General features: G+C 37.8%; 4 protein-coding genes, 2 long non-coding RNA genes and 1 pseudogene across 16 annotated transcripts; 4 read left to right on the top strand and 3 right to left on the bottom strand.

Annotated features, from left to right (window-relative positions):
* Positions 1–128,826: 128,826 nt before the first annotated feature.
* SLC35F3 (solute carrier family 35 member F3) lies at positions 128,827–661,570 on the top strand. Of its 3 annotated transcripts, XM_072647510.1 has the most exons (9): positions 129,220–129,301; positions 129,527–129,645; positions 129,815–130,044; positions 533,113–533,437; positions 634,919–635,138; positions 645,279–645,404; positions 649,402–649,594; positions 650,647–650,736; positions 657,362–661,570. In XM_072647510.1, exons 2-9 carry the CDS (start codon positions 129,533–129,535, stop codon positions 657,595–657,597), a joined length of 1,533 nt encoding a protein of 510 aa, XP_072503611.1. In that variant the 5' UTR covers positions 129,220–129,301; positions 129,527–129,532; the 3' UTR covers positions 657,598–661,570. The 3 variants fall into 3 exon arrangements, with proteins under 3 accessions (XP_072503612.1, XP_072503611.1, XP_072503613.1); XM_072647511.1 differs by lacking the exon at positions 129,527–129,645 and having other exon boundaries at positions 128,827–129,301; XM_072647512.1 differs by lacking the exons at positions 129,220–129,301; positions 129,527–129,645; positions 129,815–130,044 and adding an exon at positions 507,001–507,326.
* LOC140529102 (ornithine decarboxylase pseudogene) lies at positions 498,176–499,610 on the top strand (annotated as a pseudogene).
* Positions 661,571–715,009: 53,439 nt separating the features above from the next.
* LOC140529106 (uncharacterized) lies at positions 715,010–722,935 on the bottom strand. Its single transcript, XR_011975425.1, has 2 exons — positions 717,157–722,935; positions 715,010–717,121 (listed from the first exon to the last, which is right to left on the bottom strand). It is a non-coding gene; the product is annotated as an uncharacterized lncRNA (long non-coding RNA).
* A 158-nt stretch (positions 722,936–723,093) lies between these two features.
* On the top strand, positions 723,094–731,874 carry COA6 (cytochrome c oxidase assembly factor 6). 5 transcript variants are annotated; one of them, XM_072647519.1, is made up of 4 exons: positions 723,094–723,222; positions 723,931–724,027; positions 724,794–724,945; positions 731,548–731,874. In XM_072647519.1, exons 3-4 carry the CDS (start codon positions 724,802–724,804, stop codon positions 731,641–731,643), a joined length of 240 nt encoding a protein of 79 aa, XP_072503620.1. In that variant the 5' UTR covers positions 723,094–723,222; positions 723,931–724,027; positions 724,794–724,801; the 3' UTR covers positions 731,644–731,874. The 5 variants fall into 5 exon arrangements, with proteins under 5 accessions (XP_072503620.1, XP_072503622.1, XP_072503619.1 ...); XM_072647521.1 differs by having other exon boundaries at positions 723,931–723,966; XM_072647518.1 differs by lacking the exon at positions 723,931–724,027 and having other exon boundaries at positions 723,099–723,222.
* Positions 731,875–733,199: 1,325 nt separating this feature from the next.
* On the bottom strand, positions 733,200–825,772 carry TARBP1 (tRNA guanosine 2 -O-methyltransferase TARBP1). Of its 5 annotated transcripts, none has more exons than XM_072647513.1 (30): positions 824,633–825,759; positions 822,827–822,924; positions 819,673–819,742; positions 817,057–817,205; positions 815,884–815,936; positions 814,028–814,129; positions 807,501–807,632; positions 804,928–805,024; positions 804,066–804,155; positions 795,137–795,272; positions 789,898–789,994; positions 788,362–788,534; positions 776,952–777,049; positions 776,438–776,599; positions 772,842–773,029; positions 772,189–772,447; positions 771,904–772,092; positions 771,193–771,392; positions 770,928–770,999; positions 768,918–769,038; positions 763,404–763,514; positions 759,529–759,678; positions 758,029–758,115; positions 751,965–752,161; positions 746,242–746,323; positions 744,002–744,173; positions 737,570–737,761; positions 734,519–734,643; positions 733,940–734,076; positions 733,200–733,580 (listed from the first exon to the last, which is right to left on the bottom strand). In XM_072647513.1, exons 1-30 carry the CDS (start codon positions 825,681–825,683, stop codon positions 733,415–733,417), a joined length of 4,956 nt encoding a protein of 1,651 aa, XP_072503614.1. In that variant the 5' UTR covers positions 825,684–825,759; the 3' UTR covers positions 733,200–733,414. The 5 variants fall into 5 exon arrangements, 4 of the variants coding, with proteins under 4 accessions (XP_072503614.1, XP_072503617.1, XP_072503615.1 ...); XM_072647516.1 differs by having other exon boundaries at positions 789,898–789,997; positions 824,633–825,719; XM_072647514.1 differs by lacking the exon at positions 763,404–763,514 and having other exon boundaries at positions 789,898–789,997; positions 824,633–825,760.
* A 213,964-nt stretch (positions 825,773–1,039,736) lies between these two features.
* On the bottom strand, positions 1,039,737–1,043,304 carry IRF2BP2 (interferon regulatory factor 2 binding protein 2). The gene is made up of 2 exons (XM_072647522.1): positions 1,041,700–1,043,304; positions 1,039,737–1,041,043 (listed from the first exon to the last, which is right to left on the bottom strand). The coding sequence occupies exons 1-2, from the start codon at positions 1,042,856–1,042,858 to the stop codon at positions 1,040,334–1,040,336; spliced, it is 1,869 nt and encodes a 622-aa protein (XP_072503623.1). The 5' UTR covers positions 1,042,859–1,043,304; the 3' UTR covers positions 1,039,737–1,040,333.
* A 57,991-nt stretch (positions 1,043,305–1,101,295) lies between these two features.
* LOC140529109 (uncharacterized) lies at positions 1,101,296–1,104,113 on the top strand. Its single transcript, XR_011975426.1, has 2 exons — positions 1,101,296–1,101,574; positions 1,103,880–1,104,113. It is a non-coding gene; the product is annotated as an uncharacterized lncRNA (long non-coding RNA).
* The last annotated feature ends 49,320 nt before the right edge of the window (positions 1,104,114–1,153,433 follow it).

A 1,153,433-nucleotide genomic window follows, 5' to 3' on the forward strand; every position in this document is an offset into this window, starting at 1 on the left:
ACTTTGTGCACAGCAATGACCAGAGTATGTGAGTTTTTTCTGGTAGACTTGAAACTTTGTAATAACCCAAGAACTTTAAAAAAAATTCCCAATGATGGCAAAATTCTTCCACATCCAGAGAAAGAACTATAGAATTCAATTGTGGAATGTAGTATATCATTTTGTGTGTGTGTGTGTGTGTGTGTGTGTGTGTGTGTGTGTATTTAATGTTTTGGTTTGTTATATGATTTCTCCCATTTATTTTAGTTCTTCTACACAGTATGACTATAGTGAAAATGTATTCAATAGGAATGTATGTGTAGATCCTATATAGAATTGTATGCGGTCTTGGGGAGGGAGGGGGGTGCTAGATAGGTGGGGGAAAAAATCTAAATTTTATGGTAGTGACTGTAGAACACTAAAAATACATAAAATTAATATTAAAAAAATGACTGGCACATGTTGTTGAGTCATTTCAGTCATGTCCAACTCTTCATGACCCTATTTGTGGTTTTCTTGTCAAAGATACTAGCCATTTCCTTCTTCATATCATTTTTACGGATGAGGATACTGAGGTAAACAAGGTTAAATGACTTATTCAGGGTCAGACAACTAGGAAGTATCTGAGGCCAGATTTGTACTCATGCCTTCCTGACTCCAGTTAATAAAGGCTGCAGTCCAAGTCTCACTTCTTCATTGTGTGAGTTTTAAGGGCTAAGAGTGAATGTAGATAGCAATTATTTATGTTCTGGCCAGAAACCCAGGGTCTTCCCCTCCCAGATTGATTCTTTTGAGTAGGCAAACTCATTTCTTACCTAGCCTTAAATCACTGAATGGATGTTGCCTCAGACAAACTGAGACCTGGGAAAGACCTTAGCTTAAAAAGTTCAGGGTCTCCCATTACATCTAGGCCTATCTATACTCATATTGATCTATGTCTTGCCACTGGACTTCTATGACTCTGGAGGAGACAGTGGGGTTTTGCACAGCTCTACCTCACTTAAATCCGATTCACATGCAAGTCAAGACATCTACTTCCTTCAAGAACAAAGGATAGACAACAACATCTAGCTACCCCAAGTTACTGTTATCATCCCTCTTTTACGGATGAAGAAACTGAGGCAGAGAGAGGTAAGTGATTTGCTCAGGATCACACAGCCAGGAAGTAATTGAGACAAGATTCACACTGAAGTCTTCCTGACTGTGGGTCTAACCCTCTATCCAGTGTGCCACGTAGAGAGTCTAAACAACATAGACCAAGGGTTCTATACTTCATTCATGGAACCAAAATAAAGTTATAAGAATCTTTATAATTTGTGTTAATATTACCCTTTTCATGTATTCCTGCATCTCTTCTCTCCTTTAAAAAAATACACACAATCTCACTGTATGTCCCCTCAAGATCCTTCTTGGTAAATCTTCCTTAAAACACCTGGGAGATAAAGGATGTAGTACAGAAAGAATACCTGTGACCTTTCTCTTACAGAAGGGTATAAGTGATCTCAGGGAGCTGGGGGGAGAGTGGTCAATAGTTTGAAAGGGAAAGAAAGCATCAATAAGCTGAGACCTGGGTTTGCTTAGTGGCAGAAAAAGCCCTTAGTTGTGGCTGGCTTAAACTCTGCTTGAACTTAGCAAATTCCGAACAACTGAATATCATTCTTTGTTATTATTACTAGCTCAGATGTATGGTTTTGGTGCTTACAATGGGGGCCATTTAGGTATGTGCATTTCCACTCAGAAGAACATGATTAGTAATCCTGTTCCTCAGGCATCCTGTGGTACCACAACACAGCATTCCCCTTACCTAACTTTTTTTTAATCCAAGCATTTTCATATTTTTACTAACAGAAAAATCCTCTAAGCTTTGTTGAGAATTTGTTCCCCTTAAAACGCAATAGCAACCCAGTCTCCAGGATAAAGGGACATATTTAAATTCACAACTGTTATTTCAAAATGAGTTATAGCATACAAGTATGATTCTGGACAGTTTTAATAGACATTGAAGACAATTTGCAAACTGCAGTTATGGGCAGATAAACACCAAGTAACACACAGTCACGTGACTGATTTTTAAAAATGCGTATATCTTTATGTAATAGAGGTAATAGTTAATGAGGGTTCTGTCCTGAAGACATGCATGCACAAGCCACTCTGCCTGCTTCCAAACTCTGTTCAGTGGTGATGTTGAAGGCAAGAAATCCTGTGGGTTTTTTAGAAAGAGAGTTTGATTTGACCAGGTCATAGCTTTTCTATATACACTCAGTCCTAGCTCCACAGTCTTTACCACAAAGCAAACAGACAGAAAACAGTCATAGAATATCTGCACATAGTCTGAAATGGAGAGGCAGGCTCTTTTATCCCATAGTCATTGCTCATTTCCAGAAGCAGGCTCACCAAACTAGCACATGATCTGGCAGCAGGCAGAGTCCTTTTGGAATACTCACAAAATCCTGGTGCTCATAAGCCAAGCCCTTCTCCCAGATCCCACTCCCATCCCTCCACACCATATCTTCTTTTTAAGTCCCCTTCATCTCCAAATATATGACACTTCTTCCTCTACCTGGAGAGTCAATCTATGGAATGAAGAACCAGAGAAAGGGAGAAGAGACAGAGGGAGAGGGAAAAAGGGAGGGAGAAGAAGGGAGGAAGAGACAGATATGGAAAGAGATGAGGGAGAGGAAGACAGAGAAAGATACAGAGACAGAGAGATAGAGAAACAGACAAAGAAAGGGACAGACAGAGAAAGAGAAAAAATAGCTTCATAAAACTAACCCACCTGTCAGCTAAATCTGACAGCATGTGCAATAATCTAGTGTCCCACCTCTGCCAAGAAGAGAGTTCTTTTTTTTTTTTTTCATTTTCTTATGTCTCTTTTGGGCTAAGCTTGATTAGAGAAATAATAAGAGGTAACATTAAGATATCATGTATGGAAAGTGCTTTACACAAATTATTTCATATATTGATCACAACAGCCCTATGAGATAGATATCATTATTATTCTCATTTTACAGCTGGGGAAATAGAGGGTGATATTAAGTGACTTATTCAAGGTTATGTAACTGGTAAGTGTCCAAGACAGGATTTGAACTCAGGTTTCCTGGACTCCAAGGCCACTGCTTTATTCACTACTCCTCACTGTCACTCACTATAATTATATGGTGTTGACTCATAATCTTTTTCTTCTTTCTATGTACATTGTTGGAGCTATTGTGTAACATTGTCCTAGTTCTGCTTCCTCTATTTTGCATCAGTTCATATGTCTTCCTATTTTTTCTGATTTCTTTATATTTATCATTACTTATATTATGGTAAATATTCAGTTATATTCAAGCACCACAATTTACTTAGCCATTTCCCTATTGAAAAACATCTACTTCTTTTCCAGTTTTTAGAAATTAAGCAAAAGACTGATGTAAATATTTTGATCTTTATCAAGGATTCTTGTTTACAAACTCTAGGTTAAGAACACCTGGTCTATAGAGTTCTTTTTCTACCTTTGACCCCCTTGTGTTATATGGTTAGCACTGGAATGTCTAATGGTATTGGCATTTTGTGAATTATTGTTTTTAATAATCATGATTATACCTCATAAGTATATAGCACTCTTTTTACAACACTATGACGTAGTAATATAAATACTACTATCCTCATGTAACTTGTGAGGAAACTGAGACTTGTAGACTCAATAGAAACAGTCACATAGCTAGGAAATGTCAGAACCAGGGTCCAAACTGAGGTCCCTTGACTCCAATTCCATCTCTTTTCACCTACGACTTCCTCCTCCTACACAGAAGACTCTTCACCTAAATGAGCAATATTCTCTCACAAAAAAAAAAAATCGCTTTGAGAGGTTATATATTTAGGCCTATCATTCTGCCATTTCTAAAAAGATTAATGGAATTACCTTTGGCAACCAAATCTCATTCTTTGGCATATCATTCGTAGTGTCATATATCATTTAAGAGCAAATCTGATTTTTTTTGAAAATAGATAAAAGCCATTTGGAGCTAAGTGGTTGAATAAATTGTTCCACTCCATTTTGGGTAAATTATCATTATTAATATTGCTACCAATTCTAATGAGGTATGGCTATAACCTAAAACTAATTTTCTTATTTGACTGATAAAACAGCCCTGAAGGAAAGTTATGAGGAAGGTCTGCAAAGCTAGAATAAATGTTCAGCCTCCCAAGGTGACCATTCTGATGGGCTATAACTTCAGAGCATAAATTCCGATAACAGATTGCTTACTCTGTAGTCCCACCTCATACATTAGACAAGCAAATAATTAGCATCATGGATAACCAGTACAAGTGAATATTATGGAATGGTAACTGAAAAAAAGCATTTGTGGGTAAGTGTAGCACCAAACAAGACCCTTTATCTCTGTACCTCAATTTATGCAATAGACATGTTCCTAAAGACTAGACCATACTGGGCTACTTATTTGTATACAAATTGTGGTACAGTAATAGTTGTAGCACTGGGCTTGAAGTCAGAAAAACTAGGTTTGGATCCAATCTCAACTACTTACTGGTGGATAATCATGGGGAGATCATCTAACTTAAGAGTGTCAGCTTCCTCATCTATAAAACTGAGATAAGAATACTTACATGGCTTACCTCACAGGACTGCCTAGCTCAACTTAGATGACATGCATAAATAATTTTAATGTGCTGTATAAATGTGAGTTATTTCTCTTTGGATGAAACACTATCATTTTCTATCAAATAGGCACACATCCTTTTTTCTCTCTCTTTTTCTAGTTCTTTGTCTCTTTCTCATATGTTTCACAACCATGGCAAGGGGAGCAAATTCTTAACTAAAAAGGGATAGGTGTGATTGTAAAAGAGAAAAGCACACTATTTTGTGTATAGAAAATCAAAAAGATTTTGCAAGAACAAACCCCATGTTGCTGGAATAAGAGAAACAGTTGAATAGTGGTAATCTTTTTGTTAAGTATTCAAGATATACATGAAATTGGAAATGATATTACTCTGTCCCTTCTTCATTTTTACTCCTGTTGCTTTTATCTCCTATTTATTTCTTAAGCCTGACAGGGGTAGTCATGAACACCACTGAATCCCAGGCATGATGCTCTGGAGTTTGCTGTCTTCTGTCTTAAACTAGTGCTGACTTTCATCTCAAAAATAATGTGCGCATTTTGATATGGCTGGAGTTAACCAAAAGGGAAAAGGAAATAGTTTAATCAAGGAAACTTTTCCCCTTCTCTTCAGGGGCTCAGTTTTTGACAGTAAATTTATCAAATGAGTCCCTTTGTGAAAGACATTCATTTCTGAGTGATTTATTACCCAAGGCCTCTGAGTGAGTGTATGTGACTTTATATTTTAATTGCTTCTTCAGGATAAAATGCTCTTCAGACTTTTCTCAGTGTACTTCCAGCAGTTAGATTCTTTTCATTTCATTCTTTTAATTGAGGGCAGCAGTATGCCCAGGCTGGGTAGACCAACAGAGAACCACTGTAAAAATAAAAACTAAAAAATGACAAGGTATTCCATGAGGCAGCTGCTAGAAACAGTATCTTCAGGTGGTATAGCATTATAAGCTGCCACTTTGAGGAACTAACATAGTGTGTTAGTAAACACAAAGGCAAAGGCAAAAAATAAAAATTGAAAAAACATTATTTAATTGATTTTTGTCAATTGCTCAAGGATCTATAAGGATCTCAGTTATAAATTCTATTCTTAATATGAAGTACGACTTAAAATGGTCCAACAGGAAAAGCAAAAGGAGAAAAAAACAGAAAATGTTACTATATTAATCACATGGGTGTATTACTTTCTTCAGTGCTAATATTGCCTAAATACAAAAATCCTATTAACTTTTAGCTACAGAGACTCCAGAACAGGAGATTTTTTCTCTCCTTGGGGACCCAAGTAATTTCAATCTATCAACTTCATATGAAGGCCAATAAAATCATTGATGCACAAGATGACCACTGCTCAGGTAAATTAACCTTGGGGAATCCTTTCATGTATGGGTTAGACTGGATAGTTGCTGAAGCCCCTTCTAAATTTCAAATTCTGTATCTTAGTGAGAATCTTGGGACTAAAAGGGACTTTGGATTTCCTGTAAGAAGGAAGGAAATAAGCATTTATTAAGCACCTACTATGGGCCAGGCACTTTGCTAAGTCCTGGGGATACAAAAAGAGGCAAAAGACAGTCCCTGTTCTCAATGAGCTCATGATCGAAGGGGGCAGACAACAAACAAACAAAAATGCAAAAATAAGTTATATACAGAAAAATAGGAAATAATGAAAAGATGGAAGGTACTGTAATTAAGAGGAGCTGGGAAAAGTTTCCTGTAGAAGATGGAATTTTAGTTAGAACTTGAAAGAAGCCAGGGAAGGAGGACATAGGTCAAGATCAGAAAAGAGAAGATTCTACACATGCGAGATAGAGAAAATTAAGAGTGGAGAGATGGAATGTCTTCTTTGTGCAACATTGAGGAGGCCAATATAACTGGGTCAAAGAATATGTGTCAGGGAGTAAGATGTAAGATTGAAAAGGTCAGAGAGGGGAGTCTTAAGCTGTGAAGGACTTTAAATGCCAACCAGAAGATTTTGTATTTGATTCTGGGAATGATAGGGAGCCACTGGAGTTTATTGAATATGGCAGAGGTGAAGGGGTTGACCTGATCCGTGTTTTTTAGGAAAATCACCTTAATGGCTTAATGTGAGATGGACTGGAACAGGGAGAGACTTGAGACAGGCAGACCCACCATCAGGCTATTAACTGAAGCATGAGGTGACAAGGACATGCCCCAGAGGGGTGATAGTGTCAGAAAAGAGAATAGGGCATATTTGAGAGAAGTTACAAAGGTGAAAGACAGCTAGGTGGCACAGTGGATAGAGTGCCAGGCATGGAGTCAGGAAGATGCCTCTTTCTTAGTTCAAATCTGGCCTCAGATATTTACTAGCTGTGTGACCTTGGGCAAGTCACTTAACCCTGTTTGCCTCAATATCCTCATCTGTCAAATGAGCTGGAGAGGGAAATGGTAGACCACTCCAGTACCTTTGTCAAGACCCCAAATAGGGTCACCAAGAATCAGACACACTGTAAAATGACTAACAGCAGCAGAGGCAAAATCAACAGGCCTTGGCAACAGACTGAATATGGGAAGGAGGGTGAAAGATAGTGAGGAGCTGAGGATGATAGCCCTTTTAACTTTGGGGCAGTTTATTCATTAAAAAGGCCTTCCTTATATTGAGCTGAATGAATGTTATTCCCCCATAGTTTCAATCCTAATTCTGTCTTTTGAAGATATTCCATAGAATAAATATTACCCCACTTTCCCATGATGACCCTTCAGATAGAAGCCATCTAACATATGTTATGTATTCCCCCCCACTCCCAACCCACCCACACAGATTATGTGTGTTCCTTTCCAAACTAAATATTCCCTTCCTAATAATAATAATAATAAATAAACTGTACAGGTAATCTTTTAGACATGTTCCAGTTTATCAGTGCCCCTCTGAAACACATACAATCATAGACTTAGGGGTGGAAAGGACAAGAGGTCAAGTCCAAACCCCTCATTTTATGGATAAGCAAACTCAGAGAGATTGAGTTAACAAATTTTCCAGATCACAAAGCAAGTAATGATTGAGGCAAGTTTGAATCCAGGCCTTCCTGCCATGCCCTTTCCTGTTCTATTCCCACAAAGCTGTGTATAAAGGTGGGCTGACAGATCCTTGCCTCTCAGTCTGTGAATCAATGCTCCTTCCAACCATGGTATGTCCCCTAATGCAGGATTGGCACACAGGCATTCCCAACTCCCAATGACACAGATAGACTAGAAGAGGTCAGGAATAAAATTAGAGTCCCCTGGAAATGTATATAATGATTTATCATCTTATGTCATTGGTCTGAAATAGAGCACATGAATTCACAGCATACAGAAAGGAACTAAATATAATTCACATGTACAGAAACAGTGTATCATTGATAAGGAAGTCTTACCTCTCTCTTTCTCTCCCCTCCCCTTATCTCTCTGTATGTCTCCCTGTCTTTCTGTCTCTCTTCTCCATCTTGGTCTGTCTTTATCTCTGTCTCTCTTCTCTCTGTCTCTGTCTGTCTCTATCTGTCTGTCTGTCTCTTCTGCCCCTCTCCCTGTCTGTGTCTTCCTCTGTTTCTCTTCTCTCTGTCTCTGTCTCTCTCATTCTCTCTCTGTCTCTATCTCTGTCTCTGTCTCTCTATGTATATATATATATATATATATATATATATATATATATATATATCCTCTCTCTCTCTCTCTCTCTCTCTCTCTCTCTCTCTCTCTCTCTCTCTCAATAGTCTGAGCAGAGGTATGAAAAACACAAAAGGTGTTAAAAATACTGCATTACTCTTAGGCCAGTACAAACCAGAATAAAATGAAACTGGAAAAAATCTAACTAAATAAAAATATCGTAGAACAAAGATACTGTTAATATATAGTTTCCTAAGTCAATATGTGACCTGAAGAGAAACTTATATACAGCTTAGTGGCCCTGCTTCTAGTTGAGTTGGACACTAATAGTCTCATGTTACAATACTCTGAAGGAATCTCATCACATTAAGGCATCCAAATCTGTAAGAGTAGTAACTAGCAATAATTGGCACCTACTTACTGATTGTTATAAGTAAATGTCAAACAAACCCAACAGCTAAGGCTAGGTAGGTTTTCTGAGCTTCTACAACTGCAAAGTACTCTGTAGTGCCACAAGAGCTGGCTACCCCTCCCAACCCCCACCTCCATTCTTTGAGTTGACTGTAGGCATACCTCAGTTTATTACATTTTTTACAAATTGAAGGCTTGTGCCAACCCTATGTTGAGCAATTCTATCAGTCCCATTTTTCAACAGCATGTGCTGTTACATTTTAATAATTCCTTCAATATTTCAAACTTTTTCATTATTATTATATCTGTTGTCTTGATCTTTGGTCAGTGATCTTCGATGTGACTCTTGTAATTGTTTTGGGGCACCGCAAACTATGCCTATACAAGATGGTACATTTCATAAATATTGTGGTTGTTCTGACTGCTCCACCAACCACCGCTGCCTTATTCCTCCCCTCCTCAGACCTCCCTATTCTCTGAGACACAACAGTATTGAAATTAGGATAATTAAGAACCCTATAATAGCCTCTAAGTGTTCAAGTGAAATGAAGAGTTAATTGATGCATCAAACTTCATTGTTGTCATATTTTTTAAAATTGCCACAGCCACCCTCACCTTTTACCATCTTGATCCATCAGCAGCCGTCAACATCGAGGCAAGACCCTCCACCAGCAAAAGATTATGACTTACTGAAAACTCAGATGATAGTGAGCATTTTTTTTTAGCAATAATGTATTTTCTAGTTGTGTACACTGAGTTTTTTAGATATGCTACTTCATACTTCAAGGAATATAGTATAGTATAAACATAATTTTTATATGCACTGAAAACCATAAAATTAATGTGACTCTATTTATTGTGGTGGTCTAGAACTGAACCTGCAGTATCTCTGAGGTATGTAGGTACACACCCAAATACCCAATGTGCCAAGCATGGTGGTGCAGACCTGCAATCTCTCCTTGTGGAAGAGTCTGAGGTTGTGAAGCTATTTTTAAGGAGTTTCCTATTCCATTAAAAATCCATAACTATACTCTCTGTAGATTGAATAAATGTGCATGAATGCATAAAATCATGTATGTTGCCTGTGTGCCAGCTAACTCTTGCCCTTCATGGACTTAGGTTCATGTTTGTAGAGAATGCTACAAATTCTTGTAAAGGGGTTCAAGCCTTCATTTCAGTATAAACTTGGGGAACAGCAAAGTCAAATTGGATCTATAGATTCAATTATTACCATGTTAATAGAGATTTTAGAGTCAATGTAGTTTGGTGGATAGAGCACTGGACTAAGATATCTAAGTTTGAATCCTGCCTCACACAATATCGGACCTTTGACAAGTCAATGAACCTCAATACTCTTTAGTTTATCGTCTTCAAAATAAGGAGATTGGACTTGATAGGTCTCTTGCCACTCTAAACCTATTGTCCTATGACCTAAGTGAAACTCATAGAATCAGTAAAAATCATTTAATTGGAATAAAAAGGGAAATCCCTAAATTAGAAACATTCTCAGCAAGCATTTCTCAAATTAATATAATCCTGCACTCATCTTTCCAAGCATAATTCAAGAAATGTCTCTGCTCACTTCCATGAACTAATTGGGAAAGCAATGGGACATTCTGGAGTTCTTGAGTACCTACTGTTCACGGGTCTTGGTCAGCATATCTTTATTGCTGCTATATACAACCAGGAGATCCTAGCAATTATAACTTGGCTAGTTGTCTCCTTTATAGATTGCCTGTCAAGCTTGCTTTTCTAGTCAACTCCTTGGCTCTGTTTTCAGTTGGTTCCATGACACTTAACCATCCCCTTATGATTCCAATGTAGTTCTAATTCCACGACCTTCTTTTCCCATCTCCTTGTAGTGATGACATCTTTTTGCCATTAAAATAGCATTCAATGGAAAAGTTTGATCTCCTGCTATCAGAACTGAGTCTTGTGGCTTGGCAATGGGACCTCACTAAAAATATAATTCTCAAAATGTGTATCTGTATATTTTTCTCTTTTAAAACTGTATTGACATTGTTTGTTTTTGTATCACTTTCATTTCCATATACACATATATATATATATTTATATTTTTTTTCCTCTTTCCCCTTCACAGAGAATTAGATCTTGTAACAACAACAAATAATGAGAGGGGCAAAAAGTAGTTCAGCAAAATTTCCCTTTATTCCCACCCATAATCCCAAATGGAGCAGCCAAGTAGGAAAAGTGTATTGACTCTGTGGTCTATTGAGAAGACCACAATCCTTCCGATAATATGGAGGACCAACAAGCCTTATCATTTGTCCTGTAACTTCATTCTAAGATCCTCCAGGACTTACCCTCTGTCTTACTGCTACATCCTCCAGCAACCCGAACATTCCCATCTGACTTGCTAGTCATTTAGGACTCTCTCAAAGATAATCACTACTAAATTTCATGAACCACATCTGCAAGTGGAATCAGGAACATAGAAAGTAATTTACTCAAGCTTTTCTTTCTATTTATTCATTTATTTCTAGGGTGCTCTATCTCATCATCTTGGGCTTCAGCATTTGAAAATATTTATAGTACTCAATTACAATGATATATAATTATATTCCATTTTAAGACTTTCAGATTCCAGGAAAGGTTTAGTCTGAGATGTTCAGCTGAGGGGAAGGTTTTCATCTGTCTGGGCTAGTTGTTCTGTTTACCAGAATGAGATCAATGAGCTCTCTACACAGTCTAGTCTTTGTCAGTGGCATCAAGGGGTATTTTAGAAATGGCATTTTCATTTTGTGATTTGTCCTTGAGTTAAGCCTAACCCTTCTATAATTGTGTATACTCCATCCATTATTTTATATAAATTCCCTCTTGAACTTAAAAAAAAAAAACTTTTATAGCTTTTTGATAACAATTGGATCTATGTTTATTGCTTTTTAAAAACAAGTTCCCTAGGTTCCTCCTTTGGAGCAGAGCCTCTTTAGGGATCCCTAAACTATGATGGCTCTTCAGCTTAATTTGATGAAGACAGAAAGTTTCTTTCTACAGGAGAAGAGGTGGGATGACAAAAAGTCACCATGAGCATTCTACCTTCTCCCAGAGATCTTGTTAAATCAGCCACAAACAAGAGAATAGCTGAGGTAAACAAACCAGTTTCTGAAACTTCCTAATAAAAAGGTCTCCATTCTAATTGAAAATCTCCTAATTGTCAGAAGTTTTGGCCAACACACAGGTTCTTGATTTGATCAGAGATTTTTATATAGAACCTGTCTAAATGGACTAGCCATCTGTTGTACCCTCAATCCCCCGAGAATTCTCTGAATTCCACATAAGGGAAAGAAAGCTGGAAATACATGACCCTTTCTTCAGGGCCTCAAGTTTGTGATTCTTTTGTCCTCAAAGCTTCCTAAACAAAGTAAAGCACAAAATGGCTTCCTCTACATTTTCTGATTACCCAGAAATTCCAGGAATAAAGGATACCTTGTAAATGAAACTGGGTTGTTTTAGTCTCATTGATACAATTATTATTAATTCCCTCACATTCTTGTGGAACAGATGGCAAGATGACTACATAACATGTATTCCCAAATTTGATTAAGAGCATTACAAATGGTGGCAAGTCTTTAGGGACATCATTTGTTAGTTAACTTTTGCTCCCTCTAGTGGCTCTGCAAGTGCATATCACTAAAGGTCTTTCTGGTTCATAAACAATGGTTATTTTCTCTTCCCTTAATCTAAATTATTTGGAAAACACATCCAATTAAATAAGGAGTATTAGTATAAAAATTTCAGCTTTGAAAACAACATCAAAGTCTCATCAAGTCTGAATTTCATGTCCTTAACAACCTTTTAGGCAATATGATGGATCATTTGAAACCTGTCTTCCAAATTAGGACCTTTGTTGGTTCATGTTTCACTTCTGACAAATACTGGTTCTGTAACGTTGGGCAAGTCACTTAATTGCTCCGTGTCCAAGGTAATGCTCCAAGATTGTAAATTACTAAGCAGATTCAATTATGAATTGGTAGAGGGAGGTCCCTAATCAGAAGGTTCCTATACTGATTAAATTATAGGCCCTATTAAAAGAAAAAGAAATCTTTCAAGTCAGTTTTTAAATTATAGCCAAATCACTTGTGGGATGTAAATAAATATGAATGTTCATCATTTATAAATTCATTTTTAAAACTATATTTCCATATGTCCCAGGATCTTCAGATCATCCATGTCCTGGTGTTCCTAGGTGGAGAAAAGATAAATAACTGAAGTGAATTGAAGGTCAGCATTAGACTATTTTATTTTAGAATCTTTCAGTTTTTCAAGAATCCACGATTATATTGGTGCATTTCATCCTCCTTCCTATGAAGATGCCCTCAACCTTTTAGTAGATTGTCTCCATGAGTAACCATGACCAAAATATCACCACCATGTGGCAAACATGGTATTGCATCTCATTAACCCTAGTTAGGCTGCTCTTTATATGATGAACATAAGAAATAGTCAATCTATACTCAGGCCTATGATCACTGTCTTTCCAGCTTGGTAGGACCTTGCATAGGATCACAGATCTGATGTAGAAAGGCATCTCAAAGGCCCTTGAATCCAATCCTCACATTTTAAAAATGAGCATACTAAAGTCTAAGGAAGTTAAGTGACGTACTCAAGGTCACAAAAGTAGTAAGTGACAATGGTGGAATTTAAACCCCAGTCCTCTGTTTCCAGAATTGGCACTTTCCCCATTATATCACTTATCTTTGTTCATAATGTTTTCCCCCAATACAATTCAAGCTATCTAATGGCACAGATTGTTTCATAACAATATAGGTCTAGATCTAGAAGGGACTTACTGGCCATTTGGTCTACCTATTCATTTAACAGGAGGAAATTAAGACCTAGTAAAGGTTAAAAGTCTTGCTCAAGATCAGACAGGTAGTGAGTGTCAGAGCTGGGATTTAAACTTCACTTTTTCCACCATACTACTTATCTGTCCCTCCCTCCCAATAGAATACAAATTTCCTGAGTTCAGGGACTATTTCATTTTTGTCATTGTGTACCTAGTGTCTAGCACAAAGCAGGCACTTCATATATTGTTTTTGAATGAATGAACGAGTCCATGATCTCCCAGACTTTGAGTTCTGTTAGCATAGTTTTTGAGAACCCAGGATTACCTCTGTGCCACAATGAGGCACAAGAGGAGAATCTTATTCAGAAACATGAACAAAAGTGTTGCCATTTATATATTTCAGAGACTGTATTATAAATTCAGACAGAGTAAAAGAAACATATAGTATTCTATGTAATGCCTATGAAAAATGAAAATTCTCATTACTTTTTTACTTCTTTCTCAAGTACATACCTGAGATTGATGAGATGATATAGGTAGGAAACATGATGGATGTTTAGCAGTACTCCATATTGTACACTGAACAAATAAATGTAGAAATCAGTCTTTATTCAGTAAGCGCTGGTACCAGTGTTACATGTATGGCTATTCATGTGTTTCATAGCTCCCACATGGCAAAATATAACCTGTCTTACAGATGAAACAGTTATACATCCCTGATGCTGGTGATAATAAGCTACCAAGGCATCTATACTATGACCAAACCACACACTCCCTGGTCTCTGCCTCTTGACCATACTCTGAGGGACACCCATTTTAGAGGGCATGATCTAGCTTTGGATCCAATAAATATATAGAAAAGGAGTGGTCAAATAGGTAGGAAAGCCGGGAGAGAATAGTGTCCTGAAAACCTATATACAAGAGTATGTTAAGGAGGAGAGTGATCCAGAGTGTCAAAGGCTGCAGAGAGGTCAAGGAGAATGAGGACTGAGAAAAGACCTTTGAGTTTGGCAACTAAGAGATCATTAGTAACTTTGGAGGAAGCAGTTTGGGTGCAAGGATAAGGTCAGAAGTCAAATTGTAAAGGGTTAAAAGGAGAACGAGAGAAAGGAAAGTGGAGCCACCTATGGTGGACAGACTTTTTGGAGGATTTCACTACAAAAGGCAGAAGATGTAAAGGATGACAGTCAGGAGGGGAAGAAGGATTAAGTAAGGATTTTTTCAGGATAGAAGAGATACAAGCATGTTTGTAGGCAATAAGAAGTGAAACAGTAGAGACAGAGAGATTTTAAAAGTGAGGATGATAGAGGGAGTAATCTGTTGGAGGAGTCAGGATGGAATGGGATCACTTAAACAAGTGGAGGGATTAACCTTGGTTAGGAATAAGACCATTTCATCATGTGAAACAGGAATGAAGGAGGAGAAATTGGCCAAAGGTCATTTTAAGTCATAGGAAATGAGGAAGATGGGAGAAGAATGAGTCCATAATGAATGGTCTCAATTTTTTTCTTTAAGATATAAGACAAGGTTCTCAGCTGAGATAGGAGGGGGACTAGGCATCATGAAAGAAAGGATAAAATGGTTTGGAAAAGCTGCTGTGGAGAGTAGGATAGTGAGTTGATGAGAAAGGTATAGAAGCAAGGTTGCCTAGCAGCAGTGAGGGCCCAATTGAGGTTATGTAAAATAAATCTGTAGAAGACCCAGTCCCAATGATTGTGTGATTTTCTTTACCTATGTTCAGCAACACTGTGAGGGGTGAACGTGAAAAATGACTGGTGTGACACAAAGCTGAGACTTGACTGGATGTAATTGGGTATATGATAAGAGGGCTAGGGATTCAAGACAAGAGGGCAATGTAGAGTTGAATTGGTTTACCAAAGAGCCCAGATGGAAAGAAGAGGAGAGGGTGGTTAGTACAAGGGAGATAACCTGGGGGAGAACTGAGAGGTCAGAGGATTGGAAGTCATGGTGCAGATGAAGAGTTATGTGACAGAAGGCACAGGGTGAAGTGAAAAGCCAATAGGTTATAATCAGATAAGAAGTTTTCAGAATTTCTTGAGCATGAAGGTGATACATTTGTGGGTGGTGGCAAGATCAAGGTCACCTTTCTGGATGACTCAGGTGGAGTATAGAGGAGTATCTCATGGGAGGTGAGAAGGTTGAGATGAATGGTTGCGGTATTTGAAAGAAAATCAATATGTATTTTAAAGTCCCTAGTATGAAGATAGGAGCTGGGGAGGAGAGAAAAACTGTAAGCCTAGTATCTAACTCAATGAAAAATGAAGGTGAGTGATCTGAGAATCTGGAGACAGCAGTTATCAGGATTTTGACGAAATAGAAGATATGAATAACAAGAACCTCAAAAGAAGAAAAGTTATTGAGTGATGAAGGAAGGAGGAGAATCTGGAAGTGGCAATGGGGTGCAAAGAGTATTCTAATTCCCCCACCTCAACCAGTGAATTAAAGAAAATGAGTTAAGGTACAGCCATGTCTAGTAAAGGTGGTTAGGGCAGCAGTGTCATCAAGGGAAAGCCAGGTTTCAGTAAATGGAAAGAATGAGAAAGAAATATGTTTAAGGTGAAGGGATTTTATTGCCTATGGAGTAGGCATTCCAGAAGGCACAGTGGAAGGGCTGTAGAAACTGGGGTGGCAGGGTTAAAGAGAATGAGGAATTGGGTGGTAATGTGTACAAAATGGGTTAGGATGATTATCTACAGGTGTTAAGAATTACTGTGATATGATATGTATGACTAGATATAAAAATTTTCATTATTGGGTGGAGGACAACCAGATAAAGGGTAAGATCCCAACAAATAAGAGAAGTAGCACACTGGAGGCAATGTGTGTGTGTGTGTGTGTGTGTGTGTGTGCACGTATGTGTGTATAATCAATTGAGAAATAGAAAAGACCATAGAGATTGTGTAGTCGTCTTAGATCTAGAGTTGAGAGGGCATCCAGTCCAATTCTCTTCTTTTGCAGATGGTAAAACTGAAGCCCAGGGACTTTCTTCAGGTAACCAGCATCAGAGCTGGAATTCTAACCCAAATCCTCAGACTTCAGAGTCAATGTGCTTTCTATTGTACCAGGCTCTCTAGTTTCTGTCTTCCAAATTATAGATAAGGAAACAGAAGACCAGAGAAATGAAGCAATTTCCTCAACAACATACAGATAAGAAGTATCAAAGCTAAGCATTAAACTCAGATTCTTTTGAGATTAAATACAGAATATTTTCTCCTGCTTTCATACTTGAAGCCCCTAGTACAAGTAAGGGACAGAATTAGATCTAAGTAATAGCAAGGATAGTTTTCCTCCTTCTTTAAGAAAAAAAAATTTTCCAGGATCTCTCTTTTTTAAAAAACATTGTCAGGTATCTTCCTATATTCCATAGCCGACTTCCAGAGCCTCAGCCCATAATGGTGTCTGGTCATTGGATTTCTAGCATCCATAACACAGTAATGTTAAAGACTGAGAGAGGATAAATGCCAGGACATAGGTATGTCCAGTTCAAGAAGATGTGTTAATGTTTAAAATGTAATTAAAACGTAAAATGTTCAAATAACGCTTATGTTTGCAAATTGATTGAGGAAATCTCTTTTTTCAAATTACCTTGGAAAAAATTGGTAGAAAGTAAGCCCCTTGAGGGTAGGGGCTTCTTTTGTTTTTGCTTTTTCATTGTATCCTCCAAATTTAGCACAGTGCCTGACACATAGTAAGGGATTAATATCTGCTTTTTGATTGATTGATTGACTGATTGGTAGTGCAAGCTCAACTTAACAAGAAAGAAAGTTTTTGGTACTAACTTGAGAGTCACCTAGTAAAGCAGTGACTAGAACACTACGCCTGGAGTTGGAAGAATTGAGTCCAAATTCAAACTTAGATACTTACAAGTTGTGTGACCCTGGGAAAGTCACTCAACTTCTATTTGCCTCAGTTTTCTCAGCTATAAACAGGGACAATAATAGCCTCTACCTTCCAGAATTATTGTAAGGATCATCTCAGATAATGTTTATAAAATGAACAAACAACAAAAATAGTTAGCACAGTGCCTGGCACACAGTAAGGACTGTATAAATTCTTATTCTCTTCTGCTCTACTAACCACATTTAATAGAATTCTATAGTTCTCTAGCCACGGAGCCAGTATTCCAACTCACGCTTTGGTATCACACAAGTACTAACCCTCTGGTTAAGTAGCTGATCTGAGGAATAATAATTTTACTTCTGTACTGAGGGGATGGTAGAAATTGAGTGAACCACACTGACTCCATCTTGTCACTCAATCCTAGATCTAGCTCACTTCCCTTTCTATTCAATTATGTGTCTAGTGAATCTAGTCCGATTAATGTCTTGTGAGAAAACTTTGCCCAGTTATGGTAATTGTGAGAAACCTTTACTGCATTGTTTAAACCTAGCCCTGCATGACTGGAAAGAAGGACCACCTCTACCTGTTGTTGAAAAATGTTAAATAAGGATGTAGGTTATATTGAGCAAAAACTCAGTCAGATCAAGATGGATGCAAGTAATTTTCTCAAAATGATGTATCTCAAGCAATTCATATGTCCTATTTGAAAACTGATCTTATACTAATTAATAAGTTACTGTTTCCGTTTTCTTATTTGAATAAAGATACTTGGAGGAATGTGACACATCTTTTCCTGATTTCAGGGAATTGAATCTGCTTGCTCCCACCACTCCCAAGTCCCCAAACTCATTCTTTCCTCTCCTAACTCAGAAAGCCCCTAATCATTTCTCTAATGAGAAATCGGATTACTTAATCTTGTATTCTGGTTTATATTCTGTTAATTTCTTTCTTTTAATGCACAAAAATCTATCTCCCCCTGTATCTGAGGTCCAGTGCCAAGCTGAGGAGACCTGGTCCCAATTTGTTATTCAATTAACATGCATTGTTCAATAAATCAATGTGCTCAGAAGTTTGAACACTTATTTCCTCCTCAGTCATTTCAATGAATTCAGCTACCATAATAATGCTTGTAAGTTTGTGAAATATTTTTCATGTATAATTTTGTTTGAGATTCAAGACATCCCTAGTGAAATGGACATTATTAATTTCACTTTACAGGTGATGAAAATGAGATTCAATGAGTTTAAGTAACTGACCCATTATCACAAATCTAGGAAGGGTCAGAGGCAGGATCTGCTCTTAGGTTTTCCTGAAGCCATTTTCTCTATGTTCAGAGAAATAGAACTCTTGTTATAGTAAAATAGTTAGTGAAAATTCACTGATTTTGAAGGTGTCCAAATTTTCTTTGGTAAGCTTACTGACTGAATGGCCCTGGGAAAGTAATCTAACCTCTTAGGGACCCGGGCAAATCTTGAAGACTGTAAATTGTGTGGAAGGTGCCAATATACATTGGTAGAGAAAGTTCTTCACCAGGAGCTCTATATGACAATGAAATCACAAGTTGGGTCAAAGTATGTCCTTTTCCCCCCAAAACAAATAATACATGCTCCCAGAGAAAATTATGTGATGTGTTACTTTCAGTATTATCTAATATTTTCATACTTATTTTATTGCTCTAATTAGTAGGTAATTGTATTATTCCTCTTCATGTTTGGTATTGTAAAACCCGTATTGTAAAACTCTTTCTCTCTAGAATTATAGGATCCAAGAACTGGAAGGAACCTCAGAAAACATGTAGTCCAACCAACCTATAAAAAAGAACCCTTCTACAACAGTGAAGAGTTCACTTAGCCTCTGTTGAAATAACTCAAATGAAGGAGAAGACACTCCCTCACAATCTTTGAGATGATATTAGTGGGAAGAAAACAACATTAAGGAACATCAGAAAAAACTTCTTGCAGAAGGAAGGAATTTAGCTGGAACTTGAAAGAAATCAGAGAATCCAAATGAAAATGAAGAAGAGGAGAATTCTAGGCATGAGGGGTGGGACAGCCAGTGAAAATGCCTGGAGTTGGGAATAAGAGTGTCTTCTTCAGTAAACTAAAGGGAAACCAGTATTGTTAGAATATAGAACTTGAGAAAGGGAGTTCTTGTTCATTTTTTATTTTCAAAGAGAATGAATGACATCGTGGAGTGATGCTTTGACTTGCTTATGAATGGGATTTATGTGTGGCATAACTGGACAAAGTCATCAACCTCACTCTCTCTTCCAGTGTCACTGAAATCCCATGGCAAGAGGAAGGTATTAGAAAACTGGAAAGGTCGAAGTAGACAGGTTATGGGAGAAACTGTGCTTCATTTTAAACCTAAATCTGCCTATTTACCACTTCCACCCATAGCTCTTTTTCTCTTCCTAGGGCCAAGTAGTAGGGCCAATCCAGTCTCTCTTCAGATGCATGACCCTCAGACATTCCTGTAAAATGCCCCACTAAGCTGTCTCCTCTCAAAGAAATCATTATGCATTTACAGGCACAGTAAGTTCTTGCTGTAATATATTCAGGCAAGATTCCTTATAATATGGTGTGATTTTTTAGAATGATGAATATAATCATTTTTTCTCAAAGGAAAAAATTTTAGACTTCTCAGGGCATACAAAAACAGCTCATTGGCTGTGGAATACCACCAGTCAATAGAAAGGTCATCAGGAAGCTCCTGTGTAGGAGTTGAGCTCCTACACTAAACTACTTTCTTATTTTCATCTCCCCCGCAGTGACCTTCAGCTGTCTACGTATTTCAGAAGTAAATAAATGCTATAAGCAGCTATTCCTAACAGTTAGTCTTCCTGAGCTAGTTGTTATGTACAATATACTCATTGACCTAGCTCTGAAGTCATATCATTTGTTGAGAGTGCACGTACAAATTAAGCTCCAGTTTGTGTCTGTGAATGGTGTGTGTGTCTCCTAGTTTGGATAGGGATTCAGTTGCCATGGAGGTGAAAATATCTCTCAAACTCTGGATGGCCACTACGCTCCTTGAGCATCTCACATAGTGATTGAAAAGGCTCAGGAACACTGTACTCGAACTTATTCATAAGTTCTGCCATCACTCATCATGATGAAAGCACAGCTTGACAGGGATATCAGGACTAACAGTCTGATACTTGTCAATGATCTGGCTCTGCTTGAACCCAGTACTCAGTACCTCATTATATGCTCAGGGAAAAGGTTGATTCTCTGAGGATGTTCTTTCTTTCCAACCTGACCCCCTCTCCTCGACATCACTGCTTATCCTTCTCATTAATTCTGACCACCAGGGTGATCAGGAAGGACACACAACTGCTATCTGCATTGACTTTCTCTTTCAAAGGCTATTTATTCCTTTTGAAGTTTGAGAACTCATTTGAACACTTCTGTCAACAAGCAGTAGATCTTTCTAGAAAGAAAACGTCAAAGTGAAACAGCATAGAATTAGATAGAGCCAAGAACACTTGGATTCAGTTCCTTACTTTGAAAATGATTGTCATAAGGACCGTGGACATGTCATATATAACCTTAGTACCACAGATAACTTTCTTTTTTTTTTTATTAATTTAACTTTTAACATTCATTTTCACAAAATTTTGGCTCCAAATTTTCTCCCCATTTGTCCCCTCCCCCCACCCCAAAACACCAAGCATTCTAATTGCCCCTATCACCAATCTGCCCTCTCTTCTATCATCCCTCCCTTCCCTTGTCCCCATCTTCTCTTTTGCCCTGTAGGGCCAGATAGCTTTCTATACCCCTTTACCTGTATTTCTTATTTCCTAGTAGCAAGAACAGTACTCAACAGCTGATCCTAAAACTTTGAGTTCCAACTTCTCTTCATCCCACCCATTCTCTTTGGAAGGCAAGCAATTCAATATAGGCCATATCTGTGTAGTTTTGCAAATGACTTCCATAATAGTCATGTTGTGTAAGACTAACTATATTTCCCTCCATCCTATCCTGCCCCCCATTGCTTCTATTCTCTCTTTTGATCCTGTCCCTCCCCAAGAGTGTTGACTTCAAATTGCTCCCTCCTCCCACTGCCCTCCCTTCCATCATCCCCCCCACCCTACTTATAATCTCCTCCCCCACTTTCCTGTATTGTAAGATAGGTTTTCATACCAAAATGAGTGTGCATTTTATTCCTTCCTTTAGTCGAATGTGATAAGAGCAAACTTCATGTTTTTCTCTCACCTCTCTTCTTTTTCCCTCCACTAAAAAGTCTTTTGCTTGCCTCTTTTATGAGAGATAATTTGCCCCATTGCATTTCTCCCTTTCTCTTCCCAATATATTTCTCTCTCACTCCTTAATTTCATTTTTTTAAGATATGATCCCATCCTATTCAATTCACTTTGTGTTCTCTGTCTCCCTGTGTGTGTGTGCATGTGTGTGTATGTAATCCCACCCACTACCCAGATAATGAAAAGTTTCAAGAGTTACAAATATTGTCTTTCCATGTAGGAATGTAAACAGTTCCACTTTAGTAAGTCCCTTATGACTCCTCTTTGTTGTTTACCTTTTCATGCTTCTCTTCATTCTTGTGTTTGAAAGTCAAATTTTCTTTTCAGCTCTTGTCTTTTCATCAAGAATGCTTGAAAGTCCTTGATTTCATTGAAAGACCATTTTTTCCCTTGAAGTATTATACTCAGTTTTGCTGGGTAGGTGATTCTTGGTTTTAGTCCTAGTTCCTTTGACTTCTGGAATATCCTATTCCACGCCCTTCAAGCCCTTCATGTAGAAGCTGCTAGATCTTGTGTTATCCTGATTGTATTTCCACAATACTTGAATTGTTTCTTTCTAGCTGCTTAAAATATTTTCTCCTTGACCAGGGAACTCTGGAATTTGGCCACAATGTTCCTAGGAGTTTCTCTTTTTGGATTTCTTTCAGGCGGTGATCAGTGGATTCCCTGAATACTTATTTTGCCCTCTAGAATATCAAGGCAGTTTTCCTTGATAATTTCATGAAAGATGATGTCGAGGCTCTTTTTTTGATCATGGCTTTCAGGTAGTCCCATAATTTTTAAATTGTCTCTCCTGGATCTATTTTCCAGGTCAGTTGTTTTTTACAATGAGATATTTCCCATTATGTTCCATTTTTTCATTCTTTTGGTTTTGTTTTGTGACTTCTTGATTTCTCATAAAGTCATTAGCCTCCATCTGTTCCATGCTAATTTTGAAAAACTATTTTCTTCAGTGAGCTTTTGGACCTCCTTTTCCATTTGGCTAATTCTGCTTTTGAAAGCATTCTTCTCCTCATTGGCTTTTTGAACCTCTTTTGCCAATTGAGTTAGCCTATTTTTCAAGGTGTTATTTTCTTCAGTATTTTTTGAGGTCTCCTTTAGGAAGGTGTTGACTTGCTTTTCATGCTTTTTTTGCATCTCTCTCATTTCTCTTCCCAGTTTTTCCTCCACCTCTTTTACTTGATTTTCAAAATCCTTTTTGAGCTCTTCCATGGCCTGAGCCCATGGTATACTTATTTTGGATGTGTGGGATACAGAAGCCTTGACTTCTGTGTCTTTCCCTGATGGTAAGCATTGTTCTTCCTCATCTGAAAGGAAGGGAGGAATTATCTGTTCACCAAGAAAGTAACCTTTTATAGTCTTATTTTTTTTCCCTTTTCTGGGCATTTTCCCAGCCAGTGACTTGACTTCTGAGTGTCCTTTCCACCCCCCACCTCACCTCCAGATCTGCCTAGCCAGAGCTTCAGGTCTGAGATTCAAATGCTGCTTCCCAGACTCAGGGCTTTGGGTGGGGGCAGGGCTGCTATTCAGTGTGAGATTAAGTTCAGGTGCTCAGGTGGGCGCAGGGTCGCCTCAGGGGGCTCAGGTCCCTCAAGGGGTTTATGCAGAGACCTTCAACAATGGATCCCAGCTCCTGCCTGCTTGGGGAGCCCCAGTCTGCTGCTGCCTCTGTGGCTTCCTCCTGAGGGGGCCCGAGCCACAGGGATACCCCACTCCCCTCTCGACCAGGGAAAAAGACTCTCTCACTGATCCTTGTCACCTGTGGGTGGAGGGACCTGCGTGGGTGGAGATTCCATCCCTGAAGCCTGCTCAGATCTTCTCCTCTCGGTGCTGCAAGGCCAAGGCAGGGCTGGGCTCTGCTCAGGGTCGAGGCACGGTGGACCTTTCGCGTCAGGTTTTCAGGGCTCTCTGAAATAGAAATCTTGTCCACTCTGTTGTTCTGTGGCTTCTGCTGCTCCAGAATTTGTTGGGAGTTCTTCTTTACAGATATTTTATGGGCTGTGGGTTCAGAGCTAGCATATGTGTGTCTTTCTACTTTGCCATCTTGGCTCCTCCCCCACAGATAACTTTCTAAGACTGTTAAGTTATAGAGGGATTATTGATTTATATTGATGGCAAGTATTTCCACACTGTTGGGAAGAGGAAATATGATTTAGGAGTTTTGACAATGGCCTATGAACCAGGCACTTTGGTTTAATCGAACTCTTTCCTAAACTGTTGGATTACCATTTTTCTGAATGACAAAACAGAAATAGCAATGACTGCTTCCTAGTTCTCTACACACATACACCCAAGTAGTATAAATGGGATCAAGCTTACAAAGTACTTGGAATGTTTTGGAAAAAAGGTACCTTGGGTCCTATTAAACCAGCATTTATGTTTATATATGAATTTATTGCAGTTAGAAAAGTTGAAATTGGCCCATAGCCCCAGGATCTTTAAAAAAAAAACAGGAGTGGAGATTTCAAGTGAATCATACTGAGGGCACAAATCCGAGTGAAAACAGAAAATATGCCTTGCCAGCTCTATGCTCATGGTTTATTATTCATCTCCTACTGCTACCTCAATAATATGTACCCTTTCCATCTTATATCATAAATTGAATTGGGGATAATATTATTTTTCATAGAAGGGCTTCAAGAAGATACTATATGACCACTTAGTATGTTATAGTGGGGTTTTCCCTGGGGTGTATATTATAGGATCATAGATTTGGAGCTGGAAAGGACTTCAGAAATAATGTAGTCAAATTTCTATAGTTTACAAATGAGGAAACTGAGACCCAGAGAGGTTAACTGATTTGCCCATAGTCACACAGGTTTTAAGTGACAGAGACATCAGGATATAAATGTAATCAAATCTTAAAGGCTTTTGCCTGCACTTAGTATTATTTAAGGGCCCAACTTGATCCTCAACAGGTAAATATATTATGTTCCAAGCTACTACAATTACAGTATATGTGTATTACATGCTTCATTATCTTATATGTTTGGGTTTCATGCTGCTATGTCTGTCTGTCCTTTGTTTTCTAAGAAGACTGTGACATCAGAGAAATTGTGACATGATTTGCACTTGACTTTGTTTTGAGTGAGGAAGGGTTGTGCAAGGTCACCAACCTCACTTTCTTCTCCTGAGCCATCTGGGTCCAGTGACCGGATATTCATCAGAATGACTGGAGATGACGCAGGATGCGATGAGAGACCTTGGCCATTATATTTAATGTCATAGATCAGTATTCTGTCATAACATTGTCCTATGTACAATGAATAAATTATTTTAGTTCTGCTTGTATTAAACTATCCAGTTCAAATGTTTCTAATTAGAAATAGTATAATACGCTCAACTCTTAGTGGTAAAATTTATTTTTCCAGTCAATTGACCAGCAATCAACCAACAAATATTTATTGATTATATACTAGTCAAGAATGTTGCTTTGTGGCAACACTGTCCAATGAGAAATGAAAATGGGGTGCTCGAGTCACCTACACCAAATATTTTTATACTCTGGTATCTGCATGTTGTTTGCATTTTTTTACTTTGTTGTTCTTTAGTCATTTGTCAATTGCGTCTAACTCTTCCTGACTTCATTTGGGATTTCCTTGGCAAAGATACTGGAGTGGTTTGCCACTTCCTTCTCCAGCTCATTTACAGATATCTGAGGCAAACAGGGTTAAGTCACTTACCCAAGATCACACAGCTAGTAAGTGTCTGAGGCCAGATATGAACTCAGGAAGATGATTTTCCTGACTCTAGGCCAGGCACTGTATCCACTATTCCACTTAGCTGCTATTTTTACTTCTTACTCTCTTCTTAACTATAAGTAATCTGACTTCTGTTCCAGTTAGTTGACTGACAGAAACTGCTTTCTACAAGATTGCCAATGATATATTTTTGCCAAATTTCTCAATTTTCATCCTTCTTGATTTCTCTGTAGTGTTAGATATTGTTGCGCATTCCCTCCTTCTAAATGCATTCTCCTCCCCTTTGTTTTTAAAATTATTATTATGATAAGCATTATTATTTTTTATTATTTTTATTCGTTATATGAACTAGGCCTGATATGGCTATGTCACATAGTGGTCAACAAGTATAAAAACTGAGAAATGGCCATTGGACTTTGGGATTAAAGATCATTAGCAACATTAGGAAGAGCAGTTTCAGTCTAATGAAGTCCATAGTTAGACCATGGAGAATTAAGGAAGAAATAGGAGAAAAGGAAATGGAGACATCAGTTGTTGATAGCCATCTCAAGGAATTTTGACAGAAAGGAATGAGATAGAGGAGAAAAGTTAACAGGGATGGATGAATCCAATGAGGGTATTTTGAGGATAGGGAGACATGAGCGTGTTTGTAGGCAGTAGTGAAATAACCAGTAGAAAGAGAGAGATTAAAAATAAGCAAGAGCATGAGGATAATAAAGCAATTGACTGGAGAAGATGGGATAAAATAGGATCACTTATGCATGCAAAGGAGTTCTCCTTGGCAAAGAGAAAGGTCATGTCTTCATGTGAGATAGGAGTGAAGGAAAATATAGTGGGAGAAAGTATATATGAATGATATGAGATGAAGAAGGGAGAAGAGGGAGCTCTTAGCATTCTGTGCTTCCCTTCTTTAACTAGCCTAGAGCCCAAACACCAGTTCTTACACACTCTTTCTTGCATTTTAAATCCTCATTGCATTTTTAATTCTTCCCTCTGAAACTGAATTTTGTTTGTATCTAGGTTTTTCATGACTTTACCTTCCGTCCAAACCCCTTTTCTCCTATTCTCCATCTGTTTCTATTGCGTTTAGTGAATTTCTATGCCAAGCTATTTGTGTGTGCAGCTCTCTCTGTGTCTCTCTTTCTCTGTCTCTCAGTATCTGTGTGTATGCACATATGTGTGTATTCAGCATTACTCTGGTTCAAATAATAGTGAGATTCATGAGGTGCTTTCACCCTTCATCCCTACTTCTATATTTGCATAGTCTTTTTAAGCACCCCAATTATTGGGAACTTTAAATTGCTCCCTGTTCTTCTTCATTTCTTCCCTTGTGTATTGCCTTTTCCATCCCTTTTCTTTCTTCTCTCAACATCTTCACAGCAAAACAAAACCATCTCTGTGCCCTATGTTTCTCTTTCTTAATTCTGTGTTTCTTGAAGACAGCAGGGTTCTAAAGGAATACTCATCTCTTCTCTTCTGTTAAAATTTTAACATTTCATTATCATTTAGTCCTTTTCAATTCTTCAAACATAGTTATCTTTGTAGGTTTCTCTACTCCTTTGTTTGTATTTCAATGTTTATGCTTGTTTCTGGTCTTATCATTAAAAGTCTGCTATTGAAGGTCTCTTCCTGGAAAGGTTATATTTATTCTTAGAAGGTAAGTTTTTCTTGATTCTAGCCTTGATTTTTGCCATCTCTCTTGATCATCTCAAATTTTTCCTGCATATAGCTTAGTAATACATAGTTGTCTGCAGGTTATCTCTACCATTAGTCTGTGATTTTCTTGAAAGCAGGAACTGTTTGCCTTTTGATCCTTAGCAAAGTGTCTGGCACATAGTAAGCACTTTGGAGATATTACTGACTGTCTAAAAAACAAAATAGATAATAATTTTTAAAAATATTCATTGTTTGTGGGTTATTCAAACACCAGTGATAAGTGGGAAATAATACTTACAAAATCTATTAGTAATGGACTTGGGGAAAAGATTTGAAGGCTTGATTCTTTTATTTAGAATTGACTAGGGTAGATATAGATGTCCTAGCATGATGACCTTCCCTCCTCTCTGCCCCCTCACCCCCATCCCCGCCATGCTCATGCATAATAACAAGCCCATGTGCTCCAAGGCAAGTCTGAGTTTGAATCTTGAATCCTGGCCATTTTTCCTTCTTCCTTTCTTCCTTCCTTCCTTCCTTCCTTCCTTCCTTCCTTCCTTCCTTCCTTCCTTCCTTTCTTTCTTCCTTCCTTCCTTCCTTCCTTCCTTCCTTCCTTCCTTCGTTCCTTCCTTTGTTCCTTCCTTCCTTCCTTCCTTCCTTCCTTCCTTCCTTCCTTCCTTCCTTCCTTTCTTTCTTTCTTTCTTTCTTCCTTCCTTCCTTCCTTCCTTCCTTCCTTCCTTCGTTCCTTCCTTTGTTCCTTTCTTCCTTCCTTCCTTCCTTCCTTCCTTCCTTCCTTCCTTCCTTCCTTCCTTCCTTCCTTTCTTTCTTTCTTTCTTTCTTTCTTTCTTTCTCTCTCTCTCTCTTTCTTTCTTTCTCTTTCTCTCTCTTTCTTTCTTTCTTTCCTTACTTCTTTCTTTCTGTTCTTACTTCCTTCTTTCTTGATTTCTATCTTTTTCTCATTTATTCTTTTTTTTTTTTTGGCCATATATTTTAATCCCTGATCATAGGTGACTAAACAGTGATCATGAAAGATAAACTTTGCAGGAGTGGACACCTTGAGAATCCAGGAGTTTCTGGCTTCCAGTTGCATTTTGATAGGAGCTTCCTGCAGCTACCATAGGAAAATAAGTGAACTCTTTTTTCACTTTTATTAAGTGATCTAGAAAGAATCTTAGACAATCTATAACAATATATAGTTCTATGATTTCAAGTTGCCTCATCTTTGGATACTTTGTAATTTGATTTCTTCATATTCAAAATAACTTATGAATTGTTCTCTTTGGAGCATGTGATTTTTATCAGTGTGGGAAACTCCCTCTACCAAAGCAGAATAGCAACTGCAATTTACTACCCTGAAGTGTTTAGGTGCCCAGGGAGTTAAAACTTGTCCAGGATTACATGCTCAGTGGGTATTGGAGTATGGGCTAGAACCCAGTTCTCCCCTGACTCCAAAACTGACCCTCTAACTACTGCTCTGCACTACATCTTACAAAAGAAGGATTTGCATTTAAACCTGACACACTAACATCAGAAAAGGCACTGTAATTTACATGGAGGAAAAAACTGATAAAATATAAATGATGACTAGTGAAGGGAATAATCTTTCCCAGAGTGGGTCCTCTGAGGCTAAACAAGGCATGTACCTGTCTGGATTCTGATGTTTTGTGAGGTCCTGAGGGAGTATGGGGGAAGAAAATCTTAATCTTTATTCATGAATTTCTTTCTATCTGAGGGAAAACTCCTTTTAGATGAACTAAAATGACTCTTGGGTGATGGGAAATTTCCAGCACAGACAGCTAGGAAGAACTCCTATTGTATTATTCATTGAAGCAGAGTTACCATGGTGTAGTGGTTAGAGGGTTGGTCCTAGGTTCTGAAAGACAAGGGGTTAAGCCCTTCTTTCCGCACATACTGGCTATGTGACCCTGGAAAAGTCATTCCATCTCTTTATGTCTCTAAGAAAACCATATATTGAAGAACAGCTGTCAATGGGCATTGGTAAAGGGATTTCCTCACTGGGAGTCCTTCCCCTCGTCCCTCACCACCAGTGAAATCACAATAGGACATCAACAATTAAAAAAAAGTTGAAATGCTATTGTCTTTGAGGTACTATTCTGATGTGAAAAAACAACAAATGAGTTGTATGTTTAGGGTAAAAGTCTATGACTATTTTCTTTTGAAGAAGTTCAGAAATCAAGGCAATGGAGGAATGAAAGAAGTGATCCTGAAGCCAAAGTGGACTACAGCAGAGCTGATCTCATTTGTCATGTCTTTATAAATGATTCCCATTGTTCCCAGATTCATGGTACTGAAGTGCACATTGACAGAGACACAACTCAAACAATGTACTAAACTCTATTGCTCTCTTCCTATTCCAAGGTTATGCCTTGACTTAAGGGAAAAAAATCCATGTCTCCTAAAAGATTTCCAGCTCCTTCTGGAGGAATTCCTGGTCAAAAAAGTGGATTTTATTTTTTCCATCAGGACATATTTTTAAAGTGATCTGCAGATGCTTGCACTTTACTAAGGTATTGAGAATGTATATGTTATTTTTTACAGTGGAGAGTGGAAGCTCATCCTCTATCAGTTTCCCTGTTCTACTCCTAAGGAATTTTCCTCTCACATAGACCAGCTTTCAGAGAAGATTTTTCCCCTAAATTCTCCAGTAGCAAACCTCAGGACACGTTATCAATCACAATGATGGCAGCATCTCTGCCCTGTATGGGTTTTTTCCCCAACAGAACTAAGTCCTGTCTACTCACAAACATGATTTTGGCTCACAGTTTGATAGAAAGCCTGCTAATAGATGAGGAGTATCCCAGGGAATTCTAGGTGAAGTTGAGTCCATTCTTGGGTCACCCTCCAACATATCACATAAACCCCAGATCCCTGTTAGGTTTTGATATCTCAGGATTATCTCTCCATAGCAAGGGCTCCAAGGTCTAAGGTCCTGCCATGTAGGAAGAAAGGAATATATTAATAGGATTGACTCATATATCCAGAACTGAAACCATTCCCTCCTTTCAAACCTCCATGTATGCTGAGATGTGCTTTGGAATTCAAAGGTAGCTTAGAAGATGGGGTCTTGGACCTTACTCATTAATTTTCCCTCACATTGTGTATGATGGGTAGTAGGAACAGAAAGGTCCCTTTAGGAGGAAGTAGAATGAGTATTACCTACTGGAGAAAATTCTTTTGAGGTGAGGTAGTACCAATTGAGATCACACTATCTATCCAAACCCAAAAGAACTAATGTGTCTTAAAATGACACAGCCAGTTTCAGCAGGGTCATATTGGATAATGGAAGTTGTAGCGATTCTTTTAGATTAAATAAATAGCCTTCTCACCTCTTTCACAGAAAAGTAAAATAAAGAAAGGGCTGGCAATACATGATGCAGGCTACACTATTTTAGAGGGCTGTCTCCCTTATCAAGGAGTCAAATCCTCATATAGCCTGACTTGGCTTTCTTTTTTTTCCCCTTTCCTCAGATTTAAAGCAAATTCATCCTCACTGCAGCAAGATCCCCAAAGCCAGATGTTACTGATTTTAATGGCATTTTCAATAAAAATGAGTCAATCAAATGAGCAGATGTATTTTCCTGCCCTCTATCAAACATGAACTAATCCCTGTCTGCCACCATGTATATATCTTTTTGAAATGTGTTGGAAGTCACTTGCACAGATGTCTGAGAAAGGCATTTATTTCTGGGATGATGCTTTTGGCCTTTTTATTTTCTAAGTTAAAAACATAAAAGTTAATATTTTCAGTGATTGGGGAAAGGGGCTGCGGAAAATGTTAAAGAGGACTCTAAGATCACTTTATTTATCCTCCCAGTCTGTAAAGACTTCACCTCACCTCTGAAAATCATAGTGTGTGTGTGTGTGTATGTGTGTGTGTGTGTGTGTGTTTATGCTTTTATATATACATATACAGGGGTATGCTGGTAAAATGTTAAACAATTACCTCTTTGAAAAACACAACACATTTTTAAGTTTAATCTTCATTACTGACATTTTTTCATCACTTTCTTAAGCCCAGACAATCAAAAAATCAAGCATTGACTTCTCATGTGTAAATGCTCACATTGAACATTTAACAATTGGCTCACTTGAACTGGTAAGATCTGGTTCCATCAAAAATCTGATTTATATCTACATCCATATCAATATCTATATCTATCTAATACTTACGTTATCTATCTCAATCAAGCTAATATGTATATGTACGTCTATATAGATACATACATTCACACACACGTATGATTTTTTGTGTATACATCAAGACCTAGCCCTGTGGTTGGCACATAATAAGCACTTAATAAATGCTTGTTCAATCAGCCAATGAATAAGCACTAATTAAGCACCTATTATGCCCAAAATATTGGGCCTGGGGATATAAAGACAAATGAGAAATAGTCCCTACCCTCAAGGGGTTTACAGTCACAACGTGTACAAATACAAGTACATGGAGAATATGAACACAGTAGATACAAGTTTGGGGACAGAGAGCACTAATAGTTGCATGAACAGAAAAAACTTCATGTAGAATGTTTTACTTGATCTGATTCTTGAAATAAACTGGGCATCCTAATAGTGGAGGTAAAGAGGAAATCAGGGAGATTCCAGACATGGAAAGAAGCAAAAAACCATGGAAAGAGAATATGGATCATTGTGTATTGATTGATCATTGATTGATTGACTGATCTTGCCCAAGTCTCCAAGAAAGTAATTCATTTGTGCCTCTCTGATCTGTAGATCAGATGTTTACATCTGCCTGAAATAGTCTGAGTGCCAATTCCCTCCAGCCATTCCACATACACAATTTTCTTCTCTCCTGTGCTTTAAACCAGTTCCTTAAAGGTCATTCCTGAAATGATTAGATCTTTTAGCCTTGCTTGATGAGCGCTCAGAATCTCTATAGTATCTCTCTCAAGTGATGTACCAAGTGCTTCCCATCTGCCTCTATTTCCTGCCAAGGACCACAGACTGTGAAGCCTGTCTGTCTCCATAGAGATGTAAATTTGGAAAGGAGTTTGTGTTTTGAGAAGGGAAGAGGGGATTCCATCAGTCTACACTTCAGGAGTGCCCACTATGTGCAAAGCTCTGCACTAAAATATAAAAAGAATATATACAAGATGTATATATCTGTGTAAGAAAGGCTCTCTACCCTTAAAATGATCATAATCTGAAGGAAATAAGAGGCAAATACAGAAGAACTCTGTCAAGTATACAAAAATTTAAGGCAGTTAGGTGGTGCAGCAGATAGAGTGCAAAGCCTGGATTCAGGAAGGCTCATCTTCCTGAGCTGAAATTTGGTCTCAGACACTTACTAGCTGGATGGCCCTGGGCAAGTCAATGAACCTTGATTGCCTCAGCTTTCTCATCTGTTAAACAAGAAGGAAATGGCAAACCACTACAGTATCTTTACCAAGAAAACCCAAAATGGGGTCACAGAGAGTCGGGCACAACTGAAAAATTAAACGAAAATAACAAATATAAAAGCCTGGTAACAGTGGAGGAAATGCTAGATTTGGAGTCAGGGGATATGAGTTGGAATTACAGTTCTTCTGCTTATTAGGGCAGGTCACAGTCTCTCTGAGCCTTGGTTTCCTCATCTTTAAGATGGTCTGAATCATCCCTAAGTTCTCTTTCAGCTCAGTACCTCTGATGCATCTTTCTTTATCTTTTCTCTTTTTGGGGGGAGGAGAGGAGGCAATCAGGGTTAAATAACTTGTCCAGGGTCACACAGCTAGTAAGTATCTGAGGCTGGATTTGAACTCAAGTCCTCTTGACTCCAGAGCTGATGCTCTATCCTTTGTGCCACCTAGCTGCCCATCTATAATGCAATTATTACTTTCAGCAAGTATTTATTATGCAGTTACAATGTGCCACTCACCATACTAGGTGGCAGGGATACAAAAACAGAAACAGAAGTCTTTGCTCTTAAGGAGTCCATGTTTTACTGAGGGAAAGCAATATATACATCAATAAGAGAATACAACGTGTAATTATATATAATATATACATATATGTGTGTGTATATGTGTAAATGCACATGTAACTAATACAACATATGTGTTGCATGATATGCATATATATATTACCTGAAATAGTCTGAGTGCCATTCCCCCTATACACACATTTTTCTTCTCTCCTCAGCTTTAAACTGATTCTTTCAAACTAATACAGACTATAATACACACACATATATATATATTTGCTACTACTGATAATAATAATTATCGTTGCTGTTCAGTCTTTCGATTACATCCAACTCCATGTGACCTTGTGGTCAGTGTCTCTGGGGTTTTCTTCACAAAGATTCTGCAACGATTTGCCATTTCTTTCTCCAGTGTGTACCCATTTTATAGATGAGGAACTGAGACAAATAGGGTCTAAGTGACTTGCCCAGAGTCACGCAGCTAGTAAGTGGCTGAAGCTGAATTTGAACTCAGGTCTTCCTGACTCTAAGCCCGAGGTTTTATCCACTGCACCACCTAGTTGCTATGATAATATAATAACAACACAGTACTTACTAGGTCCCAGGCGTTGTTCTAAGAGTTTTACAACTATTATCTCATTTGAGCCTCACAACAACCCTGGGAGAGAGGAACTATTATTAGCCCCATTTTACAGATGAGGAAACCAAGGTAAACAGGTGTTAAGTGACTTACCCAAGGTCACACAGCTAATAAGTGTCTGAGGCCAGATTTGAATTCAGGTCTTCCTGACTCCAGAGCCAACATTCTCTCCATTATACTACTGATATAAATATATAAACATCTATCTATCTACCTACCTAAATATAGGTGTGTAAACACAGGTGCATATGTGTAAACACATATAAACACATGTCTGAAAAGGCTTAGTGTATTTTAAATCTTTAATGGCTTAAAAATGCTTTGGAACACATAGATTGCAAAGTAATTTCCGGGAGAATACAAACCACAGGAGGGAACAGAAAGGACCACTTCTAGCTTTTGACCCTTGAAGTGAGGACCAGAGGAGCTAGGGATTCCAGGAACTAGAAGTGAAGAGTGAGAGCATTCCAGGTATGGGAGTCTGTCTGTTTAAAGATATGGAGGTGGCCAGATGGAATGTTAAGTGCAAGGAACATCAAGTGACCAAAATCAAGAAGAAAATAGAGTATATTATGGGAAATGATAGAAAATCAATATGGAAAGGAAGACTGGAACCAGTTCATGGAGGGATGTAGATACTAAACAGAGCATTTATTTTAATACTAGAAAGAGTAGGGAGGTACTGGAGCTCCTGAGAAAGAGCAAAAGCACGGTAAGAACCATTCATTTAGACTCCAGCTCACCTTCATCTCTGGTTCACTCATGCACATTCCACAATCTGACACTTTATTTTACATTTTCTTCTTTTCTAATTTTTTCCCAAGTCTTCTCTTTAAGTTTCTCAAAGGCAGACAAGACACATGGTATATTTCTTTTTCATTGTCTAATGCCCATTAACCCAGTGCCTAGCAGACAGGAGAAACTCAATAAATATTGATGATACTAGCTGTGTAAATCTGGACATCAGCTTTTCAACATTCATGTTAATGGCAGAAAACAACGGCAAAGATGGGTCAGGAGCTCGTTACCACGTGTGCCTGAGGTCTTTCTTTTCATTGCCTCATTAAAGGGGCCATGCCCTGACTACATCTTAAGGAGGCTTATTCAATGAATGAGCATTACCTCACCTTAAGTGAATACCTGCATAGACCTTGGCCTAGAGGGGCCAAGGTCTCCCATTGCATCCTGGGTCATCTCTAGGCATCCTGAGGAATATCAGGTCACTGGATCCAGATGGCTCCAGAGGAGGAGTGAGCACAATAACAACCCTCTTTGATAATAAATCCAAGGTCACAAGTTCCATTCCCTATAGAGACCAGATCACTTTGTTCTCTCAGGGAGACTCAGATCTCTGAATCCAGTTTGGTCCCTTATCTCAACAATCCATCTTTTAAATGTACCTCTCAAGAGAGGGTCCATGTTCTGTATAAATACACTGTCATGGCCAGAAAAACACTTCATATCACATACCCTACTAACATTCTGATCTTTACATAAGAAGGTCAGACTACTTTTAAAAATTTAAATACAGAAATAATGAATTAAAACACAATGAAAATAAAATTCAAGAAGAATAGAAAAATGCGAACCTCTTATCTCTTGCTCAGTGCCTCCCTAATATTACTGGCTAGTTCTTCTGGAACTTGTAGAAGTAATCAAATATTTCAGTTATGTTAAAGAAAAAAAAGGTAGATACACCAAACTTTATTCCCTTATCTGAGTCTTTAAGCATCCTTGATAGATTTCAGCAAGGAGTTACTTAAGAAGAATAATTCACAGCAACTTAAAGGAATTAAAGCTAGAAGAAACCTTAGAGGTCATTAAGTCCAACCCCCTCATTTTACAGTTGAAGGAACTAAGTCAGGAGCCTCAGATGAAGCCTGGCCTGATTTCAGATATACAGCAATTATCTACAGTCAGAGACACTTACTCAAAGCCATCCCAACAATAAGCAGTATACTTTGGCTCACACCCAGGTTCTCTAAACTATGGTGTTCTTTCCAGTACACAAAACTGCTATGGCAAGAGATTTGAAAACTCATTTCATAATAATTTATTTTTAAAGTGAAAATCAAGGAGCCTTTGGCTCAGCAAGAGTTGTTGAATCCTTCTACATTCCCCCAAAGCCACATGTCCTATCTTTATTGAGGGCACTCCTAACCTTTCAGTTCCCCAGATCTGCAGTGAGTCACTTTTTGCTCTTCATTCTCTCTTAGCTCCAGTCTACCCAATCAGTTGCCAAGCACTGTTGATTCTATCTTTACAACATCTCTCTCCCTTCTCTCTGCTCCACTCACACAACTATTGCTCTTGTTCAGACTCACATCATCTCTCCCATGGACTCTTCTGTTGTTGTCATCATCGTCTGTTGTTCAATTGTTTTTCAGTTGTGTCTGACTCTTCATGACCCCATATGGAATTTTCTTGGCAAAGATACTGGTGTGGTTTACCATTTCTTTCTCCAGTTCATTTTACAGATGAGGAAACTGAGGCAAAGAAAGTAAAGTGACTTTCCCAGGGTCACATAATTAGTAAGTGTCTGAGCTCAGGAAAATGAGTCTTCCTGACTCTAGACCCAGCACTCTGTCCACTGTATCACCTAACTGCTCAGAACTCTTCTAATACCTCTTATTTTGTTAGCCTTTCTCCACTCTGTCCCCTCTTCAAAACAGTTTTCCTTGTTAAACTGCAATAGCAAAGATAGTTGTTCCCTTAATAGAGATAGGGAAGTCTGGAGAATCAAGACCAAGAACTCTACTTCACACACACAGTTGGCACCAAACGAAGAGATGGTTGATGGGTATAAAGGAGTTGGTAGAGTTGTAGATTAAGACAACATGAACTTTTATTTCATGGGCTACTTGGGTATCACACTTTTTGTGGATAAGGATGGTAGAAGAATACGATCACTATTGCTTCACAAAATAACAGAGAGTGGGGGAAGGGGAAAAGATCTACAAAAAATTTAGTGTGTGACTCAGCTAAGCTGGATCACCTTAAAGGATTTATAGATGAAAAACAAATAGATGGAAAATGGAACAAATTAGCCAATGTATCTATAATGTTCTATGTTCATTGATGCATTGATGATGAAGGAATAACCATATTTGAACTTTAACTCTCAAGTCCCTGATGCTCTATTTGGAAGAAGTAGACATCACACCTAAGGAAATGAAGTGAGAAAGAACAACTGGGCCAGGACAAGTACACAGAGAACAAATTGTGCTAAAGGTAACACAACTTATATAGCATTAAATGGTAGATATTTTAATATCATAAAGACAAAAGATCAAGTGATAGGAAAATCACAATTAGTATTATTACCAAGAAGCAGTGATAAATGGGGCATCAGTATGTACCAGGTGAATGGCAAAATGGATTGAACTCTGGTCCTGACATTAGGAAGACATGAAATCCAACCCACTTTTGGACACTTACTAGCTGTATGACCCTGGGAAAGACACTGAAGCTCTGTCTAATTCAGTTTCCTCAACTATAAAATGAAGATCATGATAGCACTTATCTCTCAAGGTTATTATGAAGATCAAATCAGATGGTGTTTGTAAAGTATTTAGCGCAATTCCTGGCACTTGTAAGTGAATCTAATAAATGTTTGTTCTCTAAATAAATATACCTATATTCTCGCCTTATTTCAGAACTTCAATATGTGATATCATGGATGAGAACACTCAATTTGTGTGGATTCCTACCCAACTGCAGCTTTGTTTCTTCTCCATCTTCTTTCATATTCCTTTCACAGGGAATCTACTAAATGTTCTGGAAATCTTCCTCTACATTTAATGGGTACCAGTGCAGCAACCACACTGTCCTTCTAGTATTTTTCACTGTTTCCATGGGACCAGTCCACCTCCTTTTCTGATTATGCACTTCCTTTATGATAACCCTTTTCCTTCAATTTCCAGTCTTTGGAGACTGTGACTCAGAGTCATATGACTCAAAGTCATAGCCCACCTCCTTTTCTGATTGTACATTTCCTATAATCCCTAATCCTTCAAAGTGAATTCTTGAGAGACCATGACTCAAAGGCATCAGCGGAAGAAAATTAGTTTTAAAAACATTGGTCTAATAAATTTTGTCTTAATTAAGAAACACATGTAAAACAGATATTCCCCAAAGATAAGTGGCCAAGGGCTATGAACAATTTTCAAAAAGTATTGTAACTATAATAAGCACACAAAAGATTGCTACAAATTGATAGTAAGTAAATAAATTTAAATCAAAACAACTCAGAGATTTTATTTCACACACAGCAAATTGGCAAAGATGACAAAAGTTACAATTAAAGGGGCTCTGAAAAGACAAGCACACTAGGTAGTACAATAGATAGTTGTTGGACATGCAGTCAGGAAGATCTGAGTTCAAATCCAGCTTCAGACACTTTTTAGCCATGTGACCCTGAGGCAAGTTATTCAACTTCTGTCTTCCTTAGTTTCTACATCTGCCAAATCAGGATAATAACAGCACCTGCCTCCCAGGTTGTTGTGAGAACAAAATGAAAAATATTTGTAAAGAGCTTTGCAAAACTTAAAAAGCTAGATAAATTCCAGTTACTACTACAAATACATGGTTGGAGAAGATATGAATTAGTACAATTGAGCTATTCCAGTCTGGGCAAAAAATTGGAATTATGCTTTTAAAAAAGTGACAAAAAGGGCCATACCCTTTGATCCTTTAACTTAATGAGCCTACCTTTAGGAAACCAATATACATCTATCTATGTCTATATCTATATTTATATCTATATCTATATCATCTCTATCTCTATCTAATCTATATCTATCTATATGTGTGTATGTATATATACATATATGTTCAGATTTGTATGTATATGTGTATATATGTATATAGATATATAATAAATCTCTCAATAATTTATTTTTATATTCTAATTATTATTTCATTTAACATGCATTTATTTCTTCTCCACTCCCCACATTAAAAAAATACAAACAAAATCCTTTAAACAAATGTGCATAGTCAAGCAAAACAAATTCACATGCTGACTATATCCAAAAATGCGTGTCTTATTCTGCAGATTTAGGCTATCCCTTCTCTGTCAGGGGATGTTAGCACTGTTCACCATTGGTGCTTTGGTAATATAGTTTGTCAGTGTATTGATGAGAATTCTTAAGTCTTACAAAGATGTTTGCTTTAAAAATGTCGCTATCATATACATTATTTTCCTGGCTTTGCTCACTTTACTCTGCATCAGTTCATATAGGATTTATCCGAAACTGACTCCTTTATTGTTTCTTATCACACACCATTATTCGATTGCATTCATATTTCATAATTTATTCTGTCATTCTATATTTGATGTACATCCCTAAGTTCCAGTTCTTTGCCACCAAAAATAAAGAGTTGCTGAAACTATTTGTGTACCCCTCAATACTTTCAAATTATGTTTTCTCTACCACAGTTTTCTTCTATGCATTCTTGAACTGGTCCAGATCCTCTTTGCAAATTATTTTTGTAAATAACATTTCTACTATTTGTGGAAATACATTAGGGACTAAGGTATTATTTAGAATGCATATGCAGTAGTTCCTCTGTCACTGATAATGAAAGCATATCACTCCAGAAAATGATAAATTTGTTCCATCTTATGTCCTCCTGACAACTTCCCCCTGGCAGGCTCTTGGGACGTTGTGGCTGAGGCTTACTGCAGGCTTATTTTTTATTCATTTTTGCTGCTTTATAAAAAGACACTGCTTGTAACCTTCTGACATCTTCCTTTGTTTTATGAGTGAATTTGTATTCTTAACTGATGTTGCCTTTGACTGCCATCTCTTTTTATTTGGATATATAGCCCACTAAGTTATTACATCAATGTATATATTTTATTTTTCCATTTCTTTACTTTCCTTTTTTAAGTATTATTGATAGCTTTTATTTTTCACAACACAGTCATTTGCTGATATCCCCCTGTCAGTCCAATAGTGAAGTGCTACTACCATCACCACAATAACAACAATAAAAACAGTTAAACAGAACAAGTGGACAAAGTGCTCATATATGACAGTGTATTCCACATTCTGTATCCATAGTTCCCCCCCTTTCCACCAACAGAAGTGAAATTAATTTCATTATGTATTCTCTAGGACCAAGATTGGTCAATATATTTAATCTAATTTCAGCTGATTTTTAGTATTGTTTTATTGATATTATTACAGTCATTGTGTCTATTGTTCTCCAGGTTATGTCTCTTCGATGGGTATCAATCATACAAGTCTTCACATTTTTTTCTTGAATTCTTCATATTTCTCATTTTTATAGTACATCACAGAGTTCCATTAAATTCACATAGCAAAATTTGCCCACCCCTTCCTCTGGTGATGATTACCCTCTTTGTTCCCAGTCATTTGCTCTTACAAAATATTGAGATATTAATGTTTTAGCATATGTGAGACATTTCCTTTGTTTTTACTTCTCTGTTTGATTTAATATATGTTCAGTAGTATGATCACTTGACCAAATGACATGAACAGTTTAGCTACTTTTCTTGTATAATTACAAATTGTTTTCCAAGGCAGTTGGATCAATTCATATTTCTGCCAATAGTGTATTAATGTACCTCTTTCCACAGCCCTTCTAATATTGTATATTCTCATCCTTTATCATCTCTGCCAATTGATAGGTGTTATGTAAAAGTACAGTTTGTTTTAATTTGTATTTCTCTGATTATCAGTGATTGGAAGTATTTTTCATATTGTTTGCCATTTACCTTTCTTATTTTTTAAAACTGTGTCCATTGATCATTTATTTTGTGGGACAATAAATACATCATTCATAGATACTACAGACAGACAATGAATTGGAAGCAAAAGAATAAAGCATCCTCAGTTACATTTGGAAAAACAATTAGTAATTTCAGTTATTCCAAGTGGCTCCTTCACACAAACTACATATTTTTAACATCAGTTTTCTTTGTATAATGCTATGGGATTATAAATCATAAAATTATAATCTTTAAGGAAATAAAATTGTAGTTGACCCAAAGATCAAAAAATAAATATATGTGGGCATATGTGGGCTGCATCTTTTATCAACAATGACTCATGTACATACAGTATCATAAAATATATTATCCAAAAATACAATATTAGAAAAGGAGGTAGGTCAGTCATATAATGACATTTAGGAATAGGTAAGAGATCAAACACATAAAATCATAAAAGACCTAGAGAAAGGTCTGCAGGATCATGGATAGATCAGCTGGGAGGTTTGTAAGTAGAGCTGTACAAGTAAACTCATGTATATGATGTTATCTGCCAAGTTGTAGAAAACCTTCAGGGGTTTACTAGAGCCAGCTTGTGCTAGTGAGAAAGTCAATTGTTAAATTTTCAGTGTGAGCACTTGGAAGCTGGCAAATGCTACAGATCTGAGCTTGGTGTGTTGTTTTGTTGATTGTCTGGAGTTAAGAAAGTGATGTAAAATGTGTTAATAATGAAAATTAAACCTAAAAGTTCTCAGGGATACCATTTTTTTTCAGAGACCTGGTTGCTAATCATTTACCAATACACTGCTGGAGAAAATGTGTACATCAATGAGGGCATTGATCCACTAAAGTACTGAAATAAAAATGCTGTTTAAAGCTTCATCATAAGAATAGAATAGAAATTTTAACCTCCAAATACAAGACCCAAGAGAAGCATAAAAAAGTAAACAGGAAAGGGGAATCAGAAGGGACTTAATGAGGTTAAGCTGTTTGCATACCTACATGGGAAGATGATACTTGTAACTATGAGGACTTTCTCATTATTAGTCAGACAGTGGACACGGGTGTGAGTTGAATGCGATGGGATGACATCTAAAAAAATAAAATTAAAGGATGAGAAAGAGGAATGCCCTGGGGAAAAGGGTAAGGGAGAGGTAGAATGGGGTAAATTATCTCACACATAAAGGATGCAAGAAAGAGCTTTTACAATGGAGAGGAAGTTGAGAGAGGTGGTGAGAATGCTTCAACCTTACTCTCACTGGAATTGGATCAAAGAGGGAATAACATACACATTCAGCTAGGTATAAAAATCTGTCTTATCCTACAAGAAAGCAGGAGGTGAAGAGTGTAAAAGAAGAGGGGATGCTCATAGAAGTGGGATGCAGTAGTCAGAAGCAAAATACTTTTGATGAGAGACAGGGTGAAAGGAAAGAGAGAATAAAATAAAGAGGGGAGAAATAGAATGGAGGGAAATACAGTTAGCAAGTATATCCGTAAAAAATTTTTGAAGAAAATTTCTCTGATAAAGGCCTCATCTGTCAAATATAAAGCAAAATGATTCAAATTTCTTAAAAAAAAGCCACTCCCTAATTGAGAAATGATAAAAAAAAGGTCAATTTTCAGATGAAGTAATCAAAGCTATCTATAGCTACTTGAAAAAATGCTCTAAATCACTCTTGATTGGAGAAATACAAATTAGAACAATTGTGAGGTACTACTTCACACCTGTTAGATTGACTAATAGGACAAGAAAGGAAAATGACAAATTTTGGAAGGAATGTAGGAAAATTGAGAGACCAGTACACTATTGATAGAGTTGTGAAGTGATTCAACCATTATGCAGAGCAATTTGGAACTTTGTCCAAATATTTATAGTGGCTCTTTTCTAGTGGCAAAGAATTAGAAATTGTTAATATGCCTACCACTTAGGGCATGGCTGAATAATTTGTGGTATATGACTGTGATAGAATATTACTTTGCTTATGTAATGGCTATGATTTTTCTATCATCATCATTATCTATATTTTTATTATATATTATTTATTACATTATCTCATTCTTCTTGTCTTATTCAACATTGACATAGCAACAATCTTAGGACAAGTTGCTCTCCTATTGTTCTTTCATATTTAATATTCTACAGACTATTGCAACATGGGTAAAGCAAATGTTTTTTGTAGATGAATAAGAGCATTAGGATAAAAGTTGACCCCTGCAGGTGAAATAACAGCATCCCTGGTATCATTCTTGTAGTAGACAGGACAGCAGGGATCCCAAATCCTGATCCCAAATAATCTTGAATCTCCTCTCTTTCATGATTACTATTAAGATGAGTAAAATAGTAAAAATATGTGCGATGTATGTAAAGTTTTAAAGTTGTCAAAGTGATTTCATATGAATGATTTCATTTGATTATTAATGCAAGTGAGGTAATTTTTATATGTAACATATAACTATAAATAGCTATCCCATCAACAAGAGAATAAAGTATTCTGTCTTTTAGTGATCTAATGCAGCTTTATGCAATCAAACAAGGAGAAGATGGATAGGATGTGGACAAATGATATATAGGGTTTGATAGGAAGAAAAGCATTATATAGCATTGAGTAAACTTAAGTGAGTCATTTTTCCCTTTAGGGTATTACTTCCCCTACCCCAATAAAATGGAAGGAAAAATATTAGAGGAGAAGAGGAAGGGGAAATGAAATAAATATTAATATAGCATCTCCTATGTGCCAAGCACTGCAGAAAGCACTTACAACTATTATCTAATTTTTACTCTCACAACAACCCTGTAAGTGTTGTCATTTTCCCATTTGAGGAAACTGAGGCAAAGCAAGGTTAAGTGGCTTGCTCAGGGTCACACAGCTAATAAATTTCTGATACCAGATTTGAACACAGATTTTCCTGACTCTAGGCCCAGCACTCTACCAATTTTTTAAAAAAATATAAATGTTCTTCCTTTTTTCTTTTAAATACTTTTATACAAAAAGTTATTGATGCCTTTAAATTCCACATTTATGGTTCTATAGAGCCTCTGATACATTATTGATCCCTGTCACTTCTCCATTCTCAATGAATTTAGAATAAGATAACCCATTTTAGGAAGCATACCAACTTGTAGTTTAGTCATTTTTCAGTTCTGTACTATTCTTTGTAATTCCTTTGGGGTTCTCTTGACAAAGATAATGGACTAGTTTGCCATTTCCTTTTCCAGTTTATTTTACAGATGAGGAAACTGAAGCAAACAGTGTCAAGTAACTTGGCCAAGGTCACACAGCTACTAAGTGTCTGAGGCCAGATTTGAACTCAGATCTGCCAGACTTCAGATCCAAAGCTGTATCCACTGAGCCACCTAGATAACCCAGAAGATAACTAGAGGACAAGAAATCAAAGGCTTATAGTTTAAAAGAATTAATAGAAATAGACTTGGAGAAAGAAAACGAAGCGACTTGACCATAGCAGTACTGTTAGTTAGAGAGCTAGAACTACCTCCCACTCTCCTCTCTCCCCATTGATTTTTTTTAACCATATTACACTAAGTGTAAGCATGGCATATTGTATACCAAATTGCATGCAAAAAGGGGGGAAGGAAGGAAGGAAGGAAGGAAGGAAGGAAGGAAGGAAGGAAGGAAGGAAGGAAGGAAGGAGAGAAGGAGAGAAGGAAGGAAAGAAAGTGAAAAGAGAGGAGAGGAGAGGGCAGGAGAGGATAGGAGAGGAAAGGAGAGGATGTCTGAAGTCAGGCAACAACTAAAGCTTAGCAACCCTCAGAGCGGAAACTTTTGAAGTATCTTGAGACTAAAAATCTGAGCTGATGCATTAGTAGCATATTACTTCAGTGGAAAGATCTGTGTTCTAGTTCAGATTTGATACTTACCACTTCATCTTGGAAAAGTTATTTTAGACCTGTTCGTCAGTTTCCCCACCAGTTAAATGAGAGGGATAGACTAAAAAGGTCTTTAAAGTTCTTTCTAGTTCTGATACTCCATGAGTCTTACTTCATCAATATGCAATATAAAAGAATTTAAAGTCTAGGCAATGGGACAAGATTTTAGTTATTTCTCCTAATACAAATTTAAGTGATGCACCAGAGGTCCTATGTCTTGTAAGTTCTGCTACTACCAGTGCTTTAGTCTTTGTGTCTCAGAAGCACTATGATATGTAGCAGAGTACAGAGGAATGTCTATCCTTTGGGACTGAATTGCTCTATAATTTATTCAAAGAGTACATAGTGCATCCCCTGACTGGCATATAGCTTTCTCAAAAAAAAAAATCAGAAAGTGAATATGATAAATGTCACTGCCAACTTTTTTACTGTTTCAGTGACATTGAATTGGAACAAAAATGGGGTGCAATGGGGAAAAATACTTAGATTTGGAACCAGCATGGTTGAGTTCAAATCCTGTCTCAGCACTGAGCTTTATATGCCTTCCTGGTTCCCAGTTCCCTTATGTGTAAAATGAGAGTGAGTCTCTTCCAGTTCTAAAATCTCATAATCCTTCATATTGGAAGTGAATTGTTCCTAGATTGACAGTTCTTTTACAATAGTTTTTTTTCTTGCCTTTTAAATTACTGTTTTTCATGTTGATTCATTCCTACTAGGTCACATGCTGGGATTTATTGATAAGGAAAGGCGATTTTCTTCTTTTTTGTCTCTAATGCTTTTCCTAATTAAATACTAACAGACAGGACTTGGTGGAATGGTTGAATGCTTAGCTTAGTAGATGACTGAGTCAAAATGAAGAAATAGTTTACTATTTCAATGAATCATCTTTAAAATCAAAGAAAAACAAATAAATCTGTTGATTGGGCTATAATATTGAAGAGAACACTTCCATTATCACTGCCTCTTATTCTTCTGCCTTTTCTTTTATATAAGGCTAATTCTCATGAAAAGAAAGTTAAAACTTAATTTGCAGATCCTTTGCATCTTTCATCAAAAGATTGTCAGGTAGCCTCTTCTTCTTTCATCTCTGTAAAATAAAACAATTATCGTATTCTCCCCCACCTCCATTTATAGATGGAAAATGTAAGGCACTGAGAGAAGGAGTGAAGCACAGTAGCACGTTCAGGTTATAGGAGTACAGAATTTATACCAGGAAGATCATTTAGAGTACATAGAGAGCAAATGACTCATTTTATAGACAAGGAAATAGACCTAAAGTGGTTAAGTGGCTTGGCCAGTTTACTAGTTGTGTGACCTTGAGTAAGTCACATAACCTCTATGAGCCTCAATTTCTTTGTCTGAAAAATGGCAGGGTCAGATTAGATCCTCTGTGAGGTCTCTTCCAGCTGTAGGTCCATTATCCTATGCTTCTTGATCATGCAGGCAATAAGTGGTAGAATTTGGATTCAAAACCATAGGTTCTGATGTTAAATCCAGTACTCAAAAGCATAAGCCTCCATACCTTTTTGATCATGCATCCGTATCAACAGAAACTTTTGGAGCATATACCCCCAAATGTGTAAATTTACTTATTTATAAAACAATTGCATGAATAGAAAATTATGGAAACAATATACATTACAAACCTTACACAAAATATATATTTTTAAGAGGATAAGATTAAGATGAAATAATATTTGATTCTAGAGTTAATAGGGAACCATTGCAATTTACTGACCAAAGGAATATCATGGCCATATAAGAGCTGTAGGAAAAATCATTTTAATTACTGTGTGAAAATAGATTTGAGAGAGAGTGAAGTCTTGAAAAATGAAGGCTAATTATGAGGCTACTGCAATTTTCCAAGTGAGAGTGGATGAGGGTTCCAATAAGGTCAAAAGAAAGAATGGGGGGATGGAGCCAACATGGTGGAATAGAAAGACACACTTATGCAGGGTCCTCCCCACAGCCCATAAAATACCTGTAGAGAGGGACTCTCAACAAATTTTGGAGCAGCAGAAGAGGAGAACAACAGAGTGGAGGAGATTTCCAGCCCATGGTGATCTGAAAGGCCCACGGAAATGTCAGTGGCTCTGGACATGGAGCCGAGCATAGAGCCCAGCCCTGCCTTGGCCAAGTGGTGTGGCTTGATGAGACTCTGGGAGGAGGACACCTTGGGGGCGGTATCTGTAGTAGCAGTAGCGGGTCCTCAGATCCCTCGGCTCACAGGCACCAAAGGTCAGTGACAGAGTTTTATCAGCTGGCCAGGAAGGGAGAAAGGCCTTCCCATAGCTCCAGCAGCAGGCAGCAGCCACAGAGGAAGCACAGCAGCCCTTAGGCAAGCTCCATTGTTGGAATGTAAAAATCCCTGGGGGCACTGAAGAGCTGAGTCTTACCTCAGCCCTGGGTGGAGGCCCTGGACAAGCTGGTCTTTGTCTCAAACTGAATGGTGGCCCTGCCCATCCAGCTTATCTGAAAACCAGCCCCCAGAGCTGACTTGGGAAACTGGCTGTGGAGAGGTATTTGCTAAGATTCTGGGCACAAAAATCCCTCTCTGCATCCAGACCAGTACGCACTTGATTTTGCCTCCTTGGAGGAACTGAGATCTCACAGATTCCCAGAGTATACCCTACTCTTGACAGAGGACCCAAAAGTCAAGGAACTGGTTGGGAAAATGCGCAAAAAAAGGGAAAAAAAAATAAGACTATAGAAAGTTACTTTCTTGGTGAAAGTATCTCCTCCCATCCTTTCAGATGAGGAAGAACAATGCCTACCATCAGGGAAAGACATAGAAGTCAAGGCTTCTGTATCCCAAACATCTAAAATTAATATTCAATGGGCTCAGACCATGGAACTGCTCAAAAAGGATTTGAAAATCAAGTAAGAGAGGTGGAGGAAAAACTGGAAAGAGAAATGAGAGAGATACAAGAAAAGCATGAAAAGTAGGGCAACACCTTGCTAAAGGAGACCGAAAAAAATGCTGAAGAAAATGACACCTTTAAAAATAGGCTAACTCAATTGTCAAAAGAGGTTCAAAAAGCAAGTGAGGAGAAGAACGCTTTAAAAAAGCAGAATTAGCCAAATGGAAAAGAGGTCCAAAAGCTCGCTGAAGAAAATGGTTCTTTAAAAACTAGAATGGAACAGATGGAGGCTAATGACTTTATGAGAAATCAAGAAGTCACAAAACAAAACCAAAAGAATGAAAAAATGGAAGATAATGTGAAATATCTCATTGGAAAAACAACTGACCTGGAAAATAGATCCAGGAGAGACAATTTAAAAATTATGGGACTACCTGAAAGCCATGATCAAAAAAAGAGCCTAGACATCATCTTTCATGAAATTATCAAGGAAAACTGCCCTGAGATTCTAGAACCAGAGGGCAAAATAAATATTGAAAGAATCCACCGATCACCTCCTGAAAGAGATCCAAAAAGAGAAACTCCTAGGAACATTGTGGCCAAATTCCAGAGTTCCCTGGTCAAGAAGAAAATATTGCAAGCAGCTAGAAAGAAAAAATTCAAGTATTGTGGAAATACAATCAGGATAACACAAGATCTAGCAGCCTCTACATTAAGGGATCGAAGGGCATGGAATAGGATATTCCAGAAGTCAAAGGAACTAGGACTAAAACCAAGAATCACCTACCCAGCAAAACTGAGTATAATACTTCAGGGGAAAAAATGGTCTTTCAATGAAATTGGGGCCTTTCAAGCATTCTTGATGAAAAGACCAGAGTTGAAAAGAAAATTTGACCTTCAAACAAGAATGAAGAGAAGCATGAAAAGGTGAACAGCAAAGAGAAGTCATAAGGGACTTACTAAAGTGGAACTGTTTACATTCCTACATGGAAAGACAGTATTTGTAACTCTTGAAACTTTTCAGTATCTGGGTAGTTGGTGGGATTACACACACACACACACACACACACACACACACACACACGCATGCACACACGCACGCACATACGCACGCACACATACACAGAGACAGAGAGCACAAAGTGAATTTAATAGGATGGGATCATATCTTAAAAAATGAAATAAAGCAGTGAGAGAGAAATATATTGGGAAGAGAAAGGGAGAAATGCAATGGGGCAAATTATCTCTCATAAAAGAGGCAAGCAAAAGACTTTTCAGTGGAGGGAAAAAGAGGAGAGGTGAGAGAAAAACCTGAAGATTACTCTCATCACATTCGACTAAAGGAAGGAATAAAATGCACACTCATTTTGGTATGAAAACCTATCTTACAATACAGGAAAGTGGGGGAGAAGATGATAAGCAGGGTGGGGGGGATGATGGAAGGGAGGGCAGTGGGAGGAGGGAGCAATTTGAAGTCAACACTCTTGGGGAGGGACAGGATCCAAAAGAGAGAACAGAAGTAATGGGGGGCAGGATAGGATGGAGGGAAATATAGTTAGTCTTACACAACATGACTATTACAGAAGCCATTTGCAAAACTACACAGATATGGCCTATATTGAATTGCTTGCTTCCCAAAGGGAATGGATGGGGAGGGAGGGATGAAGAGAAGTTGGAAGTCAAAGTTTTAGGAACAACTGTCGAGTATTTTTCTTACTACTAGGAAATAAGAAATACAAGTAATGGGGTATAGAAAGTTATCTGGCCCTACAGGACAAAAGAGAAGATGGGGACAAGGGAAGGGAGGGATGTTAGAAGAGAGGGCAGATCGGTGATAGGGGCAATTAGAATACTCAGCATTTTGGGGTGGGGGGAGGGGAGAAATAAGGAGAAAATTTGGAACCCAAAATTTTGTGAATGTTTGAAGTTAAATAAATAAATAAATAAAAAGAAAGAATGAAAAAAGGAAGTAAATATTAAATATATCATCAGGAAAACACCTGATCTGGAAAATAGATTGAAGAGAGATAATTTGAGAATCATTTATATGTACATAGGTATTTCTTGTAGCAGGTATTATTTTAGTAGAAACTTAAAGGAAGCCAGTGAAGCTAGGGGGTAGAGATGAGGAGGGAGAGCATGGGGGACAGTGAGTGAAGACATATTAAGTTGGGAAATCAGTAGAGAAAATAAGGACAGATGTAAGATTTGGTAAGAGAATTGATATATGGAATGATAGAGACTGAAGAGTAGAAAATGGCATCAAAATTTTGAATCTGTATGACTGGAAGGATGATGATACCCTTGATGGCAATAGGGAAGTTTGGAACAGATGTGAGTTTCAGGGAAAAGATAACAATGAAATATGAGTTCCAAAACAACAAATGCTCATCTTGTGAGACTTACTTGGTCCTACCTAAAACAAAAAGTGGGAAGGCAAATCTTCCCTCCCCTGAGTAGTGCCATTAGGTGGCACTAGTCACCACTAAGTGAATGGGGCAGAGGGACAATGTGATTGTCCTGGAAGGCAATTGGAATTTTACCAATGATATCTACATTGCTGTTTCTTCAAAATGCAGAGTAATTTTTTATTATACCTCCCTTAAAATAATTTCAATATTAATTTTTTTAAATCATCAAAGAATAGATGAATGCAACTCAATAAATTGTTGGGGGGGGGTGGGTTTGAAGGTGAGAAAAGAAAAAAATGAAAAGGAAATCATCCTTTGTCCTGATAAAAAATGAGGTGGATATGACCTGACCATGAATGGGAGCAAGTAGGAGGGCCTGGTTGATCTGCTGGACCTCAGGCCACTTATGGTAGGTTGCGTATGTGCTGGCTCAATACTTAAGGACTTGATGTTTTGGGATGATAAAACAAACCCTGAGTGGTCCAGTGGTTTCTGTTATGAGAGAAATAAGATGCACAGTGCAAAGGAATAGAAGTCATCATGCATTTTTTTATCTTTGCCTAGAATATATAGCAACTAAGTGTTCTTTGTTGGACTTCCCAAGGAGGATGGTCCATTCCCATTGGTTATGGCAGCTTCCAACATATATGTTGCTCAGATGAATTTACTCCGTTTTGTTTCTTTTCCTTTGCAGAAGTGATAAAACAGTGACCCTGAAAGTTGGATTTTTGGGGAATGTCTCACTTCAGAATTTGAAAATTCCTTGCTTTCCCAGTCAGTGATAGCTGCAGTTCAAAAGGAGTGGCCTGCAGTTCCTTCTGTTTCTTGGTGAAGTCAGTCACCTATAGGTAGAGGAGCCTACCTCTTGGCTTGGCTTGCCAGAAGACATTTACTCTGAGGAAGCTCTTCAGAAGGTGAAGAGCTGAGAGAAAAATGAAAATTCCATTCAGCAATCTCACAGCATATTTTGTTTTGGATGTCTTAGATATAAGCTTCTCAGGAGAGTATCATAATAGTTTTAAGTGACAGTGATGTAGTAAGCTTTTCACCAATGTACTATTGAATTTTTTATACTACTAACATTTCTTTATGAGGAAGAAATAATCATCATCCAATAATAAATCTACAAGGTAAATTAAGTGACTTTTTACTGGTTTTGGGGAAGACTTTAGATATAAGCCAAACCTAAAGGGTTTTTTTTTGTTTTTTTTTTAATTTTTAAAAAATTTTTTATTTTTTTTATTTTTTATTTTTCATTTTTAACACAGTTCATATCACATAGAACAATTCCAATTTTTGGTCAGGTGATACTTCTTTTAAAGCATTTACAATACAGATCACAAATGAATTTTTTTTTTAACATTAACCAACTGAGACACAAATAATAACTACGTATGCTAACTTCACAAGCCTTTGACCTAATTGTCTCCACACTATTACTACGAATTAAAGGGCAACAAACACCCTTATTGTTGATGGTCTAATGTCCTAAGCCTAACAGCTTAATTTTAGACTTCACCTCAGATGTTCCCCTACAGACAATCTATAATTTAATAGAAACCTGTTGACTATAGGAAATTTCCACTAAGAGTAGGGACATTGCAGGGAAACAATATCTCCCCAACTTCAAGTCAGTTCCAGGTAGGAGTAGATTGTCAACTTGCATTTAGTCAGTCTTAAAGTCTGCCAGGTGTCATTAGGGAAATTGAGTCAGGAGAATCCTACCTCAGCCCAGACTGAACAGCTGCTCTCCCACCCTTCCCATGAGATCACCTTTTGTAGTTCATACCAGCATCTCACAGGTTTACTGGCATCATGGATTGGAGGCACAGACTGCCTTTCTTGCTATCTATACCTGGAGTTAGATTCAGAAGAACAGTCAGTCAATAGTCCCATAGAATCTTAAAATAACAACTTCCAATAACCAGGTTTCAGATATGACTGTAATTTCACATTGGCTAAGGAACATTTTTTGAGGCAAGTCTTAGGTGGCTTATATGCCTTTCTATACATGTTCTAGTTCCTGATTAAATAACAATCATAAAATCAAATTTACCATTAAAACCTTAACTTTTCCATCAATGCCAAATTTTACCTGCCTCTAAGAAACTTAGACTAAAATTATTTTCCCCGAACTAAAGATGTTTCTGATTTAGTCTCAGTAGTTAATTCAGTCAATTGTTTTAAGTGGGTAGAATACTACCCTTTTACATCACTTTGTAACTTGTCCAATTTTTCTCCCCATCTCCCCATCTCTCCTCTTCCCCCACCCCCTAATACCTTGTATTCTGTTTACTCCTTCCCTCAACATACCCTCCCTTCTATCACACCCCACCCTTCCCTTATCCTCATATTTTCTCTTTTCTTTTAGGGCAAGATAAATTTCTATAACCCATTACCTGTGTTTTTTATTTTCCAGTTATATGCCATAATAATTCTCAACTTTCGTTCTAATACTTTTAATTTCATCTTCTCTCCCTCCCTCCCTCCCTCCCCATCCCCACTGAGAAGGCAAGCAATTCAATACAGACTAAATATGTATCGTTTTTACAGAAGACTTCCATAATAATCATATTGTATAATATTAACTATATTGTGTTCTATCCTACTCTATCCCTCCTTATTTTTTTATTCCCTCATTTGACCTTGTCCCTTCCAAAAGTGTTTATTTCTAATTACTCCTTTCTCCCACTTTCCCTCCCTTCTATCATTCCCCTTACCCAACTTGTCATCTCCTCCCCTACTTTCCCATACTGTAAGATAGATTTTCATACCAAATTTAGTGAGCATGTTATTCCCTCCTCCAGTCATATGTAGAGAGAGTAGCTTTACTATTCCCCTCTCCCCTTCTCCATTTTCTCCTCCATTGAACAAGATTTTTCTTATCTCTTTTATGAGTTATATAAAACTGCCCCATTCCATTTCTCCCTTTCTCCTCCCAATATTTTCCTCCCTCACTCCTTAATTTGTATTTTAATTTTTTTGTGAATAGCATCTCTTCTGATTCAACATAACCTGTACTCTGTGTGTGTGTGTGTGTGTGTGTGTGTGTGTGTGTGTGTGTGTACAATCCTTCCACCTCCCCAAATACTGAGAAAAGTCTCAGAAGTTACAAATATATTCTTTCCATGTGGGAATGTAAATAGTTCAGTTTTAGAATGTCTTTTATGATTCTCTTTCCTGTTTACCTTTTCATGCTTCTCTTGATTCTTGTGTTTGAAAGTCAAATTTTCTCTTCAGTTCTATTCTTTTCATCATGAATGCTTGAAAGTCCTCTATATCATTGAATGACCATTTATTTCTTTGAAGTATTATACTCAGTTTTGCTGAGTAGGTGATTCTTGGTTTTAATCCCAGTTCCTTTGACTTCTAGAATATCCTATTCCAAGCCTTTGGATCCCTTAATGTTGAAACTGCCAGATCCTGTGTTATCCTGATTGTATTTCCACAATACTAGAATTGTTTCTTTCTAGCTGCTTGCAGTATTTTCTCCTTGACCTGAGAACTCTGAAATTTAGCCATAATATTCTTAGGAGTTTCTCTCCTTGGGTCTCTTTTGGGAGATGATTGGTGAATTCTTTCAGTATTTATTTTGTCCTCTGGTTCTAGAATATAGGGAGAGTTTTCCTTGATAATTTTATGGAAGGTAATGTCTAGGCTCTTTTTTTGATCATGACTTTCAGGTAGTCCCATAATTTTTAAATTGTCTCTCCTGGATCTATTTTCCTGGTCAGTTGTTTTTCCAATGAGATATTTCGCATTATCTTCTATTTTTTCAAACTTCTGGTTTTGTTTTTAAACTGCTTGGTTTATCTCATAGTCACTCATTTCCCTGAATTCAATTCTCTCTTTCAAAGAACTATTTTGTTTAGTGAGGTTTTGAACTTTCTCCTCCATTTGGCTAATTCTGCTTTTCAAAGCCTCCTTCTCCTCATTGGCTTTTTTGGACCTATTTCCAATTGAGCTAGCCTCTTTTTAAAGGTGTTATTTTCCTCAGTATTTTTTAGGTTCTCATTTAGCAAGCTGCTAACTCACTTTTCAAACTCTTCTGTTGCCCGAGCCAAGTTTAAGTTCACTTTGGAGGCACTGGAGGCAAGGGCCTTAACTTCCTCTGACAGTATGCCTTGTTCTTCCTCTTCTGAAAGTATGGGAGGAGACATCTGTTCACTTAGAAAATAACCTTCTATGGTCTTATTTTTTTTTCCCTTTTTTTGGCCATTTTCCCAGCCAGTTACTTGACTTCTGAATCCTTTGTCAAGAGGACAGTCCAATTGCCCCTCCTCTCCCCAGTATCATGTTCAAGGCTGAGATTTGACTCAGATGCTCAATTCTCTGGGCCTTGGGGTGGGGGTGAGGCCATCAGGGCTGAGGTTTAGATCAGCTACTCCCTGCCTCCAGAGGCTTTAAACTGAGCTGCCTGGACAATGGACCCAGGTTGCTTCCCAGCCACCATAGCTGCCTGAAGTTTACTGCTGCTGTTGCTGCCATCACCTGAGGCTATTGCTGGAGGAGCTCTGTTCCCCTCTCACCCAGCTAGGAAAGCCCTCCCACACTGACCTTTGGAGCTTTCTTTGTCACTTGTGGGTTGAGGGAACTGGGACCCATCCTGCTGGGAATTCTGCCCCAGAGGTCTGTTCAGGTCCTGTTCCTCCCAGTGCTGCATGGCCAGGGCTGAGCTCCACTCTGCTCAGCATGCCGTGAAATAAACCTTTCCTGTTGGCCTTCCAGGTTACCCTTGGCTGGAAACCTCTTTTGTTATGTTGTTCTGGGGCTTCTGCTGCTCTAAAATTTGTTGAGAGTCATTTTTTACAGGTATTTTGTGGGCTGTGGGGGAAGCACTAGAGTATATGTGTCTTCCTACTCAATTATCTTACAAACCTAAAGTTTAAAAGTGATTCTTCTGAGAGTGATGGGGTGGGAACATAAAAATTCAGAAACATCAAGAAAGAGCCTAACATTTCTCTCCAGTGGCTCAGCTCTCCCAAGACTGAAACTAATCCATATATACATATATGGGATCAGAGTTAGGGGCCCCTGAGTTGTTATAATGGCCCTATATATTTTCTCATGTCCCAAACTATTTTTACACCAACCACAGACTCATATTACTAGCCTGGACCAGCAACCTATTTCTTCCATCAGTCTACTTTCCTCCACTCCCAAAAATGCAGATATGGAAAGCCTATGCTATAACAGTAAATACCCCACCATACACAGAGGAATCTGCTGCCACAGGTTCTTAGATCTACATTCATAAAAGGAAAGCAACTTTTAAAGGGTTAACAATCACTTTAATCAAGCACAGGTATCAGAGAAAATCAAAATCAAAATTTCAGTGAAGTAAAAAATCAATAGACAGTGCTTTCAGACTGCCTGACCACTAACATACATACATCTTACATCTTTACCAGAGAGGAAAGCACCAACATCTGGGTTTTCAAAAAACCAAGGTGGGGGGGCTGCTTTAGCTGCTTCCCAGACTCTCATCTGGCACTCAGACCTTCCTCCAAAAACTAAGACCCAAAAGAAAAACCTCACTCTCAGAGTATTTATACACTTTTTAAAGCCAGAGCATAATCCTCTGACCCCAGTGCCTCAACAGAAAAAAAAAAAAAAAGGTACTAGGGATCCTCCTATAAAACGACTCCCCTAATCAAGCTTCCCACAATGAGCAGGCCCATCAATGGGTGGAAAAGATCCTCCCCAATCACATTATTCAATCAGAGTCACTTTCAGTAAAACAAAAGCAAAAACAAAAGATCCTAATTTGATTGCCATTACATATACTCTAACTTACTCATTGACCTGTGGAACAACAAACTGAATTGTCAGGTCCCACCCTATTTAGCCACAGTCAGAGTTATCATCTTCCAGATTCCCAAATAACTTATGTTTCTCCCTACTTACAGCTCCAACATTACACTAGAATTATTATCTAACCCTACCTCTCATTGCATTCAAAACTCTTCTTTCATTTCAACTCAACTTTGTATCTACCTGTCCCAGTCCAAACATTTTCAATTGCTCAACTGTACTTACACTTTCTCCTGACCACCATATTTTGTCCTCCTCTTCCCTTCTCTCCAGTATTTCATACCCTTGCTCATTTTCTGGTTTCAGAAACAGCTCCTTTTTCTGTTGTTTCTCTTACACAGGGGTCATGCTTCAGTGCTATGTCTTTTGGTGGCCAAAATTATCATAGAGATTAAAATAATTATCATCACACTCATTTTCAATATGAAGATATCGCTGATTATCAAGGCACTTGATAAGGTCTTTTGCTCTGTCCTTGTGGACAAGATAGAGAAGTGGGCTAGATGATAATATAGTTGTTTGGGCCAGAAACTCATTGAATGTTCAAACCCCCAAAATAATGAGTTCCTAGGGATCTATCTTTGACCTTGTGCTCTTCAATATTTTTTATTATTGACTCAAATAAAGGCATAACTTGAATGTTTATCTCAAATTTTCAGATGACCCAAAGCTAGGAAGTTGAGCTGACATATTGCACCATGATGTCAACTTCCAAAAAGATCTGACTCCCTAAGCAAAATCAATAAGATTAATGCTGATACAAATGAACTTTACACAAAAAGTATAGTATTACCCTTAGATTCAAAAACTCAACTGCAAAAATATAGGATGGGAAAATATAAATAAGAGACAATTCATATGTAAAGGATCTCAGGATTTTAATAGACTGTAAGCAGTAGTGCACTGGTAAGTTTTCTTAATAACCAGATCTTGCCATCCAAAATGTATTTTAAGTTTAATCTGAATGAATAACATTTCCAATTGCTTTCTTAAGTCTAGAAATCAACAAAATAATAAGTCAAACTCTGATTTTTATCATTTGCTAATTTTCCAATTGTAAATGCTCATATTGAAAAATTAACTATTGAAACTACAGTTTCAAGTTTTGCCGGCCTTACAGGGTTGAGTTAAGTCAATTATCCCCATCATATTAAAAGCAGGTTGATTTTTTCAGTGATTAATTATTTAAGGATTGGATTATTCCAAAGTACAATTGGTCATTTGCCTTAAAACCATTATTTTACCTAAGTAGAAGAGGAAGTGATTATCATTCACTAGTATGTATGTGTGTTCATCCTTCATTGTCAAAGAAGACCATGCCATCAGAAAAATAATGACATGACTTGCACTTGACATTGTTTTGAGGGAAGAAAGACTGTGCAGGTCACCAGCCTCACCTCTCCTCCAGAGCCATTTGAATTGAGAGACCAGATATTCATCAGAATGACTAGAGATGACCCAGGATGAGGCAATTGGAGTTAAGTGACTTGCCCAAGGTCACACAGCTAGTGAGTGTCAAGTGTCTGAGGTGAGATTTGAACACAGGTCCTCCTGACTCCTGCACTAGTGCTCCATCCATTGCACCACCTAGCTGCCCCATTCACTAATAAGTTGCTTTTTGAATGCATGAATGATTGAAAGAAAGAAATAATGAATGAAAAAACAAATGTGTAACAATTTGCACCACCCCTGGGAACTGCTTTAGTGACCTAGCAACAGAAAATAAAGTTGGGGGTCTCTTTTAAGGTGTTTACCACTCCTACCAATTTGCTATCCTCTTGAGCTCCTCTTAGGTCATAGTATGTATGTAGTCCTTTCATGTATGGATTGTCCATATGGCTACGGAGATCCCTTCCAACTCTCAAATTCTTTGAATCTAGGATTTGTCCTATCGATTGGAGGTCACTAATTCTGACACTCTGCTCAAGGAAACTTATTCCCTTCAACCCTGAAATCCTTTAACCTTGTGTAGAAGATGGGAGAGAGTCCTTCCAAAGGATCAACTTTCCAGAGACTTTCAGATCATCCCAACTAGCTGTGTGCATATAGGATAGATGTGTTTTAAGAACCAATGCAGCTTACTATTGTGTAGTTCTGTGACTCTTTCTCCATTTCTTCTCCCTTCCCAATTCCTAGCCCACCATCAAAAAGCACTGATGGACATTATCATATTACACAAAATACCCTTTGACCACCATATTGGTGTAAATGTGGAAGTACTTGGTTAGTGTTTATTCTCAACCATGAGGTTGTTTTGCTCCTCTGTGTTAATGCTAGCTGTCTAGCATGTTAAACTAGTTGGGGAAAAGAATGGAATCCATTCAACCCCATTTTTATTATACATGGCAGAACACTGAGCACAAATATGAGCTTAATCAGTTCTCCTTGTTTACCCTATTAATTACTCTCTACCTTAGGGTATTTTATTTTATTTTGCATAAAATGGGGGCCATTCCTGATACAAAGGCATTTTGAAACCAAATGGCACATTTGATCAACATTGTGTTGATGTGTGAATGTGAGTGTGTGTGTGTGAGTGTTTTGTTAGAATTCCTGAATAATAAAATGTATAGAACTGAGTGTTTCTGATAATCCAAAAGTTACAAAATCTTGAATTTCTATGAAAAAATATTTCCCACTGAGCACTTCTTTTATACTGATAGTAGACGGTACATTAAATGTTTAGTGACAACTATGATAGCGTCCTACCTTCTCTGTAAACCGTTATCTTGCTTGCATGCAGTCTTCAAGATATTTGGGGAAAGAGAGGACCAGCAGGCTCTGTAAACCAAAGAGCCAGCTTTATCAGGGATTGATAATTGAAAACTATTTTTTAAGAAAGTCATACATTTGAGTAACATTGCTTTGTAGGATTTCTGGACCTGATTATTATGGCTAAGAAAACACAAATTGTGAGTATAGCAAAATGGTTTTCATTTTGAATATGAATATGAAAAATTACTTGCCCTTAATTCCACATATATTTATAAAATATCTGACAGATAAATGCCAAAACTTTAACAATCCCCCCCAAATTTTACAATTCTGTTCTGCCTTGAACAATGCTATTTATACTATGAAGGAATTGGGCAAAGAACTTTTTCTTGTTCTTGACCAATCCTACATCATACTTGGCTCTTAGACTCTTAAATCTTATATATAAAGTTATACCCATCCCAGCTTGAAAGATAAATGGCCCAGTGCTGAGGGAGCATCATCTCTTCTTACACATTAAACAGGAAAGGAAATTCATGGAATCAGTGGGAGGCACTGCATAATAATTTACTCCTAGAATGTTTTGTTTGTAATAGTTTCCAGTAGAGATCTATTAAGAGGCCAATTCTAAAAATTATAACATGGTATCCATCAAGTACTCTTTAGACTTCATGGAATAAATAGACATGGAAAAGAGACTGTGAATCTGCCTGACTTTTAAAAAATTGAAAAGCTCCTCAGCCTTAGACAAGAGTTATGGCAATTCATAGGATTACTCTAATTCTATTTCCAACTTCTCTTGCCATATACAGGATACTGAGTATATATTATTCAGATATGATTGTTTATACCAGAATTTAAATTTGTTATTTTTGTAACAAATGATTATTTTATTGTTGATAATAAAACAAAATAGAAAAAATATATTTCATTTCTATAGCAACTTTCCATTAGATGTCTTGAAATCACTTTACCAGGATTAGAGACAGCCTCCAGTGTAGGCTTATACAGAGTTCTAATATTGCTTTTATGAGTGAAAATATGAAGGTGTACTTAAGTTACTTACTTCTAATCGCAAAGCCAAAGATTAGCAGAGATGGAAATAAAACATCAGTATCCTAAGAACCATCTTTACATGCTGACAACTTGATTTAGTTCATCCTAAGTAGAAAAACAAGTTTGTAAGGTAAAAAGATCCCTATACTAGGAGACTGAGGAGGTAGCTTTAGTCTTGACCTTAACATTATGTAACACTGGGCACCAACTGGGCATTTCCTTTGACTTTTCTGTTTTTCAGCTGTCTTTAAGGGATAAGACAAACATGTAATAGAAAAGCATGTGTGTATACATATATATGTGTGTTTATATACTTAGTGTAGTGCCTGACAAGTGGATAAGCACTTAATAAATACTTATTGACCAATTATCCCATTTTCAGATATACATAATTTATATACACACATATTATATATATATGCATGCATACATTATACATACACACACATAATGTATATTATAGATATATACATGTGTATATGTGTATGTGTGTGTATACTTCTTGTACTGGTATTTAAGGGTTGTTATTTATCTCTCAGAGATAGTTTGTGAAAATGACATACTGTCCATAAAGCATTATGCACATTTATCCCAATTTCCTTACGGAGTAATGTCTAGAATTCCATTTTTACTTAAAGGACTCTTGGAGCAAGCTAGGTTAGGGCATCCAGGATTTTGACATGGACTTGATATGTGAAGGGGCTTTTTTATAGTTGGATGTATGCTTTGCTTTCTCCCTTTAGCAACCCAATAGGCTGCTGTGGCCTTATGATTCTCCTCTGGCTACGACTCTGAGGGCATGAAGGAGAAGGACATCTTAGGAGAGGACAAAAGAATGGGCAACACAGGGCAGCATAAGATAAAAGAGAGAAGGCAGAGTCCATTCCTAGAACAAATGTCCCCAGGTAATAAATGGTGGATGGGGATGAGGTGCTACAGGAATGTCATTTTGACCCAGGTCCTGGTATCACATCTGGTCTAGAAAACAAATTTTCCTTCCCAGGAGAACCCTGTCACCAAAATTTCCCTGCCATGGTAGTTCTCTCAGACCCTTTCAGCTGTCTTTGACTCTGTGAACCTCTGTCTCTGTCTCTCCATGTGTCTCTCTGTCTTTCTCTCTGTCTTTGTCTTTGTGTGTCTATATCTGTCTCTCTTTCTCCATCTCTCTGTCTTTATCTCTCTTTATCTGTCTCTGGATCTCTGTCTCTGTCTCTCTGTGTGTCTCTGTGTCTGTCTTTTTCTGTCTCTATCGCTGCCTGCCTTTGTCTCTGTTTCTCTGTCTCTCCCTCTATCTATCTCTTTCTCTGTATCTGTGTCTCTGTCTCAATTTCTCTCTCTCTGTCTCTGTCTATCTCTCTGTCTCTATGTGTCTGTCTCTCTGGGTCTATGGAAACACTGCACCCTTCCCCGAGTAGCATGTCTCCAAAGAGACTTGAACCCTCTAGTCTCCTCTTTCCTCATTTTGTCCTTTACTCAGAATGTGTGTGTGTGCGCATGCGTGCGTGTGCATGCGTGCATGCATGTGTCATTACCTTAGTTAAACAACTGATGGGGTTAGTTCTAGGACTGTGGTCAGGAAGATGACAAGAGGAACAAGAATTTCCAAACTAAAAGGATAGGATCAAATTCTTGTGCCAAGTTTTCAGGGATGTTGTCATTACCTAAATTTATCAGCTGTGCTAGTTTAACATATAAAGTAAAATCTATCTTGATTAAGGTCTGCACTCCTTCCTTGCTGCTGCAGACAGAGGAAATCTAGAAAAAGCTCTAGGCCTGTGGACTCGTCTCCACCCTGAGTTTTGATAGCAGCAATCAGTGAAAAGCTTGACTTCTTGAGGAGGTAATAATAAAGAGAAAAGGGAGAGGGTGAAGTGCAGAAAAAATGAAGAAATAATAATGATGATAATGATGATAGATGGATAGATAGATACTATTGACATAATGTTTTGTTTTGCAAAGCACTTTTATATATTATCTCATTTCATCCTTAAAACAATTCTTTTTTAAAATAGTATTTATTTTTCCCAATTACATGTCAACACAATTTTTAGCATTTCTTTTTAGAAAATTTTGAATTCCAAATTTTCTTCCCTCCACTCCTAAAATGGTAGAAATTTGATATACCTTATAAATGTGCAATCATGTAAAAAAACCAAATTACCATATTAGTCAGAGTTGTGACTAATATCTACATCAAATTTTATCTGTGCATAGTCTTTTTAGTTGTATTAATAGTGGTACAAATTTCAAGAATTACAAGTATCATCTTCTCATGTAGGGATGTAAACAACTCCATTGATTTTTTTATGTATTCTTTTCCCTTTTTAGGCTTCTCTTGGGTTTTTATATTGGAGACCAATTTTTTTTTTCCAATTCTGTTCTTCCCTTTATGAAAAGTTGAAATCCTTCTATTTCATTGAATGACCATTTTTTCATCCTTGAAGTAATATGCCAGGTAGATGATTCTTGACTGTAGTTCTAACTCCTTTGACTTTCAGCAGATCATGTTCCATGACCCTGGTCCTTTAATATTGTAGCTGCTAAATCCTATGTAATCCTGATTATAGATCCCTGATATATAAATGATTTCTTTTTGGTCACTTGCAGTACTTTTCCTTGACCTGATACTTCTGGTATTTAGCTATAATGTTCCTTGGAGTTTCTCTTTTGGGAATCTTCTTCTTGAGGTGATCAGTGAATTCTTCCAATGCCTATTTTGCCTTCTGGTTCCAGGGTATCAGGGTAGTTTTCCTTGATAATTTCTTGAAAGACATTGTCTAGGTCTTCCTTTTGATTATGGCTTTCAGGTAGTCTGGCATTGTCTTTCCTGGATCTATTTTCTAGGTCAGTTATTTTTCCAATATAGTATTTTACATTTTCTTTGTTTGTTTCATTGTTTTGAATCCTTTTGATTAATTCTAATGTCTCATAGAGTCATTAGCTTCTACTTGTTCAATTCTAACTATTAAGGAGTTGTTTTCCTCAGTTTTTGTACTTCCTTTTCCATTTAGCCATTTGTACTCATTAAGGAATTGGTTTTTTTTTCCAGTGGCTTTTTGTATCTCCTTTTCCATTTGACCAGTTCTATTTATTAAGCAGTTGGTTTCCTTTTCCAAACTGTTGGCTCTTTTTTCATAATTCTCTTTCATCACTCTCATTTCTTTTCCTCATTTTTCTTTTACCTCTCTAAAATAATATTTAATCTCATTTTTGAGCTCTTTCACAAGTTCTTTCTGAGCTTGAAACCACTTCACATTTTTCTTTGGGATTTTACCCATAAGTGTTTTGATATTGTCCTCATCTAAGTTTGTGTCTTAGTCTTCCCTGTCACCATAATAATCTTCTGTGGTCAGATTATTTTTTGTTGTTTTATGCTCATCTTTATTTTGGACTTTTTCCTTTCTTTTAAATTTGAGCTCTGCTTCCAGGGTGGAAGGGACACTGTCTCAGGCTTCTTATGCTGGGGCTACAGGCCCTGGCTATTTACCTGGTGCTGCACTGGTGTTGCCCTGAGGCCCACGAGAGACCCTTGTGTCTGGTTCTAGGCTGAGGGAATGGAGTAGGGGTGGCTGGTACTGTTGGAGGCTATAGGGTTCTGGGAGCTTCCCTGATTCTGAGCTATGGTGCTAGTGCTGGTGTCTAGTGTGAGCTGAGGCCAGTGGGGTGTTTCTGCATTTTCCCAGGGTTCACACTGAAGTACATGACTGTCTAGACCCTGAAGATTACCTGTTTGCCCACAGCTATGCTGAAGCATGTGGCACTTCTCAGAGATGGAGCCTGCCCATTTCCTGTCTATGCTGAAACAAATGAAGCTCTGCTACACTAGAGTTCAGGATCTCCCACTGGTTTGCTGAGTTGGGGCTTGCTAATGACTTGTCCTAGACTATGTTCTACTTTTACCCAAGTGAGACAGACCTTTCTTGCCAAACTTCCAAGTTTCTTGGGCTAAAAGATTGTTTCACCCTGTATTTTGCTGGTTCTTCTGTTCCAGGATTTATTTGGGGCACTATTTTATAGTTGTTTGGAGGTGAACATAGGAGAATTAGAATGATTTACTGCTTACTCCACCATCTTGGCTCCCAGAAGTCCCTCAAAACAATTCTATAAGTGCTATATTACCCCCACTTCAGAGATGAGGGAACTGAGGCTTAGAAAGGTTATTTTTTTTTTCAGGGTCGTGTGGCTAATAATCAGCTAATAAGCATGTAAAAGTAGGATTTGTATTTGTATTCAGATCTTCCTGCTTCCAAATCCAGCACTCTATCTACTGTGCCACCAAAATGTCAATATCATATGCAAATACCCAAGAAAATTTATATCAAAATATACATCTTTACATGTTGCTTTATGAGTATTACTTCATGGAAAAGTCTATATAAAAGACTTTACAGAATGGAGGATGAATTCATGTAAATCTATCACCTCCACTAGAAAACCACTGCAAAACCCATGCAATACTGACATCAGGTCATCTCAGAGGACAAATGGCAACCTGCTGAAATAAACTGTTCATTGTTTTCCTTCCAAGTGCGGTGGGAAAAAAATTGGAATTAAGCAAAATCGATATGTGTGTTTCATAGAACTTTTTAGGACACATAAAAAATTGAATGTGTTTGATATCCAGGGAGACAAAGATTTGTGACCAATTGGAGAAGAACTGGAGACTTTGAAGGGGAAACATGGATTGAACTCAATGCAATGCTCTTCAGTCTGACTTTGTATCTGGAATTAGGGTGCCAAGATTTTGAAAGAGAACTTAGCATTTTCTTTGTCACAGATTGTGGGGCTGAGGATGAGAAAAGGAAAAAAAGAGAGAGAGAAGAGCAAATACAAATGGAGAAGTATATCTTTTGCTTCTGAGGTCTCTCCAGCCTTGGAGTGTGAGTGCACCAGTCAAACTGATGGACACTAAAAGGCAACATCTAAATTTAGTTTAAGGAGTCCAGTATTGATGCTTTGATTGACTATCCATTTAACATTGTTTGTCACTGTAACTTAAAGAACAAGCAGAAAACAGAGTATAGAAGATAATCACAATTGCATGCTGCTAGAAACAGCCATATAGTAGAGGCAAACTCGAGGGCATCCAGGACTGTGCATCTAAGGTTACATAGAGATCAATCAACAAATACTTACTGAAAAGTTGCTATGTGAAAGGTCTTAGGTCAGAAACTATGGGGTTTGAAGGAAGCATAAGGCAAGCTCTCCATCCATATGAAAGAGTCAGGGGTTCAATATGCAACCATAAGGTTGGCTAACAATACAGGTCAATAAATGATGTGCAAAGTGAGTGGGTCAGGTTTTAAGTGCTATGCAACTGATAAGAGAAACTGTGGGCTATCCTTGTAGGACCACAGGATTTAGATCTGGATCAGACTTTAAAGATCACCTAGTCTTACCCTTCCTTTTTACCAAGAAAGAAACTGAGGCTCATAGAGGTTAATTGACTTGCTCAACATGAAACATTTAATAAGTGACAGTATCAGCCTCTGAAACCATCTTCTGATTAAAAAATAACCACATGAAAATGGAAATATATGTCATGAAGAAAGTAAGACTTGAACTGAGTTGTAAAGAAAGATTCACACAGACAAAAGTGAGGGGGTAAAAGTCATTTTGGATAGAAAGAGAAAAACCAACAATAGCAGCAAAGTTCATAGACTATTTAGGAGAAAGTTAATACTTTATCATGATCTGTATGGAGAGCTCCTGTTGGAACTATGGTTCAAAAGATGAACTGGAGTTGAATTTCTGATAAACCAAGATGTCAGGCTGATTAACTTAGATACCAAAGTATAGACAACAAAGAGACATTCAAAGTGTTTTATATGGAATGACACAATATAAGTGGTATATTAGCAAGCCTGATTCAGCAACATTGGACAGAATGGCCTCAAGAAGGAAAAAAACTAGAAGAAGAGAGGGGTCAAGGCTCTCACAGCCATACTCATGTGAGTTGATAAGGATGGTGGCATCAGGAATGAGGAAAGTATAATAACATGACCAGTTGGATCAGAATAAGAAGAAGAGAAAGGTAAATAATGACTCTGAGATTTTGAGCCTTGGTAACTTGGAAAATACCAAGAGTCCACCTTTGAGCCCCAAATAGCCACAATATTGTTTAACAGCAATGGTGACCACTCTTTGAAATCTAAATATTGGTCCCATATCTTTCAGAATCTTTGCCTCTACATGCTCTTTAATCCTCCCAGTCACCCCCGTAAAGCAAAAGAAGGGAAAAGTATAGCCCAGATCTTGCATTTCTAAAATCTTTGACTCTATCACAGTCACTGCTAGCAGCTTGTCTCGGTGCAGAAGCTAATGAATGCATCAGAATGATGCCCAGCCATATTTTTGTCCCCCTCTCCATTGTCCTTCCCTCCTCCTGTGATGACCTCCATAATGAGGTACTGGTGTCTTCTGCAAACTAGCTCCCCCCTGCAGGGACAACAGCTGGCCCTGCTGTTCTTCACAGCAGTAGCGACCCAAAGCTTACTCCTGATGGAGAAGAAGACCTGCTTGGAATCACAAGCAAAGTTGTACTATTACTCATAGTATGACTTCACTGTTACTCTCTATCCAAAGGCCATGCAGGGAATATGAGGGACGAGAGAAGACCATGTCCTTGAGGCCAGGGAGATTTCATACTCAAATCTTTGACTCTTAAGAAACATCTGGCATCTACAGTCACCTAGCATTACTAATGCTTAATTAAAGCAAACAAATGCAATTGTTGTAATTAAACAAGCAGTTGAACAGTCTTGATGTCATCTCCACTGAGCATTTGCTGTATTTACTGTAAGGTTCTTCAGTAGCACTTGGATATTTGTTAGCAAGCTGGCTAATTTTATACAAGGAGACAGATAAGGACCTGGTTTATTTGGTGGTAGAGAAAATAATGATGTTGACTTGTCCTCAGTAACTCTAAAGTTGATTTGGGCATACTTTCTAATGAATACATTCCTTGTCCTCTGAGTGAATAAATAAGTAATAGCATATCTCTTTGGGCAGATGGAGAAACTGAGTAATTAAAAAATTTACTGACAAGGTTATTACTCTGTCCAAAACTAGAAACAGGTTCAAGACTTAAGCTTCTCTGGATCTTAAAGTCAGAATCTCTGATTTCAATCTCATTTTATAAGCTGTATAAATCTATTACTTATGTAACTTTTTAAGGTGGTGCAATGGATAGAGCTAGAGTCAGGAAGATTCATCTTCATGAATTCAAATCTGGCCTCGGATACTTATTAGCTGTGTGATCCTGGGTAAATGACTTAACCCTGTTTGCTTCAGTTCCCCATATGGAAAATGAGCTGGAGAAGAAAATAGCAAAACACTTCAGTATCTTTGTCAAGAAAACCCTAAACGGGATGATGACAAATCAGACATGACTGAAAAATGACTCACCAACAATAAAAAAAAAAGCTTTGCAAAACACTTTACACATGACATCTCATTTGGTCCTTACAACAATCCTGTGAGGTAGGTGCTTTTATTATCCACATTTTACATGTGAGTAAATTATAGTAAAAGAGGCAGCTAGATGGCTCAGTGGATAGTGCACTGGTCCTGGAGTCAAGAATACCTGCATTCAAATCCAGCCTCAGACACTTATTAACTATATGACACTGGACATGTCAATTAAACCTCTGTTTGCCTTAATTCATTGGAGAAGGAAATGGCAACCTACTTTATTATCTTTGACAAGAAAATCCCATGGAGAGTATGGTCCTCAAGGTCACAAATGAACAAAATTAAAGCAAACAGAGATTAAGTGACTTGCCCAAGGTCTTACAATTAATAGTTATCTGAGGCTAATTTTAAACTTAGATATTCCTTTCTCTAGGTCCAGTGCTCTAACCACTGCACCTCCTAGCTACTTCAACTATGTCAAGCCAGTTAGGGCTCTTCTCCAAGGTTCTAGTACTGCCATCCTGTGGTACACTACCTTTCCCCTATCCATGGTGACCACTCCCCAGGGTAAGTTTCTCCCCATTTGGCTACAAGTTCAGCAGCTGCCGATCAGTCAGTTACTATATAGTATGGACTTTCAGAATAAGTTATAGAACAATTCTCTCAAACACAAGAACTTCCTTTATAATAAATTAAAATAGTGGCCTCATTGTGTGATATATTTCTAACTTCCATTGAACTTTTCCTCCCCAGTAATAACCACTTCTTCAATGGCATAGAAATTTAAGTGTCCTAGTTATTGAATCTGTCTTCCTGTCCTGCTTCTCTTTGCTATAAGTCCAAAAATTTTTCCATAAATGTTTATTGACTTGAATGATTTACTTCTGTAAGTAAAAGCTTTAAACTAAATGCAGAATATGGCAGGGGACTTATATTTCTTCCTACTGTTTTAATTTTGCCTCTGTATTCATGGTGTCTAGCACAGTACCATATTAGGTACTTAATGAATGTTGGTTGAATTAGATTGGCTTATATTTTATGTGACCTGGGTACAATGCATCTAATTTCCTGAGATCAGTTTTTGTCCTGAATTCTCAAGTACTTTAGTCGTGGAAGTGATTAAGCTGCCTTGGTTGCTCCTATTCTCAAGCCTCTAGTTACAGGTTAAACAGATACGTGAGATAGTGAGGAGTTGGTGTCCAGAAGGGGAGTATTTATCTTGCAGTGGTCTTGGCCTTCACATATTCAAGAATTTCCTAGGCCCCTCATAACCTCATCTGCTCAAAACATTCTTACTCAGCCTTCTCCAGCAATGTTGCAAGTATGGTCTATGGGTCTTATGAGAGCAGGTAGATATATCTTCAAGATAGATATATCACCAAGGTGATATATTTTCTCTACCTTGTTGTGAAGATACAATGAGATAATATTTATGAAGTGCTTTCCAAACCTTAAAATGTTAAATAAATGCTAACTAGTCATAACTCTGGAAGTAATTATTGTGTGTATTGGCTAAGCATATTGAAAGATGAGAAATGAAACAATCCTTTTCCCTAAGGTCTTTACAATATAATGGAGGGGGTGAGAAGTATACATATAACATTACAAAGAAAATTCTCTCCCCCAAATGGTTTTGTCAAATGATTCAGCATGAGGAATGGATATGGTTTTATCAATGGAAATAGCATTAAAGAAGATCCATTGCTCTCTACTTTGCCATGGTCTACTAAGGGCTTTAGGACCTTTCCAAATGACTCAGTGAAATTCTCCTATGTACTGCCTCTCCTTTTAGAACATGAGCCTCTTGAGAGCAGGGACTGTCTTAATTGTCTGCGTCTCCAGAGCTTAGAACAGGGCTCTGCAAACAGTAAGTGCCTAATTTGTGCTTTTATATTCATTCAGATGTTTAAGGTATAGAACATTGTGTGAATGGAGCAAAGGAGAGGTTTAGACGAAGTGCTTTATCTAAATTTAAAGGAAAATAATAAACTGTGCCTGGCACATAGTACATTCCTAAGAAATGTTGATTAATTAATTGGATTTGAACAGGATCCTAGAGATCATCTAATCCAGCCCTCTTATTTTTCATTCAAGGAGACTGAGACCCCAAAGGATGAATTTACTTGGCCACACACCTAATTAGTGAGAAAATGAGTAATGGAACCAAGTTCAAAGCTGCCTCTTGGAAGCTAATGTCTTGCTGCTTCTTGCATCTTAGCAGGCATTCCTTTTATTTGGTTTTGGTGAGATAACTGGCTTTGAAATGATTTGTGTATGTGTGTGCTGAAGAAATCCCATTTTATTTCAGTAGAGTAACAACACATTTTTGTTTACTGATATGAACATTTTTAGTAATAGCAACATAAGAAAAATATCCTCCCACATCTAGGACCTATGCACATTAAAAGGTGATAACAGCACTGCTTTCATTCACATCTTGTTCTGTGGGAAAAGAGCTGAGTGAAGTTCTAGTGGGGGATGGGGGTAGAGAAACAGAGACAGAGGCAGAAAGATACGGAAACAGAGACAGAAACTAAGTGAGATGGAGATAGATGCAGAGAGGGAGAGACAGGCAGAGTCAGAGAGAGACAGAAACAAAGAGAGATGGAGACAGAGGGAGACAGAGACAGAGAGATGGAGATAGACAGACAAACAGAGTGACAAAGATGGAGAGAGAGACAGAGAGGAGAGAGAGAGACAGAGACAGAGAGGAAATTTTCATGAAACCATAACTATCCCTGCATGGTGGAAAACATTCTTCCATCTTTGTCTTCAGGGAATTAGTAGTTAGTGCATTTTATCTGTTTTTCAGTCTTTTAGCATTTGAAATGCTGGCTAGAATTCTCCTTTTATTTTGTAAGTGAATTTTTTTTTTTGAATTAAAAAGTTTGACTTCTTTCTTCCCCTTCATTTACTACACCAGAAATGAATGTAAACACAGCTGTTCCTGGCACATATTGAAAGGTTCTTGAGACTAGGATGTTTTACAATCTTTCTCTTCATCTTTTCCCCATATTATAGCCAGTTATAAAGACCATCAAAGCCAACATTCTGATTTATCTTGCTCATTGAATATCTTGTTGCCAATTCTTGGACCTGTGCTGAAGCAAAATTATTTAGTTCATTTTTTTTTCTACAGAGAAAGTCTGCTCAAAGCATTGTAAAAGTGCCTTGTGGAGAATAAATCCATAAAAGCAGGGAAATTGCAACCTGGATACAATAGCTGAGAGAGAAGAGATTTCAGATCTCAGATTGCTTTTTCCAGTTTTCTGATGACTCTGGTAAAGATAATCTTTTGCTCCAATTGTTTTCATTATTTGACCACTCAGTCCATGTTCATTCAAAATTCCCTCACATCTGGATAGATTAGGAGAATACAGCAGGAATGTATTACTACTCCCCAAATTCCTATCATGTCTACAGATAGCAATAGGAGAACAATGAAATATTAATAACTGGTATATCTGGTGGAAAGAAATATTTGTCCTCTAAGGTCACAAAATCATCACTATTTTTCTCTTTTTTTCAAGCTCTGTAGATATTTAGTCCAGAAGATCCTCAGAACTGGGGTACATGCTTCTGAAAGCTTAATACAACTTAAATACTGAAGAAAATAGACTTCAAGGGCTATCTGGTCTACCCAATTGAATTAGTTGGATTTTTCATTGTTGGCTTAACAAGCTTTGGTTGATACCAGAGGCAATGTAGATCAGGTTTGACTTTGCATTGTGAATGTGATCCTTTCCAGAGAGGGCAATGCTAAGAATGGCATCTGCTTAGAAAATAATATTATAGAATTCAAAAAAGTGGGCATTAAGCAACAAAATCAGATATTCATCATATACTGACCTCTTGAGTATGAAGGTCTATGCAACATACCCTAGGTAACTTCTTTTATTTATCTATTTATTTATTTATCTATCTATCTATCTATTTTTTTTATTTTTTTATCTATCTATCTATCTATTTATTTATTTATTTTTAAAATATTTTCAGGGTTTCTTTTTTTTATTATTATTTTTTAATGTTTAACAATCACTGCCATACAACTGAGATTTTATCCCCCCCATACCTACCCCCCACTACTCCCCTCCCCCCCACCACGACCGCATACAATTCTGTATAGGTTCTACGTATACTTTCCTATTGAGTATATTTTCACTATAGTCATGCTATGTAGTCAGACTAAAATAAATGAAAGAAATCATATAACAAATCAAAACATGATACACAAACACATACACATACACAAACATGATCTGCTACATTTTGTGAATGACTTCCATATTTCTTTCTCTGAGTGTGGAAGGCATTTTGCCTTGAGAACCACCTTTGGGATTTTTTTTTAATTTTTTTTTTAATAAGAAGTTCTTGCATTATTACAAAATTCCAAGTCTACCAGAAAAAACTCTCACACACTGTGGTCGTTGCTGTGCACAAAGTTCTCCTGGTTCTGCTCCTTTCACTCAGCATCAGGTCACATAAGTCCTTCCAGGCCTCTCTGAAGTCTTCTTGTTCATCATTTCTTATGGCACAATAGTACTCCATTACATTCATATACCATAATTTATTCAGCCATTCCCCAATTGATGGACATTCCCTTGACTTCCAGTTTTTGGCAACTACATAGAGTGCTGCTATAAATATTTTTGTACATGTGGGACCCTTTCCCATTTTTATGATCTCTTGGGGATATAGTCCTAGTAGCGATATTGCTGGGTCAAAGGGTATGCACATTTTTGTAGCCCTTTGGGCATAGTTCCAAATTGCTCTCCAGAATGGTTGGATGCGCTCGCAGCTCCACCAACAATGAATTAGTGTTCCAACTCTCCCACATCCTCTCCAGCATTTATCATGTTCTTGTTCTGTCATGTTTGCCAATCTTATAGGTGTGATGTGGTACCTCAGAGTTGTTTTGATTTGCATCTCTCTAATCAATAGTGATTTAGAGCATTTTTTCATATGATTATAGATAGCTTTAATTTCTTCCTCTGAAAATTGCCTGTTCGTATCCTTTGACCATTTATCAATTGGGGAATGACTTGTATGATTACACATTTGAGTCAGTTCTCTATATATTCTAGAAATGAGGCCTTTATCCCCGAGCTTAGCTGTAAAAATTCTTTCCCAATTTACTACATCCCTCCGGATTTTGGTTGCATTGGGTTTGGTTGTGCAAAAACTTCTCAGTTTAATGTAATCAAAGTTATCCATTTTGCATTTCATAATGCTTTCTATCTCTCCTTTAGTAAAGAATTCTTCCCTTCTCCATAGATCTGATAAATACACTATTCCTTGCTTCTCCAGTTTATTCATGGTATCAATCTTTATACCTAAATCATGTACCCATTTGGACTTTATTCTTGTGTACGGTGTCAGGTATGGGACTGTGCCTAATTTCCACCACACTGTTATCCAGTTTTCCCAGCAATTTTTGTCAAACAATGAGTTCTTATCCCAGAAGCTGGGGTCCTTGGGTTTATCAAACAGAAGGTTGCTATATTCCTTGCCTACTGCATCTTGAGTGCCAAGTCTATTCCACTTGTCTACCTCTCTGTTTCTTAGCAATAGCAAGTGGTTTTGATAATTGCTGCTTTATAGTACAGTTTGAGGTCTGGTAGCGCTAGGCCACCTTCCCAAGCATTTCTTTTCATTAGTCCCTTTGATATTCTGGACCTTTTGTTTTTCCAAATGAATTTTGATATTATTTTATCCAGCTCTAGAAAATAATTGTCTGATAGTTTAATTGGTATGGCACTAAATAAGTATATTAATTTAGGTAGAATTGTCATTTTTATTATATTAGCATGGCCTACCCATGAGCAACTAATGTTTTTCCACTTACTTAAATCTGACTTTATTTGTGCAAAAAGTGTCTTGTAATTGTGTTCATATAATCCCTGGGTTTGTTTTGGCAGGTAGACTCCTAAGTATTTTATACTGTCTACCCTAACTTTAAATGGGATTTTTCTTTCTATCTCTTGCTGTTGGACTTTGTTGCTAATATATAGGAACGCAGAAGATTTGTGTGGGTTTATTTTGTAACCTGCAACTTTGCCAAAGTTGTTTATTAATTCCAGTAATTTTTTACTTGAATCTCTGGGATTCTCTAGGTAAATCATCATATCATCTGCAAAGAGTGATAACTTAGTTTCTTCTTTGGCTATTCTTATTCCTTGAATATCTTTATCTTGTCTAATTGCTACAGCTAACATTTCTAGTACCATATTGAATAATAGTGGTGATAATGGACAACCTTGTTTCACCCCTGATCTTATTGGGAATGCATCTAGCTTATCCCCATTGCATATAATGCTTGCTGAAGGTTTTAGATAGATACTGCTTACTATTTTATGGAAAGTTCCCTTTATTCCTATGTTCTCCAGTGTTTTTAGTAGGAATGGGTGTTGTATTTTGTCAAAAGCTTTTTCTGCATCTATTGAGATAATCATGTGGTTTTTGTTAGCTTTGTTGTTGATGTGATCGATAATGCTAATAGTTTTCCTAATATTGAACCAGCCCTGTAATCCTGGTATGAATCCTACCTGATCATAATGTATTAATCTCGTGATAAGATGCTGTATTCGTTTTGCTAAAATCTTATTTAAAATTATTGCATCTATATTCATTAGGGAAATTGGTCTATAATTTTCTTTCTCTGTTTTGTCTCTTCCTGGTTTGGGTATCAAAACCATATTTGTATCATAGAAAGAATTTGGGAGGACTCCTTCTTCCCCAATTTTCAAAAATAGTCTATATAGTATTGGAATTAACTGTTCTTTAAATGTTTGATAGAATTCACTTGTGAATCCATCTGGCCCTGGAGATTTTTTCCTAGGGAGTTCATTGATGGCTTGTTCAATTTCTTTTTCTGAGATGGGGTTGTTTAAGTATTCAACTTCCTCTTCTGTTAATCTGGGCAATTTGTATTTTTTAAAATATTCATCCATCTCATTTAGATTATCGAATTTGTGGGCATAAAGTTGGGCAAAGTAGTTTCTAATTATTGTTTTAATTTCCTCCTCATTGGAGGTGAGTTCACCCTTTTCATTTTTAATATTAGTAATTTGATTTTCTTCTTTCTTTTTTTTAATCAGATTGACCAAAGGTTTATCAATTTTATTAATTTTTTCATAAAACCAACTATTGCTTTTATTTATTAATTCAATAGTTTTCTTAATTTCAATTTTATTAATCTCTCCTTTGGTTTTCAGTATTTCTAATTTGGTATTTACTTGGGGATTTTCAATTTGTTTTTTTTCTAGCTTTTTCAACTGCAAGCCTAAGGCATTGATCTCCTCTTTCTCTATTTTATTTATGTAAGCATTCAAAGATATAAAACTTCCCCTAATAACTGCTTTTGCAGTATCCCATAAGTTTTGGGATGTTGTCTCACTATTGTCATTCTCTTGAATGAAATTGTTGATTGTTTCTATGATTTCTTCTTTAACCCAACCCTTCTTTAGAATTAGATTATTTAGTTTCCAATTGATTTTTGGTTTCTCTTTCCATGGCCTTTTATTACATGTAATTTTTAATGCACTGTGATCTGAAAAGGATGCATTGATTATCTCTGCCTTTCTGCACTGGATTGTGAGATTTTTATGTCCTAGTACATGGTCAATTTTTGTAAATGTTCCATGTACCGCTGAGAAAAAGGTATATTCCTTTCTATTCCCATTTAATTTTCTCCATAGATCTATCATATCTACTTTATCCAGAGTTTTATTTACCTCCTTAACCTCTTTCTTGTTTATTTTGAGGTTAGATTTATCGAGTTCAGAGAGGGGGAGGTTGAGGTCCCCCACTAGTATAGTTTTGCTATCAATTTCTTCCTTCAACTCCCCCAACCTCTCCTCTAAGAATTTGGATGCTATACCACTTGGAGCATACATGTTTAGTAATGATATTGCTTCATTGTCTATGGTGCCTTTTAGCAGGATATAGTTTCCATCCTTATCCCTTTTGATTAGATCTATTTCTGCTTTTGCTTTGTCTGAGATTAGGATTGCTACTCCTGCCTTTCTTACATGAGCTGAAGCACAATATATTCTGCTCCATCCTTTGACCTTTATCCTGTGTGTATCCCCCCGTTTCAAATGTGTTTCTTGTAAGCAGCATATTGTTGGATTATGGCTTTTAATCCATTCTGCTATCCGTCTCCGATTTATGGGAGAGTTCATTCCATTCACATTCACAGTTATGATTACAATCTGTGTATTTCCCTCCAACCTCTTTCCCACCATTTGTGCTTTTAGCTCTCCCGTCTCCCTTCCCCTCCTCAACAGTATTCACTTTTCTCCCCCTCCTCCTGCCGCCTTCCCCTCCTTCTTTTAGCCCCCCTCCCTTTTACTCCCCTTTACTCTTATTGCTTCTTTCCTCCCTTTTAGCCACCCTCCCCTTTCTTCCCCATTCCCCTCCTACTACCTATAGAGCTAGTTAGGATTATCTACTTAAGATTATTGTTCCCTCCTTTAAACAAATCAGATGAGAGTACCTCTCAAACAATGCTCATCTCCCTCCCCTCCTTCCCTCTACTAGAGTTTTGTACTTCTTCCTGTGATATAATTTGCCATTTTCTGCTTCCCCCTTTTCACACCTCCTATTACAATCCCTTCTCATACTTAAATCATATTTTTGACATGACATCATTTACTTTATACCCGTTCCCTCTACATATATCCCTTTTATCATAATAGCTGCACAGTTCTCAAGATTAACAGGTAGCATCTTCCCTTATAGGGAGGTAAACAGTTTGCCCTAATTGAGTAGCAAGTTTTTGTTTTTGTTTTTTCCCCCCTGTTTACCTTTTTATGATTCTCTGGAGACCTGCATTTGCAGATCAAATTGTCTATTGAGTTCTGGTGTTTTGGTCAGGAAGCTCTGGAAATCCCTTATTTCGTTGAATGACTTTCTCCTTGCCTGAAGTGTTATGCTGAACTTTGCTGGGTAGTTGATCCTTGGTTGAAGTCCCAACTCCTTTGCCTTACGGAATATTGGGTTCCAATTCTTTCGATCTTTTAATGTAGAAGCTGCAAGGTCCTGTGTGATCCTGACTGTAAGTCCTTGATATTTCAATTGTTTCTTTCTGGCTGCTTGTAGTATTTTCTCCTTCACTTGATAGCTCTGGAATTTGGCAACGATATTTCTTGGGGTTTTGAGTTTGGGATCCCTTTCAGGAGGGGAACGGTGGATTCTTTCGATGACTATTTTGCCCTCTGAGTCTAGTACTTATGGGCAGTTTTCCTTGATGATTTCCTGGAAGATATTGTCCAGACTCTTTCCTTCATCATGGGTTTCTGGCAGGCCAATAATTCTTAAATTTTCTCTCCTGGATCTATTTTCCAGGTCAGTTGTTTTTCCAATTAAATATTTTACATTTTCTTCTATCTTTTCATTCTTTAGATTTTGTTTGACTGATTCTTGTTGCCTCATTGAGTCATTAGTTTCTACTTGCCCAATTCTAATCTTCATCGTATTGTTTTCTTCAGTTAACTTTTGCATCTCCTTTTCCATCTGACCAATTTTTCCCTTTAAGGAGTTATTTTCTCCATTTAATTTTTGTACTTCTTTTTCCATTTGACCAATTTTCCCAGTTAGGTTTTGTGTTTCCTTTTCCATTTGATCAATTTTCCCAATTAGGTTTTGGGTTTCCTTTTCCATTTGATTAACTCTTCCTTTTAGGGAGTTATTCTCTCCAGTTAATTTTTGAACTTCCTTTTCCATTTGTTCAATTTTCCTTTTCAGAGTGATGATCTCATCAGTGAATTCTTTTTTTATAATTTTAAAATCATTGGCCAGTTTTTCTTTTATTTTCTTCTTCAGCTGTTCCAGGTAATCTAGTTGTGCTTGCGAGAAATTCATAGTCCCTTCTGAGGTTTCAGATGGAAGTACAGTCTCAGCTCTGACCTCTTTGGTGTTTGTGTTTTGGTCCTTATCCCCATAGAAAGATTCTATGGTTTTTTCACTTTTCGTCTGCTTTTTCCGATTCATGATGTTGGCTGAGTGTTGTAGCTTCTGGTTCTTTCAGTCAGAAGGTAGAGATCTTTGTGTTGAGCTGATGTGTGTCGAGGCTAAAAGCAGGTTTTTGTTTTTTGTTTCCCAGATCAACCCTGGGGTTAGCTTGTTAGATGTGTGGGAGGGGTGGTCTGGTCTCAGGAGATCTCCTCAGCTGACCTGAGGCAAAGGCAAGGTCAGGGGATGGTGATCCCAGCTTCCCTATTGTCTTCCCTTTTCCCCTGGAGGGCTGGGGCATGCCTAGAAGCTAATGCATGTTCCTGCCCCTCCTGGGGCTCATCTCCCGGCGCTGAGGCTTGCCTGGGTCTCAGTGCGAATTTTCTCTGCCCTGGGTCATCTGTCCTTCCAGATCGCCTCTGCCACAGTAGGAAGAATCCCCCTTTGCTATTTTTCTAGCCTCTGGTGTTATGAGACTATTTGCCCCCTTCTGCTGTTCCCTCTGATCCAGGATTTATCTGGGGAAATATTTTATGGTTCTTTCATGGTCATCAGGGGGGAGGAGAGAGCATTTACTGATCACTCCGCCATCCTGGCTCCCGGAAGTTCAAGTAGGTGACTTACCAAAGTTTAGTCTTCAGGCTGAAGGTTTCAAGGGCTGCTGTGCTGATATCTGGTGCTCAGCAGCTCTCACTGGCTCGGTTTGGCTTGTCTCCTGCTCCACTGGTTTCGCCCACCACTCTCGGGCTTCTCAGGTGCCTTCCACCTTGATGTGCTGACCGCGCTGCGCTGTGTGCTGGGGGCTTACCCCAGTGGAACAGATCCTTCCCGTGGACCTTCTAGTCTAACCTGGGCTCCGAATCTGTCAAAGTCTGTCACCCACTGGATTCCACACCTCCAAAGTTTGGTTAGATTCTCCTTTCAGAGATATCCAGAGGAGTTTGTCCAGGAGCTTAGGTGAGTCGTTGCTTTCACTCCGCCATCTTGGCTCCACCCCCCCTAGGTAACTTCTTAACTGATCTGTAGAGCCAAGATTTGAAGAAATAGAAAACTACTCCAATGACCCCAAGGAACACAAAAAATCAATCAAAATCCATTTTCTGAATGAATATCTTCTTGACTTTACTTGTGTACACTAACCAGGCTATGACATAAGCACTCTCTTAGGCTCTCTATATCCCATGAGAATCAAAAATCACCTTATAAGAAAGATTTAGAGAATTGCAGAGTCAGTCATGAGACATTAGCCCATATATGGCATCAATTGCTCTGAGAAATATTGCATTCTATTCAAGGGGCCCTGTACAGTGACCTTCCTTTCCTATCACCAACATTTTTGTTAGTATCCACTATGTGTAAGATGCTGAATTAGACACTAGAAATATAAGGTAAAGTTACTGAGTTTTTAGAAAGTAAAAACAAATAACAATTCATATTTATATAAGCTATTAAGGTTTACCTAGCTCTTTCCTTACAATAGCCCTATAGAGGAGGGAGGTTGATTATTATCCCCATATTACAGACAAAGAAACTGAGACTGAGAATTTAAGTCATTTGCCCATGATTACACAGCTAGTAAATGCATGAGTTGGGATTCCAACCTAGGTCTCCCAGCTCTAAGTCACACTCTCAACTGCATGGAAGAGATAAATTTAAGTAGTAGGGCAACCTATCTGACTGGATAGCTATGGATAGCAGAAAGCACCCTGACACATCCAGGATGGCTTATTGGTATAGGTTCCTAGATCTGCTTTTCTAAAAGCAAAGCAACTTTTGAGGCAGTCAATCTTCTTCAATTACATATACCAACAGAGAAAATATAAGCAGTGAAATAAAGACCAATAGACAGGGCTTCTAACTGTCTGACTGTAAGCAATACATACATCACAGATCAACAGACAGATCCAACTGTTGGACCATTACATACATACATACGTATGTAATAGATAGAGAAGCATCAACATCTTAACTGCTACCCAGAATCTCATCTGGCACACTACCTTCTTCCAAAGAGTAAGCTCCCAAAGCAAAACCTCACCTCAGAGTGAATATATACTTTTCAGAGCTGGAGGGCATCACGACTTCATTAACATAGTTGCCTCATTAACAATTAACAAAAGGTGTGGCCCTTCCTATAAAACAAGCCTCCCCCAAATCAAGCTTCGCTTAATGGGCTCTACCTGAGGTCTATTAATGAGAGAGGAAGATCTTTCATTAACATTACACTATGTGGTGTAGTGGATAGAATGCTGGGCTTGGAGTCAGGAAGACCTGAGTTCAAATCTGACCTCAGACTCTTACTAACTGTGTGACCTTGGACAAGTCACTTAGCCCTGTTTGTCTCAGTTTCCTCATCTGGAAAATGAGCTGCAGAAGGAAATGGCAAACCACTGACAACAAAATTTCAAATAGGGTCATGAAGAGTCCAATACAGCTACAAAATGACTGAACAACAACAAAACCATATCTTTATATAGCTTTCTGAACCTATCAGACATGGGAGGAATGCTATAACAGAATAACAGTCATGTTATATTCTCTAGTAAAAGGGTAAGGAACCTGTGTCCTTGAATCCACATGTAGCTTTCTAGGTACTTGAGGGCAGCCTTTTGACTGAGTCTAAATTTTACAGAACAAACTTTTTTATTAAGAGGATAGGTTTTGTAAAGTTTGAATTCAAAGAGTTGAACTTGAGAACCTAGAGGTCGCATGTAATTTTGGGGCCACAGGTTCCCCCACCCCCACCCTTGTGACCTAGTGTATAATATGTTGGAAGTATGATATGTAGTTGTTCAGTGATTTTAGTCATGACCAACTCTTCATGGCCCCATTTGGGGTTTTCTTCACAAGGATACTACAGTGGTTTCCCATTTCCTTCTCCAGTTCATTTTATAGATAAGGAAACTGAAGCAAAACAGGGTTAAGTGGCTTGCCCAGAGTCATGCAATTAGTAAGCATCTGAGGCCAGATTTGAATTCACGTCTTCCTGGCCCCAGACCTGGCATTCCATCCACTGTAACCATCTATCTACTCTCAGTGGGTGATAATTGTAACATTGCTCTGATAATTCTGATATAAATTTGGCTGGTTCTTCCTCTCCCATATCTGGTTGGGATATATTTAAATTCAATTCATAGAAAGCAGAACTAAATTCTAATCCTACAACTTAACTTAGAGCTGTTAGAAACCATCAATCTGTTGTCCCTTCCAGGCTTATTCTACATAAAGTTTTCTGGGAAGTTTGTCTCTCCTCCACTCACAGCATGGCCTATTGCCAGAGCCTCCTTGGGCTAGAATAAGAAACCAGAGCTAAGTAAATTCTTGCTTATATTGTTTCCCTATGCTATTTCCTTTTGATATCTTTCATAGAGTTTTTCATTTATTTGGACTTAAATAGCAAAGTGATAGGTTTTCTGTTCTTTGTTGATCATTTCCTCTTACTTTTTATCTCTCCATCTCTCTTCACCTTCCAAAGCAACACGGTAATTTCTTAATTATTTAGAAACTGATCATCTAGGGTAGAGATAATCTATCTGTCAAGCTTTCTCTTTCTTCTGTATACCTATGAGTCACCTCCCTGTTTCTTAGAAACAATCAGAGAGTGGGTGAGACAAGACATGAAATGGTCCATTTTGTTGCTCATCAGCACCTCTCCTAAGAAATTGGCTCAAAGAAGAAGTTGAAACTTTCAAGCCAAATTTGGGGATGAGGTAACTTTCAAAAATTCATGGTCTCCTTGTGACCCTAGGATCAAGAATCATCAAAAGTTGACTGGAGCTGGTACCTTTCTTTTAATTTTACCTATTGCTTTCCCATAACATCTATCCATTTGATTTGTGTGAGACTTCCATAGGAATTTGATTCATGAGTGGACTTTGATCATTGTTATTGAAGAAGCATGTTTCTGTTTTGCTGGTACTGTGCAGAGGATAGGGAACGGGCAGGCTATGAGGTTGTGTTGTTAAGTTTGGGTAGAACTAATTCAGATCAGTTGGGAGAGGAAACCTCTTTGCAAATACATAGCCTTTTTGTTTTTGAAGTCTACTCGTGATTAGTACCTCCTTTAAAGCCCTCCTCTGGTGTTTTGACATGGCATAAAAAGTGTGTGTGTGTGTGTGTGTGTATGTGTGTGTGTATGTGTGTGTGTGTGTGTGTGTGTGTGTGTGTGTGTGTGTGCGCGCGTATACTCTTACAGGTCCTACTGAGCTAGAAAGGTTTCAAGTACTGGCCCAGTAATGAGCTTCATTCCAAGGATAATTCATCATCATCATCATCACAGCACACTTATACAGCACTTAAAGTTTTGCAAAGAATACTCTTTTATTACCTCATTTGATATATTACCTCCATAATATATTGCCTCATTTGATCCTCACAGTCATCTTATGAGGTAGATGCTATCATTGTCCCCATTTTCCAGATGAAGAAACTGAGGCAGACAGAGATTAAATCACTTGCCCAGTGTTACTTGCCCCCAAGTACTTAGCTTCCTTTGAATAGTGTATCTAAAACCTGATATGTGTGTGTGTATATACACACACATATATATGTGTGTGTATATACACACATGTGTGTTTAACTATATAAGCATACATATACAATACGTATGTACATACATGTAAGTATATACATACATTTATACATATAAATATATGCTTTGATGAATATGTTCCTTTAAAATTACTTTGTTTGTCTTAGTGTCCACACTAGTCTAGGGTTTATGCCAACTTCTAAGCTAGAGATTAGTTTCATATCATTGTGATTCCAGACTGTTTCCCCTCATCTCCTTGTAACTGTTTTTTTTAAATCTCCCCCAAACCATTTCCCCCACACACCTTTATCTTGTCAAAAGAACAATAGCAAAAAAAGGTACTTTTTCTTCTAGAGTTTTCTGCTCCAAGCTCTCTTCCATCCTTCCTTTAACGTGGCAAAAAAGGGGACAGAGGGGCAGGGCCAAGATGGCAGAGTGAGAGCAACTACTCACCTAAGCTCTTAGACAAATTCCTTCAGATACTTTAAAAAGAGAATCTGACCAAATTTTGGAGTTGCAGAATTCAATGGGAGACAGATTGTGGCAGATTCAAAATCCAGGACAGACTGGAAGGTCCATGGAAAGGATCTGTTCTGCAGGGGTGAGCCCACAGCACACAGCACAGGGCATCCAGTGCAGTGGAGAGGGAGGGCCCCAGGAAACCTGAGACAGCAGCAGGCAGAACCAGTGGAACCCCAGCCCAGAGTGAGAGACCAGCAGAGCCTAGCAAGTGGTAGCCACAGAGCGCCAGATATCAGCTCAGAAGCTCCTGAGATGTTCAGCAGGATTAAATGTCTGTAAGTTACCTACTTGAACTTCCGGGAGCCAGGATGGTGGAATGATCAGTAAATGCTCTCTTCTCCCCCCTTCATGACCTTGAAAGGACCATAATATATTTCCCCAGAAAAATCCTGGATCAGCGAGAACAGAAGAGGGGGTAAATAGTCTCATAATACCTGAGGCTAGGAAATAGCTAAGGGCGATTCCTCCCACTGTGGAAGAGGCAAACCAGAAGGAAAGGGGCCCTAGGGTGGAGGAAACTCACACTAGGATCCAGGCAAGAATCAGCACCAGGAGAGGAGACCCAGGAGGTTTGGAAACTCCCACTAGGATCTAGGCGTACCTCAGCTCTCCAGGGGAAATGGGAAAACAATAGGGCAACTGTGATTACCATCCCCTGAGCTTGTCTTTGCCTCAGTTTAGCTGAGGCGATCTCCCTTGACCAGACCACCTCTCCCCCATGCTTAACAAGGTAACCCCAGGGTAGATCCAGGAAACATAAAACAAAAACCTGCTCTTAGCCTTTTCACACAAGTCAGCTCAACAAGTTCTGCAGTTTCTAACTGAAAGAACCAGAAGCCACAACACACAATTAACATCATGAACAAGAAAAAGCAAAAGAAGGGTGGAAAAAAAAATGTAGAATCTTTCTATGGGGACAAGGACCAAAACACAAATACCAAAGAGGTCAGTAGTGAGACTGTATTTCCATCTGAAAATTCAGAAAGGACTATGAACTGCTCACACACACAAACAGCTCTCCTGGAACAGTTGAAGAAAGAAATAAAAGAAAAACTGTCCAAGGATTTTAAAAGTATAAAAAAAATATTCACTGATGAGAACATCTCCTAGAAAAGGAAAATTGAACAAATGGAAAAAGAAATACAAAAATTAGCCAGAGAAAATAACTCCTTAAAAGGAAAAACTGGACAGATGGAAAAGGAGATGCAAAAGTTAACTGAAGAAAACAATATGATAAAGATTAGAATGGGTCAAGTAGAAACTAATGACTCTACGAGACAGCAAGAATCAGTCCAACAAAATCTAAAGAATAAAAAGATAGAAGAAAATATAGAATATCTAACTGGAAAAACAACTGACCTGGAAAATAAATGCAAGAGAGAAAATTTAAGAATTATTGGTCTACCGGAAAGCCATGATGAAAAAAAATAGTCCGGACAACATCTTTCAGGAAATCATCATGGAAAACCACCAAGAAGTGCTAGATCCAGAGGACAAAATAGTCATGGAAAGAATCCACCATTCACCTCCCGAAAGGGATCCCAAACTCAAAACCCCAAGAAATATCATTGCCAAATTCCAGAACCAGCAAGTGAAGGAGAAAATACTACAGGCAGCCAGAAAGAAACCATTCAAACATCGAGTTGCTACAGTCAGGATCACACAGGACCTTGCAGCTTCTACATTAAAAGACTGAAGGAATTGGAATCCAATATTGGATAAGGCAAAGGAGTTGGGACTACATCCAAGGATCAACTACCCAGCAAAGTTCAGCATAACATTTCAGGCAAGGAGATGGCCATTCAACGAAGTAAGGGATTTCCAGGCCTTCCTGACAAAAACACCAGAACTTTATAGAAAATTCGATCTTCAAACACAGGTCTCAAGAGACGCATAAAAAAGGTAAACAGGAGGGGAAAAAAAAAATAAAAAAAACTTGTTACTCAATTTGGGCAAACTGTTTACCTCCCTATACAAGAAGATGATACTTGTTAATCTTGAAAATTATGCGTCTATTATGAAATATGAAAGGGATATACATAGAGGGAATGGGTATAAAGTAAATGATGTCATGCTAAAAATATGATTTAAGTATGCTAAGGGATTGTAACAGAAAGTGTGAAAAGGAGGAAGCAGAAAATGGTAAATTATGTCATAGGAAGAAGTACAAAATTATAGTAGAGGGAAAGAGGGGAGGGAGATGAGCATTGTTTGAGAGGTACTCTCATCTGATTTGATTCAAGGAGGGAACAATAAACTTAAGTATATAATCCTAACTAGCTCTATAGTCAGTAGGAGGGGAAGGGGGAAGAAAGGGGAGGGGAAGCTAAAAGGGAGGGAAGAAGTAGTAAGGGTAACGGGGAGTAAAATGGAGTGGGGCTAAAAGAAGGAAGGGAAGGTTGCAGGAGGTGGTGGTGAAAAGTGAAAATTGTTGAGGAGGGGAAGGGAGATAGGAGAATTAAAAGCACAAATGGTGGGAAAGAAGATGGAGGGACATACACAGACTGTAATCATAACTGTGAATGTGAATGGAATGAGCTCTCCCATAAAATGGAGATGGATAGCAGAATGGATTAAAAGCCATAATCCAACAATATGTTGTTTAAAAGAAACACATTTGAAACAGGGGGATACACACAGGATAAAGGTCAAAGGTTGGAGCAGAATATATTGTGCTTCAGTTGATGTAAGAAACACAGGAGTAGCAATCCTAATCTCAGACAAAGCAAAAGCAGAAATAGATCTAATCAAAAGGGATAAGGATGGAAATTATATCCTGCTAAAACGTACGATAGACAATGCAGCAGTATCATTACTAAACTTGTATGCTCCAAGTGGTATAGCATCCAAATTCTTAGAGGAGAGGTTGGGGGAGTTGAAGGAAGAAACTGACAGCAATTTAGTGGGGGACCTCAACCTCCCCATCTCTGAACTTGATAAATATAACCTCAAAATAAACAAGAAAGAGGTTAAGGAGATAAATAAAACTCTGGATAAGGTAGATATGATAGATCTCTGGAGAAAATTGAATGGGAATAGAAAGGAATGTACCTTTTTCTCAGAGGTACATGACACATATACAAAAATTGACCAGGTACTAGGACATAAAAATCTCACAATCCAGTGCAGAAAGGCAGAGATAATCAATGCATCCTTTTCAGATCACAGTGCATTAAAAATTACATGTAATAAAAGGCCATGGAAAGATAAACCAAAAATCAATTGGAAACTAAATAATCTAATCCTAAAGAAGGAGTGGGTTAAAGAAGAAATCACAGAAACAATCAACAACTTCACTCAAGAGAATGACAATAATGAGACAACAAATCTTATGGGATACTGCAAAAGCAGTTCTTAAGGGAAGTTTTATATCTTTGAATGCCTACATAAATAAAATAGAGAAAGAAGAGATCAATAACTTGGGCATGCAACTGAAAAAGCTAAAAAAAGAACAAATTGAAAATCCCCAAGTAAATACCAAATTAGAAATACTGAAAACCAAAGGAGAGTTTAATAAAATTGAAATTAAGAAAACTGTTGAATTAATAAATAAAACCAATAGTTGGTTTTATAAAAGCCTAATAAAATTGATAAACCTTTGGTCAATTTGATTTAAAAAAGAAAGAAGGAAATCAAATTACTAATATTAAAAAAGAAAAGGGTAAACTCACCTCCAATGAGAAGGAAATTAAAACAATAATTAGAAATTACTTTGCCCAACTTCTTGCTCACAAATTTGATAATCTAAATGAGATGAATGAGTATTTTAAAAAATACAAATTGCCCAGATTGACAGAAGAGGAAGTTGAATACTTAAACAACCCCATCTCAGGAAAAAGAAATTGAATAAGCGATCAATGAACTCCCTAGGAAAAAATCTCCAGGGTCAGATGAATTTACAAGTGAATTATGTCAAACATTTAAAGAACAGTTAATTTCAATACTATAAAGACTATTTTTGAAAATTGGGGAGGAAGGAGTCCTCCCAAATTCTTTCTATGATGCAAATATGGTTTTGATACCTAAACCAGGAAGAGACAAAACAGAGAAAGAAAATTATAGACCAATTTCTCTAATGAATATAGATGCAAAAATTTAAAATAAGATTTTATCAAAAGGAATACAGTATCTTATCATGAGAATAATACATTATGATCAGGTAAGATTCATACCAGGAATGCAGAGCTGGTTCAGTATTAGGAAAACTATTAGCTTTATTGATCCTATCAACAACAAAACTAACAAAAACCTCATGATTGTCTCAATAGAGGCAGAAAAATCTTTTGACAAAATACAACACCCATTCCTATTAAAAACACTGGAAAACGTAGGAATAAAGGAAATTTTCCATAAAATAATAAGCATATCTACCTAAACACTTCAGCAAACATTATATGCATTGGAGATAAGCTAGATGCATTTCCAGTAAGACCAGGAGTGAAACAAGGATGTCCACTATCACCACTATTATTCAATATGGTGCTAGAAATGTTAGCTGTAGCAATTAGAAAAGATAAAGAAATTGAAGGAATAAGAACAGGCAAAGAAGAAACTAAGTTATCACTCTTTGCAGATGATATGATGATATACTTAAAGAATCCCAGAGATTCAAGTAAAAAACTACTTGAAATAATAAACAACTTAGGCAAAGTTGCTGGTTACAAAATAAACCCACACAAATCTTCTGCATTCCTATATATTAGCAACAAAGTCCAACTGCAAAAGATAGAGAAATCCCATTTAAAGCTAGGGTAGAAACTATAAAATACTTGGGAGTTTACGTGCCAGAACAAACTCAGAGACTATATCAACACAATTACAAGACACTTTTTGCACAAATAACATCAGATTTAAATAAGTGGAAAAACATCAGTTGCTCATGGGTAACTAATATAATAAATATAATATATTTATATAATTATTTATATAATAATATAATATAATAAAATTAGCGAGCTAATATAATAAAAATGACAATTCTACCTAAATTAATTTACTTATTTAGTGCCATGCCAATTAAATTATCAGATAATTATTTTCTAGAGCTAGATAAAAATAATATCAAAATTCATGTGGAATAACAAAAGGTCCAGAATATCAATGGGACTAATGAAAAGAAATGCTAGGGAAGGTGGCCATAATGCTACCAGATCTCATATTGTATTATAAAGCAGCAATTATCAAAACCACTTGGTACTGGTTAAGAAGCAGAAGGGTAGACAAGTGGAATAGACTAGACACTCAAGACACAGTAGGCAAGTAATATAGCAACCTCCTGTTTGATAAACCCAAGGATCCCAGCTTCTGGCCTAAGAACTCACTGTTCTACAAAAATTGCTGGGAAAACTAGATAACAGTGTGGCGGAAACTAGATATAGACCCATGCTTGACACCATACACAAGAATAAAGTCCAAATGGGTTCATGATCTAGGTATAAAGATTGATACCATGGACAAACTGGAAGAGCAAGGAATAGTGTATTTATCAGATTTGTGGAGAAGGGCAGAATTTTTGACTAAAGAAGAGACAGAAAACATTATGAAATGCAAGATGGATAACTTTGATTACATCAAACTGATAAGTTTTTGCACAACCAATCCCAATGCAACCCAAATTTGGAGGGATTGGGAAAGAATTTTTACAGCTAATCTCAGGGATAAAGGCCTCATTTCTAGAATATATAGAGAACTGACAAATGTCAACAATACAAGTCATTCCCCAATTGATAAATGGTCAAAGGATATGAGCAGGCAAATTTCAGAGGAAGAAATTAAAGATATCTATAATCATATGAAAAAATGCTCTAAATCACTATTGATTAGAGAGATGCAAATCAAAACAACTCTGAGGTACCACATCACACCAATTAGATTGGCAAACATGACAGAAAAGGAAAATGATAATTGTTGGAAAGGATGTGTGAAAGTTGGAACGCTAATTCATTGTTGGTGGAACTGTGAGCTCATCCAACCATTCTGGAGAGTGCTTTGGAACTATGCCCAAAGGGCTACAAAAATGTGCATACCTTTTGACCCAGAAATGTCACTTCTAGGACTATATCCCCAAGAGATCATAAAAATGGGAAAGGGTCCCACATGTACAAAAATATTTATAGCAGCACTCTTTGTAGTGGCCAAAAACTGGAAATCAAGGGGATGCCCATCAATTGGGGAATGGTTGAATAAATTATGGTATATGAATGTAATGGAGTGCTATTGGACCATAAGAAATGATGAACAAGAAGACTTCAGAGAGGCCTGGAAGGACTTATACGATCTGATGCTGACCAAAAGGAGGAGAACCAGGAGAACTTTGTGCACAGCATTGACTACAGTGTGTGAGAGTTTTTTCTGGTAGACTTGGAACTTCATAACAATACAAGAACTTAAAAAAAAAATTCCCAATGGTCTTTTGAGGTAAAATGCCTTCCACACTCAGAGAAAGAACTATGGAATTCATTTGCAGACTGTAGCAGATCATTTGTGTGTGTGTGTGTGTGTGTGTGTATTATGTTTTGATTTGTTGTATGATTTCTTCCATTCATTTTAATTCATCTACACAGCATGACTATAGCGAAAATGTATTCAATAGGAAAGTATGTGTAGATCCTACACAGAATTGTATACCATCTTGGGGAAGGCGGGGAGTGGTGGGGGGTAGGTAGCGGGGAAAAAAATCTAAGTTTTATGGTAGTGATTGTAGAACATTAAAAAAACTTTAGAAAGATAGAATGTTAAAATTACTTTAACATGTAATTGGAAAAAATAAAATGTTCAAAGTTCAAATAAAAAGGGGGAAAAGAGATCCTTATTTCATTTCTCTATGTTAAGAATAAGTTTACACTTATTTTTCAAAATCAGAAGGTCATTTATCCACTTTATATTTAAAGAATCATGCAGTATCCCACACTTCTACTTCAAATGTCTGCCCTTCACCAATCTATTCTCCATTCATCTTTCAAATCTGATCGTGTCACTCCCCTGCTCAATAAACATCAATGACTCCCTGTTACCCCGAGGGTCACATATAAGTTAATTTGGCTGGCCTTTAAATGCTCTACAACCTGGCCCCAATTTACCTTTCCACTCTTATTATACATTATTTCTCTAGGCACATGCTTCCGTTCTGCTAAATCCACCTTCTTGCTTTCCTCACACATAATATTGCACGTCTTTTCTCCATGCCTTTGCAGAGGCTGTGTCCCTGATGCCCCATGCCTAGAATGCTCTCTCTTCTCACCTCAGACTCTTCGGATATCTAGGTTGCTGTTGTTTTTTTTTTACAAAAAGCTCAGTTCAAACGCCAATTTACATATGAAATTTTTCTGGTCCTCCATGCCCCACTCCCTAAGCTCTAGTGTCTCTTCCCCAAAACTGCCCTTTATTTGTTTTCTATATATTTTAAATTTACTTATTTACATACATACACATGTGTTTGTGTGTGGGGGGCTATTCTCTTCTGATGGAATATAAGCTCCTTAAGGAAAGGGACTGTCTCATGTTTGCTTTTTTTTAACCTTTAGTGACTCAGTATCTAGTACAGGGAGGTGGTTCACAGATTTTTGTTGACTGGTTGATTGACAGAATCCTTTGACAGTTCATCTCTTAATGAACTCCTTCTTTTCCTTGCCTAATGGAAGTCTGAGAGAACAGTTATAAGAACTACAAGGGGTAAGTATTTTCTTAGTTTGAAGTTCAGCAGGAATGGGTACAGGTGACTGGGAAGGCTCCATCAAAGCCCCTGACCATGATGGTGTCTTTGTTGACTGAACAGCAATGGAAGGGATATAAGCAAGCAGATGCATGGAGGAGCCTTGCCAGCAAACCAAGCAGCTAATCAATCAGTAAGTATTCTTTAAGGACCTACTATGTGCCAGGCACTGCTTTAGGCCCTGAGGATACAAATATGTACAACTGAGACAATGCCTAGTTGCAAAGTATTTATATTCTAACCAATTTCCCTGACAATGGAAAGGAAATCAATTCTAGGGTTATAAAAAATTTTCTCTTTCACTATGCTTTTTTTTTTTTTTGGAGGGGAGATGGCGAGGCAATTGGGGTTAAGTGACTTGGCCAAAGTCACATAGGTACTAAGTGTGTCAAGTGTCTGAAGCTGAATTTGAACTCACTATGCTTTTGGATAGATAGATAAGATTAGATTAGATTAGATTAGATATGTTACCTGTTGGAGGTGCCAAGAAAGAGTGGATGAATTCATGTGTTAAGTGAATCTGGGGCCTCAGGATGTCTCATTGTCTGCAATTTGGTAATGGAGTGGAGTCATAAGATCCTTGACTTATAGCAAGAAGGGTCCGCAAAGGTTTTATAATCTTCTTCATTTTACATACAAGGAAACTGAGGCCCAGAGAGATGAAGTGACTTGCCTGTGGTCCTAAAGGGGCTATATGGCAGAGTCAGAGTTAGAAGTCCAATCTTCTGGTTCTAAATTCAGTGCTATACTGATATTTTGGAGGAAGATCACCATAAAGTGAATCTATTGTAGTAGGAGTTCTTTGGAAGGAGTTTGGGTATCCACCAAAGGGCTTGGACAATAATAATCATGAGTCCATAAAGTCAGTGCCAGCTGTGTCCTCAACATCCCTAATTCTTCTATAGTGCCTCAAGGGTTCCAGATGCTTGAGTACTTTGAGCTGAGGGGTAAAGGGTTAAGGAGGGAGGGATTATGTGGTAGAGAAGAGTAGATAAGTGTAGGTCTGACAGTAGAACATCTGAGAACCAACTACCTGAAAGATGATATTTTAATGTCCTCCATTATTTGTGTGATTTTCTACAAAACTTGAAACAGAGTGAGGCTGACCACTTCATGCAACTCTGCCTCGCTTAAATTCAATGTATACATGAATCAAAAGACATCACCCATACCATTTTACTACTATACCTATCTCCAAGTCCTGTGGCAACAGGCAAGTGGAAAAAACAGCAGGTGCAGATACACTGGGAGCTGTAGTCACAACCCTGCACACAGGCAGCTCAAGCCATAAGGTTGTTTCTCACTGGAGGCACAGTGGGATTCCACTGGGTTTCTGAATAGCTTTTTAAGGATTGCACTTCTTATCTCCTCATGTGATGAAGGAGCTAGAAAAGATGCTCTATAAATTTTCTGCTTACCCAACCCTGGCGTGATTACTGCAACAGGCAGAGCACCCCACTCTGTGGTCAAAACAAAACAAAAAAAAAGAATAATATCTGCAAACATGATTTCACTCACCTGTTGTCTACACTTGTAGACAACATAAAATCCAGTAAACCTGAAAAATGAACAGCTCTTGTTCAAAGAGAACTCAGAAGATATCACATCCAAATAGCACTCCTGACTGAAACAAGGTTGGAAAATGAAGGCCAGCCTACTGAAGTCACACATTTTTTCTGCAGTGGTCACAGAGAAGGGGGGCATCATGAAGCTGGTGTAGGTTTTGCAGTCAAAACTAATCTAGTCAGCAAGCTAGTATGCCTAACAAAAGAAGTATACAACAGGCTCATGACAATGAGATTGCCATCATGCCACCATCATCAGTGCCTATGCTCCCTCCATGACAAGCCCTGATGAGGTCAAAGAAAAATTTTATGAAGACCTAGAAACCCTTATCATCAATGTGCCAAAAGACGACAAGCTTATAATTCTTTATGACTTTAATGCTAGAGTAGGCTCAGACTACCAGACTTGGCAGGGATTCCTAGGGAGGAATAGAATTGGGAATAATAACAGTATGGTCACTTACTACTGAAGACGTGCATTTAATGACCTTCTCATCACCAATACTGTCTTCCTTTTATCTAAATACAATAAAACTTCACAGATGCACCCTTGCAGCAAATATTGGTATTTAATAGATTAGATGATTGTAAGGAGAAGAGACAGAGAGGATATAAGAGTGACAAAGGCAATGTGTGGTGCAGAGTGCTGGACTGATCATAGACTTATCCTTTCCAAGTTAAATATTTGCATTCATCAAAAATGCCACCCCCAAGGCAAAATGACTACCAGAAGAATTAATGTCAACAAATTACAGCTCTCCTGTGAGCGTGAACAGTTTGTTGCTGACTTGGAGGGAAAGTTGAGCCAATACACAGTTGGCAATCGTGGAGCAGAAAAGTGGGCAGCTTTCAGAGATTTGGTGTACAGCACTTTATTTGCTCATCTGGGTCAGAACACTTGCAAACATCAAGACTAGTTTGATGAAAATGATGGCAAAATTCAGAAGCTGCTAAATGAAAAACAAGAACTCCACAGGATTTACCAGCAGGATAGTTCATCCATCTCTAAGAAGGCAGTATTTAATTCCATTGAAAGTAAAGTACATGCAAAATTTAGAGAGATGCAGGATTCCTGGCTCAGTAAGAAGGCAGATGAAATTCAGTTTTATGTTGATAGTAACAATCCAAAGCACTTTTATGATGCTCTGAAGGCTATTTATGGGCCAAAGACCTATAGTGCATCTCAACTACTCAGTGCTGATAGAGCCACATTTATTAGTGATAGTTCAACCCAAAGAGATGGGTTGAACACTTCCAAAAAAACCTTCAACAATCAATGCTGAGGCCATTGACAGTTTACTTCAGGTTGAAGCCAATTTCTCCCTAGCTGAAGCTCCAGCAGAAGAAGAGGTTTTGAGGGCCTTTAGGCTCCTTTCATGTAGCAAAGCAGCTGGTGCTGATTCTATTCCAGCTGAGATTTACAAGATAGGAGGTCCATTGCTCATTCAAAAGCTGACTGACATTTTCCAGGTTATATGACAAGAGGAAGATATCCCCCAGGAATTCAATGATGCCTCCATTGTCCATCCCTATAAAGATAAAGGAAATAGATTGTCCTGTGATAATCATGGAAGGGGGGGTAGGGTCTCTCTCTTAGTCATTGCTGGCAAGATTCTTAACAAAGTCCTCCTTAATAATGAAGGCTGATCCTTCACCTGGAAGATGGTCAACTCCTGAGAGCCAGTGTGGCTTCAGAAAGGACTGAGGAACAGTAGATAAGGTGTTTGCTGCCTGACAACTCCAGGGGAAATGCCAGGAACAGAACAGAAGTTTGTACACAACATCTGTAGATCTTTCCAAGGCCTTTGATACTGTTAGTCATGAGAGCTTATGGAAAATTATGTCAAAATCTGGTTGCCCAGAGAAGTTCATCAGCATTTTATGTCAGTTCCATGATAGCATTCTTGCCCGAATTCTAGATAAGTGAAAAAAAGTCTGTGTACTTGCTCCCATGCTTTTTAGAATAATGTTTTCAGCTATGGTGTCAAATAATTTCAGTGAGGGTGAACAGCTATCACACTGATGGTAAATTCTTCAACTTGAAAAGGGTACAAGCCAAGACCAAAGTGGAAGGAGTGTTGGTGCATGATTTTCTGTTTGCAGATAATTGTTCACTCAATGAAGCCAGTAAAGCTGAAATGCAACAAAGTGTGGATCAATTCTCTGCTGCTTGTGCTAATTTTGGCCTGACAATTAACATCAAGAAAACACAGGAGCTCTATCAGCCACCATCACACCATCCATACATGGAACCATAAGTTACAACAAATGGAGAAGTTTTGAATGCTGTAAGTTCACTTACCTTGGCAGTGTTACTTTCTAGGGATATACACATTGATAACGAGGTTGACACACACATTTCCACAGCTAACTCAGTGTTTTGAGAGGTTCCACAGGAAAGTATGGGAGAGAAGAGGTAATGGTGCTGATCTCATTCTTGCATGCCTATGAAACCTGGACAGTATACCAATACCATGCCAGGAAACTGAATTGCTTCCATTAGAATTGTCTTAGGAAGATTCTGAAGATCACTGAGTAGGGTAAGGTACCAGATACTGAGGTACTTACTCTGACTAAACTGCCAAACACTCAAACTCTGCTTCAGCACAACTCTGATGAGCTGACCACATTGTTTGAACGTAAAACGTATGTTCGCCAAAAAGACTATTTTATGGAGAACTCACACAGGGCAAGCATTCACATGGTGGTCAGAAGAAGCAATACAAGGATACTGTCAAGGTCTCTTAAGAACTTTGGAATTGATTGTGTGGCATGGGAGACACTGGCACAGGATAGCTCAGCATGGTATGCCCATATCAGAGAAGATGCTGTGCTCTATGAGCAAAGCAGAATTGAAATAACTCGAAGGAAACACAAGATGAGCAAATTAAGAGTATCCATCCCAAATATTCATATGGTCTATTTGTGCCCAACCTTTGATAGAGCATTCCGAGCTCACATTGGTCTGATCAGCCATAGTCTGACACTATGAAACTTAACTCTAGCACAGTGATGTCATTTTGGTCCTCTCTGAGAACAAATGACAACAACCAACCAAGCAACGTAACTGTCAAGGGGCTTTGCATTTGTAGTGTTAATAGCCTTGTTAATGAAATCATGTTTCTTTGTAAGGAAAAAATCATTTTCTTACCAAAATCTAGCAGCAGATTACTAATCAACAACTTTGCGGAAATGGATGCTTTAAGAGAATTCTTTTAGAACTACTTGGAAGGGTATGTATCTCATATTTTACATCATCTTATATCTTAAACTATTTGCAACAAGACTTTCATATACACATTTTTTTTTTTACAAATCCAATTTTTTAAACTTCAAATTAAGGCTAAATATTATTTCTAATGCTAATTACTCATAGGTGCATAAGGTTTTATAACTTTTAAAGAACTCTCATTTGAGCTCCATAGCATCTCTGTAATATAGGTAGACAGATATTCCTGGTCCCATTTTATAGAAGAGGAAACTGGCTCAGAGAGGGAAGTGATGGTGTGCTGATAAATATTTAATAATTCAGTCTCTGAAAAAGGAAATATATGCATAAGATACACTTCCATTTTTTTTTCCTTTTAGATAATTGGGGTTAATTGCTTGCCCTGGGTCACGCAGTCAGTGATTGTCCAAAGCCAAATTTGAATTCAGCTCCTCCTGACTGCAAGACCAATTCCTTATCTATTCTGCTACCTAGCCAGCCCTGAAGGATGCTCTATAAAGCTGAATTTCAATCATTAATTTTTAATATTTTCTCTGTCACTTTCTTTTTTTTCTCTGTCACTTTCTTAAGTCTTAATAAGCAACAAAACAACAAACCAAGACCTAATTTGTAGCATTTGTTTATTTCTGAGGTAGACTTACCCTGAAAATTTTAAAATCAGATCTCTGAGCCATATTGAGCTGACTCCAGCACACTAGTGAGGAAAAGGATGAGTGAAAGATCACAAGATAAACCACAATAGCTCTCACCGAGGCAGACCACAAATGACAATAGAGTTCATTGCTATCTATTCAGAGACTATATATAACTTTAGAGAGAGAAAAATGAACACTAAACAGACCAGATTTGAGTAACAAGCACAAAATTGCAGTCCCAAGTTATTCAGCAATTCTACCCCTCTTCCAGTGATGAGTAGGAGAGTAACTTCTCAGATAGGAGATAATGGATTCAGAACTGGAAGGGAATTTAAAGGTCAATGTATCTAATCCCCTCTTGCTCTTGATAAAATGAACAGAGAAGTCATGATTTATCCAAAGCCACACAGACTGTCTATGACAAAGTTAGGATTCAAACTGAGTCCCACTTCCCATTGCCCCATAACACTTTACTACAGTCAAGTCATCTTCACTTGACCGCTTGTAACTTGGAGAAACAGAGTAAATATTGTCCTATTTTTAAAATGAAGAAATTGAATCTTAGAGACTCTTAGCGCTGCCACACCTTCATATCCTCTGGGAAGTAGGTTTTAGAGTAGGTTTTGTATGACATTCACTCATCCAATCTTTCAAGTTAAAGCCCGTTTTCCAAAATAATTCTTCAGGCTCATAAGTGCCAATTATGTTTTCCTGAATGTCCCCAACTCTCCCATTTCAATTAACAGATGAATCTACGTCTCTGCTCCTCACTCTTTCCCCTGACAATTCAAGACAGAAAATTACACATACACATTATAAGGATTCGAGCAAAGTGACATAAATTCCCTTGATATCTGCTCTTTTTTTCCCTCTCCCGTCTTTGTCAGTGGCTATGCCCAAAGATAACCGAAGGTAGGGATAATAAAATTGTAGTGCTCCCTAACAGAAACCCATGAACATCCATTTCTAAGATATCTAGCTCCAGGGCCAGGAGGTAGGGAAAGGAAGAGGGAGACTCAGCAGGAGGAAATTAAATATGTGAAAGAAAAAGAGAGAAGAATTTGCCTGATCATAACCCAGAAAAAAGGGGTCACACTGAAAGGCTTTCATTATCTTCTGTTTTGTAGTCAGCAAAAGATGGCTCGGCTAATTGACATCCTTAGCTTGTGCGATGAGCCCTAGAGCTATTCCAAAGGTATCTTATAATGTGATCTCTGCTGAGGGAATGAGGCTGGATTGGAGTACAAATGTCCATAGTAGCACTGGGGGAATAAGGCATTGCCTTCCACGGTTGTTTTCAAGGCACATTCACATGGTGTGACAGCACTTAATTAGGCCATTGAATCTTGAACTAAATCTATTCATCTGCTTTATTTTTCTAAAAGGTGTACATCTATGTCCCCATTTCTTAAGGCTGCAATAGATGAATAAGAAAAATAACCAAAGACCTAGGAAAATCTTTTAGTATATTAAAAGATCCTTAAAAAACCACAACATAAAACCTCAAGCTGAATTTAAATTGGTAAGTCAAGGGAGCCATGTTTGGCCTATTAAATCTAATTTGATTAGATGATTCAAATGAGTATTGTAGCCAAATGTGTTATGTTAGACACAACAGCAGTTTTTTCATAAGTCTGCAAGACTTGGTCATCATAAACCTAGCTGCCAGATGAAACCTAAAATAATATTTGATCTTGGGAAAAAGCTACTTGAATCTCCCCCAGCCTCTGTTTTTCCCTTTTAAAAAAAAATGGGGACTGTACTAAATGCTATTTGAAGTTCTTTCTATTAGTGAAATATTTTGAAGTTACAAGGAAAATTTGTACATAGTTTGTATTAGAAGAAATATTTTTTTTAAAAAATAGGGACTTGACTTGTTTTGCATTAGTAATAAATGACACTTTAGATTGTAGAGTAGAAGTTTATTGATTATATTTAACCATTTTTTTGTTGTTGTTAAAACTATTCAGGTGCCAAGAATAACATCTTTTTTTTTCTTCTGAATCAACAACTTTTAATTTTTGATCAAAATAAACTTTTCAGGTTTTTATTTTTTAGCTGCCTTCTTCCTGGCTATGATAATCATTCAGAATAGAATATTCATGGTTGTAGATCTGTGTTACATCAGCCTCTTAAAATCCTCAGCTTCCTTTAAGGCTTAGTTCAGGGAACACTTCCTATAAAAAGTTTTCCAGTTTCCCCAGTTGCTGATGTTCTCTCTCTTTCCTCAAATTATCATGTATCTGCTTTTATGTTTATGTATCATATTTCCCAGTAGAATGTACTCTACTCAAGGGTACTCAAGAGTACTCAATGTACTCATCTTGTCTTAACTGTCCCATGCTTTGCACATAATAAGCACTTAGTAAATATTTATTTGGTTAAATTAGATGATACTTAATTTTTATTTGTCTCTTTCAAGGGAAGCTGGACAATATTACATTTTTTCAGGAAAACTATAATTGATAATGAAACAAGTTTCTATTATGAACAGTAAATCACTACAAGAAGAAAAGTCCAACAATATTGACTCTCAAATTGTGCATGCAAAAATCACAGATAAAAAATTGAACCTGTTTTTCTCAATTAAATCATAGATTACTCACAGTAATTCGTGATCTAACTTTCAGTGTTATCTTTGGTTCTTCTTTCTTCGCTTCTCATACTTAATCAATTTTCTAGGCCCACAAATTCTACCTCTATATTATCATTCCTATTCTTCACCTTCTTCCATTACAACTCCCCTTACACAGGCCTTTATTATCACTTACTAGGACAATCATACTATCCTATCAGCTAGTCTCTCTACATCTAGTGTCCTACTCCCTCCAATCCATCCTACACATGGCTCCTGGGGCAGCTAGGTGGTACAGTGGATAGAATACCAGTGCAGGAGTCAGGAGGACCTGAGTTCAAATCTCACCTCAGACACTTGACATTCACTAGCTGTGTGACCTTGGGCAAGTCACTGAACCCCAATTGCCTCATCCTGGGTCATCTCCAGTCACCCTGATGAATATCTGGTCACTGGATTCAGATGACTCTGGAGGAGAAGTGAGGCTGGTGACCTGCACAGCCCTCCTTCACTCAAAACAAAGGCAAGTTCAAGTCATGTCATTATTTCTCTGATGGGATGGTTTTTTTCGGCAACGAAGGATGAACATACACACACACACACACGCACACACACACAGTTCCTAAATTAATCTTCCCTTTACAGAACAGTGAGATCCCCTCTCTACAAACTCTCATCTTATTCTTCAAATTTCCCTTCCCATTCTCCCTAATTACCCTCTTAGGTAAATTATGTGAAACATGTTGTCCAAACCTGTTCCTTGGTAGTTCTAACCTTTGCTATTGCCAATCTAGTGTCTTTCAAAGTAGTTTAGTGAAAGTCTTCTGACTTTTTATTAATTCCACAAATAGGTGTTCTTCACAGTGACCCAGAATTCTTCTAAATTTTATAATCACTTGGTAAGAAAAACCATTCAGAGAAACAAAGATCTGCACTGGCTTTGCAGTGCTAATTAAGACATTTCTTGAGTCAGAGAGGCAAACTCTAACCTAGAATGGAATCATTATATTCTACAGACTTGTATTAAACAGATAGAACTACTTCTGACCCTCTTCTTTCTTATTTTTAAATGGTTATAATTATGCCTATACCCTAAAAGGAAGCTGATATTTCTTGACTCAGAGTCAGGGAGACCTGGGCTTAAGAACCATTTCTAACACATATTTGTTCTGGAGACCTCATCAAGTCATTTAACCTCTGTGTCCTGGGCAACCTTCTAAGACTATTAATTGCAGACCAGGGGTCAACCAGCATTGGTAAGGGGAGTTTCCTTTTCTAGGAATTCCATATACCAATGAAATCACAGTAGGGTATGAATTCATATCCTACTCAAACAATAACTATCAGTCAATTGATATGGTTAAGAAATAAACTTGGAAGTTGTGAGTTCTAACTAAATCCCTACAATCTCTACATTTCAATTTCCTTCTCTGAATAACAGACTAGCTTGTTTGTAAAATAATCTTACTTATTCAGGAACTGATTATTCTCTTTCCACATTATAAAGATCTTTTTTTGCTTCTTTTTCTTGCCTGCTGTTAGCACAGCAGGAAAGGCAGAGAATCTGGGCTGCAGAGATAAGAAAGGAACAGCTGCTGTCAATATCACTGTTGAGCACACTAACCTCCTGCTGTTTATAAAGCTGCCTACATTCAATCTATCTTTGCAGAAGGGCACAATCTCTTGATATTTATAAATTTTTGCATTGAAAAATCCAGATAGTACTTACAAAAAAGGAGACATATAGGACATCATTGCATCAGAGCAGAGTGGATGGAGGGTTTGGGTATTCCTAGGTTTTTTCCCTTTTATATCTATTAGTGTGTTTCCTTTGTCCTCTGGGTGTTCTTGGGGATATCTTATCTTTCTGATCACATTTCTGAATTGCCTGATGTAGGTGATACATTGCCCTGCCAAGGTATGATCTATGAAGATTTTGTGCCATTTTTGTCTAAGTTCCCAGTTGTATTTCTATAAAGACAATATTTTTTCCATAAAATTACAAATTACATCAATGTGGTAATAACACTTAGAAAAATAGAAATTAAAGCTCTGGGAAAGATTTCCTTTTGAAAGAAAGACTGATTCTAATTTACTTTTATAGCAAATTTACAACATTGGTAAGGGTAAGAAATGACAACTCAACAAGAAAATAACTATCTCCCTATTATCCCTGGAGGTATTTCCAGTAAGGGCTTAAATAATATATTTGGCCAGTTTTAACACACTCTGTATAAGGGATTCCTCATTGCTTCAGGAGATCTGAATAAATGGCCAAGATCTCTTCTGGCATTACTTGGTCTACAAGAATGGAGCTATAAGACTTGGTATATTTGCGCTGGGAGATGGGGGCAGGATTTGCAATACAAGTGAGCAAAAGCAGATTAGACAGCAAGAAAAGATCTGAAGTCCAGAGTCTTGAGGGAAATTGAAGATCAGAGTTATAGTGGAGAGGTCAGACTTCAAAGTAGTGTAGCATAGTATAGAAGTGTCAAACACCCATTCCAATCCCCCAAAACTCCAGAGTGAAAATCAAAATTAAAATGAAATTGTCATTGTTGTTGTTCTGCCTTTTCTTTCATGTCCAACTCTGTCATACCATTTGGGTTTTTCTTGAAAGGGATACTGGAGTGTTTTGCCATTTGCTTCTCCAGCTAATTTTACCATGAAGAAACTGAGGCAAACAGGGTTAAGTGACCTGCCCAGGGTCACACAGTTACTAAGTGTCTGGAGCCAGATTTGAACTCATGAATATGAGACTTCCTGACTATAGGCCTGATGCTCTATATACTATGCCATCTAGCTGTCCCCAAACTGAAATTGGGAAATATTTAATGAAGTAAATAAAAATATAATAGAACATAAAGACAATATGTGTTTTTCTAAGTCAGCATGTGACCCATAGGAATCCTTATGTACAATATAGTAGCCTTCCTTTCCTTTTGGGTTGGATACCACTGGTGTAATAGAGTAACTTTGAGTTAGCAGGACCGTGTTCAAATCATTACCTCTAACACTGACTAGCTGTATAGCCATGAGCAGGTCACTTAACCTCAGTATAGTTCTTCATACCTCTGAATTATACATAGGTTACAATCTGCATTTGGGGGAGAGGGTGCCCACACTGGAAATTCAACAGTGATGACAGCACAGGGTTTTTTATGTAAAAAGATAGCTCAAAAATTAGATTCCATGATACATGTGGAAGTGAGATAGAGAAAAGAATGCTATGTTCAGGAAAAGCTAAGCAAATAGGTCAAGGAGTGATGTGCTATAATCAGGGAACTAGAGTTCCAAACTTGCATTCCGATTTGCTCAGACTTTTTTTTCTTTCAACATAAATAAAGTTTTAATGAAAACAGTTATTTTCCAACACAAAAACAATTAGTGAGAAGAGTGGCATTGTTTTATGCATTTTTACAAATCTCTTTAATGTCTGGTTTATTTTTTTATTATTTTTAATGGTTTATAATCGCTGCCATAAAATTAAGATTTTATCCCCCCCACACCTGCCCCCCACTACCCCCCTCCCCCCCCCCACGACCTCATACAATTCTGTATAGGTTCTACATATACTTTCCTATTGAGTGTATTTTCACTATGGTCATGCTATGTAGTCAGACTAAAATAAATGGAAGAAATCATATAACAAATCAAAACATGATACACAAAAACACGCATACACACAAACATGATCTGCTACATTCTGCGAATGACTTCCATATTTCTTTCTCTGAGTGTGGAATGCACTTTGCCTTAGAAATCCACCATTGGTATTTTTTTTTAATAAGTTCTTGCATTATTACGAAATTCCAAGTCTACCAGAAAAAACTCTCACACACTGTGGTCATTGCTGTGCACAAAGTTCTCCTGGTTCTGCTCCTTTCACTCAGCATCAGATCATATAAGTCCTTCCAGGCCTCTCTGAAGTCTTCTTGTTCATCATTTCTTATGGCACAATATTACTCCATTACATTCATATACCATAATTTATTCAGCCATTCCCCAATTGATGGGCATCCCCTTGACCTCCAGTTTTTGGCAACTACAAAGAATGCTGCTATAAATATTTTTGTACATGTGGGACCTTTTTCCCATTTTTATGATCTCTTGGGGATACAGTCCTAGTAGTGATATTGCTGGGTCAAAGGGTATGCACATTTTTGTAGTCCTTTGGGCATAGTTACAAATTGCTCTCCAGAATGGTTGGATGAGCTCACAGCTCCACCAACAATGAATTAGTGTTCCAACTCTCCCACATCCTCTCCAGCATTTATCATGTTCTTGTTCTGTCATGTTTGCCAATCTTATAGGTGTGATGTGGTACTTCAGAGTTGTTTTGATTTGCATCTCTCTAATCAAAAGTGATTTAGAGCATTTTTTCATGATTATAGATATCTTTAATTTCTTCCTCTGAAAATTGCCTGTTCATATCCTTTGACCATTTGTCAATTGGGGAATCAAACTTTTGAATTAAGAGAAGTCCACTCATATGAGAGAAAGTGCTTCTTCCAAGCCTGTGACCCCCATTAACTTTTGATATGTTGCAAATGAGCTGCCAAAAACCTCAACACTGTCCTACTAAGATTCCACCACCCTAAGATTCTCAAAGGAAAAAGGCAGCTGGTATTATAAACTCTAGTTGTCCAGTAATTTTTCTCTTAATTTCTTTTAGGTGGAGGCATATGGAGAAAAGGAGAAAGAAATCTCAAGGTGTCCTGGAAAAGCACAAATCACAGAACTAAACTGCCAGACATTTAACATTAAAGGAGTTTCCTGCTGTTGTTCTAGGATCAAGTGACATAATATGTAAACTGCATTGTAAATCTTTAAGCACTATATAAATGCTAGTTATCATCATCATCATTTCTCAATAACAGGGGGCATATTTGAAAAGAGAGCCCCTGTGCTTTATGAAAATAATGCCAGAGGAGAATATCTAAGAAACACTGGAGACCTGTGGGAGAAGACAATGAGAAAGAATTGTAGTATATTCTTTCTGGTACCTTGTCTGTGGAGTATTCAGAATCAACTTTGTCTAGCTACCAGCTAGAAAGATGTTGCCATGATTCTGGAACAGGTTCTCATCACCTTGCACCTGAACTATTGCAATAGCCTGCTGATGGGGCTGCCTGCCTCAAATCTCTCTACATTCTAATCTATTCTTCATTCAGCCATCAGTGGTTTTTCTAAAGTACAAGTCTAGCAGTATCATTTCCCCTATTCCATTGGCTCCCCTATGCCATCATCTTCAGTATCAAATACATAATCCTTTTTTTGGTGTATAACCTGGTCCCCACCTACCTCTCCAGTTATCTTATACCTTTATCCTCAATACATATTCTTGGAACCAGTGACACTGGCCTCCTTGCTGTTACACAAACAAGACACTCCATCTCTTGGCTCTGGGCATTTTCTCTGGCTATCCCCCACACCTACTATGCTCTCCCTCCTCACCACTACTTACTCTCTTACCTGGCTTCCCTTAAATCTCTCACAACTAAAATCCCACTTTCTACAGGAAGCCTTTTCTAACCTCCCTTAATTCTAAAGTCTTCACTCTGTGTGAGCTCCTTGAGGGCAGGAACTATATTTTGTCTCTTCTTGGATTTCCAGTTCTTGGCAGAATGCCTGGCACATAGTAGTCCCTCAACAAATATTTATTCAATGACTGACTAGCAGGACATTGAACAACCCTGAAGGTGGCAAGTAGAGCCAAATGGTGGAGTGGTAAATGTGAGCAGCTAAGTGATGCATCAGATGGAGTACAGGGCTTGGAGTCAGGAAGACCCATCTTCCTGAATTCAAATTTGGATTCAGACATTTACTAGCTGTGTGATTCTGGAAAAGTCACTTAACTCTGTTTGACTCAGTTTTCTCACCTGTAAAATGACTTGGAGAAGGAAATGGCAAACTACTCCTGTATTTTTGCCAAGAAAGCCCCAAATGAAGTCATAAGGAGTTGGATATAACCAAACAACAACTAGCAAAATGTGGTAAGCCAAGAAAGACAACCCAATTACCTTTAAAATAGAGATGTTTAGAGATGGTATAGGCAAATATGACAATGTGACCTTTATGCATGCCTCAGAAACAACAAATATGAAAGGGAAGAGTTGATATTCCAGACCTCACTACAGTAGGCAACCTATAACTTCAGAGATTAAAAGCTGACATGGTTCATATGGTTTTCCCTTGTAGCAAAGACTTAATTTAAAAATACACAAAAATGAGTAATCTTTTGGAGGCATTTGAAGGTGGGAGAGATTAGAATCAAAATGGAATGGGTGCCAGAGCCAAGTTTATTATGAATTATGACAAGATTAAATCTTACCATTAGATTTAAAACCCGAGACAAAAACTCAGGAAAAAGCAATTTTTGTGGAGATGGGCAGGAAGGGGTGAGGGGGTGATCTGAACATGGTCAATTCATAATCAGTAGATTCATAAAGATTATAAACCAGTAGCTGCTTCTAAGTCATTTTTCAATTGTGTCTGATTCTTCATGACCCTTTAGCAAATATACTATAGTGGTTTGCCATTTCCTTCTCCAGCTCATTTTACAGGTGTGGCAACTAAGGCAAGCTAGGTTAAGTGACTTGCCTAGGGTCACATAGCTACTTAGTGTCTGAAGCTAGATTTGAACTCATGAGGATAAGTATTCCTGACTCCACACTTGGTGCTCTATCCACTGTGCCACCTAGATGTCTCTGCAATGGGAATAAGCTAGATCAATTCAAGCTTGCAATGACACCTGATATTATATGTATATATTGCCCTCCAAATGGCTACTCCAGTTCTGCCCTCTAGGAGGACCTTAGAGCACTAGTTCTGACCATGTTATAACAAGATCATATGAAGCTATAGATCCAGAAGGCTCCTCAAAGACCACCTAGTTCAACCTTCTCATATTACAGAGGAGAAAACAGACTTTCCTAAGGTCCCACAAGGAATAAACACCACAAAAGAGACTTGAACCCAGATCCTCTAACCCAAGAGTTAAGGTTGTCTCTATTAGAAGTGAAACACTGTATTTCACTGCTTTCCTCTTTGTTTTCTGTGGTACAGATAATCGAAAAATCATTTACAATTACCTCTGGTGATTACATTAATACATTTGGTAATTACGTTAGAAAATAATAAATACATTGTATCTTTAGCTACTTAATTGTGTTTGTTTAGATAAATATATTTTTAAAATGACTTGAATTTCATAATAACAGCTAGCACGTATATAGTGATTCAAGGTTTGCAAAATGCTTTACAAATATAATCTCATTTGATCCTTAGAACAACCCTGGGAACTAGGCGCTATTACAATCCCCCTTTTGCAAATGAGGAAACTCAGGTTTATAGGGGTTGAATTTGCCTAAGGTCACACAGCTAACTAGCTAGCTAGCTAACTAGGTGTCTGAAACAGTATTTAAACTCAAATCTTTCTAACTTCAGATCCAGTAGTCTACATATTGTGCAATCTTGCTGCTTCACTTCAATAACAATTATATTGAGAAGAGACAGTTCAGAAATATTCCATATGGAGGAAGGGAACTATTCTAGAATCTAAAATTTTCAGCAGATAATTCACAAAGTGAGTTTACATACCCAGAGGTAGAGTTTTGACTCTATGTTTCTCTACTAACGGTCGCATATATTATTTGCATGTCGTTTGTGTTGTGGTCCCTTCCCTGAAAATTTTTTTAGCTTTATCCCTGAAACTATTTCTTGAATTTATCTTTCTAACTATTTCTACCAATGAAATAGTTAATTGAAATAACCATATAGTCAAAAAGAATTCTGTTCACTAGAAGTATGCTGAAGAAGAATCAGTAAAAAGTGAGGAAATGGCTCATTATGTTTTTTAAAACATCTTCTTTGGGTGATAACATTTTGATTGGAGGATTTTGTGTGGAAAAGGATTGACATGACTGCATTCAAAAGCAATACTTCAGTTATTGCTTCTTGCTGTTGGTCAATCAATATTTGTTGAGCACTGACTGGGAGAATTAAAGGGATAGACAAAATTATCCATATCTTGTAGGAACTTATGATCTAGTGGATAAGACAGTGTGGTGCCAACTTTGGGAGCTTGCCCATCATCCTCGTTTACAAATTACTCTTTCTGTTTGGGCCTTTGAGGAGGCCAACTACATCATGTTTAAGATACTCCATGACACACTTAAGATTCACTCCTGAAACTAGTTCACAAACTGCCCTTTGCAAATCAGTCAACATATCCAAATGATTCAAAGTTAAGGGATTTGCTGAGATCGCATCATAAGAAAAAAGGCTACAAGCTCATTCTTCATAAACGTGAGGCATATTGTCCCACAACTTCCTAGAGTCAGTAGGAAGGGTTGGCATGTACACAGAGTATGCTAGACATTGTGTCCATGTGGAGGACATGCAGCGCTGTCACTTCACACCTTTACCACTTCCAAGTCCTGATGTCTTTGTCTTTGACCTCCCCATGATGTTTTCTTACTGTTCTCCCTGGGTGCAGTGTCTGTGCTGAGCAGATTGTGTTAGCTGGGCTCCCAGGGTCTACTCCTTTCTGTAACTCAGCTCCTGATATACAGGACGATCATTCTTCTCCAATCATAAAACTGCTTCAGTCTCATGAATGAGTAGGCCTGCTCCTCACTGGATGTTGCCTTTTGGGCAAATGTATCTGCTGCAGAACACCAAGGCCAATGGAGATGAGGAGAGAGAGAAATACTCTGAGAGACAAGAAATAATTCTCTGTTAAGGACTGGGTATTTCTTCCATTGCTACCTCAACTATCAGAATTCACACTCCTTCATGTCCTGCCTCATAAAAAAGAAAGATTTTTTTTTAGTTTTCAAAGTGTTTTGTGGTTGTTGAGTCATTTCAGTTGTGTTTGACTCTCCATAACCCCATTTGGGATTTTCTTGGCAGAGATACTGGAATGGTTTGCCATTTCCAGCTCATTTAACAGATGAGGAAACTGAAGCAAACAGACTTCCAGGGTCACACAGCTTGTTGGAAGCTCAGGTCCTCCTAACTCCAGGCCTGGTACTCTATCCAACTATACCACCTAGCTGCCCCTGCAAAGGGCTAGATGTCCTTTAATTTCATCAAGGATGATAAAGAACTACATGCTTTTTAAAAAGTTATCAATGTATAAATACTTCTTAATATCTTTCTTTAAGACCTTTTCAGCCCCTTGTATCTATGAGCTGCATGGTCTTAATTTCAACAAATAAGCTGAAGTGGTTCAAAATCAATTGATTAGGACTCTTCTGGGCAATTTTCACCTCCTATAAATACAAATAGTGTGTGTTTAAGCTCTAATAGTAGAAATAAACATAAAAAAAAATCATGTACAACAATAGAGAGGCAGTATTCAGAGATGGGAATGAGACAAGAGTGGTTTATTCTTTCATTGGGAAGAAAACACCATCCCAGCCTTTACTTGGAATGTGCAATTCATCTAGAATTAAATAATAATGAAAAGGGAAAGTCCCACTCCATGGTTTACTGAATCACAGAGACAAGGAGTGGAGCATTTATATGAAATTTTACTAAGTGTTTGTTTTTTGCAGTCATCTCTTTTGATCCTCACAAACCTTGCAAGGGAGGTGCTATTATCCCCATTTTGCAGTTGGGAAAACTGAGATAAAATGAAATTAAGTGACTTACTAGTAAATGCCTGAGGCCATATCTGAACTCATCTTCCCAATTTCAGGCCCAATTCTCTACCCACTATGCCACCAGCTACCTCTGCAAACCACTAAATCAATACCAGCAAAAGAATTCTTCTTTTTCTAATTACAACAGCCTACATATTTCTTTTCCTTTTTCCTTCTCAGTTTCTTTCCTCCCAGATATAGAAACTGCTGCCCCAACCTCCTTTTCCCTAGGAATGACACAAAATGATTTGAAATGTTACATCTAGTCTTTCTTTCAACATGCAATGGACAGTGAATAGTGAACAGAGCCAGGCAGGGAGTTATTGATTCTTTTGTGATCACTGAAATATAGTGACTGTGTGATCCTGAGGAAGTCAGTTAACCTCTTTTTTGCCCTAGACAACTCTTTAAGACTATATAAATTGCGGAGCATGTGCTGACCTGCATTGTTAGAATTTCTTCATCAGAAATTGCATTTACCAGTGAAATCATCCAAGTATGCTGAGTGAGCCCACTACGAATTTATGTTACAGAATCTTAAATGCTGCATGTTAATCCTGTTATCCTTCCCTAATTGACTCTGTATCACACTCCCCACAGGGTCTGTTCCAAATATTTTCTTCTTATCTGAAGCCAGCCACCTTTGCCAACCCTTTTCCCTATCTCTCAGTGGAGTACCTTGTATCATAACTTTATAAAAAAAAATTGAGGCCAACAGTTCCAAACTCCCTCTCCCCTCCAATACTACAAGTCAAGGAAAACTGTCCCCTTCAAAGTCACCGATGATCTCATCGTTGTTGAAGCTAACTGCCTTTCTCAATTCTCATACATCCTGAACTCTGGCGCATTTAATGTAGTTGATTCCCCTCTCTCCCTGGGTAGTCTTTCTCCTCTGTAGGTTTTCAGGAAACTGCTCTCTCTTGGTTCTCATCCAGTTTATACTCCTGACCATTCCTTTTCAGTGTTTTTTTTTGCGACTCATCATACATGACATGACATTCCTGCTCCATTTCTCTTTTCTCTGAAAACTCTCTCATTCAGTGACCTCATCAGCTTTCCTGAGTTCAATTGATATTTCTACACAAATGATTCCCAACTCTACGTATCTATCCTTAGCCTCCTTCCTGAGCTCTAGTCCCACATCAAAAAATGTTTACTATGCATTTCAATATATTTATAGGTGTACTTTTTTTCTCCCAGGCATCTCAAACTTAACATATCCAAAAGAGAAATCATTACCTTTCCCCAAAATCCATCCCATTTTCAAAATCTTCATTGCTGAAAGAGGGCACCACGTCCTTCCAATAATTCAGGTTTACAACCCTGGTGTCATCTTTTACTTCCCACTCTCCATTATCCCACATAGTTAATCAGTAGTCAAATATTATCACTTCTATCTTCACAAAGTCTCTCAAATCTGGCCCCTTCTCTTCACTCACATAGTTACCATACGCTTTGTGGCCTTGATCATCTCTCACCTAGACTATTGTAATAGCTCCTTTTTGTTCCTTTTTAATCCTTCCTCATGACCCTCACCCAAACCTAAACAGTTATCAGTGTTGCCAGTTCAACCTCCACAACAATTCTTTCATCTCTCATCTTCTCTCTACTCAACAGACCACTACTTCAGTTCAAGCTCTTATCCTCTCTTTCCTGACTTAAATCAGTAGCTTCCTAATCACTTTCCATGTCTCCAGTCTCACTCTTTTCTAATCCGTCCTTCATATTGCTTCCAAAATGTTGTTCCTAAGTCTCAGCTCAAGCCATGTCATTCTATTTCTCAAAAAACTTTGGTTGTTCCCCAATACCTCTATGATGGAATACAACCTACTTTGTTTGACATTCAAAGCCCCTCATAATCTGGCTCCAGTTTGACTGACTCCTTTGTTCATACTTCTCCCTCCTCATTCTGCCTTTTATAATTCTTAGCTCTCTTCAAGGTTTAACTTCAAGAATGACTTCCTATGCAAGATTTGATTCTGCAATTATGAGTATTCCAGCCCCCCAAAATAATTTTGAATTCATTTTATATATTTTGTATTTGATATATTTTGTACTTCCTTATAGATGAACTTTTCCCCCACCAATATAAGTTCTTGAGAAGAGGACTGTTCCTTTTTTTCTTTAATATCCCTTGGGTTTAGCATAATGACTGACATATAGTAGGTGCCTAATAAATGCTTATTGAATTGAATTGCTAAAATCTAGTAAAACTATATGTAAAGTGTTCCCCTGATGCACATATATAACAATAATGTCAAAAAAGGAAATGGGATTAGTATGGTATGACTTGTTCTTCGTGAAGTCATACTGAAGTTGGGTTATTGCCCCTTCTTTTTGTAGATGCTTGCACAACCATCCTACACAGATCGTCAAATAAGACATTCTAGACTATTGCCAGGAATGTAACTGCACTTCTCCAGTTGTGTGCCATTTCTGCCATTCTTCAAGACTGGTCAGAGATTGCCAAGAGTGACTCAGTAATGATATCTTCCAGTTCTTTCTGCATCATAGGCTCATCTGGTCTTGGTAAATTGGAATAACTGTAAGTGCTAAATTCTCTTACTATAATGAAAATGATAACTTGTACTTCTATAACTCTTAAAAGTAAAGAATATCATATGCATTATCACATTGAATTTGGCAGCTATATTTGGAGGCAGGAACTATGGGTACTATTATTACCATTTTAAATGTTAAGTTGGAAGTTTGACAGTCCCACTTTAATCATTCAATAAACATACATGATTAGATTTTTTAAATGTAGAAACAAGATTTTGTTTTTTTATTTAAGAAAATTAATATTTTATTTTTTCCAGTTATATATGAACAATCTTTAGTCATGGTTTTTTCACAATTTTGAGTTCCAAATTATATCCCACTCTTCCATCCCACTCCCCTCATTGAGAAGATCAGTAATTTTATAAATTGCATGATGCAGCCATGCAAAACATACTTCCATATTAGTTATATTGTGAAAGAAAATATAGACCAAAAAAGAAGAAAAAAAGTTTAAAAAAAAACCAGTATGCTTCAATCTGTATTCAGATTCCATCAGTTCTTTTTCTGGAGGTAGATAGCACCTTTCATCATAGGTCCTTCAGAACTGTCTTAGATCTTTATTGTGGAGAATAGGTAAGTCATTCACAGTTGATCATCATACAATATTGCTTTTACTGCAATTATTGCATTATTTCAAATAATCTTTCCAGGTTTTTCTGAAACCACTTCATCATCATTTCTTATGGCACATTAGTATTCCATCAAATCATATACCACATTCAACTATTTCCCAAATATGGGCATGTCCTCAAGTTTCAATTCTTTACCACCACAAAAGAGCTGTTATAAATACTTGTTACATGTAGTTCTTTTTCTTTTTTTTAAAAAAATCTCTGTGAGAAAGACCTAATTATGGCATTGCTAGATCATAAGGGATGCACAGTTTTATAACCCTTTGGACATAGTTCCAAATTGCTCTTCAAAATGTTTGGATCAGTTCACAACTCCACCAACAGTGCATTAGCATCCCAATTTTCCCATTTCCCCTCCAGTATTTGTCATAAGAAATCTGAGATGTGAAAGTTTAGAAATGTCTCCACTCCAATGTTTACATAGACTATTTGTGCCCAACCTCCGGTGGAGCCTTCCAAGCTCTTATTGGTCTGATCAATCATGATCAGACATACTGTACCTTGATCCCAATATAATGATGTCATTTTGGTTTTCTTTAAGAACAAAGACAACACATACTAATCAAACTACCAAAAGTTATTTTATAGAGCTAGAAAAAATAATAACAAAATTCATCTGGAAGAATAAAAGGTCAAGAGTGTCAAAGGAATTAATTTAAAAAAATGCAAGGGAAGGTGGCCTAACCATACCAAATCTAAAAATGTATTACACAGCAGCAATCATCAAAACTATTTGGTACTAGCTAAGAAGTAGAATGGGAGATCAGTGGGATAGGTTAGGTAAACAAGACACAGTAGTAAATGACTATAATAATCTACTGTTTGATAAACCCAAAGACTCCAGTTTCTGGGATAAGAACTCACTGTTTGACAGAAATTGTTGGGGAAAATGGAAAACAGTATGGTAGACATGAGGCATAGACCAACATCTTACACCTTATACCAAGATAAGGGCAAAATGGGTACATAATTTAGACATAAAGGATGATACTATATACCAATAAGGAGAGCAAGGAATAGTTTACCTGTCAGATCTATGGAGAAGGGAAGAATTTATGAGCAAACAGGAGATAGAGAACATTATGAAATGCAGTATGGATAATTTTGATTACATTAAATTGAAAAGATATTGCATGAACAAGGCCAATGCAACCAAGATTAGAAGGGAAGCAGAAAGCTGGGAAACAATTTTTATTGGCAGTGTTATTACTTAACATTTTAAGGAAAACTTCATTTATTCCTATAGTTCCTAGAGTTGCTAATAGGAATGAGTGTTGTATTTTGTTAAATGCTTTTTCTGCATCTGTTGAGATAATCATGATTTTTGTTGGTTTGTTATTGGTATGATCACTTATGCTGATACTTTGCTTAATATCAAATTAGCTCTACATTTCTGGTATAAATCTTATTTACTTACAGTGTATGATCTTTGTGATATATTGCCTTAATTTCCTTACTAGTATTTTATTTAAAATTTTTGCATGGATATTCATTAGGGAAATTGGTCTAAAGCTTTTTCCCCCTCTGTTTTGACTCTTGCACCATGTTGATGTCATAAAAGGAATTTGGTAGGACTCCTTTGATTATTTTTCCAAATAGTATCTATAGTATTGGAATTGAATATTCTTTCAATGTTTGGTAGAGTCCACTTGTGGATCCATCTGATCCAGGGGATTTTTTCCTTAGGGAGCTCATTGATAGTTTGTTTAATTTCCTTTTCTAACATGAGATTATTTAAGGATTCTGATTCCTTTTCTTTTAATCTGAACAACTTATATTTTTTTTGTAAATATTCATCCATTTTTACTTAGGTTGTCAGATTAGAATATAACTGGACAAAATAACTCCTAATAATTGCTTTGGTTTCTTAATTTAATTTCTTTTTCATTGGTGTTGGATTCACCTTTTTCATTTTTGATACTGGTAATTTGGTTTTCTTCTTTCTTTTTTTAATCATATTATCCAATGGTTTATCTATTTTATTAGTTTTTCTTAAAACCAGCTCTTAGTTTTTATTTATTAGTTTCATAGTTTTCTTTCTTTCAACATTATTAAACTCTCTTTTGTGTTTCAGGATTTCCAACTTGGTGTTTAACTGAGGATTTTCGGTTTGTTTGTTTTTTTCAAGCTTTTTTATTTGCATGACCAATTCATTAATCTCCCCATTTTCTATTTTATTCATGTAAGCATTTAAAGATATGACTCCCCCTAAGAACAGCTTTGGCTGCATCCTGTAAGTTTTGGTATGTTTTCTCATTATTATCATTCTCTTTGATAAAGATATTGATTGTTTTTATGATTTATTATTTGACCCACTCATTCTTTAGGATAGGTTGTTTAGTTTACAATTAGTCTATCTTTCCATGATCCTTTATTACATGTATTTTTTATTGTATCATGATCTGAAAAGGACTCTTTTAATATTTCTCCCTTTCTGCATCAAATTTTGAGGTTTTTATGCCCTAGTACATGGTCAGTTTTGTGTACATTCCATGTATTGCTCAGAAAAAGGTATATTTCTTTCTATCTCCATTCAATTTCTCCAGAGGTCTATCACAACCAACTTTTCTAAAATTTTATTCACCTTGTTAACTTCTTCCTTGTTTATTTTGTAGTTTGATTTATCTAGTTCTGAGAGGAGGAGGCTGAAGTCCCCCATTAGTATAGTTTTGCTGTCTATTTCTTCCTGCAACTCACTTAACTTCTCCTCTAAGAATTTGAATGCTACATCATTTAGTGTACTTGTGTGATACTGATATTACTTCATTGTCTATGGGACCTTATTGCAAGATGTAGTTTCCTTTCCTACCTCTCTTAATTAGATCTATTTTTGCTTCGTCTGAGATAAGGATTGATGCCCTTGCTTTTTATTGCTTTTTACTTCAGCTGAAGCATAATATATTCTGCTCCAGCCTTTTATCTTTACTCTCTGTGTATCTCTCTACCTGAAATGTGTTTCTTGTAAACAATATATTGTAGGATTCTGGTTTTTAATCCACTCTGCTATCTGCTTCCATTTTATGGGACAGTCCATCCGATTCACATTCGCAGTTATGATTACTGTGTCTTTCTCTCAATCCTATTTCCTCCACCCCATTTATACTTTTTTCTCTCCTTTTATCCTTTCACTCCTCAGCAGTGTTCTGCTTCTGACCACCACGTCCCTCACTCTTTCCCCCCTTCTATTATTCCCCTCCCTTTTCCTTCCCCTTTCCCCTACTACTTCTTCCCTCACTTCTATCTTCCTGTCTATTCACCCCCTCCTTTTTCTTTCCTCTTTCTCCTCCTACTTACCTATTGAGTATAATAGATTTCTATACCCAGACAAGTGTGTATGTTATTCCTTCGAGTCAAATCTGATGACAGTAAGGTTCAAACAATCCTCACCCCCCCCTTCTTTCCCTTTGCTGCAATAGGTCTTTATAATTTACCTTATTTTGCCTCCCTGTTTCCTCTTCTCCCAGTACAATATTTTTTTAATTCCTTAATTAATTTTTTTATCACCACATCAAATTCAACTTATTCTTACTCCTCTATCTGCGTATACACCTTCCAAATGCCATAATAACTCTTCTCAAGAGTTACATGTATTATCTTCCTGTCTAGGGATTTAAACAGTTTAACCTTATTGGATAACATTTTTTTCTTTCTTGTTTACTATTTTTATGCTTTTCTTGAATCTTGTTTTTCAAGACTGAATATTCTATCCAGTTCTGACTTTTTTATCAAGAATGATTGAAAGTCCCCTATTTCACTGAATGTCCATCATTTCCCCTGAAAGATTATGCTCAATTTTGCTGGGTAGTTGATGCTTGGTTGTAATTCAAGCTCCTTTGCCTTCCAGAATATCATATCCCAAGCCTGCCAATCCTTTAATATAGAAACTGCTAAATTCTGCATAACCCTACTGTGGTGACCTGATATTTAAATTATTTCTTTCTGACTGCTTACAGTATATACTTCTTGACCTGATAATTCTGGGATTTGGCTACAATATTACTTGAAGTTTTCATTTTGGGCTCTCTTTCAGGAGATGATTGGTGGATTCTTTCAATGACTGTTTTTCCCTCTGGTTCTAGGATATCAGGGCAGTTTTCCTTGATATTAAAAGATGCTATTCAGGCACTTTTTTTGATCATGGGTTTCAGGTAGTCTAATAATTCTTTTTTAATTTATTTATTTATTTATTTAACTTTTCAATATTCATTTCCACAAAATTTTGGGTTCCAAATTTTTCCCCAATTCTCCTCTCCCTCCACCTCAAAACGCCAAGCATTCTAATTGACCCTGTCACTGATTTGCCCTCTCTTCTAACATCCCTCCCTTCCCTTATCCCCATCTTCTCTTTTGTCCTGTAGGGCAAGATAACTTTCTACATCACATTATCTGTGTTTCTATTTCCTAGTTGCAAGAACAATACTCAACAGTTGTTCCTAAAACTTTGAGTTTCAACTTCTCCCCATCCCTCCCTCCCCACCCATTCCCTTTGGGAAGGCAGGCAATTCAATATAGGCCATATCTGTGTAGTTTTGCAAATGACTTCCATAATAATCATGTTGTGTATGACTAACTATAATTCCCTCCATCCTATCCTGCCCCTCATTGCTTCTATTCTCTCTTTTGATCCCGTCCCTCCCCAAGAGTGTTGACTTTAAATTGCTCCCTCCTCCCACTGCCCTCCCTTCTATCATCTCCCCCACCCTGCTGATCCCCTTCTTCCCCACTTTCCTGTATTGTAAGATAGGTTTTCATACCAAAATGAGTGTGCATTTTATTCCTTCCTTTAGTCGAATGTGATGAGAGTAAACATCATGTTTTTTCTCTCACCTCCCCTCTTTTTTCCCTTCACTGAAAAGTCTTTTATTTGCCTCTTTTATGAGATAACCTGCCCCATTCCATTTCTCCCTTTCTCCTCCTAATATATTTCTCTCTCACCACTTAATTTCATTTTTTAAGATATTATCCCATCCTATTCAATTCACCCTCTCTCTCTCTCTCTCTCTCTCTCTCTTTTTCTCTCTCTCTCTCTGCATGTGTGTGTGTGTGTGTGTGTGTGTGTGTGTGTGTGTGTGTAATCCCACCCACTAACCAGATACTGAAAAAAGTTTCAAGAGTTACAAATATTGTCTTTCCATGTAGGAATGTAAACAGTACAACTTTAGTAAGTCCTTTATGATTTCTCTTTGCTGTTTACCATTTCATACTTCTCTTATTTCTTGTGCTTGAAGGTCAAATTTTCTTTTCAGCTCTGGTCTTTTGATCAAGAATGCTTGAAAGTCCTCTATTTCATTGAAAGACCATTTTTCCCCTGAAATATTATACTCAGTTTTGCTGGGTAGGTGATTCTTGGTTTTAGTCCTAGTTCCTTTGACTTCTAGAATATCATATTTCATGCCCTTCAGTACCTTAATGTAGAAGCTGCTAGATCTTGTGTTATTCTGATTGTATTTCCACAATACTTGAATTGTTTCTTTCTAGCTGCTTGCAATATTTTCTCCTTGACCTGGGAACTCTGAAATTTGGCCACAATGTTCCTAGGAGTTTCTCTTTTTGGATCTCTTTCAGGTGGTGATCAGTGGGTTCTTTCAATACTTATTTTGCCCTCTGGTTCTAGAATATCAGGGCAGCTTTCCTTGATAATTTCATAAAAGATGATGTCTAGGCTCTTTTTTGATCATGGCTTTCAGGTAGTCTCATAATTTTTAAATTGTCTCTCCTGGATCTGTTTTCCAGGTCAGTTGTTTTTCCAGTGAGATACTTCACATTATCTTCCATTTTTTCATTCTTTTGGTTTTGTTTTGTGATTTCTTGGTTTCTCTTAAAGTCATTAGCCTCCATCTGTTCCATTCTAATTTTGAAAGAACTATTTTCTTCAGTGAGCTTTTACACCTTTAAAAATAGGCTAACTCAATTGGCAAAAGAGGTTCAAAAAGCTAATGAGGAGAATGCTTTAAAAAGCAGAATTATACAAATGGAAATGGAGGTTCAAAAATAGCAATTTTCTTCAGCATTTTGTTGGGTCTCCTTTATCAAGGTGTTGACCCACTTTTCATGCTTTTCTTGCATCTCTCTCATTTCTCTTCCCAGTCTTTCCTCCACCTCTCTAACTTGATTTTCAAAATCCTTTTTGAACTCTTCCATGGTCTGAACCCATTGAATATTTATTTTGGATGTTTGGGATACAGAAGCCTTGACTTTTATGTCTTTCCCTGATGGTAAACATTGTTCTTCCTCATCAGAAAGGATGGGAGGAGATATCTGTTCACCAAGAAAGCAACCTTCTATGGTCTTATTTTTTTTCCCCTTTTTTGGGCATTTTCCCAATGAGTTACTTGACTTTTGGGTCCTTTGTCAAGAGTAGGGTATATTCTGGGGACCTGAAAGATCTCAGTTCCTCCAAGGTGGCACAATCAAGTGCGTACTGGTCTGGGCGAAAAACGGATTTTTTGCCCAGAATCTTAGCCGTTCCCTCTCCACAGGCACTTGACCTCCAGTTCTGCCAAGCTAGCACTTGGGGGGAGGGGGGGGATTCACTCAAGCTGCGGGGGCAGGGTCTCCATTCAGTGTGAGACAAAGACCAGCTGCCTCAGGGCATCTACACAGGGCTGAGGTAAGACTCAGCTCTTCAGTGCCCCCAGGGGTTTTTATGATCCAGCTATGGTCTCAGGCTGCTATAGGGGCTGCCCTGAGAACTTCTGTTGCCTGCTCGATGTGAAGACCCTTCTTCCTTCCTGGCCAGCTGAATAAACCCTGGCACTGACCTTTGGTGCCTGTGGGTTGAGGGATCTGCGGACCCTCTGCTACTGAGGGATCTTCAAACCCTCTGCTGCTGAGACTGGGGATTCTGTGACTGGAGATTCCACCCTGCAGGGCTGTTCACAAGCAGTGCACACTTGGCCAAGGCTGGGCTGGGCTCTGCTCTCCGAGCTCCACTCCATGTTTGGTGCAACTGATGTTTTCTATGGGTTTTTCAGGTCAATCTGGGCTGGAAATCTCCTCCATTCTATTGTTCTCCACTTCTGCTGCTCCAAAATTTGTTGAGAGTCCCTCTCTACAGGTGTTTTATGGGCTGTGTAGAGGCAGCCTCCATATGTGTGTCTTTCTATTCCGTCATCCTGGCTCTGCCTCCTAGTCTAATAATTCTTAAATGCTCTCTCTCTATTTTCCAGGTAAGTTCATTTTCCAGTGAGATAGTTCAAATTCTGTTTTATTTGTTCATTCTTTTAATTTTGTTTCATTGTTTCTTGTTGCCTCATGGAATCATTAGCTTCTACTTGCTCAATTGCAGTTCTTAAGGAATTATTTTCTTCAGTGAGCTTTTTTACCTCTTTTGCCATCTGGCCAATACTACTTTAAGGAGTTGTTTTCTTTAGATTTTTTTTTTTTTTGTACATCCTTCCCCTCTCACCCATTTTTTGTGCTCCCTTTATCAAGCTATTGACTCTTTCTTCCATGATTCTCTTACCTTGCTCTTATTTCTTTTCCTAATATTTCCTCTATATCTTTGATTCTTAAAATCCTTTTTGAGCTTTTCCAATAAATCTTTTCAGGGGTGTTGGGCTGAGACAATTTTCGTTTTTTTCTTTGAGGCTTAGTATGTAGGCATTTTTCACATTGTTATCCTCATCTGTCTTTGTATTTTGATCTCCCCTGTCACTATAGCAATTTTCTATCATCACATTTTTTTTTCTCATTTTCCCCTTCAATTTCTTGACCTTCAACTTATTTTAAAGTTGGGCTCTGCTCCTAGAGTAGAGGGGCAGTGTCCCCAGCATCAGCTATTTTTATTATTCTATTGTTTTCAGAACTAGTTCTGGGGTTTTGTAAATTTGTAGTTCTTCTGAAATGGTGTGATCTAAGGAGAGGTATAGTTACTGCTCTCCTGGCCTTTACTCTAGGCTGTGAGTAACTACTAGCACTGTTTTCTGCCCTGATACTGTGGCCTTTGTTCCCCATTCTCTGTGGCTGACAGCTATAGTGTACTAGTGCTCCTCTTTGCCCTGGGACTGTGGCCAGAATCTCTATTTGGGAAATGCAACAAAGTCCTACACTCAGTGCCAACTAAGGGTCCCTGTAACCTCCTTTTGGTCAGTTGTCTGACCTTCTTATAGTCTATGAACTGAGAGTTCTGGACATCATTGTCACAGATTCAGTTGCCCCAAAGGCCTTCTTCTGGCTTGTATCATGTGGCCTGCTGTTGGCCACCTTGCACAAGCTCTATGGTCTCGCCACTGGTTTAGCCAATTTGGACCCTCACTACTGGGACTCAGGCTCTTGCTACTAGTTTGCTCTGAGACTTGGGGCCTTGTTGCTGGAAATAAGTTTTTCTGTACCTTATGATCAAATGAAACTCTTCTTTATAGGAAACAACATTTCCAGACCAGAGTGGTGAGAGACATACTGAGGACAAATATGAATAAACAGAAATGCAGAGAGATGGCTCTCCAAGGTTTAGGGAGCATGACCCTTAAGATGAAGAGAAGTGCCAACTGTGAATTCTACAAAGCCCCAGAACCCAGTGGAGAGTTACTAAGAAAGGAAACTTCAAGAAGACTATACATAGGTATAAGAAGATTTCCAATAGACAGAATTCTTAGTTTACCTCTTGACTACATTTATTCTCTTCACAGGTGCTCATATCCATCATACACTATTTAAAATTCACTCTTCCTTATACTTCTGTGTTTACTTGTGGAAGAGTATTCTCTAGGCTTTTGGGGAAAATGTTTTTGTGCCAACTATTCCTATTATGCTTTCCTAAAAGATAATTGAGTCACCTGTCCAATTGTTTATTGAAAATAAATATGAAATCTCTGAAAATAGATATGTAGGAGCTCATGATTGATAGCACTAGAAGGGTTAGGCCTAAAACCCTGACAGGGATAGTACTTAAATTCTGGTGATCTCAATCTGTATGTAGGACTTTGACTTGGGAAAGTATACTAGAGGAGGTGCTACATATAGAATAGGAAACTGAAATTTAGAGGGGTTACATGACTTGTCCATGAGCACGTAATTAACAAATGTCAGGGGTAGTTTTTTCTTGATTTCAATTCCAATTCCTAGGTTTTCCTGATTTCAGTTCCAACACTCTATCCAAAATGCGATACTACCTTTCTAAATCTATCTTCTTACTTATCTTGAGCATCAATCCCACATAACTGGTTTGTAGTGTTCTTTCTCATGCAAGGTTCCTTTCCTTGACAGAAAAGAAAAGAAAAGAAAAACAAAAGAACCTCTATCTCTCCACCTCAAGTAGGGATCATACCTCTCTTTTGAACTTCCTTCTTCCTGTTAATGTAACAAAAAGAAAAAAAAAGTCTTTGTTGTCTTTGTCACTTATCTAGATCATTCTAGGCTTTAGCACTCTGGACATTACTCTTATAGGATCATGTCATAGCTTTGTATTCATTCTCTGACCTTGCTTCCATCTTCTGTTTGTGTGTGTTTAATCTACATTGGTTGATAAATTTTATGTATCTCTAAATTAGTGTCTTCAGATAATGCCCCTTTTTCTCCTTATAAAAATTGTTTCGTTTGTGTTTCTAAAATTTGAGTATTGAAAACTTTCCATCCTTCTTTGGCTAATTTCTGTTGTAAAATTTAAGCACACAGGATCCTACAAATCTTTTCTCTAAAATCTACTAAAATGTGGAGTGCATATCAGATTATACTCACCTGCAATTTCCTCCTCAATCACAAATTCTAAAACAAAGAGGTCATTCCCCCCACCATGGTTCCCATCATTTCCACTCCAGCAACCAATTTGTCTTCTATAGTTAGGATCAATAAGGTCCAGAAAACTATACCCTCCTTAGTTCTTGTATTGCTTCCCCTACCTCCTGGAAAGATAAAATTATTATTAGGGCAAACCAAGAAATTATTATTTTCCTTGGGACAGAGCATTCCAGCATATATCCAAATAATTGACATCTTCCATCACCTCTTTATTATACTTCTGTGAAAGGCTAGTAATTTGCTTTCTAAGAATCTCATTTGTCTCTTCTTTCTGTCCAGGTGGTCTTCAATGGTAATAGGAATAGTAATAACAAAAGCAATAATAATAACTAGCATTTATGCAGTACTTTAAGGTTGGCAAAGAGCTTATATTATCTCATTTGATTCTCAAAACAATTCTATGAAGTGGGTGTTATCTACATTTTGTATCTAAGGAAACTGAGGCTGAGAGAGATTATGTGACTTACTGAAGCTGGTAAAGGTCTGAGGCAGCATTTGAATTCATGGCTTCCTGATTCAAAGTTCAACAATTAATTAATTAAACTAATTAAACTAAACTAATTAAAGCCTTTGCTGATCTTCATCCAAACTGCCTTTTCACAATAATTTCCAGTTGTTTTTTCTTTTTTACTCTACCATCATCTCTCGGAAAGCTCTCCTTTCTTGACATCATTTTATACAAACTCTTCACAAACCTTGTCCCCAGCATCTAATCACCTCCTAGACACTTCTCTACTCTTCTTTATAAAGTTTGAACCTGCCTCACCATCACTTTCCCAGACATCACTCTCAGAGAATTTAATATCCACTATACATTCCTATTCTTCTGATTTCTGAATTCTCTCATCAAAGAATATCTTTCAAAGCAAGCAATATTCTGTTCAGTTAATTTGTTCCTTTGCTATCCAGCTAGAAAGATAACTTGAAGCAAGATTATATGGGGCCTTGAATGTCATCATAAGGTTTTTAATCTGAATTGAATATTCAGTGATGGGCCATTGAAGCTTTCAGAGTAAAGAAAGAACTTGGTTAGAGCAGTGCATTAATAAAATTACTTGAGCAGGGGAGAAAAGGATAGATGGTAAAACTGGTAGAAAAATTATCAGTGAGGATACTATGAAAAGTACTGAGGGGAAAAGGTTAGATTTCATAAAGAAAGAATCCTACCTCTCCTATATAGTTTGGAGAGATATAATACAATAATGATGATTTCCTCTATCAGAGTTCAACAACTAAGGAAAAGAAGGAAGTTGATGGTGGCAATCCAGAGTTGAAGGTTAGTAGGATGGAAACAGTTGAGGGTCAAGTAGGAAAGGAATTAATGAGTGAAGGAGTATGTACTATTGAAGTACCTGGTCACAGGACCAAGGTTGTGTAGGAAAGAAACTGAAGTCAAAACTGGTTTGATAGGCTGAGTGAATAAGGAAATCCCAAGTCATGATGAGAGTCAACAACATGGTGGCATAAGTAGAGCAAGATTACAGTTAGAAAGATAGAAAATGAAGGTCAATGAAAGTAATTTGAGAGTTTGAGATCTTGGAGGTAAAGTGATTTCAAATGATGATGAGGTCTATGGTATGATGGCTAAAAGATATTGAAGGTATGGAGGTCACAGAAACTGAATTCAAGAACTTGCAAGGATGTGAAATAGTACTATTTGTTGTTCAGTTTTAATATGGGTCATCAGGCTGAACGTTAAAGTTACTGAGGATGATGTCTAGGAAAGTAATTGTGAGACAGGTGCTAAAGTCATGAAGAAAAATGGAAGAATACCCAGGAGGTCATTAGGTATTATGAAGGGGTGGAATAGTATGACAACAAGAAAGGAGCAGATGATGAGTGAAGATGGCAAGGTCAAGGACTGTAAATGGTTGTGAAAGGGCAATAATGTACTTACTTCATGTGTAGGTCCTATGAGATGTAGGTCAAGTGACAAGTAGCAGAAGGTATTAAAGGTGACATGAAGAGACAGAGAGCCCTAGGGAGGAAAGTCATATTTCAACTGATCAGAGGTGGAACAAATATGAGGAAGGGGTCCAGGATGAAGGAAAGTTTGTCAACAATGGAAAGGGATGTCTCAAAGAGCACAGTAGAAAGATTTGGTTGAAGAGGGTAAAAGTTGGAATGTAATTATGTGAAGAAGTAGAGTCAAGTCCACTTGTGTTTCCACTGGGACATCTAGATGATAGGCATTGGTGCAGCAGTGAGTTGAGACATGAAGTAGAGGGACATATTAGTCTTGCAGAAGGAAGAACTGAGAAGGCAGAGACTCTGTGGAAATACTTGAATTGAGTAGTCCCAAAAATCTGTTTAGTATGCTATTCCGTGGTCTAATCCCTCATATTTGGAGCTTGTTCTCTTTATCTGAAGTCTTTTTTTTTCTAGAAAAGTTGGTGATCTCCACTATAATTATTACCTACCATTTATTCCCTTTTTCTTGAGTAACTTGTTCAGAGGAGAAATAGCATGGCATATCACAATGGGTAAGTTACAAAGAGACAGATTTAGTCTTTTTATTAGGAAAAAAAACTTGACAATTATCTAAAAGTAGAATGGGTCCCCTAAGGAGGTGGTGGGTTCTGCAGAGTTTGTTGTGTTTGTCCTTTGTTGCTGAAGAAGACCATGCCATCAGAAAAATGATGATATGACTTGCACTTGACTTTGTTTTGAGTGAGGGGGGCTATGCAGGTCACCAGTCTCAATTCTCCTCAAAAGTCATCTGAATCCAGTGACCAGATATTCATCAGGATGACTGGAGATGACCCAGGATGAGGCAATTGGGGCTAAGTGACTTGCCCAAGGTCACACATCTAGTGAGATTCAAGTGTGGAGAAGGAAATTGCAAAACATTCTAGTGTCTTTGTCAAGAAAATCCCAAACGGGATCATGAGAGTCAGACACCGCTGAAAGGTCTCAACAACAACAACAACAAAAAGTCATAGATATGTAACTAGAATCCTGTGGTTTTTCTTAGTTCACACCATTAGATGCTTGTTGCAGCTCCTAGATGCCTTAAGGAAAAAGAATGGTCAGCTCAAGTTATAGGTAGTTTTCTTTGACACAGCTTTTTTCTTAGATTTAGAAATGTGAGGACAATGAATGACTGCTATTACTCTGCAGAGAAGACCAAGATTTTCATTGTTAAATAACATGACATAGTGAAAAGAATTTGACACTTAAAAGCCTAAAGACCTAGAAGAAAGTCCCAACTCTTGGCTACTACCAGGTGTGTGACTGTGGGCATATTATAGAGTCTCTTTGACACTCAATATCCTTATCTGTGAAATGAAGATAATACTATCTGTTCGTTATTTCAGAGGGCTATTATGAGGTTCACAAGAGATACACAGTACACAAAGTACTGCAAATGTTAAAGTCCTTTATCAATGTTGGAGAGATAGCCTGGCTTAGAGGAAAAAGAGCCATATGGGGAGTTAGGAAAACCTGGGTACAATTCCTATCTCTGACATAGATTGCGTGATCCTAAGGAAATGATTTAGCCACTCAGTGCTCCCAGGCAACTCTAAGACTATAAACTGCAGAACACTTATTGATCTGCATTGATAGAGGGAGTTTCTTCACTGGGAATTTTCTACACCAATGAAATCACACATCCAGACCCATAAATGCCGATTACTATTAATTGTTAATTATTTTTAATTATTAATTACCTTACACTTATAATTTTCTAATGAAGTCAAAGTAACTTGTTTACATCTCCAGAACATATCACATAAGGAAATGGGCTATACAATAAATCACATAGCCAATACTGAGAATATCTTTTTCTGGAGGCATCTGCAAGGCATAGTTGATAGAGTACAGGACCCAGAGTCAGGAAGACCTGGGTTCAGTTTCTTCCTTAGATACTTATTACCTATGTGAATTTGGACACTTCATCTAACTTTCTCATTTTCAATTCCCTCATCTGTAAAATGGCGGTAATCATGATACCTACCTTGCTTGGTTGTGGTAAGGATAAAATGAGATGATAGATAGATGATAGACAGACAGATAGACAGATAGATAGATAGACAGACAGATAGACAGACAAATAGAAATATAGATGGATGGATGGATGGATGGATGGATGGATGGATGGATGGATGGATAGATGGATGGATGGATTGTTATATCTAGGTGCTTCAGGTCTGGAGTCAGGAAGATCTGAGTTCAAATTTGACTTCAGACACTAACTGTGTGACCCTGGGAGAGTCACTTACCCCTGTTTACTTCAGTTTCTTCATCTGTAAAATGAGTTGAAGAAGGAAATGGCAAACCACTCTAGTGTCTTTGCCAAGAAAACACCAAATGGACTCACAAAGAGTCAGAATTGACTGAACAACATATTATTGTTTTTACAGTTATTATTTCTTAACTTACTCTCCCAACAATGTGCCCTAGGAGAATACAAGCAAAGCTTTTGCTATTGAACTCTTGCATATAGGTGTGACTAATATCAGTTTAGAGAGTTATTATCTTGTGAACCAGAATAATCTCCCTCAATAGCCACCAGGAGAATCTTTGAGATCTGGTTAAATTTCTGGGAGTCTAGAGGTCAGCAGGAATGGTGGGAAAAACGAGAAGTCTCATGAAAGACAAGTCCTAATCTGGCACTGCATGATGAGAGCTAGGACACAAGGAGAGCCTCCTAGCTCTCCTGACAAACAGGGGACAACCTAGCAGAGCTTTCTCTCTGCAGTGAGTGAAGATTGTATCCAACAACAGAGAAATATTTAGCCTGAGCAAAGAGATGTTTCTGGCTTTTGCAGTGCCTGAGGGGGACAGCAGTACGAATAGCTAGGACGGAGGCAAAGTTGTAAGAAACACCATGACAGGAAGCAGATGCCTGACCTGGTTTGCTGCTAGTATTTCTGCAGGAGGAGCTGGAACAGAATAAGCCTTGACAGAGGGACTGCTGTGTGGGGCAATACCTGCTGGAATCCCTGCCTAGACACACCTCCAAGCAATTGAGACAAGATAACTTCTTGGGAAAATGTTGTTCAGTGAAGAATACATTTATTTTTCCTGGGCTCATTCAGCTATTTCCCCTTTATTTGCTTCTTGTTAAAAAAACAACAACAACAAACAAACAAAAACAGCATAGAGCAGTTGGTAGAAAGCTACTCTTAAAGCCAGGAAGACCCAGATTCAAATCCTGCTTCTATGACATACTGGCTGTGTGACCTAGGGTAAATTTCCCAGCTTCCTGCTCAGTGTTAGCAACTAGAAGGTTCAAACCTGAATTGGTGAAGGTAGTTTTCTTATATGGGAGTTCCCTACACTGGTGAAATCATAGTCCCTATTTTATCTGTCGCACTATGAATTATATTTGCAGCCAATCTTTAGTATGTTGAAGATGGAGAGGGAGGGGGGAAGAGCCATGCATAGTTTCCCAGCATTCCTATGTCTGGGCTATGAGCTAAGAGAGTAAAAAAAATCCCTCAAAATATAATGGTCCCCTTTTGTCATGTTTTTGAAACAAGTCTTTTACTCAAGCTTTTTGTCTTCCTTCCCAGGTCCAACTCTTTCCTAAACCCTTTGGGAAGAAAGAATGGCAGACAGAAAGAACTGTCATGTGACTGGTGTTCTGCTGTTAGCGATCTCTGAGGAACTGTAGCAAATAGGAAAGATGGTAGAGGGAAATGCTGCCATTTTCAGAAAGTGGAAGATAGTAGCCACTTCAAATGATATTCTGGCTAATTTAATAATCTCTGACAAAATTCTAGAAAGAATTACCAAAAGACCAGTTTGTGAACTTATAAGTATGCAAGTAGTTTTCATGATAAACCAGCATGTGTTCACTAAGCCAAACTAATATCATTTCCTTTTCTGACAAGGTTACCAGACAAGTAGATCTAGAAAAAGTCTTCTGGACCTAGTCCGTATGTCTAGATCAAAGCACTTGACAAATGGACAAGACAAGATCTATATTGTCTGTGTGGTAGTTTCTGATCCCATTGATAGGCCATTCTCAAAGGTTGTTGATTAACTGATCTAGGTCTGACTAGAGAGAGTTCCTCTGTGAAGTGACCCAGAGCTCTAAGTCTTTGGTCCTTTTCCATTAAATATTTATGTTAATGATTTGGATAAAGGCATAAATAGTATACAGGTCAAATTTGCAGATGATGCAAGCTGAAAAGGATAAGGAAGTCTTGATGGCTAACAATCTTGACAGGCTAGGGCACTGGGCTGAATCTAATAAAATAAAACTGAATAGAAATATTTTAAAATTCTTACATCAGGGTTCACCAATTCTATTTTAGCAGTACAAGATTGAAGAAACATAACCATAAAACAGATTGTCTGAAGAAGATCTCAAGGTTTTAGTAGACTGCAGTTCCAATATGAGTTAGCAGAGTGAAATGGCAGATTAAAGGTCCATTCAGACGTAGGCTATGTTTAGAGATGCCGAGTGTCCAAGAGCAGGGAGATGGTAATTTTGCTGAACTTTGCCTTGGCTAGACTTCCTGGGGGGAATTGTGCTCAACTCAGGGCACAGCATTTAAGAAGGGGCATTACTAGATTGGCTAGCAATAGGGAAAAATGGTCGTGTTAGTGGGGGTTCTGAAAGTCATACCATGTGAAGAATAGTTTTGGTCTACATCGAAAAAGACTTAGGAAGTGAAACTGATTTTCATCTTCACATATTTGAAAAGTTTTCATTGAGAAGTGAGAACAAACTTGATCTGCTTGGTTAGTATGGAGGAATCAAGTTATCACAGTCTTTGTTTTCACACGCAAAAAGAGATGCTCACAAAGGCTGTCTAGGTTCCTTCCTAGAATTAGGTGAAAGTTATAAAGAGGTAGATTTTAGCTGAACATTAAAAACTAAAAATCAATCAATAAATGTTCATTAAGTACCTACTATGTGCTAAGCACTATACTAAACATTGAGGATACAAAAAGAGGCAAAGGGCAGCTCCTACCCTCAAGGAGCTTACAATCTAATGAGGTAGTGTAATATAAACAACCACTTGCTTTGGGGGCTTACTCTCTGAAAGAAAGTTATGTGCCAGATAAGACCCTGGGTAGCTGTTAAGGAGCCCCCGGCTTTGAAAACCCAGATGTTGGTGCTTCTCTCTCTGGTAACTATATATATATATATATATATATATATATATATATATATATATATATATATATATATATATATATACATATATATATATATATATATACACATATATGTAATAGTCAGACAGTTGGGTCTGTCTGTTGATCTGTGATGTATGTATTATTTATTGTGAGACAGTTAGAACCCCTGTCTGTGAGTCTTTATTTCTCTGCTTGTATTTTCTCTTTTGGTGAATATAATTAGATTGCTGACCCCCTTTTAAGTTGCTTTCTTCAGATCTAAAAACCTGTGCCAGAAGGTCATCCTGGATGTGTATCACGGTGCTCACTTCTCCAGGTGGACAACATTCAAACAAATAAACACAAAGCAAGCTACATAGAGGATAAACAGGAAATAATTAACAGAGGGAAGAAACTGCAATTAAAAGAGGTTGGAGAAGACTTCCAGAAGAAGATGGGATTTTCTTGGGACTTAAACAAACACCACCTCCCAACAGTTAGAATAGTTCAAAAGAAGACTGTGCTAGCTCATAAAATAATAAATGTTTTGTCCCTGGAGGACTTCACAGAAGCCTCAATGACAATTTGTTGAAGATGCTGTTAAAGGCATTCATACTTTCAGTAGGCTACAGCCTAGATGATGTCTGAGGTAGGCCTTTTGTTGTGTAATTAACTCTAGGGAGGAACCTAGAATGTCTTTATGAATGACTTTTGTGTGTTGTGTTGCACGTATATGAAAACAAAGTGATTGTGGTAATATAATTCACTTAGTAAACCCTCAAGGACTCAAATAATTGTACATGTTTATTATTCATCTACTCATTCCTCATAATATTCACCAACATGGGCTAGTGGATAAATAATTGACCTGGGATCCAGGAAGATCTAGGTTCATCATGTCTGCCATACTGAAAGAATGAAACTGGGCAAATCATTTAAATTCTATGTGCTCTAGGAAACTCTCAAAGGCTATGACTTTCAAAGGTGTTGGTATGCATTGGCCAAGAGAGTTTCCTCCTTCAGGAGTTCTTTCTGTAAACTAGAATCATATGTCCAGTCTTTATTCCTAATATTTACCAAAGGAAGTGAAATGGGGAACTTGAGAGACAGTAAGACAAAATGATTTGCAGCACCAATGCAATCAGCAAAGGTGTTGCAAAGGGGTGGAAAGGCTAATACATGTGTAGGATAACGAAGTTTGTAGCACCTGGCAAACTACCATTCATGGGTTCTTCCTGGAACCTAGCTTTGATGAAGGGCTCAGACCCTCATTCTCCAGATTTACCCTTCTTGCACAGGTACCACTGACCCTCCGCCTTCTCCACTTCACTTTTTATGTGTTGTTTTCCTCTATTACAATGTAAGCTCCTGGGGCATGGTGTCTCTTTTCTTCTTGGTTGTATTGTGAAACCTCAGTGCTTAGCATAGAGCTTAGCACATAGTAAAAGCTTAATAAATGTTTGCTTGTTTTTGACTGTTGACAGTATGTAATAAATGTTTCTTTAAGAATATTGACCTCACTCCTTGAAGAGAAAATAGACCCTTAAAGTGAGCAGGATAAGCACAAACTGAAAAGTGAGGGGAAAGGGAAACAATAAGTATTTGGTTATCTGGGAATGTAAACTTCCTGAGAACAAATGCTGGCCGTCTTAGTGATGACCACCAAGCTAAACCTAGGTCTGCCAGGAGATTTAGGCAAAGACAACTTCATTGATTTCCTATTTGCATTGGTGGTATCCTTATGCATGCCTCCATCTGTGGGAGTTCAGAGTTTGGTTTTATGAATATAGAAATGGATTGTGGTGATGGTAATTTTTGTAACCCCCACCAGCCAAAGGATCCAATCTTTTTCCATAAGATGACAAATATCACCAAGACAAATACTATGTGATTTGGCTGACTGCAAACTGAGGACGGGACATGAGCGCCTTGCAAAGGTTGCTACGATGGGCTGGATAGGGCTGGGTTGAACTGAGCTGGGCTGGGTTCATCAGAGAGGTAGAGGACGCAGATGGGAGGGGGAGAGCAGCAGCGCCCCCTCCTGGTTCCCTCTGCGGGCAGCGAAGGGTACAGTCACAGCCCGGCCCCAGGTGCCGCTGGAGCGCCAGCTTTCCTCCCCTGCTCCCTGCCGGGTGCACCGGGCTGTGGGGCTGGGAGCGAACCCGGGCGCCTGGGGTAGTAGCATCCCTAGCAGAGCAGCTGCTGGCTGGCCGCCGCCTCCTCCACTTCCCCGGAGGAGTGCGCGAGCTGGGTACTTAGATGCCTGGATCTCCTTGGACGCTCGGAAGTCCCTGGGTTTAGAGCGAGGAAAGGGAACAGGCTAGGAGGAGGGGGCCAAGGAGGCACAGGGACCAGCAGAGACTCTCTTCTGCGGCTCTTGGCTGACAGCCCTGCCCGCCAGAGAAGCGCATCTCCCTTGCCCCTGCGACCGGTGAGAGCCCCCGCCGGCAGCACCCGTCTGCTTCAAGTCTGGGAGCGCCCAGCCTCTCCCCGCTCTTCCCTATGGGGATCCGAGAGTTTCCAAACGGCGCACCCAGGGGCAAAACCATTGCGATGTGAGTAGCGCTGGTGAACAGGAGCCTGGGGAGTCCAGGACGGGGAATTGCCCCCGGGGTAGGGTTGGACAGAAGGCCACCAATGGTTTCTTGTTTTTTGTCACCCTTACGCCCAGGGTGATCTCCTCCCTATCAGTCCGTGGGTAAGGGAGAAGGTTGAATGAGGGAGCATCTAGAGAAGTTGTATTTTATTTTATTTTTGTATTTGACCCTTTCCTCTCTGAGATCTCAATGCCCAGAGACCTGGTGTTCGATCCTCCCACCCAACTCATGCTCCCCTTGAGAAGCAGCAGAAAGGACTTGAACCTGGTGCTTGCGGGAGAAACTGGAGTGGAGATGGAAAGGTGACTGGGGTGAAGAGGGGAACCTGCGTGTTAGAGGTTTGGGGACGGCTTCTTCTCCTTTCTCCTCCTTCATATCGGCTTTATAGGATTCATTTATTTGCTTTCTTTTCTCCCTCTCTTCCCTCCCTCTCACTCAACTCCCTGGCTTGGAAATCCCTGCTGGCTTCAGTGGGATGAGGAGGTCACCCGACGTCAGCCCCCGGAGGCTGTCGGACATCAGCCCGCAGCTCAGGCAGCTCAAGTACTTGGTGGTAGACGAAGCGATCAAAGAGGATTTGAAATGGTCCCGATCCGTGGAGGACCTCACCAGCGCCTCAGTGGGGCTCACGTCTATCGAGGAGCGGATCCTGCGCATCACTGGCTACTACGGCTACCAGCCCTGGGCAGCCAGCTACAAAAGTAAGACTGCCGCCTCCCTTTTGTACTACTTTCGCATCTTCATCTCTCTCAGCCACAGGCAGCAAATGCAGACTCAGCATCCTTAGCTAACTTTTCTGAAAACAGTTGCCTCAGGTTAGCAGTTTGGGGAAGGCTATGGGGCAGGACTTTTATTTTCATATCCGAATAATCCTAAATTCCTCAACTTCTCTTTGTCTGTCTGTCTTTCCTCTCCTCTTAAACCCATACCTCATACTGAAAAGAGTGGGGTGGGGGGAGAGGGGAACATTTGGAGAGAACTAAATAATTAATTCAGAATTCTAAGAATGCTTTACCCAGGATGTGTAGTGATTCACTGTACGGGTGGCAGCTTTCGATATTCAGCCAGATATTAGCTCCTCTTACCACGTTTATGCAAGGTGAATTTAGGGGTGACAGTTTACACCTAAGCCTTCCTTTATTCCCAACCTTTATTATTCTGCTGAACTGATATGTTACTGTGTTCTAGTTGTTGACATGTGGTCTCTGCATGGTGGACAGCTAATGCCATGTGGAAGTCAGTCAATTACCCTTTGTTAAGTACTTACTCTGTGCCAGGTACTGTATTAAGCACTGGAAGAGTTGAAACTTTGATTGTGGGTACCCTACCTTGTTAACATCTTAATTTACCAAATCAAAATTACTCTCATCACGTTTAATTAACTGGTCTTTCCTGTCACTCAGGATGGGAGACAGTGACTAAAAACAAGTGTAAGACACTAGTAAATCTAGTCATAACCTCTTGATGCACTTTGATACAGCAAAAAGGAGATTTGGCACTTGCCTCTACAGTGTGAAAAAGTAGGATACAATCATTGCTTTGGGCTGATGTCTAAGAGTTTGCAGATTTCTAAAGGTCTTATTCATCTTCATTGTTTGGACTGTATACATGTTCTGTTGGTTCCTAAGAGATAAACTCAGACTTTTGTTCTTAATCATTATGGGTCCTAAAGAATTTTTCTATCTTTATATCATTCCTAATGTCCTTGTATGCTGGCAGTTGTCTAGGTCAGTAATAAGACATCTGCAGGAAGGAGCAATGAATTTGAATGCTTTCGTTTTCTTTCCTTTTTTTTTTTTTTTTTTAACAAGAACCATTATGATTGCATCTGGGTCAAAATAAACCTTGTATCTTCTTACATCTCCTGCCTACCTGTGCTAAATATTTTCCTGGCTGTGGGGGTTTTATATTGTGTTGAAAAGAGGTAAGGAAGCAAATTTTCCTTCCTACCTAAAAAGCCAGACAGGGTGGAAAAAATTAAGACATATTGTAAGTAGGTTTTTGTTGGGTTACTTGATTGGGTTTTTCCCCCTCTGTGACATAGGCTTTGTTTCTTGTTCTTCTTTCTTAGTTACTGAAGGGAGCTCCATAAGACTACAGACCTTTAGTATTCATCTTCTCTTTCCCTGAAATCATAATACGTTTTTACCATTCCAGTTCTTCTTATGACTGGCAGAATTTGCTCATTGGGAAAGGAATACCAGATTACCAAGGCCTGTGGCTTTAGATGTAAAAGACCTACCTTCTTGACGTAAAATTACTTTTGTGCAAATATACTTAGTGATTAAGTCAGTGAGATGGCAATGAAAATTTCCTGTCTGGTATCATTAAAAGTTATTATTAAATGTCATTCTATTCCTCTCCTAGTTTGAGATATTATTGACAGAGAGAGGCAGCCTGGCATAGTAGATAGCTGGTCTATGAGTCAGGAAGAATTAGAATATAGTTCAACTTGCCTTTGACATGTAACAGCTGTATGACCCTGGAAAACTCATTTTTTCCAATTTTTGAACATTTTTATTTGAAGGTTTTGAGTTCCAAATTCTATCCCTCCCTTCCTCCCTTCAAACTTTACTCAGATGGAAAGCAATAAGATATAGGTTATTCTCCTATAATTATGTAAAACATTTCCATTTGGTCATTTTGTACAAGAAGACTGAAATAAAAGAAAAAAGTGAAAGTGAAAATAAAAGCATGCTTCAGTCTGTATTCAATCAATATTGGTTCTTTCTCTGAAGGCAGATAGTATGTTTCATCTTTAGTCCTTTGGGATTATCTTGGACCGTTGTGTTGCTGAGAATAGCTAAGTCATTCACAGTTTTTCAAACATTATTGCACAAAGTTCACCAGGTTTCATTCACTATGCATCAATTCATGTAAGTCTTCCCAGGTTTTTCTGAAATCATCCTGCTTGTCATTTCTTGTAGCATACTAATAATAATTCCATTGAACTCATGTAATTCGGCTTACTTAGCCATTCCCCAATTAGTGGGTATCCCTTTGGTTTCCAATTCTTAGTCACCACAAAAAGAGCTGCTATAAATATTTTTGTACAAATAGGTCCTTGGAAAACTCATTTAACCTCTTAATGCCCCCTGAATCCAGCACTATAAGCTTCAGAGAAGGTGCTACCTATATTTGTAGAAAAGTGAGGCACTGGAAGCTGCTATGCCTGTGATTTCTGGAGTCTTCCAAACATATCGTCCACTAATGGATTAGGCTGGAGTGGTTGTTGCTTTATAAATAAACTCAGTTCATGCTACTCTTTCTTTTCCTGTGGGAATAATTATTTACTTCAAGATATTTTCTTTTTATAAAAATGCTCTGGGCAGCAGATGACATTTTGATTGAATTAATTATATTTTGAAGTTTAAAGTTGTAGGGAATAATATTTTGTTAATATGCCCAGAGAGATTTCAGTGTACCATTCTGGCTTGCTGCCATTTCTACATAAGTATGTGAAAAGGTTTATGTATTTCGTTTTCTGCTGTTTACTTCTGTTGTTGTTGCTGTTGTGCATGTATGTACGTGTGTATGTGTGTGTTTTAAAGCAGAGATATGGATTGTTAAAGAAATGTTAATCTTGCACTGTCCTGATTAAATTACAGAATGCTTCAAGCCTTCTCCTTATAATGAGCTTGTCACTCCAAGATACAGTAATAATTTAGACTTCCTGACATTCATCTTTCAGAATTTTTTATCTCTGTCCCAACTCAAGAAGTTGCCAAGTAACAGTTTCTAGGCTCTATTTGATAGGTGCAAATCAGCTGGGTTTTGTAGGGAAAAAATTACTCAGATGTCACTTAAATGAGAAATTGTGTGTGCTTGTACCTTGAGTTTCTTATATTAGGTGACTCATAGTTAAATAGGACATTCACAAACAAGTCAAAAGCCAGGTTTCTCTTAGTATTCCTCAATCAATCCACATAAATAAATGATATCTTTGAGGGAATTATCACAAAAAGTCCTAGAATACTTTGATTCTAAAGAACATATGCACTGTCCAGGATACTGGACCATTGATTAAACTGCAGAGGACCAGGTTTTGTAAACCTGAAGGGCTAAGAACCCATGAGGGTCCTGACCTACCTTACTTAGTTTGAATTTACTTCTTTTCTCTGTTCTCCCCTGCCCATTAATGTTGGACCATCAGATTTGGTGCACAAAACTTTTTCTCCCCTCATCTTATTACGTTATCCAGCCCAAAGTTGCTACTTTAACATTCATGCCCCCAAAGGAGGTGGGGGGGCGGTGCTAACTCGCCCTTGTTACCTTTTATTGCAGTGTGATGTTTTTTAGAATCAGAAAGTGTTTGAGTTTTAATACTCCTATTTTAATAACTTCTTGTCTTCCCATATACTACTTTCCTTCTTTTACCAGAGGGAGCTAAGTGGTTCAGTGGATAAAACTCTAGGAATGGAGATAGGATAGAGCTGAGTTCAAGTATGACCTCAGAAATTTAACAGTTGGGTTACCCTGAGCAAGCTCCTTAACCTCTGTTTGCCTCCATTTCCTCACCTCTCAGAGTTGTTATGGAAATCAAATGAGATAATATTTGCAAAGCACTACACATAACAACCACTATATAAATATTATTTTACCAGATCTTCTAGAACATAACAACAGTAATGACCAAGATTTCCTTCTTTCCTCTTTCCGACTCTGTCCTCTAGCGAGGATGTTAGTAAGTAGTGGAATGAATATGAGGGAAAAAAACATACTGAAATGCATATATATATGTGTATATGAAAATATGTACTTATATGTGGTACACAAATTGAAGTTCAGTGAGTATTAACTAGTTTGATACTTCGGATCAATTCTTATGGGACCCAGAGTTGTTTATTTTTTAATCTTTATATGAATGGTGATAACTATGTAAAAATAAAAGGTACCAATAAAGATACATTTGAATTAAGTAAAATAAAATTATATTAATGTATGTGAAATATCATGTGTTCCTATAAGGAGCACTGGATTTGAAGTTAGAAAGTCTGAGCCTAGATTCCAGCTCTGTAATTTATTAGACTAAATTCCTTGAAGGTAGGGATTTTATTTCTCTTTACTTGTATTTGTGTCCCCAGTTCTTACCTTGGGGCCCAGCACATAGTAGGTACTTAATAAATGTTTATTGATTTAATATCTGTGTCATTTTGGGAAAACCCCTTTATCTCTCTGTTTTTCTGCCTAGAAAATAAAGAGATTGAACTGGATGGTCTAGGACATTTCTATCTCTAAATCCTATGATAAACTATATAGTATAGAATATGCTTTTATTTAAAAGAAAAAAATCTTCTAATCTTAATAGCTAAATCAAATTAATTAGGAAATGAATATTTATTTTAATAAAGGATTCTTTGATTTTCAAAAGGCTTTATATTAAGCTTTATATAATATTTTATATTAAGGATAGGAGAAGAGTTGCATTAAATAATGAACTAAATATTTTTATAGTATAATTTTGTTCATGCAAAATTTTTCAGGAATCTTGTGCATAAATTAGGTTATATGTGTGTCTGGACGTGTATAAATGTTTTCTAGTGACAATCTGTATAGAGATCACCAAGGCCTTGGCTTTAGGGCTAGCCAGCCTAATTCAAGCTTGTTCTTTCCAGAGTACCAGACTGTCCACTTTGAACTGATGAAGGAAATATTACCTTCAGACAAAGGCTTTTTAACCATTGTCTTTTAAACTTCCTTGAGCCCTGAATTCCAATTCACATAAATGCAAACCTTTCTCTGGTTCTCTGAGTCTATTTGACCTCTTGGATTCAAAGATCTAGTACATGCAAACTCTAATTATGACTCCTTATTTTCTCACTGCCATTGGTGTCTGCTTCTAGCATCTACTTCTCTCTTTTCCATATCTCCCATGTCCACCCACTCCAGACTACAAATTTAGAAATAATACTAAAAGATAAGGTAATTAGAAGTGTATAGAAATAAAACCTACCTTCCATCAAACTCTGTAGCACCTTAGCTTTCTTAGCTAATCTTTAAATAAAATTTTCTAATCCTACCCTGCCTTTTTTGGGGGGGCCAAGGGTGGGAGGAGGAGTTGGATCCCCATATTACTGAATCTATCATCTTTGTATCCTCAGGATAAAGTGACATCTTTCCTTCCATAACATCTCAGTCTAATTCAATAAGTAAATCCATAAACATGCATTAAGCACTGACTATGTGCCAGACAATGTGCTTAACATTGGGATACAAAAATAGGCAAGACATTCTCTGCTCTCAGGAGTTTCCAATCTGGTAGAGGAGAAAACATGTAAGCAAAGCTGTACAATACATGCTATGTAAAGGGTAAATAGGAAATAATTAAAAGAAAGAAAGCAAATAGAAATGAGGAATTGGGAAAAGCTTCTGGTAAAAGATGGGTTTTTAATTGGAACTTCAAGAAAACCCAAGAGGTCAATAGGCAGAGTTGAGAAGTGAAAGCATTCCAGGTATAGGGTATGGCCAGAGAAAATTCTCAGTGTATTTTAGACAGTTTCATTCACCAATGGACATTCTAGATGGGATCCATGGCTCTGTTCTAGAACCTAAGCTTCTTGGCCAATCAGGAAACCTGATGTCATGTCAGGCTTGAAATGCTTCAATTGTATAATCAATCCTTTAAATAAATTTCCCTTTCCTCCCCTTCAAAATAAAACCAAGGAGATTAAAAATAGGCAAATATATCTGAAAATTCAGAATCCAACCCAACTCTGAAATCACTCCCAACATTTCCAGCAGATAACATTTTTCTTTACAATGCATTGATTGACTTTGGTGATGCTAGTGAATTACTCAATGGTACTACAATTTTGAATTTTTATACCTACACATATCAACATAATTTCAGGACTGGAGTTGTTAAGGTAGAACAGAATGTGACATGATCAGATGTACTTCAGGAAGATCATTTTGGCAGCAGGGTGGAAGATGGAGTAGAATGGGGAAGGGTAAAGAATGAAGACTAAAGAGCAGGCTATTGAAACAGTCGACAGGAAGGAATAAGAACCTGCACCAGGGTGGTGACTGTGTGAGTGGAGAGAAAGGGTTGTGTATGAAAAAATGTTATGAAAGTAGGAATGAAGATAGTTGATAATAAATTGGAAATGTAGGATGGGCATGAATAAGGGACTGAATTATGTCTATGTTATGAATGACTAAGAAAACGGTAACGCACTTGAATTTTATAGAAAAGTTGGGAAGGGGAGAGAGTTTGAGGGAAAAGATAATGAGTTCTGATTTGGAAATGTTCAGCTTGAGATATCTACAGGGCATCTGGGCCAAGATGTCCAGTAGACCTTTGGTGATATGAGACTATAGCTCAGAAGAGCAACTATGATTGAACATATAAATCTAGAGGGCATAGTGGTTAGAGCAGTAGACCTGGAGTCTGGAGTCCAAATCCAGTTCAGACATGTCCTAACTGTGTGACCCTGGGCAAGTCATTCAACTTTTGTCTGCTTAGTTTCTTCATCTATAAAAATGGGGATAATAATAGCACCTACCACCCAGGCTTGTTTTGAGGATCAAATGAGATAATATTTGTAAAGGGCTCACAAACCTTAAGATATCTACAAGAGATGATAATTGACTTGCATGGGAGCTGATGAGATCACCAAGGGAGGTAGTATGGAGGAAAAAGAGGATTCATAACAGAACTCTGGGGGGACACTTATGGCAAGTGGGCAGTGAGACTGAGGAGTAGTTGAAGAGGTAAAAACAGAACCAGGAGAGAGCAGTGTCACAAAAATCTCCAGAGAAGCGAGTATCCAGGAAAAGAGGGAGAAGGGAACATGCATTTACTAAGCATCTACTTTGTGCCAAGTGCTTTAGAAACATTCTCTCATTTGATGTGTACAATAACCTTATGAGGTAGACACTCCTATTCTCCCCATTTTATACATAAGGAAACTGAGGCAGCAAAAGTTAAGTGGCTTGCCCAGAGTCACATATCTAATAAGTGTCTGAGGCCACATTTGAACTAAGGTCTTCTTGATGGGAAAGCCATGAAGATCTGTATCCCCTGAGCAGCTGACCATGCTAGAGGCTGCAGAGGAGTAAAGAATAATGATGATTGAGGAAAAGCCATTAGATTTGGCAATTAAGACATCATTTTGTCTCCCCTTTGTTGAATGAAAATGCCTTGAAGGAAGGGGTATTTCATTTTTTTCTTGTATTCCCAGCTTCCAATGCAGTGCCTAGAGCTTAGAAGGTTGAGATATGTTTCAATTGTTTGTTGTTTTCAATGAAATCACATAGTCTAGTCCCTATTCCTGTTATTACATTTTCCACATCCTGTCCAATGGACCTAAGAGAGAAATTGACCTGGAACAAAATGTTCCACTCCTCTTATTCATTTATGTTTAATAGACAGATGATTACACAGCTGGACAAAGTGACTAGCATTTTGTTTGTTTGTTCTTTATAAGTGGATGAAAGTGTTTTTGTTGTTATGATGATGTGGTGACTCAGGATTGACAAAGGTTACACAGCAGAGAGTAACAGGTAACAAGCTGGAAGGACTTCAAATAAGAGATTGTCCTTTATGGACCAACCTCTATAAAGTCTAAGATATGGATCAATGGATTCATTGATTGATCTTAGGGACTCTCAAAATTATACAGGGTTTTTTATCTGTACTGGTAGAGGGCGTATCTATGCTAATGAAATCATGGTTTCTGAAAGTAATAATGTCAGTGATAATAGATCTCATCTGATAGGATCATTTCAAGTTCTCTGAGTACTTTACACACACATTCTCATTGACCAGTGAGGGACTTTAGTGACAATGCTGTCCAGGGGACAACGAGCCAAATCTGCTCCCACTGCCTGTTTTTTTGGATGGCCCACCATTTACGAATTAATTATTATTTTAAAATATAAAAAAAAAATCATTCTTAGCTTTTAGGGCATACAAAAATAGGCAGCAGGCTGGACTGGGCCTTTGTGCTACAGTTTGTCAACCTCTTATTTGGTCCAGCCCTTCAGCTGAGGAAATTATGACCTAGAGAGATTTAAATAACTACCTCATCCCATAGGTCATGAGATAGTAAGTAGCAGAATCCAAATGTGGACCCATATTCTCTAACTCTAAACTCTTTGTATTACATCACATTTTTGGATATTTCTCCCACTTCCATCCCTAACCCATTACAATTTCACCATTGATTATGTAAATATAAACTAGGATATGCAAATATGAAAGGGAAAACTGACTAGCCAATGAAGTTTATAGTCCAAAGGGAGAAATTGTATGGATTTCAGTAGCATAAATGGCAAACAAGAAATTAGATGTTCAAGATGCCTCCAATTTTAGTTGCTCTGGTAATATCATAGAGGATTTGGTGAAGGGGATGGTGAGGAGAAGAAAACCTGTCTTACTACCTACTCTCTGTGTAATTCCAAACTAAACTATGAATGTCGGCCTCTGACGTGGATGCCAGTGGTGACTGGATCAATGACTAATGGCTTAATCAAATTCACGGAGAGCAACTTCTTTCTGATTCTCCTGAAATAGTAGAGGTCAGGTCAGCAATTGAAAGATGACCCAGCTGCAAGAGATTTACAATTTGGTTGTAAAAGTTTATTTTAGGATGGAACTTGTCATGTGAGAAATAAGGTTTAAAGTATTTCAAAAGGGAGAGAAATAGAGGCTAAGAGGGAGCGGGGAGAACAGCAAATGGGAGCAGAAACATTTTCTGGTATGTCAGGATGTCAAAAACTGAAAAGTTTTGTCCTTAAGTAAACTCCTTTCTTTTAGACCTTGAGGAAAGACATTTTACTCTTTATAGAAAATTGTAGGTGACTAAATTGGTTCAACAAGCTACCAATAATAACCATAATGATGATGATAGCATTTATATAGTGCCTATTGTGTGCCAAACAGTGCGATAAGTGCTTCACCAATATTATCTCATCTGATCCTCACAACAACCCTGAAAGGTTGGTGCTATTACTGTCCCTCCTTTATAGTTGAAGAAACTGAGGCAAACACTGTTTAAGTGACTTACCTGGGAGCATGCAACTCATAAGTGTCTGAGGCCAGATTTGAACTCGGGTTTTCCTCACTCTAAGCCCTGGATGCTATCCACTGCAACATTTAGCCACCTCTACATATTATATACATAAATTTAAGCAAGGAATTGATAAATTAATTAATAAATTGATGAAATTGATAAATTCTCTCATGTTATTCTAATGGAGAGGATAAAGAGATATGGGCTAAAATGAGTATATAATTAGAGTTGGAATCAGTTGAATGGCTGGACCCAAGAAAGAGTCATAAATGATTCAGGTTCAACTTGGAAAAAGTTTCTAATGGAATGAATGCACCAGGGATCTCTGCTTGACCTGACACTCTCTAATATTTTTAACATGACAAAGAAACAAGAAAAAATATTTTAACAATAACCTAAAGTCATTAATAACAATCTCATATTTGATGTTAACACAAACCTAGGAGGGCAGGTATCATGTTGGATATTAGAATCAGAATCCAAAATGATTCTAAAGTGAGGTCAAATATAAAATAGAAACATTTAATAGAGATAAATGTTTGTCTCCAGAGGACATAAATAGGAAAAATGCTCTGAAATTTAGAAACAGATTTAAGGTTAATGGCAGAGGGAAAGCTTTCTAACAATTAGTTATGCCAAAGTGGAAAGGTTTTCATCTGGATGTAGACCTGTTTGGAGATATTCAAGCAAAGGCTGGGCAACTGGATAGTGGTCACTGGGATCCCTTCCAACTCTGACTTCAGTATTTTATTAATAAGCACCTCAAAAAGCTAAATAGTATATCAATGATGTCCACTTGTCCTTATTTTGCGACTGATAATATCATCAAAAACTACTGATTCTCTTTTCCTATCCATGGTGCAGAATTTAGGTGGTTCACGCTTCCACTTTTGGACAAGCGTTCCATTCTGTCTTATTCATTTCTTGTTCAGTCATGCCCAACTCTATGTAACCCCATGGACCTGGTCCAGGGGGTTTTCTAGGTAAAGATACTGGAGTGATTTTCCATTTCCTTCTCCAGTGTGCCTCCATTTTGCATATGAGGAATGGGAGGCAAAGAGGTGTTAAGTGACCTGCCCGGGGTCTCATGGCTAATAAGTGTCTGGGGCTGGATTTGAACTCAGATCTTCCTTATTCCAGGTCTGGAGATCTAGCCATTGTACCGCCTTGATGCCCCATCTTGTTGATAAAAATTGCTCAAAAAGGATATTTGTCATATTGAATCTGTCAAAGGACTTAAGTTAAAATCCTTTTGATGCTAACTGCCTGTGTCCCTTTGGGTAAGTCATTTAAACTCCCTGGGCCTCAGTTTCTACATCTGAAATTATGGGGTTGAACTAAATAACTATCTATCTCTAGTTCAATGATTGTATATGTGCCTTTTCTACCTCCTAACTTGACATAGTGTTTATGCTCTTTTTTTTTACAGTTTAAAGTTATTTTTCCCCTTTTTTCTTCACCCAAAGAGCAAAAGTGATATGAAAATTTAGATTTAATGAAGAATATTTTTTCCATGAGATTCACTGATTGTTAGAATAGATTATTGAGAGAAATTAAGAAGGATTACTTTTTGGAGGGCTTCAAAAAAAATATTTTTCATCTCAGTCATTTTAAGTGCAGTTCTGCCTTGCGATATGATATAATCACAGTTTCTTTAGTAATTATTCAGAAATTCTCTTTTCCAAAACTGCTAATCATCTCTCAATTATTTCCAACTCCTCTTTCCCATACTGGACCATTAAAAAGTTAAATTGAGTTTTGTAGTAAGTGCCTGCAGAGCATCTCACACAGACTGGAACAATGACAACTGTTAGGTCTCTTTAAGTCAATTTGGTTGGAAGCCAGAATATTTCCCTGCGGCATTCTGTTGCCATTTGTGTGATGGTTTGGGACTTCATTACTGTATGGTAGGTGGCTATGTGCACTTAGAACCTATACTGGTCTTTATCACATCAAATATTATGCTATCTTTCTTAAGGATTCTGGGCCAGAGGTTTATGAATGTGAATTGCAACATATTCTCTAACTCCCTAGACACAAAACTCCCTCCAGAAATGACTTAGACACTCAGGAAAACAGATTCTGCCTTATATTGTGAATGGGGGTGGCTATACCACTGCTCCCGATGTCCAAATTGCTTTGTCTCTTTGTGGAGGCTTGTCAAACATTTAACTTTCTGTGATAATCAATGAAAGGCATTTTTGTTTCAATCTTTCATTGCATTTGTAATCTCAAGACGAACCCTTCCTTTAATACAGAAAAATAAAACTAAATTGTGCCTCTTTGTCCATTTCTTTCCACAAATCATTTGTAGAGGATCTGCCTAGTAGATTGTAAACCTTTCTCTAGGTTTCTTAACATTCTGTGGGTGCCAGCCACAGGATTCAAGCTGTCTCACTTACACTATGATAAATGACCCATCCCATTCCGTTTTCAGGATGATAGATGATAAATTTTATACCACTTCTTGCACAAAAGTCAATATAATAAGCCCCAGGCAGAGGTGTGTTGGGGCCTGCATCTACCAGCTCAGTCAGTTGTTAAATTTCCAATGTATTTACACCTTGAAAATTGGCAAATGATACATATCAGGGCTTGATTTATTATATTGTTGATTATTTAAATTTAAGCAATTCATAGAGAAAATATTAATAATGCAGATCATACTTAAAAGTGTGTCATGGAAACATTTTCTTGTGTGGAGAGCTGGTTGTTAAACATTTGTCCACCTTTGAGTCTTGACCAAAGTCTGTGCCCACCCTGTGTTTCTCCATTGCCCTTTGGAGCACCTCAAATATTTAGTCTTTGGGGATTGTAGTGTTCCATGATCGACAGCCAGATAGTATCACCACCGCAGTATTGATGGTTTTTTAAAAAAAAGTATGTTCATTCTTTTCTTTTTTGCACTAGAGGCTATTTAGTGTTTTAGCATTCCACTGAAGGACATTCAGTGACTTTTTAAGAGGCTCAAAGAGTTCAAGAGCCTCCGTAAATAAAAAAAATATCCCTTATGCTTGTAACACTCCCTCTTTGCAACCTCACATCTGAAAAAACTTGACTTCCTTCAGGGCAATTCAAAAGCTGCCTTGTATAGGAGACATTTCCCGGTTCCCTTAGGTTCTAATGCTTTTCCCTCTGAAATAACTTTCACATGCTCCTAGTATGTGTGTGTGTGTGTGTGTGTGTGTGTGTGTGTGTGTGTATGTGTGTGTATGTGTCTGTGTATTGCATGTATTTACTGATTTTCCTGTTTGTCCCCCACTTTAAAATGTGAACTCCTTGAAGGCAGGATCTGGCTTCACCTTTCCTTTGTATTCCTAATGATTTAATAAAACTCTTATGAATATTGATTGATTAATATGACTAATAACGGAAATCCATATTTACATAGCACTTCAAAGTTTACAGTTATTCCATAACAACTACATGATTTAGATAGTGTTAGCCTTATCATTTACAGTTTATAGATAAGGAGACTTGAGGCTCCAAGTGCTTAAATGACCAGTCTATTTTCATACAAGGTAACTAGGTATGGCAGTGGATAGAGCACTGGGCTTGGAACAAGAAAGACTCATCTTCACTGAGTCAACCTCAGACACTTACTTACTAGCTATGTGACCCTGGACAAGTCCCTTAACCTTGTTTGCCTCAGTTTCCTCAATTGTAAAATAACCTGGAGAAGGTATTGGCAAACCACTCCAGTATCTTTGCCAAGAAAACCTCAAACGCGATCAAGATGAGTCAGAAACAACTGAAAAACAACAAAGTATCACAGGGGAGACACAAAGTACTTAATAATGCTTGGCTTAGATATTAGAAAGAATTTAGTATATAGTATATTGCAGTGAGTCTATCATATCCAGGCATGGCACATGTACTCTCCCAGCTCCCATATGTACTGATGAGTCAGATCCCCTGAGGCTGGCTACACTTCCTTTCAGGGCTCAAGGGTTAGTCCTGAGTGGTTGAGAAGTTGTTTTTCTTCTGGTTTAGCTCACGAACTCTCACTGATGTGCATGATTACCAGCTGAAATCAATTAGTCAGCCACCCTAAATTAGTGTAGGAAAGTGGGAGTATTTATTACCGTGGTATTAATAACAGTTGGTACAAAAATCTTTAATACACTTTCCCATAATTATGCATAGAGTCCAGGGGAAAGTGGACTCAAGCTTAGAGAAAATGTTTAACAAAAGGATAATTCATAGTTACTGATTGTCTGAAGTCCTCAAGATGTTCCTCTTAGGTTTGATATAGCTTTTTTTGGGGGGGGGGGAATTGAAGGGGGCTCATTGATGAACTTTATATCTGCATTAATCTTGGCTTCCAGAGCAGATATTGCTGTCTGTTGATCCAAGGATGCTGCTAGCACCAGGAGGAGAAGATAGGCAGTGTTCTAGACCTCTAAAGTTCATATTCTCCCCTGGTCCAGGGTAAGGGGTACAGACTGAGAGTAAGGCTGTGTTCCTCCTTCCTGTCTTATTCCTTTTTGTGGATTACTAGAGCCATTTCCACTTGTTTGAATCTCTTAGGCTCCACCTGACTTCACATTTTTTGGATGACTTTCAGGGTATAGCTTTTTTCAGTGAATCCAAACAGAATTCTTGTGCAATGTTACTCTAACTAATTAAGGACTCTTTCCAAACAGCCTAAAATCGTTAATTGACTGAGGAAAGTTCTCAAATCATTAAATAATTTCTTATTTTAAGTGGGATGGAGTAGCTAATCAATTGACTCAATGACCCCTATTTTTCTGTGGGAAAGATCAGCAACCTATAAAAAAGTGTTTCTTTTCATAGACTTTTAAAGGTGGAAGGTATGGAGAACATCTCCCTGAAGCAAGAAAAATTAGATCAAATAAGATAAAATTTCACCTTCATATATAGTCTGTTACCATATGCCTTTGTATATGGTTAAAACTTGGGTATTACATAAGCAGGGAAAACATTTTGTACAACCAATTTCAGCTTCTTATAAGCCTTGTTATTCTGGTTTACAAAAAGAAGAAAGTGACTGTTGTCAATGGAATGATTTACTCCAGACTTCACTTGCTGCCCTCACTGCAGTGAGGCAGTGCTAGGCATAGGATGAAGGCCCTTCATTACAACTATTGCTCTCTTTCTGTGCTTAATAAATCTGATATCAATAGCCCAGGGTCTTTTGTTTCCAGGTTTGTGCTTCAATTTCTCATAGGATTATAGAAGGATAGATTTACAGCTATCACATACTCAGATAGGTGCTGAAGCCTGCCATCTTTATATGAAGAAAATTCCTCATATATTCCCTTTCCTTTCTATTCCTGCCTATTTAAAATCCAAGCATTTAAAATCTCCAGCCAGAAACTACTTTTCTGCTTTCGGTAGCTTTTAGTAGAATAATTATGCTTGTCTTTTCTCCTCTTGGGAAAATGTGTGGCACAGTGGATAGGGCACTGGTCCTGGAGTCAGAAAGACTCCTTTTCCAGAGTTCAAATCTGGCCTCAGACAATTACTAATTGTGTGACCCTGGGCAAGTCACTTAACCCTGCTGGTCTCAGTTTCTCATCTATAAAATAAGCTGGATAAGGAAATGCAAATGACTCCAGTATCTTTGTCAAGAAAGCCCCAAATGGGGTCAAGAAGAGTCAGACATGACTGAAAACTACTAGATAACAACTTCCCTTCTTTCTTTACATCCCACCAACACTTAGAGTTGTATAGTGGAAAAACAAAAACAACCATGAAACTTAGAATCAGAAGACCTGGGTTCAAAACCTGGCTTGGACAAGTTACGTAATTTCTCTCAGCCTCTGTTTTAACCTCTATGAAATGGATATAATAATTATTGTATTGTACACCTCCTAGGTTATTGTGAGGGAATCACAAAGCATTACAAAATTTTAATCAACCATATCATCCTTACTCCCTCCTCACTAGGGTTCTGTGGGGGCTTCTTATTACTAGGTCAATCAAGTCCAAGGTTTTGTCTTCTATATTATTTGCCCTTCTTTTAGTTTCCCCAATCTACCTTTGAAATCTTCTAGGCCTCAGCAAGCTCCCTCCAGCTTTGTTAATGATGCTTATCCCAAGCCCTCCTTGTTCCTTGAGTTGATTTCTACCTGTTAAGCCTTCTCCAATATAGCACCATCTTACTGAAGCACCTTTTACAGCCCTGGTCTGCCAAGTCATGTCTCCACCACTTCACCAAATATTTTTTAAAATGTATAGAGTACTGTGGTAAGGACTGAAGATTGGGGGGAAAAAAGAACTAGAGATACAAGCTTTGCCTACAGCATGGTAAGGGATAGGACATTCCCAAAATGAAAAATACATAGGAGGGATCTGCAGTGCTATATAAGGTCAGAAGGGAAAGATTTACCAGCAGGGGTATGAGAAAGACTTCTTTGGGAAGGTTGGCTTTTACAAGAGTGGTACAGTTTTAATATTCTGGGGCTCACAGGGTATATGAGGGATAGCAAAAGCAAAATTACAAGTATGGGAAAGTGTGGGGCTGGTCTGAGGGATGATGTGTCTTTCCCAGAGCTATAGCCAGTGTGAGGTATATGGGGCTTCTCACCAAGGAGCCAAATTTAGAGGTCATTGATGCACTCACAGTCCTTCCATGGCTAAACAGTTAGAGTTTAACACATTTAGTTAGCAAGAGTACAAGTTAAATTAGGAAGCTATTGCATTTAAAATAGGTAAATTCCTTTTCCTTCCTACTTGCAAAGAATGAGTAGAGCCCCCCGGCAGTAATATGATGACTTTCTCTGCCTTCCTCCTCTCTCACCCACCAGTTTAGAGTGCCAGGTTCCTCACCAACTTCTACTAGTCCCAGGTGGTATTTGTAGTACTTGCCCTGGGGATGAAAATCCCTACCCATGGCTTTGATAGCCTTTAGAACACATTGATATAATCCTGTTATTCCTCAAGACAGCGTAGCTAGGTGGTACATTGAATAGAGTGCTGGGCCTAGAGTCAGGAAAACTCATCTCAAATCTGGCCTCAGACATTTACTAGTTGTGTGACTCTGGGGATGTCACTTAACCCTGTTTGCCTCAGTTTTCTCATCTACAGAAATGATCTGGAGAAGGAAATGGCAAACCACTCCAGTATTTCTGCCAAGAAATCCCCAAATGGGGTCATGAAGAGTTGGACATGACTGAAAATGACTCAATAACAAACTCCCAAGACTGGTCTAATAAGAGGACTGGACAAAATAACACTGAATCTGCTATCAGGACAGTCCTTGGTTCAAATCCTGGCTGTGACACTGTGACTCACTGAATCTCAAATGTTTCATCTGTAAAATGGGGACAATAATTTTGTAATGCTTTCTTTCCTTCCTGGCTTATTGTGAGGAGAGTACTTTACCCAATATTACCCAAGGTAATGGAGGTAGCAGTGGGGGTAATGAGGCAGCTGTAGAAAAAGAAACAACCCTATTCATCTCAGAAGAGAAGAAAATTAGAATTGGAAGGGAGCTTATAGCTAGTTCAACTCTTTCATTTTACAGTTGAAGAAACGGTAAAATGAAGTTACATTGGTTAAGCTATGAGTAGCATGTACCAGTCTGACTCGTAGGAGTTAGTGGTGTAGTGGAAAAAGGGTAATACAACCATAGATTTATAGCTGGAAGGGATCTTAGAGGTCATCTGGTCCAACTCACTAGATTTGACATTAAGAGAACCTGGGTATAAATCCTAACTCTGTTACCAGGAGACCTGGGCACATTCATTCAATTTAGTAAACATTTATTAAATTCCTGCAAGGTACAGGATATAAAGACCAAAATAAAACAGCCCTTGCCGCTGAGGAGCTACATTCTACTGGGGGAACAAAACATGCACAAGTCATTAAATATGCATAAGTATATGGAAAGTCTTTTCAAGAGGGAGAGAGTGCTATTAACTGTAGGCTCAGGAAAGATTCAGTGGATACATTTCCAGGCCTGGGGTCAAAAATACTCATCTTTCTGAGTTCAAATCTGGCCTCAGATATTTGCGAGCTATGTGACTCTGGGAAGTCACTTTTCCTTGTTTGTCTCCATTTCCCCATCTATAAAAATGAGCTGGAGAAGGAAATGGCAAACCACTTCAGAATCTCTGCCAAGAAAACCCCAAATGGGGTCATGAAGAGTTGGCCATTGCTGAAAAAATAACTCAATAACAACAGGAAAGGCATCATGTAGGAAGTGACATGGAAGCAGTACTTTGAAGAAAGCTCAGGGAGGCATTCCAAATATGGGAGTCCACTTGTGCAAAAGTGTAGCAAGTAAATGGAGAAGTTATTTACATAAAACAGTGAAAAAGCCACTTTTTCTGAAATAGCAAATACATGTAAAGGAGTGATATAAAATAAGTCTGGAAAGTTAGTTGCAAACTACATTACACAAGACTTTAAATGCCAGGATGAGGTATTTGTATTTTATTATGGTAGTAATGGTGAGTCATTGAAGATATTTGAGTAAGGGAATGATATAGTCAATTCTATGTTTTAGAATATCAATTTGATTAGGTGGTGCTGTGAATAGAACACCAAACCTGGAGTCAGGAGGACCTGAGTTCAAATCCAACCTCAGAGCCTTGACACTTAATAACTATGTGACCTTGGGCAAGTCATTTAAGCCTGTTTGCCTCACCCCCCCCCCTCCAAAAACAAAAAAGAATATCAATTTGAAAACTTTGTGGAAGATAGATGGGAAAGAAAAGAAACAGGACATAGGAAGACCAAATAAGGTGCTTTTGAAGAAGTCCAGGTGAAAGACACTGAGGGACTGGACTAAGAGACTGTATGAGTGAGAGCATGGGGTGCATGGAAGAAAAGTTGTCAACAATGCAGGGACAAGGGAGACAAGGAAAAGTCAAGGATAATTCCAAGATTTTAGATCTGGGCAACTGAAGAGCTGGTGGGGCAATCAACAAAAATAGGGAAGGATAGAAAGAGATGGATTTTGGGAGATATATAAAGAGTTCTCTTTTAGATATATTGAATTTGAATTTTGTATGGGCCATCCAGGTAGATCAGTCCATCAAGTGCCTGGCAATGTAAGTCTGGTGTTCAGGAGAAAGATTGTGTGTGTGTTCGTCCTTCATTGCTGAAGAAGACCATGCCATCAGAGAAGTAATGACTTGACTTGCAATTGACTTTGTTTTGAATGAGGGAGGGCTGTGCAGGCCTCACTTCTCCTCCAGAGCCATCTGAATCCAGTGACCAGATATTCATCAAGGTGACTGGAGATGACCCAGGATGAGGCAATTGGAGTTAAGTGACTTGCCCAAGGTCACACAGCTAGTGAGTGTCAAGTGTCTGAGGTGAGATTTGAACTCAGGTGCTTCTAGCTCCTGCACTAGTGCTCTATCCACTGCACCACCTAGCTGCCCCAGGAGAAACATCAGGACTTGAGAGATAGTTTAGAAAGTTATTTGCATAGAAACAACAAACTCATGGGAAAATGTGATGACCAAGGTAGAAAAAAGAAAAGAGAAGTATTACTAGGACAGAGACTTGGGGACCACACAGTTAAGAGGCAGGAGAGAGATGATGATCTAGCCCAGAAGACTGAGAAAGAACAGTATCATGGAAGGCCAGGGATGGATTAGTGATGTCAAGGAGGTCAGGGACAATGAGAACTGAGGAAAGGTCATTGCATTTAGTAATTGAAGTTACTGGTAATCTGACAGAAAATAATTTCATTTGAAAGTTGAGAGTAGAAGACAGTTTGAAAGAAATTAGATGCAAGTATGGTGAGGAAATGAAGGCAGTGTGTCAAGAACCCTTTCTAGGAATCTGTTTGTCTGTCTATCTGAGGGATATTAAGGATAATATTGTGAGGAAATTATTTCTCCTCTCTGAGCCTCAGTTTCCTCCACTATAAAATGAAGGGAATTTCTAAGTCAGTAATTCCCAACATTTCAAATATAAAGATTATTTTTTTAATGTGAAAAATCTTCACAGACCCTTCACATGATAGGATCTGTGCTATTAAGTATCTAATGATCAGAGGGAAGGGAGAAAAACTATTTCAAAATATTTGGCTATTCAAAAATATCCAGATTTCTACAGAAGGTCAACTATTTTCACTAAGACGTAAATTCAATACCACTTCTAGATGAACCTCTATTCTGTTAATCCCAATGGAATTCACATATATTTGAAAAAAATAGAAATAAATGCATATGAAAGACATTCTTCCATCTATAAAAGGCATGATTGCTTATTTATGATGCTGAGTCATTGAAATAATGGCTGTTGCTGCTTCGCGGCTTAAATTGATGAAAGTTTCGACCTAATATCTGGTACTATATCTTAGAATGATCATATAAAACTGTCAATGCAAAGTCCATTATTCACATTGCATAATTTTCTTTGGATCTAAAACTAGAAGATAAGGATGGAAAGCGGACCTGTGATTTCACTGGCATAGGTAACTACCTGCTGAAGAAACTCCCTCCACCAGTGCAAGTTGGCACCTTCCCTGCCATTTTTTATCTTAGAAAGTTGCTAAAAAATTGAAGTAAGTGTTTTGTCCTGGGTCACAGAGGTAATATAAGTTAAAGGGGCTATTTGAATGCAGATTCTTGGTTCCAAGGTCACTTCCTTTCCACTCTGTCATGCTGCCTCTCAATAAAAGAAAGAGTAAATATAGTAAGACTTGATGAGCATATCGATTTGCAGATGCCTTACAATGACTCCAGGCCCCTAAATTCCATGGCCCAGAGCCATTGGGCTAGCTAATCTCAAGTGGCCTATTCAGTTCTAGACCATGTCATACTTTAACTTTACTCCTTAGTGGCCATAGTTCAATATGCCATAATTTTACCCCAGGAGATAGATTTTGTTGTTTTCCTTGTTTATTTTGGTTTGGTCTTTCCAGTCCTGAATTCACCTCCAACTTCTGTTTTCTGGTCCCTGGATTGGTACTTTCATATCTTACTCATGTCATTCCTGTCTCAAGACTAAGTCATTCTGATTTTTACCTAGAGATATTTTTATTTGTTGAGACCGTACATTAACAAACAGGGAAAATAGGTGGTGTCGTGAATAGAGTACGGGGCCTGAAGTCAGGAAATTCTGAGTTCTAATCTGGTCTTGGATATCTACTAGCTGTGTGACCCTGGTTAAGTTTCTTAACACTGTTGACCTTGGTTCCTCATCTGTGAAATGAGTTGGAGAAGGAAATATCCAATCACTCCAATATCTTTGCCAAAGAAGCACCAAATGGGGGGGGGGGGGGGTGGATGGGGGGAGAGTCACAAAAAGTTGAAAACAACTGAAATCCAAACATTTACAAACTGTATGAGAAGCAACAAAAGAAGTCCTCTCAAACTGTTGGGTTTTTTTTAATAGAGAACTGGACAGCCCTCATCCTTCATAGTAGCCTCCCATCATACCATCTTTCCCTGTGCCCTATCCTATCTAATCTTCTTCCTTATACTCACCTGGACTTCTTTAACCACTCAGTTCCTCCCAGGCAATCACTCCTGTACTGGCTATATTATTTTATCTTCCCTAGCTTGACCTGTTGGTGAACCAGCTCAACTCTACACCATCCTATACTTTCTAATTCTTTGCTCTCTTTTCCACATCATGTCTTGCCAAACCCCAACCCCTGGATTACCACTATCTACCTCCTTCATGTCTTGATTAAATGGATCTGGTGAAAATAGTGAAATCATACTGATTGGATCCACAACAAATTTATATTATTTGATCTTATATGAGCCATCCCTACAGCAAGGCAATCGTTCTGTTCCTCTCTAATCAACATGCTATCCTACTCTCCACAGTGACTATTCCAAACCTCATCTCTCTTTAGGCCTCTGATGTCATCAGCTTCCCCCATCTTTTCAGTTGAAGAACTCCACACTTTTAACTGAAGAAAGTGAAGACATTCACGAAGAATTTCCCTATGTTTTCAAATCACAGCACTCAAATATTTTCCCCTGATATCTCCTCTTTCACCTCATCTCAGATGATGAAAGTCTTTCTTCTTGCCAAAGCTCACCACTCTACGTGTGTTCTTGAATCCATGAATCCTTTTCCATTGTCTCTGGCAGATTGATCCCAATATTAACTTCATCCAAAGAATGAGGTTTTGATATGCACAACACAGTTTTGACATGACCCCACAAGTAAAAATCTAATGGACATAAAGAGTAAGGTAGCCAAGCAAGAAGACCTACTCTGCTGATCCAGCTATATGAGAAAGTATCATATAGAAACTTTCCCACATTTAATGAATATTGTAGGGGGTTAAAATAAAGTGAGAACACCTTTCTTAAAGAAAAAGGAAGGAAAAGAGATGCAGGATGAGAGTAAGTTTTTGTTTATCTGTTTTGTGAAACATAGGTGTATTTTTGGTTTTTTTTGACAGAGAAGAAGCCAGTTGCTAGAGAGAGTTGAAGATTGTATAGAGAATGAGGATGATGATGGGTTAGATTTGGCTATTACTTTCTAAAAACAATTATCATTCTTATCACTAAAGCCACTCTATACAAGTCAAGACTTTTAAGTTCTATTTGTTGGTTTTATTTGAGGGTGTGGTAAAGTGAAGACAAGTATTCTGGGAATAGAACATTTTAAGGTAGTCTCTTTAGTGGCTATCAGTGAAGAACTAGGTGTTGATGGGAGGAAATAGCTCTGGGCCAAGTGCATGCTCTAACTTTCTTTGCTATACTAGGTTCTTGGGTCCAATGACTTCTTTTTCATGCAGTACTTGGGCTCCTGTCAGGAAGAGCCTTAATTTTTGAGGATGTAAAGGAAAGGTGTCCACAGGAGGGCAGGAGAATAAGTGCAAAATGTAACCTCTTCAAACTTTTTTTAACTTCCTGAGTCTTAGTAGAGGGTTTGAGAAAAATTTTAATCCAAGTGGAATATGATGATCCCCCTGCCCCCCAAAAGAATTGAGCATTGGATTGGCATCATTGCTCCCAAATCAGCTCTGCTCTTTGCAATCTTGGAAAAGTTGATTATTTTCTCTGGTTCTCACTCATGTGGACCAGATCAGGGATTGTTAACCTTTTACATATCAGTTTGGGAAAGCTTATGAACCCCTTCTTAAAATATTTTTAATTTATAAATATAATATGTCAATGAATATAGATATAATATATTAAATATTAAATAACATAGCTATGATATATATATATATATATATATATATATATATATACACACAATTTAAGAAAATGACAGATTTCAGTTAGAGGTCAGCAAAAATAATGATGTAATTTTTTTTCTCATTCAGTTTTACAGACCTCATGAAATCTGTTTACAGAGTCCAGCAAACCCGGGTTAAGGATTCTTGAAGTGTCTTAACCTTATCAAAATTTTTGTAAACCTTAGGTAGGAGTTCTGGATGGCAAATTATTCTACTGTTGGATAATTGTCTTGATTAGTTTCTATGCCTCCCTTCCATTCTGACTGCCTGAGGATGTAACAGATTCTTGGTCAAGGGCAAACTGAACTAGCCCCCAAGGTCCCCTTCAATGCCAAGATCCTGTGATTCTTACCCATCCATATTTCAAACCTCTCTTTCTGGCCTATCTGGCTTCTTTTGATCCAATACTTCCCCATGCAATAAGTTCCCTATTTATGTCCCACCCACCCCCCCCGGACCAAACCTCATAGGGAAGTCCAATTTCCTTCTTAATGGATCGATCTGCAGGGCATCCCGAGATTTCTCAAATTGACACTTGGGGTCATGCCAAGATATTTCTCTGAGTGTCTGGTGAAGGCAAGAGCTAAAAGTATGGGTAGAAAAATCAGAGTTGCTTTCAGATTCTCTGTACTCTTTATTTTAACTGCAGGCTATTAAAAAAAAATTCCATGTACCATTTACAACAGAACTGATTTCATAGCATTTCTGTGAAGACATTATTATTCCCATTTAGCAGATAGAGAAAATGAGGCACAGAATGGAGTACAAACTTCTTTAAGGACCCTGAAGTCATTCAGTAGTAGACTATGAATAATGATTTCTTCCATCAAGTATGAATGGAAAAAAATTGGAGGCCATTTAATATTGTAATGGAATGTGTCTCCTTTATTTTAAAGAAGTACTTCTTCAGAATTAAAAAGTAGAGACTATCCACATCTAAAGTGGAACAGAAGAGGGAAAAAAAAGGAGGCAGAGTATGAAAGATAAAGGATTCAGTAAAATGAGAGGAGGAACAATTGATTAGTTTCAGAATAAAGTACGCATCAAGACAGAGAAAGGAGTGATAAGATAAGGAAAAAGAGAAAGTGGAATTTGAAAAATTGAAAAAATAGGGGAATGTGTTAAAGCTGCAGTGGGACTGGGAGGATAGATGACATGGTTTAGCATAGAGGGGACCCTTTCATTGAACTAATTGAGGCAGAGTAGAAGACATTGGAATAAAGATTTCACTCTGTTTTCAACTGGTTTTATTCAGAACAATTAGATTCCACATCTTTCATCCAAAGATCACAAAGCGCTTTGCAAATATTAACATATTGATTCCTAGAGCTATTTTGTGAGGTTTAAAAAAATATTTTTATGCCTATTTTATAAGGGAAGAAACCTGTGTTAAAATCATCATGACCGTGACAGTAGTATGGTATCTCTGGAGCAGAGTCTAGAATCGAATCCTAGATTCCATACTTGAATCATTAGTGACCTCTGACCTGTCCCCTTTCTCAGTCCTATAGATGTGCTTAGAGTATTAGGTTATTTCATAAAATTCCCATGCTTAAGTACAAGAGATCAACGTACTTTCTCAGAGAAAGACGGGAAAGGGCTCAGGTCAGAATAAAACTGGCTTAGACTTCCCTCTGCTTGTGCTGTGGACTAAGGACATAACAACTTCATATGACCATGACATGGGATATGGAAATAACTGAATAAAGAAATGTCTTTTCAAACAGAGTAAAGCAAGGTTTCTTAGGCTTATTAGTGTGTGTGTGTGTGTGTGTGTGTGTGTGTGTGTGTGTGTGTGTGTATTCTTTTAAACTGAGTGAGGCATCAACTTAATTTTCAAACATGGTATCAAAACCCCTGGTGTCCATCGTAAGTTTTTCTCAGTACGGAGACATTAGACAAATGCTGACCAGTCCTTGTTCCAGCTTTGAGTCATGATTCATAACATATTCCACCCTATGGCACATGAATTATAGATAGAATTACTTAACGGGCAATAATTCTGCACGGAAGGCTTTGTTTAGCATTGATCTGAGAGGGTCAGCCATCTGATTGATGGCAACAGGTGAAGAAAGGAGCTCTGTTTAATTCACTCCAAAACATTGCAGAAATTCTCAGACCCTGCAGAGTTCTTAAGTGATGGTTCAAAAAACACATGAGATGACACAATTGCAATGGCTGACATCCCATCAAATCCTTGAGGTATAATTGCCCCATTTTACAGATTAGGAAACTGAGGCTCAGAAAGGTTAGCCAACTTGTTACCCAGATGGTATCAAGAGATGGATTTGAACCATCTGGAGGGTCACAGTATCTACAGGTAATGTCTCTTCTATTTAGACCCAACAGTACCCTCTGAGATAATAGCAAACAGATTTATTGAGCATACAGCTCTGTTATGTGACTAATTTCATATTTACTAAGGTTAATAATGAGGAGGTTATAAAGTTGTTTCTGTTGTTACATCTTCCAAGAAACCTGGTATGATTTTAAACATGGTGGAAATCATGTTAGAAGAAAACCTTTAAAGAAGTGTTTTGCTATATCAAGTCAAAAACAATTTTACTCATCATGAAATAACAAATATATTTTGTGTTCTTTATATCTTTCAATCAATTTTGTGATTAAAAAGGAGTCTACAGTGGAGTATCTGGTGAGTGAAGAAATATGTTGGAAAATGAGATATGTTACCCACGTTTTTAACGTGGCCTTTCCATTTAGATCAAAAACACATTATTTTAAACAGAAAACATTTAGCAATTATTTTTGACACCTTCAAGGGATCTCTGCACAAATGAATTTTCACTTAACCTCAGGCAGCCATGACCCTTGGTTTCATCTTCTCAGAAATTCGTATAATTATCACAGAACCACTGCCTTTCATTGTAATGGCCAAGCTGTTTGGGATGCATTTGAATATAGCCTTACTGGGAGGAAAGATATAATTACATGAATTTCACTTAAGGACAAATTAAATTTACTGGATAATTTGTAGTGGATTTTTGGTCTCATTCTCCATAGTGTTTTTCTTGCTGCTGATAATCTCTAGTCAATAAAGAAAATATCTATGACCAAACTGCCCAGGGCACACTGTGGCACAAAGTCTTTATGTTTTCTTCTGATGATTTCTGCTATTGTTACCCAAGAAAATAATGATTTCCTTAGAGTTTTGGAATTGCAGCTTGGTCCCACATTACTGTAATCTGGGTTACCTTTCTCTACCCTCAACTTCCTGATGTGAATCATCAGCATATTACACATTTAGTCAGATTTTAGAACACAGAATCTTTACTAGAGTATAAAAGAGTATTAGGACATACTATTTATGACTAAATAAATTATGATTATCCTGCTTCATGAATTTGGTTTGGCATAAGAATGTTTGTTTGTTTTAATCTTAACTTGTTTTATATATATGCAATATATAGAAACTATGCAGTCACTGTGATTAAAATGCTCTGATCAATTACCTTTTACAAGTCATTGATAGAACTGGTCTTAGCTGAAACTGTATTTTCTTATGTCACTTGAACTCATAACCAGTGTTTTGTTTCCCTGAATTACACACCCATACTTTTCCACTCCTAAATTGTACCTGTCGATCCATATTATTGTCCATGCACAGTCTTTGGACTTGTTTTTTCTCTTTAAAGCATTTAAAAATAGAACCACTTTAAAAAGAAATCTATCTTATAACCTTTTTGACTTAAATTAATATTTTATGGATTTATTGATTTCATCAATATGATTTATTTTCCTCATCTGTGTCCTACCTTCTAACTATGAATATAACCCAAGGTTCTTTGATCTTGCTACTTCAGTTCAGTTATTATGTCTATGAAGATGTATCCAAATTTATATAAATTTATATATTCAATCCCAGTCTTTCATCTTCCTTCCTTCCCTTTTACCTTTCTTCCTTCTTTCTTTTCTTTCTTTCTTCCTTCCTTCCTGATTTGCGGTAGTAAAGATATTAATTTTTTTCTTTGTCTGTGACCTTATTTTTTATGTTATAGTTGTCCATACTATGTGTCAGGCACTATGCTAAAATTTTCTATTTTATTTAATTGGCAGAAATCTATTTTTTCTTCTTCCTAAATCCCACCCTGAAGAGAAAATAGGGGAGGAGAGAGAAGAGGATGGAAGGAGAGGAGAGGAAGGGGAGGAAAGAGGAGAGGAAAAGAGGAGAGGAGGGGAAAAGTATGAGTATTAAAATACTCTGATGTTAATTCCTAGGGGTTTTAATATATTAACTACCATTTATAAAGTACTTTTAGATTTGCTTTGCATATGTTAACTGATTTAATATTTACAGTAACCCTCTGAGATGGATATCATTATTATTCCCATTTTGCAAATGGGGAAACTGAGGTTGAGATGGTAAGCAACTTGTCCAGGTCACACAACTGGGAAGTGTCCATGGGAGGATCTGAACTTAGGTCTTCCTAATTCCAGGTCTAACTCTTCACTCATTGTGCTACCTCTTTAACTTTACTGGAATTCTTTCATTATTCTCTATATGGTATATAGATCCTTTTTCCTGAGGTTTTTTAGTTTGTTGCGGGGTTGGAGGAAATAGCTACTCTGTTGTCTTGCTGTTACCTGATCCTGCCTTGAAATATTACTTATATATTTATCTGTTTACAGTGTATCCAAACCACAGAATTTGAATTCCTTGTAAGTAGAAATTATTATCTATGTTGTTCTATTATACCCAACACCTAGCTACACCTAGTCACTATACCAAGGGGCATGACCTCCGAGGCTCAGTGGGGTATTTTGGAACACAAACATACTAACTAATCTCTCTGCTTCTCTGCCATGATACTAGGTTTTCATTCAAGTCAATGAAATTTAAAAATGGTAGCTGTTAGACGATCAAGTTAAATAAATATTCATTTGTGATTAATTGCTTTAGACACCGGTATAATTAAATGTCATTGTGAACCTTGTAAGTTAATTACATGGAAGGGGGAATAAGTTTTCATCTTGGCTTATATTAAAAATGTGTTCCTATGTGGAGAAATTGAGTGTATGTCACACAAGGCTTGCAGGGGAGGTATTTGCTGCCACTGAGAGATGTCAGAGTGTTTTAATCACAGTGGCTACATAGTTTCTACTCCATACACATGAGCCATTTGCTAGAGAACCACTTTGAAAAACCAATGTGAGTCCAGTATGTAAAGACTTATACTCACAGAAGGTCTCATGAGACTGAAAGGATTTTCTGTTTTAGTAAAAGAGTGTTGCCAGGTAAGGGGGAAGTGAGTAAAGAAAATAGATGGTCTGGTGACTAGCAAAAATTAAGGGATGGGATAACAGACAAGTTCCCAGCTCTCTGTTCCTTTTACCCTACTTCCCATGAATTTTAGATCTCTGATTAGGATCCCAAGTTGTCCTTGGTCCTAGAGTGGCTAATAAGGATAGAAACTAGTAACTTCTCTCTTGGAACATACCTGATTGGGCTTCCTTTAAATTGCTAAGATTCAAGATGCCAACCCCCAACTTCATGCCCATGGTCTTTTAGTACTTTAATGGTTCATTTGGCAATTTATTCCTTCTTGCATCATAGCTTCCTGCTCAGGAGATGGGATTCATCTAGTGGGCTCCCTTAAACTGTGACCATATTGCTTTGTCATTCAGAAAAGCCTGAAATCCCAGTGATGTCTTTGCTGTCTGTTATGTGCCAGGGAATTGGGCTCTAGTAAGTTAGATCTGAATCTATTAGAAATAGTAATGTGGAAAGCATGAAAGCTCTAAAAACCTACCGTATCTTGAACTAGCAACTGCCAGCAGGAAGATGAAGACTAAAAGAAATTACGAGAGACACATTATTCTCCTCCAGGGGGAGGAATGTGAAATTGTGACAGAACCGTTATTCACAATCCTTCTTAATGACAGTGATATTCCATTTGGGATAATACACTGTTCTAGTCTCCCTCTGGGCAAGTGTACATCTATCTTGTGGTGCTTCTGCACAGCTTGAGGAAAAAACACAAAGGACAAGGAAGGCATTTTATTGGCTTAAGAAAGATTGTAGGAACACTTATGATGGCATTGTAGAGAGGCAAGGAAGAGCTTAAAATGAAATGGAAATGACATAAGACACACTTTTCTTTCTCCACTTAGCTATACCTTTATTGCCAAGGGAGGGGCACCCACATGTCCCTGGGATGTTTAATCCATAGAAGCAATAAGTAAGATCTCAGTGAAATGTGGTATGTAGATCATAGTCAGTCAATTAACATTTATCGAGTACTTGTTATGTGCCAAATTATTGGATCATAGACCTGAAAGGGACATTAAAGATGATTTAGTCCTATTCTCTTGTTTTACAGAAAAATGAATGAAAAGATATTTATTTAATGTCAACTAAGTGTAGAATGCTCTGACAAACATCAAGGATATAAACAGAAAAGCACAACATGCATACCCTTTGATCCAGCAATATCACTACCAGGTCTATATCCCAAATAGATCATTAAAAAAGGGGAAAAGGACCTGTATGTGCAAAAATGTTTATAGCAGTTTTTCTTTGTCTTGGCAAAGATTTGGAAATTGAAGGGATGCTCATCAGTTGAGGAATGGCTGAACAAGTTACGGCATATGAATGTAACTATTGTGCTATAAGAATTGGTGAGCAGGTAGATTTCAGAAAGACTACAAAGACTTGCATGAACTGATGCTGAGTGAAGTGAACAGAGCCAGGAGAACACTGTACACAGTAACAGTAAAGTTGTGTGATGATCAGCTATAATAGACTTAGCTCTTCTTGGCAATACAGTGATCTAAGATAATCTCAAAAGATTCATGATGGAAAATGTAATCCACTTCCAGAGAAAGAACCAAGGAATCTGAATACAGATTGAAGCATATTATTTTTACTTTTTTTTGTTTTTGTGGCTTTTCCCTTTTGTTCTATTACAACATGATTAATGTGGAAATATGTTTACATGATTACACATATATAACCTGTATCATATTGCTTGCCATCTTGGGGAGGGGGAAATTGGAGGGAGTGGAGGAGAAATATTTGGAACTCAAAATCTTATTTAAAATGAAAGTTAAAAACTATCTTTACATGTAATTGGAAAAAAAAACACTACTTACAAAAAAGAAAGAAAAGCACAACATTCTCTACTCACAAAAAGTTCACATTCTAAAACAAAAACCAAAAGTTCACATGTATTGGAAACTTCAGCTGTAGTTAGGATGGAAAGACACGATGGTCTTTAGGTACCTAAATAAATGCAGATAAAGAAATTGATAGTCAAGAAAAGTTAAACAATTTCACCATGGTCAGATAGATAGTAAGGAGCAGAGATAGCATTTGAACCCAGATCTTGCTAAATCAAAGACCAGCACTTTAAACTAATATCTCATGCTACTTAATGTTATATATTTGTTAGATAGGGTGAGAGTAAGGAGAACAGGCATACTTTTGGGGGCTGGAGCAATGGAATGATTAAAGAACCAATCATTCAAAAATTTGAGTGCCTACTATGTACCAAACATTGTTGTAGGTACTAGGGCTACAAAGACCAAAAAAAATGAAACAAACATATGTCATTCAAATTGAAATTTTTTTAGTCAGTTGCATATCAATGAGGTGGCATTTCAGGAAAATAAGAGGAATAAGTCTGGTCACATGATCTTTGACATTTTTTGACATTTTAAAGATCTATTATTTTATCAATATAACTACTCCCTCTTCTGATACAGATCACAAATTCTCTTCACCTTCAGAGAATCTTTGTAAATTACCACACTAATTAATAATAATAATAATCACTTGGTAGTCAGCATTCTCGTGATGAACCACTCTGAACTCAGCTAGACTAGTTCTTGGACAAAAGAAATAGAATTAATAGTAGGACCCATTTTTTGTTATTATTCACACCTCTTTTCACCAACAGAGGGAACTCCATAGCATCAGAATTTTCTTCTTCAATGCATATTAATAATTCTTCTGAAACTCAGAGTCCTAGGCAGTTACCTGGGCAAGCTAAGACAATAAGTGACTGTGTGACCCTGATTCTGTATAAATAATGATACAGACAAAAGTTGCTTCAAGGATCTTATATTCTCATAGAGGACACAACGTGTATAGAAGCATATTCAGAATATATGCAAAATATCAGGTAGGGGTTTTCTAGAGGGGTAGAGGAAGGACTAGTTAGCAGAGATGTTAAAATATGCTGAGGGATTGTTTTGTTTAGTTTTTTTTTTGTAATGGGAAAAACTTGGCTATGTTTGTAGACAGCAATAAAGGAACTAGTAGATTGAAAATCATAGCTAGAGTCCCATTAGGGTAAGCAATGAATCTCCCAAAGTGGCTGCATTATTTGAATTTTCATGATATATTCTATATTTACCTGGAATTAATTACCATAGTTCATATGTAATTATGCTTTGAATAGTATGAATATGAATAATGGGAACACCAAATAAGATCCCTTACTTGGTGTAATGTTAATTAGAGAGTTAAAAATCTTCCCACCCATTGATGGGCATGCCCATTAAGAGAAGCTTGATTAGGGGAGGCCCACACCTTTTGTTAATTTCTAATGCACTGGCTCTTGGGGTTGTGATGCCCTCTGGCTCTGAAAAGTGTAGAAGTATTCTGAGGTGAGGTTTTACTTTGGGTCTTACTCATTGGAAGTGTCTGTGTGACCAGAGGAGAATCTGGTTCTAAGGACCACCCCCAGCTTTGAAAACTCAAATGTTGGTACGTCTCTCTCTGGTGACTATTTATGTATGGTAAAACAAATGGATCTGTCTGTTGATCTGTGGTGTATGTATTGCTTACAGTTAAACAGTTGGAAGCCCTGTCTGTTGGTTGATCTTTGTTTCTCTGTTTGCATTTTCTCTGAAGTTCAGGGTGCTGACTTTTCCCCCTGAACTAAGAGAATGATCTGTGTGCTTGATTAAAGTGTTCTAATCACTTTATAAATGGTATTTAATTTTGTCTTCACAATAGCCCTGGGTAGTGGGTGCTGTTATGAACTCTATTTTACAGTTGAGAAAACTGAGGCAAACAAAGGTTAAGTGATCTGAGCAGGATCACAGTAAGGGTCTGAAGTCAAACGTGAACTTAGATCTTGCTGACTTATCAGGTCTTCCTCTTTATCTAGTGCACCACCTAGGGATGAGTCCCTTGAAGAGAAGGGTCATCCCTTAATCAGAGACTGGATTAAAGGAGAAAATATTAAGGATAGATACTAAGTGATTATGAGATAAGGATGAGGAGAGGAAAGGGAGCTCAAAGTCAGTTATCTCCAAGTACAATATGAAGTGAAGTCCTCAGTTGAGAGTGTTGGGCAAGAGGGTGCTACGTGAAGGTGGATGATTACTCTAAACCATCTCTTTGCTGTCATCATTCAGAAAACTATCCTCCTTTGAGTTCCACTCTTTATGTAAATCTATATCACCAGACCCACATCTTTCTTGCACGTAGCTACCAGCTTCCAAATCATTCAGTTTTCCTCTTATCTCCAACCCTTGCCTATATTCTTAGGTACTTCATTATAGATATTGATGTCTCCTCAAACACCCCAGTTTAACAATCTCCTCAAGGCTCATGATTTGCAGCTTCATCCCTCTAATAATCTTTCTCTCTCTCTGTCTCTCTCTCCATCTCTCCTTATTAAATGTTTCCTTCTTTGATGATAAAAGGCTCCTAGGTCTTTCAAATCTTTAAATAACTTTCATTATTTTTAAAAATTTAACAATATTTTAATTTCCCAATTACATGTAAAAAATTTTTTTTAACATTCTTTTTTTTCAAACTTTGAGTTCCAAAGTCTTTCCTTCCTTTTCCCATCCCTACTCCCTGAGATGGTAAGCAATTTGATATAGGCTATATCTGTGCAACTATGAAAAACATATTTCCACATTAGTTATGTTGCGAAAGAAGACACAAATCCTCATTGACCATTTCCTTATCTTCAATTCATTTCACCATCCCTTGTATTCTAGTTTCTGACCCAATATTCAACTGAAATTTCACTTTCAGAGGTTACTAATAGTCTCTTAACTGCCAAATCCAATAACTTTTTTTCAGTTTTCATTCTATGTGATGTCTCGGTAGCTTTAAACCACCCCTTTCTCCTGCATACTTTCACTTCCCTTATTTTCCATGAAACTACCTTATCCCACTTTTCCTCCTCTGTACCTTTCCTCTCCTCTTTAGGCTCCCTTGTTGAGTCATCCACCCTCTCTCACCCAGCATGATGTTTACAAAAGCCCTGTCTTGGATCCTCTCCTTTTTCTATAGTTTTCCTTGGTTATCTCATCAACTATCATGGGTTGAATGATCTTCTCCATATAGCTAATTCTAATTCTATATCTAAACCTAATGTCTCTCCTGAATGCCAGTCCTTCATTGCTAGCTGCCTATAAAAGTATCTCTACCTTACTGGATGCGCTGTCTTATGCTATATACTGTGTGGAGTTAAAAATATATATAAAATATCATTTCCACCCTCAAGGAGCTTAAAGGAGACAAAATATACATATATGCACATAAACAGATAAATACATGTGTATACATAAGAAAGTATGTGATAAATGTAAATGAACAGTACAGACAACAAATCATACAGAAATCCATAGAGCATGTGGCTGGGCAGGCTCAAGCATTGAGGTAGGGAAGTGGGGGAAGTATGTGTGTGTGCTGGGAGGCGGGGAGGCAGTGGGGAATGAGTTGACTAATTTAGCTGGAACCAAGGGTTCTAGTTTACAGATTCTACTTTTGTCCCTTTTATTGAAAACTGGGGCGATATATGCCCTTCCTCTGCCCTAGTGTACCTTTCTCATTTTCAGCAATCTGTCACATAGCACAGACAAGACTGATTGGAGGCATTAGATTAATTCTCAACAAAAGCATTACTTTTCTAATCACTGGATTCTAACTAGTGTTACTAATTCTCACTAGGTTATTAATTTAGTTAGATAATTACTAGATAATTGGCTGGTTGGATAATTACTAACTAAATTACTAATTCTAATTAGAGTTCTCTGACAAAGAAATGGGTTGTTTCAGGAAGAAATGATCTCTGTCACCAAAGGTATTCCAGCAGAAACCTTGCATGACTCAAAGATGTTATTAAAAAAAAAGATTTTAATACTCTATGAGAAGATAGAAGGATGACCTTTAAAGTCCCTTCCAACTTCAAAATCTAGAACTCAACTACTTGTTGTTAGCTCTATGTAAATGATCCCTTGTATTGATGGGTACAGTAAGAGTGGGTAACTGTTTAATTATCTCCTCAGATAGACTGAAAAGGAACATTTATTATTGTGTCATCTCTTGACAAGGAAATGCATGAGGTGAATTACATGACAATCAAGGGCACTGTTGAGGGAGGGAAAGATGGAGGAAGAGGAAAGGTCATTTCAATTCATTTAAGTAGAAAACGGTGAATTGGAGGTCATACCAGAGCTCTGCTAATTTGTAAAACTGTCATGATTGGCATTAAAAATACAACCTTCTTCACATAGTTGGTCAACCCCTTGACACAGTGGAGCTATAGAAAGATTTTGAAATTATCATTCAAAATATTTCTCAACTCATTGTGGTGAAGTGGGAACAGAGATGGAATCAGAGTCAGGAAACCAGGTCCCAGCTCTATCACTAACTTTGTGACATGGAAGATTCCAGGGATCATTTCTAATTTATTATTTCAAGAAATTGAACATAGGATTTAGAATTCAAAGGAACCTTAGATTTGATCTAATGCAAAGTCTTCATGTTATAGAAACAAAAAACAAAGACCAGGAGAACTGTCCAAGATCACTTGATCAGTTGGTCCAGTATTTATTAAGCACCTCCTGTGTTCCGAGCATAGGGCAGCTAGATACCTCAGTGGATAGAGTGCTGGACCTCTAGTCAAGATTCATCTTTCTGAATTCAAATCTGACCTTAGACAATTACTAGCTGTGTGACCTTGAGCAAGTCACTTAACCCTGTTTGCCTCAATTTCCTCATCTGTAAAATGAGCTGGAGAAGGAAATGGCAAACCACTCAGGTACCTTTACCAAGAAAATCCCAGATGGGGTCACAAAGAGTTAGATACAACTAAGATAACTGTACAACAACAATGTTCTGGGCACTGGGTAAAGTACTGGATAATGATATCTAGCATTTATATAGTATTTTAAGCTTTACAAAATGCTTTACAAAAACTTTGATCCTCATGGCAACCCTGGGAAGTAGGTATCATCATTATCTCCATTTTACAGTTGAGGAAACAGAAACAGATAGAAGTTAAATGACTTACCCAGAGTCACACAGCAAGAAAGTATCTGAGACTGGATTTGAATCCAGGTTTATTTTGACTCTAAGTTTAATAATCTATCCACTGGTCCAATCACCCAACGAGAAACATAGACATCAGGTCTTCTGATTACAAATTCAAGGTTCTCTCTTTTGCACCACAACTGACTCTTATAGATGAGTTTCAGTCTGACAGTGGAGGGTCTTAACTGCTAGGTCAATGCCGTATGTTGTGTACATAGTTTATAAAATAATAACATTAGCAGAAATGTATGGAATAGCTTAATGTTTCCAAAGTTTCCCATTTTCTACTCACACTAACCCTATGGAGTAAGTACTGCTGGTGTTTATAGCAGTTCCCATTTTGTTGATAGGGAAACTGAGGCTCAGAGAAATTAAGGAATTACCTTGCTCATGAACATATGCCTAGTAAATTTCGGAGCTTGGACCTAGAATTATATAGTTTTAGAGCTGAAAGAGACCTTAGGGATCCTCCCATCCAAATTCCTCATTTCACATGTTGGTAAACAGACCTAGACAGGTAAAGCAACCGGTCCAAGGTCACATAGGAATTTAGAGGTAAAGTCAGGGCTTGGATTCAGCTTTCTTTGGTTCTTTATCCAATAGGTGTCCACTACAGTGGGATTTCAACTTAGGCTCCAAGTTCTTTCTGCTACTTCAGGCTTTTTTTATAATCCTCCTTTCAAGCCTAAAAAGTCTATGATTCCATGAAACCAGGAAAATCTCATCACAAAGCTTTCTGCCCCTTTAGATCTTGATGTTCTCTGTAGTTAAAGCAATAGAACTCCATTAGTGAGCCAGGGTGTCATAAAAATCATAAGCTTTTTGTCTCTTTCTTCCTCATCCTCACCCCTCCCCTGTTCTACTACCCCTTCATGAAACAGTCTACCATGGTGATGCAGGTAGTGAAAAGAGCAGTTGAGATTTATTTTTTCCATTATGCTCTCTTACTACTTTTTCCTTTCTCTAGCAACCACAGTTAAGGGCATAAAGTCTTTAAAGTATTTTGAAATATCTGGCTGTCAAACTATTCACTGCTGGGACCTCAGATAAGACTAAGCTGACTTCATAAAAAAAAAAAATTCCTAAACCAATGACAAGAAACTGTAATGCAGGATTACTGTGCACCATTTTATACTTGGGAATGAATTAAATGATTACAAAATAAAACCAACCTTAAAGTCACTCACTCACTTACTCTCTGCCATAAAATATCTATCTAGAGGCTCACCCAATATTGTTGCATAATGTTATCAAGGGATGGTTAACAAATGAAAAGTTAACTACTTCCCTTCTGGAACAGAGAACTGTCAGTGATGCCTGTTCATCCTGCTCTCAGCCACGTTTAAAACTCTAAAAGTAACATAAGCACTAAGCTGAAATATTTTTTCTTTTCTTTTTCTTCTGTCTCTCCTTTTTTCCCATTCTTTGTTTCTTGATTCCTTTTTTCATTCTTTTCTTCTTTTCTTTCTTCCTTCCCTCCCTCTCTCTTTCCCTCTACCTTCCTTTTCTTTTCCTTTCTTTCTATCTTTTTTCCTTTTGATTTCTCTCTTTTTTCTCTTTTGCTACCAAAAGAGATAAAGGCTTGAGACTACAGCTTATTTTCTCAGGATACAGACATTAAAGTAAAAACTTTGATTTTATTGACAGAACATGTTCCCTTTCTCTCTCTCTCTCTCTCTCTCTCTCTCTCTCTCTCTCTCTCTCTCTCTCTCTCTCTCTCTCTCTCTCTCTCTCTCTCTGTGTGTGTGTGTGTGTGTGTTAATGTGTAATTTTGCACTGTGCTAGTTGAAGTTAAAATTTAACCCTCTTTCTACCTATAAATTCGGGAAGCTTAGGCTGAGTTCGCTTGCATCTTGTCTTGGAGCTCTCAGAAGCAGTTATCCAGGTATAGTATGTATTTTATGGCTATATGGGTTTGTTTCATTTCTCCCTACTAGACTCTAAACTCCATAAAGGGGGAGAACATGTTTCAGCTAAACTTTGTACCTCAGCCAGAACCTAGCACAGTGCTCTGCACATAGTAGGAACTAAATAAATGTTTGTTGGATGAATGGATGATGGATGAATGAAGAAATGAATATTTTGAGGCACATTAGTATAATAGAAAGAATACTGGGTTTGAACTTATGAGTCCTGTATACAAGAGATATACAGAGATTTGCAGGAGACAAAAAAATCTGAGAAAAGATCATAGGATTATATGATTTAGAGCAGGCAGATCTCATAGGTCATCCAATCTAATCCTCCTATTTCACAGATGAGGAAACTGTGACTCAGCAAGGCCTGGTAACTTATTCAATCAGACAAGAACCAATAGCAAAATCCATAGCAAAAGCAAAATCTCCAAATTTCAGGCAACATGAAAGAAGAACTAGAGGTCTTAATGCAAAAAAGGCAGATTGGTTTCATAGGGATCATTGACATTTTTCTGGGATGAAAAATCTGACAGGATTATGGCTCTAAATGTGTATACCTTATTCAAAATAAATAGGATAGTTAAATGGGATAGTATTGTATGTTCATGAGAAGTCCAGGATGCATAGGAGGTAAGCATGGTAGTAAGCTTTTAAGAGAGCAAAGGAGGGGGGAATCAAAGCAATTTTCTCTTTTTTTTCCTGTTATTAGAGTATACTACAGACCAACTAGATAAGAAGAAGATATAAATGAGGAGTCTGGGAAACTGATCACAAATCTGGCAGGGAGTATACTTTAATAACAGGAAAAGATTTACAGAAGCTCTCTTTGTGGCAAGAATTGGAAATTACAGGGATGCCTGTCAATTATCGAATGACTAAACAAATTGTAGTTTATGTTCATGATAGAATATTACTGTGCCATAAGAAATGATGAGGTCAATCATTTTAGAAAAGCATGGAGAGTCCTCCACAAAATAATGAAGAGTGAAATGAGCAAAACCAAGAGAATGTTATGTATAGTAACAACAATATTGTTTTAAGAAAAAGTTTGAGGAAATAATCATTTTGACTACTTCAAAGGACATGAGAATGAAAATGTTTTCTGCATCCAGAGAAAGAACTGATAAATAGAAATGTGACTAGAATAATTATATGTATATGTATATACACATATATGTATATATATGTGTATGTGTATGAATATATATACAAATACACACACATAGACACAGCTATTTGTATTAAATGGTAGACATCTTTAGGGTAGGAGGAGGGAAGTAAACAAAAGGAAAAAGGGAAATTTACGTGATAACTTTATATTTAAAAGGAATAGCAAATTCTTCATGATAGATTTGCAGTTTCATGTGCAATCACTTTTTTTTTATTATACCATGTTATGGAAATGCTTGTTTTGTTCCGTAGATTAGAATTTAAATAAATAAATTTGATTATTTAATAAATTTAATTTTAAAATTAAATAAATAAGTAAACTAAAGGAAATACTTCTGATGAGGAAAATGGGGAATTGACTAAAAAACCCCAATATGAATGTCCTGGGGACTCCTCTACCAACTTAGGCTTTAAAAATATATGGACAGAAAATGGAAAGCAAGGGCAGGTAACAGAGGATGCCTATAAACACATGATATAGACTTACTGTAATAAGAGTTATTAATGCTCAAAACAAGCTGATGCTTTTAAGGAAAACTGAGACCAAGCACATGGATTATTTCTTTAGAGCTATCTTGGGGGAAAGAAGAGATAGACCCGTGACTCAGCGTAGGGGGAGAGACACCTCAAATCAGACTGGAGGCAGAACTGCTCAATTTCCGTTCTATTTCTGTATTTTCTTGCAAGGCTATTGGGACAGGAAAGGATAGAACAGAAATGGCTAACAGTGTGATCTAAGCAGAGCGGTACAGAGTAGCACCTAACTTCTCTTGGTTGATTCAAGTCACTTGGACCAGATGAACTATATATATCGTCATGATAATGAAACATTATTGGCAGCTATGGTCGCAGAGGCATTGTCCCCTATACATGAAAGATTGTTGAGAATGGGAAAGATAAAATGGTATAAGAGAATGGCATATGTTGCCCCAATTTAAAAAAATATGCCCCAAATTGCTTATCTCCTTAAGGCTAAGTGAATTAACTAGATCAATAAGGCAGGAAGAGGAATGGTCATCATGACAAGTGAAAGACTCAGAAGGCAGGCTCACAAAACCTTAAATCCAATTTTTGTCCGAAGGCTGGGTGTTGGTTACAACGTCCAGCCTCACAGAAACATTACTTGGTTTTGGCAGAGGGCAGGAAGTAAAATAAATGTGGCGAGACAATGGTCAGAGGAGTTATACTGACATCAGTTACAGTAAATTAAACGCTTTTATAGAAATGGGGTATAGGAATGGCTGGCCCTAAGCAAAATTGTGAAATAGATTAAGTTTATCATTACAGCTTTCTCCCTTCCCTTTTTGCTATCTCCTTCCTCATTCCTGGACTCCTTTGTCAGACAACTCTGGGGACCAAGTGCCCTCATGTTTTCCATAGACTTCCTGAGGCCCCCATTTTAGTGTCTCTCCTAAACTAAGTGACCCCAGTGAATACCCCAGTATCCAATTAAAATTTACCCATCCACTGTCCCAAACCCTAAGGACACTGCTTTTTTTCCAGGTCACAGCTAACCTTTGATAAATCAATTTGTGCTAACAGATGATAATGTTTCACTGTCTTAACCCTCCCAGATATGCATATTTTTAAAATAACCTTCCAGAGATAATATACTAACCTGACCACAAAGAAGTGATGATGGTGAGAATTTCTGGCCGAGTAGCCAGCCTACTGAGTCATAGTTTGGGGTAAGTGGGACTTCACGGTACCTCTTCATTATAGTATGTAAGGGAGAAAGCTTACAAAGTCACAACAGGATCATCCTTATAATCATATAGGAAGGTTCACTTAATTTAGAGCTGAGCCTAAGCAAAACGATATATTGGATTCCTTAATCACTTTGACAATCTCAGAGTCCACATTGTAACTTTTTATTCTGTGCGCCTTAGTTGGGTCTTACCTTGAATGGATAAAGTCATTAAACATTTCAGTGGCAAGACAGCATTTGATAATTAGACAAAAGAAGTCAGTAATTAATCACTGTTCATGTAAAGCTGAACATCTTGCACACAAAGGTAGGTGGACAAATATTAAGTTAGCACAATGTTCACAAAACTCTAGAGCGGTGTTTTCCAAATTAAACTCTCTTGTGGACTGGTGAGATAGCTAAATGCCATATGATGGATTGAATGTTGAGTACAGTTCCATGCCCTCTACATCCTCAACTCCTGAGACTGGGAGCTGGAAGGAGAGAGCTAGGGCCTGGATTGATATGATGAAGACAGAAGAAGGGAGAGTTTTCCAGTTTGTCAGTTATTAGATGCAAGAACCCTAGGTCATCAAATTTTCACACACTAATAAAGCTTTGCAGCATTCTGAAGTCATCTGGTAGAAACAGCAGTTGGGGAATATTATAGAGGTATCAAAGTCTTGGCTACCCACAAAACTCCCCAATGTGGCCAGAATCAGATTAAAATGTAATTGGGAAATGTTTAACAAAATGAATAAAAATACAATACAACATAGATAAAGTTAATTTGGTTTTCCAGTTACCTCATCTGTAAAATGAGCTGAAGAAGAAAATGTAAAACCACTCCAATATCTTCTGCCAAGAAAACTCTAAATAGGGTTGTAGAGAATTAGACATGATGAAAACAGAAATTACTGAAAAATAGCAAAAAAAAAAAAATGGTGATTTCTATCTGTGTCTGATACCATTGGTTTGGATCATATCTCATTTTCTCCACCATCCAGTCTGGCTCTTCAGAAGGTAGGCATGCTGCTTTTTGGTAGGTGTGATGGAGGAGTTCCCCAAGTTCACTAGGTTTCTTTATGGAACGGCTGTAACTTGCACAACCAAAACACTTTACATTTGAAAAAGCTAAGAGTGGGCCTTGTACTTTAAATAGTGATGAGGTTGTACTTTAAATAGTGATGAGGATGTTGTCCTAGATTCTCTGCTAAGCGACCTTACTTGGTCCTGGCGGTAGACTTGTCCCCTATCAGAAGCAGGCTACTTCAGGTATCTTGTGTCTTAGACTCTTCTCTAGACCCTTTGACTTTGTGTTGCCATTTTTAAGATTTCTTCAACATTCTGATTTCATGAATGCATCTGTGGGACAATGTTTTAAATAATTCAACCCAATCTCCATAGTCTTAATTATTCCCTGAAAACAAGAAAGGCACTTTAGGAAGCACATGGACTCTAGCCAGTTAATTTGATATTGGGAACATTTGCTCAGAAAAGCATAGATTTTTATCTGCCTACTTAGTATCAGGGTCACTATGTTATGTGGTCTCAGACTTTGAGATTGTAATACAATTTAGCTGTGTTGGTGACCTTAGCAAGGGATCTCTTTAGAGGTCCATTTTACTGGAGAAACTGGGGATCTGTCCAAGGTCTCCCAACAAAGGTTTCCATTGATATAGTATAAAAATAATGTTAGTCTTAGTTTAAGCAAAGACATACCCTACATCCTATCTCTCCCTAATGCTGTCTAGATATAAGAAACCCACTCATTCTTGCTTTTATGAATGATGGCTCTTTTGTGTCAGTTTAAGGTTAAAAACAATAGTTCTAGTTCCTTCAAGTGAAAATTCTCTAGTCATCCTGGGGAGAAACAGATTTGGAAAATGAAATACAGCATAGAAGTAATCAGCACATATAAATAATGGCTTCTTCAAAGCACAGCTCAGGTCATTCTTGATATCCCTAAATCTCACACACTGTTGATGATAGCTTTCCCTCTTGAAATTATACTCCATTACATTTTATGTACTTTGTGTTTACTTACTCATGCTAATTGAGGCAAGGTGCTATAGTGAATAGGGAATTGAACTTGGAATCAGGAAAGTCTGTGTTCAGATTGGCCTTCAGACACATACTAGCTAAGTGACCCTGGGGAAGTCACTGAACTTTGAGAGAAATGATTATTCCTCTTTTATATCAATAATCAATTACTGAATGAGGACCAGAAATTTTCCCCTTCCTATTTCCTCATTCAGAAACCACTAACTTGTAGATTCTTCGGTCTCTGAAGGACATTGTTGATGAAGGGGATTGCTCAAATCCCTATACATGCTTTTAATCCTGGGAGGATTGAAGCTAGAGAACTTTACAAATAATTTAATCTAAGGTAAATTCCAGCCCATCGTGTTCTACTCTGGCTGGGGTTAGAAGGTGCTATGGCTAGAGATAGTTTCTCTTTGTCCACGAGGAAGATAATCAAAGTCAAGGTTCCCAGACTCTTATTAGAATAGGTCTACCTGACATTATAATATGGATTGTTCTCATTAATTGTTAGCCAATCAGAGTTGCTTGCCATCTATCAGGAACATCCACTATTCAAAGACCACATAAGTGTCAAGAAGACATCACGATCCTTCTTTGGAATTCAAGAGTACCACTGATCCCTTTTATCAATTATCCACTAACAATAATGAATAAAATGATTAATTACCCAGAAACTATGTCTCTTGAACTTTTTATACATTGCAACTTGTTCCTTCGCCTGTTGGACTTGTTGGCTTATAAGGTCTCATCCAACCCTGTCTGTGTTACTGTGATATCTCCTCCCCCAATCTAGAATATAAGATCCCTGAAGGTACAGAGTGTTCTGATTTTGTCTTTATCCCCTTGGTATTTGTCACAGGACCTTGAGTTTAGTAGAAGGACTTCATAAATGTTCTATGAATTGAGTAAAGCAGCCATTAAGAATCAACACTAAGGTGACCTAGGGCCTAATATAAGTTCTTTTTTTTTTTTATTTAACTTTTAACATTCATTTTCACAAAATTTTGGGTTCCAAATTTTCTCCCCTTTTGTTCCCTCCCCCCACTCCAAAACACCAAGCATTCTAATTGCCCCTATCACCAATCTTCTCTCTCTTCTCTTATCCCTCTCTGCCCTTGTCTCCATCTTCTCTTTTGTCCTGTAGGGCCAAATAACTTTCTATACCCCTTTCCCTGTATTTCTTATTTCCTAGTGGAAGAACAGTACTCGACAGTTGTTCCTAAAACTTTGAGTTCCAACTTCTCTTCCTCCCTCCCTCCCTCCCCACCCCTTCCCTTTGTAAGGCAAGCAATTCAATATAGGCCAGATCTGTGTAGTTTTGCAAATGACTTCCACAATAGTAGTGTTGTGTAAGAACTAATTATATTTCCCTCCATCCTATCCTGTCCCCCATTACTTCTGTTCTCTCTTTTGATCCTGTCCCTCCCCATGAGTGTTAACCTCAAATTGCTCCCTCCTCCCCATGCCCTCCTTTCTATCATCCCCCTCACCCTGCTTATCCCCTTATCCCCCACTTTCCTGCATTGTGAGATAGGTTTTCATACCAAAATGAGTGTGCATTTTATTCCTTCCTTTAGTGGAATGTGATGAGAGTAAACTTCATGTTTTTCTTTCACCTCCCCTCTTTTTTCCCTCCACTAATAAGTCTTTTGCTTGCCTCTTTTATGAGAGATAATTTGCCCCATTCCATTTCTCCCTTTCTCCTCACAATATATTTCTCTCTCACTGCTTGATTTCATTTTTTTAATATATGATCCCATCCTCTTCAATTCACTCTGTGCACTCTGTCTCTATGTATGTGTGTGCGTGTGCGTGTGCCTGTGTGTGTGTGTAATCCCACCAACTACCCAGACACTGAATAGTTTCAAGAGTTACAAATATTGTCTTTCCATGTAGGAATGTAAACAGTTCAACTTTAGGAAGTCCCTTATGACTTCTCTTTGCTGTTTATCTTTTCATGCTTCTCTTCATTCTTGTGTTTGAAAGTCAAATTTTCTTTTCAGCTTTGGTCTTTTCATCAAGAATGCTTGAAACTCCTCTATTTCATTGAAAGACCAATTTTTCCCCTGAAGTATTATACTCAGTTTTGCTGGGTAGGTGATTCTTGGTTTTAGTCCTAGTTCCTTTGACTTCTGGAATATCCTATTCCACGCCCTTCAATCCCTTAATGTAGAAGCTGCAAGATCTTGTTTGTATTTCCACAGTACTTGAATTGTTTCTTTCTAGCTGCTTGGAATATTTTTTCCTTGAACAGGGAACTCTGGAATTTGGCCACAATGTTCCTAGGAGTTTCTCTTTTTGGATCTCTTTCAGGCAGTGATTTGTGGATTCCTTGAATACTTATTTTGCCCTCTGGTTCTAGAATCTCAGGGCAGTTTTCCTTGATAATTTCATGAAAGATGATGTCTAGGCTCTTTTTTGATCATGGCTTTCAGGTAGTCCCATAATTTTTAAATTGTCTCTCCTGGATCTATTTTCCAGGTCAGTTGTTTTTCCAATGAGATATTTCACATTATCTTCCATTTTTTCATTCTTTTGGTTTTGTTTTGTGATTTCTTGGTTTCTCATAAAGTCATTAGCCTCCATCTGTTCCACTCTAATTTTGAAAGAACCATTTTCTTCAGTGAGCTTTTGAATCTCCTTTTCCATTTGGCTAATTCTGCTTTTGAAAGCATTCTTCTCCTCATTGGCTTTTTGAACCTCTTTTGCCAATTGAGTTAGCCTATTTTTCAAGGTGTAATTTTCTTCAGCGTTTTTTTGGGTCTCCTTTAGCAGGGTGTTTACTTGTTTTTCATGCTTTGCTTGCATGTCACTCATTTCTCTTCCCAGTTTTTCCTCCACCTCTCTAACTTGATTTTCAAAATCCTTTTTGAGCTCTTCCATGGCCTGAGTCCATTGGGTGGGCTGGGATACAGAAGCCTTGACTTCTGTGTCTTTCCCTGATGGTAAGCATAGTTCTTCCTCATCAGAAAGGAAGGGAGGAAATACCTGTTCACCAAGAAAGTAACCTTCTATAGTCTTATTTTTTTTCCCTTTTCTGGGCATTTTCCCAGCCAGTGACTTGACTTCTGAGTATTCTCTTCACACCCACTTCACTTCCAGATCCTCCCAGCCAGTGCTTGGGGTCTGAGATTCAAATGCTGCTTCCCAGACTCAGGGCTTTGGGTGGGGGCAAGGCTGCTATTCAGTATGAGATTAAATTCAGCTGCTCAGGTAGGGGCAGGGCCGCCACATGGGCTCAGTTTCCTCAGGGGGTTTATGCAGAGACCTTCAACAATGGATCCAGGCTCCTGCCTGCTTGGGAAGCCCCGGTCTGCTCCCACCTCCGCTGCTGCCTCCCAAAGGGGCCTGAGTTATGGGGGCACCCCACTCTCCTCTTGGCAAGCTGAGAGGACCCTCTCACCAACCTTTGGGGCCCGTGGGTGGAGGGACCTGTGTGCCTGACCACTGGAGATTCTGTCCCTGAAGCCTGCTTGGATCTGCTCCTCTTGGTGCCGCGCAGCCCACACAGGGCTGGGCTCGGCTCTGGGTTGCACCACGACGGACCTTTGGTGTCTGTTTTCAGGGCTCTCTGGAACAGAAATCTCTTTTGCTCCATTGTTCTGTGACTTCTGCTGCTCCAGAATTTGTTGGCAGTTCTTTTTTACAGATATTTTATGGGCTGTGGGTTTGGAGCTAGCGTATGTGTGTCTTTCTACTCTGCCATCTTGGCTCCACCCCCCTAATTTAAGTTCTAGAGAGCCCTGGATGTACCTGGGAAAAGTATTTGTATTGTTTCATCAAACTGATTGTGGTCTCCAGTACATTTTTAGTGATTACAGCCTTAGTTTCCTTGAGTGCTGCCTCCTCCCCTTCCATATAAACCATACTTTTCTCACTTTTCCTCTATTCCCTAAAGACTTTGGGACATTTCTATCTACTTATGGCTGAAACCTCCTCTGTGTGTTGTCTCCTGTTAGAATGTGAGAGCTCCTAGAGAACAAAGTCTACCTTGCTTTTTTCCATTGGATTCATTTATCCATTTATTCACCCAGCCAAGAGTTAGTGACAACCATGGAAAGAAAGTTTTTGCTCTTTCTCAAGGTCATTAGAAGCTATGGAAAATACAGTGTAGTGTCAGGCAGAGTAAACCAACCTTGCAGGACAGCAAACATAAATCAATCTGCCTGCCAAGATTTTTATCAGGCAGTAAAATTGGTGCCAGCTTTCCTTAGTGCCTTGTTGTTTCTCCTGTCACTGTAGTGGTACCTTTTATGGGAGGGAATGCCAGAAGCCTTAAGAAGGCTAGATTCTAGTTTTTAAACAAATTAAATGTTCACTTTATAATTGTATTCTCAAAGATACATAATAAAAAGTAAATCTATGTTGACTTGAGTGTTGGGCATTGTAAATATGTACAGTGATTGACATATTCAAATAAATATTCCAATATTTCAAGTATCAATGTTTTCAACAGTGTAGTTACTTCCTCCACTGAGGCTACTTAATACCTTCTCCCTGCCTTAGTACATGATCTTTATGAGCATTTTCAGCTATCACTTTGGGTTTTCCTCTCCAAACAGGCTAATCTTTTGATGACTGACATCAGTATATTACTGGGTCTTGATCTCAAACTTTAACTTTAACTGGATATTTCTTTCCAAGTTAACATTGAATCATCAATGACTATTCTTTGGGTCTACCCAGTTAAGCAGATTCAGATCTGTCTAATTGTATTTTCATCTGCTGCATACCTCTTCATCTTTGCTACAGAAACAGCAATGAGGGACTTGGTGAAATGCTTTACTGAATTATGTTCTCAACATTATCTTAATATACCAGTGTAAGAATCCTATTTTAAAAAAAAAAAAAAAAGGAAGTGAGCTAAGTCTGGCATGCCCTGCTCTTGGCAAAGCTAGATTCAATCTTCAGGATTGCTTCCTTTTCTAAATGTTAATTAAGATGGTTAGGTGACATGGTGGATAGAGTATTGGACTTCCAGTCAGGAAGATGAATTTAAATCCTGTCTCGAATACTTAGTAGCTATAGGACCTTTGGCAAGTCACATAACCTCTCTCAGACTCAGTTTATTCATCTGCAAAGTAAAAATAATAATAACCCCTGCCTCACAACGTTGTGGGTAGGACAATAATAAATCAGATGCATTCAGGACTTATTTCCTTTTAGTCCTCGCTTAATGCTTTTGCCACTCTACCTCTTTAGATTTCTAGTTCCTCTCTAGATAACCAATGGTGATGAGTAAATCTTGGATACAAACCAGGCTAAACTTGGCTCTAAATGCTTACAAGGAGTCTTGAAAGTATATATAGATTTATATCAACACTAGATATGGTGTCTTCTGAAAAGCTCAACTCACCCCTCCAATCTCCATCACATCATCTCCAAGCTAAGTACCTTGATGACAAGTAATAACTACAATAGATATACAGAGACAAGAAGAGTATAACTCACTAACTGGTCCTCAGTTTCCTTGCAAGTCATAGCCAGAAGAAGGAACTAAGGTTTTCTGTCTCTGAACACTGGCTCGGTGCCATATTACATATTTGTTAGGTAGCTGTGGGTTTTCTGAAGCAGCTTTTCCTTGAAAAACTTAGGGAGCTACCCTGAGAACTTTTCAACCATAAACATTCCTCCTACGGATAAACAGGGGGAGGAGAAAAATGGAAGAGAGAACAGGAGTCACAAACAGAGCTGGGCAGCAATACGGTACAGAGTGAATCCTGTACATGAGCCCTGACTGAAGACTGTGCTGCATTTCTGTGTGTGTGTGTGTATGTGTATGTGTGTGTATGTGTGTGTGTGTGTGTGTGTGTGTGAGAGAGAGAGAGAGAGAGAGAGAGAGAGAGAGAGAGAGAGAGAGAGAGAGAAGAGAGAGAGAGAGAGAAACACAGAGGCAACAGGGAAGAGAAAAAAATGATCTTTAAATACAATTATAAACTCTGCTGTTATGGTGTCTCATTTGTGATAACTCTAAGAAACATTGAATTTAGCAACAGATTTGGAGTTTAGCAGAAATTTACTTAGTAGCTGTGAAATCATTTAACTTCTTTCAGTCTGTTTCCTCATATGTATAAAAGGAATAATGGTACCCAATGTTATGGTGAGGATGAGATAACATTTAAAAAATGCTTTGCAAACCTTAAAGTGCTACATAAACACTAGTTATTATTACAAATCATCCCATCAATATTCTTGAATTTAGCCTGGAATCAAAGTTAAGCTCAGAGGCATAGAATTTGTATGCTCCATTCTCTTCCTTTTTTTGGATATCTTTCTCACATTCATCCTTCTTCACCCCTATGATATCTTGTAGTACCCTCTGACATGGTTCATTGGATTTGGTAAATTGCAATCCTCCAGGTTGGCAGAATGCTTTCTTACCATTTTCCTGTTCATCTTGGGTACCACCTCATTATGGGCTATTTTTATTCTGTTATTTTCAGTCCAAAGATATCTCTCTGTGTGTTTGTGTGTGTGTGTGTGTGTATGTGTGTGTGTCTTTCTCTGTCTCTGTCAAAAGAGGTATGATTTAAAAAATGATCATCTCTGCCCTCTCTCCAGTACTGGTTAGCATTGCCTCACCTACTCCAAGCATCACTCCTATCCTTTATTTATCCACTTCTTCTCCCCAATATATCTAAGAAGAAAAGAAAGAAATCAAACCCTAAATTCCTTCTTTGTTATCCTGAGCTTTCTTTACTAGCCTCTGACCTTTAGCATTCTTGAAACTATTTCTTATAGGACTGGGCCATATTTGTCTTCTGTTATTACCTTATGTTTTATGTATGTGTGTTTATACACATACATGCATATAAACACATATATAAAACACACATCTATACATATATAAAACAAGATAATAACAGAGGATAAATATGGTCCAGTCCTGTAAGAATGTATATACACACATGTATATATACAAATACGCACATGTGTATGTGTGCTTACATACATGTGTGTAAACACACATTAAACACATGTATCTATACATAGATAAAGCAAGATAACAGGTTAAATATGGTCTGGTTCTGTAAGAATACATACATATGTGTATATATGCATATACACATATATATGTGTACTTATATGTACATATATATAAACATATACATGTGTGTACATCTTTTAAAAATTTGAATTGGTTGTTGAGCTTCCTGTGTATTTTGAGATCTTGATTTGGCAGTGTGGCCTATCAGATAAAGCTAATCTCAGAGTAAAAATAGCCTTGGTTTAAAATCTTATGTCTGATATGTATTGGTTGTATGGATCAGGGCAAAGTACTTATCTGTCTATACTCCCAGGCAACTGTCTGCAAATTTAAGTTCTAAAGGAAAAGTCAATCTACATGGGTAGAGCACATTTCATTTCTGGGATTTCCCTATATCAATGAAATCACAGTTCCAGTCCTTGAAGAAAAATAGTATAAGCCAAATCTCTGAACTGACAACTGATTTTCCTGCTCATTTCCATTTTCCCTGGACACATTCAGACATCCATCTGGACCAGGTTCTTAATGTACTCTAACTCAGACACTGTTTCATCAGGCCCAGGATTCTATTTCTCTGCTGTTTACCACCCTCTCTCTTACCCCTACATGGGTTTGCCAATCACTGACATAGAAAAGGCTCTACCCTGGGCAGGGTATGGCACAATGGGAAATGATGAAGTGAGAAACAAGAAAGGAACTGAGGGCAAAACTGTGAAAGACACAGACCTTAAGGGTCTGGGGAATGAAAGAGTCAGAAAATGGGATAAAGATGGAGCAGAAGGCAAGAAAGGAACAAGAAAAATGTGGTGTCATTGAAGCCAAGAGAGAGAATGCTCAATGATGTCTAGCACTATAAAGATGTAAAAAGAAATGAAGACCGAACCAAAAAAAGGCTATTGGATTTGTCACTGAGGAAGTCACTGGTGATCTTTGAGAGAGCAGTTTTAGTAGGGTGGCTGGGATGAAAGCGATTTATAAAAAGCTAAGAAATGGCTAATAGTAATAACAATAGCAACATCTATATCACTCATGTTGTGTGCCAGGCATTGTGCCAAGTGCTGCATAATTGCTATCTTATTACAACCATCCTGGAAGGTATATGTGATTATCATCCTCATTTTACACATGAGGAAACTGAAGCAAGGTGACTTGCCCAGGGTCACATAGCTAATAAGTGTTTGAGGCCAGATTTAAATTCTTTCCTCCAGACTCGGAACTTTACTTACTCTGTCACCCACAGTCTACTGATCCAAAAGAAAAGCTGTCAGGTGTAGTTTCAGTATACACTTATCACTGAACAATTGGATGGTGCAGTGTATAGAACACTGGAGTTGAAAAGATTCATGTTCCTGAGTTCAAATCTAGTCTCTGACACTTACTAGCAGCTGTGTGAACTTGGGCAAGTCACTTAACCCTGCTTGCCTCCACATCCTCATCTGTAAAAGTGAATAGGAGAAAGAAATGGCAACCCACTCTAGTGTCATTGCCAAGAAGAGCCCCAAATAGGGTCAGAAAGTGTCAGACACAACTAAACAATAACTCAGCTCTTATCACTATTTCTGGAATGCTATGTTTAGTCCTGGACACTTCATTTTAGAAAAGACAGATAAGTGAAAGTATATCTGGAAAAGTCTGATCAGGATAGTGAAAAGATGAAACAGTAAGCCACTCAAGGATCAGTTATAGGGTCTGTGGAAGTTTGGCTTGGAGGAAAGAAGACTAAGTTGGCAAGGTGATAATTGTCTTCAAGTGTTTGAAGAGCTATCACATGGGAATGTTCTACTTGGCTCAAGAAAACAGAGCAAGAAAATAGAAGACAGAAGCGGTTGGATATCACAAAGAGGCAGATTTAGATTCACATTTGCAAAGAGACACTTCTTAATAATTAGACCTGTTCAAAAGTAGAATGACTTATGTTAGAAGTAATGGGCTTTCCCTCATTAGCAGCTTTGATGAAGCAGATGGATCTATGCATTTGAGATGCTGTAAAAGAGGTTGGTTATTGGTCATGTATGGCTTGGTCAAGATAGTCCCTCAACTTTAAAATTCTCTGATTTATGTGGACAACTCTATCATGACATATGGTGGTAAAAGAGAAAAGACAATAGTTGGACATAGTGAATAGTCTGATGGAACTTTTTTTTATTCGCTTTAAGTATTAGGGAGACCTTTGCATTTTTACATACAAATGAGAAGGAGAACATAAGCCACCTTTAAGAGACATCAAAAGGAGAGAAATTAGAAAAGGAAAGAGCAGGAAAGAAGTGAGAAATATGCCAAGATCAAAAGTGGAAGAAATGGATCATGGGAATTTTAATACTATATGACACATTAAGAAAAGACAATGAGACTGAACTAGACCCCAAATCATGGGTTTTAACTTTCTGGAGATTTGTAAATTCCTTGAAGAAGGGACCCTGTCTGACCAAGCACTGATTCCAAGGACTTGTGAAGTTAATGTAATTCCAATTAGAGGGTACTCAGATCTCCCAAGAGGAAGAGAGTTCAAAGAACATTCTCAGGATTTCATCAGTCTTTAAAAAAAAAAAAAAAAAGAGGCTGTTTTTATGATCTAATCCCTAGGGAGCCAAGAGGGGACTTCTGGAGTTAATGTCATGAGCAGGGTGGGTGGGAACCTGCTATTTGCATTAGAAGAACTAAAGGAAATTGATGATTTCACTTCATTTCTTACCTTTTTCATAAAAAGCATTAACACTGGATGTCATCATATTACCCTTCACCAAAAAGAATGAACAGGTACTAAGGAAATTTAGGCTATCATTCAAATACAACAAGCCTTGCCTTGGATTGGAGCAAAAGATTGCATCAATTGAACTTTCCTTTGAGGCAAGTGACTCAGCTGTTTGTCCATGCCTTCTCGGGCATTTATAATTGAAATTTACAGTCTTCTCTAGAAATGTACCTCCCTTGGGCCAAGGACCTTCTCTTTTGAACAGTATATGGTATTATTTCCCTTCCTCTTTCTCTAATTTTCTTCCTTCCTTGTTCCAGTCCTCCTCTCCCTTCCTACCTACTTTTATCCACCTATCTACTGAAATGGTATGTGTGTGTGTGTGTGTGTGTCTGTGTCTGTGTCTGTGTTTGTGTTATTAGCTGAGAGTATGAAGTAGAGACTCTAGTCTCTCCCTAAATACCTTCTACATTAATGCCTTGAATTGACTGCATATTAAATCTGTATGTGTTATATATGTATATGCTGCCTTTCGGGATAGACCATGGGCTCCTTGAGGAGCCTTAATTGCTTCATGTTTGTCTTTGTATTTATAATACCTAATACAGCGTCTGACACATAGAAGGCACTTAATAGATGCTTGCTGATCAATTGTATCATATATTCATTTTTAGTTACTTGCTATGTATCACTTATCAGGCTGAAACAAGTAAAATAAGAGCTATTTACAAGTGCAAATTCATTTTTGTCAAAACCAGTGGGATATGGGGAGTCATTCAAGTGGTAGGTAATCTTATAATATCCGTTCTAGGATGCCTGGAGGTATAAGTTATAAAAGAAATGCAAGGTTGATTTTGAACTTTTGGGTATGTATGTTTTTGAATGTAAATAGAAGGCAAATTGTTTTAGCTATTAGCTTTATTCATTTAATAAGATGACATAGGTCTTTATTAATATACTTAATTAATAGTACTTTGGCATTAGCATGCAATTAACGAATATTGGTTGAATTAAATTATTTAACAGAAAGATATGAGAAACTGAAAAGTAAGAGGAGATGAGGAAGGACTGATGGAAGAGGGAATACCTGATCTGGACTTTGAAGGAAGAGATGAATTCTCTTAATATTAGATCATTTAATAAATGTTGAATTAGCCAGAGCTGCATCTGGGTGGTACAGTGGATAGAGTTCTGGGCCTGGAATCAGGAAGACCTGAATTCAAATCCAGTCCCAGACACTTACTAGGTGTGTGACCTTGAACAAGTCACTTAACCCTGTTTTCCTCAGTTTTCTCATGTGTAAAAAGAGAGAAAGAAATGGCCACATCAATATCGTTGTCAAGAAAACCCCAAATGGGGTCATGAAAAGTAGGACAAGACTGAAAATGACTGAACAACAAAAAAAGCAGCTAGTTTGAAATTCAGATAGGAAGAATAGTATCACAGAAATTGTATATGGGGGTGACTTTTTTTAAATTCTCAAACATCACAATTTTATCATCCTCTACAGCCTTTCTTATACAATGGTTTCAAAGAATTTACAAGAAAATTCAGAAAAACAATTTTAATATTCATAATATCATGAATTTAAAACATGAAACAAAATATTAGTCAGATGACATCAGATCAATCAAATGCACTTCCTAATTATCTAACACAAATCATTCATTTTATCACCTTTAACATTTTATATTAATCATATTTAAAACCAAGTACATTTAATTAGAGAAATAATAATAATTAATATTTACATAGTGCTTGCCATATTCCATGTTGTACTAAGTACTTCACAATCATATGATTCTTGCAACAACCAGGGATGTGGGTGCTATTTTTACCCCCTTTACATATTAGTGAACCACGGTAAATGGAGATAAGATTTCTTGCCTAAAATCATTCAGCCACCAAATTTCTAGAGACAGAGACTTTTTTTTTTACTTTCTAGTGTTATTTATTTATTATTTGCACTTAATAATATTTTATTTTTTCCAATTATATGTAAGATAGTTCTCAACATTCATTTTTCTAATATTCTGAGTTCAAAATTTTTCTCTACCCCACAAGACAGTAAAACAATCTGATATAGGTTATATGTGTACAATCATGTGTGACTTTTCATTTAAAGAATTTCTTTTCATTCTTTTTTTGGGGGGGAAGGGTGGCAAAGGTGTTTAGACCCATGATCTCACTGGTATAGAGAAGTAGACAAAATTTTAATCTAAAGGGCTGGCGTGGGGAAAGGGAGGGACACCTCAAATATTAATAAATGTTTCTTCTAGAGAACTGAAAAGCTTATGTTACTCTGAGGTTTAAGAACAGTTTAACCATAATATTTCAGCCTAAGTCTTTTAGTGTTTTCGTTACAGATCTTCTCCCCCTCTCACTAAAAAAATGCAAAAACAGCAAAGAGAATTCACTCTGAATCAAAACCTCAAATGCAATGTTTCTTGGGAGTTATCAGAAACAAGATACTATAACAGCAAAGTTTATAAAATTGTGTTTAGGCATCTATTTTTTTGCTCCTTCTTTTTGTAATTGCCATTCCCAATTAGCAAGTTCTAGATGAGTTCATATATGAGTAACATTAACCCATTTGGACAGAAAGTTTGCCCCTTCTTTCTCTCTCTCTCTCTCTCTCTCTCTCTCTCTCTCTCTCTCTCTCTCTCTCTCTCTCTCTCTCTCTCTCACACACACACACACACACACACAGAAATGCCACATGACCTTCAGTCATATCTGACTTATAGAATTCATTCTGTACTGTGTTGTACAACTCTGTTTGTGACTCCTGTTCTCTCTCCTGTTGCTCTGTTTCTCCTGTTTATATGTAGGAGGAATGTTTATGGTTGAAAAGTTCTCAGGGTAGCTCCCTGAGTTTTTCAAGGAAAAGCAGCTACAGAAAACCCACAACTACTTAAATAATAGCTATGCTACATGGCACAAAGCCAAATGCTCAGAGTTAGGAAACCTTGATTCCTTTTTCTGACTATGACTTGTGTGGAAACCAAGGACATGTTGGTGAGCTTTACTCTTCTTTCTGTGTATGTCTAGTGCAGTAAATACTTATCACCAAGGTACTTAGCTAGTGAATGTTGGAAAGATCTGGAGGTGAGGGCGAGCTTTTCAGAAGACAACCACCATGTCTAAGGTTGGTATCCATCTGTATACATTTTCAAGACTCCTTGAGTACATTTAGAACCAAAGTTAGCCTGGTTTGTTATCCAAGATTTACATGTCATCATTAGTGATCTAGAGAAGAACTGAGACATAGTGAAAAGAAGATTAGGCTAGGGCATAAGGGAATTAAGTTCTCCTCCTGGTTACCATAGCACCAATGCAATATTCACAGTGCCTATGGTGGCCATAAATATCCCAGTGCAATTAGGAATCGTGAAATACAACAGACTCTTCACATGGAAGATAGAACCAAAACAGTTATTCAGACACCACAAAACCACATCCGTCATAGTAACAAAAATCTGTACACAATAACAATTCAGAAGGCAACATCAGCCCCAAGCCTTCCCTCTGTGAGGCTTCCCACAAACCAGCACCATTAAACAATCACAAACCAGCTCTCCCATTCACTCTAGCCTGCTGCCTGCTTTCTTCTCTCTTTCAATTCTGACTACTCTGAACAATTTTCTCTCAGCTGTGCTCTAGCTCCACCTCTTTCTGTTCCATCCTTCCAATTCCCTGTGACTTAGACTTCCATGTGACTTAAGTAGGTCACATGGTTCTATTAATGGATGAGAAAGATCTTCCCATTAAGAAGCAAAATTACATTAACGATAGATAAAGATGCATTATCAATACAGCTACTTATTACTGGCACAATACAACAGAAAGAACACTACCTCTGGAGTCAGAGGTCCTAGGTTCAAATCCTACTTTAATTATAAATTACATGTATAACCTTGAGTAAAGTCATATGATCTTCCTAGGCCTCAGCTTTCTTCTCTTTAAAATAGGGGGGTTGAACTCTATGACCTCTGAGTCCTTCCAGCTCTAGAGAGATTATCCTATGAATAAGTTTTGTGATTTTGGGCAAGTCCCTCAGCTTCTCTTTACTTTCATTACCTGAAAATGGAGTAATAGACCTAAATAATCAGTATAATATAGTAAAAAAAAAAATCACTGGATCAATATTTAGAAAATAAAGTACAGGACCTAGAGCAAGTCACTTAACCTCTGTGGTACTCAGTTTCCTGTAAAATAAGAGCATTTAGATTGAATCCTTTAAAATCCTCTTGTTGGTCAGTAGTTTCAGTTGTGTTCAACTCTTTGTATTCCCATTTGGGGTTTTCTTGACAAAGATACTACAGTGGTTTGCTATTTCATTTTCCAGATCATTTTATAGATAAGGAAATTGAGGCAAACAGGGTTAAGTTACTTGCTCAGAGTCACACAACTAGTAATTGTCTTAGACTGGATTTCAATTCAGGTCTTTCTGAAGCTAAACCTGGTGCTCTATTCATTGCGCCACCTCACTGCCCCTTAAGATCTACACAATTTTATGATCTTATGGTCCTAGAATTATAGAATTTGAGAGAGTTCGCATGGCAGGTGAAAGATGAAATGACTGAGGAAAACAAAAGTTCAATCTTTTAAGCATATCGATTTATCAAGCAATGCATGCCAGTTGCCCAACAAATTGGGACCAAGTCCATTGTTCAACTTAGGGCTGGAACATGAATACTAGGGGAGATAGACTTTTATACATTAAAAACAATTGATCAAATAAGACTGATTAATTGAAAGGTAACAATACAACATTAGGTAATCCAATTTCTAATTGGATGAAAGATTAGGGACTTTCCAAGTTGGAAGGGGAAAGTGAATAAGTGCAATTCCCTGAATTCAGAAAAAAGGAGGTGTCCAACTCCCTAAGCATCTATACACAGTAAATGGAATGTGGAAACAATAACTGATTGACAGTTTGGGACCAGTTTTCAGACAAGATTTATGGGTTGCTTGAGAAGTACAATTGTGAGAAAACTCCTTGCAAGAATCTTTGGATCTGACCGAGTTTCTGCTCAGCATAACCTAGAGCTTTAGTTAAGGATTTCTAAGCAATAGGTAGATGTGATCCAGTTTTCCAGCCACAGAAGTATGTTTAAAAAAAAGCCAAAACATAATAAAGTTCTCTCCCAATTCCCATAATTGAATAAAGTTTTCTCACAAGACCAAAATTGGACTAGAGTCATAATTAAGTAGAAATTAAGGTAGCTCCAGAATTGAGTCACAATAAAGAGTCATTGCGGTTCCCCTAATACTCACAATTAACCATTTACTGTCCTAATTCCTTCAATTCTCTCAGTAGGAAGTAACTTCAATGGCTAACTCTGCATGAAGACCTCCAAGAAAGGAGAACCAGCCACCTCTAGAACCAGCTCTTTCCACTTTATTATTAGAAAAATTTTATTAGCCTCATTTTGCCCTTTTGAAGTTTCTACCCATTGCTCCTATTTCTTGCCCTGTTGCCAAAAAGAACAAGTCTATGCAATTTTCTACATGATAGTCAGATACTTGAAGACCCATGGCCCCATGAATCATTTCTCTACCGTGTTAAACATCTTTAATTCATTCCTTTGATCCTCTGATTCCCAAGGACTTGAGTCCCTTCAACATCTTGGTTACCTTCCTTTGACTTCTCCTCATCTTTCCACTGTCCTTCTTAAATGGAGGTGCCCCTAAGCTAAAGCAATACTCCAGATAAAGTCTCATCAGGACAGAGTTGACTGAATCCAAACTTAGGTCCTCAGGTGTGACCTTTCGACTAACTCTAAACTTAGGTCCTCAAGTGCAATCCATTGGGATTTAGTCAAAGGGCTACACTTGAGAACCTACAGGGCCACATGTGACTTTGAGGTCCCAGGTTCCCTACTTTGCTCTAGCCTGTCAAGAGCCTTTTGGATCCTAACTCAGTCATCATTTGTGTATTCCTCTCAGGTTTGTGCCATCTCCACATTTGCTCAGTATATACCATTCAGGGATTTTACTCAAATCATCAATAAAAATTTTAAACAATATAAAGCCAAGTACCAAGTTTTGGGGTACTCCCCAGGACACTTCCTGCCACACTGACATTGAACTGTGGACTCCACAAATCCAGCTATTCAATCAGTTTGGAATACATTTGGTTTATTTTTATCAATTCCATGTCTCTCAATCTCCTCCATAAGAACAGTATGAGATACTTTCTCAAAGGCTTAGCTAAAATCTAGGTAAATTCTATCCACAGTATTCTCCTCATCTGCTAGTTTAGTAATCCTTTCTAAAAACAGACATGAGGTTAATATGGCATGACCTCTTCTTAATGAACTAGGCCAGCCCTCTCTAATCACCACTTTCCTTTCTAGATGTTTGCCATCCATCTTTAAAATGATCTTTTCTAGAATTATCCCAGGAATAATGAAGTCCTGCTTACTGGTCTATAGTTTTGTAAATTCTGTCCTCTTTCCTTAATTTTCTTTTAACTGAGGCATTTTCCTTCCCCCAATTTTGTCTTGATATTTCAGATATTAATGACAGTAGTTTAGCAACTATATCTGGCAATTCTTTTAGGACTCTTAGTTTATATGGCCAAGGGATTTCAATTATCAAGAAAAGTTAAGTGCTCTCTTTCTATCCCATTCCCTGTTTGGGGTATTTGCTAACTCCCTGTTAGTCATTGTTCTTTCATTTAAGTGCAGGAAACATTCTTCTTGGAAGAGAAAGCAAAAACAAGAGTTTCAGTGTCAGTTATCACCATCCCATCCACCCCAAGCAAGAGTCCTGTCCCTTCTTTGATCCTACCTTTTCTCCCAAATAATGAAACTAAGCAAAATCATGAATCACCAAAGTGATGTGAACAGCAGTTGCACATAAGGCAAATTATCATGTTCGATAATTACTACTCTTCATAGAATATGATTTAAAGGGAAGAGGCCATTTCATGCAACTGCTCCTTGATCAAGAATCCCTCCTCCTCCTACTTAAATCATCATTCAGCCTTTGCTTGAAGACATTCAATGACCCATAGCCCACTACCTCTAGAGCCAGCTCATTCTACTTATGGATAGCTCGTTGTTTTAAAATATTTCCTTACTTTAGACTCAAATTTACCTCTTTGCAACTTTATCACAGATAGGGGATAGGGGAATGGACCTGGGCTCATGAAGACCTGAGTTCAAATTTAGGCTTAGATACTTAGCTACGAGATGATGGGCAAATCACTTAACCTCTCTGTATCTTACCTGGGATAATAATAACATCTGCCTCACAAAGTTCTCCTAAAGATCAAATGAGTTAACACGTAAATGGGCTTTGCAAACCTTTAAGCACTACGTAAATATAACTATTATTTGTTTCTTAGTGTTCTAGATCTTCAAGAGATGATTGTTTTCCTAAAGACCAGGATATTACCTTAAGGAACTATGATGAATATTTTCTATTTCCTCAACTTATACATTTTGCTTGCAATTCTATATTACCTTAAACAGATTGACCATTACCCTATATGCATCTGTTTTTGCCTTTATTTGAAATGATTAGGGCCATTCTAACCATGGTAATCCCTTATTTTTGCTTCTCATCCATGACCTGGACAAGTTCCATGACCTCATTGTCATCATCGTCATCATCATCATTACCTCCAAACTCCATGGAATGAAAAGCTTTCAAAATATAAAGTTTCAGAAGAGGAAATCGGACTCATGTGGGAGCAAGATGAAGCACATCTTATTTCTGTCACCCTACTTGTGACTAGAGATGTCCCAAACATGATTTCAATGAGTCTACAGATGATTTTTTTTATCAATAACAAAAAGCAACCATTTTACTTACACATATAGAAGTCAGGAAAACAACAAAAGAATAAGAGATTTGATCTCTCCCAGAATTGTTTCTCTCTCCATCAATATAAAATGAAAAAGAATGAGATAGCAATAATACTCATTATTTTTCTGTTACTAGGGTTGTCTTAAAGTTGCTTTCAGTGAATTTGCAGATGAACCTCAATACTTTTATTAAATCATCTAAAAAATCATTATATCCACCTATTCAAATAGTTCACCTAACATTCATCACAACAGAATTATAAGATCATTTCTAACTGAACCTCATCAAACATACAAGGAGAAAAATGAGGATGAAAATAACTAATATTTATATGATACTGTAAAGTTTTCAAAGCATTTTGCATACATTATTTCAGAAAGCATTTATTATCCGCTTGTCTGTATATCACTTACTGATAGATATCCTTTCTTGTAGATCCAAAATTATGTGAATTTATACTAGCAATGTGGTTGAGTACTTGCTTCTGTCCTATAGTAGTTCACACTGCTCTGACCACTGTCAGTACTCTCTACCACCACCTAGTGGCAGCAAAGTAAAGACCTATCTCGACAATTTGATCAATACCTCAAAACCCAATCTTAGGTACAGACTGTAGGTCCCAGAACCTTCCTTTCATGGAAAATCCAAATTTATCTAATTATTTTATTAGAGCTACACAGTTCCTACTAAAAGTAATTGACAATGGGTTTGTGAACATGCATAGCCCAAGTCTTTTGGATATAATGACAGTTGAGTAAACTACATTCCCAATTCCTTCCCTCTCCATGACACTCACAGGCACAAACTTTTTCCTCAAAGTGTCTTTCAAACACTGTTCCTAAGTAGGTAACTCCTATTGTTTATCTTCTTATTCATATCAATGTGATTAATTAGAAAAATCCTGGTATACAATCATATACTAAGAACTGGAATGACATTTAAAGGTCATAGAGGACAGGAGATCTTGTGATTTATCCAGGGTCATATAGAACATGTTTGAAGCAGGATTATTTGAACCAAGTTCAATGTTCTGTTCATTATTTCATTCTCCCTCTCAATCCAGACTCCCACTGACAGCTAATCACATTCTTGCTGCATTTGCATATTAGGAGATTTAGTTCATCATCAGTCAGTCTTCAACTGTTCTCTGATGTGATATTCCTGTAGCCTTCTAATGACTATCTCTCTTCCTGGTAAAATCCAAACATTGGTTTTAAGGAGAAAGAACCCTACTCACCTTTACATCTCTATACCCCTTCCTATATCCTTGAGATAACATGTTTATAATAATAAATTCTCAAAATAAAACTAGCCAGGTTGTTAAATAACAATGTGAAGGAGGTGAGTCTTTCTTTTATACCCTAGGAGGCTGAAGTAGGCTCTGCTTGTGCCTTGCTCTTTTCAGTTCTTAACTAGTTTAACTGCTTGGCTGTTGTATCACAGCAAGGTTTTATCGGATGTCTGGGCTCTTTAGTTAAAAGGAGTAAAAGATATAAAAACAACTCAAGGAGCTTTGATATCTCTGATCAGTGGGTCCTTTCATCTACAGATGCCTTTGACAAATGTTCTTTGACAGAATATTGGGTTATGGAGGCACAGGAGAGGTGAGGATGACTGCTTGAGTCTGATCTACTCTAGGCTCTCCATTTGATGTGAGAGGTAAGAAAGGACCATGTGCTTTCCTTCTAAGATGACCAGTCTCGTTCAATAGAACAAGAGAGGAGATAGAAACCCAGAAAAGATGGTTTTATCTGGTTATGAGGACTATACAATTAGGGCTCTAGAACTTTCATATTCTAGAGTATGGTCAGAATACAGGAAAATGAAGAATGTCAATAAGATAGAAGTGTTTGGTGACTTCTGGAAGAAAGAAGAATCTATACAGGTCCATGTATATACAAAAGAAAAAATTCTGGGTTTAACCAGAGGGCCTGATTTAAATCCCAGCTTGTCTTACTACCTGTATTACTTTTAAGTTATTTAACCTCTCTAGGGCTGTTTCCTCATGTATAAAGTAAGAGTGTTGATGATATCTAATGCACCTTCCAGTCATAACTCCATGACCATGGAGGTGGGTGTTAAGGAGTGAATTGCTATTTTAGAGGTATTCATTATGGTGGATTGAGTTATTTTCCTAGTTATTTTTGTTGGGTACTGTCCATTTGATTGCCACTATTGTGAGATTTGCACTGACATTACAGTGGATGGTAGTTTTATAACCAACACCTCATTCATCAATGCAGAAGCTACTATTTTCATTTTTATTGTCATTCAGGATGGCAAATTGAATTAGGAAAGGGGGGGAAGGAGAATAAGCATTTATACAGCTCCCACTATGTACCACATATGGCGCTAAGCAGTTTATATTATCTCATTTGATCCTTACAACCCTATGAGGCAGATGATGTTATTATACCCTCTTTACAGTTGAGGCAAGCAGAGGATAAATGACTTGTCCAGTACATAGCTCGTACATGTCAGGTGAGATCTGAATTTTTATTGGTTTTTATGACATAGTACTGGTGCTCTATCCACTGCACTACATAGTGGCCTCAATATTTTGAGTGCCTTAATATTCTTATCAATCACTGTTTATGTGATCCCACAATTATGTCTTACATCAACTTTGCAGTGGGTGGTCTCTTTACTTAGAGTCATTTTTTACAGGTATTTGGAGGGGTTTGAGGGACAACTCAAGCAAGTCCCTTCTTTTCCTTCACCATCTTGGCTCTGCCCCCACCTTGGTGGTAGTTTTATAAATAGCACCTCATTTACCAATGTAGAGGCTACCATTTTCCTTCACTTCAATGAAAGCTTGTTTAAAAAAATTCCATTGGTACTGTTTCACAGTAATTATATGGAATGTTTCACACAAATCAGGAGGAAATGCTACTTACATTAAAAATGCTAGCAAAAGCTGGTCGCTCCTTATCTTGGTAAAGCAGTAAAACAACTGGGGGATATGTAAATGGCTAAAGGGCTGTCCTTGAGAAAACTCAACAAGACTGTGAATCCAATTTTACTTCACAGAGTGGATCCTTTGGGATATCAAATGTACTTGAATATTTAGTGAAGAAGTATTTTCCCGTTTAAATAAATTGTGTCTGTTTTTCTGGGGCATGCAATGAACTGAGGATTTGGGGACTCCCAAGGTTCCATCTCTCAGCTTTATCAATGATTTATTGTTTGGCTTTGGGAACATTTTGTACTTGGCCTCTGTTTTCTTCAGTAAAAAAAAAAAAATGAAGGGCAGCCATCCATTTTAAGTAGTTAAGGAATAATTTCAAAATTTCATTTTAAATTTCTGCAAATAGCAAAAAAAAATTATAACGTTAACAACAAACTTAAACTAACCTGTCTCAGAGTCCAAAAAAAGGCCCAGATTTCTAGAATGACCAAGTTCTGATGACCTCTTTAATCACCTCAAAATTAACTTAATTTTTTTCCCAAGGCAGATTTACTTAATAAGAATAATGACATTATACATTCTTTTATTTTTTATAGTTCATAAAGTGAATAGATATTAAATAAGATGCATGTATCTTTCCTTCCTGAGTTCTGACTGTTTTCGTTCTTACCTTTTTTCTCTTTGAAGCCTTTTACTTGGTTTTCACAAAGGCACACTCCCCACCTATTTTCAGTCATTCATTTAACACTGATGTCTAAATCCATGAGACAGTTTGACTCTCAGCTCCAACTCTACCTAATTTCTGCTTAAGAAATCCTGTCACTAAAGTATATAAAACCACAAACACTTTTTGAGCCAGTAATGCTACTATTTGGTCAGTATCCCAAAGAGTTAAAAAAAAAGACAAAAGATTGGATATTGAGGAAATACTCTTCATTTGAGGAAATAGCTGAAGATGTTGTGGTGTGTGACTGTGATGGAACACGGTTGTACTATAAGAATGATGAGTAGAATGCTCTCAGAGAAACCTGGAAAGATTCACATGAACTGATACAAAATGAAATTAGCAGAACCAGGACAACATTGTATACAGGAACAGCAATATTGTATGATGATTGACTGTGAATGACTTAGCTATTCTCAGCAATGTAATGATTCAAGGCAATTCCAAAGGATTTGTGAAGGAAAACACTATCTAGCTACAGACAAAGAACTTATGGAGTCTGAATACAGATAAAAGCATATTTGTTGAACTTTATTTTTCTTGAGTTTTTTATCTGTTTTCTTTCACATGATTAATATGGAAATATGTTTTGACTGACTGTACATGTATAATCTATATCAAATTGCTTGCCTTCTCAAGGATGAGGCAAGGTAGGGAAGCAAGGAGAGAATTTGGAACTCAAACATTTTTTAAAATGAATTTTAAAAATTATTTCACATGTAATTGGGAAAAAATATAATATTAAATTTAAAAAAGGAAATCCTGTCACTGACTTCTCAGAACTAATCACGAGGGACAGAGTTTTCCTACGGAGTCAGCAAAATCCTGCCTCTTCCCAATGTTTCTTTAACTGTTCCTATGGCTGTCTTCTCTAGCACTTGCTTAAATCATATCCTTATCTCCTAATAACATAACCTTGAGGAAGGAAATTCTTTGCTTCTGAGAGCATCAAACACTACTTTGTCTCTCTCATTCATTCTTCTGAGAATGGTGATTTAGTTAGATAGCTAGGTGGCACAGTGGACATGTGATGGTCTGGGAGTTAGAAGTCTTGAGTTTAAATACTGTTTCAGACACATATATAAGTAGCTTTATAACCTTGAGAAAGTTGCTTAACTTCTCTCACCTTTAATTTTCCCATATGTAAAATAGGAATAATGATATCACCTACCTCACTTGGTTATTGTGAAGATCAAATTGTCGTTCATTCTTCATTGTTGAAGAGGACCAATGACTCACTGGGCAACAGCTTGACTTGCACGTAGATTGAATTTAAGTGAAGCAGAGTTGCACAGTGTTGTCATCCTCACTCTCTCTCCAGAATGATCAAAATCCAGAGACAAGACAAAAGTCAGGGTGACTGTCAATGACCCAGGATGCAGTAGATGACCTTGGAGTCTTAGATGACTGATCAGATTCTAATGGCCCCACAGCATGTTTTAGCTGCCTTCATGGCTATTGGAACAAATCATTCTCATCTTCCCATTCTGTCATGGGAAAGTCTTCATATGCTTGGGGCAGACATCTTCCTAACTCACTGACAGGTCTGAGATGTGTCAGTTACCTTCAGCCTGGTTTAGCCTATCTGCCAAAATGGTTTTAAGAAGATGCAACAATAAGAGAATAAATATAAAGCACTTTGCAACCTTTAAAATAATATGTAAATTTTAGCTGTTAATATTACTATCATCTTAATATTGTCAGCCTGATAGGCATTTTCCTCCAATATAGTCATAACTTGATAAGATCTTTTGCTTTCTAGTAGCTCCATGTTCTTAGATTCATGTCTTATTCTCATATCTCATGTCATTCAACACTACTAGATTATTAACTATTTTTCTCACATCAGTCAGAAGAGGTACAGAAAAAATTTTTAGCCTTAGAGATTGGAAGACAACCAAGGAAGTTTTTAGCCAATAACCCAGCTGGGAAGGATTCTTTTCTGTCACATAATAGCAATATATGCCTAAAGATCATAAAGCAATGTTGAATTGTATAATTCTGTTTGTACTGCACCCTTAATTTATGAATATGAAAATCTGTTTAATATCATCTTTTCTATATGAAAATAAGTTAGAATGTTTGCATTTCTCAGCTTCTGCTAACTCTGTCAACTTCATTACAGAAATTTTGTTAATCCATCCACACTGGCTTTACTTCTGATTGTCCTCAGGCAACAAAGTCCCACATCATGGCCCTGGAAAACTGAGGAATATTTATAAAGATTTTCAAAGTGCACCATTTATTTACACTATTTTGATAACACTTTTATTCTAAGGGCCACTTTGGAAAACAGATTCTCTTTCAAGATTTCTATAATGAACATTGGTTCATTTCTCTGGAGAGATAATTGAATTCTTTGGAATCTCATAAACCTTATATCCACAAAACTGGATCAAGCAATATTGTTTTCAGTGTGATAAAATATTTTCTGAGTTGCTATGACCAACAAATTCATCACCTGATAGCTAATCTATTAGTGATGAACTTGGGCAGGTAGTCAAACAGCAGACAATCTATTAATAGGACAATATTCAAAGCTTTTACAACTTTATAGACCTGTCAAGGCTTATCATTGACATAGCCCTTTAGAATCCACAATTACCTTCATGCTATGTTGAGGCATTGAAATGGGACTTTTTTGGAGGGCTTAACACATTGGATAGATATATTTCAATAGAAAGTGTGTCAGCTTTGGAGTCAGAGGGTCTGAGTTCAAAATTTGACCCAACTCCTTCTGACTTGTACAGTAGATATCTTTAGAGTTTAGATGGACTATCTACTCTCCCTTTCAACTGATAAAAATTTACCAAGCTGCACATAATGAGATTCTATAAAACTATTCATGCTATGAAAAAAAGAGAACAATAGACTAGAGTACAAAGATTCCATGTGGTACCTATCCATTAACTGTGTACAATTTCTTTCCAGTGTCTGCTTGTATTGAAACGAGTTGAATATTTGCAAAGTCTAAGATATCACATGAATTATTTAGTTACCTTGGCTTTTATTTGAAGATTCTATAAAAATTGAATTAGCACTTGAAAAAAATTGCAGGTATGTACTTATTGTGAAAGCTTAAGAATAGGAAACCATTCTAAGTAATTCCTTAGCATTATAGATATTTTCTTATATTTACACAGAGAGACTTGTTGGAACTGAATAGCAGGAAATAGTAATAGCAAGAAAAGAAAAATTAAAACACTGAGAAGTTCACAGGACATAAAATTCAATAAAAGAGGTAGTAATAGAATCCACAAGCACAGATGTCAATACAGAAATGCACAAAATACATTCAATGACTAAGTTAACCTTCTATATGACCCAGGAGACAAATTTTATTTCAAAAATATCACTGAACCTTGAATGGATAAGACTAAGAAACAAGATCAATAACATAGATTCACATATTTATATATAATATTGGATTTACATGAATACATTGTATGCTATCAAGATATAATCATGTTAATAAATGCAAGAATAGTGGGAAGAAAGGATTGATCAAAAACATTTGAGTAAAGATCGATAGGGGCAGAAATAAAAGTGATAGGGTCACCAGAATATGTCGATGATCACCTGAACAGAAAAAAGAAGTAGATAATGAGTTAAGGAAAGAGTTCACCATTTTGAAACAGAGGTGATAGAGATTGGGGGGACTTAGTTATCCCAATAGTTGCTAGACCTCTCTGCCCAAAACTGAGCAACTAATCATTTCCTAATTTTCCTTAATTATACTTTTACTCTTCAAAATGTAGAGCAATCAATGAGAGGAACTGCTGCCTATTTCTGATACTCATCAACAGTGAGGACCTCATTGCAGGAGTGAAAATTATGGGAAACTTTGGTGGGAGGTGGGAGAGGTAGTGAGCATACCATCTTAGAATTTGTTTTAGGGGAGGAATGGAAACCTTGAAGTAATCTAATATGCATCCTAAACTTTTTGGACAGCATATTTCAAAGGGTTCAAACTTTGTTACTTATTTAAAAGGAATAACAAGTTGTACATAGTAGATGTGAAGTTTCATGTGCAACTCATCTTTTTATTATACTCTGTTATGGAAATTCTTATTTTATTCTATAAATTTAAAATAAAATAAAAATTTAAAAATAATTTGCTGTATCTCATGGTCTAAAATTCTATAGAGAGGGGGTGGAGCCAAGTTGGCAGAATAGAAGGATGGACCCACTCTAGCTCTACCCCCACAGCCCATAAAATACCTGTAAAAAATGACTCTAAACACTTTCTAAAGCATCAGAAGTCACAAAATGACAGAGTGAAAGAGATTTCCAGCCCAAGACAGCCTGGAAGGCCAGAAGGAAAGGTCTATTGTACAAGGTTTAGAGTGAAGCACAGCCTAGCCTTGGCTGCACTGCACAGCACTGACAGAACTGGAGCAGGTTTCAGGGCACAGAATCGCAGGTAGCAGCTGCGGTTCCCAGATTTCTCAATTCACAAATGGTAAAGACACCTTCAAAGGTCAGAAAGAAAGCTCTTTCACCTGGGTGAGAGAGAAGTGCCTTTTGGCCCTGGCCCTAGGGCAGCAGCACCATCCATTTTTAGAGCTCTCCACCTAAAGACCCTGGAGGAATTGACAGATCTGGATCTCATTCCTGAGTGGCAGTCCTGGGGTAATGAAGCATGTTGGCTTGGTGGAACTGGTGGTGATAGTGGAGAGGGAATGCTACTTGCAGATCCTGGGCAGATAAGAATGCTTGTGGTTGCTCACAAAACAGAGAACAGATGAGGAGAGGAGTAAACTCCTCTCCCTTGATTGTGTCACCTCAGAAGAACTGAGAACTTACACATCCTAGAACATACCCTCCACTTGACAAAGGACTCAAATGTCAAGTAATTGGCTGGAAAATGCCCCAAAAAGAGAAAAAAATAAGACTATAGAAGGTTACTTTCCTGGTGAAAAGGTATTTTCTCCCATCCTTTCAGATGAGGAAGAACAAAGGATACCATAAGAGGAAGACATCAAAGTCAAGGCTTCTACATTCAAAACCTCCAAAAAAAAATATGCAGTGGTCTCAGGCCATGGAAGAGCTAAAAAGCATTTTGAAAATCGAGTAAGAGAGGTGGAAGAAAAATTGGGAAGAGAAATGAGAGTGATGCAACAAAATCATGAAAAATGAGTCAACTGCTTGCTAAAAGGAGACCCAAAAAATGCTGAAGAAAATAACACTTTAAAAAATAGACTAAACCAAATGGCAAAAGAGGTCAAAAAGCCAATGAGGAGAAGAATGCTTTAAAAAGCATAATTGGCCAGTGTGGCCTACATGAAGAATCTAAACGTGGGAAGGAAACCTTGGAAGGGTATGTCAGAAGCTGTATTTCTAGCATAACTCTGAGAATACTGGATCACCTCCATTCTCAAATAAAGCATGAAAGGAGAACTTTTAGGAAAGGGAATGTATACATTATGTATAGCATATATGTACACATATTATAGTGTTATTGCTAATATTTATGATTAATATTTATGATAATTAATTATATAATTAATATTTATTAATATTAATAATATGTTCCAAAGAAGTATGTGCCTCCTTTTCTAGAGGTCCTTGAGATGTCTGGCCCTAGGGGTAGACTGTCATATTTAGTCTCAATAAAAGCTCACATTACTTTGATTTCAAAGTTAAGTGCATCTAAAACTTGCTTGAGAATTAGGATGGTTGTAATATGAAATTAATGTTTTTAACTCCAGGTTGATAATAATATTCAAAATGATTTATATAGCAGTGATATAAAGCATATCATAGAGTGGCTGAGGAAGAGTTTAGGTGGGAGGTAGATTGATACCAATTGGGAGACTCAATCAGGAAATGTTGGAGAAATTGTTTTGAAGCTATAAAGGCAGTCTAATTTAGCCTAGAGGATGGTAAGACTATCACTTAGAGGAAATTGAGTCCCTAGCACTTTACATGAGGAGTGGTTTCCATTACAGTAGGAGATTGGGGCAGAATGAAGCCACATGTGTAAAAATCTACCAACACTTGATTCATGGAATAATAGTGTTATGGGAAGAATATTTGACTCAGCACCTTAGACAGAGGCCAAACAGGAGTTCGAACTTCCCAATATGATATGTTATTTGAAGAAGAATTCCAACTGTCCCCAATAACTTGGTTATCTTAGCAACATGTAAATCTTTCTCCCCTCAATCAACTGATTGTGACCCCTCTAAATGTAGTTTAATCTGTAACCTGACTTAGTTTACATATAAAGTCTATTTAATTAGCTTTCTTTCTGTAAGGGATGCATGAGATCGTGATTCTATTTAACTAAAAGTTTGTTCAACTTTTATGACATTGATGAAAGCATGGGATTATGTGTTCTTTAATTTTATAGACTAAAAGAATGTATGAGATTGTAACATGTGAAAGAATTTATTCTCTATCACCCTGATGTAAGTTTGCCAATACAAACTTGTCAGAAAATCCCAATCTTATTTTTTCTGAGTCCTGAACCTATGCTTAAGCATAATAAAACCAAAGTTTTCAACTATATAATTCCTGTATTATGATAGATTTTTTTTTGTCAGCAGTGTTTACCTGCCATGCAAAATAAAAAAGAAGATATTTCTCCCATAATATGTTACAGGGTTGTAGTTAGAAACCTTGCTTTATAAATGTGAGTTAGTATTACAGTGAGGTAATCAGGGAACAAACAAATTTGAGACTTTTACATTTCTAGATATATCCTTTGGAGGACGTATTAGCCACACCCTAGGTGACTAAGTCCAGCTCTGTTTAAATGAGCATCCCTCACAGAAACTTTGGCATGTCAATAAGTAATATAATTAGTTTTTACTTTTTTTCTCTTAGGATTTTACAGTGTATTATCTAAAGTGTTCTTGAAGGAATTGGAAAATATTTGAATGTTGTTACCAGGGAAGTAGTTAGACAATAGATTTATCTAACGTGTACTTTTGTTTTTCAACATTTCAAGATTTTCTGCAGTTGTGGTTTGGACATTGCATACATCTATGTTGATACTATAATTTTTACTAAGAAAGGAATTAGAATGGTTTACTATGAGGAAGAGGAGTAATATGCCAGGGGCCAACATTTATGGTTGTCATTGTTACTAGTAACTATATATTTTTAGTAATATGGTTCAAAAGAGATAGCCAGACCTGAAAAAGTGCCATAGACAGAGTTCTGGACTTGGTGTCAAGAAGGCATGAGTTCATCAATCCTGGTATACTATCAAGATCATCATCAAGGGGAAATCTATGATGTGGAGTTTCTTATGATCAAATCCAAAGTCTTTATACATTGAGTGACTTGGAAGAGAGTAGTTATCTCAGTGGGGCCAGTCTTCCATTTCAATTACTAATTGTCTTGAGGATGACTTTGGAAGATGTTAATGCACTTGTAGAGGTCTGTGTGATGGAAACATCTTTTGCAACAGTTATAAAGAAGAAATGCTAAAACCTTTTTTTAGCATGTATACTATAATGTGACAAACAACTATGCTTCAAAGAAGACTAAGACCTCTTAATGTGCAATCAAAAAGGATTACAAGAAATAATTTGTTGTCATTCAGTGAAAAAGAAGGAGCAGTAGGAGAAGGAGGAGGAGGAAAAGTAAGAGGAGGAGGAATAAGAAGAAGGAGAAGAAAGAGAAGGAGAAGAAGAAGGAGGAGGAGGAGGAGGAGGAGAAGAAGACATGAGTTTAAATCCTGCTTCAGACACGTACCAGACATATAAGTTTGGGCAACTACCAAACTCTGTTTCAGTTTTTAATATTTTATTTTTCCTAACTACATGCAAAAACAATTTAAATATTTTTTTCAAATTTTGAGTTCCAAATTCCCTCCCTCTCTTCTCCCCCATTGAGAAGGCAAGCAATTTGACATCGATTATACATGTGTAGTCATGCAAAACACATTTCCATGTGAGTCATTCTGTGAAAAAAAAAAAATGCCAAAAAAAAGAAAGTAAAGAAAAAGTATCTTTGATCTGCATCCAGGTTCTACCAGCTCTTTCTCTGGAGATGCTGTGTCTCATTTTTCTCATCTGTAAAATTAGGATAGTAATGATATCTACTCCTCTAAGTAGTTATAAGGATCAAATAAGATAATATATGTAAAATATTTGTAAATCTGAAATGTTAGCTTTTATTAAAAGGGAACATTTTCAGCCTAATCATTTCAAACTAGCAAACAGTTATTAAGTGTCTACTGTGTGTAAAGCATTGTGCTAAGACCTGAGAAATGCATTTCCAATGAGCTCATGATTTAGTAGAGGAGTAGAACATATGTACAAGTATCTGAAATAGGAAGAAAAGGGACAATATGTTCAGTATGACATCATGAAAAGAACATTGGATTTTGAGTTAGATGACCCAAGTTTGAACTCTAGCTCTGTATCCAATACCTGTATGACCTTGGACATGTTATGTCACCTTTATAGCATGTTTCCACATTTACAAATTAAATTATGGGGGACAGGGAAGGAACTAGATATCTACAGTTTCTTCCAGTCTAGAAGCCCATGATCTTGTAAACAAAGTACTGAGCAGGGAAAGATTGAGTCAGACTAGGAGAATCACAGAAGAGGTAGCATGGTATATGAACCATGTCTTAAAGGGACTTAGTATATCAACCAGTGAAGATGGGGGAGGAGAGAATCCAAATAAGGAGAAGCATGGGGAGAGGATGGGAGAAAGGAGAAAGCAAGAGATGCTGACCCTGGGCATGGTGAATAATAGTGCAGTTTGGGAGGAGAAGAGAATCTGAGAGACTAAAGTGAGATGAGGTTGAAACGGTCTGCCAAACCAGTATGTGAGTTAATCTGCACTGCCAGTACTGCAGCTGCTGTCATTTTAGCCCAGATGCCAGTTGAACAATTAGTAATTGTTCAAGCTACAAACCCAGTCTCTAATAGTGCTTCCCAAGATGATTCAGCTTTTCAGCCTGCCCCTCCCCTAAAATGAATCAACCTGAAATACTTCAAGCATTTACATCATTCAGACATTCTTCTAGTTGCCTAGTGACCACAGTGAAGAAGGTAAATACAATGGTACTTCTGGATGGGTATTACAAATACTTGATTGTCACAATAAAGCTTTGACAAAAATAATCAGGCTGCTCTTTTGTTTAAGGCCCTGAACCTGAAGTGAAATGCAGACTCCTGGGAGTGGGTCTAAGATGAGAGTCAAGGAAAGAACTCTGATGCCACTCTCATCTTTTTCTTTTTTTTCTGAATTCCTGTTTTGTTTTTTTACTATTTTTATTTAAAATTTTGGATTCCACATTTTATCCCTCCTTACCCCTCTCCCTGAGACAGTAAGCAATCAGATATTGATCATACATGAGTAATCATTTAAAACATTTTTATATTAGTCATTTTGTGCAAGAAGACTCAAATGAAAGAATAAAATGAAAGAAAGTGAAAACGAGCATGCTTCAGTCTATATTCAAACAATATCAGTTCTTTCTCTGGAGGTAGATAATATGCTTTATCATTAGTCCTTTGGGATTGTCTTGGATAATTGGATTGCTGAGAGTAGCTAAGACATTCACAATTCTTCATTGAATAATACTGTTGCTACTGTGTATAGTGTTCTCCTGGTTCTGTTCACTTCACTGTACATCAGTTCATGTCAGTCTTTCCAAGTTTTTTTTTTTTTTCTGAAATCACCCTGCTTGTCATTTCTTATAGAACAATACTATTCCATTACAATCATATGCCCACAGCTTGTTTAGCCATTCCCTACTTGATGGGCATCCCTTATATTTCTAATTCTTAGCCACTACAAAAAAATGCTGCTATAAATATTTTTGTACAAATGGGTCCTTTTCCCAGTTTTGGATGTCTTTGGGATATAGACCTAGCAGAGATATTGCTGGATCAAAGGGTACACATAGTTTGATAGCCCTTTGGGCATAGTTTCAAAATGGTCTCCAGAATGGTTGGATCACTTCATAACTACATCAACAGTGCATTAATGTCCCAGTTTTCCCACATCCCCTCCAACATCCATTGCTGTCCTTTTTTTTGTCATATTAGCCAGTCTGATGGGTGTGAGGTGGTACCTCAGACTCGTTTTAATTTACATTTCTCTAATCAACAGTGATTTAGAGCATTTTTATATGACTGTAGATAGTTTTGATTTCTTTGTCTAAAAACTATCTGATCATATCTTTTGACTATTTATCAACTGAGAAATGACTTGTCTTTTTATAACTTTGACTCAGTTCTCTATATACTTGAGAAATGAGACCTTTATCAGAGATACTTGGTACAAAGTTTTTCCCCCAGTTTTCTGCTTTCCTTATAATTTTGGTGATATTGTTTCTGCAAAAACTTTTAAATTTTATATAATCAAAATTATCTATTGGGGCTTTTTTTATTTATCCTCTTATAGTGCTATTACTTACTGTCACATGCAACTTTGTAATTATTCCTCATGTGCATTAGGAAAGAAGGGAAAAAAAGGAAGGATACAAGCATTTATTAAGCACCAACCATGTGCCAAACACTGTGCTAAGAAAGTTACAAATATTATCTAATTTATCCTGACAATAACCCTGTGAGATAGGTGCTATTATTTTACCCATTTTATAGCTGAGGAACTGAAACAGATAAATGCTAAGTAATTTGCCTAAAGCTACACAGCTAGTAAGTGTCTGAGGCCAGATTCAAATCTTCCTGACTCTAGGCCTACCACTCTATCCACTGTGTGATCTCATTGTCTCTTATAGGTTCATAGACATAGAATTGAAAGGAACCCTAATTATAATTTCATGTAGCCTCCGTTTTACTGATAAAAATTTGAGGCACAGAGAGGTCAAATGATTTTTTCAAGGTCACACAGATATTAAGTGAAAAAGGTGAGATTCAAACCAGATTATCTGACTTCAAATCCAGTACTCTTTCCTCTATAACAAGATATTGTCATTCCATGTGGGTTGCAAGCATCTTGAGGGCAAAATCTATTCTTATCATTATTCTTCAGAATGGAGGAAGACCTAAGTGACATCATGACATCAAAGTCAAGGTATAGTGTGTACTGTTCTAACCAATTTAAGTCCAAAAGGCTATACCATAAATCTGGCACAGTCACCATAACCATTTGAGAGGGAGAGGTCTCTAAATTTGCTCATTTCCTGCTTCTCTTGGGCTGCTACAATTGTGCTTTCTTCATACTGCACAGTGCCTTCTTTGGTGAGAATGTGCCATGCAGGGTGATACTGTACCAGTCTCTCCTATATCTCACAATCAATATTGTATTTCTTCAGAGAGACCTTGAGGGTGTCCTTGTATCACTTTTTCTGACCTCTACATGAGCACTTGCCTCTTGTAAATTCTTATGTGAGGGCAAGGTTTAAGTACAGTGAAAACACTAGTCAAAGGACTTGTCAAAGGACTTCTGATACTACCTGCATAAACATCAGCATATCACTAAACTTCCCTAGGTCTCAGTTTCTTCATTTGTAAAATTGGAGGTTAGACCGGATGACCTCTGATGTCCCTTCCAAACCTGGATCTATAATCTCATAATTCACACAACTGGTCACTTTAGGCACTTCAAAAATACTTATCCATTGCTTGATTCATTTTAGGTTGGGAGTCATCTGAGGGTGGCAAGATTTGAGCTGGCTTTGTTTTAGGAGGTTGATACTTTGGAAAGAATGAGAATGATAGATGGTCAAGCAGAAGACTGGAGGGCACATGGGGAGGAAGTACGGCTGAGCAGAAGAGACTATGCAGAGCTGGAGTAATCAAGAAGCCTAATTTGCTTCTCCTAACTAGGAAGGTCTTTATAACTCAAGTATATCCCGACTCCAGCACACTGCCCTACCTCCCCATGATAAGAGCAGACAGTAGTCAAAAAGAAGAGGCAGGTGGTTCACAGAATCTAATGATGCAGAAAGGTCACCCTGTTCTCTTCCTCTAATGATGCCTCTAATGGTGTGTATATGATATCCCTTCATTTTTGACAGGAATGAGAACAGCTTTTGCTTCATAAGAAAGCAATAAAAACAAAGTTTGCTAATGTTTCCCTTCCTTTTTGCTCATGAAGAAACTTTCTAAATATTCACCTTTAGTCCATCCATCTAAAACAGGGGTGGGGAACCTGTGGCCTTGACTGTGGTTCTTTAAATCAAAGGACCACACTTGGGGACCTAGAGGGCCACATGTGGCCTTGAGGCCGCAGGTTTCCCACCCCTGAATTCTAAAACCTCTCTCCTTTCCAAGTCTCTCAACAGAATTTATTAAGCATTAGATAACATAGCTCCTGCCCTCAAGATTTTAATACTTTAACAATAGGAGAACAGAAAGAATAGTGTTCTAAAACAACATTTATTGTTGTTTTTTTTACCAGACTTGTGATTTCATCAGTGTGGGAAACTCAGTATAAAGAACTTCTCTCCCAATGCAGATATTCACCTGCTCTTGTCTTAAAAAATTTCCTGAACCTAAGAGGTTCAGTAACTTGACCAGGGTCACCCAGGCAGTATGTGTCAGAGATGGAATCTTAACCCAGTTCTTCCAAACTCAAAGGGTCTTCTCAAAAACGAGTATATTTAACCAATTATTATTCCACACAATTGCTGGTCTAAGTGGAGTCAGGATTTATTTCTGGCTGCTTCATGGAGGGTGCACTTGCTGGTACATGGAGGGGAAAGATGCCAGTTTGGTGAAAAGAATTTAGAAGGATAAGTTCAGCCACAGGGAAGTGAAAGCTGTGAATCTGGAGTGAGCAAAAATGGTGATGAGATAGGGAAATTTTTGCTTAGGTTGAGCACTGTTCCCTTCTCCATATTCATCTGAGGGTCATTTATTATCCATGAAGTGCCAGGTAGGCCTCCAGCCTCCATCTGAGTTAAGACTGATTGCAGATCTTTTATCTGGGGATGCTGCTTTAATCTATAGTATATGGAGTCAGCCAAATAGTCACCATTCCTAAGTCATTTTCAAAGCCCTCCTAATTACTAGAGAATAGATGCTTTCCTTTTAAAAATGTTGCCAGCTCTGGGACAAAAGAATGACTTAGAGATTCCCTACTTATCTCTAGAATAGTAAATACCTAACTCAGAGCTGATTTGCAGTCCATTCGCTTCCCTTTTCAATATTCTAACATAAGGCTTAGAATCACTGAGTCTGCCTTGAAATCTCCTCTAACCCATTCTCAGCATAAAGGTGAGACTACAGAGTACTCAGGTCATCAGCAGTGCCTGTGTATCTATCCCTTCTTTTTTAATAAAATCAATTGTCTGCATTCTCTTGCAAGACATGGTTTCCTTTTCTTATTTTCCAGGCAGTTTCTGAGTGACTGAATTATATGGTCTTGGGCTGGAAAGGGTGGTTCAAATAGACTTTAACTTACATGCATTGGGGATATTTTTGACTAGCAGGCTGGAGTTTCCATAGTGAAAATATTATTCTGGCCATCTTTAAGAAAAATTAAAAAATAAAACACTTTCCTCAGCTACCATCTCTTCCCCACCTCCTTGCCAATGGGACCAGATAGCATACCCTGAAGAACTTAACTCTTTCATCCCTGGAATTCCCATCCCAAGCACCTCACATGCCCTGCTATGTGTAGGTGGACCTTAGCTATGTTTTACTTTACTCTATGATCATCTTCCAATCAGTCACCTTGTCACTGTTTCCTATGTCCTATGTTCCCCCTCGTTTTAGAATTCTGAATCCATAATCAGTTTATAATACTGCTGCTGCGCCTTGCCTTATGGCCCCACTTGCCCTCATGGTAGCTTTCCTATACCTACTTTCCTATATGTGTTATCTTCTATCAGAAAGTAAGTTCCTTGAGTATGAGGACTGTATCAAGTTTGAATGTGTATGTCCAGCATGTAGTACAGTGTTTTTAAGTGAGTGTTTACTAAATTCTTCATTCATTCATTTTTCAAGCCATCAAGAGACACAACAAGGTAAAACAGTTCAAGATGGCAATAGACTTAGATTTAGAATATTAAGAATTGGATGAGAGCCTTGAGATCACTTCACTTTGTGGATAAATAACCTGAGGTTCAGAGACTTGCTAAAGTTACACAACAGATCAACAGGACCAAGAAACCAGATATCGCCCATATTGATCAAGATATTAATATAAAATCAGTATCAAGATAGTGACCAGAGATCAGTCAAGGACTGGGATGGCCATTATGGAGATCTGAACGGCAGGTAGGAAGAAAACCTAGTGTGAGATTGCAAAGAGCTTTGGGACAAAGCAAGCAAACTTCCCCTCTGAAATTTGCAACTCCAAGTACCTGACATTGATACAACAAATGATTTGACCCTCCGAAGTTATCTTGACTATATCTGCAGTTTTCCCCCTCTTATCCAGAGGTATTCAAGTCTCTAGCTCCGAGAGTGATCTTCTGAGGCCTGGTTTGCTACTGATCAGCAGGCGATGGTGTTCAATCACTTTACTTTGCCACGGTTTCATTTTCTAACTCTTTAGGGAGGCCACAATCTCTCATTCAAGTCACCAGGGTACATGTTAGTACCTCACTGCTGGGTGACTTCCTAATCACTCAATTTAGATACTCAAGAGGATAACTTAGAATTTAGAGAAAATAACAGTCTGCACTACTCAGAGCATTTAATCTTTGGGGAGGAGGGGGAGAGCCCTGCATAAATAGCCAAAGTTGTTATTTTCATGCCTGCCTAATTGAATCCCTTTCATCATCTCTCTTTGTCCCCCTCTTTATAGTGACAATTGCTGTGAACTGTGATCTTATTAGGTCCTCCTTTCCTCTTTCCATCTGCTCTGGTGCTATCAGGCTCCCAGCAGGTCTGATGAGTCTTACTGCCACTCTACAGACCAAAGCTGTGGGGTGACTCTGGAGTCTTTTTGGAACCAGCAGCCAGAGGTCCTTCAAGGTGGGGACAGATGTCGGAAAAAATGTGCTTCCAACAGTAGCAGCTGTTTCTGGCTGCCTAGTTAAAAGCATTGCCCTCTGAGCTTTATGTGTGCGTATGTATTGGGAACAAAATAGTAAAAGGAGGGAATAGTTAGTGTTGGAGGTGTTCTGGAAAGGTGAGACTACTGTGCATTGCTGGTGGAGCTGTAAATGAGTCCAATCATTTTGGAAAGCAACTTGAAATTAAATGAGAGTGACTAAAATGGATATATCCAGAGATTCTACTACTAACCATATACTCCAGGAAGATATGACAAAAGGAAAGGATTATATGCACGAAAATATTTAGATAGCACTTTTTGAAGTAGCAAAGAACTAGAAACAAGGAAATGCCCTTTGATTAGGACATGGCGAAACAATTTGTGGTTAATGATAATAATAATAATAACTAACATTTATGTAATAACTACTAGATATCAGGTATTACCCTAATCACTTTAGAATTATTATCTCATTTGATCCTCACAACAACGCTGGGAGGTAGATACTATTATCAGCCCCATATTACAGATGAGAAAATTGAGACCAACAGAGGTTAAAGGACTTACCTAAGGTCACACAGTTATAAGTGTCTGAGGACTGATTTGAACACAAGTTCTTTTGACTTCAGGCCAAGTACTCTATCCACTGCACCACCTAGCTGCCTCTATAGAAAGATGTATATCAGATCAGACAGTTTCAATGTATAGGGTTTTTTCTTTCTTCCTCTTTTTTATTTTTTCTTATCAAGGCTGCCTCTCTGGAAAGGGAAGAGAGGAAGGATCCATTGGAAAATGAAGGTGAGATAAAACAGGTATAGTGACTAAAGTCTGAGACTTTATTCTTCCACTTCACACTCCAACAGATGGGTCAGATCCCTTGGGCTTGTAACCCTGAATGGTTGAAGATTGTTTGTCTAATACTGTTTCTCAATAACCTCCATCTGAGGGAGTGAAGCAAATCTCCAGCCCAAGACAGCCTGGAAAGTCACCTGGAAGTGTCTATTGAACCACACTGAGAGCTAAGCACAGTCCAGAGCACACAAGTGCACAGAGGGAACTTGAGTAGGCCATGAGGAGACTGAATCTGTCACAAAGGTGGTGGGTTTCAGACTTCATGACCCCAAAATGCTGAGGATAAATTGGAAGGTCAGTGAGAAAGGTCTGTGGGACCAGTGCAGGAGAATGGAGTGGTCCGGCCACAGCGCCAGGGCAGCTGAGAGGGGAGGGGGCAGAGGAAAATACAGCAGCAACAGAGGCAGCTGCATCCCCTGTTACTGGAGCTCTAGGCCCACAGATTGTGGGGGGATTGAGTGGCTGACAGTAAACCACCACGCCCACTGGAAGCAGAGAACTGCCTTGACAAAGAGCTCAAAAGTCAAGTAAATGTCTGGGGAAATGATCAAAACCCAGAAAAAGGATCAGATTATAGAATATTACTTTGGTGACAAGGAAGACCAAAGCATGTAAACAAGAGAAAATATAGTCAAAGCTACTCCATCCAAAGCCTCCAAGAAAAATATGAATTGGTCTGATGCTAAGGAAGAGTTCAAAAAGGATTTTGAAAATGAAGTAAGAGAAGTAGGGAAAAATTGGAAAGAGAAAACAGAGGAGGCAACAAAATCATGAAAAACAGGTCAACTTCTTGCTAAAAGGAGAACCCAAAATATGCTGAAGAAAACACATTTAAAAATAGGCAAACTCGGTTGTCAAAAGAGGTCCAAAAAAGCCAATGAGGAGAAGAATGCTTTACAAAGCAGAATTAGCCAGATGGAAAAGAAGGTCCAAAAGCCCACTGAAGAAAGTAGTTCTTTAAAAATTAGAATGGAGCAGATGAAAGCTAATGACTTTATGAGAAACCAAGAAATTATGAAACAAAACCAAAGGAATGAAAAAAAATAGCAGACAATGTGAAATATCTCCTTGGAAAAACAACTGACCTGGATCTAGAAAAGACAATTTAAAAATTATGAGACTATCTGAAAGCCATGATCAAAAAAAAAAGAGCCTAGACATCATCTTTCATGAAATTACCAAGGAAAACTGCTCTGATATTCTAGAACCAGAGGGCAAAATAAATATTGAAAGAAACCACCAATCACCTCCTGAAAGAGATCTGAAAAGAGAAACTCCTAGGAATATTGTAGTCAAATTCCAGAGTTCCCAGGTCAAGGAGAAAATATTGCAAGCAGCCAGAAGGAAACAATTCAAGTATTGTGGAAATACAATCAGGATAACACAAGATCTAGCAGTTTCTACATTAAGGAATCACAGAGGGTGGAATGTGATATTTCAGAAGTCAAAGGTGCTAGGATTAAAATTAAGAATCACCTACTCAGCAACACTGAGTATAATACTTCAGGAGAAAAAAATATTAATTCAATGAAATAGAGGACTTTCAAGCATTCTTGATAAAAAGACTAGAGCTGAATAGAAAATTTGACTTTCAAACATAAGAATTAAGAGAATCATGAAAAGGAAAGAGAAATCATAAGGGACTTAACTAAAGTTGAACTGTTTACATTCCTACATGGAAAGATAATATTTGTAATTCTTGAGACTTTTCTCAGTATTTGAGTAGCTGGAGGAACTATATACATATAGACAGAGGGCACACAGTGAGTTGAATAGGAAGGGATAATATCTAAAAATTAAAATTAAGATATGAGAGAGGAATATACTGGGAGGAGAAAGGGAGAAATGGAATGGGGTAAATTATCTCTTATAAAAGAGGCAAGAAAAAGACTTTTCAATGGAGGAAAAAAAGGGGAGGTGAGAGGGAAAATGTGAAGCTTACTCTCATCACATTTGACTCAAGGAAGGAATAAAATGCACACTCATTTTGGTATGAAAACCTATCTTACACTGTAGGAAAGTAGGAGAGAAGGGGATAAGTGGAGGGGGGATGATAGAAGGGAGGGTAAATGGGAGGAGAGGGTAATTAGAAGTAAATACTTTTGAAGAGGGACAAGATCAAAAGAGAGAATAGAATAAATGCAGGGCAGGATAGGAGGGAAGGAAATACAGTTAGTCTTTCACAACATGACTATTATGGAAGTCTTTTTCATAACTACACATGTATAACCTCTATTGAATTCTTGCCTTCTCAGTGAAGATGAGTAGGGAGGGAGGAAGGTAGAGAAGTTGGAGCTCAAAATTTTAAAAATGAATATTAAAAATTGTTTTTACATGCATCTGGGAAATAAGAAATACAGGTAATGGGGTATAAAAATCTATCTTGCCCTACGAGAAAATAGAGGAGATGGGGATAAGGGAAGGGAGGGGGTGTGATAGAAGGGAGGACAGATTGGGAGAAAGGGTAATCAGAATGCATGGTGTCTTGGTATGGGGGAAGGGGAGAGATGGGAAGAAAATTTGGAACTCAAAATCTTGTGCAAATGAATGTTGAAAACTAAAAATAAATACATTTATTTTTAAGAAAAAGAATCTCCTCTGACATAGTCCCCCCAACATCCTCACCAATGAATATCCTCCCAGTACCATCTAATAAGCAATTGCTGTACCAATAACAACCAATTAACATCAATTATTTTTTACAAAGGGACATTTACTGAGAAGATATAGTAAGAATTGAAGGACAAGCTTCTTCCCCCTATGCTAGGATATACATTCTTTCTTATACCCATACTAAATCCCCGGGAGAATGGGTCTAGACCAAAAGCAGTTGTTACAAGGCATTCTCCTCCACCACGTTCACTTCTCAATGGGACATAGCCACTCTTTTCTTGAAGGTTATAGTGTATATGTTGCCTGGTTGATTCATTGCTGGGCTGGGTCAAGTGGGTCACTTCTCAGCACTGGCTTCTCATCAAGCTCAGCTCTTGCAACCATCTGCAGACTCTACTTGGAACTCCAGCTGGTGAACCACTGATGACTTCTTCTGATCTTTCAAAGAACTTGGTTTGTAATCTTGGCTATTTGTTCTCTTATATTCATATAAGACTAAAATCAAGAAAGAATGAACACAAGGGAGGGGCAGAGCCAAGATGGCAGAGTAGAAGGACAGACCTGTAGAAGCTCCCCCCCATAGCCCATAAAATACCTGTAAAAAATGACTCTAAACAAATTCTAGAGCAGCAGAAGCCACAAAATGACAGAGTGAAAAAGATTTTCAGCCCAAGACAGCCTGGAAAGCCAACAGAAAAGATCTGTCACACTAGGAGCAGAGTTCAGCTCAGCCCAGCCTTGGTCATGTGGCAGGGATAGGACAAGAACAGGCCTCAGGATGCCACCAGCTGCAGCAGATCCCAGATTGCTCAATCCACAAACACCAAAGACAGCTTCAAAGATCAGTGAGAAAACTCTTTCACCTGGGTGAGAAGGGAATACAGTCTGGTCCCACCAGCAGCAACCACTGCAGAGGCAGCATCTATTTTTGGAGCCCTCAGCTTAAAGACCCTAGGGAACTGAGGAGCTGATCTGGGTCTCAGCCCTGAGTGGCAGTCCTGGGGTGAAGAGGAGCACTGTCAGTGGAGGTTTTGGACAGGGAATCCTACTCGCAGACCCTGGTCAGAAGAGTGCTTGTGGTTGCTCCCAGACCAGAGCACAGGCCAAAAGAGGAATAAACTCCTTTCTCTTGATTGTGCCACTTTGGAGGAACTAAGAACTTATAGGTCCCCAGAGTATACCCTGTTCTTGACAAAGGACTCAAAAGTCAAGTAACTGTCTAGGAAAATGCCCCTGAAAGGGAAAAAGAATAAGACAATAGAAGATTACTTTCTAGTTGAGCAGGTATTTTCTTCCATTCTTTCAGATGAGGAATAACAATGCATACCATCAGAGGAAGACCTAAAAGTCAAGGCTGCTGCATTCAAAACCTCCAAAATAAATATGCAATAGTCTCATACCATGGAAGAGTTCAAAAAATATTTTGAAAATCAAGTAAGAGAGGTGGAGGAAAAATTGGAAAGAGACATGAGAGTGATGCAAGAAAATCATGAAAAGTGAGTCAACAGCTTGCTAAAGGAGACTCAAAAAATGCTGAAGAAAATAACATTTTTAAAAATAGTCTAGCTCAATTGGCAAAAGAGGTTCAAAAAGCCAATGAGAAGAAGAATGCTTTAAAAAGCAGAATTAACCAAATGGAAAAGGAGGTTCAAGAGCTCACTGAAGAAAGTAGTTCTTTAAAAATTAGAATGGAGCAGATGAAAGCTAATGACTTTATGAGAAACCAAGAAATTACAAAACAAAAGCAAAAGAATGAAAAAATAGCAGACAATGTGAAATATCTCATTGGAAAAACAACTGACGTGGAAAATAGATCTAGAAGAGACAATTTAAAAATTATGGGACTACCTGAAAGCCATGATCAAAAAAAGAGCCTAGACATCATCTTTCATGAAATTACCAAGGAAAACTGCCTTGACATTCTAGAACCAGAGGGCAAAATAAATATTGAAAGAATCCATCAATGACCTCCTGAAAGAGATCTGAAAAGAGAAACTCGTAGGAGTATTATAGTCAAATTTCAGAGTTCCCAGGTCAAGGAGAAAATATTGAAAGCAATTAGAAAGCAACAATCTGTGTATTGTGGAAATACAATGAGGATAACACAAGATCTAGCAGCTTCTACGTTAAGGATCAAAGGACTTGGAATATGATATTCCAGAAGTCAAAGGTGCTAGAATTAAAACCAAGTATCACCTACTCAGCAAAACTGAGTATAATACTTCAGGAGAAAAAAATGTTCATTCAATAAAATAGAGGACTTTCAAGCTGGCTTTCAAACACAAGAATCAAGAGAAGTATGAAAAAGTTAACAGGAAAGAGAAATCATAAGGGACTTACTAAAGTTGGGCTCTTCACATTCCTACATGGAAAGATAATATTTGTAACTCTTGAAACTTTTCTCAGTATTTGGGAAGTTGGAGGGATTATATACACACACACACACACACACACGCACACACATACACACACACAGGCAGAGAGCACAGGATGAGTTGAATAGGAAGGGATGATATCTAAAAAAATAAAATTAGGGGGTAAGAGAGGAATATATTGGGAGGAGAAAGGGAGAAATAGAATGGGGAAATTATCTCTCATGAAAGAGGCAGGAAAAAGCTTTTTCAATGGAAGGCAAAAGCGGGGAGTTGAGGGAAAAAAAGTGAAGCTTACTCTTATCACATTTGGCTTAATGAGGGAATAACATGCACACTCAATTTGGTATGAAAATCTATGTTACACTGCAGGAAAGTAGGGGAGAAGGGGAGAGGTAGAGGGGGGACAATAGAAGGGAGGGCAAATGGGAGGAGGGAGTAATTAGAAGTAAACACTTCTTGGAGGGACAAGGTCAAAAAGAGAGAATAGAATAAATGGGATGCAAGATAGGATGGAGGGAAAAATAGTTAGTCTTATACAACATGACTATTATGGAAGTCTTTTGCAAAATTACACATCTATAGCCTCTATTTAATTGCTTGCCTTCTGAGTGGGAATGGGTGGAGAGGGAGGAAGGGAGAGAAGTTGGAACTCAAAGTTTTAGGAAGAATGTTGAGAATTGTTTTTGCATGCAACTTGGAAATAAGAAATATAGGTAATGGGGTGTAGAAATCTATCTTGCCCTACAAAAAAAAAAGAGAGAAGATGGGGATAAGAGAAAGGAGGGGTGTGATAGAAGGGAGGGCAGATTGGGGGAAGGGGTAATCAGAGTGCATAGCGTTTTGGGGTAGGAGGAGGGGAGAGATGGGGAGAAAATGTGGAACTCAAAATCTTGTGCAAATGAATGTTGAAAACTAAAAATAAATATAAAAAAGAATGAACACAAGGATGGAACACACAGAAAGGGAGTTCTAGTGGGGAGACATCAGCTAGTAGTGGCACCTACTACCTTTCTCCCTACTAAAGCAATTTTTATCTCCCTTACACCAAGGAAAAAAGATACCTTTTTGTGACAACCAGGAAAAGTTATAGGATGCCTAGACAGGCTTCAGATCTAGGAAGGTGCTTCATCACAGCATGTATTTCTAGAATCAGGCTCACTGAGCCTTCATGTGCACTAATAATAGGCAGCACATATTACAAGGGTTCCAAGGATGGTGCCCTCATTAACCAGTCTCTTTGACACACACACACACACATATGTATATAGATAAATACATGTACATATGTATATGTATATATACCTATATGTATACAACCCACACATACATATACATATAGGTATATATACCTATATGTATATATACACATTTTAAAGTCACATTTTGCCTGTTTGGATGTTTCAGTTTTGTTTGTTTTTAAAGCTTCCATTCTCCTTCACCCAAATGTTAAAATAATCTTAAACTATTGGCAGTGTGAACTTGGACAAATCACTTAACCTCTCTGAGCCCTAGCTTTATCATCCATAAAATGAGGTCAGACTAGATGACATCTAAGGTCCTTTCCAGCTCTAAATTTATAATCTTAAGATACTGACTCTAGCTTGAAGATGACAAGAATATTTTGAAGGAATCTGAACACTAACTGTGATTTGCAACTATATCTGAATTCTGACAAGGGGAAAACAAGGAAAAAGAGAATTTTTTATTTTGTCTGTGAAAAGCATCCTCCATATCATAGTTTAGAAAACTTATTTACATTAGGATTTCAGATCAATTTAGAAATAAATTTGAAAATCCAAATATATAAATATATATGCATATGTGTGTGTGTCTGTGTGTGTGTGTGTGTGTGTGTGTGTGTGTGTGTGTATCTATCCCACTCAGACTGCTCTGATTTTAATTCTGGTATTTATAACAACATAACCGACCTTTGGAAAGGCTTAACAACATAGTCCCTGAAGCTTTCTTTGTTACTGGTTGTGGGAAGGGGGTAGGAGATATTTGGCTACTTAGGCCAAACCAATCAAAAATCAATCCCTTTTTTATTGAGCACCCTAAGGCTCAGGGCCCTGTAATAGCTGTTGTACAGAATTAATCAGAAAAACAGGGTAATGTTTATCAGATCAGACAGAGAAATCATTTTCAAAAGCCATTGCTTTATACATGGAATGCCACTGATTTTTTTTTTTTTTTTAGCCTGCAAAAACAACTATTAAATACCCCTCTATGCTGGAAGATGTTGATAGAGAAGTTCAGAATGGTTTGAGTTCCCAGTTAATGACAGTAGGTCTTGGGGGGAGGGTTGAGTTGCTCTTGATTTTTATGTGGGGAAAATAAATTAGTAGGTTACCAAATTTGTAGATGAACCCTAAATCCTTAAACCTGTTTAGAAGCTATCTAGGCAGACCAGAATGAATGTGTTGTTTGTGGCAGATAATTCCTTTATTTCGGGTGATATGTGTCACCTTGGACTGTTCTTGTAATTGGCATCTATTGTGGATATCTTGTTTCTGCTGGATGATGCCTGTGAAATTATTCTCCCCAAGGTCTTATCCTTTAATATAGTAAAGGAAGCGGCGAGCCTTAACCTGGGAAGTTAGGTAGTAAAAAGATAACAGAATGATGTCTATACTTCAGCTTGCTGAAAAGGATAGCTTGGACCAAGGATTTGGCCCAGTAATCTATACAGTAGTATTTCAGACTTTGGGATAAAATCACTTTCCCCCTAAAGAAATTCCTAGTTTTTGACCTGCTGGACCAAGGATAAATGGAAAGGTTAAAACCAGCCTATAGTGTAAAACTCTAACTAAATAGCCTTCTACAACTTTCATTCTAATAGGTGTCAAACACCATCCTCTATGTTTAAAGTGATGAATGGGCCACTTTTCTTATGATAACACCTTATAATGTAGGTTTCAAAACTGTCTTCAATACCCCTTTCTATAAGATAATTCAACTAAATTTGTTCATCTATAGTAGAGAAAGCATGAATAAATTAAAAGGTATTTATTAAGAACTAACTAAATTTAAAGTCCTGTGATAAGCACTAGGAAAACAAAAACCACAACAAAGACAATTCCTGCTTTCGAGGTAATTATATACCAATGAGAGGAAAAACAAAAATAGGGGAGTGGTGGCCAAGGTGGAGCACTTTGGTGAATGAGGCCATGGGGAAGGAAAACGTCACACTCTAGCTGGAAAGAATGGACCAAGTTTATTTGATCATGGCTCATGGTTCCAGAACTAGGGGTTGTGAGAGAGAAGAAATGTAAGCTAGCTAGAAGCTAAGCTATTTGGAGCATGTAAGGTAGTATTGATTTCTTGATTATTGTTTGTTCCTTTCAGTATAATGTAGTTTCTTTCCTTCTCATCTCTTTATATTCTTAATGTCTGTCAGATAGCATGGTTGCAACTCCTGGTTTATTTGGATTTACTGATGCATAGTAATTTTTTTCTAGCCCTTTTTAATATTCTTCGTATGTCTTTATTTTTTAGGTGTCTATCTTGTAAACAACAGATGGGGGTTTTTTAATACAATCTGTCACTCTCATTTTATTGGATTCTTTAATCCATTCACATTTAAAATTATGAGAGTTAATTTTATATTTTTCTCTACTTATATCTAATTGTATTATCTTTAAAATTAGGATATTTTCCCCCTCTTCTGTAAACATAGTATGTTACCTCTGTACTTATTTTATCTTTATCTATATAAGGAAACCTTATTCTCACTGGTTCTCTTCCCTTCACCTATGAGCTCCCCCATCCCAGGTATTACCTACCCCATTCCCTAGTTTTGTTTAATTTATTAGTACCTTTTTCTTTCTTTTAACCGGTTATTTAATTCTTCCCTTCTTTTTTCTTTTCAGTTGAGCAGTCAGATGAAATTTTCTTTTCTTTTCCTTTCCTTCAACTTGTTTTATTTGTTGTTGCTTTCTTTGTTTTTGTTTTTTAATTTGTTGTTTTTAATTTAATTTAATTTTAAAAATTGATTTAATTTAATTTTTAGTTTCTTTATTTTTTCACCCTCCACCTTGCCCCAGGAAGCTCATTCCTGGGATAACCTCATTGTCCTGGAATGTTTCATCAGCCTTGGTACTCTACCTCATCTCTGCCCTGTGCCTCTCTTATTGAACGATGGGGCCATGAACTTCAAAGCTCCATTTAAGAGAGTTCAACTCAGATATCTTATTTCTCATCTGGCTTCACTACTTTGGGACTCCTCAGAATAACTTCTCCATCCTATCCCTACATCAGGTACCTTTTCAGCTTTTTGTATTTTGTCTTCCTCCATTAGGTTGTTTTGATTTTGTTTTTGCAAGGCAATTTGAATTAAGTGACTTGCCCAGGTTCACACAATAAGTATCAGGTGTCTGAGGCCAGATTTGAACTCAGGTTCTCTAGCTACTGGGCCACCTAGCTACCTTCTCCCCCAGCCCCCCCATTAGATTCTAAGCACCTTGACAACAGGAACTATATTTTTTTTCATGTTTATATTCCCAGTACTAAGCACAGTGTTTGGCACCTAGTAGACACTTTAAAAAATGGATATTAACTATTGGCTGTTTTCCTCATTATTTAATCTTCCTTTTTGGTCTGGTCTTGACTTTTGTTCTTTGACTCATAACCTTCATACACATTTGGTCCTTTAGTCTATGTCTTCCTCATGGAATCAAAGCTTCTAAGGTACTTATTTTGGGTTTATACTTCTAAATTATTTTTATCTTATTGCCTTGTGGAACTTGTCATCTGACCCCTTTTTCATTTGAGCCTCATTCTTACAAATACTAGTTCCTTCAGGCAAAAGAGAAGATGTTGCCCCATGGTGGGAATTTTCCTATACTCCTCTGATTGTTCACTTAACCTTTGTCCTCATTACCACTTTTTCCCATATGCAGTCTCTTCCATGGACCCATGCCTTCCCACTCTTCTGTATGTCAATTGGTTCCTCTTCTGATGAAGGTTTGAGTTGTCTCTCTAAGCACCAAATCTCTGTGGATTATACCTAATGGAAGATCCTCATCTCTTTTTATGGATTCTCTCTCTTCCCCCATGGACACACTCATCAGTATTACTCCCTTCCATAAATGAAACCAAAATTTACCCTTTTTTCCCTTTGTTTCAGTCCCTCCTTTTGCCTTCTTGCTCATGGTCATAGGTTCTCTACTTCCCTCTAATTTCCCTTCATTGTTAACCTTTCACTTGATTAGAGTATATCACATATTCCTCTCTATCTTCATTTTCCTCTTTCTTTCTTTTATGTCCCCCTGTAGTTTAGTCACACAAAAACATGTATTTACCTCTAGATGGGGTGTTATGAGGTTTAGGCCATAATATTTCAGGCTTATTTATCCATCATCACTCCTATTTGACTTAAACTTTTACCTTTGTCTCCATGTGTACTTTTAGAAAGATATCTCTTAATGGTCTTTTCTTGTTATTTTGTTATTATCCTTGGTTGCTATATTTGCCTTTTTCTGTACTTCTATTGTTTGGGGTATTTGTAAAGCAAATAGTTTATTCAGTTCTGATTTTCTTTCTAGAAATACTTTGAATGATTTTTTAAAAATTGAATGCCTCTCTATTCCCATTAATAATTAGGCTCAAAATTGAAGGGTATTTCACTTTGGTTTGCTTCTTGAGATCCTTTGCTCTTTAAAGCACATCATTCCATTCTATCCTGCAGTTTCTAGTGGGTACAGACTAATCTGATATTATTTGAATTTTCTTACTTTCATATTTGAAAGTCTTTTTTCTGTTGAGTTTTTTGGTTGTCTCTGGAGCTTAAATTTAACACCTACGTGTCTTGGAGTTTGCAGCACAGGTTTTTTGTTTGGTTGTGTCTAGAGGAAATCACTAGCTTCTTTTAATTGGTACTTTGTTCTCTGTGTTCAGAAGTTCTAGGAAGTCTTAATGCATTACTTCTTATATTGTGTTTTCACTTATTTTTAATTGCCCAGGTATTGGGGGAGACACATTTCTTAAATTATCTCTAAGCATCCTATCTTTGAGATCAATGACTTTTGATTGTATGGAAATCCCGTCTTCTTTCACCTCTATTACTCTTTTGGTTTTCTTCCAGATAACCCTTCCCTTTCCTTTATTTGTATCCTCTATCAGTTAGTTACCTTCTCCTTTGTTTATTTGATTAGCCTTGTAGCTGTAGATTCAAGTTTTTCTGTTCTGCCAATTATTTCTGCAATGCTGACCATAAATTCTTCTTTCCCAATTCCTATTTGTCTTTTAAAGAAACAACTTAGAAACATCTCACTTTAGGTCTATGCTCTCTTGAGTCCTCTGCCTCATTAAGTGTTGATTCATTTTCCTTTGTTTTACAATGTTTTTTTATAGAAATATGGACACTTTTACTTGATCTGGAGACCATCATCGCTTGTTCATTTATCTGCTTTTGCTCAAGATCATTGAATTTCAATCTTTTTTCCTAATATTTCCCCATTGCTCATTTTCTGATTCCTCCTTTCATGGTGCTGTTCCTGGGGGCTAGATCTTAAAGTTGGCTCAGCCTCCTCCCTCAGGAAATTCACATTTTATCAGCTTCAGTCTCCATCCCAAGTTACTACTGGAAGTACAAAATGGTCCCAACTGGATGCTTGGCCCTTTGCTTCTATCAATTAGAGAATCCAGATTTCTCTGTTGCTCTTTTCTAGCTGAGTTATACTTCATCAAAGAGTGTTGTAATCTCAGACAGAGTTAGTTTCTGACTTTTGGTTTTCTGGGCCACTGGGAAGTAGTGGGTAGAATTGAGTTGTTGTAAGCCCATGCATGGGTTGTGCAGCCCAGCCAGAGCCTTGTAGGTGGTGAGACATAGGGTACTGAGTGAGAATATTAAAGGTTAGGGATTTTCCTTCTTTACTGTTAGTTTATTGTTTTTAGTTTTGGAGTTTTTAAAATCGCTTTAAGGTTTTTGGTTCCCTAGACAGAGGAGACAGCTAAAACTGCCTTATCTCTTACACATAATCCTGATTTTAGAGACATTGAGAGATCATGAGGATCAGAGGAAACTATTAGTACCCAATCTTGTTAGTCACATGAGTCAGAAATCCTCTTATTTTTTAACCCCTCCTTATTTTTCATTTGCTAGCTTCTTTTCTCCAATCTCTAATATTCCTGTCCCCCAAATTCTGGTCTTATCTTTCTCCTCGTTCCTTTATATTTTCTCCCTTAATTTACTCTCCCATTCACTCTCATGACTTTAACTACCATCTCTAGCCAGATAACAAATAACTATCATATGCAAGGCTTTGTTCTAAGTCCTCAGTTATGAAGACCAAAAGGAATGCGGTTCCTGCTCTCAAGGACTTTACATTCTACAAGCAGGATATGTAAATATTCACACAGATAAGTAGAGAGAGAAGCTAAATTTTTATTTTAATTGACATGTGCGTATGTTTTGTTTTCTGACATAAAGGAAAGCAACAGCCATGAATCAATTTAAAATCTACTCTGTATTGCACAGAGATTATAGGAAAATGGGAAGAAAGTAGGTCATATTTAAGCTCTCCCTATAGTTCTAGAGTTTGCTATCAGGGGGAAATACATTTTCTGACTGGTTGTACCCAATCCCAAGAGGCTGTCATTTGTGTAATAAGGGAAGGTTATTATTTGGTTAAAAATACATTTTTTATTACATATTCTTGTTTTATACACTTACCATGTGAGACTGCACAACACCAATTTCTTTTCCTTTTTTAAACCTGTTTCTCTTTTTAAGTTCTTGACTTTTCATGTGTGGTAGATCTAAGATATTTTCAATGTGCTTTAAAAAGAAAACCTATTAATCACCTACATTAAATAAAGAATAATTTATTTAAAGGATGTTAAAGTAATAAATCTTTCAAGATCTCTGTTAGAAGGTAAGAGTATTCATGACCTGTGTTACTGGAAAGAAGGAAAAATGAAAAGAGAAAAATGGTGGGGAGGGAATGCTTAATTGTCCTTTGGACGCTTTGCAAAAATAAAAATCTGATGGCATTTTTTTTCTATCTCTTGACCTTCTAATAGAATTCTCAGCTCCTAGGGGTTGACAGAGGGGAGAGGAGGGACTGAAAATGTCAGCTAATTTATCCCTCTGAAATTATATTTCTTTCAGGAGTCTGTAATAGAGTTTAATCAGAGTTCTTAAGAGAGAAACAAATTCTTTTTTATTTCTAACCTAAATGTTTCTTGTAGCTGTTGGTATGGTTTTCTCTAGTTCTAATTAATGAAAGCATATCTGAAGGACCACTTACTAAGCAGCTATGTGCCATATTCCTTTGTGGTGTGGAGTGTCATTAGGAGTCAGGGGCTAGCCAGCCTTTATAGTGAATGTAGTTTACTATTGAAGAATTTGCCTGATAAACCACTGCAGCAGGAAAACATTACATTGCATTGTAGGGCCTCTGGTAATCAGTGATGTGTGCAGCTTAGACTCTTAAAGGTGGAAATGACTACAGAGCTCATCTAGCCCAAATTCTTACCTAATTCAAAAATATTATCTATATTACTCCATGCAAGTAGCCAATCAGCTTCTTGAATTTCAGTGATTTTTTTCATAGTTCTTTGAAAATCTACTTCCTCTATGCTTAGATGAGTCTGTGATCTGTTGTTGTAGCTACCATTATTATTTGTAGTGTTTAGCATGGTACCTAGCACATAGTTGGTGCTTAATTAATGCTTAATCTCTTCCCTTTCCGTAAACTTGAATGAAATTTACATGGCATGTATGCAAGTCAACATTGGTAATATGCTCTTGTCTGCTCACACCCACCATGTGTCTTTCCATTGTCCTACTCTCCCCCATAATATTCTGTTGATTTATCTTTTCTAATTAAATACAAGTGAAATTTTTCTATATCTATATATAGATATAGAAATCTATATCCATTTAAATCTATATCCATTTATCTATATCCATTTAAAATTATGTAATTTGAAATTGGCCCTAGAGACTGGAGGGAATTTGAGCATACTTCCTAACCATGTATTACTTCTGCACATTCTCTAAGCTGCCAGAATCCTGTGGAAGGCATAGCTGTGTGTTCTCTGAAGTTTGGGTTCAGCAATCTCTTTTTCTATCTTCTCTTTGGGGAGGAGGACACTCTATTCCCTGGGCTGGACTCCTTGAGGAATGTGGGAATATATCAAGAATCCCAATAATCCTTGTGGTAATTATAGGAAATAGACAAAGGCAAGAGGAGCTAGAGAGTGCATCACTACTAATTGGTGGCTATTTTTAGTTTTCTGCTTAGTAATGAGCTTGGGAGTTAAGTCAAAGTTATTCCCAAACATAAGTTTCTCTATGGATCATGTAACAGTCACATATGGGTCACAATATTGTTGTTTTGACTTTCATAGGTACCTTAAGTTTGGACTCAATGTTTAAAACATAATTTTGTATCTAAGTTATGATTCTAAACAGGTCACTATGTTCAGGCTTCCATCTTTCGCAGAGTTTAAAGTTTATGATTTTTCACTTAATACTGTATTTTGTGGCTTTTTCCCAATCAGGACCCCACAAATGATAATGAGAAGTGCTATCCACCTCCAGAGTGAGAACTGAGGGACTTTGAGTACAGATTGAAGCATAATGTTTTCTTTCTTTTTCTTTTTTTCCCCACAATATGGCTAATCTGAAGATGTTTTGTATGACTCATATGTATAAGGGATATCATATTTCTTTCCTTCTCAATGGATGGGGAAGGGGTAGATGGAAAAAGAATTTGGAACTGAAAATAAAAAATTAAAAAGAAAGAAAAAGAATGAATGCTTTTCTTTTCTTCTTGTTTTGGATGTGTTAGACATCATTCAAATAGGTACTCTCTGTTTAGACACTTTGGAAATGGTTAGGTACTTGTTATCTTGTACCTCTTTTTATCTTCTCCATGCGATTTCTCCTTATCTTCTGTTCTAATAGTTGATTTGTATGAAGAGCTTTAAGGTTGATAAAGCACTTTGCATACATTACTTCATATATTCCTCACAACTGTGTGAGCCAGATACTATACATGTATTCATATCCCCATTTTACAGATTAGGAAATTGAGGTTCAGAAAGCCTCAGTGGTTTATCCTTGTTCATCCAGCTAATGCATGTGAGAGAAGGGATTTGAACCCTGGTGTTTTCTGACTCCAAATGCATTGCTTTTTTCCACTACGCCATGCTGCCTCTCCCAAAGCTCCACCTTTCACTCTTTCAATATCTAGCTATCCCATGACTCCCATGAAGTCTGAATGTGATTTCGCACTTCCCCCTGTTACCCTTCAAAAATAACAGTTCTGTGATGTGACTCCAATAGATGAAACATTTCTGATGCTTATTTACAAGCCTAGATATGCTTATCAATTGTTAGTTGGTTTTATAACCCTATTTTTGTAAATGGACATTACTTCTAATCCAATCTAACAAGCTTTAATTAAGTACCTACTAGATGCAAGGCATTATACTGATGCTGGGGATATACAGACAAAATAAAAAACAGAAAAATGGCCGCTGTCCCTCAAGAAGATGACAATTTTTCTGAGTAATATAACAGATAAATATGTACATGAGAATGTGAAGAGGAAGAGATCACTAACCACTAATGAGGATTAGAAATGACTTCCTGTAGGAGGTGATACTAGAACTAAGCATTTTAGTAAATAAAACTTTCTAAAGTTTCTACTTCCAAGGAAAGAGATAAATTTGGAGGAAGAGAAGGTTTAGGAGGGAAGACAGTGGATCTATGTCATACATTTGGTCACTTGTGACAAGTAAAATTGCAACAAAGGTAAACTGAGGCAAACTTTCCAGGCAAAATAACAGTTTAACAATGATGCATATAGCTGTTAATAAAAAGACTTTCTGTTCCCCTTCAGTGGGTCACTGATCCCCACCAAAGGGATTGAAAGACCATATTTATTGATACCCCAAAGGGGAGGGAGGGGGAAGGGGATCAGTAGAAAAGTCTTAAAATTAGCTGCAACTGGGGAAAGTAGGCTGGTTTTTCAGGTGTGGCTGATCATATTCTCTAGCAATTAAGGAATGCTCATTGCTTTATGAGACTCAGCTGCCTCTGGTAATCTTGGCTAGAAAAAAAGAATTGCCCCAATCAGGATCTCACTTCTCACTCCCACCCCTAACCCCCAACCCCTTAACCCTCCCCTTGGAGAACAAATTACCTACTAACTTTGACATGGAGAGAGGACAAGAGATTTATCCCCTGGGGAGGGGCCCAGCACAACCTTGTTCTTGGTTCATATGTAAACAGAATCAAAGGTCCCCCTTTAAACTGGTTATGGAAGCAATGGGACAAGGGTGGTGCGAGAGATCATGTGTGATCACAGTCCTCAACCACACCTTTATTTCAGATTGGGAGAGATCTCCTTTTGAGCTAGACTGAAATATGAAGTTTGTCAAAATGTGGAATAGGATTATAGAATAATACAAATTATTAAATGGTACAGCATAATACTAATTTTCCTCCATCATTCCTTACCATGGTACAGATTTCAACTTACCTTCTCTACTGTCTCATGGGTCAATCTTACCTATCCCTCCACTAAATCCTTCATAGTAGAACTAAGCCATTCACTGGAGACATTCTTCTAGGTCACATAAACTTCCACAGATACCAGTACAGCATTTGGGTAACTCACTTGTTATCTCTTGCTCTAGATTTGGAGTCAGGGAACTCAAAAAACCCAGCTCTGTTATTACTTGTGTGGCCTTGGGAAAATTGCTTAATCTCTCTGGTCCCCAGTTCCTGATTATCAAGTGAGGAAGTTGGATTAGATGGTCTTTAAGGTCCATTCCACCTTCAAGTTTATAATCCTACGATCAGCCCATCTCCTTTCCTTTCATACATTTTATGGAGAATATCTTTTACATAATTTCTTGCTCATGACATTATTGGTAATGTACCGTAGCTTCCCATGTGTCCCCTTTGGGTTGCCTGGATTTTGGGCTCTTCAGAGATTGTGATTTGCATCATACACAGCCATATAGCATCACTGGAGGAATATTGATGTTGAAAAGATGGCTATTAGTGTTGCATAATGGAGGACCTACAGCACAATTTTTCTTTAGACCTTAGTTTGGATTTTAATTCTTCTTGCTTACAGAGAAAATCAGAGTTTAAGAATTTACCAACATTGTTTATGGCAAGCAAAATAAGTTTATAATAAAAAGCATAAAGAAAAAGCTTTGCCCTTTACCTTAACTTGGCTTACTATTACCAAACTTTGAATTGATTGCATGTATATTCAGAAGGAAAAAAAAAGATTCAGACTGTGGAGTAGCCATAGTCTTCAGATTTCTCAATGACCACTCGATTCAAAACCAGAAACTCCCACTTATGAACAGAGTAATGAATTGGTCTCACTGTTGATAGGCCTGTCCTAGCAAATGCAACATGCAACCATTAATCTCAGCACAGAATTTCCAAGCTAGTATCCACATGTAGGAATAAAGGCTTGCTTGTATTTATACTGACCAGCACTGTTGCATGTACATGGCACATGACCAAGTCTCTAACTGCTTGTTAACAGCTGTTTGTCCCTAGATCTCTCTATGGTTTTCTCAGTTTGAAGATGACATTGTATTCTGTATGTTTCTGCTCCAGTATTTTCTTCAGTTATATGTGCTCAAGTGAGATCATTCAATAGCTGAGCACAGAGTAGCGCAGAGAGAGTGCTGGACTGAGGAAAACCTGACTTCAAACCCTGCCTCTGACCGTTATCTACATGAGCCACAGTTTCCTCATTTGTAAAATGAAGATTGAACTCAGTGGTCTCTAAAGTTCCTTCTATCTCTAAATAGTAATAGCTGGTATTTACATAGTCCTTTCAGATTTTCAGAGTACTTTTCAAGTAATATCTCAGTTTATCCTAATACTAACTGTGGGGATTAGAAGCTATTATTATGCATGTTATAGAGATGAGGAAATTGAGTTAGACAAAGGTTAAATGACCTGCCCAAACTCACATAGTAAGTATTTAAGGCAGAATTTGAACTCCAATCTCTCTGACTCCAGGTCCAGTAACATATCCATTATGCTACCTAGATGCCAGATCTTTGAAGCTATGAATGCTAATATCAAATTATTGTTTTAAAGAAAGGCAGGTAATATAATGAAAGATTGATGGTTCTAGATTTAGAATCAAAAGAAACTCAAACTTTAATTCTGCTTGTACTACTTATTATTTGTGTGACCCTGAGCAAGTAATTTGCCTACTCTGAATCCTCACTTTTCTCATCTGTAAAATGGGGCTAGTAGTACCTGTAGTACCTATTTCACTGGATTATTATGATGCTGTAGTGAATTGACAAGTTTATAAATGTTAGCTATTACAAAGGATAAAGAGGATTCTGTAGCTGAAAATGAATATCAACTTCTTTTTCCTGTATTTGAACTGTCATATGAACTACTCCAGTGTTCTGTCAACACCTACTCCAAGCAAATGTGTAATTGCTTATGTGACTTAATTTTCTTATGTAATTATTAGGTATTTATTTCTTATTCAAATTGGTTGAAATGCCAGCCCTGTGATTCCATTAAGTTTGTGACTGCTACAAAATTGCCTGGTAGGTTCATATTGAATGACACAGGCCTCTTGTAAGTCAGAATTTTCTTTTATTTTGTTTATGCCAGTCTAAAATTGTGGCTTGCCTTTTTGATCAGTCCAAATAAATCAGAACTCATTTCCTATCCCAGTCTCAGGGGAGCATTTAATGTGCATCCTAGTAATTTCATACTCATGCCCAACTCTGTCAGGCTTCTTGTCAGTAATAAAAATAACCAAGATTGGAGGCTGAATGTTTCAAGACTAAGTATACTGAGTAGTCTTCAATTTCTGGAGTCAAAATAAGCAAAGTGTCCATGCCACTTAGTGCTGTCTAAATTAACTTGGTATATTTATGAGCCCAGGAATATTTACTACCTTGCCCCTCCCCCCATATATTGAACCTCTCAAATTTAATACCTATCTAAAGTGATGGAGATGGTAAGCTAACCTGGAAAATTGAAGTTAATTGTGGCTGGCTGATAGCTTCAGGAGCACTTTTTAGTGCTTACAGTTTTGTAAGTATGACTCATTAGTCCTGTGGATTATCAGTGTACTGGAAATATCCTGGAGATATTTTCTTCTACCTTGAAGAGGGCAGAACTGTAACCATTCATCTTGCAACAGGGTTCACTGATTCAGTGCACCCCAGTAAGCCTAGACCCTCAACTTCTGTAGGTGGCATAGCTCCTGAGTAACATTAGTGCCTGCCCTAGGCAATGGACTCAGCTGGTCAGGTCTGGCTCACTGTGCAATGACCTTTCATTAACATGGATGTCACTTTTCCAGCATGTATATTTCCCTCTGACCTCCCAAGTTGTGTTTGTGTGTAGGTGAGTGTGTATATGTATAAAGTCAAAGGAGGTTAGACAATAAAGTATCTGCATCATTCTTCTAATACTTCCCATTATAGGTCTGAACCTGGACCTTAGAAACCACCTAGTCCAATGTCCTCATTGTACAGTGAGGAAACTGAAGCTCTTGCAGGTTAAGTGACTTGCCCTGGTTCACACAAGTGGTTTCATTGTTCCAAATTCAGTGGACTTTTCCATTGCAACTTTCTTCCAGATAAGGAAGAGACAGACCTTTCTAACTCAATCAATCAAACAATCAATAAACATTTATTAAGCAGCTCCTTCACCAAGTCAAGATGGCAGGTATTGCAGTTAAGGGTCCTGTCTGGAATTTCTTTCCATATCTCATTGACTGAAAGAAAATCACTAACCAGCTACACTTGTCAAAAGAATGGTTTGTGATCTCTGTGGTATTAGCAGCTTTGTAGAATTTAGTTTTGTACAGCAGTCAGTCTCTTTTGCTTTTCTTATTTCCCTCAAATTTCTGTTCTGTATAATTACCCAATTTTCCCAATTAATCTGTTCCCATTTCTTTCTCTATCACCTTTTATTTTAAAAACTTTGATTAGTGTACTTTGATTTCTGTACCATATTTTGCAGCTCACCCTCAAAAACTAAAAGATCCTACCCTAATGTATACTGCCTATATGACCTTGGGCAAATCACTTGGCCTCCTTAGTAAACTGAGGGAGTTGAACTAGATCAGGATTTATTAACCTTTATTTGTATGTTGGACCTCTTTGGCTGTCTGGGAAGCTTGTGGACTCCTTTTCACAATAATAGCTTTAATATATGAAATAAAACACTTGGGATTACAATGAAAACCTATTATACTGAAGTAATCTTAAAATTATAACAACCCCCTCCTCACAAAAAATAACATGTTCATGGATACCAGGTGTTAAGACTACCTGGATTAAATATTCTTTGAGGTCCTTTTCATCTCTAAATCTGTAATTCCATGACCCATTATAGCAAAAGAAACAGAAAACCAAATTGACCAGTATAATACTGAAACTGATCAAGTATTATTCTGAGCCCATAATCTACCAGCTTTCTACCAAGAGGAAGAGAAAGGTATAACCACTCCCTTTCTTTCCTTTCAGTCTCTCAGTTCTCAGTCTTATTCTCTGGTATCCAGACTAGAGCATAATAGAATTTAGCATTCCAGGTACAGTTTCTCATGATTCTCTTAAAGTGAGTCCAGGTGGAGATCTACATCTTCCTATTTTGTTTTACCTACCTACCTCTAGTCAATTTACTCTGTGGCTACACAAAACATCTTGATATGCTGAGGAGAAAAGAGAGTTCAGATCCATGTAACTGATTATTATTTTTTTAGAGTATTGTGCTGATGAGACCAAGGTCTTCTGTATTTCAGTCTTCTGTGGTCCAATTCAACAAGACAGCATGTTTATTAGGTACATGCAGCCCATAACTAAACAAGAGAAGAAAAATAGATTGTATTATCTTTGAGAAATTGCATAGGCTTCCTTTTGGAACAAAGGCCATCTTTTCAACAATAATATTCTTATGAGGTCATGTATATAGATGCCAATCATGGAATTCCAGTCTCCAAAGAATTCAAATTGAGAATCACTCAAAAGGCATTGTTGAGTTCCTAGTAGTGCAGGTGAGAATGTGAAAATGTATTACAAACAAGGAATCACACAGGAAAAATACTGCAGATAATTTTACTGGAGAAAATATGACAAAAAGAGTAAGTCACATAATGAGAACAAGGGAAAACCAACTACCAACTTGCATACTCCATTGGTATTAATGCACTAGCCAGAGAAAATAAGGAAGGTCCTGGGGATGTGTTGGATGGACCAACATCATGAATCTATGTGGTTAATTTATAGGATATATCAGAGTCATACGGAATAGACAGACAGAGATAGCTTATAATTTCCTTCCTTGGAGGGAATAACCCCATTGATGAGATTATAGATCTATTGGAACAATTGAATATATGTGCAAAGCACCATGCCAGATGAAAAATGACACTTTCCTGCTTTCAAACTCTATTTGAGTTATACAATAACTGTGGTATAGTCGAAAGAACATTGGATTTGTATTCAGGAAAACTGTGTTTGAGTCTCAATTCTAACAATTACTAGCCATATGACCTTGGATGAATTATTTAACTGCTGTGGACCTTAGTTTCTTCATCTTCAAAATCAGAGAGTTAGAGGAGGTGACCTCTAGGATCTCACCCAACTCTAAATTTATGATTCAATTATCCAAACCAGTATGATGTTATTAGAATCTAATATTAGAATATTAGAGTTATGAAAAAAAATTAAGCGTTCTAGGAAAATTTCAGGAGGAAGAGGTTATTTTCAGTTGTGGAAATCAGTAAAAGCCTTATGGGAAAGAGAGTAGCCAATTTAAGCCTTAAATAAAGTGAAGAATTTCAAGAGGTGGCAATGAGAGAAGGTATTTCAAGTATAAGAGATAACCTTAAGTGAATGTATATAGTCAATTAAGATGCAATTGGGGAACAATTAACATTCTAATTTGGCCAGAATGGAGAGGATTTGAAGGGTTGGTAGATGAAATAAATTTGGAAAAGGAAGTTGTCAAATTATGGACCAACTTTTTTCTGTTTCAACTATAGGCTATAATCTGGCCAGCCATCTCACTAAGATACAAGGTCAGTTGCATAAGAAACTTCTTAGAAGAATGCAGATCCATCAACACCATTGGACAAATTCAAAACATAGACTCAGTCAACAATTGTTCAGTAGCTCTATCTTCATATACAAAGCGTACCACATGTCTTTCCCTGGAGAAACCTTTCCTTGTGATTGGAATATGGCATGCACTGCGCTAAGTGCTGAGGATACCAAAAAAGGTAAAAAATTGTTCTTGCCCTCGAGGATCTTCCATTCTAATTGAGGAGACAACAAGCCAACAAATATATACAAAACAAACTAGATACCAGATAAATAGGGGTGGAAATAAAAGAAGAAAAGCATTGGAATTAAGAGGGATTAGGAAAGACTTCCTGTAGAAAATGGCATCTTAATTGGGATTTAAAGGAAGCTAGAGAGGTGTTCAGTAGTCAGAGCTGAGGAGGGAGAGCATTCTAAGCATGAAGGAAAGCCAGAGAAACTGCCCAGATCCAGGAAATGAAGTGTTTTGTTCTTGGAACAGACAAGAGGATGGTGTCAGTGGATCAAAGGGTACATGTTGGGGAGGAAGGAGTAAGATAACTGGAAAGGCAGGAAGGGCTTAGGCTATGCTAATCAGAGGATTTTGTATTTATCCCTGGAGGCAATCAGAAGTCACTGGTTTATTGCATGGTTACGTGATTAGATTCAGGTTTTAGGAAAATCACTTTAGTGGCTGAATGGAGAATGAATTGCAGTAGAGCAAAACTTGAGTCAGGCAGACCCACCAGCAGCTTATCACATTAAATAAGGCATGGTAGTTTTAATGCTTGAATAACTGATATGATTTCTGGAATCCTTCCTAATTTCAAGATTTTTTTCATGGTTTTCAGTATTTCTAGTACACTATACCAATCCAATAAGCTAATGATATTTTGTTTTTACCAAATCTTGAAATATACAGCAGTGCTGGCAAAGAAGAGGTTGGAATGAATGGTATGCAGATTGTGAATACCCAGCTATATGTCCTTTCACTCCCTGGTATCTTAATTGAAATAATTTTAAGAGTTCAGAAAGACAACCTCCCCAACTTTATTCTCAGTCTAGTCTCTCCAGTTTATTCTGGAATGTTCCTGTTCAATCTCCTTGGTTCCCTCTTAGGAAAAAAGAAAAAAAGAAGACACCATGCGTTTTCCGATTAGTTTTCTGGAGCCACAAATTCTCTGCAGTCAGTATAAAAGGAGAAAGATAAGAAAAGGAAGGGAGAAGTTGTCCTATGTTTATGCCTTTCTGAAGCATCTTCACTCACCACTCCCTCATTCTTCTAGTCACAGGTTGTTCCTATGCCTGGGATGTATTCACTCTTCTTTTAAAGCTCAGCTCCCATGCTAAGGTTGGCCTCTGTGAGGCTGTCTCTGATTCATCGCACACATTAGTAAGCTTCCTTCTTCTTCAAATTACCTTGGATTTATTTATCTCTATACAGGTATCTCCTGATAGAATGTAATTTACTTGAAGGCAGGGACTATTTCATTTTTGTTTGTATATCACCAGCATCTATCAATGAATCCATCAGCAATTATTTAGTAAACATCAACTACGTGTCAGGCATTATGCTTCACACTAAAGATACAAGTACAAGGAATGAAACAATCCCTACTCACAATAAGTGATATTCTAATAGGAGAAAAGTACCATCCTAATATGTTGCTTTGCATGCAGTAAGCACTTGATAAATGGTGGGGGGGGGTTATTTTTGAATTTTTGTTTAAATTCATATTTATTAAGTACTTTTAATTTGTTAAGTACTGTGTTACAAGGCATAGGACAACATACAGAGGTGTATGAGATATACTTCCTCCCATAAAAAGTTTGCAGTCTGTCAGGGGATATAAACTTGTATGCCACTTATTACAATACCAGATAATATACCTTTATTAACTGAGATTTATATGACACTTTACCTCCTCACTCTCATTTAATTCTCACTATGCCTTCATGTGATAGGTACTAAAGGTAATGTTGTTGTCATTTTATAGGTGAGGAAACAGCCCTTGTCAGGTGAAATAATCTTGCCCAGGGTCTGTTCTAATTAGATTCCAGGTAGGATTCAAACCCATGTCCTCCTGACATCAAATCCAACATGACTCCAAGTACTCACTTCCTTTCTAGGTACAATGACAAATGTTTCCAGAAAACCTTCTAAATAACTCACCTAAATTCACTTATGTGATTTTCTTGGAAGGAGGAATTTAGGAATCTATATTTAAAATCCCTTTTCTTGTAAGGATTGTACTCATAAAACTCATATTGGCATGGTTTATCTTGATAGTATGGTTGCTGTTGTTGAATCATATGGAACTCTCCATGACCCCATGGACCAAAGCAAGTCAGGCCTTCTATACTCTACTATCTTTCAGTCTGTCCAAACTTATGTTCATTACTTCCATGATACTATCTATTCATTTCATCCTCCACCATGCTCTTTTCCTTTTACCTTCAGTCTTTCCCAACATATGGACTTGTGTGCCATTTGGGAGCACCTGTCTTTGTCTTCTTTTTATCTTCTTTAAATGAAGGCTTCACTGAGCCCTCCTTTTTTCTCTTAAAAAATAATTTCCTGCTGGTTGTCTGTACTGATCATATGCTGTTTATCTGAGTATGAATAAATTACACCCATCATTTACATCTATAATTCAAGGGATAGCAGCTAGACGTTTGACAATGACTGGCTCTAAAAGGCTTAAATGTGGCTACGTATAGGGATAAGCAGGTTTGAGAATGATTAGTATTTAGCCAAAAATATCTGCCTTTTCCACAGGTCATACCTGAGAGGGTAGCAGTGCCCTCATTATGTCTCAGATGTTAAAATATATTATGATCCTCAGAGCATGGAAAAGAAACACTTGATTTTAAAAACAAAAAATAATCCAGAATCAAAAGATCAGTTTTTAGACTAGGCCATCACCTCCTTACTTCTGATGTACAAATTAATTATATTTTAGGTATATGACTCATCTGTCATTTCAGACATCTTTTTATCTATAATTTAATCTCATAAAAATAGTTCAATTATAATTGTAAATAGAATTACAATAATCTTTACTTCACTTCTCCTACTTTACTCATGCTCTAAGCTCCCACACATCCATATCTGCTTCTTCCATCCACCTTCTTCTCTGTATCATTAATCATCATGGAGTCAAGAGCATCTTTGGAGAAACCTGGTGCTGTTTACACATTTCAAGGAACCTTGACCCTCAGGAAGAAGGTTAGTAGTATCAGATTTCTTACAACCAGGATATTGAAGAGTCTGGAAATCATGGATTTTCAAAAGCAAGGATTGACTGAAGCAACTGGGGATGGTTAATGTGGGGAACAGTTGGGTTTTGCCCTTCATTTTTCTCCAATTTATTTATTTTTAGTTTTTAACATTCACTTCCATACGTTTTAAATTTTCTCCTCCTTTCTCCCTAAGGTGGCATGTAATCTGATATGGGCTCTATGCATACATTCCTATTAAACACATTTTCACACTAGTCATGTTGCATAGAAGAATTATAATGAATGGGAGAAGCCAAGAGAAACAAAACAAAACAAAAAAAGAAAATAGTCTGCTTCACTGTGCATTCCAACCCCATAGTTCTTTCTCTGGATATGGATGGCATTTTCCATCATGAGTCCTTTGGAACTGTTTTAGGTCCTTGCATTGCTCAGAAAGGCTAAGTCTATCAAAATCAGTCATTGCACACCATGGCTACTTCTGTGAACAGTGTTCTCCTTGTTCTGCTCACTTCACTCAGCATCAGTTCATAGAAATATTTCCAGGATTTTCTGAAGGCCACCTGTTCATCATTTCTTATAGCATAATAGTATTCCATTATATTCATATACCACAAATTGTTCAGTCATTGCCCAATTGATGGACATTCCTTGATTTCCAGTTCTTGGCCTCCACAAAAGAGCTGATATAAATATTTTTGTACACATGGGTTCTATTTCTATTTTTATGATCTCTTTGGGATATAGCCCTAGAAGGGGTTCAAAGATTATGCACATTTTTATAGCCCTTTGTTACCATTCATTTTTGAAAGGGATCATTGCTATCACGGGTGATATCTTCCAATGCGATATTTCACATTGTCTGCTTCTTTTCATGCCTTTGGTTTTGTTTTGTAATTTTTTAATTTTTCTTTAAGTCATTAGCTTCCATTTGCTCCATTCTAATCTTTAAGGAATTATTTTCTTCAGTGAGCTTTGGACTTCCTTTTCCATCTGGCCAATTCTGCTTTTTAGGACATTCTTCTCTCTTCATTGGTTTTTTGGATCTCTTTTGCCATTTGGGTTAGTCTATTTTGTACGGTGTTATTTTCTTCAACATTTTTTTGGGTCTTCTTTAGCAAGCCATTGACTCATTTTTCATAATTTTCTTGCATCATTCTCATTTCTCTTCCTGATTTTTGCTCTACTTCTTCTACTTGATTTTCAAAATCTTTTTTGAGCTCTTCCATGTCCTGAGACCAATTCAAATTTTTCTTGGGGGCTTTGGATGGAGGAGCTTTGACTTTGTGGGCTTTGGTTTGCATGTTTTGGTCTTCCTTGTCACCAAAGTAGGATTCTGTAGTCTGATTCTTTTTCCAGTTTTTGCTCATTTCCCCAGCCATTTTCTTGACTTTTGAGCTCTGTCAAGGTAGATCTCTGCTTCCAGTGGGGTTGGGACTGTACTGTCAGCCACTGGATTCCCCACAATCTGTGGGCCTAGAGCTCCAGAAACAGTCACTATTGCTACTGTGGCTGCTGCAGATTCCTCCTCCTCCTTCACCTTCTGCTGCCCTGGAGCTGGGGCCCCAACCATTCCACTCTCCTACACTGGTCCCACAAGTTTTTCCACTGACCTTCTAATTTGTTCTCAGCATTTTGGGGCCCTGAAGTCTGGAAACTGCCACAGGTACCTGAGATTCAGTCTCTCTGAAGTCTACTCAGATCCCATCTGTGCCAGTGTGGCCTATGTTGGACTGTACCTTGCCCCCACCATGGGGCAATAGACACTTTCTGGTGACCTTCTAGGCTGTCTAGAGTTGGAGATTTGCTTCACTCCATCGTTCTATGGGTCCTCCAGCTCCAGAATTTGTTTAGAGTCATTTTTTACAGATATTTGGTTGGGCTTGGGGGCAGAGCTCTAGAAAGTCCATGCTGTTACTCCACCATCTTGACTCTGCCCCTTCATGGGTGATATCTTAACTTGCATGTGAATTGGATTTAAGTGAGCAGAGTTGTGCAAAGTCATCAGTCTTACTTTCTCTATTCCTGAGTCACCACAGTCCACTGGCCAGACAAAAGTCAAGAATGACCTTGGAGGCTTTGTTGTCTGAACAAGATCTAAGTGCTCTTCAGCACTGGCCTCAGCTCCCCATTCTGCCAGGGAAAGTCTTCACATGCTGGGGTAGATATCCCATAACTCATTGACAGGTTTGACCTAAGGGGCATGTCATCTTCAAAAATCTAGAGGCCTTCCACAGAGGGACAATAAAGTAGACATACTCTGTGTAACTCTAAAAGATAAAACAGGGTGGAAGCTCTAGGAAAAGCAGATTTCTGTTTAACTAAGAAAAAACTTCCTAACAACTATAACTGTCCAAAAAATGAGATGCTATCTCATAAAGTAGTAAGCTTTCTGTACCTGGTCATTTTCAAGCAGAAACAGAGTTGTCATCTTCCAGGGATATCTTCAAAGGGGTTCCTGTAATAAAGATTATAATAATAATAGCATTTTAAGGTTTGTGAAGCACTTTACATACATTAATTTTTAAACTCCATAACAGCCCTGTGAGGTAAGTGAGACAGAAGTAATTTTCTCCATTTAACAGATGGGAAAACTGAGACTCAGAGAAATTAAGTCACTTACACATGATAACACAGTTAGTAGCAGAGACTAGATTTGAATCCAAGTTTTGTGGACTCTAAGTCTATCACTTTCTCTGCTTTGTCATAATGGCCCAAGCTAGATTGGTAGAGTCATCAGATTAAATGGCCCTATCTGTCTAGAGGCCCTATCTGCCTCGTGATGTTGCTTCATTTTTACACTAGCTTCATGTATTGGGTTTTTTTCATTGATCCAACTTTGCCCAGTTTTTCTAGGTTCCCTATGATCCAAAACTCATGCAAAATGAAAGATTTCAGAGTTCTCTCTTTTCAGAGAATTCTAGATTAAGAAATGTGACAATTAAAAATTTTCCTGAGAGACATAGTTTCTGGGTAATTTAATTGTTTTGTTAATAAGGCCAGCATGTTTATTAATAAAAGAATGGTTATTTGGCCGTCTCTTTTCGATCAAAGACCCCCTAATGGCAGTAGGCTCACAGTTTGTATGACATTCAAAGACTAAGTGTTCCTGAGGGGTGCCAATTCTAGTTAAGACAATGGGAAATGGACAACACTAAAATGAGGGTTTGGGATATGTGTGACAGGACACCCAAATCTTGGTCAAAGACACATCAATTTCCATATGACCTGTTTTGACAAAAGGGAGAACCAACATTTCCCCAGACCTGTCTGAGCAAACATAATGAACAAGAAGATACCCATTAGCCCAAACTTAGAATTTCATTTACTATTTAATTAGAAGGTGATCCAGATAAATCTTTAAGAAAAGTTTTCCACACTGGTTGGAATCTGGATGAGAAATTAGAAAAAGGTAAAATGGGTCCTGATTAAATAATTAATTATTAAATATAAGGGAGAAATATTCATTTCTCACAGAAGAGATTTTCTTTCCTCCTTCCCTTTCCCTGAAAACACTCCCATCCTCTTGATGATTTAAATGAATGGTTTCAACAAAGTAATTCCAGAGAAATACATAAAAAAAGAGACTGGAGTACCATAAGATGCCAAGGATAATAAGTTTCCCAAATTTAAAGATTCTTATACTTTAATTAGTACTACAATTAGTACTATACCACTAGGTCATCTCTTTATTATCCTTCTTGCCTCTTATGGATATAGCCTTGGCATTAACTGTGAATTTGACTATAAATTTGGCCAGGATCTTATTCTCCAGCTCTTAATCATAACTGAAGAATCATAGGGTCATGAATCTAGGGCTGGAAGGAACCTTGGAGGTCTTCTAGTCATCAACTCATCATTTTGTAGATGAAGAAAATGAGATGCATTACTCGGTGTCACATGGGTCATAATTTGGGCCATGATTTAGACCGAGCTCCTCTAACTCCAAATCTAAATTGTTCAGTCTTCTTCCAGTTGACTCTTTATGGCCTCATTTGAGGTTTTTCTAAGCAGAAATACTGGAATGGATTGCCATTTCCTTCTCCAATTCAGTTCACAAATGAGGAAACTGAAACAAACAGGCTTAAGTGATTTGTCCAGAGTCACACAGCTAGTAAGTGTCTGAGGCAAGATTTGAACTCACAAAGATGAGTCTTCTTGACTCCAGGTCTGGCACTCTGTTTTACCACCCAGCTGCCCAAATCCTATGGCCTAGATAATTTCCTCCCATATTCTCCTAGTTTGGTCATTTGGAAATACCTCATCCTGATACATCAGCTAAATCCCAATTAAAAGATACAGTCAGTTTCCCCTCCACTACCATACCACTTCACTCCTTAACTTCTAAGGGTGTACACTGGTCTAAGATCCTCTGATTAAATGACTTTGTTCTTAAAGAACTCCTGATGCATTTATAAGTGACTTTGAATTTCATCTCCTTGCTGTTTTCTGTTTACCTAAATGCAATAAAACTTCATGGATGGACCCTCACAGCAAACATTGGCATCTAATAGACTATGAGATTGTAAGGAGAAGAGACAGACAAGATGTGACAAAGGCAATGCGTAGTGCAGAGTGTTGGACTGATCATAGACTTATCCTTTCCAAGCTAAATATTTGCATTCATCAAAAGTGCCACCCTCAAGGCAAAATGACTACCAGAAGAATCAATGTCATCAAATTAGAATTCTTTTCTGAGTGTGAACAGTTTGTTACTGACTTGGAGGTAAAGTTGAGCCAGCACAGAGTTGGCAACAGTGGAGCAGAAAAGGAGTAGGCAGCTCTCAGAGATTTGGTGTACAGCACTGCATTTGATCATCTGGGTCAGAACACTTACAAACACCAAGACTGGTTTGATGAAAATGATGGCAAAATTCAGAAACTGCTAAATGAAAAATGAGAACTCCACAGGATATAACAGCAGGATACTTCATCCACCTCTAAGAAGGCAGCATTTAATTCCATCAAAAGCAAAATACAAGGAAAAGCTTAGAGAGATGCAGGATCCCTGGCTTAGTAAGTAGGCAGATGAAATTCAGTTTTATGCAGATAGTAAAAATCCAAAGCACTTTTATGATTCCCTGAAAGCTATTTATGGACCAAAAACCTATGGTGCATCACAACTACTCAGTGCTGATAGAGCCACATTGATTAGTGATAAGGACATGATCCTAGAGAGATGGACTGAACACTTCCATAGTGTTCTCAACAGACCATCATCAATCAATGCTGAGGCCATTGACCATTTACCTCATATTGAAGTCAATCCCTCTTTAACCGAAGTTCCAACTGAAGAAGAGGTTTTGAGGGCCATTAGGCTCCTTTCATGTGGCAAAGCACCTGCTGCTAATTCTATTCCAGCTGAGATTTACAAGGTAGGGGGACCATTGCTCATACAAAAGCTGACTGAAATTTTCCAGGTTATATGGCAAGAGGAAGTTATTCCCCAGGAGTTCAAGGATGCCTCCATTGTCCATCTCTATAAAGGTAAAGGGAATAGATTGTCCTGCAACAATCACAGGGGGGTCTCTGTCTTAGTCATTGCTGTCAAAATTCTTGATAGAGTCCTCCTTAGTAGGCTGATCCTTCACCTAGAAGATGGTCATATACCTGAGATTCAGTGTGGCTTCAGAAAGGGCTGAGGAACAGTCGATATGGTGTTTGCTGCCTGACAACTCCAGGAGAAATGCCAGGAGCAGAACAAAGGTCTGTACACAATGTTCGTAGATCTGACCAAGGCCTTTGACACTGTTAGTCATGAAGGTTTTGGAAAATTTTGTCAAAATTTGGTTGCCTGGAGAAGTTCATTAGTATTGTACGTCAATTTCATGATGGCATGTTTGCCTGGTTTTGGATAGTGGACAATGCTCGTGTGCCTTCCCAGTCTCTAATGGAGTGAAACAGAGCTGTGTGATTACTCCCATGCTTTTTCAGCCATGTTGACAAATGCTTTCATTGAGAATGAACATGGGATCAAGGTCAACTACTACACTGATGCTAAGTTCTTCTACTTAAAAAGGCTAAAAGCCAAGACCAAAGTGGAGGGAGTGTTGGTGCATAATTTTCTGTTTGCAGATGATTGTGCACTCAATGCAGCCTCTGAAGCTGAGATGCAACAAAGTATGGATCAATTCTCTTCTGCCTGTGCTAATTTTGGCCTAATAATTAACACCAAGAAAACACAGGTGCTCCATCAGCCACCACCACACTATTCATACATAGAACCATTGATTACAACAAACAGAGAAGTTTGAATGCTGTGGATAAGTTCACTTAACTTGGTAGTGTGCTTTCCAGGGATGTACACATTGACAATGAGGTCAATGCACACATTGCCAGAGGTAGAGCAGTGTTTGGGAGGCTCTGAAGAAAAATTTGGAAGAGAAGAAGACTGACTACCAAACTGAAGGTCTACAGAGCTGTTGTGCTGACTTCATTGTTGTATGCCTGTGAAATATGGACAGTCTACCAGCGCCATGCCGGGAAACTGAATCTCTTCCATTTGAATTGTCTTAGGAAGATTCTAAGGATCCCCTGGCAGGATAAGATACCAGACACTGAAGTCCTTGCTCAAGCTGTATTGCCAAGTATTCAAACTATGCTTCAGAGAGCACAGCTCTGATGGACTGGCCACATTGTTCTAATGCAAAATATACGCTTGCCAAAAAGACTATTTTATGGAGAACTCACATGGGACAGGTGATCAAGTGGTGGCCAGAAGAAGAGATACAAGGATACTCTCAAAGTCTCTCTCAAGAGCTTTGGATTTGACTGTGCAACATGAGAGACACTGGCACAGGACCGCTCATCATGGCATGCCCACGTCAGAAAGGGTGCTGTGCTCTATGAGCAAAGCAGAATTGAGACAGCACAAAGTAAATGTAGGATCACAAATTTGGAGTATCCATCCCCAAAATTCATACAGACTATCTGTGCCCAACCTGTGGTAGAGCATTCTGAGCTCATATTGGTATGATCAGCCACAGTTGGACACATTGAAACTTCACTTTACCATGGTGATGTCATTTTGGTCCTCTTCAAAATGAAGGACAACAACCATAATAGTAATCATGCTAACAGCAGCATCAGCTAGCATTTATATGTCACTTTAAAATTTATAAAGTACTTTACATATGCTATTTCAATCAATTTTATTTCAACTACTTTCCTCTGTACTTTGCAAAGCAGTCACCCCTTGTCTTCCTTATTGTCATCACGGTCTCTAATCTGACTGACGTTAGAGTCAGAAGTCCTGTGGTCTCCTCAACTTCTGTGAATCTTTATTTTTCCATCTGTAAAATGGACAAAATAACACTTACCCTGCCAACTTCACAGGATTGCTGGGAGAACTAATAATTGTTTACTTGTATATAAGACATTAAGATTTGAGGTTCCTTTCCATATGTTCTCTCACTGGAGCCTAAAATGTAAGAAGCAATGGAGAATATTTAATAAAGCATCATAGAAATGTGAGTTTTTATTATTATTGTATATTTGTTGAGTCTTTGGGTAGATCAGTCATCTAATCACATTAAAATGCTTATTCCTCTTCCCCTGTGAAATGGCAAGAATCAAAGACTTGGGGGAATTCTCGTCATATTTTTTCATGTAATGCCAACAACTAGAGAAATTGCATGTGGTAAAAAGGCAGATTTTTTTAGTTTCAGTAAATTATTACTTCCAAATCCCTTTATAATCAGATTGAGGAGAAGAAAAAAAAATGAAACAGTACTGAGAAAAAATTAACAGAATACTCAGGGATGATTCTTTCTACTCAAAATGCTATCTCTGTCAATAACAAGTCAATTACAATAAGTCTTGCTAATACTATACTCCTTAAAGCTTTCAGAGAAGCTACAGAAATATAAAGTTAGGGTAAAAATAATAACACTATCTAGCATTTATAGAACATTTTAAGATTTACAAAGTACTTTCCATAGGTTATCTAATCTCATCCTCACAACAGCCTTATGACTTAGGCGCTACTATTCTCCCTATTTTACTGATGAGAAAACTGAGGTAGACAGATGAAGTGATTTGCATAGGGTCATACAACTTTCTGAAGCAGGATTGAATTCATGTCTACATGACTTCAGGTCTCCCTCTATCTGCTAGATCACCTAGCTGTTTGTATTCTCAAATTAAAGGTCTGGTGATAAGAATATATTGTATTAGAGCATTCTTAAGTTGCTGAATAAATAATAATGAATATTGAATAATGAATAATGAATAAAACTAACATTTACATGTAGTGTTTTAAGATTTACAAAGCCCTTATTTATATTATCTCATTTGATCCCCCGTGAGGTAAACATTACCTTTCCCCTGTTAGAAAGTCAGTTGCTTCACTTATATCTTTCCATCACTAGCATTTAGCACAGTTCCTGGTACATAGTGGCTACTTAATAAATCCCTATTGATTGATTAATCCTCATTTTACTTGTGAGGAACCTGAGGCTTACTGAGAGTCAATGAATCACCTGTGGTATGCTGTTAGTTAGGATTTGAACTTTTCTTCTCTATGTAAAATGTGAATTGATTTTCAGGACTTGAAGTCCCTGACAACAGGAGAGTATTTACTCTGGACAAGTCATTTAACCTCTCAGAGTTCTAAAAACACTCTGATACTATATTGACGAAAAGATGCTGATCTACATTGGGCATTTCCTTAGCAGGAGTTCCCTACACTGATGAAACCACAGCTTTCAAAAATTATCTTATTATTACATAAATATTTCAATTAATCACTAAAGATTTATTAAGTACCTACTGTGTGCCCAGTACTAAGCTCTGGAGTTACAAAAAGAGATAAAAGACAACCCCTACCCTCTAGGAGCCTCCAAGATAATAGGAGAGACAACAAATATGTACAAACAAGCTATATATAGTACAAATAAGAAATAATTAAGAGAAGGAAGGCATTAGAATTTAGAATTTAGAGGCTTCCTGTAGAAGATGGGATTTTATTTGGGACTCAAAGGATACCAGGTAAATGTGAGGAGGCAGAGCATTCCAGGCACGGGAGAAAGACAGAGAAAATACCCAGAGCTGAGGTCAAGTATTTTGTTTATGGAAATAACCAGGAGGCTAGTGAAGCTGGATTGAAGAGTATATAGAAGGGAGGAAAATGTAAGAAGACTGGAAGCTAAATTATGGAGAGTTTTAAATGCCAAACAGTGAATTGATCCTGGAGGCAGGGAGCCACTGGAATTAATTGATTTGGGGCAGTGGGAACTAGACATGATCTGGCCTGCATTGTAGGAAATTCATCTTGGCACACAGTCCCTGATACATAGCATATGGGCGGTATGACCCTGTATCACTTTGGCGATCATTATCTAGCATATGAGGTTTTACTTCCTTTAGATTGTTGACTTTGAAGCATTTAACAGATGCAAGATTATTTATTTAGTCTTAAAAGAGTTCTCCAATATATTGTTTTTCAGTTTTCATTATACTAAAATGCTCTCTTTGGATTTGAGGATCTAGATAAAATCTCTGGGAGAGCTAGGTTATTTTTCTAAAGTTCTTATTATTTTGGAAGTGAAACATCCCAGGAAGATTTGGCAGAGCACATTTTTAAAACTACTTTCCATGGTGGTTGATACTGAGGGGTTAGGTTGAAGAAAGCTTGTTTGAACAACATTCTCTTTTAGATGCTTTGGTTATGTTGGTTATCTCTCTTTCACTGGACTCCAGTGTGCTTTAGCTTTAAGGCATTCTAATTAACAGCAATCCTTTCAGCACCACAGAATTTTATTTTATGGGATGATTTTTTAATTTGAATGGAGCAAGTTTAGCCAATGCCTAAGACAATGAGCTGAGCACAGATTTCTTCCATCACACCAATCTACTGTAAAAAGGATTGTTTTGTAGTTCACATTCCCTGAGTACCATTTTATCAAGTGGTCCCTAGCCATCAAAAGACATCTGAGGATCTGAGAAAAGTGGATTCCCCCTGAGGAAGGACCAGCTAGAGCCAGGGAGCACATTATTCACTCTGTGTTTGTCACAGCATCCTTCTCATTGAGGCTCGTGCTTTTAGGGGGGTTGTACTACTGAGACCAAGCAGTGAATCAGGATTATAGGTGCCAGAGGAGGGCTGTCAGCTGTCAGTTGAGGCCCAAAAGGCCCTGAGGATCACCTATTTGCTGTTGTTCAATTGTTTCAGTTGTTTATGACTCTCTGTAACTGCATTTGGAGTTTCCTTGCACAGATACTGGAGAGGTTCATTATTTCCTTCTCTATCTCATTTTATGGGTGAGGAACTGAGGCAAACAGGGCTAAGTGACTTGCCCAGGGTCACATGTCTACTAAGTATTTGAGGCTGGATTTGAACTCAAGTTTTCCTGACCTCAGCCTTCTATTCCCTGTACCTCCTAGCTGCCCAAAACTCACCTATAATCTTGAGCAAATCACTTTACCTCTCTGGGCCTATTTCCTCATTTGAAAAATGAGAGAATTGTACTAGATGGCCTTCCAGCCTTTGCTCTGTGACCTTGTTATCTTTCCCTTTTCACAACCTATCAGGTTACTGATTAATCACTATTTTTTCCTATTAAAGCCTGTCTTTGATGCCTGTTTTAACCAGATGGTTTTTAATTTTTTTTTTTTTACAATTAACAAGCATTTATTTTCTCTCCCTCTCCCACTTCATTCCCTCACCCTGCTGAGAAGGAAAAAAAAAGAAAAGAACAGGACCTTAGTAACAAATATACAGTGAAAGAAATGAGAGAAATGATTATTAATAACCAGTGATTTCAGGAAATCCAGAAAGCCCTTTCTCTGAAGTCCTCATTTTGAAACAAATTCTAAAGGATCGTATTGATAGAAGATAGGATTAGCAGAATGTTAATGCCTCAATTCAGGTATTGTTGCCCCATCCAACAGTACTAGGAATTTAATCTAAGGTGTAACTTCTGGCCCATTGTCTTCTGCTCTGGCTTAGGTGGATATAGATACTTTGTCCAGGTTTCCCTGGAGCCTGGAAGTGATTTGGAAATAAATGACAGGATCCAAGTTATATCCCCTACCCCCTCATTAGAACATGTCCATCTCTCATTGTATTATTCATGCTTTCTCATTACTTGTTAATCAATAGGAATTGACTGCCACCCTCAGGAATACCCACTCTTCCAAGGGTATATAAACTGTGAGTCCATCACGATGATTAGTCTTTAGCATTCAAAAAATCACTAACTGTTTTATTAACAAAATGTTATCATTATTAATAAAATGATTAGTTGCCTACAAATTATGCTTCTCAAATTTTTTTAAGAAAATATATTCCCACACTGACAATAATTGAAAATGCATGTCTTATTCTGTATGTTGAGTACTCAGGCATGGTGTATCTTATCTATCCAAAAACTTTGGGGAGTAGTGACTTGTCACAGGCCTGTACTCCCTAAGGATATTTCTGTTTGTAGAATTGGTTCTTCATCATGTAACTTGCATGACCTCAGTGATCCTTGCTTAGGCAAAAGAACTTAGCTGTATCTGAAATATTTTTGAGAGACAGCAGTTGTATGCCCTTCACAAGCTGTCAGGCTAGTGATTCAAAATATCTTCCTGATAGGAATTGTTAACTCGGACTCTAATTGGTGCCTGAAGGGTAGTAAAGTTATGAAAAGTTCAATATAAATTAATTTTGTAATAGCTAGTAATCAATCAAGCATTTACACATGCCTACTATGTGACAGATATTGTTATATGTTGGGGGTACAAACACAAAGTAATCACTGCCCTCTAGGATCTTATATTCTAATGGGGGCAATGATACATACATATACATGTATACATACATACATATATACATATATATGTATGTATGTATAAAACTTATGCTTTGTAAGTACAGGTGGGGAGATTTTAAAAGGCCCTCTGCAGAAGTTGTGCTCGAGCTATCTTGAAGGAAATCATTTGCTTGTATTTCATGGGACAGAGACAAGGAAGGGAATTCATTCTAGGCATGGGTGACAACCAGTTAGTTCAAAGGTACAGAGAGGGGAGATGGAATATATATGAGTAACTGCAAGAAGGCCAGTTTGACTGAAGAAGTCTAGAAGAAAGGTAGATTGGGCCATGTTGTAAAGAGCTTTAAAAACCAGACAGAGGAATTTATATTTGATCTATGAGGTAAGTGGGAAACTACTGGAGTTTAATGAATGGGGGTTAACAGAGTTAGACCTGTACTTTTGACAAATTGCTTTGACAGTTGCATGGAGGATGGATTGTAATGGGTAGAGATTTGGTAAGGAAAACCAGTCAGGAGGCTACTGCAATAGTCTAGGTGTGAGGTAATAAGATGATTGAATTTACATGATGACTGTGTGAGTGAGGAGAAGGGGGCAAATGCGAGAGATGTTGTCCGGTAGAAAAGACAAAAATAATGACACCTGATTGATCACACCAAACGAGTGAGGAGTAGAAAGATGACTGAGGCTTTGAATCCAGGCAATGGGGAGGATGGTGTTGCCCTTGACAGAAACAGGGAAGTTGAAGAAGGGGCTGATATTGAGGGGAAAGATGCTTAGTTCTGGTTTGGACATGTGGAGGTTGAGATGCCTATGGAACATACAGTTCTAACTGTCCAGAAGGTAGCTGAGGATGTAGGACAAGAGCTTGAGAGAGAATAGGACCAGATATATAAAACTGATGATCATCTTCATAGAGATATTAACTAAACGCACAGGCAGTGATGGGGTCAACAAATGTGAGACTGGATAGATATAATACAGGAGGACCAAGAACAGGGTTACATCACCAATTAAATGGTTGTGACATGGATGATGAAAGGAAACAGAAGAAACAATCAGATGGAGCAGCACTATACAAACCTGAAAAAGACAGAGTATCCAGGAGATCATGGACACACAATAGTATCAGATACTTCATAGAGGTTAAGAAGGAGAGGCTGTCAGATTAGACATTTAAAAGATCAATAGTAATTTTAGAAAGAGCAATTTTAGTCGATGATCAATGTGGAAGCAGATTGCAATGTGCAGTAAAAAGAAAGGGAAGTGGAGGCACCAAATGTAGATAACTATTTCAAGGAGTTTGGCTGAGGAAAGGAAAATATGGGAGGATAGCTGGAGGAGATGGTAGGGTCTAGTGGGTTGTTATTTTTGTTCTTTAGGATGAAGGAGATTTGGGTATGTACATAGGCAATAAAGAAGATCAGATAGGGAGAGACTGGTGATTAGAAATAGGGAAAAAAGATTATTGGGGCAATTTGCTGAAGCTGGTGAGAGGTAATGGGTTAGAAAACAAATTAGAGGGGTTGACCTTGGCAAGGAGAAGGACTACCCCTTCTTCCTAGATGGGAGTAAAGAAAGAGATAAGAGGGAAATGATGCCAAGGTATTTCAGTATGATGAAGAAGGAAGAAAAGTATTTTAAACTGGAATATACTATATGTATGGGAACCTTGTAAATACTTTCTTAAAAGAAGGCATTATAATAGGAAAAAAAATGCATTGGCTAAAAATCAGAAGCCTGGGTTCTAGATTCAGATCTGTCAACTATTTGTATTATTTTTTTAAGCAAGTGACCTAACCTTCCATGGCCTCAGTTTCCTTATTGGTAAATTGAGGTGATTGGACTTAGATTATTCTAGGATCCCTTGTGATTTGCAGAATCACAGATATTTAGAGAAAGAAGGGACCTTAGAAGCCACCTATTCTCATCCATATAGTGTGTGTGTGTGTGTGTGTATGTGTATTCATCCTTGTTTGCCAAAGAAGACCATGCCATCAGAGAAATAATGACATCACTTCCACTTGACTTTGTTTTGAGTGAGGGAGGACTGTGCAGGTCACCAGCCTCACTTCTCCTCCAAAGCCATCTGGATCCAGTGACCAGATATTCATCAGGATGACTGGAGATGACCTAGGATGAGGCAATTGGGGTCACATCACACAGCTTGTGAGCGTCAAGTGTCTGAGGTGAGATTTGAACTCAGGTCCTCCTGACTCCTGCACTGGTGCTCTATCCACTGCACCACCTAGCTCATCCATAGAAGTTCCTCACTGAAACATACCTAATAAGTACTAACATTTGAAGAACTTATAGAAACATCTGTAAAGTTAATAATTATTCCCTGATTTATTTTGGGGAGGCATGAGTGAATATGGTGAAAAATTTAGATGTCCATATGTTGTGCTTCATTATAAAATAGTATTCCTATAATGGTAAAATTTATAAATGACTTCTATCCTAACCATACATTCTCCTTTGTAAAGATTAGTATGTCATTAATTTAAGATTTCTGGTGACACAACGCTCAGGAGACTTATTTTTCTCCTACTCAATAAAATCATGTCTATGGAAGACATATAATTCTTGCCTCAAGAGATATTGTTTTTGGCTATGTTGCAGGGATAATATGAAAGCCTGAAATCTCATGTGTTCATTATCATTGTGAAAGAGAAACCTCACCACTTAACAAGGAGTTCTTTAGTAATAACTGTCATTTGAAAAAAATGCCTAAAACATCCCCCACCTCCTCTCTTGGTTGTTTCTTTTCCTGTGTTGTCCCCTTCTTTCCATGCTCAGTTCCTATAACACACTCTTCCCTTTCTCCAATCTCTTCCATCTTCATTCCCTATAGAGAGGTTCAAATCTTCCCCTATGATGAGTAATCAAAACTGATTTTGCATGTTAGAAAAGTATGAGGTAATTTAGAATGCCCACTATACTGCAATAAGCAACTTTCTTTGGAAATGTGCTCAACAGTGCCTGAACTGATTGCCATAAATGACATCTTTCACCCAAGTACCATGCTAGGCAAAATCCATTTTCCATGAAAACTACTACTGCCCCTAATTACATCCATTCTTTGCTTTAAAGGAAACAGATTCTGAATATTAAAGAGCTACAACTGGCCTGCTGAAACTTGCATTTCCCCTCTCACTTCCAAAGTCAGCTACAAAAATGTTTCCATCAAGTAACACAAATGCCCTTGGGCTCCAGAATACAGAAATCCACTAGGAAATAAATAAGACCATCTGCATTTGGCTAAAGCCATTCCTGCTATGCAATTATTGTCATTGGAGACAGCTGTCCCTGCAGTAAGATGGCAGAGCAAGGACCACGTTCTCATAAGCGTCTGCCACTGATGGGGCATTTTGCCTCTGGCTCCATTTACTGTCATCATGGATTTCTCTGTGGTTCCCAGATTTCTCAACCCACAAATGGCAAAGACAACTTCAAAGGTCAATAAGAAAGCTCTTTCACCTGGGGGAGAATAGAGCAGATTCTGGCCCTAACCCCAGCCCCAGGGTGGCAGTAGCAGCTTCTACTTTTGGAGCCCTTGGCCTAAAGGCCCTGGGGAAATCGAATAGCTGATCTGGGTCTCAGTCCTAAACTGTGGTCCTGGGGTGAGGAGGAGTGCTGGCATGGTGGAGCTGGTGGTGACTGTGGAGAGGGAATCCTAACAAAGAGGGCTTGTGGTTGTTCACAGACCATAGCGCAGGCCAGGGTAGGAGTAAACTCTCCCTTGATTGTGCTACCTTGGAGGAACTGAGAACTTACAGGTCCCTAGAGTATACCCTCCACTTGACAAAGGATTCATAAGTCAAGTAACTGGTTGGGAAAATGCTCAAAAAAAGGGGAAAAAATAAAACTATAAAAGGTTGCTTTCTTGATCAACAGGCATTTTCTTCCATCCTTTTGAATGAGGAAGAACAAAGCATACCATCAGAGGAAGACTTCAAAGTCAAGGCTTCTACATCCAAAGCCTCCAAAAAAAATATTCAGTGGTCTCAGGCCATGGAAGAGCTCAAAAAGGATTTTGAAAATCAAGTAAGAGAGGTGGAGGAAAAATTGGGAAAAGAAATGAGAGCAATACAAGAAAACCATGAAAAGAGAGTCAACAGCTTGCTAAAGGAGACCCAAAAAAATGCTAAAGAAAATAACACTTTTAAAAATGGACTGACCCAAATGACAAAAGAGGTCCAAAAAGTCAAAGATGGGAAGAATGCTTTAAAAAACAGAATCGGTCAAATGGAAAAGGAGATTCAAAATCTCACTGAAGAAAATAGTTCTTTAAAAATTAGAATGGAGCAGATGGAAGCTAGTGACTTTATGAGAAACCAAGAAATTACAAAACAAAACCATCCTTATATCTTTCCCTTTTTCCTGTCTTCCCTCTTCCCCAGCCTTCACACATTTACTAAATCAATATTCCTAAGTCACAGATTTGCTCATGTCACTACTCTGCTCAACATTCATGAACTCCCTACTACCTCTATTCTAGAGGAAAATGCAAACTCTTCTTCCTGGAATTTAAAACCCTTCAAAATTATACTCTTATAATCTGTTCCCAGTCTAATTTCACATTACTACTCTTCACATGTCCTATGTTCCAGTCAAACTGTACTACTTAAACAGAGCAAGCCATCTCTTTCCTCTGCACGTTTGCGCAGTCTGTTTTCCTGCCTGACATGTTTGTTTCCTCCTCGTTCTCCCTCCTTCAGAGTGCCTATACTCCACTCAAGTTCCACTGCCTTCCTGATTCCCCTGCCTGAGAGCATTATTCTCTCCCTCTTCAAATTATCACCAAGTTCCATGTCTGAATCTCCTGTTTCCCCAACCCTCCTTACCTGTTAGTATTTATACCACCCGCCCCTAAGCAAAATAAAAAGTTATTGAGGAAACATATTGTTCTACTTTTATCTTTCAATCCACAGAATTTAGCCCAATGCTTTGATCTGCTAAGTACTTAAGTATTTGTCCAATTAGTGAATGAATTGGAAGAGGCTGCTTTAGTTGCATAACCTAACTTCAAGGGAGGAAATGTTCTTGAATCATGACAGAAGAAATAGGAAGGTCAGAATGCAAGTCTAAAAATAGCAAATGGACCCTTTAATTCCTAAGAAACATTTTGTATCCTAGAGCAGTTTATTGTTTTTTAAAGAAGGTATGTAAGAGGTGAGATGAATAGGATCTAACAGCCACTAACTATGCAATTATATTGCTTTTAAAAAGTCAGGACCAACCTGTGCTTTAAATTGTGTCATGACAGTCTTAAAATACATTCAAGTTCAATAAAAATCAGGGAGGAGGATCACGTAAGCCTTGTTGCTCAGACAATTGATGGCATTGATGGGAAGTGTTCTGTTAGCCCTTACAACCTGATACTGTTATTTAGACAAGTGGGGACAAGAAGAAAAGTCTTCAGTGGTAGAATATTCTGTCCCAAACTTGTGCCAGTAAATCTAGGAGAGTCACAGGAGAGATAATCTTTCTCACTAAGAATCTGTTATTTTTTGTTTTTTGGACTAGGTAAAAGAGGCTACTCTTTGCCTCATTTCTTCCTAGTCTTAATCACTGAATGCATATTGCCTCATTCAGACTGAGACCTGAGAAAGATCTTATCTTAAAAAATCCAAGGTCACCCATTGTATTCTGGGTCATGTTCAGTCATCCTGATCTATATCTTATCACTGGACCCAGATGACGGAGAAGGTGAGGCTGGTGACTTTGCACAGCTCTCCCTCACTTAAATCCAATTCATTTGCAAGTCCATGATCACCTTCCTGATGTTATGGTCCTCTTTGAGAATGAAGGACAAACAGCAAAAACAACTGTTTTGTTCTATATGGTCTTCACCTTAGAACCCCACCCACTTTGTGCTTCTAGATGGGCCACAGAATACTACCTTTATTTTCATTCCATCTGTTCTCTTCTACAACTACCTCTGAGGATAAACTATAATCCAGGGATAGAGAACCTGTAGCCTTGAGGCCACATGTGGCCCTCTAGGTTCTCAAATATAGCCCTTTCACTTAATCCAAACTTCACAGAACAAATCCCCTTAATAAAACAATTTGTTCTGTAAAACTTGGACTCAGTCAAAAGACCACACCTGAGGACCTAGAGGGCCATATGTGGCCTTGAGGCCACAGGTTCCCCACCCCTGCCATAGTCCCTTGCTATGTTTCAGAGTACAGTGCAAAGACAGCTAATTCTAGAGTCAGGAGAACCAGGGTTTGAATCCCATCTCAAATCAAGCTTCCTCTTAATTTTTTTTCAAAGTAGAGCATAGGTTCCATAAAGCATTGGTATAAATCTTGCAATTATGGAAGGATAATGTGATTGGTAGGTAAACATCTGCCATGATCTGCCCTTATCCCCAATACCACAATGCCATGCTTTCTCTTTCAGCTAGGTTAAAAAACTTAGCATGTTTACCAAGGAGAATCACCCATTCCCACCAGGTGGTCCTGAATGTTATAACCTAGAATCAGCTCCTATCATTCATAGGGAGTGTTCTAGTAGCTTCCTGTCAAGGCCTTCACGGGCCTGGTGCTCTCTTAGATATGTGTCTAGTTCCTTGTCTAGACCTTTGGAAACTGTGTTCCAAAGCTCCTTCCCTGGCCTCTCAACCTTGACTCCAACCTAACCAACTTTCTTAAGGCTATCCCATTACTTTCCTAAGTACCAGTACCTTTTGTCCTCTATGTTGCCTTGGCTCTTATGGCTCCAACTTCTTTCTTTTTTTAATTTTTATTATTTTTTCCTTTTTAAATTTTGAGTTCTGAATTATCTTCCTCCATCTAGCCCCTCTCATACCCATTGAGAAGGCAAGAAACATGATATCTATTATATATGTGAAAAAATGCAAAGCATATTTCCATATTAACCACATAGAAAAAACATTTTAAGCAGGAAAAATACAGAAAGTCTAGAAATTATGTTTCAGTCTGTACTTAGATCCTGTCAGTTCTTTCTCTAGAGGTGAGCCGCATTTTTCGTCATAAATCTTCTGGAATTATCTTGGATCATCATATTGATCAGAACAGCCCAAGATATTCACAGTTGATCAGCATTACATGTTCTCCTCTTTCTGTTCACTTCACTTTGCATCAGTTCATGTAAGACTTCCAAGGCCTTTTTGAAATCAGTCTGTTAATCATTTCTTATAACACAAAAGTATTCCATTACAATAACATACCACAACTTATTCAACTGCTCACCAATTGATTAGCAGTCCCTTAATTTCCAATTCTTTGCAACCACAAAAAGAGGTGCTATTTTTGTACATACAGACCCTTTTCATTTTTCTTTGATCTGTTTGGGATACAAACCTAGTAGTGCTATTGCTTGATCAAAGAGTTTGCAAAGTTTGATAGCTGTTTGAGCATAGTTCAAAGTTCTCTAGAATAATTGGATCAGTTCACAACTCCACCAATGGTTCATTGCTGTCACCATTTCCTAAACTGTCTTAATGGTTCACCATAGTCTGTGTTCCAAGTGTGCTGAGTACTTTTTTCCCCTAGTAGTATCAATCTTAGCAAAATACCTCTTAAAACTGGACTGTCCTCAGTTCTGGGTGTAGGTGCTAGTGGGCTTTCTAGGACTACTGGTTTTCCCCCAAGGATCCTAGGTAAAGTGGCAATAGAATCTTGATGTCTTAAATGTTCCTTACAGGAACAAATAAAACAGGTATTAAGCATCTCACACTGGTCCTAATGAGCAGAGGCTAAACTGTAGCCACCTGAATAGACCAGTTACTAGGAATAAGTTTATCACATTACAGAAGAAGGGAGAGGGGGAAGGTACTTGCAAAAGAGTTAACCAATGGTCTTAGGACTACAGATATAGATAGAGGTAGAAGGGATCTTAGTTGTCATTGAATCCATTTTACAGATGAGGAAACTGGGACACATATGGGGTAAGGTGACTTGCTCAGGGTCACACAGCTAATATCTGAGGTGGGATTTTGGCACATCTTCCTGACCCAGTTCATCACTCTATTATGACATGCTGCTCTACAAGTTGACTCAGAGTATGGTTTCAATTTGTCATCTCTGTTATGGCCTATAACCTTTGAGATATCCCATATTCATTTTTACTCTTTTGTCTTAGCATAATACTGACATTAAACAATATGATTTCATTTGTTATAAGAACATTGCTTTAGCCACACTGCAGCACTCTGATGTTTTAGGTCACAATCAATGAGGTCTTTTAAACTTTCATAATGCAGATTGTAGCATAGATATTTCTACCTTGAAATTTTCATTAACAATGAAATAGACAATAAAAAGGTTACCCTCTCTACTCTCTGAGAAGCTTATTAAGTAACAGTGAGTATACAACATCCATAAGTGGAAAAATATGTACTATGCTATAATGGGATTATATATATATGTGATATGAATGTGTAAATATGCCATACGTTGAAGAGGTGTGTACACATGTGGATATTATACAATGTCACATAGTGAATAAAATGATGGACTTGGGATTAGGAAGACTTGCATTCACATCCTGCCTCTGACTCATTAGCTGTGTGACCATGAGATGAGTCATAATCTAAGATTAATTCTCTAAGGTGGTAAAGTATATATGGATTTGTGGTCTTCATCAGCGGTGGAATTTCCCACACCAAAAAAATTCATACATTGTTAATGTTATAGCATATGTACACATCTGTGAAAATACAGGGTATCCCACAAGTTTTACTGCCATTTTTAGTTCAGTAGCTTAAATATAGCTTCATAATACTGAATCATAATTAAATAACTTAATGATGCAGTTGTTAAATGACAGCTTGATAATAGTGAATAATAAATAATAACTTGATAATAATAATTCATTAGCTTAAAAGATAGCTTAAAATAGCACTGAGACCTTTGGGATACCCTGTATTCATTTTTTAACTCTTTTGTTTTAGCATAGTACTGACATTAAACTATGATTTCATTTGATATAATAGAATTTCTTTAGCCACATCTTTTAGCTATCTATGTATTATATTTTATTTTAAAATTTCCACAGATTGCTTTGCCTATTATTTTGAGATTCTCACACACAGCTATCAAGTCAGACTCTAGAGTACAGCAAATTTAAATTGAAGATTTGCAAAAAGCTAATTTCGTACAACTCTGATACTTTCGGGTAATAAAAAGGAACAGTCTCCGCAATCTATCTTGGGTATTAACTTCCTGACTCAAGGTTCTTGATAAAGATTTCAGTTCACTCTAATTTTTTTGTATGGGATGGGAGGCACAGGGGAAAAGAGAAAGGACTTTCGGGTTTTATTATTCATTTATCCTTAAATAAAATTGCATAATAACACACCTTAAGTGGAAATTATTGTAAATTGAGGATTTGGTTTCCCTCTCAAGGGCACAACATTGATCATATAACCATAAGACATGGCCGTTCACTGAATCTTTGTCAAATTAATAAACCAAGCAAAATTGAAATAAATTGTCCTGTGATGAAAGCACTAGTAACTTGCTCCCTGGTCAAGGCTAAGCCTAGAAAGATCCATGCCATTATTTATTTCCCTTCACATACTCTTCTTTGCATGTTTCATGGACAATTAAATGTAGTAGAAAAAAATACTTGAATGGAATTCAAGATACCTGGGTCCTAGTGCCACCTCACCACTGTGGGGATTAAAATTGTCCAACCTACCATAAAAGAGACTGAGGCAGAGCTCTGAGCTAATGACATTTTATTAAAGGGTCCATGGTCCCCTCTAGTGAAATGGACCTCAGATATTCCTCATGATCTGAGATGCTCCCCACTTCTAGTACCTTGTTTTTATAGGGTTTGATACCCAAATATGCACAAGAGGCCCAGTAAAATATGGAATCTCATTGGCTGATAGTCCTTGCTCTTGAGCACCAAAAATGACTTATCAGCAGGAGGGTCACAGATTGGGTGAAGCATGAGGCATCTCCACTGACTAAGCAGTCATAAGATGGTCACCTGTTCATGTTGTACAAAAGAGAATAATCCAGAGATACAAAAATAAGTTGGGGGGCACTTTCCAAAGCCACCGAGGTATTCCACCCATGCTGTATTTGGACATGGAATTTAAGCACAACAAGATGGAGATATCTTTGTCATCATTCTTGGGCTTACACCAGTGAGCTTTATAATGATAAACAAGTAGTGAACACTACATTCAAATTTGAGATCCACTGTAAGAACCTATTTACCTCATATGATTTATGTAAAATATAAATCTGACTAATACTGATTGGAATAGAGTAGGGGTCCCAATGAATTATTTCTCACACCACCACTAACTATACAACCTTAAGCAAGTCATTTAACTTCTTTGGGCCCCATATGTATAGGAGTGAGTGTGTGTGTGTGTGTGTGTGTGTGTGTGTGTGTGTGTGTGTGTGTGTGGAGTGGGGGTTGGAGTGGATTAAATATTCCCTTCTCTGAAACAAAGACTCCATGTTGTTTTGACAACTATGAGAACTTGAGATGCCACAGTTATTGCTCATGTGGCTTTGGTCACCAAAACTCCTCTCTTTTTAGATTATGAATCTAAGATCTCAGTCTTTAAAATAGTGAAAGTCAGATTGGTTTATGATTGCCATTGCTTTTATGTTTGTATAAGGTAGCTTTGAATGCAGTGGCCCACCATCTGTTCCTGGCCCTACTGGTAGCCTTTAGGAACCAAGGACTCTAGGATCCAGTCTTTCTCTAGCTTCTTTCTTACCTCCCTAGTTATTCTAGATGCCTCCTGAGATGGGAGAACTCCTTCCCTTTGCTCCTTTTACTCTTTTTCACAGACAGAAATAGACCTTTCAGCAATGCTTTATACTTTAATGAGTTGCCATCTCTATGCAGAAGAGACACAACTTTACTTGTCTACCTCTAAGTATATCCTATTGGGTCTCACCTGTGTATCCCTATATGAAAGTAGGCCACATCTCCAAGAGAATCTTTCCTTTTGTTGTTAAAATGTATATGGGCTTTCTCTATAAAGTAGACTATAATGTAGTCTTCAAACCAAATCATAAATACCAATAAGGACAGCAAGTAATCCATTGAGAGTTCAGATACAGATTGACTTCAGATTGACATCAATGCAAATATTCTGTGTTAACACTGTAGAGAAAAAATAATGAAAAGAAATAATAGTGTGGTCACTAAGGTCCAGATGTATTATTTTGTGTGACTCCAATCCAATGTTATTTTGAGAAGTGAAACTATAAAGGGAAGTTGCTATGATGGTATGATAAGGACATTGTTAATGATCTTAGAGTTTCACGTAACAAAGAGGTCAGCAGCATAAGGTAACAGGAACCCAAAGAAGACCTAAAGGAAATCTAAATAGCTACAAAAGCTGGTTTCTCTCCCCAAAAGGGGATGGTGGTGGTATTTTTTATTTTTTTTCACGTATTCTGGCTTTTTATAATATAGATGTTTCAGTGAGCTTCATGATTTTTTAAGTCAATATTTTACAAAGAACTTGGATAAAAAGCTAAAAATGGTAGTTAAGGAATGTGGCATATCTTGGAGACTTGACACAACTATCCAAAGGCTTGCATCAAATTAAAGGCTAACTGTCCCTTTAATACCAAGCTAGAAATCCTCAGGCAGATCTTCTATTTAGAGCTGAGTTTGCAAATTATCTGCTCTAGGTGTTTTTTCTCTGCTCTCACTCTCTTTTAGGCTGTCTAGCATTTGAATAGTACTTGTATATAGTCAAATCAAAACAACAAACATTTGACAAGTGCTTACAATGTGTCAGGCACTTTGTTTAGTGCTGAGAATACAAATACAATGCAAGCAGAAAGACAGTCCCTATTGTTTAAGGAGGGAATGTGATGGAGGAAAATACAACACAAATGAAGCTAAGAGAATGGGGTAGGAGTTGTAGAGAAATGACAAGGAGAGTCAGGAGTGCAGCCTAGAGAGGAACGAAGACCTATCTACCTAGGAAGCCTCCATTAAGAAAGCTCTGGGATAAGTCAGTCAATCGGAGAGGCCATAAGGGTGGTGTCAACTTCCAGTGGACAGAATGCAGGGATGAAGTAAGCTTTCAATGTGTGGAGTCTAGGGGTGAAACAAGTTTCCAGGGTGAAATAACATTTATTGGTTCTGGAGTCAGTGGAACTGTCAAAAGACCTATCTTCAGATTTTACCTTGGATGTTTTCTACTTGTGTGACCTTGAGCAAGCACAACTTCCCAGGGTCTCAGTTCCTTCATCTGTAAAATAAGGAGGTCAGATTACGCTTCCTTTGAAATTCTTTTTAGCTCTACATCTATCATTTTATGACAAGATAATCAATAAAGTCCCTTCTAGTTTTTAAGAGTCTGATTTTTATGTTTTCTCTAAGGATGACAAGCTCTTTAATGGTAGAAACTATGTCTTTATTTACTTGCATATCTCACACTCAGCACAGTGTGTCCATTCTTAATAAATAAATCTTTGTTAAATGGTTAAATGGGTATCAGTCTCGAGGAGGTGCACAGGTACCTAACATTTTCATCACCTAGATTTTGACAGCTTTGTATTCCAGTCCCATAGCCCGCAGTTCACAAGCAATTGCAACTCAGCTTGGGCTACACTAAATCCATATACACAATTTCTTTCCCTTTAATAAACTATACTGTGATTAATTGTCTTTATTTCCTTAGCAATTAATTATACTGGACTTCAGTGTATGCTATTAAATGAAGTTATGCATGATATTTATTTAATTCCCATACCTTGGTAGTTCATGCCAAAGTAAATCCCAGTCACAGTTACAAAGAGAGTAGGGACTTTGACGCTTGGGAATGTGCGCTCTGCTCCTTATCATTAAAGCTCCCCTTACTTCATCAGAGATCTGGCTAGTCACATTGCTCCTAGCAATATAACTTTTATACAAATTATCCTGAGAGATCTGAAGATCCAGAGGGTCTTTTGTGGACCTGCCATCTTCCAGTTAGCCCAATCTCACTACTATCTCCAAGTAAAAAATTTTCAACTTGAGTCTGTGAACGCGTTTAGTTTTTAAAAATACTTTGATAACTATGTTTCAAAATAATTGTGTATGGGATGGCAAGATCCCTACTCAAATTGACTGCTCAGAGGTGTCTCAAGGTAAAAACAGAAAATCTCCTTTATTCAGTTCTCTTGAGAAACCGGGCGGTCCCTTCACCAGTAAAGCTGGATTAGGGGGGCACCTTACAGAAGCAGAATGGCAATTTATATAGACCCTGATTTGAAAATCCCCCTCCCACCACTGACCATTATTCTCATTGGCTGAGAAGCAAGGTCTTACATTCTAGGCACGAAATCTAACCAATCCCTTTTGAAACCCAGTTCAAATTGCCCGCTCTGCGAAAATACACTTCATTATATGCAAACTAGGCATTGAGGAGTTAGTGAGTCATATCCAATCACTGATCCTAATGCAATACATAGCCTTATATGGAAATCACCCAATTCTGGAGGAATGGAAACCTGGGCCCAAGGTCTCCTCCACTCCAAGGAGAAGGCTCCACATTCCTGAGAAGTCTTCACTAAATCTGTTCCCATTCAATTGGTTTCCTTCGCAATCCTTTGTATTTTAATTCAGTTCAAAACATTACTCTGAGGAAAGGTCTAAAGGCTTCCCCAGACTGCCCAAGACACAAAATAACAATTAAGAGTTCTTCTTCTAGAATCCTTCCTTTTCTGAGTATAAAATAGCCTGACAAACTTTTTAGATGGTAGTTCATTTTATTTTGATTCACCAGAGATGTGAGGAATTAAGGGAACAAAGTTAAGGTTTCCATCCAAGAGTCATCGTAGGGGAGGACAAAGTAAAATGAGAGACCACCAAAGGGGCATTAGAGAACTCCTGCTGTGTGCATGCTCAGAATAATTTTCAGCTCCTTGGCAATTTTAGACTATAAGGAGTAAGGATGGAGGAAGAAAAATGAAAATGTTTCCTCATATTTCCTTCCTCTCTTTTATCTTCTTTTTGCGTGTCTCCATTTTTCTTTGCTCATCATCTACTCATCTGCCCCTGATGAGGTTTTGGGGTGCTGGGGACCCCGAAACACCGACAGTCCGAGTCGTGCTCCAATGAATTCAATTCAAGCCTTCTCAAAGCCAAAGAAAACAAAGTTTATTAAAGATTCACCATCTTGGGTTGGCTCTTAAGGAGCCTAAGCACATTTGTAATGCTTGTATTCACAAGTGGACCAGACAGAATCTCAGCTAGACAGAGTCTGAGCTGGATTGCATCTGAGCGCTTTCATGGAGGTGAGATGGAACTAAATACAGAAAAAACTATAGGAGGGATCTGGGGGGAGGGGGGAGGTTGGTTTGGTAGTCCAGGGTGATGAGAGGAGGGGTTTAGGGAAGGTCTTGAGGAGAGGTCCTAGGAGGGAATCCAAGGAGGGTCAAAGGCCCTCAAGAGATATCAGACAATAGAGGGTTTGGGTGGGAAGCAGGTGGGGCAGTCCAAAGATCTTGATAGGGCAGTATGGGAATGAATACAGATCTTGTTGGGAATGGTCAGCAGCCTGGGGAATGGGGTTTTGATCGGATCCAGGATGGGGGGGTGCAACAGAGACCTGAGCAGAATGATAATGAAAAGCCCATGGACTTCTGAGGCTGCCGGAATAAATGGGAAGATTAGATTTGAGTAAGAAAGGCCAGATTAAATGGGAAGATTCAAAGGGAGCTCAAGGAGGTTCCCAGAGTCAGAACCCCATCACCCCCAGTGCAGGTGAGGAAAGTAATGGTGGGCCATGAAACCAAGGTGGGCTCTAAAGCTGGAAGGAACCTTCAAGGGCAAGTAATGCAATAACATTTCACAGTTGAGGAAACTGAGGCCAACAGAGGTCAAATCATTTGCTCAAAATTACACAAGGTAGTAAACAGCAGAGTCAAGGTTTGAAACCAGGTAACCCCTCTGCAAATTCAATAGTTGCTCTATGACATCATGCTGCTACCCATGTTGACACCAATCTTTATACATAAGTGAAACATACTAAAATGAAAAGCATATTCCTTTCCTGATTTATTTCTTAACTGCCAGTGAAAATCATTTTTATTTCTTCTATGTACTAATTTTTTGAGACATATGATTTTTACCTCCCAAAATATAAAAAATTGAAAATTGACTGTGCCTTAATTCTTTTTTTGATGCATAATTAATGTTTTTTTCATTGTTCTTTTGGCAGTTAAATTTGTTATCCAATCAAACTGTTTTTCACTACATATGAAAAATCTCTATCAAAGAAGTAGCATACTGGATAGAGAACAGAATTTGGAATGAGGGAGACCTGAGCTTGAATCCTGCTTTAGACAATCCCTAACTGTATCACTTTGGGCAAGTCACTTAACCTCTCTGTGCCTCAGTTTCCTCAGATATAAAATAGGGATAGTAATAGTTCCTACCTTACAGGATTGTAAAAGATTAACATGTAAAGTGCTTTGCAAAGCTTAGAGCACTACATAAAAGCCACTTATTATTTTTATTATCATAATATTTTTATTAAGATCATCATCATTATTTTTATCTAGTGAACATCTTCTTACCAATTTTTCTTTATGTTTTTATTAACTATCTACTTAAAATTATGGAGGATCTCCTTTAAGTTACAACACAATTGGGGCAGCTAGGTAGCACAGCGGATAGAGCACTGGCTCTGAAGTCAAGAGGACCTGAGTCCAAATGTGATGTCAGACACTTACTAGCTGTGTGACCATGGTCAAGTTACTTACTTCCAATTGCCTCCAAACCACCCCCTTCCCCCTACAAAGACAAAATGAATAAAGTTACAATGGGATTGCTCAATACGTAATAGTAGGAAGGAGGCTGCATGGCATAGTGGATGAAGATTTGGTTCAATGTCAAGGTGTCCTGGGGTCCAAGTCCTGCTTTTAACACATGCTGGCTGTGTATCCCTAGACAAATCACTTAACTTCTCAATGCCAAAGCTAATTATCTAAGGCAACAAGTTCCAGAGTACCTGCTGATCTGCCTGGTGAAGGTAGTTTCCTTACCAGGAAGCTGCCTAAATTAATGTAATCAGAGATCTAGACCAAAAAAAGAAATTAAAATAGAACAGAAATTACATGTACGGCAAGAGTTCTTAACCTTTTCTGTGTGTCATGGATTTCTTTGGCGGTTGACGGACCCCTTTGCAGAATAATTTTTATAAATAATTGAAGAAAATGCTAAATTTCTGTGAGAGAGTTAGAGGTGAGTGAAAGAAAATATGTAAATTATTTTCACCCATATTCATGGGCCCCCTGAATTCTAGATTAAGAGCCCCTGCCTTAGTGAAAGAGGTAAGAACTCTCCCCAAAATGTCATTTTTATGCTTGAGGAGTAACTTAAAAACCTAGTCACTCTGACTCTTGTCATCTCATTCTACAATGTTGACATATTCTGGGACTCTTCTAAAAGAATTTCCCAGAGCTCTGAGTGGGAGCATATTGGAGACAAGAGGCACAAATCAAGGATGTAGTTACTATGATAGAATCAGAGAAAAAGGAAAAAACTGAAACAAACAACTCATCAGATGGCTCAGCATGGCACAGAGGTAAGCCTGGGTTTTTGAAGGTTATGCCAGAGGAGTATAGGTTCTAGTCAGTTTTGTCATGCTATAAAGGCCTTGAATATAATCCTTATGACCTACTGCTATAACAGTCAAACTAAGACTCTTGACTGCACAAAACAAAGAAAAATGAAAAATTGACCCTCCTTTCTTTGTGGTCTTCTTCTGCCAACTAGGGCCAGAGGGTGTTTGAATCACACACTCTTGGTATATTAGACTTAATAGCTGTGTATATTATCTCAAATATATACATTAACTTAGCTGGCAATACTCTAAATGGGCAAGGTGCTGGTCCATTGACCAAGGAGGCTGAATGGAATTGAATCAATCTTGACATTCTCATGATTAATCCAATCAAAAGACAGAAGGAAATTGCAGCTAAATTGCAAGACAGCTCGCAGGTTCTCCTTGGAGTAATAAATTAATGAGTTCAGAGGATTAGCTTTATCATTTGTCCAAAGGCAACAAGAAATATCATTTCATGGGACATTTGTTCATTTTATATTGCAATCCTTGAGTTAGGTATTTATAAAAAAGACAAGGATAGAATAGAAAAAGACCAATATGAAAATAACCTCTGCTTATGCACAAATGTCTGTTGAAGATAATAAAGATCTAGGGAATTCTATGAAGAACTCTGTAAGGCCCTACCTATTAAAGCAAAATACACTTTGATACTCAAGTGACCCAAATGCCCTGGTGGAAATAGGAGAGGATGATAAAAAATGATAAAAAATTAGTTGGAAAATGTGGCTCTGGAGGAAGTTGCCCACAGGGCTCACCTGCAAATCTACAAACCTGTATATCATGACTACTAGAGGCATAGTAATTAGACCTGGAGTCAGGAAGACGTGAATTCCAATCTGATACAGACAAAACTGTGAGACCCTGGGCAAGTCACTTAATCTTGATCTGCATCAGTTTTCTTATCTGTAAAATGGGGATAATAATAGTACCTACTCCCTAGCATGGTCATGAGGATAAAAATGTGATAATATGTATAAGGTACTTTGCAAACCTGAAGGTTCTATATGTTATTTTGCGGTTATCATTCAGCCTTTTTCAGTCATGTTTAACTCTTTGTGATCTACTCTTGGCAAAGATACTGAACTGGTTTCCCATTTCCTTCTCCAGCTCATTTTACAGATGAGGAAACTGGGGCAGATTAGGCAAAGTAACTTGCCCAGGGTCATATACCTAGTAAGTTTCTGAGACCAGATTTGAACGTAGGAAGATGAGTCTTCCTGACTCCCGATCCAGCACTCTATCCAACGCATCTCCTAGCTGCCCCTCAGGCCTTATTTAGGAGTTGTCATCTGAGTCAAGCCTTAAAGAAAATTGACATGCTAAGAGGTATGAGTGAGAAGGGAGTGAGTACACACCAAGTATAAAAGATGACTTTTGTAAGGGTATAGAAATGGGAAATGAAAAGTCACATAGAGGGAACAGCAAAGAGGTCAGTTTGACTAGAACACATTGTGTAAAATAAAGAAATGCAGTAAGCCTGGAAATGTAAGCTAGAGCCAGCTTATGAAGGGCTTTAAATGCCAAACAAAGGAATTATCCTAGAGCCGAAAGGAATCCCCTGAAACAGTGGAGTGATATGATCAGACTTGTATGTTAAGAATATAAATTTGAAAGCTGCATCTCCAGAGAATAGACTGGAAAAGGGAGAGAGCTGGGGCAAGGAGACCTATTAGGAAACTATACAAAATGATATGGAGGGAGGGCACAATGAGGTAGCACAGTGGATAGAGTACCATCATTCAAATCTGGACTCAGATAATTACTAGCTATGTGACCCTGGACATATTACTTCAACCTGTTTGCCTCAGTTTTTTTACCTGTAAAATGAACTAAAGAAGGAAATGGTAAAACACTCTAGTATCTTTGCCACGAAAACCCAAACAAGGTCACAAAGAGTCAGACATGACTGAAATGACTGAACAACTACAAAATGATACTCACGTCATCCTGTTTGATGATTCTCTGCCCATTAATATCAAGAGAAGTATAAAATAAAGAGATGTATGCATGCCACTCTGTATTGGAGAAGATGAAGCATAGAGCCCAAGTCTAATCTCTACTGGTCCCTCTTTTCTCAAAAGTAATCCTAACCCTTTCCTAACTATTTGACTCCTTATAATTCTCACAACATCAATTCCAAATCTCACTGCAAACTACTCCCATTTTTTTAATCTTTTGATGAGAAAACACAAGTCTTCCATAAGATGATCCCCTCTTGTGCCCACGTTTATACCTTAGATCATCTCAACAGCATCCCCTACTTCCTCCTAGGAGGAAATTAATTATTTCAGTTTTTAGCATCATTTTTAATCAGGACAGATGTCATGGTACAGTACCATGAAATCTACACATTTTGAGCGTTTGAGATAGATAAAGCAAAAATTATAAACATTGTGCTGAATTTGGTCTATGATGATAACATGAAGGTTGGCATGCCTCATTTTATGACATAAAAGTGTTCCTACAAACTGAAGATAAATCATATTTTCACAAACTGAATCAATTTCCCATTGGCAGAAATTATAATCACGTAGATGTTCTTTTTTCTTCCTGATTCAACTTTATCTTAGTTCCTAAAAATTCAGCTGTCAAGTCTCCTCCCTGCCTCTCCAAATCAATGATCTGTAAATAAGTAATTGAATGCATTGCTGGAGTGTCTACTGAAAAGAAATGTACCATGTCTTGAATTCTTAAGTGAATAATGTATCTTTTTTTATAAATTTGAAGTTTTTAAATGTTGGGTTCCTCAAAGGCAAGGTGTATTTATTTGCATATTAACTTACTGACCTTCTATGCAGTGAGTCAGTTTTTAAGTGCTAGATCACAACTATCCTTGGTATGGAGTATTTAAAATAATTGATAGTACGATTGATGGTACAAATTTGACTTTGAAGTGTACTTTTTACATATATTTAAAAATGAGTTAGGAGGCAACACTCAGTTTATTGGAACTAGTCTGGATTAGGAATTAAATCCAGTTCCTAATTTTTCCATTTACTAACCAGGTACCCTTTGGTATGCCACTTAATTTCTCTAGAAATTAGTTTCTTCTGAAGTAAAATGAAAGGGTTGGCCTAGGAACCATTACTTCTAATATATGTTTGAGAATTCATAACAGTCAGAAAAAAGAGCAATTCAGGGAGCCTGGTTCTTCCATATTAAGGGTATTAATGACCCGCCTCAAAAGCATGCAGTAGAAAGAAAATCATACTCAAGATAGGATATCTAGGTTCTGTTCCTGACTTTGCTGTTCTTAATGACTGGAAATTAAGGAATGTGTTTAGGCCTTACTGTCTCACTTGTAAAACAGGACTATTAATAGCTGCTTTGTAATTTCCTATTTATCTAATTTGGTCCTCCTCTATAAAATGAAAGGGTTGGATTAGATGGTTTCAGAAATCTCTTCCAATTCTTGATCCATGAATAATTCATGATGCAGTCTCAAAAGTAAAAATGATACCTCTTCTGGCCAAGGCCAACCTTGATACCATATGCTCCTCCTCTATATTATACCTTTGATTATCTCCTTTCTCTTTATTATCTTTAATCTCCTTCATTCCCTAAGTCATTCCTTTCTGGAAGTTATATCTACATTTTCCCCATCTTTGAAAAAACACTTTACGGGGATATTTCCTCTTACTCTCCTCCATTTCATGGGTCAACCCCTACATGAAACATTTTTCGTGGTCTCTTTATCTATTTCTCTCATTCACATACCAATTCCCTTGTCGGTTTCACACCACTAAATTCAACTCAAACTGTTCTCTCCAAGACTACCAATGGGCTTCTAAGTCACAAATCCAGCAGTGCTTCCCTCAGTCTGTTTTAGCCTGAGTGTGACTTTTGACATTGTTAAGCATTCCTCTATAGATTTTTTTACAACACTCTACTCTTCTGTTTCTTCTTTTACTTGTCTTATGACTCTTTATCAAAATCCTTTCCTGAATCATTTTACTCCTTTTGTATGGATGCACTCTGGGACTATGTCTTGGGCTTTCTTCTATCTTCTACATTCTTCTATAGTGATCTTATTTGCTCGAATATGTTTAAATATCTTCTCTATAGATGTGATTGCCAAGTCTAGTTCCAAATAACCAGTCCTCATTTCTTATTTGAGCTACAATCTTTCATAACATTGTTTTGGGTTACTACCTGAATGTTCCATGAGCATCTCAAACTCACCATGTCTAAAAGCGGAAGTCATTATCCCATGCTCTCTGACCCCATCCAATCCTTTGTTTTGTTTTCCATCTTTCTATCAAGGACAACATCATTCTTCTAGTCACTTGGGTTCAGAGTCTTAGATTTAGCTTAACTTATATAGTAATGTATGTGAGTGGAAAGGAGGGAGTGGATGTGAGAGATGTATGAAAATAGAAACAATCAGTTCTTGTCAATTGATTGGATTTGAGGGTGAAGAATTTGAGGAAAAGTGAAAAGTTAAGCTGAATCTAAGGCTCCCTCTTTAATTTGTAATCCTCAGAGCTTCCAGACTGATATTTCTGAATTACAAGTTTGACCATGTCACTCCCTAGTTCAAAAAGATTCTAGGATAAAATACAAATCATGCTGGCATGTAAAGCATTTTATCTCCCACCTCCATGACTTCAAACAGACTATTCTCCATACTTGAAAAGATTTCTTCCTGCTAGATCTGGAGTCCAGAAAACTTGAGTTCAAATGCAACCTCAAGCAGTTATTTAACCACTGTCTGCTTCAGTTTCCTCATCTGTAAAATAGAGATAATAATAGTGGCTGCCTCCCAAGATTGCTGTGAGGATGAATAAGATACCTGTTGTCAAATGCTTTACAAACCTAAAGTACTGTATAAATATTAGGTGTTACTGTTTTGGAAGAATCCCTAGCCTTCCCTGAAAGTTCAGCTCGGGAGCTCACTCCTATGGAAAACCTTCCTTGATCTCACCAGCTCCTAGTGCTTCCACAACTCCAGAATTATTTTTCGTTTATTCTGTAGATATTCTGTATATGTTTGCTTGTATATGTGCTCTTCTTCCTCAGTAGAATATAAGCTTTTTGAGGGCAGGGACTGTTTATCATACTTTGTATCCTCAAAGCCCAGAAAAGTTCCAGATACATAACAGGTGCTTGTGGAATTGAATTAATCCAATCATTAATATCAAATAGCATAAATGAGAAGATATGTATTTATCAAACGTGTCATCTTCTGTCACAGAGGAGATCCAAGGTGAGCCCAAGGTGAAGAGAAATTACTAAAACAAGGTAAGGTCTTCCAGACATTTGATGCTTCATCAATCTGTAGGTCTTTATGAAATGCCGATGATATGCCAGGCACTGTGTTAAGCACTAGAGATACAAAAATGCAAAAGACAGTCCCTGCTTTTGAGGAGTTCATGATCTAATGGGGGAAACGATAAATCAAGATATACAAACAAACTATGTAGAGGATAAATAGGAGATAATGAACAGAGAATAGAATTCTTTCTACAGTGCCACCTAGCTGCTTCAAGCTTCCTCAGTGTCACAATAATTCCTTCTTTTGTTATATATTAATAGTTATATGGTGATACTAGTAAAATATTAATGTTAAGAAGATAAGCCTTGGTGTGATGAGCAAGCATAAATCTGCTGTGATCTTCATTCCTGCAATCACTACATGGAAGAGATGATAAATATCGTTGAATTTTTGGTTATTGTTATTATGATTTATTGTTGTTATAACCTGGGTTTTGTCCTTTGTTTTGTTTTTTAAGTTTTTTTCCACTTAATAGTATATTTTTTGTAACCTGATTGTTATAACCAGGTTTTGAGCCTGAGTGTTTTGCAAACTGCTGCTTCAGTCGTGTTTTGGAGAGAATGATGTCTCCAAACTAATGGTTCTCCAGAGGCTGGGAGTGGGCAAGAGAGCTTTGAAAAGATCTTTGTCTTCTTGGACTTGTAGAAGGCGGTGTGGAGCTTCTATATCTCTCTTGAAGAAGGAATGAAAAAAGTCTCTTCTCTCCAAAGTCGGGCAGCACGACTTCATTATGTCTACCAGTTCAGAATCAGGACTAAATAGCACCATGAGTAATATATATATAGGTTTTGAATCTAGGTTATATTCTTAATAAGTGTTTTCATGTAAGTCAGTGTCACTGACATATTATTTCTTATCCTATTAGGGACTAGGTACATATATATCATCATTCTTTTTGCCTATATGTTTGTATTCCCAATGTTAGCACAGCACCTGGTATGTGGTAAACCTTTAATAAATTCTTAATGTCAGTCAATTAACATTTTCTAAGTGCTTACCAGGCATTGTGCTAAATTCAAGGGATACAAAAAGGGGCAAAAGACTGTTACTGTCCTCAAGGAGATTGCAATGTAATGGGGGAAGACAACAAAGAAATAAATATATACAAGCAAGTTATATATAGGATGGACAGGAAATAATTAAAAGAAGAGAAGCACTAGAATTAAGAATAGTTGGGAAAGGTTTCCTATAGAAAATTTTAGCTGGAGCTTAAAGGAAGCCAGGGAAATCAGTAGGCAGAGAGGAGGAGGGAGAGCCATCCCAGCCATGGAGGACAGCCAGAGAGAATGTCTGGATCCAGAGAGTATGTTTAGATCATGGAACAGCCGTGAAGCCAGTGTCACTGCATCAAAGAGTACACTTTGTGGGACAAGGCATAAGGAGACTGGAAAGGTAAGAAGGGGCTAAGTTATAAAGGACTTTGAAAGCCAGAGCATTTTGCATTTGATCCTGGAGGTTAACTTGAATTTTCCAGTTTTTCTGCTATTTTTTCCTACTTGTGGAGGTAATGTAGCATTCTTGGGACAAAATTAAGTAATCAGTTTACTAAAACAACTAAGGCCAAGAATCCAATTATGATAATAAGTGATAAATATTCATCTTAGGGATATTTGTCATTATGTGCTAGGCAGATCTCCAAGAGAGTTCCAACAATTTTTCATTGACCAGGCAGCCTTATTTGAGGGAAGAAGGGATGGCTAATTTGAAATATTTAAACTTCTGAATAAAAGATGTTATTGAATCTTGAGGCTGCATAACTTCTGATTTTCTCCCAAACTGTCTCTTCATGATTCCACGCCTCCCTGCCATATATTGCTCATTAAGATTTTAGGAATGGCCTTGATTATCCTTTTACCTTTTTAAAATTCCAGAACAGCGGTATAATTTATGGAAATTAAAAGACTCCTCTATCTTTAGTCAATAAAGTTTCATTATTTTCTGAAAGGCTAAATTTATGGCACCCCACCAAAAAAGAATTGGGAGGCTAATAAGAGTTCAGATGCTTGAATTATGAATAGGAATGCTTATGACAATGTATCTGAGTGGAAATAATTGTTTTTAGGCTCAGATTTATGTGAAGGACTCCACCAAAATTAATTCAACTCTTGTCAAAAGTTTTATGCTGCTGTTAATTCCCAGGGATCTTGAACTAATGGGCCAAGTTGAACTGTTCCACACACAAATTATGTTTGTATGTGTTTATTTCAGTCAAAATTTGTTTAGAGAAAGGTCCATAGGATCAGGGACATAAAGGAAGGGACCTCAGAGGTCATTGAGTTTAATCCTTCATTGGGGAAACTGTGGTCCCAAGGGTTTAAATGACTTACCGAAGCCACATGTGCAGTAATTGTGGTTTTACTACTGTTCATTCGTTTCAGTCATGTCTGACTTTTTGTGACCCCATTTGGAGTTTTCTTGGCAAAGATGCTGGAGTGGTTTGCCATTTCCTTCTCCAGTCACATTATACGGGTGAGGATATTGAGGTTAAAAGGGTTAAGTAACTCACCCAGGGTCACACAGCTAGTAAGTGTCTGAGACCAGCCAGCACTCCATCCACTGTGCAATCCCAGCTGTCTTAGTCATTGTGGTGCCAAGATTTTAATTGAGTATTCTAACTCTTTATAAAGTAATCTTTGCCCCTCTACCCCTTCCTGACTATAAATATCAGAAATGTGAGGACCATGCCTTATTTATATCTGTAGCTCCCTTAGCCTAACACAGGACTTTGTATATCATAGGCATTTAATAAGTGCTATTAAAATTGAATTGAGCTGCTGATGAATTCCTTAAAAGTTCTCAAAACTTAGTTAACTTCATTTTTATTTGTAGTGTAAATATATGCTTCTATTTCACTTTTGAGTACTTATTGAGGGTCCAAGTAGACATGAAGAAGAGTTACTCTCTCATAGCCAACAAGTGGTGTTTAAATGTTGACAATTCCTCCAAAGTTGCAAATTGTTAGTCTAGAACTTTGGGCCTCTATCCTGACTCAGTGTACTACATGACTCAATGAATATTTACCTGGACATTGCCACATGCCCCAGTTTCTTCATCCATAAATACTGATGAACAACACCCTTGCCTGTTTGAGCTTGATTATCACAATTTTCCTAGATCCCACCTGCTAGCTGAATTTTGGGGATTTTGTTTCAGTGTGCTTTCCCCTCTTCCTATAGTGAGAATAATTTCCCACTATAGCCATATCTTAGTATCTTCCTTCCCACCTACCTCCTTCTTTAATTCAGTTCATTTCACATCAGTTCCAATATCTGATTAAGTGCTTGCTGTTATGAAGTTTGTGTTACAGAAGAGGACATATTGGTCCTTGTTTAATTCCCTCCTTTTACCTTGATTCCTCTCCATAAACCTTGATCTTTCCCTAACCAATAGTATTTTCTGCTAAGAAATTGTCGATCAAAAGTTTTGAATTTTTTTAATAAGCATTTTAAGTGTCTGCTACGTGCCAGGCACTATACTAAGTACATTACAAATCAGTCTCATTTGATATTCATAACAACCCAGAGAGGCAGAAACTCTTATTATCCCCATTTTGCAGATGAGAAAACTGAGACAGACAAAAATTTAATAATTTGCTCAGGGTCATACAGCTACTAAGTGTTTAAGGCCAGATTTGAACTCAGGACTTTCTGACTCTGACTCTGGTCCTATCTACTGCATCACTCAGCTGCCTCCATGATGCTTTGTTAGAAATTCTTCCATTAATCTAATCTAAATACGCCTGCAAAACTTACTCTTAGTTCTCCTCTATGGGGCCGAGGTGAACAAATCCAGTCCTTTTTCCATGTTCATTGATTTTTTCAGATAAATATCACTTCCCCTACAGAACAAGCCTTCTTTTCTCTGAGCTAAATATCAACACTTCCTTCCATCCTTGTATGACACTGTCTCCAATCCTTTCACTGTCTTGTCAAGAGACTTCTTTACATATGCTCCAGTTTTTTAATGTCCTCCTTAAAACATGTGATATCCAGAAGTGAATGCATTACTCTAGATATGAAGTGGTCTGAATGAGAACAGCTCTCCTGTTCTGGACACCAGGCTTCGATTAAGCCTGGGTTAACTTTTCTTTGACTGCCAAGTCACAGCTTTTACTCTTGCTGAGTCTACAGTTCACTAAAACCCCAAGATCTTTTTGTAATCCAAACCACCTAGTTTTATTTCTCCCATCATGTACCTGTACAACTTTAGCCTAAATTTGTTGTGGTTCAATCATTTTTGAGTCAAGTTTGATGCTTCATGATCCCATTTGTGGTTTTCTTGGCAAAGATACTGCAGTAGTTTGTCATTTTTTCCCTAGCTCATTTTCTAGATAAAAGCGTTCAGTGACTTGTCCTGGGTCATATAACTAGAAAGTGTCCTAGGCTTGATATCAGCTCAGTAAGATGAATCTTCCTTATTCTAGTCACTATCCACTGTGCCACCTAGCTACCCTCTTAACCTAAATTTAGGACTTTTCGAGGGGGGTGGGGGAGAATCTATGATTTCATTAGTATAGGATATTCCAGATGAAGAAACTCCCTTTTTGAATGCAGATACATAACTGTTCTACAATTTATTCTTTCAGAGAATTGTCAGAAACATTTAAAGGTCAACTGATTTGTTTAAGTTTACACAGTATGTATCAGAAGAAAATCTTGAACTCAGGTCTTCCTGACTCCAAGACCAGCTCTCTGTCCATAAAACAATGCTAAATAAAGTATAAGGCTTTAAGAATCCCCGTTATTTTCCTAGTGAATAAAGTATATTCTCCTCTAAACATATTTTGATCATGAGTCCTAGCCCAACACATAAAGTCTCATTGGTAACTATGAGGTAGAACTGACCTCTTTCCAAAATATCTCTAGTTCAGCTTCCTAATTACTCATATTTTGTATGATTGTATTTCAATATTATCATCTTTAAATTGTCTATTATCATCTATCTCTTTCTTCCTCTTCCTCTATAGTTCTCTCTCTTTTTCCCTACACAGTCATCTCTCACATCCAACAAAATCTTCTCTTTGATATCACCCTACTTAATCTCCTCTCTACCAATATCATTACTTCTGCCATCATAATCATTCTTTTCCCACACAGAATCTCTCAAGCTCATGTATAATTATCTGTTCTCTCTATACACATACTTTCCTTTCTATGCATAATAATCTCTCTCCCTTCTATACAATTCATCTTTCTTGTCATTGGGTATAATCAGCTCTCTCTGCTCTTGAGCATAATTTGATCTTCTATACATATGATATATATACACGCATACACACACACACACATATATATATACATATATATACACATACATACAGTTATCCCTTCTTCATCACAACTTTTGCCACTGTAGATTTGATATCATAAAAAATTAAATGGGAGGGGGCACAGCCAAGATGGCAGAGTAACAGCATGCACTTTCTAGAGTTCTGCCCCTAAGCCCAGCCAAATACCTGTAAAAAAATGGCTCTAAACAAACTATGGACCTGCAGAACCCACAGAATGACAGAGTGAAGCAAATATCTAGCCCAAGAGAGCCTGGAATGGCACCAGGAAGTGTCTATTGTGCCACAGAGGGGGCAGGGGGCAGTCAAGAGTGGGCTGCATTGGCACAGATAGGACCTGAGCAGGCTTTGGGGAGACTGAATCTCTTGTACCTGTGGCAGTTTCCAGACTTCATGGCCCCAAAATGCCGAAGACAAATTGAAAGGTCAGTGGAAAGAGCCTGTGGAACCAGTATGAGTAATGGAGTGCTCCGGCCCCAACCCCAGGATGGCAGAGGGCAAAGGGGTAAGAAACCAGCAGCAGCCACAGCAGCAACAGGTACAGCAGCAAAGACTGTTTCTGGAGCTATAGGTCCACAGATTGTGGCGGGATCAAGCAGCTGACAGTACACCCCCCAACCCCACTGGAAGCAGAGATCTACCTTGACAAAGAGCTCAAAAGTCAAGTAAATGGCTGGGGAAATGAGCAAAAACCAGAAAAAGAATCAGACTATAGAATCTTACTTTGGTGACAAGGAAGACCAAAACATGCAAACAGAAGAAAACAAAATCAAAGCTCTTCTATCCAAAGTCTCCAAGGAAAATTTGAATTGGGTTGAGGCTATGGAAGAGGTCAAAAGAATTTTGAAAATCAAGTAAGAAAAATAGAGCAAAAATTGGGAAGAGAAATGAGAGTGACACGAGAAAATCAAGAATAACAAGTCAACTGCCTGCTAAAGGAGACCCAAAAAAATGCTGAAGAAAATGACACTGTAAAAAATAGACTAACTCAAATGACAAAAGACATCCAAAAAGCCAATGAAGAGAAGAATGCCCTGAAGAGCAGAATTAGACAGATGGAAAAGGAAATACAAAATCTCACTGAAGAAAGTAATTCCTTAAAGTTTAGAATGGAGCAGATGGAAGCTAATGACTTTTTGAAAAATCAAGAAGTTATCAAACAAAATCAAAGGAATGAAGACAGACAATGTGAAATATCTCATTGGAAAAACAACTGACCTAGAAAATAGAGCCAGGAAAAACAATTTAAAAATTATGGTATTATCTGAAAGCCATGATTGAAAAAAAGAGCCTAGATATCATCTTTCAAGAAATTATCAAGGAAAACTGCCCTGATATTCAAGAACCAGAGGGTAAAATAAATATTGGAAGAATCCACAGATTTCCTCCTGTAAAAGTTCCCCAAAGGAAAACTCCTAGGAATATTGTAATCAAATTCCAGAGCTCCCAGGCCAAGGAGAAAATATTGCAAGCAGCTGGAAAGAAACAATTCAAGTATTGTGGACATACAATCAAGATAACAGAAAATCTAGCAGCTTCTACATTAAGGAATCAAAAGGCATGAAATATGATATTCCAGAAGTCAAAGGAGCTAGGATTAAAACCAAGAATCACTTACCTAGTAAAACTGAGTATAATACTTCAGGAGAAAAAATGGTCATTAAATGAAATAGAGGACTTTCAAACATTCTTGATGAAAAGACCAGAGCTGAATAGAAAATTTGATTTTCAAACACAAGAATCAAGAGAAGCATGAAAAGGTAAATAGGAAAGAAAAATGGTAAGGGACTTACTAAATTTGAAATGTTTACATTCCTACATGGAAAGATAACATTTTAACTCCTGAGACTTTTCTCAGTACTCAAGTAGTTGGAGGGATTATATACATATAAACAGAGGGCACATGGTGAGTTGAATAGGAAGGGATGACATCTAAAAAAATAAAATTAAGGAGTGAGAGAGGAATATATTGGGAAGAGAAAGGGAAAAATAGAATGGGGCAAATTATCTCTCACATAAAAGAAGCAAGAAAAAGCTTTTTCAATGGAAGGAAAGAGAAGGGAAGTGAGAGGGGAAAAAGTGAACCTTACTCTCATTACATTTGGCTTAAGGAAGGAATAACATTCATACTCAACTTGCTATAAAAACCTATCTTATACTATAGGAAAGAAGGAGAAATGGGGATAAGTGGCAATGGGGTTAGTGGGGGAATGATAGAAGGGAGGCAAATGGGAGGAGGGTATAATTAGAAGGAAATATTTTTGAGGAGAGATAGGGTCAGAAGAAAGAATAGAATAAATGGGTGACAGGATAGGATGGAGGGAAGTATAGTTAGTCTTTCACAATGTGACTATTATGGAAGTCTTTTGCATAATTACACGTGTATAACATATATTGAATTGCTTGCCTTCTCAGTGGGAATGGGTAGGGAGGGAGGAAGGGAGAGAAGTTGGAACTCAAAAGTTTGAAAAATGAATGTTTGAAGTTATTTTTACATGCAACTGGGAAATAAGATATACAGGCAATGGGGTATAGAAATCTGTCTTGTGCTCCAAAAAAATACAGGGAAGAGGGATAAGAGAAGGGAGAGGTGTGATAGAAGGGAAGGCAGATTGGGGAAAAGGGTAATCAACATGCATGCTTTCTCAGGGTGGGCAGAGGGGGAAGATAAGGAGAAAATTTAGAACTCAAAATCTTGAGGAAATGAATGTTGAAAGCTATAAATAAATAAGAATTTTTAAAAGAAAACTAAAAATAAATAAATTAAATTTTAAAAAAAAGAAATTAAATGGGAATTTGGGACAGTTTTGTGGAAGCCACAGACAACATGCAAAGGGCAGCAGATGACACAAAAAAGGTTTAGAAGCTCAGCACTCCATAAAATATATGTACAGTATTGTATAATATCAGCATATTTTATCTTTTAGTACTATAATAATTGACTCTGCCTCTCTGGTACAAAGGGAGGGCCAAAAATTTTTAGATGGATTTTTCAGTTTGGAGAATACCATGCCCTCCCACAGTGTGGAAAGGATAATTGTATATATACACACATATATGTACATATTTACTTATGTATATACACACAATCCCCTCTACAACATACCTGACCAGTGGTCATTCAACCTCTACTTTAAAAATTCCAGTGAAGGGAAACTCACTACCTCCTGAAGTAGTGTAATCTCATTATACTTTTAGCAAGCTTTGCAGTTTCTACCCATTGACAGTGAGGAAGAGAGAAAAAAAGTATTTATTTAATTATCAAGAAAACAAGTATTTATTTAATTATCTACTATGTAACAGGCACTGTGCTAAGCAAATAACAAATATTATCTGTTTTAATTCTCACAGCAACTGTCAGAGTTAGCTGCTATTATTATACAGGGCTGTTGTTGTTTTACAATTGAGGAAACTGAGGCAAACAGATCTTAAGTGTTTTGGCCAGTGTCTAAGTCCACATTTGAGCTCAGGGCTTCCTGACTCCAGACTCAGGACTCTATCTACTGAGCCAACTAGCTGTCTCACAGCATGCAGACTCCTACGTTGCTTGTCTTTACAATTGTTCAATTTTACCATTATCTGTATTAGAGTTTGAAGTATAGATGTTTTTCCTTTTTTTGTTTTAGGGGAGCTCTGTGGATTCTTTTGATTGGTGCTCAGTTTTCTGTGTTCAGAAATTCTGGGTCATTTTCATGTATTATTTCTTACATTATGGTGTTTGAAGTTTATGAATTGTTTTGCTCTTCTGGGAAAACTATAATCCTTAAATTGTCTCAATGCATACTGTCTTTGAGGTCAAATGTTTTGTTTATATAGAGATAATGAATTATTTTACTGTATTACAGTATTACATGTATTACATGTTTTATTGTATTGTATTGTATTACAGTTTTATTCTCTTTTACATACTACCCTTCACTTTAGTATTTTTGTATTCCCAATCAGTTGTTCTCTCTCTTACTTCTTTGGAGAGACTCATATCTGTGGGATTAAGCTTGTTGGTTTTTTTTTTTTTATTCTACCAGTTATTTCTGCTGTGCATCTCTCAAATTCTGCTTTCATGATTCTTATTTGTCTTCTAAAGTATTCAGGAACGTGATCCTTCAGTCCTATGCTCTTTTGAGCATAGGATCTTCTCTCTCATCAGGTGTTGACTCCATTTTCTTTGTCTTGCAATATTTTAAAGATGCTTGGGCTCACTATTAGTGTCTCAGCCCACCCCCAAACATACTCCCATCCTCCCACATCATGGCTAAGTTCTGTCCTGGGCCAGCTTCTCTTGCTTCTTTAGATTCCACTTGGTAATCTCATCAACTCCCATGGATTCAATTATCATCTCTATGCTGATGGTTCCTAGATGTATTTTTTTAGCTCTAATCTTTCCTAACCTCCAATCTCACATCTCCAACTGACTATTGGGTATCTCAGACTGGATGTCTCATAAATATTATAAACTTGACATGTCAAAAATGAGTTCATCATCTTTTTCCCAAGCTTTCTCCTCTTCCTCATTTTCTTCCTACGGCTGAGGACATCACCATCCTTCAGGTCGCCTAAGTTTTCAACCTGTGTCATACATAAGCTCTCATTCTTATCTCTCCCAAATCCAGTCTTTTGCACATCCTATTTTCCCAAAAAACCTCATTTATGTGATCATCTATTCTCTCCTCTGACACTGCTTCCACTCTGGTCCATGTCCTCACTGCTGCACTCCTAAACTATTTCTAGAGCTTGCTGGTTGGTCTTTCTACCTCAAGTCACTACTCATGCCAGTCCAACCTCCACTTGGCAGTCAAACTGCTGTTTTTAAAGTGCTGATCTGAGCATGTCATCTACTATTTCAATAACCTCAACTGCCTTCCTATTGCCTCTAGAATTAAATAGAAAATCCTCTGCTTGACAATCAAAGCCCCTTATCACCTTTGCAGTCTTCTTGCCCCTCATTCTATGTGATCTGTGAGCCAGTGACATTGCTGTTCCTTGCACAAAATATTCCTTCTCTGAGCTCTGGACATTTTCACTGCCTGTCCCTCAAGTTTAAGACTTTTTATACCTCCTCAAGTCTGCTTCCTTCCCTCCTTGAGTTTCTTCAGTTCCTAGTCCTTAAAATCCCACTCTCTTCAAGAATCCTTTCCTGATTCCCCCTTAATATGAATAACTTCCTTCAGTTGATTATACCTAATATATCCTGCATATAGGTTGTTAATGCATAGTTTTTCCATTTTTTTCTCCCTCATTAGAGAGCAAGAACTGACAACATTGTTGTTTTTTGTTTATTTTTGTTATTTTCTTATTTTGCTTTTTTTGTATCACCAATGCTTAGCCCGTTACTTGGCACAAAGGAGATGCTTAATAAATACTTGTTGACTGACTAATTTAGATATCTTGGTGGCCATCTTCCATATTGATATATCGACTTGTTTTCAGGGTTTTTAATCTGTTTTCTTATCCCCTAGATCTTTGATAATTTTAGATTTTTTTCCTTCATGTTCTCTGTTGTTCATTTTCTGACTCCTTCTGCTTATATAGTATATTCCTGATGACTTCAAAACTGCCATAGTCTCTTTACATGTTAGGGAATTTATTTTTCATTGCATGGCCCCAAGTGACTTCTTGGGGGCCAGTAGTGGCCCCAGCTGGGTACCAGTCTTCTTTCCTTCAGGTCTGCTGTACCACCACCACCTCAAACCCCACCCTCCTCCAGCACCACCCTAACACTGATGCCCTGATCCTTCTGTTCGTTCTTTGCTATTTTCTTATTCTTTGACTGAATGCTGTTATAACACAATCCTGTCCCCAAACAGATTATATTTCTGCTTTCTAGACCTCCCCTCCACTCTAAGGAGTTAAGCAGAGTTGAGATCTATTGTTGGTTGCCACAGGGCTATGGGATGGGGATAGGAGTATGTTGGAGCAGTTAGGAAATTATAGAGTAGATCCCAGAGTGCAGGCTGTGCCATCTTGTGAGGGCTGGTGGTGATGGAACTGAGTGGGATTAGCCTTCTTTGATGTTAATTCATCAGGTTACTACCTTGTTAGTCTCTTTTGTTCCATAGCTTGCAGGGATGGGAAACATGTGGTCTTCTAGATCCTTGGGTGCAACCTTTTGATTGAGTTCAAGTTTTACAGAACAAATCATTTTATTAAGGGGATTTGTTCTGTGGAGTTTAGATTCAGTCAAAGGGCCACACTTCAGGATCTAGAAGGCCACATGTGGCCTTGAGGTTGCAAGTTCCCCATTCCTTGCCTATGAAGACAACTGGAATTGCTCTTCAACAAAACTTTTATTTTGGAGAGTTTTAAGAGTTTATTAGGACCAGATAAAATGTCTAGTATTCTATCTATCTTGCTGACCATATGACAAGGATATCCTCATATTTTTGTCTTTCTATTAACAGCTGGTAAATGGGCAAAATTAGAAAGGAATATATACTTTTTAGAGTCACTTGGTTCAATATTATACCCAGGTGAGAGAGGCCCCAAAGGACAATTGCTTTTCCAAGATCATACACATAGTTCATGGCAAACATGAAAATACAATCCAGTACTTACAAGGGAGTATCAATACATGACAATTAAAATTTGTTGTTTTCGAGTCATTTCTCTGTGACCCCACTTGGGGTTTTCTTGACAAAGATACTGGAAAAGTTTACCATTTCCTTTTCCAGCTCATTTTACAAATGAGGAAGCTGAGACAAGTGTGATTAAGTGACTGGGCCACACAGCTAGTGAATATCTGAGGCTGGATTTGATCTTAGGTTCTCCTCATTCCAGGGCCAGGGCTCTATCCACTATACAATCTAGGTGCCTGATTAAAATAGTACAAAATAATCATTGGATCACAGGGGAGAAGGATGGAGTCTTGTAATCAGGAGGTAGGTGTCTCCTGAAGATTCCTACATAAAATAGAAAGTATAGCTAAAGTCTCTCAAACAGGACTTTCCTTTAATGGACACATTTGGGATCCTTTAAAATTGAGTGCAAAACTAAACACTTCTATGATAGTAAGGTGAAAAAGAGACTGTTTTTAACAATGTGTGCAAGTGGGCAGAATTTGGTGTGTAGGAGGCAGCGTAGGAAGGTAATGATTCTAATAATTCCCTGTTGGATTTCTGTTTTGGAGGAAAAATGAAAAGCTAAGAACCACAGTGATACATGACATTTATCTCCAAGTGGCACCCTGCTTATGTTCCTGTACTTTTAATTTGTCTTCAAGGTGATGGAATCATTAAGTTTGGCAGGAAGGTTGGAGGCTCAGAGAACTCTCACTTAGGGAAAAAATAATAATAGTTTAGGAATCTTCTTCCACTAACAACATATGCTGCCTAAACATTGGAGCTACTAAAAATGATGAATCCTACAGTGGATACAAAATGAGGTGTCTGGAGGCAGCATAGAATGGTTAAAAGTGTTACTAGGAACGAATCTTTAATAAAGAGAGAAACAGAGTTTCAGTGTTATGGCTGTGTATTCATAGGGTGACATTTCCCATGGGCAATAGATCCATTTTTTTAAAGTTTTTTTATTCCTTTTGGCTCTTATAATGCAATATTCTCCCACCTTATCTCCAGCCTCCCTTGTAACAGAGAAAAATAGTCGAGCCAAACAAGCCAATAAAATGACCACTTGATGATAGCTTATGCAAGATTCTACTCCATTAGGTTCTGACATCTACCAAGAGGAGGGAGATGTGTTTGCTCATCTGTTGTCTCAGTTCGGATGTCATTTAGTGTTGTTTTTGCTTATTCTCATTTTGCATATTGTACCCCTGGATCTTCTTAATTTATGACATATTTGCTTATTTAAATATTTCCATGTTTCTTTGTGTGATCCAGCCCTCCACTCCCCACCATCAGCTGACACAGCCCAGCTTCAATCTTAAGAGACTAAATTCAAAAGATCAGTTCCTCTCTTTGGTTCTTTGAATAAAATTTAGGTTTATTCTAATTTTCTTCAAGCATAGGTAAAAGGGTCTCCAAACCCCGTGTAAGTACTCAATTTGATTATTAAATAGCATTTATTTAACTTGCAATAGAAAATTCATAGGATGCAAATGACTCAAAGGAGATTAATAACAAATCAAAGCACTCAATTAGCCTATCTGACTCCCCCTGAAAAGTATAGAGACTTTGAGGGATGGTTAGCAAACACTCCCTATTCATCCCCCACCTGTATCATCTGAACAACTTACACAAATAAAGAATGATGACAAGTTCCATATCTCCCAGGACTTTCCATTTTGGAAGCCACATTAGTAGTATTCTTTTTTCTCCAAAGTGAATGTTGTTTACAAAAGCCTCTCGATCTAAAAGGCCAATGTCCAAATATTTAATTCAGGAACTCCCGATCTCTTGGGAATTTTTAAAAATTGCATGAAAAAAAAAACAAAAACAGAAGGTAGAAGAGAATGGCTAGGATCTCCCCCTCTCAGTCTGTTTGTAATCTACAACTTTTGTTTTTCCACTCGTCTCTCTTGCTGAATTCCAATTAAAAGTGTAAGAGTAAAAGCCCAGGAAAATTATTTTTTAAATTAGAATTGAACTATTTCACAACACATTTTTGTAGATTTGCTGAAAGGGACAGCTTTCCTTACAATAGTCTGTTCACCCCCTGAATCCCAGTTGCCAATCATCTTGGAGGCAGCCCCAGTCACTGGGGACCAATCAGTGGATTTCCCTGTGTCCTTTCAGTTAGATGCTAGAGGATGTCTACCTCCTTTTAAGATATCCTTTAACAAAAAGTTCAAATCCTGTACTGTAATCAGTTTGGTTGGAGAGACTCATCAAATTGTTTAAGGTCTCAAGGTCTCTCCTGATCTCTGCCTCTCCCCCCACCTCCTTTGCATCTGAATCTCTTGTATTTATTGTTTCTTGTGCTGCTATAGTATTATTTTTGCTTAACCATTTCATAAAGGATGGGTATTTCCTTTGTTTGCCTTTTTTTATAGTGCTACTATAGATATTTTAGTATATCTGGAACCTTTATTTGTGTCTTTGATCTCTTTAGAATGTAAGTCCAGTAGTAAGACCATGTGGGCAGCAAAGTGGCACAGTGGATAAAGTCAGGGTCAGGAATATTCATCTTCCTAAGATCAGATCTGGCCTTAGACGTTTACTGTCTGATACTAGGCAAGTCACTTAACCCTGTTTGCCTCAATTTCCTTATCTGTAAAATGAATTGTAGAAAGAATGGCAAACCATTCCTGTTATCTTTTCCAAGAAAATCCCAAATGAGGTCACAATGAGTCACAGACAGCTTAAAAACAACTGAATAACAAAAAGCAATATCACAGTTTGGGGACTTTTCTCACATAATTTTAAATTGCTTTTTAAAATGACTGGACTAAGTTCACTACTTTAACAACCAAGTATTAGTATACTTGTATTCTCATGCCCCTCCAATAGAGATAATTTCTACCTTTTCACATCATTCCCAATTTGATCAAATGGAATGAAACCTCAGAGGAGATTTAATTTACATTCGTATAAATTATTATTAGTTATTGTTTATTGTTGAGTATTTTATTATCAAGCATTCCAATGAACATTGATCAATCTATTTTCTTACTATTAATATATTTTTACCACTGTGTATTAGTGAAGGCCTCTTAATCTTCTCCATTTACATAAATTCCCTTGCAAACACATTTCTTTAGCCAACACATTCTTCTGCAAAACCAGAGAGCTTTCTGCCATGAATTATTAACCCTTGAATGCTACTAGTATATTGCTTACAGACTAATGCTCTCTTTTGCCACTATAATGCCTGGTACAGAACAGATACTTAATAATTTTTTTTTATTTGATTAATTGTTGCAAATCCACTGTTTCCTCTTGCATCATCCTACAGCTATCCCAACTCTCACACCTCTCTGGAGAACCATTCTTAACAGCCTAAGTGAAGATGTTATACAGAAAGGAGGTAACATTGTGTAGTGTATAGATTACTTGACTTAGAGTCAAGAAGACTTAAGTTCAGGGGGTGGAATCAAGATGGTAGAGTAAAGGGAGGGACTTACCTGAACTCTCTGCCAAAACCTCCCAAATATCTTTTTTAAATGGTTCTAAAAAATTCTAGAGCGACAGAACCCACAAAACAGAGTGAAACAAATTTCCAACCTAAGATGCCCTAGAAAGTGTACAGGAAATGTCTCTTGCTGAAAGAGGAGCTTAGTCCAGCATAGGCCCCAGTAAACCCAAAGTGGGCCTTGGGGCAACTGAATTAATTTCAGCAGTGACAGTTTCCAGACTTCTCAGCCCACAGATGCCAAAGACAGCTTAGAAGGTAAGCAGGAAAGGTATGTTGGTCCTGAGTGACAGTGGAGTATAGTCCAGTATGGGCCACACCAGCATAGCCCCAGCCCCAGGAAACCAGGAGCAGGCCTTGGGAGTGATTGAATCAGTAGCAGCAGCAGTTGCTTTCAGATCTGGCAGCTGACACACGAAAAGGGGATCAAACAAAGTCGGAAGGAGATTTCAGGGGTCTCCTTGCTAGCACTGAGGCAAGACTCTATTGCCCATACTTGGATTCAGATTACAGCCATGGGTGGCAATTCAGGGGTAAGAAAGAGCAATGGCATAGCAGAACTTGTAGCCACAGTGGAGGGGTGACCCTCCTCATAGTTTCAGGGCAGAAAAGAGTGCTTGTGGTTACTTACAGACCAGATTATAGGTCAGGAAAGGAGTAAACACCTCTCCTTAGATCATATCACTTTGGAAGAACTCAAAACTTACAGGTCTCTAGAAGTAACTCTGAAAAGAACTGCGCAAAATCCCTAAAGCTTGGGACAGTTTGTCCTCCGCCCTGGAAGGAGAGCTCTACCTCAACAAAGAGTTAAAAGTCAAGTAATAGGGTGGGGAAATGAATAAATAACTGAGAAAAAAATCTCTGACTATAAAAACTTACTCTGGTAACAAGGAAGATCAAAAGATACACTCAGAAGACAACAAAGACAACAAAGTTAAAGCTCCTACATCTAAGGCCTCCAAGAAAAATATGAATTGCTCTTGGGCCATGGAGGAGCTCAAAAAGGAGTTTGAAAATCAAGTAAGAGAAATAGGGGAAAAATTAGTAAGAGGAATGAGACTGATGCAAGAAAATCATGAAAAACAAGTCAACAGCTTGGTAAAGGAGACACGAAAAATACTGAAGAAAATAACACCTGAAAAAACAAAAAGATGAAGCCAAATGGTAAAAGAGGTCCAAAAATCCTATAAGGAGAAGAATGCCATAAAAAAATAGAATTGGCCAAATGGGAAAGGAGGTCCAAAAATTCATTGAAGAAAATAATTCCTTAAAAATTAGAATGGAGCAAATGGAAGCTAATGACTTTATCAGAAATCATAAAACAAAATCAAAAGAATAAAAAAATAGAAGACAATGTAGAATATCTCATTGGAAAAGCAACTGACCTGGAAAATAGATCCAGTAGAGATAATTTTTAAAAGTACTGGACTACCTGAAAACCATGGTCAAAAAAAGAGCCTAGACATTGTTTTTCAAGAAATATCAAGGAAAACTGCCTTGATATTCTAGAACCAGGCAGTAAAATAAAAATCAAAGAATCCACCAATCACCTCCTCAAAGAGATACCATAATGAAAACTCTCAGCAATATTATAGCCAATTTCCAGAATTCACAAATCAAAGGAGAACATATTGCAAGCAGTCAGAAAGAAACAATTCAAATATTGTAGAGCCACAGTTAGAATTAGCAGCTTCTACTTCAAAGTATCAGAGAGCTTGGAATATGATATTCTGGAGGGCAAAGGATCTAGGATTAAAGCCAACCCAACAAAGTACTATCATTGTGAAATAATTTATTCAATTACATCTTTGCTTTAAGACAGAGGAGTTGCTAGATAGTCTTCTACTTTCCCTAGTTTTTCTTTTCAGGTGTGGTTTTGCTTTTATCCAGAAAAACTGAGTATAATCCTTCAGAGGGAAATGAATATTCAGTGAGATAGAAGAATTTCAAGCATTCTTGAGAAAAGACCAGAGCTAAATAGAAAATTTGACTTTCAAATATAAGACTCAAGAGAAGTAAAAAGTAAACAGGAAAGTAAAACAGTAAACAAGAAAGAGAAATCATAAGGGACTTATTAAAGTTAAACTGTTTACATTCCTACACGGAAAGATGATATTTGTAACTCATAAGATCTTTCTCATTATTAGAGTAGTTAGAAGGAGACAGAGGGCACAGGTGTGACTTGAATTTGAATATGAAGGAATGATATCTAAAAAATAAAATTAAAGGATGAGAGAGGAATGTACTGGGAGAAAGAGCAAGAGAGAGGGAGAATGGGCTAAATTATCTCACATAAAAGAAGCAAGAAACAGCTTTTATAGTGGAGGGGAAGAGGAAGGAGGTGAGGAGGAGTAAGTGAACCTTACTGTCATCAGAACTGGCTCAGAAAGAGAATGACACACACACTCAATTGCTTATAGATATCTATCTTACCCTGCAGGAAAGTGGGAGGGAAGGGGTTAAGAAAAGGGGGCATGATAAAGGAGAGGACAAATTGGGGGGAGAAGATAGTGAGAAGCTAAACACTTTTGAAGAGGCCGGAGTGAAAGGAGGGAGAGAATAGAACAAAAGGGGGGTGGATAGGATGGAGGGAAATACAGTTAGTCTTTCACAACATGACTGTTAAGGAGATGTTTTGCATGACTATACATGTATAAACCATATCAAATTGATTGTCTTCTCAATGGAGGAAAGAGGGAGGAAGGGAGAGAATTTGGAACTCAAAGTTTTAAAAAATGAATGTTAAAATTGTTTTTACATGTAACTGGGGAAAAATAAAATGCTAAATAAAAAAAAGACTTAGATTCAACATTACTTCGTATACTTATTAGCTGTGTGACCATGGGCAACTCACTTGACCTCTCTGACCTTCAGTTTCACCATCTTTCAAATGGAGATAATACTGTGCTATCTACTTCACAGAATTGTTGTGAAGCTCCAGTGAGATAATGCATGTGAAGATATTTTACAAACCTTAAACTACAAGGTAAATATGTCCATTGTCAGTACGCTAATATCCTGCCACTAAGCAAGTGACACCAGGCCTTTCTGAGGCAACTTTAAAACAAAGTATTTCTCTTTTCTTCAGGAAAAAAGACCCTGACAACTTGCTCAGGGTATGGAATCTCTTGCTCAGTCAATTCCTTACAAAGTCATAGAAACTCCATGCTGCAAGGACATTTGTGGTTTCTCCAGGGAAGTATCCTGGACCTGAAACCAATTCTTCTAGCTCTTGTCTACCCATTTTCCCTGGCCTTCCACCTGAATAACCCTAGAAGGGGGGATTAAGGAAAACTAGATTCTAGTATTGGATGTATCATTGACCCATTGTATGATCTTGGACAAATGACTTCACTCCTCAGTTTCCTCAACTCTGAAATTAAATGGTTGAACTACATAAGACCTATGGTCTCCTCCCAATCTGCTCTTCTCTAAGTCTAGGTAACTTTTGAACTATTAGAAAGAAAAGAGGCAAAACCACACCTGAATAGGAAGACTAGGGAAAGAAGAAGAATATCTAGCAACTCCTCTGTCTTAAAGCAAAGATGTAATTGAATAAATTCTTTCACAATGATAATAATTAGCACATATAAAGCACTTTAAACTTGCAAAACACTTTAAATATAAATTCATGCACTAGTTAAGACATCACCCAATAACATCATTGGTCCTCTTTGAAAATACAGAACAAACAACAACACTGAAGTATAGTCATTCATTCGACACTCACAAAACCCTGCAAGGCAGATTATTAGTATTTCCATTTTATAGACAAGGAAACTGAGACTGAGAGACTAGCCCAGAGCTACACAGCTATTAAATGTTTGGGCAGGATTTGAACTCAGATTTTCCTAATCTGTAATTATTCAGATCCAGAACTATATCCTCTAGGACACCTAACTGTTTCTTCTTCCCCCCGACCCTGGAAACCTTTGAGGCACTAATTTCTCAGGGCCATCTATAATAGCCAAGTGGAGAGAGCATGGCAGAGATGATATCTAAAATAATGCAGAGTCTTGCCAACCTCATCATGGATAGGGAGTTACTGCTCCAGGCAACAATCAGGAATATGTGGGGAGAGAATTGCATAGGTAATGATGCCATCCTGGCTTTTGAATACTGCCGTATTTAGGACCTGTTATCCCTGTATGTATCTGTTACCTTTCATCATCTTCCAATCATTATAATCGCAGGTATTTAGGAAAACTATGTTTGAAAGAACTTTGTAAGTTATTGCTACTAATTATTTCCCAGACCACATATTATTTTTATCAACCCTCTTATTCTATTGCATCTTATCATCTCCTTTTTTCTTTCTCACTTCACAATAAAAGTACTTACGCCACAGAATGAACCATCCTAAGTCTTCTCGCTCACGAGAAATCATTACTTTCTCAAGGCAAAGATGCAAATCAGTGACTTTTTCCTTGACTGTTCTAAGATGTGTGGTTGTATGTATGTGTATTGTGTGTGTGTGTTACATATCTTATGTGGAATTTAAAAGGGACTTTTAAAATTCAAAAGCTACTTATTTTTCATTTTATTTTGCATGAAATGATATGGACAGGAAAGGAAGAATGGCATAGAGAGCAGTCTTCAGATTCCTGAAGGCATGAATTCCAGTCCCAACTCTGACAAATTTTCTCTTTGTGTCCCTGGGCAAGTCAGGTAGCCTTTCAGTGCTCTAGGCTACTCAGAGGCTATAAGTTATGGATTGGTTGCTGTTCTGTATTGGTAGAGGGAATTCACAGATCACAGACCCATATAGAAAGAAAAAAGAAATCTGATGTGGATAAAATGATTTAGATCCTTAAAGCAAATGACAACTTGAATTTCTTTCTACCTGGGGAAGATTAGACCATTGAATTGAGAATGGAAAAGTTTTTTGTTTGGTTGGTTTTATTTTTATTCTTGGCCTGAATTGTAACTACCAATGATGAGTGAAATTTGATTTTACTTCTGGTTGATATTGTTGTCAGTAGAATCCTGAAGGTCAGCCTAAAGAGTCGTATTTCAGGGGATTTAAAAAAATAAAACTAACTATATTGTATGATCCTATGCTGAAATGTTACCACAAATTCCCATTAATTCAAAAGCAATAAACCTTTAAAATAATTCATCTCACTGATTTAAATTGATTTTTAGAATCACTGAATGTCAAAGCCAGAAAACTCTTATAAATGATTTTACCTAATTTTATAGATAAGACAACTGAGGCCTCAGAATGTTAAGTGACTTGACTATGGTCACATATTTGGGTAGTGGCAGAGCTGGGAATAAAACTCAAATTTACTAATTCATCTAGTCCAATATTCTTTTTTCTTTACTGCACTGCCTATCTCCTACAGAATGAATTTCAGGGCGATTGAAAAAATAAAAACTATTATATGTTTGTAATCCCTGCTACTGAAGGCTTTATAGGTAGTAGATCTCTTGAGCTCAGAAATTCTGAGCTCTAGTGGCATTAATATGGTAAGCTCTAGGATGAGGGTGCCACTAGGCACAGTGAAGTGGCCCAGGTTAGGAAGTGACTCCCATGAGCATCAGAATAGGATTGAGTCCCTTGAGTAGCCAGGGAAGGGAGGAAAAAAGAAAGGGTGGAATCCCAGTTTTACTTACACTTTTTCCTTTTATGTATCCTACCGGCCTGAGGGAAAAAAATTCTGAAAGAAAATCTAAAAAAAATGTTATATTTATCTGAGTACAAACAGTCAATTTATCAATATAGAAATCACTGCGACATACCCAATATGTTAAAAAAAAATATTGCATAGGATCATTGATTTAAAGGTAGAAAAGAAAGTAAAGGTCATCTACCCCAACTCCTCATTTTACAAATGAGGAAACTGAAGTCAATAGTGGTTAAAATGACTTGCCCCAGGTCACCCAGGTAGTAAGTGGTAAACCCAGGTGCTATCATTCCAAATCTAATACATTTTCTAATACAGCACCTTCCATTCCTAGTTGACCTTATGTAGAGACATAAAACATGGCATCTTTGACCTAATTGTGCCAGCATATTTCACAGCTACATATTTCTCAGTTACTTGGTACTCCAATGGATCTGTGATATCATCCATGTTTGAATTCCTTGCAATGATGCAAATCACAACTCCTTCATGCTTGTTTTGTTGTTATTTAGTCATTTCAATAGAATCCAATTTTTTGTGACCTCACTTGGGATTTTCTTGGCAAAGGTACTGGAGTGAGTTGTCATTTCCTTTTCCAACTCATTTTACACATGAGGAAACTAAGGTAAACAGGGCTAAGTCACTTGGGGTCACACAGCTAGTAAGTGTCTGAGGCCAGATTTGACCTCAGGAAGATGAGTCTTGCTGATTTCCATTCTGGCACTGTATCCACTGTGCCTCCTAGCTGCCCTTCATGCTTCCTGTTTCTGCATAATTTATATACATTTCTTTCCATAAATTCACTCTATGGGTGAGGGGCTCCAGACATTGTTTTGGAGGATTTCCTTTCATTCTCTTTATATTGCATGGATACCAACAGAACATGTGGACTTCCCACTGATTATCCCTCGTTCTCGCTTCATGACCAACTCATTTTCTTTCCTAATCATACATTTCTTTGATGACATCATCTATACTGCTTTGTCTTGGAATTCCTTATTTGCAAAGTGTCTAACATGTTACCCCCTACCCATGCCTAAAAAATATTCTCTGTTGCCCTCTCAGCGACCCTCAACTTCAGTTTTTCCATGACTTACGTTTTTGCACAGCATCACCAGAAGAGTATTGATCTTGAAAATGACATTTTTATTAACAATCTCTCATAATGGGACTTCAAGAATATTTTCAAAATTCTAAACACTTTTTGTATCTTTATATGCTCAAGTTTGCAAGAGACTAGGACCAATGTCTACCTTATTTCCATTCAAAAACATAGGCAACTGCAATGATAATTTGAATTGGAAAATCTTCCTTACTCATTAATAGGCCCATTTAATAACCTGGAAGCCTAAGTCACATGTGGTGAGAGGAGCTTGCTGAAGAGGCAGAACAGGAAGGGTAGAGCAGAACTGGGAAGAAGTGAATGAGCATGGTCAGTTGGGGCAGAGGAGAGAGGATGCAGGCAGGCCCAGCAAGGCTCAGGCTCAGGCTCTTGAGTATTTGCTTGTGAGAAGGCTCTGGCTATAGTGGGGAGGCTAGGGAATGGCTTTGCTCCCTACAGTGATCGTGTTTACTAACTTCTTGGTTACTATGATGGATTTGGCTTTATGGTTCTGGGATTTGACTTTCTGGTATCTAAATAAATATTTTTATTCTGCCTTCTATATGGAGAGTCTTTTATATTTTGTGATTGAGAACTACACCAGCATATCCATAGTCACCACCAGTGCTGTGAACATTGCCTTGGCAATACAGACATCCATGCTTTTTTGACAAAAAAAAACAAAACAAAACAAAACCCATTTCCTCATTAGGAATCAAACTTCTGAAGAAAAGATGTTGATAAGGCCTTCTAAGACCAATGGTTAGATATTAAAAGAAGACAGATTTATAGATTTCTATTTAATATGAGTTAGAACTTTCTAAAACTTAGGGCTGTCTCCAAAGTGAATTGGACTGCCTTAAAGAGTAGGAAGTTCTCTGTCAAAATGGCTCTTCAGGTAGAAGTCAGATGACCATTTGTTGGAGATTTGCTTCAGGTAGATTTTAAGCTAGATGACCTCTAAGGTCCCTACCATCTCTATATACCAATTGTATAATTCATTATCTCATTTGACACTAGTTCTATCCCTAGAAAAGTAGAATCAACCTAATCTCACAAAAAGGAAAACTGACATAAAGAAAAATTATCCAACAGAGTTATCCAAAAATAGAAAAAGTTGCCAAAAATATAATGTATCTCTAGTTTCCTGGAAGTATTCATTTGGAACCTAGATAACTACCTATCTGAGACATTACATAGAACGTTATCTGAACATGTGAGGCTTGAACTAGATGACCTATGAGGTCATTTCAATGGTCTTTCAATTCTGAAATCCTGTGACAGTTTGGTCCTATTAAGATACATAGACTCCATTTTTTTCTGAACATGGCCCAAGCTTTCCCACCTTTACACAGATCAGAGGTATCAAAGAGGCAAACTGAATCACGTTAAAATATAATTAGGAAATAATTGGTAAAATAGACTTTTGGGGGTAGAGCAAAGATGGCAGAGTAAAATAAAGCCTACAGCTGGGCTCTTCAAGCATTTCCCTCTAAACAACATTAAAATAAAGCCTCAAATTGAATTCTGGATCAGCAGAACTAACAGAAGGTTAGAGTGAAATCTTTTCCAAGTACAAATTAACTTAGGAGGTTGGAAGGAGAAGTCCATAACAGTGAGGAAGAAGCTGGCCTGGCACTCACATGGTGACAACACTAGTGGTAGACCTGAGGCAGAGATAGCAGCAGTAACTTCAGAAGCCCTCAAGGTAGAGATGATAAGGGGACTGAGCAATTGGTCAGAAAGAATTCAGGGGACTCCTGTGCTAGCACTGGGCACAGGACCAAGCACTACTTGACAACTTAATTACCTATACCCACTTTTGGGTCAGAGTCCCAGGGTAGAGAGGGACAATTTTGATCCATAGGGAGCAAGGAACCTAAGGATCAGCATTATTTATGGCTGCAAGAAGTCAAAAGTCCTTCCAGAGTAAGAATCAGAGAGCACACCAGAAGAGCAGTGACCACACCCTTGCCAGGATCACGCCACTTGAGAAGCATTAAAAATTTTTAAATTCCCAGAACTAGCTCTGAAAACAGAAACATGAATAAGCCTAAAATTTGGTACAGTGCCCCTGCCACTCTGGGAATAGAACCTAATTTTAAGATCAAGTTCAAAGTCAAGGGATAGGCTGAAAAAATTGAGCAAACAGCAAAGAACCTAACCATATAAGCTACTATGGTGACAGGAAAGATAAACTCAGAAAAAGACAGCAATGTCAGAAGAGCTACAAACAAAGTATCACAGGGACAGGGGGAGGCAAATTAGATACATGCTCAAATAAGAGTTCCTGGAAGAGCTAATAACTGGTTTCAAAAATCTGCCAAGAGAGGTAGAGGAGAAATTGTGAAAAAAATGAGAGAGGTGCAAGAAAACTATGAAAAAAAATAGCTTATAAAAGAGGCACAAAAAGTATTGAAGTAAATAACTTAAAAAATAGAATTGACAAAATGGTAAAAGAGGAAGAAAAATTACTGAAGAAAACAATTGCTTAAAAATTAGAATTGGCAAATGGAAGCTAATGACTTAAGAAAACACTGAGACATAATTAAACAAAGTCAAAAGGATGAAAAAAATAGAAGAAAATGTGATCTATCTCATCAGAAAAACAACTGATCTGGAAAATAGTTTGAGGAGAGATAAATGAATAATTATTTATTTGGCAATTATTGAACTACCTGAAAGTCATTCTCAAAGATCATTGTCCAACCATTCTGGAGGACAATTTGAAACTATACCCAAAGGGCTATCAAACTGTGTGTCCTCTTTGACTGAGTAATATCATTGCTAGGTCTATATCCCAAAGAAATCAAATAAAAGGGACAAGTACCTATACTTGCACAAAATATTTATAGATGCTCTTTTTGTGATAGCAAATAATTGAAAATTGGGGGAATGTCCATTAATTGGGGAATGACTGAATTAGTTGTGGCAGATGGTTATGATGAAACACTATTGTACTTATAACACAATAATGACAAGGGGGCTGGTTTCAGAAAAACATGGAAAAACTTAGATGAACTGATGCAAAGTAAAGTGAGCAGAACTAGGAGAACTTTGTACACAGTAACAGCAATATCGTAATGATGATCAACTGTAAGACTTAACTACTCTGATCCATACAGTGATCTGAGACAATCACAAAAGACCCATCATAAAAAGTATCCCATTCCAACAAGAAAACTGAAGAACTTTGAGTGCAGATTGAAACACACTTTTCCACTTAATTTTTTTTATGCAACATGGCTAAATTGGAAAATGTTTCTCATGACTTCACATGTATTATTGATATCTTATTTCTTGCCTTCTCATTGGGCTCAGGATGGGCTGAAGGGAGGTAGAGAATATAGAACTCAATATTTTAAAAAATGAATGTTAAAAACAAATCCATAAATAGAAATGAAAATAGAATAAAACAAGTAAAATTATATTTTAAAATCAAGCCAATATGCAGCCTACAGGGATCCTTATGTATGGATTAATGGCTCTCATTTCTCTTTGGCTTTGACTTCATTGACTCAGACTATTATTTCTATTTACAATGTCTTTACAATAGTCCCTCAAGAAGCTTACATTTGCCTAAGTGGTAGGAGAATGGGACTATACCACATGTACATGTACAAGTATGATGCAAGGTAAACTGGAATAATCAAGAAAGTTTCATGGAGAAGACAGTCTAAACTGAATGAGGACAAGAATTCTTGGAGGCAGAGATAAGGAAAAAGCACCATCTAGTCTTTGGAAATGACCTATGCCAATACAAACACAGGAGATGAAGTATGGGATTTTCAGAAATAGCTAGATAGTATAGTTTGCCTGGAATCTAAACATGAAGGGAGAAGTGGTATGAAGTGCTAGACCAGAAAGGCAGATAGGAAACTGCCTGCAGAGGCTGAAAAATTAGAGGCCATGTGGAAGCTATTGAAAGTTGATTACAAGACACTTCACCATCCAGGTCACCCTCCAGTGGATATGATCCTATGTATCAATGACCCTTCTAAAAATGAAACATCCAAAAGAAAATACAATTGTCTCATACCACTAGGGCAGGATATAGGGGGAATATCACCTCTATTGTACTAGGCATCTTACTTCTATTATGAAATCTAAGTTGAAATCAAGATTTTTTTACTCCATTTATAACACTTCTTCTTCTTGAGTTTAAAGAATATAAAAACTCATATGGTCTTTTCACACTAAATAACTTTTACCTGCATCTTTCTGCATCTTATACATAGGAAACTGACTTTTTAAAAATTCCCAGTGGAAAACTTAATGTCTGTTAAATATAGTCTTATTAACTTCTGTCCAACATTGCAATCTGTTGAGGTTTTTTTGGATTGCCATTCTTTTATGTATTATATAAGCTCTCTCTTTTGGCCTTACTTAATCTATAAATGTGATTGCTATGCTATCTATATTTTCATCTAAATAATTGAAAAAATGTTGGAAAGAGCCAAACCAATTACAGAGTCCTACTTCACACAGGGAGAAAGATCTCTCCAGGTTGATTGGGACCTCTTTATTAATCAATATTTTCTGATTGGTAATGTGGTATAGTAGATAGAGAACCAGACTCAACATGGGGAAGTCCTGGATATGAGTTCCACATCTGACACATATTGGCTATGTGACCCTGGGCAAGTCATTCAATCTCTTAGTACTATAGACAACTATTCAAGACTACAGGTTACAGACAAGGCACCAACCTACATTGGTAGAGTTTGAGTTCCCTATGCCAATGAAATTGCAAATTTCTCTCCTATCTCTAAACATGTTCTTTGGGTCTAGTCATTCATCTAGTTCCAAATCTATCCAGTTATACTACCGCATACATACCATAACATGCTTACTTTAATTTTTTCTAAAAAAGATCCAACTATCAGATTTAGAACTAAAAAGGACCTTAGAGGTCAATTATTCCACTGCCTTTATTTTACAGATGAGGAAACTGAGACTCATTTAGGTTAATTAACTGACTTGCTCAGGGTCACTCAACTGCCCTGTTTGAGGAAGGATTCAAACGTCTGTCCTCTAGGTCCAGCACTGTATTCACTACACCATGCTGCTTTTCTATCAAAATAGATGAGAACTTCTTAAATACAAGTGATCCATGTCTGTGGAATTTCCCTCATCCAACATTCTTGTAACCCAGTCAAAAAAAGAAAGTGCAGTAGGTCTGACTTGATTTATTCTCAGTGAATATATGCTGGCTTCCTGTGATCATATCTCCCTTTTGACAGTGAGTGATCAAAGGGATGGTTCACAAATTCATTTCTTAATGTGTTTTAGAATTTTACTACAAAGTAAATTTTACTAGGAAGTGGCATCAAACTGGTTAGTTTATACTTATAAAGTAATGAGACTGATTGTTGTCTTGTAAACATATCACTATGCTATGATTCCAGTATTTCACTCTGAATCTTTGCTATAAAGTTTAAAAGGAAATAGGAATTCTAATAGAGTCTTTGGCCTATGTTGTACACTTTTGGAGCCAGCTGGGTCACAAGGACTCAGCTTCTTACTTTGGTTACAGACTGGCTCAGCACTTACATATTTCTTATCAGCTGTATTAGCAATTATTTTTGTAGATCTGCCTTATTTTCATAGGATCATAGATTTGCATTCATGGAACCATAGATTCAGTGTCTCAGATGCTGAGTTCAGTGCCTTCATTTTACAAAGGAGGAAACTGGTAAATCAATCAATTAATAAACATTTATTAAGTAATTCAGTGACTTGCCCAGGATCACACAGAAATAAGCAACTAGACTAGGATTTGAACTCAAATCTTCCTAATTCCAAGTCTAGGGACCTATCAATTCTATGAGCGTCTTGTCATGAATTCCCCATTAGATTTTAAACTTTCCAAAAGTCAGTGCTCCTGACATTCCCCACATGTACCTATACCTTCTACGTACCATATTCAATGTTTTGCACAGCAGACACTCAGTAACGATTGATTTATCCTAAATGCTCAATTTCCATTTTTGTAACATGAAACCAATTGGTTCCTCCTTTGGGATGACTGTGAGACAGAACTAACAACAAGATTCAAATATTTGTATTAAACTGTTGAATAAACACTGGCATTCATTTCTAGAAACTTACATTCATTTTATCTTTGGTTCCAAAATCAGCTCTTGTGTTTTTTGATCCATCTTAGTCAGGATAGCTAGTTATACTGACCTTCGTATAAATTCATGGAGGCAAAAGTTTAAAATTAAATTTTGAGTAGGATGAGAATGGATAATAGAGATGGAACAAATAACTGAAATATCTTTATGGACAGATGCACCTAACATTTCAGAAATAAATTATTAGTGTTATCACAGACAATTTTTAAAAAATATTGGTCATAATTATTCCAGAAGAGAAAAGGGTATGTGGGCAGAGGAGAGAACAAGGTGTTCACAATATAGTTTTTTTTTTCTTTTAAGGTTTATATGCACCTCTGTGCCTTGTCCTACTGTTTATCAGACACTTTTGCCAAAGTTGCCAATTAGGCATCAGGCTCTGCAGCTCTAGGTGGATGGAACTATCCCAAAAGCACAGTATGTACTGAGAGAAATGATATAATTTATATTCCTGGAGTTGACTAGCATTTGTAATCTAAGAAACATGGCACAGGGTTGTTCCTTATTATTTTCCTTTTTTAAAAATAAATCTTTGAAAGTGATGAGTTATAAAAAACAGTCACCTGGCATATTCTGACACATGCTCAAATGAGTTATTCCAAAGAAACAGAAATTTATTTAGTTCAGTATTTATTAAATGTCCACTATATGCAAGGCACTATGGTAGGGATACAAAGACCAAAAAAAAAAAGCCTTGCCCTCACACAGCTTATATTGTATTGCTGAATTTAATACATAAATGGATAAGTAATGAAAGATAATTTGAGGAAGAGATCCCTAACAACCCAGAGAGATTTCATGGTAAGAGGTACCACCTAAATTGAGCCTTGAAGGAAAACAGAGATTTTGTTGGAGGTGGAGGTAAAAAAGTAGTACATTCTAGGGGGAGGGAGGGGAAAGAATGGAGGGGGAAGGTTACAGAAAGACACACATGTTAGAGATCAGAGGCTCAGTTCAAGGAACAGCCAAGCCAATGTATTTGGAATATAGATTACATGAAGAGGAATGATATTAAATAAGTTTTGAAAGTAGGTTAGAGTCAAACTGTAAATATAAGACCCAGAAGTTTGTATTTGATCAGATCAGTGCATGTCATATCTGTGCCTTAAGATTATTTTAATAGAGTCTGTCTCTGGAGGAGAATGTGAGTGGGACAAGCAGCTCAAGGTCTGCCTGCCCCTTACCCACTTCTGTTACCCCACTCTCACCCCCATCTTACAGACTGATGGATCCCGAAGGTCCTGCTAGTGACTAAGGGGCTATGAGGGAGGGAGGAAAAGAAGATCATCAATGACCCATGCATTCAAGACAAGGTGTGCGATGTGTAACACCTGTGAACCTCTCATCACCTGGATAGGGTAGAGGAAGAGTTCAGAAACAAAGAAGAGACACAAAGGATTCCAGGAGGAAAATGGACACAGGAAAAAGGACTTCTACAAAAGATGGCAAGAAGATACTCTGCTGAAGAAGACTTAAACGAACATCCAGACCAGAAAACTGCAACAGATGATGATGTCCTGCCCCATTGCTGTATGAGATGAAATTTCTAAATGGATAGTTCGTTGATTCACTTTTTTCTTTTGGATCTCTGTTCTGTACTTATGAAGGGGAATGCCCCTTTGCAATTTGTCAATGTATCAATCAGCCTCTCTGTCTTCCTGCTTAAAGGAGAGATAGACAAAGGGAAGAATTCATATGAAAGAGTAAGGGAGCATTAAAAATGTGGAAACAAAATTTGAAGGTGGGAAATGTTAAGATCTTAGTAGAAAGAACCACAGGAAACTCTCCATCAGATGAGAAATGTGAACTGATTTTAAAAGGGTTTTAAGAAAGTATTAGGGAGAAAATGTAGAAACATAACCCATATTGAAGGAAAAAAAAGGGATTTTGAGAGACTGCAAAAAGTTTAGTTGAAGTTATTATTGATGAATTCACTGAGAATAAACCAGATAATAAGAAAGCTAGTAGACAACAGGTAGACTCAACCAATCAGACAACAGACATTGGTCTTCAGAAAGGCACAGAATAAGATAGGGGCCAATCTGGCCTGAAATGGTTCAGAAATATGATAGGGAATAACCAAGAGCAAGCTTTTCTTCTTTGTGCTTGCTTAATAAGCTACTGCATATTAACTTCTCCACCCATGGGAGAAAAAAAGCACAAAATTTGACCCATTTCATATGTTACAGAAAGGGGGGAAGCATATTAAGGAGGTAAGTAATAGATATGTAAAGAAGGTTGTAGCATAAAGGGAAATGTACCAATCCATCCCCTGATGGGAGGATTTGTTTTGAATTAACTCTGTATAGCTCATCTCGCTTCTGTACTCAGTGCTCTTCCTTCCTAAAATGGGGGTGACCCCCCCTCTCACCAAGGCATTTACTTTCTCTGAACTCTGCTGCAATAAATTTTCCTTGATACCTCAAAAAAATTATTTAATAGCTTTATGAAAGACAGATATGAGAGGAAACAGAAGAATATTGAAATAGTAGAGGAAAGATGGATGAAAGCCTGAACTAGGGTAGTGACCATGTTGAGTGGAGAGAAGGAAATAGATATAAAAATGCAGAGGTAGAATTGACCTAAGTTTGCAACTGTTTGGATGTGGAGAGATAAAGTAGGGAGAAGAGTCAAGAATAAGACTAATGCTGTGAACCCAGTTGACTTGGAGGACAATGAAATTCAGAAATTTCATCAGCAGAAATTGAGATGTAGAAATTGAGGGGTAGCTGCTTCTGGGGATTTTTAAAGTTATTTTTGGAGAACATTTTGGACTTGAAATGCTTGTGGCACATGATGATGGAGATTTCAGCAGGCAAGTTAAGTGGTGATACCTCACATTCATGAGAAAGATTAAGACTGACCACATGGAGTTTAGAATCACCTATGTAGAAATCATAGAATTTTAAAGTTGAAAGAGGCTCCATGGGCCATCTAGTCCAACTCATATATAATCCAAATTCCCACTATAAGAGCCTGTGCTTGGAGAACTTCAACGAAAGAGAAACCAGTACATCCTGAGGCAGATACTTCCAGTATCTGACTGGATACTTCTAATTGTTAGAAAGTTATTTCAGGATTTCTGGTTCCAGGAGCCAAGATGGTGGAGTGATCAGTAATTTCTATCTCCTTCCCCTTCTTGATCTTGACAAGCCCAGATAATATCTCCCTGGGAAAAATCCTGGAAGTGTGGGAGCAGCAGAAGGGGTAAACAGACTCTTAACCTGTGAGGCGAGAAAGATCGCTAAGGAGAGTTCCTCTTGCTGTGGCTGAAGGGGATCAGTGCAGAATCAGAGTTGTCCCAGACAGTTCCACCTCAACAAATCAGAAGAAGACCCTGAGGCTAACAGAGGTGAAGCCAGCAACTGCCAACACCAGGACCCCAGGTGTGCCTCAGCACCCCAGGGGAATTAGGAAGACACTAGCACAGATGGGATCTCCAGCAGCTGAACTTGCCTATGTTCTACCTAAGCAGAGGAGACCTCGTGATCAGACTACCCTTCCTCCACACTTAACAAGCTAGCTCCAGGGCAACTGTGGGGAAACCCCAAAAGACTTCACCTGGTCTCTGCTTTCCAACACCAGCCAGCTCAGTACCAGGGAAGCTGTAGCCTTTTAGCTTCTAGCTGAAAGAACCAGGGGCAACAACACACAAAGCCTCAAGTTTTAGGCACAAGGACTGTGGGACAGAACTCCCTGTGCCCCAGACTCAGAGATCTACTTTAAAAGCCAGGAAAATGATTATTATCATGAGTAAGAAGCAAAGCAGAAAAGAAAAGACCATAGAATCTTTCTATGGGGACAAGGACTAAAACACAAATACCAAAGAGGTCAGCATTGAGACTGTGCTCCCATCTGAAACTTCAGAAGGGAATATGAACTGGTCTGAAGCACAAACAGCATTCTTAGAAGAACCCAAGAAGGATTTCAAAAATTAAATTAGAGAAATAGAAGAAAAACTGACCAATGACATTAAAAATATGAAAAAAGAAATCACAGAAGAATTTAAAAGGACAATTGGATAAATGGAAAAAGAAGTACAAAACTTAACTGGAGAAAATAAGTCCTTAAAAGGAACAATAGGACAGAAGGAAAAGGAGATGCAAAAGTTAATTGAAGAAAACAATTTGATAAAGAATAGAATCAGGCAAGTAGAAGCTAATGAATCTATGAGACATCAAGATCAGTCAAACAGAATCTAAAGAATGAAAAGATAGAAGAAAATGTAAAATTTCTAATTGGGAAAACAACTGACCTGGAAAATAGGTCCAGGAGAGAAAAATCTAAGGATTATTGGTCTACCAGAAAGCCATGATGAAAAAAAGATCCTGGACAATATCATCCAAGAAATCATCAAGGAAAAGTGCTCAGAAGGCCTAGACTCAGAAGGCAAAATATTCCTCAAAAAATCCACAGTTCACCTCCTGAAAGGGACCCCAAACTAAAAACACCAAGGAATATCGTTGCCAAATTCCAGAACTATCAAGTGAAGGAGAAAATACTGCAGGCAGCCAGAAAGAAACCATTCAAATATCGGGGAGGTACAGTCAGAATCACACAGGACCCTTGCAGCTTCTACATTAAAAGATCAATGGAATTGGAATATAGTATTCCACAAGGCAAAGGAGCTGGGACTACAACCAAGGATTAATTACCCAGCAAAGTTGAGCATATTTCAAGCAAGGAGATGGACATTCAATGAAATAAGGGATTTTCAGACCATCCTGATGAAAAAGCCAGACCTCAATAGAAAATTCAGTCTTCAAATGCAGGTCTCAAGAGGGACATAAAAAGGTAAAGAGAAGAAAAAAAACTTGTTACACAATATTGGCAAACTATGTACATCTCTATAAGGGAAGATGATACTTGCTAATCTTGGGGATTGTATATTTATTATGAAATGTAAAAGGGATATACATAGATAGAAGGAGTGAGTATAAATTAAATGATGTGATGATAACAAATGTGATTAAAGGGTACAAAGGACTTGTAATGGGAGTTGTGAAAAGGAGGAGGCAGAAAAAAATAAATTCCATCACAGGAAGAGACATAAAAATATATTATAGTAGAGGGAAAGAGGGGAGGGAGATGAGCATTGCTTTAGAGGTACTCTCATCTGATTAAACTCAAGGAAGGTACAACAGACTTAGTTAAGTATAGAAATACAATTAGCTCTATAGGCAATAAGAAGGGAAGGAGGGAAGAAAGGAAAGGGGTGGCTAAAAGGGAGGGAAGAAGTAGTAAGGGAAAGGGGGATTAAAAGGGAGGAGGATTGAAAGAAGAGAAGGAAGACTTAGGGAGGCTGTGGTCAAAAATTAAAACTCTATTGTGGAGGGGAAGGGAGAAGGAAGAACTAAAAGCATAAACAAAGGGAAAGGGGATCGAGGGAAAGACATGGATAGTAATCAGAACTGTGAATGTGAATGGGATGAACTCTCCCATAAAACAGAGACAGATAGCAGAATGTATTAAAAACCGTAATCCAACAATATGTTGTTTACAAGAAACACATTTGAAATGAGGACATACACACAAGGTAAAGGTAAAAGGTTGGAGCAGAATATTTTGTGCTTCAGCTGATGTAAAACAAAGGAGAGGTAACAATCCTAATCTCAGACAAAGCAAAAGCAGAAATAGATCTAATCAAAAGAGATAAGGAAGGAAACTATATCCTGCTAAAAGGCACCATAGACAATTAAGCAATTTCATTACTAAACATATATTATCCAAGTGGTATGGCATCCAGATTCTTAGAGGAGACGTTAAGGGAGTTATAGGAAGAAATAGCAAAACTATACTAGTGGGGGACCTCAAACGCCCCCCCCGAACTTGATAAATTTAACCTCAAAATAAATAAGAAAGATGTTAATAAGATGAATAGAACCCTGGATAAGGTAGATAACAATAGATCTCTGGAGAAAATTGAATGGGAATAGAAAGGAATATACCTTTTTCTCAGTGGTACATGTCATATATACAAAAATTGACCATGTATTAGGCCATAAAAACCTCACAATCCAGTGCAGAGGGGCAGAGATAGTCAATGCATCCTTCTCAGATCATAATGCAATAAAACTTACATGTAATCAAAGGTCATGGAAATATAAACCAAAAACTAATGGGAAACTAAACAATATAATCCTAAAGAATGAGTGGATTAAACAGCAAATCATAAAAACAATCAACAACTTCATTCAAGAGAATGACAATAATGAGACAAGCTACCAAATCTTATGAGATACTGCAAAAGCAGTTCTTGGGGGAAGTTGTGTATCTTTGAATGCCTACATGAATAAAGTAGAGAAAGAGGAGATCAATGAATTGGGCATGTAGCTGAAAAAGCTAGAAAAAGAACAAACTGAAAATCCCCAAGCAAATACCACATTAGAAATATTGAAAACCAAAGGAGAGATTAATAAAAATGAAATTAAGAAAACTATTGAATGAATAAATAAAACTAAGAGTTGGTTTTATGAAAAAGCCAAAAAAATTGATAAACCTTTGGTCAATTTGATTAAAAAAAGAAAGAAGAAAATCAAATTACCAATATCAAAAATGAAAAGGGTGAACTAACCTCCAATGAGCAGGAAATTAAAGCAATAATAAGAAATTACTTTGCCCAACTGTATGCCCATAAATTTGACTATCTAAATGAGATGGACAATTATTTTAAAAACTATAAATTGCCCAGATTAACAAAGAGGAAGTTGAGTACTTACATAACTCCATCTCAGAAAAGGAAATTGAACAAGCCATAAATGAAGTCTTAAGGAAAATATCTCCAGGGCCAGATGGATTTACAAGTGAATTCTATCAAACATTTAAAGAACAGTTAATTCTAATACTATATAGACTATTTGGGAAAATTGCTGAAGAAGGAGTCCTACCAAATTCTTTTTATGATAAAATTTGGTTCTGATACCTAAACCAGGAGGGGGCCAAAACACAGAAAGAAAATTATAGACCACTTTCTCTAATGAATATTGATGCAAAAATTTTAAATAAAATATTAGCAAAAATAATACAGTAACTTATCATGAGAATAATACATTATGATGGATCTTCAGCAGCTGCACGAGCCCCCCACCAACAGGTGACTGACGGGGGTAGGTGAGAGAGTCTCTTTGGCGGGTTGAGAGGGGAGTGAGGTGCCCCCATAGCTCGGGCCCCCCCGGGAGGTGGGGGCTGAGAGGCGGCTGCGGACGGGGGCTCCCCAAACGGACTGGAGCCTGGATCCATTGTGGAAGGTCTGTGCATAAACCTCCTGAGGGAATTGAGCCAGAGAGGCGGCCCTGCCCCTGACCTCAGCACCTGAATTTAATTCTCACACTGAATAGCAGCCCTGCCCCCACCAAAAATCCTAAGGCGGGAAGCAGCATTTGAATCTCAGTCCCCAAACGCTGGCTGGGAGGACCAGGAGGCGAGGTGGGTGTGAGGAGAACATTCAGAGGTCAGGCCACTAGGTGGAGACAATGCCAAGAAAAGGGAAAAGAAATAAAACTATTGAAGGGTACTTTATCGGAGAAAATACACTTCCTCCCTTCCTTTCTGATGGGGAGGAACAATGCTTGCCATCAGGCAAAGACACAGAAATCGAGGATCCTGTGCCCCAGCCCACCCAATGGGCTCGGGCCATGGAAGAGCTCAAGAGGAATTTTGAAAATCAAGTTAGAGAGATGGAGGAAAGACTGGGAAGGGAAATGAGAGGGATAAGGGAGAAGCATGAAAAACAGATCAGCTCCCTGCTAAAAGAGAACCAAAAAAATCTTGAAGAAATTGGCACCTTGAGAACTAGTCTAACTCAGCTGGCAAGGGAGGTGCAAGGGGCCAATGAGGAGAAGAATGCTTTCAAAAGCAGAATTAACCAAATGGAAAAGGAGATTCAAAAGCTTACTGAAGAAAATAGATCTCTCAAATCTGGAATGGTACAGATGGAAGCTTTGGACTTTTCGAGAAAGACAGATATCTCAGAACATACCGCGCAGATTCGAAAAATGGAAGATAATGTGAAATATCTTATTGGAAAAACAACTGACCTGGAAAATAGAATCAGGAGAGACAATGTAAAAATTCTGGGACTACCTGAAAACGATGATCAAAAGAAGAGCCTAGACGTCATCCTCCACGAGGTTATCAAGGAAAACTGCCCTGAGATTCTAGAACCAGAAGGCAAAATAAATATTCAAGGAATCCGCAGAACACCGCATGAAAGAGAAACTCCTAGGAGCATTGTGGCCAAATTCCAGAATTCCCAGGTGAAGGAGAAAATATTGCAAGCAGCTAGAAAGAAACAATTCAAGTATTGTGGAAATACAATCAGGATAGTACAAGATCTGGCACCTTCTACATTGAGGGATAGAAGGGAATGGAATAGGATATTCCAGAAGTCAAAGGAACTAGGACTGAAGCCAAGAATCACCTACCCAGCAAAACTGAGTATAATACTTCAGGAGAAAAAATGGTCTTTCAATGAAATAGAAGACTTTCAAATTTTCCTGATGAAAAGACCAGAGCTGGAAAGAAAATTTGACTTTCTAACACAAGAATGAAGAGAACCATAAAAAGGTGAACAGCAAAGAGAAATCATAAGGGACTTACTAAAGTTGAACTGTTTACATTCCTACATGGAAAGACAATATTTATAACTCTTGAAACATTTCAGTATCTGAGCACTGGGTGGGAGTACACACACACACACATGCACACACGCACACATACATAGAGACAGAGTGCACAGAGTGAATTGAAGAGGATGGGATCATATAATAAAAAAAAAATGAAATCAAGCAGTGAGAGAGAAATATTGGGAGGAGAAAGGGAGAAGTTATATGGGGCAAATTATCTCTCATAAAAGAGGCAAGCAAAAGACTTATTAGTGGTGGGATAAAGAGGGGAGGCAAGAGAAAAACATGAGATCTACTCTCATCACATTCCACTAAAGGAAAGAATATAATGCACACTCATTCTGATAGGAAAACCTATCTCATAATACAGGAGAGTGGGGGACAGGGGCACAAGTAGGAAGGGGGGGAGGATAGAGGGGAGGGCATGGGGAGGAGAATGCAATACGAGGTCGACACTCATGGGGAGGGAAAGGACCATAAGAAAATAGAAGTAATGGGGGACAGGACAGGATGGAGGGAAATGTAGTTAGTCTTATACAACACAACTAGTATGGAAATCATTTGCAAAACTAAACAGATATGGCCTATATTGAACTGCCTGTCTTCCAAGGGGAAGGGGTAGAGAGGGAGGGAGCTAAAGAAGTTGGAACTCAAAGTGTTAGGACCAAATGTAATGTTCTTACCACTGGGTAACAAGAAACATAGGTTAAGGGATCAAGAAAGCTATCCGGCCCTACAGGACAAAAGAGAAGACGGAGACAAGGGCAGGGAGGGAGGATAGAGGAGAGAGCAGATAGGTCACAGGGGCAATTAGAAAACTTGGGTCTGGGGGGGGAGGGGGAAAAAAGGGGAGAAAATTTGTAACCCAAAATTGTGTGAAAATAAATGTTAAAAGTTTAATAAAAAAAATAATAATAATACATTATGATTAGGCAGGCTTTATACCAGGAATACAGGGCTGGTTGAATATTAGGAAAACCATTAACATTATTGATCATATCAACAACAAAACAAACAGCAACCACATGATTATCTCAACAGATGCAGAAAAAGTTTTTGACAAAATACAACACCCATTCCTATCACAAAACACTGGAAAGCATAGGAATAAATGGAAATTTCCATAAAATAATAAGCAGTATCTACCTAAAACCATCAGCAAGTAGTAAGTGCAATGGGGACAAGCTAGATGTATTTCCAATAAGATCAGAGGTGAAACAAGGATGTTCATTATTACCACTGTTATTCAATATGGTATTAGAAATGTTAGCTATAGCAATAAGAGAAGAAAAGAAATTGAAGGAATTAGAATAGGCAAAGAAGAAACTAAGTTATCATCCTTTGGAGATGATATGATGCTATACTTAGAGAATCCCAGAGAATCAAGTAAAAAGTTCCTTGAAATAATAAACAACTTTGGCAAAGTTGCAGATTACAAAATAAACCAACATAAATCATCTACATTTTTATATATTACTTAAAAAGTCCAAGAATAAGAGATAGAAATAGAAATCCCATTTAAAACTATGGTAGGTACTATAAAATATCTGGGAGTCTACCTGCCAAAACAAACCCAGGGACTGTATGAACACCATTACAAAACATTATTTGCACAAATAAAGTCAGATCTAAGTAAGTGGAAGAACATCAGTTGCTTGTGGGCAGGTTGAGCTAATATAATAAAAATGACAATTCTACCTAAATTAATTTACTTATTCAGTGCCATACTGATCAAACTACCAGATAATTATTTTTTAGAGCTAGAAAAAATAATATCAAAATTCATCTGGAAGAACAAAAGGTCCAGAATACCAAGGGAACTAATGAAAAGAAATGCTGGGGAAGGTGACCTAGCCCTACCAGATCTCAAATTGCAATCATCAAAACCACTTGGTACTGGCTAAGAAACAGAGGGGTGGACGAGTGGAATAGGTTAGGTCCTCAAGACACTGTAGTCAATGACTATAGCAATCTACTGTTTGATAAACCAAAGGACCTCAGCTTCTGGAATAAGAACTCACTGTTTGACAAAAATTGCTGGTGTGGTGGAAACTGAGCATAGACCAATACCTGACACCATACACAAGAATAAAGTCCAAATGGATACATGATCTAGGTATAAAGATTGATACTGTAAACAAATTAGGGGAGCAAGGAATAGTGTATTTGTTAAATTTATGGAGAATGGAGAAATTTATGACCCAACAAGAGATAGAGAACATTATGAAGTGCAAAATGAATAATTTTGATTACATTAAATTGAAAAGTTTTTGCACAAACAAACTTAATGCAACCAAGATTAGGAGGGAAGCAGAAAGCTTGGAAAGAATTTTTGCAAGTAGTATCTGTGATAAAGCTCTCATTTCTAAAATATAGAGAGAACTGAGTCAAATGTACAAGAATACAAGTCATTACCCAATTGGATAAATGGTCAAAGAATATGAACAAGAAGTTTTCAGAGGAAGAAATTAAAGTTATCTATAATCATATGAAAAAATGCTCTAAATCCCTGTTGATTAGAGAGATGCAAATCAAAACAACTCTAAGGTACCACATCACACCTATAAGATTGGTTAACAGGACAAAACAGGAAGATGACAAATGTTGGAGAAGATGTGGGAGAGTTGGAACACTAATTCATTGTTGTTGGAGCTGTGAGCTGATACAACCATTTTGGAAAGCAATTTGGAACTATACCCAAAGGGCTACAAAAATGTGCATACCCTTTGACCCAGCAATATCACTTCTGGAACTCTATCCCCAAGAGATTATAGAAATGGAAAAGGGTCCCACATGTACAAAAATATTTATAGCAGCCCTCTTTGTGGTGGCCAAAAACTGGAAATCAAGGACGTGCTCATCAATTGGGGAATGGCTGAACAAGTTGTGGTATATAAATGCAATGGAATACTATTTGACTATAAGAAAGGAAGAACGGGAAGACTTCAGAGAAGCCTAGAAAGACTTTTATGAACTTATGCTGAGTGAAAGGAGCAGAACCAGGAGAATTTTGTACACAGCAACAACCATAGTGTGCAAGGAATTCTTCTGGTAGACTTACCACTTCATTGAAATGCATGGACTTAAAAAATTTCCAATGGACTCTTCCAAACACCTTCCACAGCACCTTTCACATCCAGAGAAAGAAGTATGGAATTGGACCACATGCAGAAACAGACCATTTTTTTGTGTGTGTATTATGTTATGTTTTGTTTTGTTTTATGGTTTCCCCATTCATCTAAATTCTTCTATGCAGCATGCATTTAATAGGAATGCATGTGTAGAATGTTTTATAAGATTGTACACCATCTCAGGGAGGAAATGGGGAGGGAGGGGAAATAAGGAGAAGGGAGTGGAAAAAAATCTAAGATATATGGAAGTGATACTGAAAACAAATAAAATAATTCAGTAAAAAAATAAAGTTTTCTTCATATATTTACCCTAAATTGACTTCTGTGCAACTTCCACTCATTACTTCTTGTTCTGCCCTTTTCCTCTTAACAGCCCTTCAAATACTTAAAGACAACTACCAGGCTCCTTTGAGTGTTCTCTTCTCCAAGTGAAATATCTCTGATTTCCTCATTGGACATATCTTCCTGTTTTTCTTGCTTTGAATGCTCTCCAGATTATCAGTGTCCTTTTTAATCTGTGGTGCCCAGAATTAAACGTAATATCACCCATATGTTCTAAGTAGAGTAGAGTATGGAGAGACAATCACCCCCTTATTTCTAGAACCAAGGGTGTGTTGGAGCCATCTTGGAACAGTTTGTGAGAGCCAATTGCTAAATTTTCAGTGGGAGAATTTGTACCTCAGAAATCAGGAACCACTACAAATAAAGGCTTGAATTATTGTTTTGTGGATTATCTAGATTTTAGAAAGTGATGGATAAAATGTGAAGAGCACAGGTTAAACTTAAAAGTATATCAAGCATATAATTTTCCTGTGGAGCCAGTTGTTAAACATTTACTAGCACACCCCTGCCTAGAACAAATGAAACTCTTAATGAAAGCCATTTGCATTTTTTTTGGCTACCATGTTATTCCATTGATTCATACTGAGTTTGCAGTCTGCTAATATCCAAAGTACTTTTTTATCCCACCAGCTACCCAGATACTGAAAAGTTTCAAGAGTTACAAATATTGTCTTTCCATGTAGGAATGTAAACAGTTCAACTTTAGTAAGTCCCTTATGACTTCTCTTTGCTGTTCACCTTTTCATGCTTCTCTTCATTCTTGTGTTTGAAGTTCATATTTTCTTTTCAGCTCTGGTCTTTTCATCAAGAATGCTTGAAAATCCTCTATTTCATTGAAAGACCAATTTTTCCCCTGAAGTATTATACTCAGTTTTGCTGGGTAGGTGATTCTTGGTTTTAGTCCTAGTTCCTTTGACTTCTGGAATATCCTGTTCCATGCCCTTCAATCCCTTAATGTAGAAGCTGCTAGATCTTGTGTTATCCTGATTGTATTTCCACAATACTTGAATTGTTTCTTTCTACCTGTTTGTAATATTTTCTCCTTGACCAGAGAACTCTGAAATTTGGCCACAATGTTCCTAGGAGTTTCTCTTTTTGGATCTCTTTCAGGTGGTGATCTGTGGATCCTTTCAATATTTATTTTGCCCTCTGGTTCTAGAATCTCAGGGCAGTTTTCCTTGATAATTTCATGAAAGGTGATGTCTAAGCTCTTTTTTTGATCATGGCTTTCAAGTAGTCCCATAATTTTTAAATTGTCTCTCCTGGATCTATTTTCCAGGTCAGTCATTTTTCCAATGAGATATTTCACATTATCTTCCATTTTTTCATTCTTTTGGTTTTGTTTTGTGATTTCTTGGCTTCTCATAAAGTCATTAGCCTCTATCTGTTCCATTCTAATTTTGAAAGAACTATTTTCTTCAGTGAGCTTTTGGACCTCCTTTTCCATTTGGCTAATTCTGCTTTTTAAAGCATTCTTCTCCTTACTGGCTTTTTGAACCTCTTTTGCCAATTGAGTTAGCCTATTTTTCAAGGTGTTATTTTCTTCAGCATTTTTTGGGAGCTCCTTTAGCAAGATGTTGACCCTCTTTTCATGCTTTTCTTGCATCTCTCTCCTTTCTCTTCCCAATTTTTCCTCCACTTCTCTAACTTGATTTTCAAATTCCTTTTTGAGCTCTTCCATGGCCTGACTCCACTGAATATTTATTTTGGGTGTTTGGGATACAGAAGCCTTAACTTCTATGTCTTTCCCTGATGGTAAGCATTGATCTTTCTCATCCGAAAGGATGGGAGGAGATATCTGTTCACCAAGAAAGTAACCTTCTATGGTCTTATTTTTTTTTCTCCTTTTTTGGGCATTTTCCCAACCAGTTACTTGACTTTTGGGTCCTTTGTCAACAGTCGGGTATACTCTGGTAATCTGTGAGATCTCAGTTCCTCTGAGGTGGCACAATCAAGTGTGTACTGGTCTGGACAGAGAGAGGGATTTTTATGCCCAGAATCTTAACATTTACCTCTCCATAGCCAGCTGGCTTTCAGTTCCGCTAAGTCAGCACTGGGGGCTGGTTTTCAGATAAGCTGGATGGGCAAGGCCACCATTCAGTGTAAGACAAAGACCAGCTTGGCCAGAGCCTCCACCCAGGGTTGAGGTAAGACTTAGTTCTTCAGTGCCCCCAGAGGTTTTTATGCTCCAACAATGGAGCTTCCACATGGGCTGCTGTGCTGCCTCTGTGGCCGCTGCCTGCTTCTGGAACTATGGGAAGGCCCTTCTCCCTTCCTGGCCAGCTGATAAAACCCTGTCACTGACCTTTGGCACCTGTGGGTTGACGGATCTGAGGACCCGCTGCTGGGACTGGAGATTCTGTCCCCAGGCCTTCTCCTCCTGGAGTCTTGTAGGGCTGTGCAACTTGGCCAAGGCTGGGCTGGGCTCCATGCTCAGCTCCACATCCAGCACAACCGACATTTCCATGGGCCTTTCAGGTCACCGTGGGCTGGAAATCTCCTCCACTCTGTTGTTCTCCACTTCCGCTGCTCCAAAATTTGTTGAGAGTCCCTCTCTACAGGTATTTTATGGGCTGTGGGGGGAGACCTGCGTAAGTGTGTCTTTCTAGTCTGCCATCTTGGCTCTGCCCCTTCCAAAGTAGTTTTTAAAAAAAATAAACTATCATTTAATAATGCCACCCCCAAATTGTACTTGTAAAACTGATTTTTAAACTTAAATCCAAATATAGAACTTTACAACAGTTGCATAACTTTAGACTCCAGACTAATTTGAGTTTCCTTCTCCCCTAAAATGTTTTATCTTAGGAAAGTCTATCTTTGTGGAAAACAAAGTGCACCTGGGTTTTAATCACAGTTCAGACAAACATTAGTTATGTGGCATTGACCAAGTTATTTAAACTCTCTGGTCCTTAGTTTTTTTATCTCTTTAATGAATTGATTAAATTATAGCTAATAGCACTTATAGAGTTTTTTATATTACCAAAGCAGTTTACATTTTATCTAATTTGATCTTCTCAATATCCCTCTGAAACAGTTACTATTATTGTCCTCATTTACAGATGAGCAAACAGAGGCATAGGGAGGTTAAGTTACTTGCCCAAGGTCACATAACTAGTAAGTGTCTGAAGCAAGATTTGAATTCAAGTCTTCCAGACTCTAGGTCTAGTGGTCTATCTACTGTGCCACCTGGTTGATTAAAGTAGAAGAGGACCTTAGAGTTCCCTTTCTCCTTGAATTCAATTCTCTGATAGTTATCCTCAGAGGATTCAAATAAGAAATTGCTACAGAGCCAACTCACCAAGTGTCACTAACTCAGATAAAAGCTGGTCAATCAAAGCAAATCTAGACCTAAGCAGATAAGATAAACTAAAAGTCCAAGAAATAGTTTCTGTGTAATTAATAATCAATTTATTAATTAAGCTAGCAAATAATAAATTGAAGTCAGTGGTTTCTCTTGGTAACCAAAGACCCTGCACGGAGGTTTCTGAATGTTTACATGCTCTTGGAAAAGGAGGTAAGAGTTGTCTCTGAGGGTGAAAATCAATTCTGATTGGTTGACAATTAATGAGAGCATGAATATTATAATGAGGGGTGGACTTTTTCTAATGAGGGGCTAGGGGAAGTGACTTTAATAATCTCTGTACCCTCCCAGATAATTCTGTCTCCAGAAATCTATACAACAGAATCTATTCTCCACCCAGTCCTATTTGAGTTGAATTATGGTGGGGTTACAATCAGAATTCCATCTAAATAAGATGGTCTGGTTTGGGTAACTTTTTGGGCAAGGTCAGAAATGTGCTTAAAGACTGTTCGTTGAATGTGGAAGCAAAAATGAGGATCCCTGGGTCCCATATAAAAAACTGGTTATTAACACTAACACTTTTTTTCTCACAGATCATATGTATTTTCTATGTTCAAGACTCAGATCAAAAAGGAGCATGACTGGAGAGGACTTGAATGTTTAAACCTAACTTAAATGTGAAGACCAAGAGACTCCAGAGACTATCTTCTCTCTGATTGGTTTTTCACAATCCACCAAGCCTAGAGCTTTTATGTGTGGTTTGCATGTTATCACTTAAGTATGGCAACAGAGACTAATACTGACTTCATGGTTTGCAACAGCCATGTCGTATTCCCCAGGATTACAGTATCATTGAAACCAATCAAGCTATTCTATCTAGTATTTCCTTATATGTAAGGTTGTAGTGAGTTTACCCTACCACAAAATTCTGTCTTCATTTGTTCTAATTCAGTACGACCTATTACATCCTATGGTAAATCCCTTCTCTTCTGTGCTTGTTGTGCTTTCAACATATATTTGTTTGATAAGTCTCAGAAATTGATCAGCATCATTCCTGGTTGGTATTGAATAAGAATCCATTTAGGAATACTGAGAGCTATAGGCTTCCTTGTCCAGAAAAGAGAACATCGTCACATACAGAACATATTGACCACACTGCAATCCAGTTTGGAATCTGCTGTGTGTCTATAAAGAATTCTCCTATAATGTAAGTGAGTTTGATGGAAGCCCTCCATTGAGGGGGAAGCTGCCACTTCTTTGGGTGACCTATTCTATTTTTAGATAGCTCTAAGTATTAAGAAGTTTTCCTCAAATTAAGCCTAAAGTTGCCTCTTGGCAACCTACACCCATTGCTCCTACTTTTCATGTGGAGCCAAGCAGAACAAGTTAGTTTACTCTTTCATGACCATCTTGTAAAAATTTGAAAGCAGCTATAGTGTATGCCCCCTCTTCCACATCTCATCTCTAGTCTAAACATCCCTTATTCCTTCAACCAATACTGATATATCATGAACTTCAGGCTTTTCATTATCCTCACTGCCCTTTTCTGTATGCTGTCCAGTTTATCAGTTTCTTTCTTAAAAAATGATGGTCAAAACTGAACATCAGCTTGAGCTTTGAAAAGTGATGTTCTCTATATTGATTTGCAGCAGGAAATACACATGCATATCTGTCTCCAAGACTCACCTACATCTTCAACAAGTGAGCTGAGTCTCATTATTACCACTTGTCTTGTATAACTATGAACATCAGTGTTGTTGGACAGGATTACAATAGGAATAACTCTGTCTTGCCAATTAATGTTAGGGATGACTCACATGGAATTCTCATAATGATTTACTAATGTATAGCTTAAGAATAATATTGCCTAGGAAAGGAAGTCAGGAAGACCTAGCTTGAAATCCTGCTTCAAATACACTAGCTATGTGATTCTGAACAACTCAGTTAACTCCACTGAGCCTCAGTTTCCTCATCTTTAAAACTGAGATAATATTTGTAACACTTGCCTCACAATTAAGTGTGAGGATCAACTGAGATAATACATGTAAAGCACTTTGAAAATCTTCAAAATATATATAAAAGTCAGTTCTTGGTATTATTACTGTTATTATTATATCTAGGTCTCAGTAGACCTATTATATCTAGGTCTCTCAAAGTCAAACAGAGTGCTGAACTGTATGATTCCTATGTAGACTTTTAAACTGAAAGTCCACAATGATACTTTGGAGTGGGAACCTAGCTGCCAACATCCCTGTTTTCTGTTCTTCGGTCACTGATATGTAAGACAAGCCAGCAGGAGCTGTCTGCTCTGAATCTAATAAAGTTGTACCATGCCATTCTTCAGCTACTGAAAGACAAATGTAGAGTCTATAAATACAATGCCCCTACAATGCCTCTATGACCATTTCAACTAAGTTGGTTTCAGAAGAGTAACGGAATGTTAAGTAGTGTCAGAAGACTAGAATCCAGTTTCCCTATTTCAATTCACCTCAAGAAGCAGTTATTAAGTATGTACCATATACAATGCATTGTTGTCCTTATCCAGGGCTATTTCTACTGCACCAAACTGATACTCCGTTGTTCTGTGAGGCTAGAGTGATAGGGAGACTGATCTTACACTGTTCTGGACTCCAAGGATTGGAAGCCATTAATGAGTACTGACCTCAGGCTAGCTTTTGTTGAGACTTGGTTCTGATTCTCAGTTTTGAAGCCTCACCCCTAGAGGAATGAATGAAAGAGGGTAATAAGGAAAAGCAGGAACAGAAAGACCATAAATAAGATATAGGATCCGTTGACAAATGTATTGTTGGTACTCTGTCAGAGTGGATAGCCAAAAAGAAAACTCTCTTTATTAGGGGAGGGTTAATTTGTGTATATATGATTATGTGAAATTATATAGAGAATACAGTTTTCAGCTTGATTACATTTGGGTGTTAATTGTAGAGTGCCTGATTATTGGTTATTTTTAGCCATGTTTGCATTTGTGGATAGCAGTGGACTTGAACAGGTTACATATGCTCATCTGAGATAAAGAATAATTAGCTAGACTTTCAGTCAAGCAACGGATATTGATTAAATGTGTACTATATGCCGGGTGATGGCCTAAGGTGCTAAAGGGAGAGAATAGGTATTTCAGTATTTTGGCATCCTCTCTCAAATCCCAGAATAAGAAAGAATATTTCATCAGTTTTAAAGATTTCCAGCTATCCTCTGAGTCTTAAGAATTGAGCATATTCTGTGGTCATGTAGAACTAAGGATATCTTCTTGACCTATCATTGAGTTCTATGTCATTAGCAGTTTCTCTTATATGGTAAGGTTGCTGACTTGGTCAGTTGGCATTTATTAAGTACCAGACATTGTGCTGTCTTGAGGATACAAAGTAAAGCAGAAAGAAAATCCCTGATACTTTCATGGAGCTTACAGTCTAACAGAAGAGACAATATACAAACAACTTTGCACAAACAAGATATATACAGGATAATATGTGTATGCATATGTCATCTCAAAGGGAAGGCACTAAGACTAAGGACTGAAACTTCATGTCCCCATGGCATACTACAATGTCTAGCATACAATAACTGCTTAATGAATTAAATTTCATTTTGATGGATGCTATAGATGTGATTAAATACTGGGTAATTAAATGGTTCTTTTCTTCAGTGATCTTAGAATATCATTTTTAAATTCCTTTGCAGCTCTGTGATTTTATGATTTTGTAGTCATAACTAATTGAAGACATAATTATCAAACCCTATTCACTTTTTCAGTTCAATAAATATCTACTGAGCACATACTACGTATTTAGCACTGTTCTGGGGGCTGTGGGAGCTACTAAAGGAGAATACTTCATCACAGCCCCAGGCTTCAAAGAATTAACAGTCTTAGTGGGGAAACAAGACACCCATATGAGAAATGCATTAGTCAGTCAGCCAATAAAATTTATTAAGCACCTACTATGTGCCAAGTACCGTCTTAATTGCTGAGAATAGAAAAAGAGACATCAGTTGAGAAACAATTCAAAAATGGGCATACTAAGTATCAAATGAGTAGTAGGTAGATGATTGCTAATTCAGAGGAGGAAAAGAGACTTTCACGATAGCTCAGGAATATTGAACAAAGGTTGGTAGAGATGGGAAGGGATACCAAGGTGGGGAGTTAACAGTACATTAATGTGCTATTTTTTTCACACCCCTCCAGCATTTGTCATTTTCTTTTTCTGTCCTGTTAGTCACTTTGCTAGATGTGAGGTGGTTTTAATTTAAATTTCTCTAATTGAGAGTAATTTAGAGCATTTCTCCATATAAGTATTGATAGTTCTGATTTGTTCTCCTGAAAATTGCCTTTTCTTATCCTGTGGCCATTTGTGAATTGGAGAATGATTTTTATTTTTATAAATTTTGCTCAGTTCATTATATATTTGAAAAATGAGACGTTAATCAGAGAAATTTACTATAAAACTTTTTTCTCCCAATTTCTTGCTTCCTTTCTAATTTTGGTTACATTGGCTTTATTTGTACAAAAACATTTTAATGTAGTGTTATCAAAATTACCCATTTAACCTCCCATGATTTCTCTCTCTCTGTGTCTCTCTGTCTCTCTGTCTCTGTCTGTCTGTGTCTGTCTGTGTCTGTCTGTGTCTGTCTGTCTGTCTGTCTTTCTGTCTGTCTGTCTGTCTGTCTCTCTCTCTCTCTCTCTCTCTCTCTCTCTCTCTCTCTCTCTCTCTCTCTCTCTCTCTCTCTCTCTCTTCCCCCATCCTCCTCTTTCTTTCTCTTGCTTTGTTTATTGTTGTTCAGTCATTTCATTCATGTCTAACTTTTTGTTCAGTCAAAACCTGCTTGGGGTTTCTAGGCAAAGGTATTGGGGTGGTTTGCTATTTCCTTCTCCAGTTTATTTTACAGATGAAGAGCTGAGGCAAACCCTTGCCCAGGGTCACACAGCTAGTAAGTATCTGAGATCTGATCTGAACTCAGGAAAATGAGTCTTCTTGACTCCAAGCTGAGAACTCTATTCAGTGCACCACTTAGCTGCCTAAAAAATAATTTACCTATTTTGACCTTATCTTGGTATACTATATGAGATGTTGGTCTATGCTTAATTTGTGCTAGTCTGCTTTTCTACTTTCCCAATATTTTTTTTTTGTCAGTTAATGAGTTCTTACCCTGATATGTTGCATCCTTGGGTTTATCAAACACTAGATCACTGTGGCCATTTGCTTCAATATATTCTGTGCCTAATCTATTGCATTGATCAACCATTCTATTTCTTATCCAATATCATGTTGTTTTGATGATTATCATTTTATGGTACAGTTTGAGATCTGGTACTGCTATGCTACCTTCTTTGATGTTTTTTCATTGATTTCCATTGTATTCTTGACTTTTTATTCCTCTAAATGAATATTATTTTTTTTCAAGTTCTATATCAAAGGGTAGCTTGGTATGGCAGTAAATAAGTAATTTAGGTAGTATTGACATGTTTATTACATTGTTTCAGCCCATACATGAGCAATTAATATTTAGCCAGTTGTTTAGATTTATCTTCATTTGTGTGAAAAAATGTTTTGTAATTTTATTCATATATAGTTTTATTCATATTCCTGGGTTTAACTCGGTGGGTAGACTCCCAAATATTTTGTGCTGTCTGCAGTCCTTTTAATGGAATTTTCTTTCTATCTCTTCCTTTTGGTTCCATATGGTATTATACAGAAATGCTGATAATTTATGTGGGTTTATTAAACAGGAACAGACTGAACATAGCAATTCATTTCAAGAGGATGAAAGAGTGGGATGAGTCAAAGGTAACCATGAGGTTTTGTGTGATTCATATACTTTCTTACTTAGAGATAGTTTTCTTGCAAATTCAACCTGCATAATGATCCTCAGAATCATATGCTTTGAAACCAAGCAACTATTAAATTAATCACAAATCTTGTTAGTCTCATGGCTTAAAATCTGACCTTACTCTTCGAACCAATGCAGCATTATTGAGTCATTACCTCTTCCTTGTACCTAGTAACAGCTACATGTTTAAGTAATGTGTGGCATCCAATGGAAAATGGTATCTCTTTTCAACTAGAATTAATGCTCATTGAAAACATCAGGAATTTGCAGCACTGCACCTATGACAGAATATGATTTCATTGGAACGTTAACTATACAGAAGCAGGGTTCTTTTTTTCCTTAAGCAGTAGCTATAGCACCAGGCCACCTGAACAACTTAGCTGTGAAGTTTGGAAAAACTCATTCACGCAGTTTGACGGTGTGAGGGCCCCCAAGCATTGTGAATAAAGGTTCTGCATCTTCCCTGAATTTGGCAAGGAATAGCCCAGAGGGAACTTCTCGCTGAGACTTAAGCCCAAAGGGCATCCTATCAGAAGATGGAGTTTCCCTTCCATTCAGCAAAAAGCTAGTGGACCAAAAAGACTGCTGAGAGCTTGCTGATTTTCTTTAGCCTTGGCTTGTCTTCAAGTATCAGTGAGGAAACTTGGACCAAAATCTATAAAACTGTTGGTAGAGAGTCAGGAGATGGCATAACCTGAGTCAGAAATAGAAATTAGGCCAGTTTAGCTGTATCGTAACATATGGGGAAGGGAATGAAATGTAAGATGATAGAAAAAAATAAGAAGGGACAAGGCTGTGAAGGGCTTTAAATGCCAAAGAGGATTTTTGACTTGATCCTGGAGATATTATTGGTGATTACTGGTGTTTATTGAGTGGCAAAGGGAAGGATAACATAGTCAAACTTGTATTTTAGGAAAATGACTCATAACAGTGGAGGATGAATTGTAATGGGGAGAAACTTGAGGCAATTACACATACACACAATTGTCAATAGTGGACTTCATGGTAGGAGGGAAGTCAAAGTACCCAGCTAAGTGTTAAGATGATTTTGGTTCTCTTGTCCCTTACTTGAATCTTTTCTAGTGTTCACCCTACTCTCATCTTTCTGAGAGAACGTAGGGTTATTCTTACAATCTTAGGAGATTCCTTCTATATTCACTCATACTGCTGTCCAGTGTGGAGCAATTAGCTTCATATTATGCTCAGATGTCATAGCACCATATGACATTCTTAAATGCCTAGCCGCAAAAGGAGGTCTTGGAGAGGATACAAAAAGGCAGTAACCAAAATATTTTTATTATTTTTTTTTATTATATGTTTTCTGGACACCCTCTGTCATTTTGGAGGCCTTAGGTAGTACAGTAGAAAAATGACTGGTACATGGTACAGTGAAAAATAATAACTGGCACTGGAATCATATGGTATGGGTTCAAATCCTGCCTCTGATGTTAATTGGCTATGTGACCTTAACACAGCTCAACTAATAATAACTAGTATTTATAAAGCACCTACTATACTTTGTATCTGGCACAAAGCTAAGAGCTTTAAAAATATTATCTGGATATACTCTCCCTTTTTCATCAGGTTTTACCTAGCTGTCTCCTTTAATTTCCTTTTGCCTCAGTTTCCTTACTTGTAAAATGAGGAGACTGAACTAGAAGGACTGTGAGATCTGTTCCATGTCTAAATCTTTGATTCTATGACACCGCCTACACATACTTGTAGTAGGTAGTAACTTTCCCTGTCTCATCTCAAAATTCACTTACTCTGATTTTTTCCATTGCTCACTCCCTTCCACTCTGCTCTGATCATGCCTTTTCCTTTCATTGACTTTAGTCCATGTGCATAGAATTTTTCTATACTTGCCTTCACCTAGTTTCATAGTGCTTTCTTCTTATTCTTCAGTGTTTCCTTTGTATGTCTTGTTAACTCTCTCTCTCTCTCTCTCCATCATGCACACACACACACACACACACACACACACACACACACACACCACCTATATCCCCTTCCATCACTCACTAGAGAGTAAATTCTAAGGGCACAGATCATGTCATATATTCCTATTGTAGTCTTCTCAAAATGCCCCATGTCTTATTGGGCAACCAATAGGGATGCAATGAACAATTATTTGGATGATCCCTTTAAAGAAGAATTGTATTGGAGGGGCATCATTTTCATCAGTTGGTTGAGCTTCCCAAGACTTAGAAACCAGTGTCTAGAATGGCATTCCTCTCATCTACACTAGAAGAAATTTTGCTGTCTGCCAAGCTAAAAAGGAAGAGCCAAATTGACTGAGAATGTCATGAGCTCGTACGATAGCATTGAATGGTGGATTTAAATCTGGAAAAGGTCTTGGAAGTCAGTGAACACAACTCCTTCCCTTGTAGATGATTTCTCCCATTGCAATATTCTGACTGAGGAGACCACTACTCAGAAACAGCAACAGCAAAGTTAGTTTTTCAACATTAGATTTCTGCTATACATATAGCAACATGATGATGAATGCAAGTGTTGGGACTAGCAAGTAAAGCTTGAACAGTGCTGAGGATCTGGTAAGGGGAGTGCAGCTGCAGCTGCCAAGATGTTCTTGCCAGATTCAAGATATTGGCTAAAGAGAATATTCTTTAGCCAGGACTAAGTAGGAGACAGACCACCCAGAAAGTGAAGGGCAAAAGATCATTTTTATAACCAGCACCTGAGGTTGATGGCATTTCAGGGAAAGCTAGGGTTAACCTAGACAGCAGAGTAAAACCATTGTCTCATATGTAATTTTCATAATATAAAACATGAGATTATTTTGCCTCTGAGAGCCTGCCATTGTCCCCAATTTGATTTTATCATTTCTAGTGATAATAATACGTAGCATTTATACAGCACTTTATTATGGTTTATGAAGCACTTTACAATGTTATCTCATTTGATCCTTCCAACATCTCTAAAAGGTAGGCACTTTATTATTCCAGTTTTACAGATAAGGAAACAGTCATGGAGAAGTTAAACAACTTATCCAAAGTCATAAAACTAGCATGTGTATAAGGCAGGATTTGAACTCAGGTTTTGTTAACTGTAAGTCTAATGCTTTGCGCAGCATCCCCCAAGTGCCTAAGGATTTCATATAGTAGACAGAGTCCTTAAGTCAATTTTCTCGAAGACAGATGAAGGAATGCAGAATCATTTTTCTCTATCCATTTCAGAGCCCAGCTGGTTGATAAAGGTATGTAGTTGAATTAAAATGTTAACCTTCAAACATCTGCTCCAGGAAATTAAATGTTTGAGATGGAGTATGAAATAATAAAATTATTATAAGCCTGAGATGGTTTCTTGAGTTGGCCCCAACCTGATTTTGGTTTCATTTAGAGGAGCCACATATATCTACATATATCTAGGTTTACTTTTTAGAAAGACTTTGTCTATTACTCTTTCTGTAAAAGCAAGGCCACTTTATTGAAATTTTTTCTGGGAAAAAATATTTATTATTGATTTGTCTAATTGAAATTCAAATAACACTGCTTTCTTTTCCATCCTAAGTACTGGACACTTTTTCTTCTAAAGTTCATTGTTTTGTTTGTATTTGTATAGCTGAATAGAGGAAAAAAATGTATCTGGCCAAAATTTATTTTGGTGTAGGCATAACATATGGCTTATATTTAAGCTTGCAGGTGTTTAGCACCTTTTTATGTCTTGCTCACTAATATTCTGCATATATTATTACATTTTCCTGCCCCAACTCCACCTTTCATCCACATTAGTTTACAGCTTCAGTTCTTCCACTAACTTGTCTCTTGAAGGATCAGAAAAAAAATGAGTAAGGATGCCTGAATACCCTCCCAGACCCCAGCAAGGAAATAACAAGCTTATTTTTTTCCCTTTTAACTATGTTAAGAAATTTTTTTCTAATTCTGTAGTTGTTGATGAATTCAAAATAACACTGTTTTGCAGCTTTGATCATACTACAGAAATTCCTAGAGCATTTTCTCTAATTTCAATGCTTAATCTGGTTTATTCATCACTCAGGCTTTGAACCTTTTAAATGTGCAACTTAAAAGCGTAGAGATCTATCTGTACTTGCCAAAGGTGACACAGAATGGTATTTGGAAAAGTACAGTCTTTGGAGTCAGATGACCTGGGCTTAAATTCAAATCCAATCTATGATTACTTCTTCTTTGCAGTGATCAATTTTCAGTAGTGTCTGACTATTCATGACTCTACTTGGGGTTTTCTTGGCAAAGATTCTGGAGTGATTTGCCATTTCCTTCTTGGATCATTTTACAAATAAAGAAAGTGAGACAAACAGGATTAAGTGACTTGCCCAGGGCCAAACAGCCAACAAGTATCTTAGACCAAATTTGAACTCAGGTCTTCCTGACTCTAGGGCCAATGTTCTATCTAGCTGCCCCTCTGACACTTCCTATGTGTAGTTTGTCACTGGGCCTCCATTTTCTCATTTCTAAAATGAGAGGGTTGTACTAGTTGACCTCTAAGGTTCCTTCTAGCTCAAGCTTTATGATCCTCTATAAGAGGCATTGCAGGATTTGAATTCCCTTCCTGACATGCCTTAGAAACACATCACGTAGAATCTTTGATTTAAAGCTGGAAGAGAACTCAGAGACCTTCTAGTTAAACTCCTTAATCTTACAGGTGAGGAAACTGAGGCCCATAGAGGCTGTGACTTGCCCATAGATGAATACATAGTTTTGGAAGAGAGATTTGGACCCAGGTCCTCCAGATATAGGACTGTTTCCATTTTACCACAAGGTGTTCCTTCTTATCTTTGCTTTGAGTGAAGTGGGCTTCAACTCTTGAGACCTAAAAAATGGTATGTCTTTTGATTCATGCATAAATTGAATTTAAGTGAGGCAAAATTGCACAAAATCATTGATGGTCTCACTCTCAATTCCAGAGTTATCACAGTCTAGGGGCAGGACAGAGTCAAGACAACTGGTCGTGACAGTTCAAGATGCAAAGGATGGCCTTAGCATCTTCAATGTCTAACCAAGCTCTAAGTACTCCACAGCACCTATTTTAGCTGTCTTCGTGGCCACTGGAACAAAGGGTTCTCATCTACCCTTTCACCAAGGGAAGTCTTCACATGCTTGGGCTAAACACCCCCCTGACTCACCTATGAGTTTGAGATCCCTCAGTTAACTTCAACCTGGGTTAGCCCATCTGCCAAAATGGCATGGTCACTGTGCATGCTACAGCTTCTTGGACCCTCAAGTGAGAGTAAGTGGAGCTGGACACCAAAAGTAGAAAGTAGTCTTCACATCAGAGGTACTAGTCTTCCCTGAACACACCCTACAATACAGCAGTAAAATTTTACTATGTGTGTAAATTGTAAATCTTGAGCTCCATCAATCAATCAATAACTATTTGTACCAGATACTATGCTAAAACATTGGGAAACTAAATGAATAGATACATACATACATACATACATACATACATTCACATATTCATACATATATACGTAGGAAGGAAGGAAGGAAGAAAGAAAGGAAGGAAGGGTGCTATGCTTCCTCTAAACATCTGAGTTTCTAAAGGCCAGATCCAAAGCCTAATCTCGGTGCTACACATTTGTTCTTAGTCACTTACTTTCACTCATCCTTTATGTTATAGTTTTCTACTACATTATCTATGTTCAGAGTTCCTAGAATGGATATTATTAAGTTGAGCGAAGAGTTATGAACTTTATGAATTTATCAATCAATTTGTGAACTTATCAATGAATTTGGAAAACCATCTACTAAGTCATTGAGGATCATGATTTGCACAGATAAAAGAAAAGTTAACACTTGCAAAATCCTAACTCCCTAAAGCAGAACCAGATTTCTATATGGTGAACGAATACAGTAAATATGGGGAGAAACATATTATAAGCCTACAGTGCTCCCACAATGAAGCTGAAACAGACATAGCACTCATTCTCCCAAGAAGGGAGGCAGAGACACTATGATAGGAAGTAATGGAGTGATTTTACTAGAGAAAAACATGGAGGAGTATGAGAAACTGGAACACAAATAGCATAATATTCTTCTGACAAAAACTGTGGCTACAAATCAGAGAATTCTTGCTGTGTGCACACACACAGTACCCATAGCTATTGATCAAGTATTGATCAGTCTTTTTAGCCATGCTTATATTCATAAATAACACCGTCACACAGAAAGGAACAAGATGTAGAAAAATAGGGCAAAATGTAGAATGAAAGCATCCTAAGCTTTGAGGTTGGTATGGGCTTGTCATGAATGTGGAAATCACTTAAGTGAGCATAATGTTTGCTAAGTGCATAGCTCTATATATAACATTAAAATTCTACATCTAGGCAAGTAAAGTGCTTGGGGGTCCATGTGGATAAAAATTACTCAGTGTAATGCATGGTCATTATTGCTAGTAAAAAATGAAGTAGAGGCCACTGACTCCTAAAATACCCTTAATGATCAGGCATTTGAAAACCACAGTTCTTGATCAAGTAAATATAAATCATAATAACTGCTATTCATGGATAGCTAAGTAAACTACTCAGAAAGAAAAGTGAGCCTTCCCCTCCTCGGGCTTTTATGGAATCATTCTGAAATGTCAGATGGTATTATTTTTTTTTAAATCCATTGTAAAAGAAGTGTGACCAGATAACTACTTTAGTCTAGGTATAAGTGAGGCAAAGAAGTACAATAAAAACTCTTTCTTACATTTCCCAGGTCACCTCAATTTGCTCTTTATTCCCTCTGTTTCTCCATTTTGTCATTTGTGAAACATAAATATCCTACAATCGAGCAGTCCATCAATCTGCAAGCATTTATTAAGCACCAGCTATGTGACAGATGCTATTCTAGGAGCTGGGGTTACAAGAAAGGGAGGAAGGACAACATGTACACATCTAAGTATGTACAAGATGCATATAAAATTAATTTAAAGTAACCTTGGTAAAGAAGGTACTTGCAAAGGGAGAGAACCAGAAAAAGCTTCCCTTGGAAGGTGGTACATGCGATAGCTTTCCCCAAAGATCTTCTCCAATTTATATTGCCTTTATCTTTTTTGTTCATACTTGTTTACTTATTGCCTTCCCCAATAAACTGTAAGCTTTTTTAGAGCAGAAATTGTTTTTGTTTATTTGTTTTACTTTTCTTTTTATCATCAGAGCTCCATGGAATGTTTGACACATAGGAGACATTTCAGCCCATTTCTTCTGGGGCTTCTATCCCTACCTCTATTCTCCCATAGCCCCAACCTTGGAATCTTCTGTGTCCTTCAAGATAGGCACAACTTCTGCTTCTGATTTTTCAAGGTTAACTGGGCATTTCTGAGACCTTATAATTCCTAACATTACTGAATCTACTTTCCCGCATCTCTGGAAGGCTGAGGTAGCCTTGTGTTCAAGTAATGATGAATGTTTAATTTCTGTTGCTGATAAGAAAGTAAAAATAGAACATTATGACTCAAACTATAAAGGAAGTAAAGAAGGGAGTAGGAGTTGAGTGTAGCTAGCAGAAAAAGCACCATCATGTAGCAACCCCAAATTTACAAGAGAAGGTGAGACATGGATCTCACAGCAAATTCTGCTAGAGTTTGAATACTGCAGCTTGTTCGGTGTCTACAAGACAAGACTGAGCACATCAAAACTAACTTCTAATAAGGAGAAGGAAGTGGTTGGGATCCTAGGATGGCAGGATTTAGAGAGAGTTGAACTAGGAATCATAAGTTCAAAGAGGAGATGGTACAATATTAAAAGGAAGAAGTGATCAAAGAAAAGGCATTTTATTGTTAGTAATTATCAGATACCTCTGTTGAGGATTTTCTTCACTTAATTGGTTTACTTTGTCACAAGGAAGGATTCAACATGAGAGAGGGGGTTAGAAATGATAGTAATTGACCAAAATCATCAATAAAGTGCATTTTAAAAGAGAATTCCTATCTTTCTTTTAGAACTCCTCAAAGTATATATGTATATATATGCATGTATGTCTATGTACCCATTTATACTTATAGATTTGCTGCTTGAAGGTGTTTTAGAGGTCATTAAGTCCAACCCCCTCATTTTTTAAACTAGGAACCAGAGGTAGATAAAGGTCAAACACTTGTCCAGGGTTGAACAATTGTTTAATTGTCTGAGACAGAATTTGGACACAGATCTTCTTGACTCCAAATCTAACATTCCATCCACTAAGCTATGATGCCCCACATATACTTACACTTGATCAGACATTCATATGTAGTCCTAGAATTATGTCTACCAGAGAGCCAACATGGTGTAATGGAAATAATATTGGCCTTAGGGTAACAAGCCCTGGAGATGATACCCAGATCTAAGTGAGCTCAGCAAAGTCACTCTATCTTTGGAGACCTCCATTTCCACATTTATAGAGTAAGGAAGTTAGACTAGAATCTCAGAGTTTCCTTTGGTCTCTGGAACTCTGGGGTTCTGTGACTTAGCTACACCCTATAGACAGAATTGGCCACTCCAGCCAAGTAGCCCTGTGACCACAGGTATTCCTCCTTCCTTCTCCAATGCAACTGCTAGGAAAGTGGTCTTCTTTTATCCTCCCCTCTAGGAGTCAGGGATGACCCTCTATTCTTAGTCTATTTCTTTTTATTAGACTAACACAGAGACAGGACTGAGGTTTCAAAATCTAGTTGGAAAGGGGAGAAATAAAGCAAGCTAATCTCATGGTTTTTCTCAATGTCCTCCTCTCCCCCCTGCCCCATCTACAATTCCTTCAACCTCATCTCCATCTTCATTGGTGATTTCTAGTTTCTCAGTTATCTATTCACCCTCTCACCCAGACTCCATCCCACTTTTTACTGCATCCCACCTTGTTCTGCCTAGATCGTATGATTCCCATCTACTCAACATATATTAATTTCCTGCTTTGGGTGAGGCACTGTGGGTAGCTACCAAGAGAAATTAAGAAACAGGACTAGGTCTATGACTTTGAATAAGAAAGGAAATAAGTCATGATATGTATACAATTCGATATTATGCAAATTAGATTATAATAAGTATGTAAGAAAGGCACAAATAAATGCCATTAAATGTTATAGGATGATGATGTCATTTCTGATTGATCAGAAAAAGGAGAGCTTTGTGAAGGTAGTGACACTTGAGATGGATCTTGGTTAGGATTTTAGCAAACAAAAACAAGGGAAGGTGTATATATTCAAATGTATTCTAGCTATAAAGAACAGAGAAAACAAAGATGCAGAAGTAGGGAAATGAGGGACATTTTTCAGCAATAGGTAGGTACTCAACCTATAGTTAATTTCCCCTGAATAACCTGGATCTGGCTTTCTGCTAAACAAATGAATCTTATTTTACTATTCTCCGTACTCAAAGACCTGTCATTGTCATTGTCATCTATGTATTCCTTGTCTTTTCCTACAAGGTCTAAATGAAAAAAGAAAAAGTAACAGAAGGCTACTTCTTACCTACTCCCTGCTTTCTGTTTGTTAGTAGTAATAATCCATAAAAACCCTAAAGTGTTGTGTGTTTACTTTGAGGACAAGAAGTTATACACTTCTCATTCTTCACTGTGCCAGACAGGAGAACAACCTTGCCTGGAAGCAAGAGCTTTTAACAGTAGAAAGATGATTCATTCACATGGGAGTATTGTTACACATGGTAGTTAAGACTGCTAAGTAGAGTTGCAATAAGGTTAAATGTGCTTTTGGGAATTCACTAGCAGAGAACATAAGAGTTCCGACCTTGGAGTCAAGAGGATTTGAGTTCAATTCCTGCCTCAGGAATTAATCAGTGCTTTAACCCTGGGTAAGATTTCTCTCAGCCTCAGTTTCCTCATCTGTAAAATGGGGATACTATTAACACCTATCTCATAGGGTTGCTATGAAGATCAAAAGAGGTAGCTGAAGTGAAGTGTTTTGCATAAATTAAGATGATATGTAAGTATTAGCAGTTATTCAATTATCTTTAATTGCTTACCATGGAGTAAAATACTATGCTGTGGGCTAAGGAATAATTAAGCATGATTAAGACCTGGTCCCTCTCCTCATGGAGCTTATGATACAACTGTAGTTTGCCTGAGGACCTAACCACCATGGATTATATTCCTTCTTTTGGAAAATGTATTTATGGATTCAAACTTGCTTGTAAGTAAATTTCTGGAACACAGACCCTTTATAAGGTAGGAACTCCTCCCTTAGGGACCAGGGAACAGGTCAAATTGGTAGGGGGGAGCAGAAGTAGAGAAAGACTACCTGAACCAGTGGTTCTGAAACTTTTTGGTCTCAGGACCCCATTATGCTCCTTAAAATTATTGAGGAACCCTTCAAAACCTTTTGTTTAAACAATTTATATCTACTGATGTTTACCATATTAGAAATTAAAATGTCTTATTGTTATTATAAAAATAATTTTGGCCTCATGGACCCCCTGAAAGAGGCTGACCCTATGGGTCCCTGGACCACATTTTGAAAACTACGTATCTAAACCCATATAAACTCAGACAACTCAAATTCCCTCCTCCCCCCACCCTTCATCATGGTGCTACAGAGTAATGGAACATACAGAGCATGGAACATGCTTTTCCCTAATTTGCCTCAACCCATAGCTCAATAGGCATTTAATAAGCATCTATAGTGTATGTGACGCTGTGCTAGGTGTGGGGGATACAAATATAAAGAAAAAGAATCCCTACCCTCAAGAAGCTTATATTTTAATGAGGGAGACAAGTACATGTAGAGATATATACAGAGTAGATATAAAGAGAATAAATGCAAATACATACAAAGTGGTTTGGGAGGGAGGGTACTAGCTGTTAGGGGGATCAAGAGAGACTTTAGGAAGCAAGTAGTTCTTAAGCTGCATTGCCTTAATCACTTATATACATTGCTTCCCATCCCCACTCCCCTCAGATAAAAGGTCCAATGGGCAATGATGGAAATAGAACTTTAAAGGAAGACACTCAATTGATTTTGGGGTTCCCTAGTTAGATTTTCTGCAGATTCCTACCATGTATGCAATAGAATGGAGGTTGGGTAGGGGGAAGAACTGTGGAGATTTCCAGGGAGTAAGAAGCCATGAAAGATGTTTCTTGCCATATCATCAGTCCTAAGGCACTTGTGTCTTACATTTGGCCTTACCTTGTTGTTGTTGTGTTCGTCCTACATTGCCGAAGAAGACCATGCCATCAGAGAAATGATGACGTGACTTGCACTTGACTTTGTTCTGAGTGAGGGAGGGCTGTGCAGGTCACCAGCCTCACTTCTTCTCCAGAGCCATCTGAATTCACTGACTTGATAGTCCTCAGGATGACTGGAGGTGACCCAGGATGCACTGGGAAACCTTAGCCCCTTTAGGCCAAGGTCTATGCAGGTACTCACTTAGGATGAGGTAACCCCCATTCATTGAATAGGCCTCTTGAAGAAGTAGTCAGAGAGGCCTGGAAAGACTTATATGAACTGATACTGAGTGAAAGGAGCAGAACCAGGAGAACTTCATACACAGCAACAACCACAGTGTGTGAGGAATTTTTCTGGTAGACTTAGAACTTCATTGCAATGCAAAGACTTTAAAAATTCCCAATGGACTCTTGAGGCAAAATGCCTTCCACATCCCAAGAAAGAACTATGGAATTTGATCACAGAATGAAGTAGACTATTTTCTTTTGTATTATGTTTTGTTTTATTCAATGATTTCTCCCATTCAGGTGAAAATGTATTTAATAGGAATGCATGTGTAGAATCTATATAAAATTGTATGCTGTCTTAGGGAAGGGGTGGGGAAGGAGGGGGAGGGAAGGGGAAAAGATCTAAGCTATATTGTAGAACACTGAAAACAAATAAAATAATTTAAAAAATAAAATATAAAAAAATTCAGTTTACTATCTGCTCAAAGGCTGACTTCATATATTCTGACATATCCTATCAGTCTATCAGATAGAGAAACTTAGGTTGTTATGAAACATCAAAACTTTAACTCACTTACATAAATGGTAAATTCATACAGTTTTTATAATACTTTCTATATACTTTGAGAATTAGAAAATATTTTGAGTAGTCTACAAAAAAAGTCCTAATAAAGCCATCATTTCTCATAAGCATAAAAAAAAGTAGTCAGGGCACGGCCCCTTTAATGAGGCAATGAAAAGAAAGACATCAGATTGGGAGGGAAACAGCAACAGTTACTATTGCCTAAAGGGACCAAGGTCTCCCAGTGTATCCTGGGTCATCTCCAGTCGTCCTGATGAATATCTGGTCACTGGATTCAGATGGCTCTGGAGGAGAAGTAAGGTTGGTGACCTGCACAGCCCTCCCTCACTCAAAACAAAATCAAGTGCAAGTCATGTCATTATTTCTCTGATGGCATGGTCTTCTTCAACAACAAAGGATGAACACAACCCTGTGAGCAGACTCAACTTCTCCTCTCCTGTCTGTCTCCTCCTCCCCTTCCTTCTCCTCTCCAAAGGAAGGTAAATTTGGATGGCCAAAAGATGCCCAGGTGACTTGAGTTTACCAGTCTTACCTACCTGAACAACAGAATGAAAAGGGAAGTTTCTTGGAAGCTCGGAGGACACATATCACCAGTCTGTCAGACAGGAAAGGGGGAATTGAGGGCAGAGATATTTATCCCCAGATACTTACTGGCATATAGAGGGGATCACTTGCACTAAGAATTGTAAATGTGCCACCCCTGATAAAATTAATGTTAATTGGCAGCATCTGTAGGCTTAACGTATGGGAAATGATATACCACTGACCTCAACCTGGGTTGTACTTTTGGACAAAAGTATGAAAACCAAGCATTGATTTATAGCACACACACATTCTATACCATTAGAACAAGAAATGCATCAAAAGGATAGATAAGTCAAGCTATAGCAAGAAGAGAAACTAAAGCCAATATTCTTCTTTGTTAAGAATCGATTAGTTATGGGGAGAGTATTCTGTTCTAGCACAGCACAAAAAGTTCAGTGTGTGTGTGTGTGTGTGTGTGTGTGTGTGTGTGTGTGTGTGTGGTCTTGTCTAGGGACAAAATAGAGTTCTACCTCACCCTCAAGGACATCTAAAATACAGTTCTAGGAAGGTTCATTCTTAGGACCAAGTGAAAATATTTTTCTCTTTATGTGACAGGGAAATAAAGATGTGTATGGCTACCACATTCTGTTTCCCAGGATGCTTAGCTAGAAGGGAAAACTCTTAGATTTCTCTATACCACCTTAGAAAGTTTTAACACTGTCAGTGGTCATATATAGATTTTTGTGACTTTAATTCATCTACATGTTAGGTTATATTATGGGGATGGAGGAATACATCTTTCTGTCTTCCTATTCTACAACAAAAATATTTATTAAATAGAGGATATTACAGTTATCCCTTCCACATCATTGGTATTAGGGATACAGTGCCCCTATGAACTGGAAAATCCATATGAAAATTTTGACATTCCTTTTGTACCAGAGAAGTCTTATTTTTTCTTTTCATTTTGTGGAGTCTTTTTAATATCTTCTTGTAAAATTTGGGTTAAGTATTTGGTCACAGGCTCTGTTGTCATCTGTTGGCCTTTGTGTATTATCCACAGCTTTCACAAAACTCCAAAAAAAATTCCCATTTAATTTCTTATGCCAACCCATGATATATCAAACCATGATGGGAAAAGTTGTGATGTAGAAGGGATAACCATAATTTCTTTTTAATTTTTATTAATAAACACTTATTTTTCTCTCCTTCCAACTCCCCTTGACTTAAAAAAAAAAAAAAAGGAAACATCTGTCTCATATGAAATCCATCCCCTTTTTGCCACAAGGTGGGGAACATTGTTTAGAACCTGCCACGCCTTGTTAATGATATCAAAAAGTCACTTAACTAGGTTGGAAATGAGACCAAATCCTGTCTATGGCCTACATTGAAACCTTGTTTTCAGTTCCATGAAAAGACAACACTGAGAAATCTGTTCTTCCACAATTTCAGAAGGAAACATAATGTTTTTAGGATTTAGAGCTGGAAGAGTCCTCAGAGGACTGGGGTTCACAAAAACCAGATTCTGTACTTAATAACAATCTGATCTGGGGGCAAGATAGTTAACCAGTTTGAGCTCCATTTTCTTTCTACATAAAGTGAGGAGACTGAACTAAATAATCTCCAAGGTCCCTTTCACCATAATAATATTAATAATAACAGCAATAATAGCTAGCATTATTAATAATAATATCTAGCATTTTAAATTTTGCCAAGTCTCTTGTAAATATTATCTTATACTTGCAACAACTCTATGAGGTAGGGGCTTTTTTATCCCCATTTTACAGATGAAAAAACTGAGGCAGACAGAGATTGAGTGATTTGCCTAAGGTCACCTAACTAGTCAGCGTCTGAGGCCATATTTAAAGTCAGTTACTCTTGGCTCCAGGTCCAACGAGTGCTCTATCCACTGTGCCATCTAGCTCCCTCAGCCCTATGGTTCTATAATCTGTGAAATATGAACCATGTTCCTACTACCACTAGGAAGAAAGACATATTGGACACTTTGGTACTTGCCTGAAGGCTGATAATAAAACCAGAGGGACAGACACTTGGCAATCTAGAATGTTATCCTGTCCCAACAGCATATTGCCATTAATAATGTCACAGCTTCTTTCTTATTATCTCTTCTTTTTGATATGGTTAAAGACCTGTTAAACACACAGTTCAAGCTCCTGAAGCCAAGTTGGGTTTCTACTAGAAAATTCTGTAAACAATAATGGTTAAATCTAGTTGTCTGAAAAAAAAGTATTTGGCAGGAAACATATGCAGATGGCCAAACAAGCTAATCAATCTGTTCATGGCTAAAATAAAAGCTACTAAGGGATGAAGTGGGGGCAGGGAGCAGTGTGGCAATGGAGAAGAAATACAAATAATAGACTAGACTCATAGAAAATTGTGAGGGATCATCAATATTATCTGCCAATTAAATTTATATAATTGAAATTAAAAGGAAAATCTCACCATGAGAAGGAGTCAGAAAAATCACATGAAAACTAAAAATCTTATAAGGTTAGACTCAGGTGTGCAAGACAAGCACCACCTTGGCATTGAGGTAGAATTTCACCAGCCATTTTATTCAGGGTATACAGCTAGGTTGCACAGTGAAGAGGATGTTTGATATGGAATCAGGAAGACATGAGTTCAAATGTGGCCTCAAACACATACTACTATGTGACCTTGGGCAAGTCACTTAGACTCTGTTTGTCTCGGTTTTCTCATCTATAAAATGTAATAGTACCTACCTCTGAGTTCTTGTGAGGGTCAAATGAGAAAATATTTGTAAAGTGCTTTGCAAATCTTAAAGTTCTATTTAAATGCTAGATCTGATAATGCTACTGCTGCTGCTGCTACTGTTGATGATGAGGATGATGGTGGTGGTGGTGGTGGTGGTGTTAGTGGTGACGGTGGTATTGGTTGTGGTGGTGGTGGTCATGACAGAGTTCAGTGACCTAATGGAAATCTCTTGAAAAGCATTTTGAAATGTTACCTCAATCTGCTCATTTCCCATCCCAGCTCAGAAATCCTGTTCCCTTAATGTTGCCTAGGCAATTCTATTATTATTCACAGAATAAATGCAATATGTTTCTGAAGATTTGATTCCAATCAGTTTCATCCAGTCTGAAAAACTTCCCTTAGAGACTGAGAATGTAGAACCCATGGATGAGGGTGAAGCATGGTTAGGTCTTGGAAGTCATACAAAAGTAAAAGTTCTTAAATCTCATGATTCTCTTGAATACAATTATTTCTTGGAATCAAATATGGACACTGAGAGCCTGGAAGTGGACCTAGCATATGTACATAATCTTTCATCATAGAATCCTAAAATTGGTAGAGACTGTAGAGACCATCTAACCCAATCCTTAACCTGAGTCAGAATCTTCTTCTTGCAAGTAGTTGTTTAGCTTCCTGTAATAAGGAACTTATTAATTTGCAAGGCACTCCATCATGATCTTGAACCTTGCCTGTTTACAACTTTTCCCTACTGATTCTAATTCTGCCATTTGGGGTCAAGTATCTTTCACATGACAATCCTTAAAATACTTGAGTCTTTCTATCATCACTCCATGAAGATTTTTTCTTCCCCAAGTTAAACATCAGCAATTCAGTTTCTCCTTGCATGATTTCATGATCCTTTATCTAGGACCATCTCCCATCATCCTGATCTATCTCTTGCCACTGGATCCAGCAAAGCCCTCCCTCACTTAAATCCAATTCACTAGCAAGTCATGGCACTACCTTCCTGATGTCATGGTTTTCTCTAAGAACAAAGGACAAAAGCAACAACAATCCTGATCCTTGTACACACTAAGCATCCTATTTTGGTGAATACCAGTTTTGCATGTAACAGTAGCAACATTAATCATAGTACTAGCTGGCATTTATATAATATCTTAAAGCTTCAAGAGCCCATTACAACTGTCATCTTCTTTTATCCTCACAACAACTCTGGAAGACAAATATTATGATCCCTATTTTACAAATGAGAAAACTGAGGCAGTCAGAGATTAAGAGACTTTAACAAGGATCACACAGATGGCAAATGTCTAAGGTTGTATTTGAATTCAAGCCTTCCTGATACCATGTCCAGTGCTCTACCCACTGCACCAACTAGCTGCTTCTGTACTAGTTGCCAATGTACTTCCTAAAATGTGACAGTCAGAACTTACCACAATATTCCAAATATAGCCTTGCCAGGGAAGAATAGAATTAGAATTAGAATTAGAACCCCCGGCTCTGGATACTGTTCTAACTATTACTGCCTAAACCACATGGAAGAGTCAGAGTTGATAGAGGAGTGACTTTTGGAGTCTGGAAGACCTGTGTGTATGATCATAGACCCAAGAGACCAAAGGGATCAATGAACATTTTCCCAGGCAATCCCCACAATTCCAAGTTGCAGATGAATTGCCTATCTTAATTAGTGGAGCATGTATTCACGTCAGTAGCTCCTTACACAAATGAAATCGTAGGTGTGGACCCCCCACAGGGAAGTATTAGCTATATCTATTAAATGATGTTGACCTTATAAGTCACTAAAACCTCTAACTCTTTTCCCCATGAATTATCATTTTGTAACATTTCCTCTTCCTAAGTGTTAACTCAGACATTGATTTTATATTTATCCCTATGAAATTCCATGATTCTAGTTTTGAAAGCTTTTTTTCGAACCCTACTACTCTCATTTAGTTGTGGATTAACCTACGAGATGCAAAAATTTTATAACCCTGACACCTGTGTTTTTGTTGAAATCAGTGATTTTTTTTTAATGTTTACTAAAACTCTGGGATACATGATTAAAGTTCTTGCTTCACCTTGTATCACTGTTCAATAATTTTAGCTTCAGGAAGGTGTCTCTGTGAGGTAAGATAAAAGCCTGGAGTTGAGTCTTGAAAGTAAGATCAGATCTGCCAGGTAATTTCCTTTTCTTTCCCTGAAAATCTGATTGATTACTTGGTTACTTTCTTGACTAAATTATTTGTGGTTTCGATGGTGCTCTCTGTTTGTCTATCTGTCTGTCTGTCTGTCTCTCTCTCTCTCTCTCTCTCTCTCTCTCTCTCTCTCTCTCTCTCATTTTCCAGGCATAAATATGTACATGAATAACATAAACTCACTGGAGGGAAAAGGTTTAAATTGTCATTGTTTACTGAAGCAAGTTACTAGAAATCATTTTTCTACTGTCCTTATTCTTTAATTAAAATGTCTGATCCCCCCTAATAAAATATTACATTTATGTGGGGGGGAAATCAATTCCTTGTTTTTCACCAAGTAAGAGGTGGGGGAGGGGGTGAAGTCCCAAAGCCACCCTTTAAGACTCTGGCCATTGATTTTTCCAATCAGAAGCTCAGTTTCAAAGTCCAGTTATAAAGTTCCCTGAAATGATAGGTACTAGCAACTGCCAGACTTAAGAAAACTTACTTTATTCTAGTCCTTTCCTGACTTTTATTGTTGAGTGGCAGATGGCTTCACCAACTCCTGATTGTCTGTGTCAGGATTTGAAATGTCTGTCAGATTCCAGGAGGAGGAAAGAAATATTCACATCATCGAAGGTAATTCTGCTCTGTCCGCAATATGAAAACTAAAACATCAACCAAGGCACAGCTTCTATGTAGATATAAAATTGCTACTTGTTCTCCTTTATATGCACAAATTGCTTTTGGTGTGAATAAATCAAAACTCTCACAGAATACTAGGACAGAGCTTCCCTTCTCTTGGCAGTAGGGGGAAGGGGCCCTCTATGCTAGAGAGCTATTTGTTTAGAATCATGGAATTTTGAGAGCTGGAAAGGACCATTGAAATCATTTAATCTAATCCCTTCATTTTACAGATGGAGAAACAGTAAAATGAACGGATCGACATCCGTGATCTCTAACGCCCCTTCTGGCTTTAAAAAGGCTATAATTCTATGACAAACAGTTAAGACAGTAATTAAATTCAATAAAAAAACTTATTAAGCATTTCCTGTGTGCTAAGCACTGTTCTAGGGAATGAGAGAGACACAAAATTTAGATAAGAAATGACCCTTTTCTCCTTGCAGCTTGCAGCCTAGTCATGGGGTATGATACACAAATAATTATAATGCAAATTAATACACTTTAAGTACATAAAAGTTATGTAGTGGTGGTGTGAGGGTAAGTAAATATTACTGACTGGGTATATAGGAAAAGACTTCATGAAGAATTTGGGGTGTGAGCTGAATTTTTTTTTTTATTTTTTTTATTTTTCATGGTTTAATTTATTATGACTGTGGCCTTGAGTATGGATAATTAACATCAGTTAAAAACCTAAAACTTTACAAAACCTCCCTTCATCCATAGTACTTAGTTAGCCCTTCAGATTATGTCTGTATCAGCATGATTTTAATACATCTGGAAGAACCAAATTATTATTAAATTAATTGCAGTTTCTCAAATTGTATTTTAAATTTGTGAGAACTTTCCACTTTTTTTTTTTATTTTGTAATGTTTAACAATCACTGCCATACAATTGTGATTTTATCCCCCCCACCTACTCCCCACTCCCCCCCTTCCTCCCCACGACTGCATACAATTCTGTATAGATTCTACATATACTTTCCTATTGAGTATATTTTCACTATAGTCATGCTATGTAGTCAGACTAAGATAAAGGAAAGAAATCATATAACAAATCAGAACATGATACACAAACACATACACATACACAAACATGATCTGCTACAATATGTGAGTGACTTCCATATTTCTCTCTCTGAGTGTGGCAGGCATTTTGCCTTGAGATCCTCCATTGGGATTTTTTTTTTTTTTTTGGTAAGAAGTTCTTGTGTTATTACAAAAATCTAAGTCTACCAGAAAAAACTCTCACACACTGTGGTTGTTGCTGTGCATAAAGTTCTCCTGGTTCTGCTCCTTTCACTCAGCATCAGGTCATATAAGTCCTTCCAGGCCTCTCTGAAGTCTTCTTGTTCATCATTTCTTATGGCACAATAATACTCCATTACATTCATATACCATAATTTATTCAGCCATTCCCCAATTGATGGACATCCCCTTGTGAGCTGAATTTTTAAAAATGGGTAGTAATTCAACAAGCTATGAAAGGGAGAGGGGCTCATGGAAGCAAGAAAGGTACAAGCTACTTATGAGGAACATCAACTAGTCCAATTTGCCTGGAATGTAGAGTACAGAAAAGGAATTGTAAGAATTAAAGGTAGAAATGTAGGGTAGCTAGCCAAAAATGTCCCTAAATTAGTGTCTTTTAAATTGTGTGTCTTTTACTCAGAGATACTACATATATACCATAAAGGTATATAAAAAAGTATAAAGAAAGAGTAAAAAATGAGTCCTAAGTGCAAAAATATTTATGACATTACTTTTTTATTGTAGCAAAGAACTGACAACAAAGGGCTACCCATCAGTTGGTAAATGGCTAAATATATTGTGGTATATAAATTGAACTATTATTCTGCAGTAAGAACTGGTGAATCAAATAGATTCAAAAAAGCTGTGTGGAGTGATGTGTGAAGTGAGCACCACCATACCATCATCATAATAATGTAAAAGAAAAACAGCTTTGAAAGACTTCAGAATTTACTCAGTATGGTGACTAATTATGACTTTGGAAGTAGCTATGTGGCACAGTGGATAGAATGCTGGAATTGGAATCAGGAAGACCTGAATTCAAGATCAGCTTCTGAAACTTAATAGCTCTATGACCCTGGGAAAGTCACTTACCTCTGTCTGTCTCAGTTTCCTTACTACATAATAGAGATAATATCACTTACCTTATAAGGTTCTGAGATATATATATATATATATATATACATACACACACACATAGCACTTTACAAACCTTAAAGTGTTACATTAAAATCATCATTATTTCTACTGCTGTTGTTATTTATAGGACCCACCTCTTGGCAGAGAGATGATGGTCCAGAATCAAATAGGAATAATGTATTAATTTTTTTGGTTGATGTAATTATTTCAAAATTTCTGGATTCGGTGCCAGGCCTGAACTCTTCTCAAGTTAAAATCTGGCCTCAGACAATTACTAACTTTGTGACCTAGTAATTCACTTAACCCTATTTACCTCAGTATCCTCATTCTGCAAAATGAGCTGGAGAAGGAAATGGTTAACCAGTGGAGTATCTTGGCCAAGAAAACCCCACATGGGGTCACAAAGAGTAGAACGTGACTGAAATAACTAAACAACAACAACTGATGGAAATGAACAGATAGAAAGGATAGAGATTTTTAAAAAGAAATAAAAAAGCATAAATGAAGCATTTAAATGATACCAGAACAAAACAAAAAGAAATTGAGGAGACTCAGAATAATGGTAATTTAGTTATAACTGAATATTATATGCATTTCAAAAAACAACCTGTAGACAGTCAACTATTTCACATACTATCCTCTTTTTTTGTTCTTAGCATATTGACACTGGCATGTTTGTTAAGTTCATAATAGAGTTTTCAAAGGGGTGTGGTGGTACCAGATTGTGAAGACCCTTGAATGCTAACTAAGGAGTTCGATGTTTATTTCACAGGCAGTAAGAAATCATTGGTTTTGAGCATGGTCCCATCTATGCAAGACAATGTCTACTGGTGGTATGAAGGACGGATCAGAACAGAGAGATCTGTTAGGAGACTGCTTAAGTAGACCAGGCTGAATTGGGAATGGAAAGAGATGTAAAAGATTTTACAGAGATAGAAGAAATAGATTTTTGACCACTGGGAGATGAAGGAAGGACAGGAGAGCCAAGGTTGTGGATGTGAGAGAGTGAGCAACACTAGATTCATTGGCAGAAAAAGTGAAGTTACAGGAAGGAATAAGTTTTCTGACCAAATACAGAATAGTCAGCACATCATGGAACTTCCATTAAAATAATTCCCTTCCTGAAATGTATTCTCCAAGTCCCAGGAATTGAACTGCACCAGTCTGAGCCACCTTTTTACTAAGGTATCAATAGTAAATCAAATCCAGGTATTTCACCCTGGGAAAGAAATAAAACACAAGTGTTGATACTGCCTAAAAAAGCATCAGTGGAATTACTGGACAAGCTCCTGAGGGCAGGGACTATGTCATAAAAACTGTTTCACCTTGACCACTTTGCTGTGAGCTGTATACACAATTGTTGTTTATCCTTCATTCTTGAAGAGAAGTAAGGACGTTAGGAAGGCAATGGCTTGACTTGCAAGTGAATTGGATTTAAGTGAGGCAGAGCTGTGCAAAGTCATCATCCTCACCCTCTCCTCCAGAGTCATTGGAGTCTGGTGACAAGACATAGGTTAGGATGACTGGCGATGGCCTCAGATGCTATGGGAGACCTTGGTCTTTTAAGCTAAGGTCTTTCCTGGATCTCGGTTTGTCCGACCCAACATCTATACAGTAATTAGACAGAGGCTAGGTAAGAATCGAGGCCAAAAAGTGGCCTCGTGTGCCTTCACAAAAGAATCAGTCTGCTGAATGAGAGAGGGAAGGAGATACAGTGAAACAAGTACTAGATTTGGAATCAAAGGCCCTGGGTTCAAATTCTGACTTGGTTTTCTTCATCTGAGAAATGAGGAGGGTTTCCATCTGATCTCTAAGATCACTTTGAGCTCTGAATCTATGGTCCTATAAAGAGCTGGGGTCATCTTTACGATCCATGTAACTGACTTTCACAATGGTTACAAGTGGGGAGCTTACACAAGTTAAGCAATCTTCTATATAACTTCTTGTATGAATGTAGGTAACCAGTTTGCAACTGCAAGATATCCCCTCTATTGTAGTACATTACTAAGATTCCTCCATTTTTTTGTTAGTTTGTTTCTGTATTTATTTTACACCTATTTTGATATATCGTATGTCTTATTTTAAAGCTGGAATTATGGTTTGTTTAATGCATCCTTGTAATGCTTAATCATAAGGAAAGATATAATATATGTGTGAGAGAGAGGAGGAGGGGGAAGAGGGGGAGGGAGAGAGAGAGAGAGAGAGAGAGAGAGAGAGAGAGAGAGAGAGAGAGAGAGAGAGAGAGAGAGAGAGAGAGAGAGAGAGAGAGAGAGAGAGAACACGAGAACACAAGAACATATTTAACACACAAAACCTCACGATTTCAAGAAAGCAAGTGCTCCCTCTGCTGACTCTAGACAGTACTGCAGGTCAGACAGCTATCTGGGTAGAAACTAACTTTTTTTGTTTAGTTGGATTGGGGTTCATTAGACACACAGTAGGAGATTATAGAAAAATCTAAGAATTTTCTAATGCTAAGAATCATATAAGGAAAACTCTACTTTAAGACATGGCATAATTCTATAAAAACAGAGGAAGCAGCAGAATTCAGGAGGATAACAATGCGACAGTTTTGGAGAAGGAAATGACAAACCACTCCAGTATCTTTGCCTAGAAAACTGCGAATGGGATCATGAAGAATTGAACATGACTGAACAGCAATTTTAGAGAAGTGGCTGGTTTTCTACCTGTCCATGTACCCATTTGAATTCTTAAGAAGGTCACTGAAAAGCAAGTTTATAGAGCAATAGAATCCATTTTCCAGGTGATCGGACAGCCTGCTTGATTATTTTGTCACCATAATGAATAGTAAATGACTAGCAGTTGAAATAGGAAAAGAAAGGTCATGATGCTTTCCATTTTAATCCCATTAGAAAAAGATCATGCACAAAATTTATAGTCATCAAGGATAAATTTCCATTAATGTATAAACTATCTTAATTAAAACAGCATTTCAACCTTCCCATTGCCCTTTTTTCCTTTTGTCTCTCACCTAAAATATAGAAATGGCTATATATGAGATCTAAAACCAAGTTTCTTGGTTCCAAATCCAGGTCTTTTATATTTTTTAAAACTAATACCACACAGCTACACACTGATTATATTTTCTATATACTCTAAATACATTTATCCTTCATTGACAATTATGGTCTCTTTGAATTTTGGAAAGACCAGCAAAAAAAGGAGGTAACATCAATAAATAAAAGTGTACTCTTTTCAATAAAGTATCTCAATTCTTCCCCAATATAGCAATGCATTATTTTTTCTTTAATTTATTTATTTCTAGTAAATTTTTATTTTCTATCATAGTTTCCCCTTTCCCTCCCCCTCCCATTGAGAAGTCAAGGAATATAATACCATTATACCTATGTAGTCTGGCAAAACATGGTTCTGCTTTAGCTAAAATGGGGTGAGGGGACAGCAAGAAAATTAAAGAAAGTGAAAAAAAGTTTCAGTCTGCACTCAGAGTTCTTCAGTTCTCTCTCTGGAGGTAGATAGCATTTTTCATCACACATCCTCTGGAATTATTCTGGATCATCGTGTTACTCAGAGTAGCTGTCATTGACAGTGGATTATTGTAACAATATTGCTGTTAGTGCGTACAATGTTCTGCTTTTGCTTACTTCACTTTGCATGAGTTCATACAAGTCTTCCCAGGTTTTTCTGAAATCATCGTGCTTGTCATTTGTTGTAGCACAACAGTATTCCATCACAATCATATGCCACAACTTGTTTAGTCATTTCCCAACTGATGAGCATTCCTTCAGTTTCCAATTCTTTACTATCCCAAAAAAGAGATGTCATAGACATTTCTTGTACATATAAGCCCTTTTCTTTTTTCTTTGATAACTTTGGGGTGCAGAACCAATAGTAGTATTGTTGTGTCAAAAGATATGCACAGTTTAATAGTCCTTTGGACAGATGCTTTGCATTAAATCACGTTCCCCATGAATGTAGTAAAGAGAAGTATATCTCTCATTATCAACAGGGTAGGCAGTATTATCCATGTCCTGCAGTACTGGTGGTGGACCGCTACAATTATTTGTAAGGCTCCATAATACTTACTCATTGTTCAAATAAATAAGTTCAATTTTTTCTTAAATCTCAACAGGAAAACAATATTGAAAAATGTATACTTGAACTTTTGTGAAGGCTTAATAAATCTTAGAGTTTAAAAAAATAATTCTTTGGCTTTTCCAGTGTCAGGAAAGAAAGCAATCTTTGGGTTACATGATCTATGTGACATTGATATGTCTTTAATAAAACCAATATGTCTGCAAGATGCTCATCTGGCAAGTGGGACTGATGGCTTAAGGAGAATAGTTAAGAAGTGTCATTTCATAGCATATTTAAGCTACGTGACTAGTTGTGTTTTTCCTATTACTTCGATTTGAGGAGGATTAATAAATTTCCTTGTTGTATTTGTATTAAATAATTAAAACAACTTGTGTGCACGTTTACCTGAAATGTAGGTAGGACGACTTTAATGTAGTTGAAAACTCTCAAGGCTTTAAAACATTAGAGAAAAAAACCACAGGAAGATGTCATTCACTTGGGTGAATAAAAAGAGGTGAAAAGTTAGGAATTAGAAAGGTAGAAGGAATTAACGTAGATTGTAGTGATAATGGTGTATACTTTTTAGGCACAAGATGGTGCTAGAGGAACATGTTCTGAGTACAGTCTCCTTTCTTTCATGACATTTTTTTGAAGCAGAGATCCAAGCTTTGAAGAGTGACCTAATTTGTATTGTATGCTCTAAACTGATATATGTGTGTATGCATATATATGTATATATATAAATGTTCATATATGTATACATACATATGTGTGTATATTCATATATAGATATGGATATATATTAAAAAGGAGAATGTTATTTTATATAATATACAATTAAACATTTACACATAACCTAGAAAATGAACGGAAAGACAGTTATGAATGAGATAATAAAATGTGTCATTAGGCCTTCCCCTCACTTTTATTTTCAACCATATAATTCATCTACCTGTGCTCACTTATAGACATGTCACAAATACCCATGTCTATTCAAGAAAGCATATACAATAAAGCGGTATTGGGTGAGCCAGGCCTTGTCTCAATTATCAAGGTCTATTTGGTGCTGGCACCTTGCGTCCATTCCCTTGTTTCTTTTTTCCTGCTCCTGTGTCCTATGGAATTGGCCATCTATTATCTATCTAGATATCTAACCATCCACTTTGTCTTTAGCATCTGTACACTCTGGGCTCCTGCATGCTTGTCTGGCTCCTAGATTCCTACTACATATCATAAGCCAGAGTATACATGTATTCTGGGCATCTAGGTGGTGCAGTAGATAGAGCACTGGGCTAGGTATCAGAAAGATTCATCTTCCTGAGTTCAAATCTAGCCTTGAATACTTACTACTTGTGTGACCCTAGGCAGGTCACTTACCCCTGTTTACCTCAGTTTCCTCATCTGTAAAATGAGCTAGAGAACACACCACCCTAGTATCTTGGCCAAGAAAGCCTCAGATGAGGTCACAGAGTCTGACATAACACATGAGCAACAATAAAACGAGTATTCCACAATTTTTATTTTATCTTCCCTGGTTTTGACTCATTTCGCTCTGACTTCTGGTTTGTGCCCTATGAATCACTATGCTCTGGACCCCCTGGCCCTCCTTCGGCTACTGGCTTCCAAGTACTCTCTTGAGTCAGACCCATTCTCTTGCTTATCATCTCTCCTTCACTCCTACCTTCACCTTAGCGTTCTAAGTCCCAGCTTCTCACCCAAACTCTATGAGCTCCTTCAAAAGTACAAATTCTGGAACCAAAAGGGAATCAATCAATCAATCAATCAAGAAATATTTATTACACACCCCCTAAATGTCAGGCACTGGGGAAGCAGATATAAATATGACACAATTCCTGCTTTCAAAAATCAGTTTGCTATAGCGATATAAAATGTTCAGAGATAAGGTAATACCCAATATCCCCAACTTTCTTAAATTGTTTAACTTAAACAATTAATCATTAAAAATTATGCATTTCACGAAGAGCCATTGATTCTACAAAAGTTTTATTGCAGTGACTTAAAACTGAACTAAAACTTTGGGGACAATTTAATTATTATCAAACCTTTTCTTCTAGGAAGAAAAGAAATCAGTTTTGCTTTCTCCCCTGAAGAGTGTTGAACTGGGATTTGAGTCTGAAATTCAGCTATGCCACTTGGTTTTTCTGTGAACTTGAGCAAGTCACCTCTGTGGGCCTCAATTTACTCATCTGCAAAATGATGGAGCTGGGATAAGTGACTTTTAAAGGTCTATTCTAGCTCCAGATCTATGGTCCCAAGAACCCATGATCTATGAAATTCAAGATGTAAATTGATGAACTCTTCCATTTGATTAAGAAAATGTCACCTCTGGACTTCTTAGGGGGTGGAGGAAAGAAAACAGAGTCCACCTCTCCCTACAATCAGAAGATCACTGGGGATAGCTCTTGTTTATAAGAATATGGCACTGATGCTTGCAGTCTCTTGACTGGAATTCATGAAGTGACCACACAAGCCTATTGTTTTATCATTGGAAATGCAGTGTGAACATACAAATATTCATCACTAAAAGCAAAGGTACAGGATCAAAGATTTAAAATTAGGAGGAAGCTTAAATAATGTGGTTTTTGGATGAGGAAAAGTGAGGGGGAAAGTGTATTTTGCTTATGATGAACAAGTTCATTATATGTGTGTGTACATACACATACACATATAATGAACTTGTTCATCATAAGCAAAATAAACATTTCCATATACAAAAGAGAAAAAAATAATGTATATGAAATTAGGAATGTGTTAGGTATAATTTGGTTTTTGTACATATTAAGTTGGAAATAGTAGTACCAAGGCTTCCCCTTTTGTATGTAGTCCTGTCTTAAATTCTTTCTGATCTCTTTAGAGATCTCTTTAGAGATCAGAATGCTTCACTGAAGCTATTTTCTTTCTTTTCTTCTTTTTTAAAACATCACTACAATTCTTTTCTGATCATCCCTATGGATCCTACCCCTCCCCACCTCCACTTTCCCCCGTATACACACAAAGAATAGGCCTTCTTTGTAACAAATACATTTGGTTGAGCAAAACAGTGATAGGGTTCTTTTCATTACACCATGCTGCTAGAAAGTATTTCATATTTAATAGAAACTCTGATCACTGAAAGCAGTGATTTCTCTGTGAGACACAAAACCTCAGACTCAAGAGAATCTCAGTCTGGAATATATCATGTTCCAGCTCTCTGTGATCCTGTAGGGAAATCAGGACAAGTATTGATGAAATGGTGACATTGCAGCCGAGCTCTCTAAAACACTTCACCAGGAAAAAGAAAGCTAAATACTAGAAGCTGCAAATGTGGAATTATGGGATGAGGGTGAGGGGAGGACAGTTGTCATGGAAGAAATTCCTCTTATCAAGTGAAGGCAGGAATTAGGAGAGTACATAGTAGTACAGAAGAAATGAGAATACCAATAAAGACGTATAAAGCTCTAAAAGTGATCATAGAACTCTAGGGGCACAATGTCCACTATGGTCTATTTGGTCACAATATCAATGTTTTTCATTTTTTATTTTCAACTGAGGCTTACTGGGAGATTTTTCTGTGGGAATTAACCTCTGGTTTTATAATAGAAGTCAGGAGAAAATAAAATTTATTTTGTTGAAAATTACTTTATAGTTAATTCAGATGGAATGTAAAAATTCTGTATTGCATGAAATTCTGTATTGTATTGAGACTGCTAGCCAATGTTTTGCCACTAGAGTGTCATATTTTCTTGGTGATAAAAGTCACTGAACACATCCTTTATGCTAAATAGCTGAAAATGGTCTTGCCCTAGTTTTTCTAGTGCTATCTAAATGGAAGTAATGCATATTTCAGCTAATACCTAATACAAGCAAAAGACATGTATGTGCATTTTATGAAAAAGCCCCCCCCCCAGTAGAAAATGCTGTTTCCTTGTTGTTTTTGTATTCCCAGTGACAGTACAATGCTTTGCAAATAGATGATCAACGGATGTTTTTTTAATTCAGTTGCATTGAATAAAGCCATAAAGTATTAATAATTCCAGTCTTCTCCATTATAATAATGGTTGACTAGTAATAACAGGAGAAACAGGATGGTATAATGAAAAGCATGCAGGAAGTGGAGTTTAGTAGACTGAGTTCAGATCTTAACCCAACAATTACCACCTGTAAGTTCAAGAGGAAATCACTGAAACTTCATGACTCTCAGTTTCCTTATCTGTAAAATATAATAATAATTATAACACCTAACTCACAATGTATTGGGAGGAAAATATTTTAAAGAGCTAATATAATTATGAGTTATTATAAATTAGATTGACTTAGAATTTTTGATTTGGAAATTATCTTAGAGATCACTTAAAATTCCTTTTTTTTAACAAATAAAGAAATTAAAGGCCAACTCTCTTTTGGACACAGCAGTTATTAATGGCAGAGGTGATGTTCTCTTTTAATCATATTAACTTGGTTCTCAATCCCAGTTATTACCCTATCATATTTTATGATTGGAAAAATTAACTTTGTTACATCAAAATTCTTTGACCATGGCAATCCATGAAATTAAGACAGATTTTAAAATGTCCTTTCATCCTTTGGAGTCCCATTTGCTTCTATGGTGATAATAGTAGGATAACAGAAATAAGGTGCTAGGAATCATAAACTTTTTAGACCATCTACAAATATTAACAACTGAAGATAAGCTAAATATTGAAGAGACCTTTGTTTAATGTCAAAGAACAAGTTGACATATTACTCGTAACCTATGTTAATATTGACATTCCTAATACAAATGAAACCTGAAGACAAAAGTTCAATGGAAATATACCTAACAGGTTTTTCTTGAAAAGACAAATCGGTTGAATTGGATTTACTAGGCACATGACAAGAAGCATTATTTCCTGGGATGCTTGGTTATATTGCAATGTTCATCATGAGCATGAGTAAAGTAAAGGAAGGTGGCCTAACCATACCAGTTTTCAAACTATATTGCAAATAGTAATCATCAAAACAATCTAGTACTGGCTATGAGAGAGAGTGGTAAATCAGTGGAATAGATTAGGTGCACAATATCCAGCAGTAAATGGTCACAATAACCTAGTGTTTGACAAACCCAAAGATCCAAACTTCTGGGGCAAGAACCCACTAGTTGATAAAAATTACTGGAAAAAACAGGAGAGCAGTTTGGCAGAAACTAAGTGTAGACCAACATCTCTCACCATATACCAAGGTAAGGTCAAAATGGATACATGATTTAAACATAAAGAAGGAGGAGCGTGGAAAATTTTATTTGTCAGTTCTATAGATAAAGAAATAATATATGAACAAAGAAGAGATAAAAAGAATTATGAGGCAAAATGGATAATTCTAACTACATTAAATCAAAAAAGTTTTGCACAAATAAAACCAATACAGGCAAAATTAGAAGGAAAGCAGGAAATGGGAGGGGGATATAGTTAGTTTCTCTCTGATAAAGGCCTCAGTTCTCAAATATATAGGGAACTGAGTCAGATTTACAAAAATAAGAGACAACTCCAATTGATATATAGTTAAGAAATATGAACAGGCAATTTTCAGAAGAAAATGCTCTAACTCATTAATTATTAGAAAAATGCAAATTAAAATCTCCAGGGCACCACTTCACACCCATCAGATTACCTAACATGATAGTAAAGGAAAATAACAAATGCTGGAAGAAATGTGAGAAATAGAAGCATTAATCCATTCTTGCTGAAGTTGTGAACTGGTTCAACCATATAGCAGAACAATTTGGAACTATCCTCAAAGGGCTATCAAATTGTGTATGCTTTTGACCCAGCAATACCACTAGTAGATCTGTATGGCAAAGATATCAAAAGGAAAAGGATTTATATGTACAAAAACATGTGTGTGTGTGTGTGTGTGTGTGTGTGTGTGTGTGTGTGTAAAACACAGCTTTTTGTGGTAGCAAAGAATTGAAAATTGAAGGGATGCCCATCAATTGGAGAATGGCTAAATAAGTTGTGGCATGTGATTGTGATAGAATACTACTGAGCTGTAAGAAATGATGAGCAGGATGATTTCAGAAAAACCTAGAAACACTTACATGGACTGATGCAAAGTGAAGTGAGCAGAAGAGAACACTGTACATAGTAAACAATATAGTAATGATGATCAACTGTAAAAAACTTGAAATGATCCAAGATAATTTCAAAGGATTCTCCAACTGGAGAGAGCTCTAAGTAAAGACTGAAATATATTTTTCACTTTTAATTTTTTCTTATTTTTTGCAATATGGATAATATGACATATGTTCTTATGATTTTACATGTATAATTAATACCATATTGCTTGTCTTCTCAGTGGATGAGGGAGGCACTGGACAGATAAAGAAAATGCAAAACTCACTTTTTTCCAAAACATGAAATGTGAAAATAAATAATAAATCTATTTTTAAAAAGTGAGTGTAAGCAAAATACCCATGTGATACAACTGCAGTTAATACCAACATCTATTATGGAGATTTTTTATAAAAAACTTGGTATCCTCTGAACTAAGTCAATCAATACTTAGATGCTTGATGACCTCAGTACAAAAGTAGACACAAGCAAAAACGTTAAATAAAATAAAGGGTACAGGCTATTTAGAAGTGTCAAGATGATAATGATGATGATGATAAAGAGTTAAAAGCCACAGCTAGATCCAGATTTGCATGAATAATGAATCATATGAAGTGTTTGCATTATTCTAATTTTCACTGCATATTTCCATTGAGCAGGAACAAATTACCATGTTATAAATTAAATTTTAAAATTACTACATTATAAATTTTAAAAAATACTTATTCAGTGCTTATTATGTGCCAGACACTATGCTAAGCACTGAGGATACAAAAGAGAGATAAAAGATAAGCTTTGCCCTTAAGGAGCTCACAGTCTTATAGTGGAGACCAACACGCAAATAAATATATCTCAAACGAGTTATATACTTGATAAATAGGGAAAAAATAAAAGAGGAATTGGAATTAAGAGGGACTGGAGAAGGCTTTCCACAGAAGGTACGATTTTATTTGGGACTTAAAGGAAACCAGGGAAGTCAGTAGAGAGCAAATTTGAATATATGTGACCATTTCATGGGATTCATTAATTGCACAAATTTGAATCTAGCTATACTTTGAAGCATAATTACATTAATAATATTCTGTCCTTTCAGTTGTGTCTGACTCTGCAATCCCATTTGGGGTTTTCTTGGCAAAGATACTGCGGTGGTTTGCCATTATTCTTTTCTAGTTCATTTTACAGATGAGGAAATTGATGCAAACAAGATTAAGTGACTTGCCAGGGTCGCACTAGCTGTGTGACTGTTAGTTGTCTGAGGTCACATTAGAACTCAACTCTTCCTGACTTCAAGCTTAGTGCTCTATCCACTGCACCACCTATATTATAGAATGGTATAATATAATAAATTTCATCTATATTGTTTTAATGTTTGTAAAGTACTTTATAGATAATATCTCATCTCCACAGGAAACCTAGAAAGTTTATAAATAAGGAAATTAGGGAAGGTAGTGGTTAAGTGACTTAACCGGATTTATACTACTAAGAAGTTTAAGGAAAGATTCAAACTCTGGTCTTCCTTACTGCAAGTCCAACACTCAACTTTGCCACCTTATGTTTCTATATCATGAATACCATTTTTCAGAAGACAGTTTGAAATCCCTTGTCATGTAAAGTACCAAAAAGCATCACAACAAAGGTGAAATTGATTGTAGTTTAAAGAGCAGGAAATGATTCATTACTTAAGTGGAAACTCTATCATTCTCAGTTGTCTGTGTGCAATCTGACCACGGACTAGGTACAATAAGGTCAAATTAACATCAGGCTAGAAGAAAGTCTAAAAATAAAACACTGTAAACAATTGAAACAGCTCCAACTTGTCCTGTTTAAATAGGCTATTGATGCCCCAACACTGGAAAATACAAAAGCTCAGCTAATGTAAATAGTTCCCCAAATAAAGAGGTGCCCAGAAATTACTTTAACAAGCAAGTACTTGATCTTTTTGAACAGCAGAAAGACATGGTAGCTAAGGGAAACATGAGTGGAATACAAACTGATTTCTAAAACATTTACAGGGAAGATTACAAGCAATATTAGCTCATTAAACAGTGAAGGGTGGTGGAAATGTAAATACGTCTACACAATGTACTATAAGAACCAAGTGAGCTACATCATCCCCAAAACATTCATTGACAAAACTGGCAGGAGAATAACGAAGATATATTTAAACAGAACAATTTGTCAACATTCATCAAGAGGAGCAACTCTTGTAGAAAAAAGACCCAACAGTTTTCTAACACCAGCACCAGCTGCCACCAACAATATAGGCAAGCCAGCTCAGATGAAGCATTGAGACGTCCCTGGGGAGATACAGAGAAGTATCATGTTCCATGTGGGTTAAATCACCATGACCTCATAGAGATAGTTCAGGACCCTATGTCCCAAAGCCCCAGAAATACTGATTCTCCCCACAACACCAGCAGGAGAAGCGAGTTCTTCCAGATGTTCTTGTTAGCAGACAATATTGTGTGGATTGAATCAAACAAAAATAATGAAAAATTCTCAAATCGAAATTATGATGTGCCATTTAGTAGTAAATCCAAATGCATTGGACCAATATGACAATATATAAAATCTCAGACCAACACTGGTTTGATCCTAGAATTTAATTACAGGAGAGGAGACTGGATTGCATTTGAAAAATTATGTAGTTTCTTTTAACGGTACCAACTTGTTTCCCAAAATAAAGATGTGCTTTAAAAAATTCAGACATTCTTATAACAATGCTGATGATTACTAATGCTGAAATAATAAAATCTCTGGAATAAAATTACAGTTGACCCATAGGTAAATGGAGAGATTTATACTAAACCCCAGCTGGTTGCAGCATATTGCCAATTGTACAAAAAGTAGCTAAAGTATATCATTTAGGGAATGTATGATTAGACAATTAAGTGGGTCACTAATAAAAAATGGATAGATGACTGTTAAAGTCAAGAAGAACTGGATTTGAATTCTGCTTAAGATACTTGATAGCTATACAATCCTGGAAATATTACTTGGCCTCTTCTAGTCTCAATCTCTTCATCTGAAAAAAATGTGGATAATAATAGCTTTACCATTTATTTCAGAATGTTGTTGTGCATGCTGCTCAAATATTAGCTCATTGTTGTGTGTTATGACCAACAGATGGATAGCCTGAGTTCCGTGTTTATATCCACAAAATATAAAAATATCTAGAGAAATAACACCAACCTATCTAAGTATCCAACGATAGCTCCTCTGTGTAGAATCTTTCAAAGACCATGGACAAGAATTGCACAGAAGGTATGGATGGATTGTATTTTGCTCTGATGAAAGGAATTCTTACATTTACAAGATTACAGATACATTTATATATTAACAAACAAAAGAAAAATGACTTTTTCAATCTTGTGAAGTCAGTTGAGGTGCTTAATGGTAAGAGGACTGGACTTCAAAGCAGAACCCAGAAGAACTGGGTTCCAGTTTGGGTTCTTACCCTTCTGAACTCTGTGACTATGATCAGACTTTAGTTTCCTCATTTATAAAATGGAAACAATAATACTTCCAAAACCTAATTCTTAGGTTGTGAGAGCCAAATAAGATAATGTGTAAATCTATTACATAAATGTGTACTCTTATTAGAACTTTGGAAAAGCAAATTTACACATAAAACAGAAAAAGACAGTGAAAACAGTTGACTTATGGTGACATAAAAACTCATCATTGAATGACAATGGGATTGAAAATAACATAATTTGAATTTTAGGAAGTTGGCTAGAGATGATGAGTTATGAAGTTCCTATTTGTCCTGCAGTATTTCGAAAAGAAATCTATATAAGACTATTGAAACTTTTTTCCAAAATTCCAGACCTATAAAGAACATCTTACCTTCTGACTGGGAAGCCTTGGACAACTTACTTAATCTATCTAAGCCTCATCTTTACAAGAGGAATACCAGTACTTACAAAACATACTTCATATAGTTTCTATGAGGAAAAAAATACTTGTGAACCTTAAAGTGTTCTTTAAATGTGAGTTACAATTCAGTGTAGGCTGCCATATATCTACTTGAATGTTCTTTCAGTACCTCCAAGTTGATATATACAAAACCAAGCTTATTATTGTTATTATTAACTAATTAATAATTATTATTATTATTGTTATTAAGTGACACCACCACCGCTACTACCACCAACTTTCACCTGGTTCTGTTTTATTCTGTCTGTGGAACCCCTATTCACCCATTTTCATATATTTAAAACATTGGCGTTATGATCTTTGAGTCTTCCATCTCTTTTACCTCCATTACATTGAGAGTAAATGGTAAAGCTATTATTTTTTCAGATGAAGAGACTGAGACTTGAGGAAACCAAATAATGTGCCCAGGATCATATAGCTAGCAACACTGGTCTTTGACTATAAAAATATCCTCAGTATTTAGCATTGTGACTGGCATATAGTAATTATGTGTGTGTGTCTGTGTGTGTGTGTATATATATGTATGTGTGCATATATATATATATATATATATATATATATATGTATATATATATATATATATATATATATACATATATATATATATATATATATATATGCACACATATAGAGAGAGACCCAGAGACAGAGAGAGAGAAGGAGAGAGAGAGAAAGTGACTTATATCTCTCATATGTAATCAGTTATCAAGTCCTGCCAATTCCACCTCTACATATCTCACCTCCATCGCCTCCCCTCTCTTCCACTTGTATCTTCCACCCTAGTATCCTACCTCATACTCAACTGTTGAATTCCTACCCATCCCCAATGTTCAACTTAAATATTACTTCTACCCAGGAAAGCTGTCGTAATATTTTCTACCAATAATGACACTTTCTTCTTCCAAAATCATATAACACTCTAATGCACTTACCATATATTATTTCAAATAACATCAATGGCAAATCACTCAAGGTTCAGGGACCAAGCATATCCCCCCAGTGCTTAGAACAGTATTCTACACACAGTAGGTGATTAATAGATATTTTTTTTTAAATTTAAATCTATTTATTTATTTTTAGTTCAACATTCTTTCCATAAGATTTTGAGTTCCAAATTTTCTCCCTATCTTTCCCCTCCCCCTACATTGAGATGGTAAGCATTCTGATTACCCCATTCCCCAGTCTGCCTCCATTTTATCATCCCCTCCTCTCTTATCCCCTTCCCATTTCTTGAAGAGCAAGGTAGATTTCTATATCCTAGTGCCTATATATCTTATTTCCCAGTTGCATGTAAAAACAATTTCTTAACACTTGTTTTTTAAACTTTGAGTTCCAAATTCTCTTCTTTCTTCCCTTCCTACCTACCCCTATTAAGAAGAAAAGTCATTCAATGCAGGCTATACATGTATAGTTATGCAAAACACCTCCATAATAGTCAAGTTGTGAAAAACTAACTATGGTTCCCTCTATTCTATTCCACCCCACAATTATTCTATTTTCTCCTTTGACCCTGTCCCTTTTCTAAAGTGTTTGCTTCTGACTACCCCCTCCCCCAATCTGCCCCCCTTCTATTATTCCCACCTTATCCCTTTCCCCCTGCTTTCCAATGGGGTAAGATATCCAATTGAGTGTGTAAGTTATTCCTTTCTTAGGCTAAATCTGATGAGAGTGAGGTTCACTCATTCCTTCTCACCTCCCCGCTCTTCCCCTCCATTGTGAAACTTCTTTCTTGCCTCTTATATGTGAGATACTTTACCCCATTCTATCTCTCCCTTTCTCCTCCCAATATACTCCTCTCTTACTCCTTAATTTTATTTTTTAGATATCATCCCTTCATATTTAATTCACCCTCCACCATCTCTCTCTTTCTATCTGTCTCTCTGTCTGTCTGTCTCTTTCTCTCTCTGTCTCTCTCTCTGTCTCTCTCTCTCTATTTATATATTTCCACAAACTACCCTAATGAGAAAAGTCTCAAGAGTTACAAATTGCATCTTTCCATGTAGGAATATAAACAGTTCAGCTTTAATAAATCTCCTATGATTTCCTTTTGCTGTTTACCTTTTCATTCTTCTCTTGATTATTGTATTTATAAGTCAAATTTTCTATTCAGCTGTGGTCTATTTCCCCTGAAGTATTATACTCAGTTTTGCTGGGTAGGTGATTCTTGGTTTTAATCCTAGCTCCTTTGACCTCTGGAGTACCATATTCCAAGCCCTTTGATTCCTTAACGTAGAAGCTACTAGATCTTGTGTTATCCTGATTGTATTTAAATTTGTTGGGGCAGTAAATTTGTTCAGCAATCCTGTGTTAAACTCCACAGTCTTAGTCCTAGTAATCCTTCATTGAAAGTTATGACTATTAAATGAATAATCTCTTTTCTTTCACTACAGTAGAGAAAATCCTATTCCAAACTCTTTTTCTAGAATACTCTATTCCCTGCTGTGTCTCAAAAGCCTGGTCCACTTGGCACGTTGTTCACCACTGAGAGCAAAATATAACAAGGATTAGTATTAGGTTATCAGTTAGGCAATTAGGAAGAGTAGAGAAGTCTTAATGTGAGAACTGAAAGAATACATCAGATACTGAATATATACCCATACTACCAACACCCCTACCCCAGACTCTTGAATCCCAGATTCCTTAAATTTAGGAGAAAATAAACCTGTGAGTTCATTGATGAGGGGAACTCCTAGATGAGGAAACTACCAATGCAAGCTGGCATCTTCTCTGCAGTTCATCACTTTAGAGAATTTCCTAGGACACTAAGAGAATAGGTGGCTTGCCAAAGATCACTTAGCCAATATATGTTAGAAATAGGACTTGAATTCAGGTCTTCCTAACTCTGAGGCCAGCTCTCATCTCTTACACTATAGCTACCTTGCTTCGAGTTTAGTGATACTTCAAACTTCTTTAAGTTGTTACCATTCAATTGTTTGCCACATCCAGCTCTTAGTGACCCCACTTGGGGTTTTCTTGGCAAAGATACTGTAGCTATTTGCCATTTCCTTCTCTAACTCATTTTCCAGATGAAGAAACTGAGGTAAACAGGGTTAAGTGACTTGCCCAGGGTCACACATCAGTGTATGAGGCTGGATTTGATCTCACAAAGATGGATGACTCTTCTTGACTGCAAGTCTAGCACTCTACCTACTGTGCCACTTAGCTATGAAATGTGTAGACACTTTTTAATAGGTTTTCAACCTGTTCATGTCATCAAAATTAGTTGGATCTAATTTATTGAGGCTTTACTGTGGAAAAATACCTATGGTTTAGGTAGGACATGAAGGTTTGAGTTTGAGAAAGAGATTTCTGGCATCCAAAACAGCAGACATTGGTACTTACAGCAGCAGTATCTCTAGACCCAGCCTTTACTTCATGAAATTTCATATCCTGGGAAGTATCTGGGGGTCACATTCAGACCACATAAATGACAAGAGAGTATCCCTGTTGGAAGTTTTCAAATTGAAAGGGGAGGAGGAAGAGAAAAAACTGTCTAGATATAGTATATCCACTAAGCTGAATACCATAAATAGTAGCAGCACCTTCAGAAGAATTGGGTGTGTTTGTCCTTCGTTGCTGAAGAAGACCATACCATCAGAGAAGTAATGTCATGACTTGCACTTGACTTTATTTTGAGTGAGGCAGGCTGTTCAAGGTCACCAGCCTCACTTCTCCTCCAGAGCCCTTTGAATCCAGTGACCAGATATTTATCAGGATGACTGGAGATGACCCAGGATGAGGCAGTTGGGGTTAGGTGACTTGCCCAAGCTCACACAGCTAGTGAGTGTCAAGTGTCTGAGGTGAGATTGGAACTCAGGTCCTCCTGACTCCTACAATGGTGCTCCATCCACTGCATCACCTAGCTACTTCATCATAAGAATTACAACTGAGACAAATAGAATTTCATACAGCATAAAATCCAAGAAAGGAATTAGTAAGAAAAACCCAAGAAAGGAGTTGTTAGTTAGACTCATGGCTTCAAATGTCTGTGAATACACACACACACACACACACACACACACACACACACGCATGCACTCAAAGTATAATCAGGTAGAGACCTAATATAAGAAAACCTGACCACACAGGTGTTTCTCAAACTTGTTATGATGAAACCCGTGGCAGGAACATGACCTTGGAAGACTATGCTTTGTTCAAATGAAACAGATTATGTAAAAGAAAGAGGATGTGTTTAGCAACACTATGTATTAGGAAGATATCCAAAAATGACTAATTCCAGGATCCTTAGGTGAGGGGTATATTAGAAAATGACTTGGATTGAGATCAACAGAAACTAAAACAAAAGTGATATTATCAGTAAAACATGCTAAAGACCACAAGAAAGTTGAGGAAACAGATCAAAAAATGAACACAGAGGCATGAAAGAGTTCTAATGAATGACTTCTTCTATCCATATATCTGCTACAGTGCTCTGTCTGCCAAAAGCAGGGAAACCTTTTTTTTACTTTCCATAATGATAATTTCACCATTAGTGAAGGAATAAATAAGGAGAAAAGTCTGCTCTCAATTTATTTCTCACCAATAGAGAAATTTTCACTTTACTGGAAATGATGAAAGTTTTGGATGAATGCGGAAGGAAATGACCATGCCATCTTAATGTTTGTGAGTACTAGATTTTGGAAGAAGAGATTTCATAAGATTCAGAGGAAGCATTCCATAGCCTAAAACTCTAATCTCAAGGGTAAAATTCAAGAAAATCATTTTCTTTAAGGAGGAAAAATGGATGAGACTGATATGAATACGTAAAGGGCTCCCCAACCAACTTAGGTTTGAAAAATGCATATAAAAATAGAAGTAAGAATAGATAATAAAGGATGAATACAATAGCTTGGCATAGTAATATGAGACTAAAACTTAGAATGAACTGAGGTTGATGAGAATAGGTAATGGCAACAAATAGAGTTTGGTGGCATTTTTAAGTATACTGGGGAAAAAGAGGAGAATTGAAAAAGTGATAAAACTTGTGCTTATTATGGACCCAATGAAGAGAACTCATCAAAAAGAGAAGGCAGAGCTAGTTAATTTTATTTTTTCCTATTTTCTATGTAAAGGAGAATAATGTATAGACTGAAAATGACAAAATAAAAATGCTTAATGTGAGTTGATACCCAAGATAAATATGAGCATAATAGGAGATCATCTAGTTGACCTTGATGGTTCAATTCACTTGGCTCAGAAAAACTGCATCCCTGAGTACTGAGAGTACTGGAAGATATGACTGCTAAGTCATTACTTTTGAAAGCTCATAAACAACAAAAGAGGTAGCACAGAGAAAAAAAAGACAAATATCATCCTGACTTTCAAAAAAGAGAAAAGAATGGATTGGCTTCAATTACCGGGAAAAATCCAGATTAAAATATTAAAGAGATGGTTAACTAATGAACTTCTAGAAAAGGAAGTGGTGATCATAATGGAGCCTAAATGGCTTCATCAAGAATGGATCTTGTCATATTAACCTTATTTCCTTTTTTAGACATGCCATTAAATTTATAAATCTAATAGATACAGCTTATCTAGATTTTAACAGTAGAGCAGGTAAAATCCCTGTGCCATTTTATGGAAAAATGAGGGAAATATGAGGGAAAATCTAGCATTCACAAACATTAATTGAGGGTTGAATGGTAGCACAATAAGATGGATGGGAGACAGTTGTATGCTCAGATTCAAATAGACATTAATAATAGGTGACATTTACGTAGAGCTTACTATGTGCCAGACACTGTGCTTGTACTTTTCAATTATTATTTCATTTGATTCTTGCAATAACTCTGGGAGATAAGTATTATTGTTATCATTTTTACAAATGAGGAAACTGAAGCAAACAAAGGTTAAGTGCTTTGCCAGGGTCTCAAATCTCAGACTAGGAGTTTGAAGCCAAACTTGAACTCAGATGTTCCTGAATCCAGGTCTGGCACTTTATCCACCACAATACATTACTGGTTTATAATCAATTTGGAAGGAGTTCTCCCAGTGACCTGTGTTTGACCCCTTAACTATTTAGCATCTTAATCAATGATTTGAATAAAAGAAGAGATGTTATCCTTATCAAAGTTACATATGACATAAAAGTAGAGGGTGAGGGGTACACAGTGGGTGATTGATACGTTCAGGATTCAAAAATGTTTTGAAAGACTAGAGTAAAGCTGTAAAAGGTAACTATCACACTGGATAACACTGGGGATCCAAGACATTGATGGGCTAGGACACTGAGCTAACCTTTTCTTTAAAAAATATCATTCTTTATTATTGTTATTTTTAAAATTTTGAGTTTCAAATTCTTGTCCTCACTCTAGATCCTTTCTCATCCATTGGGAAGACAAGCAATAAGATATCAATTATACATGTGAAACATGCAAAACATATTTTCATATTAGCCATATTTCAGAAAAAAGAGCAAATGAAGAAAGTGAAAAAATTATGCTTCAATTTGTACTTAGATTTCATCAGTTCTCTCTCTGGAGGTGGATAGCTTTTTTCATCATGAACCCTTCAAGAGTGTCATGGATCATTGTATTGATAAAATTAGCTAAATCTTTCACAGTTGATCATCATTACAATGTTACTCTTATTATGTACAATGTTCTCCTGGTTCTGCTCATTTCACTTTGCATGTATGTATAATCTTTGTGATATGTGGTTGTAATTTCCTAGCTAGTATTTTATATATAATTTTTTCATCAATATTCATTTAAGAAATTGATCTATGGAGGTAAAGCTAAAATAGCATAGTAAAGGCAGGGACTCACCTGAGCTCTCCCCAATCCCCTACAGATATCTTTTAATGAGTCTAAACAAATTCTAGAGAGAAAGGACCCACAAAAAGATGGAGTGAAACAATTTTCCAGGCCAACATAATTTAGAAGATCAGCAGGAAAAGTCTGTTGCACCAGAGTGAGAGAGGAGTATAGACCAGTGCAGACTGGTCCCCAGCAAACCAGGAGCAGGACTTGAGGAAACTGAATTGGTGCCAACAGTAGTGCTTTCTAGACCTCTCAGCCCACAGATGGTAAAGGGATCAGACAATGGGTTAGAAGGATATTTACAGGAGTCCCTTTGGTGGCACCAGGGGCAGGACTCTCTTGCATTGCATATACTTGGATCTGGGTCACATTTCTGAGTCTAAGTCCCAGTGCAATGAGGAACATTAGCAGAGCAGAGTTTGTGGCCACAGGAGAGTGGTGGTCCTCCTCAGAGGATCAGAGCAGAAAAGTGTACTTGTAGTCATTCATAGACCAGTGCACAGTCCAAGAGAGTAGTAAACAAACCTCTCCCTAGATCATGCCACCTTGCAAGAGGCAAAAACTCATAGGTCCCCAGAATTACCTTGGAAAACAGCTGCACAAACTTCCTGAAGTATGGGAAAGTGAGCTCTCCACCCCTGGAGCAGAACCCTACTTTAACAAAGAATTAAAAGTGAAGAAATAAGCTAGGGAAATGAGCAAAGAACAGAAAAACATCTGACTATAGAAAATTACTATGGTGACAAGGAAGATCAAAACACACACTCAGAAGAAGACAACAAAGTCACAATTCCTTCATTGAAAGCCTCAAAAAAATGAATTTATCTCAGACCATGGAAGAACTCAAAAAGAATTTTAAAAATCAAATAAGAGAGGGAGAAAGAAAATTGGAAAGATTTGAGAGTTATGGAAGAAAAGTCGTGAAAATAACAGTCAACAGCTTATTAAAAGAGACACAAAATATCCTGAAGAATATACCTTAAAAAAACAGAATAGGCCAAATTGTAAAAGAGGCACAAAGAAATCCAATGAAGACAAGAATACCTTAAAAAGAATAATTGGCCAAATGGAAAAAGATATACAAAAATTAACTAAAGAGAAGAACTCCTTAAAAAGTAGAATTGGACAAATGAAAAAGGAGCTACAAAATCTTGCTAAAGAAAATAATTCCTTATAAGTTAGAATTGGAAAAGTGGAAGGTAATGGCTTTTTGAGACATCAAGAAACAATAAAACAAAAACAAAAAAATGAAAAAATGGGAGAAAATGTGAAACACCTCATTAGAAAAACAACAGACCAGGAAAATAGATCAGAAGAGATAAGGTAAGAATTTTGAAACTACCTAACTCATGATCAAAAAAAGAACCTAGGCATCATCTTTCAAGAAATTATTAAGGAAAACTGCCTTTTTATTCTAGAACAAAAGGATAAAATGTAAAATGAAGAAATCCACAAATCAGCTCCTGAGATTCGAAAATGAAAACTCCCAGGAATATTAGAGCCAAATTTTAGTTCTCCCAGATCAAGGAGAAAAGCTGCAATTGACCAAAAAGAAACAATTTAAGTATCATTGAGTCACAGTCAGGATAACATGATATTTAGCACCTTCTATGTTAAAGGATTAGAGGGCTTGGAATATGATATTCTAGAAGACAAAAGAACTAGGATTGCAACCAAGAATTACCTACACAGCAAAACCGGGTATAATCCTTCGGGGGAAAAATGGACATTCAACAAACTGACAACTTTCAAGCATTCTTGGCAAAAAGACCAGAGCTAAATCGATAATTTGACTTTACAGATGCAAAAGAAGCATAAAAGGTAAATAAGAAAGAGAAATCATAAGGGATTCAATAAGGTTAAAAATTTTTATATTCCTGCATGAGGAAATTATATTTATAGCTATAAAAACTCTCTCATTATTAGGACAGTTAGAAAGAGCATAGAAAACAGAGGTGCAAATTGAATATGATAGTATAATTATCTAAATAAATAAAATTAAGGAATGAGAAAGAAGAATGCACTGGGAGAGGTAGTGGGACAAATTATCTGACATAAAAGAGTCCGGAAAGAGATTTTATAGTGGAGGGGGAAATGGGAGAGTAAGAAGGGGAGGACATGAACCATACTCTCATCAGAACTGACTCCAAGAGTGAATAATATACACACTCAGCTGGACATAGAAACCTATCTTACCATGCAGGAAAAGCAGAAAGGGAAGAGGATAAGAGAGAGGGGGAGGAAGAGCTGTTTAGAAGGGAGGACAGTTTGGGGAAGGTAAAAGTCAGAAGCAAAATACTTTTGAGAATGAACAGGGTAAGAGGAAAGAGAATGAGAGAGACGAAAAGTCTAAACAGGAAAAATAGAATAGAAGGAAACACATAGTTAGCAATCATTACTATGAAAACAATTACAGTGAGTTTTTCTGTTAAAGACTTCATTTCTCAAATATATAGAAAACCAAGTTAAATTTATAAAAATAAGAGCCATTCCTCAATTGATAAATGGTTGAAGTATATGAACAGGCAGTTTTCAGACAAAGTAATCACAGTTATCTATAGTCGTATAAAAATGCTCTAACTCACTATTAATGAGAGGAGTACAAATTCAAACAACTCTGAGCTACTACCTCACACCTGTCAGATTGACTAATATGACAGAAAAGGAAAATGACGAATGTTAGAGGGTCTGTAGGAAAATTAAAACACTAACATCCTACTGGTGGAGTTGGATACTGATTCAACCACTCTGGAGAGCAATTTGAAACTATTCCCAAAGCTCTATAAAACCATGCATACCCTTTGACCAAGCATACCACTGCTAGACCTGTATCTCAAAAAGATAAAAAACAAAAAAGAAAAGGAGCTATGTGTGCAAACATATTTATAACAGCTCTTTTAGTGGTGGCAAAGAATTGGAAATTGAAGAGGTACCCATCAATTGGGAAATGGCTGAACAAGTTATGGCATATGATTGTGATTGGAATGCTGTTATGCTTTAAGAAATAATGAGCAGGATGTTCTCAGAAAAAAACATGGAAAGGCTTACATTGACTGAGCAAAGTAAAATGAGCAGAACCAGAAGAACATTATACACAGTAATAGCAATATTGTGTGATGATCTACTATGAATAACTTAGCTATTCTCAGCAATACAATGATCCAAGACAATTCTGTAGCACTTATGATAAAAAGTGCTAGCAGTCTCCAGAGAAAGAAATGGTAGAGCCTGATTGCAGATCAAAGATACATTTTCTTTACTTTCTTTATTTTTCTTGGGTTTTATTTTTGGGTTTTCTTTCACAGAATGACCTCCAGGGAAATGTGTTTTGTATGACTCCACATGTATAACCTATGTCAAATTGCTTGCCTTCTCGGGGAAAGAAGGAGGAGAAAAGGAAACTGGGAACTCAAAATTTGAAAATAAAAAGGTTAGAAATGTTTTGACATGTAATGGAGAGGGAAATAAAATATTAAATAAGAAAAAAGAAATTAGTTTGTAGATTTCTTTTCCTGTTTTGGCTCTCTGGTTCAAGTATGAAAATCACTGTATCATAGGCAGAATTTGGTAGGATTCCTTATTTATGTATTTTTTTTAGATAGTTTACATAGTATTGAAATTAGTTGTTTTTTACATGTTTGGTAGAATTCACTTATAAATCCATCTAGTCCTAGAAAATTTTTCTTATGAAATATATTTCTGGCTTGTTCAATTTCTTTTTTCTAAGATAGGGTTATTTAAGTTTTCTGTTTCCTCTTCTGTTAACCTGGTAGTTTATATTTTTTTGTAAATATTCATCAATTTCACTGAAATTGTCAGTTATATTGGAAAATAATTTGGCATCATATATCCTAATAATTGCTTTCATTTCATTTTCATTTGTGGTGCCTTCCATAATGTTTATCATTTTTGATGCTGGTATTTTGGTTTTCTTCTTTTTTAATCAAAGTAACCAATAATTTCTCTATTTCATTGTTTTTTCTCATTAAACAGCTTCTAGTTTTATTTTTTAGTGCAATGTGTTTTTTTAACTTTCAATTTTATTCATCTCTCCTTTCATTTTCAGGATTTCTATTTTGTTGTTTAACTGGGGATTTTATTATGTTCTTTTTCTAGTTTCTCTTTTAATTGCATGCCTAATTTATTGATCTGCTCTTTCTCTTTTGTGTTGATGTAAGCATTTAGAAATATACATTTTCCCTTAAGTTCTTCTTTGTCTGTATCCCCCAAATTTGACTATGTTATCTCATTGGTGGTCATCATCTTTAATGATATTACTGATCATTTCTATGATTTGTTCTTTGACCCACTCATTTGTTCCTCACAACAACTCTGTGAGGTAGGTGTTATTATTCCCATTTTACAGATGAGGAAAATGAGGCAAATAGGGTTAAGTGACTTGCACAGCTAGTAAGTGTCTAAGGTCAGATTTAAATTCCCATCTTCCTGACTCTAGGCCCAATTCTTAATGCACAGCCCCACCTAGCTGCCCCACGCCTTGGAGATATTCAAAAGTGTAATAAGGTGCCTCAGAAGGGAATGAATTCTACCTTACATAAGGTCTTTAAACAAAAACTATAAGATGACTTGCTAGATTTGTTGTTAAAAAGAGTCTGTTCATGTATGGATTGCACTAGATGGCCTCCATTATCTGTACTCTGAGATTCTGTGATGGCTGTTTGTGATTTTGCCAAAATGAACAACTTTTGGTTTCATGGAACAAAAAGTAATAACTGAAATAATTGCTAACCTCAGCCAAAATACCAGGACAATTTTAATCTAGCTTGTTGCTCACCTTGTCTTCATAAAATTTTTAAAAAGTATATATGATATAGGTGTGACTAGCTCAATGCATAGCATTCTGGGTCTACAATTATGAAACCCTGAGTTCAAATTTGGACTCAGACACTTAGTAGCCCTGTTCTACTGGACAAGTCACTTAAACAATATCTGACTCAGTTTACTCAGTTGCAAAGTGGGGATAATAATAACATTGACTTCCCATGGTTTTGTGAGTATAAGATGGGACAATATTTGTAAAGTGCTTAGCACAGTATCTGGCACATAAGCAGACATTTTTGTGGTTGTTGAGTCATTTCGTTCATTTCTAACTCCTCATTAACCCATTTCAGGTTTTCATGCCAAAAGTACTGGAGTGATCTGCCATTTCCTTTTCTAGCTCATTTTCCAGATGAGGAAACTTAAGGCAAACAAGGTTAAGTGACTTGCTCAGGGTCACATGACTAATCAGTGTCTGAGGCTAGATTTGAACTCATGTTTTCCTGACTCCAGACCTGGCACTCTATCTACTATACCACCTAACTGCTCCAGAAGATATTTATTCAATAAAGGCTCATTTCCTTCCTTTCTAATGTGTTTTGTGCTACAGAATTGTATGCTATCATCAACAACACGGTGATTATTTTTGCTGTCATTTTTACTTGAATGGAAAGTTCCAGAACGTGTCTAAATATATTACCTAAAGAATGATCAGGTCATGTAATGATAATCATGCTATTACTAGCATCACCAAAAGTGAGGAAAGAATTTTGAAGGCTAGTCACAAGCATAGGCTCAGCATTCAGATTTTACATTTTGTAACTCCTGAGCCTTTGCTTAAAGCAAAAGATCCTTTTTCCTTGCCCTTCCTGGCATGTTTACCATCATGTTTATCATGGATTCTAGCCCCCGTACTGAAGAACACCATTTAAATTCATAGACAGACTGCTTTAGTTATTATTATTCCCCCCTAATGTTTTAGAAATGAGTCTAGTTAGTCCTACTTCAGGAGGGTACTGGTCTCATTTTCTTTAATCCACATGGACAGTGTCCCTGCTTTTAAGATGTTTTGGGTCCAGAAATAGTAGACATCATTGATTTCTAGTCTAGTGGCTCTTTAAACTGCAATCCCTTTCTCCTTGGGAAGAAATAAGGTAAAGCAATTTGATAATAAGAAAGGAGTAAGTGAAGTTCTCATATTGTTCAATCTTCCAGCTACTGGAATGAACAATTTATGCAATGGAATAAGATTTGCTGAAGTGTGGTTTCTAGCTATAAGGTTGAAGAGAGATTGTACTCATCAAATTCTCATTTTGCCCAGTGGGATAATTTGAATCCCATCTCAACTAAATGTTGAACCAAAAGTACAAGAAATTTCTCAAGCATTTGGGTGGGCTTTCTAAGTGTGAAGCTTTTGAAGGTGAGATTCTCAAGAATTGCTCCATGTAATGAATGATTTAATAGATGATGTCCAGAGGGTCTGGAGTTTCATTAAATGTCTGCCCTTATCAAAGTAACAGTACAGACTTTCATGCAAATACCTGAAGGATTCCCAAAGAGATTCCCTAAAGGCAAAAGTAGGTTTCAACAGCTACTTTTGACAGCCTTTAAACAGTAAGTGATCACTACATAACTTAAATTTATCAATTAATTCTATTACAAATATCTATTAAGTTCCTATCCTGTGCAAAACATTTTCTTAGGTCCTAGGAAAAATGAGGAATTTAGATAAAATGTGATTTATTCACTCAAATAAAGATAAGCCATATTCATTGCTCAAGAGTAAGCCAAGTAAATATGACAAAAATGGAAATAGTTCCTAAATTAATTCACTTAATTCAGTACTGTAAGAACCAATGCCTGGAGTATAGTAAGAAGCTCAAGAGAAATGAGAAAAAGTGAGAAGGAAGGGGGAGGCCTATCAGTACTAGATCTCAAAATATACTACAAAGCAGCAATCATCCAAATATTTAGTATTATTTAAGAAGTAGGGAGGTCTGTCTGTGGAACAGATTAGGTACACAGTATGTAGAAACAAATTAGTACAAAACCTACCTTTAATAAAGCCAGTGACCTCAGCTACTGTTGGGGAAGGGGAGGGGAAAGATGATTATTCCACAAAACTTGGAAAGAAGTCTGACAGAAAATAGGTGTAGACAAACATTTCCCACCATATACCAAGATATGCTCCAGATGGGAACATGATTTAAACATAAAGAATGATATCATAAACAAATTAAAGAAAAAGATAATAAATTATCTTTATGATCAATGGATTTGGAAAGAGTTCATGACCAAAAAAGGAACGGAGAGGATCATATAAGATAAAATGGCAATTTTGTCTGTATACAATTTTTTAAATTTATTTAAGTTTTCAACATTCATTTCCACAAAATTTTAAGTTCCAAATTTTCTCCTCACCTCTCCCCTCCCCCCCCAAATGTTAAGCATTCTAATTACTCCTACCACCAATCTGCCTTCCCTTCTAACATCCCTCCCTTCCCTTATCCCCATCTTCTCTTTTGTCCTGTAGGGCAAGATAAATTTCTATACCCCATTACCTGTGTTTCTTATTTCCCAGTTGTATGCAAGAATAATACTCAACAGTTGTTCCTAAAACTTTGAGTTCCAGCTTCTCTTTCTTCATCCCTCCCCACCCATCCCCACTGGGAAGGCAAACAACTCAATATAGGCTATATATGTATAGTTTTGCAAATGACTTCCATAATAGTCATGTTGTATAAGACTAACTATATTTCCCTCCATCCTGTCCTGCCCCCCATTTCTTCTATTCTCTTCTCTGGCCTTGTCCCTCCCCAAGAATGCTGACTTCTAATTTCTCCCTCCTCCCATTGCCCTCCCTTCCATCATCCCCCCACCCTGCTTATCCCCTTCTCCCCCACTTTCCTGTATTGTAATATAGGTTTTCATACCAAAATGAGTGTGCATTTTATTCCTTCCTTGAGTCAAATGTGAAGAGAGTAAGCTTCACGTTTTCCCTCTCACCTCCCCCTTTTATCCCTCCATTGAAAAGTCTTTTTCTTGCCTCTTTTATGAGAGATAATTTACCCCATTCCATTTCTCCCTTTCTCGTCCCATATATTCTTTTCTAACCCCTTAATTTTATTTTTTTAGATATGATCCCTTCCTATTCAACTCACCTGTGCTCTCTGTCTCTCTCTTTATGTGTGTGTGTGTGTGTGTGTGTGTGTGTGTGTGTGTGTGTGTAATCCCACCAACTACCCAGATACTGAAAAAAAGTTTAGTTACAAATATTATCTTTCCATGTAAGAATGTAAACAGTTCAACTTTAGTAAGTCCCTTATGATTTCTCTTTGCTGTTTACCTTTTCATGCTTCTCTTGATTCTTGTGTTTGAAAGTCAAATTTCTTTTCAGCTCTGGTCTTTTCATCAAGAAAGCTTGAAAGTCCTCTAATTCACTGAAAGACCATTTTCCCCCTGAAGTATAATGCTCAGTTTTGCTGGTTAGGTGATTCTTGGTTTTAGTTCTAGTTCCTTTGACTTCTGGAATATCCTATTCCAGGCCCTTCGATCCCTTAATGTAGAAGCTGCTAAATCTTATGTTATCCTGATTTTATTTGCACAATACTCAAATTATTTCTTTCTAGCTGCTTGCAATATTTTCTCCTTGACCTGGTAACTCTGGAATTTGGCTACAACATTCCTAGGAATTTTCTCAGGAGCATTGAGTGGGGGCAGGGCCGCCACACAAGGCTGAGATATGGGTCAGCAGCTCAGTTTCCCCAGGGGCTTTACGATCCAACACTGGATGCAGGCTGCTGTGGGAGTTGCTGTAGCCCCATAGAGCCTCTGCTGCCACCGCCTGAGGCCACAGCTATGGGGAGACCCTGCTCCCTTCTCAGCCAGCTGAAAAATCTCTCTCACTGACCTTTGGTGCCTGTGGGTTGAGGGATCTGCAAACTGCTGTTACTGTCACTGGGAATTCTGCCCCTAAGACCTGCTCAAGTCCTCCTCCGGGTGCCCTGCCGAGCAGCCAAGGCTAGGCTGGGCTCTGCTCCGCATCGTGTGTGATAGTTCTTTCCCGTCAGCCTTTCAGGTCACTCTGGGCTGGAAATCTCCTCCACTCTGTTGTTTTGTGGCTTCTACTGCTCTAGAATTTGTTGAGAGTTTTCTTTACAGGTATTTTAATGGCTGTGGGGGAAGAGCTGGTGTATGTGAATCTTTCTACTCTGCCACCTTGGCTCTGCCCCTGTCTGTACACAATTAAAAAGGCTTTGGACAAGCAAGAACCAGTACAGTTAAAATTTCAAAGGAAATGAGTAACTGGGGGAAAATAACTTGCAATAAGCTTTTGTGATATATAAGGGATCAATTCAGATATACAAAAATAAGGCTCATTTTCCAAATGAGAAAATGATCAAAGGATATAGACAGGCAGTTCTCTTTTTATCCTTTTAAACAATATTTTATTTTTCCAATTACATATAAAGACAATTTTTAGCATTCGTTTTTTAAAAATCTTCTGAGTTCCAAATTTTCTCCCTACCTCCCTCACTTCCTTCCTCTCTAAAATGATGAGCAATTTGATGTAGGTTATATATGTGCAATAACATAAAACATATTTTTCACCTTGTTCATGTTGTAAAAGAAGAAACAGACCAAAAGAAAAAAATCTTCCAAAAAATACAGAAAGTGAAAATAGTATACTTCAATCTGCATTCAGACTCCATCAATTCTTTCTCTGGATATGGATAGTATTTTCCATCATGGGTTTTTTGGAATTGTCTTGGATTGCCCTACTGCTAAGAAAAGATAAGTCATTCACAGTTGATCATCACACAATGTGGCTATTAATGTGTTCAATCTTCCCCTGGTTGTACCCACTTCACTTTTCATGAGTTCATGTAAGTTTTTCCAAGTGTTTTTTCCTCAAATCCAGATAGGCAGTTCATCGGTAGTCAGAAAAATATTCCAAATCACTAATAATTAGAGAAATATAAATTAAAGGAATCTTTCAGATTGGCAATTTAACAGGAAAAAAGGAAAATTATACAAGTTAGGGAATCGAGAAAACAGATCAATGCATTGTTGGACTTCTGAACCATTCCAGCAATTCTGGAAAACAAAATTAAATTATCCTCTCAAAGTTAATAAACTAGGCATACTGTTTGACCTAGTGATATTGCTACTGGGTCTATGCAGTAAAGAAATCATAGAATTTTATGTATAACAATATTTATAATAGCTCTTCTTTTGGAGGCAAAGAACTAGAAACTAATGGATCACTCTCCAATGTGGAATGGTTAAAGAAGTGTGATATAAAAATGAAATTGAGATATATTATATAACAGTATATGAAAATGATGTAATGCTATTGTGCTGTAAGAAAGGAGTTTCAGAGAAACCTAGGGGGATTCATATGAACTGATACAGAGTGAAGTGAGTAGAATCAGAAGACCAATTTATATAACAATACTGTAAAGACAACTTTGAAAAACTAAAAACTCTGATCAGTGCACCAACCATGATTCCAGATGACCCATGATAAAACATGCCAGTCACCTCTTTCTAGGGTGGTAATGGACTCAGAATGAAAGGATATAGGTACAGAGCTGGATAGATATATAGATAGATAGATAGATAGATAGATAGATAGATAGATAGATAGATAGATAGATAATTCTGAAATGACGAATGTGGGAATTAGCTTTGTTTGATCATACATATTTATTATATGAGCTTTGTTCTCTTTTTTCCATTAGTAGGTGTAAGTGGGAGAGAAAATATATTCAATTGTAGTAAATCAAATTAAAAGAAAGAAAAATAGGTAAGAATAGAATCCTTTTTCTCCTGAAACTTATAATTAGTAGAGTGCTAAGAAAAACATGAACATACTTCTTTAATATTTTAAGATTATATGATTTAATTGTGGCAGTATCCTCCAAAATATTCTTTACCACTTAGTTCAACCCTCTTAAACTTGCTGCATAATTTTTGAGAGTTTCTAGAGATAAAAAAAAAAAAGTCATCACTCTACAGCTCACCTTGGGATGAGTGTGTCTGAATTTAACTAGTCCTCAAATGTTAGATGAATAATCCATTTCCAAGCCTGTACTCTCTACCTTGGTGGGACCTGCCAGGGCTTGACATTCCTTGACATGAGCTAAGAGAACCCTAGGTCAATATCATGTTACAACAGATATAATGCCTTTCTTCTGAGATTACATTTCATTTAGATTCTCTGTGTGTGTTGCATATACATGGCTGTTTATATGTTATCTCCATTAGAATGTGAGGTCCTTGAGAGAAGGGATAAAATTTTTCCCTCCCTCCACACACCCAGGATTTAACACAGTGTCTGGTATACAGAAAGTGCTTATTAAACACTTATTAGTATTATTGCTTTTGCTGTTGATGATGAGGATGATGATGATTTTCATATGTTTAGATAGATAATAGAATAGTATATATGATTAAGAGCATTTAGAGTACTTTGTGCTCTAAATTCAAAGAATTCTTGTGAATTTTAAGAAGGAAGAGATTCTTCCCATTCTGGAGGAACCTGCAAGGGCATCAAAGGAAGAGGTAGCATTTGATTTGGATTTTTGAATTTGTGAGAATTCAAAAGGTAAAAATGGGAAAGGTTAAAATTTCAGGCATAGGGAATGTTGTAAATAAAAACATAAAGGTGGATAAGCTGAGAAAACATTCAGGGGATAAAATATTGTCAGTTTCGCTAGAATATCAAATACAAAGTAGGAAATGGTATGAGATAAGGCTAGAAAGGTAAGAAGATGCCAAACTGCGGAGGGCCCTAAATACAAAACAAAAGGGCTTGAACTAGCCAGAGAAAGCAATTGGGAGACACCAATGATATTTAAGCAGAGGAATTGCATAAACTATCCAACTCTCCCCCCACCCCACAAAAAAACCCCTCAATTTCTGTATAAGGATAAATTCCAGATTTGAAATGCAAAGAGACCTAGATTGATGCAATCCATTATCCAGTATTAATTGTTTACCTATCATCCATATTTATTGAATATTTCCCATAGTAGTATGTAACAGTGGGTACAGAGTTATACAAGGCAAAAATACTGTCCATTGCTTTTATTTCCTCAAGCACATTTGATTGCAAATGAAATCTTCATAAGTGAAGTCATGAAGAATGTCTTTCAGTCTCCCACCTATTTCTACTAATAAGGAAAGTGACAAAAAAAATGTGATATATGAATGTGATAGAATACTACTGTGCTACCAGAAAAATGATATACACAATAACTACAATAACATAAATAAAAAAGCAACCACAAAACAAGTGAATTTTGCAGAATTGTAAAGATTCCTGGTCCTGAAGAAGTATTTCTGAGAAGACGCCTCTACCCCATCCCCTTTGCAGAAATGAGAGGTTCTTGGGTGTTGAATGTTACACATATTTTCAGACTTTATTTCCATTGATATACCCATTGCCTTTTGTAAGCATTGGTATATTCAGGGTATCCACTGGTTTTGCTGATTTTTCCCTTTTTCTTTGTTTTCTCTTCCTTTAAAAATGTTCTTTGTTATATAGGATGATTCTTTGGGAAGAAAGACAGGTAAGAAAGAGATCCTTTGAAAAATTTGGGTGATATAAAAACAAAAGATACCAATCAATGAATTTTTAAAATACAATCTAAGACTGTATGAGCTTGTTGTTTGGTTTTATTTCTTAGTTTGCAGTATATTACATCAAAATGTAAGGCTATAACACTGAAAGTTATTTAAAGACAGGTCTGATTCTAGTTTGGAGCCAACTAAGTTGTGTAATGCCTGAGCACAGACTGACACTGTGTACCTTTTGTATTTAGCTTTATACAACACATAAAAACAAGATCTTGTCTCTTAGCTATTACTATAGTTTTCTAGTTCAGGTTCTTTTCACTGATGGATATTTATAAATAAAACCATTTTCTTATGATGGTGCTAGTACACAGAATAATCTTGCTAATTTTGTGGTGCTGAATTTTTCAAAGGAGAGATTAAAAAGAACTTGTAGAAACCACAGAAATCAAACGAATACAAGAAGATTATTCAAATAGGTCAATTCAAAGGTGTTTTGGCGCACAATTATTATCATATAAAAATTAAGCATTAAACAAATGTTAAGATTTTTAATTTTACATAAGTGTATCACTTTAATACAGAACAGACTTATGAAGATGAATCTTTGTTTTTATAAAGAAAAATATATGTAGCATATACTGCAAGGGATTATACTCTTGTCAAGAATACATTAATTTAAAAAAAACTCCTTAAAGTTACATATATATGTATATACATTATATGTGTATATATATGTATGTGTGTACATGTGTATATGTGTGTGTATGATTGATAAAATTTGAATAAAATTCAAATCATTGCTGATTCTTACATTAACTCTCCAGCTTCATATTGCACAAGGATATGAACAAATGTCAGATATATACTCAAGAAGTTGATGATTTCCTTCTTAATCCTTTAATATTAAAAAAATCAGTTTATTAATATTGAAACTCTTCAATGTATAAGATAAACTAGTTCATTGTTTTGCACCTTAATAAATTGTTTAAATCAATATCAAGATAATCTAGTTAATTAATGAATTCTAGTTTTATAATGTATCTAAAAAGAAAATAACAAGGAACAATCCCATGAATTAAAAATCTTTTTACATCTATTTAAAGATATATGTCATAGTCTGTGAGTTCCTGCCAGGCAAAACCTGATGTCAAGAAGCCCTCAGTTAGGGCTTAATAAGTATTCATCATCTATTCAATCTGACAGGATCTATTCACTTCTCCTGAATTATGCTACTTGTGCCAAGACTCTGAGTCAGTGTACTAAGTTGACCTCAGACAGACAGGATACCTGGGGGGAAAACAAACACTGTCTACTTTCATGAACCTGCTCACAATGGCTGGCACACCAGTAGAGCACAATTACAAATAAAGAGAAGAGAAGACCACCTGGGAACTGTAACCACCTCTTCTTCACTACAATTAGAGACCTATTTGCCTCTCTTCTATTCATAAGCAATTGCCCTGTGCTCACAGAATTAGGAGGGGTTAGGTTCATACTATCAAACAGCCCACACTACTTTTTCTATGTCAGTGTCAGGCATAAACAAAAACAACCCCACCAAACTCCTTTTTTTCAGCAATGATAAAACCACCTTTGCCCCTACAATATATAGTGATTTATGTTCGAAAAGAACTTTCACATTCAATATCTTATTTAATCCACATAGCTGGAGTTTATAGCATAGGGAAATGACAAAGGCAGACCTATGTTTTAAAGAAAATCACAAGGGGTGGAGCCAAGATGGCAGAATAGAAGCAGGGGCCTGCTTAAGCTCTCCCCCCAAACTTCTCAAAAAATCTGTAAAAAAATGACTAAACAAATTCTAGAACAGCAGAAACCACAAAATGACAGACTGAAGCTAACTTCCAGCCCAAGAAAACTTGGAAGGTTGACAGGAAGGGTCTATTGCACTGAGCTGGCAGCAGAGCACAGTTTGGAGTGGACAGTAGGGGCACAGAAGGAGCTGGAACTGGCCTTAGGGGACTAAATCACAAGCAGCTGCAACACTTTCCAGAGTTTTCTACCCCAAAACACCAAAGACAGCTTCAAGGTCAATGGGAAGGGTCTCTCACCTGGCTGACAGTGTGGTCTGGCCCTAACTGTGGTCCCTGGCCCTGGTATTGGGCCCCCGTCCAGGACTAGCCCCAGGGCAGCAGACACCACTGCCAAAACAATGGCTGCTTCTGGAGTCCCCCACTTAATAAAAAGCTCAAAAGTCAAGTACTTGGCTAAGGATAATGAGGAAACAGGGGGCGGAACGGAACAGACTATAGATTCTTACTTCTTCAGTGAAAAGGTATTTTCTTACATCATTGGTGTAGAGGAAGATCAAAACATACAACCAGAAGAAAACAACAAAGTGAAAGCTCCTGCATCCAAAGCCTCTAAGAAAAATATGTATTGGTCTCAGGCCATGGAAAAGCTCAAAAGGGATTTTGAAAATCAAGTAAGACAAGTAGAGGTAAAATTTGGGAAGAGAAATGAGAATGATGCAAGAAAATCATGAAAAATAAGTCAACAACTTGCTAAAGGAGCCCCAAAAATGCTGAAAAAAATAACACCTGTAAAATTAGACTAACCCAAATGGCAAAAGAGGTCCAAAAAGCCATTGAGGAGAAGAATACCTTAAAAAGCAGAATAGGACAAATGGAAAGAGGTCCAAAATCTCACCAAAGAAAATAATTCCTTAAAAATTAGAACGGAAGACAACCCATAGAACAACTACAAAGAAGTAACTCACGGCGAATTCTGCACCCAGAGGCCACAGAACATTGGAGCGAGGGAGATTTCTGTTCCGGAGAGACCTGCAAACCTCTTGTAAAAGGTCCTTCGTGCTGAGGACTGGGCGCCGGGACTGGGAGCTGAGTACAGCCCTGCCGTGGCCGCGGCACCGAGAGGAACAGATCCGAGCGGGCTTCAGGGACGGGATCTCCAGCGGCCGCACAAGTACCTCCACCCACAGGTGACGGGGGTCTGTGAGAGAGTCCCTTTGGCGGGTCGAGGGGGGAGTGGGGTGCCCCCATGGCTCCGGCCCCCTCGGGAGACAGAAGCTGAGGGGCAGCGGCAGACCAGGGCTCTCCAAGCAGGCAGGAGCCTGGATCCATTGTTGAAGGTCTGTGCATAAACTCCCTGAGGGAACTGAGCCTGAGAGGCAGCCCTGCCCTCACCTGAGCATCTGAATTTAATCTCACACTGAATAGCAGCCCTGCCCCCGCCCAAAGCCCTGAGGCTGGAAGCAGCATTTGAATCTCAGACCCCAAACACTGGCTGGGAGGATCAGGAGGTGAGGTGGGTGTGAGGAAAATATTCAGAGGTCAAGTCACTGGCTGGGAAAATGCCCAGAAAAGGGAAAAGAAATAAGACTATAGAAGGTTACTTTCTTGGTGAACAGGCATTTCCTCCCTTCCTTTCTGATGAGGAAGAACAATGCTTACCATCAGGCAAAGACACAGAAATCAAGGCTTCTGTGTCTCAGCCCACTCAATGGGCTCAGGCCATGGAAGAGCTCAAAAAGAATTTTGAAAATCAAGTTAGAGAGGTGGAGGAAAAGCTGGGAAGAGAAATGAGAGACATGAAGTCAAAGCATGAACAGCAAATCAGCTCCCTGCTAAAGGAGACCCAAAAAAATGTTGAAGAAAATAACACCTTGAAAACTAGCCTAACTCAATTGGCAAAAGAGGTTCAAAAAGCCAATGAGGAGAAGAATGCTTTCAAAAGCAGAATTAACCAAATGGAAAAGGAGATTCAAAAGCTCACTGAAGAAAATAGTTCTTTCAAAATTAGAATGGCACAGATGGAGGCTAAGGACTGTATGAGAAAGCAAGAAATCACAGAACAAAGCCAGAGGAATGGAAAAATGGAAGATAATGTGAAATATCTCATTGGAAAAACAACTGACCTGGAAAATAGATCCAGGAGAGACAATTTAAAAATTATGGGACTACCTGAAAGCCATGATCAAAAGAAGAGCCTAGACATCATCTTTCATGAAATTATCAATGAAAACTGCCCTGAGATTCTAGAACCAGAGGGCAAAATAAATATTCAAGGAATCCACAGAACACCGCATGAAAGAGATCCAAAAAGAGAAACTCCTAGGAACATTGTGGCCAAATTCCAGAACTCCCAGGTGAAAGAGAAAATATTGCAAGCAGCTAGAAAGAAACAATTCAAGTATTGTGGAAATACAATCAGGATAACACAAGATCTAGCAGCTTCTACATTAAGGGATCGAAGGGCATGGAATAGGATATTCCAGAAGTCAAAGGAACTAGGACTAAAACCAAGAATCACCGACCCAGCAAAACTGAGTATAATACTTCAGGGGAAAAATTGGTCTTTCAATGAAATAGAGGATTTTCAAGCATTCTTGATGAAAAGACCAGAGCTGAAAAGAAAATTTGACTTCCAAACACAAGAATGAAGAGAACCATGAAAAGGTGAACAGCAAAGAGAAGTCATAAGGGACTTACTAAAGTTGAACTGTTTACATTCCTACATGGAAAGACAATATTTGTAACTCTTGAAACATTTCAGTATCTGGGTACTGGGTGGGATTACACACACACACATGCACACACGCACACACACATAGAGACAGAGTGCACAGAGTGAATTGAAAAGGATGGGATCATATCTTAAAAAAAATGAAATCAAGCAGTGAGAGAGAAAGATATTGGGAGGAGAAAGGGAGAATTGAATGGGGCAAATTATCTCTCATAAAAGAGGCAAGCAAAAGACTCATTAGTGGAGGGATAAAGAGGGGAGGTGAGAGAAAAACATGAAGTCTACTCTCATCACATTCCACTAAAGGAAAGAATAAAATGCCTACTCATTTTGGTATGAAAACCTATCTTACAACACAGGAAAGTGGAGGATAAGGGGATAAGCAGAGTGGGGGGGGATGATAGAAGGGAGGGCATGGGGAGGAGAGTGCAATTTGAGGTCAACACTCGTGGGGAGGGATAGGATCAAAAGAGAATAGAAGTAATGGGGGACAGGATAGGATGGAGGGAAATATAGTTAGTCCTATACAACACAACTATTATGGAAGTCATTTGCAAAACTACACAGATTTGGCCTATATTGAATTGCTTGCCTTCCAAAGGGAAGGGGTGGAGAGGGAGGGAGCTAAAGAAGTGGGAACTCAAAGTGTTAGGATCAACTGTAATGTTCTTACCACTAGGAAATAAGAAATACAGGTAAAGGGGTATAGAAAGCTATCTGGCCCTACAGGACAAAAGAGAAGACAGAGACAAGGGCAGAGAGGGATAATAGAAGAGAGAGCAGATTGGTCATAGGGGCAATTAGAATGCTTGGCATTTGGGGGGGGAGGGGAGAAAAGGGGAGAAAATTTGTAACCCAAAATTTTGTGAAAATGAATGTTAAAAGCTAAATAAAAAAAAAATGTCTAAAAAGAAAAAAAAAATTTCCACATTAAAAAAAAAAAATTAGAATGGAAGCTAATGACTTTATGAGAAATCAAGAAATTATAAGACAAAACCAAAAGAATGAAAAAAAAATAGAAGGCAATGTGAAGTTTCTCATTGGAAAAACAACTGACCTGGAAAATGGATCCAGAAGAGATAATTTAAAAATTATCAGACTGCATGAAAGCCATGATAAAAAAAAGAACCTAGATATCATCTTTCGAGAAATTATTAAGGAAAACTGGCCTGATATTCTAGAACCAAATGGTAAAATAGAAATGGAAAGAATCCACCAATCACCTCTGAAAGAGATCCCAAAAGGAAAACTAGGAATATTGTGGCCAAATTCCAGAATTCCCAGGTCAAGGAGAAAATATTACAAGAACCCAGAAAGAAACAGTTCAAGTATTGTGGAAACACAATCAGGAAAACACAAGATTTAGCAGCTTCTACGCTAAGGGATTAGAGGACCTGGAATATGATATTTCAGAGATCAAAGGAGAGAGGATTAAAACTAAGAATCACCTACCCAGCAAAACTGAGTATAAAACTTCAGGGAAAAATGGAATTTCAATGAAATAGAGGATTTCCATGCATTCTTATTGAAAAGACAAGAGTTAAATAGAAAATTTGACTTTCAAATACAAGAATCAAGAGAAGTATGAAAAGGTAAACAGGAAAGAGAAATCATAAGGGACTTATTAAAGTTGAACTGTTTATATTCCCACATGGAAAATGATGTTTGTAACTCATGAGACCTTTCTCGGTATTAGGGTAGTGGGAGGGAATGTGTGTGTGTATGTATATATGTATGTATATATGTATAAGTATATATATTTGCATATATGTATGTGTATCTGTATATATGTGTATGTATGTATGCATATGTATGTCTCTGTGTATGTATGTATGTATATATCTGGGTGTTTGTATTTTTACATATATGTATGGAGAGAGAGAGGGCACAGGGTGAGTTGAATATGAAGGGATTGTATCTAAAAAAGAAAATTAAGTGTTGAGAGGAATGTACATACGGCAGCTAGGTGCATAGTTCATAGAGTGCTGGTTCTAGAGTCAGGAAGACTCATCTTCCAGAATTCAAATGTGGCCTCAGTTACTTACTATCTGTGTGACCCTGGGCAAGTCATTTAATCCTGTTTGCCTTAGTTTCCTCATCTGTAAAAACAAAAGAATGATCTGGAGAAGAAAATGGCAAACCACCCCAGTATTTCTGCCAAGAAAACTCCACTGGGGTCTCAAAGAGTCAGACATGACTGAAAAAATGATTCAACTGAACATTACATTTGTGTAAAAAGCAATGCTAGATTTGAAGTAAAAAGATTTGGGCTCAAATACCAGCTCTGCCACTTAGCACCACTGTGGCTATGGGCAAGTCATTCACCTTTCAGGGCAGTCATTTTCTCACCCATTAAATGAGAGGACTGAACTAGAAGATGTCTTGAGTTCCCTCTCAGCTCCTGGTCCTGTGAAATGCTATGACATCATCCTCCTAGTTTATTTCTCATTTTGGAAAGGAGTCTGGGGAGGAGAGGGTGGGGGAGATAATGGCTTTTAATAGATGCAAAGCTAGAAGGCATTTGGCAGATGCCTGTGGGTTCCTGGGAGCCAGGCACTCATTAGTCAGCCCAAATTAGAACGAGGCCCTTGTTCCTTTTTATAAGCGTACTGTTGATGCTCAACAAATAATAAGTAATAATAATAAGGTTCTCTTGTGAAAACAGAATGTATGTTTATTCTAGACTATGCATAAACTGGATTGGGGGAGTAGGGCAAAAGGGGAGGATGTACATTTCTTCCTAAAAGCAGCTAAGGACCAGAAACTTAAAAGATATTGTCTATCCATGCAATAGGTAGAATGTAAATAAGATTTCAGGTGGAGGGAAAGGGGAGAGGATTTAGTTTGGGTAAAATATAGCAAAAAAAAATGCTTCTTCTCATAAGAATTCTATAGAGGCAAGTGAGATTGAATCTCACATGTACTCAGATCTAGTTCCTTTGACTGTACCTTCAGGGAATGGGGCCTATTAATTTTCTTGTTCATGTATTTAAAATCCACCAAAGCATTTGAGGACTTATTTGGACACAAATGAATAAGACCAAAAAATCTTGTTAAAAGGAAGAAAAATTTCACTGCTGTACATGAATAATGTATGTTTTTGAGGAACCCACAAAAATAAGATTTAATCTAGTCTTTCAAGGTTACATTCCTTTCCTTATTTTTAAGAATTCTAGTATCCAACCACAGACTATCAACATTAAGGATGTGCCTGGTACAGTGGATAGAGCATTATATTTGCTCAGGAAGACCCAGGTTCAAATCCTACTTTAAATGGTTACTTTGTATGTGGCCCAGAGCAAGTTACTTAATTTCTCTGTGCCTCAGTTTCTTCATCTGTAAAATAAGGAAGGGGAAACTAGGTAGTCGTGAATAGAGTGTTGGTCCTCTAGTCAGAAAGATTCATTTTTGTGAGTTCAAATCTGACTTCAGACTCTTACAAGCTGTGTGACCCTGGCCAGGTCACTTAATTGCCTCAGTTTCTTTATCTATAAAATGAGTTGGGGAAGGAAATGGCAAACCACTCCCATATCTCTGCCAAGAAAACCCCAGATGGGGTCAAAAAGAGTTGGACATGACTGAACAACAAACAAAAATAAGGAAAATCAAATTCAATAGCCTTTAAGGTCTAGCTCTAAATCTGTGATTCCATCTATTATCTTTGGATGGTTGAGGTAACATTCTTTATCCCAAGAAAGGTATCATACTGTTTGGGTGTTCCTCACTGCTAAAAGGAAATCTGATGTAGGGTCAGTGCTACAGAACAGATTACCTGATTTTCTATTAGTAGCACCAGTGGTTTCATTGGCACAGGTAATCAAGAGTGTAGCATATAATCTCCTTGAGGGCAAGAACTGGCTTTTTAAAAAATGAACTAGTGTCTAGCACATTGCAGTAGGTATTTAACAAATGTCATTGAATGTCTTGAATTGAAAAGTTTTCTCTTAACAGGGCGATCAAAATGTTAATTTTATAAAGCTAATTTTAACCTTTGGAAAATTTAGTGGGCTGTATAGCATAATGGTTAGGGCTGGCCTTGGCTTCATTTGTCCATGACAAATACTAGCTGAGTGATCATGGCCAAATCACTTGATGTCTCATTGTTTCTAAAATGAGTTGCTGACCTTCAACAGTGAAGCAATCTATATAGTGAGTTCATTGATTAATTCCTAAATCCAACTCTCCCCCTACCATAAAAAGGATAATCAAGAAAATATTGATGCATACAAAACCATAAGTCCATTTTCCTATCTCTGTAAAATCTTCATGAAAATAATCTGGATAATTGTAGTGGGCATCCATGATAATTGTGTAAGATGGGAACTGTCAGGCTTTGGTGATATTATATAGCAAGTTTACACAAATGGTCCCTGTCATTTAAAGTCATGAAATGCCAAGGTGCTAACATCTCCTGAGGTTATATCACAACTGACCACATGGTGAGCATTACTGGAATCTTTGATGAGTAGGAGGGTCTAGCATGGCAACTGATGTCCCTTTTTGTTAGTTGGAATAGATTTAATATATGACTTTCATGAGGTATTGGCTTAATTACATTACTACCATTTGGCCTATTAAAAGGGTAATTTTTCATTCCTGTCAGAAAAACAAGAATCAGCAGTTTCTTAGTTGCAATGTTGGCAGTCTTTTCTGAAACTTTTTTTAAATTGAGTAATGCATTATCAAAATCAGGGCTATGAAATACCAAAAAGCTAAAATTTTAACAAATTAAAAAATGGTATGGGATGACTCATGTTCCCTCTGAGATACTTCAGATATATCTCAATAAAAAGTATGGTTAAAAAAAGTTTGAATTAGGAGTCAGCCCTAGCTTTTTTCTCAATTTCTCACTAAATAGTTTGGGATCTTGGACAAGCCAGAGGATTATAGAATCATAGGATTAAAAGCTAGAAAAATCCTAAAGGTCATTTAGTTAAACCTCATATCACAGAAGAAGAAAAACTACTACCTAAAGTCACTTCAAGAGTAAGTAGCAGGATTTGAAACCAGACCCTTTGATGTTGACTCTAGAGTTCTTTCTTCACTTCTTTACCTCTGTTTCCTCATTTGTAAAATAAGAATAACTGCTTGATCTACCTGATAAGAGTAGGATCAAACGAGAAAGAGGTCAAGACAAAAAACATCTATCTAATACCTCCTATGTGTGAGGCATTGTGCTAAGTTCTGGGGGAACAACGAAAGGCAAAATAAAAAAAAATTTAAAAGTAACTTCCCAATGAGGTCACTGCAATGGAGAAGTGATTTAAAAATACAAAGCACTATAAATGCAAAGTAGTATTTTTGTTTTTCTTATATAAATGCGTTGCATATATTCTTCAAAAGTTGACTATATGTTCCCCATTTGCTCTCATTCTAAATGATTAAGCTTATTCTTCTAGAAAGAACTTCAGAAGTCAATGCAGTGAATGCCTCTAGAAAGAATTTCAGTAGTGGCAGAGTGAAGGGGATCCAGAGTATAGTTTGGAATAGCATTCCCTCATTTCCAGTGCACTGCCATGGCAAGCCTGTTGACCTGGGTGACAGAAATAGGGGAGGAACTAGGTTCTTGATGAAAACACCTGCACAACACTCTAAAAAGTGTAGGCACTTTTTGTTGCTTATGCGCTAATCCGACGTGTGGAATTTTACCCTTAAGTCTGAAATTACAAGTAATACAAATTAAGTGATTAGTTTTCTAATGTAGAAATTCCTTGTTTTCATTTGATGTGAATCTATTGAGAGTATATATTTATCTAAGAGTCGAATACTCATGTGCCATTTATTCCACAACATAAGCTTGGAGTACATATCTATATTGTAGCCATAGTTTGTTTATACATGGATCAGTCAATCAATAAACAGTAATTAAGCACCTACTAAGTGCTAGACACTTGGCTAGGCTCTAGGGATACAATCATTAAGATGATATTCTGTTTCTCACCCACCTATATAGAAGCAAACTGGGAGGCAATGTTGAGGAAACAGATGGCCTCAACGTTGACTTTGTGTGTATATATGATCTTCCCCTATCAAATGTAAGCTTCTTGACATCAGAAACCATTGCATGTTTTGTTTTGGTATTCCCACTGCTTCACACAGTGCCAAGCTCATAGCTGGTATTAATTTCTATATACTAAGGAGGACTAAGCCAAATGTTGAAGCTAAATCTCTTCCTTTAGTGAACCAGTACCATTTTGTTCAGACCAAAAACAGTTTGAGTTGATCATCACAACATCCCATGACAAAGAGGCTTGACTCTTTCCTCTTTTCCATTTTATTTTAATAATTTATTCATATTATATAGATCCAGTACATCTCTGAGGCTGGACAGGAGACAATCCAAGTCTCTTCATCTAGGACACATCATCACATTATCGGGTTTATCACCCTCAAGTTAAAGACTGAGAAGTTCACCAAAACAGACTATGTATTCCTGGGGAATCTACCTGGCTCTGTCATTTAACTATCTATGTGACCTTATACAAGTCATTTAACCTCCCAGGTCCTCATTTTCCTCACTTATTAGTTTTTAGGGGGGTGGTTTAGATCAGAGATTCTTAACCATCCTTTATCTCATGGACTCTTTTGGAAAACTAATGAAGCCTATGGGCCCTTCTCAGAATAATATCTATAAATAAGTGAAAGTAGAGCTAAATTTAAATTAGAAGACAATAAAAACAAAGATGCAATTTTTCCCCATCCACAATTCACAGATTCCCTGAAGTATATCCACAGATCGGGTTAAAAATCCTGCTCTTGATGATCTCTAGGGTCTCTTATACCTATACTCTTATCAACCTATGAAAACCTCAATAATATCCAGTTACTATCATATCTGAGAAGAATGATGAATGAGACTAAAATAATAATAGCTAGTATTTATATGGCAATTTAAGGTTTACAAAATGTTTTACATATATTAATCCATTTGATCCTCACAGCAACCCTATGATGTAGGTACTACTATTTTTCCCATTTTACAGGTATGGATACTGAGGTTAAGACCATTCACATGAGGCAGAATTTTGAATCAGGTCTTCTGAACTCCAGGTCCAAAATTCTACCTACTCCATTCACTGTGTCACTTCATGTGGTATGCTTTCCATTAAAGAAAGGACTATGGTGGTCAGTAATCAAGGAAATGTGTCTTTATAAGGAAGGTGTATTAGGTTAAGAAGTAAAATACGCTATTCCTCTTCTGGGCAAAAAAAAAGCAATATAGCTGACAGAGGCATCATAGCCTATAGCAATTTACCAGTTTTGTTCTTGGGACTTCTTCTAGGGCATGAGCTATCAGGAGGCTTATAATGGAAAGAAAAGACAATCCAAGAAATCCAACAAAACAGAAGTAGTTGGTCCAAGGTACCAAACCTTGTAGGGAAGTACAAATTTTGAGCTTAAAGTTTCCAGCCTGAGAATGCACTATAAGAAAGGAACTTATTCCCTGAAGGCTGAGGAGCCTGAGGCAATCTTAAATCAATAGACATTGGGATCTTTGATCTTCTACCACAACGTTGACAAGAAAGAGCTATGTGGCTTTTGTGTCCAGAGCTGTTCTAGGAGAGTGCTGAAAATGAGGATTCCAGGCATAAGCCTGAAAAAATTTATAACTACATGGCCACGGGTAAGAAAAAATATCTCATCTGGAAAAGGGAATTTGGCATCCTAAACAAACAACCAAGTAAACCTTTCATGTCTAAATCAGAAAAATTGTATATGAGAGAAAGTCAGCAGAACACAGGAGTATTATAAATACTGCTTTTTCTAGTACATTAGGTATGGGAAGACATTCTCAGGGGATACCAGAAAAATTGTTACCACAAGGACTGAACCTGAATATCACAACCTACAGAAGTGCTAACCACTATAGAGGAATGGATTTGGTGAAAAGATAAATATGATACACATGAATGTCCTGAATATGAAATCAGATACCTGTGTTTCACAGAAAAATGGCCTGCCACCTGCAAGGATCTTGAGGATAGTTACATGATACCATTGAGAAAATGGTGGGAAGGTGGAGTGGGGTGGGCTGACATTTCCATAGCCAGGGATGAAGCAACTAAATGAACACCAGAGTGAAGGGAGCAAGGTATAGTGGAGATTCAGACTATGGGAAGCCATGACAGGGGGAGAGATCTAGTCCTGTCTTGGTCAAATCAGTCTACTGTCCTACTGCTTGTTACATGAGTGTAAGCTCTTTGAAGGCAAGGACTGTATCTTATGTTGTTGCTCAGTCATTAAGTTGTGTCTGACCCTTCATTTTCCCATGGACCTTAGCACATCCTTCTGTCCTCTACTTTCTTCCTAAATTCATCCCAGGTCATCTCAGTCATCCTGATTGATATTTGGCCACTGAACCCAGATGACTCTGGAGGACCTTGCACAGTCCTCCCTCACTCAAATCAAAGTCAATTGCAAGTCATGTCATTATGTCCTTGATGTCATGGTTCTCTTCAAGAATGAAGGCAAACCATAACCCACAAATCTGTCCAAGCTTGTGTTCATTGCTTCCATGAATTTTCTATGCTCTCTATTCATCTCATCCTCTGTCATCCCTTTCTCCTTCTGCCTTCAATCTTTGCCAACATCAAGGTCTTTTCCAATGAGTCCTGTTTTTTCTCATTATATGGCCAAAGTATTTAGACTTCTGTTTCAGTATTTGTCCTTCCAATGAATACTCTGGATTAATTTCTTTAAGTATTGATCTCCTTCTTGCCCAAGGGACTCTCAAAAATCTTTTCCAGCACCACAAATCAGAAGCATCAATTCTGAAGCATGAGATTTCCTTATAGTCCAGCTCTTACAACCATACATTACTACTGAAATAAACTATAGCTTTGACTATATGGGTCTTTGTCAGCAAGGTGATGCCTCTGATTGCTGTCCAGATTTGCCATAGCTTTCTTTCCAAGGAGCAAGCCTCTTTTATTTCATGGTTACTCTCACTGTCTGCAGTGGTCTTGGAGCCCAAGAATATAGAATCTGACACTTCTTCCATTTCTTTTCTTTTGCATACTAAGAAGTGATGAGACCAGTTTCCATGATCTTAGTCTGTTTTTTAATGCTAAACTTCAAACCAGATTTTATACTCTCTTATTCCACCCTCATCATGAGACTTCTTAATTCTTCTTCATTTTTTCGGCCAACGGAGTGGTATCATCTACATATTTGAGATTGTTGATATTTCTTCTGGTAACCTTAATTCCGGTAGTAATCCAAGAGGGGACTATATTTTATACTACTATCCTATCCTCCATGGTGCCTAGCATCATAAAACAGAGCATAAAGAGGCATTGAGCACACGCACACTACAAACATATATATACACATATATCAAACATATACAAACATATATGTTTTATATACAAAGATTTTTTTAAACAAATGGTACTATCAGGCACTTGAGGGGCAGCAATATAAGATCTCCAGAAAAGTGTTAGGTCTGGTTGGCAATAGTGGGCTGAAGTGAACAGTTTCAGTGTATTTGCCAAATAGCTGGGACTTGGGGTCAAGGTTTAAACTTGGCCTCTAATATTTACTATGTGTGTGATAGTGTATAAGCCACCTAATTGAATTGATTTTTTAACCTTTTTTAAGAGAACTTTCTATGTACAAGGCCCTATATTGGGCACTAAAGATACAAAGACAAAAATCAAACAATCCCTGATCTAAAGAATCTTGCCCTGTGAGTTTCAATTTCTTCAAGTGTAAAATGGAAATAGTAAACCCTGCCTGTTCCAATAGCCCATCATGGTGCAGAGTTGAATCTGACTTCTCTAAACTTATGCCAGTGGAGAATAAGCTCTTATTCTGGAAAGGCATTGAGTGTAGTCCCATGGAAAGATGTGTCTTGTCCAAGTTCAAACTCAGGTTAGTACAGTGAGGCTCATCACCAGTAGACAGACTGGTAGTTAATTAATTAACTACCACTGCAGTCCATGAAACAAACAACAACAAAATTATAGAACAACAGTCAGTCCTATGTGGCATCTTTCTGCTTCCCAAATGAAGATGGTAAATTATTGGAAAGAAGGTAGAAGGTTCTAAGAGTCACAATTTTGATGCCATTTATCAACATTGTCTAAACTGTTATTTAGTTGTCAATAAGGGAATATGGGATTAAAGGAATTGAATTTCATCAATATGGATGTTCTTGCTATAAAATCAGAAAATACAGAAGTCACAACTAAAAGAAAGAAGAGCTCACAAATAAAGGAGTTCTTAAACTTCATCTCATATATTCAAAAGCATCAAGAAAAATGATTTTCTTGAGACACAGTTGATATTATTTTGCTCATGGTGTGCATGGGTGGAGAGACCACCTTGCATATCATAGATTTGGGACTAAAAAAGGCAGAATCACAGATTTTGAGAACTTGAGGAAGGAATCCCAGCAACCATTTAATCTAACCCACATACAAAAGGAATCTCCACTGTAAACATACCCTGCAAAGAGTCATGTAGCCTCTTTTTGAAGACTGCCACAAAAGGGAAGCATTATACTTCTCCAGATAACCCTTTCCATTTTTGAATTGCTCTAAATATTAGAAAATTTCTCCTGACATCAAGCCTAAATTTGGCTCCTTACTATGTCCGCCTATTGCTCAGAATTCTACTCCAGAATCAAATAGAACAAATCTTATCCCTCTTTCACATGACAGCCCTTCATATAAGTGAAAATAACTATCATTTCTCCAATAATAACTACCCAAATTCCTCAGTATGATTCTCATAAGATGGGAACTCAAGGCCCATCAACCTGGTTTCTTTCCTTTGGACATAGTGTTATTAACACCCTTCTTAAACTGTCGCACCCAAAACTAAACACAGGATTCTAGATGAGGTCTGATAAAGGCCAGGTACATTGGGACCATTCCTTCTTCCCTTCCTAAAAATTATTCCTCTTAATGCAGCCCAAAACTTCATTCAATTTTCTTTTGGCTGCCATAACATACTCCTGACTCATATTGAGTTCCCACTATAACCATAACACCAAAATCTTTTTCAGACAAACTACTTTCTAACCATACATCCTCCATATTATAACTATGAAGCTGATATTTGTGTACCCAAATATAAGACTTTACACTTTTCTGTACTAAATTTAATCCAATTAGATTTAGCCCAATTTTCAATCCTGTTGAGAACATTGCAAATGCTTAACTATGCAGGAGTAATTTTCATATCACCTCTCTAAACAAAGCCAGCCCATTGATTTGTTAAAGAAAAAATAAAAATCAATCCAACTTAGAGGGAAAAAAATGAGAAGATGAAGCAAGAAATTATTTATTCTATAATTATCTTTTTAAATGAGCTATTGATGCTGAGAGAAAGAAGGAAATGGATAAAAGAGTATTCATTAACATGGATTATCACCATTGTCTATGGAAATCTAACATCACAATAATGATAGTCCATATCGTTATATGTACAATAAGGAGGCCAAAAGATCTTAGAAAACACCTCAATTAACAAATATTTGCTCTATTTGACAGAGAGTTATAGCAGCCAAGGGCAACATTGGTTTAAAATAGAGACTTATTTGAAAGACAAGTCAGTGGATTGCCAAGGCAATATTCACAGCACTGGTGGTGACTATGAATATGCTGGTGTGGTTCTCTATCCCAAAGTATAACAGACTCTCCATATAGAAGGCAGAAGAAAAACATTTATTCAGACACCAGAAAGCCAAATCCCAGAGCCAGAAAGCTAAATCCATCATATGACTAAGAAGTTAATGCATATTATCACTGCAAGGGACAAAGGTATTTCCAAGCCTCCCCCATCCTGGGAGCCTAAGCTGTGCCTGTCTGCCTGTGTCTTTCCCAGTTCTGACTAGACTGACCAACTCCCAGCTCTGCTCCACCCATCCTGTTCCACTCTTTCAGCAAGCTCCTCCCATCACATTGATTTAGGCTTGCCTGTGATTTAAGCAGGTCATGTGGGCCTATTAATGAATGGGAAAGATTTTTCCCATTTAAATTACCTTACAGTCAGAAAGATAGAATAAAAGATTATGAAAAAGAGTTAGCTCATAAGACTGCAAAAAATGATGGAGAGAAAATAAATATAAGAAAACTTGGCATGAAGACCAATTAACACAGTTAAACTTAAGTATAAAATTGGAGGTAGGAGAGCAAGCAAAATATGGAAAGGATCTGTCAAGATTTCTTAGTCCACCACTGTGATGGAGTTCCCTCATTTGAATTCTGTCCTGATCTGCTACATAAAGAAGTAGACTTGATGTTTATGAAAACAAAGTTGGACCAAAACAGATTTATAATGAGGAGATCTATGAAGGAAATAATGGTTTTTAGAACATAAAGTGAAAAAAGTGAGAGACTACACTCGAAACTGCCATGTGCCTACATTCTCATCTCTATATAATCTTTATAAAAATAAATTACATACATACTCCTTCTCAAAGAAACAGTCAGACTACTACATAAAAACCTGTATATCCCACATCTTTACATGCATATGATTTACTGGAATGTAGAGATAAAACAAGATTCCACTGTGCTTATTATTTGTTGACTATAAAAAAGGATTTGATTTGGTAAAACAAAATATTACTGTAACAGCTCTGCTCCAGCACTATCCTTTGCATATATTGAGATCATACACTAGTATCTGAAAGATTCAGCCACAGAAATAACTTTGTTCTGCAGTCCACTGATCATAAATAGAAAGTGAGTAATAAAACAGGAAGGTATATGCTCATCAAATGTATTTGCCATAGATGTGGCAAATATCTTGTGCAAAGTCCAAATGAAAGAGAGATTCTCTGTAGACAGTGAAGTCTACTTGATGCCCCTATTTATGGATATTACTGCATTTTTTATATAAAAAAATATATATTTTTTATATTTTATATAAAAAAGCCTTTAAAATGAGACAATTACTCAAAAGAGTTCAGTCTACCTGTGAGGCAGAGTGGAGCAGTGAAAAAAAAAAAAGATTGGTTTTGTAGAGAGTTGACCTGGGTCTAAACAATGATTATGCAATTTACTCTATTACCTTGATCAAATCACTGAACCTCTCTTGGCTCTAATTTCCTTGGTGATAAAATGAAGGTAGTGAAAGGAAATAGACAGGATGATTTTTGATGTACCTACTAATCTGTGATCTGCACAGGAAAAGTCAAGTTGATGCAGAATACCTTTTGTACAGATAGATTGTACAGAACTTGTCAATCAATTGTACAAAGGTCTGGGCTAGTCACTGAATCAAGAATGTGTGGATTCATTTTTCACTTGGGAAATTATGCAATGATTTCAAGCTCCTCTCTCAAACAAAAATCTATCTTTTAACACCAATATTTTCCCAGAACTACCATATGGCTATGGATTATGGAATGCCACAATTTTGAAAGAATCTTAGTTCACCCAAATGGCAATTAAGATACATATAGTGTGACTAAAAAAAATAAAAGATGGCAGGATATTACCAACAACAAATTACATGCATGAAGCTGGAGTAAACATATTGTCAAAGATTTATTTGGTTGAAATAGGGATGGATTTGTCATGTAGCAGGCCCAGGGGTTAGTAAATAGGTAAGTCTGTATGTGACATTGATATACTCAATTTTATAAAATCAAGAGAAGGGATTTCAGCTTTAAAATCCCTGTGGATGAGATATGGGAGGATATGGATGAGTCAAATAGAATGAGAACGCACAGACGGATTATGATCCAGTGTAGCAAACTATGTCACATCAGAGGGGGTGCATCTATCTTTAGATTTATTCATCTATTGAAATATACTTACCTTATCAGATTTTTGTAAGAATCAAGGAATGCATATAAGGCACTTTTCAAAGCTTAATGAATTCTATGTGCCAGCTATCATGAATATTGATATTAACAATAGTATTAATATCATTATGGATGCCAGCATCTTTAGCACTTCTGAGAAACAGACTGCCATTCAAGTGTTATGTAAAGGAAAATGGCCTTTTAAAATATTCAATTTGTTTTTGTCCTCCCCAAAAATGAAAATTAATGTTACATTCTGTTCCATTCATTTCCATTTGGATTATCTTGTCCTTGACTCCTTTCGAAAAATTTTGTCATTATATTGGCCCAACATGCTGGTTTTTTTCCAAGTGGATATTTGTAGAACCTAGGTATCCAGGCTAGGAAAGAATATGCTGAATTTTGACTGAAAGGTATTAAATCAGAGCTATAACTAGCATGGAGCAACCAGGTACCAGGGTACCAACACAGTGGTAGAGGGATGAGGAAGGGAATGTTTGTTCACCCCTAGAATTACTATCCCCAGACTGAATTTATGGTTCACTCCTGACTAGATGCTGTGAGGTGGGAGTGGTTTTAGAATCTCAGGATACTATAGTCTTAGGAATTCTCTGGAGGGACCTCCCTTCATTAATTTACTGAATAAAGATTTATTTAGTGTCTGGACATTTTGCTAAGTGATCCAAAGCCACAGAAGATTGAAGGAGTGAATACATTTGGTCTGGCATTTTTTTATGGAAGTTCTTGAAAGCACTGGTCAATCAAGGAAAAGAGACACAAGGTGAGAAGAATGCTGGGTCATGATGGAGAAAGAAGTCGAAAGAGTCAGGAGCAGAGCCCAATGAGGAATGAAAGAGTCAACCTTGTCACACTTTTACTCAGTAAATTCCAATGGCTCCTTTTTTCCTGCAGAATCCAATACAAAATTCCCTGGCATTTAAAGCCCTTCATAACTCATCTTCTTTCTGTCTTTCCAATCTATCACCTTACTCCTCCACATTCTCAGTGATCCAGCTAACCTGGCCTATTTGCTTTTCCTCAGACATGACTTTCTATCTCACTTCTTCTTGTCTTTTTTTCCCCTGATTTTCTCCCATGCCTGGAGTGCTCTCTCTCCTTACTTCAGCCTCCTGGTTTCCCTGGCTTTCTTCAAGGCTCTGCTTAAATCTCACCTCCTGCAAAAAGACTTTCAATTCCACTAGCTGCTAACGTCATCACTCTGACATCACCTTCCATTTATACAGACTATGTCTTATATGTCCCTAGTTATGTGCATCTTGTCACGTTCATTGGAATATGACCTTCTTAAGGTCAAGGATGTTGCTGCTTCCCTCCCCGACTTGTGTGTGTGTGTGTGTGTGTGTGTGTGTGTGTGTGTGTTTCCAGAGTTTAGAGTAGTTCCTAGCATAAAATAAGTGTTTCATATATACTTTTGATAGGCTAACTGTCTGGTGTGACTGTAACCATGGTTGTACTGTCCTATGTATCATACCCGTCTTCCCTCTCCTCTACTCACCCAATCTGGTTTAAATGAATTTGTCTAAGGCCCCCAAATTCCAAGTTAAAGGGGTTTTTGGTTTTGGAGTTTTTTTAGATTATGTTTTGAAATGTCACCTAGGTACGTATTTTCAGTCTTGGAATTCTTCCAGCAGTTGGTATCCAGTAGTTACAAATTTTAGGAGACATGAACCTGTTGTTCAGTCATTTTTTCAGTTGTGTCTGACTCTTCATGACCCCATTTGGGGTTTTCTTGTCAAAGACACTGGAGTGGTTTATCATTTCCTTCTCCTGCTCATTTTGCAGGTGAGGAAACTGAGACTGAGTTAAGTGATTTGGTCAAGATCACACAGGCTAGTAAGTGTCTGAGGCTAGATTTGATCTCAGGAAGAGGAATCTTCCTGACTCTAAGGCCACCACTCTATCTGCTACTTTACCTAGCTGCCCTGACATGAATCAGGAGGACGTATGTTGGATGAAAGAATCAAGATCCAAAAAGAACTGGACAGGCTAGGGCAAGGCGTTGAATGTAATTAGACAAAATTGCGTTCTTTGGCTTGGGTTTAAAAACCAACTGCTTAAGTAAGTGTAGGATGGAAGAAACCTGGCTACATAAGCATTTGGGGGGCAGGAGGAACATGAAGGTTTTAGTAAATTGGAAGCTTAGTAGGAGTCAATGGTACAACAAAGGAGACAAAAAAGCAAACAGGACGTTAGCATTCATTAAAAGAAGGGTAGAATCCAAAATGAGGGAGATGAGAAATAGTTCCACTGCTCTGGGCACAGCATTTAAAGGAGAGGTAAGAGAGGGCTAAAGGCAACATTTAAAGGAAAACAATGACATACTATAGCACACCAAGGAGTATAAAAAGGAGGATGCAAAGTCTAGAGATCATACTTTATGAGGAACCATGTCAACAACTGGGAATGTGTAGCCTGGGGAAGAAACGATTTAGGGAGGTCATGTAATGCACTTGTTCTTAAGTGTTTGAACAGTTTCATGTGGAAGAGGGCAATTAAACTTGTTCTACTTGGTCCTTTAGAGCAGAGCTAAATGCATGCAAGATTCAGGAAGACAAACTACAATTCAGCATAAGGAAGAAAAAATTCTATTTAATATTCTTTTTGTTAGAATCTGTGATTCTGTCATTGTAGAAAACTCCCCATCTAGAAATTTCCTGCACTGATTCAGATTGAAAATTGATCTCTAGGTATAGTCTTAGAAAATGGTCTAGAACACAACTAGGATTTGTTACAGTCAGAATCTAACTCCTAGGCTATCCATTTATTCACTATACCACCCTGCTTCTCACCTTACAATTAAAACTGTCCAAAAGTGGAATGGCTTGCCTCATGTCCTAATAGGAGGCAATGTGGCAAAATGGATAAAGCATTGGCCTGGGAGTGAGGAGAACTGTTTCCAAATCCTGCCTCATCCACTTAATATTTACATGACAATAGACAAACTACTTAATCTCTCTCAGTCTCAGTTTCCTTCTCTGTAAAATAGCAGTAATAACATTTGGACTACCTGCCTCATGGGATTTTTGTGAAGAAACCACCATGCAAGTATGAGTTCTTATTATTGCTGGATCCCCCTCAGTGTACATCTTCAAGCTTGTGCTGCTGAGTGACCACTTTGGAAAGGCACTAAAGAGGGATTTCTATTCAAGTAAGAGTTAAACTAGGTCCCTTCCTACTCTCAGATCATGTGATGCAGCAATCCCATTCCGTTAACTGGTCATTCTCATCAATAATAATAAACAATATTTATGTAGAACTTCAAAGTTTGCCAAGAACTTTACATATATCAGGTCACTTGATTCTCACAACAACCTGGTGATGTAGATATCGTCTGCATTTTACAAATGAGGAAACTGAGACTGAGAGAGATTAAGTGAGTTGCCCAGGGTCAAACACCTAGCAAACATCTGAACAGGCTTTGAACCCCAGGTCTTCTTGACTCCAAGTCCAGGGTTGTGACCAATGTGCTATGTAATTGCCTCATCATGGCCATTCTAGTTAGTGGTTTGCCAGAATTATGAAATCCACTCTGGTTCTGTGGCTGTGGTTGGATGTGATTGACTCATTGTCCCTTCATGTCTAACTTTGTAGGGATTTGTGAAATAGAACTCAGTATTGGGTTACTCAGTTGTTTTTGATTTAAAGATGTTTCTAATTTTTCTACTATTTTATTTATTTACTTTATTTTTATTATAAATTACATTTATGTAACATGTATTATATAAATATATATTACAAATATATGTTCATATTTATTTATATTTTTTTATTTTATTTACTATCTAAATTTTCTACTATTTTATCCAGAAAACCAAAGTCGTTATCAAGGGCCTAAATGAAATGTCAGCTATAGTCTGCAGAGTTCCCTTCCATGGCCTTACCACTTTGTGGCTAATTACCCATACTAACTTGCTAATCAATCAATAAACATTTATTAAGAGCCGACTATGTGTCAAGAACTGTTCTGATCACTAGGGATACAAAAAGAGACAAAAGACAGTATTGCCCTCAAGAAGCTTATGGTCTATTGGGGTAGACAACATGTAAGAAAATATATACAAAGCAAGCTATATGCAAGATAAATAGGAAATAAAGTAATAGAGAGAAGGTACTTTAATTAAGAGGGTTGAGGAATGCTTCCTGTAAAGGGTAGAATTTTAGTTCAGATTTAAAGGAAGCCATGGTGGTTAATAGTTGGAGCAAAGGAGAGAGAGCATTCAAGTCATGGTGGGAGGAGGGGAATGGTCAGACTGCCCACTAGATAGAGTGTCTTTTTTGTAGAATAGCAAGGAGGCCAGTGTCACTAGATCAAAGAAAACATATCTGGGAGTAAGGTACAAGAAGACTAGACAGGTGGAAGCTACTGGATTATAAAGGACCTCGAATGGTAAACAAAGAATTTTGTATTTGCGTCTTGAACCAATAGGGAGTCACTGGAATTTATTGAATATGGAGGTGGCATGACTTTAGGACTTCAAGAAAATCACTTTAATGGCTGAATGGGGAATGGATTGGAGTGTGAAGAAACTTGAGCAGGTAAAGTCACCAGTAGGACTATTGCAATAATCTAGGCATGAGGGGCTAAGGACCTGCATTAGGGTGGTAACAGTGTCAGAGGACAGAAGAGGACATATCTGAGAGATGCCACAGAGGTGAAATTGACGTACCTTGGCTTCAGCTTAGATAGATATGGAGTGTGAGAGATGATGAGGAAATCAGAATGATTCCTAGGTTGTAAGCCTGAGGAACACGGAAAATGTTTTTGCCCTCTATGGAAATAAGGAAGGTGTAAGGTGGGGAAGGTTTGGGGGGGAAATAATGAGTTCAGTTTTAGACATATTGAGTTTATGATATCTAATGGACTTCCAGTCCAAGATGTCTGAAACGTATTTGGAGATGCAAGACTGCAGGTCAGCAGAGAGATTGGCACAGGACAGGTAAATGTCAGTCATCAGCATAATTAAGTCCATGAAAACTGATGAGATCAAGTGAAGTACTATTAAGTGAAGTCCCAGAGTAGAATCCTCTGGGACTTAATAAATATTTGTTGAATTGAATTGACATTCCTCTGAGGTTCAATATGGACTCTATGACTTTACAACACTGGAATTTTCATTCCTATGGGACATTATAGATTATTAATAGCATTAGAGCATGTTGGTGTGCCTCCTTACTGTTTGGGGATATTTCAAGTGATGGTGATGGCATAACTGTGACATTTGGATTACCAGCTTAGAGCACAGTAATTTTGTCCCCAAGAATATCCAAACATTTACACGCCCATCTATCAGATCATTCTTTTTCTTTAGAATAAAAATGTTCTATTAATTATTCCAAGAATTCTGTGGTACTCTGGGTCACAGATTAGTATTTGTTCTATCCTCTCCCTGGGTAATATTACTGTGGCCTGTGTTACTGAGTTGTGCATAGCTGAGAGTTCAAAGGAAAACATTATCTTACTAAAACTCCATTTTCCAGTTGGCTAACAATTAGAAGCATCCTTCATCTGTATGTTTTTGAAGGGTCATTTGTAGGGGAGCCAGGTCAAACAGAGACCTATATAACTAAACAGATAAAAATCTTCCTTTTTCCTTCTTAACATATATAGTATATGCCCAGAAGAGCTCCAGGATGAAGCAAGAATGTCACCACCCAAGCAGACAGAATGGTAAATGAAAGCCAAATGCTCTAAGCATTTCAATTTTAAATGCATGCCTCAAAAGTAGTTTATATCTTATTTCAGAAAGAATTCTGGGGGCCATCTCCACTCATCCTAATCTATATCTTACCACAGGACCCAGATGGCTCCAGAGGAGAGAGTGAGGTTGCTGAATTTGCACAGCCATACTCCCTTAAATCCAATTCACTTGTAAGTCATGGCATCTCCTTCCTGATGTCATGGTCCTCTTCCAGAACAAGGACAAACAAAAGAAAGAATTCCAGTGCTGATTCATCCAGGGAGGAAGAAAGGGATTTTGCCATTAAAGAGCCTGGGAACAGCAGATTAAATTATAGCCTGTCTTTGATGAGTTTGGGTTGTTACTAAGGTTGATATGATTTGTAAATAAAGCTATCCCATTGGAGTTTTGTACTCACCCTCCCCCCAAAAAGTATAATTTAGAAGGAAAAAGTTCTGAGAAGTGGAGATTTAAATTGCAAGCCTAGGAATTGTTCTTTAATGGATAAGCTAACAAGTCTATGTTAAACACTGATCCACAGCCAGATGTAATACGCCATAATTTTCTAGTTCACTCATTAAGAATGAAAGGGAACAGATAAGGAGAAGGCCTTAAAGTCAGGAAGGAATAACTGGGTCTAAGGTCTACTTCCAACACTCACTAGTGTGATTATAGACAAACTATTTAACATCTCTAGGGCACAGGACACTCTTGGAGATTTTAAGCTGAGAGGTCCTCTACTTGCATCAGTAGAGGAAATTCGCACACTGAAATTTTTGTACATCGAAATTTCTCCACCAATTAAATCAGAAGTCACTGTCAAAAAAAAAAAAAAAAACAACTTCTGGCACAATGCCTTACATGTCCTAGGTAGTGAATAAGTATTTATTGAATTGAATTGAATTCTAATGCTACAGATCTTTCCCTGTGGATATTTCTGTCTTATTCCCCTTGAGGGGAGGCACTGTGTTTTGTTTTCTTTAGTATATTCCCCAGCCCAGAGCTACCTAATTTTTTTTTAAATTTTATTTATTTTTAGATTTTGACATTCGTTTCCACAAAATTTTGAGTTCCAGTTTTTCTCTCCATCTCTCCCCTCCCCCCTACTCCAAAACACCTTGCATTCTGATTACCCCTTCCTTCAATGTGCCCTCCCTTTTATCACACCCCAACTTTCCTTTATCCCCATCTTCTCTCTTTTCTTCTAGGGCAGGATAAATTTCTATACCTCATTACCTGTATTTTTTATTTCCCAGTTATATGCAATAACAATTCTCAACATTCATTTCTAATACTTTGAATTCCAACTTCTATCTCTCCTTCCCTCCCCATCCATCCCCACTGAGAATTCAAGTAATTCAATACAGGCTATATATGTGTCATTTTGCAAAAGACTTCCATAATAGTCATGTTGTGTAAGATTAACTATATTGCCCTCCATCCCACCCTGTCCCCTCTGTTTTTTCTATCCTCTCATTTGACCTTGTCTCTTCCCAAAAGTGTTTACTTCTAGTTACTCTCTTCTCCCATTTGCCCTCCCTTCTATCATACCCCTCACCCTGCTTGTTCCCTTCTCCCCTACTTTCTTGTAGTGTAAGATAGATTTTCATATCAAATTTAGTGAGCATGTTATTACCTCCTTAAAACATATGTGAAAAGATTAAGCTTCACTTTTCCCCTCTAATCTCTTCCTTTTCCTCCTCCATTGAAAACAATTTTTCTTATCTCTTTTATGAGTGATAGTCTGTCCCATTCCATTTCTCCCTTTCTCCTCCCAATATTTTCCTCTCTCACCTCTTAATTTAATTTTATTTTTTTATGGATATCATCTCTTCTGATTCAATTCAACCTGTAATCTGTGTGTGTGTGTGTGTGTGTGTGTGTGTGTGTGTGTATAATCCTTCCACCTACCCAAATATTGAGAAAAGTCTCAAGAGTTACAAATATTATCTTTCCATGTAGGAATGTAAACAGTTCAGCTTTAGAAAGTCCTTTATGATTTCTCTTTCCTGTTTACCTTTTCATGCTTCTCTTGATTCTTGTGTTTGAAAGTAAAATTTTCTATTCAGTTCTGGTCTTTTCATCATGAATGCTTGAAACTCCTCTATGTCATTGAAAGACCATTTTTTCTCTTGAAGTATTATACTCAGTTTTGCTGAGTAGGTGATTCTTGGTTTTAATCCCAGTTCTTTTGACTGGTAGAATATCATATTTCAAACCCTTCAATCCCTTAATGTAGAAGCTGCCAGATCCTGTGTTATCCTGATTGTATTTCCACAATATTCAAATTGTTTCTTTCTAGCTGCTTGCAGCATTTTCTCCTGGACCTGGGAACTCTGGAATTTGGCCACAACTTTCCTAGAAGTTTCTCTTTTCGGGTCTCTTTCAGGAGTTGATCAGTGGATTCTTTCAAAATTTATTTTGCTCTTTGGTTCTAGAATATCAGGGCAGTTTTCCTTGATAATTTTATGAAAGATAATGTCTAGGCTCTTTTTTTGATCATGGCTTTCAGGTAGTCCCATAATTTTTAAACTGCTTCTCTTGTATCTATTTTCCAAGTCAGTTGTTTTTCCAACAAGATGTTTCACATTATCATCTATTTTTTCAATCGTTTGGTTTTGTTTTTTAACTTCTTGGTTTATTGTATAGTCATTAGCTTCCCTGAACTCCACTCTCTTTTTTAAAGAACTATTTTGTTCAGTGAGCTTTTGAGCTTCCTTTTCTATTTGGCTAATTCTGCTTTTTAAAGCCTCCTTCTCCTCATTGGCTTTTTGGACCTCTTTTTCCAATTGAGTTAGTTTCTTTTGAAAGGTGTTCTTTTCCTCAGCATTTTTTTGGTTCTCCTTTAGCATACTACTGACCCACTTTTCAAGCTCTTCTATGACTTGAGCCCATTTCAAATTCATTTTGGAGGTACTGGAGGCAGAAGCCTTGATTTCCTCTGATAGTATGCATTGTTCTTACTCATCTGAAAGGATGGAAGGAGACACTCGTTCAAGAAGAATGTAGCCTTCTGTGGTCTTATTTTTTTCCCCTTTTTTGGGCATTTTTCTCAGCCAGTTACTTGACTTCTGAATCCTTTGTCAAGAGGAGGGTCCTAGTGCTCCTCCTCCTCCAGGACCCAGGATCATGCTCAGGGCTGAGATACAGATCAGTTGCTCAATTCCCCTAGGGGCTTTGGGTGGGGGTGGGGCTGCCACTCAGGGCTGAGGTTCAGATCAGCTGCTTTTTTCCCCCAGAGGCTTTAAGCTGAGCTGCTCAGACAATAGACTCAGGCTGCTTCAGTCACCATAGCCACCCACCACCCACTGCTGCTGCTGTTGCTGCTGCTACCACCACCTCTGCCGCCACCTGGGGCCAGTGCTGGGGGGACTCTGCTCCCGTCTCGCATAACTGGGAAAGCCCTCCCACACTGACCTTTGAAGCTTTCTTTGGCACTTGTAGGTTGAGGGATCTGGGACCCTCCCTGCTGGGGATTCTGCCCAGAAGCCTTTTTTGGTCCTGGTCTTCCCTGTGCCACATAGCCAGGGCTGAACTCCTCTCCACTCAGCATCCTGTGGGATAGACCTTTCCTGTCAGCCTTCCAGGTTACCTTTGACTGGGAATCTCTTTCACTCTGTCATTTTGTGGCTTCTGCTGCTCTAGAATTTGTTAAAAACCATTCTTTACAGGTATTTTGTGGGCTGTGGGGGAAGCACTAGAGTACATGTGTCTTTCTACTCTGCCATCTTGGCTCCACCCTCAGGGATAGACCTCACTACCTAACTTTTATAAATAAAGCCATGTCCCTTGTTTCTAGACCCTGTCTTGATTTCAGATGTCCAATAGAAATTTTTATTGGGGGAAAGAGGTATGTGCTGTTTTAGAAAAGAGGAACAGAAAGCAAGGGTTAGGTTAGGATCACTGCTAGGAGTGGATAGGACTGACAACTGAAAGCAGGCAGAGTTTCTCCATTTTTACATTACTATACTTCCACTACCAAAGACAGTGACCTTTGGCATGGAAAAGATAGAGCAAAAGTGACTAAAAGTGAGTTAATTCCCCAAGATAAGAAAGGAGATAATAAGAGAGAACCTATCTACCCTTCATAAGTTCTAAGTCATCTTTCATAGACAATAATAAAATTAGACAGACTGGAAATTGGTTAAATGACCTGATTGAGTCAATGTCACTTAGAATAAAGTATACAGTAGCTTGCCCTAGGCATATATGCTTCTCTTTCTTTATTATTTTTTATCAATGTCTTGGATAAAGACAAAAATGGCATGAAAAAAATTTTTAGATACTACAAATGTAGAAAAAATAGTTAAAATGTTGACTGACCATCAGGATTCAAAAAGATGTTGACAAGCTAGAATGCCAGACCAAATCTAATAAGATGAAATTAAATAGGAGTGACTGTAAAGTCTTCTAGTTAGGTCCAGTAAGTCAGCCTCACAAGTACAAGAAGACTTCACTTTGAGTCTCAGTTCTTCCACTTGTTATCTGTGTGACCTTGGCAAATCACTTCACCAAGGAGTTCCTCAGTTTCCTCATCTGTAAAATGAGAGGGAGCTGGATCATATGGCCACTGAGTTCCCTTCCATCTCTGAGTTTATGGTGACCCTTTGCTTTGCCATAATAAGTCAAAATTTTCAAAACAATTTTGATCCTTAGAGTAATCCTCTGAGGTACACAAGATGAATATTCCTTTTATTATCACCTTTATTTGGCAAGTAAATAAATTGAAGTTTAGAGAATTAAACTTACTAGGAATTTGATCAAAGTTAGTAAGAGATGGAGATGGGAGACAAACTCCAGTCTTCTAAGTCATATAGTTCAATGCTCTGTAGGTATTCAAGTGGAGGTCTTGGCATGATGTCTCAGGACTTCTCAGTTATGGGTACCACATGCCTCAAGTATTCAGCCTTCTACTTTTCTCTGATATAGTCTCGAGCCTGTGAGTAGAGGAGGGAGGAGTCAGAAACGAAACAGGGAGAATTTAAGGATGGTTTTATAAGGAAAGACACTGACTGAAGCTCTTTAGAGTTCCTTGTTTTGGCAATTCAGCCCCTGCCTAGTAATATTTCCTTCTTCCCTTGTTTGTTGTTCATTCACTTCAGTCATGTCCAGCTCTCTGTGACCTCATTTGGGGTTTTCTTGGGAAAGATACCAGAGTGGTTTGACATTTTGTTCTCTAGCTGATTTTATAGAAGAAGAAGCTGAGACAAACAGGGTGAAGTGACTTGCTCAGAGTCACACAGTTAATAAGTGTCTGAGGCCAGATTGAATCCAGGAAGATGAGTGTTCCTGACTCCAAACTAAATATTCTGTCCACTATGCACCCTTCTGCACTAGGAAGTAACGTTCAGATAGGGTCTCTGCTCTGGCCAGATCACATCTGGAGAGTTGTGTTCAATTCTGGGCACCACATTTTAGGAAGACAAAAAGTTTACCTGAAAAAAAAAAGTCATCATGGATAACTACTGCACTTGCAGTAGAAAAGACCTGAATTGAAATCCTGCCTCAATCACTAGCTGTGTGACTGGAAGCAACTCATGTAATCTCTCTGTGCCTGTTTCTTCATTTGTAAAATAAGAGTTGTACTCAAAGGTCTGTAAGATTCCTTCTATCTGTAAAGTTTTGATCTTGTGATCTGGAAAGTTTTAATGGATTTTGAACTGTATGAGTCAACAGGATGATACGAACGACCAAAGAGATAATGTAATCTTTCACTGTATTAAGAACTTCCAGGAATAAGATGGTGATAGTTCTGCTCTATTTTGCCTTATTTAGATCATGTCTCAAGTGTTTTACAAAGTATATCAAAGAAAAAAACAAAGGGAAACATGATAACTATCTTAAGTATTTTACTGACTATGAGGCTGAGGAGAGACAATGATACTCATTTAGACTATTTAACCCATTTTCAATTTGCCTAATTGTATAATTATCCACAGATGATTTGGATCCTATGAAGGGTAGCTAGGTTTTCTCTAAGACAGACCTTGAGGCAGGGTTCATAGGAACTCAGGTCTTCCTAACCCAAAGGCTAGCCTCCTATCCACTATCACACTGCCTGTCATAAAAAGTTGGAAGTCATCTGCATAAAGATAATTACTGAACCCATGAGAATGGATGAGACCACCAAAAGGGACAATATAGAGACAAGAGAAAGATTACAACATAAAGAACACTCATGCTTAGAGAATGTGAAATTGACGATGATTAATCAATCCATAAACTGGTATTAAGCATGTACTATATGTCAGGCACTATGGTAAGCTCTGTTTCGATGATGCGACAAAGGAGACCAAAGGTACCATCAGGCAAGCAGGAGGTGACGGACTGATGGAAGCAATGCAGTGTCATAGAAGACAGAGGAGAGATTATCCAAGAGGAGGTAGTGATCAACACTATCAAAAAATACAGAGAGATCTAGGATTATGAGAACTGAGAAAAAGCATATTGGATTTAGTATTTAACCAATTATTGGAAACCTTATGATGACTAGTTTAAGACAAGTGGTAGGCTCAGAAGCCAGGTTCCAATGAATGGAGAAGGAAATAGATTATGAGGCAGTAGAGGCATCAAGGATGTTATGATGAAAGTTCCCCCCTCCAAAATGAAAGAGAAGGATGGGTTTTTTTGGTTTGTTTTTATGGAAGAAACTTAGAGATACTTGTCATCAGAAGAGAAGAAACCAATAGATAAGAAGACATTATCTATGGATGGAGGAGTAGAAGAGAGGGGGGGAGGGAAAAGGAGGGAGGAGAGAGGGAAGGAGAGATGGATTATGACCATGACCATGACCTAAGGGGGGTAACCTCCCAAAAGAAATGGCAAGGTGATGGAATCAAAGGGACAAGTAGATAAACGGACCTGGGCAAGAAGTACCATCCCTTCCTCAGAGAATGGAGTCAAGGAAGAGAGAATGATGTTGGGGGATTTTGAGATGTGAAATAGGGACAAAGAAGGTGTTTACTGTGATCTGGCTTCAAATTCTCAGTCAAGTAAGAGGTAGAGACATCTGCTAATAGGAGGATGATTGTGTATATGTAGCTCTTAGCTTTCTTGTCCACAAAAATGAACTGCTTTTGAGAAAAAGAACAAGTAGATTATGCTATTTGTACACTGATTTTTTTAAAATTCCATTATTAAAAACAACCTCAGATACTTACTAGCTGTGTGACCTGGGCAAGTCACTTAACTCTGCTTACCTTGCTTTTCTCATCTGTAAAATGAGCTGGAGAAGGAAACTGCAAATCACTCCAGTATCCTTGCCAAGAAAACCCCATATGGGTTCACAAAGAGTCAAATTCAACTGAAACAAATGAGGAATTAATAACAACAGCAAAATGTTCTTCTACTCCATCCCATCCACTTCTGTTTGCATTTAGCAAGTGACTTACAACTTACTGGAAGATTTATTTTTTAAGAGTTGGGGAGAAACATAGCCTAAGAGTAATGCTGATGATGTAGAAATACCTGTGTGTGTGGTCCCCTCTCCCTCCAGGAAATCTTATAACATTTTCATTGCTTTCAATTGATCTAATTTTATTACCATATTTACATATATAATTTTCCTCCTCCCCTGAGGAGAAGACAAGCTAGGTGACACAGGGGATAGAACACTGGACCTGGAATAAGGAAGACCTAAATTGAATTCCACCTTCAGGCACTTATTACCTGTATGACCCTGGGCAAGTCAGTTAACCCTATCTGCCTCTTTCTCTTCAACTGTAAAGTGGGGATAGTAACAGCACCTCCCTCGTGGGGTTGTTGGGAGGATCCAATGAGATTATATTTGTAAAATGAGTAGCACGTAGTAGATACTTAATAAATGCTAGTCCTCTTCACTTTCTTCCCCTTTCCCCTGTATCTCCATGTTTCTTAGCAGCTATTGACCTGAAATGGTAGAAGAGACAACCCAAAGCCTGAAACTCCTGTAGTCAGACAACTAATATCCTCCCTTTCTCAAGGCTTGGTCAGAGCACTTAACCAAAATTCAAATGTCTGCTAGTATTCTTCATGAAATTAGGATACTCTCAACTCTTTGCCTCATATCTCCAACTATTCTGACATTATTTTAGAAGGTTCTGCTGTTGTTAACAACCAAAGTGGCCCACCAGGGGGAGAAATATGCGAATAAAGACAGGATTCACTTTGGAAAACAAAAATGGTCATCTAATTTCAAAGATAGAGAATATGGCTTCAATTTCAAATGGGATGCAAAAGGACAGTGTAACTCTAGGGTAAGGGAATTAACAATTTTCCTTAGGACCTTTTCACTCTACTATGAAAGAGCATTAATGTTTCTCTGTCCTTCTATGTGAAACCTATTGTTTTCCTGATTGGCATTTGCTTCCGTTAAAATCAAATGCTTGATTGACCTTTCTCCTTTATAAATTATAAACAAATATTCATTCAAGTAGTCATAAGTAAATGATTAGTTTTGATTTTTTGATGTAGTTGAAAGTATCCATACCAGATGGGTCAAAAGACTGGAATTCTCTTCTTAGACTGAGCCAGTCTTAGATAGGGGAACAGGGGGTCTTATAGGACAACCTCTACATCTAAAAATGAGTCTTGAAGTTCCTGTTTTAACATCATAGAATTGTAGATATAGAGTTGAAAGTGACCTCAAACGTCATGTAGTTCAAATTCCTCATTTTGCAAATGAAAAACTGAGGTCCAGAGAAATAAAGTGACTTGTTGCGGGTCACATGGGTGGTAAGCATTAGAGACAGAATCCATATTCAGGTCATTTGACTTCAGAGATAATCAGAGAAACTCTATCCATGCCTTGATATTGAATCAATTTTCCGCCCATGTTGCTCCATGACTATGTCAACAGGTCCCCTCTAAGTTACTACCCTGTCACTCTCAAAAATATCCCCTGGATATTTTTCAACCAGGTTGTCTGATGAGTTGTTCCCAGTTTTATGTTCCTTTGAGTACATGCCTCTGTCTTGGGTGTCAGTAATATGGAGTCCTCAACTGTAAGTATGTAATGTAATACTCAACAGTATTACCTCCTACTTACTGCACTAGAGACTGGCCACTTATAGCTGCTATGGCTAACTGCAAGGAATTTGCTTTTCATTGTATTATACACATTAACATTCTAATCAGCCACACAATGAACATATGCTTCTAAATAAAAAAGGCTATGTGTCACCCAAATACTCAGTATGGGGGAATGATAGTCCGTCTCTCTGGATACAAAGGCTTAATCATTCACCTTAGATGCCTTATTTAGTTAGCAGACTTGCCTGCTAGCAAGACCTTATATGACTCCACTGAGTAGAAGAGTCCACAAAGAAGAGTTTCATCTTCACATTTCTCTGCTTACTTTGAAAAATCAACAGATAATTTTTTGACCAACTATTTACTAAGGCTAGTATGTACAAGGTTTAATTACATCTCCTTCAGAGACCTGTATAGGTAAAATTAGAGAGTCTTGCATCTCCCTCTCGGCACAAATAGCTTCATGTTTAGATTAGCCTCCATTTCAGTGTACAATGACCTGGTCATTTCCACACATTTCACATCATATTTCTGTTTTTGTGCTTCCCCAGTTCCCATGCTTCATTAGCCACAGAGCAAAGATACCTTTCTCTTCCTACCTTCCAGGCCAAACATAGCTTAGTAAGCCTCTTTCCTTGCTCCAAAGTGATCTGGATATACAGACTAGCTATCCTCCATTTTATTCTGTTTCCTATGCTATATATAAGTAAGAGATTATTTGTTTTCAGATTTCTTTTGACTGACAGAGGAAAGCTATCAGTCAGCCAATCTTTCCCTGCCATTACTTAGAATAATAATATTAATAAATAATAATAATACTTCTCTACCTGATCTCTACTCCAAATTTGTATACTAAGATGCTTTTACTCCGACAAATTCTTCTCTACTCCTTTTTTATGGAGAAGGGAGACGGGAATGGGAATAATCATTTATGCAGTATCTACTACATACCAGTCATTAAGTTAAGCATTTTTTATAAATATTATCACATTTGATCCTCACAACATTCTTGTAAGCTCGTTCAATCATTTTTAGTCTTGTCCAACTCTTCATGAACCCATTTGGTTTGCCAGTTTCTTGGCAAGGATAGTGGAGTGATTTGCCATTTCCTTCCTCAGTTCATTTTACAGATGAAGAAATGAGGCAAATAAGGTTAAGTGACTTGCCCAGGGTCACAGAGCTAGTGTCTGAGGCCAGATTCAAACTCAGGAAGGTGAATCTTCCTGACTCCATGCTCAGCACTCTATCCACTGCACCACCAAACTGCTGTATTCCTGCAAGGTAGGTGCCATTATTATATCCATTTTATAATAGAAAGTTGATGCTGGGAAAAGTTAAGTGACTTGCCCAAGGTTCAGAGTCTGGATTTGAATTCAGGTCTTCCTGACTCCATACCCAGGACTGTACCGCCATCCACTGTACCACCAGCTGTATTTCTGATGGAAATACATTTTTGCCACTGCTTTCTCAAACCTCACACAGGATAGTTTCTCTTTTCAGAGAAGCCAAGAGTTTAAAGTTCTAAAACTCCTCTGAATTAATCTTTCTGGGGTTCATTTAGCCCTTGGCTTTAGCTCTTGCTAATGTTCCTAAGTCCTTTAAAAAACACAAGGCTAGAAAGGGCCTTGAAAGTAACACACTAAAAATCCTTTCCCTTGGGAGTACAATCCTTTGTAGTTGCTAATCTTGGTTTTAATTGCAACCTGTGAAGGACACAAATGAAAGTTAAATCTTGAATTCAATGCTAACTGAAGTCTGACCTAAATCCTCTTATAAGGGTGGATCTCTAATGGCTCTGGAGTAAGCCTGAAAGTTTTCTCCTGGGAACAGTTTATTGGAAGCCAGATTGTTGCTATCTGCCTAGAATTGCCAAAGTTTTGTAGCTCAAAGTCCTAAATGTCAGCTAAGGAAAAGCTCTTTGGTTGGGTTAACTCTAGGTCAAACTTCCTGAATTCTAACAAACATTGTCATTTCCACAAGTTCAAATGACTGGGATACTGCTTCAGCTTCTCATTTATACAATCACATGATCTCAGGATTGGGAGGGACCTCAGAGATCATCTCATCAACTCATACCTGGGCAAGAATATCTTCTACAACATACCCAACAAGTGTTATCTGTCCTTTGGTCAAAGACCTCCAATAAGAGACGGCAGTGCTTCCTAAAATACCCATTCCATTTGAGGATAAGCATAATGCTAGATTTTTCCTTACAACAAGACTAAATCTACAACTTCCCTCTCAATGCTCCTATTTTTGATCTCTGGAACCAAGTAAAAGAAGTCTAGATTAGTCCTTTTTCATATGACAGCCCTTTCAATACACGAAGGCAGCTTTCATGATTTCTCATGATATCCCCAGGCTATACATTACCATTTGTTTCAACTGATCTTCCCATGGTATTACCTTCACTGTTCTTGTTAGCCTTTGTTGGACATTCTCAAGCCGATCAGTATCCTTCAGAAAGCAGAAATTGTATACAATATTCCAGCTGTGGCCTGTCCAGGGCAGACCTCATCCTCATCCAGGGCAGTTCCCCAGTCCTATGCCTCACTTAAAATTAGGATCACATTGGTTTTTGTGGCTTATGCATTACACTACTGATTTATATTTAGTTTACAGTGCTTAAAATGCCCAGATTTTTTTCCTTCTGATTAACCGAGGAGCCAGATTATGGAGCATTTTAAATTTCTGATTGGAGAGTTTAGATTTTTCTTAATAATGGAGACCACAGAAGACTTTCTGAGTGGAGAACATTATGGTCAGACCTGTGTCTTGGGGGGAGGTTTCATTCTTAAAATCTTCCTATACCTCCTGGACTGACTTTTCTATATAAATTTAGACCACAAGATACTACCTATGCTTTCTCTGAACTCTTCAGAACCTGCACTCCTAAGTTCTAGGCTGCATAAGCGACTGTTACCAGCTTTGTTCTCCTGTACCATAAACACTAAAATACAGCTGTTATTTCCTCCTCCCACCAATATGCATTAGATCTCTAGTTATCAGTGCTGTTTACATATACTTTCTTCACTTCTGCATTAATGTCTGAGGCCATGAATTTTATTGCTGACTTTTTCTTTGAATTTTGTCTCCATGCATTTCTGGGTATCTCTTCTGCTAGTCTCCTCTCTAAATTAGTACTCTTCTCGGTTCTATTTCATCACTGCTCTTTATTGTACCTAAGATATTGCATATGCACAGAGAGCTTGCTCTCTTCCCCAAAATGATGTTTTTATTAGAATTTTGAGACTCCAGGCAAAACTATTTAATTAGCCTTCATTGACCATACTGCATTCCTGGTCAGTCACCCATCACTTCTATATTTTAAGTCACGATATAGAAATCTAAATCCTGTTCACAGATAACCATTTTCTTAACCTGCTACTTATTTCTCAAATTCTGAGCCTGCGTTTTCTAAATCCCCTGCCTTTGATTGACACCAGTGATAAAAACACCATTAGAGCTAAGTTTTTCAATTTCTTCCCCCCAAAATTGTAGCCTTTAGCAACATTTTCTAAATTCCTTCTTATACTATTATCTGGATCTTAGTGCATCACCAGAAATGGATTGTAGATATGATCTGACAGGTCTTGGGATGTTCTTTATCATTTCCTATATATATGCCTCCCTTTTGTTATCAAGTTGAGAAATAGCTGCCTCAGTTTCTCTTCCTCAGCCAGGAGTCAGGAACCAGTACTTAAGTCTCCTCATCATCTGACCCTTGCTAGGTAATAACTCACTGGTCTCTTGAGGATACATATTATCATTCCTTGGAGATTAAGTAACTACTTCTTGCTCAGAGTGTAGTTTCCTCTTCTTTGAGAAGAGTTTAATATTTCTTCAGTGATTCCACTCGTTCTTTTTCTCATCTCATTTTTCCACCTTCCAATGGGTCTCCAATGGGTTTCTACCTTCCTCTGTCTCTTCAGAACCTTTTCCTTCTGTTTTCTCATGACATATCTTTTTTTTTTATTATTTTTAAAGGAACACTTAGTTCCCTAATAACCTGAACAGTTGGAAAGTATTCTCTGAGCCCCTCTACCTCCTCTTTCAGAAGGAAAATTGGGCTGAACTTTGGGTAAAGATAAATCAAAAAGGTAATGAAAGATAATCGTTGAGCATTCTACTCAAAACTGGAGAATTTCTCCTTCTCTCCATGCTTTCTGGAAGCAAGAGGCTCAATCCTTAGCAGTTTTTGCTCTTTGTGATCCACTCCTCTACTTAATACTTCCTCACCTGTTTTGTAATTTAAGAACCACACCCAAATTCCTTTCCTTCCTATCAATCTATCCTTTTTTTCTTTCATTTTCAACTCCATTTCCTCTGCTTTTTCCTTATTCTGTTCCTTCTTCTCCTACAGCCCTTTTCTTCCTTCCCGAATCATTCTGTGAGAACTTCTTTTCCTTCCACTTCTTTAATCCTCCCAAATTTCCCCTTCACTAGTTCCATCTCTGACTTTTCCAGTTCTAAAACCTTCCAAATCACCTTCACAATTCCTTTTCCTTCAGAAGTCCCTCTCCAGAGTGCATCTCTGGGAAATTCCCATACCAGGCCCTGCCCTCATGACGGAGCAGCAAGCTCTGATTATTTTCATGTTTTAGACATGAAGAGATCTACTAATTAGATTTCATCACAGGAAATAACCCTGCTGTTACAAAACAAAGCAAAACTTAGAAAGCCACCCACCCCCAAACCAAGAAGCAATTACCTTTCACAGGACATATTTTGTTGACTTCTTTGTGGGTTTTTTTTTCCCCTTTGGTTTTTGGTTCACTTCCCATTACTTTATGACTTGCAGCACACAACACAATGAAATGACTTTTTTGACCTTTGCTTCCCTGTTGCAACTTGCTAGATTTGAAGTCATGGGGCAATATAGCTTAACTCATTTGGCACTATTACATGCATCCCAGCTCTCATAAATCAGATATTTGTACTCCTCAGTTTCTATTCCTTTCTAGAGTGGCAGGGGGAAAAATGGCTTCTAATTTCAACTGACAGGCACAGTTTCAAAGCATTATGAAATAAATGTTAGGAGAGAGAATAATTTGCTTCATCGAATTTAATTTTTCCTTTAAGTATGCAGGTTAAGGGTTAGGGAGATAGTTCTTTTATACTATTAACTTTTTGTCTTTCATCCCACTGTTTACCATTGATAAAATTTCTAAGAATAATGAATGAAGGTGTTAACTTAATTCTTTTCCTCCATTTGGTCACAGATCTGGGAAACTTCTTAGCAAGGAAACTTCTTTGCACAATGTAGATCAGCAACTTAAAGCCTTGGAGAGTTGCATGGACCAGTGTGAGGTTGAGTGACTTCCCAGGGACACAAAATCAATGTGTCTCAGAGACAAAATTTGAATTCAGGTCTTGCTAATCCAAGCTCAGCTCTCTATCCATTACATCATACTATGCAGATGATTGATAAGTAGAAAGATAATTGATAGATAATAGGCAGAGAGATGCATAATTGGTAGATGTTAGATAGCTTGGCAAATAGAATGATAGATAATAGATAAATAGATAATTAATAGATCATAGAAAGATAGGTAAACAGACAGATAGGTAGATATTTTTAGCAATTGTCTAGTACAGCTCATTCATTTTACAAATAAAAACCTGAAGCAAGTGAGGAGGAAATTACTTGAGTTCAAAAGTATATCTTCCTTTTTTATTTAATTTTTTCATTACATTCTCTTTTAAAGGAAAAAATGTGGTAGATTTTTCCTCATTTGAACCATTGGAATGTTTCACTACATTTTTTTGAGGAGGGGGAAATTAGGTTTATTACTTTTAAAATCTTTCAAATTTCAATTTTAATGCCAGAGTACTGTAAAGGGATACCTAGCTAACATTGGAATGTTATGTCATTTTAAATTTTATAATAAGAATGTTATATACCTTCAACTCAACAGATTTATTGACTCAAGGTTATTACTCTATTAAAAGTCAGAGTCAGGTTCAAGACTTAAGCTTCCCTGAATCTTAAAGCCAGTATCTCTGACTTCACTCTCATTTTATAAACTGTATAGCACCTACAATTTACATAACTCTAAGGTGGTGAGGTGGATAGAATTCTGGTCCTGAATTCAGGATGTCATCTTGAGTTCAAATCTGGCTTCAGACAGTCACTAGCTGTGTGACCCTGGTAAGTCACTTAACCCTATGTTCCTCAGTTTCCTCATCTGCAAAATAAGCTAGAGAATGAAATGGCAAACCACTCCAGTAGTTTTGCCAAAAAAAAAGAAAAAATTAAAAAGCCCAAATGTGATCACAGAGACACACATGGCTGAAATTGAAAAACAACAATATGAGCCAATATTATACTCCCAGACAAGAAATTTAAGTATGCTTTGTATCTCCCAGTAGGACATAAGTTATACTCAGTTTTATATGAGGACATTTGTCATGATAACTCAGGATTTTATTTGAGCTAGTAAAAGATTATCCTTCATAATAGAACTATAAACCATTTTCTAATTAATGGCTATAAAAAGAGATTTCAGATACTCTCCTCTCCCCATCCCTTCTTCACTCCTAAAGAAAAAAATAATCTTAATTCTGATGAATGTCAGTGCTAAGTAGAATCAGAAAAGATGCTGATTTGGGACACAAGTCTATATACTCTAGGGCAATCTGTGAAGAACTAAAAGAAGACTATGACTGCTTAGCTTTACTGACAAGAGAGCTGGCCCACTTCTACCCACAGACAGGGACTTCTCCAAGGTGTGAAGCACAGTGCACTATCCCTAGAGTAGATAGATGCTGATGGACAAAGCTATCTATACAAGGGGCAAGAGGGAAAACTCATCTTGTTCACCACCTTTCACCCTGGGAGGTGAGGGAGGGGTCTGCTTTATTTCTTCTCTTTGGGCCCCACCAAACCAGAATTTCAGTTGGTACATAACTTGGCCAAAGAGTTAAATTAAACAAAATCCATGAATCCCACACTTCCTCCACCTACAATACTCAAGACACAGCTTGAAGACACGGCTTTTATTTTTATTTTTATTATAGTTCTCTCATCCACTTAACTAGGTCAACTCAAGTTCATTTTTTTTACCCTAATACTCATCATAGTTCAGAACAGGTTCTTGCTCTCTGCAGTGATACAGTGCTTCCACCTGGCATATGCTTGTGTCTCTCCACCCACAGCCACAGCCTGGGATCACTTCTGTTCAGCACCACTAGGCCTGGGAGAGGGCCTTCCATCTTTCTACACTTAACCATATGCTATTTCTTAGGTGAAAGTTTGTGAGATAAAAGTTTTTGAGGTGAAATTTCTTGAGGCCATGAATGAGGGGAAAGTAGAAGTGAATGGAGGTCCTGTCTTTACTGAGGTCCTCTCAAGTTATCTTCTTTATCCCCTTTATTCTGGCTGCTCTATGTTCATTTCTTGGTGATTTTCTGTTTGTTTGTGGAGGAAAGCTGGAGAGGCTGGAAATTTCTCTCTGCTCTACCATCTTCTCAACATTTCTTCATGGTTCTCCCCATAGATCAGAATATGTTTTAATGTACACACAAACTCACATAACATATGTGAGCACATATGTGCATAAACACAATATATTTATACGTAAATGCATACACTATGATAGTTAACCGTGGTATACATTTAATGCATCATGCAGTTCTTTTGGCAAAACCTTCTGATCAATATATAATCCATAAATGTGTCTACCCATTTTGGCCCAGGCCTGAGGTTTCATTAGTATAGGAAATTCCCTCTCCCTGTGAAGATTGGTACCCCTTTTCCACCTAGTCTTAGGGTGCTCCTTGAGGGTATTAAGATTTCCAGTGACTCACCCAGGTTCACAAAGCCAAACATATCATAGATAGAGCCTGAGCCTTCCTGATTCTAAGGTAAATCACTTATCCACTAAACCATGCTGCCTCTTATAAACTCATATACACACCCGTATATAGGGTATGTATCAGCCATGATCTTTTTCAGTAGTATTAAAAGAATAGTTATTCAGATAAAAATGTGTTTTTAAAAAGACTAACACATGACTGTATACTGCCATATGTGTTCTATCACTAAGCCCTGTGGGTGAGAATCATAAACTCTTAAAAATTATAAGATATCTTGGAGGTCATCTAGGTCAACCTCCTCCCCAAAGCAGTCTGATAGGTGGTCATCCAGCCTCTACTTAAACCCTTTTAGTACTGGATAGAGCAGTGGACTTGGAGTGGGAAAGACCTGGTTCAAATCCCACATGTGACCCTAGCTCTGTGATTTTGGGCTACCTCTCTCAGCCTGTTTCCTTATCTGTGAAATAGAGATTATCCTTTATTATAGTACTTAACTCACAGAGTTGTTACAAGGATCAAACGAAAGCCTTAAAGCAATATTGGAGCAGAAGTCAAAATATAACCACCTTTAAGGAATGTTTCGAAAATGATTCTTCCATTGGGTATGCGGTTGAACTAGGACTCAGGATCTAGGTCTACACAGAGATTGGTTCCATGTCAATATTATTTACAGAATTATGGAATCTAAGATTTGGAAAGAACTTTTGATCTGATCTGATCCAACACATAACTAAACAACAATTACATCTGAAAAATCTGTGACAAGTAGCCATCTAGCATCTTCTTGAAGTGAAGCCCACTCCTGAGTCAGTCAATTGCACTTTTCAATGGTGCCAGCTTCTTAAAAGCTGTGTTCTTCCACAGCTCTTAGATTTGTCCCTTGCTCTCCATTTTTATAGTCATAAGAGACACTTAATTGGATTGCCTACAGCCCTTCTAAACTCTTTTGTTTTTGTTGTTCAGTTATTTTCAGTCATGTATGACTCTTCATGACCCCATCTGGAGTTTTCTTGGCAAAGATAATGGAGTGGTTTGCCATTTCCTCCTCCACCTCATTTTACAGATGAGGAGCTGAAGCAAAGAGGGTTAAATGACTTGTCCAGGGTTCCACAGCTAGTAAATATTTGAGGTCAGATCTGAACTCAGGAAGAGCAGTCTTCCTTGACTTCAGACCTAGCACTCTATCCACTGCACCACCTAGCCCTAACTTGTCCAATATATTTTACACACAACAGTCGGAATCATCTTACTGTACATTAGACCAGGGTCATAGCAGCTCTCACCTAGAACTATTCTAATATCTTCCTAATTGACCTCCCCGTTTCTATTCTCTTCCTTCTCCAACTCATCTTCCATACAGCTGAAAAAAATTCATATTGCTAACGCACAGTGCACTCCCTTGCTAGAAAACTTTTGGTGGTCCCAAGTTCTGGGGCCAGGTCAGACCTGTTTCTCTACTTTATAATTTCTAAGAAGGACATAGAAAAAGTAATTTCATCTCAATGTAATTCAAAGAATCTCCCCCTCCCTATCAAGGGGAATGGGCATTGGGAGAAGACAACTAATCTTTCTCAACTTACTGTCGCCTATTTCTTTCCCAAAGGGAAACGAAGAGTCAGTGAACCCCTTTTAATGAAATCCTGGAATTAAGTTAGGGTGATAAAAAAGGTAGGGATAAGTGAGGAGAAAGAATTTAAAGAGCTAATGGCATGTAACCTAGAATTATGGTAAGGGTCTAAGGACGCTGTCCAGTAAGGAAGAGAATATTTTTAAAAGCACACCTAAACCCTTAAACATAATAGGGGCCAGCTAAGTGATGCAATAGATAGAGAACTGGTCCTGGAGTCAAGAAGCTTTGAATTCAAATACAAACTCAGATGCTTACTCAGACTTACTAGCAAGTCACAACTTCTGTTTGCCTCAGTTTCCTCACCTGTAAAGCAAATTATATACATATGTATATATATGTACACATACATATATGTATATACATATATAACATGTATAATATGACTATATGTGTGTGCATGGATATATGGATATAGATATAATCACTCTAATATATCATAATAGTACTTATCTCTAAGAATTTTTGTGAGGATCAAACAAGATATTTGTAAAGTGCTTAGCACAGTGCCTGAGATGTAAAAGACGTTTAATAAATGCTTATTTCCTTCCTTGCCTTTGTAAGTTTTGGCAACATTCTGAAATTTACCAATGTATTAAATTTTGTTCAAAGTCAAGGTCAGGATCTGCCAAAGAAAGACAGTTAAAAATACCAAAATGAAGTTAATAAGGAGTTCCAAACTCTTCACTGTATATGTTGACTTTGAATACTAAATAAGGAATGCATTTCTTCTTTCAAGTCCAGAAATTTTATCTTGAATAAATTAGAGATAAGAGATAAGATGAAATGTTTGGGTCATTTTATGATTGATGTCCTCTGAAGGCTGTTGTTTTTGTTTTTGTGGGTTTTTTTTTTCTTATTGGAAAGAAAAAAAGCTTCTTGAAGTAAAAGTTTGCCTTTTGTTTTAAGATGGCCATCATTTCCCTTTAACATCACTCAGCCCTGCCTATCGATCCCTTCCTTATAGCAATGAAAAACACTTAGATAAAGTCAACCATCATTGCAATTTTGTATGTGCCATTTGCCATGTCAGTAACCCCTGCCTCTCTCCTGAGAAAGGGAACTTCTGTTTCCTGATCAGTTTTCCAAGTCCAATATCATTTATCAAAATGCATCAGAGCTTTGTTACTGCTTAGGGTCATTGTTTGCTTTTGTGGTTGTCAACGTGTTCAGAACCTGTAATTTTTCTGCTGAAGAGAGTTCGCAGTACAGAAGCTCCCTTGACTAGTTCAGCTATTCTGCAGTTTAGTTTAGAGACTTGGGGACAGCACTGAGAGGTGGGGTGACTTACTCAGCATTACAAAGACAGGATGTTTCACAGACAGGACTTAAACCTACATCTTCCTTGAACTTGGGACTCCAAGGCTCTGTTGCAGTTCAGTTGTCACATAAATAGTAAGTGTTAATATATTTTTTCATTGTTATTAGTATATATCTTTTATTTCATTAAGCATATCTGCCCATACTAAGATATACATGGGGTCTCAACCCATACTTTAAGAAGTGCTGAAGTGGCCACGAATGGAAGAAGTTTAAAAACCCTAGACTCTAGATACGCTGGCAAAATTGAACTTCTCAAGTATTATTCTATTAAACTATCTGCATACCCAGTGACCTACCACTTTATGTTGTTGAGAATATATGTGAGTTTATTTATTAAACAAATATCTGAACCACTAAGGAAAGGTGAGAATTCCAAGTAAAAACTTTCTGGTGTTTTATGTTGAGTCAAAGGTAAGGAAGCAGTCACTGAAATGTGTACATATGTAGATTTGTGCATACATATATGCACAAAGCTTTAGTAACTTAAAACTTCAGTAAGATTTTTTTGGAACACCTAAGAGACAGAGACAGACAGAGAGAAAAAGAGACAGAGACAGAGACAGAGACACAGAGAGAGACAGAGACAGAGAGACAGAGAAAGTTAAAAAAGAGGGAAGAAAGGAAAGGAGGAAGGAAGGAAGAAAGGAAAGAAAGAAAGGAGATGGAGATAGAGGTAAACACTAAATTACACAAAAATTATTTTGGATATAGTCTCTCCCTCTATTGATAGTGGAGATCTGCAGTACAGTGGAAAGAGCATTGTTTCTGAGGTTGGAGGACCTGAATTTAAACCTACCTCAGATATTACCTGTTTGACTGTGAGCAAGCTGCTTCATCTTGCAAGGTCTCAGTTTCCTCATCAGTACAATGAGGAGACTGGATGAAAAGGCCTCTATTGGCCTGGGATCCAATGACATAGACTGAATACCCTCTGTGCCTTCTAAGCCTGTGCAGTGCTTATCCATGTCTTTCCAAGAATTCTCCCTCAGAAAATCTACCCAATAAGCTCAAGACCTTCCTCTGGTTCTTTTAACATTTCAGGGATGCCAAGGTAGCAGCAATGGGGCTGTCCTGTTGTTCCTCATTTTTGTTGCATAACAGTCACCTTTTGTTCTGGTGCTTGATATTATTTTTATATCACATTTCATTTAGGCAGTTAGGTGACTGGGTCCGGAGTCAGGACAGACCTGAGTTCAAATCTAGGCTCAGACACTTCCCAGCTTTGGGACCCTGCGCAAGACACTTAACATCTATTTCCCTCTGTTTCCTCACCTATAAAATGGAGGTAATAATAGTACCTAAAGAGCAGGTAAGGTGGTGCAGTAGATACAGTACTGGCCCTGGGGTCAAGAGGACCTGAATTCAAATGGAGACTCAGACACCAGCTGTGGGACCCTGGATAAGTCACTTCACCTTGTTTGCCTCAGTTTTCTCATCTGTAAAATGAACTGGAGAAGAAAATGAACAACCTCTCCAGCATCTTTGCCAAGAAAACTCCAAAGCGGGGAGAGGTTTCTGAGAAGATGGTGGAGTAGGTCAGAAAATTCCAAACTCTCCAGATTCCCTGCTCCCTCCCCAAGTAAGACAAAAATCACCTCAGAGTGAATGTAGAGCAGCAAAAATAAACAAGAGTTGGGGCAGAATAGTTCTCCTCCCAGAAAAACAGGAGAAGAAAAGAAAAATCCCAGGACAGAGGTCTGGTCCCTGGGAAGGGTAAACACCTCCAGACTAGTTTCACTGACGCAGCAAGCTGTGAGCCCTGCAGCTGGCTGGGTTGGGAGATAGCCTCAGCCCAGTCACAGGAATTTTCACCTCCCTGACAGTGTGGCAAATCAGGACTCTGAGCCAGGGAAAACTGAGGGAACCTCTGCTGATAAGAGATGCCAGGCCCAGCTGTGCTGCTGAGATAGGGCCCTGGGCAAGAAGGAACCAGCACGCACCCTGTACATGCAGAAGGAGTAGGGCAGGATGCTGATGACTGTGGGCACCTACCGGATGGTGGGCTCTTGGTTTTGGTCCCAGGCCAGAGTGGAGAACTAAAGGAGGACCTGAGGACAGAGGCACTATTCCCCCACACCCCAGAAATAAAGGTGATTGCAACAAGTAATTACAAATTAAAAAACAAAAATGAATAGGAAAAGGAGAAAGAATACAACCATGGAAAATTACTATGGGAATAGACAAGACCAGCGTTCATCTTCAGAGAAGGATATTGAAGGAAATAATGCCTTTCCTACCCCAAAGAATAATGCCAAATGGTCACCTGACTAAAAACAATTCATAGAAGAACTTTAAAGAGACTTTAACAATCAAATGAGTGAGATTAAGGGAAAATGTTTAAAAAAAAAACAATCCAAAAAACACCCAAAACTATTTAACCAACTAGAAAAGGAGATCTAGAACCTTAAGGAAGAAATGACTCCTTGAAGATCAGTACTAGGCAAGGGGAAGCCAGTGAAGTTATAAGAGATCAAGAAATAATAAAATAAAATAGAAAGAATGAAAAAATAGAAGAGAATAAGAAACATCTCATGAGGAAAACAACTGAGCTAGAGAACAGATCAAGAAGATGAAATATAAGAATAATCAGGCTACCTGAAAGCTATGATCACAAAAAGAATCTTGATACAATAATATAAGAAATAATTTTTAAAAATTTTCCTGAAGTCTTAGAACAAGAGAGGAAAGCAGAAATAGAAAAAAAAAACCATACTGATTACCACCTGAAAGAGATCCTACAAGGAAAACCTATGAGAATATATAATAGTCAAATTTTGAAACCTCCAGCTCAAGGAGAAAATATTATGAGAATTCAAATATGGCAAAGCCACAACTGGAATCACATAAGACCTAGCAGTGACTATACTAGAAATCCATAGGTTTTAGAACACTATATATCAAAGAGCAAAAGAATTGGCCAAATGACCAAAAATATCATACCCAGCAAAGTTAAGCATAATCCTGAATGGAAGAAGTAATGGATATTCAATGAAATTCAAAGCTTTCAGAATTTTATTGCAAAAAGAATTGAACTTAATAGAAAATTTGACATTAAAAGACTTAAGAGGAAATATAAGGTAAATATCAAAGTTTAATTACAAGAGACTCAATAAGGACAGATTACTTACTTTTTATTGGCGGAAATGTAAATTGTACGTCTACAATTGTAATTAGTAATTGGATAGTTCAAGGGCACAGTCCAGATGGTGGAGTAGAAGCAGGGACCTGCCTGAGCTCTCCCCTCAAACCCCTCACAATACCTGTAAAAAATGACTCTAAACAAATTCTAGAGCAGCAGAAGTCACAAAATGACAGAGTGAAACAGATTTCCAGCCCAAGACAATCTGGAAGGCCAACAGGAAGGGTCTATTGCACCAGGTTCAGAGTAAAGTAGAGCCCACCATGGGCCGTACCAGCACAGACAAGATCTAGAGCAGGTATCAAGGTACTGAATCACTGACAGCTGCTGCAGTTTCCATACTTTTCAACCCATAAATGCCAAAGTCAGCTTTACAGATCAGTGGGAAAGCTCTCTCACCTGGGTGAGAGAGGAATGTGATCTGGCCCAAGGCCCAGGCCCAGCTCCAGCCACAGAGTGGTGGCAGCCACTGCTGCAGCTCTGGCTGCTTCTGGAATTCCAGGCCTACAGACAGTAGGGGAATTGAGCAGCTGATCTGGGTCACAGTCCTGGGTGGTGGTCCTGGAGTGAGGAAGAGCTCTGGCATGGCACAGCTGATGACAGCTGTGAAGAGAGAATCCTACTCACAGTTTTAGGGCAGAAAAGAGTATTTGTGGTTGCTCAGATCAGAGTGGAGGCCAGGAAAGGAGTAAACACTTCTTCTTTGATCATACCACCTTGGAGGAACTGAGAATTTACAGATTCCTAGAGATATCTCTGAAAAAGCTGTACAAACCCCTGAAACTTGGGTCAGTATACCCTCCACTTAACAAAGAGCTTAAAGGTCAAATAATTGGCTGGGGAAATGACCAAACAAAGGGAAAAAATAAGACTTTAGAAGGTTACTTTCTTGGTGAAAAGGTATTTTCATACTTCCTTGGGGACAAAAAAGATCAAAACATACAACTGGAGGAAGATCAAAGCATACAACTGGAGGAAGACAGCAAGGTCAAAGCTCCTACATCCAAACCCTCCAAGAAAAATATGAAATGGTCTCAGGCCATGGAAAAGCTAAAAAGGTTTTTGAAAATCAAATAAGAGAAGCAGAGGAAAAATTGGGAAGAAAAATGAGAGCAATGCAAGAAAATCATGAAAAATGAGTGAACTGTTTGCTAAAGGAGACCCCAAAAATACTGAAGAAAAAGTAATTGGGTAGTTCAAAAGAAAGACTGGAGTATAGCTGAGTATGATGTGACTCTCAAAAGTAATACCATCAAGAAAAGGTAAAAAGAGTAAATATACAAATGAGGTGTGAGGGGAAGAACTGATACTGAAGAATTAGATACGGAAGGAAGGCTGGTAGTTCTGGAACCAAACTCTCATTGGGAATGGGTTAAAGAGAGAATAATATATAAACACATACATACATACATATATATGTAATTTAGAAAGAAAGAAGGCAAAGGGGATAGGGAGAGGGGAGAGGACAAGGGAGGAATTTTTAGAGGGAAGATATAAGAGAATGAAGGAATAGGATAAGGTGGGGTATAGAAGGGTGTTGAGATTAACAGGAATGGGAGGATAAACGAGGGATTTTCAGAGATCTTCTTAAGGTTAAGTAATATGAGGAGGTAGCAGGTAGAAACAAAGTAGAGGAGTCAGGAAATAAGAGATACACATGAACATAAAATAAAGATCAGGAGTAGAATTTGTTAGGAGAAAAGAAGCAGGGGTAGTAATCATGATCTCAGACAAAGTTAAAGATAAAATAGATCTAATCATAAGAAAAAATAGGGAAACTGCACTATAGGTCAGCCATATTAATCAATGTTGTTTTTGACTGTTTAAAATAACTAGATAGTATAAGGTTGGAACATTGCTGTGGTGTAGGAAATGATGACTTGGTGAACTTAGGAAACTGTGGAAAGACTTGGACTTATGAAGTAAGATGTTATTCACCCTCAGAAAAACAGAGGACAAATAAGTATAGTTATGGTCTTACATAGATGCATATGAATGTGTATATATATATATATATATATATATGACTATGATTATAGAAATCTAAGTATATGTATGTATGTATATGTATGTTAGTGTGTATATGTGTATGTATACATGTGTATAAGTGTGTATGTATATATACACACACAAACATAAATAAATATAACCGCACTTAATTGTAACCTTCCTGTGGTAGGGGGAGAAGGAAGAGGGGAAAAAGAACAAAGTAAAAAGAGCACAGCAGAGAACAAAAGAAAACTTTCAAGGAAGCAAAGAAAAGATGGACAGCTCTAAACACATTGAGTAGTATTTATTATATAGACTTTCTTGAAATGGAAATGTATTGCTGTATATTTTGAATCCTTTTTTATATTCTGCTGTGCACATGGCAATTTTTTTTCTTTTCCTGTTTAGTATTTGTTTTAATATTTAAGTTTATAATATGTTTCTTCTTTTCTTATCGTGAATTTAAATTTTATTATTTAAATTAAATTTAATTAATAAAAAAAAGAAAATCACAACTGGGGTCGTGAAGAATCAAACACATCTGAACAACAACAACCTTTCAGGGTTGTGGAACAATCAAGAGAGAATATTTTTAAAGTACTTGGCAACATAGTCGTTGCTATAAAAATGCTAGTTATTTTTGTTGTTATTTACATGTCATAATTAGGAATATTTTATGGACTATTTATACTTACCACGCATCTTCCCATTTCCATTTGCTTTGCTCTTATTTTTAAGTCTTCTGAAATTACATATTCTACAATCCACAGCCACATACCAGCACTGGGAGAATTTTAGTGTTGAAAGAAGATGTGCTTCTGGCAAGTATTATCAGCAAGTATTATCAGCATTTCAGTTCTTCGAATGTGATACAGCTGAATCTCCTAATCAATTGCAGACCCAGTTCATTTTATAACTGCAGTGCCAGCCAACTAATCAATCAATCAACAAGTATTCCTTAAACACCTACTGTGTGCCAGGCACTCTACCAGGAACTGTGGATACAAATACAAAGGATGTAACAATTCCTATTTATAAGGAGTTTACATTCTAATAAGACAGACAAAAAGTACATATAAAAATATTTGCAGTATAAATATAATGTGAAAAAATATCTATGTATACAAGGTAGTTAAATATAAGGTAGTTTGGGAGGGTGAACACCAGAAGTTGAGGGAGGGGGATCAGGAAAGGCTTCATAAAGCACATGACATATTAAAGAAAGAGAGGAAGCTTCTCTGGCTGGATCATAGAAAGTGAGTGTGAGAGTAATATCCAATGAGCTAGAAAATTAAGTTGAGGCTCACTTGTATAGGGCTTTCAAAGCTAAACATCAGAGCTTTTTTTTTTTTTTATTTCAAAAGCAACAGGAAGCCAGTGGTGCTGATGGAGTGCCAGGGTCACATGGTCAGATCTGCCCCTAAGGGAAATTACTTTGGTAGCAGTATGTAAGATGAACTAGAGCGGCCAGGCATGGTGGTGCATGCCTATAATACCTGCTGGTAGGAAAGCTGGGGCTGATGGATTGCTTGAATTTGGAGTTCTGAGCTACATCAGGCATATGTGCCTTGACACCAATAGTTTGAGCACCAAGGAGTGGAGGGTGAGGAAGTTATCAGGCTGCCTAAGGAAGGGCAAACCAGCCCAGGTCTGAAATAAAGCCTTCTATGCCAGTCAGCAATGGAGGTGACCCCATAAAACGCTTCTGCTCTTCTACCCTGGGCAAAATAGAGACACTTAGTGGTTTTTTTGTTTCTTTATCTATGTTTGTTTGTTCTTAGGATCAGATAGAACAGGGGAAGGCTTGAACTAGGGAGGATAATTAGGAGAATGTTGAATAACCTGGGTAAGACACAGAGAGGACCTAAACTAAGGTCCTGCTTAAGTACTGAGAAGGGTTTGGATACAAGGGATGTTGTGAACAAAGAAAAAGTATATTTGGCAACTGAACAAATATGTGGGGTGAAGGAAAGTGAGGAATTCAAGAAAAAGTTGAGGTTACAAATCCGGGAAATGGAAAGGATTGTGGTGCCTTTGACAGAAATGGGGAAATTTGGAAAAGGGGAAGATTTAGAAGGATAGATATTAAGTTCGATTTTGGACATATTGCATTTTATATGTCTCCTGGACAGCCGTCTGGAAATATCCAATAGCTAGTTGGTGTCCAAGAGATATGTTTTGATGGACTAACTCAACAGGCTGCCCATCCAATTTCATGTCACAGTCTAGACAGTATTTTTATCTTCTGTTTTTTTTTCCCCTTGCATGTGGTTAGAACTATGTCTTGAGGTGCTGTGGATTTCACAAGGGAGGTTTTATGGCACTTTGGAGCTAGCTGCAGCTAATACAATGTCATACATGAAATCAGCATATTTAAAAAGTCCTGATGTGTAAAAAAATTCTCCAGGAGCTCTTTATAGCTGATAGGATAAAATACAAACTCCTTAGTCTACTGTTTATGGCCCTATGCAATCTGGCTCAGACCTGCCTTTTTTCACATTATTCTCCTGTATATGCTCGATGTTCCTGCCAAACTGAACCACTAACTTGTCCCTAATTTCCTCATGTACTCTCCCCTTCATGTCCTACTTGCCTGGAATGGCCTGTCTTTGTACCCCCAGACATTGAAGTCATTGTGTTCGTTACGTGTGACATAAGGTACAAAGAAGGTTCTGACTCCTCCATGAAGCTTCCCTTCTAACCTCCCCAATAAAAGTAGGCTCGCCCCCCTCATATACTCTTAGAGTTCCTTATCACATGCTACCTTGTATGTGTGTACATGTCATGTCCTCATCTCTGCCTTCTGGTTTCCCTTCCTTCAAGACTCATTTGAAATCCTATCTTCTCCAAGAGATTTTTCAATGTCCCTCCCCCGGACCACTCCACCCTGAGACCTTTCCCAATGCCTTTCCTGTGAGGTTGCCTTCCATTTACATTATGTGTATGTATATGTTCATGTACATGTATGTGTATATGTGTATGTACACATACATACATAAGTGTATATATAATGTATATATTTACACAAATGTGTATACATGTGCATATGTATAATGTTTTATATGTACATAGTTCTTTTATATATATTCATAGTTCTTTTATATGTACATAGTCTCCCCAATTAGAATGTGATCTCCTTGAAGGCAAAGACCATATTTTTGCCTGTCTTTGCATCCCAAGCAATTAACATCATGCCTAGCAAATAATAAACACTTCATAAATGCTTATTGACTGACTGATTTCTAAATTGCATAAGTGTCTTCAGAGTTTGTTTCCAGAACCCATCACAACGCTTTGTGCACATTAATAGATATTTAACAAATGTTGTTTGAACTGAATAGAAGATTAGCCTACACAGACACTTACACTGATTCTAATCTAGAGGAAGCTAGTAGATAGACACTGGATCTAGGGTCAGGAAGAGCTGAGTTCATAATTGATCTCAAACACTTTTTGACTCTGAACAAGTCATGTGATCTCTGTCTCAGTTTGCTCAACTGTAAAATGATGATAATAATATTAATAAAAATATTAACAACAGTAATAAAAATGATGAACTCACAGGGTTGTTGAGAGGATCAAACAAGATGACATTTATAAAGTGCTTAGCACAGTTCCTGGCATATAATAAGCACTTGTTCCCTTTCTTCCTCTTCTCCTTGCCCCTTATCTGAATCTGGAAAGAACCTGACAGATCACCAGATCTTACCTCCTCACTTTATAGATGAGCAAACTGAGACCCAGAGAGTTGATGAGACTTGTCCAAAGTCATGTAAGTAGTTAAGTACTGAAGTCAGAATTTGAACCCAAAATCTCCGACTTCAAATCAATCACTGAATCAGTCAACAAGCATTTATTAGATACCTACTGTGTGCCAGGCTCTGGAGTTACAAAGATAAAAGTAAAGGGTCTCTAATTCTAATAGTGGAGACAACATATAGATACATAAGTAAATGCAGAACATCTACAAAATGAATGTAAGTTTGGGGAAGGAAGGCACTAGAAACAAAGAGAACCAACTTTCCCACTCTGCCCTGCTGTCTTCTTTGATGGTATATCAGTGCTCTTCATAAGAAAACTCTTTCCCTCTATATAGCCTTCTAATATCTGCTGCTAATGGTCAGCAGTCAATAAGCATTTATGACAGGCAGCGGGCTAAGCCCTGGGCATAAAAGATAAAGGAGAAGTGATCTCTACCCTCAAGGAGTTTACAGTCTAATTGGGAGAGACAACATAGAGAAATAAGAATATACTAGATAAATACAGAATAGATGGAAAGCACGTCCAGACATAGGCTTTACAAAAAACACCTTGAAGGCTGTGGAGAAGGGATCCAAGTGGGGAGAGACTTCAGGCAGGGACCGATTAGGTGGCTATTGAAGTAGCTCAGGCAAGAAGGAGTGATGAGGGATTAAACTAGAGTAATAGCTGTGTAAATGGAGATAAGGGAATGTGTGTACTAGATATTTGTAAGGAAAGAAATCACAAGATTGGGCAACTGTTTGGATGTGGAGAACGAATGAGAGGAGGCATGAACTAAGACTGCATACCCAGATGAGTAGAAGAATGGTGGTGCCCTCAATAGTAGTAGAAAAATTTAGAAGAGAGGAAGGATTGAGGGGAAAACGAGTTCAATTTTGGACATGTTGAATTCAAGATGCCCACTTCCGGGGTGAAATATGCAACAATCTACTCCTTTACACATGCCTTAAATGTCTCTCCTCACCTCCCTCAATTGTCTCTTCCTCATCCCCAAAAGACAGCCTTAATTTTTTTCATGACTATTTAAAACATACTTCTTCCTTGAAGCTTTCCTTGATTAAATGCACTCAAACTCTGGTCACAATTTATATTAGGTTCCCTTCAATACCTATATCCATATCTACAAAGTTATAATTGGCTTTGTCATCATAGGTTGTCATTGACAAATTACTCTTATACATGTGCCTTCAGAGGCCAGAGACTGCATAAAAAAAGATACTCGACAATAGTGGAGTGTAGCTTTAGTTATCCTTCCCTTAGGAAAATTCATGAATTCTGTAGAGTGTGTGTATATGGGTATGGATTTACATCCATATACAAATTGACAAATATTCTAGTGTAAGCAAGAAGAGGCAAGGCAAATCAACAAACCTTTTTTTTAAACACTTACTGTGCCAGGTACCAAGCACTGGGAATAGAAATACAAGCAAAAAGTCTTGGCCCTCAAGGATCGAATGAGGGATAGGAACTGGCCCTGTGATATCTTTAGATTAAGGAACTCCCTGCTGAGAGAGCTCTGTCTACTAAAGAAGGTGGACTTCTTCTCTATACTTAGAATCTGAGTTGTCTAAAGCATTGAAACGTTGTGATTTGTTCAAGGTCATAGCCAGTATGTGCCAGAGATGGAACTTGTATACAAATCTTCCTGGTATGAAGGCCAATTCTCCATCCACTATTCTATACAGCCTCTCATAATATAAGGAAAGATATTTTTTCTCTTCCTTGGCCTCTCACATGTTTGTGGCACTATCGTTCACTTTTCTATTAATGTCATGATTAATTTGCTGAAATTTTGTAACTTAAGGAACATGAAAATGTCATCTTGAAAATTCAATGACAAAGCATCATTGCCTTATTGAAAAAGAGACTGCCAGTTGATATTGCATACCAGGAATCTGCAAAACTGCAAACAACGAACTCTGACTATTAAAGTTTTCTGTGTTCTGTTTCTGTTTCTCCACGGAGAAAGTGTTGCACGCTGACCAGCACTCCATCCCATAATGCACACATCTGAAGATGTCCTTTGGTTTCCAACTGTAACCACAATTTACTCTTTATAAATATAACTCCACTTCCTAGGCTGCCCAGTATTTTTTTTTAAAAAAGGAATACTCCTGTTTCAGGATCATTTTCCAGTTATTCTTTACCAACAGAATTCTATCTCATCCCAACCACAGCACTCTGTATTGATGGGGAGTTGGGACTTTGAGATAGGAGGGAGGGTTGTGGCAAATGAGGCAAAGTAAAAGGAGATGCAAAAATGGGGAATGGGAGAAAGAAAACTGAAAAGAGAGAGGGGAGGGAGACAGACAGAGACAGAGACAGAGAAAAAGAGGGAGGCAGGGCAAGAAGGAAGGGAGGAAAGTGAGAGAGAATGATGAATGAGAAAATTGTGTTTGGACTGATTGGAATCTGGACTTGGAAGCAGGGTACCTTCATTACCTACAGATTAAGTCATTTTGATTTGTTCCTAGGACAAATTCTGCTTTACAACAGAGGAAAACATTACTCACCAGAACTTTTAGTGCCTCTTCCACCTTCATATACGATATATATACATGACATCATCAAAATGGGTACTCCCTCCATTGATGCAAATCACCTTAGACATTTACTAGCTGTGTGACACTGGGGAGCTCATTTGGCCTTTTTGATCCTTCATCTCCTCATCTGCAGAATGGGCACACACAAAGAATTTTGTAAACCTTAAAGCACCATATAAATGTTAACTATGATTATTGTATAAATATTAGTAAATGATAAATTATTAACTTCTCATCCTTTTTTTTCTAGGGCATGATGGGGCACTTATTTTTTTATTTACTTTCAAAAATTAAATTTATTTATTATTTATAGTTTTCAACATTCACTTTCATAAGGTTTTGAGTTGCAAATTTTTTCTCTCCCTTCCCTTTCCCCAAGATAGCATACAATTTGATTTATGCTGTACATGTACAATCATATTAAACCTATTTTTACATTAATCTTATTGTGAAAAAAGAATCAGAACAAAAGGATAAACCCATGAGAAAAAAAAAAATAGTATGCTTAAATCTGCATTCAGACTCCATAGTCCTGTCTCTGGATGTGGATAGCACTTTCCATCCTGAGTCTTTTGGAATTGTCTTAGATCATTGCATGACTGCTTCTCATCTTTTTTCAATGAGCTTTGGATAGAAATGGACCTGGGAAAAGTTGCTATCCTGCTAGTATTCTTTTATATTCAATATTCTACAGACTATTATTGCATAGTTGGATTAAAATAACTGAGTTTTTTGGTATTTGAATTAGAATTCTGGGATATAAGTTCCGTAGGCTTACAGAAAGCAACCTTCGGACACTGAGGAGCAGACAGGACAAGATGGGTTATATTTGCATCATTTTGTTCCAATATTATTTCTTTTTTATCTTTTGTGCTAGCCCTCTAAGATTAAAAGGTTTTTGGTATATGGATCCTGGAGATTATGAATATTTGACATGGTGACATCTATCAACAACTTTGTCCTTAAGTTTTTATGGATCAATGTTGTTGACTGTGGGAGATAACTACTATTCTTGTTGTAACATCTCATCCTATGGATTTCTTTTCCATATTTTTCCATAAATCCTCTCTGGACGTTCTACAAATGGACTGAAAAGCTTCCTATTTTTCTTTTTGTACTTTGGGGAGGATCAGAGGAAGGGGTGGGGTAGCACATTCCACTGCTTTGGTTTTCTCAGTCTTGATGTCTGACTTGATGAGTGATGTGATACACTGCTTCAGGCAATTTATGTTCTGACTGACCACTTTTTTAAAAATTAAATCACTTCTCATTTGCAAGTCATTTTTGGTAATATGCAGGCCCCTCTTCATACCTGGGCAGCTAGGTGACACAGTGAGTAGAGTTCCTGGAATGAGAAATAATCATCTTCATGATTTTAAATCTGGCCTCAGACACTTATTAAGTGTGTGACCCTGGGCAAGTCACTTCACCCTGTTTGCCTCAGTTTCCTCATCTGTAAAATGAGGTGAAGAAGGAAATGGTAAACCACTCCAGTATCTTTGCCAAGAAAGCCCTGACTGGGGTCACAAAGAGTCCAACACGACTGAACATCAACGACTCATTCCCAGTATGCCTCTTTTCCTCTCACCTTGGGTTCCTTGTAATTTCAATTTTTCTGTGATTCACAGCCATAAGCATCATTGTGAGGATGTTGATGGTAAAGTAATGCACTTTTGCAGTGGCAAGCAGCTCGGGATCATTGAAAGTACTGCATAATTTTCCAAATGCAATCCAGCCCGATCTCTCTCTCCCTCCTACTCACTCCTGTAGCCCCTTCTCTAACAAGTGAGCTTATTTTTAACCTCATCATCAGAATTGGACAGGGTTCTCCCTGCCTCCCCCGAACAAGCCCTCAAACTAAACTTTGATTTTCTGCCAGCTCGACGCTACCTTCCCCCACGCCAGTGAATTTCCCTTTTGCAGCACCACTCACCACCTTTCCCTGAGAATGATGAAGCCGGTTGCCACTCGCTCCCTCCGTCTGTGCCATTCTCGGGAGGAAAGGGCTCTTTCGGAAACTCTGCCAGCTTTCTTCTCCCAATCCCAAGAATAAGAGTAATTTCCCCTTTTAAAAAAATGACGAGAGCTCCCCACTCCTAATGCATAAGGCTAATTAGAATGCAGCCATGCACGCCAGAAGAATTTGCCCTGCAGTAGAGATTGTGGGAAAGAGATCCCAACCACAGAAATGTACTCCCGGTGTGCTACTTTGGTGAGCTGCAGCCAAGCAGTATGCTATTTTCCACCTTACAGTCATCCCAGGCGTAGTAATTAGAATCAGAAGCTCCACTGCTTCTGCAGAGCGCAATCCTTAAATATAGATGTCAAGGTTTTCTCTTGTTGTTGTTTTTTTTTCTTCTTGTTTGGCAGAGTACAGAAAGAGTACAGGGTTGCCTAACTATTGCTGACAAATCACAGTTAGCAGGGATGAAGAAAGAACTCTCCAATCTGAATGGAGCATCAGGTAGGGAGGTTTATCATTGCTCTCTGTAAAAATATTGTCTCAGGTTATTGTTTATACTTCTGTCACAGTCAAGGGCATTTGTAATTGTACACAACAAGGGGAACATTTTTCCCCTGACAAGCTGTGAGAAGATATGATTTAGATACATATATTTCCTCTTCTTTTTCCAGAAATTAACTGCAGAAGTAACAATGGCTGAATCAGGTTCTGAAAATAAGATGATGATGGTATGATGATAAATCCTACTCAATCATATTAATTGCAAAACCGGACAAGGACACAGCTATAGATCAAGTTTCTGTCATAAAAAACGGTGTCCGAAAATGTAGTGGTTTGTTCTGTCTTTGATTGGGGGTTGCTCTAATTGGTTGCTCCGAGAGGAACTCGTTGGGTTTTACAGTACTAGTTATCCAGAGCTTGAGTTTAGGCATAAGAAAAAATCCCAAGAATTATTTTTGAAAACAAATCTCAGCTGAAGTACAATCTCTTTCCTCATGCAGATAAAAGACACTGCTATTTTGTATGTTTCATGCTGTGCGTCTGCCTAAAGTAGGGGGACTTAGCAATTAAGAGGTTTTCACCCCACTGTAAATACTATCTATTCATGCCCTGTAGGACCAGGATCATGACTGGTGAAGGAAAATCAAAAAGAATAAACCAAATCTCCCAGATCCTGGGAAGTCTGAGTTTCTTTGCAATTCATTAGAAAGACTGAGCTTGTGAAAGCAGGGAGCAGGACTGACTTGTGTTAGTATTAAATTAGGGACAAGTAAACCAGTTGAAGTAAGCTAAAAACTCTAAGGAAGTCTTTTTCAACAGCACTTCCCCTCCCCCATCCCTTCAAAGTTGACTTAACTTCATCTTTCTGTGGATTTTCAGATGCAGATGCTCTTGCATTTCCATAGTAAATGGAAAAAGAAAATTACAAGATCTGCTGTAGAAAGTGATCTCTGCTTAGTCTCCCTTTTCCATTTATGCCAAGCAGAAAGGACCCCAGATGTCTAGAGATTTCAAAGTTATTATCTATTCCTTAAATTAATTCGAAGGACATAAGTACAATACAGAGGAAGCAATGTTTTCATCATGGTATATATAATGGTATAATGGTTGGAGAACTGGCCCTGGGATTAGAAAGAGCTGGGTAGCAGTCCCATAGCTAACAAATACTGCCTGTTGTGATCCTGGGCAAGTCACTTAACCACTCTATGCCCCAAGGAATTCTCTAAGACTTTAAGTTGCAGAGCACTGGTGAAAAAGAATTTGCTCATCAGAAGTTGCTTATATTAATGAAATCATAGGTCTAGTGTTTTTCTTATTTTTTCTAAGTACAAAACATCCTAAACTCTGAGAGAAGAAAGGCAAATCTATTAGGGAGATTACATTTACAACAGATACCTGAAAGTTTTCGTTTTGTTTTTTGTTTGTTTGCTTGTTTTTAAGGATATCTGGTCCATCATTTTGGTTAGGGCCAGCAAATCTGTCTCTCAGGCCTCTGAACTGACTGTCTACTATTAATAAGGTTTTTCTTAGTCAAAACTGTGGTGGAGTGAGATACAGAATAATCATTTTATACTCTCAATATTAGCACCAACCAAGGTGGACCTGAACACTGAGACACAGATGTTATTTTTTAGCAAAAACAAATTGGAAAACAATCTAATCTAGAATGACAGAACTTGTCCTCAAACCAAGAGGAAGAGTTGAGTGAGAGTGTTAGCCCTCTCTTAGATAAGTCAGCTCATTGCTTAGACTTCCTCAGCTTCTCCAGCTGTTAAAAGGGACCAGGGATGGTGTTTCTGTGCCCACCTACAAGACAGAGAGAAGAATACCTGAGATGCCTAGTTGGGAAGGCAACTCCTACATTTCCTGGGGCCTCTCTCTGGTTGAGATTTGCTCATTTGAGGAGGCTTTGAGCAGAATTGTTCTTTATATCACCTAAGGCAGCCCTTTTGAAATTAGAAACAAAGGACCCTTTTCTAATTCTTCAGCTTGGAGCAAAAGTAAAAACAAAAAAGCAAAAAACTAAACGAAACTTAGACCACTATTGAGGTCATACATCGGAACTTTTAAATAGTCATATACAAGAATCACCAAGGATAGACAAACATGGATGGCTTGCAGCCTGCATCATGGTAGAGAATACCATCATAGAGGAGAGCACAGACAAGTTAGAGTAACTGAGTATTTAAATAGAAATAATTTTGAACCAGCTGGGGGAAAATGCCTCAACTTCCTCAAGGCATGAAGCACATTATCTTCAGAGTATTCTATAGACATTAAGCATATTATCTTTAGAGAATGATATAGCCAAACTTCATTAAAACTGGGACCATGTTCACTCTTTAGAGATTTTCATTAGAATAGACTTTCTGAGCAGGAAGAGACCTCAGTATCATTCAGATATTTGCATACTGTCCCCATTACACTGGGAGTTTCAAGCACTGGTCATGTCTTTTTGGTTTGCTTTTTTGTTTTGTTTTGTTTGTTTGCTTGATTTTTTACCTTTCTTTGTATCCTTAGCACAGGTCCAGGCACGTGGTAGTACTTTATAGTAGAAGTTTATTGACTGTGTGCCTGACTGATTAGAACACAGAACTTCTGGTTCCCAGACCAGTATCCTTTCCCTTTCATTTTCTTGAGAAGAGTTGGATATGAGAACTCAAAAGTGTCAATCCTCCAGATTGAGAGAGTTGGTTTATTTCCTCCATGGTCTTAGAGATCATGCCTAGGCAAGAGGAAACATCAAATTTCTTGTTTTTTGTTTGTTTTGTTCAGATAAAACATATTCTCCTTGAGTGCAGAAACTATTTCATTTTTGCTTTGTTTGTCCATAGTTCCTGACTTTGTGCCTTATACTTTGGGGGTGGAGAAGTATTGAAGAGAATGATCCAGTCTTCTTGTTGGGTTTTCAACTCTGTCCATCCAGGGATGCCAAAAACTGTTTCTTGATGGGTGGTGGTGCAACCATCTGAGAATTCAAAGTCAGACCACCTCTAATTCAAGTACAGGCATTTATTGAGATTGATGACTCTTAAGAAGCCAGCTAAGTTCCAAGAGGAACCAGCAACTTCTGAGAAAGCAAGATGAATTTTTATAGGATAATGGTGTAATTGCATAACAGAAATTAAGAATATTAAAGTGGAAGGAGGGGTTTGTTAAAGGATTAAGTAATAAAGAAGGAGTCCCAGCCACAGTGGAACTGTGCATGAGATTACCTACAGTGCATACAGAAAAACCCATGGCGGGGGTATATATGTATGATAATGATATTATAATAAGCCTCTCTATGTCATAAATTCACTCTAGGTCAGTTCTTTGCTATTATTCCGTAGGTGCATACTTAGGGAAAGTCCCTTCTGTTGTTTTGGGGTCCACATCCTGATCAGGCTTCTTGGTGATGCTGCTTTCTGATTGGTTGCCTGTTGTGGTCCTGTCTGAGACTAGATAGATGTAGTCATGGTTGAGTGCATGGACACATCTTGTTTCTGTGGAAAATATGAAGAATGGGTCTGGGGGCAGTGGAAGTTCATAGAACACCTGTTGTTCTAGTGAGCAGTGAGGCATATATGAAGTAGTTAAGATATTGAATGGGGGGGGTGAGAGGCTAGGTAGGGGCAGTGGGTCTGCTGTTCAGTGGGGTCTATAAAGAAGTTAGACTATTGGGTCTGGGGGCAGCTTTAATAGGATTCTATCACTGTGGGTTTCATTGGGAAAGGGAATAAACATTTATATAGTATCTACTCTGTACCAGCAACTGGATGTACTAAATGCTTTTACAGATCTTATCTCATTGATCCTCACAACAACCCTGGGAGGAAGGGGCTATTATTATCCCTATTGTACAAATAAAGAAACTGAGGCAAACAAAGGTTGTTATTTGCTCAAAGTTGCACAGCTAGTAAGTGTCTGAGGCAGAATTTGAACTCAGATCTTCCTGAAACCCATTGCCTCTTGGAATTGGAATTAGTATTGATCTACCATTGAGGAAATCCCCTCTACCCATGCAGACCTGCACCTTCTCTACAAATTACAATATTAGGAAGTTGCTGGGGGCAGCCCTAAGATACTAAGTGATTTACCAGAGTCACATAACAAGTATGTCAGTGGAGGGGCTGGAAACCAGTCTTCCTCATCCAGTGGCTAGTTAACTGTTCACTATACCACACTGCCCCACTCTTATACATGAATAAGCATTTAATGTTTGTCAATTTGAAATTAATTTGGTTCAATGGATAGTAGTCCTGCAAGCAAGCTATCACAGAATTTTGCTTTAATTTTACAAAATTTTATGATCAAATTTGATCATCTATGTAGTGTTTCACCTAAAGCTAATAATCACTTTACTGGAAAGCTCTCTCTCTCTGTCTCTCTCTTTGTCTCTCTCTCTGTCTCTCTCTCTGTCTCTCTCTCTCTCTGTCTCTCTCTCTCTCTCTCTCTCTCTCTCTCTCTCTCTCTCTCTCTCTCTCTCTGTCTCTCTCTCTCTCTCCAGACTTTCTGTTGCACTTACATTGTCACATAATGTAGTAATTGATTGTTTTTCTAATTGTTTCACATTTCTAAGTCTGTCTCCTCAAACCGACAGTAAGCCTCTTATGGGCAGGAACATTGTCTTACTTTTTTTTCTGTATTTCTTGTAAACTCTATTGTAGTGGTAGGAAGATGGGTACTCTGTAAATAGCTTATTGATTAACTAGCAGCAGATTTGTTTTCTATTTCCAGCAGAATCAATTACAAATTGCCTGGTTCTCTGGGTTCCTACTTCCCTGCTCTAGCCAAGTGTACCTACTTGCCTCCGTTTGTGATCACAGAGCTTTTCACACTCTGAGATCAATTTCTAAGCCTGATGAGAAAGTATGAGAACTCTGAAAGATTTTGCCATGTTCTTTGTACTGGTCCTTATTACTCAGAATTCCTTGAATAGAATCAGTAGCCTGGTCTCCTTTATCTTTGTTCCTTTAGAATGTGAGTTGTTGAGAACAAGGACTATCTTTTGCCCCAACTTTTTTTTTTTCCTGCACTCATATTTACTGACTGACTGGCTGACTGACTGTTACCAAATCATGTTGCTGGGCCCCCAGAAGATGCCTTTCCCAGTCTCTTAAACTAAGTCCTTGATCTCTCTTGCTTAACTCAGGTTCATAATTTCACTGTCCTTCTCAAAGCTTACCCCTTGCCTACCACTAACCATCTTCCCAGTCTGTTCCTCCTGTGCTTTCCTGATGTTATCTGCCAACCCCCTTCAGTCTAGACGCACTCCAATTCTGGCCCCCATCAGCCTACGTTGCTCCAGCGCCACCGTGATCTCAGCATGACACCTACTACTTGAACCTTTCCCTTCCTTCTTCAGGCTGAAGGGCATGTGCGTGTTCAGATCTGCAAATCAGCAAAGCATTCTGGTAAACCAACAGTAATAGCTAACAAGGGAGGGGAAACTCTACCGCCCACAGAAATTGACACAGAGAAATTGACATGTCTATCTAATGAGTGGGCATCAGGAACATAAGCTGAAAGCATTTCCCAATGTTCTGGGCTGGGCAAGGGAAGGCAAAATAAAGGATTTATCTTTTCAAATGGTTAAGAAAGGGGAAGAAACCATTCTAGGATTCTAGTTCAATTTTCTTGCCAGGTAGAATATCACTGCAGCAGAAGGCACAGCTGGGGGAGAGAGACAGAGAGACAGAGAGAGAGAGAGAGAGAGAGAGAGAGAGAGAGAGAGAGAGAGAGAGAGAGAGAGAGACAGAGAGAGACAGAGAGAGACAGAGAGAGACAGAGAGAGAGACAGAGACAGAGAGACAGAGACAGAGAGAGACAGAGAGAGAGACAGAGACAGAGAGACAGAGACAGAGAGAGACAGAGAGAGAGACAGAGACAGAGAGACAGAGACAGAGAGAGACAGAGACAGAGACAGAGAGAGAGAGAAATATTTTCCTGACCCGCATCCCAGGGATCCCATGATAGGACAACTAAACAAGGGGGAATGAGGAGAAAGAGGGTGGCAGACAGCATTGCTGACCCAGCATTCATAGAACCTGGGTAATGAGAGGATCGATGCAAGATCCTCCAAATCCTAAGTGTTAGATACACAATGATTTAAACTCTTATTTTGGTTGTATGGTATGTAACTCAGAGAGGCAGTACTGGAGAGAAAGCTGGCTACAGAGCCAGGAAGACCCCACAATCATGCCCTGCCTCTGGAAGTGTGACCCTGAGTAAGTCATTTATTTTTTCTAGGCTCTTGACAACTAAAATTATAAGTTGGAGAGAAACCAGGGAGTTCCCTATTCCACCAAAACCACAAACTTAATCCCTACCTAGGCTTACCTGTATCATTAGGAGTGTTGATAAATCACAGCCAAAAAAAGACCTTTTAATTCCCAGCAACCAACAGGTATTTCCAAAAGAGGGCAGAGTCAGTTCCAACCTGGCAAAGGAATTTTCCATGGCTAATTTCCCATGTTCTCTAGAACCTAAGAGGAATATTGACCATCCTCACCTTTGCTTGGAACTTAGACCTCAGCTAGGACTATCTTTTGCTAACTCTACTTTTCTAACCTTCACTTGCCAGCTTGGATCTTGGGCTTCTTAAACTGGTGGTTGGATTCAATCCAACTCAAACGTTTATGAAGCACCTACTATGTTCAGAGTGCTGCTGAATGTACTGGGGAAACAAAGATTTTAAAAATGGCACCACCCTTGTCCTAAACTTATACTCTACAAATAATCCAGAGTAAACTTAATACATGCTTGCTATTTGGTTGATTGATTGAATAAAGGAAGAGACATGGACACAAGTTCATATAATCAAGTCAAAGTATGATATTCAAATTACTGAACAAACTCGTCAACCCCACTTAATTCTAGTGCCTTCCTCTGTTAATTATCCTTTATTTATTCTGTATATATCTTGCTCTGCATATGTTTGTTTGAATGTTGTCTCCCCCATTAGATTGTAAGCTCATTGAAGGTAGAGACTTTCTTTTGCCACTTTTTGTTCTGGCAATCTCCCTGCTTCAAGTCTTTCTCCTCTCCAGTCTTTCCTAATCAAGGCTACTAATGTGATAAACATAACATTGCTCAGACCATGTTACTCCCCTGTTCCATAAACTCACATGACTCCCTATTACCTCTCAGATCAAAAAAAAACTTTTTTATTATTTAAAATCTTTCGCAACCTGACTCCAACCTACCTTTCCAGCTTTTTGGTGAAACATAGACAAATGCCTGGCACATCACAGGAGCTTAATAAATATTAATTGATTGATTAAAGCAAAGTGTGCCAAAAGTCTTGATATGCTTTAAAAAAACTACATGAAAACTTTTGGAATACCATCTGTATATAACACATGCACACACCTATACACATATATGTATAATGCATATATATATACACATACATGTATATATGCTCACACATTTATTACTCCCTCCATGCATGCTTTAGTCCAACCAAATCTGCCTTCTTTCTATTCCTGATACATGGCATTTCATCCCCTGTGTGCATTCCTTCAATTTCTTCAACACACAGGCTGTCTTCTATGCCCAGAATGAACTCTGTCCTCCCCTCCAACTTTTAGAAAACCTAATTTCCTTCAGGTCTCAGCTAAAATACTGCCTCCGACACGAGGCAATACTCTTCCTGATTTTCCTCACTGCTAATGACTTCCTTTTACAAATTACCTTGCGTGTGTTTGGCAGATATTATATTTACATATATGTATATATATATATACATAATTTATTTATTTATGAAAGGTTAAAGGCATAGAAGATAGTGAGCTGGCCTTAGAGTCTGAAGGACCCAAATGCAGGTACCAGCTCTGATACCTACTGGCTTTGTGACCCTGGGAAATGCTTTTAGCCTCTATGTAGGGGTGAAACTTTAGACAAATCTCTAAGCTTACAAATTGTAGAGAGTATACTGACCTACAATATACTGCTCTAACCATGTTACTCTCCTGTTCCGTAATGGATTCTTATTACCTCTCACATAAAAAGCAAACTTTTTTATTATTTGAAATCTTTCACAACCTACCTTTCCAGTCCTACTGCTATCCATCTACAACATATGTAAACGTTGTTTCCCTTGGCTAGCCAGCAAACTTGTAAAGGGCAAGGACTGATCTTAATTCTGCCTTCATACCCCCAGTGCCCAGCACAGTGTCTGGTACATAGCAGTTGCTTAAGAAGTATTTGTTGAATGAGTGTGATTGATGAAATAACGAAACAGGAAAAAAACTCTTTAATTTTCAAAAGAATTTTCTTAAGGGCCAAAATTTTATGAATAGAAGGAAAACACTTTCATAGTTATATTTTGCTGAAGCTACTGTTAAAATTAGTTTGATATTCTCTAAGGACCCACAGACTGGGAAGCTTTGGAGCCTACTAGGCATCAAGGGGAAGCCACCTGAAACTAAAAATGTAACATGCAAAATTTAGTCCCCAGAGTTGATAATTTACACTTGGGTAATCAAGAATTGACCATAAAGACACTAAAGCTAATGGTTACAGCATGAAAGAATGGTTATCACTTATTATGTCAGTAGGTGGAACTGATAACTGCTGGAGAAAAGGAGGAAAAGATTATGAAGCATCTTATATTGTGGGTAGAAGGTGTTAAAATAGTCTCTGAGGTCTCTGGGGAGCAGCAGCCTCAACATAATAAGCCAATCTTCAGCTTTCTAGGGGGAAATAATGTTCCTGGAAAATGTCTCCAAAGTCAAAAATGTGGATGTTGTTACATTGAACCCATGAAAAAGAAGGAACTAGGTTCCTGCAAATACCAAAAACTATAATCTTTTGCAAGAAATTGTCGAAAATACACTTTTCTGAGTACAATTCTTTATTTAAAAAAATAATTCTGATAATGTACACTTTTCCTAGCACAGTAATCATCAAATAATCCATAAAATGCAACACACAAAATAAAAGTGGTAACATACAAAACATTTTTCTCACTAGTAATTCCATAGAACTCTGTAACCTTTTGTGCTAGTACTTCAATGAAAAAAACACATTGGTTTCAGACAATACTCGCTTTTTATAACATTTGGAATCAGCAGGACCATAAATACTTTCCTCCTTTCTGTGGCTACAATTAAGTGATTTGTTAACCCTAAACTCAAAGCCAATAGTGGCTGTGGACATTTTGTCAGGAAGTTTATCTAACACTTTTGTTTTCTCACTAAGCTGTAGAACTGACTTTGCATGTTTAGGCTTAGAGCTCAAAGGACCTGCACTGTACTTAGGGGGCATAATTATACCATAAAACTTGAGTTTTAATTTTAAAGAAACTAAAAATATGCAATGAATGCCCAGTGAATTTTTCACATTCATAGAGTGAATAAGACCAGTGAAGCACCTAGTAGGCGCTACTCCACAGACCTGTGTGCATAGCATCTCTCTTTTTTCCTCTACTGCAGATAGCCCTGAATGTACACAATTGTCAACACAAAAGTGAAAATGAAGTTATTAATAAAATCATGCAAATGCTTGAAGTTAAACTTATGAATGTAGAGGACTAGCTATATTTCAATGAAGTAGCAACTAGATGGTACACTGGAAAGAGTCAAGAAGATGTGAGTTAAATCCAGCCTCAGGTACTTTCTTACTAGCAGTGTGACCTTAGGCAAGTAACTTCACCTCTATTTACCTCAATTTCTTCATGTGCAAATTGGGGGAAAATAATACCAACCTCCTAGGTTCGTTGTGAGGAAAAAACAAGATAATATTTGTAACATACTTAGTACAGCATCATGACCATAATAGGTACTAATAAATGCTGAGTGAGTGTATCTGTGTTCAGGCATTTTTCAGTCATGTCTGACTCTTCATGACCCCATTTGGGGTTTTCTTGGCAAAGAAACTAGAGTATTGCAATTTCCTTCTCCAGCTCATTTTACTGATGAGGAAATTGAGACAAACAGAGTTAAGTGATCTGCCCAGGGTCACACAGGTAGTAAGTGTCTGAGGCTGGATTTGAACTCAGGAAGATGAGTCTTTTTTTACTCCAGACCCAACAATCTATCCACTGTGCCACCAAGCTGTTCCATTAAGTGCCAGCTATTATTATTATTATTATTGGTAATAGTAGTAGTAGTAGTAGTAGTAGTAGTAGTAGTAGTAGTAGTAGTAGTAGTAGTAGTGATAGTAGTAGTAGTAGTAGTAGTAGCAGGAGTAGTAGTAGTAGTAGTAGTAGCAGTAGTAGTAGTAGTAGTAGTAGTAATAGTATTGCTACTTAGAATGGGAGAAATAAACAGTAATAAAAACTCTAGTAAGATTCAATCTGGGCTGCTTATGTATTTTATAAACAATTGAGTTACTTTCTGGTTTCCTTTCCCTATAGAAAGAGACTGAGTGGGTATCAGTCCTGCACTTTACATTTGTCTTCAGCAGAAGCCAAGAGAGGATGTCCACTATGGGATGTCCACAGAATTGAGAAATACAATTTAAAATTAAGTTTCGTTAAAATTATAAAGGTTTATGGCACTAAGCTATAGACTTCAAAGTGACAAGAGAGATCATAAAGCAAAATGGTCCCCACTTGCATCCTACTTTATTTTTAGCCCATACTTATAATCTCAGCTTTCTCTTTTTGACCACTGCTATTATTGAGAATCAACTTTGCATAGTAATATTAATAACATTGAAATCAGGACCATGAAGATTCAGATCCCAGTTCAAACACTGCCATTTGATCCTAGGCAATTTACTTTGGCTTTGTCAGTTTCAGTTTCCTCATTTGTGAAATGAAGATGAGATCAAGGCTTTTATAATGATCAAATGAGATAATATATGTATAAAGCGCTATGAAAACCTTAAAGTGCTATGTAAATTGTTATCATTGCAATTAATAATCACTCAGTGAGGATTCATTAAATACCTATTATGTGTTATGTACAGCGAATAGAAAGGCAAAAGCAAAAATAGTTCCTTCCCCCATGAAACTTACACTCTCATGGGTATACTATAGAAAGAGAGAATTCAGAAGAAGTTTGGGGAGAAATACAAGGAATTCAATTTTGGATATGTAGAGTTTAAGATACCTACAGGACAATTAGCTTGAAATAATTAGTAAACATTAGAGTATTCATTAATGAACTAATTGTCAGTTAATTAAAGTATACTTGGAGTTCTGAAGAGATAAAGATTTGAGAGTTATCTGCATGACTAAGATGGTAATTGGACCCATGGTAACTGATGAGGTCACCAAGTGAAAGAGCATGGAGAGAACAGAAGAGGGCTCGTTTCACAGAGCCTTGGGGATTCACCCTCAGGTAGGCAGCATGATATAGAGAGCGAAACTAAGAAGGAGCAGTCAGGAAGAAAGGGAGCCAAAGAGAAGGATAACACAAAAACTCAGAAGAAAAGAGAGAATCCATGAACAGAAATTTGTCAAAGTACTTCAACAAGATGAAATAAATGTCTGAGTCTGGTTTTGAAGTCAGGGCTTCTTGATTCCAGGTCCAGAATTCTATTGACTATACCATCTAGATTCATTAAAATAGATGAAAATTAAGAAAAAAGGCATCTAATTTGACACTCACAACTTTGGAAAGAGCACAGCTGAATGATGAGTTTGGAAGGCAGATTACAGGAGGTTGGAAATCAAGAGAAGTGAAGGTAGAGACAGTGGGTGTGAACAACTTTTCTTTGCAAGTGGTTTGGCTAAGAAACTGAGGGAAGATATAGAATGATAGTTACAAGGGATGGTAGAAAATAGTTAAGTTTTTTTCAGAATAGGAAAGACTGGGGAATGTTTGCAATCTGCAAACAAAAAGGATCCAGGTGAAAGGAAAATCTTGAAGATCAGAGTGAGGTGAAAATGATAGTAAGGTCAATCTACTGGAGAATTCAAGTGGGGATAGGATCAGAGGGTAGTTTTGACAAGGAGAAGTACCCTCTCTTCATTAAAACCTGGAGAAAAAGAAAAGGGAAAAAAGCATCATTTCAAGAAATTTTGACTTGTAGAGAAAAGGAGAGATCACAGTAAATAGTCTCTGTTTTCTAGGTAAAAAATGAAGTGAGGGCATCTTGGGGAAAGGTTGTGGGAGAGAGAGAAAATGATAGGACAGGCTTGAGAAGAAGAGTTAAAACAAGCTCTTTGAATAATGATTAGAAACTCAGGAAGGTGTAAAAGGAATGGTCGAGATAAAATGATGTAAATTTCTAGTAGATCTAGGTGACTTGTTTGCACGATTTCTTCCAGCTCTGTTTAGTAGGACACGAGTAGAAGTATACTACTAGGATCTTGTTTGGAAAATGACAAATTTGAATGGAGTGAATCCCAAAAGAAGAAGAATTTATTAGATCTATTACTTTCAAGGTTTCTTCATATTTATTTTCTCATTTTTCAAAATCCACATAACAACTCCATGAGGACAAGTTTATTAGCTTCACTTGGTAGATGAAAAACCCAAGGCAGAGATGATAGGTCAATTTGCCTGCAGTCACAAAGCTAGTACATATCAGAGAGATCAATTCTCTTTTTCTGCCTATCAAGCATTCTATATAGTTTACCCAAGATTGGATTTCATTTCTATAGATGAAAATTTCATTTACCCCACTAATACTATAAATAAACTAACCATAGCACCCATAAACCACGTCTCAATAATGAAAAGCAGTTGTCATCATCTCCTTACCAGTCCTATGGGCTGAGGATTTTTTGGGACTCACTTATAGTTAGTTTCTTCCCAGGCTCCTCTAACTTATTCTTATCTTGCTTATAGAGTTTTTGTGACTCTCCATCAGTTGTTTATCCAATGAACTGTAAGGATAGATGTGCCCTTGAGCTCTATGCTGACCAAGGTAGGTCATGGCAAACAGTAACATCTGGGTGCAATCACTTCACCATTAACCTTGGGAACTCTTCATCCTGCCTCCCAGTGATTAACGTGAGGATACAATGGAGATCAAACTTTCTCATTAAGTATATTATGTCTGTTCAGTTCTAATGAAGCAATGGCCCTTCTCTGAGTAGGTGTTCCAAGCCGGATGGCTTGCCAGAAAAGTCAATGTTATTTACAGCAGACACTGTTAATGGCTGCTGGCATAGTAGATACAAATACCATTGAACTGTCGGCTGACTGACTGCCAGGAATCATGGTGGGGGGGGGGGGGAGGGGTGAAAAGGAGCAAGTGCATACAGCATCCTTTTAACAACCTCAATCTCAGGTCTGAGAGTTCAGCTGTACACCAGCCTATCTATAGTTCTGAAGGCTCCAGGTCTTCCTATTCCCAGGAAAATGAGCCTCCTTGAAAGAAGCACTTCTGAAAGGATTTGGCATGGACTACCTCCTTCTAAACTAGAGCAGGCACCCAGATGTGGCATAAATACTTCCTCCCCGCCATCTCCACTTACCAACACTGCTAACCAATGGAAAGATGACTGGACCAGAAATCAGAAGACGTGGTTCTAGACTTGTGTATCACTTACTAACTCAGTGAACCTGGACAAATCATTTAACCTCTCCAGTCCTCTTTCTTCATCTGTACAGTGATCAATAATCACTGTTTGATTGATTGATTTGATTGGTCAATATGATCAATAAGGGCAATGGTCTAGTAATAATGGTAAGGCCCAACATAGAGCACTTCAAGAGGTGGCATGGCATAGTAGCGGATAGAGAACTGACCTAGAGGCAAGGAAGGAGGAGGTCAAGTCCCATCCCTGACTGAAAGTGAAGCTTCTCTCCACCCCCACTTTCCTTCTGCTCTGTATAAATCTTGATTCTGCCTATTTTTCTATATGTCATCTCCTCTGTTAGAATGTAAGCTCCTTGAGGGCAGGGACTGGTTTTGATTTTTCTTTGTATCCCCAGCACTCAGTGCAGTGCCTGGGACATAGTAAGGGTTAATCAATGCTGATAGGCATTGGCTCCATGACCTGGAACAAGTCACAACCTCTCTGTGACCCAAGCAACTCTCTAAGACTATATGTAGCATAGTAGGTGTAAGTTTGAATTGGTAAAGGGAGTTTTTCACTGAAAACTTGCTACATTGATAAAATCATAAATGTAGTAGGGAAAAATACAGAGAGTTATATATATATATATATATATATATACATATACATATACATATACACACACACACATCCACACTGCAGATAGGTGATGCATTGGGATGTATGGGGTGGTCAGAGACGATTAACACCTGTGGTATGAAGGCTTACTGAGTCACTTTCAGAGCTGCATATCCACCTTAGGTGACTACCTGCCACTCAACTCTCACCTGTGGCTCCAAAGACTGTAGCACACACAGAAGGCACACTACCTCAGCAGAGGTGCTAAACCACAATGGGGGTAACCAAAGAGCCTCAAACTTTTTGGGGAGTTGGGGAGGGAGGTCTACCCCAAGAATGTGAAGACTTCCCCTGGTTGAATGGCTAGATGAGAACAATTTTTTCCAATGCCATGAAAATGTCTGAAGCAGATACTGTGGAGTGCTTAGAGCTTGGTCACACACTGAGGACACCACCATCAACCACTGCATCTCAGGTCATCACCAGTCATCCTGACTTTTGTCTTGCCACTAGATTTAGATGATTCTTGAAGACAGAATGAGGCTGATGACTTTGTGTAACTCTGCTTCACTGAAAACCAGTTCATTCACAAGTCAAGAAATCACCCCATGATATGATTGGACCTCTTTGAAAACAAAGGATAAACAACAGTGACACAATGGAGAGAGAGTTTGGCCTGGAGTCAGGAAGACCTGAATTCAAATATGGCCTCAGACACTCACAAGCTGTGTGATCCAGGGCAAGTTATATGACCTCTGTCTGTCTCTATTTCCTCAACTGTAAAATAGGAATAATAAGGGCATCTACCTCCCAGAGTTGTTGTGAGGATCAAATGAAATAAAGCACTTAGCATGGTGCCTTGCACACAGTAGGTGCTTAACAAATGCTTGTTCCCTTCCCCTTTATCACTCTAAGGTTCATAAAACACTTTTATAACAGCATAATAAGTCATGCAAACATCATCATCTCCATTTCGCTGATGAGGAAACTAAGGCTCAGAGACATTAAGTGACTCTTTCATGGTCACAAAGCTGACCATTGCTCCCTAAAGTTACTTTTGGTTCTTACATTATGTGGTGCTATGGTGAGCTGAAAAGAAGATATTGCCTAGCATTGTCCATACAGCACTACACATCCCCTCTCTGCAACTCTGCCCTAGGGTAGTGATTGGATACCTGCTCTGAACCTAGTTTGAATTCCTATATTGACCTCCACACTGAAGAAATTAAGCAGATAGACACTGGTGAGAACAGAGAATTAGAAGCTAGCATTGCCCAAAGACCTTCCAATATCTTCCTTGGATGGAATCATAATCTAGCTTGCACATTAGTTTATGTTTTCTCATAGCCTCTTCTTTACCTAATATCTAATTGAACCCGTATTTCTTTACCTTCTGGAAAATGTTTAAAAGACACCTTTAGGTGATGCCTCCCTATCAGGTTTCTTGGCAGTTTGCAACTGAGGCAACCTAGTCAGGCACTGAAGTGTAGTACTCTATCCCAGTCTTAAAGGAGGAGTCTCATTGCGACCTTCAGGAATACCCAGTTATGTCCCCATACCACAGAATAACTTTTGATTCATTTCCAATGGGAGAAAACATGTCAATCAACTTTTTGAACCATTTTTCCAACAACTACCAGAGACTCCAGTGCATCCTTCCTCCCTTTTTCATCATTTCGTGAGTCCTCGTCACACCACAAGCTGTGGGTGTCTTCCTTGGAGCTCTGCTTGAACACAAGCAGAATATACAACAACATATCCTCTCTGATGCCATATTAACTAAAGTAGAAGCAGGCTCTGCACATAGTAGACCAGGACACTAGATCACCTGGATGGGCACAGCTGTGTATTCAGAAAACATCCAGGGAAACATTCACCTCCTTCCACAAAGCCATTTACAGCAAGTGTTTGTGCAGAGACTGTACTAAGTAGCTATTTTCTATCACCTCTGTCATATCAAATTATTTTCATGTGGCTTACTCGAAAGGAAATTTCCACTCTTGGTGTCTGGGCAAATTGAAATGGTCCTTGTTGACCAAAAGTACAATGAGGAACCTTAATGTAATTTGTAAATTCATTCTTTGGCTGTCTTAACAGAGGCTTTTTCAGGTCTTATAAGAATATCCTAACAGAGCTGTCCAGAAAGAGAAGGAGTTGCCCCTACAATAGAATAAATTTCTCATCACTTTAACCTTTCAGATTCTTCACAGTCATTTGTTGAAGATTCCTAAAGGGAATTGATGTACCACATAGGAGATTGAACTAGTTGACTTCTGAGATACCTTCCAACTTGGAAATTCCATTCTTATATCTACAGAGAAAATGGAACAGAGTTAGAGGTCTTTCCCAAGCTTTCTTAATTCTAGTGCTTTCCTTCTATTGATTATTTTCATTTTATCTTATATACATCTTGTTTGTACATAGTTGTTGGCATATCGTTTCCCCCATTAGACCGTGAGCTCTTTGAAAACAAGGATTGTCATTTGCCTTCCTTTGTGTCTTCAACACTTAGCATAGTGCTTGGCCATAATAGGTACTTAAAAAATGGTTATTGACTGAATGACTTATTAGTGACTCTACTGTCCTCAGAATTTCCAGAGGAAAGGCACACTTGGCCTGTTAAATTTAAATTAGCACATTTCAATCTAATTAAACCTCAGCTCCCATGCAGAAAAACCATAGATTTTCTCTTCCTTGTCATGATTTGAGATCCTTCCAATGCTGCTGCATTGTAGGAGGGTATCTAACAATCAGCTTTGAGTTCCCCCAACAGAAGAACGTATGAAAAAATCTAAAGATGTTAATTTTCTTCAAGGCAAGTGAGAGAGATAGACCTCATCCAATGTGACCTTCAGGAGGCCAAGCTGATGGGAACTGTCCAAGTACCATCCAAACTCTTCAGGGAATTAATTTGGAGGCATTGATAGTCAAATGAAAGTAAATGAGGGATGAAAGTGGCTTAGTGTAGTAATCCAAGATATGGGTCAAAGAAGAGGTCTGTTTGATTCTACTTTTGCTCTGCAAGGGTATTTGTTGTTCAGATAACAAGCATGCAAGGTGACTTCATAGGAGATAACATAAGAAGACAGTGTAGTCTATTAGGTTGGCTGACAACCTAAGCAGACAAAGCACTACTCAAGTATTCGAATAGGGTTGATTCTGACTATGTATCATTTTTTATCACAGTTGCATAGAATGTATATGCATAGCTTCCCCCACCACCAGTATGCTATAGGTTCTACGAGAGCAGACCATGTCTTTGGTAAACTTTTTCATTATTTTCCCCAGTTTGCTCTGCACACTGTACCCAAACATGCCATTATTCCACCCTATCTTTGTATCACTGTGTATAGCCCCTACAAAGATATACACAATTCACAGATCATAATCCATCCATGCCTGCCCATCCTATACAACCCTTGGCAATGTCTCCCTTGAAATTCTCCCCAGGAAGTCCAAAAGTGAGTGGCGCTTCCTCTCATTCTCTTGACATTGTAGCTACCATATAAGGGTTTATTATAGTCCTATATGGAACATTCTCATTTTAAAAGGATTAGGTAGTTGAAATAAAATCTCAGACAATTACTAGCTGTGTGATCTTGGGCTAGTTAGCTTCTTTTTGCCTCAGTTTTCTCAACTGTAAAATGTAATAATAGTACCTCCCTCCCAGGGTTATTGTGAGGATGAAATGAGATAATGCTTGTAAAATGCCTAGCACAGTATCTGTCCCAGAGCAGGTGCTGTATGAATGCTTTTGTTGTTGTTACAGACAAATCTAACAGATTTTAGGAGCACTAGTTGAAGGTATTTTTCGCTCCATCACAAACACCACCCTAAAACAGCATACTTAAGAGTTTAAAATTTGTATTGGATTTTTTTTTTATATCAATCCCTCTGAAATAAAGAATCCCCTTAAGAAGGACCATTCAACCCTTATTATTATGGATTGCTGCAAATGTGACAGTCTGTTCAACAGTGTAAGAATGAAAAACTAGATAAGGTCAGAGGAGTATTTCAGGCTTGGTGTCACAGGGTGAATATTCCTTTGCACAAGAACAACAGAGTCCAGGATCTGGTCTAGAGCTTTACAGATGCTGAAACTCTGTATTGCCATTTCTTGGTGAACTGGTTCACATTAAACAAACACATGAGACTGATTTATAAATCAGAAAGCCAGTGTCTTGATTTTGCAATGGTGAATATACACCTTTCCATTGATCAGGCATTCATTTCTCTTATTAATGGTACTTCCTTCCTGATGTCAAGGCACTTTGGAAAATAAAATACAAATTAGAAAACCACATCATGAATCTAAAGTCAAATCTAGAGAAACTGACTAGTTTCTCATCATAGCATTTAGAGTTTGCAGGCACATTCCTGATCCTCTAGGCCAATTCTTTCATTTGTTCATTCATTAAATATTGTTAATTTTTTTCAAGTAATAAGTATTTTTATCAATTTGTCCCTTCCCACATTACCCTCCCCATTAAGAAATTTTTTAAAAAGAAAATAAAATCAAATTCCTCCATACATATCTTCATAAGTCTTACAGAACAAATTCCCACATTAGCCATGTCCAAAAATATATATCTCTGTATTTTAAGTTTACCAACTCTCGGGTGTGTGGTATGTTTTTCCGTCATTCTTTTGGACTCACAGTCTATCACTGAGTTGATAAAGTTCTAAAGTCTTTTGAAGTTGTTTTTCTCTGTAGTGCTGTTATAATTGTATAAATTGTTCTCCAAAATCTGCTTATTTTTCTCTGTCTCACTTCATAGATATCTTCCCAATTTCCTCATAAATTATCCATTTCATCCCTCATTATAGAATAGTAATAGCTTATTACATTCAGATGCCTCAATTTATCTGTCCATTCCTCGTAAGAGAGGAGCCTCTTAGTTTGCAATTATTGGCTACCCAGGAAAGAACTGCTAGAAATATTTGTTTACATATCAATTCTGTCTCTTTTGCTGTGATTTCTTTGCAATCTAATTCTCATAGAGGAATAGCTGTTTCAGAGACACAATTTGGTGATTTTCTGGGGCACAGCTTCAAATTGCTTTCTAGAATACAGGACCAATTCACCAACAATGCATTAATAGGCCTGTTTACCCACAGCTTCTCCAACATCTGTCAATTCAACTTTTGCATCTTTGCCAGTCTGACAGGTGTGAGATGGAACCTCAAAATTGTAGTTCCCAGAGGAAAGTCATCAGGATAGTCAGAAAATTGGAACCTATTCCATATATGAATGATTTGAGATAAAGATATGCTTAACAGGGAGGAGGCAGGTGGAGTATAACTGTCTTGAAACATTTGAAGAACCATCATGTAGAAGACTGTATCGTGAAGATATACATTGTAACATACTTGTTACATTTAGCCCCAGAGGGGAATACTAGGAGCAAACAGATGTTACAGAAGCCCCTTCTGAAAGGACTATAATTATTGTTATTATAGCTTTATAAAACAAGTGGAATGTTGTAGAAATGGTACTTTGCACTGTCAGTTTGGAAAGATAATGGTGACTTGAGAGAAAGAGAAGATTGTTTTCTTCTCAAGGTTGGAGAGAAGTTGGAGAAAATAAAGAGAACTAAGATGGAGAGATCTTCCTTGATAGAACTGTATCTTGTGAGAAGAATAAAGAGAATTCTTGAAAATAAATTTGCTTAATATCTTAAGGGAACTAAATGGTAGGGGACCGTTTTCAGAAGTAAGGAGTAGTCAGTCAGTCATCTACAATTATAGTGATGGTTAGAGGAGCCTTTGGCTTTCTTTTCTTTCTTCTGGCTAAAATGCAATACATTATTTAGGACTTTGTGTTGTTACTGATTATAAATTTTGTATTTAATATTGAGTTAATCTTAGAAGATTAGAGGTTTTCATGTAAAATATTAGCAACTGTTTATGGGGGAAAAGTTTCTCCCATTTATTAAATAATAGCTAATAAACCAGGGTCAGAGCTATGAAATAATTAATGAGAGGTTGCAATTTTATTAATCAGTGAGAAAACATATAACATATCTCCTCCAGATTACCTTGGAACTTTGAGGATGAGCATGAATACAATAAAAAATAAGGTTCAAGCTGAACGGTGATTGACAAGCTGAATAGAGTTTGATAACTTTTTCTGTTTAAGGGGGAAAAAACTAATGGCTTGAGCTGTTAGAGAGTAAATTAGCTTTCCTTGATCTTTACTGATTCCCTTTTCACTGGTGGTCTTTCATTTGAGACTAGATGATCCCGAAGCAAACAATCTAAAGGGATGATGATAGCAAGAGAGATTAAGCAATGAAGAAATGAAATCCAAGCAAAAGACCTAAGAAACACTTATATAGACATAGAGACACAGAGATTGAGTTATAGGAATCAGAAGCTACACTCGTACAGGCTAAATTACTACAGTCAGGAATCCAGACTCTGAAGGACTGAATGACATGAGTACAGTTTAAATAGAAAGGGACAAGTAGTGTCAACAAGTGGTAGCAACAAGGTAGTGAGTTGAAGGGGAGAGGCTTTCCCTATGTCCTGGTTTTATAATTCCTATTTAGTATGGCTAGACATAGACTAGAAGCCAAAGGGAGGCAGAGTTTCATGAAAGTAATGCTTTTTCAGGGAAACAAAAGCACCAGGTAGTATCAGTACCACAGGTGAACAACTGCTCTTTTACCTCCACAAAAATATTTGTTATTAACTTTTGGTGTCTCCAAAATTCTTTAATAATTAGCAATATGCTGCATTTTGGTTACCAATAGCTAAGAAGTTCCGCTTGGTTTGTATCAGCCATATGTTGTTTCCTTGCAAACATTGATACCAACCTGGAAATCAAGTGACTGCAAATCTGGTCACCATTTGCTTTTATACTTTTAGGGGACCAGGATGATTTATTAGTTTCAATTTTTTAGAAACCAGTTTTCTTCAACAAACATCCTAGAACTTTTTTCACAGTCTATCAAGTAGGTTGGAAAGAGCTCAAAGGCAAAGCCTTTTTTTCCCCCAAAGATATTAGTAACTTGGTGCCATATGTTGCAGCTCTGCATGATAAAATTGTGCTGACCACAATCAGCACCTGAACAGCTAATGCACATATTTCTCTTACAGTGCCAACCTTGTCCTTACCAAGGGCAGAAAATCTGATACTGATTGCTGATCTTGAGAGCATTCAAATATTTTAAAGTTGGTTGCTTTAAGGCCAAAAATAATTAAAATAATGTTTATTATTAATACTCATTGATGACTTTTCAACTTAGAGATAAATGGTTTCTATTCCTCTCATTTTCATGTAAAAACTGAAGAAAGCCAGAATTTTGAGCCCTTACATGGAGAAATAGAATCTGTAATCTGCTGTCTTTGAAAAGTTCTATTGAAAAATTAGAAGGTTTTTTTGTGTGTTTTTTGGCAAGTGGTTTATATGAAATGGGTATAGGTGTTTAAAATCATAATTAATATTTTGATATTGCAGTAAAGATTGATATGCCTCCATGATAGTCAGCTAACAAATAGGAAGAGAAGGCAGCCTCACATTTCCTAAAGGATATGATTTCCAGGTCACATAAAAAGTCCACCTACCCTCAAATCTTACCTTCTTCATTACCTGTCACATGCTTAAAATTAGAGATTCTTTGGAATATTGTGAAAATCCAAAGGTAGTGTAGCATAATAGAGAAAGCACTATGCTTGCAACCAAGAAACTAGGATTCAAATTCCACTTCAGATATTTAGCAGTTACTTGAGCAATTGCAGAGCCTGAGTTTCCTTGTCTAAAACAAATGGTGATGATAATACTTGTACTACCTCCCTCAGAGGGTTGTAGAGGAGGAAAAAACATTTTGCAAACCTCAAAGCTATTTCTTTAACACAGAAATATATGTTATTATTTAAGGGGAAGGGTATTTTGGTGGGCTTTCCACCCTCCTTCAGCCTTCTAGGGTCACTTTTTGTAATATACAACACTTTTAGAAGGTGGAAACCCTTCAATTTAACCAGCTAAGCACCTCATTGGGTAGTATGATAGCTATTTGGGAGCAAAAATCTACAGTAAAGAAATTCAGAGTAGGCCCCTGTATGTGGGGAAAGGGGAGAAGATATTAGGGGAAGGAAGAGGGTGCTGAAATTGGGAGAAAGTGGATTATGAGGTATTCAGAAAACTCATTACTTTACCATTTTATTTTGTTTTGTAGACCAGATCTGTGATTTCAGTGATATAAGTAACTTGGCAACAAGGAAACTCCCTCTTTTAATGGAGAGCAGTACCTTCTCTGAAACTGAAGTCCTAGAAAGTTACTTTTGAAAGATTTAGTGACTTTCTCATGATTATAGAAAGCATATATCAGAGGTGGGATTAGAATCCAGATCTTCCCAGTTCTGAGCCTAATTATGTATTCTCTTTATGCTGCTTTTCTATTATTTTATAGTCATGTTATTTTGCATAGAAACAGTATTACCCAGTTTGATCACTCATCATATGCAAATCAACATCAAACAAGTTTTCATTGTTTCCCTTCACTGGTAATAGTCAAAATACTGTGCTGTGGATTCTACAAGCAGTCCTCATAGTCATCTACCAAAAATATTCTGGTCAGTGACAGCATCATTTCAGTATATATTCAGGTTCTCAAGGTGACAACTTGGAAAGGCAGCACTCATATTACGCCTAGTGTGCGTTGTACGTAATTAGTCACCTTATTTTATAGTTGTACATTGTTTTCATTCTGAGTATCCTTTATTCATTTATTGTAAAGAGGTATTTTTTAAACCTCATGTAATCTCATGAGATCTTCATCATGAGTATTATGATTCATTACCAATCCACTCAATTTTCCTTAATACTGAGATACTAAGAGTAGTACTGGGATCCCTTAAAGTCAAATGCAATAAAACCTTTTTTATATCATGGTCACTTCATGGATCATTCCTGCCACTTTTTAAGCCAGCACCATGGTCTAAATCAATGGCTTCAGTAAGTGAAGAAAAATGCTTTGGGGGATTTTTTTTTTTATTTAGTATTTTATTTTTCCCCAGTTATGTGGAAAAAACAGTTTTTAACATTTGTCCTTAAAACTTTGAATTCTAAATTTTCTCCTTTCCTAGTTCTACACCCACCCACCCACCCCATTGAAAAGGCAAGCAGTTAGATATAGATTCTACATGTGTAGTCATGCAAAACTTATCCATAATAGTCATGTTGTGAAAGAAAACATAAAGCTAAAGAAACCTTCAAAAAATAAAGTTAAAAAAGAGTGTGCTTCAATCTGTACTCAGATATCATCAGTTCTCTTTGAAAAATGGATAGAAGTTTTCATTATAAGTCTTTCAGAATTGGGTTGGATAATTGTATTGTAGATTTCACTTTGCATCAATTCATGTAAGTCCTTTTAGATTTTTCTGAGTGTATCCTGCTCATAATTTCTTATACCAGAATGGTATTCCATGAAAATCACATACCTCAATTTGTTCAGCTATTCCCCATTTGATAGACATCCCCTCAATTTCCAATGCTTTGCCCTCAGGAAAGAGCTGCTATGAAATTTTTGTAAGTGTAGGTACTTTTCCTTTTTTATTTTTATCTCTGTTAGGATACAGGTCTGATAATGGTGTTGGTATGTCAAAGAATATGCATGGTTTTATAGCTCTTTGGGCATAGTTCCAAATTGTTCTACAGAATAGTTGAATCTCTTCACAACTCCAACAGTGCATTCAGGTCTCACTTTTCCCAAATCCCCTCCACCATTTGCCATTTTCCTTTTCTGTCCCATTGGCCATTCTAATAGGTGTATGGTGGTATCTCAGAATTCTTTTAATTTGCATTTCTCCAGTCAGTAGTGAGGTAGAGTCTTTTTTCATATGGCTATTGATTAATACCTTTGATTACTTCATCTGAAAACTGTTCATATCTTTGATTCATTTATCAGTTGGGAAATGGTTCTTATTTTTTATAATTTTATACATGTTTGAGAAATGATACCTTTATCAGAGAAATTTGCTTCAAAATTTTTTCATACTTATTATTGCTAACTATATTTCCCTCCATCTTATTCCTCCCATTTGTTCTATTATCTCTCTCCTTTCACCCAGTCCCTCCTCAAATGTATTTTGTTTCTGATTACCCCCTCCCTCACACTTCCTACCCTTCTATCACTCCTTCCCCTTCTCCTCTTCCTTACCTGTAGGCTAAGATAGATTTCTATACTCAATTGCCTGTGTATTGTTATTCCCTCTTTGAGTCAAATAAGAATAAGTTTCACTCACTCTCCCTCACCTCCACCATCTTTCTCTCCACTGTAAAAACTTTTTCTTGCTTCTTCCATATGAGATAATTTGCCCCATTCTATATCTTTCTTTCCCTTTTTCCCAGCACACTCCTCTCTCATTGCTTAATTTTTTTAGAGATCACCCCTTCATATTCAACTCAAGCCTGTGCCCTCTGTCTATATATACTTCTATTTGCCCTAATAATGACAAAGTTTTTATGAGTTACAAGTATCATCTTTCCATGTAAGAATATAAACAGTTTAACCTTTTTAAGTCCATTATGATTTCTCTTTCCCCTTTGCCTTTTTTATGCTTCTCTTGAGTCTTGTACTTGAAGGTCAAATTTTCTATTCAGTACATTTTTTTTTCGTCAAGAATGCTTGAAAGTCCTCTATGCCATTGAAGGCTTATTTTCCCCCCAAATTTTGCTGGGTAGGTGATTCTTGGTTGTAATTCTAGCACCTTTGCCTTCTGGAATATCATATTCCAAGCTCTCCAATCCTTTTATGTAGAAGCTGCTAAGTCTCATGTTATCCTGACTGTGCCTCCATAAACTTGAATTGCTACTTTCTAGCCACTTGCAACATTTTCTCCTTGACCTGGGAGCTCTGGAATTTGGATATAATATTCTCTGGGAGTTTTTATTTTTGTATTTCTTTCAGGAGGTGATTGGTGAATTCTTCTTATTTGTTTTACCCTCTTGTTCTAGAATAACAGAGCAATTTTCCTTGATAATTTCTTTACACATAATGTCTACACTCTTTTTTTTTTATTGTGGCCTTGAAGTACTCCAATAAATTTTGAATTATCTCTCCTGGATTCATTTTCTAGGCCAGTTGTTCTTCCAATGAGATATTTCACATTGTCTTCCATTTTTTTCATTCTTGAGGTTTTGTTTTATTTTTTCTCGATTACTCATGAAGTCATTAATTTCCATTTGCTCAATTCTAATTTTCAAGAAATCATTTTCTTCAGTGAGCTTTTGTACCTCCCTTTCCATTTGGTCATTTTCTTCAGTGAATATTTCTGTCTCTTTGTCCATTTGGCTTATTCTACTTTTTAAGGCATTGAGAATTCCTCCTCATTAGCTTTTTGTACTTCCTTTATCATATGTCCTAGTCTGTTTTTTTGAGGTGTTGTTTACTTTAATATTTTTTGTGTCTCCTTTACCAAGCTGTTTACTCATTTTTCATGATTACCTTGCATCACTCTCCTTTCTCTTCTGAATTTTTCCTCTGTCTCTCTTACTTAATTTTCAAAATCCTTTTTCACCTCTTCCATGGCCTGAGACCAATTTATATTTTTCATGGAGGCTTTGGATGTAGGAACTTTGACTTTGTTGTCTTCTGAGTATGTGTTTTGATGTCAGAATTTTTTTCTGTTGTTTGCTCATTTCCCAGACTGTTACTTGACTTTTAACTCTTTGTTAAAGTAGGGCTCTGCTTCCAGAATGAAGGATGCACTGTTCCATGCTTCAGGGGTTTTGTGCAGCTGTTTTCAGAGATACTGCTAGGGATCTGTAAGTTTTCAGTTCTTCCAAGGTGGTATGATCTAAGGAGAAGTGGTCCTACTCTCCTGGCCTATGCTCTAGTATGTTATTGTCTAAAACACTCTTTTTTTCCTAGATCTGTGAGAAGGGTCCCCATTCTACTGTGTCCACAAGCACTGATGTGTTCCTCCTTGCCCTGGGACTGTCACCTGGGGCTGCAACCCTGATCTGAGTATAGGCAAAGCAACAGAATTCTGCCTCTGGAGCTAGCTAAGAGACCCCAGTAATTGCATTCTGATAAGTTGTTTGATCTCTTTACTGTCTGTGGGCTGAGAGCTCCAGAAGCAGCTGTTTCTGCTTTTGATTCAGTAGCTTCCAAGACCAACTCTTGGTCTGTTGGGGCTGGGAATGTACTGGAACAACACTGAACTGTGCTCCACTTTCACTCTGGTGCAACAGACTTTCTTCCTGCTGACCTTCTAAGTTTTCTTAGGCTGGAAAAATTATTTCACTCCATCTTTTTGTGGGCTCTGCCACTCTAGAATTTGTTTAGCCATTATTTAAAGGTATTTGGAGGGGTTGGGGGGGAGCTCAGGGGAGTCCCTGTCTTTACTCTGCCGTCTTGGCTCTGCCTCTCATTGGGGAATCTTCTAATTGAGATAAAAGTTCTCATTCTTTGAACCTATAATAATGAAGCTGATATTTGATTTACTGATGGTATTTCCCACACTGGGAGTCAAATTATTGGCTCCTTCATCAATTTGGAATGGGGAGGCCAAAGTTATAAATCATTATTATCATTATTATTATGCAATGGTGAAACAAAAATATCCATACAACAACCACACGAACTCAAGCAATAAGGGTGGTTGTGAGAATCAAATGTAATTATGTTTGTAAAGTGCTTTGTAAATCTTAAAGCAATATATAAATGCAAGCTAACATTATTATCATTGTCTGTCATCAGTATTATAAAGAGAACAAGGAACAGAAATGAAGGAGTCTTCAAACTTAGGGTCTTCCTGATACTGAGTTCTGCACCCTATCCACTGTAGTACCACCTAGCTGCCTGATACAAGACCAAGTTATTGCTAACAGAAATGGCAAAATGGAGCCTTGACTTGTTGATCAATGCAGATTCTGCAGAGGAATTGTTCAAAGCATGTAACATAGCACTGAAGGCTCCATAAATCTAGTACCCAGCAAATATCCAGAATGACACAATCAAGTAAACAGAACTAAATACCAAAAACTCATTAGCCTTTATAAAATCATGGATAACATACCCTTATACTAAAAATACACAACCCAAAATATTCTAAAGAATTCAACCAGTAAGCTAAACTTGAACCAGAACATCATTACAAAGAAAACTGAACTCTCAGATGTAGCCTGAGTGCTATATCACATTTTAAGTAAATAAAAACTTAACAATGTCTTTAATATACGTCACAATATCAAATGCTCATTATCTCTAATCTATCTGGTATAAAGAGCTCTCAGGATATAGAGACCTCATGTAAGAAATCGAAGTCACAAAGAAACAGAATGGGGCACATATCATACCTATGTGTTCCTAGAGCTCTTCTGGAGGTGGTTTTAGTGACCCTTTAGTCAGTCAGTCTACAAGACTTTATCAAATACTTACTATGTTCTGAAAACTGTACTAAGCACTTGGAATACCAATACATAAAAAAAGATAGTCTCAGCCTTCAAAGAGCTTATATTCTAATGAGGTAGATAACACATAAAAAGAAAGCTGAAAGGAGGGAGGGGAGGCAGAGGAATTGTATCCCTATATTTTATTCAATTATAAAAAGATTTTTATCCATCAGCTCAATAGTCTACCAAACATTAAAGACTACAAATAGGAGAGTGATTTGTCTCAGAACTGTTTCCTTCTGCACTCCATTGAATTTAAGGTGAGAACAGCAATTTAATAGCTCATCTTATATAATATTTCAAGATTCACAAAGTGATTTACATACATTGTCTCAAGTTTCTCATCTTGGTGCATAAACTTTCTAGTTGTGTAACTATGGACACATTATTTCACCTCTCTGAAACTCACTTTCCTCATCTGTACAACAGAAATAATCAGGTTTCCTATAGGAGGCATGTAGCCGTCATTAGGTAAAGTTGATTGGAACTTCCTTCTTGATTTTAGCCACAAAATTAAGAACATTTCCTTAAAGTGAAATAGTGAGAATATACCTAAGAAACCAAGATATATGTGATTTGTCACTTTTGTTTCTGATCTGTTCATCATGTGCCCTGCGACCATGGTCATCTCACTTAGCCCGAGTACAGAAGTAAAGATTAATCAGTTCATCAGTGACACTAACCTTTTTCTCTCATAGAGTCTTTAGAGATTCAGTGTTCTTAAAAGACTTTGTGCTAAGTAGCTTATTCTCAGGGCTAATATTAACTTGAGATATAACCTTGAGTAAGTCATACGGCTGTTATCTGTTTCATTTCCCATTCCTTAAAATGGGGTAGTTGATTCTTACTAGATGCTGTAAATGTGAAGGTGTATCTTTTTTTTCCCTGTAGAAGTAGAGGCCCTTTAAAAAAATAGGGCAGTGTTACTGAGTCAGTGTCAGTGAGATAACCTGGTCAGTCCATTTTACCTATTCAAAAATGTAGTTGGGCTAGGACAAGGGATTCCGGAATCCAGGAAACATAGCAAAACGATTTGAAAATGAAAAGGCCCTTAAAGATCACCTGTTCTACTTTTTCAATTTCATAGAAATTTCATGGTGTCCCAACTGAGGCTTGGAGAGTTTAAATGATTTGTGTAAGGACACACAGAAAATAACTAGCTAGTCTAGGACTTGATCTTTGTCTTTCTATTACATTATGATACCTTCTTGAGATTAGAGCAGTATTTGTGATGGAGTCTAAGCTACTTTTTCTTTAAAAGTAATTGAAACTGTCCTTGAGTCTTACTTAGCTTAGAGAACTAAGTCTAGGATTCTTAACCTAGCTCTCTGGAAAACATTACAAAATCCCATGAGGAGGCAGAAGTGGTTCTCCCTCAGGGTTGGCCAGCACACCAACATGGCCAACACAGACACATGGAGGTTATGCTCAACTGAATCAATGCTGTATCCTTGCTGGATATTCTTTCCATCATCTTTTAGCTAACTGTTAGACGTCTATGATTGTATCAGTTTGTTCTAATTCTAAACTTGATGCGCCAGACCAGTCTGAATCAAGTCCAGACTGCAATTTTCCCTTTTTGAAAAATACGTGATTTGTGGTTTTCTTTTAATTTGTATTCAGTTTTTGTAAATCCAAACATAGCTACAATTTTCAGTTACATGTTCAAAGATAATAATAATTGTTATCATTAATACCTTATATTTGGGTAGTATTTGACAGTTTTATTTTTCTTTGGGGAAGCAAGGGAGAAAAGGAGAGAGATGGACCACTGACTAGAGTTCTACATGTATAAACTCAGATGGCTAATTGGTCTGCAATTTATAGAGTTAAAGAGTGGCCTAGGGCAGAGATATCAAACTCAAAACTTTCCTGCAAGCAGCCAGCAGCACTTACCCTAAGAGCAGCCCAAACCAGATTAAAATGTAATTGGGATATATTTAACAAAGTAAATAGAAATACAGTAAAACATCAACAATGTTAATGTATTATTTTCTGGGTCAATATGTGGCCTGTAGGGAGCAGTTTCATATACATTATCTAATCTTATCTTCATAACCCACTTGTCTTCCTTTATGGTGCAGAGGTTTCCAAAGTGGGGGGTGCAGGAACAACCCAGTGTGGGTGGTAGTAGTCATAGGGACAACTGGGGAGCATTGGATAAAAATAAGCGGGTAGTGGAAGCATAAGGAAAGAAGAAAAGATAAGAAAATTTTTAAAAAATTGTTCAAACATGTTTCATGTGTTGTGTAACAGTTAAAGCCATAGTGATTTATTTTCCAAATAAACACACAAAACGCAAGTAATGCTCAATCAGTGGTCAAGTTATCTGACAGGTTTTAGTAAGCAAGTATTGACAGGCAAGTATTGCACACCATAGGGAAATCTAGTATGCATCACCAAGAATACATGCATATAATAATTTGCTTACAATGTGATACTATACAGTTACCTGATGCAATATTGCATCATCAAAATTTCAGTGCATGAAAAAACCCACAAATTTATAATTAATTATTACATTCAAGAAACCTCATTTTTAAAATTTATACTTTTTTGAAATGATACAAATTTTTTTTAAAAAAAATTGAAGGTTTAAAGAACACAGATTTCCAGCAGGGGAGAGAGGTGAGTATTTTTTTTAAAAAAGGGGTGGTAGACCAAATAAGTTTGGGAACCTCTGTGTTACAGAAAAATTTCTGGGCTGAAGAAACACGACTAGTACTGATCCCCCTACTGTGGCTGGTATAAGGAAGTATTAAAACTCCCAGAATGTACTACTGAAAAGAGTTCTCATATATGCATAAGCACTCCCTAGGTGGTATAACCTGAGTGATGGAATTAAGCTTATTAATTTAGGTATTACCTATTGATGGTGTTACGGAAGCAATGAACATGAACTTGGACAGACATTAAGAGATAGTGGAGGATAAAAGAGCCTGGTATGCTATGGTCTATGGGGTCACAAAGAATTGGACATGACTGAACACTGAAAGACGACACTGTGAGGGTGTATCTGACCTGCAGAGAGTTTACTGAGCTTTTCTGAGAAAAAGACTCTAGAATAGAAACTATTAATATCATGTCACATCCAGGAAAATAAAGCCAATTGAAATGGTAGAATATTATTCACAACAATAAAAAAACTCACGGGTTTTAGAGATTAATTACTTTTAATAAGCAAAAACAACCAAAAAACAGCAAAAAGATTCCTCTCATTTTATTGCCAGCACTGAAATCTAAAATACTAAGGACTTGTGGCTACATTGATCTTCTCTGGGTTTACATGAATAAGTAAAAAGCAAACAAGACTCATTTTTATAAAAATACCAGCTTGCCTGCACCTCTGAGTACAAAGAATGTCATTGGAGAGCTTTATTTCCTACTTCTTAAGCAATACCTCTGCCCCTCTCCACTCTATCATTAATTATGGTCATGGTGACCAACATAAAAATTATAAATTCACATTTCTTCCTGGGTAGTTGAGACTGGCTTGGGGGTCTACAGGGCAGATGAGGGCAGGGTTATAGCAAACAACTCTACTGCCATTGAATTTCAGTTAAAGCAACATAGGCAGGCTTCTCATAATTTGGCTATAGAATCCTTCACAATCGATGGAAAGTCCCAAACACATTCTAATTGGGTCAATCCAAAAAGAGATGGGGATCTTCATTTTTTCCACCATGTCTCTGAATAAGCCTTGTACCAGATATTCATATTCATATTCTCTTCCTAAGCATTTTCTAAAATGCACCTCACACCGATTGTAAAGCACTTTGCAAACATAAAAGTGTTGCATAAATTTTAGCTGCTATTATTGTTTTTACTACTATCATGCACTTAATATATGCTTACTGATTGATGGACTATTCTGTATAAAAGGGGAATATAGCATGGTAGATAAAGGACTTGCCTTGAAGTCAGCAAAACCTGAATTCAAGTGCTATCTCTGATGTAAAATGACTGTGTGATTATGGTCAAGTTGTTTAATTTCTCAGTGCCCCCAGGTAACTTTTTAAGATGCCCGGAGTTCACCAGAACCTTTAAAGCACAGATCCAGACCAAAACACAAAATAATAGCAACAATAACAAAAGAAGAGCAAGATGCTGTAAAAAGAAAATAATGATTTGAATTCCTTACAATCACTATTTCATTTGATCCTCACAACTTTGGGAAGTAGATGCCACTATTATGCCCATTTTACTCTTCAGAAAACTGAGGTTAAATGATTTTCCCAGAGTTACAAAGTTAGTGCCTAAGACTGGATTTGAGTTCAGATCTTCTTGACTCTAGGACCAGTGTTCTATCTGCCTGTTGTTGAGGTGTTTCAGTTGTGTCTGACTCTTGATGAACCCATTTAGAGTTTTCTTAACAAAGATATTGAAATGGTTTACCATTTCCTTCTCCAGCTCATTTTGTAGATGAGAAAGTGAGGCAAACAAGATAATGACTTACCCAGGATCACACAGTTAGTGTCTGAGGCCAGACTTGAACTCATGAAGGTGAGTCTTCCTCGTTCTAAGTCCAGTGCCCTATCCACTGCGCCCCCAGCTGCCTATATACCAAAACATACATTCAGGGATTTGATTTTTTTTAACATCAGATAGTCTGTGATATTTGCTTTGTAACTGTAGAATGAGAAGATGCTATGAAACTATAAATAGTTTTTAAAAGATTTAGTCTTTGATGACTTGTCCTCTGTCAAATTAAACAAAATCACATAAAGTTCAAAAAATTGAGAATAAATAGTATTTAGCCTTTTATCACCAGTAATTGAGCACCAGATTGTTGAACCCCTACTAATTGAAAATGGTCACTCATTATTCTTACTGTTTTAATTGCTTAGGCTTCTTAAAATTATTTGAGTTAATTTACAGAGATAGAATAGAAAAAGTAAACATTAAATAAACAAAGTAAAAATATTAGCCAAAAAATAGTTAGAAGGTTTAGCTAAATAAACCATATACCTGGCTTTTTGGACTTTGCATTTTTATTCTAAGTTATTACTGCTTTTTATCTTCACACTAACAAGTTGATGGTCTGATTAAAAACTTGATTCAGGAATGACTCCCATGTTGGTAACTAATCATTTCCTGCAAAAATACGATCAGTTTCATTTCTTGTTATATTATTTGGTGCTCACCATGGACAGTACTTCCTGATTCTCTTCCTGAAGAAAGTCTTCATAGTATGTAAACATAAAGTTTTTTGATAATTTATAAGCTTTTGGCATCTCACTTTCTTACACATAAATAAGGTTTTTGATATTTTTCACCATCTTCCCCTATTCACACCTTTAGAGTGAGCTTGTTAAAGTATATGTTGATTAAATTTGGGAGGCCTTATTGAGTTCTTTGTGAAATTTCTCTACCTCCTCATCCTTTGCAACAAATGTTGGTATATAAGCTGTAATTATGTTCATGGTGATCTTTTTTTTTGCAAGTGCCTATCATGAGCACCATGTACTGGACAACAAAGCCTGCTATGAAATGTTTCCTGGTGTTTTTGGACACATGATAACAAACAACTCTGCCAAATCCTTTGTGTGCCTCTCCAAAGAGTACCTGTGAGTCATATGTTCATGTAGCTACAGTTTCCTTATATCTTCAGATTTCATTTATAGCAAGAATGTCAAAATGTGTATGATTCAGTTCCACCAGTAGCATGCCCACTCGTTGGACACTGGACAACGACTTTAAATTTAAGAGTCCAACTGCTAAATTAATGTTTATGATGTACACTAAACCAGTTTAATTCTTAGACTCCTCCACCTTCTTTTTTGCCACTTTCCTGCTGTGGAATTGAAAGGGACCTTGGAGCACTTAAGGTCATTTTATATTTCTCATTGTTCCTTGGCTGACATGGTTAAAAAACCTGATGTCCAACCCACTGATGACTCATTCCTCTTCAGGCTGCACTCTTGATTTTTTGTACCTTGCTCCAGAAACCTCTTTTTCTGTAAGTTCATTCCAGTCTTTTAATTCATACTGGAAGCACCATCCACCCCTAAGGCCTCTCCCTCTAATTAAATGGTTCTTCCCAGAACTTCTATTCAAGGATGAACACCTAGTCTAATCTCATTCCTCTCCAGGTTCTATTCCTGACTTTCTCCAGATTTTCTATACAATACTTACCCCTTTTTTCACCTCCCTTTTATGTATTGTCTTCTTCTATCAGAATGTAAGCCCCATTGAGAATAAAGACTGTCTTTCTACTTGTATTTGTATTCCCAGTGCTTAGCACAGTGCCCAGTTTACAGTAAGTGTTTAACAAATGCTTGCTGTTGTCTTATTTCAAGGCTGTCAAACTCAAAGAGAAATAGGGCCACTAAACTATTCATAAGAATCTCTGTGGGCTCATATTGATTTAGAAAAATGCATATTCGCGTTATCTATGTTCTATTGTATTTTTATTTACTAAGTTAAATATCTCCTAATTACATTTTAGTATATCCAGGCCTCTCTGGAGTGTTATAGTCACAGGTGTTTGACCCCTCTGGTCTTGTTCATTGTATGATGAGCTTTTCTATTCCCAGCTAAGGCTGACCATTAGAAAACAGATATAGTCTATTGCTAGGGCTATATTGGATACCTAGGATAAAAATAGTACCTTACACTTGGACAGGACTTTGCAATGTGTAAAGCACTTTGTTTCCTCCCAACTCCCTTCCACACCCCTATGAAGGCATAAATCACAGCGCAAGTTAGAGCAAACCTGAATCTACCTAAGTGCTTTAATGAGCCTAATTAATTCTAGATAATAGGAATGGGGAATGGACTTGTTAGAAATGCACCATCTAAGTCCCTCTCCTCTCCTAACAAGGGGATAGGGAAGAGAAAAGGAATAAATGTTTGTTTGGCACCTACGATGTAGGAGCAACTATGCAAAACACTTTACAAATATTATCTCATTTGATCCTCACAACAACTATTATTTTCCCCATTTTACAGTTGAGGAAATTGAGACAAATGGAAATTAAGTGATTTGTCCCAGGTCATATGGTCAGTAAATGTCTAAGGCTGGATTTGAACTCAAGTTCTTCTCACTTTAGGTCCAGCACTTCTGGGCCACTCAGCTGCCTTAGCTATCTAAGCCTTATCTTAGCTTTTGTATGTTGAACTTACTCCTATTATTTTTCCATGTCCATGAGGCTCTCATTCTACATTCTTCCCCAAAGTCCATTCAATTATCCCTCACAGATGTCCTACATAACTTTTTGTTTACTGCAATTTGTACATCCTTAGTTCAAATTTAACTAAGTCTTACTGTTTTGTTAACTTTCCTACTGTGCCTATATGTCACTGACTCAGTTCATTCTTTGGTTCATCATATTTTGGATTCCACTGATGCTACACATATCTGACTTTTAACATCTACCTTATGAGTGTGGTGGAATTCATTTTTTTCTTTCTAAAATAAAAGGCCCTATTTTCTTCTCCTCTCCATTCTGCTTATAACTGAAATATGGCACATTTCAAAATTACATATCCTGAACATGTAAGGAGCTAGCTAAGTGTACACATTCAATTGAGGAGCCTTTGCCCTTCCCTTCTGCCCTGACATTGGATTAGTCTTTTTCTTGTTACTAGACTTTGATCAGTTTTTATTATTCCTTAGCCACCATAACAACTGTCACATATATTATCTCATCTGGTTATCACAAAAAACCATTTAGGTAAGAATTATCATATCCAGTTGACAGATGGAGAAACTCAGTATTAGAGACAGTAACTAAAAGTTACAAATGAAATAACAGAAGTAGGACTTGAACCTTTGTCTTTGGGCCTTGAACTCAGTACTTTTTAAAATTCTATACTGAGTAAAAATAAATAAACCACTGCAACTGAGGTATAAGCTTGCTGGCAGCTGGCAAAGGAGGACACCAGATTATAGAGTTCCCTTATCTGAAATAAAAAAGCATGCTAGTTCATTTGGAGTGAGAAATTTTTTGCCAAAGAACTCAAAGAAACATATACTATACAGTTATAGAAGGGTGGTTATTGTTGTTTGTCATCATGTTCAGGAAGACGACTATTATATCAGGAAGATGATGGCATAACTTGCAAATGAATTGGATTTAACTGAGGAAGGACTGTGCAAAGTCACCAGCCTCACTTTCTCTTCCTAAGCCATCTGGGTCCAGTAGCCAGATATAGATCAGGATGAATGGAGATGGCCCCCACAAGAAGTACATGAAAGTCACTTAAAAGAAAAACCCAGGACTTAGGAGTTGTGTGCTTACCCAAAAACATTCACAAGTTGCTCACTTGGTGGATTTTTCAGTCCAGCCATAATGTTCTATAATCAGTTCACATTTTGGGTTGCTGAAGTTATAGGAGTAGTTGCAGTTTCCTTTTCTCATAAATACTGACATCCAATCAGTGGAGGAGAGTATAGAAGGGATATCTGGGAAAGATTAAAGACACCATCTTCAACTATATTTTACAAAAATAAGAAAATATTCTTCAAATTAACATTTTGTTACCCAGTCCTCCCATAAAAACTGGAAGGTCATCTAGCTATCTTACATTGCCTTCCTTACCTTACCCTTTTTTTGTTTGTTTCTCCAAGACTTTCTCAATGGTAGCACTGTTGCTGTGACCTTTCTGATGCCAAGCCAAGGCAAACTGCGGTAGAAGGGATAGACTGTGGAAAGCTCATGGCACATCTGGCCAAAAATTGTGGTATGTTTTTTGAGAACCATTGTGCTAGAAGAGGCAGAGTTGATTATGGTATAAAAAAGTATGACTAATTTGTGCTCACACTTAGAGATCCAGCCTATTTCCACACAGAGGTGTGTAGCAAGGGTGATTACAAGTAGTACCAACATTTTTTCTCAAAAAGAGGCTTTGACTCTATTTATACAGATTTATATAGCATTTATATAGTCCTTTAAGATTTGTAAAGCACCTTCTATTGATCTCATTTGATCCACAAAATAACCTAAGAGCTAGATGTTTTTCATTTTACAGATGAGGAAACTAAGGCAAATAGAGGTTAAGTGACTTTCCTAAGGTCACACAACTAGTAAGAGTCTGTGGCAGGATTTGAACTCAATGATTCCTGACTCCAAGTCCAGCAATGTCCCACTTAGCTGCTTCTAGAAAAAAAGATTCCTGGGATGTGATACTAGAAAACTTCCTCTAAAATAACATCAATCCATTGATTACTTCATGTTGTGTTATCATTCAGCCAGTTCTAAATATATCTAGCAGTACTCTTATCAACCTATATATCTTCATTTTACCCTCAAGCATATTATAAGAAACTAGGTCAATTGCCTTACTAAAATCTTCTCTTTTTCAAGGGTTATTTGAAAAGCAATCATATGCAACGTGACAGACTTCATCTGTGCCACTTAAGAATTGGAGCAATTAGGCAAATACTACAAAGAGATATCCATTGAATTGAAATAAATCTTCCTATTAATTACAACTGTCTGAAAATAGAAAATGCTACCAATCTTGAAGAAGTGAGCACTGTCACTAGAGGTGTGAAAGCAGAAATTAAGTAACCATCTTTTAGGAATATTAGAAAAGGGATTCCAGTATTGAGCAGGAAGTTACATTAGCTAGCCCCATTTATCTCTTTTATTTTGTGATTCAGTGTTTCTCTGATCATCCTTGGACTAGTTCCTATGTCTACTTGGTACTTGACCCAAAGCTAGTAGTATTTTAACTGGCATAATTATCTTCTTTGTGTTCTGTGTATGTTTATAGTTGTACTAAAATCTGCCTTCTTTGCTAGAGTCTTAACCTCTCTTGGAACCTTAAAGAAATAAAAATGTGCTTTGTAATTTGTCCTGGTAGGGGTTTGGGCAGAGACAGTTTAAAAACACAGAAGTATATATCCAATTTATTGACGTCATTATTCTAAACATTTTTACTGCTTAGATGACCATTAGTTACCACTATATTTGAGTGGCTACTGAATTTTAGAAGTACTAACATATTGCATGGGTTTTTTAAATGTATTTGCTATATTATTAATACATTGAGGTGTCTGCTCTATTTAGAACCCAGCATTGGTCTTTTCAACCCCATTTTGGCATTTTGTAGAACATGTAGAGTTCATGCTGATTCTGATTTCCTCAGTCAGGGAAAAGTGGACTTTTAACAAAGTGATCTATTTTTCACACGGGCGGGGTGCTGTGTGGACAGTTCCACAGAGAGCATCACTTGACAGGAGGTTATCACAAACAGAAGAGATTAAAAGAGGAACAGTAGAGGTGTCCATAGCAAGTTGTTCCACAGGGGCCATTGACCATTGCTACAGCTGTTCAATGCATGCTTCACAGAGCTGGCAAACAGGCCAACCAATTCGTTGTTTGTGGTCAAGGTCCCTTTGTTGTGACTTGCTTTAGAACATTTTTCAAGTCAGTAATACATTCTTTCAAACAGTTATCCCAAATGATAGTGGCCCAACTCTTTTGTACACTGGTCCTAGAAGTGATTGACAGAGCCCAGTGATTTTGGAAAGCATACCAGCATTTTGATTGTATGTAGGTAGATAATTCTTTTTTTCTGTTATTTGTTTTATTGATATCTTTGTTTTTATACCAAGTCACTTTCCCTTATACTATCCCTACGTGTCACCATTCCTGGAATGAACCCTCCCAAACAAAGAAAAAGACTTAAAAACTGAATGGTATGATGCTTCTAGAGGATAGTATATCCTATGCTCTACATCTGTAGTCTCCCCGCTCTGAGAGGTGGGAAGTGTGTCACATCATTAACTCTGTGGAACTGATATTGATCATTAAAATTAAATGAAGTTTTACTTCCTTTTCATGTAATTTTATTTAAATTATTGGAATCATTGCACATATAGGTTTCAGAGTTCTGCTTTTGGCTCCAAAAGTTAAAAAAAAAAACAAGAATTTGATGTTGGTGCCAAGCCCTTCTTAGAACTTAATATGGCAACATAACTTTAATTTTCTCCTCTACTCTTAATGATGCAAGCACTATATAGCTGATCTATTCCCCATGCTATCGTGGGCTGGAGAAATAAAGAGAAAAACAGTTCCTACCTTCCAGAAATTCACCGTCTAGTGGGAAAAGCATTCTCCACAAGTCATTCAGTCATTTCAGTAATGTCTGATTTTTATGGAGTGGTTTGACATTTCCTTTCAGTTTACAGATGAGGAAACTGAAGCAAACAAGGTTAATTGACACACAGCTAGTAAGTATGCGAGGCCAGATTTGAACACAGAAAAATGAGTCTTCCTGACTCCAGGACTAACACTATCCACTTCACCACCTAGTTGCCTCCTTGATAAGTTACAAGCCTACTACGTCACCCAAAAGGAAATAGAGAGTCAATTAAATTCAAGAAAAATTTATTAAACATCAATAATGTGTAAGGTACTCTGCTAGGTCTTGGTTACACAAAGACAAAATAAAGCAGGACCAGCCCTAAAGGAGATTGTATTGTACCGGAGGATAGAAAATATTTTAATTAAAAGTAGATCTCCAAAATTTTTCGCTTCAGTCACAAGATAATCTAAGAGCAAAGGAATTTCTTTTTAAATAAAGTTTTCCTTATGGATTCCTAATGCAATCTAGAAGGTCAGAGGTAGGATTTGATGACTACTAAGTACCCAGCCAGTTCTTGGGCCCAAAACTGAAAGTTCTAGTGCTCTGATAAGGAACAAAGTATTGGCAGAACTTCAACTGGCCTCATCAATCAGACAGTGTGGTATAATGCAAAAAGGATTGATTCAAGAGTCAAAGGACCCAGGGCAAGTCATTTAGTCTCACTGGGCTCCAGGTTCCTTATATGTAAAATGAAGGGGTGGGATGAGATAACCTCTGAGGTCCCTTCCAGATTTCCATCAATTTTATGGTGATGAATCAATCAACAAGCATTCAGTTAATCACCTGCTTTGTGCTTGGCACCATTCTAGGCACTGGAGATTAAAAAGTCATTTTTTTTAAAAAAGTTATTGAATTAAGTCCCGGGTCTAAAACTCTCTCTGGCATCTGGGTAAGCAGCAAAGATCCTCATCTGGCCCCACAGGATATAAGGGCAGTCAGGAAAGGATTTGACAGAGGAGCAGTGGTAAAGAGATGCAGCAAAAGAGGAACATTTGCTTGATACAAGTGTCCACACGTTTCCCTTAGGGGATCCAACCCCTCAATAAAGGGAGAGGCATGGGAGCCGAAGAATAGTATCTCTGACCTCTTCTCCAACACCTGCAGTTCTCACTTTGCTTTAGGGTAGGTGATTCATCTTTTTACTTCAGCACATCCTGGCCTCCACATGTATCACCTTTCCTAGTTCTTGTCCTTATAATGAGTTTTCATTTATTGCCCCATTTTCTATTCAGTATGTTAGCCTCCAGCCCAAGAACAGAACAGCTGGAAGAAGAGACTACAATCTGACTGCATCAATCTCAAATTCACCCTTTTCTTCAACCACCTTCTCTTTGACTTGTGGCTATGGGGATCCAGGCAGGGATGGGCTATCGACGTTCTGCGCATTAGGATCTCCAGATTGAGTTTAGTTTCCTAGTTGACAGTTATTTATAAAGTATTTTCTATGTGTAAGACATGTTGCTACTTATAGGGAATACAATAAGCAAAAAAATCACACTACCCTATCTTATATTCTATCTACTATGATTTCCATCAGTATGGCTACTGCTTCCACAGACCCAGATCACGACCCCTCTATATTGTACTAAATGGTCTTGGATAGTCACTGTGGCAGAGAATTTCATCAATTGTTGACCAACTAATGAGCCTCTCTGAGTTTATGTCTTGGGGCACCTAGGTGGTGCAGTGGATAGAGCACAGGGCTTAGAACGAGGAAGTCTCCTGTACAAGAATTCAAATCCAGCCTCAGATACCTTTTAATTGTGTGATTCTGGTAAGTCACTTAACCCTGTTTGCCTCTATTCCTCATCTGTAAAAATGAGCTAGAGAAGGAAATAGGAAAACTGTTCCAGTGACTTTGCTAAGAAAACCCCAAGTGGGGTCATGAAGAGTCAGACATGACTGAACAACAGAGCTTAGTTCAGCTGGTCCTCAGATCACGGGTGAATATCTGTCAGATTTTGAAGTCTACTAGCAGAATCTAGGGTTGCTTCTGTATCATGATGAAGCCTCAGGCTAAAATTTTAGTAGAAAGGGATAGGAGGAGACAAATATTTATTAGACTTCTATTCCAGGGGTGGGGAACCTACAGCCTTCAGGCCAAATGTGGTCCTCTAGGGCCTCAAGTGCAGCCCTTTAACTGACTCAACAGCAAAGATTTGTTCTGGGAACAAATGGATTTGGATTCAGTCAAAGGGCCACATTTGAGGACCTAGAGGGCTACATGTGACCTCAGACCACATGTTACCCACCCCATATCCTACTCCATACCAGATACTATACCAAGCACTTTACAAATATCTCATTTTAACCTCACAACTATGTGAGGGATATACTATTATTATCCTCATTTTACAGTTTAGGAAACCGAGGCAAAAAGTAGTTGAACGACTTGTCCAGGGCCATATAATTTATAAATAAATGTCTGAGGCCAGAATTGAACTCAGTTCTTCTGAACTCAAAGCAGAGTAGAAGGTACTTGAAAGAAAGTCTTTCACTTATAAAGAATTTGTAAATATGATAAGGCCCCTCACCTTGCTTCTTTGCAGACATAGGAGACTGTGGGTGTACAGTGCTGCAGGTAATGTCAGTCTTTTTTATATATTGATTATTCTTCCTGAAATTTTGCTGAAATCTTTCATTTTTTTCCTGTCTTATTCATTGTTATAAAGTACTGGTTTCTGGGAAGAGCAAAGGAGAAGGATAAATTGGGAAATAATGTGATGTAAAAGCAAAAGATTAAATAAAAATTTACGTACATTATACCTAAAATTCGATGACCATCAATCAGCAAAAGCTTGGTCAGAGTGGGTTCCCTGACTGAAGCTACATGACTGAAAAAGAGCAGATTGTGTATGCCATGCAAATGTCCTTTCAGGGAGCTGAATTTGGTGAGGCAGAGTCAGGTGACGCTGATGTCAACTCAGTCATTGTATCAGAAAGCACCCTGACATACAGAGGGGGCCTACTATCATAGGTTCTTAAATTTGCATTTATAAAAGGAAAGGCAACTTTTGAGGGATCAAAAATCACTTTAATTACATTTGATATACAGAAAAAATACAAGTGGAGAGATAAAGACCAACAGACAGAGCTCTTGCTGCCTGAATCAGAGCAATATTGCCATACTATTTACATACATCCCTGGATGGAGAGAGCCTTTACATCTGAGTAGTCAGGGGGTCTGAACATATAGCCACTCAGAGTCTTGACCAGGTAATCACAAGATCCTTCTCATAAGCAAACCCTCAAAGTAAAATATATACCTCCCAGTATATATAATGAAGACGAGACTCCTGATTGGCTCAGAATCAGCAGGAAGGAAACCCACAAGACTCAGCACAGCTTCAAACTATCAGGGCTCAAAGAGGACTGACTGAACCCTCACAATCTAGCCTGAGTCTGGAAAACAACCCCAAACAAACAAATCTGACTTTTCTTGCTGTTACAGCCATAGATACCTCCCAGCCTGTGAAGGAGGAGGATGATTATGATGTGATGCAAGACTCTGAGTTCCCAAAGAGTGCCCTGGAGAATCTGCCAGGCATAGACCTCCAACAGGGAGGCTATATGAATTTGCATGGGGTCACTGGCCTCACAAACTACTAAGGATGACAAAACAGAAAAGAAAGAGGAGAACAAGAAGGAAGATACCCAGTTATTACACTGAAGCTTTGAAAAAGAGAAAAGGAAGATCAATTACTACTATGGAGGGGAATGAAGCAAGTGAAACGTAATGACCTCAGTATGAATTTGGCCCAAATATTGTCTTCTCTTTCCTCTTGGCTGTACTTCCTTTGTGAATCCTTCTAAACACCCTAAAATAAAGCTTCAAAAACAGAAATAAGATATAATCACAGATATAAGACCTCATGACTCCATCTACAGATTACCCCCTTGACTCCGAGGCAGTAAGGTGATAGAGTGGATAGAATGCTGGGCCTGAAGTAGAGAAGACCTGAGTTCCAGCCTGAAACACAAGCTTGTGATCCTGGGCAAATCACAACCTCTGCTTGCCTCAGTTTCTTCAACTATAAAGTAGGGGTAATATCAGCACCTATTCTACAGGGTTGTTGTGAGGATCAAATGAGATAATATTGGTAGAGCACTTAGTACAGTGCCCTGGAGATATAAATTCTTATTCCCTTTCCTTCTTCCCTCCCTCCCTTTCTAGGCCCCTGAGCTACAGAATGATTCCTATCTCATCTTACTGACTTTTTTCCTGCATGTAATTCTGTCTGGATCCTTCATTACTGCTGGTTCCAAATGTTCTTCATTCATCTTGATGTTTTCTCACTGACTCCGAGTGGCACAACACGAGTGGAAACTATGAAAGAGAGAAATCCATACTCCAGCCACTTCTATGTAGGGGAAGAGTGGAAGAAGAGAGAGCAATAATTGCCCACAAGTGAAAACAGAGTTTCTCTTCACTGGTTTAATAAGCCTTCTTCAAGATGTTCAAGTAGTAGAAAGAATGCTGGATGTGGAGTCCTATAACTTGGGTTTGAATCCCAGCTCTTTCACTTGCCAACTTTGTGACTTTGGGAAAGTCACTTGACCTCACTTGGTCTCAGTTTCCTCATCTGTAAAAGGAGGGAGTTGAACAAGATCACTTCTAAGTGATCACTTCACTTCTAAGATGTCTTCCAGCTGTAAATCTATGGTCGTATGATCTTCAGGATGATGAATTAGGCTGATTCTAATATTCCCACCCACTCAGTCCTTCATACAATGCCATGCCCACAAAAGAACAGAATAAGTGTTTCCCCCCCTCCCCATTTCCAACACATTCAGACTCATATAAATGGTTTTAGCAGTTAGAACGAAAGAATTCTTATTGACCTTGAGTCAATATCATTTGCTCAAGGAAAAATTTATTTGAAAAGAAACGTTTCAGGTTGTAAGGTGAGGATGTTTACAGCAATAATCCATCTGTCCTGTTGAAAGATGGAATAGAAAAACAGGAGCAGCTGTGTTATGTGCTTTTTTAAAATTTTTGGTTCTTGACAGAGATCATATAGATTTACTCACTAGATAAGCTCAACAAAATACAGATGTAATCATCTAACTCCTAGAACTTCCTCCTGCCTGCAACGCCTCCTCACCTGTGTCTACTGTAAATATACACACAGGAAAGATATATTTGCAGATGAAAAGCTGAGTGACATCCCCAGGGCACAATATGCAATTTTTGCCAGATGGTTAACTGATGAATCCTAGTTCAAGCTGCCTGAATACTTTCTGAAAAGGAAGAAGACAGTTTTCTCATGTCTGCCACAAACTGGGTATCTGTATGTTTCTTGACATTTATCATTTACATATCCATGCTGGTTCTTTCAGCCTTGTTGTTCAAAAGGAAACAAGCACATGAAGGACGTTTGGTAATTATTGCATTAACTATTAGTATTTACATATTATCTTTGAAGACCCATTTCCAGAAAATTCTGATTACGTGGGGCCATTTCTAGAGTCATATGTAGTAAGGACAAATATCATGGCTGACAAGGACTGTTCATTGCTTTACTATCATGGAACTATCATTCCACCATCTAGTGAAATGTAAGCTCCTTGAGAGTAGTGACTGTGTTCATTTGGGATTTTATATCTTTGTATAGCTTATAATAGGCACTTAGTAAATGCTTACTAAATTTAATTGAATTTCTAGAAATAGAACTGAAACCCATAAAGTTGAGATAATCTATTTAGTAAGCATTTGAATCTATAGAGTTGCCATTACTCTGGATATCTTAGCCTTAGCAAAAGGTTCTCTCTCTCTCTCTCTCTCTCTCTCTCTCGCCCTCTGTCTATCTCATCTTCCCCTCATCTGCAAGAGTTCTTTCATACCTCATTTATGTCAGATCATTTACCCCATTCTACCTCTCCATTTTCCCAGTGCATTCCTCTTTCTTATCTCTTAATTTTATTTTTTTAAATAACTACCCCATCATACTCAACTTATATCCATGCCCTCTGTCCATGTATATTCCGTCTAACTGCCCTAAGAATGAGAACTTTTTTTAGGATTTTCAAGTACCATTTTCCCGTGTAGGAATATAAACAGTTTAACCTTATTGGATAACTTCTGGTTTCTCTTTCCTATTTACCTTTGTATGCTTCTCTTGAGTCTTGTATTTGAAAGTTAAAATTTCTATTGAACTCTGGTCTTTTTATTAGGAATGCTTGAAAGTCCTCTATTTCATTGGATGTTCATTTTTTTCCTCTGAAGAATTATATTCAATTTTTCTGAGTTGGTGATTCTTGGTTGTAATCCTAGGTGCTTTGCCCTCTGGAATATCATATTTCAAGACTCCTATTCCTTTAACATGAAAACTGCTAAATTTTGTGTTTTCCTGCTGTGCAAGTTTTCTACCCATTAAAATGTTTATAGCAATGCACATATTGGCAAAATTGCTTGCGCACCTACAAAGTATAAGGCAATCTATTAGTTGTATTTCTTTATGCAATATTTTTCCTTGATCTGCGAGCTCTGGAAATTAACTATAATATTCCCAGCAGTTTTTTGAGAGGAATCTCTTTCAGGAGTTGATTTTTTCCATTTCTATTTTACTCTCTGGTTCAAGGATATCAGGGCAGTTTTCCTTGATAATTTCTTGAAAGAGGATGTCTAGGCTTGATCACAGTTTTCTGTTAGTCAATAATTCTTAAATTCTCTCTCTTGGATCTATTTTCCATGTCAGTTATTTTTCGAATGAGATATTTCACATTGTCTTCTATTTTTTCATTCCTTTGATGTCTCATAAAGCCATTAGCCTCCATTTGCTTAATTCTAACTTTAAGGAATTTCTTTAATGAACCTTCTACCTCTTTTTCCATTTGACAATTCTGCTTTTTAAGGAGTTCTCTTCAGTGAATTTTTGCAAATTTAGTTTTTAAGGTGTTATTTTCTTTAGTGTTTTTGTGTCTTCTTTACCAAGCTGTTGTCTCTTTTTTCATAATTTGCTGGTATCACTCTCGTTTCTCTTTCCAATTTTTCCTCTATTACTCTTACTTGATTTTTTAAAAATAAATTTTTAATTCTTCCTTGGCCTGAGACCTATTCATATTTTCCTTTGAGGCTTTGAATGTAGTAGTTTTGACTAATTTTCTATAGTCAGGATCTTTTTCTGCTGCTTGCTCGTTTTTCCAACCTATTTCTTGACTTTAACCCTATGCTAAACTGATACTCTGCTTCCAGAGTGAGGGCATACTGTCCTAAGCTTCAGTTTTTTTGTGCAGTCACTTTTGGATATAATTATGGGAACCTGATTCTTCCAAGGTGGTATTATCTGAGAAGATATGTGTTTACTACTTTTCTTGTCTTTGAGCAACCATAAGCACTCAGAGTCCCAGCTCCCCTGTGGCTTCAAGTCCTGTATTAGTGCTCCTCCTCACCCTAGAACTGAGATCCAGGACTCTAATCCAAATACGAGTAATACAACAGAGTCCTGCACCTAGTACCAGCAAAAAGACCCCTATAATCCTCTGATCAGTTGTCTGACCCTTTTGTCATCTGTGGGCTCAGAGGTCCAGAAAACACTATTGGCACTATTGATTCAGTTGCTGCTAAGGCCTACTGCTGGTTTTCTGAGGTGTAGCCTATGCTAGACTGTACTCTACTCTCACCCTGGTACAAAAAACTTTTCCTGTCAAGCTTCTAAGTTGTCTTAGGCTGGAAAATTGTTTCACCCCATCTTTTTGTTTGTTTCTGTAACTCTAGAATTTGTTTTGAGGCATTATATGAAGTTGTTTGGAGGGGTTTGGGGAAGGGTCAGGTGAGCCCCAGCTTTTTCTCTGCCATCCTGGCTCTACCCCATGGTGATTCTTTTTCAACTATCCCCAAGCTTACAAGGACTGTTTTGTTCATTTGACTTCTTTATGGATTACTTTTTTTCTACCTTATTAATGATCCAAATAATGCTTCTAAAGAGGAGATGAGAGGTTTTGCAAATATTGGATATGAAATCAATTGACATAGTTTTTTTAACCCTACAGTCATCTTCATGTCTCAGAAGGCAATCATATGAAACTAGAATCTTGTTACTGATGACTATTCTATGTCAGTCCATATTAAGTTCCCATTGACAAGGTTTTAATTGGTTGGCTTTCCATCCAAGTGTTTGAAGTAGTGCTGCAAGTGCCCTTGTCCTCAGTGAGCCAACCCATGTCCAGTTCCCTCCAAACCATATAGATCTGATCTATCCCTTCATTCAAAACAAGAATTAATGGAAAACTTTGCTTTATGCAAAGATGGAAAACAGCTAGTAATCCTACCCAATCACATTCAGGCTCAAACCAACCAAATTCAAGATGAACTTTATGGGACAGCATATGACTTCTTGGTTTGCTGGTGGTATCTTTTCATTATGTATAATAAAAGTGTTCTAGGAAGTGTTGAAATGTTGATTTTTTTGTTTATAGGAATAGATTACTAAAGGCACATAGTAAACACTTAACAAATTCTTTAATTTTTCAAAGACTATGAGATGATTGATGAAAGAAAAAGTTTTAAAACCTTTATGCTTTATGTTTTCAAAGACAAAAGTTAAATAGTCCATTCCACCAGAGAGTTTATATTCTATCCAAGGAGATAACATATACATATATAGATAAATGCAAAAGTAATTTGATGGGAAATTCGCTAGCAGCTGAGGAGGAGGAAAATTCAGGAAAAGTTTCATCTAGAAGATGATGCTTGAAGATGACTCTTCCTGACTCCAGGCAGCACTCTACCAACTATGCCACCTAGCTGCCCATACTGAAACCTACTTATCAAATCCAAAAAAAGTAAAGTTCATGACCTTAGGTTAAGAACTCCTGTTCTAAAGTAGAAATGCTTATCAAAGAGTATGAATTCCAAAAAGAAAATAATTGAATCACGTTGTGTGTGTGTGTGTGTGTGTGTGTGTGTGTGTGCTTGCAACAGTTTAAAATATTCTTGGCTTTTAATACATTGAATACAAAGATTGAAAAATTTGAAAATTAAGAAGGGAACTAAAAGATAGGGAAGTTTATCTAGATGGTCTCTAAATCCATTCCAGCTTGCGAGTCTTTGATTCAAAGAACATATTCAAATTTCTCCATCACATTGAATAGATTTGGTGACAGATACTTTGGGAATTCACTAACTCAGTCTTTTGTTTCATTGCACTCAATGGTGCACTCTCATAACTCCATGCTTATGGTACATTGTTTTCTTCTTGTTAGGTAATAACTTTGATATTCACCAGTCAGAAACTATGGTACACTAGGCTATATGATGATGCAGTGGAGGGGAAAGAAAATCCATATGTCTACACCTCTGATTACAGGTACCAAAAAATCTGTGGTTGCATATTTGCTTATCCTCCCACATCATTGAACGAATGCCTAGGTAATTCTGGGTTTGCATTATACTCTGAAAACCATATGTCAAGACCTTCCAGTAATCCTAGCCCACATACTCTATGAAGTAATCAGTCAGGATTTACCTTCAAACCTCTGGTTTATTTCTATCTGTGATAAACATTTATGGGCACAGGGATCCCCATCCCAGGAGGCAGAGCAGAAAGGAAAACAGTGTTTGCCCTAGGGTGAGAATAAAGTTTTAGTGTTACCCTCATTGGTATAATTCCAACTGATGTTTTCCCTGACTTCCACATTCTTGACCTTACCTGTCTAGGTTAGGTTCATACAGTGCCTATCATTCTTCACTGGCTTCATTCATTGATTAATTCATAGTATCATAGAGGGCTGGAGCTAGAAGAGACCATAGAGATCATCTAGTGAACCAGGTGGGGAACCTGTGGCCTTCTAGGTCCTTGGGTGCAGCCTATTGACTGAGTCCAAGTTTGGCATGCTTTTATTAAGGGGATTTATTCTGTGAAGTTTGGATTCAAAGGGTCACATTTTAGGACTGAGAGGGCCACTTATTACCTTGAGGCTGCAGGTTCCCCACCCCTGATAGTCTAACCCTCTCATTTTATAGATGAAGAGATAGGCTCAGAGAAGAATTTGGCTAAGATGACACAGCAAGTTTGCATCAGAATAGGGACCAGAATCTGAACAGGATCTCCTGAATCCCAGGCCAATAAATTTCCATCACACTTTGCTGAATACTGGATCATGCTGGATCACACCACTCAACTGATATCTACTGAGTCCAACTACGTGTAAAGCACTATACTAGGGTAAAGTTAGCAGTAGATATAGAAATGGTCCCTATCTTCAGAGATCTTACAGCCTAGTAGCATATGTGAGAGGGGGAATTAATTGGGAGGATAAAAGAAGTACCCAAATGAAAAAATCAATGCTAGGTAGGATAGGATCAGTTTGTGTGGTATGAAGGGTCACAAATATTCAGAGAAAGAAGAAATAAATTCCAGGTGAAGAGATCAGAAATTGCCAGACCTCTTTTCTGTCTGATTTTCTAGTACTCAACCCCTTCCTTGCCTTAGCTCAAGCCCTTCCTGTCCAACTCAGTTCTATTCTACGTATGCTTCCATGAAATTTAGAAAGTATGCTTCCCAGGCAGAGATTTATGTTAAAAAAAAAACAAAAAACCCTTCCTCTCTCTACTCTCTCCTACCTTTCCAAACCTAAGGATCATCTACAACTCACTGAGCAAGCATGATCTCCCTTTGTTTTGCATCTCCTGCTTTGTCTGGTTTCAACCCCAGGTGCCCCCACACTGGATACTTCCTGGTGTCCTGTCCCCTGACATACACTTCCCTGCCTCCTTTTTTGTGTTGTCTCCCTCATTAGATTATAAACTCCTTGAGTGAAAAGACTGTCTTTCTTTTTATTAAAAGCATGAAATAGATTCCCAGTGCCTGGAGCATAAGAATCACTTTATAAATGTCTATTGAATTAAACTGTATTCCATCTATTAGAGAAGATGGGATAGAACTCATCTAATATGAAGAGATGTCTATTGAACTCCAAGTAGCTTCAAAATACAAATTTCACTTGAAACTTGATTTATTCTTGGAAACAAAGAGTTTTGCTCAAGCCATCAATAAATAAACATTTATTAAGCACTTTCTGTATATACCAGGCACTCAGGCCACATGATTTAGTGTCAAGAGTACTCACTTTGATGTTAGAAGATCTGAGTTCAACCCCTGTTCCTGTCATTATCTGTGTGCCCTTGGCTAAGTCATTTCAGTTCTCCTGGTCTCAGTTTCCTCATCTCTAAAATAAGGAATGTGATGCAAGAAAGTTAGAAAAGAGAATTAGCAACTTGGTAAAGGAGGTATAAAAAATACTGAAGAAAATAACACCTTAAAACATAGGATTGGCCAAATGGTAAAAGAAGCACAAAAATTTACTGAAGCTGAATTTATTAAATAGGCCAAATAGGAAAGAAAAGGTGTACAAAAGCTTACTGAAAAAAATAATGCCCTAAAATAATTGAATGGGGCAGAGGTAGTTAGATGGCACAATGGATAAAGCATTGGCCCTGGAGTCAGGAGGACCTGAATTCAAATATGGTATTAGACCCTTACTAGTTGTATGACCCTGGGCAAGTCACTTGCCCCTGATTGCCTCCAAAAAATTTTTTTAATTGTGCAAATGGAAGCTAATGACCTCCTGAGACATCAAGAAACAATAAAACAAAGTCAAAAGAATGAAAAATAGAAGAAAATGTAAAATGAGACGTTGGAAAAACAACTGACCTGGAAAATGGATTGAGAAGAGATAATTTAAGAATTATTAGACTACTTGAAAGTCAGGATAAAAAGAAGAGCCTAGACAACATCTTTTAAGAAATTATCAAGGAAAACTTCTCTGATATCCCAAGACTTAGCAGCTTTCATGTTAAAGGAGCAGAAGGCTAGAAATCTATTCCAGAAAGCAAAGGATCTAGGATTATAACCAAAAATAACCTACCTAGAACTGAATATAATCCTCAGAGGAAAAATATGGGCATTTAATGAAATTGAGGACTTTGAAGCATTCCTGATGAAAAGATGAGAGCTGCATAGAAAATCTGACATTCAAACACAAGAGTCAAGAGAAGCATAAAAAGGTAATCATGAAAAAAAATCACATGGCATTCAATAAGATTAAACTCTTTACATCCCTATGCATGTATCTCCTAAGAACTTTATCATTTTTAGGCCAGTTAGAAGGACTCTACAAAGACAGAGGGTACAGGTATGAGTTGATTGCTTTGTGATGATCTCAAAAAAAAATGAGTGAGAAAGAGGGATGCACTAAAAAGGGGACAAAAAAACCAGAAGAACAGAGAAAATCATCTTACATAAAAGAGATGTGCAAGAAAGAGCTTTTCTAGTGACAGGGAAAATGAGAGTGGTGATGGGCAACACATGAATCTCTCTCTTATCAGAATTGGTTCAGAAAAGGAAGAATATGTATACACACTCATTGAGTATAGAAATCTCTCTTATAAGGAAGTAGAAGGACAAAGTGATAAGATAAAGGGAAGGGGTATTAACAGGGAGGGTACATCAAGAGAGGCAGTGCTCAGAAGCAAAACAGACTTTTGAGAAGGGAAGAAAGAGATGGAGATACAGACAGAGAGAAAGGATGGAGGAAAATTCATGACAGCAATTGTGTGTGTGAATGGGTTGAACTCATCCATAAACAATAGTGGATAGCAGAATGGATTAGATTCTGGAATCCAACAATTTGCTGTTTCCTTTTTTTTTTTTTATTAAATTTATTTATTTAACTTTTAACATTCATTTTAACAAAATTTTGGGTTACAGATTTTCTCCCCTTTTATCCCCTTCCCCCCCCAAACACCAAGCATTCTAATTGCCCCTATGACCAATCTGCTCTCTCTTCTATCATCCCTCTCTGCCCTTGTCTCCATCTTCTCTTTTGTCCTGTAGGGCCAGATAGTTTTCTATACCCCTTTACCTATATTTCTTGTTTCCTAGTGGCAAGAACATTACTCGACAGTTGATCCTAACATTTTGAGTTCCAACTTCTTTACCTCCTTCCCTCTCCACCCTTTCCCTTTGGAAGGCAAGCAATTCAATATAGGCCAAATCTGTGTAGTTTTGCAAATGACTTCCATAATAGTTGTGTTGTATAAGACTAACTATATTTCCCTCCATCCTATCCTGTCCCCCATTACTTCTATTCTCTTTTGATCCTATCCCTCCCCATGAGTGTTGACCTCAAATTGCTCCCTCCTCCCCATGCCCTCCCTTCTATCATCCCCCCCACCCTGCTTATCCCCTTATCCCCCACTTTCCTGTATTGTAAGATAGGTTTTCATACCAAAATGAGTGTGCATTTTATTCTTTCCTTTAGTGGAATGTGATGAGAGTAGACTTCATGTTTTTCTCTCACCTCCCCTCTTTATCCCTCCACTAATGAGTTTTTTGCTTGCCTCTTTTATGAGAGATAATTTGCCCCATTCAATTTCTCCCTTTCTCCTCCCAATATATTTCTCTCTCACTGCTTGATTTCATTTTTTTTTAAGATATGATCCCATCCTCTTCAATTCACTCTGTACACTCTGTCTCTATGTGTATGTGCATGTGTGCATGTGTGTGTGTGTAATCCCACCCAGTACCCAGATACTGAAAAGTTTCAAGAGTTACAAATATTGTCTTTCCATGTAGGAATGTAAACAGTTCAACTTTAGTAAGTCCCTTATGACTTCTCTTTGCTGTTCACCTTTTCATGCTTCTCTTCATTCTTGTGTTTGAAAGTCAAATTTTCTTTTCAGCTCTGGTCTTTTCATCAAGAATGCTTGAAAATCCTCTATTTCATTGAAAGACCAATTTTTCCCCTGAAGTCTTATACTCAGTTTTGCTGGGTAGGTGATTCTTTGTTTTAGTCCTAGTTCCTTTGACTTCTGGAATATCCTATTCCATGCCCTTTGATCCCTTAATGTAGAGGCTGCTAGATCTCTTGCTATCCTGATTGTATTTCCACAATATTTGAATTGTTTCTTTCTAGCTGCTTGCAATATTTTCTCCTTGACCAGGGAACTCTGGAATTTGGCCACAATGTTCCTAGGAGTTTCTCTTTTTGGATCTCTTTCAGGCGGTGTTCTATGGATTCCTTGAATATTGATTTTGCCCTCTGGTTCTAGAATCTCAGGGCAGTTTTCCTTGATAATTTCATGAAAGATGATGTCTAGGCTCTTTTTTTGATCATGGCTTTCAGGTAGTCCCATAATTTTTAAATTGTCTCTCCTGGATCTATTTTCCAGGTCAGTTGTTTTTCCAATAAGATATTTCACATTATCTTTCATTTTTCCATTCTTTTGGTTTTGTATTGTGATATCTTGCTTTCTCATAAAGTCATTAGCCTCCATCTGTGCCATTCTAATTTTGAAAGAACTATTTTCTTCAGTGAGCTTTTGAATCTCCTTTTCCATCTGGCTAATTCTGCTTTTGAAAGCATTCTTCTCCTCATTGGCTTCTTGAACCTCTTTTGCCAATTGAGTTAGCCTATTTTTCAAGGTGTTATTTTCTTCAACATTTTTTGGGGTCTCCTTTAGCAGGGAGCTGACCTGCTGTTCATGCTTTGACTTCATGTCTCTCATTTCTCTTCCCAGCTTTTCCTCGACCTCTCTAACTTGACTTTCAAAATTCTTTTTGAGCTCTTCCATGGCCTGAGCCCATTGGGTGGGCTGGGACACAGAAGCCTTGCCTTCTGTGTCTTTGCCTGATGGTAAGCATTGTTCTTCCTCATCAGAAAGGCAGGGAGGAAATGCCTGTTCACCAAGAAAGTAACCTTCTATAGTCTTATTTCTTTTCCCTTTTCTGGGCATTTTCCCAGCCAGTGACTTGACCTCTGAATATTCTCCTTACACCCACCTTGCCTCCTGATCCTCCCAGCCAGCATTTGGGGTCTGAGATTCAAATGCTCCTTCCAGCCTCAGGGCTTTTGGCGGGGGCAGGGCTGCTATTCAGTGTGAGATTAAGTTCAGGTGCTGAGGTCGGGGCAGGGCCGCCTCTCAGGCTCAGTTCCCTCAGGGGGTTTATGCACAGACCTTCAACAATGGATCCAGGCTCCCGCCCGCTTGGGGAGCCCCAGTCTGCTGCCACCCCTCAGCTTCTGCCTCCCGAGGGGGCCCGAGCCATGGGGGTACCCCACTCCCCTCTCGACCCGCCAAAGAGACTCTCTCACCGACCCCCGTCACCTGTGGGTGGAGGGACTTGTATGGCTGCTGGAGATCCCGTCCCTGAAGCCTGTTCGGGTCTGTTCCTCTTGGTACCGTGGCCGCAGCAGGGCTGGGCTGGGCTGGGCTCTGCGTCTGCAGCGCGACGGACCTTTTGCGAGAGGTTTGCAGGTCCTTCTGGAACAGAAATCTCCTTCGCTCCACTGTTCTGTGGCCTCACTGCTCCAGAATTCGCCATGAGTTACTTTATACCGATGTTGTATGGGTTGTGGGTTCGGAGCTATGTGTATTTGCGTCTTTCTACTCCGCCATCTTGGCTCCGCCCCCCAATTTGCTGTTTCCAAGACATACTCTTGAAACAGAAAGACACACATAAAGTTAAAATTAAAGGCAGACGTAGAATCTATTATACTTCAGCTGAAGCAAAAAAGGCAGGAGTAGCAATCATGATCTCAGACACATCATAAGCAAAAATATACCTAATTTTAAAAGATAACCAAGGAAACTACAATTTTGTTTAATGTGCCACAGACAATGAAGTAATATAAGAAAAATTACAGCAAGTTTCTCATTTCTCAAATAGAAAGGAAATTGAGTCAAATTAATTTTTTTTAAAGAGCCATTAACATGGCAGAAAAGGAAAATGATAGATGTTGGAAAAGATGTGGGAAAACTGGGACAGTAGTGTACTATTGGCAGAGGTGTGAACTGGTCCAACCAACAGTTTGGAACTGTGTCCATAAAGCCATAAATACAGAGAATACTTTCTGACTTAACAATAGCACTACTAGTTCTGTATATAAAAGAAATCAAGGAAAAAGGAAATGCATCTACATATATAAAAATCATTCATATCAGCTCTTTTTGTGATGGCAAAGAATTGGAAATTGAGGAGATGTCCACTGATTGGGGAATTGTTCAATAAGTTATGGTATTATGATTGTGATAGAATGCTATTTTGCTGTAAGAAATTAGGAGGAAGGTAGATTCAAGATGGCAAAGTAAAGGCAGGGACTCTTGCCTGATCTCCCTCCAAGTCCCTTCAAATACCTTTAAATAAGGATTCTAAACAAATTCTAGAGCACCAGAATCCACAAAAAGACAGAGTGAAGCAATTTTCCAGCCCAAGGCAACTTAGAAGGTTGTCAGGAAAGGTCTATTACATGGCAGTCAGAGAAGAGTGCAGTTCAGCTCAGACCCCGTCAGATTAGACTGGCCTCAACAAACCAGAAGCAGGCCTTGGGGCAACTGAATCAGTGGCAGCTGTGGTGGTTTCCAGACCTCTCAGTCCACAGACACCAAAGACAATTTGGAAGGTCAGAAGGAACCAGGAGGAGGCCTTAAGATTCAAGCAGCAGCAGCAACTGCTTCCAAAACTTTCAACCCACGAATGGTAAGGGGGCTAAACAACAGGTCAGAAGGAGATTACAGGAGTATCTTTACTAAGACTGAGGCATGACTGTTATTTTGCCCTACTCAGATCTAGATCTCAGTCCTGGGTGGCAGTTCCAGGGTGAAGAGGAGCACTAGAATAGCAGAGCTTGCATCCACAGTGGAGCAGGGACCACCTTCACAGTTACAGTGCAGAAATGATCCCAGGCAAGAACACAAGCCAGGAGAATAGTAAACACCTCTCCTTAGATCATACCACTTTGGAAGAACTGAAAACTTATAGGTCTCTAGAACTGTCTATGAAAACAGCTACACAAAGCCCCTGAAGCTTGACACACTATGCCCTCCACCCTGGAAGCAGAGCCCTATTTTAACAAAGAGTTAAAAGTCAAGTAACAGGCTAGTAAAATGAGAAAACAGAAAAAAAATTCTGTCCATAGAAAGTTACTATTGTGAAAAGAAAGATCAAAACACACATTTAGAAGAAAAGAAAGTCAAAATTGCTGCATCCAAAGCCTCCAAGAAAAATATGAATTGGTTACATGTTTTGGAAGAACTCACAAAGAATTTTGAAAATCAAGTAAGAGAAGTAGAAGAAAAATTGGTAAGTGAAATTAGAGTTATGTAAGAAAATAATGAAAAAAAGTCAACAGCTTGGTAAAGGAAACAAAAAAATAATACTGAATTAAATACCTTAAATAACAAACTAGACCAAATGATAAAGGAGGCTTAAAAAAAGGCCAATGAGGAGAGGAATGCCTTAAAAAGCAGAATAGGCCAAATGGGAAAAGTGACACAAAAAAATCACTGAAGAAAAAATCTTCTTAAAAAGTAAAATTAGTCAAATGGAAAAGGAAGTACAAACCTCACTGAAGAAGATTATTTTCTGGGGGAGTCAAGATAGAGGAGTAAAAAGACAGACGTGCTGTGGCTCTCCCCCCACATCCCATAAAATACCTTTAAAAATCACTCTAAACAAATTCTGGAGCAGCAGAAGCCACAAAAAGGCATAGTGAAAGAGATTTCTAGCCCAATATAGTCTGAAAGGCCAACAGGAAAGGTCTTACACAGGGCTCAGAGTGGAATACAGTCGAGCCTTGGCCACACAGCATGACATGGACAGAACTGGAGCAGGTGTCAGGGCTCAGAAGCATGGGTAGCAATTACAGTTCCCAGATTTCTCAACCCACAAATGCCAAAGACAATTTCAAAGGTCAGTGAGGAAGCTCTTTCAGGTGAGTGAGAAGGGAAAACAGTCTGGCCCCAGCCCCAGCCCTAGGGTGGCAGTGTCCACTTTTGGAGCCCTGGGTCTAAAGATCCTGGGGGAATCAAGTTGCTGATCTGGGTCTCAGTCCTGAATGACAGTCCTGCAGTGAAGAGGAGCACTGGCATGGTGGAGCTAGTGAAGACTCTGGAAAAGGAATTCTACTCACAGTTCCAGAGCAGAAAGGAGTGCTTGTTGCTCCCAGACCAGAATACAGACCAGGAGAGGAGTAAATTCCTTGTAGAGGAATAAATTCCAATCAAATTCCCTTGATTGTGCCACCTTGGAGGAATTGAGAGCTTACAGGCCCCTAGAGTATGCCCTCCACTTGACAAAGGACTCAAAAGTCAAGTAACTGGCTGAGAAAATACCCAAAAAATGGGAAAAAATAAGAGTATAGAAGGTTATTTTCTTGGTGAAAAAGTATTTTCTTCCATCCTTTCATATGAAGAAGAACAAAGCATACCATCAGAGGAAGACATCAAAGTCAAGACTTCTACATCCAAAATCTTCAAAAAATATATGCAATGGTCTCAGACCATGGAGGAGTCAAAAAGGATTTTGAAAACCAAGTAAGAGAAGTGAAGGAAAAATGGGAAAGAGAAATGAGAGAGAGGCAAGAAAATCATGAAAAGCAAGTCAACAGCTTGCTAAAGGAGACCAAAAAAAATGGTGAAGAAACTAACACCTTTAAAAATAGACTAACCCAAATGACAAAAGAGGTCCAAAAATTCAATGAGGAGAAGAATGCTTTTAAAAGTAGAATTTGCCAAATGGAAAAGGAGGTTCAAAAGCTCTCTGAAGAAATAGTTCTTTAAAAATTAGAATAGAGCAGATGGGAGCTAATGACTTTATGAGAAACCAAGAAATTACAAAACAAAACCAAAAGAATGAAAAAATAGAAGACAATGTGGAAATTTGTCATCTGAAAAAAACTGACTTGCAAAATAGATTGAAGAGAGATAATTTAAAAATTATTGATCTACTTGAAAACCATGATCAAAAAAAGAGCCCAGACATCATCTTCCAACAAATTATCAAGGAAAACTGCCCTGATATTCTAGAACCAGAGGATAAAATATAAATGGAAAAAATTCACCCACCACCTCTTGATAGGGATCCCAAAAGGAAAACTCCTAGGAATATTGTAGCCAAATTCCAGAGCCTCCAGCTCAGGGAGAAAATATTACAAGCAGCCAGAAAGAAACAATTCAAGTATTGTGGAAATACAATCAGGATAACACAGGATTTAGCAGCTTCTACACTAAGGGATAAAAGGGTTTGGATTACCATATTCCATAGGTCAAAGGAGATAGGATTAAAACCAAGAATCACCTATCCAGCAATTCTGAGTATAATACTATAGGGGAAAAATTGCATTTCAATGAAATAGAGGACTTCTAAGCATTCTTGTTGAAAAGACCAGAGCTGAGTAGAAAATTTGATTTTCAAATACCAGAATCAAGAGAAATATGGAAAGGTAAACAGGAAAGAGAAGCCTTAAGGAACTCATTAAAGTTGAACTCTTTACATTCCTACATGGAAAGATGTTATTTGTAACTCATGAGACCTTTTTCAATATCAGGGTAATTAGAGGGAATATAAATATGTAGGTGTGTATGAGTATATACACATATGTATATGATATATGTGCAGGTATGTATATGTACATGTATATGTGTATATATAGAGAGAGATATGTATATACATGTGTGTGTGTAGAGATAGATAGATAGATAGATAGATAGATAGATAGATAGATAGATAGACAGACAGATACATAGATACATAGAGATATATATAGACAGAGGGCACAGGGTGAGCTGAATATGAAGGGAGAATACCTAAAAAAATAAAATTTACTGTTGAATGGAATGTACTAAGAGTAAGAGAAAGGGAGAGGTAGAATATAGCAAATCATCTCACATACAAAAGGGAAGAAAGAGTTTCTACAATGGAGGGGAAGAGGAGAAAAAAGAAAGGAAAGAATTGAGCCTTACTCCCATGGGATTTGAAGGAATAACATACACTCAATTGATGGGAATCTATTTTACCCTTCAGGAGGGCAAGAGGAAAGGGGCTAAGACAAGGAGGGGGCAGCAAATTGGTTTTTATTTTAGCCTGGGGGAGAGAAGATTGATGAAAAACATGATATCAGTAGCCAAATATTTGAAAAGCTAAACTTTGGAAAAGGAATTAGATTTTTTATTGGATGTATGGGTTGATAGTTGTTAATAGGAAGGAGATTGCTTCAAAAAGTACTGAATTCCCTGTATGAATGTCTTAAAGAAGATACTGGATGACTACTCGTCAGAGAGGGATAGCTAGGTGGTACCATGGATAGAGTCCTCTGCCTGGAGGTGGGAAGAATCATCTTCCTGAGTTCAAATCTGGCCTCAGACACTTACTAGCTGTGTGACCCTGGGAGGAAAGTTACTTCACCTTGTTTGTCTCAGTTTCCTCATCTGTATAACAGGTTGAAGAAGGAAGTGGCAATCTACTTCAGTATCTTTGCCAAGAAAACACAAATGAGGGCACAAAGAGTTGGATACAACTGAAAAATGACTGAACAAGTTGTCCAAGGCATTATAGAAGAAATTTCTGTTCAGGCAAGTCTTGGACTAGATGATCTCAGATGTCTTTCTAAACTCTTCAGTTACTATGGTTCTGCTACCATGGTAGGCTTTGGACCTGGCACATTTCATATGGATTTTTCTTCATTTAAATGTGTCCTTTTCTATCTCTATGGGAAATAGTTCTGGAACCATGCCCCTGTGTAGCATTATATTATACCCCTTTATATTTATAAAGAGTGTTAGTTATATTTGTTAGTTACGTGCCCTGGTAGGTGATGAGTCATAGTTACAAAGAGATAGATTTGAGCTCAACATTTTTTTAAATCCCCTAATAATGAGAACCATCAAAAAGTGAAATGGGACTGCCTCAGGAAATGTTGAGTCTTTTAAAATCCCATTTTACTTCTGATTAAAAAAAAACTGTACTGCTTTAACTCAAGTTTTAGGACAGACCCATAAGAAAATTAGTATTCATGGATTTGGATAGCCAATTAGTCTATCCCTTAGCTTGAAAGAAGCACAAACCACATAATCCCTAATGACAAAGATGAAAGGAACTTCAGGAAGTTGGTTAGTTTTTCAGGATGCAGGTGGGACAGGACCAAGAATGTGCTGGATAGAGCCAGCTTTAAAAGGCTTGGATTGTTCAGTTTTTAGTAGAGTATTAACACCTCAGAAATGGGCAATCGTAACAAATAAAGATTTGATTTATTATTGTTGGCTGTCCATACTTCAGAAAGTGTTAATAATGCAGATTGGACTTAAAAATGTGTTTCCATACTTTTTTTTCCCAAAATGTTAAACATTTCCCAGAACAACCCTGTATTATACTATAAACATTTCTTTAGTTGAACAGGAGTGCAGTAGAAGCTGAGAGAATGAATTCTCCCAAACTGGAGGGTCTGGTGACTGTAGTCTAATAATAACAGTAATCATAATAATTAATAATCACCATCATCATCTTTAAGGTTTGTAAAGCATTGTACATCCATTATCTCATATGAGCTTCCCAAGATGCTTGTGTGGATCTCTGTGGGCTGCAAATTGCCTTAGAAAACCACAAATTAGCATTATCTATATTTCTTGAATTTTTATTAATTTTGTTAAATATTTTTCCCAATTAAATCTAATTGGAGGTTATAAGTTAGACACTTCTGACCTAGAATACTCTGGCTGTAGATCTACCCTTGATAATTATTAGGCAAAGACATTCTGTCTCCTTTCTCAACCAGTCTCTCCAATACCAAATTAACTCTGACACCCTAATCTCGCAGAGCTACCTGAATGCATTTGGCACTTAACCTTGGTAGCTGGTATCCACAGCTCACTCCCATTTTGTTGGTTGCTAGGCACAAGAATGGGCCGGTTGGCTCAGGATGCAAAAAGTCAGCAGCTTGGACATGTTTGGCATCCCTGGCTATACAGACAGGAATGTTGGAGGCAGCATCCCCACCCTCAGCTTCTGTGTTCTTGGCAACACTTCACACTGAACAGATGTGTTTCTGTGTTCTAATAAGATGCAGTTTCTAGCAGCTGTTTCAGACCTTGTGGCTTAAGGTCTGTGCAGGTTTCATGAGGAGGAGGGGAACACATCTCCTAGAGTCTAACTAATTGTCTTATTCTAGGCATTCTGAAGTAGCCCGAACATTCTCCTGATCTAATAACTCATTTATTCCAGACATAGTCTTCTCCTAAAGGGAGAGAGAGGGAGAGAGAGAGAGAAAGAGAGAGACAGAGAGACAGAGAGAGACAGAGAGAGAGAAAAGGAGAGGAGAGGAGAGGAGAGGAGAGGAGAGGAAAGGATGAGCAGACGTCTTCTGGACAAAACAGAAGTTTTATATAGTAGAATGATGAAAAAATAGGTTAGTCACACAATACTTGGGAAGGACTGAAAAAGTTTATTATCTTGTGCACTTATTTGTACTTGCAAGTATGAGAAGAGTCTATGAATTATTCCTTCCAGATGTAGAAGGCAAACTGTCCAGTGCCTGAGAATCAATTTTTTTGTGATCATTATGTCCATTTTGGAACATTTTCTCTCCTATTGAAAATACAAATGCTGTGCCATAGTGAAAGCTGCTGGATGGTGAAGACCTGTTTATCAGTAAAATCCGTTTGTTAGTTCCTGGAACCGATGGAGGTGATGTGTGGTCTTTTCACACACTGCTAACCACCAAAAAATGTGTTGGATTTTGCTTTTTGTTTATTTTGTTTTGGGGGTTTGTTGTTGTTTTAATGTTTATTATTGTAAAGAACTGTGGGACTATATTGATATTGCAGAGCAGTGAACAAAATGAGGTTGTCCATGTTTTGAATATTGAAAACCTTCAGTTTATTTTTGGTGTTTTGTCTTTTAGTTAAATGAAATCTAGTCAAGGTCTCTATGTGTTTTTGCTCTGATTATGCCTTAAATTAAAGCAGGATCTTGCCAGGAATTTGAGCAGAAGATGTTCGTGAAAGGTTGAGTTCCTATAGAATCTCCTGTGAGTCAGTGGCAATACTCTTGCATGGGTTTAAAATTTCATAGAATCAAAAGCATTAAAGGAGAGTGAGGCCTTAGATAGTCTAACCCTCCCCTCTAACTCAGCTCGGTTCCTGATCCACCAGACTGCTTTGCCACTTCTGCCCAAATGGAGATGCCACCACTTTTGAAGCTTTGTCTTCTGATTGGTTAGTTCCTCTTTGGAACCTTCACTTGAGGAAGCATCCATGCCATCCATGCTCACTTATAACCAGGTTCAGCTCCTGATCCTCTGATTCAGTTCTTTTTTTATTATTATTCTCCCTATTAAAATGTAAACTCTTTGAGGATAATGACTTTCTTTTGGTTTGTATTACCATAGTTTAGAACAGTGTCTAGTCCATGGTAAACATTTAGTAAGTGCTTTATCCAATCTAATCTAATCATTTTATAGACAGAGGAATAGAAGCCTAGGAAGGGGAAAGAGTTTGCTGAGAAGCTCAAAGTTTGCAAAAGGTTTCAATTAATTTGTAGTCCATGGGACCTACTATTTTGTTTCCCCAAGATCTCTATTAAGGCCCACCCACCACTTGTACATGACAAAAAGATCCTATCACCATTTGTGTATCAGCCTCTTGGACTCATGTTCTTCTCTAGACCTTTGTCAGGAGGTTCGGTCGTAACTGTGCCTTAGGTGGCAATTAGGATGGGCAAGATCAGAAACTTGGTTCTAGCTGCCCCAGAGGGTAGAGCAGAGGCAGCAGTTCTAAATGCAGAAGAAAAGCCAAAGGACTTTGCATAATCTGGATATACAGGAGTCCAAAATATGAATCTGTTGCTAGGACGTCAGTTCAAAGGCAAGGTGAGAGTTGAGTCCTATAAATCAAGTGAGTACCCAACACAATCCAAGAATAACTCTAAGAGTGTTGATGCAGGCAGAGACAAGGCAGCTGAAAGGTACAAATAATAGGCAATTGGTGGAGGAACAAAGAGGTGGACAGTTAGATAGACATCTGTAAGTTTTAACAGTAACCATTAGAAACCCAGCTTCTGGAGTTCATGGCTAGGAAATCCAGACACTGGGGGTTGTGGGGGTCAAGAGCACTGGGGTTTTCTTACAAGGGACTAAAGCATTTAACACAGTACCAAACGCGTGAGTGCTTAATAAATGTTCTGTCTGTCTGTCTGTCTATCTATCCACTGATAGACAGTCAGAGCAGAAAACCTGACTCATTGTTGATCTCTGAAGCTACTGCAGAAAGATTATCCTATTCAATCCCTCTTGCCTCATTATCTTCATCAAATGATCATAGAGTACTTCATTTAGGTCTCTCCTTCACTGTTATCACATATTATCTTCTAAATAAATTGCAAGCTTCTTAAGGGCAGGAACTGTGTGGAGGGGGATTTTTTTCCCCCTCTTTATATTCCTGAGCTTAATATGGTACCATGGGAGTAGAAGGTCCATATTAAATATTTACTGAATTGAATTGCCTAAAGCCAGAATTGTCCCTCAAGTTTGACAATCTCTGTAAAGAGCCTTTGGGTGGAGGATAGTTCAACACTTTAGACAGTGTTGAACATAGGAACAAGAATTATGACCTTCTTAAAGATCATTGTAACCCCCTTCCTGATGGGTATATGCTGATTTGAGATTTCTGTTTCTATATCTTTTCTGTCTCTCTGTCTCTACCACATTCTCTCTCTCTCTCTCTCTCTCTCTCTCTCTCTCTCTCTCTCTCTCTCTCTCTCTCTATATATATATATATATATATATATATATATATATATATATATATATATGTATATATATCTGTCTCTCTGTCTATCTGTCTATCTACCTAGCTATCTCCCTCTTATACTTTCTTGTTCTTGATCTCATTTTCATTAAGCAACAGTCTGTAGCCGTATTCTATCTTAACAGTCATCAGCTAACTATCTATTGAGGATGTCCACAGAATCCATGCTATACCCCTATTTCTTCTCCTTCCTCATCTATGCCTCTGCTTTCATTTTCCTTCCCTTTAAGGATGTGTATGTGTATATATTAAACTAAACATATTGACTACATAGTAACAAGATATCAAAGTTAAAAAAATTTGAAGCATTCATCTAATTCTAAGCATTTTTTTACCTGAAGTCTATGAATTTTTTTTAAAAATATTTTGATAATTGTATTAGTTTTCATTAAAATCCTATGAATTTGAGAGGTGGTATATAGACTTAGCAGACTGCCCAAAGAGTCTAATGCACATAAGCAATGATTAAGAACTCTTCCTCTAGTCTAAGGGCAGTTAAGTGGTTCAGTGGCTAGAGTGTTGGGCTTAGAGTGAGGAAAATCTAAGTCCAAATCCAGCCTCAGACATTTACTAACTGTGTGACCCTAGGAAAGGCACTTCACACTGTTTGCCTCAGTTTCTTCATCTATAAAATGATCTGGAAAAGGAAATGGCAAACCACTCTAGTATCCTTGCCAAGAAAACCCCAAATGGGGTTACCACAAGTCAGACATGACTGAAAATGACTGGACAACAACTCGTCAAACCTGTTCCTGAGTAAGAGCCACCAGTACAACATACTTGACGATGGTCATCTAGACTTTGCTTGAAGAACTCCCAGTGATGGGGAGCTCACTTTCTCCTCAAGCAGCCCATTCCACTTTGGGATAGTTTTAATGTTTATTAAAGCTCTGCGCATGGAACCTAGAGTATACCCATCTGCCCCCCATCTCTCTTAATTCTTGCTCTCTGGGGCCAAATAATAAGTGAAATTTTCCTCTGCCTTCTTGAGAATAGTTATCACATACCTCCGGAGTCTTCTCTTCTTCAGGTTCAAACATCCCTGGTTCCTTCAGGCAGTCCTCATATGGTATGTTCTTGCTGCCCCCAACTTTCAATTCTCCAGCTTGTGGTAAAATGTGGTATTCAAACTTAAACCCAATAACCCTGATATGAGTGAGGCAGGGTACTGCAGGACAGTCATAATCCTAGGCCTTGGTACTTTGCCTCTCTTAATGAAGAATAAGATAGCATCACCATTTTGGGCTGCTACCATTGACTTATACTGAGGTTACAATCTTTTAAGACCTCTAGATCTTCTTCATTTAACTTCTATCTATTCACAAAATGCATCATGTGCTTTCTGCTATTTATTTTCTTCATGTCCTCCCATTTTATTGTTGCAGAATATAATGCTAACACATGACTAATGTGCAAATGTGTTTAATAAGAATGTATGTGTAGAACCCCTATAAGATTGCAAGCCATCTTGGGGAGGGTGAGTAGAGGGAGGGGAAGAAAATTTAGGACATATGAAAGTGGTTGAACTGAAAACAAATTAATTAAATTGTTCAAAAAAAATATGCTAGAAATGCAAACCCACCCATTCATCGATATTTAATTTTATATTACAAGGAGTAGTAATTAAACATCCTTGTCCATTCCTCAACCACAATTAATTCATGAAGGCAGAAATGAAGAGGAATTAGTGATGAGAAATAAAGTATTATAAGAATTTTATGCCAATATAGAATTTCTAAGCTTTTTGGCTTTAGGTCACCTTATAAAAGTTGCACAATAATTTACAGAAAACATGAAAAATTGATTTGGTGACTATGAACCTAGTCACCTCAATCCTCTTTTGACATGAATTATTTTAATAGTTTCTTTGAAGGTTATGAGCTTAATGGCTATATATAAGATGGCACCAAATGATCCTTAGCCTATTCCCCTATGAAGAGGAACATTAAATAAAAATCTGTAATGGTGATCCATCCTTTTGAAAGGAACATTAACATTAATACTTTCAGGTAAAGTCTGGCCTTATGAATGAATGAAAAATATTTTTAAACACTTTCAACTGTCCAGACACTGTGTTAAGCACTAGAGGTATAAATTTTAAAAGAGACAGCCCCTGCCCTCAAAGAGTTTATAGTCTTACAGAGTAAGAAAACACATAGAGGGATAAAGTTGTCAAGGAAAAGAGCTTTGGTCCTGGGAGTCACAGAGATGATAGGTTGATGCATAGGGTAGTCACATGACACATCCTTTCCAAAAAAATGGTATTTCAGATTTGATTACTGTGCCCAATGTTTAGTCACATAAGTACTGATCTGTTAATTTTAACTTTGCTCCATCATGTGCATACTATTATTAATAAGTAGAAATGAAGGATTGAAATTAAAAAAGAAATTTAAAAAACATTTATTTTCTTTTCAGGTTTGGGAAGGCAAAAGACACGTTCAAAGGAAAGTGATAGGCCAGTTTAGCTACATTACAATTTTGGCATAAGGGGAAATAGGAGACAGTATGATGTAGTTTATTATTTTTTCTTTTTTTAAATTTATTTTACTTGTTTTCAGTGTTCTACAATCACTGCCATATAACTTAGATTTTTCCCCCTCCCTCCTCCTTTCCCCCTTCCTCTCCCCTCCATCCCTGAGGTGGCATGCAATTTTATATAGGTTCAACACATACATTCCCATTAAATACATTTTCACCTTAGTCATGTTGCATAGAAGAATTAAAATGAATGGGAGAAATCATAAAACAAACCAAAATGTAATACAAAAGAAAATGATCTGCTACATTCTGTGATTGAATTCCATAGTTCTTTCTCTGAATGTTGAAGACATTTTAACTTAAGAGACCACTGGGAAGTTTTTAAGTCTTTGCATTGCAATGAAGTTCTAAGTCTACCAGAAAAAATCTTCACACACTGTGTTTCTTGCTGTGCCTGAAGTTCTCCTGGTTCTGCTCCTTTCATTCAGCATCAGTTCACATAACTCTTTCCAGGCCTCTCTGAAGTCTTCCTGTTCATCATTTCCTACAGCACAATAGTATTCCATTGCATTCATATACCACAATTTATTCAACCATTCCCCACTTGATGGGCATCCCCTTGATTTCCAGTTTTTGGCCACCACAAAGAGTGCTGCTACAAATATTTTTGTACATATGGGACCTTTTCTGATTTTTATGATCTCTTGGGGCTACAGTCCTAGAAGCAATATTGCTGGGTCAAAAGGTATGCACATTGTGTAGGCCTTTGGGCATAGTTCCAAATTTCTCTCCAGAATGGTTGGATCAGTTCACAGCTCCACCAACAATGAAATAGTGTTTCAACTCTCCCACATCTTCTCCAACATTTATCATCATCCTGTTTTGTCATGTTAGCCAATCTGATAGGTGTGATGTGGTATCTCAGAGTTGTTTTGATTTGCATCTCTCTAATCAAGAGTGATTTAGAGCATTTTTTCCTATGACTACATTATTGATCATATCAACAACAAAACTAACAGAAATCACAATTATCTCAATAGATGCAGAAAAAGCTTTTGACAAAATACAACACCCATTCCTATTGAAAACACTGGAGAACATAGGAATAAATTGAACTTTCCATAAAATAATAAGCAGCATCTACCTAAAACCTTCAGCAAGCATTATATGTAATGAGGATAAGCTAGATGCATTTCCAATAAGATCAGGGATGAAACAAAGACGTCCATTATCACCACTATTATTCAATATGGTACTAGAAATGTTATTTGTAGCAATAAGAGAAGAAAAAGAAATTGAAGGAATTAGAATAGGCAAAGAAGAAACTAAGTTATCACTTTTTACAGATGATATGATCATATACTTAGAGAATTCCAGAGAATCAAGTAAAAAACTACTTGAAATAATAAACAACTTTGGCAAAGTTGCAGGTTACAAAATAAACCCACACAAATCTTCTGTATTTCTATATTTTACTAACAAAGCCCAACAGCAAGAGATAGAAAGAGAAATCCCATTTAAAGCTAGGGTAGACACTATAAAATATTTTGGAGTCTACCTGCCAAAACCACCCAGGGACTATATAAACACAAGTACAAAACACTTTTTGCACAAATAAAGTCAGATCTAAATAAGTGGAAAAACATCAGTTACTCATGGGTGGCCGGAGCCAATATAATAAAAATGACAATTCTACCTAAATTAATTTACTTATTCAGTGTCATACCAATCAAACTATCAGAAAATCATTTTGTAGAGCTAGAAAAAATCATATCAAAATTCATCTGGATGCAGTTCAAAAAGAAAAAAGAACAGCTAAAAAAGAAAAAAAAACACTGTATTTAGAGTCCAGAGACCTGGGCTCCAATTCTGACTCTGATACTTTTTTGTTGTGTAATACCTGAGACAAGTCACTTAATCTATTTAATAACCTTTAGTTTCCCTGATTGTACTGTGACCTAGAGAAGTAAAATCTTTGTAAACAAAGTGCTCTGTACATCTTAAAGTATTAAAAAAGTGGCAGCTAGGTAGTGCAGTTGATAGAGTGCTAGACCTCAAATCAGGAAGACCTGAGTTCAAATGTGGCCTAATTTAGTAGCTCTGTGACTGGGCAAGTCATGTACCCTCCACTTGTCTCAATTTTCTGAGCTGCAAAATGGGATAATTACAGTACCTACACCCAGGATTATTGTGAGATTCAAATGTGATAATATCTGTAAAGTGCCTAGTACAATGCTTGCCTAGTACATAGCACATTCTCCTCTATAAATGTAAGCTAAATATTAGTGGGAGATAGGTCTGGGGACAGATCATGGAGGGCTTGGGTTTAGATTTTATCTTGTAGACAGTAGGGAACAGTTGAAGATTTTTGACAAAGCAATGGCAACTCAAACAATGTTTTGAGAAAGCTTAGCTGACAAAAATGTGGAGGATGAATTGGAATGAGAATAAGCACAGAAGTAGAGAGATCAGTTATTGAAGGTGTGGGGAACTTATAGTCTTCTAGGTCCTCAGGTGTGACCTTTTGATCAAAACTTGAGTTCAAGTTTTACATAACATATCCTTTTATTAAGGAGATTTGTTCTCTGAAGTTTGGATTCAGTCAAAGGGCCACATTTAAGGATGTAGAGAGGCCTTGAGGTCTCAGTTTCCCCACCCCTGGTTCTATACATTTTACAGTAAGGTCCTTATCACTGTGGTAACCAAAAAAGAACGGATCAATATGAACAATTTTATAAGGGAAGACTTGATAATATGTAGTGACTAATTAAATATGGGAGTTGAGGCTGAATTCTAAATCAAGGATTGTCAAAGTTTCAAGACTAGTAGACGGGAAATCTTGATGCTATTAACAATGAAAAAAGACTTAGCTTATGAGAGAGAGAAAGATTAACAGTTCACTTTTAGACATGTTGAGCTCGAAGTAATGGTGGCATATACAAATAGAAATATCTAGCACACATTATGAAATGCAAAAAAAAAATCAGAGCTAGACAAGTGGAATTGAGAGTAATTCATACAGAGGTAATTGTCAAAACCATTAGAGTAGATGGTTTCTGCAGAAAAAAATAGAAGAAGAAAAAAAAGAAAGGTTATGAAGATTGAATCTTAAACAACTCCTACATTTAAGTTGAAGAAGAAACATGAGCTGTCAAAAGAGATAGAGTAGAAGTCAAAAATTAGCATAGAAGGTAGGAGAAGAGAGAATCTCAAGAAAGAGAGAGAAGTCAGAAGTTTCAAATGATTCAGAAAAATAAAAAAAAAGACAAAAAAAATATTCACTTTGGCCATTAGAAAGTTACTGATGACATTTAATGCACAGTTTCAGTTAAACAGAGGGAGCAGAATTGGAATTTAAAGAGGAAATGAGTGGTCATTGATTGGGGGGGAGAGGGTAGGAGAGTAAGGAGTGGAAGAGGGTCCCTGGGAAAAGGGAAGGACATGCAGCATCTTCAGGGGAAATTTCTATGAGGGCAAGAGAATTATAGATGGCGATCTGAAAAGAAATCACAGATTCAGAGCTAGAAGGGACCATAGAGGTAGTCTAGCCAATTCCCACATTTTACTGATGAGGAAAATGAGACCCAAGGAAGGGTCTCATCACCTGGTGCCACACACATAGTAAGCATCCAAGGCAATATTTCAACCCAGGTCCTCTAACTTCAGAGCTAGTGCTTTTCTCGCTGTACCATGATGCACCCCATATGGAAGAGGGTATCAAATAACATATGTTAAACACATCGCAAGTCTTAAAGCACTATATAAATGTCATTATTATTACCTTAATAATTTTATTGTTGTAGAAATTTCATTAATAAATAGATAATAAATCATATGCCTGATTCTCTCAGTAATCGAGACCTAAGACATGTCTCTTATTTAAATCCTAATTCTACCCTCTCTTCCCAACTGAAACTGAAATATTTAAAAGCTAGAAGAGTCCATAGAAATAATTTACACACACTCCCACTTTACAGATGACAAAATTGAGGCTCAGAGAAATCAAATGATTTGCAAAATACAGACCAGGACTTACATTTCCTGTTCCCTTCAGGTCAGAAATTCCAATCCCTCTTAGAGGTAGGTCAAACTTCAGAGACATCTATCCGTGTTGTCTGTAAGCCCTGTCTATACTTTTAGATGACCCCTGTAATACCTTGCAGTGAACTGGATTGAACTGAATTGAAATAGAAACATGGTTTTTGGTTTCATGGATTTGTGTAAATTAATGCAAAGATTAATTTAACTCAACCCATCACTGTAAAATAAAGTTCTAAAAGGCTCTAGGTTCCCCATCCTGGACTACTTTGCAATATTTTGGCTTTGTGTCCAAATGAATAGCTCTAGCTGTAAGATGTTAAAATATAAAATGGTTAGGAGTTTAGGGCTGTAAGAATAAAATTCCCTTCAGCCTCCACCATTGCTAGCTCCTCTGCCACCAGCTCTCCTGTCACCTTGGGCCCATGGCTTGTTGCAGCTCCTCCAGCTGGGCAGGAGGCTGAGGTTGGTGGGGGAAGGCGTCGTAACCATCAAATTCCCTTTATCCAGAGCATCTCCATGAAGTCTGCCTACTCCGTACATGCCCTTTAAGAGAACGTCCAGCACAACGGCTGCACCAAAGGCACAATTGTAGCCTTATATTTCACAGGACTTGGTCTTCCCGGAGACCCACTTTTGGTGTAAAGCTGGAAATAGCCTGTCTTTAAATTTCATCTCTTAGTTTTCTGTTTTGTTGCACTTTAGAGGAACACCAAGAAACCATGAACAGCTTTAGCAATGGTGAATTTAACTTCAGTTTTCTTGATGAAGGCTTTACTGCTAAGGATATTCTGGTCCAGAAAATTAATGAGGTTTCTTCTTCTGATGATAAAGATGTCTTCTATGTTGCTGACCTTGGTGACATACTAAAGAAACATCTGAGATGGTACAAAGCTCTTCCTCGAGTAACTCCTTGTGCTGTTAAATGTAATGACAGCAGAGCTGTAGTGAAGGCACTTGTTGCTTTAGGAGCAGGATTTGATTGTGCTAGTAAGACTGAAGTATAATTAGTATGAAGTCTTGGGGTGCCTCCAGAGAGGATAATCTATGCAAATCCATGCAAACAAGTGTGACAAATTAAGTATGCTCCCAACAATGGAGTAAAAATGATGACTTTTGATAGTGAAGTAGAGCTAATGAAAGTTGCCAGATCTCATCCAAAGGCAAGGCTGGTTTTGAGAATTGCCACTGATGACTCCAACACTGTCTATCATCTAAGTGTTAAATTTGGTGCCACTCTCAAAATTTGTAGCTACTCCTTGAGCGAGCAAAGGAACTGAATATTGATGTTATTGGAGTCAGTTTCCATGTGGGAAGTAGTTGTACTGATCCGGAAACCTTCATCCAAGCAGTTTCTGATGCTCGATGTGTCTTTGACATGGGGGTGGAGTTTGGTTTCAGTATGTATCTGCTTGATATTGGTGGTGGCTTTCCTGGTTCTAAAGATGTAAAGCTTAAGTTTGACGAGATCTCAAGTGTAATCAATCCAGCACTGGACAAGTATTCTCCTTCTGACTCTGGAGTGAAAATCATAGATAAACCAGGCAGATGCTATGTTGCATCAGCTTTCACACTTGCAGTTAACATCATTGCTAAAAATCCTGTATTGAAGGAACAGACAAGTTCTGATGATGAAGATAATGCAAATGACCAAACCTTTATGTACTATGTAAATGATGGAGGATATGGATCATTTAATTGTATCCTGTTTGATCATACTCATGTTAAACCTATTCTACAAAAGAGACCCAAACTAGATGAGAAGTATTACTCTTGCAGCATATGGGGACCAACATGTGATTACCTTAATCAAATTGTTGAATGCTGTGATTTACCAGAAATGCATGTGGGAGACTGGATGCTCTTTGAAAACATGGGTGCTTATACTGTTGCTGCTGCTTCTACTTTCAGTGGATTCTAGACACCTACTATCTATTATGTGATGTCTGGGCCAGCATGACAATGCACGCAACAAATCAAGAACCAAGGTTTCCTCGCAGAAGTAGATCAGGATATCCACACTTGGCCATTATCTTGTGCTTGGGAAAGTGGAATGGAACATCACTCAACAACTTGTACTTCAGCTAGTATTAATGTATAGATGCTGTTTGTAGCCATTAGTACAAGTTTAGCTTGAATTAAAGCATTTTGGGGTACCATTAACTTAATTCCTACTAGAGTTAAATATGTTTTAAGAATAGGGTTGGCACAAATGCAACAATATGGAAGACTAAGAGATAGGTCACATTTATCTGTGTTGTTATGGAAACGATTTGAATATTTGTTTTATATGAATTTTTATTCACTTTTCAAATATTCTTCTAAAGATTGCCCCTCAGCTGCTAAGCAAGCATTTGTAGCTTATACAATGGCAGAATGAGATTGAGCTTAGTGTTATGACCTGTTTTGAAATAAAAGTATATTGAAATAAAAAAAGAATAAAATGACAAGGTATAGACCTACTAGTTGCAAAAATAGGGAATCTTTAAAAATTGATATTTTTCTAGGAATTAAGATTCAGAATTCAATGATACAAAAGATGTGAGAAAAACAGAAAAAGAAAAACTTGCAATACTGCGTTGTCACCACATTCAATCTCTTACCCTACAATGTACATTCATATACTTTCTCTATCTCTGTCTTTCTCTGTCTCCCTGTCTCTCTGTCTCTCTCTGTGTCTGTCTCTCTCTGTCTCTCTCTGTGTGTCTCTCTGTCTCTCTCTGTCTGTCTGTCTGTCTCTCTCTCTCTCTCTCCCTCCTTCTCTCCCTCCCTCTCAAATCTTAAATAATCATTCCTATTTTTGGATTGGATTGTACCCTGGGGTACAGGGGAACTTGGAGGTGGGTACTATATATGTGATGCCATTGCAAAAAACAATTTATGTCATTAGTTAAGCGACCTGGCCTCAGTTCCTCATCTATAAAATGAGGGACTTAAACTTTATAGCACCTAAGGTAGCTTCCATCTCGAATTCCATGATCCTATAGTGTATTATTGTACTCATATTTGAATTTAACTGATGTTCTGTGAAATTTGCTTAAATGGTTTGGCATTTCAAGAACAGTTCTATACAGTTTATATCCTCTAGAACAGTGGTCTCCATGTGGTATAATCGGGGCAAAAGCAGGAGATTGAAATCTGAATTCAGAAAAAAGCTAATTATGCATGGTAAAGAATAAGAAGGCTGGTTTAGCTGATCCGTAGAGTGCATGAAGAGATGTTATATACAATAAGGTTGATTTGATAGGGGGGAGAGAAGGGAGAAAAAGCTAAGGGAAAGCAATTAGTTTTTTACAAATTTTTACAAATGTTGAGTTCAAGATGCCTGTGGGAAACAGAAATATCTCTTCAGGAGAGATAGTAAAGCTGAACATATAGATTTTGGAGTTATTTGTATAAATAAGATAATTGAATCATTGGGAATTTAATGAGAGAAAAGGGTATAAAGACAAATGAGAGAAGAGGACTCAGGACAGAGCCTTAGGAAATACCCATAATTAGAGTATGGTGATCTAGCAAAGGCTGAGAAGGAACAGTCAGATGTGTAATAAGAGAACCAGGAGATAGCCAAAGGGGGAAAGAGCATCCAAGAATTAGGCATGGTCAGGTCTTCTTTCTGATCATTGCACATTGCCATTTATATAGTCAGAGTCACAAAACCACTGAATATCAGAGCTAGAGAAGAATTTAGAAATCTTTTCATCTAACCCCTTCATTTTATAGATCAATCAACTATTCAATCAGCAAATATTATTTGTAAACTTAGCATTTAGCACAGGACTTGATCTATTGTAAGCACTTAATGTTTTTTTTTTAATTTATTCAAATGACAAAACAATACCAGAGAATCTGAGTGATTTCCCCAAAATCTTGTTAATGACTAACAGAGCCAAGATTAGAACCTGGACTTTTTCATTCCCAGTACTGAAGTCTTTCTACTATAATCCAGTGGCATTTCTTACCATATTTCACTGCATAATCATTGCATGCTGGTTGCTTTTTTTTCCAGTCCAAAAATTGGTTTATAACCTTTCATCATATAATTATCTCATGGTATAATTCTGTTCAACACACCACTTAAAAGATGGGGCAGTTAGGTGGTGCAGTGGATAGAGCACCAGTGCAGGAGTCAGGAGGACCTGAGTTCAAATCTCACTTCAGACACTTGACACTCACTAGTTGTGTGACCTTGAGCAAATCACTTAACCCCAATTGTGTCATCCTGGGTCATCTCTAGTCATCCTGATGAATATCTGGTAACTAGATTCAGATGGCTCTGGAGGAGAAGTGAGGCTGGTGACCTGCACAGCCCTCCCACACTCAAAACAAAGTCAAGTGCAAGTCATGTCATGATTTCTCTGATGGCATGGTCTTCTTTGGCAACAAAGGACGAACACACGCAACTTAAAAGGTAAACAGAACAGCAATGTATTGACCAGTTGCATATGGATATATGATTTATCTCTGGCACATTGGGAGTCTGCAAGCCTAGAATTCTAAGCACATGCACATTGTCAGTATATTTCCAAAAGCCAACTTGCATGGTTATTTAGAGCCCTGCAGTACTAATGATATTGTCATTCAAACCAAAAAAGAGCCATAGGCACAAGGGGAGTGGATGGACAGGCAAAGCTGCATGAGTAAGTCACATGACATGTTAAGACTAGCATCTTCCCACGCTAGCTAACCTGTACAGTTCACCTGTCAGCAATACAGTTTAGTAATAAACGATATTTAAGTAATACCAGCACAAAATTTTTTAAAGCTTCACATAATGGTCACACCCCACTTCTTTGCAAAAATTTGGCACAAAATCTGCAATGATTATGTAGTGAAATAGGGTATTGTCTTTAGCTTGAAGAATTCCATAAAAGAAACTTCTCATCCCCTCTTTGTGTACACAAGGAAACTGTGGTGGCATTGTCAAGTTAATGGCTCACTGTTTTAGGGCAATTTAATGGCAAAATGGGAAAGAGAAGTTTATAAAACATGTGATGCAACAGTTGGAAGGGAGTGGGGAACTGGACATATACATCTTTTTTCTTATTTCGTCACTGTTTTTCCTTATTACTTAACTTCCTGTGGTCTCAGCTTCTGAATCATTATCAACAAAATACTGATAATGTCCTCCTTTTCCCTTCCTCTAAAAGTGTTGAAATAACATATATTCATGTTTATTTCACTCCAAGAGGGATGAGGTTATTACACTGTTGTTCTTAATTGGTTCATGTGTTCAACCTGTTGTTTGGAGGAAATTTACTATAATAAAGATATTGTTATCGTTTGTAAAGCCAAAGATTCTCAGGAATGCTTTCTTTTGGTTACTTTTTGTAGACAGTAGATAGTTATTAGCTTATAAGCATTAAAGTAAACCCAATGGTTACCATTTGAGTGTGTAATTATACTTGATTAGTGTGATCACCAATTTTGCTTGATGTTGTCCCTGTTAACACTGTTAACGCTTGTTAACACTGCCTGTTATTTCCTGTTTGTGTTGACTATTTGCAAAGTATGACACTGTCCATGATATTTAAGAAACTGCACTGAGCAGGCTGACTTTTTAAGCATTGTGTTGTGTTGAGTCCTTGAGAGAATGGCTTGAAAAGATCAGCCTACCTGGCACTACTGCAAACAAGCCTGGTCTATACCTGATATAGTTTCCCTTCTGTCTACCCTGGGATGACAGCAGTCGACACCGTGGCACAGAGTATTCCTTCAATCCACCTTCCCTGTAGCTGCTACAGTTTCAGCTTACCATCTCTGGGTATCCTGCTGTCTTCTCAACTCTATTTATATTCAGTCCAACAGTGTTCCTGGAAGAATGGGAATTGCTACTATGCTGCTAGCCTGGCAGTTTTCCAGGACTTCGCAGCTGATTGGCTCAGTTGGTTGGTGAGCTCTTCTATTGTGGTCAAGATTATGAGTTTAAACCCTAAAAGATTAAGTTAGTGTCCTCCAGGAAAAAAAAAATGTTCCACGGTCTCTGGCTTCATCCCTTATTTAGTAAATACAGATGCTTGCTGAGCCTGTCACAAGAGGACCCAGATGTGAGGGTGTGGAAATATTGATATAATCAATATATACAATGGTGGAAAATAATCAAATTTGGGGAGAAAGCATTATATCAGTAGTTTCACTGTCAATATAATAGATCACAAGATTTAGAGAAAGAAACATGCATCTATTAGGCACCTACTATATTCCAGGCATTGTGCTAAGTATTTTACAAATATTATCTCATTTGATCCTCTCAACAACTCTGGGAGGTGGGTGCTATTATTATCCTTATTTTTCATGTGGAGTGACTTATCCACAGTCACACAGCTAGTTAGTTTCTGAGGCTGGTTTTGAACTCTGGACTTTCTCACTTCAGGTCCAGTGCTCTATCCATTGTACCATGTTGCTGCCTCATTTAAAGATGGAGGAGACCTTAGAGATCATCTCATTCAATCCTCATCTCACACATAAGAAAGCCAAGTCTCACAGAGGTGAAGGACATATGGAGGTCAAGTGACCTCCATAAAATCCAAGAGATAGCAAAGCCAGGATTTAAACCCAAGTTTTTGGATTCCAAATCCAATTAGCTTTCTTTTCACAGCACCAGAAGCAAAGGGAGGGCACATAAACATCATAACATGGAGATACATAAAATTTTTTTGTGTTTATTATAAGTAATCATATATAATCAAGGATATGTATGAACAGCAAAGGTAAACTGATTATGTAACAGAAATGGGGCATAGGAGATGGACCTCCCTAGTGCTATGCTGGTACCCGCCCTAAATGAAAAAGAGCAATGCATTTGGTAGATATCCTATAGAGAATTTACAGAAAGAAGTGGGTAAGAGTCATATACAATGTAAAGGCTTGGAGAAGTTGCTACCTGCTCAGAGGAGTATCAGTACTGGTGAGAACTGGTATCCATCAAGGTAGAAGCATCTTGCACACCATACACACATGATAATTATTTGCTGATGAGGAATAAAATTAGAAATGTCATACTCCAAGGAGGAGGGAGTAAGGAGCTACATAAGGGGAAATTTAGTCAGTAAAACAAAAGAAGATATCAATAAAAGTCTATTTTTTAAAAAAAGAAATATTTTATTAAATATTATTAGATCAAGTGTTCCCATGGGTGGGGATGTTGAACAGTTTCCACATGTTTGATATGAATTGATTTTTATTTAATTTTGTTTTGGATTTAATTTTTTTAAAGAGAAGAAAATAGCTTGACAACCATATTAAATGAAAATGAAAAGCTGTTTTTATATTCTTGTAATTAAAAAAGACTCCCATGGCCAAACTGAAAATATTATTCCTTTTAGAAAAATGATTTTTCATTTCAATGTGTTTACATACATACATACACACACACACACACACACACACACACACACACACACACATTAGCAGCTTGGGTTACAAAGGAGTTGAAATGCACTTCAGGGTAACAACTAAGTTAAAAATCCTAAGTGATTTTAAAGGAAGTGTTGGCACCTACTAAGTAGTATAGTTATGGAAACTGTGAGGCAAAACAAAACCTCAGGTGAATTATGGGAAATGTCTACATTGAGAATAGTTCAGGGGCTCTGGGTAAAGCAGGGCCTGAAAAGCATTCTCCTTTGGTAAAAGATCCCTTTCTTCAGGTCCTGATATAAAAGGTTCAGAGAAACAGCCAGGCTTCTGGGAACTTGATGTGGGGCCATCATTCCTATTCCTCCTCTGCTACCTGACTCACTGCCTGAATTTGCCCAAACTCACAACCAATCCAAAACTCAGTGTTTGCATCTCTACACTAGGTTCTCAAATGCCCAAGCCTTCTACCTCCGTAGACGTGAGGACAAATGAAACAACGCTTGGGGATCCTGGACAACACAAGCATCTCTTGATCCTCTCTTAATATGCTAGGATAATAGCAAAGCACTTTGTAATCACTACACTGGGTGTCTCAGGAGTCTTGATGCAGTTTTAATCTTTAGCAGCTGAAAAGTGAGACAAGATGATGAGAATAAGTGGACTTTACAATTTTAAGCTTTAAGAGCTTTAACTGTACTAAAACTTTTGAGACTCCCTGAATACATGTATAAATCTGGGCACTCAACACTCATTTGTAAGATGCTGACACAATAATAAAATCACTGCCACCTAATAATAGCTAGTATTTATATAGCTCCTTAAAGTTTGCAAAGTTTTATGTATGTTAACTCATTTGATCCTTACAACAAATCTGTGAGGTAGGTTCTTATTATCCCCATTTTACAGATGAGAAAAATGAGTTATAGACAGGTTAAGTGACTTGCTGAGGGTCACACAGATAGTGCCTGAAGCAAGACTTCTTGACTCCAAGTCCCATGCTCTATCCACTGTAAATCTTCATTGACTAGCTGCTTGAAAACCTCTGAATGGATGCAGTTGGTCACAGTGTCTGCACCACAAAAGCCCCAAATCTCTCTTACCCACAGGCCCCTTGGCAAGTAATTGTAACCAGAAACTCATACCTGAGTAGGCTTCACAAGGAGAGTGTGACTCCTTTGGAAAGAACTTAAGGGGCAGAGATGGGTTTCAGCTCAGACCCTCTCTACTTGTCTGTCCTTGCAGCTTCTTGCACTTCTCATCACCCTTGACCTTCTGGAAGAGAACTTTACAGAGAATAAGAAATAATAATGTACCATCCTTGGTACTAAAGAAGGTCTGGTGAGCCTACAGGTTCATTTCTTTTGTATTCCCCTGTGAGATGTGATTTCAGGCATGTGCTTGAAACATTGCTCATTCACCGATCCCAGGCTGAAACTGTTTATCTATCTATCTATCCATCTGTCTGTCTGTCTGTCTGTCTACCTAGCCAGCTTGCTAGCTATCAGTAGCAACAAAAGTCACCTGGCTTAAATATTTTACATAGTGGGTGTCCACCATCACCCCATTGGTGGACTGATCCCCTTTGAAAACTGGTCTGGGAGCTCTTGGGAAACTGCCACTCTGTTGTACAGAAATAGAGGCAGGGTTGGGGTGGGGTGGGGTGGGGAATGCTCCCTCCTCAGTAAGGTTGCTTCCTCCTCCCTCCACAAAACCCAGAGCCTCAGGGTCACTGGGCTGATGTATCTTTGCTCCTAAATGCCTGGGGTGGAGCAGGTGAGGCTGTGGAGTTGGAGTGAGGAGTGAATTTGCCTGTGACTGTGGTTTATAGCAGCCTTAAAGTAGGAGATTGTGTGAGTGTGTGTGTGTGTGTGTGTGTGTGTGTGTGTGAGAGAGAGAGAGAGAGAGAGAGAGAGAGAGAGAGAGAGAGAGAGAGAGAGAGAGAGAGAGAGAGAGAGAGAGAACGAGAACGTGTGTGAGAGCCCAAGGAGGAGCTGCTGTACTGTTGCTGCAGCGAGAACAGTCAGGGTATCCAAAACAGGCAGCAGAGAGACGAGAGAGAAGAGAGAGGAAAGAGGGGAGAGGAGGAGAGGAGGAGAGGAGGAGGAGGAGGAGAGGAGAGGAGAGGAGAGGAGAGAGAGAGAGAGAGAGAGAGAGAGAGAGAGAGAGAGAGAGAGAGAGAGAGAGAGAGAGAGAGAGAGAAGAAAAAGGAAAGAAAAGAAAAGAGAGAAGGAAGAGAAAGAGGAGATAGAAACACGAAACACGCCAGAAGCCCCCACACTCACACTTCTATAAGGAGTGGTTGTGTTGAAAATAGGGAAAGGAGAGGGACTCCTGCTGCAGCCGGCTCCAGGATGTAGGCAATCAGCTGAAGAGCTCCTGCAGGAAGACGGGCTCATCATGAAGAAACACTCAGCCAGGGTAGCCCCACTCAGCGCTTGCAATAGTCCGGTCCTTACTCTAACCAAAGTGGAAGGTAATGCATGTATCCCACTGCCCTGTGGGGGGAGGGGAGGAGGGAAGAGTTCAGGGAGATGAAAATCCTCAAGTCGTCCGCAGACATTTAGGGCAGTCTCCAATGAGGGGATGCTATATCTCATCCAGCCAGACTTGGCCCGCTGTGGCCTGAGCCATGCCTTTCTTAGGTCCCCCGGGAGCAGGTGGGTGGCTAGGGCTGGGAATATAAAATCTGCTCCATTGACGGAGACCCAAGTCTGCAGTGCAATGCGTGGGACCGTGGGGGGTGGAACAGTTGGCAGCAGCTGCTGCTGTTGCTGCTGCCGCCCCAAGGTTCCCCCGCACTCAGATTTCAGGAGCAGCCGAATTTGCTGCAGTGGTTTTAGAGGAGTATTGGCCTCTGGGGTGCAGGTTAAGCTGCAGTTACTTGACTTTCTATTGGGATTAGGGAAAGGGAACCTTTGATTCAGACCTAGCTCCATCTGGTTCCATCTCATTGCCAATGTTCTCTCACCCTCTAGTAGGCTTACCTGCCTCCCACCTGCCTCGGGCCACCTACCTGCCAGATAGCAGGTAATCCTGGAGAGAACTTCCCTCTTAAGTTGCCATTAAGTTTGAAACATTCACACTGTGGCAGAGCAGGAAGGTATTGCGGGTTGGGGTGACAGAGACACTGCAGTGGAATCAGATGGTTGGGAATTTTTGTCTACACTGGTGTCATTCCCAACAGATGCTAAACTCTGCAGGAATGGGCAAGGCAATGAGTATAATTGGCTTCTCTCCAAGTTGGATTTTATTTGATATCTCTATGGCTGTCCTGTCTTTGTGGCCCCTTTCTCTGGTTCCCCCATCTCAGAGATGAGCTCCTCTTCTGAACCCCCCAGACCTCCTCAGCATCCGCTCTGTGTGTCTGGCTGCTACATGACACTGTCAGCAGTGTTGGCCTTTATGTATGGAATGCAGCACAGGCATGTGTACAGGAAGGAAGAGAAAGGAAGAGCAAAGAAAGCATCCTCTGAATCCCTGAAGAGTTTTGTCTCATTCAGATTCCTCTCTAGTCTTGCTAAAGCGAGGGGAGAAATTGCCTTCATGTGGAAGAGAAGGGCAGGACTAATTGTGTTCAGACAACAGTTTGGTTTCTTTAACTCCTTCCATTCTATGGTCTTACAAGAAAATGGGCAGTCTCCTACAAGACACAACTCTAATTGCTCTTCATGGATCAGAATTCATTCACATGGAAAGGTTGGCAGGTACCCTCTTCCTTCTCTATCCTGTAAGCAGCAATTCAATTTTTGTCCCTGTACTAATAGGCGCCAATCACCAGCAACAATTGCACAGAGATTTCCCTCACCCTTTGCCATCTACTCCACACAAACCTGGATCATGTAGGCAGGCCTAGAGAGGAAATCTCCATTTAGAACCTTTGGTATTCATGATATCTGAAAACCGCTACACAAGAAGCTAGTAAATTCTTCCCCAAACCCCAACTCCCCCCAAGGATCCTTGAAAATAAATCAGTAAAAATGCTTCCTGAGTCAGGTTCAGCTTTAATAGGTGTATAGAAAGTTGCTAGAGGCCCCTAACAAAAACATGGGACAACATTTGGGAAGAATCACACTCTTAGAGATGAAAGGGACATTAGAGGCAATCTACTTCAATGTGTGCCTGAGCAGAAATTCTGTTCTACAGTATCCCTGACAAGTCATTATCCAAGCTATGCTTAAATAATTCCAATGAAGGGAAATCTGGTATTTTCCAAGGCATTCTAATCTACTTTTTGACGCTAATAATTGTTAGGAAGTTTTTCCTTATGTAAAGTCTAAGGCTGCTTCTCTGCAGTTTCTATCCACTTACTGCTAATTCTGTCCTCTGGGACCCAACAGAAATAACCTGATTTCTCTTCCATATGACAGCACTTAGAATACTTTTCAATTTCTTTTTTCAAAAAAGCTACCAGAAGCATCGCGAGTCTTCTCATCTTTAGTATAAACATCTCTAGTTCTTCCAAATGATCCTCATCAATACATACTTGTCAAATTGTCCCCTCACTATCATGGTGGCCTTCTTCTGAATATGTTCCAACTTGTCAATGCCCTTCTTTATTCTGTTGCCACTCAAGATCCAAAATAATTCATTAAGGTTGTGTAGGATGACCACAAATTCTAAGTAACCCAACTCTCAGTCTGCCCCACCCCCTTATTCCTCTCTCTGTGGATCACCACCACTGAGGAGGACAAACAATTTTATTTCTAAAATATGTCTGTTTTATGGTACAAAAGTAGGGAGTTCCCTCTCTGGGGGATGTTGGGCAAGGAAGTTACATAATCCACAATATGGATGCACCACTCTGATCATTCAGCCAAGAAGGGCGCCTACATGCTCCTGATCTCCATTACCATATGCTTCAGCAGTCTCTCTTGTCTCTGCCTATCTTATCCACATGGCTTTCCAAACCAGTCATAGGATTGCCAAGAACTCCCAAGAACTCTTGAGATTGTTCAATATATATTCACTGAATTTATGACAACTGAGTTTTTATAGACAACCCAGTCATCTAACCATCTCCCAAGTCCAATGGAAAATAAATGCTCCCCCTTAGCTCACCTGTGACACCAAGTACCCAGAGGCTTGCTCATGTGCAATGGAAGCCTCCTTCCTATTCCTGGTAATTTTCTGTCCTTGAGAAATTGATTTTTCCTGCCTGCATAAAGAGCAAGTGACTAACCTCTAGTCACACGTGAATAAGGAAAAGAGTAAACTGCTTTGTCTGAAACAAAGGTCCATCTGCCTGTGCAATTTAGATATTATTTCTGAAGGGTTGGCTGCTACTGTGACTTATGGGGAGCAACACATTTTAATCTCAGTCCACCCTATTAGACTGCAGACTTCAAGATGGAAGAGACTCCATTAATGAACAAACCTTTATTAAGTACTCCTATGTGTCAAACACTATGCTGAGTACTTAGGGTACAAATACAAAATACAGTCCTTGCCCTCATTCTTATAATTCTTGTAATGATGAAAGGCTAAAAATAAATGGAAATGATGGCCAGACTTTGGGCCTGGGGAGGAGAGCGGATGAGTGATGCCATAGATCAGTTAATTATCATGCCCATTCCAGAAACATGAGAGCATCAATTTGATGATTCCCAGAGCAAGAGGTAGAAAAGCAGAAGGTATGTAGGTGGTGATAGGACACATGATAAGTTGTCTAAGACAGAAGTTGCTCTGCACACAAGAGTGCTTGATACATGTTTGTTGAATTGAATTGAATTAAAATTCTATGTGGCAGAGACCCTGACCTAAGTGGAAGAGTTTAGGAGTGCTTGACACTGGTGGCCAACCTTCTCTTCCTCCCCCCATGTAAAGAATATGTATCACATCTGCTCTGCAAGGCCAACACTAGGTAAAGCTATGAAGTAAGTGAAGCTTGACATTTATGACCCTTTGCCTACTCTCCACCCCACCCCCACCATTCTCAGGTACTCAAAGCTTTTTCATCTATCACCATCCTTCCTCCGAAAGAATCTGTTGTCAGTCACTTAGACGTGAGTGTAAATTAAACAGTTCATTTCCTCTCCCAGATTACTTTGTTAAAGTAATTTAAAGTATCAGTGAATAAATAAGGAAATGAATAAATAAAATAGTGGGGGGGAGGGGCTTCCCAAGCTCCTGAAATTATACCTAGTAGAGAACCCTCTACTTTCCCCCATATGTGAGACTAGCCCTTCTGGTCTTTTAATTGCAACTTGGTAAGGCGATATAGCTTAATTCAGTGTTCCATAAACTGAAATCCAGGAACTTCAATCATACGTATGTACATGTACATATATTGTAAATACAAATAGTATAAAATATATAAACAGTGTAGTATGTATGAAGTAATTATGTTGAAATAGCTATCCGTATACATACATGTATATGTCCATATGCATATATGTAAATATAACCATTTTATATATGTGTGTGCATGTATATATGTGTGTATATATAATTGTATTTCAATGGAATTGGTTTGCTTTATAATCCTATATATTTTATTTTTGTATTTAAAAGCATGATTCAGAGAAGGGGTTCATAGGCTTCAATAGACTGCCATCAAAGGGGTCCATGAACTAATCAAGGTTAAGAATCCCTAGCCTAGCAGGTAGAATGCTGGTCTTAAAGTCAGAAAGATCTGACCTTGAATCTCCTTTCTGATACTTAGCTGTGTGACCATTGGTAATTAACTTGACCTTTTCCTATCCTCAGTTTCCTAATTTGTAAAATGAGGACAATAATACCTGGAGGTTTTACCCCACAAGGTTGTTGTGATGTTTAAATGAGATAGTATGTACTATCCAGGTTTTAAAACATTCCATAAATGTCAACTCGATGTTTTTCACCTGCTCTAATGCTTAGATCCATATAAGGCCTGAGGTTATGAAATGTGGCCTCCTCTCCCCCACTTTGTGAACAGGTGCTTCAAATCCTGAGACAAGCTGGGAATGAGGATGGACACGGTGTTGTTAAACAGGCCTGAGCTGAGCAGTGTGGCCACAGATGTGCTGTCCAACAAGCCCCTGAGTGGTGAGTGAGGTCCAGCAATGGAGGTGCTCCCATTGGGGAATACGCTGAAGCTCTTACTTAATAGAAGGACTGAAATTTAAGAATACCTTGAAGGATCAAGCCATGTTAATTAACACAGTGCATTTTTTTAATCCATAGGCAAAGAAAAAAAGATTGAAAATTATTATTTTCAAAGAAAAATTATAATGAAAATCATGTGTCAATTGATGTGCCTGGTCCTTCAAGTGTTAATGAATTCAAATGTTTATGTTAACAGACCTACTGATGACTGAGCCACCTGGAGACCCTCTTCCACTAAACTCTGAGCTCACATGCAGACCAGGTTCAGTGTTGGGAGAAGCTAATCTCATCAAGAGAGGAGTCAGATTCTTTCTTATTGTTTCTGGCTCATCATACCCTAATCCCAGAAGGGAACTATGGAGATATTCACTTAAAGAAGGCTTAGATCTGGATTATGTCTATGGTCTCTCCAAAAGGGATTAGAAAAGTACTCATTATACAAAGAAGGTTTGGTATGGGACTGCTATTTATTGCCTCCACAACAACAAATTTTAAAACCCAAAAGATTCAAAAACATTTATTGACACTTAAAACATGAAACAGTGATCCATAACTCCTATTATACTCTTCTGAGAAGTCAATATTTAAAACAGAAATCTTTACAGTTGAATAGCTACTTCACCTTCCCCTCAACCCTGTATTCTCTGAAAAACTCCCTTAAGGCTCATGTCTCTGTACAAACCATTTCATGACTTGAACCCATCCTCTTACCTATAATGAGAAAAAGAAATAAAAGGCAGAAGAGACATCCAGAGCCTTGATATTCAGTCTTATGCCTACCTAGCACATGCCAAATGCAAGCTGTTCTCATTGCTACTGGGGATTCAGGAGAGGCACCTTTTCCTCAAGGACAGGAAGCTATAGAGAGAATTCCAAGCCACACATTCAGAAGATTGGAAGAAAGCAAAAGTAGAAGTCATGTCTCCCTTTTAGGCCTGTGAGTAGGTGGCTCTTCTTGTTTTAATGGTGAATCCACTTTGACAAAGTCCATCTTCCCCTATATCCAGTCATGGGGACTAAGGGATTGCTTCATCATCCTGAAATCCATTAATTCTAAGTATACATATCCCTGAAAGGGAAGGGGCGACAGGGTGTCAATTCATCCTCACTCATGTTCCATGGGTTTCCTCTATCCCCCGTATATTTCTTTCTAAATAATCTTTACATGGTTAATATATTTGTTTCTAAATAATGTTCACATCTAAATTTCTGCTGTATCTCCCATTATAACTGATAAACCTCTACCCCAGTAAGAATCCCACATGGGAACTGATTTCTTGAATCATATTTCAATACAGTATCTGTTTTTGCCAAATTCTGCTTCACGCTCTGAGATAACACAAGCCAAAGTATCAATTTGGGCTAAGTGTATTTCTCACACATACCAAGTACTGCCTACAGGCAGCTGGTGAGTGCAATGGATAAAACACTGGGCTTGAACGTTGAATCCAGCCTTAGACACTTACTAATTGTGATACTGGGCAAGCCACTTAACAACTCTCAGCCTCAGTTTCCTCAACTGTAAAATGGAGAAAATAGCAGCACCTATCTCCCGGAGTTATTGTGAGGACCAAGTGAGATAATATTTGTAAAATATTTAGCACGTAACAGTGCTTAATAAATGTTTAAATAGAATTATTTGACTTACTTCCCTTTAGTGTGAAAGAGGTCCAATCCCTTTTCCTTGTAGCAGACCAGGACCCATTTCTCAATGTTTCAAGTCTATTAGAAGAAAAAGGAGGGGAAAAGATCCTATTTATTTCTCCCCATGATAAACTCAGGGCCCACAGACATTCTTTCTCTCTGACTCCTTCTTTTGGCATTTCATGTTGAGTTTGGCTTTAGTTCTATTTTTTGAAATAATTTGCATTTTGTGCACTTGTTTTGGAAGCAGTGAATCATTTTGTTTTGCCTTGGTTGTTTCATATTAGGTAGTCCCCATGTTGTGATGTTTCTGTTTGGATGAGAGACAAGGCTACAGTGAGGGAATTCAACTTACAAGGATTATTTATTAGACTGTACAATGAGTCTCCCAATGTGCATCATGAAGGCATCATTGTGTGAACCATAGGAAACCAAATTTAGGAATGAAATTCTCACTTACTTTAAATAGTGGATCATCAGAGTAAAGTCCTGAATGGCTCAAAGGAGAATGGATGAGGTGATTGTAGTCATATCTCACCCCAGGCTTCCAAGTCTTGGATGATCTGAGGCTGGCAGGAAGGAAGGTTTTCTTGATCTGGGTACCTAGGTACCTAGATCATCAATATTTGAAATCTCTCATTCATATTAAGTCAAACAAAATACATGAGGGAATATGGTGTAGTGAATAGAGAACTGACCTAATCAGGAATACCCAGACTCAAGTTCCATTACTCACATACTCTGGGCAAGTCCCTGGTAGAGGGGCAACTCTCTAAGGCTGCAAATTACAGGATCCAATCTGCATTGGGAATTCCATATAAGGGGAGGGAATAAGCATTCATATAACTTCTACTACATGCTAGGCACCATGCTAAGCTCCTTTTACAAACATCTCATTTGAGCCTCACTAAAACCCTGTAAGGTTGGTGCTGTTATTATCCCCATTTTATAGTTGAGGAAACTGAGGTTAAGTGATTTGCCCAGTGCCACACAACTCGTAAGTGTCTGCGGCTGAATTTGAACTCAGGTCTTCCTTACTTTAAGCTGCCTTTCTATCAATAAGATTTCAAATCTGATACTCTTTCCCCAACCCCCACTAAAGTTCATTCCAGTTAAGAAGTAATAGTTGTAGATAATACAAGTGACACCAAACATTTTCATGAAAGGATTGGCCTTTTGTTCAGGGCTGTAATCAGTTTTGCAAGGTCTATTACTATGTACGACTGCTTTCAAACTCCTCCTGAAGCTTTTGTTTCAGCAGGATTGCTCTGTCTCAGCTCCAAGTGAGGGCAGTCTGTCTACTATTGTTTCTCTCATGGATATTTCCTGTCTTCGTGATACTAGCTACTTTTCCTTCCTGTGTAATCAGCTGAGTCAACCCTACTAGTGCTGAGTTGGCAATCTCCCAGGTGGTATGATTTTAAATAAGGATAGGACTTGGACCCATAAATTTCACTGGCATTGGCATAGAGAACTTCTGAGTGTGAACACTTCCTTTACTAATGCAAATTGGCACCTTCATTGAAACTTAGTTGCCTAGAGCATGACTTTTCCAAAGGCACACATCAAGTATGTATCAGAGACAGGACTCGAACCCAGCCCTGAGACTCCCTATCCACTCTGCTCTATCCACTTTTCCATGATGCCTCTTGTAATAACTTTAGAACCCCTACTTACAGGCCCCTCAGACCCAAAATATCTCCCCTGCTGACTTGCTGCCCAACTTGGAGTTCCTACCATTAGATCCACTCCTTAAGTACCTGGGGTGGAATGTAATAATCCCTAACTAATGAAAAAAAATACCAGGAAAAGAGGCAGAGAACAGAAAAAATCTCCATGTGCATTGGGCTTACCACGTTGAGGATTTCACATCATCTTAAATTTGAACTCATTTTTGTATGGACATAGAAAAAAGACCCTCGAAGAGAAGACCCTGTCCTGGGTTATGAAGAAAAAGATTAGGATTTTTTTTTTTTTTTGCCATTTTTGCTAACACTAGTTTGCCTAATTAGAACCTGTTGTTCTACATCAGAGAGCAGGGTGGTGAGGTAATGGAATACAGGACAGAAAAGTTTTTGTAATAATAATAGCTAACATTTATATACTGCCTACTATGTGCCAGGCACTGTGCTAAGTAAACTCTTTACAATTATTATTTCATCAGATCCTCACAATAATCCTGCAGGGTAAGTGCTATTTTGATCCTCATTTTATGGTTCAGAGAACTGAGGCAAACAGAGGTTAAGTGACTTGCCCAGGATCACACAGCTAGTAAATAACAGGATGAATTTGGATTCAAATTGAAGACTCAAGTCTTTCTAACTGCACACCCTACACTCCATCTTCTGTTCCACCTAACTGCCTACAGCTAGGGAGAAGGCATTGGGCAAGACCAAGTATATGGGGCACTATGCAAATCCATGTCTGATGCTATGTTAGACCCATGCCAGGGGTCACTTGAACAGCAGTAAGAGAGAATGGGAGCATTAGACCCATGAAATATTTGGTATGAAATCCTCTCACAACCAGACCGCAACCTGCCTTTCCAGCTTTATTATGTGATATTTCCCTTCCTGTATTCTGCAATCTAATCAAATTGACATTTCTCCCAACCCTTGTGCTTTTTGCACAAGGATGTCCTTCCTGTAGCTGTAATACACTCCCTTCTCACTCCTCCTCCTCTTAGAATCCCTAGTTTCCTTCCAAGCTCAACTCAAGCACCAGCTTCTGCATGAGGACTTCCCTGATCACCATCTGTTGCTCCTATCACCCCCTGTCAAAAATCTTAGATTTATAAAAAAAAAAAATCTTAGATTTATGCATTTATTTTTTATATTTTTAGCTGTGTGTGTGTCTTCTCTCCCAATAGAATGTAAGTTTCTTGAAGAAAAGGACTGTTTCTTTTTTTTTTTTTTTTTTGGTTTTGTATTCCTAGCACCTACCTGAGTGCCATGGGAGGAACTCATTAAATACTTCTTGATTGATTGCACTGAAGATATAGAAAGAAGATTGGGGGTGGGGAAGATACTAGCAACAATCTTTTACTACTAAAGAGTTTTGTTTGTGACTTGCCCTGGTTATAGGTGGTTTATAGTGACAGTAACCTCACCAATAGCTCTGTAAGAAACACCTATTCTGAAGTGCAAGTTGACAGTCTATGAAATGATGGTTGCTATAAGATATAAAAGTCAACCCCTTTTTAAGAAAAACAACTCAATACATCCTTATTGATGCTCAGTTCCAGTATCAACTTGAGGCAAGAGATTTGGAGGAAGGATGTTTATTAAGCCAGCATTTTTCTTATCACAACGACCCTGGGAGGGAGGTGCTGCTATTATCCTCATTTTACAAATGAGGAAAATGAGGCAAGTGGATGTTAAATTACTTGCCCAGGGTCATTATTGTTCATCCTTCATTCTCTAACAAGACCAATGATATCAGCAGAGTGATACCTTCACTTACACATGGATTGGATTTAATAGAGGCAGAGCTACCCAGTCAGCAGCCTGACTTTCTCCAATAGCAGGACAAAAGTCAAGACAACTGACAATGGCCCAGGACTCAGTGGGTGACGTTGGCTTTTCTAAATTAAGGTCTTTCCTAGGTCTAAATTTGTCTGAGGCAATGCCAATATAATAGTAAAATCTTGATGACAATTGAAACAAAAGATGATCTAATTTATCATCACAATAATATTCTGGGAAGAGAAGACATTCAAAGTTTCTGTCCAGAACCAGAAACAATTGCTATTCATGGCACTAATTAATATCTGAAGTACAGTTTGACCTCAGGTCTTCCTGACTCTGGATCCAACAGTCTTTCCACTATGCCACCTCAGAGATTTTGTATTCATTGGTAACTTAGAGGCCATTGAGTCCAGCTCAGTTATTTCACAGATGAGGAAACAAATTCTGAGATGTTGAGAAACTTACTGAGAGTCACACAACTATTAAGTTTCTGAGGCAGGATTTGAACTCAAGGATAGATTGCAAGTCTCCTTCTATCATTTTGTCTTATTCTTTGTCTTATTCTCCTCTTAGCTTATTTTCTTCAGATCCTTTGCTCTAGCTATAACTGGAGTGCCTGCCCTTTGACAAAAAACTACTGAGCAGTAGCTAGCAGCTGGTATGTTCCTGCAGGATATAACCCTTTCTGCTTTGTAAAAAAGGTCTTAGAGTACAACTATTCCGAGAAGAAAGGCCAGGCATGCAACTCCTTAGAAACTGGTTGATTGCGGGAATGGAGCAGCTTCCAGAAACCTGCTCTCATTCTAGGAAGTCTTTCTAGGCTCTTTCTCATCTCTGTGCCTCCTCTTGTAAATGCATTCCAAAATACCCAAACCCCTTTGGGTTTCCAAGAGCCCAGACTCTGATCAGCAGGTCAGATCTCCAGGCCAATTCTGCCTTTGAAACAACCTAGGAAATGGGGACTGTTTGTGTGTGTGTGTGTAGGTGTGTGTGTATGTATGTGTATGTGTGTGTGTATGTGTGTGTGTGTGTGTGTGTGTGCGTGGTATGTAATATTAAAGCATCAGTCAACATTTATTGAATGCCTACTATGTGCAGAGCAAGCAGGTTTAAAAGAAATTCCTTTCATTTAAAACTAAAATATTTTATTCATTCCAGAGATCAAGAAACAGTAATCAACTCTTTCCCTCAGGATATTGTCCTCTGACTCTTTCAGTATTATTTAAAGTTTAATCCACATCTATTCAGTTTTTCATGGGTCAATAATCCATCTCTTTCAGCATGTGCTACACAAAGGTTGTCTTAATCTTGGTGAATAAAAACATGCTATTTCAACATTTGGAAGTCATTCAAGTATTCCTTGGTAAATTAAAAAAGAAGAAAAGAAAGAAGGAAGGAAGGAAGGAAGGAAGGAAGGAAGGAAGGAAGGAAGGAAGGAAGGAAGGAAGGAAGGAAGGAAGGAAGGAAGGAAAGAAGGAAGGAAGGAAGGAAGGAAAGAAGGGAGGGAGGAAGGGAGGGAGGAAGGAAGGAAGGAAGGAAGGAAGGAAGGAAGGAAGGAAGGAAGGAAGGAAGGAAGGAAGGAAGGAAGGAAGGAAGGAAGGAAAGAAGGAAGGAAGGAAGGAAGGAAGGAAAGAAGGGAGGGAGGAAGGGAGGGAGGAAGGAAGGAAGGAAGGGAGGGAGGAAGGAAGGAAGGAAAGAAGGGAGGGAGGAAGGGAGAGAGGGAGGGAGAAAGGGAGGGAGGAAGGGAGAGAGGGAGGGAGGAAGGGAGGAAGAGCAATACAAAATTGGCTTTTTGCTGATGCAGTATATCCCAGAAGATTTAAACCAGCCTTCTAGGGCCAGAATTTTTCATTCTAATTCCAGTTTAAAACTTGGCTCACTAAAGAACATCAGGAAAACCTTGGTGGCCTCTATGCAAAAGGAAGTCAAATATCTTTCTCAGTCTTTGGAGAGACCTCACCATGGACTTAGAGAACTTCATAAATAGAAAATTATTTTATCATGTAATATACTAATAAGCAGCTTCCCCTTTTCTCCCTAACTCTATTTGATACCTTAGAGACTCACTTTACAACAAAAACATCTTGAGTTTGTACAGCTTTAAAGAAAACATCAGACACCTAGAAAAAATTTGGAGCTCATCCAATCCCACCTCCTCCCTTTAAAAATGTGGAAACTGAGGCTCAAAAGAGTAAGGTGAGCAAAATCTGTGATACACCAATATGGTGGTCTAGACCAACTGCTATCACTTTACTCAGCACCAAAATAAATATATATTAAAGCAATCTGGAGTATATCATTTCTTTCTGATAGTCAAGATTGAGTTTTGAAAACCCTCTTCCAAATGAAAAAAGAAGTAATATTCCATTCAAATCTAAAATACAACTCTTCCTTCTCATTAACAATTGGAGATTCAGACTAAAATGTTTGTTTGGGGCCACAGCCCAACCATGTGGAAGTCCTCCAACAGAAACCAGCCTCCAGAAACAAAAGAATCAGGCTCTTGCCTCTTCTCCTTAATCCAGCTTTCTTAAAAGGTTCCCATCCTACCCAATGGCATCATTCAGAGGGTAGAAGCAGGAGGGGTTATGGGTATTTCCTGAATCTAGTGCACATGTGCCCATTTTCTTCTCTGTTTCCTTGCCTATAGAGCCAAATTCAATGCCTATAATGAAATAAAACCTCACTTCTGCCTCTTAATAAACTACTAATCAATAAACTTCACTGGCTCCCTATTACCTCTAGGAGCAAATACAAAATGCTCTGTTTGGCATTCAAAACGTTTCATAACCTAGCCCCCTGCTACCAGTCCCGAATTTTTATACCTTACTCCCACAGATGTAGACTTAGATGCATTAACACTGACCTCTTAGCTGTTCCATAAACAAGGCATCTATCTCTCAGCTCTGGGGTATTCTCTCTAGCTGCCCCTCATGCCTAGAACACTCTCCTCCTCTTCTTGGAATCCTGACTTCCCCCCTTTGAAGTTCCAGCTAAAGTTCCACTTTCTATAGGAAGTCTTCCCCATCTCCCCCTACTTCCAGTGCTTTCCCTCTGTTCATTATTTCCTATTTATCCTGTATATAGCTTACTTTGTTTACATGTTACCTCCCCATTAGATTGTAAGCTCTTTGAGGACAGGGACTGTCTTTTGCTTCTTTTTGTATCTCCAACACTAAGTATAGTGCATGACACATAGTAGATGTTTAATAAATGTTTATTGATTGAAAATCCTTAGCTTCCATCAAGGTTCACCTAAAGTGCCACCTCCTCTAAAAAACCTTCCCTTTTTCTCCTTAAATTATCTTGGTTTTGCTTATATGATCACTTGTTTAATCCCCAACCCCTTCCTGGTTGAATTTAAGCTGTTTGAATACAAGGATCTTGTGTCCATTTTTGTATCTTCACACTGAGAAGCAACATAGTACAGGAAGTAAAGAGTCAGCCTTGAACTGGGGAAGATCAGAGGCAAATTCTGTTTCTGATACAAACTGTGACCATGGGCAAGTCATTTAACCTGTTGAAGCCCCCAGGATACTCCCTAAGACTACAAGGAACAAATGTGTTGCTGATCTGTATTGAGGGAGAAAAGTTTTCATACTGGGAGATTCCTCTACTGTTGAAATCACAGTTCTTTTCCCCACCAAAACAAACAAACAAAAACTTCAGTGCCTAGCACAAAGTAAATACTTAGACAAATTTTTGTCTAATTTAGTTCTGTTTCAAAGGCATGAAATGCCTCCTATGTGCCAGGTGCTGTCCTAGGTACTGGGGATGCAAAGATAAAATGGAGCAGTCTTGGCCCTCATGAAGCTCATATTCTAGCGAGGGAAACAACACATATACATATAAATAAATATAAAATGTATACAAAGTAATTTCCAGGATACATATCTAATATGAAGGACAATTAGTTCAAATTAGAACAGGAGGTCCAGTGGGCATAATGTCAGGAGAGGGACATTCAGAAGGGGTTGAGGCAGACAGTATGAAGTATCACAGAGTAGTGGTTCAGGAAGGAAAATAGGATCTAGTCAGACTACAGCTTAAAAGTACAGGAAAACTAAGGAGAAAGGACAGATTGTCAAACCCTGCAAAGTAACAAAAATAATATTGATTTGTTTGTTAGTCCATGACAAAGAGCTAAAAATGAAGGAGGGAAGGGAAGAATGATAAAGAAGCAAATGTCTCATTTCTAAACCTAATGGTCAAGGTAGGTATTTGAGCAGTCCTGTGCCCACACTGATTATAGAGGTAGTAGGCCTGTATTTCTAGATCATATATGGTGTAAGATGTTGGTCTCTACCTAGTTTCTGCCATATTGTTGTTTTTTTTTAATTTTTGCAACAGTTTTTGTTAAATTGTGAGTTCTTGTCCCAAAAGCTGGGGTCTTTAGTTTTATCAAACAGTAAATTATTATGGTCATTTCTTACTCTACCATGCATATCTAATCTATTCCACTGATTCACCACTCTATTTCTTAGCCGTTACCAAGTAATTTTGATGATTACCACTTTATAATATGGTTTGAGATCTGGTATGGCTAGGCCACCTTCTTTCACATCTGTTTTCATGAATTTCCTTGATATTCTTCTCCTTTTCTTCTTTCAGATGAATTTCATTATTTTTTTCTAGCTCTAAGAAATAATTTTTGATATTTTGATTATTATGGCACTGAATAAATAAATTAATTTAGATAGAATTGTCATTCAGTTTTATCAGCTAGGCCTACCCATGAGCAATTAATATTTTTTCTGTTGTTTAGGTCTGACCTTATTTGTGTGAAAAGTGTTTTATAACTGTGTTCATATAGTTCCTGGGTTTGTCTTGGCAGGTAAACTCCCAAGTATTTTCTATTATCTACAATTATTTTAGATGGAACTTCTCTATCTCTTGCTGCTAGAATTTATTGGTAATATATAGAAATGCTCATGATTTATATGGGCTTATTTTATATCCTGAAACTTTGCTGAACTTGCTAATTATTTCAACTAGTTTTTAGTTGATTCTTTAGGATTCTCTAAGTATGCCAGCATACCATCTGCAAAGAGCAATGGTTTTGTTTTCTCATTGACTGTTTTAATTACTTCAGTTTCTTTTTCTTCTCTATTTATTATAGTTAACATTTCTATTATTATATTAAACAATAGTGGTGGTAATGAATATAGTTGCTTCATCCCTGATTTTATTGGGAAAGTTTCTAGTTTATCTCCATTACAAATAATGCTTGCTGATGGTTTTAGATAGATACTACTTATTTTACAGAAAGCTCCATTTATTCCTATGCTTTTTAGTGTTTTTAATAGGAATGGATGTTGTATTTTGTCAAAACTTTTCTGTGAATCTATTGAGAAAATCGTAAGATTTCTGTTGTTTTTGTTATTGATGTGGTGATAATTTTCCTAATATTGAGTCAGCCCTGAATTTCCGGTATAAATCTAACCCTCTGTGTATAATGTATATGTCATAGTATATGATTCTTGTGATATTTTGTTGTATCCTTGCTAATATTTTATTTAAAATTTTATTCATTCCAGTTTTGAGTTGATTCTCATTTGGGATAAGAGGGCTGTGTAACGGGAGGTGGGGTGGAGATAGGACACAATAGTGTCTTTGTAGAGAGTAACATACAGACTTAATTGGGTGTAGAAATCTATCTTATCCTACAGGAAAGTATGAGTAAAAGGGGATATTAGAAGGGGGAGGTTGATAGAAGGGAGGGCAGACTGGGAGGTCTATAGGGGGTAGTCAGAAGCAAAACACTGTTGAGGAGGGACAGGGTGAAAGGAGAGAGAATAGAATAAGCAGGGGGATAGGATGGATGGAAATACAGTTAGCAATAGTAACTGAAAAAAATCTTAAAGCAAGTTTCTCTGATAAAGGCCTAATTTCTCAAGCATATAGAAAACTGAGACAAATTTATAAGAATATTGACAATTGATCAAAATTATCAAAAGATATGAACAGTTTTCATATGACTCAATCAAAGTTATCTTATAGTCATATGAAAAAAATGCTCTAGCTCACTATTGATTGGAGAAATGCAAATTAAAACAATTTTGCAATACTACCTCATACCTATTAGAGTGAACAATAGAACAGAAAAGGAAAATGACAACTGGGGGAGAGGACTGGGAAAAACAAGACATTAATGCATTTTTGGTGGAGTTGTGATCTAATTCAATCATTCTGTAGAGCAATTTGGAGCTATGATCAAAGGCCTGTTCAAACCTTGCATATGTCACATGATGGTCAAGAAGCACCTGCAAATAAACCCAGATCACCCCACTCTCAGGCAGAAGGCTAAGGCTGACAAGAACGACAAGGCTGTAAAAGACTTAGAAGTGCTGCTTTTTGAGACAGCTCTGCTGTCTTCAGGTTTCTCCCTTGAAGATTCCCCAGACTCACTCAAATCGATTTTACCACGATAAAACTAGGTCTTGGCACTGATGAGGATGAGGTGACAGCAGAAGAACCCAGTGCTGCTGTTCCTGATGAGATTCCCCCACTTGAAGGAGATGAAGATGCATCCCACATAGAGGAGGTGGATTAGACAAACCTCTGCATCAGACCCCCTACCCTCTGTATAGTTCCCTGTGTTTTCCCACAGCAGCGGTAGAGGCCCTATCCTTGCCTGCCTCCATCTGCCAATGTCTAGTGGGGTTTTTCTCCTCCTGTTCTCCAGTGTATTAGGACAGGGCTTACAGGGTCCCTTTTCGCCCTCTCCTGATCTGGGAAGTGGAATGTTGTGTATTCTGGGCTGTTAATGTTTATTTTGTTCTGAAATTAAAGTATACAGAATAAAGAGAATGCAGTTTTTACATGAAAAAAAAAAAAAACCTTTGCATACCCTTTGACCTAGCAATTCTACTACTAGTTCTGTAATACAAAAGATATCAAAAAACAAAAAGGGAAAGGACATATATGTACAAAAATATTTATAGCAGCTCCTTTCTGGGAACATAGAATAGGAAATTGAAGGGATACTCATCACCTGGGGGATGGCTAAACAAATTGTGGTATGTGATTATGGCAGAATATTTTTGTTCTAAGAGAAATGATGATCAGAATACTCTTAGAAAAACCTAGAAAGACTTACATGACCTGATGCAAAGTGAAATGTACTGTGTATAGGGTAATAGCAATATTGTAAAATGATTAGCCCTTGAGATGACTTAGTTATCTTAGCAATGCAATGATCCAGGACAACTCTGAAGGACTTACAATGAAAATGCTATCCATCCCCAGAGAAAGAACTGATGGTGTCTGAATATAAATTGAAGCATACTTTTTTTCAGTTCTTCATTTTTTCTGGGGTTTTTTTTGGGGGGAGGGGTCTAAGTTTTCTTTCACAACATGACTATTATGGAAATGTTCTGCATGACTACATATGTATAACCTTTATCAAACTCCTTACCTTCTCAATAGGAGAGAGGAGGAAGGAAGAGAATTTAGAACTCAAACTTTTAAAAATGAATGTTAAAAATTATTTCTGCATGTAATGGGGGAAAATAAAATACTAAGTAAATTTAAAAATTAAAAAAAAAACCAAGATGTGTTTTTGTTCCTAGATTGTAGTCCTTTGAGGAGTGAACTGAACTAAATTGACTTCCAATCTGAGGGTCTCACTAAGCAGATTTTAAAGGGGCAGAAAAGAGAAGTAAACCAACAGCTAACTTATTTACAATTACCTATATGAGCTACCTTGAACCTACAGCTTTTCTCTAAGCTAACAATTTTGTTACATTACTATTCTTCATTAGTGTGGCTCCAAGATTGACTGGAGTTAGAGACAGAAAGTTTGAGTTTAAATGTGACCTCAGACACTTAGTAGCTCTGTGATCCTGTCTGCCTCAGTTTCCTCATATGTAAAATGAAGATGATAATAATAGCACCTACAACTTAGGGTTGTTATGAGAATAAAAATAATATCTGTAAAGTATTTTCCAGCAGTAATGTGCTATACAAATGTTATTGTTTGTAATGGTGTTGCATTGTTCTATTTTAGTCACTTTTCAGTCATGTCCAACTCTTCTTGACCCCTTTTGGAGTTTTCTTGGCAAAGATGCTGAAGTGGTTTGCCATTTCCTTCTGAAGTCAATACTGTTGGCTATTATTAGAATGCTGGGAGGAAGAATGGGATAGTGGATAGAGAGCCAAACTCAAAGCCAGCAAGAGTTGGGTTTAAGTCTTGCCATCATCATATAGAAAATGTTCCAGAACTGGTAGAAGGAATTTCTTTATCCCAAAGTTCCCTGTACCAATGAAATCCCAAGTCCTGACCTTATCCTTATCCTAATTAAATGGATAATAATCACAAATAACAGACAGTTTGAACTTCCAAAAAATCTAGATTTTCAAATGATCTTTGTGTAGTCAGAAAAGTTGAAATCTGTTGGGTTTGATTCCTTTCAACAAGTGTGTCCACTGTATCCAAGACACTGTACAAGAGGCTATGAAGACTAAAAAATGAACAAGACATAGTCATCAAACTCAAGAGCCTTGGTTCTATCACCTACTCATTGTGAGTTATGGACAAGAACCTTAACTTTTCTAGGCCTCAGTTTCCCCTCACAAAAAGTGGGGATCATAATACTTGCTCTGCTACCTTATAGGGTTGTTGTGAGGATCCGATAAGATAATAGTTGTTGACTGGTACAATGAAGTCAAGAGCCTGGATTCAAATCCCTCCTCTGATTCTTATTACCTGTATGACCTTAACCTTCATTCAAAGTCACTCAAACTCCCTGATTCTCAATTTCCTCTTCTGTGAAATGAGGGGGTTGAACTAGATGGCCTCCAAAATCCCTTCCGGCTCCTATGACTGTGAAGTATGTTATAAATGTAAGCCATTATTATATCATCACACAGAAGAAACAAAGAAAAATAATAAAAACTCAACTGTTAAAAGTGACTTAAGATAGATGAAAATAAAATTCATTGGGTGAACAGAGAAAGAAGAGCTGACTTCAAGATTGAGGAATCAGGAAATAGGCATTCAGTTATGTTGAGTAGAGAAGCAACCTTCCATAGATTGGTGAGAGGAGAGCAAAGGCAGGAAAGGAGAGGGGAGAACTAGGGCAGGGTGAGTAAACCACATTGGCTAAGTCATATGGTTCATGAAGGGTAGATAAGATCATTACAAGACAGTTACTGATTAGAAATAGGAACAGAAAGGGAGCAAAGAGTGAAAAGATCGTAGACCCAGAGCTCACAGGGACCATAGAAGTTATCTGATCTGATCCTTTCATTTTACATATAAAGAAACAAACCCATAGGAATTAAGTGACTTATCTAAAATCATGCAGGCAGTAAGAGACAGAACTGAAATTTGAACTCAGATACAATGACACCCAAACTAAATATTTTTCCGACTGTACCAGGCTTCTTCCATAACTTTGGGTTTCTAGCAGAGGCATCTGAAAGGGCTGGGGAGTCATTAACAGAAATATGGAAGGCAAATTAAAGGGTCAGTTGGGATGGGGTGGGGTTTGTTATAACCAAAGAAGGGTGGCTGTGGCTTTGCTCCAGGACAGTGAAATTTAGAGTATGCTGACAGAACTTGAATTTCTTCTTTAGTATAGAAACAATTGAGTTTAGCACTTACATGGTAAGAATAATATTTTACCAAATGGATCCCTACCTCCCCAAGCTGATCACACCCCAGGGCAATTTCTCCACAGCCCTGTCCACCCAGCCCTGCTTCTCACCTCTATTGTCCTCCATCACCCCAGCAGAAGTCTTAGGTAGCCTCCCATATGGGGCTAGCATCCAAGAGTGTCCATCTCTCTCCCTCCACTCTCCCTGAAATCAATTTGGTCTACCAGTTACTAATTACCCTGTCTCTTGAGGAGGCAAGGGTAGGAGGTAAAAAATTTTTTTCAGGAAAATATTGAATTTGAAGTGTTGGTAAGACAGGATTGTGTTATATCTCAGGAGCAGAAATAGGATCGCTCAAGGAAAAGTAACATTAGAAATGACTGAAAAACAGAGTTGAAATTTTTAAGTTGGAGAATGTGTATTGTGGGGAGTTTTTCCTACATTTCTAAAAACAGAAACTTAATACCTTTGCTAACTCTACTTAGCATATTGTCCCAGTCTTTTCTCATCAATCAGTAAGCGGTTTCTTGTTATGGGCAATGGGGACTGGATGGTACTGGAATTCTAGACTGAAGAGCTTTTTCTTGCTGAGCAAGACAGAGTCCAAAGAGGAGATCCCCTGTCTCATGGTGCCCGTCATCTGCTGCCAATGGTGTCAATGTCTCATTTTGCCTGCCAGACCTGCTTAAAACTCCCACTTCTTCCATAGTTGCAAGGACCATACAGTGAATTAGGAATCCCTTAGACTATTTTACTCTTCCCTGCAGTTCATATTTACATGCATCTTTTCTTGTTTTGTTCCCTACAATCAAGAAACTTTCTCCCTTTCTCCATTTATCTCAATTCCACAGATTCTTCAAGATCTCGGTCAAAGTCACAGCTTCTCTAAAGTTGTTTCTCGCTGGTCAGGCATTCCATTTCCTCTTACTTTTCCAAACCAACTTGTTTTCATTTCGTTTGTTTTGTGCTTCTTCTGTCTCCCCCACAGTTATGAGCACATGTAAAGGCTTAATAAATGCTAATTAATTTGTTTAAAATGCTCACAAGTACATATTCTCTCTACATATATGTATATGAGTACATATAATTATATATCATATACATTATATATTGTTAGTGATAGGATAAGATTCCCAATCAAGTAGTAATTAATTATTATTGTTACATGATATGCAATAGTCTGTTATATCGTGTAATATTATATAGCAATATATGTGAAATGTACATAATACAATATAATACAATATTATGTAACGAAATATAAACTAATATTTAGTCATCAATTATTTGTTTATTTCATATTCATATCTTTTATGATGAAATTAATCCCTGCTGTCAAAAAACTTACTAGTCTAGTGGGAAGAAAAGACACAGTTTTGTAAAATCTGAGAGTTCATAAAATCTTGTAAAATCTTCAAAGACCTTCAAAAGTCATCTAAGGCATACATACATCCAAGTAAGACTCCCACTAGATTAAAATGTATTTGAGAAGTATTTAGCAAAATAAATACAATAGAATATAGATATGTTAATGTGTGATTTTCTGAGACAATATAAGCTTTCAGGAATCTTCCTGTGCAGATTGGTGGCCCCTATTTCTATTTGAGTTTGATATCTCTAATCTGTTCCAATCAGTACCTGAAACAGCAATTCCACTCTTCAACATTCATGAAAAATGCCTCCCAACTTCTGCTTTATGACATCCAGAAACGGGGAATTCAACACATCCATCCTACTTTGAGATAACTCTAATTGTTAGGATTTTTTTCCTTGCCACTGCACTCAAATCTGCTTCTCAGTAACTTCCAGCTCTTTCCTAGCTGGGTCTTCTGGGGCCAAAAAAATAATCTTCCAGTTCTTCTTCTCATGACAGCCCTTAAAAAACTTAAAAATAGCTGGCATGTTAATATGTCATTTCCCACCTCTCCTTCCCTGTCCCTGCCCCCAACGTTGTTTCCTTCTCTAAGCCAAACACCTACTTCCTTTAACCAACCTTCATGGATTTCCAGTCTGTAGATTTTCCATTTGGCCTAGCCATCCTTTGACCTAGCCATTCTCTCCCTTGTATAGATTCCAGTTTGCCTTGATCTTTCATAAAATGTAGTCCCCAGTGTTGAATACAGTACACAAAATGCACCCTAACCAAAATAGAACACAACAGAATTTAATTTCTCCCGCTTCCTATACCTTCTACTTTAGGCAATCAAAGATCACATTAGGTTTTCTGGCTGCCATATCACACTAAGACTTAAACTTGAAGTCCATTAAATGGTCCTTTTTATATGAACTATTATCTAATTATGCATGCCTTCTATGTTGGTCAGGCTTGGCATTACAAAGAAAAAAAGAAAACATTCATCTCATTTTAAGATGATTACAAAGTTAATTGAATTTTATGTAATCCACATGGACATAATCACTCATAAGCAAGGAACAAGACATATACCACCCCCTTCACTGATATTTTAAGTCCCCCATTTTAGCTGTATCCAGGCAAGAGAATTCAGTATAGCTGAATCCCAGGCAACCAACTCAGCTCGGGTAACTCCCCAGTTCTAGATAGCCCAGAGATGTTAGAGAGTCATGGGATTTTATACTCCTATGAACAAAAGGAGCTAGATACTCCATGCTAGCTAAGATCAGTGAACTTTAGGTGCCTTTGTATGATTCATTCGTGATTACACCAGATAAAACTGAATTTAGGAGCTGTTAAAATCTCTTTGCAATCAGGGCCTCTACTCATGGATATTCAGGAGTCACTCCAGCTGCCTCCATCTTCATATCACCCTTCCTCCTCCTCCATGAAGGATACTGAAAAAGCACTGTTCCCCTCCCCCATTCTTACTTGTGCAGTTGATTATTTGAACCTAATTGTAAAATTATTAAATTTTGCATCCTTTGGTTTGGTCATCATTGCAACCTGTTGAAAATATTTTTGGATTCATAGTATCTTTGCGTCCCAGAGGAAGAAACTAAAAGTCATCTAATTCAATGTATCTAAACAAGGATCTTTCTGTGAGACACACAGCCAGTCTAATGGTAGCTATCTCTAGAGTGCGAGAGGAGGTAACAGAAAGAGAAAAAGAGGAGGGGACCAAAATTATATGATAACTTCATTATATATTTAAAAGGAATAGTAAGTAGTACATAATAGATTTTCAGTTTCATGTACAATTATCTTTTTTAAAAATTCTACTATGTTATGGAAATGCTTATGTTATTTCATAAATTAATTTTTTTAAAAAGTTGTAGTGAGAGAGACTCACAGCTTCCCAAAGCAATCCAAAACTTTTGGATTGGTCTAATTATCAGGATTTATGATATAGTTTGTATCTTCCATAGTATATTATACATGTACATTCTATAAACTGTTTCTGTTTTGATCAGAAACCCTGAGGGTCTTCCCCTCCCAGACTGATTTCTGTTTTACTAGATAGAAGAGGCCAGCCTTTGTCTCATTTTTTACCTAGCCTTAATTACTGAATGGATATTTCCTCAGTCAAACTAAAATCTGGAAAATAGTTTTAAAAGGTCAAGGCCTCCCACTGCATCTAGGGCCATCTCTAGTTGCCCTAATTTATATCATGCCACAGGGCAGATGGCTCTGGAGGAGAAGGTGAGGGTGGTAGCTTTGCACAGCCCTGCCTCACTTAAATCCAATTCACTTGCAAGTTGTGGCATCACCTTTCTGATGCCAAGGTCCTCTCTGAGAATGAAGTACAAACAACAATATAATTTAGCATAGTTTTCTATTCAACTAATTCCAAATCTCTTGAACATCCTCTTAAACCTCTTTTAAACATTTACCCATTGCATCCTCTCTTCTAAATGACAGCTGGTCAGTTGCTTGAAGATAGCTATAATCTCCCCACCTGGTCCTGAGGGCATATTCTCCAGGATAAGCATTTTTTTCCTTTATTTTTTTCTTTTATTTTTTCTTTTATTTCCTTTTCCTGTGTTTTCCTTTGAATGCTCCTAATATGAAATTATCTTCATGCCCTTTAACATTCTGGTCATCCTCCCCTGGACTCTCTCCAGCTTGTTATTATCCTTCTAAAGACATGCTACCCACAACTGAACACAATTCCTATTTTCTCTTCCAGAATTTTGGTCACTGCTTCCAGCTTCCTTTCATCTATAAATCTGATAATAAGTACTTAGGACTGGAGTTAAGTTCTATCGCTAGAGAATGGTTTGGGGTAGGCTGTACTTGCTTGTTTTCCTTTGATTCTTTCCATGAGTATTTATTCTACCCAGTAATTATTATTTTAAAAGGATAGAGTGTTCATTTTAGCTATGAATGCCTTTACATTTCACATTTGTGTATTTTTAATACTTTTCTTTGGCAAAATGGTCTAGAAAAATGCACACTGGAGATAACTTCTTCAATCCAAACATTTTAGCAATAGTAAATTAAATTATTTAATGCCCATTGCCTTCATTTGGATGCCTCTGCCAAATCAATCACTCCTGTTTTTATAAATTTATTAGACCATAATAGAAATTGTTCATGCATTTTACTTCTGAAAATGTAAGGCAATTAAACCAAGAACCACACTTAACTCTAGCCACAGTCATTCAAGCTCAGCAAAAATGCATACGGTACTGTAAAATAGTCTTTCGTTTATACATTGATTTTTGCTCCCTCCAGTTATGGCTCTTGTAAGGATTTTTTTAACAATAAAACTAGCAGCGTAAAATACCCACTTTCTCCCATGTACAACAATAAGAAAAGGTGTTTTTATCTAACTAAATCACAACACTTTTATTTATACACACCAAGGGGAGTGGAGGTTAGATAATTCGAGATGTTAGATAATCCATATATAAATTGGACTATATTTTGAGTTTACAGTTTAAAGTAGCTGTGCCTTAGAATTTGGTCATTTATCTCAAGGCAATGAGCAAATCCCATACAGTGAAGGGACAACTCAGGAGTACCTAAAATATAATTTCTTCTTTCCTTAGCCTATCATCTACTCCATGTTGGGATAGGCCTTTCATTTCTCAGGTTGGTATGAAACACTAACCTGAATTATTCATAATCCTTCTCTTTCTCCGCCCTTCCCAGAGGCTGGTTAAACAGGTGGATTTGGAAGGGTAGTTAGCCTGTAAAGAAAGAAATCAATCAGCCCTCTACAAAGAAAACCATAGAGTAACAGAAGAAATCCTGATAGCGGGCTTGGCAAAACTGAATTCTGATGCTATGTTTTTCACTTGATGATTTACTAGAAGTAGAATGTTTATTGTAGTTGTATGAATATAGCTAGTGCCCCTACCAAGTGGGCCAATTCCATACAATGAAATATAATACACATGGGAGGCCTTTTTTGTTTAGGTGTTTTTCAGTTGTGTCCAACTCTCCATGACCCCATTTGGGGTTTTCTTAACAAAGATGCTGGAGTGGTTTGCCATTTCTTTCTACAACTCATTTTACAGTTTTGGAAACTGAGGCAAGCAGGGTTAAGTGACTTGCCCAGGATCACACAGCTAGTAAGTGTCTGAGGTCAATTATAAATTCAGGAATTTTTTTTAACTCAGTGGTTCCATGAATAGATTTCAGAGGGTCTATGAACTTGGATGGGGGGTAAATCGTGTCTTTGTTTTAATATAATACGTTTTATTTGTAATCCTATATATTTTATTTAGGGCAGGTAGGTGGTACAGGGGATAAAGTGCCAGACCGAGAGTTAGGAAGAGTCATCTCCCTGAGTTTAAATCTTACTAGCTATATGACCCTGGGCAAGCCACTTAACCCTCTTTGCCTCAGTTTCCTCATCTATAAAGTGAGCCTTCTTAGGAAATGTCAAACTACTCTAGCATCTTGGCCAAGAAAACCCCAAATGGGGTCACAAAGTTAGATAACTGAAAAAGGCTAAATGACAACAAAATATTTTATCAGTTCTAAAACATTCTAAAAAGGGGTCCATAGGCTCCCCGAGACAGCCAAAGGGATCCATGACACACAAAAAGGTTAGATTTTTTGCTCTGAAAAGAGCTGATTAGATTGTATAAAACTGTGGTTTTTAAGAAGAGAAGCAAAGAGGGGAATTTCTGGGGGCCTGCTTGTATAGGAGGCTTGTTAGATCAACTGGAAAGGAGTGACTGTTGTTTTATATATTTAGGCATAAAGCAGAATGTGGATCTTTATTGCAGCTCCCTTAAATAACATATACATGAAGGTACATGAGTCAACACATTGATAGCTAAATATGTGTGTTCTCAAGATAGAGGAATATATATTCTACTTCTGCCAGCAGAGTGCCATTGATCAGGTGCTCCTCCTCTTCTCACATGAGCCCTAACTGCCCCCTTTTAACTGCATTTGCAAATGAGTTCCGGCTTCAGGCCACAGCCCCCAGGCACTCCATTCCCAACCTTGTGGAGAGAGAAAGTCTTGAGGGAGGCCTTCTGGTGCAGTCTATGAATCCCTCTTAACCTTCACCTGCTATTTTTTTTCCCCAGGGGATGAGCGCCCTCGAGACTCTCCAGCCCCAACAGAAACCCAAATGCCAGCTGGAGTGGAGGCTGGAGGGAGAGCTGGCCATTGTTGTTGGAAATGTTCCAGAGAGCAGCTCAAGAAGTTTTTCTGGGGTGTGGCAGTGGTTTTGTGCATCTGTTCCTCATGGGCAGGGTCCACACAACTCGCCAAGCTGACATTCAAGAAGTTTGATGCCCCTTTTACCCTGACATGGTTCGCCACCAACTGGAACTTTTTATTCTTTCCTTTGTACTATGCTGGGCATGTTTGCAAATCCACGGAGAAACAGTCTTTAAAGCAAAGATACAGGTAAGGAGGACTTTGTGATCCAACCCCTTTCTGTGGTCTTATGTGTTTAGGTGATTGGATAAGAACCGGTAATCCTTTTTAAGAATTGAGGATGGATGAACCACTTTCTTCATGTTGTTACAGCATTTGAGTTTGTTGTCTAGGCTGCATAAGAAAGAAAGTTTGGGGCTTGTTGAGGGTAAATAATAACGATAATGATGATAATAACAATTAGTATTTTTATAGCCCTTTAAGGTTTACAAAATACTTTACATATATCTCACTTGGTCCTCACAAGGAATAATTTTTTTTAGAAACTAGCATTTACATAGCCCATTAAGGTTTACAAAATTATAGAGATATATAGAAATATATAGATATAGAAGACCCTGTGAATTGGTGTTATCATTTTCTCAAAGGTTAAAAAAGGTTTTGTGATTTGCCCAAAGTCACATAGTTTAAGTGCCTCAGTCCAGATTCAAATTTAGGACTTTCTTATTTCAAGTCCAGTGCTTTATCCAGAATACCTGCTTTGGAGACAGAGGATCTGGGCTCAAATTCTACTTTTGATACTTAGAACTTCTGGGGCCCTGGGCAGGTTATATAAATTCTCTGTGCCTAAGTAACCTTCTTTGTAAAATGGGGGAGGAGCAGTGGCTTGGATGGCCAATAAGACCCCTTATAACTCTACAACCATAATCCTCTGATTTCACAAATCATACTACAAGCTTCCCTTCTAAGACAGATTTGCCATAATCTGTTCTTCATCTCAGTTCTCTTTTGGAATAGCATAGATCAAGGAAAGGCATGAAAAAGGCATGAATGGTGGGATTTGAAATGGTTGAATGAAAGAACTCAAGTTGTGAAGAATCAGAATTCTCTTCTCCCCACGAGGTGCTCTAGTCCTCCTTTCCTTCAGGTTCTGGTTCAGCCTCAGGGGCTACTCCACAAAACTTCCACTGCTCACCTTGGCTTAATCCCATAAAGTACCAAGGAAAGGTGAACAAAACAGCATGTTGAAATCATTGTTGACCTTTGGTGTTTTGGAATGTATACACACTATGGCAGTAATGTTTACTATCCATAAAGTTTTCAGAAAGCAGGGACTTAAATATTTTCTTCTCTCCAACTCAAGATATATGTGATCATTCTGGTGCTACCAAAACATAACAGCTTCTAAAATTCTTTGATGTTTTCTCATTTTGAGTTCATTGTAACAATTTATCAAGAGAATATGATAAAAAGAAACCAGATATCAGAGACGAGAAGCACTACTTCCCCTCCATATAAGGTATGAATCAAAGACTAGATTTGGGTGAAGGGTGCAAGACAAGACAGTAATTCTCGCTAAACTACTTACCAGCATCAACCTCTTTAAAGGTATGCATTTAAGCTGCAAAGTAGTTTATAATGCCTTGTTTAAAACATGTTTTGCTTTGTTTAATGATTTAAAATATTTGGAAGCTTCAGGGAGAAGGAATTTCCTTTAAGAAATCACATTATGAAATGAAGGAAACATTCATCTAGAGAAAAAGATTCTGGGTGAGTGAGTTAGACAATTGAGCCAAAAATGCCACCATTTTGAAAAGGGAATTCAGAAAGAGTGGAGATAACAAGTAGAGGGTCTGTGGTTTAGGAGAAGGGCCAGGGCTGTCTATGATGGAAAGAAATTCACAATAGTTCACGTTCCCAGAGGAAAAGAAACGTGTCCTTGGAGTAGCTTCTTTTTCATGGCAAAAATCAGTGGAATAGCACAGATCAGAACAGACCTCACCAGATACTATGAAAAGATTCTAAGGCAGCCCAGGCCAGGAAAATAAAATAATGCCTTCTTCTAGGTCCAAAGAAAAGTGAATATTTAGATAAGAACAATTTATAACAGGTATTGACAGGAGTACTAAGCTTAGGAGTTTGTATTCCTTTTAACCCCTGCTCTGACTGGCATGTTGACTTTAAATTTGTTATCTTTTTAAATTAGTAAGTATTTAATTCTCTCTCAAGCTCCCTCCTCCACTGAGAAAGAAAAAAGAAAGAAAAAAACTCTTTTATAACAAATATGCAAGACAAATTTCCCCATTGTCCATGTCCAAAAACATATGTCTCATTCTGTACCCTAAGTCCTTTGTCTTTTTTTCAGGCAGCGGGTAACATTCTTCCTCTGTAGTCATGGCTAGTCATTGCATTGATCAGAGTTTTTAGGTCTTTCTAAGTTGTTTTTACAGTGTTTTTGTTACTGTACAAATTGCTCTTATGGCTCTTCTCACTTTACTATGCACCAATTCTTCCAAGACTTTCGAGATTTTTTGAAAATGCCCTTTCACCATTTCTTATGGCGCAGAAGCATTCCATTCATAGGTTTGTTTACTTTTAAGGAACAAGTACTGTTTTCCTAATAAAGAACTATTAGAAAAGCAGACCTGATAGGATAGTCTTGGTTCTTCTAAATCATACACCTAAAGAAAGTCTTAGATTTTAAACTATCGTGGCACCAATGTGAAAGGTGGGCATAAACCCTAAATATTTATTTTCCGTAGTATTTATGTTTCATCCTTAAACTTATTTTAATGATAGAAACTAAGTTCACTCGTGAGAATGAATAGGGTGGTAACTAGGGGGTGGGAGAGTGGGAGAGAATGGAGGGAGAGAGACAGAGAAAGAGAGAGAGAAAATGAGAATGAAAATATGAATGGATCCCTTGTGAGAGGGCCCTTAACTTGGACCTCAGACCAGTGTACCCTGAAATGAATTCATACTTTGGATCACTAATAAACGATGGTGACGTTATTCTACAAGAAGAACAGGTAATGAGTGTTAGAGGTGGGATTTGGAACCAAAGACCTCTGACTCCAGTCAGTGCTCTTTCCACTAAAACAAAGGCAATATTTTTTTTAAATGACCAATCTAAGGAACTCTACGTACTAGGTTTGAAACTATCAGAAATAAAGGCAAGTAATCCCAAGTCTTCTTTCATGTTTTATTTTCATTGCAGAAAATGATCCAGAGAGTCAGTTGAACAGATGCTCCTTTGTGCTGAAAAGAGAAAATTTTAACCAAGAGCTAGGGAGAAAAATGGGAACCCTTTTTAGCCACAAGGGAAAGTCAGTGAGGCAAATTAATACCTTCTCCTTTTATTAGCTTCAAAAGCTATCAAATAGGCAGGTCTCTCCCTAACTAGAGAAATAAGCTGCAGCTGAGAGATAAGGACAAATTGCCTGAAGTGGTTTTGGACACCAATGGATGATGAAGGATAAATTATCCTAGTTAGACCTAGGCTAGCCAGTTTTACTAAAGATGGGAGCCAGCATTCTCTAGTGTCATAACAAAGATGCCACAATATTTTTCCCTTTTTTTGTTATACATTTTGAACTTAAATACAAAAAGACAAAAAAGAACATTTCCATGTATACAGCACAACATTAAAAAAAGGATCCAATAGAAAAGTATGAATTTCCATCTCAGTTTACTTTTTAAAAAAAGTATGTAATAAATACTACACATTATTCTCAAAGCTAGCCTCCTTTTCTGTGCTTCCAGGCTTTCTCTTGTTCTCTGCTATGTATTTTTTTTCTCCATCCTTCCTTTTCTCCCTGCCCTAGACAAAGTTACCATTAGACACCAACATGTATATAAGTAAGTTCATGCTATACATCTACTTATCAGTTCTTTCTCTGGAAGTGGGTAGCTTCTTCCTTCATAGGGCATTTGTAGTTGATTTGATAATACTTAAAATGAGTTACTCATTCAAAATTGTTCTTAGACCAATATTGCTGTTACTGTGCACAATGTTCTCTTGGTTCTCCTCATTTTGCTCTTCATTATTTCATACAAGTCTTTCCATATTTTTCTAAAATCAACAAGCTCATCATTTCTTATAGCTCAGTAGTATTCCATCACCACCATTCCATTTCACTTAATTCAATTTATTGGCATGTAATTGTGCAAAATAATTCAAAATTGTTTTAATTTCATTTTCATTAGTTGCATATTCGCCCATTTCATTTTTAACACTAGTGATTTGGGTTTTCTTCTCTCCTTTTAAAATCATATTAACCAATAGTGCATCTATTTTATTGTTTTTTAAATAAAATCAACTCCTAGTTTATTTATTAATTCAGTGGTTTTCTTACACTCAATTTTATTAATCTCACCTTTAATTTTTTTTAAAAAATTTCCTTTTAAATGTTTAATTGGGGATTTCAATTTGGAGACTATCTTTCAATATTTTGATACCTAATTCATTTATTATACCAAAAGGGACTGACAGATCTTTACATCTTTTATCAATTTCTTCCTTCATCACAGTTTCATTTTCTGTCTTTCAAGAGATCCCAGTGTCATTACTTTTACACACAGCATCAAGACATAGACTATCAACAAATTTTTGTTCAGACTAACTTCTGGAGCAAACAGTGAAATTCTAAAGAGATATATAGATGAAGAACCTTGAGCCCTGAGTTGGAAGAATCTATTCACAAGAAACTTGAGCTGGTGAAAAAATGAAAGATGTTTTCTTCATAGTATGATGCTTATTTTCTCTGAAGTTTTCATCGTTACCAGATAGGTCAGTATTAGCTGGTTTTAATAGACTGATTACCTTTTCATACCAAGTCGCACCATAGAGGGAAAAAACACATTAAATCTCTGATGGCTCTCATATATACCCTGCAGCTCAGACCATGTTTAATCATGATTCTCCACTGTCCCTCAGTAACAGCCTTACCTAAATTCTTTGATGGTATTTAAAGAGGTGAACTAATCCTCTTTGATTGTGACAGCTAAGCAGCACAATAGAATACTGGACCTGGAGTCAGGAAGACTTGAGATCTTTCTTCAGATGCCTCCTAGCTGTGTCAATGATGCCTGCCTCAATATCCTCATCTGTGAAATGGAGATATAACAATGATACCTACTTTATTGGGTCATTATGAATATGAAGTGAGTGAGAAAATTTTTGTAAAGCATTTTTAATGCTTTACAAAAATCGTAAGTGAGAAATAGATGCTAGCTTATATTAATGTGAACCCTTAAGGACTCAGACTGAAACTCTTTATCACAGAGTTGTATTCCAATTTTGTGATATGTATAATACCAGAGTACACAGTGACACTTTGAGGATTCCCACCTTTTGGTATTTACATTCACTAGACATTATTTTGATTAGTAATTGTTTAAATGATCATGTTAATATCTATTGAATTGCTTGCCTGTTCAATGGGGGAGGGGAAGAACGGAAGGGGAGGGAGAGGAGGGAAGAAGAGAGAGAATTTGGAACTCAAAGTTTTAAAAGTGAATGTTAAAATTTTTTTTTTACATGTAACTGGGGAAAATAAAATATTAAATAAATTCCAAAATGAGGAAAAAATAAACAATCATGTTAATATTGCTGTTACGGATGTTTTAAGAGGAAAAATTACTGAGGCCATGTGGAAAATACTTTCACTTCTCTGAAACAGATTCTAAGACATATCCCCCAAATTTTCTCATAAAGAGAAATTCCTTTTTGTGCAAAGTTTTGAGATTCCTGAATGGAGCAGGTATCTTGCTGCTATAGATAGATAGAAGTCTTGCTATCAGAGTACTTCTCCTTAGGAATCCCAACAATTCATGTATGTCCCCATTTTTCTATTGGAGAAACTGCTGCAAAGAGAGGTTAAGCAACTTGCCCTGTGTCTGAGGCTAAATTTGAACTTAATTCTTCCTGATTCCAAGCCCAGTGAGCTATCTAGCTGCTTCATCTAGCACTGACCCTGAAAAAAGTGTTGAGAGTGAACATGTGCTCCTAAGAGGGACATTGTCAACACTGGGATCACCATTTTTTAAAATAACTTTTATTCTTAATTTAAATCAGTATTTCCTGAGTTTCTTTCAGAACCCTGCTCAGATGCCACCTTCTACACTAGTTCTTTACTGATGTTTCCATTATGAGAGCTCAGACCTTCTTAAAATTGCTTTGTATTATTACTCTATGTGTGTTTTTTATTTGAGGCACACAGATGGTACAATAGATAGAAGGATGGATTTGTAGTCAAGATCTGAATTCAAATCCAGCCCCAGACACTAGCTGTGTGACCCTGGGCAAGTCATTTAACTTCTCTCTGCCTCAGTTTCCTTTTCCGTAAAATGGGATTAATAATAACACCTACTTCCCAGTATTGTTATGGAGATCAAATGAGATAATATTTGTGAAAGCTCTTTGCAAACCTCAAAGCAGTATTTCAATGCTAATCATAGTTATTACCATCATCATTATTATTACTAACTTTCACATATGTTTCGTCTCCCTAATATATTGTAAACTCCTTTGGTCAGAGTCTTTTGTTTTGCCTTTGTATTCCCAGTGCCTTGTACCTTGTAGACATTTAACAAAAGTCTATTTAATTGAACTGAGCAATAATAGAAACAAAATATATATTATAGGTTGCTTTATTGGTTGAGATTCAGAAGCTCTTATGCATCTTAATGGCCCTGAAAATAAGAATAAGAATATTTATTGTTTATTTTATGTCATCCCATAATTCAATTGATCAACCATTTATTCAGTACCTTCTACTTGCAAAACTCTGAGAGGGGTTTTGATACTTTGGCACTGTGATTTCATCAGGAGAGCTACCTTTTCAACTGATACAGACCGTGACCCTTCCGCTCCATATGACTCATGTCCCTGCCTTTCATTAATCCCAAATAGAAGATCTATTGGTAGAAGACCATACTTCATTCTTCTATTATCTCAGGAGTACCCAAATGCTATTCCCATTATCTGTCTGCTGCCTCTCACTCTTGCTACCTGCCCAATTAATTTTATTTCTGGTCTTACATATCTTGGCTGCAATAGCACTTGTCTCATGCAAGCTACCATTGGCATCATGGTGCGATCTATGCTCACTCTGCAAATTTCTATTGCCTTTGGGGTTGTTTGTAACTTTCATTCTCTAAGATCAGGATGTTCCATGATGTATCTCCACATGTCCTCTTTAAAGAAGTATTAGTGTTTTAAAAAAAAGGTGACCTTATGTGATAACAAAAGGTTTGGAATCAAAGAGAGCATTATAACATTTCCATACATACATACATACATATATATATATATATATATATATGTATATATACAGAGATATATAGCATTCTGTTATAACATAATCCAGGCCAGTCTCCTTCCATTATTAAATTCTGAAGCCAATTCATTGTCTATCTCCTTTTGACAATGTAGCGGAGAGAGCACTGGACTTATAGTCAGAAAGACCTGTCTCGAATCCTTCCTAGCTCTGTGACCCTGGACAAAGAACTTCGCTTCTATCAGTCTCAGTTTTCTCATCAGTAAAATGTGGATAATAATAATAATATCTATTTTACGAAGTTGTTGAGAAAATAAAGTGAAATAACATGTAAAACACTTTGCAAACCTTATTATATGTCATTGATAAGTTATTTCAGTCATGTCTGACTCTTTGTGACCCCATTTGGAACTGTCTTGGCCAAGATACTGGAGGGGTTTGCCATTTCCTTCTCCAATTGATTTGACAAATGAGAAAACTGAGGCAAACAGAGTGAAGTGACTTGCCCAGGGTCACACATCTAGTAAGTGTCTGAGGCTGGATTTGAACTCAGGAAAATAAGTTGTCCTGACTTTAGACCTGGCATTCTAATCCACTGTACCTATAGATGCCCTAAAGTACTGTATACATACATACATACATACATACATACATACACATATGTGTGTATATATATAATATATATGTGTATATATATGCGCAAGTTATTATTATCTAGAGCACCTCTCCAGTGTGTGTGTCTGTGTGTATACACTCAGATACACATAGTGGAATGTGTTTAATAATGCCAAACTGCTCAATTTCACACAAAAGCTCATTCTTTTAACTCCCAATACTTTCCCAGTGATGCCTTATGCATCATGGAACACTCTTCTCTTTGATGACCAGGTGCATCCTTTAGGATCTTACAACATAAGGAGGCACAATCCAGTCTGATATTGGTCTCTTGTCAAAGGTCTTTCAGAAACTACTACCATCAAGGACTTGTTTTCATAAGCAAAAGTCGAAACTTTCTGATATCTTATAGCTTCCAGACAGTAAAGGATGCAGTAATGACAGTTGTTTGTTCTGTTCCCTTTAAATGTCCCTTTCTTAAAGCTAGTCCATTGATTCTGGTTTAAGGACTCACAGAAGAATTTTAAGATGGAAAAGGAGAGAAAATGACTTGTCTCACTTCCTTCTCATGGTCTGTAAGGGCTAGGTCTATGATCTAGTGCACAATTAAGCACATACTGGATTTGCCCACAAAGCCAAAACAACTATTTGGTATTATAAGCCTTGGAAATACATGTCTGAGTCAAAATCTTTGAATGCAGAACTAAGGCATGAAATCTAGGCTTACAATAGTGATGGTGTTGATGATGATGATGATAGACAGACAGACAGATGAGCATAGCAAATAGAGGAGCAGCCCTGGAATCAGGAAGCTGTAGGTTCATGTGTTACCTCGGACACATACTTACTGTGTGGCCATAGGCAAGTCAGTGAACTTCAGAGTACGCTCAGAAAATTCTCTAAGACCATATTTAGAGATGAGTTGTTTACATCTTTGTGAGATAAGCCTCCACACAGAGATTCCTACATTGATGAGATCACAAGTCCAGACCAAAAAGTAGTAGTAGTAGTAGTAGTAGTAGTAGCAGTACTACTAGTAGTAGTAGAAGTAGCAGTAGTAGTAGTAGTAGTAGTAGTAGTAGTAGTAGTAGTAGTAGTAGTAGTAGTGGTAGTAGTAGTAGTGGTAGTAGTAGTAGTAGTAGTAGTAGTGGTAGTAGTAGTAGTAGTAGTGGTAGTAGTAGTAGTGGTAGTAGTAGTAGTAGTAGTAGTGGTAATAGTAACTCTTGCTTGTGTGGGAACCTCTTGATAGTTTCTTAGTTCACCAATAATAGCAAGCAAGTTTTTGGGCAAAAATGTTCTGAATTATTACTATGTCAAGCTTCTTGCTTTAAACTGTCAACATACTGGATCCCCAGACTGCAGCAAACCCTTGTGTCAAGGAAACATTTTCATTCCCTTTTCCTCTCCAAAATATGAGAAAATCTGTTGGGAAAATTTTGGTGCATTTTCATCCAGGTAATATGATGAATGGCAAACCACAACTCGATCAGCTCAAACAGGTAGAGATAAGACATTTCTCTTCCCTTTGCCTCCCCTAAGGCATACCAGGCTTCCTGTCATAAAAACCCCAGGCTGGTTTAGAATCAGAGGCAATAAATACAGTTCAAACCCTTATTTCTGAACCCAAAGTTGTATAATTTCACCAGGAAATTTCCTGGAAACTACTCTGGAATATTACTCAAAGTAATATACTTGAAGTAGAATATTACTTCTACTCCAGCACTACTCCAGAAATTAAGAAATTACCTTGGCAAAATGAGTTGAGACTTTCATTATGTTAAGTTTGAGTCCAAGAGATTCCTCCAGATCGTAAACCTACCTGGCTCCCTAGGCAGAGCTATCATACCCCTTAGGTAATCCCTGGCACCAAACATAGAAACTTAGACTTAGAGTATTAATGCAAACTGAAAATTGTCTAATCCAACCCTATTGTTGGACCGGAGAAAACTGTGATCCAGTCATTTCAAAGGTAGTCACTTGCAAAAGTAGAATTAAAACCCTGTCTTGTTACTGCAAATCCATTGACCTTTCCACAAGCCATGGTGCTTTTTCAAACCACTGAGATGGCCCAAAGGGACCTTGAATCTGGAGATGAGGGTAGAAGATCAATGTCCAGGTTACTAAAATCACTTCATAGAGTAATTGTAATTGACTATAGCTTACTCTGTAGTGAAAATGCTTGGCTCAGACATTTCTGGAGAATTTCCATGTTCAGTTCCTCTTTTATTTTCAAATTTATTTTTTGGCTTATGACAGACAAGTCTCAGATTTGGGGTCCATGTTAACTTAATTTTAAGAATCTTCTAAGCCAACAGGCAAAATTAGATGCTAGTTAGCATATCTTCATTTCTTGCATTGGTCATTGGGTCATGTTGTCAGTCTTGGTTTTCTTCAGTGAATGATTTTAAAAAAGAGGTCACATTTTATGCCTAGGGACTAAGGTCTTAAAAGATCTCTCAAATGTAATGCCAGGTTCCCTAAATGGTAGTAAATGATGATAATGACACAGAAATGTTCTTAAGCTAGAAATATTTGATCAAGTTAAGGGCTTAAAAAAAGGACAGACACATATGCCTTGACCCCCTCAATCAGGTGATCAATAATAACTTTCTAAGGACCTACTACCATATGTGAGAGACCATGGTAGCTCTGATTTTACTGGCATAGTTGGCACCTTCACTTATAGTTTTAGAGAGGACTAAATCAAGTGACTTACCCAGTCACACGACCAATATGTATCAAAGATAGGACTTGAACCCAGGTCTTCCTGACTCTGAAGTCAGTTTTCTTATTCAATATGTTATACTGGGGAGATAAAAAACAAGAAAAAATTAAGCAATCACTCCTTTCAAGAAATTTATATTCTATTACCGGAGAAAGGAGATTGATATATAACCAGCAAACAAATGGTACAAATACATTAGAATGTCCAGTCAATACCCAAAATCTGAAATGAAGAAAATTAATAAGGTGCTCAGCATCTCCAACAAAAGACATGGAAGAGAAATGAAATGTGTGTGGTGTGTAGAAGGGTGGAGAGTTATTTTGAGAAATTCTAGTTCTTGTTAAGATTCAGTCTGAAGCACAAACTGATCTTTCAGTTAAAAAATGAAACCCAGAGCATTATGTATTTACTCCAAGATCCTGTATCATCAGCATACATTTATCAAATGGTCCCCAGGTGCTGCTTGTTGGCACTGTCTTCAAAGCAATTGGTCTGTGTTGGTATTAATAGTAAACATCACTTGTGAGTGTTTTCTTCCTCAAAACCCAGTAGACAGCTGCTGACTTGACACAGTGAAGTAGGATAAAGGTCACACACCCCCACAGACACCTCCAGAATATTCCCCAAGTAACTAAGTTTAGATTTTCTCTAAAATGAGGCAGAGTTATTTGTCATTTCATAGTCTCAACTTCAGTAATTCTTTACTTGAACCATCTCTATAGGACAGCAAGTTATTTGGGATCTTTATAAGCTCCATCCTCAGATAATTCTAACTCTGACATTCATTCCAACCCATAGGAAAAGAGCAGATGAATTACAACTTTTAATCTTACAATTTCAGTTTATGTAAAACTTCTACCATAGTTCTGTTTATATTGTCTTGTGCCATTTCTTTGAATTTTATTACATTAATGATGATATCTGTAATAGTGACATCATTAGACTAATTACAAGTAGTATCAATACAATTTGTCTTGTGGCTGCTGAATGCTCTGGCTTTGAACTTCAACCAAGAGAGTTAGTCATCTGTATAGGTGGAAGCTCTGGCACTTCTCTGAACATTGTCAAAACAAGATGGCTGGTCATGCAGTCATCAAATATGTACAAGAGGAATTTAGAGGAACAAATGATGACTGTGGACCAGGCTTATTCTTGAAGACTTCATGGAGACATAAGTTTACCCTTGAAAGATACATCGGTTTTAGATAGGCACAGAAGATAGTGAGGCATTCTACCTAGAAATAGTATGATCAAAGAAAATGGGCATGTAGGGATGTAGGAAAAAGGGAATATATTTAGTATATTGAGAGAGAGAGAGAGAGGAGAGATGGTGTCAAATAATGAGAAGGGAAATAAATAACATTACCCACCCCTGTATCCAGCTATTAGAGTTCTAGGTTTGTTTTTACACAACTCCCAGAAAGTGAAAATAACTCAGTCATATCATCTAATTTGCACTGAAACTTCACAAGCCACCTTTGTATAGCATCATGTATTTAGAGCTGAGAGTGACTTGAGAGGCCACATACTCCAACACCTTCATTTTATTTTGCTTTCAAGACTGGGTCTCCCTATCTTGCCCAGGTTAAATGTGCAATAAATACAAATCATTGTGAAAGCTTTGACCTGCTCCGTTTCCAATCTGACCCAGTCTGTCCTTCCTTAGCATGGTCTCATTTCTGCCCCACCCTTCCACGCATGCATACTTTTGCTCCTACAAGTTTATCACATAGATGCTAGACTTAGTGTGGACACCTAAATAATCTTACCCCTTGTGGCTCAGAACTCCCAAGCTCAAGAAATCCAACAGTTTCAGTCTCCCTTGTTAGCAAGGATCATAGGAATGTGCCACCATACCCAGCCCGTCCTTGACTTTACAAATGAGGACATTGAAAGGCTGAATGACTTACCTAAATTCCCAGAGGTGACAAGCACAATCATCCGATAGAACCAATGTCCTAGATTTCCAAATCCCAGTATTCTTTCCATTGTACAAAGATATGGGTTCCTCATTCAAGTACTACCTTTAAAGAAACACAGAATCCTAGAATATTCAGACCAGACCCCTTTGAAGAAGCCGACTACAATGGCCTTATGTTACTTTCAGCTTAAGCATGGACTGTTCTATCGTAGGCTCTGTGTGTGTGTGTGTGTGTGTGTGTGTGTGTCTGTCTCTCTCTCTCTCTCTCTCTCTCTCTCTCTCTCTCTCTCTCTTTCTATCTCTCTCTCTCTCTCTCTCTCTGTCTCTCCTTCTGTCTGTCTGTCTCTGTCTCTCCTATCCCTGAGGATAACATCAGTGATTTATTAGGTCCTTGTCTGCTCTAATGCTAGAAAGTTGGGAGTTTTCCCAAAAAGAAGTAGCCACTCACCACCACCACTCAGTTTTAGGGCCCTAGTTATAAATGTAGCATGGAAAAGCTATTTATCTACTACTTACAACTATAGTTCCTGAAGCCCTGTAGGTATGATTCCCAAATGAATGAATCAGCCATGATGATACTACTTAGTATTAATCATAAAATATTTACTTAAACATATTACAAAGAATAATCATGATATTATAGTCTACCCATAGATATGGGTCATCCTCTCCCACCAGTGGTCCACTGAAAAACTTACAGAAGTGTAACAGGGAGGCATACGAATAAGGAAGCCTATATGTATAGGGACAACTGGCCTACAGACTTGTGTTCTTGGTCTTCTTAGAGAACAGCTGGCATTAAAAGTCACCTCTTCTCTGCTGGTTTGTATATTCAAACTGATCCTCAACTATACTGTAAGGCAGAATTATATTCTTTTAGTCAAAAGCAGTTCCCCTAAGCCTAAGCTTTACAAAGCTATTCCAGAATGCTCTCTTAAGGTATAGGTGGCAATAAATGCAGACAAACCCCTGAGGGTTTTCTGCTCTTTCATCAGTAAAAAAAACAAACAAACAAAAACAAAAACAAAAACCAGGCAAATCATGACTTTGATATCACTTTGAATCACCCATGATGTCATTAGTACACTTCAAAGATGAAGGACAACCAACAACTTGGAATACCACTGCCTCTGAAGAACTAAGAATAAGCATCACACAGAGGGCAACAGAAATGGACATTGATGGTCCCAAGAGGTTGTGATATATCACCAATAAGAAATACTGAAGAAATACAAGAGTAAAGGGTGTCATCAAGGAATTATAGGACAAAAAGAGATGGGCTTATGTTTCTTGAGTGAGTAATGACAGGTAGATACTAGTGTATTCCACTGGGATTTACAATGGAAAACTTTTGGAAGATCATGAAGAGTTATACAAGCTAGTTAGGCATAGATGGGTTACATCTTTGAAGGGAATCTGCAAATCAATCAAATCACAGATTTATTCAAGTGTACCATGAGATTTTCAACACAAATAGACAAAAAGACATATATATATAAAGGCAGAAAAGCCTCTTTATCCCCCCAACCATCTCTGTTCAGCTTCTGAGTCTTCATTTTTCCAATCAGCTTTCAGCAGCAGTTTTTCTTCCAATCAGCTAAATAGAAAGTCAATGTAGATTCTAAACATTTTTCTTGGTTCTCAGTTTAGCTGTTTTTCTATGTACCAGCTATTAGGCTGGACTCAGCTGGGCTTAACCTCCTTTGGATAAAAAAGGAGCAGGCTTAATTTCTTCTCCTTTCCTCTGCTCTTTTCAGTCTTCTCTCTTTGGTTTCTGACTTATTCCTGTCTCAAAGCAAGATTTCTTTGTGTGAAATAACTTACCTCTGTCTTTGGGTAAGAAACCAAAATTCATATGTCTGTCAGAAAAAGCCCAGATAGGTAAAATACAGGTGTCTTATATTTTCCCAAAAGTTCTAGTTATTAGCATTTCCCAGCTATCAACCTCAAGGTCTTCAAGATAGTCTTATATAAATTAGCTGGGGAAAATAAAACACTTCAGCCATCTCAACCTTCTGTAAGTACTTTTTCTCTAAGAATTGCCTGTCTTAGTGTTTCTCACACAACTGTCATTGTTTTTGCTTATTTCAATAAATAAAATATCCAACTAAGAAACAGGCACCAGCTTACATTCAGATGAGAAAACTAAACTATAGAAAGTGACCAGGTGTCTTACCAATGTCACAAAATTACATAATCTCAAAGTTGGAAGGCACCTCAGCAGCCACCTAGTCCAATTGATACATGAAAAAATAATATGCTGGGCTCTGTTAAGAGAAACACAACTTCTATGAATACAGAGGTTAAAATGCCTCTATCTTCTGCCCTCCCAAGAATTTTTATGGGGTATTATGTTGAATTTATGTTCAGTTTAAGAATGATATTGATAAAATGGAGAACTCCCCCCGAGAAAAGCAACCAGTGTGGTGACTGATTTTGAGTCTGTCGTATTAGGACTATTTGAAGGAACCGATGATGTTTAGCCTGGAGAAGAGAAGATTTTGAGATATGACAGTTATTTTCAAATATCTAAGTCTTTAGATACACTTGTTAAGTTTTTAGATGGTCAGTCCTCAGCATTCAGGCATTTAACTTTCTTGACTTCAGTCATTCACAATTTTATTAGTAACCTCATTTTCATGTTCACGTTGGAAACTGGGCACATTTGTGGCTATACACAATAGAGAAAAAATGAGAGGCATGATGCATGCAAGTTTGTAGAGCACCTAGCATCCTACTAGACACTTCAGTAATACTGTCCACCCTACTGTTGTAAAACACTCCCCATGAATTCATTGAAAATTTTCATTATTTGTCTTTATAACTTGTTTTGTGTTGCAATTATGCAAAGTACAAGATTTGGGGGCTCTTAACCCAAGAGTTCAAAGTCAGTGATGTGGTTTAGTGAAAAAATAAAGCTTTAACGTTCTATAACTTTAGCTTTACTATGGTTATATCAGGGACAGGTAGGTGGCATACCTGGATAAACTTACTACCAGGAAGTCTGCATCTACTCTAGACTTAATTTGACTAGCTAGCAAGAGACATCGAGGTCCACAGAATTCCAGGGAATTACTAGTGGGGAAAACTTTTGCATGTTACCAATTTTATTTTGTGATACATATTTTATGGATTATTTCATGTTTACTGTATTAGGAAAAGTGAATATTAAAAGAATTTGTGCTTTGTTATAAAGAATTGTATGTGGAAAAGTGTATTTTCAGCAATCTTGAGTGAAAGATTACAGTTTGGGGAAGTCATGGGAACCTAACCTATTTCCCATAGGTTCAATGTGTCGACATTCTCATTTTTTATTTTTGTACTATTTTCTAGGAACATTACCTCTATGGAAGATGAGGACTGCCTGTATATATAAAAGAGATATTATTCTTATTTTAATTGGTCCCATAGAGCTGAACCAGGAGCAATGGATGAAATCCAGAAAATTTTTCTAATGAGAAATAGACAATAGTAGAATGTGTTACCTTGAAATGGAATGGCTTCCCTCTATTAGGAAATTTTCAAGCAGAGGCTGAAGATGTACTTAGGAGGTATATGGTATCAGGAATTGCCTTTGGATATGGGTTAGACAAGGTGATCATTTAGTTTCCTTCCAAATCTCAGACCCTGTGATTCTCTGACTCCCCAAAAGTGGTTACTGAGTCTCTGCTAAGGATGTGAGCTAGCCTAGACCTGTGTAAGGAGACCCAGAATAAAGGCTGTGGAGGAAAGGAATGGTGGAAAGAGTTTCTTGCACAAGTTTGGTACACCCAGAATATAAGAACTTGTAGTACAATAGGCTCTCTATGAAGAACACACAAATCCTGCCATGCCTGCCCTCTAAGGAGAATTAGGGTTGTTGTTTTGCTTTTTCGTCTATTACTAAAAATAAATAAGTCAAACACCAAGCAACTTTCTCTTTCAGCTTTAAATTTTCCTGGAAATAGGATGTATAATTGGGGTGGTGCTGGTGCCAGGTTAAGAAGCCATTCTTTATTGTTTAATTTATTTTTTTCCATTATCAAACTTTTTTTTCCTTTGTCCCACCCCAATTTTCTTCTCCCCATGAATAAAAAAGAAACCAACTCCTTGTAATGAATGTCAGGCATCCTTTCCATAACCACTAACCAGATTACATTTCTTGGAAGAGGTGAGAAGTAAGGCAAGTTTTGACAGAGGGGAGGAGGGGAGGGAGGTGGTGTGGTACATACCTCTGTCATTTTATTCGAGAAGTTGAGCTAAAAGCTAGACAGGAACATGAGATGATTCATTTATCTTGAAAGTAATGTGCTGTCAAACCTTCTAAATGTCTATTTTTGAAAATTTAAAAAAATGTTTGAATTGTTCTTTTCAGAAGTCCAGAGCATGCTGCCCAAGCCTTTGTTTCATAGAACACATACATGGATCTGAATTCCTTTCTAATCTGCATTATAATGCCTTTTCTTATACTGGAAAGCACTGAAAGCAAAAGTGATTGTATCAGTAAGCCCCTCAGCATACACAGGGGGGCCTGCTATCACAGGTTGTTAGATCTGCATTCATTAAAGGAAAGGCAACTTTTGAGGGGTTAACAATCACTTTAATCAAGCACATATATCATTCACCTAGTTCAGGGGAGTCAGCACGCTGAACTTCAAAGAAAATACAGAGAAAATCAAAGATCAACAGGCATGGCTTCCTCTGCCTGACCATAATCAATACATACATCACAATTCAACAGACAGGTCCAACTGTCTGACCATAGTTACCAGAAAGGGAAGCACCAACATCTGGGTTTTCAAAGCTGGGGGCCTCTTTAGGGACTTCCCAGAGTACTTGTCTGGCCAAACAAAGACTTCAAGCCCCAAGTAAGTAAGTAAGTAAGTAAGTAAGTAAGTAAGTAAGTAAGTAAGTAAGTAAGTGTTGTAAGTAAGTACTTACAAGTAAGTAAGCCCCAAAAGTAAAACTGCACCTAAGAGTCTTTATAGACTTTTTAGAGCCAGAGCTCTAAAAGATTTTTCCCAGAGAAAGATCCTCCTTAATCATATTATTCAGAGGCATTTTACTTCTTGGTATAAACAAAAACAGCAAAAGATCCTACTTTGTTTGGCCTTACAGTGATATAGTAAGAAGCAGTAGGAATTCTAGTTCTGTAACTGATTAATTGTGACCTTGCACCTCTTTGAACTTAAGTTTCTTTCTCTGTCTCATGAGGGGGTTGCATTAAATGGCCTTTAATATCACATATAATATCACAAACTTTAACATTCTATAACTTTAGCTTTACTATGGTAGGTGGCATACCTGGACCAGAACCCTGGACCTGGAGTCAGGAAAGACTTTAGTTCAAATCTAACCTCAGACACTTACAAGCTGTGGAACCCTGTGCAAATCACTTAATTTTGTTCACCTCAATTTCCTCATCTGTCAAATGCACTGAAGAAGGAAATAGCAAGCCACTCTAATATCTTTGCCAAGAAAACCCCAAATGCAGTCACAAAGAGTGGAACACCACTTGACAACAACAATGGTTAAATCAGCTTAACCCATTTCCTCAAAGTTAGTGTCCAACTTACACCAGCTGGAAGGCAGTGTAGCACCATAGAAAGCATAATCTATCTAGGCTTCATTCCTGCTCTGAATCTATGATTCTATGGTCATGTGATATTAACCAGGTAGACACTGGTCTAGATCTAACAAGGGATAAATGTGAAGTCCCATACAGTACTGTAGTTAAGAAAATCATCTACATAGCCATTTGTCCAAAAAAGACCTTCTAGTATTAGTGAGCCACAAGTTCAATGTGTAGGGTAGATATCTATTCACCTGTGTGTTCAACTAGTGCCTCTTTAGTAATTTCTAGCTTTGTGATTCTGTGATGTACAGAAATTCCTGAAAGTTTTATAGCTTACTTAATATTTTGTGTTTTATTAACTTTATTTCATTTTATTTTTCAGTTGGCAAACATTGATTTGCTTTCCCTCCCACCCACTCCATTGAAAAGAAAAAGAAAACTTTTATATTAAAAAATACATTGTCAAAATTCCCCATTGAGCATTTCCAAAAGCATATGTCTCATTCTACATCTTCAATTTCATCAGCCCTCCAACAAGAGATGGGTAGCATTGTTTATCATCAATCCCCTGGAATCATGATTGGTACCATGCCTTATTTTTAAAATAAAACTGGGACAAATGCTCCTCTTTGGTTCAGTGTTTCTCATACCCAAGGTCATTTAAGGCAAAGCTTTTAAAGTCTTTTACAACCTTGTTCCAACCTACATTTCCAGGCTGGTTTTATTTTATTTCCTTTTATAGACAAGAATTCAGTCAAGCTGACCTTGCTATTCTTCACACATGGCATTATTGCTTTTGAGCAGTAGGTCCTCCACAGCTGGAATGCCTAACCTCCTCCCTTAGATGCCATAGAATCCCTAGCTTCCTTCAAATGTCAGTTCAGACACCTACCCCAACCCCAACCAAAATTACCTTATGTTCTCATATGTATACTATGCATATACTTATATGTGTATACATGTCATTTCCCCCAATGGAATGTAAATTCTTTGAATACAGAGACTTTTTAATTTTTGTATTTTTAGCTCCAGTTCAATGCCCAGTGTATAGTCAGTTCTTAACAAATGTTTATTTGTTGACTCATCTGCTAGCAAAGATCATCCGTAGGGATGTTACCGGAGAAACAATAATGTACACATTTCTATAATTCTTTGCATTTTATAATATACTTTTCTTAGCAAAGTATAACTGTTTGAATCTCTTCTTCTCATCAACTCCCCAATGCCCTCCAGGATAACCACCTCTGATAGCAGCAAGGGTATGATGCTTACCCTGGCAAGCCTTAGTAAGTCTCCAGATCAGGGTCTCTGGGGATCTCAGGAGTGTTTACTCTTTAACATAAATTATTGTTCTCTGAAAATGAATCTGGTTATGTTGATGGGTTTCTGAGACTCAGAACCTACATAATTGCCCTGGAAGTAACTTAGTTATATATAAAAGTTATTGATTCTAAGGCCAAACCCTGTGTTTTCCAGTAGAACCACACAAAAGGTTCTGATTGGTCAGAATAAGCTGTCAGGTCTGATTTGTTTGTGGAACATTCTATTCTTGGGCTTCCTGGAGGAGAGTGGCCTTTGTTGAAATAGAATTATAGTAATTAAGTTTACCTCCTCAGCTATTTTCTGCTATAAGCAGAGAGATAACAAATATGATTTATGAGCCTAATATAACATTTAGGAGTACATCAGGATCACTTCACACTTTTCTCCTCTAAGTGGTTTATTACATGACACTTAAATTTAATGAGTTACTCTCAATCATGCACATATTATTAATTTAGAACCTAAAATAAATTAAAAGCACTGGAAATTAAAGCTCCCTCGTTTCAGGAAAAGCACAGTTAGAGCTATATTATTCTGTTCCAAGTTCCTCCTAGGAAAAGATGGAAGTGAATTGATGAAAGAATTAGTTTCAACATGCCAGATGTAGAATGGGTGGAGAAGATGCTATTAATAATTTATTATTATTAGTGATACTGATTGGTTATGTTATAAGTCACTGCTTTTTAAAGCCTTATGAAAGTTTTCAAGAGAAATGATTGATGCCAAGCACCTGCTTGAAGAACCTGAACTGGTCTTTCTCCTGTGTAATATGGGCAAAATTTGGGTCTTACAACATTCTGGATATACTAGGGAACATGTATGGACATAAAAGATAGGAAACAAATATTTCTGGAATATGAAAAAAAGACCACCTTTGCATTCTGGTCTTCCCTAGATCTTTGTAATCTAGAATTTTGATTTCCTCTCTCCATTGAAAATAGTCTCTCCATTCAGAACAGTGCCATGAACTATACTGTAAAATATTAATCTCCCGTCCATCAGAAATCAAGACCCCATCAGCAGTAAATGGTGTCATGGATAGGTCACTGAATCTGGAATCAGGAATACCAACGTTCAGATAAGAGTACCCCTAAATCATTCCAGATAATTGAAAATTGGATTTGTTTTTAATGGTGAAGATGGCAAATTGGCAACTTATCTATCATTTCTGGCCTTAGAGAGTTGTCCAGGGTGCTGAGAGAAGGAGTTTGCAAGGCAAATTTTTTAAGGACTCTTAAAGTGGCTAGAGAAAAATTGAAACTTTTTTTTCCCCTAGAAAATGAATTTACTTCCAGATATTGTTTTACAGTTGTCTTTTTTTCAGAGCTTAAGTGGACAGTTTCATACAACATTGGAAAGGCTCAGTGGTAAAGAGGCAGCTGACTGAAAGGGAATGCCAAGGAAAAACCTCAAGAAATGTCCATTCGGGTTTTAAATTGGTTAGTCATCAAATTCTAGAACTGCATCACATATTTGACATGAGAAAGCAGGAGTTGGGTTTGTGGATTTAAAATCATTAAAGTCTTGCATATATTCTAGCCTATGATGGGATCCTGAATGCCCATAGGGAGTTATTTTTTGCTTTTTCACTCCATCCCAATGAGAGAAATTATACAGGTTGGAAACATTACTTGCAGCTGCATATACTAGAGAACTTTATCTTGAGTTGGCTTCTGTGGGGATGAGATTTTTCAGACTTAAATGTTGTCTGGGACTGGAGACTTGTTAGAGAGAAGTAGGGGTCTGCTGGAGCCAGCTAAATTTACAACATAATACGTTATTCTGTTCCTAAATCTGCAACTAATTCTGGGTGTGGCCCAGGGAAAGTCATACTATTGTATTTTCCAAAAGTGAAAAATAGAGGAAAAAATTCTCCCCTGGCTTACGAGAAATAATCAGTAATAAAACTGATAATAAATAATTCAGAGCTAAAGAAAAAAATAACTGTTGTGAATGCCTATTATTAAGAAAAAGCAGCCAAGTTACTTACTTGGTGTGTTAGCATCTTTTCTCCTGCTGATTTTTTCTTTTCTTTATATGCTAATTACTGCCATTGAAATGGTCCCTAAATACTGTAATATTTGAGGCTACTAGTTCCCTGATGAGTCATAACTATATATTTTCACACACTCAATAGCCATGGAAACCATCATTCTTAAAATCCAGCATAAGTGATCATGTAAGCTACAAGTGGTAAACTACTTTCAGAAATGGCATAATAGATGAAAGATGAAAATGTTGATAAGCAAGATACTATTTACTAAATTATATCAGAAGATCTACCAAAAAATTCTATTCATAGGTTCTTTTGAGTACACAGTGATTATATAATAGATAATAATAATAATAGTAGCTACCACTAATATAGTACCAACCACGAGCTAGGCTTTGTGTTAAGTGTTTTACAAATATTGGATCCTCACAATAACTCCTTGAGGTAGTTGCTATTGTCATACCCATTTTATAATTGAGAAGTTTGAGACAGTCAGGAGTTAAGTGATTTTTCCAAGGTCACACAGTTAGTAAGTGCCTGAGTCCAAATTGGAACTCAGATCTTCCTGACCTCACTTTACCACTTAGTCACCTTAAGTGAATGATTTACTAGGTGAGTGATTCAGTCATTAATAATTACTGATATCCCACATTAGGTTAGCAGGGACCAGGTTTTTCAAGAGATCATAGATTTAGAGCAAGAAATCATTTTATTAATATGAAAATGAGACTCAGAGAACTAAGATTGAACCAGATCGCTAAATCCAACACTCCTTCCATCACATTACACTGTACTACCTCCAAAGAGATATTTCACAGGAACAGACATAGTGCTAGGGACAGTGGGAACAGGCACAGAAATAAGTTAATTCTGTGGCATTTAGTTGGTAGAGGAGAATGGCGGGGGGTCAGAAAGAACTATAGTTCAATTTAGTTTAATGCTTGTCTTCATACTCATGAAGTTTGTAGGAGGGCTAGATTTCCATGACCTGAAGGGTGTGTGTCCCATATGTTTCCTAGATTAAAACTCAGTTGTTGAGTCATTTCAGTTGTGTCTGACTCTCCATGACCCCATGCGGGGCTTTCTTGGCAAAGATGCTGGAGTGGTTTGCCATTTCCTTCTCCAGCTCATTTTGCAGATGAGGAAACTGAGGCGAACAGGGTTATGTGATTTGCCCAGGGTCACATAGCTAGTAAGTGTATGAGATCAGATTTGAAATCCTCCTGACTTCAGGATCAGTTCTGTCCACTGTACCCCCAAGCTGCCCACTAAGACCCCATTAGATATGCTGCAAATGTAAGCTTGCTGCTAGAGGAGAAGGTAGAAAAGCTTGAGGTATGCCTCTTTATGAATGTTTATTTTGGAGCAGACATGGACACTCCTGAGCAGAGGTGACAAACACACAACTTCATGGCTGCTGCCAGGTGCTGCCTGAACTATATTCAAATATAATTGAAATATATGTAACAAAGTAAATGAAAATATAATAGAATATAGAAAATGTTAATACATGGGTTTCTAAGTCAATATATGTGCCTCAGGGGTCCTTATGTATGATTTAGTGGCTTCTGCTTCTATTTGATCTTGAAATCATTGCCTTAGAGTACATTGAGAGGGAGACTTCAATGCATTGGGAAGAACACTGATCCTGATTTCAAATCCCCTGACACTAGCTACCTATTCCATCTTAGTCAAGTTACTTGAACCTCATGTTCCTCATCTGTAAAATGAGGAAATTAAATTAGGTAGACTCTGAAGTCTCTTCAAGCTCTAAAGCTATGATCCCACCACCCAGGTAAGAGGATTTGAAGTCATACTTTATGAAGAATGATTGAAGAAAGTGTGTGGCATTATCAGAATCATGGCATCTCAGAAGTCATCTGGTCCAACTTGGACCTGAAGAAGAGTCCTTTCTATGACATCTGTGACAATCTAGCCTTCATCTGAGAGCTTCTACTGAGAGGGGACTCTCCACTTTCCTGATTCAATCAATCTATTACACTTTGAGACAGTTCTAATTGTTGGGAAGTTTTTTCTTATATCAAGTTAAAATATGCCCTTGGATAATTACAAACTTCTTCCCATTGCTTCTAGTTCTGCCCTTTAGAGCCAAGAAGAACAAAAATCCCATTTCCATGCAATAGCTCTTCAGATACTTGAAGATGATCATGCTCCTCTAAGACTTTTTCTTCTCAAAGTAAAACACACCCAGTTTCTTCAATCATTCCACAAATGGCTTGGTCTCTGGTACCCTCATCATCTTCATTGCCTTTCTCTGGATGTATTTTATCTTGTCAATGTGTTTTCTCAAATGTGGCACCAAAGAATTGAATGAAATTACTCTACATACATTCTGAATAGTGGGACCATTACCTGTCTTTGTCTCTATACTGTACCTCTCTGAATGTAGCCTGAATTGACACTGGGCTTTGGGGCTCTCTGAATTAACAGTTTACAAAAAAATTCCTAGATCAAAGTTCTTAATTTTGGGGGGGTCATGGACCCCTTTGAATACTATGGTCTCCTTCTCAGAATAATGTTTTAAATACATAAGATAGCATTGCAAATGGAATCAATCATTAAAATACATTCATTAAAATATTTTTAAGTCCATAAAGCCCAGGTGAAGAATCCATGCCCATTAACTTTTGTTGATTGAACTGCTTCCTAGCATCGCTTTCCACTTCTGCATTTGTTAAGTTGTCAACTTGTCAAGTTGATTTTTTTTACAAGTACACAATTTTATATTTATCCCAATTCAATTTAATTATCTCATTGGATTTGACCTATCATTGTAACCTGTTACGATCTTTTTGGATCCTGACTGTCTCTGTGCTTTGTGTAATCTACCATTTATGCCTTCATCTAAGTCCTTAATACAAGACAGCTAGGTTGTGCAGTGGATAGAACACTGGACTTGGAGTCAGGAAAGGCTCAAGTTCAAATCCATCCTCTGACATTTACTAGCTGTGTAGCCTGGGCAAGTCATTTAACCCTGTTTGCCTCAATTTTCTGATATATAAAATGAGTTGGAGAAGGAAATGACAAACTACTCTTGGTATCTTTGCCAAGAAAACCTAAAATGGAAGTCACAAAGAGTTGGATACAACTGAAAGACTGAACAACAAAGTTATTGAAAAAACATTAAATAGTACAAGACTAAAGAGTGATCTCTAGGGTACTCCACAAGGAGCATCTTCTCCTAAACTGACATTGATTCATTAATGACTCCATTATGCTCCATCATTAACCAGTTCCAAACTGACTTGCCTGCACAATGCTGCCATAAAGCCTATATTTCTCCATCTTGTTCTTAGGAATAGCATTAATGGTTTTGTCAGATGCTTGCTGAAATACCAGATGTTCACCTGAAGAAACAATGGAATGGAATGAATAAAAAGCTCTGACAGATTTTCCTCCACTTCAGTCATTTTATATCCCAAATCTGTTCATCTCTTTTTACTTTTTTAGAGAGATTTTTCCCATCATCAGTTTTTCCTAGTCTGATAATTGAGTTTTTAAATTTTTGCATTGAGACCTCTCAACCATGATCTATGTTAATTCCTAATTCCTCTTTTTTTGAATTTTGTTTCTTTCAAACCATTCTGGAGTTTCTTATTTTTTCATGCTTTCTTCAAACTCTGTGGGGTTCTGGGTTTCTTCGCTTGCATTTCTATTGTAGCATTTGTTAAGAGATCTGTCTATTGTCTTTAAGGATTTATTCCATCTGACAATTCCTTTTTGGAGGGTTGAAGTGGTTGGGGGAGGGGAGTAACTAATCTGCCATCTTGTTTGATGTGTGGTCTACTCATCCTTCCTTCTGGTTTCAAGATCTTTTGTGTTTATTTTATTAGCATGTGTGCTGGGCTTATGAGCAGATTTTTTTCTTTTTTTCTCTTAAAATAATTTTTGGTGTTTCAGTCTTTTGTATTCCTTTGTCATTCTTTTCTAGCAATTTACTCTTTTCTGGTGCATAGACCCCTGGGACTGGGCTGTGAAGTTTCCTCAGCTTCCTCACTTTGGGGGGGGAGGGAAGTTCATGAACCTAGTCCCTTATCCAAATATTATATAGGAGTACAGAACTGATCCTAGTTAGATTTAAGCCTCATTTCCTTCAGGCCCAGTATAATCCCCAACACTGACACCCCATCCCGCATCCTCCCTCCAGTCTCCTTTTCTTCTCTTGTCTGAATAATATAAATACTTGTGGAGTGGAGGAAGATAAAGGAGGGATTCAAGGCAGAGTCTCTGCAGTCTTAGAAAGGTCCTAACCTAAGGCCAACCTCAAGCCAAAATGCAGAATTTTCAGTACCTTCTTCCTCCTTCATGTTAGCTTCATGTTATTGGCAGAATGAGTGTCTGCAGCTCTTTGTAGGAGAAGGTAAAGGGAGGAATATCTATTTGAATAACTGGAAAGCTAATATGGGCCCCTGAACAAATCTAAGAGTGAGTTTATTGGTCTCATTATAGGTGATAGAGGCTCATGGGAAGAAGTTACTGAGTGAATACTTTAACAACTGGAGTTCTTTAGGGTTAATTCATAAAGATTCTACCTTGTCAGGGTTCTGGCTTTCTTCTCCTGTGGATTTAGCTATAATTACTCTACATCTGGCATATAATTTCTTTTTGTGGAAGTTTGAAGTGGTTTAGAGAAATTGATTAATCCGCCATTTTGTCAATCACATGATCTTTAGGTTTGCTCACCTCTCACCTCCATAGCCTTTTAAAAACCATCAATATTAGCCCAGTAATCACATCTGCCAGTTCTTTGAATATCCTGAGGTACACTTAGTCTGGTCCTCCTATCTTACACTCCTTGAAGACAGCTAGGTGTACTTGTACCACCTTCTGACTTGTCTTGACTTTCATTTTCCTGTTAAGCATTGCTATTCTATCCTTCCAAGTCAAAAGTGATAAAAAAAAAAAAAAGTAAATTTAGTTGAGTAGTTGTCCCTTCTCATTATACAGAATTATTTGGTCCTATTCAGACCCAGTAGTGGACCCATTCTTTCTTTGCTCTTCTTACCCCAAACATTGCTAAACAGGTTCTCTTTGTTGTCCTTCTGAGTTTTTATGTGATTCTTTTATATTATATGATTCCTGAGCCTTATTTCCATTTTCTAAACAAATCTCTAAAATTGGCTTGGCTTATGATATCCAGTGTATAGTTGCAATAGTCACTATAGGAAAATTTCCTTTTCCTTCCTTATCAGAGTCATTTGCATTTATGTCTAAGGATTTCATTCTTGAGAGCTTCCTATTCCTTGAATGATTTCAACTATAGAAGTCTCAGCACCTTTTAAACATGTCCCTCCCCAAATCCATAGCATACAAGAGAAACTGCCCAGTTTTCCTCTCTATTTTTATAATGATTACTAAAGTGGTTACTTGCCCCTCAGATTGCTATTTTGGCAACAAGTTCCTCTTTGTTGGTTCAGAATCAGGTCCAGAATAACATTTCCTTGTTTCTTCACCTTTTCAAGCATGAAATTATTAAGGCAAATCAATAATTTATCAGCTGCTCTGCTTTTGTCAGAGAGAACTTCAATGAATGCCCATATAATTGAAGGCAGTCAGAGGTGCCAGTTTAGAGCTCACAGTGGAAATAAGGATTGGCAACATAAATCTGAAAGTTATCTATAGAGGTTAGAATTGGAGCAATGATAATGAATGAGATCACCAAGGAAGAGAGGGTAAAGAGAAAAGATAGCATGAAAATAGATCCTCCTGGAACATTCATATTAAGGGGTCAGGAAGAGGATAAGAAGCCACTGAAGGGGATAAGGAGGGGGAACATGGAGAGATAGGGTCAGGAATCAAGAGAGTGTAGCATCTTTGATAAAAAGTGAGAGGAGACTATCCAGTAAGAAAGGAGTAGTCAACAGTATGGAAAGATGTCCATCTTTCTTTGCCTCCAGTTTATCCTGTATACATCTTGAATGGACATAGTTTGCAATCAGGAAGACCTGAGTTCAAATTTGACCTCAGACACTTACTAGATGTGTGACCCTGGTAAGTCACTTAACTTCTATTTGCCTCAGTTTCCTCATCTGTAAAATGAGCTGGAGAAGAAAATGGCAAACGGCTCCAGTCTCTTTGCCAAGAAAATCCTAAATGGTGTCATGAAGAGTCAAACACAACTGGAATGACTGAACAACAACAACAAAAATGCATTTCTTTGAAAGGTAGAGATGGCTAAAGAAACCAATGTAATTTCACAAGAAACTCTGTAACAAACTCAGCTAGAGTGTCTAGAGTCTACCTATTACAAGAATGCTCTACATTTGTCAGACCACATATGAAAAACTGGGTCCAACTCCGGCTACCACCTTTTAAGAAGAACATTGCAAAACACAAAGTATCCAGAAGAAGGTAACCAGGAGGGTAAAGATCCCTGAGACCACGGCCTACATAGCTGCATTTCCTGGAACTAAAGAGATTTATTTTGCTGGAGAGAATAAAAACTTAAAAACATGACATATGTTACAAATATTTGAAGGGCTTTTATGTAGAAGAGAGAAAATACAGGTCAAAAGATTTTGACTCAATATGTGGAAAAACTATCCAGCAATTAGAGCTGACAATATGACAAGCTTCCTCCTCAAGTAACAAGCTCCCTGTCACTGAAAGTGCAAGAGCAGACATCAGATAAATATCTGTCAGGGACAAATTTCTTGAAAATATTGTTGTTCAGACATTTTCCGGTCACGTCTGACTCTTCATGACTCCATTTGGAGTTTTCTTGGCAAAGATACTGAAGTGGTTTGCCCTTTCCTTCTCTAGCTCATTTGATGGATGAGGAAACTGAGGCAAACAGGATTAAGTGACTTGTTCAGGGTCATGCAGCTAGGAAGTATCTGAGGCTGGATTTGAATTCAGGTCTTCTTGACCCCAGACCTTGTGCTCTCTCCACTGCACCACCGAACTGTCCTATGTTCTTGAAGATAGGGATCATTATATTTTTGCCTGTGTATCCTCCAGGGTCTAGCATGGTGTGTAACACATAGTGGGTGCTTAATAAATGCTTATCGATTGCTTGATGTTATATACAACTTTCCACATTGGTTTGAAATTGGACTGTGATCTGTGTGTTCCTTTCTAGCTCTAAGATTCTATTCCCACTGCAGTTTGCACTCCATTTTTTAAAGAGATATGCTATATATAATGTTCTCTTGGTTCTACTTACTCACTCTTCATTATTTCATGCAAGTCTATCTGCTTTCCTAAGATCATGGAGCTCATCCTTTCTTTGCAGATTCATATACATATTCATATACATCTCTTTTTTCCATTCTACTATACTATAGAAATGCTTGTTTTATTTCTTAAATTCAGAATAAAATAAATACAATTAAAAAATAAATAAATAACACAAAGAGAGATAAATAACCTTGTTTTCCTCCAATAGGGTGTATTAAGTCTTAAACAACAGCATTTCCCTGCATGATTTTGTAATGAACTCATCACTTCCCAACTCCCATCAGCTAATTGAATTCAACTTTAATGAGAGAGAACAGAAGTGAGTATTTATTCAGTCCATTCTGCCAAACACATAACTTAGCTAAGTACAGTATAAAAACGTCATCAGATGTCATCATTTTTTGTTGATGTCATTGTGCAAACTGCTCTGCTCTGCCTTTCAGGGTATCTGTCTCAGTAAGCTATTTACAGTCATGGAGACTGACTCTGAATTAGACTGTATGGTGGTGTAGATAAAACCTTGTTTTGTTTCAAATGCCTTTACCCTAGAAAAACAAAAGGAGAGTTTCAATACTGTAGAATCTTGTTAATTCGTATTCTAGTCATTGGGAATTTGTGATCCTATTGGCAAGGAATGGATTGAAGTTTACCTCTGCATAATCTAAGAAGAGAGGGCTTGCTAAGTGAATGATCAGCATAAACCAGCAGAGTTGGGAATTTTTTAACCATTTAAACATAAAATGAAAGGCAGCTTTAGAGTCAGGTGACAATGAGGCTGTACATCTGGATAATGAAGAAATGAAGAGATTGCAAAGGAAGTACTTAACATGGACAGATGTTCTTCATTAAGAGTTTCCTATATCAAGAAAATAGCAAGTCCAGTAGAAATTAATAATGAGAAAGAATTTAGAAGTATTCTCTTACTTACCAGTGATGTTTCAATCACTTAAATAATACATCTCTAATAGCCTTTTATTCACAACCTTGGAAAAAAAGGGATAGAATATTATTATCCCCATTTTACAAATGAGAAAACTGAGGCTCAAAAGATTAAATGGCTTGCCCATATTGGGCAGATGTTAGGTATCAGAGCGGGAATCTGAACCCTGGTCTTTTGACTCCAAATACAGCATGTAGCACCCTATAACATATTGCCACTGTCAAATAATGAACAACTCCATCGGTATGTTTCCCTACTGTTGTTGAAGATTGTGACCTTTCCACACCCTACATGGTTTCACAATTTCTGCAACCCCTTCCCACCAAAAAAAAAAAAAATCACCTAGAGTCAAAGTCCTGGTGATGAACCTATCTTAGTGAGGCCTGTCACAAGACCTCAAAGGGAGTTGGGAAGTCATCAAAGGTTTTGTCAAAGCTTATGTTCCAACTGGAAGGGTCTTCATGGCTCCAAAGTCACCTCTGCCCCACAATGAGAGATCACAGTCAGACCTTAGTAGCAATGGACACTTGATTATCTCAAAGATCTGCACATTTTTCTGTCTTCAATGCGGGCAATCCTTAGACTGACTCTATTTGTAATCTGTCTCTTAACTTATGGTATTTAAGGGTTATTTTGGCCAGAAGGTTAGTCACCCTTTAACATATTTGGTGATGAACTTGGCCTGGATCTCAGACAATGAATCTTCAGTCCTTCATTCAGTCCAACGTTCTAAGCCTTCCCAGGCTGATGGAACTTATCAGAGCTCCACCATCATCAATAATTTGTGTGTGTGTGTGTGTGTGTGTGTGTGTTCATCCCTTGTTGCCAAAGAAGACCATGCCATTAGAGAAATAATGACATGACTTGCACTTGATTTTGTTTTGAGTGAGGGAGGACTGTGTAGGTCACCAGCCTCACTTCTCTGGAGCCATCAGAATCCATTAACCAGATATTGATCAGGATGACTAGAGATGACCCAGGGTGAGACAATTGGGGTTAAGAGACTTGCCCAAGGCCACACAGCTAGTGAGTGTCAAGTGTCTGAGGGATTTTCAGACAAGCATCTCTGTATTAAGCCAGAGGATTGTGTGTCACCCCACATCTCCATTCTGGGGTAATATCCGACACACTCTTCATCCTAGTAGCACACAAGGAAAATATATAGTAAGCATGGATTAGTGGTCATTACAGTACCTGATAGGAATATTCCCTAGACCCACTGACCCTAGTTTACTGCTTTCCAACCAACATTATAAAGAATATTATTTTCTGTCATCTTTTCTGAAATTTCAGCTTGAAGTAGTTGAATTAAGACTAATGGCTGTACTAGATGAGTGTTTCCAGACTTAATGTTGACAGAAGCGTTAAACTGTTAGACACTCATTTCTGTACACCTAAAATGATCCCCTATCTGTATTTGAGTCTCTGCTGAGTCTTTGGCTCCTTGCATATGAACACCAGGTTTCTTTCCAAAAGGTGGAGTATAAAGTGAGGATAAGTGGAGGGAAGGCAGTCAAGGTGTAATGTGAAAAGATATACAAAGATACCTTATTATGAAATAGAAAAAGGCTGCCTTTGGCACCTCTGTAGCATCGCCACCTTCTGTCATTGTCTTCTCTGATTAGATAATTTCCAATATGAGTACCAAGTGTCTTCCTGATGCTCTTTGCCTACCCAGCATCCACCATTTGATCATTTGCTTATGGGGGCCTTGATTTTGACCTTGCCCCTCCCTTTCCAATCAAAACATATTGTGTCCTGTGCTCTCCTCATATGACAATGAACATAACAAAAACAGAAACAACCACTACATTACTAACCATGGGCTCTCATGGATTCAGCAGATAAACTAAGCTATAGAACACCGAGATGAGGAGAGGGGAAAGATTAACTGATCAATTGATCAATCAGTTGATTTACTTACTACCAGCAGTGCCCATAGTTAGCTTCTAAGATCTGTAACTTCTCTGGACCTCAGCTTTATCACCTGTAAAATAAAAGGGTTAGATTAAATGGTCTCTAAGTTCCCTTCCATCCCTACTAGTATGTGGTTCTGAATCTCTTAATCTTTAAAGGAGTTTCTGCTAATACTGTGAATTTCAGGCATTTTAGCTTGGGGAGGGAATATTTGTGGTCAGGAATGGTTTGGGTCTTTCACATCCCACCATCACTCCTAGAAAAATAATTCAAGCTGCATAATAGAGATTGTCCTATGCAAACTTGTCTTCCAGGCACTTGATTAATTACCTTATCAGGTGGTATACTTTGTGCATAATGGCTTTGGGCACAATGTGACCCACTAATAAAAATAAATACCTATTAGCTTACTGAAATGTTTTGTGGTGATGCACTATGGAAGTAAAACACTCTCAGGCTCTAAATGCCTCCTGTATGAATGACATTCATTTCACCCTTATCCTGCAGAGCTCATGGAGAAACTAGTAATATAGCCCACAAAGCTCATTGAACATTCCGGACAAGCATGCAGTGGCCAGGCATTCGAATTGTGATTGATGGCCATTTCAAACTGAGGCAAAAAGAAAAGAATATCTGAGCAGAAGAGTGAAGGGAGAGTTTCTGATTTTTCTTTTAGACTACACCAAGACAATAAAGGCAAAAATGGGATGGTTAGTTCACTCTGGACTTGTATTTGTAAGCAGATTATGGGCTAGATGAAATGTATACAAGCGAGGCCAGTCATAGGTTGACTTACAATGTCCCAGGTAAAATATTCACTGTTTATCTGCCTGGCAATTCGAAGCAGGTTCTGAAAACTGACAATTTGATCTTTCCGTCCAAGGAAAAGATTTTCTTTTCTCCAGTACTTCAGATATCCAAGACAACAAGATTCATCATGCACAATGGCATCCATGTTTACTCCTCCTGGGTTTTTATAATTTACTTGAAGAATTTTATTGAAGGCATTGAGGTGGCACAGTGCATGGAGTGCTAAGGTGGGAGCTTGGAAGACCAGGGTTCAAATCCCATTTACTAGCTGTGACCCTCGACAAGTCACTTAACCTTTCTGTGTCTCAGTTTCCTCTTCTGTAAAATGGGATACTAATAATAGCGCCGCCCAGGATTATTGCATGGATCAAATGAGATAGCATGTATAAAGCACTTGGCAAGCCTTAGAGCACCATTTAAATGCTAGTTATTATTATTATAATTATTTTGGAAAATAGAAAAAATACAGTAATCCCAGCCTTCCTAAAAAATAAAGAAGAACCTGAATTTTAAGGATAGGGAAGAGAAAGAGTGGGGAAAAGAGAATCTAGAGAAGCAATCCACTGATTGGCCCTACTGTGTATAGTCTGAAGCATTCCTAATATCATAATTCCTAATGATGAGCTTACTTTTACTATGGTGATATATGTTCTCGGTTGGTGTAAAAGGGTAACTGAATGTGTAGAACCCATATAAGCTTGCATGCTATCTCAGGGAGGGAGGGAAGAGGAAGGGAAGGGAAAGAGGGGGAGAAAATTTAAGATTTATGAAAGTGATTGTTGAAAATGGAAAACAAATTAATTAATTAAATTAAAAACAAAAAAGGGGTAACTGAAGGATCTAAGACCCTGAGATATGTCTTTCCCTTTTTTTGAGATAAACACATACACTTTTAGCCTTTCAATATGAAATATCAGTCACTGAAATTTGTGGTGATTACTAAAAGAAAAGTTTAAAGCCTCTAAAATACTTTTTCAAGATTGATTTTTATAGCACCACAAAAGCTTTAGATAATATGTAAACATTGAGTTGTTAATACTTATAATGAATACCTTGGCCAAGAGTGGGTGTCTTAGTTGTTGAAAGGATGGCATCAAGTTGGTTGCCAACCAGGTGAAAGCTAGATCATAAAATGATTTTATTAGTCATTTTGATGTGGTTGATGATGTCAGTTGCCTCTTTAGGTGAGTAATAGAGAACAAGATCTGCTCAGATTTCTAACAAGGCACAGTTAATAAATGAAATCCTAGATTGCATTCCCCCAGGTTGGTCTGTTTCCTGACCCAATGGCATTAGAAAATAGAATCACAGATTCAGAGTTGGAAGAGATTATAAAAGTCATCTGGTCCAACCATCTCATTTTATAGATGAGGAAATTAAAAAGGTGAATTGACTTGTTCCAAGTCACACTCTCTGTCTTCCTTTCTCTCTCTCTGGACTATTCACCCAAACTTGTGTTCACACTTGCTCATTGGGTCCTCTGAATGATGTATTACCTCAAGTTCTATTGGTAACCCTATAGGTAACTACTCCTACAACTCTAGCTTGTGAGCTCCTACTAGTGTGCATGTCATTAACAAACCACCATTAAATTGGTTTAGCTTACAACAAAGGCATTCACTCAAACGGCATAGCAAGAGTTGCATTTACCAGATATTCTCCCCCATAAATCCTGAATACTCTATCCTGCCAATACACACAGTGTCCATGGAAAGAATGAGCACAGATTTAAAGTGCATTGGTAATAAGTAGGATAAATGAATGTCGAAAATTCTCTTGACATGTATTTGGAAAAAATAATATTAAGAGGGTTAAAAAGGATAGCACAGTGCTCTTTCAGAAGAAATAGAGATACTTAGCCTAAAATTGGAAAAGCTTCTCCACTTCTATAATTCTCCTTTTCTCCCTCAGGGACTCTGACATTTGTTACCTCGTAAGAAGGAGAGGAGAAATATAACCTCCTTTCAACAACTCTTCCTCTTTCAGGACCTTGTTACCTGAGTGAGAGACCTCACACTAACTCTGTGGTCTTCCGTTCCATTTCCCTATTCTTCATGTCAGTAAGCAGGTCTATAACCAGACTATGGTCATTTGCCCAGTAACCATCACCAGATAGCTCTGGAGTTCATGCTTTCTCAGTTTTTCAAATTCTAATGTTCTACTCTTGGTGTATACAAATGAGTGGCTGGGATTGGTGAGGGATGCTGAGATGGGAGAGGGGCCCTAGGGGTAGCTCTGGCAGGCTTTTCTCTTGACTTTTCATATGCAGATTTTCAAAGTCTCACATCTTTAATAAGATGCACAACAATTCAAACTCATCCTTATATCTCTTCAAGTTTGTCTTTGCCCCAACAGCCTTCAAGTCCAAAAAGGACAACTCTAATATAAGTAATAAGTCATCAGGTTTCTCAAGCTTTCAGCCAGCTATTCAGACTTCAAATCCAGCAATCTCTCCACTGTACCAAGCTGTTTTTCTTTACTATCCCCTGTATCTCAACTCCTGATAGTTGTTATCTTGTTATAATGGAGACCTAATAAACCAGGCCTATAGAACTAGATTTAGAGTTTGTGCATTTTTCATTGATTCAGCATAGATTCCATAAAGATTTATTAAGACTCCTTTGTACAATACACTTTTTCAGAACTGAAGACTAGAAATCAGAAGATGTGGATCTGTTCATTAGACCTGGCCCACAGTTACCTCACCAGCCAAAGGATTTTAAAAAGTCATTTACCTTTTCTGATCCTCAATTTTCCCTTCTGATAAATAGAAAGAATGGTCCTTGTCTATACATCTATCATAATAGTTCACCTCTATAGCACTTTTCTAACAATAGCCCTATACAGTAGATGGTACGAATAATATTACCCCCATTGTATGGATGAGGAAACTGAGGTTCATAAAATTGAAGTAACTCATCTATAGTCATACTTTTAGCCTCAGGTTCAGGACTCCAAACCAGATCATCTAACTCCAAGTCTCTAATGCCCATTTTAATCAAGAACCAGTTTTTGAGCACCTAAGCTAATATGTTCAGTACTCTATGCTAGGCACTGGAGATAAAAATACAAAAAAAATGAAACAAACTGTACTCATAAGGAGCCTACATTCTTTTGGGGGAGAACACAAGTAAATATATTGGTATATTCAGAATAAATATAAGGAGAATAAATATCACCTACTTAAACACAAGATACTTTAAAATGGGAGGGCACTAAAAATTAGAGGGATCTGGAAAGCCTCCATGTATAAAGTGATATTTGAACTATGTCTTGAAATGATGATGAACTATGTCAGAGATGATGATGGAGTGCCTTCCAAGTGTGGGAAATGGCTAGGGCAAAAGCATAGAGATGGGAGATGGAGTGTGTTGTGTAAGAAAATGAAAGACCAGTTTAGATGGATAGTGCTGTGTTTGTCCTTTGTTGCCAAAGACCATGCCATCAAAGAAATGACTTGACTTGCACTTGTTTTTGTTTTGTGAGGGAGGGTACTAGAGTAGAGGAAGGGGAATAATGTACAACGAGGATAGAGAGATATGTTGGGGCCAGGTTATAAAGGGTTTTAAATGCTAAACAGAAGAGTTTATATTTGATTTTAGAGGCAATAAAAGCTTACTAGAATTCTTCTTCAGTAAAAAGGCAGCTGCTAAGTGGCACAGTGAATAGAGTGCTAGAGGTAGACTTAGGAAGGTCAGAACTCAAACCCAGAATCACACACTTACTAGCTGTGTGACCCTAGGCAAGTCACTTAACTTCTGTCTGCCATAGTTTCATCATCTATAAAATGGGAATAATAAGGGCTCCTGTATCCCAGATTTGCTGAGAAGATCAAATGAGATAATTATCTGTAAAGCTGTTTACAAACCTTAAGGCACTATGTAAATGCTAGTTATTATTATGAAGTAGACACTGTAAAATGATTTTTCGTAATGTGAAAGGTACTTTAAGATCCTGGAGTGGGGTGGAATGAGGGAAAATGCCATATAAATTCAAGGTATGATTTCTGATTAGTTCAAGGTGTGATTTCTTTTTTTTCTCCAAATTTATTTATTTATTTGCTTTCAGTTTTCAACCATCACTTCCATGAGTTTTAAATTTCTCCACCTCCTTCCCCAAAATGGCATGCAGTCTTATATGGGCTCTACACAGGCATTCTTATTAAACACATTTTCACATTAGTCATGTGCAGAGAAGAGTTAAAACGAATGGGAGAAAGCATGAGTAAAACTAAACAAAACCAAAAATAACAAAAGAGAAAATATTTTGCTTCATTCTGCTTTCTGACTCTATAGTTCTTTCTCTGGATGTGGATGGCATTTTGCATCATGAGTCCTTTGGAAATGCTTTAGGTCCTTGTATTGCTGAGAAGGATTAAGTCTATCAAAATATGTCCTTGCACACTGTGGCTGTTACTATGAATAATGTTCTCCTGTTCTGCTCATTTCACTCAGCATCAGTTCATGTAAATCTATCCAAGCATTTCTGAAGTCTGCCTGTTTGTCATTTCTTATAGCACAATAGTATTCTATTACATTCACATACCACAACTTGCTCAGCCATTCCCCAATTGATGGGTATTCCCTCAATTTCCAGTTCTTGGACACCACAAAAAGAGCTGCTATGAATATTTTTGTACATGTGAGCCCTTTTCCCATTTTTATGATCTCTTTGGGATAAAACCCTAGAAGCAGTATTGCTGGGCCAAATGGTAGACACAATTTTATAGCCCTTTGGGCATAGTTCCAAATTGCACTCCAGAATGATTGGATCAGCTCACAGCTCCACCAACAATGAATTAGTGTTCCAATTCTCCCACATCTTCTCCAACATTTATCATTTTCCCATTTTGATTTGCGTCTCTCTAATCAAAAGTGATTTGGAGCATTTATACAGATAGCATTAATTTCTTCCTCTGAAAGCTACCTGTTCATATCCTTTGACCATTTTTCAATTGAGGAATGACTTGTATTCTTATAAATTTGACTCAGTTCCCTATATGTTTTATAAATGAGGCTTTTATCACAGATATTAGTTGTAAAAATTCTTTCCCAGTTTTCTGCTTCCCTCCTAATCTTGATTACATTGACTTTGTGCAAAAACTTTTCGGTTTAATGTAATCACAATTATCCATTTTGCATTTCACAATGTTCTCTATCTCTTTTTTGGTCATAAATTCCTCCATTCTCCATAAATCTGACAAATACACTATCCCCTGCTCCCCTAATTTGTTTATAGCATCATCTTTCAGACCTAGATCATATACCCATTTGGACTTTATTCTGGTACACGGTGTTAGGCATTGGTCTATGCGCAGCTTCTGCCTCACTGTCTTCCAGTTTTCTCAGCAGTTTCTGTCAAACAGTGAGTTGTTATCCCAAAAGCTGGGGTCTCTGTGTTTATCAAACAGTAAACTGTTATAGTTATTGATTACTGTGTCATAAGTACCCAAGCTGTTCCACTGATATATCCCTCTGTTTCTTAGCCAGTACCAAGTGGTTTTGATGACTGCTGCTTTATAATACAATTTAAGATCTGGTGTGACTAGGCACCTTCCCTAGATTTCTTTTCATTAATTCCCTTGATATTCTGCACCTTTTGTTCTTCCAGATGAATTTTGATATTATTTTTTCTAGCTCTACAAAATTGGTGTTTTTGGTAGTTTGATTCCTATGGCACTGGATAAGTGAATTAATTTGGGTAGAATTGTCATTTTTATTATATTAGCTCAGCCTACACATGAGCAACTGATGTTTTTCCAATTATTTAAATCTGACTTTATTTGTGTGAAAAATGTTTTATGTGTTCATATAATCCCTGAGTTGTTTTGGCAGGTAGACTCCCAAATCTTTTAGAGTGTCTATAATAACTTTAAATGGGATTTCTCTTTGTCTCTCTTGCTGTTGGGCTTTGTGGTAATATATAGAAATGCAGATGATTTATGTGGATTTAATTTGTATCCTGCAACTTTGCTAAAGTTGTTTATTATTTCAAGTAGTTTTTTATTTGATTCTCTAGGATTCTCTAAGTATATCATCTTATCATCTGCAAAGAGTGATATTTTTCTTCTTTGCCTATTCTAATTCCTTCTATTTCTTTTTATTCTCTTATTGCTAAAGCTAACATTTCTAGTACCATATTGAATAGTAGTAGTGATAATGGATATTCTTGTTTCACCCACAATCTTATTGGAAATGCATCCAGCTTATCCCCATTACATATAATGCATGTTGATGATTTTAAGTAGATGCTACTTATTATTTTAAGGAAGGTTCCATTTATTCTTATGCTGGCTGGTATTTTCATTAGGAATGGGTATTGCATTTTGGCAAAGGATTTATCTGCATCTGTTAAGACAATCATATGGTTTCTGTTAGTTTCATTGTTGATATGATCAATTATGCTGATAGTTTTCCTAATACTGAACCAGCCCTGCATTCTTGGTATAAATCCTACCTGATCAAAGTGTATTGTTCTCACGATAAGTTGCTGTAATTTTTTTGCTAATATCTAATTTAATATTTTTGCATTTATATTCATTAGGGAAATTAGTCTATAATTTTCTTTCTCTGTTTTGGCTCTTCCCAGTGTAGGTATCAGCACCATATTTGTATCATAAAAAGAATTTGGTAAGACTCCACTGCCAATTTTCCCAAATAGTCTATACGGTATTGGAATTAACTGTTCTTTGAATGTTTGATCAGAATTTGCTTGTAAATCCATCTTGTTCTGGAAATTTTTTCCTAGGGAGTTCATTGATGGCTTGTTCAATTTCTTTTTCTGAGATGTCAAGTATTTTACTTCCTCTTCTGTTAATTTGGGCAATTTATGTTTTTGCAAATGTTCATCCATTTCACTAAGATTGTTAAATTTATGGCCATACAGTTGAGCAAAATGATTTCTAATTATTTTAATTTCCTCTTCATTGGAGGTGAATTCACTCTTTTCATTTTTGATACTGGTAATCTAGTTTTCTTCTTTTTTATCACATTGACCACAATTTTATCAATTTTATTGGTTTTTTTCATGAAACCAGCTTAGTTTTATTTATTAGTTCAGTAGTTTCCTTAATTTCAATTTTATTAATCTCTCCTTTGGTGTTCAGTATTTCTAATTTGGTATTTACTTGGGGACTTTCAATTTGTTCTTTTGCTAACTTTTTCAGCTGCATGCCCAATTCATTGATTCTTCTTCCTCTATTTTATTCATGTAAGCATTCAGAGATATAAAACTTCCCCTAAGAACTGCCTTTGCTGCATCCCATAGGTTTTGGTAGGTTGTCTCATTTTTGTAATTCTCTTGAATAAAATTATTGATTGTTTCAATGGTTTGTTGTCTGACCCACTCATTCTTTAAGATTAGATTATTTGATTTCCAATTAGTTTTGGGTCTCTTTCCATGGCCCTTTATTACATATAATTTTTATTGCATCACGATCTGAAAAGGATACATTGACTATTTAATTTCTGCCTTTCTGCACTGGATTGTGAGGTTTTTATGCATTAGTACATGGTCATGTGTATGTGCCATGTGACACTAAGAAAAAGGTATTCCTTTCTATCACCATTCAGTTTTTTCCAGAGGTATATCATAACTACCTTTTCCAGAATTTGATTAACCTCCTAAACTTCTTTCTTGTTTATTTTGAGGATAGATTTATCAAGTTCAGAGAGGGGGAGGTTGAGGTTCTCCACTAGTATAGTTTTGCTGTTTCTTCCGGTAATTCCCTTAACTTCTCCTCTAAGAATTTAGATGTTATACCACTCAGTGTATACATGTTTAGTAATGATATTACTGCATTGTCTATGGTGCCTTTTAGCAGGATATCATCTCCTTCCTTATCTCTTTTGATTAGATCTATTTTTGCTTTTGCTTTGTCTGAAATTAGGATTGCTGCCCCTACTTTTTTTTCTTCAGCTGAAGCATAATATATTCTGCTTCAGCCTTTTACTATTACCCTATATATATATATATATATATATATATATATATATATATCCCCCCATTTCAAATACATTTCTTGTAAACAACATATTATAGGATTATGGTTTTTAATCCATTCTCTTATCTGCTTCTGTTTTATGGGAAAGTTCATCTCATCCACATTCACAGTTATGATTGCTATCTGTGTCTTTCTCTCTATTCTATCACCTCTCCCCCTGTTTATGCTTCCCTCAGTCTTCCCCCTGTTCTATCCCTCTCTTTTCTTTCCTTTTTCCTTTACTACTTCTTCCCTCCCTTTTGGCCACCCCTTTCTTTTCTTTCTCCTTTTCCCTCCTACTGCCTGGAGTACAAGTTAGATTTCTGTACTTAACTGAGAATGTTATTCCTTTCTTGAACCAAATCCAATGAGAATAAAGCTCAAACAATGCTCATCTCCCTCCCTTCTTTCCCTCTACTATAATATGCTTTTGTGCCTCTTTGATGTAATTTACCCTTTTCTGCCTCCTCCTTTCCTCTTCTCCCTTTGCACCCCTTAATTAGACTCTTTATCATCACATCAGTTAATTTATACTCACATCTTTTATCGATGTATCCCTTTTAAATGTTGTAATAAATATACAATTCTCAAAATTAATAAATATCATCCTCCCATACAGGGATATAGACAGTTTGCCCATATTGAATAACAAGTTTTTTTTCTTTTTTTTTCCATTTACCTTTTTTGCCTCTCTTGAGTCTTGTATTTGAAGATCATATTTTCTGTTGAGCTCTGGCCTTTTCATCAGAAAGGTCTGGAAAAACCTTATATCATTGAATGTCCATCTCCTTGCCTGAAATATTATGCTCAATTTTGCTGAGGAGTTGGTCCTTGGTTGTAGTCCAAGCTCCTTTGCTTATGAAATATCATATTATAGTTCCTCCAGTCTTTTAATGTAGAAACTGCAAGGTCCTGTGTTATCCTGACTGTAGTTCCTTGATATTTGAATTGTTTCTTGCTAGCTCCTTATATTTTCTCCTTGACCTGATAATTCTGGAATTTAACAACAATATTCCTTGTTGTTTTCTTTGGAAGGTGATTGGTAGATTCTTTTGATTTTGCTCTCTGAATCTAGGATCTCAGGGCAGTTTTCCTGGATGATTTCCTCAAAGATATTGTCTAGGCTCTTTTTTTCATCATGACTTTCTAGTAGACCAATAATTCTCAGGTTTTCTCTCTGGGACCTATTTTCCAGGTCAGTTGTTTTTCCAATGAGATATTTTACATTTTATTCTAGTTTTTCATTCCTTGGATTTTATTTGACTGATTTTTGATGCTTCATAGAGTAATTAATTTCTACTTGCCCAATTCTAATTTTTAATGAATTGTTTTCTTAAGTTTCTGTACCTCCTTTTATAAAGAGTTATTTTCTCCAGTTAGGCTTTTTATCTCCTTATTCATTTGTCCAATTTTACTTTTTAAGAAGTTGATTGTATTTTTAAAATCATTGGTCAATTTTTCTTCTACTTCTTTAATTTAGTTTTTAAAATCCTTCTTGAGCTCTTCCAAGAATGCTATTTGGACTTCACACTAGTTCATATTCCCTGTTGAGGTTTCAGATGTGGGTACAGCATCAATGCTGACCTCTTCTGAATTCATATTTTGTTCTTCTCTGTCCCAGAATAAGATTCTACAGTCTTTGGTTTTCTAATTTGCTTCTTGTGTATGGTAATTGCCATTTTCCTTGCTTTTGAAGCAAATCTCTGCTTGTGAGGCACAGGGGGCTCTGTCCTACATTTCTTGTGCTGGAAGCTAGGGTCCTGGTTACTAGCTTTGTGTTCTGTGGCCTTGCATAATGCTGCAGTTTACTTGGTACTGAGTGCCAAGGTCAAGACTGGGTGAAGTCTGAGTTTCAGTGGGGCTACACTTAAGCTCATGGTATGAGGTGTGGGAGAGGAGTGGGCTAATCACTGGAGGTCTCCTCCTCCCAGAGAGCTGCATTAACCTCACTGAGGCTGCATCAACCTAGTCTGTGCTGGTGTCTGCCAGTTCCTCTGGCTGTGCTAAGGCATGCCTGGGGTCCTAGTGTTGGTACCAGCTCCACCACCCTTGCAATCAGCATCTCCTGCTGGTCTGCTCAGGTGGGGTTTGCTGGGATGCTTCCAGTCCTGAACTGGTCTCCTTCAGCCACAGCAAGAGTAACCCTTTGTGGTGGTCTCCCTAGCCTCTCAAGCTAAAAGTCTTTTTACCTCTTCTGCTGGCTCCCCTATTCCAGGATTTTTCCTGGGGCAATATTCTCTGGGTTTTTCAGTCAGGGAAAGTGAAAGCACTTACAGTTTACTCTGCCATCTTAGCTCCCAGAAGTTCAAGTAGGTGACTTTCAAACATTTAGTCTGTGCACTGATAGTCTCAGGAGTAGCTGCTGAAGCTGCTGTTGGCCCTGTGCTTCTCTTTCACCTAGTTCTGCTGGACTCTAGTCCTATGATGAGCAGTTTGGGAATCCAAACTGCAGCTATTTATTCAGGCCACTTGTGACCATTCCCATTCTGCTTTGGTCATACCTGTGCTGATGTCTGCCATGCACTCTGCACTCCCCCAGCACAGCGTAACAAGTCCTTTTCACTGATTTTTTTGTGCTGTCCTAGCCTGAATATCTGCCACACTCTATCTCCCAGTGGATTCTACCACTCTGAAATTCTTTCAGATTCACTTCTTAGATGTATCTGAAGGAATCTGTGGATGAGCACAAGTGAATCCCTACTTTCACTCCACCTTCTTGGCTCTGCCCCTCAAGGTGTGATTTCTGATTGGCATGAATATTGGAATGAATATTTATCATTAAAAACATGGTGTAGTAAACAAACATACAGATTTGAGACTTATAAGCCAATAACTCATTAAGGATGCTTACAAAAAAAAAAGCCTGAAAATGATGAACCTGAATCTATACTAGGTCATGACATGAATGCATAATAATAATTTCTCTACATTCAGTTAATTCAGTTGTTGAAACATAATGGCCAAATTGCAAAACCTATATGCCCTAAGTGATGAATATAGCCTCCCCTTCAAACTCTCTTGAGATTGGCTATTCTATTATGGGCCTCTTAGAGGTACTAGTGGTCATTCTAGTGTATAAGAAACCACCCAGTGATGGATGATAAAAGATGACCATAAATCAGACTTTTCCAGATAAGTGAGATACAGAAGATGTCAGAAACACAGAAATCCCTCCATCAGTCAACAAAGATGTTTTAAGTACTTATTGTTTTACAAAGCAATCAACAGGTTCTAGGGAATTAAAGACAAATATAAAACAATTCCTTCCCTCAAAGCAACCTAATATCTAAGGGATCTACTTACAAAATAGAAACTTTGGAATATAGCGACTTAAGAAAAAGTGTAGGAACCTTGATTTAAAACTAGTAGTAAATTTAGAGATGAACCCCTTTATTTTACAAATGAGGAAACTAAAGTCAAGAGAGTGAAGTGACTTGCTCCAAATTTCACAAATAACGCATAGCAGAACTCAGCTGGAATTCAGAGTAGAGGTCAAATCCAACATTCTTTCTACTACACCACACAGAAAAGCTTTCAATATTATTTTTGCCCCCAGTGTGGGCACTGTTATCCACAGGGTCCAATATCAAGGGTCCTGCTATTTTGCCCAATATTAGTTCCCAAATTAAGCTTTGGTTTTAGTTAGGTGTGTAAATTTGTAATTCCAAGAGAATACAACTCCAAGGTAGCATTGAATCACTGCTATCTAGCTAGGGCAGCTAGATGACACAGTGTATAAAGTCCCATGCCATAAATCAGGAGACCCATCTTCATAAATTCAAATCTGGCATCAGACAGTAGCTGTGTAACCCTGAGCAAGTCACTTAACCCTGTTTGTCTCAGTTCCTTATCTGTAAAATGAACTGGAGAAGAAAATTACAAACTACTCCAGTATCTTTGACAGTCAAACAAGACTGTAAAAATGACTGAATAACAAAAGTTCTGCTTGTTTTTGTATCACTGATGGGATTTTTGTTGTTCAGTTGTGTCTGACTCTCTGTGACCCTATTTGGGGTTTTCTTGACAATACTGGGGTAATTTGCTATTTCCTTTTCTAACTCATTTTACAGATGAGGAAACTGAGTCAAACCGGGTTAAGTGACTTGACCAGGGTCACACAATAAGTGTCAGTGGTCAGACTTGAATTCAAGGAAATGAGTTTTGACACCCTGCCTTGGCCACATGGCTCAGCACAGACAGGATTAGAGCAGGCCTCAGGGGGCAAAATAACAAGGAGCAGCTATGGTTCCCAGACTGCTCAACCCACAAACACCAGAGATAGCTTCAAAGGTCAGTGAGAAAGCTCTTTCACTTGGGTGAATAGGAATGTGGTGTGACTCAGTCAGCAGCAGCCACAGCATCCATTTTTGGAGCCCTCAGTCTAAAGCCTCTGGGGGAATTGAGCTACTGATCTGAATCTCAGCCATTAGTGGCTCTCCTGGGTTGAGGAAGAGTACTGAAGATAGAGCTGGGAGTGACTCAGGAGGGGGAACCCTACTGGCAGATCCTGGGCAGAACAGAGGGCTTGTGGCTGCTCCTAGACCAGAGTGCAGGCCAGCAGAGGAGTAATTCCTCTCCCTTGATTGTGCCACCTTGAAAGAATGAGAACTTACAGGTCCCCAGAGTATACCCTCTTCTTGACAAAGGACTCAAAAGTCAAGTAACTGGCTGGGAAAATGCCCAAAAAAGAGGGAAAAAATAAGGCTATAGAAGGCTACTTTCTTGGTATTTTTTTTCCATCCTTTTGCATGAGGAAGAACAATGTATACCAAACTTCTGCATCCAAAACCTCCAAAATAAATATGCAATGATCTCAGGCCATGGAAGAGCTCAAAAAGGATTTTGAAAATCAAGTAAAAGAGGTGAAGGAAAAATTAGGAAGAGAAATGAGAACAATGCAAGAAAATCATGAAAAGCAAGCTTACTAAAGGAGACCCAAAAAAAAAATGCTAAAGAAAATAACACCTTTAAAAATAGACTAACGCAATTGGCAAAAGATGTCCAAAAATCCAATGAGGAGAAGAATGCTTTTTAAAAGCAGAATTAGTCAAATGGAAAAGGAGGTTCAAAAGCTCACTGAAGAAAATAATTCTTTTAAAAATTAGAATGGAGCAGATGGAAGCTAATGACTTTATGAGAAACCAAGAAATTACAAAACAAATCAAAAGAATGAAAAAAATAGAAGATAATGTGAAGTATCTCATTGGAAAAACAACTGACCTGAAAAATATATCTAGGAGAGACAACTTTAAAATTATGGGACTACCTGAAAGCCATGATGAAAAAAAAAAGAGCCTAGATATCATCTTTCATGAAATTATCAAGGAAAACTGCCCTGATATTCTAGAACCAGAGGGTAAAATAAATATTGAAAGAATCCACCAATCACTTCTGGAAAGAGATTAGAAAAGAGAAACTCCTAGAAATATTGTAGCCAAATTCCAGAGTTCCCAGATCAAGGAGAAAATATTGCAAGCAGCTAGAAAGAAACAAGTCAAGTATTGGGTAAATATGATTAGGATAGCACAAAATCTAGCAGCTTCTACATTAAGGGATTGAAGGGCTTGGAATATGATATTCCAGAAGTCAAAGGAACCAGGATTAAAACCAAGAATTACCTACCCAGCAAAACTGAGTATAATATTTCAGAGTAAAAAAATGGTCATTCAATGAAATAGAGGACTTTCAAGCATTCTTGATAAAAAGATCAGAGCTGTATAGAAAATTTGACTTTCAAACACAAGAATCAAGAGATGTATGAGAAGGTAAACAGGAAAGAGAAATCATAAGGAACTTACTAATGTTAAACTGTTTACATTCCTACATGGAAAGATAATATTTGTAACTCTTAAAACTTTTCTCAGTATTTGGGTAGTTGGAGGAATTATACATACACACATATATACATATATACATAGACATATATATTATACACACACACACATATATACATATATATATACATGTACACACACACAGAGCACAGAGTGAGTTGAATAGGAAGGGATAATATCTAAAAAAAATAAAATTAAGGGGTGAGAGAGGAATATATTGAGAGGAGAAATGAAATGGGACAGGTTATCTCTCATGAAAGAGGCAAGATAAAGCTTTTTCAGTGGAAGGGAAAGGGGGGATGTGAGAGGGAAAAAGTGAATCTTACTCCCATCATATTTGGCTTAAGGAAGGAATAACATGAATACTCAATTTGGTATGAAAATCTATCTTACACTACAGGAAAGTCAGGAAGAAGGGGATAAGTGGGGTGAGGGGAATAATAGAAGGTAGGGCAAATGGGAGGAGGGAGTAATTAGAAGTAAACACTTTTGGGGAGGTACAAGGTCAAAAGAGAGAATAGAATTAATAGGGGGGCAGGATAGGATGGAAGGAAATATAGTCAGTCTTACACAACATGACTGTTTTGGAAGTCTTTTGCAAAGCTACATATATATAGCCTATATTGAATTGCTTACCTTCTCTGTGGGTCTGGGTGGGAAGGGAGGAAGGCAGAGAAGTTGGAACTCAAAGTTTTAGGAACCAATATTGAGAATTGTTTTTGCATGCAACTGGGAAATAAGAAATACAGGCAATGGGGTATAGAAATCTATATTGCCTTACAAGAAAAGAGAGAAGATGGGGATAAGGAAAGGGAGGGGTGTGATAGAAGGGAGAATAGAGTGGGGGAAGGGGTAATCAGAATGCATGACATTTTGGGGTAGGGGGAGGGGAGAGATGGGGAGAAAATTTGGAACTCAAAATTTTGTGGAAATGAATGTTGAAAACTAAAAATAAATAAATAAACATTAAAAAAAGTAAAAGAAAATGAGTCTTCCTAACTCCAAACCCAGTGCTCTATCCATTGCACCACAGAGCTGCCTCCCTGATAGAATTGAGAGACTACCATTCTGATTTGTTTTCCTAATGAAAAATTTACTAGCTTTGAGTTACATGATGATCCTAACTACTCTTCCTACATTCTCTGCTACTATTCTCAATAGCCTACATTTGTCTCCCTTTCATTCTTGACTCATTTTAGGCAGCAGGGACTCCTGGGGGCCTTTCTGAAAGCTGAGCCACTACCATGACATCAGCATAGATTCATGACTGTCATCCAATTTCTTCAAATGTTAAATAAGGGGTTAGACTAAATCTCTAACATCCCTCTCAGGGGAGACAGCATGACATACATAGAGTACTGAAGGCCTGGCTTGACATCAGGAAGGCCTGATATCAAATCTTGCCTGTAACACTTCCTAGCTACCTGACAGCAGGCAATGCATCGTTACCTCTCAAAGCCTGTTTCTTCCTCTGTAATATGAGGAAATATTTACAAAAGTGTGGTGAAGTTCAGAAGATATATTGTATGTGTAACTTGCGACTGAGTTACAGGCCCAAATGTTGCGATTTGTGTCCAATATCATAGCACCAAAAGGCTAGCAGCTGAAAATGGCTACAGGTGTTTCTAATAAGGCAACCCCAAGGCTAGCATTGCTCATCAACTTTCCTTTCTTTCCCCAGAAGATTGAATCCTGGGATCTCTTTCTCCTTTTCAGAGGCTGATACTAGAGCCCAGGAATTCTCTCCCTAACACTGAAGATAAAGAACTCTTGTAGGGTTCACCTCTTCTGAGGCCATGTGATTGAGAACATGTGTGTCCCTTGACTGCCTTTCCAGGGCTAGGTCCCAGCTCCCAGAGTCTAAGAGCTCTCCTGCTGTGTGGATGACAGCACATGCAGCTCACGTGGCTTATGCCCTTAAACAATCAGCAGCAACATCTAGGGTGGGAGGGAACCTCAAGGGTCCAAGTCTTCTCCTCTCTGGTCTCTTCTCCAAAGAAGAAAAAGGAATAAAAAGGGCAAAGGCTAAGCATAAGCTGAAGATTCTCTTTTATAGTTCAACATAGAATGGTCCCTTCTCTTAAAACAGCCTGAGATAACCAGTTCATCCCTTATCAATGAGAAGCAGCTTATGAGAGTGGATAGGGCACTACACTTGCAGTCATGCAGACCTGAGTTCAAATCCTGCCTTAGTTACCTTACCTCACTTTGTCTCAGTTTCCTCATCTGTAAAAGGAAATGTTAGAGCCCCTGGCCTTTAAGGTACTTTTTAGCTCTAAATCTACAGTCCTGTTATCAATGATTCTATAACAATAACAGTAATAATAATAATGCTAGCTATCATTTATATAGCTCTTACTATGTGCCAGGTACTGTGCTAAGAACTTTATAATTATTATCTCACATATATGATTGTGATAGAATACTATTGTGCTGTAAGAAATGATGAGATGGTGGATTTAGAAAAACATGGAAAGATTTTGCATGAAATAATGAAGAGTGAAATGTGCAGAACCAAGAGAATATTATATACTCTAACAGTAGCATTGCTTGAAGAATAATTGTGAATGAGTAAGTATTGCATATTCTGAATATTATAATCAAATCAGCTACAAAGGACCTATGAAAGAAGATGCTATCCATCCCCTAGAGTAAGATAAATGATAAATGGAATTATGTATAGTATGGTTTTAAATATATTATATACATATACACACATACAGTAGTATTCTGTCATAATCATATACAACATGTTTAGCCATCCTCCAGTTGATAGACATTCTTTCAATTTCCAGTTCTTTGCCACCACAAAGAGAGCTCCTATAAATATTTTAGAACACAGAGGTTCTTTTCCTTTTTCCCTGATCACCTTGGGAAACCAAACTGATAGTGGTATTATTGGATCAAAAAGTATACACAGTTGTATAACTCCTTGGGCATAATTCCAGGCTGCTCTCGAAAATGGTAGAATCAGTTCATTGTTTCACCAACAGTGTATCAGTGTCCCAATTTTTCCACCTCCTCTCCAACATTTCTCATTTTTCCTTCTATTATTTTCTGTGTAAGGTAATATCTGATTTGTTTTTTTGAACACTTTTTCATATGACAATATATAGCTTTTATTTCTTCACTGAAAACTGCCTCTTCATATCCATTGATCATTTATCAATTGGGGAATGACTCATAATCCTATAAATTTGATAATAAGTTCTCAATATATTTGAGACATGTAACCTTTATCCAAGAAACTATCTATAAATTTTTTTTTACTCAGTTTTTTTGCTTTCCTTCTAATCTTGGCTACATTGGTTTTATTTGCACAAAAACTTCTCAATTTAATGTAATCAAAATTGTTCATTTATATGTCATAGTGTTCTCTATCTCTTGTTTATTCATAAATTCTTCTCTTATTAATATCTGATAGGTAATATCTTCCATGTTCTTATAATTTCCCTATGAATCCATTTTGACTTTATTTTGGTAATTAGTGTAGGATATTGCTATATACCCAATTTCTGCCATACTGCTTTATAGTTTTCCCAACAATTTTTACCAAATAATAAATTCTTATCCCCAAACCATAAATCTTCAAACTTATTAAAAACAAAATTACTATAATAATTTACTGCTGTGTGTTGTATGTATATTCTATTTATCTACCTTTCTATTTCTTAGCCATTCCAGATTGTTTTAATAACTACTGCCTTATAATATAGTTTAAGACCTGCTACTGCTAAACCTCCTTCTTTTACATTTTTCATTAATTCCTTTGATATTCTTGACCTTTTGTTCTAAAAGAATTTTTTTATTATTTTTTCTAGCTCAATAAATTTTTTTTTCAGTTATTTAATTGAAATGTCATTGAATAAGTAGATTAGTTTAGTTAGAATTGCCATTTTATAATATTGGCTCTGCCCATCCATGAATAATTAAAATTTCTTCTGTTATTTAAAACTGACTTTATATGTATAAAAAATATTTTACAATAATGTTCATATAGTTACTGGGTTTATCTTGGCAGGTATACTCCCAGATATTTTATGCTCTCTATGGTTATTTTTTTAAGTAAATAGTATTTTATTTCTTCCAATTACATGTAAAGATAGTTTTCAACTTTCATTTTTTATAAGATTTTGAATTTCAAATTTTTTCTCCTTCCCTCCCATCCCTCCTCCCCAAGATGGCAGACAATCTGATATAGATTATCCATGTGCAACCATGTAAAAATATTTCCACATTAGTCATGTTATGAAAGAAGAAACAGAACAAAAAGGGAAAGCTACAAAACTAAACTAAACTAAACTAAAACAAGTGCAAATAGTATGCTTCAATTTGCATTCAGACTCCATAGTTCTTTCTCTGGATGCGGATAGCAATTTCTACCATAAGGGTTTTGGAATTTTCTTGGATCATTGTGTAGCTGAGAAGAACTAAGTCAGTCATAGCTGATCATCACACAATATTGTTGTTACTGTGTACAATATTCTCCTGGTTCTGCTCACTTCACTCAAAATCAGTTTACACAAGTCTTTCCAGATTTTTCCATAATTTGCCTGTTCATTATTTCTTATAGCACAACAGTATTCATTCAAATACCACAAATTGTTCAGCCATTCCCCAATTGATAGGCATCCCCTCAATTTCCAATTCTTGCCCACCACAAAAAGAGCTACTAGAAACATTTTTGTCCGTAGGTCCTTTTCCTTTTTTGATGATCTCTGAGATACAGACCTAGAAGTGGTATTGCTGGATCATAAGGTATGCATAGTTTTATAGCCCTTTGGGACTATTTCCAAATTGCTCTCCAGAATGATTGGATCAGTTTACAACTCCATCAACAATGCATTAGTATTCCTATTTTCCCACATCCTCTCCAACATTTTTCATTCTCCTTTTCTGTCATATTAGCCAATCTGATAGGTGCGATGTAGTACCTCAGAGTTAATTTGCATTTCTCTAATCAATACTGATTTAGAGCATTTTTTCATATGATTATAAATAGCTTTAATTTTTTCATCTGAAAACTACCCGTTCCTATCGTTTGACCATTTATCAGTTGGGGAATGACTTATGTTCTTATAAATTCAACTCAGTTCTCTATATGTATTAGAAATGAGACCTTTATCAGAAACACTGACTGTAAAAAATTGTTTCCCAGATTTTTGCTTCCCTTCTAACTTATTTAATTTTTCTGCACTTATTATAAAGTTGTATGCCCTGATATATGGTCATTACCATTGAGAAAAAAGGTATATTCTTTTCTAATTTAATTCTCTCTAGATATCTATCATATGTAGCTTATCTAAGATTCTGTTCATCTTAATGTCTTTCTTATTTATATTTTTGGTTAGATTTATCTAGTTCTGAGAGGGGAAGGTTAAAGTCCTCACTATTAATAATTTTGCTATCTATTTCCTGCTTGATTTAGCTTTTCCTTTAAAAATGTGGATGCTACAGAATTTGGTACATATAAATTTAGTATTGATATTACTTCATTACTTTTAGTACTTTTTAATCATAATGTAGTTCCCCTGTTTATTTCTTTTAATTAAATCTATTTTAGCTTTAACTTTGTCTGAGATCATGATTGCCATCCCTACTTTTTTTGCATCAGTTGAAGCACAACAAATTCTACCCAACCTTTTATTTTTACTCTATGTGTATCTCTCCTTTTAAAATGTGTTTTTTGTAAACAATGTTTTATTTCTGGTTTTTTAATCCATCCTACTGTTTCTGTTTTATGGATGAATTCATCTCATTCACATTCAAAGCTACAATTACTAGTTGCTTCTTTCCCTTCATCCTACTCTTCCTCACTCTTATCTTTCTCTCCCTCTCTTTTTGCCGTATCCCTCCTCAGACTTATAATTTACTTCTGACCACTCCCTCCCTAATCTGCACCCTTCTAAGAATCCCTCCCTAATAGCTGTTAACTTTGTGTTTGAGTTGGGCTCTGATCCCAAGGTATGAGGGATAATATCTCAAGCTTCAGGTTTTTCATATTGTTGTTTTCTGGGCTCTATCTGGGAACCTGTCCCCTGGGCTCCCTAGCAACACTATCACAGCAAAGGCTCCCACTCTGTGGTCCCTCCTATGACTGCAAGCTTCAGCTCATGTCTCTGTCCTAGAACCAAAACTAGGGATTTCACTCTTCTGCAAGTGAGCACAGCCAGCAGGGACCCCACCCCTCACACTTACCTGTTTGGGCCCATTCCTCCTCACTCAAAGCCACAGACTAGGACTACATCTGGTCGGTGTATCTGGGCCACATTCAGTGCCAGAATAGGGCCCTGCAATCTTCCCCAATCAGCTTTCTGCTGCTCCCCAACCCCACCTCCAGCATCAGTGGAGTAAAAGTTCCTGAACTGAGACTGCTGCTGACACAGCTGCCCCAGGGATTGTTGTTTGTTGATTCTAGACTGTATCTGCTGAGAGGTATCTGGACTTCAATCAAGCCAAACCACCAGACCATGGATAGGGAAGTAGGAGGGACGAGACACATCTTTTCTAACATCCTCCCAAGTTATCTTAGGCTGGACAACTTAGACTTTTCTTGATTTTTTAGCTGTTTTTGAAACTTTTAAGTTCACTTTGGGTATTATTTTAAATTATTTGGGGGGGAACTTGGGAGAGCCAGGTAGCTTTCTTTCTTATTCCACCATCTTCCCAGAATCCTCTGCCCTGCTTTTCAAATTTTAAAAGCTCTTTACACAACCGTAAGCATCTACTACTTTTACTGTTGTTGCTACTGCTGTTATAGGAGGGGATTAGACTACATGATCTCTATGGTGCCTTCCAGATCTAAAGTTTCATGAGTATAAAATATAATTTGCAAGTTTTCATGCTGAGAAGATGATATTGACACCTAGAGTTCATCTTCTGGTTGTTATCACAACTTCTTTATGAAATCAAAATTTTTATTACTCAGAGAGACCTTACAAATCATGTGGTCCAATCTGCTCATCTCACTACTGAGAAGACTAAGGCACAGGGAATTGAATAAACTTGCCCATTATCACATGGCTATTGGCAAAACTGAACTAGGACTCAGATCTCCTGACTCTCATCGTCATTATCCTATCCACTGTTCCTTTTGCCATTTCATTCTGTTTTCCCAGTCTGTCACAATGAATAATTTGGTCAGCATTGTTGATAACTTCTAGCTAAACAGAGCATAAATATGTGGTCATGTTGTTATACTCTGCCTATTTTCCTTTAAGTAAACCTCACCAATTCCTCCTGTGTAGCTTTTTATTTGGATCAGAGCATTCTATGTTCTTCTTAAATGAGTACAGCACCTTCCGAATCCCAATAATCAATTTCCTTTGAAGCATTCATTACTATTGACTTCCTCTAATAGCTTACATTGAACTGGAAGAATATGTCAGCTGTCCTTGGCACTGAAATGTTGCCCTACATCCTGCAGGATAAGCAGCATCTATCCTATCCATCACACGGGCCCTGGCTGATTTCCAAACAGCCTGACTTGTCTCAAAGAGGCAAGAGCCTGGATATGCTCAGCATTTTTCAAGAAGCATCAGTGTACTACTTTGCTTGTCTTTCTTCTAAAACAACATCCTCTATTTCACAGTTCTAAGGGTCTCTGGTCAGATTGGTCCTGAAAGTAATGAGAGGGGGAGGAGAGGAGAGGAATTTTTGTTTTTAACATATGGCTGGTTTTCCCATCATAAAATTACATTGATTCAGAGTTGGAAAGAAGCACAGAAATCATCTGGTCCAACACATCTTTGAATCAAGAATCCCTCTACAACATCCCATAAAAATGGTCATCCTCTTGAAGACTTCTAGTGCTATAAAACTCATGAATTCAAAGTAGTCCAGTCTGCTTAAACTAGCTCTATTTTTTTATACTCTTTCTTATTTTAAGCAGAAATCTTCTTCCCAGTGAATTATATTAATTCATGCCACAGAATCCCAGAAATTCATAGAATTTAGACTTCAAAGGTATCCCAGTGGCTAAATGAACTCTTATTCATTGTCCCTAGTTCTACCATCTAGGGTCAATTGAAATAAGTCTCATGTCTTGGTTTGATAGCCTTTCAAATATTGAAGGATGGCTATCATTTTGAAGGGTTCTGGGTCTATAATTCCATTGGCATAGGGAGCCCCCTGAAAGGAAATTTCCTTTACCAATGTATATTTATAGTCTTTGAGCAGTGCCTAGGGCACTCATTAGTGGCTCACCCAAGGTCACAGAATTAGTTTTTGTTAGAACTTCAGACCAAGTTGTCCAAACTCTGTGACTGGCTCTCTATTCACTCTATCCATCTGCCTCTCTAACAATCATGTCCATCCCTAAATCGTCTTTTCGCTAGGCAGAACATCCCTAATCTCTGCAACAATACTGCTTCTTCCTCATTCATCTTCACCCAAACTCCCTTTGCCATGCTTCTCCCTACCCTCATATTCTTGGATTTCCACATAGAATTTTATCATATTTATATACAATGCTCCTCTACTACCTTTTTCATGTAACTCATTCCCTTTGAACAAGATACAACATTCCATGATTGTTTTCCAATAAGGTGTCACCTCCCACTAATTCTCACTAGGATCATATTGACCTCCTCACAGTAAGATCTCTAGTTCAATTTTTTTTATTACCTATATTATGCATATTGTTATATAGCTACCTGAGACAGTAAGTACTATTATTATCCCTCTTGTTCCCATACTGTCTCTTGTGAATAATTGGACACTACTCCTACCATTTTTCTTTCTATGCCATATCTATGTTAACTAACTTAGATATTCTCTTTTTCAAAGTAGAGTGTATCCATGTCTTCTCAATATAAAAGAGAAAGTATAAATGTTATAGAATAACCTGGTAATCTGGTTAAGAAATGGGCTCACCAGGTCTGTTTACCTCCCTTAAAGAGATCATTGTGTCTCTGAACCAGGATTCAGCACAATTTGACTTTCTGAAAGAAAAATCTTATTTGGTTCATCTTTGTTTTCTGCTAGACGAGCTACCCATCTCTTCTTTGTTTCTCTATCCCCAATCTACAAATCTTGCCTTAGATTTTTCCTAAGCCTAATCATTTCTGCCTCTTCCAATTCATCCTCCACAAAAATGCCAGAATGATCTTCCTGATCATAAATCTGACCATATCATTACCCTGCTCAAGAAGCTCCAAGGGCTCTCTATTATATCTAGAATCCAATGCAAACTCCTTTGTTTGTCATTAAAGCCACAACTCGGCTACAACTTAGCTGCCAGGTCTATTATAATTATACCCTTCGGTCCAACCAAAAGACCATTTTGATGTTCCTCACTTGTGATAATCCATCTCCTGTGTATTTGCATGGTCAGTACCCCATCCCCAGGAGGTCCTTCATCTTCTGTTCTACCTCTCCAGTGGTACCTCCTTCATGAGTCCTTTGCTAATCACCTTTCCCCATCCCCACCATAGCTGCTATTGTGTCCTACCTTGAAATTATCTTTTATTTGTTTTATCTGGTACATGTTATGTATGTGTGATTTCTTCTAATAGGATTTGAGCCTCTTAAGAGCAGAGACTATTTTATTTTCATCTTCATATCCCCAGCACCAAGCGCAGTGTCAGGTACATAGGAAAGACTTAATAAATGCTTGTAGATTCAGGGATTAATTGAATGACTGGTAGTTTTAATCTTCTACTAAACTCTTTCTCTTAGTGTGGTTGTTCTTCACTGGGTCTTTGCTACTTGAGCCCAGAGAACATGGATACTGACCAAAGAGAACCCTAATTCTGTTTCTGTCATCCAACGTCTAGAATCCAAACCAAATAAATCGCAAGGACTTGTGTCTCAGTTTAGACTTCTCATGTTCTCTAAGAGTCTGGATGGCAATGAGACTTTGCATTTGTCATGGAATGTCCTAGGATGACTTTCCTGGGAGAGTAGCAAAGAGATAACATCTCCAGAAGACCACTTGGGAGTTTCCCAAAGATGCAGTTGACTATCACGGGACTTGCTCCTTAGCAAAAGGACTGGAAGTTCTCAGACTAAAGAGAGAAAAAACAGTGGGCTAGGCATGGCTGTCTCCTAGAAGAACTAAGAATATTGAGTCCGTGGATGGTTAAAGATTGAAGCTAAGATTTATTTACTTGAATGAAGCAGATATGAAGGAAATAAATTACCACAGTCTCCTGAGATTTCTTATATTTTATAACCTCACAGTATGGTGAGTGTTTTTTGTTGATGTTCCTGATAGATATCTATTTCCAGAGGTATTAGTAGTGGGCTTTTCCTGAACTGATTCCCCCTTTACTAGTAATGCCTCATTCCTAACATGACCTTGTCTTTGTCTTTCCAGTACCTAGCACAATACTTGGTACTTACTAGGCACTTACTCTATGCTTATTGAATTTTTAATGGGAATGGAAGCCCTAAGAACCTCAAAAGTGTTTGTATCTTGCATAAGTTCAGGAGGGGCATAGGAGTAACCGTGAAACAGTCTTCACATCTATAGGAGACCCTAGAGGACAAAACACTGGGTGGAAAATTCATTAGTGATAAAAAAGAAAGATAATAAGTAGATCAGTCTCTGGGTCCCAGAGAAGGAAAAAATAGGTACTTGTAGTACCCTCCCTACCACCATCATCACCACCAGGACCCATAAATGACTCTGGGAAAGTGGCAGCACCAGAAGGATGATTTCTGGGTATATAATGTCTAAATATTCTTCTTTTAAATCAGAAATATGATTTCACTGGCATAGAAAATCCCCAATACATTCAATCAGTGCCAGCCAACACCTGCTCTGCAAAGTATAGTCTTAGAGCAGGGGTTCTTAACATTTTTGTGTCATGGACCCCTTTGGCAATCTGGTAAATCTCACAGAATTTTTGTTAGTATAATGTTTATTGCCTGCATTCATAATCAAAGAAAATGACTAATTTCATTTATAGGTTAGAGAAAATAAAGATGTATTTTTTCCAATTCAAATTTATGAACCTCCACAAATCTACCCTTAGATCTCTTTGACTCTGGGTTAAGAACCCCTGACTTGGAGAATTGGATGGGATACTAAGAGGCCATGTCTTCTGCAAGACCAAATAGTCAATATGTTTTAGAGGGAGGTCTTGAAACTAGGAAATTCTTCCTGACACCAAGCACTATTCTCTCTCCGCTATATTATTCCATCTCTCCTCAGGATTCTTAATAGAATCAGATGATTAGCATACCATTAACAAAAAGGAAGCTGCAGGAAACTATTGAATTTAAATGATTAAAAGATACCTCAACACTGGGTTTATGACATACCTGTCATACAGCCTAGCCTCTTGTTTCCTTTAATGAAATACATTTTAATATCAAAATGTTTTTTGGCAAAGCTAACAACTTTAACAAGTAATTATTCTTTTACAAATATAATCCCCTAGTACCTTTTGTGCCTCTGGAAAGAAACTATGAGGTCAGGGCTCATGCATTAATTATCTTCCCTCAAGGTCTAACACAAGGCTTTTTAGATAGCAGCTACTTCTTAATTATTATGTTACTAATATTGAATAAATGAGTAAATAAAAATTAACAAAAGTACATTTAATTTGGGGGAGGGGGAAAAATCTTTTTAATTCCTTCCCATATTGTCTTTGGAGTCTGACTTTTCAAATAAGGGAGAATCTTCTCTCTCCTCAAGTCTCCCACTCTTTCCCCCATCTCCCTCTCAGCTGAGTACCTTGCCTCTTGCTTTACTTGGTAAATGGAGGTGAAATGATGTGAGGCTCCCTCTTCTCCCATTTTCTTCCTCTCAAAGTCCTTTGAAATCATTCCCCACTCTCTTTCCTTCACCGCAGTTTCTGGCAAAAATGTAGTTCTTCTCCTTACCAGGGCCAACCTCTCTAAATGTGCCCTTGATGCTTTCTCTTCTTATTTCCACCAGACGGCATCAGTCATTTACTTACTCTCCAACCTTCAACTCCTCCCTACCAGTCCCATCCCTGCTTCCCAAGTCTCTCCTAACTAGAAGGAAGGGAGGGAGGGAGGGAGGAAAAAAGGGAGGGAATGATGAAGGAAGGAAAGGAGGGAAAGAAGAAAGGAAGAAGAGAGGAAACATTTATTAAGTGCCTACTGTGTGCCAGGCAGGCACCATATTTAAAAACCAACATTCACTAGACCCTCCTATCCCATCAAACTATCATTCTCTTTTTTAAAAAATTTATTTTTTCAATTCAGGGAACAAAATAAACATTTCTATAACACAGTATGATAAAAAAAAATGATCACACATCAAACTGTAAATCTACCACCTACAACTTTCTATTCCCTCCAAATATACAACAAAGTTATCATGTAAATTTCTTTTTTTCTCTTTTTTTCTTCTCTCCTCCCCACTCCAGAGATGGCTACCATTAGACACAAATAGGGTACACAACAGAGACACGCACACACACACACACACACACACACATACATATACACTTCTATTGATCAGCTCTTTCACTGGATGCAGATAGTGTCTCTCTTCATATGTCCTTTGTTTTTAATTTGTGTATTTATACTAGTCAAAATGACTTAGTTGCTCAAATTTGTTCTTTAAGACTATTTCCCTCCTTCCTTTCTCAGTCAAACTCCTAGGGGAAAAAGCTGTCTCTGTTCACTTCTTCTATTTCTCCTGCTTTCACTCACTCGTCAAGCCTTTGTACTACTTCCTCACTAAACTGAAATTGCTGTCTCCAAAATTAGCATCAGTCTCTTAGATGCCAAATCTGATGGTCTTTTCTCAGCCTCATCCTTTTGCAACTCCCTGCTGCCCTTGATATGGTTGACCACTCTCTCCTCCTACATATTTTCTGTTCTCTACTTTTGTAAATCTATTCTTCATTGTATTAGGTGTGCCAGTAACAACAAAGAATGCCTATGTCCTTGGTTTAAAGGAGCTAAAAGTGATCCAGAGGGATGAAACACAAACCTATGCAAAACTGAGTAAAAATACACAAATTAGAAAACTATCCAGCATGTCACAGTACCTTGTGTCTGATCAGCTGCTGAAAGAATGGGTACAGATGATCGAGGCTCTGACTTCAGAAAGGGGAGAGGTCGCAGAAGGCTGAAATGTTAGCATAATATTTCACGCACTCATATATACATACATATATGTATATATACACATACATACTATACACACATATGTACATTTGTATACATATATACACATACACACCATATATGTGTGTATATATGTACATATACATACATACATATATATACATATATAGAGATAGATATACACACAAACTAATGACAGTGATATACTTCTCAGTGGTCTATACCAAAAAAACAAAAAATCATCTAACCCCAGGACAATTTCATTGTGTAAATTGGGCTGATAGAAAGATAAGTGCCCTTGAGAGTTTTTCATTAGTCTTATTTCTTCATATCATTTATTGTCTCTCATCTATTCTCATTTTTGGACCTTTAAGGTTTTTTATACTTTAAAGGAAAGCTTTCATCTACACTTGAAAAAGCATTTCAAGATTTGATTCTTTAATGACTAGATGTGGATTCTTGATACATTGTTTTCTATTTCCTATTCTAAAGATAAAAAATACAGGTAGTAAATCTTGATTAAAGAGATGTATTTTTTTTTTTAAAAATCAAGATCTTAGAGAAAGAAGAATTCCCAATACTACCATCTCATATTATATACATAATAGGGTATAATATGAAGCAAAGAATTTGTGCCTGGGGCAAACAACATGAAACCACATTGATTAAGTTTAGATGAAGGGGCATGGTGGAGACCTTTGGACACTGTGAGTTTACTCCCAGAAAAGATGTTACTGGTAAGTAGAGAGGAAAAGAGGCTCTACAATATAAAGGAGATTCCAGTGAGGAACTTCCCCTGCCCTTGTAAGAGCTTCTTCCCTATAACTTATAGTTATAGTAACTTATAGCTCTCTTAGAGTTGTCTGGTGGGCTGAGAAATTAAGTGATTTACCTAGGGTCAATATGTGGCAGTTAGAACTTGAACTTAGGGCTTCTTGCCCCCAAGAGGAGCTCTTTAGATACCATTCTATACTACTTTAAAAAAAAAAGAGAAGTACAATCTCAAATAATGCCATAAACTCTAAGCTATTTGTATTTTGTTTAAAGAAAATACTTGTAATCAGCATTAATCAGTATTAATACTTAATCAGTATTAAGCAAATATTGATACTAAATTATTTGCCTGAAATTCCTTTCCCCTTTTTTTACCTATATTCTTATAAAGTTATATTGCTGTTTATATCTTTACATAGTTGTAATCAGTGTATATTTTGTTCTAATTCAGCTTTCACCTAATCTCTGTCTCATCTGTAAGCTGGGGATAATAATATTGGTATAACCTAGTATTACATGTAATACCTATCTCATAGTGTTAGATTTATATGAGACATTGTAGGTAAAACACTTTGAAAACCTTAGAAGTACTAAAAAATGTCACTTATTATTACTATGATTATGGTTACTTTGTGTAGTTATTTTTATATTTTCTCATATTTATTTCTTATGGAAAATGGAATTTATCATATTGTCAGGATATAATATATTGAGTCATTTTCTAATCTTTGCACATATAAGTTTTTTTCTGGTTATTTTGCTATTACAAATAAAATACCTTATATGGCTTTGTAGAGATATTTTTTCCCTTCAATCCTTAATATACTAGCAAAGAATCTTGGTAATAATATCACTGGATTAAAAGTTAATTTATTGACTCCTACTTTATAGTGCAATCTGAGAAGAGTGCAAGATAAAGCCTGTACCACTGTAGCACCATGAATAATCTAATACTGCCTGCTTCTTCACAATATATCCAACATAGAAATTCATCATTTTTAATTGTTTTATATTTGATAGGTTAATATTTTTAGCTCCTTCAAACTATTTTAATTTCCATCTCTCCTTCAAAAATCATATTACTTTTAACTGTCCTTTGAGAAATTAATAATGTTCTTATAAATATCCATCAGTCACTGTGGATTCCATATGTCATATTTTGTCAGAAAAATTAACCACATTTTTTTACTAATAAGTTTATCCTTTTTATTATTTTGGATGCATTGGTTTTTTTCTTATTCTTATTATTTGTTTATTTTTTATTCTTTATTCTTATTTTTACATAATCAATTCTATTTGTCAACAATAATGTCTTACTTTCATCTAATAGATTTTTTCTTTTACTTCACAATTAAAATAAATACATCATTTCTTATTTTTCAAATACTTTAATAGTTTGTTTAATATTTAATCATTAATCTAATTGAGGTTTATTATACTATGGAGTATGAAGTATGGACCTAAATTCATTTTACCCATGATCTTATCTAGTTTTCCTGACAAATTGTATTGGGAAATGATTCTTTCATTCAATATCTTATAAAATTGGACTTATACAATGCCAGTTTCTAATAGATTTTGTTTCTGCTTCTGTATTCTCTGTTCTTTTCATTATCCTTTCTCTTATTTTTATAAATCCTGCACTAGACAGTTTTAACAATTACCCAGTGGCATATGTTGAATAAAACATATTTAGAAAATTGAAATGAAAAGTTCCATTTCATATTTTTTTCAGTTTCTTATTCATTTGATTTTACATGTATATTTTACAGGATTTTTCTCTTCTTCTAAAGTAGCTCATTGGTGTTACAATTTATATTGAATTAAGATGATAAATTTCTTTGTGAAATAGTCTCATTTTAAAACTATATTTACTTAGTCTAAATTCTTGCTCAGCCAGTCTTCTCATTAGCAATGTGATATAGCAGAAAGTGCTGGATTTGGAATCAGTAAAAATAAATTCAAATCCTAGCTCTGCTACTTACTACCTGTGTAGTTTAGGACAAATTACTTAACCTCTCTAAGTCTCAGTTTTCCCCATCTATAAAAGGAAGTTTGCTGTGGATAAGTTCTAGGACCTGTTTTAGCTCTAACTCTGTAATCCTATGACCTAAATCTGAATGTCACCTCCAGAATTAATTAATGACTTTGAGCAAGTCAATTTAATTTCTCTGTGCTTCAATTTCCTCATCTGGAAGAATAAGATACATTAAGACAATAACTAATACTAGTTGATGATAGATAGATAGATAGATAGATAGATAGATAGATAGATAGATGGATGGATGGATGGATGGATGGATGGATGGATGGATGGATGGATGATGGATGGATGGATGGATGGATAGATGGATGGATAGATAGAGATATAAAGACAGATATGAATAGATAAAGATATATGCCTCTATATATCTACATCGATCTTTCTACATGTGCCTGTGTGCCTGTGTGTGAATAGTTCCAAATTCTTATCACTCTAGAGATGTATCTAGCTCAGTTCCAGGAGCTCTTTTGAAGTATGGGGTTTTTGCCTCTATTTATTATCTGGAATCTTGTTGTTGTTCAGTTGTTTCAGTTGTGTCTGACTCTTCATCCCCCCAGTTGTGGTTTTCTTGGCAAAGACACTAGAATGGTGTGGCATTTCCTTCTTCAGTTCATTTTATAGATGAGGAAACTGAGGCAAACCAGGTGAAGCAACTTGCCCAGGGTCACATAAACAGCAAGTGTCTAAGGCCAGATTTGCCCTCAGGAAGAAGAGTCTTTCTAACTCCAGGCGCAGCACTCTATCCACTGTTCCATGTAGCTACCCCTCTCTGAGGTCTTAGGGGTTTTTAAATGTCCATCTTCTTGTCTCAAATAGAACGCTTAGATTTGATGAGAAACTCAGGCCCCATGTATTTAAATTTTATGTATACCACATCCCTTATTCTTTGGCAATGTCTGATATTATAGAAAAACTTTGTGAGACTAGTTGCTGTATATATACACACATGCACACACACACACACACACACACACATATGTAACTACTTTCTTCCTTATAGCAGTTGAGTTTTTTTCCTTTGTCACTGTAATTTTGAAATTTAATGATGATGTGCTTCAGTGACTTTAACTTTTTGTTTCTCCTTGTGAGCTTCTATAAACTGCTTCTATTTTTAGAATATTGCTTGGATTGGTTTAGATCTGGGAAATTGTCTTGTACAATTTCCTGAAATATGGTGATCAGGTTATTTCATTCTTCAGCACTTTCCAGGAACCCAGTAGTATCTTTCTTTTGATCTGTCCTACAGATTCATTACTTTCATCTCCATTGCCTCTTAGTAATTTCATTGAGTTATTGTCTAGCTAGCTTTTTTATTTCACATGCTATCTGCCTCTTCTCATGTAAATTGTACTTTTAGATTGTCCATTAATATTTTCAAATTCTCTTCCATTTTCTTTTTTATATTTATCATTTCTTCCTGGGATTTTTAAACTGCATTTATTTATTCTTTTAACGCCTTTCAAAATTTTTAAGCAACTTTACTTCTTTTCCTTCCTCTTCACTTTTTTTAGATGTTAGTTTGTCCCAACACTGTTGTTATGTATATTACTTATTTGATAATATCTCTTGGACTTTCTCACCTTCTTACTTTGATTTTGGTGTTTCTTATTTGATATTACTTCAGTATGCCTTTCTTTTGGCATTTTTCTCTTGAACTTTTTTGAGCTTTGACTTGAGTCAATTAATCTTATTCCATATTTTTTGAATTGTATCAACACTTATTGGAATTGCTCATTGTCTTCTAATGAGAATTTTGAGCAATTCTGCTTTTTCTCAACATTTCTATTGTATTTGAGAGAAATTATAAGGAGTCAGATTTCCTTGTCACTTCTAATTCTATCATCTGATTTGTTATATGATTTGAAGAGTCACTTAATCTCTGAATCTCAGTTATCAGATATATAAAATGGCAGAATTGGACTCAATTATTTCCAAGGTCCCTGTTAACTCTGAATCCATCAATTTTTCATGAAGTCGCTGAGCTTAGAAATTCAATTCAATAAGTAATTGATTAGGCACCTACTATGGACAAGGTTCTGTGCTAAATAGGCATGGGGTTTTAAAAAAGTTAGACAAGTCCCTGTGAACAAGGAATTTATAGTCTAATCAGAAACAATATTTAACTATTCTATGCTTCGGTTTTATATTTTGCAAGAAAAAAGCTTGCTATATGTATGCTTCTCAGGCAGAGGTATTGTGAAAGCTGCTCCTGAGTTGATTGTCAGATTTTCAGTATGAGCTTTTAGACCTTGTGAATTCAAGATACAAATCAAAACTTGACTTATTATTTTGCTGATTGTCTAGACTTACATAAGTGATGGAGAAAATTTTAATAATGTATATTATAGTTAATAGTGTATTTTTTGAGTTAGTTGTCAGCATATCACTGCTCCCAGAGATATGTAAAATGTCTGGTATGATGACTCCAAAGTATGCCACAGAGACGTCACAGAACAGGAAAGTACGATACCAAGTTTCCACCAGCATTTTCTTCTGTGATCTCACATGCTACATTTAACAAAGAGAAGTGCATCACAATGCGTATTCTTTTTGTTTCAAGTTAGGTAGTAATTATGTGACCTGGAGCAAGTCATTTCCCGAGCTACTGTAATTCTGTTTTTAAGTGGGAAGCAGGGTGCCAAGGGTAGTATTAAGGGAGGTAAGTACTAGAATATTGTGAAGAATAATGGCAAGGAATTTTATTTAAATAAAAATAAAAATTTTTTAAACTTTCTTTGCCAGAGAAATTTAGCTACTGAGTTGTAATACATAGCTGGTACCCACAGGAACTATCTGCAGCAGGTAGGTGGCCCATTGGATAGAGCACTAAGCCTGGAGTCAGGAAGACCTAAATTGAAACATAGACTCAGCCACTTATTAGCTGTATGACCTTGGGCAAATCACTTCAGTTCTGTCTGCCTCAGTTTCCTTATCTGTGAAATGGGGATAATAATAGCACTTACATCCTAGGGTTGCTATGAGAACCAAAAGATATAATATTTGTGCTGAGCACAATGCCTAATGCATAGTAAGTGCTTCATAAATATTTATTTCCAGCTTTGCAAGTACTATGTCATTTAATCCTCACAACTATCCTGGCTGATAGGTGCTATTATTATCCCCATTTTACAATTGGGGAAACTGAGGCCAACAGAAGTGAAATGACTTACCCAAGGTCATGCAGCTAGAAAATATCTGGAGCTAGATTTGAACTCAGGTCTTCGTGGCTCCAGGGTCACTACACTAGTTCTGCTCCATCCAGCTGCCCCAGAACAGTAATATGTAAATGTAGATAACACCAGGCTTTGGGGGATTCAGTTTATTCCTCAACCTACCTCCCAGTCCAAGCAGAATATCTGCTTATTGAATGCAGCAATTTTTCACTTAATAAGAAAGGGAAAAGATATTTTCTTTTGCTTTGCAGTTCATTGTAATGAAAAGGGTTTCCTATCCATCTTTGGGGACAAGATATTCCATCTCTGACATATTGGAAGAAAAAAATCTTTGTCATTCTATTTAGCTCTCCAAGAAACCTCTGAGAAGACATTCACATAAATACCAGAAAAAGGAATGTAACAGCTGGAGCTGATGTATGGCTGGGGGTGTGAGAAATTAAAGAGGGCATTACTGTCACACCTCAAATACTGTCACAGAACACACTCAGAAAATGTCTGAACAGGAGAAGGAAAGGAGACAATTGTTTAGGGCACCAAACAGGCTAGGTGATGACCCACCAAGGAGATGTAATTCCTGTTAAATGACACTAATTAGATCTTTGGTACTTCAAATTAGGGAAGGAGAGGCAACAGACTCTGAAACTTATGAAAATGAAATTCAAAAACAGCCTCTCTAATTCTCAAGTCTGAGATTTGTGATTTCATTAGCTTGGGCAGAAGTATAAATATAGACAGCTATAAATATAAATATTGATGATATAGATACAGATGTGAATATGAATATAGATATAGTAGATAGAGAAATAGAAATAAAGATAGATATATGTTAGTTTAAGAGTAAGGGATGGGAAGAATTCAGCTGAATGCTAGTCTCTTCCTTTATCTACTGACTATAACACAATCTTGGGGAAATCACTTAACTCTTCCTCCTTTCCAGTTGCCCCTTCTATTTTTTTCCTTATACAAATGGGAAAATGCTTATCTCCTTCCTGCTAAGAAGAACAACTTTCTGGAGTGGTTTGCCATTTCCTTCTCCAGTTCACTTTACAAATGGGGAAACTGAGGCCAACAGAGTTAAGCAACTTGCCTAGGGTCACACAGCTGTCTTGAGTCTGGATTTGTACTCATGAGAATGTCTTCCTGATTGCAAACCCAGGGTGCTATCTTTTGCACCACCTAGCTGCCCCTTTAATTTGAACAAGCTTTCTTGTGGTTTATTTTGTAATTGGGGTTTTCTACCACTTCCAGGACCCACTACTTCCTTTGTGCAGTGATCCCTCAGGAAAAGAGAGGAAACATTCTGGGCTCCACAGCTCATTAACTACTGACATCTGCAACCTGTTGTTAATTTCCTCCTTCTTCCTCAGATTGCTGGTTCTTGCAGCTCTATGACAGTTCCTTAATGGGTCTTTCCTCCAGTGTCTAAACAGAAATTTTATCTGCTAGGTGTGGATAAAGCTAAGCTATATAATAATAAATGTGAGCTTACATTTATATAGTTAAGGTTTACGAAGCCCTTTCCATACATTATTTGATCTGATTTTCACAACCTTGGCAGTTTAGGTAAGTTAGTAGTATTTTCCCCATTTTATATTTGGGGAAACTGAGGCCCAGAAAGGTTAAATGAATTAACCTCCCTGGGTCACACACAATTCATAAGTATCTATGACTGGATTTGAACCCAGGTCTTCCCTGATTCTGAGTCCAATGCTCTTTGTGCTACACAATATCACACAAATGCTTATGAGACAGCTAGCAATACCTTGGCACATCCATCACAACTCTCCCATAGCCTTGTTGTTTTTTTTTTCTGACCCCAAAGGAGACATCCCCTGGATTTAGCCCTTATTAACATAGTCCTAGGGAGATTCAGCACTTGGAGTTAACTTCACTTGAAAAGTGAGGACCTAACAAAGACCTCACTGTCCCCAGAAACAAAAGACCATTACAGGTATGCCTCATTTTGTGCAGCACATGTTTCTTTTTTTTAAATTAAGTGAAAATTAATTTCTAGGAGCTAAATTGTTTTAAATACACTAAGGAAATGGCTATCTAACGGATTTAGATTGAACTTGGAATCAGAAGACTTCGATTTAAATTTGCTGCTTATCCCCCTCTGTGACCTTGGGCAAATCACTTCACTTTTGTGGGCCATACTTTGTCCTTGTGTAAAATGAGAAATTGAATTAGAAGAACTCCCAAGTCCCTTCCAGCTCAACAAATCTGCATAAAAAAGTAAAAAAGTGTTGTTTTCTCTTAGTTCCTATTTTTATGTGAGGTTTACTTAAGGCAATTACACAAAAATCCCTCACTAACCGTACTAGAGCCCCTGATATCTGATCCCACACATACTCTTAGATGCTGTGTTGCTTTAGTTTGAGATTTGGCATCTAGTCTCTTAACTGGACTAAAGTGAGTAATTGACAAAAATGTGAGTAATTTACTCAATTCTCCAAGTTAATATAAACATGGAAATTTGATTCTCTTCAGTATAGAAAAATGCCATCAAATTATGTAGCAGAAATTCAGTTTTTTGTTTCTCTCACAACAAAAACCTCTATATATTTCTAGAATAATGAAGCAGTTGTTTTCTATTAAGTGGCCAATAATTTGATGCTGAAGCTGATCATTTCATTTTATCTCAAATAATGAGGTAGAAATAACTTTTCTTTATTAAATAAGCTTATGTGCCTAGCAAGTCATCTTTTCAGAGCATATCACCAACCCTCACTGTGCCTCAGTTTCCTTAACTTTAAATTAAGGATAATAGTACATTGCTCCAAGAAAGGATCCATACACATTACCAGAATGTCAAAGAGGTCATATCACAAAAACAGTTTAAAAACCCCTGTTCCAAGTTATATCCTTTGTTAGATTAGAACCACATATATTATAATGTCCTCATCTCAAACTGGCTTCCTTAGAAAGTGGTCATCTTGTGAGCCCATGTTTCCACTTGGAAAACTTGTTTGCAGTGTTTGAATGTATTTATGTCACTGTGTTGATAGAAATAACTGTCTTTCACATACCCCCAAATAGGTGAAATACAGAAAGGTATACGTGTGTGTGTGTGTTTGTGTATCCACATATTCCTAGAATCACTTTTTGTAATAATAAAATACTGGGAATAGAGTAGATGCCTATCATTTGGGGAATGCCTAAACAAACTGAGTAATATACATTTAAATGGATAATGCCTGAAGGATTCGGAGAAACATGGGAAGACACATGAATAGAGGTAGAATGAAGCAAGCAGAACCAGGAGACCAATATAGCTAGTGACTACAGTAATATAAAGAAAGCAAGAGGCAGCCAAATTCTATTACAAATAATTGTAATGACCAATCTGAGTTCCGGGAAATAGAACATGGTTCTATCCCCTTGTTAGAAAAATGGGGGACTGTGGGAGTGCCATATTGCTTATGTAATCAGATTTAGTCTCTCGGTCGTTTAGGTTTGGGTTTTATATTTGTTACAAGGGAGGGATCACTGGGGGTGGGATATATGAAGAAATAACTATATATAAAAACAAAAGGTGTCAATAAAAATTATATGCCAATAAAGTATGAGGGAATTATGGTTTACCTTTCCAGCCTTCTCTTAGAAAATAATTGCTCACATCCCCATGGAACATTAAATTTTTTAAAGTATTTTCCTAAGAACAACATGCAAAATAGGTCTTATTGCCTCCATTTTGCTGCTAAGAAAACAAAAAAAGAGGTAATTGACTTGCTCCAGGTCTCAGAGCTTTATCAGGGACAGATCTGTCTGACTCTAATTGGGTCCAACACATGTCTCCTGGTGCCCAACATTTTGACAATAGGCTAGCCTCTCTAAATTAATTAAGCTGATTCTCAAATGACAAGTCTCAAACTTAATCTATTTGTGAGCCAACCAAACTTAAAATCTGTCCAACTCGATAGGACCTGACAAAGGTTGACACTTTTGGAATAAGTAGGGCCACCTTTAGACTACCATGAGGCTTTCAGCAGCAAGCACTTCTGTGGAGAGGAGAGAAAGAAAACTAATTTAGTTTAAGTTTATCGAGAGAAGAAAGAATTGAATTACACTTCCATCTTCTAGTACTTGTTGCTTTGTTTCTATTGGTTATATTCAGAAGTCATTTTCAGCGGGGACTTCTGTAGCTCCAAACGAGGCTTGTAAGAAGAGGGAGAGAGGGCAAGGAGCAACTTGGACACCCCAGAAGTGTTTATTGCATTGTGACCAAAGATCATAGAAAAGCAGGGACAAACTAGAAATCAATTCATAAATTAGGCCCTCTGTTTATATTTCTACTTGAACTGTATGTTCTTTCAGGTGTTTTCTCCTCATGGAGGAAGGAAGGAAGGGAATAAGCGTTATGTAGTGCCTACTATGTACCATGCACTGTGCTAAGTGCTTTATATAAATATTATTTTATTTGATCCTCACAACAACCCTTGAAAGGTAGGTGCTATTATTATCCTCATTTAAGGGAGACTGAGGAAAAGACAGATTAAGTGACTTGTCCAATTACACAGCTATTACATTTCTGAGGTGAGATTTAAACTCAGGTTTTCTTGACTCCAGGCCAAAAGCTCTGCCTCACTACCAGCAGCCTGTCTTCAGAAAATTCTTTGAGTAGTAGTAAAGTATACTTAAGTTTCAAAGCTACTTTTCAGTTTCCTTGACTTTAACCAACAAGGACTGAACTGAACATTTTTACAGAACTTGAGAGTCTATGGTCTTGCTTTAATTAACAAATAATTAGTCTTTACTATAGGAGTCACTATGATCCCAAGTCAGTCCTTCTCTAATTGTTTGTCCATGCTTCTTATACTGCTTGATTTTCAGTCTTTTTTCTGAGCATGAGAGAGAGAGAGAGAGAGAGAGAGAGAGAGAGAGAGAGAGAGAGAGAGAGAGAGAGAGAGAGAGAATAACTGATCTCCTCACATGTCCACCTAGAGCTACCATCTACAGTTTCATTTCCTAAACAGAATTCATTGGGATTTCAATTGCAAAAGCTCCTCTCCACTGAGTCAATTTCATTTTCAATTATAGGGATGCTCACTGCCACATTAGCTAACAAATGGATTTATTTATTTGCAGACAGCCACAACTTCATCTTCACATTGTCCTTTTTCTCTTCAGTTTCAGATGCCTAAGCACATTAGCAATGTAGATAAGGGACTATAATTAAAGTAACAAATTGATCCCTTTTAGGCTTTCAAAGAGTCATTAAATGAATGTACCCCGTGTGTCACTATGCTTACTGGGAAGCCGGTGGAGGTAAGGACAGCAAATAATGCTCTAAAAACCTGAAAATCATGAATCTAAACTAAAGAAATGTACCACTTCTGATAAAGGGAAAAGGGGGTGAAACCAGAAAATGGTTAGGGCATAACTAGATTAAAAAACATTTTCAATAGTCTGACAATTTCAATGGAGAGGTAGAGCAAACTCTCAGGATGCTGAAATAGTTACTTTCAGAACAGTTCAATAAATATATTCATCCTGGTATTACAACTTCTTACACCCTCCACGGATAGATTGGTTTTTAGAGCAATTAGAATCAGGTTCAAACATTGCATGCTTGTGTATAGTGGTGGAGAAGGCCTGCTCAAATCTGATTTTTGCTCTTTTAAATGAAAGTGATATACATATAGCAGGAACAAATGATCAGAAGAACATCCGATCAATTTTGAAGGTGCCCCAATCCACTTGATGAGATTACAAAGTATGGACCTTTGTCAGAAGGTCACTTTTGTCAAGCACCTCCCATTGGGCTGGGCAAGCTGGTGTCTTGCTAAGGGGTATGAACCTCTCTTCAATGACTCAATTAACTTCTCTAATTATTCCCCCAATGACAGTTACCTCCTGATGACTGATGGAGACGGGTGGGATAGACTCACCAATAAAAGTCACCCCAATTATTATCTTTGTAAAACTGAAGAAAGGTAGTTTCAGCGCCGCCCCCCCCCCAACTCTTTTAAGACCCTTCTCCCTTATCTCATGCTTACTTTCCCTTCAACTTACAGCGAGGTTGGAGAGCAGATTTCTCATTCCTTACTTTGAGAAGTCATGATACCTTATAGCAGAAGCATATGACAGTGCTCAGTCATGGATTCTTTAAATCCCTTAAGGTGACCTATGAAGTCTGTCTGAGTCTAGTGATGTCAAATTATTGAGGGTAGCTTGGTGTCCTTTTCCCGATTCAGCTGTCTTTTCTTTCAGTTTTGTTACCCATTTTTGTCCCATTGTTCCCAGTCCAAAGATCATTATCCTTGAGAGAAAAAACAAAGGCAAAATATAAATGAAGATTGCCAGCTCTGCTTCTCCACCATTCACTGTCATTGATCCATTCTCCCCCCAAGCAGTAATTCTATCCCTTCTTTGATCTTACCCTAATTACAACATTGCTTTTTTCAAAGTGCTTTTTTGGTCCTTAGAATTCATCACCCAGTAATGTAGACAGAAAGAGATTTAAAAAAACAGGCTGGGTAATTATAATACCAAGCTTGGTGCCAGAGAAGAGTTGAGAAAATATTTCCTCCTTTCATGGCTGAGATGAAAGAACTACGGATATGCTATATACATTCTCAAATGTATTCAATTTGTTAGTTTTATTGAAATAATTTTCTTTGTCTCTTTTTTTTTTTAATCTTTGTTACAAAGTCTGAACTAGTTGGTGAAGTGGATAGAATGTTGACCTGGAGTCAAGAAGACCCAAGTTCAAATATGACCACAGAAACTTACTAGCCATGTGTCCATAGGCAAGTCACTTAACCCATATGTGCCTCAGTTTCCTCAACTGTAAAATAGGAAAAATAATAGCACCTACATTTCAAGGTTGCTGTAGGAATCAAATGAGATATTTGTAAAGCTTAACACAGGATCTAGAACATAGGAGGCACTATATATAAGCACTTATTCCTTTCTCCCTCCCACTATTATAAAAACAAAAAGCATCAATAAATTAAGATAAAATTTAAGGAGGAGAAGCATCACCACATTCATTTCTTTCTGAGTTTAAGAATTAATGAGAATGTTTTTATAAGATCGTCTAACACCTACATGTTTCTCCTAAGTTTCTTTCCATTGTTTCTATCTTCTCTGTATTGCTTTTTAAAATCTAGGATGGCTGATGAATGCCTTGAACATTCATAGTTGTCTTTTTAGATAACTCTACTTTTTCATGTTCTTCATAAACATTTGTATTTGTTTCATCAGAATTTCATACCTGAAATCATCCCTTGCCTTTTGAACTAACTTCCATCGATCACATTTTTGGCCACAGCACCCTGATCTCCTGACCCTTTTTCTGAACTGTTCTTTGAACCAGTCTTTGAAATCCCCTCTCCCAAACTAAATCCAGCATGGCAGAAACTTCCCTTTGTTTAGCTCTAGGAGAAAATAATGGCCATCTATTTGTCTAGAATAGGTTACCAGGTAGAGGATGGAACAGAGTCTTTTAAGGTCCATTCAAAGCCATATTCAGCTGCTTCTTCAAAAGAATAAAGGTGAAGAAAAGGCTTTCTGCCATCCAAAAATACTATTTGGCTTTGTTTTTGTAGGCTTTTAGGCTGCATCCTAACTCATTGATTTTTCATCTTGCTACCTCCATCTTCAGTCCCAAAGACATATTGAGTAGCAGTACTTCAATATTTAATTGACATTCCTAAATGCACAGTTCACAAAGGAGTGAGATCACTATGTCAACTAGCCATCTAAATCTCCTCAAGAGCCATATAATTATCGTATAGTTTCAAATACAAGTCTCTGCAAACATAGACAATATCCAAATTTGGTGATGCCTGATTTGTACAAACCATGCTCCTCAAATTACAATTCCCTTAATATAGCCATGAGAAGTCATTTAAAAGCACAAAGGACTGGTATTTTTATGTCCATCTAATGGAATTTTTTCCATGAATAATTAAAAACAAATAGTAACACATCCCATTGCTAACTTGCTAATTAGTATATTTAAGGTGCATCTGTCACTGTCTAGAGGACACAGAGGACTGTAATGTAGCATTTATGGTTTAAAAGTAAGTTTAATTGATCCTTTTGTTCTAAATAATGTTAACCACAGTGAGCTTACATAGGTTGTACGCCTTGAAGCAACAAAAAATAACAACAGAACTTTTGAAGACACATCTTCAAGGTAACCAGAATCTGACCTATAGGACCAGGGCCTACATGATCAGTAATTAGCTCATATTCAAAACAATTTACTACCTCCCTAAGGATGTACAATATTCCTCACTCAGTAAAGATATATTGAGTACCTACCCTAGAGAATATTTAAATGCACATCCCTGCCTTCAGGTAGTTTATAAACCCTGAGGTAAGAAAATTAAGCACACATATGATATTCAAAAATCACAGAATTTTGCACTTGAAAGGAATTTAAGAGGCTTTCTGGTACAACCTGTCTCTGATCATGGGGCAGCTAGGTGGCACAATAGATAGAATGTGGGGCCTGGAGGCAGGAAGATTCCTCTTCCTGAGTTCAAATATGGCCTCAGACATTTACTAGCTGTGTGACCCTGTGTGACCTAGATGACAAATCATTTAACCCTGTTTCCCTCAGTTTCCTCATCTGTAAAATGAGCTGGAGAAGGAAATGGCAAGCCACTGCAGTATCTTTGCCAAGAAAACCTCACATTGGGTCACAAAAAGTCAGGCACAACTGAAACAACTGGACAACAACAACAATTCCTAAGCAAGGTTCTCTTCTGCAACATTCAAGTTACAGAGATGCTGCTGAGTAGCAGTATAGCATAATCCATGGAGTGTGGACTATGGAACCATAGGACCTCATTTCAAATACTGTCTTCGATTTTTTTCTACTAACATGACCTTGAACAAATTATTTCCTTTCCCTAGGACTCATTGTCCTTACGTGTAAAGTAAAGGAGTTGAATTTGGTAACCAAGGTCCTTTGCATTTCTAAATTTTTCCTCCTAGAAAACCTCATTTGGGACCTCACCATATAGCATGAACTTGAGAGCCCTCATCATCTCGGTCATTCTGCTATAGATGCTCTCTACTCTATCAATATCTCCCCTTCCCTCAAAGATCTTACAATTAAGTAGAACATATAGAATATTTTGGACTGGGCTTGAATTTTTCCTGCTGAACACCTGGTGATGAAATTTCTTCTACCAGTGCAAGTACATCAACTCTACAGTTTATAATCTTAGAGAGTTATCTGTTAGCCAGAGCCACGCAAACAGTATGAGACAAACTCAGGACCAGAAGGCAGTTCTTCCTGCCTCTGAGATAAACTTACTATCCACTATACCACATTGCCATAAATATTATAATAAAAAATAGAGTGTACTAAAGATGTAGAAAAGACACAAAGTACTTTTAAGCTCACTATCATCTCCCCAAATAGCCACTGACTATAATCTCTTAGGAGCCCCCAGACAAGGCTATAGAGGTCATGAGAGCCAAAAACATAGGTCTTATCTGGGCAGCTAATGGAGAGGAAGATATATCAGATTAATACACGTTCCCAAAGGAGCTGCCTATACCTGTTTGCAGTATTTTTTTTTTTTCAGTAAAATTACCTACAATTGCCCATAGTCTTGGACAAACAGATCCTGTTTTTCTTTTGAAAGCTCTGAACAGGTCTAGATTTGGAGTCAGAGAATCTGGAATCAAATTAGAACCCTGGCACTTACCACCTCTATGACCTTGGACAAGTTGCCTTACCTTTCTGGGCCTCAGTGTCTTTATAAAATGAGGGACTAGGACAAGGTGATCTCTGAAGTTCCTCTCAGTTCTAAATCCTACAGTTCTATGAAATTTCCTAGCTGCCTTCTCCTCTAATTAACTGTCAGTAGCACCTAACACTTTGACTTTGTATTTCTCTGCCTTCTCTGACTAATCATGAAAATAAATCAAGTGCATGAGACAGGTAAGGAAAACAAATTAAGAGCTGGGGAAACTAATTAGGAAATCATTGCAACAATCCAGATTTTAAAGACCTGAACTTGGCTGCATGAGTGGAGAGAAAAGACTGGATGAAAGAGATGTGGAAATAGGATGAACGAGACTTAGCAACCAAATGGATTGGGGAGGGGGGGTGGGGAGGCTGGTGGGGAAGGATAAATGAAAGTAAAGAATTAATCTAAAATTAAGCAGCTTGTTCAATGAAAGAATGATGGTGCCCTCAACTGGTTATGGTAGCCTGATATGGACAGTAGAGTTTTTGTACTACATAAATGGGTAGCAGTGTGATTTAGGAGAAGGGACATTGGCTCTGGAGGGAAAGAATCAAATTTGCCCCCCAGCTTTGTTATTTATTAGCTGTGTATCCTTGGGTAACTTACTTTACCTCTCTAGGTCTCTGTTTCCTTGACTGTTAATGAGGGGGCTGAATGAGATGATCTCAGAGGTCTTTTCCAGTTCCAAATCTATTATCCTGAATCTAGGATACCCAATTGCCAATAGCAATGTAGACTGACCCCCTCTATTTATCTAATGTTGCCTTGAAGAAAATTTAGGATAAAGTAAAAAACATACAGTTCCAAAGAGGATTTCCTTTAGAAAATTACAGTTATTAAGAAATTGAGATTGCTGTATACAGTCTAGAATTTTGTAGAGCTTTAATTAAGTGTTCCAGACATAAATCATTATGTATTTAGTACTTCTCAAAAACCCCTTATGACTTTTGCGGTTTAGAGGCTGTTAATAAAAGTTGCCAAACTGCCATCAGTCTATTAGCTATGCTCGGAGTGCTTTGGTGTAAAATTCTGAATGACTGTTAACTTTGTATCCACTGGCAACACAGAGAAACTCTATTCCGCTCTTAAATTCTTCTCTTTTGATTGAAACCTCCCTTTCTCATTGAAAGTGAGGGGTGGAGGGAGTAATGGTCCATGTTGAGTTTTAAAGCATAACATTTGGCTGTATATTTTCTGAATAGGGTTGTTTCCACTACAGTCTGTTCAGAACTCTCTGGGTCTTCTGACTGGTCCAACAGACAAGGCTTAATGCAAGAAATTTACATGATAAATGCTAAATCTTTATCTCTCATTGGTCAGTTTTCCATGAGATCACAGGTTGTGCAAGCCTGGTCCAGAGGAAGCTATTAGAAAAAAATGAAGCTATCTCCTCACTTTGTCCCTTCATGATCTCATCAGTTCTAGTGGGTTCAATAACCAAACCTATGAAGATGCCTCCCGGCTCTATATATCTAGTCCTAATCTGTCTTGTGACCTCCATTATCAATTTCCTGTTGAACTTCTCAGCTTGGACACTGTATAAGTATCTCAAATTCAACTTGACATAAATGGAACTCTTGTTTTCCATAAAATTCATCCCTCCTCCAGACCTTTTAATTTTTTATTGTTAGTACTACCGTTCTTCTAGTCACCAAGGTTTCTAACTTTTAAATTATCCTCAACCCTTCCCTCTCCCTCAACCCCTATAGTCAGTCAATTGTCAATCCTTGTCTATCTTACCTCCACATATCTAGCATCCATCCCCTCTTCTCTGTGCATAAACCTCCTACCCTAGTTCATGACTTTATCATTACTCTCCTGGATCATTGCTAGAGATTCCTTATGGGCCATCCTGGCTCCAGTCTGTCCAATGCACCCTACACACAAGTTAGTATTCCTCAAACAAAGACCTGACTATATCAACCCTTTGCCCATTCAAAAATTACTAATGGTTCCTGGCTGCCACTACAGTAAAATGTAAAATATTCAACCAGACAGTAAAAACCCATCAGCATCTGGCTTCCACTGACCTTTTCAATTTTTAAAAATATAGTGACTCCTCTTTGCACGTTCTCCATTCTGGTGAAACTGCCCTGCAAGTTGTTCCCTCTATACAACATTCCATCTCCCACCCCCATGCTTTTGCATGAGTGATCTCCCACAACTGGAAAGTACTCCTTTCTCATTTCTACCTCATAGGCTCACTTCTTTCAAAGTGCAGTTCTGGTACTGCCACCTACACAATAATTTCCTCAATTCTTACAGTTATTAGAATTATATTCCTGAAATAACTTTGTATATATTAGATGTGTGCATATTTTATCCTTCCTTGTGAGCTCCTTGAAGGCAAAGATGGTTTTGTTTGTATGTGTGTATGTTTATTTTTGTTTTTGGCTGACCTTTGATTTCTTCAAGGTAGGGAACTCTCAGCTACGAACTCCCTCTATCCATGCATATTGGTGCCTCTAGTGAAACTAATTGGCTTAGAAACTGTCCTAGAGTAGTGTGAATTTAAGGAACTTGCCTAGAGTCTCATAGCCAGGATAAATCAGAGGCAGGATCTGAACTCAGTTCTTATGTTTAAAGCCATCTCTCTATCCACTACACTAGGGGTGGGGAACCTGTGGCCTCAAGGCCACATGTCACCATCTAGGTCCTCATGTGCAACCCTTTAAACAGTCAAAGGGCCACACCTGAGGGTCATATGGGTCCTTGAGTCCACAGGTTCCTCACCCCTGCACTATACCATACTGTCTCTCTCACACATAGGAGGCACTCCATAAATGTTTGTTGAGTTTAGCTAAGTGATTTAGGTCAAATATTTCACAGATGAGGAAACTGAGACCCAGAATCAAATAATTAGTCATTGGCAAAATAGAGATGAAAACCTAGATTCTCTGCCTCCACAACAAGTGCCCTTTCTATTGTGCTTTCCCCTGCCTCCATCATCTTTTAATTATTGTTATGGTTTATGATGATGATATTATTGTTATTGTTATACTGTTATGGAAATACTCACTTTATTCCACAAATTAAAAATAAAGTTAAAGAGGTCCTGTTTCTTCCCAAGTCTGGCTGAGGTCATTTCAGAACCCCAAAAGTTTCTGTACAGGAGATCTCTACTGAGCTATGTGACAGCCCCTGTTGGATCTTGCTGTTGGAGATATATAGAGAATAAGGGCAAGGAAGCTTTCATTCCCAAACAACTTTCTTCATGGGAAATACAACAAATAATTGTGGTGCTTAGGGAATTATAAGTCAAGGAGAGAAGGCATGGTAGAATGAGATTAATGATACCTAGAATAGAATATCTTCCTTACATGAAACAAGGTCCTGCCTCCAATATCCAGAGGGAAAGGGCTGCAAGCAATAAGAAAATGCTGATAACTTCAAATGTGTGATAGAGTGGGACTGCAGACATCTATTAAGTGCCTCCTGTGTCCAATGCTTTCAGTATATTTAGTTGCAGTGTTCGCTTCTGTGTGGGATGGCTGTTACATCGACCAAAGTACAACACTTGCTCCCATTGCCAGCAAGAAGAAAGATTGCAAAACAAACCATATCTATCTTTTCCTCCAAATCACTCCATCAATCAAAGAAAGACCAAATGTAGATAATGTATCACCAACACAGGTGAGGATACTTCGAGGAAATGTTTTCCTTGTGCCTGGCATTGACTTCTCAATCGCCACGAGTTAATGATAATTTGGCAAGTGGATCACACACATTGGCTGTAGTAACGCTTCAGGTCCTAGATTCTCCAGAAAGATAGGAAAGTCTCAGAGGGTTATGGGCCATACTAACTACCCAGTCACCTCACTCGGATGAAGATATATTTTCACCTTGATAAAGTTATGTAGAACTATGTAATTTACTCCATTATCTCGCAATTTGATTATCTATAATTAGCATAGATAGTATAGATAGCACTCTATGTAACAAAAGTTATCAGAAATATTAAGCAGAGGATGAAGTCTCCAAAAAAAGCCATGATATGAACCATGAATATTGAAGACTGAGAGAATTTAGATGGAAAAATGGAGCTAAAGGATGAGAGAAAATTACAACAGTGTCTAGAAGGAGTGATTTGAGGTGAAAATAACACTGCTTTAGCTAGAATATAGGTTCTCAGGCTAGTATCTCAAAACCAAATATGTTACAGACATTAGAATGGGAAACTTGATCCAGATGTTCTGGAAGGCAATTTGGAACTATGCCCAAAATGTTAATGAACCGTGTATACCTTTTGACCCAATGATACTACTTACTTCTAGAACTATACTTCATAAAAAGGAAAAGAACCCATCTGTGCAAAAATGTTTATAATAACTCTTTTTGTAGTGACAAAGAACTAGAAAGTAAGGGAGTACCTATCAAATGGGAAGTAGCAAACACACTATGACATAGAAATGTGATGGAATGCTGTCATATTATAAGAAATGACAAAAAGAATGGTTTCAGAGAAACCTTAGAAGACTTTTGTGAACTGATGCAGACACAGGGAACAAGGTATACAGTAACATCATTGTAAAGATAAACAACGTAGGAAGAACTTGAAAACTCTGGTCAACACAATGAGCAACCATGATTCCAGAGAACCAATCTACATATGCATGTATGTATGTCCATATGTATGTGTGTATATATGTATGTACGTATGAGAGACTTGGCCAAAACAGGGATTTGTTTTCCTTGACTATGTTTATTTGTTATAAGGTTTTGGTTTTTTTCTTCCTTAGGGTGGGGAGCAGAGATGAAGGAATAGGAAGGGTAAGGAGGGAAATCAATGAATGAGAAGAGAGGAATAGGATAGATGTTTTACGTTCATATATATGTGTATATATATGTATATATATATAAACATGTATATATAATTTTAATTATAAAAATAAATATATATGTGTATATATATGTATATATATATAAACATGTATATATAATTTTAATTATAAAAATAAATTGAAATAAAATTCAGTTTTTTAAAGAGAACCAAAGGTACATGGAAATAAGAATTATTTCAATTCTTTGTATCTGTATTCCCCTTGCATGGCACAGGCCTGACACAGAGTAGATACTTGATAAATATATGATGATTAACTTACATGGAGTTACTTAAAGAAGAGATCTCTGAAGTAGCCAGGGACTAAATCAAATGGAGTCTATTAATTATAATACCTGCAATGTAGATAAATGAAAATACATCTGTCTTTAGACCTCAAGCAGCTCGGTGTTTCAACGTATCATGCATTGAATTTGCAGTCCAGAAGTCCTGTATTCAAATCCAGTCTCAGACTCTATGTGGTCCTAGATAAGTCACTTAAGCTCTTTATAGATAATAATAGCACCTACCTCCCTGAGTTTTTAGGAGGATAAAATGAGATGATGTTTTAAGTGTTTTGTAATGCTTAAAGTGCTATATAAATACTAGCTATTAGTATTAGTAGCATTAATAGTATTATTACTACTTGGTCAAAGAAATAGCTGGATGCAGCTTTCTTTCTAAGTTCCTATCTTGCTGGATTCATAACAATAGCTTCGAGACCTACGTATACATCTGTATGACTAGTATCAGGAACAGGATGAGGATTAGACCTGTTGCTTCATTAGTATAGGGAATTTTCTGCTAAGGAAATTCCCTCTACCAATTCATGTCAACACCTTCTCTGCACCGTAAAGTCTCAAAGAGTTGCCTAGAACATTTAGAGATTAAGTGACTTTCTAGGATCACCCACTTAGTTTGCATCATAGGTTGTACTTCAGCTAAGGTGTTCATAGCTTCGAGACTGACTCTATCCATTATACCACACTGCCTCTAGTGATAGTTTTGAGGAATCTCCCCTAAATTCAAATAGCATCATTTCAGTCTAGAAGGCTTATCTACATTCTCAGTCTCTCTGTGGGGGCCACCTTTATAAATCAGTGATCCTAAAGCAATCTGATTGCCTCTTCATTTCCCAGCTTTATTTTGGTCAGCAGGGCTGATGCTTGCTTACTCTCTGTGTGGTGAAAATTTTCTACTTAAGAAGATTGAATGTTAACATTAAACATTTTTATTCCAATCAGATGAAATGTCTGATTACCCATATACAGCTGGAGAATCACTTAAAGGTGAGGTCCATGTGCATAAATTGTGGGGCTTGCTAAATTCCAGAGGAAAACTTGATTAATGAAGTTAGTTTATAAAATCTCTTTTATTGAACCACAAAGGCTTAAAAAAGAAATAAATTAAACCCCAGAGACTTTCAGTGCAAATAACAAAAACCAAATAACTATTGAGTTGTTTTTCAAGTTAATAAAAACATGCTGGTTTGGTTTTTTCTTAATTAACTCATAAATTGAGCCTTTCTTTGTCTGTGGGTAGTTCCCACCTGACAATTTGCAAATGGGCTTTCTGTCTATAGGCCTTAATATATGTAAAATGAATATATCAGTTTAAAATAGACTTAGTTAATAGGAATCTCCTTGGAGAAAAAGTAAACCATCAAGGAACTCAGTACAGAAAAATAGAACTTGGAATCAGTAGGACTTGGTTTCAAATTCTACGTCAAACACTTACTAGCTAGGCATTTAATCAAGTTATTTAACCTCTCTGAGTCTCAGGTCCTCATCTATAAAATGAGATGGTTATCCCCCAATCACAGTGGGGGGTCCCTCCTCATTTCCACATTCTCTTCTTCCTTACCTCCATCTCCTACCTTCCCTGATTTCCTTCAAGTCCGTGCTTAAATCCTATCTTCCTCAAGAAGCCTTTCCTGATCCTTCTTAATTCTAATACCTTCCCTCTCCTCATTACTGCCTTTATTCTGGCTATCTCAAATGCCTAGAATGAGCTGCTCCTTGCATTACACCTCTCAGTTTCCTGATGAATATCAGGCCACTGGACCCAGATGGCTCAGGAGAAGAAAATGAGGTTGATGACCTCGTACAGCCCTCCCTCACTCAAATCAAAGTCAACTGCAAGTCATGTCATCATCTTGATGTCATGGTCCTCCTCGAGAAGAAAGGACAAACACAACAACAATAGTCTCCCTACTTTCTTTCAAGATTCCACTAAAACATACCTTCTCTAGGAGGCCTTTTCTGGTCTCCCATCTGCTAATGCCTTCCCCTTTTCAGATTCCCTTCATCTAATCTATATGCTTCTTCCATTCACCTAGTTATTTGCATGTTGTCATCCCATTAGGATGTTAGCTCCTTGAGGTCAGTGTTCATTTTTGCCTTTCTTTGTACCCCCAGCATTTAGCATAATGCCTGACCCTTAGTAAGCACTTAATAAATAATCTTGTTGACTCATTTAAGGTTGGTGTAAGAATCAAATGAGATGTGTAAAAAACACTTTGTAAACTTTAAAGCCTATATAAAGTTAGCATTTATTATTTTCAAATTATATTCATAATTATATCAGTAGGGTTCAAAGGGTTAGGAGTACCAACTCTCATCACACAAATGAGAAACAGTTTTGGACAAAATGGTCAAATAACTTTCCAAAGGTTGCTATGGGAAAGCATCATAGAGCTGGACTCAGATCCTAGCCAGTGGAAGACCTTTCTTCCATACATAAAAAATCATACACTCTCCTATTTGTAAGGGGCTTTAGAAATAACCTAGTCCAATCAGCCACCCAGTAAACATATCACCTGTATAATATCCCCAACAAATCCATTCTCTGCTTGAACTCTCGCAGTGAAAGATCTTTTACTACTTTGAGGGACATCCTGTTCCATTGTCAGAATGTTCTTTCTTATATCGAACCAAAAATCTGCCTCTGTAACTTCACAAGCTAAATACAATATCCAATTATTTTTTTAAATTCTGAACTTAAACACCAGAAAGAGGATTTCCATACACACAGAACACAGAGGATTCCATATAAAACTGTAAATCTCCATTGAACACCAATTCCTTTTTTAAAGTATAAAATAAATTCTGCATGTTACTTTCAAAACTGTCCTGCTTCTCTGTACTTCCTTCAGAACTTCTTTCCATGCTGTTGTGTACATTTTAAAAATTGTGTCATTGGCCCTCTTTTTGTTTTAGAATCACTATCACTGTCACTAACCCCTTCCAATTTCCCTCATCCCCCTTACAATTAACCTACAGAAAGAAAAGGTGAAAACTACCATTTCAACAAACTATCATAACCAAGCAAAGTGAACCTACACCGTGACTGGTCCAAAAATTTATGTCCCTCTACCGTGTGTCCATCACCTCTCTTATTAGCTGTCTGTTGTGCTTCATCATAGCTCCTTGGAGACATAGTTGGTCATAGCTTTGATGAAAGTTCTTAAATTTTTCAAAGTTGCTTTCCTTTAGAGTGTTGTCCTTGTATAATTTCTTTTTTTGTTTCTGTTCACTTCATTCTGTCTGCTAACCATCATTCTCCAAAGCTGCCTATTTCATAAGTTTTTACTGGTTAATAATATCCCATTACAATCATATATTCAATTTGTTCATCCACCCCTCAATTGTCTAAAAAGTAATACGGTGCCCTGCTTGTTCTTATATCATAGTTCTTTTCTTTTTCTCCCCACCTTTTAATTTCCACTTTAGGATGAGGAATTCGTTTTGCTTTTGACTATTCTCTCCTTAGTTCCCTACTGTTCTCTTCCTACTATTAACCTCCTAACCTTTCTCATTTTCTCTTGTTTTCCTTTTGATTTTATGTACTTCTACACCAAATTGTGTGTTTTCCTGTGTTTAATCCTCCTTTGTTCATCTCAGTTAATAACATGCTTCAGTTGTTCCCCATTCCCCTGATTCCTTCCTCCATTTTTATATATCTTCTTCTCATATACCCCAAAATTATGAGAAATAGCAAGTTCTACCTCCTTCAATCTCCTTTCTATACTACCATATTCCTTCTGTTTCCCTTCTTAAAACCCTTATAACAGAACTAGTATACAGCCAGAGTCTCTGTTTTTACTACTTAACCTCTTCAATACCCATTGAAGACATGCAGATTCAGAAGGGAAACTTGCTTCTTCTCCCTTTATTAGAATGTTAGCACTTCCTCATCACACATAATCAGTTAGAGCTCCTTCAAATTGCTCAAATAAGTTTACCTTTCTAAGTTTCTCTGGACTCACATTTGTATTTCAAATTCCTTACTCAACTCTCAACTTTTCATCAAAAATATTTGAAAATCCTCTAGTCCACTAATGGTCCAGCGAAATGTGAATTGGTCCAGTCATTACATAAGGTAATTTGAAACTATGCCCAAAAAAACATTAATCTTTGCATATCCTCTAAGCCAAGAATACTAGTACTAGGTCTATACCACCCCAAAGAGTTCCAGAGGAAAAGGAACCATATGTACCAAAATATTTATAGCACCTTTTTTGTGGTGGCAAAAAACCTAGAAACTAAGAAGGCCTCTGCCCATCAATTAGGAAATAGCTAAACAAATTATGGCATATGAATGTAATGGAAGACTATCACTTTGTAAGAAATGATGAAAAGGGTAGTTTCAGAAAAAAAACATGGGAAGACTTTTAAAAAATTATTTATTTATTTTTACTTTTCAACATTCATTTCCACAAGATTATGAGTTCCAAATTTTCTCCCCATCTCTCCCTTCCCCCCCATATGTCAAGCATTCTGATACTCCTTTCCCCAATCTGCCCTCCCTTTTATCACTCCCCCATCATTTTCTTCCCCTTTACTTTCTTGAAGGGCAAGATAGATTTCTACACCCCATTGCTTGTATATCTTATTTCACAGTTGCATGTAAAAACAATTGTTTAACATTTATTTTTAAAATTTTGAGTTCCAAATTCTCTCCCTTCTTCCCTCCCCACCCAACCTCATTGGGAAGGCAAGCAATTCAATTTAGGTTATACATGTGTAGTTATGCAAAACAATTCCATAATAGTCATGCTGTAAAGACTAACTATATTTCCCTCCATCCTACCCTGCCCCCCAATTATTCTATTTTCTCCTTTGACCCTGTCCCTTTTCAAAAGTGTTTACTTCTGACTCCACCCTCCCCCAATCTGCACTCCCTTCTATCATTCTCCCCCCTCATATCTCTTCCCCCCTACTTTTCTGTAAGGTAAGATACCCAATTGGGTGTGTATGTTATTCCCTCCTTAAGTAAAATCCAATGAGAGTAAGGTTCACTCATTCCTTCTCACTTTCCCCCTCTTCCCCTCCATTGTGAAACCTTTTTCTTGTCTCCTTTATATGAGATAATTTGCCCCATTCTATCTTTCCCTTTCTCCTCCCAATATATTCCTCTCTCAGTCCTTAATTTTATTTTTTAGATATCATCCCTTCATACTCCACTCACCCTGTACTATCTGTCATCTCTCTCTCTCTCTCTCTCTCTCTCTCTCTCTCTCTCTCTCTCTCTCTCTCTCTCTCTCTCTGTCTGTCTCCTCTAGCTGCCCTACTAGTGAGAAAGGTCTCATGAGTTACATATATCATCTTTCCATATAAGAATGTAAACAGTTCAACTTTAACAAGTCTCTTATGATTTCTCTTTCCTATTTACCTTTTCATGTTTCTCTTGATTCTTGTATTTGAAAGTCAAATTTTCTATTCAGCTCTGGTCTTTTCATCAAGATTGCTTGAAAGTCCTCTATTTCTTTGAAATTCCATTTTTTCCCCTAAAAGATTGTACTAAATTTTGCTGGGTAGGTGATTCTTAGTTTTAATTCTAGCTCCACTGACCTCTGAAATATTATATTCCAAGCCCTTCAGTCTTTTAATGAAGAAGCTGCTAGATATTGTGTTATCCTGATTGTATTTCCACAATACTCAAATTGTTTCTTTCTGGCTGCTTATAATATTTTTTCCATTTTTGCATATTGCACCATAGGTGGTGATATTTCTTTTTAATATGAATGATTTTGATTATTTTCCTAATGTTGAAAATATTAACCTGGGAACTCTGGAATTTGGCTACAATATTCCTAGGAGTTTTCCTTTTAGGATCTCTTTCCAGAGGCAACCAGTGGATTCTTTCCATGTCTATTTTGCCCTCTGGTTCTAGAATATCAGGGCAGTCTTCTTTGATAATTTCTTGAAAGATCATGTACAGGCTCTTTTTTTATTGTGGCTTTCAGGTAGTCCAATAATTTTTAAATTATCTCTCCTGGATTTATTTTCCATGTCAATGGTTTTTCCAATGAGATATTTCACATTGTCTTCTCTTTTTTCATTCCTTTGGTTCTGTTTTATAATTTCTCATAAAGTCATTAGTTTCCATTTACTCCATTCTAATTTTGAAGGAATTATTTTCCTCAGTGAGCTTTTGGACCTCCCTTTCCATTTGGCTAATTCTGCTTTTTAAGGCATTCTTCTTCTCATTGGCTTTTTGGACTTCTTTTACAATTTGGGTTAGTCTAATTTTTAAGGTATGGTTTTCTTCATTATTTTGGGGGTTTCATTTAACAAGCTGTTGACTCAATTTTCATGATTTTCTTGCATCACTCTCATTTCTCTTTCCAATTTTTGCTCTACTTCTCTTACTTGATTTTCAAAATCCTTTTTGAGCTCTTCCATGGCCTGAAACCAATTCATATTTTTCTTGGAGGCTCTTGATATAGCAGTTTTGACTTTGTTGTCTTCTTCTGTTGTATGTTTTGATCTTCTCTGTCACCAAAATAAGATTCTATAATCTGAGTTCTTTTACTATATTTACTCATCTTCCCAGGCAAATACTTGACCTTCTAACTCTTTATTAGGATAGGACTCTGCTTCTAATTGGGCTGGGGGTGGGAGAGGGTATACTGTCCCAGGTTTCAGGGATTTTTTATCAGTTGCTGGATCTCCCACTGTTTATGGGCCCAGAACCCTGGAAGCAGTTTCTGCCACTGCTGCTGCTGCCGCCACCACCACCCCCCCACTGCCTTGGGGCTGCAGCAAGTCCAGGCCAGATTATGCACTCCCTTCCTGGTGCAATAGAACCTTCCTATTGACTTTCCAGGTGCTCTTGGACTGGGAATTTGTTTCACTCTGTCATTTCATGGGTTCTGTAGCTCTAGAATTTGCTTAGAGTCATTTTTTACAGCTATTTGGAGGGCTTTGGGAGAGAGCTCAGGGAAGTCCCTGCTTTTACTTCACCATCTTGGCTCTGCCCCCAAACCTGGGAAGACTTTTATGTAGAGTTAAGTTAGCAGAAGGACAACAATTTATATAATAACAACAATATTATAAACAATTTTGAAAAGGTTAAGAACTCTGATCAACACAAAAATTAACCACAATTCCAGAGGATCCATACTAAACATTCAGCCTACCTCCTGACAAAAGTGAGGGACTTGGGACTCAAATTGAGGTGTATTTTTCTAGGTATGGCCAACTGAGGAATTTGTTTTGCTTGACTATGCACATTTGTTATAAAGCTTTGCTTTTTGTTTTGTTTTAATGAGAGGGAAAGGAGAGAAAACATATTTTTTGTTAATTAGAAACATATTCTTTTTAAATGATGCTAGACATCTTTTCTGCTACAGCTACTTTTATGTAGTCAACTTTTTACATGTAGTATCTCCCTGAAGAAAGTAAATTATTTGAGGGCTAGACTTGTGTTTACCTTTCTTTTGTATTCCTCTGCATTTAGCACAGTGCTTGGCATTAAGTGCTTAATATTAAGTACTCAATAAAATGCTTGTTGGTTGATGGACTGATTGATTGATGATGGTGGTGACTGTGCTAATGAATTGCCCTTGTAAATAATATGTATTTCCATCCTTGACACTCAGGATTGTGTAGTCTGCCAAATCCACCCCCTTTCCTCCAGAGAATCTACTTTTTTTAGGATGTTCAATTTGGCTTTTAAATAAAATTCTGCCTCCTCATTGGATATGAAAGAATACCAGAGTAGAATATTTAATGTCACTGCTGGGAGATGTCTGCTTCCTTGCTCTGACTTTCTTTTTCTACCTCTAGACAATAGTTCTTGCTGTTTTGATTATTCAGACCCTAATTTCCATTTCTTTCTTATCACAGCTTCTAGTTGATTTATTTGTCCCTAAATAGTAATTTTATGACTTTTTCCATTTCCTCATTCCTCTTAATGGCTTTTGAGCCAGAACCTATAAATTCCATTTCATTCTTTTGCACATCAAAATATAGTTATCTGCCACATTTTATTGCAAGTGGCTCTGGTCCTTAAAAGAAATCAAAAGAAGGCATAAGTATAATTTATGACTTTAATTTCATATCTTATGTGATAAAAATAATACTTGTACTACTTACCTCAAGAGTTGTTAAAAGAAAAAAATCTGTCAATTCTAAAGCATTATATTCATGTGAATTATTATTGTGATTATACTGGTGTTTCTAGATCATAATTTTATTTTTTTATAAATTCAATTTAAAGTTGTCCCTAAGGGAAAGTCTAATATAAAAATTACTCTTCTGCATTTATTTTACTACTTTCCTTATGCATCACTCAACTAGTATCCATTTATAAGAAATTAAACAACAGAATTTCATTCAGAAATTAGACAGACCTCAGAAAACAATTAGGCCAAGCCAAACTTGATGAAGAATTTTGTAGAGTCTGTTTCCATCGATGCACATTAGTATGGATGCAAGTATACTAAATTATATATTCCCTATGGGGAAAGATTGAAGCACCTAGGATGTGCTTTGCACATAATTAATTAGTGCCCAATGAATATGTATTGATTGATTCAGTAATGTGGAGATTAGTAGACCTTTGTCTGTATTTAAATTTAACTATATCTTAGCAGAGAGATTTAAATCAAAGGCACCTAAAAAACAACCTGGAGTCAGGGCACAAAATTCAGAGTTCTGGAGAATAAAAGAGCAAGACTGTATTTTCCTTTCTAAAACAGGAAAACTCACTCCTCCCTAGTAAAGGTTTGAAAATTATGCCCCGTCCCATCTCTGGATGTAGAAGACTGCTGTTGAAATGCAGATATTTACTATCTGTGTCACCTTGGGAAGACACAAACTCCACAGGCCTCAATTTCCCAAATAATAAATGAGGGGGTTGGACTAAGGTGTCTTTCAAGGTCTCTTTCGGTTCTAAATCTATGATCCTATGTGTTATTATCCACTGGAGGCTTAGTTATCTTCATTGTAAAACAAAATATATACCTATGTACCAAGGAAAGGAGAATTTTCTGTCACATGAAATTTGTGCATTTATAAAAGTTAACTTGAAAAATATCCCTTTTGATACCCATTTCCAGCATATTGTACCATAGGTGGCTATATTTCTTTTTAATATGAATTATTTTGATTATTTTCCTAATGTTGAACCATCCTTGTATCTCTACTATAAATCCAACTTGGTCATAATAAATAATTTCTTGAATAAATTGTAGTCTGTTTGACATGATTTTATTTCAAATTTTGGAACTGATATTGGTTAATTATATTGGTCTATAGTTCTATTTTTATGCTTTATCCTTCTCTAGTTTAGGTGTTAGGATTTTATTTGTCTCACCAAAGGTCTTGAACGGCTGCATGCCTTACCCTTAAACCTAAATCTCCTTCTATACCTTTATTGTTGCTAGATTTTCCTCAGATCTATAGAAGTAGAATGCCTATCCCTATTCTTCTCTGAAGATTGTGTCATATCTTCCTGGCAATACTCTTTGATCAGTTAGAGATACTGTCTTTTTTTTTCTTTTTTAGAAAAATTTTTATTAGATATATGGAAGTGATTGTAGAACACTGAAAACAAGTAAAATAATCTAATAAAAATAAAAAATAAACAGGAAAAATTATTATTTATTTTTAACATTCTTTATTTGATTCCAAATTCTCTCCTCTCCTCCCAACCCTCCCCAATCACTGAGAAGACACAAAATGATATCAATTATACATGGAAATCATGCAAAACGCTTTCCCATATTGGCCATGTTGCAAAAAAAAAGCAAGAAAAACAAAGTGAGAAAACCATACTTCAGTTTGCGTTCAGATTTCATTAGTTCTGCAGAAGTGGATAGCATTTTTCTTGATGAGTCTTGGATCATTGTATTGATCAGAGTAGCTAAGTCTTTCATAATTCATCATCATTGCAATATTGCTGTTCCTGTACATAGTGCTCTCCTGGTTCTGCTCACTTCATTTTGCTTCATTTCATACAGATGTTCCCAGGTTTTTCTGAACTTCGTCATCCTGAGCCTCATCATGCCCCTCATCATTCTTTATGGAACAATAATATTTCATGACAATCATATACCATAACTTTTTCAGTCATTCCCTAATTCATAGGCATCCCCTGAATTTCCAATTCCTTGCCACCAAAAAAAGAGTTGCTATAAATATTTTTTGGTGCATGCAGGTCCTCTTCCTTTTTCTTTGATGTCTCTGGGGTACAAAGGGTATGCACAGTTTTATAGCCTTTTGGACATAGTTTCAAATTGTTCTCCAGAATGATTGGACCAGTTCACAACTCCACCAACAGTTCACAAATGTGCCTTTTTTCCCCACATCTCCTCTAGCATTTGTCATTTCTAAGAGGTATGAGGTGGTATCTCAGAGTAGTTTTAATTTGCGTTTATCTAACTATTAGTGATCTAGAGCATTTTTTCTTATGACTATAAATAACTTTAATTAGATATAGCTTTTTTCTGAAAATTGTCTGGTCCTCTGACTGTTTAGCAGTTGGGGAATAGATCTTATTTTTGTATATTTGCTTCAGTTCCCTATATATTTGAGAAATGAGGCCTTTTTCAGAGAAACTTGCTATAAAAAAATTTTTGACATCATTTTATCATCTATAACATCTTTTAACAAAATGGGTTTTGTCTATCTCTTTTAATTAAGTCACTTTGTGTTTTCATTTTGTTTAGATCATGATCACTACCTCTGCCTTTTTTACTTCAGCTGAAACATAATAGGTTCTACACCAGCCCCTAATTTTAAATCTGTTTATGGATCTTTCTGTTCCAAGTGTCTCTTATAAACAACATATTGTTAGATTCTGATTTCTAATCCATTCTGCTATTCGCTTCTTTTTTTTATGGGAGAATTTATCCCATTCATATTCACAGTTTTGATTACTAACTGTGCATTTCTTTCTATCCTATTTTCTTCTATTTATTCTTCCCTTTCTTTTTTCCTCTATCTCCTCAAAAGTTTGTTTTGCTTCAGAACACTAGGGAGAGATATGGTTACTGTTCCTCTGGTCTGTGGTCCAGTTTTATCCAGGGACAGCCCCTTCTACCCTGCAGGTGCAGGTACTACCATTCCTTTTGGTTTTGGAACTGCAATCCAGAACTGCATATAGACAATAGAGCTACCAAACAGTGTCAAGTCCTGCACTCAATGCCAGCAAAGGGTTCCCTGTAATCTCTTTCTTACCAGCTGTCCAACCCCCTTACCATCTCAGAACTGAGAACTCTGGATGCTGCTTCCACTGTCACAGCTGCCTCTATAACCATGGTGTATAATCCAGGCCAGCCCCCCACCCCACCCCCAGTGTCTCAAACCCTTCCTGCTTACATCTTAGGCTCTCATGGACTGGAAAAAGTCTCACCTTGACCTTTTGTTGACTTTGCCACTCCCAAATTCAATTTGAGGTGTTAAAGTATTTAGAAAGCAATATTGGGAGAGTTTGGCTGGTTTGCTGTCTCAGCTCCATCATCTTGGCTCCCAAGATATTATCTTTTTCTAGTCCATTGATTACATTAAAACCCATCATTCTAGCAAAATATCACTTCACCTCAGAATAAGTAGATTTAAACCATGCTTTCACTCAAGTTGTCCCCCCAAAGTAGATTACCAAGGCTTTAATGTGGAAAAAGATAAGAGCAATGAATTGGTATATTAGTCCTGATGCCACTGAGATTATATAAAGAGTTGAATAAGGTAGAAGATGTACATCAATCACATAAGATGTGTGTATTCAATGGGGGTGTTTAATATATAGACAAGTAGTTCAAGGGAAAGCATAGATAGACATAGATACATTTGGAATCTCACTCATTCCTCTCTAAGTAAGACTAATGTTTGCCTTGAGAGAAGCATGGAAAGGGGCCATGAATTTGACCACTCTTTTCTCTTTTGAGAATGGGGGTACCAGACTAGAATTATATCTATTTACCTTTCTAAATATTGATCGTCTAAGAGCTCGAGTCTTAAATTCATAAAGCTACTTCTCTGGCCAATATCTCTGAGATGGGGGAAAATAGGGACGGAAATAATCATTTACTAAACACATAATATGTGCCAGTCTCTATTCTAAGTGCTTTACAAATATTATCTCATTTGATTCTCTTCTCATTTCCCATTTTATAGTTGAGGATACTGAGGCAGACAACACTTAAGTGATTTGCCCAGAATCACACAGTAAGTGCCTAAGGCTAGGATTGACTTAAGGTCTTGATTGCACATACACAATCCTGTTTATCTCAGCCCCACCAAATGAAAAATATTATCACAAATAATGAATAGCAAGTAAATCAACTTATCCAAACAGCTAGCAAAAGGAATTTAGAAAAATTCTATAGATTATAATATACCAGAAAATACACACAAGAGTAAATGAGCTCTTTAAATGGGAGAGCTGAGATCTTCCCCAAAGGAAAATTCTTCAAAGTCTGTAGGGAGATAAGCTTGAAATAATGACATGCTGATTTTTCCTTAAATATTTGCAAGAAGTTCTTTCTGTTTCTCTTCCCTAGAGTTGGTCCCAAATAAAATCTAGAGTGTCCTCTCTCAAAGGAGAAATGAATAATGTCTCCCCTCCAAAGTCATCTCACAAACTTTAACTCTCATGCATAGTGTCACATAAGTTTTCTCTCCATCAATGAAAAAATGCTGTATGCTTGACTGGAAATCTGGGTTACATTCCTCCCTTGGGCTGAAACTTTTCAAACCCTTACAAAAATCAGCCAAGACAAGCTTAAAATCCATAACTATAGAGTTCAAATACAAATAGCAGAACTTTAAAACAGCAAGGCAATTTTCTGGATTCCCAGGTAACCACTTCTAGTTCCACTGAAACCAAAATAAAGTAAATGCCTATTAACATTGCATGCAATTGACATGGCACAATACCTAACATCGTTTGATGAAAATCTACTGTGATAGCACGGCTAAGTACATGGAGGACCTAGCACATACATTACTCAAAAATATGTGAGTATCTATAAAATATGACAATCATAACTTTACAAAGCAAATCATGGGCAACTAACAAGGCAAAACTAGCTAGCTATAATAATAACACTATTAATAGATCTACATAAAAATCATCTTAACTATAAACATAAGTGAATATATTAAAGCAATCAAGAAATAGACATTGCTAGCATATGCACCCAAACTATAGTCAAATGAACATAATAGCAATGTAAGTAACAACCATAATCAAGTGTGCAATATTTAAAATGTGCTACAATAAATAAATGAAAATTAATAATAATGACAATAAGGCAGCTAATAGTACAATGTATAGAGTATTAGGCTTGAAATCAGGAAGGCACATTCTCATGGTTCAAATCTGGCCTCAGATGCTTATTGGTTGTGTGACCCTGGGCAAGTCACTTCACCATCTTTGCCTCAGTTCCTCATCTGTAAAATAAGCTGGAGAAGGAAATGGCAAACCCCAAATGGGATCACAAAGTCAGACACACTTGAGCAACAATAACAATTATTGTTATTATCATATAACAAAGTTTTGCAAAGCACTTTAAAATTTTCTTATTTGATCCTCACAGCAACCCTAGGAAGTAGGTGCTAGGATTATTTCCATATTTCAGATAACAAATCGGAGGCAGACAAAGGTTAAAAGATTTGCCCAATATCACATAGCTAGCAACTGTCTGAAACTGAATTTGAACTCAGTCTTCCTGAGTCCAGGTCTAACATTCCATCTACTTTGCCACTGAGCCACTCCAATTCCCTAACTTCCTTGGCAATGAAACTCTCTGCTCTACTCTTATACCTGAACTAGTAGATGAAATGGACTGACCACTGGGATCATCATAGACTTGTTTTCTACACCTGGACTGGCAAATGAATCAGTTTATGTGCTCTATAGGTTGAATCTGTTTACCAAAAATCACTCTAGAAGATCTAGGAAAGAAAGAAGTTCCTTCTGGGGTTCAGTGCCCTGTAACAGTACACATAATTTTTTTTCACTAGAAACAGCACCTTCAAAGCCCATAACTGATTCAGAAAGTATTTGTACAACAACTGAACTTTTGCTCCACATTTGTCTGGGTGAACGTCTATCATTTCTTTGTACCTGCTCATTAGAAAATCCAATCAACTTCCCAATGGGTAAAGGTAAATAGCAAATAGTCTTTCTAGACCCCCTCCATTCTCTGCAGCTAATTCATAGACAGGTAAGTTTTCTAGTTTCTCAAAACTTTGTATGGGTTAGCTTTTTGTCAGTTGATTAACTTGTTAGTCACTTGAAAGCCAATGTTTCTAAAAAATACCATGGGCCCTATGGTGATGGAGGATGCTGACCCAAACCCAATGGTAAAGCAGTGGGCATGGTGAAGCTTGCATCCTGTTTCCATCCCTGGCCCTAACATGAAGTGGAAAAAGATGTTCATGAAATGAACTAGACGAATGGGGCTTTGATCATTCCAATCTTGGGGGCATTATCTAAATCGCTAAAGTCTAATACAAGTCAAATGCAGGCTTTCTTCTCTTTGAGGCCACATTAGGTGGCCACATCAGTATCATACAACTTTTATGTCATATAATTTGATCTGATGTTTGTTGTCCTTGGTAACCACAATGAAAAGTCAGACAATTTTGTTTTCAGTCGTCTTTATCGCTGACTCAGTGATGCCATAGGAAGGATGCTGAGGATGACCTAGTCTGTCAACAGAGAACTAGTCACAAAAAGGAGAGGCAAATCCTATAGGAAGACAATTCCCTGCTGAGAGGAGCAAAACAGCCATATGTCATTCAAATGTGAAGAATCAAGAAATAGGCTCCTTTCCCAAGCTCTATATCCAGGATATGACAGCCTCCAAGACTGACAAACAGTATTTACTTCTGGTGACTAATGTGACAAATACTACTTCTAGAAAGAGAATGAAAAGCCTCTCTAGGGATTACTCAGTCAAGGATACAAAATGGAAGACTTTATATATGCAAGTGATATTTTCTTCCCAGATGGAAATTTATGTGGGGGTTTTTGGAAGGAAAAGAAAGATTTGGAATAACTATGAATCATTATAAAGGGCAGCTAAGTGGTGCAGTGGATAGAGTACTGGGTTTGGAATCAGGAAGACTCATTTTCCTGAATTCAACTCTGGCCTCAGATGTTTACTAACTCTGTGACCCTGGATAAGTCATTCAACCGTGTTTGCCTTAGTTTGCTCATCTCTAAATTGAGCTGGAGAAGAAAATGGCAAACCACTCCAGGATCTTTGCCAAGAAAACCCCAGATGGGGTCACAGAGAGTTGAATATAAGAGAAATGACTGAACAGCGACAAAACAGTAGCTCGTATTTGTATAGTACTTGAAGTTTAACACATTTCTTTCCAGCTGCTCCATGAGGTAGTAAATGCAAGTAAAAATTATCATCAATCAAAAAATATCATAAATTTAGATCTGGAAAGGACCTCAGAGGCCATCTGGTCCAATCTCATCATCTGACAGATTAGGAAACTAGGAAGTCACTTATTCTGTATTGACCTTACAAAGTCATGTAAGAAGTTTGAATTAGAGGCAGGATATGAACACAGATCCTTTGACTCCCAATCCAGCCCTTTTCAGTGTACCACACAGAAGAGGAAACTGAGACCCTGAAAAACTAACTGACTTGCTCAGGGTCACACAATAAGAAACGGTCTAGAATTAGGACTCAGACTTGGGTCTTCTCTCTCTGAACCTTAGAACCATTCTCACTGTGCTGTGCTAGAAGGTAACTGCTGGTCCTCTGGATTTAAAAAATAAAAATAATTTGAAATTTTTTGTCTTTGCATCATCTTCATTTCCCAACATATCTTTCATACAGAGACAGAGAGAGAGAGAGAGAGAGAGAGAGAGAGAGAGAGAGAGAGAGAGAGAGAGAGAGAGAGAGAGAGAGAGAGAGAGAAATTCATCCCTTATAACAAAGAATAATAAAGAAAAATTGGGGGGGAAGGCAAACTGACAAAACTAGCTGATACATCATTAGTCATCTGACAATATATACTATGTCCCAACTCCATAATGCCCCCCTCTCAAAGGAAAAAGACTGAGACATTCTCATATGTTTTCTTTGGGGCCAAGCTTGGTCATTATAATTAAATAGTATACAATTTAAATTCGTGTTCCTTTCTATTTACAATATTGTAGTCATTATAGCTGTTTGTGTGTGTGTGTGTGTGTGGATTTTTTTGGATCTCCCTATTTCACTTTGCATACATTCATACAATTCTACATTCTTTACAACATACGAATATTTCATTACACTCATGCACCACAGTTTGGTTAGCTATTCCCTAAATGATGGGCATCAACTTTTTCTCTGATTCTATTCCACCATTAAAAAAAGTGCTGCTCTAAATATTGTGGTATATGTTGGAGTTTTTCTCTTGGATCTCCTAGAAGAATATGCATAGCAGCAGGATTTGGGGTCAAAGAATATGAACCCAATTCCGGATTGATTTATTGCTTCGCCAGAAGTGTGCCTATCTTTCCACAATTCTTTCAACATGACCATAACCATTTTTTGGCATCTTTGCCAATTTGCTGAGTGTGAGATAAAATCACAAAATTCTCTTGATTTGCATTTCTTTTATGAATGATTTGGAGCAATTTTTCTTTTGGTTTTATTGTGGTTCATTTGTTTCAGTCATGTCCAACTCTTCATGACCCCGTATGGGGTTTTCTTGGCAAAGATACTGTAATGGTTTGCCATTTCCTTCTCTGGCTCACTTTACAGATGAGGAAACTGAGTCAAACAAGATTAAATGACTTGTATAGGCTCACATAGCTAGTAAGTATCTGAGGCCTGATTTGAACTTGGATCTTTCCTGACTACAGGCCCAGCACTCTATCCACTTTGCCATCTAGCAGTTAGTAGACAAGCATGATTTAAAGAAAAGGAAAAGAAAAGATGGTATCATAGAATAAGATTCGAATTTCAAAACCAGGCCTGTGAATACAGAAATGAAAGTCTCTTGGTCACAGATGAAGGGCATTAAATCAATATCTAAGTACCCAGGCGTATCAGATAAGCTCATCAAGCCAGGTAACCTAGCTTATAGCAGGTATGACGCAAGAAGAGCAGCAAAGAAACTCAACCATCCAAGAAGGAAAGTGAAAAAAATACTTAAGGCCTCTGATAACCATAGACAAATGAACGGTCTTAATATTAAACCAAATAGACTATATAGTTCTTAATTCAAGGAAGTTTATTAGACCTCATAGGCATCATTGAGATAGGACAGGACATGACATTGGTGGACTTTATGCAGAAGATGGTTCTTCAGCTATATCTTAAAGGAAATGAAAGCAAAGGTATAAGAAAGGAATGCATTCCAGGCATGTGGCATGAAGCAGAAAGTAGAACATTGTGGGTGAGGAACAGAGAAGTCCAGTTTGGCTAAATGGCAAAACAAAGCAAAAAGAGTAACGTACCTCAAGGTCAAAAAATGAAATTGGGGCCAGGTTGTGAAAGATATTAAAAGCTAAACAGTTTATATTCTATCCTAGAAGCAACAGGAAGTCACTGGAATATATTGAGTTGGGGAGTGTCATGGTCACTGTCAAGATCTCCCCTTAAGTAAAATCACTTTGGCAGCAGTGTAAGATTGATTACATTAGATTGTGTTGGGATGGAATGCTACTGTCCATACAAATTGTGAACAGGTTGATTTTAGAAAAACATGGGAAGTCATGTGTGTTTGTCCTTCATTGCTGAAGAAGACCATGCCATCAGAAAATGACATGACTTGCACTTGACTTTGTTTTGAGTGAGGGAGGGTTGTGCAGGTCACCAGCCTCACTTCCCCTCCAGAGCCATCTGAATCCAGTGACCAGATATTCATCAGGATGACTGGAGATGACCCAGGATGAGGCAATTGGGGTTAAGTGACTTGCCCAAGGTCACACAGCTAGTGAGTGTCAAGTGTCTGAGGTGGCATTTGAACTCAGATCCTCCTGACTCCTGCACTGGTGCTCTATCCACAGCACCACCTAGCTGCCCTATGGAAAGCCATAATGAAATAACAAACAGTGAAATCAGCAGAACCAAGAGAAAGTTGTACACAGGAACAGCAGTATGGTTCTAAGAACAATTCTGAATGACCAAGTCATTTTGAGTATTATAAATACTCAAACTACAAAGGATCTATGAAGGAAGATGCTATCCACATCCAGAGAAAGAACATATAGAAATATATATGTATATATTATGGTTTTATATAAACATATATACATATGCATATTATCCTAGAAGATCAAAGAGAAAAAGAAAAGTCCAATATATACCAAAATATTTAGAGCAGTACTTTTTTTAATGGTAGAAAAGAATTAGAGATAAAATTGATGCCTGTCAATTGGGGACTAGCTAATCAAATTGTGGTACATGAATGTAATGGAATACACACACACACACACACATACATATTAGTATCTGGTGGTAATCTTCTCTAGGGTAGAGTAGGAAGGGAGAGAGAAAAAATTAAAAATACACAACAGAGAGCAAAGGAAAATGTGAAAGGAAGCACAGAAAAAAAGCATGATAGCTTTGAAAATGATGTCTAGTATTTATTACATAGTTTTTCAAAAAAAAAAGTAAACAGTGTGAAATGGAAATACATGGTTTTGTATTGAATCTTCTCTATACTGCGTCCATGAAAATGGTCTTTTTTGTCTTTTTGTATATAAGTTTAAAAACTGAATATATATGTGTGTATATACATATACACACATATATACATGTATAGTGTGTATGTATTTAAATTGTGAACTCCTTAAGGAAAGGGACCGTCTTCTGCCTCTTTTTGTATCCCCAATGCTTATTATTATAGTGCCTGGAGTATTGCTGTTTAGTCATTTCAGTTGTATCCAACTCTTCATGACCCTATTTGGGGTTTTCTTGGCAGAGATACTGGAGTGGTTTAGCATTTCTTTCTCCAGCTCATTTCACAGATGAGGAAACTGAGGCAAATAGGGTTAAGTGACTTGCCCTGGGTCACACAGTAGCGAGGGTCTGAGGCCAGATCTGTACTCAGGACAATGAGCCTTCTGACTTCAGGTCCAGCACTGTATCTACTGTACCACCCGGCTGCCCTTCCTGGCACATAGTAGGTCCTAAATAAATGCTTATTGATTGATTTGAAGATCAACTAGAGTGGGAAGGAAGGAAGGAACAAAGGAAATAACCTTTATTAAACAACTACTGTGTGTCAGCCCCTGTGCAAATATATTCTCATTTAATCTTCACAACTCTGGGAGGTAGGTGCTATTTTATCCCCATTTAACAGTTGAGGAAAATAATGCAGACAGGTTGAATGACTTCTCCAGGATCACATAGCTAGTAAATATCTAAGGCCATATTTGAACTCAGGCCTTCCTGACACCAGACCCAGAATTCTATCCTATGTTCCACAAGTGAGGAAAAGACTTGGTGCAAGGAAACCAATTAGGAGACCGCTGTAAATAATTTGAGCACAGTATAGTGGGAATATCCCTGAAGTGGATGAGTTTAAGTCCTGACTCTGTCACTTACTAGATTCCCCAAGTCATTTAGCCTCTCAAAGTCATTTTTTCCCATTTGTAAAATGAGAATAACACCTACCCTGCTGTATTCCACAGGGTCATTGTGAACATTGAATGAGTTAATGGTGGTAAAAGTGCTTTTTACCCAATGATGAAGGACTGTGAACATGTAAAGGATCAGACAGAAGCTGAGAATCTGGAATCTACCTGTAAATATTGATTAAAGAGCATCACAGAATGAGCAGCTTAACAAAACCCTCTGCTCTTTCTCCCTTCAGTTTCATGTATTTTGTGATTCTATGGTCGGTTATCCCTAGCTGAGTAACGAAGGGAAGCAGATGGTGTTTTAGATTGACAGCCGCTATAAACAAAGATTTGTTTGACACCAACAGAGTTCCCCAAGGCTCTGGTTTTGTCTCATGTTTCATTTTCCCCTTTACCACATTCTTACATAATATCATGAGCCTGAGTATATTTGATCTACTCTAGGAATGATTCCTCCTGTGCCCTCTTCCTTTATCTGTTCCTCCATGATATCTTATCTGTTCCTCCAATTCAATTCAGCATCTTGGAAAGCACTTAAGCTGATAGCTCTTCTATCCTTTGGCCAGGTCGATCAGCAAGATATAGCTGAACTTCTGACCCTCCAATCAGCATGTGAGCCTATACTGTTAATCCTGGCAAGCATAATATTCTAACACGTTCTTGTGTTCCTTCCCCTTCCCATGAAAAACCTTTAGTCCCAGTTTTCCCACAGGAAATCCAATCAGTAGGCAATTTTCTCTAGGCCAAACCTTTCCCTGTTGAGTTTTCATTACAACTAATATCACCGTGCCCTCTTGCAGAAGTCCTTGTCCTGGCCATGGAAGTTTGCTTTATCATCCTTAGTTCTCCTTTTCCCAAACTTAAATAATTCTTCCCTATAAAATGGAACTCCAGAACCCACCTACATCCCATTCCAATAGTATTTGTTTCTACTGCTCACTCTTCACAAACACTTTTGTCACGATGGTGATGGAGGTATGGAAAAAGCATCCCCTGAAATGTCTGCCCTCTTTCTGATGGACCCTAAACATGCGAGCAGCCACATCACAGTAAAACGTACCTGTAAACTTCACCAAATGTGGTAGAATTCCCCAAGACTCACCCCTACTTCATCACAAAGGCAAATCTCAACGAGACAGACATTCCAGAGAGATGTGGTTGCCAAGAGGAATCAGATGCAAAATACCCTTTATGAGAAGATAAGCATTTTGTTAATTATTCCAGCAGCAGCATTTCTGGCTCATTAGAGGCAAAGTGGAATAATTGATAGCCTACTGCAGTGGGAGTCAGGAACATCTGCCATAACCATCAGCCTCAAATGTTAGCTGTGTGGCCTTGGACATCTTATTCGACCTCTATGTGCCTCAGTTTCTTCTTCTGTAAAATGGGGACAATCATAGCTTCTACAATGTAGGGCTATAAGATTCAAATAAGAAATTAATAATAATTTAATAACAGCTAGCATTTCTAGACCTCTTTAAAGTTTGCAAAGTACTTTACATGTTATTTTATTTGATCCTTACAACAACCCTGGGAGAGATAAGTGCTTTACAAATGAGGAAACTGAGGCAGAGGTTAAGTGACTTGCCCAGCATCACACAACTAGTAAGTATTTGAAGTCAGATTTAAACTCAGGTCTTCCTAACTCCAGGCCCAGTGCTCTGCACTACAGCCTGTCGACAATATATATGTAAACCACTTTGTAAGCTTTAAGGCACTGCATTAATAGTTTTTATTACCATTATTGTTGTTCATGTTATAATTATTGTGCCTTGGTCAATCAGTTCAAATAATCCTAGTATTCAGGGTAATGTATTAGAAGGTGCACTGGATATAGTCAGAAAATCTGGCTTTGGTTCCTACTTACTGCCACTCACTATGTGACCTTGAGCAAGTCACCCTCAGCTTTGTCATGGGTATATGAGAAGGAGTTGAGCTAACTGATCTCTAAGGTCCCCTTACAGCCACATTATATGATTCACTTCTATCTTAAAATACCTATTCAAGGCTTTCTGTGAACAGACAAAATAAATAAGTGGCTCAAGTGTGTTAATTCGCCAAGGACTGACATAGTAAGTCAACCAGCTCCAAGAAGAAGGCATCAGAGAAAGGTGTCTTAGAGATGGAAAAGCAGAAGATGGGGTGGGGTGGACTAAAGGGGGAGGGATTGATTTTCGATCCAGACATGTTCTAACTCTGCCTCTCTCCCATTGTTTTAGGGAATGCTGTCGATTTTTTGGAGATAATGGCTTGACAGTGAAGGTATTCTTTACCAAGGCAGCTCCCTTTGGCGTTCTCTGGACACTCACAAACTACCTATACTTACATGCAATAAAGAAAATAAGTACTACGGATGTCTCCGTGTTGTTCTGCTGCAACAAAGCCTTTGTGTTCTTGCTCTCGTGGATCGTTCTCAGAGACAGATTCATGGGAGTGAGGGTAAGTTCATTATTCTACGTCTTCCTCCCTCATTTGGAAGCATCAGCCATAGCCGCTCACTGCCTTGCTTAGCTCCCATGGCCGGACCACAAGCATGGGTTACTAACCACTTTTTCTCTTCAGAAGAAAAGGCAAAGAATTAGAATGCCTTGTGCGTCTTGCAAACTTCCTCACTTGCAAACCACGTAGACAAGCATTTCATTTCAAGCATTTCAACCACTGAATGCTGAGTGTGCCCAGCACTGCACCAACGCTGGGCAAGGGAATAATCATCCACCATCATTGCTTCATTACCTACTTCACAAGCAACTAGCTGACCCAGCGTTTAACAAGATCAATAACTTGCATCTCTGCCTTGCAAGGATATTGATCAACCTTTGCCCATTTGTTTTTTATTAGGAATCCCTGGACAATGGCTCCCTGAAAAATAATCCCTTTTGAAACTGTATCAGGTCCTTTTTAGTTCATAATCCAGGTAACCCCTGAATTGCATTTGCGGGTTCTAAGACGGGTCAGACATTCCTACAAAGGTGGTAACCTTCATGGAAGTCTGATTCTGATGTTCCACCTTCCCATTGGTCCCACCAAACCCAGTGAAGAAATAAAGTCCCTAAAATGATTGTATTTTCTCATAACCAGGGCTCCAAAAAGTACATATAAAACCAGTTTTTGGCAAAAATTTTCTAGTAAGTTACTATGTAAAATATAATTTATGCACAACTAAGTATCAGCATCAACGAGGAGATATCTTCTTAAAAAGAAAAAAAAGACTAGGGATTTTAGTGAAATACAAGTTTGATAAGAGAAAACAATGTGATGTGGCAGCTTAAAAAAAAACCTAATGTAAACTTAGGATATAATGTATCCCAACTGCTCTATGTTCGCCAGATAACATGGGAATATTGTTCAATTTGGAGCAATCCTAAGAAGCAGGAGCACATCCAGAGTTGATGACGGTGAGATTTGCGGAAAAAAATGTGTTATCAACATTGGCTGAAGTAACTAGGGATGTAAAATCTGGAAAAGAAGAGACTTGGGGAAGGCAGGAGAGCTGTCTTCATACATTTGAAGGACCGTGGGATAGAATGGGGATTAGATATTATACTCAGTCCCAAGAGTTAGAACTAGCACAGAATTGTGAAACTTTTTTTGTATCTTAAACATTTTGTGTCAATGTGGTGAAGCTTGTGGACTCTTCATAATAATACTGACAGTAACAATAAGAACTGATATGGTACTTTAAGGTTTATAAGGCACTGTACATATCTCATTTGATCCCCACAACAGTGCTGTAATAGAAGGGCTTTTATTACTCCCATTTTACAGTTGAGGAAACTGAGCCCAAGACTGAGACAGGTTACACAGGGCCACACAAGGTCACACTGCTGCTGGTAAATATCAGAGGCAGGATCTGAACTCAGTTCTTAACTAAGTCCAATACTCTTACCTACTTTAACTGACACCTAGCTCCTTCTAATTGTTTTAATGCATAAAATAAAATACGTAGGATTACAAAGGAAACCAATTACACTGAAGTATAATTATCAAAATATTTTTTAAAGTTCAGAGACCTCAGATTAAGAACCCCTAAACTAAGATCAATGGATAGAAATTATAGGGAGGTAAATCTGGGCTTAATATAAATTTATTAACAATTAGAGCTATCCAAGAATAAAGCCAATTTCCCTTCCCCCCCACCATAAGGTAGTGAGTTCTTCTGTGACTTTAGGTCTTGCAGCAGAGATTGGATAGTCAGCTGTCAGTGATGATGTAGAAGGAAATCCAGAATGACATCAGGAATAGGACTGAGTGATCTCAAAGGTCTTTTCCAAAAAAGAATCTAAGATTTTAATCTTGAAAATATTTTAAGCCTTCACTCAATAAGAGAAGAGAGTACTATAGACTTTGTGGTAGAAGGGAGAATTGGTGAACCCCTACATGTCTTGCTCTTGTATTCTGGCAGGAGATACCATTGTCTTTCCTCAAGCAAAAATGAGAGACAGAGAGAGAGATACTTAGAGAGATATAGCTAGATGCCTGTGTGTTTATATACACATACATACACATACATACATGCATAACATGTATATATACATGTGTGAGTACATGCACATATATATGTGTGTGTGTGTGTGTTTTAAGTTCCGTTTTTCTGGAAATCTGACCCAGTTACACTATTTAGAACCTGGCAGCTGCTCACTGAATTTTCTTTCACCTTGTTCATGTAAGTATTCCTCCACTCAATCCATTCTGCAGAATTCTTATAGAATTCCCACTTGCCCAGTTGACATTCTGGGTAGTTAAGAGATTACTAATGGGCACCAAGTGACCTTGAAGTAACTCCCAAGCAAATAACACTGGTAAAGCCAGTGTTGCCCTTCTCTCCTGGTACGCTGGGCAAATTACATCATCCTAATCAGTGATTCACACCCACCTGATTATGCTAACCGCAGTGGAGACATGAGTCAACCACTGCGTGGTATTTTTAGACTTGGGAGGGGGGAGGAATTTGTTTTTAATCCACAGTATGTGGAGAGACTGGGTGTTAATTTTGGAATTTAAACTTACTCCCAGTGGTTCTAAACAGAAAACCTTTTTTAAAACTTGTTAATCTACAAGATATACCAGCAAGAGATGTGTAAACTTAAAATATGTAACCCATCCAGTTGCCTAACTTGATATTAAAGTCTTATAAGTTGTGGCTGATTTTCAAGGTATCTATTTTTCAAGGCTTGTCTTAGCATGTCCACTAAAACAGCCCATTGACCATTCCATCACCACTTAGTTGCTTAGTTTAGAGCTCAAGGAAATTCAGAATGCTTCTGAATCAATGTCTCCTTTTGGAGTCAGCACAAGAAATAGAGTGATAGCACCGCCTTATTTTCAGAGTTGGGGACTGAGGTTGAGGGAGATCTTAGGATTATAGGGTTAGAGCCAGAACATCCCTTAGAGGCCACAGATTCCTATACCATCAATTTTTGAGGTTAGGAAACTGAGGCAGAGAAAATTAAGTGGTCCCATAGCTAAAAAGTGTCTGAGGCAGGATTTGAAGAGAGCTCTTCCTAATTCTAAATCGATCACTTTATCCATACTACTCCATACTGCTTAATAGTGGTCCCCCTGAGATTCAAACTCAGCTGGACTCAAAGTCCAAGGTGCTAACTGTTTTACCATGGGGCCTACAAATTAATTTGTCTGACATTATATTAGTAAGAAGCTGAGTCAGAATTCCTGGTCTCCTGATTCCAAGTCCAGTGGTCTTCCTAAGATTCTACACTGCCTATTTTCTTACTATAAAGAAAACAAAAGCTGCTTCTATATATAAACATAAGAGGATGATCTTCTGGGATTGTTGGGGGTAGAAGGATAGTAGAAGGGGAGAGAAGGAGAAAACACACGCATTCACGCACACTCATGTGCACTTGCCTGGTTTAGCATAGTATTTTCTCTTATTTTTCTTCTTGCTTTTCCTCTAAATGGGCAAGGGATTTTTTTCCAGCCCATCCTAGACTGTTATACAGAGTTTCTGTGATGACCACTGCCTGCCAGATGTAGCTACGATTTAGCCACATGTCAGAGGATCATGACACTGAACTGGCTGAGGATGATCTCCAGCTCATCCCTTGATACTGGAGACTTTCATCCCCACACACTACAAGCCATAAGACAAGATATCTCTAAGGTTTCCACTGCTGCCAGTAAACCATTTCTGCCTAGGTTATAGAAAGGAAGGAAAGAAAAGAAATAAGCTTTTATATAGTACCTTCTATGTGTCTGGCACTATGCTAAGCACTTTACTAATAGTGTCTCATTTGATGGCAGTCAGAGGAAGGGTATCATTAAAAACAAAGCACCAATGACCATGGTTAGTGGACTGCAAGTTTGTTGGTGGTGGTTTTTTCTCTAAAGGATAGTTGGTCTGAAAATTAAACCCAGCACAATTAAACCTCATCTTATGCTTCTGATAGACTTAACAAGCAAGTGGGAACTTCTCAGTGTTGGCAGCAAAATTATCTAAGTAAGCTCATGATTTGCATTTCACTCATCGTGGTATTTCAGAAAATTGAGGTAAACTACTCTTACTTCCCACTTCCTCCCGCCCTCCAAGAATATTGAGCACACAAGGTTAGAACATGTGGGGAGGGGTGAGTAAAGAATATGCTAGAAACCTAAATTTTCTATTTCAGTCAGTTCATCAATAACCATTTATTAAGTGCCTACTATGACAGACACTGTGTTAAGTCCTGATGATACAAAGACAGTCTCTGTCCTCAAGGAACTCACAATCAAATGGGAGAAATACTTGGAGATAGATATCAATAGCACACTTGCTGCTGTGTTATTAAAACAAGTAACTACACTAAACCCATATACATATGCATACTAAATGTCAGGGTATCTAAGCATTTTATCCCAAAAAAGAGAATAAATCAGTGGATAGAGAGCTGTGAGGGACTGTTGAGATTATTTTATCCAGTGCTTTCATTTTGTATAAGAGGAAGCTGAGATGCTGAGAGGCTGAGTTTTTCCAAGGTCATTCAAATATTGAATAACAGAGCTAGAATTTCTAAGTCAGGACTTCTGACTCCAAATCCATTGTGCTCTCCATAACACTTCCTTCCAAGTCACAAAAAGCAGCAAATTTATCTTAGAATGCTTGAGGAGTCCCAGTTACTTATGGCATCAGAGTGAGAGAGATTGCCAGGGTATCTCTCTAAAACAATCCAGGGAAAAAAAGACAAACCTTTCTCTTCCTCTTAGATCTGAATCTATCATTATTGTTGTGATTTCGGTTTTCAGTCTGCATATGTGTTATTCTGACCTTGTGAATTCATTGAGGAAAGTAATGAGTCAGGTAGCTACTAATGTTGGGAATTTAAAGTTAAATATGGACAGTATTGTGATCTACTGGTAAGACAGGAATCAGGAAGATCTCGGTTCCATTCCCAGCCTTGGCACTCAGGTGACTTCAGGTAATTTATCTAACTTCTCCGGACCTCATTTTCTTCACCTGCAAAGTGAGGAATTAAATTAAGTCATAATAGTAACTGACATAAATATATAGGCCCTCACAGTCTATAAAGTGCTTTGTATATATTGTCGCATTTGTTCCTCAGTTCATTTCAGTGAACCTCTATTGAAATTCAAGGCCCTAGAGCTATAATGACAAATATGAAATGGCCCTGCCTTTAAGGAGCTTAGATTCACAAGGATCTTTCAAAATAGGTAGCAGAGGTATTAGGGCAGCTGGTGGCACAGTGGGTAGAGCACTGGGCTTGGAATCAGGAAAGACTGATGTTCATGAGTTCAAGTATGGTCTTAGACACTTAGTCTCTGGGCAAGTTACTTAGCCCAGTCTGCCTCAGTTTCCTCATGTGTAAAATGAGCTAGAGAAGGAAATGGCAAACCACTCCAGTACCTCTGCCAAGAAAAACACCAAAACTGTCACAAAGATTTGAACGTACCTGAAATGACACCAACCAAAGCACAGACATCTTTATCCTCATTTTATAGAGGAGAAAAATGGGGCTCTAAGAAATTAAATGGTTGGCTCAGCATCAGAAAGATAATTCATGGAAGAGCAAGAACTGGAACCCAGCACTTCTTATTCCACATCCAGTTCTCTTTTCACTACAACACCTTGCTCCAAAAATATTAACCCTATGATTTCAAACATCTTCTGTCAAAGAAGCTAAAGTTCAGAGAGAGAGTAGTGTTTTAAAAGCAAATTGACCTCATCCTTCCCATTCAAAATAGTTTCGTATTGTTGAAAATAATAAGATATATTTTAAAAAATTAAATCTCATACATAGCTTGAAAAAAGAGTCTAAATATTTAGTGAGAGACAGATCAGAATCACAGACCAACCTATGAGTTTAGCACCAGAGGACCTGGATTCAGATGCCAGCTCTCACTTACAAAATGCATTGCGTTTGCACTTGGACAAGCAGCTTAACCAGTCTGAGCCTCAGTTGGATCATCCATACAGTGAGGAGATTCCTTTTGATGACCACCTCTAAATTTCCTTCCAGCTCTACCATCTTTGATCCTATGATCTATGGATGGTGAGGAGTCTCAAAGCCCTGACCAAAACACTGTTTAATAATAGTTTAAATATTAAAGACTTTACAAAGTAATGTCAGCATGTGATCTTTTACTGACACATCAGTCCTCAGAGGAAGGTCGTACAAGCATTTGTTCAGTCATTTTTTAGTCACGTCAAACTAATGATGGAAATTTAAAGCTAAATATGGACAGTATTGTGATAAACCCCATTTAGGGCTTGCTGGCAAAGATAATGAAGTGGTTTGCCATTTCCTTGTCCAGCTCATTTATAGATGAGGAAACTGAGGCAAACAGGGTTAAGTGACTCACCTAGGGTCACACAGTTAGTGTCTGAAGTCAGATTTGAACTGTCTTCCTGACTCTAGGTCTGGTACTCTGTGAACTATGGTACCACCTAGCTGCCTCTAGTACCAGTATATTTATCCCCATTTTATGGATAAGGAAACAGCCTCAACGGCATTAAGCAATCTGCCACAATCACTAAGTTGCAGAGCCAGTTTATCCTAAATTTTCAGATTCCAGGCTCAAAACTCTTTTACCAAGACTAAGCTGCTTTGGACAATTAAACTTTGTGACAGACTTCTTCCTCTCTAAGCCTCCAGCTCCTTTGAGAGCTTTCTCACATTAGCACAAGATTAGAATTGTAGAGGGCAAGTGCTGAGAGCTTGAAGGTTTTGCCAGTCAAGAAGCAGGTCACTGCTATTAGGTGAGATAATAGGAAAGGATTAACGACTTCCCCTGACTGCTGACTGGCCTCTCACTCCTTGGTCTTTCCTCCTGTTGCAAGCTAATTCTTTCATAGCCAGAGTGCAGATGACAGCTCTCATCTCTCTTGATCTAGGTGCCATTGTTACACGGAAGCGTGGAGCTGGCAAGCTAACTCACCACATCTCCCGAAAACCTTGCTTTGGAATAGTTCAGTGATGTACAATGAGGGTAATGGAGTTGGGGTGGTGGGGAAAGGAGGGGAGGGGAGGCAAGGTTAAAAGTTAGAAGGCTGTGCTTATAGATATCCTGCCCACATTGGTGGGAGATGCCAAAGTGGGGGTGAGGGAGGAGGTACCATTGAAAAAAAAGGAGAAAGAAATGGAAGAAGAAGAGAGGGTTCCATTGAGCTAGGTTACATTGTCTCCCAAAGTTTCTATTTCAGTTAATGAGTTGAATTATTGAACGTATGTGTAAACACTACATTGCTGCCTGGAGAGCCACTATGATCCAAATGGGCTAACTTGAAACACGGATGGGAGGAAATAGAATATTCAGCAAATGGCATGCACCCCAATCAATTGCCTATTTGGCCCATGGTTGACAGCCTTCACAACCAGTAGGAAAATCTGAAATGTCCAATGAGTGAATTACCATCTCCCTCCTGGGGGGGAAATCTTGCCAGCTTGTACACAAGAAGCCTGAGTTAAGAGGGTATTATAAAGCTGTTTTATGGAGTTGCTTTTCCTTGGCCCACTAAAAGGACAAAAGCCTCCAGAGTAATCCATCCAACACCTTTCACTAGCACTCATCTACCCAGCAAAGGCATAAACTTTTAAAACTTTAATATTTCATTGATTTTTTAAAAATGAGGAGAGGTAGCTGCTGGAGATCTGCCTGGAAAGTCTTATGCTTAAAGCCTCTTTTGCCAATGTTTGTGTACTCCCTCCACTTACACAGATTGCAGCCTCTTCCTCTGGGCTTCAGGAGATGCTCTATCTCTGAGTTTCCATAGCTAAAAAAATTTCCTCACCCCATTATGGCCACCCTGGTGATGCACCTCCTAAATTTACATAGGCTGGTCCTGAGATGCCAGACAAAATAAAGCACTGGGCCAAACTGGCAGTCTTTCTAGCTTGGGAAAAACTAAAGGACTTCATGTTCCATATACGGAGACTCAAGAATCTAGGTCCATAGTGAAATACTGGAGACGGACATTGGTTCTAGCAAAGTATAGGTTCAGTAGCCTCTATAGTCCTCAATTGTCTCAGTAAGACACTCAATAATGAAGCATTCACATAATGGAATTGTCTCATTTATTCTAACTTTGACATAAGATTGGAAAGAGCTAGAAAAATATTTGACATAAATCAAACTACCTGAAACTTGGAGCATTTTAAATTTTCTTTTTATTATTAATTATTATCATAATTTTCAATCCAGTCTTTCTGGTGTTTTTACCACTGATTCCTAACCTGATCAATGAATTCTGAGCAGTATCTTGTATTCTCTAGGGAAGAGGCCTCCAAACAGTCAAGACATCCTCTGCTCTGGTCTGTTCGCTAACCATTTGCAAAACTCAGCACCTATTAAGCATACATGTTGTTTTTCTGTCTTACTGCCCAATTGTCTCTGCTTCTCTATGTGTGGATAGATAGACAGACAGACAGACAGACAGACAGACAGACAGACAGACAGATAGACAGATGGATAGATGGAGAGATGGATAGATGGATGGATGGATGGATGGATGGATGGATGGATGGATGGATGGATGGATGATAGAGAGAGAGAGTTTAGATACATTAAATAGATAGACATAGGTACATAGAAACAGATGGAGAGATCGAATAGAACTAGCCTTTGAATCTGCAATATATGTGAAGCTTTATCCCTAACTAAAGAATTGCTAAACCAGAAATGACAATTAGAATAGTCATTAATTAAAATAACCATTAATTAGGAACTATTTGTAGACTTAAGGTCCTATACTTTCATGGAAACTGTGATCATGGGAAAATATTGAGTAACCTTGACCTTCGTTTGGAAAAGAATGTGTAATTCACACATTCTGACAAAGATTAATGACATCTGAAATTCAATAACACTCTAAAGTAGTCTAGTTTAGATAAATGATTTTGGTTGACAATAAATGTGTAATGGTGACTCTAATTCATTTAAATCTGATTGTTTTGCAATTTTTACCCAACTATATTAGCCAAAAACAGATTGGGCTAAGGTCTATAAAAGGAGAAAACTATTAGAAAATTCAAATTCCAAAAAAAAAGATCTCATATGCCTATTAAATGCATCGTAGGTGCCATACTGATTAGATCAAATTTACATAGTTCTGCACTTACATACCCACAGATTATTCTCTATAACTGTTTGCTTTATTATTACAAGCTTTGGTCACCTTCTGCCAGGTTGGGAAATGTTCTTATCAACTGGTTGACCTTCTTCTTGGGTTTTAAAAGATGACATTCTTCTCCATGAAATACCACTTTCATTCTGGGAAGTCCATAAATCACATAATGATGGAAAGGAAAAATGGAAAGCACTGGATCCAGAGCCACAGGCCTGGATATGCTACTGATTAATTGGAACAAAAAAGCAACCCTATGTTCTGTACATCAGGGTCCTGTAGAACGGAAACTATTATATATCCCCCGTTCTTCTTTGTCTCATCCCTGCAATATGAAGAGGATAAAAGAGGTCCCCTAAAGTATGCTAAACCCTTTCAGAGGAAGGTATGAGGTAATTACAAAATGTTATAATTACCAACCAGACTTTATCATGACAAAATGACCTGGAAGCTATCTGTTAGTAACACATACCTCCTGCTTCATTCTCAAAAGCTGCACTGTGAAAGACAGATCTTTGGTTTCTCTTGGATATTAAACAGTCATCAAAGACTAGTTTTTGGTTTGATAATCAAGGAAATGGACTTGCTGTGTATTCCCTCCACATAAGTCTAGAAGTAAAATTCGAATTTCCCCTTTACTATTTAAAGAAAAATAATAATAACAGTTAACAATAATTCCTTTCATTTGTATATTATTTCAGTTTTCCAGCCTCTTTAATATCTCTCTTGATCTTCACATTGACCCTGTGAAGTAAGTAATACAAATATCATTATTCCCATTGTACAGATGAAGAATTTGAGGCTCCGAGATGTTAAGTAATCTGTCCAAGATTATGTGGCTAGTCATTGTCAGGATAAGGACGAAAACCCCCAACTCCTGACTCCCTGTTTCGGTGCCCTTTCCACTACAACATGCACATTCACTCCTCCCATTGTCAATCTTGAACTGACCCATGTGATTCCATGGTGCCTCCCTGACCACTAGTTTGCTTCCTCCCATCCAGATTGTGGCTGCCATCCTTGCAATCGCCGGGATCGTGATGATGACTTATGCGGATGGATTCCACAACCACTCTGTGATAGGCATAGCGTTGGTGGTGGGGTCAGCTTCAATGTCTGCTCTTTATAAGGTAAAACACATGGAGAGCATAGTCTCTGGGATTTATCCCAGCAATCCCTATGGCTTAAATGATAAAGAGAAGGCCTCAGTTTCACCTCAACTTTTACCCTTCTTGGATCTTAGTGGTGGAAGTGGCCTTACAGGGCATCTATTCTTCTGGAAAGCAGACCACAGAGGAAAAGGACCTTGCTTTTGATGGTCCTAGATGATGAGCACTAGAGTTGTCAATGTATTCCATGCAAAGATATGCTCTCACCATGGACAGCACCGGGGTACATGGTGACTGTGCTTTTTCTCTCAATTTTTTTTTTCAATGAAGTCTTCTGTGTGCATCAAAGGATAAAATGTTTAGGACCCATATAGTAGCTGAGTCAGATTAGCTTGCCCAGTGTTTTGTCAAGGAATTGAAAGAAAACACAGAGACTGAAGTTATGATCACACTGAGTTCAGTGTATGATTACACTGGATTTTTCCAGCCTAACCCTTGTAAAAATGACTGGTGCAATATTGAAATTCTTCCTTATGTGACATTTGTTACCACTGATATTCTGCACATATCATAAATCAATCCCAGCTGTCGTAAATTCTTGTGGCAAAGGCTCATTGTCTACAGGGTCCAGTGGCAGGGGAGGGGTTGGCTTTAGAATTAAAACTTATTGACCTTTGGTGGATTAAAACAGTTCATCTCTCAGAGAGAAAACAGAAAGCTGAATTTAAATATCAGGTCTGCAACTAACTTGATTTATCAGTTGTGAAAGTAACTTAATTTAATTTGTCTAAGTTCAATAATTATTTACTGACTACATGCTTTATGTGCAAGAGGATAGATTAGGTATTAAAGATAAAAAGACAAAAACTACTGTCCCTGATTTAAAGGAAGGATATTACATAGTCTATTTATGGCCTGTTGGAGTTTGGAAGATTCAACATACACATAAGCAAAAAAAATAATAATGTAATGTAGGATGTGATGAAAGTGAAGGAGATATAAAGTATTTAATGTGAGAAAGAAGTTATTTCTTTTACCTGGAATAGAAAAGGGATAGCAGTTAGAGAAGGAATCACAAAGATATTCTCACCTTCTCCCACTGACTTCCTTGGCATTCTTCAAGGCAGCTATAAATCCTACACTTGGCAGGAGGTTTTTCCCAGTGCTCCCCATTGGGGATAGCCCCAGTAACTTTCCTCTGAGATCACTTTGCATCTATTCTTTATATATCTTCAATATACATCATTGCGTTTGTATATTGTCTTCCCCACTCTAATGTGAGCTCTTTAAGGATTTGTCCTTCACTGTATCCCCAGAACTTAGCACAGAACCATCCACATAAATGTGTGTTGATTGGCTGATCTAGACCCTGCAAGAAGATTTCAATTCAACAGACATTTGATTCAAATAATATTATTTAAGTTCCTGTCACATACGAGGCACTGTGCTGAGTACTAGGAATACAATGGCAAAAACAAAATAGTCATGAAGAGTCAGACACAACCAAACAACTGAGCAACAGCAACAACATGGTAAAGGGAGTAAGTTTTGAGGAAGTCAAATGAGTGAACGTAGATGGTTCATTCTAGGAGCTTGGCAATGAAAGGGAAAACAGACACAGAATGAAAGTTTAGTAGAATATCAGGGTCAAGTAAAGGTTTTTTAAGGAAAAGATAGAACTGATCATGTTTGTAGGCAACATGAAGGAAGAAGTAAACAGCAGGGAAAGCTTGAATATGGGAAAGAAAAAAGGGATGATAAATGGGATGGCCTCCCAGAGGAGACAGGAAATGATTGGATGTTGGGCACTAGTAAAGAAATCTGCCTTGCCAAAGAGAGCCATTTTTTTTTTTCTCAGACTGAAGTGGAGATGAGAAAAGTGTGTGTTCTAAGGCAAATGTACATAAGTGAGAATGTACAAGGTAAAATTAGAAACCAATAGTCCAATTTGGCTGGAATGTAGAGCACATGAGGGGAAATAATGTGAAATGAGCCCTGAAAGGTTGGTTAGAGCCAACTTGGGGAGAGAATTAAGGAATTTTGCATTTTGTTCTCTGAGGAATAGGGAGACATTGACATTAGTTGAGCAGAGGAGTGAAGATCAGAGCTATTCATTAAGAATTATATTTTGTCAGTAGTGGGAAGGGTAGATTTAGAAAGGAGGCACACCCTTGTTGGTAGACTATTAAGACATTATTATACTAGTTCCAGTAAAAGTTATGAGAACCACAACTAGAATTGAAACTCTAGAAGTGAAGAGAGGAAGAATGAATATGAGAGAAACTTTGACGAGAGAGTCAATGAAATTAGCAAATGATTGAATGGGGGTAGAAGAGAGGAAAGAAGAACTAAATATGATTCTTAGGTTCTAAGACTGAATGATTACAGAAGTAAAGAAGTTGGCAGGAGGGGTATGTCAGGATGGGATTGATTGGTATACTAAGTGATTAATAAATGTTTTTAAATTCATCCATGTGTTCAATGTCATACATGCTGAGTTTAAGGTGTTAGCAAGCCATTCTGATGGAGATGTCTAGCAGGTAGGTGGAGAAATGGGACTGGATTTCATTCCTTCCTTTCTCTCACCTCCATCTTCAATCTCTCACACCCCCAACACAAACACACACAGACACCCCTCAGAATTCTCTAGAATTTATACAGCTGCTACAGAATCATTGTCAAGATGAAGAAAAATCAGAAAGGCTCTGTTGATAAGCTAAACTCAGTTGGTTCTTTGTATGAGTGAAAATCACAAACAGAGTACCCAGCAAAAGAATCTATGATGAGGCTACAAATTTGGCTTTGGTCTTTAGTGTCTGCCTTCTTTTTAATCATTTCTTTGACCAGAATGACCAAGAGGAGACAAATTCAAGTGCGTAAATGTCACATTCATTCCTGTCTCCTCCTGGCACACAATAGGCATGAAGGAACAATGGAATAAACTGAAAGGAAGGGGCAACAGGATGAGGAGAAAAAAGCAAGAGCTCTTCCCCCCAAAATAAGCACTCAAACTGTCCTAGAATGATCAAAACTAGACAGTAGCAATGTGCTAGTATAGTATGCCAGTAACCTAAATGATGAGAGAAGGGAGAGACAGAAATGAACAGTTCTAAGAGACTGGCTCACTACACCTTTCTTCAAAATGCTACAGAGTTGTTCAGTTGGAGTAGGGGGCAGGGAAGATGGGCTCTCAAAGCAATCATCTAGAAATGAATGACACCACTTTGTGCTATCTAGTCAAAGGACTTTACAATCATAGCACTTATTTTCAAGCTGTACTTTGTCTATAGGGGATCCCTTGAAATAAGAGAGATAGGATGCATATACTTATTTCATCTGTGTCAGTTCTATCATCTCTTGGCATTCTCAAGGTCAGATCACTAAACCATGAAAAATGACTCAGAAGAACTCTTCTCCCACAATTTCAGATACTGGAAATCATTTGTTTTTAGGAGTTATGATACACAAATGCATGCAGAAAGTCCGTGAAGAAACATTCATGAAGTACTTACTATATGCCAAGCACTTTTCTAAGAGCTGGGAATGCAAAGAAAGGTAAAAACATGGTTTTTGCCCTCAAGGAGCTCATATTCTACTGGAAATAACTATATAGAAACAACTATGTCAATTCAAATTAAATACAGAGTAGATGGATAGTAATCTCAACAGGAAGGCACTAGCAAGTGAGAAGACTAGGAAAAACCTCCTAAAGTAAATAGGAGTTGAGCTGAGTCTCAAAAGAATCCAAGAAGGCCAGTAAACCGAGGTGACAGTGGCAGTAGAACTCTCTTATCATACAGCTCTTCAGAGACCTAAATGAGTTCAAATATCATGGATCAAGTCATGACCTCTAAAATATTCTGTCATAACAAAAACCTAGTGTATCAATATGCCTTTATCATGCGGGTTTTTCCTGTCATCTTATACCAGCTTCACAAAGTCACTCTGTTCATCATAAACAAATGCTAATTTGGGAGAAACGGCCATCTTTTTTGCTCATCATGTTTTTGTCTTGCAGGTTTTGTTCAAACTTCTCCTAGGCAGTGCTAAATTTGGAGAAGCAGCCCTATTTTTGTCCATATTGGGTGTATTCAATATCCTTTTCATCACCTGTATTCCTATCATTCTTTACTTCACCAAAGTAGAATACTGGAACTCTTTCGATGACATTCCATGGGGAAACCTTTGTGGATTCTCAGTTCTCTTATTGAGTAAGTGACTATGGTCATACTGGGAACAATGACAGACAATAACAATGCCACACAGAGAAATCTTTTTGAATACTACAGCCTCGTTGAGAAAAAAAATGCTTTTTATAAGTACCCTCACATTTCCCACAGTGTTTCAGGAAAACTGTGTAGATCAAAAGAAAACTCCTACTTATGCAATCTTGAACTCTGATGTCTTCCCACAGCCAAGCAGCTATGAGCCAACAGGGAACTCTAGAGAAAATATAGCCACTACAGTAGTGCTCACATTTGCTGCTTTCTCTGAATGTTGAACTAATGTCCAAAGTTAAGTAATTCAGAGCCATTTCTAAGACTTGAAAAATCAAGACAATTATCCTAGGTCCCTACTTTAGGGAACTACCACTCCTTGGGAGACCCCACAATATTGGTGACTTGGTAATGACTCAGGCAGACACTGGAGGATATTTATTTTCATCAGCTGTTGCTAAAAATATTAAAAAAAACTTGAGTCACCCTAATCCACATCGCTACAAAGTAGATGAAACTAATCCTAAGACTGTCTTTGTGTGGTTTATTTTCTCCTTCAGGATTACCCTTAATGGTGATCATAATTTGTAGCATAATTATTTCACCTGATTTACCTGTGTAAAAATGGAAGTTGGAGAGAAGGGAAAAGAGGAAAGATTATAAGGAGTACAGGATGAGCATATCATTTGATTTGTCCCAAATTTTATACTTCCCAGCAGTGGATGGCATAGACCCCTGCTAGAGAAGGGCTCAAATTTTATTATTTGACATCCTTAAGTAAATCCAATCACTTATTCAGGAGTAAAATAGCAACAACAGTAGCAACTAGGCAGTACAACTGTAGCCATGGAGGTCCAAACATATGATTTCCTCTGTCCCTATTCAACACGGATCAGAAGAAAAAGGCCCAGCCTTCCCTCAACTCTCATATCACTATTACCAATAAGATTGATAGAAACATCAATAAAATAAGGTCCTGTCATCATTGTTATTGTCCAGATGTTATCAGTCTATGGATATGAATGACTTTTTGTTCTTTATTTCAGCATTCAATATTGTATTAAATTTTGGAATTGCTGTTACATATCCAACTTTGATGTCACTTGGAGTTGTATTAAGTGTGCCTGTGAATGCAGGTAAGATTACATAGTTTTCTATACATCTCTTCATTTAAAAAAAATCCTAATATATCTGGTAATAGATTGCATCTTTTGCCCATTGAAGAGTAAGGATATTTGCAGTTTGGATTGAACCTATATTGGTTACACATTTAATGTTTTAATCGGAATGGAATAGTTGTCACTTCTACCATTTATTTTGCCTGATTTCCCAAAGTAGGAATGAAACTTGAGGTAGTTGGCAACTGGAAAGCTTTTTTTAAAAGAGTTTTCTAATAAGTATGATTTATATGTAAACCAACAGCTAAAGCCATACATTTTTCTTAAAAAAAAAAAAAAAGCTTTTACATCAAATCTGAAGTATTTGCTACTCTTTAAGCTAGAATTTAAACTTGAGTTTAAGTTCAATTGAATTAAAATGTATTATTCAGCTACTATGTTCTAAGTCCAAAGATAAAGTATGATACAATCTCTGCCCTGAAGAAGTTTATTTATATTCTGCTGGTTAAGTTAGTTGGCACAATGTCTGGAGTTCTGGACTTCTAGTCAGGAAGACTTGATCATATCTGGCCTTAGATACTAGTTGTGTGACCCTGGGTAAATCACTTAACCCTTGTCTGCCTCAGTTTCCTCCAGCAAAATAGGGATAATAATAGCACCTGCCTTCTAAGACTGTTGTGAGGATGAAGTGAGATAATAACTGTAAAACACTTAGCATGGTACCTGGCACATGGAAGGCATTTTGTTGTTATTCAGTTGTTTCAGTCATGTCTGACTCTTCATGATGTCATTTAGGGTTTTCTTGGCAGAGATACTGGACTGGTCCATCATTTCCTTCTCCAGCTCATTTTATGGATGAGGAAACTGAGGCAAACAGGGTTAAGTGACTTGCCCACGGTCACACAGCTAATAAGTGTCTGAGGCCAGATTAGAACACAGAGACTCATATGCCAGAAGGCACTTAATAAATTCAAGTTTTCTTCCCTTTTCCCCTTCCCCTGATTCTTGGGGTAGGCAAGAGAAATATTATTCTTCTTATATTAAAAAAAGAGAAACTAAGTCTCAAAGAGGTTCATGATTTGCCCAAGATTATACAGCTAACAATAAATGGAATCTAAGGTCAAACTTATCATTACAAAGCTAGAGGAAATGCCATTGCAACTTTTATAAGTTCTCTAGGTGGATTGGTGCTTTGGGGTTCAGGGGAAGGGGTCAAAGAGCAAGAGAAAAGAAGGGGCAATTCCACTATGGTATTCACATAGCAGAAATATAATTAACAAACTGTAGTACTTTTTTTAAAAATCCTCTTCTATTTCTAACTGTATGTCTAATTGAAAACAGTTTTAAAAAAATTATTAAGTACAGTACTGGTTATTCTCCAAGCACTGTGTTAGTGGAGATATGAAGCTGAAATAAGATCCAGTCCCTTCCCTCAAGGAGCTTAGAGTTTTCAATTCATTTCCATTTAATTTAACAAACATTTTAGTTACTGCCTACTATGTGCTAGGCACTGAGGCTCTAAAGACCAGAAGGAAATAGTTCCTGCCCTCAAGGAACTTATATTCTATTTGGGGAGAATCAGACAGACAGACTACCTGTACACAGAGAAATAAATATAAACACATACGGTGTAAGTTCAGGAACGAGTTAGCCCTAACAAAAATATTTTTCTCTGTCTCTGTCTCTCAAACAAAAAGACACATGCATATATATCTACGTACCTATTCGCTGTAATTACATAGACAGCCTTATTCTCCACCACTCCGACATGATCACTCCTGCCAACACATGTGCCAGGAGACAAAAGCTCCTGTTTTCTGATCTTGTTAGAGTTTACAATGTGCTTCTTACAACAATTCTGTGAGGTAGGCAGTGCCTCTCCATTTGGAGGTAACTGAGGTTTCAGAGATCAGAAACAACTTGCCCACAGTCAAACAACTGAAAAATTACCTAGGTCTCTACTGAACTTAAGTCTACTATCTCACAATGACTTTTTTTAAACTGAACCTGTGAGTTCTGCACCAATGAAGAACTACCTCTGGCACCTTCTCTACAATTTATAGTGTTAGATGATTGCCTGGGCCATTTAGACGTACAGTGACTTTTTCTAAAAGCATGTAGACTTTATATATTATGTGTCAGAAGCAGGGCTTGATCCCAGGTCTTAGTGGCTCAGAGATGAGCTCTCTATCCATTATGCTACCCTGCCTTTTTCCATACTGACTCTTGATTCAAACACAAACACTATTTGCAATCTCCTTTGAGATGGATTTTTTCATCCCCTGGTTGCTCTTTTTTGTACCTAATTTGAAGGTTTCCTTCCCCTCCTCCCTCCCCTCACTTCTCTGTATCATCTGCTACACTGCTTATTCCCAGCTTTAAGGATATGCAGAGGACCATGTACAGTGTGAGGCAATTCACGTCAGCACTTGCATCAGAATGATTCGGAGATGAGTTTGTCCCTAGTTTTCTTTGGTGCTCTTACCCTCCCTGCCTGCCAGCAATAGAAGGCCCTTCTGCCCAGACAAGGCACCTGGAACTTCTCAGTGAACCCTGGAATTTCTCCAGCTCCCAGGTTATCATTAGAGGATTAATCTCCCCAAGGTTAGCAAATTCTTATCCTATCAAGTGCCTCAAAAACATGCCTGGAATTCCATTCAGAGCAACTCTTTTGAATCAGTTTTTTGCCATATTTTCATCTTACACAATATAGCATCCAGCCTCTCAAGTTAGTTTTTTCATATATGGCTAGCACAATGTTTTAGGGTCTCAACCTCTCTGGAGTGCCAGAATGTTAAGTAGCAGCTCACATTTACATAATAGTTAACGTTTTATAAGGGATTTTCCTCCCAACAACCTTGTACAATGGATCATACAAGTATTATTATCCCTATTTTACACATGGATAATGTAATAGGCTCAGAAAAGTTAAATGATTAGTCCAACTCGGTATTATCTGTAGTGAAAAAGAGATGAATACAAAGGATAATATGGAGGAAAAATTGACAAGACTTAGCAAATGCCTGGATATGATGGGGTCATAGGACCTGAATCCCTAAAAGGATTTGAAAGCAGCCCCCAGTCCCTGAATTTTCCCACACATTTCAGCAACCTAGATTTCACCTGAGGCATCTGGCTGAGTCCAGCTGACAAATACTCAACAGTCCTTTCACAGTGACTCTTGACCCACCCCAGACCACTTAACTCCTTTCACTGTCATACCTGGTCCACCCCAGGCTATTTAACCCCATCTAGATCTTCTTACTATTCCTTTTTTTTTTTTTTTGTATATAAGTAACTGTCCTTCCCCCATAAAGGTGCACATTCACTAGGAATTTCCCCACACTATTAGCATTACAATAAACCTTGCTACTTTGACTGAAAGAAGGTTTGAGTGATTGAATTCTTTCCAGGTGGACCCCACTGTACCCTGATATTTCTGGGTTCCCAACACCACAAACCACATCAGAAATAGGGAGTGAAGGAAAGAGAAGATAACTAAGGTTGAGATCCTGAATGGAGGGATGGATGATGTTGCCTCAACAAAAGAAGGGAATGGAGTTTGAAGAAAGCATAGTTTGGGATGGAGTGGGAGGCAGAAAAAGATGCTAGATAAGAAGAGATTAAGGAGTAAGTAGGTGGTAAGAAAGTAGAAGAATCAAGTGTAGTCTAACCTTAAGAAGGAATAAGTGAAGAAGAGAATGAAAATTGAACACAAAAAAAAAATAGAGCAGATGCTAGACTAAGGTCAGTCCATTCAATTCAACAAGATTTCAATAAATATCTCCTGTGTACTAGGCACTGAGGATACAAAGATCAAAATGAAACAGCTCCTACTTCAATGAACTTATGTTCTACTGGGAGAAAATAACAAATATACCAATAAGTTAAAAATGCATACAAAAAATGTAAAGTAATTGTGAGGGGAAAACTTTGAGATATGAGGGAAGCAGGAAAGATAATTATAGGAAATTGGAAGAGTGAAGGAAGTTAGGAATTCTAAGAGGAAGAGGCAATGAGGAAGAAAATTTCAAGCATGAGGGGACAGTTAATGTTGTATATAGGAAACCCCAAGTAAGTCATTTTGGCTGGAATAGAGAAGGTATGATGGCAATATCCTGGAAAGGACAATAGCATGAACTCATCCTTGGAAACAGTACAAAAAGAGAGAAGGAGGTCAAGATACCAAGAAGCACTTAAGTGTATACGAGTAGAGTTGAGGAAGCTTACCAACTTTAGCCTCAAAAGTCATAGTAAAATAGAAAGTTTCAGGAGGTAGAAAAAAGTTAAAGATCTATACAAAGTGGAAGATATTCACAATAGTTATGGGGGACATTTGGTAAGGAGTTAATGAGACCTGATCAAGTAAAAAGATTGTGAAGTAATATTAATAAACAGCATAGTACTTACTATAGGGACAGCTAATTGGCACAGTGGATAAAGTGCTGAGCCTGGAGTTAGGAAGAATCATCTTCCTTAGGTCAAATCTGGTCTCAGACACTTAGTAGCTGTGTGTCACCAAGCATCACTTCTCCCTGTTTGCCTCAGTTTTCTCATCTGGAAAATTAGAAAGAGAAGGAAATGGCCAACCACTCCAGTATTGCTGCCAATAAAACCCAAAATGGGGTCATGAAGGATCAGTCACAACTGAAAAAATGACTAAAGTGTTTACTACATGCCACGTACTGAGCTAAGTACTTTATAAATATTATCTCATTTGATCCTTACAACAACCCTGAGAGGAAGGTGCTATTAGTATCATCCCTATTTTGCAGATGAGGAAACTAAGGCAAACATAAGTTAAGTGACTTGCCCCAGGTCATATAGCTAGGAAGTGTGTGAGGCTGGATTTGAACTCAGATCTTCCTGACTTCTACTTGGGTACTCTATTCATTGCATCACCTTTTATCCAAATCAATAAATATTTATTAAGTACCTACTATGTGCTAAGGTCTAGGAATTCAAAGATAAAATATTACAGTCTCTGCCCTCGAGGCACTTATATTTTATTGTAGAAGATAGGAAAGTTGAGGATAATAATAATAAAATTATTATTTTTAATAATAATTTATATAATAGTAATAATATTAAGGATAATAATAAAAATAAAATAACATATGTAGTAGCTACTATATGCCAGGTACTATCCTAAGAGCTTTATAAATATTATTTCCTTTGATCCTCACAACTCTGAGAGGTAGATGTTATTATTATCCCCATTTTACAGATGAAGAAATTAAGTCAAACAGAGGTTTTCCAACTACATATTTGTATGAGGCTGGATTTTCTTCATATACTTCAACAAAAACAATGCTGAACATAGAAGCAAGTATGGAAATCTAGCTATCTTCTAGTAAGCCAGGCATTAAAGAGATTTGTAAAAAATATGTGTGACTTTCCAAAGGTCACACAACTAGAATAGTATATTTCTAATGTTATGTAGAATAATAAGTACTCTCAACTAGTTGAAGGTGGGCGTGGAGGGACTATGCACCATAGCGATTTAATTATTGGCTTCTTTAAAAAATGGGGATCTTGGATTTTATAGGCTGTTCAAATCTGTTTCTGACTTTGGACTACCCATCTTCAAAGTGAGCCTTCAATGGACCTTGCTTCCTGTGGCTTTCAATGAAGTTAATTGATGATAATGACAATTAGGGCATTAGAGTTAGTCAATGCCTTAGGGCCAAAAATGAACCTATTTTATGTATTTTTAAAGAGGAATTTTAAAAATCTCTTTCAGGTCTTCAGAAAACAAATGCTTTGCTATAGCTGAATTGCCTAAATCCAAACTTCCTGGGCCTTGGTTCTTCTTTTCCACACAAATAACTATTTAGGCTTAGATTCGGATACCATTTTTGAGTAAAATGATGAACATATAAATGTAAGGGCTTGTGACAAAAGAGATTTTTGCTAAAAATCACCTAGGGCAATGGTTCTCTAAGGGTGGCTTTCTGGGGATCCCCAAGACCTTTTGGGAAGTCAATAAAATCAAACTATTTTCATACTAAAACTAAGGCATTATTCACCTATTAAGATACTCTTCACTTATCCAACTACATATTTGTATGAGGCTGGATTTTCTTCATATACTTCAACAAAAACAATATATTACAAAAGATTGAACATAGAAGTAAGTGTGGAAATCTAGCCATCTTCTAGTAAGCCAGGCATTAAAGAGATTTGTAAAAAACAAGTAAAGCACACAACTCTTCTCGCTATTTTTTTGTATTGGAAAATACACATTTTTCACAAAAAAAAATAAGTTATTGATGTTAGCATGCATTAGGCTTGTTATTGTTTTAAATGGATTGATCAATATTTTTAAATGTGTCAGTTTTCATTTCTAATATGGTAGATATCAATAGATATAGCCCTTATAAACAAAAGATCTTCAAGGTCTTTTATGAGTATGAAAGTGTCCTGAGGCTGAAGAATTTGAAAATCTCTGCTCTAGAGTACTGTAGTGAACCTCTGGTCAGTATTATTTAGACAAAAGGAGGACATGGGCTCAAGAATTTCAAAGAGATAAGAAACCTCACAACCTTCTCCATCTTTGCCCTACTAAATGGGAAAGGATGTCTTACTCTTCTTCATGCACTGCCTTTGTTGTAACTAACCTGCAGTTCACTGTTTCATGCAGTGGTAGATCACTACACAAGCCAAATTGTCTTCAATGAAGTTCGAGTCATCGCCATCATTATCATCGGCCTGGGCTTTCTCCTACTGCTATTACCAGAAGAGTGGGATGTCTGGTTGATCAAACTACTCATGCGCCTCAAAGTAAGGAAGAAGGAGGAGACACCTGAAGGCAATGGAGACATAGGCTCTGGACTACAGAGCAAACACAGAAGGACCCGCCCATCCTTTGCCCGTTAATTCACTCACTCATGAGGTAGTGGTAACAAACGTCTTATTCAAGGTTTAAAGGTCTTGTCTCGCAAAGGGCACGTAGTCCAAGTGGTGTACATAAGTGTACAGTTTTGGTATCTTACAGTAAGTCACCCGGTATTTATGGGCATGTCCAATTTGCTTGCACTTTTTTCACATCAGACCTTTCACTTAAGAATACCACTGGCATATGGAGGAAAAAAGGAAAAAAAAAATAAGAATCTCTCAGCTCTTTTTAAATGAATGTAACATTAAGATTATATTTACATCGATTGTTTAGGAGACAAGTTCTCACGACAAGCCAAGGCAACTGGTTTTCACTACAAGCCGGGACAGCCATTTTGAATCTTAGCAACTGAATATATTACATTACACACTGTGACTTTTTTTTAAGCTAGAGTAAGTCATACTTTGTTTTATACTAGAGCTCTACTCTTAATTTTATGGAGTTTCAATGAACCAAAAGAAAATTGAAGGTTTATTTTGGATGGAATATAGGATATGGGGAAGAGAAAATAGAAAAGATAATGTATTTGGCTATCTGCTGTGACTGGTCTGGAAAGAGAAGTCATTTAAGGAGAGAAAGGCTCTGCATGATGGAATTGTGAAAGAAAGGTATCAGAGCCCCAGCTGGTCTTTTTTCTGCATGTGTCCATTTAAGATCATGCAAGAGAAATTACAGTGCCTTCTAAAGAATTTTCATCTTTACCTTTGTGCAGCAAGGTGACATTGTAAGTCACCAGCACCATCTTATAATGTAGATGTAGAGATCTTTAAAAACAAATTCTATTATAAATATACATATAAATATATAAAACCACAAAGCTGATGACCAGTTATATATGTACATATATATAAATATAGGAACACAGTTTGTGATGTATAATATGATTTAAAGGTAGACTAAGAGAAGGTGAATTGCTGGTTGCTTTGACTTCATGGTCAGATATTTTAAAAAATGATTTACTGAAAATGTAAACCTTTTTATGAAACTTTTAAGCAACGGGCTGTTTACTTACATAATCTAGGTCTACCAGAAAATTCTATCTGTGATAGATCTGTAAAGAGGAAAAGGGGTGGGGTTATAGTTTACTATTTTTGAAGTTTACATTGTTACATATGAAATGGAAACATTATTTTGAAATGTTGTCATAACCCAATGGTGCATTCTGTAACCATGGAGTTCTTTGTTTCATGGGAAAAGGGGCATTCATGAATTGAACTTTTTAGCAAATTAATATTCTCCAAGTCCATTATCTATTTGGTTAAACAGATGAATAAAACAAAAATTGGACAACGTTAGTGACCCACTCTTTTATTCGCCATTCCATTTGTAAAAACTTTTTTTTTGGTCCTAGATTAAATATTTTCTTTGGCTCTCTCCTTCTCATAATGTCATGTACACAAACACACACTTATACCTATCTCACAGAAATCTACCCCTCCTTTACTGCATTGGGGATCAAAAAGACATCCCATGAGTCAAACATACCACATGCCAGTCAGCCACCTCTGATTAAAAAAAAATTGCAGAATCCAGTTCTCTAAATCAGGTCATTTAAGACTTCTAGACCATAGTTATGAACCTCTATGCTCCCTTTAAGCAAAGAGATTATGAAAGATGAAGAGGTTGAAAATTCTAAATGGATGAAGTTCTCTAAGTTCTTCTTTCATGGTATATCTATGCTTGTCATAAGAACTTTGGTGGAAAACTCTGTAGAGAGAATATAGAGAAGTTAAACGTGTCTTTGTTCTTAAGTTATAATTCATGCAATCTCCAATACCCATTGTGATTCAAAGTAAGACAATGCCAATGGGCATAGGCAGCCTTTGGTCACTTCTTGACCAAGCCATGACATGAATGTTTTGTTATAAAACAGTGAATTTCAAGTGCTTTATATCTGAAGAAATATTTATACACTTAAGATGCCTGGGAAGGTAACTGACAAAAAAAGGAAAGATGTTGGTTTGAGGTGGCCCCCCTTGCCTTTTAAAATCAAAATAACTTCTGGGTATAAATGAACTCAGTGAGTATCATGGCTCCTGAATACTGCTGAGACAAGAGAAAAGGAGAGCACATATGAAGATACAGAGATGTTTTTAAGTGTAGAGGAGGAAACTGAGGGTGTTCACCTCCTCTAGTCCCAAAATTCTCAGTAAAGAAGGATAGTTATGCTGACTATAAAGGGAGAAGAGTAGGTGGTAGTTTTGGACTTCGCATATCTCAAAGAGCATTTCCCTCAGATAGGAAGAGATTAAATTTCTCTTTGATGAGGAAAATCATGAAGATTTGAAATAATCCTCATGGGAAATTCAATATGGAGTAAAAGGACTGTCAAGCAGCAGTGTAGGTCCAACTGATATTATATAGCATGCATATTAATCTACTAGAATAAACTAGATTTATCACTATGTAGAATGCAACTTCCAACTTATTTGGAAGCCCCCTTTCTGTGTCTTTCCTTCATGATATGACCAGGTGAGTCGGATCTCAAGGGGATGGACATAAGGGACCCGCTGATGGGAGCAAACAGTGTTTTGCCACCATTCCACCTCACTTAGACTACTGTAGTAGCCTCCTAACCAGACCCCTGCCTCCAGCATCTCCCCTCTCCAATTCATTCTCCACACAGCTACCAAAATGAAATGCCAAAAGCCCAGATTTGACTCTGTGACTTCCACGATCAATATGTTTCTGTGGCTTCTTCTTACCTCTAGGATCAAAGTTAAACTCCTCTTTTTGGAATTTAAAGCCCATCACAAACTGGCTTCAACATGCTATTTCTGCCTTATTTACTGTCTTTAATTGTACATTACTCTTTTGCTAAATAATTTAGTCATTCTGACCTCCTCGCTGTTCCTCAAACATCAGACCCCATCTGTCATCATCAAGTCTTTGTAAAAGTTGTCCCCACACCTGGAATGCCCTCTCTTCTCAGCACTGCCTTTGAGAATCCCTGGTTGTCTTCAAAGCTCTATTTAAGCACTACCTTCTACAAGAGCCTTGCCTGATGCCCTCTGCTGCTAGTGTCTTCCCACCAAAACTAAATTGTATTAATTTCATACAGACTTATTTGTGTATATGTCATCCCCTCCACAGAATGTAAGTCCCTAGCGGGCAAGGACAATGTCATTTTGATTTTGTATCACCCATGACTAGCATAGTGAGTTAATAAATGTTTGTGGTTGTTAATGATGATAAAGATGATGATGATTAGTTCCACTATACTGACTTGCTGCTATCTTAAGGGACCTTCCTTGACCCTAAGCTTGTGCTCTGCTTAAGTCTTTTTGTTTAGGAGGAAGTGGAAAACCAGGAAAAAGAAGAGATAACAAATCTGAGATTCACCAGAGCCACCGACCTGACAAGTTACTAAATCTGGCCCTTGGTACCTTGATCCATTGGAATTCTTAATGTTCAACTAAGAAATGTGACAGCTGTTTCCCTTAATGGAACTGCACTGCAGGAGGGCTCATATTAAATAGAAAAAGTCCAGGCTATAGAATATTTTGTAAAAAATAAATGATGTTTTATGACTCACAAGTAATGAAATTAGAATAATGTATTGGCAGAATTCCTTGGAAAAAATTTATAATTATAAAAATTAATTATTTCTAAAAAAAAAAAAAAAAGGTTTTTAAGCACTTCAAGGTGCCAGAAAAGCAGATTCTTTTAAATAATTTTAAAGACTAACATTATTCCTTTAATTGTCATTCTACTAGAAAACACTGTATGCCTCAAACCCTTTCTTCATAAATAATACCACTCATGAGTACCTTATCCAAGTTATGAAAAATTCTAAATTCATGAGTTTTTTTTTAATTGTAGTTATCTATAATCTGGCCTTTAGTTCAAACTGAGTTGATTTTAGAACATCAGTGATGTTGAAGGTAATTTTCAGGGTTTGTGTGGAATTTTTTTCTCTAATCCAAAGTCAACTTTCTTGTACCTTTCCTGTATCCTTCACCAAATAAAATAAATTTCAATGTTTTCCAGAAATATGAGTCAGAATTCGTGCTCATTACAAAGGAGATATCTTTTACCAAGGACTGAGTGCCTCATTTTCAATGAAATAAAAAACCTAGGGATAAATCCAATTGCAGGACATGAGTATATAGTTACTAACATAAATGTAGACACTACATTGCAAAAACAAAACTCGGGTGTCTTGAAACCATGGTATAATAAAGGAGAACTTGCTAGCCAGGTTACATTAATTAAAATTATATAATTAAAATTAAAATTCCCTGGGCAAGCTTTGAGAGACTAATCTTATAGCTCTCTGGGAGATGTAGTTCACTTGCCTCCTCTGTACAAGATTTGGGGGCCCTGGGAGTTTTGGTGGGGTTTTTTGGGTTTTTTTGTTTTGCTTTTCCTCTAGAGTGAGTGGAGATAGAGATGGAGAGCTTTTGGCGCCAATCCTTTCTGGTTGGAGAGAATGGACAGATGAGAAGAGGCTTATCTTTCACAGTGACCCCTAGTGGTTGGGCTAACTGCTGTGTAGAGAAAGGTAAAATCTTGATGATGGTAAGAAGGAATTGTGAACTAGATTACCTTAAATATCATTTATGGAACTACTTCTCCCCCTATGACTTTTTTCAGATTCTTATAACCTAATATAGCCATGTCTAGAGTAGGGTTCCTAACCAAAGGTTCATGAATTTTTAAGAAAATAGATTCTTTCCAAGGCACTTTCATTGACAGGTAGGTGGTATTAGGACCATCACAACCATATCATACAGGAATCATGACTCAGGAAAACTAAATTGTTCCCCCCACAGTCTTGCAGCTAACAAGCAGAACAGCCAAGTCTCAAACCCAAGTCTTTTAATCACAAGTCCAATGCTCTTTGTACTTCCTCTCCATGTGCTAAAATAAGCAGATAACTCTTCTTTTCACTTAGGAGGAACCTGGAGAGATCCTGGGGTTTAAGCATTTTGTGTTGATGGTCTTCTCTAACACTTGCAGAGTATAAGAAGCAGGAAAAGTAGCACTTAGCTATTTTTCTGTGGCTGTCCTTAAGAATCAAGTAAGTCATGCTTTAGAGGCAGCTAGGTGGCACAGTAGATAAAGTGCTGGACCTGGAGTCAGGAAGACCTGAAATCAAATCTGGTCTCAGATATTTACTAGCGTGTATGACCCTGGCTAAGTCAATCTTGTTTGACTAATTTCTTCATCTGTAAAATGATCTGGAGAAGGAAATGAAAAACCCACTCCAGTATCTTTACTGCAAAAACCCCAAAAGAGGTCATGAAACTTATGTGATCCTGACTGTGGTTCCATAGCATTTGAATTGTTTCTTTCTAGCTGTTTGCAATATTTTCTCCTTGACCTTGGAGCTCTGGAATTGGGCTATAATATTCATGTGAGTTTTTTTTTTCATTTTGGGGTCTCTTTCAGGAGATGATTAGTGGATCCTTTCAATTTATATTTTACCCTCTGGTTCTAGCTTATCAGGGCAGTTTTCCTTGATAATTTCTTGAAATATAATGTCTAACCTCTTTCTTTGATCATGGCTTTCAGGTTGTCCACTAATTCTTAAATTATGTTTCCTCAATCTATTTTCCAATTGTCGATTTTCCAGTGAGATGTTTCATATCTTCTATTTTTTCATTCCTTTACTTTGCTTTATTTCTTGATGTCTCTTGAAGTCATTAGCTTCCCATTTGGTTAATTCTAATTTATATGGATTTTATTTTCTTCTTTTTTGAATTTTTGTAGCTCTTTTTTGCATTTGGCCAACTCTCCTTTTTAAGGAGTTCTTCCCATTAGTGAATTTTTGGGTCTTTATGCTTATTTGATCAATTCTGTTTTTTAACATATTATTTTCTTCAGTAATTTTTGTTCTTTTTTAATCTTCTCTCTTTTCATAATTTTCTTACATCATTCTCATTTTTACCCATTTTTTCCTTTATCTCTCTTATTTGATTTTTAAAATACTTTATAAGCTCTTCAAGGAATTCTTGTTGAGTTTGTGTCCAATTCATTTTTTTCCCTTTGTTACCTTGCTTGTGGGTATTTTGACATCATTTTCTTCTGAGTTTTGAGGTTGTGTCTTGATCTTCTCTGTCACCATAGTAGTTTTTTATGGCCAGGTCATTTTGCTGTTGTTGTTTGCTAATTTTTCCAGCCTATTTCTTGACTTTTAACTTTATATTAAAGTTGTACTCTGCTTCAGTGCGGGGCAGGGGCGGGGGGGGGGGGGGGGGGGGCGGGGAAGGGGAAGAAGCGCTGTCCCAAGCTTAAGGTTTTTGGTACTGCTATTTTCAGATCTAATCCTTTGAATCTAAAAGTTTTCACACCTTCAAAATGGTTTGATCCAAGGAGAGGTGTGATCTCTGCTCTCCTAGTCTGTGCTCTGGTCTTTGCCCAGAAAGGTACTTTGTTACCTTGTAGCCACAAGTGCTAGTGCTCCCCTTGGCCCTGGAAATGCGACCAGTTTGCTTGCTCTCCTGCAACCACAAGTGATAGTGTTCCTTTCTGCCTTGGAACTGAGACCAGGGCCCCTGCCTTCCTGTGAGTGACCACAAACACTCTGCTCTATGCTACAACTGTGTACTAGAACTAGACCTTTTTCCTTGAGGCCACAAGTGCTGGTGCTCTTTCTTTACCCTGAAGTTGCATATGGGCAATGCAACAAGGTCTTGTGCCCCAGATCAATGAACCACACCCCCCACCCTGTGATTTTTCCTGACTATTTGTCTTACCCCATCACTATCTGTGGGCTGAGAGCTCCTAAAGCTGCTGCTGCCACTATTGTAGCTTCCTCCAATGCCTGCTGCTGGTTTTGCTGCTGTATGTTGTACTCTGGGCTGCCCCTCATTCCAGTACCACAGACCTCTCCTGCCAACTTTTTAAATCATCTTAAGCTAGAAAAATGTCTGCCTTTATGGAGTCAAAAGTGAGAATAGAATAAATGTGAGGAAGGATAGGATGGAGGGAAATATAGTTAGTCCTTCACAACATGAATTTTATGGAAGTCTTTTGCATAACTACACATATATAACCTACAATTAATTGCTAGCCTTCTCAGTGGGGATGGTTGGGGAAACAGGAAGGGAGAGGAGTTGGAAGATTTAAAAATGAATGTTAAAAATTATTTTTACATGGAACTGGGAAATAAAACATATAGGTAATGGGGTATAGAAATCTATCTTGCCCTACAAGAAAATAGAGGAGATGGGGATAAGGGAAGGGAAGGGTGTGATAGAAGGGAGGACAGATGGGGGGGAGTAATCTGAATACATGCTATTTTGGGGTGGGTGGAGGGGAGAGATGGGGAGAAAATTTGGAACTCAGAGTCTTGTGGAAATGAATGTTGAAAACTAAAAATAAATAAATTTAAATTAAAAAAAAAGAAAAATGTCTCCCTCTCTTCAACCTTTTGTTGGCTTTCCCACTCTAGAATTCTTTTTGAGGCATTATTTTAAAGTTGTTTGGAGGGGAATGTTGGGGAAATTCAGCTGAGTTCCGGCCTCTGCAGCCTTGCTCCTTTTACCTCTACTCTCAATGAGCTCACAGTCTTGAAAACCATACGTGTGGTTTCAGCTACAAATCATATGGAAAGGCACAGTGGTCCTTAGAGTGCAGTGGCAAAGCACATAATAATGTATCTTGATTTAGATGATTTTCATTGACAAAACCAATATTGATCCATTTCCTGTGCTAAGGATTTTTGTGGCTAGAACTTTCTTTTTCTGGGACTCCAGTAGCTAAAGCAACTGAAAAGGCAGAAACTATCATTCCTGCAAGGGCAGCTGACAGGTCAGATCTGCACAGGAGCTGCTGCTATCAAAGATGGCTGTGGGGACTTTGCTGAAAACAGGACCATTCATCTAGGAGGCACTTCAGTTCCCTGGGCTCTTGGACACTGGGTCCTGGGCTGTCTCCACAGGATCTGAAAGAAGAGAGTGGTTGAGGTAGAGGCAGTGGTGTGAACCTCTTGACAGGTTCTCTTTTTCCCTCAGGATATCTTGGCAGCTAGGCTGCCTTGCCTATCTCTTTGCTGGCAATTGGTCAGCAGTAAGTGGTAGTGGTGGAAAGGTTGGTGATGATGGTAGGGCCCCTCTCCGCAGGGTTTGCTCTGCTGGAAAGTAGGCACTTAATAAGTACTAGTTGATTGCTTGATAATAGCTGAAGAGAGAAGGCTGGAAACACAGCTGGTGGTTATGTGCTATCCTCAGCTCTCTGAAGCTTACTTGTGTGTTATAGTTGGTCAGCAGACATTGGTAGTGGTGGTGGACATGACAGATCCCTTTTCTTCATAAAGGTTGTTGCCCTTGATGATGGCTATAAAGGATAGGTTAGAATTAGGACTAGTAGTCTGGGTGGTGGGGGCACTTCAATATCATCTAACACAGCTAAAAGCTCTTGGGCTCTGGGTCTTAGGTTTTTTCACCCAGAAGCAAAAGAAGATGGTGATCAAGATAGTGGTGATGGGTTGCTCCACCTGGTATAACCATTCCTGTGCTCCAAATGAATAGACTGCCCATGAATGTAGTTAACTGAGAACAATGATTATCATCTAAAGACATTAAGTACCCTAAGGACTATGGGACCTTTCCATCTGCCTTGAAGCTGAAAATTTTCATTTTTGTTGTCTCTCCCCCTGGAACATGAGCTCCTAGGGGGTAGAGAATGTCTTACTTTTCATTTCCATCCCCAACATTTAGCATGGTGCTCTGCACGTAGCATGTGTCTTGTGATGATCCTTTGGCATGAGGGAGTCCTTCCTGGGAGGACATAAAGTTCCCCTATTGACCCTTGCTTTCTACAACTTAGCTCACAGTGCCCTACTCCCCCAATGTAAGTGTACTTAACAATAAATTAAGTCCTTGTCTGAGTTCCCAATTAATGTCTAAGAAAAGGTCAATGGGCCAGCCAGTGACATCAGAGAAAACTATCCCTTAATATGTTCAGGTGCTTTGATTAACATGTAAAATAACAGAAGTCAGTTCAATGTAACACTTTATTGCAATCAATGGGAAAGAGGGGGGAAGGTGAGAGAGGAAACGGGGACCTTACATACAATTCAGGCATACAGACTAATACAAAGAATAATTCACATAAAGGTGGTGCTGGATGGGGTGGGGTGGGGGAGGAGTACAGACATAGATCCATTCAGCAAAAGAGAGGATGTTCCAGCAGAAATATCTGCTCTGCTGGAGGAGAGAGTGTACTCTAAAGTACCCTTCTGAGAGTGAGGCTTTTACACTATGATTTTGGCTGACCTCTCCAGAACAAGATGAGTTGTATATCAGGGGTCAAGGCAAAATAGAGGGAGGTATTATCAGGGGGAAAAACAAGCTAGCAGTAAATGAAATATTATTTCAGGCATTTACATCTCAGGGAGAAAAGCTAGTGGTAAAAAAAATATTATTTGGAAGACACAGACATACCAACTTTTAAAAATGTTATTTTCAGTATTTTTCTATGAGTATGTTCTATAAGTATATGTTTTTAAAGTGTTCATTCATTCATCATAAAACATTACTTAATTAGACTTTAAAACTACAGTGGATCTGGTATCTCATTGATAAGAGTATCCCCTCCATCTGTGCAGAACATAACTCTTCCATATCTTTTCATACTCTTAAATTCTTTGCTAGAAGATCCACCCAACATATTGTAAATCTGTAGGTCTTTAAATATTTTGTGGGTAACAGCACAATACTCATGGTTGTCTATCAGTTATCCTTTGTGTTTCCTATGTTATTGACCTAAAATTGCCATTGGTAATACATAGAAGATTGCTTATGCCAACCCTGCTTTGATGTCCAGGTCATCTACAATTTCAATTCTTTGTAGGCTGGAGTATTCCATCATTTGAAGTTATATAACATTCACAGAAATATTTCCTTTAAGTTGTAGTATGGGATCTATTTCCAGTGTTTCTGGACAGTTTTTCTTTATAATTTCTTGAATTATTGTAGTTAGCATTTTTCATCTTTTTTTCCTGAAAGATCTATAATACTTACATAATCTTCAAAATACATCTTCTACTTCAGAATTCTTATTTCATGGAGATTTTACCTGTCCTTCTGGTCATAGATTTGGATTTTATTCAATTAATTTTACTTCTTTATTTTTTTTGTTCTAATTCTATCATATTCTTTTTCAAATAATCTACTCTTTTTGAGAGTGTTCCCTAATTTTTTCTAAATTCCCTACTTTTTTGTTAGATTCAACCAAGTAATTTCCTTGATATCATTAATTTCTCCCCTTATTTATTTTATTCTTTATTTACATTATTTTTTTGCTCTTCTGAACCATTTTTTTTTAATTCCAGGAGAGAAAAGGATGAAAAAAATTCTGACTACAATAGCTAAATTGTACACGAAAATTGCCCAGAAATATTGAAAACAGACAATATAGTGCAACTTAAAAGAAACCATAGAACTCCAAGAGAGAGAAACCCTATATTTAGCTCACTTAGAAATATTAAGAACAACCTTCAGAATTACATCGAACAAGAAATTGTTCAGTTATCTATGAAAATAACTTTTCAGATTCCAAGGAAAACATAAAAATAGCATGGAAGTATTCCTCATTTATAAGAAATCAAAGAAAAATGTATAATTCCATAATCTAAAAGTCAATGGAAATCATTTTGTAAACATAAAAAACATATCCTACAAAGCAGAGCATAATCATTAATGAAAAGAGTTGAACATTTATCAAGTGCTGGTTGGTTTTCCTTTATTTAACTGCTTTCCCTTGTTACAAGAGCTTACTTTGTTTTGTTTGGGGTAGATAGGTACTTAGAAATAACTTTGATATGAAAACAAGAAGCATAATTAAACTTGTTATTTAAAAAGGAAACATATTAAGAAAAAGAATTTTACAGGAACTGAAATTCTTACCCCTATATCTCAAAGGGTCATTGTGAGGAAAGAATTTTGTACCTTACATGGTATTATTTTGAAGACTCTTTCCCAATTAAGAGAATATAGTTTCTCCCTAGCTTATCCATCACTCAAATTTTTCTTACAAAAGGTAGTCTAAAATCAACACCAAGATTTTTTTTCATGATCTATATAGTTTTAAAACTTAGTTCCTGACACAACCTACTTTTAAAGGAATTGTCCCTTTCTCAACTCTCATCTCCCCCAACTTCGTTTCCAAAAACCTATCCAAACTGAATACGTCTTTTTTTTTTCAGGCAATGGATTTTATTTTTAGTTTTTATTGAAATTCTTAATTTTGTTTATCTATGTTAATGTCTTTCAAACGTAAGTAAGGTCCCTCTCATCTGTACAAGTGGATTAAATACTGGTTCCAAACTGACTTTTCTACAAGTTGACAGGTTGTATATAACCTGAAAAATTCTTTTTTTAGATCATTTTTTATTTGCACATTCTGTGATACTGTGGAGAAATCCTAACACCAGTTGTTTTTCTAATATATCATTCAATAAACCCACAAACCTGTTGCCATCACTTCTTACAGAACACAATTAGGAAAGAAGCAGATTCAAATAATTTATTCTAGACCACTTCTTCTTTTATACTTTAAAACATCTTCTTCAGGTTGTTGGAGGAGGAAGGCACAGAGGCCTATAGTAGTGCCCAAGGTTAGCATAATTTTCATCCAGTTGGGTTTGTCATTTTGGTTGCGTGAGATGTAAAATGTTGAATGAACCAAAGTGTGGCATGGGAGCCGGGCCCTGGCAGGGAGCTGGGATGACTACTGCAGGAGCAGCAGCAGTGATGGTACCATCTTGGTCCACAAGCTGTCCTGGAGTCACCTGAATACATATTTTGAGCATAGGTAATATTTCAGCCTTTCCACAGGCCTATAAACATTTGAGATAGACACTAAGGGTTTCTTCTGTTCTACATGATTATGCTGTATGCCCCTGGTCATGTCCATAGCTCTGGGCCCTCAGTTACAGCTAAGTATTTCAGCATTACCAAAAATGTCATAGACCATATAATGTTTTTTCTAATTTCCTCTGTTCCACAAGATTGAGACATGGTAAATTTTAGGCACTAATTATTGGAGGAGATTTTGCTTGTTTTTTCCAGAAGTTTAAGAAAATACTTTGACTTCTATCATCACTTTTCTTCCAGGACAAGGACTATAAGAAATTCAAATGCCAGGAGGATGCTTTAAAAATATTTCATTTATCAAGAACTCATGAAGAGTAGGAAGATATTAAGAGGGGCAGCCAAGAAGAGCACAGGAAGCTTCCTAAAATACAAATTTCTAGGACAACCTTTAAAAAATAAATATTGAACCTAAGTTAAGAAAACTCAATCCATTAAGATGGGAATTTACAAAACAAAGCACTTAGGGAGTGATTGTGCAATTTTCAAAAGATGCTCTTCCAACTTTCTTTAGCTACTGGATCCCCCTGGTGAATTTAAATGCTTACTTTTAGATGATTAATTATTTGACTGAAAGGGTGGGGGACAAGAAGGAAGCGTAATTCTTAGGAGTCACTGCTAGGCAAAGATGAGTTCAGAAATGACAGTGAAACAGCTTGTCAATGAAGAAATAAGACTTAACAAAAAAATTTTGTTTCAGAAATGGGGCAAGAGATGGGGGTGGGAAGGGAAAGGAAAGGCTCTGACCTGGGAGCAAAGTCTAAAATCTAGTCTTGGCTTTGCCTCTACCTAGCAAAGTGACAATGAGCATATCAGCCAATCTCTCGTCCCCTATAAAATAAGAAGTCTGAACTAAGTTGTCTCTGAAGTTCCTTCTAACTCCCAAAATCCAGGAGTCCATGAGATCTCCAGCAATAGGTCTTTTTCAACTGGCTCAACAAGCCTGGATTCCTTGGGGTCTTTTAGCTGTCACAATTAAAAGCAAAAGTGGGTTCCATTGTTAAAGAAAAAAACATGGAATCAATTCAGGGAGTGCTTGGCTCTGGGATAGAGGGAAGCCAGTAAAGAGGTCCAATACACTTTTCCTTCTTCTGATGGATGCATGCAACCATGGTAGCTTTGGAACCAAAACTGGTTTTCTGAGTTCCAGTCAAATGCCTTTTCTACCATACTAGGTTTTCACTTCTTTCCTCATTAAGAGAATTTCTTCTTTGTTCTCTTTGTTATAAAACTTTCCAATCAGATGCCACCTCTCTCCAGGACAACTTGACATCACAGTGGATTCCTTGTAAGGGAAACCATTTCTGTCCCTTCTAAGCCAAATGACCTAATATGTGTAAAGTACTTTGCAAACCTTAAACCAGTACATAAACGCTAGCTATTATTATTCTAGTCTTTACTTTTTTATTCTAAATTGATCCGCTTCCCCTATGGGCCTTCCTTGGTAGCCAAAGGTGGGTGTGTCACTGCCGGAAAGACCAGAAATTGGATTGATACATTCTACAATCAATGATGTCCAAAGGCTCATAGTCCCCAGTAATGTGCCGTGCAGTCTAGAAGGTCTAACCCCTACATAGTAAATACAAGCAATTTCCCTATAACTTGTGAGTTTGCTCAGAATGTCATGTTTGTGAACAAGGACCTTTTCCCTCAATAGTTCTTTGGTATCTGTATCCTCTCCACATACAGCTCCTTATCCACTGGCTCTTTCCCTACTACCTAAGCAAACATGGTCAAACCTCCTCCATCCTTAGAAAGCTTTCACTTGGCCTTGCCCAACAGCTATAAGAAGCCTTCTACCTTCAGTGGCTCCACCTGCTTCTCAACCCCTTGAAGTCTAGCATCAGGCCCTACCACTCAAATGAAACTGTTCTCTTCAAGGTGATTAATTGTCTCTTAGCTGCTAAATACTATGGCTTTTCTTGGTAGATCTAACGGTCTTTTCTTAGTCTCCAATCTTCTTGTCCTTTCTTTAGCTTTTGACAATGTTGACAAATCCCTTTTTAATGTGGATACTCTCTCATCTTTGACTTTTGTGTTACTGTTCTCCTAGTTCTCCTACTACTTGCCTAACTCCTTTGTTGCCATTATAGAGTCATCATTGAAGCCCTACCTCTTAAATATGGTTGCACTCCTAGGGCTCTGTCATGTGCTTTCTTCCTTCTCTATACATATTCTCTTCCTCTCAGGGATCAGCTGTTCTGGGTTCAGCTATCACCTTTATACAGATGACTCCTAAATCTACATATCCAACCTTAATGTCTCTCCTGAGCCAGGTCCACATTGCCAATTGCCGACAACACATCAAACCTATCATGTCCAAACTGGAATTCTTAACCTCCTCTCCTAAAACTTCCTGATATCTACTGAAGACCTCAAAATTCTCCCATTCACCTAGGTTTGCAATCTCATAATTATACTCAACTCTTCATTCACCTCATCCAACGGCCATATGTAATCAGTTGCCAACTCTTTTTGTCTCTACCTCCATATTTCTGACAACTATCCTTCACTTTCCTTCAGTAGCACAACCAATCTTTATCATATCATACCTTGATATAGATATAGCTATAGCCCCTCTTCTCTCCACAGTTCATTCTCTAGAATGTCCAGAATAATCATCCTAAGTCATAGATCTGACGGTGTTATTCTGTTAAGGAAGCAACCATGGCAGCCCATTATCTCTATAATAAAATATACACTGCTTTGCCTGGCACTGAAAGCTCTTCATATCCTGGCTCAGGATTGCCTTTTCAGCCTTATTTCATGTTCCCTCGAATTTAAGACAAACTGGCTTACCTGAAGCTCCCTAGGCAAATCCCAGTTCCATTCCTTTGCTCAAATTGCTCGCCTATAGCTAGAACACCTTCTCTTCTCCCCTCTTCCTCTTAGATCCCTTAGCAAACTTTAAGGATAAGTTCAGAGACCACTTCCTACACAGAGATTTCTTTATCCTTTCTCCCACTCCGTATTTTTTTTATATTTACATTGTTTATATTCTGTATTAACCTATATGTGTGTTGTGAGAGAAATGATTATTTCTCTCATGTTAATAACCATTATTAATTGAGATTAAGATTTTACCTTTCCTCATTCAAAAAAAAAAACCCTGTAGGTTATTCAGCCAGTCTGTGTCATAGATGAGTTGCCCAAATCCTCTGAGTTCATTGTTCACTGACTGGGTGGAAAGCCAATCCTTTTATTTAGATTACCAAAGTTGGCAGTAGCCTGACTTGAGATGAGTCTCTCTTTGTCTATGAATGACATGATCAGTCACATCCCCAAGTCCCTCATTAGAATAGGTCCATTTCCCATTATGATATTCTGTCATTGTTAAGCAAGCAGAGTTGATTTCTATATGTCAATAACACCCACTCTTCCAAAGGCATATAAGTGTTGAGAAGCATCCATCTTTGGTTTACAAGAGAAAGTCAAATGACCATCCTTTTATTAATTTGTCATTAGTAATAATTAATAAAATTATTAATCATCCAGATATTATGACTCTCAGACTTTTCATATGTCACAGTTGTATCCTGATCCACCATCATGAGTAGAGTATAAGCTCTTTGAGGGCAGGAACCTCTTTTTCTCTTTGTATTCCCAGAGCCTATCACAGAGTCTTAAACATTTTCACAATAGAAAACTCTCAATGAGAAAACTCCTTCTACCAAGTCAGATTGGTCTCAGATCTTCAACTAAGAGTCATAGAGAGGCAACCAAGGCACAGAGGTGAAGAAACTTGCCCAAGCTTAGTGAATACAGTCTTTGGGAGTTAGAAATGAAAATTGAATCCCCAGCTTCCTAATTCTTTGATCTGCTCTCTCTCCCTAGACTATACTGTGCTTTGAACATAGTGGGCATTTAACAAATGCTTTTTAAAAATTGAATTCTTGAACTGAATTGCTCATGTGGTCCATTTTCAGGATGTCTTGGAAATATTTGTCAAAAAAGTTATTCCAAGAATAATGCTAGAAAGGGACTATTGTTTGATGTTTGGCTATTGATAAGAAGTATAAGAAAGAAGTGGTGTCTTTCCCTTCCAAAGACAAAGGGGTATCTACGACACACTTTTTTTCTACCTTCAGGCTCTGGAAATAGTCCAGGTGCTATGGGATAGTCCCACTTCCACAGATATCCCTGTACCTGTGGACCCATTAACCTTCCACAACTTCTGTCAGCAAATTCTGAATATCTTGGACTCTGACTGTTGAGTTCCCTGATCCCATAAGTTTATGAAAGTTTTGTATCTGCCATGATCTGTAATTGCTAGAAACTTCTGCAACTGGCAATTTATTTAGGATAGAGAAATAAATTTTATGAGCTAGCAAAAAAAAACCTATTTCTGCAGTTTGAAATATCGGTTCAGTTTACCTACTTTGCTGTGCCATCTACTTGCTTCCCTAGATATCTTTGGTAAAGCGTAGAGGTGGAAACACCAAAAACCAAGATGGCAATACTTTATTATTCATCTAGATGATAGATATGAGCCAAGGTATACACAGCCTTCTTTGGCCACTGTGCTAACTGCTAACTGGAAATACCTAGCTCAGGGAAACTCTGCAGTCTGAGATGTTGAGGAAAGAATAGCTATTGTAGAGATCATAGATTTAGAACTGTTTAGAGGATCTTAGAAGTCATGTAGTCCAAAATCCTCATTTTAGAAATAAGAAAACTGATCCCTAGAAATATTAAGTGACTTGCCCACAGTCCCACAGCTAGTAAGTAGCAGAATTAAGATGTTCACTTGGGTCTTTCATCTCCAAATTCAGATTTTTTTCTAGTGGACTATGCTTCTTCTTCAAAAAAAAAAAAAACCTATGAAAAATGGAGCCTATTGTGAATTAATGTCTCAAAATACAGTAGAACTGATGCTGTTTCTCATCTAACAAATACAACATAATGGAGTATGAGAACCATACAAATTACCTTCATTATTAATTTCATGAGGTTATCCTAGAGAAACCATAAAATGAAGACTACTTTTTTACAGGACCCCATAAAATAGCACTGGGCTATGAGTATCCCCATTGATTTGGAAAAATACTTACACCAAAATGTATTATTAAATTCATTTTAAAGCAATTTTGTAGTTTCTTCTTTGCTGTAGCATCTAAATATACTTGAAAAATTGTATTTACTTGTTTAGTCCACAGAAAGCATATTTGCTGACTAATCACTCTGAGTCAAGATGCATTTTTTTGGTTCTAAATAAAAATTAATATGACAACACTTGTTGCACATGTGAGTTCCCAACTGCTTTCAATTACCCTCCAGATCACCCTTCACTTTCAGGGGCTCTCCACCCACAGATTGGAAACTAGTCAGTCAACAAAACATTTATTAAGGGCTTACCATGTGCTGGGATCTGTACTAAATGCTAGGGATACAAAGAACAGCAAAGACAATGTAGCTTCCTTCAAGGAGTTTGTGTCATTTTGGGGGAGATGATATTCAAATGACTATCTACATACAAAATGTATATGGTACAAATGTAATATAATCTCAAAGAGAAGGGACTAGGGAAGGGGCACCGAGAAAGGCCTTTTTCAGAAGGTGGAGCTTGAACAGTCTTGAAAGGAACCAGAAAAGCTAGGGCAAGAAATAAAGAGGGAAAGCATTTTCAAGCATGGGAATAGGTAGTGCAAATAGAAAGTCTAAGGACATGGACTTAGTAGGTGCACTCTGGCCCCACTCTCAGAGAAAATCTGGCTACATCTCCCTTCAGGAGTTTAGAGTACCTTGAAAGGTTGCAATATTTTTTGTCTCTAATGGTATCACCTCAAACCCCATCAATTACGTGTTCCCCATCATTAGGGGTCAATGACTAACACTCCAGTTTCATCTCGCCACTTAACATCAGGGAATCTTATGAAAGGATATTTACTTCAAGGATAACAAATATACAAATATTTTCCTCAGTACCTCTAGAGTATAATCTCCGCTATAATATCACCACCATCACTACCATTACCTCCTCAAACAAAATAGGCAAAAAAATTAATCCAGTTCCTTTATGACATTTATTAAGCTTTTATCAAGCTCCTACTATGTGCTAAGCACTGTGCTAAGTGCTAGGGATTCCATTAAGAAAAAAGACATCCCTGGCCTCGAGGATTTTACAGTCTAATAAGTAAAGAAAACACACAAAGGGAAGCTGAAAAGCAGTGGGGAGGGATAATAATAGCTAGCATGTTGTTGTATAGTCCTTTTTCATTCATATCCAACTCTTCATGACCTCATTTGGGGTTTTCGTGGCAAAAGATATGGATAGGTGTGCCATTTGTTTCTCCAGTTCATTTTTACAGATGAGGAAACTGAGGCAAACAGAGTTAAGTGACTTGCTTAGATACTTAATGTCTAGTAGGTGTCTAAGGATGGATTTGAACTTAGGAAGATTAATCTTCTTGCCACTAGGCCTCCATTTTATCCACTACACAACCTAGCTGCCCAGGTGTAGCATGTAAGTAGCACCTACAATATTCCAGGCACTGTGTTAAGTAGTTTAGAACTGTTTTCTCAATTGATCCTTGCAATAACCTTGGGAAGTAGGAGCTATTACTATCCCCATTTTACATTTGAGGAAAGTGAGGTAAGGGACTTCCCTTAGTATCTGAGGCTAAATTTGACTTCAGGTCTTCCTTTTTCTAGGCCCAGCACTCCATTCACTAGCCCACTGAGTTGCCTAGTTTATATCCAAAGATGGCATCACTGCTACTCAGTCCATCTGCTGAGTATGGGTCCCAGAGAACACTCTTAAATATATCTCTCTGATCCTTGAGGCACTAAGGCTAAATTGGCTCTAGAACCCAGACCCTGGAATGTTGGTATGCCAGGGTACCTTCCTGACAATCTTTCAAATTTTTCCAGGTTATGAAGTTCTAGAACAACAACAAAAAAAAAAAAACCTAAAAAGCTAAGGATAGAAGTGTATTTCTCTGGCCTTCTTGACTTAGAAGTACCTTACCAGATGCTGTGGGCAGAGGAGTTACTAAATAACGTCAAGTGAGCAAAGGAAGTAGAGAGCGTTCAGCTAGAATTAATGTCTTCAGTGACAAAGATGTTCCCTATTCACCATGTAGATAGCTGCCCAGAATATCTCTACATGCACCAGTCTCTACTAGGCTCTTCCTTTTTGTGTTGAAAGGATTCTCAGAAGCAAGTTCCCCAACATCCTCAACCAAGCAAGTGAACTCGGTCTGCATAAGGGTTAGGCTGAATTACATGGATATGAAATAGCAAATAAGTCAGTGTAGCTAGGTCATAGAATGTATGGTGGGAAAGTATAAAGGGACTAGGTTGTGAAGTGCTATTTTTTTTTGTTGGGATTATAGAAGGGATCCTGTTTGTCTGGAGTTTGCCTTCAACGACTGCAGAGAACTCTAGCAGCTCTAAGATTCTGTGATGAATCAATCTGATAATATTCATTGCCTCCTCCAAAACATTCAATGAGTCCTCACTGCCTACTGGATGAAGTTCAGTCTATTTAGCCTGGCTTGCAAAGCTGACTATGATCTACATTGAACCTACTTTTCCAACCTTATCTTTCTCAATACCCCATCAGCATGATGTCACAGATAGGACACTGGACTTGGAGTCAGTAGGACCTGGGTTCAGATCCTACCTCAGATACTCACTGGTGACATTGGGCAGATCAATCTTCCTGGGCCTTATTTTCTATATCTGTAAAATGAAGGGATTGACCTTAATGACCTCTGCAGTCCCACCCTTATCTAACTCTTATGATCCTATAAGAGAAGAGTTTAAAATGGAGGAAGGAAATAAGCATTTATATGATATCTACTTTGTGCCACTATGCTAAGCACTTCTTATAAATATTATCTCATTTGATCCTGATAACAACCCTATGAGACAGGTGTTGTTATTTTCAGTTAAGGAAACTGATACCAACTTAAAAGTTCTGTTCGGTGAGTGAAATAAAATACTGCTCTATCCTCACTATCAATATTGTACACCGAGTGCCTTTGTGGCAGTTGGGGATCATGATACATACATTTGAGGATACCATAACAAAAGATATATGTAAACTTTATTTTATATATTTGCTTGAAGAACTGCTTATTGGGGCAATAAGCCAAAGAGAGAAGCCAAGCCTTTGTGATCCCAAAGTCCCAGGGCCAGGGAGCTTGGGCTGTGAGTATACTGTAATAGATCTAGACACCAGCCTCTTACAATACAATAATCACTTGAATGTAAATGATCATTGCTAAGTACTTGGAAGTGGTTTGTTCCTTCAGTAAAGTAAATAATCTCTTTTCCCATCCTTATTTATACATTTTGTTTGCTTTGTAAACCTATTTGCAAAGACAGCAAAGACAAATTAGCCCAACCCTTATTCAAAATGAGTGCAGTTTTGAATTAGTGAAAACCCAGTTTAATAGGGATTTTATTATATTTGCTTTGGGTGACTTTCACCTACAAAGAAATATTCTATAATGAAGCCAGTATTTCCTACCTCTACCTTCTCTGTTATGAAATAGGCAAAGTTTTAAACGTTTACCACTGTATTAATTAAAGGGTTAAGATGTAAATCTTTGCAACATTTTCTCATTACGCAATTAGAACTTGAATTGTAATCCTTAAGACTATTTTTACTAAATAAAATGCCTCTGGATGAGCCACTATCCCCTGTAGCAACTAGGTGGTGCAGTGGAGTGCTGGACTTGGAGTCAGAAAGACCTGAGTTCAAATCCAGCCTCAGACTTTTACAAGCTGTGTGGCCTGGGCAAGTCATGCATCTGTTAATTCATCTGTGAAATGAGATGGAGGAAGAAAATGTCAAACCACTCCAGTGTGTTTGCCAAGAAAACTCCAAATGAGATCACAAAGAGCTGGAAACAACTGAACAATAGCAAATTATACAAAAGTAGCAAATTATTACATAGAAGGAGCTATGTGTTTGGTTGCTACTTAGCTCTTAAGAAATTTTAGCTCTCTATGTCTTCAGGTATACGTCTTTTACCCCTCCTCACAAAACTGTATCTCCCATTTAGGAACCTCATACTTTGGGTCCCTCTCTGGACAACTTCATCCCCACCCCATTCCACTTCCAAATGATCTCTTTGCAAAAAGAACTAAGATAAATGTTAAAAAAAAAAAAAGACAAGTGATCTGAAACCAAATCTGATTAAGTCTGTCATCCCTGCTTTGTCTGACTTGGTGTTATCTCTGTGTTCAAGATGAGCACTCAGATTTCCTGCAAACCAGCCAGTCTCAGAGCAAAGAGCAATTAACAGCAGCAACAGTTCCCCACTTTTCCTAACCCTGGATATCTCATTCTCTCACTGTTGTACACACTCCCTAATTATTTCCTTGCTGTCTCACTCTTTGCCAAGCTGCTACTATCAAACCCTTTCTCCAGGCTACACTCCAACTCACTCCTCCAGACAACCACTGAATTGTGCCTCCTATTAGAGGCTCACTCACAAACTCTCAAGCACCCAATACAAACTATCACTAGCTCTTTATCTATACACCTTTCTTCTTTCAGACCCAAACTAGCATTCAGGCTCCCAAATGACAAGTATGTGCTATTTTGCTACCACCTGATGTCCTTAAATTTGGCCGGGGCAACTGTGGGCAAATTTGTGCTCTCCAAGCCTCAAGGGCACAGTTATTTTCCCATTTGGGAGTATCACCATCAGCATCAGCATCATCTTCACCATCACCATCACCATCATCACTGTCATCATCACCATCACCATCATCACTGCCATCATCACCAACATCATCATCCTCACCATCACCATCATTGTCATCATCACTGTCATCATCACCATCACTATCCTCACCATCACCATCATCATCACCTTCATCACCATCACCATCACCATCACCATCATCAACATCACCATCATCATCATCATCCTCACCATCACCATCATCATCATCATCACTGTCATCATCATTACCATCACTATCCTCACCATCACCATCATCATCACCTTCATCACCATCACCATCATCATCCTCACCATCACTATCCTCACCATCATCATCATCTTATAGATTTAGAGTTCAACCTCTGATACTTCCTCCCACAACCTTAAATGATTCTTCCTATACCACCCCAGAGTATCCCATTTGACTCATCTGGAATTCCAGTAGATGCTGCCCCTCTGCATACCAACTTTTCTTCCTCCTTGAAGACCTAGTTATGGGACTCACTGACATCCCTCTAGTTTTATTTCATGGCGATTTCTCTTTTAGTTCTGAGCTCCCTTTCTTAAATTTCATGCTTTTCTGTCTCTGAACTAAATATAATCCTTCTTTACTTTTTATCACTTTTACTTTTACTTAGTTATTTTTTATTGCTGATCTCTGGAGAAAAATACAAAAGGGTACAAAACAGCAAAATAAAAGTCACAGAGTCTTAAATGCTGGCACTCTAAAGCCTGCATCTGCCTTTGTACTGACCCCACCACCTCTTTCCCATAGCTGTCCTTCCTGTCCTGTCCTTGATTCATTTCAGTTCAATTCAGCATGCACATGTATCAGGAACTCTGCAAGGTGCTAAAGATACATTGAAACATTTTTTGATTTTAAGGAGACTATAGACCTTAGGAAAGGATACAACATATATACTTTTAAGTAAATATGTATACAAAGTATATATAAGTATACAAAGAAATCTGAAGAGGGCTGATCACAGGTGGAGCTCTGAAGGCAGAGCAGGGCCACCTGGAACTGACTGGAGACAGCCAGCTGTTAAATTTTCAATGTGAGCATTTAAGCCTTAGAAATCGGAAAAATATAAATCAGGGCTTGATTTATTGTTTTGTTGATCATCTCAATTTAAGAAAGTGTTAACAATACTGATTAAATTTGAAAGTGTATTGAGCATATTTTTCCCCCAGGGAAACAATTGTTCAACATTTACCAGCACACCCCTGACTTGGAAAAATCTGGGTTGAAATTCTTCCTTAAATACTTACTGTGTGATCCCAGGCAAGTGACTCAGTTTCTTTATCTATAAAAGCAGTTAGTTGCATTTGAGTTCTAGGTTCCCTTCCAGCTCTCAATCCGTGATTCAGTGAAGGAAAGGGAAGTTGGGATGGAGTGAGGGATTCTTCATTTTCTAAATGAAGAAACTAAGCCTGAGAAGCCTGCTAGGGTCACAAAGATCAGAGGCAGCATTCAAACCCAAGGCTTCTCTGGTTTCAGGTCCAGTGCTCTAGCTACTAAACCATACCAACTGGTACTGCTGGGTTCTGACTTTCTGATGACGCTTTCCTTTTCCACTTAATAGACTGGGTGGTTCCTGTGCCTAGTTCTGTTGTAGTGGTCATATATCCACTAAACAGATCTAGTTCTTTTGAGACTGGGTTCATTCATTCATTCACTTGATAATCATTTGTTCAGCATCTCCTATGTGCAAAGTGCTGTGCTAGAAAAAAAAATACAAAGATAATTAAACTTACGAATTCTCCTGCTGTTTACAATCTAGTAAAAACAGAATGACGATAATAATGGACAAATAATGTGTTGAGGTTTACTTAGCACTTTGATAAACAATATCATTTGAACCTTGTAACAACCCTATGTGATAACTTCTATAGGTTTCATTATTTAGGGTCAGCTAGATGGCACAGAGAATAGACTGCTGGGCCTGAGTTCAAATCCAGATTCAGTCACTTACAAGCTGTGTGACTTTGGGTAAGTTACTTAACCTCTGTCTCAGTTTCCTCAGCTGTAAAATGGAGATAATAATAGCGCCTGCCTCCCAGGGTTACTGTGAGGATCAAGTGAAAAAATATTTTAAAGTGCTTCGGACAATGCCTAGCATGTTGCACTGTTATATAAATGCTAACTGTTATTGTTTTCTCCATTTTGTGGATGAGAAAACTGAAGATCACCAAAACTGATGACATGCCTGTATAGGTACACAACCGGTGTCAGAGGCAGAATTCAAACCCACATCTCCTCTACTCCAAGCCCAGCACCCTATCCAATATACCACATTTGTATACACAAATATGCAATACTTTAAAATAAGCATATGAAAGTATGGATACAATGTATTATAAAAGCATAAAATTAGTGGATCCCATGTCTATTCCCTGTAATGGCACCTATAAAACCAAACTTCTTTAAATGCTCATTATACTTACAAAATTCCAGTGGTTCCTGGTAGACTTGCACAATGCCTGGAACAGAGAGAGTTCTTAGCAAATTCTTGTTGATTAATTATTTGGACCCTTCACTAAATTCCTATTAGAGAAATGGCATTTGGGAGGGGCATCTTTTATGCAGGTGTTGAAACCAGGCAGAGCAGCAGATACAAAGTGGAGCTGAGTCCAGTTTCTATGTGTGTTCATCCTCTGTTGCCAAAGAAGACCATGACATCAGAGAAATGATGACATGACTTGCACTTTACTTTGAGTGAGGGCTATGCAGGTCATCAGCCTCACTTATCCTCCAGAGAGCTCTGAATCCAGTGACCAGATATTCATCAGGATGACTGGAGATGACCCAGGATGAGGCAATTGGGGTTAAGTGACTTGCCCAAGGTCACACAGCTAGTAAATGTCAAGTATCTGAGGTGAGATTTAAACTCAGATCCTCCTGATTCCTGCACTGGTGCTCTATCCAGTGTACCACCTAGCTGCCCAGCACAGTTTCTGTACTCTTTAAAGGAAGGCATTGAGAGGAGTTGAATACTCTAACCTCCAGCCCTCCAATTAAAGGGGAGAGAATGAAGGAGGGGAAGCCAATCAGAATGTGAGTTAGCAGCATGGTGGTGAGTTTAGAAGTGATGAGCTAGCTTACCCTAAGAGGGGCATCACGTTACATGGAGCTGAAACCAGGCAAGGCAGCAGATGCAAAGTGGAGGGATTTTCAACAACACTACCTTTCACACAGTAAGCATTTAATAAACATTTGTTAAATTGAATTTATTTGAACTCCATATTTGATTTATCTTTTGATTTCTATTCTACTTATTCTCTTTTCTATTTATCTCCCCATCTACTGTTTCCTCATTAACTGTCTGGGTCTGCGCTATTTTAGCTTGTAAATCCCATCTAGAATAAGAGCTTGTTCTTTATTCAATTTGCTTTGTATATCAGCCAGCCAAGTTCTTTGAGCAGGTTAGTGCACGAGCTTATTTTATCGTGGAGCTAGGAGCAGACGTGAGGAAGAAAAGTCATTTGTATTGTACTGAATCTTGCAGTTTTGTTTTGTTTTTTGACTGAACTGTCCCAACTCGGACAGTTCTAATTTCTTAGTAGAATTATAATCACCAGCTACAGTATCATATTTATTTAGTTAACTTTAAATTGCTGGAGAAAGACAGTAAAGGACTAAGAAACAGACTTCTTTAAAAGCCTATGACAGTTTTAGGGCCTCAGAATATGATTTACTGGAAATAAAAACAGTAACATATTTAAGAATCTTCAAGTTTTAGGTGAGTCTCTCCTAAAGAAAAAAAAAAGAGTGTAGGTAGATCATCTAGCCACATACACTCACACACACATGCACACACACACACACACACACACACACACACACACACACACACACACCATCCAGCAACTTTAATATTGTTTTAAGAGTTGAAAATTCAGCACTATTCAATTAGATTCAATAAAAATCTGTGGGCTATAATTCTAGAGAAACAATGAAGCATGCTGCCCACTTCTAGACAGAAGTGATGGACTCAGGGAACAAAATGAGACATATTTTTGATCATTGTCAATGCAGGACCTTTTTTTTTTTTTTTTGCCTAACTACACATTTGTTATAAGAATTTTGTGTTTCTTTCCCTGCCCTCTCCAATGGGGAGGATGAGAATGAGGGAGAAAAAAGTTTTGTTCTTTTTTGTTAATTGAAAATTAAAATTAAATTTCATTTTAAAAAAAACCTATAGTGTGTTTACTGCTAAAGGTTTTAAAAAAAGAATAAGGGAAGCCTATTCTCCAAGAGTTACCATCACATTGAGGGAACAAGAAAAACATGCTTGAAACAAACAACAGTATAATGTAACATGAAATCTATTCAATTCCACATTTAAAAATGAATTTAACAAATGAATTTAACTAAGTGATCTTGACATGCATGAAAGGTCTTCTATTGCTCACATTTAAGCGGCTGTTCCTATCATCTGGCCTTCTCTGATGATAAAACCAAAACACAAAATTAAACAAAACCAGCCAACAAGCTTTTAAAACCTATCTCTAGGATTCAAATATTGATGAAGGTCATATATCAGTCAGCAAAGTTAAGCCCTTGTTTTAAATTTTCTACAAACCTTTTAAATTATACATGCAAATACTGAAAACTTGGGTAGTGACTGAATACTGAAATCAGAGAGACTTGAATTCAAACCCTACCCCTTGCCCCACCAAACTTCTGATGTTTATTAGATGTGATCATAGACATTCAGCCTCAGTTTACTCATTTGCAAAGCTAAAATAATAATACGTCCGGTATCTCCCTCACAGAGTGGTTATGAGGCCCAAATGGGATAATGTTGGAAAGTACTTTCTAAGCCTTAAATTTTTACACAAACGACTATCATCGCCATTATTTTCTCCTTGTGTTTTTGATGGCCTGTTCTTTATACTTTTTTACTTAATGTTCTGTAGAATATTGCACAGGTAGGTAATTTTTCCTGTAATTGAGTTATAATATTGGAATATAAGCTTATGTTTTGTAGAATCACTGAGAAGTCTTCAAGATGACTCCTGCAACAATCAGGATGGTGCTTCATTATGTTCTCAGGTTTTGATTTTTCCATTAGAGTTCTATATTTTAAATGCTTTTAATTCCATGTAGTTTGGGTATCTGAATATTCCATATGGGAACATCTGTTAAAACATCATTCTTAGTTTACCTGTCAGATCTGTGGAGAAGGGAAGAATTTATGAACAAACAAGAGATAGAGAACATTATGAAATGTAAAATGGATAATTTTGATGACATTAAATTAAACAGGTTTTGCACAGACAATGTAACCAAGATTAGAAGGAAAGCAAAAATCAGAGAAATAATTTTTACAGTCAAAGTCTCTGATAAAGGTCTCATTTCTATAATATATAGAGAATTGAGTCAAATTTGTAAGAATACAAGTCATTCCCCAGTTGAAAAATGATCAAGGGATGTGAACAGGTGTTTTTCAGATAAAGAAATTAAAGTTATCTATAGTCATGTGAAAAATGTTCTAAATCACTATTGATTGGAGAAATGTTAATTAAAACTACTCTGAGGTACCACATCACACCTTTTAGATTGGCTAACATGACAAAACAGTGAAATAATAAATGTTGGAGAAGATGTGGAAAAATTGGAACACTCGTGCCTTGTTGGTAGAATTATGAACTGATCCAACCATTCCAGCGAACATTTTGGAACTATGCTCAAATGACTATAAAACTGTACATATCTTTTGATCCAACAGTATCACTTCTAGGCCTATATCCCAAAGAGATCATTAAAAATGGGAAAGGACCCATATGTACAAAAATATTTAGAGGAACTCTTTTTGTGCTGGCAAAAGAATTAGAAATTGAGGGAATGCCCATCAATTGGGGAATGGCTGAACAAGTGGTGGTACATGAATGTAATGGAATACTATTGTGCTATAAGAAATGATGAACAAGCAGAATTCAGAAAAACTTGGAAAGACTTAAATGAACTGATGTTGAGTGAAGTGAACAGAACCAGGAGGACACTGTGCATAGTGGCAGCAACACTGTGTGATGATCAGTTATAACAGACTTAATTCCTCTCAGCAGTACAATGATCCAAGACAATTCCAAAAAATTCATGATCACAAATGCTATCCACGTCCAGAGAAAGAACTATGGATTCTGAATGCAGATTGAAGTGTACTATTTTCACTTTGGGGTTTCTTTTTTTTCCTTCTCATGGTTTTTCCCTCTTGTTCTGATTCTTCTTTCACGACACGACTAATGTGGAAATATGATTAATATTATTATACATATATAATCTATATCAGATTGCCTGTTGTCTTTGGAGGGGAAAGAGGGAGGGAGAAAAATTTGGAACTCAAAGTCTTATGAAAGTGAATGTTGAAAACTAAAAAAAAAAAATCATTCCTTTTTTTAATGGATCAATGTTCTGACCAGCAATTGTGGGTAATGGTTTTTAAGTGTGAGAATACTCAAGGTTCAGATTTTTGTTGAATTCTAAAATGTGAGATTTGTATTTGTAGTGTAGGTACATGTCAGTTTTCAGTTTATGAACCATAGTGAGCTTCTGGTACATAATTCTGGCTATCTTATCTTTCTACATAGGTCTTTCTAAATAATTGTAGATGCCAAACTTTTGCAACTGACAGTGATATGCTGCACAAATTCTACCATCTAGAATGCTAATCTGCTAATTTTCATTGATAGATAATTTCAGGCTCCTTGAAAAGAGCCATTTTGTAATTTCTATTGGCAATGACTTGATCCTAAATAATTATCATAAATTTATCTCTGTAAATAAATATGAATGACAATCATTTATGTGATTTTTTTTTTGTCAACATGTTGGTTGAGTTCATGTGTCTCCTATAGCATTTGAAGTGTGTACTTCCTTACAACACCTCCTATATGATCCATAGCCTCAATATTAGCATCACCATTTTATATTTGAAAAGAGAACTTCTTACTAACTCTGTGGTTCCCTTAACTGAATGAAAAGGACCAGAGAGGCCACTGAATATTCAAGGGCTAAGGAACAAGTTAATACAGGATGCATGTAATACAGTTAATATAGACAGCAACACTGAGCTGTTTCTCTACATTTTCCATACCTTTCACAAACCTATAGGCTGAAAATCCATCTCTTACAAGTATCTTTTCAGACAGAGCACTTTTCTTTTTAGCCTATTGTCATATAACAACATTTTAATCACCTGGATCTTCTTAGTTACCCATCCTTATACCTTCTCCAGCTCTTATTTTCCTGTTGGAATGGTAGCCAGAATAGCACATGTTTCTTCATGTGCACACGCACACACACATATACACACATATACACACACACACACACGCACGTGCTATAGTTCACTACAAAGGAAGGAAATATTGCTGTTTTACAATCTTCTTTCCAAGGCAAAGGATGATGAGAGTTAATGGGATCAGGATTATAAACGGCAGGTGCCACTATACCCTAGCAGAATGGTGTAATGGAAAAAGCAAGGCAATAGAAAATCAATCAGCCACAATAAACCCTGACCCGTCATTTCAAGTTCAAGGAACTATTAGAGTTTGAATAATTTCTGTGTCCAAGTTACAGACATAAATGAAATACAGGTGCAAAGCATAGCTATAGACTTCAGCCCTGTCCAATTTATATGTCTTAAGAAATTTCATTACCCCAAACTAAAGCTGCCCTGGTCCTTCTCTGCCCCCACTTGCCATTGCTTTTTTTTTTGGTTTGTTTAGGGCTTTTTGGAAACAATCAGGGTTAAGTGACTTGCCCAGGGTCACAAAGCTATTGAGTGTCAAATGAGTAAGGCTGGATTTGCACTCAGGTCCTGCTGACTCCACAGCCAGTGTTTTATCCACTGCACCACCTAGAAGTCCCCCTAGCATTGTTTAAATGGAAAGACCACTGAACTTGAAATTAAAGACCCTTGCTTCAAGTTCTAGCTCTCTCACTTTAAATCAATTCCTCAAACATTTATAAAACATCTAGTATTCTCAAGGCATACAGACAAAAACTAAACTATTTTCAGCCCTGGGAACCAATCTTTTACTGGAGGGACATAGCACACATACAGATAAGCAAATAAAAGGTAATTTGGGGAAAGAGAGCACTAGCAAGAGGAAGTCAAGCAATGCAACAAAAGTGTTGGTTCCTGAGTTGAAAGCTGAAGGAAAAAAAAGTATCCTGAGCCTGAGTTATGTAAATGCATGAAGGCAGGAGATGGAATGTTATGTTATGGGTACAGCTAGTGGCCCAGCTTGGCTAAACCAGAAGTACATGAACGGGAATAATGTGATATAAGGCTGACAAAATGAGGTGGCACTCAGATTGTGGAGAGCTTTACATTCCAGACCAAATAATTTATATTTTAACCTAGATGCAGTTGGGAGCCACTGTAGTTTCATGACTGGGGAGTGACACAGTCAGATTTGTACCTTAGGAAGATTATTTCAGCATCTGTGTGCTCAGTGAAGAAGAAAGGGTGAGATAGTAGAAGCAGAGAAAGCAGTAAGGAGCTTGGACTAAGGTGGTAGCAATATTAGTGGAGGGAAAGTGGTATATTCCTAGATGTAGAGGAGGTAGAAATTATGTGACTTAATAATTGATTGAATTGAGGAAGAAAGAAAAACTAAAGAGTCAAGGGTGACTATAAGGTGACAAACTAGTGACAATGGATTGTGGTGTGTCCTCAACAGAAATAATGAGATTTGGAGGAGGAATGAGGATTTTAAAGGAAAATAATCAGTTCTGTTTAGAATCTTTGGAATGAAATCACTGAGGAGAGAGTATAGAGAAATAAGAGAAAATGACCTTAAAGAAAACCTAAGCTTAAAAGTCTAGAAATACAAAGGAGACTAAGAAGCAATCAGAAAGGTAACAGGAGAATTCCTAACTGAATGAACTTGGGCAAATCAATGGACGTCACTGAGTCTCAGTTTCTTCAACTAAAAGAATACTCAGGGCATAGGACCACACACTGTGTGAGGGAAAATAGACACCAGAAGACTGGTGAGTCGTTGCTAAGGAAGCAATGGCTTAAAGACTGGGGAAGGAGCAGTGTAACATGGGAGACAAACACATTCCAGATCACCATCTGGAGCTTCTCATTTTAACTAATTATTCTTACTAATGAAGCACTATGTTCTATTGTTTCTACTCTGCTAAAGGAATACAAATGCTGTCCTCTAAATTTTGCATACTAGGAGAAAGGCCCAGTTGCCCTGCCCTAGTTACCCTTCTGCTATATCCCCTAAAGAGATATTAGAAAGAAAGTGCTTTGTGAACCATAGAGAATTAATGTGACCTAGAGTAAATGTAGCTCCTTAGCAAGCTCTTACCAGTAAGAAAGCAGGCAACTAACTATGTTAAGACAATTCTGTCTCAGGTAGAATGGTCTTCTAGTCTGATTTTTCCTGAGTCTCTGAACCCTAACTTTGATCTTATCTCCATACTGGCCTTCTTCTCTCTCATTCATTCGCCTTCTTTTTTCTCGTTATTGACTAGTCTCCCGCCTTTCTAGATGCCTGGGTGAAACACTATTGTTCTAGCCTCGTGTCTGCTACTAATAATCTTAGACAATCACCTCACTTTCCTTGGTCTCCGTTTTTTTTATCTGTAAAATGAGGCAGCTAATACTCAGCAATCTTTAAGGTTCCTTTCCATCTTTAACTGCTTGTGGCTCTTTAAGATCACCTTCTCACTTATTTAACCTCTTCTTAAACAACAATATCTTACTACAAATTGCATGTGCAATACCACCTTTCTCATATTTATATTTACGAAAGATATGTGTGTGCATGTGTGTATCATGTGTACATATATACACATGCATATGTATGTGTGCATATACCTGTGTGTATAAATGTGTGTGTGTGTATATATCCTTAATACTGAGTCCACATAATAAACAACAATGGGGAAGGAATATGTTCATCTTTATTAGACTACAGACAAAGGGAGTCAGAGAGCCCTTAACGCCTCCCAGAAGGCCAATAGAGCACAAACAGTACTAGACTAAAGAAGGTAACACCTTAGTGGAAGCGGAGGGAGAGCAAAGGCCTGAAGCCCTGGTAGTTTGGTGCAATGGACTGAGTGCTGGACCCACAGCTAAGAAGACATAACTCAGATCCCACTTCTGGCTCTCACTAGCCAAGTTACTAAGCATAAGTCCCTTAACCTTTCTGAACCTTAATTTCTTCATCTGTAAAATTATAAAAATGAAGGGGTTAAACTATATATAACCTCTAAGGTGTCTTCTAACTCTTAATCTGTGATCCTCTACCAACCAGGAAGCCATTTTTAGTAGCGGTCCCTTAAGAATGGTACATGGACTCCATCATAGATACACAATTAGCTAATGGAATTGGAACCAAGCTGCTTTAAATTTGGAGACGTTATCAGATCGATCAGGCAAATAACAGGCAGCGTGAACACAGAAAGATCAATTAAGAGGTCACCTCTGTTTGTAGTTCAGTACCTGGCAGCAAGAGCACAGTGTGGATTTTTGATGAAAAGTCAGAGGCAGGGTGGAGGTGGAGAAATCAAAACCAAAAATAGGACCTTTCTGATCCTTTGAGGAAACCAGGGGGATTATTTATTTTATTGATAATTTCATGAGCATGGAAATTAATAATGAATGTTGGCTGAGAATATAGTATATTCCAAAACCATGCTCCAAAGGGCTTACTAGGTTCATAATGGCTAGAACCAGGTTCTTTTTTACTTCAGTGATTGCAAAACAATGGATTCTGAAAATTCCAACGCATGTTAAGAATGATTAAGCAAGGAAGAGTGAGATCAGGATAGATGACTTTATCCTTGCAAGTTCCCTTTGGCATTTTTCTGTCCCTCCTAGGAATGTCATTAGGAATTTTTCCAAACAGATTTCAGCAAACATGATCACTTCCTTATTTTGTTGGATGTGGTTAATTCTGACTCTCTTTAATTAAAGGAAATCATTCAATAAAGATGAGTTCTAAAGGTATCAACAAGAAAATTCCAGTGATGGATAATATTGGTACGTGTTATTTCTTTTACCTCTGTGCAAAGCTACAGGTTCAACCTTGGAGAGTAGATGGCCAATACGAGGGGTGTGGACTGATGTTTCTCTGACCCTCCATACAGCTTAGCTTCAGCCTCAGCCTGTGAATCTGCCTGAAATTCCTGACACTGGAGGCACACTTAGGAGTTTAAACAGAGTTCCTCTTGAGTAGTAGATTCAGAACTAGAAGGACTTCAGAGAAAATCTAGTCTAGGACCTCTTAACCTGGGGTCTGAGTATACCTGAGAAGTCTATGAATTGATTTCAGAGGATCTGTGAACCTGGATGGGAAAAAAATTACATCTTACTTTTCACTAACCTTTAACTGAAATTTAGTATTTTCTTCAGTTACTTAATAATGTTATTCCAAAAAGAGGGCCATAGGTTTCCCCAGATTGCCTGATGGGTCCATGATGGAAAAATAAGTAGAAAACCCCTGATCCAGTCCAACCTCCTTCTTTTGTACATGAAAGAAAGTGAAACAATTTGTCTATGACCGCATAGTGGCACAGCCTGGATTTCCTTAATAGTCTAGGACATTTTTTCACTAGACTTTAAAATATCAAGCTTTTTCTTGCACAACATCGAATAGAAAACCATTATCACTGCAGTGGTACCTTAAGCTGAATTAGTTTATCAAGATGACCAGGCAATCATCTAGCAAGATGTTAAGAGAATAAGGCAGTTTGAGAAGTTAGGGAAAATTAAGTCATGGGGAGATAGGATATTCTTCTCTCAGAGGGAGCATGCCCAAGTGGGCCACCAACCTAGGAGAATTGGAGCAAATAGGATAAGTATGAAAACAACAGATACTTGGGGAGAGGCCTCCTTGACAATTTTGCCCAGGATTGGTTCTTACTGGCTATAATTGTTTGCTCAAAAATGAACTTGCCCAATATTGAGATGCCAACTTACAGAGATGCTGCAGTATAGCGCAAAAGGAAAGCCTATTGGTGAAAACAGGGATAGGATCTAAGAAAGGATTTACCTGATAAAGAAGTAGTGTGAGATCAGCATCATGCCTCTGAAACTCAGAATTCTGGGTTTGTTACCAGTCTGTGTATGCCCCCTGATGGACGTGTTCATCATAACTGCAGCCCAGATCATATCCACTCAGGATAGGTAAGCTAAGCTGACATGTGAGCTGCCTAGGGCAGAATGAATACTGACATATGACTTAAGAGCAGTTAAAATGCCAAGTAAATCTATGTTAACCTAATCATTTTATACCTGAGGGTAGAATCGTGAGATTTAGAATTGGAAGAGAATATTGAGATTACCTTCTACCCCTCATTTTATAGACTTCACAGAGGTGAAAAGTAGCAGTCATGATGAAAACCCTCCCAGGCTCTCCAGGGCTCCAGGGCTCTTTCCTGAGCTATAAAAATGAAGCTAACACTTGCCCTCTTTACCTCACAGAGATTTTGTGCAGTAAGTACTTCATAAATTGTAAAAGTCACCTAATATAAATTATATAGAGATATATATAAACATACACATATACATATATACACATGTATGTGTACACACACACACACACACACACACACACACACACACTTTGATCTTTAATCTCATCACTACAGGTGCTTCCTTCATCAACGTATGGCACAACTCATCCTTACCATTTCTCTCTCTTTTTTCCATGTCTTCCCCCAAATCCTCCATGGATATTTATCCATTATTATAGGGCCTTCCTCTAGATCTCTTGAATGGGACATGAAATTGTTAATTGATTATTTCTCACTCTCTAAACCTGACGATCGACTTCTCCCGAATAATTTTTCGATGATAATATGCTGAGGCATTCTCACAGACACCAACTGCCCTTTGGACATCCCACATTAATTCTTCAGAAACTCTGCTACTTCATAAACTGCAGCCATATAGTAACACTGGAAGAGCATTGATTTTTTTTTAAAAGAGATAGACCTTTGTTTCAATGAGAAGCTTGAAATCATTAAAAACCCTATACAATTTCCCAAACACCATCTCTCACCCTCTCCTCTTCCTATTTAATACAAGACAGTTCACTGTCCATTTGCAGTATCTACCCCTATATTGGAACTCTACAGGTTATCTACCCAATTGTATACCATAGTCTGGACAATAGGTATTCTTCATCCACTCTGTTTTGCTTGTATAAATTTTTAGAACAAACTGTTCTGAATGATAACCAGTCTCATTGAGGTGGAATTGGAATTGGAATATAGAGTGTGTCAGAGGGGAGTGCTGTGAAATTAAGGAAGCTTCATGAGCAAGGGAGTTACTTGGTCATAACCATGGTTTAGGAATATCAGTTTGGCGTCTGTATAGAGGATGTGTTGACTAGGGGAAGAATACGCTGTCATGAAATTGATTAGGAGACTAATTATCATAGCTCAGGCAAGAGATGATGAGGACTTGAACTGTGTATATACATATATACACATGTATGTGTATATATTATATACATGTATATTTGTGTTTGTATGCACAAACATACACATACATGTTCATGTGTCTATGAGTATCTTGGAATTATCTGCATGTAGATAATAACTGAACCCATGGAAACTAATCACATAGAGAAAGACCTAGAGAGAAAAAAATGACCCAGGACAGAGCCCTGAGTGTTATAGTTAAAGCAGGAAGAAAATAAGCATTAGTTTACTTTTTAAGGCTTTTACTATTTTATTCTTTACAATGTAAGAGGAATGATTATGTGCACAAGATGCTAGAGAAGATGGACAGAGATAGAAACAAGGAATGAAGTAGAGAGGTTGCCCTGGACAAAGGAAAGAGCCCCTTCTTTATTAGAGCAAAGGGGAGGATGGGGGTCATGGAGGTAGGGTACAATGCCAGGGGATCCTGAGATGTAAAATGGAGATAAGAAGTAAAGTAACCATGATGTCTGCTTTCTATGAAGCATGAATGAGAGTCCTCTGATGAGAGTAAGGGGGAAAGGTGATGCAGGAAGTTTGAGGAGAGAAGGAAAGGTTTAGAATAGCTTAATGCGAGGAATGCAGTAGAGTCAATGAGAGAAGAGTAAAAAGAGGGAAAATGTCCTTCAGTGAGGGTACAGCTAAGATTAGATGACATACATTTGTTGGGGACTTATTCAGCATGATTGGGTGACTTTGCAACATGAACAAAGGAAGCAGATGACAAGGTTAATCTGTGGCTGGGATTTGGCAAGGTATGAGTGGAAGATAAAAGCAAGGGAACTGAGATTAGAGGACAGCATGACACTGATTTGATTCAGTCAAGATGATGTAAAAATGTGTTTAAGAGGAATGGATGTGTAGAACCCATATCAGATTGGAGGCTACCTTGGGGAAGGAGGGGGAGAAAATTTAAAACTTGTGGAAGGGAGTGTTAAAAACTAAAAATAAATAAATTTAATAGCATCAAGATTGGAAAGGGAAGAAAGTGAAGACAGTCTGGGAGCAAAGTTTTTTGAGAGGTTGTGATTTGCGTTAGTAGGGAAACAACCCACATCAGAGACTACTGCATGCATTAAGTTCATGGGATCACAGTATCATAAATCTAGAGCTGGGGGTGAGGGTCAGGAGGAGACCACAGAGGTCATTGAGGCCAACCCCTTCATTTTACACAAAACCATGCCCAAGAAGCTAAGTGACTTGGCCTCTTAATAGTAAGAGACAGAGTCAGAATTTGAATCCAGGTCTTCTCAATCATGTTGAAGTATAATCATTAATATTATATGTGGGTGTTCAGTCATTTTTGAGTATTGTCCAACTCTTTGTGACCCCATTTGGAGTTTTCTTGGCAAAGATGCTGAAGTAGTTTCCCCCTTTCCTTCTCTAGCTCATTTTACAGATGAGGAAAGTGAGGCAAAGAGCGTTAAGGGACTTCTCCAGGGCCACACAGCTAGTAAGTATCTCAGGTCAGATTTGAACTCAAGAAGATGAGTCTTCTGACTCCAGGCCTGGCAGTCTATTCACTGCACCACCCCTAACTGCCTCCAATATTACATGAGACATGCTAAAATAAGAGAGTGGTATGAGAAGATGGAGAGATGCTGCTGGAAACATGACAATGTGGATTCAGGTGCTTCTGACATATGCTGGCTATAGCCAGTATAACTCTGGGCAAGTGATTTAACTTCTCAGTGCTAAAGGAGACCATTTCAGAGAACTTGCCAACCTGTGTTGATAGATGGAGTTTCCTCATCCAGGAGTTCCCTGTGAAAATTAAATCACAAGTTCAATCCCTCTTCCTATTTTTTTTGTCATCATTTGTACAACTGGCTTGAAATTTAATGCTGACCACTTTTTTGGTTGACCATTGACAAGGGCAGGGGCAAAGACTATTTGATTTGCAGGGCATATATTATCTATAACTATCAATTCTCAGTATGTTTACTACCTACATAAGGGTAGGGCCACAATCTCACCCTTGACCAACCCATTCTATTTTAGCTCTGACATTTCTTAAACTCAATACATTCCAAAGAGACCTCATTATCTTTCCCCCTAAACCCTTCTCCACTCCTATCTTCTCTATTATGTACAGGACAATACTATCCTCCCAATCCTTCAGGCTCACAATTTAGGGGTCATCCTGGATTCCTGGAACCCTATCTCTCAATCCCCATATCCAAGCTGTTGCCGAAGCCTGATGATTTCACCTTTTCAGCATCTCCTGAATATGATGACCCTTTCTCTCCTCTGACTGCCACCACTCTCCTGCAAGCTTCACACCTCGCTTTGAGGGCAGCACTATCTTTTTCCTTCTTTTTGTATCCCCATCACTGAGCACAATGCCTAGCGTATAGCAGGCACTTAATAAATGTTTATTGAATTAAATTAATTAGATGAGACGAGGTCTCAGTCAACCAATCAAAAGACCTTAGACTAACTGGGGAAAGGACTTGTAACTAAAATAATGTTGCCTTATATGAAATGATCATTACCACCTCTCCTTTTTTTGTTTTCAGTAAAGTCACAACAGATATTGCTCCAACTTTTCTTATTTTAACTCTGCATGAATACTGTGTTTCAAATGTTTCTCATAAACAACATTGTTAGATTTTGCTTTCTAATCCCTTTTGCTAACCTGTTCTGTTTTACAGGTAAGTTTATCCCATTGACATTCAGAGTTTTAATAGTTAATTTTTTATTTTCTTTCATCCTGTTCTCCTATACTTTTTCCCTCCATATTCCTTGCTTCCTGCTTATTTCAACTTTTTTACTTTTTCCGTTTTTTCCTTTTAAACTTCTCTTGACTATTCCCTGTGCAAGCTTAGGGTTTGCTGTTTATGAGATTACATATAAAGTACTTTGAAAAATCTGAAAGCACTGTATAAATGCTAACTGTTTGCAGGTATTATGACTGATCTCTTCCTGAATCTACTCTCTCTCTTATTTTATACTCCACTTTCTTTTCTTCCTGTATATATACATATAAACATATACATATGTTTATATTATATGTATATCCCTGTTAAGTTGAATGTGTTTATATATTATTAAACTGTGTGTCTGCACGTGTGTGTTTCTGCCCTCTTCTGATGAGTTAAATGAACGTGAGGGGGCAGCTAGGTGGTGCAGTGGATAGAGCACCAGTGCAGGAGTCAGGAGGACCTGAGTTCAAATCTCACCTCAGACACTTGACACTCACAAGCTGTGTGACGTTGGGCAAGTCACTTAACCCCAACTGCCTCATCCTGGATCATCTCCAGTCATCCTGATGAATATCTGGTCACTGGATTCAGATGGCTCTGGAGGAGAAATGAGACTGGTGACCTGCACAGCTCTCCCTCACTCAAAACAAAGTCAAGTGCAAGTCATGTCATTATTTTTCTGATGGTATTGTCTTCTTCAGCAATGAAGGACAAACACACACACCTAGATGAAAGTGAAGGTAAAGTGAAGTCTACTGCCTCCAACTTCTTGTATGTTTGTATATAATTTACCTCCTTGCATGTCACCTATCTTGTTGATCCTAACTATGATTCATCAATACTTAAATTCTTTCTGTTTGTGGTATCTTAAGTAAAGGGTCTGCAAGCTCTGAATTTTGGCAATGACATTCTTGGGTTGTTTTTTTTTTTTTTTAATTGGGAGGTTTCTTTCAGGAAGCAATTGGTATTCTTTTAATTTTCACAATGCCCCCTTGTTCTCGTATGTTTTGATGGTTTATTATCATGATGTCCAGGTTCTTTTTTTGGTCATAGATTTTAGGTAATTTTATGTTTCTTACAAACTCTCCTTGATTTTATTTCCAGGTTAGTTGTTTTTTATATGAGATATCTTGCATTCTCCTCTATTTTCTCATTCTTTAAGAATTCCTGTTTTCTCCTAGAGTTATTTCTATTCGCTTCATTCTTATATTTAGAGAATTTGTTATTTGGATAAGATTTTAGGCTTCTGTTAGATTCCTTTCTAAGTCTTTCCTCCACAATTCTCATTTATCTTTCTTTTTTTAACTTTTGCATCATTTCTTCAAAGAATTCTAGTTACTCTTGTAGCTGAAGCTGTCACTGTTATTGTTTCCTTGGAGGTTCTGATTATAGGTGTTTTTGTGTTAGTTGCCTCTTCTGGGAGAATATGCTAGGTGTGAAAACTTCTTGAGTACTCTGCAAATGGAAGACAAGGACTTGTAGAACCAGGAAATGTTAGTTACGCATTGGACATATGTGGTCTCCAAGATTAAGTCTACTTTCACCTGGACTATTTATGTAAATATATAGGAGAATGCATCACAGACTTTTGCAGGAATGTTTTATATACCTTTTTTTTAGTGTGCCACCCTAATGAATACCCCTTTCTAAAAGCTGCTCAAGGCTGGATGACTAATAAATTCTCAATTATAATCTCAGGGAAGTACACAAGTGCATTCAAGAGCCAAAGGCATTAGAGAATAGCCTTCTCAGAGGTATTTTTGAATTCTGAGAGGGGAATGAAGCCAAGGTATCTGTAAGAGTGTAAGAGCATAAATACATGGGCCACAACTATTTTTCATGATGATCAATAATATTGGGAAGCAGTGAAAACAACAACCAGGCTTTCAAAATAGTAGTTCTTTATTGCTGCGAAACTATTAATGCCACCTTAAATTACTGAAGCATACAAACTACAGGAACTGAAACAGACCAAAAAAGGCTGAATATTGAACACAATGAGCCTCCTACAGACAGATAATTGGTTATTGTTATCTTAATGTCTTTTAAAATAATTAAAATATCACCATCAGTGGCATAGCTTCCAAGTTATGCTTTGCATGAAAAATTTCCTCAAAAGTTCTCTTACCTTTTCATTCTTATAAATTGTTTAGTAGAAAGAGCACTGAATTTGGAACCCAACGACTTAGTTTTGATTTTTTTTGGCTGCACCACTAACAAGCTGTGTAACCTCAGGTAAGTCAGTACACTTGGGACATCAGTTTCCTTGTCTAAAAAATGACAGGATTGGATCTGATGAAATTTCTAAGTTTCCTTCTAGCTCACTATGATACTGTAAATCTATGCCACTTAATAGTTTTCCAGCCTCCTAGAGTATAGAAGTTATTGGATTCTCTGGAGAGAGAAAGAAAGGTAAGCATTATTTATTTTTTATTTATGTAGGATCAACTAATTCCAAACAAGCCAGCATGTATTTGGCAAGTAGCAATTAGTACTTTTGCCATAGAGGATTTGGTTGAGTTGGTGTGTGTGTGTGTGTGTGTGTGTGTGTGTGTGTGTGTGTGTGTGTGTGGTTTGCTGCTTCCAGCAGCTCACAGTTTCCCATCACCAGAGGCTGCAGCAGCAACCTTCAAGAGACCCAATGCACAGAAGCTATCTATCTAGAAAGAGGACGGGGGCAGAAGTCATCATGATGATGTATCTATCTGCCACTCGAACTTGGACCATTTGTTTTCCATTTGCTTCAACAAGTAGTCTGTGTGCATCTATGTTGTTCTCCTACCAGGGTTTTCACCATCACATTCCACCGTCACAATTTCTGTGACCTCCGAGTAAAAGTCTATTCATTTGCTTTAGGTGCTTTCTGCATCCTATGTCTCCATGGCAATTCTCACTGACTGGCAGACAGGCAGCTGTATCTGGAAACATTTTCAAAGGATTGGGTTATTGTTATAATGAAATTTTTCGGTGAAAACACTACACATGTTTCCATGATACAAGTATGAAATTAAAATGCTGTCACTAGAAGTAAGAATGAGAAAATAATTTTGAAACTATTTGACAGTTTTAAAATCTTATTATGGACTTCATGTCACAAACATTTGCTGCCAAAACAAATTATCTAAATGAAGTTAATTAACTAAGAATAATCACGCTTAATTGTCTCACTAATGAAGGAACAAGAATATAACATTTGTTATTACTTTATAACTTTAGATTTATAGTTTTATCCCTTACAAAACCTGAACAATTTGAATATGCTGCCACCAAATGGTGGTGCCTTGATTATGTGGCCCAGTTGACATGGAGCTCTTCACTCAAGCTGTCACAGATTTGTATCCATGACTTCTCTACTGCATTTATCAAGACTATAGCTCTTTATTAAACTAGGTCATTAAGCAGAAGGAATAATGAGCCATTACTATATTTAAACTATTCTGTCTTTATAATTTTTATTTTTATTTTAATAACTGCCAATAAAAACAATCAGAAAACATAAAAATTAAAATTTTACAGGAAACCTCTAGCATTAACGAGGTAGAAAAACTAAATAAACAATCAACAAACATGTAAAGAACATACTTTTGTTCTGCATCCTCTTAGAGGCCAGCCCAAAATTTTGCTATCTTTAACCTATGTCTCTCCTTCTTTCTTCTTTCTTTTTAAAAAGCCAATCAAAAAATATATTAAAGTGTATACTATATTCCATGCACTAAGTGCTGGAAATACAAAGATAAAAATGAAAAAATTCCTGCCATCTAGAACTTTTTTTCCTATCCTATGACATATCACTGTAATAAGTATATATGTATATATATATATAGTTCTGGTTCTACTGATTTAATTATCTGTCATGTCACATAAGTCTTTCCACATTTCCTCTTTATGTTCCACAGTTAGCATTTTTACATGCATCATTATGTTCCATCACGTTAATATACTATACTTTATTTAGCCATTCTCCAATTGTTGGACACAGAGGTTTTTTTCTACTCTTTTACATTATAGAGTAGCTACGAATATGTTTGTAAAGGTAGGGACTCTTCTCTTTTTAACTTTATTTTGGGGATGAAGTCCTAGCAAAGGCATTGCTAGGTCAAAAAAGTGTGATCATTTTTTGACCCACTACATATTGACATGTTCTCTACAGAATATTTTCAGTAGTACATAATTCCAATAATAATATATTAGAATGCTTATTTCTTCATTCTATGTTGGTCCTGAAAACATTGATTTTTTTTTTTGCTTCTTCTGCCATTCTAGAGGGTATAAGATGATATGTTAAGGTTTCCTTGACTTCTGATTGTTGGGGAATTCAGAGTTATATTTCATGTGGTTATTAACATCTATAATCATATTCTTCAACCATTCTTTCATTATGGGATCTACAATATGAGTTTTACAGATAAGCAATGATTGCTTCTAGAACCTGGATGATAGGCCATTGCATATTTACTGCAAATATTTTCCACAATCTTTTTTTTTTATTTTAAAGATATTGCTTCATATTGGAAAAAGTCCTTTTATTTTTGTACAATTAGATCAATTGATTATTTTAATACCCTGATCAATCTGTCACCTCATCATCTATGTTACTACTTGTTCTAGTCATGCAGAATTAAGTATGCACATTTTATGCAACTTTTTCTCTGTCCTTCTATAAATCCTCTAAAATAAGGGACATTCAATATGCTGAGGAGCCTTCCTCTAGCTCTCTTGACAATGCCTGAATACAAATGAAACATATGGATTGTCCACTAACAATCCTCCTTTTGCAATGTGATCAGCCAGTCTCATTTTTTAGCCATGTGCATTTATAATCATACATCCCTTACATTGTACATTCTGTGCAATTCCTCATTTGTTATATACCATAGCCTGCTTATTATGCTCAACATCCACATTTCTATTGTTTTTCAGGAGCTTCTCAACTTTAATTCTTTTAGAGACTGGGATTCCAAATCATACCAGTATCACCAGGAGAATATTGCTATTAAAAAGATTTGTCCTTGTTTCATGGAGAAGCAGGGAGCCTGTCATAGTGCTGCATAATCCTGTTCAACTCTGGGCTAGACTCACTGGTCAATTTGCTGTGTCTGACATGGACATTGTTAGACCAGCTTTTTGGACTGTCTACCCAACTTCATATCATAGTCTAGACAATAGTTATATTTCACTTGATTTTCTATGACACAGTGGAAAAAGAACATTACCTCTGTAGTCAAAGGTGGATTCAAACCCTATCTCAAATGGGTTTTGCTACCTTCATGACTTTGGGTAAGTCACTTAGCCTGCCTGGGCCTCAGTTTCCTCATCTATAAAATGAGGGGGTTGTGCTAGATGGTATCTAGGATCTTTTCCAGCTTTGGATCTATGATCTTATAATCCCTTGCAGATAGTTAGTACAAACTATTTGGATGAAATTATGGGACTCATTTGGGGTCAGTGAGATCAGGAAGATTAATATTCCTGAGTTCAAATCCAGGCCCAGACACTTACTAGCTGTGTGATCTTTACCAAGTCACTTAACCCTGTTTGCCTCAGTTTCCTCAACTGTAAAATAAGTTGGAGAAGGAAATGGCAAACCACTTCAGTAACTTTGTCAAGAAAACCTCAAATGGGGTCACAAAGTTGGACACAACTGATAAACAACTCAATAGCAATAAATGGGGCTCATTCATTGTTCTAGGCTCAATGCAATCAAAATAATATGTGTAATCTGGAGTGCCTCAAAATTAATAAGCAATCTGTCTTTGATTTGGACTCTGTGTTGGACATCTTCCATGACATCAGACACCTTTGGCAAGCATATGTGTCTGTTTTATGCTATTTGATATTAACAATTAGAACGTCATCAAACAAGGTTATCTGTCATTACAAACTTCAAAGAATCTTTCATGATTTTAACATGTGTAACAGAGACATCTTGTTGAAAGGAAGCCTTTTAAGGCAGTGTTTTGCTCAACTGAATCAAAAACTCTTAAATATGATCAACAAACAGTAAACATAATGGAATATTGTATTTTCTATAGCTTTCAAACAATTATCTAACTATAGAGATGGGATCTATTGAAGAACGTTATTTGCCAAAATCTGCTCATTCCCTTCTCAAATCTTTATCAAGGATGTCCTCAGTGACTATTTACATAAATTTTGTAGAGAAAAGAAAGGAGGAAAGAAAGAGGGAGAAAAGCATATAGACCAGTAGTTATTTAATATACTCTGAGTCATCTTTTTAGTGGTAAAAAGAGCCATCTTTTTTAAGTCTTTCATATCCTCTCCAAAATATATTTCTTATATCCTTCGAGAACTGATCTTTCAATACAATCAGAATTGTATTACCTTCAGTACTGACTTCCCAATGTATACACCAACTGCTCTTTCCATCTTTATTTTCTTCACTGGCATTTCTATTTTCTCATACAAGACACAAGTTAGAGCTCAAATGTGGCAGCTATGCTACCCTTGATCATGAAAAGAGTTTGTTATAGAAATATTAACAAATTGTTTCCTTTTCTCATTTCTTTGTTGCCCTCTTTCTGGTTTCATCCTCAAGTGGTCTCAGTATCACTTTACTTCATTCTCTTGCCCAGCTTTCTTCAAACTTGTTTCTCCCTTGAGATTTCCTTCCTATTTTATGAGGTGATGTTGATAGAATCTTCCACTACCCTTCTCTGTAATATTTTACACATGAAATTATATTTTAAACCTATGTTTCCTTTGGCAAGGAGATGATTATCTTTAGCTGATTTTGTTTTCAATCAATTTATTGTAAACCCCCCCCCCCCCATTTATAGATGAAACAAATCCATTATTTCTGTCACTGGTTTTTTTTGTGATTTTTAAAAATATTATGTCACTGTTCCCATTATAGTTTATTATGATGTGTGCTGGGAAGTATGGATCTAAACACATCTTTGCAATACAATTGTTCAGTTTTCTCAGCAGTTGTTATAGACTAGTAATTCTGTAACAAGCATTTATCAAATACTGACCTTTAATATGCATTTAATTCAATTTGTGTCCTACATTTCTTCCATTGACCAATTTCTCTATTCTTTTTTCAGAAATAGACAGTTTTTATACTTATTGACTTAAAGTATATTATAAGATACAGTAGTACTATATCCTTTGCCAGGTTTTTTTCATAATTTTGATATTCTTGTTTTTATTTTTCTGAATTAGTTTTGTTCTAACTTTTTAATAATTCTATGAAGTAGTCTATTGGTATTTTGATTGATGTTGCATTGAATTTGTAAGTTAGCTTGTACAATGTTGGCATTTTTACAATATTTTCTTCAACTTTGCTAGGAGCTGGGGAATACCTTATTTATTCATTTGTTTCATGGTTTCTACTCAGGTCTTCTGAGAAAATGAAGGATGAACACCACAACAACAACTGAAATTATTTTGAAGTTACCATTGTATGTCTTTTGTGTATTTTGATAAATAGATATCCAAATATTTCATATAATTTTTATAAGTGATACTTCTCTAATAATTTCTTTTGATATATAGAAATGCAGATGATTTTTTATAGGTTTAGCATGTATCCTGCTTTTTCACTAAAACAATTCATTATCTTGGTTAATTTTCTCAGTGTTGGTCCAGGGTTTTCTAGGTAGATAATCATGTTATCTTCAAATAGAGATATTTTAATTTCCTTACTGTCAACTATTACTCCTTTCAGCTGTACTATATTTTAAAATGAGGAACAGCACAGAGTAATAGATGGAGTGATAACTGAAGTCAGGAAGGCATCTGTTTCTGATAATAATAGCTTTGTGATCATAGACAAGTTGCTTACGTGACAAGTTATTGATCTATATAAGTAGAGGGAATTTCTATACTAAGAGTTCCCTAAAGTGATAAAAATCACAGGCCTAGATCGATCTTTCACCTTACACAGGGTTAACAAATTTAGAGTGTGTTGACCATTTATTTACATACTATATTATTAAATATTACATATTTATATACATTTGTAATATATACATATACATACATATTACATAATAGTCAATGAGGGAATTTGTTCTGATTGACTGTAAATTTGTTACAAGGAATTTGTTTTCTTTTCTCTCTCTCTCTCACTCTCATTCTCTCTCTCTTTTTCAGTAGGATGGGGTAAGAGAGGGAGAGAAAATGTCTCTTAATTAGAATAAAAAGGTGAAGGGGATGTTACAGACATAGAATGTTGCATGAACTTTCAGTTGCATGTTGACTACATTGTTAGTTTTATTTGTTTTACTTTCTTATTTTCACAGAATGATGGTGATCTACAAATTTTTGTAACATTAAAAATAAATATATAAAAATATTTTTAAAGCCTCAGATGAGATAATGTATGTAAATTGCTCTCAATTATTATTAATTAATCTACAGATACCCTCACCCACAGAGGGTCCATGGATAGATTTCCGATGGGTCCATGAAAATAGGTAGAAAAAATACATCTTTATTTTCCCCAATTAGTGCAATATAATAATAGAATATAAGCCTCTTGAGCCAGGGATAAACACAAGGTAGAATTCACAAATAACTTTGTCAATAAATATTTCTTGAGTACCTAAAGGGAGTATAACACTATACTAAGCTTTCATGGAGGTATGGGGAATGCTTACCAAAAAAACCACACAAAGTATGTGCTGAAAGTGGGACCCAAGTTCCTCATTACATTACTGCTCACAAGTACTAAGAAGCATGATAATATTAATCATCTCCACACCAGGATGTAATCCTGATGTTTTTGGTAAGGAGTTGGAGAAGTACTAAATATAATTGGATTTATTAAAGAATAAAGAATCACAATTATTTTTTAAATAAGCTTCCTTTTTGTGCAGCAGGGAATAGGTTAGTCACTATGAAAGACATTTGAATTCTGCACAGCACAAGGAACAGAAGACAGACTGATGATTTAATGCAACATTTAGTATTCTGGCCTTTTTTTGCATAGATGAAAGAAGAGGTAAAGAGACATACAAATATGACTAGAAAAGGCCAAATATCACACCAGGGGGATGTTCACTTTATATCAAGTTTCAGCATCTCTTAGATGACTCTCTTTATACCATTAAAATCTGAGCTTCTTCAGTGCTGCATCTCTTTGGGTTTCTATGGAAACCAGCTCTATTGCCTAGGCAACTGAGGGTTCATGCTGGCACCATTAGATTACAAAATATGAGGTTTTTTTCAAGTTGAAGTCTATTCAGAAAAAAATCATGATACTTGACTAGGTATAGAAACTCTTATCCTTTATTCCTTTGTACCAATTAAAAACCTTCTATTTATTTTTTTCTAAAAACCCAATCAACAAAACTTTCTCATTTATAAATCCTTCAGCTCATTGTTACGATCAAGGATTAAGGTAGCCATACTTCCCTGGAGCATCTATGGCCAATTAGTTTGGCAAAATGATTTTCCTAAAATTTTGAAAATCATTCCTCTGAATACAGCTAAGGTAAAGAAGGATGCTCAGTTATCAAGCCCTAGATACCCAAAAGAAAAGTTCCAAGAACTAATCTTCATCAAGAACAATAAACTCCTTTTGTTTGAAGTATATTATTAGATGAAACTTGATTTAAATTGAACATCTCCCTAGGATGATACTGGTTTTTTAAGGCACAACTAAAGCATTAGATGAGAGAATCAAAATTCAAAAAAATAAAAACAAAACAAAACAAAATAAAACTCTACAGATAAGGGGGCAAAATAAATAATGCAAAACTTAACAGGAATAAATATTAAGTTCTACATTTAGGTGATAAAGATAATAATGATCATAATATTTTATAGTGCTTCAACATTCACAAAGCGTTAACATGAAGGCATGTGCTGGGGCTTTTATCATATAAACATTTTATTAAAAAATAACTTCCAAGTTATAGTCTAGAGTTAATATAGAGGGTTTTTTCTGGCCTTTTAAAAAATATCTATAGTATTGTACTATCAAAATTAGTTACCTGAATTACCTGGAAACAGGAAAAAAATCCTACTCAACCAAAAAAATTTCAGGTATATTCACAACATTGCACTTTGACAAGAAAGTCTTTTAAAAAGTTTTCAGCTACAAGCATTTTTTCTGTACAGGCTTTTTATAACTGTCTATCATATGCCAGGCACCATTACACAATAGAGAAATAAAACCAGTGGTGAAATAGACCCTTATTAAGAAGCTTACATTCTAACGGGAAAAACAACATATGTAGGTAGGTAGGTAGCTAGGTAGGTAGGTAGGTAGGTAGGTACGTAGGTACGTAGGTAGGTACGTAGGTACATAGGTACGTAGGTAGGTAGGTAGATAGGTAGGTAGGTAGGTAGGTAGATAGATAGATGATAGATAGACAGATAGATGGATAAATAGATAGATAGATAGATAGATAGATGATAGATAGATAGATAGATAGATAGATAGATAGATAGATAGATAGATAGATGGATGGATGTAATACAAAAGAACTACTAAATAAAGGAGAGGGAGGGGAGGAAAACTAGCAACTAAGGCAACAAGGAAAGACCTCAAGTAGAATATGGTAGTTGTTCAAATCTTGAGGGAAACCAGGCATTCCAAAAGGTAGATGGGAGGAGGGAGTATAATGCTAGGCATGGGAGAAAGCCAAAGCAAAGGTACAGAGACGGGGAAAACAGTGAGATGGTCAGTTTGGCTGAATTAAAGAATTCATGGAACAGAATAATGCAAAATAAGGATGGAAAGGTAGGATTAGGGCAGGTTGAGAAGGGCTAAATGCCAAACAGAGGAATTTATATTTGATCTCCTGTTGTTTATCAAGTAGGGAAGTGCCATGGTCAGATCTGTGCTTTAGAACAATCATTTTGGGGGCTGTGTGAAGGAGGGAGACAAATAAAGAGCAGCTCACTAGATTTTAGGCCATTAGTTGCCTAAAAGCTAAAGATAAGCTAATACTGTAAAGGGACTGCACAAAATAAAAGGTATAGAAATCTTTGCCTGTATTAATAAGAATGTCCATATCAAGGGAAATAATTTTGTTGTACAGTCATTTCAGTCATGTCTGATTCTGTGTGACCCCATTTGGGGTTTTCTTGGCAGAGATACTAGAGTGGTTTACCATTTCCTTCTCTAACTTGTTTTACAGATGAGAAGAATAAGGTGAACAGGGTGAAGTGACTCACCCAGGGTCACATAGCTAGTAAGTACCTGAGGCCAGATTTGAACTGCAGATGTTCCTGACTCCAGGCCAGGACCTCTATGCACTGTGCCACCTAACTGCCTCAAGGAAAATCATAGTCCCACATGATTGTGCACTGGTTACATGAAAGCCAGAGCATAATTTTATTCTTCTTGTATTTACTCTGTTTTCCACATTTTTATTTGACTCTATCTTTCTTGGTCTCTCTTTCCTCCCTCCACTCCCTCTACTAACTCCTTTACTTATGCTCAGGTCTCCCCTGTCCTAAAAAACAAAAACAAAATACCTCCTCAAACTATCCTCCCAAGCCCCTCCTAACCTTCAACGTCAGATCCTTTTAGACTACCGTTCTCTTTACCTCCTGTACTTATGAAATTGACTTTGGAAACTCATTATCCCTATGACATTTCATCTTACTAGATTTAGTCCAGTGTGTTGGATTGCTGAGATCTTTTAGAATATTGCTTCTACCATTTCATTAGTTAGCTGCCACTACCAGGCTTTTGTCATCTGCAAACTTGATGACCGTGTCATATTCCTTGGGAGGAGAATAAGCATTTATAGAGCACCTACTATTCCAGGCTGTCTCCTAAGCACTTTACAAACATTACCTCATTTGGTTCTCACAATAACTGGTGGTGGGTGGCGTGGTTGGGGAGGGAGGGTGCTCACCATTTTATAGATGAGAAAACTGAGGCATGAGTTGTCAAGGTTCATACACCTAGTAAATACCTCAAGCCACACTGGAACTCAGATCTTCCTAACTCTAGCCCCAGAGCTCTATCCACTGCACCACCTAGCTAGCTGCCTCTAAACAACATTCTTGTAAGGGTTTAGATTTGTTTGATTGGCAAAGAGGGTAAAACTGAGAGCAACAGGTGCCAAATAAAAAGTGGCAAGTGTAACAAAATATTTGATAAAAGGAAAAGGTTTCTGACAAGGACAACTGAATGATGACTTGTTGGAAATATTGTAGAAGGGATTCCTGTTCATATACTAGTGACACTAGGTGACCTCTGAATCCCTTACTTTATCATTGTGTAATCCAGAAGTGTAGACAGAAAAGGAGTCCTCAGGGATGTAAGGGGAAAGCCAGTAAAGTGCAATGTAATGCAAGTCAAAGGATTCTTTTTCCTATTTGAGTCCCTATGTAGGTGTCTATGACAACTGCCTTGTAATATTGCACATATTATAAATAGCACAGTCTGTGGGCAGCAGCAGAAAAACAACAACACATCAGTTTTAATTGCTAATGGGTGTCTGGCCCAACCCACCACCACAGTTCTTAGAGCTGCATAGTTCAGTCCAGAGAACACCCCCACAGCATACCTCCTTTGGGTAGCAACAGCCAGTACAGAATGTTTTCTATTCTTCACACTGACTTCTCCTCACCTCCTCTCTTCTCCAAACATAGTCTAGGAAGGAGATTACATCTCTTTTGTATAAAAACACAGTATGTTTTTAATTACCCTAGAGGACCCACATTCTTTTATTTGCCCACCTTCTGCAAGATCTCATAAGGTGAATAGACACCCCAGTTATATTTTTTTTATTTTCTTTTGATTCGGCAAACATTAGACAACACCATGATAGTTTTTTTCTTTGCTGTTCACTCATCTTCCATTTTAATACCTCTTTCTTCATGTGTTCCAATATTTTCCTAGGTACCTTCTCACTCTCAGATGGCTGTACACTTTTAATCCTTGTCCTTAAAATGTTAATTAATTAAGGTGTTATCCCTTTCATAAGTATTGTCAGGAGGTCCCACTCACTTCTCTCCTTTTATCCGCCTTTCAATCATTGTGATTTTCTATCATTGATTTAGTGGTTCTATGAAGCATTTCACTACCAAACATGCAGACAGGATGAGCCATGCACTCCAAGACAGCTTCCGTAGAAGGCAAATGAGCTTTCCAGTAATAGCCATGTCCAAGTTTAAGGGGAAAAAAATAAAAAGAAACTCTGAAAGGTTGCTAACTCTTTACCCAGGCATGTTGTCAAGGGTTGTAATACTACCAGATTCTTAGGCAATAAAGAATTATTTTGTTAAAGACATATTTGTTCTCATTCTTATTCTTTGAAAACTCGGGCTTTCTCAGGACAGAGATCATGTCTTCATTGTAGAAAAGTATATGATTATTGGAAGTTGAAGAACGTTATATAAAGAAGAATGACAAAAGAAACATGTTTAAGGAAATAGATCATCACAGTTGCTTATAGTTGTTTTCTTTCTTGGAGTTGTTTTGACAAAAAATGCAGACCAACCAGTAAGACAGCTATAAGTCAGAGCCAAATAAATTGGGGGGCAGAGCCAAAATGACAGATTGGGGGCAGCAACACAACTAAACTTTCTGAACATTCTCCTCCAAACAACTTTAAAATGAAGCTTCAAATAAGTTTTGGAGCAGCAGACGGCACAAAAGGTCAGAGTGAGAATTTTTCTGGCCTAAGAAAACTGAGGAGCTCAAGAGGAGAAGTCTGTGACACTGAGATGGAGGCCTGTCCAGAGTGTATGCATACAGTGACACAACAGTAAAGTGGGTGTAACAGCAACAGAATTGGAAGCTCTCAGTTCAGAAATGGTAAGAGGGTCAGAAAACTGGTCAGAAAGAGATTAAAGGTGACCCACTGCTGGCAATGGGTGCAGTTGGTGCTAATTGACAACTCTATTACCCACAGGCAGCTCTGCATTGCAGTTCCAGGGAGGAGAGGTGCTTTTGTGGTCAGTCTCAAGGGAGAAGAGGCCCTGCTCTCAATTCCAAGGTTGAAAGGAGTACCAGGGATTGTGGCTGCAGGGAAGCAGTGGACCTGGTCACAGTTCCAGGGCCAAGAAGGGTGCTAGTACTTGTGTCTAAAGGGGTGCAGTTGCCCTTTCTGGATAAAGACCAGAGCACAGGCTTCCCCTGATGGTGGTAAACATTGTTCTTCCTCATCCAAAAGGATGGTAGAAAATACCTGTTCACCAAGAAAGTAACCTTCTATAGCCTTATTTTTTCCCTTTTTGGGGCATTTTCCCAACCAGTTACTTGACTTTTGGGTCCTTTGTCAAGACTAGGGTATACTGTGGGGACCTGTAAGTTCTCAGTTCCTCCAAGATGGCACAATCAAGGAAGAGGAGTTTACTCCCTGGCCTGGCTTGTGGCTGAGATTCAGATCAGCTGCTCGGTTCCTCCAGGGGCTTTAGACAGGGGAGGGTTCCCAGGGAAAGGCTACCACTCAGGGCTGAGGTTCAGATCAGCTGCTCAATTACCGCAGGGGCTTTAAACTGAGGCTCCAACAATGGAGGCAGGCTGTTGCCACTGTCTGGGACCACGGCTATGGGAGGACCCTGCTCCCTTGTCATGGAGGTGAAAAAGCTCTCTCACTGCCCTTTGAAGTGTCTTTGGTGCCTATGAGTTGAGGGATCTATGGGATCTTCGAACCTCTGATGCTGCTGGAGATTCTGCCCCTGAGTCATAGTTTGGTCCTGCTCCTCCCAGCACCATACAGCCAAGGCTAGGCTCCACTCCACATCTGGTGTGATAGATAGACCTTTCCTGTTGGCCTTCCAGGTCACCCTGTGCTGGAAATCTCTTCCACTCCATCAGTCTGTGGTTTCTGCTGCTCTAGAATTTGTTGAGAGTCATTCTTTACAGGTATTTTATGGGCTGTGGGGGAAGAGCTAGAGTATGTGCATCTTTCTACTCTGCCATCTTGGCTCCACCCCTACAAGCAAATTCTCAAAGAACAATGCTAACTGAGCCCAAGTCCAACAAGAATTCATGGAAGAGTTAAAGAAAAAGATAAGAGTGGTTGATGAAAAAATAAGAAATCAGAGTGATACAAGAAAATTATAAAAATTGAATTAACTGCTTGGTAAAAAAGACACAAAATCATACTGAAGAAAATAATATCTTAAAAAAACAAAACTGGCCCAATGGCACAAAAATAACACCAAAGAAAATAACACCTTACAAAGAAGAATAGGTCAAATGGAAAAAGAGGCACATAAGTTCACTGAAGAAAATAATGCCTTAAAAATTAGAATTGGCCAAGTAGAAGCTAATGACTTCATGAGACATCAAGAAATAATAAAACAAAGTCAAAAGAATGGAAAAATAGAAGAAAATGGAAATATCTCATCAGAAAAACAAATGACTTGGAAAGATCAAGGAAAGATAACTTGAGAATTACTGGACTACCTGAAAGTCATGAAAAAAAAAAAGGGTAGACAACATATTTCAAGAAATTATGAATAAAAATTACCCTGATATCTTAGATCCAGAGGGCAAAATAGAAATCCACTGATCACCTCCTGAAAGAGATCCCAAAATGAAAACTCTCTGGAATACTATAGCTCCCAGGTCAAGGAGAAAATACTACAAGCATCCAGAAAGTAACAATTCAAATATTATGGAGTCACATTTCAGATCACATGAGATTTAGGGTTTCCACATTAAAGGAGTGGAGGACTTGGAATATGATATTCTAGAAAGCAAAGGAACTAGGAATACAACCCAAAAATAACCTATACAGAAAAACTGAATATAATCCTCCAGGAGTAAAAATAGATATTTAATAAAGGAAAGGATGAATTTCAAGCAGAGCTAAATAGAAAATCTGACATTCAATCACAAGACTGAAAAGCAACACAAAAGGCTAAACACAAAAAAGAGAAAAATCATAAGGCACTCAATACAGTTAAATTGTTTATATCCTTACATAGTAAGATAATACATGTAACTCCTAAAAAGTTTATCGTTATTAGGGAAGTCAAAAGGAGTTTACATAGAGGGCACAGGTGTGAGTCAATTATATTAGAATGCTCTCCAAAGTCAATGAAGGTGGAAAAAAAGGTTCACTGGGAGAAGGGAGAAGGGAGAAGGGAGAGGCAGAAGGGGGGGGACATTTTCTTACATAAAAGAAGGGAATAAGCTTTCACCATAAGAGATAATGAATATAAGGAATTCAGAGTAACATAAGACATATATGAACAAAGGCTGTATGAAGCAAGTCAAATAAGGAAACAATATTTACAATTATTACGACAATATAAATGAAAAGATCAATAAAGTGAAACACATTTGGGACAGATCACATTTAGGGGAAAAATCACCAAAACCACTGTAGAGTATGAAGAGGTAAAAATGTTCTACACAATCTTCCACAATAAACCAACTAGGTGATATAGTGGATTGAGCACTGGAACTGGAGGCAGAAACACCCGAGTTCAAATTTGGCCTCAGACACTTCCTATCTGTATGATCCTGGGCAAGTCATTTAATGTCTGTCTGCCTCATTTTCTTCATCTGTAAAGTGTAGATGACAGTAGCACCTTTCTCTCAGGGTTGTTAAGAATATAAAATGAGATAATATTTGTAATATGCTTTATAAAGCTTGATGATGATGATGATGATGATGATGATGATGATGATGATGATGATGAATCCTGAAGGACACCTACAGGGTGTGATCTGGAGTAGGATCCAACAAGGGAGACAGAAAAGAAGAGGTCACGTAGCTAGGATGAAAACAAGGAATTGTGTCCTAAAAACCTAGAGAATAAAGTATTAAGAAAGAGTGATCAATAGTGTCAAAGGCTCAAAGGGGTCAAGAAGAATGAGGATTGTGAAAAGACCACTGAATCTGGCGACTAAGAGATCATTAGTAACTCTAGAGAGAGCAGTTTTAGTAGAGTGATAAGGCCAGAAGTCAGATTGTAAGGGGTAAAGAAGAAAGTAAGAGGAAAGAAAGTGTAGGCATCAATTATGAACAGCCTTTTCAGAGAGCCTTTAACTACAAATGGCAGGAGAGATATGGGATAATAGTGGGGATGGAAGGATCAAGTGAAGGTGTGTTGCTTTTTTTTTTTTCTTCAAGAGAGTAAAGACATGGGCATGTTTGCAGGCAATAGGAAGTAAGCCAATACAGAGTAAGGGATCAAAAATAAGCGAAAGATTGAAGATGACAGAGGGGGCAAGCTGTTGGAAGAGATGGGATAGAATAGGATCACATGAAGTAAAAGGATGAGCCTTGGTAAGGAGTAAGGACACATCATCATGTGAGATAGGAAGGAGAAAGTGGCAGTAATAGATTACTAGATAAGTATTCAGCCATGTCACCCCTTACTCAACAAATTTCACTGGTTCCTAATCACCTTGAGGATCAAATATAAAAGCCTCTCTTTGGCTTTTAAAGTCCTTCGTAATCTGGCCCTTTCCTATTGTTCTAGTCTTCTTATATACTTCACTCTCTTGTACTTATGCACTGTGATCCGGTAACACTGTCCTTTCTGCTCCTTGCACAAGACACTTCATCTCCCATCTGTGCATTTTCACTTGTCCCCCATGCCTGGAATGTCTTCTTTCCTCATCTTTGACTCTTGACTTCCCTGGCTTCCTTCAAGTCTCAGCTAAAATCTAACCTTCTGTAACCAGCTTTTCCCAGTTGCCCTTAGTGTAAATGCCTTCCCTCTGTTAATTATCTCCAATTTATACTTTCTGTATCTTGCTTGTGTATAGTTGTTTGCATGTTGTCTTCATCATTAGACGTGAGCTCCTTGAGCATGGAAACTGGGTTTTTTTGTTTTGTTTCTGTTTTTTGCTGTGTGTGTGTTTCTTTGTATCATCAGCACTTATCCCAGGGGTTAGCACATAGTAGACATTTATTAAATGTTGGTTGACTGTAAGTTTGGGAAACAGACATCAATGAAGCATCAAAAAAGGTTTCTCTCTACTTTGCAACGATCATTTGTGTGGCAAGTTCAAACAAACTGAAACGTATTTGCATCATGGGGAAAGTTCATGGTGACAATGTTATGCATTCAGTTTGAAAAATTAAAATAAATTGAAAAAGAGACAATTTTTTCATCTCTCATTACTTCTTTTTCGAAGTTTAGAGATCAAGCCTGCCTAATACTATTTTCACCCTATGAAAAGGTTCCATTATTATTGTTCTCTCCTATCTTTCTGGAGGTGTTTTCACTGCAAGCCGTCACTCTTGTTCCTAATATTCTATTTCTGTATGTTATCTTTTCTAGCTCATTAACCTTAGCCCTCTTTATCTCTCCTTCTGTGTGTGTGTTCTCCGACTGATTCACTATTATAAGTAGTTTAAAAAATTATTTGTTATGGGGGCTGATTCTCTGGAAGAGGAGGAATATAGAGAAAAATGAGGTTGAGGGTCAGGAGAGATACAGGGAAATTAGGTGATAAAAACAAAATGATATCAAGAAAAATCTGTTTTTAAAATAAGTTGTTAAAACTGAGTTCGTATCTTTCACAGATATGGTTAGAGAAAGAATTCTTAAGTAAAACAAGGAACAGAGGAGATCACAGAAGACAAAATATATGATTTCAATGACATGCAAACAAAAAAAGCTTTTGTACAAACAAAATCTATGAAGCTAAAATAAGGGAAACTATTAATTGGGGAAAATATTAGAATCAAGTATCTCTTATAAGGGTCTGATATTCAAAATAAATAGAAAATCAATACAAATTTATAAGATAAAAAGTCACATTCTGATGGATAAGTGGTCAAAGGATATTGACAAGGAATTCTCAAAATAAGTATTAGCAAATGCATGAAAGTTTGTCCAAATTACTAATAAGAAAAATGCAAATCAAAACTCTGAGGTTTCACCTTACACTCAGCAAACTGTCAAAAATGTCAAAAGACAGAAACAATTCTGAAAGAGTTGTGGAGACACACTAATACACTATTTGTTAAGCTATCAATCATCCCATCTATTCTGGAAAGCAATTTGGAATGATGCTCAAACAAACAAGAAAGCTAGTATAATGTACATACTCTTTGACCCAGAGATTCTGCTTTTATGCTTATAGCCCAAGGAAGTTATTGACAAGAAATATTCATATATTCCAAAACATTAATGGCAGTAATTTTTGTGATAGCAAAGAACTGGAATTAAAGCAAATGCACATCAACTGAGGAAATGCTAAGAAAATTGTGGCACATGAGCGTAATGGAATTTAATGTGCTGTAAGAAATGACAAATGTGATAAATACAGAGAAGCATGGAAATATTTACACAGCCTGATACAAAGTGAAGTAAACAATCAAGAAAATTATATACACAATTACTGCAATAACATAAATGGAAAAAGCAAGCATAAAACAGTGTTGCAAAATTACAAAGGACTAGCTTGTCTAAAAGAGATATAGGAAGGTATCACCTGCAGAGGTGAGTCCATTGAGTCCGTTGCTGTGGTAGATACTACATACTTTTAGACTTCTTTGATATTTTGCTTGGTTTTGCTGACTTCTTTCTCTTCTTTACAAACTATTATTTGTTATATAGGATGGCTCTCAGAAGGAGAGGGATAGTAGAAAAATTCATATTAAATTTTTATACAAATTTTTACATAATTGAATTTTGAATATTTATTTAATATAATTACATGAATTTTTTTTTAAATCAACAAAAATTTTCTCGAAGCAAAATGCCCATACCCTTTGTTGCACAGGTTCCACTGCTACACATATACCCCCAAGGAGAACGGATAGAAAGGTCCAATAAGCACCAAAATATTCTCTATAGTGGTTTGTGTGTGTGTGTGTGTGGTAGCAAAGAACTAGAAGCAAAGTATTTACTAGAGAGTGGGAAATTGTTGTATATGACTGTAATGGAATGTTATTGTGTCCAAAGAAATGATGAATATGAAGAATCATTAGAAAAGGGTAAACTGAGGCAGGCTTTCTCCAAACAAAGTTTCATTTTATTAATGGGGTGTTACCCACAAATGAAGCAAATCTCTTGGCCCCTGAAGTAGCCAAAAAGATCCCAATTTGAGGGTACAACATATTTTTATAAGTATAGAACAAAGAACAGGACAAAAATCACATCATTGGTTATGAAACTGTTAACATCATGGATTTAGGAAATGATTGGTTACATTAAGAGACATATAACACACATGAGCATCAGCTTCACCCCTCTGTCTCTAAAAAATGCGTCTATAAATGTATGGGTCCTACTGCATCTTAAGGTTATAGATATTTGACAGGAGCAACAGACCTAAATGTGCCTATGCATGATAAAGCCCTCTGAAATTTACGAGGGGGCCTTAGGACGAGACAAGGTCAAGTTGGTCTTGTTCGCAAGGATAGGACACAGATATCATTCAACTTTTCAGAGTCAGAAGCTATATGAAGTAACAAACCTCCCATGGAAGGCCTAATTTACAGGTGTTGCTGGGATAACAGTTCCCATGCTCAGAATTTCTTACTGATTTGCAATGTTCATGGGAAAGCTAGAATTTATACATTCAGCCACAGAGAGGGACGCTGAACTTTTGAACTTATGAGCCGCTTACCTTAGAGACAAAGAAAAGTATTGGGATTACATGGAATACAGAATATGGTTACAGAACAGAATCACTTCCAGAGGGAATAAAATATAGGACAGAATAACAGAATTTAATATAAAATACTAAATCAATATCTACTCCTATCCATTCATTATAAGCCAGTTGAATTTCTGAACCAAGTTCAGAGACAGAGGGCCATGGCCTAAGCAGTTACAAGATAAAATCAATTAACTGTAAAAAGGATCAATAAGAAAATGATACAGGCTCAAATTTAATCTTCTCAGAAGCATGACAATTTTTACAAATTGATGTAGAGTGAAATAGAACCAGAAATACAATGTACATATTTACTAGCACATTATAAAAATTGAAAAGAAACAAAAAGAAATTGTATTCTCTGTACTATGAATGACTAAGTTTGGCCTCAGAAAAGAGTTAAGAAAACACATTTCTCCTTTCTTCGTAGAGGTGAGCAAACAGGTATGGAATATTACATATATTAAGTTTCTGGTGATGCATTGGGTGTTTTTGCTCAACTGCTTCCCCTACTCCCCACCCTCCTCTTTATTTTAAATCTTTGTTACAAGGAAAGGCAAACTGGTTAGGGGAGAAGGGCAGGACATATTCAGAAATAAATGTCCTATCGAAACAAAAAGTATCAATTAAAGAGATATTTTAATTAAGATCCTTTTTGCAAACGTGACCATTTATTTGAGTCAATTCTTATATTGATGAAAAGATTATTTGCATATTTTATGAGTAAAAAGGTACTCCAATATGAACTATAGATTCTACTTCTACAATGCTTAATAGCTAGCATTTATGTTGCGCTTTAAGTTTTGCAGAGTGCTTTATATTTTATTTCATTTGATTCTCATTACAGTTCTGCAATGTAGGGACTATTATTAGCCCCACTTTCCAAATAAAAAATTAAGATGAGAGAAGATAAATGACATACAGGGTAAGCATCTGAGGCTACATTTAAACTGTTTTCTTGACTGTAAGTGAAGCTCTTTATTCACAAGGCCACCTATATTTACACTTTTTACTTTCAAACAAAGACTAAGAGTGTAAGTTGTTGGGCATAATTTACTAAGATATATTTTTACCAAAGCTAAAAGATTGCAGGTTCAGGAGTCATTATGTTTGAAAGAAGCAAATGTTTCTGAAAAAAAAAGTTTTGCTAATATTCTTTATCTGTTCCTCACTTTTTCCAATGTGTACCGTAATATCCCCAATCAAAATGAATTTTTTGTGATGTATTTTGTTTCTTCCATAGTTTTGGTGGTCCTAGTACTTCAGTCCAGTCAGTTATCCAGTCCAATCAATTCCACTTTAGCATTATCTCTTGTACCTCTATCAATTCCACTTTAGCATTATCTCTTGTACCTCTATTTTTGCCTCTTCCCTCCCATCATCTCTCACAACTATTGTAATAACATAGTCTTCCCACTTTCAATTTCTTACATTTCCAATCCTTCTCTGCTTTGATAGACTTGTGATTTCATCAACAGATATTTCCTTCAACAGGTCTTCTTATGCTCTGTGACTTTTATCCACATCCTCCTATAAATCCTTCACAGGTGGTATACTTACTGTTTTGGGAGCCTTCCTCTATATCTGCTGATATGACGTGACTACCAAATTGAGTAAAATGTTGAACTGTTTGTTAATTCTCACCCTTGGTAAATGACCAGCCCTTTTACTTTTCTGATCATACTTATCTTTGATCATTTTTATTCCACTTTTTATACATAAGTATTTCCTGGAAATGTGATTTCTATTTTTAACCACTATTGTCTTTTGGATGACATACAATTTTGATCCTTTGGAGATTAAAGTATTCAATAATTCACATCCACATAGGCTCTCCCCAAAAATACTGTTCTTAAAGAAAGGTTCTGTTTTAGTAAAAAGTCTGGGGTTATTAATTTCCCCAAATAGTGTACAATCTAACCTGCTTTCTTTCTCCAGTTCAATTCTGAGGCTAGTCCATTAATCACCTACAGCAGCTTCAAAGATATATTCATTAATTTACCAACTTTATAGGCTGTTCAATCAATTGTATAATGTAGTTTGAATACTTCAATACTTCACTCCTTTGGTTTCGGGAACAACATGTTTTAAGAGATTATAAATTTCATTTAGTAGAACTGCAGTAATTCAGGGATTGATACCATTAGTCCACAGCAAAAATCTTCACACTGATGCAAAAATAATTTTCCTATCTTTCTGACTAAGTCGCTGTCTGGCTCAAATTTCTTCAGTGTTTCCCTACTGCTTATAATTAAGAAGAAAAAAAATTCCTTGGCTTAACACTTAAAGCCCTTAATAATCTGCCATCAACCTTCTTTTATGTCCCTATTTCCTTCACACAGTCTACATTCTAGCCAAATTGAACTACACAACATTCCACCTCCCACTTCTGTGTCCTTACACGAACCACCTTCCATGCCTGATTAACGTACTGTCTCCTCTTCTATGGCTTTCAAAATTCTCCTCCTTCAAGGCTCAGCTCAGGTGCCACCTCCTCAGGAAAGCCTTCCCCAATTCTTCCTGCTCTCTCAACTCTTCAAATTAATCAGCATTTATTAAGTATCTTCTATGGGTCAAACACTATGCACTAAGCAAACAAATACAATAAATGGTACAATCCTTACTATCAACGAGCTTACATTTTAATGGGGAAGGGGATGACCAGGATTTATACAATTATATGCTGAATAAAGAGAATAAATACAAAATGGTTAAATACAAGACTGATTGATAAGAGGTCACTAGCATTTGAGGGGATAAGGAAAGGATTCTTGTAGATGGTAATGGCTGTGCAGCTTCTTACAGAACAAAAGGATTCTATGAGGTGGAAGTGAGGAGGGAGTGCACTTCATTCATGAGGAACAGCCCTTACAAAGACACTGAAATCTCAAGATGGAGTGTCTTCTGTGAGGAAAAGAGAGAAGGCCAATTTGGTTAGATCAAAAAGTGTATGAAGAGGAGTAATATAAAATGAGGCTGGAAAGACAGGTTGGAGCAAGGTTATGAAATAAGCTCTATTCATAATGAACTTACAGTCTAATAGGAAGAACAATATGTTTAAACATATACAGCAAAATAAAAAATTTAATAAAAGTAGTTATAAGGTAGTTTGTGAGAAGGAAGACTCTAGCAGTTCTGATGTGAGGAAAAAGCTTCATGCAGAAGATGGTTCCTGAGCTGTATCTTAAATATATGGAGATGAGAGATGGAGTATCATGAGTACAGAACAATGAGAAGACCTGCTGGATCAAAGAGTTTAAGAAGAGGAATAGTGTCCAATGAGGTTGGTAAGAATCAGTTGGGTCTAGGTTGTGTAGGAATCTAAAAGTTGAAGACTATATTTATCCTAGAGGCAACAGAAAGTCATCGGCATTTATTGGGCAAGACAGTGACATGATTAGATTGTCACTTAAGGAAAATCACTTTGGCAGCAATGTCTAGGATGGACTAAAGTTTGTGAGATAGAGACACTAATCCATTGCAATAATCTAGGTGAAAGGTGATGAGAACCTGAACCAAGGTGGTTATTTTTGGAGTAGAGAGAAGGGGTCAGATTGAGAGATGTTGTAGAGGTAGAAACAGCAAGATTTGGCAACTATGTAGGGGAAGGAAGAGTGAAGGGTTGAAAATAATGCCAAGATAATAATTCTTATATTCAAATGATCTTTACTCATTCATCTGGATGAATTCTGTACCTCCTCCAACACCAGAAGAATGAGAAATCCTTTAAAGCAAACAATCTTATTTCCATCTTTGTATGCTCATTGTCTAGTTCAGTTCCTTTTCACATAATATATGCAGAGTTTGTTGTTGAATTCAGTCCATAAGAACACACAATGTAGTCAAACTTGATTGTATCTTCTTAGCAACCATAATAAGAGAAACATTCAAAATAGCAGTTACATTTACAACACACTGATGCTTAATAAACTGCCACCTTTGCACACAGGTTAAAAGGAAAATTACCAAGTGGTTCTAATAACACTACATAGTCAAGAGTCCATCTGTGTTATTAAATTGAATTGATGACATTTCCCATACTAAAGAACATAAGGGTGGTGGTAGCCAGCATCACATAAACACCCTGAAAATCTGCCAATGTTGACTAAAGGATCAAAAATCAGCCCTGAAGAACTCAACTGAATGATGTTTATGCGCTTCAGAAACCTTAAGAACATATCACAGGACTAGAGCTCTCAACAGATGGAATCTATTTCAGAAACAGATTGTGAAGGACTGACCTTTATTCATAAAATTTAATAGCAAAAACTGACCTCAGCCAGTCAAATTAGAGTTTATTCCCGTAAAATGAAAGTGTTTTTTAGAAGACCTGCAGAGATGAAAAGGGTTGAAAGGGAAGAAAAAAATAATGAATACAGTAAAGAAAATTCATTTACTGAACCAACAATAAATACCTACTGTACTCAGAGTACTATATAAGGTCCTGGAGGAAATACAAGAATAAAATGTAGAGGTCTAAACAGGGGGATACAAGGTACAAACAAAGATAAATATAATGCATATTATCTTCTTCTCAGTCTTAACCCCATCCCGGTCAATTCCATGACAATTACTACCCCTACTTAACCCATATAACTCTAGTGAAATTTGGATCCTGCGCGTAGTTCCTAGTTAAACAAATTTTAGAACTTTAGAAGTCATATATCTATAAACTATTAGCTTTGCTTTTCAAGAAATCTCACAGCATAAGTATATGAATAACTTGAATAACTGAATAATTTGCCTGTCTTCTCAGATATTGAGGAAAGTTTGGGGAAAAACCTATATCCGAAATAAATATAACTATTATTGTTACTCAGTCACGTCCTACTCTTCATGACTCCATGGGCAATCTATGGTTTTCTTGGCAAAGATACTGGAGTGGTTTGTTATTCCCTTCTCCAGCATATCTCCATTTTACAATTGAGGAACTGAGGTAAATAGGAGTTAAGGGACTTGCCCAAAGTCACACAACTAAAAAGTGTCTGAGACTAGATTTGTACTTTAGAAGATGAGTTTTCCCGATTGCAAGCCCAGTGCTCTATCCACTGCTCCACCTAGCTGGCTCTTAGTTTTTTAGGGAAGTCCTTATTTTAAAATTAAAAATAAAAAACAGTGTAATTGATATCAATTTTATGGAAGTCTCCTAAGGAGTTCTTCAGGGATTGATTAACTGTGCTATTTAACAGTTTATCAATGACTGAATAAAAACAGATGGCAGTGCTTATCAAATCTGCAAATGACACAGAGTTAGAGATAGCAAACACATTCAGTGACAAGTCAGAATTAAAAATGATCTTATCAAATTAGAATATTGGACCAAATGTAGTAATAGGAAACATAATAACAAATCATGAAAAATCTTAAAATTGAGTTCCAAAAATCTAGTTCACAAACATCAGAGATGTTCTTCAGGGCTGATTTCTGATCCTTTAGAGTCAACACTGGCAGATTTTCAAGGTGTTTATATGATGCTAACCACAGCTATTATCAAATTATTTTAAAAGGTCCCACAATGAATGACTTAAAGTTGTAAAGAGGCAAATTTAATAACAAGGTAAGGGAAATTTTTATGAACAAATTAAGATTTTGGAAAAATAGTTGACCCACAGCCTTGGGCAATGTATTCTTTCACATAAAGTTATTCTCCAAAGGCTGGATGACCAACAACTTAACTGATGTGCTATGGAAGGGAGGTTTGTGGGGTTGTCCCTTCTCCACCATGCCCTACCTGAAAAACCAATTGGACTAGATAGGCTCTAAGATTCCTCCCAAATCTAAAATATTTATGAAATAAGGGGCTCTGGAAATCTTTGCTGTAATAATAACTCATTTATATGCTGCTTTATGACTTAAAATAGTTCTTTTCTCACAGTGGGCAAACCACTGCTCAGGGAATAAACTGAATACTACAGTGAATAAGTGATAAAGCAAGGGACAGAAGACAACTAGTCTTCTGGTGGTGAAGTGGATAGGGGTCAAGGCACGAATCAGAAAGATCTGAGTTCAAATGTGACCTAAGATATTTACTAGCTTTGTGACCCTGGGCCAGTCACTTAACCCTGTTTGCCTCAGTTTCCTCATCTGTAAAATGAGCTAGAGAAGGAAATGGCAAACCACTCCAGTATCTTCGCTGAGAAAACCCAAGTGGAGTCATGGATCCAATTGAACACACACACAAGGCACAGAACCCAGGCACTCTATCTGAAATCCAGTGTCCTTTCTACCACCTTATGTTCTTCATCTTTTTGGTGTCAGACCCTGTTGGTAGTCAGGGTAGGAGCACTTCACAGAATGTTTTTAAATCACTATTAAAAATGCTAGAGATTGGTAAAAATAAAGATTTTTCTCCCTAAATTCATTGATCCCCTGCATACATGGTCCATGGAACACAGATTAAGAATCCCAGCCCTTACCACCCAATGCAGAAAAAAGAGCCCCTGCTGCCTAGGGGTTTACAGTCTAGCAGGGGATGACAACATTTGGAAGTAGTAAAACACAAGAACGATTATCTGCATTTGAAAGTTACAGATCAGAGTTCTAAGGGAGGTCCAATCAATCCTGGGATTCAGGGAAGGCTTCTAGGAAGGGGTGGTATCAGAGAGGGGCTTTTAAGTGTCCTCAGGGGCAGGGAGGTACTGGAGCTCAAGAGAGGCCTGAAGCCACCAGACCTCGGCCGCATGACCTTGACAGGTCATTTAAGCGGTCAGTTCTCATGACTTACAGAGCATTGGTAGGAGTTGGCTAGACAAAGAAAATCGGACCCGCGCTCCTTAAAGGAGGCGGGCTTGGACTTGGAAGGGGGTCTTCCAAATAGCTCAGGCTTTACAGATGAATAAAGGCCCGGTCACGCGTCAGGTGACCCTGCTGGCGGCACCGCTACAGTCAGTACCAATAGGACTTTCCACGGGAGCCCAAAGTTACCTCCTAAAAGCACAATCCTTTTTCAAACCGTACTTTAGGATCTGCGTTTCCTAAACCACGTTCCCCTTACGTAACGCCTCTTTCCTCTGCCCACCCTTACCACCTCCCCGCCCCAGGGCCCCGGCCCACGTCCCTGCTCCGGAGCAGGGAGGGAGCCCAGGTAGAGATGGCCGGCTGAGATATCCTGCCCCGGAAGTAAGTGAAGGGGTCGCGGGAAATCACGGCGGGAAGTCGGGGGCCGGGGGGGTGGGGGGCAGTCGGCTACCCAGAACACTGGATACGTCAACGTCTCCAAAACAAAGACCATTTTTCTCCACAACATCCGGGCCGGAGGTCAGCTAACGCGTCCTCCACACCAGCGGCTTCCGGCTCCAGCGGAAATCCCTCCCAGAAAGGAGAGGGCAGCGAACCCAGGAAATCCCGCCCCCTTCGTCTAGAGGAGACGGTGGCTCGAAGGAGTCACGCCGGAAGGGCTAGGTGTTCGCCTCCAAGCAGGTAAGTCACTGTTCTCGTGATGGTTTCCGGACTGCGGTGGGGGCCCGCGAGTCTGTACAGACTGTCGCTGGAGAGAAGGCCTCCCCCTCCCTCCCCCAAGGAGACGGGCCCGTTCTCAGAGCTGTGTTTCTGGGCTGGGGCCCTGCTCCCGCCTTCGCTTTGGGGGCGGGGCCAGCGGGCGGAAGCAGGAAGAAGGAGGTAGCCGGGTTCTTCTGTAGCCCAAGGTTGTTGTGTAGGGTCGGGAGGACAGGAGAACTTTACAAACTTAAGCCGTTGTGTACGCCTCAGTCAGTAGAGGGTTCACACCCTGACTCACACACACTCCAGGACCCCTCCGTCTCAGTTTCCTCGTCTATAAAATGGGGATACGTTAGGCCCCACCTCGCAGGGTCGGGAGGATCAAATGAAATAGTGTGTATCGGGGTAGGGCAGGCGTCTCGGAGGGCAGGCGGCCGCGGACACTTAGAAGCGGCCGTGTAACCCTCGGCAAGTCATTCAGCCTCCGTGGGCCTCCGTGGGCCTCCGTTTGCTGTGGGAGTCGCCGTAGACCGTGTCTCACGGCGCTGTGGAGAGGGCCAATGAGATAACGATGGTAAAGTGCCGTCAGTCATTTTCTGTCGTGCCCGACCCTTTGTGACCCCATTGGGGGTTTTCTTGGAGGGGATACAGGAGTGGTTCGCCATTTCCTTCTCGGGTTTATCTTTACAGATGAGGAAACTGAGGCAAACAAGGGTCACACCGCCAGTGAGTGTCTGAGGCTGGATTGGAATGTCCTCAGTCCAGGCGTCATCCAGCCGCAACAGCTGTAAGCTGGATGTGCGGGACAGGGGCTACATAAATGTGAGGTGGTGGTGGTGGTGGTAGTGGTTGTGGTCATCCTCGTCATCCTCGTCGTGGTCGGCGGCCTCCTTAGCTGCTGGTGGGGAAGGACTCGGGACGTGGGGTCTCTCATTTCGTAGTTCCCTTCCTTGGCAGTATCTTTTTGTCCCTCCCTGGCTTTGGATGGAGGCGGGGATGAGGCTTTCCCCAGCTGGTAGTTGCCCTCGTTTTTCCCTCCCTGTGCCTCGTCTCTTCACCCGCACTTTGCTTTCGTCACCGTCCCTAAGCCTTCCTTCCACCCGAATGATTTGGCTGACTCCCCACTCCCGATCACCTAGTTAGCCAAGTTCAGTTTCACGCTGTCCTCCGTACACATGTACAGGACAGTCATTCCCTCGTGGACTGGTGGCCAGAGGATACGAACGAGGAATTCTCACACCCTCAGAACGGCAGACTGTTAGCAAGTGCCTGAAAGGTGGCTCCACGTTATGAATGAGAAATGCACAGCAGAACAAGTGTGAGGCTTCACCTTACCGTCAGCGAATTTCCAAAGATGACAAAAGGAAAGTCAGTTCTGAAGGAGTCACAGAAATTGATGAAGTTATGAATGGGACTTCAAAGCCATCTCAGCTCCTTGGCATCATTTGTAGGCAGGAGGATTCGGTTAGAATTCTGCCTTCTCTTACATAGTACAGGTTCCTTAATAAACGAGGGGAGTCCCTTCAAGTGGTGGCCCTTTTTTTCTGTGATAGAATTAAAAATGACAGCGCCTTCCATGAAAGAAAGGCAAGTTTGCTGGGGAGCTCGAGATGACTACTGGAAGTGCTTGGATGAAAATTCTGATGATGCCTCTAAGTGTAAAAAGTTAAGAAGCATTTTTGAATCAAGCTGCCCCCAGCAGTGGGTAAGTAATGCTGCCATTTACTTATCTTTTTAGGTAGGGGAGATAAACTTTCATTTTTAATAAACTTTATTAACATTTAATAAATATTTAGTACAGTGCCCGTCACAGTAAATGCTTGTTAATTTTATGAAAAATGTCTGAATAATATTGTTGCTTTTGTTTCTGAAATATTTTGTGGTAGAGGGAAAAGCTTGCCAGGTGTCTGTTCAAAAGACTGGGATTCACATTTCAAGTTCTATGACTTTGTGATCCTGGATAAGTCACTTCACTTCTCAACATTAGTTGCCTCATCCATAAAATAAGTGGATTGAACCAGATTACTTCTGAAATTCCACTCAGCTCAAAATTTGTGATTCTATTAACAGGATGATGAAGTTCCTCTTAGTTCTTAAATCTCACTTAACAATAACTGACCATTTATTTATTATTAATATATTTACAAAATACATTACATCTAGTTCCAGACTGGGACCACACTTAAGCAGATACCATGGTATTTAATAAACAAATAAGGTATTTTATCTTTTATAAAAATCAGCAGTCTTCTCCAGAATTTTCCTGTTTTTGTACAGTCTGTGTTAGGATACCATGAATTCTTTACTATCACTATTGGTGGTAAACATCCTTTCTTACCACTGCCCCTGGGAGGGGTGGCTATGGGGCAGGGCTGAAGAAAAAGAAAGTAGGAGGTAGACAAAATAAGGATGTACCTGATCCTGGGGGATGTTATCTCTAAGAGGTACTTGATGCTGTCTCAGATGAAACCCTCCCATCTGTCCCCACTTCTTCATTGCTACACATCTTTATCACCTCTCACTTGGACTACTGCAGTATCCTCCTTACTAACTGATCTCCCTGCCTCAAGTTACTCCCCTCCTCAGTCATCTCCACATAAAGGTATTATTTCTGCAGTTTAGGACTGACCTAGTCACTCCCCTCCTCCTAACTTCATTGGTGGAAACAAGTACAAGCTCCTGTTGCTGACATTGAAAGGTTTTTGCAACCTGGCTGAAACCAGCCTTTCTAGCCTTATACTGCATGCAGCCTTTGGTCCTGTCCAACTGACATTCTTGTTGTTTGTAAAGCATGATATTCCATCCCCCACCTCCTTGACTTTGCACTGGCTCTCCCCCCATTCCCATGCACAGAATATACTACCTCCTTACCTTTGCCTCTTAAAATCTAGTTTTCAGTGCTGAAATTAAATACTACCTGAGGCCATTCCTGACCCTCCATACCCCCTACCTCTTAGTGCCTTTCTCGCCAAATTACTTTGTATTTTTTTTAATATATATTTTAGAGATACTGATGAATATGCATATTGTCTTCCCTCAATAGAAAGTAATCTTCCTTGTGGCAGGAACTTTCACTTTTATTTTTTGGGTAGTAGGAATTCAGTCAGTGCTTATTGGTTGGTATCTTTGCTGTGTTACTCTCTCTTGGTTTTATTACTTTGAGTAGGATAAACACATGTAAGTTTCCATGTACTTTCCTTACTTTTACCTCATGTCAGAACTGAGCTGATGTTAAAGGTCAACGTGTGCAAAAAATTCATTTTGCAGATGCAGTGAAAGTCAACATAAATATTTCCCTAATTTGTATAACTACCTAAATCAACTTATCATTTGTATTGAAATTTATACTTTCTTGATAATTGAATCAATCGACAGTTTATTTTGTTTCCACATTAGACCTTATTATCTCTCACTGGGACTGTTGCAGTAGCCTTCTAATTGGTCTCCCTGCTTCTAGCCTCTCCTTGCTCCACAGCTGCCAAAGTGATTTTCCTTAAATGAAGATCTAACCATATGACTACTCTTCTTAATCAACATCACTGGCTCTCTATTGCCTCTAAGATAAAGTAGAAACTTCTCTATTTGGCCTTCGAAGCCCTTCACAACTAGGTTCCAAATTGTGATTTTAGCTTCAGTGTTCTTTTCACACTCCAGTGTAGCCAATCTAGCTGTCCCTCCCACATGACACTTTGTCTCCCTTCTGAACCTCTGCATTGCCTGGTATGTACTCCCTTCTCACCTCCACCTCTTTGAATCCTTTAGATCATCTCATTTTCTGCACAAAAGCCTATCCTGCCTTCACCCACTACTACCCTCCCCACCAAAAAAAACTGTCAGGGTCCTCCCTCAACTGACTTGTATTTTTTTTTTTAATTAACCTGCATATGCTTTTATCAATATTTATTCAATGCCAACTAAATATAAGTATGGGCCTTCCAGCAGTCTTGATAAAAATAATATTAACATAGTAGAGGTTATAAAGGATTCATAGCTGTTGCAAGGCAGAGGACATTGAGTGTCACTTGACTTCTGACTTTGAAGTAGTTGTTAAATGCCTACTATGTGCCATGTACAGTGCTGGTGAAGACACGATCTCAGGGAGCTCACATTTTATTGAGACAATGTGTACACCTGTAAGTATGAGCAGAATAAATACTAACTACAAGACACAGAAGGGAAGCACTGGAAGCGGAGGGATCAGGAAAGGCATGTTCAAGGTGGTGCTTCAGAAGCTGAGTCTGAGAAACTGAGGGGTTTTAAGAGGTGGAAGTAAGGAGGAGTACCTTCTATAGGCTAGGGGAATGGCAAATGCTAATACATATAAATGGGAGATTGAAGATAGTGGGCAAGCAAGGATAAGGTCAGTTTGGGTGGACTATTTTGTGGAAAGGGAAGTAAAATTTGAGACTTAGGAGGCTATTTGAAGCCATGAAGAGCTTCAGAAAGCCAAACAGAGAGGTTTCTCTTTGTCCCTAGAAGCAGTAGCTATTGGAGTATAAAACGGGGATGGGGGGTGACATAGTAAGACCTTTACTGTAGAGGGGATGGACAGCAAGTGGGGAGAGACTTTGAGGCAGAGGAAACAATTAGCCTTTGCAAGAACCCAGGGGAAAGTTGACAAGGGCTTTACCTAAGACTGGTAATTGGGTGTATAAGAAGGGGACAGATTCAAGAGTTGTGGTAGTATTGAAAACAAGGTTTGGCAGATAATTGGACAGGTAGGGGAAGAACCAGAAGAGTAATGTCATGAAAACCTAGAGAAGAAGAGTATATATAGAACAGATGTTCTTTACCAGTGAAGCTGGCGGGGTCTGTAGAGCTCCTCCTCTGGTGGAGCACATTTGTGAACCTGAATAGAAATGAATTAGAACTTCATTTTCACAAACTTCTAGCTGAAATTTAGTTCTTCCTTCCCAATGGTACAGAGAGGGCTCCCAGTAACGAACTTGTACCAATGCAGATCTTTTCAGTCTCTGAAGTGCCCAAGTAGAATAAGTAAACAAAAAAGAGGACATGAACATCCACTTCATTATTAGAGAATGGAAGCAAGGAAGAGGGAGAGGGATTACATTGAGCGATTTTGAGGGATAAGACAGATCCTAGTCAGTTTTCTCAGTAAATTAAGAGGTCAGGCCCTCAGTTGAGAGAGTGGGAGTAGGGAAAGGTATAGGATGCTTGTGGAAGAAAACAGAAGGTTCAGAACAGCGTCTATGAGGAACTGTAAGGAGAATCAATTAGGGAGGAAGAAAGAGAGGCCTTGCTTTGGAGAAAACCCAGCTGAAGTGAGGTGACATCAGTTTGTAGTATACCTAGTCAGCTTGGTTTTTAGACTCCTTCCAACTTTGTTCAGCAGCATGTAAGTAGGAAGGGAAAAGGTAGATTATAGGAGTTATTCAGGGTTGAGGTTTGGCAAGATTTGAGACTCGGGGATGAGACAAGGGATCTGAGAGTCTGAGTATGGTAGGAAATTGTTCTTTAAGGAAGCTAAATTTAAAAAACAGAGTGGAGGGATTAGAGATAATACAGCTATCCCTCCCACATCACAACTTTCCTGTTTGCGGTTTCAGTATACCTTGAGTTGGAGAAATTACATGAGAATTCTGGAGGAGTTTTGTGGAGGCTGCAGATGACACAGAAAAAGTTTAGAAACTCAGAAATGTGTAAGAAATGTGTATAGTATTGTATAATATAGCCTATGACCAAATACTTAACCCAGATTTTACAATAAAGTACTGTAACCACCCCACTCCATCCCACCCTCACTCCCCCCCTCCTCCCCCCCCCCCCCCCCCCAAGAAAAAAGAGAGGAAAGAAATCCAGACAATTCTTCTCAGGTATGAAGGGAGGTCCAAAAACTTTTAGGCAGATTTTCCAGATCACCAGGGTGCCATGCCTCAAACCTTGCCAATGTGGAAGGGATAACTATTAAAGGGAAAGTATAGGTGGGGAGATAAGGTATGATCAAAGGAATGTCATGATGTACAATTTCTTCTTACAGATTTCCTGTTGAACAAAAGCTATATATACTGGTTAGTAGTTCACATCAGTTCTACCTAGAGTTTTATCTGGATAGGTAAAAATCAGTTGGTTTTTTTTTATTTTAAAATAGAAATTGCCAGTTTGGGTTGTTATTAGAATGCTTCTTAATGAAAAGGAAAATCTCATTCCCTCCAAAGTCCTATATATAAACAAATGTCATGATATTATTGAAAACAGCATAGCATAGTTCTTAGAGCCGGGAAGTCCTTGGTTCAAGTCCCACCTTTGATGCAGACTAGCTGTGTTGACCCTGGGAAGTCACAGTACCATAGGTAGCTCTTTAGCCTAGAAAAGTACCCTCTTGCATATAGGAATTTCTTCATCTGGGAGTTCTCAAAACCAGTTAAATAACAGCTTCAGTTTCAATGACTATTAAAACCATTAAGAAAACTGGCATTTTACTCTTGGAAGAGACCTTAACAAGAAGTCATCAGTGTAGCTCCTTTATTTTGAGCCTAGGGAAGGCTCAGGTTCAGAGGGCTGAAGAATCTGCTCAAGGTCACTCACCAACTTCGTGGTAATCCCAGACAGTCCTGGTTCCCAGTCCAGTGACCTTTCCATCTATTACAGCTTGTAATAATACATTCTTTTAAAAGTTTTGATGCCTTTTGTTTTTATATGTAGCTATAGTGGATAGAACAAACACTTGACTGGGTCTGGAGTCAGGAAAACCTGAGTTCAAATTTGGCCTCACATACAATATTAGCTATGCTACCCTAGGCAAATCATTTAACCTGTCTGCCTCAGTTTCCTCATCTGTACTATGCAGATAATCATAGTACCTACCTCCCTGGCCTCTTGTGAGGATAAAATAACTGCCAAATGTTTTGCAAACTGTACAACACTATATAAATGCTATTATTATTTTACCAGTCATTTTCCAACATATCCTCCTATATAACCAAAGAAAGCAACTTTTGATAGACTGAGTGTGCTATATGCAGCACTCTCTACCTGTGGTCTGAGGTAGACTTGTGCGTCACCATCTGTTCTGAAGGATCGAGATTGGTCATTACAGTCAATCGCTCTTGCCTGCCTTTTGGTTTTGTTTGCATCACTGTAGTCACTGTGTTTATTTTTCTAGTTGCTGCAGTTCTCTGAATTCCTGTTTCTCATTTCTTAATGATATAGTAGGACTGTTATAGTCCTGAACATATAATATCTAAGATGTAAGTAAATTTATAGCCTTTTGAAGAAAGTTTTACAAAGAGGCAGACTATAGAAACACTTTGCAAACAAGGAACTCTGTGCTTTGTTAAGTATCTGTGATAGTTCTATGACAAGCACTGGTGTAATAGAAAAAATCTTTGGAATTGGAATCAGAGGACTTGGGTTCATTTGCCAACTTTGTGACTTTTGGCATTTAACCTCTTTGGGCCTCAGTTTCTCCATCTATAATATAGGGGGACTGGGTCAATGGTGGTCACATTTGATGAGATGCCCTCCCTCTCAAATCTCTTTACCATGTTCACATTGTGAAGCCTTTACACAGCGGGAGGCCCTGCCACCATCTTTTCTAGCTTAGGCACTATTAGTATAACCTTCAAGACAGTCCAAAGTCATCTCTACATCACAATGAAGCTTATAAAAATGAAGTACATTTTGAATAAAAAAATGTATTTAACGTACTCATTTATGATTTAACAGTCACTTTAGTATAAAAGGAAGTCAATATTCAACAAGTTTTAAAACTAAAACTAAAATTTTTTTATTTTATGTTTTAGTTTTATAAAAAACTAAAAATAATTTTAATAGCAGTAACAAGCATGTTGTAAGAATGACATCTGTGCTCCATTTTGTGAAAAGATATTGCATTTAAAATTGTATTTGAACATATTAGTAACTTTGAATTGACTATTACAATCCTATATCCATTCAAGATTTTCTATCATTTTTTTCCCTAAGTGGGTAGAAACATGTACTTTCTTAGTGTCCATGCACTTTCTAGAAGACATCTTGGTTATCAATCCTGCATTTACTTAACTTTTTAAAGTTATAATTATTTATGGCTCTGCCTTATTGTAGGCTGCTTTCAGCTTAAAACCATATTCATCCTTTTTATGAAATCTTATTATTTTCATTTTAGGAAAATTTTTTGATCAACTCATACTGATTTAGCATAATTATTAAGCTTACTTCCAGCTCTAAATTTTGATTCTGACATGTGTACATGCTGTAGAAAGGTGTTCAGATAATTTTGCTCATTTTGTCATGTTTCATGGTGTCCTTTTTACTTTGTCTCCTTTAATTGTGTTCTCTTTTTAATAGATTAAACATTTTGATAAAAGAAGAGATTACTTAAAGTTCAAAGAAAAGTTTGAAGCCGGACAATTTGAGCCTTCAGAAAGAACAGCAACATCGTAGTTCTTTGTAAAAAAAAATTTTTTTAACAAATACTGAGACTATCTTTGTGGACATCAGTAAATATTCCTTTGAATACCAGCTTGCCTGAATTATGAAGTATGATAGATTGGACTCAATGTCATCACAGCTCTCCTGCTCTCACCAGCATTGAAAATGATCAAGAATCCAACAGGGTTAGAATATTTAATTCATCCAGGGAATAACTTGAATAAAGTGGTATAGAGCACTTAATTTATATTGTGGAAGTGAGTTTTATTGTTCATTTTCATAACACAAAGTAAACAAACAAAAAGTGATTTTCTTTTCCAAATGAGAACTCCATTTGAATTTGATAAGAAGTATTTTAGAATTGATTCTTTTAGGTGTTTATATATGGCATCAACACTTTACTTGAATGAAATGAAAAGCTTGAAAGCAAACACTGTAAGATAATATAATGTAAAATTTCAAGGGGGCTGAGTTTACATTAGAGTCAAACTTTAAAGAATTTTGCTAAATATGATGGTTAATAAACAGTTAATTTGTAAACAATGTAGTCTTTTAAGAAGATATAAATCAAGAGGTCATCCCTTGGGGTCACATTACTTTTATTTCTAGTTCCATAACCGTCACATTTCTGCATTTATAAAACAGAAATGTTTGACACCTGTCATAATAAACTCAAGATACCAGCAAGCTTACTCTATTGATTTATATACCTCTATTCTTACTCTTACCTCTTTGTTTTCAGAAGTCATAAAAGGGTAACTGGGCACAGAGACTACCTTTTTAAATGAAATTATACCTTTTCAATGTAATACCTTCCAATTACATGTAAAAACAATTTTAGCATTCTTTTTTTTTAATTCTGAGTTCCAAATTAGAATATATCTTTTTAAGGCATAACAGAAAACACTAGGCATCAGAAGGCTGAGGTTTTAATTATCCGCATCCTCAATGATCCTGTGACTTTGCATTTTATTCTCTGAAGCTGTGTTTCTTTATCTAGAAAACTGGGAGCTCTTCTGCCCTGCCCATCTCCCAGGGCTATTAGGAAAATCAAATACTTAAAGAACTAGAGGCTAAAGGGACTTTAAGTAATATAGTCCAGATCCTCCATTTTACAGATGAGGGAATGGAGGCCCAGGGATGGAATTTTGAACCCAAGCTCCCTGCATACTACACACAGCTAATGGATGTGAAACAAGCTATAAAGATTCCACAAAGCTTCCCTTCAATTGTACTGTAATTCAGCTCTACTCTCCATATGTTCAATACTTTGATATCCTTCACTGGCTGGATTCTGATTTAAGTAGTACCTTCTCCCTACCACCAACCCTGGTAATGACTGACAACTACATCCAAGACTTTATACAGCACTTTTCGAACCTCTCTCAAATAGACATCATCATGTGTTTTGTATTATAGCTATCTCTATAAATGATATGTCAGCATAATAGGTGGTAAGTTCTTTGAGGGCAAGGACTGTGTCTTATCTAAACTCTGTATTATCCACTTTCCTAGAACAGGGCTCTGAACACATCTAGAGCTTAATAAATATTTCTTGAAATGAAATATGAATGATAGAGCTATAATTTTTATTAAAGAATAAACAGTTACTTATTTCAGTTAATATTTTAAAACAGTAAAATAAATATACCACAAAAAGCTTAATACAAAATTATTCTCAATAAAAGTTTAGCCTATTCCAATACATGCATATAGAGTTTAAAAATATATCTCAATAGCACCATTCAGTTCAGAAAAGGCACAAAACTTTCTGTTTTTGTAATTACTTTGCATCTCTTTGCTTGATTATCTGTTGCCTAGTATACTCCCAAATAAGTAAGGCTCCACTCACATGAACATTAAGGGAGCGTATGATGCCATGTTGAGGAATTTCCACACACACATCCAAATGCTGAATCAGATTTGCAGGGATTCCCTCACGTTCATTCCTAAGGAGGAGAAAAGGAAACAAAGGCAGCTTTTCATATAGTTGTAATGAAACGAGAATATTAGATTTTAACATGGGGATGCAAGAAAAATAATACAAGGACACAAAAACAAAAAACACAGGCGATCCTGAGTTCATGTTCTATACAAAGCCAAAACTTAAGAGGATAATGGGAATAAAACCCTCCTGTGAGTATATAACCATTAGCCAATGAGTGAGACTTCCTTTCTTGAACAGATCTACGTGAATGCCACATGATACCACAGAAAAGCTAACTCAGATGTCGCTATCCTTAAGGCAAAGAGGAATTTATCAACTTATTGGGGGAAAAAAAGGAAGTACCAGACAAAAGGAAATTACCCCAGTAAGAGCAGAGATTTCTCAGGAAAACAATATTCTGTTAAGTCTGAACTTTTGGCAGTTTGTTCCACACCTATGGTAGTATAGCCTTCTGTTTTTTTCTTCTGTAAGTAATCAACAAGCTGAAGTGGTTTTACCTAAAATTTAAAAAATGAATGAAGAATTCAAACATTAGAAAATTTCACCCTATAACTCTTCTTAAAGAAAAATCAATACCAGAAAAATTTCAAGAAAAGTTTTAGTATGTAAAATTCTCAAGAAAAAAAGCTACCACACCTTCTAGAAGAGTTTATGTAAGCCATAATTTTGTTCATTAAATTTGCTAGCATGTAAAAATGAACAAGCTATATAATGAGTTTGACTTGAAACAAGATAATTAGGTCATTTCAGTAAGACTACAACTAGAGCCAATAAAAATACAACAATAAATGAGGAAGAAGGAACTAAGGGGTGACTACCTACTATAGGGTATTTTAAGGTAGGCTTACTATAAAATTTCCACAGAAATGCTATTTAAAAATGAAAATAATTCTACAAAACATTTCCAAATAATTACATAGTAAATTACTTTTTACTCACCTCCACCAGAGGAAGCCACTGTTCTGCAGAAACACTAAGATGCTGAAACTGCTTATCATTGATATAATGAAGACTTCCTACTACTAGAGCTGAGGCCCCAAATATTTCACAAGTCCGGCACAAACCTATAAAACCAAATTTAAAAGTGTCAAAATTGTGTATTTCCTTTTATAACATTAAGCTTACACAGACTTACTTTAATACTTTACGAATTGTAATTTGCCTATGTGGATATTCTCTCTTCATAACGTAGATGGCTACTCAACCACAACTATATTAAAAGTTGACCTTTGAGACTTTTTGTGACCAAAAAATGTATTACCCTTCAGCCAAGCTGGTGATGAACCTCTCTTTAACCTTAGCAGATACCAGTTCAAATTAACATGTCTAAAAATGGAACACTCTTTCCCCTTTAAATCCTCTTCTTCTAAATTTGCTTATTTCTGTCAAAGGTATCACTGACCATCATTCTAGTGTCTCAGATTCTGGATTTCAGCATTAATCAGGCCTCCTCACTTTCCATTAGCCTTCATGAATTACCAGGTCTTATTTCCACCTTCATAACATTTGCATCCAAACCATTCTCTCCATTCACACAGCTACTTTTAGTTCAAGTCTCCATCTCTTGCCTAAGGACTCCTAACTGAGCTCCATACCATCCCATATGCTGCTGCCAAAGTGATTTTTCTTAACCACAGATCTGATGTGATGCCCTACTCAATCAACTCCAGTGGTTTCCTACTGCCTTTGGGATGAAATATAAACTCTTCTGCTTAGCTATCTTTCCAGCCTCACTGGACACTGCTCCTTATCTTCTGCAATCCAGTCAAACCAGCCTTCTCTCTTCCTCAGTCAGTGTAGTCCATCTCTCATCTTGCCTTTGTACTGGCTCCCCACCATGCCTAGAATGCACTCCTTTCTTACCTAGACCTGAGTTACTCTCCTCCTCTAAGATATAGCTCAGGTACCGTCTTCGGCATGAAGTTTTTCCTGATTACAGTAGCTAGGGGCCTCCCGCTCAAATTACCTTATATTTAACTACTTTTATTAATTTTATATTTTAATATGAATTGATCTCTACATTAGAATGTAAGCTCATTAGGAATAGAAAGTTTCGTTCTTTTCACTTGCATCTCTAGGGTCTAGCACATATTTTGGTAGACTGACTAATCACTAGGTACTTATCTGAAGACTTTCAAAATTGGTAGGGCCTTTATATTTTCTAGGGAGGCTGAAAGATACTATGTACAAGTAGCAGGGAAGAATAAACTGAGACATACTACCTGTTATATTTAGTTTTCAGTAGTCATGCATTTAAGTGGCTACCATATATACCACTATGCTAAATGCTAGGATACAAACAGAAAAGAAAAACAGCCCCTGCTCTTAGGGAGTTAACATTCAATGAGGGGGGGGGGGGGGGGGGGGCGTGGTGGTGTAATGGGGTTAGCAGGGGAGACTGACAACAGGAAGAATGATGAAATGACTGACAGGGATGCACATGAAATAAGGCTTCAAGAGATCTTTGGGTCCCAAGGAGCAGAGCTGAGGAGGAATCTCAGGCATTCCAGGAAAAGGCTCCAGCCTATGCAAAGGCACCTCCGAGACAGGACAGGAGGTCTCATGTATAGGGAACAATGAACAGGACAATGTGGCTCAATTGTGAAATGTGTAAGGGGGGAGCAATGTGTAATTAGACTGGGAGAAAAAGTGGGTCATGAGGAGTCTGAGGTGCCAGAGGAGTGACACGATGAAACCTGCTCTCTAAAATATATCTGATTGGGCAGATGAGTAGAGGATTTCAGAGGAGACAGACTTGAAGCAGGGAGCTGCGCTAGTCCAGGTGGGAGTTGGTGAGACTTGGGTAGGAGAGATGCTACTGTGGCAGAAGACAGAAAACTACTACTGACTGGATTTAAAAAGTGAGGGAGTGGGGAGTCAAGAATGTCTCCAGTTCTGAATTTATGTGACTGGAAGGACAGCAGTACATACCCTCAACAGAAACAGGCTGGGGTTAGGGGGAAATATAATGAATTCTCCCTTGGATATGCTGAGTTTAGTGTGCGTAGTCTTCCTTAGACCTAGTCTTTCTAGTAACAAGCTTTTTGTTTTAGATAAAACTCTCTTTTCTGAAATTTACATGTGGAAACTTCATTCTCCCATGCAACCTTAGCAAGTGGCACCTCCCTACCTGTCACATCCCACAATTGTGGGAAACACAGTTAGGGGATATTGTGGCCAAACAAGGGGTGCCTTAAACCTTGTCCCCTACCTATGACCATAAAACTACTGACTTTCACTATTTCACTATTATCTCAGTAGTCAATCTACACTAGGTCACCCTAGTGTGTGGGCTGTCCTAATATGTATGTGATGCGTTTTGAAGATGCTGGCTTCCAGCTCCAACATGTAAAGTGTGTTGCTCTAGTCTTGGAGGTACTGGCTATTACAGAAGCAGCAGCAAAAGCAACAGTGATTGTTTGGGAAGCGTGGGGAGAGATGATGGGGATGAGGGGATAGAGGGAGAAAGTGCTAATTACTGTCACTGAGGCAGTGAGATGCCAATAGTTCCTTCTTACATTGATGAGTTGACTCTAGCTGAAATTTTGAATATCAAGACTGAGGAACAACTGCTCTAGAGGATTTCCTTCCTCCTCCCTGCCATAACCTGCAGACATCCAGCAATCACTCTGAATCTTTCTGTTGTTGCCCTATGATAGCTTCTGTGTTTTCACCTTAAGCCATAAACTTTTCCTTGTTTAGAGTCAACCATGCCAAATAAAGTCTTGCTTTTATAACCACTGACTTGTCTGACTATTCTGAAAATGTTTTAACAGACTAGGATAAATATTTTAATCTAAATGATACAAAAACATACTGCAAATACTGAATCAAGAGGTAACTGGATCTTTTCTCTCAAGGGGCAGATATCATCCATGTATTACAAAAGACATCTAAGTGTCATAATGCTGGTAAATGTAACAAGAGCCAATAAAAACTTTTAAGTTAGTAAAAACTACCAAGAAGAAACCCATAAAACTATGGTATTACCTCCTAAATTGGTTGGCTTATCAATTAGTGAAGCTACTACAATCAATCTACTAATGGATTTTCCAAATTTAGCAGCACGATCCTGAAATACCAAATCAAGGTCTAAATCAGGAACATTATTTTTCCAAGGGATCATCTTCTTTTGAACATCAATCCATTCTAACTGGTTGTCTCCCTCAACTGAGTTAGAACCTGAGGAGAAAAAAATCAAGATGATCCAAAATAACTGTTAGAACCAATATCATTAATGAATATTAACTGAAAATTTTAAAATAAAATCCTGGCAAAAAATTGCAGCAATTTATTTTTAAAAAATCATTTACTAGATCTGATCAAGATGAATTTAAAGTGGGAATGCAAGGATGGTTCAAAATTAGGGAAACAGTGCTACAATATTTTAAGAATACAAAAACCACATGATTAGATGAACACAATGCAAAAAAAAAAAAAAAAAGCCTTTGACAAGGTACAATACATTTATGCCAATGAACCTATAATGCCTACTCATGGAAGGACATTTTTTAATGGGATAAAAAGTATCTAAAACTGAAAGCTAGCCTTATATGCATTGGACAAATACTAAGTTTTCCCAATAAATATAGAAATAAAGCAAGAATGCTCCCTTTCCCTGATGCTTTCTGATGCGGTTCTAAAAACATGAACAATAGCAAAATTACAAGAGAAATAAAAGGTCTAAAGATTTCTAATGATATGACAGTTTACTTAGGAAATCCCAGGGAATCAGCAAAGAAACTAACAGAAACAATCATTTCGGTAAAGTAATAATATGCAAAATAAACCCACAAAAATGAACATTTCCATATAGCAATAAAAGGGAATAACTGAAAGGTAAGTCCCATTCAAAAAACCATAAAATATATGAGTGAATTTAACAGAGGACACTCAGTACTTGTATGAATACAATCACAACCTGTTCCTTAAAGAACTTAAATAACTGAAGGGATATTCACTGACACTATTCCCTAAATTGATGTACATATTTAGTGCTCTGCCCATAAAAATACCATAAGTATATTTTAAAGTTAGACAAAAGAATGACAAAATGTATTTGGAGGAACAAGAAGATAAAAGATAACAATTCTTAAAAAGAGAAATAAAAGGATAATATCACTTTCAGATATCAAATTATTTTATTAATTAGTAATCATCAAAACTATCCGGTACTGCTTTTAAAAAAATCAATGAAACAGCCTAAAAAATGTATTAAAAAAATTAATTAATAACCCAGTGTGTGATAAACCAGAAAATATAAATTACCTTAGAAGGACTTTCCTAATTGACAAAGTAGAAAATAGTCTGGAAGATTTTATGTAAAGAAAATAACGGAAACATCCATATGCTTTGACCCAGAGATTCCACATATACAACAAAATACCAGCTCTTGCACTGGCAAGGAACTAGGAAAAAAAAATAGGTCCCTCTACACTGGGGAATGGCTAAACAAGGTGAGGTGGATGTATGCAGCAAAATGCTATGCTGTAAAAAACAATGAAGTAATGACTACAAAGAAGCATGACTATACTGCTATGAATTGATACAAGTGCAGTAAGCAGAAGCAGAAAAAACACACAATAACCACAGCATAAAAGGAAATAACAACAAAAAAAATGAAGTAGAAAGCTGTGAAATCATAATGATCAAGTTTAGCTCCAAAGAAGAGTGAGAAGCCGATTTTCTCCTTGGCAAAGATAGCAAGGAAATGGGTGTGGAACACTATAGATAATGCCAGACTTTTTCAATGTCTTTTGTTAATTGGACTGTTAGTAGAGTTGTGAACTGGTTCAACCATTCCGGAGAACAATTTAGAACTACGTCCAAACTGCGCATACCCTTTGACTCAGCAATAGCACGACTAGATCTATATTGCAAAGAGATTTTAAAAAAGAGAAAAAACACCTATTTTTACAAAAATATAACAGGTTGCAAAGAATTAGAAATCAAGGGGATACCCATCAATTGGTGAATGGCTGAATAAGTTGTGGTATATGATTGTGACAGAACTCTAGTGTGGTATAAGAAATGATGAGCCAGAGTGGTTTCAGAAAAACCTGGCCAGACTTACATAAACTGATACCAAGAGAAGTGAGCAGAAGAACCGCAAGAATACTGTACACAGTAACAGCAAATGCAAGAATGATCAACTGTGATTTAGCTACTCTGAGACAATTTCAAAGGACTCTCCAGAGACAGAGAACTGCTAAACTCGGAATGCAAACTGAAGCATGCTTTTAAACATTTATTTTTCTTAGATCTTTTGTTGGGGGTCTGTTTTCTTTTACAACATGGCTACTATGAAAATATTTTTTATGTGACTTTACATGTGTAATTAATATCAAATTCCTTGCTTTCTCAAAAAGGGGGTGGGGAAGATAGGAAGAGAATTTAGAACTCAAAATATTTTTTAAATGCTAAAAAAATTTTTTATGCAGAATTGGAAAATATCTAATGAAATAAAAAATATTTTCTTAGTTCATCCATTTTTTAAGTTAATATTTAAGTTAACATTTCCCCTCTTTTTTATTTTTAATTTTAAGGGATAGACCTCTGGGAAGAGGAAAAGAAAGGAGGCATACAGAAATGCAGGTGATGTTAAACCAAAAGGTTATCAATAGAGTCTATCAGAGTTGTATTTTTAACATTAATTCAATATTCTTCTAAATAAAGGTGTACTTTAATTTTTTTTAAATTACAGTTTTCAACATTCATTTCCACAAAATTTTGAGTTCTAAATTTTCTCCCCATTTCTCCCCTCCCCCCACCCCAAAACGCTAAGCATTCTAACTACCCCTATCACCAATCTGCCCTCCCTTCTAACATCCCTCCCTTCCCTTATCCCCATCTTCTCTTTTGTCCTGTAGGGCAAGATAAATTTCTATACCCCATTACCTGTATTTCTTATTTCCTAGTTGTATGCATGAACAATACTCAACAGTTGTTCCTAAAACTTTGAGTTCCAACTTCTCTTCCTCCCTCCCTCCCTCCCCATCCCCTTTGGGAAGGCAAGCAATTCAATATAGGCCATATCTGTGTAGTTTTGCAAATGACTTCCATAATAGTCGTGTTGTTTAAGACTAACTATATTTCCCTCCATCCTATCCTGCCCCCCATTTCTTCTGCTCTCTCTTTTGACCCTGTCCCTCCCCAAGAGTGTTGACTTCTAATTGCTCCCTCCTCCCACTGCCCTCCCTTCCATCATCCCACCCACCCTGCTTATCCCCTTCTCCCCCACTTTCCTGTATTGTAAGATAGGTTTTCATACCAAAATAAGTGTGCATTTTATTCCTTCCTTTAGTCGAATGTGATGAGAGTAAGCTTCATGTTTTTTCTCTCACCTCCCCCCTTTTTCCCTCCACTGAAAAGTCTTTCACTTGCCTCTTTTATGAGAGATAATTTGCCCCATTCCATTTCTCCTTTTCTCCTCCCAATATATTTCTCTCTCACCCCTTAATTTCATTTTTTCAATATACGATCCCATTGTATTCAACTCACCCTGTGCTCTCTGTCTGTATGCGTGCGTGTGTGCGTGTGTGTAATCCCACCAACTACCCAGATACTGAAAAAAGTTTCAAGAGTTACAAATATTGTCTTTCCATGTAGGAAGTAAGTCCCTTATGATATCTCTTTGCTATTTACCTTTTTGTGCTTCTCTCGATTCTTGTGTTTGAAAGTCAAATTTTCTTTTCAGCTCTGGTCTTTTCATCAAGAATGCTTGAAAGTCCTCGATTTCATTGAAAGACCATTTTTCCCCCTGAAGTATTATACTCAGTTTTGCTGGGTAAGTGATTCTTGGTTTTAGTTCTAGTTCCTTTGACTTCTGGAATATCATATTCCACACCCTTCGATCCCTTAATGTAGAAGCTGCTAGATCTTGTGTTATCCTGATTGCATTTCCACAATACTTGAATTGTTTCTTTCTAGCTGCTTGCAATATTTTCTCCTTGACCTGGGAACTCTGGAATTTGGCCACAATGTTCCTAGGAGTTTCTTTTTTTGGATCTCTTTCAGGAGGTGATCGGTGGATTCTTTCAATATTTATTTTGCCCCTTGGTTCTAGAATTATCAGGGCAGTTTTCCTTGATAATTTCATGAAAGATGATATCTAGCCGTATTTTTTGATCATGGCTTTTAGGTAGCCCCATAATTTTTAAATTGTCTCTCCTGGATCTATTTTCCAGGTCAGTTGTTTTTCCAATGAGATATTCCACATTATCTTCCATTTTTTCATTCTTTTGGTTTTGTTTTGTGATTTCTTGGTTTCTTATAAAGTCATTTGCCTCCATCTGTTCCATTCTAATTTTTAAAGAACTATTTTCTTCAGTGAGCTTTTGAACCTCCTTTTCCATTTGGCTAATTCTGCTTTTTAAAGCATTCTTCTCCTCATTGGCTTTTTGAACCTCTTTTGCCAATCGAGTTAGCCTATTTTTAAAGATGTGATTTTCTTCAACATTGTTTTGGGTCTCCTTTAGCAAGGTGTTGACCTGCTTTTCATGGTTTTCTTGCATCTCTCTCATTTCTCTTCCCAATTTTTCCTCCACCTCTCTTACTTGATTTTCAAATTCCTTTTTGAGCTCTTCCATGGCCTGAGACCACTGAATATTTATTTTGGATGTTTGGGCTACAGAATCCTTGCCTTTGAAGTTTTTCCCTGATGGTAAGCATTCTTCTTCCTCATCGGAAAGGATGGGAGAAGATATGTGTTCACCAAGAAAGTAACCTTCTATAGTCATTTTTTTTCCCTTTTCTGGGCATTTTCCCTACCAGTTACTTGACTTTTGGATCCTTTGTCAACAGTAGGGTATATTCTGGGAATCTGTGAGATCTTAGTTCCTCCAAGGTGGCACAATCAAGCATGTACCCTGGTCTGGAAGCAGGAAGAGATTTTTGTGCCCATAATCTTAGCAGTTTCCTCTTCACAACCACCTGGCCTCCAGTTCCACCAAGCCAACACTGAGGGATGAGATTCAGATAAGCTGCATGGGCAGGGCCGCCATTCAGTGTGAAATAAAGATCAGCTCCCTCAGGGCCTCTACACAGAGCTGAGGTAAGAGTCAGCTGCTCAGTGCCCCCAGGGGTTTTACGATTCCAACAATGGATGCGAGCTGCTGTAGGGGCTGCTATGGGAATTGCTGCTGCCTGCCCCATGTGGCCTCTGGGGCTGCTGCCTGAGGCCGGAGCTATGGAAAGGCCCTTCTCCCTTCTTGGCCAGCTGAAAAAACCCTGTCACTGACCTCTGGTGCCTGTGGGTTGAGGGATCTTCCAACCGCTGCTACTGCGACTGGAGATTCCGCCCCCGAGGGCTGTTCACCAGTTGCAGGTGGCCAAGGCTGGGCTGAGCTCCGCTCTGCATTTGGTGCAACAGACATTTCCTGTTGGCCTTTCAGGTCACCCTGGGCTGGAAATCTTCTCCACTCTGTTGTTCTCCAATTCTGCTGCTCCAGAATTTGTTAAAAGTCCCTCTCTACAGGTATTTTACGGGCTGTGGGGGGAGAGCTAGCATATGTGTGTCTTTCTACTCCACCATCTTGGCTCTGCCCCGCCCCCCCGCAAGGTGTACTTTAATTATGTCCTGGAAAAGGTTCTCATAAATCATCATTTTATACATACTTAGGTAACCCTGCTACTTAAAAGCACAATATGACCCTTTGCTCAGTAAAGAATCTTTTGAAATAGAAATCATCCATTGCATAGACTATATTCAAAGTTTTTATGTAGATTCTATTAAAGCAGGATATATCTATTGTCTTTAATCTATCCTGTTATAATATTCTAGCCTTTGCAAAGTTAGAATAAAGAAGCAAAACTGTAAAAGTCTTCAGGAAGTAATTCATTCTTTCAGACAGGAGCCCACAGAAATGAACTTTCTTGAATATAACTTACCTTTATATAGCATTTTTATGATTACAAATTTTATACACACATTATGTACATGTATGCGTGCATGTGTGTACATGTTATACACTGTGTACATGTAAATATATACGTGTGTGCGTGTACACATATATGTCTTATGGTGTGTTCCGGTGTCTCTTTCCTCACATTTCTGTTAACTTTCTGTTTTGACTTACTGCTTTAAGGCTGCTCTATGTAATTTAGCTTTTATGATAGGAATTATCCCTAAACCTATGATACTTTGTCATGTTATAGGCCCTCAATGGATGTCAAATTACAACAATTTTTCAAACAAAAGTCAATGGCTTTAACTGAACATTGAAGGGTTCCTATTATAGGTTGTGACATTATGGATTCCCTGTTTACAAAAACTCAGAGATCTACTTAAATATCTTTTCTCTAAGTAGAGTATTAAAACTAACTGGCATAGTGAGGTGAAAAAACATAGGTACATTTATTAATTAGCATATCACTAAGATGGAATCAAAACAACAGTAAAAAAAAAAAATAACCACATTTTACCTATATCTTGCTGAGACCAGTCACTTGGTTTTAGTTCACGAAGTTCAGTTTGAGAAAGGTACCACTGAAATTCTGAATCTATCGGAATGTCATTAAATTTTATGAATTTACCAATGGTGATCCATTCATCTTCAACAAGTTCTGAAAGGCGTGGAAGGGTATAAAATATGGTCTGAAAAAACAATTGTTCACAAATTTTAATTTCTTTCCTTAAGCAAACAAATGTAAGGCATAATAAGCAGTGCTATGAATTTTTATATATAGTCAATTTAATTAACTGTAGTATGTCAGACTATCTACATACTATAAACATACACACACATACACACACACACACACACACACACACAAGAGTACTGTTTTAGCCTTATTCTCTAATTGTGCTCTGTATGTATATCTTGTGCTCCGGGAGTACATCATAAATTACTTGAGAATATGGACCATGTCTTCCATTTTGTTTTCATTTCTAAAATTTCCTAATGCAGTAAATATAAAAGCTTCAGTTAAGCTATTAGTTTCAAGTTCTTCCTTCACCAAATCTTTTACCACAATGAATAACATAAAAAATGTGGTTCCCTTACTCTTCCTCTTCTGAAAGAGGTCTAAGTAAAACCATGAAATGGCAAAATGCAAAGCAGAAGAAAGGTCACAGAAAATATATAAATAAATTTCTGAGTTATTGATAATTAATGAGTTAATAATCTGAGTTAATGATAATTCTGTTGGTAATTATCTACCACGGGGAAAAATAAAACCCAGCAGTAAAAAAACAAATTTCTTAACAACTTGTTGTATTAATGAAAGACTAAAAAAGTAACATTCCTATTTGGCAAATACAATCCTTTTTGCTTTAAAAGCATATAGGTAAAATTCAAACTATTTAGGCCATCATCGGCTTTAACATGTCATGGTTCACAGGCACTAAACTTGTGGAAGTTCTAGTTGGCATAATTATTATTGCTACTTACCATTTATTAAACACCCCACATCCTAAGCACTAACTCAGATATATAAAAGCAGTCCCTGCCCTCAAAAGGCTTAGATTTAAAATGTCCTAAAACATATACAAATACAGAAAAAATTTAATAAAAAACTAATTTATATTTCATTTTCCCATCCATTATATCCTTCCTCTTTTTTTGGCAGGGGGAGCAAGAGGGTGGAGGAGGAAAAGAATCATTTTTGTACCTTGACATCTATATAATTTCATTATATAGACATTTAACTCTGAGAATTTATGTGAGGAATGGAGAGGGAAAAAATATGAGATTATAGGAGAAAAGGGTCAAAGAAAGATATTATACAAGGGAGTTAATCCAGCCAGGCCACAAGAATGCTGACAAAAGATAATTAATACATAGTGAATCCAAGGTTGTTGGGTTTTTTTTTTTAATAAATGCTTACTTTTTTAATAACAGAACTAAAATTGGGCCAATATCTCTAATTAATAATTAAAATCCAAAGTACATACCATAGCATATGTTGGTAAATTTAAAAATATGGGCCAACAATAAATAGTGTAAATTTACAAACTTATTAAATAAATAGCATGTTAAGACACTTAAGGTTATAGATCCTCTGGAACTATTTAAAGGAAAACACAAAAGTGAAAGGTTTAAAATCAAAACTAGAGTAATACTATTAGCTTTTTTTTTATCGCATAGTTCATTTCATTTTCTGGTGTTCTGTACTATTTTGTTATTTGTTTTCAAGAACAATGTGGAGGTGGGGGTTCCTGTTTTTAAAATGATATAAACAAAATTTCACTACTCCCAAATAATTTACTGTATAGAATTTTTGCTCTAGAATTTCAGCCAACCAGAAACAGAGAAGCATAGTTTTAATAAAAAGGACCGAACCCTATGTTCTTTCATCATAATGTGCTTTGTTACAACAAAATCTCACCTGCACAAATGTTTTCACTCATTTCCATTTAATGTCAGAACAGATTTCTGTTTAGAGTTAAATATTCCCTTCCAGTATTTACAAGCCAGACACTGCCTAAGAAACAGAAATTGAAAATGACTAGCTAATTTTCACTACTCGAGTGAAGTTCAAGTCACCTACAAAATGACAAGAAATAAAGTTAAAAGAACTCTAAAATCTAAAATGATGCTTGTAAACAGAGGGAAAAAAATTTCACCTAATTATCTCCCCTCAATAATTATGACAGCAAAAGAAGAAAATGTTAGTGTTAAGGGCACAGCAAATAAAATTTCAGAATGCTATTCTATGCTTACCTCCAGGCTATAATCCTTAAGTGGATGAAATGTTGCAAAAAAGAAATGCTCTTGAATTCTTTGCCAATTTTTTTTGGCATTCCTAAAAATTAAAAAATACATATTTGATACTGTGAGAGACAGTTCAGTTTTACAGCTCTAGTCAGAGAGAAAAAAAACAATTAGATACTTTAAATAGCTATTATATATTTTAAAAGAAAACTGAAATTTTGTCATTCTAAATTCAGAGTTATATAGCATATTTCTCCAAGATAATTAAAAACCCTTTAAATACATTTTATACAGTCTTACAATACCTCTGAAAAGGAAATATGACCAAGAAAATGAAATTCTATTTTCAAGGTCATAGATGAGTCAGCAGTTAGGCTAACAAAAGAATCCAGGTTTCCTTAGTATGGCAATTAATCTATTCTAACAATCCTCAAGACCTACGTCCAAAAGCACTAAGAATCAAATAAAAGTGAAAAAAACTACTACAAGAAACAATTTCACAAGAATAGGCAAGAGATCATTTTAAAAGAATAAGACAGAGTCCAGCTGACATATCAGGAAAAGATAAACTGAAAATTTTTTCAAAAATAAACTAAAAAATTTTACTTGGGCGCTCAATATCACGTATTTGAAGAGAACGAATAAATACCAGATATAGCTAGAAACTCACCATGAGCTTCATGACCAATTAAATGGTTTTATCAGTAAAAATGACTATAACAATTTGAATATGTCTATATTGAAAACAGGAAAATAAATACAGAATTACAAATTCTGTTAGATCACTAATGTTCAACTTTTTTTTCCTGTATATGGAAAGGCCCAGCTACCTCACATGCTTCTGCTTAGCTTTAACCTCTATCACCATCACTAAAGAGAAAGAAAAAACTGGAAATTTCAGAACAAATATAATTTTTAAAAGTTAACTTTTATCTTTAACTTCTTCTCTGGTCTACTTGTCCTTATCATAGTGAGTTTATCTAAAGTCATGTGGAAATAAGCTCGCCAGTTTTCACAAACTACATTATAAGTGAGAGTGGGAGGAAGAGAATGGACCACAGATTTTTAAGCTGGAAAGGATTTATTAAGGGTCACTTAGGGCAAATACTCATTTTGCAAATGAGAAAAATGATCAAGTGGCAAAGTGACTTCACAAAGCCATGCAAGCTGGAGTACTCGAAGGGACAGAACCAGGTTTTATACCTGTATCCTCTAACTCTGAATTCAGTGCTCTTCTTTGTACTATACCAGATGGTTCAAAAGCAAATAATTAACTAATATATATTTTTAAAAAACACCTGAGAAATAGCAAAAATTCTTTTTCAGGACTTGGCTTAGTTAATCACAGTTGGAAAACCAAGAACCTTAGATAGCTGTGTCTTTTGCACATAAAGATGACTAATTCTCCACCATAAGTTTCTTATTAAGAAAAACTGGAATTACATGCAGCAAATGTTTATTTGTTCCTTTTGAGTTCTAAATATGGACTAGTCGATGTAATAAAAAATGCTGAAATAAAATAAAGCCTTATTTTCAAGAGAACATGTTCTAGTTCTTTGATTTCATTGTTAGGAGAATCTCAAGCAAATCACTTATTTAGTATTTATAGGCTCATTTCCAAAAAAAAACCTAAGAAAGGCTAAAAAAATGTGAAACAAATCAATTAAAAGAAAAATTAAATAAAGGCAAAGAAAAGGTGCACAGAAATAGATCTTAGCAGGTAATACAAGTGATAAATTACAGCAATTAAGTTCTAAACCTACCTATTTCCTAGTAGCTAAGGGAAATAATGTAATTTATAAAGTCTTGCATGATAAGGCAAGCAAAGAAGTTTGTCTTAAAGGACAAATTTTTCATGGTACTAAATTAAACGAGTTACTTACGATATGATAAAAGGGACACTGGGCACCAATAATGGTCACTATCTTCAAGCACGGTTTTATAAAACGCAGAAATACTGTTCAAATGGCCATTTTTTTAAGACAAAATTAATCCTCATTCAGTGAAAGCATTTCTGTAGAATGCTTAGATAATATGGCCCAAGTACAATGAACCAATGTACCAGTACTTGGCACTGACTGATTCCTTAAATCACTCATCATCTGTTGCATTTGCTCCTACACATGTGCTGCTGAGGGAAGCTGGAGAAAGATTAAACCATGCTGAAGGAGTCCACTATAAATTTATGTTGCTTAACTTCAATTAGGTCCTTGATGCAGCAAGGAAATCCTTTTATACTTCTTTAATTAACTTGATATGCCACCCATCACAAGAGCTCTTCCAAACCTTTTCATCCCTCCACAAACCTGCAGGGCTCTAACCCTCTCCTTCCCCCCTGCCCCTACTCTCTCAGCTGAGAAACTTGCTTCATATTTTACTCAAAAACCGAGGATGCTCACTTTTGTTGTTGAAGAAAGGAGAAAGACATTCCTTTGAAAAGAAGAAAGATCTTCTCCCCTCTTCCTTATCTCAGGTATCACCCTACTGCCTTCTGCCACTTCTTCACCCCTTTCTCTCGTAAACAGCTGGCCCTTCTCCTTGCCAAGGCCAACCTTTCACATACACAAGTGATGCCCTTCTATACCATCATCACCAGCAGACTGGGCCCTCTCAATTATTTTCAATCTCTCTATCTACTAGATGCTTCCCTACTGCCTATAAACATAGCCATGTCTTCCCCATCCCCAGACCATCCTTCCCAATGGCTAATAGCTATTGTCCTCTGCTCTCTTCTCCCTTTTGTGGCTAAATTCCTTCAGAAAACTGCCTACAAGAGGTGCCTCCACCTCCTTTCCTCTCATTCTTCTTAACTCTTCTCTGAAGTCTGTCCTCCAGTTTCATTCAACTAAAACTGATCTCTTCAAAGTTACTAACAATCTCTTAATTGTCCAAACTAATGAATGGCCTTTAATCACACTTCATCCTTGTCTTTTTTGTAGCTTTCCACAATATTATCATACTCCTCCTTGGGAGCCTCTTCTTACTAGGTTTTCATGACACTACTAGCTCCTGTTCTGTGACTTACTGAACTGCTGCTCAGTCTCCTTTGCTCAAATACTCAGCCAAGCTGCATCCACTAATCTTGGCTGTTGGGTGTCCTAGGCCTTCATCTCTTCTCCTTCTAAATTATTTCACTTAGTGATGTCATCAGATCTCCTATTGAATTCAATTATCTTCTATAAGCAGATGGTCCTCAAACCTACTTATGCAACTCCAACCTCTCTGCAGACTTGCAGCTGCCTATTAGACATCTCAAAATAGATGTCTTAGAGACATCTTAAACTCAACACATCCCAAGCTGAATTCATCGTTACACACAAACTCTACCCTCTTTCTGACTTCTAACTTTCTAACTTCCCTATTACTACTGAAGATTCCACCAGCCTCTCAGTCACTCAGGCTTACAACCTGTCACCTTTGACTCCTTACTCTCACTCTCACCCCCTTTTGCCAAGGTCAGCTGATTTTACCTTCTTAACATGTCCTGCATACACTGCCGTCTCTACTCCGACACTGTTACAATCCCTCATGCAGTGCCCAACCACCTCAAAGCTGGACCCAAGCAAAAGCATCCTAGTTGATCTACCTGCCACAAGTCTCTCTCCACTCAAGTCCATTCTACATTCAGTTATGAAAGCTATACATTTAAATGGCTTCCTATAATCTCTAGGATCAATTATAAGTCCTGTTTTGGTGATAAAAGCACTTCAAAACCTGCATCTCCTCCTCAATCCTTCCAGCCTTCTTTTACCTTATAGAAGGGAACCCTGCCCTGCTCTTCAATCTAGTAACACTGGCCATCTTACTGTTCTTACAAAGACTCCACTTCTCAGCCCTGAGCATTTCCTCTGGGTGTCCCTCATGTCTTCTACAGGAAGACTCTCCTAACCCCTCTTAATTTTAGTGCATTCTCTCTCAATTATTTCATATTTATACTGTAAATAGCTTATCTGTACATATTTGTTTCCTTATTGTTTCCTCCATTACACGGTAAGGTCCTTGAGAAAAGGAATTATCTTTTGCCTTTCTTTGCATCCCTTACACTTAGCAAAATGCCTGGCACATAGTAGACGCTGAATAAATGTTTACTGTTGTTGTTGTGTTTGTCCTTCGTTTTTGAAGTCAACCATGACATCAGGGAAATGATGACATGACTTGCTCAAGTTGAGTGAAGGATGGCTGAGCAAGGTCACCAGCTTCACTTTCTCCTCCAGAACCATCTGGATCCAGTGACCAGATATTCATCAGGATGACATCTGAAGCTCATAGATTGGACCACAATAGGTCCCTGCCCAAGCTCCACTTAATGGTTGGATCTGGGGCCCTCCTAGCTTAGAGTGAATGTCAATGCTAACAGTTTCTCTTTGGAACAGCAACCCTGAAGGGTCTTCCCCTCCCAGCTTGAAATGTTTATTGAGTGACTGCCTGAAATACTTTTCCTTCTGATGATTAAAATTGTACATACTAATACAACACTAGTTCACATAATTTACATAATAATTTCAAATCTCCTACCAGCTACCTATGTTTCAAGTGTTAATACAATATATTCCTTCAAGTTCTCACGTAAAAGCACTACATAAATGTAAATTATTGGGGTTTTTTTGTTGATGAGATATATCTCACACACACACACACACACACACATACATACACACACACACACACACACACACACACACACACACACACACAAAATTTTATTTTCCTGGATCTATGATTTCATTTGTGTCGGGAAATCTAGAAGAAGAACTTTCCTTCACAAACGCAGATCAGCCTCCTTTCTGTAACTTAGTCTTAGCTGTCTGGAGAACTTAGGCATTACTGCTCACAGTCACACACCAGATGTGTGATCTTGCCTTCAAGACTAGTTCACTATGCCAAGCTGTTTCTTTTAATGCCTTAACTATAAATAATCAACATTTTTAATAATAAACAACATTCATTTCCCAAGCCTCTGGAAATTAATAAACCTTTCAGCATTCTCAAGCTAATTATAAAATAGAGGCTTAGGAAGCCTAATCAGTCTACTGATGTAGACAGAGAAACAAGCACAGTAAAAGCAGGACTGATATTGGAGTCAGAAGATTTAGGTCTGAATTCTCACTCTGCCACTTATTAACAGGGTTACTTTGGGCAAGCTACTTTACCTATTTGAGTCTCAGTTTCCTCATTTGCAAAATAACTCGGTTAGATTCAATGATTTCCAAGATCCCCATTTATCTCTAAATCCTATGATCTGATGATAAGTATTTGCTAGAATTCTTATTATTTCTATAACCAATAAGTATTTAGCAGCACCCCAAATAAGATTATAATCTACTGAAAGAAAGTCTAACACATATAACCAAAATAAACTTCCTACAGATCCCTTTGTTCCAGACCTGCATAATGGTATTTTGTGCAAAAATCTGAAATCGGTTATTACCTTTGTATAAATCTCACAGTAATTCTTTCTCAAAATAGATAAAAATGATACAAAGAATAAAAGCTTTAGATATATAAAATTTACAAAAGTTAAGAATCAGGCTCAATGTAAATAAAATTACCATTAAACTGGACAGATAAATTTACTAAGTGGCTTTAGTATCTCCACAGTCCATCCAATACGACATTAAAATAAAGGAAAACCAAACAGCTGCAATCTGGCAAAAATATCACAGGACGAATATCATCTTATAGCTCAACCATAACAGAAATAAACAAAGCACTAATTATAAAATTTTACATACCCTGCTCCATGCATATTTTCCACTTGATGAAGGCTGGATTCTATAATAGCAGTTAAAGCATCAAACTCTTCAACATGCAAAGTTTTGCACATAGCCCAGATTTTCTTAAGAGCTAATAATGCATATAGTCGAACACTAAAATTATGGTTGAAACACCACTGGAGTACGACCGTTAAAGCTTGTTTTAGAACCGGTTTCTAGAAGAAAGGACAAAGAGAATCTTCAAATTTAGACACAAAATATTATGTTACCAGCTCAGTAAAAACGGTTTAAAAATGATGGAGAGTTCATTTCAGTAAAAGGGGAACAGACTTCCTTCTCAATAAAGTGGGAATACTAACACTCATACCACCTACCTCAAAAGCCTATAGTGAGTAAGTAAAAAGGTACATGTAAACAGTAGTCATCATAATAATATTCTTTGCATTAGGACTTGAAAATTAACAAACCTATGTAACCACTTCTTTTTAGATTAGATGTTTTTACATTAGCATCTTGGGAGAAAAAAGTGTTCTCTCAACTCCATGGTTATTTAATGTTTTAAAAAAGTACTTTAGAATCCAGATCGAAGCATATTATTTGCTATATTTTTTTGTTTTGTTTTTTCTTTCTCATGGTTCCTCCCATACATTCTAATTCTTCTATACAACATAACCAAGTAACAATATGTTTAATAAGAATGAATATGTAGAACCCGTATTGGATTGCACACCATCTTGGTGAGGGGAGAGGGAAGGGAGGTAGAGAAAATTTAAAGCTTATGGAAGGGAATGCTGGAAATTAAAAATAAATTAATTAACTTGTAAAAACAAAACAAAACCAAACCAACAATGCTTTAGTACTTAGGTTATTTTGGACTAAATTCTAGTACTTCTCCTCTGTTGATTATTTCCTGTTTACATGCATATAAGCATGTGTATACACAGTTGTCTGCCTGTTGTCTCCACCATTATAATGACTATGAGCTCCTCTAGGGCAGGGATTGTTTTTTGCCTTTCTCTGTATCCCAGAACTTAACACAGTGCCTGGCACATATTAGGAGCTTAATAAATGCTTACTGATTAACTGAAATACCTTAGACTAATGGGGCATTAAATGGATGGAATCTTAAAAGTTCACCTAATCCACCCCCTTCATTCTACAGATGAGGCCCAAAAAGTTATGGGTTGCCCTAAGTCACCAAAGTGTTGGTTAAACTTGAGCTCCAACTATTCCTATCACCTTTTCTCTAACTGCAAGTTGAAATATCCTTTGAGAGCTAGCCAAGTGACAAAATTACAAGTATTTACAAAATAGGATACCACTTAAAGAGCTACTGTCTTCATTACTGATTTACTATGTCTTCTTTAATCAACTTGGACTCAGAAATAAGTAGTAGGAAATTAAGATGTATGAAGAAAAGCAAGTCAGTTTAGCTTTCTCATATTCTATTTTCAGTAAACTCAAAGACTATTTGCCCTTCACAGAAACTGACACCACTGCCTACTAATCTTGTAAAATTAGACCAGTTTGTAAGAAAAAGTAAAATGACCATTAGGAAAATTAAATTAAAAACTAAAGCTCCACTAACTATGTATCCTAAACCCTTCTCTAGACAAGTAATAAGGAGATTTTTCCATTACACTAATGCTACAATCACAGGCTTTACATAGCTCCTATGCTTGATAAATTAAAAGTACTTAAATAGTAGATTGTCTGAAGACAGGGATCATTTTGTCTAAATTATGTCTCTTCCTTAGTATTTGATACAGTGTGCTTTTCACACATTAAGTGCTCAGTAAATGTGTTTTGTATTTAACACTTTAACATCCCTATGAGGTCAGTAGAGGGTCTGGAAAGCAAACTAAAATGTAGAAAGCTAACTGTCTTTTATAGATTACATAGTGGACTCTGGAATATCATTATCTTGTGATCAATCAACAAATGTTTATTAAGTGCCTACTATATATCAAGCATTGCACTAGGCATCAGGAATAAAAGTGCAAAGAATGAAACAACCCTACTCAAAAGGAGCATAAGCAGTGCAAAGGCTCAGATATGGGAGGTAAGAGTGCCAGAGGTGGATTAGACAGAAGGCCAATTTGACTGGATCACAGATTTTAAGGAGGGAGACTTGTGCATGCCAGATGAGGTATCCAATACATCAGTTCAAGCTCACTTTCCCACATAAAACCAAACTTTCCCGTTACTGATTGGGTTTTCCTTATTTTAAAATCACAAAGTTTACTTTGAAATAGTGAAAAGAATATAGTTAGGCAGAGTTAGCAACTATTCAGGAAAAGCTTGCTTTATTTAAATGTGGAAACTACAAGAGCCAAACTTTTAAATAAAAGTATGTTGATTTTTTTTTTGTTACTTACTAAATTAGCTACTCAGATGCTCCCTTGTCCTCCTAACTGACCTAGGTCAAACGTAAGTTGCTAATATTTAGTTTGGGAGAATCTGTATTGATGAGATAGTCAAGGAGTTAAATCACTTGATCAGCACAGTTTCAGCACATTTTTAAAATGGTATTAGGTTCCTTTATTCAGTCAGTTATCAGTATGTATCAAGAATCACTATATACACACTATCACACATTTCCAAAAACACTTAGAAACAAATATATGAGTAGCTGATATACATAGGTAAACAAAAAAGGACCAATTAGTTACAATGAGACTGGAGAATAGTAAAATTTACAAAGATAATGGGAAATGATCAGAATCAGGTCTGTAAAGGTTCCACAGACATAAGAAGGAAAGCAGTTTTTTTTTAGGATAAAAGAGATATGTACTACCAAAAGAGGATGAAGAAATATTCAAAATTTAAGACTAAAGGGTAAGAAGTGAATGGTACCACCAATGGTTGTGTATGATATACAAGGGAGTTATGTATGTGTTTGTCCTTCATTTTTGAAGAAGACCATGACATCAAGAAAATGAAGATGACATGTCTTGCAGTTGACTTTGATTTGAGTGAGGGAGGGCTATGCAAGGTCACCAGCCTCAATTCTCCTCCTGAGTCATCTGGATCCAGTAGCCTGATATTCATCAGGACAACTAGAGATGGCCCAAGATGCAAGGCCTTTTCAGGTTCTCACTTTGAATGAGGTAATGCCCTTTGAATGAAAGAGTAGGGGAAATGCTAAGTATAATTGCTTGGCTGGAGGGAAGACCAGAACGGAAACAACACCAACAACTAAGACTTAGTAGTTAAAGGGATAGGATAGAGTAGCAGGAAAAGTTCTGATGGACCAAACTGACTTTAGAGGAAGAAGATCATTTCTTTAGGGTGTGGTCGAAGTGTGGAGGTGGTATCTGCTAGACATAGTCCAGGTGGGCAGCAAAAGGAGTAATGTAGTGGTTGAGGCATAGACAATATAAATGAGGTTTGGGCAATGGAAATGAAAAGAAATTGGCCAAACTGAGATTTGTTATAGTGGAAGAATCAATAGGACGAACTGTGAAAGACAGAAACTAAACATAAAACGAGAAGACTAAAAGGAGGAAAAGACATTCAGCTCAATTTCTGACATTCAATTTAAGATGATACTGTGGCTAGAGTCAAGATCTGAGAGTAGTTTTATGTTGGCTGGTAGCAATTGAAGCCATTTATTTGCAAAGAATAACAAAACTCTGTCTACAACAGTAATTCTTATATAATAGAAGGAGAAATTCTGCCCACATTCCTTGTAAATGAAAATAACAATACTCTCAATTTCTGGAACTAATTAAGAACAAAACTTTTTTTCCCTTGGGTGCCAAAATATTTGGTTTTAGCAGGTACATATGAAACATTTTAGAAAAGAAAATGATTACTGCTGTTCTAAGCAAATTTCCCTCTGTTCACAAAAAAGAAAATGCTTCTGAAACTGAGGGTATCAAAATATACATCTTAAAATATTACATATTTTTGCCTTCTTTTGATCTCAAGGTGACTGTCCTGAGGTTCTATATTAAATGAAGATATTTAGGAAAAAGAGAAGACACAAAAGACCCTAAAAACCATCTTTCAAGTGTCTGAAGGGTTTTCATGTGAAAGAGGAATATTTGATTTCTAATGGAAAGAACACTTAAGACTTGGAAAGGAATGAAATTCAAATCCTTAATCTGCTATGCATTATCTAAATGTCTTTGAGCAAGTCAATTCACACTTGGAGTTTCAGTTTCCTCTTCTGGAAAATGAGAGGATAACAAGATCTAAGAGCACTTGCTTTTGAGCCACAATGAGCTGTGTTCAAGTCCTGCCTGATAGTCACCCAGATCACTCAGCCTTTGTTACTCAGATGTAATATAAAGAGGTTATACATTAGATGGACCTCCAGTCCTTCCAGACTTACATCAGTCCTCACAGATAAAGACATGAAAGCCCAAGGAGTTAAGTGACCTACCTAACACACACAAAAATACCAGAATCAGGACTGGAATCTAGGTCCTCTGGCTCCAGAGTCAGTAGTTTCTTTCCCTTCTTCCACTGAAATTCATTATATCCTCCATGTTCCTGACACCACTAGTTCAGATTTTTGTGTTCTGTGCCTCAATTACTGCCAAGTGACTTGTAGGTAATCTCCCTTTTTCCAATCCCCCCTGCCAAAATAAACATCTCAAAACACTATTTTCATCCTGTTACTAAGCAAATTAGGAGAACATGGAAGAAACTGCCTGTCAGATCTATGGCTAAGGGAAGGATTTATGAATAAACGAGAGAGAGAGAGAGAGAGAGAGAGGTTCACAGGATGTGAAAAAGATAATTTTGATTACATAACATTAACAAATTTTTGCACAAACAAAACCAATGCAGGCAAAATAAGAAAAGCAGAAAACTTGAGGTGAGGAGTGGGGGACTTTATAACAAGTTTATCTGATAAAGGTATCATTTCTCAACTATGCAGAGAACTGAGCCAAATTAATAAAAATAAATAACATATATTATATAACTGTTATATGTAATATAGTTATTATATAATATAAATAATAAAAATATTTCTCAGTGGATAAATGGTCAAAGAATATGAACAGGCAGTTTTCAGAAGACGAATTCAAAGTTGTCAACAGTCATATGAAAAAAATTATCTAAATCAAGAATAATTAGAGAAATGCAAAGTAAAACAAATCTGAGGTACCACTTCATACTCATTAGACTGGTTAACATGATAGAAAAGGAAAATGACAAATACTGGAGGGGACGTGGGAAAATAGGTATGCTGTTAGTAGAGTTGTGAATTAGTCCAAGCATTCTAGAACTATGCCCAGAGGGCTATAAAACTGTGTACATCCTTTGACAATCAATACAGCTACTAGGTCTATATCCCAAGGAGATCAAAGAACAATGAAAAGGACCCATATGTATAAAAATATTTATAGCAGTTCTTTTTGTTATGGTAAAGTATTGACTGAAGGGATGCTCATCAGTTGGGTAATGGCAGAACAAGTTGTGATACATGAATGTGATACAATACAAAAATGACAAGAAAGATGGTTTCAGAGAAACCTGAGAAGATCTAGATGAATTCATGCAAAGAAAAACGAGGAGAACCAGGTGAACAATATACACAGTAACAACAATATTAAAAAGATAGTAACTATGAAACACTTTGTAACTGATCAACGTAACGATCCACCATAACTCCAAAAAACTTAGGATGAAACATATCCACCTCCAGATAGAGAACTGGACTCAAGGTGCATACTGAAGTATTTCTCCTTTCTTTATTTTTCTTGCTTTTATTTATTTTGGGGGGATATGGCTAATGTGCAAATATGTTTTGCATGACTTGACATGTAGAGTAAATAAAATATTTCCTGCCTTCTCAATAGTTGGGAGAATGATAAAAGGGAAAATTTGGACTGAAAATAAAAACTAAAATTTAAAAAAATTTTTAATCTACAAGTAATTTATCTACAAATTCAGATTTTTATCTCACTTTTTCTTGAGAAGGGGGATAGCTATTTTTCTTTTGAAGGTAATAAAATAAAAAGAATACCAAGTAATCTATGTTTCAAGGAAATTACTACAAATGTTTAAAAACTGATGATCTACATGTTAATTGAATATTTTTTTACCTTAAACATCTTAAACTTACCATCTCAGATATATTTTGAATAATGATATCCAAATGTGACAAAACTGATAAAAATGTACAAATACTCATTTTCAGCTTTTCTTCACCCTAGCAAAAAAGAATCAATCAATTATCACTGAGCAAGTATTTACTCTGTATAGGCACTGAGGAGGACACAAATAATTAAGTATACGACATGATCCCTCAACTTGAGAAGTTCATATTCTAGTTAAGGAGACAAGATTATAAAATCATAAAAAGTTAAAAATATTAATACAAGAGTTACAATATAAGTGGTATATGAAGGATTGTTGTCCAATAAGTGGTCAAGAAGAGAATGCTAAATCACTGTGGACTAGAATGGTCTGAGAAAGTTTCAGAGAGGAAAAGTAACTTAACTCAGACAATGCAACAAAGGTCGGGTTTGGCTTGGAGACAAAGGAGCAGAGCTGTCTGTTCTGGGAGAAGGGAATGGAAGGAATCAAAGACCAAATGTAGGAAAGCATGGGCTGTATCCACAAAAAGCAGAAGACTCCAGTAGGGGAGGAAGGAAGGCAAAGATGTGAAGTTCTACATGGCTAAGACTACAGACGAACTTGACTGCTCTGCTATGCCACATGACCTTAATGGGGTACAGTGGAGGGGATAGTTATTACAGGTTTGGGGGCATAAAGAGATATAAAGACGTATTTTTAAAAGATGAAGAAGGCAATGGTGGTGGTATGTAGAATGAATTGGAAGGGGATGACCATAAACAGGTGGACAGATTAGAAAGTTACTGCGTTTTGGAGTCATAGACTGGAGGACTTAAGGGAATCAACTCAAAAAATTCTTAACAAGCACAAGACAGATACTTCAGGAATATTTTTCACTGCTTTCCTATGAGTTCTTCAATCATAAATTCTAGAACTAATCTTTGCATTTGGGGTAGTCCAGCTGTATGAGTTCATGAGTAGAAGGAACTCCCAATGTAGAAACTAACTCCAACAGTGCAAATTAGCAAGTCTACAACTTAAGAGACATAGAAGGTAGCTATAAGGGCACTGAGAAGTTAGGGGACTTGTCCATGGTCACATCATTAGCACCTGTCGAGGCAGAACTTGGACCCAGGTTTCATGACTCTCAGGATGGCTGGTACACTGGCTCTGTAATCTTTACATAAATGCCTTCAATGATTTAAATGTCATAATAAGAAATCAAAGGGCTTGTCTGATATGTGTATATGTATAAATTATATATGTGTCTGTGTAGACATATAGATGTACACATACATAGAGTACCTAATTCATTCTGATTACTAATTAATATTTACAAAAATCTGGTTCAGATTTTTGTTTTGTGAATATTAACTAGTAAGTTAGTAGGCTAACTCTATTATTATTCTCTTTTTCACACCTTCCATTTACTTGTTCGTGAAGTAGTACATCATATTCAAAGCTGAATTCATCAAATATTTTCCCTCGGAATATGAAACTTGGGTCCACTAAGTGACCCAAAACATGAAAATTGTTATTTACTTACATAACCAAAACAATTCCAGAACTTTGCAAGAAACTGAGGAAATTTATGAAGAATCAATATAATAATCCATTCTATTAAATATTTTATGGATGCTTGATTATTAATAAATCCTGCTTCAAAAATCTTGCCAATAATCTGATCCAAGAAGTTCTAAGTAAAAAAAAAAATTACAAAATCAATTATTCCAATGAGGAAAAATCATCTCCTGCACATTAACCATTTAAACAAAAAAGTAAAAAACACAAAAAAAACCTTAATTTTATTAACTTTTCATAAATATTTCTAAAATATTTAGCAAACAAAAAGCTGGATAAGGAAACTCAATAATCCTAACAGTCACAATTAACCTTAAATACCATCATTGTGTAATTTTTTTTTATTGTTTTGGTTCGTTTATATATGCCTTAGTACCTTAGCAACTATATCAATAATTTTAGAAGCTGTTGAATGATTTAAATCAACTACACACTAAGAGCTGACTTTTACAAAGTAACCAAGTTCACAAGGTGATTTATAATACCCTCAACTAAACAACAACTTGATATCAAAGACTTTGTTTCATATTTGTTCGTCCCTTTGCAATCTTTATTTTAAGGTTATTGGGGGAGTTTTTGCTTTTCTGTTCCTAGATCATCCTTCACTTCTACGTATTTGCATTCCCAATCAGTTCTCATTTCTTTAGTAGTTTTCTGCTGTGCATTCAAGTTTTTCTATTCTGTCAATTATTTCTGTTGTGCAGGCCATAAATTCTGCTTTCAAAATTCTTATTTCTCTTCTATCCATTTGGGAGCATGCTGCTATAGTTCCTTGTTCCCTTGGTAATCCACAGGGCTCCCTGCTTCATCAGGTATTGATTCATTTTCCTCTGATTTACAATATTTAGTCAAAGAAGTTTACACTCAGTTAACTGATCTGGAGCCTATATTCTCATCTTCCCTTTTGGTTCATCTGCTTATATTCAAGGTGTTTGGTAATTCCTTTGATGACTGTTACCCCAAAGGACAGATCTTAAATCTGTCTCAGCATCCTTCCTACTGCGTAATTTGTGGTTCAATGGCCTCAGTCTCTGACCCAAGTAACTTCTGGGGAGAACAGAGATGGCCCTGGAGGAATGCTGGGTCCTTTCCCTCAGTTATGCCACAATGGCATCCTGCCCTGGTTCTCTTTGTTCTTCAGTTCTCTAACTGAACTTTGTTGCAGCAGAGAGTACTGACATGCTACAAACCTACCAGAGTAAGTTTTTGTCTTTTGATTTTGGTGGCGGGGGGGGGGAGGGGACGATGACTAGGGGGAGAGGCTGTGTGTGAGTGTGTGCACGCGCACGCATGCCATGTTTGGTTCTGTTGCAAGAACCATGGATCAGATTGTGTAGCCCTGCCAGTCCAAGGTACCTGTGGGGAGTGAGAATATTAAGGCTTAAGAAAGAACCTTAATAAATCTTAATTTTCTTGAGTAAACAAAAGTTATTACCTAGGCAAAGCTTGTGGTGTCTTAGAGAAAGCTGTTTGGTGTCTGCAGAAAGCTAAAATTCCTTTATCTCTTCAATATAATTCCTATTTTTGAGAAGTCATAAGGGTTCATGAAAGTGTCTAGTACTCAGTCTTGCTGGAAGTCTGGCAGTATCTCACAGTTCATTAAATATTTGCTGAAGCAAATTTCTGTGGAACTGCTGCAGGAATGCAAGAATATTTTACTACTTAAATGAAGCTGTGATCTTACCAACGTAGCTATTTTCTCCATCCATACAGATAACAACTCATCCATATCTTGTCATGCATGACTTCTTTATTCCATTTTCTCTAAGAGCTCTTCTACAAAGGACCTACTCAAAATACTAGAAGCCTCACTCTAAGTATCTTTCCATTTTGTGGATCTTAGTTCTATCACTTAGGTTATCCACCTCTTACCTGTAGCACTTGCACCATGACCAGTTCTCCCAGCTCACATCTTTTCCTGATTATATTTTTCCACAATGATTTTACTTCTTATATATACTTCCCCAAGTAGAAATATATTTTAACCTACCTGGGCCCAAAATGTACAGGTTAAATTGAACTTTGGGACACCGGCAACTTTGGCTCTTCAGAAATGATAATATTTTAAGATTCACAATCCTGTAGAATCAGTATTACATTTGTGTATTTTTTTTTTTTAAGTTGGCTTTTTGTGCCAGGGGCAGTTTGAGTTTGCTGAAAGTACTACCTAATTTCCCAAATTAAATATACCCTGCTCTTGACTTTTCTTGCATTTGGAACCTGATTAACCATTCAGCTATAGTGCTAGTCACAGATTACTGATACATCTGAGACTCAATAGACTGGCCATACAATTTGAAGTCTGGACAACAGACTTTTTCATCCATACCCACTGAAGTTTTTCTTGATGGATTATTAAACTGATCTCTTGAGTAAACATGGATCTCACTAAAGAGAACCTGTAATGTTCTGATTTGATGAACACAATATCATCCGAAGTCACCCTTGTCATGTACAGGTAATCCCTTCTCCATTTGAACCTTGCCAAGGCCATATTGCATTGAAGAAGTAAACATCTTGAGAGAAAGAGATGCCCACCTGTTCTATTCCTCATTTGATACTAAAAAATCCTTGAAAAGAGTAAATTCTCTGGTTCATTTTACTAAGAAACCTTGTATGATCTTAGCATATGTATGAAAAGCTATTTGTTGGAGGAGGGTTTTTTTTTGAACTACCAAGCCAAATGCTTTTTTACTCATCAAAAGTACAGTGGAATCACATACTCTTTGTACCTTTCAGTGATCTCTATGACCAAAAACCAGTATTTTGCTATAGAAAATTGATTCTGAAAGCCTGATTGTGTCTTTCTTATACTTTAATTGATGATTACCTCAATATATTTTTAGATCATTCTCATAAAGGTTTTATAAAAAGAGATAATAGGTATATGGGTTACAGCTATTGATACCTAAAAAAAGAAGACTGATGACAACATGCTGCCTGTGATTTTCCCTTCCCTAAGTCATCTTGTAAAATAATCCCTCAACACCTTCAAGATCACATTGCCTCCAGCACAGATTGCCTCAGTGTGTCTGAACCAGCTACTCTTCCAAACTTCTTTTTCAGTGCCATTTTAAAATCCATCTATAGCACACTGAAGGCTCAAAAGCATTAGAGGAACTATCATACTTGGATCCTATTAGTGATGTTTACAATTATAGAAACACAAAAAAATGTTACACTTTCTATTTGTGTCCTCCAGACAAAATATTCCTGAAACAGTGTGACCGAGCTAGGTCTCATGCCAAACTTTCTTTAAATGTTTTTGCTTTGACAGCTTCCTAGTTTTTTGAGGCAAAAATACTATTCATAATTTTCTGCCACCTTTCCTTCCTAGTATTTTACAAATGAATTTGTTTCCTAAACTGTCATCACTTCTACTTGGTAAGGAGATAGCATCTACATTGGCTCAAGTGGTTTCTAGGTTCATTTGTTATCGTTACTATGGTGACTGCTTTATATCAGCTACGTTTTTACAGGAAAGAATGATAATTAAGGCCATTACTAATGCCTTTTTTCATTTTCCTCCCCCTTTCTCCTCCCTCCAACACTAACAAGTATTTTGAAAATGTCAGTACGAACTTTATGATTATGCTGTTTATTCCATTTATTCATTTATCTCCATGAAACTTATTAACCTAGTAAAGAAGTGACTAAGCCAGTACCTTTCTTCATAAAATGCAGCTTCTACTTAATTTTAATTATGAAGCTTGATATGTCTATATTCATCTGTATTCCTTAGCCTAATCTCATTTAAAAGTATCAAGCATTTTTTTAAACAGAAAAATCTCTTAAAAAGGTAAATTATTCTTAATGATGTTTACATGATGAGAGTTATACCTGGTCAAATTTGGGGAAGAGTACAAGTAGAGTCTGCCACACTCTATTTTTCACTCTGTGCTGCAAAGAATTCACATAATAACGTGTTCTAGACCTGGATACCAGTTCATCCTGAAAAGAAATTCAATTTTCATGTTATAACACTAAGTTTAAAAAGCACTTACATGGTTTGTGATCAAAACTAAAAGAAGTTACAAATGCAATTTGCTAGAGCATAAATCAATGTACAATGTAACGCGAAATCCATCGGCCTACCACCACCTTTAGGAAAATAAATTCATGTACAACTACCTCAGAAAGGAAAGGGAGAGGAAGGGGAGAATCAAATAAGCTCTAAAAAAGAAAGAAAAGAAAAAGGTAACAAACGTAAGACTTCATCTTTTTTTTAACAGGTACACACAGAAGTTCAACTTGTCTGCTTCTAAAATTCAGAAAAATAATGAAAATTCATTTGTTAAATGAAATGAATGACATTAAATATGCCTTAATTTCATTATCAATGATTAAAGGGAAAGAAATAAGAACACAATAAAGAAACTTTAGGGATTATTTAACCAAACTTCACTGTACAGAAAAGTTAAAGAAAAAAAAAACTTCCTCAAGATTATGAAGCTAATTTGTGGCAAATTTCCAACTAACCTTTCAGTCTAGTGATTTTTTTTTTTTTAACTCTACCACCCTAGCTCAAGGCATTAATTATCTAAGGTATGCAGAGAGAGAAGAAATGGTAGAGGGAAAAACCACACATGACAGATGGAAGGACAAAAAGAGAAAAAAACAGAAGGGAACAAAATTTGTGGAACGGTACAAAAATTTTTAAAATAGTAAAACTTTTTTTAAAATGAGGTACAACAAGAATAAAGTCCAAATGGGTACATGATTTAGGTATAAAGATTGATACCATGAATAAACTGGAGAAGCAAGGAATAGTGTATTTATCAGATCTATGGAGAAGGGAAGAATTCTTTACTAAAGGAGAGATAGAAAGCATTATGAAATGCAAAATGGATAACTTTGATTACATTAAACTGAGAAGTTTTTGCACAACCAAACCCAATGCAACCAAAATCCGGAGGGATGTAGTAAATTGGGAAAGAATTTTTACAGCTAAGCTCGGGGATAAAGGCCTCATTTCTAGAATATATAGAGAACTGACCCAAATGTATAATCATACAAGTCATTCCCCAATTGATAAATGGTCAAAGGATATGAACAGGCAATTTTCAGAGGAAGAAATTAAAGCTATCTATAATCATATGAAAAAATGCTCTAAATCACTATTGGTTAGAGAGATGCAAATCAAAACAACTCTGAGGTACCACATCACACCTATAAGATTGGCAAACATGACAGAACAAGAAAATGATAAATGCTGGAGAGGATGTGGGAGAGTTGGAACACTAATTCATTGTTGGTGGAGCTGCGAGCGCATCCAACCATTCTGGAGAGCAATTTGGAACTATGCCCAAAGGGCTACAAAAATGTGCATACCCTTTGACCCAGCAATATCACTACTAGGACTATATCCCCAAGAGATCATAAAAATGGGAAAGGGTCCCATATGTACAAAAATATTTATAGCAGCACTCTATGTAGTTGCCAAAAACTGGAAGTCAAGGGGATGTCCATCAATTGGGGAATGGCTGAATAAATTATGGTATATGAATGTAATGGAGTACTATTGTGCCATAAGAAATGATGAACAAGAAGACTTCAGAGAGGCCTGGAAGGACTTATATGACCTGATGCTGAGTGAAAGGAGCAGAACCAGGAGAACTTTATGCACAGCAACGACCACAGTGTGTGAGAGTTTTTTCTGGTAGACTTAGATTTTTGTAATAACACAAGAACTTCTTACAAAAAAAAAAAATCCCAATGGTGGATCTCAAGGCAAAATGCCTTCCACACTCAGAGAGAGAAATATGGAAGTCACTCACATAATGTAGCAGATCATGTTTGTGTATGTGTATGTGTTTGTGTATCATGTTCTGATTTGTTATATGATTTCTTTCATTTATCTTAGTCTGACTACATAGCATGACTATAGTGAAAATATACTCAATAGGAAAGTATATGTAGAATCTATACAGAATTGTATGCAGTCGTGGGGAGGGAGGAGGGTAGTGGGGGATAGATGGGGGGGGATAAAATCGCAATTGTATGGCAGTGATTGTTAAACATTAAAAAAAAAAAAAAAATAAAATAAAATAAAATGAGGTACAAAGGAAGAGGGATGTGCATGGCAGGAACACAAGGAAAGAGGATACATCTAAAGAACGGAAGAGACCAGACCGGTCTGAATCAAAACTCATGCATAGTTATTTACAGGTTGTCTCCTCTAACAGAAAGTGAGCTCCTGGAGGACAGGGAATGTGATTTTGCCTTTCTTTATATCCCAGGGTTTAGAACAATGATGTTGTTCTATCATTTTTCAGTCACGTCCATTCTTCATGACCTCATTTGAGATTTTCTTGACAGAGGTAATAGAGTGGTTTAATAATTTCCTTCTCCAGCTCATTTTACAGATAAGGAAACTAAGGCACACAGGGTTAAGTGACTTGCCCTGGGTCACACAGCTAATAAATAAGGAGTGGATATGAACTCAGGTAGTCCTGATTCCAGGCCCAGTGATCCATCAACTGCGCCAATTGCCTAAGCTGCTTGTATAGGACAATGCCTGACACATAAATGAGTGCTTAATAAATGCTTGCTTTGTTGATTGACTAAATTTAATAGAAAATTCCTTGAGAGCAGAAATCATATTTTATACTTCACCACAAGGTGCTCTACATATAAGTGTTGAAGCCTCATCTTTTCAGAAGAAAAGTACACAAAAATTCTGGGGAGCTAGCTAAACTCTTCCACAAGTTTACAACAGGTGCCATGAACTTCTTACTTGAAAACACAGACAAGATGGGAATCAAAAGAGAACCAGAAGGTGGAAGGGAGAGACAGACAGCTTACTGTTTCACATCAATCCCTTTCTCCACTATTTCACCCAAATTTGTCTATCAAGACAATGGCTATCAAAAAAAAAAAATCTTAAATTTGTTGCTCTGGTTTTTTTTTTGTTTTTTATGAAAACTAAAGCCCAAATGTACAATACTGTATCTCTGACCATTCGGACTGTACACTGTAACTTCACTACATTTGCTGAGGTGCAGTCACCCAGGTCAGTAACCTTGAAGGCATCCTCCATTCTTCCCTCTGCTTCACTCCCATATCCACTCAGATGCTAAGTCCTGCTAATTCTACCTCTGTCTCTTCTTTTCCTCTCCATCCACTAGCTACTACTATACTTCAGGCCCTTAACACCTCTTGCCTAGATTGCTGTAAATGCCATCTAAGTGACCTTTCTTCCAATATTTCCCTTCTCCAATTCGTTCTGTATATAACTGCCAAACTGATAATCCTAGAACAACTCTGACCATGTTATTCCCTTCATGGTTTTAATGGTTCCCTAACGCTTCAAGGACAAAATACAAATTTCTTTGGCATTGAAAGTCCTTCAGTCTCCTTCTAACCTACTGTTCTAGACAAATTTCATACTAATTAATAAACTAGTATTTATTAAATGTACCTCCTACATGCCAGACACTGGCACTGGAGATACAAAGGCAAAAATGCTCTACTTTTAACAGAGAAGACCATATAAGGTGGTTTCTAGAGAAAGGGCATCAGGTTAAACTTCATGTAGACTGAGTCTTGAAGGAAATAAAAGATTCTCTGTGATAGAGGTGAAGGAGTACATTCTAAGTATCGGGGATGACCAATGCAAAAGCAAACAGACAAAAGACAAAGTGCTGATTGCAAAGAAGAGCAAGAAAGCCAGTTTAGTTGTACCATAAAGAGTGGGGAAAGAGTAATATATAACAAGACTGGAAAAGCCAACTAAAGCCAGACTGTGAAGGCTTTAAAAATCCAACAGAGGAATTCCCACTTTCTCTTGGGAGTTAAAAGGAAGCCACTGCAGTTTACTTTGTAGGGACGTAATATGATCAGATCTGCACTTCAGGGAAATAACTTTGGCAACTCTGTGCAGGATGGATTGGAGGAGAGAGATACTTCATAGAATCTAAGAGCCGAAAGGGACCTTTACAGCTATTTAGAAATGGACGCTACAACCTGTCCAATAAGTGACTGTCCAGGCTCTGCTTTAACACCTTCCACTCCCTCTCAAAGTAGCCAATTCTTCTTGTGCACAGCTCTAACTGTGAAGAAGTTTTTCCTGACTTCATGTCGAAATGGGACTTGAGGTGAAGAGACCAAGTAACAGGCAGTTATAAGAGAAGGAACTCAACTATAGTAAAGGCTATTTCACTAGTAAAAACTCATGACACATGCATGAGATGCAGGGGAGGTACTCCCTTTCCATTCATACCATGTTCTAATCTAGACAACCTGGCCTATTGATTCCTATACCTGGAATGCTCTTTCTCCTAACTTCCACCTGTTAAGACTCTTGGGTAGCTCCTTTCAAGGCTCAGATCAAGTGCCACCTCATACAAGATGCCTTTCTTGAAAGCCCCAGTCATTAGTACACTTACCCCACCAAACCTCAAAGTTACTTGGCTTATTCCTTCTACACATTTTTAATTTGCACTTGGTATTTCTCCTCAGTAGTATATAAGCTTGGTGAGGTTAGAGACTGCTCCATTTCTGTACATGCATCCTCAACATCTAGTCTAGCAACACACACACACAGAGCAAGAATTTCATCCTATTGAGCTGAATCACTTTATTATTCTGTTCCTTTCTGAAATTCTACCAGAAGAGAACCAGACCTGGATCCTGGAAAATGCCAAATTTCCTGTATTTTCAGAATTATAAAGTATGAAAGTTAAATCACTCTCTCTTCACAAAACAAGTCAATGACAGTCATTACTGGAATTCACTTGTCTAAGCAATGGGGAGTCCACACCACAGGACCCAAAAGCTGCTACCAACACATCTCTGTCCAACAACCATTTAAAGGGTGAAATAGAAGCCAGCTTGATGCATCTTTACTACCTCTTTTTTCACAAGATCTTATACTTACTCCCAAAGCAACTAGAGCTGAGCATACAGTTTTAAGAAATTTGCCAACTTAGCTACACTGATTATTTTAATAATGGGAAGTTGTCATCATGTAATACACCAGTAAGAATTTATGTGGAAGCAAATCCTGACATTTTTCTGAAAATCCACAAGCCAGGGCTTATAACAATACTTTTATATTTATGCTGTCTGTTTTATTTTTAGATATAAAAACTAAGTTCAGTAAAACAATTTTGCGTAGCTTAGTAATTACACTAATATTAAACTGAAATGTTTATAAATACTAAAACTAATTTCTTCTGGATTTAGAGGTTTTGTTTTTTTTTTCATAATACTAAAACGCACTTTTTGCCTATGTGAAAATAATACACTTGCTGACTGAACCTGCTGGGTTAATATACCATTATATTATCAGTCCTTTAATAAAAACAAAGATTTTTAAGTTATCTAAAAGGTATAATAAAGTAAAATCTTTACTTTATCTAGTAGCTTGATTGCAAGATCTTCTATAAACATCTTGTGGGAAATATTTGATCCATCCAATAAACAAAGGAATTTGATAGCGCACACTCTCACATAATGGTCATCTCTGTTAGTACTGGAAAATATATGTATTGAATAATATTCAGTATACCTTGAATGTGCAGGAAACAAATGAAACTATTTTGTCAATACAGTATTTAAAAAAACTGGTGAAAAAAATTTTATCAGAAGTCTCACATTTAATGAAAAGAATTCTTCATAACTGCTTAACAATGAAGATAAAAAGAATCACGCTTCTGTCAATTGGAAAGTATCAATGGATCAACACAAATCCACCTGGCCACCTGGTCTTACTCAACATTCATATTCTATTAATACTGGAGAAGTATCACCTTCATAAAATAAGGAAAACACATCTGATATCACAGCCAAGTAACTGTATACAAGACTGTAAATACTCCTTTTCTCAAGTAACTGGAATGAATATCAATGATCACAATGGCAAGCATTTTTCTATATTAAAAAATACAAGGTACATCTGGCAAAGGGATTCTATATTCTTGGACTCCTTTACACTCTATCTGAAAAACTATGAGTAGAGCTAAATATAAGCCATCTTAACAAAAATGACTGGCAGTTAATTTAATGAATTTCCACATCTCTCTATTCTAAAATGAATGAGTATATATCATTTTAAGTTAACTGGAAAATTTTACATATGCTATACTCTACCACAACGGTTCTTAACCTTTTTTGAGTTATAGGTAACTGGCAGTCAGGTGAAGTATATAGACCTCTTCTCAGAAAAAAGAGTTGTTTTAGTTTGATTTTTTAATTCATAATTGAAGGAAATTCTAATTTCTATTAGAGGTTATTAAAATAAGATGGAATTTTTTTCTCCATGTAAGTTCATGAACTCCCTGAAATCAATCCACAGACTCCTAGAGGGTCAGGGGCCCCAGGGTAAGAACCCCTGTTCTACAGACTCTCTCTTGTTTAAAACACAAAGTCTTTTTAAAAAGCGAATAAATTTAGCTCCACGAATAATGACAGATATTCTACAATGCACCTGGGAAGATCTTTCAAAATAATATATTTTAATGACTATAACTTTTGGTTTTACAAAGAAAAGTGAAGAATGATGAAATTCATTATTTCTCACAAAAAAATCAAAAGTGAATAATACAATACTGTTCTCTTTTTGGGGACAAAAACCATGTAAAAAAGACGAATGTCAGAAATTTAAGAGAATAATTAGTCATAAAATGTGAAAATACTATTCTGAAACTTTCACAAGGCTGAGTTCACAGGATGGATAAGAAAAATCAGATCTAATCAGAGATAAAAACTTTTAAAATGTTTCAGACACATTTTGATAGAGTATTAATCATTTAGCTATGTCATCTGTAAATTTTCATAATAAAGAAAATCTAAAGAATAAATCATTTTAGTATATTCTAAAGGGGCCAAAAAAATCTTCTGTAGTCAGTCATTTTTTTCATTCTGGGTTTTTAGTGCAATGGTTATGGTACTGAAATTTTACATAATTGGTAATAGCAACCAAAAAAAACAGTTTTCAAAGAATGGCAGATTTAAATGTGTTTTTTGAAAGCTGGCTTAAACAATATTGTTCCTTATACATAACTACTGCTTAATAAATTTTAATTGAATTAGATCACGAACATACTGTGCATATTCTAATAAGGATATAAGGGCTTCTAAGGAAGCCGATAAAATGCCTACTGGCTTTGGAATAACATGCAGAAAGGGTTCCATCTCACTCTCTCTGGCTAGTATGAGGGTATAGTATTTGTTTAACAGGAAGGAGAGGCAGAGCCACTGATCGTGAACATACTGTACATTTTCTAACTTGTATATATTCATATATATATGAAAAGGTGTCTTTTCATAATAATAAAGGAACAATAATAAATAAATAATAATAAAGGAACATAAATAGGAAACCATTTATGTTAAGACGAGAAAAATATTACGCATATTTACTTTTCTGTGACAACATTTGCTGCACATTCATGTCCAAGATTTTCTATGAAGGCATGTACATCCTGTATAAGCCTTGACAAATAAGAGAGACAAAAGAATATTTTTAGAAGATCAAAGTACAAAATAACTCCAAATCTAATAGTTTTTATTTCTCATTTTAATAGCTTCAAAACAAGGAAAAGCAATGTAAAGTAACTGGCACATGTAATTCCACCCAAATAAGTATTGAATGTAAATATTATAGTATGGAATCAAATGCCTTTACCTTTGATCGCGTCTAAACACAGTTCCAAAGACACAGCTTTCAATAACAAGTTCAATATAATCTCTAGCACTCGAGAATGGATCTTGGGATAGAACCAAATCAGCTGAAGGAGGAACTATCCAGGACCGACAGCAGTAACTTATCAATATATTCAAGACCCCAGTCTTTGTTGTGGACATTTCAATTATCTTATATATAATCTGGAATGAAAATACAATTTACTTCCTTGAATTTTTGCTTTCAAAGAAATCAGTGACTATAAAAATACTCGGTGAGCAGCCTCTGATTAAAGCTTTTTAACAGAAGCTGCAGTATAACCAACATCAAATGTGTAAACAAATCTATTCGATGCCTACAGACAGTTCCAAATGAACATCAAAAACAGCACCAAAAAGATCACTATGGTTTCCTAATTTTCAGTTTTTTTAAGTAGTGATAATCATCTAGAAATCTCCAAAAGAACAAATTCCCTCCTCGAAATAGGAAAAAATGAATAAATAATCCCACACTTTTCTGTAAAAAGAAAACTTCATGGCATACTTAGGTTAAGATTTCCTTTCTAATCATTTAAAGCCCCTTACAGCTGGTTAGTTACCTTTAAGTTCATAACTGAAAAAAAGACAACATAATAAACTTAGTTGTAGCTTAAAATTTCTTATCTACAAATGATAACCACAGAGGCTATGCTTTAAAAAAACTTTTTTTTTTTACCTCCTTTATTTTTGAATATGCCTGGCCCTTGATTCTGGCAGCAATGGTAAGAACTCCGATGTCAAAGACAAACTGGACAAAAGCTTTTAAATTGGACCAGAATATCAGCTGTGTGTTGCTCAAAGAATATATAACTTTCCAAGCCATATCAAAAGACTCAATGCAGAGCGATTCTGAGGAGTAAAGAAGCTTTTTAAAAAAAGGGAGAGATAATTATCAGTTAATTTCAAAACATTTTATAACTATTTCTATAGGTAGACCTAAATTGAAAAGTCTATCACTTACCTTAGGAACCAGTATTTTCATGCAATGAAACACTGGTACAACTTGATCAGAAGGAAGGATAGTAAGGGCTTCTAAGGCAGCCTGTAAAATGTCTACGGGCTTTGGAACAACATGCAGAAAGGGTTCCATCTCACTCTCTATAGCTGGTATAAGGGTATGGTATTTGTTTAACAGGAAGGAGAGGCAGAGCCACTGATCATGAATATACTGTGCAACTACTCTCCCCCATCCCTGGGAAGAGGATGATTCTTCAAATAAACTGTAACAAAAAAAATACCATTACTATCTATACCTATTTATGACAAAGTTTTCTTTTTTTGCATATACAGTACAAAGTTCTCATAGAGACAAATTTAAACAAAATTAAACATCACAACCACCAAGTTCCTCTGCCTATGAGAGAATCACCTAAACTGAAGAAGCCCAATTGCATCATCAGCTGAAGGGAAGAAAATATGCTAATACTATTGCCGTTTAAGACAAATACAACTACACATGATCAAACCAAACTGATGTAAGCAGGGCTGGGTTAAGATGAGTATCCAATTCAATTACTAAAACACCAGGATAGAGTTCTGGATTTTAAAAATTTCTAATAGCAATAAAAGAAATATTTCAAGAACATCTTAAGCTAGAAAGGATTTGGTACAAACCTGTTTTGTTCCTCAGCATGTGGCTTTCTCATTATCTGGTTGAGGTGAAAAGAAGAAATAAATTTTTCCAAAATTCCAGTATCTAGGGCATCAAGATGCAAATCTGACTTCTGGGAGAAGATCCTACAGACCACTGCCAAACACGCCATACTAACTACTTTCTGAATCTGTACACCTAGTTTTGGTTCCTGACAAGGAAAAAAAATTTTTGTTTTAACACAAAGTCAATTCAAGTCCACTGTGTCTTTAAATCAATAATAAGTCCACCTCTCTACAATTTCCACCTACTTCTCTCACTTCTGCTCTCTGGAGAAAAGGAAAAGAAACACCATCCTTCCTGACTACAGAAGATGACTCACTGACAAACATACCCCATACTGCATGGTGCCTTAATCACACAGCCCTAAGTCACTTAACAAGTGCTACAATCAGGAACAAAATCCTACTCTCTGCCAAGAGATCAACACTATTTAATAATATTGGTTAACATTATAAGATTAGTTAACATCTATACAGTGCCTCAAGGTTTACAAAACCTTATCTCATTTGATCCACACATTAACCTTCTCAAGTGCTATTATTATTCGCAGAGTACAAATGAGGAAACTGAGGCTGAGAAGTGAAGTGGCTTGCTCAGGGCTACATAGTTATTAAGTGACTGAAGCAGAATCTGAAATAAGGTCTTCCTTACTTCAAGGGCAATGCTCTACCTATTATGCCACCTGCTACCCTCCTCATATCACTGTACACATCCAAGTGTGTGCAGATCCTAAGATTCCAACATGTTTACAAGAATCTCACTTGTACCCACTCTATCATTCACATTCTCTGTCAACTGTGATTCCTGTGCCTTTCCTCTAAGATTACCTTCCAGCTAATTATATGTGTGTTATATATGTATGTCTATTCTATTTCTAGTTATGTTTTTATGTACTTAGTTACTTAACTCCCCTCCACTGCAATGTGAGCTCCTTAAGGGTAGGGACAGTGTTTTGCCTTTCTTAGTACTCTCAGTGCTTTGCATAATGCCTGGCATTGAGTACGTACTTAAATAAGCATTTAGTTAAATGCTCCTTGAATTCAATAAATGCTTGTTGACTACCTGTGTACAGACATAAATCATAATCTGTAATCTACAAGTTTGGGTGGCCATGAACTCATTTTAGGAAGTATCAGTTGTGACAGCCTTAAAAAGAAAGACAGAAGGAAACTGCTAAGAAGATTCCAAGGACCATAGGTGTCTTACAAGTTTCCGACTAGACATGTCTGTTATCACACAGCTTAAAGGAAATGTTTAAATTTTCCCTATCCCAAAGGGGGGACAAAATAACCAATGTCTATGCAAATCATTTTGATGTTAAAACCCTTTTGCAGTAAGGAATTTAATTCCTTTATATGTACTATGACCCTTCATAACCTTAAAAAAGTTCAAAGAACTTCAAAAAGTGAAATAAAAAGGACCCTTAAAAATTAAATATTTTAATGGTACCTGCAGCGTACTAGAAAAAGCACTCAATCCGGCATCAAGAAAATCTAGGTTCAAATCCCAACTTTGATGCTTACTACCTGGGTAACTCTGGGCTACTTCTCTGGGCCCCAAAATGAAGAAATACAAGGTTGAATTAACTCATAATCTTAGTAACAGATTAGAAAATTATTCAAGAAAGATGTTTCATCACTGTAGATGGAAACTTTATTTATGCTAGCCACCTGGTCCAGTAAGAACAAAGAGTTAACTGATACATGTATATACACTACAAGAAATTACATCATTAAATTTTGGAAAGAGAACATGTCCATCTTTATAAAATTATAATAATTTTCACGTAGTCTTTATTTTATTACATAACTAAGGGAACTGTTTTATATTTATACCCATTAGACACAAACAAAATATAATTTTTATGGAATAATACATTTTTAAATTAAATGTTTTTTCCCCTTGTCATCAAAATACAATGTGAAACACTGAAAAGAATGCTGCATTTGGAGACACAAGACTCCAAATTCCCAGTTCAATTCCCAGTTTTACTACCTGCTGTGACTTAAAAGTCACCTAAGGACTTCTCTGAGCTGGTTTCATCATCTATAAAATGAGAGGGTTTGGACAAGGTGATATTCAAGGTCTTTTCTAAATCTGTTTCTGACTCTTTGATCTTACTGGTCTAGAGAGGTCCATGGATGATGGATCTCAATGAGTTCCTGAGAGTATATGGAGGATGCTTGAAGCACAACACACGTACAAGGTCTTGGTGCCACTGTTCTGAGTGGGAATTCTGGGTGAGTCAACTTTAAATAAGAACACTGTCTTCCATTAGAGAGTCTTGGAACTATTCACAGGACTTTCCCATCCCATGTAATTTCATCCTTACTACAACCATGGGGAGTCAGGTTAAAAGCACTGATAGGTAAGAAATAGGCTCAATGAAGCACTGCTCCTAATAATGCCAACAATAGCAACAAGTAACATTTACACAGTAATTTAAGGTTTATGAAGTGCTCTGCAATTATTATCCTAGTTGATCCTCATAACAACTCTGGAAAATAGGTGCTATTATCCCCATTTTGCAGATGAGGAAACCGAGGCACATAGAGAATAAGTGACTCTTTCCCAGGGTCACACAGGTAGTCGGAAGCAGAATTTGAACTCAAGACTTTCTGACTCCAGATATTGTGCCACTTAGCTTATAGCCTCCCTAGATCTCAACCTGGGGGTCATGACACATCTTCCTTCTCCTAACTCAGTCATGCTTCTTCACAAACCTATGTGACCACCTACATTCTTATGTTATCATAGGTCAAAGAACCATAGATTTAGAGAGGAAAGACACTTTCAAAGACATATAGTCTAATCCTTCTCTTCCACAGCTGGAGAAACTGATGCCTAATATAGTGAAATTAGTCATGAGTGATTTGTAACTTGAGTCTTACAATTTTGTAGTCATACCTCTGTTCTCAAAGTCATTTTTACAAAGCACATGTCAGACCATGTCACTGCCCCACTCAATAAATTTCACTGGCTCCCTATTTCCTCTAAGATCAAAAGTAAGCTCTTACATTTGGCTTCGGAGTCCTTCACAGCCTGGTTCCAACCCACCTTTCCAAGCTTATTACACGTCACCACCGTTCCTGTATTTATAGTTCATCCAAACTGATCTTTTTGTTCTCCCTCTCACATGACACTACATCTTGTCTTTCTGTTTCTGAATTAAGCTGTCTTCCATACCTGGAATGGACTGACTGCCACTTCTAAAAATCCTTTATTTCAAAATTCAGCTGAAGCACTATTTTCTGCATTAAGCCTTTCCTGATCCACTCAAGTGCTAGTGCCCTTCTCTACAACAGTAAATTCAATTTGTTTCTATTTTGCTTATTGATGTGCATATCTCCCTCAAATGAATTAAAGCTTCTTGAGGGCAGAGACTGCTTTGTTTTTACCTTCATATCCTCAGCTCTTAAGCACAGTGCCTCAAACAAAGGTGTTGCTTAATAAATGCTTACTTTTTAACTGAGTAATTGTTGCAGTTGGATCTAATAATACTTCTTGTAAGCTACACCATGCTCACACAAAAAAATTACATTATTAGAAAAATTACCTTTTCACTATTCAAGTTTTGCAGATGTAACATGGAGGCATTTTTTAAAAGGGCAATGAATCTCCAAATGGAGTCACTGTTTTTCCGACCAAACTTTCCATGTAAATTCACAAGTTCAGATAACATTGTTAAATATAAGTGACAACGTTCTAGATCTGAAACCTAAGACAAATAAAAGATATATGTAATTGGTATTAAAATATCTCTAAGAAAAAATTACAAGTAAAAATCAAGATTCAGTGACCCTTCACAAATGGATTACATATTAAAACAAAAGCTAGGAATCATAATCAAAGATAAAAGATCTCATTTTTACAAACATTCACACAAACAAATGGATCACTGGGGGAAGAGAAAGCCAATAATCATTTGGCAAAAGAGTTGGATGGTATGTATCACCCAAGTTCTTACATATAAAAAGACTTGTTTTTAATAGATTTATCCAAGGGCAAAAATGTGACATATTACTTCAGTTTAACAACACAGCTGTCAGGTTATTCCATTAAATACTTACAGTACTCAATTCATTGGTAGTCAGCCTTCTAACAATAAATTCAGAAATACTTTCTGTAGTGGACATGACAGAATTCTGAAGAAGAGTTAGTACTCCATCTGTACCAAAACAAAAAGTACATCGCTCCAGAAACATCAGAAATTTAACTAAAAATATCATACTAAACTAAAAATACTATGGGCCAGACATTATATTAAGCCCTGGGGATTTTTAAAAAAGTCTAAAAAAAAGTCCCTAAGGAGTTTACAATCTAATAAGAGAGAGACAATATGCAAACAACTATGTACAAACGAGATACAAACAAGATAAATTGGAAATAGCATTAGAGAGAGGGCACTAAGTAAAAGGAGTGGGAAAGACATCCTGCAGAAGTTGGAACTTTAGCTGTGATCACAAAATTTATAAAAACTGATGCTGAGTACATCATTATGCATTACAATAGCTGTCCATACTGGACCCCCAGTGTAAAGAAGCCACAAACTAATAGTAGATAGAAGGAAGCAATTTCTTTAATAAAAGAATGTTAATTTAGTGTCCCTACTCATCATCAAAGGAAACAGGATATTAATTTCTTCTTCATTCTTGTCTAGATGACATTCATTTATTTAAACAGCCTTTGTATACTAACTATCATATGTATAAATACTCTTAGTTACTTAGACACTTCTAATCACACAGGATTGGCCTAATTTATTATGAGAGAGAATGCAACATTCAGGGGCACAAGGCCAGGTAATAAGATGCAAGGCAGACAGAACATCGTAGTTCTTTTTCTTTCCACCATTAACACTACAGTCCCTACACAACCTCTCTATCAATATAACACTGCAACACTGACATGTTCCCTATACTATGTAACCTTGGATGTGGTAACTTTGCTAAACTTTTCTTTTAATAAAAATGAATTAACTATTTAGCTAGTAATTTTACTTTATAGTAGAAAAACTGAAAGATTTGGAACACAAACACACAAATTTGGCACCACCCTCCTAACCCCTTTGTAGAAGGCCTAAGAGACTAACATAATAAAATTTTCCTTCATTTATATATAAACACTACAGCTCAGTCTTCTTTTTCAAGAAAAGTTAGGAACAAGAGCTAACATATTCCCCACAGTGTGCAACAGAAGAATGAGAGTAACAGACACACAGAAAAAGAAACACTAATTAAATAAGGAAGTATACAGAGAGTGACCATAAAGTAAGGGGCCTGAATTTTGTGGCAGGCTCATGGGCTCAGTCTCATTCTTTAATAGTCATAACTTGTATACCTAAAAAATTGTTCTGTAGTAGCAGCAGTCCAATGTTTCTGTTCTTAATGATTAGAAAAAAATGTGCATAGCCCTTTTTAAACTAAAATGCTTATTTGGGTCAGGTCCTGACATCATATGAAGACTACAACTGAGAACACAAGGGAGAATAACCCAAGAGAGCAAAGAGGTACATGAGACAAGTTCACAGCCTTCATTCTCCCAAGTTCACCAAAGAGGTATAAGGTAGCCAGAGATTACAAGCAGTAGAGGGGCCACACTGGACCCATGACTTCAACCTAGAGAATGCCAGGTTACTTTTTATGTTTAGCACTGAGAGAATTCGAGGGTTTGTAATGCTCTCTCAAAATGTCAAACATGTTTTCTTTAAAACATAGGTATTCCCTAACAGAAGAAACTCCTTCTGACAAAGTGTTTTTGTTGGTTTGCCTCACTGATGCTCTCTTCTTATATCACCTGAGTTCTAAATGATGCCTTCCCCACAACAATATAAGCACACCTTGCATGAAGTTTAATTAAGCAAAATCAATCAACACCTTGGCCATGTATAACATGACCCATTCTATATCTCTATTCCACAACCTCTCTGCTGAGGCAGGAGGGATCCTTCAGTGCTGCTGTCACTAGTCACTTGAGCACAATTGAGCACAGTTCTGAATCTTTCTGATGTTGCTTTTCTTTATACTACTGTGGCCACCATGTAAATTGCTATCTTCTTCTGTTTACTTCACTTATGTAAGCTTCAATTCAAAGTCTTCCCAAATTTCTCTAAATTATTCACATTCATCATTTCTTGTGGTGCAATAAAATTCCATTATAATTACATATCATGATTTGTTCAGTCATTCCCCAATTAATGAGCACCCACTTTCCTCAGTTCTTTGCTATCACAACAAGAGTTGTTATAAATATTTACTAATATTTCTTATTATACAGAATTGGAAATACAAATCAGGGTCTAGTCAGGTCCTAAAATATACTGCATATGGTAAAAGTAAGCTTGATTTAACATGGATTTAGGTCTTTTTCCCAATAATGCTACAATTATAAAGGAATATATTGTACATGTCCCACTTCCAAGAGATAAATCCCTAATAAAAACAAGTGGCCTTAGATAGCTATATACAAATACACAAGCATAGACAATAAGTAAAATGAAATGGAGATCCTAATACAAGGAAACAGATTTGACCTCAGGCATTACTACAGTTTGGTGACAGAAATATGGCTCTAGTAAGCGTAAACCTTATTCAAAAGGAATGAGACAGGTAAAGGCAGCAGTGGTGGAAAGTGCACAGCATCGTATATTAAGAAAGATATACAGAAACAAGAAACAGGAAGGAGGAAAAAGGTAGAAAGAATCTGGGTAATTATCAATGAAAACCAAAACAGAAGTGTCATCAAATTATACTAACCAATACCAAAACAGAGGTAGCACTGTTAGAAGATAATACTACAGCTCATCAGGACAAAAAGGAAACGCCTGAGTTCAAACAACAAATCACAACAAAAACATGACATAAGAGAGATGGAAAAACTTCAAATATCGGGTATCTGCAGAAGCTCTCTATGCCTAAAACAGAGCAACTAATAATTTCCTCAGTGATAATTTTATCCTTCAAAAGGTAGAGAAAGCAACGAAAGAAGTTTATTCAGAATCTGATTCTCACCAACCAGAACAGAACAGAACTGTTTGTTAGAGTAGAAATTACGCTGGCTAGTCAATAAACATTTATTAAGTATATACTATGTGCTAAGCACTGAGAAGACAAAGAGAGGAAAAATCACTGGGGAATACAAAGAAATATAAAAAATAGTCCCTGCTTTCAAGGAGCTCACAGCTTAAGGAGGGAGACAACATGCAAACAACTATGTACAAACAGGCTACAGACTGGATAAACTGAAAGCATCGTACGAAAGACACTAGAATTATAATGGATCAGGAAAGACATCCTGTAAAAGGTAGAATTTTACATGGGACTTCAAAGAAGCCTGACAATAGTTAATGAGGAAAAGAATTCCAGGCATGAGCAACATCCAGCCAGGGAAACTGCTTGGATGTGAATGGAGAGATCTTCAATGGGAAGTGACTACATCAATTTAGAGAATTTATGCTAAAGTGAAGGAAAGTAAGGCAGTTTTGACATGTACCCTAGACTTTAGGAGAAGATTACAAAAATTCAGAAAAAGAATAAGTGGAACTCATGGACCAAGTCAACTCAATACAATTAAGTAAGAAGAAAGTGAAGTTGGTGACCTTGCACAGCTCTCCCTCACTTAAATCAAAGTCAAAGGCAACTCATGTCATCATCTTGATGTCATGGTCCCCTTCGAGAACGAAACAAACACAACAACAACAGGCATTAAGTAAGCAACAGCATAATGTGCAAGGCCCTGAGGAGACAAATAAAATGAATAATCACCTAACTTCAGGAGCTTTTATTCCACAGGGAGGATACAACATGAAAACGGTTAAGCATATACATTATAATTTAGGATGTTATGATTAATAACAATTAACCCTTAGAGGAACTCTCTCTTGAGAATGAAATTTTGAAGAGCACAAGAAAGAAACAATTTTCTAACAATAAGGAAAAGGAAAAGTTGTCTAAAGGAAACGGTCTTTTTAAAATATCTTTAGAAAATGGACATCAAGGAGATGAGAGAGAAAGAATACAACACAGAATGATCCTATAAAAACTGTCAGGAGAGTTAAATGTCAGAATGAGCTGATAAAAATGCCAAGAGCAAAATATATTTTGTTTTGGGAGTTTTTATATGCTAGGTCAATGAGGAGGATCAAAAAAAGGACTGGGATAGCCCTTTGCATTGGGGTTCATGGGATACTAACTCACAACAGCCATGTCAACTCTCATTTTGCTTGTTTTCTTACAAGTAGAATAATCTCTGACTTATATGGAGTGAAAACCCAAGGTCAGTAAGGAGCAAATAAGAAAACAGAGCACAGAGTCATGGAAGAGTTGGATGTGGAGTCAAACAAGACTCAGTCCAATCCAGTTCTGCCATTTTCTACCTGTATCACCTCTGGTAAGTCATTTAACTTCTCTAAACCTGTTTCTTCACTTGTAAAATAGGAGAGCTGGACTAGACAATTTTTGAGGTACCTTCTAGCTCTAAATCTGTGCTTTATAATCTATGTCCCAGATAAATCAAGGCCTGGCTAAATTACATTCTAGAATACTTGAAGACCTGTCAGATATGAGTACTGACCTATCAGCAATCTCTGAAAGATTATGAAAAATGGGAGAGCTGATATAATATTAGAGAAAGTGTTACCCCTTTTTAAAAAAAGGAAAAAAGTATAATCTTTAAATTTTAGGCCAGTGGGCTTGTCAAAATTCTAAAGCCCATTACTAAAGGAATCACTGGAAGCCTTTAGAACTGGAATCAGTGATTTCTAAAAGTTCATACTGTGCTGAGTTTTCATTTTTGACAGGGTAACTAGACAAGAAGGATTATGAGAATAACATAAATACAATATCCCTAGATCAGCAAAGCAAAAGCAAATGAGTGTCTCTAATGCTATCCTTAGAGACAAGACAAAGAACCAGAGTCTAAATATACCTCACTACAGTAAAGTGTATTTAGAACTGGTTGAATGATCAGTCCCAAAGATTAGTCATTAACAGGCAGGTGCCAATTTGAGAGGTCTATAATGTTCTGTATAGCACTTCTATCAGTCATTTGAACAAAACAACAGGCAGGTTTGTCAAAGCAGCAGATGACAAAAAGCTCAGAGAAATCACTAACATGCTAAATAACAATCAGGATCCAAAGATATCAATCTCTGGGCCAAATTAACTGAAATTAAAGACCAATAATGTAAAAAACTCAGGAAGCTTGGTGGTGCAGTGGATATAGAGTAAATATGGTGGATATGGAACTCAGGAAGACCTGAGTTCAAATCTGGCCTAAGACCCTAGCTATGTGACCCTGGGCATCCTGATTGTCTTAGCTGCCTCATCTGAAAAATGAGCTGGAGAAAGAAATGGTAAACCACTCCAATATATTTGCTAAGAAAACTCCAAATGGGATCACAAAGAGTTGGACACAGCTGATGCAAATAAATATAAAACAAGTATAAAACTTGATTTCAAAAAATCAACTTCACAAATACTGGATGGGAGTGTGCCACAGCTAGACAACCACTTCTATGAAAAAGATCTCAATGTTCTAGAAGGCTGTGAACTCAAAATTAATCAACAATGCTCTGTAGCAGTCAAAAAAATCTGTTATAGGCTGCATTTAAAGGTAGTGTTCAGAACAAGTGAGGTGATAGTACTCCTGAATTCTGCCCTAGAAAAATCACATCTGGAGCACTGTTTTTAGTTCTACGAATAACTTCTTAGAAATAACATCAAAAAGCCAGTAGGCATTTAGAAAAACCAGAATAATGAGGAAAATGGTGAACAATAGAACAAGGGCAACTAGAAGGAACATGACAGACATCTTCCAGTATTTGAAGGATTTTCGTATGAATGTGAGATGAGCCTTCCACATGGCCCTAGAAAGCACTATAAACAGTAAAGATGGAATTTGAAAACAGGTAGATTCAGGCTTGACTGAAGCAAAGAATAAATTAAGGGCAATGATAAAAAATTAGTCTCGAAAAGTAAGCAGAGCCAGATTTTAAATGATGAGCTAAGGATTTTTAATTTGATCCCAGGGGCAGTAGGGAGCCATTAAAGCTCCTTGAATAGGAGAATGACAAGGTCAGACTGTGATTTAGGAAGACTGACTTTGGCAAAAGTAAGAAACTAGTCACAGTATTTACCATCTCCCAAAATATGCTGTGGGTTCCCAAAGATAGTAAGGTATATAGGGAGAAGCACTGGCGTGAACTCAGGAGATGCAGGTTCTAGTCCCTGCTCTGCCTCTACATTGTGCAGCTGTGAATGAATCACTTAACCACTCTCTGGGACTCAGTAACCTTCCCTATAAAATCAAAGCATGTAACTAGAATATCTCTAAGAGCCATCCTATCTCTAGGAATCATTTTTCATACATCATTCTATGAACTCTAAGTCCCATACTTTTCTACCTGTTCCTTTACTTATGCTGTTTACTTGACGCCACGCCTTAAGCTTTATCTACTGAGTTCCAGCCAATCCTTCAAGATCCATTTCAAATGCTATCTTAATATAATCTTCCCAATACCTCCAAGAAGTAATCTGTCTCATCTGAGCCCCCACATCCCTCTGACCTTATACTATCTTGCACATTCTATTTTGTATTACATAAAGTCACTTAACCGCCATTTGCCTCAGAGTTCCTCATCATGTGTGTATGTGCGCGTGTACACCCTAGAGAAGGAAATGGCAAACCACTCCAGTATCGATCCAATTTTCTAATGTTCCAAATTAAACTGACCAATTTTAAATAGAAATAAATAACCAACTATGACACATACTCACTTCTCTTTTCTATGACCCTGATTCTTCTACTTTCAATTTCATTAGTATCTCCAGAAAGGTCAAGAGACTAAGTAGGTAACAGGTGAATTAATGCACCTAAATATAGAAAGTATTTTGAGAGCTTCACATGATGGCCATGAAGCAGGCCTTTAGATGTAAAGTTTCCACTCTGCCATTTATAAGTTGTATAATACTACATAAATCACTTTTAACCTGTCATTTTCTTCATCTGTCAAATAAAGATCACTAACATCACAGAGTTGTGTGAGAATTAAATAAGATAACATAAGCCAAATTATAAACAGAAGCTATTATTATTCCATTACTTTAACGGATCTGTGATCCAATCAAATTCCCTCCTATTGTTGGGTTTGTCCTTCTTTCTCGAAGAGGACCATGACATCAAGATGATGACACGACTTGCAGTTGACTTCTGTGACTCCTTTCCAGATAAATGAAATTCCCTCCTATAATGAAGCCTGAACCCATCTGTGCTTTCTCATCCTATGTAACACTTGTCTTTACAATGTTTCTCATAAATTCTCTGCAGGGGTCCACCTAAGATACTGGGAGCTATCCACTAGATCTCTAGATATCACATACATACCATTAGCACTTACGGGATATCCACCTGTTATCCCTTCCTTTTAATATGTGGTCAGACCATGTTATTTTCTAATCACGTGCACCTATGATGCTGTCTTCATACCATATCCTTGTGGATAGTATTTGTTGGCAACATGCTACAACCTACACTCTACCAATACCCAACATTCATCTGTGTATTGCCCTTTAAATGATTTATAATTTTGATTCTTTGGAGTCTGCAGCATTTCACCATTTTTTACTATGCAGAATCACCAGAACAGTACTATTATTAAAAAGCTGGGGTTTTGTTTTAGGAAGAAGTTTGGGGTTATGATAAGCACTGTGCAATCTACCAAATACAATGCAATTTACTCTGTTCCTCTTCGGTTTTGAGTCACTTCCCTGTCCACCTGTAGCATTTGTCCAAGATCTAGTATATGAGTGACATAAGAGCACACTGTTTATGTAGACCATCCATCCACTTGCTTGGTGTAGTCTGGATAAAAAGCTACACTACATCTTCATCTATGTGACTTTTCCTTTGGGGATCATGAGGCCAAACTCTTCTGAGTGACAGGCTTCTCTTCAACATTCCAGGTCCTGATGCAATCAACACAATGTCATCTGCAAACAAAAGTACCTGGAGAACTCACCAGCTACAGGGAATCCCTCCATGCTATCCACCATTCAAAACAGCAGGAAACACCTTTGGTAAGCACACATACTCATTTCAAACAAAGTTATCTCTGCTGTTCCATCTTTCAAAGAATATTTTAGGATTTTAACATATGCATGGGAGAAGCTTTGTGGGAAAAGAGCCATAAGGGTGGTGTTTTGTTTTGTTGTTGTTTTTTTACCAAACCTTTTTTTATAGTTAGCAAACAATGAGCAGAAGAGGATCTTATATACTCTAAACCCTTGCGTCAACTAAGTAACCGCAATGAGGTAGTCTGCTGTAGAACAGTCTGCCTATTCCTAGTGCACACTTTTATAATATGTTTAATAATAAGCTATTTTTGTTATTAAATAATAATTTCCCTCACTCACAACACTGTCTGGGAAAATAACTCTCATGAGCATCTCTTTTTATTACTCCAAGAAAAAACAATTTCCCGATACTTGTAACTCATAAGAACTTTTAGAAGGAGTATATATAGAGAGATGGCACAGATGAGTTCAATATGAAGGGATGAAGGGTGAGAGCTGAATATTAGGGGTGAGAGGAATGTACTGGGAGAAAGGGAAAAGGAAAGGTAGAATGGGGTAAATTATCTCACATAAGAGAGGCAAGAAAAAGCTTTGGAAGGTAAGGAGGGGAAGTAAGGAGGAGTAAACAAATCTTACTCTCATCAGAAGGGATTCAAAGAGGAAATAACAAACATACTCAATTGAGTATAGAAATCTATCTTACCCTAGAGGAAAGTAAGAGGGGAAGGGGATAAAAGAAGAGGGGGAGAGGGTGTGTGATAGAAAGGAAGGCAGATGGAGGAGGGGGTAGTCAGAAGCAAAACACTTTTGAAGAAAGACAGGGTGAAAGGAGAGAATGGAATAAAAGGGGGGAGGGTCAGGTCAAGAGGATGGGGAGTTAGTAACTGTACAAATAATTTTGAAGTAAATTTCTCTGATAAAGGCCTCATTTCTCAAATGTATAGAAAACTGAGTCAAATTTATCAAAATAAGAGCCATTCCCCAAATGATAAATGATCAAAAGATATAAACAGTTTTCAGATGAAGTAATCAAAGGTATCTATATCCATATCAAAAAATACTCTAACTTACTACTTACTGAAGAAAAGGAAATTGAAACAATTCTGAAGTACTAGCTTAGGAAAGAAGTACTGACTACAAGACAGAAAAGGAAAATGAGAAATGTTGGAAGGGATGTGGGAAAAATGAGGCATTAATGCACTATTGGTGCAGTTGTGAGCTGATTCAACCATTCTATAGAACAATTTGGAACTATGGCCAAAGGACTATAAAACCATGCACTAGCAGTGCCACTACTAGGTCTGTATCCCAAAAGAGACTAAAAAAAAAAAAAGGACCTATGTATACAAAAATATTTACAGTAATTCTTTTCTTGTGACAAAGAATTGGAAATTGAGGGGATACCCATCAACTGGAGAATGGCTGAACAAATGGAATACTACTGTGCTCTAAGAAATGATGCACAGGACACTCTCAGAAAAGCCTGGAAAGACTTGAATGGGCTGATGCAAAGTGAAACATACTGTGTACAAAGTAACAGCAATATTCTAAGATGACCAGCTGTGAATGACTTAGCTATTCTCAGCAATACAACAATCCAAGACAATTCTGAAGGACTTATAATGAAAAATCCCCAGAGAAAAAACTGATGGTGTCTGAATACAGACTGAATCATACTTTTTCTTTTTATTTCTCTTGAGGGTTTTTTTTTTGGTCTATATTTTCTTTCACAACATGACTATTAAGGAAATGTTCTGTATGACCACATATAAGCTTCATCAAATTGCTTGCCTTCTCAATAAGGGAGGGAGGGTTGTTGTTGTGTTTGTCCTTCATTCTCAAAGAGGACCATGACATCAAGATGATGACATGACCTGCAGTTGACTTTGATTTGAGTGAGGGATGGTTGTGCAAGGTCACCGATCTCACTTTCTCCTCCTAAGCCATCTAGGTCCAGTGGCCTGATATTCATCAGGACAGCTGGAGATGGCCCAGGATGTAATGTGAGACCCTGGCACTTTCAGGGTAAGGTCTTAAAGCATTCTCACTTTGGGTGAGATACACTCATTCAATGAATAGGCTTCTTTTAGCAGTTGCTCAAGGGATGGCTCCTTTAATCAAAAAAAAAAAAAAAAATTAAACTGGGAGGAAAAGACCCTCAGGGTTCTTGGATAAAAGAGAAACAATCACTATTTAGTATTTAAATCCCCTCAGTGCTAGGTGGGTGGAAAGGAGAGAATTTGAAAGTGAAAGTTTTAAAGACAAATGGTAAAAATTTACATGTAACTAGGCAAAAATAAAGTAAGAAATAAAACACACAAAAAAAAAGAATTTCCCCATTGTTTATGAACAGTGTAAATACCTTAATTTGTACAAATATTTAATGTTGAAATTATATCTATGGAACTTTATCACTATAATCCACTAAATTATATAACTGCTGGAAAATAAATTACAACCACCACCACCACCTCCCGTATGGATCATGTTTGTTTAAACTTATACCAACAGTTACAAAAACGAAAAAACATTACCTGCTTTTAATTTGTTTTGAATAATACCTAGCGTTATTTCATAAAACAAGCAGATATTGCTTAATTCTGTAAATTGTTATGGTATTTCATTTATCTGGAAAAGGAATCACAGATCTACAAAATTTTGCTAGCTAAAATATGAGGAAATACAGTGTGGCAGGAAACCTGGATTCAAATTGCACCTCAGATACCTGTCAGCTGTGTGACCCTGGGTGAAGCATAGCATCTGTGTCCCTCATATTTTTTTCCAAACTTGCCACTTGCAGTCTGGGTTTCCTGAACTCAATTCTGCCCTTGGGACTGTGGACTCTGATAAAGGGGCTCTCCCCTTAATCTTGTCTGGAACGAGGCCACCCCACCATCCTTTTTTGCTTTTGGTGAGGCAATTATGGTTAAGTGACTTGCCCAGGGTCACATGGCTAGTGTTAAGTGTCTGGTCTGAGGCTGAATTTGAACTCAGGCCCTCCTGACCCCAGGGCCAGGGCTCTGTCCACTGTGCCACCTAGCTGCCCTGACCCCACCATTTTCAGTCATTCCTAACCCCAGCTCTACTTTATGGGTCATCTTCCCCATGTAAGCTCCAGGAAGACAGAAGTATCCTGTTTGTTTTTTAATCCTCTAAGCTTAGCACAGTGCACAACACTGCAAATGCTTCACAAATGCTTTTTTCCATTTTTCTGTTCATTTGTTTTCCTCATTTAGGCATCTAAAAACTTACTTAGCTAGTTACAGATGTATTTCCTCACACTGACAAATTATGTATTCTTATAAAATCAAATACTAAAATACTTGAAGACAGTCATTTTTATGTCCCCTCATCTGTTCAACCCAAACCCAAATGATAAACAACCAAGCGTAAAACTAACCTTACTTACCATCTGGTGTTAGAGAACCTTTCAATGAACACATTTGTAATAATTTCAGTAACAACTGTAAGCATCTGTCAGTTTTCAGCAAGGGTATGTAAACATTTGTGCCAAGCTTCATGAGGACATCCATAAGAGGATGCAGGGCAGCCTTTAATTCATTCTGTGTTTTCTTCCTTTCACTATATATTAAAAACAAAATCACAAAATAAAAGTTTCAAGCTAAGACAAATTCCATTTAACCTACAACTTAGGGAACTGTCTGCCTAAAATTCCTAAATATTAATCCATGTCATAGATTAGCCTCAGAATTTAATTTATGAATGTGTGCTTCATATGTAGTCAGATTTTTAACTCTGGTCTTCTCAAGTACCCATTTTAATCATATTTTTTCCCCTTCCTCCCTGCCCCCCCACTGAGTTTAATAATATTCACTGTAGACGTAAAGCACTGTTAAGATACATCCTGTACTCGTTTACAAATTTCTCTTGTTCATTTACAAATTTCCAAATAAGCTTAAATACAAAAGAAACCCTAGAGCTGGTTTTATTTGAAAAAATAAGAAGTTTCAGTTTTATATTCCTTTTTTCCTATGAAGAAAACTTGGTAGCTAGAATGCTGATAAAATAAATTATATTAAGCAAAATCTGAGAACAAAGCAACTTAAAAACATTTATTTATTATTTCTCAAAAGAACCTATGGTCAATAATATAACAATAATAAAAATGTGAATTTACATTGCATTTCAAAGTTTGCAAAACACTTTAGTCAAAATAATACCATGAATCAGGGCATCACAAATACATTAAATGTTTTCTAACTTAAATTTCTAGCAAAAAAAGTTTAAGCAATATAGAATTGTATTTATGCCAAAGGCTAGCAAACTCTGATCTGCCACCTGCTTCTCTATGGCCCCTAAGTTAAGAATAATTTTTACATTTTAAAATACAACCTTATTTTTACATTTTTAAATAAAACTATATTTTAAAATGTAAAAATCATGTTTAATTCCTGGCCTCATTTGGTACACAGGTCATAGTTTGCCAACCCCTGCTTTATCAAGTCATCAAGAACAAAGAAACTTTGCAATTTCAAAGCAACACAGTTTAGACTGTTCATATTCTCCATAACATATATATGTTATAAGATATTCCTTTCAACTTGTGAAAGGGCCAAAATTTTTTCAAAATATAAAATTTTCAAGAGGGCAAAATTTCAGGAAATTTCAACTATGATATTAGTTAACTTTGGGGATTTGCAGACAGTAATTCTGTACTTGGTATACAAAGTATAATGTATTTTTAGCCCTTATTATACAAATGAGTTGTTTTGGTACACAGCTTTTCTTCTTCCATAAATTGACTAATTTGCTGTTCTTCAAAATCACTTTAATTATTTTTGAACATTTTCTTAATAGGCAGCCCAAGATGCTAGTCATCCCACCCATGATGCTATAAGCAAACCCAATGAGTAAACCTCTGCATCCAATCATCTGAATGGAACCGCAGATCTGATTAGTTTCCTTTTTAAAGCAACATACTTACCTATATTTATTTTTCATTTCCTCCACATCTGCAGCAAGCAGAATCATCAGTGCAACAAGTTTAGCTTCATACCAATCAGGCATAAAGCAATTTCCTCCTGCTTGAACAATAATATTTAAAACTTGTTAAGCCTTAGAATCACGTTCATACGTGAATCAATATGACAATTTTTCATAAACAGTAAGTACCACAGTATTATAATATTAATGTAAAACTATAAGAGAATTAAAGGTAATTAAAATTAAATATAGCAGAATTTCCATTATGACAGTTCATTTTTAAAAGAATATGAATAACCTATCCAAGTAAATCCCCTAAATATACCAAGTACATATGAGACTATAAATGGTTAGCATATAATTCAATTAAAAAATAATATTTCATATCTGTTACACCTATAATGCAAGATACTTAGCACAAGTATACGTAAGACAATCCCTGCCCTCCAGGAAGTTAATTGAAAGTAATGGGAAGTAATTTGGAATTAAACAGAGCATGTTATCTCTTCCATTAGACTGTGAGCTTCTTAAGGGCACGGACTGGCTTTTTGCTGTTGGGGTTTTGGGGTGGGGTGGGGTGTGAAGGGGGTGTTTGGAGGGAAGAAGGGAGAAGAGAAAGGCCTTTCTTTGTACTCCCAGAACTTAGCACAATGCCTGGCACATAGGATATGTATAATAAATGCTTTCTGACTGTAAGAAATAATGATAACAAGTAAAGGGAAACAAGGAAAGATTTATATGAATTAACACAAAGTGAAGTAAGCAGAGCCAGAAAAACAATATGCACAACTACAATGTAAATGAAAAGAATCACCACCAAACAATAAAAAATTAATATTATGAAGATAAAGAACCACCATGGCCCTGAGAGAGATGAGAAGACACCTCCTCCACTCCTTCACAGAGCTATGGGGGTCCACAGATATAGAACACTGCAGATAATGTCAGATTTTTTTTGGATGTATTGATTGGTTTTACTGATCTTTTTTCCCCTCTTATTCTTCTTTTCCTCTAAAAAAAGTCATTTGTTATAAGGAATGGCTCTCTGGGAACAGTAGGGAAAGGATGCAGGGAGAAACCTAGGTGATATAAAAACAAGTATCAAGAAAAACTGATTTTAAAAATCTAGTAGCATTCATTCAAAAATCATTTGCTAGGTATCTACTGTTTGCAAAGCACTGGGCTAGTCAGACAGAGTGCTAAAATACAATACTAAACCTCAAGAAACTTACAATCTTGTTTACAATAAAAAGTACTCATCAATAAACAAATATAGTGCACTGCACATAGTAGGCACTTAATAAATGCCAGTTGAATAAATATTAAAAGTGATGCAATGTCATTTCACACATTCCTTCTGGACAGAGCAGACATCAGGGAAGGTTTTATAGAGAAGATGGCATCTGAATTGATAACTGATGGATGGGTAAGACTTAGATCAAGCCAAGTATAGGAAGTATAACTTAAGTGTGGAGAGAGGAAATATACAACATGTTCAACAAATAAAGGAGCAGTATGGAACATAAGTACACGAAAGTGATAGCATGGTTTAGGGAAAAGAAGACTGGCCTTGGGAGTCAGCAGACCTGGGTTTGAGTCCTAGCTTCAGGACTTAACTTTACTATCCAGGTGAGTCAGAAAAATAAATGAACCTCTCTGTGTCTCCATTTCCTCAACTATTAAAATGACTACGTAACTATTATATTACCTCACAGTTATGTCAAATGAAGTAACACATGTACATTTTGATACAAGAGGGACTGTGACAAAAATGACGAAAAGGGTACAAAGTATACAATTCTACTTAGAAGTATAAGTCCTTAGCAGCATCAAATGGCTTGACATCAGAAGCAGATATGGTTTCATTGATGGAAGTGACATTAAAGAAAAGGCCATTACCATCTGCCCTGCCAGGACTACTGGGCCTTTCCATTCATCTGTCCTGCAGATGAACCTTCCTATACATAGTGCCTCTCCCTATTAGAACAAGCTCCTCGAGAGTAAGTATCATCTCACTTTTCTAAATGTAACTCTAGTATTTGGAACACTCTAATTATTTAATTTAAAAAATTTCATTTTTTCAATCATTCATGAAGATCACTGGATTTAGGTTCAAATTTGGTTCTGATCATAGTATTACCTGGGTTAACTTTAAGTAAGCACTTAACATACCAGCCTATTTCCTCATCTGTAAAACGAAAGAGACAAGACTAGGTACTGAAGTTCCCCTAGGGCTCTGAATCCTGGTTCACCACTTTAAGTATGAATAAGGGAAAATTCATGAAGGAGGTAGAACAGTAGTTAGTCCCATCCCCCCAAAACACTGGGATTCCAATTATTTCAGAGACTGAACAACAAGTCTAAAATCACTATTTTGGCTAGCATGTTTTTAAACAGACTGTAGAAACGCTAAATTCTTATACACTTGATAATGTTTCCCAAAGAAAAAGAATAATAAAGAATAACTGGCATGTCAGACCAATAATTCAAACTCTAAAATTTTTTTTTTTTTGTGGGGGAAGGGAATACATAGTGAATGAGAGAAGTTCCAAAACACTCTAAAACAGGATTTTTGAATCTCAGAGACAGCACTCAAAAATGTGCTATCTCTAATTACAGAACCCCTACACTGAGTGTATAGCTGCCCTTAACTTCACTGTGGACTATCAGTCCCTTTTCAAGTAGGTACAATGCGATCTTTGACCAGTGTTTTGTCTGATATGCTGACTATATTTGATACAAAATAAGTTACTGAAAAGTAATCACAAAACCTCTCTCTGTCTAGTGAATCCAAACTCAGATAAAGCTTTACAACTATTCATTTCTAGAGCATTCTGTCCCTGATTGAAGGCAGATGTCAAAGGCCTCCTTCAGTTTATTTGTAGAGCCCAAGATCCTCACAAACAGCATCTGTTTTGATCTATGTAGCAGGAACCACAAAGTAAGTTTTCTAGGGTTATTGAGACTAAGTGCCCTTAAGAACAAGCTTGGAAGAAAGTATGTTGTTCTTCATGCTGACTTGGTGATAAACATTTCCAAAGCAAGCTGTGTGTAACTGAGGGTCACAGTTTCACATGTAATTTTCTCTTGTTCTACTTTGTATACGGAAATGTTGTCTTTTTTGGTATTCAACAAGTTCGGAAGAGAAAAATGAAAGATATCAAGCGTCTGGTGTGAAAAAAAAAAAAGGTCTGTTACTTACTGCCCAACACAGACATGTTCTTAACTTACAGTTTCTCTTTCCTGCATTGGCCGCTTTGAGAAATCAGAACAAAAGTTATTTTAGATGCAACAATTAGCATGAGGACGCTTTAGCTTGATGATTTCTATCAAGTCAAAATCAACTTTAGAATAGTATATCTTTTCATTCTCAAAACCTCAATTTAACTCTACTCTAAGCTGTATAACTTACTTTGAAAACCATTACATTTAATTTTTGTACTCCCAAGTTTTGCAAGAGTTTTTGGTAAAAACCATTCAAGTTCTGGCCCATGTATAGCTGTCAACATAGGAGACGGACTGGAGTTGTGATTTAATTCGTACTGGGAATTAACAAATGAGGAAACTTCCTCTGCAAACGCAGGTCAACACCTTTCTAGCAATTTACAGTGTTACACCTTAGACCACTTACATGAGGTCGGATACTATAACTAAGGTCACACAATCAGGATTCTGTCAAGTGGGACTTGAAACCAGGTCTCCCTGGCTCTAAGCCCAGTTCTCTATTTACCACCCGACACTGCCTCTCAGTTCTTACATCCATGGCATTTGTTCCTTTTCCCTTTCAAGTCACCAAAGCATTTAAATTATGAAAGTTAATTTCCATTAGTCACTAGTCATACATCAAGATCTCAACTCCTTAAATTTTTAAGGAACAAACTCTGTTCCTAACAGCAATCTCATATACTAACTTATCATAAATAATTAGATTTGGGAATGTATAGTACCATTACAAGATAATGAAATAGCATCCCCATAAATTTAAGTTAAGTTTTGTTAAGTACAACACGTACTAAAATTAATTTACTATAAGACCAAAGAAAACAATCTCCTAAGTTAATGGATATACAGAATTTACATAACACATGGAATATTGTACAATAGCTGAATACTCCAGCAGGAAAAAAAAAGGATGGTGCTATAACCTCTATATAACAGAGGATCTACACCTGGGATACAAGATCCATGGATAGATTTCAGGGGATCTATAAACTTGTATGGGGTAAAAAAAAAAAATTACATCTTTATTTTTCACTAACATTTGGTTTCCTTTGTAATCTTATGTATTTTAGTCTATGTATTTAAAAGACATGATTCTGAGAAGGAATGCACAGACTTTACCAGATTACCAAGGGGTCCATGATACAAAAAAGATGAGGGACCCCTGCTCTACAACATCCCTGGCACGTGATATCAGGTCATGTTTTAATTCCCAATAATGAAAGATGTGTTATCTCATGAGGCAGCTCACGTCATTTCTGAACAGTTCTGACTATTAAGAAGTTCTTTATCTTGAGCCAAAATGTGTCCTCTCTCCCCAGTACCTTCTAACATACTCGTTCCATCATGACTTCTGAAGACGTACCAATAAGCCAAATATTTCTTACATATAACAACAGCCCACTAGTTATGTGAAGTTAGTAATAATCTCCCTTCTCTTCTTTAGGCTAAACATCTCTATTTAATGCTAATTAATGAATTTGCTAATTGTTCTTTTCCGGACATTAGCTCAAGACGTATGAAACTGAAATAACAACGACTTTAAAGTTTATCAATAAAACTGTTAACACTTTGAATAATCTGTACAAATAAAAAAGTTTGGTATTACCCAAAAATAGTTTATTCTCAAATCCATTTTTATAATAAAATATAGTTGTCATTTTTAAATCCTTCAAGATACACAATGAAAAGCACAGATACCTCTTTCTCTTTCAGACATTTAAGGATTATATTTATAAAAATGGCCAGACTGGTAACCAGACATATATAATATAGTGTTCTCTAGTTCTCAGAAAACACCCTTTTGGAAATGCAGACGCTAGCAGTGATGGGAGCCATGACGTAACCATTAAAAGATCAGTCTAGTACTAACATTTGGCCTCCGTACTGAGCTGAAATAAGTTACTTTTACCCATGAGCAAGTAACTGCATTCAGCCCTGATTTCAACTACAGAGATGGTTTAATATCTCCCGAAAATACTTTAATTATACTCATCAACAAAAAATCATTTTCCACTTACTTTCCATGGTAGATGACTTAATGTAATCTTGTACCAGGTTCTGTACATACACATTTAAAGAACACCTGCCAGAAAAGCCAATGCAGCTGGAGACTTCTTCAAAGTAATTCTCATTAATCCGTAACCAGTCACAGAGCTAAGACAGGGAAAAAATATTAATTACTTCATACAGTCATATACACATAAACAGATAGAAAACATATGCCCTCTGATCTCTCTCAAGGAAAGCATAATGGCTTTAATGCCTCTAAGACCCAGAGGCTTCACATACAGGACCATTAATGCAGATCACAACCTCTGCACACTGCAGTGAGCATTCTTAATGAGTTGCTATGCCCAAAAACATATATCAAACATTATGGGCAACCTCTCAGGGATGAGATGAGCCACGCCAAACTAAGTTCAGCTCAGGCTCAGATAACAAATAGTTCATCATCACTAGTCTATAACCAAAGCCTTCCCAGCTTGGCAGGACCTGCCAGAGCTTGTACTCTACAAGAATAGCCTTCAGTCTGGATCTGTGATTTTATTGGTATGTATCTCAAATAATCTCAAACATAATCTCAATAACCTTAAAAATGGACACACAGCTTGAGTATTAAATGTCATACAATAAAACAGTTAAAAGAGAACCAGGTATCTTTCACAGATAAAACGAGAGGGAAAAGTCTAAACAAAACATCAAAGGAATTCTCCAGAGACTTCACACTCCAGACTTTCCTCCAGGACTTTCACAACAGAGTTTCCATCTAGCTAACACAATACTCAGTCTCTTCTACCTCTAACTTTTCCAGCTTCTTTTTAAATGCTGTCTTATCATATAAGAATATAAGCACCTTGGAAAAAAAAAAGGGGCGGAGCCAAGATGGCGGAGTAGAAAGACGCACATACACATAGCTCCGAACCCACAACCCACAGAACGGCTAGAGGGGACCAACTCACGGTGAATTCTGCACCCAGAGGCCACGGAATATTGGAGCGAGGGAGATTTCTGTTCAGGGGAGAGACCTGCAAACCTCTCGTGGGGGGTCCTTCATGCTGAGGACTGGGTGATGGGACTGGGAGCAGAGGGCAGCCCTGCAGCGGCCGCAACACTGTGAGGAAAAGATCCGAACGGGCCAAGGGGACGGGATCTCCAGCGGCCACGCGGGTCCCTCCACCCACAGAGGGACCTGCAAACCTCTCGCAAAAGGTCCGTCGCGCTGCAGACGTGGAGCCCAGCCTAGACCTGCGGCGGCCGTGGCTCCGAGAGGTACAGATCCGAGCAGGCTTCAGGGACGGGATCTCCAGCGGCGGCAAAAGCCCCTCCACCCACAGGTGACAGGGATCAGTGAGAGAGTCTCTTTGACGGGTCAAGAGGGCAGTGCGGTGCCCCCAGGGCTCGGCCCCCCCCCCCCCCGGGCTCTCCCTCCCCCCCAGATAGAAGCTGAGAGGCGGTGGCAGACAGGGGCTCCCAAGCGGGCAGGAGCCTGGATCCATTGTGGAAGGTCTGTACATAAACCCCCTGAGGGAACTGAGCCTGAGAGGCGGCCCTGCCCCCACCTGACCACCTGAACTTAATTCTCACACTGAATAGCAGCCCTGCCCCCGCCAAAAGCCCTAATGCGGGAAGCAGCATTTGAATCTCAGTCCCCAAACGCTGGCTGGGAGGACCAGGAGGCGAGGTGGGTGTGAGGAGAATATTCAGAGGTCAAGTCACTGGCTGGGGAGAATGCCCAGAAAAGGGAAAAGAAATAAAACTATTGAAGGCTACTTTCTTGGAGAACAGACATTTCCTCCCTTCCTTTCTGATGAGGAAGAAAAATGCTTACCATCAGGCAAAGACACAGAAATCAAGGATTCTGTGTCCCAGCCCACCCAATGGGCTCAGGCCATGGAAGAGCTCAAAAAGAATTTTGAAAATCAAGTTAGAGAGGTGGAGGAAAAACTGGGAAGAGAAATGAGAGGGATGAAAGAGAAGCATAAAAAGCAGATCAGCTCCCTGCTAAAGGAGAACCAAAAAAATGTTGAAGAAATTAACACCTTGAAAACTAGCCTAACTCAATTGGCAAAAGAGGTTCAAAAAGCTAATGAGGAGAAGAATGCTTTCAAAAGCAGAATTAGCCAAATGGAAAAGGAGATTCAAAAGCTCACTGAAGAAAATAGTTCTTTCAAAACTAGAATGGCACAGATGGACCCTAAGGACTTTGTGAGAAAGACAGATATCACAGAACATAGCGAGAAGATTGGAAAAATGGAAGATAATGTGAAATATCTTATTGGAAAAACAACTGACCTGGAAAATAGAATCAGGAGAGACAATGTAAAAATTCTGGGACTACCTGAAAACCATGATCAAAAGAAGAGCCTAGACATCATCTTCCATGAAATAATCAAGGAAAACTGCCCTGAGATTCTAGAACCAGAGGGCAAAATAAATATTCAAGGAATCCACAGAACACCGCCTAAAAGAGATCCAAAAAGAGAAACTCCTAGGAACATTGTGGCCAAATTCCAGAATTCCCAGGTCAAAGAGAAAATATTGCAAGCAGCTAGAAAGAAACAATTCAAGTATTGTGGAAATACAATCAGGATAACACAAGATCTAGCAGCCTCTACATTAAGGGATCGAAGGGAATGGAATAGGATATTCCAGAAGTCAAAGGAACTAGGACTAAAACCAAGAATCACCTACCCAGCAAAACTGAGTATAATACTTCAGGAGAAAAAATGGTCTTTCAATGAAATAGAGGATTTTCAAATTTTCCTGATGAAAAGACCAGAGCTGAAAAGAAAATTTGACTTTCAAACACAAGAATGAAGAGAACCATGAAAAGGTGAACAGCAAAGAGAAGTCATAAGGGACTTACTAAAGTTGAACTGTTTACATTCCTACATGGAAAGACAATATTTGTAACTCTTGAAACATTTCAATATCTGGGTACTGGGTGGGAGTACACGCACACACGCACACATACATAGAGACAGAGTGCACAGAGTGAATTGAAGAGGATGGGATCATATCTTAAAAAAAAAAAATGAAATCAAGCAGTGAGAGAAAAATATTGGGAGGAGAAAGGGAGAAATGGAATGGGGCAAATTATCTCTCGTAAAAGAGGCAAGCAAAAGACTTATTAGTGGAGGGATAAAGAGGGGAGGCAAGAGAAAAACATGAGGTCCACTCTCATCACATTCCACTAAAGGAAAGAATAAAATACACACTCATTTTGATAGGAAAACCTATCTCACAATACAGGAGAGTGGGGGACAAGGGCACAAGCAGGGTGGGGGGGAGGATAGAGGGGAGGGCATGGGGAGGAGAACGCAATCCGAGGTCGACACTCATGGGGAGGGAAAGGATCATAAGAGAATAGAAGTAATGGGGGACAGGATAGGATAGAGGGAAATATAGTTAGTCCTATACAACACAACTAGTATGGAAATCATTTGCAAAACTACACAGATTTGGCCTATATTGAATTGCTTGTCTTCCAAAGGGAAGGGGTGGAGAGGGAGGGAGCTAAAGAAGTTGGAACTCAAAGTGTTAGGATCAACTGTAATGTTCTTACCACTAGGAAATAAGAAATACAGGTTAAGGGGTAAAGAAAGCTATCTGGCCCTACAGGACAAAAGAGAAGACGGAGACAAGGGCAGAGAGGGAGGATAGAAGAGAGAGGAGATTGGTCACAGGGGCAATTAGAATGCTTGGGGTTGGGGGGGAGGGGAGAAAAGGGGAGAAAATTTGTAACCCAAAATTTTGTGAAAATAAATGTTAAAAGTTAAATTAAAAAAAAAAGAATATAAGCACATTGAGGGCAGGAATTCTCTTTCTTTCTCCTTGTATTCTTAGACCTTAATAAATACTAGTTGCCTCAAACTAAATCACAAACTGGATAATTAGATAAAATTGAAGTTTTTCATCAATAAAATTAATACAACTAGAATAAAGGCAGTTGTTGATTAGGGGAAAAAACATCTTTGAATCAAATATCTCTGATAAGAGCCTATTAACAATTAACATCAAGCAATCAATAAGTATTTATTAAATGGTGACTATGTGCCATGTCCAGTATTGGAGATTCATATACAAAGAATCAAATGATTCCTACTTGAAATGAGTTTACTTCCTAATTGGGAAGACAAGTACACATAAAATATAGACAGCATAAATATAAAGTTAATTAATAACTATGTATGTACAAAGTAGTTAAATATTATGAAATAATTCTCCATCTGCTGCATCTATCCCAGATACATATAAAGAAAGACAGGGTCTATATGGCTGTCTGCAGGCACCAACGTATGTCATAAACTGAACAACAGACATTCTTTATCTCCTTGGTTTTTACTGTGAGGATGCTCAGATTAAATTCTTTTGAGTAGTTATAGATCTCTTCCAGGAGGGTCTGCAACATTTCATGGTTTCATGCAACCATTATGTCATCCATCAACAGGTATATCTGGAAGATGTTGAGAAACCCACTTCAACTGGGACTCTGCGCACTGGATCTCCTCCATCACAACAGAGTGACCATCTCATTTTTATACCCAGAGCATCACTGAACCAGGTTATAATTGTTGCCATGTCTTCTAAGCAATTGCGAATGATTTTATTACGAAAGGGCCTTGAAGGCAGTATTCTGTTCTACTGAATCAAATGATTTTTCATTCAAATGGTAAAAATTTTCATTTCAAATGGTAAAAATACATAAGTACAGTAGGATCCTAAGGGGCTTAGGTCATTGAATCCTTCATTTTATAGATGAAGAAACTAAGGCACAGAGATGTGGAGCAGTGGATAAAGTATGGGCAACTTATTTAATTCCTCTGTGATCTATGAAATGGGCATGGTAATCACAGCACCCAGCTCCCATGGTGGTTGTGAGGAACAAATGAATAAAGGTTTTCACAGACAAATACAATACGTAGAAATACAATTTTAAAGTGATTTCCTTTTTTAAGTACACACCAATAATGAGCCTTATTCATATACTATTACTCCCCATTTATCCAAAGGTTACTTATTCTATAGCCTTAGCTTTCTGAGATATAGCTAAAAACATTTTTTAAAGGTTATATTAAAAATATAACTAAAAGAAATAAAACAAAAAAGCCCTATGAAGAGCTAAAACAACTATAAAACACAAATACTGCCCCTTGGGGGGCACTGGAACAATCCAAGGGGGAAGTAGTAGCCTTGGGTGCAATTGAGGATGTTGAATAAAAATAAGGGAGCAGAGGAACCACAAGCAAAGAAAAGAAGAAAATTTTGAAAAACTGTTCTTTCATGTTTCACTTGCTATATAACAAAGTTAAAGTCATAGTGATTACATTATTTTCTAAATAAACACACAAAATTCATGTTATAACCCATCGTCAAGTCTACTAACAGGTCTTAATAAGTAAGTGTTGGCAGACGAGCATGTCACACCTTGTTGAAAAGTCCAGCATACATCAGCAGAATATGTGCGTGTAATGACTTGTTTACAATTCGATACTATACAGTTACATGAAACAATACTGCATCATCAAATTTTCAATGCAGGAAAAAACCACAAATTTACAATAAGTTATTATGTTTAATATTCATCATTTTTTAAATTAAATGATGAACATTTCAAAAAAAAGAAAGAAAAACAAGTGTTAACAGGTTAAAGGAAGTAGATTTCCAGGGGACTCTGAGTAATTTTTTTTTTTTTTAAAGAGGGAGGTAGGCAAAATAAGTTTGGGAACCTCGGTCTAAGAGAGAGCCTTTGGCACTCATTCAAAGCTTTTATTTTTATATGCAGTTTTAACAAATTTAGTATCTGCTGTCATACACAGCAGATCACTAACAGATCAAAAAGACTAGAATAAAGTAAACCAATGATTGAAGGATACTATTATAAGGAGACACACCAACATTAGGAATTAATAACTAACAGTCTTACATAGAAGGAATAAACAGAATAACAATTTTAAGATCCCAGGAAGTTAAAAAAAAACTGTCTAGGCCACTTAATGTAAGGCAAACATTTCCAGGCTCCTGAGGCCACCACTACATCAAAGAATAGTACATCAAAGAACGGTGTGTGTTCCTCCTTCATTGCCGAAGAAGGCCATGCCATCAGAGAAATGATGACGACTTGCACTTGACTTTGTTTTGAGTGGGGGAGAGTTGTGCAGGTCACCAGCCTCACTTCTCCAGAACCATCTGAATCCAGTGACCACATATTCATCAGGATGACTGGAGATGACCCAGGATGAGGCAACTGGGGTTAAGTGACTTGCCCAAGGTCACACAGCTAGTGAGTGTCAAGTGTCTCAATACATTAAAGAACAATGTAAGACCTAAGCTCTTGATGATGACAACCTGCTCTTTTAGTAGAGAAGCTATTTAGAAGCATTTCAGAAATATTTCCATCCATCACGGAAAATTTTAGCCTCTAACAGCTTAATTTTAACTATTTGAAAATTTCACTTATGTGGATTCTTAGGACTTTTGCACTCCTGAAAAAAATACATTTGGAGCCCAACAATAACACTAGCATCCTTTTCCTTACCAGCCAGTAGGAAGCCAGAGCATAATCTGCAGCTGTGGGCTTTCCTCACTAGATGGCAACCCAGAACCAGCACAGTGAAACGCTACAACTGATGATTCAGACGCTGCTACTGATGAATGAGTAAATGAGGCAATAGAAAGTGAAATGCTTTTGAGGCGCTGCAGAATGAACTGATCAGCAAAACCCACAGCAGTTAAAAACCAGGACTTTGATTCTGTCTGGGGGCGCTTCTGAAGAAAAGCATGTAGAGCTACGACGGCACATTCTGGGCAGCAGATAACATGACAGAATCAACCAAAAGCTGGGTCTTTTAACGGTCACACTGTTCTCCAAACTAGCCAACCCAATAAATAAGTTATTCTATACCTCTCACATTATTGTTTATTCAGATCTTTATCCCTCTTGCACGGGCAGGCTCTGATGTACCATTTATATCATTTCATGCTTCAACAGCATGCCATTATTTAATGTCCTTGTGAACTGGATGTTTTCTCTGAATTCTGTCTCTCCACTCTTCCAATATACTGTATATACCAGGGGCAGGCCACTAAACCATTCATAAGTATCCCTGCAAGCTGCATATTGACTTGGATAACCACATATTAATATTACCTATTTATTATACTTTTATCATCTGTATTATATATCCATATATTATTGTTTTGTTTAATATTCCCCAATTAAGTTTTAATTTGGTAGAGGCCACACGTGGGAGTGTTGTGGGCAACATGTGATCCACAGGCCATGTACCTGACCCCTCTACTGTATACCACCACACACTAATCAGTGCCTATCCAATGGATTCCTTATCAAGTCTAAGCTTTTCCAGTTTTTTAAGGCCTTAAATATCCTAGTCTCCTCCTATCAATATGGTCATTACTAGCTAGCATTTACATAGCACTTTAAAGTTTGCAAAATGCTTTTCATGTTACCTCATTTGATTCTCACAGCAACCCTGCAATGTGAGTGCTATTATCCCCATTTTACAGAAACTGAAGCTGAGAACTACTTGCTCAACATCACAAGACTCTTAAGTGCCGGAGGTAGGATCTGAAACGCCCTTAAAAGCAGTTCTCAAAGAGAACCAGGTCAATCAGCTGCCCCTTTTAAATCCTTCTCATTTCTTCCTGCCCTACTCTTTGCTCATGCTACTATGGTATAATACTAAGAATACCTTCCTCCTTCCTTTCTACATATCCAAATTCTACTCAGACTTCAAGGACAATCCCCATCAAGTCCCAATTTTCTCCAAAATGTTTACTACTCTAAAATCAATGGCCCTTCTTCTCTTAATTCTTATTGCATTTATAATCTACATTATACCATTTATCACTTGATTACTGTCCTATTGTGCTCCATAACTATTTAATGTTTTAGGTCATTTCTTAATTTAATTTATAGTATCTTTGACATTTCTTCTGTATTCTCCATACTAAAAAGCACAACACAGAGTAGGAACTCAACAAAGAATTTGTATCTGGAAAGAAATGAGGAATTTATACTATATCCTAGAGACAGATAACTTAGAAAGATCTCATGCTACTTGTTCTCCTGGGACAGTCAATCTTCAAGTAAGTTCACCGTTCTTTGAATTTGAGAGTGGGGTAGGTGCCAAAATTTTAACTTTTGTATGAATATTTTGTTCAATTATTTGTTTTCAGTTCAATGGATCTCTCGTTTTCTCCCAAATGATTACTTGGCATGTTTGATTCAGTATGTTCAAAACATGTCACAAAATTTCTTTAAGGCATGTAACTAGATTATAAACTTCTAATTAAACTGTAAGCAAGCTCCTTGTTTAGCTTTGTACCCTTAACACATAGTGGGCACTTAAATATATGTTCAATTGAATTAAAATAACAAAGAGAAATAAATAGCAAAGAGAATAAAAGAGCTACTCAATAGCCCAAGTTAACTTAATTCCATTTCTAAGCCTACAAATGACACTTACATAGGTTGCTCCGTCCCCCCTTTCCCCAAAACCCTTTCTAAAGTCCTCAACTACAGTAACAATCATGGATGACTTTCCTTTGATTTAAGTAAAATTTATCGTCCCTTGAATCTTCCTATCTGGAATTTTCTCTCTTCAATTTCCATCTTCCCTTGAGTATAACATTTTCCACCATCTCTAAGCTCTACCTAACCAAATAACCAAACACCAACCAGAGATCTACTCACCACCACTGCCTCTTCTTGTAAGCATGCCTCTCTGTCAAATATTCTCCTCTGTTCCTCCATAATAATTTGCAACTTTAACTACTTAAGGAAGACTATGAATAATGGAATAGAGTTCTGTTCTGTTCATAACTAGCAAAATCATGACTCCATTTTGTACAACTAGCTAGAAGTAAATTCACTAGATAGCAATGTTCATATAATTCCAAAGACGTGATCAACAATTTTCTTACCTCTGTCCACAGTGTAGTACCTCTGCCTAAGGATTCCTCTTGTCTCAAGGACATGAGGAAGTTTGAGACATCTGAAAATGACACCTTTTCCTAGAGAGAAATATGAAAGAAAATCTTTAGCCAAACAGATCAGAATAGCTTTAATAAAACAAAATTACTTTGTTAAAAAAAATGAAGTATATTAGAATTTAAAATATAGCATTACTCGTAATTAAAAGCAGGAAACCTCCTTCTTTAAAATTATATAATTTCACATTTTAATCTAAACAATAAATAATTCTCACATATTATTAGGAAAAAATGTCAACATATCTGCAAATGGAGTAGTAGGGTTTATTTTATAAACCCATTTCTCTTAAGAATGAAGTTATCATTTGTTAAATATTATATCCAATTTCTTAACTAAGGATACCATTCCTACAAACATCACTTTCAATCAATGCAGTGTTGTTCTTTTCTATTAACTTTGTTCATTCAAAGGTTAAATGATTAAATAAAGTTTTCTCCTAGGTCTTCCTATTCCTCTAAGATGAGGTTATATTCCTTTGGAGAAAAGTGATAAAAAAAAAATTTCATTGTTATTAAAATAGTTTTGCCTCCATGTTGAATTTAAGTAAAAGCAAAGGAGTCAGTTACTAGCAGCCCTTCTCTTTGGATCTTTTCATTGCACCATAGGCAACCATATCCTTTCTTTAAGGATATAAAGGAAATTAAGGGGAAATTCAAGCTCAGAACCACAAGAACTCCAAAAATAAAAAGCTTTTTTGCCAATGTATTTTTTTTTAATCTATTCGTTCATGAAGTTAACAACTGGGTTCAAAAAGACTTTTTAACTGAAATACTAGAGAAGTAAAGAACTTACCACATCTATCAAATTCATAGCTGTTTGAAGAAGGTAGCACTGAGCTGCTCCCCTCAACAGAATCTGATGTGTGATCATAGTACACTGAAGAACATCCCTACAACCAAATATTCTTTTAATGTACATTTCCACATTTATATAACTATATATAATAGCCCTTAAATTATGACTCATAAATAATTCCTGTGCACTGACAAAAATGACTATTTATATTTCATCTCTCATTTCTTATGATGAAGGTTTTTTTATTCCTATGATTTTTAATTAAGACTTCTACCCTCAAAGCTTACTTTCAACTTGAAAAATGTATTCTTTATTACCTAGAAACTCATGTTTACATGAGCAAAGTTATCTAATAATTTCACAGATCATATATTTTACAGGGTCATACAGTTAAGAGGCCATCTAATCCAAAACCTTCATTTTACAGATAAGGAAATTCAGATCTGGCACGGTTAAGGAACTTGGCCAAGATCGAATATATAGTAAACAAAAGTGGCAGGATTTGAACCCAAGTCCTCTGACTACAGCTTCCCTGCCTGACACCAGAGACAGCATCCATTCCACTGAACCATGTTGACTGTTATCTTCCTTAGTGTCATATTTAAATTAAAATTTTAGGATAAATTGTTTGACTTAGAATTACAGGAAGATGTAGTATAAGATATACTGGCCTTGAAGCAAAGACTTAAGTCTGAATCCCATCTCCACAGCAGTGGGCCAGAGTGACTAGAAGGACGGTTTAACAGAGAATTTGGGGAGAAAGATAAATGAGTTCTATTTTAGATTTACTGCGTCTGATTTGACTATGGGACATTAAATTAAAGGTGTCCAAAAGACAATTAGTGATATGGGACTGGAATCAAGGAAAGACTAGACACATAGCTAGATACATAGATGTGGGAACTATCTACAGAGAGATAATTGAATCCAAGTAATATAACATTCAGCTAAAAGAAGAGGCCCAAGACAGAGCTTTAGGAGACACCCATAGTAAATCAATTAGGGAGGAAAAGAATGCTTTTCTTGCTACAGTGAGGGCCCAGTTGAGATCAGATAAATTCGTTGTGGATCTAATCAGCAGCTTCCTGATTTCCCTCAATTTTGTTGAGCAACACTTAAATAGGAAAAGGAGGCAGACAGTAGGAATAACTCAGTGTTGAGGTGTGGCAAGGAACGTTCAAAAACAGAACAAGGGGGACTTCACAGGTATAAATAAAATCATCCTGCATGCTTGTCTCCTCAACGGGTGAAGGAAGTACTAAAGGGAGGAAGAGAATCTGAAATTCAAATCTTAAAGAAAACGAAGGCTAAAAATAATTTTTAAAAATACAGGGCAAAGGGCAAGGGATTTGAGAATGGATAACAACGAAGAGTTGACTTGGTTCACTAAAAAGTTGAGGCAAGAAAGGGGAGAGAGTATAGTTAGTGTAGAAGTGATGGCCTGGGGAAGAACTGAAGCATGGAAGGAATGGAGAACATGATGAGAACAAAGATAGGTTAGGAGTTATAAAAACAAGGAAGATGGAATAATAAAGAATATGGTCAGAGATTACAAACAAGGAAGCAGAGTATTTGTGGGTGATGGAGAGATTCAAGGACATGACTGTCTTTGTGTAGCTTAGATGGAATACAAGAATAGGTCATGGGAACTGAGTAGCTTGATGAAGTGGGAAGTTTGGGTATTTGAGGTACAGATGATGGAAGGACGTTATGAAGGGCAGAAATGCTTTTTTAAAAAAACTGAACTCACTGAGAAAGGAGGGAGAATACTGTCACTACAATAACAGCCACTAGGATCTGGATAAGGCAATAAATGGAGAGTGTGAAACTCAAAGGAAGAGAAAAAGAGGCAGAGGGAAAGTCTGGAAGTGGCCACAGAGAGCAAGGCATATTCGAAATGCCCTCCTCCACCTTGCTACCAAGTAGGCTGGGCAACATAAAAGAAAGTATATCCAGTCCTGGGAAGTGTGGCAAGAAAGTGGTATCAGCTGGAGGGATCCAGATTACAGTGGGGGTCAGGGAACTGAAGGAATGAGAAAAGAAGCCTTAATCACTTAATATCTCTGAAGACTCATGTTCCTCATCTACAAAATGGTGATGATATCTGTAGTATCTACTTCAGAGGGAAGTTGTGAGGATATAATGAGACAATGAATGTTAAGCACTTTGTAAACCTTTTATTATACTGTACTGTATAAATGTACTATATAAATCCAGCTATTATTCTATCTTTACTTGATTAAACACTAACATGCAAAAGTTATTACTGCTATTTAAAGTGCTTCAGAAACCTAAAGATCCATACTTCATTATTCATATTAGTCTTAAATAAAACAAAGCATGCCCAGAATATGTAGCTTTAAACTACAGAGCTTTCTGTTTTGTTTTGCTTTTTTCCCCAGGGCCAAATCAAGTATAGATGTGAAGATAAATGGTACTGTCACCATGGGATCCAACTTCCCAACAGAAGATTAAAACATTTAATTTGTGAAGAAAGCTTAACATAGTGAAGGAAACCTTCATAATGTATGCTATATGCACCTCAATATTCACTAAATATAACTGATTACCTGAGAGCAAGGAGGCCTTCTACCCCCAGCACTTTACATGGTGGGATGTGTGCCAGAGCCCTGGACAGGAATAAAATGGGAACAGCACACCAGTGCCTACTCGTCATCTTCTTAATAAATTTCAATAGGAAACTACCTGAAAGAACAAAAAATAGGAAATACGGTTTTTAATTTGCTTTTCCCCTTCATTAGCCAAATTAAGTATTCTGCTTTACTAAAGTTAACTCTGGAATAAAACTAAATTAGGTATTTATGTCAAAGTTAGAAAATTTTGAAATTCAAATTGTACTCCTCACCTCATTACTTGACTTAAGTACACCCAGCACCCATGCTGAAGTATTCTGCATACCCAATAATCATATCGAAAAAATTTAGCTACATCTGCCATACTGACTTCTACAGCATGTTACAAAGTTCAATACCAGAAGGTAGAAAAGGTTAAGAAAAGAATCCAATCTATACTCTCCACAAAGACAAATTAAGAAATCAACACTACTTTCTTTGACCAAGTAAACTCAGAATTTTCTTTCCATATTATATTACATTTTCATGTCTTCAACTTCTAGACTGAAATCTGCTAAATACATACATACATATCTATATGGTACTACATAATTATTAAATACTAACATCATCTGACAGTCAAAGTTTTACATTTCTTGTGGGGATAAGGAAACATATTTCCTCTCAGTCTGCGGAATTCCTAACCATTCACTAAAGTCTACCTTAATATCTGGTTCCCCTAAGCAGAAATGTTTTCCCCTTTAATCTCACATAGTAAGTAAGTATACTTCTCTCTTAGGTAGCTGTGTGTTATCTTTGTATTAAGATTATTTTTGTCCCCCTCGTAAGCTATAAAGATCCATGGGAGCAAAGATTTAAATTTTGTATATTCCCAAAGCTTATCACAAAGCTCTAATACATAAGGCATTGAATAAATACTTGCAGATTATTACTTAATTCATGATTTCATGAAAACATCTGAATTTTATTTTAAAAAGCCACTGAAAATGGCAAAGAAACTAATCTTTTTTAAAAACTCTTTTTCTATTGTGGTTCTCATCCTTCTAGACAGAGATACTGATTACATTTTTACCCTGACACACTTTTAACTACTTTTTTCAGTTAATACAGCTTACTCATTGACTTTACTTCTGGCTATATTTTTCACCTAAAGTTGCCCTATCATGATTCTCTTAGAAAACCAGGATCAAATGCTATCTTTTAATCAAAAGTTCATGTTACGAAGTGCTACACTACATTAAAATATTAAACACCACACCTAAATACCAGATATCTCAATTTCTCCCCACTGCTCTTTCTGTTCCATTTTCCTGACAAGATCTTTATATAAAGGGAAAGAGAACAGAAAATGGAAAGAAAAGAAGATTGAATGAGTCTAATTATTTTCTGAATAAAAAAATCTTTTATAATAAAGCAACTTACTCTTAATTCTAAAGTGTGTAGGTGTGTGGGTGCGTGTGTATGTGCATGTGTGTGTGTGTATTTGAATGCCAAATGTACACTTGCCAAAAAGACTATTTTATGGAGAACTCCCATGGGACAGGCAATCACATGGTGGCCAGAAGAAATGATACAAGGACACTCTCAAGGACTCTCTCAAGAACTCTGAATTTCACTATGCAACATGGGAGACCCTGGCACAGGATCGCTCAGCAAGGTGTGCCCATATCAGAAAGGGTGCTATGCTCTTTGAGCAAAGCACAATTGAGACAGCACAAAGTAAACGCAGGATGCACAAATCTGGGATATCCACCCCAAATATTCATACAGACTATCTGGGCCCAACCTGTGGTAGAACATTCCGAGCTCACAGTGGTCTGATCAGCCACAGTCGAACACACTGAAATTTAATTTTATCATGGTGATATCATTTTGGTCCTCTCTGAAGACAAGGGACAACAACCATGTGTGTGTGTGTGTGTACACATATATATATCATCTTAACATCCCATATACAAATCCAATTATAGGAACACTGAAAGATTATATATCACCAGAACCACTCAACTATTCTTAGTAATATTAGTAAGTGCTACCATTTATGCAGTGTTTTAAGTTTTTCAAATAGTTTTTCAAATATTATCTCACTTCATTCAAACAATAACTCATGCTAATTATAAAGGATGAAGTGAAAATAAAGCCAAAGTATCCTAATGTTAAGCATTGTCTGTTATTAACAGGATGACATCACCTCTCTGCTTTGTTTGCCAACTCAGTAACCCTCATCTTCCTAACCTCTTGGAATGAAAATCACCTTGGACATTTGAAGCTCATTAGCTGTTACATAAAGCAAGCCCAACATCTCCATCTAAATTTGGCTCTATAAAGGGGCTACTGCAACAATGATTAATTTTATTAGAAACAAGAATTCAGGGATGCCTCATATGCCACTAGGAAAGATATAATACAAAGTACTCTTATAGTTAGCCAACTTAAACACTTTAATTTCAGAAATTTTCTAAGCCCATATTTTCTTTATCTTCCTTCATTCTAAAAATTAAATGGCAGGTGGCCTAAAAAGCTAGCTAGTTTTAGAAGCCCTTCAATAATACACTAATGTATTCTGTACAACAGCAATCTTCCTTAGTGAATCACAACATAAGATACCTCTGTAATTTTGACAGAAAAAAATACATCCAGGAAGAGCAAGAAAGTAATTTTTCACTCCTGAAACAGCATTATCTCACTATCTCCCCACTAAAATTGCCTATTCTAGGGGGAGGGAGGCCGCGCCAAGATGGCAGAGTAGAAGGCGGACCTGCTCTAGCTCTCCCCCCATAGCCAATAAAATACCTGTAAAAAATGACTCTAAACAAATTTTAGAGCAGCAGAAGTCACAAAATGATAGAGTGAAAGAGATTTCCAGCCCAAGATAGCCTGGAAGGCTGAAAGGAAAGGTCCTATCATACCAGGCTCAGAGTGGAGCACAGCCCAGCCTTGGCTGCATGACATGGACGGACAGAACTGGAGTAGGCTTCAGGGTGTAGAACCATGGGTTACAGCTGCAGTTCCCAAATTTCTCAACCTACAAACACCAAAGACAGCTTCAAAGGTCAATAAGAAAGCTCTTTCCACCTGGGTGAGAGGAGTATGCAGTCTGGCCCCAGCACTAGCCAGCAGCAGCCACTGTGGCAGCAGCAAGCCCTCAGCTTAAAGACCCTAAAGCTGATCTGGGTCTCAGTCCTGAGTGGTGGTCCTGGGGTGAAGTGGAGCACTGGCATGGTACAGCTGGTGTAGGCTCTAGAAAGGGAATCCTATTCACATATCCAAGGCAGAAAAGAGTGCTTGTGGTTGCTCCCGGACCACAGCGCAGGCCAGGAGAGGAGTAAACTCCTCTCCCTTGACTGTGCCACTTTGGAGGAACTGAGAACTTACAGATCCCTAGAGTATACCCTCCATTTGACAAAGTACTCAAAAGTCAAGTAACTGGCTGGGAAAATGCTCCAAAAAAGGGAAAAAAACCAAGACTATAGAAGGCTACTTTCTTGGTGAAAAGGTATTTTCTTCCATCCTTTTGGATGAGGAAGAACAAAGCATACCATCAGAGGAAGACATAAAAGTCAAGGCTTCTACATCCAAAACCTCCAAAAAATATATGCAATGGTCTCAGGCCATGAAGAACTCAAAAAGGATTTTGAAAATCAAGTGAGAGAGGTGGAGGAAAAATTGGGAAGAGAAATGAGAGTGATGCAAGAAAATCATGAAAAGCAAGTCAACAGCTTGCTAAAGGAGACCCAAACAAATGTTGAACAAAATAACACCTTTAAAAATAGACTAACCTAAATGGCAAAATAGGTCCAAAAAGTCAATGAGGAGAAGAATGCTTTAAAAAGCAGAACTGGCCAAATGGAAAAAGATGTACCTCTTTAAAAATTAGAATGGAGCAGATGGAAGCTAATGACTTTATGAGAAATCAAGAAATTATCAAACAAAACCAAAAGAATGAAAAAAATAGAAGACAATGTGAAATATCTCATTGGAAAAACAACTGACCTGGAAAATAGATCGAGCAGAGATAATTTAAAAATTACTGATCTACCTGAAAACCATGATCAAAAAAAGAGCCTAGACATCATTTTCCAAGAAATAATCAAGGAAAACTGCCCTGATACTCTAGAACCAAAGGGTAAAATAGAAATGGAAAGAATTCACTGATCACCTCCTGAAAGAGATCCCCAAAGGAAAACTCCTAGGAATACTGTAGCCAAATTCCAAAGTTCCCAGGTCAAGAAGAAAATATTATAAGCAGCCAGAAAGAAACAATTCAAGTATTGTGGAAATACAATCAGGATAACACAGGATTTAGCAGCTTCTACACTAAGGGACTGAAGGGCTTGGAATATGATATTCCAGAGGTCAAAGGAGACAGGATTAAAACCAAGAAGCACCAACCCAGCAAAACTGAGTACAATACTGCAGGGGAAAAAATGGAATTTCAACGAAATAGGGGACTTTCAAGCATTCTTGTTGAAAAGACCAGAGCTGAACAGAAAATCTTACTTTCAAATACAAGAATCAATAGAAACATGAAAAGGTAAACAGGAAAGAGAAGCCTTAAGGAACTCATTAAAGTTGAACTGTTTGCATTCCTACATGGAAAGATGATATTAGTAACTCATGAGATCTTTTTCAGTATTAGGGTAGTTAGAGGGAAAAATATATGGGTATGTATGTATGCATATGTTATATATATGTAGGTATGCATATGTATATGTCTGCATGTGTGTATGTATATGCACGTGTGTGTATATATATAAATACATACATACATGTATGTATGCACAGGGTGAGCTGAATATGAAGTGAGAATACCTAAAAAAAATAAAATTTATTGTTGAATGGAATGTACTAGGAGTAAGACAAAGGGAGAGGTAGAATGTAGCAAATCATTTCACATACAAGAGGGAAGAAAGAGCTTCTACAATGGGGGGAAAAAGGGGGAGATGAAAGGAAGTAATTGAGTCTTACTCTCATGGGATTTGGCTTAAGGACAGAATAATGCACATTCAATTGGATATGGAAATCTATTTTACCCACAGGAAGGCAAAGGGGAAGGGGTTTAGGAGAGGGAAGATAACAGAAGGGAGAGCAAATTGGGGAAAGGGATAATCAGAAGCAAACACTATTGTGGAGGTCAGATCAAGGGAGAGAATGGAATAAATGAAGGGCAGGATAGGACAGAGGGAAATATGGTTAGTCTTTTACAACATAAATGTTATGGAAGTGCTCTGTACTGTTACACAAGTATGACCTATATTGAAGTGCTTGTTTTCTCAATGACGGTGGGTGGGGAGGAAGGGAGAGAATATGGAAGTCAAAGCTTTAAGAATGAATGTTGAAAACTGTTTTAACATGCAACTGAAAATTAAGTTACACAGGCAATGGAGTATAGAAATCTATTTTGCCCTACAGGAAAACAGAGGGGAAGGGGGATGGAAGAAGGATGGGTAACAGAAGAGAGGACAGACTGGAGAAAGGGGTGGATGGGGTACATGCTGTACTGGGGTGGGAAGTGGGGAGAGATGGGGAGAAAATGTTGAATTCAAATTCTTGTGGAAGTGAATGTTAAGAACTGAAAAATTAATATATTATATATTTTTAAAAAATAAAATAAAATTGCCCATCCATCAAAATTTGAGGGAATCATCTTCTTTCCAGTTATCTACATCTGCAATCTCATGGACATCCCTCACTCTTTCCCTCTCATGCCCCATACTGAACTGGATGCCTATCTTGTCAATCATACCTCTCTATCACATCCTTCTCTCAATTCATATGGCCTCTATCCTACTAAATACAAGCCCTTGTCATCTTTCACAATAGGAGACTACTGAAATAGTCTCCTAAATGGTCTGCCTACTTCCAGCTTTGCCATTCCCCAATCCATGTTCCATATAGTTGCTAAATTAAAATTTCTAAAACAAGAGTCTGACCATGTCACTCCTTTGGCAAAAATCTTTGATGGCTACATGTCCCCAAAATAAAATATAAACTCCTCAGCCTAGAATTTCAAAAACCTCTATAATCTGGCTCCAGCCTGACTTTTTAGCCTTATTTCATATTACTTCCCTTCACATATGCCATGTTGCAGCCAATATGAACTACTAGCTTACTCCCACAACTCAGTGTTCTATTTCATAGTTCCATACCTGTCATGCAATTTGTCCCACACACCTAAAATGCACTCTCTACTCATCTATAACACTTTGCATCCGTTTTTCAAGGCTGATCTTAGGTGTTACTTCTTCCACGAAGGCTTTGCTGATCCTACTAGTTGATTTGTCCTCAAACTAATTTGTATTTACTTATCTATTTACATGTTGTCACGTTGTTCCCTTCCCTTTCCACCTCCCCAACAGCTAGCATACTGCCTTGTATATAGCAGATGCTATTAAATGTTTCCTGAATTATTGTCTAATTACATTAGGAATGTGAATGCTTCACATGCTAAAAAAAAATTGGGAAAGATACTATATTCATAGAATAAAATGCTTCATTAAAACCTACTCTTTACATCTTCTGAAAGAAGGGACACATAAGTGACTAAAAATGTCTGTAATTTCATTCCCAAAGGGGAACAGGTTCCGATCTTGTGGCCTGGCGACCTATAACAGAGGGGGGAAAATAAGCAATGTTAAATAAATTTCTTCGTGAAACATGACACTGCAGTTCATTTAAGTGCACCATGGCCCACAAGTCTTTCATGATTAAACAAAGTTCAAAGTTTGATTTCTCAAGTATACATCTTATTTTGTAGTACATTTAGAAGGTGAATCAGGATTTTTCTGATTACGGAGACTAGGATCATATGTTTTACCTTCTGAGACTAGATATGGCCTAATATGATATTATATAATCATGGCTTGTCTTATAATATCTTACTTTTTAATTTAAGAATATATATAAATTTCATATATATATAAAATATTCTCCAGATGTATGAATGGAAAAGGAGGTAGACTGGCAATGTAGCAATGGACAGCATGTAGACAATGCAGGTACAATAATACTCTACCCACAGAATGGTAAAAGAGCCAAGGAGGAAGGCCCATAGCACACCAGGTGGATCCCCAACAGAAGTTCTATCACAGGATATGTGGGAAAAAACATCACAGTATGAGAAGGTATGGATGAATTACTATTTGCACATTTAGAAAAATACCCATACCAATTTGATCAATCCAATTCAATAAACATTTATTAAGCACCTATTATGCGACAGGCACTGTGCTAAGCTCTGGATCACAATACAGTCAATATATTAAAGTATATATAAACTTTGTGGCCAAAATAACATTACCAAAAATTAATTATTTGCTAGATTAAAAAAAATAATCAAGGCCAAGACAGATATTAGCAATAAATTATTTCTGCTACAGCATTTAGCTGTTAACATTTACCAGTTATTTTTGCGGCTATATGATTCTGCCATGAACATTATCTGTTAATTGAACACATCAGACCACTAGAATCTAAAAGCATTGCATAATAAATGTTTTCCAAATCTTATAGAAAACATTAAGTGTCTTCATTGGTTTTACTGCTCTCCAGCTGTCTAATTGCTACAGCAAACTATTCAAGAGTAATGAGTTATTTGAAAACTACAAAATAATTGGTATGTCAAGTATTGCGATACTCTTTATATAGTGATTAAATTAGGCTAAATATTAAAATAACAGCACATAAAATCCTGAAATAACTAATTCATTTAATCAAATTATTAAAAGAAATAAATATAGCCAAACAGGAGTTTTCTATAAGTATCAAAACACAGGCATGTTGAACAGAGAAATGTTAACTTCTATTTCATGTTATCAATATTTAGGAAGAAAATTACTTTTAAAAGCTGTGGAAAAATTCTGAAAATAAAGTTCAGGAATACAAAGAATACAGAAACTACTCACAATCTCCTCTTATTCCAGATCAGTGCTATTTCTCACTGATAATGGGAGGCTGACCAGAGCCTCCAACTTCAACAAGGCCAGGCCCAAGTATAAGCCAAAACCAATGACATGTGGGGGGCTGATGATGATGTACTCTCTAAAAACCAAAAAGAGGGGGTATGGAGAGCACTTACTAGAGAAGGGAGAACAAGAAAAAAGAAAGAAAAGAAATAATGAAGAGAAGAATTTGGAGGGGTTTTGTTTGTTTTTAATTAAGGAAGGGGAAAAAAACTGACAAAGAATTAGATCAGGAAAAGAGGGTAAAAAACAAGAGAACAGGCATAATAAAAAGTAATGGTCCCACTAAACCATCAATTTAAAGTCAGGCACCCCACAGGATATTTGGCATTGTACCAACATATGAAATATTATTTTCCTTATTATTTTGTATCATAATTAAGTATTAGAAGATTTACCTGCCATATAAAGAACTTTCAGAAAGGGCTTCCATTAGTGGTCCAATAATAAACTGAAAAAAAATACACAGGGTTTATATTAACTTGTATTTATAATCTTGAAATCCAGTAAATAACTAGGCTTGCTTTGATTTGTATTCATCCTACGCAGGGAATAGGAAGGATGGCTATAAACAAAACAGACCTCTCTCACACTAACGTTTGATTCCAGGGTTAACAGAAGCCAAAACACAATGATGTGCTTTTTAAGCAAGTAAATTCTGCCAGAATGATAAAGCCAGTAGAGCTATTTGCCCACCTGATATAAAAGTTTGGAATACTGAGAAGAGGGTTCATGTGCTGGTTCAAGGAGCAGGAAAGGAACCTGAAGTAGTAACATGCTGGAATAAAGGCAGTGACAGAAAGAGAGAATAAGGTGCTCAAGAGGAGATTCAAGCCCCTTACCTGGAAGTTAAAGGAAAAAAAAATGTTAAATTATATCTCTGGAATTCTGCCAGACATTGGTTATGGTGGTAAATTCACAAACAGGATCATGGGACTTAATGAGATTAGTTATGTGGCATTTCTAAAAATAACATTTTAGCTATTCAGACAAGAAGTGAAAGCGTAGAGCAAACTTTTGTTAAAGCAGAAAATTAGTATTTTCCATAAGCAGTAAACTATTCTGACAAAGTTTACAAATGTGTCTTTAACACTTACAGATTTGGTTTTGTGTCAATATTCCTATAAGCATAACTTGTTACATGTAATTACAGAAAAACATAATTATAAGTGAGGATGATCGTGGCCCAAAACACTTAAAAGGACTGCATTTAATGAAAAAGTATAGCCATGATATGGTTGTTTTGAATCATACGCATAACTTCACAAATAGGCCTTATTCTAAGTCGTAATTTGCATTAACACTGATATATATTTATGTGGTCTATATTACTAATACAATGAAACTTTTCTATAATGGTAGACAAGACCAATATCTACTTTATAAGCTAATCTTGCTATCAAGTGTCTTTTCCTATATGTAGTAGCTATGTTTAGAGGGTTAGACTTTGTTTCCTAAAGCCATGAAAGAAGTCATGTAATAATGACGTTTTATTAATTCCTTAGGGATAAAAAAGTACAACAGGTGTCTTTTGGTCTTCTGGCAGTGGGGACAGGGAATACTACCATTACCTCAGAAAATCCTGGTGCACCTGGAAGACCCTTTGTTTCATAGAGCTCCAAAAAGTGTATAATGCCTTCTTTGGTCAGGGTTTTGTTTTCACTCTCAAACATTCTTTTATAAATACACATATGCCAGGATGGATGGAGGAGCCAACATTCTGTCAAAACAAAAGCCCAATTTTGCCTCTGCTGTGAGTTATCAAATATTAACCTAAAACATACATAAATTTTAACTTTATTACACTGATCACTAAAAGGTAGAATTCAGTAGAAAGTGGGTCAGTATTGAATATCAGTTGAAAAAGTATCCAAGATCCACCCCCAAATTTCATTATCAACTAGAGTAAGCCAGTCTTACATTGCAGAGATAACTATGTAATATTTGGGAACTGCTAACCAAAGAAATTCCTTCCTTTGGAGAGGTACAAATTTAGAATTAGTGATAAAAATTTTCAATATTCAGTAACTCATATTAATAGAATGCTTTATATTTTACAAAGTACATTCTATACAACTCTGTGAAATAGCTGTATTAAAATTATTACCTCTATTTTACAGATTACAGAGGAAATTGGAAAGAAAACTTGTCTTAGCTATCTTCTATTTAGAAATGAACATTTTTACCCTTTCTTTTATAAAACTGATTTTTCAACATCAATGTATACCATATTATAAATAAACTAGTTCATTATCTACAATCAACATGAAGAAGCTTTTAAAATTCTTTGGCAGCAGTAATTTCTAAAAATCATTCATTGCAAGGCCTCATTTCTAGAATATATAGAGAACTGACTCAAATGTACAACTATGCAAGTCATTCCCCAATTGATAAATGGTCAAAGGATATGAACAGGCGATTTTCAGGGGAAGAAATTAAAGATATCTATAATCATATGAAAAAATGCTCTAAATCACTTCTGATTAGAGGGATGCAAATCAAAACAACTCTGAGGTACCACATCCCACCTATAAGATTAGCAAACATGACCGAACAGGAAAATGATAAATGTTGGAGAGGATGTGGGAGAGTTGGAACACTAATTCATTGTTGGTAGAGCTGTGAGCTCATCCAACCATTCTGGAGAGTGGTTTGGAATTATGCCCAAAGGGCTACAAAAATGTGCATACCCTTTGACCCAGCAATATCGCTACTAGGACTGTATCCCCAAGAGATTATAAAAATGGGAAAGGGTCCCACATGTACAAAAATATGTTTTATAGCAGCACTCTTTGTGGGGGCCAAAAACTGGAAATCAAGGGGATGCCCATCAATTGGGGAATGGCTGAATAAATTATGGTATATGAATGTAATGGAGTACTATTGTGCCATAAGAAATGATGAACAAGAAGACTTCAGGGAGGTCTGGAAGGACTTATATGATCTGATGCGAAGCAAAAGGAGCAGAACAACGACCACAGTGTGCAAGAGTTTTTTCTGGTAGACTTGGAACTTCATAATAACTCAAGAACTTAAAAAAAAAAAATTCCCAATGGTTTTCTAAGGCAAAATGCCTTCCATACTCAGAGAAAGAACTATGGAATTCATTCACAGAATGTAGCAGATCATGTTTGTGTGTGTGTGTAATGTGTATTATGTTTTGATTTGTTATATGATTTCTTCCATTTATTTTAGTTTGTCTACATAGCATGACTATAGTGAAAACATATTCAATAGGAAAGTATATGTAGATCCTATATAGAATTGTATGCCCACCGGGGTAGGTGTGGGGGGGTAGAAATCTAAGCTTTATGGTGGTGATTGTAGAACATTAAAAAAAAAACAAATAAAATTTTAAAAAAAATCATTCATTGCCATTTGATTTCATATTCCAAGAGCTGTGGGCAAAATATAATAATAAGTGTATCATTTTAATACTAGATAGCAAAGTGAAGTCGCACCAGGATTCAATTAAATTCTAGCCCCAGGTGAGATCATAGATTCTTATGGTCTGTGAAAATCCCAGTGCATCAGAAGATTACTGCAATAAGCTGAATAAGGCTCAATTCCTAAAGGATCAACCTATTAAAATCGTAATTATCTGAGACAGGTACTAAAACCCATCTAACTCAAGTTAATTCTCATATGTAAACACTATAATATAGTACTTAATCATTCACATGAATACAAAATACTGTTAACCTATGTTTGCTTATTACATTGATGTGAACTTCAATTTCATAAAACTGTCTTATAAGACATCAGTAAGAATTACCTAAATAGTTTCTATACATCCTGCATGAAAAGAATCCATAATACTGATAGTGGTTAAGGCCCAAGACCTCTATTTTAGATTTACCTTGGAATTCTCTATTCCTGACTAAGAAATCTCAGGTATGTGGCAATTAGGAGTAATCATCTATCTCTTGTTGCTGTCAATGTAATAGAAGCAGGGATCCTGATTCATTTTTATTTGTAGGCCCCACCAACCTTAGTGTGCTAATACACCTTTTACATATCTATTCAAGTAAAATGTCTTTAAAGGTCCTAAAAAGTATCACACAATCACTGAGGCAAAACCAGATGTTTTAATGTGGAGGGCTGTAACCAAAATAATGTTCCCACAAAAAGATAACATTTTTTAAGAGTTTAGGAATAAATCATTTTCTTGAAAGGGCAACCATTACCTTTTTCCTCTGACACTGCATAGTCAAATAAACTGTCTAGCTTTGGTAAAACAGGTTTTATAACATGTATCTGAAATATAAAGACAAAAGGTTTTGTAACTGATGAAAAACACTTCCAAAAACTGATTTAGATCTACTGTCATTACAACAACCATATCATGTCTTGGCATCACAATGGAAAATTGTTAAAAATTTAAAGGTTATAAACACATAGCTTCTTTTACACAGCATACTGGTTCAATCAAAGAACTAGAATTATGAAGAACAAAGACAACATGTGCCTTAGAATATATGCAAAATACAGACTTTAAATGCCATTTTATGATTTTTAATGCCCTTTAACATTTCTAGTTTGATTGTTGATCCCCAGTGGGTTGGGTTGTTGTCCTTCGTCTTTGAAGAGGACCAAAATGACATCACCAATGTAAAGTGAAATTTCAGTGTGTCTACTGTGGCTGATCAAACCAATAAGAGCTCGGAACGCTCTACCACAGGTTGGGCACAAATAGTCCATGTGAATATTTGGGGTGGATACCCCAAATTTGCACATCCTGCATTTATTTTGTGCTGTCTCAATTCTGCTTTGCTCATAGAGCATAGCACCCTTTCTGATGTGGGCACGCCATGCTGAGCAATTCTGTGCCAGTGTCTCTCATGTTGCACAGTCAATTCCAAAGTTCTTGAGAGAGACCTTGAGAGTGCCCTTATATCACTTCTTATGACCACCATGTGATTACCTGCCCCATGCAAGTTCTCCATAAAATACCCTTTTTGGCAAGTGTATATTTTGCATTCGAACAACATGGTCAGTCCATCGGAGTTGCGCTCTCCGAAGCATAGTTTGAATACTTGGCAGTTCAGCTTGAGCAAGGACTTCAGTGTCTGGTACCTTATCCTGCCAAGTGATCCTCAGAATCTTCCTAAGACAGTTCAAGTGGAAGTGATTCAGTTTCCTAGCATGGTGCTGATAGACTGTCCATGTTTCACAAGCATATAACAAGGAGGTCAGCACAACAGCTCTGCAGACCTTCAGTCTGGTAGTCAGTCTAATACCTCTTCTCTCCCAAACCTTTCTTCAGCACTTCCCAAACACTGAGCTAACTCTGGCAATGTGTGCGTCAACCTGATTGTCAATGTAGACATCCCTGGAAAGTACACTACCAAGATAAGTGAACTTATCCACAGCATTCAAAACTTCTCCATTTGTTGTAACTAATGGTTCCACGTATGGATGGTGTGGTGGTAGCTGATGGAGCACCTGTGTTTTTTGGGTGTTAATTATTAGGCCAAAATTAGCACAAGCAGCAGAGAACTGATCCAGATTTTGTTGCATCTCAGCTTCAGAGGCTTCACTGAGTGCACAATCATCTGCAAACAGAAAATCATGTACCAACACTCCCTCCACTTTGGTCTTGGCTGGTAACCTTTTCAAATTGAAGAACTTACCATCAGTATAGTAGTTGGCCTTGATGCCATGTTCATTCTCATTGAAAGTATTTGTCAACATGGCTGAAAACATCATGCTAAAAAGCCTGGGAACAAGCACACGGCCCTGTTTCACTCCACTGGTGACTGGGAAGGCACTAGAGCTTTGTCTATTATCCAGAACCTTGGCATGATGGTTGCTGAGCCCTTTTCAGAGCTCTTTCCACATCTGGTGTCCACCTGTTCCGCCTAACCTTCACCTATGGCTCCAAGAAGCTGCAGCATGTGCAGTAGCCACACCCTGGTAAACTGTTTCGGCAGACGGGTCAAACCAGATTGAGGGTAAGGAAGGGTTCTCAAACCCACTGATGAGTTAGGTGAGTTAGTTAGGTGTCCACCACAAGCATGTGAAGACTTCATCTGGTGGAATGGGTGGATGAGAACAATTTGTTCCAACAGCCATGAAGGCAGATGAAGCAGGTGATGTGAGATCCAACAGCACTGTGAGGTAGGGCAGGCATTATAGACACCAGTTTAGAACTGGAAGGGCCCTCAGAATCAGTCATCTAGTCTAAGCTCCTCATTTCATAGATGAGCAAACAGGCACAGAAAGATCAAATGATAAATTCCAGCTCACATCAGTAGCAAATGGCAGAGATGGTATGACACCCATTTTAAAAAGTGAGAAAACTGAGGCACAGATTCCTGAGTTTTCCCAGCATCGCTCAGAGCAGCAAAATCACAACTAATACCCAAATTTCCTGACTTTTAGTACAATCCCCTTTCTCTGTAATTTTCAGTGTCTTCATGACACCTCTGCCTCATAAATATGGGAGAATTAAACTCCCTGAATCACTGTTTCACTCTGATGGAAATTCTTAAATAAAAGACTAGTTCATTTTGCATTTTTTTTTTACATTTTACATTTACATTCAAGGAAACTGAGCCTCAGAAGTTAAAGCCATATACCCAAGAGATCATGGATAGTAAGCTGGAAAACTAGAAGAGGAACCCAGGTTTAGGTCCAGTGTTCTTTCCACTACAGCATTTCCTAATCCTGTTTAAATATATTTGCGTGTGTGTGTATACACACAGACATAAATGCATTTCAAAGTCAACTATAAACTACTTTAACTTCCACTGTTTTAAATAGCTCATAGAATTGATGCTTTCATCAGCACTTTTATTACTTAAATGCATGTAACATAATATATCAACAGATATACTGCGCTTCTTAAGAAGTCTCAGTATTAAAAGATACAGAATAACAAAAAAGATAAATTATTCACTTAAGAAATTAAGTTATGGTTGGCTTCTTTGAAATAAGTACTCCCCTGGTATGTTCAATTATTTGTTTATAGACCACTCATTTGGAAAGGCCAGAAATCTAACAAATACATTTTTAGGAGCCACTAGAAACTGATGTTCAATTGCAGAAAAAAAGAAAAAGAGAAAAGGAAAAAAAAGCTGCTCATTTCCATAATTATAATGCTAAGTTAAAGGAAGACAATTTCATCTATAAAAATATGATTCGTATTCAACTTTTTAGGGACACATTTCTACCAAAAAGTGAGACATGCCTACCTGTACTTTATCATGCTAAATCAAAGCCAAAAGAATGATTTTTACATATTCTATCTTGAATGTTGAAAATCTGAGGAATTCATTTCACTGTATCCTGGAATTTGTCCTGAAAAGGCAATGGTGATAAAATCATTAAATCACTTACCTGATTTCCTTCTAGAGTTTCCATTATTAAAATATAGTTTTCCCAAAACTTCAAGAGTTGTTCTTTTTTCTTATCCGACCACCAAAACAGATTTGGTTCTAAAGTAACAAAAAAAACACAGTTATTTTCATCTATTACTAACTTCAAAACATTCACTATAACAATGTCATTAGTATTATGAAAATAATTCCTTCTAGTGTGTAAAAATCTATTGCAAACCCAAGTGCAAAAGTTCAGTAACAGAGGAGGCCTGTTCTAAAAAGAAATTAAGAAGCAATTAAAAATAATTAATACATTAAAGACCTACAGCACTACAAATGTTTTTTCAACAGCTTATGATCACTTTCATAAGACGATTAACAATCTTGTCATGGTTACGTATGTGAACAGTTGGTAAGACTATTATGGGCTGGTAAAGATTTTTTTGTAATGAAGCTTTTTTAATCCTACCAGCAAACCATAACTGATTTAATACATTTACAACTGCAGCAAACGTTCCCGCCAAATATCCAATATTTATTTTTTAAAAACCCTGGACAATTTACAGTATGTTTATGACCCTGCAATTCTTTCCTGACTACCTAGATACAATAAAATGTGGGAACTTTTTGCCCTTTGAAAAGAATGTTTCTCCTACTACTTGCATTTTACTCTTTTCAAAAAATGCCACCTATAAGTCAGAAATCTGATTCAAGGGGAACTGAACAAATACAACCGATTGTAAACACAACCTACAGTAAATTTTAATAGACCTCTAAAAGGGCTGAGTCAAGTGTTATTGCCATAAGTGGAACACTGAAGTCTACCATAATGGGAATAAAAATTAGAGGACTTAACATTAAATCTGTTCTTTTGATAGCAACTGCATTAAAAAACAGAAATCTAAGGAAAGATCTGAAAAAAGTCATTCTCAACTCATTTTCCTTCTGACTCTTTTATTAAATTGTTTCCTTTGATATGTCTATGAGGTGATATTATCTAGCAGCCTCTTATTACAACCTCTAAATCTGTGGGAAATACTGCTCCCGAGTGAATCACCAGAGATGATTCCAGAGGAGTTTACCAAAACTGGCACTATCATGGAATGAAGTTAAGAATGATACCTCTGTATCAAAAGAAATTAAAAAAAAGGTGTAAGTCCTTTAATATGATGGAGGTCTCAAAAAGACCAAAAGAAAATAATAGGCCAATCTAATTTTGTATCTTAAATTTAGTTTCATCGGTTACAATATTCTATTTTGTTACATTCTGCAGATTTTTATTATACACGCCTTTGTGTGCCCTTCGTTTTCACAGAACAGAATCCTATCAATGCTGTTTTCAGCAAATTTGCAAACACATTGGTATAGCCAAACGTAAAGTCATCAATCTGTGAGGTCACGTTCAGAAGGGGAAAATAGGCCTAAGTGTTCAGATCTTTCAAAAGAGTTGTAAGCAAGGGCTGATAAAATCTCAGTCAATGGTGACCGGCTTAACCTAGAGGATGACCTGACACAAACTAGCCATTTCAACTAGAAATATACCATGAAACTGACGTGCACCATTACGCTAATGCATCTTTTAAGTCTATACAGCGGCAGAGTGGTCTCCCGTTTCTGATATATAAACTGTGTGATCCTGGGCAAGTCACTTCTCAGTGCTCCTTTCTCAACATCTGTTTAAGATCCTTAAGTGCTGATCCTCACCGGGAGAGGAAAATCGTGTAGGAATCCAGAAAGAAAAGGGGTGGAGGAGTGGCTAAGTCGGAGGAGTCACCCTCCCCCGCCCCCCAGTCTGAGGTCGGGATCCCTGCGGTGAGCCAAGTACCGTTTGCATCTCGGGCCCCGCAGCTGCACTCGGCCCCCCGCCCCGCGGAAGCCTCCACCGCCCTCTGCAGCAGATAGCGGGCTCTCTTGCGGGTCAGCCCGTCCGTGTGCACGAGGCCAGCCTGGACCGCCCTCCAGAAGCGAGGGCTGCGCCACGCTTCGGGCCCCTCCTCCTCAGGGGCGCCCCAAGCTCCGCCCGTGCCCGGGATGGGCAGCAGCCTCTCCGCCAGGGCGCTCAGCACCAGCAGCAGCCTCGCGACGCGGGGCTCGTGGGGCACCGGGCCCCACCTCCCTGACTCCGGCTCCTCTTTCTCCGCCTCCTGCTCTGGGGGCACGAGCCCATCCCACAGCGCGCGGAGCGCGACAGCGCTGCTCCGACCCACGGCCGGCAGCAGCCGCCCGGCCACCAGCGCCGCCGCTCCCTCATCGGCGCCGGGCTCCTCGTTCTCCTCGTCCCCCAGAGCCACGGCCAGGGCTGCCCGCGCCACACGCTCCAGCAGCGCTCGGTCCTCGCACGGCCGCAGGCAGGGGGCCACGGCCACCAGCACCTCCACAGCCTCCTCGATGCCCAGCCCGCCGCGCTGCCCCGGAGCTGCCCGGGCCTCCTCCTCCTCCGGGCCCGCCGCGGGCCTCCGGCCCAGCAAGTCGAGGAGCGCCTCGTCCGCCAGTCCGGCCGCCAGCTGGGGGCCCCCAGCCAGGCGGGCGCACGAGCGCAGGGCCCCGCCCGCCGCCCTCAGCACGCGGCGCCGGCGGTCGCGGGGCCCCGAGGGATCCCCGTCAGTTGCCCCGGCCCGGCGGGCCCGCAGGCTCCGAAGCAGCGGCACGAGGTGCCCCGCCGCGACCTCGCGCACCGCCTCCTGCAGCAGGGGGGCCGCGGGACCCGCGCTCGTGCCGCCGCCACCCTCCTGCTGCTCCTCGAGACGCTGGAGAAGGAACCGTAACGTCTCTACGCGCTCCGCCGAGGGCGGGGGCTCCCAGACACAGAGCGCCCGAAGCAGGCCGCGGGGGTCCTGGCTCTGCGAGAGCAGCGCTTCGGCTAAGACCCGCTCCATGGGCCGCGCGCGTCCCCGCCTCGCAGCGCCGCGGCCGCTCTCCCTCCGCAGGTCACCTCTGCCGCGCGTGCGTGCGTGCGCGCCCCCGAGGGTCCTGGCTCCGGGCACGCGCCTGGGACCCAGCTGGAGAGGAGCCCGGCCCCGGCGTGCCAGACGCGCGCTTTGCCTGTGCCTTTTTTCCTACCAAAAAGCCGAATCTGAAGTCAGAATTCCTACCAAAAAATTAACTTTGAGTCAGAATCTGAAAATATTAGAGCCGCAAGAAAGCACCCTGGACAACAGGATGTGAGTCTGCTCTTGGGGCTACGTTTAATAACTTGTCGCCCCCAGCTTCCTTTTCTGTAGAAAGAGACTTTTACCACTTCACTGTAAACTTTATAATACGCGGAAGTGGGAGGTATTGTTTACAGATAAGGAAACTGACAAAGAGAGGGAGAGGAGGGGAGTGAGCATTTATTAAGTGCCTGCTGTATGCTGAGTGCTTTACACACACCTTTGATCATCACTGTCGTCCTGGGAAGTAGGTGCTTTAAAATTGGGGAAACTGAGGCAGACAGGGGAAGTGACTTACCCAGGATCACACAGCTGATAAGTGTCTGAAACCAGATTTGAACTGGTCTTCCTGACCCCAGACCGAGTCCAGCGATCCATCCACTACACCACCCAGCTGCCAATAATAACACATAGTGCCAGGGCTTTACCAATACTATCTGACTTGATTTTCACAACAGTCCTGAGGTGGAGGCTCAAGATCACAACAGCCAGTAAATGTCCAAGTCTAGATTTAAATTCAGGTCTTCCTGACACCAGCCTAGTGCTGTATCCACTATACCATCTAGCTGACTCACTTAGATAAGAAGGTTTGGGAGACAGAGGATCCAAGTGCAAGTCCCTTCTTTGAAGACCCAGCTCTACATCTGTGATTTCGTGATCTCGTGATTGATCAAGGTCACACAAATTAGTGGAAGGAATCAATCCCCAAGTTTCCTGATTCTCACTTCAGTGTTGGTTCTGTATAAATTGCTACACTATTAAAAATCTAAAAATATTAAAATATGTGCAACCATGTGTTCAAATATCATTTGTATGAGAGTCTATTACTTAGAGGAGATTGATTACTCCCTACTTGCATCAGGAGCAGAATTGGATAGCTATCAACGTAGAAATATGTCTATATAACTATACGGACTTTGTCACCTTGTCCCAGCGAGTACCATTGCACCCTCCCTCCCTGCTCACTTTTATATGTCTGTGTCCCCCATTAGAATGTGAATTTTGCAAGGATAGGTGTTTACTTTTTATGTTGGTACAGTACTACCATAAGATTATGTTTCAAAAATACAAATTTGTTCCAACATAGTTGCTATGTTAGAGAACATTTTGAGCATAACTTGAATTTCGAGTTTGCTTCTGCACAATTTCTTATGAGAGAAACATTGAGAATACAGAAAACTGTACTACTTCCTCATAACTTGGGTAGCTAGATAACTCAGTGGATAAAGTGCTGGACACTGAGTCAGGAAGACCTGAGTTCAGATTGGACCCCAGATACTTGCTAGCTATGTGACTCTAGGCAAGTCTCTTAACCTCCATTTGGCTCAGTCTCCTTATTGGTAAAATGGTGATAATAGTAGCATTTACCTCACAGAGGTCGTTATAAGGATCAAATGAGATAGTTGTGAAATGCTTACCACAGTGCCTGGCACACTTTTAAATGATGTACACATGTTAACTATTATTACTATTATCTCACAAGCTACAACCCTTCCACCAGCACATTTCAGGCTTTTGTCAAGGTAAAGTGCCATGTTTATTGTGTCATCTGGTACAGTGGGAGCTGTGGGTGTCTGCACCACTCTCATCTTCTTCCTCGCAGTGCCTCCTGAGACCCGTAGTTTGTGCCTGCTCAGTTTGCTCATATGGCTCTGAGGCACAGGCCTGGCAGCATCCAGAGTAGCATTTATTTAGTTCTTAATCATGTAGCATGTATAACACTGTGCTTTCAGTTTTTATTAAATTTCAGATTTCTGTTTAATGTGTCAGGCCTGCAGACAGGAAAGTCCTGAGTTCAAGTCCAGCATCAGACACTAACTGTGTGATCCTGAGCAAGTCACTTAACCTCTATCTGCCTCAGTTTCCTCATATGGAAATGATAGTAGCACCTACCTCCCAGGATTGTTTTGAGGATCAAATGAGATAATAATTATAAAGTACTTAGCACAGTGCCTGGCACATAGTTGGCACTGTATAAATATTGGGATTATTTTCCCCATAATTCTAGTTCTTATTGCACAGTTTTTCATATCTAGGGAACCCATATGTCTTGTTAATAGCAGAACTGCCTTATTTTTATTCTCTGAGCTTAGCACAGTGCCTGTCACCTAATAAATGCTTTATCCATCTAAAATATGTAAAATAGGAATTCTCTTTTTTCAGTTCCACTTTTTATATGGAAAGTAGGGTTGTTGTTTTGGGGGCATTAAGTTCAGAATGAATGAAACAAAAACAAATAAATGTGTTAAAGACTTTTGACAGCACATTAGCTTTATAGTAAATACAAAAACAATGTGTCCAGCCAGCTAGTTCAAAAGACATTCCACCCCTACTTCTAGTTCCATTTTTCAGACTAAAATCTGGAATTTCTAAGTAATGGGTTTGGCTTCACCCTTTTCTCTAGCAATCTGAGCCAGGTGCCAAGATCCTTCATATGTGGTAGATGTTGTTAGGTCCCTGTGGTCTGGTAATTTCAGTATCACCCACCTCAAGGAGTAAGTCTAGACATTCTTGGAAACCCCTAGTTGAATACTAATAGTTACAAAATGAGGGAGTTAAACTATATTATCTTTAAGGTCCATTTCACTTCCAGATATTATAAACCCTTGACTTCTAAGCAAATATGTTTTCTTCAAGATATAGTGTTCCATAAAAAGTAACTGTAGTATTAACGTAGGCTTAATTTGTTTCCCATTAATCACTTAACGGACTTCTCTCACACCTACAGCAGAAAACTTTTCCATTTTTTGTGCAGAATGCTGCTGGGTGTCAGGGGTAATAAAAAGCTTAGATAGGATAGTACTGACCCTTATGGAGCTAATAGACCTACTGGGCAATCTGAGTATGGTAATCCTTCCTTAAGAGCAGGCCAAGGTCTGGAAACCCTTTGCCACATGGGACCTGGATCTCCTCTGGTGACATGTGCTGTCTTTGGATCTGAGGCCCTTTGCAGAGACACATGTACCCTCTTCCTTTATGGCAGACCACTTGATAAAATAACATAAGCAACCAGAAACTTCTGGTTGGCTCCCTTGTACTCTCCTGACTCTAAGTTGGAGGCTGGGTCAAAGAGAATTTGCTGCTTAACCAGCACAAGCAACTGTGTGTCCAGTGGAACCCTTTTGAATCTCTCCCTTGGACACTCCATGTTGGGGTGGAGGTGGAAGAAATCCCCTACCTCTATCAGATATAGAGACTACGCAGTCACCTGCATAGGGGAGCAAGAGCTAGGGAAGCCAAGAGTCTCAGGTAGTGAGGAGAACTCTGCATTCCAGGCTGGCCCACACATCTGAACCTTGAGTGAACTACTCAGAAAGCAGATCTGAGTTGAAAATGAAACTTCTGTACATACTTTTAATACTTGCATGCTTTAAGTGATTGTCAGTACATATTTATTAGTCTTTGGTGTTTTAAGTGTTATTTTTGTGGTAGAGGAAATAAATAGTTCTCCTTCACCTGGTATATTTTGTACATTGAGTAGTTTTCTAGAAGAGACCCTGTTAATCCATTTAGGAGAGACCCTTGATATGAACCAAACTTGAGCTTTGTTTAAGTGATTGTCCCCAGAATTGTACTTTGGGGTTGTACTATTTTGATCCAGAAAGTTTCAGAGCAGACTAATTCTTTCTTTGGGGTCAGGCTTCCCTCAGTATGAACCTAGTCTGAATCTAGACTCAGGAGCACTCCCACTTTTGTGGGCAAGGATGTCTCTGAGTCATGCACCTGTGGATTTTTACATGATATTCCCCAAAAACTAGAATGCAGAGAAGTGTTCAACAAAAGACTACTTGAGTTTCAGATGCCAAAAGGTAATTATTGACAAAATAATTAAGAAAGCATTTGTGGAAGATGATTTTTTGAGTTGAGTTTTAGAAGAACAATAATTCAACAGGTAAACGGTGAGAAAAAATATTCTAGGAAAAGCGTGAGCCAAGGCACAGAAACAGGAAAACACAGAGTAGGCTTTTAGGACAGAGAGGTGTTCTGTTTGGCTGAAGTGTAGAATATATATTGGGGAATAACATAATATGAGAAAGGCAGGGCACTTATCAGATTGTGGCAGACCTTAAATGAATTTGTACTTTATCCCATAAACTCTAGAGAGCTAATAAAGAAGGAAATGATCAGATTGATGTAGAAGGAAGATCCAATCAGGAAACCCTGTAAGAGATAGATAGGAGGCTGGTGTTCCGGACATGAAAAACCATTCAGAAAAATATCACACACTCAAAAAGGGTTTTACAACATTATATTAAACAAATGGGTTTCCATGATCAAATAATTCATCAACTAGCAATCAGTCTACTGATGCTGAACCTCATTATAATAGCCAGGACACTAATTTGTCCTCTGTGTAGGAATTTACTCACTCATTTCCTGTGCCTGTGTCCCTGAGAGCAGCAAACTGGTCTGTAATTGGGATAATATCTGAAATCTTTCCAACTTAGTAGAACCCAGCAGAGTTTTTATTTTGCTAGCGTAACCTTTGAGAATTCAAGGGTCATGCCTGCTGGAGATTAAAGCATGAAATCTAATGGATATGCTTCAGGATAAGGCAATCATTTCTGAAGATCACCAAGCTATATATAACATTAATACAAGAAACTAAATCATTTAAAAGGGATTGGAAAAAAATCACTTTCTCTCTGAAGTATGAAGACCTAGAAGTTTAAATTTTTGCCATATGGTTTCTCATGAGGTAAATTACAACTTGAGGAGAGCACAGAGACAGAAAACAGTGAATCTTAATATTTCTTTTAAAGCTATAGAAAAGTCAGTTCATTCCCACACAGGCATACAAAATAGGATGTTGCACAATAAAAATCGATTAGAACAGAATTCAGTAACTCACTGCTCACGACTAATACAACCAGTTGAAAGGCTAACATTCATTCCTCAATGGGACATAAACAGTTTCTTTGCAAGGTTGCTAATTAACCATTTCACATTTCACTTCCACAAAGTATAGTCAGAGAAAACACTAGGCAGGATATTCTTTCCAGTGGCCTCACTTTCTTATTGATAGTAATTCTTTCTTTGACACTTGCCCTCTCCCACCCGTAATTACTAATATAGCTGCTGCTGCTTGAAATATGATGTTCAGACTTTTTTTTTTAATTCATGGTTCTCGTATAGTCCTATAATTCTTAGTTTATCTCTTCTTTATGTGTTTTCTAGGACCAAATGGATTCACAAGTGAGTTCTATCAGACATCAAAGAATAATTAATTCCAATACTGCAAAAGTGTTTGTACTAATAAGAAAAAAAGGTACTCTTCTATACTTTCTGTGATAGAAATATGGTCTTAATACCTCAACCAAGGAGGGACAAAGTAGAGAAGAAAACTAGAACAATATCCATAAGGAAAATTGGTGCAAACATTTAAAATGAAACAAGTCATCATGGCCAGATTTGGTTTATACCAGGAATTCATGGTTGCTTCAACCTGAGGAAGACTGTAAATGTAATAAACCATGTTAATTACATAAGTAATAAAAACATAATATGTCAATAGATGTTAAAAAGACTTTTGACAAGATCCAAAATCCAAAACACATTTTGATAAAAACTCTAGAAATCATAGTAATAAATGACCCTTTTATTACTGTAGTAAATAATATCCCTCCAAATGCAAGAAAAAAACATATGTAATAGAGAAAAGATGCCTTTCCAGTAAGATCAGGGGTAAAACAAGGATGTCCATTATCACCACTACTATTTAATACTAGATTATTTGAGAGGATAGGCGTGGGCCAAGAAGAAAGAAAATTATCACTTTGTGGACACTATGATGGTGCATCTAGAGAATTCTAGAAAGTCAGCTAAAAACAAATAATAACTTTAGCAGACTTGTAAGCTATAAAATAAATCTACAGAAATCATCAGCATTCATAGGCATTACCAACAAAACACAAAAGGAAGAAAGAGAAATTCATCAAAATAACTACAAAAACTATAATATAGTTGAAAGTATATCTACTAAGATTCAGTCATGAATTATATGAATCCAACTATAATACACTGCAGAAATATAGTAATTGGAGAAATGTCAATTGCTTTTGTGCCAACAAAATGGCAATACTATATACATTGATTTACTAATTCAGTGTCCCACCAATAAAACCACCAAAGGAATATTTTATAGATTTTAAAAAAATAATAGTGAAATTCATACAGAGGAACAAAAGACTGGGAATCTCAAGTGTAATAATAAAAGATAGTGGGAAGGAAAGGGTTTTATCAGATCAAGATCTCAAACTCACCTACAAAGCAATAATCGTCAAAAATGATTTAGTACTGATTTTAAAAGAGGTCGATCAGGGGAACAGATGAGGCACATAGTTTTCAAAACCAAACACAGTAGCATAGTCTTTGATGAACCCAGAGACCCCAGTTTCTCTGGGAGAGGCTAGTTGACAGACTGCTGGTAAGAAACAACTAGACAGGAACATGGAAGAAAACAGGTTTACACTAGCATTTGACACCATATGCTAAAATACACTGCAAGTGACCCAGATATACAATTCACATTATAAAACAAATTAGAACACTAAGGGAGAAATTGCCCTTCAGATCTTTGGATGGAGGAAGAATTTGTGACTAAAACAAGTGAGAGAAAGGCAAATTGATTTATTTTAAAGTTTTTTAGATCTTAGTTGACCAAAATCCTCTTGTTCAAACGTATCACTTTACAGATGAGGAAATAGACCAAGAGAGGTTGTTGTTTGCCCAGAGTTTGCTACTTTGCTATAAGCAGCACAACTACACATGAAGTGTTCATTCTAACATAATGATAAGCTTATTAGATTTTGAGTTAAAGAACCTGGATGCAAATTCCAGTTCTGTTGCTTACTACAGGTATGGGAGGCAAATCACTTAATCTCAGTTTCCTCATCTGTAAAAAGAGAGGGTAGCACATGATAACCTCTAAGATCCCTTCCAGCTATAAATCTGTGGTCCTATTTTCCTATTACAACATACTGCTTCCTAAAAGGGACATTTGAGTTTATCTAGTGCAATCCTCTCTATACAGGTGAGGAAAGTGAACCCTAAAAAGATGAAATTATTTGTCCTGAGTTACACAAGAGCGAGTAACCAAATTGGTGTCCTCATCATCTTCATCATAGCTAATATTTATAAAGCAAATACTATGTTCCGAATACTTTACGAATATTATCTTGTTTGATCCTCATAGCAACAGTTGGGAGGTTGTGACTTACCCAAGGTCACACAGCTAGTAAGTGTCTGAGGCCAGATTTGAACTCAGTGAGATGAGTCTTCCTTACTCCCCTCCTGGCATTGTATCCTGCACCACCTACCTGCCCTATGGCAGATTTTGATCTAAGGATAAATCCTGTAGAAAAAGAGGAAGAGACACTTATTTTTAGACAAATAAATGCACATACTTTTAGTGCCAAAAAAGTTCTGCTTCATATGCCCAGGAGGTATCTATTTTATTATGTCACCTATATCTCTGGTGAAAAGTAGAAGGAGCGCAATTTTTGGATTTGCCTGCTGCCAATGGATACCTCATCCTGGTTTTGCTAGGTAATCAAGTCAAGTCAACAAGCATCTATTAAGTGCTTTTCTATGTACCAGGTTCAATGCTAAGTGCTGGGGATACAAATAAGGTCCAAAAACAAAAACCCAAAACAGTCTCTATCCTCGAGGATCTCATAGTCTAAAGGGGGAGACAACATGCAAACAATTAGGCATATGTGTGTGATAAATCGAAGATAATCTGAGAAGGAAGATATTAGCATGAATGGGAACAGGATAGGCTTTTTGCAGAATGTAGGATGTATCTGAGACTTGAAAGAATCCAAGGGAGCCAAGAGAGAAGAGATGAAGAGAGTTTTAGATATGCCGATAAGAATGAAGATTTGGGATGTGGATATGTTGTGGAAGATATAGCAAGAGGCTAGTTGTCACTGGATTGCAGAGTGTAAAGAGGACAGTAAAGTATAAGAATATTCAATTTCAATCCTGGCTCTTGGCCAAGCTCTCCTCTTTTTTATCTAAAATCAGTACTGTATTTCTCTCTATCCCAATGGATCACGAATGATAGGGTCAGCATTCACTTTCTTTGCTCTCTGTGGCTTTAAATAGTAGACAGAAAATATAGAAAAGCTAACTGCGTTGGTCATCCTCTGCCCAGAGACATAATAATGCTAGACCTGTGGGTTACTTACCCTTGGTCCTTAATTTAGGAATATTCAGAGTTAAGAAGAGGCTCTTAGGCATATTCTCAGCCCTTTGCACACATCGTCCATCAGCGTTCTCTGAAACTACAGTCATCCTAAGGGAACTATCTTTCCACCTCCATCTACGGTGTCTGTCACTAGCCAGCATTGCTGTGTAGAAGGATCTGCTACCATTCCTGTTGCTAGTGGGACTTCTGATGACTTTGATGGATCTCCTGTCTCCTGGACACTCCCCTCTTCAAATGTTCACTCATCTAAGATCACGGAAGAAGAAACACACACACACACATACACACACACACAAACACAAACAGAGGCAGCACATGCTAATACATAAATGGTGAGCAGGTGGGAGAAGGGCTGCTGCTCAATCTCCCTCCCAAAAGCTCACAGCAATTCTACTTTACTTGCTTCCAGGAAGGAAAATAAGGCAAAACGGACACTCAGAGAAGTAAATTAGTCTTTTTACATGTGCACTCTCTTCCACCTCTGCAGTTTATGAATCGCACCAGAAAATTCACTCATGGCCAGAAATTAGCTCCTCCGAATCTCCACATATTGGATTGGAACAAGGTTGTGTGTATGTGTGTGTGTATGTGTGTGTGTGTGTGTGTATGTGTGTATCTGCACATGTTCTAAGGATTAAGCCCTCATTGACCAATCCCCTCATTATACAAGGACATCAATCACTTTTTGTTTTTTTTGTTTTATTTTTCTGCTTGTGCTACAAAACAGATGGAGAATTAGAATACAGAGAGAATGCTGATGGACGATGTGTGCAAAGGGCTGAGAATATGCCTAAGAGCCTCTTCTTAACTCTGAATATTCCTAAATTAAGGACTAAGGGTAAGTAACCAACAGGTCTAGCATTATTATGTCTCTGGGCAGAGGATGACCAATGCAGTTAGCTTTTCCATATTTTCTGTCTACTATTTAAAGTCACAGAGAGGAAAGAAAGTGAATGCTGACCCTATTAAATAGCCAGAAGAGTTTTTGGACCCTCTCTCACAGGCTTGCCTCCTGTTACACAATGTTGATACGCTTAAGGCTTAACCATACCCAATTCTAATTAGATTTGGCTGCTGAAAAGCTCCCACCATCCTGCTGATGAGACACAGTAATAATTCCACCTTCCTTATCCTGAATCAGCCCTCCTAGTTAATTTTTAGAGACTCCCCCCACTTTTGCTACTGGTCCATGTTCCTTTTCTCACCAGTGACGTGACAGCTGCCACTACAGGATCTTCTTCTAAACACTTTATTGAACTATCTATGCCCCAGTATGTCCATACCTTCCACTGAAATACAAATTCCACTGCTTATTTACCAACCTGGATGCTGCCCCATGGGATGATGAAGGTGTTAGAGCCCACCCATGACTCTTTGCCTGAATGATTTGTTATTCATCTGTCTATACCCTCTTATGCTACATTTGCCTGTGTATCAGTAAACCATTCTGACCACCCTAGATTTGAAGCATGCCATTCACTCAAACTCTGCCCTAAATTTATTTGACATGTATACAAGAAAAGGATAATAATAGTAATTAGTGATTTAAGGACCTTCCTTACAACAGTCCTGGAAGGCAGATAATCTAAGAACCATGATTCCTATTTTACAGAAGAAATAAAAAGACATGCCCATGGTCACACAGCTGACGTATCATAGTGGGGATTTAATCTAGACTCCAAATCCAACGCTATTTTCAAAAGAGAAAGCAATTTAAATATGTAGGCCAACTCAGTTTCTGGACAGGTCCCTCAGGCTGACTTGAGAGAGCTGGAGGCTGGCCCCATGAAGGCATACACATCAAGCTGTCAGTGACAGACACAGCTTCTTGCAATGTGAATTAAATAGTCCTATTCAGAGACTAGAAGAGTGAGGTGGAAAACAATTAAAGGAGCTTTTTAGCCATTAGGCCACTATGGAGGGGACCTAGGGATGAGATACTAAACTGACATTGTAAAGTAGAAAAGGACTTTGGGATTGAAGTAAAGTTTCAGTGACCTCGAATGCAAATGTAAGTGGCTTTTATTAAATTAATCAAATGTATTCATTTGTATATATTTTTATATGTACATGCCTTTCCCCTGAACTGTCTGCTGGATAGGATCTCAACTGGGCTTGTATAATCTGTTAGAAAGAACAATCCACTGTTAGAGTAGGTCAATGAGGTTGCTCTTTTGATGAGCTAGATCCTATCTGGGGTCACCTGCAGCCAAGTTACAATGGGCAGGTTGTTTGGCTGCTAGTCATAGCAGCTACTGGACTGAACCAGACAGGTTTCTTTCCCACTGGTCAGCTGCTGGCACACTGGATTGGGCAGATTGCTTTGCCACTGGGCTCTTCATAGGGTGTGGTAGCTGTGACAAATGGTTCAATCTATTGGACTCCTTGGCCCTGCTCTTTGATGGGTAGATGTCCAACACCACTTTCAGGCACTAGCTTGACTAGATATTACTGCATTTTTTCTTTGCCAGTGGAAGGGTTACAGTGCTCTTCATCTGCTAAGGCAGTGACCATTAGCCTTGTATTGGATCTCTGATTCTCTCAGACCCTTAACTATGAGACTGTCACCTCTAAGTAGGAGGTGGGAGCAGTCTAGCTTCTCCTATTCAACAATCATTCCTGGTTTAAAGGTGACCTCCCTCAGTTTTGGACTTCATCTTTACTTATGATGATTAGCCAAGTTTCCCAGATTCTTGTTGGGTCTTATGTACTTGGCTGCATAATTGTATTGAGCTCATCTATGGCATGTGGCAAGTTCTTGTCCTGTAGGCATCTTCCTATGCTTTGCCCTTTACATTTCAATGTTCCATTTAGATTCCAATGTCTGTTGCTCCTCTCCAACCCTCCATTTTGCTAGAGTACAAACAGGTCACAGCATTTCTTTTGTATGAGGATGTCTCCTGAGTTCTGCCAACTGCATTTTGGACATTTGAAATGAGTCTACTGTAGGCATCTGAAATTCAATTACATTTCACCACTAGCACCATTCCTCCCTACCCCAAAGCCTTCATAAGCTACCCTTCTTCTCAGTTTTCCTATTTCCTTTGAGGATACCACCGTCCTTCCAGTTATCCAGGTTTGCAACCTTGATGTCATTCTCAGCTCCTCACTCTCATTCATCCCAGTTGCCAAATGTTATCATTTCTCTCTCCACAGCATGTCTCTATTTGTTTCCACTCACACAGCTACCACCATAGCTCAGATCCTTGCCACCTCTTTCCTGGACCAGTGCATTGGTCTCCTAATTGTTTTTCCTTCCTTAAATCTCTCCCCATTTGCATCCATACTCCACACAGCTTCCAAAGTAATATTCCCAAAGTATAGGTTCTACCATTTCATTCCCCTTACTTTAGCAGCTCCCTATTACCACTTAAATCAAAGACAAGTTCCTACATTTTGAATTTGAATTTCTGTACAACTTGACTTCTATCTACCTGTCAAGCCTTTTTACAAAATATTACTCCTCTCCACACATTATTTGGTCCAGTCATATTAACCTTCTTGCTGTTCCTTATATTTGATGCATCTTCTCTTATCTTCATCCTATTGCCATGCCTTTGTACTGCCTGTCCCCCAAGACTAGGGGTGGGGCATCTCTGCCTTTGGAATTCCTGATTTCCTTCAATATTCAGCTCAAAGGACATCTTCACCTTGAGGCTTCTTCTACTTGCTCCCTACTCCCTTCCCTAGCAGCTACTAATGGCTTCTTCCCCACATCCATACCCCATCTCCAACCACCCCATCTTGCTTTTGTGTTTGTATCCCTAATACCTGGCACAATATCTTGACCATATTGAGTGCCTAATAAGTGTTTAATGATTTACTTATTGATATATTATTACCATCAAGCTGTCAGGTAGGGAGAAGATGAAATATCTAATTAGAAGACTTTTCCAAATTTCTAGGACTGGCGCTCAAAACAGTTGTAAAGTATGACAGGCCAAAAGGTAACCTGGCCCATTAATGCCATTAGAATCTCTGGCAAAAAAGTTTTACATATAATAAATATATAGCTGAGGTCCTTAACACTAAAGCTCTAAGGGACTAAGAATATGCTTCAGAAGCAGCTTACTAAGCAAAACCTGAAAGGTAGCATATTCTTCTACTTCCACAAAGTCTTCCACAAAGACTGCTGTAACAGCATAGGTAATGGGTTTCCAGTGGATACCATGAAGGAAATCCAAACTAAAGAAATTCCCTGATGCTGTGATGATGAATATCTTAAGTATCTTAAATATTCAACTTGCCCAGTTTAATACTTTTAAACGTTTACCATGGTATAAAGGATATCATAGAGAGGCCCTGTAGTAACCCTAGGTGTCCCTAGGGAGCTAGAGAGAGTATGTGCTCCCTTCACTTTCCCTTTCCAACCAGAAAGGGGTGGAGTTGAAATTCTCAAAGACCAACGGTACTGGGCTAGCTAAGAGGCAGGACTTTCTAAGCAATTCTCTACAAACTCCCCTTCTCTTTAGGTTAAAGTGGTAGACTTTATAGACTAGCTGCCACACCCTCAGAAAGACAATGGTTCTGATGTGTTTGTTATTTTGGAGAAATCTAAGGGAGCCTGGAATCCAAGTTTTAATAGTTCTGCTTAAGAGAGCTAAAGGGTCATTTATAAAATTAAACTGTGGTTTGCTTGCCCCCAGGAATCTTTTAATTTTCCACCCTGGAACTGCAGAGTCCTAATCTGTAAAATGTACTTTGTAAACCCAAGTGAAAATGTGCACCCAGACAAATGAAATAAATGCATTTAAAAAAGAAAATCAAACTTACTAATTGCCATCAGCTGTGGAGGAAATAAAAAAATAGGACACAATGGTTTTGGGTTGTTTTTTGTTTTTTTTTTTTCAGTTCTGCCTAAATGGATAGAAAGAAGAGACAGGGGAGGAAAATGGCAATAACCCCTATCGTGGTGGAGAACCTGCAGCCTCGAGGCTACATGTTGCCCTGTAGGTCCTCAAGTGTGGCCCTTTGCCTGAGTCCAGACTTCACAGAACAAGTCCCCTTAATAAAAGGATTTGTTCTGCAAAACTTGGACTCAGGCAAAAGGCCACACCCAAGGACTTAGAAGTCCACATATGACCTCAAGGCCACTGCAAGGTGTGTATCTTCACAACTGAAGAGGGGTTGAGGGTGGGAAAATCACTACCTCTCATTCCCTTTCTCCAACAGGATTGCTGAAGTCCCCTCTTTTGACACGAATGATGATGTTAACCATCCCAGGGAGACTCTGATTGCTCTATATTCCCACTGGACAAACTCTACTTTGTTTCTCTCTCTCTAGCCCAGTTCTTGTTTCTTTGTGCCATTGGACTCTCAGCCTCACCCCCTCTTCTGTTCAAACTCCATCTCTTATCTCTAGTTCCCAAATCTACTGAAATATTTCCCCCTTCATCTCCTGGGCTAGGGAATGGCTTGGGGGGGGGGGGGGGGGTGAGGAGGAGGAGAAGGAATGCTACATTCCCACAGTGCCTAGATAGTTCACACTTGCCCTTGAGATTTTCAGCAGTCAGGTTAGTATAGTGGCATCACTGGGGGAAGGACCCACATCAATGAGACTATATCTTTATGGAAGTATTAGATAAATGGTGCCAAGCATTTTATTTAGTACTTTCAGCACAAAAGGAGCAGCGCTCAGTCTCATTCCTGTCCAAACCACACAGGGTTTTATTGTAACCTGCCTTGGAATCAGGAATCAATCAATAAGCATTTATTAAACAGATGCTATACCAAGAATTGATGATGCAATGACAGAAACAAAATAGTCCCAGCTCTGCAAGAGCTTATATAGAGTTAACTCCCCAGAAGTTGTGAGAGACAAGTACATGTAGAAATATATACATATATATATAATATGTATCTGTGTATATATGTGTGTGTGTGTGTGTGTGTGTTTATTCTAGGGGGGTACCAGCATCTGAAGAGAGGAAAATGTATCAGAAAAGCTTCATGCAGAGGGTGGCATGAGCTGAGCTTTGAAAGAAAATAGGGAGTCTTAAAGGTAGAAGTACAAAGGAAGTGTATTCCAGGGATGCAGGACCATCTTCCCAAAAGCACAGAGCTAAGGAAATGGATTATAGTGCTTAGCACAATGTTAGACACACTTTTTTTGTTCAGTCATTTTCAGTCATGTCCTATTCTTTGTGGCCCTATTTGGGACACTGACAGAGACACTGGAGTGGTTTGCCATTTCCTTCTCCAGCTCATTTTACAGATGAGGAAACTGAGGCAAATAGGGTGTTAACTGAGTTGCCTAAGATGATACAGCTAATAGATGTCTGAGGTCAGATTTGAACTCAGGTCTTCCTGACTCCAGGCCTAACATTTTACCCACTGTGTCACCTAGTTGCACAATGACTATTTTCTATCAGACAGGAATTGAACTATAGCACCAGAATATGGATCCAGATGAGGCTGGCAATAGCCTAGGTACATTAATTCAGGGAATGAAGAAGGAAGACATTCAGAGGCACAGGGTGATGGTTCATCCAGGTTTCTTTCAGTCCCATCAGAAGGTGGAGTCTCAGGTTTACACTCTCATCAAGGAAGACAGTAGCTGCCATAAGCATTTGTGTCGCATGTCATGTCAGACATGGTCTCTCTCACATAAGACATGGCCTGTTGTCCATGGATTGGGGCGGGGAAGGGTCATCTACATAGAAATAATAAAAGAATACGTTAGATTGGCAAAGATGACCAAAAAAAGGAAAATCACAATTGTTAGAGTACCAATGGAAAGACAGGTATGCAAAAATATTAATAGCTGCACTTTTTGTTATAGCAAAGAAGTGGAAACAACGGAGATTCCCATCAATTAGGAAACAACTAAACAAATAATGGTAAAGAAATATAATAGGATATTTTTACATTGTAGGAAACAACCAAAGGGATAAATTCCAAAAAGCCTGGGAAGGCATCTGAACTGATACAGAGTATAGTAAGTAGACCCAGGAAAGCAATTTATACAATAACTACAACGTTAGAAAGGAAAACAACGGAAAGAATCAAGGACTCTGATGGATGAAAAGAACAGCTACAACTCCAGAAGACCAACAAATAAATGATACTTCCCAACCTTTGACAAAAAGGTAATGATCTAGAAGTGTAGAAAAGAGGTACAGCTTTTTGTATTGCTAGTACATAGCTCTGTTCTGCTTGACTGTGTTGTTCAGTCATGTTTCAATCACATCCAACTCTTCGCGACCCTATTCAGGGTTTTCTTAGCAAAGCTACTGGAGTGGTTTGCCATTTCCTTCTCCAGCTCAATTTACAATAATGGAAACTGAGTCAACGGTGAAGTGGCTTGCCCAGGGTCATACAACTAGTTAATGTCTGAGGTCAGATTTGAACTCAGGAAGATGAGTCTTCCTGACTCCAGACCCTGCACGCTATCCACTGTGCCACCTGGCTGCCTTGCTTGACTATACTTATTTATTATAAGGGTGAATAACTTTTTCAGGGAAGAAGGGAGGATAAATTGGGAGCATAGTAATAATGATTTTTTTTAAAAATAGCATTAACAAAGCATTTACAAAACGTTGTTCATTCTTCATTTTTGAAGAGGATCAGTGACATCACGACGATGTCTTGACTTGGTACTGAATTAGATTTAAGCAAGGTAGAGTCATACTGAAGTCCAGTGGCAGGACAAAAGTCAAGATGACCTGTGCTGGCCCAAGATGCAGAGGATGACCTTGGCCTCTACCGTCTGACCAAGCTCTAAGTGCCACACAAAGCCTCTTTCAGCCACCTCCATAGCTGTTGGAATAAATTGCTCTCATCCACCATGTAGAAGACAAGAGAAGGAAGTTCAACAGGAGATACAGACAAGCAGGATGATGTTGAAATTATTGTGTTAAATTTATAAGATACTTTAAAAAATAAGGTACATGTGGTTGAGATGCATGGTTTCCTATATAATTCTTTTTCTGTTCATCTTTGTATGTAGAAATGATCATGTTTGTTGATATCTGTCCATTTCATAATAAAAAAAAATTAACCAAGAAAGACTTGGGTTCTAGTTCTACCTCTGACACATATGAACCATTTGCCCATGAAATTTCATAACCTCTCAGTACCCCTAGGCAACTCACTAAATTACATGGGAGTTACAGATCTGCATTGCTAGAAGGAAATTCCATATCAAATGTGCCCTTCACTTATGAGACATAGAGAACTTATTGCTCCTTATCATGTAAGGGGATTTACACCTGGAAAATGAAGTAGTCTGGTCATAGAGCAAGTATATGGATGGCAGGTATCTTCCCAATATTAAGATATATAGAGGAAAGCTCTCGATATATTGGAAGGACCCCTACAAAGGATGATTTACTGGAGAATACAGACAAGAGTCACAGGAGATAAGTTATGGTAGGTTTGTGATTTGATTGGCAGGTAGACCCAGATATATGAGACCATAGAACTGTCAAAGTATTAGTGTTAAGCATCGGATAAATAGTTTCAGGTTTTCTAGCTAAGAAGCAGTTTTCTGGTTTATTTCTCTCAAACACTGTAATGTTAAGGGAATTAAAGATCATCCCTGTCCCTTAATAAGCCCATGTGACCTGCTTTGAACTTCAGCCCAACCCACAACTTGAGTCACATGAAGCCCATGGTGGCAGGAGCTGCTGAATGGGTGGAGCAGGAAGTGAGAGTGAAGTAGAGCTTGGAGAGTGAGGCAGAACTGGGAGAGAGCAGAGCAGCTACTGTGAGTGACAGAGGGAGGAATTTTGCCTAGGGGAGCTGGTTTGTGGGGAGGCCTGACAGAGGGAAGGCTTGATGATGTCTGTGCTCCCTGGATTAGTGGTGTGTATGAACTTCTTTGTTACTATGGTGCATTTGACTTTCTGGTATCTGAAAAAATATCTTGGTTTCATCTTTGAGGAAGAAAGTTATTTATATTTTGCGAATTTATCGTGGAAATATGCATACATATTCATAGAGACTGCTATGAGTATCCCATTGGCATTACATACATAGGCAGATTACTTCTGTGACCCAGATATAAGAGACTTCTGACAGTCATTGATCACCATTATCACTCCATCCAAAACCTGTTCAGCCACCCTTATCAAATACCGCTGACCAGGGCTAGACCAAAGCAAAAATATAAAGTGGTCAAAGTTTGGCATTACCTATTGCCGGCATCATCATAACTAGGGCAGGGCAACTGGAACTTTTCCCCAGGGCATAGAAGTTTAGAAGATGCTGACAGCACTTATTCCTTCAGCTACATAGAAATAACCAAGTTTTGAACATACTTAGCAAGAACACTTATTTAAAATGGGAAGTCACCAGATGGATGGTTTCTCTCTTTAGATGAATTCCTCAGCTGAATCTAGTTCTGCCTTACTCTCCTCTTTCCTGCAGCAGTCTCTCCAACCTCATGGTATCCTGAGAGCTTCATTTCCAGAAGTCTCTACCTCCCCCTCAATTTAATTTGTGCTAGGTCCAGAGCTGACACCTTCTTTAGAGAACAAGGATTCTATTTCCCATGAGGTCATGTACCCATAGTACACCTAGTGCTTAAGGAAAAGCAGAGGATACTAGCCAAGAAGAACATCTCAAGTTGGGTGGGGATAGAAACAAGATGGCCCCAGTGATGTCCAAAAGAAGAGTGTCTGCCACAATAGCCTTTTTGACAGCTGCAGAATGTCACCCAGTCAAGAAAAGCAGAGAGAGGAAAATACTGGGGCTAAAAAATATATGGTGCTATGAAGACTGGAAAGAGATCTGAGAAGTGGACACTAAAGTTTGCAGTCCCTTAACCTCTCCCACCCCCAGCCCTCTAAGAGAATGTCAAACAAGCATTCATTGAGTGCCTACTATTGACTAGGTAGAATGCTAAGTGCTAGGAAAGGCTTTTTGCAGAAGTCAGGCTTTAAGCTGAGTCTTGGAAAAAGCAAAAGAAACCAAGAGGCAGAGGAAGAGCATTCTAAGCATGAAATAGAGCCAATGAAAATAGAGTTGGGACATGGAATGTTTTGGCCAAGGAACAACAGAAGTCAGTATCACTGGATTACAGAGTACCTGGAGGAAGTAAGGTATAAAAATACTGGAAAGGTGGGGAAGAGTCAGTTTATAAGGACTTAAAAGTCAACTAGAGGATTAAATATTTTATTCTGGAGGTAAAATGAAACCACTGAAATTTATGTAATAGGGGTAATGTGGTCAGACTAGTCCTTTAGGATAATCAAGTGAAAACTGACTGGAGGATGGGCTGAAGTGAGGATAGCCTTGAGGCACAGAGGCCAACTAACAGTTATTGCAATAGTCAGAGTGCAAGATAATGAAGCACTGTACTAGGGTGGTGGCAATGTCAGAAGGGGCTAGATGTTACAAAGACAGAAAGGTAGAAATGACAGCACTAGGCAACTGATTGGATAGAGAGGATGAGAGAGAAGGAGGAAATAGGGATGCTACCTAGGTTGTAGGCTTGAATGACTGGAAGGATGGTGGTCCCTCAGCAGAAACAGGAAAGTAATGAAGAGGGGGATTTGAGGTGGGAAAATATTGAGTTCAGTTTTGAACATATTGAGCTCGAGATGTCTATGAGACATCCAGTTCAAGATGTCCAAGAGGTAGTTGGAGGTGTGAGACTAGAGATCAGGAAAGAGGTTAGGGCTGGACAAGTAGGTCTGAGAATCATTTGCATAATGAAGATATTTGAATCCACAGGACAAGATGAGGAGGAAGAGAAGTGGACCCAGGACTGATTTTGGGGTGGGGGGGACATCCATTGTTAGCAAGCATAATCTGAATGAAAATCTGGCCAAAGAGACTGAGAAGTGACCAGACAGGTTTGAGGAGAACCAGGAAAGAACAATATGACAAAAATGCGGAAAACAGAGAGTATCAAAGAAATAATCAACAGTGTTAAAGGCTACAGAGAGATCAAGAAGGATGAAGATTGAGAAAAGACCTTTAGAGTCAGCAATTAAGAGATTACTGGCAAGCTTGGAAAGAACATTTTATGGTGGAATGATGAGGGCAGAAGCCAGACTACAGAGTTAAAAGAGAATGAAAGGAAAGGGGGTAGAGGCAATGGTTATAGATGGCTTTCTCAAGGACTTTAGTCATGAAAGGGAGAGCTATAAGGTAATAGTGAGATGGATCTAGGGAGTTTTTTTCTGACATTGGCAGACATGGTTATGTTTGTAGGAAGCAGGGAAGTAGCCAGTAGACAGGGAGAGACAGAAGATTAATGATGGAGGTAGGATGATAGAAGGAAGAGTTAAGACTTTACGTAAGCCTTTCTTATTAGTGTTATGACTCTTAGAAGGAGTTTAAGATCTAAACGACTCTATGGAGAAGGGAAATAAGACGAATCACTAAGAATGTGGGCAGTGTGTCCAACCATTCCGAAGAATAATTTAGAACTATGTTCAAAGTATGCATAAAATTGTGCATACCCTTTGACCAGCAATACCACTAATAGAGAAAAAGGAAGGAAGGAAAGAAAGAAGAGAGAAAAGAAAGGAGGAAAAGAGGGAAGAAAGAAAAAAGGAGAGAGAGAGGGAAGGAAAGGGGGAGAGAGAGAGAAAGAGAGAGAGAGAGAGAGAGAGAGAGAGAGAGGGAGAGGGATACTGAGAAGAAATTTACAGGAGATGGAAATAAGGCCAAGTAAAAGTGAATGAATATAAAAGGGAGACACAGTCCTATAAAAAATAGTATCAGGGGCACTGATATTTAGAATGAGAAGAGTCTGTCAGGGAAGACTAAGGAAAGCAAAAAGATATTTTAAAGTTATATTAGGGAGAAAGGGAAAATCAAAGATGGAATGACCCCTTTGCTTGAGGTGAATGGGATGATGATAAGTGATGAGAGAACATAAAACTGCTCAGTTCCTATTTTGCTTACTGGAAAATGGCAAAATGAAAATGGCTAATAGGGAATCATCTGGTTTTCATACCCAAGACAAGTAAGGAAGTAGCAGGAGAGTGCCTACTTGTCATTGATGAATTCAAGAGATCTGGCCTCATCTTCTACAAAGAACTCAAAGCTATGATTGTTAAACCACAGTCATTAATATCTGAAAGATCATGGAAAATGGGAAATATACCACAAGACTAGAGAATAGAAAATATTGGCCCAATGTTGTTTGTTGAAGGATGTGTGTGTGTGTGTGTGTGTGTGTTCTAAAGAGAACTGAATCTTTAAATTATAGGAAGATGAACTTGACAGATTCCTAAGAAAAGCCTAAAATGAATCATTATTCAGATTATTTGAGACTACCCTTATTTCCTTTTTGACAATATTACAGTAAATGAAGTGAACTTATCTACATAGTTTCTCTATATTTTAGGAAAGCTTTTGTAAAAAAAATATCTTATACTGTTCTTGTGGAGAAGGTAGAGAGATGTGAGTCAAGTGATACAATTAAATTGATTCAGAACTTGCTGAATGGACAGATTCAAAGAGTAGTCATTAGTGCTCCATTGTAGATGTCTTAGAAGGTTTCTGGCAGAATATACACAGGGCTATATGCCCTGTGCTATTTTTAATATATTTATCAATGACTTAGACAAAAACATAGGCAGTATGCTCATCATATTTGCAGATGAAACAAGACAAGGTAAGATAGCTAACACAGAATGAGAGAGTCAAGATGGGTTTTGATAGCCTAGAACATTGAGCAGAATCTGATAAATGAAACTCAATAGAAAGACATACAAAATCTTACATTTGGGTCCCAAAATAAATATTAGCTTCCCAAGTACAAGATGGGAGGTAGAAAACGTGATTAGATAGCAGTTTCTCTGAAAAAGATCTGGGGGGTGGAGGGTTAACTTAATGAATCACAGCATGGTTTGATAGTACAAAAAGCTAATGCTATCACAAGTCACATTAAGAGAGACACAGTTTCCAAGAAAAAGGGGAAGATAGGCAGTTAGGTGGGCAGCTAGGTGACCTAGTAGATAAAGCACTGGGCTTGGAATCAGGAAGACTCATCTTGCTGAGTTCAAATCTGGCCTCAGATATTTACCAGCTGTGTGACCCTGGTCAACTCACTTAACCCTATTTACTGAAGTTCCTTATCTGTAAAATAAACTGGAGAAGGAAATGGCAAACCGCTTCGGTATCCTTGCCAAGAAAAACCCAAATGGGGTCACAAAGAGTCAGACACAGCTGAAACTACTCAACAACAACATGGACAGTTAGGTAGGATAGTGGAAAAAGTGCTAGACTTTGGGACAGAAAGACGAGTTTAAACCCTGCCTCAGACCTTTACTAGCTGGATTATGGGCAAATGACTTAACGTCCCTCAGACTTAATTTCCTCAGCTGGGAAATGGTAATAACAATAGAACCTATCTCAGGATTGTTGAGAGGATTAAGTAAGGTATATTTGTGAGGCACTTTGCAAACCTCAAAGAATTATAAAAATGCTAACTGTTGTTTATTACAATAGCTTTTTTGTATCCTGACCTGATCAACCTCCCCTGGAGCACTGTGTTCAGTTCTGGGCTCTATAGTTTAATACAAACTAGATAATATAAGCTAGAGAATGTATATTGATAAGCTAGAGAGCTTCTAGAGGAAGGCTACCAGAGTAGGGAAGAGCCTAGATTCTGCTTCATGTGAAGGAATGGGGATATTAAGCCTGGAAATGAGAAGAATCAGAGAAAAGATGGATTGCTGTGTGGAAGAGGAAATAGACTTGAGTCTTTTGGGCTCCAGGAGGACAAACCAGAAACAATGGGTAAAGTTAAATTTAGGTTTTGATGCCAAGGAAATTTTAACAATTAGAACTATCCAGAACTGGGATAGACTGTCCTGGGAGGTAATGGATTCCTGTCTTCATTGGAGGTCTTCAGGCAGAGGCTGGATGACCGCTTATGAATGTTACAGTGAGGATTCCTTTTAAGAAGGGGTTAAATTACAATAAATAGCCTTTGAGTTCCCTTCCAACTCTTAAATTTTCTTATACTGTGGATTAACTTGAGAGGCCCAAGTCCTGTACTAATTCTATAAACACTGATATGGCAGATACTTGGTAATGATATCTAACATATTATTATCACAATAACTCATATTGACATAGTATGTTAAATTTTACAAAGCACTTAATATTTATAACAAGTCCCTGTAGCCATCATGGGAAACATTCCTACTGAAAAGTGGCCTGCCGTTCTCATTCTCATTGCCACCAATGGAACAAGTCAATCCAACTGCAACAACAAGGCACCCTGAGGGAGAGAGAGGAGAAGGAATGTACCATCACCTCTCTTTAGATCCCAGTAAAAAGGCCCAGGACCCTGAATCATAGGCATAGCAATGCGTCTTAGACTACCAATTGGGTTTCTAGCCTGACACAGTCTAGGGGAAACAACCCTTGCTATGGTGTGACCTGGCAACTGCCTCTGCAGGAACTATATCCCTTACCTCCTCAGCAATCACAACCACTGAAGACTCAGAAAAAAAAGGGGTCTACCTACCTAAGTCCTTGCCATTGTTAAATGGATCAACAACAGAAATAGTTTTATTGATGGAAATGATATTAAAGAAAACACATTACCATCTGTTGAGCTAGTGTGCCCTAAAAACTTCAGGCCCTTTTTACTTGCAGCTGAAATCTCTTTTATATGTTTTATCCCTCTATCAGAATGTGAAGTCCTTGGGAGCTAGGAATATCTTGTTTTTGTGTTTTTAGCTACAGTGCTTAGCCTTGTGCTTTGCTTAATAATTTTTTTCATTCATTCATTCATTCATTCATTCATTCATTCATTCATTCATTCATTCATGTTTATCTACTGGAGCCTAGGAGAGCCTGTGACTGAAAGCTCAGTCTCTCCTTTCTATATAAGAGAGATGGACAGATGTCTTGGGCAAGGCAATGATGTTAGAGAAAGGAGAAGCAGGATAAGGGGTAATCATGAGAGACCCCAAGAACTTCTTGCCTCTTCACCAGAAAAAGATGGAAGCCACAACAGAGTGGGGAAGGAAGATTGCTACTACCTGTCCCCCACAGCCCACACACCTGAGCCACAGTAATGCCACAGCACAAGAGGCCACTGAATCACCAGAATAGCAGAGTTTCTTGACCAGAGATGAACACTAGACAGAGCTGTTGCAGAGAGCTATATCTGTCCCTCTGATGAAAACGTAACTGGCAATCACTAGTCTAGTCCTCTGTTTCCATTCTGCCCCTCCAATTTTCTTAAGGTAGAGATGAACCTGTTTTTCCTCCCTATCCTTGTTTCCAATAAGAGTTTGTTCATTTTATATATTTGGCATGCTCTTTTCAAAGAAACAGTATTCTCTAAGATATTGTTAACTCTCTGGGTGAGTGTGTGTGTGTGTGTGTGTGTGTGTGTGTGTGTGTGTGTGTGTGTGTGTGTGTGTGTTTCCTTAAAGGAATTAAAAGTACCTAAATGGGACTATGGCCACTCTGGCATCCAGTGGTAGAGACCCTCTTTCTAAATGGCACCCTATCTAGGGGCTCAAGAAAAACCAAAGAAGTTTTTCTTAAGAGCATTTTATTAAGCTCCACTCAAAGGAGAGGTCAAGTCTATCCAGATCTAGACACTGAAAGAGCCAAGCACTGCTGTTCTGGTGGGAAGGGAGCTTAGTTAGGAGAGGCTTGCTCTCTGAGCTCTCTCTGAGGCAATAGACCTTGGGAAAATCTCATTTCCTATTGTTATCTCTCAGGCAGGTTAAAAGAGCTTTATTCTCTAACCCTTGATTCCTTACTCAGAGTGGGAGGGCAGTGACTTAAGGAAAAATCAGGTACCCATAAGGTACCTAAAGGGAGGGTTTGGGAGAGAGTAGCCCACCACCACATGAGAACTGGGGGATGGGAGGAGAGAGAGGGAGAAGAAAAGTGAGAGGGAGATAGGGAGGGAGACAGAGAAAAGGGAAAGAGGGAAAGAGAAAGAAAAGAGAGAGAGAGAGTAGCCAGTTTTCCTTTTTAGCCCAGCAACCCCAACCACCAATCAAATGCTGGGCATATATGACCTCATTTTAGCCTCATAACAACTCTTGACACGGCTATATAGTTTTATCCCCATTTTACAGATGAAGCTGAAAACTGGGTTTGAGAGATGAAAGTGACTTGACCATGATCACACAGCTGGAAGTATTGGAGGTGAGATTTAGACGCAGCCTTCTTGTGCCCTATTAAGGCATCCTCTCCACTATACTACACTGCCTGCATTTGTTTAAGGCACCACCTGCTTCTTATGTCTCATGCATTTCTCCTTATGTTTTTTCCTAGGACTCAACTTCTCCTAGTTAGTTCCCAGGCTTCTGTCTCCCCCCTCTCATCCAAATGATCATATAACAGAAGACCTCACCTTATGAAATAGTGATGAAGCTCCCTTCGTCAGAATCACAGGCTTGCTATACTTGTCTCTTTTTTCTCCCATTTCAGCAAACCTCTAAAAACATTACATATTTTCTTTTTATAACACCTTCATTTTCAAATACGTGTGCATATATGTGTGTATATATATATATATATATATATATATATATATATATATATATATATATATATATATATACACACACATATATTTATTTCCCACTCTCCTGAATCCTCCCTTGTTAGAAAGTAAAAGAGGTAAGCAACACATCAGATGAGTCTGATGGTATTGATCATGTTGCACACCCATCATCCCCTCCCTCTATATAACAAGGGAAGAAGGTACATTTTATCATTTTTTCAAGGACATTGATAGACTTTTCTCTGCTGTGAGAGGTTCACTCTCAAATTAGCATTTATGAAAACTAAACCCTCAGCTGCACTGCCCTCTTTCCCCTCTCTCCCGAAGAGTGTAAAAGCTCTCCCCATGAGGGGAATTTGAAGACCACCTTCATGCTGGGGCAGCATCCTGTTTGTTGTCACTACATACCTTGTATTAGAGTTTGCAACTGAACCCATGGTAGGAAGTTGAAGTCCACATTTTACCTATGTTCTGAGAAAGGTTGTTGCTGTAGCGTTAGCGGTAAAAGCCTTGCACCCTAACCCTGGGAGAATTTTAATTAACATCTCTAGCATCTTGTATTCCAAAAAAAAGTAATGTGCTTGGTTAGTTGATTAAGTTAATGAAGAAAAGGGTTAAGAAAAAAAGGATTAAGCCAGTGAAGTAAAGGAACCCCACCTTCTGTTTGAACACTTTCTCTAATTTAGAACAAACGACTAATTAGGAAGTGAGAATAACCAGATATAGATAAGTCACAGGAAGCAAATACTGATTTGAAAAGTGCCTCCTACATCTGCATGAGATACCATCAGAACCCTACATAGCTTTATTTTTGTAAGCAATCTATTGAGTTTGTGTGGAATAATGAGAGCTGACAGTTATATAATACATTACCCATATTATCTTATTTGATCCTTACAGCAACCCTATAGGATAGGCAATGATAGATAATTCCCATTTTATGAAAGGAGAAACTGAGGTTCATCATGATTAAACAATTGGCCCATTGTTGGACACCTAATGATGATCCAAGATGTAATTTGTATTTGTCTTTCCATTGTCCTATGCAGCCCATCAGTCAGAGTTCCTAAAAAATGCACTTTACCTGTAGCATAGATATAATCTATCAGTCTTCCTTTTTTAACTCATTAGCATAGGTTTTCCAGATATTAGAAGAATTAGGCAGGCACAAAACCTACAGGATAAAGTAGGTCTCTCTTCTGTTTCTAAGGCAGAATGAGAATTCTGAGGTTCTCTGCTGCTGTCAGAAACCTTCACTCTGTTCCTTCTAGTGCAGACAGGAGAAGGCAATAAATTCAGTCACACAAGGATTCCTATTAAATGATGAATTGTGGTTCTATACCAGGCAGCACATCGCTGTAGGGAGAAGTTTAAGCTAAAGGAGTTCTGGTTGGACTGAGTGCGCTGGAGGGGGCTTAATGGCTGTGCTGGCAATAAAAGTTGAGATGAAATCCATTACCATCTGTCTTTATTTTGCTAGCCTACTGATAAGTGATTGAATTCTGCAGAGAGCTCTTCCAATCATGTTTCACCTGCTTCATTCAGCCAAAAAGACTTGGGCGTGCTGGGCAGATCAGATTCTCCCCACTAATAGCTGCTTTCCCACTGGTTACCTGGTATATTGGGAAGTTACCTTTCCCAGCTTGGTAGGACTTCGCAGGTGTCCTCTGATATAGTTTGGCAAATGAATTTAAGTTTTCCCATCTAGTCTCATAGCCAGGAGACATTCACGACCATTAAGAAGGCATTGCTAATTTCTCACTGGAAGTATGACAAGGCTCTTAAGATGAAAAACTGAGACATTTTTTCAAGCTTTTAGCATGAAAAAAAATAGACAGTTGCTTTCATTTATGGCACAAATGTTTCTTCTCTCTCTCCCTCAAAGAAGGTGTCCTTGATATCATTCTTTATAGTAATTGTCATGGTTCCTGGTACTCCTGTGGTCAGGCATCTACATTTTCTGTAATAATATTAATATGATAGCTAGCATTTATATAGTAGCTTAAGTTTTGCAAGTATTTTACACATGCTAACTCATCTGATCTGCACAACAATCCAGTGAATTAGGCACTAATGTTGCCCCCTTTTTAGAGATAAGGAAAATGAGGCAGACAGAAGTTAAATGACTTACCAAAGATCACTCAACTAAAGGCAGAAGTAAAGAAATTAGTTCTTTGTGACTTAGGTCCAGCACTGTATTCCCTGTGGCACCTAGCTACCTTTCTCTTTCTCCACAAAAGGCGGTCACGTTTGAATTTTCTTTCTTTGTAAACATAAACAGTACAAGAGTTTGTGAGGCTTTCCTAAACTGAATTCTTCTCATCAGTTTTAGGTTTTGACTAGAGGTGATATTCATCCACCTAACAAGTATTTATTTATTAGGTGCCTACTACAGTACCGTGTTGAGTGTGGAAGGAGATAGTGAAATAAATAAGATAGGACTCTTGTTCTTTAAATATTTATAATGTTGCATATTTATATTCTTCACAAGACCAGTCTAGTGGTTCAGGTTTGAGACTGTAAACAAATGACACTGATAGACCATATAATATTTGACAAATTTTTTTTACTTAACAGTAGCATGGAAAAGCTATTCAGCAAGGTTATAGCATTGATTAAGTCTGGCACAGCTCTCATCACATCCCCGTTTGCCACAATGCCAAAAGGGTGTGTCAGACCTAATGAGCTCCCACATTCTTCCAAGCACTGAGCTTTTCCATTTAGGTGACCTTGAAGCTTTGTCAATTACTTGAGCATTGGTCCTCTGAATTAATTAATTCTCATTGCCCTTTAGTGAAAAACTAGCCCAACCTACATGGAGTAGATGTCATTCCTATTGTCAGAAGATAAGCCATTTACATATACACAAACTATAATATGATATCTGTATCATGAAGTCATAAGAGTGACAAACTTCAAAAGTGCTGTAAGAGAGCAGAGGGAAAGATCACAGAAGTACTTATGGAGGATATAATATTTGAGTTGGACCTTGGAAGATAGGTAGGCTTTCAATAGACTAAGATAGGAGTGGGAAAAAAAGGTCATAAGATTTAGAGATACCTAAGGGATCATCTAGTACTGGTCTCCTTATTTTATTTATGAAGTCACTAAAACTCAGACTGGTTGAGTGACTTGGCCAAGGTCACCCAAGTACAAAGTAGCTCTTATGGAACTCAGACTCAAATCTGATGAATGGGTAAAGATTCTGAGGCTGGATATGTTCAAGTAACGGAGACCCCTCCATTTTGGCTGAACTAGCAAAGCGTAGCAAGACTATAAAAGTACAATGAGCTCGCATTGCAAAAAACCTTTGATGGCAGGAGTTTGGACCTTGTTAAGGAGATGTTAACAATCCATGGTAAAATTTTCAGCAGCAGAATGACTTGATAAGAACTGTGTATTAGGAAGATTTCTCTGGTATATAGCTATATACCTATATTCCTCTGGTATATAAGATGGATTGGAATGAGAAGAGAATAAAGATGGAGAGAATGAATGAGAGTTGATTACAGTGTTTCAAATAAAAGATTGTGATAATCTAAACCAGAATGGAGATGGTGGGATAGACTAAGGAAGGATAAGAGAGTTGAGACATCATGGAAGCTGTAACTAGCCCTGAATGACCAGGGTCTCACCTCAAGTCACCAACATTCAGGGACACGTTACTTATCCCTGGTGTATAGCTAGGAAAAGAATGCCTTTTCTCCTCAAGGTACTTAAACGAATGGGTATATAACTGCAGCAGAGGACTAAGAAACATGGAAAACCTATTACAATTGAATTTGTCCCCAGGTGCTAGAATTTGCATTTATAGCTCTGGATGCCATGAGCGAATTTTCAACAGGATTGGATGAAGGGACTAGACAGAGAGAAACAGATAGGGGGAAGAGAGATAGGGAGAGATAGGGGGAAGAAAGGGAGAAAGAGTAACAGAGAGAGAGAGAGAGAGAGAGAGAGAGAGAGAGAGAGCCAGAGAGACAGACAGAAAGACAGAGACAGAGAAAGTCAAAGCTACATTCCAGGTTCTGAGCATAGATTAGGACAATGGTGGTCCTTTTCACAGAAATAGAAGAGTCAGAGGCAGGCGAGCTGCCTGTAATCTCAGCCATGCAATGTGAGATGACAGTTTCCAGTCCAAGCTTTGGAAAGATAACTTCTTAGTATGAGAGACAGCAGCAGTGAAAAGAGCTGAGTGGTCCAAGTGGTGAGAGTTCTTAACCCCTGACTTTCTGAGGGATTATCAAGAGTGCCTAAAATCTAGTCTCCTGGATGGGGAGTGGCAAATACAGCATGTTTGTTGGACTCAGCTTTTCAGAAAGAGAAGGTGCCCAACCTGAATCCAGCTTTATGGAGACAACTGAAGATGTAGTCCCCCAAACTGGAGGAAGAATGGGGCAATCTGAGCCACAATCTGGGGAAGAGAAAGACCTAGATTTTGCCCTCTACTCTATAACTTAGTTTAATTTTTTTCTTATAGAATTTAGAAAACAAACATTAAACTACATAAAGAACAATAAAAAACCCTACCATAAGTGAAACTGAAATTCTGTTATGCATAAATTGCTGAGAAAAAAGTATATATTAAATTTAACAAGGTAATAAGCTTGCCCTGCTAGTGTCTCCTTTTTGTTTTCTTCTACATATTTTAAATAATTTAATAATGTTCTTTTCTCTCCTTCAGAAATTTTTTTGCCTTTCTCATATCCCACCCCCAACCCAATGGAAGTCTCCTTAGCAACAAATTAGCATAGTCAGACAAAACAAATTGATATATTTGTTTTCCACTATTGGTGTGTTATTTAGGCAGGGTAGATATGATGGGAAAGGTTTTGTTTCTCTAGCAATGCCAAATTCATTTCCTTCTAGGAAGACTCTGACCCTTTAGGGTAGAACTATAAAACTGGATAGGTTCTTGGAAGCAAAAGTAGGATCCCTTGAAATGATAGGTAAATGACTTTCTAGTGATCCCAAAGGTATTTCCCTCTTGAGGAGCCCAAATTTGAGGGTACTACTATGAAGCTGTATGATTGCATGGCTCTGTGAAAGAAGGGCTCAATGGAATGTCATTAGCAACACCAAGCTCATTTCCTTGATGACAGGAATATAAGCCACAGGGTGGTGCTGGGAATCAGACCCTAGGGAAAAGTGAAATTCACCAGAGGGGAAAGATTGTTTTTAGGCTATTACGAATCCTTAATGCATTTTTTTAATGGTCCATAGACTCCTGGGAGTCGTTAGTATTTTCTGTGGTGTAGAATAAATGTTTCCCTTAGTTGATATGCATTGTTAACTTGAGTGCTTATAAGGGATTGGGGGATCCTTTTACCTTCATCTATGGATACTGAGACATGAGTTTCATTCAAGAAATATTCTGAGATTTTCCAGAATCAGCGGCGGGTGGGGATAACGTAAGCTAGAGCCATTTGAGAAGACTGCCCCCAAGACTGAATGAAGTCTGTGTAAATCCAGACCTTGGAGAATTAAATTTTGGAATATGTAAGAGATAAGACAGGCACTGCCTGTCCTTTAGTGAGGCCCAGAGTGTGATGTTATATTGTGCGTTATTCACAACAAAATAAGTTTGTACTGAATCTGTTTTCTTACTCTGGTTTTCTCTAGAGAACACTATTAAAATCCCTTTGTTTTCTTTGAAGAACTAACCACTCATATAATCTGTGTGTTCCCCTGATTCCATGAAGTTATGACTTTGGTAGAAAACCAACTCCTGAGAATATTTGTTCAGATTAACTCCCGTCTTTGATAACCATACTGTTCTGAAATATTTTCTTTTTGATGAACATAGTTAATTTTCTTAGTAGGTCCACATTTGCACAGGACTTTCCAAAGCTGGATTCAATGGTTACTTTGGAATATCCTCATTCATTCTTAGGGTCCCATAATTAAGTGTAGCATTTCTCATGGCTTAGGAAAGAGCACATTTTATTTTATTTTATCAAAGTTTTTTGGGGATTATTACTGCCTAGTTTTAATAATTTTCTTGATTAAAGAAGAGCACACAGATCCTTAATTCCTTCCCTCAGTGCCAATTTACCATCTATTAAAAAAAATAAAATGCTCATGTGCATATGCATATGTGCAAAAGAGTATGTATTAATGTGACTAGGGATGATCAATATTTCTTTTGAAAATATTCCCAGTCTGAGTTCAAATTTAGTCTCAGATATTTACTAACTGTGTGACCCTGAGCAAGTCCCTCCACCTCTATCTGCCTCAGTTTCCTCTTCTGTAAAATGGAGATAACAATAGTGCCTGTGTCACATGGTTGTTTAAAGGATCAAATAACTTCATATGTGTAAAAACACTTTGTAAAACAAATCATTTTGCAAATGCTAACTATCCCCATCATTATCACTATTATTTTAATCACATAATCAGTATTTATTAACCACCTACTATGTGCTAGGCACTGGGAATAATAATACCAAAAAATAAAATAATTCATACTCACAATGGCCTTATATTCCAGTTTCACTCTGACTAGTTTATTCATCCATTTCTCCAATGATACACTTTATGTCACTTCTCTGGCATAATTCCTCATTTGTAATGTGTTGAAACCATCTCATGTTCACCTTGTACTTCTCTGTTGCCTTTTGAGTGATACTTAACTTATGGTTTTTGGAAACTGTAATGTTATATGGCAATGAGTTATGGAACAATATTTGTGTTAAAAAGGTGGGTCTTCATTTGGTAGATAGGTAGTTCAGCTGAGGAAACACTGGGCCTGGACTTAGGAAGGCCTGAGTTCAAATACAGCCTTAGGCGCTTACTAGATGTGTAGTCTTCCATATGCAAACCTTGAAACCAGATATAAATGTGAGCTGTTATTACTATTTCATTCTTTTGGCAAATTTCTGTTGCTATATCCTTTGCTGTTTAGCTACTACTATCTCTGGAACTTCTATTGCCATTGCACCTAGTTATTTAAATATAGGTACTTAATGAAAACAGAAAATTTTCTACTTTCCAGAATTGGAGTAGAATCAGCTTATATGATAAATATGAGAAAAGGTCAGTAACATTAGATTTTAGGACTAAAGTTGAAGGGAAAGAAACATGGATGGAATTTTTCTATTCAGATTTGTTGTTCAGTCATTTTAGTCATGTCCAACTCTTCATGACCCCATTTGGTGTTTTCTTGACAAAGATACTAGTTTCCCATTTTCTTCTCCAGATCATTTTACAGATAAGAAATGGAGGCAAACAGGGTTTAATGACTTGACCAGGGTCACACAGCTAATAAGTGACCAAGGTCAGATTTGAACTCATGAAGATAAGTCTTTTTTACTCCTGATCTATCCACTGGGCCACCTAGCTGTTCTTCTATTTACAACATCATAAGAATGTACAAAATCTGATATAGAATAATCACTTGTTTTTATTTCTCTGGGATCTTTTAATTTAAGTTATATGCACTTCTAGGAGAATTTCTGACACAACATTTATCTTATCAAATGAGAAATATTTGTAAAAGTGCTTAGTACAATACCTGGAACATATTAGATGCTATATCCATGCCTATTCCATTATCTGACTTTCCCCTATCTATAATGCTCAGGGGTGAATGAATCATGAGTTGAAGAATTGAGAATAGGAGTGACTTTTTTCTTTACTATCTACAAAACTGTTATCCATTTCCCCACCTAGCCATAGGGAGCTCAAATGGTAATCAAGGTATTTCATCGGAGAAAAGTGTTGGTGGGTAATTTTACCTTCAGAATGAACTATCTAGGAAAATGTTTTCATTGGATGATATTGTTCTGTAGAAGCCAGTTTGAGTATTGAGATACTGTTAGCCATTCTTATATGTAGTGGATCATTCAATTAAAACTTTTTTTGCTATTGTATAGACATGCACTAAATATCCTGAGCAACAAGTGCTTCAGTCATATGCCAAGTCTTCCTGGCCTTCTTCTTAGGACTGCTTGACCCAGAAGTCCACATCCTGGTCTTTGTGCTTATTCCTGTACTATTCAACATTTGAGATACTCAAATTTGTTGTGAAAGAGGTGGGAGGGACAGCTAAAGTGCTAGAGGACAGAATTGGGATACAAAAACCTAGAATGTTGAGTTTGAGCTAATTGAATGAAATTTAAAAGTATAGATGTGGTCCTACACTCAGAGTCAAAAAAATCCCAATTAAACATTAACACAATTGGGAACAGCCCAGCTAAACAATAAGTCAATGAAAACAGTCTTGAAGGCCTTTTTGATGGAAAACTCAGAATGAATAATGTTATACGACAGGTCAAAAGAAGCTAACACAATCTTAGTTTGCTTTAATAGAAACACACACCAGCATGAGAGAGGTGATGGCTCCACTGTACTCTTACCTGCTGAGATGCCATCTGGAGTTCTGTACTCATTCCTGAGAGCCAAATTTTAGGAAGGACATTGAGAAACTAGAAGTTTGTCTAGAAGAGGACCACTAGGATAGTAAGGGGATCAGAGGCTGTGCCATGTGAGAATCCATTAAAAGAAATGATTATGGGGAGCTTGGAGAAGAAAAGTCTTATGGGGTGGCTTAACTGTCTTTAAGTATTTGAAGGAATATAATATCAAATAGGGATTAGATGTGTATGGTTTGGTCCTACTTCAGGGATACTTAACTTAATTTCAATAGGTCTGTAAACTTGATGGGAAAAAATTACATCTTTATTTTCACTAATCTCTAGCTGAAATTTAGCATTTTCTCTTAATACAAGTGTAGATAACAACCCATTTTTCTGAGAAGGGGTCCATAGGTTTCAACAGATTGCCTAAGGGGTCAAAGACATGCAAAAAAGGTTATGAACTCCCGCTCTAGAGGACAAAAATAGAAGGAACTGATGAAAGTTCCTGAAGCAAACAGTATCTTAAAAAAAAAAAAAAACCAAACCTTAGAACTGGAACAATCTAGAAGAAAAATGGAATGCCCCAGGACATGTATTCCTCTTTATTGGCATTTTTCTTGAGGAAGGTGCATAATTTTTTATCAGATGTGTTGTAGAGAAGATGAATTTCTCTTTAACACCAAGTTGGACTAGATCCCCTCTGAGATCCATTTCAGCACTGAGGTTTGGCATTTCTATATGAATCAATTCTTTTCACCCTGTTTCTACACCTTCTTACTGCCCTCATTCAGCTGGAAGAGTATGACTGGGGAGCAGAAGCAGGAGATGGAAGCTGGGGATGGGATAATAAGGAAGGAGAGAACCCATGCTTCCTGAGATTTTCTTTTACTTTGGTATACTCATTGCATATCTTGTTCTTCTGGTTCTCATTTCACTCTGCATCAGTTTATATATGCCTTCCCAAGTTTCTCTGAATCCTTCATGTTCATCATTTCTTAAAGGGCTAATATATTCCATTATATTCATATTCCACAACTTGTTTAGTCATCTCCCCCAACCAACCAATGGGCTTCAATTAAGTTTCCAGTTCTTTACTACTAAGCAGCTATATACTGTATACTAGAATTAACTGTATGTATATGTGTATATATGCACACATACACACATATACATATCTATATATACACATCTGTGTATGTGTAAATATGTACATATATTTCAACTTGCTCAAGTTACTCCTCACTTTGTTTAGGATGCAGTCTGTTCTTATAAATGAAGTCTAAGTGACTGATTTTATGACCTGAGCAGCCTTGCATTCTCTACGTAGCAGGAGCAGCTTTGAGGGAGCAGTCAATGGGACCTCTAGGGGATCCTTTGACTATTTTTGGCCAGGCTCTTGGAGTCAATTGTAGTCAGCATTCTTCATGAATGATTTTTTTCTGCTCCTGTCTGACAGAAAATTTCAGTCCTAAACCTTTCTACTCAGTGATGCAGTGTTTGAAAATTTAGCTCGTCTTTCCTTCTCATTTTTTTAAATGATACTAGTCATATTGCTAACTCTGCTAAAATATACTATATTTTATAGGTCTTACCCAGGCTGATTACAAATCACACACTATAATTGTATTGGGTAAGAGGTACAAACCTATTTCTGCAGTCACCTGCGGGGGAAGGGGCCAGGAATTGCTTACCTCCCTCCCATTCGAATTCACATGCCAAAAAAGTGTATGATGGATGTAAATCATAGTTCAAACATTTTTAAACTTCTTGCTATTTATAAAACTTCATGAGATTCTAGAATGCTTAAAACAAGAATCCCCTTTCTCCAATATTTAATTAAATATGCATATATTTGATTTAAACAAAACTAATTCTGAAGTTTAATAATAATCAAATAATTATCACTGAACAGTTTAATAAAGTATAACCAATGACAAACAAAAATATGTGTTTTACCTCTTCCCTTTTGAATTGGTTTAAAGTCTTCTTACCTTTGGCTTTGTTTTCTTTCTTAAAAGTTACTGTAGTTGTAATCTTTGTAGTTATAGATTTTTGCTTTGCATCACTTCATATAGCCCTTTCCTTATTTTCGTGTGTTCTTTTATAGATCTAAATTTGAATGAACCCTTTGTGGGAATGGAAAAGCTGACCTTCCCTATTGACAAAGCTGTCATTCTTATAGGGCTGTAAAGAATAATAAATTGCTATATTTTATGTTAAACCAATCAAAGTTTCTTTTACTGATGATTATCACTCATAGTACCTATAATTATAGATCGAACAATTAACAAGTATTCATCCAATGCCTACTCATGAAATGCTAGAGGGAATCCAAAGTGTAAAACTTGGTCCTTACTCTCAAGAAACTTATAGTCTAGTTGATAAGATAGCTATCTTATCTTGTATCTGTGTATCTTATTGTTAGTTAACGCTCTCTCTCTCTCTCTCCCCCCCCCCCCCACACACACATACACACACACAAATGTTATACGTACATATACATTTATCACCTATACCACTTGGTAACCATGTTAGTCATTTTATATATAAATAACATTGTATAAAGTTAAATAACTAAATAATATGTGTAGTTATATAAATATATTATGTACATTATATGTAAAAATGTATATTTGTATATAAATATATTCAAAAATTAAATGATATATAAACTAACAACACATGGTTAACAATATATATATTATATTACACATATAATATTATATAGAGTTAACTAATGGTACAATGTAGTATGGGATGAGTACTAAATGACTAGTATAGCTAGCAAGTGCTCTGGGTGCTTTTTGCAAGAGAAGTGAATAAGGGGGATCTGTCATTGAAGTTCAAGTAGCTAAAGAAGTCTTCTGAGTTCCGATCACTGAATTTCCAGGGTCCCATGACCATTGACTGCTAGGGTGCAACAGCATATAGGACCTAGTATCTGATCTATGAAATATGATTTCAGAAAATTCTCTCTCTTTTAGGAATCAGCACTTCTCACTGATAAGCTCCTGCCCTGCCTCCACAGAAAGAGCTGACATAAATGTCTTTGTTCATATAGGGCCTTACTATTTTCTTTGATCTCTTTGGGGTACAGACCTAATAGTGGCATTACTAGGTCAAAGGGTATTCACATTTTTATAGCCCTTTGGACATAGTCCCAAATTGTTCTCTAGAATGGGTAGACCAGTTCACAACTCCACCAACAGTTTATAAGTGTACTCATTTTCCCTCATCCTCTCCATTCCTTTTTGATCAGTATGAGGTGGTACTTCAGAATTGTTTTAATTTGCATTTCTCTAATAACATTGATTTAAAGCATTGTTTCATAGGACTATAGATAGTTTTTATTTCTTCTTCTGAAAACTGTTCATATCCTTTGACCATTTATCAATCAGGGAAAAGCTCTTATTTTTATAAATGTGACTCAACTCCCTAGATATTTGAGAAATGGGGCCTTTATTAGAGAAACTTGCTCTGATTTTTTTTGATATTATTTCATTATATGGTACATTTTTAGCAAAATGTAGTTACTCTGTTACCTCTTTTAATTATTTTGGCTTTTTCTGAGATCGTTATTGCTATTCTTGCCTTTCTTACTTTAGCTGAAGCACATTAGATTCTATTCCATTCCTTTATTTTAACTCTATGTGTATATCTTTCTGTTTCAAGTGTGTCGCTTATAAACAACATATTATTGGGTTTTGGTTTCTAATACATTCTGCTATCTGCTTCTGTTTTATGTGTGAGCTTATGCCATTCATACTCACAGTTGTACTGCTAACGATGTATTTTCCTCTGTTCTATTTTCTGCTGTTTATCTTTGTCTCTCTCTCTTTTTTTATCCTGTCCCTCCCCAAAAGTCTGTTTTGCTTCTGATCACTGCCTCTCCTAATCAACCCTTCCTTTTATCATCTCCTCCCCCATATCTCTTATCCCCTTTACCTCCTATTTCTCTGTTGGGTAAGATAGATTTTTTTATACCCAACTGAATGTGCATACATATACTCACCTCCTTTTAAACCAGTTCTGATGAGGGTGAGGTTCAGATATTGCCCCATTTTCCTTTCTATTATAAAAGCTTCTCCTTGCATGCCTCTTTTATGTGAGAAAATTTCCCCCATTCTATCTCTCCTTTCTTCTTTCTCTGAGTACATCTCTCATTCTTACACCTTCATTTTTTTTAGATCATCCTAAGATAATTTACTTAAACCTATATCCTCTGTCTCTATAGACTCCTTCTAACTGCACAAATAGTGATAACATTCTTAGGAGTTACATGTATCATCTTCCTGTATAGGTGTGTAAACAGTTTAATTTTATTGAGTCTCTCATAAGAATTCTTTTTGTTTACTTTTGTATACCTCTCTTGTGTCTAGTATTTGTCACCTTTTCTATACAGCTCTGGTCTTTTCTTCAAGAATACTTGGAATTCCTCTCTTTCATTAAATATCCACATTCCTCCTGAAGGATTGTACTCAGTTTTGCTGGGTAGGTCATTTGTGGTTGTAATCTCACTCCTTTTGCATTCTGGAATATCATTGGAACTCCAAGACTTTTGCTTCTTTAACATGGAAGTTGCTAAATCTTGTGTGATCCTGACAATGGCACCACAATATTTGAATTGTTTCTTTCTGACTACTTGCAATATTTTCTCATTGACCTGAGAGCTCTGGAATATGGTTATAACATTCCTAGGAGTTGCCATTTGGGGATCTCTTTTAGGAGGGGATCATAGATTTTTTTCAATTTCTATTTTATCTTGTAGATCTAAGATATCAGAGAAATTTTTGTTTATAATTGTAGGAAATATGATGTCTAGGCTCTTTTTTAGGATTGTAGCTTTCAGGTAATCTAATAATTCTTAAATTATCCCTCTTCAATCTATTTTCTAGATCTATTGTTTTTCCAAGTAGATATTTCATCTTTTATTCTATTTTTCCATTCTTTTGACTTCATCTTGTTCTTTCTTGATGAATCATGATGTCATTAGTTTCTATCTGACGAATTCTAACTTTTTTTCGGGGGGGAAAGGTGAGGCAATCAGGGTTCATTGACTTGCCCAAGATAATACAGCTACAATTCTAATTTTTAAGGAATTGCTTTCTTCAGTGAGCTTTTGTACTTCTTTTTCTAGTGAGTTGATTCAGCCTTTTAAGGGATTCTTCTTTTCAGTGAATTTTTGTGCTTCTTTTTACCATTAGGCCAATTCTGTCTTTTAAGGTGTTATTTTCTTTAATATTTTTTGTGCCTCTTTTCCAAAGCTGTTAATTCTGTTTTCATAATATTCTTATATCACTCTCTTTTCTTTTCCTAATTTTTCTTCTATCATTCTTACTTCTTTCTTTAACTCATCTAAGAATTCTTCCTGGCCTTGAGTCCAATTAGCATTTTTCTTTAAGACTTTGCTTATAGCTGTTTTCGCATTATCGTCATCTTCTGTCTTCCTTGCAACTGTAGTAGCCTTTCACGGTCACATTCTTTTTGTTGTTGCTATTTTCTTATTTTTCCAGCTTATTTTTTGTCTTTGAACTTTATGTTAAAGTTGAGCTGTGCTCATCTGGGGTTGGGGAGTCACTGAAAGAAGCTTTTTTGTGCTGCTGTTTTCAGAGGTAGTTCTGGGGGCCTTCAAGTTTTCAATGTTTCCAAGGTGGTGTGATCCAGGGACAGGTGTGGTCATTGTTCTGTTGGCGTGTGCTTTGGTCTTTACCCAGGAAGGGCCCCTGTTCTCCTGCAGCCACAAGCCCTTCTGCTCTTCTTTGCCTTAAAGCTGTGACCAAGGCCTTTGCTTCCTTAGACTGACCACAAGAGCTTCTCTGCCCTTACACTATGACCCAGAACTGCTGATGGGCAATAGAGCTGCCAGTCAGTGCCAGCTGCACACAGTGCCAGCTAAGGGTCCCTAGTAATCTCTTTCTGAGCAGTTATCTGAATCCTTTACCATCTCTGGGCTGAGAGCTCCCCAAGATGCTACTGCTGCTGCTGTCACAGCTGCCTCCAAGGCCTACCACTTGTTCTGCTCTCATACTCTAAGCTGGCCCCCACCTCAGGGTCACAAATCCCTCCTGTCTTCTGTCCTTGCTAGTCAAAAACCACCCTTCTTGGTTAAGAAACAGAAGCAAAATAAGATTTGAGCATCTAGACCTTCTCTACATCATCAATTATTATCATTTTTTCTACTCAGAGCAATAAGCAAATCCTTTCTTTGATTCTCCCCTTCTTTGCCCAATATAGCTTTCAAAAAGCCCTTTCTCACTTCCTTAGCTTTCATCACCAGCTTAGGTTCTTTATAATCTTTTGTACTTTTAATCTTAAAGGACCATGCCAAAGTTTTGTATTTATTTTCAGTTACTTGACTTTGCTTCTTTTATGTGTCTTTTAAAAAATTCATGTTGGTTTATGAATCCTGTGTATATCCATGTCAGTCTCTTTAGCTAATTTCTCTTTTTCAAAATTATTTCTCTTTGTATCTTCAGAATTTAATTCTTGAGAGTTTCTCTAATCTTCCTGTAGAATTTAGTCTATGAGAGTCTGTATATTCTCCCTCTGAAACTTTGGAAATTTGTTCTTCAAAAATCTAGGGTGCATGTCAAACTATGCACACCTTTCCTCAATACAGGGTAATTAACCATACCTCTCCTTTCTTCTGGCTTCCTGTCTTTCTTTCCCATAATAGTAAAATATGGAACAGACCAAACATTGGTCCAAAGGTTCAATTTCCCCTTAATTTTACATGCAGCCTATAGACTGCCTCAAAGCAAGAGAGAGGCTAGTTGTCCTTATTAGAGTTAGGGAAAAACTGCTTCCACAGATCAACTGTCCAGCATTCCTGGTTATCCTGATACTCAGTGGATGTGGGATTTGAGTTAGACATTAAAAGATGAGTAGGATTAAGACAGGCAGAAAGCTGGATGAGAATATTCTACTCAGGCAGTGAAAACAACATGGATGAAGGCATCAATTGGAATGCACAATGCTTGAGGGTACTGAGAGTATAGCCTGGCCCGAATCAGCGATTTGTGTAGGGGTATAGTGGGAGAAGAAGTGGAAAAATTAAAGCAGTTCAATAGCTTGCCCAAAGGCATCTAGTGTGCTCATGACAATCAATCTATCAACAAACAATAATTAAACAATTAGTAATTAATTAACACAACTGCTTTTTAAAAAAAGATAGAAAGATCCATCCATTCTCCTAAGGCTCTCTATAAGAATGAACCATCCAATGAAATTAGTTAGGTTATTAATTATTTATTGCTTTTAGAACTGGAGGTAAGAATGAAATTTCACTGTGTGAAGCACTGGGAATACAAAGAAAGGCAAAAACAAGGCCTCCACCATTGGAGAGTTCACATTTTAATGGGGAAGACAATATCCAGAATCAGAAGTCCTGGATTCAAATCCCAGTTTTTTTCCCTTACTACTATAAGACCTTGAGAAACTCACTTCAGTTTCTCTGGGTCACATTTTCCTCATTTGTAAAATTAGATGGTTGGAATAGATGACCTGGAAGTCTCCTTCTATCCCTAGAACTATGATCCAATGACTCATCAGAGCCACAAGACTACTCCAAGAAGAGACGCACAGTTCCATTAAGGAGCAAGTGTTGGTCATTCACAAAAGGGATGAGATCCTCCACTGCTCACTGTTTCTTCTCATTATGCTCTTACTATTTTGATGTGCTCTGAAATGCTTTGGGAAAATGGGGAGCACTTGGTATCAATTCAAACCAGAGTAGTACTTGGATAACCAGCAAAGAAAGCTCATTTAGAGAGCCAACTGGTGCTGAACAGCATCCCGGGATGAAGACTTGGAGAGCACCCGCAGTCACAACCATGAGCCACCAGATGGTGCAAGAAAACCATGATGACAGAAAGGGCCTTGTTCATCACTGTCCCAGCTGTGTCTGTTTTGGCCCTTTGGAAATGTGTTACTGTGTCTCATTTCATGTAGAGTGCCCTGCAACGGGTTTAAAAAAAAAAATTAGAAAGTTTGTTTAGAGTATAGCATGTAAAACACCAAACCCCCAAAAGTCCAGCAATTTTTGTTGTTTGAAGTTGCTTGAAGTTGAAAATCCTCACGGACCTTCAGTCAGTGATATTGTTTTCTCTTTTTGTAAGAATCTCAGACTGAGTCTTTCAGAGGCATCTTGTCCTTACTGGAACTGGAAGAAGAGAGCACAGAGGTTCCATTTTGTAACCCACAATGCTGCTGACATACAATATTCTTTTGGGGGGAATGGGAATCCACAGGATTGTTTATGTGGACAACCGCATTTTTGGCATAAAAATGAGATGTTTAAACAGTGTTAGATGGATGTCTCTTACCTCACATACCATACCAGTGGTGCATAACATCTTACACAATGCTGAGAGCTCTGACCTTGGAGGGTTAATTATGTTATTTGTGCCATTAGGACAAGATAGTGCATTTTTGGATGGTTACTGCTTGCCTTGAGTGGTGTTTTAAGCCATAAGGCTGAAGGCCAAATGACTGGGGCCACCCAAGAAGTGAAATAATCCTCTAAAAATGTATCGCCTAGAGTGGAAATGAAAGTGAGGGAAATAGTCATTCTAGTGCATTTGCTGAGTATTCCTTATAGTCATTCAGTTCAAAGTTTGACTTCAACCATTACGAATCTCAGATTTGGTTGCTACTAAGCAAATTCCAGGAAATTATAAAATTGAGCAACTTGAAATTCCATTCTTGTCAACTCACTTCATATACACTGAATAGATACCCAATCAGCAAATTCCATTCTGACCTCCAGTTCTAAACACAATAAATAATTAATAACCTAGCCTTCAAATTGAAAGCCAGTTTCATTGGGTGGTTTTTTCTTGTAGAGAGCCTCAGGAGAATGGATGTATATTTCTTTCTTTCCATCTTGTATCTTTTTGTTAAGCAACTGTTACAGCACCAATATTCCAATTATACCATGTCTCTATGAATTTTTTGCCCATTAGAGTATGATTAAGGAAAACTTAAATTCCCTGTTGAAGGAGAAAAATCTTTATTTATTTTTTTAAAATGTAGCCATAGCTTTTGTTTTTACATCACTTCCATTTTCGAATATATCCTCCCCCTTTTCCTTACTCAGTGAACCATTCCTTATAACAGGGAATAAAAGAGAAAGAGGGGAAAAAAGCATTTCAGCAAAACTAACCACATATCTGACAGCATATATTCCATATCCCTTGTCCTCCACTTCCACAAAACAGAGAGAGAGAGAGAGAGAAAGAGAGATTTCCTCATTTCTTTTCCTCAGCCAAGTTTGGTTATAATAATTGCACATGATTCAGTTACAGTTTTTTTCTATTATGCTGTGGTTGTCATTTTATATATTCTAATCCTGGTTCTCCTTACTTCACTCTGCATTAGTTCACTGAAGTCCGGTAGTTCTCTGAATTCCTGATATACACAGTTTCGTTTATTACATTCACGTGCCACAATATGTGGTCCCCAATTGATGGACTTGTGCTTTGTTTCTAATTGAAAGAAAAAAAATATTTAGGATCTAGGAAAACTTACAGTCAATTTTGGTATCAAGCCCAAGGCCTAAAATCAATAAAGCCATGCCTAAAGAAAATCAGGCAATGAGGTTGAAAGAAATGTAATAAACTCTTCTTTCTGTTTCTTTCTTTTAGATTTCATGGGAAAATTAAATTTGTAAAGGAACAATAGATGTATATTACAGGCGAGCAGCACACAGCATGTCAGTGATAAAAATAAAAATAGAAGCAACTTCTGTGTGACTTCAGCAGACCTACAACAAGCATCTGGTAATGCTTGGTCTAGTGAAAAGGGGAATAGGATTCCTCAGGGAAGTGCTAAAACTGAAAAAGAAAAAGGACTGTTATCAGTGGAGTTCCCTCTGAATATCTCATAAGACAATTTTTGAAGGTATGAAGCTTTTCCAAATCATTGTATTTTAATAATTACAATTATTTAATTAATCATGATAATAGCGTTTATATAGTGCTTGAAGTTTTTCAAAACACTTTACATATTATCTCATTTGATCCGCATAACAATCCTGTAAGGAAGGTGCTATTGTTATCCCCATTTTACAGATGAGGAAACTCATCTCTATTTTTTCAAAATAATACTTTCCATGAATAAGAATATCTTATACTCAAAACCTATAAGGAATATGTTTGACCTGAGTCAAATCAGTTAACTTCTTAGCTTCCCCACCTATAAAATGAAAGTATTAGACTCAATGATGTCTAAGGTTCTTCCCAGCTTGAAAGAAAAAGGATTCTATGTCTTTTAACTAAGTTATCACAAAATGTCAAAATTGGAAATATCAGAGGTCATTGGTTCAACCTGCTGTGGAACAAAAATTCCGTCTATAACATCCCTCCCCACTTCACACCATAGCATACCATCCTTCCTGAAAAAGCAGCCATACAGCCTCTGCTTGGAGATCTCCAGTGACAGGAAATACTACCTGAGGCGGCCCATTCCATTTTTGGACAAATCTGATTTGTAAAGATTTTCCTTATATGGAGACTACAGCTGCCTCTCTCAAACTTTTACCTATTGCAATTAGCTCTACCCTCTGGGGCTAAGCAGAATGGATCTACTCTCTCTCTTGCTTGATAACCCTTCAAATATTTGAAGAGAGCTATCATGTCCCCTGTAAATCTTTTCTTTTCCATTCTAGACAGCCTTTGTTCTTTCAAATGAGCCTCCCATGGAAGGGCAAGGAAGAGAAGGGATTAGCCATCTATATAGCCCTGACTATGTTGTAGACACAGTATAAGTGCTTTACAAATATTGTTTCATTGGATCCTCACAATAGTTCTGTGAGGGAGATTCTGGTATGATTATCCCCATTTTGCAGTTTAGGAAAGTGAGGCAAATGGAGGTTAAGTGACTTGACCAGGGTTACAAAGCTGGTGTCTGAAGTCAGATTTGTACTCAGGTCTTCCTAACTCCAGACCCAGCACTGTTGTCCTCTCACCATCTTAGCTGTGTTCCTCTGAATATACTCAAGTTTGTCAATGAAATAGCTTTAAAAAATTTTCAGAGAGGCTACCCTCTCATACTCACCAGGTCTCAAAGAAGTGAATTGTGGTAAGAATCATCATATGACCTACCTGAGGCCACACATCAAGTTAGTGGCCTCATTTCTCCTTGTCCTTGCTACCTCACAAGTTTCTTGTCATGACTAGCTCTGTGCAAATTTGGTAAAGAAACCCAAAACCAGGTTTCAGTTTTCAATATATACCGGAAACTTGGCCCTAGATCACTAAAAAGTTCACTGTGGTTTGTGAACCTTTCAAACAAATGGGGCCAAGTTTCTGCCATGTCCCTGTTCCCACCAGTGCCAAGAAGGAATTTATGGGTTTGAGTGTGAACCAGGTAAAATTCCACAGCCTCAACATTGCCAAATTCAGAGGCTGCAAACTGGCTTGGAAGGAACCTAGGAAACTGGGAGAGGCAGCGAATCAAAGCTGCTGAATTTCTCTCAGATCAAGTTATGAAATAATTTGGGGCAGAGAAAGAAAAGGAGCAATTGATTTAAGAGTGTGCATATTCATTTGCAAATGAAATAATGGAACCTGCTAGTGAGATTTATATTGGTCATTAAGTGATTATGTCTGTGTAAAGCTGCTTGAGGTGGAATTCCTGTAAGATTCTGAGGGGATTCAGGCCCTTTTGAGAAATGTTGTTATTGTTTAGCACTTGCAGAAGCAGTTTATATAACGCTTTCCAGTTGCTAACTAGTTTCATGAAATGTGTTCTGATGAGGTAGGTCACTAGGCTAAACCATTTGAGCTTCCCCCAAAGACCCCTTACATTGGACCGGTTCCCAGTGGATAGGGGAGAAAGAATAAGGACAAGGAATCTTCTCCTGGCATGGTAGATTAGAAATCAAATATTTCAGGATTGTTTTATTTTATTTTTAATCATGAATGCTTTCACCAATCAATTCTTCATAATAATAAGAGTGTCAAGTGAGGTAAAGTTATTCATTCCTGATCCCATGATCTTACAGTGACCATGTTCAGCCTTACTCTCCAAGAGCCAGGCTCCTATATTTTCCCCTTAGATATCCCTGAAGGGTTGCAATATCTTTTCTCTCTTGTCCTTGGCTGGAGCTCCCACCAACTGGATTCCTTCCATTATTAGGTTCCAGTGTCTAGCACCTCAGTTCCATTTAACTACCCAACATTAGCTTTTACAAAGGAACAACTATTTCAAAGATATGAACAACAAACATACAAACATGTTACCCCAGTACCTCAGGGGCATAATTTCCTCTATATCTTCTTGGTCTCTAGCTCAACTTAGCTTAGTTCTTGTGTAGAATTGGTCCCACCAAGGTCATGTTCAAAGGTGGCATCTCTACTGGATAATTTCTTTTCTCAATATGACTGGGATGGGGTCACATGGGTCTCTTCCATGGATCACTCCTTGCTTCTTAGGGCATTAATACTACCAGCTTTGGAAATACTGGAATATTTCTCCTGACCTTCTGATCTCAAAAGGTTGGAGGTGCCAATTTCTTTCATATTAAGGGAATAAATGCAAGAGCCAAGGACTGAGGCCTTCCATGGCCTCAGAAGGGAAAAAAGACCCATAGCTTTCCCCCTTATATCACTGTCTCTTGCTAGATGCTGTAAGCAAAGGGATACCACAACCAGAGTGTGACTCAACTGAAAATGGTCAAAAGGGTCTACTCTAGACCAAGACTAACAAGACCTTTTGAGTGCTTCTACATTCAATCAAAGAGCCTCTTCTTTACCACATGATCAGCAAACCATAACCAGTTACACAATGTCCCTACGTGTTCAACAGGCTCTCCTGGACACACACACGTTTCTCTAATGGAATGACTCTAATGGAAACAGGTTCTTAGCCTCACTATTCAGATGCCATTTATTGAACTCTATGTGTGAGCCAGTACCGGGTTCCCATTCCAATCTATTCCATAGATAATTTGAAGCTTTCACCTTGCCCATTAAATATACACATTTATGTATGTATGTATGCATGCATGCATATATATATACATATATATGTGTGTTTTTATACAAGATGCCCCATAAAGTTTTGAACTACATTAAGCTTTTTGGGACATAGTATATATATATATATATATGCACACGCAATTTATCTATTTACATAAATATATAGTGTGTATGTATATATGTGTAGCAGCACATATAATTTATATATAATTTCACATACACATATGTATATATTATATTTAGGTGAATATTCTACATATACACATGCTATATGAAAGCATGTATACATGCATATTTAATATATATGTGCATACTTACATGTTGCTGAAATCACTTCAATCTACATATACACATGCTATAATAAAACCATGTATACATACATATTTAATATACATATATATTAAATTATATGCATTGTGTATTATATATTAAATTACATATATGTAGCCTGTGTATACATACTTAAATGTTACTGAAATCACATTAATATAGTTGAGATATACATGTATATTGTGTGTCTGTGTATGTGTTTAAATGACATTCTGAGATTTCTCAGAGACAACTCTGGGTGGCAGCAACATGAGCTAAAAAAAAATAGAGTAAGCTGGGCAGTGAGAGGCTTGTCTGTCTTTATGAACAGCCCCTCCCCAAACACTCCCTTTTGGCAGGGAATGGGGTGAGGGGAGGCTCATGTTCCGTTCACCCAGAGTTGTCCCTTAGAAATCAAGAATGTCACTTGAATAATGCTCATGTCTCAGTCTTCACAAATGTGGACAAAAGGGTCTCCAGTTCCTTTGCAAAGTAACAACATACCCAATATAGAACAGCCTGTATCTGAACCTGAAGAAAATACAGAAAAGACATGAAGGACTCATGCTAGCCCAATCAATGCAAAATTTCCCTTCCTTTGAGTTCCACTTTTCCCCTAGGATTTTGAAGCTAACTATACTCATAGCTTTACCATTTGGTTTTAAGAGTCCTCTCAGAAGGGCAGTAAATTTAAGGTTCCTAAGGAGTCAATTCCCCCAAATTTTTAGTGATAAGTTTCACATAAATCCTTACACAAGTATCCAGGCATACCATATTACCTAGGGGCCTTGGAACACTTTCTAGAAGGAAACAAAAGATAGCACGTGTGAATGACTTGGGACAAACAATACTTTTGATATAGTTTCATTTTGTGAAATCAGTGGTCGTCTGTGTGCTTCTACAGACATTCAGCTAACTAAAAGAATCTGAGCTTGGCCAGATGAAACCGGATGAAGCTGGTTTCCTGACCTTTTAGCTAGTTGTCTGTCAGTTGAGTACTGGATTTCATGTTGTACACATGTGCTTAATTGATCTCTTTGGTTTTATTTTTAGCTCTGTGGTTTTTAAGAATGGATATTACTCCAAAAAAACATGCAAAAGTTATGGCTTTTAAAGAGCATGATTCAATGACCACTAGAGATCTAACAGAGGCTGTTGGTCTAGGAAAGCCAAATGTTTCAAGGAATTCAAGCCCACAATGAAACAGCATTGGTCCTACTGAAACACAAAGGAAAGAGAAGTTGAAAATGAAAAAAAAAAACCCCCAACTCCAAGAACTGACAAAATATAGTGGCAAAAATGGCCTCATTTATACTCAGGAAAAGAAGAAAAATAAGGTAAGATCTTCAAAAGGTCCTATCAACTAGCATGATTGTTATTGATTCATCTGCAATGTGGCTTACATTTCTGAAATTTGAAGGAACAGTGAGAAGACCAGTCTGAAAAAAAGAAAACTAGTAGCTAATCATTTCTATGAAGAAAAAATTCTGGCTGTGAACAAGACAGTACAAAGACCTGGCTGAATATTGGGAAAATGCACTAAAGAAACTCACTTTTTCATTAAAGAGTATACCAAAGCTATAGCCAAGAGTCCAGGTAAGTGTAAGATCTGGGTATTATTATTACTCTGTAAAATATCCACCCAAAAATGTTTTGGGGGATTTTGTATACTGCAATATGGTCTTGTACCATGCCATTATGTCATAAAGAGTCAAAGGAGACAAACATGCTTCAATGATGCATCTGATTATAGCCTATGGAATATAATCAAGGTTAGACTTGTTCTGTTTGTCAAAGGTATACTATATCCAGTGTGCCAAAACTTCTTCACAATGAAGAAACAGTATGTATCAAACTCTTCTGAATCTGACATCAAACAGTGCAAAAAAAACTGAGTGGAATGAAGTTTTATTGAAGACTTCACATGATAGAAGTGTAGAATAAAAATGAATTTGGAAATTGACTCTATAAGATTCAGATATTTCATTTCTAGGAATCCGGAGTCTGGGAGCAGTAAGTGCCCCACCACACACACACACACCCTCCCTTTTTCTTTTCTTAATGCTGTTTCAGCATTAAGACTCAACCACATAAGGGAATGGTGAGACTGTGGGCAGTGAGGACTCACTGGACATTACCTAATCTATGGAGCCTTACTGCCACGTACACATTAAGCTTGCCAAATAAGGTAAAACTCCCATTTCTCTCTGTTATCTTAGCTATAGTTATGCCACATCAGAAGTTAGTTGCCAAATAGGGAGGTACATTTGGATTGGTTGCGCTTGACTTCTTGGTTCTTAGTCTAGCTTTTCACGCCTAGATTGCAAGTCTGCCTCCCAGCCAATGGAGAGGTGGGATACTGGAGGTCAGCATTCTTTGTGTTAGGGTATATAATGGTGCTTTGTTCTTTGTGAGTTGCCTTCTTCCACTAACTGCCCTGGTGGATGTGATGCCCCCTTTCTCATGAGAGCTGAATAAAATACTTTCTGTTCTTACTTCGAGATACCTCCTTATTTTATAAACTTTTGGATAAGGGTCTTGTGTCCCACACAAAACCAAGTGACTTCAGCAAAAGAACATACTGAATATTAAAAGTCTTTTAATGATGTAAAAAGGTTTATTAAGTATCAATATACTTATTTTCCTGTATTATAATTAATTTATACATTATTATATACATATAACATATATGTATATATGTCTCTATTATATATACATACATATATACATACACACACATATGTTTGTATGGTTTTTCTTTTAAAAAAAAGACTTGATTACTCAGTGAATAGTCAAGACAATAGGCCGTATAGGAATCTGGGATAGAAAGCAATCGCTGAGGCCTGAACCTGTAGGGAAGATGTTAAAAAGGAACTGAAGGCTAAAATAGATCTTAAAAGAAATTTGTGTCACCCATGGAAGCTCTGGGAATCTTTATCCCAACTCCCACTCCTACTGATGGATTGGATCTCCAGAGCTAGGTTGGTTACCCCTCATCCTTTTGGTTTTAGCATCATTTCTAAGGGATTCAGGTGATTCTCTAATGCCACTGGCTCAAGCCCATTCTTCAAGATTGTCCGTTAAAAATCAGTTCGGTCAGCCAGCCTTAAGTAGCTTTTAGAAAGGGACATTTACTAAAGTTGTAAGATAAGAACATATGTACCACTAAGATGGTATTATTAGAACAAATACACCACACACACACACACACACACACACACACACACACACACACACACACACACACACACCCTGCAAAAACAAAAAAGTCTGTGACAACTTCTCCTATAAGTTCATATGGAGTCCAAGGGAAATGGAGGTTAAAACTTAGAGAACACATGTGGTTACTGTGTAACTCACACAGCTCCTGCTTACTAGAATTTCTTTTCTCCCTCTTATGAAGGTCTCAAGAAATTCCCCTTAAGCATGATGAATCTGTATCCAAGTTTATCCTTTACTCCCAAAACAGACACTGCTGCCAGATGATCTAGGGATGCCATTGGGGACATAGATAAAAATATGGGAAGGCCATTATCCAAGGGTACACTGGAGGCAACTCTAACTAGCTGGGAAGACTGGATTGCTAAATTTTCAGTCTAATTATTTATACCTCAGAAATCAGCATAAACTACAAATCAGGGCTTGATTTATTATTTTGTTGATTTTCTAAACTTAAGAAAGTGATGGGGAAAATGTCAATAATATAGGTTAAACTTAAAAGTGTGTTGTAGCTATTTTTTCTTTTTCTTTTTCTTTTCTTTTTAGATTTAAACATTTACCCATCTCTGCTCCAGGCCCTTTGAAGTCAGAATGATTTCCTCTAGTAAAATGTATAAAGCAAGGAAGCCTGAGCGAGGTTGAGGCTGACCCCTCTCCTTCTCTTCCTCCTTCTTTCCTTCCTTCCTCTCTCCCAGCAAGTTCCTTCTCTAGGGATTCAGTTAAAACTCCTCATTTTAGGGGCTTACAATTTGTTCTATAAACAATGCTGAGTCATTAAGCTTTTTAAGCAGGCCTGTAACAAATACAAATACTGTTTGTGAAGGATTAACCTGGTCGCCATTCCTAAAACAAATTAGACTAGGAGGGAGTAGAGGCTAGATGAATCTCCAGATTAATTGCAACAGCCCAGTTGTAAGGACCTTCTTGGCCTAGGGTAGTGGAGGTGGAAATATAACCATTTTAAAGGAAGAATCTATAGCACTTGGTAACTGGGTGTAGAAAAAGAAATAATCAAGCATGACTTAAAATGTTGAGCCTGATTGACAGAAAAAAGTGTACCATTGATCAATTCTATCAATATTTATGGAATATCTATTCTGTGAAAGGAACTATGAGGAAATTTAAAAATAAATGACTTGGAGCAGCTAGATTGCATAGTGGATAGGGCACCAGCCCTGAGGTCAGGAGGGTCTGAGTTCAAATCCAGCCTCAGATACTAGCTGTGTGACCTTGGGCAAGTCACTTAACCTCAATTGCCTGCCTCCCCCCCCAAAAAAATAAAGAATAAGACATAATCCTTACTTATATTCTTATAAAAGAGATAAAGATAGGGACTAGATCTGTGGCAGGACTTAAACTAAAGTCTTGTTGGCTTCAAAGACAATCCTCTCTTCACTATTCTAGGCTGCTTCACTAGAGGAATTAAAATATACACAAATGTAAACAAGATATAGTCTCTAATAAAATGGAAGAATTTCCTAAACAACCTGATCATGTAATATAAAGAAATTTTCTTAAATAACCTGCTAAAAATATGTAATGAAGCTCTCAAATAACTAATAGAATTTTGGGGCACTGGCCATTGGCCATTGGATGAGAGCAACTGAGGAACACAGGCAACTTCTAATGATTGACTGAAAGGATCAGTCATTCCCCTTGTGGATGGTTGTACTCTGTGCCATTCAGCTCTGAGGAAGGACTTGGCCATGGAGTTTGCTTTTTTTCCTCTGTGCTCCTTGAAAAGTAAAACCAAGAGTGGAAGGTGGAATTTCTTTTTTCTCCTCCAATCTATGCCAATGATGCCTTGAAGCAGAAGCATAGGACAGCATAGAATTGAGTGAGAGACATTGAGATAGGCTTAGAACTGTTAAATCACTCAAGGGATGGCAGCACCCAGAACCAAAACTCTTTCTGGTGTCCTGATATGAGTTCTGGTTCCTTCTGAAAATTCATAATAGAACCCTGGACCAGAATTTTGACTGAGCATGATGAAGATGAGAAGATGGTAAAGAGCATGACCAAATACTGAAACCAAGCTCCCAACCCAAAAGCAAACCCAGGGGAACTAGCAAGAAGACTCTCCCAATAGACAGGTAACAACTCCCAGAAACTTCGACACTCTTAATTACTCTTCAGTCACCTATGTTCAGGGAAAGGAACATAAAGCAAAGGGAGCACCCAGGGATCTGAGAAGCCCTATGAGGAGCAGTGCAAGCATACTAGGAGGATATCAGGAGCCCTGTAACTATCAAAGGTTGTTGAGTTATCTAACTGAACATTCCCCTCATGTGGTACCCTTCTGATTGATCCTCTTGTACTGGACCACTCTCTCCATTGGTGGTGTATATGTTTGTGAATATTTGCATATGTATAAGTTTTTTGAAGCAAATATTGCATTGTAAATATTGTTCTATATTGTTTCAGTAAATTGCTTTGCTTTGCACTACTTGAATTTTCTATCTATTGGAAGGTAAATACATTGGTAGGAGCTTATTTGCAATAATTTTATGAGTGTGGACCCACAGAATACCTTGAACCTTGAATGGCTATCCCCTGAGGAAACCTCTCTGCAAGTTGAAGGTGGTAGCCAAGCCAAAAGGAGTCATCCACATATAATTATAATTTTTAAAATATAGAATGGAAGACTACAATAAAAAAGACACAAAGTGTTATGAGTTGACAAAAGGAAGAGTTTATTTCTGGCAAAGAGGATAATAAGATCATAGATTTACCAGAGATTCCCAAAGTTATTTGGCTTACCACCCCTTTTCAAAAGAAATTACCCAGCAACACCCTGAAAATCTACTTTATTTAACCCTTTAATGGTTTTTTAAAAATATGTCATTTCAAAAAAATATAAAATATATATATATATATTTAAGCGACACATTTGAAATTCAATAATTTATTATAAATTTGTGGGGGCTTATTCCTGCATTGAAATTTTGATGATACAATATTGTGTCATGTAACTGTATAGTATCATATTGTAAACAAGTCATTACATGAACATATTCCTGCTGATGCATGCTGAACTTCCCAACAATGCGCTACACGCTGCCTTCCAACACTTGCTTGCTAAGACCTGTTAGCGGTTTTGACCACTGATAGGTTATAACTTGCATTTTGTGAGTTTATTTGGAAAATAATGTAATCATTATATCTTTAACTTTGTTACACAACAGAAGAAACATGTATGAACTGTTTTTCAAAATTTTCTTCTCTTCTTTTCTTATGTTTCCACAGCCCCATTATTTTTATTCAACACCCCATAATTACACCTGAGGCTACTACCACTACCACCCCCTTCAGATTATTCCAGTGCCCTTCAAGGGGCAGTATTGATGACTTTGGAAACCTCTGAGGAAAAGTCCCTAGAAATTGTCTAGTCCAATCCTCTTATTTTACAAATGAAGAAACTGAGAGAGGTGAAATGACTTTCTCAGAGTCACAAACATCAGGATTTGAATCTAGGTCTTCAAATATAAAGTCCTCTGATTGGCTTTTAAACTTCTCTGATTAGTTCCCAGTGAGTGGGGCTGCTTCCAAGATGATCAGTGATTTAAAATCAGGAGGACTAAACTTTTGTATAAACTCCAGTAGCTTCTTATTACCTCTAGAATAAAACATGAACTCCTATTTCATTTATAAAGCCCTTCATGACTTGGACTTAACCTATCTTTTTAACTTCATTGTACGTTACTTACCTCCAACTCCACAATCTAGCCAAATTGCTCATCTTTCAAATCCTCACAAACAATTCCCCATCTTTTATCTCTATGTCTTTGAACTAGTCATTTCCCATCCAATCCCTCCTTACTTTTGCCACATCAAATATCTCTTTCCCCTCAAAATGCAACTCGAGTGCCATCTTCATAAAGTTATTGCTGATCCCCTCAACTATTAGTGCCCTCCTTTCCAAAATACTGTGCATTTAACAACTTTGTATTTATTTGTATTTATTCTCTTTAAATGTATTCTGTACGGGGTGCAGCCAAGATGGTGGAGTAGAAAGACGCATTTACTGTAGTGCTTCCCCCACAGCCAACAAAATACCTGTAAAAAATGACTCTCAACAAATTCTAGAGCAGCAGAAGTCATAGAACCACAGAGCAAAAGAATTTTCCAACCAAAGGTAACCTGAAAGGCTGACAGGAAAGGTCTATCACACAGGATGCTGAGTGGAACCCAGCCCAGCCCAGCCCTGGCCATGCAGCATGGGGAGGAACAGGACTGGACCAGGCCTCCAGGGCAGAATCCCCAGCAGGGAAGGTCCCAGATACCTCAACCCACAAGCCACAAAGAAAGCTCCAAAGGTCAGTGTGGGAGGGCTTTCTCAGCTGGGAGAGAGGAAATGGGGTTCCTCCAGCAATAGCCTCAGGCCACAGCAGAGGCTGCAGCAGCAGACTGCAGGCAACTACAGTGTCTGGGAAGCAACCTGGGTCCATTATCCAGGCTGCTCAGCTTAAAGCCTCTGGCAGTAGGGAGCAGCTGATCAAAACTTCAGCCCTGAGTGATGGCCCACCCCCACCCAAAGCCCCTGGGGGAATTGAGCAGCTGATCTGAATCTCAGCCTTGAATATGGCACTGGGAAAAGGAGGGACAATAGGACCATCCTCTTGACAAAGCATTCAGAAGTCAAGTAACTGGTTTGGAAAATGTCTCAAAAAAGGAAAAAAAAATAAGACCATGAAAGGTTACTTTCTTGGTGAACAGGTATCTCCTCCCATCCTTTGAGATGAGGAAGAATAAGGCATACTGTCACAGGAAGTTAAGATCCCTGCCTTCAGGGCCTCCAGAGTGAACTTAAACTGGACTCAGGTCATAGAAGAGCTTGAAAAGCGAGTTAGCAGCTTGCTAAAGGAGAACCAAGAAAATGTTGAGGAAAATAACACCTTTAAAAAGAGGCTAACTCAATTGGAAAAAGAGGTCCAAAAAGCCAATGAGGAAAAGGAGGCTTTAAAAAGTAGAATTAGCCAAATGGAGGAGAAGCTTCAAAAGCTCACTGAACAAAATAGTTTGTTGAAAGAGAGAATTGAGTTCAGGGAAATGGATGATTATGAGATAAACCAAGCAGTTAAAAAACAGAACCAAAAGTTTGAAAAAATAGAAGATAATGTGAAACATGTCATTGGAAAAACAACTGACCTGGAAAATAGATCTAGGAGAGACAATTTTAAAAATTATGGGATTACGTGAAAGCCATGATCAAAAAAAGATCCTAGACATTATCTTCTATGAAATTATCAAGGAAAACTGTCCTGATATTCTAGAACCAGAGGTCAAAATAAATATTGAAAAAATCCACCCATTACCTCCTGAAAGAGACCTGAAATGGCCAAATTTCAGAGTTCCCTCATCAAGGAGAAAATACTATAAGCAACTAGAAAGAAATAATTTGAGTATTATAGAAATACAATCAGAATAACACAGGACCTGGCAGCTTCAACATTAAAGGAACAAAGGGCTTGGAATAGGATATTCCAGAAGTCAAAGGAACTGGGATTAAAATCAAGAATCACCTACCCAGCAAAATTGAGTATAATACTTCAAGGGAATAAATGAACATTCAATGATACAGAGGACTTTCAAGCATTCATGATGAAAAGACCAGAACCGAAGAGAAAATTTAACTTTCAAACACAAGAATTAAGAGAAGTATGAAAAAGTAAACAGGAAAGAGAAATGATAAAAGACTTTTTTTTTTTTTATTTAACTTTTAACATTTATTTTCACACAATTTTGGGTTACAAATTTTCTCCCCTTTTATCCCCTCCCCCCCCAAACCCGAGCTTTCTAATTGCCCCTGTGACCTATCTGCTCTCTCCTCTATCCTCCCTCCCTGCCCTTGTCTTCGTCTTCTCTTTTGTCCTGTAGGGCCAGATAGCTTTCTTGACCCCTTAACCTTTATTTCTTGTTACCCAGTGGTAAGAACATTACATTTGGTCCTAACACTTTGAGTTCCAACTTCTTTAGCTCCCTCCCTCTCCACCCCTTCCCCTTGGAAGACAGGCAATTCAATATAGGCCTTATCTGTTTAGTTTTGCAAATGATTTCCATACTAGTTGTGTTGTATAGGACTAACTATATTTCCCTCCATCCTATCCTGTCCCCCTTTACTTCTATTTTCTTATGGTCCTTTCCCTCCCCATGAGTGTCGACCACGTATTGCATTCTCCTCCCCATGCCCTCCCCTCCATCCTCCCCCCGACCCTGCTTGTGGCCCTGTCCCCTACTCTCCTGTATTATGAGATAGATTTTCCTATCAAAATGAGTGTGCATTATATTCTTTCCTTTAGTGGAATGTGATGAGAGTAGACCTCATGTTTTTCTCTTGCCTCCCCTCTTTATCCCTCCACTAATAAGTCTTTTGCTTGCCTCTTTTATGAGAGATAATTTGCCCCATATAACTTCTCCCTTTCTCCTCCCAATATTTCTCTCTCACTGCTTGATTTCATTTTTTTTTTTTAAGATATGATCCCATCCTCTTCAATTCACTCTGTGCACTCTGTCTCTATGTATGTGTGCGTGTGTGCGTGTACTCCCACCCAGTACCCAGATATTGAAATGTTTCAAGAGTTACAAATATTGTCTTTCCATGTAGGAATGTAAACAGTTCAACTTTAGTAAGTCCCTTATGACTTCTCTTTGCTGTTCACCTTTTCATGGTTCTCTTCATTCTTGTGTTAGAAAGTCAAATTTTCTTTCCAGCTCTGGTCTTTTCATCAGGAAAATTTGAAAGTCCTCTATTTCATTGAAAGACCATTTTTTCTCCTGAAGTATTATACTCAGTTTTGCTGGGTAGGTGATTCTTGGCTTCAGTCCTAGTTCCTTTGACTTCTGGAATATCCTATTCCATTCCCTTCTATCCCTCAATGTGGAGGGTGCCAAATCTTGTGCTATCCTGATTGTATTTCCACAATACTTGAATTGTTTCTTTCTAGCTGCTTGCAATATTTTCTCTTTCACCTGGGAATTCTGGAATTTGGCCACAATGCTCCTAGGAGTTTCTCTTTTTGGATCTCTTTCATGCGGTGTTCTGCGGATTCCTTGAATATTTATTTTGCCTTCTGGTTCTAGAATCTCAGGGCAGTTTTCCTTGATAATTTCATGGAAGATGATGTCTAGGCTCTTCTTTTGATCATGGTTTTCAGGTAGTCCCAGAATTTTTACATTGTCTCTCCTGATTCTATTTTCCAGGTCAGTTGTTTTTCCAATAAGATATTTCACATTATCTTCCATTTTTCCAATCTGCGCAGTATGTTCTGAGATATCTGTCTTTCTCATAAAGTCCTTAGTGTCCATCCATACCATTCCAGTTTTGAAAGATCTATTTTCTTCAGTGAGCTTTTGAATCTCCTTTTCCATTTGGTTAATTCTGCTTTTGAAAGCATTCTTCTCCTCATTGGCCCCTTGTACCTCCCTTGCCAGCTGAGTTAGGCTAGTTCTCAAGGTGCCAATTTCTTCAAGATTTTTTTGGTTCTCCTTTAGCAAGGAGCTGATCTGCTTTTCATGCTTCTCCCTCATCCCTCTCATTTCCCTTCCCAGTCTTTCCTCCACCTCTCTAACTTGATTTTCAAAATTCCTCTTGAGCTCTTCCATGGCCCGAGCCCATTGGGTGGGCTGGTACACAGAATCCTCGATTTCTGTGTCTTTGCCTGATGGCAAGCATTGTTCCTCCCCATCAGAAAGGAAGGGAGGAAGTGTCTTTTCTCCGATAAAGTACCCTTCAATAGTTTTATTTCTTTTCCCTTTTCTTGGCATTTTCTCCAACCAGTGGCCTGACCTCTGAATGTTCTCCTCACACCCACCTCGCCTCCTGGTCCTCCCAGCCAGCGTTTGGGGACTGAGATTCAAATGCTGCTTCCCGCCTTAGGGTTTTTGGCGGGGGCAGGGCTGCTATTCAGTGTTAAATTAAGTTCATGTGCTGAGGTCAGGGGCAGGTCCGCCTCTCTGGCTTGGTTCTCTCAGGGGGTTTATGCACAGACCTTCCACAATGGATCCAGGCTCCCGCCCATTTGGGGAGCCCCTGTCTGCAGCCACCTCTCAGCTTCTATCTCCTGGGGGGGCCCGAGCCATGGGGGCACCCCACTCCCCTCTCAACCCGCCAAAGAGACTCTCTCACCTACCCCCGTCAGTCACCTGTTGGTCGGGGGGCTAGTGCCGCGGCTTGAGATCCCGTCTCTGGAGCCTTCTCAGATCTGTGCCTCTCGGAGCTGCGGCCGCCGCCGCAGCCGCAGGTCCGGGCTGGGCTCCGCGTCTGCAGCGCGACGGACCTTTTGCGAGAGGTTTGCAGGTCCCTCTATGGGTGGGGGGACCAGCGTGGCCGCTGGAGATCCCGTCCCCGTAGCCCTCTCGGATCTTTTCCTCACAGTGTCGTGGCCGCGGCAGGGCTGCACTCTGCTCCCCGTCCCGGCGCCCAGTCCACGGCATGAAGGACCCCCCGCGAGAGGTTTGTAGGTCTCTCCGGAGCAGAAATCTCCCTCGCTCCAATATTCCGTGGTCTCTGGGTGCAGAATTCGCCCTGGCTTGGTCCCCTCTAGCCATTCTGTGGTTTGTGGGTTCGGAGCTATGTGTATTGATAAAAGACTTTCTAAAGCTGAACTGTTTACATACCTACATGGAAAGAAAATATTTATAACTTTTGAGACTTTTCTCAGTAATTGGTAGGTACAGGGACTGTACACACACACACACACACACACACACACACACACACACACACACATATAGACAGAGAGTACAGGCTGTGTTGAATCAAAAGAGATGATATCCACAAAAAAAATAAAATAAAATAAAAATTAAGGGGTGAGGGAGGAAAATACCAGGAGGAGAAAGGGAGAAATGAAATGGAGCAGGCTATAACTCATAAAAGAGATAAGAAAAATCTTGTTTGATGGAGGAGAAAAGGGAGAAGTGGTAGAGGGGAAAAGTGAAGCTACTCTCTCTATATATGGCTTAAGGAGGGAATGACATGCTCGCTAAATTTGGTATGAAAATCTATCTTACACTACAGGAAAGTAGGTGAGGAGGCAACAAGTGGGATGAGGAGAATGATAGAAGGGAGTGCAAATGGGAGAAGGGAGTAACTAGAAATAAACATTTTTGGGAAGGGACAAGGTCAAATGAGGGAATAAAAAAATAAGGGGGGATAGAGGATAGAAGGCAATATAGTTAGTATTACACAACATGATTATTAAGGAAGTCTTTTGCAAAATGATACATATATAGCCTGTATTGAATTGCTTGCCTTCTCAGTGGGGATGGGGAGGGAGGGAGGGAGAGAAGTTGGAATTCAAAGTATTAGAAACAAATGTTGAGAATTATTACTGCATATAACTGGGAAATAAGAAACACAGGTAATGGGGTATAGAAATTAATCTTGCCCTACAAGAAAAGAGAGAAGACGAGGATAAGGGAAGGGTGAGGTGTGATAGAAGAGAGGGTACTTTGAGGGAAGGGGTAATCAGAATGCAACGTATTAGGGAGTGGTGGGAGGGGAGAGACGGGGAGAGAAATTGGACATGCTACAAAGTGATGTAAAAGCAATTAGTATTAAAACAATTGACTGAATTAATTACTGAGACTAAATCAGAGACATCTTTAGTTTGGGGAAAAGAATTTTAGTCTAAATTTCCTAAAGGCAGGTAACCTCGGGTAAAATTCAGCATTGATGGAAAAGTTAAGGTTTAATGTTAAATTTGATTTTATGATTGTTATTTAATCAGGAACTAGAACATGTATAGAAAGGCATGTAAGCCACTTAAGATCTGCCTCAAAAGATGTTCCTTAGCCAATGTGAAATTGTAGTCATATCTGAAACCTGGTTATTGAAACTTGCTATTTTAAGATTCTGTGGGACTATTAACTAACTGTTCTTCTGAGTATAACTGCAGGTATGGATAGCAAGAAAGACAGTCTGAGCCTCCAATCCATGATGCTAGTAAGCCTGTCAGATGCTGGTATGAACTGCAAAAGATGATCTCATGGGAAGGGTGGGAGAGCAGCTGTTCAGCCTGGGCTGAGGTAGGATTCTCCTGACTCAGTTTCCCCACTGACACCTGGCAGACTTTAAGCCTGACTAAATGCAAGTTGACAATCTACTCCTGCCTGGAACCGACATGAAGTTGGGGAGATACTGTTTCCCTGCAACGTCCCTATCCTTAGTGGCAATTTCCTATAATCAAAAGGTTTGTATGCTTAATACCAGATCTATTAAATTATAGATTGTTGGTAGGGGAACATCCAAGGTTAAGTCTAAAATTAATCTATTAGGCTTAGGACTTTAGACCAACAACAATTAGTTAGGGTTCTTTAATTTTTAGTAATAGTGTGGAGACATTTAGGTCAAGGGCTTATGAAGTTAGCATACATAATTATATGTGTGTCTCAGTTGGCTAATATTAAAAAAAAATTCATTTGTGGTCTATATTGTAAATGCCTTAAAAGAAGTATCACCTGATCAAAAGTTGGAATTGTTTCATGTGATATGAACTGTGTTAAAAATGAAAACTTAAAAAAAAAAGTTACTTGGAAAAAAAAATAAATATATTCCTTATATACTTACATATGCCCTTGTTGTCTCTCTAATTAGACAGCAAGCTTCTTACAAATAAAGGTTGTTTCATTTATTTTCAGTCCCCAGTGTCTAATATAGTTCCTGCATAGTATATAGTAGATGCTTAATAAATGTGTGCTTGCTTGTTTGTTTGTCAGAATTGCTGCCCTGTTACTTCATTGTCTATATAAAAAAAGCTATGAGACCCACTCGAGGGCTCTCTTCATCTTTAAGACTCCGTATTCCCCTCCTGCCTCCTTTTGGAGGGCAGTAAGCAGGTTATTGAATGAAATGATTTCTTTCTTCTACTTTCCTCAATCTCAGAATCAACTAATGGGTATCTGTACAGAGCAGAGACAGACATGAACATGCCTGCTCAACCCATAAGAATAGTTCATGAGGAATGTTTGTGAATTCTCAAAATGTCTTTGGCAGTCAAGAGTGGGGAGAAGTGGGTTGTGGTATAGATTTTAAATTCCCTAAGGATCATGCTCTCTAACCTTTTAACAAAAGAAAGGAGATTTTTTTGGGAAGGATCAGATATGGGAAATGTCCTATGAGTAACCTCAAGTTCAAAAGTTCTTGAGTTTAAATTTTTAAATTCTAGTCTTTTTTAGGAAAAGAAAATTTTTTTTTTACATAGCATGGCACCTGGAGAAGGAGGAAGATCTCTAACAGAGAGTTGCCCGGTAGCTTAAGGGCCAAAGACATATCATAGGAAGCCACTAGATCTCTACCTTGCCACCCCACCCCACCATTGCTCAGTTGCTCATACAAGTCTAATATGAAACAAAGATTGCTTTTTCAGGAGCCTCCCAAAGTATGTTTTCCTTGCAGGGGGAGTCTAATGATCAGTTTGAGTAGTTTTCTCTGTACATAAACACCTATAAGTCTTTGACATCTTGGATATCATGTGTGTGTGTGTGTCTGTGTGTGTGTGTGTGTGTGTGTGTGTGTGTGTGTGAAGACTCTCATACCTAATGCCCATATTATACGTTGAAAGCCTGTGGAGGATTTGGGGATCCACCCCAAATTTGGGGAAACTTAGATGTGAGCTATACAATGAGCGTATTTAGAGATTTTGCTATTGTATGTCAGGTTGTGGCAATTGCCAAAGAAGTAGTTGATTCTCCAAGGATCAGGCTCCCAGTGTTAGAACTGATCCATGTGAATTCAGAATCTTTGAGGAGTCCTAGTACATAGGTTACATATGAAAGGAGTTGTAAGAAATAAGATTACAAAAATAAGCTGAAGACAACTAAGAGAGGACCCTGAATGCCAGATCAAGGAATCTGAACACTATTTAATAGGGAGGCGTTATTTAATTTAGAGGAAGCTGCGTGATTCAATGGATTGAGCAATGAACCTAGAGTCAGGAAGACCTGAGTTAAAATCCAACCTCAGACACTCACTAGCTGTGTGACCCTGGACAAGTCACTTAACCTTTGTTTGCCTCAGTTTCCTCAACTGTAAAATGAAGATAATAATCACATCTATTTCATAAGGTTGTTGATAACATTTGTTGAAAATAATGTTCTTAGCACAGTAATGTACCTAGGAGGCACTATACTTACCTACACATATATAATATGTACATATATAATACATACGTGTACATATACATATTTACATATAGACGTATGTATACATTACCTCCATGCTGGTGGAGGGGCTGTGAATTTTTTTGAGCAGAGGGGTACTTCAGGGAAATTAATCAGATAAGTAAATGTCTGGAGAAACAGAGAAACTTAAAACAGGGTGTTGAGCAACAGGCACTGATCTTATAGTTAGGAAGTCAGGTTATGGCTCTACCTCTGCTTCTAGTTCACTATATGACCCTGAACTAGTCCCTTAATATCTCTGGGTCTCAAGTTCTTTATATGTAAGATAAGTAGTTTGAACTAATTTATCGCTATTGTCCCTCCAGTTCTACTGTGATACTATAATTGATTCTAAGATTTCTTCCTGGTCTAAAACTGCAAAAATGAGACCAGTAGAAGACCACTGCAATAGCTCAGGTAAGAGCTAATGAAGACCTGAACTAGGGAAGGGCAAGTTAAAATGGAGCAGAGCAGATAGAATCAGGAGACATTTTAGAGGTAGAGTTCCCAGATGACTGGGAAAAATCAGAGTATTGTTAACAGAAATATGGAAATCAGGGAGAACAGGTTTGGAGGGCAAGATGAGTTTTGTGGAAGTCAAGGAGATGCAGGGAAAGATGTTCAGCAGATAGTTGGAAATGTAGTTATGGAGATCAGGTATAGAGAGAGGTAAGGGCTAGAATTATAAATGTAGGAGTCATCTGATGATGATGATGACAATGATGATGATGGTGGTGATGGTGGTGCTGGTGCTGGTGCTGGTGCTGGTGCTGGTGCTGGTGATGATGATAGTTGAAGTTGTGGGAGTAGATGAGACTGTTAAGGAAGAGAGCATGTAGACAGAAATAAACCTGAAGTTAGAACCTTACAGAAAGTTTACAATCAATTTAAAGAAATTCTATCCCTTCTTCTGCTTATTTTCAGTCTTTACTGAGCTCCTCTTGAGTCATAAGGATGGAGTGCTTAGGTACATGTGCTTGGGCCCCAATTCTAAAATCATATTTCTCTTTAAAAATCACCTTTTTAAATGTGATTTAAATGTGATAGCCTCAAAATACTATTTCAGACAGTTTCTCCCCAGCCTAAGGACACAGCCTGCCCTAGCAACAACTGCTATCTCCCTTCCTGCTACAGCAGCCAGCTGCACCTATAGAACTTATTAGTCTGAACCAACTATGTACTGACTGAACTGGCTGTGCACTGTGTCATAACGACATTTACTACTCACTGACCAATCATATGTATCCTAGACTTAGATGTACGTATACTCCCTTACATTTATCTTGTCTAACAAGACATTGATGAGAGCATCCTTGTATTTCTGAGCCAGCCCTGACCGTTGGTTGACTTAGTGACATTTCAGCCCTAAAACCACACCTCCATGTAGTCCCCCCTTGGGCTATTTCCCGATTAATTTTTGGTAAAATTCCTGTGAAGTAGATAGCGAAAGTGCACGTTTTAAGTACTCACTGCTCCTTAACCTCTCCCTAATCCTACCCCAAAACACCTAATTAGCATATTTGGCACATGTTTTACTGTGGAATATCCTGTATAAACTTTACCTGTACCCCTCTAAGGTTGCAAGTTCCCTAAGAACTCTTGCCTGCTGAAAAGCGTAATAAATCTTTTACCTTTACATCGATGATAATGCTTGAGTTCATGAATTCTTCTCCAGGAGACCTACCTCTGGTACTCCAGTACTTGTGGGAGGATCTCATACACCCCTTCCAGCCCTCATCAATAGGAGAAATTAGAGGATTCAAAGGTGGAAGTTTGTTTTGTTTTTTTTTTTAACTTAGCATTTTAAAGAACAAATCACTGTTGGAATTATATTTCAGTGATCAGTGCGCTGAAATTTTTCCTCAGTGAATTTAATTCTTATATTATGTTTAATATAATTATAGACCCTACAGATCTTTCCTTTCACCTTTTAACGATAGACCCTGATGATGCACCATGGTGCTGCCTCTTCCAGTGAGGGGCTCTAGCTTTGGACTTCTATGAGTAGACCTAGGCTTAGCCCTTAGAAAAGTCTAAACTCTAAATAAAAGGGTTCATCTTTTCCACTTGTGTTTCCTGGCTCTTTTCACTCTCACCCAAGAGCCTCAGGGGAAAAAAATCACTTAAAGATAACCTAGGTTTGACCAGTATCTAGGGTCTCCCCAAAGAAAGGATTAGAACTTTACCCAGTGTACAAAATGAAGTAAAAGACAGCTCCTCATTTATTAAGAAATTACTTAAAACACAAAATATTCATGAGTGAGCGTTAACAAAGATTGAGAACACAATACAATAGCTCATAATTTATATACTGTATTGGAAAGGAATAATTAAAGCACAAAATATGCAATATTTTGTAGGACACTGGAGTAACCATTTTATCTTCATGTCAGCTCTATCTTGTCTAAACAAATCCCTCAAGGTTCATGTTTTTTGTCAAGCCAGTCCACGGCTTGAACTCATTCTCCTATGGATGGTCATCTTCTTCTTCAAGAAAGATTGTAGTAGCTGGAGGGAGGTACTTCCATTGAGGATCTCTCACATGCTTAAGGTAACAACTCCCAGAAAGTGCATCCCTCATTATGACTGTTCAGTCACCAATGCTCAGAGAAGGAAACAAACCAAAGGGGGCAGCCAATGGCTGCAGGCTCAGGCTCAGGGGTGACTAGACAACATGCATATTCTATCTGCCATGTGCAAGCAACCAACATAGGTGAAGGGAAAGTCCAAGAGAGAGCCTCACAGAATTCCTCACATGCTAAGCAAGCAGGAAGAGAGAGCATGCCAGAGGACAGACTCACTCCTTTTAAGGTTAACTGAGCAGGGCATTCCTCATGGCTCACTCACCAATCTCCTTTGATATGTGGCCCCATCATGAAGCAAGGTGAGGCACTTGGAGTTTCATATGTCCTTTATGAAGAGTTAAAGGAAATGTCTACTGCATCTTCACTCCTCCCTAGGGCCAAAGCACGAGTGTCAATGAGGCCACTCTTCATTCCCATAGAACCCGCCTTTAAAATAGTGCCTACTTCCTCTTCTTTCCATCAGAACCAAAGTACTATAGGGGTAGGAGTGGGAAGGGAATAAACAATATTATAATGCCCAGTATGTGCTAGCACTGGGTTAAATACTTTGCAAATATTATTTCATTAGATCCTCACAACAATCCTGAAAGACAGGTGCTGTTATGATCCCTATTTTAGTCGAGGAAACAGATAAATAGGTTAAATTACTTGTCCAAGGTTACAGAGCTAGTAAATATTAAGATTAGCTTTGCACTCATATCTTTCTGTCTCCAAGCCCAGCTGTCTGTCCATTTTGTCATCTAGCAATTCAATGGCTAGGTACAATGCTACAGAATAAGGTCCAGGAAAGCATTCTCTTTCTTAAAACACTAAAAAGTGAAAGTGAGTTTCTGATTTATCAGAAAAGATAACAAATATTATAGTAAAAAAGACACAGGATTTTTAAAATATATATATATTTAAGTGTATACATATATTTATATATAATACAACATATACTATATATACATGTATGTGTATATGTCGATGTGTGTGTATACAATTAACTAGTAGCTACCAAGCAACCAAACCATCCTGTTGTGATTGGATGCATATGAAATATTGGGAAGAACCCTACAGTGAAATCTAGAAGTCCTGGTCACTAACTATGGGGCCATGTCATGTAACTTATAATGTAACTTGTCTGGACCTGTGTTTCCTTATTGGTAAAAGGAAGGGAATGGGTTAGATCTGGAATCCTTGAACTTGTTTTTGAAAAAGTATTTTGATACTTGCATTTCCTTATAACTGGTTCCCTTTGGAATCCTATGTGTTTTATTCTGTACATTTACAAACATTATTCTGAGAAGTCATAAAATGCCTCCTGTTCTTTAAGATGTAGTTCAACGCTGCCTTTCCAGATCTCCCCAATCGAAAGAGCCATCACCCAAGTCACCTTGGATTCCACCTTGGATTATTAGTTTTTATGTATTTTCCTTATATTTATTTTGCATATACTTAAACAGAGAGGCAAGCCTGAGTCAATGTAAGGGTGGGAATGAAACCACCCACCTCATTTTAGCCATGATACCATAACTAGATGAGATCATAGACTTTATAGACTATTTACAAACAAATCCTTTGAATTGGAGCATGTTGCAAAAGAATCATGTTTGGATAGACTGGGGAAATGTGGCCACACCTGAAGGGTTGTCCATAAATTACCAAGCTAGTTAGAACTAGATTTATTTGAGAGGTTGAAGCAAGTGGTAGCTTAGTTAAACTTGTCACTTCTATCTCATCACCATGCTAGGTCAGTCCTTGATTGACACCAACCTCCTTTGGTCACCTCTCCCTTCTGACTGGAGGGCTAGAGTAGAGAGTACCAAACTCCTCCCAATACTCTCCTTCATAGAGAGCAGATGTTAGACTCTTAGATACCTCCATTTACAGGTGCTTCTCTGTCTGATTTCAGTTCCACAGAACAAGATGTCACCTGCCCAGGCTACCACCTAATGTCGTTCTCCACCCTTTCCTGCCTCCTTATTTGCTTTGTGTTCTCCCACTAAATGTGAGCTCCTTGTGGGAGAGAAAGGGAGAGAGAGAGAGAGAGAGAGAGAGAGAGAGAGACAGAGAGAGAGAGAGTGTGTGTGTGTGTGTGTGTGTGTGTGTGTGTGTGTGTGTGTGTGTGTATGGGGGGCAGGGATGCTTTTTTTAAAATTTATTATATCCCCAGCACTTAGCACAGTGTCTGACACATAGGTGGAGCTTAATAAATGGTTACTGGATTGGATTTCCAGAACATCTCTGAGGTGAGGGGTGGGCTGGAAGGAAGGCCTCAGCTTCTCCTTTGGCAAGCTTTAAGGAATATGAAAGATTTTGAACTTTCCATAGGTATCCTAGCCAGATTCCAATCAGCTGGTGGCAGAATCTGCATTGCAAGTCAAGGCCAGATAGACACAGATTCATCATGCTTAAAGGGAGACTTCTTGAGCACCCTACAAATGAGGGGAAAAAAATTTCCACTAACCAGGAGCTGTGAAATACCTTTTTGCCACATGCATCCTTTGAGTTTGAGCCTATTTTGTTCTGGACTGTACGTGTATCTGTGGGATAGTGTGCCATGAACCTGTGGGGAATATTTGGTAGTGCCACTTTGGTAAAAACACCTTTCTAAAAGTTTCTCAAGGTCGGCCAAAAAAACTGGTTCTTAACTGACAATCTTGGGGAGAAGTGCACTGCTGATACCTCAGCCCTTAGAGAATCACCCCTGCCTGAGTCCTCAAAAGTCTCACTTCAACATTGAAGGAAAGATGGAGCCAAGCCTAGCGATCTGAGATTCATCTGTGAGAATGGGGATTGAAATATGAATTTTCAGAGCTTACATGAGCTATGTGAGGAAGAGCTGTGTTCAAGGCCTCTCTCTGACACATATTAGGTGTACAACTAGACAAGAAAATTATGTCTTAGTGCTGTAGCTGGCAGCTGTCTAAGGCTCTAAGTTGTAGAGGTATCCAGCTGCATTGGTACAGTCAGGTTCCTATATTCAGGAGTTCCCTATGCTTAACACTGCTACAGTTCAAAGGACTTGTTCAAAAATAGTTTAAAGCCTACGATCACATCTAGTTATGGTATCAAGGTTAAAATGGGGTCAGGTGGTTTCATTTCCACCCTGAGAGTGACTCTGAGGCCGACTCTCCATCCATCATACCAGACTGCTACTCTATACACGTATAAGCAAAATAAATATAAAAATAATTTTAAAAAATATCTAGAAGATGTTGAAACACAAGATGGTTTGAGGGATGACCAGCAGTTGGGAAGATCAGGAAAGACTTCATGTAGGAAGCAGTGTTTGAACTTCATCTTGAAGAAAAGGAGGGATTTGGCAGACAAATCTCTTTTTCTCTCTCTCTCTCTATGTGTGTGTATATACACCCCCCCCCCACAATACATATATACAGTGTGTGAAAGTATATATACACACACATTTATATGCATATGTAAGCATACACATATATACATACAAATATTTGTACATATATACTTATCGTTTCCCCTTAAATTGCTTGAGTTTCATTCTTCATATTTGAATCCCAAACCTAGGCTTAATTAAGACCTTGTTGATTAGCTGTTTGATACGGGTAAGGATTGCTTCATTTCTATTATTACACTTGTTACTGTACCTAGTACAATATCTGGCACATAGTAGGTATTTAATAAAGGTTTGTTGATTGATTGACTGCTATCTTTCTCAAACTGGAAACCTGGGGATGTCATGTTCTTCTAGAACCTCAGGTGGTTGTTGTCCTTCCTTCTCAGAGTGGACCAAAATGATATCACCATGATAAAGTGAAGTTTCATTGTGTCCAACTGTGGCTGATCAGATCAATTTGAGCTCGAAATGCTCTACCACAGATTGGTCACAGTTAGCTGATATGAACATTTGGGGTGGTTACTCCAAATTTGGGCATCTTACATTTCCTTTGTGCTGTTTCAGTTCTGCTTTCCTCATAGAGTACAGTACCTTTTCTGATGTGGGCATGCCATCCTGAGCAGTCCTGTGCCAGTGTCTCCCATGTCATACAATCAAATCTAAAGTTTCTGAGAGAGACCTTGACAGTGTCCTTGTATCACTTCTTCTGATCACCATGTGATCACCTGCCCCATGCGAGTTCTCCATAAAATAGTCTTTTTGGCAAGCATACATTTTGCATTTGAACAATATGGCCAGCCCATCAGAGCTGTACTTTGTGAAGCATAATTTGAATGTTTGGCAGCTCAGTTCGAGCAAGGACTTCAGTGTCTGGTACCTTATCCTGCCAGCTAATCTTCAGAATCTTCCTAAGACAGTTCAAATGGAAGCAATTCAGTTTCCTGGCATGGCATACTGGTAGACTGTCCATGTTTCACAGGCATACAACACAGGTCAGTGCAACAGATCTATAGACCTTCAGTTTGGTAGTCAGTCTAATACCTCTTCTCTCCCAAACTTTTCTTCAGAGCCTCCCAAACACTGAGCTAGCTCTGGCAATGTATATGTCAACCTCATTGTCAATGTGTGCATCCCTGGAAAGTACACTACCAAGGTAAGTGAACTTATCCACAGCATTCAAAACTTCTCTATTTGTTGTACCTGATGGTTCCACATATGGATGGTGTGGTGGTGGCTGATGGAGCACCTGTGTTTTCTTGGTGTTAATTATTAGGCCAAAATTAGTACAGGAAGCAGAGAATTGATCCATACTTGGTTGCATCTCAGCTTCAGAGGCTGCATTGAGTGCATAATCATCTGCAAACAGAAAATCATGCACCAACACTCCTTCCACTTTGGTCTTGGCTTGGAGTCTTTTCAAATTGAAAAACTTGCCATCAATATAATAGTTGACCTTGATGCCATGTTCATCCTCATTGAAAGCATTTGACAACATGGCTGAAAACATCATGCTAAAAAGCATGGGAGCAAGCACACAGCCCTGTTTCACTCCATTGGTGACTGGGAAGGCACGAGGACATTGTCCATTATCCAGCAAACATGCCATCATGAAACTGATGTACAATATTGATGAACTTCTGCAGGCAACCAAATTTTGGCATAATTTTCCATAAGCCCTCACAATTAACAGTGTCAAAAGCCTTAGACCTACAAACATTGTGTACAGACTTCTGTTCTGTTTGGGTGTAGGGTGTGTTAAGGGAGGACTGATACCTTTGGTGTGATGGCTGCAGAGCCCTTTTTGGGGCTCTTTCCACCTTTAGTGTCCACCAGTTGCCAGTACAACCTACGCAATGTGATCTGAAAAGCAATGAAAAGATCTGCTTGCCTCCAAATACCAACCTCCCCTCCCATGTAAACATATCCAGGAGGTCATGATGCTCTCCCTCATCCTAAAATTCCCCCATTACATGCAAGTAGGACAAAGGGATTGTCTCCAGGCCACAGTTCAAATGAATACATGGTATCACCTAACAAATGAGGGAGATCCCTGGGGGAGGGAGGGTGTATCTAGACTAGCTCTTCTTTATGGCCACCAATTAGTTGATCAAATTAGTCTACTGTCAACTTGGACACAACAGGATCCTGATCTTGAGGAAATGCAATTCAAGATAAGTAAATTTCCATCCAGGGAAGGAGAAGAGTAGTCAATCAACAAATTATATTATAGTAGATGGCTATACCATCCTCCTGATAGGGCACAGGCTCTGGGACCCTCCTTTAACTCTCCTTGAATCTTCCCACTTAATCTGGCTTTTCATACCCAAATCTGTTACCCTTAATCTGGGGGGGTGGGGGGCAAAATTGTCTGTTATCTCTAGATTGTCTCTACCAGTTTTCTACCCTGGATCACATCAAAATCTCACTTTCTTGGTTCTGACCTCTAGTCACCCCAGTCTATCATGACTCTCCTTAAACCCTCCTCCCATCACCCCAGACTACTAGATTACTCCCCCAGATCCCTCCCACAGTCTTTCTGTATATAAGATCCTTCTTGTCACCATGAAGGGGCTCAGATTCAATCTAGCTCAGATTCAATCTAGCTCAGATTCTATCTGGTCCGCTTGTTAATACAAGTGGCACAAATGGTGAGGCTTCTTAAGAGTCAACTTAAATAAACTTTGTTTTTCTTTGGCTAAAAGAAGGCTTGAGTCAAATTCATTCAGGCAGGACCCGGTGTGTTGGTATTTTGGTGTCCCAAGCACCCCAAACCTCAACATTATGGTTCCCTGACCTCAACACTCCCAGTTCCTGAAGCTCACATTCTAGGAGTCATCCTGAATTCCTCAACTATCTCTCACTCCTATTGCCAAGGCTTATTGATTTCACCTTTGCAACATCTCTTGAATATGTCCCCTTCTATGACACTGTTACCATCATAGTGGAGTTCCTCATCACCTCAGAACTGGATAATTACAGTAACCTTGCTTGTAGGTCTGCCTGCCTCAAGTCTCTCCTCACTCCCATCCATCCTCCATTCAGGCACTAAGGTGATTTCCTAAAACACAGGTCTAATCATGTCATCACCTGTTCAATAAACTTCCAGTGGCTTGCAAAATACTCTTTTGGCATTCACAGTCTTTCATAACCCTTACCACCACATATTCTTCAATCCAGTGACACTGGATTCCTGGCTGTTCCACAGACAAGACACTCCATCACTCAACTCCAGGCATACGGTCTGGCTGTCCTCTATTGCTGGAATGCTCTTCCTCCTCCACTCTGACTACTGACCCCCCTGGTTTCATTTAAGTACCAGCTAAAATCCCACCTGTCTATAGGAAGACTTCCTCAACTGTTCTTAATTCCAGTGGCTTCCCTCTGTTAATTATTTCCTATTTATCTAGTGCATAGCTTGATAGATAGATCAGTAGATCTATCTACCATATATACGTTTGTTTGCGTGTTATCTCCCCCAGTAGACTACAAGCTCCTTAAAGGCTGAGATGGTCTTTTGCCTCTTTTTGCATACCCAAGTACTTAGCACAATGCCTGGCAAATTGTAGGCACTCAATAAAGTTTTATTGATTAATTAAGCACCTACTATATGCCAAACGCTGGGGTGTGTGCTGGGGATACAAAGAAACGCAAAGGACTCTCCCTGCCTTCAAGTCTAACTTTCACAGTCTAACTGAAGAAACAACTGTAAACATGTAAACAGCTATGTACGAACAAGCTTTTCACAGGATAAATTGAATATTATAGACAGTGAGAAGACATTATAATTAAGGAAGATGAGGACAGACTTCCTATAGAAAGTGCAGTTTTGACTGGGACTTCAAGGAAGCCAATGAAGTCAGGAGGCAGATATAAAGAAGGAGAGAATTCTAGGGATGGGGGACAGCCAGCGAAAATGCCCATTCTCAAGTTGGAGTTTCTTGTTTGATGAAAAAAAAAACCAAAACTCAAAGATTCCTAGAAATAGAAGAGACTTGAAATTATCTAGTTCAAACCCTTCTTATGGTAGATGAGCTAATTCAGGCTGATCTAGGATCAGCATAGGGAGTTTAGCAAGGGATATAAAAGTTAATCGAAAAACTTTTGTTAATCACCTCCTATATTCCAGGCACTGTGCTAAGCACTGGTGATACAAAGAAAGGTAAAAGAAGATCCTTACTCTTGAGGAGTTCACAGTCTAATACAGGAGACAATATGCAAACAACTACGTACAAACAAGCTATGTGCAGGCTAAGTCAGAAATAATCAACGGAAGGAAGATATTTCCTTCCGTTGATTAGTCAGCATTGCAGTAGGGGCTGCAAATCTTCATCAATGATTGGAGAGGAAGGCAGAAGAGAGCCCAGGCCAGAGACAGATGATACCAAAGAAAAAAAAAATACCCTGATGAGCCCCAAGGGAGAGGGAGACTCAGAATGGAAATGAGACAAGTCATTAAAGCATGGATCCAGAGCCCCTTCTTTGCAGAAAAGTTTCCTACTGCTATAAAAAATTAACGAACATGATAATACAAAAAATCATGTGGAGTGAAGAAAAGAGAACCAGGAAAATATGCTTACACAATGGCTACAACAATATAAATGCAAGTGATGATGACAGCAACAACAAAAGATTCAGAACTGAAAGCTGTAAAATTATAATGACCAAATTTAGCCTCCCACCCAAAAGAGAAGTGAGATGAGCCCTCCCCCCTCCTCTGCAGAAGTAGGGGACCATGAGGATGGGATACTGCATATAACCAGACTTTTTTAATAAAAAATGTGTTCTTTATTTCTGCAGAACTTTTCTCCTCATTCCTTCATACCTCATTAAAAGGGATGACTCTGTGGTTGGGATGGGGGTGGGAAATATAGATGCTATAATAGGAAAAGTTATTTCTGAAAATTTCTTGAGGAGGAAAAGGGGGAAAAGGGGGAGAAGAAGAAGGAGGAGGAGGAAAAGAAGAAGGAGAAGAAGAAGAAAAAGAAGAAGAAGAAAGAGAAGGAGAAGAAGAAGGAGGAGGAGAAGAAGGAGGAGAAGAAGAAAAAGAAGAAGAGAAGGAGAAGAAGGAGGAAGAAGAGGAAAAGAAGGAAGGGCAGGAGGAGGAGAAGCCCTTTAACAACAGTTCTTAATCTAGGGTCCATGAGCTTGTTTTTGTTTTTAATGTTTTGATAAATATATTTCCATGTAATTGGTTTCTTTTGTAATCCTATGATTCTTATTTTATTGCTTTAAAAATATTATTCTGAGAAGGAATCCATAGGCTTCACCAGACTGCAAAAGAGTCCATGACCCCCAAGAACTCCTGGCCTAAAAAAAGTATCTAGGAGAGTCAGGTAGACCTTCGTGGTAGTTTTAGGAAAGACAGGAGAAGACTGTGTATGCTTTGCACTTTTGGACAGTGTCAACAACTGATGAAATCAACAATGAATGGAAATTTCAAAGTAATAAGAATATTGTTGATCAAACCAACATAGCCTTTAAGACTCTTTGGTTCTGATGATATTTTTCTCCTAAAACAAAACTTAAATGAACGTGGATAGCTTAAAAAAACTGTTCTGAGATAAATTTAAACTTTATTATGAAAAAATAGGGAAAAAACTTTATTAAGAAACAATAATATTTGGACTAAATGGGAAAACTGGTTAACCAATCCTTGACTGTGGTTTACTGGGTTCAAGGCAATTAGATAAAGCCCAGGCGATGAGTATGACCACCATAAAATGGATAAGGCTTCAGATCCCTCTTGCAGAGACCCTGAAAACTTTTATTTTTTTGCTCCATTTTTATTAGAGAAAACCACATGCCACTTAAATTAGCACAGCCTGACTTGCTTGCCTAGGAACTGGAAACTTTTTCTCATTATAAAGATGTGAATCAGAGCTATGAAATGCCAAAATGGTGTGAAGAGGCAAGTGATTCTGGGGAGAGGGAGCTTTAACAGTCTGTCAGGAACTCTTAAAGGGAAGGTCACATGGCAGAATTTCCATACTGTTTTTATGATAAAGAGAACTGGGAATTGTTGCTCCTTAACTCTATACACTGTAGCCTAACAAGTAACAGATTTCGAGTAGCTCCAAGTCTGTCTCTATCTCTGTCAAAATCCTCAAATGTCAGAAAATTAGGAGCTAAATTTGACTCAATGGTGAGGAAAATAAAAGTTCCTGTTCTCAAACTGCCTGCTAATTATTCTGGGGACAGTCTTCCTGTCAATCTTTTATTAATTATCTAGGGGAAGCGATTCTGTAAAGCAACACACAGTGAAATGATTCATCTGACATAACTTCCTTCATTTTTCATCCAATTGAAAAAATTCCAAAAGCCTTAACTAGCAATAAAGTTAGGAGAAAGCTTCACAGAGCATCCTTCAGAAATCCAAGCATTCTGGAAGTTCAGGGCTATGGCAGACCCACTGGTGTCACCACCTTTTGTCTAAGGGCTTGAAATGAATAGTGAATTTTTAGAATTAATTCTAATGAATGGCTGAATAAATTTTAATGACTAATGAATAAAATGATAAGTGAGAGTCCTGGAATTATTTATGCTTCTAGGCTTTGGTTTTCCACTAACCTTTCTTTAAGTAGATAACATCCTTTTTTCAAATTCCCTTCAATCAGTAGAACAATTGCTAGGCAGTGATAACAGATAATCAAATTACCAAAAAAAAAAAAAAGGTGTACACTTTACTAAAGAAAAGGACATTGGCATTCTGTATATGAAACTGCCTCCCTAATACAAATTAAAAAAAAAAACCATAATGACCCTTAACCAGAGATGTATGTTTTGCTTTCTGAGGTTCAGTAGCACTTAAATCAGTGGATTGCATCAGTCATTCAAAAGCTAGGATTTTAAATGCAATTACTGTATATAATTAGCTGTTTCATCTTAGATGCAGTGAATTGGGAATTTAATCTCTGATTGCAGAGAGACAGAATGCTAAGCATCTCACTAGTAAATAGGTTTTTGTTGTTTATCAGTGGCCAGGTACGTGCAACTAGAAGGAAACCCTTACGTAGCCATTTACAATACCACAAAAAGACAAGGAGGGCAGTTTTGTTATTATTGTGTTCAACTGAATAGACACTAAACATGTTTGTAATAAAAGTTCATTATTAAATATGCAGTCCTCTTTTCTATTTTTTGTAGATAGAAGTGTTCATGATCGATGATATTTCTTAGGTTTATAATGAAAAAGGAAATTTTTGTAAAAAGAAAGGGATAAGAGGAAATAATTCTCACCTTTCAATAAGTATGAATTTGTGCACTTCTAAGACTGCTCTGACCTGATGCGCTGCCAATGAAATCTGTTGGGGGGACAGATTTACAAAAAGAAAAATAGAAATTAATTTTCTTCTAAACTTGAATAGTTCCAGTCATTTCAATAAAGAAAAAAAGATCTCTCCTTCCCTGGAAAAAAAAAATCAGCCAATTACAATAAAAGAACACAACACTTTCCTCCCAACATACACATATACGAACAGTAAAATCAGGTTACAAAGTTATTCTTCAGACTGGGTTACAAGGTAGATTAAATGACTACACCTGGGTTGGAGTCTAAGTACTATCCCTCCAGCATCATAAAGTACAATGTCTTTTATTCCTTTGTAAATGGTTTCATAAGTTTCTATGTCCAAAACCAAAATTCCATCATCTTGAGGCCAACGCTCTGGTGATGACCTCTCCAAACTTAGACTAGTCCTTCTTGATCAACAAACAGAAGCCCCATGATTATTTTGCTACTAAAGCTGTACTCAAAGTCTTTCAGACTTGATAGGATTGTATAGGAGATAGGTTAGGTGGCATAGCCTTTGAGAACCTAAGATCAAATTCAAGCCACCATGAGGCATTGGAGGACATTAATGGATGAGGTCTCTACAAATAGCAATAAACTATGAGATTATATATATATATATATAGATAGATAGATAGATAGATAGATAGATAGATAGATAGATAGATATACATATATATATATATATATGTAACACTATTGCATGGAAAACCTATAATGTAGGTATTATCACAAAATTGAATTAAATATTCATAATAGAGTTAAAAGAATTACTTGGGAAGACAAAGTTTTTTTTACTTGCAATTGTTCTGCCTCTCTGTGGTAGATGAGAAAGAATTGGTGATTTTCCTTTTTTCCTGACATATTGTCATGTAACCAGGGGTATGCTGGTGAATGTTTCACAACTGACTCTTTACCCAAATAAATAAATAAAGATGCATAGTACACTTGAGTTAAATCTGCATTATTAACATGATTTCCCATCACTTTGTCAACCCTAAGCAATCAACAAAATAACTCCAGCCCGAATTTGTAGGGTTTGCTGATTTCTGAGGTGTAAGTACATGAAAATTTACCAATTGGCGCTCAAGAGCCATTCTTGAACTGTGGCCAGGACAGCCCTATTTCTATCTCTGCTGCTTTGATCACCCAAAGGTTCCTAACCTCTCTTCACAATTTCATCATCCACAACCATTTGCCTTGAAAATGTGGAGTCATCTCAGAGGCAATGGAAAGAAGAGGACTGACACCAGATCCTTCTCAAAATGAACTGGTCCAAATGTGTTGACGTGTCTTTGGCTATACTTATTTGTTACAAATTGGGGCTTCTGTTTTTTTGTGGGTTGGAAGAAGGGTGATGCAAAAAGCAAAAAAAAAATTAATAAAAAGTCATGAAGAAAGCATTAAAAATTATATTAAATAAACAAAACATTGAAAAAATAAGAAAGTTCAGAAGCAGTTGATATGCTTAATGTAATATTATGCTTAATAATAATGTTGACTCTGTTTACAACATAATTTGAGCAAACTATGTATCACAGATCATAGGTTCATACGCAATCCTCTTCTTTATGCTTTTAATTTTGAAATGTTTATATTTAATCTATGATTATTAAGTTCATAATAAAAAAGGGAATTAAAAAACAACGCCTGGTGCCAAACCCTTAATAATTTAATCAGGAACCAAATTTAGGTCTAGCAACTGTACTTTTTCATCTAGATTCTCTGACAGACCCTAAAAGTTCAGAGGATGTTTTATCTAGTGATTATAAGTCTAGTTTTGACTTATGACATATCCTGAGTAATCCTCCTGCCTATTCACAGGAGTGGAATCCAGAGAGATGCTTATGAGACACTTTGTAATATTACCCTCTGTTGCCAGGAAAAGTTTTTTTGGAAAAATGAGCCTAGCATGTACTCCTGCGTGCCATGGCTATATTGCTTGTTTTTTTAAGTTTACCATATAGTGGAAGAAGTTAAAAACCATATTTGGGTTACTATATAGTAGACAAAAAGAATAGTCAAATAACTCCTGCACGGTTCAGGGAAGGGAGGAACACTGAATACTGCTGTAATTCTGAGCATTATAATGAACTTGTATTCTTGTTCTGTTGCAATAGCCTGCTGGCCAAAGCTAGCAGAAAGGGGCTTCTTCTCTTAGGTATGAGAGAGTCGCAGGCAACAATGAAGTAATCTGAGGTAGAAGAGATGAAAGACTTAAACAGAGTGAGTTCTCAGATCTGGATACATATGAATATCATATGCACTCATTTCTTTTTTCTAGGTGTGAAAAGAAAGACTGAAAAATAATCTCAATGGGGTGGGGTGGGGGAGGGAAACAAGGATTGGGATACGGCTTTTGTTTAGACTTGGGTTCCCCCATACCCCAATACATACATACCATTACCACCACGAAGGTTTCGAAAGTCTCTCCCATACCTCTGGACTCTTTCCTCAGCTGCTGCCCCAGGCATGGGAGAGAATGGGGTTTGGCAAAGACAGCAGTCTCTGGAGGTAATGTGTAGTTGTAGGGCTTCTGATTTCCACATCCAGCCCTTTGCCAGGTGAGTCATTCTGAAGGTTGAGGCAGCAGGTTTAAAAAGGAAAGAGGGAAATGAGAGCACTGAACTCGAATGCCAATCACCCTCCATTGTTAAGATGAAAAAAGAGAGATTGGAAAACAAAAAAGGAAAAAATTCCAGTTTTTCTTGTGTCCTAGCTCCTACTCCCTTGGGGGAGACACTAAAACTCTTTTTACTGATTCAGCTTATCTGATTCATGGTTTACCACAGCCGCGGATCTCATCTCTTGCTCTGTTCACCTTTCAGTGCTCTAAAGCCCTAATTGCCAAGACTCCTGGGAAAGTGTAGGCAAGCCTTATACAAACCCAATTCCAATAAAATACTCCCAAGCAGTGCATAAAGGAATAACATGTTAATAAATGATTATTAAGTTAAAGAATGAAATACTGCATTTTAAACATTTCTATGCTAGAAAATAACCATATGTGTCTACTCCCCTTTTGGTCTTATTTCTTTTTTCTCCTTATTGGTCAGAATTTCTGTTGGATAGGGTCTGAATTAGAGCCAAATGCCTGGAAATACCCTTTCTTCCTACAGCAGCTATGTGTTTGTCAAGATGATTACTGCTACATTTTCACTGAGTCAGTAAAAACCAGTCATTTATCTTTCAGACTCATATTTGGCTTGAAACTTCATGGGAATGATTCCTCCCAAAATTATCATTTGAGAACTGTTTTAGTTAACCAACCTTTACTAGCTTTTAAAAAGAAGTGTTTAGTAAGGTGGTACAGCAGAGCACTGGGGACAAGACAGCTCAAAATTCTGTGACATCTTCTCTCATGAGTATATGTAGAATACAGTGAAGTGAGTTCAAGCTTAGCAATCACATGACAAAAAGGTAACTCACAGCTCTAGGAAACTTGAAGAAGGTCCCCCTTAAGCATGGTGTAGTTTCTTTGCTGGGTTCCTTTGTGGAACCATTAATCTATGTCCATTCTATTCTTGGCTTCCAATGTAAATGTTACTTACTGTCAGCTGATCTGGAGGAATTCTAGCTGGGGGAATAAAGGGAGAGAGAAAGTTGGGGAAAGAGCCAACTTTTTCTCAGGACTTCCCTCAGCTTAGGCTTTCTGCTCCAAATGCCAGTATGGCCAATGACCCTTATCAAACTTTCCTTTCTTTGTCATAGCTCAAGTCCTACCTTTACTCCTCAAGGGTGTGCTAGAAAGCCACAGTTTATTCCAATGTCTCAAATGAATATGATTTTAACTAGCTTGATCATTTATAGAAGACACCTGAGACCAGGCCAAAGTCTTGTAGAATGTCAGTACAATTTGAAGGACTTTTCCACATTTAGTTTAAGGACTATGAGAATAATGATTTGGATATCTTATTACTTAGTTTAAGTGGGGTGAAAATGAGTAAATCAATCAATCATCAATACATATATACACATATATATGCATGTATATATGTATGTGGGTATGTATGGGTATGTATATATATACACACATATACATAAATATGCATACAATATACATATAAATGTATACATATGTAGTAATTAAAACAAACTAGAAATATCAGATATTCAGTTTCTTATACAAGCCTCTTTCTGCGTATCAAAAATTCAAATGTTTATGTATGCTGATGATTAAGTTCACAGAAAAAAGTACATCAGCAGATTAATACAATATTTTGGCATGACTCCCTCTTTGACTTGAAAGTCATGTTAAATTCTATTTAAGAGGGATGATAATGGATTGAACCAAAATGGAAACATAGCCAATTTAAACCGCCTACTTGGAAGACATGATGCTTCATACCAAATATTATTGACATCATTGTATTAGTGGCCCAGTTTAAACAAAGAGCAGTCTTCTGTGTAGACATCAAATACTCTCAGCATTCATGCTCTGCTTGGAGCTATTTTATATATTTGAATTACAGGACTGACATAACTGCACATCTGAGTCAAAGACTTGCTGATAATTAGCAAAGACGATGTAAATGTTATGGTGCTTTCACATGGTTGTTCAATAGTCACTGAATTGATAAGGAGTCATTCTTGAAACCCAGGACTTTTTGGAGTACATTTTTTGCTCTTAAGACAATATATAGTTTTCTTGTATGTGCTTACACATTTTTTTGAGGGTCAGAAGTTATTGATATTTTGTACAAAGTAAGTTAGAAACATAATTGGCCTATATTTTATGCATTCACCGGTGCTCCTATTTTTTGGTAATAAATACAGGATGCTTTCTTTTAAAAAAAGATGAGATCAGACTTGTATGTGAGAGGAAGCTGGTAAAGTGCTTTGCTAGTCATTCCCGTACCACTATGAAGGGTTTGAGCCAGTAATTATGGACTTTATCCAGCCTTGATGCTTTCTAGTTTTGAAGAGAAGTTAGAATTTCAGTCCACTCCCTAGGCATAATCATTCTGCCATTCATTATATTAATGATAGTCCAACCTTCCTGTTTTGCATTTGATCTGACTTGCATTTTAATTGTGTTGTACTGATCAGACATTTTTATACCTTCTTTTCATCAGTTTTCTTTCTTTTCTAATTCATCTGCTTCTCGAGCCTCTTTTTATTTGATGTTGAATTGTTGAATCTGTTCCTCAGTCCATTTTAACTCCTTGTTTTGTTTTAACCTTTTAGCTTTCACTTTTAATCATTGATTAAGAATTTTTAATATATTTTGTTTTCTCTGTTACATTCTTCATGTTTCTTTTTGTTGCCTTTAATTGGTAATATATTTGTCATTGCCCATACCAGATAGATATTGATGTAATACATTAATATCTTCCAACAGATCTTCAATATGTTTTTGCCTTGTTGACTTTTGACACTTTTCATTGATATTCTTGAATAGTTCTACCTTTCCTCATACAGATCTTACTGTGGCAATAGTCACAATATATACTGTTGTGTGCAGGTCCTGAAAGGTTTTTACATCCTCTATCAAATATTTTTAGGAAAATGTGTTTATTTGTGATGATTATTCCAGATACGAGCATTTTTTGAATTAGCATCTTTTGTTATAATTGGGCTATTAGATGAATTCACTTCACCAAATTCAAAAAGGGATTTCTGAAATTCCATTCAAAGTATACCCATCTCCTTAACCAAATCATCTGAGACATCAGCCTTACAATTATCATCCATTTCACTACTAGGCAGTACTTATGAAGATTATGTTGTCAAATCAATAAGTTTTTTTTAAAAATCTACTATGTGCCAAGTGCTAGGGACACAACAAAAAGGCAAAAGAGAAAAAAGAAAAATCATCTCTGCTCTCAAGCCCATTGGGGAAAGGAAGCAAAAGGCAAAAAATCACAAACAACTACCAAAAAGTACAAATGAGATAGATTCGGGTTAAACTGGAGACAAATTCAGAGGGAAGGTACTAATGTTAAAGAGGACTAGGGAAAAATTTCTTGCAGAAGGTAAGAATATAGCTGAAACTCAAAGGAATTGAGAGAGGCCAGGAGGTAGAGCTGAGGAGGGAGAAAGTTCCAAGCATGGAGAAGAGCCAGTGAAAATGCCTAGAGTCAGGAGATAAAGTGTCATGTTCCAGGAATAGCAAGGAGGCCAGTGTCACTGGATCACAGGGTACGGGAGAGGAGTAAGATGTAAGGACTGAAAAGGTAGAAAAGGGTCAAGTTTGGTAGAACTTTAAAAAGTCAAGAGGAGTACTACATATATGATCCTGAAGATACTAGGATATCACTGGAGTTGGTGTAGTAAGAGGGTGATATGGTCAGACTTGTGCTTTAGGAAGATCATTTTGACAGCTGAGTGGAGGATAGACTGGAGTGGGGAGAGATTTGAGACAAACTATAAGGATACTACCACAATAGTCCAGGTATGAGGGAATAATGGACTGCATTAGGGTAATAGAAGTATACCTTTTCAAATTTAACTAATTCCTGAACTTCCACTCTTATTTCACCTAATCTACAATTAGGAAGGAAGTAACTTCATATAATTACGTTGCATTGATCTATAATATGGATATTGTTAACAAAAAGCAGTATGAAAGCCTTAACTATAAAGAATAAGATGTTGCTAATTTTGTAACATGTAACATACGTAATACAAGATTAAAACTTTTAGTCTGCTCTCATGATTTGCCTGCTTTACTGGTCAGTGCCATTTGGACCAAAGAATTTCCATTAGGCATGAGTATTGCTATTTCTGGTTTTTTTCAGTGGTGCCAGTACCAGAAATGCCAATAGTTCTGACCTCAGCGTCAAGTGATCATCATAAGCATTTCTACTAAGGCCAACTTGTAACCTTGTGCATTCATTAGATTCATTGAAATAGTTATGCCACAGTGGCCAGGTGCTAATCCAATCAAAGGTGTCATCAGAACTTGATTGGCTATATGTATGGCTGTCTGCTAGGCTGTCATAGCTCCCATAGAGGTACCAGATCCTAGAGATTCCCTGTTGTATGTCACCCTCGTTGACATTCTCTTTACTTTACCATTGTCACCCCCATTCTATGACTCACCACATGGATTATGGGTTGGACTTTGAGAAAGATACTATTGAGAAGGATATTATTGTTCTTATTTTTCCAGTCATCACTTCATTCTCCTTTCTCATTGAGTGAGTAGATCGACATAGGATTAAGCATGACATTCCCAGGTGCAAAAGCTCTAGCTTTATGCATAGACTGAATAGAAACAGAATATTGTTACGTCATCTGTGAGAATAAGGAAGCATCATGCTGTGGCCCCGAGTTGGAGGCAGGTTCTGGGGCTGTGGGGTTCCCTCAACGGGCTTCTAAAGCAGGGAAGCCATGACTTCATCAGCAGCTGTGAGGCAAATCTGTCCCTAATCAATGGAGCTGATGGCCCCGCTCACACAAGGAGTCAGTTGCTTTTACAAACTGCCCCCATCAGGGTCAGTCATTATTAAATGCATTGACTAATGCTCCAGCCAGCTCTCCCCTCACTCCTCCCCCACTCCAAGCAAATGGCTCCTCTAGAGGAGTTCTGCCCAAGTAGAAGCAGCCCAAACAGATTGAATTACAGACCCGTGATTAACTGCCATAGCAACTGCATAACAATCTAGGGGATTATTGAAGAGGGTGGGGGGGGGAGCACTGAAAGGAAGAGCAGCTTTGTTTACTTGTGGGGTGCCCTGGGGGAAGATGTGAGGTTTAGGTAACCTTTCCCTTAGGCAAATCTGAAACCTTCCAAATGTTAAAGAGATAGGAGACCAAATGGGAGACCAACAGAAAAATAAAGCAAGTTTTCAGGGAAATAAAGGGATTTCACCCTGGCAAGTGGCTGTTGATATGGTCGGCCATGGGCCTCAGGGATCTTTCGGTCGTATTTGGGGCTTGCTAGCAATCAGTGGAAGCTAGAGGTCAGCGCACATGCAGCACCCGGGGCCCTGACCCTGAACCTGACGTTGTTCTCTTAGCTGTACTTTCAGAGCAAGGTCAGACAGCAACTTGCAAATGTTAGCAAATTCCAGCCGGGCTTTGAACCAATGGTTTTTGTTCTTTGAAATGTCACGGTGTAGCAGTCTAATTGGAGGGTTTGGATAAGGGAATGAAGGTTTTCCTGAGTAAGAGAAAAAAAAGCAGACTCAACCATGAAAATGCCAAGCTGGCTGCCCTGTTTCTTTAAAAAAAAAAAAAAAAGCCCTCTATCAGAGCAGGAGAAATTCAAACCTTTTTTTTTAAGCCCCATGAATGTTTTGAACAGAGCAAACACCAATTACATGAAAGAAAGACATTTTTAAGTGATCACAGCAACAAGATACACTAGCTACTCGGTCACCTAAGTGTTTTTGGAAAAGGAAAAGAGCTATTCAGCATTAAAGATTCAGGAATGTCTGTTGACATATTAAGGAAGCAACCTCAGGGGACAGCTGACAAGGCTCCAAGAAGCATTACCAAGGGAACAGTGACGCAAATGTGTTCCATTTTTACAGGCTGGCTCTTTGCCAGACTCTCTCGCCTGATGTCTGATGTAATGCTAATCCCTATCTGGGTTAGTGTTGCCTAGATATCAACTCAAGCAACCCAGTCAGCTGCAATCAATAGCATGCTCTTTTTATAGAAGATAGTAAAAAAGAGATTGTGTGTATAGACATGTGTGCATGCACACATGTGTTTATTCGGATTCTGGTATGGGTGAGACGTGCATTGTACCAATGAACAGTATGAAAAGAAAAACATGTCTAATATAAAATCTTACAGTTACCTTAGCACATACAGACTTTCTTTCTTTGAATATACAGTAGTCTAAAAAAAAGTAGATATTCCATAATACCAGGTCTTTTCTTTTTAAAGCATAGTTAAGCATCTTATCCTAATTCATGACTGAAAGAACACAAAGAAAAAAAACCAAGGCATTAATGAGGCTGGAATAGGAAAAAAAAATTTTTGGAGTTTTTGTTATAATTACTGAATAAATGATCTGGTTTCTTTTTTAACCTACAAATGAAGTGATTTGAACCAAGAAAAGTGATTTTTTTCTTGAGCTGATTTCTTTAGAACCTTATTGATGTTTACAAGTCATTTCTTATGAATAACAAACACCATATTGGTCCAAATATAGGTCATCACGTGTATAGAATGCACCCCTATAGTGAAATATATGTGAAAGTTTTAAAAAATGTATGTAGATACTGAAAATACTTCACCAAAATATCAAATGAAAATACTGTGAAAATTAATTTATTTTTCATTTCAAATAAAATCATTTTATTCATTTTATAATCACTGATCTCATTCTTTCCTCATGCTGCCCAAAAGACAATTAATAGCCTACTTTTGTATAAGCTGGATTTGAGGGGAGAGAAACACAACCTATATTTGGACCCATAACGTATTAGTTTAGGGGACTAGATTTAGAAGTAAAAGGGCCTCCTTGATCTCAATTCTAATCTAATGCCCTCATTTGATGGATGAACAAACGGAGTCCTGGAGAATGACTTACTCAGCATCACACAGATGATAAGTAGCAGAGCTGAGATTCAAACTGAGGTACTGTCATTCTAAATCTAAAGGCATTTCCACCAGAGCACACACTGTTTATGCTGGGTACCCTCTATTGTATCTCCTTCTATCAAACACTACCACTAAAGAGCCCCTGCTGGAGTGACAGGGGGTGGGGTGCTATGTTGTTGGCATTGATGTTGTTCAGTCATTTCAGTTGTGTCCAATTCTTCATAACCCCACCCGGGGATTTCCTGGCAATGGTACTGGAGGGGTTTGCCATCTCCTCCTCAGCTTATTTTACAGATGAGGAGGAGACTCAGGCAGATAGGGTTAAATGACTTGCCCAAGGTCACACAGCTGGTGTCCTTTAAACTCAGGTCTTCCTGACTACAGGCTCAGTGTTTTATCCACCGCACTACCTAGACCACTACGGAGGTACTGCCTTTTCCATTAAAGGGTGCTTTTGCTCTGTACCAAGATTTGTGGTGTGGATCAGGTTAAGTTCTGGGGTGTCTGGCTTCTAATTGGGTTCCATTTTCTCACAATATTTCATTCGTTACACCCCTTCCCCCAAACTCAATGCCTCAAAGACATTATTTAAAATTTAAGTTTAGACTCACATCTAGGGTTTCTCCCAAATGGAGATTAAATGGCACTCACAATATGAAGCAGGTATGGGACAGGTATTTACTTCCTCACACACAAAAGGAATATTAAACACAGAACACTCACAGGTGAGCATTTTACAAAAAGATTATTAAGTCACTTTGCATAACTAGTGTTATCATCTGCAGAGAATTTGATATTTAAACCTTGTCAATCAGTCATTAAACATTTATTAAGGGCCTGCAAGTGGATTGAGTGTCAGTCCTGGAGTCAGGAGGACCTGAGTTCAAATCCAGCCTCAGATACTTATTAGCTGTGTGACCCTGGACAAGTTACTTAACCCTATTTGCCTCAGTTCTTTATCTATGAAATGAGCTGGAGAAAGAAATGGCAAACCACTCTAGCATCTTTGCCAAGCAAACCCCCAAAGGGGTCACAAAGAGTCGGACTCTACCGAAAAATGGCTAAACAACAAATGTGTCAGACACTATGCTAAGAACTGGGCATACAAAAAGAAGTAAAAGGCAGTCTGTGCCCTGAAGGAGCTCACAGTCTAACGGAACATAAAGCAGTTTATAGTGTTGCTGATTAGGTATTTTGCATTTACTTCAGGATGTACTCCTTTCATATTTTTGAATAGATCATTGTGTACCTTATAAAGGGCATGAAGACTTAAGGGACTTCGAGATCGTAAGAAGTTGAGAATGACCCATTCACAGCTTGTAAAGGAAATGTAAATAAATGTTCGAGTTTTTTTGTTTTTGCTTTTTGCCCCTCTGAGAGGTAGGAAGCTTTTCTATTGTCACTGTTGTTCAGTCATTTTTCTATTAACTTGTTGGAATTATAGGCCAGCTAGCCATTAACTGGCTTAAGGATTAATGATGCTTTTCATCTAGGTGGTCTTTTAAAAGGAATCAGCTAGACACTCTCTCTTAGAAGTCTGTCCCCTGGCAACAGAGAAGGGACATATCTTTGGAGAAAGAACCCAGTTTTTGAAAGGGAATCATTCTTTGCCTTTTACTTTGCAACTTTTCCAGAATGAATTGAAGCTGGGCGGATTTTTCTCTTCTCCCTCCATTGGTAATAGAATATCTCACAACATAGTACAGCCAGGAGCACAAAGTTATGGAATCATTCAAGAGAGTCAGTGCTAGCCACAGATAGTTGAGCTGCACAGTGAAGACAGCACTGGTTCTGGAGTGAGGAAGACCTGAGTTCAAATATGGCCTTGACACTGACTTTGGGCATGTCACTTAACCCGAACTGTCTCACCTCCCCTTTCCAAAAAAAGAAAAAGAGAGAGTTGAGCTGCAAAGAGGAAGAGATCCAGGCAACCCAGTAGAACAGCCTACCCAGCAGAGATGTTGCTTCCAGACATCTTAAGAAGAGGAAAGATATTGGAATCCCTACAATGGTAGGTAGAGGTGTGGATTGTCTTGGCCACATGTCTCTTCTCTATCTGTGTATTTCTCTCCTGATTTAGCCAGAGATGGTCACAGATGGTGACCAGGGCATGACCGCTGTGTATGCTACACTTCTTGGAGCCACAGGTGAGAGTTGGGTGGCAGGTGTACACAAAGGTGGATGAGCAGCCCTGAAAAGGGCTCGGCAAGCCCTCACACCATCCATGCTAGTCCTCCCCGAGTGCTCCATCTACCCCTAGGTTGAACATAACCAATAGATTTCAAAGCCTTTGGTGAGTGATAGGGATGTCTACCTCAACTGTATGAAGACATCCTCTCATTTGAATGGACAGATGAGAAAAATTTATTCCAACCGGCCATGAAGGTGGCTGAAGCAGGCACAGTGAAGCAGTTAGTTTGTCCAGGTATCAAAGACTCCAAGGTCAGCCACTGTCTCCCAAGCTATCCCTGGTCATCCTGACCTGTGTCTTGCCACTGGACTTTGATGACCCTAGAAGACAGACTGAGGCTGTGCAACTCTGCCTCACTTAAATCCAATTCATGAGCAAGTCAAGATATCACCCTATGATGTCACTGGTCCTCTTAAAAAACCAAGGGAGAAACAACATTTTTCTACTATTGTGCTCTGGTGGGTCAGAGGTATCAGAGTGGCAGCCCAGCAGCCCAAACCAGATTAAAATGTGATTGGGAAGAGCTTAAAAAAATCAAAATACAATATAGCATAATATTTATTACATATATATAATAGTGTTTTATATAGAGAGAACTAAAAATACAAGATAATATTAATTATATATATGACATAGATAATGTTAATACAATTATGTATACATAAAATGTTAATTTGTGTTTTTTTAAGTCAATATGATATCAGCAAAGATCTGTTTCTATTTGAGTTTGCCACCCCTGTGGTTCACTACTATCGTGGCACAGAAGATTTATCGGGGAATGTTTTGTTCCTAGTGCTGATTTTATATTATTTTAGAAAATGACTTTGCTTTAAGTTAACTGGGTCCTCTGGCTTACTATTAATGGTGAAGATAATAAGAGGGGTTTATAAGCTATAGTTTTAGGAGTATGAGCGCACAGAGTACCTTGAATCTGGAATTTCCTGGAGTGAGCTATGTATACGCTATTTCATATGATTCTGTTAACCCTATGAGGCAGCCAGAACTACTATTATTAAATTCAAAGGAGTTAAATGACTTGCCCAAGGTCACAGAGCTAGTAAATGGCTGTGCTGGGACTCACGCTCAAATCTTCTAACTGCTATTTTAGGGTCTGTTTTCCTACCACCTTATGATGCTTCCCATACGATGAATCCATGGGAATGTGATCTCAGTTAATGCCTTACTTTAGTGAGGCAAATTTTTCCCCAGTATCTCCAAGTCCTTCTAGCAATGATGACTATAGATCAGGAAACCAGAGTATGGGAAGGCGAAGGAAAAATTGATTTACAACTAGATGGGTCCTCAGAAGTCATCTAGTCCAACCCACTCATTTTGCATATGAAGAAACTGAGGACCAGACAACCACAGCGATTTGCCCAAGGTCACACAGGACGTAAGTGGGAGAGAGAGGATTTGACCTCAAATCTGTAGTCCAAGTTTGGCATTTTTTCTACTCTACCATACCTCCTCCCAAAGGATAACTCAAGGTTATAGAAAATAAATTGAAAACTATGTGTTTCAGACTTTCAAATTAGTATCTGATCCACCAAGCCATCCAAACAGTATATGAATGGAGTTTTCCTTTCCCTGGGCTAAATGAATGATGACCAGATACAGAGACATGGAATGGATTACAGTATGTAGGAAGGCCTTTAGTTTGGTATTTATTCTGTGCTGACAGATGAGTTCTCCTCCATTCATCCTACAGTTGTTAGGGTAATCTTTGTTACACAGTTTTTGGTCACTGTCAATTCCCCTCTCAAGAGCTTTGTATGGGTACTTGTTGTCTGTGGCATCAAACTGAAGTTTTTCTGCATCTTTTTTTTTTTCATTATTTATTTGCAAACACTCTCCATTCTGGCCAAAACCTCACCATCTCCTGCATAGAGTTTTCTTGTGCCTTATCCTCTGCTTTTTCTTATTCTATTTTCTAAGTTGAAAATGTCCTCTGCCTCTATCAACAATCATATTCTTCACTTTCCAAACAACACAAACCCATCTGCTTCGAGAAATGTTTGTTATTGAATTGCATCCCATTCTAATCAGTGTTCTAATCTAATCTGTTTCTATTCAGCATTTAAGTATAATTTTGTACTATAATCAACTTCTTTTTACAGCTGAGGAAACTGAGACTTAGTAACATTAAGTGATTTGTCTAGTCACACAACTAGTGCGGAAGGCAGTGTGAGTTTCAATATATTGTGAATTCATAGTTCACTGATGCCAAGCCCAGGGCTTTATCTGCCATGGCATATGTGGCCTCTATATCTGCAATTAGGTTGTAAAATTCCTGAAAACAGGGATAGAGTCTTATTTATCTTTTAAACTTATTTTCAATTATTGACTAGTTTCTACTAATTAAATCTAAAAATGCAGATCCCTTTCAATACTTCAAGGAGTGTGTGTGTGTGTGTGTGTGTGTGTGTGTGTGTGTAGTGCTGGAGGTTCCTGATCACTCTCCCTCCATACTCCCCTATATTTTTCCTACCATTACATATATATGTTTCCAAACAATAGCTGCTTAGGGGATAGGGGCTAGATTTGTAATTTCACTGATACAGGAAACTCCTCAGTAAGGATATTCCCTCTACTAACATAGGTGAGCACCATTTCTGTACTTTACAACCTTAGAGAATCGACCAGATTCTAAGGATACTAAGCCAGTATGTATGAGAGATGGTACTTAAATCCAGGTTTTCCTAGTTAGGAAGCAACATGCTAGAAAAAATAATTAGACAACCTTTCAGGACTAATTATACACACGACAATTACATGCAAAAATACATTTCATTTATGTTGCTCTAACTGATCTGTATCTTACCAACTTTTGTTTGCAATTTTCATATCCTTTTCTGAAATGTTTAGGAGATAGCTTTTGCAAAACATTGGACATGAATATCATTTTTTGTGTGATTTTGTGGAGAAATAGGGTGCACCACAGCTGTTATTTTTTTCCACATACCCCAGTCAATCTGTCATGCATTTACTGTGTTTTATAAATATGTGGCATATTTGAAAATATATTGTTCACATATTTTGCATGTTTTCAGCTCCTAGCATACCAAAAATACATTGTAACAGTTTTGTAACATAGGACTCAGAAACAATAGCATCTTCTTATTTAAAGATTCTGTATGTGACTTAAGTGCTGCCCAGATTAGTGCATTCAATATTTACAAGAAAGATATATATGTAAGTATGTGCGTATGCACTGTGTATTCCTTCCTATTTCTTCTCTTCCTTTTCTGTGTCCACTGTCTTATACGCTTCTGGTACACGGAGAACTGCGGATATAAATGGTGCTAGAAGGTGTGACTTAAAAATTTATCGCACAAGGTTATTTACTCAGATCATTACAGCATGTATTTTTAATTTGACCTAAAAATAAAGCAGGTTTAACTATTCAGGTATCTTTCCACAGATGAATTTCCCTTTCTGACAAGTCAGCAAATCTACTGAGATAGTAAAGTACCTGACCTGCTAGGGAGTTGCTGGGAATTACAAGGATAGGGTTATGCAGGAAAAAAAAATAGCATTTTTCATATAAACAGAAAGACTTTCATGTTTTCTTTTCCACATAAATGACATGTTCTCTATCTTGCCGAAAGTCTGCGACATAGACATAACCATCTGTCACTAATAGGGAAAAAAAAGAGGGGGAAGGAAAGCTAGGTAACTATTACAAAAATATCATGACTAAAGTTGTAAGAATGTGATGTTTATTAAACAAGAAAAAATAAATTAGATCTCTTCATTCTTTCCCTTTAAAAAAATCTATTATTTTGTAAATAAGCAGGCCCAATCTTTAACCTGCAAATTTCATTTTAAAGGCAAAATAACTCTGAGAGGGCTGAAGCATGTGCCTAATATGTTCAACAAGTCAAGTCAATAACATTTATTAGGTGCCTGTTATGTGCCACAGGTACTGCTCTAAACACTGTTGCTTCATCAGCAATACTAATTACCCCAGGGTTTGCAGCTGTTATAATTCCTTCATAAGATGTAAGCTCCAGGAAGGCAAGGATTATTTAATATCTTTTTTTTATCCCCAGCACCTAACACAGTTCCTGATGCATAGTAGAATACTTATTGCTTATTGATTATTGTGTATTTGATTTTTTTATCTGCCCAAATGCATTGTTTTATTGTGAGAAGAAGATGATCCTGGATTCTTCAAGGGCAGGCTAGTATATTGTAAGCTTTGGCAGGGCCTAACTGGTCCAGTGGTGGTGGTGGTGGCCATTGCCAGGCAGATAGGTGGTACAATGGATAAAGCACTGGGTTTGGAATCAGGAAGACTCATCTTCATGAGTTCAAATCTGGCCTTACACACTTACTAGCTGTATGACCCTGGGCAAGTAATGTAACCCTGTTTGCCTCTGTTTCCTCCTCTGTAAAATGAGCTGGAGAAAGAAATGGCAATCTTCTTTAGTATCTTTGCCAAGAAAACCCCAAAATGGTGTCACAGAAAGTCAGACATGACTGAAACAACTAAACAACAACTGGGGGATAGTGGTGATAAGTTATCATCAGGACAAAGATGGAACTGAGAGAGCTCTTAGGTGTCATCTAGTCCAAGCCCCTCATTTTCTAGTATAGTATATAGCAAGGATGTGGTAAGAATTACAGTGGTGTGCTGTAACCTGTTGGTGTTCCAGCAAGTTGAAGTTTGGAAGAAGCAAAAGACAAAGACCTTGAAATGTACAGAAGAAAACCTGCAGAAACAAAGGAAACATTCAACACCTTAGAAAGGAGCTGAGGCTTGAACTTCTCAATTTCACATAAGGAGGAGGAAGAAGACTATGAGATAGTGACCTACCCCCAGGCCTCAGCATACAGAGCATTCCCATAACCTTGTCCCCAGCCACTGCCTAACATCCAATAGAAGTGTGGGAAATGTAATTTAGCCAAGTTAATCATCATAAGAAAATGTGGAATTAAACCGAAGAAAGTCATTTCTGAACCAGAAAGGCTGGTCAAACAGGTGACTATCAACCTCTACAACAAACTGGGGAGGGTGACAAAACTCAGTCAAAGAGAAGAGATTTTGGCCAGTCCTAGGCTAAGGATGACTTGGTTAAAGAGAATGGTAGCACTCCAGTTGACAAGAGCCCTGTAATACTCTGGTTGGAGAGAATACAGTACCACCCAGCTGAGCTAGTGGCCGAAAGTAGTGAAAGATTGCAGGTGCCCATCAAAGAGTGAGCCCAGAGAGTAGCGTGATCCTTCCAGCAGAGATGCTGTCCCCTGTGGAGAGCTCAGCAGCCAAGTGACCTTCCTTGTCCATCCCAGCAGCAGCTGAGTCCAGTGAGGAGCTAACTCAGCTGGGCAGTAGAATGACAGCTATCTCTGATGCCATACTCTAGTAAAATGTGTGAGGATCTTCTGGAGAAAGAAACCCTAAAGCTCCAGAGATAGAGTTCTGAGTGAGGTGCTTTAGCTATGTGAATTTCTTACATGTGTACTTCATTACCATTGTACTTATGTCCACTCTTCCATACGTGTACTCTGGGTATTTGTGGGCAGTTTGCCATTTTTCCTTGTAACTTTGATTCTTGTTATGTCATTTGAATAAATGCCTTTGTTTAAGAACTAAATCTACTGACTGATTCTTAAGAAGAAGCACATCAGTGACTATGAGCAGGTAGGTGGTGCAATGCCGGGCCTGGAGTCAGGAAGACTCATCTTCCTGAGTTCAAATCTGGTATCAGACACTTTCTAGCTGTGTGACCCTGGGAAAGTCACTTAACCCTATTTGCCTCAGTTTCCTCAACTGTAAAATGAGCTAGAGAAGGAAATGGTAAACCACTTCAGTATCTTTGCCAAGAAAACCCCAAATGGGGCTTTGAAGAGTGAGACATAACTGAGGCAACTGAACAACATTATGAGCAACTTTTAAAGAGGATAGTTACCCACAGCATCACCCCTAAATCTCTGGGAGTAGCATCAGGTGCCTCTCTGGAGACCCAACTTGACAGTGTGGTTTAGGGGAGTAAACCAAGAATTCTGCTCTAACTGTTGATTAGGACTCTCTTATCCCAGGTGCCACTCCAGTGAGGATAAGACCATCCCCTTCTTGGTATGACCTCACTCACATTCAGACTATCCACTGCCCTGCTTCCTCTTATCCCTTGCTTTTCCCCTATATCCCTTTTCAACTGTTGTTTTTGTTTTTCTAGAAAAAATTCCTACTTATGATTGGTAAGAAGCAGCATGAGATAGTGGATAGAGAAGTCACTGTGGAGTCAGGAAGGCTTTCGTACAAGACTTTCCTCCAACACATGCTCTCGGTGTGATCTGAAGCATGTCTCTTAAGCTCTCAGTGTCCCCATAAGAGAATATGTTAAAGTTGATCTGTATTGATAAAGCAAGTCCTCCTACCCAGAGTTCCTTATTCCCATGAAAGCACAAAGTCTGTCCCAAAAATGACTTTGGTAGAACTACCTTCTGAACTGACATCAGCATATAATGCAGCTCCAATTCATTAATATGCTATAGTAATACTATGTTACGTAATGATTGGGCTTCCAAAGTACTCTCATTCTCTGTTACATTATTGAGATACCCGTATTATTATCCCTATTTCCCAGATGAGAAAACTAAGGTACAGAATGGTGTATTGGCTTGCCCCAAGTCAGAAAACTAGTTATTGGTAATGCCATGACTAGAACCCAGATCTTCTCAGCCACAGTTCTTTCCTCTAGCCCTCATTGCCTTTCAAATCAGGGTAACTGATTTATTTCATTACTCTTTCCCAAACATTGTTGATTAGGAACCTTTAATAAGTCACCTCTGCCAATGAATTACATTGAAATCTGATAGCCTAAAAGTATAAATTCATCTCCAAATACTAGGTCATATTAAATTTTCTGTCATATTGAGATAGGGAACTCCCTGTTGTTTTTGTTGTTCAATCATGTCGACTCTACAAGACCCCATATACTTTTTATCTGTGGGGTTATCTTGGCAAAGATACAGGAGTGGTTTGCCATTTCCTTCTCCAGCTTATCTTATGGATGAGTAACTGAGGCAAATAGTGGGTAAGTGACTCATCCAGAGTCACATTCTCGCAAATATCTGAGGCCAGATTTGAATTTAAGTCTTCCTGACTCTATGCTCAGTGCTCAATCCACTGCATCACCTAGCTTCTCTGATGCCCAATGTAGGAAACTCCCTATGTTGTTGCAAATGCAAATAAGTCCCTGTATCTTATTGTGTTCTAGAACGGCAAGAGGGAACTGACAGGTTAACAGACTTGTCCAAACAGCAGGTGTCAGAAGCAGGATTGGACCCAGGTCTTCCTGATTTTAAGACTAATCCTGGATTTATGGTACCATGCTGTCCCTCACCAATACAAATTAAAGCAATACAGAAATGGTGGTATCTAAGAAACGTAAGACTTACTACTTGTCCAGGAGGATCTTACCTTCATTCTAATACTTAAATGTGCTTATTAAGCACTTACTGTATGCAAGGCACTACACTAGGCACAAGAGATACAGAAACAAACATGAAGTGGTCCCTAATCTCCAGGAGTTTTTACATGGTATTGAGCAGAAAAAAAAAATGTGCATAGAGAATTAAAATCAATATCTACAAAATAATTTCTAAGGGGAGGACACTAATACTCAGAGGAGATCTTACCTTTCTGATTTTTTCAACATGGATTAGGTTGGCAGTCTGGTGATGCGTATGCAACCTTTCCCTTAAGAATGTTTTAAAATGTATAAAATAAAACCCATAAAATTACAACAGATGTCAATGATATTGAAATGTAGTTTTCAAATATATATGTATATGTGTATACATAGACACACACACACACACACACACACACACACACACACACACACACACACACCCATGTTAAGAACTCCTGACCTAGATGGATAAGGATGGCATTCCTATAAAAGAGAGCAGTTGAATGAAACTTTGTTTTTGATTATTTTTTGTCAATAAACATTTTTCATATTTTTATTAATTTAAAAATTAATTTTTATTAAATTTAATTTATTAATATTAATTTTCAATATTAATTAAATTTTAAAAATTAATTTATGAAATAAAACAAGTATTTCCAAAACATAGTATAATTTTTAAAAAGATAATTGCACATAAAACTGCAAATCTATCATATATAACTTGCTATTTCTTTTAATTACCTAATAAAATTATGAATGGAACTTTCAATGAAGCAAGGTCTTGTGGGAGGTAGAGATGAGAAGGAAATATACATAGGCATGGAGAAGTGCCTGGAAAAAGACACAGAGGTTAGAGATGGATTACTGTGTGTTAAGAGCAACAAATAGGCCACTTTGATTGCAACATTGCCTGTATGAAGGAGAATAACAAAATAATCCTGAGAAGGTGGGCTGAAGGCAGATTATGAAGGCCTTCCAAAGCCAAACAAAGAAGCTTGTATTTTACCCTGAGATGAGAGGGAACCATAGGGACTTCTCGGAGGAATGATGTGATCATACCTGTGCTTCTAAATATGAGTTTAGTAGTGCCGCAGAAAACTAATTGAAGAAAGAAAAGACAGGAGGTAGGGAAATCATTTCGGAAATTATTATACCAGTCCAAGAGAGAGGTGATAAAGGCTTGCACTAAGATAGTGACCATCTAAGGGGACAGAGGGGCACAGATACAGATGTGAGAGATATGGTGGAAGTAAGACCAACAAGATGTGGCGAATGGATGGATGTGAGGGGTGGAGAAAAGAGAGAATTGAAACTCTGAGGCTGCAAACCTGGCCTATTTGAAGGTCAAAAGCAGGGAAATTAGGAAAAGAGGAGAGCTTGGGAATGGGGAGGGAAGATAATGAATTCTAGTTTGGATATTTTGAGTCTATATTGTTTACAGGATACCCACTTGGAAATGTCAACAGGAAGCTGGTGATGCTGTCCTGGGACACAAAAGAGAGACTCTGATTGGATGTCCAGGGAGTCATCTGCATTGAGGTGATGGTTGAACCCTTGAGAACTACTGAGATCATGAGTTAGAGAGAGTAAAAAAGAGAGAATCGTGTCCCAGACAACCCAGAGATACATCCATGCACAGAGGGCACTTAATTCAGTTCAAGAAATGTGTATAAACTCTAAGGTCTGCAAAATATTTTAAGCTTTTTAAGGAAAGTGCAACATAAATATAAGGTATAATAATGATAAATAGCACTAATAATTATGCCACTAGTAATAAACCCTCTCCTGTCACTGAGAAATAACTGTGCTAGATATATTTTACATTTATATAGTAGCTCAGCTGCTAATGGGAAGGTCTCATGGCTAACATTAGCAACTGCAATTAAACACATCACATTGATGCTTCAAGAAGACACTTTATTCCTCCCATAGCTTGAGTTCTTTTGAGAAGAACAACTGGGTCTCATACAAAAATCTCAGGAAAATCTCTCTCTGGAACACTAGGATTTCAGCAGGCCTTCACACTGGGCTCATACCATAGGATCTCAGAGGTGGAATGGAATGTCAAGGTCATTTGTATGACCCCCTTCATTGAATAAACAAGGAAAGTGAGGCTTAGAGAGGGTAAGCATCTTACCCAGAGGCAAATAGGGAATACATACAGAACTGAGATTTGAACCCACATCCATGGACTCCAAGTCTAGTACCCATTCCCTTGTACCACATGGTCTCCCTACTCCTCCAAGTGCAAAATTCACATTCGTCATAAGATTTTAGAAAATATTCTTTATTTTATGGTCTCAAAGGATTTCACTCACATGCTTAAAGTCTAGCATTTAATTTTAAATATTTCTCTCAGGGTCTAATTTTTCAAACAGAAGTTCCTGATATTTTGTTATTGTTATTGTTTGAGGGGTGAGGAAGAAGCATATTAAGAGAAAATGTGATGGTGCAGGCAAAGGCTAAACAAAAGAATTATTAACCTCTTTTCTCAAAGAATTTATGCTTAAAGAAACAAAACATATGAGTTGGAGCAACTGGATGGTAGAGTGGATAGAGTAATAGACTTGGAGTTAAGAAGACGCAAGGACTTGGGTAAGTCACTAATCTTTCAGCCTCGGTTTCCCCATCTATAAAATAAGGATAATGATATTACCTTACTTCACAGGGTTATTATGAGGCTTAAATAGACTTACCATAGGAAAAATGCTTTGTAAACCATAAAGTGTTACAAATGTTAGCTATTATTATGAACTGGTGCATAAAGGACAAAGGAAATTCTTTGAGGATATAAACAAGGTAATCAAGAGAACCTCTGATTTGCTACTCAAGGACATCTACCATGGAATGATACTTTCCTATGGTTACTTGTTGAACCATGTGCTTCTTGCTTGGATCCCATGAGGAATTCCTGATTGGTCCCTAGTGACTGAGGAATTACCCCAGTTCATCATATCAGGGGTTCCCCTGATGACCCCCGTTATAAAAACAATCACACAAATATTTATCAACATATGGAAGAAGAATATAGCACAAAATTGAATTTTTAAAGATTGAGGTTATCTAGTTATTCATGTGTATGTATGTGTGTGTGTGTGTGTGTGTGTGTGTGACTGTGTGTCATGGTGCAAATGTAAGGATAGCATTGGGTAGAAAGTATTTATTTTTGTTGTTCAGTGGTGTCTGACTCTTCATGATCCTGTGGACCATATTGGTCATTCCATATGTGAACCATTCCTTCTTCAATGAATTAAGACAAATAGAGGTTGAGTGACTTGCTCAGGGTCACACAGCTAATAAATGTCTGAGGCTGGTTTTGAATGCAAGTCTTCCTGATTCCAGGTCCAATGCGCTACCCACTGCGCCACTAGGTGACCTTGTACACTTATTAGGCAAGTGTTTGCCTCAGTTTCCTCATCTGTAAGATGAACCAGAGGAAGAAATGGCAAACCACTCCAGTACCTTTGCCAAGAAAACTTAGAATGGGGTCACGAAGAATAAGATACCACTGAACAATAACAAGGTAATTTTGACTTGATCATTAAAGCGGGTGTGGGTCCCTTTTATGAGGATCAGAAAATGGCCAGAGGCAAAATATAAGTTAAAGGATAATGAATTGTCTATAAAGTGCTTCCAACTCTGATGCTGGTTCAAGCAAATCCCATTCTCTTCAAAGAAATGATTGGTAGTCTTCTGTTATACCTTCAAAATAAAACCACCCTAAGTACTACCCATAGTGATTTTACCATTGTGACCCAACTCACCTAGGTATGGGAAAAGTTATATATTTGTACTCATCATTCCTCTGCTCTCGTTGTTTAAGCATTTCCTTCATGCTCCCTGTAGGCAACCCCTCCAATCTTCCAGTTACCCCCTTCTCCCTTAGATTGCAGGAATAAAAGAATTTCCTGCGCTTGCGTTTCAGGGTTCCTGTTCTGTAATAATTAGAGCCAACCAAAAGCGGAATGGCCAACCTCAGGAGGAGGAGCTTTTTGCCTCTTCTAGGAAAGGCTGAATGGCTGACGCACTGTCAGGTATGATATCGAGAGGATTTTTGTTCTGAACCAATCCTCCCCACACAGCTGCCTAAAGAAACTTCCTGAAGCACAAGTCAGATGATGCTACTCTCCTGCTTAAAAGCCTTTAGTGGCTCACTCTTGACTCTAGGATGAAACAGAAACCCCTCAGCTTGGTATTTAAGGCCTTTCACAATATGTCTTTAATCTGCCTTTCTAAGCTTATTCTACACTGCTTCCCTTGATGCTGCCCCACATCCAATCTGTCCCACTCACTATTCCCTAAACACTAGATATAAATAAATTCATAACTGAAGTAGCAAAATGATGTGGATTGAGCATCAGATCTGTATTGAGAAAGACCTGAGTTCAAATACTGAATTAGATACTAACCTTGTAATCCTGGCCAAGTCATTTAACCTCTGTCTCAGTTTCCTCCCCTGTAAAGTTGCACTTACTTCCCAGGGTAATTGTGAGGATAAAATGAGACGCTCTTTACAAAGTTCTTTGTAAACCTTAAATTTATATTTATAATATATATGCATATGCACAGGCATATGTATATACACATACATGCTAGCTAAAACAAATTATTATGTCATTTGATCCTTACAATAACCCTAGGAGTAGGTAGTAGTATTATTATTATGAAGAAACTGGTGATCAGAGTTTAAATGACTTTCTTAGGTTCATGCAGCTAACATGTTTCTGAGTTAGGTTTTTCACAATATAAGCCCAACACTCTATCTAGTATACCATTTGGCTGTCTAAGTTTTCTTAATATCACATGAAAGCCAAATTCTATCCACATCCTCTGTCTACGTATACTCCTCTTAACTACCCTAATACAGTTGTCCAGAGTTACAAGTATCATCTTCCTGTATAGGTATGTAAACAGTTTAATCTTATTGAATAACATGTTTTTTTTAATTTTCTTTCTTTCCTGTTTACCTTTTCATTACTTCTCTTGAGTCTTAGATTCAAAAGTCAAATTTTCTGTTCAGCTCAGCTCTGGTCTTTTCATCAGGAAAGTTTGAAAGTCCCCTATTTCATTAAATGTCCATCTTTTCCCCTGAAAGATTATGCTCAGTTTTGCTAGGTAATTGAGTCTTGGTTGTAATCCAAGCTCCTTTGCCTTCTGGAATATCATTTTCCAAGTTCTCTGATCCTTTAATGTAAAAACTGCTCAGCCCTGTGTAATCCTGACTGTGATTACTTGACATTGAATTCTTTCTTTCTGGTTATTTGCAATGTTTTCTCCTTGACCTGATAATTCTGGAATTTGGCTACAATATCCCTTGGAGTTTTCATTTTGGGATCTTTTCCAGGAGGTCATTGGTTGATTCTTTCAATGACTATTTTACCCTCTGGTTCTAGGATATCAGGGCAGTTTTCCTTGATAATTTCTTGAAAGATGCTGTCCAGGCATCTTTTTGATCATGGCCTTCAGAAAGTCCAATAATTCTTAAATTATCTCTCCTGAATCTATTTTGTAGGTCAGTTGTTTTTCTAATGAAGTGTTTTACTTCATTTTTTCTTCTATTTTCTCATTTTTTAAATTTTCTTTGACTGATTCTTGCTGACTCATAGAGTCATTAGCTTCCACTTAACTAATTCTAATATTTAAGGAATTATTTTCTTCAGTCAGATTTTGTATCTCCTTTTCCATTTCACCAATTCTATCTGTAAAAGAGTTGCATAACTGCATAACTCTGATTTCTTTTCCCCATTTTTCTTCTACCTTTCTTACTTGATTTTTAAAATCCTTTTTAAGCTCTTCCAAGAGGACTTTTTTGGGCTTAAGACTCATTCATCTTCAACCCCCTCCCCCCCCCCCATATATGTAGGCAGTGTGACAATGTTGTCCTCTTCTGCGTTTGTGTTTTGACTTACCCTGTACCATAGTAGTTTTCTATGATCAGGGCTCTCTTCTCTTTCTTTATCATTTTTCAGCCTATTTAGTGACAGGTCAGCTCCTGGAGCACAGAGCACACTATTCCAAGCTTCTTATATTGGGGGCCAGGAGTCTGGTCACTCACTTTTCACACTGGGGCCTCAGGTGCTTGTAGCTTGGCCACTACACTGGGGATGGGCCCAGCCTAGTTGCCACTCCTGTGCCAGGGTTCCAGGGCTCACAGTTTGTCCTCTGCACTGACGCTGGGGGCCTTACTGATGGACTGCTGAGCCAGGGCAGAGGGTGCCAGATTGCTGATCTGTGCTATGACTAACAGCCTCCCACTGGCTTGTCCAGACACCAGCTACACTAGACTGAGCTCTTCTTTTACCCAAGTGAAACAGATCTTTCCTGAAGTCTTTATAAGTCATCATAAGCTGGAAAATTGTTTCACTCCATTTTTTTATGGGTTCTGTCACTCAAGAATCCACTTAGAGGCTTGATTTAATGTTGTTTCTGAGGGAAACTGGGGAGAGCTCCAGCGACTTCCTGGCTTCTCTGCCCCATCTTGGCTCTTCCCCTCTCTCTAAAGGTTTTAAAGGACTTTATATGTATATATTAACTCATTTGATTTGATCCAAACAACAATCCTTTGAGGTAAGTACCATTATTAGCCCCATTTTATAGATGAGTAAACTGAGGCTTAGAGGGGTTATGTAATTTGCCCAGGGTCATACAGCTAGTAAGTATTTGAGGCAGGATTTGTATTCAGGTCTTTCTAACTCCAAGTCCAGTACTCTATCTGCTATACCATCTATTTTCCAGATGACTTCTGTATTCCTTTCCAAGTCAGACATTCAATAATTCCAAGGTTGTTTGGCATTGGTATATACTTCCTCTGTTTCATGACCCACCAGGGCTTGCTCTTACGTTCCCAAGTAACACAACATTCAAACCTAAGGCAAGCTAGGATTCCTAATAAAGCTATGATATACCTTAGGCAGCTAGGTGACTCAGTGGATAGAGTACCAGGCCTGAAGTGAAGAAGACATCTTCATGAGTTCAAATCCACCCCAGACCCTTACTCTCTGTGTCACTCTGGGCAAATCATTCAACCCTGCTCACCTTAGTTTCTTCATCCGTAAAATAGGTGGAAAAGGAAATGGCAAACCGCTCTAATAATATCTTTGCCAAGAAAATCCCAAATGGGGTCACAAAGAGTCAGCAATGACTGAAAAATGTCCCAACAATAAATGCCTTGGGTGTTGTGATGATTATTATCCATTATACCTAAGTAACAGTAATGATTCAAGGCTTCAGACAATCAGTGATTTCATCAGTGTCAATTCTATCTTCACTGATATAAGCACAGACCTTTCAAACCTCAGGTGATGATCTCATTGGTTGCCATGGCCAAAATAACATCACTTGGTAGTCAACCTCTTGGTGATCAACTTCTCCTGAACAGACCTAGGCTGGTTCTCAGATATAATTCTTCCTGGATTCTTCCCAGAATGTGTAAGGGCTTGTACTCCACAAGCATAAGCTTCAAGAACACAAGGTCACCTCCACACCACAATGAGACACGCTGGAGCAGTAATTCACTGGAGGATAACACAACAACAATGATGAGATTAGCTCAGAGATCGTGGGAATCCAATTAAAGGCCCCATATGATATCTGCAGCAGAGCTCAAGCCCCTTACTAAGGGGGAGACAATCCTTTTTGGCTGACTCTACTGACTTTCTATTTCCTACAATTCTACAACAAAGATTCAGGAACATGAGAAAAAGGAAACCGAGAAAATGTGTCCTGTGATCCAAATTTAAGCCAAGAACAGCACAGACTATGTGAGCCAAATAGAAATGAGGCCAAGAGTGCTTTCTTGAGGCCCCAGCTATTTTTTAAAAGCCCAAACCTGTTTAACTGCTTAGTCTGAGTATGGTTCTGGGATATAGTTCACTATGGGAAGGGAAATTTAATTAGTAATGATAACCTCACCTTCATTCTTAGGTCAATATAGTCAAATAGCACATTAACAGTGATGGCTACCAATTGATTCCTGGAAGGAAAGAAAGAGAAAGCAGGTGACACACTTTAATTAAAAGTTCTGCTGAGAGACCCATCATACAACCATCAGCTGGGGAAATAGCTTCCCATTGCCAAGCCTAATAAATTCCTAAATTGTGCACCATACAAATGTGCTTTGGGTGTTTTGTATCACAGTCTATGTGTGTTTATGGTAATTAAAATCACCATGCTCCCACAACAAGATGCCAAAGATACAAAGCAGAGGACTTACTTTAATTATCTTGACCACAACGCTGAAGATACAAAGGCTAGATGAGTCCCATTGAACATGCAGATATACTGAGTCCCAGAAGGAATTCTTCACTTGCCTAATTGGCAAAGCAAGGATTAGAATCCACGAACAAAAAGAGTTTATAGATCAAAGTCTCAGAGCCCTGGGGATCCTCCACAGAGGATCAGCTTAACTGAAAATGACCACATTATCTTAAACACACACACACACACACACACACACACACACACACACACACACACACACACACACACACACACAAACCAAGAAACATTTTTCTCCAAAAAAAAAGAGCTTTTTCACTCCAGCTATCGTGGAAAAGACAGTGAATCAAGAAAACCTTACACCTCCTGGGAATTGGAAGCATTTAGCTGTACTTTGTGCTAATGTGATTATCTCATATTAGCTATCATATGTGTCATATGAATAAAATCATTCCTGGGCTTCAAGAAAATAAAGGCTTGAACTCTAAGTCCATCCTAAAAAAATGTCCTGGGTCAAGGCCGAGTATTAGAACATCTGATCCAAAATAAAGAAGGAAGTCTCATCCTGGAATTAGCAAGTAAGCGATATAAAAATTATTAAACTCTGTGCAGTTATTAGAAGGAAGTACAACTTGAAAGGACCAGGATCCGGACTAGAACTTCTCTATAGACGGCCCTCCTCCCTCTTTGCTATTTACCCACTGTGGTGTTCTCTCACTGCAGAGTGCAACCTGTGGTGCTAATTAGTTGCTCTGCCTTGAACACTGACAACATAGTTCACAAACCTGCTGGAGGGAGCGTGTGAGACCCTCCTGATGCAACTCCAAAGGACTGACATCAATCCATTATCTAGATGAGAAGGGGAAAATAGCCATATACATTATGAAGAAAATGGAATCCTTCTTTCCTCCTCTCTCCCTGTAAGAAAGTCCACACATTTTTAGGTTAGGGGTACTCTTTACTGTCTGGTTGGATAGCTTTCTATGAGCCCAAAGCCACAGTAACTTGACCTGCCAAATTCAGGACGGGGAGTTGGGGGTGGGGTGTATTTTTCATCCCCACCAAGCTCTGTCATGCTCATTGTTTTTCCTACCTAGATGTTAGGCAGCGTCTATGGTGTGGGTGAGACATCCTTCCTTTCTGAATTTTCCAGGAAGCGCATTTGCCTCCCTCCCCACATGTTCCATTTAATGTAACTCAGACCAATGTTTCATGCTATCCCTCTTAATTCAGGAAAGTTGTGAGCTTGGCAACCAGTGTGGAAACAGACGCAAAGTTGTGGGGGTTGGTTGTGTGTGTGTATGTGTGCGTGTGTGCGCATTTATGTGCATGAGTGTGCATGGTGGGGTTTTTTTCCCATCCTTTTGGTTCATTGTGTGTGTTTTTCATAATGTGCATGGGAGAATTAGACTCAAAAAGCAACTGCTTGGAGAGATAGAAACTCCTGTAATTCATGTTGTGCATAATGGAGTTGGCAGGCCCAAGCAAAGAAATTTCCAGAAGTGTTTGCGTGGCAACAGCTCTTTGCCAATTCACATTTTTTAGCTGTCCTGGCCAGATGCCCGGCCTACAGAAAAAGTCTTGTCTCTCCACCAGTTTGGCTGGCCTTGCTGATGTGTTTCCAAACTGCATGGCAACATTGGATGAGCCTATTTTCAAGTGCCAAAAAAACTCCTGCTACTTATATTGTTACTAAATACCAGATGTGCTTAATAAAGTGTAAGTGGAGCCAAACCTAGGGTAATCAAATAACCCATCATTAACATTTTCTAAAAACAAAAAATGCAATTGGAACACCAGATTACTGTTTTTCTTTGTTTGTTTTACGCCCTATTACTGGAACCCCGAGGGTGATGGGAACAGAACACGGTAGGAGTAGACAGTTCTGGCATGGCTGAGGACGCTGTTTACAATCACACCCCTGCACATCTGAAACATGTGTGAGAAAGGAAAGGCTTAAGCAGATTTCCTCTAGGCTGTTCAGTTCGAGGCTCTCAGGGAGGGAGGAGTGACTGAAGCAGGAAGACAGGAATGAGTGAGAGAGCATTAAGGGTGTCTCTTTAGATCCGTTAATAGCTACATGGGGGCAAGGGTGTTTATGTGTGCATAGGCCTGCCAAAAATCAGGCTTTGGCCCCACAGAGGAGGGCTCAGATGGCCTGAGGAGAATTGAAGGGGAGGTTGAGGTCACAGAATAGCAAATAGACATGGGTGAATTGATAAAGGAAAGAAACCAAAAGAACTGGGAGACATTGTGGGGAATAAACAGAGAGACTAAGACTGGAGGGAAGAAGAATGTGGTCAGCAATCTTAGGACTTTATTTGCTTCCCCCCAGCCCAATGCAAACCCCCTGAGTGCAGGAACACTTTCCCCTTTGTTCTTGTATCCCCAGTGCCTACTAAAGGACAAGGCACACAGCAGGTGCTTAATGGATGTTTGTGGTATTTAATTGAATAATGAGAGATTTGACTGGAGATCCCTGCTAGGCTTAGGGTCTAGTAACCAGGAAGCCAGCATTTACAGGTAGGCCCTCACCCTGCTACTTACTTTTTTTGCAGATAGGGCTGTGTATGAGTCTCAAAATCTATGAGCCCAGGCTTCCTCATCTTTAAAACATTATTATTATTTCCTTCTTTCTTTCTTTTGTTCCTTCCTTCCTTCCCTTCTCTCTCTCTCTCTTTTTCTCTTTCTTTCCTGTGATTTCCTCAATCATCTCCTAGTGAGAAAGTCCTTCTACAAATGCTGTTAGACACCCTCTCCACAATTTATAGTCTTAGAAAGTTTCCTGGGGCATGGGGACTTTAAGTAACTTTTCAAGGGTCATGCAGCCAGTAGATGGCAAAAGAACAACTTGAACCTAGGTCTTTTGGATGCTGAGATCAACTGTCTAGTCATAGAATTGTGCTACCTCTCATCTATAAATTCGGGATCATCATTTTTATATTACCTATAGTACAGGGTTGCTATTGGAGGGTTTTCAAGTGGTGAAGAACTACACAAATGTGGATGATGATGATGATGATGATGATGATGATGATGATGATGACAATGATGACGATGACCATGGTGATGATGATGATGTGGATGTACTTTACTTGATCTTCCTCTGGGCTGATTGCTACTGCTGTGTCTCCTCACCTAATATATTATCATCTACACTGGGTTCCAAACATTTTTACAGGAAAGTCAGACTTAGAGCTAGAAAGCCATACTGCATCTAGTGCCCAGAAACATTAGGTAAACTAAACCACAAGTCTGATCTGATCAGTCATGGAATTGTTTGAAAATATTTGCCTGGTGCTGATGTGTAAACATGGATTTTTGTAAAATAATGTTAATGTAAACTCCTAAAGTCCTCTTCTGATCTTTCCTTAAAGTATGAATACCTGTCCCTGAGTTTTCAAAACCAACATCATCAGCGTGAATGCTGTAACATTCAGTGCAGGTCAGATGATTACTGTATGCTTGTTGTCCAAGGACCAGCTAATTTGGAGAGGTTTATCATAGAAAGGGTCAGTTAGGTAGCACACTGGACTTGGAATCAGGAAGACTCAACTTCATGAGTTCAAATCTGACCTCAGACACTTAAAAGCTGTGTGACCCTGAGCAAATCACGTAACCCTGTTTACCTCAGTTTCTTTATCTATAAAATGAGCTGAAGAATAAAACAGCAAACCACTCCAGTGGTTCTTTGCCAAGAAAACCCCAAATGGGATCATGAAAAATCAGACACAATGAGAAATCACAGAAAGATGGAACAACAATGAATTTTTTTGTCATAACAACTCATGATGATAGCCTAGTAGGGCATACAAGAATTGCCATTTAAACTAGTAGAGGGAATACTTACCCTAACAAAATTATAGATCCTTGAAATAACGTAAAATCAGCATCTACAATATCTTCTTCCCCTTCTTCCTCCCTTTCTTCTGCCAAAATTTTCACATATGTAGATGTGGTATACCATTTGAAGATGATAGCTATGTTCCTGAAAATTTGCATGTAAATTAGTTTCAAACAAATAACATTCTAAATGCATAAGGTTAAAAGGCAATGTGGTGTAATGCATAGAGAGCAGGCTTTAGATTCAGGGAGATGTGGGTTCGACTCTTGCTTCTAATACTTGCAGGTCAGGTGATTCCAAGTAAGTTACAGAGTAATCTTTTAGTGAGGCCAGTCAACTTTCTAAGAAGTTAAGTTATAGAACAGTTGGATACCTGTATTGGTGGAGGGAGTATCTTACCTGGATGTTCTCTATGCCAATGAAATCACAAGTTCTGACTTAAAAAAATAATAGTCCATTATTTAAAGGAAAACTTCACTCTACAACTCCTTTTGTAGGATGAATAATCCACTTGTAAAAAAGGACCCTTAAATGAAAATATCTCTCTTTCATGATTGGAGACCTGTATATTGAACTTTCCTAAAGTGTGTTACACATCTCTATCTACAATTCATGCCAACTCTCAAAGAACATTGCTTAGCATCAGGATTATAAGCAGGAATGTTATACTAACACGGCTCCAGAAATAGTTATGGCATATCGATGTCACTGGATGACTGAGCTCATTATCTGATGACTCATTATCAGGCCAGTCAGTGACAGTTTTGAGGCAGTTAGTGGCTTAACGGATAAAGTACTGAGTCTGGAGTCAGGAAGACCTGAGTTCAACTTTAACCTCAGACACTTACTAGCAAATGACTATGGCAAGTCAACCTGTTTGCCTCAAGTTTCCTTAACTATAAAATGGGTATCATAATAGTTACCTATCTCACAGTATTGTGGTGAAAGTCAAATGAGATAATATTTATAAAGATGAAAAACACAGCACAATGTCTGGCATGGAGGAGACGCTATATAAATGCTTATTCCTTTCCACCTCTCCCCCTTTTGTGGTCACTAACTGACCAGAAACAGATTAGCAGCTGTGGTCAGCCAGTGACAGAGGATAAATCTTTCTCCTGCTATCCTCCCAGCCTTCTCTCAGATATAAGAAAAAGAATTTTTAAATTGGAAAAGATAAATTTAATTAAAATTCAATAAATTCAATTAAAATGATGTTGATGTTTCTTAATATTGCAAATGTTACCCACTGAATATTAATATACAAAGATCTGGGAATGAAACTCTTGATGTGAGCACTTTATTTTTAAGATTTAATATTATATAAAAGTTTGTTGTTGTTTTAATCAAAGTCCAGTAAAAGAATTTGATGATACAAAGTATAACCTGCTTTCTGGAAATCCTAGAGCAAGAACGAAAATGACCAAATACTTGGACTATAGTGTAGTGTCTTCCTTGCCAACTAAAAAGCTAAGGGGGTAGTTGTGGGGGCAAATGTCCAAATGGGGTGTGGGCCTTCCAAAGTTGGGCAGTGCTCCCCATGTGTTGTAGTGTTGGGTATGGTGCTGGTTACCATTGAATAGATTTGTTGTTTTTGTTGGCCCTTGGATAGAAATTTTTCAGGGTATCAAGATGGGCTGTATTATTCAACAAATAGCATAAGAAAGAATCAAGTTAGTAATGGAGCCATAACTAGGGTGGGGATAATTGAGCTTTGTCCAAGGGCACCAATAGTAGGGAGGGGCATGCTTCCTGCTAATAGATTCCTACTCTGTATTCACACCATATACCACTGCTAGCTCTGTTCCCTCAGCCGGTTCACCTTTTGAGTCTCATCACTGTGGTGCTCTGTTCCTCTGGCCTGCCTCCCCTTCCTCACCCCTTGCTTCTTAGAATTGTGGGATCAGGGATCATTGAATGTACTACAGGCATAAAAGCCAGATTTTGGGGGGTTACAGACTGTCCCATCTTCCAGTCTGACTTCCATTGGGAGAACAATTCCGACCCCCTCCTAAATTTGCTCCAGGTGCCTGAATCCCTGGTTATAGTTCTGGGTAGTAACTCAAGTGATAACAGGTTCTGAAGAGGTTGAGTGAGGTTTGAGCATTGAAAAACAAAAGTAGAGGAGCTTGTTTCCTTGACACTGTTTATGTTGCATAACTCAAATAAATACAGGCATGGGAATGGTTCACTGAAGATAGGACTTGGGGACAAAAGGTAGGCAAAAGGTTATCTCCTGCTGCTGCCAGTTCAGATGTGATGTTTCTTAAAAAACAAGGACAAACTCCTCCAATTGGGCCAGATCTCTTGAAATTAAACAGAGAAGAATGGCTTTTATTTGGACATGGAGGGATCTGTTCTTCTCCCTAGAAAAGGACAGAATCAAATAACCCCTAAATGGAGTACTTTGAAAAAGAGCAAAATTGATGCTAATTACTACTTCTAGTTGCAAAGGAGGGTAGCTTAGGAAAGTACAGTGTATTTTCTATGCATGTTAACCCACTGTGAAATCAGCCAGAAACAAAGTTGCTGTTTTCTGAGGCATTCATTCAAAGAGCAGCTGTGCTCTCGGAGACCTCCCTTCCATCTTTAGTCTAGGATGATGCAGGGAACACATTCCCGCTGGGAATTATCAGTCTAATGGTAGTTTACACTAAGAAACTCTAGTTCTGGAGACAGAGAGAAGAATTTCAAAAAGTAGGTTGTCACCTTGGTAAAGTAGTCTGGTTTAGGGCAGATGTGGAAATTAACAAGGGCCCCCAGAGCCTCAGGCTGATAAAACCTACAGAATCCAAGAGCTCTAGAGCTAGAGAGAATCTACAGAAACCTCTCTACCCCAATTTCATGCAACTTGCAGTTGGGAAACACCACTAACCATCAACCTGGGCATAAAAGAGAAATACAAATTTCAGATACAACCCACAGTAGAAGAAGCTCATGAATTTGCTATTTGTTGCCATCAATTGGGCCATTGCTAGGAAATGGGATGACCTAGGGGGAAATATTTCTTTTCTTTTCTTTTTCTTTCAAACATGTTTATCTTTCATTTTTTATATTACCTTAATTTCCAAATACCACCCCATCCAATCCAACAAAGCATTCCTTATAACCAAGAATAAAAAAGCAGGAAAAAAAAATCATCTCCACAAAACTAAGCAACTTATCCACTGAGTCTGAGTGTATTTGTGTTTAAAACCTGTTGGAACGAACACACACACACACACACGCACAAACAATATAAAAAGAAGAGTAAAGTCTTTATCAGGGCCTCCTCCAGCGAAGCTGCTGCTGCTGCTGGCTAGCAATTTGTATAGCAGTTTTAAGACTTGCAAAGTACTTTTACAAATATTGAAACATTTGTCCTCAAAACAACCCTGGGAGGTAGGTGCTGTTATTATTTGCATTTTTACAGATGATATCTGAGGCCGACAGAGGTTAAGTGACTTGGCCAACGTCACGCAGCTAGTAAGTGCGTGCATCTGGATTTGAAAATAGATCTTCCTGAGTCTAGGTGCACCATACTATTGGCTTGATCACTATAATTGTAACTGCACAACATTCAGGTATTTGTCATGGTGGTGGTTGGTTTTTTCCATTCACATTGTTGTCATTGGTGTATATATTGCTTTTTCTGAATATGCTCACTCAAGTTTCATGGGTTCATGTATATTCCCAAGTTTCTCTGTATTCTCCACATTTGTTGTTCTGGTGCAGTAATATTCCATGACATTTATGTGCCACAATTCACTTCGGCATCATTTAATCAATGGCATCTACTTTGGGGAAACTTTTCAGACATCCCTTTTTTGAAGGTAAATCTATTTTCTATCCAGCTTTAATAGATAATATCCTAGACTGAAAGTCAGGAGAGCTATTTCTTTAACCTGCTCTATTGACTTGCTCTGAGATTTCACCACAAGCCTTTTAACATTCCATTTATTCTCTTGTAGTGATTATAACCTCAAACCAGATAAACAGCAAATTAGCCCTGATTATTTAGCCTTTTTTGGATGAAAAATGACTCTCAGGGCAGAGCCAAGATGGCGGAGTAGAAAGATGCACGTACACGTAGCTCCGAACCCACAACCCATACAACATCTGTATAAAGTAACTCACGGCGAATTCTGGAGCAGTGAGGCCACAGAACAGTGGAGCGAAGGAGATTTCTGTTCCAGAGGGACCTGCAAACCTCTCGCAAAAGGTTTGTCGCCCTGCAGACGCGGAGCCCAGCCCAGCCCAGCCCAGACCTGCTGCGGCCGCGGCACCGAGGAACGGATCCGAGCAGGCTTCAGGGATGGGATCTCCAGTGGCCGCTCGGGTCCCTCCACCCACAGGTGACAGGGGTCGGTGAGAGGGTCTCTTTGGAGGGTCAAGAGGGGAGTGGGGTGCCCCCATAAGTCAGGCCCCCTCGGGAGGCAGAAGCTGAGGCAGTGGCAGACCAGGGCTCCCCAAGCAGGCAGGAGCCTGGATCCATTGTTGAAGGTCTGTGGATAAACCCCCTGAGGGAACTGAGCCTGAGAGGCAGCCCTGCCCCCACCTGAGCACCTGAACTTAATCTCACACTGAATAGCAGCCCTGCCCCTGCCGAAGCCCCGAGGCTGGGGAGCAGCATTTGAATCTCAGACCCCAAGCGCTGGCTGGGAGGATCAGGAGGTGAGGTGGGTGTGAGGAGAATATTCAGAGGTCAAGTCACTGGCTGGGAAAATGCCCAGAAAAGGGAAAAGAAATAAGACTATAGAAGGTTACTTTCTTGGTGAACAGGCATTTCTTCCCTTCCTTTCTGATGAGGAAGAACAATGCTTACCATCAGGCAAACACACAGAAGTCAAGGCTTCTGTGTCCCAGCCCACCCAATGGGCTCAGGCCATGGAAGAGCTCAAAAAGAATTTTGAAAATCAAGTTAGAGAGGTGGAGGAAAAGCTGGGAAGAGAAATGAGAGACATGAAGTCAAAGCATGAAAAACAAGTAAACACCCTGCTAAAGGAGACCCAAAAAATGCTGAAGAAAATAACACCTTGAAAAATAGGCTAACTCAATTGGCAAAAGAGGTTCAAAAAGCCAATGAGGAGAAGAATGCTTTCAAAAGCAGAATTAGCCAAATGGAAAAGGAGATTCAAAAGCTCACTCAAGAAAATAGTTCTTTCAAAATTAGAATGGAAGAGATGGAAGCTAATGACTTTATGAGAAACCAAGATATCATAAAACAAAACCAAAAGAATGAAAAAATGGAAGATAATGTGAAATATCTCATTGGAAAAACAACTGACCTGGAAAATAGATCCAGGAGAGACAATTTAAAAATTATGGGACTACCTGAAAGCCATGATCAAAAAAAGAGCCTAGACATCACCTTTCATGAAATTATCAAGGAAAACTGCCCTGAGATTCTAGAACCAGAGGGCAAAATAAATATTCAAGGAATCCACAGAACACCGCCTAAAAGAGATCCAAAAAGAGAAACTCCTAGGAACATTGTGGCCAAATTCCAGAGTTCCCAGGTCAAGGAGAAAATATTGCAAGCAGCTAGAAAGAAACAATTCAAGTATTGTGGAAATACAATCAGGATAACACAAGATCTAGCAGCTTCTACATTAAGGGATCGAAGGGCATGGAATAGGATATTCCAGAAGTCAAAGGAACTAGGACTAAAACCAAGAATCACCTACCCAGCAAAACTGAGTATAATACTTCAGGGGAAAAATTGGTCATTCAATGAAATAGAGGATTTTCAAGCATTCTTGATGAAAAGACCAGAGCTGAAAAGAAAATTTGACTTTCAAACACAAGAATGAAGAGAACCATGAAAAGGTGAACAGCAAAGAGAAGTCATAAGGGACTTACTAAAGTTGAACTGTTTACATTCCTACATGGAAAGACAATATTTGTAACTCTTGAAACTTTTCAGTATCTGGGTACTGGGTGGGATTACACACATACACATGCACACGCACATGCACACACACATAGAGACAGAGTGCACAGAGTGAATTGAAGAGGATGGGATCATATCTTAAAAAAAATGAAATCAAGCAGTGAGAGAGAAATATATTGGGAGAAGAAAGGGAGAAATGGAATGGGGTAAATTATCTCTCATAAAAGAGGCAAGCAAAAGACTTATTAGTGGAGGGATAAAGAGGGGAGGTGAGAGAAAAACATGAAGTCTACTCTCATCACATTCCACTAAAGGAAAGAATAAAATGCACACTCATTTTGGTATGAAAACCTATCTTACAATACAGGAAAGTGGGGGATAAGGGGATAAGCAGCGTGGAGGGGATGATGGAAGGGAGGGCATGGGGAGGAGGGAGCAATTTGAGGTCAACACACATGGGGAGGGATAGGATCAAAAGAGAATAGAAGTAATAGGGGACAGGATAGGATGGAGGGAAATATAGTTAGTCTTATACAACACAACTATTATGGAAGTCATTTGAAAAACTACATAGATTTGGCCTATATTGAATTGTTTGCCTTCCAAAGGGAAGGGGTGGGGAGAGAGGGAGGTAAAGAAGTTGGAACTCAAAGTGTTAGGATCAACTGTCGAGTAATGTTCTTGCCACTAGGAAATAAGAAATACAGGTAAAGGGGTATAGAAAGTTATCTGGCCCTACAGGACAAAAGAGAAGACGGAGACAAGGGCAGAGAGGGATGATAGAACAGAGAGCAGATTGGGCATAGGGGCAATTAGAATGCTTGGGTTTGGGGGGGGGAGGGGATAAAAGGGGAGAAAATTTGTAACCCAAAATTTTGTTAAAATGAATGTTAAAAGTTAAATAAATAAATTTTAAAAAAAAATTTATATCAATGATCACACAAAAAAAAAAGAAAGAAAAATGACTCAAGAATATGTCTATACTATGTGTTTATTTTTCCTTTCCTTTTTAAAAAATACAATTTTATTACTATCTTTTGTTTTTTTACATCATTGGAATTTCTCCTGATATCTCTCTGTAACTGTCAGAAAGCCATCTCATATAGCAAATAATATTTTTAAAGAAAAAAAAAATAAAAGTAGGAAGAAAAGACCAAAAATAAAAAAACTTAGCACGACCAATCAGTACACTGAAAGAGTCTGAAAATATATTCAATTTAGCCTACCTTGGACCTCTACCTTTGCAAAAGTGAGACGTGGGAGTATCTTTTCATATCTCTCTTTGTAGCCATGCTTATTCGTTGTGATTCTTCAGCATTCACTTTTGATTGTTTGGTTCTATCCTTTTATTACTGCAGTCTTTATGTATTGTTTTCTTTACTCTGTTTACTGCACTCTGCATCAGATGCTGTAAATCCTTCCATGCCTTTCTGTATTCATCACATTTATTGTTTCTTACAGCACAGTAATAATTCATGACACTCATATACCAAACTTTTTTAGCCATCCTGATATCAATGCCTCCAATTCTTTGTTACCACAAACAGTGCTGTTATATTTTGGTGCACATGGAGATTTTCTTCTCATCAGTAACTTCCTAGTAGTGGAATCTCTGGGTCAAAGGGTAAGGACATTTCACTCACTTTATTTGCAAAATTCCAAATTGCTTTCCAAGATAGTTGTATTAATTCACCAATAATGTTCTAGTGTGCCAATCTTCTCATATCCCCTCCAACATCGACTGTTCTGATCTTTTGTCATGTTTTTCTAATTTGCAGAGTATGAGATGAAACTTCAGACTTGTTTTGGTTTTTATTTCTCATTACTGGCAATTTGGACCATAGTCTGCAAATTTTCTTTCAAAATATTTGTTCATATCCTTTAATCACTTATCTATTGAAGAATGACTTTTGGTCAAATAAATATATGTGTATGCAAAAAGACACACACATATATAGTGAGATAGAGAAATACATAGACACCTTACATATATGTGATGTATGATATATGTTATTTACCTATGTATTTCTATCATAGGAACTAATATATATTATACACATATATGTCTTAGTGGTCTGTGTGTTTCTATCACAAACAACTAATACAATATATGATATTCTATATTAATTTATAAGGGACAACAATATAACATATATTGGTTGTCTGTGTATTTCTATCATTATCGTTGTGTCCTTCAGTCACTTTTCAGTTATAGCATTTGCCATTTCCTTCTCCAGCCCATTTTACAAAGGAGGAATTGAGGCAAACAAGAGTTGCCCAGGGTCACCCTGCTAGTAAGTGTTTGAGATCAGATTTGAACTCAGGTCTTCCTGGCTCCAGGGTCAGCACTCTATCCACTGGGCTACCTAGCTGCTCTTGTTGCTAACCTAGACAATTAATATATATTACTATGTGATATTGCATATTATTATACAATACACATGTGTGTTTATCATAGACAACTAATATATAATATACGTAATATCATATATCCATATTATATATATTCATTGCCTGCGTTTCTATCACTCGCCCAATCAAGATGTATTAAGTGCTTGTACTAGGGATACAAGTACAAAGAATGAAACAGTCCCCACTCAAAGGGAACCTACATGCTAATGAGAGGGGTGAAGGGGAAAGGCAAATATATTTGTCTGCAAATGAACATATTCCTCTTTGACTGTGAATTATGACTAGCATTCTTTCCTAGGAGTTTTGGGGAGTAATAACTAACAGAAATGACTAAAAAGCTCTAGACAAAGATAAATTTCAGACTAAATGCTGACTGTACATCTCTGCATTGTTACTGTCTAAGGTATTACCAATGCAGCTGTTCAATATAATTCATTCCAACGCGAATTTTTAATATTAAGCACCATCTTTGTCAATTACCATGCTTTATGATAGGTACTGGGAATACAGATACAAAAATGAAATAATTCTTGCTTACATTCTATGAAGAGTATAACGTACACACATAATTTACACAATTTTACATACATACATGTAAATATATAAATTAATAATATGTAAACAACATATACACACATAATTCACACAATTTTACACACATATGTAAATATATTAATATGTACATAAATGTGTAGGTAAATAATATGTGAAGAAATAATACACAAAGTATTTGCTAAGTGAAAACAAAATCATATGGGAGAAACTGTGCTTGAGTTAAATTGGGAAAGAAACTGGGTCTTCTAATCTAATTCAACCCAGTTCAACATGCACTTATCAAGTACTAACTGTGTAAGATGCTATGCCAGGAGCTAAAGCTATACCTTATATTCTACTTGGGGGAAATGCAGATAATACCAGTAGGTAGACAGGTTGCACAGCTGGACTTGGAGTTAGCCTGAGATAATTGCTAGCTGCATGGCCCTGGACAAGTCATTTAACTTGTGCCTGCCTCAGTTTCTTCATCTGTAAAATGAAGATCCTTACAGCACCTACCTAGAAGCAGCTAGGTGAATAGAGCACTGAACCTGGAGTTAGGAAGAGCTGAGTCCAAATATGGCCTAAGACACTTACTAGCTGCATGACCTTGGACACGTCGTTTAGCTTGTGCCTGCCTCAGTTTCTAGATCTGTAAAATGAGGATAATAACAGCACCAGTTTCACTGGGTTCCTGTGAGGATCAAATGAGATAATATTGTAAAGCATTTAACCCGTAGTCTGGCACATAGTAGGTACTGTATTAAGTGCTTATTTTCCCTCTGTCCCCTTTACCTCCTGAGGTTGTCATGAAGATAAAATGAAATGATATTTGTAAAGTATTATAAAAATACTATTGTTGTTCAGTTGTTGTCTGATTTGAACCAAATTTGTATTTGTATTGTGGAGGAATAGGGAGAAAATGATGTTTCCTGAGCAGAGGAGTGTTACGGTCAGACCTGTGCTTTAGGAAGATTCCTTTGGCAGCTGTGCAGAGGATGCCTTAGAGAAGAGAGAGCTGAAAGCAAGGAGATCAATGAGGAATCAAGAGTACAAGCAAAAGATAATGAGGGACTGGATTAGGATAATCAGTGGAAAGGTGGAAACTGATATGAAAGATGTAGAGAGAATGGAAAGATTTAGACAATTGACTAGCTATATGGTGGGGGTATGGGCTAAGGAGAGCAGAGAGTTAAGGATGACTATAAGGTTGCAAACCCAAGTCCTGGAAGGATGATAGAAATAGGGACATTAGGAGGAGAGATGAGGTTAGGAGGAAAGACGAGCTCTGTTGTGGACATGTTGAGTTTGAGGTGCCTGTGGGACAATCCAGGTAGAGATGTCCAGCAGGTAGTTGGCAATGTGGCACTAGAACATGAGAAAGTTGTAAAGGTGGGATAGGTAGATTTGGGAATCAGCTGTGGGGCAATGTTTTTCTTTAAAATAAATTTGTTGAAAAATACCCTTTCGGATACAGTTCTTTTGTCTATAAAGGAAGTCTCAGGTTTCTAAAGAGCAGAGCATTTCTGTAAGAATTCATTAAAACCTTATATGCCTGAAGTATTGTTCCCAAATAACAAATATAAGGTTTGAAATGTTAGATTGGGAAGCTATCACAGGCACTCTGGGCTAGTATACAGCTCACACAGAACATAAGGTCCATAAGGGCTATATAGCTCATATCGTTTGGAGGACTGAGCCAATAGATCATAGGATAATAATAAAAACAACAATAATTTATATACACTTTAAGTTTTTGAAATTGCTTTTCATATAATCTTATCTGATCTCCTCAACATTCCTTTGAGCTAGTTGCTATTACTTTACAGAGGAGGAACTGAGATAGAGAAATTGAAAGACTTGTCCAGGGTCACACAATCAATGTGTCTAAGAAAGGAAGGTGTTCCTGACTCAAGTTCAGTATTCTTATTTACTGGTTCATGTAACTGGAGCTCTCACAGACCTAGAGCTAGGAGGATTCTAGAGGCCATTTAAACCACTCCTCTCAGTAAAGGTCTAAGATAGTTAAAGACTTGCCTAAGGTCACACGGGTTGTGAGTATCAGAGGGGAGATTTGAATCCAAGTCTCACACAATGTCAACTTATTTGTTGTTGAGGAGGAAAGTAGCCATAAGCAAAAATCAACATGGCAATGTCATGCCCCAGTCAACTTCACATGAACATTGGAGATTTCTGTCATGAAATACAACTGGGACAATGTGACAGCTGTACCAGGGTGCCAGTGAATAGGGTCTCCTGGGGGAACATCCCCAAGGAGTCGATCTGTCTCAACATTCTGCTGAGAGGAGTCAATGCTGAGAGAAACTGGGGCTGAGGGAGTTCTGCTCCAACTAGCCAGTAGATGTCATTGATGACTGTTAAACAGTGAGCTATTTGAGGAGACCCATAGGAGAGCTTGGACCTGAAGAACCTCTTCCCCAGTTTATCACACTTTATTTAATCACTTCACTGATTCTTTTCACAGCTTTTTCTCATTTGTTTCTTTGGGGCAAAACAGTTTTTTGGTCTTCAGATCCATGGTTGCTGTTGGGATCATCTGTCTGAGGAGTACCTGAGAGTGATCCAAGTCCAAAAGGGTAGTGAGAAGAAATAAAAAATGGGAAAGAAAACCCCATGACAGGAATCACTTCTTATAAAATACATTCCTTGATGGTGGCAATTGTTTCTTTCCTCCTCCTCCTCCTGTTCCTCCTCCTACTTTTTCTTCTTCTTTTGGCTTTGTATTCCCAGCTCCCAGAACAGTGTCTGGCACACAAGAGGTGCCAAATAAATGCTTGTTGACTGATTAAAATGAATGATAAAAAAATATTAGCAGTAAGCTTCATAAAAATGCAAGTAAACAAATGAGCAGGTTGGACAAAGTTCCAGGGGCCAGGCTAAGTGGGCAGAGCATTCAAGGATGTCAGGGTCACAATTACTCTTCATTTTGAGTTTAAAAATGAGAAGAAGTACAAGTGAGAAAATACCCAGTTGATTTCTAGGGCAGTGCAACACTTTCTTACCTGACAAAAGGAACAAAGACCCTAATTTTGTTTTTTTACTTTGTGTGTTCACCTGATCTCTTTTAGAAAACAAAACAAAATACCTCTCTCAATACCTTCCTCAATTTTGATCTCTTTAATTCTCACTTAATTCTTATTACATATTATTCTACATTACATATCATCTTATATTGTTACTATATTATTATATAATCTTATGTCATATAACACATTTATTATATCATATATCTTATTTTTTTGTTCTATATAAGAATATATATTCTTATTACATATGCATATATATACATAAATCCTTATATCCTTATTGTTCTATTGTCCTTAATTGTGAAGTTGAAGCACAAGGTCAGGTGTTAACTTCTAGCTTACAGCAAGAATCTGAGGTTCTTCATATTTCATCTAGAAGTCTCACTACTAAATTACTCTGGCCTTTGCCTCTGAGGCCTGGATTGGTAAATTTGGTTTCTTTCTCCCTCAGGCCTACCTAAGTCACTCTCTAATAGTAAGTATAGTCCTTGGAAGAGAATGCTAACTCTTTTCGGGTCCCTAGGGTACCACTCAGTGTATTGGAGGCCTTGAAAGAATACAGCTAGAGAGTAACTTGGCATTGGGGAAAATAAGGCTATTATATTTCTTCTTTGTAACTCTCCAAGCTGAAAAAGCTCCGTGTGGGCTCAGGCCTCAGGCAAATCTGTTGGGTGCTGGCCTGTCTCAACATGCTGTTTGGAAAGTCAAGGTTTTTCATGTAAACTTTGTTCTCCCTCTTGTTTCTGTGGGGATTCATATCTGGAGCTTTCCTCATTTCTTATTTTCTAAGTCCCTTAGATGAAGAGGCCTGAGGATACATGCCCCAAAACAAAACATTTCAGTCAGGACAGGCCCATGGTTCAGCACTCTTGTGGAACAACATCAGGGTTGGGTGATGTGGGTTCCCAAGTGTGGAGCAGTTTGAGTTTTTTAGTGGCACTATTTTTGGCAGGTTTTTATCCCTGTTCTTTATCACAAGGCTGTCGGGCAAATGACAGCCCAGTTGTGAGCTTGAATGGACTTGTTTGACAGGCCAACTTTCATCCTGGCCTCTGAATGCCTCACTTAAAAAAAAAAAAAAGCAGCAAAAAAAAAAAAAAAATTCAGGGAATAGGAGTCATTTCCTACTAATTCCTTTCCATAATTTGCTTTGGGGTTTTAGATGTCCTGTTATCATCCTGGCTCCCCATGTAAGTGAGCAGATAGGATGTATGTGTAACTTAATGTATTTGCAGTAGGCTGCACAAAAGCAGAATCTGCTCTGAAAAACCTTCAATAAAGATACTGATCATCACTTCAAGGATGTACAAACAAGGACGTTCATAGGAATTAATAAGAAGTCAACAAATTAGACAGGAATAACTTGCTTTTCATGTAATACCCCCCTCACCCTATTAACCACCCCACATCTGAGCATTTTATGAAAGTTCTTTCTTCAGAGGGCTGCATTAAGCTGAGTTGTGGTAACCAGTTAATCCCCAAAAGGAGGTTGAGAAATTCTAGATAGATCCAAACGTTCAGCAGGATCAGGTAGAGTCTAGGAAGATGAAATTTAGCTTGGATAAGTGTACAGTAACATTAGCTGGCCAAAAAAAAAAAAAAAGCCCAAGCTCATGTGGGAGTCAGCGGTTGATACATTTGGAGAATCCTCTAAGGAAGAGGACAAGAGGTCATTAGCAAAAGGCCAGAGGATTCCTGTGTCCTTGGGTAGCATCAGCTGTGATTATTTTTACCACCTGATAAAGCCTTTCATGGAAGTCCACTGAGGACTCCCTTCCTGACTTCCAGGACTAGTTATATCAGTATCACGTTGTCGGCACTTACTTAAAGTCTGTCTTTAATTGTTCTCTAACATTTCAAACTTGTTGGTGCCATAGCCTCACACCCTGTTGAGGCACTCTGAAGGCAGGAAGCTTGTTTTTCTTTTTGCTTGGATCTTTCCTACCAATGGTTCTCAAATTTAGCCTATGATACTCACTAATCATGTAACCCTGGGAAAGTCATTTGAATGCTTGAAGTCTCACTTTCTTCATTGGTATTAAAAGGATAACAATTTGTTCCCACCTCACAGGTTAGAATAAGCATAAAATGAGAACCACAGAGTGCTTTGGAACCTTGAATTACCACATAAATCGCGACTATAGCTGTTTGTCTCTTTATTCTTATTCTCAGACTTCACCGTTGTTCAATCCTGCCTGACTCTTCATGGCCCGTTTGGGGGTTTCTTGGCAAAGATACTAGTGTGGTTTGCCATTTCCTTCTCCACCTGATTTTAGGGATGAAGAAACTGAGGCAAACAGGGTGAAGTCACTTGCCCAGGGTCATACAGCTAGCAAGTGCCTGAGGCCAGATTTGATATCAGGAAGATTAGTCTTCCAGCCCAGGCTTAGCATTCTATCCATTGTACCACCTAGTTACCTTAAACTTTCTATAAGAGCAGAATTCTTCATCTTAGACAAAGTTTCAGCAGAACCTTTGCAGCCAAATCTTCATATAGTTAGTCGATCAATAAACATTTATTAAGGGACTATTATGTGTCAGGTACCATGCTAAGGCAACTTTAAAAATTCTTTAATTTTCAAATCAATTTTATTCACTAAAGGTCATCTGGCAGCGGCTGGGTGGTCTTTGTATGAGGAATTCTTGTTCTGGTATGAGTTGTGTTCAGTGGCCTCTGAGATCCATTCCAATTCTGAAATACTAGGATTTTGTGACGTGAGCTTGGGGAAAATATTTCAGACAGGAAATACAGCTTTGGGAGATCTCACGTATCAGTCACAGTGGAAGCTACGGGAACAGACTGACTTGCCAAAGGAGTCAATAAAGAGAGAGAAGAGAAGAGGCCCTGTGCTCACACACAGGTTATGGAAAGAAGAATGAGCACAGCAAACAGAAAAGGAATGGTCAGACCAGTCAAAGGAGACCTAGGATCCAGCAGTGGGGAAGATTCCTGCGCTTTTTTTTTCTTGTTGGTTTGTTTTCACACTTGACATTTCACAGGCCTGAGCAACCTGCTTCAAGTTGCAGGGTGCAAATCAGCAATTTATCTGTAATTAAAGGCTTAAGGAGTTACCACAGATACTAAGAGGTTAAGTTACTCGTCCAAGGTCACTTAGTATGAGTCAGAGATGTTGCTTTTTTATATATCCAATGAGATTAGGTGGTTTGTAAATTGTTGGTGAACTTGGAGAAAATGGTTTCCATAACATGGTAGGAATGGAAACCAGATTACATGGGATTAAGGAATGAGTGGGTGGTGAAGAATTCTGCAAGTCTGAAATTTAAAAGAGAAGGAAGAAATTGACTGATAGCTGGAGGCCCTGATAGGGTAAAAACCAGATCAAGTTTCTATATATCAGCAAAGCAGCAAATGGTAAATGTTTTGTGAGTCCTAGTTAAGTTCTACAGGACTATAAAGAAGTAAATTACATCCTGGGACCAACCCAAACCATTCTCCCAGTGATCGCTCCAGATGAAAGCAGGTCTCTGGATAGAGGGGCATGCAGAGACAGTCTTAGGTGAAGTTTGCCTTTTAGATGCTCCACCCACCCACTCACCCCAGCCTTTCTCTCTATAGGATTTTCTTTTCCCAACTCCTCAGTCAAAAACTAATCTTCCACCTTCATTTCTACTAAGATAAATATGACTAAAATAAGCCAAAAGTATCCCCCTCCCCACCTCAGGGTTATGCCTTGTGATATATAAAGTTGAAGGAAGATTTGAAGGCCGAGTTTGGGAGTCCAGTAATCATACCACAGGGAATTCTGTAGGCTGGCCTTGCACCAGCACCCCAGGGGTGGAGTATAATGGGAACAACCCCTGGAGAAGGGGTAAATGGGGCAGATATTTTACTGGCTACTGTGGCCTTATCCAGCATGAAGAACGGGGTTGATATAAATAAGTGTGAACTCTTGGAGCACTTTCGGTGAAAAGAGCTGCTCCCTGTGTATTAAATAGAAAGTGTCATCATTATAAATACAAAGCTGCCCACTGGGAGGGCCAGAGTAAGTAGTCAAATGTTCACCTACGGGAGGTAGATTTATTCCCTCTTCTGGGAACACCAAGAAAAAGCAATTCACCATACAGTGATTTGGAAGAGGTTTATTTCTGAAAACAGTACCCTAGAGCCAGGGAAGAGTTCATTCACCTCACTTGGGAGACCAGTTGCCTCCCAGAAAGGGATGAACTCACCTGGGCTTGAATCATAAGATGACAGACTTATAGAATCACAGAATGTCAATGCTGCAAGGGAACTTAGGGGTCATCTGGTCCAACCCCTCCTTTTATAGATGAGGAAGACTAGCAGTGTGGTACTGTGGCTGCTTTTGCATGCAGTTGGGACTTATTGTGTGAGTTCTTGTATACAATCTCACGTCTGGCACTTTTAATTTGTTTGTTTTGAGGTAGGCATAGGAGAGGGGACTGGGACACACTTTCTAGCCTGGTTGAGATGGGGTAAAGTGACTGAGGTGTTTTGAAATCATGGAAACGTTGCACGTGATCATTTATCACAAAAGCCAGGACTTCTTAGCCTTGAAATAGGAGAAGAGTTGAAGGGAGTATAATAAAGGGAATCAAGATAAGAAACAGCTGAAACTAGATCCTTCCCCCATTTTCAAGTTGCCTCCTAATCTCAGAACAATTGCCCCATTGGATGAAACTGATGACAAATAAATCTAAAACCCTATTAGTGGTTGATGGCTCCCTCCTTTCTCCCTCCCTCCCTCCCTTCATCGGCTCCCTTGTTCCTTCAACCCCACCCCCAACCCAAAGTCATCAGCCTGACTCCTGTAGGAGGTCATTGAGTTGATTTCGAAAGGGACTGGGTGATTCCATGATCAATAGTGACACTGGTTTTTTACATCAGCTAAAATAAGGGTAATTAAATCTCCTGCTTCAGGCTATATAAATGATCACCACAGGGGGAAGGGAATTAATCCCCAAACCCCATTCCTTCTCCACCCTTTCACAGCATGGCATAATGGAAGAAATGCATGATGGGGGAAATCAGAAAGGAAAGGAGGGGACTTTTTTCGTTAGAATCATCAGGTATTGACTGCAGCAGAAATCAGGACCCTAGACTTGATGGGCCTGGAGTCTGATGTGGGGGAGCAATGCTGAAGGGCCTTATAGCCTCTCGATGTATTTGGTTTATTACACCCAATCTGTACTGGGGCTGTTTTCACACTTAATGGCAATACTGAATCACTATCTATTTCCCATCTCCGTCTGCAAAAAAGCAACCCAGAGCTGGTGCCAGACCATAAATACTGGGCCCCCATAAAGCCACTGCCGTATAGATTCGCCTCTTTGTGTGTGTCTGATTCACCAGAGCTTTGGCAGCTGCCCAAGCTTTAGGAGAGGAAAAAACATCCTGAGCACCCCAACAGCCTCATTTTGATCTGTGATACTGAGCAACTCATTTCCACTTCACAAGCTCTGCTGAGCTGTGCCATAGAAAGACAAATCCCAGACGTGGGAGAAGTGGGAGGGAGTTGGGGGGAGAGGAGGATGGGATTGTGAGGAGGAATGGTGGGGTTGGGGGGGGGGTGCGTTAAGGGAGGGAAAATGAAAGCAAAAAAGAGCTGCATTTATGAAGCTGTTTTTCTTTTGGTGAAAAGAAGCATTTATCAGTGATTTCATATATCATGTGAGAGGTGGCTTCCTGCCAATTTCCAAGAATCCAAACAACCCACTGACATCATATGCTAAATATAGCTCAGCCTTTGCTTTAGGTGAATAAATAATGCAGCTGGAAAGGAATAGGTCTCTTTGGTTACATGTTTATTATGATCAGGTTGTCAGGTTTTTATAATCAAAAGAATAATGCTCAGTTCCAACAGGAATGATAAGCAAAGAACTCTGAAAACAATTACAGAGGATAACTGATTAAGCAGCATTGCTTTTGACTCCCCAGGTCACCATTGGTGCCTGACTTGGAGATGGAGTGGTGGTGATTCACACTCCCTTGGTGGGGAGCTTCAAAGTACAGATAAATAAATATATGCATCCAGTATGTGTTTTGCATTTTCATGCCTGCTCAGCCCTCAAAACTAGAAAAGAAAAGATGGCTAAGGGGAAAATACATAATGAAGATGTTCAAAAACACAGATATACCACAAGCTTTTGATGGGGAGAAGCGGGGGATTTTATGGTAAGCTAGTAGTCTAAGACAGTACCTATTTATTCTATGGTGCTTTAATGTAAGAGTCTCACTTAGTTAGTAGAGATTTAAGTGGTGCCAGCTAGCAGGGTTACCAGGCCTGGATTCTTTTGATAATATATTCCTTAGAGATTTGTGTTCAGCATACTTACCAATGTGCCTGAAGCCACCAGAAGGATTACTGGAATCCAGTGGTTCTCCCATCTCATACTAAACTAGGTTTTTGGGCAGAAGGGGTTTTCCTGGAAGCCTTTCTGATAGTGGGCCAGGATGGAGGTGGTATTTAGGAAATACTGGCAGGAGAAGGTATAGAACAAGAAAAGGAGGAAAGGAAATAAGGAGATTGTGAATCAAAATAGCAACAGAAAGGTGTTGGATCAGTGGTAACATCAGCCTGATTTCTCGTCTCAGTCATGGATACAATAGAGATTGTTACTATGGAAACCAGTGTAAAAGCAGCACACAGAAAGGAGAGGATGAGAAAGAAAGAGGAAAGAAAAAAAGGCTCATACCACTTTTAAGTCATTAGTGAGGAATACATACTTTAGCATCTTTGCTTCTACAGATAGGAAGAAGTTATGACAGCTTAGAAGTTTAAACATGACAGGGATTGTCTATGGTGGGAATTGTTAGATATCTCCACCACATCTTAGCATAAAGGAACTTTCCTCCCATAAATCTATTTGTCTATAAAGATACAGACCAAAGGAGAATAACAAAGCTGATGAGGGGAGCAGGCTCAGTAGCAAACAGTGTGCTCTGCTTGGCTTGTCCACTGACTTTCTGGATGACCTTGGAGAGATCAGCTAATTGTGCTGTACTGAGATTTCATCACCTACCTTCCTCACAGGATGTGAAGAATGACAAAGCACTCTGGGCTAAAGAGAAAAAAATGACAGTGCATGACTTAATTTTAAACTCCTTAAAGGCAAGGACTGCACCTTTTTCCATCATTGTAGTATCTATGCCTTGCATAGAGCAGATGCTTTAGAAATGCTTGTTAATTTGAAGTAAAGAATAATTACAGTGAAGAGGCACTGCAGTTTAATATAAACAGCATTAGTCTTAGAGTCAAAAGACTGGGGTTAGATTATTGACTCTGATGCTTACCATTTGTGTGACCATGAACTGAGTTTTAACTTCTCCATTTATAAAATGGCGATAAGACAGCTAGGTGGTACAGTAGATAGAGCACCAGACCTGGAGTCAGGAAGACCTGAAATAAAATTTGGCCTCAGACGCTTATTAGCTGCATGACCTTGGGCAAGTCACTTTACCTTGTTTGCCTCAATTTCCTCATCTGTCCAATGAGCTGGAGAAGGAAATAGCAAACCACTCCAGCATCTTTGCCAAGAAAACCTCAAATGGGGTCATGAAGAGTCAGACTTGACAGAAGCAACTGAACAGTAACAAAATGGAGATAATATTTTCAATACCTTCCTCACATGTTGGTTCAAAGAAAGTGCTAATCTGATTGAAGTGTTAGGTAAAGATTCTTATAAGGCCAGGGGTTCCATACACAAGTGTAAACTTTAGGTAGACTCAATGGACCTAAAAGTGTCCAGATATTGGACAGACATCAAAATGGCATGGATAACACATCAATGATGATGCCCAAATAACCCTACTTTTGGCTAATGTTAGGAACTTGAGATGCTGTAAGACTTGAGACAAAAGACAGTGAGCGTTCTGGTTATATGTTATAGAGAGTTTGGAGAGTGAGAAAGTATTACATGATACAAATAGGGAGTAGCTTTGGTGTGAAGGTTTCTATCATCTACATGTCTATATATCTGTCTAATCTATCATCTCTAATCTTTCTATCTCTATTATCTATCATTTATCTATTCATGTCTTTTTAATCTATCATCTATCTATCCTCATAGACACTTTACATTTTTACATTCTAATGCCAGAAGACAACACATAAAAGGATATCCAAAACAACTGATCTGGAAAATAGATAGGACAGATAAATTAATACTTACTAGACTTATTGAAACTATGATTAAAAAAACCCTGAACACCATATTTCAATAAATCACAAATGAAAACTGCCCAGCTCTTTTAGAATCAGAGGGCAAAGTGAAGATAGAAAGAACTCACCTGTCATCTCCTGAAACTCCAAAAGAAAAAATCCCAAGAATATTATAGTCAAAATCCAGAGATTTCATGTCAAAGAAAAAAAAGCCTCCTGTTAACGGCCAGAAAGCAAGAATTCAAGTCCTAAGGAACCACATTTAATATCACACAAGATCTGGAAGCTTCTACTGAAAATCAGAGGAGATCTTGGAATACAGTATTTCAAAAAGCAAAAAATGTGGGCTCAAAAACAATTTACCCTGCAAAGCAGAGTAAAATCTCATGAGATATAAGGAAAAGGAAGAATATACCTTAAAAGGAATAATTTTCCAATATTTCTAATATAAATACCAAAACTGATTAGGAAGCTTGAAATGCAAACACATAAGTCAAGAGAGACCCAGAAAGGTAAATTTATTTGAGCAATTGGAAAGAGCTCTATAATGAGACAGTGCTAACATTCTAAGAGAGGGAGAAGAAAAAGGTTTTCCTTCAGAACCTATAGGCCTTTAAAGAGTACTAAGGGTATAAAATACATACACATACACACACATACAAACATATGTGTATGTATATATGTGCAGAATGTGGTTTTGCTTAAAGTGCATTCTGCACATATATACATACACATATGTTTGTATGTGTGTGTATGTGTATGTATTTTATATCTATATATATTTATATATAATACACACACACAGAGACATCAGTTCCCTCAGTTCTGTAAATTAAAAGTATAGTGTCAAAATTTACAGCTTCAGGGATTGTAAAGCATCAGTTTTCTTTCAGATAACGATTATTAAATGTTCTTGGTTTTCCAATATAGACATTTATTGTGTTGTCTGATCAATTTGTTAGAATTGCAGAAGTAACGTTTTCCAGATATTTACTGGGCTATTATCTTGCAAGTTTTAAGTCTTACCTATGTATCTATGCCATTATCCTTTGGATTTTTACCTTAGCATTGTATATAAAAATTTAGAAATTCAAACAGCAGTGTGATATTACTTTTGATGTAAAAGCTATGAAATAGTAGCTTTGAAAATATGAAGTTAAAAAGTAAAAGACAAGGAGATAGTATGTAACTGAGGGTTTTTTTTGGTGTGAATATACTCTGTGATTTGTGCCAACTTTGAACTTTGGAAGCAATAATTTTACCACTACTTTCATTCTCAGGTTTTTTTAAAATCATCTCATTGTAAGTGATGTTCATTTAATTTTAATGCAGTTTGAATTGTCTTTATTAAAATCGCAAGTTAAAAAAAAAAAAAGAGTACTAAGGGAAAAATAAGAAAATCCTAGCCCAAGACACTCAGATCTCCTAACTTTATCCAAGCCTTTTCACTGCTTGGCCCCCATACCTGGAATGCTCTTTCTCAACTCTGTCTCCTGGATCCCTGTCCTCTGTCAAGACCCAACTCAAATCTTACCTTTTGTGGAAGGCTCTTCCCAGTCCCCCTAACTGTCAGTCTCTTTTCTTTGAGACTACCTCCCGTTTACCCTGTATAGATCTTGTATGTACATAGCTATTTCCATATTGTCTCTCCCAATGAGATTGGGAGGTATTTGAAGGCAGTAAGTGCCTGGCACTTAATAAATCCTTGTAGACTGACTGACCTAAGGGGTTAAATAGTTCTGTTCTGGGTACTTTAAGAGGAGAAAGAGAAGGGAAGGTAAAAGGAATACACTAGTTTAGAAAGAAAGGGGAAGGGGATAAAATTTGCTGTTTCTGATAACTGAAGTATATGAAGAGACCATGAAAACATGAAAGAGGGAGTTGGAGGATCAAACGTCAGACGATTCTTATTCTTTTCTGAAAATTATTTGGTTCAACTTGTGTGTTCTTTGTTTAGAAGAGTTGAACGCGCGCACACACACACACACACACACACACACACACACACACACTTTGGTGTAAAAATACATCACCTTCAACAAGGAAACAGGAATGAGCAAGGGTGGGCCAGGAGGAGAGAGAATAATACCATAGAGAGGGAAAAGTACATGCAAAACAAACTTTCTGATCCAGAAAAAGGCATTAAAAAGAAAAAGGAAAGAACTGGAAAGTAAGTAGGTTCTCATCAATTTGACAATGTCTGAACAACCTGTGGTATATGAATTTAGTGGAATATCATTGTCATGTAGCATGAAGAGAGGCTAGGTCCCAAAACATATTAACAGGCTCTAGGGATGAGATGAGTTGAACAAGATGAAATTTAATAGGTGTGAGTAGACTGACACATTACCACCAAAGAACTGCATAGGAGAAAAAGAGACTTTCACCAGAAAAATGGAGGACAAGAAAAGGATTTTGGTCAGTTATGTAGTGTGAGTGAGGGAAAACCAACAGACAGCTTGAATACTTTTTTTGGTAACCAGATGGTTAAGAAGTCTAGAAGAAGGAAACGTTTTGGGTGAACCCACAGGAGGGGATTTCCAGGAGGATGTGGACAAGTGTCAAACAGGATGAGAGGTTGTGGATGAGCAGTAGAAACATGCTCCCTTGAAGGGGGTGCCCACATCTACGAAATTACAGAGTCAGTGACATATTAAAATGTATGTAAAGTTTTAGAACAAAGTTCTAAAAATCAGTATCACAAACTCAAGGTAAAAGATATATGACTAGACAGTAGACATTGTGAAAAATATCTGGAAGTTTTAGTTGCTGTAAGCTCTATATGAGTCTTCATACAGAAGTCAAAAAAAGTGAATGCTTCCAATGCAACATCAAGAGAGTCATCGTGTCCAGAATGAGGGAAGTAAGAGTTCCATCATTCTTTGCCCTGGCTAGGTCTTACACATCTGGAGTACTGTGTTTACTTCTGGAAACTATTTCCCCATAATAACCACTGACCAGAAATGGAATGGTCAGCCTCAGTAGCTATATGATTTCTCCCCTTTGGAGGTCTTCAAACAAAGACTGAGTGACCACTTTAGAAGGCATTCTTATTAGCGTATAGGTTGGACTAAATGCCCCCAAAGTTCCCTTCCAGACTCTTCCCTTTAGTGTCTGTAAATACCTATTACATATTCTATACACTTTCATTATTCCTGGCAACTTTAAGATGGTAGTTACAGAGCAGTTGCTGACATATATTGGTGAAAGAAGTTAACACACCAGCAGTACTTCACATGTAGGAAATCACAAGTCTGTGAAAAAAAATTGTGCATGAACATTGAGGAGAAAGACCACTGGACTGAGAGTCAAAGACAGATGAATGATACAGTTCCTGGCAGTTAGTGGCAAAGGTCTGGCTTATCCACTAACTTCCTATGTGAACTTGGGCAAGGGTTGGACATATGATCTCTAAGGACCCTTCAGGCTTGAATATTATGTAACCCAAAGGTCCCATGACCTATATTTCAGACCTCACTCCATGCACTAGTTTCATGATTGTGAACAACTCATTTAACTTCTCTGAATCTGTGTCCTCATACTACTTAGCTCAAAGGGTAATTGTGTTAAGTGAAATACTGTATGTAAGAACATGTTGTAAATATAAAATCCTATATAAGGTAAGTTATTAACAGTCAGTGAATCAGTCCAGCAAGTAACATGGAAGGCCTACTATGTGCCAGGCAGTACGCTAAGCACCCAGGATATAAGGATAAGAATGAAACAGCCCTGCACTTCTTCCCTGTTCCCAGGACTTAGCACAGTACTTTGCACATACTAGGCATTTGATAAATGCTTATGGATTCTATTGGAGAGATAATATGTACATAAATAAGAATATGCAGAAAATATGCAAATTAAATTCAAGGCAGCTTTGGGACTGGGAACTGAAAGAGATCAGGAAACCCTGGCAATAAATTATTGAATTGTTGAGATCACAGATTCATTTGAATATTGTCAGAATAATTATATAATCTATTATAATGAAATAAATCAGTTAAGCAAAGGCTTATTATTTCAAATGTTTGTGGGATGCAGAGTAGTGGCAGATATTTAGATTTTATATGCTTCTATTTTATAAAGATATATAACATAAGATAGATAAGACACATGACTGATGTAAGTATAGCAATGAAAGCATTGAGTGAATCCTTTTTTGAAAAGATCGTCTAGTCCAGTGCCCTCCTTGATTCATGAATCCCCCTGAAACATCCCTATTTTACATGTGGGTCAAGGATTGTGTTGGCAGGATGGGGAATCAGCTCAGCTAATTTGGAAAGGCTTCCTGGATTAGGCAGGCTCTGAGCTATGATCCAAAAATGTCAAGGGACAGGATATGGCAGGCAGGAGGGGGGAGAATGCATGAGTAAATGGGCTAGACTGGCCTGGCAAGGCAGTATAGATCTTCAGGCCCAAACCAATGGTTGTAGCCATATTTCTCATCCTTTATAATCCTCTGAGATATTTTGCAATCAGCAGCCTCCTGCTGACTGCTGAGATCTCCTTTGAGCTGGCGCATTAAATACCCACTTCATAGGCAGAGACCACCCAACTGTGAGAAGAATCACCCAAACACCCCCATTAAGCCAGGGGTACTATGCCAAATGCTGTGACTCAGGTCCTCCCTCTGACCCTCTCTTTCTCTCCATTCTCACTCCTCCCTTTACCCCTCCCCCACCACTGCAGCGAGGAGGTGGAAAGCTTAGGGAAATGGGAAAGTGGCTCCATCTTCAGACCGATCTTTAAATGTCAAGGGTCAAACAAATTTAGACCTGGATTTTTCTGGTTGCTTCCAGTTCTTACAAAACCAAGTAAAGCTGGTTGTAAACCACTGTCTAGCAACTTTTAAAGTGTGCCATTTAAACAGGGAAATGTGGCATTGGGAGGAAAGCGCCTGATGGGGTTGCCAAGGGAGAAAGAACCTCTTGTTTGTCTTGTATCAAGATGCTGACGTGGAAAGCCTGCTACATCCCAGGGGCAAGAATTGTTATTCAAGTCACAGCACCATCAGCACAGTTGGAAAGGAAAACCCAGAGGAGCATGTTCTTAGTGACTGAGAAACTTTGAGTGAAGTTACAAGCCTAGAATAAGGATGAGCACAGAAGCTCATGTAGCTGGCTATGGAGGACAAGTGTGATCAGGAGCCTCTGCCCTCAAGGAGCTCACATTATACTGGGGGGAGACAGTATACACATAAATAAAAATTTACAGAATCTATGCAAAATAAGGTCAAGGCAATATTGGGAGGAGAAGCACTAGGATCTGGGAAGGTCAGGAAGAGGTTATTATTATTAACATATTTTATGTTGTGTCAATAAATGTTTGACCAAGATCAAGCAGTTGAATTGTATCAGAATCGATGAGATCACAAATTCATTTGACTATTAGTAATATAAAATAAAATTAATATGATAAGCAAAAGTTTATTAGTTTAATACCTATAAGAATAGTAGGATATTTAGGATATTCTTTAAAATAGGAGAGGCACCCTGAAAGAAGAAAAGGATTGGGAACAAATTTCCCAAATCAGGAAAGAGGTCTACGTACCCACTATTAAAAGGTCTATGGGTGCCCAAGACAATTCTTTATATCCTGAAAAGAAATTCACAATTCCGAAAGAGAGAAGAGAGATAGCTGAAGCCCATGTGGTTTCTAACTGGGACTTTTATTGATTTCTGCTTCTGGGAGTGGAATTGGAAGTCTCTTTAAACAGATTGTATCTTCTCTGTGGATTGGTCTGAATCTCATTTCTATCCATTCCCAGTCTTTTGGAGTTGTTCTGACCCCTCAGTATAGGACAGCTGTCACTCACTTTCTTACTACCCCTTCTTACTCTGGAGCTTTATGGGACTATTATTATGTAACTAAATGTTTATCACGTTGTACTTTTTTTAATATATAGCACCCAAGCAGTTCTTATATTGAGAGTTGTGATCTTGACAGTAGAGGACCTTTTCTTTGCTAAAGATTTATAACTTTTCAATTCAAAGGGTATCCTTTCTGAGTTGGGGGGGGGGGCATTAATATACATGCTTTTAATACTGCCACCATCTTGGTGCAGGGCTCATTACCTCACACCTAGACTACTATTGGTCTCCTTGCGTTAGGTCTCTACCCACTCTTGTCCATCCTCCAATCAGCAGCTAAAGTGATTTTCCTAAAAGTCGGGTGTAGTCATGTAGTACCTCCTTCCATTCCATAAACTCCAGTGGCTCTCTATTACCTCTAGAATTCAATATAAAATCCTTCTGTTTGGCATTCAAAGTCCTTCATAATCTGGCCCCTTTCTACTTTTATAGTCTTTTTATAACTGATAGGTGTATTGGGGTATTCAGGGAAGGCTAGCATCTCTGGTATGTGGACTGCTCATCTACCTTTGGTGTCTACTTTCACTCAATTCTTACCTGTGGCTCCAAAAAGTTGTAGCATGGACAGTGGCCATACCCCAGTAAACTGTCTCAGCAGATGAGTTAAACCAGGTTGAAGGTAACTGTTAAGCCTAAAACCTATTAGTGAGCTAGAGGGACATCTATCCCAAACATGTGAAGACTTTTCCAGTGGCTGTGGAGTGCTTAGAATTTGGTCAGGCATTGAAGAGGCCAAGGTTATCTCCTGCGTCTTGGGCCATCACTAGTCATCTTGACTTTTGCTCTTCCACTGGACTTCAATGACTCAAGAAGGGAGAGTGAAGCTGATGACTTTATATAATTCTGCCTCACTGAAATCTAATTCACATGCAAGTCAAGATCACTCATGATATTATAGGTCCTCCTTGAAAAACAAAAAACCACCACCCTACCAGCCAGTGACATGCAGCCCTTGGTGTTCTCAGAATTCCATATTCAGATTTCTGACATTTTTACTGGAACGCTGTCCCTGCTCATCTCTGCCTCCTAGCCTCCCTAACTTCCCTAACTTTCTTGAAGTCTCAGTCAAATCCTATTTTCTTTAAGAAATTTTACCCAGTTGTAAATTTTAGTCCCTTCCCTCTGAGATTATCTTCAATTTATCTTGTACATATGTTGTTTGTACAAGGTTGCTTGGATATTGTCTCCTTTATTTGATTGTGAACTCTTTGAGAGCAGGGACTGCGTTTTTTTCCTTTCTTTGTACTCCAGAACTTAGCACAGTGCCTGAAATACTGTTGCTGCTCAGTGGTGTCCAGCTCTTCATGACCCTATTTGGGGCAAAGATACTAGAGTAGTTTGCCATTTTCTTCTCTAGTGAATTAAGGCAAACAAAGCTTAAATGACTTGCCTAGAGTCACACAATGAGTGAGTGTCTGAGGCTGGATTTGATTTCAGATCTTCCTGACTCCATGCCTGGCACTCTACCCATTGTGCCACCTAGCTGTCCACTTCATATGTAGGTGCTTGATCAATGCTTGTTGATTTGACTTGACTTAGAGGTTCGTTAATATAAGTAGGTATCAAAAAAGGGGAACAAATACGTGTGAGGAAATACCCCCCTGGGCCCCATTTTGTATTTTAGCTACCCCTGTTAGACCCTAGGTTAAGCACAATAAAACATACGTCAATACTTCGGCAGAGGAGTAGTCAGTTCCAGGCTAACTACATCTTAGGAGGGAGGAGAGGAAGTATTCTTTCTGACGGCTTCCTATTTCAACTAATTATTCTTGCTAAATATATGCTCCAGACAACTCCCTAAACATGTAAGTTGCAGAGCAGGGTCAGTCTGTATTGATCAAGGGATTTTTCTCCATGACAGTTTCTGATACTAATGAAAGAAATCATTGCTCCAATCCAAAAAAACAACTATTACCTAGGTAGTAAGCTTAGTTGTCTTAATTCCCTTTGCATTTCAATTTCCTGAGCAAAGCCTTGGTGGCTTCTCCCTAGTTACTGCCAATTTGTACCCAAACCTGAGCTGGTGATACTAGGTAAATTCAGCAGCACAAAATGTTCCTACTCAATAAGAAATCCTCACTTCAAAGCTCAAGGAGCTTCTTAAATTGAGGAATACTAATGGGAAATAGGAGAAAATCAGACCTCTGTCCTGATAACTTTCCCACCAGGTGAGATGTCAATGTATTCCTGGGGTGAGTTGACTACCTTTCAGAATCTGGTAAAACTTAAGAAGGAGCCAAATTGGACTCAGCAATGAAATCTTTGGCAGGGTGGTCTAGAGCAGGATGAGAGGGTCCATCTCACTGTCTGGGATCCCAAAGACCCCAAAGGAGAATTTCTAAACAATACAATTTTGTGCTCTCAGGAAGGTCAATTCTGTGGAAACTGATAGATATGATTTTGTCAGAAAAAGTCTTATGTTTAGGGTCTGTCCTAAAGAATGTGGACCCAGCAAGCTAAAATATTAAGAATTGTTCTAAAGATACAGGGCAGAATCAGGCTTATGTTTCACTGTACAAAAGTAATAACTGCTGAAAATTGCATTATACTCAGTGAAAGGAAATAGAGAAAGAAATAATTCTTTTTTGTCTTCTAGTAAAAATATTTTTGTGGACATGATCTTGGAATTAATTATTAAACCCAGTTTATGGTTAAAGCATAAATTTTAGTAAGCTGAAAAGAGGGTTATTCATTTAATTTAATGATAAATAAAATGAAATTTGTTCAATTTCATGAAGGTAGTAAGTCAAAATTAAGTGCTTTGGCATTTGATTTTGCTGTACCTACAAATCTTATTTAAAAGCTTTACACATTTAAAATATGCAAAATACAAACAAAATTTAGTGGAAAAAGTAAAATTAAATATTTAATGATATAATTAAGTCTTATTAATGGTATGTTCCTTATTTTGCAGATTAAATATTTACAAGGATGATCATCTCCTTCATCTTTATTACTTAAGCAATGTGTTTTTCATAATTATTTGTAAGGTATTTTCATAAACATTTGATGAATATTAAGAGTATAAAATAAAAAATAGTTTTGTTTCAGTTGTAATGACTTTATGAAAATATTAACATCTAACTGAATGTTTATAACATGTGCTAGTTCCTAATATTTCATTTGCTGATTTTACTGCCACAGAGTACATGTGGATTTTTATAGGTGACAAATGACTTAATCTTCAGAACCTCCAGTCAGCCTTTATTTATTTTTTTAAGCAGCTATTTTTAATGTAGCTTCATTGTGGGGTGAAAGTTTGTTGATAAGTTTATGACTAAGACCAATAAATCATATTTTAGGTTAAATTCTACCCCTGAGAAAATAGTAATGCTCTCGGGTTCCATGGTGTCTGTCGTTAGAGGAGTTCAAGACATTTCCTGTATATTACTCAGTCATCAAATAGGTTTTGGTCCACCAGGGCTCTTACTTCTCTGCTATGTTAGCACTCTGTGACAGGAAAATCATAAATTGATGCGCTCCTGGTTGGTGGGGTTTTTTTTTGTTTTTTGGGTTTGTTTGTTTGTTTTTTTGCTCCATAGATCAAGATTTTCCTCTCTTGTGCAAAATGAGTCAAATGCCCATGGATCTCATGATTCTCCTTCAGATACTGATTACAAAGAATAAACAGAGGGGCAAAGCAGCATGCACAGTATGGATTACATATGATCACTATTCCACACTATACTAAGCGTATCAAGTGCATTGTCTTAAATTACAGATTGGTAGGTTCCTACATTGGGAGATAAACTAGGGGCTTCACCCACCTCCTCCCTCTCTTCGCCCTGGATATAGGTTGCCTCCAGAGAGATGTTTTTTTAGAATTTTTAAGCATTTTTTCCTGGAGGATGACCATCAGGACATTGATGGTGATGGAATCCAGTCTCATAGTTAGCTCTGCCATAGCATTTCAAAACAATTTCAAGCTAAACCGCCACTCAGTGTCCTGTGACAGACACACAGGATTTCAGGCCATTAGTGTGCTGACAGAGTCTGTACTAATCAGAACATGATGCCCCTTGGCTTACTTCTGGAAATCATTTTTTTTTCTTTTTTGCTGAAAATATCAGAATTTTCAGGTCAACAGCCTAGCTATGAAAGCTCTAAAATGCAGAAATGGACAGCCAAAACAAGACCTAGTTCCCACTTTCCTTTTTTTGTCAGCATGTAGTTAATGTATTGTTTAACTTTGGGAAACAAACTATACTGTTCCCTATCTTTTCTATACGTACAATTAGGATACACACCTCAATTCTTAAAAAAGATCTGGGATTTCAAGTGTGGGAGTTTCCTCCACCAAAGCAGAGCACACTTTCCTCCATGCCATAATAAATCATTTTCATGAACTGCTGGAGCTCCCAAATTCATTATCTTGTGGCCAAGCAGCCTGCATCCTCTTAGAGAAGGACAGCACCTTAAAGGGAATTGTTGGTAGGCATCAGGAGCTGTCCAACTCGACTAATTTCAATGGAATTGAAAGTCAAGACTAAACATACAGGTAGGGTCCTGTTTGCAAGAAACTGAGTGCAGCAAATCACATGACCTTTGTTTGGAACTCTGGCCTCTTGGTTAACACCATACAGGATCTTTTACTCTGATTCTTATAACATATTTCTCCTTTTGTTCCTTTAACTCAATTTAATCCTGGAACTGATTCCTCCTTTGGATTTTACCCCTGGTCCTTCAGCTCAGTACCCTGTATCTCCAGCCTCCTATCCTGGCTTTGCACAATTCTGACATTTTTGGACTTTTATTGAGTGAGAATTTTGAGGTACCTTCACTCCCTGGTCCAAGAGGCACCAGCCTGTATCCTAGGTGACTTTCAACTCCAGCCCAGGCCAGATCTCATCCCTGGCTCCACTTTCTGGTGAGGTACCTGGTAATCTTTTCCACATCTAACCAGCCCAGCCCAGTCTGCCCCAGGCTGATGCCCAACCCTTCCCCTGTTGGATAGGATTTTTATTGGTATGACCTTCATGAATCCATAACCTTTACTTCTATTCCATAAAGTTTCTGAGGAAAGACTTCAGTGGTGGTTGGAATGAATATTCTCTCATGTGAACTCCATCATCAAGAAAAATCCAAAACCACATATTAATTAAGGAAAAGAAAAATTATAATATATTGAAAAATTAATTTCCTTCAAGAAGTCATCTGAACCAAACCAATCCATGATCATTTTTCCCTCTTCTGAATTTGTATATAGATTCTTCATTCAGCATTCAGTCTCATATTATTTAGTACTGCTATATAACTTCTTTTAAAAAAAATAGTATTTTATTTTCCCCAATTACATGCAAAACATTTTTAACATTCATGGTTTTTTTTTTTTAAGTTTTGCATTCCAAATTTTATTCTTTTTCCCTCCTTCCCTTCATCAGCATTGTACATCAATTTCATTAAGACATATTTGGATTGTAGACAATGTCTCATGTCTTCCCAGTCACTAATGGAGTGAAACAGGGCTGTGTGCTTGCTCCCATGCTTTTTAGCATGAGGTTTTCAGCCATGTTGTCAAATGCTTTCAGTGAGAATGAACACAGCAGCAGTGTCAGCTACTGTACTGATTGTAAGTTCTTCAATTTGAAAAAGCTACAAGCCAAGACCAAAGTGGAGGGAATGAAATGATTTTCTGTTTGCAGATGATTGTGCACTCAATGCAGACTCTGAAGCTGAGATGCAACCAAGTATGGATCAATTCTCTGCTGCCTATGCTAATTTTGGCCTAATAATTAACACCAAGAAAACACAGGTGCTCCATCAGCCACCACTACACCATCCATATGTGGAACCATCAGGTACAACAAATGGAGAAGTTTTGAATGCTGGGGATAAGCTCACTTACCTTGGTAGTATACTTTTCAGGGATGTACACATTGACAATGAGGTTGATGCACACATTGCCAGAGCTAGCTCAGTGTTTGGGAGGCTCTGAAGAAAAGTGTGGGAGAGAAGAGGTGTTAGACTGACTACCAAACTGAAGGTCTATAGATCTGTTGTGCTGACTTTGTTGTTGTATTCCTGTGAAAAATGGATAGTCTACCAGCATGCCATGCCAAGAAATTGAATTGCTTCCATTTGAATTATCTTAGGAAGATTCTGAAGATCACCTGGCAGGATAAGGTACCAGACACTGAGGTCCTTGCTCAAACTAAACTGCCAGACATTCAAACTCTGCTTTAGAGAACACAACTCTGATGGGCTAGCCATGTTGTTCAAATGCAAAATGTATGCTTGCCAAAAAGACTATTTTATGGAGAATTCACATGGGGCAGGTGATCACATGGTGGTCAGAAGAAGTAATACAATGACACTCTCAAGGTCTCTCAGGAACTTTGGATTTGATTGTGCAACATGGGAGACACTGGCACAAGAGTGCTCAGCATGGTGTGCTCACATCAGAAAACATGCTATGCTGTATGAACAAAGCAGAATTGAAACAGCACAAAGGAAATGTAGGATGCGCAGAGTTGGAGTAACCACCCCAAATATTCACATGGACTATCTGTCCCCAGTCTGTGGTTGAGTATTCCAAGCTCATGTTGGTCTGATTAACCACAGTCGTACACATCGAAACTTCACTTTATCATGGTGATGTCATTTTGGTCCTCTTCAAGCATGAAGGACAACAATCAACCAACCAACAAAACACCCTCCCTAAGAGGGTAAGCAATCTGACATAGATTATATATGTGTAATCATGTAAAACATTTCCATATTAGTCATTTTGTGCACAAACTCAAACAAAAACAAGAAAGAAAAAGGAATGAAGGAAGAAGGGAAGGAAGAAAAAGAAAGAGGAAGAAAGAGAGAGAGATGAGGTGAAAATGAAAAATAATATGCTTTGGTCTATATTCAAATGTCAGTTCTTTTCCTGGAGGCAGAATTTTTCATCATGAGTCCTCTGGGATTGTCTTGGATCACTGTGTTGCTGAGAAAAGCTCAGTCATTCACAACTGTTCATCACACAATATTGCTGTTACTATATACAATGTTCTCCTGGTTCTGCTCACTTCACTTTGTATCAGTTCATGTAAGTCTTTTGAGGTTTTTCTGAAATCATCCTGCTTATCCTTTCTTACAGCACAATAATATCCGTTAAAATCACACGCCACAACTTGTTTAGCCATTCCCCAATTGATGGGCATCCCTTCAATTTCAAATTCTTAGCCACCTCAAAAAGAGCTGTTGTAAATATTTTTGTACAAATAGGTCATCCCTCCTTTTTAATCTTTCTGGACTATGTAAAGTTGTATAATCCTTTAAGTATAGTTCCAAATTGCTCTCCAGAATAGTTGGATCAGCCCACAACCCTACCAACAGTGTATCAGTGTCTTAATTTCCCCAAATCCCCTCCAACATTTATCATTTTTCTTTTTTGGCATATTAGCCAATTTGATGGATATTGGGTGGCACCTGAGTTGTTTTAATGTGCATTTCTCTAATTAGTAGTGACACAGCATTTTTTCATATGACTATAGGTAGTTTTGATTCATTTGAAAGCTCCCTGTTCATATCCTTTGACCATTTATCAGTAGGGGAATGAAGTACATTCTTACAAATTTGAGTCAGTTCTCTATATATTTGAGATATAAAGCCATTTTTAGAAATATTTGTTGTACAAATTTCCCCTCTAGTTTTCTGCTTTCCTTCTAATGTTGGTCACATTGGTTTTGTTTGTGCAAAAACTGTTAAATTTTCTATAATCAAAACCATCCGTTTTACATTTCATAGTGCTTTCTATATCTTGTTTGGTCCTAAATTCTTCCTTGTTCATAAATCTGACAGGTAATTAGTGTCTTTAAGAGAAAATTGCACCATGGAATTTAGGCCTGGAAGAAACTCATGAGTTCATTTAGTCCAAGGTTTCTTAATCATTTTTGTGTTAGTAATTTTTTTAGCAGTCTGATGAAGCCTGTGGACTTCCTCTTGGAATATTTGTTGCCTACATTTATAATTGAAGGAAACATTAAATTTCGGTCAGATGTTAGTAAAAGTAAATATGTGATTTTTTTTCCCCATCTAAATTCACAGACCTCTGTGATCTATCCAACACTTAATAAGTACCTAGAATCAGGAAGACCTGAGTTCAAATCTTGCCTCCGATATTTAGTAGCTGTATGACTCTGGGCAAGTTACTTAACCCTGTTTGCCTTAGTTTCCTCAAATGTAAAATGAGTTGGAGAAGGAAATAGAAAACCACTCCACTATCTCTGCCAAGAAAACCCCAAATGGGGTCATAAGAGTTGGACATGACTGAAACAACTGAACAACAACGGCAAAATGCCTGGCACATATTTGATGATTAATAATTGGCAATTGATTATTGATTGACTAGCCATGTTTGTTGACTCTAAGTTATAAACTCTGGTTTAGCCTAATCTCATATCAGATGAAGAAACATAGGTCCTAGAAGGGAAAAGTAACTTGTTCAACGTAACAGTGGTAGAACATAGCAATCTTATATCCCCAAGTAGATTACAAGCACCTTGAAGGGAGGAACTATGTCTTAAATATCTTTGTGTGTTCCTAAGAGCATAGTACAGGTCTGCTTTTACAGGAACTCAAGAAATATTTACTGAATTTTGGAAAATGAAAAAGTCAAACTTTGGAAAATGCTCTTATGATTTTAAATGTTTTTACTCATAATTTTTTAGTGCTGCTTATATCTTTTCACTTGGAAAAAAATAACAACCCAACAACAACAACAACCCAGTTTCTGCTTCTTGGCAGAACACCTGTTTGTGGCTGTCAAAAATGCTCCCCAAGGATGATGTTGCACAGAGGTGAATAAAGTGAGTTATGTAGTCAACCTGGATCCTGTCCACTAGAAGTTCATAATTCAAAACAAGAATGACAATGGGGGCCATTAAAAAAAAAGGAACAAAGCCCTTCCCTGCCCCCATCTCCTTGTAGGAAAATTGTGTGGTCCATGAAGACAAATATGGCATTCCCACACCCTTGGGTCAGTTTATATACTTAGGCAAGTTCAGTGAACTCTACACACTGACGTAAAAGTCCTTCCCCCACTGTAATCTGTAATGTCTCTCCTTGTCAAGTCTGCAACGTTATGATTGTTTATTACCTATTGAACACCAGCACCATATTTGGCTCTGCACATAAGATTGATAGATTCTTCCTGTCACCAGCCTCACTCCCATGGTTTCTCTCCAGTCCTCCCCCAGACTTCATCTTTTCCTCTCCTCCTCCCTGCTTCTCCCCACCTACAGCCAGAGCAATTCATAATAATCCTGGCTACAGTCACAGCAGACCCTTTTAAATAAGTTATTCCTTGGGGGAGAGAAGCCCTCATAGAGGGAGGGAACTGGAGACAGACAATCTGCTTTCTACGTTCATAAACAGTAATAGCTATAATAAATAAGCACTGCCATACATTAGATAGCAAACTTGGACTTTGATTTCTCCTTAACCCTAGAGAGTTTTGCAGAAGGCCTATGAGCAGCTTTTCTACTCTATGGCATTTATCTCTGGAGTGGAAACAATGAGTTAACTTTGGTCATTAAGTGGGTAGAAGTTAGGGAGGAAACCAAGGTCCGAGGACAAATCATATTGTCTTATGGAAAGAAAGTTTGTTCTAGTGGAGAAAACTTGAGACAAATTGTTAGGAGACCTATGTTCTGCCAGTATGCCAGCTGTGTGACCCGAAGCAAATCACTTAACCTCTCTGTTTCTGTGCCAACGTCACAGGGATGTTGCCAGGATTAAATGAGATAATGTGAGTGAAAGCACTTTGAAGTTGCCTTTGTAAAGTTTCATGGGCATCAGGGGACCTTGCTATACAATGATCATAGTTTAGGAGCTAACATGCAGAGTTGCAAATTTGTGGGTGAAGAGTTTTAATGTTGACTTGCCCTGGGACCTATAAGAAATCTGCTCGACCAATGAATTCCAGGATTGGATGCCCATCGAGGGCAATCAGGCATTATCTTGGTGTGGTAACCCACAGTGGTTGGGAGGGGAAGTAGGAAAGAGGGGATTAGCAGTTGTATGTTCCTGTAATCTCTCTTATCATGCGAATTTATAAACACCTACAATATGGACATTTTCCAACCCTAAGTGTTCTCCTGAACCACCCAATTGTTACCTGGAAGAGATCATTTTTAGAAAGAACAATAACCATAGTGCATGCACCATCATTAAAAAGCAACACTTTGTACCCACACAAAGCAGAGAGGCCCAGGGTTTCTGTGAGGATATTCTTGGCAACAATATTCCAGAGAAGTGGTAAATGAGGAGGGGGGCAGAGGATACTCAGAGTGCCAGCAGATGGAGTATACAAAATGCAAGGTAAGAGGGGGATAAAGAGGTCAAAAGCCCACCTGTGGTTCTTTGGAAGGGTCTTCTGATTTCAGGATTGTCTCCTAGTCCTACGTTTAGCATTCCTTTGCTGCCTCCCCATCTCACCCCACCAAAATTATCTTGTGTTTATATTTCGTCCATCCCACCTTCTGTCTCCCACTGAATGCAAGATCCTTGATGGTAAGGACTGTTTCATTTCTGTTTTAGTAAGCTTAGTGCCCAGCATAATTCCTGACACAGAAAAGGTAATTGATAAATGTTTGTCGATGGATTGATTCAATGGATAAACCTATAGAATTCTGTCAGAATTTATCCCTGGCCTGCAAGGCAGGAAGATTTGAGAAATGCTAGCTGCCCTGGATACCCTGAGTCCCTGGGACCAGCTGGGGCCAGAAATCAGCAAAACAAGCCCTTTTGCTGCAGGATGAATTTGGGCTGCTTCGCAGCTGAAGATGGAGCAGGATAGCAGCTGAGGATGATTATCTGGCAGCAGTCTCAATTTTAGATGAACTATTTTTCCCCCTCTCCCCACCCTCAAATTGCTTCTACCTATCATTGCAAGCATTATGAGCAAACTACCCTGCTTAGGGACCTCGAGGCTGGAACCAGATTCATCCACAATATCTCTATTGCGTCTGCTGCTGCTTTGTTGTACACATGCCTGGGAGGGATGCCACAGCCGCTGTTCCTTTGGCAGGGAGAGGAAGCTACTTTGGGGCCCTGGGCATGGCTCCCCATTGCTTCTACTATCAACACTCCAAAAGAGTCAGTGCCAGGAAGGCCTTGGAACTAGAAGCAAACCCTGTTGCAGCTGAGCTCGCCTGTACTTCCCTTCAGCATTGTGCCTGACACGAGTCAGTGCCAAGCCCCTGGGTTTTTTAGACTCATTTCCTGCTGCTTCTGCCTCTTGGTTAGAAGAGAAGGAGGAGTCAGCAAAGGGAATTCTGGCAGTTTGGGGCCTTGGGGTGCCATTCGTTTTCTCCCTGGCCCGTGGCCCAACTGAAGACTCATGCTGTGGCTCTCCACCATGGAGAAAATGATGTCTTCTCTCACGCACACACGCACATGCACATCTGTGGAGATCATGTCATCTTCCTCTGTAACCTCTGCAGCTCCTCAGGAAGCCAGAGCAGTCTGCTACTGGGGTTCCCTATGGGGTTCTGGGTGGTGTAAGCCACAAGACCTTCCTACATGCCCTCTGTTAATGTGATCTGGGAACTGGTTCTCCTGAGGAAATGCTGCTTATGACCAGGTTGCTCTTAAAATAGCCCAGTGCCATCAGAGCATGTACCCAGCAGGGAATCCACAGTGAAGTTTTTAACCTAAGAAGACCAGGCCTCTTTAAGGAGTTAGAGGTACTGTAAGGAGAACCAATATAGATGAAAATCTGGACTTTGAAGCAAGGTCTCTTGAAATAATTCAAATGTGTTATAGACCCCTTTGGCAGTCCAGTGATGCCTGTGGGTTCTTCATTAGAATAATCTTTTAAAAATTCATAATTGAATGAAATGCTAAATTTCAGTTAGAAGATAGAAAAATATATACATTTTCCTCCTTCCTAATCCACAGACCCCCTGAAATCTAACCATAGAACTCTTGAAGGTCCATAGACCCAGGTTAAGAACCCTTGTTCTAGAAGGTGAAACATACCTCTCTCCTGTCATCAGAGAGGCAGTGGATTATAGACATAAAATGAGACATACATTACCTGATATAGGGTCTAGGCTTATTTTGCTTATTTTTTTGTTGTAAGGGGGGCATCATTGGAAAGTGACAGCAACATTTTTTGAAAAAAAGCATTAATAAAAAAATGAAAGAGAGTGAAACCTAGGTGGGAAAGGGAAGGGATTAGAGAATGACAATTCTTTCTGTATATTTTCTTAGCAATTCAACTTCTTTTCTTATCTATGGAACTATCCTTCCAGAAACCCCATTTGTCATTAAAAGCAGTTTTTTTCTAGCAAAATAACTATTGCCTGCTAGGGAAAGAGAAAAGTGAAATTAAAATATTTGTTTAGGTCACAGATTGGCTAGCCTGTATGTGTTCAGAATAAAAGCTGTATAGTACTCCCAGTTAGGAAGGCATAAGAAAAATGCTTGGGAAATTGTTTAAGGTATGAAGGGGTCAATAAGAGCCCTGCAATCACAATTACTCACTTTAACCTTGAATGCAATGTAATTTTTCTGGAAACTCTGAGTTGTCCTTGATAATTTTATTCACGTGGGTAAACATCCTTGCAGTGTTTTATCGGACATGAAAATCAGTACCTTAAATGAGACTTCAAGACACTCTTGCTCCAAATATATAGCTACTTACAGGTCTTAGCTGCGATGGGCAAACTGCCAAGGGACTAGAGGCTTGGGCAGGATAAGTATTCTAAAGTTAATGCATTTACTCAAACTTCTTTGATCTAGAAAACAGGCTTACAATCCCAAGAGGCCAGACTTGCCAGGAAGATTTTAGAGCCTTCCATGGATTCAGCTGTGTGTACTTTGTGAACAGGCTTTCCCAAGGCATCTTAGAACCTGCGCTGAATATCCTCTGGCTAGTGCAAATTAAAGACAACTCAAAATATGAATGAAAAATAAATCAGGTTTCAAACAAAGTTAACATTGGAAGTCTGAGGAACTTTGGCTACATCTGAAATAGTTTCTCTGCTTCTAAGATGAACCAACTCAGTGGAGAAAGGCACCAGAATTATTCAGCTTCATCAGTTGTCACCTTGAAAATAGGCTCTGACTCTGTTTTTAATAAGTAGCAAGAGCTAGCATTTATTTAACATTTCAAAGTCCTTTACAAATACGTCTCATCTGTTCCTCATAAGAACCCTGGGAAGTAGTGCTATTATTATCCTCATTTTACAAATATTGTTTGCCCATCCTTCATTGGCAAAGGGGACCAATGACATGCACATGAATTGGATTTAAGTGAGGCAGAGCTATGCAAAGTCACCAACCTCACTCTCTCTTCCAAAATCAACCACGTCCAGTGGCAAGACAAACTCACGACACAAGTAAACTGAAGAAGACAGAGGTTAAGTGACTTGCCCAGGGTCATAGAGCTAGCACATGTCTGGGGCCAGATTTGAAATTCTTCATTCACTCAAGTCTAGAGCTCCATTCACTCCATCCACCAGTTGGCTGAATACTAATACCAAACACTAAAATAATAACTAAATACTAAATTTAGTAAAAGTAATTCAATATTACTAACATATTTTATAATATTAATGAATATCTATATGGTGTTTTAAAGTTTGCAAAATATATATGTTGCTGGGCATGGTGGCACATGCCTGCAGGCTAGCAAGATCTCAAACTCAAGAGTTCTGAGTTGCAGTGAGTTAAGCTGACTGGGAATTCAAAATTCTGATTAAAATGATGAACCTCAGGGAAGTAGGGGTCAGGGATAAGGCTGCCTAAAGAGGGGTAAACTGGCAGAGGTCATAAATTGAGTGGGTCAGAATTGCTGTGGTGATTAAGAAGGGGACCAGACCATTGAGTAGTAGACAGTATGTTTCTAGACTATGTGAGATAGGAGACCCTGTCTTTGTGTGTGTGTGTGTGTGTGTGTGTGTGTGTGTGTGTGTGTGTGTGTATGTGTGTGTGTATGTGTGTGTGTCTGTATCTGTGTATCTGAGAGAGACAGAGACAGAGAGACAGAGAGAAAATGTATGATATTAACTTATTTGAGGCTTAAAACAATCTTAGAATGTAGGTTCTGCCATTACTATTAGTTCTGTGTCACAGGTGAAAAACTGATTCTCAGGGAGGTTAATAGACTCACCTTGTGATCACAGAGCTAAGTATCAGAGACAAGATTTGAACCCAGGTCTTTTTATCTATAGTGTTGTACTGTTTCTTTCATAGGTCTATTCATTTAATAACAAAATTAACAACATTTCTGTTGGGCATTTGAATCTCCAGATCTAGAACATTTGAAAATATAGTTTGGTAGCAAGTATATTTATCTCCATTTTTATCACTTTGGGACAAATGAAATTACAATATAGTCACTCTGTAATTACTATTAGCTCAGTCAAAGGCCCCTAACAAATCCATAGCTCTTGATGTGGCCCCAGAGCTGGAAGGGACCTCAGGGGCTATCCAGTCTAATCTTTGCATTTTATAATTGAGGAGAATTTAGACCCAGGGCAATTCAATGACTTTCCTGAGGTCACAGAGATAGCTAGTGTCAGAGACAGCATTGGAGCTGAGATACTCTGTTTTCAGAGTATTCTTTCCCCAGGATCTTGGGATAACAACCTACCTGTGATGTAAAAATCATATCCTAACTTGTAGCCTCCTATTAGAAGCACTTGACAGACCAAACAAACACTTTATAAATAGATGGGTTTTTTTTTTCAATTTAGAATAGGCCAATTAGAATCTAATAACATTTAAATATTGTCTTATGGATAAAAACAGCTCCAAAGCTCTTGCCTCTTTTTCAGGCAAAACGTCTTGCTTTCACAAAGACATAAATTTTAAAAAAAACATTGATGGCGGATCTTGAAAGTGTGTCCTAATCTACAAGGGTTTGGATGTGTAAGCACACTTCTGGTTAGGTTGGCAGAATTGTGCAAACTTTGACTCAGAAGTAAAGAATTTACTTTGGTTTCCAGGCTGAGTTGCTTTGTTTATTGGCCATAGGGGAAGAAACATGCCACAGCAGTGGAATGAATTTGATATGTCATGTCAGGTGTAAAGACAAGTTACTGAGTTGGCTGAGTCAGTGGTGTGTCCCAGGTACAGAGTGATAAACCCGATAGAAATGCACAGCACAGTTTGACAGATGGACAGACAGCTGAATAGAGTAGCAAAGAGATAAGGCCAAAATCTAATGCCACACCCTTACGGTTTTGAAACTCTTAGGTCAACTAAATCCCACCCTCCCCTTAGAGAGCATCATTGCTATGGAGAGTATGTATGACTGACTATTCAAGTAACATCAGTGTCCCGAGTGAAAGTTACTTTGGGAAGTCCACTTGTATTACTTTTCATTCATTAGGATATAGTTTGAGTCCTATTATTGTATCAATCAATCAAGAAGCGTTATCAAATGACTAACATGTGCCAAGTACTGTGATAGGCTTCGGAAGTACACATGCAAGAGAGGGAGAGAGTCCTTGACCTCAAGGAGTCTATATTCAACTACATTATTATTCATCACTCCTTTCCTATGATTTTCCATAATTCCTATTGCCAATAGTTTAGACTGCAGATAAGTTCTCCAGGCAGTTAGGCTACATAGCCTATTAGGAGCTAAAAAGGGGGACGGGGGAGAAGGTACATGCTGAGGGTAGACTGGTGGCCAAGTCCAGAGAGTCAGAAACACAGTTGGAAAGTCACTGAAATATAGGCAACCCTGGCCTGTCCCCAAGATGGAAGCCCTTGAAAGAACTCACCTATAGTAGAAGGGGGGCCAGCATGGTGGAGGGATGTTCCAGGATGAGAAGGCCCCAGCTGCTGAGAGAAGCTGTAGGATGCCTTGTGGCCTTCTGAGTCATGCTGATAAAGTTCCAAGAGGTAGAAACACAGCGAGCAGATGCTTGCCCTATCTTGATTGCTAGGGTAGCCTAAAGGAGCCCATCCCACCAGGGATCTGAAGGCGGTTCAGCTCATTTAGTGATTGCTTTCACCACTTTGAATGTAAGGGATTCCAGTGAGATATAGAAGACAGATTGCTCAGGGTGGGAGGGCACAGCCCCTACTATCATCTAATTCTTTTTTTTGCCACTGCTTCCCTAGTTTTCTCTACCATGACTAAGCCCTGGCTCATTGATTCCTTCCCACAGGAGGAGATGCCATGGCTGAACTAAATCCCAAATTGATGTGGAACAAGAAAAGTGGAGCAACAGAACAACTAGGATTCTCAATAAACTTGTAGGTAGGACTCAACTTTTCGGAATTTCTAACATCTTCCACATTTGTTTCTTAGCATTTTTCCATTTCCCCACCATGTTGTCAAGATCTTAATGTTCAGTCTAATTAACCAATCAGATATTACTGGGGATGTGTCACATTTCTAGGTGTGGTACCAGGCCAAAGGTAAGGGCTACACACACATCATGGCAACAGTCCAGGATGATACATACACTAACTGAAGGACTTAATGCAAAACTCCTAGGTAAATTTAGGCATTGAGTGAGAGACCAGATGTGTCATTAACCAAATAAAGACTCCACGCTCAAGCCCTGCTGATTCATTCATTCAGAATGCACTTATTAAATGCCTCCACTTTACTATGCTAGGTGCTGAAGCAAAAAAGATACAAAGGAATCCTCATCCCTAAAGAGTTTACTTTCTATTGAGAGGATATGACACCCATGCAGAAAAATCAGTATTAAAAATACACAGAACAGATACAAAGGAATTAGGGGGTAGGGTAGATACAAGGAGTAGGGGAAGGGAGATTAAAATGGGCCTTCGGCAGAAAGGGGCAGTTTAACTGAGTTCTAAAGGAAGCTAAGGATTCTGCAAAGTCCTGGTGAGGAGGGAGTCAATTCCAGACATTGTGGACAGCAAAGACTCAAAGATAGGAAATGGAATGTTGCATACTGGGAGCAGCAAGTAGACCCATTATGCTGAAATGTAGAATGAATAAAGGCACTAAGCCTGAAATGGGAGGCTGGAGCCAAGTCAGAGGCATATAGTAGGTGCTTAAGAAGTGTTTGATGACTGATGAACTAGCTAGGTGGTGAAGTGGGTAGAGTGCTAGTCCTGGAGTCAGGAAGACTCCTCTTCCTTCTGAGTTCAAATCTGGTCTCAGATATTTACTAGCTATGTAACCCTGGATAAGTCACTTAACCCTATTTGCCTCAGTTTCCTCATCTGTAAAATGAATTGGAGAAGGACATGACAAACCACTTCAGTATCTTAGACAAGAAAACCCCAAATGTGATCACTGAGAGTCAGACATGACTGACACAACTAAACAAATGATTTATTGTAGGGCTGATATTTATTCACTAGGTAATATTAAGCAAGTTACTTGACCTCCCTGAGTCTCTTTTTTTTCTCATTTATAAAATGAGGGAGTTGAATTAGATGGACCATGAGGTCCCTTTCAGCTCTAGATCTTTGAGTCTAGATTTTAAAAGCCAAAAGGAGTTTTTGTTTTATCCTGGAGACAAGAAGGAGCTTCTTGAGGAAAGGAGTGGTGCAGTCAGATTAGTGCTGTAATGGCAGCTGTGTGGAGATCAACTTGAAGAGGAGAGAAGCTGAAAAACAGGAAGACCAAATTAGGAGGGTACTTGCATTTATTCAGGTGAGAGGTGATGAGGACTGATCTAGGTTGGTGGTGCTTGGTAATCAACATTCATCATCCTGCTTCAGGTAGGGTCTGGGTTAAACGATCTCTAAAGACACTTCAGAGTTTATGAGTCTGAGATTCTCCATGGTCTAAAGAGTCTACAAAGCCCAAGTGAAGAGGGAGGGAATTCCAGACATTGTGGACAACAAAAACTGGTAGTGAAATGCTGTGTATTGGGAGTAGTAAGTGCTCATCCCTTAATATTGGCATTTTCTATCTACTACAGTAGTTCTAAAACATTCTCTTCTTTTCTTTCTTCCTCTCATGAGATCATTATTGTATGTATGGTGCATTTTAATGTAAGTAAGGTGAATTTTAGTTAGAAGGTGAATTTTAGTGTGTATAAAGTGAATTTTTGTTATTATTTCTTAGAGTTCAATTTCCCAGGATCCGTAGCCATAACAATCTCTTATTCCCAGTTATTAGATATGAGTTGCCGCAGTTATGGTTCAAAACATCTCCACCACACTTGCGTAGAGTTATATAATGGTAAATAACATAAACATCCGCTGTGGCTGCGCAGTGAGATACAGGGATGAGGGGATGTAAACTTGTGAGGCTATTGCCGACAATGTGCCTTCTTTGTCTGATGCCCTATGAAGCAGGTGGTCACTAGTAAGTGAATGGGGAACCTTAGGGTTGAATGCACAAATGCTGTGCGTATCTTGATCAGCCTGCATCAAGAGTTGGAGGGAGTCTGTGTTTGCCTCAACCGGCCCCCTGAGGCTTGCGGGGATTTAGGGGAAACGCAAGTTGTGCCTGTCTTGATTGACCCCATTGAGATGCAGGGGTAGTTGTCCCCTCTTCTCCCTGGCCCCTGAAAGAAGGGTGATTAGGGAATGCTGTAGGAGTGTGTGCTCTCATTATCAGCAACCTCTTCTGAGAAGACTAGACTAGAATAAAGTAAGATTATTATCTTCTTCTTAGTGTCTTTCCCATTTGACCAAATTAAGAGGAACCTGTGCTAACAGCCCCCTGTGTGTTGTGTTTATCTGTCTTACAATTATTACTTTTATATAGGATGCTATGGATTTTGCCTCGGCATCTCCCCTTCCTCCACTTCACCACACACACTTTCAGATCTACTTAACACCGAAAAGTAGCTCAACCTGCAGTGAAGTCCAACATTGGCATGATATGCTCTGACTTGAAAACTCATAAGTATTTGGGCAATAGGAAAATATATGAGGCACAAAATAAATGAAGTTAAGTGAGGGGAGTGAGGAGAAGGATAAGACCTTAAAATGTCCCAGTTCTGCCACCTAATTCCTGAGCAAGTCATGTAAGCTTTAGGATTCTCCTTTCAATTCAAGTTCCAAAATCTGTCATTCTATGACTTTAAAAATACAAGGATGCAACATGTCCCAGAGACCTAGGGTCATAAGATCTTCATAGGATCATAGCTTTATAGCTCAAAGGGACCCTTGAGGACATCTAGTTCAACTTCCTATTTTACAGATAAGGAAACTGAGGCCCACAGGGGTTAAGCAATTTGCTCAAAGTCACAAGGAGGTAAGTGGCAGAGGACACTAAGGCCTTGCAAGTTCTAATTCATATCTCCCTGAACCACCATAGTATATAGCCCCTTCATATCCATTCGTCTGTGAGACAGATAGAACTGACGCTGTCAGTTGCTGGAAGTAACATCTCAGAGTCAAAATAAAGCATCAGATTGAGGTGTTATCCTAAAACCTATGTAAGAAAGAAAAATGCTGAGTTAAAAATGGTGAGTGAGACATAAGGGAGGAGAGAAATGAAGGTCACTTCTAGAGAACAACTGGAGCAAAAGGAACTGATAATTAAATTAACAACATATAAACAGAGTAAAAGGAAGGAAAGGGGTGTGTTAGACTTTGGGTGGAGATAGGCCATATAGAAAAACAGATGGTAATAGGTCCTGTAGCAAAGCACAGAGAAGCAGATAGGAAATGTATAAATAGCTTATAAAGAAAGAAAAAATTTCTTTCTTTCTGGAAAATCCTAAGCTTAGTTCATTATAAAGTGAATTTTTTTTTCTGGCCAACTGTTTTCAAGATTTATTTTAGTGTCCATTCCGTGTGTAATTTGGCTCAAAATGTTTTGTCCAGTTATTGCCAAACAATCCCAAGTCTTCTTTATAGGTTCCCCTCTGGTCAGCAAGACCTATCTCCTTCACCAGAGATATCATTACATGACATCACAGACTACAAAAATAACTTTCTCGCTGCTGACTTTCAGGCAAACTTTTCCCTCCCTATCTCCTTGTTCCCCTGACAAATAGCTGGAGGCTACTGGTCTGATGCAAAGCTCCTTTGAGCTTGAGAGATAATGAAAAAAGGGGAGAGATTACAAAGAGATTGCTAATGAACACAGCTGTGACTCTGAGTCCCATCCTGACAAGCAGGCCCACTTATCCTCTGGGTTTCCCCTCTGCTGCTCTGCTTTATGTCATGTGTTGGGGTGAGGGAGGCAGGTGTCTCTGGAAACACAGGGGCACCATTTCAGGCCTCACTATCAAATGCTGAAAATCAACCTTGATGTTCTAACAAGGGGCCGTCCTTCCCAATTGTCTCTAAACAAATGACACGATAAAGGTCTGAGGTTATAGGAGCAGGAACACAATCTTGCTGATACCAAATCTTGTAGATGTGATGTGTTTCAACTTAAGACCACCTAAGACATAATATCCCTATCAGTTTTTTTTTCTTCTGACATAATAAATGACTTAACGGAGGCTTAAGGTCAGTATAGAGAAAATGAGGGTATTTTTTTTACCTGTGATAAGAAATTGTAAACTAAGGGAAGTTTATCTGCATAAATGCCTTTCTCCAAGGTGACTTAGATCCTTTCTGGGATCCATACAGCTTTTGATGTGAACCACCATAGGTTTACAATAAGCCACTCAGATGGCTTATAGCAGAGATGTCAAATTCCAGAGCAGCCTGAACCAGATTAAAATGTAATTGGGAACTGATTAATAAAATAAATAAAAATACAGCACAACATAGATAATGTTAATTTGTGATTTTCTAAGTCAATATGCAACCTGCAGGGGTCCTTATGGAGTCCTATTTCTATGGTAGTTTGACACCACTGGCTTACAGATACTTTCCTGTTTTACTACCTACCTCTCTGGCCCTACAGAGTCTCTGTCAGAGGCTTCCCATCAAAGAGATCACCTACTAATACCCCAGTCCCATGGATTCAGAACATGATTCCTAAAAGGCCACTTGAATGTGTCCTGCCATAGCATAAAAAGAGCATTGAATTAGGAGTCAGGCGAGCTTGGTCCAAATCACTAGCCTTACCACTTAGTAATAAAAAGAGTGGACAATTGATGTTTATATAAACTTAAGATGCCAAAATGCTCCACATACATTCTTGCTCTTGGTCTTCAAATCAATCCCATGGATTAAGTGCTACAGATATCGTTTGGAATAATCAAATTCCCTGATGATCAGACTGAGCATTGAGAGAGATTAAATAACTTGCCTAAATCTTGTGGCAAGTATCTGAAGGCAGGATTCCAACCCAGATTTTCCTGAAACCAAATCAAACACTCCCTACTGCCTCTCCCTACTTCTTACTGTCTTGTGACCTTGAGCAAGTGACAACCTTTCTGGAACTTAGTTTGCTCAACTACAAAGTTAGGGAGTTAGACTAGGTGATCTCTAAAGTCCCCTATAGTTTAAAATTTTTAATCCCATGACAAAGGCAGCTATGGGGTACAATGGATAGAATGCTGGGCTTGGAGTCAGGAAGGCTTATCTTTGTAAGTTCAAATCTAGTCTTGCTAGCTATGTGATCCTGGGAAAGACACTTAACCCTATTTGCCTAAGTTTCCTCATCTGTGAAATGAAATGGAGAAGGAAATGGCAAACACCTACATTATTTTTGCCAAGAAAACCCCAAATGAGATCATGAAGAATCAGATACTACTGAAAAACAACTGAACAACAACAACAAAAAATCCCTTGATCCCTCCATCTTTGTCCCTTATACCTATCTAAGACATCTCAATCTAAATATCCTTAAGCTTTATAATGCTTCTCTTGATTCCTGAGTTTGCATTTCAAAGTTTCTACTCAACTCAGTGGTTTCTTCATTAAAAATTCTTCCCCCACCTTTTAGGATTAAAGTCAGTTTTCCTGGGTAAATTACGCTCAGTTATAAGTCCGTATCTTTTGCCTTTTGGAATATTATATTCCAAACTTACTGCTCCTTTATAGCAGTAGCTGCTAACATAACCCTTCCTTCTAATAAATCAGTACAGTCAAGCAAAATGAATTCATGCATTGACTGAATTGGAAAATGTATGCCCCATTTCACATCCATAGGTCACTACAAGGCAGAAAAGATACATTAGTCCTCTGAATTCAGGATTGATCACTACATTGATCAGAGTTTTGAAGTCTTTCAGTATTGTTTTTCAGGGAAACTTCTCAGTGAATCCTTTATTTAGTCATTCAGCTTCTTCCTCCAAACTTTAATACCAAGCTATGTAAAAAAAAAAAAAAAAGCATCCTTTCTCATAAATCCTTCCTCAGAAATCTCTTACCCACTCAGCCCACAAGGTTTTTCTCTCTTGTCTGTCAAACAGCTCCTAGAGTACTCATACCTATCCAAACCTGCTGGTTCTGCTCCTTCACAGGCCTCCTTTCCATTTCTCACTTTGACCTGTAAGATGGGGGTTCAACTGCCTTTGTAGGCAATTGTTGGGCTCAGCCTGTTGTAACAATTTTAAAAATTGATCCATTGAAGCAAATGTTATCATGGGGGAAAAGGGAAGCAGAAGATCTCTGGGTTCTGTGATCAGGGTCTGAATTACTGTGCTGGATTCTACTAGCTCTGTACCTGTCTCTCAACAGGTCCAATCTACCTTCATCCTTTTCTGAACTAAGTCTCACCTCAGACACTTGACACTCACTAGCTGTGTGACCTTGGGCAAGTCACTTAACCCCAATTGCCTCATCCTGGGTCATCTCTAGTCATCCTGATGAATATCTAGTCATGGATTCAGAAGGCTCTGGAGGAGAAGTGAGACTAGTGACCTTGCACAGCCCTCCCTCACTCAAAACAAAGTCAAGTGCAAGTCATGTCATCATTTCTCTGATGGCATGATCTTCTTCGGCAACAAAGGACAAACACACACAGTCCCTTTACTGTGTCCTCTGAAAGTCCCATTATATTATGAACAGATGTTCACCACTTTGAAACTTTCCCTCAAAAATTTCTTCTGCCTTCTTAAAAGAAGTCAAATGTGGATTTACCTTGATACTAAATCCCTTGGAAGTCTCCAAAGGAGACCATTCCTCATGTTCCTCCTGGCTCTTGTTCACTATTCCTTTCAGACTGTTACTCTGTTTTTTCATCACTCAATTAACACTCTATTTTGAAATTCATGCTTCCTTCTGCAGGAGTTGGGGACTATGAATGTGCAGCATTGTATATACTGCCAACTCAATTATTGATTAGTTTTACTGAGATGATTTTCTCTTTCTTTTTTACTCCGTGGCTCCCTGGGTAGAGGAATGAGGTAGGAGCTATTCAGAAATAAAGGTGATGTAAAAACAAAAGATGCCAATGAAAAATGTCAAAAAAGAAGAAATCCATGTTATCCAATTTTACAATCTCATGACCATATTGGTTCCAGTCTTCTGTTGATCTCTAATATTCTTCTATCATCTTCAGTGACTGTAACAATAGGCCTATAATCATGCTCTCCCCCAATCTGTCATCCACATTGACTTCAGCAACCATGTTGATACTCATAATGCCTTGGTCTCATGCTTCCTTCATCTCCATTCCTTTTTATGGTCCCACAACTTTGATTTTGAATTCTGACACTCCCCAGTGTTCTGTCCTTTAACCTCTTTTGTTCCCTCAATCTTACTAAATTAGTTCTTTGTCCATGGCCATGTCTTTGTCCTTTGTCCATGTCTTTGATCCACCATGGCCTTGATCCCTTACCCAGTCTCATAGTCTGTTTTTCCAATTTGACTACATTTACCTTCTTACTCAGCCTGACCTAATTCATTTTGGTTCAATTAAATTCAATATGCATTTATCAAATGCCTACTATGTGCCAGCTACTGTGCTAGATACTAAATATACAAAGCCGAAAAAGGAAAAAGCTCCTTTCCTCAAGAAGCTTCATTCTATTGGAGAGAAAAAAAAATTTCCTTAACAGTCATCTGGTCCACCCAACAATTAGGGAATGGCTAAGCAAATTGTGCTAAATAACATGTACACAGGTAAATAAATGTAAAACATAAAAAAAAGTTGATGCAAAGTATTTGCTGGTGGGGAGGGAGAAAAGAATGAGTGAGTAGAACACTAACAACAGATCAATTAAAAAGGTCTTTCTTTTACAGTAAGTGACAATTAAACTGAGTTGGAAAGGGCATTAGGGAGGCAGAGGTGAGGAGAGAAGACCTTCCAGGCATGGGGAACAGGCTATACAAAGCAAAGGAATGGGAAATGGAATGTCACGTGTAGGGAATGGTAAAAAAAGGACCAGTTTGGCTGTTACATGGAGTATGTGAAAGAGAGTAATGTGAAATCAGTCTGAAAAGACAAGTTAGAGCCAGATTGGGAATGTTTTTAACTAGCAGAGGAGTTTGCATTTTATCCTGGGGATAATAAGTAGCTTCTTCAGCAGGTGAAAAGCACAATCAGATCTGTTCTATAGGAATGCCAATTTGGCAGCTATGTGGAAGGACTGGAGAGGGGAAAAGAAAGAGACTAGAGGCAGGGGGACCCATTAGGTTATTATAATAGTCCAAGAGGGAGTTAATGAGGTTTTAAGCTATGTTGTGATAGTGTGAGTAGAGAGAAATGGTACAGATATGAAAGACACTGTTCAGTCAAGACTCCCCAAATGATTAGATATGAAAGGTAACATAGAATGACTCCAAGGTTTGGAGCCTGGATAACTGGAAGGATGGTGGTGCCCCCAGCAAATATAAGGAAGTTAGGAGGAAAGGAGAGTTTAGGGGGAAGGATAATGAATTCTGCTTTGGACACACTAAATTTGGGATACCTATGGAACAACAAGGCGGAGATGTCCAGTAGGCTGTGTGGTTTTTGTCTTTCATTCTCAAAGAGAACCATGACATCAAGGAGATGATGACATGACTTGAAATTAAATTTGATTTGAGTGAGGGAAGGCTGTGCAAGGTCACCAGCCTCACTTACTCCTCCAGTGGGCAGCAAGTTAATAAAGAACAGATCTCAGGAAAGAAATGCGGGCTCGATTTAGGTGTTATATGGATAATACTTGAATGTGTAAGAGTTAAGAGAAGGGTACAGAGAGAAGAGATCCCAGGACAGAATCTTGGAAATAGGACATTCTATCACAAAGAAGATTGAGAAGGAGCAGGCAAACAGAGAGGAGGAGAACCAGGAGAGAATATTGAAACCAATACCCAGAGATGAGAATGTATCCAGCAGGAGTGGGTAGTCAATAGTGTCAGACATTGCAGAAAGGTAGAGAAGAATGAGAAATGAGAAAAGTCTATTGGCCTTAGCAATTAAGAGACTATTGGTGACCCTGGAAAAGAAAGCCAGAGAGATGGAAACATGAAGACAGATATGGGGAAAGTCACAGAGTCAGAGAGAGAAAAAGATCTAGAGAGAAAGAGAGAGAGAAATAAAGAGAGACAGAAACAGGGACAGAGAGACAATGGCAGAGAGTCTGAGAATGAGAGAGAGGGAGCTGTTAGCAGTTTCAGTTGAGTTTGGAGTTGGAAACATATTTGCAAGGCAGTTGAAAAATGAATGAAAGATACAGAAATGGAGACAAGGAGTATAGACAGTTTTTCCTAGTTTTTTTCTATCCTTAGGTATCAATCATTTCAAGGATGTGCTTGGTTATAGAATCACAAATTTCTAAAGCCATCCCAAATGCATCCTAAATGTCCAACCCTTGGACCCACTATCCACATGAGCAGGGACCATCTGGCCTGCTTCTGAAGGGACCTGCCCATGTGCCTTAACATTTCCTGCCAGAATGTAAGGACTAACAAGCCCTTCTGTCTGTCATGAACTTTCATAAACCTTCTTTTAGGGACTGTGTGTTCTCTAATTAGAATCTGAGCTCCCTGAGACCAAGGACTGACCCATTTTCAATTTCTATCTGTATCCCTTAGCACAGTGCTTGGCACATAGTATTTGTTTAATACATACTTTTTCATTCTGTTCTAAAGAATCTGAGTTGGAAATTTCCTTAACAGTCATCTGGTCCACCCAACAATTAGGGAATGGCTAAACAAATTGTGCTAAATAAGCATAATTATTAGTTAATTAGTTAAATTCATGAATCAGTTGATATTATTAGTAAAACAATGAAAGAGGGAATTTCAGAGAATCCTGGGAAATAGGAAGTGATACTGGATGAAGTCAACAGATTCAGAAGAACAATTTATACAATAATAACCACATTGTAAAGCAAAACAATTTTTGAAAGTCTTAAAAACTTGGATCAAAGCAACAACCAATTGCATCTTCAGAGGACCTATGCTGCTTTATGCAAATTCACATCATGCAAATTTGGCTTTATAGAAATAATTCTGAAAAAAACTCACATTCCCCCAAAATTCCTATTATAATTATTCTGTACAATATTGGGCTTTTCCTCTCTGTTTCTTGGCTCTATGCCTCCCCACCTTCCCACTAGAAATCCCAAACTAACCAAAACAAACAAACAAAAAACCCAACTCTCCAAGTCAAAGCAGAAGACCCCACCAGTAGAGCAGGCAGACCAGAGCCTTGGCTTAAGACTTCTAGGGAGAAACCTTTGCTCCACTCTGCCCACTTGCCACTTGTCTAGCCCTGAGTGTCTGTCCCTAGCCCCAACTATCTCCTGTCCTCTTCATTCTGTGTCTGTGTCTAGGTCCCATGTGTACCTCCTCCTGTTCTCATTTTGTGTCCACAGACCTCCACGTGTCCTTGAATTGTGTACCTCCTCCTCCCTCCATGGGTACACCAGGGGCCCCCTTCCTGGCTTCTTCCCTCCCTTTTCCACTCCCAGGACAAATTCACATTACAGATGTGTACAGGTCCACTTATGTAAAGCAAGAACTGTCCATACTTATCTCCAGAGAGACATATATTAAGCACTTGCTATGTGATGGATGCTATGTTAAATCTTGGGGATACAAATGCAAATAAAAAAACGGTCCCTGACCTCAAGTAGCTTACAATCTAATGGGAGAAGACAACACAAAAAAAAGTTGAAAAGCAGGAGGCTGGGGGAGAAGGTACCTGGCTGGATGGTGAAGTACAAAGGGGTACCAAAGCAGTGCAGCTGATGGGAAATGAGTTGCTGATTAACCTGCACACCCTCCTCAAATAAAGGTTTTGGAGCTCATGACTCTACCTTCCAATTAGAGGGCTCAGTTCGTGAGGCAGATGCCCTACAAGTACCGCTTTTTGGATCTCACAGACTGATAAGATCCCCCTTGGATGAAGTTCCTGGAGCATGTGCCTGAAGTCCCCAAAGTCCAAAAGCAGTGCAGCTGGTGGAAAAGAAGGTAAATAAATAGACTCAAGGTATGGAAAGAGACATATTTTTAGACATGACCATCGTATGGATTTATTTTTCTTGACTAGGCCAATTTGTTACAAGATTTTTCTTTCTTCTTTTCCTGTTTTTAATTGTGCAAAAGTAAGAAAGGATTGGGGGCAGGGTTGATGATGAAAAAAAGAAGAAAAAAGAACCATTAAAACATATTTTAAAATGAGCAAAGAAGAGAAGTTCAGAAGAAAGAACAGACAAGCCGTACTGGTCTTGAGCAGAGCAGGTCATGGAGAAATGTCTGTGGAATTGGATCAAATTCCCATCCCACTCAGACACACTTATTTTTCCCTTTTATGTCCTCCAAAGATTTTGTTTAACTGTGCCCATGAAAAATACAAATGAAAGCAAGTGTTAGTAAGAAAGACAATGAGAAGCCCTTTCCCCTGCAAGAAGTAATGTATTGTAAGCAATTCTAATTTCACACACTGTTAGCTTGTGTTACCTCATTCTCTATAAAGAAATTAAAAAATAAACTAAAATGAACAATTACAAAAAATAGTCATCTGGGCCAACCCAGATATACCTGATATACCCCCCCAAATATACCTGATAAGTGGTCATCCTGACTTTGCTTGAACACCTTCATTGAGAGTGGAGGGGGAGCCTCTATCTCCTAAGGCAATTCATTCCCTGTTAGGAGAGTTGTCAGAAATATTTCTATATCAAGCTGAAATTGGCCTCTGCAAATTCCACTCATTGCTCCTAGTTATACCCTCTGGGGCCAGAAAGAACAAGTCTAATCTCTTCTCCATAGGACATTCTTTCAAGTACTTGAATAATGCTCTCATATGCCACCCTCCCCACCCCGCCCCTGCCCCCACAGCCTGCTGAGCCCCGGGGCTCTTCGATGGAACAAATATTCCACAGCACATTCAACCTATCCTCATATTAAGTTTGCTCTCTTCTAGATACAGAGGGGTCAAGCATGCAGCCCATGGTCCACAACACTCCAGAGTATGACCCAAATCATATTAAAATGTAATTAGGAAATATTTAACAATATAAAATAAAAATACAATAAAACAGATAAAGTTATCATGTGGTTTTCTAAGTCAATACATGTTTGCAGAGACCTTTTTGTATGGTTGAAGGAATTGTGGGAATTGAGTGAATAAAACCACAGTGACTCAATTCTGCAGCTAGTTCAGTTCTGTTCCTATTCAGTTATGGGTCTAGTCCAATTTCTGTATTGTAAGAAAACTTTATTCAACTAAGGCAATTGTGAGAAAACTTTGTTGCATCATTTGAACCTAGACCTGAGTAGCTAGGAAGCTGGACCACCTTTACCTGTTGCTTAGAGACCCTTAACTAAGGATCTAGGTTATGTTGATCAGAAACCTGGTCAGATTCAAAGGTTGATGCAAGGAGTTTTCTTACAGTTATGTATCTCAAGCAAGCCATATGTCATATCTGAAAACTGGTCCCATACTGATCAGTTATTGTTTTCATGTTCCTTTGACTGAATATATACGCTTGGAAAGAATGGGACATCTTTTTTCTGATTTCAGGGAATTATGCCTTTTACTCTCCCCAACCCAATCTGGAAAGCCCCTAATCTTGCCTCCAATTAAAAATCAGATTATCTAATTTTGTATACTGGTTAATTGCTTTCTTTTAATTATTTCTTTTTTAATTATTTAATTAACTGTCTTATATGATTGTTTTTAATGCATGAAAATCTGTCTCCCAGTGTACTCAAGGTCCAGTGTCAAAGCTGAGGAGGCCTTGTCCCAACTTGTGACACAGTAGGCATGCATTGCTTAACAAACCAATATGCCTGGAAGCTTGAATCTTTGTTTCCTCAGTTATTTCAGATTCCACTCACCATGTGATTTAGTGATCCCCTTTTTATTGGAGTTGGACACTACTGCTCTGTAGATTATCAGTATCTTTCATAACTGTGGTACCCAGAGTTGAAAATCATATTCCTAAGATGGCATACTCAAGGCAGATTATAGTAGGAATAGTTTTTCATTCCCCTGAAGGCTGTACTCTTTACTCTCTGGACTTTTCTTTTCCATGCCCCAGAAACCTCCTCTACTAGTTTCACTTTATCCCTGGACTTCTCACATTGGAAGTACTCTTCACATCCCTTGGCATCTCCCTCTGATTGGATGGCTCCTCCTAGAACCTCCATTTTAAGGAGGATGCATAGACCAGTCATGTCTTCATTTCTCTACTGGTTGTATTCCTGACTCTAGGGATTTTCTCTATGAGGACTCTGGTCTAGGTACATCACACTGATAACTCAAATTGATCTTCTATTCCACTAAGACCTCTAGATCTTTCTCAGACAAATTCATATCTAATCACGCACCTCCCATTTCTTTAAAGTTGATTCATTGAATCAAATATAAGATTATACATTTTTGCCTATTAAATTTGATCTTATTAGGTTCAGCCCAATTTTCTAACTCATCAAGACTTCCCACTATTTATTTTCTTAATTTCTATTCCTGAAAAGCTGAACATTTCTAAAAAAAGTCATAGAAATAGGCTGATTGGAGCCACTACAAATTCGTACCACCTAACTTCCAACGGGCTACCATCCATGCTGAGGAATCATTCTATTCATCTTTTGTTGACTGCCTTGCCCATTCTACACATAGACTACATGAAACTTTTCTATTCCCCTCAAGCTCCCAACCTTACCTCTTCATTCAATGGATAACTTTACTGGTACAGGACCTGCGGCATCTCCTTTTTGGAATATGGAACTTCAGACAGGCTACCCCAAATTCAGAATTCTCTGCTGTCCTCATGCATTCAAAAAAACAAAGTTCATGAGCCCTTATCAATATTTTTATTTTTGCCAGTCAGCCGGAGAAGCCAATTACTTAAAAGCAAAGGCATTTAGTGAAATATCATAAAAAGTAACAATAGAACATTTCCATTTTAAACTGGGAGGACATAATTCTATACATGTTTTAGTGGAAAAGGTAGAAAGACCCATAGAACATGCATGGAAAAATATAGGGAACATGCATGATCAGGGCATATGCATGATGGGTTAACTCATATCTCTAATGCTGCAGGGCCTCCAGTATCTTCCTTCTAGAGATGTCATTGCTGGCCTCTGATAGATGTTTCATGATCCTAGGACTGCTTTTGGCTTCTTTGAATCACAGCTCTTCTGGTCATAAGGCTGTAGAGTTTCTTTCTCTGTCATTTCTTTTTTAGGCTTGATCCCAGAAGCTTAAACTTTGGCTGTATTGGGTAAGCAGGCCGTTTACACACCCCAATATTAGACAAGGAAAAAAAGTCTTAGTTGCTTCCCCACTCTCCAACTCCATAAGGAGAATCTGCCAGTCTGTTAATTTTCAAAGACTTGGCTCAGATAGGGTTTTCCTTTCTAAAAGAGTAATCTTGTATCCAGCTGCCAAGCTCTTCTGGAACACCAAGCAGCTAGTCAGCCAAGTAGTACCTACAGACACTGCAGATTTTCTTAACATCTTTCATTCTGCTCATCAAGGGCAATGTCTCTGTCCCAGGCCTCCATCTGACACAGGGTTAGAAAATGTTTGCCATTCCTGTTTACTGTGCAAATGTCAAACCCTTTACCCTTTCAGAATACTTTCAGAGCCTCCCTTTTCCAGAACAGGCCAAGTATTTTTTGAATGTGAATTCCACCCCTCCCCCATCTCTACTTAACAATTAAGAAACTTCAAGAATTTTTTTAAGCTGTTATACAAATGACTAGTTGGAGGAAAGGTAAAGAACAAAAATCTCCAATGTGGAGTCATTCAGAAGCATCATCCTCTACCTGTAGTCACTGAGGAAGTCAGGAGAGTGTCTTGGAGGTTTAGAAGTAAAGAGAAAGTGTCCTGGAATTCTTCTTCAATGAGTCCAGTGCCTGACCAAGAGTCTTTCCTCCCCAATTCCTGCCTTGTTACTAGGGGACTTCAACACATTGATATTCCCTCAAACATCCTAATCTCCCAATCCCTCAATTTATTCTTTTCTCATGACCTACTCCTCCACCCTACTACAGCAGGACACAAAGGTGGTTATGATCTTGATTTTTCCATCACCCATAAGTGTTTCACGTTCATGTTCATGAAGTCTGCACTTGTTTCAACAGATCATAATCTATTCCCATTACACCTCTCCCTCTGCCTTATAACCACAGATCATGTTCTTCATCCTCAACACAATGTCTAATCCCTCTCTCTCTGTTCTTTCCCAGATGATCAGCCCTACACCAGCTAAACTCTCTTTCCTTCCCCCTTTTGACACCTTGCTGAACTAGTTAAATTCTATATTGCCCTCTTGCCTCTTTTTCCTATCAAAAAGTTTGCTCTTCTATACTCTCACCATACACTGATTTCACTCTTACTCATGTGCTCATAAATAAAGCTTGAGAAAATCATGAAATCTTGCTCAGTGGGTCCATTACATGTTTATGTTACATTATCTCAGCTGGGCCTTCACTGCAACAGGACAATTCTCCCTAACTGATTCACTTCCCCACTCACTAAAAGAACTTTTCAAAATCATTTCATCCCTTCTCAGATTTCCCATAGCTCTTCCTCACTCCACCCTCTCAGCTGAGGACTTCTACTTTAACTTCTATTTTACTGAAAAAATGACTGAGGTCATTTGTGTGAGCTCTCAAAACTCTTCTGTCACCATCACCTCTTTTACCTGTTTTATGTGAAGAGGTAGCCTTGCTTCATGCCAAGACTAAACCCTCTCTTTGTGATCCCACTTCATCCTCCATCATATTACTCCCTCTATCATCCCTATGATCTCACTAATCTTTGGTCTCTACCTGTTTTCTGGTTGTTTCCTTACCGCCTACAAACATGCTCATGTCTTCCCCCTCCTCAGGAAACCCTCACGTGATCTGTCCACCCTCACCAGTTGTCCTTTGATATCCTTCCTTCCTTGTATGGCTAAACTTGAGAAGGCTCTCTATAAAAGTGCCCCCACTTTTCTTTCCTTTTTCTCTTTTCTTAACTTTCTACAGCCTGGCTTCTGTCCTCATCATGAACCTGAAACCACTCTCTTCAGAGTTATTCGTGATCTCTTGCTTGTCAAATCTAATGGCTTTTTCTCAGTCCTCATTTGTCTCTGAAGCTTTTCTGCTGTTGCCCATCTTATTCCCTTTGATGCTGTCTTCTCTCTAGGTTTTTGGGACATTGCTTTCTCCTAATTCTCCTCTTGCCTGTCTAACCAAGCTTTTTCTGTCTCCTTTGCTCAAGCTCTTTGTCTGTATCTCACCTGTTAACAGTTGGTGACACAGTGAATAGAGTGCTGGATCTGGAGTCAAGAAGATCTGAGTTCAAATGGAGCCTCAGACACTTACAGCTGACCTGGGGCAATCATTTAATTTCTCTCCGTCTCACTTCCCTCACCTGTGAAATGGAGATAGTAATAACACTTAACATGTAGAGTGATTGTGAGGCTCAATTGAGATAATATTTATAAAACACTTAGCACAGTGCTTGGGACATAATAAGTCTTTAATGAATGCTTATTTTCTTCCTTCCTTGCCTCCGCAGGGCTCTGTCCCTGACCCTTGTCTCTTCTCCCTCTATACTATTTCATTTGGTGATTTCGCTAGCTCCCATGGTTTCTGTGATCATTTTTAGGCAGATGATTCTCCAAATTACTCCTCCAGCCCTGATCTCTCTCCACTGCTGCATCTGCAATTGGTTTTTACGCATTTCAAACTGAATGTCTTGTAGACAACTTGAATTCAACATGTCCCAGCTGAAGTTAGTGTCTTTCCCCCCAAACTCTCCCCTCTTCTTAACTTTCCTAAATGGTTGAAGCTACCACCGTCCTTCCAATCACCCAAGTTCATAATCCAGGTGTCATTCTCAGCATCGTTGATGGAGCTTTGAATTGGTTCAGCCATTCTGAAAAGCAATTTGGAACTATGCCCAGAAAGTTGCTAAAATAGGTATACATTTTATCCTAGTTATAGCAGTGCTAGATTTTACATGCCCAAGGAGATAAAAGAAAGAGGAAAAGAACTGATATGTACAAAAATAAGCATCTCTTTTCATAGTATCCCAAAACTGGAAACTGAGGGAATGGCCTCCTATGGAAGAACACTTAACAAATTATGGCACATAGATGTACTGGAATATTGTTTTGTCAGAGGAAATGATGACAGTCTATGGCAATGTCACTTGAACCTGTCTCATTTCCATTTTCACTGCCCGTATCCTCATTCAGATCCTCATTATCTCTCATCTGGACTCTTCTCCACACTTTCTTAATCCCTTAATCCATACATATATCACTGCCACATGAATTTTGACATCTGATCAGTACCCTTTGAAATTTCTCCCTTGCTTATTGAATAAATTCCTTTGCCTGATATTCAAGACTTTTTACAATGTGGTCCCATGCTAATACATCCAACCATATTTCCCATTATTCTCTTTCACATCTGCTATATTTTAGGCATTTGGGATTTCACCATTCCTCAAATACAACCTGTGTTTTATTGTTTCCATGTATTTGATTATGCTTTCTCTACCATCTCTGCCTAGCAAAATTCCTCCCATCCTTCAAGGACCATATGGAACCTACCTCCTCCCAAAAGTCGTCCATGATTCCTCTTAGTAGATCAAATAATTTATTCCTTCTTTGAACCTCTACATCAGCAAAATTGTATGGTATAATGGAACAAAATGTTAGCTAGAGAATCTAACTCTTATACTTGATTGGTTCTGTAGCCTTGGCTAAGGGCAGCTACATGGTACAGTGGGTAGAGCATTGAGCCTGGAATCAGAATAAACCTGAGTTCAAATCTGGCCTCAGACCCTTACTAACTGAGTGACCCTGGGCAAGTCACTTAATTGTGTTTGCCTCAGTTCCTCATCTGTAATATGAGCTGGAGAAGGAAATGGCAAACCCTTCCAGTATCTTTGCCAAGAAAACCTCAAATGAGGTCACAGAGTCATACACAGCTAAACAACAATAATAACCTCATGCAAGTTATTTAATCTCTCTGATCCTCATTTCTTTGACTAAAGATGAAAATACTTGCTTTGTCTACCTCATGGTGTTTTATAAGAAGCATTTAGTTAAACAAAAAAAATTGTTAAAATGCTAACTGCTTTTGTAGTGTTTAATATGACTCTTGGCACCTTTTTTGCTTTGTATTACAATTCTTTGCATATTTGTCTTATCTTTAATAATGATAAAAACTGACATTTATATTGTGCTTTAAGGTTAACAAAGCACTTCACACATTTGATTTAATTTGATCCTAACAACAGCCTTGTAAGGGAGGTTATATTGTTATCCCTATTTATAGACAAGGAAAGGTTAAATGTCTTGCTCTGAGTCAAATAGTTGGTAAGTATCTGAGACAAGATATGAATTCATGACTTCTGACTCCAAATCCAACACTTTCTACTGCACTACCTGGCAATTCTAGTATTCTCAACTGGAATATCTGTTCCACAATGTCAGAGACTGTATCATACTCAGCTTTGTATCATTATGGCTTTGTATCATTAACACTAGTATTAAAATCAGAAGATGTGGGTTTGAGTCCTGGAAGACACTTCCTAGTTGTGTGACATTGAAAGAATCAAAATGTTGTATAGCCTTAGTTCCGCCATTGGTAAACTGTGATGATAATACTTGAATTTTTTACCTTCCAAGGTTGGGAAAAACCATGAGGGTAGGGACCATATCTTATCTAAACCCTTTAGCTCACCTTAGTGCTTAGAACAATAGATTTTAATAAGTCTTTATTGACCTGCTAAAAATCCAAAGAAAGGTTTCATCCAGTTTGGCCATGAGTCTCCCACAACTCTCCCTTCTCTGGGAACCAAAATGAAATAATGTGGGAAGCAAAGATTTAAGCATCCAACAACTGAAGTTCAGACTGGGATCAGTGGGAGCCACTTTGTCCCTAGTGTGAATTTAAAGTCACCTCTGGGATGTTGGGTAAAGTTAACAGAATTGTTGAGTGAGTTATAAAGTCAAAATGGAGACAGCCAACAAAAGGGACAGCCAATAATAAAGAAACCTACAAAAGGTAAAGTCTGGTAGAAACAGTGGAAAAGCTGTACAGGAGATTTTTGAGGATAGGTCACTGTTTTTTTTTTTTCAATAGCTTATTATTTTTACTTTTACAATTAAGAAACATTTTAAAAATTATTCTGTCCCTCCCAAACCCCACACTGAGCAAATTGGAAAACAAAAATGACTCACAACCAAAATTTCGATAAATAGCTGCCTAGTCCAGCAAAACAAAATTACAACAATAGCCATGTTGGAAAGAGTTATTAGGAAGGAAGAATCATTTTGTAAAACAAAATAATTCTCTTCATTTTAAGTTCATCATCTCCACACTAGAAGATGAATGGGGTATTTTATCTCCATTATTTTGGACTCCTGGTTTAAGAGTTCATTGTTCAGAGTACTAGAGTAAGTTATTTTTCTCTATAATGTGATCTTTGTGTAAATTGTTCTACTTCTACTCACACTCTGCATCAGTTCATAGAGGCCCTCCTAATTTCTTCTGATGTTTTCCATTTCATTACTTCTCACAGAACAATAACATTCCATGACATTCATATATATGACAGCTTGCTGAGCCATTCTGTAGTAAGACTTAGTGCCAATTTTTGCCATCCACCAAAAGAACTGCTACAAATATTTCTGTTCATGTGGAATCATCTTCATTTCAATTTTATGTTTATTTGTTTGGGAGTATAGACCTAGACATGGTTCACCTAGGTCAGAAGGTATGCATAAGTTGGAAACTACTGGGCACAATTCCATATTTCTTTTCAGAATGACTGAACTAATCTATGGTTCTACCAACAGTATACTAGTGTACCTGTTTTCACAGAGTCCCACCAACATTTGTCATTTTCCTCATTTGTCATCTTTCCAGTTTGAAAGGTGTGAGGGGGAACTTCAGAGAAACTTTAGTTTGCCTTTTTCTAATTATTTGTGAATCAGAGCATTTTTCCCAAATGATTGTTGATAGCATGAATTTCTTCCTTTGAAGAAATCAAAGTTATCTATCATCATATGAAAAAACACTCTAAATCATTATTGATTAGAGAAATGCAAATTAAAGCAACTCTGGGGTACCTCCTCATACCTATCAGATTGGCTAATATGACAGAAAAGGAAAAATGATAAATGTTAGAGAAGATGTGAAAAAACTGGGGCACTAGTGCACTGTTAGTAGAGTTGTGAACTGATCCAACCATTCTGGAGAGCAATTTAAAACTGTCCCCAAAGGGCAATCAAACTGTACAAACCCTTTGCCCTAGCAATACCTACTAGGTCTGTATCCCAAAGAGATAAAAAAAGGGAGTGTGTGAAACCTATTTGTACAAAAAATATTTATAATAGCTCTCTTTTGTGGTGGCAAAGAAGTGGAAATTGAGAGGATGTCAATCAGTTGGGGGGTGACTGGACACATGATAGTAACAGAATACTATTGTACTTTAAGAAGTGACAAGCAGAAGAACTTGCTTTCAGAAAAACCTGGAAAGACTTACGTGAACTGATGCTGAGTAAAGTGAGCAGAAACAAGAGAACATTGCACACAGTAACAACAACATTGTGCGATGATCAACTATGGTGATTTAGCTCTTCTCAGCAATGTAATGTTCTAAGACAATTTGGAAAGACTCATGATGGGAAATGCTATCCACATTCAGAAAAAGAACTATGGAGTCTGAATACAGATTACAGCATACTATTTTCACTACTTTTTGGTTTTTGTTTTTTCTTTCTTGTATTTTTCCCCTTTTGTTCTGATTCTTCTTTCACAGCATGACTAAAGTGGAAATATGTTTAACATGATTGTACATGTATAACCTATATCAGATTGCTTGCTGTCTTCAGGAGGGGAAATGGAAGAAGGGAGGGAGAAAAATTTGGAACTCAAAATTCTATAAAAATGAATACTGAAAATGATCTTTATGTAAAATTGGAAAAAATAAAATACTTTTAAGTGGAAAAAATTTTTTAAAATTCAAAAAAGACTTAAAGTAACTGATGCAAAATGAAGTGAGCAGAATCAGGAGAAGATTGTACATAGTAACAGCAGTATTGTACAAAGATCAACTGTGAATGACTTAACTATTCTCAGCAATACAATGATCCAAGACAATTTCAAAGAATTCATGATGAAAAATGCTATGCACCTTCAGAGAAGGAATTGATGGACTCTGAATGCAGATTAAAACTTTCTATTTTTCACTTTATTTTTGTTGTTGTTTTTTTCTTTTGGTCTGTTTCTTTTTTCACAACATGACTAATATGGAAATGTGTTTTATATGATTGTACATATATAACCTATATCAAATTGCTTACCATCTTAAGGACTGGGGAAGTGAAAAAGGGAGGGAGAAAATGTGGAACTCAAAATATAAAAAAAATGAATCTTTAAAATGATCTTTACATGTCAATTGGGGAAAAGTAAAATACTATTTTTTAAAAAAAGAAAGAAAACTGCCTGTTCATATCCTTTGATCATTTATTTACTAGAGAATGGTTTTTAGTCTTACAAATTTGAATCCATTACTTAGATATCTTAGATATCAGACCTTTATCAGAGAAACTTGTCACAAAAATTAACCCCTAGATACCGGTTTGTCTTCTAATTTTAACATTACAATTACTTGTGCAAAAACTTGTAATTTTTTAAACGATAAAAATTGTCCATTTTATCCAAGATAGGTCATTGCTGAGACAAGGTGGTGGCTGCCAAAGGTTAGTTTGCCTTACTGTTGAGGTACCTAGAAGCAATCTGGTATCCTAAAGGGGTCACTTAGCTGAAGCACAATTTCTTTTTTTTTCAGGTTTGTCAATTGTTTTTTAAAATTTAATTAATTTATTTGTTTTCAGTTTTCAACAATCACTTCCATAAGTTTTAGATTCCCCCTTCCCCTTCTCTGTTCCCTCCCCAAGATGGCATACAATCTTATCTGGGTTTTATACATAAATTCTTATTAAACACATTTTCACATTAGTCATGTTGCATAGAAGAATTAAAATGAATGGAAGAAACCATGAGAAAAATCAAAACAAAACAATACATAACACAAGAGAAAATAGTCTGCTTCATTCTGTGTTCCAATTCCATAGTTCTTTCTCTGGATGTGGATGGCATTTTGCCTCAAGAGTCCTTTGGGAATGTTTTAGGTCCTTGCATTGATGTGAAGGGCTAAGTCTCTCAGAAACAGTCCTCACACACTGTGGCTGTTATGTTCTCCTGGTTCTGCTCATTTCACTCAGCATCAGTTCATATAAGTCTTTCCAGGTTTTTCCGAAGTTTGCTTATTCATCATTACTTAGAGCACAATAGTATGCTATTATGTTCATATACCACAACTTGTTCAGCCATTCCCCAATTGATGGGCATTCCCTAGACTTTCAGTTCTTGGCCAAAGAACTGGCCAAGAGAGCTACTATAAATATAAAAAGAGCCACTATAAATATTTTTGTATATGTTGGGCCTTTGTCCACTTTTACGATCTCTTTGGGATGTAGTCCTAGAAGCAATATTGCTGGGTCAAAGGGGTATGCACATTTTTGTAGCCCTTTGGCATAGTTCCAAATTGCTCTCCAGAATGGTTGAATCACCTCACAGCTCCACCAACAATGAATTAGTGTTCCAGTTGTCCCACATCTTCTCCAACATTTATCATCTTTCTGTTTTGTCATGTTAGCCAATTGGATAGGTGTGATGTGGTACCTCAAAGTTGTTTTGACTTGCATCTCTCTAATCAATAGTTATTTAGAGCATTTTTTCATATGACTATAGATAGCTTTAATTTCTGCCTCTGAAACCTGCTTGTTCATATCCTTTGACCATTTATCAATTGGGGAATGACTTGTATTCTTGTAAATTTGACTATCTATATATTTTAGAAATGAGGCCTTTATCACAGACACTAGTTTAAAAAATTCTTTCCCAGTTTTTTTGCTTCCCTCCTAATCTTGGTTGCCTTGACTTTGTTTATGCAAAGACTTTTCAATTTAATGTATTAAAATTATCCATTTTGCATTTCATAATGTTCTCTATCTCCATGTTCCATAAATCTGACAAAAAAACTATCCTTTGCTCCCCTAATTTGTGTATAATATCAGCCTTTATGCCTAGATCATGTATCCATTTGAACTTTATTCTTATGTATGGTATCAGGCATTGGTCTATGCCCAGTTTTTGCCACACTATTATCCAGTTTTCCCAGCAGTTTTTGTCAGACGGTGAGTTCTTATCCCAGAAGCTGGGGTCCTTGAGTTTATTAAACAGTAGACTGTGAAGCACAATTTCTTGAAAAAAAAATTTTTTTAATGTTAATACTATTTTTAAAAAAACATCACTATGACTTCCAAATGAATACTTCCTCCCTCTCAAGTAGAACCTCCCTATAATAATAATTTCAATCACAGTAAGTCCACATAATGGACCTATGTTAAACGTATGCCTTAGTTTTTACCTATTTGTTCACTACCATTTTGCTGATAGGCAGGCAGCATGTGAAGCTGTTTCCAGATCTAATTATAGAGAATGAATGAGTGAATTATATGAGAAGTATGAGTGAAACACTTAGATTAAATATATGATATAAATACTTAATCTGGTTCACTTTTGCCTTTGTTTTATCTGAGCTAGTTCTCTTAGCACAGAGCTAATGAGGCTAAGGTCACATGTTTAATGCCCACAAGGGCCATTTAACTTTGCATGGAGGAAAATTCTGCTCCCGGGGAACAGACAGCATCCCTAACCCTAACTAGCTATGTCACATATTTATGGTATTAGCCCCTGTCACTTGAGAGGCAAGGGAGAGAACAGATGAAAACCCAACATAAATATCACCATTGCATGAGGCAGAGTGGGGGTGGGGTGGGGGAGAGGAATGGTGAAGGAGTAAAACTTGTGATCATCATCTACTCACAGTGGGTCATAACATTTTCCTATACATATAAACCATATATATATTTCATGTATTTGTGCTTTTTTCATGTATTTTTATTGTGTTCACAGTTACAGATACTCTAAACTTATGTCTATATCAACATCAGGACTGGTTTTTAAACTCGTAGAAAGCAAGGACTATGCCTGACTTGCTCTGCATGGTGCCACATGCAAGTAGAGACTTAGTGATAGCTTTTTTATGGTATCAAAGATGATGAAGAATGGGTGAGAACTGAGGCACTTTAGTTTAGCACAATTTGTGCTACGCTATGTGGTTCCATGTTTTTAGAGACAGGCATGACTCCCATGGTCATCCACTCCCATGTGCCTGGTTGCCTCAAATTGGAGGTTGGTATTGGCCAGGAGTAGGTTCATGCTAATCTGTTTGCTGATCCAGATTGAAAATTAGAGATTAGGCATCTTGGACTCTCTCAGGAAGAGGGGTGAGAGATTTTACTATTTTATTTAATTCACTCCATTATTTCACTTTTTAAAATGGTCTCTGAATTATTTACTTCAGGGTCCTTAAAAGTCATATTTCTGTAATAACATTTGATATAGGCCTTTCTTCACTGCTGTTAGAAGACTTCATTGCTACAGCAATTTCTTTTCTGGTGCTAAAAATTCTGAATTGTGAAGAGGGCCTGGAGAGCGTGAACTTTGAGGCTAGGTCCCTTTAGGGTAGGGATTCTTAATCTTTTTATCAGCAGCCGGTATAGCTTAGGGATCCCTTCTCAGAAGGATGTTTTTAAATGTATAAAATAAAATACATAGTGTTGCAAAGAAAACAACTCTATTAGTGAATAATTATCAAAATCTTATAAAATAAGCTCACTGATGCCAGATTAAGTACCTCTACTATAAGAGATGGGTTTGATGGAATGTGATTGGCATTAAGAAAATGGAAAAGGAATAAGTATTTATTAAATACCTTCTACTAGATGCTAGGCACTATGCCAAGTGCTTTACAAATATTATCTCATTTGATCCTTACAACAACTCTGGGAGGTACCAGTGTTCTTATTATTCCCATTTTATAGCTGAGGAAACTGAGGCAAACAGAGGTCAAGTGACTTTCCTAGGGTTACAGAGTTGGTATGAGTTTGAGGTATGAGTTTGAGGCTTGATTTGAACTCAGGTCGTCCTGAGCCTTGGGGCAGCTAGGTGGCCAGTGGATAGATGACCTAGCCTGGAGTCAGGAAGACCTGAGTTCAAATCCAGCCTCAGACATCTATTAGCTGTATGACTCTGGGCAAGTCACTTCATTCTGCCTCAGTTTTCTCATTTTCCAAATGAGAAGGAAATGGCAAACCACTCCATTATCTTTGCCAAGAAAACTTCAAATGGGGTCACAAAGAGTTAAACATGACTGAACAACCACAATCATTTTCTGATTCTAAGCCCAGATCTCTATTCACTGTGCCACCATCCACCTTCTGAGACACAGAGAAATAGATTTTGGAGCCTGGGTTGAAATTTCAGCTTTGCTACTTAAAATCTGTTTGACTTAGAAAAGTTATACTTGTCTTAGTAACAGTTTTCTTATCTACATTAAGAAGGGGATTGTACTGCCTAACCTCTAAACTCCCTTCCTGTTCTAAATCTAAGGTCCTTGGCAGAGGTATGTTGGTCAATGTTTAACAACTGCTTTCTGCTAAGTGACACATCTTAAAGTTTAATCTGCATTATTAATATTTTCTCCATCACTTTCCTAAATCTAGACAACAAACAAAACAACAAATCAGGCTCTGATTTGCAGTGTTTAAAGACTTCTGAGGTGTGAATGCTCACGCTGTAAATTTAACAATGGAATCTCAGAAGCCCTTTTGAGCTGGCCTTTGCTACTAAAATGAAGCTGGCTAATCAAGCTGGAAGTGGAAAATCAAGGAATATAGTTCTTTGTAGCTAAATGGTGCAATGGATAGAGCATTGAGCTTGAAGTTAGGAAGACCTGAATTCAAATCTAGTTCAGACACTTCTAAGCTGTGTTACCCTGGACAAATCACTTAGCATTTGTTTTCTTCAGATTTCTCAAGGGCAAGATGGGGATAATGATAGTACCTGCTTCTTATGGTTATTGGGAAAAGATAATGTTTATAAATTTCTTAGTAGGAGCTTAATAAATATCTGCTTCCTTCCTTCTGCTATACACAATTATCTCTAGTACTAGCCTGCTCACATCTTCCCTTTTGATGTAGCTATATTTGTGGAAAGCTTGACATTTTGCTTATTTTCTTTTGAATTCTGTCTTTTGGTTACATTGGATAGGAACCATCCGTCAATTTCAGAATTCATTAGGATCATAGGCTCATAAATTTAGAGATGGCAAGGATATTCAAGATCATTCAATTCAGACTTCTCATTTGACAGTTGAGGAAACTGAGAAACAAAGAAGTTAAGTGACTTGCTCCCAGGTACCAAGGATTGGATGCCAGGTCCTCAGATTTCACTTTCAGGATTCTTTCCTTGAGGGCAGGTAGGTGTTACACTAGGATAGAGCATTTGGCTTAGAGTCAAGAAGATATGAGTTCAGATCCAGCTTTAGACACTTACTAGCTGTGTGACCCTGAACAAGTCACTTAACCCTCTTTGCCTCAGTTTCTTCATCTGTCAAATGAGTTAGAGAAAGAAATGGCAAACCATTCCAGTATCTTTGCCAAGAAAACACCAAATGGGGTCACAGAGAGTCAGACTCTACTGAACAACAATTCTTTCCTTGGCTCTATGCTGTCTTTCTAAGGAGACATACACAGATTATGATTTTATAAATTTTTCTACGGTCAACTAGATGAAAAAAACACATAAAGGTACAGCTACACCTGATGGAAATAAAAAGTTAGTGCTTTTAAAAAAGCTTCTGTTTATATTTGAGGGAACCATTTATGAGATACTCCAATTCAAGTGTTCTGTCTATGAAAACTGAGCAATCCTATACCATAGAGAACACATCTTGTTTAAAGAGATAGCAATCTTCATAAAATGATTTCTACAGGAGAAAAGACAGCTCAATCATAGAAACATTGTAATGATAAACTATTTTATTATTTGAAGAAGAAACTCTTTATTACTCATTATTGCCCTTGTGAGCAGAAATGATGGCAAGTTGAACACCCCAAAATGATCCATATTTTTGCGTTATTAAAAAAAATCAGTGTACTATGTGTAGTTTTTTTAATGAATTTTTTAAATGAAACTAGTATTAATTGCTCTTCATCCCTGAAAACATCCATTTAGTGTTGGATTTAATCAAGGTTACCTTTGCATAATCTTGATTGTGCTTTCTACATCAGAGTTAACTGATGTAGAATACTTCTTCTGAACTTTCATAGGACCTGATAAAGAGAATCATATCTATGTGTTGAAAAGTGAAAGGAACATGCATTTATTAAGAGCCTACTATGTGCCAGGCACGGTGCTAAATTAATCCTCATAACAATCATTAAAGGTAGGTATTAACTTTTTTAAAGTTGAGGAAACTGGGGTAGACAAGGGTTAGGTGACTTGCCCATGCTATACAACTAGTAGGTGGATGAGGTCCCATTTGAGCTCAACTCTTTCTTAGTCTAGGCCCAGCATGCTGTGCATTGAGTCACCTCACTGCTGATAGGATAAACAAAAACATTTTGCTTCAGCTTTGATAAAGGATGTATTTCTTTCTTGGCCCATTTATGGTAAAGAATAAAACACTTGATTAAAACAACAACACTTTTATTTCTATTGGAATAACAAGAATCATAGGATATAGAGTTTGTTGGATACATAGTGATCATTTAGTCTAAATTTCTTGTTCTAGAAAAAAGGAATTGGAACTATTTTTGTTGACTTACAAATGAAAAACATTTATGTTAATTAACTTCAGCAAATAAAGTATCATAGCATTTTTCAGCCACTCCCTGTGATTTCTAATTGGTAGTCTGTTTCTCTTACTACCAGTAATTTGGAACATTCTTTCACATAGCTGAGAACTTGTTTCATAAAGATCTTTCCAGATTTCTTTATATTCTTAATTGCTTTGTAGTAGTCTGCCATTTTGGTGTTACACAATTTATTTAACCATTCTCCTATTTTTGGACATTGATGCTGTTTGTTTTATTATATGTAATACAACCATGAAAATCTTTAAACAAAGGACTTTTAAAAATTATTTTTAAAGATGGAATTTTGGGGTTATAGATTATGATCATTTTTTAGTAACTTTTTCTGAGTATTTCCAGATTGCTCTCCAGAAAGATTCTAGATGTTTGCAATTCCATGAGCAATGAATGAGTGGACTGATTCCTCCATAATCTTGCCAGCATTTAATTTTTATTGTTTTTAATTATTTTTGCAAATTTGATGGATATGTTTCTACCTTAAGATCATTTTAATTTTCATCTTTAGATATGTCAAGTTTAGCATTTTTCAGTTACTAAGAAAAATTTATGTTTCTCTTTTGAAAACCATATGTTTCAACTGTATAATTATTATGGTCAGGTTGAGAATTTGTATCTCCCTTCCATCATTGATAGAGGTGGGGCGTTATGGATGTGAAATACTGAATATACTGTCAGAAGGTTTGATTATGTTGACTGTTTCTGCTTCTTTTCTCTAAAGCTTTATCACAAGGGGTGGTTTAATCAGTAGGGGAAGAGGGAAGGAATATATTCAGATAGAGATGTGATATAAAAACAAAAGGCAATAATTTTGAAAAAGAAAAATTAGAAAAATCATATCATTTATCCATTTTGACCTGAGAATTATCATAGCGACTTTAAAAATTATTTACGCATTTTATTTTCAATGAAATTATATTGTTATCTTTTGTTTTTACATTGCCTAAATTTCCTCTGTATTCTATCCCACTTTCTCCCAGAGAACCATCCCTTATAAATAAAATTTCAAAAAATAAAAATAAAAAAGGAAGTGAAAAAAATTCAGCAAAACGGATCAATGTATGGGAAAGAAATCTGACCACATGCTATATTTTGTACTTATGGACCCCACCCCACCCTCTGCCTCTGCAAAGGAATGAGAGGAAGTAACTCCTCATATATCTATTTTGAGGTCAAACTTGTTCTTTGTAATTTCATAAATTTTATTTTCTATTATTTTGTAGTTTGTTCTTTCCATTTTATTTTGTTGTAGTTATTGTCTCTATTGCTTTCTTGGCCTTCAATACATCATTTTGTGTTTGTACACCTAAATCATTCTGTAATTCTATATTTATCATATTGGTCATTTCTTACAGTAATTACAGTAATATTCCATTACATTCATGACCCCACCTCAATTTGTTAAACATTCCCCATATAAACATTAATACTTTGTTTCTAGTTCTTTGCTATAACAAAAAAATGCTGTTGTATACTTTGTTTCCAGTTCTTGGCTACAACAAAAAATGCTATTGTATACTTTGTTTCCAGTTCTTTGCTACAACAAAAAAATGTTGTAATATTTTGGTGTACATAGAGTCTTTCTTTTCATCAGCGACTTTTTTGAGAGGTATATGCCTACCAGTAGAATTGCTGGGCTAAAGAGTATGGACATTTTGAATACTTTATTTACTCAATTTCAAAATTATTTCCAAAATCGTTGTACTAATTCATAGCTCTGACAACTGCCCTATTGTCCGTTTGTTTTCAAAATGCTCTCAACATTGACTACTCCCATCTTTTATAAGTTTTGTGAATTTACTGAGTTGAATTATTTTGACCTGCATTTCTCTTATTATTAGTAATTTGGAGCATTCCCCCCCCCCCATATATCTGAGTATTTTTTTTGTTCTTTTAAGAACTGTTTGTTCAAATGCTTCTGTCACTTACTATTGGGAAATGGCTTTTGGTCTTGTGTATTTCTGTTAATTGTCACTATTTATGTACATGAGAAATTTGGTACAAAATTTTTTTTCTGAGTCAACTGCTTTCCTTCTTAGATTCATTGATTTTGTTTTTGCAAAAGCTTTTCAATTTTCAATGATCTATTTTATCATTTGTAACTGTCTCTATATTACATAAGAATGAATCTACTACAGTTTTTTAAAAAAGATATATGATCTACTTCTCATCTATTTTTTTATAGTATGATCTTTCACATTCTAGTTGGATATTTATTTTGAATAATTATAGAATACAGTATAAGATGTTAGTAAAACCTAATTTCACTCAGATGGTTTTCTACTTTTCCTAACATTTCTTCAAAAATATGACATTCTTTCCTAAGTAATTTATATTTTGAAGTTTATCAGATATTGGATTATTGAGTTCAATTATATCTATTCTTCCATATCTAATATGTTCCATTGATCTGCTTTTCTATTTTTAAAACTGATACCAAATGTTTTTTAATGATTGCTGTTTTATACTATAGATTGGAAATTTATATATTTTGGATGTCAAGTTTCTATCACATATGTCATAAAAATTTTCCTATCTACTATTTTGTTTTTAATTTTAGTTATATTGCTTCTGTTATTTAATTTTTATTTTAATATAGTCAAACATATCTGTCTTGTCCCTAATAATTCCTCTTATTTGTTGAATAGAAAAAATAGTCTTTTCTCCACAATTCAGATAGATTTGAATGGGAAAAGTAATCTCTACTCCACAATTAAAACAGATGTTTTATTTCTTTTTCTAATATTTTAAAAATACATACATTTTTAAAATTAAAAATATAAATATTAAATATAATATATTATATAAAATACATAATAAATGTATGTAAAATATAAATAAATAAAAATATTAAAAATATTTTTTAAAAATTAAAAAAATATATCAAAAAAATTTAAAACTAGAATACATGGAGGGAGGTATATCATTCACTGCAATTCTCATTTTCAAGACTGAGTCAGGAAAGCTAAATATTTTAAATGCCTTCTCTAAAGTAAAGAGACAATAGGGTATATAGAAGATAGAGAATGAGCCATAAAGCCAGGAAGAACTGGGTTCAAATCTGACTTCTGACATCTACTAGTTATGTCACGCTGGGTAAATTACATAACTTTGGTGTGTTAGACAGCTCTTTAAGACTATAAACTGGACAGGACGTGCATACTTGCATTGCTACAGTTTCCTCATCAGAAGATCCCAGACCAATGAAATCATGGATCCAGTCCAGAAAGTCTAGGGGCAACTGATCGGTCCAAGAACAGAATTTTTTTTCAATACAGTGTGCTAGGCTTTGACCTCAGTAAAGATCCTTTCTTCTTACCATATGCCCAGGAAAAGACTTCAACATTAATAATTTTTAACCTACAACACATAATTTGGTGCTTTCCATTCTAGGGAGACCATTTGGTCTCCCAAATATTTTTCAAATATGTGTTACTATGAGGCAGGCTCTGTGTGTGTGTGTGTGTGTGTGTGTGTGTGTGTGTGTGTAAGTTTTAATTGCATTCCCAAACATGGACAGGGTCTCAGATCTGACACACTACAGGGCTGTCTGCTGGGGTGCTGCTCTGTGGGTGATATATTAAGCCCAAGTTCCCTTTCACCTATTCCAGGCAGAGCTTAAAAATATCTCCAGTTGGCACCTTTCCCAAAGAGGGGGAGGCAACTCTTCTCTAGTAAATAGCATGACCCCTTTAAATAAAAGCCAAGACTTGTGTGAGGTCCGTTGAGTCTGACTTAAGGCTCTTCCCTGAGAGATTCTGAAGGACTCTGGGCTGCTCCTCACCAACTTCATTAGCAAACCCCAAGGGAATTGACAGATACTCATTTTCCATTCCAGGAACGAGATGGGCTAAGGAAAGATGGGGTTTTCTTCCTCTACCCTAAAAGCAACAGAGAGGAAAGCCTTTCTCAGTGACAACTGGGAGACCTTCCAAGAAGAGTTTTAGCAGCTGGTGGCCCCTCCTCCAACAGCCAAGACCCTTGTCCTGACAGGTTTCCTCCACTCCCAGTGGGCTCCTGCTTCCTGGCATAGTCACTCCGGCACCTTGTCCACTCTTTGACAAGCCTTATTTTCAACCCACCCCAAAATAACAGCATTTGATATGAGGGCTCTGAAGGCATTAGCTGGATTCATGTTTCCAAATTCCTGACCCAAGTATTGTAAATGAGTACTACTATTCTTGTTTCCTTAATCTGGCTATTTGTGTTTTTTTTTTCTTTTTTTAGCAGATGATGGGAGAACCCCAACGAAGAAAGCAGTGCTCAGTGGGTCACAGTGTATAAATAGTAGTACTGAGACCACAATACAAGGGTCTTTTGTACTATCGTGCCAAAGTAATTCCCCCCCCCCCAAAAAAAAGAAAAGATAAAGATAAAAGAAAAAGGAGAGAAAGGAGCAAACCAAAATCTTCCTGTCAGACTTGGTAAGACATGGATATGGAACCCTGTGGAGTGTACAGTATCAATGAGCCCCAAAGAGGTCCTATATTTATTACTGCATTCCACTCCTGCTCTCTACTTAAGGTCTGACTGTGAATATGCAAGATTTTTTTTTTTCCCTTTGTGGCTTAGACTAGTAATTTTATTGGCATAGGGAATTCTCTCCACCAATATAGATCTGCACCTGCTCTTCAATTTATAGTCAGAATTAGTTTCCTGAGGCACCCATGTCCAGAATAACATAGCCAGTATGTGTCAGAGGTCTGACTGGAACCCAGGTCCTCCTGAGTCCAAGATCGGTTCTCCCTCCCCTATTCCACACTACTGCTAGTCATACACCTTATATACGAATATAAATAAAAGGGCTCCCACCCTTTTGTAGGGGGTAGTACTACTCTTTTCTGGTTCTTCCTCTCAGGTATGGCTTTTTCTTGTCAACTAGACAACAAATAAATATATTCAATTCACAAAACAACATTTCATTCCATAGCTACTTTGTGTTAAACATTGACTGAATAGTCAAAGAAACATTTAACAAACTGGCTCTCCCCCCTCAAAAAAGTATTAAGTACACACTTTTAATCTGCACTTTCAACATTTTCTCTTTAAACTGATTGTCTAGACATTAAAAATAAATAAATCATACCCTGATCTGTGGCATTCGCCAGTTTCTGAGATGTAAATGCATAGAATAGAAATTGAACAAGCTGACACTATCATATCCTTGAATAAGAACATAGTTGAATGAGGGAAAATAAGATGGAGAATCAAAAGCATATTACTAGGCTCTGTAACTCACTTATATGATTTTATAGGAGGAGACTTTCCTTAACAATTCTGTGTTTCAATTTTCTGCATTTGCAGAATGGGTATGATGGGGGTAGGGGGGCACAGAGAGGGAAGGGAAAGGAAAGAATAGATAAAGAAAAACAGATAGAGATGATGGATAGATGATAGAGAAGTAAAGAGAATGACAGAGAGAAGATAGAACAATGGCAGACACATAGATAAACATATATGTATCTTTAAGAATGTAGATTTGTAAGAATAAATCTAGTTGCATCATACAATGGTGCTTTAAGAATTAAGAAATAAAATCTGTAGACCTCTTTGCTTTGGGGTACTCCTTAAATATGAAATATTATTATAATTAAACCAAATTTGCATCTTGGGGTCAGTTCTTCTGATGAAGTTAAATGGGATAATCCAGAAGATCTATTAATTTGCCACAACTCATTGTATCCAAAGACCTTGGGGATCTTGAAAATTGATTAACTAAGACAGGATTGATAGTATATTTCTGGGTGATTATATCAAGCCTTAGGTGATATTATAAGGAATGAAAATTTTTAAGTGACAGTGACATTCATATGCACTCACAGAATTACTGTTGTATCACTATAAGAAGCTTAGATGAAGGACATGTGACTTAACTTCTGACAAGTGCAATAATTTTCAGAGTTTCAAAGCCTAGAAAGCATGAACACTACTAGAATAAATGGTTTTTTGGAAAGAGAAAGTTCAGATTACAAACCTACATGTTATATCTTCTAAGTCTAGTAACTGAGCCTCAACAACTCTGAGATGAACCAAAGTTCTGCCTATTTGATACCCTACGCTTAAATATTTGGTCTTAGAAGCAAGATGTGATAGCAAAGGACTGTTTACCCTCAGGTAATTCTGAAATAGAATTTTCTTGGGAAAAGTTTTTGGAAGATATCCTCCTTCTATGGGCTTCCCTATTGTGTTTCTTGGTCAATATTTACTTCCATGGTCTCATATCCCCTTTCCTCCTTCTACTTGCGCATTGAGATAACTGCTTTGTCCTCCATCTATTTTTGGGAATGGGACCCTCTGGCTCCTATATTCATTTTTAAGCTAAACAAGAGCAGGGGAAAGACAGAAGAGGGTCATAGTGATAATATGAACCCCCAGAGTTCATATGAGACCCCCTCATAGATGGTGCCACCTTATAAGCACACCATTCTGTTACTCCATAACTAAATCCCTGGGAAGGCATTAAAACAGGTTCATCTTATACCAAACTCTGTTTAATGGAAAATAATATAAGCAGATTTCAGCATATTACATTAAAGTAGAAGGAGAAGTGGATCAGGTAATACTTCATATATTCTCCAGCACTTTGCTGGGCCACAGAAGCTCTGTTTACTTGGAGAGTTAAGTTCCCTTCATCCAAGAATACAGTACTCAAGTATAATTAAACGAAAAACACTTCAACATTTGTTAAATTAAATTAAAATACAAGGCCCTATACTAGGGCTAGGGATGCTAAGGAAAAAAAATCCAATAGTCCCTAACCTGGCCTCACAGAGCTTTCAATTTACTGCTGAATATGTAGGATCTTCAGAATGCATAAACAGACAAAGAAGCACAAGATAATGTGAAGAGGAAAAAACACTTACTCTCTGATCCAGCCAGACTGGTCTATTTACTATTCTATATACATGATGTAGCATCTCTTCCCTTTGCAAAATCTGTTCCCTATACCTGGGATACTCTTCTTCCTCTCCTCTTGGAATTTTTTTTTAAAATATTTTTCCAATTATATATAAAAACAAATTTTCACATTCATTTTTTTAAAATTTGAGTTGCAAATTCTCTCTCCCCTTCACTGGACCTTCCTTAAGAAGGCAAGCAATTTGAGCAGTCATGCAAAACATAAGTTCATATTAGAAAACACAGACAGAAAAAAATTCAATAAAAATAAAGTTAAAAAAAAGTATGCTTTGATCTGCCATCAGAGTCCATCAGTTCTTTCTCTGGAAGTGGATAGGATTTTTCATCTTGAATCCTTTGGAATTGTCTTTGAGCAATGAATTGCTTAGAATAGCTAAGTCATGTATTGTTGATCATAATACAATATTGCTGTTACCATGCACAGCATTCTCCTGGTTTTGCTTACTTCACTTTGCATCAATTCGTGTAAGTCTTTCAAGATTTTTCTAAAAGCATCCTGCTTGCCATTTCTTATAGCACAATAGTATTCCATCACACTAATATACCAGAATTTGTTTAGTCTCTTGAAATTTTTAGGTACCTTCTAGTCTCAGCTCAGCTGACTCTTCCTAGCCAAGGCCTTTCCTAATCCTCTAGGCCTAAGGTAATCCTGAAAACTACTTTGTATATACTGTGAAGGTAATTTGTATTTATTTTTCTGTAAATGTTTTACTGACCCCCTCCCTCTTGATCCCTCCTCCCCCCATGGGAGTTAAATGCACTGAAGGAAGGGACTTTTTTGCTTTTTCTTTAACATTTGTTGGGGGGGGGGGGTGGTGGTGGAAGAAAGTGCTTGATTTGGGAATAAGGCTACTCATATCCTCTGGACTGGCTCCCACCCTTTTGTAGGGGGCAGCACTACTCTTTTCTGGTTCTTCCTCTCAGGTATAGCTTTTTCTTGTCAGACAACAAGCTATGTAGTAGAGTGGATAGAGGGATGAAGACCTGAGTTCAAATCCATCTTCAGACACTTACTCGTTGTGTGACCCTGAGCAAGTCATTTAACCGTTTGCCTCAATTTCCTCAGCTGAAAAATGAGCTGGAGAAGGAAATGGCAAACCACCCCAGTACCTTTGCAAAAACAAACAAACAAAAAAAAAACCGAACAGGAAACCAAATGGCGTCACAAAGCATCAGACAGGACTAAACAACTAGTCAACAATCTCAGCTCTACCACTCAGTGAGAATGGTTTTCTTTTTAAACCTACTTCAGAAGCAACCACAAGAATAGGGGGTTTCTAAGAGAAGTGTCTCAGAAAGGCTAATTTCAGCTCTCTTGAAACCTGCTGTGCCCAGCTCCCCACCCCCACCCTCCATTCCTTGCCCCTGCTAACTCCCTTGCTTAGGGAATCTGGGTCCAGGTATTCCCTGCTTTTGCCTCTGAGACTATAAAGATACGAATCAATAATACTTCCTTTGCTCCTCTTGAGCCCTTAGCTGGGAAGATCTCAGTTACTGAACAGAGAATTTCTTTCTCCATACAGACATGGATTTAGTTGTGCTCTGTCTGTACAAGCAGAATGAGCTCCCTCAAGAATGCAGTAATGGATTCCCTGAAGTACTGAAGAAATAAATACTGTTATTATATTATGACTAGAAACTGACATGTCAAGGAACGGACGATGAGGATGTATCACCTTCATCCTAAGTAGAACCTTGCCTCTCTCTTCCTCACCTCCCCAGCTAGAGTAGAGTAAGGAATAATGGATACATGGTTGGAATTCAAGGTGTACCTTCTGGAATTGTAATGTGCATCAGATGTATTACTGAAGATTGAATCATTGTAATAAGAACCACCTGAGCCAGAGCCTGAGAAAATATATACCTAAGACTCTGTAAAGTTATCCAAAGTAGCCTTGAAAGTAAAGTCAAGAAAGACCATCCTGAAAAAGACATAGAAAAACAGAATACAGTTTTGTCAGTTGCTCTGACCGGCTGGAGAGCAGCCTGGTCACCTCTCACACTGGTGAGTTACTGGAAGTCTTGGTGGAGGTGAAGCTAGGATACAACTGTGTGGTGGGGGAGGAAGTACATCCAAAGTGTGCTGGAGACAGCTCATATCAGCTCTTGAGAGTCACCTGTTAAATTGTCACTGTGAACATTTATGCCTTGGCAAATCCTACAAATCAGATATTGATTTGTTTTGTTGATTGCCTAGAGGTAAGAAAGTGATGAAGAAAATTTTAATAATGCAAATTAAATTTAAAAGTGTGCCAGTCATAATTTTTCCTCAGAGCCAGTTGTTAAACATTTACCAGTCCATTGCTGACCAGTATGCCATCAAAATGAAGAATCTATGTTGAAGACAAGGAGCAACAAGCACTGAAACCAAGGAAATGACATTTAGTAGGAATAAATGTAAAGTGCTGCACTTGGGACTAAGGAAAACAACTGCACAAGAACAGCACTGTAGAAATGTGGCTAGAAAACAATTCATGTGAAAAAACTTGCAGGTTTTCAGAGATTGCAAGCTAAATTTGAGTTTACCAAGTATATTTGAATGCCAACAATGCTGATTCAATCTTAGCAGAGTTGGTTCATCTGGAGTTAGGGTATTGATAGGCTACCTGCATGCTGCTCTGGTCAGGTTACAGCTAGAGTATTTTAGCAGAGGCTTCACTGAGAGACAGAATCCAGGACAAGGGAGGTGAAAATTATGCGTATTCTATCTTGGCCAAAATATAGCTGGAGTTATGTGCTTGATTCTAGAGGTCACATTTTAGAAAGGGGATTGATAAACTGAAGGGCATCCAGAGGAAGGCTATATGGATGAGGAGGAAGGGCATGATGCTATATGATAGTCTGTTGAAGGAACTGGGGATGACCACCATGATAGTAGTTTTCATGTGTTTAAAGGTCTGTGACATAAAAGAGGGATTAGATGTATTTTGTTTGTTCAGATAGGGAGGAACTAAGAGCACTGTAGGAAGTTGCAAAGGGAAAATTTTGTTTTGATGTAAAGAAAAAAACTTTCTAACAGTCAGTTATCCAGAAGTGTAATGGGTTCTCTTGGCAGATTTTCTGGGGTCCACCAACCACCACTGGAGTTCTTGAGGCAGTGATTGGAGAATCACCTTCATGTAATAGATTAGAGGAGGTGATTTTTCAGGTATGTGTTGGAACAGGTAAACTTCAAGGTCCTTTCCAGCGCCAAGATCAAGTGAATTTCTGTTTAGTTATCTCACATTTTCAGAAAGACAAAAACATGTTGGAACTAATCCAACACAGGGAGACACACAAATCAATATATGAAGGTATATACCCTGGAAGACAATTGATGTCCTTAAGGAAAACTTGTCAGATACCATATATGTGACTATACATTGTATTTTTTTTTTTACCTAGAGGCTAAAACAGTGTGAAAGGAAGAGAATGTATATCTCAGTAAACTCAGTAAATGTATATTCTCAGTAAATGCATTAAGCTTCCTTTGAATCAGTGACAAAATGTCTCTCTCAAACCCTCCTTTCTCCCTCCTCACTCTCATCTTAATTACTCCTAGCAATGAAAAGGCCTAAATTGCAAATCAATAGTCAGTTTGAGTTCAATATTATGATGATATTTGAAGTTTAGCTTGGTTTTGAGCTCTTGCATAGGATAAAGGTAAGGTTCGACTGAGCCAATCAATCATTGGACCCCACTTGAAGTAACTAACAAAATATCTAGCCCTTCATACTTTTATCAGGTGAGAGCTCTCTATTGATTCAATCAAACAAAGGTATTACAATAATGTATGCCCTGTCATGCCCCATGGTTCTTTTATAAAATAACAAGCCAGTTCAGATCCAAGTACTGAAGTGTTTGGCAGCATAGAAGAGAAAGTTCTAGCCAAATTCCTTAGGAGGAGGTTGGAGTGGGGGGGGGGGGGGGGAGAAGTAGTGGTCAACACTCTAACCATTATACCAACCAGTTGGCTAATCACTCTCATGGGAAGAGACAGTAAAAAGGTTGGACATATACATCTCTATGCTGACTCACCAGAGTCAGAAAGAACAGAGGAGCTCTGACTCTTTGGAGGGTAAAATAAGTATTTTATATAAATTATACATGTATATAGTATATGTATATATATATATATAATTTATGTAAATCTATATAAAATTTTATATAAATAATTATCTTTTAGAGGGCATCAGGAGAAGAGAAGAAGAATTTCTGTCTCATCTATACTTTGCTTTGACCAGAGAATTACCTTGTGAACTTCAAAGGTTGGAGGTTTTGGACATCTTATCTGCATCCTAGCAGCATCCCGTGCCATGACTGGCAGCTATGTTTTGGTTTCTACACTGGGAGTTGAGGACAAACTAGATATTCTGAAGGAAAGGTAGCTTCAGGAATGTACAAGTAGACAAGAAGAAAACTAGAGCATGCCCAAGGGAAACTTCAAGAGTGTTGGACAAAAGGAAGAAAAAGACTTCTCGTTGCTGTGAATTACTCCTTTGCAACATATGATTTTAAATTTGAGCCCACTTTCCCATAAACTAGACTGTAGTTGTAGAAGAATGTGTCCCCAACTTTTAGGGGCTGTTTTTATATCAACTGATCTTTCTTTGTCACCTTAATCAATAATCACTTCTAAATATGTACAAGCAACCTAATTAAACCTGTCTGGTTGACCTTAACTGATCATCATGGAGGAAGCACACCAATGGGGACTTCTGACAATACAGTACCAGAAAACAAGCCCAGAACTGCTCCCCCAAAGAGGATTGAAAGAGTGATCCCATCCTTCTAATCACTCAGGTTCATGACCTTGGAATCCTCCTTAATCCTTCACTCTTCCTCATGTCCAATTGACTGCCAAGACCTGTTTATTCTGCCTCTTCATCTCAAATACCTATCCCTCTCTCCATGCACATAGTCACTACCATTCACTTCCTTATCACCTCTCACTTATACCATTACAATAGCTTCCTAATTGATCTCCCTGCCTACTCTTCCTCCCCTGTGCTTACTAATGTATCTTTTACACATCTGCCAAATTTATATTCCTAAGGCACAAATATGACCACATCACTTCACTGTTCAAACAGCTTCAATAGCTTCCCATTTCCTCTAGGATAAAATATAGAATTTGGTCTAGAACTTAAAGTGCTTCACAATTAAGCTTCAACCTATTCTTGACTGATTACACTTTTAAGCACTCTACAATTGAACTAAACTGGCTTATTTGCTATTCTTTGTACATAATGTTCCATCTCCTGTTTCTTTGCCTTTGCAAAGGATGTCCCCCATGCCTGGAATGCCCTCTCTTTTCATCTTCACTTATTAGAATCCCTAACTTCTTTCAAAGCATGGCTCAGGTATCACCTCCTACAAGAAGTCATGCTTTGAAGGAAGACTGAACTCAAATCCTGCCTCAGACTTATTTGAGGTATGGCCCTGGACAAATTGCTTATCCTCTGTTTGTCTCAGTTTCTTTATTTATAAAATGAGATTAACAATAGTATCTACCTCCCAGGGTTGTCACAAGAATAACAAAACATTTGTAAAGGACAATACAGACTTTAAAGGGCTATATTAATGCTAGCTATTATTATTATTAATCTTTGTTGTCCATATATCTTGGATACCAAATCCTTATTTGAGAAATTTGATTCAAAGATTTTTTTCCCCAATTGATTACATCTCTTCTTACCCTAGATAGTTAAATTTTGTTTGTGCAGAAGCTTTTCAGTTTCATGTATCTTAAGTCATCCATTCTATAATTGTAATTGCTCCATCTTGTTTGGTTAAAAATTCATCTACTACCTATACCTATGAAAGATATATGACTTGTTTCTCTTTTAATTTTTTATTTATGACCATTAATATTTTGGTCATTAATATTTTGGTTACACAAACATTTCAAATTCATTGTGTAATATGGAATAAGATGCTGTTCTAAGCCTGATTTCTGCCAGACTGCTTTCCAGTTTTCCCAATAGGTTTTTATCAAATAGGAAATTCGTTCCTATGTAACCTATGTTTTAGAGTTTATGAAACACTGGGCTACTGAGTTTCGTTGCTTCTCATTATCCATTGTCTAGTCTTTTCTATTGATCTGCTTCATCTTTTAAAACAATACTAAGTGGTTATAATCACTTTTATAATATAGTTTTGTCTAGAAGTACTATTCCTTCCTTATTTCTACCTTTTTTCAAGATTTCCCTTGATATTCTAGACCTCTTATTTCTCCTAACAAATTTTCTTTTTATGGAGTTCCAAAAAGCATTCCTTTGATAGTTTGATTGGTACAGCTTTAAAACTGTAAATTTATTTTAGTAGTACTGGCATTTGTGTTATATTGACATGGCCCAGCCATGAGTACTAAATATTTCTCCAGCTATTTAAATTTCTTTTAAAAAATGTATTTAAGAAGTGTTTTGTAATCGACTCTATATAGGTATTTTTGTCTCTTGGTGGATAGTTCTCCAATAGTTTTATGCCTTTTGTAGTTATTTGAATGGGATTCCCACTTTTATTATTACTTCTTGGATTTTGTTATTACTGTATAGAAATGTTGCTGATATTTGTGGGTTCATTTTGTAGCCTGTAACTTTCCTGAAGCTATTGTCTTAATTAGCGTCTTTGTTGCTTCCCTAGGATTTTCTAAGTAAGCTATCATATCATCAGGGAATAGGGATAGTTTTAGGTTTTTCTAACTTATTTTTACACTTTATTTTTTTTGTTATGTTGATTTTGCTAGAACTTCCAGAATTATATAAAATAATAGCAGGGAAAATGGCATCATTGCTTTACTCTTGTATTTACTGGGGAAACTTCTAATATATTCTCATTTCATTTGAAGCTTGCTTTTGGTTTTAGATGGATATTTTTGACAATAATTTTAAAAGGTCCATCTATGCTTATACTTTGTGGGATTGTTTTGTTTGTTTTTTTATTTTTTAGGACAAATGAGTGTTATACTTTTTCTGCATCTATTGAGATAACCATCTGATTTGAGAGATTTTAAAAATATAGTTAATAATATCATTTTTCTAATATTGAATCATCCTTGCTTCCCTGGTATACACCAAACTTGGTCATGATGAATGAATTTTTTTAGATGAGTTGCTGCAGTCCATTAAAATTTATTTAAAATTTTAGAATCAATATTAATTATATTGATCTATAATTCTTTTTCTTGACTTTTTCTACTCCTAGTTTGGATATTATGAATATATTTGTATTATAAAAGAAGTCCAGTAAGTGATTTCTCAATTTTTGAGAATCATTTATGTAATATTTGTTCAATTATTCTTTTAAATTTTGGTAGAATTCTTTTCTAAAATCACTAGGGCCAGTTGTTTTTCACTCCCTCTTTGATAGTTCTATTATGTCTAGTTCTATTTCCTTTTCTGGGATTATATTGTTTAAGGTCTATATTTGGTCATCTGTTTGCTTGGGTATTTTCTATTTTTAAAGACAATCCTAAATGGTTTTTCTGTTCTGAGTTTTGTTAGCATATGACTATGTATAGTAAATTCTGATAATTTTTTTGAAATTTAAATTTCTTCTAGTTTTGTTTACCTTGATCATTTGTTATTTTGTTGATTTCATTTTTTGCCTGCTTCTTTTTAATCAGGTTTTACCAATTTTGTTAGTCTTTTCAAAAGCTCAGTTTTTAAAATTTTAATTTAGTTTTAGTTTTGTTTATCAGTTTTATAGTCTTTCTGATTTCCAAATTATTTTTTCTCCTGTAATTTTTAATATCTTCTTTTTGATGCTTATTGCTTTTGTTATTGTTGCTGGGTTTCTAATTTTAAAAAAGTGCATATTTGGTTCCTTAATCCTCTCCTTTTTTATTTTGCCATTGTATATTTTAGGGGCCTGATTGTTCTCCCAAGGTCTGCTTTACCTGAATCTCAGAAATTTTGGTATGTTGTTTTATTGTTAATATTTTCTTTCACATAATTATCATTTCTATGATGTATTCCACTCATTATTTAGGATTTTATTATCCTAAATCCATTAGGGGCTGTGTCTTTTGATTATGCTCTCTACGTGGATCACTATTTTTATTATATTTTGGTCTGAAAATTATAAGTTTACTATTTCTGCCTTTTTGCATTGACTTGCTATATATCTATGCCCTAGTAGATAGATGATTTTTTATAATATTTCACTTAGTGATCTCATCAGCTCACATGGAGTCAGTTGTCATTGCTTCTAATGGTACTCAAATCTATTTATCCTGTCCTAACTTCTCTGCCGACCTCCAGTCTCAAATCTCCAACTGCCTGAAGACATCTTGAACTGATATCTCATACACATCTTAGATTCAACACATCCCAAACTTAACTCTTTTTCATTCCCTCCTTTCTTCCTAATTTCCCTGTTACTATTGGGGGTACCACCATCCTCCCAATCACCCAGATTTGCAACCAAAGTGTCATCCCTGACTCCTTACTTTCTCACTCTTATCCAATTTGTTGTCAAGGCCTATTGATTTTACCTTTATAACATCTCTTATATATTCCCCTTTTTCTCCCCTGACACTTTCACCATTCTGGTTGGTCTCCTTGCCACATCTCTCCCCATGCTAGTTCATCCTGGAACTTTGCTCAATTTGTTCCCTATGCATAAAATACCCTTTCTACTCCCCATCCCTTTTTGGCTCATTGAATTCTTACCTGTGCTTTAAAGCCCAACTTGAAGACCACCACCTCCTCGAAATTTTATATGATCCACCTGTCAGTAACAACCTTTCCCCTCTGGTGCATTGTTTTGTGTCTTTAATGTGTTTGTTATGTAATTGTGAATCATATTATGTTGTTTTGTCTGTCCTCCCTTTCTGGAGCATAAGGTCCATGAATTCAGAGACTATATTTTATCTAAATGCTGTGTCTTTCTAGTATCTAGTATAGTACTTCTCACACAGTAGGCACTTACTAGCCTACTTTTTAAAAAGTCAAATGAAAGTTCAGTTGTTGCCAAATTCAATGACTCTTTCTCCATCCTCATTATTTCTGGTGAATTTACCCTTTTTGAATACTCTATCCTATTTGAAGTTCACTTAGGCTTTTGGCTTTTATTATCCTGATTGTCCTCTTTCCTCCACCATTCTTCCTCCTGTTTCTTTTATTAGCTACTCTTTCTTCTCTCCTATAATTGTGGTCCATTTTCCAGAGCTCAACATTTAATCTTTTGCTTTCCTGACTCTAGTTTCTCTTCCTCAGCTCATCTGTTTTCACGGCTTAAACTCATTTCTATGCTTACTTCCATATTTTTTTAATTTTATTTTATTTTTTCTAATTACATGTAAAGACAATTTTAACATTCATTTTTCCATGAGATTTTGAGTTCCAAAGTTTCTTCCCTCCTTCCTTCTTCTCTCTCCTCCCTAAGACACTAAGCAATTTGATATAGGTTATATATGTATAATTATGTAAAACATATTTCCACATTAGTCATGTTGTGAAAGAAGAAACAGAACAAAATGAAAGAACTGTGAAAAAAATAAAGTAGAAATAGTATGCTTTGATCTGCATTTAGCATCCATTAATTCTTTCTCTGGAAATGAATAACATTTTCCATCATGAGTTTTCTGGAGTTATCTTGGATCATTGTATTGCTGAGGATAGCTAAGTCAATCATAGTTAATCATTGTACAGTGTTACTGCTACCATGTACAACTACAAAGTACATCAGTTCGTGTAAGCCTTTCTAAGTTTTTCTGAAGTCCTCCTACTCATCATTTCTTATAGCACAATAGTATTCCATAACATTCACTCCCCAACTGATGGGCATCCCTTCAATTAATTTCCAATTCTTTGTCACCATAAAAGAGCTATTATAAATATTTTTGTACATTTTCCACTTTTTACTATCTCTTTGGGATACAGACCTGACAGTGTTGTTGATGGATCAAAAGGTATACACACTGATGTCTATATCTTTAACTCTAAGCATGACTTTAACCTCTAACCTGAACTTTAGATGCATATTTCCATTATCCCAATTACTCTGCCTGAAATCTTACATTTATCTTTGTCTCATCCCTCTCTTTCGTTCCCATTATCTGATCAGTTACCAAGTCTCGTTGATTTCTTCTTTGAAAAGTCTTTAATATCAAGCCCTTCTCTCTTATCCCACTTCTGCTCTCTTATTCTAGGTCCTTATCACCTCATTCCTAGATTATTGTAATTGTCTCCTAGCTCATCTCCCAGATACAAAGCATTTCTCCCTATCACCTTGCAATCTGAAAGCAGTTTTATCTTTTAAAAACACTTTTATCATACCAGTCCTTTGTTCAAAAACTTCCACTTTTTCCCATTAGGGTACTTAAGTCAATTCCTCTGCATTTCTAAGATCTTCTATATTTGGCCCAATCCTATTTGTTTACCGCTCTTTCCACAACTCCCTTCTCTCCAGTCATAGGCAGTCTCTTCACTTCACATGTTATGGAAAACATAACATGTTCATCCTTGCCTCTATACTTTTGATTATCTTGTTACCTTTCTAAGTCATGATATTTCATCTCTCTCCTTCCCGGCCTTTAATGCCTTACTCAAATCACACCTCCTTTATACCTTTCTTTATAAGGCCTTTCTTTATTGCCTCACTCTCCACAAATAAATCTTCCCTTCTACATCCCAAGTCCTTGAAGGAACTCTGATGTCATCAGTAGGGGAACTTCTATTGTATAGGAACTTCTTCCACTGATGCAGAGTCAAATGGTTCTGAGAGCTGACTGGTGCATATAGAAATTAAATGATTTAATCATATAGTTATATAGCTAGTAAAAGTCAGAGTCAGAGGCTGTGGGATTTGAAGCAGGTCTTCCTGACTCCAAGTCCGTCCAGCATTCCCTCTACTATGCCATACTGTCTCTTTACACAGTGCCTGGAAAACAGTAAGAAATTACTAATTACTTGTTGATTGATGCATAACTCCTATTAAGATGATAACATAGACCATATCTTATAACAAATGATTAAAAATTGTTCTTTAGTCCTCTCATTTTATTTGTTATGTTATTTTGATCTTCTCATTGTAAGTTCTTTGAAGGTAGGAATCATGTCCCATATCTCCCACATCACCTACTTCTACAACATTATGTTGAGTACATAGTAAACATTGAATAAATACTATAAATTCCTAATAAAAACAGGAAAATATGGAGAAAGAATGATTATTAATATTGCTCAAATTTTTTTATTTAAGAGAAATCAGAACTTTACATAGCCTATGTTTGTTTGCTTTTCCCCCCTTGTTTACTGGAAGATCTCTCCCTTATTTCTCAGATCCTTTTCCATGACTAACAATACTGGAGTTTTTTAAAGACTAAAATAAAAGCCCCAAATGGTTTTATTTACAAGTCCCATGAAATACCATACAATTAAAGCCTATCATTGTTTTTATTTTAAAATGCCAAATGTTCTCCATTTACTTAGCACTGAATTCATTTATGTGCCTCTCTCTACTATCTTCCCTCTCTCCTATTGGCATTCTACTTGCATACCCTTTAAAGTGGTGATTTGGCCTTTTAAATACCTTATTATAAAATAAATCATCATGATTATTAATTGCAATTAATGAATATTATCATACCTTAAACAGTAAGAGCTAATCTACAGAGATTAATCAGAGTGAAATGTACAATTTATAAAGTGACCTCTATGTACCCTGAGAAAAGAATTAGCACATTAATAAGAGATGAGATTGCTGGTACAGTTGTTATTAAGATCTCCATAGGCTACTTTATTTTTCAAAAAAAACCAAACCACCCTGTCATCTCTCTTAGAGGAGAAGAGTGAAGATATGTGTTGTCATGACATTTTTCCCCAAATCATTTTATTGCTAATTTTGAACACCAAAGTAAGTCTACAAATATGCTTATTTTCATGTCCCACAGAGCCTCTAGTATACTTCTAGAATAATATTGTTGAATAATAATGTCATATACCAAGATAATGAATAATGTTGAAAAATAATGTGATATGCTAGAAAGATGCTAAAGAACTTATATAACTGACCCTGGAGAAATCAGTGAAATAAAACAAAGAAATACAAAAATGAAAAGAAAGCATCTTCTGTATGTCATATAATAATAAGCAGACATTTTTAACACTACTATTGTTTTTCTTTATAAATGACAGCACTTGCATATATTATTTGTTATATGCCTTTGGTTCATAAAAGATGAAGAGTAGTTGTTCAATTGTGTCCCCATTTGGGGTTTTCTTGGCAATGATACTGGAATAGTTTGTCACTTCTTTCTCCAACTCATTTTACAATGTAAGGCAAACAGGACTAAATAACTTGCCCAGGGTCATACAACTACTAACTGTCTGAGGCTGGATTTGAACTCAGGAAACTGAGTCTTCCTGACTCCAGGTCCTCCAGGGCCATTTAGCTGCCCCAAAAGATAAATGGCTTGTTACCTAATCAATGAACTAGAAATATAATGAGGTGAGTTTAAATTCTTTCCCTTCTAATTACTTCTTGTGACCCTAGGTCAATCATTTCAACTCTTTAGACTTACTTTTCTGTCTTAACTGATGAAATAAGGATCATGCTACCACCTGATTAATGCTCAGGGCTACTGTGGATAGAACAGGCATTTAAATGATTAATTATAAAAAGCTATGCCTATAAAGGGCTTGGTATAATGATCCCACATACTCTATTTCAACTGTAATTCCTAGTATTAATTTTTAAAAAAGATGCTACTCTTGCCACCAGATATTTTTGAAGAATGAAAGGGGTTGCTGAAATTTGTACTCACATACCCATTTAAGCGACAAAATTAACTCTTCCAGAGAAGTCTAGGTGACTCCATTCCAAATCACACAACTTCTGTATGGAAGAATCATGCTTGACTAAGCAAGAGAAACTGTTTGATTCGATTCATTTCAACAATGCCCATTTATTAAGTGCCAGCTATGGGCAAGGTGAAACAGCATGGTGTAGTCAAACAGAGGACCTTGGAGTCAGGAAGACCTAGATTCAAGTCCTGCCTCTGACTGACTCTGACTGTGTAACTCTGGGCAAGTCATTTATTCTTTCAGTGCCCATGTATGGGAAGAAATTTGTTCAAGTTCACATAGACAGCAAATATCAGAAGCAGAATTTAAACTCGGGTTCTTTGACTCTAGGGTCAATGCTCTTTCTCATGTGCCATTCTTCTTCTAGAGATCTGAATCAAGGAGACCAGTTAGAAGAATGTCCAGGTGAGAGATGATGAAGGTCTAAACTAGGATGGTTCCAATAGGAATAGAAAAGAGATAGAATCAAGATTTATTATGGAGATAGAATTGATAGTACTTGACAACTGATTGGATAGAAGGTAGGGCCACGAGGAAAAGAGATGAATCAAAGTTTGAAGCTTGTGTGATTGGGAGGATAACTATACCACCAACAGAAATGAAGGAGTTTGAGGGAGCAGGTTTTGGGGAATGGACACATTCATGTTGAATGTGAGGTATTGGTGTAACATTTGGGCAAAAATGTTCTGTTAACAGCTGCATGCAGTTAAAAATAAATGACTGAACTTCTAGGGAGAGGTTGGGAGTCAAGATAAAGATCTGAGTCAGCTACACAGAAGTGATTGTTTAAATTATAGTAGGTAGATGAGATTGCCAAGACAAGGAACATGGAGAGATGAGTAAGGTTCCAAAGACACAGTCTTGAAGAATGGCCATGCCAGAGGAGTAGAAGAATGGAACGTAGCAAAGGAGAAAGAGGAATGGTAGACAAGCCTTGAATGTATACTGCCATAGAACCCATGAAAAGAGTGCATATCAGAAAGGACGGAGTGGTTGATCAAAAGTAGCAAATCACACAGAGTGCCAGGAAAATTAGGATTGAATTTAGTCCATTGGATTTGGTGATAAGGAAGTCATTAATGTTTTAGGAGGAAGCAGTACAGTAGTAGGGATGGAAGCCAGATTGTAAGGGGTTGAGCAATGGTTGGATGAAAAGGAAGCAGAGGTAGCAAATATAGACTACTTTTTCTAGAAATCTAACAGTAAAAGGGAGGAATGGCAATAAGATATTAGCTTGAGGTAGCAACAAAGGGAAGTATTTTTAGGATAGGTGACACCTCTCCATATATTTAGGTTTAGAGAAGAAAGTTAAAGAGGGTGAATGAATGCAGATGCACCTAAGATCAATCAATCAATCAACATTCCTTTAGTGCCTACTATGTGCCAGGCACTATGCTAAGCAATGAAGGGTTATAATTATAAGGGTATGATTAATAGAAGAAGGTCAAGGAGGAGACCAAATGTGATAGGATTGAGAGCTCTAGGGGAGGGGCCAGCCTTGGCAAGGAAATTGCTTTGCATACGCTTTACATTTTCTTTGTACTTTTCTGTGTTCCACTTCTCTCTCCTCCTCCCAACAAAGTAGACTGTAAGTTCTAGGACGAAGGGACTACTTCATTTTCTGCCTTTCTATCTCCCTGTGCTTGACAAATGTTTGAATTGAATTGAACAGATTTTGAGAATTTTAAAGGAGGAGGCAAATGAGGGAGTTCATTTTGGATGGTCTTAGTCTCTTTGGGAAAATAAACAAAGGAACAAATGGACATAGCTCATTTAAAAATTTCATAAAATTTTTGACAAAGCTTCAGCCAAAGGATATTTAAAAGTAGAATGAACATGAGATTAGGGAGAATAGTTAATTTACAGACAAGAAACAAAAGAGAGAAACATACTTATCTGGATACAGTTCATCTTTTGTTGGAATCCTCCAATGATTTGATGTTTTAATAAATTTGAAAGAATTAGTGCCTGGTGAAATCACAATGTTTATAGACAAAATCAAGCTTTTCAGGACTGCAAAATGCTAAACTAATGGGGACTACATGAAGATCTCTCAATACTATGTGGCATAGCAGAAAGAACACCAAACTATGAGACAGGACACATGAGTTCTAGACTTGTGGCTTGCCACTGATTCACTAGGTTGGCCCAGTGTCTGGCACATAGTAACTCAATACTTATTGACTGACTGACTGGGTTAGTATTCCTAATAGTTGTCTTGATCACAAGCATGTAGTTGAAATTTTATCATTAGTATCAGTCCTGTTGCTTCACTCTCAGGTCCCAGGGCCAGACCACCTACCTTGTGGTCATCCTGTTAAGGGTCACTTGGCCTTGATAGCTACCCCAAAGCTGAAAGCTCTCACAGATTCTTCTAGAATGTGAGCTTACTAAGAACAAGGACTGTCTCAATTTTGTCTTTACATTCCTACTACTAATGCAGTATTTAGCATGTAGTAAGCACTTAACAAATGGATTTCCACCGCCCTCCCCCCTCCATCCATTCATTCATCAACGGGTGGATGCTTGATCCACCTGTAGGTAAGAGATGAGTTCCATCGAACTTTAGCAAGGCTGAAGACTGGAAGGGGAAAAGATGAAACTTTGAAAAATAAAAGGGAAGCCCTTTAAGACACAAATGAAGTACTTCACACCTTACAAAAGGTGTGACTTGAAAAATTCAAATGAATATGAAAAGACTTGTAGAGGCAATTCACTTGCCCCTAGGGCACAGAGTATCTTCAAACTTTTGTCCTTGGCCACTCATTTGTGTAAAACTTAAGAGAAGTATGGGAAATGTAACTGAGGTCGTCACATTAAATAAAGGTGAAGTACCTCATTGAAAAAAGTTACTACTAAACAATAAAGAATTGTTGAACCAGAGAGGCTAGACCTCTTCCACCTCCTGCCAGAAAGTGACAAGTCTCAGATCTGAGGCCTGAATGAAGTCAGAGGAGAGGTTTCTGTCAATCTTTGGGGTAAAGATTCTCACTGAACCGTACCTCCTCCAGCTAAAAAGAGCACAGTTATGCCAGAGATATGGTCAAGACTTGGTAGATACCTGTCCAAGAATGAGTCCAGGGAGTCCAGAGGGACAACTTGTCCTGCTGAGATGCTGAGAGTTATGAAGGGCCTAGCATCTGAGCTATCCTAGTCTGGCAGTCCAGAGGGCAATGCTGTCCCAACCCAACAGCAACAGAGTGACTGAGCAACTTGATTAACCTATCCCAGAAGCAGACTCATCAATCCCCACTGAGGAGCTAGACAAGCTGAGTAGACTAGCTGTTGCTTCTTCTGGTCGTGAACTGTGAACTCTCCTGAGAAAGAAGGGATATTGAGACCCTGCCATTACAGAGTTGTGAGTTGTCTTGGCCACATGTATTTCCTGTGTTTCATTATACTTTAAGTCTGTTCCCGTTCTTCCCTCTATGTGTATTTGTGGAAAAGAGTATCTCAGGTCAGGGCTGGAAGGAATGTTTTGTGACTACTATCCTTGCAATGTCATTTGACTAAATGACTTTTCTAAAAGCCAGTTGAGCCTACTGGCTGATTATTCAGGGGAAGCATTCTAGCATGGGCTCGTGAGCTTCACTCACAGGGTTACTTATAGGACCCAAGGTAATAGCTACTACTCTGGGGACCCAACCTGCCAGTGCCAATATGAGTTGGGGGAATGACCCCAGAAGTATTACATGTGTTAATGGAGCATTCTATCATTATAGTCAATTGGTACCTTAGAAGGAGGGACAGATAAATTGGGGGGAACATTAAGGTACCCCCAAGAACAAAACTAGAACACCCTCGTTCAGAACTTGGCAGTTAAGACAGCTGAGCAAGGGAGCAACATCTCTGTCAGCTATACCACACATTGAAGTTAACTTTATAGAGACTCTGAGAAGGAAGGAAAAGACTTCCAGGATCAGAGAGTACCCCAAACATTGGGGAAGTGGTGCTGTCTTGTACCCACCTCTTTGCATCCATGCCTGGGACATGGGAATTTACATCCAAGTTTGGGAGGGATATTTTTATATTATTTATATTTTTCTATTATCTTTTCTATACTTTTTCTATACTTTTTTCCCTATACTTTCTATACTTTCCTCAATAAATATCTTTCTGTAAAAGCTAATTTATATCAACTGGTTAATTAATATTGGGGAGATTTTAGCTGTTGGGTATTTTTTTATATTAGAGAGAGTAGACCAGTTGAGTGTTCATGAGCAACAGTAATAAAATTCCAAGTCCCTCAGGGGGAGTATCCTGAAAGGAGGGCTTGTCAGTCCCGCTCTGAGGATACAATATTCCTGTCAGAATGGGAGTGGAGGAGACTGAGCCCGAAGAGGGTACAATATTCAACATTTTTTTGCCCCCATTCTTTTCTCCTAACTGACTGATCTCTGACTGAAGTCTTCCACTCATGCACTAATAATTTCTTGAAAAGACTCTTGTGGGCATTATCCTGGATACACTAGAAATTTTGGCACAAGTAATCATCAGGCAACATCTATAACATGAATGTTTAGAATGCTGGTCCAGATTATATTCTGAAAGTCTACATGTTGTTAGAAATGCAGAACACACTTCAGAATCAGTCATCAATATTGGCAAGGTTCCCTGGAAAGCTCACTTACCCCAAAATATACCTTAATCATAGTAACAAATGATCTAACAAATAATCTAATTCAGTTCAACAATTCAACATTTTAAAAATGACTACTGTGTGTAGAGAACTTCACTTTATTTACCAGGGAAGATATACATTTTGATAACCTAGTCCCAGCCCTAACTAGACAAAAACTTATAATGCAAATTATAAAGGTTATCCTTTATAACCTTTTTTAAAAATAATATTTATTAAAGATGGATAATTTTAATGGCCAAACTTCATATTAAAGTTTTTAAAAAAAAAAAAAACTGAAATGAAAAGCTCAAATATGGCATCACCAGGTCATGCCAAATGGGAAATGCCCACCTCTCCTGCACTCAGTGCTGCTTCTCCTCAGCCTCTGGGCAGGCAGCAGCTATGGTGTTGGCTGTAGGGGGTGCCGTGTGTGTCTCAGTTCAAATGAACAACAAAAAGGATCCTTGGAAAGTAAAAGTTTAGATGAAACACTTCAGGAAAAGAAGGGAAGGTACAAGAAGAAAAGGCAGAGGTGAAACACATTAAAAATTCTGATGAGAATTCCAAGTGGGATTTCCTTGAAGAGGGGAAGCTGAGAGGTCACCCCAAGGAAATAACAATCAGGAATTCACCTTATAGGAAGGCAGATTCTATGCGAGAGACAGTTGAAGAATGTGACTCCCTGACCATCAGATCATCCCAGAAAATGCCACATAAGGGGAAAAGCTCATCACAGGATTGATGGGGAAAGGAAAGAGAAAGGCAGGCATCACAGCCATTTGGCACAATGAAGCATGCCAAGGTGAAAGGAGTGAGAACCTGAGCTGTGAAAAAGGCATTGAGAGGAGAAGGAAAAAGCTTGGTGGGAATGGGCAAGGCAGAAAGGGAGGAGATGGCTTGAGAACATTCCAGGAGGAACAGGGATCATCTTGAGCAGCTGGAACTAAAGAGAGAATGAGAAAAAAAAAGATGAGGGAGAAGGAGGAAGGGAACAGAAGGAATGGGAGAGCACCTAGGACAGCAGCTAGGTAGTGGAATAAATATAAGGACCAGAAGTCTGGAAGACCTAAATTCAAATCCTGGCTTTGTAACTCTGGATCAGTCATTTAGTCTCTCTAAGTCTCTGTTTCTACATCTGTAAAATGGGGATAATGATAACCCTTACCTCTCCGGGTAGTTGTGAGGATCAAACAAGATAATATGTCAGACAAGTAGGAGCAGAGACTCTTTCTGCTGCAAGCTATCAGCGAGACTTCCTTGGACAGGTGGGAGTGGGGAGGGAGGTTAAGGGGCTAGATTGGATATCTTGGGGATAGAAGTTAAACCCAAACTGCTTAACTATTAGTAACCACAACAAACAGACAACTACAACTGTAGTTAAAAAGCTGGAGGGCACCCCACTAGGCACCAGTTCCTCCCCACTTCCCAATACACATGCACACACTTCCTTTTAAACTGCAGTAATTAGGGAAGGTTGCATAGAATACCAAAGTATTTGGATTGGCTAAGATTCATTTACATTTCAGAGAAATAGACAGGCTGAATTAGGCAGTTCTGAGGAGCTAGGTGGGGGGTCTGTGCTCTGGTTTAAAGTTTAGGAAAAGGTTTTAGGTGAGATGAAAAGATAGCTTTAGGGTTGAGGTGAAACCTAGGGGAGACTAGTGCTGGAGCTAGGCTAGCGAAATGCACAGCCAAAGCATTCACTCTTCTTTCCCTTAACCCTGACTGTCCTATAAACTCAGACTCCATTTTGGACTTCTCTTGGGTAAATGAAACTAAGAAGCTAGGTAAGTAGGGGTACTTAGTCCCAACTGTCATAGAGTCATGGGAAAGAGATACAATGTTAGATATAATCAAGTAAAAACCCTTTATTTTGAAAAAAGAAATTTCATCAGTAGCTTTGGTTTCTACAACAATTTTATTTTCCATTACATCCTCCCCTCTCCTCAGCCAGAAAACCATTCCTTAAAACAAAGATGGAAAAAAGGAGGTAAAAGTAGTTCAGGAAAACTAATCAAAGAATCAATCAAAGTCCTGTCAGTTTATGTGGTCTTCCATATTGTCTTTTTTCAAAGAATAGAGAGAGATGCCTTCCCATAACTTTTCTTCAGGGTCATTTGATCTTTAGCATTCAGTTTCTTCTTGTTATTTCTGTTTACGTTGTCATGGCAAATATAGTTCTTCCCTGGTTCTGCTTACATCAATGAACATCTATTCATATGTATTCTTCAAATTTATCGATTCTTGCAGTACTGTAATATTCCATCACGTTTAACTTAACTAACCCCCAGTTTATGGCAACCTACTTTGTTTCCAGTTCTTTTTTCTATGAAATATACTGTTACAAGTATTTTGGAGTACATTTGACTTTTCTGTCTTTGATCTCCTTAGGGTAGATGCCTGAAAGTAGCAATATGTAGAAAGTCTGGTTACTTTTTCAGCATAATTCCAAATGGCTGTATCAATTCACAACTCTACCAATAGTCCATTAATGTGCCTGCCTTTCCATAGCCTGTTGAAAATTTCCTCTTTCCATCTTTTGTCATCTTTGCCAATAGCAATCCAACCTGCTTATTTTATAGATTAGGAAGCTTTGGTTAGGTGACTTTCTTGTCCATGATCCCATAGCTGGTCACTGGCAGATCTAGTACTAGAATCTAGGCCTCCTAACTCATAGGAAGTAAAATACCGTACCTCAGTAGTTGGGTGGAAGTGTGAAGACTTTATTTATCAAATGTGTCACTTGGTTGGAGCAGCATTTCTGGGGGTGCCCAGACATGTATAACTCAGGAATTGTCTGTCTCAGAACAGCTTTAATTCATTTTGCACAACATATTAAGGGCCATCTGAAAATTGGCAAATGTAAAATGACCATGTTTGATTTGGTGCTTAAAAAAATGTATTTCTTCTTTCAATGCCTCCCTCTATCCCCCAAAACACAATCCATCAATCAAATAAAAACTTTTATTGACTTCAAAAACAAAGATAAAATATAAACCAATGAAAGTCTGTTTTATAATCTTAGTGAAAGTATTTTATTAATTATATATATTTTCCTCTCAACTATTAACTCAAATTACCTCTTATAACCTCTAGCTTAATTTTTAACTTATTAAAAGTGCCTTTAAAATATCTCTTTTTTGTTTTAAGCTTTAACATACATTGAACAATTTCTATCTATAAATGAGCTAGTTCGCTGAGAATTAGATCTCTGATGGGGGCCTTAATAGACTTACATTTCTCTTGATTAGGTATGTAGTTTCATTTGTATCTTTCCTTTCTCTAGCTTAGATAGCAATTTCCTCAAGGCTGAGTATTGTGTTTATTACTTTCTTTTCCTTTATTGTACCTGGTACACTGCCTTACAGACAGTGGGTGCTCAATAAATGTTGACTAGAATGACAGACATTCTATTTATTTTGATGACAGCAGGGGGAGCCCCTTTCTCTCTAGTATTTCCAAGGTTGCTTTCCCCCCCCCATTCTTTTTAATATAATAATTATAGTAGGTGATCATAAAGCAGCTGCCATTCGAAGAAATCAGCACATTTAATAATAAATGTGGTCTATATGGTATTTACATAATACTTTCTCATGTTAGGCACAGAGTAGATGTTCAATAAATACTGTTAATTAAAAAGTTAAAGTCAAGCCCTTTACACTGTTCAATTAGTTCTCCCACTGTCCCCAAAGGCAGATTTGTGGTAAATTGCACATTACAGTGTTCCTTTTAAAAATGTGATGAATTTGAGGCTCAGAGACACTTACCCAATTGCCCAAGGTCACCTTAATAAGACTTTAAAGACCTTGAAGTTATAAAACAGAATTGGGCAATACTGATAGGGAGGTAGTATGGACAGTGAAAAGGGGTTTGGAGTTAGAGGATGGAGGTTTTAATCTTAACTTTGATGAGGAAGTAATTTATCCTCTTTGGGCCTGTTTTCTTATCTGACAGCATCATTTCCTCTACTATCAAATCACTCTGAAATTATTCAGTGCATGTATATACAGAATATATATATTTTGTATTTTGAGCTGTGTGCATAGTTTCCTCCCAGTAGAGAGTAAGCTCTTTAATGGCAGGGGTTATTTCATTTTAGGGGGCCTTTGCATTTAGTTTTATCTTTGTATCTGGTTTCCGCCCTCCTCCAGCATTTGGATGCCTGGCATTTAATAAATGGTTGCTGAATTTAACCTGCAAAATGAAGGGGTTGAACTAGATGACCTCAAAGGTTCCCTTCCAGTGTAAAATCTATGATCCTGATGATTGCTACATGTCCCTAAAAACTTTTGTTTGGGTCTGTGGACTATTTCTTCCCCTCATAAGATACCATAATTAAGGTGATAGTGACAACCCTGCTATTATAAGAAAAGCAACCACACTGTGAAAGGGTGAAAACAACTTCTTAGGAGTCACATTTCAATCTGAGAAATTTTAGAGACCCTGGATAGATTTTCCTGGGTGTAAAATATAACGTGTGCTATTTTGCATGATTTCTATTTCAAGCTGCCAAAGGAGTTCTTAAACTTATCATCTGGAAAGACACATATTAGGTACAGCTAAGGTGATAGGGATATGAGGACTCAGGGCTTTGAAGAGCGTTGTGCCTATGATTCTTAGGCAAGGGAGCTGAACTGTAAGCCGCCTTACTTAATTAATGTTGCCATCAATTAATCCTAGTAATTCTTCTTAAGCCACCACTGGGAAAATCCAGAAGAACTAGTAAACTTGCCATACCCTTCTTACTGTCACACCATGCAAGTCTGAGACAAGTATATTTGAAATCTTGAAGAATTAGCGTAGTGTCTGGCACTTAGTAGGTATTTAAATATTTATTGATTGAGCTAATGAGGGTTAAAGGATGCCCTTATTATTATTCTTAAGAAATAATCATTTGGAATAAAAAGAATGGGAGGAGAGGGGATTAAACCAAGTGTGAACCAAGCAGGCCAATAGCAGTAACAATAATTATGATAAACTTCCTAAAACAGTATAGCTTTCCTCCCCCCCCCCCCCCCCCCCCCGCATCAGCTTCTTTTCCTGGAGATTTTAATAGAATTGTCTACTTTAGGGATTAATTTTTGGGTCAGAGTAGATCTAGGGATGTCCCAAGTTTTTCTTATGAAAAGAAATTCATGAATGAAAACTCCACATTAGGATATTTCTGTTAATACAGTTTACTGACTAACCAAGGGCCACTTGCCTTGTTACAAACACAAAAGAGATAATCATGATTTCCAAAAAGGAGTGGGGGAACTTAAACTAGCTCCTTATCATCAGGGGCAACCATCTCACTTCATTTCCAATTTAGCTGCCACCCCTGAACCAAGAACTGCAGAGGGTCCAGGATCGTTCCAAGCCTGGGCTGAGGTTGCAGCTGCCACACATCTGATCTTTTCTGAGCTGGGCAGGGCTTGAGAGCTCGAGACAGACACAGACACCTCCCACCCCCATTTCGGAAGAAGCCTTAGATTACACCACCCACTCCCTCCTCCCCCTCCTCTGGCTGCAGAAGTCGAGCCCTTGACTTTATTTGGTTCACCACGCGGTGACCCGTCCAGATAAAGAGATGGGGTTAGCACACACATGTTCCCTCACACATTCCACAGAGAAGGGGAGGTGGGGGGCCGAGAGAGGAGGGAGAGAGGGAGGAGAGGGAAGGGGGAGTCGGCCCTGAGCTCGGCAACAGATCTGCTCTAATTATAGCCAGGGCAGCTGGTGCTGGTCCCTTTACTGGAGCTTAGGGACAGGACGGGGCGAGTAGCGGGAGAAGGAAACGGGCAAGAGAAAGCCAGAGAGCTCCTCCGAGCCGTCCGGCTGAAGCCAAGCGAAGGCCATTTCCGGAGTCCAACGCTCCTCCTCCTCCTCCACCCCCGCTCCCCGTGGCCCCGGCCGCCAGGCCACCTGATGCTCCGGCCTCTTTGTACACGCGGCTTCCACATGCACGGAGGGGTTGGGGAAGGCGAGGCACTCCCAGACCTGCCCCGAGTCTCGCTCTCTGGGGAGACACCTTTTGCGGGGAGGAAACGCCAGCGAGGCATCACCCGGGGGCGGAGGTGGTGCTTGTGTCATGTTTGCCCTGCTGCTGCAGCTCAGGCGCCCCGAGCGCGCGCGCGCGCGTGCGTATGTGTGTGTGTGCGCGTGTGTGTGCAGCAATGCAGCGGCGTGGCAGGAGGAGTGGTGGGGAAAAGTTCTAGAATAAATAAATATGGGCGATGAGCAAGGCTATGTGTCACAATTGGAAACCACGACAAGGTCTCTCCCTGTCGAAAGACTTTTACCCAGTCCGCTTGCTTGACAACACGAGGGAGCCTCCTCCCCTTTCCTTCCCCTTGAGTCAACAGGACTTGGCAGATTTGTAGACTGTTTTCTTTCTTTCTAGAACTCCCTTATGAAAAAAGAGAGAGAGAGAGAGAGATTCCAGAATTTGACATTTTTGACCTGACTCAGGTTTTAAGAAACAGGCTTCTTATTCGTACAAAGATAATGTTTTCAGGCGGCACCTTTCATGTCCGGGTGTGTGCCACACAGAATGAACCTTTTTTTGTGCAAACACCATTTGGACTTAGAACTGTGGCCTGTCTGCCTCAGACAGACCGTAATGTCGGTGGAAGTTCAAGACGCTTAGCAAGCCCAATACCTTGTACAGGAACTTAACCTACTGTCTCATCTTAAACCAGTTGGTTAAAGTGTTATAATGTACTTCATTGTTACAATGGACTTAATTGCATGAGGCATGGAATTAGAAATAACCTGTGGGCCACCACGTTTAAAAGCTTCATAAGAGCTCTCTGGTTATTGTTCAAAATCTACTAGGTACAGGTGGTAGATATTAAAGAATCTTAGGATACAGTAGTACAGCCCTAATTAAAAGTCACTAATTTACACCCCACCTCGCCCATGAATCTTAATTTAGGAGGCATGACACACTAAATTTTTACCTTCTGTTGAGGCCTCACAAGGCCACCTAAAAGACCTGATCCTCTCCTCTCTTTAGATGGTAAACTCCTGGAAAATTGTGACAGTTTCTGCCATTCTTTGTATCACCTGGTTTTTAGCACAGTGCCTGGCACCTAGCATGAGATCAAAAAGACTGGCTACTAGATTGGTTTTATAGGATGACAATGAAGGAAAGGTAATGAAATGGTTTTAGTTTGGATTATGGCGCAAGTAGCAATTTGATTTGAGAGGTTCTGGTGCTCAGCAAAAGAAAATCTTAATTCAGTTTAGAAAGACATTGATTTATTCCAAAACAAAAATTCTTTCTCTTACATCTTACTTTTCTGTTTCCAGCATGTCAAACAGGAAAAGTATTTACCGATCTTTAATTAAGCTTAATTAGCTGAAATTATCACCATAGATTCAGTGATTCTAGTCTAAGTGAAAATAATGATTCTGGACAATTCCATTGTATAGGATAACAGCCAACACATGAACCATTGCTCATGACATAAATTACTCTTTAGAGTGAAGTAGGGAACTGGTATTTCCTAGACCTATATAGGTTTGCTTTCACTAGGGGAAAAAAAACCAGAGAAACACCTGAGCTATTCAAGTTCCCCCTATCCCCCACCTACTCCATTTATATCATGTTGCTTAGCATGCAACGATTTATTGATGCTCTTGGTATTAAGGAGTATGGTGTACTGGAAAAGAGTACTGAGTTTAGGGTCAGATGACCTGAGTTAGAATCCAAGTTCTTTAGCTGCAGACTCTATGTGACCTTAGATAAGTCACACCCTCTCTGGAAGTGTTTCCTTATGTGACAGAAAATAGAAACTTGGACAAATGATCTTTAAAAGACCTCTTTAGCTCTAAATCCTATGAAGAATACAGCATGGTTGTTCCTTAAATAAAGCTAGTAAATGACGTGACTTGGTTCTTGGGTCTTGATTATCAACTATGCAACGTAGTTCCTAATAAGCCAATTCCTATCCCCTAAAACAAACTCTGAACTTACTCCCATTGGGGGAAAATAATTTGACATAACACTGTTACCTAAGGATATATATTCTCTTTAGAGTCCCATGGGTGCTCCATTGCACTGAAAGGCTTGAACTAAAGCCATGTAACCTCCAATGCCCCACCCAGAGGCTGAAATCATTCAGTGTCACTCCTATTTACAAATAACTAAATTTACACTGGGAGTAGTGGGCCTAGTCTTTGGAACTTAATTTTCTCTGCAGAGTTTAAATTTTGTGGTTTGGTACAAAACTTGTCTTTTGTAAATTGCTCTATTCTGAGGGTATAAAACCATGATATCTGCTGCTTTGATTTTAATAATGCTAGTAAAATGCTAGGTGTTTAATGTCATACATTGTTTTCACCAATAAGTTTTGCACTGCTTAGCATAGTGCCTGGCACAAGCATTTATTAAAATGCTTCATCTTGACTTGGCTTGGTTTCACTTGTACCCTCAGGCTATGCAAAGCAGGTTTACAATTTTTTTAAAAAAGGAAAAATCACACACAACCTATATGCGTACACATACAGTATTCAGTGAGTACATTATGGTTTTAGAAGACATTTTTAATGGGCCACTGTATTTGTTCAGAGCAAATTCTGAAGTTGTGATAAGAATACCTTATTTGCATTTTCCTATGAAAGAATCTTTTGTACTGTTGAGCAACTGCAATGCAATAAGTTTTCTTTTTGTACAAATTTTACTTCACTTACACAAATAAGGATATAGGGATAATTATTCTAAATAGATTCATGTACTACATCACACATTTTTACTCTAAAGTCTGAGAGTTTACTTCTCCACAAATACAAATGTCATTTAGCACACTGCATTTATAATTTCTTGTTATATGAATCCTCTTTGATGAAACCACTTATTTCCACAACCTACACATGTTGTTTCCAATTTAAATTTTCCAGTATAGGCCCATACAAATGTGAACATTTAATAAGTACTTTGAAGATAATTACGAATTCAATTCAACAAACATTAAGTGCCCATCATGGGTGTAAGGTATTATAGATGTTTAAGAAAGCAGTGCACATAAAGATGTCTATATTGTAGAATGTAAATTATTTTAAGGGCTTTAAAAACAATATGGTAGACACTATTATAGAAAACAAAATGACTGAAAAAATTTATTCCTTTAATTTTAGTTTATATTGTACTAAAATGGGCAGGAAGTGATTGGTGCAAAGACCAATGTATTAATAATGTAAACAGTATACACCATAGTAAAATTATGTACAAAATTATTTGTGTTAATGGTGAACAGAGATAGCATAAACAACTGAAACTCAAAGATACCCCCAAACTATTCAATCTCACTGCCCAAACCTTTGAACTAGGATTGTTTACAAACTGACTCATTTGAGTGCCATTTTCTCTTTGCCCCTTCTGAACTTATGATAAAGGTATTAAGTTGTAAGATGGCAAAAATGCAGATGGTCAACAGGAGCAGAGAATTTGTATAATTCATAAATGAGATCATTAATTTCCTTGATAATTTTGAACTAGTTGTAGTACCACTTATAACTTAAATCCAAGCAATGGAACAGAAAGAGTTAATCCTAGTGTCTTCCCCACTCCCCACCCCTCCCCTAATATTTCCAGATTCTTGGATAATGAATCGAGTAAACATGTATTCCATTCATCGGTGGTGCAGTCTGACCTTGGTCTATGACAGAGGAAAGGCGTGTCTTCTTAAACTGCTCCCTATGAACAAAAGGCAAGCAAATGAGGGTGACTCAGGACTTCTAGTGGCCTACATGCAAGTGAACATTTTTCTGAATGATTCCACGCATACACTTAGGAATCAGGAAGAGAAACATTTTACTCTTCACTAATCAAATAAAACTATCTATAAATCATATGCAAAATAACTTTCGAGTAACTGGGGGCTCATAAAAATCTAGGAATTAAAAGAACTTCCTTAGGTCCCCTTATTTTTCTTCCCCTGGGTAGGGGCATTAGAGCAGGCAGTCACATCAACAATCAATTTGTCATTGTTGGTGCTTTTTTAAAGTGGAAAACCTGAAAACAATCACTTCTAGTGTATCTTTGGAAAAGATCTTTTTCATCTTTTAATTGAATTTTCCTGTTATATTTTTAAAATTTAAATTTAATAAAACATATTTTGAGGTTTAATAAAGCATACAAACTATAAAAACAAAACCTGAGCCAGTGACAGGAGAAACTCTTATCTTATTTCCTAAATAACAAATTTCGTTGCATAGAATTCCACTATGTAATTTCAGAAACAATATCATCTCTTACAGTCTGTATTCTGCAAGCTTCTAATATTAGTGAAGTATAGTTGATGAAGGAACTCAGAATTACTCTTCCCTTTAAACACTATGTGTATTCTTTGTAGCTATTACTATATGATGTTGCCATGATGATTTTGATTTAAAACATATTGTATGTGAACTTGTTACATACTTTCATTAAGCTAAAATCATAAATCTACTAAGGTAATGAAAGGCTAAGTATATTCTAGAAAATCTGTTGCTATATAAGCATATGCATTAATTTCTACCTTTATTTATAGCCTTTTCCCATAATTTTCTCATTTACAAATTCACTGGTTTCAAAAGTGCTTTATCTGAAACTGAGACATGGCTTTTTTGTCTTTCACCATTCTGAAGCTTCCCAAAATGCATTCCTTTCATGTCTTGAGAGCCTTTAATTCATTGTATCTACTGGCATGACACAACATGGCTTTCTCACTTTTATCACAAAGCTTTCAAGAAAATATAGTTTTTATATCTTGCAAAGCTCCTTACTTCCACTCCTGCCACCAATTTCATCACTCTCATTAACCTCCAAGCTACTGCTGTGGAACAAAGGATTCTACTATTGTACACTGGAAAAAATAAATAAATGCTTAACTTAAATATTTCCTTGTTCGTGACTCCCCAAACCCCTAATATTTTTCTCCTTTACCTAGATGCCTTCCCTCCCTACTACTTTTTGTATTAACAATATCCTTTACATCTCATGTCCTTTACCCAATCATTTCTCTAGTAACAAAACAAAAACCAAAACCCATGTCCTTAAGTGACTCCACCACTGTCTCACTGTCTCACTGTCAGTGAGTGCAGGCAGCAATTCTGAATTGTACCCCCCCAAAAAGCACCAAGAAATGGTCAGCTCTCCCAATGTCATTTTATTTAATGCTAAAATTTTTTAATTATTAATATAACAAATGACAGTATGGGTGAAATTCTAATGAGAAACTGTGGGCTATAATGGTGATATCCAAGATTCACACTCATTTTTGTTATTACTACCAAGTCAAGAAATAAAAATTGTATCCCTTTCAACTTTTTTCCTCTAAATGAAAAAACCAAAGGATAAAAGGTGGTACAAAATGAGGCACCTTTCAAAGACTTGCTGGCCATGGGAAGTTTTCACAAAAAGTTGTAAATCATCGATCTGTACATTGTCATAAAGTTTAATAGAAGGACGCATTAGAGATGGTACATGTTTAATTCAAGAAACTGCTAGTGTATAAAGAATAGGTACAACACTCCCCCTCCCCTTTCCCCCCCAAATTTTGTTATTAGTGCTGAAAACATTGCTGAGCTATTAGAATTGGAAATCTGATACTGCCTAGGTATGGTAGATCACTGACATTTCTTATCCAGCTGTGAAAGTTCGTTCTGCACTGTCATCAGGTACAGCAAAAGGTCAAGTAAGGTCCCAATAATCCCTGGGCTTTTAAATACATAAATGAATGTCAGAAAACAACAAGGATATCAATATTGTCCAGCTAAAAGACTTCCATGAAATCTTGTACAAATGCTACTCAGACCTTTTGCAGGAGATATTTTGAGCAATAGTTTCAAATTTTCTTCCACTGTAACATCAGCCCAGAGAAACCTTTCGTTATTGATTCCACAGCTGGATGAAGTCTTATCTAAACAGCAAGAAATGGTTATTCACTTTCTGTAGGAATATCTGTATTAAGATTGCAAGGCTACAGATAAATACAACACATTGGGTGAACTGCCTAACTTGTTACATCTGTGAACCAAAATTCATTTTTCAATAAAGTATCTAGATGTACATTTAAACAACAGACCAACATGGTTCCAAAGAATTCTTTACAGCTGTGTTTATGTGCATTTAAAATTGTCTATATGTGTGTTTCTGCATTGTGTTTACATAAGAGACTGGTCTGGATTGACAGTCAAACATACTCCAGTTTTGTAAAAAGCATAAAAATTACTTAAATTGGTTAGTCTGTATATATTGTCATAATGATGATATGGATGTAATAGGGATCTGGATAGGATTAATGTGAGTGTAGTCATTAAAAACAGTAAGAAAAAAAGCTCTACTTGGTACAGTATCTGATATTCAAGTGTTAACAACTTGACTTGTTTTTAAAAAAACTTTGCATCCACTGAAGATTGTGTAAATGTCATAATTTTAAAAAAAATAACTGAAGATAATCCAAAACTGGTAAATTTTTGTATTTTTCAAAATAAAAGTTGTGCAGGTATGAATGTGAACACAAAAAACCTGCCCAAGTAGGCCCTTGAGTTCTTCAAGAGACTAATTTTTTTTATGGTCAACTTTGAAACACTGTTTCAAAATACTGTTCCTGACAATGTGATGTATAATAGCACACACTTCCCCTTTCCCTCTCCCCCAGTATCAATGTAAGACAACTATTTCTAATAACTGATTTATTGGTTTCAAAAAAATCATTTACTGATGCAAAATTTTGATCAAAAGAAATTCAATTTACAAAAAGCTTCCAAAAATAGTTTTTAAAATGGGGCATGTCATGTAAAATTCTTCATTTCTTTCATTTTCACTATTTTATTTGATCACTTTTCAGAACAATATTATTTATTCACTTTGTGTTTCAAACACATGTAAGGAGGAAATTACAGGTTTCCTCCACCCACATTTGGGCTGTCACTGATATGCCTGGAGGCAATTCTGGCAGAACCTCAGTTGCTGCTGTCATAGTACCACACTGTATTTACCACTAACTGGAAATAGGATGTGGATGATAGCATCACTACTACAGGTAGCTGATGATCCCCCCCCACCCCAATAATTTCAAAGTTCACTATACTACAACTTCTCTTGTGACTTCTCTCAAAGAAAAAGAAAAAAAACACAAATGAGAGTTTCTAGGGCGTTGTTTAAAAAAAATAAAAAGTGGCGCTGCAGAGCTAGGATCTTTTCAAAGATGGCAGTGCCATGCTGTATATACCACAATCAATTATAATTGCCTTCCATCACTGAAATTGTACATTATGTAATCAACTAAAGCATGCAGCTTTGTAATCTTACAACTGATCACGTGACCAGTGGTCTTTTGCCTTTTAAAAACACAGCAAAAAAACCCACCCCTCCAAAAAAACAAAAAACCAACAACAAAAAATCACACACATACACACACACACACACACACACACACACACACACACACACTCCACGCAACACAATCCCAGAAATCCCTAACTCAGCAGCGCCTCTCAGACAAGTCACCCTATAGCCCAAGAATTGAACTTTAAGAAGTAGAGAGAAATTCAGCAGACTTTTTTGTCTACTTTTTTATTACTATACAAGGGCAATGTTTTGCGTGAACCCTTTGTTATTTCATACAGTGATATCCCCACTTAACCATCTTGTCCCTTCTATTTGCTTTCCTTCTCAATCACTCTGCCTCCTTTTTGATTAAAGAAAGGGGCCAGGAATAAGGAATAACAGACAGTAAGGCGATCTTACAACGTCAGAAAATGTATTTGGCTTTTTTTTTCTTTTTAAAACAAGTGCATACAAATACAGCTAGAAGCATTTCTGGTTTGCCAAGTGCTCTAAAAAAGCAGCGCAAGTCACAGCCTACATTAAACAGTAACTGTCACCAGGATAATAAAGCACAAAGATCTGCTAATAACGTTAACAAAAGAGGAAAATGCCTCTATAAGTACATACCTTTTGTCGTCAAAAAAAATATAGAAACACAATGTATTCAAAAAAAAATCAAAATTATACAGCCATGTTTATGAAGTCTACATTTCCCTTGTCTTGGATATATATATAGAGAGAGATATATACACAATTCAAGCAGTTTGAGATAAGGGTGATCATTGGGTTTTTCTGAAACTGGAAAAGTCACGAGTCTCTTTCTTTTTTCACTTTCACATCTCCAGCAAGAATGGTCGCAATTTCCCCCTGCATAAAGGCCCAAGGGACATTGGAGCCCACCAGAGGGCATTTCTCCCCACTGGGACAATAGACCTCTCCACTAGCTCCTTGCTGTTTGATGCTTTGTCTGGAGCAAGGAAAGCAAAACTTGTGCGAAGGAACCGAAGGGCACTGCACGAAGTGGGTGTCCTCAAGACGCTCGTGGCACAGGGTGCAACACAGTGGGGCACTAGCCGCCAGAGAGGAGTCCGGGAGGCTGGCGGGGTGTACTGGTTCCAGTCCCCCTGTGCCGGACCCCTGGCTCCCCACTTCTCTGGGGCCCAGCCTTCTTTGGTTCATTGAAGATGGAGAAGGTGGACTGTTGCTATTCCTCCTGGTAGTGGAGTGAACTTGGTTGGCATCTTTGGAGGCGTGATTGCCCCCTGCATTGTCTGCTACTAAGATCAGAGCTGCCATGGGGGACTGACCATTCTGAGCCGCTTCTGGCGGTGTGGTCCGGTTGGAATGAGGTGAGACAGTGGGTGGTGGTGGAGATACAAACGGCGTGGGAGTCATGGGGATTTTCATCCCTTCTGTTTGGGTTGTTAACCATGGCTGTGCCTCTCCATTGATCTTGGGAGGACCAACTTCACTTTCTGGTTCTGGGGAAAGTTTCCTCTTCCTCGCTGTACGAGCAACTACGAACACAAAGAATTAAAGAAGAAAAAGGAGGTGAAAGGATAAATATGCACTTGGAGTGATCCTTTGAGTCAGGGTTCAGAAAAGCCCCACAACATTTTTTAATGCATAGCCAAATTGTAGGTGTCAGCATATGCTGTTTGAAAGTGTCTAACAGGAATACTGATGTGAAAAAAAAAGATATGGCCATAAAAGGGAATTTATTTAAAATAAACTACATGTACCTAAAATTACACCCCAGAACATGAAAGGTGTGCTTGCATGTCTCTTTAAAACTGTATCTAAGAAATGATATAAAATCGACCCATGTGTGTACACTAGAGTGGATAGTGCATCTGACTAAATACATGTGTGCTGAACAGGTTAAAAGGTGACTAGGGCCTTCATAACTCCTATCCTAAGAATGTGCTAGGAAAGGAAAACCCTCTGTCAGTGTCTATCACCCCAGTCTGACTCATCTCTGTTATGCTGCTTCAGCACATGAACACGTTGCCACCTAAGCAATGGTTCCGCCTCATGCAGATCAGGAAGTTGGGTGTTTGTTGTTTCTGGGGGATGGGGCGAGGTGGCAATGCAAAGCACCCCCAAATCTTCACCCCTATCGTTCCCCCCCCCCAAAAAAACGTGCCCAGCGAGGCAACGAGGTGCGGCCTACCTGCTTTGGCCCCGTTGGCGCCGTTGGCCTCGAAGCCCAGCATCCTGCCGGGGGCCAGGGCCTGCTGCTCCTTCTTGAACTTGCTCTCGAAGGGCCCCGAGTGGCCGTGCTGATGCAGCGCCAGAAGCGTGTCCCGCACCGTCTTGGGCTTGTTAACCCAGTCCTGCTCCCCGGGGCCCCGGCCCTTGCCTCCTCCCTCCCCGCCGAGCTCAGCCGTGCCCGACACCGAGACAGCGGCCGACGCGGCCGCCAGGTTGTCCGCGGGGCCTCGATGGGCGGCCTGCGATGGCTTCTCCTTGGCCGCCTCCCGCGGCTCGTGCTCAGCGGCCGCTCCTCCGCCGCCTCCGCCACCGGACACTGAGCCCGGCCGCTTGTGGCCGCTCAGCTCGGCTGGCTGCGCGGGGCCCAAGGCGGCGCTGGGGCTGCCGGAGATGGCGGCGAGCGAGGCGGCAGCGGCGCGGCTGCTGAGGCTGAGAGCAGCGGGAAGAGGCGCGGCGGAGCCGTTCATGAGCGGCACCAGGGTGGGCGGCACCGCGTGTCCGCGCCGCGGGTTGGGGCTTTGGCGGTTGAGCTCGGGCGGCTCCTCCAGCTTGGAAAAGCCATTGGGCACCAGGATGCCGTTCACTTGCTGCTGCTGCTGCTGCTGCGGAGGCGGTGGGGGCGGCTGCTGCTGCTGCGGCTGCGGCTGCGGGGTCGTAGGCCCGCCCGCAGGCTGGCGGCTCGCTCCGTACTCGGAGCCCATTCTCGGGGGCGCGCGTTCGGCCGAGGCGGCGGCGGCGGCGGCGGGCGCCAGCGGGTAGCGTTCCAGGGCCTGCGGAGCCCGCGAGGCCGCCTCAGCGGCAGTGCCGTGGCCCAGCTGCTGCTGCTGCTGCTGCTGCAGGAGGATGTCCTTGGTGGAGAGCGGAGGCGGCTTCGAGGCGGCCGCGGTGGCCGAGCCGGGCGGGGAGCGGCCCTCCGGGAAGCAGCCGTGCGCCCGCTTGAGCTGCCGCGCCGTCTCGATGACAAACTCTACCCGGTCGGCACCCTCGTAGTTGACGCAGCCTCGGCACACGGGCTCGGTGAAGTCCCAGATCATGGCCCAGGGCATGCGGGGCAGGTCACACAAGTAACACGATTGCCGCCGGGAAGCGGCTGCCACCGCCACAGCCGCGGTCGACATGTCCGAGGAGGAGGAGGCGGAGGTGGTGGAGGCAGTGGTGGTGGAGGAGGAGGCGCCGCCGCCCCCCGCCGGCAACACTCGCACCCTCCCCCCCCTCCAACCCCGCAACTCCCCGACCAGCGGAGGCGGCGGCAGCTGTGGCTGGGGCTGCAGCGGCGACCGAGGCAAACCCCGGGAAGCCTTGCCCCCCGTGCAGCGCTCCCAGGGTCGAAGGGGCGGGGGGCGGGGAGGAAAAGGGTGCAGCCCAGGAGGCAGCGGGTCCCCTCTGCCGGTGCGGGCCGGCCGGGGGCTGGTGCAGGGTGGCTGGGGTTGCAGCAGCAAGGTCCCGGAGTCCGTGCAAGCTGAGGCTGCAGCAGGTCTCCAGACCGGTGCAAACACCGGACGCGCTGGTGCAGGGGAGTGCAGCAGGTCTTCGGGGCCGGTGCTAAGCGAGGAAAAGGGGGTGGGGATGTAGAGGGGGGCGGGGGAAGGGAGGCGGGTGGGTGATGTGGTGCAGCCGCCGAAGGTAGCTAGCCCGAGTGGCGGTGCATGCCGCACCGAGGTGGCAGAGTCAGCGTGGAGTTACTACGCAGCGCGGCTCCCCGAGTCGGTCGTTCCTCACAACTACAGCTGCTGCTGCCGCCGTCGCCTCCACCACCTACTGCTTGCCCCAGTGGCTGGCGTCACCGCCCAACCCCAGCTACCGCTGCTACTGCCGCCGCTGCCTCAGCCTCTGCTGCTGCCGCTGCTGCTGCTGTTGCTGCTGCCGCCGCGGCTGCTCCACTTCTACAGACTTGATTCTTCGACAGCCTCCGAAGGCGCCTGCGCGTTAGGGTCCCCCCTCCTTTCTCTCTTGCTCTCTCTCTCTCTCTTTTTTTTTCTCCTCTTTTTTTTTCTCTCTTTCTCCCTCCCAGTGCTGTGCTCATTGAACTTCTGCCAAGATAACAAGAGCTGCTAGAAGAACCAGCTCCTTGCTCCGAGCGCTGGCTTGTCAGCAGCCGTTGAAGGGGGAGGGAAGCATTTAGGGAGGAGCAGAAAGTCTTTCCAATGTGAATGTGATGCAAATGTTGTTGTTTTTCTTTTCCTTCACTTTCCTCCCCCCCCTCCCCTTCGGCCCCGCGCAACACCCACTTCACCTTGCTCCCCCTCTACGCTATATTTACATTATCAGTGAATATATTTTCAAAAGTCCTTTTGGCCCACTCCGAACTTAAAGGGCAATCTACTCCCTCTGCCCTCCAGCTTTGCCACTTTGGCGTCTGTTAATCATATCAAGGTGGCCGTTCTGTTTATATTTTGGACGGTTTATAGGATCACGTTTTAAACTCATGCACGATACTTGAACTGTGGTTCAAAACCTCAAAGAAGGCTGCATTGTAAATAAGAATATGTACCGGGTTGCATTTATAGAAAATATTTTTACTTTCATGTGATTGAGGAGAATGAAACATAACTTTTACTGACAAAAAAACGGGCTTTTAAAAAATATGCACCCATGTTCATAGGCTTGTTTGTTATTTTTGCATTGGTTTTCATGTGCATGGGGAGGGAAAAGGAATGCTGTGCAAACAAAATACATTAACAACTTTTTTCTAACAACCTACAGTTTTAGGGGGAATGAGCAAATATGTTGAGTTCCTCTTCTCAAGTACACTGCATTATTTCTTCCATACAATTTCAAAGGCTATCCAGCGTATCTGACCATTACACCCATCAAACTACAGTTTAAATGAGGTGTCTTCGTCTATGTGCTATCTATGATTAGATGAAGCAGTGACTACCACAGGAAACGGTTCCTGGAGCCTGGGCTAGTTTGTGTGCAAAGGACAACGTGGAAGTGTTGCCTGCAAACTCAGCTGCCTGTGGGTCGCCATTCCCTACGGCGCAGCAGCAGCAGCTTTATGTAGGTTAGAGAGGGGGAAGGGAGCTACTTGTGACGTTGGCATTTTGTCCCTGGCTGCCGCTGCCCCATGTGTCTCAGCCCGTAGTGCGCAGGCGCGGTAGGGACGTGACTCTATGCAATTGGCACTTGAAGCCTCATTAAACGAAATGCACATTCCAGGGATAGAGAGAAACAGAGAGAGATCTATAGCCAGCACCTCCGTCACAGCACTAGACACCGCCTCCTGCCTGCTATTTCTGGGATCTCAGGTCCCTCCCTCAGTCAGGCTAAACTTTTACTAAAGGTAGCGAGAGCAGCTTGTACAGTACACAGGGATGGGTGTAAAAAGCTTCACTATGATACTCTTTCATCTTGCAGTGATATGAAGCCTACTTTAAGCATAAAATCTGCGACCGTTCTTTCATTTTTCATTCAGAATAGGGATGAGTAGACTGGAGCAAGTGGCAACCAGTTGGCATTAGGGATTAGAGGGGCCGTTTACAATTGTACATTTGGCTGCTGCTGTATGTTTGATGAAGGGGGAGGGGTAGTGTGTTTGTAATTACACACCCGGCTGGGGTTAGTATGTGGCACGGTTGCGGGAACAAACCCGGCTGGCACGAAGACTGATTTATAATTACAGTTAGACTGTTTTCATATGCACATAACGAACTGAAATTTTTATTTTTACCTTACATTCTGCTGCGTTAATTTTGGGATTGTGTTTGCAGGCTAGTAAACACAGGAAGTGTTCCTCTTCAATTAAGAATTTTAGATTTCCATTTTCAGCCTTTTTCCTCCTAGGGAATCTAGGTTCATATCTCTTCCTTAGACTGGAATGAGCTGGTTAAGTGTGGGAAGATCAGGGTGATAATTATATAATGTTTCCTATAACTGGATTGGTAGGGATCGAGAGGAGAAAAATCCTGCTGACGTTCCTCTTTTGTTGTTCTTCAAAATGCCAGGTTGCTTGAAAGGATTAACCAAAAGGAAGGGGAAAAAACACCCTTAGAGAAACAGTTATGATGAATCTTAAATCACATGAAAAAACCTGTTCTAAAACTACAGGGTACTTTAATGCCAAACTTAAATGTTTTTACATGTTAAACTCCACATAAGTCTCTTCTTGGGTATTTCCAAAAAAGAAGATACTACTAATAACTCAAAAGCTTGCCCTAAGCACATTGTTGGATCTTGGCTACTCACCCCAATCCCAGCCTCACCCTATAATAAACAGGGAGAATGTAACCACTCCAGATCTTAGCCAGTGCAAGCTTGGGCACAATGTAACCCTCCCTGACCTAGTCTAGGGCAAACGGGTTAGGTAACTCTTTCATCTTTATAGTTGTGGCTGGTGATACCATTCCCCTTAGGATATTTCTCCCCAAAGGTGGGCTAAGGAGACATCTTGGTGGAATCCTATTACCCTACCCCATCAGTGTGTGATGGAGCATTCATTCTCACAGGGATCCTGTTGATCGTTGGCATAAGACAAGAATCATAATTTGACTAGTGGCTTTGTGGAGGTGCCAAGGTCATAGAAGAGACCCTTCCTCAACTTACCGATGCAATGCCTTTACTTCGTGGTAATGCATTGTTGAGTGAAATAAAATTAACTATTAAAAGCATGCTTCTATTAATTTACATAAAACTAGTTCTGGACTATTATGATCCAAGCTCCTAAAAATTCACACCTAAAGCGAAACAATGAAATAGCCAAAAGTAAATGCAACCATGAAAGATACTAAGTGTCTCAAAATTTTCAAATAAGCATTTCCTTTTTTATTTTACATCGGCTATTTAATGTTGAAACTGTATTGTTGTAACTTCCTTGATGAAAGGATTGCTTTAAAATGGGGGTGGGGGCAAAAGTATTTTGGTGCTATGCTGCTCTGCCGTAAAAGGCTCTGGATATAAGAGGGTTAAGCCTTATTGCTGGGTCTTTCAGAATAGCAATTCCTTATACTGTATCAAAGCTCTTTCAAGCCGCCTGAGCTTTTATGCTTCTCTGAAGCTGGTTTATCAATGTATACTAAGTAAACAAATCTTTGTTTTCGTCTTCCACCCACCGCCCTCTCTCTCTCTTTCTCCTCAGACTGAAGTTGGATCACTTCCAAATCGGCTGCAGAAGCAGCTATCGCCTCCTCCTCCACACACATACAGGAGCAGGGTTTCTAGGGTGAGGCAATGCGTCTGCAATTCACAGAGACAAGGCAGGAATTGTAATTGTACTTCATCATGTGACGACTTATGAAAGAGGAAGTTTGAACGGTTTAGTCACGTAGTCCTCTGCCCTCTTGCTTAAGCCTCCAAGTCTTCTCAAAGGAAAATTATTATAGTGTTTGCCCCTTGGAGTCAAGGGTGCAAAACTGATTGCAGTTTGATCTCATATATTAATGCATGTATAGACACACATCGGCAACGTAAACTTTTATAAGTCAGGGGAGAAGAGGCTGAGCAAACCTGCCAGTTGTAGATGGAGTTTAACTGGAACACAGAAACTGCAATTTTTTATAAGCACTAGGAAAAAATACTATGGGGAACAATCCTGCATGGACTAGATGAAGTAATCAGGTCCTTTCCAGCTCTGATTTCTAGGGTTCTTTTTTATAAAAGCATAGCGCTGGAGCTAAAGGAAACCTATTTAAATAGTTACTGGCAAAAAGCAGGAATTGGGGTGGAGGAGGAAGGAGAGGGAAGGGAAGAAAAGGGAGCAAAACTGATCATTGAAGCTTCAGGGTAGAACGACTGGTTCTCCAAAATGACAGTTTAAGAGTTTTCATTGTGTAAAAAAAAATCATTTTAAACCAAACTGGGTCCACAAAGCTTAACCCTTCCCCCAATATTCCTCTTGACAACCACATGGTAACCTTGCACATACAGTACAATATACAGAAATAGTTACAAGTAGAGGACACCTAATGGAGTTCAGCAGTACTGACATGAAGCTGCATGAAGGCTATTGAACTAGAGGAGAATATAACCATATCTCCCCATTACTGGATGTAATACTATATAATGAATAAGAAGAGTGTGATTTCATTGGTAGTTTGGGGAGATATTTCTCTGGTGACTACACTGAGTTCATTGATTTCATCTCAGATCCAGATGTGGAATCACAACCATTGTTTTCAGAATGCAGTTCCTGGAATGATTTTGTGAACTAAAGCTTAAAGAATTGTGTGTCTGGGGATATTTGGAGGTAGAGGGCGGATGGGAACACAACTCTAAGTTACTTGAATTTCCTGCGGCCTCTACTCTGGGTTCACTATGTTTAGGTAAAAGTCTGAGAAACTCTGTAGGACAATCTTAGGCAAATTCAAAATTTTTTCTTTCTTTCTTCTAAAAAAGTGCTCACATAAGTTTCTGAAATAGATGAAACAGCCCAAGTTAAATAATGTCATCATATATTATAATTCCATTTTATTTTCTAAATTGCAAATATGTAACTTTGGAAATATATTCTGTTCTATGTGACCTTTCATTATAGACTCTGTCTTGTGCATAGAGAACTCACAGATAATTAAAGGGAACTCTGCCTATGAGGGAGATAAACTCTTTGTGGAGGGTCTGAGAATCAGGCCAAATAAAGTTGAAGGAGCTCTTAATCATTCATATATTATGTACATACATAGTTAATCATCAGCTTATGTGTAAACATATTTACAGGCTCTTATTGATAGTAAAATTTGGAGTCATGATATAGGCTGACTACCTACTGTGTGGGAATTTAAAGAGCCTGAGTGAAAAATACAGACCACGAAGAGATTGAGGTCACCACACTAGCTCAGTTTGCAAGAAAATTTGTAGGAGAACCGGAAAGGATTCAATAGTCATTTGATGCCATACTTTATATGAAGCTCTTTTATCGACTTTTTGAAAAACAGTATGATGGAGCTCACTCAGTTCATTGTTGTGTTACCTTATGCAATTTAGTTCAATTTAACAAACATTTATTAGGTTTCTACAATAGGTAAGGCACTGTATGAGGTGCTAGGGATACAAATTCACACAATATTCACTAAAAGAGAACAGTAGAAAGATGATATTCATTTATTTAACAAATATTTATTACCTTATTCTGTGCCAGGCACTACGTTAGGCACTGAGAACATAAAAATCAATATGAGAACAATCTGTGCCCTCAGGGAACTTACATTCCCTCTCCCAGGGGGAGAGGGAAGGGAAGTTGAATACAACATGTTTGCCTGTAAGGAAATCAAAATAAGTAGATAAGTATATAAAAGGTAATTGGGAGGAGGTTGCTAGACATCACTGATAGCCAGTGAAATCAGGAACAGCTTGAGATAGGAGAGTAGTCATTGAATTGAGCACTAACTAGGTATTTCAAGAGGCTGCAGTGAGGGGAGAGTCCATTCCAGGTATGACAGACAGTTTGATCAAAAGCCAAAGATGGGAGCTGGAATATCATATATTAGAAACAGCCAGCTTAACTGAATGGTAGACTGAATGAAGGAGAGTAAAGTGAAATTAGTCTGGAAAGATAGGTTGAGATTAGAGTGTGTTTTAAATGATAATTCCTGATAAACAAAGGAGTTTGTATATTATCCTAGAGGTAATGGGCAGTTGTTGAAGCTTTTTTGGTAGCTGAGTGATGGATGAATTGGGGAGGTGAAAAACAGGAGGTAATCAACTAACTTCACAATTATAATTTAGGGGGAAAATGAGAATGCGAAATTACTTTTCATTAGCTTGGTTTCTTAAAATGCATACACATTAATTATCAGGAAGATGCAATGTAATTATTCAATTGAGACAATTGAATTTTTCAAGAAATGTAAAAGGTTAAGAACAGTAAAATGGTTTTGCACTTACAATTTTCATGCAATAATTCTAAAATAAAATTCCAGCATTAATGTTAATGTATTGTCATCCTTATTCCCACACTGAAAATCTGAGGTGTTAAGAGGTTAAGTGATTTGCCCAAGGTCAGACTAAAGTTAATGGCGGAATCAAGACTAAAAAACTAAACCTCAGATGCTTTGTCTATTGTCCTATGCAATACATTTTTGTTACTCAAAAAAACACTCTTTTTTTTATTGATACATTGTGTTTCTGCACAACGAATACTTCCCCACAAACACTATCCCTTCTTCCTCATAAAATCACTAGAACATGCAGTCTCTGAAAACAGTTAAGCAAATTGGTCCTAATATCATGATTGCTACCGATAGATATCACATTCCACTTTTGTAGTTTACCTGTTTTTCACAAAAAGGAAGGATGTGTGCAAAAATACATGCTTTTGAAACCTAATAATTTATAATTTTTCAACTTTCCACAGGCAGAGTTCAGAGGCCCAGAAAAAGTGATGTCATCTCCTGTGTGTTAGAGTCTGTTGCACAGATATTTATAACACACTTGGGGAAATCAAGAAAATCCTTGAGTGTTTCAAAGGACACTGACTGCAAAGAAGAATATAAATTTACAAGAGATATTTCCAGATGTTAGAGGTGGGAGATAGTCACCACTCTGATATGTCTAATCTGGGTTTCTTTAAATAATGTACAACTCCACATTGGATTTTTCTGCTTTTAACCAAGTATTGATTTGGGGTCTGGTGAAGACATTAAAATGTGCAAAGTGTTTTACATACATTATCTCATTGGATCCTCATAAGAACTGTGTGAAGTATGTGTTATAACTATGGTCATCTTAGAGAAGAGGAAACAGGCTGAAAGGGGTTAAAAGACTTGCCCAAGGTCTTATACTACTATCTGATAGTAGTAAGTGTCCTACCATAAGCATTCAGACCAAGGTTTGAATCCACAAAGCCATGCTGCTTCAGATCAGAAATAGGTTTAGCCAGGAGTTTAACCCAATAGTCCTCAAATTGGAATTCTCCGCTTCCAGTGATAAATCAACCTCTCTGCCCAATTCAATTAAAAACAGGCCATTAGAACTCATAAAATCAATTAATTTGTTGTAGAACTTCAGCTTTGATCACCGTATTTTCAGCTACACAAATCCAATGTGGCAGTTAACATTGAAAAGAAAAACTAACTCACAAGAAATTAGTGATTGAATCAGCAACTGCAGTGGCTGCTTCCAGAGCTCTCAGCCCGCAGATGGTAAGGGGATAGAACAGATGGTCAGAAGAAGATTACAGAGGTCTCATTGCTGGCGCTAGAGGCAGGACTGAGTTGCTTTGACCACACTAAGATCCAGGTTGAAGTTCTAGATGGCAGTCTCAGGGCAAGGAAAAGCAGTAGCACATGAGAGATTGAGGCCACAGTGGAGCAGGAAACCTTATCACAGTTCCAGGGCAGACCACAGCACAGGTCAGGAGAATAGTAAACACATCTCTCCTTAGATCATATCACCTTGGAAAAACTGAAAACTTACAGGTCCTTAGAAGTGTCTCTGAAAACAGGCACAAAACCCCTGAAGCTTGGGGCAGTGCATCCTCCACCCTGGAAATAGAGCCCCACTTCAGCAAAAAGTTAAAAGTCAAGAAGTAGTCTGAAGAAATGAACAAATAACAGAAAAAGAATCCTGACCTTAGAAAGTTACTATAGTAACAAGGAAGATCAAAACTCACATTCAGAAGAACACAGCAAAATCAAAATTCTTACATCCAAAACCTCCAAGAAAAAATATGGAAAGACTCAAAAAGAATTTTTAAAATCAAGTGAGAGAAGTAGAAGAAAAACTGAAAAAAAGAGTATGGTGCAAGAAAATCATGGAAAAAGAATCAATAGTTTGGTAAAAGAGGCAGAAAAAAATACTGAAGAAAATAACCTCTTAAAAACAGAATAGGCCAAATGGTAAAAGAGATACAAAAATCCAATGAAAAGAAGAATGTCTTGAAAAGCAGAAGTGGCCAAATGAATAAAGATACACAAAAATTCACTGAAGAGAGAACTCATTAAAAAATAGGATTGGCCAAATGTAAAAGGATGTACAAAAGCTCACTGATGAAAATAATTCCTTAAAAATGAGAACTGAGCAAGTGGAAACTAATGACTCTATGAGACATTAAGAAACAATAAAACAAAAGCAAAAGAATGAAAAAATAGAAGACAATGTGAAATATCTTATTAGAAAAACAACTGACCTGAAAAACAGATCCATGAGAGATCATTGAAAAATTATTGGACTTCTGGGCAATACAGTGATACAAAACAGCTCTGAAGGACTTATCATGAAAAATGCATCCCCAGAGAAAGAACTGATGGAATCTGAATACAGACTGAAGCATACCTTTTTACCTTTCCTTATTTTTCTTAGGTTTTTATTTTGGTCTGTGTTTTCTTTTAAACCTGACTAATGTGGAAATATGTTTTGCATGATTACACATGTATAATCTATAAAAAAAGAATATGTAGCCTCTCCCTTAAATAACAAAAAAGGAAAAAGATTAACAATAAAGGAAAATTCTTCCCCTCAAATGCTATCTCCCATTTAACAATCTTTATAGCCAAATTTTGCATTTGATCCAAATCAATATATGAGACTACTTACCAAAGACAAAACAAAGAAATTGAGGTAGAAAACTAGAATCCATTTTGCATTTCACAGCTAATATCAGAAAATGTAGTAGAAAGCTTCATCGCGCTTTCCCAAAAAAAGTATTGATAAGAGGAACTGAACTGACTAAATTTTCTGAACCAGTTATTTTCCAGAATACAATATAAATCATGCATCTTTTGAGCTGGAATTCAAGAGAATTTTGAGGGAAGAATTCTATGTGTCATAAAATTTTCAAATCTTGTGAGTTAAAGAACAGCAATGATCTTCATGTTATCAAAAAAATATATAATTTTATATTCCAGAGTGTTAGCTAAAAATAGATTCTTGTAGACAGTATGCCAAAATGAAAAACAGGATGGCCTAGGACAAGAACCTGGTATAAGGAGTTAGAGAAACCTGAATTTTCAATCATAATTTCACCCTTGAACTTGTGAAATCACTTTCCATTTCCCTGCTTCCCATTTTGTCTCTGTAAAATTGAGTCAGGGAAGGAGTCTGATGATCTATGGAGTCTTTAAGTGATTCGGATTTCTTAGACGTGCTGTACAAATAATGACTATCTATTCCTATCACCTAAACTCTTCAATGCTTTGACAAAAGTTGCACTTTCCTTTTTACAAGATGAAAAAGGAGGTAACACCAATAATCATGATTATAATAGCTCACACAATAATGGTAATAATAGATCACATTTATACAGTTCTCTAAGGTTCACAAAGTACTTTCCTTACAAAAGTCATGTGAAGTAGGTGGTACAATTGTTTTTGAGGCAACACAGGTGTGGTGGCATGGCTCTGTTATGTACTAACTTGCATCTTGGGCAAGATACTTTACATGCCTGGGCCTCAGTTTCTTCAGATGTAAAATGAAGAGGTCATGTTAGATGATCTTTAAAGATTTCTTCAGATTCTAAATCCCATGATCCTAATAGTATCATATTCAAAGTGGATAGAACATTGAACTTGGAGTCAGAAGACCAGGGCTCAAATTCCAACTCACAGACTTATAAGATTAGAGGTAAATCATTTAACTTCTCAGGTTCTCAGTTCCCTCATCTTTAAAATGGGAGTAATAATAATGCCTATCCATCAGTTTATTGTGAGGATGAAATTTTTACTATCTACCTAATAGGATTGTTCGTGAGAGTTATTATTATCATTACTTTATAGCTGTAAGAGGGGACATGGAAAGGTTGATATGAAAAGGACCCTGGATTGGAAATTAGAGTAGTAGCCTTGAGTCCAGACTCAGCTACTTACTAACTGTGTAATACTGGGTAATCTCAGTTCATCAATCAATAGACATTTACTTATTGAAAGTGGAGATGGTGGGGGGAAGAAAAAGTGAAATGGTACCTGCCCTAGAGGAGCTTACAATCTGTTGCTCATTCTTCCTTTTCAAGCAGGACCAAGGACATCATGGGGTGATATCTCGAGTTGCGGGATTTCAAATGAGGCAGAGTTGCACAAAGTCTCCAGCCTTACTTTCTCTTCCAGGATCATTGAAATCCAGAGGCAAGACAAAAGTCAAGATGACTGGCGATGGCCTGGGATGCAGTGGATGACTTTGGTGTCTTCTGTGTCTCACCAAGCTCTAAGCTCTTCACAGAGCCTGCTTCAATCTGGTTAGCAGGAGACAACTAGTGTACTTTCCATTAACTACTGGCCATAGATTCACTTAGTCTTAGAAAAGACATTTCCTTAAATGGCATAGCAAGAATAGTAGTTACAAAACATTCCCCCATTCTATAAACCTAGATCCCACAAATGCAGGCAACATCCATAGGATAAATGGATGAAACTTAGAATACAATGGTGGCAAGGTACACCTGTAATATGTGTCAGGAAGAACAGAGTTCAGACATTTACTAGTTGTGTGCCTCTGGACAAATCACTTAACTGCTATCTGCCTCAGTTCCCTCATCTGTAAAATGGGGATAATAATAGCACCAATTTCCCAGGGTTGCTATGAGGATCAAATGAGATAAAATTTGTAAAGCATTTAGCACAGTACCTGACATATAGTAGGCACTATATGAATGCTATTATTATTATTCATTATGATGTGTGGCAAAGTCAACTCACAACGCCACTGCAGGGCATGGAAGGTCTTCCTTTCTTTGTAAAGTCCTCTATCAGCAACCCTGCGGTTCAGGGTCTCTGATGGGCAAGTTGCTCAGCTAGGTTCATAGATTCTTTGCTATCCACAGAGAACAATTTGGTTTGTTTGGGTTTTTTTACTATCTATCTAATAGGATTGTTGTGAAGGATGTATTTTGCAAACCTCAAAAGCGATATACAAGTGTTCTGTTGCCAGAAGTCACACTCCTTGAATCTGCTTCTTTCCTTAGTAACTGTTTAGGTGTATACTTGCTTATCCGTCTGGAGCGTGTGCCTTAGCTCGCTTGCTGGTTGTAGTATTTCCTACTGGTCAAATAGTTTCCCTTCAAAGCTACAAGGCCAACTTGGAAGGGAAGGAGAAAGAAATTCCATCCTTCTTCCCTACTCAGTAGAGCTCTTCTCTATTGATGGCCCCCACTCAAAATTTCTGTAAAGCTAGCAATTCAGCCTTTTCATAGCCCACAGAGGCATGGCTGGTTTTCTGCTGAGTCAATTATGTTGCCCATTCTGACTCAACTACACAGAAGTGTTCATACACAGGTCCCCCTTTACTCATATAATAGTATACTAAATACAAACAAAATTAAAACAAGGGGGAGAGGATCAAGAAATGCTTCATGTAGAACGGGGATTCTTAATAGAGGATCCATGGGCCCAAGGGCTGTATAGATAGATTTCAGGGAATCCATGAACTTGGATGGAAGATAATACATTTTAATTTCAATATAATTGCTTGTCTTTGTAATGGTGTGTTATTCTGAAGAGTCCATAGGCTTCATCAGATTGCTTAAGAGACTCATGCCACAAAAAATGCTAAGAACTTCTGATATAGGAGGTAGCACTTGAGCTGAACCTTGCAAAAACTATGACTCTAACAGGTGGAGGAGAGGAGGGAGTATTTTTTAGTCCTGGGGTGACAGCTGGAACAAAGGCACAGGGGAAGGAGGAGATGGGGCACCATCTGTGAAGAAGAGTAAGGCCAGATTGAATGGACCTTGATGTGCTTAAAGGGGAGTAATATGTGATAAGGCTGGAAAGGGAGGTTGGGGCTAGGTTGTGAAGGAATGTAAATGCCAAACAGAGGAATTTATGTTTGATCCTACAGGTAACAGAGACAATGGAATTTGTCGAGCAGGGAAATGACATGGTCAGATTTGTACTTAAGGAAGGAGAACAATTAAGAGGATTTTGTAGGAGTCCCAGCAAGAGGTGACGAAGCCCTGTACTAAGGTGATGGTTATGTGAGGAAACAGAAGGAAACAGATTCAAGAGATGTTGTGGAGTGCTACATGACAAAGATGTAGCAACTGACTGGATATATGGAGTGAATGAGTGACATGTTAAAAAAGAGGCTGACATTAGAATCTGGAAGGATAATGGTGCCCTTGAAAGAGATAGAGGAGTTTGGAAGAGGGATATGTTTAAATGGATAGATAATGAATTCTGTTTTGAACATGATGAGCTTGAGATATCTCTAGAATATTCAGTTTGAAGCATTCAAAAGATTGAAGTGCAGGATTAGAACTCAGGAGAAAGGCTGTTTAGATCTGGGGGCCATCTTCATGGAGATGATAATTAGACCTTTTTTAAACTGATGAGGTCAGAGAGAGAGACAGACAGACAGAGAGAGAGAGAGAGACAGAGACAGAGACAGAGAGAGAGAAAGAATGTAGAAAAAAAGAGAATCCCAGATGGAGAGAGTCTTGGAGTGTACCTAAGAGAAGCAGTTAGGAGGTCTGATATACATGATGATACAACAACCTCATTTTCCTTAAATATGGATAACAATACTTGACATGACATCATTGTAAAAGATAACCTTTGGAAACTATAAAGTGATAGATGTATAAGCTATTACTATTTATAAACTATTACTGTGTTACTAAACTACTACTACCAGTAAAATGACTGTAATTCACTGTTCAAATGAGCATTAATTCAATATATTAATTCAACAGATATTTATGTGCCTATTATGGGGAAGACGTTGTGTTAAACAGAGGGAAATAAAAAATGATAATCCTTGTCCTCAAAGAGCATACAGTCTGCTATTTTTATTCTCATAAAATAGCTGTTGACCAACACGAATTACACTAAATTCCTCTTGAAAGAAAGCTCTGCTCTGCTCCTTATTTGTTCCAGTCTAATGTGCTCAGCAAGATAACAGTATTTTTCTAGTAAAATGAACTGTAATTATTTTGTGCATATATTTAATAATGCCTTCAATTAAAGTCTAGCTCTAAATCTAAGATTGTGCTCTAATACCTCATCATTGAGCTCAGAAGAAAGAGAAGTCTGAGCCCTGGAGGAATGGAAAACTTAAGAGTAAAATTGGAAAGACACACAGAGAAACAGTTCTGATGAGGGGCAATGAGAACTGGGAAGTGATTGATATAGATGTGCCAAAGCCTCACCAACCAGTGTTGAATTTTAAAAGATCAATATGGAAGACAGAAACAAAAGCACACAGCAGAAATTGAATGAAGGCCATGACATGGTTGTATAAGACTAGAATCAGGACTGCTAATGCTTAAAATGAATTGAGGCTAATGAAGGAAGATAAAGATTAAAGAAAAAAAAATTGGAGCAAAAAGGAGAATCAAAGAATGAAGAGAACTTTTGTTTGGCATTGATGGTACCATGATAACTGGCAACAGAGAGAAGGAAGAGTTGCTCAATAGTTGTTTTATTTCTCTTTTATTGGCCATGGAAAATAACGTTTGCCCTGCAAGCAACAGAATAAATATGCCTTAATGCTGATAGCCAAGCTAGTAAGGTGCCCACGTATTTGCTCCTGATGAATTTATATCATCTAGTCAAAATGAACTACATCCTCCATTAGTGAAAGTACTGCAGGTGTGGTTACTAGGTCACTATTAGTGTTATATGAAAAACTGTATGAAATAGGAACCATACCATAGGATTGAAGAAGGAGAGAATGTTGTCTTGATTTTCAAAAAAGAAAGAAAAGAACAGTCTGAAAACTGTAGGTCAGTGATCTTGACTTAGATCCTTAGGAAAATTCTCCAGTGATTTACTAAATAAATGGTTATTGGACATATAGAAAAGGAGCATTTGGAACATAGCTTCATCAGGTACAAGTTATGTAGAAAGAATTTATTTCTTTTGTTGACAGTTAAAAAATCAGTAGATCAAGGAGATGTTATAGATATAGTTTATACAATTTGATAAACAATTCCATACTATCCTTATAGAAAAGATAGATCATAATATAATTAGATGGATTTAAATTTAGTTGAATGACTGGACTCAAAGAATACTGCTCAAAGATTCAATGTCAACTTGGCAGGAGGTCTCCAGTGAAGTGACCTAAGGATCTCCATTCAACTCTATGCCATTTAACATTTTATTACTGATTTGGATAAAGGGGTGAATGATGAGTTCATCAAATTTTAAAATGACACAAAGCTATGAGGGATGGTTAACACACTAATTATGATAGGCAGGTTCCAAAAGATTCCCATTGGATAGAATCTAATAAGATGAAATTCATTAGGGAAGAATGTAAAGTCTTAAACCGAGTTCAGGAAGTCAGTCCTCTCAGTACAGAATTAAGGACCTAAATCACTTTGGCCCTCCCTGATTGGCCAATAATAGGTCCAAACCCAAGCCTCACTTGCTCATTGTTTAGATTTTGATGGCTCAGAGTGAGTATAAATAGCCATTGTTTCTGTTTTGGCCAGAAACTTGAGGGTTTTCCTTTCCCAGCTTGATTCTTGTGGGAATCAGATTAGACTATCTTTTGCCTCAATTCTTACCTAGCCTTTAATGAGTGAATTGCCTCAGACAAACTGAGATCTGAGAAAAACCTTAGTTTAAAAAGACCAAGGTCTTCCATTGCATGTGAGACCATTGCCAAGTCATCCTGACCTATGTCTTGCCACTGAACTCTGATGACTGGAGGAGAGAGTGAGGCTGATGACTTTGCACAGTACTGCCTCACTTAAATCCAATTCACTTGCAAGTCAAGACATCACCCTCCTGATCTCATCAGTCCTCTTCAAGAACAAAGGAAGAAGAAGGACAATATAATTAAGAAGGCATGTGTAGACTAAAGTTCATTTCAAAAAAGATCTAGAGGTTTTAGTGGACTGCAAGGTCAATTGTGCTGGCAGTCTGAGTAGCTAACAAAGCTAAAGTGATATTGGGGTACATTAAGAAAAGCAGTTTCTAGGCACAAGGAGGTAATAAGTGGTTCCTCTGCATTCAATTCTTTTGATCCCCATAGTTTAAAGACATTAAGAAGCTGGAAATTATCCAGAGATTGGCAACCAAGATGGTGAAGGGTCTTGAATCTACAATATATTAGGATTGGTTGGATGCAGTAAGGATATTTATCTGGGAGAAGAGAAAATTCGATGAGAAGGTGACAGCTGTCTTCAGAAATTTAAAAAACTGTGATGTATAAAAACATTAGCCTTAGATTCTTGGGTTCCAGAAGTGAGAACCAGGAGCAATAGATGGAAGTCACAAGGAACAAAATGTAGGCTTGAAGTCAGGAAAAGCTTTTTTAACAATTAGAGCTATGTAGAAATGGAATGGGTTGCCTCAAGAGATAAGGGGTTTCCCTCCATTGGAGGCTGGGTGACTCTTTGTCAGAAGTGTTATAGTAGGGGTTCCTTTTATGTATGCATTGGACTAGATGGCCACTGAGTTCTTTTCCAGCTCTAAAATTCTGTGATTCTGTGGAACAAAGATGACTCTGGGTTCTTGCAGCATGTGCCAGCAGGACACATTATCTGGCAAGTCTCATCATGATTGACAATGGCCCCACAAGCAGTGGGAGACCTTAGCCTTTTTAAGCTAAGGTCTTTCCCAGGTCTCAGTTTGTCTGAGGCAACGCGTACTCACTGATTAAAGGCTAGGCAAGAATTGAGGCAAAAGATATCCTAATCTGACTTCCCGAAAGAATCAATCACGAGACTAGAAAGCCTTTAGATCCAGGCCTGGTGATGGGTCATAAGCTCAGTATAGCTAAGTTCCTGGAGAATTACTATTGGAGAGTTGGTTACCATGTGAAACTTTTGACCAAAACAATAGAGGAAACTACTTCCTAAAACATGAAAAGGATTCGGATTAGTGTTACTTCTAACTAACTAAGGACCCACACTAATGAAATCTCAAATCTTTGAAATATTGTATTATTTAGTAAAATATTATTTTAGGGTTAAGGCATTTAATAATAAAATTCTTCCTATAAAATCTTTAAACTTTTAGCTTTTCTTTTTCATTCTTTGTCTTGATTAAGTGTGTTTGGGTGTGTCTGTCTGTCTCATGTATTCACACAAACTATATATATGTGCATGCACATATATGTATATGTGCATATTTATATATGTACATATATATACTCTAGAAAATAAAAATAAATAAGTTTTTAAAAATATCCAGTATTTTTAAGTAATGGTTGTTACTGAGAGCAACCTTCTATTATCCATTGGCTATAATCTCTCCTACATCTAAAAGGGATACTTTACAATTAGATGGCATATGTATCATGGTTATGCAAAATGACGGCAAGAATTAAAAGTTTACATGCAGGAGATAAGAGATACAGAGGAGCAGCCCAGGCTTGATCCTTGAAGGAAGACAACTGGTAGACAGAAATAGAAAAATGTATTTCCTGAAATGTATTTATAAATACAGAACGTTTATGTGAAATCTAATCATGGATAGCTAAAATGCAAATACAAATGAGTTTTGCTAAGTGTGTTCCTAAACCAATCTGACATTTAAAGCAAATGTCTAGGTAAGGAACTTGGCCATGCCACATCCCTGAAAACTGAAGGAAGAAAATACAAAAACAGTAATGAGATAATGAGAGTATCTCATATTTATATATTAGGTTTTACAAAATAACAAGTAGCAAGTTTTAAGTTTACAAAGTATTTATTTCCTTTACAACAATCCTTTAAAATAGGTATTAAACCAATGAAATTCTTTGAGGGGGTAATTAGCATCTTGCATTTTTACCTAAAACCTAATATTTAGAAAATGCTTTATAATTGAATCATTATTAATTAGTCATATTGATTCCATTTATTCAATATTTATTTACTTAGAATTATAGTTGTTTTTTGTTTCTTTGTTTTATGGAATCTTTTATTTTTATACTGTGGTCATTTCAGAATATACTCTTCTCTCCTCCATTATAATTCTTCCCTTATAACAAAGAAGATAAAAAATAATTAAGAAAAAAAACTGACACATTGACCAAAGTTGATCATGTATGTAGCATTGCACACCCATTACCTCCTATCTCTATAATGAATTAAAGGAAGATGCATTTCTTCATATCTTCATCCAGGTTAATTTTGGTCATTACAATTATATACAACTCACTTTGATCTTATTGTTTTCAGTAGAGTAAAGCGTAGTTTTAAAACTTCTCCATCAACTTTATACTCATACTCAGAAGGTCACTGAAGGAAATTATTTGTGTAATTGTTTCTGTATAGGAATCTTATATAATTCTTTGATATTTGTAACCACAAAGGTAACTTAGTGCAATGATATTCTGGTTATTAATATCAACTGAAGCATAAAACATGACAGCTGATTACATTCATCAGTATTGTGGAGGATGTCTTAAATAGTGTCCAAATGAGAGTAGGATTCTCTGTAAATGGAGCTACTTGTCTTTGTTACTTCTGTTTGTGAATGACATTGTTCTCATTCATTCAACAAACTTAATAAATGGCTACAATGGATCAGATACTGTGGTATTAGAGAGTACAGAGTGAAAAATAAAACACTTAAGTCCCTTACATACTTTCATAATCAAATACAAAATACTTTCAACAGAAAGGGGATTCTAGGAACTGGAAGGATCAGGGAGACATCAAGTGCCTAAGGGCCTCTTCACTGAGAAATACAACCATTCAAATAAACCTGAGTCACAGTCCACACGGGAAAAACTAAATGGATGAAAAATGCCTTGTTTAGACTTGTACTTGAATGACCAATCCATTGTGTACATAAGTAGAGTTGGACCCAGAAGTCAATAGAAAAAAAGAACCAACTATATTGCATTTGACAAACTGCACAGTCCTTTTAATAATCTCAAACTTATCCTTGACAGAACAACTCATTTTTTCTTTTAAAAAAAAGTATTGACACATTTTACTTTAAAACAACAACCACATCTTAATAAATCTGCCCCCTCCCAAAGTTCCATTACAAATTACATTTTCCAAAAAACTGATTATTGAAAATTAACCAATACTCAAATATTTGTTAAGTACCTAGTAGAAAGAAGTTTTATGTTTTTTTTTAAATTGAAAGTATGGTAATAACATTAACCATTGTAACTCACTGCACTTTTGTTACCTCTTCAATTTGACTTTATTTACATTGCTGAAGTCCTTGTTTCTTTTCTTTCTTTTTTTAAAAAAAAATTTTCCTTTTTTCTTTTGAACTTAAGAAATAAAACAAGCATTTTTATAACAAAGTGGAATGGAAAAAAAAAGAGGATTGCACCTGAAACTGCAGACTTGTGATGTACAATTTGCTATTCCTTTTAAATATACAACAAAGTTATCGTATAACTTTCTTTTTTCCCCTTTACCCCCCAAGAGAGCTACCAACAGACACAAATATGTATACACACACACACACACACACACACACACACATATGTGTTCTTTCACTGGATTCAGATAGTGTCTTTCCTCATAGAACCTTTGTTGTTATTTTGGGTTACCTTGTTTATTTTCTTTTGGCTCCGTTTTCTTCTCTTCTTTTACCAATTACAAGCCTCTGTTTCTCTGAATTCTTTGTATTCATCATTAATCATTCTTTATATTGAAGTAATATTCAGTTATATTCATATACCATAATTCGTTCAGTCATTACCCATTCATTGGGTACATAATTTGTTCCCAAATTCTTGTTATTACAAATTCTGTTCCTTTGAACACTTCTGAGCATTTTGTCTTTTCTTGCTGTCAATAGTATTCTTGGGATATAGTCTGAGTAGCAGAATTTCTGAGCCAAAGAGCATAAAAATTCTAACTTTCCCTGAATAATTTCAAATCATTTTCCCCATATATTTAAATTATTTTGCAGTTCTACTAGTAGCAAATTCACATTCCTATCTTCCCATAGCCTCTCCAACAACAAGCTTTCTTGTCTCTTTGCATCTTGGCTATCTTTATGGATGGGATGTGATAGTTCAGTGTTACCTTAATTTATATTTCTGTAATTATTAATGATTTTGAACATGCTTTGTGGTGGTTATTGAATTTACATTTCCCGTTTTGGAAACTGTTTATATCTTTGGACCACTGGTCTGTTGTTTGGTTGTTTCAGTCATGTCCAACTCTTTGTGACCTCATTTGAGATTTTATTGGCAAAAATACTGGAGTTGGAATCAGGAAGATAAGTTTTCCTGACTCCAGGTTCAGCAATCTAACCACTGTACCACCTAGCTACCCCCTACTTTTCTAAAGAAGAATAACTATCAATTATATATTTATTTTACTTCTCTATATATTTTGGATGTCAGGCTTTTATCAGTTATTTAATGTAAAGATCCCTACCCCATATTTATCTGTTCTAGTAGATGCATTGATTTTATTTTTGCAAAATAGTAATTTTAATCTTACATAATCCAGGTTGTATATTTTGCTTTTTGTAAAATATCTTTTGTTTTCTATGAATTGAGTGTGCTAAACACTACTTTTCTCTGGTGATTCTATGTGACTGTGAATCATGGAATAAAATAATTTCTAAAGGATCAAAATTTCAGGTGACCCAAAGGGCACTGAATGGAGAGAGAAGCATGGTAGGTTAAGGGCAGCATATATTCAGTGATGATTTGCACACAAGATGTATAAAAGAAATGCAAATACATGAAGCAGCTAAAATTTGTCGGTATAAGAAAACCAGTCAATGACAGTAATAATAATTGTCTTGTAAGTATATACTAGAGAATTTCCTGAGGCACAAAAGAAATAGGTAACTTGCTCAGTATTACATAGCTAATAAATATATGAGATAGGATTTGAACCAGTTCTTCCCAATTCCAGGCTCACCTGTCACCTACACCACCTTGCCTGTTGGCATATCAGAGAAAGTGTGGCATAGTAGATTGAGTGTATGACTTAAGAGTAAAGATTCAGATCCCACATCAGAGACATACAGAGTAATCCTGGACAAGTCACGTGACTACTTTGAGCCTGATTTTCCTCATACATAGAATAGTACTTACATCACGAGGTTGTTGTGTATCATGAGTGAGATGTTGGTAAAACAACTTTAAAGTGATATGTAAGTGTCAATTATTATCCATTCAAATAGATTTAAGTAAGCAGATGATGAACATTCTTGTATTCTCTATGCCTTGGTTAATTATTGGACTAGGGAGATGTAATTAAATTATCTCTGGAATACTTGATGAAAATATTTTCATTAAGGGTGCTCTTGGTGTGTGTGTAGACCATGATCATAAAAATGTTTTGTTTTTGTTGATAAATTTTCTTTTGAAATATCATACAAACCCAATGTAGTTTAGTCTCTGACAATATACTATCCCTGAAAACAAATATAAAAAAATCACTATGAATAAATAGTCCATGATATCTTCTACTTTTGCATTGCATGGTTTATTAAAGAGTAAAAATGCATCATTAAAAATTTAAAACTAATACAAATACTGTTTGTTGATTATCTGTGTTTTGCTGATTTTTAAAATTGTCTGTATTTTTCCTGTTTAGTTGTATAGTTACATATGACTCTTTGTTACCCTCATTTGAGGTTTTCTTGGCAAAGATACTGGAGTTGTTTGCCATTTCCTTCTCCAGTTCATTTTATAGATGAGGAAACAGAGGCAATCAGGGTTAAGTGACTTGCTCAGGATCACACATCTTGTGTCTGAGACTGGATTTGAACTCAGATCTTCCTGACTCCAGGTATGGGATTCTATCCATTGTATCACTTAGCTGTCCTTCCTTTATATACTCATATTCATTTTATATATATATTTTTTTTAGTCTTGCCTTCTTCACTCTTCCTTACTCCGTATAAGCTCATGAAGATTTTCTAAGTTAGAAATCTTATTGGTTGATAGTCTTGCTTATGATACCATGTATGCTTTTTTTTTTTTTGCCATTATAGAATCTTGTCCTCTTTAATATGAAAATCAATCCCTGAGTGTCTTGAAATCATCACTAGCATAAATTTATTCTGTTTTTATTTGTCCTGTCCAATTGTTCTTCCTTATTTTTAGATATTTTAAGGTAAACATGAAGGAAGATGAAAATATTCACATCTGATAGCCTGGATCTTTTCAATTAAGTTAAAAAACAAAAAACAAAACCCAGCAACAATTTATGAATAGGGATTATTTTTCCAATCCACTTTTCAAATGTTAATGGCACAATAATCATTTATTCTCATGTCCATGAACCCCACAATCTAGTGATATTGACCTTCTTGCTATGACCCAAATACAGCACTCCAACTCCCAACTCTGGGATTTTCATTGGCTGTCTGCCATGCTTAGAACTCTCCCTTATTCTTCTCTATGTCCTAGCTTCTCTTGCCTCTTTGGAGTCTCAGCTAAAGTGTCCCTCTGTGTAAGAATCCATTTCCAGTCCTCCTTAATCTTAGTGCCTTCCATCTGGACCTCCCCAAATTGTATTGTATATATTTTGCTTATACGGATGCACACACAAATATCTACATGTGCATATACATGCATGTATGTATATATAATATGTATATATACATTTATGTCTGTTTATCTATATCTATCTATCTATCATCTATTTATCTAATATTGTTTGCCTCTTGTCTCCTCCATTAGACTGTGAGCCCCTTGAGAGAAGAGACTATTTTTTGCCTTTATATCTCTTGGCCTTAGCACAGTGCCAGGCACATAGCTGTCAATTAATAAATACGTGTTGATTCGACAATACAAATGAATAACAAGGTGCATATATGTAAGCATAGGATTTTTTTTAGTTTTTGTCACAACATTAATGGAAGCACAGTCCATTTGTACTTGGTTTAGCCCCTCATCCATTGGCCAAGGGGCTATAGCTGTCAAACAAACATCAATCCCTATGCCCTTCTTCTCAACCCCAATGAATCTCCATACTCCGGTTTTGAGTATAGTGACATCAAAACAAGTTTGTGAGGTTAAACAGTTAGCAGATCATCTCATCATCTGAGAACATCATGTCTGCTTGGCTTATGTTAAAGTACCAAGCAAGGAATGTCTAAACCACTGTCTACTGAAGATACATGGCTCTGGCAAGAAAGATTGTAGCATCATTAATTCTGCTCTTTTCTAGACTGACTTTTTCCTCTGAGAATGTTTCAAGGTTTTTATGAAAAGGATTCACATTGCCACAGGACATCTCTTTGTCATGCATATAAATTAGATGAAGATTCACTTCAAAAAGCACTCATTTAAAAAGTTTCTTGTACTGGCAAACATTGGGTTGAAGAGGTCAGCAGGATGTGGAAACCTATATTGAGGCTTTTTGCATCATCTCAGGGTTCCACTGGTTGTTAGCTGCATGAAGAGGTGGTGATTTCTAGTTTTAAAAAAATTACACACTTTTTTGACTGTTCTTTATGGCAAATTTAATGGTACATTCACAATTTTCTGCATTAATCTATATATTTAGGAATGGCTATGAAAATGAAAATTCATATATATATGTATATATATACATATATATATATTTTTTCTTTCTCAAACTGGAAACATGACCAGTATGAGCAGAATTTATTTCTTTTCGATGATATACTTACTAGCTGTGTGACCCTGGGAAGTCACTTAGCCTCTCCCTCTGTTTCCCCATCTAAAATAAGGATGATAACAGCACCTACCTCCCAGGGTTGTTGTAAGGATAAACTCAGATAATAATTGTACAGCACTTAGCACAGTGTCTGGCACTTAGTAGGAACCACATAAATATTAGTTATTATTATATTTTAAAATACCAACAAGAAGGAAGGTGTATACATTTTATTTTCTACATAATTGCAAGTAGATTTTTATATCATTAGTCTTTAAGAATAAGATTTCAGCTTCTATGAATACAAAGTGTAGAGAAAAGTCAGAAGGTCTTTTTTAGATGAAACAAGAGACAGCCTTTTAGAAACTTGGAATGCTAAAGCCCTTTACTGAAAGCATGTCAGAACATGCCTGTTTGGGATGCTTTCAAGTGCTTTAGGCTCAAACCTCTACATATGTACTTTTCAAGTTGTTTTCTCTTAGCCAAGCATGCTGTTGATGGTATTTGCGTTTTGGGCTTTTAATTCAACTCCTTCGGTTCCAAGTAAAATTAAAAACAAAAATCATTATTCTTTGTTTCCACATCTTAAACAAAGCAAAGGATTGAGCAGAATTTTTACTTATGGTATATGCCAAGAATCTACTGTCACTGTAGGAATTCCAAAGAAAAGAATTTTTAAAGAAAGAAACTTTAAAACCAGACATGGTTTGGGATGTCAGATTTTTCAGACCTTCCCGTGCTTGACTCTAGAGTAATGCCAGCAAATCAAAGAATGCAAATTTAATTACAATTGAAAGCAGGTATAGCAGATGGAGTACTGGACCTGGGTGGAATCAGGAAAGCCTGAGTTCAAATACTGCCTCAGATGGTTTCTAGCTGTGACACAAGTTGTCTAACCTCTCCAATCTATTTTGTCATCTATAAAATGAGATGACAATAATAGCAGTTATCTCCAAAGGTAATTCTGAAGATCAAATAAATGCTCTGTGTGTGTGTGTGTGTGTGTGTGTGTGTGTGTATGTATGTATTTTAATTAAGAGGTTAGTAACCTTCCAGTATTAGCTTAAGTTTTTTCTCCTTTTGGTTATACAGAGGAGAACAACATATCCACCTGAGTCAAGGAAGTAAGAAAAAAAATTCCTCTTGTCTCACCTCAAGGACGTGAGTATTGATTTATAGGTGAATTCTCCCACTCCAAGGAAATCTTCCTTTGATGGTAGTTTGGGCTAATTATTACACTATTCAAAGTGGGCACAGTCAAATTTGATTGCCTATCATGTGAGTCAAAGAACCCATTATCTATGTTTATCCCCTGAAGGAAGCAGACTCATAACAAATTAGACTCTGATAGAAAGTTAAGACTGAGAGCAGGGAGGGACCTTAATAATCGTTCTGGTTCAACACCCCTCATTTTATAGATGAGGAAACTCAGGTCCAAGATAGTTGCCTAGGGATGACAGGGGCAGTAAGAAACAAGATGCAGGATTTAAGCCTCCAATTCCAAATCTAGGACTTTGTCTTTGCTAGTAGTAGCAGCAGCATTCCCACATTCCCTGCAGTGTCTGAAAACAGAGAGAAAAGACATGCTCAGAAGATTTTTTTTTTTTTTAAGAACCGACTATTCATGACATTTAACTTTTTGGAAATTCTTTTGGATTGTCTGTTTTACTGGGGAATTTCCAAAGGAGTTACATAGATAACAAGAAACTATCCCAGGAGAAAACTAACAGGACAGTCATAGCAAAGCCAAAGTCATTTAAAAAAAACCCAACACAAACCTTTTCCTTCCTTTCCCAGAAAAAGAACACAGTTTGTAAATCTTTTTTTTAATGGTCTTGTTATATAAATTTTGATTTTTTTTTCTTGTAATTAATCAAGTTGGTCTGGAGAAAGGAACTGGATTCCTGCTTTACATTTTCCTTAGGCGCTATAATTTAACTACTTCTATGTCAGAGTTTCAGCGCCTCAGACTGAACCCTGCTGTTTCTAAAGTAAGAACAGTAATCCTCATGTAAAATTGTAGTATTGCTGTGCTAGGCAGCAGATGGTGTTATTAAATACACAGGCAAAGTCTAAGGTCATAATGCACTAACAATTAACCAGAAATATGATCTGTCACAGTCATTTAATGAGTAACTTAGTAGATATATACCACTTGTATGACTCTGTATATAACTAGAAGGTATATAGCAATACCCCTAGAGCGATCACATAGAGGGCATAGAAATGTCACAGCAGTATTCTTGTGTGAAAGCAATATTTCAGAGAGAAAGTGAAAATCAATTTGATTTTCTTATAAGATTTTTTTCTTTTCCCAACTTTCAAGTTGGCTCTACCAACTCAGAGCATACAATTTCTCACAATCATTTAACTTAATTTGTGGAAAATTTTTGAACTGGTTATTGCACGCTAATCTGCCCAAATGCATATGATCAGAAGCCCAGATTTTCTACTCCTTGACTGTGATGAGGTTTCTCTGTGATTAGGCACCATTATAGGTTCAGATGTGACTCCTGAAGATTTTGAAGTTTGGATTTAAAGAAGAAGAGAGGTTTAAAAATTTTCATAGGATATAGAATTGGAAGGAACTTTAGAGATAATCTAGTTCCTGCTCTATCTATCTATCTATCTATCTATCTATCTATCTATCTATCTATCTATCTAATCTATGTATTCATCCCTATCTATCCATCTATTTGTGCATGTAATTTGTGTATGTATATATGTTTTGCAATTCCCTTATTTTAAAGATGAGGAAACATACGCCCAGAGTAGATGAAGTGATTTATCCAAGGTCACATAGGCAGTAAGTTGATTAGCAAGGTCCTTTGCTTGTCCATCTGGTACTCTTACCATTGTGCTAGGCTTCCTTCCTAGAGATACAAGACAGTAGAAAAATGTCCAGGGTTGATTTGGAGTCAGAAGAACAGAATATGAATCCTGGCTTTATCACCTGTGTGACCTTGAACAAGTTCTTTGTTGTTTCTGGGACTTAGTTTGCTCATCTTAAAATGATAGAGTTGGATTAGATTGTAGGGTTATAGACTTAGAGAAGAAGGGGATCTCTGAGGTAATCTAATCTAGTCTAACCTTCTCATTTGATAATTGAGGAAACTAAGGCAAAGAAAGATTAAAGTGACTTAGCTAGGGTCATATAGGTGGTAAAATACAGAACTGGGTTTTGGCACTGATCCTCTAACCCCATCATTAGCACTTTTTCCATTACACCATTTTCTAGTCTCCCTGGCAAAATGTATACTGGGGGCTATGAGTTCATTAGCTGAAGCTAACATCAAATTGTGTTGTTGTGTAGCCGTTTTTTGGTTAACATCTGACTCCTAGTGACCCCATTTGGGGTTTTCTTGATGAAAATACTGAAATGGTTTGCCATTTCCTTCTCCAGTTCATTTTACAGATGAGAGAAGTGAGGTAAACAGGGTTAAGTGACTCACCCAAAATTATCTAGCTGGTAAGTGTCTGAGGTCAGATTTGATCTCAGGTCCTCTTGACTCCAGGTCTATAACACCTGCCCTAATATCACATAGACCAAGCAAATGAACAAAGAAACAAAAATCCTTACCTGCAAAAGCTAAACTAACCTCAGTGTCCAAAGTAGAAAGGAAAAGATGAAAAATGAAAATAGGGTCTGACCAATTAGTGAACTAACATTTATTAAATACCTACTATGAGCTACACTGTGCTAAGTACTGGAGATACAAAGAAAGGTGAAAGGCAGCCCATGTTCTCATGGTGCTCATCATCTAATCAAGGAGACAAAATGCAAGCAACTATGTGAAAACAAGATATAGACAAGATAAACTGAAAATGACGATGACAGGGAAAAGACTAGCATTAAGGGGAATAAGGAAAGGAGTCTTGCAGGATGTGAAACTTTAGCTGAGATTTGAAGGAGACTAAGAAAAGTAAGAAGCAGAGATGTAGAGGGAAAGGGTTTCAAGCATGGAGGACAGCATACGAGAATTCTTGGAGTCAGGAGATGGGAGTGTTGCGAGTTCTGAGAAACAGAGGTATTCCATCCAAATTGGTTCTTAAATTTATTCTCCATTAGCTTATTTGGGTGAATTTGAATCATAAGAATATAAATGCTGAACAAGGAGATTCTTGTGCCTAATCTCTTTTATTTATATATACCTATTTAAAGTTCCCATGCTCTGAACTGGAAGAAGAAAGAGTAGCTCAACCACGTTTGGACTGTTGAATATACATTTTGAGACTTTCAGCCACAGGCTCAAGTAGCTTGATTTTCAATGTAGCTAGATTCTTCCATGATTTCAAGTGATCTTCAGAAAAGTCAGATGGGTGGGTCTACTCAGACTGAATGAATGAGAACTTTTTGGAGTACAGAATATTGCTGCAGAGCCAGCTGAAAAAACATGGCAGCAAAAGTAGAAAGAGCATCTTATGACCAAGAGCATGAAAAAAGTGTCTAAAGGTTCAAGGCAGCAGTACAACTCACGATCTTACTAAGCATGATGAATGTTCTCATTTCTAGGACTCCCTCCAACACACTTGGACACTATCCAGTGCTGCATCCTTAGGTGCCCCATGGGATGGTGTATACCAAAGAATAGTTCATACTACATCTTATATCCAAGAAGAGGGTTCCAAACTTGTGTTTCTCCTATTTTTACTGATGGGGAGGATTCAGATTATTCCTAGACCATGTGATGTTGGTGCTTATTTCATCATGTTGAAAGAAAACAAAGTTTGAAATTATTATGGACAGTTTGTTTTGTTATAATTAGGTATGTCAGAGGCAAAATGAGTACAGCTAAATTCCAGTCTTAACCACAAATAAATTTCCAAGAGACCCATATATATTCTTGGGTATAGCATATTTGGTCTACACACACACACACCAGGAGGAGCTCAGCGAACTAAGCCAATGAGTCTTACTGGACCACGGCAACCTCTGAAGGTTAACCAAAGGAGTATGTCTGTAATAATATCTTCATACATGGCACTGATGTTTCTAGCTCTTTCTTGCCCAGTATAATTTTAAAAATAATGTCAGGGGACATTTGTGAATGTGGTTGATTTTTAGGCACTGTGGAAATATGGGGAATGTTAATTACCTATTATAAATACCTTTTATTACTGAGAGGTATTTATATCCATTTATCTACCAACCAGTGACTACAAGTACAGGTGTAGCCAACTTTAAGATAACTTGACCTACAATATTCTGAACTTTTAGCATTTAAATTAAATAACATTGTTTATTCACATTGGCTAAGATTTCTTTAATAAACAAAATACAGGATTCACCACAAAAGTCATTTAAATAGCAAGTTATCCTAATGTTTTTGAAACTGAAGTAACTTTAGAAGTAAATCAATAAACAATTTTTAGAGGCATATCTATTGTATAAAACAGTGTGGCACTTACTCTTTGTACTTAGATGTAGCTAACAATGTCTATAGAGAAGAAGCCATCAGCATTACTGTCATTTTTCTTCAAAAGACGTTTCTGTTTTATATACCTTTCAGCCTCTAAAAGAAGTATTTTACTACTCTTCTCCATAAGCTACAGAAATAGCTGAAGCAGCAATTATGAATAACATAAAATGAATATTATGAATATATGAATAACAAAAATCAGGGTGAAACTTAATCACGCAGTCATTATGACCAATTATCTACCCATCTTTTCCATGTTCTTATATGCACATTTCTAAAGTATGTATTTTTATTTCTGGGCGCAGAAGGTTCAGAGGGTCAGTTTGAATCAAAATTGTTAAAGGTATATCTCTTAATTTCTTTGTTTGTCTATGAAAAAGCAAATTATAACCTTGTGCACTTAGGTTGTGTTTTCCTTTCTAAAAGCACCCAGCAAAAATAAAAATGTCCATTCTAGTCTGTATTTTATGTAAAGTGATAAGGTCGGTCTTTTCATGCCAGAAGAGTCTAGGAGTTGCATTCTCTTGGGCAAAGAAATGGGCATCCAGGACTATCCCTGACTATTGACAGACAGATTTCAAAAACCATTTGTTTGTGCTATAACTAAGGGAAAGGAAACGTTTACTCTCTCTAAAGTGTACTGTAACTCTGCAAATTCTAGGGAGAGTCTGTGTGCTTAATCTTTAGTGTGCCAGAAATGGATCTGTAAAAAGCTTGCTAAGGAATGAGTCACATAAAGGTGTTAATGGATGTGCAGTGTCAGTTAAGTGTTGACAAGGTATTAGCAAAAAGAGAAGGAAATCCCAGCTCCAGGAGAAACCCAGCTCTTCCAAGAATCCTTTCATGATCCCTCTTCCTCTCTATAAGTAACCCTGCTCCCTCTCCCCATTCTGATCTTCAGGTTTTACCTCTCCTTTTTGCTTATCACATTCTCACTGATTGCAAGTTCTTTGCTTACCTGTCTCCCCACTAGACTGTAAGGGTCTGGAGGGCAGGGATTGTTGAATTGACCTCCATTGATATAAAAGGAGCTGGTCTCAGGGAGGAGAGATGGTTCAGGGAGAGAAAGAAAGAAGAGAATCCTGGGTAGAATGGAGAACAGTGAAGCAGAGTGATGGTAGGAAGGGGACATAATCAGAGGAGAACAAGTGAGAACTTAGAGCCCCACTTGGGAACTATGTTATGTGAAACCTGGAAGAGATTAATGGACTGGGGAGATGCTCCATCCTGAAGAGAATTCTCAGCTAAAATCAGAAAGTCAATGTTGAGATCTAGAGGCATTCCTTTGGAAGCATTCATTTGGGGAACATGCAGCAGGGGTTCATAGTAAGCCATTTGTGGGTTTTCCTATGTTTTCCTTTCCATATTTTTTGATGTAATAAAACTGCCTTTGATAAATTGCAGCCAGAATGCTTATGAGGGAGAAGCTGGGCAGTCAAGGACAAGGGTGTTTTTTGCTTTTTTTTTTTTTTTTCAAAACCAAGATTGTGGACTGAGTATCTGAGCCAATAAACAGTCCTGTTCTGCTATGGTGGGTTTCTTCTGGAAGCTTTCCATACCCTCTCCTTCTTTGGTGGAGCCACATGAGAGCAGAGTAGTCAGGCTAGAGAATTGCTATATCTTTGCTTGGCAGCTCTCTCATGGTTTCTTCTTGGCACAGACTATCAACTTTTGGGGCTGCCTGATTCTATTTCCCAACTTAGAGAGTGGCTGTGCAGCAGATCATGACCATACAGAAGCAGGTAAGGAATTCATGCTATACAAATAGTCCTAATTTTCCCTCACTAACTTTACTTCTGAGTAAACTTGGACAAATCATGTCAGACCCATCTCTGGTCCATAAGTACAGCATGGCCTCAGGCAGCTCTCTCAACCATTCTGATCCTCAGTTTCCTTATTTATATTCTGAGGAAGTTGAACAAGTGAGCTCTAAGTTCTCTTCCAGGTATAAATCTACGATCCAGTGATCCTGGGCAGCTAGGTAGACACTGTGGATGGACCATGTCAAGACTTCAAATCTGGCCTCAGGTACATTCTAGCTGTGTGATGCTAGGCAAGTCACTTAACCCCTACCTGCTTGTTTCCTCAACAGTAAAAGGGCAATACACTAACACCTGTTCCTAGAGTTGTTAGAAGGATGAAGTAAGGTAATTTTTGTGAAGTGTTTAGTATAGCAGATGCTTAATACATTTTTCTTACCCTTCTTTCCTTCCTTCCTTCCTTCTTTCCTTCCTTCCTTCCTTCCTTCCCTCCTTCCTTCCTTCCTCATTTCAATTTATCCTTCCCTGTATAGGGAAGTGCTGTTTACAGAAATTACAGGATCTTAAAGGTGGAAGGGACCTTAAAGATGATCTGGTCCAACCCCTCTCTGAATCATATACTTCCTAGAACAATCAACACTTCTACCACTTATAATTAAGACCTCATGTTTGATTTTAGTGGAAAATCCAGACTGCTAGGTAGTGATTCTTTCATATATCTTGCAAAATCTGTTACTCTATGGAAGTTATTATTTCTAAAGATCTCCTTGGACTTCCCTTTAAACAAATAAAATGATATTTGATAATCTTTGATATCTTTGATAATTCTTTCAGGATTATTTACTGACCTTGAATGTCTCTATGGATTTTTTTCTTTCTGTGGTTTTTGAGGTTCTGGATAATCTTTCAGTGATCCTTTCAGATCCTAGCCCTCCTGCTAATAGTGGACTAACTTCAGGAATAAGTAGCAAGTCTATTTCAAACGTTTTTCCCTGTGGGAAGTCATTCTTTGCTCCTTCTATGTAACCTTTCCTCCAACCAAGCAAATCACCTAAACGTCCTTTGCCTCTGACTTTCTCCTCTTTTAGACCTTTCCATTTTTCTCAATAAAGTCTTCTTTTTTCCAAGATGCCAGATCCTATCCCTGTTTTATTATAAACCCCTTGAACAAGTATTTCTGTAATTACTTTTATGAATGAATCCTGAATCTTAACATATACATGAGACACCTCATGGCAGAGGAAAGCCTTTAAGGCAGCATTTTATTCTATTGAATCAAAGGGGTTTTTTTTGTTTGTTTTGTATTGAAAACATAACAAAATCTTGGATTCTCTGTGCATTTATTTCAATTTTATAGTTGTAAGGAGGTAGTCTGTTATAAAGAATTATTTTTTAAAACTTGTTTGTTCCTTTCTTGTCTTTTCATCAAGGATACCTTTGATATATATGTAGATCATTCTCACAAAGATTTTATAAAAAATGAGAAAATAGGCCCATGTTTTGGGTTATTGTGTTTCCTTAATCACATTTTGAAAGTATTAAGTGTTCATGATTTCTTTTCAATTTTTATGGTGTTTATTTTTATCATATTTTCAAATACCTGAAATATATTGTGCATTGATCCCTCAGTGCTTTCATGTATCATCTCAGAATTAATGTTTTTGATTTGACCCTACTAATCTTCTCTACTTGGCTACCTAAGTGCCATTTCTACTTCTTTTTATAGAAGACCCACCCCTGCAAGGGATATTTTCCCTTTTTGTGCCCTCCCCTTTTAACCTGTACAATGGTGGAGTCACCCAGAACCATCTGGGCTGCTTGACTGCTTCCACAGATTGGATGAAATAGGAGTCATCAAATCTTTTCCTTTTGATGTGATGGCTGACTACTTGGATTATAGAAATAGAGGATCATTGAGTCTCAGAGTTGGAAAGATCATTGGTGCATTATTCTGCTTTACTATGTCCTAATATCTTCTAGACCTTATCATCTGCCCTGCTTCTATACCCTTCCGACCCCTATAGTTTGGTCTCCTGGTATAGCCTGAGGACCCTTGGGCCTTGCTATCCAACCCTCCAATGAAACTTTAGGTCTTCCAGACTTTCCCGTCCATCCTGCAGCTGAATTTTTGTTCTATGTCAGCTTCCCTAGAGTGTGAGCTTCTTCATAGCAGGAACTGCCTTACTTTTTCTTTTCATACTCATTGCACTTAACACAGTTCTTGGCACATGGTAAGTCTTTAACAAATGTTTTTTATTTCATTCATTCATTCCAGACTGAGAAGTTAGCATCTAAATGTGATAATTTCTCCCTCAATGATGATGAAAACACAGCATGATAGAAATGTTGACAAATTTGCTCTTTTTTATGACTGCCAGTCTCATGCTAGTTTCATATTTGAAGCCTCTCGGGATGATGTGACTCACTTAGGTCTCATTCCAATCTTTCTGTAGATTTATTTTCACTTCCACCAATATTCACAATTTTTAGGGCAGTGTTGCTTGTAATCTTTAACTCAGTAAGCATTTATTAAGAAATTATGCTAGGCAGTAGGATACGAAGACAGAAAAAAATCAGTTCCTGTCTTCAAGGAATTTCTATTCTATTGGAGATCATAATAAACAAACCAATAAACATATGTTAAAGCAAACAGACAAGAGCCTTAGATGGATCAATCAACCAACAAGGATTTATTAAAGGCTAATTTTTTGTCAAGTCTTCTGCTAAATCTAGGGATACAAAGAATGATAAAAACATGGTCCCATAAAGATGACATTTTAATGGGAGAGATAACAGGCAAAAAAAGTAGTGCATATGAGATACATACAGGCTAAATGAAAGGTAATTTCAGAGGGAAGGCACTGGGGATGAGAGTAATGGAGGAGGGAGGCATCTTACAGAAGGCGGGCTTTGCGTTGGATCTTGGGAAAATCCAGGAAAGCCAGGATATGGAAACAAGGAAGAAGAACATTCCAGCCATGGTAGAGTCAATGAAAATGCATGGAGTCAAAAAAAGGAACATAGTGTCTGAGGAACCTGTAGAAGGGCTGGAATCCCTGGATCACAGAGTATGTAGAGAAGAGTAACATGTAAGAAGACTGGAAAATTAGGAAAGAGCTAGGGTATGAAGGGCTCTAAAAACCAAACAGCAGGTAATCGTGGCATATACACATAGTCCCTGCTACTAGGGAGCCTAAGCTGGAGGATTGCTTGAGCTCAGGAAATCTAAGATGGCTAAAACTGATCAGGTATCTATAATAAGTCCAGAACCAATCTAATGATCTTCTGTGATTGTGGGAGCCATCAGGTTGTCTCAGGATGGCTAAACTGGCACAGACCTGAAACAATCAAGTCAAAATTTTGTCATCATCAGTGGAATTTCGCCTATAAGTGACCTCTGCACTTTCAGCCTTAAGAAAGATAGGTTGACCAATTCTTTAAAAAAATCAATCACTGGATTTTATTTTTGATCCTGGAGGTCGTAGGGAGTCTCTGAAGTTTATTGAGTTGGGGGGAGGGTAACATGGTTAGATCTGAATTTTAGGAAGATTGGGAAAAGCTCTTCTAGACATGAAACATGAACTGAGCCTTGAAGGAAGCCAGGGGTTCCATTTTTAAAAAGTTAGATTTTTAATATTACTTTCATTTCCAACTTGTGGGATGGTTAGTTGGTTGGTTGTCTCCCTTTGTTCTCAAAGAGGATCAAAATGACATCACTATGCTAGAGTCAAGTTACAATGTGTCTCATTGTGGCTGATCAGATCAATATATATGCTTTCAAAATATATTCAGAGAACTATTCCTTTCAACAAAGAATATTTTTTAAGGTTCAGCAAAAGTAACCAACATATCAATTGGATATGAAATATTCCAAATTGAATTTTGAAATTGAAAAATTGAATACGAACTATTCCAAACTTATAGTCCTTCATCTCTGCAGAAAAAGGAGGGAAGACCATTTTCTTGTCTCTTCTTTGGGGCAAAGGAAGTTAAGAATTCTAAATTATAGAGATGAGTAGGAATTTCATTCCAGTTATAGTGGAATGTCATGTACCAGAAACACCAAAAACAGACAGTTTGTCTGGGATTTTTGGTGTGTGAAATGGATTAAAATGATTTGTCTAGAAAGGAAGCCTTGGGCCAGACTGTGAAAGATTTTTAAAATTCCAGGCTGAAGAGATTACATTCTATCCTAGGGGAAATAGGGAGCCCCCGAAGATTCTTTAATGAGAGAATTGCATTTAATGGTCACACCTGTGCTTTACAAAGCTTAATTTGGTGACTGTATAGAGGATAGATTAGAAAAGAGAGCTGGAATTACAATTCAGAGGAGAAAAGGGAACAGATGAGAGGGATGATCTTCAGGGAGTACAAGACTTGATGAGATATTTGGATGTTGGGGGTGATGGAGAGGGAAGAGTAGAGGATAAGAATAATGATAATAAATAATAGTTCATATCTACACAGCACTTTATAGTTTTCAAATTCAAAAATGAATTTACTCTCTTTTGAGCTAAGGAGCTAATTAGAGCTAAGTGGGATGGGTTGCCTCAATGGTAGACTGGTTCCCTTCCTTGGAGGTTCATAGGCAGAAGCTGGATGACTACTTATTCTGTATGTTATGGTATGGATTCCATTTGTGAATGGGTTGGATCAGATGGCCACTGAGGTCCCTTTTAAACCATTTAATTCTCCAGTTCTTTGATTCTGTGATCTTGAGGGTGCCCCCTGGGTTGTAAGCCTGAACAACTGGGATGATGATAATGACTTCAACCAAAACAGTGAAATTTGGAGGAAGGATGGGTTTAAGTAAGGAGATAACGAATACCTATTGGTTATGTTTTATAGATGAATTGGTGTTCTCTCTCCTCTTGGGAAGATTAAATGTTCACTCCAGTAATTTGGTGGCCCTTCTGGCCTCCTCATTGTGGCAGCTTTTACATCTTTCCCATGCTCTGCACCTTACCAAATTCTGGAGAAAGGGTTCTTAGCTTTTTGTTTGTCATGGACTCCTTTGGCAGTCTAAAGAAGCCTTTGGACCTCTTCTCAAAACAATTTAGAATGCATAAAAAAACATAAAATTACAAAAGTAGTCAATTATAGAGAAATGTAATCATGAAAATATTATTTTGAGAAGTAAGTTCATAGACTTCAGGTTAGGAGCGCCTATTCTAGGGCCCTTCAAAATGGCACAATTGGAAATTTAATATTTCATACTGATAATGATGAGGAAGGTGGAAAGGGTGAAAATTTACTTCTGTCTTACCAGCAATCTGCTTTTGCAGTGTAAGCTTATACATCTAAAATTCATATAATACCTGTTTTTTTTAAATAAAGTACCAATTTCTTAGCTTTTATTTCTTTTTTTCTATTAAAACCTCTTTAGGACAGAAATGTAAAATTATGTATTAAATAAGTAAATCCTATTCCAATAGAAGGATCAAGAAAAATAATACCTTCAGATGTTAATTTAGAAATAGGAACTTCTTAATGAATGCTTTTCTGTAGCGTGTAATCGCTGACCCTATGTTTCTGTCTTATAGATGTCTTTAGTACAAAATGTTATCATCTGATTTTTCTATATCTGCCCCCATTCTCCCTTCTCTCCTTACTCCAGCCCATCTACCTCCATATTTAAACAATTAAAGTTTTTTCTTTATGACATCAATTTAAAAAATTAAAGTGAAACATTTTTAAAGAATGTTTTAAGAATTGCAAATACTCATGAAATAACTGGAGGCATTATTGGTTACTGCAAAAAAGGAGTCGAGAATCACTGTTGTAGCAGCTTTGTCTCTTCTAAGTTTTGTAAAATGCTCCGCAAAGGATGGAAAATGATAAATATTGCTCTTGCTAACTTTATTGTAATTTATAAATAGGTAGGAACATTGTTAATGTAATGCAGATTAAATAGAAATTTGTTAACTTCTTATGTACTGTTATAGAGTGCACATGTATTTCTAATAAAGTTTTGTTGTTTTGATGAAGGATAACATTAATTCTTTCTGTGCTGTGTTTTCTTTGCACTCTTACTGTCTCCAGCATACCAGTTGGTGTTTGCTTTTGTGATTATTATGGTTTCTAACCTTGGGTTGGTTGTAGTTAGAGGAGGGGGGGAAGATTATATACCTTACATAGTTCCATGTCAGGAACTCAATGAACCAAATATGTTTTACATTAAGTACTCAAACTTTGAAATGCAGGAGGAAGATGGCAATGGGAGACTGGCATTATAGTTCTTTCCTACCAAATGGAAGCATTTATTTTATGAAAACATATAATTTTTTTAACTTTCCCTTTCTCATTCACCAGTGTCGTATATTGCTATAATCTTCATTTTTTAAACTAAGTAAATATTTGCTCTCTATTTCTAATTTAGCTAGTCAAAGAGAGATTCCCTGTTTATGAAGACCCCCAACATGAAAGGGGATTGAAAATACATAGGGAAACTACGGTCATTTAATTTTTTCCATTTTATTATTATGAACTTAAGAAACATCAACAAGCATGAATATTTTCTTATTCAAAGAAGAACAGAAAATGACAGTTTTATATGCTGCTATGAATTTCTATTACAGCTTAATGTAAAAAAAAAGGATACAGTAAATTACAGCTTAATTTTAAAAAAAGTATACAGTAAATTATACATCGTTTTTCCTTCATTGCCTTGCATGTCTGCTGTTCTCCTTTGGCCTTCCATCTTTTATGGCCTTCATTGAAGAGAAACAGATTAGGGGCCTTGTATAATGCTCTTAAAAGAAGAATTTATAAGAAATATTAATGAACCATTTTGATTAGAAAGAGAAATAGAGCCCATGGCTGCTTGGATTTTCTAAAGCAAACAAATTCAGAGGAAAAAAAGATAAGTTGACTTCTGAAATCACTTAAAGCTTGGGAACTGGATATTGTAACTCAGGGAAATTCATATTATATTGTTCCCTCTTTTTTTCACTGCTCCCTAAGACACTCATTGGGAAGTATAAGGATTATAAAAGCCTCCTTGATGAACACTGAGTTGCTTGAGAATCAGTGTTTTATGAAGTTCTTGGTCATGTAGCCTCACCTAATTGGAAAACAAGTGATAATTCTTTTTTAAAAGTGAACTTCCATAAATACCCTTCAAATATGGAAAAATGTACTTTTGCCTTTACACAAAGTAAATATTTAATTTATGTATCTGATCAGTTGTTTGGATGTCCTATTACTTCTGCGTCAGTCTCATTCATATTAGACTCCATATTATAAAAGGTCAAGGACTATGATGAACAAACTTTTTATGATATCTAACAAAATGCCACACATGGACAGCCACTCAGAAAACACTTCTGATGGTAAGATAAGGTAATAATTCTTATTGCAGCTTAAAAAAACCCCAAAACTTCCTGTTGGCCTAGAATGATCTGTGATAGATAAGTTAGTCTTTGACAGCCTTCCTTTCCTCTGAAGACTATTACCACTGCTGTTGCCTTTTATCCGGAGTGAGAAGCACCTTGTCCTTACTTCCTGAGGACATTGATAGTTCCCTGATGACTTCCTGTTTGGTTTGCTGTGTTGATGGGTAATGGATTCATCAGAGAAAGCTTCCAAGGTGGTGATGGAGCAGAAAGGGCAGGTGCAACTAGAGTGGTCTGTCTTCACTGCTGAATCAGGGGATGCTACAACATCAGAGTTGGAAGGATCTTAAATAGAAGCATAAAGGTAGACTTGGAAGGAATCTTTGAAATCATCTGGTCCAACCTTACCTTCTTACAGATAAAGAAACCAAGGCCCGCAGAGGTCAGATGACTTGCCCAGGCAGTAAGTAGCAGAGGTAAGAGTCAAACCTAGGTCCTTTGACTCTAAAACTTGTGTTCTTTTCACTTGTGCAGTTTTTTCTCTGTCCAGCCTGTACGCTTAGTCATTCTCATTGTGAAGGAGAGCAGCAGTATAGGTGAGGAGGATGGAATATAGGTGGGTAGTGCCCTTTAATATTCAAAGTTGCATGAATGAGCATAAGCATCACTGGCCAACAGGAGTGATGTTTTAGTCTAGACTCACCTCATCTGCAGGGTGATTATTAAAGGAATAGAAGAAGGTTTCTAATGTAAATTGTAGAAATGGAAACTAGATATTCACTATCCCCACACACATATAAATTGAAAAGACAGAATATTTGGTATCAATGAATAGTTGCAAAAAACCAGAGTATGTAGTGCCTTCAGCTCCCACTGCAGAGAATAAATGGTGAGTGGTCCAAATAGGTAACAACTGAATGGTACCTAATTTACAGCAGGAGCTCAATGCTTTTACTCTCTTTGCTGCTTCACTGGAACAAGGAGAAAAAGACATTAGGATGAAGGATAATGTGCTATAGACACATAAAGATGAAAGAGAGAGTGAAGCATTAAATGTCACTTATTTGAAGGTCCACTTTGGTCTGTTCTGCCCTGTTCCCCCTGAAAACACATTCCATGTGATTTTAACCATCTCTACACCACTCTAGAGCTCAAGTTTCCTAGATTTTTCCATTTATCTGTGAACTCAGTCATGTAAAACTGTAGTCTACAGTTTTATGGGGAATAACTTGTGGGTTTTAAGGTGTCTGGGAAAAGAATAGAATGGCAATTGTTTTTATAGAATTAAAAATTGAACTATCATTAAAAATGTATGTGGGATAATATGAAATATGACACTTGTAATCCATGTTATTAGCAATCTTGATAAATTTATGATACCATCTGCAACAGTTGAATACTGAAAGTACTATTCTATATACATATGTGTGTGTGTGTGTGTATAGTGGTTACGTTGTTGTTTTTGTATTTAATATGACAAAATACTATGATTAAATTGAAGTTTACATCTGTATTGATATACTAGATGCAAAGAATTTTTACCTACAAATCTCATTCAACCCTTATGACAACTGTGATGATCGTAGAAATGATTTGCCCATAGCCAGGCAGCTAATGTGTGGGGGAACCTTCACCAGAATCAGTCAAAGGACTGTGAATTTAGATCAAGAAGGGACTTTAATACCTATTTGGTCCAACCCCAGTGACTCAAAGAATCCCCTCCATAACATACCTGGCAAATGGTCATCCATTCTCTGCTTAAAGGCCTTCAATGATAGGAAAACCTGTATATACTGAGAGAATTTCCTGTACTTCTGGATAACTCTAATTGTTAGCAAGTTTTTTATAACATTGAGCTTGGATTTCCATTTTATAGCCTCTACCCTTTGCTCTTGATTCGGCCATCTAAGGTTAAATGGGACAAATTTAATAATTCTTCCACATGGCAGATAGTCCTTTAACTATTTGAAGATAACTATTATGTTTTCTCTGAGTCTTCTTTTCTCCAGGTTAAACAATTTTAGTGCCTCTAACCATATTCATATGACATGGACTTAAAGCTCTTTATCAACCCTGTTGCTTTCCTCTTGTTGTTGTTCAATTGTGTCTGACTCTTCGTGACCCTATTTGGTGTTTTTTTGGCAAAGATACTGGGGTAGTTTGCCATTTCCTTCTCCAGCTCATTTTATAGATGAGGAAACTGAGGCAAACAGGGTTAAGTGACTTGCCCAGAGCCACATAGCTAATAAGTACCTGAGACCAGATCTGAACTCAAGAAGATGAATCTTCTTGAGTTCAGATCTGGTGCTTAATCCACTGAGCCACCTCTATCCACTGTGCCATCTTTTCTCTAAATGCTCTCTAATTTAACTTCCTTGCTAGATTGTGACTCCAAGAACTGAACACCATACTATAGACAAAGTTGGACCAGATGTAAGTATAGAGGTACTATTACCTCCTTATTCCTGGAAGCTTGACTGCTCTTACAACTGAAAATTGTATTGGTCCTTTTGACTGCCATATCTTACTGTTGAATCAATTATCTTTCGATCCAATCAAAACCCCACACTTTTTTTCAGACAAACTGCCATCTAGGCATGCCTCCACCATCTTGCACTCATGAAGTCAATTTTTGAACCCAAATGTAGGACTTAAATTTATTCCTAATATATATTTACCTCATTACATTTAGCCCAATATTCTCAAGGGGTAGAGACCTGGAGCCTCAAAGCCACATGTGGCCCTCTAGGTCCTCAAGTATGGCTCTTTGACTGAATTCAAATTAGTGAAGTATCTAGCCTATCAAAATATTTTTGGATCCTGATTATCATCCAGTGTCTTAGCTATATCTTCTAGCTTTGGGTCACATTCAAATTTGATGAGCATGCCATCTATGCTTTTTTCAAGTCAATGATAAAAATGTCACCCAGCACAGGACCAAAGTACAGATTCTTGGAGTACTCCACTACAGAGGCTCTCCAAGTTGACACTGAGACATTAACTATTTGAATCTAGCCAACCTATCAATTCTGAATCCCTCTAACTTTACTGACATGCCCTGTCCTCAAGGGATGCAAGATTTGTGATATCCATTTCTACATGATCACTAATTTTCTCTTTAATAATGCATTTCATAAGTTTTTCTTTTTTAAAGAATTGAAGACAAGCTTCCAGACTTATGTTTCATCTTTTTGAAAATAGTGATTATATCTTTAATTCTATAGAATTCTCATTCTCTATGATCTTGAAAATTTCACTGACAGTGACTCAATATCTGTTGTCTTTCTCTACCTGAGGATAAGTTAGATGACTTGAAATTGTCAAGGGCAACTAAGTTGACTACTATATCTCCTTTCTGATCTTTGGAATCAACCTCCATTAAGCTTCCCATTCTGTCCTTTCCATGGCAAAGATCATTGTTCTTGACTGAGAAAACTGAAGCAAAGTAAGAATTTAGAAGTTCTGTCTTCTCTTTATTATTAGTTAAGTCCAAATGTGGAAATATGTTTAATATGATTGTACAAATATAGCATATATCAGATTGCTTGCCATCTTGGGGAGGGAGGGAGGGAGAAAAAATTGGGAACTCAAAATCTTATAAAAGTGAATGTTTAAAAAAATAAAAAAGTTATTAGTTAAGTCCACCTCAAGCACTGGTACTATACCTCTTTTGATCTTTTCTCCAACATAGCTTTTAAAATACCTTTTTTTTGGCTGTCCCTCAATGTCCTTGGCAAACTTAGCTCATTTTGAGCTTTCACCTCATGTATCCAACCCATTGTCAAATATTGTTTTTTACCTTTCAAATATCTCTCCTATGAGTTCCCTCTCTCTACTCACACAGCCGCTACCCTAATTTGGGTAGTTTTCTAATTGATCTCCTTGCTTCAGTTCTCTCCTCACTCCAAACCAACCACTATTCAGTTGCCAAAGTGATTTTTCTAAACCATAGGTCTGACCATGTGTCCCCCCACCTCCACTCATTATTTAACAAATTTCAGTGGCTCCCCATTATCACTGGGATGAAATATTGCTATTCCATATTCTTCATAATCTGTCATCTTCCTGCTTTTCTGGTCTTCTTCAACTTTATCCTCTCTACATACTCTATGATCTCTCTATTCCTCATACAAGACGTTCAGTCTCCTATCCCAGTCTCTGCGCTAGCTGTCCCTCATGCCCGACTAGCTCCCTCCTCACTTTTACCTCCTAGCTTTCCAGCTTCCTTTATGACAGTTCAAAATTTACCTTCTGTAGGAGATCTTTCCCAGAGTTCCCAAGTGCCTTCTTCGTTCAGATCATCTTCCATTTATTCTGAAATAACTTCTATGTACCTAGTCATTTATAACTCTTCCCCATTAAAATGTGAGCTCTCTGGGGACAGGGACTATTTTTCCTTTCTTATCATAGTCCCCAGCACCTATCATAGTGCCCAGCACATAGGAAGAACAAATTGGTTGGTTGTTGTCCTTTCTTGAAGAGGAACAAAATGACATCACTATGCTATAGTCAAGTTTCAGTGTGTCCAGTTGTGGCTGATCAGACTAATACAAGCTCAGAATGTTCTACCACAAATCAGGCACAAATAGCCCGTGTGAACATTTGGGGTGGATTCTCTAAATTTGCATGTCCTGCCTTTCCTTTGGGCTTTTTCAATTCTGCTTTGCTTATAGAGCACAGTACCTCCTCTGATAATGGGCACACCATACTGAGCGGTCCTGTGCCACTGTCTCCCATGTCACATAATGAATTCCAAAGTTCTTAAGAGAGACCTTGAGAGTGTCCTTGAATTGCTTCTTCTGACTCCCATGCAAATGCCTGCCCTATATGAATTCTCCATAAAATAGTCTTTTTGGCAAGCATATGTTTTACATTTGAACAATGTGGTTAGTTCATTGGAGGTACGCTCTCTGAAGCATAGTTTGAATGCTTGGCAGTTTAGTTTGAGAAAGGACCTCAGTATCTGGTATCTTATCCTGCCAAGTGATCTTCAGAATCTTCCTAAGAGAGTTGAAATGGAAGCAATTCAGTTTTCTGGCATGGCGCTGGTAGACTGTCCAGGTTTCACAGGCATACAGCAATGAGGTCAGCACAATGACTCTGTAGAACTTCAGTTTGACAGCAAATAACTGCTTGTTGACTACCTGACTGGCACTATTCTTAAGAGTACAGTGGCAAACTTTTGAATTCAACTACTGTTTTCTATGCTTGCTTCTATATTCTGTACATATCTTTAAAAATTCTGAGTTGGTTGGTGATTCTTTGTACATCAGCCTCTTCAGATAATTCCCATTTTTCCTCTTTATGAGAGGAAACTTGTATCTTCTAAATTACATTCTTAAGAGTTTCCCTTTCTCCTGGGATGAAATCTCTTGTAAAGTTTTAGTCAATCAGATTCTACTCATGCTGCCTCTGAATCTTTCAAAATCTGCTCTCCCCAAATCTGAGGTGTGTGTCATACTGTGCCAGTCTTGCCTCTCTCCTTTATCACAAATTCTTAGGAGGAAGTAATAATCTTCCTCTAAAGATCTTTAACAACTAGTTCTTCCTTATTAGGGAAAATCAGATTCAGAATAGAATTTCCCCTTGTTCGTCGCTCTGCATTTTGAAGGATGAAATTAGCATTAAGGAAAAATAGCTGCTCTGCATTTGACAGAGAAAATGTTCCAGAGGATGTCTGGATAATTGAAGCCCCCTTCTATTACTAAGATATCATGCTTCAGGACCAAGCTTACGTATCATCTGTTCTGAACTCCTTACCTGACTGCTCTTTATAATCTAGTGGGTAGATGCTGATGACAAAAACATCGCTTCAATTGTTCCCTTCATTGATCTTTACCCAAATATTCCTCCCCATGTTTCCTGCTCTGGTTCCTGATTTTTTTCAATCAAATAAGAAACAAACATTTATTAAACACCTACTATGAGCCACGCTATGAAAGTAAGAAGTTGATAAATCAATAAGCATTAATTAAGCACTTATAGTTTCAGGTACTAAGCATCTGTGGTTACAAATAAAGGCTAAAATATCATCCCAGCCCTCAAGGAGATCATAACTTAATGAGGGAGCTAAAGTGAAAATAACCATTTAGAATCATTATGCATCCAAAATAAGTGGAAAATGATCTCAGAGGAAAGATACCACCATTAGCATCACCATCTACATCACCATCTATACACCATTAAAAGGACCAAGAAAGACTTCTTGTAGAAGATGAGATATTAGTTGGCTTGAAGAAAGCCAGGGAATCCAGTAGAGAGATAAGGAGATAGAGCATTCCAGGCTTAGGGCTCAGCCAGAGAAAATGCATGGAATTGGGAGAAGACATCTCATGTGTGAAGAACCTCAAGAAAGAATGTATCACTAGATCACAGAGCACATGTTGTTTTTCCTTCCATCTCAAAGAAGACTAACCACATCAGGAGGGTGTATCTTCACTTGCAACTGAACTGGATTTGGAGGCAGAGTTGTGCAGTCATCAGCCTCACTATCTCCTCCAGAGTCATTGGAGTAGGAGAGTAAAGTGTAAGACAACTGGAAAACTAGGAAGGAGCTAAGTTCTGAAGGGCTTTAAAAGCCCAAAACAGGATTTTATATTTGATCCAAAGGTAAAAGCAAGTCACTGGAGCTTACTGATTGAGGTGTGACATGCACCTTAGCAAGATCAATTTGACAGCTGAGTAGAGGATGGAAGGTTGTGTTTCACAACTTTAGCATCTCCCCCCTATATATAAATTGTTTCTAGAGTCTTAGGTCATAGCTATGGTGGAAAGTAGCTTCTTTGATCTGAAAAATCACAAAGTGATTATTAGTGTTTCTCATTTGTGGCTCTAGTTTGTTAACTTTTAGAGCAATATGAATAATTTACAGTTTTAACAATTTAAATTGGTCTACCTAAATGAAGTAGTAACCCAAGAGACCCTATTTTATGCTGCATAGAGATTTAAATATTTTGATTAATCATTTAAGTATGCTATTGCACTGAAGCATTAAGCTGAAGATCCCATTAAAAACAGGGACTAACAAATACAGTACAAGAATATTGTACAAACAACAATCTACATTTTCTAAGTGCAGGGAGATAGAAGAGAACATGGTGGCTCTCTCCCTTACTGTAGCTCAGAATTATGCAATCCATACTTATATTTATGATTGAATGGCTTACTCAGCATCATACTGTCTATGTGAATTTGTGCAAATCACTCAGACTCCCTGAACTTCAGTTTCCTCATCTGTAAAATGAAGGGATTGGAATAGATGATCTCTATGACCCCTTCCAATTCTGATTTTTTCAGTTAAGTTGTCTAGAAGGTTTGAATTCCAGAAATAGAAAGAGTTACTTGTGGTAGGAATCTTGCTCTGTCTCACTAATACACAATACATGTATAAATATATGCATACATATATATAAACACATACACATGTATATATATTCTCCCTAATATTAAATAAAGAGAAGCAGCATGGCATAGAGGTAAGGAGGTCAGCTAGGTGGCTCAGTGGATAGAATGCTGGGTCTGAAGTCAGGAAGACTTATCTTCCTGACTTCAAACCCAGCCTAAGCAGCTGTGTCATCCTGGACAAGTCATTTAATCCCATTTGCTTCAGTTTCCTCATCTGTAAAATCAGCTGGAGAAAGAAATGGCAAATCCAGTATCTTTGACAAGAAAACCCTAGATGGGGTCATGAAGCGTTAGACACAACTGAAAAATGACTGAACAAGAACAATAAAAATAGAGTTAAGGGACCAACTTTGGAATCAGAATGAACCAGGTTCCAATCCTGCCTCTGCTATAGATTGGCCATGTGACTATTGACAAGGCAATCAATGTTCCTGAGGTTCTCTTAAACCATAAATTCCAGGAAAATTATTCATCTGCAATGGTGGAGGGTGTTTTCACATCAGGAGTTCCCCCCTGCCACTGAACTCACAAAAATGCTCCCTGCCACAATTTAAATTAAATTTACTTTCCTTTTACATAAAATTGTCAGAGTTTGTCTCATTTGAGACAAAAGGTAAAGTAAGAAGCATTGCAATCTAAGGAAAGAAATAAGACATGAGAAAGTATAAACAGTATGGGAGACATTTAAGAAAACATATTCATTATGATAATTAAATCAGTTTACTTAAAAAGGAAAAAAATAGTGTTTGCATATAGAGTAAACACAACTACATACAGTATTTATGCAGCTGAAGCAGACATGACAAGTAATTAAAGTGAATTGTCAGGAAAAGGGCATTTAAAACCAGTCTTTCCATGACAAAATTCTGCTTTTTCTTAAAGATAAACTATAAACTTTTTTTTAAAGAAAAAGTTGGAACATTATCTTCTTTGAGTTGTAATCACTTATGATAAAATGAAATTTCTGAAATCAACTCTTTGAGCACATGCGAAATCTCAGCTTTATTATTTTGTGGTCAAAATTTCTGTCCTTGTATGTCTGCTAGTCTTCTGATAGAATTTGTTAGAATATTGAAATCAGCAGGGTGGATATAGAAAGATTCATTGAGTTGTATGTATTTTCTTTATTGGGTTCTTTTAAAATCTATCAAACTTTTTATTCTCAGGATCAAAAACTTCACTTATTAAGAGCATTAAGAAATTACTAACTGATGAGATTCCAGGAACTGAACAATGGTTTAACCAAGTAATTTCAAAGAAAGATGCTGGCAAAATAGTCTGATACCATGAACATACAGAAATCCTTATAATAAATCGACAGTTGCTATTTTTCATATGAAGAAAAAGATCTTTTAAAAATTATTTAATATATAATACTCCCAGATCTCTTTCTTAAAAATTTTAACCAGTTTGCAATTTTGCCAGCAATATACAGTTCTCTACCAGCATCAAGTTTTGTTTAATTATTTTTCACAATTTCATGTATTTGAATTGGTCCTTTGAAATGGAACTTTGGCTTATCTTCCTTTTAGGATTGTCTGAGATGAATAGAAGAGTGAAGTGGTTTTTTCTTCTATATGTTAACCTGAATTAGAAACCTCCTTTATCATATTACAGATACCATTTTCGTCAATACTTCAATTGCCCAGATTGAGAGATCTTATTTTAACGGAGAACATTGACAGAACTGCTTTCTCATCAGAATTCTATTTAGAAGTTAGGGATCAATTTAATCTGTAAACTTCTCAATACTTGGTATCTCCTCTGGTCAGCAGATTCCAACTTTTTCCTCTTCAGTTCTTTTGGTTTAGAATTGTATTTGTTGCAATGAAAATTCTCTCTCCCTGTTTTCTCTCCCTACAGGCTCATCCCCATCTAGCTCATCCCTCCTTGTCATGAATATCAATTGCCCAGGTTCTAACATACATAACTTATAGAACTTGTCCAAAAGTATGTACGTCTGAGAAAGGCACAGTAGATTCAGAGCTGAAAAGGAACTGAAAAGTCATCCAGTTCAGTTCCATCATTTTTCAGACGGCAAAATAGAGGATGAGAGTGTTTCCCAAGTCTCTGTTTTTTATTTCTATTGTTTCTCTTCTAACAGCTTGATGATCTGACTTGTCCACATCACACAACTGGTATATATCTGAGATATGATTCAAACTAAGACTCCCTAACTTCAAGGCACCGGCAGCTATATTCTATACTACAAGGCTGTCTATTAGTTGTTTATAAATGCTTGTTCATTGATGCAACTGTGCCAACTGGATCTATTAAAAAATCATATTGCTTAACCCCAAATCAACTCTTACCACTGCATTACAGTCCTTTTATTCATGTCTGATTGACTCTATCACATTTCCCAAAAAAACTATTCCAAACTTTCTCCTCTTTCCTAATATCTCCAATACTACCCCATCCACATCTCTTTGACTAGACTATTTGTGACTTTATTAAGGAAATAAGGCCATCTATTAAAAGCATCTTAATTTCACCTACTTCACAATTCAAAACCTTTGTGTATCTTTACTTAGCAAAAAAATATGCAAAACCTTTGTAAATGTCTTCATGGACACAGTAACAACAACGAAAAGGTCCCTGTCTTCAAGGAATTTACATTCTATCAGGAGAAAAACATATATACAGATGTAGGTAGATATATATTTGAACACTCAAATGTTCTGTGATCTCATCAATGTGCAAATTCCCTTCGTCTTATACTCCAGTGCAGGGAAGAAGGTGGACCTTCCACTAGTCAATGTTTGTTAATATTTGTGTTCTTTGTTCTGTCTTCCCGTTTCCTTCAGGAGCATGTCTCATGTTTCTCTTTCATCTGTTCCTATGGACTAGCACTCTGGCTGCTTATAAATGTGTTTAGGCTTCTATTTTCCTTCAGACTTTTCCCTTACCTTGCCATCCCTTCAAAGTGTTGTCCTATATTTCTTTCTGGGTTGAACTTATTTGCCATCCACTCACTCACTCTTTCACTCAGCCTCTTGGAATTTGACTTCTGACACAAATGCTCTACCAAAACCAATCTTTCAAAATGTATTGATGTCTCCATTTTTAGAAATATGGTAACATTTTCTCAGGCCTCCTTAACTTCATCCTCATGGATACCTCTGATACTATTCATTTTAGGGACAATACTCTCTTCTGATTCTCTGCTTATCTACCTGACCCTCCTCATTCTCCTTTGTTGGGTCATCTCTGATCACACACTCCCTAAGTGTGAGTGTTCCCTAAGGCTCTGTCCTTTTACTTTCTATAGTTCCTTATCTACAGTTCTTTTCTTGGTGATCTCATCAGTTTTCAATGATAAATTTTATGAAAATGAGTCCTAAATCTAACTCTAATCTTGCATCTGAACTGTAGTCCATTTTTTCCCACTGCTGATCAAAATAATGTCAGCTGCCAAACATATTCTCCTCAAATATTCCTTTCTCTAACATTTTTATTTCTTCCCATTTATCTGGGCTTGCAATCATTTATTCACCTTTGCTTTTCCCCTCTCTTTAGCTCACCACCTTCAATCAATTGTCAAACTTTGGTGTTTCCCCTTCCACAAAATCTTTAGCATCTATTCCTTTCTGTCTACTCTCACCGTAGCCATCTCAGTTCAGATCTTCATTACCTTTTACAAAGACTATTGTAAAATCGTTCTAGCTAGTATTCCTTCCCCCATTCTCTCCCCTTTTCTGTCTATTTTTTATGCCATGACCTACTAATCTTGTTCTCCTACCCTAATTAATTCATCCCTCTACTCAAAAACCTATGATGACCATCCATTGCCTACTGAATAAAGCATAAAGTCCTGACCCTGTTATCCATATTCTGGCTCCAACCTTCTTTTTCAGCCTGATGTAATATAGTTCACTTTCATATATTTTATGTAACAGCCAAACTGGACTATATTATGATCATTTTTCTCAGTCTGCCCTCTCCCACCTCTGTGCCTTTGCTCATGGTGTCCTTCATGCTTGGGAAGGGCACTTTCTCTCCCATCTTCATTGTTGAAATCCCTCCCATTCTTCACGTCCTGATTCAGGGGCCAGTTCTTCCGCTGTTTTCCCTGTTCCCCTTATTACTACAAGGAAAAAGTGATCTCTCCCTCCTCAAATTTCGTAGAATACTTGGCCTAAACTTTTCCTTTACACAAGCTAAACTCAGAATTCATGATTTTTGGCACTAGCCTTAGTTTCTTAGACATCTGGTCTCCATGAAACATAGACAAAGAAAGTATATGTCTGCTGTTTCCTTTGTATTTGTCACTCTATCTTAAAAACAAATTACATATATCTAGCAGATCTTGTTTATCCCAAAGACATGATGTTTGTTTAGGATTTACTCTGAATATTTGTAAATTGATATTTTGATGATTTCCCAGCATTTTCCAGATATGAATTTTAAATAGACAGTTTGATAATATCCAGCATTCATCTTTTCTCCTTTAAAAATATGAGTAGATTATTCATAGCATCATAGATATAGAGATGGAATGTATCTCTTAGAGCTCCTCATTCCAGCTGCCTTTGGAACTCAGAGAAATGAAATTATTTGTCATCAAAAAGCAGTGCAGTTGTTTCATTAGAGTGTCTGACCTGCAGCCCTTTAAGTTCTGCCTCAAACCCTTCTAAGCTAGGTGACCTTGCACAAGTCACTTAGCCTCTGCCAGCCTCATTTTCTTTTCATCTGTGATATGTAAGTAATATCTATAGCTCTTAACCCCAAAGTTATCATGAATATCCAAATAATGTATGTACAATGCTTTGTAAATTTAAAAACTCTATGCCAAGAACTGACAGCTATAGCCACCTGTGACAGCATCAGGATCTAAACTCTGTACCAATATTCTTCAACTATACTACATTGCCTTCCTGAGTTCATCCAAATGATAGACATGCTTTGGGATCACTGTATTATTTCTCAGCCATGCAGATTATTCATTTGTCTTCATGGATGAAGTTGGTCCTGGAATTTTTCAGGTTTCAGTTCAGATGATTATCATCAATCATTTCTTGCTGTGTTCATGACAGTGTTCTTTGGACAGGAGGATTTGTCCATTACACTTATGACTTGATGTTTGAATGCAAGGAGTTTGCAATTTTAAAGGAAGGACAAGACTGTAGGAGATTCACCTGTTTTTACTAACAGCAAGCCAAGGTTTCTCATACCTCAAAAGGAGGTAAAGGATAGTGATGGGGTGAATTGAAATTGTGAAATCTTCTTTACAACTTAGACCAACGTCCCTAAATAGTACAAAATATTTTGGGTTGAATAACACTTTCATGTGTATCATCCCATAGGAGGTGATAATGTACTGGTGAGTAACAAAATTTCATTTCCCATCCCCCCATGTAACCCCACCCCACCTCCATCAGCTTCATTCCGATGCTACATTGCTTCCCAGTCTTTGAACTGAAAATTGCAAAAAACAAAAAGAATCCCAAACTCCCAAAAATAGCAACAAAAAACTGACCATTGAAAAGTTAATTACATTTATCCCTTTCACATTGCAACTTTCCTCTTCGCAGTGTTGATATGTCATGGGTCGACATAAGAAATTTAATGGGAATTTTGGGGGAGTTTTGCAGTACCTGTAGATGGCACATGAAAATCAGCAGATGACACAGAAAAAGTATTAAAAAACTCAGAAATTCAAAAGATATATATATATATATAATATTGTGTAATATCAACATATTTTATCCTTTAATACCATAATAATTCAGACTTCTTCTCTGGTATGAAGGGAGGGCCTAAAAATTTTATGCTGGTTTTCCACATTGTGTGGGTGCTGTGCCCCTAACCCCCACAGTATGGAAGAGATAACTGTAAGTAATTAATTATTGGAAAATTAGGATTATTAATGAATGATAACATTTTTAAGCTTTAACATACATCCATTTAACCAGAAAGCCCCCATCCAGAGTGATTAGTGTACATTTTGTTTATTAATTTCAAACTAGAAAGATGGAGAAGGAAAAGGAATACAAAGGATAGCCCCTTTGTGTTGTGTGTGAATGAGATAGTAAATGAAACCTATAAGCCTTCAGAGATACTGTAGTCAAATCAACCATCTGTATTTCTTCTCAGGAAGATCTAAATGAGTAAAGAGTCACCTATCATTCTACTTTTCTTTTACATTATAAGAGAAGGTTGATTAAATATTTCTTTCAGCATTTCATCACTTGAAAGTACGTATTTAGTGTCATTATATAACACTAGAGATCTGTCTATCTGTTGGGTGAAAGTAATGATGAATGTAACAGTGAGGTTACATTTGAGCTTTAAGAAATCTTTTTTTAAAAAAAATCTTTCGGTATTGACCAAGTAATGCTCTTCTGGTCATAGGCTGTACTTATGAACCACTCCATCAGTTTCTGCATTTCTGATCTTTACAAATATCATCATCTTTTAACAATCGTTCTATTTCTCAGAAACTGCATAGGAGGATGTCCTTCAGGGATATGAGATGGAGATTTTCTCTCTCTCTCTGTCTCTGTCTCTCTCTTTCTCTCTTTGTCTCCCCTCCTCCTCCTTCAAGAAACACATTCTGATGAAGAAAAACAATATACAAGAGGAAGCCGAAAAACTTCAGGGGTGAGGTTAGAGAGCGGGGAGGTGGAGGAGAAGTACCAGGAAGGGCAGGGCATGGTGATGAAGTCTGAAAATTAGATGCAGGGCAAGGAGAGGAATTAAGCTTGTCTAACTTGAACCTATCCCTAAAATGGAGGCACTGGGAGGAACTCACCAATGGGAGAAGGGGGTTGGCATAGCAGAGTCATCTACCAGGGTGAAAATCATATAGGTACAGTAGATAGAGCACTGGGTCTGGAGTCAGGAAGACTCCTCTTTCTGAGTTCAAATTTGATCTCAGAAACTTATTAGCTGTGTGACACTCAGCAAGTCATTTCATCCTGTTTGCCTCAGTCTCCACATCTATAAAATGAGCTGAAGAAGGAAATGGCAAACCACTCTAGTATTTTTGCCAAGAAAATGTCAAATGGCATCCCAAAGAGTCAGACACAACTGAACCACAACAAGGCAAATATCATATATGCACATATGCTGAGTAAAACTTCAACTATATACAGCATTCTGGGAATGAGAAATTCTGAATAGCTGAATTTTCCAGAGAAATCAATGATGAAATATCTTTAAATACCACTGCACAATTTTAGAAAAGACCATATTTCCCTATCTCACCCAGGCAGGCAGTGGACTCTTATGGCTTGATCCCATCCTCATCAATGTGGGAACTTTTACCTGTTCCTTTTCTGACGGGACAGTTCACTCTTGCTTAGGCAACCTACTCAGAGGGCCAGGGGCTCACTATGTTAATGCTAAACTTAATTGGAATACCCAATCAACTTTTCCACTGTAGCTCAAAACTCCTGAGCTTAAGAGATTCCCAAGGCTTAACCTCTTTGCTATCCGGAATTACAACATATATCACGACACCCAGCTACATCAAAATATATAAATTTGTGTTTTAATCATTGTGAGTAGGGGATCTTGTTAAAGTATATCACACATGCCCCTGCCTTTTTAAACAGAGCATACTAAACATAATTTGGTCTTTTTGTAAATAACAGGATCATCATTATGGATATACAATATGATCCTATTCTTCAAACAGTGATGCCTTCAAAGTCTTTTGAGATATATGACTATTTGTCCCTATACTAAATAGTTCCCAAATGGTGGGCTTTTAGTGTTTTTTCTTGTATACTTTTTATAATTTTTCCTTTCTCTCTGACCATCAGATGTCTTTCAGCGTGCCTACATACAGCACTTTTCTTCTGTTCTTCTAATTTGTTGTTTTTAATATGACAGTTCAGAATCCAGGCAACCAAGTGTATTAGAATTGTGTGTAAATCAAGAATAAACAGGTTCTGTCTTACTTTGAGAAAAAGGCTGAAGCTTTAGTATAGAGACTTTAGTATATGTGACATCTATTTTGAAAGATTCCATAATAAACAGTTCCCTTTCTCCTCTGACTAAAAATATTATATGATTAGTGTTAGAATATTTAAAATACTCATTAAAAATGCTGCTTAGAGATTTTTTTTTCTTTTGCCTCCTCCTTTTCAGCTACATTCCAGATGGATGAGCTTTTAGAAAACTGAGTTCTGGATAGGTAAGGTGCAAATATAAAGTATTCCTGATTCTCATTTTTAGTCTGCAGATACCATGGGAAGTTAGTTACCAGTTATTTGAATGCTTATATTCAGGGACCATTTTTCCTTAGATCACAAAAGGCTTGAAATTTTTAATAGCCCTTTGGATTGAACTGACATAAGAGAAAAATACTTCAAGTCTCCTTCAGTGATTTTTAAGGTCATAAAAATGTCTTTGGTGTATCTAAGCCAATGTTTGATCACAGACAAATAATGACCCTTGGAAATCTATCTCTAGTGCTATCTCTATACTGATGACACTTTCCTCATCCCCTATTGGTCTAGAAGATTTATTTTCAAAAGCTAACCACTTCCACTCAGAATCTTATTGGTCAAAAACATTATCTAGGCAATGGCCGGTTCTGCAAGTTACCATAATGAACATGTAGAAAATCAATTGAAGATGAAAGTAGTATATCTGTTGTGAAGGAAGAAAAACATATTTCTCCAGGTAAAATTATACCAGAGATTCCTAAACTACTAAACACATTCAGATTCACAGGATCTGCCCTCCAAGACTCATAACTTTTCCATGGGTGAGATGATAAGACCATGTACCTGGAGCTTTTGGACCATTTAGCCCAATCCCCTTATTTTTACTGATGAGGAATCCAAAGCCTAGGGGATAAAATGAATTGTCCAAGGTCACCCAGTGAGTAAGCATCAGGGGCAGGATTTCAACCCAGGCTCTTGAATTGCAGGGTCAGTGTGCCAACACTGACCATATCAGGCTTATACCCAATTCTCCATGATAAGGAGAAGCAGATTTTCCCTCCCCCCCTTAACCCCAACCTGAGTCCCCACGAAGCTTATTGGACTGTGCTCTGAACTCTTCTGATTCCACTCCACCATTCTGTCACTGTTTATATTAGGTATCGGGCTCAGAGCAATCATGTGATCAATTTTGCAGTCAGCATGTTTACCTTGTGTTAAACTTTTACTAACAGAAATCAAGTAATGTTTACCACTGAACTGCTCCTTGCCATGTTCAAACAGCACCTGTGCACATTTTTTAGCATGCATTTTAAGTCCCCTCATTTTGTATTTTACCTTTCTGAGAAGGTTGGGGAAATGGTCTCAGCTGATTCTTTGATGATTGTTAAGTGACTGCAATCGCTGATTTCAATTCAGTTCAAATGAACAGATATCATTTGAGCACCTGTTGTATGGGAAACATTGTGCCAGGCTTCTCTGAGAAGTACAAAGCTGAGTAGGAGTTACCCTTTGCCTTAAGAAGCTTATAATCTATGGAAGACAAGGAATAAGTGAATCATGGACTTAGAGCTGGAATGGACCTTGTAGGTCTTCTCTTTCCACCGCTTAATTTTGCTGATAGGGAGACATAAACCTAGAGAGATGGTTAACCCAAGGTCACTCAGGTGATGTGACAGATCCAAACTAACCCTTTGACTCCAGCTTAATGTACTATGCTGGCACATATGTAGATAATAATTCCCATTCATATCCATCCCTTTGGAGCATTCATTCTAATGTATCAACCTCTAAACATACTATATCTTAATAAGTACACTCAATTCTTTCACATGTCCTCCATAATAATGACAGTGATGTATAACATTTGATATTTAAAAGTATTTTGTAAAAACTGCCTAAACTTTTTAATATTCCTCTGAAGATACTGGGGCAGCCAGCTAGTACAGTGGATACAGTGTCTGACCTGAAGTCAGGAAGACTTATCTTCCTGATTTCGAATCCGGTCTCAGACACTTACTAGCTGTGTGACCCTGGGCAAGTCACTTCACACTGTTTGCCTCTATTTCCTCATCTATAAAATGAGCTAAAGAAGGAAATGGAAAACTATTTTAGTATCTTTGCCAAAGAAAACCCCACATGGGGTCACTAAGAGTCAGATAAAATTGAAATGACCAAACAACACAAATGAAAATGTGAATGTGATGAACAATTTTCGTTATACATAAAGAGTAACAGAAGTGGAGTGTGGTAAATGATTTATCCAGGGTAACAACTGCACATTTACCTAATGAAAATGATATGCCTGGTGCTATACCAAAAGATTTCAAAGCAAGGATCTTGGCCCTCTGAGCAGACCCAGTGACCCAGTTTGCCTGTCCTTGAATTGAAGACCAAGGGTGTGACAGGCTGTTGTTGATTTGGTTTTAGAGGTCTGGTGCCTCCCTTCCTTGACTTGAGCTTTGGACTGATCAAAGGACAGACTCCTCCACAAGGCTGGGATCTCACAACACCCAGTTTTGGGCTGAGTCCACTGTCCTACCCTGTCTTTCATCTTTCTCACTACCATGCACCATAAATGAAGTAATTTAGTTTATTTATGTGTGCAAGTGTGTGTGTATGTGTGTGTGTGTGTGTGTGTGTGTGTGTGTGTGTGTGTGTGTGTGTGTGTGTGTTCCTCTTTAGGGGTCATGGGTGGAGGAACAAAATAGTTACCTTGTTAGTTTTTACTGCACTATGGGTAGGGCCTCAGTAGGACTTCGTTTTACCTGCCTCCCCGACCAGGGAGCCTTTTATGTCTCCCCACAAAGTGTGTAAAGTCATTTCTAGGTGAAATAGCTTGGTAAAAGGAAATCTAGGTTAACTCAACTTTTATGACTATGAATAGATAAACCCGAAGCTGCTGATACAGTCAAAGGTATGTAGAAACCCAGAGAAGGAGCCGATAAATAGAAGTTTGTATAGAATAACTTTATATATACATATATATATATACCTATTTGTGTTTAATGGTGGTCATCTTTAGGGTTGAGAGTGGGGGAGGGAAAAAAGAAATTTGCATAACTACTTTGTTTTATATTTAAAAGGAGTTAGACATAGTATATACATACACATGCAAGTTATACATAGTAGATTTGTAGTTTCATGTGCAATCAGCTTTTTTTTATTATATTGTGCTATAGAAAAGCTTGTTTTATTCCATAAATTTAAAATAAAATACATTTTAAAAAATCAGTATGTGTAAAGCCCCATGAAGCAGGGCACATTCTCGGGGCCTTGCAGACCAACAGCATTAAATGATTATCTCAGGTCCTGTGACCCTGCATGCATGACTAGAAGTAACACAGCACTGGCAAGAAGCTTCTGCCTCCTCACACCTTACATCAAGACTACTCACCTGGCTAGGCTGATGGGGGAGAGAAGGGACAACTTGGTTCACAAAAGATAGGTGAGTTTGGGAAATCTTGAGGGTTCATTAGAGAAGAAAGCAACCCAGCTTCATGAACAAATAAAACAGACCCAAACCTACATGAGCTATGAGTATAATTAGGTTCTAATTCGCTAGCACTGGGAAGCTTACTATTTAAAGTCATCATAGTTTAATGGTTTTAACTGGACCTCAAATCAATGGTATTTGATGTTAGAAGCCTATGCTGATTTAGGCTGAAGGAAGCCTATGGGACCAATTGCAGTCTCTTAAGGGATAGAAAAGAAGGTAGAAACAAGCATCCATGAAATGCCTACTACGTGCCTGGCACTGTGCTAACGAGCATTTTACAATTATTGTCTCAACTACCTTTGTGGGGGGAGGGGGGAGGAATTATTATCCCTAATCTTACAGTTATGGAAACTGAGGTAAGACAGAGGTTAATTGGCTTGCTCAGGACACACAGCTAGCAAGTGTCTGAGGCTATATTTGAACTCAGGTCTTCCTGACTTCAGGCTCAGTGTTCCATATATTGTGCTACCTGGTTGCCTTTAGATTTTGTCTTGTATTCTCTCTTGGGTCATATAATGGCAGACACAGGGTGGGTTTAATAATGATAGTAGTTCACATTTATACAACAAAATTTACCCAACATTTTACATAATTATCTCATTTGAGCCTTGAAATAACTTTATGAGGTAGATACTCTTATAATCTCTCTCACTGCTAGCAAATATCTAAGGTAGGATTTGACCCCAGGTCTTATTAATTTCCAGTCCAATACCAAATGCATGTAAGAGAGCCCGTGCTGCTTACATTTACTAAATTATTTTCATGATGATTAGAAATTATCAGGCTCGAACTGAACTTCTTCCTATATTTCTTAGCCTGATTGTAGAATCCATCCTCTAAGAAAGGCAGATTCATGCCCACCTAAGCTCCCAGACATGCCATGCTCTTCTTAGCTCTGTTATTTAGGCAACCACAATCACATAGTATCATCCACTCCTTCCCCTTTCTTTAGCATTCTATCCAAATGCATGGGACCTTGGAGCCCAAGGAGAAAAAAAAGGGATAGACATAAAGTACTTGTCAGTGCTGAATAGAATACCATGGCCTTAGTGGGTCATATAAAAGTTAGCTAAGATCATGAAGTATACTCTTCATTGGCACTGATAATTCTGAACAATTCAATGAATTTCTTCATAGTCCGTAGTCCATGGACTCAGTTCACTTACTCTCTATCAGTCCGTCTTCCTTCTGGCTCTAACATTCTATGGCTTATCATAGTAGGTGATAGTCCAGTTCTTAGAGATTCTGCGAGGAAGGATGGTGCTCCTTGAAAGCAGTAGGAACTTCATGAATGTTTGTTCAGTTGGATTAAAACATATTTTAAGAATTTCTTGCATTTATATTTTTTTTGCCTTTTTCATTCCCTGTACAGAATTCTGGTTTATTGTCTGTACTTCTTTGATTTGTTTAAATATAACACAATACATGGTTCTATACTTCTGATCTTGATCATTGGGCCTGTCCATGAGAAGAAACCCTCAGTATGAAGGCCAGAAAACTCCAATGGGGTACACAATCAGTCTGTTGCAAAATGAATTGAGAGAACAATGACTCTGGGATTTAATACTAAGCAATTCTATAGTATTTTAAAGTTTGTGAAACACTGTACATTCATTATTTTATTTGATCCTCACAATTGTCCTATGAAATAGGTGATATTTTTATTTCCTTTTGACAGCTGAAGAAACTGAGGCTGAGGGAGTTTAAACAGCTTGAGTAAGGTCACACATCTAAGGCAAGATTTGAACTCATGTCTTCCTGACTCCAAGTCCAACAATCTCTCCACTATGCCACTTAGTTACTGTCATTAGAGAGCACAGGGATGGATAAAGTTCCAATTTGTCCTTAATATAGATGCATATTTGTTCCTATTTCATAGGCACAAAGTCTTCTTCCAATGCCTTTTCATGGTGTCGAGGTAACTGGAGGTGCTTGAAAGGTTGCACTGAGAGAATCTAAGATCAGTAAGGAACTCCAGGCTGACATGGTTCAGACTCTTTCTGTTCAAGAATATATCTAGCTACAGAAGGGAGGCTGATCACTAGAGGAGGCTTCAAGGAAATGCATTTTTGGGTCACAGCAATTCTGGAAGAGCCAGTCTGTGTTCTCTGTCAGTGAAGGAATACCCACACTGATGAAATCATGGATGTCTTGAAGTGTGAGTAAACACCTTTTTATTTTTACATTTTCAGACCTGGTTAGGGGTGGGAGGGACACCTCCTGTGTGGAAATTCCCTCTCTTAGCAACTCATCTGTAACTTCTAGTCATAGATAGCTGACTGAGGTACTGAGAGATTAAGTGACTTGCCATGGTTACCCAACGAGTGTGTATCAAAGGCAAGAAGTGAATCCAAAACTTCCTGTTTCTAAAACCAAACATCAATCCACTAAGCCATGCTATCTACCAGGTAATTTAGTGGGCATTTTCCACTTGGAGTCCAGAAGGGCACTAGTTTTATATGGTTCCAAGACAGAAGAGATTGTACTTCCTTCCACACCTTACATTTTGTGCTCTGGGCAGTATCAAGCCAGTATTATGACAAGGGAATATAGAGCTATCACATCAAGGTGGCATCATTTTCATAGAATTCTTCCCTACACATGAATGACATTGCCATACTGATCTCCCAAAAATACCTTTTTAATCATATTCCTGTGTCCAACAACCTTCAGTGTCTCCAGAGTCTTATCCCAGCATTAAAACCCCTCCACAATCTGTCCTTATCTTACCACTATCTTTCACTCTGAAAGGCTAGTCTGCTCACACCATTCACTGAACATACCATCTATACTCCATTCTCCATGTCTTAGTTCATAGTTTCCCCTTCCTGAAATGCTTTCCACTGTCCCCTCTCCCTGTTTAGATCCTAAACATTATTCAAGACCCAGCTCAAGCCTTGCCTCCTTTGTGGATCTTCCTGGCGGCTCCAGTTGATAGTGATCTCAATAATTGCTCTCCAAGTTCAGGTTCAAGTTCTCCCTGCCCTGAACTCCCAGAGTGATTATTATCTGTATCACTCACCTGACTCTTAGTCATATGCTGACTTCTGTTGTTAGGTAACTATTCAAGTGTGTGTATGCACATCTTATGGGTCCCTTCCACTAGACTACAAATGGCCCATGGGCAGGGACTATGTCTCATACTTCTTACTCACCCCTTGTACCTGGGTATGTTGTCAACATTCAATTCATAGTAAGTACTCAGTAAATATTTGTTGAATGAATAGGCCAATGGATAATAGGATGGATGGATAGATGGATGGGTGAAAGGATATAAACTTCAATTGTGCTTTAGGCAAGTTCTGTAAGAGAAGAATCTCTGAGATATAAAAGATAATCATATAGACTGAGTGTGTGTATGTACATGTATTTAGGTATTACACACATATACACCCACTTGTATACTCATACATTCAAATGTGTGTACATATGTACACATGTGTTTATAAGCATGTACACAAACTATGCTCAGTCAGTCTTTTCTCGTCCTAGTGTGTTATACAGTCTTGGCAAGTACACAAAGGTGCTGCCAGGCATTGTAGTAATGGCAGATGGTAGAAGGAGGAAGTGTTTAGTAATTTTCCCCCTTTTTTCTCCCTTTAGCAATAACCCTCAAAAAAGATTTACAAGAGGAGAGGGCATCTCCAATGGCAACATTATTTGCAATGACAGTGGGATTCAGGGAATCAGCAATAGTAGGATAACTATGCACTAGAAAATACCCATTATTTACCTCTTATACATTTTGCATATTGTTTTCCCTTGTAAGATACAAGGTCCTCGAGGTGTGGGACTACTTCATTTTTGACTTTGCATCCTCATTGACCAGTGCAATGCTGGTTGGTTGGATGATTGATTGATTGGAATGAACATTGGATTTTGTCACAGGACCCAGGTTCAAATCCTAACCCTGCCTTTTTCCTTTCTACCCATATGATCTTGAGCAAGTTGCCACCTTTCTCATATACAAAATGGAGTTGGATTAAGTGATTTCTAAGTTCCAATCCTTCATTTCTGCCTGTACACTTACTGCCTGTATGAATTGGGCAAACCACTTAAACATTTGAATCTGATGTGATTGAGAGGGAAGTTGCTACTTGCTGAACTGAACAAGATGCTCAAATAATATTAAAGAGCAAACTTTTAAGGGCATGAGAGCAGTAGTACTTGATTACCATTCCAGTAAGGGTGACCTCAACTCCGCTCTCTCTCTGTTGGTTTTAAAGTGAAAAACAATTAGGAGGGCATCTTTTCAAGGGACTTCTGTTACCCCCAAAGGATCTACCCTTCTGGGCCTCATAACATGAAGCAACCTGGAAGAGATAGTGAATTAGGTTAGAAGCTTCTGTTAGCTTTCTTGTAGAGAAACGACTGCCACAGGAAAGCATATACAAGCCCCATTGTTCTCTCCTGGGCATTCTTTCTTGTCCTTGTAAGGATAGCTTCCTTTCTTCTTCCCATAGGTTTCTCTGGTAATTCGTCTCCCCCAAAGAGAACACTTGATGCAGCGTATCTTTTTCAAGTCATACAATTTGGCAATACTGGGAAGCAACAGAAGAGTGTCTGGTCTCAAGTTGTTTTTATGAAGCACATCTGGAGAGTGATCAGGAAGTGCTACCAAGCAACAAAACTTAATTCTCTTTAAAGTTATTTGTTATTTTGAAGTCAAATAGTAATAAAACTTTATATTGATATGGCTCCTGTTTCTCAAAGAACTCAAAGCATTTTACAACATGGCACGGATCCATACCACATCCTGGTAGGGAGGACTATTGGCAAGTCATCATCGCCACCCTCTTTTTCAATGTCCAGGAGTTAGAATTGTGGGAAGGGGGCCTTATCTCACGGTTGGTTCATTTGCCCATGCTTGTCTGATTGGAAACAAATGCAGATATCAGTTTTATTATTCAGTTATCCAACCTACAGCTCTGATCAGAGTGTGCACCTGTGTGGCAAGATAGCATACATATGCAAATTGCCCAGAGCATCATGGCTTAACTTATGGCTACAAGGGCTAAGATCTCTGTGAGAAAAGCCCTTATAGAGCTATCGGTTGTCCTTCTCATCAGGGTCACAGCCAATTGCTTGGAGAAGAGAGAGATCAAATGGATGGAATTTCTACTAAATACCAGTGTACTAGACCTGGAGATTAGTCATACTCTGCCATCTTCTCATGGAGATGCTTAGCCTTGTAGTGACAGGAGATGGACTTCTCCATGGTCTCAAAATCAATCAGTCAGCAAGCATTTGTCAAGTGTCTACTGTGCTAGACACTGTTCCTGCTTCTGGGAATACAAAGACAGATACTAAATATTTCTTTCCCACTGGGAAATTATCTTCAATCTGGGAAGATAATAAGTAAAGGAACATATAAACACATAACATAGTAGATCTAGAATAAATACCAACTAATTTTGGGTGGAAGGAAACTAGGAGTTAGGGGAATCAAGAAGGCACAAAAGTGTAAGTAAGAATTCCCAAAGACTACTTGGGTCTCAGCAGTTACAAGTCTGAGAGATTGACTTACCACCCACTCTAACAGCTCAAGTTGCCAGGAAATGTCTTGTAAGGCATGCAGTCATCAAGTGTGTGTTGTTCTTATGACATCAGTAGTCCTGCCGTATTCTTATTCCTAAGTTGCTACATTGCTATCTGTGGCCTGAAAAAACCCCCCAGGATGTCAGGTTGGTTGCCCCTGATGCCTGGGGTGGGGCAGGCCCTGGTGAAGGCTAGAAGGAAGAGTGTTCACCTGCAGAATAAGGGATGAAGGAAGAAGAAAGGAGGTAGCTGTGGTAAAGATGTGTCATAGAGTGAGCCTGCATCTTGGTCTCAGGCTTTGGGCATTACAGATAGAGATGCAATCCCTTCGAGATCTAGATATTTTCCCGAAATCTGCAATCACTGGTAGACTGGATGTATACACACACACATGTATGCATGTATATATGTATATGTATATACACACATATGTATTATATGTGTGTGTGTGTATATGCAAAGAATTTGGGAAGAAAGACCCCTAAATAGTAAAAATGGTTTAAGAATGGGAGGTAGGAGTTTGCCTCCACCTTGGGGTCTTTGAGTCTGGTCGTTCTACTCCTGGTACCTTTCTTCCTCAATTATTTAAAAAAAGGTTTTCTTCTTTTTCCCAATAGATTTTTGTTAACATAATTTATCTTTATATCACTTAGGTTTCATTCTGTAGCCTTCCCCTTCCCCTCTCCAAAAATCATCGTTCATAACAAAGACTCTTTTAAAAAGGCAAAGAGGAAAAAGGGTAAATAATCTCAGATACTTCAGACCAATGACATCCATAGCTGATGGATTTTGGGAAAGTATCTCATTTTCTATGGTGACTAGTGATGGGGGACAAAGAAACAAAAGTGCAGCTATATCAATAAAAAAAAAAAGGCCGCCTGACATCCATTCAAATTAAAGGTGCCTGTGTGTTCAAGGTCTGAAATAATACAAGTAGCAATCAGTTAATTGACAAATTAATAATTTATTTAAGTTAAAAACATGACTCACAATGTTCAAGTGAGCAGTTACAGTGAGGGTATTCCCCATTGTGTGATATGTTATTTCTATCACAGTAGAAAGTGTAGGTGAGGCTGATGGTAATATTTTTGGTTAATTAAAATCATGCAATTTACTAGAGAAGGTTGTATGACTTCTCATTATCTGATTAAACAAATAAACACCTCTCATTTGAGGGGCTTTATTTTGGTGAGATGTATATATATATATTTATATATATTAAATATATATTTTTATATATGCATACACATACATACATATATACACATACACATACACATATAGGTAGATAGATAGATAGATAGATAGATAGATAGATAGATAGATAGATAGATAGATAAATAGATAGATAGATAGATAGATATGTAGTATCCAAACTAGGATTTCATCCTGCAGACCTCCCAAAGAATCTGGTCCCAAGTTCATATTAAAGGCAGAATGTCACTGTGTAATTAGAGAATTCTTCAGTTCACTTGATAGCACCTACCTACCTTGGCCCTAAATGACATGGTGTCATGAAGAAGGGAAATCCAAACAACTCATCACCTCTCAACCCTTTCACATCACAATAGCAGCCATATCCCTGGAGGGCATTCATGAAGGGGTACCAGTCACTCCTTCTTGTAAAAGAGCCCACATTGAAGTCATCCATAATAAAGCTGCCTGTGACTGGGAGCCGTCATGACTAATGAGGAGGACAGTTCCTGGCAAGTAACAATGGGCTATGACAATCTACAGGTGCTCAAGGCCCCGAGTCACGAGTCACTTGTCTTTTACCTCTTCCATGTGCTTGGGCCAGAGTACAGAATTGTTATTACTATTAGTGTAGATTTTTATGGTCTATTTTGTAAAAAAAAATTCCCAACTGTTTAGATGTTAATGTAAAATGCTACTATTGAGAGATATGGCCCCAGAGGGTCACTTTTTTTCTTGGCTTTGGCTTTTTATCATAGATAAGAATAATAAAATACAGAAACCACAGGGAAAGTGACCACAAAGTACTAATGCTTCATTAGGTCTTTAATACATAGGACTCTTTTTTTCCATCTGACTTTATTTGAGGAAATAACTTTTTTCTTAACCTTCAATATTGTTATGGGTGCAGCGTGCTTTATTTTTACCCCATAACTGCTGTTTGCAATATAATAATTTTCCACAAGACCAAGGAAAACGAAGGTGGGTTGCAGAATGAGGATATGGGGCTCTTCTTTGCTTTTTTCCTTTTCAGGCTGTTTACATCTCTCATTGCTTGTAGCATCACTTTATAGCTCTAGTTAGACCTGACTTCTGGCTCCATGATTTGCTTTCTTGATGCTGAGATTTTAAACTAGCCATTCATTTCGTGGGGAACACCCTCTCTTCTCCAAAACCCAGACCCAAACTTCTCCCAGAACCATAAAGTCTTAGAAGAGACCTTAGTGATCACACACTCCAACCTCCCACAGGAATTCCCTGTATCCTTGCATAAAGGTGGTCATCCAGCTTTTGCTTGAACACTTCCCATACCGAGGGACCCTTGCTGCTTCCTGGAGCAGCCTGTTACTTCTAGCTTATATGTGATTTTGTTAGCTCCAGCTCACTGATTATTCTTTACCCTATTTCTTCATTTCTTAATAGTCTTGTTTTTATTCAACTACTTGATAGTTGTTGGCACATCGCTTTGTAAGTATTCTTAACCATATCATCTTAACCATACCATTTATGCTTTGTCTCCTCACCCAATTACTGAAGGTAGGCACTGGGTCTTCATTTTTTTGTTTCTCTCATCCTCCTCTCCCTTCACCCCCTAGCGCAGGGCTCTGCACACTTCAGACAATCCAATGCTGTCGGGTGACATGTTTTCCTTTCTCCTTCCACCATCAGGGTGGCAGCAAGAGAGATGTCCAGTAGGTTAGTCAGGCCTACTGGATTCCTTCAAATAGTTCTGACACTGACTCACTGTTTGAATTTGGACAAGTCACTTCCCTCTCTAGAATTCAACTTCTCTTGCAACAGACTGCTCTATGTGCATCTCAAAGGAATATAATGAGAATGAATGAGCTAAGTCTATAGAAGGTTTTGATATAAGTGGATAAAACACATGGTTTAAGAGGAAACTCTTTCTCTCTCTCTTTTCCTCTCTTTCTCTGTCTGTCTGTCCCTCTCTTTTTCTCTCTCCCTAGCCACTCAGTTCTGGCTCTAGAGTAAGGAAGACCTGTCTTTCTGAGTTCAAATCCATCCCCAGACACTTACTAGCTTTGTGACCCTGAGCAAGTCACTTAACCCTGTTTGCTTCAGTTTCTTCATCTGTAAAATGAGCTGGAAAAGGAAAGGGCAAACTCTTCCAGTATCTCTTCCAAAAAAATCCTGACTGGGGTCATAAACAGGCAGCACAACATTGCCTCATTCTACATATGTTCCTGAGGACCATTACTTCCTTACCAGGAATAAGGATAAGAGTAATTCATCTGTATAACCATTTCTACTGAGCTTGCCTGGAGAAGAGGAAGGAAGATTCAGTTACATCTCTAAGTGGTAAGCAAAATGACCTAGTTTTTTGACCATACCCAAAAATATGATTGCCAACCCAACATAGTATCTATAATTATACAGAAATCCAAAGAAGTACTCTTCCCTCCTGACCGTCATATTATATCTTGTTTGGTATCTTGATAAGGCACTGAACAATGCAGTTTAAATTCTTTGTGGTGATTTCTTATTCCCCTATTAGGCTCTAGGTTCCAAAAGGTCAGGCTCTAAGTCTGTTCTAAAGGTTGTCCCTAACACCCAATAAAAATGCATAACAGATGCTTAAGAAATATTCAATGAATAAAAGCATTTGTTATTAATATATGATAATGTTTATCAAGCATTCTCTTCACATGGTATCCATTGATGTTTTAAGCAACTGACAAAATTAAGTTCATGTTAACTTCAGATACCTAAATATCATACATGTCCAGGTGGATGAAGGGTTGGCCAAATAGACTAGAGTTGAGGAATGAATGATCAAGGAGGATAGGATAATGGGCTTATTTTGATATTTCCCCACCATGTTGCTGTTTCATGAAGGCTGAGTATCTTCAAAGAATCCTCAATGGGAGTGTTGTATATTCACCTTAGGCTTACATTGAACCTTGTGGATATCGGACAATGCTGAGGACCATTTCCTCTTCTGAGAATTCAATTGTATCAATATTTATTAAACCCTACTTGACTCTTTTAGCCCAGTTTCCAAGACACTGTGCTAGGCACTATGGATACAAAAACCCAAAATGAAAATCTCTGCCTCAAGGAGCTTACATTCTATAGAAGGAAAGGCAGAGAGATTCAACACATAAACAGGTAAGTAAATGCAACATATATAATGTTCCGAGGGACTGGATTACATATAAGTAATGTAATACAAAGTACACAGTGCCAGGAAACATCATTATTATTGTGTGTTATTCTATATAGTGCAACTCAGAAGGCAAATACTAAGCAAGTGGAACCACTTAGCCAAGAGAGATGGTAGTTGAATTCTCTGAATCCTTATATTTTCTAATTCCTTCTCAGGAAAGTATTGACCAATTGCTGGAGATTCTCAATGGATTCAAAATAGAAGTACAACCCCAGCTAACCAAGAAGGGCTTATACTTAGTCTCTTGAGTGAGAGTAGAGATCATGAGGCTAGGCAAAGTATCAAACAGGGTTAGACTATCTTTAGTAAATAGGGCAGGCAAACCCTTAGGATGCCAGGCTACTGCTACAGACTTGTCAGTCTGATGTTCTTCTTACGGAGAAGTTCAGGTTACCTATAAACAGGCCAGTGGGCAAATGCCCAGTTATGGCTGGGGGTACTTCCCTCCTCCTCCGTAATAGTTTAACCTGATCTGGCTAGAATTGTTGGACCCATGTTTGGGTTGTCCTGAGTGGGACTATCTGAAGATTTATTATCCAACCTTGAAGGGATAGTGGCTCCCCCTAGCTTCTAGGTCTACAAAGACAAACCCCTACCCCCCTTCTCCAAACTCCAGCGTAGGGTTGGGCCTGATCCTATTGACAATGTAGAACTACTTTGCCTTACTACAGAGACAGTTTCCATTAGGCTGTGAAAGACTTAACCACTTACGGAGGTTAGAAAATAGAGGGGCAAAGGGTAGATTGGTAGGGAGGCTAGTAGGAAATGGTTGGTTGGGAAGAGTATTTATTTCCTTTTTAATTAAAAAATGGACATAAATTATTCACTAGAACATATAAAATATTTTTGATCGTTAGTCCTTTGGGAAGATAGTTTGTTGAATCATCTGTTCTGTCTTAAGTATTGTTGGCTCTTGACAAATGATTAACAATAACTGCAGTAAGTTATTGTCTTCCTGAACAAGAATTCTTTTTTTTGGGGGGGGGGGGGCAGGGATAGAGGGAGAAGAGGGCAATGTATGCATGAAGCCTCTCACCTAATTAAAAATCATAACAGAGGTCTAGAGAGGGCACTAGCTATACTCAAGGTTAGAAACATTTTACTTTTCCCCATCAACCCAAGCAAATGGACATAGAATTCTGGGCTATGCAGGACTGAGAACAAAATTTAGTTATGTCTCCCAACAGGGAGAAACTGCTGAACTGCGCATATTTCCCCTATTTGTTCTAAATAACAAAAGACTGAAAACTATATTCATTTGTGGAGGTAATCACCTGTGCCACTACCAAGATGATGAAATTATGTTTCTCTTCTTTCCTCATAATTTTTCTGATTACAAATATAATATTCATTTATAAACATGCTCACTGTTTCACTCTAGAGCAGAACTTCTTAACATAGTCTGTGAGCTTAAAATTTTTTGATAATTATTTCAATATAATTGGTTTCCTTTGTATTCATTTTTTACTTTATGCATTTGAAAACATTATTCTGAGAAAAGGTCCATTGATTTCACAAGGGGTTCATGACATGTAAAAAAAATTAAAACAATAAAAAATCCCTTGCTAGAAAAAAAGATGTAAAAATTAGGTAACTAGTCCTTTTAAGTCACCTACATTTTCTGTCACTGTTATAGTAGGTATCCCTGCTTTGGCTAGAAGCTCACCTTAAGAAGCATTTGGAAACTTCAAGAAAATACATTTTTTAAAGAGGAGAATTAATTTTATTAAATTTAACCCAGAAAACTCTGTTGTGCCCCCACCACTTGCTTTTAAAAAAGCAGTGTTCTCTCTGCAAGGCCTCTTGATAGAAACAATGAAGGGTTAACACCTGGGAGGAAAAAAAAAGAGTTCTGGCCAGGACAGGTTACAGTTTCTCACATGAGTTAGACTGAGTCACCAATCCAACTTCCTACTCCTAAAACCAGGGCAATATTTTGTAACACATGAAGCCAGGCACTGGTGGCATGTGAGACGCCTGCTTCTGATTTGCACACAATGGACAGATTATAAGAAGTAACCAGCCCAGCGCTCTCTACCCTACCTGGCTAGAAGATCCCAGGAAAGCCCTGGGAGTCACATCACATTGACCTGACAGGGGCTTTCACAATAGACAAATTTCCCTTTAGGCAAAACAAAAGCTTATTTATTGGGATTCCTACAGCAAATCTATCTTCCCTCCTCCACCAAATTTGGAGACAGTATTCAATTCAATTCACTTCAACATTTACTTGGCATCTGCTTAGACACATACCAGTTTAAAAGATAGATGTCCAGAGTTAAGAGTCTAGAGAATCTGGGCCCAAATCCTGCCCCAGACTCTCACTAGCTGTGTTACCTTAATCAAGTCACTCATTAAACTTCTCTGTGTCTTTTTGCCTCACTTGAATACAGGAAGTATTTCAGTCACCCCAAGATTCCTTCCAGTTTTAAATCTTTGATCCTACAGAGCACTCAGCTCCACATTGAGGTTAGAAGGACAAAAACCAGACAAACAAATAATCCCTACCTTGAAAAAAGCTTAAACCGTTTGGGAAGAGGGTATGTTATAACACATCCACAAATAAGGAAATATAAGGTAATTTGACAAAGGAGACATTATGAGGGGCAGGGGAAGAATCAGAGACTTCACAAAGGAAGTGAGTTGAGCCTTGAAATATTGATTTTGAGAAAAAGAAATGAAGAGGAAGTTCATTCCAGGTATGGACATGGAGTGTGCAAATGCATGGAAGGAGAAGATGGCATGTTGAGCTTGGAAAACAAAGTGACAGTTTGAATAAACTGTCTTTTGACCCATTTTCAAAATTAGGTCAATGCCATTATTTATATGCTAGCCCTTACGGAAGGAGAATTTCCAGGGAAAATTGACTAGAAGATGTGTTCATCTTTGAAGGCTCAGAATTTCTATGTACTCACCAGGTATTTCTCATCTCTCCCTTCCTCCCTCCCTTCCTTCTAGTTGGCTCCAACCAAAACTTTCTGTGACCTTAAGTAGTATGAGGTAAAATTGTTCAAAGATTAAAGCATCTTTTATTAATTGAGTAATAACTCATATTTATATAGCACTGTGAGGTTTATTTACAAAGTACTATCTTCATAATAACCTCATGAGTATTATTCTGCAGTTGAGTGAACTGAGGCTTAGAAAGGTTAAGTGATTGTCCCAACATCACATGGACAGAACCAAGATTCAGACCTCGTCTACCAATTCCAAGTCTTGTGCTCTTTTCCTTGCCTCACCACTACTTCCTGTGATAACTCATATCTACGTGGAACTTTAAGGCTTACAATGTTCTCCCCACTCCCTCCACCCTTGCCCCAATAATTCTTTGAAGTAGGAAATGCAGATATTATCATCTCCCTTTTACAGATAGCAAAATCAAGACTTGGAGAGGTTGCAGCATGCCTATTCCTGCCCAATGAAGCAACATATGGAAAGATCAGTAGAACTGGAATGAGAAGACAGAATTTTAAGTCCTGGCTCTGTCTCTTGCTGGCTGTGTGACTTTAGGTAAGCTGCTCTGGATCTTATTTTCATCAACTCTAAAAATGGGGATAATCAGTATAATGCCTACCTCACAGAGTGGTTGAGAGGGTTTGAATGACATAATGAATTTAAAGTACTTTAGAAGTGTAAAGCACCATTTTAATGTTTAAATACGTAACATGATTACGCGTCAGCATATCGGACTGAGCATATTCATCCGACTTCTTCAAAGTTCCTTAATTCTGTTAAGGATATTGCAATTCTCCCAAGGTACCCCAGTTCACAACCTCATAGTCATATGTAATCATTTATTAAGCGTTACATATTACAGGGGTTTATAGTACAAAGGTTCTTTCTCCCCATCAATATCCATCTGGATATCATCAATGGAGTGCTTGCTATATGTAGGCCTGACCTCTTAGACTGTGCTGTTACTGTTGAGTGGAGTCCTATCTCCAAGAAATGAACCAGGACCAGTGGAAACCAGGGGTGGAGATGGGGCAATGTAGTAGTAACTACAGATTTAATGCCTCCCATCCAGTTTCAAGGGCTCTCCCAAAAGGCAAGGACTATAGGAGAGTGCTGCACCCCAAATGAATCTGACAGCTCAGTAACAAAAACTGATACTCCCACACCCAATACTCATTATCTCCAAACTTGTGACCTATATAAACCAACAAAGATTTGAGTGCCTACTATGTGCTAAGCATTGTCTTCTTCATTTTAAACCTGTCTACCACCTCCTTCCTTCTTCAACATACTCAGCTCTCACTCATCTTAAAAAACTTCCCCTACATCCTGTCATCCCTTCAACCTGTCATCCTTTGTCTCTTCTTGCTTTCACTGTCAAACTTCTAAGAAAAAGGTATCTATGATGGCTAACTATTTCTCCATCACTCATTCACCTATCAGCCTCTTGCAATGTGATGTTTTGATCTCACTACTTGAATGAAATTGTCCTTCTCAAAGCTGCAATGATCTTTTAACAGCTAAATCCAAAAACCTTTTAATAATGTTCACCCTCCTTGACCTTCTTTCGCTTTTGATCCTCTTGACTCCTACCCCTGCTCCTAGCCCAGTCAGGACCTAGTATCCTAAACCAGTTACCTGCATAAGCCACATGGCAGAGAACTAGGGACCTTTTTCTGTAAAATGGGTATAATAGCATCTACTTCCTAGGATTATTGTGAGGATAAAATGAGATATGTGTAAAATACTTTGCAAACCTTAAAGCACTATATAAATCCTAGTTGTATCATTTTTCCCTTCCTCCTCCTCCTCCTTGTTCTTGTTCTTGTTCTTGTTCTTGTTCTTGTTCTTGTTCTTGTTCTTGTCCTTGTCCTTGTCCTTGTCCTTGTCCTTGTTCTTCTTCTTCTTCTTCTTCTCCTTCTCCTTCTCCTTCTCCTTCTCCTTCTCCTTCTCCTTCTCCTTCTCCTTCTCCTTCTCCTTCTCCTTCTTCTTCTTCTTCTTCTTCTTCTTCTTCTTCTTCTTCTTCTTCTTCTTCTTCTTCTTCTTCTTCTTCTTCTTCTTCCAGCAGCAATGCTGCTGTCACTGAAGGGAGCCATAGCCTTTTTTTATCTCCAATCAACCCTCATTGCAACATGGCCAACTTCTCACCAAGCACAGGATGCCTACCTGAATACTGGTTCCCCAGATCTCTGTCTCTGCTACAGATATTGCAAACCCTGAAATCCACTATATTCCTGGTAAAATATTCAACACCTATCCTTTCATTACTTTCTGATTCCCTTTGGACCTTGCCACCTATTCTGCTACTTCATTTGCCTGAGTATTACCTAACCTTTCAATCTGCTAAGAACTGAACATAAACACAAACACGAATCCTGCTTTATGTGTTGTCTTTGAGTGTAGGGACCATCTCAGTTTTTAATTTGTATCCCCAGCACTTAGCATAGTGCTCGGCTTATAGTTGGCACTTAATTGCTTTTCCGTTCCCTTCTATTGTATCCTATTCCATTCTATTTTTCCTCCCTTGAATTTTGGGTACTATTCTTTCCTCATTCTCTTCCTGCAGTTTTCAGTATCTTTTGTTGCATCATCTCCTAAGCCTTGAGTCTATTCTAGTTCATTTTCTATTCTATCTCTATTTACTCTTTCACTGATCTAACTGACCCCATGAATTTAATACCTACGCATATAGGATGCTACACATAGAATCATACCTATGCATATAACTTCCAAGCTTTCATCTTTCTTCCATATATTCCATATATCTAGCCATCCTCTTTCTCCCAAACTCCCATCTTATGTCTACAACTGCTGGATCCATAACCTGCTATCCCATCAGTACCAGCATGTCAAACTGAATATGTTCAAAATGGAACTCATTACATTTCCCTCTCATTATCCTGCTCCTCCAAACTTTTCTAATTCTGTAGAAGATACTGACATTTTTCTAAGTCATCTCAGTTCATAACCTTATAGTCAGCCTTGACTTTTCCCTATCTCTCATGCCTGACATCCAAAAAGTTTTCTGAGTCTCATTACCTATACCTCTATAACATCACTTACACAAGTCACTTTTTTTCTCCATTTACGCAGGCCTTCATCATTCACCTGGACTATTGTAATAGTTTCCTAATTGTTTTCTTGCTTGCAATCTCTTCATTCTCTAATCCATCCTCCACAGAGCTACCAAATTAATCTTTCTGAGGCTCAGGTTGGACTACATTATTATTTTACTTAAAAATTTGGCTTCCATATTTCTAAGATAAAATACAAATTCCCCAGCCTGATATTTAAAGAGCTCCATAATCTGACTATAACCTCTCTTTCTGGTAATATTTCATATTACTTCCTTTCATACACTGTACTGGGTTTTCCAAATACTTTAATAGCTTAAAATTGCACTAAGGATTTGGGGACACCATAAATGTGCTAGTCAAATAACTGGCTCTAGCTGTCCCAGCTTGAAGGAGGTGCTGATAGTTTTCTATTATTTCCTCCATTAGATCGTAAGCTCCTTGAGGGAGGACTGGGGTTTTTTTTGTCTCTTTTTGTACCTTCAGTGTAGCACAGTGCCTGGCACATAATAGATGCTTAATAAATGTTTATTGATTGATTGTTCCCTGACCTCAGCATTCTATCTTCTGCTTCTTTTGTCCAGGCCACTTGCCATACCTGGAATTCACTTCCTTCCTTGTCATCAACTCTTAGATACCTTAGCTTCCTTCAAGGCTTTACTTGGATACCACCTCCCACCTGAAGCCTAGTCTGATTTCCTCAGTTTTTAGTGTTCTACCTCCCTTCTCTAATGGCTATACATATATACATACATATGTGTATTTGTTACATGACCCAGTTAGAGTAAGCAGTCAGAGGTTGTTTTGTTTTTGTCTCTGTATTCAAAATACTTAGCACAGTTCCTGTCTAGGAGGAACTTGATGAATATTTGGGCTAAATGAGTCTTATAAATAACATACCTATGTTTTCGTTGTTCCTGCCTTCCAAATGATTATACTCTAGTTGAAGATATTATAGACTCACTTGAAATCAGACTAGATATTCACTCAGAAAGATGAGTAACATGTTTTAGGATAGATGGTAATTATTGAAGTGATCTAGATATTAGGCACCATAGTAATTCAGAGATAGCAAAGATGATTGTGAATAGAAAATAATTAACAAATGTCTTATTTATAAAGAAGAGGTTGTTCTTTAGGTAGGCCTTAAAGAATGGGAAGACTTTAGAGAGGCGAAGAGAATGAGAGTATTCTAGGTGTGGGGAATGCTGTGAGTAAAATAGATGAGGGATGCATTTGTTGTTCAGTCATTTTTCAGTCATGTCCAGCTCTTTATGGACCCATTTGGGGTTATATTGGCAAAGAAACTAAAGTGGTTTGCCATTTCCTTCTCCAGCTCATTTTACAGATGAGGAAACTGAGGCAAACACAGTTAACCGACTTGCTCAGGATCACACAGCTAGTATGTGTCTGAGGTCAGATTTGAACTCAGGAAGATAGATATCTTCTTAACTCTGGGTCCAGCACTCTATTCACTCTGCTACTTCGCTGCCCTCCTTGTCTAAATAAGTGCTGAAGGTCTGAATGAGAGTAGGAATAATGGGAATGAAAAATGTTCATCTGCACATTTGGTGATAAGATTTGATGACTAATTGGATGAAGAATTGGTAAGGGGGAAGAAGGTGAGAAAGAGGAGTTTTGGATAAGAATCTGAAACCTTGATCATGAGCAGGAAAAACTAATATAGAGAAATATCAATATAGCTTATTTGCATTTCAATAATACTTTCACTTTTATAATGGTTGTAGTATTCTCTAATGAGTTTATTTCATGGAATCAGATCTCATGCTCCTCTCCTTATATCCCCTCATATTTCTTTTAGGGCCATCTATTAGTGCATACTATATGAAAGGTTTTAATGAGATTAGGAATATGGATTTGAGCCTACAATTTGATTGCCATAAGGAACTCCTAGGTGAGGAAACTACCAAAGCAGGTTGATACTTCTTCTATAACTCAGTTTTTAGAGAGTTTCTGAGAGCTCTGAGGAGCTGTGACTTGCCCAGGGTCACCCAGTCAGTATGTGTCAGAGAGACGACTTGTACCCAGGTCTTTCTGGCCAGTTCTCTATACCACCTCTTTTTAAAATCATAATGGTAGAAATAAATCATTGCAAGTTGCCACTGCAGACCCAGCATGCACCTCTTCTGTCCTTGACCTGTTCAGTTCCTGCATCAATCACCCAAGTGAGGGAGGCAGGATAAAATCCAAGAAGTTCATTTCCCCTTTGCTCTCAGTTTGTTCAGGTCAGGGCTTTCTTGCAGAATTTTTCAGTCACAACCTGCTGTGCTGATTTATCCCATTGATGCAATGCAGGAACTCAGAGCACTTGGCTGGCTCTGTCCAAAGCACCAGGTATTGGCTTCACTTCCAAGCGATCACTGTTCTCTGCTCTCTGTCTCCAGCTCTCTTTGTCTCTTGTAATCAGGTGTGCACATTTAATTGCATCTCTGTTCCTTTAATGCCAGGAAGGTGGGGGGCAGGGGGAGGTGTTCTCCTCTGGGTAATAAGCTGCCTGCACATCAGTTCCTGACAAGGCATATGGAGATGGTAAGTCTGCAAGACAGCCTCATTTCCCCAACCTCTCTTCAGATTCAAATTCAGTTTCTATTCTAAAATCTACCCCAGATATCTTCAACACTCATGAAGCCACCAGACCAGGATCCTTTGGGAAGAACATGGGTGCTACACAAAAATATGTATGTTATGTGCTGTCTTCCCACATTAACGTGCCAGCTCCTTGAGCATCTTGTTTGCTTGTTATTTACCTTCCTGGAGCTTAGCACAGTACCTGACACATTGTAACTGCTGAGCAAATGCCCTATGTCTTCCTTCCTTCCTTCCTTCCTTCCTTCCTTCCTTCCTTCCTTCCTTCCTTCCTTCCTTCCTTCCTTCTTTCCTTCCTTTTTCCTTTCTTCTTCTTTCCTTCCTTTCTTCTTCCTTCTTTTTTCCTTCTTCCTTCCTCCTTCCTTCCTTTCTTCTTTTTTCCTTCATTCCTTTCTCTTTGTCTGTCTGTCTGTCTGTCTCTTTCTCTGTTTCTCTCTGTGTCAGTGTCTCTCAATCTGTGTTTCTTCTTCCTATCTTTCTTTGTCTCTCTGTCTTTATTTTTGTCTTTGTCTCTCTGTCTTTCTCTGTGTCTCTCCTCTCTTTATCTCTATGTCTGTTTCTCTCTGATTGTCTCTCTTTCTCTCTCTTTTCAGTGAAATATCACCAGGAGAGGAGGTGGTTGGAGTTTGGTTTATAATTGTCCAAACTCTTTCCATAATAATGTAGATAAATTTTTGTGGCAAGAACTCTAGCTTCCTATGGTCTGATGGTTGAGTTACTACAAGGATCCTCTTGGGCCTGAGGCAGAGGTATACTGACAAACTCTTTAGACTTTCATGAACTATCTGGATAATTGTTCAACTTTTTCTTGGCAGGGCAGCCCTGGCCTGAGAGACCTTGATGCTTTACATTCATCTGGCACCTGCAAACCAAGGAACTCAGTGTCAGGACAAAGTGTTCTACTAATAGAATCTAATTACAAATGCTGTAGCAACCCTGTTTGCTATCTTTGTTTTTCTTAAGGATTCCATGATGTGACTTTCTAGTCTCTTTGCCAGCCCTGATAGAAAATCCAGTGAGAGGAATTTTGGTGCAGTAGAAATAGTCCTGGATTTGGCATAAGAAGATGTGAGTTTAAATCTCAGTTTGGCTTACCACCTGGGTAACTTTGGGCAAGTCCTTAGACTCTCTGCTTCCTGACCCTCCTTTCTTTGTCATCACTGTCTTCATCTTTCAAATTAGGGCGTTTGACTTGATGACCTCTAAAAGCTGGTCCTAGCTCTAAATTCTATGATCCCTCAAACATTTCCCTTTAGTTATGGACTTTATCAACTAAGCAATAATCACGATTAAGTGCCTACTATGTGCCAGTCATTACTAGACACTGGAAAGGAAACAAGGAAATAAACGTGTATTAAATGCCTACCATGTGCCAGTCACTAGTAGACGCTGGAAAGGAAATAAACATTCATTAAGTACCTACTATGTGACAGGCACTATGCTAAGCATGCTACAAAGATTATCTCATCTGACCCTTACAACAACTCTGGGAAGTAGTTATTATTAAGTGCTATTATTATCTACATTTTACAGTTGAGGAAAACAGAGGAAACTGAAGCAGACAGAGGTTAAGTGACTTTCCCAGGGTCACACAGTAAGTAAGTGTCTGAGGCTGGATTTGAACTCAGGTCTTCTTGACTCCAGGCCCAGTGTTTTATCCACTGTACTAGGTAGTTACCCCTAGGGGATACCAAGTCAAAAATGAAATAATCCTTTCCCTCTAGGAGTTACAGTATTCTACCTAGGGAAACAACGTGTACATATTTAAGTGTGTATGTGTGTTTGTATATAGTGTTTATATATGTATGTATAATATATAGACATATAAACACAAAGTGGTTTTAGTGGAAGCTGGGGAGGTGGGTTCAGGAGGGAAAGTGGTGCTTAAGCTAAATTTTGAAGGAAATAAGAAATTCTGAGTGGAGAGATGAGGAAGAAGTAAATTCCATAAAAGTACATGTATGGGGGATAGCTATTAGGAAGGAATGGAGGCAGAAGGTGGAAGTGTCATGTGTGAGAGACAGCAAAGAAAGCCAGTTTGGGTAGAGGGAAGAGTATAGGAAGGGGAAGAAGGAATAATAAGGCTGGAAAGGTAGATTGGGGCCAGGATGTGAAGAACTTTAAAAGACGACAATCTACATACAAATCAAAGTGACAAGCTGTATACAAATCAAAGTGAAATGTATCAATTCAGCTACAGTAATTTTTAATCTTTATAAGTTGCTTCTAATTATCTTCAACATTTTTGATTTCTAGATCATAAAAGCCATCTCAGAAAAGTCCAACCTCTTCAATAACCTACCAAGATGGAGGCATGAAAGTTTGTTCTCATTTGTTCTTTCATCATCCCAAGCTGAGTCACTTTCTGTTTTTTTACAACATGGTTTCTGGAAAAAGCAGTGTCTATATAATCCTGAGCTACAGGCCTGAAAGGCACTTAGCTCCTATGCCCTTTAAAAATGTTTCTAAGTGAGCAATTGAGGTTTCAGAGAAATGCTTTCATAGTCCCTTATTGTGAAATTAGCATCTGTCTTCCTTTCACATACACACTGCTCCCCGCTTCTTTCACCCCCATCACACACACACATACACACATACACAGACTCACATACACACACACACACCCCCTTAGATTATAACTTTGCTCACAGCAGCTACATTCTGGATATAGCTTTCACTCTTAAACACTTTCTGGGTTTCCATCTTTGTCATGCTGGACTATTTCTCAGTGACTCAGTGGTAAAACTGACAACTCAAAGTCTTATACATATGGAATGTTTCTTCTTCATGTAATTTGTCTTTGTATGATAACACTTGACAGATATGTGATTTTGACAGTGTGAGATAATTCTCTATATAAGAACTCTTATCATGAAGACCATAAACTTATATGATTTTCATATAACTTGTAGATTTTAGAGGAGAAAGGGCCTTTAGAGGCCACCTAGTCCAATCTTTTCATTTAACAGATGAAGAAGGGAGGTAAAGTGACTTGGTAGATGAGTCCTAGTGAGTTGCTTGAGGGCACACAAGTAGCAAGTATTGGAGGTTGAACATAAATCCAATCTTCTTGGCTTCCAACCTAGTACTCTATGTACTATACCAGGATACCTCTGCATGAAAGAACCTTGAGTTCAGTCTTTTGTGAAGTTGTAGCTTTTTCTCTTCAGAATACCTTTGTTGCCAGTCACCTGACAATCAAATCTTTCTGAGTTTCCACCCATAGCTCTGAATTATCTGTCCTTATGCTCTGCTGAAGCCCTCCATTAATGAATATTCTCTTTGGATGCTTCCTTGGGTTCTCAGAGGCCATGCCAAGGGAGAAAAAAAAGCTCTTGCAGGTGTCTACCAAAGTAGAAAGACTTTGAGTACAGGTCATGTGGCTGATTGTAGGTCTGTCATACAAAAATCAACCTAACTGGATTCAAAGAGGCATACTCACAGAAAGGCTGCCACCAGGTATTGAATGTTCCTGACCATGACAATTCATGAAGACTTTTTGTCACAAGAAAGAATTCTGTAAGGGCTGGGGATTTTATTGGAAAATGACAATGATGTGAATAAATAGCAATAAAGCCTTTAAAAAGACCTGCTTCTTGGTGTGATGATATATACTTGTAGTCTCTGTTGCTGGAAAGACTAAGACAGGTGGATTCTTGAGCTCAAGATTTCTGAGCTACAGTGAGACAAAGACCAATTGTGTGTCTATATTAATTCTCTCACCAATATGATGAAACCAATGGGAGGACAGGGCCAACAGGCTGCCTAGAGACAGGGTAAAACAGCCTCTGTCAGAAAACTTAAATCAAGGCTTCTATGCTGATTCATGGTAGCATTGGGCCTGTGAGTGGCTACTGTATTTTTGGCCTGGATGAGACAGGGAGAACCAATCTCAAAAACAAAGCAAAACAATAAGAACACCAAACCTAAACTAACAACAAAAAAATCCCCAACAGCAACCACAAAAAGCCCCAAACCAAAAACACATACAAGAGGGGGAAAAAGCCTCCTACTAAGATATGAAAATCATTGAAATCTGCATTCAGCTAGTACCTCAATGATTAAATTAATTTTATACATTCTTCTATTTTCCACAGTAGCAGTTACTAATGATTTTTTCATTGACGGGATCTCTAAATACTTTTTATTTAGTTGAGTAGTTTGAAAAAACACACTGACATTCATTTCTCTCTAAACTGCCACCCCCCTAATTCCTTTAATCTAGGTTATGAATTTTAAAGAAAATGGGTTGTAAAAAATGTCACCAAAAATAAAAAGGGAAGATGGACTAGTGATATGAAAAAGATGGGAGATAAGTGACAGATTGCCAAAGTATTCCAGTGATATTATTACAGTGTCATGATAAGGAAAGTAAAACCTCTATCATGTTGGGTAGCCTTCCTGTGGCAAACTTGTGGGGAGTGCATGGATTAGATTTGTATAGGATGGGCAAGTGTGGATAGGTTGAATTCAATATCATAGATGAGATTATAGATCCATTTGACGATATAGATTGTCCAAAGAAAATGAAGACTCACACATACCCACACACACATGTACATACTTCTCTTGTCTACAAGATTCTGTAATCTTGCTTTTAAATAAATGGCACTGGGTATCTGAAGGATATTATTTTCTTAAACCATCTGATCTCAGTCTCTATCCTCACAGGCAGACACCCCAATCTCTCTCATCCCTGAACCAGTCTAAATATTGAGCTCTTGATCATACTTTTACTGAAAAAATATTTTTACATACTTTGTTTGCTCAACTTAAACAACAATGTGGCTCAGGAGTCCCACTTTCTCCATCCATTACACCACTGCTTTTTTTTTTTGAATGACCATTTAATGGTGATGCCCCAAATTGAAGAAATTCTAATTAACTTTCCCCCTATCCTTTGTTCCTTTCATCTAGGATCTTTTATCTGATCCATTATCATAGAAATAGCTCAGAGTAGTATGTTGTGGATCCTTAGATAAGATGGAATATACAAGGGACATCCTTATAGCATGTAGACATTGAGTTTGAAGCTGACCTTTTTCTGTTATATGGATATGTTTATCTATGTTGTGTGACAAATTTGAATTTTAAAGCCTTTGTTTAATTCTAGTTTTCTATAAAACAGTGATTGAAAAGCTATATATTCTTTGAAGATTCATTTATTTTTTTAATGTAGAAAAAAGATGAGCTTTGTAGAGTGTTATCCTGGAGTGAAAGCCTATTTCCTTTTTTTTCTACCTATCATATTATATAGACTTTTATTTAACTTACATGTAATTGATGCTTCTTGAAATATGAACTGCCCCTGCCTAGCTGCTTATATTAGGTATGTATTTTTATGCTGAAGTGATGGAACTTGTTAGCTATATTTCCACATCAGTTATATCTGGGGTTCTTCTCTGTTCATTGCCTGTGGATTTCTATGCATTTGCATTGTCCTTTATTTTCAATACTTGTGGGTGATTGTCATGTATAACTTCCTGAAGCATAATGACGAAACTCTTTGTTTCATCATGGTTTTGTAGTAAGCCAATTATTCTTAAATTGTTGATCTCTCAAATTACTCTCATTTGTAAGAACCTAAAACTGCTTTTTAATTTGCCTCTTTGGATTTTTGTTGTGTTATTTATTGCTTTATTTCTACATTTTTGTTTTCTTTGTCATTTTCTTTTTCAATTTTTTTTGCTGTACTGTTTTTCCACTATTTGTTCTGAATTGTCAGTTCTCTAGTTTGTCTTAAAATTATACTTTTAGAACTCTAATTTCCTTCATTATATATTTCTGCAATTCTTCTTTTAATCTTTTCAACCCTTCTTGGTGTTTTTGTGGTTGTTCTATTTTAATTCTATTTCTTTCCTTGGGGAATTTTTCCTAGTTTTATCTTAACCCATAGTACAATATTTATTCATCATATTATGGCAGTTCTTAACTTTTTCATGTTATGGATCCCTTTGGAAGTCTGGTAAAGCCATAGACCCCCTTTCAGAGTATTTTTAAATTCATAAAATAAAATAAGATTACAAAAGAAACCAATTACATTGACATACATTTATTAATAAATTTTTAGAAATCAAGGGTAAGAAACCTTGATATTAGCCTTTTGGGGGGGTGATTGTTTACTCATTTCCTCAGTTCTGTTTTTTTGTCTTTTTTTCATTGTATTCCTTTTCAGGATTTCATTCCTTTCCCTTTGTTGTGGTTGGTTTTTTATATGTTGCATTTATTGCTATTTGAATTGATGAAGAGCATCTGGGCTTAGGAATGAACAATTACTCAACTATATTATCAGAAGTCACGGGGGCGGAGCCAAGATGGCAGAGTAGAAAGACGCACATACACATAGCTCCAAACCCACAACCCATAGAACATCTGTATAAAGTAACTCACGGCGAATTCTGGAGCAGCAGAGGCCACAGAACAGTGGAGCGAAGGAGATTTCTGTTCCAGAGAGCCCTGCAAACCTCTCTCAAAAGGTCCGTCACGCTGCGGACGCGGAGCCCAGCCCAGCCCTGCCACGGCCGCAGCACCGAGAGGAGCAGATACGAGCGGACTTCAGGGACGGGATCTCCAGAGGCCATGCGGGTCCCTCCACCCACAGGTGACGGGGGTCAGTGAGAGGGCCTCTTTGGCGGGTCAAAAGGGGAGTGGGGTGCCCCCATAACTTAGGCCCCCTCGGGAGGCAGAAGCTGAGGCAGCGGCAGACCAGGGCTCCCCAAGCAGGCAGGAGCCTGGATCCATTGTCGAAGGTCTGTGGATAAACCCCCTGAGGGAACTGAGCCTGAGAGGCAGCCCTGCCCCCACCTGAGCACCTGAACTTAATCTCACACTGAATAGCAGCCCTGCCTCCGCCAAAAGCCCTGAGGCTGGAAAAGAGCATTTGAATCTCAGCCCCCAAGCGCTGGCTGGGAGGATCAGGAGGTGAGGTGGGTGTGAGGAGAATATTCAGAGGTCAAGTCACTGGCTAGGAAAATGCCCAGAAAAGGGAAAAGAAATAAGACTATAGAAGATTACTTTCTTGGTGAACAGGCATTTCTTCCCTTCCTTTCTGATGAGGAAGAACAATGCTTACCATCAGGCAAAGACACAGAAGTCAAGGCTTCTGTATCCCAGCCCACTCAATGGGTTCAGGCCATGGAAAAGCTCAAAAAGGATTTTGAAAATCAAGTTAGAGAGGTGGAGGAAAAGCTGGGAAGAGAAATGAGAGACATGCAGTCAAAGCATGAACAGCAGGTCAGCACCCTGCTAAAGGAGACCCAAAAAAATGTTGAAGAAAATAACACCTTGAAAAATAGGCTAACTCATTTGGCAAAAGAGGTTCAAAAAGCCAATGAGGAGAATAATGCTTTCAAAAGCAGAATTAGCCAAATGGAAAAGGAGATTCAAAAGCTCACTGAAGAAAATAGTTCTTTCAAAATTAGAATGGAACAGATGGAAGCTAATGACTTTATGAGAAACCAAGATATCACAAAACAAAACCAAAAGAATGAAAAAATGGAAGATAATGTGAAATATCTCATTGGAAAAACAACTGACCTGGAAAATAGATCCAGGAGAGACAATTTAAAAATTATGGGACTACCTGAAAGCCAAAAGAAGAGCCTAGACATCATCTTTCATGAAATTATCAAGGAAAACTGCCCTGAGATTCTAGAACCAGAGGGCAAAATAAATATTCAAGGAATCCACAGAACACCGCCTGAAAGAGATCCAAAAAGAGAAACTCCTAGGAACATTGTGGCCAAATTCCAGAGTTCCCTGGTCAAGGAGAAAATATTGCAAGCAGCTAGAAAGAAACAATTCAAGTATTGTGGAAATACAATCAGGATAACACAAGATCTAGCAGCTTCTACATTAAGGGATCAAAGGGTGTGGAATATGATATTCCAGAAGTCAAAGGAACTAGGACTAAAACCAAGAATCACCTACCCAGCAAAACTGAGTATAATACTTCAGGGGAAAAAATTGTCTTTCAATGAAATAGAGGACTTTCAAGCATTCTTGATGAAAAGACCAGAGCTGAAAAGAAAATTTGACTTTCAAACACAAGAATGAAGAGAACCATGAAAAGGTGAACAGCAAAGAGAAGTCATAAGGGACTTACTAAAGCTGAACTGTTTACATTCCTACATGGAAAGACAATATTTGTAACTCTTGAAACTTTTCAGTATCTGGGTACTGGGTGGGATTACACACACATACATGCACATATGCACACACACATAGAGACAGAGTGCACAGAGTGAATTGAAGAGGATGGGATCATATCTTAAAAAAATGAAATCAAGCAGTGAGAGAGAAATATATTGGGAGGAGAAAGGGAGAAATGGAATGGGGTAAATTATCTCTCATAAAAGAGGCAAGCAAAAGCCTTATTAGTGGAGGGATAAAGAGGGGAGGTGAGAGAAAAACATGAAGTTTACTCTCATCACATTCCACTAAAGGAAGGAATAAAATGCACACTCATTTTGGTATGAAAACCTATCTTACAATACAGGAAAGTGGGGGATAAGGGGATAAACAGGGTGGGGGGGATGATGGAAGGGAGGGCATGGGGAGGAGGGAGCAATTTGTGGTTGACACTCATGGGGAGGGACAGGATCAAAAGAGAATAGAAGTAATGGAGGACAGGATAGGATGGAGGGAAATATAGTTAGTCTTATACAACACAACTATTATGGAAGTCATTTGCAAAACTACACAGATTTGGCCTATATTGAATTGTTTGCCTTCCAAAGGGAAGGGGTGGGGAGCGAGGGAGGTAAAGAAGTTGGAACTCAAAGTGTTAGGAACAACTGTCAAGTAATGTTCTTGCCACTAGGAAATAAGAAATACAGGTAAAGGGGTATAGAAAGTTATCTGGCCCTACAGGACAAAAGAGAAGATGGAGACAAGGGCAGAGAGGGATGATAGAAGAGAGAGCAGATTGGTGATAGGGGCAATTAGAATGCTTGGTGTTTGGGGGGGGAGGGGATAAAAGGGGAGAAAATTTGTAACCCAAAATTTTGTTAAAATGAATGTCAAATAAATAAATAAACAAAACAAAAAAAAAAACAAAAAAAAAAGTCACCAGGAAATCTCTGTCTCTCATATTCATGCTTAAATCCTCTTTAACTTTGTTTTCCTTCCCTTTTCTTTTATAATTCCTTGCCCAGTTACTTCAAGGAGGTTGTCACCCTTTTCTTCTTGTATACATTATCTGTTTCATTTATAAGCCCCCAATGACCCTAATAATGGCTAAGAAACATAAATGTGGTATTCATTATACTCATGTCTAGGAAAAAGAAATCCATGAATTTTAAAATAAAATTAAACAGTTCCATCAACTGCTAAAATCTTTGGAAATAACCAAAAGTCCTTATTAGAATCTCTAAAAATTTCTTCATTTACTTCCTTATATTCCTCTAATTAAACTTACTTTTCATCAAACACTAGTGTACATGATGAAAAAAATTATTTCTTATTCAATATGATTGTTTTACTGTTTTTTAATTAGGAATATTGTTTTCTACTATTTTTTGTTGCCATATTTCAGCTCCATTATGGATTAACTAAGTTTTGTGCTTAGTTAATGAACCTGGAAGTATAACAACCATTTGTAATATTGTTGCAATGGTAAAAATTCCAAATTTCAAACAATCAACTTGCAAATGAACTTTTGGAATACAGCACATTTGCAAATTAGGAGCTGTCTGTATTTTGGTCTTCTAAATCATATTTGCATAATTCTCTTTCTCAAAGTAGGTAACCAGTATCATATTTCAGTATGAACTCTCTCAGTATCTAAATCCATTTCTTTATTCCCCTTGTTAGCCACTGTTTTCTTTTATATGTATTGTCTTATTTTTAGAATTGGAAAATATTTGAGCTTGAAAGGACTTTAGAAATTATTTAGTCCAACTCTCTCATTTTATAGATGAAAATACTTATGTCTAAAAAGTTTGAATAATTTGTGAAAGTTACATGACTAATTGGTGGCAAAGTCAAGACTCCCAGTTTCTTAACTTAGTCATATCTTCTCCTTATACGATCTGTTTTCCTTTGAACCTACAGTTCTGATAGACAGCGTCTGATTTGAGCCATAATGTATTACTGGAAAACTCATCATAAAGTGAACAGGTCACTTCTGTTTTTGTTTTTGTTGTTGAACAGTGATATGATTGAAGATTACATCTCTGAGCAAGGACTGAATGTCAAATAAACATATATATGACCAAAAATACTAATATATCTCCACTTTTCTCACTTCAAATAGTAAAATTATGATCCACATTTGATAAATTGGGCAGAAATTAAATTTACATATTTATTATACAAAGGAATCCAATGTGCCCCTTACATATACAATAAAAACAAATCACAACAAAAATAAAACATACATTGTAAACTTGGCCCCCCCAAAATTGTTAGCTATGATAAATATTAATTAAAGATATTAAAGGCAACATGGCAAAATGGAAATCGGTCTTGACTGGGAATTGTTTCCTAGATTCTCATCCAGGCTCTTCTATTGTGTGTCCTTGGGCAACTTATTTAATCTTTCTGAGTCTCTGTTTCCTTATCTATAAAATGATGAAATGGAACTAGATGCCCTCTAAGGTCCCTTCCAGTTCTATATATCTATGATTTAATTAATGATAATATTACTAGCTTCCTTTGTATTTAGAGAAAGCTTTGAGGGGTAATTTAGATGTATCCTTAGGGAAAAAAAATTCCTGGGGAAGTTTGAACTGATGATGGCTTCTCTTTATATTTACCTTTTGCAAGCCCAGGCATTGAAAGTCATTGTATGAACCATTCTTTTCAAAATCAGCCATGGTGGGGGTTTACCCATTTAAAAGATTTTATGCATAGGTTTTGGGAGAAACAGCTTATTGAATCTGGTCCTTTTCTTCATCTTTTCTTGTCTCTCTTCCCTCCATACTGTATCAAGGACAATCTTTAAGGGGAAAGCAAGGTACAAAAGGATAATCTGATAAGTGTGCATGGAAAGAGAAAAATGATAGAATAATTCCATTCTTTTTCTCCGAAGGAAGAAAACAAGCATTTATTAACCAACGACCCACCCTGCACCAGGCACTATGTTAAATGCTTTACCTATATTATCTTATTTGATCCTCAGACAAGCCTGGGAGATTGGTGCTATAATCATCCCTGTTTTACAGTGGAGGAAATGGAGGCAGACATGAAACTGAGGTGACTGTCCAGCTGGTAAGTGTATGAGATGGGATTTGGATTCATGATTTTCTGATTCCAGGCCCAATGCTCTAACCACTGCTCTACCTAGGTTCCTTGGATGATAATAGAAAGAGCTCAAGGAGGATTACACGGTGAAGCAATGTAGTCCAGTCACAGATATACTGGACTTGGGTTAGGAGACCTAGGTTTCAGTCTTAGTTTAGAGTCTAACTAGCTGTGTGACCTTAGGCAAGTCACTTTCTCTAAGCCTGTTTCCTCGTTGATAAACTAATGAATAATATGTATACCATATACCTAAGAGGAATACTTAACAATAGGGCTTTGTTGGCCTTAAATGGTTATATAAATGAGAGGCTTTGTGAGGATGCAGGGGCTTCCTTAAGTTACTATTAAAGCTAGCAGCATGGATTTGAGCAGCTGAGGAGTGAAGTATAGGTGTTAATTAGCTAGCACTGAGTGAATAGAGTGGTGAAATGCAAAGTGTCCTAAAGCAGGAATGGCTGTACTTAATATGGATTTAATAACTGAAATTATTGCTTTCAGCTACTAAAAATGGAAATATGCTACCTTGGGAACAGCTTAATCCGCCATTAGTGTCTATAATGAAGTAAAATCTTTTTTGGTCTGTTTCCTTACTAACAGGTCGATAATTCAGTTCTGTTCAATAAAAGAAACATTAAGTGCCTACTATGTGTAAAGCACTGTACTTGGTGCTGCTAACATTTATATAAGCTTTATGGTTTGTAAATCACATATTCTCATTTTAATCCTCCCAACAAATCCATAAGGTAGGTGCTGCTTTGGTTTCCATTTTACAGATCAGAATGTTGAGCTAAGCTTTGTAAATCTTTTCTCACCCATTTATGGTCCTTTCTCCTCCATAAAGTCTTTCCATATTCACCCAGTTGACATTGATTCCTCCAGCTTCTGAAATCCCAGCACTCTTCATTTGTCAATTGATTGTGCACTGCCTGGTTACATTTCTGATACTATTATCTTATACTGTTATTTGATGTTTCATACATTTACATCTTGTCTCTTCTATTCAATTTATAATAATATAACAGTACTTGATATTGATACAACATTTTATGCTTTAGAAAGCACTTCCCACTTGATAAGTATCATTTGATTCACCAAATTAAACCATTTGACCCTGTGAGATAGGGACTACAAATATTATTATCCTCATTTTACAGCTGAGGAAACTGAGACTCAGTGATTTGTTCATGGTTATAAATTAATAAATGTCAGAGTTGGAGTAGAATCCAGCTCTCTCCTTACTCCAGAACCATAGCTCTTTCTACTATAAGGGCAGCTAGATGGTGCAGTGTATAGATAGCTGGACCCAGAGTTAGGAAGACCTGAGTTCAAATCCAATCTCAGGTGCTTACTAGCTGTGTAGCCCAGGGCAAATCACTTTGCCTCTCCTTGCTTCAGTTTCCTCATCTGTAAAATATGGATACTAATCCCTGTTGTTATTGTGAATGTTTAGATGTTGTATAATAATCTCCAAAGGTCTTGTGAAGAAAAATGAGATAATATTTGTAAAGTACTTTTTACACCTTCAAGTTCTATATAAATGTTAGCCATTTTTATATGATAATGTTGATTATTGTAATGTTTCTTGAGATCAGGAGTTATCTTATTTGTAGATAATCCTCTAACATATTGACTTTAGCATAATAGATTCTTGATTCAACACATTATTAAGTACTTAATATATGTACGGTCTGTGCTAGGTGCAGAGGACAAAGCAAAGATGATAGCCTCTACCCTCAGGAAGCTTTCATTTGAACAGGAAGAATACAACATTAGAGATAAAAAAGTATGACCTAAGGCAGAGTGTGATAGCAAAGGAGAGATCAAGAGGAAGCTATGTGGTCTGGGAAAATTTTAGAAGCTGGACCTCACTCTCAGATGAGAGTCCTTAGGGAATAGAAGGATGCCTAGAGGCATCTGAGTACAGCCTTAAAGGAGGAGGATCTTGATATTTAGAGATAAAGATGAATTACAGTGTTCTAGATTGAGAACTGGAAGTGACCTGTGCTGGAAGCAACAGAATCTTTTTTCAGTGAATTTAAGGATATGCCATGTGGCTTAATTAGAGACCAAAGTAAAGACCGAAGACCTAACTGGAAAACCCAAGGAAGCACAGAAAATAATAAGAGTGTTAGGACAGCTGTACTGTTACCTGAAAACTAGGATAGTTGGTCAACCTCTAGAGAGAGTCTGGGAATGACTTTCAAAATGGGATTGGGAAGGTCAAAGAATGGGTACAGCAAAGGATATCACAGAGAGTATGGGGTACAATAGTCTTCAGGTCATGGAAAGACAAGGGAGTCTATAATGTTCTTACCAGAGGCTGCTCTCAGGAGTTGGAATGTCAGTACATCAAGCTCTCACTGGGAATTTGGAGTCCATCTTCACTTCTTGCATCAGGGAAGCTCATTGGTTTCTGATCTCTAAAGTCATAAGTGGAGAGATGCTAATCAACTAGAAAATTCTAGACTACAAGTGTCTAGGCACAGAAGATTCAGATGTGGGACATTCTAGGAAAGAGGAGGGGTCATAGTTAGGCCACAGGCAATTTGTTAGTTAGAGAGAGACCAACTCAAAAGACAAAACTGAGGTTATTTCATGCAGCACCTTCACTTTACAGATGTGGAAACTGAGGCCCAGGGAGGTTAAGTGAATTGTTGAAAGTCACACAAGTAGCAAATGGAAGAATCAGAATATGGATCCATATGTTCTGATTCTACATCCCACATTCTCATCACTTTCGCTGCCTTAAAAGAGAGCACCAGATAAAGTGATCATGGATTTGTTGCTAGAAGGAATCTTAGAGGTCACTAGTCCAACCATACCTAACGTCTCAAGAGATTTAAGGAATTGTCCAGATTTACACAAGTAGTAGGGAGGAGAGCCAAAATTCCAGTCTCCTAATTGCAAATTCAGCATTTTATCCTTTGCACTATATATCTTCCACATAATGCATGTTCTAGGCTTGGAGGATAGCTTTCACAAATGTGTGAGAATACTGTGGGATGACTATCTCACTGAACTGACTAGAACAGAGTGAGTGTGTGAAGAGGAATAATGTGCAATAAGTCTGTATAAGTGGTTTGGAAAGAGATTGTGGAGGCCCTTGTATAAAGCTGAGGAATTTGTACTTTATTCTGTATTAGGTAACCTTTCGATAAATATTTTTTGACTCACTGACCGATCCATTGATTGACTTCTAGTGCATTGGCTGATAGCTTAGGGGCTCCCAATGAACATGAACATTTTTGGGGATAAGGAAAAAGTCGTTATCTCCATTCTGTTACTGATCCAATGTATGATTTGGATAAATCCCTTCCAGTCTCTGGGTTTTGAAGCTAAATTAAAAAAAAAAAAACAAGATCAATGACTTATTAGTACAGTGGAAAGGGAAGAATCAGAATACCTGTGTTCAAATCCAACCTATAACACTTCTTGCATGACCTTGGTTGGATCCCTTAATTAATCTTGAATCTTAGTTTCCTTCTATGCAAAATGAGATAGCCTCTAAGATCCCTCCAGCTCTTGTACTATGATCCTATGATCTTGAACATTCATCTCAGTAGCCACCCCTGTGGCAAGCCTTCTCTGATCCTCCCTATATGTCAGCAGTACCCTCTCCCTCCTTAAATTATCTCATATTCACTTTTCCATTTATATGCTGGATTGCTCCAGTTAACTTCTTGAGAGCAAGCACTGTCTTTTAGTTATTTGTTTTGGTCTCTTTATTCTCAGCATTTAGCATGATGCTTCCCATGGGGAAATGTTCATTGACTTAGATATTCTCTAAGATCCTTTTTCAGTCCTAACATTCAGTGATTCTAAATCATGTTCCCATCTATCAAAAACTCCTTCCTGGTTCATGCTGATCGGGTATTTGGCACTTGCTTGCACAAGTTTGTAAACTTTGCTTAACCTCTGCAGGAGAATTCCTTCTAGTAAGTATTTTGTAATCTAGATTCAAAAGTGCTAACTAGTGTTTAGTTCTAGTGTTTAATGTCAGTTTGCTTCCCCCCCCCCCCCCATTCAAAGATAACCAATGTCAATAATCACTGGTCCAATCACCCACTTGTAGGGCTTCATTTAAATGGTCTGAAAACACTTGATAGGAGTTGATTATCAACCCACCCCTTCCCAGATCTGCTACTTAAGGAAATTATTATTGGTCATGTGCTAAGACATTTGTTTTTGCTTAGGCTTCTGCTGTTTTTCCCTCTGATAATGGTGGCTAAGGGATAGGTCCCCTATTTATCTTGACTTATCTTCTGAAAAAATATTAAGAATTCTGTCCAGTAGCTTTTGTAAACCAGGTCAATGCTCTATCTATGGGACCACATAGCTGTCACTACCCATGTTCCCTTTTTCTCCCAGTCCTTTCCTTCATTGATATCTGACAACTCTGGGCAAAACAACTTTTAGGGGGTATTTCTTCTACTCTTCAAAATTGAGCTTTTACTCTCATTCTCTCAATTCTAGCAACAATTTTTTTTTTAAAAAACCTCCTTGTAACGACAGCGAGCTGGCCAGTAGATACAGCACCAGCCCTGAAGTCAAGAGGACCTGAGTTCAAATATAGCCTCAGACACTTGACACTTGCAAGTTGTATGACCCTGGGTAAGTCACTTATTGACCCCAACTGACCTCAAAACAACAACAGCAACAACAACAACAAAAAAACCCTTCTTATGTCCCTAGACAATAATAGTTCCTTGGGGAAATATGGGAGCAGAAAGTTGATTAGTGAGAGTGGGCATTGTGGATAGAGAAGGGTTCAGGCTATATGACTTTGGCCAAGTCAATTAACTTTTCAGTGTGCTAGTAACTCTCTAAGATTATAAGTCGAAGGACAGATGTTGATCTGCCTTGTTAGGGGAAGATTTCTTCATGGGGAGTCTAATTTTCCAATGACAGAGGTCCAATAAAAAAAAAAAATATGTTCAGCATTTGTCATGTTCTGTTCTGACTTCTCATATTTCTCTCGATCTGAACAATGTAACAATGCTTTTCTGTTTTTCACTAAGTTATCAGGTCCTCTGTCTCATTCTAGGATACTTATTGACCTTCTAAAACCTATTTCAAACTTAACTAACTTTAAAATAAAAGGTATTTACAAAGAATGGTCAGCCCCCAAAGTATCATCCAATTACTGTCACAATTCCTTTAAGTTCAATATGGCAAAAGGTAAGTCATTTCTTTGCTATGTCTCCAAAAATGACTCCTTTATAGACAGATTAATGGCCTGTGCATTCTTTAGGTCATTTGAGCCATGTCCAGATTCAGGACCTCATGTTAAGTTCTGGTCCATCCCTGGTCTACAGGACTTTTAAGTCATACTACTGAGATCTCTCCCCAGATAGACAAGAGACAAACCTTTTACACTCTTCATGATTCTTATTTATCATAAATATTAAGCAACCTCATTGATTCACCTTTCCATTTTACTTCCATTAAAAGACACCTCTCTGGATGTACATCAAATATTTTGCCCACTTTAACCAGGCTCGTTGATTCTCTCCTTTTCTTCCTTCTTGGATAAATGCCCTTCCTTTTACAAGAGTTAAATAATAATTTCTGCCCAGCCTTATCCTCACCCTCTTCTAGCCATTGATTTTGTTTTTTCCCCTTTCTAATCTCTTGAGAAAGAGCTTGAATGAGGTCTAATCTGCCTAGTCATTTCTTTGATTCTCCGCTCCCTTCTGTATGGCTCATCCCTTTCTTTTCCTGAGTCTGCTCACCACTTGCACTACATTCTATAGAGCATTCCTTTCTACCACTGCAGCTGCTCCTGTCCCCTCCCTGTTCTGATGGTCATATTTCTTGCCCCATCCTTAACCCCTCAAGAAGCTTATAACATAGGAAAACAAGGGAGTCAATTTCAACTACTTAGATTTTTATTGGAAAGAATGGAAAGTGTCCACTGGGCAGAGTCAGAGACATCAATTTCCAGAGCCACAGGTGTGAGAACTGGGCTGTCTTGATCCAAAGAAACACAGCAATCATCACAAATAGGGTTTTTCTCTCTTTCCCCCATTACTTTCTAATGGTAAGAAGCAAAGGTATCATTTATCAAGTTAGTGACATAAAAATTTCTTCAGGAAAGTTCTGCTTATCCTGTATCCTTGCTAAATTTTTCTAATGGCTTTCCTCTTCATTGTGACACTTCCAAATACAGGGGTTGCTTGGGCAAAATCCCCTGACAGTGGAAGAATATGCATCTGAGCTGGAGCAGCTGAACTGTGTATAAACTATATGTAAATTTTATAATCATAATAATACACATAGCACTTTTTGTGTTTGCAAAGTCAAGCCTTGGGAGGTATTATTATCCCATTTTATAGATGAGAAAACTGAGGCTGAGAGAGGTTAAGTGACATACACAGCTAGTATTTTTTTTCAGAGATTCATGATTTCATTGGTGTGGGTACATACTCCTTTCACCAAATAAGATTTTAAGTTGATTCAAATGAGCAAACTGTTTTCAAAGAAGGCTGGTTGATAATTTAACTTTAAAAATCTGATAAAATTGTAAATCTTTTGAAGATGAGTGCCTTGACTTCTTTACTGGATGTTTCTATAAAAGGGAAGTCATGTGAGCTTCACTCTGCTGTATATAGTTCATGTCCCTGAATGAGGACCTTCATTCCAGGACAGAGTCAAAGAATAGGTTTCCATGGTTTTGACCTTCCACAGTTCTGACTTTTCACCTCCTCCATCCTCTTCATCTTCAGTCTTAAAAGGGTTATAGATGTAAACTAGATGTTTAGTAAACATGGCATTATTTCAGTACTTGGAAAGAGTTGTGGCTTCATTGGTATGATTCTCCCTCAACAAAAGCAGATAACACCCCCTAAACACCATATTAGATAGTCTTCATAAGTTGCTATAACCAGACAAATATACCACCTAGTGGTATGTCTTCTGATAATAATAATGATAGCTAGTACCTATATAACATTTTAAGGTTTGCAATGTGCTTTAAAAACATCTCATTTTGCTCTTACAATAACCCTAGGAGATAGGTGCTATTATTAACCCCATTTCACGGTTGAGGAAATTGAGGCAGACAAATGGCTTCCCCAGGATCACACAGTTAATAAGTGCCTGAGGCCAGATTTGAACTCAGTACTTCCTGATTCTGGATCCAGTGCTCTATTCATTGTACCAGATATTCTGATGATAAATTTCTCTGACTTAGCCAGGATGGTTCTTGGATATAAAATACAAAGTCCATAGTCAAGCCTATCCTTGAAGCCTCTTCACTTTGGTAGACTGGCATAGCCTTCTAGAAGCCAAAGCATCTCCATACTGTGATAAGGCATCAAAGTAAGAGGAGGACCAAAATTTTTATACCACACCATTTTTATACCATTGCATAAGGTGTGGCTCTTGGATTAAAGAGACAGGTCTCTACTATGCATAATCCCTAAATATGGAGATGTAGGCTGTGTGATTTATGGGAGTTATACTCTCTGCTCACTGAATATCTCCCTCAATAACTGTCATTATTCTGTCTTCCCATTAAAAGTGATCTTGAAATTTTCATCATTGCCATCACTCTCCCAGATTAGACAACACAAATAAGGCCGCTGTTTCCAAAAGACCTCTATAAAGATGTCAATATAGGAAAGAAGGGACTTGCCTGAGGGAGGTGGAGAGGGAGTCTTAATCCTACAGACCTCACCTTCTAGCACATTGACTTGAATTAGTTAAGGAGATCAGTTAGCTATTTTGTTAGACATGTATATTGGGGAACAAGAGAGCCTGAGATTATTAGAAAGATAGGGAAGGTTTATCTTTCATTGCAAGGGAGAAAAGCGAGGCAGAGAAACCACAAGGACTTGAGGGTAGGTTTAGGAACAGAATGGAGTGCTGAGTCAGTGGGAGCATTTGGAGACATACTAAGGAAAAATATCAATAAAATATTTTCCTGATGAACCTGAAGAATATTTCCATAAATGTATGCGCTATAATTGAGTGGAGTAAACAGATGGAAAGGGGTCACACAGAAAGTACATGTGACTAGGGCACATACACAGAGGGACACTAATATAGGGACCTATATAGACACTATAATAGGCAATGTGTTGAGGTACAGCTGCTCTGATGCAATAGGCCATTGATGTCTCCTGGTGATGTTGCTGCCTTGTACCCTCAGGGCCTGCTGCATGAGGCCACCCTCCTGGTCCCATGGTTACTATTGGTCCTTGCCAAGCATAACATCACTGGGCACAACATTGTGAAGCTTTTCTCTGTTTCCAGCTTCTGTTTCCAGCTGGGGTTCTCAGGTGAGGTGCTACTTCTCCCAGAGAGGGCAAGTACATTCTACAACTTCTCTTTTAGCTTATACTTCATAGATTTAAGGTACAATTATTTTAAAAAGGCAGAATGCTCACTCATCCAGTCATTACACTAAGGAAAAGCTCTTAGCATTGATTGTTCTCCCTCATAAGGAGAATTTTCAGTTCTCAGAGTCTTGGTTGTAACAAGCATTTCCACTCTGGGAGGGGTTTCCTTGTCCTAGGAATCAAACTCATTGGAGCACAAAATTGCTTGACAACTAAATTGTGCTGCTCACATGTTTTAAGTCTATTCTTTTGAACTTATGCTTCTTGTTCACCAAGGACATGATCACTGTCAGAACACTCAATCTGATTTAGGGTTAGAAATTCCTTGCAGTTCCCACTAAATAGCTGTGTGGTAAGCTCTCACACAGCAACACTAGTATTTGCCCTTCTGAAAAATTGTCAAGTCCTCTCTGGTCATGAATTCTTCCTCCCAAGTTTTTCTTACCCCCAAGATTCTTTTTCATGTCCCTTGAAAGTAGATAGAATGGGGAAAAGGCAAAAGTATAAAACTCAGTTGAGCTGTTTCAGGAGTTGTCCCACATCTCATCCTTTGTATCACTTTCTTACCTATATTATGTAACATGTGGTAGACCTCAGGTTTTAAACCCCATCCTACGTTATTAGTTTTTGTTTTTGTGTTTATATCTTGGTGACCTTTAGTGTTCTGCTAAACACTTGGCATAGAGGAGTTTTTATTTTTTTTTACAATATCTTTTATTTTTACATCATCTTCACATCACCATATTCCTCCCCTTACATCTTTTTTTAAAATTTTTTTTACTTATTGTTAGTTTTCAACATTTATTTCCACAATATTTTAAGCTCCAAATTTTCTCCCCATCTCTCCCCTCCCCACCCCAAAATATCATGCATTCTGATTACCCCTTTTCCCAACCTGCCCTCCCTCCTATCTCACCCCTCCCTTTCCTTATCCCCATCTTCTCTCTTTTCTTACAGGGCAAGATAGATTTCTATACCCTATTACCTGTATTTCTCATTTCCTAGTTGCATGCAAAAACAGTTCTCAACATTTGTTCCTAAAACTTTGAGTTCCAACTTATCTCCCTTCCTCCCTCACCACCCATCCCCACTGAGAAGGCAAGCAATTTAATATAGGCTGTAAATGTGTAGTTTTGCAAAAGACTTCCGTAATAGTCATGTTGTGAAAGACTAACTACATTTCCCTCCATACTATCCTGTCCCCCCATTTATTCTATCCTTTCTTTTGACCTTGTTCCCTCCCCTAAAGTGTTTACTTCTAATTACTCCCTCCTCCCATTTATCCTCCATTCTATCACACCCCCATCCCACTTATCCCCTTCTACCCTACTTTCCTATAGTGTAAGATAGATTTTCTTACCAAATTGAATGTGCATGTTATTTCCTCCTTAAGCCAGATCTGATGAGAGTAAGATTAACTTTTTCCCTCTCACCTCCCCACTTTCCCCCTCCATTGGAAAAACTTTTTCTTGCCTCTTTTATGAGAGATAATTTTCCCCATTCCATTCCTCCCTTTCTCCTCCCAATACATTCCTCTCTCACCCCTTATTGTATTTATTTAGATATCAACCCTTCCTATTCAACTCACCCTGTGCCCTCTGTCTGTATATATGTGTATCATCCCTCCAACTACTCAAATACTGAGAAAAGTTTCAAGAGTTACAAATATTATCTTTCCATGTAGGGATGTAGACAGTTCAACTTTAGTAAGTCCCTTATGATTTTTCTTTCCTGTTTACCTTTTCATGCTTCTCTTGATTCTTATGTTTGAAAGTCAAATTTTCTATTCAGCTCTGGTCTTTTCTTCAAAAATGCTTGAAAGTCCTCTATTTCACTGAATGACCATTTTTTCCCCTGAAGTATTATACTCAGTTTTGCTGGGTAGGTGACTCTTGGTTTTAGTCTTAGTTCCTTTGATTTCTAGAATATCATATTCCAAGCCCTTCAATCCCTTAATGTAGAAGCTGCTAGATTTGTGTTATCCTGATTGTATTTCCACAATACTCAAATTGTTTCATTCTGGCTGCTTGCAATATTTTCTCCTTGACTTGGAAACTCTGGAATTTGACTACAATATTCTAGGAGTTTTTCTTTTGGGATCTCTTTCAGGAGGAGATTGGTGGATTCTTTCAAAATTTATTTTACCCTCTGGTTCTAGGATATCAGGGCAAGTTTCCTTGATAATTTCATGAAAGATGATGTCTAGGCTCTATTTTTGATCATAGCTTTCAGATAGTCCCATAGTTTTTAGATGGTCTCTCCTGGATCTATTTTCCAGGTCAGTCATTTTTCCAATGCGATATTTCACATTGTCTTCTATTTTTTCATTCTTTTGGTTTTGTTATGTAATTTCTTGGTGTCTCATAAAGACATTAGCTTCCATCTGCTCCATTCTAATTTTTAAAGAACTATTTTCCTCAGTGAGCTTTTGAACTTCTTTTTCTGTTTGGCTAATTATGCTTTTTAAAGCATTCTTCTCCTCATTGTCTTTTTGGAACTCTTTTGCCATTTGGATTAGTCTATTTTTAAAGGTGTTATTTTCTTCAGCATTTTTTGGGTCTCCTTTAACAAACTGTTGATTAGCTTTTCATGATTTTCTTGCATCACTCTCATTTCTTTTCCCAAATTTTCTTCCACCTCTCTTACTTGATTTTCAAAAACCTTTTTGAGTTCTTCCATGGCCTGAGACCATTGCATATTTAGAGGCTTTGGATGCAGAAGCCTTGACTTTTATGTCTTCTTCTGATGGTATGCATTGTTCTTCATCCAAAAAGGTGGAAGAAAATACCTGTTTACCAAGAAAGTAACCTTCTATCGTCTTATTTTTTTCCCTTTTTTGGGCATTTTCCCAGCTCAAAAGGACTTTTGAGTCCTTTAACAAGAGGAGGGTATACTCTAGGGACCTGTAAGTTCTCAGTTCCTCCAAGGTGGTACAATCAAGGGAGAGGACCTTTCTCCTCTCCTGGTCTTGTCTGGGAGAAGCCACAAGCTTTTCTGCCCATGATCTGTGAGTAGAATTCCCTCTCCAGAACCTCTACCAGCTCCACCACACCAGTGCTCCTCCTCACCCCAGGACCACCACTCAGGACTGAGACTCAGATCAGCTGCTTGATTCCCCCAGAGTCTTTAGGCTGAGGGCTCCAACAATGAATGCTGCTGCTGCCTAGGACCAAGGTCATACAGTGTTCCCTTCTCACCCAGGTGAAAGAGTTTTCTCACTGACCTTTGAAGCTGTCTTTGGCATTTGTGGGTTGAGGAATCTGGGAACTGCAGCTGCTGCTGCGGATTCTGCCCCCTGAGGCCTGCTCCAGTCCTGTCTCTGCTGCACAGCCAAGGCTGGGCTGGACTCTGCTGGCTGTGCTCCATTCCAAGACCAGTGCAATAGACCTTTCCCATTAGCCTTCCAGGCTGCCCTCAGCTGGAAATCTCTTTCACTCTGTCATTTTGTGGCTTCTGGTGCTCTAGAATTTGTTTAGAGTAATCTTTTACTCTACAGGTGTTTTATGGGTTGTGGGGGGAGAGCCTCTACAGGCTTGTGGTTTTACTCTGCCATCTTGGCTTTGACCCTCCCTGGCATAGAGATTTTTGCCTCTTGAGTTTTGGGAATAGAGTCCTAGGGCAAGTAAATTTAGGGGGAAAAAAGTATAACTTGTGGAGCAGTTGGAGACCTTGGGAATACCCAATACCCTCCCAGTCTCCCAAGAATGTTCTCCAGACCATAGAGTGGTTCATTCATTCTGGGAACTACTCTGTTGTTAAGTTCACCTTGGGTAGAAATGTTCTTCTACCCTAGTTTCATCTTTGTGTCTTCAGAGGCAAACACATTACTTTGCACTTAGTGGATCATTTAATAAGTGTTTGTTAAATTGAATTGATTTGAATTAAAGGAGTTCCTTAGTCTTGTATTTGCATTACAGAGATCTAAATGAAGGTTCATTTCCCCCTCTTCTACAGAAAAGACCTATTCATTACTTTCAGCTAGGTTTTTTAGATTACCTGAGTCTAGGCAACCTCTCCCAAATTCTCAGGCAGGTTTGATACCAAGAACCCTTTGCAGGCTGGGACAGGACTTTCCTGTAGCTTTATTCTAGGGAGACCACCATCAATGTTGGTTGCAGCTCACAAATCTGCTAAGTCTTTCATCTTAATACTGTGTCTTGATGTTAATTAAAGGATCTCAGAAAACTAGATTCTGAAGGAGGCAAAATGAGGTTGAGCCAGGCTTTTTAGAGCATAGTTGTATGCTCATACCTAGAGTCTTCAATAAATATCCTCTTGGATTGAAAGAGGTCCCCTTTCTATTTCACATTAGACAGCAATTTTGAAGGTGATTGGCAATAAATAAGCAGTTGAAAATGAAGATCTGCCTCACTTATTTACTCGTATTTTCTCCTTCCTCCATTCCCAATTTCAAGGTGGAAATATGTGTTGTTTTTGTTTCCCCACTCCATCATTTGCTTCTGGCAACAGTAAGGCAGCAGCAGGAATTGGGCTGAAGGCTTGATAAGAGTCACAAATAACTCTGATGAAAGCCAAAGGACAGGTTCTTAATCATAGCTCAGGCCTCTTCAGCTGCTCTCTCTGAACTTTCAGGCTTCCGCTAAAGGGGAAATTGTTCTCCAAGCCAGAGTCTCTGAATTTAGCTCTGTGAATAGCACACCTAGGAGCAGTTTATCTGTGATTCCTCAACTTTGATTTAAAGGCATATTGTCTTTTAAAAGCATGATGATGGGGGCATAGGGGAGGGGAAACAGGAGAACAGAGAAGCTGGGAAGGAGGATTGATTATTCTGGTACTATACTGAATGAAATGTTTACTTCCCAGGACCCCACAGGCCTACCACGCTGATTCCACATACCTTTCCATTCTCCTTGCAGTCTTTACTTTATAGCTAAACTGGAAGAATAACTCTTCTTCATCTCATCCTCCCCTGCCTCCCTATAGTTGCATAGGTCAACCTTCATGCCTTGGGGGAATCATAGATTTAGAACTGGCCTTGGGATCCAACCCCATCATTTTATAAATGAAGAAAGTGACCCTGAGACAGGTTAAGTGACTTGCCCAAATAGTAAATGTCTGAGTCAGAATTTCAAGACTCAGCTCAAATACAGCTTTCATCACAATAGGGCAAGTAGCCTGGTGTGAGGGAGGAAGACTAGATAGGGCACACGACTTAGAGTGAGGAAGATCTGGGTTCAAATCCTATTTCAGACTGTGTCAGTATAAGTTTAACAAAGTTTGGGATACCAATATTCAGTATAAGGAACCATAGATCACACAAGAAGATAGGAAAACAAGTCAGCTTTATTGAACAAATACATTAATATTCATTTAACAGCCCTTCCTTTCCTTCCCCATCCTCTGAGAAGGCAAACAATGTGATATCAATTATGCATGTGGAATCATGCAAAACATATTTCCAAATTGTTGTTGTTCAGTTTTTTTCAGTCATGTCCTACTCTTCATGACCCCACTTGGAGGTTTTCCTTGCAAAGCTACTGGAGTGGTTTATCATTTCCTTCTCCAGCTCAATTTACAAAAGAGGAAACTGAGGCAAACAAGGTTAAGTGACTTGCCCACATCACACAGCGAGTAAGTTTAAGACCAGATCTGAACTCAAGAAAATGAGTGTTCCTGACTCCAAGCCTGGTACTTTATCCTGTTACTACTCAGCTGGCCTATTTCCATATTAGCTGTGTTGTATAAAGAAAAGCCAGAAAAATAAAGTAAAAAAAAAATTGTACTTCCATACAAACTAAGACTTCATCTCTGAAGGTGAATAGCATTTTCCATCATGAGTTCTTATCTTGGATCATTCGGTTTTCACAGCTCATTATTGTTACAGTATTGCTGTTATTGTGTACAATGTTTTTCTGGTTCTGCTCACTTGACTTTGTGTTAGTTCATACAAGTCTTCACAGGTTTTTCTGAAACCACTCTGGCTGGTCATTTCTTATAGCACAATAGTATTTCATCACAATCATATACTACAAGTTGTTCAGTCATTCTTCAATTAATAGGTATCCCCTCAATTTCCAATTCTTTTCTACTGCAAAAAAAGTGCTGCTATGAATATTTTTGTACAAATAAGTCCTTCTGCTTTTTCTTTTTCTCTTTGGGATACAGGCATAGTCATGCTATTGCTGTGTAAAAGGGTACGCACAATTTTATACCCCTTTGGGCATAGTTCCAAGTTGTTCTCCAGAATAGCTAGACCGTTTCTCAACTCCACCAACAGTACATTAGTGTCCCAGTTTTTCCATATGCCATCCAGAATTTATCACTTTACTTTCCTATCACATTAGCCAATCTGATAGGTATGAAGTAGTGCCTCAAAATTGTTTTAATTTGCATTTCTCTAATCCATAGTGATTTTAGAGCATTTTTCATATGATTATAGATAGCTTTGATTTATTTTTTTTTAAAACTGTCTATCAATTGGGGAATGCCTTTTACTTTTACAAATTTGACTCAGTTCCCTATATTTGAGAAATGAGGCATTTGTCAAAGAAAATTACTCTAAAAAGTTTTCCCCAGTTTCCATATTTCCTTCTAATCATGACTGTATTGGTTTTATTTGTGCAAAACCTTTTCAATTTAATGCAATCAAAATTATCTACTTTACTTCCTGTGATCCTCTCTCTCTCTGGTTTGGTCATAAATTCCCTCATCCATAGATCTGAAAAGTAAAATTTTCCAGGTTCTCCTAATTTGCTTATGATTTCACTCTTTATATCTAAATAATATACACATTTTGACCTTATCTTGGTATATGGTGTGGAATGTTAGTCTATATCTAGTTTCTGCCAAACTGTCTTTCAATTTTCATAGGAATTTTTGTCATAGTGAGTTCTTGACCCCAAAACTTGGATCTTTGGGTTTATCAAACACTAGATTACTATGCTCATTTACTACTATGCATTGTATACCTAATCTATTCCATTGATTTACCAGTATTTCTTAGCTGGTACTAGATTGTTTTGATGATTACTGCTTTGTAATATAGCTTGCAATTTGGTCCTAGGCTGTCTTGCTTTACATTTTTTCCATTGATTTCCTTGATATTTTTTCCACTTAATAGTATTTTATTTTTTTCCAATTACATGGAAAGATAGTTTTCAATATTCACTTTTGTAAGACTTTTAGTTCCAAATATTTATTCCCTCCCTCCTTCCTTACCCCCCTCCCCTAAATGGCAAGCAATCTAAAATGGATTATACATGTACAATCATATTAAACATATTTCCACATTAGTTATGTTATGAAAGAAGAATCAGAACAAAAGGAAAAAACCACAAGAAAGAAAAAACAAACAAAAAAGAATATAGTATGCTTCTATCTATGTTCAGACTCTGAAGTTCTTTCTCTGGATGTGGATAGCATTTTCCATGATGAGTCTTTCATAATTGTCTTAGATCATTGTATTGCTGAGAAGAGCTAAGTCTAACACAGTTGATCATTGCACAATGTTGCTGTTACTGTGTACAATGTTCTCCTGGTTCTGCTCATTTCAGTTAGCATCAGTTCATATAAGTCTTTTCAGGTTTTTCTGAAATCTTCCTGCTTAGCATTTATTATAGCACAATGGTATTCCATTACATTCATCTACCACAACTTGTTCAGCCATTCCCAATTGATGGGCATCCCCTCAATTTCCAATTCTTGACCAACACAAAAAGAGCTGAGATAAATATTTATGTACTAATGGGTCCTTTTCCAACTTTTTATGATCTCTTAGGGATATAGATCTAATAGTGGTAATGATGGATCAAAGGGTATTCACAGCTTTATAGCCCTTTGGATAGAGTTCTAAATTGTTCTCCAGAATGGTTGGATCTGTTCACAAATCAACCAACAATAAATTAGTGTTCCAATTTTTCCACATCTCCAACATCTGTCGTTTTCCTTTTCTGTCATATTTGCCAATCTTATAGGTGTGAGGTGGTACCTCAGAATTGTTTTAATTTTCATTTCTCTAATCAATAGTGACTTAGAGCATTTTACATGACTGTAGATAGCTTTAATTTCTTCCTCTGAAAAATGTTGAACAATTACCCCAGAAGAGAACAGTTTGTTCCAATGGCCATGAAGGTGGCTGAAGCAGGTGCTGTGGAATACTTAGAACTTGGTCAGATATCAAAGACATCAAAGTCATCCATTTTATTTTGGGCCGTTGTCAGGCCTCCTAACTTTTGTCTTGCTGTGGGACTTCAATGTCTCTGGAAGAGAGAGATAGGCTGACAACTTTATGCAACTCTGCCTCACTTAACTCCAATTCACCTATGAATCGAGAAATTACCTTGTGATGTTATTGATCTGCTTCACAAATGGAGGACAAACAACAACCTATCATTTTAAGAAAAGCTCCATTTATTCCTATGCTTTCTAGTGTTTTTAATAGGAACAAGTATTGTATTTGGTCAAAAGCTTTTTCTGCATGTATTGACATAATCATATGATTTTGTTTTTGTTATCGATGTGATCAATTATGTTTTAACTTTCCCAATATTGAACCAGCCTTGTATTCCTGATATAAATCCAACCTGGTTATAGTGTATGGTCTTTGTAATATATTGCTGTAATCTCCTTTACTTCAATTTTTTGGATTGATGTCATTAGGGAAATCAATCTGTAGTTTTCTCTCTCTGTTTTTGTTCTTACTAGTTCAGGTATTAAGACCATATTTGTCATAAAAGGAGCTTGGTAGGACTCCATAAACAGACATACTTACAATTAAGGATGATAATTAGTAAGGATTAAATCTTTAAGGTTAAATCTTTATGTGACTCAGATAGAATCAGATATCCCAAATGAGTAAAATATGGTTTGTTTTTATTACTGTTGTTGTTTCTGTTTTTTTTGTAGGGTTCTTATCTGGCTTGAGCAGGACCAGGCACTGGGAAGAGGGAGCAAGGAATCTGGATATGGACATTGGTGCTAATTCCTGCTGTTGTGGTAGTAGGATAGGGACAGACTCCTCAGGAGTTGTAGTCAGGCTGACATTCAAACTCTCCACCAGAAAGAAAGGGACTTCTGGACATCACTCATGGTCTTATTTTGACAGAGTGACTCAGGGAATTTGAGCTTCCCAAGGCTTCTTCATTTAGTGCAGTGAGGAGGCTACTGAGGTCATTCTATGGATCCTTGCTAGGCCCTTGACCCTGGGCAAGTCATTTAATCTCTCTAAGCTGGTTTCCTTATCTATAAAAATTAGAGGGTTAGATTTGATGGCCTCTAAGGCCCCTTCCAGCTCTAACTCTCCAATCTGTGATCTATATCTTCCCTGATGCTCCTAACTAGAAGGGATCCCTCTTTTCTAACCTATCTTTATTTGTATACATATCTTCCTTCCTTTCACCAAAATCCTGCTCCATTGCCTCATTACAGTATGGAGATGGCCCTGAGTTCCCAAAGGCTAAGATAGAAGATCTTAAAGTCCATCACTAGAAAGGCTTTGACCAAAAACTAACTTATACTGTGTGTCAGTCATGAGAAAATTGAAGGCAACAGCAGATTTGTCCCAGGGCACTGACCCAGGGATATTGTGTTTTCTCCCTGGGAGGTGGTTATGGGTGGGCAGGGTGAGCATCCAGTGGTCTTACTCTGTGGTCTATTCTGGCCCTAGAGGCCATCATTGCTAGGGTTCCAAGTGCCATGCTATGCCTTTCCAAGAGCCACTTCCAACCCACCCTCCCCAGTGGTACAAATAGACACTCTGGGTAATGATCTGTTTATGATCTCAACATAATTTCATCCATTGGTTGGCTTGTCATCTGCACAATAGCCTCTAGTCCCCTTCCAACTGAATTTTGGATTTATATTTTCTAGTTATGTCTCTGATGTCATTATCCATGGATTTACTATCTTCACAAAGAAGTCATCAGCAGAAGACTAAATGATAATGAATATTTCTTTGGTCAAGCAATTTATGATGACCTTCAACTAAAGTGTGCAAATATTTCAGAGAAAGTATCAACACCCATAAAATAGGGAATCTATTGAATTATCTAACAACTAACATTCCCTGCTAGACTATAAACTCCTTAAAGCAGGAAATATGGTGTTTTTCATCTTTTTGTGTCAGCCAGTTAATATAGTGCATTTTGTTTAGTAGGTGCTCAATGAATGCTGGTTCCAAAACAATAAATTACATTCCTCATCCCCAAACCCAGTACTTTGATTATTATGCCAAGTTGGGATCAGCCAGAATTTAGATGGTAGAGATTTGGGTTCTGATTATTAGCAGTGGTGAACTACAAGATAAAAACTTAGAACTCCTTGGAAGTCAGTGGCCAATCTTCCCATCTGCATCTGTTTTGGGAGAGCTGCCCAAGACTTTTAAGGAGAGATGGAACATTTCATACCCTGTCCCCCAGAAGACGTTTCCTTCCACCCTTCAAAAAAGAATAAAGAACACTCACTGAAAACTATAAAGATGTTTGGCAAAACTAAAAAGAGAGGCAAAGAAGCCAATTAAGTATAAATATTTCAGAACAGAGTTGCTTTCTGACCTAGCCACTAAAACCAGCAGGCCCTAATTCTCTAAATGTTTGGATGCAAATAACAGGGCAAGGAAGACTGGTCAGCTAGCTTCAGAGAGAAGTCAATTAAGAGTATTAACATCTGTCTGAGGAATACATGTGTGGTATGATGTCCGAATAACAAGGGAGGAGAATCAGATATCTGAAAAATCTTCCCAGTGTTTTTCTTTGAGGCTTGTGTATTGTGGCAGCTGAAAACCTAATATGATCTTTGTCTGCTTTAGGAGAGAAATAGCTTCTTGGAATACAGAGGTGAGCATGTCTCTGTACTCTCTCTGAGTCAGGCTATGTCTGGAGCACTGTGTTCAGTTATAGGCATGAGAATTTAGAAATGACATTGGTAACCTGGAAACTGTCTAAAGAAGAGTAATGAGAGAAAGGTTTTGATTCCTTATCATTGTTTGAAAGAAATTGGGATGTTTAGATGGAAAAAGAGGAGTGTGGTCTGGAGCTGGGGGTGGGAACAACAGCTGTGTTCAAGTACTTGAAGAACTACAATGTGCAAGAAGGATTAGATTCCTCCTGTTTGATTCCAGAGGGCAGAACCAGAAGTAATGGGTAGAAATTGCAAAGAGCCAAATTTCAGTTTAATAATAGTAAGAAAAATTTCCTGATAATCAGAATTATTCAGAGGTGGAATATTTGGAAGTCATTTCCAGTGGTAGAAGGTTCCCTGTCACTGGAGATGTTCAAAGAAGAAACAAGATTAGAAAAGATAATCCTTTCAGAGTATGAGGACAATGTGGCTGCTTAGATGTTCTCCAACTTAAAATTCTGTGATGCTATTACATGTCATATCTTTTCCAGGAATCATCATTCTCTCCTTGCTTTTATTTGAACTTTAAAGCCAATAGTACCTTTCTGCCTACTTTATTTTTTTATTATAATTTTTCTAAGGTTTGTAAAATGCATGTACAGATACTAATTATAGATAAGAACTATGGTTTATTTGACAGAGTTATAAAAAAAGGTATGGATTTTATGAGCACATTCATATTTAACACTTACTGAGTGATTTCTATGTGCCAGGCACTGTGCTAGGCACAGGAGAGCTGAAGATAATGAAACCTTGCCATTTCTTTTTCTTTTCCTCCTACTTCAGAAATTTAATATAGTGTGGTATTGTGGTGAAGCTAGGATGGCAGGAAGAAGTTCAACCTGAACAGAAAATCCAAGAAAAAAAATCACAGTGAATCATTTTTTCCAGCCCAATTTGGCAAAAGGAGATAGGCAAAGAGGTCTGTGGACACTGGGGACAGGATCTAGCCAGGAACAGAAACAAAGACATTATAGCACAGGGAGAGGTTTTGTACTAGGGCAAGATGAGGTCTCAGATCCAATTCAGCTGGACTTAATCCTGTATAAGATGCAGGAATAGGTGCTAATTGAAAGCTCTGTCACTACCTGGTCCAGATTGCAGAGCCAGGCTGATCCAGAGAACCTGCACCTAGGGGTGGAGTTCCAGGGTAAGGATGATCATGGGTCCTAAGCTATCTACTGAGCAAGAAGCAAGTTCAGAAGCAAGCAGCAGCTGTGTCTTTAACTTCAGAAGTGGAATAGGAATCTTAGTTTTAGCCCCAAACCAGTTTGAAGACTACAGTGAAATAACCAGGGCAGAAATCCTAGATCAAAGGAGAGCTTGTAGTTCTGTTACTCTGAAGCAAAGTGTTCTAGCTATCTGATGGTGATTGAGTACATCGAGAGTCTACTGGTTCTCCAATGAGGACTAGCCCATCACTGTGCTGCTCAAACCTAAATCCAGTTCAGGAGCTTGTAGAGCTCAGACAAGGAAGGTAGCAACTGCTTTTTACCTTGGATCAGAACTCTTCAAGAGTACTGAAAGCTTGCAGATTCAGCCTGAGTTATCCCTGAGATCTTGAAATAACATAACACTCAATCCTTTCAAGAAAGCAGCAGGAGGACAGAAGCTTAGCTCAAGCATTCCCTCCACAAGTGTATAGGGCCCAGTTCTAACAGAAAGTCTGAAGTCAAGAAGCAAACTAGAAGAATGAGCAAACAAGAAAGGAATCTCACCATAAAAAGCTATTATGATGACATTCAAGGGACACTCAAGACACAAACCCAGAAGAAAAGAATGATTTCAAAGCACCTACAAGTGAGAAAAATATAACTTGGGTATGTTTCAAATCCAGTCTCAAACACTAGCTGTGTGATCCTGGGCAAATTACTTAACCCTGAATGCCTCTGTTTCCTCATCTATAAAATGAACTGGAGAAGGAAATGGCATACTATTACAGTATCTTTGCCAAGAAAATCTCCAGAAAGGGTCATGAAGAGTAGAACACAACTGAAAACAACTCAGCAACAGCAACATGCACCAAGCACTGTGATAAGCATTGGAGAGACAAATGAGACAAAGATAGACTCTGCCCTTAAGGAGCTTATAATCTAGTGGAGAAGACAACACACAAAAGAAAGCTCAAAATGGGGGTGGGGAGTGGGGAGAATACTAGGGCATGTAAGTATCTTATTCTGTGGAGTTCAAACCAACCAGAGTTGCTGATGGAAAGTGAAGAATGAGCAGGAAAGTTCAACTCCTGCCCTCTATTAAGGAAAACTTGGAAGGAGTTTGATGCTCCACCCTCTTGTTGTTGTTGTTTTGTTTGTCCTTTGCTCTCAAAGAGGACCATGACATCAAGATGATGACATGACTTGCAGTTGACTTTGATTTGAATGAGGGAAGGCTGTGCAAGGTCACCAACATCACTTTCTTCTCCTGAGCCATATGGATCCAGTGGCCTGATATGCATCAGGATGGCTAGAGATGGCCCAGGATGCAATGTGAGACCCTGGCCCTTTCAGGCTAAGGTCTCCCCCTCTAATCAGAGGGGAGAAGAAGCTGAGGAAGTTGGGAAGGTATTGAGCACCTAAAGACTGAGTTAAATAGTATGATTATGAGATTTCAAGTGATCAGCTTATCCTGGGAGGGGCATCTTTTTAGGTGGAGTTCAAACAAAATAGATGCTAATAATTCTGAGAGATAACAAGAAATATTAAAGCTAAATGATAGAAAAAATAGAAAGAAATATACAGTAACTTATAGCAAAAATAACTCACTTGAAGATAGACTGAGGTGAGATAATATAAGAATCACTGGACTACCTACCTGAAAGTTATTACTCTCCTCCCTCATTATATTTCAAGAAATCATTAAAAAAATGCCCATGACTCTTAAAACCAGAGAGTAATGTGGAAATAGGAAAAATTCACACAATATCTCCTGAAATAAACCCTTACATGAAAGTATTCAGGAGCATTTTAGCCAAAATCCAGATGTTCCAAGTCAAAGAAGAAACAAAGAAAGAAAACTGCAAGTAGCCAGAAAGAATGAACTCAAGTACTGAGGAACAAGAGTCAGAATAATACATGATTTAGCATCTGCCACCATAAAACAGTAGAGAACTTGGGATTTGATATTTCAGAAGGCAAAGGATATAGACTTGTAACCAAGAATAACTTACTTAGCAAAACTGAGTATAATTCTACAGAGGGAAAAATGAATCTTTAATGAAATAGAAGACTTCCAGTCATTCTTGATGAACAGACCAAAGCTACTTAGAAGCTTTATAATGAAAACACAGGAGTCAAAAGAAACAAAAAAAGCTGTGAATAACACACTAAACCAGGATTAACTGTTAACATTATAATATGGAGAGATGATACATCTGTCCCCTCAGAACATCAGCAAGGATTATGGAGGGAGTCCAATTAGACAGAATGGCTATTATGTTTGGATGATTCTAAATGAATGAAAAGGAAGGGAAGTGGAATATACTGGGGGAGGGGGAAGGGAAAGAAAAGATGGGAAAAAATTATCTCACACAATCTGGATGCTCAAGTAGAAGTTTATATAAACAAGGAAGAAAGAGTGAAGGGGGAATTAGCAAAAGTATGGAAGATTATACACAAATGCATACTGTTGGTTAGAGAAATACATTTCCCTCAACAGGGAAAAAAGAGAAAAGGGAGCAAGAAGAAGGGGTGATAAGATAGAAAGCAGATTAAGAAAAGAATTAGTCCTAAGCAAAACAAATCTTAACTGTTGGATGTACAGGATATATAAAAACTTAAGGATGTGCAAAGATATTCAAAGCATTTCTTTTTGTATGGCAGACAATTGGGGCCGGGGGGATGTTCATTTATTGGCAAATAGCTGAACAAGTTATGGTACATGAATATGATAAAATACTATTTATTGTGCTATAAGAAATGAGGAGAGGAATGACTTCAGAGAAACATGGGAAAACCTGTACGTACTTTAGCAGAATGAAAGGAGCCGAATCAGGAGAATAATTTATATGGTAATAGCAACATCATAAAAACAAACAACTTTGAAAGATTTAGGAACTCTAATCAACACAACAACTAACCATGATTTCAGAGGAACTATGATAAAACTTATTACCCACCTCCTGATGGAGAGATACAGTACAGACTAAGACATATTTTTTTGAACATGGTCAATATGAAATTTGTTTTGTTTAACTTATGAGGGGTTTTTCTTTTCTTTTTTTCTTTTCCCAATGACAAAAGAGGGAGGTAGGAGGGAAAGAAAGCAGATTTTTATTAATTGAAAAAAAATAATTGAATCCCATATATCATTGCATTTTTCTTATAAAATTGATATGTAGACATTTAATCTCTTTGAAGCAATCTCAAGTGCAAAGACTGGTAGAATTCCAGTCTTGAATAACTGAGAGATCATAGATACTGGGAAATAAATCAGTAAGTCTGATGAACTGAAATTCTCTAAGAACTGGAATTCTTTTATGTATCATATCTTAAAGGAAGTAATGATTTATGTAAGGCATGCAAAACGTTTAAAATGAAAAAAAGTTGAAAATGGAAGTGTAGCACCACAGAAGAATATGGCCAATCCAAAATAGAATGCTGGTATTTATCAAGAAAGGCTAAAAATCTCTTTATCTAAATGTATTTATTTTTAACCTGTTTTTTAATGAGGACAAAGCCACTATGTAAAGAAGGAGATATCAGAAATTGGGAACCATATCTACTCTAACAAGTATGCTAGCTGCTTTCTGATATACAGAAACAGGACAGCTAGAGCACTAGACCTAGAGTCATGAAGACCTGAATTCAAATCCAGCCTCAGATACTAACTAATTTTGTGATTTCTGACAAGTCACTTAACCCTGTTCATCTTGTTTTCCTCATCGATTAAATGGGGGTAATAATAGAACCTATCTCCCAAAGCTGTTGTGAAGATAAAATTAGATAATATTTGTAAGTGCCTGGCACATAATAAAGGCTATGAAATTGATAGCCATTATTACTATAATTATTGCTATTATCA

This window comes from Notamacropus eugenii, chromosome 2 (assembly GCF_028372415.1).
Source record: "Notamacropus eugenii isolate mMacEug1 chromosome 2, mMacEug1.pri_v2, whole genome shotgun sequence".
NCBI classification, from domain to species: domain Eukaryota; kingdom Metazoa; phylum Chordata; class Mammalia; order Diprotodontia; family Macropodidae; genus Notamacropus; species Notamacropus eugenii.

What these genes read in the sequence shown, in the direction of transcription:
- COA6 (XM_072647517.1), top strand. Translation starts at nt 724,649, where the DNA reads ATGGGACTTCAAAGCCATCTCAGCTCCTTGGCATCATTTGTAGGCAGG. An exon ending in CAAGCTGCCCCCAGCAGTGG is followed by an intron (nt 724,946 to 731,547) that starts GTAAGTAATGCT and finishes TCTTTTTAATAG; the next exon opens with ATTAAACATTTTGATAAAAG.
- TARBP1 (XM_072647516.1), bottom strand. Translation starts at nt 825,683, where the DNA reads ATGGAGCGGGTCTTAGCCGAAGCGCTGCTCTCGCAGAGCCAGGACCCC. An exon ending in GAAGGCCTCCTTGCTCTCAG is followed by an intron (nt 805,025 to 807,500) that starts GTAATCAGTTAT and finishes ATTTGGTTGTAG; the next exon opens with GGATGTTCTTCAGTGTACTA. An exon ending in AAAACTTGAATAGTGAAAAG is followed by an intron (nt 773,030 to 776,437) that starts GTAATTTTTCTA and finishes TTTCCTTGTCAG; the next exon opens with GAACCAAAACTAGGTGTACA.
- IRF2BP2 (XM_072647522.1), bottom strand. Translation starts at nt 1,042,858, where the DNA reads ATGTCGACCGCGGCTGTGGCGGTGGCAGCCGCTTCCCGGCGGCAATCG. An exon ending in CGCCAACGGGGCCAAAGCAG is followed by an intron (nt 1,041,044 to 1,041,699) that starts GTAGGCCGCACC and finishes TTGTGTTCGTAG; the next exon opens with TTGCTCGTACAGCGAGGAAG.
- SLC35F3 (XM_072647510.1), top strand. Translation starts at nt 129,533, where the DNA reads ATGCCCAGAGACCTGGTGTTCGATCCTCCCACCCAACTCATGCTCCCC. An exon ending in TCTTTAAAGCAAAGATACAG is followed by an intron (nt 533,438 to 634,918) that starts GTAAGGAGGACT and finishes CCATTGTTTTAG; the next exon opens with GGAATGCTGTCGATTTTTTG. An exon ending in ATTCTCAGTTCTCTTATTGA is followed by an intron (nt 649,595 to 650,646) that starts GTAAGTGACTAT and finishes TCTTTATTTCAG; the next exon opens with CATTCAATATTGTATTAAAT.